At 40.3% G+C, this 1,102,860-nt stretch overlaps 4 protein-coding genes across 9 annotated transcripts; all 4 read left to right on the plus strand.

Annotated features, from left to right (window-relative positions):
* The first annotated feature begins 3,066 nt into the window (after nucleotides 1–3,066).
* On the plus strand, nucleotides 3,067–116,825 carry STXBP5 (syntaxin binding protein 5). Of its 6 annotated transcripts, XM_075707198.1 has the most exons (29): nucleotides 3,067–3,219; nucleotides 5,014–5,111; nucleotides 32,493–32,574; nucleotides 33,450–33,550; nucleotides 45,417–45,551; nucleotides 46,681–46,744; nucleotides 50,206–50,289; nucleotides 63,176–63,299; nucleotides 64,808–64,886; nucleotides 72,021–72,175; nucleotides 73,227–73,299; nucleotides 75,501–75,648; nucleotides 76,065–76,132; nucleotides 77,203–77,243; nucleotides 79,376–79,596; nucleotides 81,142–81,320; nucleotides 84,439–84,564; nucleotides 85,048–85,199; nucleotides 86,715–86,798; nucleotides 93,135–93,200; nucleotides 95,657–95,716; nucleotides 95,810–95,857; nucleotides 102,958–103,008; nucleotides 107,077–107,316; nucleotides 108,803–109,172; nucleotides 111,677–111,842; nucleotides 112,667–112,778; nucleotides 115,128–115,348; nucleotides 116,059–116,825. In XM_075707198.1, exons 1-29 carry the CDS (start codon nucleotides 3,067–3,069, stop codon nucleotides 116,098–116,100), a joined length of 3,543 nt encoding a protein of 1,180 aa, XP_075563313.1. In that variant the 3' UTR covers nucleotides 116,101–116,825. The 6 variants fall into 6 exon arrangements, with proteins under 6 accessions (XP_075563313.1, XP_075563315.1, XP_075563316.1 ...); XM_075707200.1 differs by lacking the exon at nucleotides 86,715–86,798; XM_075707201.1 differs by lacking the exons at nucleotides 86,715–86,798; nucleotides 95,810–95,857.
* A 38,138-nt stretch (nucleotides 116,826–154,963) lies between these two features.
* On the plus strand, nucleotides 154,964–735,448 carry SASH1 (SAM and SH3 domain containing 1). Its single transcript, XM_075707699.1, has 20 exons — nucleotides 154,964–155,443; nucleotides 638,588–638,716; nucleotides 674,575–674,625; nucleotides 674,743–674,792; nucleotides 686,182–686,222; nucleotides 687,764–687,850; nucleotides 689,182–689,294; nucleotides 691,006–691,107; nucleotides 705,918–706,050; nucleotides 710,116–710,951; nucleotides 714,939–715,010; nucleotides 717,464–717,607; nucleotides 719,800–719,935; nucleotides 720,965–721,134; nucleotides 722,267–722,476; nucleotides 723,216–723,366; nucleotides 726,038–726,151; nucleotides 732,529–733,667; nucleotides 734,228–734,359; nucleotides 735,176–735,448. Exons 1-20 carry the CDS (start codon nucleotides 154,964–154,966, stop codon nucleotides 735,446–735,448), a joined length of 4,563 nt encoding a protein of 1,520 aa, XP_075563814.1.
* A 46,180-nt stretch (nucleotides 735,449–781,628) lies between these two features.
* On the plus strand, nucleotides 781,629–949,911 carry UST (uronyl 2-sulfotransferase). The gene is made up of 8 exons (XM_075708146.1): nucleotides 781,629–781,914; nucleotides 852,402–852,445; nucleotides 867,386–867,541; nucleotides 875,463–875,542; nucleotides 890,393–890,546; nucleotides 916,798–916,895; nucleotides 918,755–918,912; nucleotides 949,631–949,911. The coding sequence occupies exons 1-8, from the start codon at nucleotides 781,629–781,631 to the stop codon at nucleotides 949,909–949,911; spliced, it is 1,257 nt and encodes a 418-aa protein (XP_075564261.1).
* A 125,786-nt stretch (nucleotides 949,912–1,075,697) lies between these two features.
* Nucleotides 1,075,698–1,092,998, plus strand: TAB2 (TGF-beta activated kinase 1 (MAP3K7) binding protein 2). The gene is made up of 6 exons (XM_009479789.2): nucleotides 1,075,698–1,075,882; nucleotides 1,081,241–1,082,753; nucleotides 1,086,450–1,086,610; nucleotides 1,087,279–1,087,372; nucleotides 1,088,703–1,088,783; nucleotides 1,090,979–1,092,998. Exons 1-6 carry the CDS (start codon nucleotides 1,075,781–1,075,783, stop codon nucleotides 1,091,122–1,091,124), a joined length of 2,097 nt encoding a protein of 698 aa, XP_009478064.2. The 5' UTR covers nucleotides 1,075,698–1,075,780; the 3' UTR covers nucleotides 1,091,125–1,092,998.
* Nucleotides 1,092,999–1,102,860: the final 9,862 nt, after the last annotated feature.

Below are 1,102,860 nucleotides of genomic sequence, written 5' to 3' on the forward strand. Positions count from 1 at the left end.
GTAAACAGGATGTGGTTATTGGGCAAGAGCTGGAGGCCCCAAAGAAGCTCTGAAATACAGCAGCTAAATCCTGAGAGATAATGGGGATGCTCACTGAACTGTAAAATTAAAAGCTCTACTACTGTTCTCACTGACGTCCCAGTGAGAGGGAATGTTGCCACTAATTTTTTACAGGAAGAGATGAAGTCCCAGAAAGCATTGATTTGTTGAATGGCATCAACTAGAAAGTGTGAGGGAAGAGAACTGCTGTTGTCTCAACCTTGTGTATATTACATTGTTTGCTTAAACGTTTGCAAGTATTGGTACACTGTTGCAATAATGAATGAGGTTCTCCTTGTGTTAGGTGCTAATGTAAACAGAAAATGAAATCCAATCTCTCCTCTAAAAATGTATAGTCTAGTTAAAGAATGGACTCAAGGGCCAAGCACATAGAAGGTAAGAAAATGAACGTGCCAGTGCTATGCAGAAAGAGTGCTTTTTTAAAGTCGTTTAATTCTTCATCCAGTTTTGAGGGTGTTTTTTTGCTGTGATTAATGTTACTATAAATAATGAGGCTTGTTGTGCTATGAAAGTTATAACTAGGAGCGTTTGCAGGGTCTGGCCTAACATATGCTGACAACAGAACTCAAATGGACTGTAACTTAAAGTTATACCTGTACACAGGTCTTTACCTGTAACAGTCTGTGTTTACCATTTAGTCAAACATGGCCAAGGTCTAGAAGTTTTCTTCCCAGTTTAGTGTCTTACGATAAGCATGTGTGAATAGATGGGAAAATTAGACATTATTTCTGTAACTTATAAACTCTTAGCTAAAATATGTAATGGGTAATTGAAGACATACTGAAAATGCACACATTTCTCTCAAGTTAATTTTTATATCAGATATTTACTGATCCTTATTTAAGTCTTCTCCTTTTATTTCTAACACTTTTGCCATCTCTGGAAGCGTTCTTTCACATTTTACCAAGATGATCTGAGGAAGTGTCCAACAGTCCTGGTAACACAGAGGAACAGCTGTGTAAGTTCATGTCTCAGTCCATTTGCAAGAAAATGTAAACTGTCTTGGTTTCTTTCAAATGCTTATACATACCTGCTGGCAATATGGCTGGAAATTGACAGGGTGTTACAGGTCTAAGAAGCGTTTGTGGAATTTTTACTTTTGAGGTTATGATGATGGCTGCATCATAACTATTTTGCTGCATTCTGATTATGCTTATCCCTCTGTACCATTACCTTTACTGTGCTAATAAAGCATGCCTGGCTATCAGGCTGAAAACACCACTTAAAAGGGCCGTTTTGACTCTGTGCGGAGCCTTTTACTGCTAACGCATTCACGCTGTAGCTAGGAGATGCGAGCCAACGTCTTGAATCACATCTCTAGGAGTTTTCCCTCCAAAAGTGCAGACTGATCTTCCAGTTCACTTTAGTGGAAAAGAAAAGTTCAGGCAAAGAGTCACAAAGAATAATTACCAGCAGCAATATAACAACGACTGAGACAAGAGGAATGCCTATTACCTGCCCACAGACTAGATAATCCAAAAATGCAATCTAGTACTGAAAGGCAAAAAAAAAAAAAAAAAAAAAGCAGAATACAGAATACTATACAACAGTGGTTAGCGGAAAGAAACGTTTAACTCTGTGCCAGCTCCTTAAATTAGTTTTGCTGCCGTAATCCCAGCGGCTCGTCTGCCGGCTGCGAACAGCAACGCTCCCGGGCCGGGGCCGCACGCCCGGCGCGGCTCCCACCGGCTGGGCTGGGCTGAGGGGTACGGGGGGTCACGTCCCCCCCCCCGCCCCGTTAAGCGTTACCGCCCTCGGAAACGCTCCTCTCGCCTCGCCCCCGGCCCCGCCGCCGCTCCCCGGCGGCTGCCGCCAGCCCCACCGTCAGGCAGCGCCACGGGGAACCGGCCGGCGCTGCCCCGGCCCCCGCCTGACGCCCGCCACGACGCCCGGGCCGCCGCCGCGGGGTGAGGCGCAGCCCCTCCGCCCCGCAGCCGCTGGGGGATTTTCCCGTGCCAGCGGCAGGGCACGGCGGCTGCTCACGGCAGCCTCCGGCCGCGGCCGCCATCACCTGCTACCTGCTCCCGCCTCCGCCTGGCCGGAGGCCAACACCCCGCTCGCCACCCGCCGCCGCGCCGCGCCGCGCCCCTCACACCGCCCGGTCCCCGGCCCCGGCGCGGCGGGAGGGAGCGGACACCGCCACATCCGGGTGCCGGCGCTCTTTGCCACGCATGCGCGGCTGCCCCGCCGCTGCCAGGCCGGGCGCCGCGGTAGCCGCCGCCGCCGCTCCTCCCCGGGGCGCTGCGCTTCCGCGTTGTCAGGCAAGGGGGAGCGACCGTGAGGCGGGGAAGGCGCCCTCGGCGGCGGCCGGAGGAGGAGGAGGATGGTTGTGGGGGCGGGCGGCGGCGGTAGCAGCCGCCGGGAGAAGCCCCGCCGGTGCCTGGCTGGCGGCGCACGCAGCTCTGAGGAGGCGGAGGGTGCCTGAGCCGAGCCGCGGGGCGGGCGCCTGCGAAGGGGGGAGAGGCCGCGGCGGCGGGCGGGGACCAGCACACGCACACGGGCGCACACAGGCAGACGGATGAGAGCGGCGGCCGCGGCCGCCACGATGTGAGGCGGGCTGCGCGGGGGGACGCGGAGGCTCCGCGGAGAGCCGAGGCGTCCGGCGCACACCCCCGGCGGCGGGAGGGGCGGCCGGAGCGGGGCGGGGCCGGGCCGGCCGGGCCCGGGGCGAGCCGTGCGCCCCGGCGGGCGGGGCGCGGAGCGGCCGCGGGCGGCGAGTGCGGGAGCGGCGGTGGCGGCGCTGGCGGGCTGACCGGCTGCTGTTTGCTTGGCTCCAGTCGCCGTCCCCGAGCCCGCGGGCCCCGATGAGGAGCGCCGCCGCGCTGCCGGACTGAGGCCCCGCCGCCGTCCCCGCGGACGAGGAGGAGAGCGCGGCGCCCCGCACCGCGGGCCGCCCCTGCACCGCCCTCCCCGGCGGGGGCTCGTCTGCCGCCTGCGGGGCCGGGCGGCGCGGCGCGGCGGGCGGCGGCGAGGCCCGGGGAGCGGGGAGCGCCGCCGCCGAAGACCATGAGGAAATTTAACATCAGGAAGGTGCTGGACGGCCTGACGGCGGTCTCCTCCGCCGCCTCGGCGTCGTCCGCCGCGCAGCAGCAGCAGGCGGGGAACCGGGAGACCGAAATCCAAGAGACGCTCCAGTCCGAGCACTTCCAGCTCTGCAAGGTGAATATGAATGCTGCAGCCCCCAGCCGGCTGGCGGCCGGGGAAGGGGGCGCGCCGCCGCGGTGGGCTCTGCGGGCTTTGCTCTGGGTACCGACCTGGCCGAGCCTGCCCGCCGCTCCTGTTTACTTGTTTGGATTTATTATTTTCGGGGGGGGAGAGGGAGAAGGGAAGGAAGCGGTGAGTGCAGCCGTACAGCTCTTGCTGGATTTCCGTAGTCATCTTTCCTGGAGAGTTTCGGGGTTCGTCGTCTTCTAGGCTCTTTCACGCGTGTAATATTGACCGTGTTCGTGAAGGCTTCGTAGAAGGAGTGGGATGGATGGGGGAAGGAGTGATACCTAGCTGTAGTGCAGATCCGATTATTGCAGCGTTTGAGTAGAAGCCTCTGCTAATGGGCCCGAAGGACAGGGGATCTGTCGCTCTGCATTATTTGGAAATGCACTTATCCTGTTCCTTTGCGCCTGAGGAAGGCTGTAGACGTTTGTGGTGGTTTCGCTGCAGTGTGTTGCCAAGCTGCCGATGCTGCTATTGCAAATGTTCTCCAGAGACAGAGGGAAAAGTTCCTGGTTTTTTATTCGCTTGTGTGTGATACGATAACTGCAGTTCGTGTCTGCACACTTCAGAAAATGATGCAGCGAATTAATCCACCAGCTGTACCAAGAGGAATAAAAACTGATTTGAATATCAATACCCATTTTTATCTTTACAATGCACCTATGGCCTAGCTTGATATGGATGAGCTTGTTTGTGGATTCTTCTCCTTGTTTTATCTAGTATTGCAGGCGTTTCTGCCACTTCTGCAAGTTGCTCATGAAGGACATGGAAAAGAGCAGAGCTGTTACCAGTTAGATTTTATTCAAATACTGAGAGTTGCAGGGTATGCCTGCAACTTCAGTGAAGTAAAAGGAGTATATCAGAAGTTTGCTGTGCATTTATGAGGTTCTAAAATAACTCTGCTTTAACCTAAAGGTTTTGAAATGGAAAAGCTAGCATTTGTGTGGCTTACATTGTGTATGTTTATAACAAAAAAGAGTAGATGACACTTTTGTTATGCTCTTGATTCTGATTAATTACAGCCTGAGAAGTATAATGGAGTTACTGCTTGGTCAATTACCAAATCAGTCTTGGCTACCCAAAAAGCTAAATGTGCCAATAGCTTTATATTAAGAAAGAATCCTGTGGTTGATGGGGTTTTTTTGGTTTTGTCTATTTTGGGGGCTGTTTGAGTCTCTTTTTGGGAAGCAGAGGGTGAGAGATTGGTTCTGTGGAGCTTGGGTTGTTTTTTTCTTAATGTGCTGAGAGAGGTTGCACTGTCATGTGGGGCCTGTTGGATTGAAACTGAAGTGATTCTCACAAAAGCAGGTCTAGTAATTTGTAATAGTTTTAATGACAAGTCTGGCTTTGTTGTCAAAATTCCTAGGAACATCTCAGATTTTAATAGTTTAGTGCCTTTGTTAGAGCTAAAAATAGGATTACTCGGAGAATGAGGTAGATGAAAAAATAAAATGCTGAGTTGATACAGTCTTTGTACAGAAGAAATGTAAGATTCAAATTAAGTTTCAGTAAGTATGACTGTCACTTGATGATCAAGGATGAATGAGTAATTATGGCTAAAAAAATCTTTTACAATTGGTTCATGTAAGACGGCTGATTTTCTCAGTCTGTTCTTAAAATGCTTTGTGTTTCTTTCTTAATTGTGATTAACGCTGAATCCTGTTCCCTAACATGTGATATTGATTCTGTTTATTTTTGGTCTGCTGCTTGACCCATCATTACTGCGATTCTCTGACTTGTTAGACTGTACGCCATGGTTTCCCCTATCAACCTTCAGCCTTGGCATTTGATCCTGTTCAGAAAATACTGGCCATCGGGACTCAGACTGGAGCACTAAGGCTGTATCCTTTTATATTCTGAAGTGGATTTAGTGTACCTCACGCAAGTGATGTTTTGGTTCAGCTGCTGGAACCATTCAGAAGTCTGGTGGGAACTAGGTATGCAGAAGGGAAGAGAAAAAGCTCTGTGTTCTGTTGGTGGGTGGCCTGGCTGTTCTGGTTGTTCTTTACGTCAGTTCAAGTTGTATTAATGATGTGAGGTATGGCTGCTCAGTCCCTGTTATCTCAAGTTGATATATACATTTTGTAGAGGGTTACTAGTGTGCTGACAGTTTACAGCAGCTGACTGCAAATCTAAAAAGAGACCTGGACTGAGCTCTGTTTCATTGTACTGCTATATCCTCTGAGATTGAAAAATTCTGTGCTGCCTAGTGGGTTTTTTTTGTGGTGTGGGGTTTTTTTTTGTCTTGTTCTTGATATAAGCTTTGTAATAATGTAGTTGCCTGCTACTGCTTTTGTGTTGCCAAAAGATGCTTTCAAGTGGGGACACTAAAGGGTACAGGAATTGTGTCTCACTAATAGTTTCTAAGTGACTGAGATGAGCAGACTGAATTTGTGGAATAAAGTACCAGCAACCCCGCTCCTTTTTGTTCACTAAAAAGTGAACTACCCATATGTTCATAGCCATATGGTACCATAGCCATATGGTACTATCCAAGCCATGTAATAACATATGTGTTTAAACTTTTAAAAATAAAAGATGCCCTGTAAATTTTTTAATCCATGCTGGCATTGCCCAAACCTTACTTTTCAGCAGAAGAGAATTAATTGAATTCTCTGTTGTCCTGAAATTGACTGAGCTGTGACCTTTTTGGGGAAGGCTTAAGCCATCTTGCTAGAAAAATTGACTTAATCCTCTTTAAACTGTAGGTAAATCTCATCTTTTCCTTTTCTGCTTATATTAGTTTGCAAGTAGACTTTTTTTTGTTTCTTTCTGTAACATCACTGCTCTGTGTGTAAGGTTAATTGCCTTAAAAGGGTTGTCTTTTACAAGCTGAAAAAATAGAACTTGAGTATCAAATCTGAGGCTTAAAGAAGAGTCTGGAGTGAAGTAGCTTGTATGGTGTCTATTATGAACTCCCAACATCTCTTAATTCAAAGTATGAGTAACAGTAATGACCAAGTGCTCTTAATGCTGAATTCGAAACTAATCTTAACTCCATAAATTTTGGTTTTTAAAAGGTGATGAAGGTGATTTAAATAAAGAATGAAGTGTGGATGGGTGGTGCTGTTAATTACTCTCATATTGGTAGAATAGATGAGAAAACAAAAAAAGATCTAAAAGTAAGGATTTGGGTTGGTGGAAAAGGAGAGATCAAAATGCACCTCTTCAGAGCTTACTCACCTGCAATTTGGGGCAACATGGTGTTGCAGTTTGGGTAACGATGACTTGATAAAACCTACTTACTGGCACTCATCCATGACTACACCTGTGAGTTGTCAGTGGGAATTACTTTCTAAATAATCGAGAGATGTATTGCAAGATTATGAGGGAAGAAACAGTTACTGTGCGAGGAAGCAGTAACATTGATAAAAATGTATTTCCTAAGGGAAGGAAAGAAGTTTCATGCAGAGGCTGAAATGTTTGTGCTCCTCTAACTTGATGAAGATGAATATGCTTCTTAGTATCTTGATAGAGATCTTGAATCTTGGAAGAACTGGTTAAAAGCCATCAACTTTGGCTGATAGGTTAGCTCTGTAACCCAACAACACTGCAGAAGTTACATCTCCTGTGATTACTTGCTCTTTGGGAGGGAGGAGCGCAGCAGAAGGGATAGACTCAGACATTTTCCCAATATAAAACCAGCCTCTCGCTTTCTGCTTAGTGAAACTGTTTTGAAAAGTAGTCTTTAGGAAGGAGTGAAACTTGGAAGAAGAGACCTTATTGCTCTCTACAACTACCTGAAATGAGGTTGTAGTGAGGTGGGTGTTGGTCTCTTCTCCCAAGTAGTTAGCGATAGGATGAGAGGAAATGGCCTCAAGCTGCGTCAGGGGACGTTTAGATTGGATATTAGGAGAAATTTCTTTACTGAAAGAGTGGTCAAGTATTGGAAGAGGCTGCCCAGAGAGGTGGTGGAGTTACCATCCCTGGAGGTGTTCAAAAAACATGTAGAGGTGGCATTTTGGGACATGGTTTAGTGGGCATGGTGGTATTGGGTTGACAGCTGGACTGATGATCTTAGAGGTCCTTTTCAACCTTAATGATTCCTAGTTTTCACTTTCATTAAAAAATGATCCATCCACCAAGCCAGGAAACATGAAATTATTACTCGACCCTTGATTGTTTTAGTTGTGGGCTTGGTAGTGTTAGGTTAATGGTTGGACTTGATGACCTTAAAGGTCTTTTCCAATCTAAACAATTCTATGATTCTGTAAGTACTTATTTCATTCTGTTGCTCAAAGATAAAAACAAAACCAAAAAGTGCTTGTTGACCTACAGGATGGCCTATCTGGTAAGGTTTTTACAAACAATAAATGACGTGCAAGGATTCATTAAAGTGGGAGGCACTTACTCTTTAGAGCTGCAAAAGTGTTTTTACTTGAAATGAGGTGTGGACTAGAAAGATAGAGAGTCAGTAAAGAGGTATTCATTGAGAAGTAAATCTTAAAAGTGAGAGAAAAGTCAATCCTCATTTTCTTCTGCATTCATGTTACGAGAGTATAGAAGTAAAGGAATGATAATGCTTTCATTGCCTGCTAGCAGATGGGAGCTGGGTATTAGTGTTTTCCTTGCATCTTCAAGTATAGGTGCATCTTGTCAAGCTTTTACTTCCTTCCTATTGCAAGGAAGTGATCTGAGGAACTCTGAAGCAAGTTTTTTATTTGGTGGGGTTTGGTGTGGTTTTTTTTTTTTGGAAAGGGTGTTGAATATAAAGTATTCTTAAGTCAAGGAATGAGCTAACCTGTTTTATATTTCATTAGTGTGTAAAGAAATTAATATTACAGTCCTGATTGCCTTTGGGCAATTGCCTTTACAGAACATGCTCTCTGTATTTGAACATTCTGCAATTCAGGTATTTTAACTTCAAAACCAGTATTGATTAGAACAGATTAATGTGAGTGGGAACTTTCTTAACCACATTCCCATCTCATTCTTCTTTATGAGGACTCTGTAACCACTAGTGGAGGATAATACATAAATACTAAATGTTGTCTCTAGTATTGATACACTAACATTTAAAAATAGAACTAAAGCTTTTTCTGAAGAACCAAATCTGTGGATACAAATACACTGGGAGTTCACTGACTTAGTATGTTTATCAATTAGAGATAAATAAAGACAAAATAACATCAACAATGTATTGAATTCTCTGAATCCACAAAGTAATTGTGAAAATGGAATTACTTAAACTATAGGTGGCATGGTTCACTAATTGGATTACAAGTAGAATTACTACTCTGTTAATGTTCTTTGTCCCTGATCCTAGGCTTGGGTTAAAATCAGAGGAGAGCGTTGTGGAGTTGGTGACTTAGTGTGCCAGAGGCAGGACTTTGCCATTCTGTGCCCATAAGCAGCAGTTAGTTCTAGATCTTGCAGTTTTAAGAGGGAGAGAAGTCCATAAAAATATTGGGAGGAGACCACTTTCAGTGTAAATCTTAAAACTGATGAGTCACCAAAGTTCCAGTTTGGGATTATTCACTAGCTTAACTTGAGTGGTGTATCCCTTGTATTCCTTTTAAAAAAAAAACTTGATTCTATTTCCAGAGTTACTGAGAAATATTTCTGACTCTGGTTTAGCTAGGAGACTTAAAAGCAAGTGTTTCTGAGGCAGACTGATATTGCTCAGGTATTATCCTTATCTAGAGAAGTATTTTATGCCCTCCGTAGAAAGGAACATTTTGAGCAAGTAACACCAAAGGCTCTGTTCTTCTGTTTTCAGCTACGGACAACAACTTGCTTCCTTTACTGTGTATGAGGAAAAGTTACAAAGGGTATAGCTTAGCAGAACACAAACCTTGGAGAGAGGTCAGATGCTGGACCCACTACTCTTGACTATAGAACAGCCAGCTGATGTCACCCTCTCCCTGACATTAGGATCTGTTGAAAATAGTTAAGCAGTTTGATTCTGTTTTGTGTGTTGCAGGGGAAACTGAGTGATAAGGTAGGCAGAAGAGCAGAGTGACGTAAATCTTAAATTTATTTCTCGCGTATACCCACGCTCATCTGCTCGCGTTGATCCAGTTGTTCCTCTGAGTTTGTGGTGCTGATCAGAGGACACTCATTCCAGCTGCTTGAGGTGTTTGGGTCTTGGCTGGTGGCCTGGCTCTTGTGTGACAATTCCGCCTCAGGCTCACTGTTCTGCACAGTGCTGGATGCTTGTGGATGTGTTCCCCACAAGGAGCAATTGTGCTCGCTATTGATTTCGGGCTGCAATGGTCAGTGTAAGCTGCTGGTGGCCTCATTTGTCACTGCAGGCCAGTATCCTTGACCTTCTCCATACTTAAAGAGATTTAGCTGTTGTTACCGGGGTGGCTTTCACCTTTTGCTCTCCTGTCTCAAATGTGTTAGATATCAAGTAGTTAAAAGTTCATCTATGCTTTGCTGCTTTCCTGTGTATACTTGAGCCATTACAGCAGGACACATAGTCCATAGTCTTTAGGAAGCTTTGTGCATAATTAGCTGTGCTTTGTTTTCCCAGCAGATATCAAAACCTTCTAATGAGTTAGAGTTGAGTATATGTACTCAAGGTTTAACTTACCTGAATGGTGTAATTGGGTAGACTTCACCCCGTGGCATCCTGACAGCTTTCAGTGTCATAGGTAATAGCCCTGCTTCTGTGCTGTCCATTGTTTTCAGTCTTCTGCTTAAAAGTCCCTCTGGAAGTCGAATGTGATGTGAACAGGTAGCATTTGAACTGTAAAAAGGTTTGAGAAAGGTGAAGTGGACTTTTTCAGGATTTGTCTGTCTTTAGGATGTTGTTTCCTCGGCATTTAAATTACTAATTGTACAGGGCTCTGGGCTTAATAGTCAGCTGAGCTTTTCTGGTTGCTTTTATAGGAGGTAGAATAAGTTTTGAAGGAGCTTCTTGTAAATTGAAGGACAACTCCTGCTCCCTGCTGTTTAACTGCTCCATCTTAGATAAGTTTCTTCAGTTTTCTGTGCTTTAATTTCTCAATAGCAAAACTAGGACAGTATATCAAATGAGATGTATTTTGATGTCTGCCAAGATGAATGCAATATCTTTATTGGCGCTTCATGCCTTAAAAATACTAATTTGCAGCTTGGAGCTCAGTCTCTCTCTCTCTGTCGAGAGAATTCTAAAAAGGAAGACCATTTCCAGTAGAAATTCTTGAGAATAAAGGGGATACCTGTAGAATAAGTGTTGTGCCTTCCACACAGACCAAACTGTGCCTAGGACTCTTTATTCCCAAGCAGCATAGGTTCTTTAATTAAAGTTTGGGTGTGTTTTTTCTGTGGCAAACCCAGTTCACAGGAGGAGAAACATTAGATTGTTTGTCATTCTGTCATTAAATATCTGAAGATCCCAATCATTCTGAATGTTGGCATCTGTTCATTTCCCCCTATTCTTTTCAGCAGTAAAAGGTGAATTTTATGTAAGCAAATGGCTGAAGTTTTCATCTATTTGAGGCATATAAAACTTGCTTTCTGTGACTTCCATTCTTTGGTCTGTGTGAGAAGAACTAACAACTGTTATTCTTTGATCAAAATAGCCCAAAGCCTGGATGCATGGTTCCATGCAGTCAGTTTCTGATGAAGTCTTTGTTTTGCTGTAGATGTATACAAAAAAATTTGAGCAATTCAGTGAATTCTCTGAAGCTCTAACAAAATTCCATTTCAGACTTGTGATGTTGTTATATCCATTAAAAATGCTTTTCATTTGGATCATTCAGATGGTGCAAGGCAGTTTGGGTGTTTTTTCCTCTCACTGAAATATCAGCTTGACATGTGGTTGGCTTTTTTTTTTTGTGGGTTGGTTTGGGTTTTTTTCTGTTTGGTTTTTGGCTTTTGGGGGTTTTTTTTATTTATTTTTTTTAAATAGCTCTACACATGCATTTTCTCCCTTCTGGAGAAGGGGCAGTAGGGCAATGGCTGGAGTTGTGTTTACAGTCTTGCAGTATACAGAACAAAGATTTCAGTTTTTCAAACTGAGCATCTAACTGTGAAGTTGGTGCAGCTTCAAGTGGGGGACTGGACTAGAAGAACTTGGGGAGGCCCTTTCCAAGCTAAATTATTCTGTTATTCTATCTATTCTGTGAATATACCAAAGTCAAACTAAACTACTGTTTTGTGGATTGTCAGAGGTTTTTTTGGCTTTTGTACATTGAATAATCTCAACCTTTGCCAATGTTCTTTTGGACTTCAAACAAATCTTCCTGTTTTGGGAAGAGTACATCAGTAAAGCTACTAAAAATATTGCAATACTATCATGGCAGAAAGACTCTGTGATTATTTGTTAATAAGAAAATGTTTATTGGCTACTTTGCCACCCAGTTCACATACAGTACTTTAAACAAGAAAGCTACTTTGCTTAAAACATACATTAATCTTATCACATTTCCGTTTCTTTTAACACTGCTGCATTTCTTATCATATCTTCCAGCACTTAGCTCATGTGGGTATCAATAGCTCTCTTACATCTTTCTTTCAATGAAAAATCCCCATCCCCTAAATGAAGAAAATCAGCTACCTTTGGATATTCTGAAATGAAATAAGGCCAAAATGCCATGATGAGACATGTAACTCTTAAAAGTGTTTGGAATGATAGCAAGTTAGGACTACACAGAGAAAGCTATGACTGAATTCTTCATAATAAATAGGATGGTGTACTTGTCAAATCCATGGTTACACTCATTGGGAGACGTGGTGATACTTCCATCAAAGCAAGAAAACTGGATGGGTCTTTGATTAGATAAATTATTGCATATACTGTAGTTCTACAAACAGCTTTTAGTAGTAATTGCTTTTGTTCAAAAATACCTGAAGAATAACTGTATTAAATCTCATACTGTAATTTACAAAAATGAATGAACTTTAGAATGAAAACTTTTCTTCCCTGTAGTTATCTTACTGGCAGAGTAGAAGCCTAATGGACACAGCCTTGCGGCTTCAAACTTGCTGGGTCATACTGAGCTTGAGGAAGGGAATGTTTTGGAAAGCATGCAAAGTTTCCAACGCTGCAGGAGTTACTGTAGCACTAGTATAGCCTGTTTCCTTGTACCTCCTAGCTACTTGTGAAATGCTGAGATGGTATGGATTGTGTGATCTGATGTTGTTACATTTTACTCTAACAGGGAATTGGGCATTTGGGATCCTGTTTAGGCTTTCAGACTTCTGGTACAGTCTCAATTCACTAGGTTCTTAATTTGACGTTTTACTGGATTTGTTCTTTCTCAGTCACTGTGGAAGGGCTTTTAGAGCTGAAGTAGCATTATTGCTGTAGGAGAAGAAATGAGCAGTTTCAGTAGTCTTGTCTGGAAAAGTAGAAGCAGCTCATGATTTGAGATGTGATAAAGCTTGAAAGCACAAATCAAGATGCAAACTCTTCCTAACAAAACTTCCTGTTTGGCAGAACTTGTGTAACTGCATTAGACTTAAAAGTGTCCAGGTCTCTATTTTTGCAAAGGTTTTGCAAGGCAAAGATAAGTGTTCTTACACGTTACCTTTAAGGTGCACTCAGTTATTATTTTTCTGTGTTTCCTATTACTCTTCTAGAACGGTTTTTTGTTTCTCAGTTTAATGGAACAGTAAAAACCCTCATTATTTATCAGGGTTCCCATAGCACATCTGTTTTTGTAGGGTCATCTATGTAGAAGCTCCATGAAAACCAGAATAAAACTTGTGAATTATTGTATTCTATATGAAGTTAAACAAAACTGGAGGAAGCGGATTTTGGGAACAGTTCACTTTGTCCTTAGTCTTAGCTAATGGTTTCACATTTTGAAAAAATTGAGTCCTTAAAAGTTTTGAGAGAGTTAATTCTGTGGCAGGTCTTTATCTTTAATCTCTTGGGTCTTTTTTTGTCTTGCCGCTCTTGATGCGGCCCATCCTGGAGTGTACCATCACACTGATCATGATAATTTTTTCTTTAAATGAAGATTCTTAATCTTGCAAAGTACATATGGTTAAGTAGACAAGACTCTACTTCTCCAGAGGTCTAAGTCTTTGACATGAAGTCTGTTTGTTTGTTTGTCAGCCTGAGGAAGAAGTTTGTGGTACTTGTGAACCAAAGCAGGGTATGAGAGCACATTGCTTACCCACTGCCAGTGTGCTATCTTTCAGCAGCTTTTGAAGTTACCTTATTTTGCTGAACCATAAGTTTAAATTGTGGTATTGTAATTGGTACTTGAATGCTAATCAAGCATAGCCTATTAGTATTCAAATGGTGATAACTTGGGTGACCTTTTTCATGTCAATGCTTCTATCATAGGTACTTGATAATAATACAGCTTACATATTCATCAAAAGGAACACTAAGTTACTACTTCTGTTGACTTCCACTGCAAATACAGGTGAAGGTCTAATGACATAAATCTCTGGCAGTGATATTTGTATCACTGAATTTAGGCATAGTTTAAAATAATGAAGATCTTGGAAATAGCTAAAACTGAAATATTTCATTAGCGAGGACTGTGGTAGAGTGGTATAGTTCCTTATTTAGTAGATTTCTCAAATATGTAGCAGCCTCTAGAGACTCATACTGAATCCTGATTCATCTTGATTTTTACAACGCTTTAATGTAACTGCTTTTTCTGTGGCTATCATTTAGCCTGATCTGACGCACTGATGTTTAGTTTAAGACTTTCTGCCACAAATGAAAACCATTTTGTCTTAGAGTTAAAATCTCTCCTTGGTAAGAGATTCCAAAACTGCTTTTATATCCAAGGTCTATACAACTTGGCAGCCTTGGTCTGCGAACTGGTTGTTCTAACTTAATCGCTTCCTGCAGAGACTTAGTCTACTCGAATCCCTAAGCTTCTCTTAAAAAATAAAATAAAAAAAAATCTAGTTATTGATAGTGCTTGTATTGAGGCAGCTATATCAATTGTTGAATTAAGATTGATTCTGATATTGTATTAGTAAAAATTTTTCACGGAAGTTCAGAAATAGATCTTCCCTAGTCATTTGTCCACAATAGTTCTACTCTGCATCAGTGGTTCTGTACTTACGGATTTTTCATTTACTTTGAATTTTATCTGCATTATCTTAAGTGTCAAGAATAGTGAAAGTAGGTGCAACTTGAAATGTATCTGCTAGTATAGAAAACAAAGTGCAAGATTAAATGCTTTGAGGAATGCTAGGCTATGCCGACTGAGCTAATTAAAACATGCAAAACTGAAATTTTTCGTAACAGTGATGCTGATCTTGTAATACTTAAAAAAGTGCAGTCTGAAGTGTTGCAGTTTGCAAGATCAACTCTCTGATCACTGTTCTACAGAGAGAAGTTTATAGCTTGATAGAAATAACTAAAGGCTACTCTATTCATTTTACTGAATGTTGTGGGATTTTGCTTCATAAATGCCTTAAAGGTAGTAACAAAACCTGGTTTTGTGTGGGCAACTTGAAGCTTAATTTCCTTGAGATAACTTCAGTGACCACTGCTTTCGTGTCCAGAATAAGTCTTAGCCTGATCCACTCAAACCAGACAGTGTTCATAAGAGCAGTACCAGTGGAGAGAGGAGGGTAGGTTCTCCACCAAGAAGTCTGTAGGCCAAACTCACCCTTTTATGAGGTATCTCCTATGGATTCTCCAAGAACTAATTGTCTCCTCCTGCTCCTATACTCTTGTGAAAAGTCTTCACAGGAGCTGTTTTAACTTTGGAAACCAGGGAACTAAAGAAAGGGTGCAGATCCAAAGGAAGCAAGGCCTTTGTAATTCTGCTTAGTGAGCTACTATTTTATTTTGTGTGATTCATGCCATTTCAAACAGGGGATTGCATTGCATAGCCTCTTGAAGCTGCTGCCAGGCTTGAACTCTGTATGTGTTCGATTAATATTATTAGATCTTTGGTTCACATTAAGATGATACATTCAGTGCTTCAAGAGTAGCCAACTAAAGAGGTAATCCAGCTGGTATCCAGTGTTTTTGATAACCTTTTCTGCTAAAGGTCCTGCCTTTTTTTCCCTGCCTAGTAACACCAACTCATAGTCAGCAGCAACAGATGGACAAAAGCAATTTGCATTTTTCTACTTGAAATAGAATAGAATGCTAATTTTTTGTGTTCACTTAACGTTAAATGGACAGGATTAGCGTGCCTGTAATTTTTTTTAGCATATGCTCTATCCAGTCTTACTACCTTGTTAAACAGAGCAGATGTTCATCTTCGCAGTTGAAAAACATTCTTGACTGAACTTTGTAGTGTTGATATTAGAAGTACAGTTACTAAGCTTTAGTGATGCTTATTAATATGCAGAATGGGCTGCATAGCAATAACTTGCCTGGCATTCCCTTTTATATGTGTTCCAAACTCGTGCAGTGAGATTAGCTTCACAACTGCCCTTAAATGTCAGATAAAAAGGAAAGCTGTCCAAAAAAGCCCCCAGTAAACTCTCATTTAAGTGACTAAATATAATGAGATTTCTTGCTGGCAGGGTGAATATCCCCTCATTATTTAAATTAATTAGGTGGGAAACATAACACTTTGGAAAGAAATCCTGGTGAGTTACTAACCTGGAAAAAAAAAAGATTGGGTAGCCTACCTCTTTAAAGTACACAGTCTTATTAGTCATGGCCCCATGCTTTCATAAGGGCTGCTGGCCAAAGGAAATAGTATTCAAATAGCAGCCACTCATGAAGAATACTACTATTTTCTTAAACTTTTGTTCTTACTTCTCTATCTTTCAGTTAAAAACTAAACAAAAACGTAAGTCCAAAAACTTTTTTCAGTTACCCACAGTATATGTGGCTGCCTAGGACTTGACTGTTATACTTGTTCTCTTTCAAACATTGCCCATGGAAGTGCTGTGAATGTAGTCCCAATTATGTTAATAGTCAAAGGGCTAGTAAAAAAAAAAAAGTAAAATAGAATGGGATTTATACATGCTTTAGAGGATGCTGTGAGGAAGAGGTGGCAGGAATTAACTTTTATAATGTTGTTTCTTTTCTTACATGAGTATCAAGTACTCGAGTACTTAAGTTTTGAACTGTGGCAGTTTAAAAGAACTGTGAGTTTGTTGGTTTGTGGTGGGTGTTGTCCCGTCCTACTCCCCCTGCCCCGCACACTCTGCCAATAACTTCCAGATCAAATAAATGCTGTTCTGGGTAAAAAGAAAAAAAAATAAGGGGAGGAGGTGGCATTTTCGAGCAAACTTTACTGACTTTTGATGATCTGTTCTTTCTGCTGGTAATTCCCAGTGGGATAACCAGCACATCAGAAGGTGCTAAGTGAAGTTTATTTACAAAATATTTAGGAGCTGCAGTTGTACATTTTAGCATATCATAATCAGAAGCAGTTCCAGTACTTTGTGGTAGTCTTGTGCATAACTAACAGCACATTCTGTCATTTCCAGACCAGGTTTTTTGGTGATACTTGTGCAGCCTTTTGCCTCCTGTAGTTTTCCATAGATAAATTGACTGAAACCTAGTAAACACATCTCTCTAATGCAGGAAAGTTACCTGTAATGCATTCAGTGTAGTATTAGTGCTAACAGCTGTAAAGGCCCCTGTTACAGCAGTTTGCAAATACAGCTCTACAGAAATGAAAGCTTAACTTCTACAGATCTGCAAGTACATATACATCACAGCTGGTGCATAGCTATAATTGAAGAGCTAAGTGATTAGTATTTGAATGCATCAGTATCTCTTTGGTCCCCTACTTTGTAGCAGAACAGACTTGTATTTGCAGCAGACTTTATTTAAAGCTAGCTCTATGTTAGTACCAGAGATTACAATTCCAAAGGGGCCAGAAACGTGATGGTGTGTGGTTTAAATGTGAATATGCAGTAGTCACTAAAAAAAAGTCTTGATGGGTTTTCTCCATTCTAAAATAGCTAAAAATGAGGCTGTTGTTATGCTTGCACCTGAGGGTAAGGTCATCTGCCTTACAGTCCAAGTACAAAACTTCAAGTAAGTAGTTGTGTATTTTTTCTGAACCAACTACTGAAACTTGGCTTTTTGATTTGTTTTTACCAAATCTGCCCCAAAACTTGGAAGAGCATGGTGAATGAAAAAGCATCGTTTTGCTGTCATATAGAACAATGGTATGTCCACATTTTGAGTCTTGTGTTTTCCTGGTTTCTACATTTTAAGTGGCATGGATTTAAAGGAGGGAAACTAGAATTACTGAGAACAGACTGGCTGCTGTACAAAAGGATTAACAATGCTTGATCTCCTCAGTTTAGAGAGGAGGAGAAGGGGTAAATATGATCAACAGTTGTAAAATCAAGAGGGTGCTGGTTAAAGCATGCCGAGCTGCCATTAAGCAAATTGGCAGTGCAAAAACTAGGGGGCATTCACTAAAGTACTGTTAGACTGATTTAAGAGATAAAAAGCAATTTTTAGTTTGAATATGAGTAGTGAAATTCTAGAATTTGTGGGTGTGGGAGATGGTGTCAGCAGGCTGTACCAGTGCATTTGGGAGGGGAATGGACAAACTCGCAGACAATGGCTCTGTAAGCAAAAGCTAAAGGGGCTGGACTGGGATTTGTTCTCTAACATACCAAATTCACCAGGAGTGTTTTGTTTGGGAGTGGAAAGGGAATAGGCTGCAAAAAGTGGCCAGGCTTGTGTTCTCTCCTTAAATAACATTGCTGCTACATGGACCTCTGGCTTGAGTCCGTATGGTGGCTCCTGTGCTTTCAGCTTGGCTGGTTCCTGTCAGAGGGAAGAATTCCTTAACTATAAAGTTGTTTGACCGTATGGTTGCATGAACTTCTTCATTTCAACTCGGTACTTCACATTGTAATCATTTTTATAAGCACAACTTAAAAATTTCTCAGCTTCTATGGTTTGTTAGCAATGAAATAATCTGTGCTGCTTAAGCAAAATTTATCAAATGCCTGAACAGTTGATGAAACAGTTTCTATGGTATAGTAAAACATAAAATGTCAAGAGTGTTGGTGTGGTGTAGTGGTGAGTTTTAATGTCAACGAAGCTGGCATAGAAACTACAGTGTGGTTGGTAATCACACTGTGATCTGATAATGTTCTCTGCCTTTGCTTTTTTGTCTGCAGTGGAGGTTACTCTTGCAATTAGAACAGAGTGCTGGGCAAGTTCAGAAAACAATGGCCTTGAGTAAGTTTCAAAGGGGCAAAAGTACTTTGTGCCATTCTTCAGATGTCATAGTGTGCTATTACAGTAGTTGTATCCAGTTTGACAAAAGAAGATGCTACTAATGCTTGCTGTTCTAATCTACAGAGTAATGGATTGGCATTTTTAGGGATATAATCATGCCTACTGTAGGAAAGCTCATTCAAAGAGACGGTTCTTGCAAAATATTCCTGAAATTATGTTTAGTGTCAAACTTAAAATTAGGAGATTTCAGTTACAAAACAGGTAAAATACTTAAAAGCATAGTTTGAAAACTTTGTCCATGTAGTTTGTTCTAAAAAAAAAAAAAAAAAAACCCAGAAGTAGATACAGAAGTTTCTGTATTCTGAAAATTCTCATTGTCTGCTATAGTACATTAAAAGTATATAATTGTAAATTTACAAATGTACTTAATTTGGAGCGAGTTCCCATCTGATGAAATTAAACTCAGTTGGGGATACTTGTTAGTATTGTCTTAGTGTATTAATGGAGAATCTTTAAAAACTGTCAGTGTAAGTGCATTCTGTATGAGTGATACTGGATCATTATAAATACATTACTTTCAGCTCCTAATAAGAACTCTTAAAAATATTTAGTAGTCTACAATATCTTAGTAGCTCAGTGCTGGTCACAGCTATTACTTGGTATGTTACTTCTCTGGCTGTCTCTTTTTTTTTAAGGACTAATAATAAATGCCATTCAGCATACTATTTTTGATGTTTGACTGGAATGCATGTATCGGTCTGTCATGGTGGCTTTTAGTAACAGACTTCATCCTGGGTTTGTACAACAGACCACTAGTTAATGTTCCTTTTTTCACTTGTATTTGAGGAGATTATATGAAGAGATTGTTCGTTTTATAATTGCTATTTTGAATTACTGGAAATTATTGGTTAATAGAAATAATCTCTGCTTGTCTTTTGAAACCTAGTTAGTCTGTCTTAAATATGCAATTTTCAGTGTCTGTACATGACTGATTTCTTTTTCTAAGTGATTCTTCAAAAATACTATTTTACAGGTTTTGGGTGTGCTTTAGTACAGTGCTGCTTCTGGTAGAGTTAATTGTAGCTCTTGTCATGAGTAGTTTCCAAGACTGTATGCAACCTGAAGAGGCCATCTCGGGTGGTCTGAGGTGAATTATTTAACTCTCCTGTTTCTCATCTGCTTCAAGAGGATCAAGTTTGTGTATATATGTGCCTTGTGAGAAGAGATAAGGCTTGATTCTCTTGAAACGTTTCTTCGTCCTGACTGTGCAGCCTTGTTACCACACAGTGAATTTGAAGACCACCTGTTCTCTGCAGACTTGCCAAGTTTAGAGAATCAAAAAGACTCAGAATGCATGTGGGGATTTGTAGGTGTTTCTTGATTAAACAGCCTACTTCTTTCAGCCTTTCCTGTACGCTGAAGTTGGGAACCTGGGCATTTATGGGGAAAAATGAGTAGTAATCAGACTTAAGGTTGCAGTGCTAGCGTATCAGTTGGAGGTTTTTATAGTCCTTTGTTGCAAAAGAAGTTGGGATACTTTGCAAGCAAAACACTTCCAGACTTGTAATGCTTCCAAGAATTAAAGTGAATTGCATGCAGTTGGCCAGTAAAGATTCTCTTTTTGTATGGGAAAATACGCTTTGCTTTTTGTTTTAATACATATGTGACTTGAATTTAGCTCTGGTGGAACTTTTTTACCATCAGGAAGTCTAATGCTTTTCTTGAAATGTTTTTTTTGTGTGTGTTTTTTTTATTTTCAATTCACACAGAGCTACTGACCACTGTAAATATACAACTGGATTATTTGTTCCTGTTTAGGATTGCCATTCTGCTATGCTAACATTTGAAAGGAGAAATAAACTTTGAATGGTACCTTGTAAAGATGGTATTTATTCTCATCAAACTTTTCTAGACACATCTTGGAAACAACAATAGTTTTCCCCTGTGGCTTTTCTTTTTCTAGTAAATGTTTGAGGAACATCACAGGTGATTTAGTCTGACAGATGTAAACTGGAGTAGCAGGCATTTAAGTTTATATCTGAGCATTCTGTGTGTTTACTCCTTCCTATGCAGAGCATGTGTAAAACTTCCACACGGTTGCAACTTCTAGTGAGTTGCAGTAGCTGGCTGAGAGTTACATAGCTCGTTTCCACTTATGTTTTCTGATGGAAGGTGTTACAGAAGTGAACTTTCAAAACTAAATGATTTCATTTTCTCTATTGCGGAGTAGAAAAAGCTGTCTGACACTCAAAACATTAAAACAAATGTTTTAATCAAAGCATTTTAAGCAGTGAATTACACTGTATCAGTGCAGGTTCTCCAGACTCCAAGGCAGGTCTGAAATGACCATGCTACAATGCAACGTTAATTTTAATGATCTGGATTTGCTGCTTAGAAACAGTCTTGAGGTTGGATGAAGAGTCCTGTTCCAGACAGTAGTTTTCATTTGTCTGAGTTCCTGGATGTTTTCACATTATGGCATTTCTGAAGCATTGTTTTCCACAGCTAGAAATTTCCCTTGAGAAGGTGGGAAGCCCTGCCTATTTGACATCTGTAACTTCAGGCTTTGACATTAAAATCTCAGTAAAGCTTCGGACTGTGGGTGATAGACTATCTCAAACAGTGAGTGTTTGGGGTTTTTTTAATGTCTTTTTTTAAAATTTTATTTGCAGGGGTAGTACTGTGACTAGTGATGATGATAGAGGTTACTTTTTTTGGAAGATGTATGATTGCTAGGTTTTTAAATACTTTTATCTTTTAACTAAGCAGCAGCCATTCATTTTACTCTCTTGGAGTGGTTCTCATGTGTAAATAAGTTGCTGAAGATTCCAGTGGGAACCAACTTGCTTAGAAAAGTCCAAACTTCCTTAGTTTTGTATTTTAACAACTGTAATTTTGAAGGTGGTAATTTTTTGATGAATCTGGCTGTATTTCTCTTCAAGCACATCTTTGTGCAGACTTGCTCTTTACCTTGCCTTCTTTTTACCATTTAAAAAAAGGGGGAGGAACAGTGGAAATATGAATGTCTTCTCTTGGCATTTGGGGAGCAGGGTGGTAATGAAGGAGACAGCAGTGCTGTGTGGAAAGGAAAACCTCTACTCTTTCTGCAGCCTTTCCTCGACTATGCAGCAAGTGTAGACAAATGCTCAGCTTTCTTTATCCCCCCCCGCCCCGCCCCTTTCCTTGCTCCTAGTAAATCAGAGGTCAAACTGTTAAATTTCAGTGCTTGTATTTTTTTTTTTAACACAATCTCATTCTTGCAGAATTATTGCTAGATATTTCAGTTAAGCTACAGGATTGTGGAGGAACCTTGGAAGTGCTGAGCAGCATAAACAGGGATAGCTCTGCATATTTGAAGGGCTCAGAACTGCAATTTGCCATATATAACACTTCCTTCAAGCCATCATATGAAGAGAATGGGGTTTCCCCTTCCCTTGGAACCGCAACATTTTCAGTTATAGGAAACGAGTTGTAATGTATGGAGATCCATTATTTTGGATACTTTTAGCTAGAGGAAAGAAGCAGACATTTTATCTGTGAAACCTGCTATCATATGGCTCTATCTTGTAGTGTAATTGCCTGTGTGTTGCAATTTTTGAAATGTTTCCTGCAATTGCAGCATTTTATACAGAGCCTCTATTTTAGGATGTTGAGGTAATGTTGCCACCTTTCTCCTTTTGATGGGATGTGGGCCTAATCTGGGTTTCTCCCCTCTTCTCAGCTTTCTATTTTCATACAACTCACAGCAAAGTATTATCTGCAAGACTTCTTCCCTTCTGTCAAAGTTGATCAAAATAGCTCTTCAGCCTCAGAAATTACTAGCAGATGACAAACAAGTAAAACAAATATTCTTGTAATAGCAGGGCAGATGAGCACTGCCTGAAGAATCTGACAGGAACTGGAAGTACACAAGGCTAAAAGATGAGCAGATTCTCTAAAGTACAAAAAAAACCCCCATCTCACTGAAGCTAGATTTGCAAGGTAATACCTTCCCTCCATCTAGTAGTTAAAGTGCCTACTAAAAAAACTGCAGGAAAGATGCATAGGAGAAGTACCTTGGACTGCGCTTTTCTGCTGATCTGTTTTCCATCTTTTTGCAGTCTTAAACTGGGCTGTGGGTGAAATCTCAAACACCGTCTGAATTATCCCCTTCCCAGTGCTAATAAAAGCTGTTTGTTTCTGAGATCCACAGCCTGTACAAAAACAGTAGCTCTGTGTTTATGTTGTCGTGGGAACTCTTTAGCACTGTCAAGTGGTGCATTTCTTGGGGTCAAAGAAAGGACCCATCTGAAGTCCTCAAGTACACTGAGAAAGAGCAAACTACAGGATCTAAGGTGGCATCTGCAACAACTTTAAAAAGAAGAGTTAAGATGGAATGGGTAGTGTTATTTTTAATGCTATGCTTCACATTTTCATAATATTGAAGAACTGCATGTTTTAATGCCAGGGTTTTTTTTAATCTGGCAACTTAATCTAGGTTTTTCTAATGACCATTTATCTCTTTGACACTATTTTAAAATAAAATTTAAGCTAAATAATGCAAAATGTTTACTAGTGATGTTGAGATAGTGCATAAACATTTAAAAATAAATTACCATAATACATTTGAGGAGATATGAATTAAGGTTGCATAAGCAATTTCTAGGGACAATGTCAACCTTTTAGTAGCCTGTCTCAAGTTGGATTTCTGGTAAACACAAGCTACAAAAATACCACTTCATGCAACACTGATATGCAGCTATTTTTGTGGTGTGAAATGGAGCTATGTGTAATAGCACAAATGTCTGGACAAAATAGCTGAGTAAAATTGCAGGTATTTCAACAAAACGTAGTAATCCCCCTTAATATTTTGGCATGTAATAAACTAGTTTTCCAAGTTCTATGAAAAGTACAGAAAATTTAGGAAACACTCTAATGAGTAGGAACTGGTTTTGCATGTTAAAAATAAGAATTCCAGCTCCAAGTTACCCCATATTTATATGAGGACATAGTTTCCACTTTTGATTTTGGTGGAAGAGTGCCATCTACTGAATTGCTTGAATTGTACCTTAGTTTTTCGTTTGTGGTGGTAATTTTGACTTTTAACAAAATTGTCACCATTACTTTGATAATAGTGAAATGTTAAGTTTCTCAGTTTCTTTGGTGATTTGCAAAATAAAATTATGCTATAGTAGAACCTGAGGAGGCTTAAAATAAAATTGGAAACACTGTTCTTAAAAAGACTATATTGCAAAATACTTAGAGTAGCAATGAGAGGATAGCTACTGGTGTCTCATATGTTTGAGGCTAATTTTAAAAATCTTACATGTCATTTTGAATGGAGAAGATTTAAGGCATCTCTCTACTTATGCCTTTGAGCATACTTCAAGGAAACTTTCTCCTGTCACCCATTTATTGCATTATGTTTGAATTAGGATTTAGACACTGCCAGCTGAAATATTTAAAAGGCAGTAGCAGCAGTACTACTTGTGAACATCATAGGTATTTTGAACATCTTCCAGCTTGTGACCACTACCACTATCAGTCTGGGGACAGATTGTCATGTCAAGTTGGTATAGACAGAGAGGTAAACTTGAATCTACCACCTTGATTTGGGGCCTAAGTTTCTACTTTTTGTCTCTATAATGGAAATGTTGACACTTCTAATCCATGACCCTCTTAACACCCAGCAAGTGACTTTGCTGCTAAATACTTCAAAAGGCTGCATAAGCAAAAACCATGCTATACTTACTATGTTGATAAAACTCCTAGGGATGAACTAAACTTTGTCCAAAAGGATGTTTGGAAGAGGGAGTTATTTCCATCATTAGTTCAAGGCAAAGTGGTGTGGGAAACAGAAGGGTGGATTTTAAGCCTCATCTACAAGTTAAGTGTTGAAGGATTGTGTCCAAAGGGAGGAGCTAATACTGGTGCTGAGAGCAAAATCTGGGGGAGAAATTCATACATGGTGACCAACTTAAATTTTAACTTAAGATGGTCTTTAAGACCTTTTACTCATCCAGATCTACCAGAACTCTGTTGATAATGTTTTTAGTTCTGTCTGCTTTAGCCACCTGCTTTTTATGCCTTCTTTCTCAAGGGAAGTGAGTAAAAGTAGATACATGAAGAGTGACAAACTGAATAGCAAGGGTGAAGGATGGGGCAAAAACTGGTTTGGGATAAGAGAAGAGTTAAAAGGGATTAATAATTTGAGAAATAAGGCATTGGTGCCAAAAAGAAAGGTGATGTGAGAGTAACAATTTCTGTAAAAGGAGAGAAATATTAACTGAGTGATAGCAGAGGATCGGGGCAGGAAAAAAAAAAACCAGTGTAGCTTATGTAAGTTGTAAAAGTACCTGTAGTCTTATTCTATATAACCCCCAAATGATGTAAAGGGCTAATGAGATACGAGTGAAACTGGGACTCAGCAGACTAGCCTAGCTACTACTCAGTTTGTAGGGAGGGGATTGAAGAATAGGCTTGTACTTGAACAAAGTTGAGATGGAATGACTAGTGATAACAGTTAGTATCTTCTATCATGAATATCCAGTAGTCAGTGACTTGAAAATAACTGAAGAGGGTTTGTTTGGCAGGCAAGAGTTAAGGGAAGTATTTTAGATCATGCTGTGTGAATGAAGACCTGGCAAAGAATTGCTTTGCAGTCAGAAGTCAGTGTTGACGGACAGTAATTGATTGGGCAAGGATTGGCTATGTTCTTTGAAAATCTTAAATTGTCCTTCTTATTAGATAATATCTGTGGTTCTTTATGGTTTCCTAAGTTTAAGTAGGTATATAAATTCACTTAACATCTAGTTCAGAACATTACATTTGTTAATGCTGCTGTTGGCAATGTCTGTACAAAATATTTGGACACTGGGAAGAGACATTGTTCTTACTCCAAGTATTCCTCAGTTGTAGGAGCACAGAATGGCCCTGCCTTTACTCTTGGCTGAGAAGCTATGGACATAAGAGGAAAAGCCTGGTTAATTATTAATATTGTGATATAGTATGTGCTACCAAAAGGATGGATGAGGTAGGATATCTGTAAAAACATGTTAAAATTTGACATTAAAATTAAACTGGTTTAAGTAGATGACAGATGAGCAGGACTTGGAAGCATGCAACGGAATACAAAGATGAAGCTCTATCAAAATATATAATTATTTCTTGGGTTTACTCTTCTGTATATAGTCTCTGGAAAAACTTCAATGAGTTAGCAGTTAGCACTCATTTAACTGCATCTTGTGTAGTCAGAGGAACCATTATGTGGATGTATTCGTAGCAACTCTTTCCCTGTGTGTTCTACGATTCTCCTTCCCTTCCATCCCACCCAAAAAAGTACCAGATTAGTCAGCTTTTTTGCATTGTTAGTGCTGAAATACAGCTTTTAGACTAAAGTAGTAGAACCTCTTAGTAGTAGAAGCTGGATCAGAAAACAAAGTGAGTAAACTCAAGGAAAGCCTGTAGCCTTGTTAGTTTTTTGAAAATACTATGTTGTTTACTCTAAATTGGTGTTTTTACCTCTTCATTTAACAGCTTGCTTTGCTATCTGTGAACTGTGCATATAGAAACCTATAATTAAAAACAATTTTGTTTCTTGTTTGATTTTAGATCACAGATTTTTAATCCTGTTTGCGTTTGTACTACTTAATTACATCTTGTTCTAACGAACGATTGCCTCTCACTGGCAGCTATGAGAAAATTCTACCAAATACAACCTTTATAGAAAATTTGCTGGCACTTTTCATAGCTCTTCAGGAAATACTGTATTTGTACATATTTATGTAAACAACTTTGAAGTTTAAGATGTACTTTGACTCCTAGCTATTATCGTTCTTAGAAAATGGATCGGATATAACTAACTGCTCACTATGCATTACCTATCAGTTTCTATGCGAACTGGTTCAATAATTGTTTAATTTTAAAATATATAACACATACTAATTTAAGGAAAAAAAAAAGTGGTTTTGTGTTTTAAAATTGCTGCAACTTCCTGTATACAGAAACTAGTTGATGAACTTTAGCTGAGATCTATGTACTTTGGTATCTTTCAAAACAGAGATCCTTTTTCACCCCATCGATCTAAGATTTTTTTTTTTTTTTTTAAGTTACCATTGAATCAGTTGTCTTCTGATGTTTAAAGGAACTGAGCATTGTTTTATAAACAAAATGAATGCTTAGGGAAGTTGATCTGCATTTATGCAGGAACTAATGTTATTGGTAGCTGGTTTGGAAATTGAGAAATTCAGCTTCCAGGCAGTTGTGTAGTCACCACTTCACTGGAATTTCTAAAGCTGCTGTAGCAAACAGCAGTAGTAGTTTCCTGTAACCTGATAAGCTAATATGATTATTTGTAATAAGATCTAATATCAACTGTTTAAATACCGTACCTGTTGTTGCCCTCTTTCCCCCAACAGAAAAAGGACAAATTATATATTCCCCTCCTCCCTAAGAAAGCATGAACTCTTACGAGTGTCAGGAGATATGAAAACTGCTGACCTCAAATGGTATTAAATAATTTCATGAATAATGCATCTCAAATACTTTTTTGGACAAACATAAGCTATCTGAATGCAGCTTCTCAGCCTTCGTTGTTATTTAAAAAAAAAAAAAACAAAAACAAAACCACTGAACAGTCAATACTATTGCTTTCTCAGAAATATTTGGGAACTTTGTAGAATGTTAAGATTCCTAGAAAATGAGAGAAATAATGCATTTTCCAGTATTTTGGTGTGTAAATGATCTCTTCCAATTTATCTAACTCTTTCCCACTTCCTTCTCCAAGAGAAGGGAAGACCTTTGGGAAAAACCTTTTGGTAACCTTCCAGGACTGAGATCCTGGCCTCTTCATCTCTGAGGTGCCTTGCATTATTTTCATCCTTATGACTAACAGAATGAAGCTGAATGTAGATTTTTTTTTTTTAATTGCCTGGAAGTTATAGTTCTTTACTCTCTAGGGACACTTGATTTGATTTCCAAGTAATGTTGACTTTTTTTCTGTCCAAGTAATTTGATCAAACTGCATGTAGATATCGGCTAATTTGCAAGTGCTATATTTGCAGGGAAGTTGCAGCTAGTGTCTTTTGACTGTATCTGATGTGCTCCTTTTCCTTATCCTGTTTCCTTACTGTCAGTTTTCTTGCTTTCTCACTCTCCTTAGCTGGCAGAAGGAGAATGCATCACAACACTCCATCTGGAATTCCTGTAGTAAATTGTTACCAGTAATTTGATAGTATTTCCACCTGATGAACTTTAATCTCAGTTTTAAAGCCCTAGCTTGTTTTTGCTTGGTGCTGTTGTTTATGTATAGGAAAGTCGATCTGAAATGTTAAAAAATATCTTTGCTTTTGCAGACATAAATACTGAGATGTGGAGAGGAATAAAGACCTGCTTAGCTGAGTGATATAAACACAGCAAGATGCTATGCAGGCCTAAAGCTTTAAAAGGAAACTATAATCCTAAAGTTGTTGAAAAACAGTGATCCGATACCGTATCAGGATTGATATGAAGTCTAAAACACTCAAAAATATTTTGTGGATTTTTATTTTGTTTAGTAATACATGGACATGAAAGGTCAAAGTTAGTTTTGTAGACAGTGTTGACTGTAGTACTTTCTGACTTTTTGGATAACTCTCTTGCTACGTAGCTGTGTGTCTTGATAGTTCATTCTTTATGAGATTGTTTCTGTGAGAGATCATGCTTTTGTATGTGCAAGTAACAGTATTGATTGGGTGTAGGCACAGGTAAGATTGACAAACAGTTAGGAAAGTTGTGTGAAGCTGCTCTTGTACTGCTTTAGTCCTGTTTAGATGTATCACCAGGACTTGACGGTACTCTAAGTTGATTGTTGTTGGATTGTATCCAGACTTGGCAATGATGAGTAATACCCGACAGACTTTTAATCTTCATATACTTAAAATATTATTTGGAAATCTCACCATCATTGTGTGGTTTTTCTAGGTTATGATAATTCTTAGGGACCACAATCAAAGCACATACAAGAGTGTGTGCAAAATAAGTAGTGGCTTTGCTGCTTATGAAAATAATTCAGGATCTGATTAAGTAAAGTGGAAAGCTGTTACATAGCAATGACTATAGTAAAACATGCAGGTATAATATGCAGTCCTGTAGAGCTATATGCTACAGACTGGTATACTAAGAAAACTGAATCATCTACTGCCCTTAGTGTTTTGTATGTAATTCAGATCAGTGGTACATGTTTTTCTCTAGTCGGAGATCTGTTTTTTGCATCAAAATTGTTACAGCTACAGTTTTGAGACGTCAAGGAATGACTTTTAAAAGCTGGTGCAGTTTCAGATTTGTCTTAAATCTAGAGCTATTGTAACAGTGGCAGATCTGGTACAGGAACATAGTCCATGTCTTGTGCTGTACCACCAAAACTTCTAGCAGTGTAATGACATGAAGATCCAAATATCTGTGTGGTGATAGTTTGGAAGGTAATGTGTATTATAAATGTGTCTCTGTATACATAACTGACTTATGCTAGGGATTGAATTGATAGCTATGGTTTTTGCAACTGTCTCCTATGTGAGATAGGTCAAACACAGGTGAAGAACCCAATATACCCTAGGTCTACTTAAAGATTTAAAAAAAAAAAAAGACTGCTTTTCTGAGGCTTTCATAAATATTCTGGAGTTAATTTTCTCTTTCAAAATGCAAATTCTAAGGGCAGATGTGCACTGAGTTGCTCTTACATAGATAAGCTATAAAAGTAATTTTTAAAAAGAATATTTTGCAGAGAACTTGCACATCACTAATTGAAATGCTGTAATTTTGCCTGGAAAAAAGTGTAAGCTTAGGTCTGAAGCTTGTCTGGGAAAAAAAATATCTTGGAACTGTTGCCTTTTCTCACAAATCTAAGTAAAATCAGTGCCATTATGTGATATTAAATTGGCGTGATATTGTGCTTTTCTTATGTGTGACCTGCACTTCTAGCAGTTATGGAAATGAACACTGATGTTAGGACATGAGTATGTATGTTATCTCTTCCTTTTCTCAGCCACAGCTTTTTGTCTCTTACTGGCTTTTTCAAAAAACATGCAGTGAAGACAATGAAATACTAGTGTTTTCCAGGGTTAATTTCCTAATGGCAGTGGGGAACACAGAAGCAATATTCAAAGGTACAGCTAGCTGAGAAGCTATTAATTTATCCAATTTGTTAATATTTGGGATAGGGGATGAAGCAGGAATAGTAGAAAGAAATGCTTGGAAGCGAAGGAGGAAGGATGGGTGTCTGATTAGAAAACTGCTCAAGAGCAGACTATTTCCTCTAGAGCTACCCTAGGTCTTTGGCAGAGAGTTTTTCCTGTCTACAAAATTAAAATGCTTTGCCCATCTTGTCGTTATTCATTATAATTTTTTGCCTGTTTTGGGGACTACTATGTGGTACAGTGAGCTCTCTTGCCTTAAGCACACAAACGCAAGTATAGAGCATTTGGACAAATTGCATTTCCTGGGATGCTGCCTGTTTTGTGTGGTTGAGAAATGCTTAACATACACTGAAACAGGCATGTATTATTATCCTTCTACAGTCAGTATTAGGTGACGTGCTTTTTCAACTCGGCATATCCCGCAAAACTGGGAGGCTTTGCATTGCTTTTGAAAAGAAGATTAATGCTGGTTAGCAGGATGATATTAATTTGAGATGAGAAGAATAATTTTAGCTACTAGGTGAAAAAGTGAAGATGACATAATCCTTGGGTAAAGGAACTAAATGGGACTAGCTGCAAGGATTTTTTTTTTTTTTTTAATAACAGTAAGCACTATAAAAGAGGTCAAACTCTATTTTTCAGATCTGCATATGAGGCTTCCACTAATTTGTCAAAAACAAGAAACTTCTCTGAATGTTTAAAGCTTGTGTAAACTTATTGCCAGTGCTGCATATTTACTGATTTCTGGAGAGAGAACAGGTGCAGGTGTCCTGGAAAATGCAAAAGTTTTTTTTTTTTGTTTAAAGAAACATTCAAGTATTCTTAACATTGAAATTTTTACTGACTACTTATAACAGTGCTTCCAGAGATATCTGTATCAGGTATGCTTAAAGAAAATATTTGCGGGATAGAATTTGAAGGTTGGAGTAACTTGAGGAATCCATGGGCTTCTCTTTTTCTGGGTCATACTCTTGTTTTGAGGCAAGGTAGCGCTAAAGCCTCAATTCTAAATAAACTGTGGATGGGTGAACGAACAAGGGTTACATTTAATTATGTTGGAAGCTGATGTTTGGGGGGGGCGGCTGGGGAAATCTTTTGTTAGAAAACTGCTTGTGTCAGTGCAGATAAATAACAAGTTTTAAAATTCAGTTCCTGTAAATATCTGAATTTCACTTTCAGATACTGCTTTTTCTCTACTTCTGTGAATAATTATTAATTCAAGTGAATGCAGAAGCATGCACACGACTGAAGCAAGTCCACTCTGAAGCTTCTGGTATTTGTTGTGGGGATACTTTTTCCAATCTGACAGTCTGTGTAGTCAATCCATAGTTAATGCAAAAGCAATGATTTTACATTAAAAGTATTCTGAGTTTGTGTAGGAAGGTATCATCTATGGGGACAGCCTCCCCCCCCCCCTCAAGTTTTAAGCTCCGTTTTTGTTTTTTTTTTTTTAAGAACTATAAACTGTCAGTGGAGTACAGATGACTTCTTTCTACAGGAAACATATTGATAAGAATTTAAAATACAAGGGAAAAAAAACAGGTGAGGAAAGCTGGCTCTTTAAGCCCTTCCATGCCAGAACAAAATTAAATTACTAATTCTGTTCAGGGAAGAAAGCGGGTATTAAGTTTGCTGGATTATGCAACATCTGTTTAGTATATATCTCATCACTTAGCTGGATGTTTTACAGATTTGTTAGTCTAGGAGAAGAACGTGGTTGAAGTTTAAAAGTTAAAATATTGTGGTGTGTTGAAGCAGACTTGTTCCCATTGTAGTTCTACTTACATTTTATCTCGCCAGCTTAGAGGTTGAGCAGGAAATATGTTTGAGTTTTGATTTGTGTGCAACCTAGTAGTCTCTTCAGCCTTTCAACTGTCTCTAGTGTGAATGCGTATATTTTTAAGAGTATTTGTATCCACTTTGGATTTGATCAACAGTTTCTCAGTAAATTGAAAACTTGCAGAATGGGTGAGAATTGTACTGTTGTAGTAATTTCTAGTGTATACTGAGAGAACAAATTGTACATTATATTCCCTGTTTTGCATACATCTTTGGAATGATTTCCTTTCTTCCAAAAACTAAGGTGCCTGTTTAAAAGAAGAGGTGTTCAGCTCTTTGACAAATTATACTCTAGAAACCCTGGGCATACTATAATGATGAAATACTGACCGCTTTGCATAATTCATCTGGACTTGTGTTATTTCTGATCTGTCTCCTAGAGGTTGGAGAATTTCCTTCATTTCATATTAGAAGAAAGGGGATAACTGCATTTGAAATACAGAATCTTTGCAACTAATAAGTGAATCAGGTATGAAGAATTGAAAGAATCTGTGTTGCTGCTGCTTCTTTTTGATATTAATTGTGGAAGTATAGGACTGACTTATGTGTGGGAGGGAAAATGAACAAGCTTTTGTTATCTCATAGTTGGTGTGAATCCAAGAAGTCTTGATAACAGAGATCCTGGAAATTTACATTATACATAATTTCCCATTGACTCCTCCATATTTTGGCTACTGATCTTTTTATCTCTGTCACAGCAGATTTTTTTTTTTTAACATGCCTTGCATTATTCAGCTCTTCTTTCATCTGTAAGTAGTGTTTAAAAAGGAGAGAGAGCTCCTTTAGCACTTGAAAAATGTGGTCATTTGATGATGATGCTTATTTAGATTAACTTCCTTTTATACTAGTCCTGATACGTAACACTACTAAAATAACTGCTTCATCGTTCTCCATTATGTTCTTATTGATGAAGAATCCCTTAACTAACTACAAGTTAAGCAATTATACATAATTTTCATATTCCATGGGGATAAATAAGATGGGCCTTTTAACTTCTTTGTGTTACTTTGTGGTGTTTATAAATTTTTTTTTGGTGATCGCTCAGATCTATGTGGTTAAATGTGTTGACTGCACTAGCTAGAAGCAGGATGTTAACCTGTTTGAATGTGCTATTAGTGATAGTGACAATGTTGGTTATGGTGTTTGGCTTTTTTTTCCCCTTGTTACATACAACAATTTTTCCTTAATGGTACCAATTCCAGCTTTGGTCGGCCAGGAGTTGAATGCTACTGCCAACATGACAGTGGAGCTGCAGTAATCCAGCTTCAGTTCCTGATTAATGAGGTTAGTAAAATGATGTACATATTCTGTAATTCAGATAAGAGAAAGTGTATTTTCTTCAATTTCTCATTAAGCAAGCATCAAAATCAGCTAACACAAGTGACTCTTAGCATGAATGGCAAACAGTAATAACAACTATAAATAAATTAACTTTTAATTTTAGAAAATGCTTGACTAACTGCTGAAAATATCTTCTGTCTCTAGAGTACTCTTGCTATAAGCAAGAACTCTTTTCCTAGGAATATTTATTCGTGTCACTGAACATTGCAAGTTATCTCTTGAAGTAGTAATGTATGTTTTCTAACATAGATTTTTCTAACTAACAGTTTCAGTAGGTACTTAATTTTATTTTGATGGAGTTACTGTTTTAGACATGAGCTGAGCAAGGATCCCTAATCTGATCCCTGAGTAATTCCAGGTGTGTTTTTCCAGGGGTGTAGCAGCTAAGATCTGACAGTAGTGCTGGTCTTGATCTATCTGGGGCCAGATTTATAGAGGGATTTCTAGCTCAGAGGAATGGTGAAGTCAAACGTCACTAGCTTTGTCATCACATAGATACTAGCAGTTGAGTTCATTGCTTAATTTCTCTACAGAGGTGGGCATGAGGGAACTGATGAGCACACACCGGAAAAAGCTTCTCCTTCCCCATCACCCCTCAGTATAGCACTGAACCAAATGTGAGTGAGCTGAATGACATGTGATCACATGGGTTATCTCATTACTGCTACTTAAAACTTATCTCTGCTATGGTGTTGATGTGTATGCTTATAAGTATTTTTTTCATCCTGGTAGCAAATGTGTAATATATTTCCACTATGATGATACACTGTTATAAAAGGTATGAAAATAAGCTGACTAAAACCTTTTCTTTCTCACAGGGAGCTCTTGTGAGTGCCTTGGCTGATGATACCTTACACCTGTGGAACTTACGTCAGAAGAGACCTGCTATACTTCATTCACTCAAATTTAACCGAGAACGGTAGGGATTGGATTGCTTTGCCCCTTACCATCACACTATGTGCTATTGTAGGATCAGATTTATTAATGCAGTCCAACTCGCAACTTGTTAAATAATTGAAACTGGATTTACATTGGATTTGAGTTGCAGGCTGTTAGGGCCCAAAGTATGTGTGAGTAGACACACTAGTGAGCTAAACTGAGATGACTTTTCTGTCACTTTGCATATTGCATTGCTGAACATCAATTTTCCCCATCTGTAAAATGTGGTGGGATAGAAGACTTTCAATGTATGTCCATTAGGAATTTTGGAACAAAAGAAAGAGTGTGTGTATGTGTGTACCAACAAGACAACAGGAAAGCTAGTTTAATTTTTTAATTGGAAGTTTTTCTCCCCTTGATGACAAATTGGAATTCTGCAGTGTTAGAGCTCCTATGTGTGTATCGGAGAAGCTGAAAACAACATGCCTTGTGACTAACAATTTTGAGACTCAAGTAACAGCGTTGCAAGCGAGCTAGGGAGACATTTTAGATTAAATTTCTAAAAGTCAGTTGGTTAAATTTTTGCAAAAAAAATGTGTGTCCTTTTTTTTATAACAAATAGTCCTTCCCTTTTGGGAAGTACCCCATCTTTTCCAGTCTCAACTGGAATGCTATGTCTGCTTTTGAGCTGCCTGCTTCAGAGGTGGACTACTTGGGGAGCTGAAAGGGTACTAGCAAGAACAGAGAATAATCTGTGACTTGTACCTCTGTTGAATAGGGCAGGAAGTAATAAGCTTTAAGTAATGAGTAGCAATAGAAAGAGTTAAGTTAAATATTTATGTAAAACCTTCTAATGTAATGACATAAAGTGCTACACAGACTGTTGGGCAGGTTACAGAGTAACCTTGTGGTTTTGAAGAGCAGGTTATAAACAAATTCGTCAGGAATAACATAAATGCAGATTACAGGTTTTTGGGAGGGTAGAGGACTAAGTAATTCTAAGTCCTTTTTGAAGTTGTTTCTATGATCACTGTGCATAAACTTTTTACTAGGGCCTGTAGGGATAGGACAAGGGGTAATGGTTTTAAACTGAAAGAGGGTAGATTTAGATTAGATATAAGGAAGAAATTCTTTACTGTGAGGGTGGTGAGACATTGGAATAGGTTGCCTAGAGATGGCATGGATGCCCCATCCCTGGAAGTGTTCAAGGTCGGGTTGGACGGCGCTTTGAACAACCTGATCTAGTGAAAGATGTCCCTGCCCACAGCGGGTGGATTGGACTTAGATGGTCTTTAAAGGACCCTTCAGACCCAAACCATTCTGTGATTCTAAACTGTTATGTGCCAAACAGAAAGCTCTGACAGAGAAAAATTCTCTGCACCAAGGGAGTGACAGTGTTCCTTTATGCAGCATAAGAGGCAAATGGAGAGAAATGCAATTTGCAACCTCTAGTTTCACAAGGATTGTCCAACTATAGGAGATGCAGTGGTGTATCCAAAACAAATTTTCTCCCTCTCCTTTCCCCCTTCTTTCTTAAATGACTTTTCTCTTACCTATAGCACCTACTTAAGTGTCAATATAAAATTTGGATTTGCAGCCTGAAACCACACTTGGACATTGGCTTCTAACTAATGCTTTAAAATAGATATCCAAGGAGGTGATTCTGATTGTGCAAATCTGTTGGAAGCTGACTTAGAGTCTTAGATGTATGGATATCTTTCGTTAAACAGAATGGAAATTTTAAACCATCATTTTCCTGTAAATGTGGTGGTCTCACTAGCAAAACCTGTCACAGGTTGTTGAACTGTGTGTACTTTTACTAGAAAGAGGGGCGGGGGTGGAAAGGAGTCTAGTGGTTGCATTTGTTACTAATTTTGGACAGAGTACTGATTTTCTAGGAGAACCTGTGCCTTGCTAAAATAGGTAATGAGAACACCATAGTTACCAAGAATGGTGAAGGTATTGTTTGAGCCAAGAGCTTATTCCTCTAGTAATTTTAATCTTAAAGTATCTATTAAAATAGCGTATAGAAGTAGCCAGAACACTTAAGATCCCAGAACTATACATTGTCATAGCCACTTATGAAGTCATGCTGGATGACTGTTAACTGTTTTCAAATATTCTGTTTTCCTTTGACTAGTTTATAAAATAAAGCTTTATAAAATAAAGGGTAATCTCATTACTAGGGAATTACTTTGATTCTGAACTTGAGAGAATTGCACAAATTCACTGTTGATAATTCTAAATAGGCGTCTTTATAACATTAAGAGTTCTTAGTAATTAATTATATCTAATAGGTTTGATAGTGAATTTGAAGTAAATGAGCTTTGCTTAGGTCAGTTTTATGATGTATATTAACTACTACATTTACTGAGAAGAGTGTTCATGGATAAAACTGAGTCTCCTCAATTCACAAGCGCCAAGTTGTTAGATGCCTAATTAATGAAATCTCTTAAATAATTTATGTTGTAGGATTAAGATTTGCTTATAGGGATAACTAACTTCTCAGTCAGGAATTACTTAAACTATTAAATACTACAACAGAGGCTTGTAGCAATATCTTCTCTAATGATACGTTAATTTGCCAGCTTGTGTAGGGAACTTCAATATCCTGGAAATTAGTTTGGGTAAAAGAATAAATAAGTTAACAAACTGGAAAAAATGTCCATGGATAGGAAACAAAGCCAAATCTTACTACATGACTGAAGCAACTATTCCAGTTATATCGGTATTTGCTCTAGGATTTTGTAGATGCTAAGGTTTAAAATTATATACCTGATTGGGAGTACCTGGAAGTGTGTTGACATTGCAGAAAAGCAGTACGTGTCCTCTTTAATAGGAGTTGAGCTCAACATGTCGTGGGCCAATTTTTATTCAGATTTTGTTTCCAAATCCAAGTTTAATGTGTAAGAATTAGATGTGAACTAGAAGGTTGGTTGTAGCATAGAAAGCTAACTGTAGCAGTTAGCTACCCAGATTAAAGGATATTCTAGTCCCAAAAACTATTCTTGAGCTATGTTTAAAAAAAAAAATAATTAAAAAAATGAATGATAAAACTATGACTTGTTAATGAATTCTGTATTCTCCTGGCACAGTCTTTTACCAGCTCTGGCTAATTCCCTGCTTTTAGCCACATGGAAGAATTACTGCCCAATGTTTTAACAACGCTATTTCTAGATTTCATATTTGTTTCTCCTTGTGGTAATCTAGTCTGGCTAGCTTGCTTTCAGGCCTGTTTTGAACATCTTTCAAATAAGGAACAAAAAGCAGACATAGCTTGTTTATAAATGCTTGTGTCATGTGTTAAGTATTTTGTATACTTACCTGAAAATTGAATTAGAGTATTAAATACCTTTAAATTAATTCAGAATGCAGTTTCTAGTATATGACTGGAAAGGGTTGTGAATTCTTACTTTTTCTACTCATGAATTTTAAGAACAGGGACTGGTCAGAAAGGTGCTTTTTCTTTTAAAATAACTCTGTGCCCATTCCAGACTTTGTTCTGAGCTGTGGAGGAAGTCTTCATTCGGTAACTTGCAGTTTTTTTTAGATTTCATCAAAACATTTCTTTAAAAGTAGTGGCCAAGAGTCTTTAAGGATGCTGCTTTCTGTTGCATCTTTAAATGAGTTGAGTATCTGTAGATAAGAAACTGGCCATTTAATAGATTCATAGCTCATAGCAGTTGACTGCCTTTTGTACCACTGATGGTTAGTGATTCCTTCTGAACTGGTGATTGAAGTAGTCTTTTATGTATAACAAATCTGTTAGTTGAAATTACTGGCCGATGTGAGAAGCACAGTGCAAAACGAGCTAGTTTTGCAAGTTTTCTACCCTTTTGTTCCTGTTGCATTTGGGTTTTGCAGCTGCTTCGTGTTCTAGTTACCAAACAAAAGTTAGAAGATATTAAACTAATGTTATACTAAGCTTGGCCACTGTTCCTTGACTGTTGGAAGCAGTGTGTAGGGGCCAGGAAAAAAACACATAATGATGCTTACATGAAGGGGGTTGCTTTCATGACTTGTCATGCAAGTTAAACATGTATAAGTATAGTACCTCTTTGCAGAATGCATAGTTCAGTGTGTGAACTTATTTAGTATCCTAGGTTTTGTACTTCTCCAAGACTTCTTCAGTGAATCACCGTGTAGTTTTTTTGTCATCTACATACCTGTATAAATATCCTACACATAATAAAATTGTTGTGTGACAAATTTGTTTTGACTTAGTAGCAAATGCTAATGTTAGGCTAGATTAACTCTGAAATAAGCTTAGTTAACAGTTCTTATTAGAGTAAATATTGAAAGCGTGTTGTGAGATAGATATCTAATCTGGCATTAGTTTTCTTGCCATGTGGGAACTATTAAACTTCGTGCTGATCTAAGGTGTGAAAGGTCAAACACACATCACTAATGAGCCAGGGACTTTCACAGAACCAATTTAAGACAGGGTGAGGTGACAGACTAACTTGACTTAAAACAAAACAAAACAAACCCAAAAAAACAAAAAAAAAACCCACAAAAAGAAGAAAGAAAAAAAGTGGCGTGGGATGACAAATTTGAGTCTCCTTTGCTGCAAACCAAACCCCAAACCCATCAGCTTTACATACAACTATGAAAAATGTGTTTAGTTATCTAAGACTTGCATCCTTCCTGAGCTGAGGTTCCCTGTTCTAATGCCAAAAGTTTACTTTCTTTGTGACTTAGCATAAAGACAAGAACCAGAATTATAGCATAAAAATAGAACTGAGTGTTTAGTGTGTGAGTGCTTTGCATATCGATCACTGAATGCATTGATAGCAGTTTAATTTTTAATAGGTCAACTTCTGTGCTGTGGGATTTAAATAGTTTTCCTCAGCATGAAACTGCACAATTCAGAGTTACAAAATTAAGCTTTAAGTATTGCTGGTTTTGTATCCTGCTGTAAACAGCAACTTTAGCATTGTGTTTAAAACACAAACTGTCTACAGTGAGTGAAAAATCCCACTTGTATTTACTTATTAATAAACCAGACTTTTAACTTTTATTATGACACATACCTTGTTGGATACTGTAACTTTATACCTAGCCCATGCATTAGCAGACACTAGTTGTGAGAAAATTTTTCCTTCCACCTCACTAAATTTATAAACTGACCAATTCTGCCACTTTGTGGATAGCAGAAGGACATGCAGGTTTTCTTGCCTGTGAGAGCAGGTGATGATAGACATTGTTTGTGGGGTTTTGGTTGTCTTATTTTTCTTCCCCTTTCTGTGCCTCAGTGTCACTGTTTCACTTCCAACCTTTGCTTGAGGGCTGGGTTTTTCCCCTTTGCCCTATGTGTTTTGCGGTAGGATTATAGCATAACTAACAGAAGGATTACAGATACATATCCTAACAGTACTTCTAAGAAGTTAAATATTTGGAGTCTTTGCAGAGTCGATGATATACCAAGTACAAGTTTAATATACAACGCAATTAAGTTTTTTCACACATAACTTAAGTTTTTTACACTTTTTAAACTGTCTTTTTTTTCTTGAGAGCAGAAGGAAATGATTACTGGGTCTGCTTGCCTTTATGGTGTCACATAAAGTACTCTTTTACCTGGTGGGCTTAAAAATGTTACTCAATGGTGATCCACTAGATGATGTAATCAGAAGGAGCTTTACCTTGTTTCAGGAAGTTAGCAGGAGAAAATGAACTTTTTGACTGTCTGGATTTGCTGCAGATGTGAATGTCTCTTTCCTGAAAGATCAGATTCCTTTGACAAATGTTTTGTTGAGGCCGCGCATGCATGCGGAGTTCCATGTGTCAGGGCGGTTGATGGAACTGCAGTTGTATCAGTTGCCTTCTGCTGCCTTTCACACTGAGGCAGAACCGAAGTGCTGAGTCCTATTACTCTTGAGATTTCAGGTTTCTAAGAAACAGTTTTTAAAACAAACTGTCTCCATTGTCCTGTTAGCAGTTTTCCTTGCACACTGATGACTTTCACAGTGGTATGAGGGACATAATAGCCAACTGCCACATTTCTGGACAGAATTCGACCTCTAGTCTTTAAGCCCTGCCTGTTTGACAGACTGTATCACCATTAGTGATTAACATAATTCTTCTGTCTCCCATGGGAAATCTATATCCTGACATGGCCATTTCTTAAAGTTGTAGTGTGTGACTTCCCAGATGAAATGTTCAACCTGAACCGTATGTGTTAGAGCAAGCTACCCAAGAGACTTCTGATGCCAAAGGTCTGGCTACTTTGAGTCATGTCAGATATACCAACAGGAGCTCATAAATATGTAGTGCAGGGGATTTTATCTGTGGTAAGAGATCCTCAAATCTTTAGAGTATTTGGTGTGAATTCCTTCAATATTGAAAAACTTTCTTAATTTTCAAATCACCTGCCTCAAAAGGCATGTGTGCATTGTCTTTTGTCAGCATTACAAACAGTGAAGCAGCCCTTTTCTGTTTGTGTATAAATAAAAACCATGGATACCCCTTCTGAGTGAAGTACAACTGAAGCTTGAAAAGCCATCTTAAAATGGAGAGGTGAAATGTGACTCCATAGGGGAAAGAACATGTAAGCCATGAAATATATTAGGAAAATTATAGTGTAAAAATACAAATACCTGCAGCAACCTGAAAAACCTCTAAAATTGAGCCTTTTTCTGGAAGATGATCTAAATGGCCCTAGTATTGATTGCATCAGTGGTGACAATTGTATTTCTGTTCTTGGCTCTAGCTTCCTCATTACTCTATCTTGACATCACTAGTAGACACCACAACTCAGATACTGAGCATAGGTACTTCTCAGCTGCCTTTACAGGCAGCCTTTCAAGTGAATGTATTTGGAGAAGCATCATTTGGAGTGCTGTTATGGGATATAAATGGAATTGATGTACCTGGTCCAGTTTCTATGATATACTGCATTTATCCACATAGTCTTTTGTGGGGACAGTTTTGGGATGCATTGAAGAGGAGTTCTTCCTCTGCATGTGCCTTTTGTCCCTTCGGGCCTTTTTTGTACAGGTAGGTATTTTAAACTTATTGCAGTTACCAGATCTGGAAATAGACCCCTTGCAGCAGTCTGGCAAAATCACAGCCACTGCTTGCTTCCATCAGTATGTCATTATGACACTGACGTTTTATGCCCATTGAAGACTTGATAAGAGACCATGGACATGGAGTCTAGACTAACATAAGAATTAAACTTTTAAGTTTCTGAATTTTACATGGTGGCTATCTCATGCGTGAAAGGTTGAAGACGGAGGTATGCAGAATACAACTTTGGTAGCTTAACACTTTTCTTCTTAGGAAATTTTTATTTTGCATGTACAACAATGATCTGAGCAGCTAGTGTAATTACAGTAACTGCAGACCCATAATGATAGCCCAATGTTCTAGAAATAGTTTTAGTCACTTAAAATCTGTTACCAGTGTTTGTCATTCATCAAAGTATTTGTCACTGTGCTTTGTGAAAGCAGCGGAAAATTCTGAAGAACATATAATACTTCATAATGCAGTAGACTAAGGAAAGGTAAAGATTAATTTAGAAGGATTTCTGTTGTCATAATAATATACTCAAGATAACAGCCTGTCATTTTTACTTAATATCTCCCTTAAAAGCCTAATTCTGTGACTTACATATTAATTTAATAAATTGTATTCTCTGATATTTCTGTAATTAAATTCCTCTACGGAGTACTATCACTTGCTATAATAACTATTTTGATGTACATTGTGAAACAACCACAATTAAGATTTTTCTTAACTAACTTTGACAGATTTATCAGAAAAGACACATGGTCTGGATTTAAGAAAGGAAATCCCTTCAGTAGGTTTACAAATGGCTTCTTAAAGACTCTCCTGTCACTGCTAATACTCTCACATAAGCAATAGCACAAATTATATTTTATGTACAATAAGACCAAGAAATATTTTATGAAGGTTTTTCTTTTATCAATGTTTTCCACTGCTTTGGAAAAAACCACTGGGTTTTCTGTATATAATTTTGTTTTCTTGACTTATTGGTTCAACTCTTACAAATTCATTTCACAAGAAAGTAAAACTTCTTGTGGGTTGGGGTTTTTTTTGTTTGGTTTTTTTTTTTGTTTTTTGGAAGAGGGCAACAGGAAGGAGTAGTTTTGCAAATATGTATGCAGTGAGGGAGAAGATTTTGTGCTTAGGGAAAAGTACAGCTACAGCAGAGTTTAGAACTACCCTGACTGTTTTGGGGTTGCATAACAGTACCTCATTTTAGCAGTGATGTTAGCATATATTAAAATTAAACTGTAGATTTCAGATTAAAAAAAGAAATCTCTTTAAAGCATTGTTTTTTTTCTATAAAGGTTTTCTTTTCTTTGTACAGGTATGGGGAAGTGAAATATTTGGAATAAAGTGCTGTGCACAATACTTGCATTATGCTAAAAGTTCAATCTGCTTCACAAAATGTACTGTACTTACTGAGGTAGCTGAAATTTCCTTGGAGATTTCCTTGAGGAATCTGTTGTGCCATGGAAGAGCTGCCTGCAAAAGCCTGCTTTCTGTGATCACTGGCTCAGACAGTCCCAGGCTATCTCTTTAGATGCACAGAACTGGTATATTATTTTTTTATAGATGCTTCTATTCTAGTACTTTTGGCCAGAATGGCTTGATACAGGAGAGGAAGAGTATGGTACTCTGCTTTTGACTGATACATAGTTTTCAGGCAGTTGGGGTTTGTGTGCAAGAAAGACATGCTAAAATTTTTTACTTGGGTTGAATGTATCTGTAGTCTTTGCAATCCGTTTCCAACAATTGATTGTATTTTCCACACTTATGTACGTATCCATTTGTGGGTAAGGAGAGGGCGGGAAGAATGCTTGAGTTGTAGAAATGGCCAGAGCATTATATGGCAACTTCCACTTCTGTTGATCTTAAAATATGTTATGGATGGAGTATATTATTCTAATCTTGTGGTGGCAGAAAGATAGGTTTCTGAAAGAAAAAAAGCTGCATTTTTCAGGATAAAAAAAAAGCTGTCCTTGGCCAAGTGTTAAATAAACAGGTATTGCCTTGCCATCAAGAAGATCCTGACCTTTTGTTTCCATCCTCCAAAATAAGTTTGAATCCCTTTAATCTTCAGTCCAATTTTCAATGGAGCAAGCGAGGCTACTGAATGTAGCTTGTATGTTGACATGCTAGTATGTTGTCACTGGTCCTTCAGATGGTCATAGCTTCACTGAATTTTAGTTTTTAAGAGGGCTGTAACATTTCTAATGTTGTTTAAAATCCTCATAGTTTAAGGTGAAACCTTAATCACTGAAGAGAGAAGCTCAGTACACGGACTTTAATGTTGGAAATGTTACTCTGTAAATTGCTGAGATAAATGCAGTTATCTGAAATTAATCACTTTCAGAAATTCAATTATATTTTTGTCTAAAGTTGGAAGACAAACTTTTTCTATTAAGAAAATAAAGAAATGGCAAATAAAATCATATTTGCAAATAGAGTAACATTTACCACATTCAAGGTGAAATGGTTATTCTTTCATTATAGCAGGCTCAGCATGACAAAATCTTTCTGGATTTAACTAGTCATCAGTTGTTCTGTGAAACATAAAAGCTCTAAGAATATTTTTTTAGGTTATATAAAAATCATACAAGACTTTTTTTCTGATTGTAGAAGACTGGTGAGAGCACGTGTTGAAGGATAAGGTTAAGAACCCTGTTTTATATGTGCCTATACTTAACAATTTTGAAGTCTCTTCAATCTCCTGCCTTTGAGAGTTTGTAAACATTTTGTGAAGTTACTTGTTCAACTCTAATTTTCTCTTGGTGTGGAATCATTTCACTGCTTGCTAACTCTTGACAAAATTAATCTCACTTGCACAGAGGAGACAGTAAATTGAATATGGCTGCATATTCAAGAAGAGTATCAAGAGTACTGAGGAGTTGGACCCTTCTTTAAGTGTTGCCCTTTTGCTATAGCAATCAAAGTTGCAGCCCCAACTTTTACTCACCTTTAAATGACATGAAATAGATTGGTTTTTATAATGAAAGTGTTGGACAACTGTAAATGATGATATTAACTCGCAGATCAAGACAGATAGGCCCATGACCCTGCTCCTCAATATTATTTCTGGCTGCTAGGACACCTTTTTAGATCCAACTGATCTGGCTGCCAGCTGCTTCTGGCATGTGGAGTCCTGGCAGAGAAAGAAGCTGTAGTTATGCAGAGCGCTGAGGGTTTATGTTTTCATGCTGCATCTCTTTCCCCTTCCCCATGACCTGCTTGTAGCAGGAGAGCTCTGTTACTGGGCAGTAAGGATTTGGGGCCTGCCTAGGAAGTGAGTGTACGTATGTGATTTGGCTTCCAATAAAATATTTTTTTCAAGGATGTTGGGGAAACTCAAGTTTTTAACCTGTGGTGCAGATTACCATGCTTAGTAAAAATTTTGCAATCTCTGTAAGTTCAGTGACTTGGAAGAGCATTTTAAATCTCGTATATAGTCCTTTTTCTGTGAAACATCAGTGAAAAAACTTAGTGAAGCCTTTTGGCTTAAATATTCAAGCACAAGAAATCAAGGAAGTTAGAAAATGGATAAATTAAAGATTTGCTTGAGCAAACTGAATTCCCTAACTGGAAAGAAATTAGTGATATAAAAAGTGGTACACTTTTGATCCAGGTAGTGTTACTACAGAAGCCTTAACTTCTGAAACCTGTAATACAAATTAACATCTCTTCAGCCATTAACTATTTTTTTTTTTATTGCTACTGTTAGCCTTTGCTTTTGTGCTGAAGTGTGTATATACAGCATCTAATGCAAAGGATCTAAAGCTGTTCTTTGCATAAATAATTATTAAGTCTTGTGAAATAATGCATGGATTTGGCAAGAAGGGAGCCCAACTGGGAGAAAACAAGAGCAAAAAAATCTGTAAAGCTAAGAACTAGAGCTGACAGAACAAATTTCCATTGAATAATTATTTTACCTTATCACTGAAACATTTCTGAAAGCCCAAGTTTGATAGTCCAAGTAGGTTAGCAATTTCTTTCAGTATTGGACCTTGCCAGATTAAAATGGCTTAGAGTTTCCAGAAAGTTTCTAGTCTAATTTCAAGTTAGTATTTCTGTTGTGTAGAAAAATCAGATCCTTTAGAAGCTTCAGTTCCTACAGACTTTATTTCCTTATCAATTTTGAAGAAATAGTAAACAATAAGCAGGACCCAAGAGGACAGAAATAACCAAGCTTTCAAATACTAATACTTGCGCTGGAGCTATGGTCAAAGAAGAGTCCTCTGCTGCTACAAACAGTCATTAGCTTTTGGGTTTTGTTCGGGTACTTCTTTCTAACAAGAGAAAACTCTAAGGCACAAAATTAAAATGCAGTTTAAGTAAAATAATAGCCCCAAATTTAAACTACTTTTATAATTGTTTAGGAATGGTTTTAGGTTTGCTCTTTAGGGGATACTTCGGGTTACCTGTAAACTTAGATTTCTTATGCTTTATTTTCTGCCTTTGTCTCCTCACTTGAAACCAGCTTAACCTGCATAATGCTACTTCTAAAAATTCTTTATTCTTTAAAACTTGAAACTAGATAGGTTTCAGAGGGAGACTTGGAGATTATAACATAGGAATATTGTATGTTAACTTTAAAATGACAGCAATCTTGAGCAAATACATTCAGTATGATAATTTCAAAGGTGGCTGTGTGATTTTTATCTGAATGACTTAATAGTTTTAGAATACCTTGGTTTCTGTTTTTTACTCTAAGTTTTTTACATTGTCTGTGCATCTCTTACTTTTGTCATGTACTGGCTTTTCTACTTTTCTCTACCTGTAACTTGTCTTATTTCTTCCTGTTTACCTATTGCCTTTCTTCTACCTTTTGGCAACATAGATCTTGAAGTGTAGGATATCTAGAAGACTTTAATTCTTTTTTTGGTGGCTTTCTCTTTCAGGATAACATTTTGTCATCTGCCCTTCCAAAGTAAATGGCTATATGTGGGCACCGAAAGAGGAAACATTCACATTGTCAATGTGGAATCATTTACTCTCTCAGGCTATGTCATCATGTGGAATAAAGCCATTGAACTGTGAGTCTAATCAAGTATTTTCTGTTGAGGGGAGGGAACAGAAGTGTCCCAGATGTTATTAACATCAGTTGCAGAAACATCATTGTTACCTAGAGTGGCCTTTCCATATTAGTCTTACTACACCAAATACACGATCAAAGTACATAGTCATGTAAATATGTTTTATTCTTATAAGTGTGAAGTATTAATGCTAATATTTATGTTTCTGCCTATAACACTATTTTATCATAATGCCTGGAATAGACATAAATAGACAAAATAGACTTAAAAATCATTATCTGTGGTGATAAAGAACTACAAGAATAATATATGTTGAAATATGATGTGGCTGGTACTTGGGCAGGGATGTCACTTCTCCAGTTTTGGGGTTAAAGCCCAAAGTATAAAGATATGCATTGTAAGAGGGCTGATGCATGCTGATTATGAAATTGCTGGCTGAAAATATAAATTTAAATAAGGCTATTCCAAGAGCGAAGTATATTTTACAGCTATTGTCATTGCTTCTCCTTTTTAATAATAAATTTGTGTATATAAATATAGTGTTTTGTGGGTGAAGACATGTACTTGTGTGCTGCTGCTCCTGTGCTGTTAGTTTATTCCCAGAATGTTCCATCTATTTCCAAAACATACATGAAGTCCATCACTTGCTGAAGGCGGTGGAAACAAACACTGCTCTTCATTAGTCCATCTTCTTCAATAGCAAGAAGTCAATGTAAAATCTTAACTCTGTGTTGTTTTAACAATGCCCAGCTTGGGCAGTTTATGAATAATGGCAAGACCTGTTTTCCAGCATAAAAATAAACACTTTTATCCAACTGTGACAATTCTGTAACAACAAGCATTAAGATAGATACTGTAAAGCTAATGGCAATGTTTTTTCTGTGTTTCAGATAAGCAGTAACTAAGTCAATCCTTATAAAAACACAGAAACTAAGTGCCTAAAAATAGACAGAAAGTATTTATGGGCTTGAAGATAAAAGTAAAAGTGACTCCATGCTGAAATGTCAATAGCTTGCTTGCATGAAGTCTATATATGCAGAATCTGTATTACTTGCAATCACTTTCAGATGCGGTTTTGGGCAGGGGATTTTTTTTTTTTTTTAATTAAATGGAAATATTTCTTCTTTAGGTCGTCCAAATCTCACCCAGGACCTATTGTCCACATTAGTGACAATCCAATGGATGAAGGAAAGGTAGGATATACTTAAAGACTATTCAATACATTATTTTTCAAGCAAGACTTTTTTTAAGTATAGATGCTGCTTTTAAGGACCAATTAAGTAGATGAGGACAATGTTGAAAGCATAAGGAGAGGCTCAGTCAAGGTTTTAGGCTCTGAAAATTATGTGAAGCAAGGTGTGGACATGACTGTAGGACACATTACTGGAATAACTGAATGCATCTTGTAATCGGAAACATTTGAAAATACAGCTGAAAGTGCTTAATTGCAAAAATTCTTGAAAATAAAAGTGAAGAATTTTACTTATGGTGGTAAAAATTAGGATGTAACCAAAAAACCCAATCATAACCTGAGTGCAGAAATAGTGAGATGGAAATTATATAAACTTTGTAATGCTCTTGGGTGTTGCTGTTTCACAACTTTAAAATGCTTATTTATATAGTATATTTATATAGAATACTGTGTACTTCATCTTTAGTTTAGCTAATCCAAGGCAGCAGTTTCTATGGGATTTGAGGTCTAACCGACATACTCTCATTTAGCAGACAGCATCTAGTGATTATAATAAATTGCTTAAAACCTGTAGTTTTAACTGGTCTGTAGTATAGCTAGATACTTCAGAAAAGTCAACTGAAACATGTAAGAAAGAGCTGTGTATTAGACTTGTCTTTTCCTTCTTTTGAGGTAATGTTAACATAATCATCTTTTTATCTTGACAAAGTCAAGTTTTACAGTACGCATTCTTGAAGCCCTTGCAAGACAATTTCTATGTCCTGTGACATAGCAGCCACAAAAAACAACTTGAGCTGTGAACTCAATGGTCATGAGTTCCTTCTGTATTATTGAAGTAGATCTACAGGTATTACCCTTTGCTTTGGGACATCTGATATGAAGCTCATGCAAAACCAACGTAGAATGCGTAACTTTAATTCACAGTGAAGACTTCATGAATTAAAAGAGAAAGCAAGGAGTTAAAATGTTAGTATGCCTTCTCTAGGTGACAGCAATTACTGTAGTACCAAATCATGTATTCCCCACTTAAGTCATGGTTGCATGACTAAGTCTGTGTTTTGGGTAACACACCTCTTCTACAAGTCTTGGGATGGGATCACATGACTCACCTACTCGATGAAGGTTCTTCAGCCTCTGTAGCTTGTGTGCCCAGTGTAGTTATTTAGCAAATCTCAGTGGTGTACTGCAACTTTTGTTCAGATCCCTTCGTCCATGCAGAAGAGTAAGCAGGAGGGGTTTTCTTCAATTTTAACAATAGGAATAAAGCAAAATATGAAAGAAGGATTTGAAAACAGCAGTCTTGCATGTATTTCTTCCAAAAGTATGTAGACCTCTGACAAAAGTATGGTTATAACTTAGCCAGAGACGCCTTGATGCCACTTTAAACAGATTTTCATTAATGACTCTGCTCTAGATTAATCGGGCATAAGTGATTGAATAGATTAAATTAAATTCTGAATTAATATTTTTGTTAGTGTAACGTCTCAGAAATATCTTAGTTTTGAACTCCCATTTGTGAAGCATCTTCAAGGAGAGAGAAAATAATTTTGCCTACTACTGTTCCACATATGCAGGAGAAATATGTTTTTTTGGTTTACTTGCTTTTCATTTGATATGTTAGTGGTGGATAAAACTGAAGAGAGAGGGGATGATAGCAGTGGTTTGAATGTTTCAATAGCATACTAGTTAAAGCTTGTATCCTAGACACCTGAGATTTCAGTCCAAGAAGGAGAATTTCATGAGTAGAGGTTTTTTTTCATTGGGTTGAAGGTTACTGCAGTAAGTGCATAACTAATGGGTTTCCCTGTAGAATTAGGTTAGAATCACCTTCCAGAATCATGGACCCTAGAATATGAATGCAATGAAGCTACGGTAACTTCAGAAAAGACAAATGATCTGTTTAATTCTGGTGTATTCCACCCCACCCCATGTTTAATTATTGTTAATTAAAGTTTAAGAATTACTGGTTTTATCAATCAGGCCATCAATCAGTGTTTTAGAATCTGACCTCACAATCCTCTTCTTTCTCATAAGAAAGATATTGCTGAGAAAATCCTGTGCAGTTGCAAGAACCACCTGTGTGCTCACTTTTAAAATTTGTTCATGCTGTTAGCCTTCTAATCACTGTGATTTTTCTAATCTTTGAAGTTAAAATAGGAAAACTATAAAATATGGCTTATGATAAGCAAGATCATTTAAAATAATAGTATAGATGACACTGTAGGGAGGGGAAAAAAAACCCCTAATGTTCACTTTTAATAGATCAAATGTGGCTATTTTTAGGGTATTTTAGTGCTGTATAGCACTGAAATAGATCAAATATTTAATCTGTAAGGTGGTAGGCGATCTGCTGTTATTTTTCATACTGGAAATAACTGTACACCTTGAAAATCTTAACATGCTGAAAAGACTGTCTAGGCAAAACCTCTAGTTATGGCAATAGACCATACTGATTTAGATCTCTATCCTTGATTACGATGGCATGCATGTGAAGGCAGTGTTTTCTGTTTTCTAACTTGTAATATGAAGGACACCCCTCAGGGCACTTCAGTTTGCTCACAGGAAATAGGCTGTTCCAACAGTGAGTAAATCTCAGCAGCCAACTACTTTTTTTGTATGTCCATGCTGGGAAAAAGAAGTGGGAGTGAAGGCATGCTGCTTAATGCTAGGAGCTGCTTCTCTTGTAGCAACATTGATCAAAGGAAAGATCTCACAGTAGATCCAGCAACTATGAAAGATGAAGCTGCATTGCCTTCTCCTATATAACAAGTGCCAAGACTGTTATTACTGTGAGCAATTTGAATCTTCACTCCCTGCAGAAATGGTTTAATCTTGCTTCTAATAAAAACATTTGGAAAATTATCTTGTTTCTCTCTAGCTTTCCTCCTCTTAACAACTAATGTTCTTGGTGTTCCTTCAGCCAGTTATCTCATTTGTGATTAACATCTGGAGAAAGCTTATATTACATAGTTACTTTATAGACAATGAATCATTACCTAGAACTTTAGGAAGGATAGTGTATTCTTCCAGCAAATCTAAGCAGAACAAATTCCAGTGAGGAAAATGCACAATAAAAAGTTCTCATTTCCACCCCCCTCACCCCACCCCCCCCATTTTCACTCAGGAAGGAATACACTTAGGAAAGTTTAATGTTGTCCTTTCTGGAACCCAGAGGGATTTCCAGGGACTCTTCAGAAGAATGCATTATTTCTTTTCTTTCTAATTTTGTGTCAATGTCAGTTGTATTAGCTGGAAGTTTAGGAGAATGACAACAAATACAAAGTAAACCTCTCTAACATTGAGGTCTTCACTGCTTCTCACTAATTTTTGTCTTCATAACTACTTGTAGTTACTACATGTACTATTATGCTGCATCCCTTTGGGGCAAGAACTACAGGAATGGCAAATGGTATTATTTTGCTTATCCTTATAAAAACTTCATGTATCTGCTTATTATTGCAGCTTCTGATTGGCTTTGAGTCTGGAACAGTGGTATTATGGGATCTGAAGTCAAAGAAGGCAGATTACAGATACACACATGATGAGGTAACATTTTTTTCATCTGCATTACTTACTGTAAGGATATGATTTGCTATTCTAATAGCGATTTTTATTATTTTTTTCATCTCCTGGTTCTGTCACCAGTGGATCAATTAAATAGGTCTCTTTGAAATTGCAAGTACTTGAAATTTTCTCTAAAAGAGCCATAGAGTTTGAATAATAGAAACTTAAGACTGAATAAATGTTCGCTGAGTTGAAGTTCATGAAGCAATGAATGGTGGCATGGATTAGATTTCTTTACTAATTTCCGGGACTGGAGGGGAAGCTTTCAGATCTTTTTTCTGTTATTGAGTAGTGTGACTTTCACCTGTACTAAGAGCTTGAGTCTTCAGTTGAAACAACATGATTTAGCCATTTCTGTAATTTGGAATCTTTCACATATTCTGAAAAGCGTTGGAGGGGGAAAGAAACCACTAAATAGTCTCACTAGGACATTTTTATAAACACCTTTTCTTTGTAGGATAAGATCAAGGTTTGAAATTATACTGGGGGAGGTTTGAAAAAACCAATGGCATTGAATGGCATTTATTTCTTTAAAACTTGATTCTTGAGAGAATGTAGGCTTTTCAAAAGACTGAGATTAAGAAAAATCATTCAATATAATATGCAAGTTGATGTATTTTATTTAAAATAACATAAAACTAGTTGTGATTACTTGTCATTGATTGTAAAATGTCTGTATCATTGTTCAGTACCAGCTAGGCCTGTTTCTTGTATCACAGCGGTGTATTTTCCTTAGCTCTCTGCTGAACTTTTCACAAGACAGGATTTATTTGTGGTTTGTTTGTTTTGTGGTGTGGTGGGGGTGTTTTGTTTTGTTTTTTTTTTTCTTTTTCCCCCGGCGGTTCTGGCTCAGTACTCATGCTTGTGTGTGTTTAGTTCTACTGATGAAGAGTTTCTTTGAAGGGGGAGTCTCTGAAGTAGCCTAAGCCTTAGATCATCAGAGCTGTATTAGAACATCAGAGCTGAATGAGGTTTCTTTGTGTGTTCAGAAAGGTCTGCATAAGCATCAAAATGTTATGTGAAGAGCAATTTTATACCTTCCAGTTTCATTGCATGCACCTAATTAATTCCCTCTGTCACTTTGGTTCATAAACTTACTCGTATCTCCATCACCTTTTTCTAGTCTCAATCAAGTTCTTCCTATACCTCTTATTCTTCTTGTTCTTCTCTAACTTTAGGGTTTTTTAACCATTCTATTTTATCTTTCTTTTGTAAAAGAGAAACAGAACAACATAGTATATTCAAGATGTGAGCACGCTGGATTTATGATGTGGAGTAATTACGTTTGGTTTTGTTTTTTCCTTTCGACCTTGATACTGGATTAGCCTTTTGATGCTGCAAGAATTAAGCAGATACTCCTTGGAACAACCTACTATAAAACTAGAGTCTCATCCTTCAGTGTTAATTGTCAGCTCACAAGTCCCGCATGTTCATGCATTGCTTCACGTTTACGTAGTTGGACAATGAAATTTTTAAAGTCTTTCTGCAGTTCTTCACTGGAATCCTGATTTCTACCTTGGATATACTTTGGTACTGTCAGATTTATCACCTTAATATGCTTGTTCTAATTTTCAGAGTTATTTATGAATAAACTGAGTAGCACAGATCCCTGAGGGTCTCTACCAATTACCTTCATCCATGAACTAATCAATTACTGCCAGCCTGTCTTTATTCTAGCTTGCTTTACTTCCTGATACCTTAACTAATTATTCATCTGTTCAAAGATCTCTAGTATGTTTGGTTTTAGTTTCCTTTGAGAGATGTTGTTGAAAGACTTTGAAAATTGTGTAGACAGCTTAATTGGTGTTTCCATTAGCCACATGCTTGTTAATATTTTCCAAAGTTTGTTGGGTATGATTTCCTTTTACAAAAGCATGTATACCTGGTGTATTATACTCCATCCATATGTCGATTAACTCTGTTCATTAATAAGATTTTGTTGCAGTTTCTAGAAACTTACCCAGGGTAGACACTGTGGTACTTATTCTGTTTTTCTTTGGGTTTTGTGGTCCATTTGTTTAAAAATTGACTCCATGCTTGTCATCTTCCTGAGCCAACCCTGATTGAGAGGTTGCAAACAGCAGTGAATAGTTCAGCTGTTTCATCTTAGATTTCCTTTAGTGTTTATAAATGAATGCATCTAGTTGTTCGGTTTGTTTTTTGATTGCAGAAAAGGTAATGAAATACCTCAGGTCAGATCCTTTGGCATTCTCACTTGCTTAATGTTGAAAGAGGTTACTGTGGAAAGTTGGGTAACTTTGAGTCTTAGACAAGTAACACCATAACTGATACTGTGAAAAATGCTGAGTGTCATTGTTGAAGTTCTGATAATAAGGTAACCTGTTCATTCTAGTTGAATAACTTAGTAATTCAAATACTTAGCCAAAAATGAAATGTCTGTATATGTATAGTAAGCAAATAGTTCTTTTCAGTGGCAGGCTAGTACAGTTTTTATAGATTTTAAAGTAGAAAGGAAAATCAGAGACCAGGGAAATTGACTGAATTGAGCAGACACAGGGACGGTACAGCTAACAAAGATTTTGGGTAAGAGTAACTAGTAGATGTTTCTAGGCAGAAATAATTTAATGTGTGTCCATTCTAAATTTGACTGATGCACCTTGATTTTTTTTCTTTTTTTTCTGCATCTGAGACTAATAGTAGTTTTGTTCTCTTAACATGTAATACTGACTTCAGAGCTTAAAAACTTGGTTAAGAAGATGCAACACAATCTGATTTTTAAGATACATAATAGAAGTAACCAAAGTATTTTTACAAGGATGTTGTAGCCAGGATGTAACACAATTCATAACTTCTAGAGTTAAGCTTGCTCCTGAATGGTTTTCTGCAATATCTTTTCTTGTTGAGTGGCGCAGGAAGACATCTTTTCCCTTTATAATGAAGGAGCCTAAAAAATTGGTGGCCATATTGATTCCTTATTTAGCGCCTTCTCCCCTCTGTCCCCAGTAACAAGTAATTAGGGTGACATATCGTACTTATTGAAGTATTGTAATGTCTTGCCAAGACCTTTATTGACTAGCTTAGTCTAATCTAAGATTGTGTTGCTGCCCAAAAAGGCAGTCTTACCCTGGCAACCCCAGCAGTATCTTTCCATAGTTAGTTGTGGCTGCATGACAATACAGCAAGTCATGATATAATTAACTCTTTTCTCCTCTTCCTGTACACCCAAGAAAAGTATCAGTCGGAAAGACCCATTGCACATGAAAACTTAGGGTTTGAGGAAGCTCTTCAGACTGTCTGACAATGTAGTGGTTTCCTTGCTCAAGAGTGCACACACAGAGTCTAGCAGTGGTGGAATAATGCCTTTCTCATGAGATCTCCTCTGCTTCTGGTAAGTGTGGTGCAGAGCAGAAAAAGCTCTCTGCCATTTTGTTTCCTGCTAGCAAACCTTGTAAGTTTGAATACGTCTGTGCATAGAATCTTTCTAGCTCTTGTTTCTTCTTGGTTTCCTGGTTTGGTGGCTTTGCCAAAGGCCTCTTTAATACCCTGACTGTAAGGGTTGTATTTCATCCATGAACATGTTTCACCTCTTCTCTCACAGAGGGTAATGCATGTGATATTCTGCCCTGTAGCAGGAGCAGGATTTTAAACCTCAGGATTTATGTCCTTGTTTTTTCCACTTGTTCTTCATGAGAGCTCTTCTGAGTGTGGAGCTGACAACCAGTAAGAAGAGAGCAGCTTAGTCCAATCTTGTCACACTTGAGATCTGGTGCAGAGCTGCTCATCAGACACAGGAAATGCTGTCTGGTCTCCCTTCTTCCTCACTGACTGTGCCATCTCAGACTCCTGAAGTGTAGTGGGGGGGTTGCAGAGAGATCTCGTTTGGCGAATCAGACTACTTGTTAGCACTAGGGAAATATTCTCTGGCTCTAACCCTATTGAAAACAAGTAATTCTTCTAGTACTGATTGACTGCGTAGTCCCATCAGTCTCATAAAATCCATCACCAGTCATTGCAAAGGTCATGACTGGTTCCGTGCCTGTTAAAAATTGCAGTGCTCTACCTGGGATGTGAGCTTTGCTGCTGGGAGTTGCAGGATTGACATCAGCAGAGCTTGGTGCTACAGCATAGCTGCAGTTCTGCATGGCATCAAGGCACAAGATGTATCTGTAAGGACCCTGGAGCTGAATCCTCTCCAACTGTGCAGTCTTCCTGTAGCAGTGCTATGAAAAACACTTCTCCATTTTGAGTGATGGTGGCTGTTAATGGGTGACTAGGCTTCATCCAGCATCATGAACAGGATGGCCAGTCACATTGATACCATAAAGACTGTTTGCTAGGAACTTTGCCATTGGATTAGTCTCCTCCTCTCTCATCACTTTGCCATTGACATTGGTCTTAAAACATGTAACTTGAGGGGTTGTGCAGTCTACCACCATCATTTGATGCAACTCTGACTCAAAACTTAAGGTGTATGAAGGGATCCAAATGTCACCATTAATGATCCTCCTCTGCTAAGGAGCGATGAGGGTCAAACTTGCTGCATGATTGGAGTTTTATGGAAAGATACTTGTGTGATTTCCTCAGGGAAGAAGCTGAATCCTATTATACCTTTTTGTAGCTTCTTGCTTGGTTTCACTGCAAACTACCTGACCCTTAGGAGGCTTTCTTGAAGCAAATTCCTATGTTGTGGTGGGGCAGTCTTATTTGTTGCCTGAAAGCTAGGTCAGTGGAACACTATCCATTCTTTCTTCCTGTCTGAACATGTGTGCCTGCCCAGCACCCTGCTCTGATATTTGCACCATAAGAACACCAGAAGCACTCATCCCAAGGACAGGAATGCTTATAGGGTGGGCAACACCACTACCCCTAAAACCTTTGTAATCATATTTCTGCTTCACCATGTCTGGGGGAGGCAGGTCTAGGTCACGATTGGTATTAGTGCTGATTGTTGGTGTATTCTTCCCTCCAAAACATTCTAGTTTGTAACAGGGAATTTAGCTAGAATTTGTTCTTGACTTTTCTATATTATAAACTAGATCCTGAACTTCCAGTACTGTATGCTTTTTATTATAATAGTAATATGTTGCAATGTTTAGAATTAGTTAGAAGAATGCACAAATGTATTATTCTTTTTCAGAGAATTTGGAGGAAATTATCTGTGACATAATGGATCTGCAGTTATGAATTAACTTTTCTTTAAAAAGTATCTTTGAAACCCTTTCCTAAAAACACCTGTTTTGTCTTGGGCCGGCTCAGTGGAAAAATAAGACTGAATTCTTTTTGCATCATTCTTAAGCCTTTTATGTTCAAACATTCAGGACTTGAAAAAAAAGAAAGTTATGCATTTCTTACGTTGAATACAGTTTATACTGCAAATGTTTCCCATACTACATTTTCAGCCATGAAAGTAATAAAGCAAATTTCTCAACTATTAGTTTTGTTTCTAAAAAATTGAAGTGCAACTTCTGAAAACTAAAACTAGTTTTTTGATAAAGTCCATTATTCAAGTACTGTTTTGTTTGTTCTGATTTAAAGTAAGCTTTGATAGCATTAACTTAGCAAATGTATTATAGATTCCTATTTTTAGGCTCAATGTTCTGGTACATGGCTGAGTGTAAGAGATTATTTTACAGCATTAAAATCATGTCAAAGTAGCCTGTGGGATTAAGAGGAGGAGAAAAAAAACCAAGAGCAGCCCTGGTATGTGACTTGCCAGAAACAGAAGCATGTCAATACAGTCATTAGGCACTTACACATTTCATTGCATCAGAACAATCTTCGTGATGTACTGTCATGTAAGTCTCAGTAGCTACATTCTTTTTTTTTCTTTCTTTCTTTTGCAGCATTTTTTCCCCTTTCTTTCTTAGGCTGTTGACAAGAGACTTAGCGTAGGTACTCACAAGTTACTGTGCTTGCTTTGAATATTTTGGTAAACCTGTAGAAAAGGAGTTGGTGTCATCATCCGTTCAAGTTTACCAGAAAATACTGTCCATGTAAATGGAGGACTATCATAGTAAGACAGTGAAATCTGAATAGGCTATGGTAAACATTCTGGTTTGCAGAATAACTAATCTCATACCGTGGACTTTACCAGTCATGCACAGTATATTACTAGCTCAATTAATGGCACAAAAGACTAAAGGGTCATGGTCAAATCCAAAGAATGATGAAAGGTATTCTCCATGATTCTGATGCATTCCTGCGGGAAAACATGCAGAAACATTTTGCCCTAAGATTGTGCTATAATTGAAAAGCAAGCAAGGAGGTGCGTATTATTTAAAAAAAAGCCAGTTGATTTAGATTTTTTTTTTATTATTTTCTGAGTTGTTGCAACTGTATTTGCAGTTGTATAAACTTGGTATTAGAAAAATGGGTTAAAAGTCTCTTAAACAGGGGAAACTGCTTAAATTAGTAGTTTTTGTATTCACATCAAAGTATCAGTAAACTTCTCAATGTATCTTGTCTTGCAGAAAGATAGGGTACAAAGAGCAGTCTCAAACTGTTCTGAAATGGTGTGCATATAGTCAGCTGTGCAGTTAACATAAGTCTGTAGGAATTGAAAAGGGGGGTTTTTTTGTATACATATTTTATGAATTGAAACAGTTAAATGCCTTTGGAAAAATACAATTAAAAATTGAGGCTTTATTGATGGCAGTATAGCAGTCATTTTTTCACACGGGATAATCCTTCTGGGACAGCTGGTGAAAGTGAGGCTTCCTTTGTGCACAGCCTGTCTCCCATAATACTCTAGGATGGTTAGTTTCTACATTTCTGGTTAAATTTTAGCATATGTAAGACAGCGCAGTCAATCATGCTGGGTTTGTTGTTCAAAAACGTAAGATTTGACACCCGCCTCCCCTTCTGCCCCTAGAAAACACATAACTGTCTCAGAAGTTTTAAAACAAACTTCCTTCTCGTCCAGAACAGCTACCTGAACTTCAAATCAAAGTGAAGGGGGTAGTAGGAATACTTTTAATACAAAACCTTTAGTTATAACTAAGTAAATGTAAAGATTTATTTAGATAAAGTTTGGGGTTTTTTATAGAGCATTTGCTGTATGAGTTCCTATAAAGATTTCCTGTATTCACTGCATGTTTGTAAACAGAAGGATTCAGTATGCTAGCGAGGTCCGGACTTGGGTTACCTGTGCAGACAGCTCCTCTTAAGGATACATATGCCTTGTGCCTTAAATATAGCAGCAGTCCTCTGTGGTACTAGTGCATGATGTTGTCATAAGGGATTACTGTCTGTTTGGGATCCATATGACCAGTGATATATTCCACAAAAATATTTGAGACACAGTTGAATCAGCACTAGCTGATTTAAGCATGCTGCTGCATTACAGTGCCAAAAGGATACCAGGTGAAGTTTTAAATGAAGATGAGATTTATGATTAAAACTGAGAGATTTATTCTGGATCAGTAAGCTTTGTGTAAAATATTGGGGGAAAAAATGTATTACCCCTAGGGGCTTTTTAGTGTCTAAGTTTCTATGTATAGATTTGCAGACTCAGTGGATTATGCCTGATTTTTTTTTATCTTGGATGTTATGCTTTCTTTCAAATTCGAACACTAATATTAACCATGGGAAAAAATGTCGAAACCTTTGCACTTGAGTTTTGGGGTGATTTTTCAGTTATCAGTTTTGTTTTGGGGATTGAGGCTATTGATATCAACCAACTAGTGCCACAAAGTTGTACTTTTTTCATTGTAACTGACTTGTCACTGCAGATGTACTAGCCTGTTGTATACCTAGAGATTATGCTACAGCTACTTACAGGTCTGGTTTTATTTTTCAGGCCTACAAAAAGTTGTGAATTGTGTAATAGCAAAGGGTAGTGCTCTATACCAAAGTTTATCATACTCAGCCCACAGAATTATTAGTTGGAGTATTTTAAAAACACATAAAACATGTATTTTTGTTAAGCTTTAAATAATATTTAGCTGCATCGCTAAATGTAAGCAGATGCTCTATAAAACTGGGCAATAAATAGCCATAAAGCCAAAGGCCTCATTATTCTCTTTCAGTGTTCTTTCCATCCCATCAGGTTCCTTGCAGAAATTAAGGGATAGTAGTCATCCTTCTCCTTTGTGCTCAGTTTATCAGATCTTTTTATGTTCATAAGCATTAATGCTGTTCCAACAGTAATGGGTTGTTGCATATCCTTCCTCTTGACCTTCTTTTTCAAGAAAAGGAAAAAGTTTTCATTTCTCAGACTTATCCTTCCTTTCTACAAAGCTTGCTTTCTTACTGGTTCTTAAGACCTATTTCCACATAAATGTGTATCAAAAACTGTTCCGTTTACACTATGGGCTGCCTACTGTTGTCAGGGTTAGACTCCACATGGGAGAGTATTTAAAATATACTTATTACATTATATTGCTAATCATAGTGTAGATAATTTCTTTTCTTAGTGAAAAGAGCTTTTTGAAATGCAACCTCTGTTTTACAGAGGCTGCACTTTCAAACCTGCTGATCACTGAATTTGTTTGGTACTACATTGGTAAATAAAAACAGATCTTCAATATTTAATGCAAAATTTCTTTTATAATACCTTCTTTTATTTGGTAAATAAAAATTTATCTGACTGATAGAATGAGCAAGACTATTTCACTTTGACTCTAGGAGACTTCATTTGAGCTATATATGTGTAGATGTGATATTGGTACACTGAATCTGTCTTCTAACAAAATATATAGTGATTCCACACTACATAGGGAACAAGATACATTTCACTAAGAAATACTAAACTTAGTTAATCTGTAGTTTACTGATACCCAGATCTTCTCTTAACTTTAAGTTGGAAAAGTTGTTACTGGAGACTCTGCACTCATGTAATGTAGTGATTTTCCTCTGTCATTTAATCTCTGGATTCTCCCAATCAGATTGCTGGAAACTGTCGTCTTTTTCTGTATAATTTTATGAAATGTGAAGATCTGATCTGTGTATAATTGGTTTAGGCAAAGCTAGCTTAGCTCTGTCTTGTGTGATTTACTCTTCACCTAGTAATTTACTGTCTAAGCTTTCACTGCTAGTTAGGGTTCCCTACTGCTCACACACCCAGGTTTCCTCACAGAGGAAATCCCTAGGTACCCAAGGAGTTGGAATGAGTCCAAGCCCTGCTTACAGACAGAATCCCTACTGAGGGTATCCACTCAAAAGATGGTGTTGTACAGGCCATCAGCATTCACATATTCAGGTCCTGCTTTCAGTTTACCTAGAGTATTGTCTTTACCATAAGTATTAAACAAATCTACCTTCTCAGTAATATTGAAGTTCCATACTTCTAGCAAGTAATAATTCCTTCTGCACCTTTTCAGTAGTAGATAAATACTTCGGGTTTTCATTGTTTATTGATATTTTCATGCTATAACTAAAATTCCCTTGAACATCACCGAAGGGTTTCTTAATGTCTCCATGTACTAAGAGAGATGCTGGAAATGGAAATGGCACCAATCTTTTCTTACTAGTTAATCTCTTTGCCTTATTTATACTCTTTGCTTTGTTGTTTACTTTTCTCTCACCTTAAGGCAGCAACTATATTTCATTTAATCAGCTTTTTTCTGCAGTAAGTAGAGCTCGATAGTGGTGATGACAAGGTAGAGTGCTTATGGGTAAGGATGAGGAGGAAGGCCAGCAAGGCGGATGTCCTGTTGGGAGTCTGTTATAGACCACCCAGTCAGGATGTAGAGGTAGATGAAGCGTTCTATAAGCGGCTGGCAGAGGTCTCGCAATCGCTAGCCCTTGTTCTTGTGGGTGACTTCAACTTGCCAGACATCTGCTGGAAATACCATACAGCAGAGAGGCAGCAGTCTCAAAAGTTCCTAGAGCATGTGGGGGATAACTTTCTGACACAGCTGGTAAGTGAGCCTACCAGGGGAGGTGCCTCACTTTACCTGCTGTTTACTAACAGAGAAGGGCTTGTGGGAAATGTCAAGGTCGGAGGCTGTCTTGGGCTTAGCAACCACGATATGATAAAGTTCTTGATTCTGGGTGATGCCAAGTGGAGGGGCAGCAAAACTGTTACTATGGACTTCCGGAGGGCAGACTTTGGCCTGTTCAGGACGCTGGTTGGGAAAGTCCCTTGGGAGGCAGTCCTGAAAGGCAAAGGGGTCCAGGAAGGCTGTGCCTTCTTCAAGAAGGAAGTCTTGAGGGCACAGGAGCGGGCTGTCCCTGTGTGCCGTAAGACCAACCGGCGGGGAAAACGACCGGCCTGGCTGAATAGAGAGGTTTTGCGGGGACTCAGGGAAAAAAGGAGAGTTTGGAAGAGCCTTTGGAAGAAGGGGCGGGCAACTCAGGAGGAGTACAGGGATCTTGTTAGGTCCTGCAGGGAGGAAATCAGAAAGGCAAAAGCCCAGCTAGAACTCAATCTGGCCAATGCTGTAAAAGATAATAAAAATGCTTTTACAAGTACATCAACAATAAAAGGAGAGCCAAGGAGAATCTCCATCCTTTGCTGGATGTGGGGGGGAACATTGTCACCGAGGACAAGGAAGAGGCTGAGGTACTTAACGCCGCCTTTGCCTCTGTGTTTAACAGCCAGACCAGTCATCCCCAGGGTACTCAGGCCCCTGAGCTAGAGGATAGGGATGGGGAGCAGAGTGGAGCCCTCATAGTCCAGGAGGAAGCAGTTAATGACCTGCTATGCCACCTGGATGCTCACAAGTCTATGGGGCCAGATGGGATCCATCTGAGAGTACTGAGGGAGCTGGTGGAGGAGCTTGCCAAGCCACTTTCAATCATCTATCAGCAGTCCTGGTTAACAGGGGAGGTCCCTGATGACTGGAGGCTTGCGAATGTGATGCCCATCTACAAGAAGGGCCGGAAGGAGTACCCGGCGAACTACAGGCCTGTCAGCCTGACCTTGGTGCCGGGAAAGGTTATGGAGAGGTTCATCTTGAGTGAACTCAACAGGCAAGTGCAGGTCAACCAGGGGATCAGGCCCAGCCAGCATGGGTTCATGAAAGGCAGGTCCTGCTTGACCAACCTGATCTTCTATGACCTGGTGACCCGCCTGGTGGATGATGGAAAGGCTGTGGATGTCATTTACCTGGACTTTAGCAAAGCTTTTGACAGTCTCCCACAATATTCTCCTTGGGAAGCTGGCAGCTCATGGCTTGGACAGGCGTAGTCTTCGCTGGGTAAAAAACTGGTTGGGTGGCCGAGCCCAGAGAGTAGTTGTAAATGCAGTCAAGTCCAGTTGGCAGCCGGTCACGAGCGGTGTTCCCCAGGGCTCAGTTTTGGGGCCAGCCTTGTTTAATATCTTTATCGATGATCTGGATGAGGGGATTGAGTGCACCCTCAGGGAGTTTGCAGACGACACCAAACTGGGTGGGAGCGTCAATCTGCTGGAGGGTAGGATGGCCCTGCAGAGGGATCCGGACAGGCTGGATCAATGGGCTGAGGCCAACCGTATGAAGTTCAACAAGGCCAAGTGCTGGCTCCTGCCCTTGGGTCACAACAACCCCATGCAACGCTACAGGCTTGGGGAAGAGTGGCTGGAAAGCTGCCTGGCCGAAAAGGACCTGGTGGCATTGGTCCACAGCCGGCTGAACATGAGCCAGCAGTGTGCCCAGGTGGCCAAGAAGGCCAACAGCATCCTGGCTTGTATCCGGAATAGTGTGGCCAGCAGGAGCAGGGAAGTGATCGTCCCCCTGTACTCGGTGCTGGTGAGGCCGCACCTGGAATACTGTGTCCAGTTTTGGGCCCCTCAATACAAGAAAGACATTGAGGTGCTGGAGCGTGTCCAGAGAAGGGCAACAAAGCTGGTGAAGGGTCTGGAGCACAGGCCTTATGAGGAGCGGCTGAGGGAACTGGGGTTGTTTAGCCTGGAGAAGAGGAGGCTGAGGGGAGGCCTTATCGCTCTCTACAACTGCCTGAAAGGAGGTTGTAGTGAGGTGGGTGTTGGTCTCTTCTCCCAAGTAGTTAGCGATAGGATGAGAGGAAATGGCCTCAAGTTGTATCAGGGGAGGTTTAGGTCGGAAATTAGGAAAAATTTCTTTACGGAAAGGGTGGTCAAGCATTGGAAGAGGCTGCCCAGAGAGGTGGTGGAGTCACCATCCCTGGAGGCATTCAAAAAAACGGGTAGATATGGCACTTCGGGACATGGTTTAGTCTAGTCTACCTTTGATTGGTTTAGAGTAGAATTGGTAGTGTAGGTTAATGGTTGGACTGGATGATCTTAAAGGTGTTTTCCAACCTAAACGATTCTATGATTCACGTGGCATGGCTTAATCATTCTATTCCTAATTTTATGAATATAAAGATGTTTCTGTATTCATGGAAAGTTTTACTAGTAGATTCCTAGGCTTTCCTGTATCTCCAAACTGCCATTGCAACATTAGAATGCTTACTCAAGCTAATATTTTGTTTTCATCATCATCATTCATCATCATTAATCATAATATTAAAAAAAAAATCTTAGCATTCCTTCAATTCTCATGCTTGCCTTTTGTGCCATATCCATGTAGACATCTCAAAATGCTATTTAAAACTTTGACTTAATAATCCCACAAAGCAGATACTCTTTGTATGGACAGTGTATTTTTTCCCAACAACAAAAAAGTTTGGTTAGTAAAGCTCAAATAAGTGCTTGCATTTACTCTCTGCTTGCTGCTGATTTTTGAAAAATACTTTAATACTACACTCTGAGGAGGTTTTTTTTCCCCTTAAACATGTCACTACAATGAAGATGGTATTTTTGATGGACAAAGTATGTCTGAAAGAAGTACTTACGAATGGAAAACTTACCATGGGTACATTAGGATATACTAAGAGCATTATGATTTAATTAGTACTTACTCTAATTTCCTGTTGCTGCCTAATGTCATTGAGGAAGGAGTAAGGATAAAATGATACTAAGATACTCGACTTTACACTGTTCTGTTTTTTCTCTTTTCTTGCATAGGCTATCCACTCTGTTGCTTGGCATCATGAAGGAAAACAATTTATTTGTAGTCACTCAGATGGTACCTTGACCATATGGAATGTAAAATCTCCTGCCAAACCATTCCAGACAATCACTCCACACGGTAAGATGAAAATGGATACCCACTGTGTTTGACAGCTCTTAAAACACAGAGAACTTATTTTTAATAGAAGAATGTTTTGCAAAACCAAGTACTAAAAATGCACTTGCAGTGCAAGTAAAAAAACGGTCATATCTGATAAATATTTTTTAAAAAAGAAGCACAGTCTTTATGAAATAAGAATCCAAATCAGTGCAGTTTTGTCTAAATCTCTGAACTTTAAGCTGGCCTTTCACACAATGGCATTGATCTCAAAATTAACTAATGCATGTTTTGCAGGGCTTGCTTTTTGCTTGACATTATAATCCCATATGTTGTTTAAAATACATATAAGCAAGCATCTGTTTCACGTATAAATGTGTAGATTACCATATAAATTCTTGGAAAGGTTTGTAATAGAGTAAGACTAGCATCTGGTAAGATGTTCCCACTTCTCAGAAGTCTTGCATTAATGTTGATGTGGGAAAGTAACATTACATGTTGTTCTTCTGTGAAATATGCTGCTGCTCTTAAAAAAAAAAGTTCTGTACAAATGCCAGGGTTACATGGTGTGCATGTGTCTAAGGCATGTCTTAGCAATTTATTCACCTCAGATTCTTAAGTGTGAATGTAACAGTGAGGATAATCTCTGAGGTTACAGTATAAGATGCTATAGTTAAGCATACTGGTTTACCTGTCTGATCTTCCCGAAAGCCCATGTTTACTGTGCTGGCTGTGGACTAGAGTGGAAGAAGGAAGCTGCGGATTTCTATATGATCCTGTAGCAGTCAAACAATAAGTGATTGCTGCTGTAGTAGTAAAACTAGTTAGATGAGACTAACTTATTAAAATAAAGTTTTGACCTCTTCTAATAAGTATTTTTATTTTGATCTTGGGCTGCAAATTAAATTTGCTGCAGAACTTTAGTTGTATCAGACTTTATCGATGTTCAGATAGAAAAGATACATATTTACACAGTACTCTTAGGTTCTACTGATTCCATGGGAAATTGTATCTGTAGAAGCTTTAGTTGTTAATAGTACACAGTAGAGGAAGAGTGGGCCTCCATGTTCAAATTCAAGTCTTAGCCCTTAAGGATAACACTCAGAATAAACCTCAGTTTACTTGTAAGCTGACCAATTTTAATTGCAAAATCATAGACATAAGTAGCACTGGGAGATTTAAAATTTAAAACAACTTTTTTAGTGGAGGATTATATTTTTGAAAACAAATATTCTACAACACTTAAAAAAACCTCACAAAACAAAAGAAAACCCACCACCCCAACAACCAAAAAGAAAACCACCCACGGGGCAGTGGGGGGGAGGCATTAAACCTAAATATTCTAGGTTGGTGTATTGAGAGTTTTAACAAATCTTTAATGATATTATTCCAAGGCATACTCTATAATTGTCAGAGGTGTTGAATGTGTGTTTGTATGAATGTTCTGCTTTGCAAGTTGCATAGTGAATTTCATAATTTACCATCATGTTATGGAACTAAGCTTAATATAAGAAAATAATTCACTTTAGGAAAGCAGCTGAAGGATGGAAAGAAGCCAGAACCCTGCAAACCTATCCTTAAGGTGGAATATAAAACAACTAGAGCTGGGTAAGACTTGTTTTGCATGCAAAATTAACATATGTAAAATAAATACAGCTCTCTGGGAATGCACTTTATTTCCCAGTTGCTGGGATACATATCCTGATGGCACTGAACTATGGTAAAACAGCTGAAGTAGTTTTGGTAAACCAGATACTGCTGAATAAACTACAAAAACATATGTGAGCAAATTACTACATACAACCCTTAACTTAAGTAAAGACACTGCTAATGCATTATCTACATGCTTCTTCCATGCTACTAAACTCATGTATTTTTGCTCAGTCTTTTGAGAAAATTAAAGGAAAAGGGCTAATAAAGCACAGAAGACGCTGAAGCACAGACCTGAAAAACTGAACTTTGACAAATAGTCTGATGCGAATATTCTAAATTCTGAATATGTGTTCCTTCCAAAAAAAAGTTACTGACAGAAGCTTTTCTGGTAGAGTGCAGTAATTTATGCAGTGAATTGTGTCTGATTATGCACATTGAGATTGTAACAAAGCTGTAATTGCAACAAGAGGCTCAGATGAAATTACAGTATCTTGAGTAGCATGTTTTGTTACCAAGACTGCAATTAGGTTTGAAGGATTTCATGAACTGTATGGAATTTCTTTTTATTTATGGTTCTAAAGTGCTTTAAAGTGAGTGTGAAGTACAGTATAAAGATAAAATATTCATGGAAACCTGTTCAGCTATTTGCAAATGTTGATTTTTTTCTTCATATTTTTCTTTGACTTTTGGGGGGTTTTATGTGTTGTTTTCATTTGCTTTCCAGGCATTCAATTCTGTAGGAGATTGTTACTTAATTGATGTAATACAGGTTTCTACTATATAGTGGTATAACCAACACGTAATATCAGTGGCTTTGTGTATTTTTATTGTTTGCTAAAAGTGAGGTAAATAGAAATTTAAGACCGTGGCTAATTCACAGATGTATGAAGATCTATGAGCTGTTGGAAAGCCATATTTTACTTGCAGCAGTCTACATCTGTCTGCATATTCCTTTCTCAAGTGAAATGTCAAAAGTTGATCTAAAGAAAGATACAGATAGCCAAAAGTAGTCTCAGCATCAGCAAGTTACAATTTCTGCAATCAAAAGCCTTCTGTTATGAATAGTCATTCTGAAGGAAAAGATTAGTTTGAAGTGTGTTCTGTGCAATTATAATATTACAATGTGAAAACTAGTTGACTTTTCACACAGTTTAAATTGGAGCTTATTCTAGTATAATTTTGAAAAATACATAGCTCTTTGGGGAGACTACTTTTTCCTAGTGTGGGCTTTTTTCTGTTACACCTCTCATTTTCCAGTGTTCATCCAAACTGAATGTTTTGATGCATTTCAATTTAGTATTTCCTCTATGTTTTCTCCGTCTTCAGTGTGCTTCTAAATCTGTAAGTGTTGTGATACTCTTCCAGAACTTTAATTTAAAAAAAAAAACAAAAAAAACCAACCCACAAAAAAACCAATTTGCACTGTGGTGGTGAAGCAGTGTGCTGAAAATCTCCATTCATTTACTGCTACATGTACTTCAGTTCACACTTCAATTTTCAGTTTCACTTGTAATCTTATTACAAGAATTTTAAAGCAAGGCAGAACTGCCTTTCAGTGCTTAAAATTTTGGTAGTTTTTCTCCTTACCAATTGAAATTGATTAGGTATGAACATGATACAACTTTGACTTTTAGGTAAAGCACTGTCATTTGTTGTTTATGGTTTAATTTCTGTAGCACAAAGGAGAATCATACCTGGACAGAACCAAAATTTTTCTAGCTACTGAAAGAATATACGAAACAAATCAAATAAACTTACTTCTATAGCAGTCTGTTCTAACTGTTCTTCAAAAACAAACAAAAAAAACCCACAAAAGAAAACAAAACCAAAAAGCTTGCAACATATTTAAGAGGTACTGTTTAATGTATATTTAAGTTATTTCACCTGACTTCTTTATTGTGGAAAAAAAGTGACTAACTGTTCTATGTTCATGTTTTTCATGCTCTGTATGGAACTCTAACATCTTTGTCACCCCTTCTTTCTTGCTCCTGCCTTATCCAGAGTAGTCTGGGATCTATGTTTGTTTCAGTATCTCCTCATGTGAAAACACTTCATTGATATGGTCTTATTTTCTTTACTGCTTCTAATTCTAATCAACTTTTTTTTTTGAGAAAATTTGTTCAGAAGGAAGGAACATAACTGATTGCAACCTGTAGTAGGGGCTACAGACACTAATCTTGTTGCAGCTCTTATTAATCCCTTCTCACTTTTTTCTTCCTTTATGTTCTCCATATTGTGAAGCTGGAGTTGGGGAAACAGGAGTACAAGGCCTTTTCTGGTTCTTACAGACTACCTATTTATCTTTTAAGTTTGTGGGTTTTCTGTTGTTGGGGTTGTTTTTTTGTTTGGTTGGTTTGGGGTTTTTTTTTAAGTCTACTGCAGATAATGCTTGTGAAGTCTCCAAAGCCAAAGTTGTTTACCCTACAACAGTAGTATGTCTGTAGCTTTATTTCTGGGAGAATGTATGTAGAAAGGTTGCTATTGACAGTTGTCCTGTACCTGGGCTAGGGGCTCGAAAGGCAAGTTCTTGGTATATTCCTTGAGCACACTGGCATAATTTTCTAATCCCAGAGCATCATAACATTATTCTCCAGCCATTTAAGTTTGTCTAAAATACTCTGTTTCTTTGTGAAGTGATGAGTTCCAAGGTAGGTTACCTTTTGAGCTTGCTGAAATGGTTTCCATGTTGCCTTCTATGCATACTTTTCTCTCTAAAGTGACTCCAGAGAAGCCCTTGAGCTTCCTAATGCCATTTCCCACCTCTCCAGATTCAGTCCCTTGTAGTATTTACTCTGGTTGATATGATAAAATTGCCCAAGCTTATTCTTCACTACTAGATGATTTTACAGATTTAGCTGATGAGGAAATTAGTGTAAAGTGATTGCTTCCATACCTGCTGAAGCAGAACTGTTTCAAAGAAGAATCTTTGTATTAGCAGCTGCTAAAAATGCTATATAGCAGTTCTCTAAGACCTGAGCACTGTTTTCCGTTAATGTATTCCCTTGTTTCAGGTAGGTAAAATGTAACTATCAAAGTTGGATCAATCTCATCTATGTAAAGCACAATTTTTTATTTTTCTTTTAAATTATGCATTTCTATTTAACATTCATGTGCACTAACCTTTTAATATGTAGCACAACTGAAGGACAACACTTTAAGTGTTTAATTAGAAAACGCATAGCTTGTGTTAGTGGTAAGTCCATCATTTCATGAAAATACAAAAAGTTCATATACAAACCTGTATTAGTCTTTCTGGCAGACTAAAGTCGACTTTAATCTTTGACTCATCTGTGACAAATCCATGTGACAGATCTGTGTAATTTATTCTTAGCTCTTCCATTCTTTGCTTCATAAGGATACAGACTCTGGCAAGCCTGCCCAAAGCAACCTGATTATCTTGAGAAATGAAACCAGGAGAAACCAGCATGCAGTTTTCACTGTGATGTATGAAACTTAGGAACTGACATTTGTCACTTTGTTGTCAGTTGGGTGAACCCGTAAGTCTAATAATTACTGCATATTGTCCTGGCAGTATTATTGTTTAAAAAAGTAATGATTTTTTGAAGACAAAAAATACTGCAATAAATCATTCCAGCACAAGGAAATGCTGCAAGTATATCACACCAGTATTTTTCCCGTCATTGACATCCTGAAAAATATCAGGTTAAGCTGAAGTTTGTCCTTTTCCTGAAATTATTTCATTGACCTGACCATAAAAGATTGTGTGAAGCTCCAATATGAAGAATTGAGATTAAATGAAAACGTGGAGAAAACTTACTCCTTTTCTAGAAATACACTTTCAGCTACTGTGGCATGCAGGATATTGAACCCTATGGACCCATGGTCTAATATATGGCCATTCCTTTAATGTCTCATCCTCAGCCAGCAGAACTCTTTGATCCTATCAGCTCTTCAGTCACAGGGCTTTCTGAAGGATCAGGCAGATTGTGAAGTAATTCATAGAATCATGGAATCGTTTAGATTGGAAAAGACCTTTAAGGTCATCAAGTCCAACCATTAACCTAACACTACCAAGCCCACAACTAAAACAATCAAGGGTAGAGTAATAATTAATTTCATGTTTCCTGGCTTGGTGGATGGATTACTTTTTAATGAAAATAAAACTAGGAATCATTAAGATTAGAAGGGAACTCTAAGATCATCAGTCCGACTGTCAACCCAACACCACTGTACCTACTAAACCGTGTCCCAAAGTGCCACCTCTGCACCTTTTTTTGAACACCTCCAGGAATGGTGACTCCACCACCTCTCTGGGCAGCCTGTTCCAATGCTTGACCACCCTTTCCGTAAAGAAATTTCTCCTAGTATCCAATCTAAACCTCCCCTAATGCAACTTGAGCCCATTTCCTCTCATCTTATCGCTAACTATGTGGGAGAAGAGACCAACACTCACCTCACTACAACCTCCTTTCAGGTAGTTGTAGAGAGTAATAAGGCCTCCCCTCAGCCTTCTCTTCTCCAGGCTAAACAACCCCAGTTCCCTCAGCCGCTCCTCATAAGGCCTGTGCTCCAGACCCTTCACCAGCTTTGTTGCCCTTCTCTGGACACGCTCCAGCACCTCAATGTCTTTCTTGTATTGAGGGGCCCAAAACTGGACACAGTATTCCAGGTGCGGCCTCACCAGCACCGAGTACAGGGGGACGATCACTTCCCTGCTCCTGCTGGCCACACTATTCCTGATACAAGCCAGGATGCTGTTGGCCTTCTTGGCCACCTGGGCACACTGCTGGCTCATGTTCAGCCGGCTGTGGACCAATGCCACCAGGTCCTTTTCGGCCAGGCAGCTTTCCAGCCACTCTTCCCCAAGCCTGTAGCGTTGCATGGGGTTGTTGTGACCCAAGGGCAGGAGCCAGCACTTGGCCTTGTTGAACCTCATACAGTTGGCCTCAGCCCATTGATCCAGCCTGTCCAGGTCCCTCTGCAGGGCCATCCTACCCTCGAGCAGATTGACACTCCCACCCAGTTTGGTGTCATCTGCAAACTCCCTGAGGGTGCACTCAATCCCCTCATCCAGATCATCGATAAAGATATTAAACAAGGCTGGTCCCAAAACTGAGCCCTGGGGAACACCATTTGTAACAGGTTGCCAACTGGATTTAACTCCACTCACCAGAAGTCTCTGGGCTCAGCCACCCAGACATTTTTTTACCCAGCGAAGAGTACACCTGCCTAGGCCATGAGCTGCTGGCTTCCTAAGAAGAATGCTGTGGCAGACAGTGTCAGAGGCTTTGCTAAAGTCCAGGTAGATGACATCCACAGCCTTTCCCTCATCCACCAGGCGGGTCACCAGGTCATAGAAGATCAGGTTGGTCAAGCAGGACCTGCCTTTCATGAACCCATGCTGGCTGGTCCTGATCCCCTGGTTGACCTGCACATGCCTGTAGAGTGTACTCGAGATGAACCACTCCACAATCCCTGGTACTGAGGTCAGGCTGACAGGCCTGTAGTTCCCCAGATCCTCCTTCCGGCCCTTCTTGTAGATGGGTGTCACATTGGCAAGCGTCCAGTCATCTGGGACCTCCCCTGTTAACCAGAACTGCTGACAGATGATGGAGAGTGGCTTGGCAAGCTCCTCCACCAGCTCCCTCAGTACTCTGAAAGAATTGTAGAAACTGAAAGCTAATCTCAGTCTGCTTTACCTTCAATGCTACAAACACAGAGCACGTGTCAGCCTTAAACTCATGAAGGGCAGCATGTGCATAAACTAAACCCTTGCACAGTTTTCAAGAAGAAAGATGTACCTAATCTGTTGTATTTGTGTTTCAAAAGCTAACTAGTGAAAGCCATTTAGACAGTATCAGAAAGATGGTGTTACAGGAAAAGGCAAAAAATAAAAAGATTTCTTCAGCCTTGTTTTCACAATATGTCAGGATGGCTTCCCCCCCACCTCCCCTACAAATTTTCTCTGGATACTGACATGTCTACCTCAGAAGCAGCTAGTTACAAACAAAGGGTAGGATTCCTACCTAAAGTATGCATAAAAATAGATCCAGAGGAATTTCACACTCTGCCTATTTTTCTTCCAGAAATATAACCTGGAATTTGAGGCAATAGTCAATAATGGGTGAAATTTCTCAAGCTGTATACTTACAGTCAGTCTGCTCTTTAAAAGGTATTATGCCCTATTTTAAACATAAACAGTATTAAACTGAGTGATGACTTTTAATAGTTGGGAAAGTAGAAGATACCTAGTAAAACTAATATATTTACTTCATCTTGTTTTTCAATAAATAAAATACTAAACTGTATGTTATGTGCAAAAATGTGGATGTATTTAAAAATATGTTTCTGTGAAGACTTTTAAAAAACTTTTGAAGGGAAACCTCTAATCTCTCTTCTCAAGACTAGAAGAAATATTTTTGCTTTGCTGTACTCAGCCATTTAATTAAGCAGTAGGAATAGTCTATGACATAGAAGTGGTAGTTCCTTGAACTTTGTGCATGGTGGTAGGGGGGGAAATGGATAAAATGTCTAGAGTAAATGTATGATGAGAGAACTAGGGGTATTTATTTACGTCCTTGCTTCTTAAAAGATGTTAGGTCTTTGAAGCTTACCAAGCAGCTGGTTGCTTCTCCAAGATATTATGTGACTGCAAAATTACTTTACACTGTTTGCAAAATTGTTCATCCTTCAAAACTTAGGGTAATTCTGTACAGGAAGTAAATAGGACTAGTTCTTCCTGATTCCTGCTGAATATTTTGTATTATGGATAAATGGGGCTGTTGGCAAATCTGCATCTGCAGTTCAGTAGTAAAGAAACAATTCCAAAATTTAACAAAATTAAAAAATCTCATCTTGACAAACAGTTGCAAAGATTGGTTAAATAAGCAATATAGAACAAAAGGTTTGGAAGAGATGTCTGACTTGAGTTTTAATCTTCTAACTCTTGATTTTTAAGTTTTCAAACACATACCCAAGCTACACGTTGTATGGAGAGCTGGTTTGCATACTTAATGTATCTCTGCTTAATGATATCTCATTGATCTTTATTATAAGGTTACAAAAACTGTCTAATGTCTTTTTATATACTATTTTGGCTTGATCCTAAATGCCTCTGTTTTATTCCAGGGAGCCTTTCATCATTCTCTCAGGGGGCTTGTCATATGACACTGTAGGAAGAAGACCCTGTTTAACAGTTATGCATGGGAAAAGTACTGCTGTGCTAGAAATGGATTATTCTATTGTTGATTTTCTAACCCTCTGTGAAACACCATATCCTAATGGTAGGCTCTGTAAAGATTTTTCTCAGTACTTCAACCTCTTCTCTCTGGAGTTTAATCCCATCAGAATTTTTTTTACTCTTGCCTTTCTGTTTTATCTCTGGGGATTAGACTGCAGCAGCAACATCTGTTATCCCTATTGTCTGAAGTCTGTTTTGCTTCCCAAAGTATCACAATAGAATAGTTTATTATAAAACTTATTTTGCTTCTAAAAGTATGCTGATTACTAGTTGCATGTCTTTTTTCCTTTTTTAAATCCCCAAAGCACGTGCAGACAAAAAGTAGCACTATAATTTTAAGCTGTAGTTACTGCACCAGCTGTGTTCATTGATATTTATTCAAGCATGTAAGATCTTTCCAGTCAATGCTAAATCTTGATTAGTGTTTGTGTAGTATTTTTAACTTTTAGTGGCTTTATTCATTCCAATACTCACATGAAGTTAATCACTAACCTGTCATCTCCCTTGTGCAGCAGGGGATTTTTTTATCATAGTTAAAGTAGTTGTCCCAGATTAATAATATTATACTTATGACGACTCTAGTGATTTTAGCTGTTAACTTCCATCAGACTGTATAAAACTGCTTAGCTCAGAATTTGAGGTCTGCCTGAAAGAGGGCAAGACAAACTTTGGAAACTCTTCCAGTTTTCTTATTTTAGTGTCAAGTTGGCTGTCTTTCAATCCATTTTGTAAGCAATTAGAATTTAAACCCCACTGAGTATGAGGAAAAGCAGTTTGGGGGTGGGAGAATGTTATTGTTCAGTACTTGGCTCTTTCTCAAAAGTACGGCTTCTACAAGTTCCTCTTATTTGAGCTGTTTAAATGGTTCTAGCAAATTGGAAGAGTTGAATATTGAGTTAAAGGGAGAGCGTGGCTTTTTCAAACTTGGAGTATTCAGGGGGGTGAGTGTATAAAATATCTTCAGAAACTGTATAGTCATCTAAGTGGCTTTTCTACTTTCAACTGATAGAGTGCAAGGACTGATCACATTCTTGAGGCTGTGCATGCAAGAACTACATTTACCAATAAGTAACTTTTTTCTTTCTTGTTTTCAGACTTTCAGGAACCATACGCTGTAGTTGTTCTCCTAGAAAAGGACTTAGTACTGATTGACCTTGCACAAAATGGGTAAGAATCTTGTGTAGTCTTTTGTAATGGTTGGGTCCAGTGGTCAGCCTACTGTTCTGCTCTATAGCTTTTTAATCTACCATAATACCTCCCTGCCCAGAACGTAAAATTTTGAGTATTAAATGTAAGATTTCTTCAGCAGAACTGAGAATCTTTATAGATCAATTTTTCTCAAGTTAATATGTAGAAGATGAGTAGAATATTATGCAACTCTTTCCAGGTTTGATTGACCGACAGAAATTACTCATACATCGCTGCTTCTTTTTAATTATCACAGTTTATTTTGAAGTTGATTCCTTAGTGCTATGAGGGGAGCTCAGAATTTTGGGGAAGGGAGCAGGGGGAACAACTGTTCAGATAAGCCAGGTAATTCTCACTGATACTGAGTGTTGTTGTCATCACTTAAATATTTGTTGATTTTATTGCCAAACGAATTGCTATCTGTATTGCATAAAGTAACTCAATACTGATGCAATAAATACCATATACATAAAAGTAGAGTGGTAACATCTACTCCCTGGTTTACTACTGTGGTAAGAGGTTGCTTAAAAGTAGTGTCCTGTTAACAGTTTCCACAACTAATGCTTGCCTAAAACATTTTTAGTCTCTTGTTACTTTGTCCATGGAACAGTCCGTATATTCTGTTAGGTGGTGAGCTGGATCCAGCATCTTTTTTTTTATCAAGGGTTTTGAAGTTAGTATAGGCAGCAACGACTAACTATTAAGGGATTAGTAGTTAGAGGAATCTGATGGATAAGATCTTTGTAGTGTTCCTGATTAAAAGTCACCAATGGTCAATGAAGAAAAAAAAGCCTTCTGAAGAACATCCTTCTAGGGCAAAACAAAAACCTGTAAATACGTATCCTCAAAGTCAGTGATGATACCTGAGATAATAACGACTCTATCAAATTTGGAAGAAGGTCAAGTTTAGTACCTATATCTCTGCAGCTAGTGAGCAATTTCTTTTAAATTTTCCCTATGTTACATGGCCATATGCTGTATCCAAAACTTGTTTCTGATATACCAATGGTATTAAGCTTCCAACATTCATATGTTGAAAGATTAATAAAACAAGTTTTAATGAGCTTGAAATAAAAAAGTTTGTGCAAGGCTTTTTTCTTAAGTGAAATGGTTTACAGTGTCTGAAATTTGAAGTTATGTTAAGGTTTGTTCCATTTCATGTTAAAAAATCTTCAGCAGTTACATTTTTAGAAGATTTATAATGGTCTTTGTTATGATTGAACTGCAAAGTATTAATTGTTTCACACCTGAAAAAAGCAACAAAATTAATAGACTTTTGCTACAGGAGGTTTCATTTTGCCCTGTGTTACATGGATTTATTATATTTTGTTAAAATTGAGCCTTGTTTTTCGTGCAATTTTTAGGTAATTGTTTTAGGTTCCCAGATAGCTCTCTATAAAGTTATTGGTATGCAGAATGTTTTCATCTGTTGTTGCTAAGTTTTCCTTAGCTGGGTTGAGAAGCTGTGTCCCTTTTCGCCTCTCAAAAAGAAAAAAAGAAAAAAGCATAGGCGTAGTATGCATTTCTTTGGAGATAAATGTTCTTTGAACACAGATATATTTACCTCTATTATTATTGGCTTTTTTCCTTATTCAGGCCCTGTCACTTTTCTGATGGAGGTGGTGGTGGGGAGTATACATGTGTGTGTGTTTGCTTCTAACTGGTAACTGAGTGTTGCTACCTGTAAACTTTCAGAAAGTGATCTTGGAGTTGCAAGTAGGTTATGAAAAGTGTTGGACAACTTTCTGTCTAAGAACAGTATAATAATACAGTGAGAAGTGGAGTCTTCCTGTCTTTCTTCCTGAAAGAATAGACTGAAGAGTTAGAAATAAATTCGTAGCTCCACATTACTACAATTAGGACTTGGTAACTTCAGTTTTTCCACAGACCATTAAAATAGTAAGCTTTTAAAAATATAAAACTATAGGGAATAGCAGTGTTCTAGAAATATTCTAGAAACAGTACAAACTTCAGGTTCCATCTAGAGTACTACAGTATCTTGATAGTGTACTGGATGAGCAGTAAAGTTGCATAGTATATTTATTCATAATCTAATTTGATATGCATTTGTTTTCCTCTATACAAAAAGAATGCAAACGTCTTCAGTGTTTTACTTGTGTTCTGCATTAAAAAAAAAAAAAGTTTTTCCCAGATTAACAGTCGTCTTTCATCCATCGAAGGTACCCTATATTTGAGAATCCCTATCCTTTGACTATACATGAATCTCCGGTTACCTGTTGTGAATATTTTGCTGATTGTCCTGTGGACCTCATACCTGCACTCTATTCAGTTGGCGCTCGACAGAAACGTCAAGGCTACAGTAAGAAGGTACAATATCTAATACATACATATGTATTTGAAAATACTGGAAATCAACAGCTCTAAACAACGAAAGAGTGGCCATACTAAGACCAAAGCTCCATCTGACTCGTTATCCTGTCTCCGGCGGTAGCAAATAACAGATGTCTAGAGAGGATATAGCATATGGCAAGCCTATAGTCATGCTTTCCTCATGTGTTCCTATCGATTGCCATATCTCTGGAAGCTAAGGGACTTCCTGGAGCCAGGGGTGTTTTTTATAGCCCTTGATTTCCAACCCACCCCCCACCACTTGCAGTGGACATGTCTAATTACTTTTTGAAGACATGTGAAATACTGGAATCTGCAGTATCTGCAGTAATTTCAATTGCTTAATTCTGCACTGTATGATATTTTCTTCCTCAATGTATTTGTTAATCTTCCAGGAATGGCCTATCAGTGGAGGCAACTGGGGTTTGATCACTCAGAGCTATCCAGAGATAATTATTACAGGGTAAGTGACACCATAGTGTAGTAATAACTTCCTTGGCTGATTAAGTAGAAGTGAGAATATTTTGTTCCTCTTATAGAAAACAATGTTCTAACAGTGGTTTGAATGATTTAAGAAATTATGTTCACCAGACAAGTCATTTGCATATTCTTGAGGCATTAACAAGAAAGAAAAGCAAAATGTGGAAGAGAAGGTAGGAACAAAATGATAGCAGATGTTTTACCAGGATTATTATTATGATTTGGTATTGTGATTATGTCTGCTTGCTATCAATATATCCTGGATGAAAATTATCTTTTATTTTTTAACTTTTAGAAAATATTTGAGTAGTGTTTATAATGCATAGGAGGTCCATTAAATAGTTATCGAGTTCAGTTCTCAAAGGGAAGCCAAGTTTTTTATTTTAAAAATGACAACCAAATACTTAAATCTGTTTGTTTTGATCTCTTTTGAGACTGATCCTTTTAATATTACCCTAAGGAGTATAAATAAAACTTAATTTATAACCGTGCGGTGCATCACTGAAAGTGAGAGCGCTACTGAAGTTTTTTCATTAGCCCTAATGAGGATTACTGTCACTTTATACTACACATTGCAGAGGCTTTCAGAGACAGTCCTGAAAAAATCTAGTCATCTGATTCTCAATTTCAGCGATAAATAAAAAAGTTGTTAGGTGACTCATTTACACTGAAATACAGTATATTTAGGCATCTCCTTTACAAGTGTCACTCCAAATAAATGGCGTCTTTTAAAAAACAACACATGGTAAGGTATACCAAACTGCTTATGGGAAATGCAGGTAACTGAAATCAGTACTTAAAATGATAAATTAGTGTTAGTACAGTGGAATTTCAGGGAGTTAGCCTCCAAATGTTTTTTTTTAATCTGTTCTGTCTAAAGTAATTGGGGCACATGTTTGTAAAATATTGGCTTCTAATAAATTGTGAGAATAGCGTCACTAAGAATACTAATAAAAATAGAATGTTAGCCATATATTTTCTAATGAGTAGGAAAGAGGTCTAATACTCCAACTAACCACTTTACCATCTTATTAATTTTTTAATATTCCATAGGCATGCTGATGGGTCAATCAAGTTTTGGGATGCCTCAGCAAGTAAGTGTTTTCAGTAGAGATTTTTTTTTTTCCTGTGCAGTAGGAGTTTTCTAAACTTACTGATTTCTCTAATGGAATATAATTGCAGACTAGTCATTCTCATTATTTTCTGCATCATGTAGAGTCAGTAACTCCATAGGAAACTTTGATTTAAAATTAAATAAAACTAACATTATTAGTTAGTTAATTGCTTCACTGTTTTTACCCCCTCAGTGAAAATGCACTGGTAGTCCAAGGGCCAGCTAGAATGGAAGAGTTCTAAATTTTTTTTTTTTTTTAAAGTACCTTCCAGAAGCACGTTATTGAGCATAGAGATGCATGACAGGCAAATGCATTCCTTTTTAGTACAATTGAATTTCAGTAAGTTATTTCTGTCTTTATAGACATGAGAGAGGCATGTGTTTATAAGACATCAGCTCCCCATAAATTACAGTATCTAAAAATGAGACTTGGAACCAGTAGTAGTTTGTGCTAATAAAATGATTTAGGCATTTGTGAAGAAAGGCAGGAGAAAAGTAAAATAAAAACACTTTCTTTGGTGGAACACTGAACAGGCCTGAAGAGTCTGATCCCATTTTATAGCTCTCTTCAGTTAAAGAGTGAATTGCATCTGATGGTCTACACAGCTAACAGTGAGAAATGCAGTAAGAATTCAAGTTAGAATGGACTATACAGAGTTAGATGTTTTAATTCATCTAGTTCTTACTAACCGTACTCTTGGTACTTAAAAGCTGTCTGAAGCAATCTTGGAATCATTATCAGTTGTCTTTGAAAACTTGTGGAAGACTGGTGAGATTCCAAAATGCTAAGGGGTGTGTGGGTGTGGGAAGGAACAGATGCAATGTATATGTTTTAAAAACTGGGAGGAGGAGTATTTGGAGTGTTATAGATCTTTAATTTCAAGTTTGGGGTGTGTGTGGAAGCAGGGGGGAGGGGGGTGAGAAAAGGGGAAAAAAACCCACCCAAACCTGATTGATTTTGTGTGCTTAAAAATTCTTTTCAGTATAGATCTGTTAAAAGGAGGTCCTGTTAAAGACATTTAGTTTCTTTCTAAAACAGACAAATAAGCCTGCTAAGGGATAAACTGCAGGTATCCTGTGTCTTGATTTTTAAAACTTTTAAATCTCTCTAATAGCACAGTCTTACAGATGAACTAGGGAAATGTGATTCAGGTAAAAATGTTGAAATATGGAAGAGGACAAAGGATGATATGAATCAAACTTTCCTAATGATACAATTAGTATTTGTAGCAGTGATTTGGGCCATTGACTAGAGGATATATCTGTGAAGTTTGAACACAACACCAAGACAGTTGAAAGAAAATGTAAGAAAGAACTACAGTTGAGAATGATATTGCTATTTATTGAATAGCATCCAAGACCACTTATTTGAATATAGGATCAATGACTTACACTCAGAACTTATGTTTTGGTCAAAAAAAAAATTGGAGGTCTAATGGATTGCAGTGTCAGTGTTGCACAAAAAAATAATCTTTGGTATAAATAAATGGGAATATCTGTAAAACGAACATGGAGTAACTCTTTCACAATTTTAAACTGTGGCAAGGCCTCACTAGAACAGTTCTAGGAAATGTGCTATCAAGAAAAATGTGGACTGATCAGAGGGCAGCACTTCTGAATGATCAGACAGCACAAAATAAAAATTGGAGGACCTGAGGCTGTTAAGTCTGAGGCACAGGTGAGAGGCCATGGATTTGAAATACCATAAGGAGAAAGGAAAGGAGCTTCACCTTCTCTGCCATAGGTAGGCTTAAGTTGTGAGTATGGTATATGTAACTAGATGTTATTGTTAGAAAGAGATCCCAAAGTATAGTTAAGCCTTGAGAAGCTGTGAGGGCTTAGTTTATAACTGAAGCTGAGTATATATCTCAGGAAAAGTGGTGGTGTTTGGTGTGGTGTCTGTTGGTTTTTTGTTTTTTTAATTGTACTAACTGATCCTGCATTGGGCAAGTGATGGCAGAGCCAACACAGATGTTCAGTGCTTCTGCTCTGCCCTCTTTTGTTGAATATAGTGGCTTTATGAAGAGAAGTTTCTAAGTAAAAAAAAATTAACAAGAGAGAAATACCTGTTTAGATGAAAACTAATTTTTATCTCTTTTGGTTTGTTCCTAGTAACGCTGCAAGTACTCTATAAGCTAAAAACAGCCAAAGTATTTGAAAAATCACGGAATAAAGATGACAGGCCAAACACAGATATAGTAGATGAAGATCCATATGCTATTCAGATCATCTCATGGTGTCCAGAAAGTAGAATGCTGTGCATAGCTGGAGTTTCTGCGCATGTCATTATTTACAGGTTCAGCAAGCAGGAAGTGACAACAGAAGTCATTCCGGTAATTAGTATAACCGTTTTCTAACTTTGTAGGATTTAGCTATATTAGAACTGTTTTAGCAATTTAGTTCCTCATTGTCTTTCATTTTACTAGTGAAATGGACAAAAACAATTGCCTCAAAATGAAGAGGTATATTTTTGCGGAGGAAAAATAATAAATTATGAAATTCGGCAAAAGTGAAAATTGCGCAAATAGGTTTTGGTTTTCATTGGCTTTTTCAGGTTTTGCAGCCAATAACAGTTCTTTGTTCTATCTATCTAAGCAAATAGCAGATCAAAACTTGGCTGTATCAAAGGTAAAATTAAAACAAAAGTGAATGAGAGATGGAGTTGAATTTTCAAAGCTTTTAGGGACTTGATTCAATTTTTTTTCCTTGATTCCTAATAATTACCATCTGCCTTGGCAAAACTTCTGCAGTATGCAGAGCTAGAAGAATAGAAGCATGCTAGACATGCCTTAAGGTCTGCTAAGGACTTTACTGTGTCACAGTTTTATTCTGGATAAGGTACAATGACTAGTTCTATTACAAGAGTTTGAGAAGTCCTTTGTTAAATCAGACACACACATGCAATTTTACTTATCTAAATGTACGAGCTGAAAGCTAACTTGAAGCCATTTAATTATACAATATCGTATGTTCTGAAAAAGCATTAATCATAATGTAGTTGGTTTTTTTTCTCTCTCTTTCACCCCGCCCCCCTTCTGCCCCTTTCAGGTAAGTCTTGGTATAAGGAGATGAGGCATTTTTTTTCCTTCTGGTGTTTACTTATGTACAAGTACATTCCCTTCAGAGGGGATGTTTTTTTCTAAATTATTTTTATAAAGCAGCCCCTAGGAAAGTATTCTTCAGTACTAGGAATGCTTTAAAAAATACTGTATAGCCCTTTGTTTCAGTCCATGAGTTAAGTTCTACTTTGCAGGTGATGAGAATAAAATAGCAGAAAACTTTCTTTACACTGCACTACAATTAATACTAATATTGCTATAGACCCAGCAGAAGGAAATCTGAAATCATGATGAACTTGCAATTCTTTAAAATGTATGGTCTAGTTCAGTGCAACATTAAACATTGAACTAAGTCCCATGTGTACAGTGCTACAACAGTATAAAGCATAGCTGTCTACATGCCTTCAGCTCTTCTTAGTTTTAGCATTCCTGAACTACATAAAACAAGTTGTCATTATAACTGAGAATTTATTATGTGCATAGAATGATAATTAAATGGGTCTTGTATCTACTATTTAATTTATTTCCAATGTTAAGCAGCAAACTTTAAATATTGAAAAATAGGTTAGATTTTCATGTTTTAACAATCTTCAGATATTCAGTCTGTAGTAGTTAGTATGACTCTGTATTTCTGAAGATCACGTGTGTGTGTTTAGGTTGTGCTGTTCATTAAGCTACTGTTATCTTTTAAAAGATGGAAAAGTCCTGGATGTCGCTTTAATCATTAGTATCTTCAGTTGCACTTCATTTATTTCATATATAGTTTTTTGAAAGGCAGAATTACTGATTTTTTTTTTTTTTCCCCCCTCTCATTTACAGATGCTGGAAGTACGTCTGTTATATGAAATAAATGATGTTGAATCTCCAGATGGTGAGCAGGTGCCACCTTTGCCAACTCCAGGCACAGGTTCCAATCCTCAATCCATTGTTCCCCAGTCTCATCCATCTACTAGTAGCAGTTCATCGGATGGACTTCGTGATAATGTCCCATGTTTAAAGTAATTATATTCCGTTATACTTTTGTTGAGTGTGAAACTTTACAAGAATATGTGATGAGAATGTATGTACTTTGATATTATTTCAGAAACGTCATTGTTGGTAAAATGTTTTATTTCTTAGAGCAACATTTTCCAAATATCTGAGAGTTGAGCTCTGTTTTGAGAAATTACTATTGCAATCTTGGTTTCTTTAAACTTCATAAGCTGATTTTTTTTAAAATACCTGAAAATTCTCTACCTTATGACTGCTGCTTGCTTTAGGAAATTTTGGCATAGATGTTAGTGTAGTTATAGATGCTCATTCTTTAGAGCAAACATCTTCAATATCAGCAATATAGTTAGTTTGAAATCTTACTGTCCATTGAAATGAACAGGCAACTTAATGTTTTGTGGCTCCCCTTAACTTTAGGCCAAGTATGTCTGAATAGATTTCACCTGTTAGTTTTCCAGAGCCTTAGGGTTTTAGAGCCAAATCAAAAGCAATGAAAATGCTTACAAATAACTGAGAGGTAACTCTTTTTAGGCTTATAAACTTTTTTTTTCATAACTGTCCAAGGGAACTACTTTGTATTCTGGCAACAGGAAACAATTAAATAAATGTCCCAATCTTATGGATCTTCATTTTGCATGATGCCTTGCAGTGTATGTCTTTGACCAATTTTCAGATTTTTTTAAATTGGGAGGTTTTTCCTTAAGGTTCTTCGTGTATGAACTTTTACTCATTTGAGAAGTGAAGGTTAAAAGAAGACAATCTTTTTTACTCTTCTACAGGAGTGCATTATGTGGCCTCTAGTCCATCACCTTTTCCTTACAGAATGTACATTGAACTTCATTTTCAGATAGAAAGTTAAGATATATATGTACTTTCTGTTTTCTGAAGTTTTAAGGTCTCAACTTGGATTTTAATTCTGAGTGCATCCATCCAGAAAATAACTAAATTTGATGGACTTATTTTCTCTGGGTGGGAGGTTTTGTGTCTCATTGTTTGTGCTGAGTTGCAGAAGTATCTTTCTAAAGACAGTAAATTCTAAAGAAAACTGGACAGAGTAGAAAAATGGGAAAATTCTGAAGTTTTGTAAAATATTGGCAAACCAAAATATGCATTAATGGGACTGAATGGGTAAAGGAAAGAGACTTCAGGAACTGGGGGAGCTTATGTTCTATGTAAGTTTTTTCACCTTAAAAGATGAAAGACCTAATCCTTTATGCAGGACATTCATAAGTTTGTTCATCACCATGAAAAAAAAAAAAAATCTTTCCAGGAGCTTCAATTCCTCTATTCCCAGATTCATTCCATACAACCAGTCTACCATTATAATAATTTTCCTTGCTTTCATTTTTTTCTACCATATTGTCAGTTTTTTGTTTGTGTCTGTATCACACATTCTGCTTCAGTTTCCCTTTTCATCACACTTCTTCCACATGCACCCCTCACCCCTTCCATTTAGTAAAGTCTCTGACACTGTCTGCCACAGCATTCTTCTTAGGAAGCCGGCAGCTCATGGCCTAGGCAGGTGTACTCTTCGCTGGGTAAAAAAATGTCTGGGTGGCTGAGCCCAGAGACTTCTGGTGAATGGAGTTAAATCCAGTTGGCAACCGGTCACAAATGGTGTTCCCCAGGGCTCAGTTTTGGGACCAGCCTTGTTTAATATCTTTATCAGTGATCTGGATGAGGGGATTGAGTGCACCCTCAGGGAGTTTGCAGATGACACCAAACTGGGTGGGAGTGTCAATCTGCTCGAGGGTAGGATGGCCCTGCAGAGGGATCCGGACAGGCTGGATCAATGGGCTGAGGCCAACCGTATGAAGTTCAACAAGGCCAAGTGCTGGCTCCTGCCCTTGGGTCACAACAACCCCATGCAACGCTACAGGCTTGGGGAAGAGTGGCTGGAAAGCTGCCTGGCCGAAAAGGACCTGGTGGCATTGGTCCACAGCCGGCTGAACATGAGCCAGCAGTGTGCCCAGGTGGCCAAGAAAGCCAACAGCATCCTGGCTTGTATCCGGAATAGTGTGGCCAGCAGGAGCAGGGAAGTGATCGTCCCCCTGTACTCGGCACTGGTGAGGCCGCACCTGGAATACTGTGTCCAGTTTTGGGCCCCTCAATACAAGAAAGACATTGAGGTGCTGGAGCGTGTCCAGAGAAGGGCAACAAAGCTGGTGAAGGGTCTGGAGCACAGGCCTTATGAGGAGCGGCTGAGGGAACTGGGGTTGTTTAGCCTGGAGAAGAGGAGGCTGAGGGGAGGCCTTATTACTCTCTACAACTACCTGAAAGGAGGTTGTAGCGAGGTGGGTGTTGGTCTCTTCTCCCACATAGTTAGCGATAAGATGAGAGGAAATGGGCTCAAGTTGCATTAGGGGAGGTTTAGATTGGATACTAGGAGAAATTTCTTCACGGAAAGAGTAGTCAAGCATTGGAAGAGGCTGCCCAGAGAGGTGGTGGAGTCACCATCCCTGGAGGCATTCAAAAAAACCGTGTAGAGGTGGCACTCTGGGACATGTTTTAGTGGGCATCGTGGTGTTGGGTTGACGGTTGGACTGATGATCTTAGAGGTCCTTTCCAACCTGAATGGTTCCTAATTTTACTTTCATTAAAAAGTAATCCATCTACCAAGCCAGGAAACATGAAATTAATTATTACTCTACCCTTGATTGTTTTAGTGGTGAGCTTGGTAGTGTTAGGTTAATGGTTGGACTTGATGACCTTAAAGGTCTTTTCCAATCTAAACGATTCCATGATTCTCTAAATCACAGTTCTTTTGGGAACTCTTAAAAGAATTGGTAACACCTTCCTTTTAGACACTGAACACCTTTATTCAAGTCAATACAGCATGCTAACGCTGTTATTCCTTGCTTTGAAGAGAGGAGAAAAGAAATATTTGTGATCATTTCTCAATTAATTTTCAATTAGGTAATGAATCAAAAGGGTCTTAAAAAGAAGTGAATGACCAGTTCCAGTGTGGTTTTTTTCTGGTTGCTTTATGTGTTTGTGTTGACTTTTTTGCAGTTTTCCAACTTCCTAAAGTCCAGTGTGGTGTAGAATTTAATGAACTCAGGCCATAAGGAAAAAATGGGGACTGTGGAGAAACATAAAAGATACCATGTTTTGTTTACTTTGCAGAGTTAAAAATTCTCCTCTCAAGCAGTCTCCAGGCTACCAAATTGAGCTAGTTATCCAGCTAGTGTGGGTGAGTGGAGAACCTCCTCAACAGATAACCAGCTTAGCAGTCAACTCAGCGTATGGCCTGTAAGTATATTCTACACAGTGTTTTCATTATTCTGGTAAGGTGGTTTAAAATTAGCTATTAAAAATTAAGTCTCCATGTGTGTTCACAAGAGCTGCACAACATCACCAGAGAGGCAGTCTCCTGTGCTTTAAACATAATTCCTTTTGGGTCATGGCAGATCCTGATGATGCTAACATCAGAAACAAATCAGCATCACACTTCCTCACCTGCCACTGTACAGCCAGGAGTAAATGGCATTTAAGGCTCTGTCAGATAGGTTGGAAAGTACAATAATGGTGATCTGTTCTACTCAGTGTCACATGTTTTTACAAGAGAACAATTAAACAATACTGCATTCTAAAATAGTAATTTATAAATATACGTAATTTAGGGTAATTCATAAAAATTAGGAATTCTTGAAATTCTGAACAGCAATAAATACTTGTGTAAAACTTACCAACATTTGATTAGCACTATCTGTCCTTCCACTTCTCTTTTTCCAGAGTAGTTTTTGGAAACTGTAATGGTATTGCCATGGTTGATTACCTCCAGAAGACAGTGCTCTTGAATCTAGGCACTATTGAACTGTATGGCTCCAATGATCCTTATCGCAGGGAGCCACGATCTCCCCGAAAAACTCGGCAACCATCTGGAGGTGAGTAACTCAAAACTTGTTAAAACAAACTGTGCCTTTCTTCTGAGCTTATCTGGGCTATTAATGTATATTCTTTGAATACAAGCATACTTTTTCTCCATTGTGGTTTCATCCTTTCTTCTTCATCTGTCCCTAACGTCACTATTGCAGGTTTGTTACTCAATATTTCCTTCAAAACTGTTTAGTGGATTCTACTGATGGCTTGATATCGCTACTTACTTTTCAGTGTAATGTATGTTTTAAGAAAAAGCAGGTGGGAAAACATTATCTGTGTGAATAGATATAAGTATGAATGTACAATGGATTTATGTAGTTTACAAGATTTTAACTCAATAACACAGGATGAAGAAGTGGAAGTATCCTGGTATTTCTGATAACCCTAGTACCCGTATCACATGCTTATATAAAACCATTAGTGTCTGCAGATAGCCAATGTATCTGCTGGGATCTTTTGGCTTCCTATTTTAAACTTTGACTAGAAATGTCCCTGACAAGCTAAAGCATGTTACATTGTGTATGCTGTTATGTTATGCTTGCGAGGAAGCCTTTGATTTAAATGAACCAAATAAACTTCCAAATACAAACTGGTAAAATAAATCTTTTTTGAAAAAAGGACTTCGATATAAAGATACAGTGAAGAAGGGTGTTTCTTTGCAGCTGAGGAGGAAAGTGACTTTTCAGTCAAAATTCCAAGCTTTTTATTGTCAAAAGGAAAATTCAGTATTTTTAAATTATTTTCTCCTCCTTGTTATGTAGTGGATATTTTTAAGTTAATTTAGATAACAGCTAAAGACAGAATGATAAACAATGTCACTGCTGCCCCAAATGATAATTTTTCAATAGGAAATAAACTGTTCAAAAAACTTCATGCTCTAGTGGTGGTTGCTTTATTTTGAGACCCGGAATAAAGTCCAGGTAAGTTCTTTAGGTAATATTTTACTCAAATTGAAATGGATGCTCCAAGATATATTTTAGTAAATCATTGGTTTGAGCAAGTTCCAGCTAGCACCAGTCAGCTTATTTCAACTGAGGAAACTGGTCCAAAAAACATTGATGTAGAGCAGAACATACACAGTTGGCATCCTGTTAGATAAAATACATTCTTCTAATAAATAAGAACTGTATTTAAAAAAATAACTTTACTGGTTGACTTTGTTAATTCCTCTTGGGATTAAAGGGCTTAAATTCTGCTTCATGCATTTAGATTATAAACTGCCTTTTGGAGTCTTAAACATTACTTGCTTTGTTTTTCTTGCCTTTTGTTATTTTAATGTATTGGATCCGCATAACTGAGTTACAACTGTGTCTCTAAGATGTTCATGAATAAAGTCCTTTTTGCTCATGAATATAAGTGTTACTTGAAATCATGTATTTTTTCATCTTGCATCGTAATACTAATGATCTGCATGGCAAGAGCATTTTATAAGCCTGGTTATACAAGTTATTCTGTTGGCTTTTCTGTCTCAAATGTACTGTTAGTGTCTCCGTCTTTCCTTTTCTCATTGCTTCATAAAGGTATGCTGACTGTGGCTTCTTGCATGTGCGGCCTTTCTAACTTATATTCAGAGTCTGTGAAAAAGCTTCGCACCTCTTATATAAGTAAGTCATCTCATGGCAATAAAATGTTTTCGAACATCTGAATTTGGGTTTTTTTTGACTTGTTCACTAACTGTAAATATTTTTGTTAGTCCACTTTAACAGCTTTACTTTTAGAAATTGATTTTTAATCCATGACGCACCTATCATGTTTCTTGTTCATGGCATCTTTAAAAGAAACTTGAAAGAAAAAAGCAATCGTAATGGTCTCTGTATTTTGTGTTTTAAATAAATAAATATCAAAATCAAAAGGAGATCCTGTCTTCAGAAGTTACTAATGTCTACAGACCCAAGATCTTACTCGCCAAATTTAGTGTTTTGAGATCTGAGGCTAGAAGCTTCCCTTGCTTGGTCCCCTTTCTGGCAGAAAAAGCTTCAGAACTCCAGTGTTGGTTTATTGTTATTAATAATAATAATATTTAACATTATAAAAGACAGTGATTTGTCTATTGCAAATGAAAATTGACTTCTACAAAGATGATGTTCGTAGGGATTAAGAGTGGAGGTGGCTGTGTATTGCACAGCCCTGTGGGGCTTCCAGGTAGTTTGGAAATTCAGGCACCTATGTGAGGGAGGTAGCCTATCAGAACCATGATTTACCTGAGGGCTTCTCTGACTTACTCCATCACTCACAGCATCCAAGAATTTGGAGAACATAAAGCTGATTTTTAAAAGTATAACATTGTTCCTTTCCCTAGGATGCCAGTTTGTTCCATCCCTTGGGCAGAGGAAGGTAATCTGACCCCATTTTTTAATGAAGCAGAGTAGAATAAAACTAAGCTAAAGGAAGAATGACCTGGACTTAAAAAAACAGACTTGAGATTGTGGTCCGATTCTGTTAGTTCTGCTAGGTTTTTTTTCCCCCCACAAGAAAAAAGAAACACATTTCAGAGAGGGTAGGCTCAATAGCCAAGTACTGCTTTCTGTATAGTCTTCCATCCTCTGCTGCCAAGGGAGAAAAGTAGCTAGGCATAAAAGAAATGCCTCCACCTTAAGATGATACAGAACTGAAAACCAGGGTCTGCCACTGATTATTATTGTGAAGGGAAGTAAAAGATGGGTAGAAGTCCCAAAACTGGTTTCTGAAGCCAACGATTGTAAAGCTGAATTTACCTGGACTATTTAATTTAGGCATAAGTTAAAACAGGTTTTGTACAAAAGAGTTAATTTCTTAACCATGTAGTTAATTCTTTTTCCCTCTACCATGCTCCTAATGTCTTGATTAGCTGGAGCTACAGTCTTTTTAAAAACTGAAAATAATTTCTCTAGAGTTATCATTTAATATTTCCAATTATTTGTAGTTCTTTCAATGTATGTGTTGTCCAGACTTCAATAGCTTAAATAATAGAGCGTTATTGCTATGTAATTTTCCACAAATAAGTCTGTTACATTAAAGAACTATCCTTTGCTATATTTATAGGATTGGAACCGTAAGAGTCAGTCAGAACACTTGGATTTTGCATTCTCCCTTTCTTAAACATTAATGTCTGTGTTTGGGTCTTCAAAGATACAAAGAACTTATGCTTCCTTGGTTTTGTTTTGAAAGATGTGCCTTCATTGAATTCTTTATCTTTAAAACATTCGTATTTTAATACTTCTAAATTTATTTTTCTACAAATAAGAAATTTTCAACTACTGTACAGGTCTAATAACCTTCAGGGAGTATTAGTACTTAATTTCTAGATCTTCCTAGGGAAAGTGCTTATGTATTTAATGTGGTGGTTTTAGAGAAACTGAGGGTATTTTCCATTATCTGAGACAACCACAAGGTATATAAAAAAAAAAAACAAACCACAAAACATACTAGCCAATGCATGCATTTAGACAAGTTCTTAATTATATTAAGTTCAGGTTCAGACAGCATGCAACAGAGCAGCATATTGTTATTGTACATTGTATCCCAAGATTGGCAGAACCAAAAATTAAATTATTTCAATATAGAGGGGAGTGGGAAAACATCATTCACTGTTACTCAACCACTTCCATTTTGCCCCAAAAACACAGCAAGAATTGGTCCTTCCTCTTTAAGAACCCTGGTATTCTGCATGTTCCAGCGTAAAATGTCTGTTTAATAGATCATCAGTATCTGCTTACATATTTATAGTTTAGTAAATGGCATGTCCCGAGTCAACCAATTGAAAACTTAAAAAGACTTTTTAAAAAATGCAAGATTTTCCCTTCACTTGTGTTGCAAGAATATGATGTATGTTTCTGTCATCTTATTTTTTTCTACTCAGAAAAGAAATTCAGATTCCCGTCTTAAAGCAGCATCTATTTAGAGAAAAGGCCCTCTACACTAGCTAGACTGTAAACTGTCATTTCAGGCTAGCTCAACAGATACAAGCTCCCTGTTGGGATCGTGTTTTGGAATTTATCAGTGATTCATACCAGGTATATTACTCACATGTTTCGGGTAGCAATTCATGAAGCATGCAGTATATGTGTTTTTGTGAAGGCCTGCTAGACAGTGTCATCAGGTGCTTGTCAAGGGTGAAAATGGTGCTTGTCAAGGGCAAAAACAAAGTCTGCCTTTGCCTTCAGGTCACAATAGTGGTGGGGAAAACAACAACTTTGGCCACATGCCAAAAGACACAATGTGTAAGTAAAAGCTTTATAGTGCGATGAAAACTCTATACACAGTGGAGGCTTACACTGTTTAGAGACCTTTGCTTGATAGTTTGCTAAATATGACAGGAGCCATTAAGAAGAAAGCCAATATTAGTATCAAAATATCAAATATCAAATAATTCATAGTGTTATAACTAAACACCAAAATTTACAGACAGCTGTTGTTTTTTCCTTGCTTAGTTACATAATTAAGTTCACATAAGACACCAATCTTAACTCTTTTGCAGCTTACTATTAGTGGGAGTTACAAGGTTTTATGTGACTTCTCAACTAGTACAATATAATACAACTTTTTATAAGTTAGTATTTCTTAGTTCTACCAGAGCCAGTTTAGGATTCAGACAAAATAGAAGCAGTTCTTGCATGCATGTGACTTTTTTTTTTTAATTATTATATATCAAAAAGCCTTTTTTGAATGTAATCTACAAGGGTTTCAGAACAGGGGTTGAGTCAAACTTGAAGAAAGTGTGTGCCTAGAACTCTTGTGGGGTTGCTTGTTCTAGTTGTTTTCCCTATCCCCTTTCTCCTTGAATTGGCTCTGGACATGAACTCTATTTGAATTTTTGGCTTAAACGTCAACTAAACAAGACCAACATCAGCTGTGGCTAAGCCAAGTCCAGAATGGAATCGAGAGTTTGATTGTTGGGTTTGGGGATTTTTTTCTACTCCATTTTTCAGGTTCTTAATTCTAAATTTTATATCTTCATATCATAGAATGCTTTGGGTTGGAAGGGACCTTTAGAGGTCATCTAGCCCAACCCCCCTGCAGTGAGCAGGGACAGCTTTAACTAGATCAGGTTGCTAGTTATATCAAGCTGGTTCTAGTTGTAATTTTTAATTAGGCTAGTTTCCAGTCAAGTTGTAGTTTCTTGGGAGATACATCTGCCTAAAGCTTATGTGAAAAACTGACAAATGTCTCATGAAACTTTATACATAAGTTAATTTCAGCTGTAATTCTAGGGAGTTTTTAATGCAACATTTTTATATCTTTAATGACATTATTTGATATTTTTTTAATTAATTTTGGGGTTTTTCAAACTTCTTGCTACTAGAGTTCAGACAGATCAGCTAAAAGCTTATTAGAAGGTCACTTTTCCATATATTTGTGTTCTAGTCAGGTTGTAGTCTTTGCAGTTCTGAAATGGAAAATCTTGAATCAGTTGCTTTTGTAATCCACAGCAATTAGCACATATGCTGTAAGACTGAAACCAGAGAACTTTTCCAGGAGAGCTGTCTTACTGCCAGTGCACACACTGCTTCTATCAGGGTACCTGGGGTTTTAAGATGAACAGCAGTAATGATTGTTACACCAGTTTCTTTCTTCTTGGTCATGGACAGACCCTCATAGTTCACAGACTTAACTCGGATCATTCTTGTTATTCTCTGCTTACTTTAATTACTAATGCAGTCATAGATAAAATTACTTTTTACCTGTTCCTGTCCATTCTTCTCTTTCTTAAATAATAGCAGTAATGGCTATGCTTAGATTTCCAAGGTGTATGTGCCGTAATGATTGTCATAATGCACACTTACTCTTCAGTGGGATAAATCTTACCTAATGCATAAAATTAGTGCATAGGTTTATGATGAAAGAATGTTTTGGGGGTTTTCTGTTGGATCAATTGATACAAGTTATTCATTAAGATGTATATTAATCAAATCATAGCCTCAAGACTTCTTACAAAGAAATCAAGCATGCAGTTATGTGACTTCATTCTTGGCTAAAGACTATTCCTGTCAATGCAGGATTTCACTTTTCATAGGAAAGCTAGTGTGAGAAGTTAAACTCTTCCTATGAAGGTAAAGAATTAAAATATTTGCAGGAAAGAGGAAATTAAGTTCTTGAACTGCATGTTTGGATTTGTACAGTTTGGCTCCCGAAGGAGTGTGTGTGATCTAGAAACACAACTGTTTCTAAAAGCACAGTACAGGCTTGTCCTCCCAGTATTGCTACTATCTAAAACTTGTATTGCTTGTTCGGAGAGTAGCACTTACCTTTTGAAAAATCTTTTTACACAACCCTGTCTAGTACAAAACATTTAGACTCCCATGCATGTTTAAAACTCTGGTGCTTTCAGAGGTCAAATCACACTTTGTTAGAGAATATGTACCACGATTATCCCATAGTGCTCATTGATTTACTGATAAATAAGTTTATTTTCTCTTTCTCCTGTGTAGTGGAAAGGTAGAGCTTCCACCTGGGATTTCACCATACATTTTAGAATTTAAATCAGTTCCTGGACTGTTGTTAGTTGTAGGCTTAATCAAGCCTTATGGTCATTTGACAATTTCACATCAATCCTAGTCATTGAGTTTTGAGGTTCAAGCCATACATGCTCTTAGTAATCTAAGTAAAAAAGTAAAAAGACTACTTTGCATAAATGAAATTGTGTGTGAATGCTACATACTTTTAACATGTTCCACATTCATACGATATTTCAGGAGAACCTTTTTTCCTTTAAATAATTAACTTCTAGTTTAGTATTTGGAAATTCTAAAGCTTTGATAGAAGAGTAGTGCTGTTCCCATATTTTTTTGTCATCTGTTAAGATATGTACAGATGTACAAGTGAATGTGTAGAATACAGCTGTATAGACAGGCTTTGCATGTGCAAGCCTTTGTTGCCTTAGCCATTACCATTACACCTCTCAAGCTTTTTGACTATTTGAAATATTTGTGTGCATGTAAAAACCTTTCATTTTAACAAATATTTCTTAACTATTACTGTTAAGTATTACATGCTTGTTTGCATTAGTATCACATCATGAAATTTCTGAAGGAAAATTTTATTATATAAACCTAAAGATGCATTACTAACCTTAAAATATCAATAAAATTCACTTTTCTTAATCATGGGTAGTCTTGACAGCAGTTTCTTGTCAAAAAGGAATATACTTCCAGTATACTTCTAGTTATATACAGGAATATACTTCTAGTATACTTCTGTATACTTCTAGTTAGTGCTATGGAATAATATTTAGGACCCTTATGAGGCAATTTCCATCTTTAGCATCTGATTGTGGACTCCTATGCTTTAGTTCCTTCACTGAAATGGAAGGAATGAGCTTCTAGATATTAACATATTGTAGTTATTCAATGATCAGATTTGATGATGTAAGAATTTAGTGAAATTCCTCCATACAAGGAAGAACACTTTTGTAAGCACCCTAGAACCTAAATTCTGTTATTGCCATAAATAAGGAGTTTTGCTGGAAAATGAACTTGGCAATGCAACAGAAAATACAAAGCATATCACTGTAACAGTGGGAAAATAATTTGGAAAAAGGCACTGAAGTTTCACATGTCATACTGCATACATGGTTGTAATCTTCAAGATCCTCTTTCATCTGACTTTCTTTTGCAACTGTATTTTTAATGTAACTCTAGGATTTTTTCAAAACAAATTATATTTGTACTTAATATGTGTCTATAGCATGTAAATAATTAACTGTTCTGATAAGTCTGTCTTGCTGAAAATATGGTGCTTTTTGCTGAAATATAATGAAGTGTGTTTTGTAAAGAAAACTAGAAGGAAGAAGTGACTCTACAGTCACTGTGGGTAATGTCCAAATTAAAAAAAAAAAGTAACAGGTAAGAGAAATTCTATCACAACTGTTTGGTTCGTAGCTAATAAGAAATGAAGTCCTAACTGCAGTGGAAGAAAAGATAAAATATCAGCAGTATTTATTTTACACTGGTTTTCTGTTCCAGCAGGTCTTTGTGATATTAATGAAGGTACAACGGTGCCAGAAGATCGCTGCAAATCACCCACTTCAGGTAAGCATAACTTCCTCTGATCTTCAGCTTGTTATTTGCCCAGAAGATGGCATGCTTTAAGTCAACATTTACTAGTTCACTAATTATATAAAACTTCTTGTTTTCTCACAAACTGTTTGAGCTGTCAAAAATGTTGCTGCGTTGCACAACTGCATTTTTAAAACAAGGCTGATTTAAGAGATGCAATAAGAATATGTCATAAAGATGAGTGAAGAGAGATATAATCTGAAATATTTATGCTTCAGGGAACATACTGGACAATGGAATTTTGAAACATTGATAAGAGATGTACAAATTCCTGTAATAGTTCATGTGATTGTGTTTCAGAGTCCTCACAAGTGGTAAAGGTTATTTCTGTTAAAACAGCTAGTTATTTCTGGTTCCTCATAAGTAGTAAATTACTATTGTTCTTTGGAATCAGAGGTCTTTAGAAACTGGCATCCTTACAAATTGGGAGTTCCCTACTTAACACCCCCCCCCTCTTTTTTTTTTTTTTTTCCATCTGCCACTACTATATGTGAATATTTTAAATTAAAGCTTCAGCAATATGTAATACTGTTTAATATTTTGTTTAATACCGGCTAGTTGAGGCTATAGCCATGTAATACTTGGTGTACATCAATATATAGTATTTGAGATTAATATTTCATGTAGTAGCTAAAAACTTGTTGCTTATCTTCACCATTACACTAAGAAAACTTTTAAAGTAGTGTGTCACTTCATCTGTTTCATTCAAAGCTGTACTCAAAGTTGGACTAAAGGACAAAATTGCAGGTTTACTCAGTACCTACAGTAGTATTCTGTGAAAAGAGTATATAATGTCTTAGGTACACACACAATACTAAAGAGAAATAAGTCTAAAGTACCAAAAATAGTGAACGGACAAAAGATGGAGGGGGAAAGCCACTGTTGCAATCCCCTGTAAAACAGAATCTTGAAGTAGTGAGGTTGGACTGTGCCTGGCTTCCCTCAGTTCTGTCCTCTCCTCCCAGCTCTTGGTAAATGAGATAAGGTTTGTGGCAGGCTTCTCCATTTTTCCTTTGAGAAAGGTACTCAGAGGGAGGCACCTCCCTGATATGGAAATCATTTGGTGATGTTTGTGAAGAGAGAAGAGCTGCAGTTCCCTAGGTTTGGTTTAAGTATGATATTTTTTCTGAGCAAGAGCACAAGACTGGAAAGAAGCTTGAAAATGTCATTCAGTTTTCAGAGAGGTAAGAGGACCTTTTGGAGGAATCAGCTGCACAGTATTGGTGAGCTTGAGATGCAGGACAGAGGCCAGATTTAAATGAACTTTTTCCAGTCTAGAGGCTCTCTAGTTAAGAGGCAAATACACTAGTACAAAAAGTTTGCTTGTTACTAGCTTTAAGATTGGAGGATGGGATTGGCAATTGAGTGCATTATTGGCTTTGACTGTTATGCTATGATCTGTTAAACAGACCAGCCACTATTTGGGCTGAAGTCTGCATTTGTTCAAGTGATCTACATCTTCCACCTTTTCCACCTTTCTATGCCCAGGTGAAGAGAAGTGGAAGCTAACTTCCATTAGGCTTCCTCCAGTGGGTGGCTATACAGTTGAGAGGACTGAAAGGGACTACCTGCCTATGCAAGTTAGGAGAGTATCCTACAGTTTTAATAACACAGAGCTATAGAAATACTGTGAAAATGCAAGAGAAATAATAACTTTATCTCCTACTTTTTCCACAGAAGTTAAACGGTAATAAGCTTAGGCTCTGGGGGCATTTATCTGACCCATAAAACATTGCATTGCATTGTAAACTGTCAAGTTTTTGTGTTCATGAGTGTCAAAATGATTGCATTCTATTCTTCTTTTATACTTCCACGGTATAAAATCCAATGAAATTTGGCATTTTTTAGTTGAACTATGTTTTAATTTCATGACAGTCATAAGCCTCAAGTTGTGGCCTATAGCCACCCCTGGTTTTTCAGTATTAAGGATTCAGAAAAATCCCAGGTGGCAGCATTGGCTCCAAGTTGTCTGCAGAGTAGTTGAAGAACTGTGGCCCAGTGGTGACTTACTGCATTGGAAAAAAACCAAATATTCAAAACTTGAGTTTATTTTTAGGCATTGTTCTGTGAATCATAATTTAGGTTAATCTTTGTGTCTGGAACCATGATTAGGACAGCAATCTAGTTATTCAAGGTAAACATTTTATTTGATGAGAGAAATATTTCTAGCAATAAACTTGCTGCACTGTGCAACATTGTACCTTGCATTATAATTTTTGTGGTTTATCTCAATATGGCAGAATTCCTGTCATAAGAAAATAATTTGGACTTTATAGTATCTAGTTACAGCTACAGAGAATACCAGTATCAGTATTTGATATTTTAATACATCTTTGTATCTTCCTTAAACTCAAAGCTTTTATTAATACATTGGTTTTGTGTCAAAGATATATGTTTGTATATCCATTTCATTCTGTCTTCACTCATAGGTTCTGGTTCACCAAACAATTCTGATGATGATCAAAAAATGAATAATTTTATAGAAAAGGGTACAGTATTTTTCTTTTCTATGGTCTTATTTTTTCTTCAGTTCATCCTTTGGTACACTTAGATTGATCTTTTTATTAAAATATTATTTACAGTGAAGACCAAAAGCAGAAAGTTTTCCAAGATGGTAGCCAATGACATAGGTAGGAACTAGAAAAATTCTGCTCTGTTCCTAATCCAGTGCCTTACTCCATGCAACACTAACCCAGCAGCAAAAAAATCCAAAATAAAATTCAAATTTCAATGCATTAAGGTATTAATTTTTCATTCTTTATGCTAATTGGTAATTCTATGGGCTGCTTCTGTACTAAATACACTGGGCACAATAATTTTTTTTAAAAAATCAAGGATATTGGTGTTTTAAATTCTCTGATTTTACAATTGCTCTTCTCTATTTTCTGGATGGGTGAAATTCTGATCTGTACTAAGAGTTCAGTCTATGCAAATCACAACATTATTCCACTACTTTTGCAAAGGTACACCCTCTTTGAGAACATGTGACTGATTTAGTTTCTTATGTGTTGCATTCATAGCCATATGGTCAGATTTCCATATGACTGTGGTCAAGATAGAGGTAGTATCATGTTTTCATCTAATCGTCTGGAAGAGGACTTGGTCATATATATATATATATGTATGTATGTATACCCCATTACTGCATCCAACAGTGACACAATACCCTACCAGCTCCAGACATGTGTCTTAATAATTTGGTGACAAACTTGCCTTGGAATATGTTGTATGCAGGTAGATTGAACCCTTTTATGATTGGAATCGAAATTAACTCTACTTCTGACAACTGCGTAATTAAATAAATGAAGGCAAGAGGCTGTATGATTTAATTTGGGGAAAGGGACTCTTCTTCCTTAACTGGGATATGGTTATTTTCATTTCAGAATCACTGTGTTAATGGTTCATTTTGGTTTTGTTTAGTACATTAGTATATCATTGTAGGAGGATTTCATTTTATCTCTTTAGTCAGATCAAAAGGTTGAAACTACTTTATATAGTAAAACTGCTAAACTACTGTTTCATAGGTTGTGTTGAACCATAGGTTAAAACTAGGGAGGAAGAGATTTCTTTTCCTGTAGTCTCCCTTTGATTTGCTGTTTGGCAATTTAACTTTTATCCTAAGCCCTTTCATTGCAATTCAGTAATTGAGAAGAAGAATCATTCAAAAATCAGTGAGATAAATACGACTATGATGAATCTGAGGTACAGAATGAGGAAGAGCAAAAATATGTCCTGTGTTCAGTACTATGTTGAGCCCTTCTTGCAGTGATAACAGAAATGTTAGGGAAGATGAGTTCTGAGACAATGGAAGCCTGAATATAATTCAAGAAAGCAAATGTCTGTCAGTAATATATTATGTCAATTAATCTGTAATTAAAAAAAAAATTTAGTATCATTTACCTGAGTATTGATTAATATGTTCTCCTAAAGGAAATTCGGGCTAACTAGAAACTTCAGTTCTATGGGAAAAACTACACTTAATCTTGTGCATGTTATATCAATGACCCTTGATGAGGTAATGTTTCCCTTTTGTCCCAAAGCAGTCTCTTCTGAACTTAAGACAGCCTATCTTGTACAAAAACATAGTATGTTTGAGTGTGGCTTCATTTTTTTTTTTTTTTCACTTCTCTCAGAGAGTAATGTTACAATATTAATAAAAAATGCTAATGACAACGCTGTAGAACTGTTGACATCTGTTTCAGCTTGAAGCTTTTCAACTGAAAGTATTGCAGATGTTTTTCACACCCAAAAAGCAAAACATTTATTTGCAAGTAATGCATTCTTCGGGGTGTAAGTTAAATGCAGAGTTAATTGAGACAATAACGCATTTGCCATGTAATTCATAAGTGTCTCCCAGTCAGCCCATACTGTGATTTCTGTTGCACAGTTTATTGGAAGTTTAAAGAAACCTAATTATTTCATCTGCATTCTGTTAGAGGAGTGGTTTGATGCTGTGCACTGAAGGTTTTGGGTTTTTTTTTCACTGCCATGTTTTCTATACCTTACCTGGCATGGTTACTCTGCATGCCTCTTTCTGAACTTACATTCTAAGCTCTTCCACATAAGTAAAACCTCTTTTTTGTTATTAATAGTTGCATGGTTTTGCATTTTACTGTTTTAAACTGAATTGCCAACAAAATGTGAATGGACATTGAGTTTTGTAAAATATGAGTGTCGCTTACTGTCATTAACTTCACCATGTTGTATGAAACAAATTGTTTACCATCAACTGTGTTCACATGGATGAATTTTGATGTATGTGGCATGGTCGTAGCTCTTGGCCCTCGCATATAGTGCAATCAGTTCAGGTTCTTTCCATTCTTTGTCAATGTGTGAAATACAACCTGTCAAATGGATTGCAAAACACAAGAAGAATTATTTATGTTGGTAATTTCATTGCTGTTGATATCAGTCCTGTGTTTTTTGTCACATGGGAGCAGTGAGTAAGGGAATGCTGCTTGCAAAGTGAGAAGTAATTTCATTTCAGTGATAGGGCTGTAAGGTGGTAACATAATACACATGCATCTAGAAATATGAAGCCATTGTCAATCACTTTATTGAAACTTATGTAGACACATCTTCATTTCTACAGGTTTCTATCATTAGTGACAGTATCAGACAAGGATTCTTGCTTTGTTAAAGGATCAAAAACCATCTAAGACTGCAACAATAGCATAAACAAAATGTAAATGCTTCATGTACCAACATTTCAGCTTTGCCATATATACTGTCAAGATAGGTTTTTTTCCTAAATACTCAGTTGTGAAAGTTCTGTGCTAAGGAATGGGTAGTAACTCAAGTTGAAGACCTATTGTAGATATGTTGCTTTTGGGTCACGCTTCCCTTTTATTTGCATCAGAGGTGATCTTCGGAAAAGTTGCAGTTACCTTGGATATGTGGAGATACTTGGTTTAATTAACCATTTCTAGAAATTATAGAAAATACTGTGACTATTATTAAAAGCAACCATTTCTCTTAGGAATGGCAAATATTTGAAAGTATAAATAATATGCAGTGAAGTAGTACAGAGAAGTGTACCAAATGTAGATAAACTTACAGGAAGAAGAATCAGTAGGAAGTATTTACTTTCTAAGGCCATGTCATTTTTACAGAAAGGCGTTGTGATCCAGTTCAGTGGAAGCAAAATCTTAAGCTGTTTTACTCGTGCTTTGGTTAGTTAATTGTTTGGCATGAAGAGATAGATGCAATTAAATATACAGGTACGAATTGGGTGAGAAGTCAAGAGGTATTGTAATGTCCATTTCTGGAAGAAGCTGTAGTAAAGGTGCATGCAAAACATTGTCAACTCCAAGACCTTCATAACTGTTCCAGTAGGCTACATGTCAAATAATCTGGATTTTATTTATTTTCTGCAGTTTATAAGTTTAAAAACAATTGCAAACAATATTAGTGGGCAGATCTAAGCAGAGTAGCTTAATTCCAAACTTCTATAATCCCTGCTGTTACTATTGACTTAAGGTTTCTCACATTTGTTGCATTCTAAGTGTACACCTAAATTTTTCAAACAGTGCTGATATCATTGACTATTAATGCTGATTTAATGGAACCAAATCTTAAGATGCTCATAGTAAGTTCTCATTTGTCCTAATGTCACAGTAAGACTGTTTCTTTCAATGTGTTTGTAATACTTCGATCTAATTTGGGGTATATCGAGTACATCTTTTCTTACATTCTCTTGTAAAATGTTTTTATTGTTCTTATATCAAATTTAGAGATTTCAGCATTGATAATGAATTTCTGTATTGTACTGTCACCAGTACAATATTCAATTCTTTAAGCATCTTGAAAGTGGTAATGTAAATCTTTCTCTTCTATGTAGTTGTCAAATACAGAATAATTTGGGAATTTTGGTATGTATAACAAATTCTAAGTGGCTTACTTATTTCTCATCAAAGGTTAAATGAAATAGGCTTTATGTAAACTATTCTCTTGTCGGTCAAAACACCAAGACACTTGTCGTCTTTATAATCTTTCGAATTTTTTTAAAGGGTTTAGACTGTTTCCTTAAATAAGGAATGGATGAGAAATCACTATAGCTTTCAAACTATGTGCTATACATTGTAAAGTATGAACTCAGGATAATGCAGTGCAAATAAAATGTACTATTACTTTTAAACCACAGCTTTCTATTGGTAGTTCAGTCATGTCTCAGCCTTCAGGTTTTCTTCTTCAAATTGGTTGAACCTGCTATATGCTGAAATATAACATGCTATGCCGAGGTAACCTTTCATATTTCAACACCTGCCTCCTCAAGCCTGACCTATGAGAAATCTCCAAGAACCCTGAACGTTGTTTCTGAACAGTTCTCTGATGTCATACTTTTATATGATGCTTATTTAATTGTATATATTAACAACAGAAAGAATGTGTGTGACCGTGTATGACTCTAGGTTTTCTAATTTAGAGGAGTATTAAGTGTCGGTCTTAAACACAAAGAAAATAGTCATTGTTGCCTTGAGCAGCAGGGTGCTAGGAGGGGCAGAATGACTCCCTGCTCTCTTGTCTCCTTGTCTCACACCAGCTGCAGAAGGGTGGTCTTGGCTGTAAATGCTGCAGCAACCACCACCAACACCGAGCGGTATTAAACTCTGATATGACAGCTAGTACTTGAGGTCAACCACACCCAGCAGGAACAGTCACCATCACCTTTGCCCTGTTGTACAACCAGAGTAAAAAGCCTGACATTGTAGATGTAGATCTCCATCTTATCTTTTCCATTTCTCTGATTTATGTCTTTTGTGTCATACAAGTTGTCTAGCATTTTGTTGGTTTTCATCAGAGGCATAGCAAAACTGAATTTTCAAAAAAATATTGTAAACAATAAGCCAGATATGAATACAAGCAGGGTTTTTTTTATACTAAGTAATGTTAGTTAAAAATGGCTTAGCTGGCAAAATACTCCTATTTTCTTACTGCATCTTTCGGCACTTTTTCCTTTAAACACAAGATGGCAGTATTGCTATTTAAATAGCTTCTTGTTTCCTATTTACATTTGAATTACGGAGTTTTTTGACACATTCATGTATGTTTTAAAAAGTATTTTTTGCATAGCACATGAATTCACAATTTCTAGCAATGACATCCTTTTTAACAATTCATGTATCCTCTTGTCCTGTTAATGAGGCATAGTTCAGTGTTTGTAGAAAATGATGTCTGACAAATTTGTTTTACCTTATCAACCTAGTTCACACAGCTGGCCTTTCACTAAGGACAAAAAGCTAAAACTGTGGATTGAGTCTTGAAATGCAACACACTTGCCTTATACTTGTTATTACCTGCTATACTACCTGTTACCTAGTATCTCTTTTTTTTTTTTTTGTCAGTTTTCTCCAATTTGTTAAAATTGTGTGTTAAACATTTATATTTGAAAAGCCAAAAGTGACCGCTCTGGTCTTCAAAGTGACTAAGTTAGTTAATCATTGCTGGTATTCACACATGGTAAAAGCTGTGAAAAGCCAAAAATATCTCAGATTATTTTCTGTGTGCATGCTTGAGCTTTTGTTCAGTATCTCAGCTTTTATGATTTACATGTCTAATGCAGAAAACAAGTCTTATGACAAGGAATGCCCATCTTGTAATTCGCAATTCCAGATAAGGTTTCATGATCTCTTTTCAAGCTGATGGAAGTTCAAGGTGACAGCACAAATATGGGTTCCTTGTCACTAGTGCTGTTTTGTGCCATGGTTTTCTGTTTGTATAGCTGAGCTCTGATCTGAAACAGGAGTTGATCTTTTTGAAAACAGCCCTCAACAGAAACTTCATTTAGATGAGTTTTGGCCTCGCCATTAGGCTAGGCAGCTGCCAGTGCCAACTCAAGGATGAAAATATGTAGTTGGGCTGCCCTTTGCAGGTTCAGCCTGCACTAAAATAAGTTGGTGACTAGCATTTCAGTCTGAGAGTAATTTCAGCTTAATTTGAATAGGACATACTTTGTAACATTGACACATGAAGGAAATTAGAAGATTATTTCTGGAGTCTTATTCTCAATTTTTTATAATGTATGACAGGAATAAAACTGTTCAGCTATTCAGATAACTAGAATTTGCAATATTGATGAGCATAATTGATGATACAATGAAGTATTTCACTTTTTGAAGGAGTGGAAGTAACTTTAAGTCATATGTCGTTCTTCAGGATATGTAGAAAACTGAATGATTTCTGTTAAAATGATAATTAGAATAAGTTAACTACATTTTTAGCTGAGAGAAGCAGCAAGAGTCAGGCTGCTTTATGACTGGTGTCCATTACAAGGTACTCGTAGAGTTATGAGGCTACTCTCAACATCTGCTTTAGGTAGAGAAGTATTACCCTTACAAGATAGTGAAGAATTAAACAATATATCAAAATTCAAGCATGTGGCTGGGAAATAAATTCAGAGTGTGGCCCTGGTCTAGTAGTTAAGCTACATCAAAACTATTCCTTCTCCAGTAATTGTTGAAAGAAAGATGGAAGAGGGATATACGGCTGCTAGTTTACTAGTGACTTTTATTATAGCAGCATTTGTTAGTATGGTACTGTGTTTTAAACGGACTGCAAGATTTCCATTCCTATAAAGAGAATTTTCCAAGTCAGGGATGAGTTCAAGTGCTATTTTTTACCTCAGCAATATTATCAAAATTGTACTGTCTTGCGTTTGACAGTGTTGCAAGTGTTTTGTATGCTGCTGATTTTATAATTATTCTCTATAACAGCTTCATTCTTCTAAGGTTGCAGGTTGCATCTCAGATTACTAGCTTTTTACACATGTGCATTAATGTTTTAGCATAATTAAAAGTTCATCTTGTCTCTATTTTAAATATCTCTGGTTTAATCAGGAAGTAGGGCAGAAGAGGGGATGGGATGTTAACTTTATGTAAACTTCAGTGCACATTCTTGCAATAGCCAAGAGTCTGTATTCTGTACTCTCACCTGAGGAGATAAAACTTGAGGTTGAGCCAAAGCAAAATTCATCCAATCCATCAAGTTCTGCCTGAAGCCTGAGGAGAAATGGAGCTTGGCAAAAGTGAAAATGCTGTATTTGGGGATTTTTGGTATCTTCCATGTTTTACTTTGCACCCCTCCCTTGTGGAAGTGAGGCTCTGCTTTAGTAGAAATCCTGTTAAGTGCTGCCATTACTGTAATAAACAATGATATATTGGGAAAGAAGCAAATAAAGGCCATCAGAATCATGTTTATTCTTTTTAAAAAAAAGATATACTTCACTTTTCAGCAAAGATGTCCAGGAAGCTAAGTTTGCCAACTGAGTTAAAGCCTGATTTAGGTAAGTTTACATAGTTGATTTCATTTTTGCTAAAACTGTTTTACAGAATGCAAGTATGTTAAAGGAAGAGTCCTAAATTATGTAAACTATCACGATTTTATGTTGCATTTTTCTGAAGTGTAAAACTAAAATTTTAATTTCACACTTTGAGGGGCTCTCAGGCGCAAAACGTCATTGCTGTCATAAGGTAAACCTGCAAATCTTGTACATGGCTTATCGCACTTTCTTCGTAATTTTTAGGCATCTGTCACTCACTTTATCAGTAGTACTGTGATAGCAGAAGTGTGAATAAGCAGGTAATGTAAGGAAAATTGCTGCCTGTTTAGAACCATCTGATACATTTTAAATTGAAAAATGAAATATCTTAAGAGTAACAGGATATGTAGAGCTCCACTCAACAAATAGTTGGACATAATTTTACAAGTGTTAATTGTCTTGTGACCACTCTCTCTAAATGAAAATAATATACAGCTGTTTGGATGGATGACCAGTCTGAGAATTTCATTTTTCTTGAAAAAGCACAGTAACTTTTCATGTAAGAAGCATTCAGTTGTGAAGCCTGTAGTACTAAAGGTCATTCTATTGCATAACTAAAACAGCATACAAATGGGTAGATCTATTGTACTTTTTTTTAGTACTTTGCCAGCTTGTAGATCAGATCACTACCACAACCCCAGCAGAAGACAGGCCAGGATCAGAGTGGCAGCTTGCAGAACTGTGTATTTGACAACTGCTGCTATCAGCAAGGGAAGTCCATGGCACTGGGATATCCTGACACTGAACTGGACCACCCTGATTTACAATTTACAATTACAGCTTGCTCCACTCAGAGAAATGTGAAGTTGGAAGGAACCCTCAGAGATCCATTACTATGGCAAGGATCCAGATGCCTGATAATTTAACCCGTCATCTATTCATGAGGCTCCAGTAAACCAGTTTTTACAAAAATCCCAGACAAAGTTCCAATGTTTTATAGTCAGACAAATTTCCTGTTATTTAATTAATCTTCCTTGCTTCCATATTAACTTTTTCTTGTCCTTTCCACAATGAAAAGGGATAACAAATGCTCCCTATCTTTGTTAGCCATCTTTTATGCAGTTGAAAGCTGTCATCATATCTCTAATCTTCATTTTTGCAGATAAATTTTTCTTTTACAAAGTTCAGTTCCTTCTGCTTTTTTAGGTTATGTTGCCTAAATCTAGGATGGCTTCTGTTAATCTCCTCTGGACTTGGAATTTTTCTTCATCTTTCTAAGACTCTTTTGCCCAGAAATAGAGGGATTTAACTGTGGCCTTATTGACACAAAAGAGCAGAAAAATTTGATTTCTCCTTTCAATCTGTGTCTGTTCTTCCTTACTACATTTACTAATGGTTTAGGGGTAACTTCAGTTTATGGAGAATTTTATCATACTTTACAAACTGGACCATATTTATACTTAAATATTATCCAATTCATTCTAACTCTACTGTTGTTTTACTCCCAGTTCTTTGATAGCAATAAGTACTTAGGAGTTTTATTTTTTATGAAGACTGGAGAAAAGAGAATGCTGAAATTCTTTCGCTATTTTCTGATCCTGAAAGTTTCAGCATTTTCTACATCATTTAATATTTGCTGTTCTTCCTACTGAAATAATGGAATTTTTTTGTCGTCGCACTTGTGGTACACTTGTACTTTGTGAATTGTAATAGCCTTTGGCTGGTTTTGTTTGACTTTGCGCATGTGTGGATATCTGCACTTAGATGCCTCATTTTGTTCTGTGTAAAATTCTTCTAGGTTTTCAGGTCTGTAAATAAGTTCCTTAGGCAATTACAGTCTTTTTATTATTTTGCTTCTGTATTTTCTCCTAGCAGGGTAGCTTTTGCATAGTGTTCTTCAGAGATTGTCAGCTTACTTGTATTTTTTTGTCACTTACTTGGCCATATCTACTGACTCTAGGAGACAGAAATGCCTTTCTCCCACGTTTATTATCCTTATCATTTTCTCCCTGCTCTTCCCATGGCTTCTTGAAACTTACTGTTCCATGACCTTGTTCTTTCAAACTACTTTTCTGTCTTTAGATCTTTAACCTACCCTTTTGCATCCCTAAATAGCCAAAACAAAATCTAAAGTATGTGCTTCTGTATTTTTCCTCCACTTTCTAGAGCAGAAGATACCTTGAACATACTCTAGGCTGCATTATACCATTGCTTTTCAATGTTGTAATCCAGGTGATTAAGGTGCCATTGCCACTAGGTCCTATCCTTTGGTTTAGTGGCTCAAAAGAGCCTCATCTTTCCATCCTTCTGATGAAATGGCGTGTAGTTGGTCATCACTACTGTTGTTCCTTCCTCTTCAGCTGAAACTAATCTGTTAACAAACCACAGATTCTTCCTTGACTTCAGGATAAATAATGTGCACTAATGCAGTTAAAGTCTTTACCCCCAGTTCTCTTTCCTGAATGAATGTCCACCCTCCACAATGCCTGTATTGTCTGGCAAGTTAATTTTTATGGGGTTTTTCCTGTCCGTTCCAATGATTCTGGAATTTGTACAAATGCTCTTCAAATATTCAACCAGATGCAACTCAACAAATGCAGATTTAATTTTATGCCTGTTGCAGTTACTGTATGATTATATTCAGACTGAGTAATCCATGTTAGAATTGAAAAAACATTGTTAGTAAATATTCAAGCCTGAAGAAACAAGCATCTTAAGAGGTTGTGGTCATTAGAAGAATTATAAAAACAAATAATTTATTTTTCATGGTTTTACTCTGGATTTGATTTTTTTTTTTTTTTAATGTGAAAACTATGTCAGCATCTGAGTAGTTGACGTAGTTTCTTTTTATAATCCATGTTTTACATTTGACAGCTAAAATTTGGCAGGACAATAATTTTTCTATCCTTGTTGGAATAAGACAAGTACCTCCTGAGTAGATTCACTGTTTGTGTTAAGTAGATGTCTGTATTTAGTCTGTTGAAATGTAGTTTGTATGCTTTTCAAATGCATGTTAGATGTTGTTTGTAGAAAGTTTTGCTATAATTTAATGAAAGTGGCATAGTGATACTTCCAGAAAGTATGTGGTTAAATGTTGCTTTTTAGCTCTCAGTCCTGCTTTAAAGATGCCCGTTGCATCTATACCCTACCCAAAGATCCAAAACAATAACTTAATTTTTAAAAAGTCATTATATAAATTGCATCAAGCTTTTACTAGTAAGGGTTGTCTTGTGCTAAAATTTTGGAATGATGAGTTAAGAAAGTAAAGCATTAATTTGTGAATGCACAGATAAATTCAAACATGCTGATGTGTTAAGCATCACCGCACGTACAGACAGTGCAAAGCTAGAATGGAGCAGCACGTGTACTGGTTTGAGGCTTTTGTTCATACCAGAATTCACTCTGTTACAAGAACCTTATTTGCTAAGCAATGAGCAAGATGTTCTGAAAAATTTATTAGTGCCACTTTATACCGTATTCAAAACAGAAATCTTCAGTTTTGTATACCAATGCCAGGTGGCATTTGGTAGCATTTGATGTTTCTCTTACTAAAAGTTTGGGGGTGTGTAAATAGCCTGTTGGACCTCCTCCATACAGTTTCCTAAAGCAGGACAATATTACTATGAGTCATTACAGGTTACATGTTATCAAGCTGTCTGGATGTCAGTCCAGTTCTTAAACTGAAGTAGTTGCGTCTTCATAAGATTATTAAACCATGTTCCATGGAAGCCAATATTTTTTAATCTAATCAATGAACTGATTGGCAAAGAGGTCTGTAATTCAGTTTTTTAAAGGAGGAGTCCTGTTTGACAACTGTTACGCTCTGTCCCACGAAGACAGAAATAGGCATAACAGTCATTCATGATAACTACCTAATAGCAACCTCTGCAAAAAAAAGATTGGGTGCTTTGTTCAGGATACGGCGTTGAAAACTGGGCCAAAAGGAAATATGACTAAGGAAGAATACAGGAGTAATAATTAATAGAATGGTAGTTAGTATATACCTCATGCTAAAGATCAAAAAAGAAAATCTGAATTCTCTTAATGCCTGCATTTTGCCATTCTTTTTAATTAATACTGATTTACTTTCAGATGTCAAAGACAACTCTTTTAGTCGGTCCCGGAGTTCTAGTGTAACTAGCATTGATAAAGAGTCACGCGAGGCAATTTCAGCTCTTCATTTTTGTGAGACTTTCACAAGAAAGGCCGATACATCACCTTCCCCATGCCTGTGGGTTGGGACCACACTGGGTACAGTGCTTGTCATTGCACTGAACTTACCCCCAGGAGGAGAGCAAAGACTTCTTCAGCCAGTAATTGTTTCTCCTAGTGGTATGTACAAAGCAGATGGGCTAAAGTATACTTCGATAAAGTATTGTTGTCATTCTTCATATTTTTTTTTTAAAGAAAATGTTTTTCTCAATTATGGATTAATTGAAACTTAATATATACTTCATTGATGTAGCTACTAAGCTTAACAATCTAGATTGGTTACTTCATTACCAGAGTTTTAGAGTTGCAAAGTAGAAAATACAATCTCATATAATATAAAAATAGCACTTTAATATATGTTTGCTGAGAAATGCATGTTTTCTAACCTTAATGTAGTACATGGCAATTGTTAAACAGAAATAGCAGGGGAGATGAGTATTTCAAATGCTCAGTTTGGGGTTTGGGTTGGGTTTTTTTTGTTGTTTTTTAGTCATGAGGTAGGAAACTTGCAGTTTTCCTGCATCATGAAAGGGGAATACAAATTAAGGGTTGTATATTGAACGACTAGCTTTAAATGTTAGTGATAATATATTCCTTTGAGGTGCTGTGAGAGGTTTTTCTTGTTTTTCTGATACACAGCAACTGATTTTGCTGTAATTATGTATTAATGGTTTGAATGTGCTGTTAGGCATAGATTTAGGTTTCCTGCTACCACTGTCTCATGCAGAACATGCTGCTCTCCTCCACTTTACACATCATACAGAATGGTATCAGGACATGCAAATTGCAATGCTATTTGATTGAAATAGTGATTAGGAATAGCGTGACCTCTAGACCATATTTGATTTGTGCTTACTGAGTATGGTATTGGCAGCAGCATTCAGATTTGGTAACATTTGATTGTAAAGGCAAGGCTGCAGACTGGACAGTATGTTTAACCATTGGATCTGCAGCATGAACCTTAAAAGATACTGCCATGTGTATGATTTTTTTGTGTGCTTAGCAAATGTTCATGATTTACTTGCTTGTGAATAAATATAAGTAAAATAAGAAATGTATTAGCTTAAGATCTGGCCTACAGAGACAGTGATTTAAACAGTGGGGAGGGAAAACTTCCTCTTTCAGTTTATGCTAGAAAGAAGTGGATTCAAGTGTGAACTGCAGCTGTCACACGTTGCTTGTTTCTGAACCTGTCTGTACTGAAGAAAAAGGAGGTGCTCACCTTTGACTAATAACATCTATTGTTGATGTTGAGCACACTGTGTACTCCTCAGGAGAGAATGAAATTAGTTGCATTTGTGACACTGAACTTGAGTACAAATGTGTGTTCCAGCTTAGCTCTCTTAGTAAATGTATACATTTCTGTTGAAGTTAATGGAGGAGTACGCATACACTTGACCCTTGAAAGCTGGTTTAACACTTTCTTGAATACAAATGTGCTTCATTGGTTTTTAGATAAAGATCCAAAGGTTTTTATACGTCTATTTTGCTACAGAGGCAAGCCTAAGTTCTTGTTTTCATTTTGCTAGCTTCTTAAAGGACTATTTTGTAGCTTGAAAGACAATTTAGAACTGTTTTAGAAATGTGCTCAACTTCTTTTTCCTAGGAACCATCCTGAGGCTAAAAGGGGCAATCTTGAGAATGGCTTTTCTGGATACCACGGGAGCTTTGGTCCCACCAGCACATGAACCCTGGAGAGAACACAATGTTCCTGAAGATAAAGATGAAAAAGATAAATCGAAAAAGCGACGACCTGTCTCAGTGTCCCCCTCTTCCTCTCAGGAAATCAGTGAAAACCAATATGCAGTGATTTGTTCAGAAAAGCAAGCAAAAGTCATCTCACTGCCATCCCAGAACTGTATTTATAAGCAAAACATAACAGAGACTTCTTTTGTTCTTCGTGGAGATATAGTGTCATTGAGTAACAGTATCTGCCTTGCATGTTTCTGTGCTAATGGACATATTATGACTTTTAGGTAAGACCTGTTTGAAAGTAATTTAAATATAAAAAGAACAAATATGCATTCCTATTAGTTATGCCTTTAACACATGAAAAAGTTTACCAGTTTAGCTCAAGCTACCCTGATTCAACAAATAGTTCCAAAAGTGTGATATAGGTCCTTGAGCTGATGAAGATTCTCAAATGTGAATTTACTCCCTGATGGAGAAAACTGCCTTGAGTCAGACCTTCAGCTGGTACTTGACCACAACTCTGCATATTTTTGTGCAGCTGTTTGCGTCGCACTCATGCCTCAAGCTTACCTTTTTTGTTGTGTAGCTTGCTCGTGTCTTAAAGGCCTTAAACTCAGGCTGTAAAGGCAAGATTTAATTGCTAGCAGTTGTAGTATCGAAAAAAGTCACCTAAAGTAAGGGGTTTAAGTTATGAGTTCAAACATGTGAAAGTAATGTTTGAATGTACTTACATGTCGCCTATGTAATTTTAACATGTCCTTTTTCTCGAATATTTCCAAATGCTATTTTATTCTGAACAGCAGTGCGTATATATCTATACCCTTGCACCTACGTTTTAGTCCTGGCTAATGCTAAGATGAATATGGAATGTAGCATTATAAAACTGTGCCAGTAAAATTCCTAAAATGTTATTTTTAAGGTTGTGAAAACAAGCTCTCAGTTTGGGAAATTCTCTAAAAGGATACTTCTTTCGGAAGTTGTTAGGAATAAAACTAAAGCTGATCTGATGCATACTACAATTAAAAAATAAGTTTTCATTGTTAAGTCTGTTAACTCCATTGATGTATATCCTAACATATATTCTGAACATCTCTAGAAAATGCTGCTTGCCTTGCAGGGCAAGCCCTCTTTTTTTCCCTAATTAAAACTGAACTTAATAATGTTCAGGTACCATATATTCAAAGAAATTCTGTTTTCCTCAGGATTCATTTTGTTTTCTAAAGAACTTTGCATAGAGGTCAGTGCTAAATTGTAAATATGTATTGTTATATTGTGTAGGGAAGTTGAACTCCCAAGCATTAACTCCATTTCATAAGCATGAATTGCTGCTGGGAAGTGGACTTAACGTGTGTAAAGTTGTCAGAGCATTGTGTCATACCCAAGATGCCCCATACTTATCTACTGATAAAAGTTTAGATAGGACTTAAGATTCTGTTACAGATTTGTTTGATGTTCTGAAAATGCTATCATGGATGTCATGCTTGTCCTATCTGATCTAATGTTTTTGTGTTTTGTCTTGAAGCTGTAAGGATGTTTTATGCTTCCATCAGTCTGAAGCAAAGCACTTCCCTGTTACTAACTCATTCTTAGGAATATTCTTATTTTAGACATGTGCACGGCAGAAGTGTCATTTCTGGGTGATGTGCTTGCAAGAGAATATTGCTTTTTATTTCTTACCTGTAGAACTTGCCTGCAAAGTCATGTTACCTATTCTCCTTCTTTTCATTTGTCACATATGAAGTCTCTTGCTAAGAGACAATCCACAATCTATAAAATGCAAGCCTAACATTTAAAACTTCTGTATCATACCAAAAAAACCCAAAACCCCAACACTTACTGTTGTGGTTACTACATCTTTCTTTTTCATTGCTTTCAGCTTCACTTTGCCCCTTTACTACTTTTTTTTTAGTTTCTAGAAATAATAATCTTATGCAGATGGTATCTGCAGCAGAAGCTGCTTAATGTATTGTTGGTACATTTGCAGGTAACATCTTGTGTAAATTACGTTTTTACAAAAACTTCACAGGGGATGTTTTTGAGACAACGGTTTATTTTGGGTTCTCTTTATCAAGACATCAAGTGTTCAGTCACTTCTTACTTGCATTTATTATTAGAGAGAGAGGAATGTTTGGTAGCAAGAGCATTGTTACAGCCTGTGTGTTGCATCTGTTCTTCAGTAGCTTGATGCAGTAAGTACTGCAGTTACATGTGCAGAATCAGAAAACACAAGGTAAGCGAACTTTATTCTAAGAGGACTTCCTCTTAAATGTGCAGTCAGACAAAAAAGGTGGACATAATTCATAAGACTGTTGTTTGAGGCTACTGAATTCTTTTTTCCTTTGAAAGCACACCCCCATGTATTTCCAAGTGTTCTTGAGGAGAGATCTTTTAGACTTGTATTTTTAGTCAAGGAGAAATTCTTCACATGGGAGAAGAGGCAAGATGTTTAATTGTAAACTTTTGGCAGATACTTATCAAAATACTTAATTAGTAATTACTGAATAATGCTTTCAGTGAATCTGTGATTTACATGCTCAGAGTATCATTTAAATGATGCCTTTAAATGCATCTGTGATCCAGATGTTAAATTTCACTTTTGAGGTGCTACCTTGAAAAATCTCATATTTATGTTTTGAGGTTTTGTAGTTGCATTAAATGATACCCTGTTTATGCGGTACTTACACAGATGGTGAAGAGAAAAATAAAGTATTGCAGTTTAACAATGAGCCATTTGATCAATACTAGACATCCTGCTATATCTATTTATTTTTTAATTCTTTTTCTTAAGTTTGCCAAGTTTAAGGCCATTGTTGGATGTATATTACCTGCCACTCACCAATATGCGGATAGCCAGAACATTCTGCTTCACCAATAATGGACAAGCACTCTATCTTGTCTCACCAACTGAAATACAGAGGCTCACCTACAGTCAAGAAACATGTGAAAATCTTCAGGTAATGAATTAAAAAATAATTACTGTTTTCTGACATAGATATACTCTGAGGTTGACAGTTCTAGATTTATGATGCTTACAGTAATTAAGTTTGTCATAAAGCTGAGCACTTCAGCTTTCATGCTTTGATTTTTCTCTCTGTAGAGTCTGATTCAGGATGAATTACTTCCCTGACTCATAAATTCTACTGTTTCATCCATCCTCTTGTATTTGAAACAGTTCCTTACTTGATTTCTTTTTTGATCAGTAGGAAATTTCCTTGTGTTAATGTGCAGTTAACAAAACTCCCTTGTTCCATTGATGCTGGTAGAGGTGCCTGCTGACACAAGTGGGGAATGCTAACTCAGGATACTTGAAGGAAGCCATTATGTTTCAGGGGTATTAACAGCTTGAAAAAATTCTCAGCCATGCTTCAGCTTGGAAGCTGTATAGAATACTGAAATAGCAGAGACACAGGCTGTAAGCTCTATGTTCATACCATGCATGGATATGAGTATTTGTAGATACAGTTTTAACAGAACAAAATCAGGAGCGTTGCCCAAGTAAATTGTTGAGGGGCACATACAGCTTTACTCGAACCCGTTTCTTTGCTACTGAACTTCATGAACTATAAGCTTCCAACTATCCAAACAGGTGGCTTGGACAGATTTCCTGATATGTTTTTATTTTTTATTTCCTAAGTCACCTTGCAAAGGCAGATGCCTATTAAAGCATATTCATTTTGAAATTCAAATCCACAAAATAAATCCTTAAAGTGAAAGAATATTCCATTAATTTGTGTGTGAAATAACGTATGCCTTGTTGTGTCTCCTCTCTGTTGCAAAGGAAATGCTGGGTGAGCTCTTCACTCCCGTAGAAACACCAGAAGCACCAAACAGGGGGTTCTTTAAAGGCCTGTTCGGAGGTGGGGCACAGTCACTTGACAGAGAAGAGCTCTGTAAGTTTTTAGTATTTGTTACTTGTCTGGTATTTCTACCCAAGGAGGCCAGTGATACTTGAGAAATTTATTGCCTGTGTTAATAGAACTTTACATTTGCAAAGAGAAAAGTAAAAAAGGGAACGACAACTACTTTTTCCATAGCTTTTGTGTTATACACCTTACCAACAAGATCAGAAGAGCTTGGTACTGTTTTCTCACAGGCTTCTCTACCTCATTTATTCAGGAGCAGATTATAAAACAAGGAATGGGACAACTGATCTTATTTTTATTCATCTTTAGGAAGTGTATAGTACTGACCGTGATTTTCTTAATGTTGTTAAACTGAAAGGGGCTGGTTCTAAACAACGCTATTTTGGAGAGTGAGAAAAAGAAAACTCCATTCTACTTCAGTTCATTCACTAGATTCTTTTTCCTCATTTGACTTGTGCAGAGATGCCTTAGGAATGAGAGCAAGGATAGAACTGTATGATTGTTCAATTCAGTCCTCTAGTCATAGGACAGTAAAATACAGATTTGGCAGTTTTTATTGCTTTATCATTTTCTCATTGGTTTTTGATCACAGCTTTATTTTTCTTTTTTTACTCTGGTTGCATGCAGCATTTTAAAATATTTAAGGAAAATAACTTGCACTTATTCAGATATTTGCTAGATGAAACACCATATTATGCAAGTTTATTTGTAAGAAGCACTGTTTCCTTTTTAATATGAAATGTAGCTGTTAAAACAGACAAGGCTGCCTGGCAATCGTTTCTTTTTTATTTGTTCTTTTGATCTATCCAGTAAAAATTAAATTAGTCTTTACTACTTGTGCCTCTACATTTTGAACAAATATCAGATATTTAGAGGTCACTTTCTGTGTTAAAAATTCCATTTGTATTTATATATGTGTAATACTTTGAAAGGTTGGTCAAGTATTCTATTAGAGAAATTTGTTTGCGAAAATTATATGTTTAATTAGTATGACTGGGACAGGGAAAAACTTCCTCTTCTTGGCAACAGAAAAGCACTCTTGTAACTTTAGAAGCTATCTGTTTACATTATTTCAAGTTGCCACTGTTTTGCCCTGACTCTTCTGACCTATTTCTAAGGAGATTACAAATTTTTTTATAACTTGGTCTCAGGCTTTGTTTGTGGCTTTTGATAGAAAGACCTGTTTTGGCTCAGATCTTCAAGAGGAAAATAGTATTGAATGGGGGCGAGGGGAAGCCTAATGAACTGTAGCCTGAAAGTGAGTTCAATGACTATTTTAAAGACATTTTCAGATGTCTTCTGAATTGTCTTATTTAACATGAGGGTCACAGCAGAATTTGTAATAAGTGAAATGATTTCTCTTCCTGTAAATTTCCAAGACTGAAAATATTTATAGTGTTAGTTGAAATCTAAATTGTTCTTCCTAGAAGCATAAGATCAAATCAGAAAATCTTGAAATACTGCAACAAAACTCGTTAAATAAGCTAATATTATTTTTCCTAGAGGTGGAAAAAATAAAATATTTAAATCATAATTTAATTGTTTAAAAGTTAAAGATTACTTGGTTTGACTTCAGCATCCAAAAACGTTTTGGCCTCCACTCTAATTTCTGTAGAGTATACAATTCAGCATACGACTGACATATCCATTAAGTGTCTAGACTGAACTAGGTGGCTGATGTCCCATTGTAAGCAAAGGAGATGTAGTCAGTGTGGTCACTGGAGTCAAGAGCTCTTCAGCTGACTATTTGTGGGTGTTTACTTTAGGATGAGCTGGTTTGTTCTTACAGCTGTACTGCGTTTTCATGATTTACATTATTTTTTTTTTTTTACAAGATTTTTACAATAATGAGAGCATAGGCACCCAATCTTCAGGTGTCTGCATCTAAAACTGAACTTCCATCAAAGGAAATTTCTGCTGGTGGAGGCATACTGGCTGGTTACACAAGCAAAGCACTTCCAGAACTGACCACAACTTGTGTTTTCAAAATTCTTCTGCTTAATCTGCTGAACTCCCACCACCTTCCCTGTGAAGCAAGCTATATTGTTAAAAAACGCTTCACCGGCACAATTCCGTTGATGACTGATGCCAGTGCTGTTGAGGGAGTTTTAATTTCACACTCGAGCTGTGAAAAGATTGTAATTTTATAACCTGCCTGGAAACTCTGAAATATGTTTGAAAAATCTCAATTTTCTTAAATAGTAACATCTAGTAACATTGAGTAGTGAGTATTGCTCCTAGTCATGCCTGTGATTAGGTGTTCAGTATCCATGCAAAGTAATGACACCTCTTTATAAACTAGTTACACTGGTATTTATGTAATAATGATAGTAAACCTTACTACTCTGTTTTTGCTGCTTTGCAAAATGCCTCCAGTTGGAGAATCGGCATCTGGGAAGGCATCAAGAAGTCTTGCCCAGCATATTCCAGGGCCTGGGGGTATTGAAGGTGTCAAAGGAGCAGCATCTGGTGTAGTCGGTGAACTAGCACGAGCTCGGTTGGCCCTAGATGAAAGAGGACAGAAACTAGGAGAACTGGAAGAAAAAACTGCAGCTATGCTTTACAGTGCTGATTCTTTCTCTAAACATGCTCATGAGGTGAGTCCGTTGCATGTTAAACTGAGAGCATTAAACTGATTCTCTATCAAATAAATGCAAGTTTTGCAAGTAACTGACTTCTGCAAAGCATGATAGAGGTATCTAAAGGGAATGCAATATCATTGAGAAAGGACACTTCACTTTTATCTATCAATCATTACTCTTAAGTATTAATGTAAGCAGCTTTGTTTTATGGCACATTGGTCTAGAGCATACCCTCTGCCTGAGTGGCATGTAGACTTCCAAAAGTGCGGCTCAGTTCCCATTACTTAAAGAATTTGTCACTGAGTTGCATAAGAAAAGTAATGCTCTGTGTGAGATTCCTGTGGTTCTTAAGAAAGATCCAGTTGTTGTATGCAAACCCCATGAATCCAAGCTATTTTTTTTCCTCAGTAACTACATAGGATGGCTGTTCTCTTCCATGTTCATGCAGATCTCTTCCATCCCCTAAACTCTTGTGCAACCTTCCCATTCTCCCCAAAATATCTTTTTCTATCTGAGGCTAGATCGTCAGCAGTGATGCTACCATCAGAAAATTCATCATGCTAAACCCTCACTGTTCAGCAATGTTGTTGTTGTTGTGATTCTGAGAAGCCTTACTAAAGTCCCTCTTTCTCATGCTGCTTTGTAAGCATATAATTTGTTTGTATCATTGTACTTTTTGTTACATTATAGAAACAGTAATTAGAAATTGTTTTTTTGTTTTTTAGATGATGTTGAAGTACAAAGACAAGAAGTGGTACCAATTCTGATGACGCTCATCAATTACATCTGTTTAATTTTGTCCTGATGAAAAAAATCTTGTTTTTTCATTAATTTTGCCAGGACCACTGAAATTTAAAGGAGTATTCACCATTGGATACTGTTGTTTCCTAGCACAAATCACACACTGTTTTACCTCAGTCCTGGCTTTAACTGAGGAGCTTTATATTTAAAAGAAACACACACAAAAAAACCAAACTTGAGTGTTTCTTAGCTGTTGGTTAGCTTAGAGTTCCAACAGAGAAGGTAACTAGAACATGTGGAAAAGAGAGTAAAGGGAAAACGCAGTGTGAGATGGGCAGGGGCAATGCAGGGTCAATCCTGTGTTAATATTTCATATGCCAAAAGTTTTTGTGCTATTGTAATTGCTGCCAGTGTTATACCCTCCTGTGAGGAGAGGCAATAAATCAGGGGTCCAAGAGCTGGAATAAAGTTGTTTGTCTTGCTGGACGGTTGCTGACTTACACTTACCCTCTCTAGGACTTCACTATATTTACCATTATTGTTGAAGAAGAGTTGAAGTTTGTTACTTCTTTCATCAGAAAAGCTGGAAGCTTGGAAGATTTCATGTTGAAAATTGTATACATAGTAGACCTGTGCATAGTCTTTTCTTGGACCCCTGATCTAGTATTCTTGTATTCACATCATATTCTGTGAAGTGCAAAACAAGAGAATACACAATTTTTGCATTAAAAAAGTCAAGTGAATAATATGACTGGAATGTGTCATGCTGGGAGTTTTCATTTGTGTTATGGCCGTGCAATGTGAAATGTGGTAACATCTTCATTGTGGTAAGAATACTTTAACTTCTGTTCAGTTAAATATTATTTTTTGCCAAAAACAGTTCAGTTTGTACAACATTTAGAATTGGCTGTGGGTTCCATTCATGCTGTGAATTTTTATAAAATGTTTAACAGAATGTATCTTTACAGCCATTAATTACAATAGCTGAGATAGTTTTGCTCAAAACTTAAGTTCTAGATGCCCCGTTAGTCCTTTACTATAAAATCAGATAATCTTGGACTCAGGTTTTCAAACAGTTTTACACTCCGTGGAGGTGCTGATGCATGAATAATGGCAAGCATCTGATATTTAATAATTGTCAGTATGTTGTTTAGCAAATTTCTAAACCCTGCTAGTAGAGCTATTTTACAAGTACCTATCTCAGCCCCACCCAGCACTAAATGCAGTTGGCCTAAAGTTTGGATTTAGTGTCTAAAGCAGTGTTTTCAATGTGGGCAGTGGTAAGCATCCACTAAAACTTCAGGAATTGGTGAAATAATGTTCAGTTTGGGTGAGGTAAATGATATAGCTGAGCTAACTTGTTAATGGCTGCTGCACTAAAGCTTAACAGTGGGAATGACCAGACCTCTCTTTAAAAGAGAGGATTCCTCAAAATAAATATTTACATTTCAAAAATTTATTTAGAATTTTTTCCTCAAAGCAGGAATAGTTACTGGCTGGTTTGTGTTTTATAAAAGGGAGTACTTAGAAGCTGATAGGTCTACATTGTCTGAAATTAATCATTTCAGTTTGCTTCTCCAAACATCACATTCTGTTTGGTTTTTTCCGCACATTTTCCAAATGTTCCCAAAGCAAAACCTTGGTTATATTTGTATTGTGAAGTGATGTTGCAGGTACATAGATAAGGCAACCTTACGAAACGCTTAAATTATGCAAAATATTGAAGTTACTGATGGTTCTTAATTTATTTTACAAGTGAAAGGCAAATATGTTTGGGCTTTGTAGTACAAATTGATAAATCATCTGATTGTATGTATAGTAACATCTAATTACAAAAGACAAGTGAATTCTGTTGCCAGTACAAGGGCATGCCATACCATGTCCACTGTTCAAAGAACTTAACAAATGAGAATGTGACAATTTGAACAAGCAGCATTATGATTTCTTTGGCTCTGTTCCATACCTACTGAGGCAATGTTAACTCCAGTTACTTAACTCGGTTTGCCACACAATTTTTGCCTCTGCATGTTAGTTAATTTCTTTTTTTAGTGTCTAATTAATGCATATTTAACTTAATACCATTTTATTAAAAATCCAGGTAGAAGAAAACCAGATAAACTACTATCCATACCGTTTCCAGAAATAAAACACCCTAGCTGACACTTGTCCCCTTCCTTATCTCACACTGATAAATTGAGATGACTGATTATTATTTGACCTGGTGAAGATGAAATATAGTTTAGAGCAACAGAATCCTGTAAAGCTAGTCTGGTCAGGCTATGGGGGAGAGGATGGCAAAAGTATTCTTCAGCAAATCATGGTATCGGTTCAATGGAAGATGACCCTGGCTTGAAAGGAAAGCGTACTTAACTTTCCCATCAAGAAGCATTTGACAACCACGAGCAAGCAAAAAAAATGAGGCAATGAGAGACCATCTGCCAGTACAAGAAGAGTAGTGGTTTACTTGGTATTATAGAATCTGTCATAGCTGAATCTTTTTTTCTGTTGCGTATGTTCAGAGCATGCTTCTAGATTTGAAAACTAATGAAATGCTCATGAGATGAATACAAAAATGGTTCTTGGTCAATAAAAGGGGCTATGTACAATTTTAGTCTAAAACGTTCCTTTTTCCTTCTCTGTGGAAGGAAGTTGGTCATACACACGTAACTGCATCTTATTCTGCTATTGGTGGTGCACCTTTTGTACAGCAAAGTATACTGAAATCCTTGGGGGGAAGCACCCCATTTTTTTTGCTATCGTTTTAGTTGTGTGAAACTTTTTTAGAGTGTCTGGAAAACTATAAAATACAATTGAGCTATTACTTTTTTATTTTTTTGATGGAAGTGTAAGAAACTGCTGCTACCTATCTGTCTATATGTAGTGTGTCTCATTAGGAACTGTAAAGTGAAGAAGCTTTTCTTCACCTTAGTCCTGCCAAATTATAACTTTTGAATGTTGATATGTGTAAATATGCGTGTATTCCAAATAAGTCTGAAAGTGTTACACCACGGGCATCTCCAGTGATTTGTTCTTCAGCAAACAGTCAGTTATAAAATATAGTAATATATAGCTGTGTTCCTCGTCTGTCTTTATGCAGAGATTTTTGCCTGAGGTGGTACTTGCATGGCAGGTGATGTTGGAAAGCTACATCCAAAGGAGGATTTTTGGAAGCAAGTTCATTTCCTTTTAGATTTCCTTTTCTCTTTTCCTTTTTTTTTTTTTTTTTTTTTTTGCTTAATTAATGGCACTGATCTTACCTGAACTTTTAAACTTGAATTTTTCCTGCACTTTAATTCAATCATGGTATTTTATTCCTTAATTTTGTTTCTCCATTTGTGCAGTTCAGGCTCATTATTTGTATATAAACACACACATTCAATAAAGACTTTAGAACAGATTACTTTCAGGCACATTTGCTAATTATGTGACTATCATTTAGAATGTGTGTTTTCTTAGCAAAATGTGTATATACAAGTATATACAATATAGAATCTAATGAAAGGCACTTATCCTGTGTCGGCGTTCAGTTTATAAATTACTGCAACACTTTCAGATTTGTTACTAGATAATACAATAAAATCTGTTATATTTATACATACTGCTTAAGAATATACTTTTAGTTTTAAATAATTTTTATATGTACACTTCTACCTTTAATTTTAAAAAGACTTATGTTCAATTTTTAAGTCAAAGTACTTAAAGTGTGTATATTATCCATAGAAGAAGTTGTTTTAAGCTTATGAATACATTCATATCTCATATCGAGATGATACATTTACTAAGCAATGAAAACAAATAGCCCATTTTGCTTTGCAGAAAATACTTATTTCACTTATTTTCACCTCCCATTTCGAACATTCTTAAACAATTCCCTAAGTATGGAGAGGGAAGATAGTGCATTCAGAAAACTAATCTAATATGAAAGTCATCTTAATAGCTGCAGTCTGTGGCTGACTGGTTTTCTGTGATTTTACCCTTTTTTTTTTTTTTTTTAGGTGTACACATGAAAGACGTTTTTCAGCTCTATTCCTCGGACTTTTAAAATTCCCCAAAATTGAAGTGAGGTTTGTCCAATAAATATTTACTTTGAGTAATGTATGAATCTTGATTATACATCAGCTCTTTACATGTAAATTGAGGGGATTTTTTGTACACCAAACGTGTTGGAAAACTTACAGCCTGTTGCTGAAGTGCCCTCTTCTTCCTCATCGTGGTTTAACATCCCTGGGTGGGCATTGATAGCAGCTGAAGTTCGGGGGCGGGGGGGAAGGTGTGCAGCGCCCTGCCTCCCTCCGAGTTGCAGGGTAACTTGGTGGTTGAACCTTTTCTTCCTTCTGGCCAATTTCCTGCATAATTTCTGTGAATCTTTTTGGGTGACTGTTGATAGCTTTGCTACTACCACAAAATCTTCAAATACTTTGTAGACAGAAATTAATGATGTTTGAGGGGAGGAAGTAAGTAAAACAGAAAAAAGATGTGTAGTGTAGGCAAATCAGCTAAACCGATTTTATTTCAGTTTTCATTGAAAAGCTAAATTAAGCTGGGCCAATTCCTCCTTCTTATGCATCTTATAAAGATATGCTGGCTGTCACCTACTTTACTACTGTTCCAAGCCAGATGTGTGCTGTGTTTCTGGGTTCTTTTACACTTCATAAAGTTTAGGCTTAAAGATGTGGGTGTTCATTTAAAAAAAAAAAAAAAAAAAAAAAAAAAAAAAAAAGACAGAAACATAGGACAATCAAATTAAAAGTGTCAATCTATTCCTTTTAGTTTTACATGTAAAGCACCTAGAAATGTTTAAGTCATACAGCTGTAGGTTTCTTTGACACTTGTATTTGTTTTTGTTAGTACCTAAGTTACATATTACCAGGCAAATAATAACTAGAAGTTAAACTGTTTCAGTTGAAAACATGTAAGGAGTTGTATGTGGATTACCACTACCATTCAGAAATAGGTGATGCAAGGGAGAGGGGTGGGAACATGTTTTAAATATTCCCTTTTAAAGCAGAATTGTAAATAAGCAGTACTGTGTTATTTTAGACCTGAGCTCTGCTATCTGTAGTGGTTAGAACTAGGAAAACATGCTGCTTTCTAGTTATGCTACTGTTTCATTGTACCAGCACCATGGGGGAAAAATGAAAAAAATTCAGTAAATTTTTCTAACATTGCCCACTTGTGGGTAAGCATGCTTGATGTGTAGCAGTTCTCGTTTATGTATATCTTAGTGTGTACATATGTGGGTTTTTTTCTTTTGTTCATTGCAACTTATTCTTCCGTTGAGTCTTGCTGAGCCCCACTAGCTCTTCTGAGGGTGATTACTGGAATATGCATTTTTAGGTAGGGTTGCAAATCCATCTGTCTACAAATATAGTTTCATATGAACTGCAAACTGTACTGTTACAAACACAACTATGTTAGATTGCATAGAGTTATTTTATTTACATGTACTTGAACTGAACTATGTCATCATAACAAAGTTAAAAAATTAAGTATGGAATATTTTTGTAAATAAAAATACCTGTGCAGCTGGTATTTTAAATTTAAAATGTATTATACATTAATGTTTCAGAAAAAATGTTCATATATGTGTATATGAATGTGTCATTATGCTGAAGGGCTCTGATTGGGCAAAATAAACTATTCAAATCTCTCCTGAAATGAGTGGAGCTTACTCCTTTGCTTCCTAAGCAGTTCTTTTCCTGCTGGCTGGAGTGTGCCATGGCTCCTTGCCAAAAGAGGCTGTTTCATTTTGCTGAAGTTTTTGTGAGACGCGCTTTATAATGAGTGGAGCGCTGTGTGCTTGAAGCACTAGCAGCCAGGCTGACGGTGAGTAGTCCCTAAGGAGCACAACAGGCGAAGCTGTGGTGATGTTCCCAAGCAGGTCTAAAAACATTCTGAAATGCACATCTCAGTGGTGACGAGGTGAAGTCCTGTTATCCTTTTAAGCTATCGGAAGAGTTAAGGCCATTCATAGTACAAAGACACAGTACAGCAAAGCATTTTCTGTAGCTGCATTTTTGACAGTGTTCATTAAGAATCCAGGGTGTATGGGGAAAGGAGATGAAATTGATTTTTTTTTTTCTTTGCCATATTTATGGCACAGCAGATGTATTATTTTCTTTGGTTGAGGCTCAGCTTTGCCACAGACCAATTTCTAGCTTGCAGTCTATTAACAATTTTCTGTCTTCTGCTGTCGTGGGGAAAAAAACAAACACCTTTGTAAACAGGCTCTGAATGATGCAGAAATACTGAATCTGAAGAGAGGCTGAGGCAGTAATTCTGAGAAGTGATATTGCTGCACCTCTGAAAGTTTTGGAATCTCATGGTATCAAATAGTAAAATATTTCAGTCCTGGGTGTTTTACTGTGTGATTGATGTAGTGAGGACACAGTTTCATCCGTGGGAGAAGTGTGCTGGTTCCAGACCTCTCCTGCCTTCCTGTTTTTTCTCCGATACCTGTTACGTATTCTGAACTCTAAGCTCTGCAGCACATGCAATTATAAATAGGACGATGCATTGGAATAAAAAAATCATTTTAACTTCAGTCCAATTAAATTGAAGGTATTTGGAGCTGTCACACTGCCTCCAGTTGCTCACTAGCTCTGGTAATCTCTGTAATCTCTGCCATCACCAGTAGCACGGCAAGACTGGCTCCCTCCCTATGGGGACTGCGGGGCTGCACATAGCATTGATGGACTGACAAGAGGAGGTGTCCTGGTTTCGGCTGGAAGAGTTAATTTTCTTCCTAGTAGCAGGCATAGTGCTGTGTTTTGGATTTAGCATGAGAAGAATGTTGATAACACACTCATGTTTTAGTCATTGCTAAGTAGTGCTTATGCTAGTCAAGGACTTTTCAGCTTCCCATGCTCTTCCAGGTGCACAAGAAACTGGGAGGGGGCACAGCCAGGACAGCTGACCCAAACTGCCCAAAGGGTTATTCCATACCATATGATGTCACGCTCAGTATATAAACTGGGGGGGGCTGGCTGGGGAGCAGCGATTGCTGCTCAGGGACAGGCTGGGTATCAGTCGGCAGGTGGTGAGCAATTGCATTGTGCATCACTTGCTTTGTATATTATTATTATTATTACCATTATTGTTATTATTATCATTACTATTTTACTTTATTTCAATTATTAAACTGTTCTTATCTCAACCTAGGAGTGTTTCTCACTCTTACTCCTCTGATTCTCTCCCCCATCCCACCGGGGTAGGGGGAGTGAGCGAGCGGCTGCGTGGTGCTTAGTTGCTGGCTGGGGCTAAACCACGACAGGAGGGGATTGTCAGACTGAGGCTGCAAAGTGAGGCACTTTGATTTAGTGAAGGCCGGGACTTGATGAGACCTACATGCAGTTCGGTCCCTTTGCACATCATGTGTTACGACAATTGCAGTGCCGAGGTACTGAATTAAATGCATCTAAGACCTACAGACACACAATGTGTGTGTCTGTGCCCGTTAGTATTAAACTGTGCCGATCTCCAAAAGCTCTCCTTACCCACATTCTTTATTGGGAATGGTCCCTGGCCAGCTCTTGCCTGGGGAGAGGCTGGGAAGCCCCGTAAGGATGTGGCAGTGGGCAACAGAGGTCCAGTACAGAGGGACTGTAAACTGGGCGGTGCTGAGGACCGAGTGCAGACGTAGGGACCAGGCTCATGTCCCAGCGTGCGGAGGCAAGTCTTTTCATCCCGGCTGGGTCACCGAACCAGCTCCTCCTTGTTGTCCACTGGCCTGTGGGTGCTCAGGGGCATCCTAGCCCTGATCTGCCCTGGTGCACCTGGGCTGCTCCTCTGACCATGGGTCTGCCAAGTTTCTTCTGTCTTAGGAGAAAAGATAGCAGCCTCGCTGGACGCATCCCACTCTGGCCTAAGGAAATAGGATGTTTTTCCCAACAGTCCTGCACCGAGATAAATCCACAAGAGCAGAATGTCAGCAAACATCAGTTTCTCTCACCTTCTAGCTTTCTGGCTGATTTTTCACAATGTGTAATTAATGCTCCCTTAGTAAGGGCTTGGGACCTTGCATATGTGACTCATTATAGTAGCAGAGTTCTGCTCAGTCGCTGTAGCAAACAGTTTTCTGTATTTTTCAGCCACAGGAGACAACCTGGGCTGAGGCTTCTGTGCAGGCTGCTTGGAAGGGAGGGAGCTGTACCCCCCGGCTGGCTGAGACCTGAGGAGCACTCCATTAGCCTCAAGCACTCAGAGCTGGCTGACTCCAAAACTGCTCGGAAGGGGTGATGGAGGGCTGTAGCAATGCCACAGTCAAGAGAAAAAATGGGAAGATTGATGTTCTGGTTTGGAGCAGATAACAGCATTTCTGCATCTTGCTGCAGTCACAGTGTGAGCAGGACTTCAGAGGGAGTTGATTGTTTGAAGGGGTTTGCAATCAAAATGTCAGACTGTGCTTATGTTTTGATAAGTTTACCAACTCCTCTGCCTAATTAAGCAGGCATAATGAGAAATTTTATATAACTGTGATTTCCAGGGCACAAGAGACTCCTGGGAAGAATAATGTGGAATGCAGTCTCCTGTGTGGGAGTGAACAAGAAACAATTTCAAGCTGGTATCTCCTAATTCTCTTGGGCACCTGCAAGTCTCTTAACACTATCTCAGTAAGTCCCTTTTATCTGAATGTCAGAATGTCACCTACTGACTGTGGTGCTTTTTCTTCTGGGATCTTGAAGCACGTAGCGCAGTGGGCCAGGCCCCTCCCGAGGCTTCTCTTCATTACAGTTGCTGTCTTTAGACTGAGTACGCACATGCCTGTCATTCAAGATGTATATCACAACACGGTACTCATTCATAAAAGGAAGGATTTTTTTTTTTTTTAAATCCATCCCGTATGAAAGGGGTAGACAAAATTTAGTAATTAAAAAAAAAAAGGACTAATCAAGGTCATTGTATCAGGTTTTCTATTTAATATGCTCAAATTCAGAGTTAATTCTAGCTGTGAACTTGAGGCCCCAATATTCACCTATTTTCCATTTTGTCTTAAGCGCAGCAGTTTCTGGTTGATGTTTAGTTTCCAGCATCTCCTGAAAGAAATCTGTGAAGTGCCTGGGAAGATAGAAATCAATTCTTCTATTCTACTGTTCCAGTTAACCCTCTTTAGAAAATTTTCTTTTTTTTTTTTTTTTTTACACATTTTTAAATGTAATTTGTTGCCAGAGCAGGATCAATAGAAGCTGCATTGACCTCTAGCGCTTTCCTCCAGTTGTAAAAGGCCAGTAGTTGGCTTGGCTCTGAATGTCTAGCACGCAACTGCTTGTTCTTGTTGGGATTCTTCCGGAAGCAGCTACTTCCTCACCAGTAGTCCAGTCATGCTGCATGCACCAATTTCAGTAAGTAGCTTGTGAGCAAACTTTCTCTTCCTGTACATAAAGGAGAACTGAAAAATACCTAAGCATTGCCAGCTAGGAGGCTCTGACACCAGTATCACAACTACTTACAGATTCATAGAATCATAGAATCGACCTTTAAGATCATCCAGTCCAACCATTAACCTACACTACCAAGTCCACTCTAAACCAATCAAGGGTAGACTAAACCATGTCCCGAAGTGCCACAATCTACCCATTTTTTGAACACTTCCAGGGATGGTGACTCCACCACCTCTCTGGGCAGCCTCTTCCAATGCTTGACCACCCTTTCCGTAAAGAAATTTTTCCTAATTTCCAACCTAAACCTCCCCTGGCGCAGCTTAAGCCCATTTCCTCTCGTCCTATCGCTAACTACTTGGGAGAAGAGACCAACACCCTCCTCACTACAACCTCCTTTCAGATAGCTGTAGAGAGCGATAAGGTCTCCCCTCAGCCTCCTCTTCTCCAGGCTAAACAACCCCAGTTCCCTCAGCCGCTCCTCATAAGGCCTGTGCTCCAGACCCTTCACCAGCCTTGTTGCCCTTCTCTGGACACGCTCCAGCACCTCAATGTCTTTCTTGTATTGAGGGGCCCAAAACTGGACACAGTATTCCAGGTGTGGCCTCACCAGCGCTGAGTACAGGGGGACAATCACCTACCTGCTCCTGCTGGCAATACTTGAATGTGTTTAGCAGATTATGCCCTAAGGGACAACCAAAAATCTCTCCCTGTGCCCTCTGCAGGGAACAGTGCAACACCTCGGGACTCGTACCACGTCAGAACCAGGGAGCGCTGCATCCGAAGCCTTTCACCAGCTCACTGTGCTTCAGTACTGGGAACGTGAACAGCCGTCAGTCTGAAGGGGATGCATAGTTTACTGAGGGTATACAATAATACAGAGCTTCAAGCAAAGAATAGATATAGTCTTCCAAAATATAAACAGTGACAGGGACTGGCCATGTACCACATCCTGGAGAGCCAATTTCAAGCCTGAAAACCATGGTCCTTGCAATTTAACCTGGGGAAAAGGCAAAGCTGATGGGAATAATGGCTGTTTGCCATAGTCCTACATGGGACTGATGGCAAGCAATAACCTAACATTTCTCCTGTAGCCGTTGAAAGGAATTTCTTTACATTTACATTATAAACTAGAAGGTTATGATTTGATCTCTGTCAGAGTGTGAGCTGTGTGTATTGCTTTATCATTGAGAGCCCTAGTCATGGTCTACTACCTTATTACAGGCAGTGTAAAAACATGGGGGAAAAAAATATTGGTTCAAGCCTCACTCTGTAGACTTCAACCTGGTAAAAGAACAACTGATGTAGGGGGCAGAAACAGGGAGACAAGGTTTGGCTGACCTGGTTGGCGCAACACTGCTTCACTTCTTGCCACATTTTTGCAGCTATTGTGGCAAAGAAAAGCTTTTAAGCATGCATTTAAAATGATAACAAGTGGCTGACTTGGTAGTTACAGGGAGCTTCTCCCTGACATAAACTGCAGCATGGAAAAATTGGAGTAGGACTGTTTGAAAATCTAACCAGGATTAATAGTGTTTGGCATAGTTCACTAGTCATGAGAGATCTGGCATCCCGCTGAAAGAGCAGTGATAGCTCTGGAGGGGACAGGGTGCTGAGAAGGCAATAAACGTGGATACAAACTGCTTGCATTTGCTGCTGTCAAGAAGGGGGGAGCAAAGGGAAGGCAGAACAGGGGGAGGCAGCAAGCACGACGCAGCAGGCTTCGAAATGATCTGTGCGGCTGTGTTGTGCAGGATGGTATTTGTCAGAACCAGAGGAAAGGATCTAAACAAGCGCTAATGTGAAGCTTTGTCATGTGGACGTATATGACAGGCTTTGCTTTAGAAGGAATGCACAAAAAAGGTCCTGTGAGGACTAGACTTTTAGTCTAGTCTACCGTTGATTTTTAGTCTAGTCTACCCTTGATTGGCTTAGAGTAGACTTGGTAGTGTAGGTTAATGGTTGGACTGGATGATCTTAAAGGTCTTTTCCAACTAAATGATTCTATGATTCTGTGCAGCCCCACCGTCAGTGCCTGGGGAGAGGAGCTGGAAACGATGCCTGAGGAGACACCTGCTTGGCTAAACAGAGGACCCACATTATTCCAGGCATCGCTTCACATACAGACAACATGAGACATGGGCCATGCATTTCCAAACACAGTCACACCTGGAGCAGCACTGCGGCTTGTGACAGCCCAGGAGTGATGGGCCCAAAATTTGTCTGGCAGCCAGGACAAGCAGAGCACTGACTCCAGGGCTCCTCTGCCAGCAGTGAGGAAACTGAGAGCAAGAGTCTGGTGTTGCTGCCTCCTCCCCAGCATCCCGACCAGGATCTCTGTCCTCCTCAAAGTGACGCAAGTGGGCTTCTTGCCCTTCACAGTTGGTAGGAGGTGACTCAGGGACCCCTCATGCAGTCCTGCTAGCTGCTCGATGCTGACCCCAGGGCTTTAACCCCCAAGGTTTTCCAAGGTGGCTCTGAACTGGACATGAAAAGACAGGTTTTCTTTCAAGGTTTCTTGAAGCAGGGAAGGTAAAAATTAATCAGCCTTTGATTTTATAGATCTTTTCCATTAAGAGAAAAAAAAACCAAAACCCCCACTGCTCTGGGCCAAATTAACTGGCAGTGTTGCTTAACATAACTGAGGCACAATGTGTGCAGCTTCCTTCAGTGCACTGGCATGTGGCCATATCTGTCCCTAGGGCATTGCAGATGCAAGCACCCTTCTGAGCGAAGAAACGGTTAGTTGCAGAGTGCCCTTCAAGCAGCTTTTGGCTTCACAGTTGCTGTTCTGCAGGTCTGCCTTACCTTAGGACTCTTGCTCCCTGAAGGCAATGCACGTGACACAGGAGCAGATTTTTTTCATTTATTCCCTGAGCTTACAGTGAAGTGTCACATTCTGGCTGAAGACACACAAGACAAGACTTCGTGGGCATGCCAAATTCCCAAGCTTCACTGCCAGGTCACTGCGAGCGGGATCTGCAGCAAACTCACAGAGTCAGCAGCAAACGTGCCCTGTAAATAATAAGCCCCGTGGCTCTTGGGCACCAGATGGATGTTCATGGGAGGAGTACTAGTAATATTGCAAATTAATAAGTAGAGAGCCATCCCCTTCTCATCATTACTACCCGTCCTGCTCCGTAGTTTTAATTAAAAGCTGTGCTGGTACATCATAGGGTATTAAGGATGACTGAAATTGCAGGCTCCTCTTCACCTCCACTGGAAGATTTACTGCATAGGCAATTGGGAGTTGTATGTCTTCCCGATAGTGTTATCCTTCAGTCCCTTGCAAACCTGAGTAATACAGTAACTAGTATATGCCATAGTAAAACTCCCCATAAAAAGTTCGTGTATAACTAAAATATGGGTCTCTAGAAACTTTTGCTTTGATAAGGTCACTTAAAAGATTCACATGCTCAGCGCTTTTTTTTTTTTTTTTTTTTTTTTTTAACTCTTCCGACCTGTGTGTGGGCTACAGGAAAACCTTTCCCAAAACCTGTGCTCCAGTTGTTTGGATCAGCACAGCAGCTCATTGTGGAGGGTTTTCCTTGCTCTTCGTGTCAAATGAATGCTGCTGGGCCACAGGAGTGGAGGCATGGCAGGCATATCTTGCAGAAGAGGAAAGCTCCTCCAGGACTTTCTCTCTTCACAAATGGTCTTCCTTTTCCCATCAGGTGGGTGAAGACTGTAGTGTTTACGCTGGGAGGAGGAGAGATGAGAGGCTGCAGGGCAGGAGGGGGAAGGTTTTGTGCAGCTGGTGCTGGCCAGCCCCCGCTCCGTGCCCCGCTCCCAGGCGCAGGAGGGGACACCTCAGGTGGGGCAGGATGCAGACGTGGCTGGGCTGCGCAGGAAGGGAATAGCCAGAGGGACCTGGGCTTGGCAGTGGTGGTGTTTCTAGCGCAGGTGGGGGCTAGGCAGGGCCCTGGCTGTCTCTGCTGGAGCCCAGGCAGTGTGCAGCTGTGTTTTGGACAGGTGAGGGACTGGGAGAAGAAAAAAGCCTGTGGATTGCCAACACAGTGGTGGGCAGCTGGCAAGTTTAGAGATGGAGGAGGTGGTGCTGGCCAAGGACGGCAGTAAGAGGTCTGCACGGGGAACATCACTGCTCCAACTGCACAGCAGAACCAGGCTCTGCTTGCTGGGACCTAATGTCCTATTTTGCAAACATTAGGCATCAGTGGAGACCTGTGAGAAGCAGTTTGGCTTCTCTGACTCTTCCAAGTCATGCTATTAGTTTTCAATTTAGACTCATCCTCTAACCAACAGAGTATAATAGAGGCACCAGCTATGCACACTGCCTTTTACCTCTCCTAAGCTTGGAGAAAATCCCCCAAGGACAGGAACAGCAGCACCAGCATGTGGGTCACCCAAAATCTGACTGAATCAAGCACTAGGCAATGAGGCACCCTGTATAATCCTACTCATCTCTAACTTGTGTCTGCTGGGAAATTCTTGTTCCTCAGAGGAAGCTCTACACAAGCCTGCGATTACTGCCCTTCTGGGCAGCTGAGAGTCGGAGCAAGAGAAAAATTTGCCTCAAAATACATAATGAAGGCAACATGTGGATTTTTACCTAGGTCTGACTGTAATGAAGTGACCCCTGCGTCATTTAGCAATTATTATGGCTGATCAATAATAAGCACTTCATGAATTAATGTACCTAACTCCTATACAAGATGAAGGTTTTACAGATAGTAACCTTTGCCATATTGCAACAACTCTGATACAGCAATCCCAGTCTTTTCTAGCGCTGAACAAATCGGCTTTTGTCAAAAGCACAATGAGACATTAGGCTGGTCTGGGTTCAGATACGTCAACCCTGTGGTTTCTCAGGAGTTTTTAAAAATAAAAACAAAATGCCTTTACTTAGCGTAGGCTGCTATAGTAAAATGTCATTGTGCGTAGATTACAGATTTTGCTAGAGTTTTACAGTCAATCTTTTCCATATGAGCACATGCTTTTGGCTGGGAAAACTATTATCTGAATATAATGGCTTTCTTTTCAAGCCAAAAACTAAGTATGGAAGGCACATCGAACTGAAATGAGAAATGCTGCGTTATTTCAGTTTTTGTAAAACTGCTCTTATTTCTGACAGTGGTTTTGCTGAAGACAGTGGTTTTGCAGAAGAGATGCAATCTTTCTTAAATAGACTATAAATAATAGCTAAAAACTGAATTGGAAGCAGAATAAATAGAGACAATTAATTCAACTGAAAAAAAGCTAATTTTCATTCTGATTACTCATGCTAGCACACAATCGTCACTTAATGCCATTAGGAGACTGTAAGATGAGGAACAAATCATAGAATTCAATTGATAAAGTAAATGGTACAATATGCGTGCTGTTCATTTCAATCTGTCAGTAATTATTCTCCGCTGTGTAACACAAAAGTATTCCCTTCCAGTTTGAACACAGTTTCAAAACTCTCATTAGAAATTTCAAGACATACATGTAGACAATGTGGGTGATGCTGGGTTCTCAGTTCTTCAATGTTGCGTGTGTCTTTCTGCCTTCACTTTCCAAACACAAACTTGGAAACCCTTCTCAGTTGGCCAGTATGCTGATGTCCTCCCTCTATATCTAAAATATTTCACTTAAGTTATTCCTCTAACTTCAGACAAATCTTGCTGCTTCCCCTCAGCCAGCTAATTTCCCAAGCTAGCCTACAGTTAATTAATTTTTTGTTGTCCTACTGTGCTGGACACATTTCATTTCTACCACCAGATGCCAACTGAAGTTCCCCGTAAGTGGCAGCTGTCATCCAAAATTGTATCTGGAGGAAAGTCCACGCTACTCTGCTGTGAGGACCCAGAGGTACGTGCAGCGTTTGACACCTGTGTTGGTTTCTCACTGCAATGCTGACATCGCCTGGAAAGCCATTGCAAGAATGCCTTTTGAACAAAATTTCTCAATTTTATCAGTGCAGTCTTCATTTTCAGCTTAAAAGCATCACTGTCTAAAAGCTTTATTTCACTGTAATACAGACCTTCCCCACCCTCACTCATTTCTGCCCATGGGACAAGCTAGACCAGACCAAAAACTGTCCACACTAGAGCATATCTGCCATGGGGTGGGGGTGTGATAGTATTAATACGTCCACATTTCTCATTCTAACTGTTGATGACTAGAGAATGAATCAGAATTTGAGGGGGGAGTGCTTTTAGTCTGATGTGAAATTTAAGTGAAATTGTAAATAGACATTTAAGTTCAAACAAAATGTGCTTGGCATAGGCAGCTAGACTATATGAGCACATAAAACTTGTTTTCCTGAGAAACCGGGCTCAAGATCTAGTTTGAAACCCTTGGTACATTTGGATCGAACAGTACCAAGAAATCAATTCAAGAAATTATATGAAGAACTGTACCTTAAAAAAATATCATTTTAAACATTAACTTCATTGAAGTACATGCAGCAATGTACTCTTAAAGAAATTCAGCTGTTAGCTAGCTGAAAACTCTTCCAAGCCTATCTTTAAGCTTATCTCTCATCTTTGTAGACTCTGGGAAAGTATGTTAGTCTCTAGGCGATGAATATGATTTGTTTACTCAAAAAGCTTCCTGAAATCACAACGCAGCACTACTGTATGTTATTAAAAGATAAAAAATGTATTACTGTCAGGTAAAGGGTCAATGTCAAATCCTTGTTATATCTGGCAAATTCAGATTTAAAGCTGAAGCAGTCTTGAAGATCCTCAGTTGCAAGCATCATATTCAGAAAAAATATCTTATGATACCACATTGTTTCCTATGTCCGGGTCCATCTAGTGTTGTCAGGAGAGAAATATCACCCTAACATGCAGCTGCCTGTCGATTTACTTCTCTGGATACTTGCAATAAATTACGAGTTGTACAACAACGAAAGAAATTTAGAGAAAGACCATCTTTATGGCGTGTGTGAGCCTGGGCGGGAGGAGAGGAGAGCCAGGCTGGCCTGAAAGGCTTACTAGAGTCTGTGTTTCTTTTTGGCTGTGAGACGCGGTTCTGCACTGAAAGGAGACTTTTAAAATGGCATTGGTATGTACTGTATCTCAAGGGGAGGAGGCAATAAAAGTAATTTCTGTCAAACAACTAAGCAGATGTGACTGGATATTGTAAGGAGCTACTCAGTCAGAAATCAGAAGTCATTTTTACATACCATGTTCCAGAAGACACATTCTTTAAGTTTTTACTGCAGGACTCAATTGAGGATTGATTAAAAAATATCAAAAGTCTGGTTGAAATACTTATAGTCAGCACTGTGATGAAGGTGAAGTACCACAACTGCAACTTTTTATTCAGCAACGAAACTAAAATGTCTATTGAACTGGAGGGGGGGAGGGGGGAGGAGGAGCAGAACAGTGTATTAGGACCACAAGGCAATCTGTTCTTCCAGCTAAATTGTGGGAATCCATCACGTCGCAATGAGGTTCTCAGAGGCAATTTAGGTAACTTTGTTTGATATACATCTCCAAACAGTAATGGTAACAATAAACCACAGGGAAAACAATTTACCCTGTTTCTGACAATTATTCTTTCAATACTGCAGTGACCCCATTAACCAGCCATGTGCATTAGCAAAATCCAGCGTTTCAGCTAAGAATAAGAGGAAGAATAAAAATGTTTAAATGGGTTCATTCTAAATCTAATAGCCAGTTGAAAAGCCTATAAAGTTTTTATCAAGCATATAGATTCACCTAAATAGACAATGTTCTTACTTATTTTTCCACTACAGAAAAAATGAGATTCCTAAATCCAAGGCCTTTTCCACAAAGGGCTTGAATTTCTATTACAAATCTTAGCTACTGGAAACTGCCTTTGTATTGACATTTTTCTGACAGAAGAGGATCAAATATTTAAAATGTCTAATTTATTATTGCTCACATGCAAACAATTTCTCTCTTCCAGAATGAACAAGTGCAAATAATTACTTATGCATTTCTGACAAAAGAGGCACATGAATTTTTCCCACCACATAGTGAGGCTGTCAACCTGTCAGGTATGTCTTCCATAGCTGTTCTAAAGTAAAAATACTAATGTCTTTCAACACCTTGATATGATAGTGTGTAACATCAGTGGCTTATGATAAACCGTATTCTCAAATGATTTTGCTGAGACAGGAGTTCTGCTGAGTTTCCATGTGAGCAATACTCATTGACATATTTCTGCCACAAGCAGCTACTGCGGGCATTAACAAATTGCTTTTTGTCCCCTGGGACAGCCAGAGCCTGGTGGAGTTCGTATCATGCTTCATCCTTGCTTCAGTCTATTCAGGCATTTTATGTGGGTTGCAGCTCCCATTTGCGAACATGGTATCCCTAGAACAGACCATGTTCTCGCAGAGCTGCTGGTGGTTTTATTTCAGAGTATCCCTATGCAATCCCAACCTCATTTCCATAGTTTTGTGCATTATGGCAGAGCTGCTTGGCTGGTAGAAGGCATAGAGGGTGTAGATTCAATTATGCTAGCCACCAAGTAGCAACGTGTTAGTTTCAATTATTTTGGTACATTTGAAAATAAAGTTTTGGATGTTTCTCTTTGAGTGCAGATGTGATAGAGAGTGAATATTTCAAATTCTTCAAATTCTATGAGAAAAAATTATGAATACGACGAGAACAGTGTGCCAGTCAATCCAAGTGTGGTCTATGTAACATTTGGCAATACGTAAATCATTCTGGAGCTTGCCTGTTAACACCCCTGTGTACATCAGTAAACCAACTAGTCACTGCTAATGAAAACACAAAGCAGCACAAGCTTAGGGTCTGGCTCCATCTTATGCTGTGGCCCCACGTCATAAAGCAGTTAGGGCCAGATCCTCAAAGATATTTGGCTGTTTGATGCTGTTTGAAATTAGTGGAAATCAGGTCGTGCATACCTGTAAAGCTTTGCTTCTTGGGGACTTTTCAGAAGCACTTAAGCACCAAATTTTCACAGCTTTCTCTGGGAGATGTGAACCTAGGGGTTTGAGCATTGCTTTTGGGTGCCTATCCGCATGCTTGGGTATCTACGTATCACTAAGACTCCTGTCTTAGGAGTCTCCACAGGAGCCTGTGGAACTATGATCTCATTAAATCACAAGTAAATGGTGTCACAGATGATAAGTACTTGAACAATTTCCCTGATGCACCAACAAGCAGCAGCAGCCCCCTCATGCTAGAGATGTCCTGTTTTATTTGATTGCTTGTGATCATTCATTATCCCATGGCATTTTTCATAAAAGAGCTCAACCAGCAATTTAACTGCAAGCTTCAACTGCAGCACCAACAGAGCTGCTATTTGAAATGGTAGATGCAGTCTCACTGGGAGCCAGGCAGTGATGGGGCCAGCTTCGTGGGGTGACGCAGGATGGTTTGGTGAGGCTGAAGTGCTCCATTTCCCTCCCTGGAGGAGAAGAGTGTGCAGGGAGGAGGGAAGCAGGGCAGAAGGGCTGCACCCCACACATGTGGGGATGGCAGAGCCACTGCCAGCTTGGCCCCGCTCCTCCTCCACCAGCCAAGGACAACCACCAGCCAAGGACAACACAGTCCATGCCACACATGGCTGGTTTTCCTCCCTGTTGTGGTATAAACTCTGCTATTATAAGCAAAAAAAAACCCAAAACCAAAAACAAAATCAAAAAACCCCAAAACAACTCCTAAAAACTGCAATAAATTAACCACAAGCCATTACTGAAAAGCAAAAACAGAATCAGGAACTTTTTTCAGAGACAGGTTCCAGCAATACTGCTGTGTAGCTTCCATTTCTTCTCTTTCTCTGGATTTCAGGCGCTACATTAAGTCTTTATGTCAAGTAAAGCAATTCTTTGTGACCCCAGGAAAATGACTGTACAGACATTTTATATTTTCATTTGCACTTTCCCTGCATTTCAGAGCAAGACCTCTGTGGCATGGTGGCATAAATGCTGTACTCTGTGCTGGAGCGTACACCCCTGGTAGAACCAACTCTGAAAAATACAGTTTTCCCCGGGGTAAGTAAAGTTCATCAACCCACGGTGGTGTGTGGGCTCTCATACAGCTCCTTTGCACTTACTATTTACAAGCAACAACCCAAGAGTTGCATGTGTTGGTTGTATGAGGAGTTTTTTTTTCCTTAGAGTTGTCTTCAAAGTAGTGTTATAATCATACTGTCTCCTGATGGTTTCCATCTGACAAGCTACTTCTGATTTCTGCAAAACTGAGACAGGCGGTCTGGATTCACTTCACTCACGACCCTTCTTGTCACACTCATCTGCAAAGTCTCTTTTGTGTCACGCTGAAAGGTTTGCAGTCCTTCTTATCAATTTGTGTTGCCATGACCAGGTTGCCATGCCCAAGCTTGTGTACTATTTATTTGATTTTATAATTACTCATTCAGCTATTACAACTGTATTAGTACGCCTGTAGTTTGAACCTACAAACAGAACTAATGGTAACTGATGTTTAACAACGTATATATTTGTACCAAATTAAAAGCCAAGGAAGCAAAACCCCATGTTGATAAGAGAAGTTGTGCCTGCTGTCCATTTTCCATCAAATTCCCCCCAAAATCTGTTAATCCAGGATAAGAGCTTGGAGGTTTCCTAATTGCTGTTTCCTTTTTCTCTCCTTTAAAAATTTCTAAGAAATTTAGTAAATGCTGGCATAATAGCAGGTGGAAAGTTAACCCACTTCAGGCCACAGAGATCTGTGGGCAGATGGGTCAACACAGCTTATTCTGAAGGAAATCCTTTGAAGGAAAACAAACTGGCTTAAAACAAAGAGTTTTCTGCCCCCCCCCCCCCCTTTCAAATCTAGAACAGAAATACAGACAGCTATGATGGAAAGTTGAACTTCAGATGTTAAATTATGCTAATCCTTTATGTTTAATGCATATAAGATCTATGTTTTCATGCTAACCAGAAACATAGCTAACAGGTCAGAACAGATTGTGTTCCTATTTTGGATAGTGAAAATTTAAGCCACTTAAGACAGCATAGCTTGGCTTTGTCTGCATGTTGTAGGCAGGAGAAATTCCAGTTACAAGGCAGACCTTTTCTCCTTGCCCCTGTTCCCACACACACGGTTTTCTGCCAGTGTCCATCCCCACCACTGCTGCCCCAGCCTGCCCAAGTGCCCCGGGCTGGCTGGCTGGGTACTGCTGGGGACCGTGGGCTCCCGCCGGAGCAGCGGTTTGTCCCCACCAGACCCATCCTGCTGCTCCTTCTGCTCTGCAGCTCACCTCACAAGCTACCTCTGCAGCACCTCACACCTTTCAGCCATGCCTTCATCTCTCCTGCCTTCATGCCAGGAGGACCCTAGAAGGTCCAGATAGGTTCCTATTAACCTGCTTTGCTGATTATCCCAAAATCTCTGGTGTCTGTATCCTTGCTAAGCTCTGCCCTTTCCTCTAGGGCAGTCTGCTCCCTCTCTGGTCTCCCACCCTATCACTCTTTTATAGTTCCTGCTGACCTGACTTTCTTCAGATCCTGCTACATTCAGGTTTTACCTCCAGCTCCATAGTCTGGTGTTGGCTTCCCAGGCCCAGCTAACCCTCCTTCAATCCCAAAATTGTTGAACCAATAATTTTCTGCCTGAAAGTATACAAACTTTCATAAGCATTTGCTGAATTGAATAGATAAGCTTTAGCAAATTATTTTATTTTCACTGAGGGAACCCTCAGCGTTCCCCATCTTTAAACACCAAGAAGAGTGGCTAAAGCTCACTCTGAAGTCCAGGAGCTCTCCTTTCACCAGAGAGCCTGCTGCCAGGTGTAAAATGCTCTGTCCCCTCCTCCACCCCACAGCTTTGCACAGCCCTGGCGACGGGCCTAAGCTGGACCCTGTGGGAAAATCTGCTTTTTGTCCACTTTAATAATTGCTTCATACAGCCATGTCCTTTCAGTCACCAAGCCATAAAATTGCTTTTGTTATTTATGTTAGAAAAGCACCTAGAGTGCAGCCTCAGCAGAGCTTTCCATGCTAGGTGGTTGGGTTTTTTTCCTTTTTGCCTTTGTCTCACAATTTATTGATTGAGGTCCTTATACAGATGATTAACATCCCAGCACTTCCCAGGACTACTGAGTGTGGAAAAGTTGCATTTACCTCTTTCTCCAGACAGGAGGTCAAAGAAGGGGCTTGTGTAATTAGCCCTGAAAATGGCAAATGTTTTGGTCATCTCAATGCCATTTTGTAGTGAGCTACAAACCTGAGACTCCTGAACTGACTTACAAGGAAGCAAAATGAAACACAGGTGCTCCCCCAGTGCCACTGCCGCAGAGGTGAGCACACATTGTTCTGATCCAGTTACAAATCCCAGTTCTATAGTCCTTTGGACTATACAAATACAAATTACAATTTGTTCATGAACCAAGATGAATCAAACCTTTCCTTTGATTTGTTGTTAGAATTGCTAAAGACAGCAGGGCTGGGGTGATATGGTTTTGATAACCTGTGCTGCCTAGCTCATGTCCTTTGGTCAGCAATGCTATTCTTGATGCAAACAATTTACATTCATATTTCAAGCTTTCAGTTTAAAACAGTGTTTATCATACAGCAGTCTGAAACAGGAAGATTGCTGCTGCTTTTCCAGCTGTCAGTCGGATCAGAAGAGCATCGCTTTCCTTTCTAGCAAACTCTCCCATGAGACTCTTTCAAAGCTGAAGAGTATCTCAAGGATTTTGCTGGACAAGTAATGCCATTTGTTTCCATTTCACACATTTACCAAATATGATAGAGACATTTCTTAATGAGCATTAAGCATCTTAGAGTTTCTATCACAAATGATAAGTCTTTTCAGAAAGAAAAAAAATATAAAACATTTACTTTCTGCTATTGACTTTCACCCTCCTGAGAGCAGGATATCCACACAAATGAAATTTTTGCATTTGTTGCTTAAGAGTCTTTTGGCAGTTCAGGCACCTCCAGGTGCCACCAAGGACGAATAATGCCTAGAGGCCAGGCTTGGAGGTTAAGATTTTTAAAAAACCCAGTGAGGTTTGCAGCGTGAATTGAAAACCCTACTTTTTAGGTGTTTAGAACACCAAAATGTGTGATTGCAAGTGTACTTACTGGTTTGTATCATACCATGCACAGAACCTCTCAGCTACCTGTAAGCCTGTGTACTTAATCTTCCCTGAAGGCTTCAGATTTTTCCACGGTCTAGGTCATGAATAAAATGGTATGCTGAAGGGAAGGGTCTCTGGCCATCCTGTGAGTATTCTATTTTCTTCTAGATAGTAGGGTTGGGGTCAGTAAACTGCCTGAATATTACCTGCTTTTTCAAAAGACCAACAAAGCTTAGTGCAGGGAATTTCAGAGTCCTTGACCTAAAGGACCCTAAAGACCTGATCTAGAAGAAAGTCAGTTCTGGGCTGTTAGAATGAACAGGAAAAGTGTTGGTGGTGACAACAGCCAAAAAGTCAGGTTCCACCTGCCTTTAAGGTAGATGATCCAATGTGTAAAGTCTTCAAGGAGGCACTGGGTTGAGAAAGGCATGGGGAGAGAAAAATTAAAAAAAAGAACTGGAAACTGCATTCCATGTTGGGTATAATGACTATTTGTTTTGATATTTTGCCTCCATTTTTGTCTAACCACTAAACTGTCCTGAAGCAATGTCTCACGTGGCCTTCAAATCTTTTAGGATTAGGAGGTGGTGTGTTCTTATGAATGCCTTTCTTGGTGCAAAAGTTTCTCTCCTAAACCGCAGTGCTTTCTCTCTCATAAGCATTTTAAGGGCTTTTTGTATGCTTTTTGAAGTTTGGTGACCTTGTGCCATTCCCAGTCTTCAAAGCAATAGGAATTGATGGACAGTGAAAAGGCCATACTTTGAGGCTATAATTTAATTTCAGAGATCGGGTATTATTGCAGCAAGTTAAGCACAAACAGCAAGACTGAAGTCTCCCTCCCCTCGCCTCCCTCCTCATAAAGCAACAGCTGTGACTTCAGAAACAACACCCAGCACCAGATATTAATTTAAGTTTGAGGAGTTTCATTTCAACTAATTGCATGAGCAGTGTGCCAGGGTACTGTCTACATTTCTGAGATTCATCCATTTCATTTCTTCATTCTCAGCACTAATCTATGTGAATAGCAGATGACATGCAGACCTAGCAGTAGTCTTGTTGCTCCAGTTGTTTCTATTTAATCTATCATGAAAACCAGCCTTGGAGTAAAGTTTTCAACATTTCTCATCTTCTCAGCTTGAACTATCTCTTCATCATTTCCCCTCTAGCATCAACAAAGATTCTACAGAAAAAACAGAAAAACAAAGGACTGCATTAACTACCTCAGAAAAAAAAAGGATAGATGATGGAGAAGGGCATGCCACCAGTGGCATGACTTTCCTCTGCTCCAAGAGAAATACTTGTATTGTTGGTCTCCGGAGACTTCATTGGCACAGCAACTGGAGGAAATGAAAACCGCTAAGTCCTATGAAAATAAACCTAGAAATTCAGTAATTTTTTCTTACTCTATTTTTTATTGTGTGAATAGTTATGGCTGCCAACGTATATTACAATAGAAATGGTCTATCAGATTGCAGGTAACAGGGTGGGAGCTCACAAGAGTCAATGACTTCGTTAAGTTGTGTTCACTGTTACAAAGGACACTTTTCCATGGCTTTGGGCATTCTGGCCCTTCTTCCTCATGCTGTCTTTCAAAATACAGACTTGCATTTAAATGTGCTGGTTTGTTGTTGAGGTTTTGGGGTTTTTTTTCTTAATCAACTGCACAGATGGAAGAGGTTGTCATTGTTGATGATATTCTAATTCTCTGAACTGGGCTCTTTAAAGGAGCCTCTTAAGGCTGAACTTTCACCTTACAGTGTTCCCATCCACTGCTACAACTCACCTAAACAGAGCCCCTAGCTGCAACTTCCACTCTCCTGTTGGCAGTAGAGTCCTGTCATCAACCCACTGTACTTAAAAGACTTTAAAGAAATCAGCAGTTTTTGCTTGTATATATAAAAAAATGGCCCCTAAAAAAAGAAAATAAGATACAACTCTGCTTTGTCATTATCCAGAGAATATAGGAGCTCTTAAGCCTAAAACGAAATCCATCTTCCTTGTGACCATGTAAGCTTCCCAGCCACTAAGAATAAATGCCTTATAAAGACTACAGTAAATCCAAGTTAAAATTTAGTGTATTTATAACTAGTGATGGATTCCCCAAAATAATGAAAAGTACATAAATTTGTACTTTTGAAGAAATTATTGTTTGTTATTGTGTTACTTAATTATGTATCAGTAGCACCAAGATGCTCTGTGACATTCACAAAACTTCAGAGGGAAGGTATCTTTCTGGTAGCTCAGTGTTTCATTCATTTTAGCCACACACATGACAGCCTTCACTGATTTGCTGTTCTTCATTGTACCAAATATGAGCTTCTAAGCCTGTTTTCCAAACTTCCTGTGATTTAGCTCTGACCAAAGTTAGCTCTGGCTTAGCATACGGAGGGGGGGCAGCTGACTGCTATTACAGCTTTTTTTAATGCAAACATGCAAATGACCTTCAGTTTGTCCTCCTTCAAGTGCCTCTAAGCATAGCATGAATTTTCCCCAATACTTAGACTGCTAATACCACCCCTTTCTCCAAATCTCTAATTAGTATTTGCTTCTGTGCTGGTGCCTGCTGGAATTAATTGATATTTATTAGATGCTGAAGGGCAGGAACATATGGTGCCACCTTGTGTGCTGTTCTGTGCTGATCTGTATAAAACCCTGCTGCTCCAACTGCTGAGTCAGTTCTTCCCTTTCCTCCGTGATGGCAGTAGCTCCAAGACTGACAAGTAGAGAAGGTGAAAATATTTAACCCAGTGTCAGAGCACTCTGGCTACAGCTGCATTAGAGCTGTATTGCCCAACATGAAGATATTTGTAGGGAGAAACGCTCAGACTTGCAGACTATACCCAAGTCAGGAGTGTTGCTTTGGACTAGGTTGATTCTGGGCTGAACCCCAATACACAGATGAAGCACATTGCATGTGTTGCTGGAGCATGTATTTTTGTTTAGTTTCGACCAGAAGGAAAACAGCTCCTGTGCTCCAAGGCTGTTCTGTGATGCCCACCAAGCATTTGCTAAGCTCTACCAAGTTTATCAAAGCAGTAAGCAGGAAAAGTTGGGAGACAAGAAGTGTAAGCACACCCTATACATGCCAAACTTCTCATCTGTAGCAGCAATGCCCCATGTATGATCTAATATCTGGTTCATTTCCCTACAGATGTCCAAACTGTGAATTGTTAATTCATGCCCTGGCTTTGAAATGGATTTGAACTAACCAGTTCCTTTGGCAAGAAAACATGGGTGTGATGAGAGGGCTGCTAACGCCAAGCTCCATGCCTGTAGATGTAGTGCAGATGTAAACAAAACTGTTTGGCTTTCTAAGACTGACATAATCTTCCAAAAATACTGCAGCAACCTTCGTGGCCTCTTTCACTCATAAGCCACATACAAGTCTCCATATGACACACATGGACATCGTGCTGTAAAACATTGCCTGTGGTGGGCTTTGAAGCAGCCAGTCATTTCTGTACCAATGGCCAAAGCACAGAAGGGTTTGGTGACTTCAGCGCTCTAGTTTGCAGTTGTTGTGACTTCGACTTTGCTTCAAGCAGCAATATAAGAAGGCAGCTCATCAACTGCTCAATGCTGGCTTTCACTTAGAGTTAGACGGTGCAGGATGCCAGTCCAAACACAAAAAGGCAGCCTACCTGAAGCCCATGAAGAAAAACAGCAGTAGCGCAGTAGAACATATTGCCCTTGTTTTGGCATGGAGCCTGTGTCAGAGGGTCTGATCATACATGACTCGTTGGGGTTGGGGCCTGGGCTCCATGTAATCTTGCGTGAGGCTGTGATTCCAGGCTCCCCTGTGAGTTTCTCAGTGGCTGGGGCAGCTCCTGGACACCATGCGCAAGTCCTGCTCAGCAACCTTGGCCATAACTTACTCGGGCCTCTCCCAAAGAGTATGCATCCCCACTGCACAGGAGTCCAGCCCTGGGGAATATCTTGTTCCGGTTTCCGTGTTCTGAGGAGAGAGAAGAGGGCACAGGGCTGTGTGTAGAAGACAAACACTGACACTGTACGTGGGCAGTGAGGTGTGAGGAGACAGGCCGCAGGGCTCGGAGGCAGGGAGAGACTTCCAGAACTGCCGGACTATTTTTATTCCTGCCCCATGACAGTTACACATAAGGTCTGAGCTACTCAAGCTACTGGTTCCTGTATCTGCCAGGGGCCAGGCACCACTTCTGCATTGCACTGCCCCATACCACAGCTCTGCTCCCCAGCAGCCTGCTGCAGAGCACAGGGCACACGTCCCTCCTCAGGAAGCTTTGCCGCCCTCGTAGGCATCCTTGCCCTACTACACACCGCCCAATAGGGATGCTGCACATCATTACGCAAATGTTATTTCTTAGAAAGCAAGGGCTGGATTCTACGTTCACTGACACGTTGCTGCTGCAGGATTAAGGCATCTGTGTTTGTACTGCAGTTAATCTGGGTGCTTTTTTTTAAATCGTCGTTATTCAGGGACTAGTGGTGGTAGGGTAAATACACAATGTATTACCAGGTGACTTCATTGTTCACTTTCTTTCCTTCAGAATAAATAAATTGAAAATACACTGAAAAGCCCTAAAAGAAAAGAGTAAAAAAATCCAAGAGCCCCACCAAACCAAAACCTAAGACTAAAACTAACTCCCCATTGGAAAAAAAGGTGGTGCCTGGGAACCAGGGGTGCTGAAAAACTAAATTGGCCAAGGCTTTTAGTGCTGATTTGGTACACCTTGCTCCCAGATCTTCAGCAGATGATAGTACCAAGGAATTAGTGCAGAGCTGGGGATGTAATCTAGACTTTGTTATTCCTAAACCATTCAGCTTAATCCCTTCTTAGAGAGGACACATGCATTGAATAAAGTTTTATTGTTTTTAAGGCTACACTGTAGATCCATCTATTGAGATTTTTTTTTTTTAAGTTTATGGATGTAACTACATACTGGTAGAAAGTTGCATACACATTTTTCTCAGCCAAGGAAAACCATAAATTGGCTGCATTTACTGACAGAAGAAGGTGCTGCTAAGGCAAACATTCTATTTCCTGCTGAGAGGCTGTGAATCATAGTGCACAAAGCAATACGTACAGAATTTTTATTCCATTGTATAAATACTGGGGTGAATTTGTTGCCTGGAATAAATGAAATGCAGTGAGATAGTGTGAAATACCTTAATCCATTGCTTGCTGACATAATGTGTTTTGGATAGCTTTCCATTATATTACCGTAAACAGCTGGACATTTGAGTTGATGAGATTTTATCCATTTTTCATAATTAATATAGGTTTTTCTGAGGGAACGGTATTTCTAGCACAGCAAAGGGTTATTTTATTTTCCTTATTTTACTCTCATTTATCTTCACATCTCTCTCGCTGACTTTTTATTTCAGCACCTTTTGCTTTTCATGGGTCTTTAGTTCCATTAAACATCCAGCGCTAATTAGACTCTGTTGTCTAAACGGTACCAAACACTTCACTCAAAATCAAAGAGCATTTAATTAGTTAGTCTACAGGTTACACCCTATCTTGCAACATTAACGCAAATGAACTGTTGAAATGCTTGTTACAGCCTAGCGAAAATGTAAAAAAAGCTTCTTTAATGGCAATCAAGGTTTCCATTTCGCTATTGATGAAGGAAGGCATGACAAGTCCTTGCCACTCAGATGACTGCTGGGCCGTTTGTGGTGGAGGGAAGGCAGGGGAGCAGTAACGCTTATTTCTATCCTCTCCCAGGAAAAGCTACACAGGCTAAGACCCGTGCCTGTGCTGAGCACCCGCGGGGTCAGAGCTGAAGGGGTGAAGCCACAGGGTAGCCTTGGCTTAGCACAGCCTGCCACCGCCATGGGCAGGATCACATTCCTGGAGAGTTTCACTCCTGAAGCTTTTTTGGATCTCTGGGTGTTTATTCTGGCATTCAAATGGGAAGCAAGGAAGTCCAGGAACAATTGCTAATCTAGTCATATCTACCTGTTTCTAATGAATACAGCAATAGGATGCTAAAGTTCAGTTTATCGGTGTTTGTTAAGTGTTTTGATATCTTTTGATGTGCTACCGCCATGCTACCAAGCTCTTCTGATTACCTGATATTTTACTCAGGTTCGGGGAGGAAGGAGGTGCGTGCCAGGTTTGGGGTACGTTGACTACAGTAGCAGCTCACTGTTACTGTACCTGTCCATATTTTCTAACCTTTCACAGGCAGGAGAGGAGATACTAAGCCCATAAATATACTGACTGGCATCACTAGAAAGAGATGGCTTTTTATATTATCTGGAGAGAGAAAAACTAATTCATTACACCACATCTCTGCAGACTAATTCTGACATTTCAGCCGACTAGTCTGAACCAATGCTAATTTTATGAGGCTAAGACTGGTCAGAGATAAAGATGCATTAATCTTCTACCTGGGTCTTTAATTGGGCTTGAATGAAACAGGAATTGCCCTAATATTTGACTAATCCAAACTAAGCTAATTCATCATTATTTTATTAATGTTATATTTAGATCAAACCTTGGATCGGAGCCTTGAACTTTATGAGGACATGATTTAGCCTGTTTCAAATCATTAGCAAGACTGAACCCCAGAGGTTGCCGTTAGATGGAAAGGCAGGTATGCTTCATGGCACACTTCCGAGTCCTTGTCTCTCAACCATCCAAATCAAGGTTTTGGTTGACATGAGCAATAGCTGTCTGTCAGTCTGTGTGACTGCTGTTCTTACCATATGAGCCAATTCACAGATAACTACCTGGAGCCCCAAATTCTACTCTGGTAAAAGGTTGTGACACAGCTGAAGAATTCACCTGGACACCTGGGAGCTCAGAAATGTCCTTGGTCCACCAAGCTGAGACATGGCCTTTCTCTGGGAAAGGCAGACAACTGCGTCTTCTGAATTTGGCAACCTGAAATGGCCATAAGAATCAGGATGTTGACAAATGCCAAGATGTTGGCAATGAGGCCATTTCTGGACTAGGTTTGACCCACGCCTAGATCAGAGTTGGTGTCACAGCTTGGATCATCTCACATATGCAGCTCTTTTTCACTTACACAGCAGTCCACCCCTACATTGCATACTCAGCTGAAGTAAGACATGAAAGCCTGCAGCAGGCTGGAAAGGAAGAAAACATTTCTTCCATTCCCCCTACCAACATTTCCAGGGTTAACAAGCAGCAGCGATCTGGACATATGGTATTTTTGAAATTTGGGAATTATTTGCTTTATAACTCATCTTTCTCCTGTCTTCTCCCACCAGAGGTGCAGAGATTAACCCACAGATCTGCCTATCTTTCTGCAGCCAAGGTCTGTACCCCTCAGCAGTCTTCCCAGACTGACTTCAAATATTAGATGAAAATTGAAGATGGATGAGGGTTCACTTAAATGAAAGTGGTTTTATATGAATGGATACTGCCTGCATGCTACAGAGAAATGAAGACTCAACAATACAAAGATAAAAAACTTCTGCTGAGCTACCAGTTGTTGAAAAAGGAATTAAAATATAATACATCAAAAATAAAAAATTGGATGTGTTCCCTGGAGATAAAACCCATCATCTCAATTTTGTATCTATGGAAAAACTCTGGGTTCTTTTAGCTGGCATGACTCTTATAACAAGGAAAGATTTTTCTCAGAAGGACAGAAAACACATGTTACTCCTTCCTTTTTCTTCCTTGCATTTCTAATTATACTGTTATATCAACTTTAGCAGTAATATGTGTGGTGTAAATGAATTCATATGATTGTGAGAACATTTGTTTGTTAATTCCCTGATCTTATAATATTCTGTTAGTCTTGTATTTATCCATCTAAACAGTTAAAACCCCACAGATGCACCAGCCGTGACTGCCTGTGTCAGGAAGATACTGGGTATCAGCTGCAGGCAGACTGGAATCAACACTGACTTAATGAAGAGTTGGTGCCGCGCGGGCGGTGTGGCAGTCGGCAGAGGCAAGGCAGGCGTGAAGGGTTGGGCTCCTGTGACGCGTGATTGACTCCTGACGTGCCAAGGGATGGCAGAATGAGCCCCAGCTGGCAAAAAAAGACCACACAAAAGGCAGGAGCTGGGATGCAGCGCTGTCTTTTGGGAGACCGAGTTGAATGACTGACAAAAATCTATTACGGAGAAAGGGGCGAGCATGACTAAAAGGTCTCGCAGCATTTATTCTGACAGGATGATTAATTTCTCATTACTCATCCAGAATGGAAATGTCTGTGGGGAATTCAGGGAAATATTTGATTCTTTCAAACATTGATTATTTGGCAAGAAGCTTTTGCATAAATCCAAACACTTTATCCTGTCTTTGTTTTGAAATGGCATGGTGAGAGCCTTCTAATTTCTTGGTGGAGGTTCTTTATAGTCTCAGCACTATCAAGACTCCTTAGTTCAAAGCCAGGAGCCAAATCCTGAGCTGCTTCAGAGGGTCTGACTTACTTGGATCATGCTGTACCTTTTCATGCTATCTGGTTCCTTCTCCCCCTCTAGGACTAGAGGACTAGGTGTGTTGGGTTCAGGCCCATGAGAGGAAAAAATCATGACTAACCTGCAGTGCTGCTTGGCTCCAGGAATATTTACCTGATAGCTACCTGGATAATAATCTTGACTTCTTCCTGCAAGCAAGCACTTTACATTTGATGACCCTCAAGAAATGGAACAAGTATTAGCTGCTTTACTCTTGCTGATATCTACCTTGCATGGCTCCTGCTTTTATGCCTGGTGTCTCAAGTGCTGTTCAGGAAGCTCTGTGTGTTTATACTACCTACAGCAGCTGAGCTCAAGAGAGAAAGGGAAAATTAGGATAGTGCTTTGGCCATTCATGAAAACCATACATAGCAAAATGGCCATGCTGAATCCGATGAGAAGGCCCTCTAGCCCAATATCTTGTCTAGGTAGCAGGTGCCTAAGCAAAAAAATAAGTATATGAACAGGGAGAACATAAGGAGGGAATTTTCCAACTTAACTATTTTTTTTGGAGCGGCAGGGGGAAAGAATCAGATCTGGACATAATAAGAGAAGGAGAAAATAACTGAAAGTGAAGAGTATTAACAAAAAAAGCCATTCAGCAGAGAAGTCGTGAAGGAAAAAGGAAGGAATTGTGGAAATAGGAGATGATGAAAAACACAGTCCACGAGGCAGGCAGAGCTGCAGGAAATTGCTTGGGGTAATAGACATGGAGGAAGGATGGATGAATGGAGCAGTTAGAGAAAGAGCCCATGGAATTAGGGAACTGAGCATATGCCAGCGGGTAATGTAGAACAGCCTGTCCCTGCTATTAGCTGTTTAATAGAAAGGAGTTTAAGAACACAGTTTTAATGTTTATGTCCTTAAGGGATTCTGGGTTTTGAGTAATTTTGAAAATGTCATAATTTTCTGTCTATCTTCCCCTAAATAGCTTATAAATCTGGGCCTTTGCCTATATGCCTCTGAAGAGAGGCAGAGTGAAAACAAACATGGGAGAAACTAGGACCTGGTTGTTGTATGGCAGCTTTTCTGATAGCTCTGTAAAATGAATGGGTGACACTGCTCCAGGAGTGCACACAAGCCTCAGCTGTTCTGAATGGAATGGCAGGGGTTTTTCCCTAATTTCCCCTGGGGTCAGGATACTACCTTGCAGTCCTAGGACATTGGAAGACCCTTTTGGAATGGAAAGGATAATTTCTGAAGGGTTGAAGGGTTCCCCCTGCTCCGACATATGCTTTCTGTCCCACAGTAATTACAGCTGGTAATTACAGCTAGTGCCACAATTTTTAGGGCAAGCTTCACAGGCTACTTAGAAAAGATGGATCCATTTTTGCCCATTTTATGAAATCCTTTTTTTTTCTTCCCCCCACAAAATGCTTTGGTGTCCTGGAAACCTGGTGCCTGATGTTTGCAGATTTTCACAATGTCTTTGTTTAAGACATATGACTATGCTGACTGTAAGTGAGTTCAATTTTATTAGGCAGTAGCTGTATGCTCTAAATTCAATTTCTCACTGGAAAAAAAAACCCAACAACTTGAAAGCTGCATAAAGATTGTTGTTTCATGGATTGTGTGTGTGTCTGATGAAGAAGCTTTTCTTGATGAAGAGAAGTATTCATTGAAAAAAGGAGAGAGAAGCTGACAGTAAATGTCCAAGTGAGCAAAGCTTTCAGATTTTTGTTCATTATGATTCCAAGATGGTATCACATGGATGGGCTAGACTAAATTGTGAGGACATAAATATCCATTATTTTTTTATCCACTGTGCTGATGCTCCGTTGGTATTTCTAGGGACTTCCACAACTTAAGTAGTAGCAAGTACACTACTATTAGTAATAATTTAGAATGCCTTCTGATATTTACCTGCAATAAATAGTTAATTTAAACAGCATTCAGTGTGAAGCAGAATGTTTTGAGTACAGGTAAAATTCAACTGTGTGCACAGCATATTGGCATTATCTTCTGGCTCAAAGCCAATAGTAATGAGAGTTGGTCAGTGTTCTAAGTTTGTAAAGACAAACCCACCCTGAGTTATTGTAGGGAACTGTTTCTTTATGAAAAAGGTGTCTGTCAGCACCTGGTAAAATAGCAGTCACAATATATTTCTAGGGATAAAGTGTATTTTTGTTTTGTTTTAGGATAATTTTGTTTTCTTGCAGGATAGAGTCTTTGCCACAAAAGGCCAAGAAGCTAGTACTTGTGCAAGTTGACTTTAGCTTCTCATTGACAGTGACATAAAAAAAAAAAATGTTAGAGATTGAGTGGTGAATAGAGAATTGGCTGCTCCGTGGAAGATGTTTAGCTCTTATACCTTCTCCTTCTGTTACCGAGGAAAAAGAGGCTACATTTTCAGACTGAATTCTGGTTACAGAACTTGGTCTGAGGAAAAGAGCAGCCTTGATTTGGGTATTTATTCCCATTTCTATTCAGTTTGCTTCTCTGTTGCATTCAGAAAGTGATCTTCTAGTTATCACAGACTTGATCTTAAATTAATGCCCGCAAATTTTTAATGGGAAAGGAGCACCACAGTAAATAAAGTAGCTACTCTGTTTCAAATGCACTCTCAAATCCAAAATAATTTTATCTTCATGACAGAGAAAAAAAGGGGATGTTTCATTAGCTAGATCTTTTATATTCCCAGTTAGATAGTCTCAGTGAACATTAAATGATTACAGACTTAAATGTAGTGAGTAAATTTAGGGTAGGGGGTCATGTTTTTGTGTATTTTAAAATTTCCTTTAAAATTAAAACATTGCTTTGTTTATATAAAGTACTAAGTGATAAATTTGGTTTTGTAAACAGTTCTATTTTTACACTTAAATGTCGTATAAATTCCTTACCGCAATGTTCTCATTAGTCTCCTTTTTTTAGTTTTTCTTTTCTGTGTTAGAGCTTTTGCTTAAATAAACCTTCATACCTCTCAAACAGCATCTTTTCTAATTTTTGTCTGCTGACAAAATATGAGGAGAGGCTAGGAGAACTTGCTTTGTTCAGCCTAGAGATGAGAAGGCAAAGGCAACCAAAAAGCAGTCTTTCACTATCTGTGGGGAAAGCTATAGAGAAGACAGAGCCAAACCCCTCTTAGAAGTGCTCAGGAAATGGACATGAGACAAAGGTCACAATTGCTTTGACTAGACAGGAGGAAGAAATTTTTCATGGTGAGAGTGGGTCAGTGCTGGAAGAGACCACCCAAAGAGGCTAAGGAATCTCCATCCCTGCAGATTTTCAGAAGTCAGCTGGGCAAACCCATCTGCAACCTGATCTGAGTTTGCAATTAGCCCTGCTCTGAGCGGGGTATAGGACTGGGTGACCCCCAGGGGTCCTTTCCAATCTAAATTTTCCTATTTTTCTATGAAAGAGTACTTAAAATAATGGTAATCATTTTTTTTGATGAGGAAAAGTCAATCCCCAGAATACTTAACAGTCAGTACTATTTGTTAGAGTTAATACAGCTCATGGGCGTTGATATGATGTGTACTAATTTTGTGAGTTCTAAGCTTTGTACACAAGCTTATTTCTCTGCAGAGTTTACATGAGCAAATCTTCCTTTAGACGCTGAGTTTTGTTGTTATATATTCTTTGGGATTAACACTTTAGATTAGACACAGGATATTTTCAAACCTTCTCTCACCATCGTCATTAATTTCCTCTGCACTTTTTGCCAATGTACTCCAGGTACAGTCAAATAATTGCAACATTTTACACAGAAGTATAAATAGCTCTATTTACCTGAAGTAATAGCCTGGTTCTGCAAATATTTGCCATTGTGTATGAGCAGTTCCATTCATTCTAGTGAATTATTCAACTTGTGCCCTAATGGAAACCCTAGAAAAGTATCTGAAAACCTGCTTCTGTTGTTTTAGAAAAGCACATTGCACTCATTCATTGCACATTATTCATCGCAACATAATCATGTGGTACTCCCTCACTGTGTATGCAAATCTGAGTTTTCTTTTCTAGCTGAACAACTTCACAAATATCTTAACAGAATTGTATTCATTTCACCCTTCCTCTCATTCATCCGCTATGTGATTACTCTTCTAAGTATTTGTGTTCTTGTCTAGCTTCATTTCAACCATCAAATACATCAGTATACTGTTCAAAACATTAAAAAGTATTTAGCCTTCCAGAGCAAAGGCCCACATTGCTTCCTTAATGTGTCAAAAATCGAGTAAGTATTGATAAAGGTAGAAAAAAATAAACAGCTCTAAGGATTCCTGAATATATTTTGTACCTAGGTATAAGTTACAATTTGGCTACATTTTTATTTATCTCATCCCAAGCAAAATGCCTGTATATAATGTGTCATGGTATAGAAAAATGCGTGACCATAGCTTTGCAAAATCTATCGTACATTATTGTCAGATAATGTAATCCAATATATAATCATATATTCTAATAGCACACCCTTGAGAACAGAAGTTCAAGGATGAAATTTTTTAATTCCCTGGTACACTGCATAAATCATAGAATCATAGAATCATAGAATCACCTAGATGGGAAAAGACTTTTAAGATCATTAAGTCCAACTGTAGATGTAGGGTGCCCTCTATTTAAAGGATACCTAAATCAATGATTCAGTTAAAATATCCTTTACATTTGGTAACATTGACATTGTTGTGCTGTATCCTTTTTGGCAATATCAATCACATTTATGTTGTATTACATGAATAATATAGTCTGACATGGTGAAACCTGCCAGGAATCACAGTTTTTCCTCATAGTGGGCCTGCAAAGCTTACAGAGCAGAAAAAAATCCTCAGGAAAAATAGTATTTTTTCTATCGTGCATCTCATCTGGACTTGATTCTCTGAATACAAGTTAGAAATAACTTTTATCCATTTTGCTGGAAGCTGCCCTTAAATGCAAAAATCTGGTCCTTACCTTCCACTACCAAACTGCTTACATGTAAAAACTCTACCAGCAACTTCATAGCAAACATTTCTGTACTTGCTCTCCATATGTGTGTACATATACTGTGGCTGCAACATAGCAACCCTGTATCATCAGTGTGACTTCTAATACATCTTCCTGCCTTTATTAGCTGCTGAATTTGAAAAATAGAAAGTCAAGTTTGGAAATGTTGGAGACAATCCAGTCATACGGAGCACTTCAGAAATTAAGTCCATTGTGTCAAATAGTCAACAACCCACACAATTCAAATAAATTCCAATCAAACTGTGGATTGATTAACTTAAGCTCAGATAAGCTTGGAAAGAAGTGGTCTTTATCTGAGTGACAAAGTATGGAAAGCAGGGAGAAGTGTCCTTTTCTCACCTGTTTATAAAAGGTAAGAAAATATTATTTATTACATGCTGCGCGTAATAATATTGTAATTTATTGTGTGCAATACCTTAAAAGCCTTCTAAGACCCTTCTAAAATGCACACATAAACCCGATATGATTCTGTATGTACTGTCAATAAGCCCGATGAATATGGGCTGTACCAGTCAGTTTTTCCTATCTCTCACACCATCAATTCCAGCTCCAGTTCCCAGAACATCCCTGCTAATTTCTCTGGCTTTGTCAGTCTTTCACCAGCGCTGTGAAGAGAAGATAATTGCTGCTTCAATCTCCGTCTCTGGCTTGAGAAGAGGGTTTGAAATATTACGTGGCCTGGAAGGAAAATAAGATGCAGAAAAAGAAGAGGGATGGAAGGAGATTTGAAACGGAACAAAATGCTGTTCCTGCCTTTCTCCCCTTCTAGTATATGAATCTGTGATCTCTAGGCTTTATACTCAGAGGCTGCATTTTAACCACTTGTGAGTACCTAACCTTTCCAAAGCACCTTGCACGATAATGCTTTTTGTGAGAACGCTGCTGCGCTACATGATCCTGCGGCGAACTACCATGAAGCGCTGAGGCCAAACGTGGGCTTATCTGCTTAAAAAGGTCCTTCGGGAGACCTGTGACAAATAACAGCCCACCAAATTACCGAAGGGGAGTGCGTTCCTCTGCCGGCACACCTGCTCCAGGCGGGCTGGGGGTCCCCACCGCCGGTCCCCAGCCCTGCCCCTTCTGGCGAGACCCGACGGGGGGGGCAGCCCCAAACGCGCTGACTCCCTCAGCGCCCCCCGCACGGGGGCCGAAGGGTCTGCGGAGGGACGAGAGATTGTCCTAAGCAAGCAAGCTTCGCCTCGCTTTAAATCAACACGGCAGCGGGGGCCACGCCTCAGCCCCGCCGGGGGTCGGCAAGGGGAGCGGGGAGCACCGGTCCCGCCGCCCGCCGGGCCGGGTGTGGCGGCGGGGCGGGGCCGGGGCGGGGCCGGGGCGGGGCCGGGGCGGGGCCGGCGGCGCTTCCCGCGGCGGCCTGGCGGGGGCGCTGCGAGCCCGGCCTGGCGGCTTCGCGCGGCGGGCAGCGCGCGGCGCCTCCGCCGACCCCGGGCAGCCGCGGCGGCGGGCGGGGAGCGGGGCCGGCGCCTCCCGCCCTTCCTCACCGCTGCCCGCAGGCGCGGGGGGACGGCCGCCCCCGCCGAAAGTCCCGCTCTCCCCCCCCCGCCCCAAGCCGAAGGGCCCGCGCTTCGGCCGCGGAGGTGCTCGGTGCCCCCGCCGCCGTCGGTGCCGCCGTCCCAAGGGCGCTGCGGGGCAGCTCGCCGGGCCGTGCCCCCTCGGCGCGGCGCCTCTGCCTCGCCGCGGGGAACGGGGACGGGCAAGCCCGCCGGACAGCTTGCGGAGCGGAGGCCGGGCAGCTTGCGGAGCGGAGGCAGCCCCCCGCCGCTGCCCGGCCGGGCCGCCTTGCCCCCGGCCGGCCGCACGCCGCCTCCCCGCACCCCCGGCGGGCCGGGCCGGGCCGGGCCGGGCAGGGGGGCGGCCGGCGGCAGAGAGCGCGGGCTGCCCGCGGGGAAAGTTGGAAAGGCCTTGGGGAGAGCCGGGGCAGGGGGCTGGCAGCGGGGCGACGGGCGCGGAGGAGGAGCGGGGAGAAGCCGCAGCGGAGCACCGGGAGGAGCCGGAGGAAATCTGCTGGCGGCGCCTCAGGGGTAGGGGGGGAAGGAGGACCCGGGGGGGGGAGCAGCGCGCCGGGGTCCCGCTGGCAGGGAGGGGAGAGCACGGCCGCCAGCCGGGGGAGCGCCGGGGACCTGCCGCAGCTCGGCGCAGCCGCCGCCGGAGGATGCCCGGAGCGCCGGCTGCCCGCACGGCCCCGCCGCCTCCTCCCGAGGGCGGCTGCGGGCAGCGGGGGGGGCCAGCAGGGACAGGGGAAGCGGGGAAAGTTGTGCGGGCGCAGGGCTGCGCGCCCCGGAGGGGCGGGGGGGCACCGCCGGCATCAGCGCGGGGAAAGTGGGGTTGCAAAGCAGTTTCTGGGCTCGCTGCCGGCGAAGCGCATTGAACCGTCATCCTAGGGATGAGGGGGAACTGGGAAAGTAACTCGGAAAAGTGAGTGGGATTCTTATCTTTTTTTTTTTTCCCCCCTCCTCCTTTTTTCCTCCTAATCCGAAAGGACCCTTTTAAAAGGAAGGCAGAAGCCGCCGTGTGCACCCGCTGCCGGGAGCGATACGGGAGAGGAGGGCACCGCACACGGGCACCCCTGCCTGTGCCGGGCGAGGGTGCGGGATCCTGCGCTCGGTTCTCCCCCAACATGACCGTGTACCAAAGCAGCTACACATAGTAAACAGATTCATCATGCGACAGAGCGCAGGAAGGTGAGACAGAAACAGAAACTAACACTGAAAGGAAGAGGGGGAAAAAAAAGGCAGCGGCTGCGAATTACTTCCAGAGAAAGTGGGTGGATGTCGTGCGGCAGCGACTTGGGATTTTAGGGGATGCACCCTTACATCTTGCTTCTCTCTAGTCCGAGCCTCCCTTCTCCGGCGGCAGAAAGCGGCTGTACTTGGTGGTAAGAGAACGGGAGGAGGAATAAACAGGAGGGCTTCGTTCAGCGGTGCATGCGATGCCCTACTGTCTGCTTTAAGGATTTTTTTTTTTTTTTTTTTTCCCCTTCCCCGGTGGATGTTGATTTCTTGACCTTGATTTTGAGACCTTTTAGCTGCATCGCAGTTTTTGTTCTCTGGGGTTTTTTTTATTTCCTTTGCCGAGGAGTGGAAAGGGGGAGGCTGGCTTCGGTGCTGAAAGTTGCAATCATTATTATTTTGGAGCCAGCATGTGCACCAACATAGTCTACGAGTGGCTGAAGACCCTGCAGCTCCCCCAGTACGCGGAGTCCTTCGTCGATAATGGCTACGACGACCTGGAGGTCTGCAAGCAGATCGGGGACCCGGACCTGGATGCCATCGGCGTTGCCGTGCCCCACCACCGGCGCCGGATCCACGAAGCCGTGCGGCGGCTGAAGGAGGCGGACGAGGCGGCGGCGGGGCTCTACTTCACCCTGGAGCCGCAGCCGCCGCCGCCGCCGCCCCCGCGGCCGGCGCCCCCCGCCGCCGCCGGGCGCTGCCCCCGCCGGCTGGCGGGGCAGGAGGGGGCCCGGCGGGGGACGGCCCCCCGGCACCGCCCCGGCGGGCGGCGGGGGGCGGCCGGCGGCGGGGGGCTGGCCGCCTACCCCAGGCTGAAGCTGAAGATCATGATCCGGGACAAGCTCATCCGCGACGGCATCAACCTGAGTAAGCCCCCCTACTCCAACAAGGTAAGAGGGGCCCCGCTGCCGCTGCCCCCGGAGGGGCGGGCCGGGGTGCGGTGGGGCAGCGGTGGCGGCCGGGGGAGCTCCGGCCGCAGGTGAGGGGGTCCGGCAGGGCCTGCGCCCACCTGCGCCGGCGCTCAGCACCTCAGCTGTGCCCGTGGTGTTTTCGGAGGGAAACGCGGTCAGCGCTCAGCCGCAGCCAGGTGTGAAGAGAAGCGGGGCCAGCCCGGGTCAGATCCACCAACGCTTGTTGGCCTGATGTGCACTTACAAGTTGGCGTAGCATTGCGCTGCGTTTCGGTTCCACCTCTTTTTTTTCTTTTTTTTTCATTAACCGGTTCTCTTAGTCCAGTCTAGTTTGGGGCGTGAAGGCAGAAGTTGACGGGACGGCCTTCATGGTTTGGGGTTTTGTTTTATTTGTTTTTCTTTTCTGTGAAACTTTTCCATTGTGTTGGAGAGAGATGGCTTCTCTCATCTTTTGTTAAAGGTCGCATTTTAGTGTCGGTTTCTGTTGGCGAAATGGCTCATGGAGCAAGTGGTAATGTGGCTGGAGGAACAACTCCTGTTGTTCCTGCCTGGATTTATTTACTGGAGGATGGTAGTGACTGGTGAATGTCAAAACTACTGATCAGCCGCTCCAGCACAGGTCAGCCTATATCCAGGACACACGGGCTGCTGAAAGGCCAGAAAACTGCAGGTCTTGGAAGAGTACATTCCAGTTTGATGAAACCCCAATATTCACCTAATTCTTATCTTCTGAAAAGGTTAAAACGTAAGATTAATGTGGTTTGGAAGATAGAAATTGTTTTGTCTAAATTTTTCTGTAGGTTTCCTGCTGAAAACATCATGTGCAGAGTAAATAAAACTATAGAATTAAATGGATAATACCATGGAGGAGAAAAGGATTTGTGAAAGAAAATAAGGTATTACAACGCATGGTTGCTTCAGAGTTCAGAATGAAGTGCTTCAAAGTTGTTTGATGATCCAAGTTGCCTGTATTTTCTTTAATGATTTGAAGTCTGATTTTTCAGAAAGACTGAGCAGTTGCAGTTGACCTTCAACTTGTGGGTACTTTTTAGCTCTGAAAAGCTTATGAAGGTATGGAAGCAAGGTGGTGGGGAAGTCTGCAGGTCTGGGTTTACAGGAATGTGAGGAATTCAAATTGAGAATGAATTACCTGCTGTAGGGGACCTGGATGTGAGGATAATGAGTAAAATTCAACTTGGATAATAAGGTGGAGGTGCAGATAATAAGACTGATAGGACAGTAAGTTTCAGGACTCCAATTTTTTAATGGCTTGGTGATAGAGGGCCTCTAGTCTCTTCTCAGTTACAGCACAGTTGACTGGTTTGACATATTTATTTGTTCTCTTTTCCTGAAACATTTGGCTGATGACATTGTCAGAGACAGTGTATCAAATATGACAGGACAGTAGCCAAATCTAACAAAACATCCACGAACATCTAGTCTAAGTACAGCATCTTCCAAAAGTTACTGTACCATTTCAGAGATATTTTTTTTTCCCCTCCCTTTGAAGTGATACATCATTGGACTGACACCCCTCTGAAAGTACCATTACATGTCACGTATAAAAGAACTTCTATGGAAGTTCTTGCTTATCAGTGTAGCTGCAGCACATTACCCACCTCCAGAGCGATGTTTCACTCCTTTCTTTTGACTTGGTGTGTGTATGTTCATAGTCACCAATTCTGTCCTACCAACTGGATCCTCTACCTTCTCTCTTTTGTACCTCCTCTGCAGGAACTGTAAAACCTCTAAGATGCCAGCATATGACATCAAGGAAATTCAAATCTTTGGCGTTGATTTCTTCTTTAGCTCACCTTATTTTAATTTGATGGGTCTGATAATAGTGTGGATTAACTGTCAGGGCAAGCTCATCTTACACAGAAAGCGTCACTCAGCTTTAATTGGTTTACATCTAAATGCAATATTTTGAAATGGAAAGAGGAATCAAGCTTACTTTCCTAGTTTTATTGCAGCCTGTGGTGTCAATGTATTTGTTTTGGATGATAGATGCATATAACATCATTTTTTTTTTACAGTAGTAGAAAACCTTTCTCTATCTCCTCGGTGTGAATCACTTCACATCGTAGCATGTTGTAAGAAACCATAAAGCTGGCAAGATTTGAGTGTGTGTTGCTCAACATGTTATTCTGAATGCCACCCACTGTAGCAATCCATCTCCAAAACGGCTTAAAGGGAAAAGCAAAAGATCACGTCACTGTACATTATTCACTGGATGTTGTTTAGAGCAAGAAAAACGAAATAGTGTATTCTTTCATTTGGGAAAGAGCTATATTATAAGTGTCTCAAAAAAAAAAAAACCAACAAAACTTCAGAAAATTGTGGATATAATTTAAGCAACTTGTATTACACTTTTTATATAGAATATGCAGTGTACAGACTTCTGCATGTCAAAAGAAACTGGATGTATTCTCTGCTGTGCACAAGATTAAAGAATCAGCTTGAGGTTTGTGTCAAGTTTTTTGACTACATTTATCACACATCCATCTACACACGGTCACGTGGATATTCTGGAGCAGGGCACTAGCCACTGACGTATTTGACATCTATTTGCATTTCTGGTGCTGCTGAGCTGCTGACTAGTCTTCTGCTTCCCTCTATGGCTTACACGGAGAATGCCATCATCTTTTCCTCTTAATATCTATGAATGGAAAGTAGTATCTATGAATGGAAGAGCATGCTTGTGTATGCATGTATGTATGTACGTATGTATACATATATTTATATGCATTTTACTTGTTTTCTGGAGAATACTTCATGTTTTCTGTTATGTCATTCTCAGACAATTCTGGAGTTTTATTTTAAAACATCCCTGAGAACTGGAAGTGCTGCTCCTCTGCCTCGTTTATAGCCTTTTGCTAGCTGCCTGAGCTGTAGACATGTCAAAAGATCAAAAATGAGTATTGGATGTGGATGTGGAGATGTTAAAAGCATCCTTTTGTTGTCCTTCCAGTGTTGTTGCTGTGTTTTCAGATGAAGGGTAAAACAACAGAGCGGGAAGGATACCCATTTACCCATGGTAAATTTTAGTTTAACTTAGTTTGGTTACACTCAGCAGAAATGACTAACAACTACTTAGCAGAGCTTAATATAAATCTCTTAAAGACGTGCAAACTTTGAATTGAAGCCATGTGCATGGCGACTTCAGACATGGAGAATTATCACAAGCCATCTTGATTATTTCCATGGTGAATTACAGCAAGGCCTCACTTCCTCAAATTGCATCTTAGAGGTTTTTCAGGTATGAAGCAAGGAATGTAACTGTAACTGAGGGGAACTCTACAGAAGTCAGTTTTTGTTCCATGTTGGTAATGCTTCCTAATACTCAAAGCCTTCTGCTTTAGTTTCACACCTGCTGTTGCTGGCTGATAGCCTTAGAAGTCTCATATATCTAAGAAACATCTTGTGGAGGTGATGGGCTCGAATGCCCTTCAAACAAGAACCCGTGGTACCTCCCGAGTCAAGTGAAACATCTGTGTCGTCTCAAAACATCTAGCTGCTTTTAAAAAATTCTCCTTGATGGTTGTAATTCTGTCCTTGATTAGGAAATTAATTATGCCCGGTGTAGGAATAGTTTTAATATTCTTCTGCCATGTAGAAATTTTGGGGGATGGGTCTGATGACAGAAGGAAACCAAAATGAGTAACCCCTCTGAGTTTCAGTAAAGATGAATGAAGGAAGGCGCAGCACTGACCTGAACCAGCTGGATCAGAGGAAGTAGAGCCTTTACCTCCATACAGAGACACTTCTTACCTTGGTGGGCTTGTTGCAAAATGGATTATGTCCATGCTGGGTTTGAGCAGGAATAATGTCACTAAATGTCACTGTGGTAGGGAAAGCAGAGGAGCACCAATTTTGTCAATATAAAGACAACTGGGGTACATGTGGAACATGCCAAGAGAAATTAAGTTTTCTATTTATCTTGAATATAGATTAAGTGACATTTAATAGTTTACTGGAATTTCATTACTATTTCTAATTGAAATAAATGGCCTGACCTGTTTCTTTAGGAACTTTATTCAATTTTTCATCTGCAGAGAATTGCAAATACATTAAAAATCACTGAAAACATACATGCATTAAAAGCTCCAACACCAATTAAGATGATTTGCTTAGCCTCAGTAAAGTTATACTTGTAGTTTTCAGTATTTATTAGACAGAATAAAACTGTAGCGTGACATATGTGTGTGTACGTGACCTCATTGTCACTCACTGTGCTGTTCATGATTATCGGCATGCTTGGAAAGCAAACACTAAAAACTCAGCTGCATTTGAGGTCATAATCTCAAGAGTTCAAGCAGATGTAGAGAAGTAGGAAGTCAGATCCAAGTGAGTATCTGCTTAAACATCCAACCACATTTTTTTAAGTTCTGTGCTGATGATATAGCACAGATTTGTGGTTCTGATTAGATCTTTGTTTAATCCTTGCCACTACAAAATGAGGAATATTTCACAGAAGTTAAATGTTAAGCAATACTTTCAAAGCAATACTGGTTCAAGCTGAGTCTGGGGCTGGATAATGTAGTCAGCGCTTTAGATATCTACAGAAGTGAATTAAGTGAATTAAAAATATTGTGCTTTGAAGAAATGGCAACACTCACCCATACTAGAATTAAATATCAACCTTTTTCTAAAGACCTGGCTGCTTTGGAATAACTGCATCAACTCTGATTAGCAGAGCGTTCTCAAATATGCCTTGGGGAAAGCTGCCTATTGACAAAAGTACTAGTGCATTAAGTAGTAACAATATTTTCATGGCAATAAATTAGCAAAGCTACAGGCAATGTTCAGGAAGTGAAAAGGTATTTTATATAAGGAACCACTGAATTTTCCTTGACTTCAAACTCTGTTTTCTTTTAAAGACAATATAGCACCTCATATACTGGGCAGTTGTTTCAAAGCCCCGGTTTATTAAGCTCACAGAAAACAAACTGGAAAAGATCTTCTTCCAATCAGACCATTAAGGCAAAATGTTGCAGAATGTGAATGATACAGTACTGTGCCATATTTGCATTTGAATTGTTCCTGAATATTTGAAAGCGTATTCAATCTCCTCTGGAAATGTTGAATGTAAATCTTCCTGGGTTTCATTATCTCTCAGTTTTGAGGGGAGGAAGATCCCATTAGTGTATATTAAAGGTGGAGTCCCAAGAGAGGATAGTACTAACTCCACAGCCTTCGTGCTCCCTTTTGACGATCATGCTCGGTTCCCCAGTGCATTTTCTCATCTCTGGTCACGGTGGGGCCTGGCAGAGGAGGAGAAGGAAAGCGCGTCGCTCCCAGCTCCGAGGAACTGTGCAGGGCTGAGCTGCAGCAGCAGCAGCTGCCCTGTAAGGGGGATCCTTTCTTCATCCTCCAGATGGCTCAAAGTTTGAAGGAAAAGCTGAACTTACAGGTCCCTGGCAAAAGAGAAATGCCTGCCCTCTTGTAGTTCCCTGAAGGCTTTTTCTTCCCCCAAAGGACATGATTCAGTCAGACCTCTGTGGTGCAAAGATGAACTCAATTTTCTCACATAATGTGGGGTTTTGTGTGTGTGCTGCGCATCAATAGGGACACCAGCAGTGGTGCAGCAAAAGTCTAACTACCAGCTTCACTCCCGCACACTGATATACCTGTCTTGTTTTAAGTAAGTTTGGTGATCATAAGTCTTTCTGAGGAGAAAACACATTTTAAGGAAAATATTTCTGTTGATACCCCCACCCCCAGAGCTTCTGTCTCCACCACGTGTAGGATGCTGAAGCCCATACTGTTACACAGCCATCTGTGAGGAATACCAAAGAAGCCAAGATAATTTCTCACCAATGAAGTAATCTTGTGAACCATGTTTCTAGTTTTGTTTATGACCAATATCACTACCTCGCATATACCATAATATATAGGGCAGCTGTGTCCCTGATTTCAGATGTGAAATTGAAGAATTTGCCTAAAGCCATGAAAAATTTTAGGCAGGTGAAGCATTGGGACCCACTACTGCAGCATCTTTGTCCATTGCCTTAAGACTAAGAGTAAATGTCCTTATGTGTAAGTAACAGAAAAGCGATCAAGGAATAACCAGTAACTTGCCTATATGGCAATTAGGTACGCCTGTTAATTTTGCCTGTTAGTTATACCCTGTGTGCCTATGTCATTATGAAGAGTCCCTATCCACTAAGGTATATAAATCCATATGTGTAATCTGAAACATACTAACAGCTATTACAGAATTTTTGAAAAGTGCAGCAGAGGGGTTTGAAGTGACAGGAATATTGTTATTGCAGATGAGGAATGAATTTATTATATCACTTACAGGAGCTCACTTACTGGTTTGAGACTCTTCCAAAGCAGGAGAGGATGGAATGAGTTAAGACTAGATTGGTAGGTTCAACTTTTAAATTTCTTGCTTTGTCAGTTTGAATGAGCCCCTTTGCTTGGTGTTTGACAAAGCTAACTGGTTCAATCTCTTTGTCTAGGCTAATATGACATCTCATATTGATGTGCTTATCTTGACAAATGTGGTGGCTTGTACACGCTGCAGGAATCGGCATTTATTAAAAGAGCACGGCAGCACTATGTTTAGCACTGCTGTGTTATTTTGGGACTGGCTGTGCAGCAGGAAGGGGAGAATCGGGTGAACCTTCCCTGATACTGGCAGTCTGCGAGCTGGGCTGGCCCAGAACCATCTCCAGAGACTCATCCAGCCTCTTCAGTTTGTTCTTTGCAGACAGTAAAAAACTTTTCTTAGTGCAAAACAAAAGAGAAGTGGTGTGTCACATGAAACACAATTAGAAGGGCCTTCAAATAGTATCTTGTCCTGGTTCTCACAGACTCAGCAGGATGTGAGTGACAGTGATGCATGCCTCTCACGGGAGCCTTGCTCCTCTAGTTGGTCTTATTCCCAGTGAAGTCAGTGGGGGTTTTGCCAATGATTTCATCTGATGCTGGGTTTGGCTTGAAGTGTTTGAATTTAAATCAGCTAACAAGCACACCCTTACTGACTGTAGTTGTTGTGGTGGGTTAGAACAGGATGACATGAGATGAGAACAATAAATACAGCAGTAGCATGCAAAACAAAAAAGAAATCAGAACTTCTCAGAGCTTTAAATATCACCATTAGCAGCTTGAACAGCAGCAAGGCACACTTCTGAACGTAGATCTTACAGGTTTGTGCTAGAAAAAATAGTTGGTAAATATTCTCTGAAATCTACACTAATGTATATCAGCTGGAGTCAAGTACAGGTAGTTGTTTACAGCTGTCCTCTGAGTAACTTAAAATCAGGGAAAAATGGCAATAATATATAGTAAATAAAACTTACAACCAGGTACAAATGTATGTCTTCCACAAGTTCTTTTTTCCCAAGAAGAACTGTGTTGGTTTTGAGGATCCACAACCTGAAGCAGGGATGTGGTGTTATCACTGCATATGATGTCAGTGGGAACTTTATCGGGAAATTAAGTCCGGTTCTGATATCTGTGCCTCAGAAACCAAACATGAAATTTTGTGTGGGTAAGAAAAGAGTTAAAAAGCTGGAAAAAAACTTCCCTTTCAGTCAGAGACTAAGAAAAGCTTGCACTGTTTTTTTTCCCAGAGTTAGTTAAGTGGCCACTTGGCCATGCTCTCACACACACGGAAGGAAATATTTTTATTAGCAGAAAAAGGCATTGAGAACTTCAGTGGCTGAAAGCTGGAGCTAGGCTATTCATGCTGTGAAGAAGGCTAAAAGCCAGTATAAACCAAAAACTTAGTAAATCAATATTCCATAGAGAAAAAAAAAAAAAACCTCAAACCCCAAAACTAGGAGTGGGCGCCCTTGGTTTGTGGGTGGAGATGATTGCTGGGAGTGACTCTTCTGCACTAGCAAGCTCCTGTCCCTTGGGCTCCACATCTCCCTGTCCCAAAGCCCTCTCTGTACCCCAAAGCTACCCATTCCCTGATTTTTCCTAAATCATCTCCCCTAAGTCTGCTTCAAGGCACACTATCTTCTTCCCTAAGAGCTCTTTCTCACCCAAGAATGTACATCTTTTGCCTTAGGTATCCCTACCCTTTCTCCTCCCCAATCTTCATTCACTCAACAAAGCAGAAAAGTGTTAACCATGATCTGTTTGGGTGGAAAGACAGAATTGATGCAGCGATACCTCTTTGTACAGCTTAAGACAATGCTGTGTCTTTCTTACTTGATCCCATCCCGTCCCATCCCATCCCATCCCAAGCCCTGTATGAGTTTCATTCCATCTCCCTCTCCTGCTGCACCAGAGTCCCAGGCTGTAATTTGGATCCTCCTCTCTCCTCCCCCACACTCTGGTGAGAAGAGAGCCTTTCTCTCCCACTCAGGAGAGTGAGGCCATCACTTCTCTCTCCTGCGCGCTCAGTGCCTCCGGTTGCTTTCCCATTGATTAACGCAGGTGGCCGACCACAAGTCATTGTCTCATAGAGCCAAAGCTCTAGACTTTGATTTTAAAAATTTCAATCTTAAAACTGCCACAAGCTGCAGTTAGCCAAAATCCCTCCAGCTGCAGTTGTGTGGCAGAAAGAAGGGAGCGATCTAGAAAAAGGAGGACGTATTATAGCTTTTGAAGGTATGTATGGGACTGACTTGGTCTTGTTGAAGCAAGACTGAAAGTATTATTAAATATGTTGTAACCTCATCAAAAGTCACGAGTTCAATGCAAAAATGTTGAAAGATTTTTTTGGCATAATTTTTTAGTGCTAATCATGTGATCATGATAACTGCTTCTAATTGCAGCATCTCTGAATTCTTGTCCGATTGTTTAGTGGTTGCCAAAATGTTTTTTCTTCAGATTTTATTTAAAACTGTTCTACTAATAACTGCTTGTGTTGTATTGCATTGAGAATTTTTTATAAAAATGCATACATGATCTTTTGTGTACCTTGTAGTTAAGGTTTCTCCCTAAATATCCAGCTATTAATTTAGCAGAGATTTTCCCATAGCTAGGGGATGAGAAGTACCAGAATAAAGAATTGTCAAGAACTGAATTTGCCCTTGAGAAGGTCTGTTACAGATCTTCATGTGCTAACTCCTAGGCTAAAAGTTTCAACCTAAAGATGAGTGACTATTTCAGCCTCTGAGTCTACATTCTCTTTCATATCAGACCAAACATCACAAGGAAATCTCATTTTAAAACACTGTCCTGAAGAAACTCAAGGGTTAATAAAGAGAATTCTGGAAAGGTTGAGGTGTTAACATTCAAAAAAGGGGAAGAACAGAAAATAAGTAAATGTGACTGAAACTGTACCAAGAGATCTGGAAAAAAAGTCATTTTGATTTCACCTGCTTTGTTATTTTCATGTGAAGAAAATTTATTGGATTTTTGCTATGATAACTTGTAAAGAAGATTTTGCCAAGATTGTGTTTTGGAGGGAGGATTTTCACATACACTTGGTATTTACACAGTGGTAAAAATAATGCTCCATAGCTTGTGGAGTAAGATGGAGCAAGAGGAAGTTGACAGGAATGCCACTAGCCGGTTTCTGTCCAGGTCTAAAAATTACATACAGTAAGGACATACTTCATGCAGCCAGTGACTAGAAGTAATAAAATGTATGTGTGTGATTGCCAGTAATGTGAAAACCAAACAAAAAGCCCCAAAGCCACTTATTTTGTATCTCTTTAAGAAGTAAGAATAGTATCCCCAGCAAAGGTTATGGCAAAATTCTAAAAAGTTTACTCTTTATTTCCCAGCTTTGTGGTCTAGAAACTCAGTGTTTGAAGCAGTGTTGAAAAATTCTCCTTTCAGTAGTTCTTTGGGTCCTGATGCAATTATCTCCCGGGAGAAGGATTTTATTATTTTTGATAGAAAGGCATGCACATACTGCATAGGGAAAGGAAGGGAACTAACTTAATTGCTGTTAGGTAGCAATGGAAATCAGCTGAGCCAGGCTTGCTCCTGGGTACTCCCAGGCTAGTGGCCTCAGCGCTCATTTACTTCTAGAAGTATGGGTAGCACTGCATAGGATTGAACAAGTCTGGGATATTTTTCCAATGGAGTTTAGATAATCTGCAATACCACTTGTCTTAGGTAAGATTTATGCCTATCAATGAAAGCAGAGATTATCATAATTAGAGGTAGTCTGAATCTCTTGTTGAAGTTGGCTTGTACTGATACGGTAGCAAGTATGTGATAGTGTGAGTGCTGTGCATTTTATAAAAGATTACATCACTTATAAAACTGGGTGGTTTTCATATGAGCCTTCAGTAGTGGGTATTAATTCACCTATATAGGAAGTTGTAAGGGACTGAGGTGTTTCCCTAAGGAATTATTTCATCTTAGAGCTGGAAACTTACTTAAAAGATAATTTATGTTCTAAACTTACGTATATTAAAAAGAACTGCTTATGCAACCACTGGATTCATTAAATCAGTTCCTATGGTGCCTAACAGGAAATAAGCCGTTGCAGTATATCCTTCCTCTGTGTGTGTGTGATGGTTTTGCTTTTGGAAGGAGCACAGATTTGTCCAGGAAAACTAATTGTTTTCATAAACTTGTTTTACAGATCTTTCAGTGGCTGAAATTGGTGTAATAGTTAATAGTATTGATCTAGATTTGGAAAATAAGGTAGAATTCCTTTGTGCTGAGCACACTTACTCCTACAGGGATAAGGAAATTATCATCATCTTCTTGATAAGAAATAGCTTCATACTTAAAATGAGTATGAATTCAATTCAAGGTGAAGGTAGTGAAGGAATTTCAAGAGCTTATTTTCCTTGTCTTCTCCTTGTATCTCTTCTCATATTTACCATGGAAAAATGTATTTCTCTAATTTGAATTTGCTATACAACTGGACAAAACCAATTTCATCCTTTTACTTAACACATTCTAACTTCATAATCCTCCTTTTTTTTTTTCCCTGATAGTTTGTGCAGTATGAATATATACTTCATGTACTTGAGAGTTTCCAGTTCCTAAGTGTCTGATTTTAAATTTTCAAGGTGTGTGCTATTTTTAATTGAAGTGGTAGCATTGTTGTTCCCTTAAATTAAACATGGTATTTCAATTCTGTTATGAACTTTTAGAGGTGGTGTCCTAAGAATGACTTTCAGAATGATTCAGGTGTTTTCACTAACACCTTGCTTCACCTTGCTTCTTTAGACAGTCACTCCCAGTACTTATCTTGGTTCTTTAGTAGTATAAGCTTGCTTTTTTTTTTTTTATTTTTCTGCTTCCTTTACCCACCTCCCCTACCTTCCCCCCCTTACTATTTGCTGATATATTGTTTTACTTCTCTGGCTCCTGCTGACAAAAGATAAAAAAATCCATTCTAAATGGCATTGCTTTTGACCAGTCCTTCTTTATTTTAGTGCAGGTTTGTCTTGCAAAGTGTTGCATTTACAAAAACCCCACAACAATTCTCTGTAGACTCTTTCAGATGGTTACCTGAATAGTAATTATCTGTTAGTGATTATGTATATCACACAGGCGAGGAATAAGATGCTAACACAGCAATATTTACGGGTTATATTACATATAATTTTAGGGGCATGCATGAATACTTAGGTTTTACTTTTAGGGTTTTTGTAATGCTTTCTAAACAGACTGCAGCACTGAATTTTTGTCAGTGTACTTTCCTGCAGTCTGCTAGCCGCTTGAAAGTGAGACGTGCAGCATATGTAACTGAAACATGTATGGTGGTAGGTAAGTAGCTCTTTGATGTAAGTGGAAACTTCTGCAGTTTAAGCAGCAAGTGTTATCAGTTACCTTTTCTATAGTAGGATTTTCAAAAGTAAAAGCATGTTTACAATAGATTCTGGCAGGTATGTAGGCTCTGACCCTGTTACCCCTATCATGAAAGTCAGTGGAAATTTTGCTATTGATTTTGTTGGGAGCAGACTGAGGGTTTTGCAGAGGACCTACAATTCTGCTTTCAAAGTTCTAAATTAAAAAATGTAACCATTATGGTTTCTGGTTGAAACCTTGCCTTGATCTAAATGGCTTTTTAAACATATTTTTATTAACTGCTATTTTCATGAACTGGTAAAAGTCCTTTCTCTTTGGAATGAGGTGCTGAGATTATGGGTGGTGTCCCCTCCCCACCTTACTGTTGCCATCCACATACCATTAAATTGATCTGTACCTCTTTTCTCTCTTAGTTTTTTTTTCTTGCTTGCTTTCCTCTCATCCCCGCCTTTTCTTTTTCCAGTTTGGAGGCTTGTGAAGTAAGCCCTAGCCGGTCAAACGGTGTGGTGAAATTCTGGATGGTTTTCCATTTTACAGCTAGAAATAAGGGAATAGAAAATGTAATCAGTAAGAATGAGATGCTTTTTGGTGCACGAAAAATATTTAGAAGATAAGAAATGGAAAAAGTTGATAATTGTGCTAGAATTATTTCCTGATGCTGGATAGCCCTTTCAAAAGGATTTTTAGCCTATTTAAGAAGAGTAATCCTATATGCTAATTATTGGTGCCTTACTGGGCTTAAGCTGCCTGGGCGGAGCTGAACTTGGAAAGGACGTATTAGCTGTAGTAAAGAAATCTCAAGAGTAGTCAGGTTGAGAAAAAGGTTTTTAGACTGACTGTTTATATCACATTGTTCTGGAACTATATGCCCCAAGGAGGAGATCACTTTGACTTTGGCGAGATGGTGGGGTTTGTTTGGAGATGGGTAGATTGGTTTACTTACGTGTTCAGTCAGTCCAAAAGGTGGAAATTTTGCAGATGATGTAACTAATTGCCTGTTATTTTTTTTATAATTTAAAGAGATGCGTTCAGAGGAGTTGCTGGCTGTCTGCCCATGTGCTCCCTCCCTTTTTCTTCAGAATCTCTGGTTTCTGCTCCCTTTCTTGATAAACATATACACATTTTTAGACCCTGTAAGCCCATTTCTTGGGTCCATGTAGACCAGTTTATGTCAGCCTGGAATTGAAAAAAGGCATAAAAGGGTATGGGAATAACACTCTAAGAGTGTTTTCTTTCTATATTCCCAAAACTATGTATAAAGAATACTTAAACCTTGGATTTCCAAATACTGTCAGTGTCTTTTAAATACAAGAAAAAGTTGGAAGAGAAAAGCTTTTTTTTTTTTTTTTTTTTTTTTTTTTCATGGTTCATGTTTAAATCACAGCTCTGGATGTTGTTTAGACAGCTTGCAGCTGAAGAATATGTTTAGAAAAAGACTCCTGCAGTTTTATGCAAGCTTCTTTTTCCACTGTACCAGTAAGTGGTAGTGCTGCATGGAACTGAACCAACTGCATATCTCTAAGGAGCAGAAAAAGCAGTGAAATTGGTGCAGCAGTGGGAATACCGTGAAATGTATTCCCCTTCAATATGCTTAAGGTTTGACTGAATGGATATCGCGAAAGTTGTAAAAATAATTCTGTTTACATGACATTGGATCCACACTGGGAGTTAAATGTCCTTCTGTTGTTTGGCTAATTGGTAGTACCAACCCTTAGTAATTTTTGTGATAGAAGTATTTGCCCAATACCTCTGAATAGAGGTGACATAGTGGCAAGTGTTTCCCTCAAGTGTCAGCTGGACTCTGAAACTACTGATTCACAAGCAGTTGTCTAACTTTACAAAGGTTGCATTACAGGCAATCTTAATCTTGGCTATTAATCTTTTTACAATGCTAAGCTGTCTTTGCCATTAGAATTTTTTTTCCTAGTACCTTACCTAAATCTTCTTGCCATGTCTGCCAGGGGTATGGAGAATAGAGGTGTTTTTTCTTTTCCTCTGGCAGCAAGCTTTAGCTACCTGAGGGTACTAGTAAATCCTACCTAAATGTCTCTGCTAAAATAAAGAAGATGGTTCATTAATCCTCCTTTTAGGCTATACTTTCTAGACCAATTCTCACTCATCAGTCTGAAGGTGTCTGGACATGGCATCCCAGCAGGGGCCTTGCTGGTGCTGGGCAGAACATAAGTTATTCTGTCTTTGCAGTTTATAATTTGGTTTGCTGACCCCCATATGGCTGTTAACCTTTCTGTAACATTATGATACTGCTGACTCATGGCTTGGATTCACAGAAGTCCCTGATATCTTTAGGTAGCAGAGTGAGGCATTCGTTTTCCATTATTGGTGTGCATAATGCTTCAGTTGGGTGCGCTTTCTCGCTGTTGTCCCCGATGAATAACATCACTGTATTTACTAGGCTCTCCCTCCAGTTCAAGGCCACTTTGAAGTCTAAGCCTGGCCTCCTGTGCACCTATGCTCCAACCAGTTGAAAGTGACCTGCTGATACAAAGCAGCATTCTCTATTTCACCATCCAAATTAGTACTAAAAATAAGGATTATTGCTGTGCTGAGGACAGCCCCTTCCAAATTTCTCCTGATACAGCTTGCTTTGGCATACGTAGCTTATAAATGTGGTTTTCCTCATATTTTGTATGCATTTATTATTTTCATTTAGGCTGTGCTTCCCTAGTTTGCTAATACAAATGTCTTGTGAAACAGCATCAAAAGAGATAATAAAGACAAGATTTTTGGCATCTACTGATTTCCTTTATGCTGGGAGGGCTGTTGTCTGGCATACAAAGAAATTAGGTTGATTTGACATAACTAGTTCTTGAGAAGTCTATGTTGACTGTTAAACTTTTTGTCACTTTTGAATTCGTGAAACAAAAGCATTTTTATGTGAACGGATCAATAAGGTTTTGCCTATACAGCATAATAATCTCGTTTCAACAAATACAGGTTTGTTTCTGTTATCTGTCTGTTATCTTCCCTTACCCAAAAAGTAACTGCTCTTGGTCACTCTTACACCACAAATTTTGGAAGATGGTAGCATGCTTTCTTGGTACACAGCAGACCATCTCCTTGCGTGCAGTCCATTTTTTTTTCCCCCAGTGCTACCAGTCTAATTGTGATCATAAACCTGACCTAGTAGGTGAACTCATTTGTAGAGCTGTTTGCCCCTACATATTTGATGTCTGTGGGGCACAGACGCCTATGTGGCCTCTGCATTTCACCTCCTGCTAGTTTTGTAGTGGGTAGAGGGAACTAGGGATGACTCCGAGGAGAATTCGTCCATAGGTACTACAGGAATGTGCATGTGCAAAAGTGGGGTCTGCCAAGGAAGGCCTTGAGACGCTTCTGTAAATTGGCTCCTGGGGAGTGCTGTGTGCATTTTGGCCACTGCCAAGGATCTGGCCTGATACATATTGCATGCTGTGTGGCATCCTCTCTGTCATACAGGATGTAGCCGAAGAAAACAATAATGTGCCTGGGTCACACATGAATCATGATTAAATTTCTGAACGCTCAGACATATCTTTATTCTATGTTAGGAGTCAAAAGTGTAAACTACAGGAAACACTTCTCCTACTGGGCATGTCATGTGAAAATAAATGTGTCTGTTCTGTGTCTCCCTGCAGACATACTGACCCAATATAGGGTCACTAGGGGTAGGACTAATGTGGTTTTTAATCAAAGGCCTTTGGGATTTTACTGTATACTTGCAAGGATCTCCCCCCCCCCCCCCCCCCCCCGGTGGATTGGCTTTTCCCAAGGAGTTTCTGCTGCTCTACATTTTTCCAGTTTTATAGACTTTTTGTAGGTCTGGCAATGGTCAGATAGGTATCCTGCAGTTAGTTTGTGGTTTGGGGGCTTTTTGTTGAAAGAGGGTAGACTAAAACCCAACCAAACAAAACCAGAAACCAGTTGATTAGTTTGCTCTAGTTTGCAAAACATGCCAGGGACGAAGGCCCTGGAGTAGCCTGGTGTACAAGTATGAGTAATTGAATGGCTGACACAGGAACATACCGCAACTTCCCTTCATTCTGCACAGAGAAAAGGTGCCTTCTCCTTTCTCTCCCCATTGTGCATCTTGCTGCTGTTTTGCCAGGAATTCATCATTCACACTTGCAACCCCTAGGATCTTAATCCCTTGTTAAACCCACCTAACCTGTTCCTTATGTGGGAGAGTCACAGCAGGATTATTGTCAATCTCTTCTATCAACAGTGGTCCAGTAATGAAACCTCTGATGCCTTTGTCTCTGAACAAGGGCTCTTTCTCTATTAATTGCACTTGCATGATGGCCATACATTGTGAAGATCTACCTGCTGTGATGTTGCAAAAAGCCGAAGCAAGAGCAGTTGACTATCACACCTTAAGCATTTGGCCTAATGGGAAGAAATCCTTTCCTGACCCAAAAACAAGTGCTCGGTCATACGCACAGCATCCAGAAACATAGCACAGTAATGTAACTGTGGGGAGGGATGTGCTGCTGAAAGGGATCACATTCATGGAAAAGCCCTGGAGAGTTTAAATGTCCAGGAAAGAGCAAACCAGATCCAAGTGACTCTCGTGTTTCCTCAAGCCTTAGCAATGGGAGGGATAAATGAGGAAAAGCAGCATCTGCATCCCCATGTCTGCTTCTCTCTAATGCTGTGTATCTTACTCCCTACTGATCTGATCCTCAGCCAAATCTGATCCTCAGCATTTAAATTTTTTTTTTTTTAAATACTCCAAAGCAACTACTACTGTCCCTGCCACTATCGCTTTGTTAGATCAAGTAAATGTTTTTAAAGTTAATTCTGCGGGGCTGCAATTCTTGGCAACAAAATGATCTTGAACACTAGTGAGGAAATTTATGGATTTCAATTATAGCTTGTAGTCTATCATAAGTCTAGTTTTATACCCTGTGCAGTTCAGTGTTTTGGATTTTTAATGGGCATAGAGCAGTAATCATAAAAGTGATTCAAAATGCACCCAGTAATTACAGAGATTTGCTGTTGCTTTTGCATTAAAAATGATGATGATTTACAATCAACAAAATCGCAGTCTGTGGTTTTACTTCAGATACTCATGCTATTACACTGCTTATTAGTTATGGTCAGTGATTTAGAGCTTAAGAGTTACATGTTAGAAAGCTGTAAAGTTATTTATTCTTTAATAGATGATAACAGTAAAATTAAACCAGACATTATTAATTATAATCTTGTACATTAAAGAATACATATGTAACCCTTTGTATCTTCTTTTGTTGCTGGACATTAATTACACCTAAAATGAAGTAGTTGGACTACAACAGCCAGAGTCACTTTATTTTTCTCTTAGTTTCTATTACAGTCCAGGGATTCTAAGGTTAGCTGCCAGACTCATTTCTGTCTAGCAACTAATGTAAACAAGTCCTTTTCTTCACCTGTACCCATACCCCAAATGCATATCTAGGTATATATGAATTAATAAAAAGGTAGCTAATATACTGTAATTGTGAACATTTCAAATCATATAGAAAGAAGGATGACACATTTTACCTGCAAATTATTTTTAAGTACCTTTGGAATAAGGTAAGAATACGGAGGCTCTTTGCTCACACTTCTTCCTCTCCCTTTTCTTCCTTTCCTGAGTATTTCCTTTTTCTGATACCTTCATGCATCAAAACTCAAGGAGACCAGATTACCACCTTTAAGAAGTATTATTTCTGAATTGGGATTTGCATTTGGGAACCATAAGAGTTAAAGCTATCTTAATGATAACGTGTTTCTCTAGAACATTCTCAAGCATTAGCATAAACAGCACTTTTCCCTTCTTATTAAACCCGGATTTTAACTAAGATAAGATAGTGATCAGGTACATTAGCAGTCAAGTCACGATGTAAAATGTACTGGCATAGTTACTGATTATACAGCTGTTTAGAAATACTGTTAGTTAGAAATAATGATTGGAAAACTCAAAACTAGAGAAGTTTCCAACTGTTGGATGACAGTGGTTTGTTTCTACAAGCTCTCATGGAGTGTCCCTGTTATTTTTGATCAATAGTGTTACTAGAATAAACTTAAAGTACTTTATTTTAGCTTGTGTTTTATGTGGAATCCATAGGTGACTAAAGTTTTAATCCCTATCTTGCATTAACAGTTGTATTCATCTTACTGTTTGCAAAATATCTTAAGTGCTGGCCTTTGGAAATTCTCCTTGTCAAAATTCTTCATCTGAAACAGGGTTTTGAAATGAAGCAGAGACCACCTCGGTTCTAGTTGCTTTAGGGTTTGCACACTCTGGCAGATTCTTTCCACCTTAGCACCTTGTTTAGGTGGTTATGATAGTGTGAGACGGGGTGTACTGGAAAATTAGAATAGCAAGATTTTATCTTTATTTTAATATGGTTAAGGACTTAAGCATTTGTAAAAGCAAGCAGAAGAGCTGAAACCCAAATCCTCAACAGAAAAGAGAGGTTTTTTTCACCACGATGTATTCAGGTCTAGACACTGTTGGATATTTTTTGATTAAAATTAAGAGCCTGAAATGTTTTATTCGGATTATTCCAGGTTGAGTGAACTTTAGGGTTCTGATGAAACTTGGCCCAGGCTTCCAGCAGAATCTTTCTGGTCTGTAAAGCCTCATCTGTTCATTTCTTCTTCTCATCCTCTTCCTCACTGGAGGACCTGAGAATCCCTAGCTGGTATCTGGCCCCAGTTTCTGCAGCCGCTCTCTGATATATTGGCACAGGTGGGTTTGTATTGTGTAGCCAGCACTCCAGCGTTTGAGTCCAGGAATTGATTGTCAGGATGAGGAAGCGTTTGCCCAGGAGCCACATATCCTGCAAGCCCTCACAGCTGCTCGATGAGATTGCGTTCTTGCATAACTAGAGATGCTTTTTGTCCAATCAGGTTTTAATGACTGTACTTTCACTGCGTTAGCTGAAATAGTCTGAATCAGAATTGGGCCCTTATTTTACAAGCAGTTTAAACTGGTTGTGTGTGTTGTTATTTAAAACCCAAAAAGTCTTTCTTGGGCAGTTGATTTTAAATCTGTGCTACCTTCTTCTCTTGTACAAGCACACGCACAAAAACTCCTCTTGGTGTGAGAAGGATTAGTTTTGACTTGGGTTACTCCTGTGGTATGCACAAGTCTGTGGCCATGCAAAGATGGGTGGCATAAGGAGCATTAGGAGAGGAGTAGAGGCAGAGATGAGGACCTGAGGGATGGGGGGAATTCGTGAACGCTTCTTCAGAGTTGGCGTTTGCCTCTGCTTCCTTAAAATATGTGACCCTCCATCCTGTGCACTGTAGATTCATGTTTTGTGAGCAGGATTACTTCAGCCAAGTATTAACTGGAAGGTGTAGCGAGTGATGGATGAGTGGCAAACAGCCCTGACAGTCCTTTGATCAAACTAGCTTTTCTTCCGTTTGTCAAGAGAGTTCAAGCCTGCCTGTTTCAAAATAGCTATGGATTTGCAGAAATAAAATTGATGGGCAGAGCTTATTCTTTGTTGATTTGTATAGTGGATTGTGCTGGATGGGTTAATATTTGCTGCTAATAATTCAGTGGTTTCTCTGTTTAGACTCTGTTTTCCATGTAATACAGGAAGTACAGAAAAAGTAAGACCTTAAGTTCCCAATGAGTCTGTAAAGCATGAACATCTGCTGGAGTCATGAACTGTGTATTGACTGTGTTTGGTAACAGGGCAAAGGCAGCTGATCATGATCGTCCTTCTCTTAATTACTTTGTCAAATGTCATTACAGTTCCATGTAGGGAAAAGAGGTATTTCCTTAATGACAAGGAAATAAAATAAACAGCACACAAAAATGGGATAAACTGCCAGGATGCTGTTGCTCTTAGTTTTATTTAATCATAACTATCACTTACCATGTTGAATTCCTTCTTGCGAAGAACTCGGTACCTTTTTTTCTACCAAAATATATGGTTTCAAGTTCTAGTTTGAAAGGCTGTTGGTCTTTCATCCTTCTAGTAATTACCCAAAGTGAATATAGGTCAGAGTTTCAGTTTGGATGTTCCCTCTGCTGCTTTCATTTTCTCTAGCCTTATGCTCATCCACCCTGATATTGATATTATTTTTTTAATGTCTTCTTAATGAGCGCTTTTATGCAGCAAGATGAGGAACAGGTATACTTTGCACTTGCAAATGGTGTACCAAAATGTAAAATGGACAGACTGCAAATGAATCTGTTACTTGAAGTTCAGCCTAGCAATAGGAATTACATTTGAGGCCTTTGGACCTTCAAGGGACAGTAGTAATCCATAGCTAATCTTTATGTTAGCAAAATCAAAGACGTGCTAATACATTTTTAACACTGAAGTATTTATAATATTCTGCTCCAATAGGGATTGAATATGTAAGCCAAAAGTATATTATACCATGCTAATTCTGTATTGATTGTTTAGCTTGTGAAGCTCAAATAAGGCATTTGTGGTCTGCAAGGCAAAATAGACCCATGACTCTGTAATAAGCATGATCTCTGACTGCATGAAGACAAAATCAGACTTCTTCAGATTAAAGCTAGCTAGATGATAGCAGTAATATCACAGTTTAGACTGCAGTGTCAACTGAAATTCTGCTGGGAATCTTCTGGGCAGCAAGGCATGTATGCTAAGTAGATGTGCAAGTTACGCTTTTGCTGTCCTGGAGCTGAGCTTAGTCTTTTAGATTTGTTAAGTACTGTTGTGTCCCCTGAGCATTTCTCTCAGTGGGAGTAAAAGACAGCAATGGTTTCCTGTACAAAACAACTCGCTACAGCTGTTTGTTAACACTATAAAAGTGACTGTTTGCCTTCAGTCATGCTGAATTATGTTAGCCTTTTAAAACAAAATATTCTGAAACCAGCTGCATTTACATGCATTATCTGAAGCTGCCTAATTAGTTTAATTAATTAGCATAATTAGCTAAAGCTTCATTGTTCTGCAGAGTTAGACTGCCGGATAAGCCTTTGGGCTCAGAAAGGTTATTTGAAGTACCTGGGCTAAACTAGCGTAGGCAGGAATGAACTGACTATTTATTAATCTCAGAAGTAATAAAACACAACATGGAATTTATTGAAGGTACTGGTGGGGTTAGTCTTTGCGCGTAAAGGAGATCTTTAAGTCTGCTAGGATGTAGAGTCTTCTCACATGAAGACTTACATGAACTTTGTGCAGATTTTCTTGTAGCAAATATAAAACTCAAGTTTGTGTTATGTTACAGTGGCTGCATATGAGACTGGAGTGTAACTTGTGACAGTTTAATATAACCTATCAGCAAAAGTTCCAGTCGCTCGTATTGACTTTATGTTATAAATTCCATATAGGTTGCTTGGGAGCTTTGTTAGGTACCTACGAACGGCAGTCCAGGGCACTGAGGGAGCACCAGCAGTGGAAGCTGCCGTGTTCACCACTCTTTCACGTGTCTGGGCACACTCAGTTTGCTGGTGGCAGAGGAGCATCTTCTCTCTGATATCTGAGAGCAGCACGTCTCAGGCAGTCAGAGCGCTTTGGGACTCTGCTCTCCACACCTGCAGCCTGAGCGTGTGCCGGGCTCTGTGCCCTTTCACAGCAAGTACACAGGCAAAACAGATAGGCAATGGGACACCGTGACCGCATACAAGTGCGTGCTAACTCTCAGACTTCCCACAGGACTGGTGCTTTTTTTCTAGGTCAGGTGGCTTCTGGAGAGGTGTAAATGTATTCTGTCTGTGTGCCTGTATGACTGACAGTATATAGGGTTGGGTTTTTTTGCTTGACTGCTCACGAAACTTGAGGGGCAGGATTCGTCCCCAATGTAACGTGCGAAACTTTTGTGGAGTCACTGCAGAGTTGAATCTGGTTATGTTTTGTCTTGTGTGTCTTTTCAAACTAAAACAGTAGCAGCAGGATGAACAATAGTCAGTAAAACAAATGCATATTTATGTTTTAAATACTGTAACTTTTAAGGCATGATGTTTGGTAAATAATACTGTCACAAGATAGATTTATGGGGACTTCAGGAAAATTGAAGCACTGCATTATTTGATTTTGGGCTAATTCTTTAATTATTCTGGATATAGTCACAGAACTGCATCACAGCCATCCTTTCTTCTGTTGTTTTATTGAAACAGAATTCTCATTTCTTTGTCCTGGAATGACTTCTGTAAAATATATCAGTCCTTTTATATTCATTTATGTAATCATCTGCAAAAGTGTGTGAAACAGGGTGGCTCACACCAGTCTCTTTCCTCCTTACTGGTTTCCCTCTCAATACATTGCAAATGTGTGAACTTCTATTGTATGTTTTCTGGTAAGCACACAGTGCCAAATCATACAGATGCATTACACCAGCAACCGATATATTGAGGCTTATATGGCAAAGGTGTGAAAGGGAAGTAAGGAACTGTGGCAAAGTTATACTTTTGTTTGCTTACAAACAAGTTTTTAAAAATTATTAAAATAGGGAAATGGAGTAACAAAGAGTACATGTGTGAAGTGGCAGCAGCTGGCATGGACTTACATAATTTCAAGTGTGAAACTGAAATTGTCTTGTGATCATAGTAGATGTCGACATCATTAATGCCTGGTGTATTGGTTCCTACAGCAGTAGGGCTGCAAGTTGTCTGTGAAGTAATATGCAACAGACACTCTGTTTCAGTGATTGGCCTAAAAATAATTTTGAAAGGCACAATTTTAGTGGCTCGGTTGGAACCGTAGACACTTGTGACTGATCAGTCCTAGGACGTGTTTGGTATTGAAGTTTAGCATGAACACATTGTTCATTCAAAATTTTGCCTCTTGTAAACAAGTGGAAATGTTCTTTTACTGTGTGAGCATTTCCTTCACCAGCACCACTTATTTCGGAAAACCTTGTAGATAAATGATGAGTGTATACGAAGGGCCATATGGGTAGAGAAGTGTTGAAAGCCAGAGTAATTCATTACAGTCAGCTTGTTCCTGGAACAGGTGGGGTAAATCATTAGTTGCCAAGGACATCTCATGAGTGCACAGAGAGGCAATACATTAACGGAGGAAAAAGCAGACCACAACTTTAATATTCTCTTGTCCCGAATATAAATAAGTGAGGAAGGAGGTGTGGTACAAACCTAATACTCTCCCTCACAACGACTAGGGAAGACATTGTGTTGTTTTTTTGTTGTTGTTGTGGCAAATGTATATTGCTGTGAGCAGCTAAGTTTTATTTGTCCTGCTAGTTGTCACTGATACACAAATGAGCTCTTTGGAGTCTGCATTTTGTGGTAATGATCCCCTGTTTGTTCTTTAGACAGAGTTTTCTGCACCTGATTATAGTCCCAAAACTTCAGAAGCCTGTGGCTTCCCTTGTCCAAATTTTAAAAGCAGCTGCTGTTATACTTAATTGGACAGTAGAGCTGGTTGATTTTTTTTTTCTGACAGTATTCTAGTGAAGCAGGGGTTTTTTTGATCGATGGGATTTGATACTGCAGCATTTTTTGAATGTTTCAGTTTTTTGCAAGAAACAGTAACATTCATTACAGTTTTTTTTTTTTTAAAAAAAGGCTTTAAGTGGACAATTTAGAACAGTACTTCATCTGGAGGTATTTAAAAGATGTGTAGATGTGGCACTTACAGACATGGTTTAGTGGTGGACTTGGCAGTGTTGGGTTTACAGTTGCACTTTATGATCTTAAAGGTCTTTTCCAACCTAAATGAGTCTATGATTCTATGATTTTATTTGGGTAACTCTGTACATCAAATGAATGTGGTGTGTGTTGGAGGTCTTTTTTGTTTTGTCTTGTTTTTACCCACTATGGAAATGAGATTATTTTCTGGAAAATGGAAGTGATAGTTTTTTCCTTTGAAATGAAAAAAAAAAAAATAACTGGTGCTGATGCAAGACTTGGCAGCTAAGGAATGTAGGAGATGGAAGTAAGGAATATGAGGGGTGGAGGCCACCCAAGAGAGTCATTGCAAGTTTATTCTTTCTCTTTTGGAAACTGAGATAGAAATGTTGCAGAGTAAAGGGAATACAAAGAAGAGATGGAATTATAGGTTAATATAGTCATCCTATGCCCAAGTACCAAACCTAGCGTGTGCTTGATTATGGTTGCGTTTTGGGGCAGTTTATTTCCTATTATGGGAATTAAATTAAACTGTGGCCTGCCATATAAACTGATGCATCCTTGCTGCATGTTTGAACAGTGATAGCTAAATGCTGTTGGATATTTGACTTGCTTTAGATAACTGGGGTCTTCTGTCTGTGTGTTTGTTTCTACCCTTAAGGTTTGCATGTCATTATTCTAAAATAAACTTGGGTCTTGGCTTTACATGTTTGTCTCTGCTGACACTCTAAACTCCTTTTGACATGATTTGTTGCAACTGATTGCTTCCAAATTCTCTTCCAATCTGTGATGAAAGATAGTGACTTTCCCCCCATTGTGTGCCTTCATACACCCCAAATCAGGTCTCTACTCCAGGTAGGACATACAATGCATGACACGGAGTTTGCACAGAGCTGGTCTCATTATGTTCATACAACTCTGAAATTAAATCAGCCCTTGACTGCTGTATGGAATTTCATCTGAAGGGTGCAGCCCAACCGAAGAATGGTGCCTGTCTTTCTCAAGTTAGATTTCTATTTGTCCAGAAAAGATTATGACCTTTTCTTGTTCCAGAGGCTATTTGGCTTAGGGTCTCAGGCCCTCGTCTTTCCAGCCTTTACCCTTTCTATGTTGGGTGGCATACCTGGGAAGGGAGCCGACTGTTGGATTCTCCTGGCCCTCTAAGAAGTCCATGTGGCGATAAGACAACAGAGTAGTTGTATTGTTAGTCTAAGAGCACTGATATTTGAATAGCTGTGCCAATCAATTTAGCCTTTGTCATAGGAAAGGGGGATTTTTTTTCTTTCTAGCACTCTATTTTTATCATATTCTGTCTCTTTTGCCTCCTTTCCAGTTGTTTAATAAGACACCCAGATGACTGAGTTAATAAATAACTTGCATCTTCCTCCTGCTCTGCATACTAATCCAGTTCTTTGCGACTGCTGTGTCCAGTAGGCAGTCGTGATTGGCTCTGGGTTTTTTCCTAAGCTACTTGGATCTCCTCTGAACAGCTCAGCCGGTGCTTTCCTGCTGCAGTGGAAGGCAGGAAATGTAATTTCTGATTGGTGTCGAGGAGATGCAGTGTCCTACTGAGGGCTCTGTCATCAGTCTCCCTCTCTGTCTCGAAATCAGAAGATTCTTTTCCTAGTGGTAAAATATCAGTGATTGGAATGCATGTATGGCACCATAAAGAGGTAACATATGAAACAAGTCATCTCCTGATGATGAATTCAAGAAATATGATATGTCACAGATGGCAGAAGGGCTGTAACAGAGATAAATGGATGCAGTTAAATTCTATACTAAAAAAATAAAATCTTCTCGATAGCAGACTTGGTCAAACTGCTCATTGCCATATATGTGAAAAAGCAAGGAAGATTGTTTCTCAGGTCTTAAAAACTGACTCTAGGAATGTTTACTGAAGTGTACATTGCTTTTTTTATTATTATTATTATTCTTTACTTTTAAGTGTTCCAGGTTTAATTAGGGAACTAAAAGGCACTGTGGTGTTTCATCTTTAAACAACTGAAGGACAGTGATTGAAGTCAGGAAAATAGACACATAAGTGCAATTGAGTGGGATGTTTAATACGTATTTGTGTAATGTGGGTTTCTGTGCATTTTTTTAACTTTTCTTGCACTACTTCAGTCCCAGGACTTCACAGAGTTAATCAGCGCACAGAATTTATGCTGTCCTCTGCAGAGGTTTGTTCTGCACATCATATGTTGGCTTTCCAACTAGAAGCAGCGGCTCTCGGAAGATAAGAAATTTTTGAGGATGGTAGAAGGAGGAATGGGAGGTTAAAGTGTGGACCAGCCTTTCATGGGAAACTTTCTGGAGTGAAATGGGTTATGTTCTGATCTTGAACTGCGTGATCAATATGAGAGGGAATCTAGTGCCATTTTAAAAAACAAAGCCAACAAAAACCTCCAAACAAAAACCCCTCCAGCACTAGTTAAGATAGAATTATTGCAGGCGAGTGTTTTATTGCAGTAAATCTTAGGTAGTTCTCATATCCTTTATAATTTAAATATACCAAGTTCAGCCAACAGTGAGTGGTTTGGAAGACTACTGGTAAAGAACTGACCTGCAAGCTATTGGAGATTTGCTGAACTTACTATTCAGTTCCCGAGTATCACCCAGGCTTCAATGTAGCCTACAGGATGTATGACGTGAGGTGGCAGGCTGAAAAATCTGTTTTGGTACTGGATGTTGTGACATTTGTTCATGAGCATTGTCTTTGTGTCAGGTTAGCGCTTGCTGCCATGCTGCTTTACAAACGTGTTAAGGAGATTGTTGCTTGGACTTACCATCTGAATAGGCAAGATGAACTATGAAACAGGAAAAAAAGATGAAGGGTAGAGCTGATGAGTATCAGAACTGGGACTAGATTTTCCAGGTTGATAACCTGTCTTCAGAGATATGCTGACTATTGATAAAAGGAAATGGGTATCTTTGTTAGCTCAGTTGGTTAGAGCATGGTGCTAATAATGCCAAGTTCACAGGTTCAATCCCTGCTCACTGCAGGGGGGTTGGGCTCGATGATCTCTCAAGGTCCCTTCCAACCCAAAGCATTCTATGATTCTCCTAGCTACTCCTGTCCTTGGTTCAGCAGCCCTACAGTTTTCCTCTGGGAATCTTCTTTTTGGCTGACTCTTAATGTACAAGGCCTAATGGCTTGTCATGGGATATAGTCTGCATTTGGTGATCTGGTGCTGCCATTATGCCAAGTGATGTAATTTTTTTATCTTGCTTGGAGTGTACAGAAATGACACGAGAATTTTCCTGTTTCCCCCTTGAGGCAGGTAGCAGTGATGGCTGGATGAGCTGGCTGGCAGCCTCCCAGTTCCTATCTGCTTCTCCTTTTCATCCTGCAAGCACTGTCATTTTGCTTCATATTTCCAACCCTCTCAATGACAAAGCTGTTTTTTCTCACTTAGCTAATGTAAAGTTTTTGAGTGTTATACACAGTATTTTCAGTGATAGAGTAACCTGAGCATAAATAAAATAGTATAATTGACAAAAATGCCTTTGTTATGTTTATGTTTTCAAGTAAGCAAATACTTAGTAATATCTCCCCAGAGGCAGGAAGACAGTAGTTCTGTAAAATGTAATTACAAACTATTTTGCTCTGTGCTACTGTTGGCTTTTGTTTCTGATAACCAAAACCCCACCACACACTGTTTTTGTTTGTTTGTTTGTTTTTAAACTTTGTTGCTCAGTATCAATGGTTTCAAATTAGTGTTTAATGTTCCAGTAGTTTGGGTCTCATGGGAGTTGAGAAAGGGCCAGTTCCTAGTTAATGAGTTTCTTGGTTTTCCGGCCAGTGCAGTCATATTTCTAACGTAGAAAAATATATACAAATCTAAATTAATATTTAGTTTAGCTAAATCGAGAGACTTGTTTTCTTTTTCAAGAAAACTATAGGTGATTTTTGGAATAAATTAATCACTTCCCAGCACAAAGCTTTTCTTACAGAGTGGGAACAATTATTTTAGTAGGGCTTTGGATTTTTTTTTAATCTGTATTATCTCAGCAGTGATAGTCTCAAGTCTGTGGGAATACTATTTAATATTGCATGTGATAATTTTTTTCTGTTCCTTTAATCTGTAGATTCTGTAATCTCTTGACCAAGATGCCTACTTAGTGAACTGAAAAATAAAAGTACTTGATTATGTAGAGATCATCAGCAGATCTCAAGTGTTTTAGAGTGGAAATAAGTACCATGTGACAGGTGATGAAACTTACAAATAGTAGCAAAATAAATCACCTGAATGTGCTCGTGAGATCAGTTGAAGATCTGGGAATAAAACACAATTCTCCTGTGCCACTCTCTTGTTTTCTTTCCAATAAAAAATACCTCCTTGTGCAGCCAGTTTTTTCCTGAAATTTCAATTTTTTTCCTGAAGAGAATAGCTGGCAGTTACTAAAAATTGTAACAGGGAGCATATGTGTGTGCATATAGTGCTATATATAGTGCTTGCCTGCTCATGACTCTTTGCAAACACTAATTATTCTAATTATCTGCAAGGTTAATATACTTATCTGCAAGGTTATATTTTATTATACGTTATAAGTATCATTAATATTCCTAATTATCTACAATGTTAATATAAGTTTTAAATTCAGTCAGACAAAGCTGTCTCCTCTTCTTCAGTGACAACGTCAATCTTCATGGTTTAAAAGAATGTTAGAAAAAAAGAGGGGATTTGGTTTATTATCGAAAGTGAGATTTATCTCTTTTTTCTATAAAGTTTGGTTTGGTGGTGGGTGGGGTTTTTGGCAGGGTTTTGATTTTGTTTCATTTTTGTTTGGGTGGTGTGGTTTGGTGTGTTTGGTGTTTGTTGGGGTTTTTTGGGTTTTTTTTGTTTGGGGTTTTTTTTTTTTTTTTTCAGATTGAGTAGAGGTCTCAGTATTGGCTTTTTGAAAAAGCTGTAAGACTAGTTATTCTTGGCCTCCAGCACAGATCAAAGGAAGTAATTCTGAAGTGGGATTAAACTTTCATTTCTATCCTTAACATAAATGCCCCATACACCTAAATTGGATTTATTTCAGCTGAAATGGAATATTTCCATTGTATATACGTTGCTGATCCGTCACTGGATTATATTTGCTTTTCCTGTGGGCGGTGTTGTCCTGCTGACACTCAGTTAATTAGTTTGATGTATATTCTCAGATCTTTCTTCCTCTAATGTTTTGATATAAACTGACTTTGCACTCTTGAGGTGTTATAGCTGTCCCTTCTCCATGCAGTAATCCTCGAGATCATTCAGTCCTGTGTAAGACCGACTCTCCTGTGCACTGGTGATCCTCCTCTGCTTTGTGATGTTCACAGATTCTGCTTGCTCCTTTTTTTCATGTCAGGGAAAATACTAAATAAGATCAGTCTTGGGACTGATCGTTGAAGAATACCAGCAACAACCTTGTTCACATTGCATAGTTCCCTTTTCATTATAACCTAGCTACATCTCTGACTGTGTTCAAATTCATGTACTAATCACCCTGCTGTCCCTGTAGGAAACTGCATGAATTTGATGCAAATATGAATAAAATGTGGGACTGAACAGATGAGGTATTAACAGTTCACCAGGACCAGATGCCGTTCACCAAAGGGTACTGAAGGGACTCAATTGCGATGTGCAAAATTGCTGAGCTGCTGGCCAAGTTGAGTAACATCCTATTTCAAATGGCCACTGTGCAGATTGCCAGTACGGCTCCCACCTACAATAAGGGCTTAAGTGGCCACCCTGGAAACTAGAGACCAATAAGTCTGACTTGTATCCATGATACAGTGGTAGAGTCTGTGATAAAGGATAAGATCAGTGAAAAGATGGCTAAATGCTCTTGCGAGAGGGTGAACATGGCTTCAGTAAAGGGAAAACCAGCAAGGATTTTGAATGTGTCCGTGGTGCGTGAACGAGGAGAGGGCATCCTGTGGGCATAATGTTGGATTTTCAGAAAGACTCTGTGGTTCCACACCAAACGCTGTTAACATAGCCAAATTACTGTGGAATTGGAAGAAAGGTACTTTCATGGGTTAAGGGGCAGGAGGGAAAGAGTTGGGGGTTAATAGGAAATTTTCAGGTTGGAAGAAGAGTCAGCACAGGGATTCCCATGGGATTTATGCTGGGACATGCTGTGGTGATGTCAGAGAACTGTAGGTGGAGCTTCACAAAACTGAGTGAAGGGGCCAAAAGGCAGCAGGTGGTTTTAGTGTAGAAAAATATGTTAGTAGTACACTGAGGGGAAGAATAATACAAACCAGGCCTACATGTTTCTGAACTTGGAAATGCCAGTCAGAAATCATGAAATCACAGACTGCGTTTGCTGTTCACCAGATCTTGTGACATGAAAAGTACAGTGGGCTTGAAACTTGTAGGATATGAGTGTAAAATGGATAAAGAAAGCGTTCCTGACATAGCAAGTAGGGAACTTGTAAAACTGCCCATCCTCACAACAGGGAGGGAGATGAACTGCAGAAAGTCGCCCTTCCCATGCTTACTCCCTCAATACCCTTTCCCATTGCTGCTGCTGCTGCTGGGAACAGAATACAGGGCTAAATGGACCAGTCATCTGAATCATTGGGACAATTCTCCTCTTCTGCCACAAGTGATCTGTTACGTTTGTGCAAAAATCTTCCAGTGAACCTGATGACTTTCATTCCTGCTCACAATTATGGAAAGCAGATCATCTGGTTCTTGAAATTCAAGCATAAACCCTCTGCCTTGAATAGTCTAAGAGTTTGTCTGCTCTTGTTCTTGTCTCCTGCCTTCATATTCTGTATCCTCCGCTATTGAAAACTGAGCCAAAGTAATTTTTGGTCCATATCTTAAATGTAAACACCATCCTTCCAAAACTTTTTCTTTTTTTTTTTTTTAGTGACTGATAAAAATAATCCTTTTTCTACCTCTTCCAGCAGCCCAGCCACTGAGCATTGCTGCTGTTAGTTCCCTTTTTTTTTTTTCCCCCTATGAATTTCTATATGGTAGATTCAGTTACTGAGATAACTGTGTATTTGTGGCTTCTTCAATAAAACACTGTTCTTCACTCATAGCTTCAAATTTGTGTTTAAAATGAATTTGATACAGCAAAATCTTGGTGGTGATCTGTGTGAATGTTTGACTTGACGCATGCTGTGAGCAGCCCAGAAGTAAGAGTATGTGTATTATGGAAAGTTAACCATACGTATAAGCCTTTGCAGGATCATATTTCTGGGTTCTTCTTTGTCAGTTACTTAAATGCTTAAAATAGGCTATGACTTGTTCTTTTGACTTCAAAGCTACTTACCTTGTGCACACTTATGCTGGACTTTCCTTTCTAAGATTAGAATAGAACAGAATAGGGTCAGAGAATAGTTCCAAGGGACTGAAGGGCCTTTCAAAGGGTTATTTTCAAGAGCAAACATCAGGGCTTTATTTTTTTTATATTTCTCTTGGATGTTTTAAAAAATTAAACGCAACAATGCATGCTGTGGACATCTGCTATAATTTCTTCAAAGTTTTCACATGTCACCATTTGACCTCTTGTCTCTTACTATCAACTTGACATAAGATAAAACATTCTTTTTTGTGTGTAGTTGAAAGCTTATTCTTTGCCAAAGAATTTCACTAGTAAAGGATGGATAGTGGGTTTTTTGGTATGGAACAACACAATGCCATTTTTGTTTTGTATTAAAACATTGATTTTTTTTTTTCTGTTGTATTTCTTATTTTCCTTAGTTCAGTATTTTAAGATATGTTTTTTTTAAAAAAAAAACCCATAAACAGTAGTTTGAAAAGAGGCATGAGTGAAATTCCCCGTGTAATGCATCTAGCATTTTGTGGTTGCACTACATAATTTGGTAGGATACCAAATAATTTATTAATAACCTAATAGTTAACATACTAGCACCAGCAGGCAATTATTTGAAGTGTGACTTTTTTTTTTCCAATCCCTAAAAATTGTTGGTTGGTTTAGTGCAACTTACAATAGTAGTATAATGAAAAATGTATGAGAAAAATATGCTTTTAATATATCTGAGTGTGCTTTGAAAAAAACCTGATGTGGTCTATAGACAAAGCTTATGTTCTTGGTGGGGTGGAAAATTTAAAAAAAAGTCTAAGAATACTTCAGAATATGTTGGATTGCTTTTAACAGTAAAGTAAGGGGAAGGTGCTCCTGGGTTTTAGGACAGTAACAGAGCACAAGATCACCTAAACATCTTCATATCACCAACCAAGGAGTCTCTCCCAATTCTGCCTGTGCCTCTACTCTTGGAAATCTTCATCAAAGCATATGCTCATGCTGACTCCTCTGGAATAGCAGGTTGAGGCACAGACTTATGTTCCATTTAAACTATGTGTAAGCCTCTTAGTAAGATTTTTGTTGGTGCCTGGGAGGTTGTGTGATCTCCTGCAGTGAGGTGAATGTGGTCATTCAGTTAAAGCTCGTAGGGAGCACTGGGGGTCCCCTCCCCAGCCCCCTTCCCCTCCTGCTCCTCACCCTGACTCTCCACTTGCATCCCCCCAGAGATGTGCTGTGACACACATCTCTGAAGGGCTGACTTTCTGCCTTGACAGATGGGCAGTAAATTGTAAATTCTGCTCGCATTCAGTTTTGCAGGGGCCGTCGTTCCAATGAAGGCAGTTAAAACTGTCAACACCTAACAGTGCTTGAAGATAATGAATGTAATATAAACCTGAGAAGCCCGTGAACAGCGCTGGCTTCCCACATAGTAGATGAAATCCACTGGGTCTCTGCATTTCAAGAAAGCCTCTTAATCCTATTCAGGCGTTCATAATAATACAGTGCTTATGTAAAAAATTCTGCTTTTTCAAAGAAGTGTGTTAACAAAAAGAAGTTAAAAGTATTTAAGCATCCTATGTTTAATGTGTTGCAAAACCACTCCAGGATGTTGACAGCTGGTTATTAATTACAGTGCCATGGATAAATATGCCATGAGAATGCAGCACATAATTTTATGTAACTTGTATACACATTTTCCAGCACATGCTCAGTGTTTCCTTCGTGGATTTTGGTAATAAAAAAACTGTATCGTGGATTTCTGTGTTCTTCATTAGCTTAGCTGCTTTTAGCTGAGTGCAATGTAGAAGTGAATGTCATTATCAGTTAGTAATGTTTGTGATACTTGCTTACTTTTCTAGAAGAAAATGTCTTTGTATTTAAGTCAGTTTCCTTTTTTTTTGTGAGGAACGTAGGAGGAATGAGTCCTTGGAATGACTCTTTCAGAAGGACTAAAAGCAGGAAACTTAATGATGGAAGAGGCCTGGCTTTCAAAATCCTTTGAAATGAAATAGAATACAAAGTATTGTAGTATAAAGTAATCCCCAGGGAAAGTAATTAAATGGAGAAATGATCGTGAAATGTGTGAAGTAATTGCTCAGAATCATGCATACAGAAATAATCTGTTTTCTGTCAGTGTGTGTGGCTTTAACTAGAATAGAGTATTGTTTGAAGACACAGCTGCCACTAGCCATGGTGTATTCTGTGTGATTTCCCTTTTATTTGACTATTGCAATTTAAGTGGCTTGAGCTTTCTAATTACATGACCCTATGTGATAGGGGGGATTTACAGTGATAACGTATGACTTTTGTTGTAGAAATCGCATGCTCTAGAAGTGTTCAGTAGTTATTATTACACGCACTGGTCTGTACACATATCCACACACGTACATGATATTTACAGAACTATAAGATGATAGAGTTTCTGCCAAGAGTCTATTTTACTGTAATAAATGACTTATCTGTGTTATCCTCAAATATCTTCATCTCTTTCAGAGAGGTGTGTGCTTTGTTGTCCATCCTCAAGCAGTAGAGTGTTTAGTGTATTATTACTTAGAGCAGCAGAGTGAAGTTTGACAATGGGATGCAAATTGAAATTCATCAGTAGAATGTGTGAACCCACTTGCTAAGCTTGCGATGCTCTTGGTAAGTCACGTTGTGTTGTTGTGGGAACACGTAAAAAAAGAAGAAATGAAGCTGGGGAGAATTTACACCAGCTATAAAGGCAATAGTCCATTTTATGTACTTCCTTGAAGGGGCAATTCAGAAAAGGATTTCACTTTCAACTTTCTGACATAGCAAAAGTGTCCAAGTTAAATTCACATGCGGGAAAGGAGCTCAGCTCTCCTCTCCCCAGGTTATTCTGAGGGCAGAAAAGGCGATAGTTACTGTGCCCCGAATAGTTAGTTATACACTATACAACAACCTGACTGATATTTTCTCATAGTCTCTCTGTGGAAGCTCATCATTGCTACTTCTACTTTTCTTTCTGTAGAAACAGTATTAAAAAGAAAAGACACCTGTTTTTGTACAAACTACAATTACTTAATTAAAAACAAACAAGTGACAGCTTTGTATGATGAAGTTGTACAGTAGAGCTCTGGCTTAATTTTTAATTAATACCAAAGCATATGCTTAGAATTGGAGATCCTTGTGTTAAACAGTCCCAGGAAATGCTGCAGAACCTCAATGTAAAACTCTGCAAAATCCTGGGTGCATTTTAGCTATTACTTGCATATAAAATGGATTTTTTACAATTTATATTATTGACTCCTTTATAATATAGAAAGAACAGTTGGTTAGAAGGAGGGTTGTGTTGGCTTTTGGAAATTTGTAAGTAACTTATGGTGAAATACACCATTGCAGGAATGCATATAGCTAGCAAAGGATACAGATAAAGTTGCTGTGCAGTAGTAAAACTGATACACTGAGCAATTAACTGGCTTTGTAGAATAAGGGTCTATAAAACACTAATGACGTTAGCTTAGTTTTATACAAGTGAGCTGTTCCACTCAAAGCAAAAGTACTTCTCACTTATGTCTAAAGTTAAGGAAAGTCAATTGCTTGATGTGTTAATCCCATGGAGGTTGTTTTCTGGAATGGGAGTTAGTGTAAAACTTTGATTATTACATTTTTACATATCCCACAAGAAAGATAATGCTTTTCTGAAGAGAAAGTAAGTTTTAACCAAGAGTTCAGGGGTTTTTTTTTGGGGGGATGGATGGGGTGGCTTGTGGGTGGGTTAAGTTTGGGGTTTGGGGTTGGGTTTTTTTTTTTCTTTTTGTGTGTTTTTATAGTATTCTTGCGAGCATCTCTGTTTAATGTGTTGCACATGCTTTACTGACATTTCTTTTTCATTCAAGCCTCAGGCATCTTCCCTTTTGTTGTGGAGTATGATACCAAACTGGACAATATTATTTATTCTCAATTTTTTCTACTTTGGGCTTGGGCCAATAGCTGCATGCCATAGTCAGTGATCAGCTAAAGTTATCGAATAGAGCGTATTTTACATGAGTGTTTGGTACATGTATATATTTAATTCTAACTCCTGTTTCTGCAGTTCTAAAGCCAAAACACTACAGGGCTGTAGTGGATAGTGCACATTCACATGCACTACAGAATCAGGCCAGTAGTAATTTTTCCCACTGGAAAGTGCTATTGAAAGTCACACAAAGAAACAAGTCAACCAGTTGAAGAAAAAAAGGGAAGTTGGACTTTTCAGTTAGTTTCTCAATGAATCTCCCTTGAATTTCTCAGGAGAATAAAAAGCATATGAGGTAATTTCTGTAACTTACAGCTTTGGGAAGACTTAAGAATTTTATAAGTATTAGTATTCATTTCAGATCAGAAATAAATGGGTTAAACTCTGCATTTAGATCTGGTTTCTACTTTCCAGCTAGTTCTGCCAAAAAGTCATTCCACTGGAACATTAGGAAGGAAATAAACTTTTAAACATAATTTAAGACCGGAAAAATCTTTTATGGTTGTATTTTCTATCATGACTTTTATAAAAATGACAACATTTATTATTTCAAAGACTGTTTCATTTTAGAAATATGTACAGGATAAAATAGTACATCTCTAGGACCAAATGTCAGGCATGTCACTGTTTTCTGTATTTGTTTTAATGGTTCTAGGTGTTTATCGCTCTTAGCAACTAGTTCATATACTAATGGCTTAATTCAGTAGAATCCTCTAAGAATATGGAAATCTGCTCAGTCCCTGAAATATCATTCTGGGGCTTGTTCAACAATGTGAGTGCTTACATAAGAGTGTGTGGGGTCTTCAGGTTTTTTTAAATATTGCCCTGAAAATACTTCCCTGGTGTTTTTCTTGGTGTTTTTTGGGTTGGTTTTTTTTTTTTTTTGAGACCTGTAACTCTGAAGCAGTTTGTTTATTCTTCTCAGACAGCATAAATGTTGTTTTTTTTTCCTTTCTGTCTTTTTACTTAAAGCTATTGTTGCAGTAGAACTATATTTGATGCCATTATTTCCATTGAATAACACCTTATCCTTGAAGTATTTCCAAATTCCATGTATAGGCTGCTATTTGTAAGAATAAGGATCTTGAAACTTGGTCCTTCTAGAGAAACCGATACAAGAAGCACAGTTTTTCATATGGTTTGGCTAACTGTTTAGATTTATTGTGGCTTTCAGAATTCCATTGCTTATGTTTTTTATTCTTGCAAGATCAACAAATTAGTCCAATGGTGGCAGCAATTCTCCCTCACTATTCCTTGGAAAGAACCTGTATGCCTTGGGCAGCTCTCAGACCTTCTGTATATTCAATGAACAGGGAGATAATTGTATATAGAAATTTGGTTTCCAAATTTTGGACAATGGGCATGTATTTGGGAAAAGAAAAAAATCTTTGGTGGCTATTATTGCTGTATTCTCTTGAACATTCATTGGATTGCCTTTGAAAGCAAATCGTGCTTGTGACTAGGTGTGAGAAAAGCAGGTATAGGCTGGTGGCAATGGTCTGCAGCTATGTGCCAGCTCCAGCCAACAGTGATGTGGGAGGCCTTGTGTTTATTAACAAAAGGGTATAATTTGTCAAATGTTAAAATTAATGTTTAAAATGTTGACTGGACAAGGTGAACCACAGGCATATAGATGATTGAGGCCTGTTCTTCTAGATTCAAATATAGATGATAGAGGCCTCAAAGTCCATTGTGAAACTAAAAAAAAAAGTTAAAATGTCTGTTTTTTAAACTGGCTGATCGCATGTACAGGGAGGGGATCATCAGGGACATACAAGGTAAAACAACAATTCCCAGTCTTACAACTGAAACATTCTTTCAGGAATTCTACTGAGCCTATAATAAATAAATAAATAATTTTTTTAACTGAAGGTAAACCAAAGTGTTTTCAACCAAAGTGGTAATTTTCAAAAAAGAGTTAATAAAACTGTTACTTGAGCTATAGCTACAGTCAATCCATAATAACACTTAAATGTTACAGATATCCTGAATTCTTATAATTAGGGAGAAGGAGAAATAAAGACAAATTATCTTGCTTTGCAAGCACCTGCCTTAATAGTGGTTTCTTAATTTTATTTAACATGGTGCAGTTTTACCCACTTTGGCATGCCCCTATATAGTTAAAATTTTGTTTCAAAAGCCATTGTGAGATGATACATTACCAGGCTTTTGTTTCCATAACTCCATACTTCATTTTAGCAAACGATGGGCATCTGTGGATCCTTGCCTCCCAGTCTGGTGCCAGAAGCCTCACTAGGTCAAAACCTAGAAAATACCGAAATCTATAAATGAAAAAATACGAAAATTGAAAAAATAAAATCTAAATATTTTCAATAACCTGAAGAGTTGGTGCCCCTGGAAAAATGGCAGGCAAATGGATTCTGTCAGCCTTCTGAATGGAAGGGGTAGAAATTGAGGGGAGAAGAACTTGGAGAGTTGCATCTAAAAGCCCCAGAAATTAGAAGTATGGAAGGCAATAAGCAAAATAACAAAAACTAAAGTATTCTCCGTAGGGGGTGTGTTAAGTAAGGGAAGAAAATAGCTATGCATTCAATAAATTTGAACATGTGCTGAAGAATATATGAATTCATTTTGCTATCTAGTCAAATTACTGTTAATTGGAGTAGAAAATTAAAGTAACTTAGAAATAAATTCAGTCTCATTCAAATATTTGTTTCACAGGCCACCACCTTTCCCATCCCCTTCCAATGTACAAGACAGATGAGAGGAGAAAATCCAGCTGTAGAAACAAGGTGAAGCATTCCATGACAAATTGTAAAGAGCGTGTGTTACTTACTGAGATGAGAATTTAATCGAAAAGATCTGAAACTTAGCACAGGGGGTTTTGCATGAGTTTAACTTGTTAATGTTTTCAAAATGCATGAATGATTTTAAGTGATAGGCCTCGAGTTTGCATCTTTACATCCTTCCACTCTCATCCTGAAAATCCTTCAATTAGATTGGATGCTTATTTAAAATAAATAACCTAGAGTAATCTCAGTTGTTCCATATTAGCCATACTAAGTATGTCCTTTACTAGCTAGATGAAATTCAAGATTTTCAGTTAAATCTATAAATTCAGCTTCTAAAATAAGTAACTTCTATAAATACCAAATTCTAATCACTTGGTTGTATTGGTTGATCAGAATTTGATGTTTTATGAATTACAAGCATAAAATGAAAACAACTTTTAAAATGTTTAGGTCTCTTTGTGGAAGAAGTAGCTATCTTGGTGATTGTTAATAGAGATTTACAAATCATGTCACTTGATAGTGTTTGGTTTTTTTTAAATATTTCAGAGAAAAAGAATGTTTTGCAGAATGCACTGGTTTACATAATCTTATGTCAGTGAGAAAATTTAAGGTCTGGCCTCATAAAAGTCAGAAAGCAGTCAAATATCATGCTACTATATGTCTAATATGTATTCTACTTGCTGTAAGAAGGTTAATTATAAAGAAGATGACTTGAACAAATTGTAAAAGTGATTATCAATCATTTTTCAAGTTGCCTAGGGGCAGTGTACATTACTGTAATTAAGGGTGTGCTCTTAACCAGCACAAACATGGAAAAAAAAAAAAAAGAAAGTATCAATATCTTAATACGGTGTTTAAAGTGTTCCTTTTTTTTCCTGAACTGGATTACATATATGAAGTTACTGTATCAAAATAAAATATCAAATAATCATTGCTTACATTATTTTCAGTGGTTTTGATACCCCACCCCCCACCCAACTTCTAAGGTAATGGAAACATTTTATTTTTTAAAAAAAGTTTCAGTGTAATGCTTTCTATAAACATTGGGTAAAAGATGATAGTCATTAAAGAACAATTTCAGGTGGTGTTCAGGAACTGCGTCTTGGCTTTCTGGAGAAGAAAGTGTTACTGTTGTTCAGATGTTACAACACGAAAAGAAAAGTTTAAACATGGGATGTTGACTGTTCTTGAAAGTCTTCCCCTCCCCTGCTCAATCCTTGCATCTCTCTACCCAGGTTTTGAATGACATAAAATGGTATTTGTAAGTCTTGGTTTGCTATGGTCTGGTTTTGATTAACCCAGGGCAGATTATCCAGTTTTGAGAGTAACTCAACCACAGGGGAGATGGACTCACTGGTGGTAGGCAGGGCAGGCTCTACTGCAGAACCACCCTGGGCTGCTCTGCACAGGTGTCGCAGGTGCCTCTTCACTTTTCCATTTACACCTTCCTGTGTTGTGTAATATCTCTTACATAAGGTAACTTGATCTGTTGGGTTTTTTTCTCTATGTTATTCATGATGTGAATAATTCGGTAACCTACAAATGTGTGTAGTAAAAAACAAACCAAAAAAACCTAACCACAAAACCCACTGCCAACAACAAAAAAAAAAAAAAACCAAAACAATGAAACAAACAAAAACCACCCACCACAACGTGACTGTTAACTTAAAACTAGAGTTTGTTCTTGGTTTTTTGGTTTTGGTGTTTTTTGTTTTGTTGGTTTTTTCTTTTTTTTTTTAATTAAATTAAGTAGCAGTGGAATGTTCTGTGGGGTTTTGCCTTCCTGACGGTCTTTGTCCTCTCACTTGGAAAGGAAACGTTTGTGTGTTGGAGGTTCAGCCATCCTAGCCTACAGTGTTTATCATGAAAGACTCTTCCAAACCAACTGTGTAGCACAATTGGTATAATCAGATCTTTTCTTAGGCTCCTGGTGTATGTTAAGAACAATTAAATTGGGTTGTCTTGTGCTACTGTAGATTTGTTCCTGTGTCTCACTGATCAATTTATGTGGCATGGATACTATATGCTTTCCTCTTCCATCATTTTGCCTTGCCCTTTTAGCTCCTTTACTTATTATGATACTGTTAATTGTATCTTTTCCCCCTCAGTTCATCCAGAAGTTATTTCTGTATTTGCTGTCTCTGAAGAATTTATTCAGGATCGTAAGTTTTAATACTGCATCATGTCTGCTTCAACAGATATAATATACAACCGTTTTGCTCAATGTTTCCACTGAGCTGTAATGTTGCAAATATATTCAGAAACATTCTAGTGGGTGTCTCTAACGCTGTGTTGCCCAGAATAAGCTCATCATAGTGCTTTGTTTTCTGTTAGCTTAAAAATAAGAGAAAATTTAGTAGAAAATTGAAAACAAAATGGTGTGGTTGAATTTAAATCCAACCCAAAAAGCAGGATGCAGTTGAACATGACAACTGCAGTTGCCTACAGTGTCGTTCTGAATGATATTAAAAGCAGTAGCTGAATATTCTCTACTTAAACTGATAAAAATAAGAAAGTCTTTCCTACTTCAGTCCTCCCCTTGTGTGTACAGACAAAATATGTCAAGTGTAGAAAATTGAGTTGAACAATCACTTGGACTCTTTGCAAACCCTGTATTTTACTGCTTTTTGAACTGTATACTTCACTAAAAATCAAGGGAGTGACTTTGATAAAAAGGGCCTTTTTATATAATAAATAAGAAAGCAAATGGAATGTCATGTCAAGTTGCAGCATGAAACAAATATAATGTGCATAGATGTATATTTTAAAGGATATGTTTAAAACAGAAGTTAATTTAAAATTCTCATGTGCTGTGTACAAGGAGCCCAGGACAGAGAGACGCTGTAGATCTGTACAGCAATATTAAGTAAATTATTGCAAAAGTCAAATGCATCAAGCTAACAGATCTATTAAATAGATGGTATTTCAAGAGATAATCTGTGCATTTGACAGCCCTTTAGCATGTAAAGCGTTCTGAAATACAGCTATTTACACAACAGTTTATGTGGTCTCTTATTTCTCACAGTATTTCAAAATGTTCTTCTTCCAGTCTACCACTTGTCAAGATGTATTAGTTGGCATTTGCCTTTGTTAAAGATTTCAGAATCCTGCTAAGTTAGTTTAAGGATTTGTTGACAACAATTTTTAGGGAAGCTTGCAAGATAATTAGTATTTTATTTCATGTTGTATTATGATGTTTTACACATTGTGTTGCTTAATAGTTAAAACTGAATTTTTCTTTAAAGAGAAAAAACCAGTTTGTTTCAGTGAAGTTAATAAAGAATGTTAATTTAGAAAATGAAAATCTGTATTAAATGATTTAGTATGGTAATCCTGTGATTTGCTTGAGATCAACAGTTGCTTGGGAATAAAATAGCTACTTAACACCTGCATCAGTTTAATAAGGGTACATACATTAGAAAGGAGGTACAGCTCATCAAGTTTTACTCTTCAAAATTTTTCTATCAACAGAACTTGAAAAGTAACAAAATTACTTCTCCCTTCTTTTTCTGAACTTCATTGTTGAAAATCAATATGCTCTATAGTAGGAAATACTGTTTTAGAAGAAAGAGCTAACACTTGCAAGTAAGTTTCTTTGGGAATTTGGGGATAAAAGTGCATGCGTGTGGTGGAATAGTCCATGGTTTTATGCTTATGATTTATTTCCTTATGCTCACTGTAACTTGCTCTTCGTGAGGCTGTTTCAAAATGTCTTGTTTTCAAAATCAGGAGAAGGGGTATAACATTGGCTAAGTTTTAATATAGAAGCACTTTTGGCTGTTTTAAAAAGGCCAAGATTTCCCAGCAGACCTTATTGCTTGCTTTTCTTGTTATTTAAATTTCCTACGTAGCACAACACTGATCAGCATGGAGAAGAGTCCACCTCATGCCCCTTGTGTTGAACCACATGATTCTCAAAATAGTGTTATGGGAGGATGAAGGGTTTGAAATGCTGACTAGTAAAGTAACATGAACTAAATTAGGTGGTGCAAGGGAATAGACTCTCTGGATCTGTGTGGACCCACATCCAAGTAGCACCAGGCTATGTCTTGTGCTGTAAGTTGTGCTCTGGGAAGCCTGACACATGGTCTGTACCAAAGTCGTTCTGCTCGGTGCCCAGAAATCCTCAGACTCTGAACTGCAACTGCTCAGGTAGCTAGAGTGTTTGGAGCATGTCCCCTGGTGTGATGTCTCCAAAAAAGGCTGTGTTCAGGTGATGCGAGTGCAGCGCACATGGGTTTTTAGTGGATTGCACTTACTTTGGGTACCTGAAAATCTCCCTGAAACCTATGTGGTTCGGGTCAAGCTTTGTTGTTTGGCAGGTCTGGAAAAGCAAGAGTGTAATTTGGAGAACAGTGTAAAAACATGTTTAGCTGCAGGAAGCATTGTTTTCCTAAGCTCCTCTGTGCTAAACTTCATTTGAACAATGTTTTCTTAAGAGTAATTTTTAATATTTCTATCCTTAAAACATTTCTTTGTTTTACTGAGAAGCTGTTTCTTCGTCTAACTTTCTTATGCCAGATTACACCATTCCCATTTTCCCTTTACGTTCACTTGTGAAGCAAGGAATTGTCAACAATAAGATAGCAAGTTTTTTAACCTCTAGGTCACAAGTTCAACTTTGTCCTCTGTCAGTACTGATAGATAGGGTCATACCTGAGGAACTGTATGACATAGATGTGGGGTCTCAGTGACATTTTTAGTAGCCTTCATCCATACAGTAAAAAACCCCCTAATCTCAATTCTCTTCACAGCCTAAGCATAATTCTTCTGCAGTAGGATGGACTGAGTTTAAAAATGTGCATCATTTGTCTACATTCTCTCTTTTTCCCTGGATAAATAGACTGGTTTTAAAACTGCAAACCCCACATCTTTTCTAAGTACTAAATTCATTATTACAAAAGACTTTTATAAGAACAAGACAAACCCTTTACTTCCTCAGTTGTGACATTTGCTTATGAGTCATATTAAAATACATCAGTAAATATGTTTTCTCATCAGTGCACTACTTCTAAAATTTCACGAACAGGAATCACTTATAAAGTGATTTACAAGTGTGTAATAGCCATACTGATTGGTTTGATTTTGTTTCTAGGGATGAAGCAAAGCACAAAGAGCTACAGACCTTTGCTGAAAAATCCTTGAGTTCTTGTCATTGTGTGTGCTAAAGGAATAAGGACAAGCAAGGGAAGAAAGTTGAGCCATGATGAAAGTAGTAGTGTTTGGTTAGTCTTGATTATGTTTAGTTTGGCAGTGTTGCAAATGTAGACTCATGATGAGATATACGTTTTTCCACTTTCTGTTGCGTAGTGTATATGTACATGTTTTCTTTGGAACTGGTAGAGAAAAGTAAATGTCATGGGATACACCGGGCATACTGGTATTTAAGTGCACATCCTCTCCCTGTAAAACATGTTACTATGTTACTTAAAATGAGAACAAGTTGTTAGAAGTTCTACAAATGCTGTGTGCTTTTGTGATAAGTGTAGAAAATGCAAATGCTTTTTTGTGGTTTTTTTTTTTTGAGTGCTTTTTTATGTATATTTTACAGAAAAGAAAATGAAGCAGATGTTTCAACAGATGTCATAGGGGGCCTCTGGAGGGAATAGCTGTTCCATGCACCGACAGCATTAGAAAACTACCAAAAGGGAGGAAATCTGGAGTTGTGCAGTCTGAGGTCCAGTAAGCTAGAACTTTGACTTTGAGATGACAGCTATTGAGAGTGGCAGGTTCTACTTCTATTCTAGTGTCAGGGCTCAAATTCAGAAACCTTCATCACAAACAGTATTCCTCTTCCTTTGGCAGCTATGAAAGATTGGCAAGTGTGGCCCTCTGCCAGTGCTTGGGCAAAGTGCTCCATGTGTAAGAGGAACATCAGAAGCAGCTTCCCCTGCCTTCTGAGGAAAAACCTTACTTGGGCCACTGCAGAAGGAGATCAGGCACACCTATCTGGAAATGTATTTTCTGGGCTGGTGAAAACTGCAAAGATGAGGGAAGGATGAAGAATAGAAGTTAAAAGCAACTTTACAAAAAGGTAGAATGGGATATGAACTTTAGATTCTTGCTGCGCAGTTAAGTGGTACCAGTTGCAGCATTTAGTCAGCTCTAAATTGAGACTAATTTAATTTCACAGCAAGGAAGAATTGCAGCAACCTCCACATGCTGTCTAGCAGTGCTTTGCTCAGGAAACAGCTTTTCTATCACTCCCTCTGCTTTTTTTTTTTTTTTTTTTTTTTAAATCAAAATGCCTTTCCTAGTTCTAATAACCATAACAAGGGAAAAAAAAAAAAGTTGGTGTTAAAATTAGATGATAGGTGACTCAGTTATATTTATTCCATAATGTGCAGAAATGTTTTTACACACTATGTGAATATTGGCTCCAGCAGTCCTGAGTCAGCATGATTATTTGTAGGGTGTTCATGCCATGAATGTGATACGCTCCATTCTGTAGATACAGTTTTGTGGAAAAATGTCATCTTGCTAATGAAAACAAACATATATTAAGAAGGAAAAAGGAAGACCTCATTTCATTTGGGAGTAAAAGGTTTTGTCAGTGAGGCCTTGTAGCTTCCAAACATATCTGAATCTTCTGTCTGAATGATGCAAAGCTACAGGGAAAGTAAGTGATAGGTCTGAGGAGTCAAGACAAGCTTTCAAAATGCAAAACAAGCCTTTGTCTTTTTAATTACCCAGAGTGGGCTGTTGAAAGGAGGGGGATGATGGAGAGGGCAAAGGTAAGGAAAGCAGCTCATGATTTCTCATAGAGCTGAACTTGCCCAAATCTGCAGGGGCAGGAAATGTACAGTTTTCCAGTTCATTAAAGGCAGCAAACTGTCAGTCAGATGCTTATGAGCCAGCTCAGTTGAGAGAGGGCACATGCCTTGGTTGTTTACACAGAAATCCTATGACTGCTGCACGAATGCTTTTGCAGCCACTGTTGGCAGCACTTAACACAGTGGCACGTTGCTTTGATTTCAGATGTGTTTTCCGGCTTGGACCTACTTTCCCATGTCATCACAAATCACCTCAGAGGGATACAGAGCACCCTAGATTAAGTACTTCAGAACTAAAATTTACATGCTGTATTTTACCTGGGCTTGACTGTGTGTATCTATTCATTTAATCTGTGAATTACTGCTTCTAAGAGTAAATTATTGCAGTAATTTACACAATGGGAATCTGTAGTACAGAAATAGAATGATTTCTCTGTAAATCCATCCTTTTCCCTGCTGCATGCTGCAATATGAAGAACAGCCATCATCCTACTTCAGGGGGAAAAGGATTGCCAGGGCAGGAGGAAGACAGAGATTAAAATTTTAAGAGGATTTAAGAATTCCTGACAAAATAGTTTTTGCTTCGTGCTTTTCCAGAATGTGAAGCAAAACAAAACCTAGAGACATGGAGCTGTAAGAATGTATGAGGTGTTTTGTTGGGTTGGGGTCTTTTGTCTGGGGTTTGTTTGCCCATGTAATTTGAGGGAGTGTCTTTTGACTCTGGGCAGTACAGAGCTGCGTGAACAACACTGTGTATATGAGTGTAGAAAACACTGAAGAGTTCTAATGAGAGGAGTGGAGCAGAACCTTGGACCATCCTGGGCTACCATTCCCAGAATGGTGCGATGCCCTACAGAGATGGGATCAAATGGAAAACAACAGTTTGCTGAGAGGGAGAAAAATACTCACCAATCCCTTACGATACAGCATATTAACATGGCTTAAGTGTCACAGCATTTGGAGTAATATAGTATTTTGGTGCAAGTATTGTGAAAGATTTGCATGTATTATCCACTACCCGAATGGAAAGAAATGTTCTGCCAAATTCTTAGTTATGAAAACGTAAATGGCTGGAATTATACTCAGAAAGATGTCTTCCTTTACATTATATCATTCAGTAGCTCCTGAAAAAAAAGAGAATAGTTTTGCTGATTCAAGGGCCTTGGAGATGTTTGTTGCTGTTTTCCCATGTACCATAAATCTCATTATTTGTACTTCCAGCAGCAAGCTGATTTGCAGATGTAGAGACTGAAATTTATGGCAAGAATTAGAGGACTCCAGTGGGTTTAATATGGTCCACAGCTGAATTGAAATAAATCCAGAGCAACTGCATTTAAGTGTAATAGTTGCTTCAGAACTTTTTTATTGCAATATCTTTTCTCTCCAATGTGGTTTTTTTCCTTTATTTTTCTTACTACTTACTTATCAAGAATCACATATCTTTAGACCATTAAAAAGGGAATCAAGAATTAAATGTTGGATATTTGTGACCCTTATTTGAACATCTGTTTTATTCCTAAAAGCCAACCTGTTGTGGTGGCAGGTTTTCTGTTTTGTTTTTTTTTTGTTTGTTTGGGGTTTTTTTAAGTGATGCACAGTGAAAGTATGTAATGACAGTCTCTTACATGGTGGAGATTAATGCAAAAGGAATTGTGTCTATATTACACTAATGTATACGTTTTCTTGATTTGATTTATAAAATCCAGTATAAGATACTCCATAATACAGCATACTGCAGAGTCATAAAAAATGATGCTCTGTTTCAGGAAAGTGCCAATGCAGGCTGCCCTCCCCCTTGAAAATGAGAAATGCAAGCATTAAAGAACCATAATTGTTACTTTTTATGATAGTTTTCAATATTTTCATGCATTTGTGATCTGGAGGTGGAACAGGTGGTGAAAGTGTAGTTATACTTGATGTGCATATTAAGTGAACCCCCTGCACTGTGGAGATGTGGATGTGTTTGCTTATGGTGCAGTCTTACTTATTTTCCATTGACATACCTTGACAGAAAGTCCCATGAAAAGACATGGGACTTTTGAGATAAGAATCCATTGCAGAGGGGTGACATTCTTTCTAAAGCTTTATTTATCAAAAACCATGAAGTAGTTGTTAAATGCCTGGGATACAATATGTATAAAGAAGTGAAAATACGGAAATGTGTACTAATTTTTAGCAGGGCCAGATTTGTTGCCCAGAACACAGTTGGAGAATTCATACCATGAGGAGGATGATGTGAATGTGGCAGAAAGGATGCTATCCTTATGATTTATGGACTGTTTTAATTCCATTCTACGTGGTCTCTTTGGAAACCAGGGGCTGTGTAATGCCAATGAGTATGATTGTGTTCCTTTAAAAAACAGAAGTGGGGGGGGGGGGGGGGGGGGTGAACCCACCCACAACAGCTATCACATATTTAGGTATGTGTAATAGATCTGCCTCTAAATGGTTGTGAACAACAATATTGCTAAATCATCACATGCTCATGCCAGAAAATCTCAGTTGTGTTCTCAGGAATAGGAGTGCTGGTCCAGCAGTGGACATAATTTAACCTAGCTCTGGGCAGTGGAAGGTATTTGCTGCAGGGGCCTTTTTAGATATTTGTTGTGTTTTTCCATCTGCACGAGGGACACGTACTGGAGACTTTGATGCTGTGTTTACGTTGGTGGTACCTGTCCTCTTGATGGTGACTCTTAATTACCTCAACTCCTTTCTGACTTGGTTTAGGGCACTGCCATCCACAGACCTTACTGAGAGTGCAGCAACCCCTTATTTGCTCTTCAAGGCCACCACAGCTGTATTACCACTCAAAAAAGAAATTGACTGAAAATCATGAGATCAATTCAGGTTCTTCTGAAATTTATTTTTGTCAGTTGTTTTTGCTTTTGTGCTTTTTAAGCTTTTCACCCAGCTACAAAAACCACATTATTAAAGAGTGGATGCTCATTGGATTGTCACTTAACCATATGCCTCAGGGGGAAAAAATAAGTTCTGATAGCACTTCTGACAGTGCTGTAGAAGTTGGCAACCTGCTCATATCCTCTCTGTGTTCTTGACAGGGAAGGCAGGCTGACTTTGACAGTTATATTTTGACACTCTAAATGATTTGGCTGACATGCATGTTAAAAACAAAAACCAAGGAAAAAAACCAACCCTCTATTTTTTTCTACGCTACTATCTAAACAAAGAAGTGAGAATCACATTTAAATATGCTGGTGTCACAAGACTTTAGTTATGGTCAAGAGCAGGTATAAAAATTCATTGTCCCAGGTTTCCCTCTTTCCACATAGTAGAACTCCAGTCCTCAGTTTTGAGTTTCCAAACCATTTGGTCTTTTAAAATTTTTATTTTGTGACCATTGTTTTCCCCTATATAAACTTACTTTTCTTCCTTGTATATTCTATAATCATAAAAATTAGCCTCTCTTAAAACAAATACACATTTGTTGGATTGGTGAATTGGGTTTTATTACACTTTCCTATTTTCAATACAGCATAATAATGCAAGCAATTTAAGGAGTCAGTGTTTTAATAATAATTAGCTCAGCTACAAGAGGTATTCCAATAACTTCAACTGTAGTGCTAACAATATTTTCTATATATGCTTAAAAAAAAAAGTCATTACAGAAAGCATTTGCAATAGTAGCAAGGATATTTAGCTTTACCTTAATCTACTGGTTGACAGATCACTTGTCATCTGCAGATCATGACCAGTTACTAAAGGCTGAATGCAGTTATGTTTCAACATAGCTAAAAGTTCAAGTTTTTTCTCCTGATACTTCAGTTGAACAGGGGGAAAAAAAAGTCTTTAAATTGACTTAATCTGCACCACCCTAAATAATTACATAGTTTGGATTATATATTTTCTGAAATGCGCCCCCCCCCCCCCCCAAAAAAAAAAGAAGGAAAAAGGGAAAGCTAAAGGACTGTAGAGATTCTACTTAAGTCACCAACAGTGTTCCTGTTCTGTTTGTTTATTTCCAGTAGTTTGGTTCAATACATTCTTCTTTAAATTACTTTTCTGTTCAGTTAGGCTCTTCCATGCTCAGAAAATAATCTACTTTTAGCTGATGTTTGCAATTTAAATGTATGACTTGGTAACTGTTATGTTAGGGAATTTTTGTGTGTGTGTGTGTCAGGTAAACAGAATCATTGACTGTACGTGATACTTTCTTAAATAGGCATCAGGAGGAAAGGGTGTCAAATGCAGAGGAAAAAGTAATATGAAAAGTCACAATATAAGTTATGGATAAAGGTTAAAAAAATGCAGTATCTATGACTTACTTTTAACTAGTTGATCCCACTTGGTCCATCTTTCTCCCGACACTTCAGTTATTAATGTAATGCAAACAGTAAGTCATTCAATTTCTCTTAGTTCTCTCTACGCTTGTCAGACACATTTCTGTACAGACTGTTTGGGCAGCAGCAGTGATGAAATACATTTATTGACTGCAGTCACAACAATCTAAACAGATATCTGTCTTTCCCTAACACCATGTAATAGGAATTTGTGGGTTTTGTCCCTGAAGTAAATCTACTTAAAGAATTTTTCCTACCATAGATTTTAATGTTTGGTTTTGTCTAGAGTGTTTTTATTAACTTTTGGAATACTTACAGAAGGCAAGAACGTGGCTTCCCGTAACACAATGTTCCTTTGAATATATTTCACTATGTTTTGGACTTGTTTCTTAAAATGCATGTATAAAACTTTGTTCTTTTTCTGTCAGTAAAAACAATCATTTACTGTTTTCTATAAATGTGGTATAAAAGAAGCCTGAAATAATGGGGTTTTTTCCTTCATTCCCGGTGCATGACCCATCTCATTTTCTTTGACTCATTTTTCTTCTCTCCAGGTTATCCAGAGGACTCCTTCAACTAGTTCCAGTTGTTCTGAGAATTGTGCAATAAAATTAAAGCAAGTTGCTAAAACAAGTAGACAGTTAGTTTTAATGGGGGAGTCCTTGGTATTGTGGTCTCTATTCTGTTACCTGTGTCTTTATTTTGTATGAAACGTTAATTGGATAAACCGGATAATTTTGTTAGGAAAAGGTGTGGGTTGGTAGAACAGTGGATGGATGCCTTTGTCACAGACTGTGGAGTTATTTACTGGTTTGGTGGTTGTTTTTTTTTTTCCCCTCCTCCCCGCTTTCTTTGTAACCCTAAGAAATTGTGTCATTGTACAGGCAAGTATTGCAGAGTTCCACAGGGGACAGAAAGTGCTCTAACTTGATCTGGCCTATAATTTGATTATTAGCACATGCCTTTGGGAGGTGAGAGACACAGGAGGGTGGAGAGCGCAGATAGCACCAAGTTCTTCATCACTAGTTAAGGCTCTTCAATTACCTTTTTAACAGACCCAGGCTGGGAAGAAACTAGAAGGTGGACCATGTCTTACATATGAGTGGTGGGGAAGTGTATAGTTTCTGTGTTGCTTCAGTTTCTCTGTGTGTGTGTGATCTTAGATGTCACAGGTCATCTACTACCCATTCTACTCTATAATCCTGCAACTATAACTGTATATTGACTGGTGTTTTCCACCAAAAACACTCTTTCGTACCAAACCTCTACATTATTACTACTGTTGTTTGTTTTCAAGTTGTGCAAAAACTGAAACACTTCCTTCTACTCCATCTTTACCCGCATGGTCTCTGAAGGCTTCTCTAAGCACTTATCCCACCATCTACTCAGTTCTTCTGTAGATTGCATTCTTGGTGAGATGTAATGTGTTTTGGAAGCTCTGAGCCTAGGGTACACACAAGTGTGCAGCTACTTGGTAGGGCTTAAGTTAATGGCAAGTACCAGCCAAACTTACTTGAACGATATTCTGTTAAGAAAATTCTGATTTATCATACAACTGCAGAATTTTTGGGCATTTGTGAGCAGGAATTTTGGTTTTGATAGTAATATCCAAGCATTACATTGAAGGTAAAATAAGCACCCTGAATAAAACTAACAAGGACAGGTATCCTATATACTTATGTGATAGTTTCACTTGAGTTATAAATTAGATTTCTTTCCTGTTGTCATGTGTAATAATTTATAATATATAATAATGTATAATGTATAATAATGTGACACACATTCATGAAGAGTTTTCTTTCACTTCCCAGGCCAGAGGGAGTTGGGCATAAAGTGATGCAGTAGGATTTAATAAAAGAATCTTTGGTAGTTCTTACCCATTGAGATTCTACCAGGCACCTCAGTGAATTTTTATTTTACTAAGTAGCTTTTAGAATCTGATGTGGAGTGGTTTCTTTCAGTCTTGGGCTTTGGCAATACACCTAGTTTTCCAAAAATAAACAGCATGCAAAGATTTAGTAAGCTGAAGAATTCAGGAATGCAGGAAGAGAATATTATGGCCGCAGAAACAAGTACTCAGAATGGATAAAATACCAAATTGTGGCTACCTGTGCAGTTTTAACTTCCTTACCCTTTCTCCTCTCTTTCCATGTGTATGCTCTTTCATAGATAATTCTTTTTTTTTTTTCCAACTGGTCATAAACTTTTTTCATCACATGGGATGTGTGATGTGCAAAATGTTACTTTTTCCTCACTATATCCCTAGTACATTTTCGTATGCTAATTAAATTATATTTAATAAAAAATTATACATTTCTCCGGGCTTTTAAGGTGGATGTCAGTGAAGCATCTTTGTGCTTCACAAAGTTCATTAATTTATTTTCACGATATCCCTTGATGTACTATCTCCATTATACATTTGGGTAACTTAGACACGAAGGAGGAAAACTAGTATCAGAATTTTTAGCATATTTAACATCGTATAGACATACTGTCAGATTCAACTATGATGACAGGAACGTTCTGCAACGAGGTCTTTAGCTTGTTATTAGACAGCACTCTAAGCTGGCTGTCACACATTGTAGATGGCGATGGTTCACAAGAAATAGCTCATATAATTACAATATTTCTTTGTGAAAAGGGGATATGCCCATCTTCTTGGTGAGACAAGACAATTAAATAAAGTTATTCACAAACACTGCAGCCCTGTCATGGTTTTGCGTAGGCTTCTCTTTGATGTTGTGTATCGCTTGCATACCTTGATGATTTTAAATTGAGTAATATTCATAGGCTGTCTCATGATTTATGTGTCCCCTCACAGGCTTGGTATTTATAATTGTTTTTCTCAGATTCCCATGTCGGTGCCATACTTCAGAATCAAGAAATAGGTAAATGATTTTTAATAGCATTTGTCTCTGGTGGTATATATGCTAGAGACCAGAAATATCTCCACTTTTAGAGTTGCTCTGGATGTTCCCACGGCACATACAGTCTTGTAAGTCAGTCAGTAGTTAGCTAACATGTTATAGAAACACAAAGTTAATCATGCAGATGGGGCATTTAGGAAGTCAGCATTTTCTCAACTCTACGGGTTGATGATGATTTTCTTTAGGACTAATTAGTAGGGTTATTAATCCAAACAATTGAATTCTCTTCTAACACTACAGCTGTCAAATTAATGAATCTATTAATTCATCAGTAGCCTCTCCAGATGTCTACTGAGATACTGTCCCTTGAGCAGCAATATTAGTTGTGAATTTTTGTAAACCAAGAACTAGAAACTTTCATTTGTTTGGTGGTGTATTAAGCAGGAGCTGGATTTATTAAAGTGCAAGAGTTGAATCTTTTCCTCTTTTCCTCTGAGTAAAAATCTATTGTTAATTATCACTGGTTATTTTTTCCATTCAGCCACCTGACATACTTGTGAATATGTAATGTGTGATTAAAATCTAAGGGGTTGTTACTCAAATGCCTCCTTTCCAGCAACCCAGAAAAAGCTTTTGCAAAAATGAATGCTACCATATAAACATGCAAATAGCTTAATTGCTTTCAATTTCAAAAGCCTACTTACCTTGTGCCGGTAAGCCATGATCTTACTACATTGCTGCTACTGCTGAACTCTTGCATTTACTTGGATGTGTTTGGTATTTTCCTTACTACTGAATGGAAACGTGCTTGCTGAGTCCAAGGTCACTGTTTTGTTCAAAACTTTTGGGAAATAAGCCATTACTAAAGATCTGGTGAACCTGCCTGCTGCCCTCCCACATGCTCATCTCTTCTCTCTTTTAAATTATATGCGTGCAAGGATGGGGAAAGTTATTACGCCTGCTTTCACCTAGAGATTACGTGTTGTCCTTCTCGGTCTTTGGTACAGAGAGACCAACCTGTGTGAAAAAGCAGTGTGCGCTGTATCCCTCCCAAAGGTGTGTTCTTACCTGCGGCGTGCTGCCTCGCAGTGCAGCTTGAAAACGGGCTGTTGTTTGGGTCAAGTCTGGCAAAGTCATCCTGTCTAGTTTAATTTGACTGATACTGTTTATCCCACAGGAATGGAAAGTGCTTTGACCACACACTATGCATATCTTTACGTGCACAGGTTTGACAAAAAATAAGTTTCACTGCATACTGAAATGTATAGGATATGCTGTGCATGTTTGTGCTGGTCTGCTTGGTTTGTAATTTCTTTTGAAAACACAGGGTTTCCAAAATTAAATGCTGAATCTTGGTATTTAGCATCTTTTGTTTCATGACTGTTTTAGTTCTCAGTTTATTCAGTAATGAAATCTTAGTCATCTAAAAGTAATGAAACTGGTGATCATGCTTCCCTCTCTGTTCTGTAGAAGCCAAGGTATAAATTACCTCGTCAGTTTTAATTATCGTACAACAGGCTAGAATGTAACTGCTAAGCTGCATTTTTACTAGCACATTGTCTCCCTCTGAGACAAGGACCTATTTTATTTCTCCTTTCACTCCTTCCTCTTAAAATTCCCTCCCTTTTCATTTATCAGGTACCAAAGAAGGAGGAGGAATTTAAGCCTCAAGAAAATTGTACTCACTTTAATTAAAATCCTAGAATGCAATCCACACCCCTTATATTCCTGTGTTGCTGTGCATGAGACTCCAAAGCTTGCCAGCCCACAGCTGCCAACGTTGCTGTATTATTGGAACATACACGGACTTGGCTGCTTTTCCCAGTGCCATGCGTCCATGCTGAGAAAGGTGCCGTACTGGGAAAGGACGGTGTTGGGGAGCCGAGGGCATATGTTCTCAATTGGAGTTTGTCCGTAGTGACATTTTGCTGGAGGCTGGTGCTGTTTGGGAAGGTAGTTCCACTGAGGTGACAGGCTGGGTTTTGCCAGCTGGCATGGAACTTATGCAAACTATTGGCAACAAGAAACAACCACTTCGAATAAAACTTTGTAGCAGCTCAGACCTGAGTGAAACTGGCCTTACTCAGGAAACATCTTGTTCAGGTTCCTTCAGCTTCTATCCATCTCATTTAGTGTTAACACGGATATTTTAGGGAGCTTTGAGATTACATTGGCTCAGTTTCCAGCTGAGTTCTGGGAACTGAAGACTGAGCAAGGGTATAATTCTGTTTCTAGCTATAGACTGAGCTAGAGATAACTGTTAAGTGTTTATTGTCTGGATTATGTTGTGCAGAAACCTACAGTTGCACTATATCAATAGCTGTCTGTGTGTGGCTAACCAAGCACAGAGGACCAACTGGAAAATAGAAAGAATGCTGAACAACTGAGGAAATAAATCCTGAATCTATTAAAGGAAGAAAATAGAAAACCTAGCTCACTAAAACTCTTCTGAATTAGGAAAAGCCTCAATGTGCTTCAAGGGCAAAAGCTTTATTTAGCTCATCTTAAAAAATTTTCAGTGTTCCTGTTCCTCTGTATGCTTTTGCTGGGATTTAAAAAATGAATCTGATTTTTCATTAATTGAAATCCTTTCAGTGGCAGCTGAACAGGTAGTATTGTGGTTTGTTTGTTTTTTTTTTTTCTTCTTGTAATTTATATAATATGCTGTATTCCAATAACTGTGAAAATCATTCCTTGAATTTTTTTTTAAGTGTTTAAAAAAAAAAAAAAAGCAAACCAACCTCTCCCTGCCACTTCCCCCCCCCCCCCCCCCCCCAAAAAAAAACCCAACAAAACCCGACAAGAAAACCTTAACTATGTAAGCATGTAATAGAAAAGAGTAACCAGCCCTAAAACAAATGACAGTGTTGGTGAAGAGCTTCGTATAGTTACATCTTAAGTATTTTCTCTGACTAAAGAATCTTTGGAATCTGGCTAATCAGAAACTGGAAACGGATTCTGTCTCGCCTGAGCACCCTCCCCCCTCCCCCCCCCCTTCCTCATCCTAAGCTCAATTCATTATCTAGTTTTAGAATTTTACAGTCACTTGCTGTTGTATTAGTCCTTGTATATTCTGTGGATTTGAGGCAACAGTGCTAAGAATCGTTTGAGTAGTAAAGAGAAATGAACAAAACTCACTGCTTTTATCGTGACTTTCCACTGTGTCATAGAGGTTTTAACTCTGTGGTTCACTAGTTATTGGTGGTCTGGGAAGTACATGGCAAGTATTTGATCCTTAGAGAGCTAGCTAATCGTATGGTTTTAACTGTCCTCTTCATTTTCAATTTTAAAATTGCATTAAAAGGAAGACAAAACCACATTGCCAATATTGCTCTCTTATGTAAGCAATTTATATAGTCATTGAAAAGATATTATGTGACTTGTGAATGGAAAAGGAAAGCTGTCTGTGCCTATGAAGGGAAGGATATATATTTAAGAAATATAAGACTATGTTAAGACATAGTGTGCAATATAAAAACATTTGAGAAATCCTGCTATTCAACCTCAGCCTCAGTGTTTTCGTGGATTCAAATTCAATGATAACCACTGCGGTCTAAAACCTGGGTCTAGAAATTTTCAGAGGCAGAATTTAAGATGTGCCCAAGTTCTGCTGATCTACAAGACAGTTTGGAGCATATCATTGTATTTTGTGCCTTTGAAATTGTTTTCTAGCAGTGAAATCAAAAGGCCTGTTTTTTAAGTCTTGGCTCTATTAATGTCTTGATTTTCCCTTTCTGTGTCCTAACCAAAGCTATATTTATAATATTTACTCCGATCTCTTTAGCCTACTTACCAAAAAAAAAAGCACCACGTAGCTATTACTGCTATGTTATTCTGCATCTTACACTGGCACTAATAAAGATTACGTCAATAAGACAGAATCTTTTCCCCATCTTGTTTGTGTCTATTCTCCATTACAGATTTCCACATTAAATGCTGAAGAAATATGGTTTTATGATCTCCACAACTTAATGAGAAACTTTCTTCTAGGTTGGACAAAGTAGCTAATTTGTTACAATAAGCTCCACTTTCGGCTAGGGTTGGGAACTCCTTGAAGAGCATAGGTTAAATGCATACCTCAAAGGTGAGATTATTTCAAGAAATTATAGTCTTTACCTCCCTGCCAAACTCTTCTACGCACCTGAGCTTGTCACCACCCTGCTCTGTTTCATTCCTGTGACGCTAGCTATTTGTAGTGTTCAGAGAAAATTTTACTTTGTCAGGATGGTGGTGAGTACAGTAGACTCTTGCTATGTGAATAACAAGATCCTTTTGAAAGCTGGGAGACAGTGACATGCCAGCCAACTTTCCAAGCAGGTATAAATAAATTCCAAAGTAGATTTCACAGAAATGGATTTGTACCTCTGTTCCCATTTCTTCAGAGAGTAGGACAGCATGAAGGCTACACTACATTTGGCAAAGACAGGTTTTTAAAGGTAACTTAGTTTGAACCTTCTGTGTTTTGATGTCTCTGCTAGGGATCCTTGAAATATAAATAGCTTTTTGTTCTTCCAGCCTACCTAAGCGCAGCTCCTGGAATGACAGGTCAGTTTTGAATGAAAGCGGAAGGGCCCCTTGGTCTCCTATTTAGGCAGACTTTCTCAGCATACGGTGCATGATACTTCAGCACTTTAAATAAACATGCTGTGTCAGGCATACTTGATCAAAGGTAGCCTTCCACTTCTGATTAGGGCAGGTGTGCTTAGAGCCTGCCTTTTCAGAAGTGCTGAGCATCTACAAAGCTCTGAGTCACTAGGATTTGCAAAGACTCAGCATCTTTGGAAGTCACACCACTAGCAGTGACAAAATTGGAGTATCCAATTAGGTGATCTCATTATAAGTCCAGTTAAATTATAGATGCTAGTATACTTACAGATGCAGGTAGTCACGTGAATGCTTACCTTCATTGAAATCAATAAATGTTAAATTTATTGTTCTTTTGAAAATCTGTTAGGCACTGAGATGGCTGAATAACTTTAGATATCTGATGTATGGGAACATTATTTTATATGTATGGCATCCATTATGCTAGGAGACTGTGCAAGAAAGCTGAGATTTTTAGAGGGAGTAAAAGGAATTAAATGCCCAGTCAATGGGGCATTCAGTGGCTAACTGTCGTAAGCTGCTTTAAAGCCCCAGATTGCTGCCTCTGCTTCCAGAGGTTTATGGCCCATATGTGGGAAGGGAACAACTTGGCATACGGTGACACTGAAGGCCAGCATAACGTTTATAGTATTTAACACTCTGTTGCCCTTGGCAGAGAAGTCTAAATATTGACCCACTGCCATACTCTCTAACTACTCTTAGCCAAATTTTCTTCTCGGATACATTCATGCAATGCTATTAAGTTCAGTGGACGGAACCTAATAAACATCAAAAGGGGCAATATCTGGAAAAGTAGGAATTCCTTAGAGTTGATTTTTCGTGTTGTTATCATCAACATATTTCACTGGATTTTCTTTTTCTCCTGATCTTTGTGAAATAAAATAGTATTTTCTATCTTGAAAAGCTTGTCTGTAAGAAAGGGTTATCTCTTACGGAGGGAAGGGGGAGTTATGGATGATAATTGGAAAGCCTAAGGAGTAGAATTCCAGTTATAGTGTTAGTGAGGAGAAGAGTAGATACTTAGCCAATATGAGTCAGATGAGATGATGCGAAGATATGCAATTTTACTCATCTGACAGATGTTCAAAACCTTATTTCAAAGGCATGCCTAGAAGCCTTCAGTGAATATTAACAATGTTACTCTTTTTAATGTTTCAAAAAACTAAATATATTAAAGCTACCACTTGGCTATCAACTCCCCCATGAACTTCTCCAAATGCCAGCCACAGATAATAGCAAGAAAGTTTGTTGCATCAGATATTATCAGAAAAGTCAACTTATGTCTTACTTGCACTTTATTGAAATGTGGCATATAAAAAAGGATTCAAAACTCATTTTGAAATTTCCTTCACTTGTGTGTTTGTCTTGCTTTACTTCGACTAGTCTAGACAGCTTTTTGAAAATACATTTTTAAGATCTTAAAATATTAAGAGATTTTTATAATGAAAATTTTACAATGTGGTCAGTTAATCCATTAAGAAAAACAGTAAAAAACATGTCTTCATGAAATGCATTTACTTGGTTAAACTTTTCAATACAGAGACTGCTGAAATTAAGGGTTGAGTAACAATTTTGTATGGTCTGAATATATATGTGGTCTCATTTTGTGATAACAGCAGTAATCAAGCTATAAATTTTTATCTAAAAAGCTTCGGACGAAATGCAGCTACATTAGTGTTTGTTCCTGCAGTGCTAGTCCCTTTTCTCGGGGCAGGGGGGAACTGAGGAGGGGTAGGTTTGGGAGCTTTATGGGGGGTGCTTTTCTGATGGGGAGGGATGTGTTTTTATTGGGACAAACCTTGAGGATGAACATTTAGCAGAGCTTTCAGCCTTCACATTTTTTAGTTTCCTTTTTGAAGATAAGGGTCTGGGTCAAAAAATATTGTATGTGCTTAGTAATGATAATGTTTAATAGTGCTGCAAACTGACGCCTGTGAATGGATCATTCTGCACGACTCCTCCCTGTTGCATGATGTTATAATTTAGTGTGTAATAATCCTCAGTAAGTCTCTGTAGATTTTTTTTTTCCTCAATATGGCATGTATTTGGAGGTATGGTAATTAACCATTGTTTGACTTGAGACAATTTTGTACCTCACCAGAATGATGTATGGGAGCAAAGACATCATATTCTTGATGGGACTGAGCACTACATTTGTATATATGTGTGTTTTAAATTTTCTATTATAAATGAATTTTTATTTTTAGTATTTTTAAAAGTTTGGAACAAAGTGGTTACACAGTTTGTGGAAATGAGATAAGGAGAAAAATATTCCAACAGCTTTTATTATTATTAGCTTTATCTACTGAGTTCCATAATTGGGAGCACAGCCTTGAATTTAGGAGCAGGTGGCCTTTTTGTCAGGGGTATGTCTTTCACTATTCATTTGCCAAATTATAAACTTTTAAAGTTTGCTTGCATGGGCTGAATAGAGACAAAAGGGAGGTATTGAAAAAGACTAATCTTCTCTGTAGTTAATGGCAGACGATTTCTTCCAGGGCTGATTCGAAGGATCAAAGTTAGGTTCCTGCTGAGTTGCTCTCCTCTTTCATTACTTCTGGAGGAAGTCAAGGGAGAGAAAACTCAGGTGACTGAAGTGAGTTCTGGTGAACACTCCTTTTAAGGTTTCCTGAATTTTCTGAAGTTGTGTGTGAGTGTTTTGCTGTACCTTTTAGTTCTGCTAGTGCTGACCAGTCTATGCACATATCAACCCCTCTGAGATACTTAACATGCTTTAGCCTGGAGCTACATCATTAAAGTTGGATTCATTTTACTGCAACTGCTGCTCCTGGCTGAAGAACTAGCAGTGAAACTGAAATCATAGCCCCTATCTTGCTGTGCTCTTAGTGAACCCTGTGCTGACCCTGAGGCAACGCTGTGGAAGAAGCTGTCAGACAGGAGTGTGCAAAGCAAGAAGGAAGGAGCAGGGCTGAAGTGTTTCAGTGGCAGTGGAAAAACAGCAGTGGGAGAGGAAAAAAGAAATAGTGATCCTGATAGTTCATATCCTGTGACACAGGGGAAGACAGGGATTAGAGGGAAAACCAAAACAAAACCCTGGCAAACCTAAAAAAAAAAAAAACAAAACCAAACAACCAAACACCAAACAAAACCCCAAAACCAAAAACCAACCAAACAAACCCAAAAAAACCCCTTGGTTCTTCAACATGCCATAACCCCCTTGCTTTTCTATGTTTTCTTTTACTTTTTTTCTTACATTGTTGCCCACTGCTTTTTAATATCAGATTTCCATAATAAACCCATTTACACTCAAATGTATGAGGGAATGATACTTTTGTGTGTTGAATGTGTTTTGACATAATTTATCTAGAACTTGACAGGGATGTCATCCTTGATGATTAAAAAGGCATTAATGAGATGGGTACTTGTCAAGGCTGGATTATGGCCATCTCCATGTTAGTTAAATGGCAATGGAATGACTACTGGAAACAAATGTGAAGCACACATTTTTGCAATGAATTATTGATTGTGCTTGATAGAGGAAATAAATTAGAGTGACTGGACAACAAAATGTAAACACCCTTGATATTTTAATCAGGCATACTATGACATAGTTGATGTAAAATAAAAAGCTGCACATGGTACAAAGTCATTTCTCTTTAAAGAAGCCTAATTTGGTTTAGACAGGGAAAAATGAATGTGTGGGGTTTTCTTTTTTTGATTCAGTCATAATGCACTATGGTTTATGCAATATGCAAATAGTTAGATTTCTTCAACAAGTACATGGGAATTCTTAATTACCATTAGATAAACTGATAATAATTCAGCTAGATGCTAAGCATATGGTTGACATTACATCTATAACAATTCTCAGAGCTTAAAAATTTAAGCATGCACTAATGCTGATTTGACTTCTTAGCTATTTAGTTATCTTTTTTTATTTGACAAACTGAAATAGGTGGCATCTTGGGGAACCAGACCAAAATCTGATGTGTGAAGACTTCCTGTCTTTACAAAATGCTTTACAGACACTGCGTTGCTGTGAAAGTCTCTTCACAGATTTTTATCTTGTAATGTCAAAACAATTAATGGGAAAATAAGCATTTCGGGATGCTTCATCTTACTTGTCTTCAGTTTAATGAGCTCATCTCTCTATATCTGGAAGTTTTTAATATGTACGTCTGAGGAAAGACGTACTGCAGCGCTGCTGCTGCTTTATGGGGGCAGTAGGGTTTCAAGAAAATTGTAGCCGTGAATGAATATTCCTTCACCCCCCCATCTAATCTCAGAAGTTTGCAATGTGAGATACAGTAAACATTTCCTGCTCACCATAAATTTGTGTGTCTTCCGGCATGAGATAAGAAAAACAACATATTAGGGTTTGACACTTGCAAAATATTTTTAGGGTATACTGGTCTCTAGAATTTGGGGGGGGGTTGGGTGGAGGAAGTTCTTTTTGACCCTTTTTTTGCTATTCTCCCTCATCATGCAATTGAAGGAAAAATACAGGAAAACAGTTTTAATCGCTTTTAATTCCACAATACAAATTTCACTATTTCTCTTGTGTACATCTTGTCGTGGTTTAGCCCCAGCCAGCAAGTAAGCACCACACAGCCGCTGACTCACGCCCCCCTGTCCCGGTGGGATGGGAGAGAGAATTGGAGGAGTAAGAGTGAGAAACACTCCTGGGTTGAGATAAGAACAGTTTAATAATTGAAATAAAGTAAAATAGTAATGATAATAATAACAAGATAATAATATACAGAGCAAGTGATGCACAGTGCAATTGCTCACCACCCGCCGACCGATACCCAGACAGTTCCCGAGCAGCGATCGCTGCTCCCCAGCCAACCCCCCCCAGTTTCTATACTGAGCATGACGTCATATGGTATGGAATAGCCCTTTGGTCAGTTTGGATCAACTATTCTGGCTGTGCCCCCTCCCAGTTTCTTGTGCACCTGGCAGGGCATGGGAAGCTGAAAAGTCCTTGACTAGCATAAGCAGTACTTAGCAACAACTAAAACAGTGTGTTATCAGCATTCTTCTCCTACTAAATCCAAAACACAACACTATGCCTGCTACTAGGAATTAACTCTATTCCAGTCAAAACCAAGACATAGGCACTCTTTATCCACTTTCTTGTTCATTACTGTACCAGTGTATTTTCCTATTTGAAACCTCATAAATAGTGGTAGCTTTAATTCCAAGAAATGATGAATGAGTGTGTCTGGGCTTTTAATATTCAATAGAGAGTTTTAAAGAGCCTGTATTTTCACATCTCATTTTCAAACATTATTTTAGTGAACTGCAACAAAGTAGTAGTTAGGAAGTTCCAGCACTGACATTAATATGTCCTGTCTTGCAGAAAACCAAGCGGTCCTCCATTTGGAGTTAGTCACGTACTTTTATTGGCACTTTTGTTTTGGGTTGCAGTGCAGGGATTACAGGATTACACTGTCCACTAGGTTAGTAAAAGATTCCTGCCTGGCAGCAAGGCGTACCTAAATTTTAGCTGCTCTTTTTAACCGTTTTGTTTCTTAACGGCAAAAACTTGGAAAACCACTCCCCATCTCTTCAGTTCTTTCTACCTGTATGTTTTTTCATGATGACAGGTAATTTCTCTTACGTATATCTAAGCATAGATGTCTTGTAACACATTTATGGATGTAAGCATGCCAAAATACCCTAATTAGTTTACTAGGAAGTGTGATCATCATGTGTACAAACATTATCAAGCACATGATCGCTTGTTGTGACTTTAGCTTCCCCCACTTGGCAATAACATGAGATAATCTGCCTCCTGTTAAGCAGTGCAGAGGGAACTAACTGTTTCCTGCACCCTGTCCAAGCAGCAATGCTGGCAGAGGGATCTGCTTTGCTTCTGCACTGCTAGGATTACATTGGGAAGATTTACCAAGCAAAGTCAGCCATCACATGGAAGGGAATACGGGTTGGTGCACGTGTGTGTGTGTGTGTTGTGGTGGGGTGGGGTGAGTAAAGACCATTTCACCAAGAGAAGAGTTTGGTCTGCTTGTTTTTTCAGCTAAATGAGCACTCAAGCTAATGGGAAGCAACTTAAATACCTGCTCAAGCTATAAAGTAACTGTTGGCAGAACAGCAAAGCACAGACTTTTCCTGGCTGATTGGGTTGTGCCAGGATGTGAACAGCTACGTTTTAGATGTAACGTATAAAGTGAAACCCATTCAGGTTTGCAATGCACATTGCTTTTTTCATTGTAAATGGTAACTTTCAGATTGTTCGGCTTTTTTCAAATTGCTTCTGTTAATTTAAGGTTTCTGCATTTAGAGAGAGAGAACCCCCTTTTTCCAGTTTTATGACACTTGGGTGTTTTACCTTTATGTGAAGATTTTTTAAAATAATGAGAGTATTTGGGGATTAAAACTCTCCTCTTCCTGAAATCAGTAGCAAGAACTCATGAGCTTGCCTGGGAAAAGTATTAGGCCAATAATGGGTAGGAAAAAATTAACCATGCTCTGACACCAAGCTGGTTCCACTTGTGCCCAAGCCCACGGCGTTTTCTCACACGACGGCTGCTGGCAGGTTGCATGTGTCAGCCCCACACTGGAAGCCTTGGGCTGACTTGAGCTGCTCCAAACAGACCTAAATATCACCAGATACAGAGGAGTCTGTTGCATGTTCCCATCATTCCTGCCCATAAGAAGCAACTCATGGGTAGGTGTAGGCAGGCATAAAAAATCTGGTTATCTTTAGGTTAGGTTGCAATGACAGTTTTACCAGGTCTGCCACAGAATTACAATTCGAGAGAATTGTATGTCATAGCCAAACCTGTTACACCTCAGTGTGATTTAGTCCTTGCTGAGAATTTAGCCAATTTTGCCAGTTGTAAGGCTTTACATAAGCATTTTGCAGCTGAATCGACACAAAACATTAGATTCACAAGAACTGTTCTTAATACAAGTCCAAGCATACAGTGACAATTAAGTTTCCTGTAGAAACTCTCTCAAAATATTAACTGTGATGATTCCACTATTGTAAGTTGTTAGATCCTATGTAGTTGAAGAGTAGTGTGGGCATGTAAGTAACTATGGAGTGGAGAGAGCTGTGAGAGAAAATAGGTTCTCTCCCCATCTGGTAGGTTTAAAAGAAAAATTATGCTAAATTAGAGGTTTATATTTATCATTTATTGATGGTATTTTTATGCTTCCATAACATCTTAAATTTGAAAATATCAGTGCCTCAGGAAGCTAACTCATTTCTCTGTAGGTGCTAAAATTTCCTTAAATTTGTGGTGTGAAATCCAATAGATTTGTTTTTACTGAGTTGAGATGTAACTGAGGCTCTAGTAACTTGTTACCATCCCTCTGCTAAATGGGGTTCTGCATATTTTCTTACTGTTAAGTTTCACTATGCACTGTACGTATTGCAAATATGTAACTCCGCAATTGACTGGGAATAGTTGTGAAGAGGTTGTTATGGTCTCTCTTGCGTAAGTAATACATCTTTAGAAAACAGAATTAGGTCATTGGCACACACATTTAACAGTGATTTGACTCAAACAGAAGAACTGGAACTGTTTCTTTGCCCCCTGAGGAAAAGAGCCATTCTCTCTGTACTAAAGTCCTTCTGACTTTTCATCGTAGGCTACATGTTATGATTACTGTCCTTCCTTTAGAGGACAATTAGACCTTTTTGTGCCAGAGGATACTTCTCCCCTTCCCACCAGACACACTGTTTGGCCAGGGTAACTGCTATGGCTGGGCACACTCAAGGAGCTGAGCTCAAGCTCTTAAGTTGAAGCTTGTGACTATTCACTTTGGAACATTTTTACAGTTAAAAATTCCAGAATGAAACTCAAGATGTGCAGTACACTTCCTTTGCAGTGATCAGAAACTCACAAACTTAACTATCCTGGACTTCGCAGTTCCAGAGAATCTTTCAACGAGGCTGTCAAGGTATTCTGCAAATGTTAATTAAACATTGCACTTTGGACAGTGGTTTACTTTTTCTCCTGGTAAATGAAGCACCAGCAAGCTCTGGGGTATTGCTGTGGCTGTACACTAAATGGGTAACACAAAGAGGTAAGAAATTGGGAAGTCCAGACTGCCACGTTACTACTGAGCTCCTATTTCCTCCAGTACCTTTAATTAGATAACATCTAAAGGTTAGCTATACATCCAAAACTGGTAAGCAGTTTTACCAGTTTGTGTGAGAACAACTGACAGAAGTCTTAGTTTTTAAAGGATCTCAGTGGCATGAAATTAGTTAAGAAAATCGGGTGTGTTGCTGATGCAGGATGTTGGCTGGCTGGAGTGGCACTTGTCCACACGATTTCCTCAGTGAAGGCTTGAGCTGCTCAGTCCGTGCATGTGGTTGTGCCTCGGCTCTGCGGGAAGCACTGCATCCGCATAGCCGTGGAAAGCCACACACATAGATCTCGGTGTCCTTCCTCCTCCCCACCCCTTGAGTGTGAAATGTCTGTTAGAATATTATATTTAAATCTCCTTTCTTTTGTCTACATGAGATGTTGTTAAGGCTGGTTCTTACTCCAGGACAGTTTTACACCACTTTCACATTTTAAAGATGACTTCACATGGCCTCAGGTTACATCCCTCACCAGTGGGATGTGCCTCAGTGGTGAGCTGGAAATAAACTGTCAGTGAGCTGCAGTGCAAAAGTGAGCAGGTAAACTTTGCCAGACCTGTGCTGCTTTTCTGCCTGGTCAGTTTGTTATTTCAGTCCCTAAATCTTGGTGCGGGAATTTTGTAGCCATGACAATTTCCAAAGAACCGTGGCTATGAAAAGGTTAGGAGCAGTTATTCTGCACTGCTCCGCAGTGTGAAAGAATGTACAGGAGAATTTGTTTCCAAGCATTAAAATCTCTTCATAGATACGCTGGTCAAAACAGAATAGCTTCATTAAGTCCCGTGTATGTATTCTGGACTGTTGTTCAGCAAATACAGTAGAATTGTCACTTTGCTGCTGAATATTTTCTTTCATGCTTAATACAATGTCCCTGACAGAGGAAAAATGTCTTTGTACAAAGAAACCAAACACCCTGGACTGTGGTAGTAGGTTGCATAAGAATTTCCACACACTTTAAAAATAAATATATTAAGTAATGCTATATGTAGCAACCATCATATGGTTTAATCATAGTTTAGTACAACCAAGTTCAGCCTGAGTCCAAGAGATAGTTATCCTATTAAAATCCAGTGTGATTACAGAGCTGTTTTCAGGAAAGAGGGGAAAAAGGGCTTGTCAGCTTTTGGCACTGCTGAGGTGTTGGACTTTGATCAGAAACTTTGATTCCTGTGGCTTCTATTACACAGGAAAGGAACTAGTTTTGGCACATCTTCTAACAGGTTGTGAAAGATCTGTTGCTCATGCCCATTGGAAGAACTTTCATGACTATCAGACATCTTGGTTTCATTAAATAGTTTCAGAGAAGTCATGAATTAGAACTTGAGCATTCACAAAAATGGTTTTAATAATGAGTTTCCAGGCACCATATTTATGAAGCATAGGAGAATAGCACTTCCCTGCCTGCCAGATATCTGGAAGGAAAAGTTTATTGAAGGTTATGAGATGCTTTACTTAACTGGAGATTAAAACATGGTAAGGGAGTGGAAGGTGAAAAGTCACTTGTAAATACTCGTATGAAAACTAGAAGCTACTGTATATGATTTATTTTAATAAGCGTATTAATACAAGTGGTTGAGATTTTATATATTTTCTTAGTTTTTACATTTTCTATTAAATTTATAGTTTGTATGATTTCATTTCCCTCTTAAAGTCAATGTAGTGCTGTAAGTAGTCAGTTTTTTTCTGTGTTTACCCCTCAAAAGCCACTGGAGGACTTGAAATAGGAACACGTACAATTCCAAACAGTGTCAGTAAAAAGAGAGTAAATAGTGAAAAGATACTGACTTGAATCCACCTTACTTCTATTTCTTTGATAAAGCTGAACACTGCAAGCACCTCACAGAGCTCCACAGATGAGGAATGGACCTATATGGAAATACAGATGCCCATTTTGGAAAGCCTCTAGGCAGGCATGGATTTTCTAGAAGTGGACAAGTGTTGCTGCTTCCCCAGCACTGCCTGCTGCAGGACATCCTGCCCATGGGAGACAGGAAAAGCTATGTAGGATCTCCACTTACTGACCAGCCAGCCCGCTTCCACGTCTGCAGATACAGCTGGCCACCTACTGCAATTTTCAGAGCTGTGGAGCTTCCGCTGGCTGATCTCAATCACATCCCAGTTGTCAGCCACCTGAGGCCTCAATGCTTCTGAAAATTCAGCCTTAGCTCCCCCTCCAAATGTTTCTCATTATAGCTGAGTGTGAATTTAGAGTGTAATAGCTGTGTCTGATCAGCTCCACATCCAGACCCTAGCAATAGGGGTGCCTATGCATTGAATTAATCAAAAACACTTTCATATACAGATAGCCAAACTGGTTCATCCAAGGTGATGGAGACCGGGAAACACAGATTTCAGGTACTGTAAGTCCATGCTTGTAACCTTAAGCTTTACTTTATCTTTTTCTTTAAATGTAGCTGTTGTACTGGTTGATGAATAGTGTGGACTGAGCACATGTCTGCAAGTATGTCCCACAGACCTGAGATGCCTTAAGGTTATCCCAACCAGATGTGGAAAACTAGCTGTTCTTATGGGGAAACAGGGACTGCAGGAGGGGCACTGGAGGATTCTCGGTGCTATTTTATTTGTATTCTCTCTACAAAAGGGGCAGGTGCTAACTCGGTTTAAACTAGATCCTGGGCTTTAAGCCACACTGCCATCTGCACTAGCTAGTCAGGATTCAAGGTACCCAGGTCAAGTTAACCTTTTGCCTCTGTGGAGGTGAAGAGGTTTCAGCCAAGATTCAGTAAACACATTAAACTATTGATAACACAAAAAGGACAGGGCTTATTTATTTTTCATTAACTTTCTGGACTGAAATGGTTTGTTCTTGTATCTGTAGTTGGAAATAATACACAAACAAATTGCAGTCTTTAAAAGAAGCTTGGGGTAATTGTAAGTTTCCATACAAAATAATATTAAAAAAAAAAACAAAACCCAAACCCAAACCCTCAGGACCTGACAGGAATCAGTGGGTTTGTTTTTCTTCTTACCCTTCCAAGGCAGAATTCTTCAGTTCAGCTCTGGGCTTGATTTTCACTTTGGATGATACAGCTCTTGTTTTAACCGAATAGCTAAAGCTGTCATGATGTTGTAACAATTATTTAAGCCAAAGATGTTACATAGAATTTTTATAATCTTCCCCTGTTCAGAAAAAATAAAAGGAGAGTAAATTAAAAATGTAAGGGTTTTTTCCCAAAGTATATCCTTTTTATGTTCTGTATACCATAATTTCATGTTTAAACTTTTAACCAAAATCCAGCATATTTAATGAAGTACAGCATGCAGATCTGTGGTTTCCAAATTTTCTGGTGTTTGTGAATCCAGTTCCAGCATCACAGCCTTTTTTCCAGTTGTTCCTTTGGTCTGTGAACCCTGATTTATTTGAGAATCACTGAGTTTGCAGAACCATGGCTATGGGAAACCTCACTGATGAGGAATGAGCCTTTTGTTTGCAGGAATACCAGTTCCCAGTGCTGCTTTGGCTGGTGTCCTGTCTCTGACAGTGCATTTGACAGCATCAGATAACTGAAGTTGTAAAAATGGCACAGTAGGCAGATAATTTCTTCTTCACGACTGTTTTCACCCTGATTACAGATATTTAAAGACAGGTTTAAAACCATAAAACATGAGACTTTAATAGCCTTTCAAAATGTTATGTTGGTTTCACAAAATCTGAGTATCTTTGACAGCTGTGCAAGTTACGTATGGCTGTCGAAACTTTAGATATATCCTAGCTCTTATTTTGAATTTTTTCTTTCTGTAAAACAATACTGATGACTTTTTTTTACTTCTTAATTTCTCTGCCTTCAGTTTCATTGCGTGGGTCTTTGTTCTTGCATTGCAAGACAGGGGACTCTGATTCTAACTTCTCTGTGCACTGCTGTTTTACTTTTATATCCTGGCTGTTCTCATTCTTCTTTTGCTTGAACAAAGCAAAAAGACTTAGAATTGCAGTCTCTTCAGTTACATGCTACCAGGTTTTCCTGTTTCCCTAAATCAGAATGGTGCGGATCAGGTTAGTGGACGGACCATGACAGATCATTGCACATTTCCCTATGTATATATGGCCTTTCCCTCTTCCCCTTCACGTTACTCCCAGCTGCTTATGCCTTTTACTTGCCCCTGTGTTGTCCCTGCTAGTTCTGTGATGTCCTTTCTATTTTAAAATATCCCAAATGTTTGGCCTTCTCTGGGCCAGAGGCAATAGAGCTGGGTGGATGAATGTGCTCTGGCTGGACAAGTAATGGAAGTGGCTGGAAACTACCGGGCCAGTCGGCTTCTGTCTCTTGCATGTCAAGCACTTGTGGAAATTTACTCTTTCATGGTGTACTTATTTTAACAGCACTGACGTGATACAGGGGTGATGAATTTAAACTGCGCTTTGGTCAGCCTGGATTGCATAACTAGGTATATTGGTATATTGTTGATATGTTTACTGTTGGAATATGCAGCTTCAGTTTAGCAGGGAGCTGTTGGAGGAAAAGTAAGTAGTAATGAAAGTATCAGAAAGTAACTTCTGTACAGATGTCTGAGAACTGTTGGCAGAGAGCGGCAGGACAGGGACAGGTGGCAATGCGGTGGAGAGCTGAGGGAAGGGGCCTGTTTAGGAGAGAATACGACTTTTCTTGGTGAGCGAAGGTGGCGAATGAAGCTAAGATGGTGGCGGGGTTTGTCTGAGGCCTTTCCCAGTTACCTGCAGACAACTATCAGTCTTAGTATTGTAAAGAGTTGCATGTAGCAATGCCTTTTTTTCTGGGGGCAGCGTGAATGCTACTTGTGTTTTAAGATGGATTTGTGGCTGGTTGCTTGTCACGGACAGCTGGAGGCCCGGCCGGCCAGGCCCAGCCGTGCCAGGGCTGGTCAGATGCGCACGGGCCGGGAAGCGGCGGGGGCTGTGATGTGGGACGCTGGCTGGGCTCTGCCGAAGGGCCTGCGAGGGCCACAGGCCTCCATGGATCCTCCCTCCAAGCAAAACTGAACTTTCCTCCTCTAGAGGTGAGGGGCAGGGCTGGACAGGCAGAGAAAGACAAGGGAGCTGGGGCAGGCCGGCTGCCCAGGAGGGCAGGCCTGGCTCTTTCTCCCCCCAGGCAGGAGTCGCTGCCATGCCTTGCGCCCTTCCTTAGCATCACCGTCAGCGCCTCCGGCTCCTCGGAGATCTGGCACGGGAAACCAGGCAGCAGGGACAGGACTATCCTCCTGCCCCAAGCAGCCTGCTGCTGTAGGCAGTCGTCTACTTCAGCTGCATGCGTTACAGGATCCTGTGCCAAGAAGTCTGAACAAGGCAGCCTTGCGCTGTGGCAGCAGGTGAGTTCTGCAAAATTCCAACTTACTGGAAAACTGTATTTGAAGAGGGATGAAATTTTATTGTATCTTGATTCAAGATGTCAGTACAGGTTCTTTTATTTTATATATATATGTGTGTTTGTGTGTGTGTGTGTATGTATATTTTTATATATATATGTGTATATATTTATATATATGACATAGTAATTAAGCCAAAGGGAAGAGCTGCATGGAAAGATGCTGGGATTGTCAATTCACAGCACAAAGCAGACCAAAGGACTGTACCCCTTAGAAGAAGATGCAGAGGTATTTTATGCAATACTTTCTACCCTGTGTTAGGATAGATGTAATTTTCCAAAGGTGTAATTTCATATGCTGTCCTGGGTGTGGCATTTCTTTAGTAAGCGGAAGAAGACCAAGAGAAAGACTTTCTGAGCTTGCTAGCAGTGAGGGCCCTTAACATCAGTTTGTTGAAGGAATGTGAAGTTATTTTGCAGGGTATTTAGAAATCCTTGCTGTTCAGCTGGTATATGCACCTTGTCCCATAATTTCTGATGAGAGCTGTGTTATACTCTATCTACACTTGTGATGGACCCCAGAAATCGTCGGAATGAATATTCTGCAAGGTTGCAATATACATTTCAATAAGTGTTCTTTATAATGAAGTTTGTGATAAAAGATCTTCTCTGATAGAATATGCATGGTTTCTGAAATGCCTTGCTCAGATTAATTTTTTATTTCCAGCAAGTCCAATAGTAACTTATAACTGGAGGTTTTTTTCATTGAGTTGTTGGAAATAACTGTACTGCAGAAAATGATAAATATGCTGTAGTATTCTAAAAATTCTGCACCGGAAAGCGTGAACATAATTTTCTTACTTATAAGATACTTTCCATGCTGTGCACAAATCACTTATTACGTGTCTTGTGTTGCGGTTGTCCTTATTTTCATTTAAATTTATTGCAGTGCTTTGTCTGAAGAAAATATTTTTATTGGTTAGTAAACATGCCACAGGGGGTAGGTAATTTACATGAACCGGCAATTCTGTTGAAATTGCTATTCAGCAGTTCACCTATTTCATCCTTGCTGTAGTTAAACATGGGGAAAGAGCTCCCCAAAACACAACTAGCAAAAAAAAAAAAACCCCCAAAAAGCCAAAAACAAAACCAACCCCCCCGCCCCAACCAAACCGCACACCCCCCCCTCCCCCCGAAAACCCCACCAGTTCCAGAACTATGGAACAGGTAGTTTGTTTGTTTGTTTATTTGTTTCTAATAAGGGAGTAACTTTCTGGGAAAATAGTAGGAGCATGTTAGTCTCGGTGAACACCGCAGCGATGCGTTTCTATTGCAATAAATTCCTGTAACCTTCGATGCTGCTCTTGTTCTACTGTAAAACTATGTGGGACTGAAGTTCATTACTAGTACCTTGAGACAACTGAAGTTAATTTCTCAACTACTCCAACTAGTATTAAAAGATGCCTATGAAGTAGCAACTTCATTGACAAAATGAAGCACATGAAAGTCAATGTCAGATATCTGTCAAGTATAAAAAACAGTTTCCTCCAGAACATAAAGCTTCTTAAAAAGCTGTTGTTCTTGTTCTGGTTACAATAAATCTGTTAAGTATTTAATAACTAAGATATTATGAATTCTGTAAAACCACCTAATACCTTAGACATCACCTGAGGATTGTTAAGGCAGGTTTAACGTGAATGGCCTCCCAGTTCTGCTACAGGACTTTTGAAAGTTGTGCAGTCCTGGACCTCCATTTCCCAGTCTTTCATAACTGTGTCAGGCTGCAAGTAAAAGCATTTGTGTTTGGGAACAACTGAAGCATACATAACACTGAACACTTTAAATATGTAAAAGATTCTGCTCTGGGACATGATGTGACAGAAGATGTCCTTTGTTACTCTTGGACATTGCGGAGCGTCTTGCACTCTGTACGTACTTGCAAAGTGTTCACTGACAAACTACTTTCTGCAGCCTCACTCCTTCTGTTTCCATTTTCATGCATTCCAGTGAAGTACTGAGACCCAAGCCCCAGTGGGCCCAAAACTAGATAGAAAAAGAAATTTAGAAGCCTAAATATGTTCTCAAGATATGTGTAACCACATGCATGTCTCGAGTCAGTGTTCAGATTTTCATTATTAAAATTTTCTGAGAGCTGGCAACTGCTTTTGCCTAGGCATTAAAGTGTCTGCCATACCCCCATGAGTATTCCTGTCATTTTGCTACACTGAAAAATCACAATGGGGCTACAAAAGAGGGGAAAAAACCCACCCCAAAACATGAGGGGGAGGGGTCAGCCTTCCCATGTCTGTTTTAGAGAGCTGAGCAAGGATGTGAGAGATTGAAGATCACTTCTGTCTTCCATCTGGGAATGTGCTAGCCCAGACTTCCCAGGAAAGTGTCCTGCCTTGCAGATGACATTTGTCTGGGCTGAAGGACAGTCCTCAGTTGAAACTGCTTTTTTGCACACAAAAAGGTGCAAGACTTATCTAAAAACAATAAACAAAAGTTTAGATTTTTAATGTGCATGCATCTAACTCTTCGACTACATTCAAAGGTGTTTAAATGGGCATAATGCTGTTTGTGCCACAGGGGAAGTTGGGTTGAAGATGCACCATTAGGTTCCCCACTAGCATTTATGGTTCCTGTTGACTAACTTCAACATCTCCCTAGCCAGGTTGCTGGTTTCTGAGGGTGCCCTAGGGGAGGGCACCTCCTTTCCCTGTGAATGCAGAGCGCTCTGCACAGGTACTCAGCTCAGGACTACAAGGACAGTGCCAGGAAATTTGGCAATAAAATCTAGGCAGCAGGTAGCTCGGCTGTGCAGGGGCTATGTCTCTCCCGAGAGAAGGTATTTATCAAGTTGTATTCTCTATCCAAGAGAAAATAACCTGTAAACTTCCTTCGTAAGTCAGGATTTGAGGTCTACCTAAGCACTTCAACTTCATGATTAACATTAGTGCAGGCCATTTTCCCCTCTGAAAATTGCAAAAAGTTTGTACCAGGACAAAGGAGGCAGCATGTGCTAAGCATGTCCACATAAAACGTGGTGGTTGAAGAGCCAATGTTTCCTTTTTCCAGATAATCTTCTCTAAAACGTAGCAACACTTTTAAATCCTGTACATCTGAAGAATTAACAACTAATCTTGAGCCCATCTGTAATACATCTGAAGATTAAATGTGCTGATCCAGGGACAGAATCATTCATTCAATGCTGAGCCACAGATCTACAGCATCCCTTTCTGTTGTATTTCATGATGCCTGTGGATGAGTGTGTGAGATTGACTCACTACCCAGAGTACACAACAGAAGCTCATTAGCTTTTCATTCATTTTTCAAATACTTTTTGCACCAATAAAAGCAATGTATTAAAAATCAAAGCATAAGATACTGTAATGTTGCTTCTCATAGCTACATGCAGGCAGTTTCTGTTTCTTCTTTTATTTCTTACTTAAGCTCTTCTGATTCAGTGACAATTAATTTATGTAAATATAGTTTATAAAATATACCTTACAGTTCATTCCAATTTCCAAAATGGTTGAGTTTGGAATGCTATCTCTTTACTGCAGTTCTGTAATAGAAATACTTCATGTCGTGCACACAAAGGCCAGGCTAAGTAGCAAGCTACACCAGAATTTTCCTGGCTTCAGCCTTAATAGGAAGTGATCAGGAATTCCCTGCTTTGAAATGTTTTTGATGGAGTTTTCAAATTGTTGTGACATTCTAATTTCACACTATTTAAATGAAATAGTTTTGTTTTACACTTTGGTGTTTATTTCAAAAACTATAATAATTTACAGTAAAACAAAAAAATTGCAGCCATCAAAATAAAACATTTCAATTGATTTAGGATTACTTTTGGCTTGAGGCCATGTTTAGATTTTTGACATTTTATTCATAGTTAGAAAAAAAAAAATTGAAATTTTGTGTGACAGCAAAACCACTTCTGTCTCGGTCTGACATTAATATTGTATTAAGCTAGCTTTTCATACTGGAAATTATGAATGGAGGAAAATATATGGTAAGGTTATGTTTCTTAGACAAAGAAATCATTATGAATGACATGGAAAAAATGCTAACCTTCAATTGACAAAGTCAATGTCATAAATATGTGAATACGTTTGTATACGCTCTAGCCTTAAAATATTTTGAAAGCAACAGCCACTGCTCCACTTGAGGATTTTCTCATAGTTTAAATATCTCCCTGTTTTCCCTTTTGCTCCTTTTGTGTCTCCTTGCTCATGCAGATGGATTTGGTATCTGTAATGTTACAGATATTCTTGCTGCCCTGAAGTGTGCAAAAGCCCAGTAGCTGATGAATATACAGCATAATAACAATCATGATGATAATGAATACTAATTTATTACTCTGTCCAAAGCCTAATATGATGCAGTTGTCAATGTCAGATGCCTGTGAGGTTGTTGTTCTTTCCATATTGCCAAGTTAGGAGCAAATGGAGGGTTTACAAAAAATGGCAGGAACGTTTTCACTCATAAATTATTTTCTGCCTTTGTGAAATACCCATTGCCAATTGGCCTTTAACTGTTGGGCTAATTTCTGTGAAGTTATGTTGGTACTAAAGTGGAGAAGAGGAACAACTGTCTACCTCAGAAATGATACTCTTGTTTTGAAATTTTGCATAGATTCTGGATGTGTGTATGATTTTATTGGAGAGTTAGTATGAGCCAATGTAGCTATTATAGTGGTAGAAAGCCTATCAACCACCTCCTTTTTAGCTGTATGCTAATATATTTTGAAGCATCTGGTTTTGGGAACAGCCCATCCCAATGAATAACTTATTTCTGGGCAGTTAAACTTGAGTTACAGAAGCACAAACAATTTTTTTCCTTGTCTGCATGTGGAGGGATTCAAAGCCCAGGCTAGAAGTAGGCAACAGCAAATCTCGTTAAAAATTGCAACTTGGCAAAAGTGAGATGTAGTTATCACAAGGAACTAATGCCACTGAGTATTTTACAGGCAGAAAACTAGTTATAGGCCACAGCTGGGGATAGGGATGGAGGGGAAAGGAAGCATGCCAAGACTGTGAGAAAGAAATCACTTTTTGTTGAGCAAGCTTAAGATGTTCAAGGCAGGCTCCCAGGTCACTGATGCATGGGTTATTTGCCCACCTGAGAAGCAAAAATACACCTGCTGAGTAAATACACATGATGGAAACACTGACAATAGTACCTTGTTGTTAACTGTAGCCATTTTAAATGGCTTAGAAATAGTAGCCATTTAAAAAGCAAAGATATTTCAAGGTGGTTTAGAATCAGAGTAATCTAGGTTGGAAGGGACCTCTGGAGACCAAAGTCCAGCCCTCCACTCCAAGCAGGACCAACTACAGCAGGTTGCCCAGGGCCTCATCCAACCCAGTTCTGAGTATCTCCAAAGATGAGCATCCAACAACTTGACTGGGGCCCTGTTCCAGCGCTCAACTGTTTTGTTGTGAAAACTGATTTCCTAATACCTCACTGGAATTTCCTGTATTACAGCCCATGTCAGTGTCGCTCATCCTGTCCCCATGTGCTTCTCGGAAAACCCACCCTGCACTCCCCACATCTAGCTAGCTTATGTTGCTGTGTTATCATATCTGTGCTGACGGTAATGGAAGAAAGAACAGGCAGCCTTGTTTCCAAGAGGAGCTGCACATTCCGACTCATATAGTTTTGCAGGGACCCAGAATGAGAAATTAAGAATATAAAACCAACATCTAAAGTGAAGCATTTTGCTTATGTGTCATATTAAATATCAGTAGCAACAGAGCAATAATTTTCTATCTGATTTTTTTCCTAGTTTAAAAAAATGCATATCTTGATACGATATTTATAATGTAAACTGCATCCAGATAGACTGTAAATGTTATTACTGACAGCAGTCTAGTGTACACCTTTCCTCCTTTTTATGATTACCAGTCTAACTCTGTGTTGATACTAGTTATTTAGATTTAATAATGATATGTCTTCAGTACAAACATAAACTTCATCTTCACATGCTCCTTCATACATATCATAAGAGAAAGTTCCCTCTCTTGATCATCCTCTTAAGCGGTCCTTTGCCTGCCCCACTTCACTGCTGAGCAGCTGCTGTGATTTATAGGATAGTTTCTGTGCTGCTTACAAAAAATGTGGCATGGCAAGTTCATGATTAGTAAAGAATATGTACAGCTGATCACAGTAAAAATTGATTATGCTAAATGTGATAAAATACAGTGAAACACTGGTGCCAGTGTGGTGCTTTAATGAGCCAAGGACAAATGCCTGACATGTTTTTCATGTATGTAATCTTGCTTTATTGCCTAGGATGAGTTTCAAGTCGCCTAAATCTAGCTGTCTGGACAGGCACCAGTCGTGAGCATCTCCACACTGATTTTTCTTGCCTTCTTCCAAAAATGCTCTCTACCCTTTCCTGTGATAAAAGAAGAGTATGTGCTTGGATTCTTTTCCTTTTTTCTTTTTTTTTTTTCTTTTTTTTTTTTAAGCTGGCTAAAGCTAGATAAATAAATCCTGCCCTTAAGCAGTATCTATCCCTTGTGTAATTCTCAACTTAATTTCCGTAATAGCATACCTCTTTTCATACTTTCTGCTTCTCATTTGTGGATTTCAAAACACAGTGGAGACCAGTAGTGATATACCAGTTTCTGAGTGGGAAACTGAAGCATCATGAGTTAAGAGTGGAAGCAGATAACAAGAAAGCCATAATTAAAATCTGTATTTTCAAATTCCCAATGTACTGCCCTAACCTCTAGGACAAACTGTAATGTGAGTCCTTTAGGGATATTTTTTTTCCCCCAGAAATGCTAGAGCTTGGAATTAGGTTATTACATTATAACTTCCATTTCCTTCTTAAATTTTAATTAAACCCCCAGCTTGAAGATATAAGACTCAAAACTAAATGTGTAAAGAAAATAAAGGGCTTTACAAACAGTCTCTAAAAGAAAGCCTATTTTTAAACATAGTCTCCTGAGCTTTGAAGAGGGCCTTAGTCATGGCTCTCCCCTCCCCAAATGCCTAAGATTTCACTTCTTTTTCCCCTAACTTTTGCTGTTTCTTCTTACGTGGTTGCATTTAACCAGCACAGTATGCTTTGTTTATGCAGCAATGGTGGTAAAAAGTGATAAATATATTGCAGAGTAGCAGGTCTTTGCACAAAGAGCTGTGGTAGTAGTCTAATCTGTCTAGTGCAAAGATGATTCAGTATTGAAAATCTGGGTGGTCTTGGAGGGGAAGGAGACAATAGCCTGTTTTAAGTAGCTATATTTTAAGCAGACCACCTCCTTGCTTGTTGGGGGGGCAGGGGGAGCAAAAGTGAAATAATTTGATCCATCATCAAAAGCCAAGCAAGTCTGGAAGGGCTCCTTTTCAGAATCTATTACATTTTTTTCAGTTTGAAAACAAAAGGAAGAGAATCCCGTTAGAATTCTTTATTGGTTTGGGATTTTTTTGCATGTTTTTTGCATAACAGTGCTGCTCAGATACAATGGTGGGAGTCTTTCCTTCTGGATCCATGGCAACTTACAGTAAGGCTCTGCATCTGTTGGTGTGGAGTAATTAACAATATGGAGCAGTGCAGGTGCTTACCCCTGAACTGAAGTCAATGAGACCTTTTGTGGTTTTGGAGCTAATTGCAATAAGCCTATATAGCAGGGCATTATACTGTTGGAAATACCTCTTAAACATTGCAGTTTAGTCCAAGGTGAAAGAATTTAGCAGTAAGGCTAATTAGGATTAATGAGTTGTGTGGGTCAAAATTATTTCTCTGGATGATTATCTTAGAGTAAAGGTAATATAATTTTCCTAGTGGTTTTCAGTCACCTGCAAGTAGGTAGATGCTGGCTTTGTGCCTAATATACTACCTGATAATGTTATATATAGTGTTAAATAATGCTAATTTCCTAAACTTAACAAATATTAACTATAATAAATATGAAAAGTGCATCATTCTGGTAACCTAGAATGATGCAAAAAAGATATAGAAGGGAGTTGGGTGAGGTAAACGTTCACTCTGTGTGTTCTTTTGGGGAAAAAAAATCTAGAGAGGAATACATAACGACTTCAATGGGGGGGGATAAAATAGATGTACTCTTGTTATCACCTCAGCATATGTATATGCTTCATTTCAGTAAAGTGAACTTCTCATAATGCAGCAAAAATCACCATTAAGTGATAATTTAAGAGCGTACTTTAATTAAAGCCTCTAAACAATGAATTTAATTAATAGGTTGTGTTCCTTAATAGTCGCTAAATAAAAAGGAACTTGTTTTTTTTTTTCTATTGAAGAAAAAATGGTTTCAAACATAATAAGCTGCTTCAGGACTTTTCCTTTCTAAACCTTTAAAAGCTGATCTGGTCTTTACAGAAGAAAATTCAGTTGCAGCTCCCACTTGTCTTGCCCTGCTGCCAACATACCTAGGGAATGATTAAGATGGTACTGCATGTTACTGTACAAGTTGAAGAAAACATAATGTATTTTCAGTACTACTCACTATTTTGCATGTGCACATATGCAAATGTTACATGTGTAAAAAGTAAACACTAAGATTTCTAGCTGAAGTTGTTCATAAGCATTGATTAGTTACCTTTTTTCCCTAAATATATGACTATATCATTGTGTATATTTGGAGTCATTTTAGATACTGTTATTTATTTCCCTTCAGTAAATATTGGCTGTCTGACTTAATTTCTTTATGTCTGTGCCTGTGATAAGTTTGTGGACAAATAGTGCTGTACTCTGGAATAATGCTGTCATAGCTCAAATGTTGTTTTAGCAGAGACTTGAAAGGAGTATATTTACTATTATTTTAACTAAGCTGTAGCCTTTTTTAATTGGCAATATAGTATACTTGGCTGCATCACATTTATGAAATCAATTTAAAAAACATTTTTTTTCCTACTCATTTTTTTATTTGGTGGTCCCTGAAAAATATCTGGAACCATAAATATTCCTGTTTATTCCTCACTTTTATTTTTATTTCTTCCACTTCTATTTCCCTTCCTCAAGGTTTGCTTACTGTTTTTTATGTACAGTCCTTAGATTCAGTCCTTTGCTTGAGGTATAATCACTAAATTTTATGGTATTGTAGTAAGCAAAGTGATGGACTACAGCCCTTGTTATGCACTCATTGCATGGCTCAGATTTGTTTTCTGAGACAGTGCAAACAACCTTCAGAGATGGAGAATGGCTTCATGGGGCAGGGATAGAGATGTCCTTTTACAGCTGACTCTCACTTAACTTGACTTTGGTAGGAAAACAAGAATAGAAACTGGACCTGCAAAAGAAAGCAGCCCTCCACTTAAGGAATTAGATAATGTGGCACACATTTTCAGATGAGTTTGTGCTGTGCTACCCTCAATGCAATGTAGCAGAGGAGCATTAGGGAACATATTGCAACAATACAGACTTGGTACGCTTCTACTCTCTTCTGGAGCACAAGGAGGAGAGGAATGCAAACTGAGTCAGTCTCCCTCTTAGACTGTTTCTGAGGTTGCACAACTGTGTCTTATTGCATTGACTGCAAACTTAGAAAAAATGACATTTTAGGCACTTAACAGGAACCAGAGTGGTTTTATTTGTAGAACTCTCCTGCACAAGGCTATATTTTAGTCCTAAGTAGTAAAGCTTGTGTGATTGAAAACATGCGACATACTGCTAACTGCAACAACACCCAGCTCCTGGCATTTGTAGTGCTTGTCCTGAGGAAACCTGAAAGTACTTCAGTCAGGTTACTGCCATTGGCCTTCATTTTGAAGATTGGGAAATTGAGGCACAAAGGGGTGAAGTGGTACGTCTAGGTCAGTGAGGCACTGACAGGTCTTAGTCCCCTGAGTGTCAGCCCAACACACAGTACAGTATGCCATTAACTTCTATTTGGCCCATTTGTTGTCAATGAAAATGTGATTGATTCAAGTGTTCTTTGGATACATAAGAGCATGGTGTGAATGGTCTGTTTGTTCCTATTGCATTATGAAAGATCTTTTTTTTTTTTCTTTAATGCTGATAAATACATGTTTGTATTCTGGAATCAGTCATTGTCTTGTGCTTTCCGTCTTCCATTTTCATACTGTACCTGCTCCATCTCTCTTTCTTCCTTATCTGTTTGTTTAATTTTAAAACTTTTTTACCGTTTGACAAAGCTTGATGGATTTCCGTGATCGTCTTCATGCTTACACATTCTTAATCTAAAATCAGTTTTCAACAATAAGGATTTAAAAGGTGAACGAGAAGTTTCTATGTATTGTGTGATTTTAAGCTGTGGGTAGCGGTGGCAGGCACAGTTGTTGCAGCTCAGACAAGAGGAAAGGTGTTTGCCACGCAGCATGGCTCAGGGAGGGCAATCCAGGGATGTAATATTACACCTCACTACAGCCCTATGAACACATGTTAAATAAGAGCAGTACTTGGCACAAAATTTTCAGAGATACTTCAAATTAGATTTATATGGCTTTGAAGGCAGTTGACACACAGTTGTTCTGAAACCGAATTGAAGCGGTCGGTATGACCTACATGGGGGTGGAGTTTATTTCAGTATGCTGCAAAACTGGATATTAGGAAAAATTTCTTCATGGAAAGGGTAGTCAAGCATTGGAACAGGCTGCCCAGAGAGGTGGTGGACTCACCATCCCTGGAAGTGTTCAAAAAATGGGTAGACGTGGCACTTTGTGACATGGTTTAGTGGGCATGGTGGTGTTGGGTTGATGATTGCAATGATGATCTTAGAGATCCTTTCCAATCTTAATGATTCCTAGTTTTTACTTTCATTATAAATAATCCAGCCACCAAGCCAGGAAACATGAAATTGCTACTCTACCCTTAACTGGTTTAGTGGTGGACTTGGTAGTGTTAGGTTGATGGGTGGACTGGATGATCTCTCAAGGTCCCTTCCAACCCAAAAGCATTCTATGATTCTATGATCTTAAAGGTCTTTCCAACCTAAACAATTCTATGGTTCTATGATTAAAGGGAATGTGTGAGCAGTGGATGGGGGACTGGGAAACCATGCACTCTTCACTGACATAAAAAAAAAAAACCACCATCAACACAAAAACCAAAACCAGAAGACCCCCCCAAACCAGTCTTATTGCTGCTCGTCACAAGAATGCACTTCAGAAACCTTTCAGTAATTCCAGAAGAAGTAAAAAGACTTTCATCTTTCACCATTTGTCCATCAGCATAACTTTTGATCCAGTCCTACGCACCTCTCACCTTCTCTTTTTGCAACAGTGTTTGTACCCTCTCTATCCACATGTTCTCATGAGCTATGGAGAATCATTGACTTAAGTGGCAGCATGCATTTTACTAGTGAGACACTGTGGAGAAAAAAATACATCAGAGAGGCATTATGTAAGCTTTTGGTATGTGGTTCATCTTTGTAATGAAGATCGAATAGGTGGTAAATGTAATTTTAAAAATAATTTTACCTTTGAGGTACTGAAGTGGGGAGAAAAAAGCATCTGTATAATCCTTAAATCACTGATAGAGGATTTTTATGCTTGGGTGTGGTTTGTGTTGTTTTTGCTTTTTGGTTTTTAGTCTTTTTTTTTTTATATATGCAATTTTACAAGAATGAGAAATGCCTTCAGAAATCATGGGAACAAATCAAGCATAAGAAATTTTGTCCCGAAGGATGACATTCCTAATAAAATGTATGAAAATGCCTGACGTAGGAATTTATAATAAAAACGATTTCTCAATCATAGTTATGACATTGTCCCTCCAATCCTGAAGTCCGTGTACTGCATGTAGCCAAGATTGGATTTTGTTTGGTTGTGGCAATACATTGCTGCTGTTACTACTAAACCTTCATGCAGCTAGTTAGAGCAGTTATTCTGTTGTTCTGCTGCAGCATTAACTTACTTCTAAGTATACAGTATGCCTCCTGCTTACCTGCAAAATCCCAGTTAGACTGGATGCGGCATGTTGTGCTTCAACACAAAAGTTATCTTCACATTGTCAAGTAATTGGCAAACCTTTACATGCTAGGATTGGCTTTGACATTGCTAAAAATTAAATTGATACTATGCCAAATTCATTCATGCCGTAACATCATTGACTTCAGTGGCATTACACCAGATTTGAGTTTAGTCTATTGTGCTTTTGTTTCTTGGTTTTTCCAGGCACAGATACAGGAAGGAACAGGGTGGATGTAGAATAGTTGATATCTTCTTTGCCTTTCCCATGATTCATTTTCCTTGTAAATTAGTTTCATTGAAGGAAATGATATAACTTAGCAGATCCCTGGCACAGTTCTTCACACAAACAAAATACATTACGGAAAAAAAAAAAATCTTTGTCCTTATAGTTTGACAGCATTGTGTTCACTAACCATGTCTGACATGTGAAAACATAATGGGGCCACTCCATCTGAAGCAAGGAAGGAGAAAAAAAAAAAAAAAAAAAAAAGTATTTCAAATAGGATGGCAGTAACCAAATAACTTTTCACAACATGGGTTTTTGTTTGCGTTCTTTTAGATGTTTTATAACATTGTGGTAATCTTTACAAAGCTGAAACAAACCAAAGAGCTTACACAATAGTTTTGCTTGGAGTATTGTCAGTTAAAGTAGAACACAAAGCAGAAAAATAGCCAAATTTAGTCTACGCAGCAAATTTGGTCTAACCTGATGATTGTTACCATCCTGTCTCATGGAAAGAAATTTAAGAGGAGGGAAAGCAGCTTAGTCCTGGATTCTACCTTGTGGGCAAACAGTAAAGTGTGAATTGTGAATCTGAAAATGACATTTTGGGGAATATCTCTTCATATTTTACTTACTTGTTTTCCATTCATTTCTTCAACAGCTCTTGGAGCTGGCAGAAAAAAGGAGGACAAACTTAGTGTTCATCCTGTCTCTTCTATAGGCACTCATCTTTCTCTTTGCCTCTGTAAATGAAACTTGCTTGTCTTACTTTATTTCAGGTTGCTGCATGGTATGTCCTTTTCCTGGCCTGCTGCAGACTGCTGCTCTTTGAATCTGTGCACTTGCTCCTTCTTTTCCCCTACATAGCTACCATAGATACTTGTCTTTGCTTGTTATTTGTGATCTGTTCCTTTTCGGCAGTAGCCTGCTCTTGAACTGGATAGGTCTAACATGAAACTGCTCTTGGGGACATCATCATCTCCCTTGCATCAGTCTATGATCTTTGTCTCCATTGCCTACTAAAGAGATTCTCAAATTACCACCCGTTGCAGTTTCTCACATGCAACTCGTTGTGAAGATCTGCAGAACTACTTCAGTGTTCTCCTTCATGTCCCTCCTTTAAACTGGACTTCATCGTGAGGCCTATGGAAAACAGACTTTGTAGGTGGCTCTTGGGCTGACCCACACTGCTCCCATTTTTTGTTTTATTGCACTTGTGTCTCTCCAAATCCATCTCCCCTCCTTCCCTGTGGATAATATTTTACTAAAAGGAAGGACTGTCCTTTTGTTCTACATTCTGTTTTCTACAACAGTGAGATCTTAATCCATGGCTAAGGCAGACAGTAAGTCATCTTACTAATATTTTTTAACATGTTGCATTAAAGAAGGACACAACGGATGGATAAGGACAGCAACACTCAGAAAAAGTGCTAAATTAGGAAAGTGGCTGAGGTATCAGGACCAGTCCTTTTAGAACCAATGTCACATGGCACAGTTCCTTGCAATAGGATTTATTTCAGAACTTTTTTAAATTGTTCTTTCAATTTCAGTGTCAGCTCCCTGAAATATCTATCTCCAGTGCTCATGAGAGAAAATTCTTTTGTGGTTTAGAGTTGGCATGCAAATCGTAAAATTAAAACAGACTGGTAGTTAAGCAGCTCTTGAAAGCAGCACTGCTTTGAAGTAAAAGTCTGTTCTTCCTGCAACCCTGTTCATTTAACATAGAAGGGCAGGTTTGTGTGCAGGAGAGAGCAGCCATCATATTCAGCAGTACAGATAAGAATTAGTGGGGTTTTCTTTGGGGTGGGAGAGGTGGGACAAGAGCAGCAGGGGGAAAAATTCTGATTATAGATTCGATTTATGCCCACTCTCTATCTTCGCTGATCTGGTTGACAGGAAACTGGTAGACCTTCCTTTAAAACTGTATTTTGGGGATGGGGCACCCCAAGTGCTTCTGAGGTTGCACAAAGCCATTCACTAAAACCGTTCTTGCTGATTGCTGTTATACTCTGAACTAACCATATGTATTATTTCTTGTGAGATTTACAGCTCTGTTTTGTTGGGGTTTTTTTTCCCCTTTTTCCCTGGCGTTGTCTATCTATGAGTATATATCATTATGGTGGTAGGTTCTTCCTTTATAGGGTGTCAGTATTCACTCTATTTGAACCTAACATATTACAATAATATATTAATTTTTAGGTGTGGTATTTAATCATGTTGCTCTTTAAATCCACTGTCAAATTTCACAACCTAGTGAAGTAGCACAAGTGTCTAGGAACTATTTTACTATCCTACAAGCCAATTCCTGCTCTGTTTTATACCAGTGTAACATAGAAGTTAAGGATTTGCTAGCCTAGTGTGGATTTACACTACTGCCATAGATGCCTTTGGTTCTTTGGACTTTGCAAAACTATGCTGCTATTAAATAAAGATACTAATAAAATAGAGCACAAAACAGAAATAAAATCTCTCAGTATTATTTTTCACATTCTTTTCTAATAAGTGAAAATAATAGTGATGGGCCTGTTTATGAAAAAAGGAAAAGTCACATGAAAGCAAGTCATGCATTTTCTTTTTCTTTTTTTTTTTTGTTTTTTTAAACAAAATGTCTTTTCATAAAGCTTCATTGTGCTGACAGTGCTTTAAAACAGGGGGAGGGAAAGCCCTAATGAAATACAGAAATCATCCTCTAGCTTATTTGTTATTTACTGCCTATGAAAATTGGGGATTAGAATATTTTTTTGTGGTGGAGATAGAACTTAAATGGTGCATATGACATTGTGGTTTACAGGAGCTTCATTGTCGGGGGAAGATCTGTTGCTCTTTCTCATTGAGTAACAGGGCATTTGTTTAGTAGCAGGAGAGCTTCCAGTGTAGCATCAGCTACGCCTTCCCCAACAGGTGGGCAGCCGAGAGGGCTGCTGAGTTTGCTCTGGGACTTTGACAGGTGAAAAATGCTGTTTAATGAGTTTTCTTCCCAGTCAATTAGCAGAAGGAGGGAGCTTTCCCATCTGTGCCCGACACAACCAGGGTTTGCTGGTTGCCACATTTCCTTTGTGAGAGTGATGGGCAATTCATAGAATGAGGTAGTGAGAAGGACTTTGCTGGCTGCAATCAGGCACACTAACTACTCTGATATGTTTAATCTCAGGGTTTTTTTATTAAATACTTCGCACTGGTGAAACTGGGCAATGTGGAAGAAGGGTTCTCACTAGAACAGTGCGGTGCTGTATGTGGGCTACGGATGTCTTGCAGTAAAACAAAGAGAAAAATAACCAGCAACTCCCAGGCTGTACCTAATGTTCTCATCTATGCATGTAATGTATCAATAAGAGATGTATGTTTGGTTGGTTGCTTACTATTTGCAGGAGCTATTGGTAAATGTTGCCTTATTTTTGATTACTACTGGCTTTGTCAAAGAAGTATGTTATACCCATATCAGTAAAATATACATAAATCTTTCTGAAGTCTTTATTAATCTTTTCCCACCCTTTTCTTTTCAGGGTACCCTAGTAACGAAAATGTCAGTCTGACACCAGAAAGCACAAAAAAATTCAGTAGATTACCATTCACACGAATGCAATGTGCCTTCCTCTCTGCAAATTCTCTTCTTAATTTAAACAGAATTTTCTAATTGCGTATTTTATTCATTCCTAGACACTATTAATCCGTCTAATGCACAGACTTTAAATTTCTTCACACATCAGTTCTGCTGAAGTAATGGAAATGAGAGCACATTAACATAGCGTATCCTACTGCTGATACATTACACTTACTTGTAGTGATACACAGAATTTTCACAGAGGAAAGGGCAAGATGGGTAGCTCTGCTTTCTGGACAGCAAATCAAAATCTTTTTGCAGGTTTTCCTGGAAAGTACGGTTCTTATAAGTAAATAGCATTTGGCTAAGAATCTATATATTAGATGGCTTTCAATTGCCTGGTAGCAGTATTATTCCTGTTACCTATACTCTTAGTATTTATTTTTCACTTTCCAAAAACTATTTTTGTCTTAAAATCTACTTGAGCAATTTTATTTCGTATGTTTTATTGTGGGTTTATAAACTAGCATAAATACAGTTTTGAGTAGAGGGAGTTGCTTTGTTTTTCTTTTTCTATTATTTTAAATCTTCAATTCTGTGAAATATAGTCGCCTTGGGGATTCCTTTGAAAAACCTGATAATGAATGTAAGATGTGAGTGACTGGTGTGTGATTGTGTTGATGTTTTCCCTTCTCTTGAGCCCAGTTTGAAATTCAGCTCTGCACAGCAGGGATTGTCCTCAGCCACATATGACTATTTTGAGGATTGTGTGCTCGAGTAGCTGTGCAGGCTTTGGGCAACTGGCAGCAGTCTGTCATGGCTGCCTTTAGGCTAGTAAACCTTGGGGATTTTAATCCCTGTCCCTCCCTGTCAATCAAGTCTGTTTCACTTTTTAATGTAGTATTATATATTTTCAAACAAATGATGTTCATTCTACAGTAGGTGCAAAAATACCAAAAGGCAAAATGCATAATGTAGGAGGTTTGCCTCTTTTCCCCTGGCTGTGTCACTGAAAATTATTTGCTCTGTGATATAATTGTTCATATTTAAATCATCAAGCTCGCTTGCCTATTTTCTCATTGTTTTATTTTGATTGAGTACTTTGATGCTGTGAATCCTGGCTGCATTTAATTCATTATAATCATGTGAAACTAAACCCTGAATGGCTTCCAAATGAATATTATTTAATTTTCTTTGGCATTCACACAAGCAGCTTCTTTGCCAGCTGAGTAGTAAGTATAGACACATTTTTCAGTTCTGTGTGACATGGTCAGATTTTAGAGCTGTTCTCTTTTGCATTTTCAAAGTACTGAATATGCTGTTCTGAATATTATTATTAATATTTTTCCTTCCTTTTAGTCCCAAAATGTGAAAAGTAAATGGTGTTAAAAGTTTTTTTCAGTGCTGTACAAGATGAAAAGGAAGTTTCCACACTTAATAGCCAGGTACTGTGCAAAGATGATCAGACATACTGAATGTCCAGGAAGAATAATTCGATGTTTATTTGTGACACATTTTATAATATTATTATATAATATGGAAAAAAGAAAAAGAGATTTGTATGGCTTTACGTGTATAGCCATACTATTCAATTGCAAAACCTCACATTGTAATGTTGACAGGACTTCCAACACTCCAGGTGAATTAGTTTTGATTTTAGGCTTCTTTTTGTCCCTTGTTCCTTCTTGGGCAAGTCAGTGGATGTGGTTCACAGTCTCTGTAGGTAACTCATACTAAAATGTTGGAATTCTGATTTCAACAAGGTAGCCATAGAAAACAAGTTAGAAACAAATTGTGTTCAAATATAAGTGATTTCAGGAGGAGGCTGAGGTATCATCTTTTGTTGCCTGATGTGGTAGGGGAATAAGTGTGGCTTTCAAAGGCTTTTTTGATTGCTGAAATCATACAAATCTTTGCATGTCTGAAAGGAGCAGGCAGCCAAGAAGTCAAAGGTTGCTCACAGTTTGCTGATGGAGCTGCACTGCTAACTGGTGTGCTAGAAGCAAACCAACAAAACCAATCCTCCGTTGGCTTCCCCCCGTGGAAATAGGCACGGAGTGTACACTGTGGGGCTTTGCAGCATTTTTTTTTTGTTTTTTTCAAAGAAAGGGCAATGTAGTTCCTGTTCTGTGGCACCCCCATCATTTTCATAACCTGTACTGGATTACTTGGACTTTGGCCCCATTTTTTTTTTTTTCCTACCTTTTGAGGATCGTTACCCTATTGTAGAAAGACGAGTGAGTTTGTTTGTTTTAATGAAATGCAGGATCATCAGTTGAGGGATTTTCTTCCCCTACAGCAGATTATATGATGAGCAGCAGCTTTTATGATAAATGATGATAGGGCTAATGCCAGGTTGCCTGTCTCCTGCCTTCCTGTTGAGTCTGAGAATGGGTAAGTCCCTAAAGCCACTGCTTAGGAGAGGGAGATGATAAAAACTCTTCATAATGGACTCCACGTGGGACAAAATCCAGAGGCTTTGTTCCGAACATAGAGGTCATCCTTTAATGATGATTAGCATGGGTCCTCTGGTCACCATAGTACGTGTGCTTCTATGAAAGAATGTCTTCCCTTCTACTCACTTAGTTTGGCCTTCTAATAGGGTTTGAATACATAAGAACTGCAGGCTGCGCTGCCTGTATTTGAGTGGTATGAACATCAGCCCAAAACAGGAATCAAATGGGAATCCTGAGAGTCCAAAAATGAAGTAGCAGTCAGTCCCAATAGATGAACAGGAAAAAGGGAAATGGAGGAAAGGCTTAAATCTTGTGGGATGTTGGAGACAACTCTTGCATCCCATTTCAATATGACAGTAAGGAGGAATGTTAAATACAACATACCGTACTTGCCCTTCTTGTGTTCTGCAAGTCTGACCAGACATTTGATTTTTAGAACCCTTGGTTCTGTTTGCTGGCCTGAGACTGAATTTCCTGAGGGACATGCTTGAAAGTGTCTGCATTTCCTGTAGTAATTTTTTTTTAATTATTTTTGGAAACCTTTTTTCCCCATGTAATTTCCATTTCTTTTACCTGCTTAGTCACATAAACACTGTGCATTCTGCAAAACTTCGACCCAGTATTCATCAGGCTGTCAGACTCTCATGGTGCAATTACAGAATGCATGAGGGAGGCTTAAAAATTATTTGGTCCCCTAGTTTTTAACAGTTTTACATATGATTAACTACTAACTGTCTCAAAATGCTGCTGTAAGCACTGTCTTTATATTCCACCAGAGATGTGCTCTCAGGAGAACAATGAGACGTTTATGGTATTTGGGTGGGAGGGAGATTAGAAAGTGTAAAATAATTTCTTACTCATAAACTCCCAGTAAATTGTCTTTTCATTTTGTAACAAAACACTTGGTTTCAATAGAGATATACATTGATGGATTGCCAGAAAGTGGCACTATATTTCTAGTCCTTACTGAAGGATAACAGTGAAATAATTAGATGTTTTTGGAAATTGTTTCTCACAAAACTTTGGATCTTTATTTGTGGGAATTCTAGTACTGAACCCTTTCATTTCTATTCCCCTCTCATCATCTCACTTTCATTAATTCAGAACCTCATTACTGAATTGCAAAATCTGCTTTTGTTTTCATTTAAATTGCAGAACGTTAAACAACAGTGATATGCTATACTCAGATGGCAGTGCCATTTTGCTCCTGAAAATAGAAGACATACAGCCCAAGACCCAAATCTTCCGCTGCTACAAAAAAATAGATGGTCCCATAGAAAGACAGGGTCCTGCTCAGCCCTGGCCGCCTGCTTCCTTTACACTCTGGTGTTGTCTTACATAGACGATAGGGTCACAGTCTGTGACTGTGTCACTTTTTGTAACATTCTAATGATGGCCCTTCTCCATAGCCTAGCTAGTCTTTGGCATACTTTTCTAGAGAGCTCCCTAGTTTGTATTAATTTTATGTGTGGAAAAATAATAAGAGTGATGGATGCTATAGAAGTATTAGGGACCTCTTTCTATCTCTGAAATTTCACCTTTCATACGTAAAGCTACATGAAGGCAAGATGATTTGGGCACGAGGACAACTCGCAAGCTTTTCCTGCAATTCAAATTATTGGCTTTTTTCCAGTTCTCTTTCTAGAGTAGAGAAGCTCACTTCGAGCTGGATCATCAGGCTGCAGCATCACATTTGCTCAAAACTTGCCTTGCGGGTTTAAATTCTTCAGGCTTAACCCTGGGAATGGAGGTAGAATTACCTTTCCAAATGACATCGAAGACACGAGGTAAAGAGTCTGAAGATCATGTCCTTGGGCATGGAGGTGATTCTCATTAAATCCCCATTTATGTACCATGCTTATATTATGGATCTTAGTCTTACACTCTGACCTTTGGATAACCAGCATGCAACACAGGTGGTAACAATTGGTTAGAGATCTTCAGTATCTATAAAGCACACTTTTGATACAGCTCCGTACAGCTGGATAATGTCTAATAGATAAACTGAGGTACAGGTGATATTCCCAGTGAATAACGAGCCTCCTTCACTCATTATAATCCTTGTTTGTTTATGCTCTCTATTTTTAAAAATAAGAAAGAATTGCCTTATTATACTGATATTATCACTTTTTAATTTTATTTAAACATTTATACATAGTTCATTCTTATGCCATCTAATTCTGCACTAAAGCAGAATGTTAGTTAGTTTAGTTTTCTAGATGGCTAGTCTTTGGCTTCAGACTTTTTCTTTCTCTCTGGCTGATTCAGGTTCCTGGTGTTTTCACTTAACAGCCAGGATTCAACAGCCTAAACTAATGGACCTGTGTGTGTCTTTTCCAACAGCTCACATCAGTACCCAGTCAGCTGAGTGCTGAGCAACGGGGGATTCTTTCACCAGTGACTCTGTCCAGCGTTTTCTGAGGGCTGTGCAGTACCTGGCTGATCTGTCGATATCTTTTTAAATCGGGAACGTTCTAGGTGGACAGAATAGATTTGACAAAATACATACTTTTCTAAGGGAAGTTCAAGCTACTAATTTTTTTCTCTTGTATTTATGCGTTTCAAAGTATATGGCCAGACTTCAAATAGCTGATCAGCTTGCTTGATAGGAAGAACTTGCATAAAATTACAGTCATGTTCCTACACTTGCTTCTTTCAATGCAATACAAAATGAGAGATGCAATATGTGGATGGCATACTCAAAGCAATAGCTTGAGGAAATTGTCACAACTGAGCAGTGTTGCATTTACCAGCCTTGGAAGGAAGGATAATACAATCATCAAGATGCGAGATGATATGGGCTTGCATGAGCGTTGTAGCCATGTGGGGGGATACAAAACAGCCCTATCTTCCTTCCTTCTCCCACCAACTCAGCTCATTCTGCCTCCTTCTACTTGCACTAGTGCCTCAGTTTGTAAATCACAGAAGTAAAAAAACACAAACAAACAAACAAACCAATCAACCAACAAAAAACCCAAAACCCCAAATCAAACCAAAACAAAAAGGCCCTCAAACACACAATTGCTTCATTCAAGTACAAAGAACTAGAAACTGTTTTGTTATACCATCTTTCCATGCTTGCATGAACAGTAATTCTCTGTGGAATTATGTAATTTTTTTTTTTTATTTTTAAATAAAGGATCGTACCAATTATGAGGTCTTCTATGCCATTGTTTTCTTCATTTGTAATACAATACATATTTATAAACTAGTAATACATATTTATGGCTTCCTTTAAGACAGCAAGTATTCCACAGTTTGTATAGGAAATGGATCACAGGGCTCTACTATGTAATTTTCAGAGCTCATGGAAAAATAGCAGTATCTGTAACCTTGTTTTGAAGAGATACAGCCTTAGCAGATTTGACTGTTAAATTAAAAAAATTTAGAGTATGCCTGTATAGCTACTAAGGCTTTGCTTTTGAAACATGCCAGCAATTCAATTGCCTTGAAATAGATTTTTTTTTTTCTTTTTTTTTTTCTTTTTCCCCTGCCTCCCCAAAGCACAAGGAATGGAGAAAGAGTGAAGTGATGTAGGTAATCTGTAGCCTTCCTACTCACAACATGTAGTACAATCTGTTGTGTTTGGGAGGAAGCCTATGGACCAAACAGAAACATTGCTCTGGCTATTTTGGGGTATGAAGCTGTCCTCTGGTAGCTGGGAGAAGGAGCTTATGTGAGTTACGGAACATCCTCTAAGCAGCTTAATATATGTAGGAGACCAAAAAGGTCACTTTTGCTTCTCCATTCTCCTGGACTGAGTCTACTCTGCTGTGTTTCTTAATTCACCCAGCATAGGATATAGCTGTTGATTTTTGTGGTATCAATGAAACAGAACTAAGCTTGTGAATCATTTTTTATGCATGTCTTTGTGGCTGCTTTCTTAAAATTAGCATATTTTAGAAAGAGTCAGACAAAAAATGACTGAAGAACAAAATAAGCAAGTCCCTAGGAAGTTGTTACAGGAAGGAGTTGTGCCTGCTTTTTAAAAGCAGGCAGCAATGGGAAGGAGTCATTTCCTAGACTTAAAATGTTCTGCCTTCATAGCACAGTATTACTGATCACTGTAACTTTTATGTTTCGCTTCCACAAGGAAAAAACTGGGGTTGTCTGATTCCTCAGCTGATTCATGCTTGTAGCGTGATCATCTCTGCCTCAGGGCTCGGGTCAGCGGCCAACAGCATGTCTCCCACGTACGCAGGAGTTAATCAAAGATTTGGATTACTGTGGATCTTAGTTGCTCAGAATAAACATTTTCTGTCAAGTGAATCTAAGTTCACATAGCACTTTAAAAACAGCTTTTCCTCTTGCAGGGTGAAGAATATATTGCATATGTAACTTGAGGGAACTGGCACTTCTGTTTGTGCTGAAGCTCACACTGAGTGAATGGAGAAAGTGCGAAAGATGAAAGCCTGTTTCTTCACCTCTGCTCATCTCTAAATTATGAGTCATGTAATGTCCCAGCTTCATGTTGGGACAAGTCTAGACCACACAGTAATTCCTCCATTGCCTTTTTTTTTTTTCATCTTTTCCCTGCACCCACACACACTCAGGTTGGGTGCCCTGCAGTTCCGGCACAGTCTCTGTGACTAACAAGCCCCAGTGCTGATGGGAATCTCCAGCTGCCTTATTACTGCAGCACCAAAGAAGCTAGTCATGGGACTACAAGGCCAATTTTGTTTTATAGAGGGATTTTTATATTCTCAAACCCTGCATATCTGCTACATCTTGAAAATTTTACCTTTTAAGTGCTATTTTTGTTGGTTTTCTACATTCTTTTTATTATTACTGTCATGAAAAGTGCTTATGTTTGTTTTGTGGAGGCTTTGCTACGCTACTGCAAAAATGTTGGAAGTGCAAAGAGAAATGCTTTAAAAGATCTGAAATTTACAGGTGCTCAGAATCCTTTTGGTAAAATAATTTCTATTCAGTTTTATCAGGGTCCAAACTAGTGGGTTTGCAAGACCTTCCAGCTTTGAACGTTCTTATCAGTATTAGAAAGTTAAGATTTTGGAGGCTGCTGGTATCTTACACTGTTTCAGTAAAAGTCATTATGTGGAGATCACTTCGCTTTGCTAATCTGGGAGGATAACAGAAGATACCATTGCAGTTTTGCCTTTGCACTGCATGGTCCTCGTTGTCTAGAAATAAGCAAGGACCTTCATGCTGAGAGGAAGAAGAAAGGAGCTTTCTAATGAAAATTCCAGAGATGCACAGTCACTGTACTTTGTTCAGAGGACATAAGTGGAGATAATATTTCTTCCCAAAATTTACAGCCTGACTTATGTGGCTGATGATTGTAGACAAAAGTAAGAAACCACAGAACAAACTAAATCTACATAATTTAATATCCTTGACTGCAGCAGTACCAATTTGATGGATCTGAAAATAGAATTTCCTGTTTCAGAGCTTGGCATACAGTCTGGGAGCATAATGCCTGATATTAAAACCATGGCTACTAAACTGCGTTAAGGTAAACTAAGCTATGATTCTCAGCAGTGTTTCAGGTATCAGCATCCAGACAGGCAGAGAGCTGAGAGCTGTCTTGAAGTGGGCATGTATACCTGCCAGTCAGCAAGGGAATTCATAGCAAGGCTGAGGCATTAAAGAGAAATACAGGTGGCAGATACTTTTTGTTTCCTATCACTTTCAGGGGAAAAAATACTGTTAATGTTTCAAATGGATCTGTACACAAGCTTGGTAGGTGTTTAGGTTCTCTTATTTCTTACAGGCTGTCATAAGGTATTTCTGCTCTTTGTCTCTTTCCTTTCACTTTCTTAACTGAATCTGTTGCATGTAGCAAGGATGAAGAGTTTTATAGTACTAGAAAATGTACAATGAATTATGGTGCCAGTGCACCCCAGGTAACCAGCCAATACAATCCTCTGCTGAGAATGATACTCTTTGGTTACCACTATGTTTTCTTAAGGCTTTGTGACTGTCACAGTAGGTGTGCTACATGGCACTCATTTCCATTTTAAACAATTCACCTTAGTGTTGGTAATTCAGCAAGATTAGTTAGTCTTAACGGCCATAATACGATATTGCTCTCTCACCTTCCCTGCCCACCCCCCCACCCCTCCCCAGTTTATATTCACTAATGTTGTCATGCATATTTTTGCTTAGTGTGTTCTGTTTATGTTTTTGGGTGGGGATCGTGTGACCTAATCATGTGTGATGTACACATCCACATGTGAATTCAGCTACCTTTGCAGTTCATAGAAGTGGCACTTGGAGAAAATGATTCACACGTTCATCCTCTGACAGATGTCTAGAGCTGGTCAGGTGAATCACAGCCCAGAAATGCCCTTCTCTCATGGTAAGTCTAGGCAGCTAGCCAAGATGCGGATGTCTGCGTTGCAGAAGTCTGAAGCTGTGTCCTTAAAATAAAATGTCATTGCTTTTATTTCCTGAACAATGTGACCCATGGTTTGCTATAGGTTATTTAGATAATTGTGCAAAAAAGTTTACTTTCAGAGTCTGAACTTCAAGAAAATAATTTAAAATTATGGTTGAGTAAGTTAGGTAGATGAGAAAGCACATTTATTTAAAATGATGGTTAAGTAATATTGGTATTTCCTTTATCTGTTTGATTTTTGTGAGGAAAGTAGGACTTACACCTTATAAATAATATACAAAATAATTTTTGCGTATTATATGGAATATGTTATAGGCACATAGAAACTTTTGTTTGGTGACTGTAAAGGCAGATGCTCCCTCTAGTGCCTAAGACTATTTTCTTTTAAAGGCAATAGTTTTGTTGGGCTTTCTCCCATGTTTTACTGTCCAGTTGCTTGAGTACCTCAGGTATCAATCTTAAAATGGTTAATATGAAATGGGCATAAAACCTTTAGTATTGTAGGTGTCCTGCATCTTTGCCCTTGTGTGTAGCAGAGAGTCAGATAATGCATTAGGATAAAACATGGGAAAGTTAATCTAAATATATTATTTTAATTAAAGTTTTTTTATAGCCTGTCAGGTCAGTAAACTGTTCCTTCAAATTAAATGTCATCTGGGAAAACTGTGGTACTTGTGCGCATTTCTGAACCTAAGGAGGGTTCATTGTGTATATGGAACACGAGGGACTCGGAAAGTACCTGGATGCTGATCTCAAATATAGGTCATTGTTCCCTTTATGATATTTTTGTTAGCTGATATTTTTAATATGGCTATTGAAGGTAGCAGACTGAAGATAATGACGTGTTCTAAACCAGCATAAAACATCACTGTGTAGAAGGAGGAAATGCCTGAACTATCTAGACAGCCATATACACTTTTTAGTAAGAGGGTGTAAGCTATGAGCATCTATGCTAGCATCTGGGAGGAGGAGAGTGGAGAATGGAGTAATTTGTGTGCCATGTGAGATGCCTGAGGATGCATGTCCTCCTTGCTTGTTAGGCTGTGGCTGCGTTCATCCCGGCACACAGTCCTTTCTGAAAGCAGCCTTTTGATCTGTGTGCGATCTAAAGTTTTTAAATGTTATTTTTAGAAATATCCATGCTACAGTTTTGTGGGTATCTGTAAATCATGCTTAAAAATAAATTCTGTTATAAATAGTGTTTGTAGGGAAAAAATATGTACGAATCAATGTATGTTCCTAGCAACATTCTACAATAAATTGTAAAATCCAAGGTTATGAATAGTACTGCAGTAATGCATTGCCTACACCATTGTCAAGCTCTGGTAGATGTGGCAGCAGAAGGTTTTAAGGGGATTTGAGGGAAGAGAATAGGTAGGGGTTTCTGAAGAAATCTCTCCCAAGTATGATGGTGAGTGTATGTTCTTGTCTTTGTATTTATCCTGACTAAAAGCTGTCTGAAATGGTGAGCTTTTAGTTTGAGGGGTTTTCTGTTATTTCCATAGGTAGTCTGTGTATCCCTTCTCCCTCCTTTTCTTTCCCCCAATCTTTCTCCCCATAAGGAAAACAAATGGAAAAATCTATTATAAAGGCTCTGTGGATATCAGCATTCAAACTCAAGAAAAATGTATACAAGTAAAATGCATGTTCTATTTAGGTGCACTGGGAATATCAGTAATATTTTTCATTCTGTAGCTTGCATTTATACAGCTGAATGTAAGAGTGATACAGTGCAATTTGAAACAGCGGCCAGCAGCAGCCTCTCTTCTTTCCTGGATCCTTGAATCTTCCTCTTTCCCAGGGGCAGGGAATGAGGAAGTGTCCATGTGTTTTAGCAATCTCTCTTTTCAACATGTACCAATACGCAGTGTAAGAAAAAGTAACTGAAAGTAATTAACTACGCTTGATTACAGTTTAAAGTAGTCTGAAACTAGAGCTGAGTAAAAAAAAAAAAAAAAAAGTCCAGTAACTTGTTACAATTATAACTGATTGTCTGTTAAAAGTTACTTTCTCAGCATTGCCATTGGCAAAGCCATTTGCCTGCTGTAAAGATTCCTTTTCTCCTTGTGGTGGCATTTTATCGGCATTAGTGGGTATGGCAGTAAACAGCAAAATAATGTTGTTTAAGAGCTAGACTCCACTACAGATAACCCCTCCATGAAAAGGATGCTTCTTAGATTGCCTCTCTTAAATTCTGACAAGATATGTTTACATCCTATTTGATGTCTCCATATGCCTTTAACCACTTGGAAGTTTAAATGCTGTGCGTTTACTCTTTTGTTTCCGGCTGTGCGTTGTAGATTTTGTGCAGTAAAATGTTCCACTTATCTGCTTCAAAATGACTAGGTAGGCTAAACCCTTAGCCAACTGAGCCTACATTTTATTGTGTTTTTTTTGGGTGGTCAGTGACCTTCTCAAGAAGGGCACGTTCCTCCTAGGAGGGGAAGTTGGCCCCTAACTTTGTATTCTGTGCTACATAATTACCTTTGCTGAGGTTCTCTCAAGAGAAACGCTGTTTCTTGGCAATTGCTGTATAATGTCAGTAGAGACAAATACGGTTCAACAGAGTCATATTCAGGAATTTTAAAGATCAGGTAACATGTCAACATCCGGAAATACAGTATGGAAATGATCCTTCGTAAGGATGCTGTTTGCATGCGAATATCGCATTTCTTTTCTCAGAGGAAACGGGAAGGAATTTATCTATCATGAGCATTTGCATTCCTGCTTCAAATAAAGTTTTTTTTCAAGCTGTATTGAGTCAGCAGGATGTGGCCCATCCCTACAGTTCCCTCCTTGATGCTTCTTCCCTCTAAGACTATAGCAATTAGCTGATAACCTGTTGGAATAGCAAATTATTACTCCCCCTCCTGCTGGCTCTGCTTAAGGAGGAAAAAAAGGAGGATAAAATTTTGGATATGAAACACTGAATTACCTCCTTTTTTATGTGATGATCAGCCTTGTGTATTCAAACTAAAGATATGGGTGCTATTTCAGAAATGTTTAACAAAGTAGACTTTTTATTGTAATCCTTCCTTAATGTTGTCTTATAACCATTGCTGTTGCAGAACCAAGATGCTCAGGCTTGTGATCATAGGCCTGTTTCTTCTCTACTGCATGGGATTAGCTTTGTGCTTCTTAGTTAAAATTGTGATGTTCATTTAGAAATGACTAAGAACAGAAGTGCACAGCATGATGCTGCATGATGCAGTTGTTATAATTTGTCTAAGCGTCGACTGCTTTGAGATTCAAACTTTAACAAGATTTTTATATTTATAGTTTTGATTTTATTAGTAAAGGGTAAAATCTGCCCTGCAACTCTAAAAAAGCGCATTGGCTTTTGGTTGTTATACTAAATAGTAGTTTATCGGGTAAGGACAGGAGAATTTCATGTAGCTGAATATATATTTTAAAAATGACTGTTCAGTAATTATTCCTTGGAGCTATTTTATTTTTGCTTCCCCAGTCCTGGGGATGTCAGAGCTGAGGGGCACTGACCCAACCTGTAATTCTGTCACGAATTTGGGCCCCATCATATCTGTTCTGATTTATATTGTTGCTGAAGTTCAACCCAGGCCTTGACCATTTATATGCCACATAGTAATTTTTTTAATGTAGTTTTTCTTTTGTTCAAAAAAGGTGACTCCTGACTTTCTTTAAATTGTAGAATTCTTAATGTTTTCTGCCAGTTCTGTTGTTCTGAGTTAAAGTCTTCCCCTGAATGTGTTTGTACACTATGTGAAAACTGATTTTAAGATGATGCAACATGAGGGCAGAACTTAGCTTGATTTTAGTTTCATTCTAATAGTGACCTATTTGACACATTTTGCACTTTTCCTTTCTATAGATATAAATTTGTACCTTGAGTTTTATATCTTTGTATTTCATCTGGATTTTCTCAGGATAGACCAAGTGGAAAATGCTGTCTTTGACAAAAGAGCTTTAAGATTCTAAAGCTACTGCCTGTATCAGACCTATATTTTCTGCAAAATTAGGCAGCCATAATAATGAAACAAAACCCCATTAAACCTTTAGCATTACCCTACATTCCTTCCTAACTTAAAACTATAAAACAAAGCCATTGCAATTTCTTTCAGTTTTCTTTTTGTAACAGTTTATCATATCAATAATCTCGTTTACACCATTCATCTGACATGTGCTACCAGGGGCTATCTTTTAAGTGTAAATCAAGCTTTTGGAAATGTTCCAGAATGTATCACAGTGTGATATATGTCATTGTATAAACATGTTGGCCAAGCTTACATCAGTATAACTCCAGTGAATTGGAAGTATGAGCCACTGTGTTCATGTATTTCCAGTACCTATTTTTCCTTTTCACACTTTTGTGATAGTTGACCTGCTTATCTTACATTCTTTTCTCTGATTTGTATGCTCTTTCTCATTTTCCATCCGAGTGTTACAGTGCTGTATGTGTTTCCTGACAGCCAATTAATTGGCTAGCTCTTCACGCAGCCAAGAATAGAGGTAGTAGTTCTACATGGACCCCTCATGTCCATTGATGTGTACAGCAGACATCCTAAGAATGGGGACACATTTCCCTGGTCTTGCGGCTGCATGCTGTTCACATCAATTTCCCATTAAAAGGTAATTTAAAGGTATAGCCCCAGGCAGACTCAGGAGAGAGTTATAAAAAGAGTTTAATTAACAGTTCAGAGTAATATAATCTAAGGTTGAATAGTCTGTACCCAGCTCATTTTTTTTTGTTGTTCACATTTGTCATTTCCTTTACTTGCAGATTAAAGGAGATTTCCTTGTTTGGTAAAGAATGCAGTGAAATAAGTCTTCGAAGAAGCTTTGTTGTGTGTGTCTTGGGGCTAGATCACTGTGTTACCATGAGCCTTAAACCTGCCACTGCTTATCTCCCCTCTGCATCAGCTCACCTCTCCTGGTCAACACATTTTAAGGGAAAAGATTCAAGTCACCTCACAGTTGGGCCCTCCATGCTTTTTGAAAGCTTTACTGCTGTTCAAAAATGCATTCAGCCCAACTTGTTCCAAAATACTCTAAAGAAATACCAATTTTTTTGTGGAAAAAATGGTAGGAAATGAGGCTAGAAGAGATATAGGAGGCTTTGTATTCAAAAGCAAGTACTGTTGTCTCTCTTTCCTCCCCTTGTTGGTTCTATTTTTGATAAAATGTTCTTGTGGGGATTTTGTTTCTCTCTTTTTTTTCTTTCTTTTTTTTTTTTTTTTTTTCCCCCCTTCCTCCTGTGTTTTTGTGTTGTGCAGGTTTCTGCATACATCCAGCCAGGCTGAATATAGCAGGATGTGTTACTTTCATGATTCCTAACAGCCTTCAAATCAGAATGATTTTCTGTCACACTGGCCTGACCTTTTCTTGGAAAAATTTGTTACCTAAAAGAAGAAGAAGAAAAAAAAAAAAAAAAAAGACATGTAAGGGGATCTGAAGTAGTCTCTTCCTTGAGGGCTAAAGATATACAGTACTTGTCATTTAACCGTCCACCCACCTAATTCATTCTAAAATGCCAGATACAAGTGCAACAATTTGTGGACATGACATATCTTGTGTACTTGGTACATTAGGACTACAAGCCTGACAATTTTTTTCTCCCACAGAAATCTGTCTTGCTTTCTTAAATCTGCCACCTTTTCTCTTCCAGTGGAAAAGTACGTAATTTTCTTACAAACTTTTGTTTTCTACATAATCACCTCTGAGGAACAGAGTGGAAGCAGTGACTGAACTCTTGTTTTGCCCTGTGGCCTAGTATGTTAAATCATTCCACAGTTAAATACGACTACGCTGGGACATATTCTGCTCAAGTTAAATAAGTCTGACTTGTCAAATATCGTTTGTTTTGATTGCAGAGAAAATGAGATGAAGCATAGTTTCATCTTTATCCTTTTGTATGCCAACTTTATAAGTACATTATGACAGTTAAAAAAAAAAAAAGAGGCAAAACAGGAATCTTTTCATATGATTGGCAGAAAGACCTCTTAAGAAGTGCTTGAAGTGACTACCTCAGTGAAAATTGTTGTGGCGCTAAATCAGCTTTTGCAGTACCTAATTAACACTGCCACAACATCCAGATAGTTTGTTAATTACTGTTCTGCTTCTCCCTCCAGTTCCTGTGTCAGGTAGGCACAAAAGTTAACATGCACCTCCATAGTATACATCAAATCCGCTAATTTTCACCATGCTGTCACAATGGAACACTGTAGAGGTGATCAAAATAAATTTTAACTATAGCTATTCTGAAGGCTTGGTAAGCTTATGAGGCAAATGTTAATTTACACATGTCTATTTCAAACATATGGTGGGTTTATAATTATAACTGTGGAATGGTTTGGGGGGGGAGGGGTCTGTCTTGTAGAGCTGAGACTAAGAGTAACATTTGTCAAGCAAGTCTGAAAAACTCCCATGGTGCTGACAACAGGGATTTTCCAAAGTGAGCATAACCCAAGCAAGTTTGGGTTCAGTGCCAGGAAAGTCTGACTTCAGGGGTCTCTAGCATTCATGAGTTCCAGGGAGTGGGTGAAGGAAATTAAAAGTAATTTAAAAATAGAGCTGTGTTTCTCAGCTGTAGTGTAGACATGCTGTCTCATGAAAATAGTCACCCTGTTACTCTTTTTTTTTCTCCCCCCCCTCCCCCGCTTTTTTTCTCAGTTGCAATGCCAGGCTCCTGATCTGTATCTGTCCTATACGACAGACCCTGTATATCCAAAGGCATAATGTTTCCATACAGAGATGAGAGCATTACAGTGAAAATGGACTTTACTGTCCTGTATGCATACACAGCACTTCATTGCAGGACTGAGCACTGCTGCGGAAGAGGTCTAGTGCTTGACTTGTACCACTGCTGAAGGACACCAGAGGTGATGTGAGCAGGAACAGGCACATCAATAGCTGCATTTTATTCTTAGCTTTTTGTTTGCTAACAGGTAGTTGCTGACCTATACAAACAGTATATATGCTACTCACTAAGCAAGTCTGGCTATATGCAACTGTCTGGAAACAAAGTTGTTCTCGTCTGCGGTAACCATCTACTCTGAGAGGAATAAGGAGAAAGCAGTCCAAGTTTCTCCTGTGATGTAGGCTTGAGGACTTGATAGCCAAGATAAAGATAAAAAGGAAGAGACGGGAAGCTTTTCACTGGGTTACATAGTGGAAATCACTGTCTAGCTGTAACTGGCATAGGCCTGAAACTACCAATTTCCAAGAATGACAGTAAGATACATCTGTGTCAAACTGTCACTCCATCTTGTATTAGAATCTCCATCTTGTATTACAGCAAGAACACATCTAGCCTTGCCCAAGACAGTGTACCGCAGACAGTACACCTGCTGAGAGGGGCACTTGACAGCTTGTCCCTGAGAGCCATCGCAAGGTGATCCTGGACACCAATTTGGCTTGTCTCTCAAAAGGTGGCCCAGCTAGCAGGGACAGTGAATTTTCTGTGGAAGCATCACTGAATAACAAATAACATCTGACACTTCTGAGCCCTCTTATGTGGCAGAGAGAGAGTGCATTCAAGGGTTTGTTGACCATCCCTGTGCAAAGATGACTAGAGAATAGGAAAACAAGAGACACTCTGCCTGCCCCAGAACATTAGAAATTTTCAGACTTGGGAAACAATGAGATTAGACAAGAGTGGGCAAGCCCAGTACCTTTATTATTATGGTTTGAATTAGAATTTCCAAACCCTTTAGAGTATAGTGGCTGTGATTAAACAATTTCCTTCTTTAGCCAGAATTGGTATAACTAGGAACAAGAGGAGCCTGCAGTCAGGGGAGGGACTGAAGAAGAGTGAGTTCAAAGTGGCACCAAAATATTCAGAGGAGGCATACATCAGACCTGGAGAGAGTTGGATCTATTAAGAGCTAGTGGGTCTGCAGATGTTTTAACTGTTCAGCGGTGGACTGGGCCAAACTGTTGCAATGAACATCTTTTGATGGACATCCTTAACTGCAACAAATGCAGTCAGGAGAAATTCAGCACATTGCAGTTTTTAAATCTATTTGCAGAGCTCTTTCATTTCACCAGCTGTTCTGTCCTTACTTCGTAGTAGCTTCCAAAGTTTTAATTATTCTTGCCCATAGTTAAAATTATGCTGTGTGGGTAAATGCAAGTGTGTTGTATCTAATGTCAGAGATAATTGCTGGTTGCCTCAAGAGACTTCATAGATTCATTACCTCTACATATGGTAGGAAGAAAACTGTCAGATTTTATTTCAGCTTTGAAGAGCCTTTAAAAAGGTTAGAAATTGTCACAGAAAGAGCATCAGTTTTCTAAACAAGGTCCCACACGTTGCTACATTAGTGCAGGTTGATACATCTTTCCTATTTGTCTTACTTTTTGTTTCCAGGCTATTTTTTGTAAAGGATTTATGGCTCTCTTTCTGATGCCCATAGATCTTCCAAAATGAAAGCACTTCATGTTGGACTCCGTCATTTTAAATGTCTATAGGAGGTCTGTCGAATATACTGCGGTATTTTCCAAGCAAAATCTCTGATGCATCTGATGCTATCACTTACTAAGAATATCGCCGGTTTAGCAAACATTACAAGCAGCATGTTCACTTTGACATCTTCTTATTTTATTTATTTTATTGTATTTTTCCAGTGTGATTGCATGTAATGGCCTCATTGAGTTTGAAGTTGTATTGTATGAATGCAGATGAGACAAGTTCCTGTCTCAGAGAAGTAACTGAGGTTCTTGTAAGCACCTAACAGGAATTTTTAAGTTGATCTCACTGCTGGCTGCATAGTGCCACTCTCCTTTCTTTGCTGCATGGTCTCATCCCACTCGTACCAGTTCTGGTGTTCATCAAACCTGCATTTCACCACACCAAGCCAGTAAAACGCTGGTCCAAGTAGCCAGTAGCTGGTTTGTTTAGCATGCAGTAGAGCCTCAGCCTGGAGGTGCAGTTACATTTACAGCTGAGCTCATTGAGAGCTGTAAAGAGGAGTTGTCCCTTGCTCCTCCCGTCTGCTGCTAACCACATGGTTCTACACATCTCCTTTGCCACAGCTTTGACTCTCACCAACTTTTCATTTAATTTGTTCAACTTGCTAATTCAGCAGAAAGTCCTTCTGTTCCTTTTCTCAGGCTTCTTTTCTAATGAATGACTCTACCCATTGCAAAATTGGACAAGCACTTTGATGTGGTGCAAAGGAGGATGAGGGGCAGATGAAGTGACTGGGATCAAGGGGGGAAATGGCGGAAGAGTTAGCAACACTGGGAGCTCCTTCTTCAGTAGCAGCATACTTTAGATCAGCTCAAGTCCTAATGCGCCACTTCTTCTCAGCACCATAACCAGAGGAGCAGGTAAAGCTGAGGCCAGGAAACAGAGGTGCAGAGAAGCCAGTAGCAGCAGAGAGCTGGGAATTAGCTCAGGAACCCTGCACCCACCAGACTGTGCTGTCATTGTGCTTTTTTATGATTTTTGTGAACTTGTGGCAAGGTTTTGAAAATTACAGCTGCTGCAGAAAAAAAGCACAATAGATTTTATTGGATGTTTTCCCATTTGCCTTCCCTGACATATTTACATGAACATAGCAGATACTGATAAGATTTTTTTTTTTTAAGGCACTAGAAACATTACAGGCTAATTTCAGTGTGTGAATGAAATATTTAAGTAATAAAGGAGAGGAGTGTGTAGTGGTAAGAACAACGGGTACTTTCACTGACACACAGGAAATGTGAAGGCTGTAGGACAGTGTGCTGGCCTAAGGAGGTTTCCCAGTGGCACTTGCTGGAATTCTCAAAAGCTTGAATCCTCCCTTTGTGCTGAGCTGTCATGGGTGTTTAAATCTGTCATGAGCAAGCAGTGAATTGATCAAAATATAGCATGCATTTGACGTAATAGCGGCTACAGAAAAAGGGATTAAATCTGTTACAGATGTTGACATATTGCAGTTAGTTCAAGTGGAAATCTAGCTTGTCTTAATTAACACACAGAAAGCTGGAAAACATGTAAAGAGGAAAGTTCTTCAGAGGAGATATGGGATCTTTCACCTAGTTAGCCAGCTTGTGCTCATCTCAAATTCAGAACGACATACCTTTGGACAGAAGAGTTGGATGACGAAGCACAATTGTCTCATTTTTTCAGCATTTAAGGTTAAGGAATCTGGTTATCCACCAAAAAAAAAAAAAATTGTAAAAAATGTTGTTGTGCCTAATATCTGTAGCAAACTGTTGGAAAACTGTGGAAATAAAAGTTGGTGAAAAAACATCAAGGAGATTCACAGTTTTGAAGTTTTTCCTTCCAGTCAGCCAAGCACCACACAAGTGTACTACTACCAAATATGGATTACTCAGATATGAATTTTATATTAAAGCAGATGAGAAAGCACATAAAGTACCTATATTACTATGCAGAGCAATCTTATAAAGCACTGAAAGCAAATGTGAAATTTTCTTCCATGTTTGACACACCTGAGAAACAGAGGGCTGCTTTGCAGAGTGGCATGTAGGAAAGCAGTTAGTTCATGGTGTGATGTAAAGTGCATAGAGAGTCATAAAACCCTTCTGTAGGGTTTTATTTAGAAATAAAAGAGCATTTGTTTGTTGTTGTGTAAGCCTCCTTTGAGGAGAATTTATATTGGTTCTTTTGTCCTCAATTCTGTCAGTGAAAAAATTTCTGTGCTTTCTGCACGTTTCTCTGTTTCTCTCTCTGCACTGCAATTTTCTCTGTTACGCTGGGGAAGAGAGGTTTTGAGGCCAATAATTTAGAAATTTTGCAGATACCATCCAGAAAGCGGAATTTGTCTCACTGTTTTCTGAGCTGTAGAAATTATCTTGCAAGGTTAACAGTGAAATAAAAAATGAGGTTTGGTGCTATCTTTATTGTTTGTGATTTATTTGTGGTAATAACCTCTGTCATACAACTAATCACTTTACAAGTGTTCAAGGAGGACGTTCTTTGCTCTAGGGAACTCACAGCATAAGGAAAACTGGTCAATGGAACAGGGGGACAGTGACAGGCAATTTAAAGCTTTGAAGGTGCTGACAAGAAGCTTAAATTTGATGTGATAGAGGTGGAAGGCTTCAAAGAGGGAGTGACTTGATGTGATCAAATCGACAGGTGAGGAAGATGGCTGTTGCAGCTGTGTTTTGCATGGAATGAGGGGAATCTTTTGGCAAGTCAAGGACCAGGATTTACAATGCTCAAGGTGGGATATTATGAGGGTCTGAGTAAGAGACTTGTCTATAGGAAACAGCAGTAGTATCTTGGAGATGTTAAGAATGAAGTAGCAGTAGAATTGGAGTGTGACTCGGCTGTGTGGTAGAGGAAAGAGCAAAGTGATAATTAACTCTGAAATTGTAGGTATAAGTGATGGTGAAATGAGTTCACCATCCATCCACTTGTTCCAAGCAGAAACAAAATTTTTATAAGGAAAGATGTGGATACTGTTGTGGCATTGTTATATAATATTTATGTACTTTGTTACTGGACATTGAGAAATGAAATTGGAAGTGCAACGTCTTTCACTTCAGTTTTCCAGGCTGTAGGACAAAGACACAAGGTAAATATTCCACTGTGTGCCAGTTATCAATATTGCAGAGAAGAAATGTGTATGCTGTGAAAAACACAGGAGCAATTTAGAGAAAGAAAATTTAAGTCACCATGAACTGGGTTAAAAAGCTAATCAGAGCAAAGCCATGTGAATTTTACTGATGGGGAAAAGTTCAGGTCTCAGAAGTCAGTGAGATACAGAGAAGCTGTGTTCAAGTGACACCTAGGCTCTCTGGCTGAAGAAAGGGCTATAGAAAACTCAAAGTCAAACAAAACCATTTTAGTACCCCACGTCAAGTTCTAAAATATTTCAGTGTCTTCCATGTGCAGCCAGAAGCACCCTTGGCTGAGGAGCAAAGGCCTAACCAAACACAAAGAGCTGGCACAAATCTTAGCAGCACAGTAATTTTCAAAGTTATTTTTTCTTGTTGGTTGTATTTTTTTAGGGGATTTTTTGTGTTTGAGTGTGGGGGATCAAGGCTTAAGGAGATTTTTTTTTTTTGGAAGCATCCTAATAGACTACTGGGATTCAAAGCCACAACTCTCTCTTATCAGGAGAGTTTTCTAACCAAATGACTTCAGAAGGGTTGTCTTTGGATGGGCATCTAATTATGAGGCAGTACCTGTGGAGAAGATGCCCGTTTCATCAGTCTGTACCTCACCTGTTAGCTTCTCTGAAGTTTGAGGGACTATTTCTTCTTGGCTGATGTCAGAGTAATATTTGAAAATTACAAGAGTGTTTGTTTTCTCTAGATTTCTCCATATACTTTTTTCCTGCTTGCTTAACTTGCAGGATATGAAGTCTGTGGCAAAAATTATTCTGTTGCAGGTTATAATTGTGCATGATTTAGAAAAAAAAAAAAAGAAGAAAAAGAATCTTACAAAAATCAAATTAATGGTCAGATAGCACTTTAAGATACTCTAACATTGTTGCCAATATAAGACTATATGAAAAGCCAGGAACAGATGATTTTAACCAGTCTCGCTGCATAACAAAAAATTATGATCTGCCAGCCTGTCTTTTTCGTGATTCTTTTCTTAGCCTTGAGCTTTATGAAACACATTTATTTTAATTTTATTTTATATGGCCACCCCAATAACATGATGGCTGAATGTCAGACTAGAGTGAAATGTGCTCTCCTCTACTATGGGCTTTCACACAGGCTTTTAATTCCCCCTGTTATTGCAGAGTATCTCTTGTCTGAGCTCTCATAGTGAAATGTGCTGCAATTCTCCCTGGCTGTCTTGGGTGTTTATGGATTGCTGCTTTGAGAAACAGAAAAGTTCGCATTACTTCACAAACATAACCCTTAAGGTAGGGTAATGGAAGAGGCAAGATAGCCCCTTTGCTACTGTAATGGCACAAGCAGCATTACATTTCATGTTGCACTTGCTCGTGGTGACCAGAAAGTGCTAGTTTTTTACAGGAATTAGTAGCCAGTGGGACAGGGCTAACAGAAAACTTTCTTTAAGACAGAGTATCTGATGCATAAAGGCAGAGGGAAGAGAGATGACGTATAATCATTGTTGTGATAGAAATCACAGGCTTCCTGGGAGTCACTGGCAGTTAACTGCAAATAAAATTAGTGGGCAGGAGCTGTATTGACTTGTGGCCACTCTGAACATGAACAAGTTAGGTTGCAGAGACTTTGCCAGCATCCATCAACTTTTTAAGGGAAATGGGACTTAAACCATTTACACAGATACACTGTGTGTTTTCATTGCAAGAACAATGTAGTTTTGCAGGTGCTTCCTTGTGATGGTGATTTCTTTGCTTTCGAACTTGCACAGTTCTAAGTATTATTAACTCACTTGTTATTTTCTTATCTCTCAGTGTAGCTACCTGATTACATAATCCAGCTTTCAGTTTACAAAGTCATGTTACTCGGTGCTGATGTCTTTGTGGGGTTTATATTCCCTTTCCATGGAAGTATCCTGGAGAGGACAACATAGGAAGGGAAAACTCACAAGGAAATGGCTGTATGTTCAGAATAAAGTAAGTATCTGTCATACTAAGTTATATTCTGTGCACTTATACATTATTTGCATTTTTCTACAAAGTAAACGTCATGCAGCGTTTTTAACCTTTGAAAAAAAGATGTTTGAAATGCAGACAGACTGAAACAGCGATATGTAATGTAAGGGCTCTTCTACAATAGCAAAGATCAGATATTATTATGATTCAAGAGAAAAACCCTTGGTATTTTAACTTCTCTGTCTGCCAGTTACTGCTGTTAAGTGTGTGGGTGACCAGCTGGAGGTGTTGACCACATATGAGTAAGGCAATCCTTTTTTTTTTTTTTTCATGTTAACTATCTCTTTCAGTGCCTATACACATATATACATAAATATATAAAATGTCACTGAAAAATGCTGTATGTATAGGAATTGTAAAAAAAAAAAAACAAAAAAAAGAAGAAAGGAAACACAAAGGATAGAAAACAGGAGATGATATATTAGAAAGGACTTCAGAGATGTGGCAAACAGAAACCCAACTTATACAATGAGAAGTCATTCCATACAAGAAAGTCTGTCTCCCCAGACTTGCATCTTTATTCCCTGTATTAAATTCTAAAATCTCCATTTGTATGTTTTGGTAAACACTTGACAGTTCCTCCGCTGTGTCCAAACTAGTAATATTTGGATGGACTTAAGTAAGAGGCTGTAGTAAAGAGAGACCTTGAAAGAGAAAGGAATTTTACTTGCAATTATTCTGTTCCATCTTTTTATTTAGTAGTAGTCCACAAATCTACAAAAAAAAAAAGAGGAATAGTATACACGACCTGGAAAAAAGTACACTTGCATGTAATAAACTGCAATATAGTAGTTATTGGTAACTTCTTAAGGCCATTGCTTTTAAATTTTTAGCAAAACCAGTATGTATGAAGACAGACATTCAAGCAAAATTGTATACCGTATTTCTTCTGGTATATAAGCTTTTTTCAAATTGTTTATATGTTATTGGAAGAGGAATTTAGCTGTATATTTTGAGGAGATACTGCTTAGAAGACACTGTCCCAAGTTCCCTATGATACATGATCACGTGCTACACTCCAAGTATTAGAACTGAGTTCTGATTATTGAGAATGGTAGCAAAAGCAGCCATTTGTGGGCTTCCAGAGGTGAAAAGAAATCTGGTTAGGTTTTTGGGTTTGGTTTTTTTTTTTTAAATTTCCATTTCATGCTTTCATTTCATATGAGATAAATGTTAACAAAATCTTTGTTAGTTAAAAAAAGAAAACACCAAATTCTTTATTCGAAGGCACAAAGAAAAGGCATATGGATATGTTGGTAAAGCATATGGAGACCCTTATGTAAAGACAAAACAAAAGCAAAATAAAGTTACTGGCTGGACCCCCGAGGTGCAGCATGTAAGAGTGTTTGGTGGAATCTTGCCAATTCTCTTTTCTTCTGAAGAACAAAAGTTCCTTTATATCTTGAACAAGTAAAAACATATAACGCAGACAGTATACATCTGGTAGCTGCAGAGAATTGCACACTACTTGAATCTCTGTTTTTATACTGGTTATTTTCACTCAGTGCTCAAAGTAGTGACCTTAAAAAGTTCATGGCAATTACTGTATTACACTAGTTGGTTTATTCCACATGAGCGCAATGCACTTTTTTCTTGGGTTGTGTGTCCACAATATACAAAGATTGCTACTGTAGGAACCTCCTTTCTATTAACAAAGATCTTTACCCTGAAGTGATGTTTTCCCACTGGAGTAACTTAAGTACATTTGCAAATAAAACTTCACTGGCTGAGCCCAGAAATATTGTTTAATGCACTTACTGTTTCTTTAAATTTTATGCATATTTTTGGTAATTTTTACTTCTTTTGTAGTTTTTCATGTCTCCTCTTTTCATTTATGGCAGCCATTTAGACACACCAGCTGTGCAAAGGTAAACATCTACTTTAAAAAATTCAAACATTTATCTTTTGCTGAACATAGTTACTATTAATAGCGTGCTCTGAACATATTTAAATCAACATCCAGGATCTCCTATAACTGACACACACTGTCATTACTAAATTAAACATGCCAAGAACTGTTGTGGCATATCCATACACTCATAATACATTTTCACGCTCTTTTCATGTCCTCTAAAGCAGAGACAGCATGGCTGTAGGCAGACAGCCTATTAAGAACAGTCTGTAGTGTTTACTAACCCCTGAACAGTGGCAGGAAATTGTTGGGCAGTGCACTGGTCATCACAGTCCAAAAGCATATTCTAGTGATTTAATAGTAGAGACAACTGAGGTTTGGTACCCAGGAACATTCCTTGGCACAGTAAAATTTACTACTGTAGGTGTAACCAAGGAGTACTTCTAATAAGTCATCTTCCAGGCTACTGCTGTCTCTCTATTCTGAGTTATTTTTAGAGAATATTGTTTGGAACAAGAGACCTCTTTAGTGAGCATTACCCCTTTTCAGAGCACACACACAGACTAGAACTCATGTACCACTGTGCCCATTATTAAAAAAAAAAAAAAGAAAAAGAAAAAAGTTATCCTCTTTGGAGATTTTGAGCTATGAAAACTTTCCAACATTGCTGTTTAGTTAGATGACTAGTCAATTGTGTTGAATTTTTTTAAAGGACTCGGAGCTGAGTACTCAGCAACAACCAATAAAGGTGCTTTGACAACTTCAAGTTCTTTTGACAATAATGGTCTCCATTTTCAGGCTATCTTTTCATGATATCCTTAAAATTATTAACTAAAAACCCCATAACAATTACTGTTGCAAATTAATAAAGTTTCTTTCTTGCAAAAGAGTAGAAGCTACACCCCAGCTCCCGATGTATAACTGAGGTTAAGTGTTGAAATGTGAAGAATGTATTTGAGGAAGCTGAATAGTTGTCATATTCTTCTACACTCAGATATCATGTCCTAAAGTATATCTTCAAATTACAGACTGCAGTGAAGTAGGAGCATGCATGGACATGAGGGGAGAGAGAAGGCATTAGACCCCCAAGGGAAACTGCATACCAGAAGCAACATCACTCAGAGCAGTGACTAAGACACAAGAGTGTCTGCATGTGCACTGTGACAGGACCTCCACAGCACCATTTCTACACCAGCTGCAAACTGTTTTAAATTAACAGCTTCGTCTCAGTCCTGCCCAACCTAGTTCATGTGAGATGTGCTTCTGTGTCCAGCTTCTTCCAAACTAGGATGATATCCTGCAGGTTTGAAGGATGGCACTGGCCTTCCTTTAAGTCTGTGACCCCACATACCAGAGAGAGGCTCATACATCTGCCTCTTGTCTTGGAGACTGCTGCACTGTGCTGCAGCTGTGTGTGCTCCCTAGTGTAGCCCCATGCTGAAGAAAGTCCTCCTCGAAGGCCTTATGTTTTCCCTCCCCACATTTGGAGGACTGGCACAGCGCATCTCCTCTTGTGTGGCCAGAAAGTACTTGCTGTGCACACCTCCATTGTGTGGGTCCTTGTAAGAAGAGAAAGTTGGTCTCTGCCTGCAATGCATCTCAGATTTCTGTAGTGTCTCTGTTTTGATTTTGGAGAAGATCTATAAATTATGTTGTTAAATGGAATTCATTAGGAAGGTAGTTTACCATGGATAAGTGTGTCCAGCTGTTAGTGTGAAACAAATAGACAAGTGATGCTTGGCCCCAAGCCGTGACAGAAGAGCAATTGGGCAATGCGTGCTACATGTCACAATTTGTTTTGCCATTTGTTGGATATAATTCCTCTGATAAGCAGAATTCATCTTCTACCTCCACCTCTCCTTTTTTAAATGGCAATAGAATTTAAATTGAGAACAGTTTCCCAGACAACCTTAGTATTCCTTAAATGCTAAAGACATTTCTGATGTTTACTGTAAATGGGGTGGAAAAAAAATCTTAAAAAGCCAAGGAAGCTATGTCCTAGTTTATGTCAGTCGTCTTAGCAATTTGCTGTGGTTAGATTCAAATTTCATAAATGATCTTTACTTTTATTGCCTATCAGTTGCACCAAACAGGGTTGCATTTTTTGCCTCTGTAAGTGTTCTTAAATGTCAGACTGATAGAAACAAATGCAGAATATCTTTGCTCAGAAGGATGTACTAAAAAACTTTGAAAATAAATGTTGAGAATATAGATGTAGTCTGGAGAGTGACATTCTACTGCAGATAGAGCAATTTCTTCTTTTTCTTCCATACCCCCAATTCGATCATGTTGGGTCTGTGTTGTGCTACTGCATTAGATCAAAATATTTTGGGGAGCTTATGCAGAGTGTCCCTGCAAGGAACAGACCATCTTTTCAGACATGTCTGTGCAATCTCATAGAGCAGGGTTTGAGATGGAGGTCACAATGAGCAGGAGAGTATCAGGAAAACTGGTAGGTCTGCTCTTACACAGATTTAGCAGCCATTCTACAGAGAGACTGGGCATGGGAGAGACCTGGGGCTGCTGCTGCTCTGCCACACAGTTAAGGAAGGAAGATAACTTTCATCCTAGCTTTATTACTATCAAGTATTTCTGCTAATAAATGTTTTTGTCCCATGGCAGTTTAAATATGCCACATTATTAGAAGGCACATGAGAGAAGAACAGAAAAGCTGGAAATTACAAGACTGTCTATGCATAAAGGCAATTTTCCAGAAGACTTACATTGCTAATACATTCAAATCTTTCTAATATTATGCTACATTTGGGTTTTTTTCTTTTAAACTTCTGCCAATTCAAATTATTACAATCTTGTGATGAAAAAATGAAGACTGTTTCAGTGCCTGATATTATCCCAAGTAGTAGGTAGGAGCAGTGTTTCCCCTACAGGTATATAAATAATTTCTTTTAAGGCTTTGACCCTCAGGTAGGTTTCACCATAGGTTTAGCAAACAAAACCTTCCTATTTCTGTAGTACAAGATGTCTACATCAATTAGAAGGCACATACTGTCACGGTATATTGCTCCGTCTGTTGAATGCTCAGGTAGTGGCTCTGGCTGTGTCCTAAACCATTAAGCTTCCCTCATGGTCCCTTAATACAAGTAGTTGGCATTGTTATTGCTTTGTTTGGGCTCAGTGGCATATGATGGTGGTGAGGGCTCTCTGCCTGTTAGTTCTCCATGGCAGTAGGTACTTTTGTGATTTGGCCATGCTAGGCCCCCAAACTATTTCTTGTTGCTTAAAGACATTCTGGGTGCGCAAACATCATCTTCAGAAGTTAATGATTCTCTGTTGTGCTTGCTGTGGAAGATGAATTGCTATTCATGAGTTACTATGAGTTACTATTTAGACAACAGATGATGGATTCCAGGTATGGTGAGGCATTTTCTGACAGTTTGATAAATCAACCAGAATTTATCACTTGTACATATACAGTTTGTTAGAATATTTGGTTCTACAAACAGTCCTCAGACTACTTCCCAGTCTCCTGAGGGTGACCTACAGGTATCGGTTGGGTGAGTTTAGGTAAGGGAGGCCTAATATTGAAATAAAACATCACAGCAGATTAAAGGAAAACAACCTGGAAGTCAGCAAAAGGTAGCCATCTCTGTTGTTGAAGTACAAGATCAGCTGGAACAGTTGACATTTCGCACAGAGTAGCACCATGGTCTGCCAGCATTGCATGTTCTACAGAAAGATTTTGAAAGGCTCAAACTAATTCTCTATGCAAGCAGGGTATTCACTCTCAGTTTTACTGAAGTAGAACATCTTGGTAAACAATTTTTTGTCTTCTTTCCCTAACCTCTATTAGTTTTTTTAAATATTTTTTAATATTGACAGCAATAATAATTACAACTAACTTAAGGTATGAATACAACATAGTCCTACAGGTATACTGAAATAATGGGGAAATACTATTTTAGATATATTAAATTTAATCATACATGCTTTTCTTTCTTCCTTCTTCAAATCAAAAAGGTGCTAATTTCCATTTCTGAATTGCCTTTGTTGTATTAAATAATTTTAAAGTATACTTTAAGAATAACTTTAGATCTTGAAAATTTAATTAGTAATTTGAATGATGGTAATAGTAATGGAAGTGCAGATTTGGGATAATATTGCTTGCCTTCAAAATCAAAGGCTAAATTTTAATCAGAATTAAAATAAGAAAACTTCCTGAAAGGGAGCTGTGATACATCTTTATTGGTTTACATGTGGAGAGCCTGCTGATATCAGTGGTTCATGGACTGCAAATTGACCCCTGACTTCTGGTAACTTGAAGCCTTCATCTCCAAGAGTGGTATCTTTAATTTCTGTTGTTGGAGGTATCAGTGTGTGCTGAGAAGTGAGGGACTGAATATTAAGGGAGCAATTTCCTCCCCCTTGTAAGGAAATTGATCTTTTTATCACCAAGTGATTTCTGAATTTCTCATTCTATTAATCAAGATAGTACATTATTTTTCCCTTTCAGAAAGACTCAGACATGTATACCTTAATTTTACAGTGTTGCTTTTCAGAATGGAAGTTGCACTTAGCACCTCCGGTTTCCTACGTAGCACATTAGGAAGAGATTTGTATGTGTTTAGCAAAATGCACAGTGTTGTTCAAGACCATTAATCCCAGGCTATCAAAATTATTTTTGACAGCCAGAATTGCAGGTGATTTAACATTCAGAAGTACCAAAATGCCAAGAGGGAAAATAGATGTAAAAAAAATCCAAAACCAAACCCAAAATCTTAAGCATGAGAGTCACTTTGTAGAGCTAAGACGAACTAGAACTTAGTCACACTAAATGCCCTTAAAAAGCTGAAGACTAGAGCTCTCTCTTTTCCTTCAGCCTTCACACAGATGCTGTCCGGGTATTATGAAGTATATCCTTATGACTGAAAAGTTGTCATGTCCTCCGGCCATGTAGTGCTCACGCTTACAAAGCTTCAGCAATGTGAAGAAGATTCACTAGCTTTAACAAATTGAAGGGAGTTTGGGAGGAAGATTAGTAATAAAATTAATTAAGATATTTATAGCTCCTGCTTACTGCTAAGATGGTCATGTGTGCATTTTATGCCTCTGACCTTGCAGCTTCATAAGAGGATGTTTACTTTAGGAATGTGTGATAAACCATGTATTTGTAAATTTTTATAAGTATTAGTTTTTGTGAAAAAAAATGATAGTGCATAATTTAAAATGAAAGCAATTCACTTTACATAGAAAAATGTCATTATCAAAGAGATGAGAATTATACTTGGTTGTTAGTTTGCTGTAGATTTTTAAAGAAACTATAATAATCTAAACCATATGGAAATTTATAACCTTCTGCTATAAAACAGCTGCACTTTTCATAACTAGTAAAAATTATGCATATTTTGTATTTTTCAGATTAACTGCTGGGTTTGGTTTTTGTCAGAGCTGCTGTTACAAAATAAGACACAAGTATTAAGTTCATTGTTTTAGAGCTCACTCTTTTATTGCTACTGTTCTTTCCTTTTTTCACCCTTTTTCGCTCCCTTATCTCACTGTAATCATTCCCACCCTATCTCCAAAGATCTTTTTTCAAGCAGGTTTAAGTCTGTTGTCAAAATTGGTGTGAGGACACCGTTAAGAATGTGATAGAGTGATGGTCCTGGGCCTTTGCAGTGAAGCAAAGTTATGAAAGAGTAAATGTTTGATATTGAAGAGTGTTTTAATTCCTATTTTTTTAACATTTTTCTGAATCCTTACCTTTCAGTGCTTATGCCCTGTCTACCCATTTTTTTATGTCTTCTGTATTATTAACTCTGAAATAAGAGTGAGATTGCTTATCTGATTGCTTATTGTCCTGTAAGCAGAGGTGTTTTCCAAACACACTAACAATACTAGCATGATTCATGATAGGATGCTGATTTCACAGAGCAGTCTTTGGTATAGCTCTTTCAAGGAACCAAAATTTGTCCTTTAGTTATATGCAGAGCTGAGCAAAAGGCATCTCACTGGGTTACACTGACTCCCCATAACCTCAGCCTCCCAGGTCCTCTAGCTAGACAAATGTGCTGAGTGTCTGTCTGCACAGGGTATTAACTCTAGATCTTGTTCAGGAGCTTCGTGTGTTATATCATCCTATGAAAAGCAAGCAGCTGATGCTGAATAATAAACACCTCATTCCCACTTTGCAAAAGAGAGGTGGGAGTTCTCTGTTTTCTTCCCTTCTCTCTCCTCAGCTGCTCCCCTCCTTCTCCATTTCAGACCGTAAAGATAAATGCCCTTGAGTGCTGATATGAGAATACTCAACCAGAGGTTTCAGGTTGCTTCCATTTGTCTCTATTGATGTAAATGAAATTAATTTTGAATTATATGTTATTTCAATTACACAGCCTTTTCTGCCTGCTTCTCTTTAGAAAGAATCCCTAACTGTCTTAGCTATGCGTACTGTAATTATTGTTTTCTACAAGCTTCTTATTCATTGGTTTAAAATAGAAAATCCATTACTGGGGAAGAAGAAATCTCAGTACGTCTACTGTTAATCTGGATATTTTTTCCCATCTGGTTTCCTAATAATGATAGTCTGTGAGAAAAGGATGTTTATATTTACAGCTGTAATGAACTGCATGATCACATGAAGAATTGGTAGGGGTCTGCTGGGGATGATTCAGGAAAGAGGAAGTGAGACGCAGAACGTAAATGCCAAACACTGTGTGTAATTAGAAAATCTGCAGCACATTCTTACGAACTGTGACTGCTCATCTGTGCTGCATACTTGTCCTTAAGGGCCAGATCCTGAGATATTGACCGTGATGCTTGCAGGGTACAGTTCTCGTTGATATTAGTGGGAACTCAGGGCATACATCACCTTGCATGAACATATGCTCAGAGGGGGTAACATCAGTTGTCTCCCGCCATGCGAGTGCCAGCTTTAATCCATCACAATGCAGTCTCCCAGATGTGTCCTGGGTCAGATCTCTGTGTTTAGCCAGTATTGTTCACCTGGAGGGCGAGTGCCCTATACCACTTCTGTAACTCTTCCTATACCTGGGAGCCTATTTGAGCCAGCACAGCTCAATTACTGCAGTGACAGCCCTTAGAGTTTTGGGGGTGGGTGAATCTCCCTGTGTGAGTGGTGATGGGGTATTTACTTTTTAAAAAGAAGAAAACTGGTCAGATGAAGAAAATACGATGCTGGATCCTCCTTCTGGAGGAACTGCAGGCTGATGGACTGTTTTATTCAACTCTGTTAAAAGTGCTCAAAATGTACTTACACCACCTCATTGATTATCATGACAAAAATAGACAGGAGGAATTTTGCTGGAGGCAGAGACAGCACCCAGAATGTCTGGCAATTATATTACCACTTAAAAAAATGATCTTAACCTCTGCTTTTAATCAACATCTTTACTAAAGTTGTTTGTTGAGGGGGTGTGTGTGTTTGTGTCTGTCTCTTCCTTCCCCTTCACTTTCCACATTGTAATGGAAATGCAGGATGCCTGCGTACAATCTTTCACCTCTGACAGCATGTACTGCATACTGCACACAGCTGTCATGGTAATGACAAGTCTGGTGCACCAGGATAATTGGGTACTTGAAGAAGATTCATAAGGCAATCTGCTGCACGGTACTGTGTTGTGCCCTGGGGCAAGGGGAAAAAGAGAGAGGGTACCAGGCAGAGTAGGGAGTCTGTGAGAAATTATAATCTAGTAATGGGATTTTGTTTGCCTGTGAAGTGGTTTCCCTCATGTCCACCCGCCCACCCCAAAGAATTACATTAAGGGTTTCAAAGTTGGTTTGTACTATGTAGGAAATTGGGTTCCATTTTATAAGTAATGCAGTTGAAATATCCCAGTGGAGAGGAGGTGAGTGTTGTCACAATGCTGTGGCTCTCCATGAGAAGTAGTTTGGTGTCAAACCACACTATAATCCTGCCATCTGACAGCTCATTATTAAGAAACAACAAGAACTGACTTTATTACTGTAGACTATAGTTGGCTTATCTGCAAATTAGCATCTTTTGTTCCCTTGTGACAGATTCTGTCTGCTTTTCTGGCATCTGTCATGAAGTGTTAAAGGGGAGCATATTTTTAGAGTTTAATGTGATAACAATTAACCTCTGATCTCTTTTTCTGATACGTCTCCTTTTTCATTATTGTTGAAGTTATTTGTCTTGGAGTGAAGGTGAAATGCTTGGAGACCATGTATTTATGTGCACTGATACTGATAGTCTGCATAATGCACTATTAGATGTTTAACAAATTATTCATTAAAATTTTTATGATGGCTTCTCTCCGGTGAAAGGAGAGGAAGTGTTGGTCCCCATTAAAAACAGGAACCTAGGATTCAAACCTTTCATCTGAATCTCTGATTTGTTTCTGTGTCCTTCAACAAATAATTTGATCTCATGGTATGGTGGAAATAATAGTTATGGTACCTCACCAGCATGTTGAGAAATCTAATTAATTACTGTTTATGTAGCACTTGGGTACCAGCGAATGACTTGTGGCAGAAATGTGAAGTACTGTTAGTAATAATAGGGTGGAAAAATTAGGAACTGCCAATATTGTTTTGCCTGGAGAGTTTTTTGTGGTAACATACAAACAGAGTTTTCATCCAAAAAATACGTAATTAAAAAATTATATCTATAATGCAATCATTGCTGCAGATAATGTAGATAATGATACCAGCATAACACAATACTAGCACTTGTAAACAAGAGTTGGCTTGCAGTTATGTAGAAGAAGGTCATATGACTGAAAAGCTTTTCCAGCATCACCAATTTTGACTATTACAGAAAATGAAACATGTATCAAGGCATCCTTATCTTATTAAGAATAATGAGGCTGACATAGGGCACAGAGGAGTGCTGGAAGAAGCAGTCCTTAACCGCCTAAATGGTGAATTAGGCTGAGCTTCCTTCTCATACATATTTACAAAGAACATTTATTGTTTTGTGGATCTCACCCTTTGGGAGCCCAAGTTTTTGGATACCCTTCATGGAAATTCATTTGCTGAGTTTTTCATGCATTCATGCAGTACCACATTCGAAACGTAAGCTAGAAGCCAGCGTGCTGTCTTCATGTATCCTCTGTTTCTGGCAGACTGATACTATGTATTTTGAGCCTGTTTGGTCTTGGTCTGAACAGATACTTCCCTTCATTCCCCCTCATTCCTCTCATCAGAAAAAGGATCTGAGCTTTTTCACTGCATCCCTATCCAAAGATTTCTTTGTACTTTAATCGTCCAAGGAGGACTGTCTTAGGACAGTCCCATTCCCATCGGCTTTAATTGAAACTTCTAGGTGTGATCCTGCAAGGTGCAGAGCGCTGCCACCTCACAGTGTCCTCAGTGGGAGATAATGGCTCTTCATGCCCTCGAAAGGTTTGTACTGCCTTGCAATGTATTATTATTCTAATAATTATATTAGAAATGGATAAGTTAAAAGGCAGCATACAGGTGGAAGTCATGAACTATTTAGCTGCTGAATTGCTGTGTTAGCTTTGAATTTTGTTGACATGATTAAACCATTTTCATTTTTAAGTATTGAAGTGGATAACCTTATACTAGTCCACACTTTATTGGCCTAACTAGCATTGTACGCGGCTCCCTCAGATAACTCATAACATATATGCAAACCCTAAATACGTAGGACCTTTGATCAACAGTGTACTCCCTTGGCCAAATTTTCCTGAGAATGGAATATAATTTGTTTTCACTCCTCTGAGAGCTGCAGACCTAAATTATCTCTTTGGATGTTCTTTTCAGTTCAGTGATGAAGCACAAAGGGTTATTTTTGTGACAATACCTCTGAAATCTCTAATGCCCAATCTTTATTATTTGTTAGCACTGAGATGATTCAGGCTAGTGTGTGGAAGTATGCCTCTCTTCTGACTTTTGAAGCCACATAATGCAGGAAAAATTCACTGCCCAACTGATAGTCCCATATGGAAACCTCTGAGGCTGGGTATTTTTTGTTGTTGTTTGTTTTGTTTTGTTGTTTTATTTCAGTATTCTTTCTTTAAATACAGCAAGACTCAACCTTAGGTTCACTTAGAAGCAAATTACTTGGTTTTTCAATAAGGAAGATGAGTGCTAGCACAAATTACAATATATTGTAAAGAACTTTATTCTTGTGTTACAGATGAAAGAAAAAGTCAAGTAAGGAATTAAATTTGTACCAAATCAGGCACAAGTCCATTACACTATTTTGTATGCTGTGAACTAAGGAGTAAGCTTCAGAAAGTATCATGGTTTGTCCTCTGAGGGCTTGCAGGGTTTTTCATTCTTACCCCATTTACTTTAGTTCACTTTAAATCTTCCACAGGATTGTATCCATGCAACTGAAAGCTCATGTTACTCTATTACTGCACAGGATGATAACCTGGGACCTTAATTCATTTTGTGAATATGCTGCATGTTGGTGATGACAGCAGGCAGATAACCAAAGCCACTTACAAACCCAAGTAAAGACAGTGGCCTGGATTTCTATCTGCCCAAAAATGCTTGGTTGCAGCTCCTGATTCTGATGAAAGTCCGTGCCAATGTGGGCTTAGTACAGTCTTTTTTTTTAGTCTGTTTTGCATATAAATTGACTGCAATACTTAGTAAAACAGAGCCCTGACCATATTATCCTCTTTTCTTTAACATATTTGTTATGTGGGGTGATAGAGCAGTAAAGGTTAGATATGCCAGGTGGGATGACCTGCCTGCAGTCTGTCCCTACTGACCTGCCAAAAAGGCAAGTTGTTCCATCTGAGGATTTGACCCAGGTTATTTAAAATAGTAAGACTGAGCTTTGTGAAGCTATTGGGGTGTGAGTGCATGTACTTGACAGAGTGGAGACCTGCAGTAGGTGGGGGAACATTTCACATTTCAAGTTTCCTTTCCAGGAAACATGCACATTCCCCAAATGAATTTAGACATCTGTCTCTTTAGTTTGAAGAATTAGGATTCTTCATCCTCGCCTATTTGTACCATGTTAAGAAGAACCTCAGGAAAAGCATATTCCAATTTAATGATACCTAAGGGGTTAGACTTTCTTCGCTTTCCATAATTCTTGCTAATTATAAATGCGCATGTGAAGAACTAAATTGTAGAACAAATAAAGACTAATACTTACAAATAGTTTCACTCATCGAGGTCATTGGTGCTATTACAGTCTTTACTCATAAAAAATATGGGTATAAAATACTGTTATTCACAGATGTTTATTTTTCATATGAGATTTTTGAGACCCATTAACCATATCAACTAGTAATTTTAAGGGAGACCACATTCCCTAATATTGAATAAAAAAATGTTAACTTTTAACCCTAAGCAGAGTATATAAAACCACGGTAAAAATTATGTTTACACAACACAACCAATAAATCACAAAATACTGTTCAGTAACAACCTGATGTTTGACATCTGAATTATAGAGTTTATACACATACCAAATTCTCTAGAAATAATAATCTGCAATTAATGGTTTCATTTTAATATCAACTAAAGAGAATCATGAATGGTTGGAATGAGAGAACGTATTTTTAATAAGTGAGTACATCTTTTAAGTGCTAATTAATTCATTACTTGTTCATCTTTCACTATTCATCTCTTTTTTTTTTCCTTTTGAAGACCATTCTTACCGCACCTTTTTGCTAGGTGCCTTGAGCTTATATGCAAAACTGTCAGATATTCAGATTGGCCTGCATTTTAAAAGTTAAAAACGTCACATTTATTTGGAGGAACCTCTTCAGTCTTCCCTTGTTTTTGTTTTGTTTATTTAAGTATAAAAACCCCATAATGATCCTTGTTTCCCTGCTCTACAGAAAAGCAGGTAACAAAGGAATTAAGGCCTTAAGGATGGCAAGGAATTACCCTTAAGCCGCAAACACAGGTCTTCAGCATTACAGACCAAGAAAATCTCTGAGGAAATCTGTTTCCATTTTTGCAGAGCCTGTAGGATCCCGAGTTGGGACTTCTTTTGTTGTGACTTTAGGGCCCTTCTCACCTTTTGCAGTCTGCTCCCCATGGTAGGCTGTTAGCAGCATTGGTAGGTGGGAGCCTCATAAAGTCTTTCCTGCTGCAGCTGCTACAAGGTGTAAGCCACCTGGGGGGCTCTTTGTGGGGGGGCTCTTTGGCATAGTCAACTGGGATATCAATGGAAATCAGATGGTATATTTATTATGGTAACTGCTCCTTGGCTACTTCAGCTCCTGTCCTAGACATGCCTATGATTCACAAGGAATGATAATATCACAAAATGACTCAGGCAAAATGACTCAGGCAAAAAAGGAGAGTCTATCACCTTTGGAAGAAGGGGCGGGCAACTCAGGAGGTGTACAGGGATCTTGTTAGGTCCTGCAGGGAGGAAATTAGAAAAGCAAAAGCCCAGCTAGAACTCAATCTGGCCAGTGCTGTAAAAGATAATAAAAAATGCTTTTATAAGTACATCAGCAATAAAAGGAGAGCCAAGGAGGATCTCCATTCTTTGCTGGATGTGGGGGGGAACATTGTCACCGAGGACAAGGAAAAGGCTGAAGTACTTAACGCCTTCTTTGCCTCTGTGTTCAACAGCCAGACCGGTCATCCCCAGGGTACTCAGGCCCCTGAGCTAGAGGATAGGGATGGGGACTAGAATGGAGCCCACATAGTCCAGGAGGAAGCAGTTAATGACCTCCTACGCCACCTGGATGCTCACAAGTCTATGGGGCCAGATGGGATCCACCCGAGAGTACTGAGGGAGCTGGCGGAGGAGCTCGCCAAGCCACTCTCCATTATCTATCAGCAGTCCTGGTTAACAGGGGAGGTCCCTGATGACTGGACGCTTGCGAACGTGATGCCCATCTACAAGAAGGGCCGGAAGGAGGACCTGGGGAACTATAGGCCTGTCAGCCTGACCTCTGTGCCGGGAAAGATTATGGAGAGGTTCATATTGAGCGAACTCCACAGGCAAGTACAGGTCAACCAGGGGATCAGGCCCAGCCAGCATGGGTTCATGAAAGGCAGGTCCTGCTTGACCAACCTGATCTCCTTCTATGACCTGGTGACCCGCCTGGTAGATGATGGAAAGGCTGTGGATGTCATCTACCTCGACTTTAGCAAAGCTTTTGACACCGTCTCGCATAATATCCTCCTCAGGAAGCTGGCAGCTCACGGCTTGGACAGGCATACTCTTCGCTGGGTAAAGAACTGGTTGGGTGGCCGAGCCCAGAGAGTTGTGGTAAATGGTGTTAAGTCCAGTTGGCAGCCGGTCACGAGCGGTGTTCCCCAGGGCTCTGTTTTGGGGCCAGTCTTGTTCAATATCTTTATCAATGATCTGGATGAGGGGATCGAGTGTGCCCTCAGTAAGTTTGCAGATGACACCAAATTGGGTGGGAGTGTCGATCTGCTGGAGGGTAGGATGGCCCTGCAGAGGGACCTGGACAGGCTGGATGGATGGGCCGTGGCCAACTGTATGAGGTTCAACAAGGCCAAATGCCGGGTCCTGCACTTGGGTCACAACAACCCCATGCAACGCTACAGGCTTGGGGAGGAGTGGCTGGAAAGCTGCCTGGCCGAAAAGGATCTGGGGGTGTTGGTAGATAGCTGGCTGAACATGAGCCAGCAGTGTGCCCAGGTGGCCAAGAAGGCCAACAGCATCCTGGCTTGTATCAGGAATGCTGTGGCCAGCAGGAGCAGGAAGGTGATTGTCCCCCTGTTCTCGGCGCTGGTGAGGCCACACCTGGAATACTGTGTCCAGTTTTGGGCCCCTCAATACAAGAAAGACATTGAGGTGCTGGAGCGTGTTCAGAGACGGGCAACAAGGCTGGTGAAGGGTCTGGAGAACAAGTCTTATGAGGAGCGGCTGAGGGAACTGGGGTTGTTTAGCCTGGAGAAGAGGAGGCTGAGGGGAGACCTTATCACTCTCTACAACTACCTGAAAGGAGGTTGTAGTGAGGTGGGTGTTGGTCTCTTCTCCCATGTAGTTAGTGATAGGACGAGAGGAAATGGGCTCAAGCTGCGCCAGGGAGGTTTAGGTCGGAAATTAGGAAAAATTTCTTTACGGAAAGGGTGGTCAAGCATTGGAAGAGGCTGCCCAGAGAGGTGGTGGAGTCACCATCCCTGGAGGCGTTCAAAAAACGGGTAGATGTGGCACTTCGGGATATGGTTTAGTCTAGTCTACCCTTGATTGGTTTAGGTGGGCTTGGTAGTGTAGGTTAATGGTTGGACTGGATGATCTTAAAGGTCTTTTCCAACCTAGACGATTCTATGATTCTATGATTCTATGAAAATAATGGTAAAAGGTGCCTGAGGAAGAGCTCAAACAGAGCAGTGGCTCCTCTACTCTTCGTTGCTCTTACCCTACTCACACAGATTTAGGTGATCCAGTGGCTTGCTTTCTCTTGAGTTATTTTGTTGAGACCACTAAGGTCAGTATCCTGAAAGCAACAGAACTGTAACTGTATGAAAGTAATATTTTCAGCTGAGGTATGAAAGTAATTTAATCATCACTGCACATATGATGCTCTGATTCAATCTTTTGTATCTGAGTGTTTTTTAGGATATACAGGAACAGGGCAGGAAAAGGTAGACAAGCAACTGTCCTGAGGCGTTAGTTTACATTTTGATGATATTTTTTACATGTGTGGTATGCTGTGGAAGAACAGAGAGTTGCTCCTCAGGGGAACTAGCACATTCTTTTATGCAGGTTGAGGCTTAATGTGACCAGATTGACAATACTGAAGACACTATTTGAAAGTGAGACACAACAAAGCACCACATCGTTTAAAAACAATATTATTGGAAACAATGATGGTAAATTGATTTGCTGGTGGTAAATTGAAATCGCTGATTAAATTACATCTTTGGCTAATAAATTCACTGGGGGAACAGTGCACAGCAAGTGCCAACACAGCACAGCCCTGAGGCATAAATAAAAGTTATCTAATTGATGGCAAAGATAAATCAGAATAGAAGCAAGTGGCTTGTTAATGTGCTTACACAGAATTCATTACAGGTGGTGGAAAAAACTCCTCTCTGCATGCTTCACTGCATAAGGCAACCCTGGTATCTGCCACTTTTACCCACCTGAATTTGTTACCTTAAAGTTTCTCATGCATGTGGGTTCTTTTGAGGAGGTACAACAGGTGTCTGTGAGATACTCCATTCTTACTAGGCTATGTCATGGTTAAAATGACACTTGAGCTGTCTTTAATTGCTTTCATAATTTTTCTCTGTAGCTCAAGAAGCACTGAATATTTCACTAGGAGATGTCTTTGCTTTAGTTAGTGGAGTGAGTCAGGGTCCCAAGCAGTTTTCAAACCTACTTCTCTCAATATAGTGAATGAATGTTTTAGTGCAATTGTATGTACAGAGGGAAGGGGATGCAGTCTTCAAGGATGCTTTCCCTGGAGGGGACATCAGATAAAAGTCAGGTTTCAGTCTGATGACTGAGTAGCCATTAAATGTCAGTCAAACAATGTGGTATGGAAATTATCCTTTCTTTGTAAAATACTTTGTATTATCCTTGGTTGCTGCTTTGGGTTTGTCGTGGTTTAGCCCCAGCCAGCAACCAAGCACCACGCAGCCGCTCGCTCACTCCCCCTACCCCGATGGGATGGGGGAGAGAATCGGAGGAGTAAGAGTGAGAAACACTCCTGGGTTGAGATAAGAACAGTTTAATAATTGAAATAAAGTAAAATACTAAAGCTAATAGTAACAGTATAATAATGATAATAATAATAATGATACACGAAGCAAGTGATGCACAATGCAATTGCTCACCACCCGCCGACCGATACCCAGACAGTTCCCGAGCAGCGATTGCTGCTCCCTGGCCACCCCACTGCCCAGTTTATATACTGAGCATGACATCATATGGTATGGAATAGCCCTTTGATCAGTTTGGATCAACTATTCTGGCTGTGCCCCCTCCCAGTTTCTTGTGCGCCTGGCAGAGCATGGGAAGCTGAAAAAGTCCTTGACTAGCATAAGCAGTACTCAGCAACAACTAAAAACATCAGCGTGTTATCAACATTCTTCTCCTACTAAATCCAAACCACAGCACTATGCCTGCTACTAGGAAGAAAATTAACTCTATCCCAGCCGAAACCAGGACAGGGTTATATGATCATGTGGTTAGCAAATGAATGCTTAAAAACATCCATTTGTTGCATAAAAGAAGTGAGTCTGATTCTGTAGCCTTTGAGGTCTCTAGGAGAAGTCAATGGGAATTTGGATATTTAAGATCTTCAGTTCTGTACTAATACATCTTTTAGATCAGAGTCAACTCTAGCACAAACAGGTAAGCATCACTGCATATACTATGCTGTCTCATGTGCTGCTATTTATGGTTGTGTTCTGCTCTCAGTGTCACTAAGACTGTTGGGTAACTCTGCTGTGTTTAAGGAATTTATTATTCCTCTACACATAGCTGAACAGAACTGGTCCTCCTACCTCAAGCTGACAATTAGTAAGGATCTAGTCACTTCACAGAGGTTATATTGTGCTGCTTCTTTGAGATGGGAATTTTGGGACGGATATTCACAGTGTTTCTGCAGACTAAAGCTTAAACATAAATATGCATGTTCAAATAATGGCAGCAGACTTAAGCTGCAGTAGAAATCCCAGAAGTGTTTTCAGTTGCGTAGGGGCAACCACCTGTCCCACATAAGACAAAGTGTAAAAGAATATAGAAGTGTTACAAATGTGCGTAACTGTTGCATTTGGGAAAAAAAAAAAAAAATGCAGTTCAAACCTGACAGTGATAAGCCCTGGAAGACTTATGGTCCTTCTATGCTAGCACTAGCAGTCTGGTTTTTTGTTGTTCTTTGAAAGTTTGGAGCCACAATTTAGTGGGAAAACTAAGTCATCTTCTCTCTTTGAGGCAGAAGGGGTAATGGCTCAACTTTTCCTATCTCAGTAAGTTAAGAGGCAAAAATTGCCTTACTTGAAATGATTATGTAGTTCTTCAGAGACAGAATGACTGAGCAATCACGATGAACTTACTGACTTATTTTACCTGCCTTGTTGAGTGGACACGTCATTGAAATGACTGCTAGTCAGCATTGCACAATTCTTTGAAGCATGTTGCAAATTTTTTTTTTTTCCGTCATGAAGTGCAACTTCAGGCACTGATGTGTTTGTAAAGTGAAGCAAGGTGAGTATCAGGGAAAATGATTGCAGTAAATGGGAGACTGGAGTGGGAGGAAACTGACTCTGTGTTAAAAACCTACATTTTATAAATAATAAGGTAAGAGGGACAGCCTATGTTTTCCTCTCCAGATGAAAAATTTTCTTTGCTGTTGCAGCATATTTTTCTCTAACCTAGCTCATAGATACATGCATCTATAGATTGTGGCCAACAATATTCAATTTTGAGTGCAAGAAACTAAAATTATACTGAAACAGCTAAAATAGGTTTGTCCTGATTGAGGTTCTGGTAGCCTTTGCTAGAGTCATTACTCAGCACCTCTGAAAATAGTTTCTTTTTGCAGGGATGGCTAATTGAAGGTGCTCAATTCTCAATTCTGAGTTAAAAAATGGATGTGTTTTTTATGCACACAGACATTCATTCAGAGTCAAATGCTATATATACCACATGCATGTATATGCTGAAAGCTATCCATAACTGGATATGGAAGGCTCTTTTTCCTGGTGGGTCCTGTAGTGCTCATACTCAGTGTCAGAGTAGAGTGGTGGGTCCATGGCAGCCTCTGAATGTGGTGTGTGTGTGTGAAGGAAGCTATGGAGGTAAACTGAATAAGAGGTAACTATCATTTGCTCCTTAGTCTAGAGGCTGAAGAAAAAGAGGTGATGGAGTGGTAGGGCCTTTGTGGGGGGCTACAGAGCCAGCTCCCACTTTGGAAAGGGGTTCTGTACCTTGAAGGCCTCCGTAATTCCTTGCCCAAAGCCAGCTGCTGCTCTTAGGCATGGGGAGGAGTAGATTTCCCCTGTAATGAGTATAGCTGTCTCTTTAGCACTGAAATGCATTACTTATTATAAATAGCAGCAATGGAAAACCTCCTGAGATTACTGTCACGGCTATGTGCTATCACATGCCTTGACATCCCCATTCAAGGGATTAGAGGTACAAAGAGAATGCTCAATGAGCTGATTAATCAAATAAACAGATTTTTAATTCTCATTAAAAAACATTAAATAGCTACTGCTTTTACCAACAGAGGGGAAAAAAAGCCTAATAAAAATCTGCTGCTGTAATTCAGAAAATTTAAGGCAGTATTTGTATTAGAAATATTGGGCAAATGTAAGTGTATCTTGCTGAATGTTGCAAACCTTTTGCATTATAAGCAGCAAAAATGCCAAGGTACATTTTGTATTAATCAGTCAAAATGCAGAAAGTAAAATCTAAAACCTCGTAGAGCAGCAGAGGATATTCCTCAGGGGCTATTTCTGTGGAATTGCCCGACTTTTGCCACTGCACAATCCAGATATCCAGCTATTGATTTAAGTCTAATTATATGCTTTTTAGTAATGGTTTACATGTGTATTAGAACAGGTTTCGGGAATGGACTGAGGCGGTTGAGAGACAGAGGTAAAATGCAGGGTCAATCAGGAATTGGGGAAGATAAATTCAGAAATGTCTTTGAATTGTTGTGAAACAATTTTGTGCTTATGTGATGGGAGAATGATGTAACCAGAAAGCCATTTTATTGCAGGCATGAACCCATGTTTTGTTTACCATTTTTGCTCTTATAAATGAACATTTATTTTGCTCACTATTTGGAGCACTGTAAATGCAGAATTAATAAGTTCATTTAGTTTGCTTGTAAAATTAAAATTGTAAAATGTACTGAGGAAGGGCAACTGATTTTCAGACTGGAACAGACAGAGCGGCAGAAGGGAGGAAACAGGAAAAAAGAACCGGGAGGAATTAGATGAATACCATCTTGGCTTGTCCGTCTGGTTCCTTCTTTCTTTCATCCATCTTCTTTTCATCCTCCTCTTGGCCACCTGCTTTGTTAGCAGCTCCCACAGGTGCTGGGAAGATGAGCATGTATAGCAAATAGTTTCCATTTACTGGAACTGGGGGTTGTTCTCTCATTATAAAAAGTGCCAACCACCTCTGACCACCTTCTGAATCAAATACTTCATTAAAAGTTCCATGGGAATTTAGCAAAAGAAAGTCTCCCAGTTCAAGCATAAGGTAGGCACCTGGTGGTCGGGGGCTTTTCTATAGTCCTCCTAGCAGCTGTGGATTTAAAGTTGCTGCTTTTGAAAGGTTCTTTATTAAATGAGAAACAAAGCAAAGCAAAAAAGCAAGTGAAAGAAAAAAAAAAGTGAAACAAAGCTCTTTCAAGGCTCTGGTATATTACTATGAGGTTTCTTTAGATTGAAAAATATGCGTAGTGCTGAACATAACTAACCGTACCTTCCAGTTCTCTGTTTTGAGATTACTAAATTAGTGTGAGAATGTTGAGGGCCAGGTGAATAATGGTTATTCCTTGAGGGACCGTTCTAGCAAAACACTTAAGAATGCACCATACTAAACAGGCAAAAGAAAAAGAAAGTAGTAGTCAAATAAATGAAAGTTAACACGCCTGGAATATATGTACAGCAAGAATGAAGACACACTGCATGATTCACAGAACCCCCAGCTTGCTAATTTACACACATTTAGTAAAAACAATTAGAAATTTATTTGGATAATAGTTGCAAATCAATATTTGAAGGTAAGCTTTTAGAAGAAGGGTAAGTAGAGAACTGCAAAAAATAGATAATATATAATTTCCTATCCTGTCATTACTGTAATAACGAGAACATTTTTTCCTCCTTTTGATCAGATTCCTAATGATTTTCTTTAGTAAGTTGATCCTGTTTCTTCATTTTCTCCTCTTTCAGAGCATGATTCATCACAAAAAATATTTGTAAAAATAGTTGACTTCAGTAGTAGTCTGAAGAAGGAAGACATCATATTTTCAGGAGGAGTTGGTGTCAAAGTTAGGCATTTGAGAAGGTCCTGAGATGCCTGCATATAGCAGTGAGCACCTAAAGACCTTGACAGTTCTGGTCGTGACTTATTTTGGAAAATAGTACAGTTTGAAACTGGAGGCTAAATTACATACCCAGAACAAGAATTTATTCAGTACGATGACTTACCTTAAGCATTTCCCACTCAGTACTATGACGTGCGTCAAAATCTTTGCATGCACACAGCTTCCTTATCTTTTCTGAGCTTCCGCAAGACAGCAGCTGAACAGTTGTTTTATTTAATAAAGTCTTTGGGTTGTATGGACATCTGACCTTGTTCCTAGATAACTTGATTGTCCTTTTTTCCCTAAGTAATTATCCCCACTGAAGTTAGACAGTCCCAAAACAGTAGGAAATGAGTAATGGTAAATACCATGGACTTTCTTAAGTGACAAATGAGTCATGCAGATTCCATTTACAACTTGGGTGATATCCTTATCAAATTCTTCTTTTCTGAATCATCTGGTTAACTAACTGTGTTTATTGTTCCCTATGGAAGAATGCTACAAGGTATTGCTCAGAAAGCCAATGTGGGCAGAGGTGATATATAGACTCTTAAATAAATAGTAACAGAACTTTTTTCTGTCTTAACGTTTGTAAATTATCTGGTTTATCTTTTTCTCTTGTCAGTCTCACTCTAATTCTTCAGTCTATTTGGGAAAAAAAAGAGAAAGGATAAATTATGTCAAAATTACTGCATGAAATTAAGACTTCACTGCAAAATTGGTATATTTTTCTGACTCCCCCTTTCCCATTGCCTCCTGAATGATTAACTACTGTTTATTTCTAATTAGAAAAGCCACATCAGACTAAGCCACAAAGCATGTCAAAGAGTATGCAAATAATGCAGAGTATTTGAAAACCTAGGGTACTTTGCCTTTAAATGCCCTGCGTGGTTTATTAAACTATAATTGCACTCTCTGAAATGTTGTATTGCAATTATATCCTGAGTTATTAATTAAAAGAAAAGAAACTATAAATGGTAAAAGATAATTTTGCCTGTGAAAAGCTTTATTGAGATTTTAGAGAAGGGCATTCAGGCAAAAAGTCATTTGTAAGAAAAGCTCTCACTGAAAGAAAATTAGATGTTTTGATCACCTTCTGGGGAAGTGAACCTGCATCCATTCTCAACAGGTTGGGAACTGTAGCTAAAATACAATGAAGTACAGAGGAAGAATTGTAGGTGATAATGACAGCTACTTCTGCAAATTTCATTAACACCAACTTATATAAGGAAGCTTGCATCTTCTCTAGTCATACCTTTGAGCAAAAAAATTGTTTTTTTGAAAATATGTTTACTTGTTGGAGTTACGATAATATGAAAATTGTTAATGTTCTAAAAATCGATACAGATGATGAAACTTCAGAGGGTATCACTAGCATTACCGCTGCCTCTAGCAGAAGTGGAGGTTACGTGCAAATCTTCACTATTTAGGAACAGCACATCAAAATAATAAGTGTTTATGCACCTGATAGTTTACTTCCCATTTTCTGTAGAATAATATGGCTTTTTTTTTTAAATGGAATTTAATTTCATGATATACAGAGCAGACCTAAAATGGCTTTCTGCTAAAGTAGGAAAGAAATCTTCTATAAGCCCCAAGTCACTCTTGTATGACTTCTCTTTAGGAGTTTGTTTATGATTTAATCCATCCTGAAAATGAGGGATTTCTGTTTGGCCAGAGCTTTCTGGTATAAAAGGATCAATTTCCTGGCTCCTTTTGTGTGCAAATGCATTTATACTTCTCAGAAACCATTGTGCTGTTGGACTCTATTGCTGAGATGGAGCATATCGAAGCATTTGTTGGTTCTTCTTTTCCATTAAAGCATTCCTCCTGTGCAAACTGCATTCTCACACATTATTGCTTTGCATCTGATGTCAAAAAATAAATCTGGCAAGGTGCAGGATGTGTTTCTGTCTACACAGATATTCTCAGACCATAAATAGACTATGTTTTTACCTCTCTGTATATAAACATGGGAATATTGTTTTTTTTTCTTCTTGAAAAGAATCCTACAGTTAGCTGTCTTTGGGAGAGGGTGAGGAACATCCATCAGATTACTTGGTAGGTTTGTCTCCAAAACCAATTTTTCTGTGCTTTTACTTACTAGTGGTAGGTCAGGACATGTGCAGTGCTTCTGAAAAGATGATACCACAGTAGCTATTTTTTCCTCTAAGCATTGTTCTGTCAGTGCAAGTCATAAGGTTGCTAACATTAGAAGAGTGTTCAAGTTATGTGTTTTCAGCATATGGCTTTCATTTAATTCCAGAGAGATAGAGGAAGCTGGGTCAAGAGGTACTGGCAAAAGAGGGACCAAGAACAACTTTTAAAAGTCAGCTTTTGTGTTAGTCTTGCAGGTGTAAGTAATTCTTACTGTCGAAGGGGCTGCTGGAATGAATGGAAGAGTGTACAAATAATAGGTAAATGGCACCTTAGACTGCACAGAAAGCTTTTTGTGATAAAAAGGCTCTAGCTCCTATCTTTTTAAGCTGTTGAGAGGAGAATAAGCTCAGGTGGTTGGTTATTTTGTGGAACATTATTCAGCATATGCTTTTTGTTATACTGTGTCTTTTAATTGAGAGAACAAGAGGTGAAGAAAAGAAAACAAATATTTTTAGAGGGATTTTTGTACACTTCAATGAATGAAGAAAAAGCAAATCCTCTTCTCCTGTTAGGGGAAGAAAAAAAAAAAAAACACCAAAGTCCCACCACATAGAATGAATAAATACATGTGGAATAAATATGATTTTTTTTCCACAAAGCAAATAACTGAAAAAAATACCTGTCTGAACTGCCAGAAAGTGGAGTACATCCCCGAATGAATCAGGAGCTCAGCGCTTCATTGTAGCCAGTGATCTTTGGCAAGCTCCCAGATGTAAAATAGGTAAAACATCTCTATCAGTATATGACCTTATCTGCTCTCTCCCTCTGATGGAGGCTGTATTTCACCTTCTATTTCTTTAATTATTTGTATTAGAGATACATCGAATTTAGGAGCTGTTGGAAGTAGCTGGGAAGAATAGCTGAGAAATTTGTTCCAAAGTAGTGTTTTTTATTAAAAAAAAAAAAAAAATCTGTAATCATCTAATAGTTCAAAACCTAAGTGATGGAAAAAAAATACTATGCCTTTCAGCAATAGGCTGTAAAGAATTGATAGCATGATGTTTGATACCGTTTAAGGGAGAGAACACTTGTAATCAAATCAGTTGTTAAACCTAAATACTTTCTTGCTAGTAGGTATTACAGCTGTTTCATTAAAGCATGCTTAAATAGTATCACTATAAATGTGAAGTTAAAATCAAGCTCATTTTTTTCAATTAACAATACAATTTGGACTCATTAGCAGCTCATCAGTAGGGTCAGGATTTGAAAAGCTCAAAAAGTTTCATCTGTTAATTGCTGTGAATGTACATTACCATTATTGTGAGGTTTGGAACCAAACCATACTTTTAAATAACTATTTAATTGAAGAGTGTTAAGACAGCATTGAAGAGACTCTGCCATGAAGGTGTAATAAAAGTGGATTCATAGTACTGTAAAAGACTCATATTTTGGCACTTTTACACTACTTTCAAATCCTTGTAAAACTTTAGAAATAAGTTTTTCAATTGTACATGAAGGAGTAATGAAGAATTGGATTTTCTACACTGTAAGGCTGCACTGAGCTTAAGCACAAGGAGCTGTGGACTGACTGTGTGAGATTTGAAATTACTGCATCTGAATTTCCAGAGCTTTATGTCCTCAGTTCTGGAGAACTGCATAGTTTATACACCAGATTTCTGAGGAAATTTTCAAATAAGATTGTCAGTTTGGAATTAATAATTTTGAAGGAATCTACAATGACATGAATAATATTGAAGCATAGCAAATTATTTTTAGAGAGGAATGACAAAAACTATTTACAAAACTGGGGAAGATGGGACTTTGTATGTGAAATATTAGGAAGTGGAAGAGCTGGCTAACTGGACATGACAGTGGATTGTATTGAAAAAGAAAATCCTAGCTTAAGGGGGAACAAGCAATGGAATTTCCCAAAGATTAAGAAGTTAATGGAGTTAGTCATATTTTCATTAATAATGTTGTAGCAAGTTGTGGTGCTCTGCTGTTGCAGTTCGCACAGATTTAGGAGCATCTGTCAACAAAGAAAGAGGATTGAGATAGCAGGATGGGAAGAAGCAGATGAAGTTGAAAATTACAATAAGAGAAGTGTAACGAAATTCCGTTTTAGAAAATGCAGGATCATTCCCATAGATTACATGCAGACTGCTAAATAAAATGGAGATAGATCATGAGATCAGGCAATGACTACAGATTGTACTGCTTAATTTTTAGCATGCTCTCTAATTTTTAGCATGCTCCCTGATGTGGTTTTAGGCTATACCAACTAGGCCTCTTCAAGACAATGGTCAGGTATAGCTCAGGGAATAGTGTGCTCCAAACACCTTTCCTGATAGCCAGTTTGGACCAGACAGTATCAGCGTCAGCACCACCTAACTCTTACAGGCTTTGCACTTTCAAACGTTCCTGTATGTCTTCATACTGCACCCTTGTGCTGCACATTATACATAGCCTCCATTTTGTAGCATAAAAATACTACACTGGTGGGCTACAGCGTGGGGTTCTCATTATTTCAGACTTCAAACTGAAAAAACCCCACACGACAATAACAGTAATAATACTAATAGGAACAATGATAGTCATTGTCGTCGTGTTCATCATCATTGTGTCCTTGGGCCAAATAGGTGCCAAATATGCCCAACCTTAGACCCTAATGCTGTATAGTGTGTACGTGGCTTTAGGGATATAGAAGTCCTAGGACTTGTTTTCTTTAGCCTTACAGGCTACCAGTTTCTGCACTGAGATGCTCCCTTCAATCACAAATTAACAAGTAAGAAAAAAAAGGCTTGCTAGGACCCAATGTACCAGAGGTACTTGCATGCTGAGTGCATAAATCAGGCTGTGGTGTTAGCCGGTGGGAAATGGTGCATTTCGGTAGAGATAGGAGAGCATTCATGGCATTGTACAGGATGGTGGAGAGACCTCACCTGACAGTTTTGTTTAGCCACATTCATGGAAAATGAATTTGAACTGGGACATCTGGAGCTAGGGTAATTAAGGAAAAGGAAAGCTTGCCATGCGGAGGGTACAAAAAGAGCTTGGCTTGTTAAATGTAGTACAATTAAGGCTGAGAAGTGTGATTACTCCTTCAGGGGCAGGCACCAGAGAAGGAAGTGAAATAGCTATTTCAGCTAAAGGTAGCACAAAAGAAAAATGAATGTAACTGTCCCTGAATATATTTGGCTTGGGAGAAGATTTCTCACCATGAGACAGACAGGGCTCTGGAGCAACCTGCCAAGAGCAGCAGAGGGAGCAAAAAAACTGGTTAGTTTTATAATGGATCAGTGGCAACTTGTGAAAGGACCAGTGTTCAGCGTAAAAGTTTGAAAGATGGAATTGCTTGCACTCCCTGGGCTCTCCCTTCCACGTTTATCTTCTTACTTTTGTCTAGCAGAATGAGCAAAACTATTTGGCCATTCAAAGAAAAATAAGCTTGAACATCAAACACATTCAGGACAATAGGGACAGTAGTCTTTAGTTTTCTCAGGTTAAGCTGTACTGGGAAGAAGCTGTAAACACTCAGTGATCCTCTAGTGCTAAAGAATAAAAACTCTGTGTACATCAGGTTGAATAAATTATGTGAAAACAATGCAAATAACCTTTTTTATATTTTACTTATTAACTAAATATTTGTAATTTAAAAATCAAGTTTGAGTGACACAAAGTACCTTCCATAAAATGACAGTATTTTCCCACTTTTATTGTTGACCTTTTTCAAAGATGAAACGTAGTCTTGAAAGAAATCTAGGCTTATTTGTTTTCATATCATGGGAAACCAGTAATATCCCCAAGGTCTCATGATTCTTTCATCTTAAGTTGGGTATAGCATGAGCTTATATTCCTAAAGAAAAACACAATTTTTTTGTGTGTTCACAGTGAAATTAATTGCATAAATCCTGTATGCTCTTAATTACAAGTACAAAATGGTAATGCTTTTATAGCCTGTATGAGATTGTCCTGGTTTTGGCTGGGATAGAGTTAATTTTCTTCCTAGTAGCAGGCATAGTGCTGTGTTTTGGATTTAGTATGAGAAGAATGCTGATAACACACTGATGTTTTAGTTGTTGCTAAGTACTGCTTATGCTAGTCAAGGACTTTTCAGCTTCCCATGCCCTGCCAGGTGCACAAGAAACTGGGAGGGGGCACAGCCAGAAGAGTTGACCCAAACTGACCAAAGGGCTATTCCATACCATATGACGTCATGCTCAGTATATAAACTGGCGGGGGTTGGCCAGGGAGCAGCGATCGCTGCTCAGGAACTGTCTGGGTATCGGTCAGCGGGTGGTGAAGCAATTGCACTGTGCATCACTTGCTTTGTATATTATTATTACGACTATTATTATTATATTGTTATTATTATCATTACTATTTTACTTTATTTCAATTATTAAACTGTTCTTATCTCAACCCAGGAGTGTTTCTCACTCTTACTCCTCCGATTCTCTCCCCCATCCCATCGGGGCAGGGGGAGTGAGCGAGCGGCTGCGTGGTGCTTAGTTGCTGGCTAGGGTTAAACCGCGACAGAAATCTATGATATATATTGGCTAGAATTTTACAGTTTATTTTTTGTAAGAATTGATTAATATTTTACATATTTGTAATTAGAATGTTCTTTTAAGAGAGCCTATTTGATACATAAGAATATTTAATGCTGTATTTTCCCCCTTACCTTTTTATTTAATCTTACAGTGATTCTGGGGATTGTGATTTCTGAAGTTCATCCAGGTATAAAAAGAATAGTATTAGATTAGCCAAAGTTTACTAAACAAAGTATTTCACTTTTAGTAGTGAGATAATACTGAACACAACAATTAATTTGGCAGTTTTATTTTGGGTGCTGCTACCTTTTGCAGCTCTTGGAGATATTATTTGGGGAAGGGGACAATTTAGGAACATTTGCCTTTAGAGAAGTTGTGACCAGTTATGGTTTCCTTCTCCTGTACAATGATCTGATGATAACTGGGCAAATTGTAGAAGTATAAGGTTAGTAATAGAGTAAAAATGTATTGTTCCTGAGGAAAAAAATAGTTGCTATTATTTAAAAAAAGTTGGTTATTTTAGTGAGAGACTTAAGAGTTTTCAGGGTGCCACCTGCAGTCTGGGGCTGTACATCCAATGTTACCAGTGGTGGAAAAGTTGATTCATTAGGGACCACGTCTGGACATCTACCAACCTGAGCTGTTATTTGTAGGATATGCTGCTATAATCTCAGTTGTTCATATACCCCTATTTCTTAACATGACAGCCTGGTCTTGTTGAAATTTCTGTTTGTGCTATATTAAAAATATCCATTCCAAGCAGAATTACAGGGGGGAGGCTAATTAATATATAACATGCAATTATCTTTACATATTGGCATTCTCAAACAGTATGTATGTCTAATAACTCTTCCTCTGAATAAAGAGACCCAGTATATGCAAATATATGAGGAGGCATCCATTGTTCAGCTGCTTTTGTGCCTGAGGGCACTTTATGAAGTGTCAGCGATTACAGGTGCTTTTGTTTCGAACAGCATTTCCCCTAAAATAGCAACTATCACCAGTAAGAGGAAAACAAAGCCTTGCCAGTATCAGCAGCATAAATGAATTCAAGGGCCCTTCTAGCAAAGATAGCTGGTAGGGAGATGGTCTTCTCTTGGCATATTAAATGTGTCTTATTGTTTTGGTTTTTTTTTTTGTGAGAGGAGAATTACAGCTCTCAGAAACCCAGTGGGAGTGGCACTGCAGCATAATGGGACTAACTTTTATGCCTCTACTTTAAGTGCCTCATCACAGTAGTGAGAGATTCAGGGAATGGGAGCTTCTAACCATTGCTTGTGTACAGTCCCCACCGTGTGAAGAACCTAACCATAGCTACAGGTATGGAAGGATGAATAAAAACCATCCTTAATAAAAGATGATTGTTTACATAAAATTAAGATGTTAATACTTAGACCATGGTAAATATATTATTAACACCTGTATTAGAATTTGAGACAGCAAAATACAGGAAAGATCAAGTTCATATCTTCCTCTTCTTGTGATTAACTCAAAAATATTTTTCTCTCTGCTACACCTTGATGTAAGTTGTGGGGACACTTGCATGACATCACAGCTGGGATCCAGTCTTAATACTGACTCTTTCTCCTAGGCTTGTTTTTCTGAATAGAGCCCTGGTTTGAAGATGCAGGTTTTGTTATGTGCCCAAACCTGCCTAGGATGCTGTTGCATTCTCTTCCTTCCATTGTTCTTCTGTGGAAGAGGAAGAGAGTAATTGAAATGCCTTAACAATATCACTGAGGACTACTGAATGCATTGTCTAACTTCTAGAAATGCAAACCTGGATGTGGTGTCAGGTTGTACTCTCACATCCAGGCAGGGAGAAGAATGTGTAACCAGCTCTCAACATTTTAGCAATGTCTTGCATCAGTGTTAGCCTCTTCTAAGGTAAACCCTTCTATCTGATTCACAGGCAGAGGCTCACAGCTCAGGTTGTTCATGCTCCAAGAGCTACATTTTCTGTACAAATGTAGACAGATAATGATTCTTTATGCAAGCCTGCATTTAAATGAGGAAAAATACATCTGACTCATTACTAGCTCTTGAATGAAACTAGACTTAAGATAGCCATTCTGAAGAGAGAGTGTGTTTGGAAGAAATATTTTGGAAGAACTTTTTTTTTCTATTAGCTGTGTTTTGTTGGAACAGTGGTATTTTGTTGGATACTGCTGCAAGTGTAAAATAGGAAAATAGGAATAAAATGAGTATGTTCCTCTTGACACAAAACAAATGTTACAGGCTTACTTAAAACAATCTTGAGTAGATTTTTATTTTTAATTACAATTTACTGACCTTGGTAAGAAAAAGGGTTGATGTGAAAGTACAGTTAAAAATTATTAATAGATTTCAGAGGTGGAAATGATGCAGACTTGCACACTAGGAGATAAATGACTATATAATGCAAAATGTAAATAGCAGAAAGCAAAAGATATAGACATGCCCAGCAACGTTTCAGTGTGCCAGGCTACTGTGAACTAAAATGTATGATAGCTCCAAAATCAATAAGAAAATCCATTCTGGGGAAACAAAGGATGAAAAAATTGTGGAAAATATGTTGGTTCCCCAATAGACTCTTTAAAAAGCCATTTTCAATTTCTGGTGATGCGTCAAAAGAAAGATAACATCATTTTCTATAGTGGTGCTCTTCTAAGGCAGAGCACACGAAGAGTTTCTACGATGAAATAGATGAAACATCAGATGCAATTAACTTGCATCTAACTCCTTAATTTTGCATAGCAGTAAATGCCATTAGCAAATCTGATCTTTCCTTTATGATAGAGTGTATCAGGTCCTTTGTCTCATATTTGTGTCTGTATGCAGACCAATTAATTTCAGACTAGTTTTTACCAAGGTTCTCACTGAACCGGTTTTTATTATAATGCGTATGACTTACCAGAGAAAAATAATGTCACATGGTTTTCAGTAGCAGCCTAACTCAATAGACTGTAGTAAGGAATCCAGGTCCCAGTTGTCAAAGACTGATCGAAAAAAAGAATGTCCAGTTTATGGACACAGTCTCCTTTCAACAGCATAAAAGGCAGTGAGCTGAAGGGTAGACATGTAGAGGCCTTGCAGTATAAGGTATGTGCAATACATGAAATAAATTAATTTGGTGAAATGCATATTTTGCCAATAACCAAGTAGCTATCAGGTGTTTTAATTGTTTTCAGGTTTCTAGAAGGTCTTTTGGCATACTGTTTCATTAAATATAAGTTGTACAAAAGTTCTACAAGCAGTTTTATACTGTAGACCATTTTAAAATAAAAAAAAATCCTAGAAAGCAATTATTATTAAATAAAAAGACATAGTTCTAAAGCATGAAATTCATTATATGAGCTAGGACCAAATACAGTATTAAAGAAAGCTTTTCAGTATTAGGTTAGTGAAACAGTTGTGGAGCACACACAGCCTATTTGCTTTGTAATTGAAATTTCCTGGGCATCTGAGCAGTCATATGACCCTAAAGAAGAGAATTAGTGATTGCAATCATATCTAGCTAATCAAGGCTTCTTCAGTGAGCCATATTTGAAAATTTGCCACGTACACAGGATGCTTCAATCGACTTCTAAATTTTTTTTCACACATTTTCACAACAGTCCAATGTTGCGTATTTGCTAATATTCCCTAATCTCATTAAGAAGATGGATAGTTGGTAGGGGAGGAGAATAATGTCAGAGACTTCTGTGGGCAGAAGTTCAGCTGCTGTAGCTGCTTTGTAAGAACTCCTGTTCTGTTTGTGGCTCTGATATGAGAATTGAGGAAGCTCTGAGGTGCAAAACCAACATCGCTTTTGAGTGAGGAACAATGGCTGATCCCCTAGAGAAATTCTCAGGCTCTGTTTTTTCAATTGATTTTTCATTTAATGAAAAACATGACAATGTGCTAGATGCCCCCAAATAATAATCTCATAAATAAAAATGTTCATTTTTATAGGCAGCATTCTTTATGAGACTTTTTTGAGACATCTTAGCTCCAGACTACAAAATCACAGTTTCTTCCATACCTACACTGTCACTCATGTTCATGTAGCAAATGAGTATTTTCTGCAGGTTCTGCCATAAAGACGCAGTCTTATAAAATGATTTAAGACACGGAAAAAGACCCAACCAAATGAAAAACCTAACCCTGAATTATTTGAACTATGACAGATATCTTTCTCCTGATTGGTTCCAAGCTGTAATTTAATGAGGTATTTTCCATACACGTTTAATGTATGCTAGCTCTCTTTCCCATTTAAATTGTCTGACTGGAGGAAGAGCGATTTTGTCTGTCTTTGCTGGCTGAGCTACAGCTAAAGACAGCTGCACAGGGCAGGATTGTTTTACTTGCAGTAAAACACTGGCTTCGAGGCAAATTTTCTATGCTTAGTTCTATAAATTAACAGGGAATTGAGCTTGGGGTTTGAAATCTTGAATTCCTGCATCCTAACAGCACCTCTCTTTATTGATTCTCACTGTCCAGCCTTGTACTGAGACAGTGGGAAGTGTAATGTCAGATTAGATGATCATAATGTCATTTTCTAGCCTTAAAAATCTGTGGATAAAGCACTTCAACCTCTCTGTTCCCCAGTCTCTCAGTTTTTAAATTGAAATAATTCTTGCACACATAAGTCATGGGATATGCTAGGATTATTTAGTGTTTGTGAGTGCAGTGAAAATAGAAAGGCATATATTTTTTTAATAGAAATACTCAAATGCTGTTAGAGACTTTCTTTATACATTTACCAAAGTATCATCTGACTGTCAGAGTTAATCGAATATGATTAACAATTATATTATTGTGATATGCAATGCAGACATTTCAATACACATTCGCAAGGGATTGCTTCTGATTAATTTGTATGGTAATCCACAGTCATTTATTCTACTTTGTGCCTGTTTGTATGGGGTGGTTATAGTCTATGTTAAGGTGTTTGTGAGCTGGATAGGCAGCTGGATTCATGCTCATTAAGCCTCAAAGCCTCTCACTTTCTCCCCTGCTAGCAGTGTTCAACGTGCTGTGTTTTTGTGATTTGGAAGCACAGCACTGAGGGAACCAAGCTGAAACCACCAGCCTAATTTTGCTTTGGTCTTTTTTCACTTGACTGATCAGAATGATTTTCAGTCACACCAGTCAGGGCTGGAATCCCAGAGGTGAAAAGTCAGTGAGTAATCCATTTAGCCACCAGGTCCTCCAGGTGAAGCTTAGCAAACTATAACAATTATTGTATTCTCTTCTCTCTTATCATAGCATGGCCATTGCTAATGTTGTGTCGGAGCTTCCATTTTAAACCATGCTTTGCAGGAGGTGTAGAATTTGCTGTAAAAATTCCCTATTTTGATGAATCCAAACACAAAAGGTCATAATGCAAGAGCCATTTTTGGCACCAATTTAAAGATGAGCTTCAGTGACTTTTAATGAAAAATTGACTTTTTCATCCGGAATATTTTCCCCCAAAATCCATGCGCAGAAGAAACCTTCTGTGAGGGAAAAAGGGGTATTTGGTGCGATACGTGCCACCATTTCCCCCCAGCTGCTGCATAAGTTGCAGAGGCCCCCTCAGTTCACTATTGTAAGAAACGTGGAATAGCAAAGGAATACCTGTGGACTGACCCATTAGTTAAACATGGTGCAATACATTTATTTATTTATTTCACCAGTAACACCTCATTTTGTTACACTTAAAAGTAGTATTTAACCATAGAAATTGCTTTTCATGCTTTATGGTTTGGTTAAGCCCTTGCATTTCTTTCAGGTTGGAGAATACAGACCTGAGAAGTCACTTGCGTAAACAGGCAGTTTCAGTTATCAGGTTCCCTGTACTTCAACATCTGGGAAGCAAATATCACAAAATTGTTTGGTTTAGTACAAAATGGTGGAATCAGGATGACTTTTGTTTTTTAATAAATGCATTTCTTGAATCCCTGTTGCAGAAAACGCTCAATTGCTTGATAAATTAAAATTAAAATAATATTAAATCAAATTAATATCCATTCTTTTTAAAAATTATCTTGGCAAATCACGTGTGTGTCTATATATATGACGCATATATATATTCTCACATGTGAATTTTTAACTTACAAAGAAAGTAACCTCTCTTGCAAACATAAAATCTTATGGTGAAAACCAGGTGGAAAATGATAAGGTCATTGTTATTATTTTAAAAGCAACTGGTTTATAACCACTCTTATGTTTTGTGAGGCCTTACTGTTAAGGACTACAGACACTTGAAACTGAGGGAACTCATGAAGAGTTAAAAACACTCAAAGGAGATATTTCTGAACAGTATTCCATTTACTGTAATTTTTCCTGTTTGGGCTTGGTTTCTGGTCTCATATCCTTACATTCCTCTCACTCCCAAGAAGAAAGCATTCGAAGATTAATAGCATTTCTGTTCCCAGACAGGGAGCAGGATTATATCCTTAACTCGTTACTGTTGTTAACCATGCAGATACCTTCCCATACGTAATTCTTCCAGTTTATCTCAAGTGCTGCCATTTCTCAGGATTTGATGGCTCCATGGAATTGCATAAAAGCTATTGGTAGATGCACAATTTATACTTTAGCCGTCTCTTTGAAAATTCAGCCTCCAAAAAAATAACTGGGGAAAAAAAAAAAAACCAGAAGAAAACCCTTCTGTTTTGTGTTACTGACCTTTCATAGCTGCTGTGCCACCCTTATAATATTATCCTAAATTTCCAGTAAATGATGTAAAATTTAGCAGTATCATCAGGTCTTACTTCTCTTAAATCCTTTGTACTTGGATCTACTTTTGTACATGGGAGCAAGATGGTATGTATGAATTTTATACACTCAGGATATCCCAAGTGTTTTCTCTTTGGGAACTGAAAAATAGGGAAAATTATCAAATAGGGGGAAATATTTTGAATGTGTCTTTCAGTGTACAGGACACAATGGGAAAGTTGACAGAGCATTCCTGAATTGAAGATCCTTTCTTTCTTACAAATCTTTAACAGTCCCTTGGTTGTCAGAAGCAAGATGGATTTAATTATTCTAAAAGTGACAAACTCTAATCAATATTCAATTATTGGTGTGTTAATTAGTAGATCATGCCTTGTCTCTATTATTAGCACAGGCAATTTGTTGCTGAACTTCTATTTTGACTGCTGAGTCTCCAGTTAAGAGTCAGTATCACTATGGAAGCACAAGCAATGTAACAGTTGCCTTCTTGGAGTTTTAGGTTAGCATTTGGCCAGTTGACATTCTTAAGAAACATGAAATTTCTGTGAAGAAATATTTCTGTGGGATAATGTTGCATGAAACACTTTAAAGAGCTTTTTATTCATTAATTAAGCAAAGGCAAAACTGCAAGAGATGTTACAGTATCTGCCTGTGCTTGTTTGTAATGGGCAAGTGCACTGCTTTGGAGTCGGCTGCAAAACATTCCTTGACTTCAGTGCAAGCTGGCTTGGATTATTACTGTGCATTGCAATTGGGATGAGCTTTCTATGAAGAAATATTAAATCATATTAAATTCATGTCTGGACTCCACTTTCAAACTATTAGGCATCGTACCTACACTCGCATATATTGAAGGTACATTTCAATTTAGGGATCAGAGTGGGGAAAAACAAGAGTTAGAATTATTTCTCACAGTCATAAAAGTCTAGAAATTTATATCCTATTGAATGGCTGAATTGTTGCTTACAAAAGTAATCTTTAAAAATGCCACTAAATTTAGGACACCATTAATCTGTTGTCTGCTTCTGAAAGTTCATTTTTTTAGGACAATAGAACGTTAATGCAAAATGAAATTGCCTGAGTCAAAACTATTAGTAGAGAGACAAAGTTGAATGCATTTTAATCTGTGAGATGTTGGTAAGTACTGGAGCACTGTGGCAACATACTTTTGGTGAATCTACTTGTTCCTACAGAAGTTGGATTCCTAAAAAATGAAACATAATAATATAGACTTTCCAAATGTATTAGGGTACATTGCTTTTGATTTTAGTGGACAGCTAGGTAGTTCCAGGTGATTGGTACTCCTCTTGGAGTATTAATTGTGATACCTAAGGAAAACAGTGTATGTGGTAGTTTTTAGCATCATGCCAATCCTGATTTATACTAGCCAGTAATTCTGCAAAATAACGTTTGAGTACCATCGCTTTCCAACCGCAGTATAACACTGGCAGCTTTTCTCTACAATAGTTCCATCTGCCTTTATATGTATTTCCTCCCTCCCCGCCCCACCCCGGACTTTACTGCTGGGCTACTAATGCACATTGCACTACAGCTTTGTATTTTTTTAAGTATTAAATATGAACTAGAACATGTGCAGTTCAGCCTTACTCTTTTTTCTTTGTTTTATGATACTGCTTTTCACCCTTTGTGTACAAGGGGGAGTAAAATGAATGTTGCATGTTGAAAGGGACTATGTGGAGAGGAGTGAGAATGGGTGCTTTTGCTCATGAGAAACTGCCAATGTGTAACCCACTCTATCTTCAGCATGTTTTCAGATACAGTCTTTTGCCTGACCACTCTGTCTTGCCACCTCTATGCAGAGCTGGAGTCCTCGGTATTCTTTCCACCTCCCTAGGCTTTTCTTGGTGTGATTTAGCTGAGCAACACTTAATTAAACTCCATTTCCTCTCTTTACGCTTCAGTTATTATTATGCAGCCCCCTTCAAGAGGTAATCTGTGGGCTGTTTATCAAAGCTGTGAATTTAATAATATCAAAGCCATGCTATTGCGCTGTCGCTGTAATGGGATGTATTGACATTTCTTATGAACAGAATTTTCTCTCCGTAAGTGTGTCATTTCTCTGCTGAATATTGTGGGCTTTCAAAATAAAAAAAAAAAACAAACCCAAACCCACAACATCCACGTTATTTAGTCATATTATTCCATTACCCTCACCTCCTTCGTAGTTAGATATTGACATCTAAAAACCAGAATTTCAGCACTGTAGTACTTTGACTGCAACAGGAAAACCATCCCGTATTTTATCTAACAGTGTTACCTGCAGCACTCAACTAATATTTCTGATATGAGGCATGATGGGAATGACAGCAGTGCCCTTTCAAACTGTTGGAGATACAGGTAGTCTCTGCTGTGGTTCCAGAGCAGCACTGATAATGTAATTCTAGAACTGGTCAAAACCACGGATTTTTGTTTCCTGTGGAAATTGTGTATGATTTGTTTAAAAGTTGGGGTTTTTTTTGGAGGGGGAGTTCTGCATAAAAAACATAATTATTATATAGGAAGTGGGTGCCTTCTTTGATATAATGGAAAATTACTTGGTGATTTTTTTCTCTGTAGTTTCACAATGATATGTAGTATGATTACAGTGTTTGTTCTTTCCTTAACCAGTGTGTATAGCTCAGCTTTTTGTGTAGTTTGCTCTCCTTTCTGTAATTCTTTCCCCTGCATTCAGGAAGTCTGCTGAGATTGCATATCTAAAATATCCAAAATGCAAATACTAAAAAATGAGCATGGAAGGAAGTATGGAAAAGACCAATAGCAAACAAAATTACCAAGTCTAACTCCTGCTCCTGTTTTTTTAAATTTTTCTTTTCTTTAAATTGCAGGGAAGTAGTAGGATGGGAAAAGGAGCATCTTGTAGACATTATCCAATCTGCAATCATTTAGGTAATTTTAAATTTAAATGTCAGAATATGCAGTATATCTATGCATTAATCCTAATGTCTATGGCAGCATTGTGGCAGCCCTGTGGTATTTTTGAACAAAAAAATATTCTTGACTATTCAATCCAAATTTTTTATAGTTTTTTATTTTAAACTTGTAGGTTTTGTTGTTCCACTTCTACGTTTTTGGGCTATTTTTAGTATTCCTTTTTTTGGAGAAAGTATGAATTATTCTTTTCTTAGCATTAAGAACCAATGTCTGATGTTTCTGGTCCTCTATTTATATGAGGCAACCCAATTCTTGTATTGTTTCTTCTTTGAATGAACGTCTGCAAAGATTCTATATTTGGTTCATGTGTGACACATATACATAAGACTACATTTATTTTGAGTACTACTGTAAATATTGTGGCCATGGATGCTACTGTTTTTGAAAATTCCTGGCGTAAGATTAAACTTGCTTCTCTAAAAACTTGCTTTCTGTTGACAAAGTACTTCCTCAGAGCAAATGCAGTTATGTGCTGGCTGCAGAATCATTGATAAAATAGTCCTGGTTAGCATTTTGATATAAGGCACAGTGTCTCTGAAAGATCCTCAAAAAAATGGTCTGTCCTCATCTGCACTATCCTGTAATCTCATCTGCTACCTCAGTGACTGTAGGTGCCGGTATAATCACATAGTCAAATCCAGAGGACTTTCTCATCAGCAGTCCTCTGTTCTTTTTCCTCTTCCCTTCTTGGTGATGCTGCCCACAGCCTTCTCAGGCTGTGAAAAAGGAATGTATGCTGGTCATTGTGGAAGTGAACATCCAACATAAGATGACAAATCTAAATTCAGAGATGGTCTTGGTTGCTGGAGATTGTGGAATTGCTGCAGACCCCACAGAAAATGTGCAGCATATCTTCAGACACTTATCAGCATTGTCCAATTACTTCAGTCTCATGGTCAGAGAAGCTGAGAGCATATTTCAACCTCCCACAGGTCAGCTGTCCCAACACCTAGTTAACAGAAAAAGGATCAAAATGGTCACCAGCTTTATCTGTGTTGCTTGCACTCTTGCAAACGACAATGAAATCTGTCTTCTCACTTCCAAAGAGAATTCATCTTTTAGTTGTGAGGAAAAATACAGATCTGGTTTTCACTGCACTTCATTTGAAGTACAATGATACTATACTTTTTGCATTCTTCCCTGAGTCTTGGATCCTGTACAGTCACCATATTTAACATCTTGAGCTGTTGGAGTAGCACAACCTGTGCTGGATTCTGGAGTGTCGCTGTCATGACCAATGTGTCAAATTCTGAGGGCACACTGAGACGTTCTTCAGTACTGGATGTGATCTAGGGTTTAATTTGGATTGGGCTGAGTACACACAGAAGAAAGAAGTCTAGGATTCTCAAATGGCACTTCTGCTGTCAGTTACCTAAGCAACAAAAGAGGAGTTGGAGGTATTCGATCAGCTCAGGAGAGGAAGTTATGCAAGAACACCATAGTTAAAAGTAGTCCTGCAGAAGAGACTACCAAATATTTTAAGATGATCCTAAAATACTGCCTTGAATTAACCCTGTGAAATCAGTCTCAGTATGTAGTAACCAGAGGCTTTGAGCTGAGAAAACAAATCAATTATGAGACTACCATAGTGTTTGTGGTGAAGAATACATTCAGGAGAGAGAACTTCAAAGAGAATTAGTCACCACCTTTCAGTTGTGTTAATTTGCTTAGTTGACTTATAACTGTTTGTTCCTCAAATATCTGTCTGTTCTCACATGAATGTTCACATAGACTGTGAGAGTACATCACAGTGAAGAAATGGTTGTTGACCACAACAAAAGACCCAACAAGTCAAGCTTAGTGTGAGACCAAATGCTGGCTGCAAGCTCTGCCTCTTCTATGACAGAGCTTACTTATGTGAGGGACAGTTGCATTCTCATTTTGTGATTGGATTTGATTTCTCCTGTTCTTTGAACTTATATAATTTTGGTCTTTGGAAGGGAAAAAAGTAACTTTACATTTATTTGTACACCTAATTTCTCCCTACTGACTACCCTTTTCAAGAGGCTACTTTAGCCATTGGACCAAATCCCTAGGCTCCTGGCTTTTAGGCCTGCCTGCCATGTTCTTCAGCATGCAAACACTCTTGTGGCTTCATCAGCTCTGGAGACAGTTGAACAATTAAGTTATTGCTGTTAGAGGCTCCAAACCAACTGTTTCTGAGAAGCCAGGAAAAACTTCCAAGGTTGCTGTTGTCAAGGGCTCTTGTTCTTGATCCTAGGCTCATTATTCCAAGAGCTGTTCCTGTAAGCATGAATGTTTTCTTTGTCTCAAAGGATTAGAATCATAGAACGATAGAATGCTTTGAGTTGGAAGGGACCTTTAGAGATCATCTAGCCCAACCCCCCTGCAATGAGCAGGGACATCTTTAACTAGATCAGGTTGCTGAGAGCCCCATCCAACCTGACCTTGAATGTTTCCAGGGATGGGGCCTCCACTACCTCTCTGGGCAAATTATGCTGTCTGGGATTATGCTGCCTCTAGTGTTTTCTCTTCTGCAGCATCTCAGACAGAGATACCTGTGATTTCCACAGGTTTGGTGTTAACACCAGTCAACTCTTGTCAGGCCACATAGCTCATCACTGAACATTTCATCACTGAAGCAGCTCAGGACGTTGGCCAAGTTTATGAGTTAGTTCAGTGTTTGAAGTCTGCACTACTAAACTTCATGAAAGATATGATATTCAGGTAGTTGCCAGCTCCAATTCCACTTAAAACGGCATGAGGTAAAATTGGCACTCTGCAGATCCGGGCCCTCAGTGGATGATTTTGTCTCCATTTCATCTGTCTCTTTGAAAAGAAGCCAGGTACTCTCTCCAGTCACTTGTCCATCACAGATCTCATAGAAGGAGGCAATGCATTGAGCCATTTTCAGAAGATGTAAAAGGGGATGTTTTCCTTACAGCAACAGATCATCTATTCTGTGTCCTATGTTCTTCAGGAGCCCTATAGGCCTTGGATGTCTAAGTCTCACTGGATTGTGAATTTCTTTCAAAGAAAGTTCTTTTAAAGGATCCTATTGTTCCAAGGTCTCTCTCAGAGAAATTGGAGTACATGGTTGCCTTTTGTACATCTATTTTTTCAGTCACTAGAAGGCAAGGAGCACTTCAGGAAGACCTCTTTTAATAATGGTGCCTCTCCAAATTTATGAGGCACTCCTCGTCAGGTGCTTTCCACACTTAGTCCACCTCCTAAGATATGGTTTAAGAACTTCTCAAAGGATAAGTTGCAAAGATAAGTAATTATGGATAACTTGGGAGAGGTATCACAACATTTTTAATAACATACACAAAACAGCATTAGAAAACTCATCTGTTGACAAAGAGTGCTGTAAGCACACTGAAGTCATTGGGCACAATCTCACCTTCTCCAGAAAAAGGAGTGGAAAGTACTGCTAGGTTACAGCCAAGGAAGAAATCTCGGATGGTAAAATTTAAGGAATGACCCATACAGTGAGGACGCATGAAGGATGTTATGGTTCAGCTGACCCTGTGGCAAGCGGCTACTAAAGGAACAGTCTGTTTGCTCTCTGTGCTACCCCAACACCATGTTCTCACTTCTCTACTTTGCGTTGGATCAAGTAATTTTATCACTAGAACGTGAGTTGATATATCTTGTTGATCCATCAGAAAACTTCCCTTCTATTTTTCTGTGTTGGCAGAGTTAGTTTTCCACAGGATGAGCCAATTGAACTAACTCAGCATGTAGTTGCATAATTCACTAAATCTGACATGAGGCAGAGAGACAAGAATCCTTGACACAAGAATGCAGAGAAACTGCATTTTACAGCTTTGGCTGTAAAATCTATTCAAAGGCTAATATTCAAAGTGAGGTAGCCAGTGCTCAAGGTCTCAGACTTTAAATCTGACTTTCTCCTGGGGGCCCTTTAAAAAAGTTGAATTTGTGAAATAAATGTTATTAATATTGTATGCAAATAACATGACTCATAAATAAAAAAGCTACCAAGTTGACTGTGCAACATATTCTTATATATTGAACATTTTACACTTTGTACGTATGAATGTTATTGCCAGTGCTCACCAGGATGCACCTCTCTTCTTATTGGCTTGGATACCCATCTTTTTTTTTGCATACTTGTTTTCTCCTAGTCATGCACACACAGACTGTATCACAGATCGGGTCTCTTTTGAACCAGAATCTTAAACTTATTTTTTCACATGTGCCCATTAATATTTACCTGAACTAAGTTATGAAAGGAAATAATCCTGATGCTTTCCTGATGCAACTGTGTATTATACAGTCTCTTGTGGTGGTGCTAGTTACTCAAAAATGAGAATATAAATTCATTACAAGGAAAGACTCATTGCATTTTTAGACCTCACTTTAGAAGCTGAAGGCTTATCTTTGAATGTGCTGCAGCTGTTCTGTGATCTTCTGAATCAAATGCTAGATTACTGAAAATGAAATGAAGTAAAGCAATTTGCTCTTTCCAGTCAACAAGAAATGAAATGAAATTGGATGGCCCCACCTGTAAATATTCCTATGTTTATCCTTTGAATAAAACAAAACAAAACAAAGCAAAACCCAAACCCAAATTTCCTTCTGCTTGGCTTGTCATGTGTTTCAAGACTACAGTGCCTTGTAGCCATGTACTGTGTTATAGCATTTGAAAGTGTTTTTTTCACATGTACTTTAAAGATTTAGCAGCAGAAATGTATATTCTTCCTCTATTGTATAGAATAAGAGAGATGAGAGGAAAAATAGGTATTTGCCATAGATAAGTATGCATTTCTAGAAACATTGGAAACAATTCATGATCTGGAAAACCTGTAAAAAGACCCAAACTTATCCGTCACTTTGATGTTTTCCCTTTGTATAGTAGAAAGTGAAATATGGAAACTATTAAATGGCAGTTGTAAACTCCTTAGAGTACACGTAGCAGTTTTTTACTTTCTGCCAGACCGCAAGGTGAACTCTGGCAACGTTGTGTTTTCTCTGAGCTGATCTCAAGGAGCTTTGCTCATGCTCTGAATTGGGAGTGAGAATTGTGTGGGCAGCAGCATCTTACTCAAATAATTCTGAAAATATCTTCAGTTGTGTCTCTAGGAAATTATTCTCATCGGCCACATGAGAGCAGCAGTTAAAATATAGCAGGACACTGCCCTCACAAGCTGTCCTTTTCCAAATGATGTCAGTGGTGGTCAGTGCAGTAAGAGCAGTAACAAAAGTGAAAGCTCTTTTTCTTCCTTTAGTTTGGAAATCTGACAAGGACAGGGTGTGCTCTTGCCCATTAGTGTCACGTCATGTTCCACAACTGGAAGAAGACATCCTTATATTCAAATAAATTCTTTCTCTGTGTATACCAGAGGGTGTCCCCTTTTTGTTTTCTTTCTGTATCCCAAAATACTTTCTCTGTGGCTCACTCAGTAATGCCTGCTAAGTAATATGCATGCATCTTTATTTGTTCCCTGTTGTGTTCTACTGAATTGTCTGTTGCTTTAATTATCTGTGCCCCCATGGGATATCACAGAATGTGCTCCAGCATAGCATGGCTCATTCAGCCTTTCTCTTCTTCCTGACTCTGCTAGGAGATCTGTACTTTTCCTGAGGGATTCCTGTGGTGCCTTTCTTCTTTGGTGATGTAGCCACCATGTGAGTCATACAAGGAAGAGAGTTAAATTCTAGCACATGGTAAGGTCAGGTATAAGTACAAGCAAGAAATTCAGGGATTATTTTAAAGTTTGCTAGAGATGTTTGGTTTAGATTTGGGAGAACTGAAAAGTAGGAAAAATACATGATAATGTGAAAGTGAGATTGTATTCTCAGAGTGTTAGGAAGAAATACTAATGGAAGAAAGGAAGGATTTGGACCATGCAGATGCTAGATAAAAGAAAAGGGATGTTCAGAAAAGATACAGAGAGAGATTGAAATAGCTTTAGTGATAGGCACAGCAATTGCAACATAGGGAAATAATGGTAGTTGGGGGCAATAAAGGATTGCATAACAAAGGAAAATAAGAAGAAAAGGAAATAATATGATTAGAATGGAGAAAGATTTCTAATATGATAGACATGAAAAAGAGAAAAATAAATGGAATGTGCAAGAAATTAAACACAATTTTTTTCCACATTTTATGTAAAAATAGGTTAATGAACAGCTCAACGATAATGATTCTTAAGAAAAAAGAAAAAAGATTGTGGCAAGTTGAACCAGAATGCGTGGATACACGTGAAGACAGTAAGAGCAGTGGCAGTATTTGTAGGAGACGTGGAGCAGCTGTTCTGCATTGTCCAGTTTTAATTTCTATTCTAAACACATTCTTCTGCCTGCCTGGTGATCAAGTTTCTCCTTGACAAAGTTGTATTTAAGGTCAAACCAAATGTGGAATCAGTGCGGTCTTCTTATCCAAAAGCTTCATTGCCAATGCTTTAGTAAAAGGTCCCTTCAGAGCTTGCACTATTGACCAGAAAAAGTCAAGGCAGGGAAAGCGCATAACATGCAAGAGGAACAGGATAATAGCAGATGCAATATGTCACTGTGTACGTGTGCCACATGTCATGCTGTAATGTCCTTTTCAGGAGGAAGCGAGTGAGGGTGTGTTGTTTACTCCACACTTGGTTCTTTCCATGTGGCCATAGACTGGATTGTGTTGGCAGCCAAGTATCTAGTTGTACTGAGAACTTATCTTGTGGCCAGGCTTTTAATTAAACCAAGGATATTAATTAAGATCTGTACATCATACATGCATAAAATGTTAGGATTTTAAAATCAAATTACTGGTTATGAAATGTTCCCAATGATTGTTAAAACAAAGCACAGCAAGGCATTAAAACCACTTTTTACTGCCATGTAGAAGGTCAGTGCACTGTAGTAGCCTAACACAGCATTTTCTTTTGCTGCTCTGATAGCTCCTCCATGTCTGCTGCCATCAGACATACAAATCAAAATACTGTAAGAACTCATCTTGCTATACCAGGATTAGGCAGACTCAGCTGTGTTAGCAGCTTCAAGATTGCCCTGTGCTACACGTAGGTACCCATTGCATGGGTGGTGAACAGCAAGCTCACTGCTTTAATAGCTGAGTGCTCAGACGTGGGAAACTTCATGTCTTCTGTTTTTTCTAGATTTTGAAGGAAATTCATTGTCAGAAGTATGCAAGGGGTCAGGCTTCTTTGGTCACAACACAAGTTACTTTATTAATAAATAAATTAAGCCTAGTGTTGTGGCAAAACATCCTGTTCATGCTGCTGCCAGATATTGCTACTAAAAAGAAATGGAAAACTGTTATCCTGTGAGGTACTTTTGATCTTCATACTTTATAAATTTATAAATTTAATCATTTCAATTCAATAACATTTTTAGCTCCATTGAAGTTAATGGCAAAACTCCCTTCAAATCTTCATAGTTTTCACTGTAGTATTTCTCAAATCTACCTTCTATAGTTTTGCTTACGTTTTAAAATTATTTTCAATGCATGTGGTACCTTTGTAAGCATAAAATGTACAAACTTTTCATGTATCTCTCCTTTAAATCTCAAATCCATTTCCAGTTATTCACGGCGACTCTTTTCTTTATTCTCTTGGCCACTTGTCAGCATGAGGAAAAGCTGTGGCAATTATTTCCTGGGGAGATCTGCCTTGGGCCATAGGATTCTGAGACTGTTCTTGTCTGTTCAATTCTCACTTAAAACCAGAAGGCTTAGGGTATAACTGTGGAGTAGTACTTTTCTGGGCTGCTTTTCTATTTGTACATTAAAACTAAAGAAACAGTCTTTAAGGTAAATGTAGATTATATTTAAATTTAGATTAAGTTATAGGTGCAAATTATAGGTTACTTGAGTATCTTTGTTAGGCTTTCTTGGGAAGTGAAGGATTCAGAATTTGCTGATTTCTAGTGATTATATGAAACTTCATATTTTGATACTATTTGCTTCCATCTGATATTTTGTGTAGCTGTTACATTCCTCAGCCATAGGTACCTATCAGGCCTAAAGTTTCATTCCAGTTAAGTCCTTGGATTTGGAATAGGTACATACCTTCCATTGTATTTTCAGTACTGGACTGAGCAAGAAAAGGTGTTGAGATGGAAGTCCATTCTCAAAGAAATTCTTAGAAGCAAAAGTAAAATATGGCATACATTAACATACATTTACATAATTTAAAGATTGGTCTGTCAGAAAGTTTTTGGTGATTTGGATCCTCCGTATGATATGACATACTCACAGTTTTGTCCACTGTCAACCCAAAGGTTTTGCTTGAGACAAACTGTTAAAAGATGCCTATTACCAGTGTAAGTACCCTTGCTACTTTAAAATTACTCCTTAGCCTATAGGGTTTTGGTTGTTTTTTCTTTTTTTTCCTTTTTTTTCTTTTTTTTTTCTTAATTTTTACTTCTGAGACATACTGATATGAAACACCATCTGTGTCTTTTTCAAGGCTTTTAGCACATTTCATTTGTAAAATCTTAAGGTACAGGAAAGAGCTGTTAGCTTATGACTTTGCAACTGTTCAAGGTATCACGTCTTTCAGAATCTGCTTATAGTGAAACTTCTCCATGAAATGTTACTTGAATGATAAAAGCAATAATTACAGTACTTAAAAAGGACAGTCTGCATTTTTAGTGAAAACATGCAAAATTATGGTTCAGAGTTGATTATTTTATAATAGCTTCTAATTACATTATTGTTTGCAAAAACAGGGTGGTGTTTATACTTGCAGCAATTTGAAAACTAAAATTTTCCTACATGATAGCCTTGTTGGAGTAAGACAAAATTGACCCCAGCAAAGCGTCTAGCCTGGGGTAACTTGAGCATAGCACCTTTGAGTAAGAGTGAAGAGGAAGGAGGCTGTGTTCAGCTGCAGGCTGAGGCATGTCAAGGTTTGTTTGGAATTCAGAGCTCTCCTTTCGGTGATACTCAGTGTGTACTTAAGGTAGGAGCACATTCACCCTGGTCAATTTGAGAATTACTGTAATTTTCTTTTACTACGCTGCTCCATGCTTGGTAAATTGCTTTACAGTACAAAAATAATGTAACACAGTGCCCTTTTCACTTCCAGGAAGACTTTTGGTCCCTGAAAGACATGACTGACTGGCACTGAATAAATCCCATGATATCGCTAAAAGGACAGAATGCTAAAGAACAGTAACTTGTCTCTCCTCACAGCTTCAGCTGAATTCTCTTTCTTGTTGTTAAATTTGACTAACACAGTAATGCTATTAAGAGCATGTCTGAGAAGCACTTACGTGTTTGGAGGATAATATTCTTGTATACTGGCCTATAGACTGAGTCCTCTTCCTTTTGCAACCCTTTCTCTGTTGTCTCTTCCAGGGCTGTTAAAATTCAGCTGTGTGCTCACACACAAGGTCTCTGCTGTTCTGTGCATTGTCCAAGAGGAGCTGTTTGGCAGGAACTTCTTTGTGGCTTTTTTTGATAAACCATAAAATCCTAAACACACCAAAAATGGCAAGTAGTAGCATGAATAGAAGTGATACAAGGTTTCTTGGGTAGAAAGCCTAGAGAGATTCTAATCACCAGTATAAAATAGGTGTCCAAGTATGGTATGATGAAGTGACTGTGCCAGTGTCCTTGTATCTTCCATAGCTCCTGTTGTTTCTGTGCAACTATAAAGGATAGCTGCAATATAACCAAAGACAGTGCAGTACAAATAAATGATGACCCTGCCTTCACTCTGTATAGATACAATACTTGTGATTGTATGCATTACTGAACTGTTGTCTTCTTTGAATCCCAGTAAAATACACAACAAGGAACAGCTGTTGAGTATCTGAAGAACTTTTCTTTACTCCCTTCTGTGGTCTGGTCAAATGCCCAAAGAGACGTCGTTCTTAGCAGAGAATACTTGACAAAATATTTCAGAAGAGTGGGTTTCTGTTCAACATGTCTTTCTCTCAGGCTTATGTTTGCTATGGGAAATCATGTTGACCTTTATTAACCCAAAGATTTGGTCTGTAATTTTCTGTAAGGCACAATAAAATTGAATATGAACCTGTGGATACTAATATTGGATGAAATATCAGCATATTTTGACTGCTGCCAAATAATTTCTGGAGGATTTAGTGGTTTACAGATGAATGAAATGGTGGAACCAAACTGTTAGCTTCTCTCATAAGAAGTCTGATTATCCATCTGTATTATAACTGGGGTTCATCACTGCCTGGGAAAACTTTACATAGCTTCTTCAAAAATAGTTGGGCATACCTACAGAAATCATAGAACCAAATTCTTTTCTAAACATTGAGGTGTTTTTAAGCATGTATGACATATGGTACTACACAAGAAAATTTCCTAATCTTCTAATGTGGGCCTCAGCTTTAAGAAAGGATCCTATGGAAGCAAAGATAAAATTTTTGTGAGCTTGCTTTAAAAATGGAGAGTTAGTTTACCATTTATTTTTGCAATTGCATCCAAATTTGTCTATGTTTGATTAAAGTTTTACCTAAGGAAGGACCAGAGGTTGAGAAATTCTTAGGTAATAGGAAAGTTCTGTTAAGTTACCTGTCCTTCTGTCTGTCATTGCACATTTTTCTCCACAGGCAATTTTCCAGTGGTTTGTCTAATTTGCTTTTAAAAACCCAAAACAAATTGTGCATTTGCCATTTCCTATGGGAAGATGATATTCAATGAGTCTTAACAACCATATATGTAATTTATTTCAATTATATATGATGTCATCAAAACTTCATCATCCAGATAAAATTCAAGCAGAAAAAATATTTTTATTTATATTTGTTCAGACAACTTCTGGCATTGTGATGATGTGTTCTTTTTAATAGTATAAATTTTATACCTCAGTGCACAGCAGCTGCCTATACTGCCATGTTCTACAGAAGACTTCTGAGGAGACAGATTTATATAATACGATCATAATTTACAGTCATTAATATGAAGATGTTTTATCAATTACCTAAGCAAAAATACACTGTAGAATTTATATATTTTAGTTATTAAGAAGTGGTAACTATCTTAAATTAGTTATTGGAAATGAAGAATTCAGCAACAGAGATTAATCACTGTCACATCCTTGTGCATGTCTTGTGAATGCTAGGCTGTGTAGAACATTTGTTTGGAAAAGGGAGAAATACTATTACAATACCCTTAATAGAAACAGACAATCAAACAAATCTTAATTTAAAAACGTTTTTGCAGTCATAAATCATAATGGCACTGTGCTTTAATAGAGGAAAAACATCTTCATAACTGTATGACCTTGGTGCAGTGGGCCACATTCTGGGAGGGATATGATCTCATCAGACATTTTTATTCTTTCATTTCAAAGACAGATAACATTTTTGCCAAAATATGAAGTTAAAGACATACATTGTAGCTCCTGGTAAAATCATGTTGTATTTATCCTTACATTTTGTTGCAATTAAATACGTATTTCACGAGTGTGTTAAGATTATCTCTCTCTGTTAATAGATACCTTATGGACATTTGCAATGGCACTGAAGCCAGCACAAATTAAAGGTCAATATATGTTTCACATAGATATAAAAAATAATGTCTGGTAACGCTTTGATTGTTAACATCATGAGTACTTGGGCTGAACGGAATGAAGTAAAAACAAAACAAAAAAAACTCAAAAAGGAAAAATGTAAAATATGGAGCTTAGGCTGCACAAACATCAATTGGGGATGTAATGTAGCTATGCTGCCATTTAGGCAATCTGCCCATACCATCAAGAGAGGATTTATTTTTACATACATATGTATATTAAAGATAGTAATCACATTTTCATTCCCATTGAAGGGGAGAAGATAGTAGAACATTGAGCAAATTAAAGGCTGAAATGATGAAGATATTTATCTTCAGCCTAAGAGTAGATTAGTATGAATTTAAACTAATGAAGAACTGGATAGCAAATTAAGATAGAGGAATTGTAATTATTTACATAGTTTACTGTATTCTTTATTTACAAAAGCTACCATCATCTCACCTATTACATCAGTGGGAGGCAACTAGCACAGTTAAAAAAGATGAGGGAGATGTTTTGTCAGTTAATATAGTTGAGATAACTTACATAGTTGATACATTTTATATAGTTGAGGTAACTGCCATTATCCCTGAGATGCACTGAGAATGTCACTCCAATGCCTGGATAGTGCACATATGTTTAGAAAAAGATGATCTCCCTGCCAAAGAGCAGGGTAAAGGGTGTAAAGGGCATATGGTGTAAAGACAAGAGAGAGTAAAGTTAAAGTGATGTGGATTGTAGAATTCAACCAATATGTGCTGAGCCCAGCTCTTATACCTGAACCACATCTGAAGTCATTCAGCAGCCTGAGCTGGTTGTATTTTGAGATATGGTGGTGAATGTGGAGGAAAAAAAAAAAAAAAAAAGTAGGATTTGACCTATGTCTTCTGAAAAGGATATAAAAATAGAATTATGGAGTCATAGAACCATAGAATAGTTTGGGTTGGAAGGGACCTTTAGAGGTCATCTAGCCCAGCCCCCCTGCAGTGAGCAGGGACATCTTCAACTAGATCAGGTTGCTCAGAGCCCCATCCAACCTGACCTTGAATGTTTCCAGGGATGGGGCCTCCACCACCTCTCTGGGCAACCTGTTCCAGTGCTTGACCACCCTCATTGTAAAAAATTTCTTCCTTATATCTAGCTAGTTTAGTTTAAAGCCACTACCCCTTGTCCTATTGCAACTGGCCCTACTAAAATGTGTCACTACTGAAGCAATGAAGGGAATGGCAAAAGATTAGTGATACTGTTCCCTGGTAAATGTTTGTCATCTATCAGTGTGTGAACTTGTACTATGTCTGGCTTACATCATTGTGCATGTCTACTGACCCTCTCTTTGTCTAATGGGATGCACTTCCTGTGGGTTTTCTCAAACAAGGATTTTTGGAGTAAGATTTTGGAGTAATTTTTGAGTGTGACAGACTTTCTGCTGCAAAATGAACAGGCTCTATAATAAACAGCTCAGCAGTAGGACATAACTTTTTTCAGGTCACCTTTAAAGACAGACACAGTGATCCTACTGTGCTACATGCCCCCAGCAAACTGCTTCCTTAGCAGGAGCTCTGTTGTTTTATTGATAGCACAACTAACTACAGATAAATCCTCTGATTTGGTAAGTCCCTCGTTATCTCCCTGATGCAAGGCATCTCCTACTGTGTTTCCTAACTATCAGATGATCAAAAAACTGAACTGTGAAAACAACAGTAACCATGAATCTTCCTTTCAGAATCCGTTTTTTGAAATAAAAATCTTATAATAAATTAGTAGATGAATGAAATATATCTCATTAATATACATTATAGCAGAGAGAGAGAACAGCTTTTGTGCTAACTAAGGAAATAGAGTAAGTTGGAGAGAGTTCAGCTTTGCTCTTTTACTAATGAGCTATGTGGGGTGGACAGTCATTTAAATTACAGTGTGGTATGTGATTTAGAAGACACCTACAATTGTAGATCTATAGAGTAGAAGAATAATGATTGTGTATGAGGTGGTGCATTATCCAGCTTGCCTGTACACAGGTGCTCCATTAGAGCAGACTGGTCTTGGAGTATTTTTCTATTTGCTCTCACTGAAGACGGCACTCACAAGGTTTCAGCACCCACTCTGAAAGGAGAATCTGGAAAAGTTACTGACTTGATTGTATGTATCATCTATATGTCAGAGCTTCACAACTTTGCTTTAGTGAATCTCTGTTCTGGGGTGTAGTTGTCACATACTTTCTCACGAAATCTCACTGCCTAATGCGTACTGAATGTGTCTGGTATCCCACATGCATTTCATGTGGCCCTGTCAGGGATTTTAAGTCTGTGGTCATAAATGACTGGCTTCCCAGATTGCACCTCCAGGAACTGTTCAGCCGTACTGCACTGTTTATTCAACAGGGCTAGGAACTAGCAGGTCAGAAATACTTTAAAGACATTAGGTGGGCTTTGACCCAGTCTTGGTAACAGTCATGTTACATATTAAAAAGGCTGGTTAAGTCTCTAGAATAGCTGCTTTATTATAAGAAAAGTGGGTGGTGGTTTGGGCTGTGGATTTGTATAAAACAGGTCTTGTTGTTCTTCATAGTTTTTGTATGGAGCTGTTAAGCTAATAAAAGTGGCACTTGCTAGAATGCAAGTGTTGCCTTTCCCAGTATTACTTCTGGAAGCATCTCAAACAATTTGAATATGTTTGCAGAAATCTAGAGGATCATTCAGTCACTGAACATATTGACTCCACAAACCAGTCCAGCACAACTGAAAAGAAACCTTCTCTGCTTCTCATCGGTCTGACCGCAAGAGCTGCATGTTATCTGATCCTCCTGTGATCTGGAGATCATAGAAAAAGAAAATGCTGATGGGAAAAAAAACTAGCTAAGTTTTTCAAAGCTCAAAAAATGTTCAGTTTGACTGTGATTTGGATTTCAGATAAAAAGGCAGTGGAAAGAGAACATAGTTTCTGATGTCAAGACTAGTTTTGCTGCTTATCTGATTTCATGTTATTTCTGGATGTTATGTATTATGAAGATCTAAAGAGCAATGGGTTATACTTCTCATATACATATATAGATATAGAAACACCCCATTTTTCTTTAGGAACCCAGATCTACATTTCATGTCTGACTTATAAAATATGGCAACGTGAATGAATTTATTTAAAGAAATAAGGTAATATTCCCTGATTGTGGCTATAGTTAGAGTATCGAGATTCTGTTTCAGAAACAGACATGTGCCCAGATCTTGAAATACAGAACAAAAACTCAAGAGTCAGTGTAATTGCATTTGGTGCGTTTTCTACACACTGAGAGTAAAGATGGAGGGGGAAAAAGGAAAGGGTAGAAAAGTAAGGTAAACCAAGAGGCTACTGAAAGTTGTTAAAATGCAATAACAGTCTAATGAGCACCTATGCGGTATCCCCTGGGTTGTGCATTCCTGGACTTATGACAAGGACAGAAAAACTTGCTGTAGACTTTTCTCCAGTTGGAGAAAAACCTTTCTTGTTTTTTATTAATGAGGTGCTCTGGTGAAGCACAGGAGGTTGGAACTGTCACTTTGGTTACTTTATGATGGTAAAAGGCTCAACATAAAAGGGTTGCAAAATGCTAGGGTTCTTAATGTCTCACTTCATAAATTATCTTTAAAAAGAGGGCAGTCTCTTTTGGAAATAGAGGACCACACTGTCATCAGTTGGACACTGTCATTCTAATCATATTACCTTTTCACTAAAAACAGTAACATTGATGGTTTAGGATCCAATCCATAAAGTATCAAAATAAAAATGGATTTTGTGCTCTCAGAAAACTTATGAGAAACCTTCCAACTGTGTGGTACTCAAAACTGAAATTGTTCTGTGCCCCTAAGGAAGAGGGCAGAGAAGGCAGCTTTCATTATGTACTGATCTAAAAGCCTTTTCCCCCAAATTCCACAAGTTTATTTTATGATGAAACAAGTTTATTATGTTTTAATTATAGATAAGCATATGGATAGCATATGATACCTAGGACCTACATCTGGACTATTTTCTGCTAAGCAGAAAATTACCAAATGAATATCCAGTTCAGAGAGTGTCTGAGGTTGTTGCATTGTGGAGTTCAACACGTACTGTGAACAGTCAGCATGCAGTGAAGACATCCACATTCTCTCTTCCTCAAACACATACATTCCAAATTTTCAAGACTTTTGGCTCTAACTATAAAGATGTCTTTGATTCACAATAATACACAAATGTTAGAAAAGCAATGTATAAGCTGCCTGAAAGTGACTTGTCATTTTACAAATGCAATGGAGATTGTTAACTGTTTACAGAAGATGTTATTTACAATAATAATTTGTGAACCAGGTAATGATCTTTTAAACTTCATGTAATGGGTTGGATATTATATCATGCTCCAATGCATTTGGACTTATTACCAAGTCATTACAACAAGAGTAAAGTTTTCATAATTTATAGAAGTGATTATGCTGTGTAGTGTAGGAGCTGACCAAATAAATAATTGAAAACGGCATTTTTTCCTCCGGTCCCCTGCCACTAGGACATTTCTCCACTCCAACTATTAGAAAACTGTGTCCCGAGCTACTGTTCAGACAATACAGAACACAGTTACAAGCATCTTCCTTTCCATCAGTCCGAACGTGATATGCGCTTAATTCAATCATGTAAGCTTTGCATACTGGTAGTACTGTACTGATAACTTCTGATGTAGAGAATGGAATTTTATTTTTTGCTTTTCAGATGCTCGATGATTTCACTCCACTTTTTTTTGCAGTTACGTATGTTGTACAGATTGTCACAGCTTTAGTTCTGCAACCCATATCTCCTTAGGGGTTTTGCCTCAGGGCAAACCGTAACTGTCAAGTTTCCTGGTTTAAATTAGCTTGTTTAGAGTGTGTAGCAGGAAGACACTGAGTAATGAAATCCATACCCTGACAGTATTTAAAAAACCCTTTTTTTCTTGTTGGAAGATCTGAACCTGCGTATTAATTTTGTGCTGGTTGTAGAAAGGTCTGAAGCACCAATTCTAGACTTGTGAGCAGTCCTACTTGCAAACTAGACCAAGAAGTGCTCCAGAGAATAGCCTGGCTTCTGAAGGAGCAAATTAGGGGCACAAATTTTAAGCTTGTATTTAATTCTCAGCTTTTTGTAATTAAAGTCTTAAGTGCATGTCATATGGCAGTCAGCTGCAAAAGCTTAAGAACAACCTACCAATTGCCTGCTCCTGCTGGACAGCTGCGTCAACAGGCCATGTGAGAGTTCCTCAACCAGTGCAAAGTTAAGTGGTTTTATTTCATACTGTCATGGAAATGTGGCTTGGGCTAAGCTGTTGGATTTCACACTAAGTGGCTGAAGAATGCAGGTCAGTGCAGTAACCTCCAGGACCCAGGCAGTAACACGTTGCTGTGGAACAGCAGCATCTTCAGTTACTGTGGATGGTTGCTAGGCAAAACATGCATCTGATCCTTAAAATCTGTATTCGTTTAATGAAGACAAGGGTTCATGACAGTCTTTGCCTGAGTTACAGTACACAGTTTAATAATCGGATCTTTGAGTATGAGCTTGGTTTTTCCTTTCCTTTTTTTAAAAAAGGGTTAGTTTTTGAGGTTTTACTGTCTTTTTCTTTGCTTATGCTATTAGGTTACTGTATATAGAATCATAGAATCATAGAATCGTTTAGGTTGGAAAAGACCTTTAAGATCATCCAGTCCAACCATTAACCTACACTACCAAGTCTACTCTAAGCCAGTCAAGGGTAGACTGGACTAAACCATGTCCCAAAGTGCCACATCTACCCGTTTTTTGAACACTTCCAGGGATGGTGACTCCACCACCTCTCTGGGCAGCCTGTTCCAATGCTTGACCACTTTCAGAAATCTAGCTGCTCTAGAATGAGGTTTTTAAGCACTCTGACAAGTGTTTTCCTTGACAGCTGATGTGTAGTTTTTCATACGCAAGAGTGAAGTAATGTGTTGATTATAAGGGTTTATTTAGAAGTATAATAGAAGGTGAAGAGGGTAAAGAAGAAATTGGGAGGACTTTTTCAAACAGAAACCCAGTCTTGAGAGCTCTTTCTGACCACACCAATATACTGAGTATTGGCTTCTGTCATACTCGTAAGACTGATACAGGGTTCTTCTTTGTTACTGGTTCTGGTAGAGAGTATCTTAAGATTTTCTGTTAAAAAAAGCATAGCAAAAAGGAAGAGGATAGTGTATGCTGCCCATCTGCAAGGTCCTCAATAAACCACCTACAATCGTGTGTTTGAGTAGGGAGATGTAACAAGAAAGAGTAAGGAAGAAAACGCAATACTTTCCTTTAAAATTTTGAATCTTAGGTCAAGAAAACAATGTTCTGAACAAAAACTTTCAGTAATATGAAAAAGTAATACCCTGTTGTAATCAGAATGTGTCAGGTTGGTAAACTGCCATTTTAGTTCAAGGGCTTAGGCATTGCATTGCAGCCTTTCCTTTGCAGTGTCATCTTCACTGCCTATTGGGGTGGATTACAGCAACAATTTTGTCACAGATGCTTGAAAGCTAGTGGAGTGACAGGCTCCAAGTGGTCACTGTGCAATAAAAGGCCTTTGACTGAAAGACATTTCCCTATTACAGTGATAGTTTCTCATTTATTAATCACTCTTTACTGAAAATAATTGGGAATATGTATATGTGGGTGTTTGAGGGAAGGGAATGTGGAGAAGGCAAAGCCTTGAAATTCTCCAGTGAGAAGTAATCATAGTTAGCCAGATCCTCATAGGCAGGCTTAGCTGCATAGCCCAATGAAACTCGTTAGCAAAGGGATCAGTGCCATGTAAGGAGTATACTCTTTTCACGGCACTTTGTCAGTCTGATAACTCTTCAATATATTTTGTTGAGACAGAGGTGTTATAAAGTTAAGAAACTTGATTGCTGAGACTCAGTTCTTTGCCTTCTTGCCATCTTTCTCCAAGAGGTTTAGCACATCTGCAGAGAAGTAGATTATGTAGCGGCAGTGGCCCTAAGCTCAAGTGGCACAACAGAGTTTACACCCATATAGCTAACATTTTTCTTCCAAAAAATATCTTGGCCTCATCCACACAGCCTTTTCAAAACAGTTCCTGGGCTCTACTACAACCAGGCTGTTACCCAGTCACACCAGTGCTATCTGGTGTGAGCCAAAAGCACCAGACAAGGTATTAATTACAACCTTGGTAATAAGTGATCACAGAGTGGTGCTGGAGCCTATTCCCAGCCCTGTTATCCATATGCTTTGGGGGAATGTATCTAAATATCTAAAGTCACAAAGAAGGAGATACTCTGGCTGGACTTAAAAGGATGACTGATCCCTCTCATTTCTGGGATGCCAGAAATGATGGTGCATTTGAGAGCTCTAGGACCACAAGACATCAGTCACTAGACAGACTCAGTGGGCTTTAGATCACATGGGAGGCAACAGGTATGGCTATGTGTTAGAGGCTTGTCCATCCAAGAGAGGACTGACTAGGCCATTTCCATGTTTTTACAATAGCTTGCTTAAAAGCCTATGCAAGTATACAAGTGATGGAGAAAAGCTGAGAAGAAAGCCTTGATGAAGAAGATAAAGGAGGTATACTGCAGCTGCCACAGTGTCATTTCTTTTTCATGTTCACATAATGAAAGGAGCAGCTTTACTCTTGCTTATGTAGTGCTCTAAAATGCTCTAAAATTGCACTGACTGACGGCTCTCTCTCTCAGTCTAATCTTCAATTGCAAATGACTGTAATGTAAAATGGAACAAACCTACAAGGTCGTACAATTACTGTAAGGGTATGTTTGAAAGTTTTCAAAGGATTCGAAGTGGATATACAAAATTCACCCTCTGAGTAGTCTTTAAGATGTAAAATGTAAGAAATATACATGTATGTCTGCATATAGGGTACCTTTGAGTTTCTAATGAGTGCTTGATTGTGGGGATTCTAATCTGATAGCAATTTTCATCTTCACTTCCTTATTTCTGGCATGGAATACTCTATCATAAGAAATAGACGGCGTTCTTTTCAAGTATATTCACAATAACTGTAGGGAAATGCATTTCATGGTTTTACAATAGGGCTTCAGACTTCACAAAGCAACTGTATTGGGTTTTATGCATCCTTTCAGCATCTAAGTAACTTTATTCAGTAGTAATCACCAGTAAAAGGCATAGCACTCTCTTGAGATGTGAAGACATTGATTGTAAATCATAGTTTTGTAGTGGTTCACTACAGGAACTAGGAATATCAAGCTATATGTATTATTTTTATTTAAGTGCCTGGAAGTATCCAGCATCTTTCAAGTAAGTGACAAATAGCATGAGGTAGCAGCAATGACTTTTGTTTAGGTGAATGCTTCAAGACTTGATCTAGTGAAAATCTTTCCCCGCCTTCAAAATCTTTAGGAGATTGCCCAAGCTCTGAAGCCGATGCGGGGCATGTGGATGGTAGAAACACTAAGCAGAGAGTGCAGAGAAAAGAGGAATTGCCCTTTTCAGGATTGGCATGGACTTAGATCAGTTTAAGAAAATGTCGAGACCACAGGTGACATAAACCAGGATCCTGGTTGCAAGCATGGGCTGTCCTGGACAGCTGGCTGCACATCTTTACTCTGGTTCTGCTCCTCGCTTCCTGGATTATGTTGGGATTTTACACAAAGCAGCCAGCAAATACGCTCACTTTAATTGATGCTCTTCCTCCAGTTTTTCTGTTCTCTCAAGCTGGATCAGAATTACTGTTATGTCTTAATTTTTTTTTTCAAGAATTTTAGTATCTTTGCAAAAATTATATGCTGATTCAAGGGAAGGAGGGAAAACAGGAATGCAAATGTGTGGGGAGGACAGGAGTGCTTCTTTGGGTGGCAGAGCAGATTTAACCTGGCATAGGTCATTGTCGTGGTTTAGCCCCAGCCAGCAACTAAGCACCACGCAGCTGCTCGCTCACTCCCCCTACCCCGATGGGATGGGGGAGAGAATCGGAGGAGTAAGAGTGAGAAACACTCCTGGGTTGAGATAAGAACAGTTTAATAATTGAAATAAAGTAAAATAGTAATGCTAATAGTAACAGTATAATAATGATAATAATAATAATGATACACGAAGCAAGTGATGCACAATGCAATTGCTCACCACCCGCCGACCGATACCCAGACAGTTCCCGAGCAGCGATCGCTGCTCCCTGGCCACCCCTCCCCAGTTTATATACTGAGCATGACATCATATGGTATGGAATAGCCCTTTGGCCAGTTTGGATCAACTATTCTGGCTGTGCCCCCTCCCAGTTTCTTGTGCGCCTGGCAGAGCATGGGAAGCTGAAAAGTCCTTGACTAGCATAAGCAGTACTTAGCAACAACTAAAAACATCAGCATGTTATCAACATTCTTCTCCTACTAAATCCAAAACACAGCACTATGCCTGCTACTAGGAAGAAAATTAACTCTATCCCAGCCGAAACCAGGACAGTATCCACCCCTTATTCTATACCATCTACGTCATGCACAGGCCCTCCCCTTTCCAATGTGTTCTAATTCATCACCACCGCTTTCCCTATCTTGATATACACACAGATATCATTCCCTTCGTCTATGGCCCATCCCTCTAAAATGTCCATTGAGTTCATTTAGTCCATGACTTTGGGTTCCATCTGTCATCACAGTCTTTCAGAGCAGGAGAGGTGGTGTGCAGTGTTGGACTGTTGCATGCTGAAGTCAGTTCTCATTCCAACATGGTTTCATCAAAGTTCATTTTCATTAGGCTGGGCAATTCTTACTGCAATACCATTGATGCGGCATATAGCAATCATAATATATAGTATTATATACTTAATATTAGCCTACTATATTATTATATTAACATGCAGTTAAGAGATAACATATAGTTAAGAGATAACATACAGTATTATAAAGCAATTAATATTATACAATTCAGTTCATTGGCTATTTTCACCCAAAATCAAATTCCCTTGAGGTACACATTGGGCTTCCCCATCCTTTCGCATCACCCACCAAGTGCACCCAGGTCCTTGAGCAAAAGCAATCCCACGAATGGGTTTGCCTTTGCCAGAGGGGGAAGTAACCCAGACTGTCTTCCCCAGCATATTTTTCATGTGCACTACAGGAACTTTATCTCCTTCTACAGTACGTAAAAGTCTTGATTGGGCAGGGCCAGCTCGATTGGCAGATCCCCTGGTGTTGACTAACCAGGTGGCTTTTGCTAAATGCGTATCCCAATGTTTAAACGTCCCACCACCCATTGCTCTCAGGGTAGTCTTTAACAATCCATTGTATCGCTCAATTTTCCCGGAGGCTGGTGCATGGTAAGGGATGTGATACACCCACTCAATGCCGTGCTCTTTGGCCCAGGTGTCTATGAGGTTGTTTCGGAAATGAGTCCCGTTGTCTGACTCAATTCTTTCTGGGGTGCCATGTCGCCACAGGACTTGCTTTTCAAGGCCCAGGATGGTGTTGCGGGCGGTGGCATGGGGCACGGGATATGTTTCCAACCACCCAGTGGTTGCTTCCACCATGGTGAGCACATAGCGCTTGCCTTGGCGGGTCTGTGGGAGCGTGATGTAATCAATCTGCCAGGCCTCCCCATATTTATATTTCAGCCATCGTTCACTATACCCAAGGGGCTTGAACTGCTTGGCTTGCTTGATTGCAGCGCATGTTTCACACTCATGAATAACCTGTGCAATACTGTCCATAGTTAAGTCCACCCCTCGATCACGAGCCCATTTATACGTTGCATCCCTTCCTTGATGGCCTGAGGCGTCATGGGCCCACCGAGCTATAAATAATTCACCCTTATGTTGCCAGTCCAAATCCACCTGAGCCACTTCAATCTTAGCAGCCTGATCTACTTGCTGGTTGTTTTGATGTTCTTCAGTGGCCCGACTCTTAGGTACATGAGCATCTACATGACGAACTTTTACAACCAGGTTCTCTACCCGGGCAGCAATATCTTGCCACAATGCGGCAGCCCAGATTGGTTTGCCTCTGCGCTGCCAGTTGCTCTGCTTCCATTGCTGCAGCCACCCCCACAGGCCATTTGCCACCATCCATGAGTCAGTATAGAGATAAAGGACTGGCCACTTTTCTCTTTCAGCAATATCTAAAGCCAGCTGAATGGCTTTCACCTCTGCAAACTGACGCGACTCCCCTTCTCCTTCAGCAGTTTCTGCCACTTGTCATATAGGACTCCATACAGCAGCTTTCCACCTCCGATGCTTTCCCACGAGACGACAGGACCCATCAGTGAACAGGGCATATTGCTTTTCATTTTCTGGCAATTTATTATACAGTGGGGCCTCTTCAGCACGTGTCACCTCCTCCTCTGGTGATATTCTAATGTTTTTTCCTTCTGGCCAGTCCATGATCACTTCCAAGATTCCTGGGCGACTGGGGTTTCCTATTCGAGCCCGTTGTGTGATCAATGCAACCCACTTACTCCATGTAGCATCAGTTGCATGATGTGTAGAGGGGACCCTCCCTTTGAACATCCAGCCCAACACCGGCAGTCGGGGTGCCAGCAGGAGCTGTGCTTCAGTGCCAACCACTTCTGAAGCAGCTCGAACCCCTTCATATGCTGCCAGTATCTCCTTCTCAGTTGGAGTATAGCGGGCTTCGGATCCTCTGTATCCCCAACTCCAAAACCCTAGGAGTCGACCTCGAGTCTCCCCTGGTGCTTTCTGCCAGAGGCTCCAGGTAGGGCCATTCTCCCCGGCTGCAGTGTAGAGCACATTTTTAATATCCTGCCCTGCCCGGACTGGCCCAAGGGCTACTGCATGAACTATCTCACGTTTAATTTGTTCAAAGGCTTGTTGTTGCTCAGGGCCCCATTTGAATTCGTTCTTCTTCCGGGTCACTTGATAGAGAGGGCTTACGATCTGGCTGTAATTTGGAATATGCATTCTCCAAAAACCCACAACGCCTAAAAAAGCTTGTGTTTCCTTTTTGCTAGTTGGTGGGGACATAGCTGTTATTTTGTTGATCACATCCATTGGGATCTGACGACGTCCATCTTGCCATTTTATTCCTAAAAACTGGATCTCCTGTGCAGGTCCCTTGACCTTACTCTGTTTTATGGCAAAACCAGCCTTCAGAAGGATTTGGACTATTTTCTTTCCCTTCTCAAAAACGTCTTCTGCTGTGTTGCCCCACACAATGATGTCATCAATGTACTGCAGATGTTCTGGAGCTTCACCCTGTTCCAGTGCTGTCTGGATCAGTCCATGGCAAATGGTGGGGCTGTGCTTCCACCCCTGGGGCAGTCGGTTCCAGGTGTACTGAACACCCCTCCAGGTAAAAGCAAACTGGGGTCTGCACTCTGCTGCCAAAGGGATGGAGAAAAATGCATTAGCAATATCAATTGTGGCATACCACTTAGCTGCCTTTGACTCCAGTTCATATTGAAGTTCTAGCAATGTCTGGCACGGCAGCACTCAGCGGCGGTGTAACTTCGTTCAGGCCACGATAGTCCACTGTTAGTCTCCACTCCCCATTAGACTTTCGCACTGGCCATATGGGACTGTTAAAGGGTGAGCGAGTCTTGCTGATCACTCCCTGGCTCTCCAGTCGACGAATCAGGTTATGGATGGGAATCGGGGAGTCTCGGTTGGTGCGATATTGCCGCCTGTGCACAGTTGTGGTAGCGATCGGCACCTGTTGTTCCTCAACCTTCAGCAACCCTACAATCGAAGGGTCCTCTGAGAGACCAGGCAAGGTGGACAACTGTTTAATTTCCTCTGTCTCCAAAGCAGCTATACCAAAAGCCCACCGGTACCCTTTTGGGTCCTTGAAATACCCTCTCCTGAGGTAGTCTATGCCAAGGATGCACGGAGCCTCTGGGCCAGTCACAATGGGGTGCTTCTGCCACTCATTCCCGGTTAGGCTCGCTTCAGCCTCCAACACAGTTAGCTGTTGGGATCCCCCTGTCACTCCAGAAATACAAATGGGTTCTGCCCCTCTATAGTTTGATGGCATTAGCGTGCACTGTGCACCAGTGTCCACTAGAGCCTTATACTCCTGTGGGTCTGACGTTCCAGGCCATCGAATCCACACAGTCCAGTAAACCCGGTTGTCCCTTTCCTCCACCTGGCTGGAGGCAGGGCCCCTCTAACACTGGTCACAGTATTCGCTGTTCATTTCCTGTAAATGTGAATCAAAAGTCCCCTGATCAAGGTCGGAAGTAAAATTAGCCCTCTTACTCTGTCTGGGGAACTGCTCACTGGAAACTGGAGCTGCAATTTTCCTGGGAGAACCGCCTTTTCTAATAGTTTTTCCTTGCAACTCATGCACCCGTGCCTCTAAGGTTGAGGTGGGTTTTCCATCCCACTTTCTCATGTCCTCTCCATAATCACGCAGGTAAAACCACAGGGTGCCCCGTGGTGTGTATCCTCTATATCCTCTCTCTTGAGCATAGGGACGTTGACTCCTAATGGCTGAGACACTGGTCCGTGCAGGTGGGGAGTAGGACAGATCCTCTCTGAGTTGTTGGAACTCTTGGCACAGTTTTTCCACAGCCAAGACACAGGCCCGTAGGGAGGAAGAGAGCTTTTCTTCGTAGTCCCGGAGTTGTCTAGCCACTTCATCCACCGTTGGTGCCTCGTCGTCTTTCCAGGCTAGTATTGCCAACGAGTTGGAATACGATGCTGGTGCGCTCCGTACCACCTTCCGCCACATGGATTGTGTGCACCTGACTTCATCTGGGTCTTTGGTTAACTGCTCATCATTCAGGTCACTGTAAATCACCTCCAGCACGCCTAATTCCCTCAGGTACTGGATACCTTTCTCTATGGTGGTCCATTTGCTTGGGCGGTATAAAACATCCTCCTTGAAGGGATACCTTTCCTTCACGCTTGACAGAAGTCGCCTCCAGAGGCTGAGCGGTTTTGCCCCTTTTCCAATTGCTTTGTCAATGCCCCCTTCCCTGGAAAGGGATCCCAGCTGCTTGGCTTCCCTACCCTCTAAATCCAGGCTACTGGCCCCGTTATCCCAGCATCGGAGCAGCCAGGTGATGATGTGCTCGCCTGGATGACGACCAAAATCTTTTCGCATATCTCGCAGCTCACTCAGGGATAGGGATCGGGTGGTCACCATCTCATTTATGGGTTCTTCCTCCTCTGGTTCTCGTGATGGCCCTGGTTCATCTTCATCCCTTACTAAACGAACTGATTAGTGTTGACCACGGCTCGATAGGCATGGGCCAGTCCCCAGCATGTTGCAATGATTTGTGTCTCTCTGGAGCTACCAGGGTGACAACATACTTCTTCCAAATACTTTACTAATTCTTCAGGATTCTGCACTTGTTCAGGGGTGAAGTTCCAAAACACTGGAGGTCCCCACTGCCCTAGGTACTTGCGCATACGTTCCCACACACCCTGCCACTCATAACTATCCAGCCTTGGGGTAGATCTCTGGATGGTATTTTTAAACTGCTTACTGACCTTTATCAAAACGGAAACAACATTCCCAAGAATTATCAATAGAAGTATCTTAACTGCCCAGGGGTGTTCAAGATACAGGAAAGTTGTTGTAATGAAGGAGGAAACATCATAGAAGAAAGCAGCAAAGGTGCCATTCTGTATTTCCTCCACAACAAGCCTCTCAGAGTAAGAAGTATAATTGCTAACTCTCTCTATGAGGTAGTACCCGAAGTACAGTAGTGACTTCTGTATGAAACCCAAATACCAAAGAATGCTCAAGGTCAGGGTTTTGATAAGGAGCCTCCCAAGCAGAAGATCATGAATCACTGCAGAGCATAGCACACTACACAAACTGACAGCAAGCTTTAACGCGTGCTGCAAAAACAAGAACATGGTGCAGACCAGAAGAACTAATATCGTGACCGGCAACTGTTAACAGACTCCTTAATACACTCTGGTTAATCTGTTGTTATCTCAAACCCTTCGTGCCCCACGTTGGGCGCCAAAAAGGACTGTCGTGGTTTAGCCCCAGCCAACAACTAAGCACCACGCAGCCGCTCGCTCACTCCCCCTGCCCCAATGGGATGGGGGAGAGAATCGGAGGAGTAAGAGTGAGAAACACTCCTGGGTTGAGATAAGAACAGTTTAATAATTGAAATAAAGTAAAATAGTAATGCTAATAGTAACAGTATAATAATGATAACAATAATAATGATACACGAAGCAAGTGATGCACAATGCAATTGCTCACCACCCGCCGACCGATACCCAGACAGTTCCCGAGCAGCGATCGCTGCTCCCTGGCCACCCCCCCCCCCCCCAGTTTCTATACTGAGCATGACGTCATATGGTATGGAATAGCCCTTTGGTCAGTTTGGATCAACTCTTCTGGCTGTGCCCCCTCCCAGTTTCTTGTGCGCCTGGCAGAGCATGGGAAGCTGAAAAAGTCCTTGACTAGCATAAGCAGTACTCAGCAACAACTAAAAACATCAGCATGTTATCAACATTCTTCTCCTACTAAATCCAAAACACAGCACTATGCCTGCTGCTAGGAAGAAAATTAACTCTATCCCAGCCGAAACCAGGACAGTCATGAAGCTACACTGAGTATCAGCCCCGCCTTCCTCTTGTCAGAGTTGAGGACAAGGCTTGGTTGAGGTATGGGTTAAGAGTAGAGCAGAGTTAGTGCCTCTGCAATTTATATAACTATTACAGTCATTATAGAGCAGACCACCTTATTCTGGAGCCTGGATTCCACTATTAAAACAATGCCTCAATATTAAAGTGGAAGCAATACATTTTTGGTCCATGTCTACAAAGGTAATCAGTCTTCTTTTGATTTGGGTATTGGCTGATTTGGCCTTCAACCCTTCTGTGCTTCAGATCTTGAACTCTGCAACACATATTCATTTTTTCCTCACATTTCACAGGAGTCTTAAATAAGAAATATGTTTAAAACCATGAAAATTCAAATAATGAAGTGTGAAAACGGCCCCATTGTTGTTTTGCAGAAAAGATAAGAGATGGTAGTTGAATGGGGATGTGGAAGATAAAAAGCACTGAGAAAATGTCAAAAAGGAGAATACATAGAAAGTAAAAGGACCATTCTGGAATTTTGGGAGGCTCTGCCTGTAGGAGACTGTAACTTTCTGGGTTTACTTATATAAATATTTCACAGAATCTAACAATAATGATGCCTCCTAAGATTCAAGAGATAATAGCAAACCTGAAGCCAGATCATAGCTTGGTCCTTCCATGAATATACGGAAGCCTTTGCTCCAGTAGGAGCAGGCCAGCTGACCCAATTTAACAAAGCATCCCTGATGCTTAAAACTGCAGGTTCTGTTGGCAGAACATTAGAAATTGTAATCAAGGATGAATGTGCCAAATTTCAGTGCCTAAAGCCTTCAGAAAGACCCAGCACATCGGGAAGGTCTTTCAAAGGCTTTAGGAAAGGGTTGCAACAAGAAAAACTGTAGCTCTTTTGAAAAATAGTTGTGCTAAAAAGCAGAAAGAGATTATTTCTGAACTTCTTATGGCAGTAAAATTTCTATATGTTACCTTAAAGGGGTACTTCTGTCATCTGGAAAGTTTTATACCTCACTGTAGTCTCTCTTTATCTCATTAATTTCCAGAAAGTGCCCGGTGCATCAAATAATGACTCCTCAGGTAATAAATAAATAAATAATGTAAACCAAGTAAGCCTTAAACATAAAATATAAAAACTTGGAAACTGTTATTAAAAATTGTAGTCATGCACAATAAATAGATTCAACAGTATTAGACAGCATCTAGTAACTCTCTTTTTGATTAATTTGCTCTAATTTCTCAGACACAGTTGCTAATTAAGAAATACATTTCTGGATAACTTTCTGCTGTAGTAATGTTGCCGCTTAGCCTGCTGAATCACTTCTGTCACTGAAGTCAAACATTTTGTAAGTGAATATCACCAATTTTTAATGGGAATAGGTTTTGCCTGTGTTCTGCAGATAAATGTCCTTCAAGAATTGGAATTAGTTAAACTACTTATAATGAAGACCTTCTGTTTGAACATTGAATAGTCATGCTGGCATTTTCTTACTGGGACTTAAGTAAGGTATCTAACTCCATGTTTACGCACCAGAAATAAACACTTAAGTTGATTGCTAAAGATTCCAAATTGTAGAAATTTAATTAATTACCTTTCTGTAAATCGGGCCACTTCTGTTTTTATACAGCTTGGCCATCCAAATTTGAAAGCACTGGCCAAACTTTTACATCATGCCAACAAAGGTTTGGTGCTTTTTAGGAAAAAAAAGCAAACAAAAAAATTCATTTTTAATGCTTTGGGGTTTTTTTCTCAGTAAGAATGTCCCTTGTGCTCTCTATGGGTGCATCAATACAGATAATAAAGAGGCCCAGGACATGATCTTGACTAAGGGCATCTGCACTGTTCCTAAGAACAGCCCCAGGTGTTGTTTTGGCCTCTCCAGTTAGCTCTGCCCCAGACACAGCTGCAGTGTAGGGTCCTGAGCAGCGTGAACATGAATAGAGCAGTTTCTGGCCATCCTGTATTCAGCATCATGGAGGGATCCTGCTTTTCCAATTCATCTGGTGCCTGTTCTAAGTCAGGGTCCAGAAAGGAGGCCATCCTCTCCCTGAGTATTGAGGGGCCTGATTCACTGAGTGCCTCAGAAGATCCCAAAGAGGTGACGGCCAGTGGAGCTCTTCACAGAGTGTGACTGCAGCTACCACGTGCTGCTGGTGGAGACTGGGCTACAGGTCTGTGTCATCTTCTGCCTTTCTACTGATTGCCTTAGCCTTAGGAACCCATCCAGGAGCTGTGGGTCCAGGTTGACTCCCTTCTCAACATTTGGGCAGAGCTGGTCACCAGGAGCTTCCTTATTTGTTCTCATTTTCATAAGCTGTATTTGGTTGAGCATCAGTTTAAGAGATTCTTGCCTGCTTCTGCCCTGCTAGCGGTGGCTTTTCCCCCAGCCCAGAGGAATGGCACTGGGGGTGAGCCTGCCCAGCCAAGGGGGTGAGTGGCTGCTTTTTATGGCACCAGAGGCTTGGAGAGAAGCAGCCAAACTAGTGCAAGAGAGTCTCTTCCTTCTCACTGTCTTCTCTTCCCACTGGAAGTTTATGCCTGTCAATTGTAATCTGTGGTTAATGCCCAATCAACTGCTGTTTCTAAACTTTTGATCCAACTGCTGCCTATGGAGTTGGAAATCTCTGCCCAGGAGAATGGGAAGGGAAACAGCAATTATATTTTTACCGTTTGTATTTACACTGGCCTTTTTTTCTGGTTGTAACTGTTAAATAGTTGGTGCTCTGAGTTTTGAACTTACACTGGAAAGGCTTGAGGTGAGTATTTTGATCTTTGCAAGGTCTGGGGAGGCTCAGAAGGGGCCCCAGAGGACTGGTTGCCAGTGCTTTTGAGCTGAGTTCCAAGCTGTTTCCTTTGTTCTGCTTAGAGCCAGCATTGATTCTGACGAGTTGTGATGGTGGTTAGACATACTAATTTTTTTTCAGTGATTTTAGGTTTCAACATTGTTCAGGATTTTTCCTCCTTTATTATTTTCTCCAGAAGGATTAGGTATGTTAAAAAAAAATCAATGGGTAAATTATTCCAATCCAAATGTGCAGAGGGAGGACTGTGGCCCCTCCCCCCCTCCCCTACAACCCTCCATATTTGACTGTTTGAAAACAGACCTGCCCTGGGTTTTGTTTTGCTCCTAGTTTTAGCAACTACTCTGCTGTGAGACTGGCCTGTCATCATTTTGAAGGAGTATTTCATATCCCATTGAGCAGGTTTGGATTTATATAGCTGTATAGGACACAACAACATTTGCAACATTTGTGAGTGAAAAGGTACAAAGACCTTATTTTGAAGTGCTGTTTCAGATACAACACAATTGTAGGCAATGGGAACAAGGTAGCTTGTGAAAATGTACATTGTGTTCATATTTGTTAGGTATGTGACTGCATTCTTATGTTCTCACAATACACAGAAATGTGTTTATGCTTAAACTTGCAGTTTGGAGCAAAGACTACCATAATAGGAATGATATGTTGAGATTTAACTTCTCTGTGGATTGTAGTACAATAAAGCAGTAATCCGTCTCCCCTGTGATGGTTCTAATTTTTTGTTCAGCTGTGGCATTCTGAACCATGCTGTTTATCTTGTACTTTCATTCACTCATGGATCTGATAGTTGTGAAATTGGCAGATGGTTTGTGATGCTTTGCTAAGAGTGGTTGTACCAATCCCAGTGATTAAAAGGCTTGCTGATTTGCTTACCCAAAAGGATTAATGGAAGGCAGCAAGGGCTTTGTTTGAAAAATCCATGCCCCATAATTCAACAAGGGGACAAAAAAGTACGCTGGAAGTAATCCAGTATTAGAGCTGCTTTATGGAGAAGCTTTTTAAAAACTTACTGACTCAGCAACTGGACATTTCCTGATGAGATCTCAACTATCAAGGAAAATGCAGCTTCACACTGTTTTCTCAGTTATTCCATGAGAATAAAGTTCAAGTTTTTAAGTAGGTCAGCAGCAGAACTGAGTGACATATAAAACTTTGGAGGGCTCCCCTGCATATTTTGCTTCTGTATAAAATCAGAAACGCATAGTACAGAAATATGACCTTGACCCATCCTCTTCTAGCTATGTAATTTAAGCATTCATAAATTGCTGGGTTTTTTGTTGGTATGGTCAAACACTCAGGCAGACCAGACTGCGAGCACTTTAACCTGCTGCTTAGGCTTCTCTAAGTTATTGTGATGGTTTCATAGGAAATTGTAGTTGCAAATTGCAAACTATGGTCTACTGTAGTAGTAGGCTGTTAAATTTAAAGTTAAATGTCAAGTACACAACACATAGCCTAGTGAAGAGTAAACTCTTCTGGGAGTTCAGGGTTCTGGTCCATGTTCTCAAAACCATTTTTAAAGTGTTTGCAGTGATGCTTGAATGGGAATGGAGCTACTCTATCAGCCTTTCTTACGCTCATTCTCTCTTCAACCCTTTGCCTCTTCCATTCTCAGTTTCCCAGCTCCGAGAGGAGGCAGCTCCCTCTCAGTTCTGCCTCTTGTCGGCTGAGCAGGGCAATCCTGAGCGGTGGGGTACAAAACTCTCAGGCTGGGAACACCTGGGTCCTGCCTCTGTCAGCAACTTTGCTAACTACTGGATGCCCCACGGAGGTAGGCATGGCTTCATCTGCCCACTATGAGCTTCCCATTTCAGTGAGCACAGGCTGCCTTAGTTATTTGTGAGTGATTTGTTCTAAACACATCTACTGACTTTATGTCTTTGGGGAGTTTGGGTGGAGGTAGGTACACCAGAGCTTAGATGACAGACACCTCTCCACAGACTAAGGTGCTCCTCTATATGCAAAGATATCTATTTTGTGGCTAGGAAATTGAAATAGAGGTGTTTCTTGACTGTGCATTTCTGAAAATGAAGAACAGGCATAAAAGTAAACAGTCCAAGCATACCTATTTTGGGACCCCAATGGACTGTAGGCGATTGTTGTATGGTGTCATACAGTCACAGTGCTGCCATTCCTCCTTCTATATGTCAGCTGATTGTGCATATTGGTATCCTTTCTTAAAAATAAATGGCATCCCTTGTATTTTTTTTCTTCATTACATTATCCTGCTTTTGGCACTTTGTGCAAGCTTCAGGTACTATTAAATATATGTTGAACCAGCTCCACTTGCTTTTTGCTTCCAGCCCTTCCTTGTGATACCTTTGCATTTTTAATCCTGCCTGTGGGGTCAGAAACTTCAGCCTGGTCAACATGGTGGCTGTTGCTGGGAAAATGAGAATCACCTTGTAAAGGACTAATTCTAAGTTTCCTCGAAATCCCCCTCTGAGATTTTTGTCCTGTAGTCTGATCAAGAGTTGGTCTTTTATCTCAGCTAATCCTTAGAGTTGTAAACAGCTTTTCAGCCTTAGATCAGCCACAAATGTTTCTCAATGTTTAATTTATCTTCTGTCCTCAAGCTTAAAACATACATGTTTTAAAACGTGTCAGTCTTACGTGAGGTATGACTCTGCAGCTGTATGCGATGCACTTGCACATTTAGCTCCCTCTGCATGATTGCCAACAAACAAAACCACATCAAGAACACAAGAATCTACTGCTATCAGAGTAGTCTCTGCATGTTTTTCTTTTCACCAGCACCCATTCCTTAAAATACAGAATGTGGCTTAGATCTCTTGCAGTTGCCTTCCATACACCCAGATGTTTCCATCTTTCCTGCTCAGATTAATTTCTGTAATTTCATTTTCTTCCTGGTACTAGCTGCTGTTCAGAAATCGCTTTGGACCACAGTGCTTGAGAGAGAGAGACCCTTATTTAGGGGTGCATTTTCGGTCAGTTCTGCTTAATGGAGAATGTGCCTCTTCATGAGATCATCCCGGGTCTTCCAAAGAATGAGCAGATTTATGTAAAGCTTCAGTTCTTCCATCATGTAATATTTGTAATGATGTCAGCCAGGTTACTCATCTGGGGTGTTGTCTACTGAATCCGAGACCCAGCTGGAAAATGTGTTTTATAGACCAAAGATAAAATTGTCAAATGTGCCCAAACAACCTAAGATCCTACCTGCAGAAGAGAAAAAAATACTTAGGGTTCTAAATTTCATTGAAAGTACTCCTTTACATTCTCTTGCATTCTTTGCTCTGCTAGATTTAAATCCAGGGATTTTAAACATGCATATTTTCCATATGGTCTCAGCATACTCCGGAGACACTCTATGTAAGCAGTTTGTAATTAGATTTGTGTTAAAGAGAGACTGCCTTTATCTGAGTTGAGCAACTAGACATATGTTGAATACTTTTAATGGCAGTCTCTCACTGCTCTAATTGTATGTGTGATTATTTATTATCATTTTCCAAGTTATAAAAAGACAACCAAAATTAGCTTTAAGCAATAGAGGCATGACACTGATGTGATTCTGATCTCACAGGTAGTGGATGGGAATAAACTACTGACCCAAGCAACAGCTGAAAGAGTGAATGAACTTAAGATGCCCATTTACCTTAAACTTAGGATATCTTCACCAATCAAATTATTTTCCTTTCAGTTAATTCCTCCATATGTGGGCAGGGCACTTTTTAGTAGACATTTGCTTTAGACCAATTTTTTTCAGAGCTTCTGTTTTGACTAGAAAGGATTAACATAATGAGTAAAAAAAGTCCTGTACATGAGTAGTTTTTGTTGCCATGAGGAAGAGTGAGCAGTTAAAGACATGTAAGGGCAGCAAATTCTTTTCTATTCATATTCTTGATGTATGGAAAATGTTCTCAAGCAATCCAGTTTTAGCTTCGACTCCACAAGTACCTAATATATTTCAGTGTTTTGTTAACCTTCTATGTAAGTTATTTGTCCAGCCTAAACACCTTAGGTTATATCACTGTTTTCCTGTGTCCAGGAATACTTGATTAGGCTGAGCACACGTGAACTTCTGTGTATCTGTGATTAAGCACATGTGCATATCCCAGTGCTATAGAGTGGTCTGGGGGAAAAGAATTGGAGTATGTTGAACTGTATGGTGGAAAAGACTCATAGTGTTTCTGTACAGATTTGTCACATGCAGTCTGATCATTTTATAAACACAGTATTTGCTGCAATGAACAGAAATGCAGTGTCAATGTGGTTTTGCACCATAGGTAGTACATTTGCTATCTAAAGCCACTGTTACCATAGCTAGCTTCATCCTTCTCTGTGACTGGCTTCTGTCAGCACTTTTCTCTCAAGAGTGCCATGCAAAGACACATCTCACACTAAGAAAAAATACTGGGTCTTACCAGTGGGAAAGCAGTTCCATTGTACCTCAGATTAAGGAATGGTTAATTTTGTAACTTTGGAGTTGAATACATTTTTGTTCAGTCTATTGTTTTGGTTTGGGGTTTTTTTTCTTTCATACTTAAAAAAGTATCATCACATTTAGCCTGTGGAGTCCACTGCTTCCTATTTGAAAAGTGGATGTAAAATTAGTTAGGACAAGAGTAAGCTCATTCTACTTTGCAAATCTTCGTGTGAACATAGGATAGAAGCATTAATAACATAATTTTCAAGCTTTTCTTTAAAGGAAAAATGTGTTTCTTTTCCTTTCCGATTTGATTGCTAGGTGTTCACCTAGTGAAGACCTATAGAATCTACAGATTCAACTCTAATGGGGTATGCCCCTGATTTTAATTACAGTTTGTAGACTTTAACCATAGGAAAGATATCCCTTTGATATGAAAAGTCTGATCTTCCTAGTAACTATTATATACTCAATATAAATAGTAATATTTATATACTGTGCTTTCCACTATTTCAGTGTAAGTACTGTTCAGTGCAAGTTTAAATGTACCTGATAAGATGGAACCTGTAAGCTAAAGTGAAATTATCTTTGCCCAGTATATTTTTTTTTTAAAAAACAAGTAAACACACACATGAATATTGAAAACACATCCTCAGAATTAATAAAAATTAAATAGTTAGAAGTACCAGAAGGAAAAAAAAAGTCCTAGGTATATTATTACTAATAACTATCCCACTGTATTACTCAAAGATTTCAATGAAGGAAAGATCATATGAGGAATGTAAAGAGGCAAAAGAACAGTTCACAGTCTAAAGATTAAAAACAGATGGGGGCTAGAAAAAGAAAAAATCATATAAGGAAATGAATTTGGGAAAAAAAAAGGTCTTGGCTTTTCTAACTGTATGTCTACTTATTCTATTTCCTGACTGTAATTAAGTGCCGGATATGTTTTTATTTGTTGTAATTTTTACATTTATTTTACTTACATAAAGAATGAATAGGTCTTGCCACCTGCTTTGTTTGAGAGTCGTTTGAACATATGGTTCAGAACAGGTCAGCATACCCTAGCACACAGATGTGTTTTTCTATTTGCACAGTATCGCTTTCCCAGATGAAAGTTTGGCTGTGTCTTGCTGGGTTGCTAGTGTTTTTGCCAATACTGGCTTTGTACCACGATCTATCTGGTATCTCTTTTTGGATCTGTGTAATGTAATGATGAAAGAGAGAGAGGAATTGTTCCTTAGCATTGACCTAATTCACTCTGCTTGCTTAATGATATGATAGCTTAATGCGATGTCCAGAATGAAGCTAGTCAGTGATGACTTCACTTGGGATGGAACCAGCCTTAGGCTACAAAAGAAGGCCAGCCAGAGAATTTTTTTGTTTTTAAATACCTTCAAAAATCTTGTGAGCTATCTTCAGCAACCTCCTGCAGTGATGTACTTTCTGCCTCTTTTCTGTGCCTGACTATATAACATTAAAAAAACCCTCAAAACCTTAAAAAAAACCCAGAGTTAATTCTCCAAATTGGATATTCAGAAATTGGGAATCAAGGTGTTTTGAGTGTATTTCAAGATATTGTTTTTCAATAACTGATGAAAATCAAAAGCTAGAATACCCTACCACTTACCAGTGAGAGACTGGGGATGTAGTTTTTTTGAGATATCTTCCAAATAGGGACTGAAGGTTAGCAAAAGAAAACAAGACATAAGAAGAATCCCACTTCCCCCCCCCCCCTGCCGCAAATGAGATTCTGATTACAGATTTGATTAACTGCTTTGGGAAAAGCTAGCTGTAAATTTTTGCCACTGTATGGAATACTAGATTTGTATGAAACGAGATTTGTACTGCAGATGAAGACCAGAGAACTGGTGCAGCATAGGAACGACAGGTGCATCAACTTCAGCTGAAGACAGTATGAATCTTTGTGTCTTTTGCCATGTTCATGAAAAGGATATATTTTTGTACTGTTTCTAGAACTTTGGTGTCTCTCTCACTGCAGGTATAGGTATATCATTTGCGATAACAAGGAAGCCAAAAATAGACTTGCGGGTTTTGGTTCTGTTTTTCTACTGGTTGCTGTGTGACATTTGCAAGCTCAGCAAGTCATATATTTTCAAAGGAATACTTCTGTACCCTATTGAAATAATTTCTAAGAGCAGTGATGGCTTCAGTCTGATTTGGACTGAGAGATCATAAGACTGAAATGTGATTTTTTTTTTCTTTTTTCTGTAAAAAAACTACCATATGATAGATGAGTTTCAATCAAACAAACAAACCATCCTATTAAACAAAGTTGTTGGCACAGGTGGTAACTGGTTTCTGCCAAACATCCGCAGAGAAAGTGACTTATGACATCACAACATGATACAGAATAGGCTGCCCTGTGTGATTCCTTTGTGAAGGAGATAGGTGAACATCTTTGTGATACTGTTGAAGAACTTACATCTCCTCACCTGAACTGGTGACCGTCATAAGGTTTTCTAAAAAGTACTGCATAAATCTTACTTTTTGATGATTTCTGAGATTGAATTCAGTTGAGCTGAAGCCTTTATTGCATTGAATCGCAATGTGAGTCAAGGACCAATGGACATGAATAAGAATTAAAGAGATGCAAGAAAATAGCCCTAATAAAAAAGCACAGCACTTGGATGCCACAGTTAGATTGAGTCCTGAATTGTCATTGATGGGTTTCTCAATCGTGTCAGTAATGATGGTCTCCCGTGGTACCAGCAAACTGCGAGCAATTTTCTGCAGTAGCTGCTGTGACCAGATTGTATTAAGACGAAATGTTGTCATGAGACAAATATACAAAGCTTCTACTTGCTTGTGTCTGATGCAAAGAAGAAAACCATCTTTCTCTGCTTGGTGAAGCATAAAGAACCCTCCTTGAATCAAGCCTGGAAGAAAATGTGTTGGTGGTTCAGTCACGTGCCATTTATTGTGTCTTTATTAGAGACAACTTTTGTAACTGGAATAAAATGAGATTGTGTATGTACAGACTATTTTCAATATATTAAATATCATTTGGTCATTTATGTGGATATATTATCTACAGTAATGTTTTCCTCATTTATTGCATAGTAAAACAAATGTTCTTTGCATAAAGAGTAACCTAACCTAGTATGAACATTTTTAGATAGCATTGCATTATGGCTAATGCATAATTTAAATTTGTATTTCTTAGAAGTAACACAGAGTAGTGGTGGTTGAATAGAATAGAATATTTCAGTTCTAAGGGACCTACAACGATGATCTAGTCCAACTGCCTGACCACTTCAGCTGCTGGTAAGACAGGAGAAAAAAATTGTTTAGATGAGTTTATTGAGAAGCACTGGCATAGATGACAGGTATCTGCATGAGGGATATTCAGTTCTGTTAAATCCATTGCAGTCTTTTGTTTGAGGCCTTTAGGATGACAGAAGTTCACAATTAAACAGCTCTCTAATGGAAATTTAGCTATTTTCAATTATAATTAAATATAAACCTAATTACGCCAAAGTCTGGAAACAACAGGAAGTCATCATATCCAATTAAATTTAAGCAGGAATTCTTGGGAAGGATGCTGTTTAAGGTTTGCCAATAGTGAAAAAGACATACTAGCAGGTACTGCATACAAACCAGTTTCTGGGTATAATGAGTAAATCAGAAAATTTCTATCTTTGGATAAGTGAGAGGGATAATACTTTCAATTTTAAGTGGATAAAGTACATAAACAGTCAGGTGCAGTTGAGAGAAAGTAGAGCAACAGCTCTAAATCCTTTAGACACATCATTAGCTGAAAATGACTTGTTCTGTTTTTAAAGTGTTTATTCATCATTGTTGTGTAACTAACAGCAGCCTATAATTCATCACATAAACCACTCTGGTACCTGAGGATTGGAAGGTGGCAAAAGTGCCACCAGTTTTTAAAAAGGCTTTCTGGGAAGTCAGGGTTCATATAGACCTGTAATCTGTACAGGTGTTAGTCTGTAACAGACAAATATAATTTTCAGGGAAATTAATAAAAACTGTGGTAAAAATAGAATTAATGGACACAGGGATAAATATGATGAACATTCATGGTGGCTTTTTAAATGGAGCACTTGACTCACAAAGCTGCTGGAATTCCTCAAAGTTTTCAGCAAATACGTGGGTAAAGGAGATTGGCAGAATTTCCAGGTGGCCTTCAACAAGATTTCTTTCCCAAAAGTTTTAAGGAAATTAAGTGACTAAAGGGTTGCTGCCTCTACAGTTCCTTGCATAGACAAATAGTGGGTTAAAAGACAGAAACCAAGGAATAGAAATAACCAGAATGAATATAGATGTGACCAAGTCTGTTGATGATGTTAAAATTAACTCAGCGTAGTAAAGACAAGGTTCATCAGTAACAAACTACAAGATGAACTTACAAGAATCAGTGACTGAGCAGTGAAATGGCAGATGAAATGCAATGTAAATAGATACAAAGTGATGCACATAGAAAAAAGTCCAAACTTCACACAGAAAATTAAGGCATTGAGCTCACCATTAACACTCAGGAGAACCAAGAGTGGACTGGACAGGCTGATCACGTCTTCCTTTATAAGTAAGAGGGAGCTGAACTGAAGCTGGCAGAAGGCAGGTTTGGAACAGTAAAAGGGGGCAGTTTTGCACCAGTCACGGGACTCCCTGACACAGAACAAAACTTTGCTCTGGCCCAAGGTCTTATGTGTTAAAACCAAGGAGCTAAAACGGCCCTTAAAATTATTTCAAGGATAGTTCTCTCTCTGATAGTCCCAAAACATGGCTTATATTGATACTAGCAGATGATAACAAATAATAACCTTCTCTGGCTGGCAGACAGAGCTTCTGAACTGTGCTGCTGACAGCACCTTTCACAAGCAGCCATATAGTAATACTGACAAGTCTGTGATGTGTTGCTTCACTGGTACTGTTTTCAGTCTTATGAAGATACAAAGGACAAACCCCACACGTACTGTGCTGTCCTGGGTGAGGAAAAAAACCTGAAACACCGAGGTTGAAGCACTCATAGATGATGGGGACAGCTGAACAAACAGGATTCTTTTGAAGTGGCAAAAGAGAAAAATTGCATTTCTGAACTCCTGGACCCAAAAGCTGAGACAGGATAAAGTGAAATGGAAGAGTTCAAAATATGGGAAATACACCAGCAAAGGTGAGTGAGGTTGATGGATACCTGTGAGCAAAATGCAATAATAGCTCCCTACTACAGAATCCCAGAAGCTGCCTGACTTATCAGGAGAAACACTATCTCAGTTTCTGATTCATAGGCTTGAGTGAGACTTGAGTAACTTTTCAGACCTCTGCCAAAGTGAGTGCTTCCAAACATATTTCAAAAGTATCTGATTGAATAGATTGGAAAAAAATTCTTCCAAAAAGTTTGTTAGTTTTTTTTCCTTCTGATCATGACAAGATGTGACAGCTTTACAAGTGGACACCCAGAAGACGAAAAAAAAAATAGTGCCTTTTCTTCCTTTTACTTTGTCATTTCCTGTTAATTCAATGGAATAAGTAACTGATCTTTTCAAAGCAATATCACAGCACACTTCTACTCGGTGGCAGGGCTTAAAACAATAATAAGTGCTTGTTGTCATGAATGCAGGTCTGTGAATCCTGCTGATTATGTCAATTCACTATGAATGAGTGACTTGACACAGTTTGATTTAGTAAAAGTTAGAATTTACTTGTAGCAAATTGCAGAATTTGATTATAGTATTTTCAATAGCACTCAATCATCAATGATTAATAAAGTAATTAGACAAAATTGATCAAAACAGTGACTCAATTACAGATTCGAAGATGGCAAGGTTCACTCTATTACTACATAGAAGCACATAAAAGAGAATTAAATCACAATGAATTAAAATGATTCATGAAAGGATTGCGTATATATGGAATAAAGGCAAGGGCGGGGGGGGCCCTCCTGTTGAGTCACGAGGTTTAGACTAGACCCCCTTGCTTTCTAAACTCCTTCTCAGAGAGGAGCTGAGGTGCAGCTAGGTCTAGTCTTAGTCTCAGACTTGGTCAACGGTTTATATGGATAAGGATAATGTATATGTATGCATATATGTATATCTAGTACATAGGAAAAGTATATAAAGGAAATTGGATTATATGAGAGAGAGAAATCGTATGTAGGGGATACAGAAACCCTCCCGTTGAGTCACGAGGTTCAGAATGGACCCCCTTGCTTTCTAGACTCCTTCTCAGAGAGAAGTCTAGGTGTGGCTGGGCCCACTCTTAGTCTCAGACTTGGTCAACGGTTTAGGAGAGTAATGCTATAAGAATAGTACAGCAATATAAAACTCCTTTTAAAATTAAATCATACATCTACAAACTACTTAAATTGATTCACGCATGCACACTCACAACTATAAATGCATATATGAAAATAGTATACCTGTTAAAAATTCCCCTCGCGTTTAGTGAAATACTCACGTCTAATGCCTTGGCATTTCTCAACAGGCAAGAGTAGAGTCTCAGGGAGTGAAGAATATCAGCAGCCCAGGCTCCGTTGTTGATCTCCGGCAATGGAGTTCTGGTGGCAGCAGACTTTCGGAATCTGCTAGTTTTCGCTGACTCTGAGAGACATTTCGATCAGAGGGAGATGCTGGTGCAGCCCACAGCGGTCCAGGAGAGCTCAAAGGGCCTCACTTAGGACTGCCGTTTATAGGATTGTGAGGTTGACTTTAACCACCAGTAAATTTCTATCTGAGCCACAATTCAGGTCGGGTTGTTGTTGGAATTCCAGCAGCGATGATACCACCCTGTTTCAAGGCTGTCCGGGGTAGCTGTTTGTTCTCGTTCCCCTTGTTAGCCACAACATGAATCTTGATAAGAACAGAGCCGCTCTCTGCTCCAGCCATGTAGGAGTTTCTGGTAAAATTAAGGAGCGCTTAACTGACCAACTCGCTACACAAAAGCTGCGGCCTGGAATTCCTGAGATTGTAAAGTGGACGAAGTGAAGGGGAAAAACAGAACAGAAAAACGGGGGGGGGGATATGTACCACCACACTTGTGTAACATTGCTTATCATCGTCTTCTAAGATTGTTTTCAGTCCTTCAGTAATTTAAGTTGCAGCTTAGACAGGCAGTAAATATGTACTCCAGTAATCAATTTGAGATGAGTATTTGGAGAGAGCCGTACATACTTAAGTGCTGTTAATATATCCGTTAGCCTGCAGGTGTACAGCATATGAAAAAAATAGAATGCAGCAGGTGGGAATACTGAAGACCTCTGGAAGTTGATGAAACTCATGGCTGTTCATCCTGAGAAAACATGTGGTTTCAGCCACAGTTAAATATAATTTCTTTATATGTTGCCTTGATTAATTATTTAGGATGCTTAGATCGGTTAACGTCAGTTCTGCCATTTGTCATAGATGCAGGTAGTCTTTGTATCTCTGGTTGCCAACACTTGTTTACTTCTCTCCACTTATTGCATCTTTGGTTTAGCTTCTGATCTTTCTTGATGGCTACTCAAATTCTTCCTCCGTATCTTGTGTACCTTGGGCATCTCTCCTGAGTAGGTGGTCAGCCTTTTGAAGTGGAAAAATCCCATCCAATACCAATTCCTTGAATTTTCTTCCTTAAACTACCCATATATTCCATACCATATTTATATCAATGGCCCTTTCTCTTTATTAACCATTTAACTCTGAAGCTCCTTTTTAAAAAAAAAAAAAAAAAACAACTTCTACCAAGCATCTATTTCACTCCTCCTTAAGCTAAAATTCTATTTTTCTGTTGCCTGAAGCCTCCTGATATTTTTCCTCCAGATCATCTTTCACACTATCCCTAGGTACTTTCCACTTCAAAATATCCTTCCCCATCTGCCTTGTAAGAGGTGTATCCTTTCTTTATCCTCTCCTTCTTGCAAGCTCCTACATCTTTCTTCTTTCCACATCTCATGGCTACCCAATATAAATACCCCTCCTTTTGCCTCTCATTTGTATATTGCTATATTTTAACTGCTCAAGATCTCTTCTGTTGTAAAAATGACCTGCTTGCTTTGCTTCCATGTATTGCATCTGTAACCCTCTGCCTCATCTCACCAGGTTTTCTTCTTTTCTAACCCATTCTTCCCCATGGTTGAGGGGGGTACTTCGATTTTCTCCTCCTTCGAGAGACCCTCTGTCTGTTAAGAATCCCTCTGCTAGCTCTTTTTTTACATCTCACACTATTTTTTGCCTCCCCTCTCAGTCACCCAGAATATAAGCTATGGAAAATCATGTTTTTCACAGCAGTGCTATGAAAGCAAGACCAATATTTCCTCATTCTCCTTTGTGGCTTTCCTATTCTGTATTGCTAGCGTAAAAGAACATTCCTGATCTCTCTAGAAAGTGCAGATGTCTGTTTAGGGCCTTGCTATGAGTAAAACTGCACTTCTGAAAAGTCGGGGCTGTATGTGCTGCAGGAACTGCCCAGCCCCAGGATCAGCTCATGGCCCAGAGGGTTATTTTTGACCAATTCTTACTGTGAGATGAGTTCTTCGGACATTGGCTAACCTCATTTTATAACTTGGAGCAAAATAATCTTTGTGAGCATTAATAAATAAAGCCTTTACAACAAAAAATTGCCACAGAAATGTTCTGATATTGCTTCCAACAGTGCAAAACTAGAATGCTGAATCTGTAGGACAGGTAGACATAAAAATGATTGGCCAAGAGATTAAACTTCTCTGCCAGATGCTCAAAAGATATTAGGTGCCTAACATCTAAAATATCAGCTGTCAAAACCCTTAAAATCCTGCTTCTTGAGCAGAATGATCTCTAAGCTGGGGTGGGAGGAAACGTTATTGCATACAAGAGTCTGAGATGAATGTGTATTGTGCCGTTTCCTTTCAATTCCTCCAACTTTCACCAAGCTTTCTGTATGCAAAAGGAGAAAGAGATTAAAGTGGAAGACAAACTTTAAAATGGATGCTACCTCAGTCTTTAATTCAACTTATAAACAGTCACAGACCATTCCCCACCAACCCATCTGCATTGTTTTTTACATAGTGTTCTGTAACTTTTAATAAGACTGCAAACAACAGAAGCCTCATTCACAGTCTGTTCACCTAATAGATTTTAAATACTTGCATCTTTTTTTTCTGAAAATATATCTAAATGGCTAATCAGAAAGGATTAGTTCTTCCAGTGATAACAGTTCTGACTGAAAACAACTCTTCTAATGGATAAATTTTATAAGTCTTTAAATTTCTATGGCATTTGTAGTTGGGTGCATCTAAAAGCACTTACTAATGGAGGGACAAATAAAGAGGAAGAAATTGCTATCTAATACTGATCTAGTACTATCTAGTGCTATCTAATACTAGCTAGTACTAATCTAGCAAGCATCTTCCATATTACATTGTCTGTATATGATTTAGGAATAGGTGTGTAAGTATTCTGTTTCTGAGGGGGAATTTCCTTGGCTTTCGTGGTCATAATAGTTTGTGCAATCTGCAGTCACATGGGAGGTGTTGGTGACTTGACTTGTCATGTGCATGAAGGTTCTGGAAGATTACTATTGTATTTCCAAGGAATATGTAAGACAAATGCTGAATGTCTTACATTAATGATAGAAATACCTAAACATGTTTTCCCCTTCATCTTTTTTAATCTGCCATATTCTCAATCTGTTTCCTCTCACCTTGGAAATAAAATTTGAAAACATGGCCTGTAAAACATTGCAAATTTTTGACTAGTTTTTCCCTCATAACATTTTTACCTGAACTTGGTCAATTAGCTGAACAGAGTCAGGCAACATCTGTTTCGCCACAGCAGCTAATATTGAATTGCCTGATCATGAAAAGCAAGTGCGGATGGGTCCTGCAAACACACAGTGGCACTCTCCCAAGCTCCCCTTGCTGCTGCTTCCAGATTGAGATGCCATTCACTGGGCACAAACAGGAAGACCAAAGTGCCCAACACCTGGGCTCACTGTGCGTGTGGTATCTGCACATACTCACAGTTAAAACGTCGTGCCAGTTTCTCACGAGGACTGGCTGGCTCCAGCTCCAGCTATCCCTTTCTTCTTTCGGGGGCTAGCACTGGCCATTGCAACCTGACCCAGGGGGTTTCCAGCAAAGGAGTCTAGTCTGTGTTCTCCCTTTTTTGTACAGGGGGGCAGAGAATACATATTGGGGGGGGGGGGCACTCCACCATTTGTGGGGTGACTCCTACCTGCAGAACTGCTGCATGAGGCAGCAGCACCTTTCAGGCATGGGATGGGATAGAGGCACTAGGGGAAGATAAGGAAAAAACAAAAAGCTGCTTATCTGATTGTCTTGCAATCATTTTCTTGATGTATGATGTATATGGATCTGTTCTGAATATGTTATACAGAGATATCTTAACTGAATTATTTTTAAGAGTTGTTCCTGAAATTCCTTCAGTTTCTGAAAATAATTTTTGGAGTCTGGATGCCAAATGCATGTGAAATGTTCTCATGTCAATTTAGAACTGTGGTGAAGTCATTATTTCTGCTGAATACTCCTTGCTCATGCCCAAGGATTTCATCAGTACTTCTTGTCATCATCCTGGGAGTTCATGTTCTCTCTGAATCTTTTTCAGCTTCACCATTTTCCAGGGTTCAAACCTCCTGTTCTGTTAGTGTAGCCTGTATTCTCAGTTCCTAGGTTACCTTCACAGTAACTGGTTTCTATGCACTAATTCCTTCTCCATATCAGTTTACAAGCAGTCTCTGTGTAATTTGAAAAATCAGCAATGTGGGGTTTTTTTATCTACTCCTAGATTATTTTTTAAAATGTTTAATGGGATTGTCTTTAGTACTCAACATTACAAAATTGCACTTTCAGCATTTTGACAATGATTCAGTATTAGATAATTTTAGATCACTTAGTGTTCTGAATGTTCGCTTTACTGGTATTGTCCAGTGTTGCACTAATTAGTAGTTAATGTGGTTCTAACTGAACCAATACAGAATTCTAAGACTATCTCAACTTCATAGTTACCAATTTATAACCTGCTAAAATACTAGAACTAGTATTTTATTTATTTTTATATATTTTTATATATTTTATATATATATTATTTTATATATTTACTAAGGGTACCAAGACTTTCATTATGTAACCCCAAATGTAGTGTTTAATTGTATTCCCATACTCTAGATACCAAATCTTTGGCAATCTTTTATCATGCACAGCATTCACACTTCTTTGTTTGCCTTCATTGCATACTGAAATGTTAGCATGCTTTCCCAAGTTTCCCAAGCTTTATGAGGTTTATATGAAAAACTGGTAATAGTGGTTGAAATATCTCTCCAACCATCTCCATAGAGCTTTGGGAGGTCATTATAGAAAAGCAGCTGATTTAGTAATCTTTATCCCTAGTCCATGTTGGGTATTTATCCACTTACGTTTACTCACATGATGAAAAAAACCTTTCATCATTCTCATGTGATGAGTACCACATTCTGCTATTTGCAAATACAAGTATTATTTGAATACTTGAGCCTCATTGGCATGTTATGAAGTTTTATCATTTCCATCTATAATTGAAGTTTTTACTATTGCTAAGTCTTCTCTCGTTACTATATTTTAAAGCCTTTTTCATAATGGCTGTATACCTGCCATCTATGATTTGATTCTGGTTGATCTTAGATCTCATCCCCATATTTCTAATAACATCCGTCCCACTGATAGCTAAATAATTTCCTCCTTATTTTATCATTCTCCAAGCTAAAATCTCTGGTGTGGATTTGGCATTAGGTACAGCCCTTGGGGAGGTGGGAGTAGAAACGGAGAAATATCAACTAGCTGAATCCTATGATTCATTCCAGTTCAGTCCCTGTATAGTTGTGCTTGAAAAAGATCATCTTTGCTTATTTTTAGGTTTACCAAAGCAGTGACGTATTTAATATTTTGTTGTTTGCATAGATTTTCTAATTAATATTAAATGAGTTCCTAAAAATTATAAGAGAAGCAGCTCCAATAAATAATCCCAAAGCCAAGGGGTTTTTTTAAATATCAAAAATAGATGTAAAATAAAATTTAGCAAAGCAACCGTATTTATCAGTTTAGCCAAAGAAATCACACATTGATTTGCAGTAGTTAAGGTCTGACATAGAAATTGCGTCTATCTTTTGAAACAAGCTTTTACTACGTGAAACTTCAGTGTAGTTAAATTGCTTCCATGTGCAAATCCTTTTCTAAATATGCCTGTATCAGTAGGCTAGGCGTCACATCGTGAATCAAAAATCATGTTGCTTTTTGCTCCCTCTGGAAGTCAAGTGTTGATATTTTCTGAGAAGCTGTTTGCTCTGTAGTTACTGTGCTGGGGCAAGACTGAAGACATATTACCGTGGAGCCTGCGGTTTTTCAAACATAAATGGAACACCCCTCTAGCCTGCTGTGACGAATTTCCTGCACAGTCATGTCCTTGAATCATAAGCAATCAGTGAAGCATGGTTGCAGGAGACAGTTCTGGGAAAGAAACCTGGGGGATAACTACCTTTTAGAGGGGCAAATGTGAGCAATAAAACTATAGCTCTGATCCCACAATCAGCTCCATGTTAATTCTTGAAATTACATGTATTGAACTTGCCACAGGATCTTGATCTTGAAAAGGCACAGGTCTATAGTAATAATTTTAATCTTAAATGATACAAGAATTGTCCTACTAAATTAGAGAGTCTTCCATACTTTAATAGACATTGAATAAAAACCTACCTTCAGTTGTTTTAAAAGGTGGTGAATGCCTTCAGAGAGTTGTTTGTTATTCATGCCAAAAAGCCAAACCTCTTAAATACCTAAGTATAGATTTAAGAGTCTACCTTTGGGGACTCCTGTAAAGAAAATTCTGAGTTCTCTTCAGGGCAAAACTCTCTATTCCCCCCTCTGTCTTGGATAAAAGGAACTAACAAATACTAATAAAACAGATAAGGAAAGTAGAGTTAGTATCCTAGGTACAAAAATTCAATTGCATACATTTTTGTTAAGCTCCTCAAAAGGAACTTTCTTAACAAATACAAGAGCTGATTGGATATATTCTTGTTCTTATTTTCTTAAAATTCCAGTGCATTCCAAGCAAGAGGTTTATCTCAGCACCCATTCCCAACAGATTTCCATTTTAATATGGATTCTTTATGGACTCCCATTGGGAAAAGAAGGATTGAAAGTCAGTTTTTGATACATTGAAAATAATGTAACTGATAAGAAAAAAGAACCTCAAAAAGATAGACTCAATAGAAAACAAAATATTAACTGTTGAAATACAAGACTACCACATTTTTTTTAGAACACTTTATTTGGGATAGAAGGTTGTTGTGGAAAGTAACTTTAAAAGTGCAGTCTAACCTGAAATGCTGATACCATCTTTCTACAACCCAAGTAGAAGTCTCTCAAATGCTCCTTTATTTTTATGAGTTTCTCCAAAAAATATTTGCCCAGTAGGCCATAAAAATCTTTTTAAGTGACACTGTAGTTTGTTAGTGTCCTAAATATTATTATTAGTTATTAAAGCAGCTGTGTTGTCTTCTTTAAAGTCGTTATCCATCTGAATAATTGATAACATAATTGCTTGTGCTTATTCTTATTATCTAAGGGCTTGTCTATTTGCTGTTTTAACATAGCCATTGGGAATGAGGCTACTGATAATATCTAAAACATTTTTAGTGCTTATTCAAGAGGATAAAAGGGCATTATACTGATTTTTAGTGAAGAATTGCTACATATTTATACAAAATCTGTGCTATATTAATGTCTCAGAGAGGAAATGTCACTATGGTTCACCTTGGGATGTTATAATATACAGTAGGCAGTCAGTACATTTTTTTGCATTCCTCTCATTTTCTTTCAGCCAAGCAGTTGCTGAACCCTATCCCTTACGCAGTAGCTTGGTTTAACAGCACCTGTAATCTCCTAGCACTCTTTGTTTCCCACATCTCAGATCAGACAGCAGCATGCAAAGCAGCTTAAAACCAGCAGAATGGCCATCAAGGGATCAGAGTGGCAAACTGCTAAGGCTATGAGGAGGGGAGGAAGGATGAAGAGGACCATGGACTGATCTCATGATCATGTGTAACACATGGCAGCCATGCTTTGGTCCTTGGGTCCTTCAGACTTGGAAGATTTTTGGCTAATACTGTGAGAAAATTATAAATTGTGAACAGGATTTGTGTAGGCATTGTGTAAAATACTCGTTGGTTGTGCAGGAGGATTGGCTGTTGAGCACCTGGGCAGTGAGCTGCACCCTGATTGCTGGGCCTCCAGTCCATATTGCGAAGCGGAGTTTTCTGTTAGGACAATCCTACTTTTGCATTACACACCTGCAGGAGGTGAGATGTTGTTCTTTTACTTGCTACTGTAAACAGGGAGGAGAGTAGCCTCTCCAGTTATGTTCAGCTCCACTAACAGTCAGAGGTATAGAAAACATGATAAATGGTTCATGATTCATTCTTTGGCTTACAGGGTCTTTGACCTGGGAGGGTGTGGTATGTAAAGGGAAAGAGCTCTTTGCCCTGTCATAAAAACTGAAAGTTGTCTCAGCATGGCTGTAAAAAAATTATTAGGAGTATGATGAAGGAAGACATCATCTTTGTGAAAAGAGAGTGGTTTAATTGTGATGCTTCAATAGGGGGGTAGTCATACCAACAGCTTGAGAGCTTTCTCAGCTTCTGTATTTTTGCACAAAATGGATATAATATTATAGACTCTAGTTCTGTGATTAGTTTCATACTACATTTTTGTAAAGAGCTAAAGACCATGAGCTCTGGAGAAATTCTAGGTGGTTATTGCTTTATAAAGCACTAGAGAACCAATTGCAAAAATTTTGTAAATGGAGTTGCTTGCCTATTTTTACATGTTAACAAAAAGCAGCTACCACTTCTCAGTGCCACTGTAAGAATTGACAAGTTTGCTCCCAAGACTGCTTTAAGCAATTGTCATGCCACATACATAACAATGTGTGTGTTGGCTGTCTCCCTACACTGCTTTGTGACAGCAAACCAAGTACCCCTTCCATTCTTTGCCATAGCAGTGGAAAATAAACATCTGTCTATCTGTCTCTTCAGAAAATATAAAATGCAACTTCTGAGAGAGTGTCTACATACCAGAGCATTACTTGGTCACAGAAATAATGCTTTATCTAAGAAAAAAAGCCCCAAAAACTTTAAAATCACAGTGTACAGCATTAACATCTGGTTTAAAGTGTGTTAAGAGCCAACAACTCAATGTCAATTTGGTCTGACTTTACGGTATTCCTTGCTTGATTATGGCGCTCGCTGGGGGAGCAGAGCATTCGATACCATCCAAAGCTCCTGAGAACGATTCAAACCAGCTGGTATTCTCTGTATTACATAATTACGAAGCACACAGTGCCGTTTGGCATACTGAAGAGGCACTGGGGGCCCACTTCTCAAAATATTTACAGCCTTTTATTCTTCTCTAAACAATCATTTGCATAGTAAAAGTGATATACAGCACACCAACAGGCGGGTTTACTTTATTTTCACTTTCTCAAACTTACCTGGAAATGGCTGTGTTTAGCAGTGAGTAGGCAGAAGGGAGATGGAGCCGGCAGGGATAAAGGCTGGAATGTTTCCAGGAAAAAGCTTTGTGTTGACTCAGTCAGGGAAAGATGAGCAATCTTTCAAAGAAAACCTGGAAGGTGTATAAAAGTTCTCTTGCCTATGTGAAAGCATAACATGAAATGTCTCCACTGGAAGTGGAGAAGCTAGAAACCAGGAGAAGTTGCAAGTGAGCAAGCTGGTCATGACAGGGTTGTTCGTATGTAGATGAAATGCAGTGGCTCCATCTTGGTCAGAGTTGTTTGTGTGTATGTGTGTGTCTGTTTTGAGTAACATAGTGAGATCAGTTTCTTCCTAAGGCAAAATTGCTAAAACTGTATTTTACCTGAAGTGGAAAAAAAAGCCATTGAAGTTATCAGTAGTTGAGATGACAGAAAAAAGGAAAAGAAGATTCTGTTGAAGTTTCTATTGTTACGTATTAGTCTGAGAGAATTACAGACAAAGGGATAGGTGAATGAATAATGGTAGCTGTCTCTTCTCCCTACCACACCAATAACATATATACACTTCTGATACACACACAACTCTTGAACTACAAACTTCTATCTGATCTTAGCTCCCACAACTTACCATCATGCCATGTATGGGAGGCATTGCACAATGTAGCTAAAATCCTTCAAAGCCCCAAATTCTTCTCAAGTTTTCTCTTATTAAATTCATGTTTGTCAAAAGGAATCACATACAGCAATATTAAGTGACAGATTAATGACTTTTTAAAGGCTTTCATGCTGTGTAGTACAGTTTTTCTCTCTGTTTTGAAGAGGTCATTCAAAGTACTTAGTTATGTTGTGTGTAGGGCTAAACACCAAATCCTTTGTCTTTTTATCCACAAAGCTTCAAATCTGATTTGAACCAAACTTTTACAGCTTATAAAATTCTTTTGGGGAGGAAAAAATTATTAGCTGAAAGTGAGCATAGGCAAATTATTAGATACACTATAGGGAGCCTGGTATTTACATATTGTCCAGGATCTGAATGGTTGGTACAAACAGATATGATTACTTGTAAATCTCTGCATCCCTGTGGGTGGTGTTATCATTCAATTTCCACACAGCAAGAGTTACTGAAACTAATTTTTGGTGCCTGTTTGCTTCCCACTTTCAAGATGTTTTAATGCATTGCATAATTTGGACTGTAAGTGAAGGTATTATAAGTGCAGAATCAAAATGAGAAATGTAATGGCAGTCTGAATGGACCATTGTAAGTGGTTTGCTGAGCACAGTGACACAGTATGGCAGGTGTCACTGTGTAGTTAAACCTGAAGACTGCAAGCCTTACTGAATTCTTAACTATTTCTTGCCATCTGGTCCACTGCAAAATTTGACTGAGTGCCAGTGGGTTTCACAGCAGACTTCCTAAACCTGTGCAAGAGCTAGGGCAAAGAAAGGATGCTTCTATCACACGGAACAAGAAGGCAAACACCTTCACCATGCGATGTCATGTTAACATAACCAGACATAAGCAGACCATTGGATCTCCCATTGCACTATTTCTTAATTTAGGTATACCACCAGACTACCTGCCACAGGACATTCTAGAAAAAACTACCTTAAACCTGCTGGAAAGCTGGAGATAAACATGTCCATTGCCTTAGTTTCTCCAAGAAAATACCTGACTGCATTTTAATGTATGCTGTTTCTGTAAGAGCTGCATGAATGCTCAAACAGGCAACCCTACCACTGACCGTTGCTTTATAATTTGTCTCATCCTCTGGTTCTCATTCTTTACGGTTCTGCTAGTTTTGCCTTGCAAGCTTTCCTGAGCAGTGACAAGTTTGTGAAAGAAAAAGGGGTGAATTGAAGCTAAAAAGAGATTAATTTTTGACACAAGTGATCAATGAACCAGCAAAGGAAAACATTCTGCTGGACCACATACTTACAAACAAGGAAGAATTGCTTGGGGATTTGAAGGCCAGGGGCAGTCTTGGCTGCTGTGATCATGAAATGGAGAAGTTCAGGATCCTGCAAAGAGGTAACAAGGCAAAAAGCAGGATCACGACACTGGGCTTCAGAAGAACAGGCTTTCACCTGTTGGTGGACCTGCTTGGAAGGATCCTGTGGGATATGGTCCTGGAGAGAAGAGGGATCCAGGAGAACTGGTTGATTTTCAAGGATCTCCTTTTCCAAGCTCCGTAACGGTCCAGACTGATGTGCACAAGTCAGGCAATGTTAGCAGGATGCCTGCATAGATGAACAAGGAGGTCCTGACAGAACCCAAACATAGAAAAGGTAGCAGACAAGAGGTGGAAGCAGGGGTAGGTGACTCAGAAGAATATAGAGACACTGTCCAAGTCCACAGGGATGGGTTTAGGAAAGCCAAAGCCATGAGCAAAAAGCCATGTACAAAATAGGCACTGATATGACTAAAGGCTTAGCTCTTGGGTCTCACAGACTGAGAATTTCTTTTCTGAAGTGGATCTGTGTATCCTGGAACCTGTTACCCTAATAACAGCCACAAAGCATAGAAGGAAATCCAGATTGTTTTGTTTTGTTTTGTTATTCTGTCTTTTCTGTGTGTCATTTTTAGGCTTTTCTGAATGTTCTGGTCTCCTAAGGATAACACAGATTTAGCCACCTGCGCAATTGAAGTGCAAGCTTTTATCAGGCATCCAATCTTCCAAACAAAATAATTTTTTTTTATATTCTGACAACTTTTAGGACCCCCCTTATTTCTCTAGTTACTCAGTGTAGTGGCAAAACCTAGTTCTATCTTGTATGGCTGTGTAGATGCTATGGGTTTTCGATGAGACAGGAAAGGAGGCTGCAATGCAGGGCAGAAATACTCCTGCACTTTTGATAATTTATTCAGAAATAGCAGAAACCTCCTGCACAGTAGCTCACTGAACTCCCAATGATACCATTCCCCCTTCTCATCCAGACAAATAGTGTTCCCAGTCTATAAGATATACCTGAGAAGTATCCCAGGAAGGTGGAAAATGATGTCAATTTGCTGTCCCTACAGAAAGAGGAGTCAAGATAATGACATACCTGGTGAAGTTCATGTTCTTTCAACACCACCCCTTTTAACACTGTGCTGACTTTTTCAAAAGCCATATGCTGGAGCATCCCATTAGTATGTATATTTTTTAACACAAAAATGCCCTTTGAGTTTATATTTTGAGGTTGGATGGGAAGTCTGCAGAGGCAGAAGCTTGGAAATTTCAGCTACGTACCCCTTTCCATATACTCCCTCCTCATTCTGGCTGTGAAATCAAAGGAGAAGAAGGAGGGGCAACAGAGTTAGTGACACAATCAAATCTGGTAAAACAGATGATGCATTTAATGGAATTCCTGTGGAGCCTCAAAGAGAAACCCATAATCAGCTATGAATAAATCAGGAAAAGTTTACCTACATGGATTTCAGATTTGTTGCCATAGCACACGACCTATTAAGGAAACGAATCAGTGTAAGAACACGTCACAATAAAAGTCTAATTTCTCCTGATAAGGTAGATCCTTCGAAGAAGGCTGCAGACAGATCTCTAACCAGGCAATGGGTCCTTCCACACTGCATGTGGAAGGATGTTGTGGATTGAACACCCACCTTCCTGAATGGGCTCTGGTCTGCACACCAAAGAGAAACAGGCTTTGCCTTTCAGCCTGACACTTCAAACATATCTGCATGTAGATGAAAAGATGATGTTTGACAAAAGTCAAATTTAAAACAGATTTTTGTCCCCTTGCTTGTACGTTTTGCTCAACACTTAATGCAGCTTTCAAATAGACAGTCTTTCTCTTTGTCACATCTCCAAAATATCATTCCTTTGCATTCTGACATCTTTTAGCACCTCTGTTACCTCTCCAGCTACTTTAATATAGTGGTGACACCTGGTTCCATCCTGTGTGATTATGTTGTTTATGGAAACTGGAAAAAGCAGTTGTAGCTGGAAGCCTGTCTGCCTCAATATAGATAGACCTTACTAGTAGTTACTCAAGGCTGACTGAAAATTCCATTAATTACATGTGAGTATTTTTCTCTCCAAAAACCTAAGATATTTTACAGTCTATTCTGTGTTCTAATTTGCTTCTGAAACAGAAACTTCAATGAAAAGTAGCCATAATCTTCTTTAATGGTACAGGTAGAGTGGATAGTGAATTGCTTGTAGAACAGACAACATACCTCTCCAAACCAATGTAAAATAGTGTAGCTGCCTTGTTCTTTGCTAAGTTTAAATCTGTTTTTTAGCTAGCAGATTCAACAGTCTGTGTGGTGCTATTACACAATTTAATGATATTTAATGATTGCATGCAATACTATTATTAATAAAGTTCAACAAAAAGAACTGTTGTGGAGAAGCAATAATATCCCTTATGACAGCTCAAATAAGGAAGTAACCATTATTCTATTGAATATGTGCCGTATCCTAATATGATTCACTTTAATTCATGTTGAAAAGACTTTTCACCTGTTACAAGAGAATAGGCTTTTCACGTATAGTTCAATTTCTTTTACTGGCTTTAATAATTACATTTATCTGGTACTAATTTTTCTCCTTTGCAAAAATGTGCATAGTAATCTTAGTGTGTCTGTATATTAACTTGAATTGCCTAATTTCTTAACTCTGTAAAGCTGCACCTTAAAAGTCTGCACATCTTGTGACAGGAAAAGAACCTCTATTGTGCACAACTAGTGTTAAGATTTCAAGGTGGATAGTGCAGTTTCTGTTCTTCTGAATAGTCTTTGTGCAACTTTTAAAATGGTGATCTGTATGACATGGTTATAAATCATAATCGAACCCTTACATGCTGAAAGGTTATAAGAAACATAATTTTAAAATGTCCTTTAAACGATTTGGTTGAAAGTGATACCTTTTTAAAATGCATGGCAGCTAGCATTTTGCTACTTGAAAAAAGAAAAAAACTTAAAGCTTAATGAAGCAAATGCATCAATTAGGTAATTAGCTTAAAAAGCAAAAGGGAATTTCATGTCAGTTTTACTTACTAAACCTTAGGACGTCTTACTAATTTACACATTAGCTTTTTCTCATGAAGAGGTCAATAGATTGTGTGCTTGTAACTTCATTTACGTAGACGGTAAAAACAGCAGACATAGAAGAGGACATTTGTAAAACATGAAGAATGATGCCTAGTATGGAAGAGTAGTTTGCTCTAAAATAGGTCTCAGCATATGAAATTAAGATGTTGATTAATAAAATCATGCTTTGATTTCTTTAATTCAGTTGCAGGAAGAACTTAAAATAAGAATAGTGCACAGAGAGAATATTATGTCTTGAATACTATGTTGCAGTACCGGTAATTATCCTTACAGCAGAACATTTTAGTTTCCCTCTGTTAGAAGCTGATCACATCTGTTAGGTGTTAGGCAGACAGAGTTTCCAACCTTGCTTTCTCTCTCTACTTTATGGGATCCAAACATGATTTCCCTGTTGTGACTTCTCTTTGCTTACTTGAACAGCTAGGGGTGTATGTCCTCACCGTTGTACTGCAAACACAGGATGAGGCAGGTGAAAAGAAAGGATTCTTGCAACTGTGTCCTGATTTGTAAGATGATGTGACCTCCTTCAAAACAGCAAATAATGCATATCCATTTCTAGAAAGCACCTAATACCTCCCCCCTCCTGTGAATTACATATGCTGTTTTTTTGATAGGTGAGGGTTGTTCCTTTTTATAAACATAATATTTTCCAGCTGCAGTGTTCTAAGAAACTTGTGCAAGACTATAGTGGAAACGAAACAGAGAACTTTCTCAGTTTTATCTGTTTCATAGTACTAATATGCAGCTGATGAAGGCCCAAAGAAATGGGCATCAGTATAATAGTTTTCCAAACAATGAAATTACTGAGAGATGTTGCATATCTTTATAACCTGTTCTTGCAGGCTTTTGGTATAACCCTTAATCACTGTGTATTCTTAAATCTAAAGTTCCCTTGCATAAGGATTTTATAATCAAGTACCCTATTAGTGCTGGTACAGTTCTTGATGCTCTCAGTAGAAACTTCTTTCAGATCACATTTTGATAATTTCTAGACTTATTATTGCTTTCTCACATTGATTAATATCCAAGGAAAAGAGCTAATGAAAGAGATTCTACATAGTTAAAACCCTGACCTTGAATTCTGACATCTTGCCTTTGCATGCAACATCTACTCTTGGAGACTAATTGACAACTGACTTTTCTTTGAAGCCATAGGTCTTAGCTATTTTTCTAAGAAAGGGATTTTCAGAGGTTTGCCTAATTCTTCAAGGTTCTATGAAAATCCCAGATTAATTCTTGATTAATTTGCCTATTGACTGCACAGCTCTTTTTCCATTATAATATTAGCCTCCATCTTCAAATAAATTTAATTGTGTTTAACTCAATTTTATGGGTATCTTTCTTAGAGGTAAGAGCTTTTAAAACTCAATTTATAACTATTCAATAAAGCTTACCTCTAACTCAGAATTCTAAATTCCTCAGACTGACCCAAAAACCTGAGTCATACCTACAGAGGAAAAGCTTACCATCAGACCGTTCCATAAGTTTGATTTCTGTAAGCTGCCAAGCTGGTTGTGTTTGGGATGTATCTGTATGGCTGCTGTATGCCAGCTGAGGGCTTCTGTGCTTCAGCAGAGGAGCAACAGATATGCAAGAATTTACCTGCCTGCATCAAATTTCTTTGTGAACTCCTGTAACCCAGTTGCACCCAAACCACAGTTTTTTACAATAAATCCTTATAAAATAGACCAATATGCTACAAAAGTCAATTTTTACTTCTGTATATCATGAGACAGTGTGCTTGAAACATGCCATCAATCTATTTCAGTTCTCCATTTTAGCTTTGCTTTCTCCTGTTTTCCCTCCTTCATTTTCTCCCTCATGGTTCAGCTACAGTCCAGAAAGCTCTAGCATGGTCTGTGAGCCTGCACAGCTGCCATTTGGCCTCCCTTCTGCTTAGGGACCATCTCATCTCCACACCTGCTTTTACTGCCATTACCTGTGCTGCCAGTCTGCGAAAGTAACTGGAATATGCTTGAAGAGGTTCAATTAAGCTTTGTTTTTTCTTTCTTCCTTCCTTCCTTCCTTCCTTCCTTCCTTCCTTCCTTTCTTTCTTCCTTTCTTTCTTTCTTTCTTTCTGTCTGTCTGTCTGTCTGTCTGTCTGTCTGTCTTTCTGTCTTTCTGTCTTTCTGTCTTTCTGTCTTTTTCTTTCCAGTTTCTCTTTATTTGTGCCAGATTGGCTTAGCCTGCAATCTTACTAAGCCTAGCAATGGCTTTTATCTAAGCAGCGTTGCTGAGCATGTCTAATTTCTCACCCCACTGGCCTGCCAGCTCCACTGGACTGGCTAAATGGTTGTCAACCTGTCAGCACTAAAGGACAAGAGGGCAATATTTTGTTGCACAGCTATAAAACCAATTCAGCAAAGCCATAAGGATTGCAGAATGTTATTGTACTAGGATGCATAATATCATCTGAACCTTTCACAATATTGATGCTAAAAAGTAAGAATCATGATACTGCAAAATATGTGATGCTATGAAACTATTTAGGTTATGTTTTAAGAGTCTGGGGGTCTCTCTTTTTCCTTGCTAACACTCTGTCTTCCAGCCATGCTTGCAGTGCTGTTCCCATGCTTGGGCCAGGCTGGGATGAGTTTGGCATGACAAAATGTAGTGGCTTAGTGAAGGGCCAGACCATGTGTGGGACTACAGAAGGATGCACAGGTCTAGTACCACCACAGTAACATTAATACTAACAGGCTTCCGTTTATTGCTGTTCCAGGAAGAGGCTCGAAGCAATCGAGTTCATTCCTGACCCTTTGTCTATTACGTGTATGCTCCTTATCTACCCAGGATGATGGGTTATCTTGAAAGTGGAAGTATTTCAGGGAAAAAGGATATTAGAGGAGTTCATGAAGTGAACAATCTTATTTAATATTCTCTTTAATGACCTTGACTCACAAATGAAATTTGCTGATAAAGCAGAGATGGGGTCAATCTCAATGCAGAGGAGGAGTTGAATAGCAAGTAGAATGAACTGGGTAATATCGAGAGCTGAAATGAATAAAAAGAGATGGATTTTAATAGTAGAAAAGACAAAGCCATGCATGAGAAGCAAGTAATAATTTCTGCTATATTCTGAGCTCTCATCAGTTAGAATAAAAAATACTTAAGTGCATTAGGCAGTCATAGGATGTTTATGAAATACTGATGAGATTTGGCTGCGCAAAACACATGGTAGCAAGAGGCATATGATAACATATTTCTAGCCCTTGTACTGAGTAGTATCAACTATGTAAAATGTTGATGGGGTTCCTTCTGAGATGGTATGGACACGTCTGTCTTCAAGAAGGATGAAAATGATACTGAAATCACTGCAAATAAGGACTCCTGGGACTGCAGGTTATCAAGGAAAGGACATGTTTGTTCAACAACAAATAGATGTCAGCCAGTTGTGTGTACCTCTTGCCTAGAAAATTTCTGCAAGTACTGAGACAACCCCTGCACTAGCTTCTCAGTGGGAATAGGAAATCTAACCAGATTTAAGATGACACTTGGTAAGGTTATAAACAGGATTATGTGACACAACTGCTTGTCTGGTATAACAGGGGACTACATTTGGTGGTGTGCAATTGCTTCAAGTATACATTTTCCCTTTGAAGAGAGCTCTTAAGTTTTCAAGCATTGAAAAGAAAATTTAATAATCCACGTCAGAGAGATGCATTCTCACAACTATTTAAACTCTACGAAAGAGGCAGCGAAGGATAGAGCTGTGAATCACGTTTGCCAGAAATATTTACCTTTTTTTTTTTTTTTTTTAATAAGGGATTCTGGAGGGTTGTGTTTAAGTTCCTTTGTAACAGAAGGAGAGTTTTGCACAGTATTGATGATTCCCAGCTGACTGGAAGAACCTTTTGTTCACAGCATCTGGGCCTCCCTGGTTTGGAAATAAAAATATTTATGTCCTGGAGTTTCATGATTTTTCATCATCCTAAAAGGAAGATTGCCCTTCTGTGTTAGTTTCTCTGAGTCACCAGTCCTACTTGAACTTTGCCATAGTGTAGACTGATTCCAGGCAATGCCTTTTCACTCTCTTTGGTTTTTTTCTGTCTGCAACTTGGGTCTGGATTGTGACAGGAAATGCATAAGCAACTTGTTGATAATGATAACATCTGTGTGTAGTGACAGAATCCTTCAGCTAAGGACACTTTTCAGCTTTTTCATCATTTTTCCAGAAGGGTTCCTTTATTCTCAGCCCAGGTTTGACTATTCTAAAAAAATATTCCTAGTTTTAGTTCAGACACCAAAGAAAAAAATCCTATTGCTTTTTTTCTAACAATTTCTAAGTATTTGCTCTCAAGAAACTCCAATTACTTTGACAGTGACCAGATATAATGCTGGTTACTTTCCAAGTTCTCATTAAAGATCATTTCAAAGACCTCAGAAAAGAGGCATCTAATTACTACAAGTGCCTACATCTGAACAAAAAAGGTCAGTGGTTTTACCAGATCCAATAGGATTCATGAGAATGAGAATAACAGAGTCCCTAGACAGTTCACAGAAAGGTAATAATTCAGTTACTATCTGAGTTTTAACAGATACCAATTCAGCACCCACAAGCAGTTTTCTCTCAGACTCCTAGACATTCATATCTTAGGCTTCAGGACAAGAAACGGAGGGATTTACCTTCCAGACAATAAGCATCATTGTATTTCTCAGTCAACCTTAGAAAATATACACATTTTTTGATTTAGGCATTAATTAAAGAATTTGACCTTCATTGTGCTCCAGAAAGGACAAGATTTCAAAATTCAGCCGAGGAATACATTAGTGTTCCGGTACTGTTACATATATATATATATATATACACACACCCATATCCTAGTTTTCTGAAGTTTTGGGTTTCAGTAGAAGAAGTATTCTTTAATTTTCCTTCCAGTTCTGGATCTTTTTCCCAGCATGTTCTAATTTCCAAAATTCTTAAACTAAGTTTAATTAACTAATTCTTAAACAAGTATAGAGGATTCCAGCAGAAAAATATTGTACTTAATCATTTCACTCTCATTATTCCCTGAACCCTTGATAATTTTACGGATGGGAGACTTCTTTAAAAAAAGAAATTTCTATTCAAATATTTCCTATTAGCAGTTATAGTGGGCCCATAGAGTTAGTATGTATTGACAGCTTATGCATCTGGAATCCATATGTGCACATTTTTCCTTTGCATATGGTGGCGCTCAGGCCAAAAGCAGGATTTTTCTATCCTCTAAAAAGTTTGGTTGGAATTAAAAAAACCTCTACCTGTCCGTTCTAGGATTTTCACAACTGAACTAGTTGACTGCAACTTTGCTTGATACAACCATGTTAATGCAACAGTTATTACTGAAGAGAAAAATTATGGCTAGTAGTTACTACTAACCACTGCCCGCTACTTTCAGCCTATATACCTAAAACATTTCTGAGTGCATGTAATGCTTCATAAAAGTTTACCCTTGCTGACTTAAAGAACGGGGCTGTTTCTTGGGCAAAGGAGAGCAATGTTTCAATTTTACCAATTTGCTGCTTGGCTTCCATATTTTCAGTGCATTTCTGCACTTGGCACTTTAAAAAATGGAAGAGAAGAAGAAAAATTTAAGTCAATCAATAAATGGCACTATTACATCCTCACAGTCCCTGTCTTCCTGCCTCTGCTCTCCCAAACTTCTCCACCAGTTCTTTCTCTCCTCCAGCATTCGCTATCTTCCCAGCTGGGCAGGAGTCATCTGCTCCTGGGACTGGCTTTGAGTTCTGGACATACTGGTTGCCTACCTGATTTCTGCTGCTTAAGATGGGCAAAATGTTCTTTCTACCTCTACTTTCAGAAAAAAAGGAGACGCTTACATGAGTCTTACTCCTCTACCCAGGTGATATATAAAAACTTCACTCCCTTTTAAAGCATGGTTAAAACATTTAAACATAGAATACTAAAACATTCAATAATATTTAAAGAGCTTCAAAACAGAGGAAGTTAAAAAAACAAACAAACAAACCAGGGATCACATAAGGCTCTAACAAAAGAACAAAATCCATCCTTTTCCCTAATTTCTGGTTTTTTACTCCAAGATGTAAGGTTTGACCAACTATAAAGGATCATGGGATACTATATGCACATTAGTGAAGGAAATACCCTTCCTTGTTTAGCATGCTTTTTAACAAGACAGTATCTAGAACAATTTGTTAAATAATTATTAAAAATACTCCAGATGTATAGCTAACTGTGGGGAAAAAAATCAAAGAGAGTTAAATGGGTCCCATGGGAAGATCTATTTAGCAGAACATGAAACGCAGATCATTTTGACTTCTTAGATTTCATGGAGGAGGGCTGATAATTTCATTTGACCTCAACCTAAAATCTACAACAAAAAACTGTAAGATGTGAAAGACTGCAGAAGCCATCTTTGGGAAAGTAGTTTAGGGAAAAAGAAAATAATGGCAGGATGGCCAGAGAGATTGTTCTCAAAAATATCTTCTGTTTTGTCAGTAGAAGGGAGAAGGACTTACGTAATTTAAAAATACAAGTACTGTCTGGCAGTCTGCTTTTAATAAATGTTTGCTGTTTGTTAGGATTTCCAAAGGGCTGCTCTAGATTAGCCGATAGGAAAGTTGCTAAAGTATGAGAAACGTGTAGCCCTCCTTCAGCATGATCCTACTCTTCACCTTTGTCAAGGAGGGTCTTCTCCAGGTGAGATCTGTTCCCAGCAAGTGGTGGTGGTTGAATGTGTGACAGAAAAATAAAAGCAATTTCTTGTCTGAGGCAGTGTAAAATCTGATGGACAAAAAGGACTCTGATACTTTTTGTACTGTAGTTCTTTTTGTATTAAGGATGTCTGGGGAATTTTGAGACTCTCCTTTTAAATTTAAAAAACATAAAGCCCCAATAGGTGTTACTCACTGAGAGTGTTTCAGATTATTCACTGCCATTTTAATCAATACTGCTTTTCTCCTTTATTTTTCCATTGCTTTATTATCCCACTCTCACACAGGTTTTAACTCAAAATACTGTCTGTAGCTATTCCACCTTCAGGTAGGTGCCTTGAATGATTATCAGCTATGATTACCAGTTCCAGTGGAGAAAATATTGGGTGGCTTTTGTTCTTTTCTTCTTTCTCCTGCATGCCACTCCAAAAGACACTGACACATGGTACTTCAGCCTTTGGACACAACAGTTGCCATGGGAATCTGAATGTTTACCCCCAGGTCCTTTGCAAAAGTACCCCTTCCTTGTGGCAAAGGTGTTTCTATGGTAACATTTTACTGGAGGCCATAGAACTTACACAGGATGTGCCATAAGGCTTCTTTTGCACATTATCTGTCTTAAATATGTCAATATAGGTTTAGCTATATTAAGGCAGGCAATAGTGAGAAGAAATGTTTCCCTTGGTGACTAGACTCTCTAGGAGTTATTGAATACAATTCATCAGAATTTTACTTTATTCCAGGTTTTTATTCTGTACTCTTTCATTATTTCTGATGGGGTGCCCTATTTTTCAGTGATAGTCATTCTCTGAATAATGTTGGCTGATTGTATTATCTTCAGAGAAAATACACTATCAGTATCACTTCTGGTCCTTCTTTAATAAACCCAATAGGACTTTTGATTTCTGAGAAGATGTTGTTGGTGTTTTTCAACTTCCTAAGATGTCATTTCAGTGTTTTGTAAGGAAGTCGCTATCTGTAGCAAATGTACTGGACTGAGGGGTTCAGTATGGGGTTTTATTGTTTCTTTTGATTCACTATAGATCATTGTCACCTCTGATAATGGCTTGCACCTTAAAAAATGAGATGACACTTCCCAAATTAAAATGGGCCATGTTTTCTTGCTGAGAGTCATCCATTGATGTCGGCTTCCATTTACAGGAGAGCCTGAGCAGGCAGCAGTGTTCTTGCCTTGTAATAAATAATTTTGGGTTATCATCATTGTTTTATTACTGTGCTATCAGCCTTTATATTTATTCCTATCTATCAGTGAAGGGACTCTTATTGTTGCCAGGTATGTGGGCCCATTTTGCTTCCCTGCCTGTTTCAAAATGCTGGTCCTGGCTTTGCATCAGCCATTGCTTTGCTTTCACTATTGGGACTAGCTACAATATGGGTTATTATTAACGTCGATCATTCTCTGCTGGCAAGGGTACAAAAGAAGGCTTCAGCCAACACAGTGCTACTTTTAACAGGAGTCTTAATCAGATCATCTTCCTTGGCCAGGGAAAGGTGTAGAAGAGAAAATGACATGAGCTAAAAGAATTAGGACAAATAAAGGCATTTTGTGAATGCATTTGTGACAAATCAGCGCAGACTGCAAATAGAGATTGATTTGTTTGGGTGAAATGAATTGGTTCTCAGGAACATGAGGATCAGACTCTTCAAGTTCAAGGTGAGGGAAGGTATATTTAGAACCAACGTTAGCTTTTCTTCTGGCGTTAACCCTAAACTGAAAACAAGAGTCTGAAGTTAACACTGCGGAAGCTTCTTATATATACAGTCTTCTTGAGTAAGGAGCAGCTGTTCTCACACAGAAGTTGGAAAATGCAAATTCTGAAAGTGAGAAACAAACTGAGTCACACCCAGTAGAATTAATACTGCCTGCCTCCTTACACATACTGCCACCACGGAGGAGGGTGCCAGCATCCCTCGTGCTCACTTGCTGAGAAGACTGCAAGTCTTATTCACTACTGGTGCGCTTAGATACACATCCGCTTGAGATGAGTCACATCAGTCTGCTCAAACCAAATACTCTGAGCTGTTTGCCAGCATATGATTGATGCTAATTTTTATCTTTGCCATGTAAAAGCCCAAAGAAGGGAGAGGAAATTATTTCCAGTCCACCTGTTGGCATTTGGAGTATTTCATTCAAGACAGCATTACTTTATTCTGCTTTATAACATAGGTGCCATGCAATTAAAAGATTTACATGTGAAAAATTCATGCACACATGACTTTATCTGGCATTAAATCTTCTATTTTGAAAAGTAAGTAATTCAATAAAATATGGAAGCCATTTTTTAAGAAGGGTCTCAGTGAAGCATCTGAAATTATTCAGGTACTTTTTAACAAGCATTCATTGCCATGCATAAGTTAGGTGACTGCACACACAATCATTTGATCCTTATGTGTACCATTTGGTGCTCGGTTTCAGACTGACTCAAAATTGGAACATTTGTTTACTTAGCTGGGTTGTTTAGAAATGTGTTTTGCCAAGAGTTTAAGCAAGCCAAATATTTATAGATGCTGTTTGCTAAGGATTCTTCCTAGGGGCAAATCTCCTGGACACCAAGAGTTAAAGTATTAAGCCAGGTTACCTGAAATGAGATGAGAAATGCTCTGTGATGCTACCTGTTCCCCCTCCCACATTTCTTTGGTTAATTTCCATCCATATATCTTTACGTCTCTGAAATAAATCATTTCTGCATTTAAAATAATCAGTTTAACCCCTTTGTAATTGAACTGTGCCCAGCCAAATGAAGTCAGTTAATTCTAGTATCTTGGCCAAATCAAATTAATTAATGCTGGCCTCCACTCCTTCCTCAGGTCTTCTCTGCTGTTACACTAAACTGCACCCCGGATAAGTAGCAGGCCTTCAGGGCACCATTTATTTCTCTTTACTTAAGCCTGCTTCCCCCCCTCTTCTCAGCAGTTCAGAAACTATTCGATATTGCCTTTCCATGCCCAGGAAGAAGGATGAGGCACAAAGGTTAGTATAAACCTTGTTCTCATCTTGTGGACTGTGAGAATATAGCTGCTTCCTCACTTCTTCCTTCTTCTCTTCCTTTAACTTTTATCTCTAGCAGTGTCGGTATTGCTCTTTTTTTGTACCTTGATTCCCTCTTCCTACCCATGCTTGTTGCTTTTGGATTGCAGCCCACTAATGGAATCATGTGAAAGGACAGCAAGGCATTTTAGTTTTTTCATGACTTGCAGGAAAAAGAAGTCTTGATGTTTTGTTTTGTGTTTTTTTTTCCATGGTGTTGGAAGACAATGATAAAGTTAAATAAAGGGTGTGGTACGTAATCTGCAATTTGGCTTGCAGGGAACTCTGCCTTGAGATTGCACAGCTCCACCTGTGCTCCACCTGTGTCCTAGGAGCTGAGAAGTTTTATGGAAATGGAGGGAGAGAGGGCCTGGTGATAAGCCATATTCCTTTCCTTTTTTCCTTAGCTAGTAGCAGGTTTTCCTTATCCCTTGAAGTACCAGAAGAGAGCTGTCATTTTTGTCCTGTCATGGGGTGGGGGGAACTGGCACAGGGAGGCAATCCTGTACCGGAGGAAAAGGGAGAATGTAGAGAAGGTCCCATAAGTGCTCTGGGCTGCAGCCTGCACCATGCGATCCTGACCTTTCCTGCAGGATTTAATTTGGAGCAAGGGTCTAGTGTAAGGCAAAAAAGGAGATTCCTGTCTTTGCTCACCATCTCCTTTAACCTCCTTGAAAGTTTTGTAGTATTTCTATTTAATCCTCATGGAATTCTGGTGAAAAAGTTCAAACAGTACCACCCTGGATATCACTGAGAGCCAGGGTAACCCAAGTAATGTTTCAATAATGAACTTTCTCTTGTGGCATCAGTATTTGCTCCATAATTAAAGTAGAATTTTCCATTATGCATTTCATTTTGGATCATTCAGTGAAATCTTTCTAAGAATTTCCATCAGCTTCAAAATGGGTTAGATTTCCTACAGGACTGAGAATTTCTCTCTTCCTTCTTCCCAAAAAAAGAACAGGAATTAGATAATATTTGCCTGAAGACGATCTTCCGTAAGAAGAGGAGGATGTGTATTCGTTTGTATCTAAACAAGAAAGAATAAAATAAAAATTGGGATTTCAGAGAGGCTGACATGGGAGAATGCGCATTTTTCTTGTTAAATACTTAAGTATTTAATTTTTATAGTGGTAATTTATAAAAATGTGTTGTAATGAAGATTTGTAATGCAGTAATTGATAAGAGTTAACTCTGTAATTTGATGGCAGATTTTTCCATCAATGCACTTTTATTGTGACCATCCTTTTTTTTGTTTCTAGTTCTCATTTATGTGAAATAAGAGAGTGATGACACATGTATTGTTTATGTGTGTCCAATAATTAATTGCTAGTTGGGATGAATGTGGATATACTCATATGTACCTAGTAGCTTGGCAAAACTAATCATAAGCCTTTCAATATTTTCATGGTAGCATTCCTTTGACAAGGTAGGTAGAAAGTGGTCCCTAAACCTGCTGTTAATGCAATTACCTTGAAATCGCTCTAGATGGAGAGAGAATTAAATCCAGGACTCCTACTTCCTGGACAAATTCACTAGCCACTAGGCTGAGACTTGATACTACTTTTCTCCTTCCGAGGCCTTAAACCAGGTAATTAAGCACAGCTGAAAGTTTGGAGCTTTTCACATTTCTTGCAGTGATGTTATTTGGGGGCAGGGCTTGGCTAGGAGGTGTCTGTCTCACCCCACCTCGCCAGCAGTTTCACTGTCACTCATAATAAGATATATAGGGTTCAGTAATACAGCACTCGATTATGGTTTGGATATCCTGTGCAGCTATGTTAAATGAAGCTCTAGCAGTTGGTAATATGAACTCAGTTATGACTGACACAAGATTTTGAAAGAATTGTTGTGCATGTTTTTGTACTCTCTTAACTAGTAGCCAAGGTAGGAAATACCATTTTGTTCTATAGGAGCAAAATAATTTAAAAATATATGAATGAACAGAATTTATTATTCTTCATTGTACCAGATTCTTCTGTAATGAATTTTGTCAGGAGGGTCTAATTAAAGTAAATAGTAGTAAATGGTGACAGTAATACATGGAAGCATGTCAAATAAACAAATAGGTATCTTGAGAGACTTTATTGAATGGTTTTCATAGCCTGTTCAAGCTGTAATATTGTGCAGTGCTGTATTTTGCATGTCATGTAGTGACTTATTATTTTAAGAGATTTTTCTTTTTTTTGGTGGTGGTTAACTACTTTTGCAGGTACAGTCACATTAAGTCAAAACCAAAGCTTTACTTTCTTCCCAGTAAAACAACAGTATGGCTTGCCCTATTATTGAAGTGTGGCTGGCTAAGTTATCTTAGCTGTCATTTTCTTTTGGAAAATATAGATTCCGCGTTCTAATGCTTAGCACCATAATACTGATCTCTTAATGTAAAGGCATATGGGGTGGGTTCACTGTAATCTACTAAGAGAGAAGCAATTGTTTTAGAATTGCAGTGCTGGAAATATTCTCTTTGTTTTCTAAATTTGTCATGAGCTGAGGCTGAGTAAATTAGTAAGGAATCATATTACCAGACTTAAAATCTTCAGATTGCAATTCACAGAATCATAGAATCATAGAATCGTTTAGGTTGGAAAAGACCTTTAAGATCATCCAGTCCAACCATTAACCTAACACTACCAAGTCCACAGTAAACCAATTAAGGGCGGACTAGACTAAACCATGTCCCGAAGTGCCATGTCTACCCGTTTTTTGAACTCTTCCAGGGATGATGACTCCACCACCTCCCTGGGCAGCCTGTTCAAATGTTTGACTACCATTTCCATGAAGAAATTTTTCCTAATATCCAACCTAAACCTCCCCTGGCACAGCTTGAGCCCATTTCCTCTTGTCCTATCACTAACTACTTGGGAGAAGAGACCAGCACCCACCTCACTACAACCTCCTTTCAGGTAGTTGTAGAGAGCAATAAGGTCACCCCTCAGCATCCTCTTCTCCAGACTAAATAACCCCAGTTCCCTCAGCCACTCCTCATAAGACCTGTGCTCCAGACCCTTCACCAGCTTCATTGCTCTTTTCTGAACACGCTCCAGCACCTCAATGTCCTTCTTGTATTGAGGGGCCCAAAACTGGACACAGTATTCCAGGTGCGGCCTCACCAGTGCCGAGTACAGGGGGGACAATCACCTCCCTGCTCCTGCTGGCCACACTATTTATTCCTGATAGTGACACCACTACTCTCTGGGCTCAGCCACCCAACCAGTTTTTTACCCAGCAAAGAGTACGCCCATCCAAGCCATGAGCTGCCAGCTTCCCAAGGAGAATGCTATGGGAGACTGTGTCAAAGGCTTTGCTAAAGTCCAGGAAAATGACATCCACAGCCTTTCCTTCATCCACCAGGTGGGTCACCAGGTCATAAAAGGAGATCAGGTTGGTCAAGCAGGACCTGCCTTTCATGAACCCATGCTGGCTGGGCCTGATCCCCTGGTTGAACTGCACTTGCCTGTTGAGTTCACTCAATATGAATCTCTCCATAATCTTTCCTGGCACCGAGGTCAGGCTGACAGGCCTGTAGTTCCCCGGGTCCTCCTTCCAGCCCTTCTTGTAGATGGGCATCACATTGGCAAGCCTCCAGTCATCAGGGACCTCCCCTGTTAACCAGGACTGCTGATAGATGATGGAAAGTGGCTTGGTGAGCTCCTCCACCAGCTCCCTCAGTACTCTCAGATGGATCCCATCTGGCCCCATAGACTTGTGAGCATCCAGGTGGCGTAGCAGGTCATTAACTGCTTCCTCCTGGACTATGAGGGCTCCACTCTGCTCCCCGTCTCTGTCTTCCAGCTTAGGGGGCTGAGTACCCTGGGGATGACTGGTCTGGCTGTTAAACACAGAGGCAAAGGTGGCGTTAAGTACCTCAGCCTTTTCCTTGTCCTTGGTGACAATGTTCCCCCCCACATCCAGCAAAGGATAGAGATTCTCCTTGGCTCTCCTTTTATTGTTGATGTACTTATAAAAACATTTATTATCCTTTACAACAGTGGCCAGATTGAGTTCTTGCTGGGTTTTTGCTTTTCTAATTTCCTCCCTGCATGACCTAACAAGATCCCTGTATGCTTCCTGAGTTGCCTGCCCCTTCTTCCAAAGGTGGTAGACTCTCCTTTTTTCCCCTGAGTCCCCGCAAAAGCTCCCTATTCAGCCAGGCCGGTCGATTTCCCCGCCGGTTGGTCTTATGGCACACAGGGACAGCCCGCTCCTGCGCCCTTACGACTTCCTTCTTGAAGAAGGCCCAGCCTTCCTGGACCCCTTTGCCTTTCAGGACTGCCTCCCAAGGGACTTTCCCAACCAGCATCCTGAACAGGCCAAAGTCTGCCCTCCGGAAGTCCATGGTAACAGTTTTGCTACCCCTCCTCTTCACATCACCAAGAATTGAGAACTCTATCATATCATGGTCACTAAGCCCAAGACGGCCTCCGACCACGATATCTCCCACAAGCCCTTCTCTGTTTGTAAACAGCAGGTCAAGTGAGGCATCTCCCCTGGTAGGCTCACTTACCAGCTGCGTCAGAAAGTTATCCTCCACACACTCTAGGAACTTCCAAGACTCTTGCCTCTCTGCTGTGCTGTATTTCCAGCAGACGTCTGGCAAGTTGAAGTCCCCCACAAGAAGAAGGGCTGGCGATTCCGAGACTTCTGCCAGCCATTCTACAGAACGCTTCATCTATCTCTACATCCTGGTTGGGTCGTCTATAGCAGACTCCCAACAGGACATCCGCCTTGTTGGCCTTCCCCCTCATCCCTACCCATAAGCACTCGACCTTATCATCTCCACTGTCGAGCTCTATACAGTCAAAACACTCCCTAACATACGGAGCCACCCCACCACCTCTCCTTCCCTGCCTATCCCTTCTGAAGAGCTTATAGCCATCCAGTGCAGCACTCCAGTCATGAGAGTCGTCCCACCACGTTTCTGTGATGGCGACTATGTCATAGCCATCCTGCTGCACAAGGGCTTCCAGCTCCTCCTGTTTGTTGCCCGTGCTACATGCATTGGTGTACATGCACTTGAGATGGGCTATCGATTTCACCCCCAACGTCGCCATGCCGCCCTTGGGCTCCTCACTAGCGGGCCCATTTATATCCCCTTCCCCCTTCAAACCTATTCAGTGTTTTCTGTCTTTATGTGTTCAGGTTACTCCAGAATAGTGTGCCTGTAGGCAGAAGATGTCATGTGAAGAACAACCTTATTTCAAAGGAGAGATGAAAACTTCAGACTGGCTCTTATAGAAGGAGCAGTCACATCATCTAACACTCCAGTTCAATCTAGCCCTAATTTAAGTTTAGTAGGCACAGAGATGCAACTGTCATTTTATCCAGATACTTTAATTCAAGGAATTCCAATAATGTAAAAAAAAAAAACCAAAACAAACCCCAAAACCAACAAAATCTTTCTTGTCTTTTACAAGCTAATTTTAACAAAATTCAGTTATAATTTCTTCCTGTGATTTTGGCTTTCAATTATACAATACTGTGTTGCCAACAACAAAGAAAAAAAAAGGTGATTCGGAGATTAGGATAGAAAAGGACTGTTGGGTTATCTTCTCTGTTATGTCAAATACCTTGAGCATATTGGATAGGAGGCAACATCAAGTAGCAGGGATTTGTTTATTTTTTCAGCACTATTAACTCTGATTTTGCATAAATTCCATGTGCCTGAGGGACCTGCTAACTTGGACAGAGGTTAGCCAGTAACTGCTAACCTTGTCTGCATTACTATTGATTCTGTCTTTCAGGCACAGTTAAGAAGACAACTTTCTAAATAAAAATTGTGTCACAGTCCATTACGAAGTGTTTACCAAAGCAAGAGTAAAAAATATCTAAAATATGCCCTTCTGTCTCCTCCTTAAACAGTGTGGTTAATTATTAAAAAATGCAGATGCTTTAAATGTGCCCTGTGATTAATATCGTAATTGGATATAGTGCTCTTTGATAAGCAGTAGAACTTCTTAGATGTTTGTTCATATATATTGGTTAAATATTGAATTTTAAATTATTAAGGAAAGACAGGAGAGAGGGATGATGGATCTCTCTTTGACCTGGTCACCATTCCTTGAGTTTAGCCTTCTGGAGAGGATGCTGGAGAAGGTTTCTCTTTCCCAAGAGCCATGGAGCTTCCTTTTGTCACTGACAGCAGAGAAGAACAGGTCAGCCAGCAGGAGCCTTCAGCTGCGGCACAGCTGGGGAGACGTGGGGAAATCTGGAAGCTGATGGGCACTGGGAAGCCCAGTCCTTGAGCTGATGAAAAGAGGAGCTTTCCTGTGCCCTCTGAAACGATGGCACCGAGTTTAAACCTAGACACTGAGAGTCGCTGAGCTGAAGGCAAGGCAATAGTTTGTCTTCAAGCCCTTTTGTTTACTTTTTGTCACTCAGCAGTTCTGAATTTCTTTAGCTGCAATTATCTTTTTCTAGTAATTTTTGTGGTTTGCAAAAAAAAAGTCTTAGAGACTGTAGATCTCCAATTAAAGACTGCAAATATTTGGTGTCTTTAAGGATGTTTAAAAGAAAGAGGGAGGCAGTTGTAACCCAGGGCTCCAGCTGACTTGAAATTATGTCAGGCTTTTCTTCAGCCACTCTCTGTTTTGCACCATTAACCTGAAATTCAAACCACCCTGACAGAAAAGGGTAGGGGGGTCAGGCAGGGAGACAGTAGTGATCTATTTTGTCTCTTATCCAGCCAGTTTAGAGTTGCCCTTTAAATCACACATGCTATAGTATGTTGTGTCACTTTTTCCAGTCTACTGTTAGGAGTCCCAAATTAAAATTTCCTTCCTATGATCTCCTTTCCTTAATGTCATCATATTTTCATTTTTGTGTCTTCTTTATAACACCTTAAGTACTCTAGTCAGTCTACAGGCTGCTTTTATACCTTTTCAAATAATTTTAATAGAGATTGTTTTGCTGAAAGAGTTGGGTGTGTTTGTTTACATTTAAATAATAAAAGTTTTATCCCAGTCTTCAGGTGTTTATTGGTGATGCTGTAAAATCATAGCACCGTTAAACCAGTATTTCAAGATAGAACTTGGCCAGCTGTAATCACTTGTTGCTCTGGCATTCCCCAAAAGTCCCAAAGCAGTGAATGAGATCCTGTGGCCCAACGTCCACCAGCACATAACCACCTGCCTGCCTGCTTTTCATTTACATGGATGAGTGGTCTGCTGTGAGAAGTCCTCCTCTTTACCCATTACTGGATAGAGTAACATGAGGAAAGAGGTTACTGTCTGAGTGAGTCCCAAGATCTTTGACAGCAAGCTTTGCCTCAAACAAACTAGTTCCAGCACTTAAAATAAATTTTCTGAATGTTCATATATTTTCTGTAATAGCAAATGGTAAAGTTAGAGTGTTTTTATAAGTTGCTTCATAATAATTTGTCCACACATCACAGTTTCTGCTGTGCATTTTTCTTAGCTGCGTAGTAAAAGCAATGTGTACGGAGGGGCTTGGGCAACATTAGGGGAGAAATGGGATGGAGAAAGCTCAAGGGAATCAGTACATCATCTTTCTACATGAAAATGATGTTGCAGTAGTAGTGATATTGTTCTTACTGAAAGCTGTTCTAAATAAATGAAATGTTCCACCAGAGGAAACAGAAAGCAAATTTGTTTTGACTTCACAACATACCAATAAATATTGTATTTTCAGTGGCGTGAAAGAGAACCTTTGCTATAGCCAAAGGAACAACAAATTTCTATTGTAAGAAATAGCCTTAAAAAGCAAAACAAACCATGCAGTACTTTTCTTTTTCTTTAAACAAACACGATGTCTTTAATGAGGAAATGAAGGAAAAAAGTCATTATTTTCACTCGACAACTAATCATTATGCCCTTGCCTTGGTAAACATATATTTCTCTCAGTTTAGCTGCATTACATAATAAAATATTCTGGTTTCAGCAAGTGTGTTTTCTGCTGAGTGTTGTGAAATTTAATAGAGAAGTAATGTCTTATTGATGCTTAGTTTTTGTGACCTTTTCCGTCTTGTATTAGTGACATATTGGTCCTCTGTCTCCAGTACTATGGGATTCTAATGGATAGTATAGAATGGGTCAGATAATGAAAGTCCCTGGTACATTAACTTTCAATTTCATGAATGTCTGAATACTGCCTGGAAGATGAATAACAGGCATTTCCTTCCTTTTGCATTTTAACATTTATGACCTGGTTACGATTTTTTCTGACTGTGTTACCTCACAACAGGTCCTATATTATCATTTTAAACTGTGTACTTCTGCTTTTGGGAAAGATCACTTATTGTAATTTGCAGAGGGAGGCAGATAATGCCCAAATTCTGCTAAATGAGATAGTCTAATGCCCATTTTTTATTAGCAAATGCAAATTTTTTGCCCAAAGTTGTGTTCCTTGTTTACTAAGGTCTCACTCAGCTGGTTTAGAAAAGCAGTTAGACTTTCTTAGTGGTTGATCTGTGACTGAGAAGAAAAATGGTAATTACTGTTAGAAGCAGTATTTGAGCCTTGTAAGGTTGCAACACTAGGCATGATATATGGAAGAGAGCCAAGGATAGGGATTAACCAGTATTTATTGGATGTATGTAAGCGTACCTAGGATATGATATTACATATGTAATATACATATTATATTGTATATGCGATATAATGGGAAGCTGGAAGTAGTTAGATTTGATGTTGCCAGTGTTGAAAGAAAGAACTGTTAATGATATGACTGAGGGTACGGCAAGGTGCGTACTCAATCAGTCTTCCACCTCTTCATAATACATTAATGTAGCAATTAGTCTTTTTGCCAAATGCATAAGAACTGACTTGAAGCTTTCTAGGCAGGGCTTTTAGACAGTGTTTCAGAAGGCATTACCTTGCAGGTCAGAACAGCCCCTCTCCTGCTGATTTCAAGAAGCCTGTGCAATGTCAAGTTGTATAGAAATGGGTATCAGGAATTTTCTGAGAACACAGGTGATAAAAATGCCTAATGTTAAATAACATCAGTGCAGCATCTTCAGAATCTTTCTGTGGAAAACACTGTAAAATATTTTCAGGGGAGGAGAATAGGATAAAGCCCACATTTGGGACTAGTGGGAAAAGGATGTTTCTCCTATGTTGGGAAGGAAGAAAATCCACAAACATCTTAGATTTAAGTGAGATTTTTCTAAAGGGAGGTATGAAACATGATGCTGAAAGCAGGGTAGGTTACATCAGAATGTTTTATTGTTTTGTGGCTGCAACAGCTGAGTCAGTTCACAATGCATCTCAGAGACAAATTATATGTCAACGATTTTTCAATTCCCAGCATCAACTTTATTTATGATCCCAAAAAAAGAATTCAAAACATTCTGCAGCTGGATTGAAGCTGCTGCCTAGGACTCCATTCTTTCTCTGAAACCATTTTATGTTGGAGTATTTCAGAAATGAGCAGCATATGATGCAGTATGAACTTAGCAGAGGTTCTGTGGAACCAATCATAACACTCCTGCAGTTGTGTAGGCACTTTATAACTAACAAACAATTTGATAGACATTCTTATTTTATATCCAAAACTGTTAAAAAAAAAAAGCTTTTTTTTGAAACAGCCTGCGTTGATGTTTTTGCTTTCTCCAAAGGTGTAATTTAAAGGCCAACTGTAATTTAATAATGGAGTATGAATACCAAACACATTATATATTTTATTAAAAAAGGAAGAAAAAAACCTTTTCTTGGGCAGGCGGTATGCAGGAAGACCAAAATTTAACTGCAAAGTAAGAACTGCAAAGTAACTTCTGCATTGTACCTTTTGATTTGAAATGCCTGAAAGGTGCCTTTTTAAAATAAGTATTTTTGGAGGAGGGATTCCTCAGCATGGGTCATGCTCCCTGTCATTAGCAGTCCCATCTGTTGCAAAAGCAAGGACTTCTTTGTGAACAGCTGCTGATTATGCAGATGCTGCCTCTTTTACAGAGGTTCTGTCATGAGGTAAAACATGAGCATATACGCACATGGGGCATGTTTTACCTGGATTTAGAGGATTGCTTCATCTTTGGTAAAAAACGTAGTTGCAAAGACTGTGCCCGAAGCCTTGATTAGCATTTGAGAGATACTACCTGGCAGGCCATAAAAACCTGTTCATGTGCTTGGCATGTGTAAATATAGGCTGCCTCATACAGTAGCATATTATAAGTAGCCAGCTAACTGCTTTTCAATTCTCGTCTGGGTCCAGCATCAAACAGGAAAGCTGGTGTTTGGAGGGTTGGTGCATGTGCAAGTGTACAAAATAATTCATCTCTCAAGTTGTCCTCCTTCCATCCAGGTCTAGCTGCCTTTGGAAGATCACAGCTGGGGTTGTGGGATTGCTTGCTGTCCCTTTCTGGACAGACCTTTGACTGTCACTGTAGTTGATGACATATGCAAAAGCAGGTGTAATGGTATTTGGCCAGAGGTAAATTCTGCAAAGTACAGATGTCATGTACTTCCCTAGTTAAAAAGGATAGCCTACCACATTCAGTGTGAAGTAGAGCAAAACTGTGATACAAGGGATAGACAACGAATCAGGCTGCCATGTGGAATGAACTTGATTTACTTGCATTTTAAAATGAACTGGATTGAATCAATCAGTTTTGGTCTACTATTAAAATTTCATTTATTTTAATGCACAGACAAAAAGGTATTAAAAGTCATCATTTCAAAGTGCAGACATAAAACGTTATACAACATGTTTTTCCCAGATTTAAGAATGAAACAATGGAATCAAAAAGTGGTAACCTGCAGCTTAGTTTTATTACTTTTAAAGGAAGTACAATACAGCCAAAGAAGATGTACACTTTGTAGCAGAGATGAGTATACAGTTCTTTAAAATGAATGAAGTAAATCTGGTAAACTTAATTTAATATGCAATCTGACAATACATTTTAATGCAAGGCATGTGACTGTATGCATTACATGGCAGATTCATGATTCAGATTCAGATAAATCTTATAGGTCCCATTTTCAGTCTAAAGGCTCTTTACTGTCTGGTCAATGCATGAAGTAAATGGGAAGTTTAGTTTGTGTTGTGCTACACACCGATCTGAGTGACTTTTAAGATGACTGGGATTGCATTACTCTCCATCATCTTACCAGGGCAGTGATCACCACAGCTTTCTTACAACGATGAAGAGAGTGACTTCTCTCCTTGTGGGGTAAACACTGTTTAACAGCCTCATGAAAATCAAAGAGGAAGCACAAGGGGGTGTTCCTGCACCAGCACATTTACACACATCCTATGTATAAGACCTTTGTGCTTGAGGAAGGGGGAGTTTGTAAATAACTTTTTGTAAATAAACGTGTTGTACTAAGAAAATGCCCCAGCTCCAGGCTGCATCAGGGTCTCTTCAAGTGAGAAGTGGCTCTGGAAGGCCCCTGGGTCTGGTCCTACTAAGTGAAGTGTCTACAATACTAAAATTTCAGTTATCAGCAGTTCGAATCTCTATTAGGTCTAATCGAAAGTAAATCCTGTTGAGGTGGTCCTGCTGCAGCCTTGCTAAGAAATGCTGCTCTGAAAAGGTGTGGATGCTTGTTCTGCAGAAATGTGTGTGCCTGATCTAGGGCAGAGGCTGGAACGGTGGCAGTGTAAATACAGCTGGTGTTTCTTAGAAAAGGCTAAGAAATTCTCTAAGACAGGAGGATTCTCATTAGAAACAGAAGGTTGGTGGTGCTTGCAGACACAAAATGTAACTACATATTTTCAGGGTGAAAATCTAGGAGACCAGTGTGCTTGGGGAAAGCAAGCTCAGGGGATGTGCTTTAGCAGGGAATAACTGATTTCAATTTCTAGTGATTACAGCTACAGCTTGATGGATTATTGGTAATAAATTTATCAAGTTCCATTAGAATACTAATTAGAACAGTTGCCTCCCGTGCTTATACAGACTAGTCATTTCCTTTTAGTTCCCAGACTAAATTTATTTGTAGTTAGCGTATACTTAGTTTTTCTCTTGACAACATGACCAGTTTGCTTTGATGTCTTTTGCTCTTCCCTAGCGTCTGTGTGCCCAAGTGTCTGTCTAGTGCGGTATATTATTTGTATGTCCAGTCTAGCTTCTACCTTCCTCATCTGGCAGAATTTTCCTTGACATGAACATATGTGCACATACCCTAATTCACAAAAAAAAAAAAAAAAAAAAATTATAATTAATTACTGTGCTCTTATCCCTTATTAAATTCTCCTCTTTCCCATTTAAACCCTTTTAAGCTTTCTGAGATTATACTGCCCAATGCTAGGAACTCAGGCTAAAAACCTCTCCTCTCATGACACAATATAAAATGCTGATCGTTGAACGTATTCCTCCTGCCCAATTCAATCAATGCAGAACACATTAAAGATGGAGATGACATTTAACTTCTATTCACCAGAACTGGGAAAAGTGCAACCAGGAAACCCTATGACAGTTATATTTCTCTCATTTTGTTAGAAAGTTCCCTTTAACCCATATTAACATCTTACACTAATTGAGAAGGAGGTAATAATGTACTTCATGGATCGTTCCAAGTCTGATCATGCAATGACATACAAAGGTTTTCTCTGAAGACTCATTAACTAATTATTTAATCTTTGCCAGAGCCTGAAATTCTATATTTATTCCTAGGCTTTTTTGGAAGACTTAAGTGAAAGATGTGATGGTCATATCCTAGAGATATGGGACCAGAAAATTAACAGTGAATGTATAATCAGTATTTCCAGCATCTATTGATTTATGTCAGTAATTACTTGTGAACCCAAAATGCTGACTGTTGTCAAAATAGCCTGCTCTTTATGGTGTAAAATACTAGTTGTGCCAAGGGATTCCTTATTTATCTCAATAAATTAAGAATAATAGTGATAACTCTAAGCAAGTGTTTATACTACATGGCACCTTTGACACTGGCCAGAGAGTAATTCATTCAGAAGGTTTCTAGGCATGAATTAGTAAGGAAAATAGTAATTCCAGTCAGTCAGACAGCAAAACCCTTGGGCTGAGTCAGCCTGGGCAATGCTGATGTAGGATATAGTTGAAATATACCAAGTCAGCTTTCCTGAAAACTTGCAGATTCTGTTCTGGTTTGACACTTGTGTTTGATTTTTTTTTTTTTTTTTTTAAACTAAGAAGCAACAGTCTAAATTGTATTTCTGGGAAACTCTCGTTACACAATAAACTACACCTTATGGAAATTGAAATACAGCACTGAATTTTTCTAGGTTAGTAGTTCATAACTGATTCTGAAAAAAAGAGACCTGCAGATTTACCAGTTAAGTGCAGCTCTGTCCCTGGTGGTTTGTTTGAGCACTTCTAAAACCAGGAACTTTAACTTGCCAACTACATAATGCTTTTTCAAGGTGTAAGGTGTCCCTGGTTTTATCAAAATTCACAGGGAGCTGCAGAGGACTGGAGTCATGGATTTTCAGTAGCTTGTATGTATACTCAGCTCCTTTCAAAACCAAACCCACAGAAACTGTGGCTGTGTATCCTGGTAATTGAGGAACAGTAGTTGGTGCAATCAAAATTCAGTTCAGTCCCTCTTAGAATATTTACAGAGTGGCCTCAGCTTTATACCTGACTTGGTTGTAATGATGTTAATTATCACAGCAGTAATTCATATCTTGAACAACTTGACTATTCGAGTGTTCACCTGTTGCCTAAGTGTGTTCTTGTTTTGTTTATGATAAACACCCTCCTTTCCTGGCTCCTTATTTTTGTGTTAACATCACCAAGATTTTAAAGGAAAAGAAACCATAAAACCTCTTCTTTTAAAACTGAAAAGAACACTAAGAACATGGTCTCTGATTAATTTAGACATGATAGCAAAGGCCATATGTTAGTGCTATCAGTACTGCGTTACACTAGCGCTTAAAATGCTTCATGGAAGATGTTAAACTTTATTTTTCTACCATTATTTAATATTGGCAAAAGATTTTTGCTGATCCATGCTGCTTTAATTGTTCAAATTAGCAGTGTAGTTTGCACAGTTGAAACTAAGCATAAGTGTATGAAAGGTCTTTTACCACAAAAGTCACCAAAGATATAAAAAACATTTTTATAACAGAAGTCCTCTGGATGAAAAATGCTTGTCCTTTATGTGTTTCCCCCATTTTTCTGAGTTAACAAATACTAAAAAAAGATTTGGGTGTCTATTACCTATCTTTAATATTCCGTTATATCTTAATAGTCGTCACATGACCTGGTTAAGTAACAATAATACTGTGACACACACTGAATCTGTGAAATTAAAAGTTCAAGTGTAAAGCTATGGTGAATTAGAAAAGTAGACAACTTGCAGACATTCCTCTGGTTTCTATTATATCTTCTCTTTAATAACTTCATTTAAGAATAAAATATCTGAAATGAGAATCTAAAATATCTAAAAAGAAACTGTAGGTAAGTTATGAGTTGTCTACATTACTGGAAATCAAAATAAATAGTACAGAGACTAAAAATTCTCATAATGAGTAGGACAACTGAAGACAAAGAAAATGTAAGAGCAAATTTGAAAAAATTAAAGAGATGGATAAAAAGTATGTGCTGAATGTTTTACAGGCATGTTGGATACTCAAATTTAAGAGAAATTAAAGTCTTTTTTGTAAATCTATGTTGTGGTTTAACCCCAGCTGGCAACTAAGCACCACGCAGCTGCTCTCTCACCCTCCCTGCCTCCAGTGGGATGGGGGAGAGAATCAGAAGAGCAAAAGTAAGAAAACTCATGGGTTGAGATAAGAACAGTTTAATAATTGAAATAAAATAATAATAATAGTAATAATAATTTTTTTAAAAATGGTGAAAAGGAGAAGGAGAACAACAAGAGAGAGGAACAAAACCCAGGAAAAAAACAAGTGATGCAACCACTCACCTCCCTCTGACCAATGCCCAGCCTGTCCCTGAGCAGCAATCGCTGCCCCCCGGCCAACCTCCCCCCAGTTTATATACTGAGCATGACGTCATATGGTATGGAATAGCCCTTTGGCCAGTTTGGATCAGCTGTCTTGGTTGTGCCCCCTCCCACTTTCTTGTGCATCTGGCAGAGCATGGGAAGCTGAAAAAGTCCTTGACTAGTGTCAGTACTACTTAGCAACAACTAAAAAATCAGTATGTTACCAGCGTTATTCTCATACTAAATCCAAAACACAGCACTATGCCTGCTACTAGGAAGAAAACTCTATCCCAGTCAAAACCAGGACAATCTATTACCTATGAACTTCTGAAGTTTTTTAGTAAATAGTTTTACAAATTAAATGGCAATAGTATATGTTGTATAGAACAACTGTATTAGCAAACTTTGGAACCCATAATGAGATCATGAAGAAGAGAAAATTTGGGAATGGAAGAGTGGCAAAGCAAATTTCTGCTGTTCCCATGTGAAATCCTAAACCTGCCACCTTGACTTGACTGGAGCAGAAAGCAGTCCTCCTCTGTGGTGCCAAAGTGAGCCTCAGATTGTGGGAACATGCCTGTTTGGGCAACCTTCAGAGGCGAGAGCTACAGAAATCGGTCCTCCACTCTGGAGTTACCCTATTTGTTCCCTATGGGACATAGCTGAAGCCATCCTCTGCTGATGCTCAGCTGCCATGCTGATCTTAAGGGAGAGGTAAGTAAAAATTAAGTGTAGCAGAACAGAAATTTATAGGCTATTGGAAACCACAGTGAAGGATTCACCTATCATGTAACTACATCAGGAACACTAAAGAATAACAGTTGCTGGCAGCAGGGCTACGTATCTCTTGGGTTTGCTGGTTTTATGCTTAAGTAAATAATACTTAAACTGTAAGAAGTTTATAAAGATAGCATTAATAAATTTCTTATGTTTAGTTAATCTGGAGTAGTAATAATAATAATACGTGGGAGGAGTTTTGAGTTTGTGGTAAGACCAGACAAAACAGTAGAGGGTCTTCAGTTCACTGCAGCACAACGCTACATACCCACTTGGAGGAGTAGAGGTGTGACTCCTCCAAGCCGGAGAGGCAGGGCAATGTTGGGGTGTTCCCTTCTTCATCCAGCTCCAGTCCCCTCTCCAGAGACCATGGGAGCCTATAGTGTTTCTGCCTGTATCAGGATATAGTGTGTAGGTCTCCTCAAGCAGCTTTTGTCTTTTATCTTGAACAGCTTCACTTCTTTCCCACACATCGCAGCTGGTGGCTCAGTATCATCTCTGACCCGCTCGGGTTTTCAACATACACATAATTCCCAGATGAGGTCTCCAGTGGATTTAACAGGAGGTTGCACTCTTTCTCATCCTGGAGCACATGGATGCTTAGCCTTGCTTTACAACTTTTCAGATTTTCTCTATCCAAATCAAGTAAAGGATGAGACATTTCTTCCTAATTTTGAGTTCACTAGGTTTGTGATAAAAAAAAATAAATAAGTAAAGAAAGCAAGAATCTTCCCTGCTAAAACTATAGTCTGTGAAGAACAGATTTGGATGTTTCCTTGAGAATGAGGAAAATGAAACAATATCCTTTGATAGGTCACATCTACTGAAGTTAACAAGAGGAAGTGTATATGATGTAGTGAGCTTCTGTCATTCAGCATTTCATTTGTGATTGGTCATGTTCTAGTCAGCCCTTCTGCAGTCAAGATCTTAATTTAAAACCTTCATATTAACTTACATTATTAATACTTCAGAAAGTTAACTAGCAAAAAAAATGTGAATGTACTGATAAAAGTCTTTTTCTGAGTTACATTATAAAAGCATTGAAACTTTTTGTCAGAAATGGGTGTTAATATTTTAATTACTATGACCCTGTGGCTTCATCTGAGAGAAGCCAGGCTATGGAGTTAACAAATAAGGAGGAAAGACAACATTGCAGCGTAATTCTAGGATTCTTTTTCATTCTATTTTTATAGATATAACCTATTCATTACAGAAAATAAACCCCTCACCTCCCCAAAACTCCCAAAACTCCTCTAATAGCTCCAGAAAGGTTCAAGCTATAAAAAACCCCCATCTTTCTATGATGCTTCAGTTTGTGACAGACACAGCTTTTAACAACCTTTCCCTCACTCTCAGAAGCATTTCTGTAAAGGCTGCAGCTAGACAAGTATTGCAGCTACAGCTGTGATCAGCAGAATCTGCTGCCACAGCTATTATGTAAGACAGACTTCCTCATCTTTTTTGATGAAGAACTTAAAACCTTGAGCTCTCAACATGATACATGAAGTACCAGTTGCCTATGGAAAGATTGAGATGGCAACTCTCAAGAAGAGTTTGAATTCCCATCTGGTCCAAAAAAAGAAGTAAGAAATTTGATACTGACCTGTCTGCCTGTACACCAAGGTTTCCATTCAGGCTGGAGGTGAGGGGTTGCTAGGGATATGGTTATATTTTGAAGGGATATGGCATCCTTTACAGGCAAATTTTTCCCTGCCTGCTCACCATCTACTATAACTCTGTGTTTCTAAAGACCATAGGCTACACAACAATAATGTTTTTCTTGATCTTGAGGAAAAGCTCCGGTGACAGCTGTTCCTTTGTATTTTCTTCTGTTGTAATTCCCAGAAGCTAGCACCTCTAGCATTAGCAACTACTTTGAAGTGTTTCTTCCAATGTAACTCATTTCTGAGTTCATGGCTTGGACAGGTGTACTCTTCACTGGGTAAAAAACTGGTTGGGTGGCTGAGCCCAGAGAGTTGTGGTGAATGCAGTCAAGTCCAGTTGGCGACCGGTCACAAGCGGTGTTCCCCAGGGCTCTGTTTTGGGGCCACTCTTATTCAATATCTTTATCAATGATCTGGATGAGGGGATTGAGTGTGCCCTCAGTAGGTTTGCAGATGACACCAAACAGCGTGGGAGTGTCGATCTGCTGGAGGGTAGGATGGCCCTGCAGAGGGACCTGGACAGGCTGGATCGATGGGCTGAGGCCCAGCTGTATGAGGTTCAACAAGGCCAAGTGCCGGGTCCTGCACTTGGGTCACAACAACCCCATGCAACGCTACAGGCTTGGGGAAGAGCGGCTGGAAAGCTGCCTGGCTGAAAAGGACCTGGGGGTGCTGGTTGACAGCCGGTTGAACATGAGCCAGCAGTGTGCCCAGGTGGCCAAGAAGGCCAACAGCATCCTGGCTTGTATCAGGAATAGTGTGGCCAGCAGGAGCAGGGAGGTGATTGTCCCCCCTGTACTCGGCGCTGGTGAGGCCGCACCTGGAATACTGTGTCCAGTTTTGGGCCCCTCAATACAAGAAGGACATTGAGGTGCTGGAGCGTGTCCAGAGAAGGGCAACAAAGCTGGTGAAGGGTCTGGAGCACAGGCCTTATGAGGAGCGGCTGAGGGAATGGGGTTGTTTAGTCTGGAGAAGAGGAGGCTGAGGGGTGACCTTATCGCTCTCTACAACTACCTGAAAGGAGGCTGTAGTGAGGTGAGTGTTGGTCTCTTCTCCCATGTAGTTAGCGATAGGATGAGAGGAAATGGGCTTAAGCTGTACCAGGGGAGGTTTAGATTGGATATTAGGAAAAATTTCTTCACCGAAGGGGTTCTCAAGCATTGGATCAGGCTGCCCAGGGAAGTGGTTGAGTCCCCATCCCTGGAGGTATTTAAAAGACATGTAGATGTGGTGCTTAGGGACATGGTTTAGTGGGCATGGTGGTGTTGGGTTGATGGTTGGACTGATGATCTTAGAGATCCTTTCCAACCTTATTGATTCCTAGTTTTTACTTTCATTAAAAAATAATCCAGCCACAAAGCCAGGAAACATGAAATTGCTACTATACCCTTAACTGGTTTAGTGGTGGACTTGGTAGTGTTAGGTTAATGGTTGGACTGGATGATCTTAAAGGTCTCTTCCAACCTAAATGATTCTATGATTCCATGATTCTATGAATATATCTGAAATACATATACCTTCAAGGTTTTACACCTTTGTTTTGTCACCTCAGGTATGACAAGTCCAGGGGCAATCTCTTTAATAAGTATAAAAGAGTTTTTAGTACATGTGAAATCTGCTGGGCTAAGAGAACCAAAACCAGAAAATACAAAATAAGAAGGTTTTGTTGACAACCCAGACTGGGGTATGGAAGGATTAAATCTTGTAGGGAAGGAAAGTTGATACTAAGACAAAGTGCTAATAGCTGTAATCATTGTGATGAGTTTAGAGTGAAGTACATAGCTAGCTGAACAGCTCATAAAAATAAGCTGCTGTTACTAAGACTGAAGGACAGGCCACATCTTACCTTTGCCAGCGCAGTAAAGATGTCTAGCTATGGCCTTGTACTCCATCAAAGGAGTCCTAGCAAATGAGTGCAATGCAGCATGCACATACTGTTTTTCCAAACTGAAACTGCAAAGCTGTAACTCGCATTGCTGTTGACTTTATCGAAGGTGTTAGCTAAATTGACAGTTTGACCTTTCTCTTCTGATGACAAACACTTGGGAATATGCACTAGAAGTTAGCTTGACTTGACTTTTTGTGCTTTATTTGGTGCTATTGCTGCTGCCTTTTGGCTTTTGTAGGGAAATTGCCCTTTTCTTGTATTCTCAGCTCTAGCTGTAAGCAGACTGCAAGGAACCAACTTCTGCCCTGAAAACCTAATATATAAGATCTGCTTGCCAGCAGTTTGCTGGCTGCTATTAAGCACAAAATCAGTGTCTTAGGGTATGATCAAGTTTTTACCTTAGCTTTATAAATATTCATTATCTTACATTTTCACTAATTGCTCTAGAGCAAGAGAAAATGTTAATTTTTAATCAATAATACAGCCTCCTTGAGAACATTTTACAAATTAGGAGTTCATTTAAGTCCCAGCAAATGTTGTTAATGTTGGTTGTTACATGCTAATTAGTTTGGATTTTTTTAATCAGGAGTAGCACTGGAAATGCAAGCTATGAAACTGGCATTGAGCAGAAATTTTCTGAACAGAGGTCAAGTAAGAGCTCCCATATAGCAGCAGCAGGGTATAGCTATGTGCTGTTTGAGTTTCCTCTATGAAATCAATTGATAAGGAAATTAACTACTTTTCCTAGTATAGGTTAACCAACTGTACGTGTAATGCTCAGGAATTTCTTCTGATTAGTGATTTCACCATTTTAAGGCACCATGATTATAAATTGATGGGTTTTTGAAGGTTAAGTATTTTAAAGCACACAGATTTATTCATGCAGACTATCAATTACTTTGATATCCTTTGAATTAGCATTAAAGTTAAGGGTCTTTGAACTGAAAGGATTTCATGAATTGTAGGCAAAAGATATGGAGTCCATAATTCCTTTGGATGTAACTGTCATGAATCTTGAAATGTGGCAGGAAGAGTCATTAGCAGAGTGCCATTCACATTGGCTCATGAGAAAGGGAGTTTGATGTGATTGCTTCAAGCAGAGTACAGAAGGTCAGCACGGGCCAATACCCTCAGCTAACAGAAATGTAGAAAGTTCACAGAGCTGCATGACAGCTAGCTCCAGTAATCCTGACTCCTCTGTCTAGATGAGTTGTTTCTCTGGGAGAAACCTATTGTGAACTGCTCAAGGCTCTTGCCATTTAAATTCTTAAAAGGATTTTATTTTTTATTAGGTGACATTTCCATAATACTCTACATGACTTAACATTATTTTTAGGGGTAGTAGTAAGGTTCAATTAGAGATTAAGGATCAAGACGATGACCTGCTCCCTATTTCTGCATGTTTCACTTCCAATTTTTCTCTGTGTTTAATGTTCTTCTACTATAGCTCTTGTGTAATTTCACATACTATTAAATGCAAAAAGAAAATCTTGAATCCTTGCTGACTGAAAAGATATGTGACAGGTCAGGAAGGGACATTTCTCCATTTCATTTAGCAGAGCTTAGGCACAAAAAAGATGGATGTATGAGAGAGCGAGCAAGCACCAATCACCAATTCTCAGTTCTTTTATGTGTTAGCTTATTCTACTGGTACAGGACCAGGAAAGGAGGCACCCTTGAATGACCGGAGGCATTTACCCTTCTCCCCCCTGCACCACTAATGTGGATGGGCACAATTCTGAAAGTGAATGAGGAGGTGTAGGCTGGCAGAGCCACCAGAGGCAATGAAACATCAGAGGTGTCCAAAGGGTCTTTGTCCAATATAAGAAACTTAAAATTATGTTAGTAGGAAGGAGAATATTCCTCTAAACTTTTGTTATTCATCTCATCCAGCACCAAAAATATGAGATCTGGAGCTGTTTCAGCTCCTTCACTAGTTTTCAGTTACAAAAGTTTAAATCTTAACCAGTTCTGTAGTGGACAATGAATACTTTACTCTTAGTATGGCTGTTGAAATTATATATATGATTTCATGACTCCTGGTTGGCTCTCAGAAGGCATTACAAGGGGTATCTGCTTCAGTCTTCCCTGCTTCTTAATCCTTCTGTCCCATGTTAATGTTAAAGTGAATATTCCTCAAAATAAGATGTTGAGATATCAAATTGAACCAAGTGGCCTGGCTTTCTGGATGACACAGATTGTGCGTGACTTCACGCCTACAGAGAAGTAAAAAGAGGAGATTAATTTTTCTGAACCTCAGTTATTTCTGAGGTTCTGAGATGGAGTTTCTTCACGACACTTGCTGGTGTCAGTCTCTACAAGAAGGTTATTTGAGACTGGGATTGGCTGAACAAACCACTTGATTCATAAACCTTTCAAATTACTAAATTGACAAATCTGGAAGGACAGGAGAAAGGATGAGAAAGGCCTGGATCTGACTGATTGGTAGCAAAAACTGGTCTCATGTAAAATTACAGTGCAGAACAAGGTTCATTTTTTTGCTTGGGGAGGGAGAGGCTTTCTGTGGTGGTTTTTACTGTGGTCATTACTTATCTTTTTATACAACTGCCTTTTAGGAAGTGTGAGAGATGCACTTGTTTCTGGTTGCGTGAAAGTTCACGCTTAGCCTCTGGGGCTGTGAAAAGGTTCAGTTGATAGTTAAAATAAAAGGGAGGTCACTTACTACTAGGCATATTTTAAATCTGGTGATAGTTTTGGGGAACTACTTTCCATTCCATTACAAGCAAAGGCACTTTTCCCCCTTTTAATTGGCATTTCAGGTTGTAGCTATATTTTCTCTCATAGTCAAGTCTTGAGCTTTTATGTCTCCTGTCACAGTGACAAAGTCTTAATGATTCCATTCAAGCAGTTGGTCAGTCAAATTAAAATCTCACACCATCTATATAGTTTATCTGTCTTGTCCTACTATCTTTCAGTAATACTCTTGATCTCTAATGGTCAATGACTCTTAAACCTTGACCAAAGTTTAAGTCCAAAGGATTATTTGGGGGTTTTCTTCTTTATTATTTAGTTAAGTATATTAGGTCTGTGCCCCATCACAGTATCTGCTTTATTTCAGTCAAATTCGTAAGTTTTGGTGCCGTATATACTCTCAGATTCAAGCCTGCTATGCAAGTTCCAGCCCTACTAGTCACCTCCAAATCAGCAATAGTCAGAAATGTTAGAGCCTGGAAAAATTATGAAGTCACAAATATTTGTATTTGAAGTAACAGCTTCCCATATATTCCCTGTACCTCCTGTTACATTCTCTCCTGGCATGTGAGCTACATTACTTCGACTCAGCTATAAGTACATGCAGTTTTCCTGGCCGTAGATGCCGTGGTTTAAAAAAGTGGTAATTGGTGGCACTACTGCCAAACAATAGAGCAAACATTATTTCTCGGTGTCTTGCATCCAGACTCAAACACATGCAGTATCTGGAAATACTACTATGCTGTATGAGTTATTTACCACTTCTGAGATGCTCTCTATAGCAAAATACACTTCTTTAAAAAAAAAGCATTTAAATTCTGTAACTGGTGATGATGACCTGGCCAATAGTGATACAGCTTTTTCATGTGACTTCATTGCAGTCCAGTAGGGAGGATGCAATAGCCCCATTTTGTGGGACCCAGAGATGATAGTATCATCATGAGGGAAGAAAGCAGAGTGAATGATGAGTTGGAGGGTTTACATATAACTCTGTCTGTGTGTGCATATATGTGTCAAAAAAGTAGACAAATCTGACAAGACCAATAAGTGGTTTAATTTGGTCTGATTGTCTAGTTATCCCAGAAATCCATTGAGCAACCTTTTTTCAGATGTAGATTAAATCTAAACATAAATCCAAAGCAAATTGCATATCCATTTATTCCACACAAGGGAAGAAAATGCATAGATAAGCTTAAAATCAGCTTAGAATTTTTTTAATGTTCACTTTATTACACATGCCCCCAGTAGTTATTTAATTTTAAATGGTTTGGGTTTTGAGTCATAGATTCTGAGCACATATCTCTTCAAAGAGATTTTCACTGCTGCTGCATTCCAAAATAAACTGTGACATAAATAAAACAAAGTAAAAATGTTTCAGTAACAAAAGTTAAATATACCTAATTTTGTAGTTCACAAGTCTCAGGTAATTTTAAACACCATTCCTTTATTTTCTAGGTGTTTTCTTCACTTTTTCATATTTAAAAATGTAACAAATAAGTAGAATATAAAATATAAATGTAAATATATACAATGCATTTAATAAAAATGTAATAAAATATACTATATACACTAGATACATATTTTCACTTAGTGTAAGCCGATTCAAAAAACTGCAAGTCAAATGCAAATAAAATTCTCAATATTCAGACCAGCTCACCTACTAATATGAGGCCTGCTTTGATCCAGACCTGTATAATTTGGTCTAAAATGGGGTTAGGAGGAAACATCTTTGGTGCTAATATAAGTTTACATGAAAACCCATGCAACTGAGGTGATGCTATAGATGGAAATATTTCAATACAGCAACTCTAATAGGGTACCTAAGTAATGTTTGTTTGTTTGTTTGTTTTTTCTTTAATTTAGCCTTTGAAGGACAAAAATCAGTCAGGACTTTATTTAAAATACATATTGCAAAACAAAAAAAAGAGAGAGAGAGACAGAGACACTAAACATGCTGGGACGTTAAACAGTTTTCTAGCACAAACTCTTAGTCAAGGTAATAGATTGACTTGTCCTAGGGTAGCCCTTCAACTTTGTCTCATGTTTCTTCAAGTACCTTCATTAGGACTTGGAGAACTCATAACATTCCTATGAAGATTCTTATTGGTGAAGAAATAAATGAGCATGCAAGCACTTAAAATAGTTGGAAATGTCACTGTCTGACATTAATTTTAAAGTAAAGATCCCAGCAACATTGATTTTTTTTTTTTCAGATGTTTCACCAGTTTCAAAGCCACAAAATTATCTCTCTCGAGCTATCAAAGGCTGCTTTAAGATTATGTGAGCTCTTTGTAAGAAGAGTCCTTCAGGATTCCCTGCCATTTTTGATCCAAACGTGTAGCTTTCATATTGACTGAACTGAAATTTTCATGAGAAGAAATCTCCTTGTAGCATCTTTCTTTATTATACCTCTGGGTAAAGCTGGGCTCCCCAGATCTCAATTAAATCAGCATTGACCTTGCAACTCCCAGTAGAAAACACAAGAGTTTGTCTTGTCACTTTTTCCTCCTGCTGTTATCAAGAAGTTGTGCCCTCCAGAATTGTAGGAGCAAACCTTCAAAAATATATCCAAAACACACCATGGAAGTATTTCAAATGCAATCTCTATATTAAAGGTAACCAATTACACAACTCAATGTGCTCCTTCTGGAAATAGTTAAAATAATACAGAAGTCCATCAAAATTAATTCTTCAGTCCTCATTTGGACCATTTGCTAACCTCAAGTCTCCCTAAATTTCTATCTAGGAAGCTGCTGTGCCATGTGGCAAGCTGAACTTGCTAGTGGGGTTTATTGGGATAGGGCAGAAGCAGTATAGATAGAACAGGGTATATCATAAGTAGGTTTTAACTGCTACTTGAGGAAGCAGGTGTGCATTTTGTCACTGGCCCTAGCCAAACTGAATGGCACACAGGTCAGCCACTGGGTCTTATAACACCTAGTTGGTGTAGAGGACAAGTTGTATAGGCAATACATAAAGACTGGGACCCTGAGAAAAGTGAACCCTGCAAAACTGATGTTTTTTTCCTTCAACTCTCCAGAAGGGCTTGTGCGCATATGTAGCTTATACAAAACACAGAATATAGACGTACAGTGAAGCTGATGCTTCCTGAATTCTAAAGATGAAGGGATATTTTTATAGAAGCATAGACGTTCCTAAATAGGGAATGGTTAATACAAAGACAGTTATAATTGATTTGAAGGCACTATATTTTCCATGTTATTCTTTACATTTTATTGAGCATTAACTCAAGAGAAACTGCAGCTTATTTTGCACTGTGATTTTTCTCACTTTTAAAAACAGACTTCTCCAGTAGTTTTAACAGCCTGTAATATTTTTTCGTATGTGTAGAATATGGTGGGGTTTTTTTCTTCTCTTCCATGTTTCATACAAGAATTTTGAAAACCTTTTATTATGTACTGGAAGTTATGCCATGCTCTATTCCAAGAATACAACAAACCAACCTCTAAAGACTGTTCTGTTAGGTTTGCTAACATTTCTGCATTTTAACTGTTGCCCGATTTTCAGAGGCATCTGTTCTATTACCTGAAGGGCTTTTTCCTTCTAAGAAGCAAGTTTGTAAGGTTAGGTAATTCAGAGGCTTGTTAAACCCCTGGTCAGGGAGGACTGTTTGTCTGGTTTAACTTTCACTCTGTTCTGGATTTTCTGTTTTACTTTTGCATTTGTCTGAGTACTAGAATCATGTTTGTTATGGATGCGGGGAATTTGCTAGCCTTCCCTGCTGTGAGTTTTTCAGTAAAACATGTTTCTTCATGTGCTCTCCCCAAAATTACAGAAGTCAGCTCCAAATTCATTTGTCCTGTTCTATTTACGAACCAAGTAAGATGTTCTGACTAGCTATTTTTCATCTTTCTTGCAGGCATTTGGTGTACGTAAGAGTGCAGGGTTTTTTTCTCAGCATTGTCTGTTATAATTACGTGTATTACAGTAGAGTTTGCAGGATCAAAGACAGACAGACCTAATAAATTATCTTCTCTATGTACTCTAAGCACTTACTTGTCTCCAGTCAGACTGGAATGTGTATGTTGATTGTAATTTCTTCTGCAGGTGCTAAAGGGAGACAAGAAGAGTTGACATTTGTTTTTCCTTTTACTAAAAATTTTGAGAGAGAACTGTGGCCTGGTAAAAGCAAGACGAAATGAAACCAGAAGTAAGGTGTAATTTGGCTTAGAGTCTGAAAATCTGGGACTCAGAAGTTGTCCAGTCATAGCCTGATCTGCTGTGCTTAATAGAAATAGGTCATGTATTTGGGGGAAGAAATATAAAAGGCATTTTTGCCAGTTTGGATCAGTTTGTTCAGGTTTCATTAGCAGGTACAAAAAGACATAGGATACAGGATATATATAAAACATAAAGTATAAAGCAATGATTGTCTAACTAGCACACAGAAGATAGGTAGGATTTAATGAGCTATTAGGCTAAGCATCAGTCCATAAGCATTAGCATTAGCTATGAGGCTAAGCATGCGGCACCTCCGGCCAGCATGAGCCCGGCAGGGAAGGGTCAGCCTCCGTGGCCCCCGGCACTGGCTCCGCAGCGCTGCTGAGCTGCCGTCTGCCACCAGCTCTGTCATCACTGCTGTCACTGGCAGCTCAGACCTGTGACCTGATGATTCCCAACTCACATGATCAGCATCCGTGGCTTTTTCCTTTAGGATTTTTTACCTTTCCCTGTTAGTGCACCTTTCCCTCTTGAAAGCTGCCTTACCTTTCCCTCTTGAATCCTTGAGCTACTAACAAGCCTCATCTCAACAACTGTACCCTGTTTGTAATTTTTCTTTTCTCATCTTTCTACTCTTTCACACAGGTCTTTCTCCCAACTTAGTAATTTTCTCAGAAACCAGAGGCACAGGTACACAGTTGGGCTGGATCAGAGCTGGGCCTCCAGTCCTGGAAACACAGACAGCCAGGGCCCTAGGAGATGGAGAGGGAGCTTGTAAAGCATTGCTTTCTGTTTTTACTATAGCCTATTTTTTTACCGTTAGTATTTAGCTTTATCAATTTTTTGGCAACTAAACAATTCTGAACATTTTGTTTGTGGAAGCATAGCATTGCATCCTGCTTTCCCCCTTACATCAATATAAGCAGTTGTTCTATAATGACCCAATAATACATCTTTCTACATTGACCTATATTCCTATATTGTCCTATTACAGCTTTCACTACCTTTTTGAACCATTAACATTGTTTTCTTTTCACAACCACTTTCAGGTGCATAGCATATGTTGTAAGTTTATAATACAAATTCTGTAACCAGAAAATGTATGTTGCATGCATTACAGAGGAAAATAAGTCATATTTCCATGAGGGCATCTGTGCTTTCACTTCACAGCATAACTAGGTTATCTTGCTGTATTCACAGAAGCAGTCCTTATAAACTGATATTTATGTAAATGCTGAAAAAACCAGACATACAGTGAGTTATTTTTTCCAGTATAGATTTATATTTGGTCCAAATTCCTTTCTTGAATGCAGATTGAAAATCTGTGTTTTGAATATCAAGGAAGAATACTCTCTATTTCAATGGATTTTGTATACTTATGCAAATTACTACTCGAGTTACATAAATTTAGTTTGAGGTCATTATATGGGTAATTTGTTACTTAGTAAAGTAGTTTGTCAGGTTATGAGACATTAATCCTCCAATAGGTCTTTAATTAGGAGAGATGAACTAAATAATTCATAGCAAGACTTGGCCTGAAAACATTTATACTACTCGATTATACCATTTTACATGCAATGACAAATTGTTTTGGTGTAGTCTGGAAATAGCAGGACTTAATTAATTACTTCCAAGGTTTTAGACATCTGTGATGGGTTCTTTAAATGCATTAGATTGGAAATTCATACAGGGGCTAAAAATAGAGTTCAAGTCCTTGGGGTTAAACAGCTGAGATGAAAAGAGAGCATTCTGCTTGCAGAAAAGAGCAGGAAGCAGCTGAAAGAGAAGAGGAATGGCAGCTAACTAGCGTGTCCAATTCCCCAAATATATCAGTTTTGCAAAACTGAGCTGAAAATCATTAAATACTGAAAATGACATGGTTTAAAATTTGAATAAAAGGAACGTGCTAATTACTTGAGCACCTTTTACTCATCTGGCCAATTAGATGGAAGAGGTGGCTGAGCAAGGAGCCCTGAGTAGTTTAAAGAGCCTACAAACAAATGAAAAAAAAAGGGAGATGTTTTTCTATTCTGAAATCACCTTGCAGATGAAATCAACTAAATTAGAAGAATTTACTAGACTGGAAGGAGGGATTCTTTTTTCAAAAAACCCAAGAGAAATAAGCTGGATGTTGTAACCCAAGGTTTAGTATATATCATGAAGTGGCATCTTCAGATGATGAAGTGGTGAATCATGCTGCTATTGCACTTCCAGCTAGTAGGAGGAGCAAATAGCAAAGGGTTATAGTCATATGATCATATAAATCTGAGAAAAAATTAATTTTGATAAGAATATTTATCAATTTATGCTGTGGAGGAGGGTGTTTTTTACAAATTAGATACCTCCTTGAACACTTGAGTTGGGAACTCTAAAAGATTGAAATTCATAACCCCAAATCTGGAAGTAATCCCTGAAAATGATCCTTTTGAGTACGGACAAATACCTATTTTTTTCTTTTACACAGTCAAGTTGCTGACCTTTACATGTAGCCTCGCAGTTGGAGCACTCATGCAGTGCTCTCAAGTTCTGACTTCAGTTTTCTCTATGGTCTGAGAAGACTCAAATGCACATTGCTACCTCGCAAGATGACATCTGGTTCAGTAAAAGGAGCTGCACCATTGCGCTGAATGCAGCTGTGGGAGACCAGAAAATGAGCAATCAAAAGGGACAGTGATGGAAAAGATAAGTCATTTGCAGACTACATGATGAACACCATCTGAAAAGGGTGTTTTATCTATGACTGCTTTCTGACTTTTTGCGATAAATACCTACTGCATACCTACCAGCAGATCTTGAGGTTATGCCTGTTTAATTTACTGGTGTGGATATGGCTCGTGGGGACAGCTGGAAGTTTGTGAAACATCCTCCATGGATCCGTGCCACTATGTTCCACTTAAACTGCACATTAGGTGCCTCAGCGCTTGTGCTGTTTTAGACATTTATCACTAGAGTTGCAGGTTGTCTGTCTGTTTGTGAAAGTACTGAACCGAAAACCTACTCTGATCAAAGCCCTGCTATTAGGAACAGTGGCACTGAGGACAGCAACAGGTATGAAAACAACATGAGGTGGCTGAATGGAAATAAGAAGGGAAGTAGCCACCCAGTAGCCACTACTGCTAGAGTGCACATACTTAGCCTCATTCATAATAGATTTCACTACTAATTCTTTCTAGTGATCCTAGGAAGTCTCATTTGCCACCTTTGGGATGATAATAGACATCTGTAGAAAATTTCAAACAGGTCCATATTTAATGAAGAGTCTGACATCCTCAGAAGCAAAATATCCCAATGTATTATAAAGAGGTACTGATAATAGAGATGCAAGAGGCAGAAGAAAAAGGATGTGGAGGGTCTCAGCAAAACAATGTAGTTATATGAAGAAGGGTAAGGAGATAAAGAGTAGATCTACTGGTTGTGTTTGTCCAATGCAAATATGTGGGTTAGGTTGAGACTGAATTTTATGAGTTACATGAGTAAAGAAATCGCATTTCACAGCTTCAAAGCAATTGCTTTATTTCATAACCATCCAAAATCAGATGAATTTTCTTGTTCCATTTTTCAGTGAGAAACACATTTTTTACAGAACCCACTTTTTAGCAAGTCAGAGCACTTAGCAGGAGCTGCAGCAAACTCTTTCAATTCATTTATCAAAGCATTTGCAGCACCCATTATAAAACAACAAAAGATGTTAACAAAAGGAAGTTAATCTGTATTCTATAAATAAAAGCTAGAGAACATCAAAGCTACTCGCAAAATCTTGTGTTTCTTTTAAGTTTCATTCAATTTCCCCTCTTTGCATCCATGTGATGAAAGTTTATTTAAGGAGCCCACCTAAAATATTCAACATTGTAGAAAAAACAAAACAGCCTACATAAAGAAAAGAAAGAAAAGTGCAGCTGAGTGAGAAAGATGTCAGAAAACAGCTTAGCTGTCGGTAGCTGTCATATGCCACTGAGGCAAAGCCCTGCAGACAGGCTTTCGTTGGCTGCTGCCCTCCTCAGCGCGAGAGGTCAGCGCCCTGAGCAGCTCCAGCAGCACTGCTGGAAGGAATCACAGGAGCGCATTCTCTCCCTCCAGCATCCGCAGCCTGAAGCTGAGCCTGGGTTTCGAATTAGCTGATGCTGCCAGCGTGGTTCCTCCCAGTCCACCTGAACAAAACATGAGCTGTCGGCCTTCCAGGGGCTGCTCTGCTTTCTGTGTGAAGCTTTGCGACCCTGCTGCAGTCCACTCTGCTGTTTTGAGTTTGTTCTGGAGGAACTGACTGATAGAAGTGATGGTTCTCCTGTGCTTCTAGCAGTAGGAGGAGCACCAGTGGCTGTGGCATTAAAAGCACACATGCCAAGATGGCACCTAAATAGTCTCTGCCTAAAGCCTTAAAATCAAAACAAACAAACAAAAAAAGGGAAAGTGAGTTTCTCAAGACAAATTGAAAGGTCAGTGGAGGAGTTTGAATATGGAGTCTGGCAGAATGGCATCCTCTGCCAAGATGACCCATTACATGTGAAGGATGCAGAGCAGAGGCAGCGGTGCCAGCAGAAGTCAGCATGATCTATCTCACTGGAGCCTCTGTTGAGAGCCAACATCAGGCAGTGACAGATGCAGTCCAAGTTTCTTTCCCTACAGTGGAGTCCATAAAGTCCATAGGTGTCCTTCCAGGGCTAGATTACCTCTGTCATTTTCTGAAAAGCTTTTCATTATAAATCTCGTTGTGTGTTAGTCTACTGTTAATGCATCTCAGTTTGCTGCATAGATTTTTCAGGGGCAGAACAGGTGGTTGGTTTGCCTGGTTGGAGAAGCTACCAAGACAGCTAATGGTGAAGTCCTGCACTGATGCCAAGGACCCACCAAAGCCACTCTATCACTCCCCTTCTCAACTGGACAGGGGAGAGAAAATATAACGAAAAAGCTCCTGGTTTGAGATAAGGACAGGGAGAGATCACTCACCAATTGCCATCATGGGCAAAACAGACCCGACTTAGGGAAAATCAGTTTAATTTATTAACAATCAAAACAGAGTAGGGTAATGAGAAATAAAACCAAATCTTAAAACACCTTCCCCCCACCCCTCCCTTCTTCCTGGGCTCAACTTCACTCCAGATTTTCTCTGCCTCCTCCCCCCGAGCGGTGCAGGGGCACGGGGAAGGGGGGTTGCGGTCAGTTCATCACACGTCGTCTCTGCTGCTCCTTCCTCCTCAGGGGGAGGACTCCTCACACTCTTCCCCTGCTCCAGCATGGGGTCCCTCCCACAGGAGACAGTCCTCCACGGAATTCTCCAGCATGGGTCCTTCCCATGGGCTGCAGTTCTTCATGAACTGCTCCAGCATGGGTCCCCCATGGGGTCATGAGTCCTGCCAGCAAACCTGCTCCAGCGTGGGCTCCTCTCTCTCCATGGGTCCACAGGTCCTGCCAGGAGCCTGCTCCAGCGTGGGCTTCCCACGGGGTCACAGCGTCCTTGGGGCACATCCACCTGCTCCAGCGTGGGGTCCTCCCCGGGCTGCAGGTGGATATCTGCTCCACCATGGACCTCCAAGGGCTGCAGGGGCACAGCTGCCTCACCAGGGTCTTCACCACAGGCTGTGGGGGAATCTCTGCTCCAGTGGCTGGAGCACCTCCTCCCCGTCCTTCTTCACTGAGCTGGGTGTCTGCAGGGTTGTTCCTCTCATATATTCCCAATGCTCTCTCCAGCTGCAGTTTGTGTCTGGGGTGGGTTTTTCCCCCTCTTCTTAAATATGTTATCCATATATATCCATATGCTACCACCATCGTTGACGGCCTCAGCCTTGGCCAGCGGCGGGTCCATCTTGGAGCCGGCTGGCATTGGCTTTGTTGGACATGGGGGAAGCTTCTAGGAGCTTCTCACAGAAGCCACCCCTGTAGCCCCCATGCTACCAAAACCTTGCCATGCAAACCCAGTACGCTCAAAGAGGTTAATCTCTGCTTATGTCATAGGTGAATTCAGCCTGTGAAATTTCACAAACAATTGTTTGAAAGCAAGCTAAGCTGACTTGTATGATTTATGTTTTTTCAGAGCAGTTCTTACAGCTGGGGAAAATAAATACCATTCGGTTATTTTACTTTGTGTTTGGGAAAAAAACCCAACACCCAAACCAAAACCACAAGAGCCATTTTCAAAACATTACTCTGTGTTGTCATATATTTCTTAGTCATTCTCACTAAGAGTGTTACTACAATGGAGAATACTGACCATTTCTCAAGCTACCTAAATAAAATTTTGCATTTCTCTTATTTTTTCAAATCATTACTCAGATGCATACAACCGTCCTAAAGGTACATTGCAGTTGTGAGATGGGCCTTGAAACAAGGGGATACTGTATAACTCAAGCAGGGTTTCCATATTTGGCTGTTTGCAAAACCAGCTATTAAATGCTGGGAGTTGCAAGAAATCTAAAATCTGGCAATGAGAAGGAAAAAAAAAAGAGGCTGTGACATGCAGGAGTAGTCACGCTGTGCTGAAGTGTGCATGCTGTGCCACCTTGGTGTGGTGGCAGAAGGTGTGGCATTTCAGGGGGAGGGGGGCATTTGTGCAGTTTATGCTCTGTTGGTGTTTGGTAATGGTAAAATCTTTCTTTCCCATGGCAAGGCGGATGACATGCAGGACTTTTCTCCTGAAGAGCTGATCCCTCAGGAGCCTGAGAGCTGCTCCTGCCCAGCAGGAAGGAGTGCTCTAGTCACACCGGAGCCGGCCATATTTCTGGCCGCACTTTCTCCCCAGTGACGAGGCAGTGCCGACAGGCTCTGTGAATGCCCCTGCACACCCAGCTTTCCCTCAGCTGCCCCAGGGGCACATTCAAGCAGAGGCACGTGCCTTTCCCCTGCTGCATCTCTGGCATCCTCAGGAACGGCTGGTGTTGTAGCCCACCTCTGCCTCCGGGGCTCACATGCAGAGGAGAGAGGCTGGAGCAAAGCCCCAGTATTTTCAGGGTGGGGACAAGCCACAGCTGTGTCCTTGGGAGAGCTGGTTAAGTAGAAAGGATTGAAAATGTGCTTTTGGGCTGAGTGGGTGGGGGTTATGGCAACAGGCCTGGCCTGTGGCTGGGAGGAGGGTGGCCTGGCCACCAAGGTGGGCATGCGGCCCTGCCTTGGGTGGTCAGCGGGACCTTGATGGCCAGGCAGGCTGTGCTTCACTCGATGACCAGGAAGGGTGGCCCCAAAAAGTTCAGGGGGGTGCAGGACATGTGCCAGCAGTGCCATGCTCCTCTTGTGGCATGACCGCCCTGCGGGGTCTAGACGTGATGTGCATCTTTTGCTCATGCGCTGTAGCTTGTTTGGTGTCATGGTTTAACCCCAGCTGCCAGCTAAGCCCCATGCAGCCACTCGCTCAGTCCCCTCCAGAGGGATGGGGGAGAGAATCAGGAGAGTAAAAGAGAGAAAACTCGTGGGGTGAGATGAAGACAGTTTAATAGGTAAAGCAAAAGCTGTGCACACAAGCAAAGCCAAACAAGGAATTCATTCACTACTTCCCATCGGCAGGCAGGTGTTCAGCCATCTCCAGGACAGCAGGGCTCCATCACACGTAATGGTTACTTAGGAAGGTAAATGCCATCACTCCGAATGTTCCCCCCTCTTCCTTCTTCTTCCCCCAGCTTTATATGCTGAGCATGACATCACATGGTGTGGGATGTCCCTTTGGTCAGTTGGGGTCAGCTGTCCCGGCTGTGTCCCCTCCCAACTCCTTGTGCACCCCCAGCCTGCTCGCTGGTGGGGTGGGGTGAGAAGCAGACAAGGCCTGGACTCTGTGTAAGCACTGCTCAGCAGGAACAAAAACATCCCTGTGTTATCAACACTGTTTTGGTCACAAATCCAAAACATAGCCCTATAGTAGCTACTGTGAAGAAAATTAACTCTATCCCAGCCAAAACCAGCACACTTGGTTTTTTAGGGAGTCACTGCAAATCTATGGCTCAAAGTTTGTTATAGATAGATGTATAGACAGATGTGTGCAGACACCTCCTGGGTGTAGGGATTTGTTGAAGCTCATTTTCTAAAGACGGGGTCATGAAGGAAGGTGCACAATGGAGAGCAGGCAGCTGGGCAGGCAGCAGGCTCACCTCCCTGGGAGCGCAGTGGCTTCCCTGCACACGCTGCTGTGCCCTCCTGGCGTCCACAGCCTCGGCGGGGTCCCTGTGCTGCTTTTGAGCTGTGTGCATTGGGAAATACAAAAGTCAGATGAATGTACAGCATTCAGAGATACGTATATCTTTTAAAAGGAGCTGTATCTTCCATGGAAAAGTCTTGTGTATCTATGAATCAGAAAAGGCTGAAAACCACTGAATTAGCAGATAGACAGCCATTGCTATTATCTGTGGTGTTTTCACTTCATCCTGATTGTAGTGTGCAGAGCAGTTTGAAAGTTTGTCTCTAATACTTCCTTGCTATAACACTGCATTAACTTTTGGATAAAAATAAATCAAGTGCTAATGCTGCTTTTGTGGAAATAGAGTGTCTGTGACTACTGCTAGTTACGGAAATAATTCACTCTGTTCCAGAAACTCTTGACTCAGCCTTCGTTTACTGCTGGTTGTCAAAGACAAGAGATACTGTGTAAAATACCTGCATAATAAAGTAATCTGGAGAACAAATGGTCATATTCAGAAGACACATTTGGGATACTCTGTGTTCACATCATTAGGGAGCATATTGTAACTCCTTGGCTCTGGGTATGTGCTGAATTTGCTCACCAATATTAAGTGTTTTAAAAGCTTCATTAGAGTGGGAAACAGAGCTAATTTTTAACCTGCACTTGCAGAAATGTCTCAAAAGTGAAATAAATCTTTTGAAGCCTGCCTATACTGAGCCCCTCAAGATGATGTTTCTTGACGGCTCCAGCCAGACTTCTGCAGAGCCAGATCATCTGGTGGATTACCTTGTTCTGTAATTAGGCACAGTTAACCTGGTCTCTGCTACATGATGGCAGTCATCCAGTAGTGACTTTAACCTTTACAAAGCTTCCTGAACTTTGTTTAAAAAATTCAGGTGTAAAAACCAAACAACTAATGCCCTCTCTCCCCTGTACCCAAGTGCCAGTATCTTAGACAGCCTTCTTTGTACTGAGAGTTTTTCTTCAGTGCCTTTCAGTGGGCTCAAAGTGCATCTCTCTGAGATGGTGTCATCCATACAGATCTTCATGAGAATTCCCAGGAGGGGTAGTATTGGAAAAATGTACAGTAAAGACTTAATGGGAGGTCTTCTATGTGGTCTGTGTCCTCTGCCCACCAGGAAAGCTATCTACCTCCCCTTTGTTTGATATGACCTTACCCCAGATATTCTGACACTATAATTCTTCAGCCAGTAATGTTCCTCTCTACAGTATTTGTTTATAACTTTGCATGGCAATCTTTTCTCCCTCTTTGGCCTCTGTCCTTAAACACACTGGGAGGTGCTAGGGGAGGAAGCTCCATGAAATTATTAGTTGGAAATGAGGGGAGAGGAAGTTTGCCATGGTCTGCAGAACAACCTCCTTTGACTGGCTTGTAAAACTAACTTTTAATCAAAATGCAATTTAAAAAAACTACTTTTGAAATGTCTATGAACAAGAACATATAAAACATTCAGCCGCCTCTGGTTTGAAATACATTCTGCAACTCTATTAAGGCCTGCATCGTTTGGGCTTCCTCTGCGTGAATGGTGTGTGCCTGGGCCTAGTTTCGGTGCAGAAAGCTCTACCTGTCCCTGGTATAAGCATAACTATGTGAAATGGAGATTGAATTTGTCCCTTGATAACATTAATAGAGAAAGAAATTGCTAATTCTGTAACTGCTAATACTTTAATAGTATATTTTGTTGTAATATTCAAGTAATCAAGCCTTCTGTTTAAAATGTTATCGTTTAGGCTACAAGACTACATATGTAGATCTTACTTATACTATTGTATCTATTTTTATGCCTCTATGATATTAATGCCGTGGTATTGGAGAAATAGCAGATGCTTGTGTGGTCAGAGCCAAAAGGCAGAGGTCCAATATGGCCTGGGATCCCTCACACGTGAGTAGGACAAAGACTTTTGCACAGAAGCCTCAAGGAGAAACAGCCATGAAATCTGTGTGGGAGAAAGAAAGGAGCATTGGCAAGGAGCTGGATTTGCAAAAGGCAGTCTTTAGCAGGTGACTTGGAAAACTGGCTGTGGCGTCTGCTGGAACCAGCTGTCAAAACACTGGATGCAGTATGGTAGCTTTTTTCTTTTAATGGTTCTTTTTATGTATTGCAGACTTTTCTGGGTGAATGTGAATACTTGTACTACATAGTATGCTGTGCTATTTTAAATGCTGGAACAGGTTGCCCAGAGAGGTGGTGGAGGCCCCATCCCCGGAAACATTCAAGGTCAGGTTGGATGGGGCTCTGAGCAACCTGATCTGGTTAAAGCTGTCCCTGCTCACTGCAGGGGGGCTTGGGCTCGATGATCTCTAAAGGTCCCTTCCAACCCAAAACATTCTATGAGTCTACAATTCTGTGATTCTAAATGGTGAAAAATTTGGGGGAAAGGGAAGAGAACTGGTGAGATGCATTACATAATATATCACCAGGTATTGCAGATAGTAAACACATGTAAAATTAAAATGTTTCCTTATGTTTGACTACTTGTCAGTCAAACCTCTGCCATATCTTCTGTAACAGGAGGCAGGAAAAACCGTGCTGGACCCCCTCCTTTAATATATCTTATGAAAAATCTCTTAAACAGGAACGTCCATTACGTAAATGGTCCTTTGCTTATTACATCTTGGTAATAAAAGAAAAGCATGTTCACAAGTTGATTAGATAATTCTTATTATCAAAATGCTGTTTTCAATCAAAAAGGACCTTTTCTCACATTTATTGGGAAGCTAGCTTTACAACACATTAAACTGAAGCTTTTGTGCTGGCACTGAAAAGCTTTCTGTTCCACAAAGATGATCTTCAGTTTGTTTGCTCTCTAAAACCCTTATTACAGACAGCTGGCTGCTTGATAAGATTTGGGGGTGGGGGTGGGGGTGGGGGTGGGTGTGTGTTATATTTTGGCTCAGTCTTCCCGGTCTTTCAGTCTGTCCTGCATGTTATTAAGTCTGCTTTACAAAGCCTTCGCTCTGCTTAAATTCTGGACATAAAGAAGGATGGATAAGAGGATTTTTTAGGTAAAAGATTGTCCCCTGAAGATTATGCAGCAGCCTTATTACATGGGGTACTGCATCAATGTTATCTTTAGGTGTTGAATAAGATGATTTTGTTTGAATCAAGTTAATTGAGAGAATGCAAACTTGCTATTTTCAAGTTTGATTCTTATCTCCATTCTAGTTCTATTACTAGTTGTTGTTTTCTGGTGATGGCACTTTTATAGTAAATAAACTTCTGGCTCCTTTCTGAGCCTTTCTCGTCCTGCTAAACAACATGGGGAGTACAAACAAGGATTTAACTTAGGTTGGCTTTTGAAAGGAGGAGAAAGAAATTATAGGAGTTAGGTGCTATTTGACAGAGCAATGATTTCACCTGACGTCTTTTACGTTTCTTTTGTCTGCGCGGTGATACGTTTTTCAGAGCAGAATTTTTATGCTTGTCCAACATTGCTTTTTGTGGGGTTTTTGGTTAATGATCAAGGCAAGGAGTTATTATCTCAGAATATTGGCTTTTGCTACAAACCATATATATTTTGTAGTTTCCTGCAGCATTTGAAAGTACTTAAGCATCTGTTTTTTCTGTAGATCACTTTCTCCTTTATGCGTGAAAGTGGAAATAACGCTCTTGTTGAAGATGTTAGCTTTATTTTCTTCAAGCTGTAGGTTTTTGATAATCAGTCGCTGCAAGACCTGCTTCCAGACACACCGAGTGTTTTGTATGTCATAGCCATGGTATGTGAATTATGTTCTTCTACCTGTTGCCAAGCAAAGCATTCACCATATTTTTTCCCTATACTCTTCTGTATTATGTAACCTATAGCAATGCCAAGCAGGACAGAGCTGCCTCATTGTTTTACGCTGTGGGTGTGGTACATCTTGCTTAGCTTAAAACATTCCCAACATAGGCATCCACAAGTGAACTGGTGGTGTAGACCCCGCTTATGTAGTCAGTGAAGAGAAAAAGGCCTTTCTAGGATGTGGTCCAGATCATCCTAAGGTTAGGGCCAAAAATACAACAGAAATATCTGTTTCTCTCACTGATGATAAAAGTCACCTAGAAGTTGTCATTCTCTCGACAAGTAAAGTGACATTTCTATCAACCATTTCCTCAGCTGTGGAAAGTACACAGAGAGACAGTTTGAGAGCATTGCTTACTGGGGTCAGTAATGCCTCCATGTGTTCAAGTTAATTGCTGTGTGTTTTTTAAGTTCTTTCAGAAGAAAAATTGTGGCTTTTGGGAAAACAAGGATTTTCTTTTAGATGGCTGATAATTTTTAAATAATACCTGTGCCTTATGGCTTAATACCTAGGGGTGTCAGAAATAGGAGAGAGAGAGAGAGACATGGCTTTGTAGGCAGAGGGCAGGTGAAGATGGCCAGAGGTGCACAGTAAAAGCAATTTATCAAGTGGGTTTACTGCACAAAAAATGCAATTTATTCTGTAGGTAGTTACCACATAGTATTTTTTTCTGTGATTCATCATAAGCCGTCCCTCTAACATGCCACTGCAGGGGGCACAAAGTAGACAGTGACTTTTGTTCTGTTCCTGTGCAGGAGACTAACAGAGGCTCATAATTTTCCACGCTGCTTCTCATGAGGCTTTGTGGAGGCTCTGATTTGTGTCACACTTTACCTAAGATTTTGTGGAATACCTCTGTCTGCAGTTTCAAAGAATTAAAATGGATCTGGGGAAAGCTTGTCTTTTATGCCCTAATTGCTTGATGACCTGCCAGAAGAATGCAACCTTTTTGCTAATGTTAATAGTATACTGGCTTCTTGGAATTATAAAAACTAGCTTCTGTGTTTGTTTAACATGACAAAGTATCAAATGAGAGATTTTTTTTTTTTTTTTAAAAGCTTGTTTATATTGGGGTGTGTGCAGATAAAGATCTGCTAGAAGACAGAGAAAATCTTTTTAATAAAGAAAGAATTCTGATATGTATGTATTGGACAAACAGGCATAACACCTGCACAGGTAAATGTTTTAAATCATTTAGGGGGTAAATGGAGCATAAACTATGAACTATCTATACTTTTCTGCCATATAAAGTTAACTGTATAATATATAAATGTGAAAGAAGACTGGAATTCAGGCTCTATGCCTCAATGTTTTTATATGAGGAAATCATTTTCAATGCTGTATAATTAGCCACAATATCCTAAAATTAAAAGAGAGAACTTTTTGTCTGAGAGACTGATGTGTTTTGTGGTGTTTGTGATATGGCTTTTACCAGATTAGCTCTCTCATAAAACATTGAATTTAACCCATGTTACCATTACAGATACTACCCAAGTCCCAAGGACTTTATTTAGGAAAGTTTTGACAGAGACATGATGGCAGTTCAAGCATTTCTTCACTCCAAGTAATTAATGTTGTGCAAGCTTGAGAGTAAAAACTATTACACTTCTTAGTTATGCCTTAAAAAAAGAAAAATAACAAAGAAAAGGTTTCATCAAGGTAATTCCAGTGTACAAGAGGGAGCTATTAAAGTTTGTATGCAGTGTCATGTTATAAACTATGTGAGAGCTACCAGGAACAGTACTTACTAGCGGCGTTTGTGACCTCCTAGGGCATCATTTGAAGATTCTAGGGTGGCTCTCAACGTGAACATCACTACATGGATATAGAAGTTACGTACTCCGGCTTATAGTGTCAGTGAATTGTGTGAAGGAAGGGCAGTCTGATAGTGTAATTTAACTCTGAGGAAACAAATACAACACTCAGAAGCGAGTTGTTTTCCTCCTTCAATTGCGAAGACTAAAGGAAAATAAGAATAGAAAAACACTTCAATTTGCTCTTAACGTATTCTGATATGTGATTCTGTGAATGGGTGGGATAAATTGGTTATTTAAGTGAATTTCTGACTTTATGCAGACAAAAATTCAATGAGGCAGAAAATGGAAACTCCACGCTAAATAGAGGCTGTTCCCTTTACTCACAGTTAACTGATTGGAAGAAGTGGAAATTAAAAGCAAGCGTGGAATTTAGTGACCCACTGATAAGATGCCTGAGTTCAAGTAACACAAGGATGGGAGAAAAAGTCATTCCGTTCAGGAAAAAATACGCAAGGGTGCTGTTACCAGACAAAGAAGGATCAATTTGCAGACTGTGTGAACTTCATCAGGAGTTTCTCTCAGACTTGCATCTACATTGTATACATATAAGAAACCCCGTATATAATATAAATATTATAATGTATATTTTACATGTAACTTTTTTTTTTTAAAAGCACATTCATTTTCAAATGGCGTATTCATCCACAATCCTTCTTTTGATCCCTCGGTAGTTCTTAAAAAAAAGGTTATTAATATTACATTCCTGGCTCTTTTAAGGTTTACGAGGACAAGTTGTAACCTCCACAACTGCATTCTGTGGGCATTACAAGCCATGTGAGGAAGCACATGTTTCTTACACTGTTGTTGCAGCAGAAGCACTGAAGTCATAGTTAAATACTTCCAGTATCTCTAGTGTGCAAATGCTTTTTAAAACTCAGTTCTGATCTACTGACACTATTTTTTTAATTTACACATTTTGTGATTATGTAAGTGCATCTCCAGAGAGGGGCTTTAAAATGAACAATTATTTGGGCTTTTCGCTCAGTTTTTGATAGACTTCTTTTTTCTCAGTTGTCTTTATAATATAATTTCCCTTAAGTAATTATATAACTGAGCAGACTAACCTTCATTTAGTCCCTGCTGATCTTTCTCAAGCTAGAAACAGTCATAGATGGATAGTGAAATTTCTGACAGCAAAAGTCTCAGTTGAAGTCCTAACAAAGGATTCTAAAATCTGCAGTAAAACCTAGACTTAGAAATTCTTTTGGTGTCTTATTTCTCAGTGGCCAAACTACCAAACTGCTAGTGAGAGAATAGATTTTTAAAGGTGGCAACTATGACACTTCTACACTTCCCCTCGCCTCTTTAAATTAGCACTTTCTAGATCGTAGAGTTAGAAATAACGTTGAAGGCTACAGGATTCGAAGCGGGGTTTTTTGTTTGTTGGTTTGTTTCAAGTTTGGTTTGTAGCTAATGCTGAAATAATGCATTCATATTTAAAAAGAGAGATTATATATAAAATTATATATAAAAATATATTTTAATATGTATTATATATAAAATTATAGACAGACTTTTGTTATAACTTCAGGTATACAGTTGCAACTGGCGTAAATAAAAACTGTCTGCTACTTAAGGGTTTCTACAATATATGTGTTTTTATTTTGGGATGAGTATTTTTGCCAAAAGATGTGATGAAGAGACAGTTCTTTTCTGTGCTTGAAATGAGCATTGCCAATTTCAAAACACAATGGTAACTGTCTCTAGTATCCCATATAAAAATATCTCCCCGGGAACATAACGGATACATTTTAGACCCACGGCTTTAGAAGGAACATACTTCCTTCTTACCTTTGCAGTTGCAAGCGGCCAGGAGAGTTCTGTGTTCTCCCTGTGGCTCCATGATGGCCTCAGTCCACATGTTGTGCAGTTAGGAAGAAACTTAATTTATCTTTCAGGATGTTGATAATGCTAATTAGCTCACTGCAATCTATGGTGTGCCGTACTATTTCTCTTTTCTGTAGGACAGTTTTGAGAGGGTTCAAGGGGGACTTAAATCCCCTCGTGATTCCCAAGCTTCTTGGTTGGTCTGGTTTTGCGTTTGAAGCCAGACGTGTTCACGGGGAACTTACACCGATGGTGAAACTTTCGATATCAGGTCCTGCTGTTCCATAACAGTTCCTCCCTTCCTCCTGTCCTCATTGGACCTGTAGTCATCCTGGTTTTTCTGTTCTTCTCCAGCCCATGTTGGGAAGAGGAATACAACTGGCTGGGAGAAAAATGCCTGACTAAGCCCTTTCCACATATTGCTAGAGCAGGGAGCACATGCAGGTCACATTGCTTTACTTGGTAGAGGCAGAAAGGGTATAAAGGCATAAAGCCACAACACTAGGTTGTGAGGTTAGTATCAGCCTACTGTGGGGTTTTTGTTGTGGTTTTTTTTTCTTTAATGACGTGGTTTACCAGTTGTACATTACTAGGAGGGACATGGCAGTGATATTACTTATCACTGAGTTCTATGAACCTTTACCCATTACTTATGTATTAAAAATAAATAAATAAAAATTTAGCTTTTCCCCCTCTATGCTTCTGTATCTAACTTTCATTTAATTTAGAAGGGGGGTTTAACAGACAAGGGTCACTTGCTTATAATGTATGTAATCTATAAAATAATAATTTCCATGACCCAGAGGGCTGGGAGGGGTATTTTTGTTTTTATCTATATGCATTTCTAATATTTATCTCTTAGAAACCATGCTTCAGCCAACTATCAAATCTGCTATAGCTTTTCTACGGTGGTAAGTGGAGAGGAGGTGCTTTGCAATTAAAGAAAATACTCATGGAGTCCAGTTCATGAAGATCAGTACTATACTTTTCCTCACTTCACACACATCACCTGAGAAGTCTCATCCTTCCAGCATTCTATCTTTGAGCTTTTACTCTGATGTGCGGGAATGAGGCCCTGGTAAGGGTTTGATGATTGTGCTTTGCTTTCTGTTGTGTTCAGTAGATCTTTTCAAGGAAATAGAATCAAATCCCTGTGAGTTTTCAGGGAAATATCATTTTGATGTTGAAGCGTAGAAATCTTCTCTGACCTAAATTTTCTGAAGTGACTAATGCTTTGGGGAATTGCATTTTCTAATGCTTGAGCTGAGGTTATGTAAGGAGATCTTTTATGGAGAATGAGTGCTAACAACTGGGGAATTGACAAATTTTAAGTGATCTAAACTGGTTATCTGAATAGTAATGCCTTAAAAATGTATGGAATACAGCTCCTTCTCTCTAATTGTATAACATAAATACACTTTTTTCAGTATTCAAAACTATTCAATTATTAGCTGGTGCACAAAGATGTGCTAACATGAGTCAAAGCAGGATTTTTTTTTTCTATGCTGACGGAATTACTCTTAATATTTTTCCTTCCCTCTTTCGGATTCATTTTATGAAAGCTAAGTTAAATATGATGCAAAACAAACATTAGGATATGCATAAAAATGTAAATCCACAGAGGTCAGGAAAATAAAAAACAGGGTCCTTGTGATCTCTATCACTTCTCCTATTCTGTATAGTAGTGTTTTGTTACTGAGGTTTGCAGTTATAAATTACTGCATAAGGGAGCTGCTGCTGGAATAAATCGTTTTTTCTCTTGATTTTTGTGCTCCTTTATTTTCAACAGGAGTTCCTCAAATTTTGCTTCTTTGTTTGTTTTTCTGGTTAATGTAATTTTTTTCATTAAATTCCATTTGACCTTGGGAAGAAAATGTGAGTGAAGGGATACTTCATTTGGAAGAGGGATGGAGAGAGATGAATGTAAGGCTTCTGTGTTGTCTGATGGAATAAAATTTTTAGGCTTGCCCCCATGCTGACTGAGTGGCTTTGGGTGGTGGTCAAGCAGATCCAAAGCAGCTTTCTTAAGCATGCTTGTTGTAGCCAGTTTTTCATGCTGATGTTTAGAACTTCGAAGAAATATATGCCAAGAAAAACTGTGTTCTCTTACACAGATGAAACAGTAGGGAATCGCAGTTCTTTAGAGATGGTCCGATGTCTTCATAACATTCCTGCATTAATTTGCATATGCTGTATAAAGTGCATGAATATGTGCTTAGGAAAATACATATCAATTTTGAAATGCAAATATCTATTTGTCCTCTAAGTAGACAATCTGTGTGTACCTTCAAAGCAGGTGGCAATCTTCATCAATGTAATGTAAAAAAATGTATATCACTTACAGGAAAGAGATTTAGCCAGAGAAGCAAGGTATTCTTAAGTTACTTATGTCTTCTTACCTATTACTGAGAATAAGCTGGAGTTTAGAGGAAAAAAAGGACATATAAACCATCAGAATTAAGCCTTGTTGATTTAGAGAGCTAGAAATGTGTCCTTGGTTTCCAAAACTTTTAACTTTCAGTGGGTTTCATATTTGGTAGCTTTATAAGTGCTGCTATACTATAACTGAAGTTAATTTGTTGTGTATGAGAACTGACAATGTTTTTAAGTGGATTGCAGAAGAAACTGTTTTACTGCTGATTATAGGCAACTACTAAAAACAGGTGGTAGTACATTGGATGAAATTTAAGTCAGCGTTATTTGATTGAAATCTACGTCCAGAAGGATTGTGTATTTTAAGGGTCATCCTTTGATACTTAGCATTTCCATGTCACTTGTTAAAAACTAGCTTAAGCAATTAGGACAAGATTTCTAAATGTGTGGCATGCCTAAAGATGCAGTGAACGCCTAGCAGGATTTTAGAGTCACATGCATCTGAACATTATTGACTTGTGGGGTAGCTCCTGAAACTCAATGTGGAGGGAAGGGTCTACATGAAGATGCAGCTGCCTAACAGGTTGACCATACTGTGACCTTAGGCACCCTGATAGTGAAGGGAATTTGCAGCTTTTAAGCCCTTTCTGTAACTTAGAAAACTTTTCTCGTTCTCTCATACACTGAAAATTGTTTTGCACCTTTCTGTAAGATTTAATGGCAGATGATGGCAGAGAGGAAAATCTGGATAAAAAGAGAGGTACAAATACCTTATGAACTGAACTCTCCCTGTCACGGAAAAGAGCAGGGATGCCACAGTAGGTGGTATTATTGCAAATTTATTTTAGTGTAATAAGCTTTTAAATTTAAAAGGTGAGTGGAGAATTCAGCTGCAAAATAGATAGCCACAAAAGCATCTGTTAGGATTTACTCCATAAGGTGATTTCTTGCTGTTGAATGCTGCATTCAGTACAATAGCTGGATACATCCTCATTGCACAATGTTCTCTCATCACTTTTTTTTCTAAGTACATTTGTGTGAAATGCTCAAGAAGAATTTTCCTCCTCTTGAATCTTTTGCTCCTTCCCTGTGCAGAATTCCAGAGCAATACTTTTGAAGACAAGAATCCTCTCTAAACATGCCTGGGGAAAGCAGGGTTTTGTTACTAATTTATTCAACATATCAGCCTCACTGATCTCATAGGATCTAGTAGTCTTCTGCATTAGTAGTTCACTTCTATGACCACTGAAGTAATTATTTATTGTTCCTTAAGTTGGCATGAGAAAGTTTCTTTTTACTCTTGTGCATACTCTTGAGTATCCTGGCAGCTAATTTGGGGGATTAAAGGCAGCAACATCAGTGTAAGTTGTATATGCTCTTTTAGTTCTTCCATGCTATTGTGTGAAAACAGCTCTTCATACTTTGAAAGCCTCTCTTTTGGCTACTGAGTACTGAGTAAGAGCTATAAGCAAGTTTGAACTGGAAAAGACATAGAGTGGAAACTAGCACATCTGCTAGGAGGAGATTCTGATGGCCTGACTGAATCTTTGCTCAGGGCTATCAGGGGATGCATCCTACAGGATTTAATTTACTTCACTCCGTTCAAAGAAACTGTACACAGATGCTAGTGGAAATGTTCTGAAGTAATGTTCATTAAGTTACCTTCAATAATAAGATACTGGTAATTTGTTGCAAGTATTACAATAAAAGCCGTAGTTAAAACCACTTTTTCGGTTAAATCCTTGTTTTGAAGTGATGTTGAAACATTCCTAAGTTCTGTGAAACCCCTTTGTGTTCATAGAACCAACAGAAAAGAATAGAATAGGAGGGAAGCTAGACAATTACGTCAAAAATCCATTTGTGGAGGAAAATACCCAAATACGTTTGAGCTGGTAATAAAATTCTTCTTTCCTTGCACCGTGCAATTGTTTAGAACTTTGGCTTATGACTTATATTTAAAGTGTTAGTACAATTACATTATTCCTAATTAGCAAAACACCATCAGACCTTTTTTTTGAGATAGTGAGTAAAGGTTGACTACATTTTCAACAATGAAATGTTACCACATACAATGGTTTTATTGTAGAATAACTGTAATACTTTGCACACACTTAATTTGAAAATATTTGAGAATCTTCTTTCTTTCATGCGCTTCCTTCTTCATTCCTTCACAAATACCTGTGTTTTATATAGCTGTATTAAGGACTACATATGTGTGCAGCTATGGGTAGTTTTACATTTCCTTTTGAAAACTGCATGGTTATACTTGAGTTTGTAGTTTCCTCCTGTACAATGTGAGCCATAGGAAGGACAGTCTAAGCTGCAGCAGTCTCCTTTATTATATCACAATCACTGATCCTGTGAAAGGGCTGTGGCATGCTGCATTGTGTATGTGTATTATTTCTTAAAGAGAATCACCATTCAGAATAATTAATCATAATTAGCAGCAAAGCAAGAACAAAGTCAAAATACTAACAGATTTTTTTTCATTTACACCAATCCCACCTATTTATGGTGCTGTCAGAAAAGAAGTAATTTTTTAGAATGTGTGCTTTTCTAGTTTGGATCCAACAGCAAAAGACATCAAAATGCAACTGTTACAGCTGAATTTATGCAGGTTTTTTTATTTATGCAGGAAAGGAGAAGTGCCTATTTAAGCACTTAAGTTAGGCAGTATTTCTTTTGTCATCCCTTAGGAATTCTAACTAGGATTATTCATCCTATTCAGGACTGTAGGTTCTTGGGGTCTTTTTTAGTTCCTTATAAGTATATTCCCATCAGTGCTAGTGACATATATCAGCACCACAGAGTGAAATACAGAAACAAAAATAGAATTTGAGGCCAGCACGTTTGCTAAATGCACCAAAGGAGATTTCCTTAGCAATAAACATGAAAAGAGGGTAGACCATGACAGGATTTTGCGCATGTTCTCCAAACATGCACTGATGCTATAAAGCTGTACAAATGGTAATAACAAAGGGAATGATTTTACCCCTAGGCTTGACTCCAATAACTGATAAAAAGTAAGAGGAGGGAAAAATCTGATGACCTGTGCACTGAGGACTGAGGAACTGGAGAAAAGGTTATGATTGATTTGACCCTGGTTACATTAGGGAATCAAGCAGAATGCAAGACCATTACAACACGATGCTGTATGCTGGTTATCCTTGTAGATAACAACCAACCAGTTGAAGGCATATTTGAAAGTAAGAACTAGATGTGTTGTACTTAATGGGTCAAAGCACTCTGAAAATGTTAAATCAACTTAGTACTAGTTTAGTTGCTATGCTGCTACTTGAAGGACAAAAGGTTTGACAGATGTGAATAAACCAACTAAATTGTTTCTATTCTTGAAAAGTTCATGAAAATGGATCTTAATCTTTTCCCCTTCCCTCTTTACATTTCCTTTTTTTTTTTTAATAAACAAAGAGAAATCAGTCCTGACATAAGAGAATTATTCCTGACCTTAAAAACAAAGTTTTAGGCATCATTTACATGCCCTACATCAGCTGTTGTAACTACAAGTTTTGATAACTTGGAAGCATAGGTTTTTGAATGCAAATATATCAGTGTGCTGGCTACTAAAGCTCAGGAGGGAGTACTGCTGGGACATATCACAAACTATTGAATTAAACCAGAGAACAGCATGAATTGCTCCTTAAGTAACTGCAAATCATATGACGAAAGGGAAATATTGTTGAGAGTCCTCAATTTGCAACAGACATGCTAGAAATTGCATACAAACAACATTTTCTACAATTGATGTAAAAGTTAACCTCTATAATTTTTTAACTTAGTCAAGTTCTATAAAATACCCTTTAGAAGTGACAGTGTTTCAAAAAGGAGTGGAAAAAATGTAAATAGGAAAATGGAAAAAAACCTCAAAGGCAGCCTTCAGTAACATATACTCGGGGATAACATTTCAATGCCAGTGGACCCAAACAATTTAAGCTTTAAATTAGAGCTTGTGGAACAGGTCTAATTACAGTGGACCTAAAGAGTATGTTTCAGTGTACAGGAATGCCACATTACAGATTTCTCAATGAGATTTTTCATAAGAAATACTGATCTTTAAAGCTGGTAGGGGTGACAAGTGGCTCCCTATTTTTCCCTCTCCTTCCTAGTATCTTTTTCAGCCAGGTTATTTTAATGATGATATTTTTACATTTTTTTCCCCTCATGGAAGACCTGACCTGACATTTCTGAAATACAAACCAATTCTGTTCCCATCACATCAATATCAAAGTGAAACAATATAGCACATATTTTTGTGTATTTTATATACATTGTGAATATATATCATGAAATACTTAACAAATAAGTAGCAAACTGGGAAGAGTTTATCCAGTTTCCTTTCTCTGAAGGAATACAAAGAGCTAAAGACTTGGCTTTACTCAGATCAAGCCAAGCTATAAGAAAACTGGGTAAGGGGCTGGAAGAAGTCATGTACTCATCACCTTTGCATATTTTCTGTCCTTGTATATTTATTTGACTAAGTTACTGGAAAACTTAAGAACCACTGAGGACAAGATTTTAGACAGGAAAATGTGGAAATTACTGTAGGAATAAGTAATTATGAGTGCTTTTGACTGGAGAACAGACGTGAACTAGAACGCCATTGTTTGAAGTGCTTGCGACCTTATAAATTACTTCAGTGATTTTTTCATTACTATAGAAGAGTAATTGTTTGTTACTGCTGTCCTCTGTTCCAAAGTGCTGCATCATTCTAGAGTGCTCTGTGGAATGGATACTTCCCCAGCATCCTAAATGTTCTGTTTTAATGAGCAGATATGTAAAGCACCCTATTATTTTTTCCTGATAATTCCTTGCACATTAATGTTTCTGAGGTAGTTTCTAGAAGATTATTAAAACAGATTGTTCAAAAGCAACAAATCGAGCCACCAAGGCAAGGCAATCTAACAAAATTTAGATGAAAAGCATGAAGCCAGCTTTACGGTTGCTTTATTTTGCCTTAGCAGCCAATATGCCCTTGACTAGATAGGGTCTAACCATCTAGTACAAATTCTTATACTTGCTGCTCCAGTGGGTTTTGTTGAAGGTACTGGCTTCTACTATATGAGTCAGCAGTGTTTATCAATTTTAATATCATGCCTCAGGAATATTGCCACTTACCCTTTAATATGACTTGGCTTGTCAATTCAAATCTTGGTTTTTTTCAATTTTAAACTCTCATAATGTTATAGTTTGTAGGGCTCCATGATAATTCATAAAAATATGCCTGTTGGTTCTTACATAAACAGTTTAGGAAGATGTGGCTTTTTGTTCTTGCAATGAGCTGTTTTATTTGGCAGCTTTTATCTACTATATTTAAAGGCGTAATGTTGAGAAAATTCTAAGTGCAAGTTTAGAAGTTCTTATTTGAATCACACTGGGCATCTCAACACAGCCGCTCACTCACTCCCCACCTCTGATGGGATGGGGGAGAGAATTGGAAAAGTGAGAAAACTCGTGGGTTGAGATAAGAACAGTTTAATAATGGAAACAAAAAAAGTTTAATAATAACAATAACCATACTACTACTAATATGAGAATATACAAAGCAAGTGATACACAATGCAGTTGTTCACCACCCACTGGCCAATTCCCAGACAGTCCCCGAGCAGTGATCCTTGCCCCCTGACCAGCTCCCTCCCAGTTTATATACCGAGCATGAAGTCATATGGTATGGAATAGCCCTTGGGTCAGTTTGGGTCAGCTGTCCTGGCTGTGCCCCTCCCAGTTTCTTGTGCACCTGGCAGAGCATGGGAAGCTGAAAAGTCCTTGACTAGCATAAGCAGTACTCAGCAACAACTAAAACATCAGCGTGTTATCAACATTCTTCTCCTACTAAATCCAAACCACAGCACTATGCCAGCTACTAGGAAGAAAATTAGTTTTATCCCAGCCAAAACCAGGACAGGTATTAACCAGCAAAGGTGGGCTCAAAACATCTGCTTTTGGAAACTAGTATTTCCAAAACATGTTGCTACTGTACTGACTGATAGAGAATTCATATGCCTCCGTTGTTGGGTATTACAGTCTGCATGCATATGCTGACAGAATAAGGGAAAACAGAAGGAGCTCTAAGGATTTGATTTATAGTGTATACTACAGTTGTAAAATTGTATTCTTGTTTTATGTGTTTAGTTTTCTCTAAACTGAATTTTACAGGAAAAAATATAATGAATCCCTATATATCGCTTTCCTTTATTCCAAATTTATGGCTTTAACAATCTTCAGTGAGAAACTGTTTGTCTCAGCTCTGTGCATTTTGACATAAAGGACTCATGTGGCTTCATTTATTTAATCTAGAATGCTTTTGAAAGAAACACCAATTGCAACTGTGAATATTCAGAAATCTAGTGTGATTCTCTATACAAGAGGGACATTTTCTTTACCATATGCTCTCTTGATCTTTCAATATTTGTACTCTTTCACAAATAAAGTATTTAGGTACAATTTAACTTTTTCTGGCTTTGTGTGTGTGTGTGTATATATATATGCCTGTACGCACTAACTTATTAAATACTGAGCTTCAATATATATAATGCTCTTACATTTACAGAAGATAGTTTCAGTGGGGGTTCCTGATAATAAAACCTTAGAGTTGTGCAGGTTTTCTTCTGTAGGCATCTGCCCTTTGCCATTCCACAGGCTGCGTTTTGGGTTCAGCTGACAGTGTTTGGAGCATATTGATACTATGCAGAAGTTAGTGAAAAGAAGGAAGCTGCAATACATCTAAGGGTATCTGTAATTTATAGTTTCTTATAGGTGCTTTCCATTTACATACAGGTTGATTCTGAGAGTAGAGTTGAGGAATTAATGAGCTGGTCTGTAATTTTAAATTGGGCAGGTGACAGAGGTGACAGGCTTGTGTTGTAGGAAAAGGAAATTTGTGATAGCTTCTTAGAGTTGGATTTGGGGTCTTTTGTTTGTTTCATTGTTTGTTTGTTTTTCCACAATGCTCAGCAACTTGATGATCTTAAGTTTTCTTATTGTCAGAGTCAGCTCTTCTTCCTTTTCAGTGATCTTCATTCCAGTCACATTGCAAAAAACCCTTTAAGTTATCTTCGTGATATTTACAGTGAAGCTCAATATTGCCCTCCTTAGATACACATTAAGCATTGGTTCCATAAATTGGTCTGTTCCCTCTGGGCAGAGCTGGTACATCTGAGCCCACGCAGAGCTGAACAGGCATTTGTATTAATGGAGCGCTGTGTGGTCACTGCTGCCGTGGCTATCTGCAGTTTCACAGATAACATCACAGTCTGATGTGATACGTGTAAATAGCTCCCTGCACTGAAAACAATATTCTACTGATCCAGCCTTCCGGCTCTTTCCTGATCCTAACTACTGTGCCGTGTGGTTTTTCTCCTAGAGCTTGAACTTTCTTCATTATGTAACTGCTTACGTTCTTGAATTTTCTGTCCTTATTTATATGCAAGGAACACTTAATATATGCAAAGAGCACTTGCATTCCTCCCTTCCTAAAGCTCTGGTTTTTGTTCCTCCCTCCAAATCCAGCATATCCAGGAAATACCTTATATTTCTGAAAGATACAGACTTCTCATCCACCTCCTTGTCTGTTTGTGCAACACCCTGTATGACTTCTAGACACCTTTCTGACCACAGGGTAGCTCTGGTTTCCCTTAGAAGACCCCCCATGACTGAGTTTTAAATTAGGATAGTGGTGTGGTTTAGCACTGGCTAGCAGCTTCGCCCCACATAGCTGCTTGCTCACTCCCCCCAACAGCGGGATGGGGGAGAGAGTCAGGAGAGTAAAAGAGAGAAAACTCATGGCTGAGATAAAGACAGTTTAATAGGTAAAGCAAAAGCTGCACGTGCAAGCCAAGCCAAACAAGGAATCCATTCACTGCTTCCCATGGGCAGGCAGGTGTTCAGCCATCTCCAGGACAGCAGGGCTCCATCACACGTAATGGTTACTTGGGAAGACAAACACCATCACTCCGAACATCCCCCCTTCCCTCTTCTTCCCCCAGCTTTATATGCTGAGCATGACATCATATGGTGTGGGATGTCCCTTTGGTCAGTTGGGGTCAGCTGTCCCAGCTGTGTCCCCTCCCAACTCCTTGTGCACCCCCAGCCTGCTCGCTGGTGGGGTGGGGTGAGAAGCAGACAAGGCCTTGACTCTGTGTAAGCACTGCTCAGCAGGAACAAAAACATCCCTGTGTTATCAACACTGTTTTGGTCACAAATCCAAAACATAGCCCCATATGAGCTATTATGAAGAAAATGAACTCTATCCCAGTGAAAACCAGTGCAGATAGTTAAATAAACTCTGTGACCTATATCACAAGAACAGTAAGGGGACATATCCTTTAACAGCAATGGATGAAATTACATAGGATTGCCAAAATTTCAAGTAGGTCCTGGTAGAGTGGTCAGGAGGAACGGCACAGCAGAAGGCATGTCTCTGAGCTCCCCTGCCAAGCAAACATCTCCTGCCTTGGCCCTTGGGTAGATTATGGCTGTTAGGTCACTTCTAGCAACCCTGTACAGACCAAACACCTTCACTCTGTGTTTGTTTGTCTCTGTCCTGATCCAGTGAGTCTTTAGGAGACTGTCTTAAGTGTGATGGCCTTGTCATATGGTAATCATAGAATCATAGAATCATCTAGGTTGGAAAAGACCTTTAAGATCATCCAGTCCAAGCATTAACCTACACTACCAAGCCCACTCTAGACTAATTAAGGGTAGACCAGACTAAACCATGTCCCGAAGTGCCACATCTACCCGTTTTTTAAACGCCTCCAGGGATGGTGACTCCACCACCTCTCTGGGCAGCCTGTTCCAATGCCTGACCACCCTTTCCGTAAAGAAATTTTTCCTAATTTCCAGTCTAATGTTTTACCAGTAATGTTTTACCAGTTTTCCAGTAATGTTTTACCACATAGTAAACCCAGTGTTTTATGATATTGCTTGTCCACTGTGTTTCTTTGTGATGTACCTAAAGAGGTTCACACTACCCGTTTTAACAGTCTTAAGCATGTGTAAGTGGCTCCTGACCTTCCCTTTGCGACTGTGCGTCTATCACAATGAGGCATAAATGAACTGTGACTGTCTGGAATTTTTTTAGTAGCAATGTATGGCCCAGCTGATCGCTAATCAGACCCACAGCCTGTTTTACTCCTGTAGATGAGTGCAGAACTGCAGCAGTTAGCTGTAGCTATGAATTTTGATCAGAGTAAACACCGAGGGCTCATTTGTTATTGAGATAGGTGAGAGTATGGCAACAGGTGATGATGGAGGAAAGCAGGGCTGAGTGCTGCTAAGAAATGAGACAGTCAAATAATGTTACACTTCACAGGTTTTCAGACACAAAATATGGTATGAGGTTTTACAAGGCTGGTGTACAGCAAGTGCCTGGCATTATCTGGTAGCACTTGGAATGTGTTACTATTGGATAACTGAGTGTCTGTGCCTACACTATTCAAATAAATCTTTTAGGCAATGCCTCTAATAAAAATTAGAGAAAATTGAAAATGCTTTCAAGAAAAGGCATTTACAAACTGCCTGGAGGTACACTCAGTCTACAGCTGTTAGCATATGTCAAAAGAACATCTGTGTTAAAATTGGCTGGTTCATCAAATGGAAATAGTATCTGATGTCCAGTTAGATGTTAATTTTGCTTGTCTGTAACATTTCCTTTGATTTCTCTTCCCACTCTTGGTGACATCATCTTGGGATTGTACAAATTCTGATATTCTGTCTAGCATATTGACATGGTCTATCAAAAGCAAGTGATCTCTTCTCTCCACCCTTCTATCATGTTTATTTTATTAATTTTCTTACCTGCTTATGGTAAAGATATGCTAAAAGAAGACACATGGGGACACATGGGACTGCATTTACAACACAAGTGACAGTCAAGATCTGGGTTACATTGCTAATTGGTAAGCTCCTAAATATTGCAGGAAAATTTATTTTGTAACTCTAGGACCTTCATTTTCTCATCTTCAGGCAGCTCTCAGTTTTACAGCAAAGGACTTCTTGTGATAACTTAGCTTTACGGAATATTAAGATAATTGGAAAAGATACTGGTTTGTTCACTATTTGCACTGTACAATATTCCCAAGGCCCCAGTGAGCTAATACATTACTACATTTTAACAAAAAGTTGGTCCCTGCCTCTAAAGCTTTACAAAGTCTGTTTAAAAGAACATAGTGACATTGTAAAGTCAGGGGCTCAGAAGTTAGAGTGCAGCTGCCCATGCAGCTTACAGCCATCTCCTTGGTCTGTGAGAATCATGGCATGGCCTTCCCTATTTTTCCTACTCCCTGAAAGCCACTGCCTCATCTAGTACTCAAAATCTTGATGAGTACTATGTGGAGAACTAATGCCATTGAATGTAGATCATCTGCCTTGTTTGTTCTCCTATTTAGATGTTTGACACCCCATATACACAATTTTAATGCCTCCAATTGCACAGCTACCTTGGATATGTGTGTGTGTATATGTATATCCTCTTAGAAGTGTTCAAAGATAAGTTCATCAGAGTTTATACACTGCTCAGATTCTGCTGTGATTGAACAGTGTATAAGGAATCATGTACAATTTAACAATTCTGCCAGGATTTTGGAGGGGTGCTGTAAATACAACTTGTGCTAACACACAATTTCGTAAAGATAAAGTCTGACTGTCTGCTGAGCCGGTGCTGCACAGAAGTAAAAGTTTCAGTACCGATATTGCACAACCAACACTTTTCCCATTGTGAAATATATTTATGTATGCAGTTTTATCCACTTGTTTTTTTTTTTTTTTTGCTTTACATTTATATGCATTTAGCTTAAGAGGTCATTTAGGTGCCAAGATACCAGATGTGGAGGGTTTACGAAGTTATGTTCAGTAACTTACTGAAGGCCTGTCAGTGAAAAGGAGAATTTTTATTTGAAAGAAGATATACACAGAACCAGAAGATTTCTCAAAGATGGGCAATGTTTGGCAGAGATGTTATGATTAGCACTGGTATGGTGTTTCTGTAGCATGGTTTTATGAATCAGGCATCAATTGTTTTATGTAGTGACCAACTTTATACTGAAAGGGATTCACCCAACATTGAAATGAATTCTGTTCACACTGCCACTGAGTGAAGTAGTGAGCAAAGCAGAAAAATTAGATATTTGATTTTTATGGGAAGTAAATATTTTCATATTCGTATGGAGGAATTGCAAAAATATGCCAGAACTAATATGCACAAGCCTATTTTATCAAATGGCTTACTATTTTCTTAAAATAATGCAGACTCCCCCCCAACTTTACAAAATATTTTCTAAAATAATAAGCAACAGGCATTGTTCTGGGAAACATTCTCATATTTTATACAGTGTATGTTCTAGAAGTAGTTCATTCTCAATCACTGCGCCTTTGTCAATTGTTTCAGTGCCACAGTAGAGATAGCTCTCAAAATATGATGAAACTGTATTTTATGCAGCATTTCTTTTCAGATTTTCTTTTTTGGTTTTTGCTTGGTTTGGGTTTTTTTGAGAATACAGTGCCCTTGCCAGTGAGATGGTATATGCAATAATCACATTATTTTAAATCTCTCTAACTTAACAAGGCATCAGAGGCTGAACTGACATTATCTCCAGTGGCTGATTATGTTTCCTGCTGGTGGATTACTGTCAGGAGTGAGGAAAGAAACTCTTAGTGGGACAGACAGAATTTACCAATCAGTTCTGCTGTAATTAATGTAGCATTTAAAGCAGAAATTCCAGACTGTTGATGATGTGTTCAGTAACTCATGCCAAGGCCTCTTTATCAATAATGCTTATCTTTGGAAGGGGCATAGTTAATTTCTTCACTAGTCTGTAAACTATTACAGAACTTAACAAATCTGCTATAAAATCAATACAACTAATTGTAAATTAATAGATTTCTAAGTGTGAAGGAGCATGTAATAATGTAGATGAGTCCTTGAATGAGCATGCCAGTTCTGGTGTCAGGGGTGGGAGCTTCCCACTGTTTTATGTGGCATCTTCAAGGGTAAACACGTTTCTTTTCCTTTCCCTAACTGATTTAGTCTGCTACCATAGCAAGTAATATTTCCATTAGCCTCCTACCGTTAAATTGTGGAGTAAATATAATCACAAAAACATCCACCATGCAAGAAAACTAATAGTGCAGCAACTGTGGTCATAGCTTATCTCCATCTTACAGGCATTTTTTGTGAGTTCACCACAGTTGGTGCAGAAACAAATCCCTTTAAACTGAATCTAATGAAGAAGAATAAAAACAGATGGTTGCAATACAGACTAAGCGTTTATAGATATTCCTGAGTACGCTTGCTAGAAAGAAAAACGTTGTTTGTGTTGTTTTCCTTATGTGCAGTACTTAACAGCAAGGCAGTGTCCTATGTGTTAATGCCTAGACTGCTCGTGATTGAAGTGGTAGATGAATAGTCTAACATCAGGATACTTCAGATTTTATTTAAAATGAAATATATGTAGATGCTGACAGGTTTAGCGATGTTACAGGCAGTAGAACAGAAACAATTTTAAGGCAAGAAAAACTTTCCTGGTTTTTGCTGCACTGTGTTGGTTTTGCTCATGTGTGTGGACTAAACCAAACTGTGTTTCCATATGTGCAATAGCCATAACTTTCTGTGATTTAGCTTTATTTTTAACAGGAATTAAATAAATGATAGCTTTCATTGCATAGCATACTAAGCTTTTGTTTTCTAAAATCTCAGTTTGGTAAAGCATGTAGACTTGAAGCTGAAGTGACTCTGAAGCAAGGTTAACTACACACAGGTTTTTCTGATCTGGGATTTCAAGGTGTCCTTATCTTCCTCTGAGACTGAAGTCTGGAAACTTGGCACAAAGCCATTCATGCCAAAGGCTTATCTTGCAGCATAGCTTCTCTCTTCTGGATACAGCTATACCTGTTAGTATTAATCAATTTGGTGGTAGCACCATCAGTACCGATGTGCTATTGGTTTGGTTTGTGGGGTTTTTTAAATAAATGAATAGGATGATGATACAAGGTCTCATAAAGAGTGGTCTATATGTTAAATATGTGCAGTAATAGGACATTTTACGTAGGAATAATATACACAGCGTGTCATAGTTTGGAGGGAGGACAGTGTCTTAATAAGCTTCATAATGAACTACTGGAACTAAAATATGTAGAAAGTAGATGCTTTTGCTTTTTTGCTTTTGTTAATTTTCTTATTTTAATTAAAAGTGAAATATGGGATTTTTCTAACAGCACGATAGGTGACCTAACAGCAGAGTGACGTGGAGGGGGAAAGCACAGCTTGCTGTGTGGCATCACCCAGGAGGAGCAGCAGCAGCAGAATTGCGAGACAATTCCTAACTATATCAGATGCCACCACATCATTTTGACAGCCACCCAAGTTAAATATTTTTGTAACTCTTTCCAGGGTTGCTGCTTACAGTTTAGTAACTTTCAATGCTTATATATGTTTATTAAAAGTCAGCTGTTGTTCTGTGTTTCTGACTATGCTGTAGCAGTAAGATAATGGTAGAAATAAGAGGTACCTTAGAAACAGTATCTGACCTGTGCCTAGTGTCCCCAATCCTGGTTTGTCAAATATATCACGAATATGAATTTTCTTGTCCAAATATGAGAATTTGTTTAGGGCCCATTCTAAGTCCTTCCCTGCAGAGTGTCTGTTTGGGTGAAAGGACACAGAAAAGCAATGTTTTAGCTGTGAGTAATATGCAAACATTAAGTGAAAGGCTGAAGGGAAATGCATTTCTCGAAAGGTCTTAGTTTACTTGGAGATGATACGAGTTTTAGAAAAAATGAGAGTTAACGAAGAGCTTTACATCAATTGCAGAGGGGTTTTTTGGTATTGTGTCATCCCTATCATGTGTTGTCCCCCCCCATCCTCCCCTCTGTCCCTTTGGATAAAGGAGGAGGGGGGTAACAGGTGAAATCTGCTGAATGCTGGGTATGAGTAGAAAACATCTATGGTGCGCCAGCATTGATCTGTACTCTTCCGCCCAGCCAGGAGATCCCAGTGGAGGAGCAGCCAACTAGGGAGCTGCTGAGCAGGTACCCCAGTCAGCCAAGGGTCCGGCAAGGGGGAGCTCAATCCCTCTGCATCAGGGGGTGGCACATCATCCATTTTTCTCTCTAGCTTTATGATGAAAGGTGCTCTGCGTCAATACTGCGTGACACAGCCTTGTGCTAACTAGATAGCATCTCTGTCTCCAAAATAATAGGAACATTCTTGCTGTGTTTAAAAAAAAAAAAAAAAAAGAATGGGTGCACTTTAAATATATGCTGGAAGGGCACAACTGCATACAAACTATTTAAAATCTTCTGAGAATTAGCAGTTTATTATATCATCAATTATACTCTGTAGGAAATCCTTTGTTGCTCCTTAACAGGCTTTCAAAGTTCCTTATTTAAATGCACAACATCATGTTTTAAATGATTCAAACACTTCCTATGATGGGAAACATAGAAAAGGAGCAGTGCAGTTCAAAGGTGGTATCAATTGTACATGAGGGGCTCTGTTCTTTTCCTTTTTCTCTCCTCCTAACCACTCTTTTAGGTGTCCTTACGCATTAGGCATTTCATGTGGTTGATCAGTGGTGTATTCTCAAACTACCCCTTCTTTGATAATACATGCTAGTAGTTAGAAAGGTTTTGAACGTCTGTATACACATTTACAGTGGAGACAATATGTTCTATTTTTAAAAAGCCCATGTTCCAGTAACTTTTAGACACTGCCTCATTTCAGATTTCACTAAATTTATATTCATTATCACAACTATTGCTTACAAAGCTAGTGAATTATGGAGGACTTCTGATCTAACACCACTCCATTTATTAAGAACTGTTTTATGTGTACTGGATTAAATACTATGCCAACTGTATAGCTGTTGGTTTTATAATTATGAATTTATTTTTCACTTGCTCTCAAGTAAGGCCACTGAAATCAATTAACTCATTCAGAAGGGGTGGAGCTTCCTCAGGTGTGCCTTGATGGAGTGACCCTTTGGTTGTTGCTCCAGGCAGAAGGATTAGTCTGGTCACAGCCCCGGGGGGGAGTGGGCAGGTGAGCTGGGGGGCAGGTGAGCTGGGGGGCTGGCCCCCTGGTCAGGGAATTGCCTAGAGCAGCCTTTCCATCCCTCCCTGCCAGATGGGGTTTGTCTCCCCACCTCAGTTCTTGCCATCACCCTAAATTACATATCCCTTTCCCAGTATTCTGAATTTCTGCACCATTTTGGACAAGAGGCATATTGATGACGATGTGTATTGATTAAGTGTGTGTGATAGTTGTAGTACACATGCAGGCTACTACAGTTTCTCATCCCCTGCCAAACATCTCTTACCTTTTTTTTTTTTTTTTGTGGGAGGAGTGGGAATAAGGGACAGTTAAAACTGAATGAAGTAAAACTTCTTTTCCTCCCCTAAATGCCAGATCTGTAACATAGATTTCCTGACATATTCTTTTAATCTACTTTTTTTTTTTATTTTATTTTAGGTAAGTGGAAGCTTTCTCTTCATGACTTGGGGACATGTTTAATTGCTGTGGTAAGTGTTCTCTATCACATGAATATAGGGATTAGCTGTGTGTAAATTAACACCATAAATTGGCTTCACAAGTGGCAGTGGATGGTTTCTAGAAGGCTGCACGTATATATACATGCTGCTTCTCCTACAGGAGTTGTTGGTATTTTTGAGTACAGAAGATGATCTGTCCTCTGCTCAGCTGTACACCTTGCAGGTATCCTCACTTATTTTTATGTAACTGTGGTTTAGCGTTAGCTTGTTGTGTTGCTTTTGGTCTTAGAATACAGAAGCTGTTAGTTGCAGTGGTTTACCTCTGTTTCTGTTTTGACTACTTGTCCTCCAAATTTCATATGTTTAGTTATAGTAATAAATGTTGTTTTCCTCACCTCCTTTAGCATTATTTCACACTGCTTTGCAGTAGCACCGTTCTGATTGTTAGTAGCTCAGGCTTATTGCTGTATGCATGGTTTTATTGCAAATTACTTGATAAATTGCATGTGTGTATGAAAGGAAAAAAAAAAAAGAATTTAACACCTAGCCATGGGTTATTTCAGAGTAAAAATGAATGCTCAGATTTGCTTTTGGGCATTGTGTGGTGGGTTGACCCTGGCTGGATGCCAGGTGCCCACCACAGCTGCTCTATCACTCCCCTTCTCAACTGGACAAGGGAGAGAAAAACTATAGCAAAAAGTTTGTGGGTCGAGATAAGGACAGGGGGAGATCACTCACCAGTCACTGTCATGGGCAAAACAGACTCGACTTGGGGGAAAAAATTAATTTAATTCATTACCAATCAAATCAGAGTAGAATAATGAGAAATATAAGGTAAACCTTAAAACACCTTCCCCCCACTCCTCCCTTTTTCCTGGCTCAATTTTAGTCCCACATTCCCTACCTCCTCCCCCACAGCGGCTCAGGGGGATAGAGAATGGGGGTTGTGGTCAGTTCATTACTCGTTGTCTCTGCTACTCCTTCCTCCTCAGGGGGAGGACTCCTCACAGTCTTCTCCTGCGCCAGCATGGGGTCCCTCCCATGGGAGGCAGGCCTCCATGAATTTCTCCAACATGGGTCCTTCCCACAGGCTGCAGTTCCTGCTCCAGCGTGGGTCCCTTCCATGGGGTGCAGTCCTTCAGAAACAGACCGCTCCAGCATGGGTCCCCCATGGGGTCACAAGTCCTGCCAGCAAACCTGCTCCAGCATGGGCTCCTCTCTCTCCATGGGTCCACAGGTCCTGCCAGGAGCCTGCTCCAGCGTGGGCTTCCCACGGGGTCACAGCCTCCTTGGGGCACATCCACCTGCTTCAGCGTGGGGTCCTCCCCAGGCTGCAGGTGGATATCTGCTCCACCGTGGACCCCCATGGGCTGCAGGGGCACAGCTGCCTCACCAGGGGCTGCAGGGGAATCTCTGCTCTGGTGCCTGGAGCACCTCCTGCTCCTCCTTCTTCACTGAGCTGGGGGTCTGCAGGGTTGTTCCTCTCATATTCTCACTCCTTTCTTTGGCTGCAGTTGCACAGGGGTGGGGTTTTTTTCTCCCCTTCTTAAATATGTTATCCCAGAGGTGCTACCACCGTCACTGATGGGCTCAGCCTTGGCCAGCAGCGGGTCTGTCTTGGAGCCACTGTTGGACATAGGGAAGCTTCTAGCAGTTTCTCACAGAAGCCACCCCTATAGTCCCCCTGCTACCAAAACCTTGCCATGCAAATCCAATACACCCAAACCCAATGGTTCCTGATATACCATATCTGGGTGAAAGGGAAGGAAAGACTATTTTTTAAGGAACTTGGTTTTTAGATGGTAAGGGGGATATTTTCTATTTAGAGCATGCAAATTCCACAGGTTTTTTTGCCTAAGCCGGTGTATGATGAATGAGGCAGTGGACTCAGGAGAGAGAAACTTCCTTTTGTGTTTCTGGCATTGTCCTGGGAATGGCAGTATGTGTGTTGTCCTCCTGTTGAAAGGGATGTGATCTTGCGTTCTAGCATCATCTATTCAGTCATGGCTTTGACATGAAATTTTATGACCCTGCTTGATTTCTGGTTTCTTTTGGAGGGGTTTGGGGGGGTTGTGACCATAAATCTTTATGCTATGTGTTTTTTGTTTATATATTGGATTAAAGAATGCATTACTTATGGCGGTAATGTTTTAAGTATATCCAGCACGCTTAGCCTTTGCCGACACCATTTTTTTATATTGATGGTATATTTGGATGGAGGTAAAGAAGGTTATGTTAGTGTAGAATAGCTCTTCACTTCATTAAAATGGCACTTTTTCAGTAGTTTTAAGACATATGCAGTTTGTATGCTATAACAGAAAGGTACAGTTCACCTCTTTAACCAAATTAGGTTGATTTATTTGTATTGTGATTATCTTTTGCTGCTTTAGCAAAAAAATAACAATGGTGGTACTTAATTTTTAAATAATCAGTTATTAACTATGAAAGTGTTGGAGCTGTAATATGTTCTGCTTCAGAATGATCATATGAAGATTTGGCACAGTTCATCTACACTGGTGTGGCTATTTTCTGTGGAAAAAGATCATTGTATAGTTAAGCCTGTACTTGTAAAATTCAGGTGTTGCTCAAGGTATTTGTCAATTAGCTGGAGGATACCCAGTTGCACTTTTTTTTTCCTTGCTTAAGGGAAGCATTTACTCAATACTATAGTTAGATCAAAAGTGTGTATATATATATTTTAAAGGCTATAGATTATTGCAACAGCAGACAAAATCGCAAGACGTGTGATTATGTACATACACAAATATATGAACTCTTTATTCAAAGATGTTCTCCAATGATTCAAAAGTCCTCCAGTGCTTAAAGTAACTTTAAAAAAACCAACCAAACAAAAGCTTTCAATAACATCTAAGTCTTAAGTAGGTTGTATTAAAATGAATTTTGTATAGGATTCAGTGAGCTGATAAAGAAACCACAAAATATAGGTAGGGGTACAAAATATATTTACTCCTTGTTTCAAAAATTTGGAATTCAGAATGAGAAAGTACTTATTTGCTTCAGATGTCCTTTCCCCTCACCTACTTTTTCACTGAAGGCTTGCTAAAACATTTGATTTTTTTTTTGAGGTCTTACCAAAAAAAGCCATTAAATTTTTTGTCCAAAGAGACAGATAAAAAGATTCAAAATAACTAAAAAAAATTCCAATCACCCTTTACCAACACAAATAATATTTTATTGCCTGCTAATGTAGAGTAGAAAACTGACAAGTCTAAGAAGTAGAAAATGTCCAAGTAGAAGAACATTTCATGCTGAAGTTGAATAAACAAACTCATGTAAATTGTCATCCCTGTTGCTTTAGTTGAGCATTGGCTGTGTGGTTAGAAAGACCAGAAACTATCCTGCTAGTGATACCCGTCGTAAAGGGCGAAGGAAGCTGTATGCTTATGTAACGTTATATACAAACTATCTGCTGATGAGTTGCCAGTGGTCTATGCATGAAGAAAACTGTGCCCTTGGGAACGTAGTTATATCAGTGTCAAGCCTAGTTACATGTTACTTTACAGCTTTAAAATTTTATCTCTTTGTTGCGTAAAAATGCTTAAAAATGAATTCCTGGCAGACAAATAATTTTTTCTTGAAATGTACTAAAGACAGCAGACTTTACTTTAGATACTACATCAAGGTTCATGCCCCATGCTGTTTCCATCCCTGTTATAGTTTTCTTTTCTATTAAAGAAGCAGGACTAGAAAGATCAGAAAACAGAAAAGTGGGAATGTGAAGAAGGTCAGGTTTTGTGCTTGTGTAGGCTTTTTCATACTTGTGCTTTGAACCTTTTTGAGAATGACAGCAGCACACAAATCCAGATGTTGTTTGAAGAGCTACCTCAAAGGAGGTTGGTCAGAGCAAATCACACCAGTGTCAGGACAAACCTGTGCTGTGGCTTTTCATGACCATATACAGTCCAGCAGCTTGACAGCTGCACCCCATTTCAAGTGTCAATGGTATATTGATATGCCTGCCTTTTCTTTTGCATTTGATTTGAGGGTGCTGGTTCTTGACACCTGAAGTTGTTCACTGTAAAAGCTGCAGTTAACAATTTGTCATAGTTTTTTTTTTTTTTTTTAAATACTGCTTATCCCCATTGATCTTCATTTGTACTCAACATAGGAAGCTTTTTTAGCAGAGATAGATATTCTTAGGTTGCACTGTACTTCAGCAATCTTCAAAATGTTAAGAACTGAATTTGGGATTAATGCAGATATTCAAAATTTTCCAATTCATTTTGCAGTTCAGGTTGCTTTCAAATGTCTGTAGAGAAACCTTAATAAAACAAAATAGTATTGTAGAAACTTGGAAAAGTCAGTCTTGAATCCTTTAAACACAACAAACATTTTAATTAGTTTGGCTTTGCAGGCTTTCTTGGTTGTCATTATTTTAGGTTGTACACGTTTCTAGTGTCACACTTTTCCATATTCAATCACTTGTTACATTGTTACTGATCAAGTTTAGTTTTATTTTGAGAAATCAATTAACTTTCTTTAAAAACCTTCAGCTTCCAGCTTCTATTACCATGTTGCTTGTTCTCTTGCATTAATAGCTAAGTCAAAGGCTATGGTAAAGACATTAAAACATCAAAAGAAACAGCTGTGCCTTTTGCTGCTGCTGAAAGGAGAGACCGAATGTAAAATTGCACTATCAAAAACTTGTAAACACTAAAAATCTTATGTTTTAAAATAGCTATTCAAAATAACAGTTCAAGTAATAAATGTTGGGTTTGATATTCATAATAATTACTTTAGACCTGTGAAGTTTGCTACATCTGTATGGGAGGGGAAAGCATTTCCAAACAGCTTAGCAGGTTACAGCTGAACATGATTTTGAGCTATGCCTGGAGTGCATGCATTCCTGGGTGGATGAAGGCTATCATAAAGTTTCTCCATCTGGCTAATGGGATAACTTTCCTTTCAGAAAGAATACTGGATTGATGACCTTTTAGGGGTGGGAAGTGTTGGGTTTTTTTGTGGTGGTGTGTTGTTTTTTGGTTGGTTTGTGGTTTGGTTGGGTTTTTTTTTTTTTCCACTAGCTACATTTCTCAAACTGTTTCTTTAAAACTTTTTTGCTAGATTCCTTGTATATTAAGAAAACTGATTTTTTTAAAAATATTTGATTCCAGAAAGTGTTTTTTTTTAAGCTTTTATCTTAAAGGAGAAATCATTGCATTTCAAGATGTTTCACAAACAAGAATGAAGCAAATAAGAAAATAAGATATCAGTCTTCTGACACTACACGGTGGGGGGGGTGCGGGGGGGAACCAAACAAAAAAACCAAACCCAAACCACCCCGTCTTGTCTTTGGAACAGATGTAAAATTTGCGATGACAGATTGCTTCTAATAAATTTACTTCCACTGCATTAATCTGTTCAGTAACATCTAACTTTGCTTTTCATAATTATACTATTGAGATTTTCCTAAGTAGCCTTATTTCTACGGCAGGCTGGTTAAGGTTATCAGTCAAAGAAACTTCAGCCTCCACTGAGAAAGACCCAGTGTCTTTCATTGAACTAAACTGCTAAAATAATCATCTAAAAGTTTTGAAACTGTGTACATGTGAATATATGTATGCATGTATGTGTAAACATGTATGTAACAAAGCAGATTTATAATACCAAACTAGCTAGATTATACTTTCCAATTTGTTGTTTTGATGATCAGAACTACATTGCTTTTCTGCTTTTGTACACAGACATTTTGTATTGCATTGTGATCTCTTGTAGTCCATGACCTCACCTTTACTTTACCTCGTTTTTGGTGGGATTAGTCTGAATCACATCCTATAAAGCAAAAAGCGTGTTAGTTGCATTAATTCAGAAGTCCAGTCCAGAGGGATTGTGGTCAGAAGCTTATCATTGTACTTTTTAGTCTATTAAATTTAATTTGAAAGGCTTAATAATAAGCCTGTAGCTGCAGCTTTTTTTTATCTTTTGGTATCTTAATTTTGAAAGTGGAGGTGAATTTGTCTGGAAATAATCAGTATAGTCCCAGAAGATGCACACGATCCTCCATAGCAGGATTTGTTTCTTTATGCTAGAGTGAGTAGAACCACTATGGGCAGCAATAATAGTGAGCTTCTGTGTGATATGGTTTCAGATCACTTGTTTTACTTGGCTTGCTCAATGTCCCTTGTACAAACCCAGTGTGCAGTAAGTTAGAGGTGACACGTTGTCTTGTTAAATTGGAGCTCTCAGATTTGACTGAGATCATGTTGAGAGCACTCCTCTCAGTGTTTACCTGCCCTTATTTATGCCAGTCAAAGCAGGACACTGTAACTAAGCATCTGCTAGTTTACATATTACTGGGGCAGTCGGCTAGCCTTGAACATTTTATGAAGCCTTAAAAATATCTTGATATTTTTGTGCTTTTTCCATCAGCTAGTGAGGACAAACTGAAAGTGAAATTATCTGGGGGTGTGTATCAAAATTGGATGTTCAAAAAGAACCATAGCATTGTTTATGGAGCAGAATAACTCCAGAGCATTTAATTGCTGTGAACATGCAAAAACTAACAATCATATCATGGATTGCCACATAAGTATTGATTTATGCACTTTACTACCATGAAATTTTTTTTGAAACAAAGTGGATTTTATGAACTGCAACTGAAATCCTTTTTTTTGGTTTATTTTTTTTTAAAATGATTTATGATATATTTAAGTGAAACATTTGCTATTTCGTGATTATTATTTGAATGAGTGCTTTCCTAATTATATGAAATATCTGTTTTCCTCAGGGTTTGCCTGACAGGAAACAGTAAAATGCTATTTTATGGCTTGTTAGTAATGGCTGCTTTTATTTATTTCTTTTTATATTTTGCCAGCTGTGAGGATTTCTCTCTCATTCTTCTATATTCAGAACTTAATTTTTCCTTTATGGAAAAGAGAAGGGAAGAGAAACTTGTAAATATCTATAACACCACCAGAATGGAGTGACAGCAAAAGAGTTGACAACAAATTGTTCTAACCTTTATTTACAAATGTAATTAAAAACTGAAAAGATAACCTTAAAATTAAAGCATGGGGGAGAGTCTTATGCATGGTAAAATCTGCTCTTTCATTACTGCACACTTTCAGCACTCATTTACATTGTTATTTCCCGAAGTCCCTGCAACTGTTAAATTATGCAAATCAAGTTACCATAATATTCAGTGCCAAAATGTTTTATTTAATAGCAGTCATTAATTTATTTCTCTAATCAGATCCACTAGGAAATCATTTTAAATGTATCATTTTGTTTTAAATAGATCCCAGTTCAGCATAATGAAAACCTGTTGGGCCTTACAGTCATGGGGTTTTTTCAGCACATACATGACAATTCAGCAGTGATGCCCCCTCTTTCCCTCCCATTTACCTAGCAATTTTGCATAATGGGAGAATCAAACAGCATATTTAAATGTGACATAACCATGTATTTTATAATGCAATGAATAACTACTATTGTTAATGCTTCCGCTCAAAGCGGAGCATTGTAAGAAAGAGAAGAGTTGAGGCAGACCTGAGAACTAGGGTAGCACCTCTGAGAGATAGTGAAGGCAATGCTAATGAGATTAAAAAAGAGGAGAAATTCTTGCATAGCTCCGGGTCTCTGATTCACGTGATCTTTAGAATAGAATACAAGGAGATCTTGAATGCTGCAATGAGGTAAGTTCAAGCAGTTTCTGCATCTCCCCAGGAAAGGGATTTTTTTTAATTTTTTTTTTTTTTTTTTTCCTAAGTCTTAGCAAAGGGGAGGCAGGTGAATTCCTTGTTGAGTCATCCTTCTGCTATGTGTATTTCAAATATGCTATTTGGAGGAGGGAAATTTTGAGGCACATGATTTGGTATTCTGTGAACATAAGAAGGAGCATGACTATGGAATTAGAGCTGCCCTAGGATTTGGGAGAGCTAAACATAATTTAAGGGTTCTGTAACCTGGAAATACTACTCCACTAACATACACAGAATTTCTTTTTGTCAGAGGAGGCTATCACATTTGAAATCCTGAATGTTAGGCATAAAATATAGAGCTTTATATCCATATGTTTATAAGCAAAACCTGGATACTGGATAGATTTTCTTTCCATTAAACTCTCAGCCTCCACATACTCCCGCCCCAAATCCCAATGCTCTTGTGCAGCTGTGGCAGGAAATTAAATTCAATGCAGGACTGGAGATTGCAATCATCTCTCCTCCTCTGATTCATTTTTACCTTGTTCCATTGCAGGGAAGATCCAGCAACTTGTTTGAAAATGCGAGTGAAATATTTTTGAAGGGACAAATAAGGTTAACTTTGCACCATTTAAAAGCCACAGGGAGCAGAATATCCTGTTGTCTTTGAGAACGTGCAAATGAGATTCTTGTCTAATTGAAAAATAGGACATTTCTGGGTTAATTGTGGGAAATGACCAATTATCCAAACACTTCCACTAAAAGAAACACCACCACCCCTCTGCTGTCTTTCTTCAAAGAAATTATGATAATCTTTAATCTGTGACACATGCACCAGAAGACTGTGATTCTTATTACGTGATTCTTATTATTCAGCTTTGTGAATAACTGGTAAGATCATTACCCAGCTGCCTTATTTGCCTTTTGAAATTAAATGGAGCAACAGTTCTGATGACAGTGCATTGCCTCAGTCCTGAGGCACCACATTGTCAGTCTTCTTGACAAGTTACAGGTCCTTAAGCACATGAAGTGATGTGAAAAAGTAGGTAGGTGGCCATCACCTCATATTTTCCCATCTTCCCTCTACACAATTTAATCCAGCCTTAAACAGGTTAATTCCTTCCATGTCTGTTCTTCCTTCTCAGCTTCGCTTCTAGAAGTGTTGCTGTAGGAAGCAGAGGAACTAAGAGTGGAGAATCTGACCATTATTCATACGGGGTGAAGGGCAAAACAAGACTGCCCTGATCTCATCATGCTTCCTCTCTCCCCCTCCCAGCCCCTCTTCTGCGGGTAGGCTTTAGGAAGATCTGACAATGAGTATGAACGTTCCTGGCTTTAAATTTTAAAGCAGTCTATAAGTGTAGGTTTCTTTATATACTTACTTAACATATGTTTTTCATGCAGCCTCAACATAAAATAAATAACGTGATTGGGTGTATGTGTCTTTCTGCCTAGTTAATGGTGCTTACCTCAGGTCACTGACTCTTGACATGTAAAATATCAGGACTTAAAAGACATTAGAAAAGTAAGTAGGTCTTTTGGAGAATTCTGCTTGTATTTCTTTGATTTGAAAACTAGGAAGTTCTTAATACTGAACAAAAGCTTATTTTCACGTTCAGGACAGTTTTTTTTTAATAATTATTTTGTGAATCAAGAACAAATTCAAAACAAGAATAGCACATAGAAAAAAGATATTAACATTAGCCAAAATAACGTAAACTGCCTTTGACTAATCTCCTCATATATAGATGTTATATTGTGACAGAAGTAAATATTCCATTTATTTTTAACTAAAAGCAATAAACAAAGCAGCAAGCAAAATTGGTGACTATCTCCTCTTTTTCCCTTCCTCTTGACTTTGTTCTTGGCAGATTTCCCCATCTGTGATTATATATTCCTGCATTCCCAAGGTATAAAGCTCTCTGCTGAATCTCAATGACAAGGAAAGTCTCAGCAGGTTTATCCTTTAGCGATCTGACCTTTCCTCTGTCAACTTGTTTACTTACAAATAGTTCTGCATCCTTGATTCAACCTGCAGTTTACTGAAAAGCGAGAAGCAAAAATTCTGAGTCTGCCTCTCTGCTTCTGTGGTCTGTAATTTCAGAATAATAGTTTGGAAGATTAAGGTGAGTATTCTTTTTCTTCTTTTAGGAGCTCAGTCTCAGGCTTGGAATTTTGTAGGCTCTTTTTTGCTATCTTGAAATGGTGTTTGCCTCACCACAGTGTGGGATATTAATCAGATCAAATTCAGGCAACCAGCTGCTAACACTTCAACTCTTGTCGCTTCTACATAGAGATAAAATGCGCTATGTAAAATGCCAGCTCATCAGTCCTAGGCTTTTTCCAATTTTCTGGTTGAATTTCTTGAGGGTGATTTAGAAATACTTGTACAAACTCACCAGTGTGAGAGGAGCAGCTTGTGAGGGAAGAGTGGCCGTGGGCTTGGGGAATGAGGGCAGCCTCTGTCAAACCTCTCGGCACCCCACATCAGCCTGAGCCTCACCTTCAGGAATAATAGTTTTCATCTAGGTCTCCCTTCCCCTCCCACTGTGGTTTTATCTGTTGCCAGTGGCCAGACTCGTCTTGGCTAAACTGAATCTACCTACCTGTAGCACTTTGTGTGAGCATACATGATTTTCTATCAGTTTTGCTGGTCATGGAAAATGTATAGGTATTGGGGTTTTTTTAATCATAACAACATGGCAGAGCCTGAACTGGTACGTGCACGTGTTTTTTTAAATCTAACAAAACTTCCTTAGATGAAGACTGTCCAAAGCTCAGAAAGCGCACCTCCTTTTATTAGGATGTTTAGTCTTGTTATTTATCACAGTGTGTCCTATAAAATAATCTTGACTTCTCTTTCCCTCCTCCTTTCAGGGTTTGATTTATTTGGTTGTATTGATGAGTTGTTTTTTTTTTTTTTAAATAGGACACAAGTTAGAAGGTGTTTAGACAGAGAAATGTTTCTATAAACTACCACTTTGGTTGTTTCTTGTAGTTGTCCCTAGGCTTCTCCTCCCCCAGACTTCCCTCTAGAAGAGCCTCTCTGCTCATGGATTGGGAGGGTGTTGGGGGACCTTTACATTGCCTGGCAAGTGCTGGGCTGTCTGAGGGTGCCCAGGGTGGCAAGGTGGGCTTCTCTGCCGGCACTCAGTGAAGAGAGCTGGTAGTGAAGATTTTTTTTTTTTTCAGGAGTTCAGAAATTACTTCCCTGATCATTTGCTGCACCTGTTACCAATTAGCATTATCTACAAGCATTGTGTTGGTTACTCATTAAAGCCCAGATTCTTGATGTTATTTATATGACCAACTTCTGAGGGTTTCAGTATGGAAAAACTTGAATAAACTTTGTGGAAGGTGTAAGTGATTTCTCAAATGTCACAAACATCTACAGCCAGTTTGCACTCAGCTTCATTTCCTTGATAGCCAACTGCTATGCTGCTGCGCACTCTTACATGTAGGAAGGGAATAAGGGAGCTTAAAGTGTATTTGCAGATTGGTTGCTTGTAAGTTATTTCCATCAAGAAGGCAGTGGCTAAGAGATTTCTTTTTCTTTTTTTTTTTTTTCCCAAGCATGTTGTATGAAGCACCTGAAGGTGTGCAAATGAAAATTAATACTTGCTTTTTTTACTGTGCATTTTTACTGGTGACTTTTACTCTTTTGTATCCTGCTTTATTGATCATCATCAGAGATGTTTGTGTATCTACTTCTGAGTTTATTTTTACCAAGATATGATTAGTTTTTATGGAAGAAGTAGTAAATTATTTAAATGTCCTGCTTATCTGCAAAGATTGTTGTTCGAACTCTAAAAAGGATCAACGTTAGCGATGTTTAGTGCCCTTTACTGTCACCAGTCTCAAAGTGCCAGTTTTGAAGCCATTGGTACCTGTTAATAGTCTTTGGAGCTATTCACCTGAAATTTCTAAGTGGTTCAGTACTTCTACATTTCATCAAGTAAGTAATTATAAGGCTATTATTCAAAGAAATCTATGTAAATATACTATCTACTTCCTTCTCTAGATGATAGAACTAAAATTGCAAATTTATAAGACTTTTTTTTTTTTTTTGAAAAAAAGTAGGCTGGAATCTTGTGTAACTTGACAAGACAATCAATGTGGAAAGAATGCTGACTATAAAGGATTAAGATATCTAACTAACCTTACTCTGAGTGACTTGGTGATAGTGCTGTGACTTTTTGATAGTGCTGGTACAGCCTATACTCCAGGCAGAAATTTAGTCTGTTAGGTATCTGTCTTGGTCATATGACTCCGAATAAATCTTTCTTGAAACTATGCTGCCCCTTCTGATTTCAGTGAAGTAAAGATGCAGTCATAAAAAAGCTTCTTGTGAATGGATTTGCTGGGTGAGGCTGAAGCCTGACTATTGAACTAGCTTTTGGCTGCCACAGGACTGTACTCAAAAAGAGATGGAAAAACTTGTATATTTGTAGGATTTGAATGTACAAGATAGTCAGCTCTTATTTCTGCCAAATTAAATTTGGTTGTTTTCAAGTTTTAATTATTAATAACTAATAGAGCTGTATTTTTAATAGAGTGAAACTATGTAGAGTTAGGAAAGTGATTTGAAATTAAATATGTCTTTGAAGGTTAATGACCAATATGTTCTTAAAGTCTCTGAAGGCCATTAAGAATATGTTGTGTAAGTAAAATGTATGTCCTCTCTAATCATATAGAGAATTTGATTTGAGAAGGCATCAAATTCCTAATTCTAGCCTTAGCAGCCTGCATAAGATTTCTAACTGGGGAAGATAGCCGAGCCCTTTCTACACTAAATGTGAACAAATGACTGATATTGGTAAACAGTAATACAATAAACCGAAGAGGCTAGAAAGCATGTAATGCTAATGCTTTGAATATTACTTCATTCTGCTTCATAGGAGTTCTGGGAACTGCTCAGCAGGTTTATAAACTTTACTCCCAAGGGAAATTCTCTGACCAACAGAAATGCAACAACAGCTAGACTGAATAAGTACCTGTTTACATTTTCAGTTGTGTAGGAGTTGTGTAAAAGCTGTGTATCTTTTAAGCCTGTCTTATACCTAGCTTTTCAAGGAAGATGTCTGTTTGCTGAGGTTCTTCCTATTCTGTGTTTTAAGTATCATAGAACCCTCAAGCTTTTATTATTCCTTTCTAGTAAACTTTTTTTCCAAAAGAAAGCCAAACATAGAAACAGCACAGCATTTTGGCAATAAGGTATATATTACCTAATGTGCTCAAAACCATCGTTTCTTTTCAGAGTCAAAGATGTTGGCCTTTGTAAACTTCATCATTGCTGCTAATAGACAGCACCAGAAAACTGATAACAAAACTCACCTCCATTAAATGTATTTGCTCAGCAGATGCATATTGCTGAAAATGAAGTTATATTCATACTTCACTCAGAAATCTAGCTAAATGGTCTTTGGTATGCTTTAGTCCTGCAAATTGAAGTGATAGCTGACTTAATCTTCTCTGTAAGACATTTATTTACATTTCTTACAGGGAAATGCATTGCACATTTAGAAAGCCACTGAAACGTGTTGCAAAAACAAAAAAATTATTGGTTAGAAAAAGATTCATCTATCATCGACATGGATGACATCTTGTTTAAATGTGATGAATGCATTTTTGTATAAGCAATGGGGCACCCTGATGCTATTGTACATACATCTTTCCTATTACTGTTGTACTCTCTTCTAAGAAGCAAGTTTGTTGCAGATAAATTTCTTATTCTTGCCAAAGTGTGCTTTAGAATGCCATGGCTACTTGATGCTCTAGTAATCCCCAAGACAACCTGAGAATCTGTTACACAGTGCAGAATTGTCCCTGGAAACAGTAGTAGATCCTAAAAACCACATGGATTATTTCTTAGGGTGGGCTAGAGGCCACAGTAGCAGGATCCCAATTTCCACATACTTTGCCATGTCAGTGTGGTTCTGGCCCTTTGGACTCTGTATGTCAATGAAGTGGAATGCCTTTGGCATTACTTTGCCTCCTGTGTGGCCATGGTGGCAGCTCAGGTATGAAATGTCTACTAATACATAAGCCTCATGGAGATGTTTGTTTATCTGTGCAACACGAGCTTTCCCATCAGTTATTCATCATCTCCTCTAAGGGAAAGTAGTAGGTCACATAGCAGCAGGCCACGTTGTTCTCACTCTTGCTCCCTTTGACGTAAGGAAAGTTAAGAGGAGTAGAGCTTGAAACAGCAATATTAGTGATACCAAACAGAAATTAAGTGGAAGTATCTGATTGTTTTCCGCTTTAAAGTCTGGTTGAAGTTTGTTTTACTAAATATCTCACAATTATCTTACTCAAAAAAAAAAAAAAAGTTGGCAAGTTATTGTCAGATCTTTGTTTTGTTTTGTAATACCTTGGGCTGGGCTTTTAAAATATGATATTTTATTGTATATGTATTTATTAAAGTATGATATTGATATGCTAAGTTAAACTTAATATATTACTTTACATTATTGTTTTTAACAAGAACAGAACATCTCTAAAGTGCAGGCCTCCACTTTTGAAGCCCTCTCTCTGATTAACCTACTTGCATTCATATTTATAATAGTCACATCATGTAATTTCAAATACAGTGAAGATATGAGGACTGATGTAATATTTTATAACAGGATGATGTGTTTTGGACCTGATAATATGCAAATTGTAGTATGATATGGAAATACAGACAATTGTAAATGTGTAAAAATATCTGTTTGAGAGCAGCAACATGTTTTCAGTGCTCAGATGTATTGTTTGATCATGGGAAAAGAAAGGAATATTTATGGAAGATCGAACAAGATCACGTACAGGGTAGATTTTACGTTTCACATGAAGCGTGAGCCTTTTCTTCTAAAATTCATCTGATACCTGTAGCTTCATTTGGTTGGTGATTTTCCATATAACGGAATTTTGTTCTCTACAACATGCAGTGAAGTGACTGTACACAGTTGTTATCATTTCATCAATAGGGAATCCATAGTCTGTGATATCAGAACAGGAATACTTTAAAGGGTGGTCAAATCTATACTTTTAAAAACAAACACATTGAAAATCTGTTAGTAATAATCAAGTTTATCAAATACATTAGAATCTGGTCTTAAGGGTTAGTTCACATTTCACTTCAATACCATTTGGAATATTAAATTTGACCAGTGTTACAGTCAATCCCACCTGCGGCCAGGTAATTGTCTAGGCTGCATACAGCAGGTCAATGGCACGGTACTTCTTGCACACACTTGAGAGGAGTTCTCTAAGTGTAAGTTCATGTATATAAATGTTTGGTAGCTTAACATGTACCAGGTGAAATTTAACAAAAAAAGCAAAAAAAAAAAAAAGAACAAATCTCCCTGTGGTTTGTGTCAGTTGCTGTGCGTGCCAAACAGAATAGAAATTCCCTCGCTTAACTGTGAGTGAATAACACGACAGCCTTTCAGCATTCCAGTATGTCTTCTCCGGCAGGGGGGAGAATGTTTGAGTTAAATAAAAACAAATAATAGTAAGGTCAAGGATGTATTTCTGTTCCAGTTGGGATTTTTAGTAGCTGACTCCTGATTTGTGGCATTTGGCTCAAGTACAGGGAGATTCCTTTTGGAAGGGAGAGGAAATACTCCCCCACATACTGCGCCAGCCCCAGCAGAGCTGCCCTTCGGTGACCTTGCCACTTGTCCTGGCCTTTGCATATGCCTCCCTCAAAGCATGGGCATCCTGACAGATCCTCAGCTCCTCCAGTTCCCTGGTCTGTCTGAAACCCTGCAAACACTTGCACGCCTGTCGGGATCCAGAGAGAAGCCTGGTGCCAAGTACTCAGTGTGAATGTCGTGTGTAGCTTCTTGAGTTCATGCTGCCCAGCCTTCCTCTGAACTGCCGATAAAGCTGCTTTTGCAGCTGGAAAATAGGGTGTAGAGCTTGCTGCTACCCGCTTGTTGGTTTTGCCTCTGCTGTGTTCTTCAGCTATCAGTCAATGTAGTCTGTGGTTAAAATGAGTTGCCTATTCAGCCACATCACCACCATATTTGTTTATCCTCTTCTGCTTGAACTCTGGCTTCTTCTAATTTCACTACAGTTCAACAACCTGTTTCCTTATCAATAGGAATAAAATGGCAGAAATCAACTCAAGCCCTTTTTCAAATGGCTTGCAACTGACCCAAGTGCAAGACTAAAACTCCTAGCAAGCTGAACCCTCAACATTTGCATTTCAAACCATTTTTACTTTTTTTCAGTTTTGCATTGCACAGGCCTGCTACTGTTGTCCTGTGTTTCAAATATCTGATCAGATCCCACCAAAATCATGACTGGCTCCATTACAGACACAGTCTGTGTACTTCCCGGAGAGCAGGAACCATGGATGGTTCTTCCAAAGCCTTCTAAACTGTGGGAGAGGCTGACAAAGTTCTGGGGAAAAGTGTGGCAGAACTGGATTCATAAGTCTGAGGAAGTAACATAGTCTAGTACCTGTTCTATAATAATTATGTTTTCTTAAATTGCATGCTACAGGGAACTTTAATTCCTTGCTGCATGGCTCGTATCAGTTTGGGCCACTGCATGTAGCTCCTTTTTTCTTTTTAAACTTGTGTGGCATGTCTTAAACTGTATATAAAATATGATATGGAGATTGTATCAATGGCATTTCTAAACATAGGATTTCTGGTTCCTTTCCCTACTTTGATGTCAGGGTTTTGACAACTGCCCTTTACTTCTGTGCCTACCTGCTGCAGTTGGGGGCCCGGCTTCTAAAGCTATATTTATGTCTTTAAAGCTATATTATTTTTCTTTTGACTTTTCCTTTTTTTTTTTTTTTTTACCCTTAAAGGATTTTGTGTTTTCATGCTGTTTTTCTTTTCTTCTATTTTTTCTACTACTAGGAATGAGTCCACCCAGGTTCAGTACTTAGGGCTGGTTTTGTCTGTAGTTTTTCAGCTTCCCTGTTGTTCACAAGGTTTGCATAGACATGCTACACTTTACAGATATTACACTCTAGTCTGGCATTACATTGTATAACCATTTGTAATCAAAATTGCTCCAGATGATTTAGCAAGCAACGTTGACTGCAACTGCTACGTATAGGAAGTGGAGCCTGATTTAGAGCCCGCTCTTAGGTCTTAAAGCATAAAACCAATGGTGCTAAGATGGTAATGTGGAGACAACGGTATGTTATCTGAAGATGCCATGATAGAAGCCTAAATTAGATTATCGCTGTACTGTAGCCTTCACATGTAACAAATACTGCTATGCATAAGCAAAGCACAGAGAGAAATAAAATCAGCTCAGTCAAAAGTGAATTCACAGATGCATCTGAAGAGGATGGGCAGCGTATTTGTACAATTCTGTTCCTGATGATTTCCTTCTTCTGAAACAGTGCAGTTCTGCTAGGGATTTTAGGATCAAAAAGGTTGTTTTGCTTCAAATTAAAATCGAGTCAGGGGACTTGGATTTTCTTATTTTTATTCTACTTTTTTCCATAGCAATAAAATGCAAAGATAAGTCTTTAAAAGCATAATAAAATGCTGCTGTGAATAATATGCTGTTCAGGGGATGCAGGTGTAATTTATTTCCTCTTGAGTATCATCTTGAAAAAGATTGTGTTAAAATTTTAATGGAAATATATTTTTGAACCTCAGTCTGAAGGATCTGTATGCAGATATTAGGATATAAAGAGAAAAGTCCTAACTCCAGTTTTAAAATGAACTTTTCTTTTTAAGATATAAGCAAGTTACTTGTTTTCAATAAATCTTAGTGTTACTATACATTTAAAAAAAAATCATTAGGAAATCATGTTTGGACATGTCTATGAAAAGCTAGAACATTGGTGGTGTAAAAGAACTGCACCCAAGCTGTTTTCATAGCTATCCTTGGGGAATACTGTTTGAGATGGCTTATTCTAGCAAATGGTTAATTTCAGAAGTGTTCTGGAAAAGTGAATGGAAATACTGTCTAGAAGAAGAAAAATGAAAGCAGCATTCACTTTCAGGGAGGAAAGTTGAATTGGAACTCTGAAACTAAGAAAACTCCACTCCTGGCTTCTACCTGTACGGCATAGGTATTTCGGTTTCTTGGTCTACTATACAAAAAAAGTCTTGTTCATAGTTTTCAACTCCACTGGAAAGAGCATGTGGTACATATGGCGAGGGTGTCTGAATGGCTTTACAGACAAATACACAGCTGGGATAAGTGGAGAAGGTGAAGTACTTGGGATAGATGAGCTTGTTGGCTTTTACTTGGAAAGGCTAAGATGTGGGAAGAAGTGTTTCCCCTGGAAGAGGAAAATAATTCCTGTTGAAGATGCCAAGGAAAAGAAAGCTAATGGGGATAAGTATGATTGTGTTTCATGGTGCAGAATGATGAAGAGAAATATTCTTGCGGTCTGTGATTGAAGAGGTTAGATAGGATTTTTACTTCTGCAGGTGGCTATAAACCTTATTCTTTAGCTTTCTTTTACACCCTCTCTGTATTTAATTTATAGAATTTTAAATTTAGCACTGACTTTAGTGTTGCTGGCATTGATTTGCAACAATTTCAGACAAATACAGCTTAAGTGGGTTTCTAACACAGGTTAACATGTTGTTGTATCGATGTGCTAATTAAGCTTTTAATTAGGTGGTGGTAGACTATGACAGTATTGTGTGATGTGGCAGCATCTGCAAATTGGTCGTGGGAAGTTATGTGTTTAAAAAAAAAAAAGGAGTGAGGGGGTATTGCAGGTGGGATGTTCATGTCCACTAAAATGGTAATAATGCATTTTTTTAAAAGCAAACATATTTTGTTTTGCCCTGAATAGATATGGCTTCAGATTTATTCTTTTAGTGAGCTTAACATTTTGATTTAGTAATGTAATTCTGAAATCTTTTCTCTTAATTTGTTTATATTTATTTATTGGCCTTTTCATTCCCTTGCAGTAAGTGTGTTTGCAATTTAACGGGTTTTAATTTAATTTTTTTTTAAAGTCTTTAGATACTGGAGGTTAGCACTGGTTCATATAGAAGTGTCCAGGTACCAAATTCAGCACCCTTCTGGTGAACAGCATGGAAGACAGAAGTCTTCCCCAGGAGCATTTCATTCGCCCATGAAGACAGTGTCTTTTCAATTGAAGAAAATTTATTATTAGTGAAAAATCAAAAGGCATTCAGCCTTTTGGTGATAAATTCTCTCACTGCAGTCAGACAACACTTCCTCCAAAGAGAAAGGCATTGATAAAGTATTTATACTGAAAGGTGTAGCAGACAAAGGGATTGTGAGGTTCTAATTGTAAGGTTGCCAAGACAATTTTTCTTTTTTTTTCCTAACTTGAGTGATCTGAAGGTGAAAAATAAGGGACTTATGGAATACATTAGTGAGTTAAGCCAGAGTCAGAAGTCACTGATGCTGTCGTTTCACTTATGGTGGCAAACAGAAGTTGCAGTGTCAAGAGTTTTTACAGCTGAGTGATGTAACCTGTGCCTGGGCAATAGTACAGTAGTTACTGGTGAATACAGTTAGAGATGTTGAGGTGGTAACAGAGAATTATGTTTTAAATAGTCTGATTGTCACCCTTGTCCTTAACTACACTTGGATTTTTAATTCTTTTTTAATCTTTCTGACGTTATTTCTGTCTGCACAGTGTAATGGTGGGAGCATTGGTATGGAAAGACACAGCTGCCCTCTGAAGCTATTTACAGACACTGCAGTCTCAGTAGCTGCTCTTTACTAACACTTCTACAAGTGATATATCCTAACAGGTGGTACAAATGTTGGCAGGAAAAAAAAAAGAGAAAAATCCTATTGTAAATAAGATAATAGTATACCTGTATAGGATCTTTGATTCTCTAATTACCTATTAGTGCTGTGAACTATAATTATTTCACCCACCCCCACTTTACAGTTTGACAACACTGCTATATAAGCCTAGAGTTATAACAGTGGATAATTTCAGGCTTCAAAGCTCCTAGTGTAGATGTGTCCAGAAGTCCATGCTGCACTCTGAACTCTTTGTGGTTTTCAATTACTACACACAAAGGTCATGATTTCCAACCCTATTGTTCTGCTCTCCACTAGCTTTTCCAGCCTCTGATTTATTATGGTAGAGAGTGAGATAAGAGCCAGTAAGTTAAAGTGTGTATGTTTTGATGGGGAATGGGAGGAAAAGCTACAAATCCTTTTAGTAAAACAGAACATTCTCTTGGTGGTTGCTTTGCTGGGTTTTATTAGTTCACCTGCCTTCAAATGAGTCCTGCAGGTGCTTTGACAAATGGATTGAGAGTAAGTTCCTCTGCTTCTTGTAAGTACTTCTGTGTGCTATGTAGATGATTTGTAACTTCCTATGCCGAGAAGTCTTTGTAAATCACACCAGAGCACCCTGTGCCTTCCAAAGCCACAGTGTGGCTTGGAAGGGGAAAGGAATTAAAGTTGAAGAAAGATGCTGACAGAAAAAGTATTAATAGAATTTCAACACCTTAATTTTCTAAATGCATACTGAGGAAAGATATCTTTTTCCAGTTCTTCCCACTCATGGCAGTATGTGCTGCTTGCACCTGGGATTGTAAGACCAGTTCTCTCTTCTGCCAAGTACTAGGTACTAATTTGAATCTCCGTCTTGTAAGTCTCATTTCTGTTGTGGCTTCTCCACACACTACTTCTGCTCCTCAAGTGATACATCAGACTCCTGAGTTTGGCTCATCCCAACACCACCTTTGCTTTGAAAGAGAAGTTTAGACTTAACATAGGGACTTGAATTATTTACAGCTCCTGTTGACATGGTAATGTATTTGATCTCTCTCAATATTTAGAGAAAAGGTGAAAGTTGTGGATGTTTCTGATGCATGAATAAAGTGGGGAGATCATGTTTAAAAAAAAAAACCCAACAATTATACATGTAATAATTTAATTTCACCCTGAATATACTTTAAAAGCATTTAGTTAATCTTGTATGTGATAGTTGTACAGAGGGAAGAAGGGGGGAACATAGCATAAAGTTAAGTGTCATTTCCAAGGCTCAATCTCAGTAGCTGGAAATTCCAGGGTCCCCCTTTTCAATCCCCTCCCTGTTTATAAAGTGTTTTTAGTTTTCTGCAAGATCCCGCTGGTTGAAATTCAGGGCAGCTCCCACAGGTAGACGTCTTGGTGGTACAGAAGCTAAAATGACTTAATTTTTTTTCATACTTCCAGAGCAGCTTGAAGTCAAATGCAAGATACCTAGCTCCATACTGGGATAATTGAGTAGAACTTAATTTGCTGTGATTTAGTAACACCTGACTGATTCTTCTTTGTGGGAACAACTTTTTAGGGACCTGGTGGGTCACATTTGTTTGGCCTGAGGAAAAACTCTTCTATAGAACAGGTGTTTGGTTTTAATCAATTCTGGAAATGTTTCCTTCTCTATGTAAAATATTCCCATACACATATACTTGTATGTATGTATTAAGGCTGGGAGTACTACTGCCATAACTCACTATGTGAACTTCTTCGTAGATATCCTTCTCTTATACTTTCTTCTGAAGCATTTACTATCAAAGCCAGTCTCAACATTTTAAGATTGACCTATTAAATTATATCCAAAATGAATAGAATTTGAATGTCAAAGATACTGACTATTTTTTTTTTTTCCCCAGCAGAAAAAAGTTTTAGAAAGTAGGATTTTCAAGTTTGAAACCTCTCTTGTAAATTCCTTTGGTACTTTGTGTTCTGATTTCATGTAACATTCTGTGCTCTTTTATAGCAATGCTTGATTCTGAAGTCAAACTGAAGAGAGAGATTATTTCCGAGAGAGAAAGCACATAAGAAACTTCACAAAAATCTTAGCTTGTTTTGTAATTGAGCACATTTTGGTGTCCTTTTTCTTATTTTCACAAACAGATGGGGTGGCAGGGGGAGGGACTTGCTGTTTCTGCTTCCTTCCTAGAAAGTTAGCCTGTATTCTGGCTGGCCCTTAGTAATTTCTGTTTCAGTTTTGGATCTGTATCTTTTTATCACCTATTCATTTCAGAAAAATTAGGGGGTTTAAGCAATTTTTTTACCTGCAGTTACTCTTCCCTGTTGGTACAGGAGGATAATTTTTCATCCCACTTGGAAACTATAGGTCCCTCTTAATCAGCTGTATTTTCCTCTGTGTCTTCCAGCTAGCGAAAAAGAGTTTTCTGGAAGGTTGACGTTTCTCCTATTTGTTTTGTACCTTAAGTCTTAGGCTGAGGCTAAAATGTGCTAGTGTGCTACGGTTCCTTGTTTTCAAAAATGTTGGTATTGCCTCTTAAAATTCCTGATGGAGAGAAATGAAGAAGGATTTGTAAGTTTTTAGAAATGCTGTTTTACCTGCTGGGAAAGTTACAGTGCTTCAGATGATGTAAGTGATAAATGCAATCCCAGGCAACCTGCAGGTTAACAACAACCTTTGATTGACCATGGAAGCACATAAAGTCTTAATAACTGACTCCATACAGAGACAACTTGTAGCCCATTGTAGTTAGTAGTAATGGAGGGCCATTATAGTCTGATAGATATTTGGAGGCGTGTATAAAATGAGGTGTCTCTTTCAGGCTAAACTTGGGTTGACAGATACCTATATCTCTCTAGATTATTTTATTGGCAAAGGCACAGCTCAGCCAGGATTGATGTAAATTGTCTTCATGTTAAGATCATAAATAAGGGCATACTTCATTCTTCGGACAAACCAAATATTTGATTAAATTTTGTTTGTTTGTTTCAAATCAGGAATACAAGAGGAGAACTGATGCAGATATGAGTTCCAGAAAAATATTTCAAAAAATAGCTATAGACATCAGACTTGATCAGCATTCATTAATGTAAGACAGAAGGGCCTTTCAGACTGGCATTCCAAATTATTGATCAGATTTTGTATTTAATTTCCTGAGCATCAGGAAAATCTCTAATATATTTTAATTTTAAAGGGAAATTTCAAATGTCACTGCAGGTGAAATATAGAACTAGCACTAATGAAAGACCTCTACTTCTTTCTTTGGAAGTATGTATGCATATGTATACAATGTTCTTTCTTAAGTTTGTTCTTTTTTCTCTTATGCAGTGTTTGCTAAGGAATGGATGAAGTTCTGTTTTCTGATGATGGTTACCACACAGTGGGAAACCTGGGCTCTCAGGGCTTCCTTAGATTACTTTTTTTTTTCTTCTGTTGTGTGAGGCTGAACTAATAAGATTGTCTTTCTTTGCACAAGAGAAGAAAAAATGTTCACTATTTCAATTTATCAGTGTTTTCATTTCTACAAGGTTGGGAGGTGATAGAATTTAACAATAATAAGAGTAGTGTTTTTTTCTGAAGTGTATTTGTTAAGGGAATAAAGACAAGAAAAATATTGAGTCATAATTCTGAAAAGACGTGGTGGAGCGCTGCTTACCTTCTTGACGATCAATCTCCAGCACTCTAACAGTGAAAATCTGAAAGCACAGAAACAGTCATCTCACCACTTAAATTGGCATATAATTTTATGGAGAAATTTCTAGATACTTTGAACAATCGAAGTTTTTGTTACAAATACTAAAACTATTTCCCATTAAAAGAAATTGTTTTCCGGTGTGTACTTATATCCATTTGATATAAATTTTTATTATCTCTTTATTGTTTAACTCTTTGCCGTAGGCACTGTCTCTTTCTATGCAGAAGAGAAAAAGTGTTCTGTTAAATCATTCAGGTTACTGAAGGTGTTTAGGAATAACAGAATAAAATGCTTTTGAGTTTATTAAAAAATGCAAAAGAAAACAAAAAAAATAATAAGAAATCAAAACAAACTCATGCGGACATTTCTCTTAACAAATCTGTACACACTAAGTGTAGTAACTTCAAATTATACTTCATTAATGAGTTAAACAAATTTTTGCTTCCACTCTGCATTTTTAGTGTCTAGTTTTGTACTGTGTGGGTATTTCAATGAGCCAGGCAGATTTATGGTAACGTGGGGATTGATAAGGTGGTGAATTTGGGTTTTGAGATGGTTTAGTACTAGATCAAAAATATCTCAGCCCTATAAATGGTGAACAATCTATTCCAGTTCCAGCTTGTTTAAAAGCTCTGAAAGAATAGCTTTATCCAAAGAAGATTCAGATTGTATTGTGTGCTTTCTGCTTCCTTACACTATTTGTTACTCGGGCAAACTTTATGCTGGAATGGTGCCTCTGTCTTGCTACAGCATAAACAGCTGCATGCACTCTGGTTAGATGGAAGGATGCACAAGCACATCTTCAGGCTTGACCCATTTCGAACTGGTACTCTTGTGGTATGGCATTTATGAGTATGGCATCATGGTATGAGAAGCCCACGTAAATAAACTGAAAACCAACTCGGAAAACTTTTGTTGGAACCCTTAATATAAAACTGGGCAAAGCCACTTTGGTCAGTAGAAGTCAAAATAGCAGTATACATGACAGCACCACAGTGTGAGCTGCCTGTTGAAGAGAACCAAAAGCTGTGTTTGTACTGGATGTTTTCTGGTTTCTGCCTCAACCTTTACAAATAGATCACAGCTGGAGTATTTGCAGAACTTCACATCATTGGGGCACGCTCAACACTGGCTTTTAGTATAGATCTGTTTTTCTTTTTGCTGTCTCAAAAGGAATTGGAGTACAGGTCAAAAAGATCATCTGACTGAAAATACCCAAGTCAAGACAGCAGGACAATTAAAACAGGAAGAAAAGGGGGAGAATAATAGCAGGACTTAAGCAATGACCAAATCATGGTAACCTCCATAGCTGAGCCTGACCTCTTTGCCTTTCAACTCCCCGTGTCGTGCTTATATTTTGGGAGTGTGTTAACTGAAAAAAGAAGAAAAAGCAGACACTAATCTAAGAATACTAAAATAGCTCAGCAAAATGGGATATTGGTATTGCTATCTGAATGCTATTCAAACATTGTTTTAAAATGCTAATTTTCCATTTTTTAATCTTTTTTTTTTTCCTGAGCACAGATATACCCATGAAAAATGACACTTGGCATGCGGTGATTTGAAAATCACTGTCTGCCCCTTGATGTCTTCATCTGACAACATCTATGTGTTGCCAGGTTGCCATGGCAACTAAGTACAGTTGTAATTGCAACCCTGGAAAGGTAATTCTTTTACTCAAAATGTGGCGTACATTTAGCCTGTCTGAAGTTTCAACAAACCATCTTTTAATGACAAGTATTTTGAAAGGCCTGAATGAGGTAGTTTCTTTGGTGTCAAATTTTTTTTATTATCTCATGTAGCTTGACTAGATAGATATGTTGGCTTTTATTCAGTGGAGTCTGTATTTTTTTAACCTTTTTATGCTTTAGTTAAGTTTCAAATATATGGTATCAACTGTGAATCTGAAATTAACATATGAAAGCAAAATACTACATAAAGTGTTAATTTACTTGTATTGGCAGTTCTGAAAGCAGATGATCTTGATATATTCCTCATACTTACCATCCTTTGGGTTAAATCAAATGAGTTTTGCTATATGGCTGACTATTTTCTGAACTTAAAAAAAAAAAAAAGAAAAAAGCACACCCATCAAAACTAAAAAATAGCTCAAAGTGTTTCTACTCAGCAGGCCACATAGGCTTTATAGTACCACAAAGGCAATCTTAAGAATCTGCAGTAATTCTAAGAAATTTCCACCTGATTTGTATGCCTGTGGGGGGAAAAAAAGAATCAGGGATTTTGTGTGTGTAGCTGAGCCTTATTATTCATCTACAATCCTGGGTACTGAGAATTGGCAACATGTAGCTGCATTTTGCACTGTTGACAGCCTGACCTGGCTTCTGCATCTATCATGATGTACAGTCTCTCACCATCCATTTCCATTGCACAGGGAAAGTAATATGTTGGTCAACTACACCACTTTGTACCAGTGGAAAAAGCCACCTTCCTTGGATGTTTTGGTTGTCATTTAAGGCTAGAATACCAGGCTTTTTACTCTCTGAGGGGTATAAACTAGCTCTGGAAATAAGAGTGAATGTAGTCCTAAGCTTTCAACATTAATTTCCTCAAATGGTGGTACTGCTCCATGAGGACATGGTAGGAGCATTTCTGTAGGTTGCTGAGTTGTTGCTCACTAAATGATAGTACTGTCACTTGGGATTTCTGGGATTAATCGGGCAACTTTAGTCTTCGAATCTGTTAGAGCTTCAGTGAAAGCTGAACATAAATAGTGTGGGTTTAACTTCAGATGGCATAAATGCCTGTGTTTAGCTGCTTATTTGTCTCAGCAGTCCACAACACTACAATCGCCCTCCATAAAACACACACAGAGAAGTTTATGATTATTTTTTTTTTCCATCCCTGAAAAACAAGAGCAAGGTGGGGCTTTGAATGTGTTTTGAAAATCGGGTTGATTTTGCTGCAACAGCTTTGACTTTTCAGCGTAAATTTCAACTGTCAGTTGAAAAATACTTTAAATGGATCAAGGCCATTCACGCTCCTGATATATTTTATTTTTGTAATAGAAGGCCTTCTAGAGATCTGTGATCATTTCAGAAGGACAGGTCCTCTGAACCAGTTCTGGCATTATGCCATCTGATTTTTTTTTTTTTTTTAATCTGTTCCTTTGTGCTTGAAATTATTCAAAATGTTTTTCTTTGGCTTTTTTTTTTTCTTTGCCTCCTAATGAACCAGAGAGACAAAATCATGGTATCACTCAGCAAAACAGAACTTGTGTATTTTGAAACAAGTCACAGAAGTGTCCCTAGAGATGTCCTAAAGCTCATTATGACCAAAGTACTGAGGTAGGCTTTTGATATTCTAACACATAACGCAGTGGTATAAATTGCAGAGAAAGGATCATGATTGTTTAATTTGAAATAATCCTTTTACCTCTGAGGCCTGTGCTTTGCATAGATGTGCTATATTGTTTGAGCATTTTGTGTGATCTGGTAAACAGTGTTCTAATTGGTTTTGCAGATCACTAGTTTAAGAAGCCAGGCACACCTCCTACACAGGGTAGAAAACAGCCGTTCTGTGATTAAAAGACGTTGAGCAGCAAGCACATAACTGTACCAATTGGTAAGGCAAGTGGCGTAGGAAAGGGACCATGGCAATCCTCAGTATCTCTCTGCATATCTGAGTGAATGTTACTGATTTACTTCTTTCTATAAATTCTAATATTCTATTTAGCACACAGGAAGATCAAGTAGGGCCTTACATCCTCGGTTTTGGTTTAATGCTGTATTTGTTACTTTTCCTTTTCTGAAAATATTGAGATCTAAAAGCTGGCCCAGTATTCTTGCAGGAAAAGGCATTGTATCTATTTTGAAAGCTAGTTACAACCTTGACTTTGAGTTCTTATCCCAGTTGCTGCTGTTCCCTGGCGGAGGCACTATGTTGTGCCATCAAACTTCAGAAGTTGTCACAATCCTGTAGCAACTCCACACTGTTGGAGTTTACCTACTGGACTGTTGTGCTCTGAATCTTCTCTTGGCACATGAAGCGACAGGGTTCTTTCTTAATTTGCTTTTCTTCTTTCTTTTTTTTTTTTGGGGGGGGGGGCAGGGGGAGTGGTTTTGTTTTGGTTTTGCTTCTTTTAATGTTTGAGTGGAAGTTTTTGCCTTCCCTTCAGGAGAACTGTGCTTTCAGGCTGACCTGGAAATCACTTCCACACTCTAGTATTCTGCTTGCTGAACGCTCCGTATTTACAATTTGTCGTTTCGGGGGTGCATGGTAGGCTATAACATACAGATTTGCTCATGTTGCATAGGATTAGAATGTAGTCTTGCACAAGAAATGCAAAAAATAGGAATCCCTTTAGTGTATTTTCTCAGTTACCTCAAGGTGCTTCAGAACCCTTCTCCTTCTGTTTTAAACCCACTTGCTTTCACCCTTTGTCTGACCCTGTACTTAGACAGGACTCCACCTACTAAAAAAAGCAGGCTTTTCACTTTCTGTATGGTGCCAGTGCTCATTAGGGTCTCAGTTCCTTTATTGTACACCAGCAACTTCTTCACTGACCACTTCAGCACTCCTTTGCACAGAACCTTTGACAAACTGGTTGCTCACCTAGGCAGCTTGCTTAGCCTGCCTGTTCTTGGGTCAGGACAGCAATGTTGGAGTTAACCACTTCACCTGATCCTGCTTCCCACAGAGGCATGTTGCAGTCCCCTTTCCCACAGACACACACTCCTCCTTCAAGCAATTGCATGTCAACATTTTAATGGTGCCAAGAATTCACAAATTATATGTAGACTGCCTGTATCATCATATTTCTCCTTTGTCAAGGAAACATCATTAGGATAGAGGTGAGCTAGTCCCCTGGGTGCCTTTCTGATGTTCTGGCGTCTCAGTCACAACACACCTGCTTATAATCCTTATTAATTGAGACTTCCAGCATTCACTCTGTGTATGGCCCCCTATCACGAAATTGGTTTAGGTCAGTTTTCATCTACCCTGTGTAAATCTCCTTTCTCATTACATGTGGGAAAGCTGGTACAGAAAGAACCATTCACAGCTCCCACTTCCTTAAGTTCATTCATCCATGAAATCTGTTTTTTTACATATGAATATTAAAGTATTTACATGAGATAGCTGTGAATTAACCTGTAATGCCTTTGTGAACCTCTATATCTGTGTGATCATTGAGACAAATGGGTGATTGTGATAAGTTTGTAGGAAAGAGAAGTCACTTCTGTGTAGTTTTGCCATTGGTGTAGAGCCTTCCTGGGGAAGTTTGGAGTCCAGAGCATATTTATCTGCTTGTCAGGTGAGACGTAGTTAAAAGAGGGTAAAGACTGTATCTTTTCTATTGCTCATTCAGCATATATGAAGAAGTTAGTTGTTTCTTACAGATATAGATACAGTGCCTTGCATATTCTGTAACTGTTCTGGTCTTGAGTATGCATACAATGATGAATACAGTCCTCGGAGCCTTTGGTTATAAATGTGGAAACATGGGCTAATCTGTAAGAATCAAACTTTCAGAATGTATGATCCATGCCTATAAATCTAAGAACTCATTTTGGCAATGGAAAACGTGTTTGAAGGGAAAACAGTATTTAAATCAGAGGGTCACACAACATTTTCTTGAAATCATAACTCAATAAAGAAATTGATGCTAATTATTGTTTAAATATCCATCTTGTCAGCTCTATGTGTGGTGTGTTGTTTGAAGTGAAAGTTTTGACACAGCCTTCCTAATGCAAAATTTGTTTTCCTTAGTTCTTTGATGTTGTCATTAAAGGGAAAGGTATAAAAAACACTCTTCTCTTTAGCAATAGTAGTAAAGGAGGGGAACTGATTTGATATTCATATTAAATTCTCTAGGGCTTTGCATATAAAGCACCAACAGCTCTGACCTATCTTTATCAAGCATAGAGAAAAAATTACTTATTTTTTTACATTATAGTAGCACCAGAGGCTCCTTTCAAAATCAGCTTTATCATATTTGACATTATACATGATAATGAGCATCTGTCTTCCAAAAATTCACAGGCCAGGCAGACTATAAGGAAAACCAGAGTTGTGGTAAGATGAAAAGAGGTACCCAAGGTCATTCACAGATTCGATGCAGAGCTGGGAAAAAATGCAAGATTGCAGAGGATAGGACCCAGCCCAGCACCCTGGAGAAAATGGTGACACTAAAGGCTTCCTACAAGAGCATTGATATTGTACTGAATTGCACTACTTCTGCACTGTATGCTCTTAATGCAGTGTAGTGTAAAAACACATCAGCTTGCTTTAAATGCTGTGATAGTACAGTGCATTGCAATCTGCTGTTCATCTTGCACCTGGCAGATGCCTAAACTGAAATATTCCAGGTGTAGGTGAAACAGAAATAATAAAATATGTGCTATGAAATAATAATGTGAGGGTATTATGTTTGTTGGAGACTGTATGTGTGTGTGTAGACATCATATAAATCATAAATAATCCAAGATTATAAAATATCGTTACACAAAAGCAGTGTTAAAGTAGCCATATTAGGGTCATAAAGTTTAGCTTTCAGGAGCTAGGAGATGTTGTGAAGGTCATCTTCATGGTCTCCATTTAATCTTCTTGTGCCTATACATTGTAATTATATTGCATACGCTATGTTTATTTACCTCCAAATTCTTAATTCGTTCAGGAAGGATTGTTCTTTTTTTCTTCCCCTCTCCTGTTCATTCTTTGTATACAGTCCCTATACCTGCTTTACTACCTGTTATTCAAATCCTGTTCAAATAGAACAATTTATATCCTCGTGAGTTTTCTAAGGAGCTTTATCATTACACAGTCCAAAGATTTAAATGTTAATAAACCTACCAACAATACTATTGTGAAATGGTATTGGTATCATTATCCTCATTTAAAGGTTAGTTTTCCAGAGTTTTATCACAGAAAGCATCAAAAATGCTGGTTTATCAGTAGTAGAAAGTCTACAACTGAGGCAAATAGATATGGTCAAAAATAGCAATTAAATTTATTTGCCTGATCCAAGATGTCTGTGACCATGCTTCTTGGGGTACTGTTTGGTTCAAAATACAGCTCCTGCTAGATCCACAGCTAAGAAGTTTGCACCTACATCACTTCTACAAATAAGAACCAGACTCTTCAGCTGAGAACCTAGACAATGTGAAACGCAAGCACTTAACCATCTATGAAAGCTGAGGTTCTGATTTGTCCAGTATTCTGACTTCTCACACATTGAATATGTAAATGCAGAATTAAATTCACCATGGCAACATCCTTAAGGCATGATTTTTTTTTTTTTTTTTCTCTGCAGTATCTCTCCAGCTTTCAGGGGGCAGGGGGAGCCCCAAGCCTGAAACAAATGACACAAGAATTTCATGGGTGTTAGTAATCTTTATGCATTCCCAAGGGGAGGTACATGATATCCAACCCCATTTCATATACAGAGTGAAGAAAAACAGTATCTGGTCAATTTTAAAGATATGTAATGCAGTTAGCAGACAAGGTGACACATCTTGTTTATTAGCTACCTTATGTCATTGTCAGGAATGGAAACTGTAGGATTACCGGCAAATGGTGACTGAGTTAACAGAACACCCAACAATAATGGAAAATTATTTTTCTTTACATCAAAGGGAACATACTGAAGGATTGAAGGGGGTGGGTCTTGGTTTTGGGTTGGAGGTTTGTTTTGGTTTGTTTTTTTGTAGTGTTTAGTTGTGGTTTGTTTTTTTTCTTCTTGAAGCACAGTACAGAAGACAGCTGATCAGTCTTACAACCAGAGGTCTTTTTTGAATAGCCTGTATCCTAATTTAATTTGTCTATATGAGCATATTGTCTTCCATTTTAAGAAGAAATGAAATTTTGGTCGTGCATAATGAAAGTTTTAAAGCTTTTTTCTGAAACTAAATATAACAAAAGACTCAAAGTTATGTAAACTCTGGGTGTATCTTTTTTTTTTAATATCATAATTTTTTTCAAGTCATCCTGATGACTCTTGAGTAGGTACAAGAAATCATAAGTTGGGGTAAACTAAGCCTGATGACCAGATCTGAAAAATAGAAATCAACACTGAAATAATTTTTCTTCTCTATACATAGCACAGAATTAGCTAGAATGTGGGATACTGCTGAATACTACTTCAAATCTTGTGTTTGTATTAAAGGATGTTTCATTTCCAGTGTTTTTTAAATAATAATCAATTGCATGAAACTTTAAATTTCTAGATGAATTGATTTATTCTGTCTATATTATTAACAATGAATTGCAGTTGCAATGTTTGTTTATATTAATGATGCATCTTCAGTCAATAAACAGCTTCCAGCAAATATTTGAAAACAGCAATCAAATCCGTTGGTATTTTCCATGGATTAATTTGTTTTGTGTGACGTCTGATTTTCTGCCCAGAAATTTCCTCTCAAAATACCAATTATTATAACGTGAACTTTGTGTGGAATATCTTTTGTTAAAAACCTGATAATTATTGGATTTCTTATGATAGTAAATATTTTCCTTTATCAGCACTATTATTTGTTAACTGGAAAATTTGTAAATTTTCAGTCCTCCCTCACATTCTAATGCAGTCCTAAATGTCGGATGATAGCGCTGGAGAGCAGTGAGTGTAGAGAAACCATCTTATGGAGCTGCCTGAAAATCAATGATATGCATTAAAAATAATTTCTAATATATATATTGCTACTCCCAGACATTTTCTCTCCTTGGATTAGGCTATGTTCCGTTTGGGTGTTTCTTCCTTCTTTGCTTGCTGCATGCTGTAAAAATGTTACAGCGTTCAGGCTTTTTTAATAATCTTTTTAAGTGCTCCTAATACTGTTGGTGAGCTGATCTGCAGCGGAGTGTTGTTAGTCAAATGAGCCATTTCCCATGTTCCAGCAATAAGTGTAATATTTAGAGATATAAAATGCACCTTTCATTTTGTGTAGGTGTTACACTGTTATTTCAGTGTATGAGTAGCCTGGAAAGGCTGTAAGTCTCATTTCCATAGGAAGAAATGATTTTTCTGATCTCCAGGGCACACCTCTGCCAGCAGTGCGCTTTGGGGGAGCATGCTCTTCTGTTGTTGGCTGGTTTGCTCCTCTCATGTCATGTATTTGTGTTTTTCAGCCTATGACTTCCGCTTGGGTCAAGGGCAAGCTTTGACAAGGCTGTGCTTTTCTGTAACTGGAGCTAAAGGCTGTCTGCTCAGGCCTAAAGGAACTCATTTATTGTTACTAGGGTATGTCAAAACATTTGTACAGTCAGTATTCACAGATTCGTTAATATAGCACTTGCTTTTAGAGTTTCCCCAAAGTAAGCAAGCACGCACAGAAGATCACTGATTGTACTTGCCATTACCACCAGCCCCGGCCACCTATGGAGCCATATGAACGCCCACTGTCTGCAGGAAATACCACGGTTGTGGTGTTCAGCTCTTGCTCTGCCCGATTCGAAAATGTCATTTTGTCAGACTGAACGCATCGCTGTTAGTGTGACCGTCTAGATAGCAAGGAAATTTCTTCTACCTTAAAATGAAAGGTTTTCTGTGGTTTTTGGTTTGTTGGTTTGTTGGGGTTTTTTTCTATTATGTCGCAAAAGACCTGCCCCTTAAAACTCAGATACTCCTTGGTAGCACCTTGATAAGCAAACCTTTTGGTTACTGCAAGATCAGTTTATCTTAGTAGCTCCAAAAATATGGCTAACTGTCCATCTCGGACCTTTCCCTGCATCTGTCATATTGCCACCAAGTGCTGCCCATTTCTGAATTAGCGAGAAAATGATGGATCTGCCAGAGCAGTTTAAAGATTTAGGAAGTGTAGCCAGGCAGGAGGGATGGGGCTGGGGCTGCAGCTGCAGCAGAGAAATGCTTGTTCTCAGATTTATCTTTTGCAACATATAGTTATGCTGAAGGTCTGTGTGTATTGGCTTGTTGTACCTGTCTGACACCTATATGTGAATCTATTTTGTGTCCATAGATAATTCCTTAGTATTTCATTTGCCTACAAGCATAAAAACTTTAGGAACATGTTACTTTTCTCTTTGCTAATGTTGGGAACATGGGTTCAGGGCTTTTAATCTCTGGTTAATTGGGAGCGTAAGAAATTTTTTGCAGGAATGCCATATGAGTTTAGTTGTTTGCATGTGGAGGATAAATCTGTATTCTAAACGCAGCCCTCATAGGCCCTAAGTTCAAAGGTACGCATGCTGTGCCTAGATAATTCAGATCAGTGTCCTGTGTGGAATATGTGTATTACCTTTTAAGCTAAGAACTCGTGTACACTTGAAGCTAATATTGCTAGTGGCTGTGCAGGTAAGAAATAATGTAGCCTTTGTATTATATCAGTATGCTTTGTCGTGAAGAAATGAAATAGCTATAATTTTTCTATTCATGAGCGCAACTAGTAAATTCTATGACTTCTTTAATCAGTTCATTGTGGATTTAGATTCCATAAAAATTTTTAGGAGGCTCTTTTCTCATGTTGTCCATATAATTCTTGTACTGACAGTGTGACCTCTGGTTCACCTCTTCATTGAAAATGAGGCTAACAAAATATATCTAGATATTTATATAGATAGATCTAGATATTACAAATATGTATTATTACATATTCAATGCATTTAAATGTAGAGGTAATTTTTTAAAATATTATGAATATGAATATATATTTGTAGAAATTATATGCTTCAGTATTGCTGAACTTTAGCTTACTGGGCAAAATGTTTTCTATTCTGAAACTCAGAACACTTGCTCATATCATTTAATACTTTTGCTACGGAATTATATGAAGGAAAAAATAAAAATAAATGTATCTGAAGCAAGTATACAGAATTAAGAAATAATCACTAGATAATGCTGTAATGCTTTATTATTTTGTGGGTTGTTGACCATTTAACGGTCATCAGTTTGAACCACTCCAACCCAAGACAGCAAATAATTTTATACCTGTCAAGCGATTTAATAATGAACTGGAGGTTTGGCCAACTCACTTCTGTCTCTAACATTTCACTGTAGCCTTAATACATTAAATCTTGAATTACATTTTTAACAGCTGGAGAGGTATTTTTCTGAATTGGAATATGGTACCTTTGGTGTACTGTGTTTCATACTGACCTTGTCTCCTTTGGACAGAATGGTAAGGTGTGGAGTCATGGAAGATTGGCGGTGGGCTTCTGGGCAACTGATACAGTATACAAGTATTAATCTCAGTAAAATAACTTTTTTTTCCCCTTTGAATATGGTCATTTTATCTTTCTTCCACTTTATGGCCAATGCTGTTTACATTTGTAGTTAGTAAACCTCTTACCTAGCAAATCAAATTAGTTCAATTGCTCTTCAACTGGGAAACTGAATGAACTCATGAAAATGTTGTATCTGAGTATTCAGTTGGTAGAAAGAGGTCTCGGTGAAGGGTTTAAATTTCAGACTTTCTGAAATGTTACTAAAAAAAGAGATGTTCATTTTCTTCTGGGGATGGGTTTTTAATGTTTTGGGGTCTTTTCAGCCAGTTTTTATGGCAACTATTTGGAGTTCAATCTGCCAGATAAACAAGCAGGGGAATTTAAAGGAAGCTTGCCTTTTGGTGTCTCAGGAGACTTTAAGATAATTTCCCTCTTTAACCCTCTCAGACTAAAGGAGCTAAAAATATGCAGGGAATGGATGTCCTGGCACCCCAGAGAAGACGAAAAGCTGCACCTCTTTCTTTTGTCAAGGAAATACTCCTCTGTGGGCTGGAGGGAAGGAAGCTCAAGTGCAGAGAGCGCACTTGGCAGGAGGCAAGCACATGTAGGCTTCTGTGGTTTTCTCCTCTATGTCCACTGATACAAGGCTTTGATTTGGAAAAGTACATCTGAAGGTGCCTTTACCTATGCAGTTGTGGGTTGTGAATCAGAAGAAGGAGCAGCACAGATCTATATTCTTTGGGTAGATTGAATGAGGGAGATCCAAAGGCCCTTAAGCTTCAGTTAAAATTCCTGGAAGACAGAACAGAGTCTGGATCTCATGTCTCTGAAAGCAGTTATGGTAGCTCATGAATAATTTTACATCAAATGATTTTTGTGAAAGCACAGTCCTCAGGCCCAAAGACTTTACATCTTGATTAGATTCAGGCCTCATGGGTTGGGTTCAGAATAAATTTATGTACTCAGTGCTAGAAATTAAAAGAAATTGCTATCTCTCAAAAAATGAAAGTCAGCATTTTTTTGAAGAATGCCTTTAATTACATTTCTAGTCTACATCTTTAAAAAAAAAAAAAAATCATTTAGCATAATCTTCGCTGCTGTCTCCAAAATAAAACTTGGTTTAGTTAATTGGCTGCTGAAAGTGAGCACGCTCTTATGTAGTTGCAGTATGACTCTTTCAGTGATAAGATGGGGAGCGGAGTGTATCCTCTATGCAGAGCTAGCAGGACATGCATATTGCTGCTAACAAGTTGCTGCACTTTCCATTATAATACTTGTTTTCCTTCTGTCTATATTCCAGACAAACATTGAATATTTGTATATGTTTTCATGCAGAGCTCTGTCAGCCTATTTTGACACTATGCAAGCCCCCCTTATTTCTTTGAAATAGCCGCTAAACACCAAGCAGCACAATGTTTTTTTGTGATGAAGGTTAGATGACAGTGATTTGTCTGAAGCCACCAAATCAGTCTTCAGCTTTGGCCAGAAATGGATTTTTAAACTAGTTCATGGTGGTAGACTGGCAGAGTAAGTCGTACAGAAGAGTCACAGGAGGTATTAAAGCAATAGCTTGGTAATACTACTATTGTTATTGGACTGCATATCAAGTTGCAATAGAAACTATGATTAAAAATCATTTAAGAAATCTTTCATTAAACAGAATTAAAAGTCTGAGAAGTTCTGATCAAATTTAGTTGCATGATTTTAAATACTTTAGAATAACTTCACAATAACTTATTTAAGAAAAGATAGGTCCTTTGTGAAAAATGTTATTAGTGGAGTCCTTGAAGCAAGTGCTGGAAAATGGCTTTTCCATTACTTCAGAGGCAGCATTAAAGTACCATGAAATTCAGAGCTTCTGGTTTTATCACAGACGTTTTTATACCAGTATTTAAGCATTTCCCTTATAGACCTTATATCTAACAGCCAGCATTTTAAGAGAATTGATATACCTGGAGATGGATCACCAAGTGATCATTAAACAGCAAGTTATAAATTCATCGGATTTCCTAAGTGTTGTAGATGCTCATATGTCGTTAACTAAGATTACAAAACATATCTGGATTTAATTAAAATTCTAGTATGTATAGAACTTACATTTGTAAAAGGAAGTTGTAAATTTAGCTGACCTAAAACCAGCTCTTGGATCTTTTTATTTATTATTTTTTCCCAGTTAGGTGGGCCTTTACAAGTTAAATGAAATCATTAGTTTGTCTCATATAAATTAATAAACCTCCAGAGATCATTCCAATTATTGTACTTGGTCACGATAGGAAATTTTCTTTCCTGTTGCAGTGTTACCTGCAGTCTATAAAAGAAAAGATTTGCATTTTATTCCTCCCTGGAGACAGGTTATAAGGAAGAAGAATTAGTAGGTAAAATGGAGCAAGTCTGAAATAAAGCTCTCGTGCTGACTGTCCACCCTACCATCAGTCTCCCTTTGCCAGCAAATTCAGTGAAGCGATATTTTTTCAGACCTGCAGATTATTTAAGGTAGCTGTGGCTGATGACTCCAAGAACACAGCTGCTAACACCTGGTTTATAAATAGGGGTAACTGCAGAGGAAGAGCAGATACATACCTGTCTCCAAGCCAAAACATTTTACTGAACGAGCACTTCCAGAAAAAACAGACTAGGACAATGGGAAGAGTTTCAAAGACATATGCTTAAATGGCACTGTACCAGGGCATGGCAAGAGGGGTTGCAAAATAAGAGCAAACACTTTGCTCCGTATCCAGAGCTATGGCTTACAGGAATCCAGAATGAGGGAGGAGCTGGGCAGCTCAAGAGGTTTAAAGGGCAGTGCCACACATGTTGCTATGGCACTTTTTCTCCCTAAGGGTAAAGGAACGCAGTATTACAAGCCTCTTCCTTTTGTGAGATATTTGAGTGCCTGCCTAGTACATGAGGCAGATGTATTGTTCTTTTCTTCAATTAATGGTGAGAGGACTGCTTTTTGAATATTAGTGGTCAGTGTTAATATGACAGAAAATCAGTATATTATGGCCATAGTGTTTTGTCGTCTTCTCTTGCCATGATAAAGGATAAGGCACAGTGAAGGCTGGTCAGTGCTTGGTTGGTAAATCTATCAGGAGCTTGAGATGATTCGTAGGACTGGTTGGTGAAGGCAAAGGGGGATAAATGATTGCATTAAAAAACCACTACATGAAGTTTATTCTCTTGGAAAAGTTGTAAATCTGAGGTTTGATCACTTAAAGTTTTGACGTTCTGTTTCACCTGCTGTAAGTTGCTTTTAGAAGTGACAACTAGTGATGTCGAGACCAAATTTGAGTTTACGTAATTGTCCTCTGACTATGTTGTAATTCTTGTAAAACAGTGTAATCACATCCTCTCCCAAACTACTGTCTGGTGGTACTGCATTTTGAAAAATAATTGTTCCTTCTTCCCTAAAGCGTATGTATTGAAAGGGAAATAGGCAAATTGCTTCTGACAGAATAATTTTAGGCAAACTAGCAAGGAAATAAAGTTGCCTAACGCTTTCCATTATTAAAGCCTGCTTCCTGTAGCTTATAGTTTTACCAGACTTAAATTTCTGGTTTGCAGTTTTCCATGCTTGATCTCTGTCTTGGGTAATGTTTTTCACCATATTAAAAATGAAACTTGAGACTGCATGTATAAACCTCTGCACTGAACAAGGTTTACAAGTATTGCATACACATATAATTATAAGACCAGATCATTGGAAATAAATTTGGTTTGAATTGGTGAGCTTAGTGTTAAAATTTTGTGAATTTTTGCATGCTTTTAACAAGGTGAGGCATTTCAATAAAATGAATGTGGCAGTCTTGTGTTTGGGTAACATAAGAAGTAGCTGAGAACTGAGAAGTCACAAGTTACCAAATATTACATTATGTATAATGTTCTTTCCAGAAATTTAAAGCTAGTTCTCAGAATGATGAAGTCATAAGCTTGAAAGGAATTAATCTGTTCAGTCACCAACAAGCTAGGGGAACCACCCAGAGGAAGAGCAATGGCCTATATTTCATGACATTCCTTCATTTGATCATATCATTGTGGTTAGGAGACAAAGTTGTCTAGATTTAATAAATTTTCATTTGCTATGAGATCATATGAAATGTCACTTGGAAATATATTTCCAATTGATTTAAATTTAAATACCCTTTCATGGATGAAAAACTGACAGGCAGTAACCCAAAACTACTGAATAATCAATGACAGTGCACTGACTATAGGAAGGAGGATCTATTGAGTGTGTCACTAGTTGTTGGTAGCCCTGCTTATGCTGAGTGAAGAGTTTCAGTAGTAATTTCTTGGGAAAAATGCCACATATTTATAAAACATGTTGATCACTCTAAACTGGAAGAGAAGATAAGAAATGGAACACAAAGTTACTATTAATACAGTCAGGCAATAACAGATTTAATTTGTTATATGGCATAGTTAAAAAGGCAGATGCAGTTTTAGTTTAAAAAGAAATCTTATCATGGTGGGGATATGGTTTTGTTTTTTTTGTTTTTTGTAGTAAGGATGTAGTTTACCACTACCTGGCTCTGGTGCAACAGCATCAAAGCTGGACAGCTTGCTATTAGAAAGATATGTGCTGAAAGAGGAAATCATGAGTTGAACCTACAATAGTAAATCACTGGTTAGAGATTGATCTCTGGCTTGCAGAATAAAGAGGTCCAGAGTGTCTCAAGTTCACATCATTCACATTAATCCCCTCTAGACTGACTTGATGGTGTTCCCACCATGCACACATTGGTCACCCCTGGTCTACATGGGGCACCCTGTCATTCCCAGACATATGAGCATTGGGTGTGGGACAGAAGGGGAGAAGTTCAGTTTGTAGCCTTAAGTAGAGAGAAGGTGAAGTCACAGGCCAACAGAGTGGTGGTTTATGGCATAATGTCAAAGGCATGACAGACAACAGTAGCCAACTTCTCCAACAGGAGAGCTGGTCCTGGCAGAAGGTGACATTAAGTGAGGCTGCCTTGTTCATACTGCCCCTTGGAAGGAGAAGCTGAAGAAAGTCCCTACAACCTCACCTCAGTTGTGTCTGAGTGAACATTTAAAAAGAGACACAGATAGTTAGTGGGATGTGCTGGGTTTGGCTGGGGCAGAGTTAATTTTCTTCACAGTAGCTACTATGGGGCTATGTTTTGGATTTATGACCAGAACAGTGTTGATAACACAGGGATGTTTTTGTTCCTGCTGAGCAGCGCTTCCACAGAGTCCAGGCCTTGTCTGCTTCTCACCCCACCCCACCAGCGAGCAGGCTGGGGGTGCACAAGGAGTTGGGAGGGGACACAGCTGGGACAGCTGACCCCAACTGACCAAAGGGACATCCCACACCATATGACATCATGCTCAGCATATAAAGCTGGGGGAAGAAGAAGGAAGGCGGGAGACGTTAGGAGTTGTGACGTCTGTCTTCCCAAGTAACCATTTTGCAAGATGGAGCCCTGCTTTCCTGGAGATGGCTGAACACCTGCCTGCTGATGGGAAGTAGTGAATTAATTCCTTGTTTTACTTTTCTTGTGTGCATGGCTTTTTGTTTCCCTATTAAACTGTCTTTATCTCAACCCATGAGTTTTCTCACTTCTACTCTTCCGATTCTGTCCCCCATCCCATTGTGGGGGGCAGTGAGAGAGTGGCTGTGTGGTGATCCATGATAGACCTAGAAATCTATGTTATTTGGTGGCATACAGGTATCCTCATGATTATTTATGTTGGCTGGAAATGACTTCATTTTAGTCTGATTGTTCTCTGAGACAATATGTAAGTAATGGTCTACAAAGAAAAATTAATAAAGATAGCTTGTGCTGGACTAGTTCAAAAAAACTTATAGTCTGATGGATCATTGTTTTTTTTTTTTTTTTTTTTTTTAGTATATCCAATGTCTTCCACACCATTGAGACTAATAGTGTATGCTGTATGCCTTTAAAAAGCCAAGAGTGACTGCATTGGTAAAAAATTCCATCACTGATTATTATTGTTCTTCCCAAGCTAATGCAGTTGATGACTGTTAACCTGAGAATTATTAGGTAAGGAATCAATGATGTGTGCCATCTGTAACAATGAAATTGTAACTTTAAATGGCAGAAAGCGTTAATGTCTAATACTGGGTATTAATAAAAAGGTTTGCATTAGAAATACTATAATTGACAGAATCAAGGTACTAATGAGGTTTCACATCTAGTTCTATTAATTTCAAACATCTAGGGTTTGTTTTAGAATCTAAAATGAAATCTAAATCTAGATAGATACTCCCAAGGGGGAGTATCAGTGCATGTTGTCAAATTTTAGCAAAGTAAAACTTATGAATGTTTTTGCAAAACCAAGAAAGCTTTTTTTGTGTTGGTTTGGATTTGGTTTTTTTTTTTCCTTTTCACTTTTGTTTTTTTAACCTGCACTGTATTTCCCATTTTTCTTTTAAGAGCAGAGCTGTTGCTGAAATTAGAAGCTATTACGGGATAAACAGTAAATACTTTGGATTTTCTATGGGTTTGGGATTGAATAAGGGTAGACAAAAAAGTCTGTTAAGATCTTTGGTCAAAATTGGTACTTGAGAAATATTTTGAGTATATAAGTGTACCTGACTCTTTTTTTTAAACTAAAAAACCTAAAATATGAAATATACTGGTCATTAAGGTCTAGCATGTTGGTTATGGAAAATAATCCACAATTTGATGCCAATATTTATGATGTTATTACCAGATATTGAGGCAGATTTTCCAAGGTGAGAGCTACTATTATGTAGCATCTTCTGTGATGTTTTCCTTTAAGATGCTACTTGGTCTGCATGCAGTTCCCATTAAGTCCCTTGCCATGTGAAAAATATATTATAAAAGTTGCCTGTGAATATGTTCACGTCAGTCACTTTGTATGAAAACAGAAATTCCATCTGAGCAATGACCCGCAGAGAAGAGGGCAAAAGTATGAGCAGTATGTCTTATATCTTGAGGAGAATGACTTTCTAAGATTAATTCATTTGAAGCAAGAGGAATCACCTTGTTTTATGACCAAGTAGTAATCTCAAGGTCTGTACATTAAGTTTTGTCATTATGAAAGGAGGATTCTGAAGTCATATAAAAAAACATGACCTGTTAGAACAATCCAATGCACAAAGTCTATTTGCAAAGATTGTGTTATAAATCATGATTCATTGTGTGATTGTGATCAGCATGTAGTATAAAAAAATTCACCTTTTTCAGTGGCATATTCTTTTTATGGTCTTCTTTTTATACAGTTAAATTGCTTTACCGCTTTGTTCTTTATCTGAGTTTAAATAGTTTTTACATCTTTGCTTGCATATTTTCACAGTATCTATTTTACAGCACTGAAACCTTTAAAAGAGACAGGAGAGCTTTTTTTCTTTCTTTCTTTTGTTCTTTATAGAATCTTACATTTGCATTCATGCATTAATGCTTCAAACACAAGACTAGGCACGTAATAGTGAAGTATCACCATGCTCATTTTTGACCCAGATTGTGGCGCTGATGCCTATTGCCAGAGGAAGAATTATATAAAGCATCCCTAAGTCTTCTGCGCCACTGGCCTGGGCTATAAATTATAGCCCAGTGGGGAGCAAACCAGTGCTGCTAAGCATGGATGAGAAATGAGGTAGACACCCTTCCTCACTGCTCCTTTTCTGCTAGTCAGTGTGCCTGAGCTGACACAGAGGTGGGAATGATCTGGACCACCATAAAGCTGTCACTGATGATGTCCCTTGCCTTTGAGTTACTGCCTGATACAACTGCAACGATGTGTTTCTCCCTTGGGTTTTGTATCAAAGGTAGAATTTAGTCCTTTATAAGCAAAGGATATAGGCGTTTGCAGTCTTTGTGAAAACTTCATTTTCACTGACTCTCGAATGATTTAAAAGTACAGTTCTGGTCTAAAACGTGATGACATTACAGGCTTGTAACTTTCCTTTACATGACATGAGCTCAATTTACACCCCAAGTTTTTTCATTCTTCTGTGCTTGAAGTACTTGAAAATACTTTCCTCTGCCAGCAAGTGCAGATAGCTTACAGACCCTCTGTATTTAAATACCCCATGTATTTAAGAGGGTTGTCAGTTACCAAACTTCAACAGTGTAAGGAACAACAGATGGAGAGCATAATAACTTTACTATCTCAGTAGAAAGCCAAAAAGCATCAAACTGTTCGACACATGGGCCCAAGAGCACATGAAATGATACTTTTTTTTTTACTAGAGAAAATGGAATCTAAAATATCATCTGACCCACAATATGTGAAAGGTACAGTTGGTTGTATACAGTTTTTAATATAAAAATGCATTTGCCATAGCTTTCTTATTTACATTCAGATGATCACTCAAGGATCTATAGCCATAATAATTTATAAATAAGTAGTTATAATACTTCACTCTGAGAATCTCTGATAAAGACTATTATTGAACTGAGTAAGACTGTTATAAATCTTTCACTTGCATTGTTTTGTGTGCAGAATCCTGAACTCTTCTACTGCAGACTATCAAACCAAATGTCATTTCTTCTGCATACTATGATTAACAATGTGCAGGCCTTTGAAACTTTGAGCTAAGCTTTCCTAAACATATCAGTGCATGATTTTGCTTTATTTTTATTCCAATGACGTGACCCCTGAATCAAATCAGGCAAGGCTTGCCTTAGAATTAGTCTCTGTTGCTTTGAGAGCAAGCCAACAAGGGATGTGTAAATTATGCAGAGAGCAAATCCCAACTGTGTGCCGTTTACTTGCACAACAAGCTCAACTTTAATTAAGCCAAGGCCTAAGATCCTTTGCCAAGTTGCTTTCAATACTGATTTTACAGTTCATAGAGCAACATACTCGCCTATATGAAAGCCTTTTTAACCCTTCAAAAAACCCCCTGTGGTAGAATGTACGTGATAAGGGGCCCTCATAATTCAGTGGCTGACAGAAACACTCTATGATAAATATAATCATTTTAGCAGATTGCAGATTTGAATTTTAAAATGCAAATTTTTAGACTCCATCAGTGCAACAGGCGTAATGATTGACATGACCTACCACTATAGTGTCAGTATTAAATCTATGAGATTATGTCCTGCTAACATGAAACTGAAAGGATTAGAAAGAGGTAACCTAAAGGACACACCCAGGACTTGGAAGTGAGATAAGTTCTCATAACTCAAGAACACTGAAACTCCCATGTGAACTGTGAAGGTATTTCCCAGTGAGTGGAATCCGTTCTAGGGATGCTCATTACTGTTGAATTCTTTCCTTCATGAGGAAATAAAATATTAATCCATTTTGCTTATATTCTACAGAGCTATATATTTCAGTTCTACTACATCTGCCAGCTAGCAACTGTGACTGTTTCACTTCAGAGGGAATGTGGTTGCTGTAATTTATATTCTAGTGTGTTAAACATTTGTCCTGGTTTTAGCTGGGATAGAGTTAGTTTTCTTCCTAGTAGCAGGCATAGTGCTGTGTTTTGGATTTAGGATGAGAAGAATGCTGATAACACGCTGATGTTTTAGTTGTTGCTGAGTACTGCTTATGCTAGTCAAGGACTTTTCAGCTTCCCATGCTCTGCCAGGTGCACAAGAAACTGGGAGGGGGCACAGCCAGAAGAGTTGATCCAAACTGCCCAAAGGGCTATTCCATACCATATGATGTCATGCTCAGTATATAAACTGGGGGGGGGGGGGGGGAGGGTGTTGGCCGGGGGGCAGCGATCGCTGCTGGGGGACAGGCTGGGCATTAGCCACCAGGTGGTGAACAATTGCGTTGTGCATCATTCATAGAATCATAGAATCATAGAATCATCTAGGTTGGAAAAGACCTTTAAGATCATCCAGTCCAACCATTAACCTACACTACCAAGCCCACTCTAGACTAATCAAGGGTAGACCAGACTAAACCATATCCCGAAGTACCACATCTACCCGTTTTTTAAACGCCTCCAGGGATGGGGACTCCACCACCCCTCTGGGCAGCCTGTTCCAATGCCAGACCACCCTTTCCGTAAAGAAATTTTTCCTAATTTCCAGTCTAAACCTCCCCTGGCGCAGCTTAAGCCCATTTCCTCTTGTCCTATCGCTAGCTACTTGGGAGAAGAGACCAACACCCACCTCACTACAACCTCCTTTCAGGTAGTTGTAGAGAGCGATAAGGTCTCCCCTCAGCCTCCTCTTTTCCAGGCTAAACAACCCCAGTTCCCTCAGCCGCTCCTCATAAGACTTGTTCTCCAGACCCTTCACCAGCTTCGTTGCCCGCCTCTGAACATGCTCCAGCACCTCAATGTCTTTCTTGTAGTGAGGGGCCCAAAACTGGACACAGTATTCCAGGTGCGGCCTCACCAGCGCCGAGTACAGGGGGACAATCACCTCCCTGCTCCTGCTGGCCACAGCATTCCTGATACAAGCCAGGATGCTGTTGGCCTTCTTGGCCACCTGGGCACACTGCTGGCTCATGTTCAGCCGGCTATCTACTAACACCCCCAGGTCCTTTTCGGCCAGGCAGCTTTCCAGCCACTCCTCCCCAAGCCTGTAGCGTTGCATGGGGTTGTTGTGACCGAAGTGCAGGACCCGGCACTTGGCCTTGTTGAACCTCATACAGTTGGCCACGGCCCATCGATCCAGCCTGTCCAGGTCCCTCTGCAGGGCCATCCTACCCTCCAGCAGATCGACACTCCCACCCAATTTGGTGTTGTCTGCAAACTTGCTGAGGGTGCACTCGATCCCCTCGTCCAGATCATTGATAAAGATATTGAACAGGACTGGCCCTAAAACAGAGCCCTGGGGAACACCGCTCGTGACCGGCCGCCAACTGGACTTAACACCATTTATCACTACTCTCTGGGCTCGGCCACCCAACCAGTTCTTTACCCAGCGAAGAGTATGCCTGTTTAAGCCGTGAGCTGCCAGCTTCCCGAGGAGGATATTATGCAAGACGGTGTCAAAAGCTTTGCTAAAGTCGAGGTAGATGACATCCACAGCCTTTCCATCATCTACCAGGCGGGTCACCAGGTCATAGAAGGAGATCAGGTTGGTCAAGCAGGACCTGCCTTTTGTGAACCCATGCTGGCTGGGCCTGATCCCCTGGGCCTGATTCATTTGGTATATTCTATTATCATTATTATTCATTATTATTCATTATTATATTTATTTATATATAAATATATATATATAATATATTATATTTATTATTCATTATTATATCATTATTATTCTATTATCATTATTATTTTCTCTTCCTCTGCTGTCCTTTTAAACTGCCTTTATCTCAACCGACGGGATTTACTTTTTTTTTCCGATTCTCTCCCTCATCCCACCCGGGGGGGAGAGTGAGCGAGCAGCTGTGTGGTGCTTAGTTGCTGACTGGGGTTAAACCATGACAACATTATTTCTAAAAATTTTAGGGTTTGATTTCCAGTACTAAAATTCAGTGTTCCACCTAACAATAACGTCCATCCAAATTCTCATTTTAACAAACAAGAAACTGAAAAAAATTGATCACCTTACAAAAATTAGTGATAATTAGGTGTGTATGGTTAAACTTGTCATGTGCTGTTAGTGGTTTGGACTTAGATTCTAAGTATTGAAAGAGACCAATTTCACCAGATTAAAAAAAACTAGCAAGAAAATCAAAGAGAAAGAAATTTTAAAGAAGAAATACAAATAAAAATTGGAAGGATTCTCTGATTTTTTTTCGTTGTTGTGCTTTTTAAGACCACCATACTCGCCCTGATAAGGGACTTAGTGCCTTAAAGCATGCGCAGAAGCAAAACTTAGAAGAAAGAAGTTTGTATAAAAATTAGTGGTTACTTGGGGGGTGGGGCAGGGGGAATGTGTTTTGTTGTGTGCTTTTTTTGGTGTTTTGGGGGCGTGTTATGTTTTTTGAAAATTAGCTCTTATAATGTGCGAGAGCTCTTTCTGACAGTCTCTAATGAGCTTCAACAGGTTCTCTTTGCTTACTCAGTTCTAGTTTCTGTTAGACCTCTGATGAGGATGGGAATTTGGACCTTTAATTAAGATTGAAGTGAAATTTTGGCTGTTGACAGTCTGTTCTAAAGATGCTACTGTATGTCAAATACAGCCAAATATGGGTCAGTCATTGGATTTCAAATCCTTTTATTTATTTATTAGCAATTTCAAAAATAGTTAAGGCTCCATTATGCCTCAGACCTTTTGAATTAAGGTGTCTGGGACTTGATGGTGAAGATTAAAATTGCAAATTGCTGTGAGTCCTGGTCATTGAGCTGAAAGCCATTATCAGGTACTACTGTTTCTAGCGCACTGATCATATACAGATCTAATGCATGCCGTGATATATTTTTATGTGAGATTTCTCTTTAGTGCAATCTCTGGAAATGTAAGTAATAATTTAATAGTAAAGTGTAACCTCTGTGTGTAAATATTAATGCCTGGTTCAGATGATGTCTCCAACATTATCTTATGTGCCAGCACTGTTTCTTCTCTGAGTTTTTTAATTCCCATAAGACTCTCAATGGATTGTTTAAGGTATATGTTTCTGTTGGTATATTAAAACTCTGTATAGTACTGAAAAGTAATAAATACATATTTATTTATTTAAAAAAAAGTAATAAAATAATAAATAAATTTCCTTTTAATTTTCAACTAATGGTCATACAGTAATACAGCAGATGTTAGTTCCCCAGTAGACACCCCCAGTTTTACTGAATTTTTCTCTATGTTTTTTTTTTTTTTTTCTTCATAAGTTTGCCATTGGTGATCATGTAGATGTTAGGCCTGGAAATATTGTAAAGATTCAATATTTAGTTATCAGATATACAGACGCAGTCTCTACAGAGACTTCATGCATTTTTGTTTCTTTCTGAAGGACTGCACACATCCATATTTCTTTTCCCAATTCTAGATTTTTCCAGGCTTTTCAGTAGCTTTTTTTATATCTGTTGTTTTCTAGTCCTTATCTGATACTGTCATGAAATCTTCTGTAGTCCCATCATTGTATCTTACTCATTAGCTTAAGCTCAGTCAAAAAAAATTGTCATGTTTTCCTTTTTCAGCCACCTATAACTCTTGCTCCCCCTGCCCAAATTTAATACAGTATTCTTCAAGGTACTTACTATAACTTCATGGCCCAACTCATCTTGACTTAGTGCATAGTGGTTCCATAGCTCTCAGTCCTGTGATGTTTTAGAAAATTACTGTGTTTTCATTCTTTCTGAGCCCAATTGCTCATTTCTGGATCTTGAAGCTTTGCACAAGTATTTTTTTGGTGGAGTCTACACATGAGTTCTAGCTCTTTTCAACTTCTGAGCACTCTGGTTTTCTTGAGTTGCTGTTTCACTCCCAACAGCCCTCCTATTTGGTCTTTTTGGGGGGAGCATCTTCTCTTCTGATATCCCTTCTTTTTGAGGTACTCAGTCCTTGTGAGGTAGTGTTTGAGTAAGGACTTCTAATAGGTTATAGAAGTTTTGACAGAGATCAAACCTACTGTCTAGAGACATCACATGTTGGAGAGCCTACAGCTGCCTGACTGTAGATAATGAATAATTCCCATAGCCTTGTATATCCAGATCACCAGAAGGACAAGCTAGTTAAAAGGAACAGACAAAAGTGTAGGTTAATAGTAGAAAATATAAATAAACCAAATATGCATTATGGAACATGTAACACATTTTTTAAAAGAAGCTCTATCTAGCATGTGCCAAAGACGACGTCCAAGCATTGTTAGCACTTAAAACCATCCCTTGCAATTCTTAAAACACCAAAGTGCATGTTCGGTGGTATGTAGTCTATAGTAACATCAGCTCCCCAAAAGAATAAAATTTAGGCAGGGAATATATGTAATATTAACCTAGCTGTTACTTGAGATTTCTACAGGGAGATTCACTTGTTATGGAGAGCAAACTGCTCTGCCCTTCAGGGCTCTGCTTCTAGGACACTGAATTTCAAAGTGAAACTTTGGAGGTATTTGCTGAGCAGAAGTCAGCCATGGCCTTGTTAATGACACTCCACTTCAAAGGTGAAACGGGGATAATACTGAAAAGCTCAAAAATGCAGAGGATGATTAAAAGGGTTAAGGGGCTGTCGAGTATAACGTAGGAAGAGAGGCTGAGAGAGGTGGGGTTTACAGCCTGAAGAGGAGAAGGATAATCAGGTATATAAGTGCAATTTTCAGTTGTTATGTGGGGGAGGAGAGGTTTAGAGAAAGAAATTGGATTCCTCTTGGAGGTGCACAGGGAAAGGACAAGTGGCAGCAGACACTTGGTTGGACATATGGGGGGAAAAAAATCTTTCCCATGAGAGTTCAGCACTGGAACAGAAGCCCAGGGAGGTTGTCAGTTCTCCACCCTTAACAATTTTCAAAACTTGGCTGGAGAAGGCCCTTTGCAACTTGATCTAGCTTTGAAATTGCATATAAACGTGAAAATCATCCCTGCTTTGGGTAGACAGGTGGACCAGGTCATCTTCAGAAGTTGCTCCCAGCCTAAATTATTTGGTGACTTTATGATTCAGTATTAAATCTTCTACATGGCGTTTGATTTGAGGTGACGTGGTTAAAAGTTCAAAATTAATATGGTATACACAGAAGAGGTGTAAAATTGCTAACCAGTGTGTGTAAACAGAATGTAATTCCCAAGGGAGTGTCTTCTAGTTGGGTCTTGTAGGAATTTATTCTTGTTCCATTGCTAATTAGTATTTTTCCTTTTCACCCCACTTTCTCCCCTAAAATAAAAAATATTCAATGGCTGGTGAGGAGAGAAAAGCTTTTTCTTAGTTTGTTTATTTTTCTTAGCAAACAAATGCACATAAACTGAAACAGTATTAAAATGGGAAAGAAGTTCCTACTGTCAAAAATATGATGTTACCAAGAGGAAAACTGGCTGTGGGTCTTTGAAAGAAGAAAATGTCAATTCCTGTAGTGTCAAGTAGAACTCACACCTTGTTTTGCATGAAATACCTTGTATAAACTGAGAATACAATATAGAGAATAGGAATGAAGAGACATACAAAATCATCTCTGTATATCTGCATTGCTGAAAGAGAACTCTAGTTTAATATGTATGCTGGCAAAATCATCCAAAGTCACTTCACTGCTTGCCTAGTCCCAAAGAAGTTAGAATAGAATAGAATCATAGAATGCTTTGGGTTGGAAGGAACCTTCAGAGGTCATCTAGCCCAACCCCCCGGCAGTGAGCAGGGAGAGCTTTAACCATATCAGGTTGCTCAGAGCCCCGTCCAACCTGACCTTGAATGTTTCCAGGGATGGGGCCTCCACTACCTCTCTGGGCAACCTGTTCCAGTGCTTGACCACCCTCATTGTAAAAAATTTCTTCCTTATGTCTAGCCTAAATCTATTCTTCTTTAGTTTAAATCCATTATTCCTTGTCCTGTCACAACAGACCTTGCTAAAAAGATTCTCTCCATCTTTCCTGTAGGCCCCCTTTAAGTACTGGAAGGCCGCAATCAGGTCTCCTCGCAGCCTTCTCTTCTCTAGGCTGAACAACCCCAACTCCCTCAGCCTGGCCTCATAGGAGAGGTGCTCCAGCCCTCGAATCATTTTTGTGGCCCTCCTCTGGACCCACTCCAACAGGTCCATGTCCTCCTTGTGCTGAGGACTCCAGAGCTGGACGCAGTACTCCAGGTGAGGTCCCACCAGAGCAGAGTAGAGGGGCAGAATCACCTCCCTCGACCTGCTGGCCACGCTGCTTTTGATGCAGCCCAGGATACAGTTGGCTTTCTGGGCTGCAAGAGCATATTGCCAGCTCATGTCCAGCTTTTCATCCACCAGTACCCCCAAGTCCTTCTCCGCAGGGCTGCTCTCAATCCCTTCATCCCCTAGCCTGTACTGATATCAGGGGTAGCCCTGTCCCAGGTGCAGGACCTTGCACTTGGCCTTGTTGAACCTCATGAGGTTCACACAGGCCCACCTCTCCAGCTTGTCTGGGTCCCTCTGGATAACATCTCGTCCTCCTGGCGTGTCAACCGCACCACTCAGCTTGGTATCGTCTGCAAACTTGCTGAGGGTGCACTCGATCCCACTGTCTATGTCATTGATGAAGATGTTAAATAGCACCGGTCCTAGTATGGACCCCTGAGGGACTCCACTTGTCACCAGTCTCCATGTGGACATTGAGCTATTGACCACGACCCTCTGGATGCGACCATCCAGCTAATTCCTTATCATCCGATAGTAGGCTTGTCTTTCAAAAATTATTATTTTTTCAGTAAACTTTGTTTAGCCTTACTTTATTTCGCTGTCCTCATCACTGTTTAAATTTTCCATGAGGTGTTGGCCCATTCTTGCATCCAAAGTTGTAACCTGTCTCTCTTCCCACCTCCCATGTCCCTTCTAAGCCCTGGACTAGGGAATGCTGGGGCTGGAAGTGAGCTTTGCAGCTGGATCATGTTCCTTTGCTGCTGTGGATGAGAATAAACATGTTGGTCTCATGGCAAAGTATTTGCGGCCTTTAATTCAGTTCCGTTAGTTGTAATTTAATTTGTTGTTTTGTGCAATAACTATGTTGCCCTTAAAGGGAAACTATGTTTAGAGAAGTTGTTTTAATCCATTTGTAACTTCATTGTCAAACAAAACAGTAGGAATAGTGGACTTTTCTTAAAAGAAGAAAAGAAAAGAAGTCCTGGGTTGTTTGCGAGCAAAGAGAGGAAAGAGCACAACTGAAGTGCGTCTGTCTTGAATATTTTGTTTAGGGAGAAGAGGAGGAAGGGAGTCTTCTAACTCCTGACTGCATCCTCTCTCTTTCTCTGCACCTCTTAAATATGTTTTTGGTTTAAAATTCAACCAGTAAGATTCTCATTTGAAGCTGTCAAACATTTATTTGAAAACTAGAATCAAGTTGTCAGTTTTAATACTCTTTTTTTTTTTTCATTTATTTAACTCATTATAAAAAGATAGAAGAGGGGGGAAAAGAGAGAGGAAGAGAACACCCTACTAATTTTAATGACTGGCAGAAAAGTCCTTAACATTTTTAAGTGAGCATTTTTATAGTTTGCCATTACATTCTGTAAAAGGAAAGTGAATTGGTTCAGGACAGTTGAAGTGCAGGTCCTTGGATGAGCTGGGATAGACATAGGGCAGACACAATGCTGGCATAGTTCTTAGTCCTCTGCTGAGCTTGTGTGACAGGGAACAGGTAGAGAGTTATCCAACAGTTAGGTAATGTTAGCCATTTCTTACCTCATGCTCCTATGCAGAATGGATTTGAATATGCCCTAAAGAGACTATCAGACATCTTTTGTGCATTGGATTAAACCCAACTTAGGTCTCACAGGTATTACCAGCAAAAGGAGGGGGGGAGGCAAGGGGGAAAAAAACCACCCTTCATAGGATTCTGCTTATATCAGCAAAAGAAACCTCCAAGAAACTGAGTTACACCCAAGAAAGAATGCCAAATATGGGCTATAGGAAGAAAAAAAAAAAGATTAATTAAAGTGGCATTATGTAGCAGGAATTTGTATTTGTTTTGGTTTTATTTGGTTTCATTTTTCATTCATGCATCACCCCTAACCTTTAGGGTAAAAGGTATTTCACATTAGCATAAATATTAAGCAGATGCCATTTCTGCTACATAAAGAACTTTCAGCTAATCATTTTTCCATGCATTTAAATAGGAATATTAGAATGAGGGTAATTACTTCAGTTTTCCATGAGTGATCCGTCAAGACATTGACTTTCACTGTGTATTGTTGCACAGATTAGTCAGTGCAGAATTAAATTAGAAAACAGTGTTGGAATATTTGAAGTGTTTTGACAAGTTTGATATTTTTTAGTTTTTAACATTTTTTAGTTTTTAACAAAGTTGGGATTTTATTTTTGAAATACATTCCCTTCTTATGAAGAGGTTATTTTGTCAGGAAAAAGTGCATCAGATTGGATGATAAGGGAAAATTTTATTTTTAAGATATGACCAGTTATATGAAGGAATAATCTAACAGGAGTGAAATAGAGAGTGTGAACAAGTAAGTTAGAGAAGTTGCTTTAACAATAATAATTTGGAAACTTTAATTTTGTTGTTGTTGTTATTTTATTTCACATCAAAGATGTCACTGTTGGCATTGGGGAAGGACAGTACAGCATTGTTGAAGCAAATCTAATTGTAACAAACAAGTGTGACTTCAACAAAAGTATCTTTGGAAGTTTCAGATTTGGCTATTACCAAATCAGAAGAGCTTTTATTTGCTTTTCCAGTTTTTGGCCATTGTACCGAGATAAATGTTATTTTCCAAGTCTTTACAAGAGTATTCAACATTCAAAACATCATGTTGAAAAATTTGTATTTTTATATACCAAGAGGCTAAGCAGCTGTCTCAAAAAATGTCTCACTAAGCTAGGCTTGTAAGGAACTGCCAAAAATTACATCATGTACTATCCATCTTGCCTAAGCGCAAGAATCTACCATTCATCTGCTATCCAGGTACAGAAGCAATGCTTTTTTTGCATCCCTTTCTGCTTGACTGTATGCTTGAAAGCTGATCATCAGCTAAGCAAGTGATGGGACTTAGAAAGAAATTTGCTTTTTGAGTAAACCAGATTGCATTGCCAGAATGAAGTTTCAGAGGAACTGCTTATTGCATGATCGCAGATCTGATGTTAACAGGATGCTTTGTCAATGGTTGGAAAAATCCTAAGTAGGCATTGACTTTTCTTGCCAATATCAAGATTTATTGGCGTGAGAGATATTGACTTCAGCAAATCCGTGACATTATTATATCTCAAAGATTAATAAAACTTGTTACCAGCCAAAACCATAAGTCAATATAGTTATGCTTGATGATGCATGTTTTCCCTAAAGATCTCAGCTTCATATTATGCTTCCAAGAAATATCAAAATATCAAGAAAAAGCAACTAAAGGAGAAGTCAGTATAAATAGCCACATTCACATTATCATAGGCCTCATAGTCTCTGGGTCTTTGTGAAAGGTACTTGCCTGTTTCTGTACTATTTCTTATGCTTTTTTGAAATGGCTTGTTTTCTCCTGAAAAGTTGGAGTACTTTTCAGCAATAGGATTAAATTTTTATTATTGAAAAATAACCACATGACACATACATGTGTCCACAGGAACTTCTGAATTCACAGATAGTTTTGTTTCCAAATTATATTGTAAAATATGTAGGCTTAATGGGCTGCATAGGGTTGTGGTCTGTTGAAGAGACCAAGTTTTATAATGCCCAAAGGAAAACAGTGCTCCAGTGTGCAGTTTAGGTAGAAAATCAAAAGCATGCTCCTTAATAACCTGATTTATTTTGAGCCCATTTATTGTTTTGTGGAAAAAGTAATTCTTATTTTAAAAAGACCCTCTGCTATCGATTATACCCAGGGTTTATTTTCATTGGGTTTTCATCTTGGATTGCCTTCTTCAAAGCAGAAGGAAGGTGGGGGAGGCCCGGGAAGGCTCCTGCGGCCGAGCGTAGGCTGGCTCGCTTGCTGTGTCCCTCTGCCTGCGGTGGGAGGGAGCCCCCCTTGCCGTTCCTCCTGGGGACGGCACAGGACCAAGCTGAGATTTGGCACATGGATGCTCCCTGTGCAGGGGGTGGACGGCAGAACTACTCAAGATTCACAATTTCTGCAGTGAATAGTTCAACATAGAAACAGCATGGCTTTGGGACTGCGTTTGTGGTTCTACAGTAATTTCTGGCTCTCTGTGAAGTGTACAGGATGTAACAAATGGTGCAGAAGGAGGGAACAGTCATGAAAATCCCTTTGCGCTGGATTAGTTTTTACTTATTTCTGGATTTATAACTGATTTTACAAATCTGAAGAAGCTTCTGTCTGAAAACATAGAAACACATTTTTTTTTTTTAATTTCCCGAACTATTGCATTATTTCAGATAGCTCTTTTAAACTATCCTCTTGCTGAGCTGCTCTTTGTTTTCCTCTCTCAGCCATGGTGTTTTCTTTACCTGTTGACATTATCAGTATTAATAGCTTTTATTTCTGATTTACAAAGTAAGCAGCAATCATCTTATTATGGAAGTTTTGGTTTAATCTGTTGAATTGGAAAAATATATAACATCACATGTAATAAGCTAGTAAATTTCTGAAGAAAAATAAGAAGGTTCACAAAATGTAGCCATACATTAAATTACATATTTGTATTTTTTTTCTAAGAGGATATTTAAAATAAATGATGTGAGGACCTACAGTCACACAGCAGTGGAGGTGTAATAGCTCTGCATGGGAGTTGAATTCAATTTTGTGACAAACCAGTTACTGAAAATGTGTTTTAACAAAATGGAGATACTCATGGGGCTGAGGAAGAAGATAAGTTTTAAGTTTGTCCTTTCTTCTCAACTGCTTTAATTTCAAATTTGTCACTAATTTGAGGTGAGAGGGCTTTAATAAAATATCAGGTCACTTTTTTCTGAGGAATCTAAGCCATTTATCAGAGGCGGAGAGCATTTAAGAGTAGGTGCTTTGTCACATCTGATATAGTTGGGGTTGCAAAACAGTTTCCATATAATGTGAGGGGATGTGTAAAGTATTAATGGCTCCATAAAATCAGGCAGCAAAATCCCTTCCCATAACCTTCCTTTTGCTTCCACAAATTAGTTGGAAGATTGCTTTACTTCAGAGCAAATAAGAATTGTCAAGCACTTCTCAAAAGCACAGATTAGATCAGGGAGATTTATCATGTTACAGGATCATATCGGTTGGTAGTTTATTTTTTTTTCCATACATGATGTGCTTTGTATGTTATTCAAAAGTTGAGATGGTTGGTCTTACATGATTTGAAGCCACTTACAGAGATTAGGGTTGCAGTATAAAAGAATAACAAGAAGCTAAAAGTGAAAAAGCAAGCTGCATACAAATGCTTGTAGAATTACAACAGCTTTTTAAACCCTGTCTGTCCTGTGCTACTCATGAGGTTTCAAGGTGGCACCCCTCCTAGAACTGAGGTCGTCTTCTACCAGAGACAATACTAGCACTGCAGGAAGAAAGCAGTTGGCACTTCATCTGTAGACTCAAACAGCATGTTTTTTCATGTGAATTAGTATATATTCTCCAAACCAAATTTTATTGGATATGCCTTTTTTTAAGTATTCAAAATATTGTACTTCATATTTTAAAGGCAGTTTCACAAATGTAGTTTCCCCCTTAATGTGGTATATTCATCACAGAGCATAGCACAGGTGATTGTATCAAAAAGAAGAGGTAACAGAACCTATGGTAAATGAGTGCATAGTAAAGTCTAACTTGATCACTTTCTGTTTTGATAATCTTCCTCCCTTTCCCTTCTGACTTAATGCACACTCATCTTCTTTTAGCTGGTGATTCTCTATGGCCTCTACAGCCCATTGGTAGAGATCGCGTCTACAAGTCTGCACACTGATTTGGGGAGAATTTATGGCAGTATTGCACAATTGTGTTGTGGTTGAGTGGACCGTCACATTTTGGGGAAATGTGAACACATGGTTAGGTTAACTGTTGTCCTCTCAGAAGGTCTTAGGAGTGCAAAGGAACATGAAACTGTGGAGGAGGAGAGGGGGAAGCTACATCTATGGGAAAGGTATTGAGGAGAGCTGTGCCAGGAAAAAGGAAAAAGCACTATAATAAGTACAGATACAGACAAAAAGACAAAAAAGACATTCCTTTTTTGTGAAGGTAGTGCAGATTAAAAAAACCAAAACCGTACGATAAGAGGATTCCATGAAAATTAAAGACAAAGGTTTATCTGTCTGGGGTGATAATGGGGAATTGTTTTCTCTGAAACTGCTTTGGCTTCTTTGCACTGGTCTGGAGTCTCTGCATATCTCTGATGTAACCGAGGCGGAACTGTGATTTACTGAAGTATATTTGACATGTAAGAATTTCAGCCTTTTACAAAGCAGGTAGGTCAAACCTCTGTCCTAGTACAACTTTCATGCAAAGTCTCTAAACTGCTGAAATTTGTAGCTAGGCAGCACGTCTACAAGGAAATAATTTTTCATATTTCTAGTAGTTCTTTATAGCAGACTTCACCAAGTCTCTTTAATTTTCCATTTCCAGTTGGTTATAATAAGGATAGTGTGGGATGGCTGAGACACTGCTATAATATTACATTATCTTAATTTTATTGACATATATTGCCTTTTCCAAAGTGAAACACAAGATTTCTCGATAGGTTATGCAAAGGTGAAAGCAAATATGGCACCTGCCGTTCTTTCAAGGCTTTAGATAGCACGGCTGGAGCCAGTTTATACTGCAAATACCAAACCATGTGCTATGAATTTCCCAATGAATTAGTGACTTGTCATCTTGCTTATGCTGTGTGGATAGACCTGAAATACAAAATGCTGTACAATTTCCCTAATCTACTAATCAAATCATTTTGTTTATGAGCAATATAAGATAATGGTATGTTGTGCCTGTGTGCGTAACTGAGCTATAAACCTTTGCTGTCTGCTCTGGTAGGGGTTCAATTTGTAATCTTTGATTCAAGCCATTGCTCATTCTTTTTATATTCTTCCCTCTCGGTTGGCTGAGTCCCAACACAGTTTTTTCTTTAAGCAAGCACTGGGAGCAATAACCATTAACCTTTTTAAAGTGGCTTTTTAGCATGTCATGAGTTTAGATGTCTTGCTTCTTTTTGCCATTAACCTTTCCAATGGGACAGTGCGCTGTGTTTTGCTTACTTCAGCATGTCATGCATGTTTTCACCCCTTGCCCATTTGCAGGTGCTGTATTTCATAACAAAAAGGATGGGAGAATGTGGTTGGAAAAGGACAAAGGCAGTGCATGCCATGCCTTTTCTCTAGGCACGTGAGCAGCTAGCGTGACCCTAGTTAAGAAAAATAGCACATTAAAGAAGTATCCTTGTTCAGGTGCAGAAGCAGTTCCTCTAACACTGTCACTGGTGCTTGCTACAAGCCCTTGTCAGCCATGATAAGGCATTGCAACAAAAACCCTCAAAACAAAAGCTGTTCATCTAAGGCCGACATCAGTGAAAGGTTCAGTTATTCTTGCTTTACTGAGCATGAAATAGAATTGAAAGGCAATATTAAATGGGTTATTAAACTTAAGGCATGGTGTCTTGTGATCTTCTCTTGAAATTGCCCTTACCACATGCATATATAATGTGTGGAATATTCTCTATAGGGCTAGTCATTTGTATGGCCTTTAAGTTTCAAGAAATGTTAGCGTTGCAATTATTCAGTCGTCACTTTATGATAAACTAAAAATATGGTTCCTTTGGAAACTAAATATCTGTTCTCTGGTTGTTTTCATCCTCTCTGTATGCAGGCAGGTATCTACCACAAAGAAGCGGAAAGAATATACTTATTTCTAGCACGATTTCCCTCCATCTCAAAAATTCTTAAAGTGAGAAAGATGTACTTTCATTTCTTTTCAACATAAACACTAGTCTCTCAAGTTTTGGGTTTATTTTAGAAGAATTATGACTTCCCTTATGTCCCATTGAAATGGTTCTAGGACAGTTGATGTATGTTTCCTGAAAACAAACTAGGCGTTTAAAAACAAATGTCATCATCTAGTAGCATTTTGATCAGAACGTTTTCTCAGGTGAGCACTGAACAGTTGTTTCCACAGACTTTAGCTGGCTTGAGGGCAGACCCAAGGGAACTGGAAGAAAGCACATTTCTAGTGCTGGATTCAGTGTTTGTTCAGCTTGCCTAGAAACCAGAAAGCGCTGGAACGTTAAACAAAAGGAATTGATCTAAAGGGCATTTGCCAGTTAAACCCAACAACTAGTAAAGGTGCCTGGTAACATAGCATTTCCACTGTTTGCTCAAAAAACACAACCAAACTGGACTAGGAAGCTCCCTTGTAACTCGTCATCATTTGCCTGGCAACAAAAGTATTTTCTAGATATTAACTTCTCCATAACTAATTGAAAGGCTTATCCAGACTGGTTAATTATCGTCAGACAGGACCATTCAGTATCACATCAGCAGCATGAAGTAGAAGTTGGAGGAGCTGACATTGTGCCTAACTGGCAACTAAGCAGAAGACAGAGCATCAGTTAATTTTGTTCACTGAAGCTTAACTATTATCGAATTTGTGTTTAACCATATACCTGAGAGTTCTTGCTAAAGAATTGCAAAATTTAGAAGAAGGGGAAACAAAAATATTCCTTGTGAAATGAAAGAAATGTTAGAAGATAATACCCAAAAGATATTGCTAGAAACATAATCACTTCCACTATGATTTGTCTGTCTTATTTTGACAGTTTGTATTGAAAACAGCAACTTGACTTAGGAGTGGCTGAGAATCATGGTATAAATAGGTAATCTGTATTAGAATTTTTAGTGCCTATAGCTGCGAGGTATGAATCTATTTCTAACACATTACTAAAGAAATTCACCTTTTTCTTTAGTGACTCTGAAAATACTTTTAATTATTATCTCTTTAATAATTCACCTAACTCTGGAAGATCTGTCAAACAGCAAAAGAAAAAGAAGTGGTGATACAGTCAAAACACTCACAGATAGCCTTAGAGCAAGAAAAAAATTTGAATGGAATTAAAGATGCCACTGGGGAGGGTTTCAGTTTAATTTAGTGACTTGGTTTGGTTTATATCTGCTGAAAGACAGGTCAACTGCCATAGCTTCATTTTAACACTTTACAAAATCATCTTCCGAATTGCTAGAAGCACAAAGAACATTTAAAGACAACTTTCATCTGAAAATAAATTTCTGTATGAGAAGAAAATTAAGGCTAATAAAATTAAATGGTTGAGCAGATCACGTGTGAGTTGCTTGGACCAATACAGATGCTGTAGTGTTACTCTAAAGATGCTCTGAAATTCGGGTTCCATCTTATTCAGAACTAAAACTATTTAGTTTCAGATATTCAAGGTCCTACCAAATTTTGGTGTGTTTTATGCGTGGGATTTTGGCTTATCCTAATGGTCTTTCACAAGAACTATAGAATATGACTTCTGATTGTGGGGCCACCTCAGCCTGTATCTAAATCCTTGATGCATTATTCATAAATCACTTTTCAGTCATAGTATTTTATGACTATTCATGGGAAAAACAAGGATTCATGCCAATGATTTTGTGTATTTTCTTCTTTTCATTTACAATAATGAAATTTGAAGTTGTATTTTTTTCATGCCAGGCATTTCCTCCCCCTGACATTAAATCTTCCATTGTTCTTTGGCACAACCCCTGAGTCCAGGGAAATGTACAGAAGTGTTTTTCATTTCAAACACTAACATTACTGATCCTATTTTCTCTGTTAAGGAAATGAGTAAATCCATCCTTCCTGCATGGCTCAGTCAATTTCCTTCTGAAAGGGAAAACCTATGCTTCTTTTACCTTCAAACAATATGTCAGTATTTCTACTGTGATATATAGGTAATGGATTTAGAGGGATTTTTTTCCTATAAACCAACTAAACACACATAGACTATTTGCTCTGAAGTTCATGTTTGAGGTATGCATAGTACAATTAGCCCTTCAAGGACTGGTTTTAGCATTGCAGTTTGTGCTTCTGCCTACGTGAGGTTGGTTGTTCTCACTACTTCTGCTCTCTTATTTCGTAGTGATTCAAGGACCTGCCATACAGATTCACACTAGTTGTGCAGGGCTCTGTGCAACTGGTGATACTTGGTGTGTTCTGTCTTTAAGTGACTGTGTTGACACAGTAAAGAGCAGGTTTTGAGCGCTCTCCGTAGCGATGCCAGTAGTCTCTGTGTCTGAGCTGCATGTCGTTCACATTTAGCTTGCTGAGGTCCAGTGAAAAAGCGGTAGTGCAATGCACAAAGATGTTGGAGTGCTTTGTGATTTTGTACAATAATCTTTTGCAGTCTTATTAAGACATGAGATCTTAGAGGTTCCCTCTAAAACTGTCAGAAAAACAAAGTTTCTATTTTGTGGGAAACTTCAGTTTGGACCTAAAATTTGCATTAGGTCAAATTGGGTTTGGATGCTTCAACTTCTTCCACTCTTTAGCATCTCTGTAAAACATCAATTTACTATAGCAGGTGCAGGAAGCTTCAGCATCTTTCTCCCCACCCAGCCCAGGGAAACCTATAAGGAAGCCAGGCACGCTTTTCTTAAAGAGCCTTGTGTTTGAGAAACCCAAAACATAATAAAACAAACAAAAAAATTCCAGACAAACAAACAAAACCAAAACCCCACAAAAAAGAGTAAATCTATAAAGATTGACTTCTTAAAATTTCATTTTTAAAAGGTAAGATGTGCTTCCCTGAAAAATCTTCAGGCCAGTTCTGCTTCACGCAAATTGCAGCTCTCTGTGGCCCTGCCCTTGCCAGTGTCAAAGAGGTGAAAGTACTCTCTTCATCACATGCACAAACTTTATGGTGACATCTAAGAACTGAACAGGGGCTTTTATTTTATTTTTAGCTCCTACATCTTATACTTTATTTATCTGGTTTTCCTTTTGTATTTTACAAAACATATCTATCAATCACACCAATAAAAGATGAATAATTTGTACTTAGTCTAAATGCACATGGTTTTAAGAGAACCTCAGTCTGGCATTTGAAAACCCCCACTGGGGACAGAAGTAAAAGTACAAGTTTATGTTGGTTTTCAGGTCTAGGACAGTATTCCAAAGAATATGGGAGATTATGGCAGAAAATATAAAACAGAGTATGGCTGTCAATCCATCTTACCCCTCACTAGGTTCCCTTGGTGGAATGGTGGCTTCTGTAAACTGTTAACATATTCAGAGGCATTTTAAGCTCAGCAGCTTTAAAAAATATTGGAAATGGTTTTCTTTTTCTTTTTCTTTTTTTTTTTTTTTTTTTTTTTTAAGGTACTTCTAAATCTCATTGGTGGCTGTGCTTACATGCAACAGGAATTCTTTTTAACTCTGAGGTGAGGCCTGGGGCTCTAATCCATGTCTCCAGGTGACCTGCAGTTAAGTGTTGTCAGAATAATTACATCTTGCTATGGATGGGCATAAGCATTCTTTGTCTTTTTTAAGATCTTCCCTGTAAACTACCTGACCTGAGCTGACTACCCTTCACAATGGGGGAGAGGAGCGTGAAGTAAAATTAGCTATGCATGCCCTGCTGTCAGCCCAAGATCTCCATCGTTGACTTCTGTCAACCACCTTGGCAGCAAAACAACCTATTCTGCCCGTGTTTTGCTTTATGAAAACAATGCATACTCATTAAAAAGAGGAAGAAGGAGGGGGAAAAAAAAAAAACAACCCACCCTCACCATCATTTATTCATTCACATAAAATTGTCCCAGAAACCAAACCCCACGTTTATTAAGATGTGTGTCCCTGTTGCCATGAGCACCTAGCATTGCCTTGAACTGCAAAGAACAGACAAGGAGTGATTGAGTGTGGATTTTTCCTCTTTATGTATTATACTTCAGTTTAGTCTCAGTCTGGCTCCTAAATAGAATAATCAATGCCATTATCTCTTCCTCCCTTATCTAAATCACATCAGGAGATCAATAGCTACAACAAAGACGGCCAGTGCTTTCTTTCCACTGGGACTCATTACTTTGCTGCCCAAGATGGGGGTATAGATATTCTCAGGAAGGTTATCTGGTGTTCCCTGGTAGTTAACAACAACTGTCAGTTATTAATGGTGCTCTGCAGCCTCACCTTTACAGTGCTGTGACTGATAGCAGGACATGTTTGTAACAAAACGAATCTCTGCCTTCTTTTCTCCTGTCCCTCGCAATTCTTGTTCGTTCTTTAGTTTCCTTTCTTCCCTCCTGTCTGCTGTTGCAATCTGAGGCAGCATGTCTGAGAATATCAAATGTTGGGGGCCTTCTCATTGAGATTCCTCGCAAGTGCAGGTTTGCTTTTATACAGCCTAACATCTGCTGCAGTATAACAAAGACTAATTAAAATAAATTCAGATCCTAAATTAGTCTTTTCAGTAACATTTATTACACAAGACACTGGGTGATAAAGTGTATAATACGGTTAAGCTGAAGCAAAAGTCCTATTTTGATTGTGTTTGCTGGCCAGTCAGGCGCAATCTCCTCAAAGAAGTTTACGTTTGCAATACAGTACTTTCCACTAGACAAATAATGAAGTCTACCACAATGTTTTCCTCATGTTTATTTATCAACTAAATGTAAAATGATGCTTAAAAAAAAAAAATACACTCCTGTCAGTTTGGACTACACTCCCAGTTTTTCTTGTCAAAAACAGACAGCCAGTTTGCAAATCCTAGGTGAACAGTATGACAGACAATTCACACGTCAAGTCATCAAATCCTCAAAAGGGTAGTTAGCCACTAATTTAATGGCTTCAGTATCTGTAGTGGCACATCCTCACTGTAAGGGCAGATCCCGCTGCCATAATACTGCCTTGGGGGGCCAGGCACGGAGCTTGGGTAACCCCGAATGTGTATTCCTGTAGAGTGATGAGCAAGGAGAAAAGCCAAGCAACGGTACCTGAAGTACATTGTGTATCGAAAGTGTTTACAGCAGTTAGAAATATCTGGATGACCAGGATCCTATTTATTCCTTTTTACATGCTTCAGAGAAGCAGAACAGGGTGCCCAAACATTGTCACTTTTCTGGTCTGTAAGGCTGTAAATGAATGAAAACGAGGGGAGAGCCATTGTGAAGCTGCACTCCAGACACTTGACAGTTGTTACACTAAGCAGAGGAGCCTAAATGTAAAGCAGATGCACTCTTCTCTAATACAGCATCAAGATTTCTTGTTGAATCTTATGGGCCTGACCTTATGACAAATGAAAATAATGGGAGTTTAGCAGGTAGATTCAGGTAGGAACAAGAGTTACCTTTTTCTGCAGAAATACTAAGGCGTTTCTGATGTATGGAGTAGAAAAGAACGTGTGATGTTTTAGGTCTTCATATGGTGAATGAACACCAGCAGAATGTGAAATGCGTAGCTGTAAAAAGGCTTATCTTAATAAAGAACTGAATTACTCATATATTCAGTCATTATGTTGCTTATTAGGAAAGGTTATTATGGTGGGGGTGGGTTTGTGGCTCTGTTAATAATTTCTTTTAGACTTTTTGTTGGACTTCTATCTGCAGTCTCTCCTCATTTTCCATGAAATGGACTAAGAAAGAGCAGAAAACATTTTTACTTCTGTTTGCATTGTCTCTTAGCATACCTAAGAAAATATTCAGGAATGTAGAATGTGAGAGTATTGCTCTCCTTTGCCTGCATAGCGTTTCAAGTGCAAGTCATCCTGGCCTGGATCATTCCCACTTTTATTTCTTTATGCATTTTAGGTGTCTTTTTTTGGGCAATTTTTTCTTTAAAGATTTCGAGGCTTTTTTTACTTAATAACCTGGCATATGTCCTGCTACTCAAAGATTTTGTGCACCTTCCAGTGGTTGGGAAGTAAGTTAGAAAGAACCTGCATTTTTCATGTATCGGTGAGAGCGCACCCTTGCATATACTGTTTACTTTGATAGTATTTATTCAGGACTAAAATGTAACTTGAAGAAATATTTTCCAGTAGCTCTCCCTTGGCTACTTAATTTTTCTTAAATGAAACAGCAGAGTAGTGTTGAAGTTGATAAAAAATAGGTCTGTAAAAAGGGCATGATACGTTACACACACCTCAGCACTGATATTTATGTTTTCTTTTACTCTGTCAGTCACCAGATTATAATATACAGATTGAGTGTTTCCAAGGACACCACAGGGAGGGAAATCTGTGGAAAAATCAAAATGGGCTATGGTAGGCTGTAATCATAACAAACAAAAAGTCTCTCCAAAAATACCCCTGAAGCTAACCAAGCTTCAGAGTAAGTTATCACGGCAAAAAACTTAAAAGGAGCATAACGAATGAAAGAGATGAGCAGCAGAAGTGACTGAAGCTGTCTTAAATTAGAAAAACACAAAGGAAGTGGAGTTGTCTGTGTCTGGATTTCTTGAGAAATCTGTGTAAAGTTCCTTTTTCTCTGATAATTTCTTTTTGTGGCATGAATAAAATCACTTGCATTTGGTTTGCTGCCTGAAATCTGTCTAAGAGAAACATGACCTGGTAGTTAAATTATGGATAAGCTGATACCAACTTTTTATGTCTTTCTTACCTGAGTGACATTGTACCTCCATCTCACATGATGATGAAAGGCTTATATCTGTTAGAGTACCCCATTCTTTTCTTCATCTGGCAATGGTTTTGAGCTGTTCTCATCTGGTTTGGAGGTTTTTTATGTGCTAGTAGCCATCCACCATTGTCTCTGCATAACTATTGCTGTCACTACTGTTCAAGACCAAGAAGAGATCAAAGCAAACTGCTTATGTCTTTAAATCAAAATGTGATCATTAACGAACAGGAATGAGTATCTCTGCCATGTAAAACTGGGACACTACATTAATGCGCACCTTCACCTTAGTGGTGCTGGAATTTGGATTCAGTCTCGCAGGAGCTCCTAAAATAGTGAAAGTTTAGTCCTACAGTTTGCAGCATAATGTTTGGCTGCAGTTCAGCAAAAAGATGAGAAGGGAGGAGTGAGGCAGCAAGATAGGCACACCGCGCGGGACCGCTGATGCTGATGAGACGTTTCACTAAGATGATTAATGCCCATTTACAAAATTGGGCTATTTACAAAATTGAGCATGTAACTTAAAGACTGCCCGGGTTAAAAGGAAGTGTCTCTGCCTGCTGACACCGCTTTTATCCCGCACTGTTCCCTCTGTCCCATTGTGCCATAATTATGGCTGAGCCTTGTGCAATGGCCTGTCTCAGGTGGCATTAGTCCAGGTCCTGCTTGCTGCAACTGCTCCTGTCTCTCCCTGTGTGTTGTGCCAGGCTGCGGGAGTGAGGGGACAAGGGAGCACTTAATGGAAGGCGAGAGGTTTTCATTTATGGCTGTTATTCCACTCTGATTCTGGGGAAAGAGCCATTATAAGGGTGTTTCAGAGCACCACAGGAAAAAAATACCATAACTAGGAGTAATGGGATAAGATTGAGCAAAGGCAAATGGAGGCCATTTCCTGACAGTGAGATCTATTAGACTGTGGAACAGATAAGTCTCCCAAGGGAAGTGGTAGAAGTCCAAGCACTTGAGTCATTTAAAACTACAGTGGACAAAGAGCTCAGGAGTATGTAATAGGGATTAATCTACCAGCGGACGTAGAATGAAAGACTGACATAATATGTCCTTCCATCTCTCGTTTCTGGGATACATACAGACTGATTGAAGCTTTCCAGCTTGTAGTTTCCTGCTAAATATTTTTTAGAAGTCTAGTTTCTAGAGGAAGAGTAGTAGCTGCAGACATCCCTAGAAACTTTCGAGGTCAGGTTGGACAGGGCTCTGAGCAACTTGATCTAGTTAAAGCTGTCCCTGCTCACTGCAGGGGGGTTGGCTAGATGATCTCTAAAGGTCCCTTCTAACCCAAAGCATTCTATGATTCTATGTCTTTTAAAGGAACTACTGTTTGGTTTATAATGCTGTTCTACAACCCGTTCTGTAGACATCTCCTCTGCAGGTGACAAGTGTCAGGCTTTTGCAGTTGAGCGATGCCCAACTCAGGGGACAGCTTCCCTTTCAGAAACACCATTTTCCCTCCACCCTTGTTCATCACACCCTGCACGCAGATATGCATAGCATTATTAACATTAGTTTCAGGCTCTTGGATGCCTTGTACTTTGTTTAACCATTTATATAAGTAACCTAAAACATAGAAATAAGGTTTCATCTTGGTGCCAGCCATCTCCTTCACCTTAAAGCCATATGTTGGCATGATGTAGTGGGCCTTGCAGGAAGACAAGTCCATGGTCCTAGAGTTAAACTCAGGAAAGGTACCTCATACATGAGGGACAGTAAGAGTGTGAAGCACAAAGTACGTATGTATGAGAAGCCTAACAAAGTCTAGACTTACTAAAAGAAGAAAAGATGGGGAATGATGTGGTGCAAGAGAAGAGTAGTCAAGGTAGGAGCAGCAGAGTTCTTAAATTTACTTGAGCATGAACACAATGCAGAGGGATAGTGATGTGAGCAATACAGTGCCCTAGAGCAATAAACCTGAGACACCAAGTTTTTGATAACTTGAAGGCAAAATGAAAGGTGTTGAACAGGAGTCACTGGGGAGGGCAGAGAAACATGTTAAATACTTCTGGTTTTGAAAATCCCACTGCTTCCAGTAGATAATATTGATCTTATGATGCGTTGAGTTAAAAGCTGCATCTAACCTGTAGCTTTGTCCTTCTTTCACTGTTGCATGCATAGCATAACCTTAGATTAAACCACAGATTGCAGAATTCATGAGCAGGTTGTGCAATGTATCTCTGACTTGCTCCTCTCAAGCTATACCCTTTATTGGGTATTGGCAGAGCAATACTACTAGCATAAGAATTGGCTTGATCTAATCTGCAATGTTGTTTGTGCTAGAAAATGGAGAAGAGAATAGTTATTGAAATGGATTATGTTCAAGAACCCCTAAGGGTGGGCTAATATACTAAGAAATCTTTAGCACCCTGTAATGACTTGCTGCTTCAAAAAGTTGGGGGGGGGGGGTGTGACTTGTATTTCTTTTAACGTTGCAAAGACTCTTTTTTAACAAATCTGATCTGAACATTGTATTTTTTGTTCCATATTTTTACCTCCTTTCCCTTTTTTTTTAAACATTTATATGTATCATGTTTGCCATTTACATCTAAGCACACATGTTTTGCTATCTCAAGATTGTCTAGTTAAAAGCCTTAGCTGAGAATTGAAACAAACATGTTAACCCACTCTGAACTACATACATATCACATTAAGTCTTTTTATGTTGGGCTGTGTAAATGTCTGGATCTTAGCCTTGTGTCTGGAAGGTGATCAGATTTTTTTTTTATTATTATTATTTTTAACTGGCTACAATGGCTAATTCCAAAATTTTGACCTCTCGCTACAATGTTCATTTGGTCAGCACCTCCATATTTCCATTTCACTGACATAGGTGGTCAAGATATTGAATGCAATGTATTGTGGTGCAACTTGGCATGTCAAAAGAAATGACAAAATTGTTTATTGGTCTTTTTCTAATTCAAAACCTCTGTTTTGCTTGATGTGTCATCTCCAATTAACAGTAGCAGCTTAAGACAATTTCATGTGTTTTCTGTTGTCCATACTAGCAGACAGATCTTCTGTTTCTTGCTGTTCTTTTTTTTTTTTGCAGAGCAAACCCATAAACTTTCTGTCTCAAAATTGATTTGTATAGGATAATAATAAAACTTAAGTATCAAAGTTGTACTAGAATAGGTGTTACTTTATATATTTTTTATATTTATAATGCTCTTCTATATTTAAAATAATAAAGAAACACTAAAGGAGGAGCAAAATTCCAATGACTATACCAGTATTTATCCGCTAAATGAACACCTTTATTGTATCATTTAGGTGAAAGATAGGTATTTTAAAAAGCATGTGTGATGGTAGGATACAGAGTGTGTACACATACTGTATATAGTCCAGTAGAAAGCTATGCTGAAACATGTAAATGGATGAACACAGAATATGTGACCATGGTCTATGAATATATATATTTCCATATTATTTCTTGTAAAGCATTTTCCAAAAGGGAAAAATAAGAGCATGTGGAAGGAATACTGATTCCACTGGTAATAATGTAATCTAATCTACAGAGATGGCTAGTAGATTCAAATCATTGTCAGCTCCTGCCTTCTAGGCAGCAATCTTTCAATGCAGGATTTACCATAAAGATCAGAAAAACAGCTGGCAACTAGCAACTTGTTGTATAAAAGACCTTTAAATGTCTTCTGCTATCTAGCTGTGATGTAGGGTGATTTACTTAAGAATGTAGCTATTGAATGCACAAAATTATTCAAGACCCAGAACTCCAATTAGCTGGTAAAATCCAGTTATTGCTTTAATTGTTTTAAGGTTTCTGTGGGGATATGAGTCTGTGAAGAGCTGAAAGGGGGCGGGGATGGACTGTGTTCTGGAAATTCAGAAATTCCTGCCTAACCGTGGCAGGAATGTTTCACTGGACACATCTGCACTGTGAGCATGAAGCCACGTGGCAAATACTAAAGAAGGATAAGATACAGCAAAGTGCAGAAAAATAGAGTTGAAAGGAGAAAAATTAATTTGGAGGCTGAAGGACATGTTGGACATTTAAAGCAGGGGAATAACTGAGATAATGATTTTCCCTGTCACTCAAGTTAGAGAACCAGTGCAGGTGTACAGTCCATACAAACCCATGCGCACTCTATACTGCTGGTGGGAATGATGTATCTGCACTGCAGCGCTACTGAGAGAATTGGATTGGGATGATTTTGAAGCTGGATTTTCAAGGCACCTTCTTTCCAAAGCAGAAAGCTATGAGAAAATGTAGTTGCCATCAGCAGGATTTTTATTTCTATTTCTTTTGTAAGGTGCAAACTTGTTCTTCAGTCATCCATACTCACCCTTCCCCTCTCCTTGCTCTGATTCGTGGAGCACTCTTTGTATTACCAAGTATCTAATTCAGCTTTCATATCTGTTTTAGCTATCTATCTCTCTGTTATAGCTACTATAGCTATATTTCAACAAGCTATCCTGCTAAAATATCCTGTCTGAAAACTCAGACCAACAGCTTAGAGAGTGAGTTTGGATGGATGGATAGATAAACGGTTATCCAGAATAGCTCTCAGAGCTGTCTATTTTAGCAAACTATTTAAGCTGTCAGCCTCTGTGTATTTATAGCCTACTTATCACACTAGTATCTGAACACCTATCAATTTAGCATTAGAAATCCAGTCCAAGTCTCAATCCAATTGTGGAGACTCACTGGCTGTTCCCTGCTTGCCTTAGATGAGTAGAATAAAAGATGTGATATCCAGCCATGCTTTGCTTTTTCCTACCTAGTCTATTATCTGAAAATGTGATCTAGGGCTTCCTACACTGTCAAGAGAGGCTCTTTTTGGTGATTCCTTATAAAAGGTTGTTTGTACTTATTGAGAGTTCTTCTCTGAAAAAGGTTTAAGGCTTTCTGAAAAGAAATTTTCATTAAAAAGTCCTGCAAAATTTCCAAACGAATTTTAATTTCCATTTTTCCCAAACTTTTCCTCCTTTTTTAGTATTTTACCCTTTTCCATGTCTTTTGTTTTATCTGTGAAGTCAGTTTGGGTTTTTTTCATATTACTAGGTGGGCAATATGCCAAAGAGAGAAAGTGAAGATTATTTTTTTCTGAGTAAAAACAATGGATAACACTTTGTTGAATGTATCACCAAGTGGTGGAGATATTCACTTGGCAGTCAGAAATTATAAGCTTTGACAGTTAGGCAGTTCTCCAGTATGCTGAGCTGAGAGTCATCTAGAGAGAGGAAAAAGGAAATGTTAAACAAAATTGAAAGTTTCACATCTGATAACTTGATTTTTTTTTTTTTTTGAGAAAAAGGAAATATTTTAAAAAAGAAGAAACTAAGGGTTTTCAGTGCTATGTTCCCAAGCATGAGGAGGACATCATGAACATGTGGTGGACAGCTCTCAGGGTTTATGCTGATCACAAAGCTGTATCCCACATGTGTCAAAGCAGGCATCTACATTTTGTCTTTAGAAATTCAGCATTGTAGACTCTGTAAAAGAAAAAAATGGTTTTCATTACTGCCTATGTTAAAAGGCAGGGTATGGCAAAATACAGTATGATAGCACAATACAGCTCTTTGTGCAACCTGTGATATTGATTGTTAATGCAGTCATATGTCATTAGTAGAGCTCAGTCAATTTGTACTCATGGTAAGATCCTCGCAAAGGCCCTTCTGCAGCACTGGAAGGTGTTACCCCAGATGCTCTGAGGAAGCACTGATAAAAGGAACCAGGTCAGCATGGTCATGAGTTACCCATGTGCATACGGATGTAAGTTCACACCTCTATTATTGTTCAGGTGAGACAATTTTCCGGTCCTACCTCTTATGAATTAGCAAAGAGTAAGACTGAGTGTGTGGAGCCAGGGGCATGCCTGCTTTTGTTCAAGAAAGAGCGCTTGGTTCTCTTCAGGCAGAAGCAGCTTCCTCATATGGTGGTCTCAAGCAGCAGAGGATTTCATTTCTTTTGGTCCTTGCTCAGCCATAGCTCTGAGGCATTTGAGACAGCCGTCAGTCTGTAATGTTTGAGAATCTGTCCCTTGGCCAAAGGGAAGTAGCATTTCTGGCTGAGTTCAGAGTTTGCAGTTTCTTAGCCTTTGTTGCCAAATCACACATGGCCTATTTCTTCTGTGTCAATGTTTCCATCCCGTTTCTGCATGGGGGGGTCAAAAAGGAAAAATCTTGGGTTACACTGTTTCCTTTTCACTGAATTTGAAGTTCTAGTGCAAATAGGTGATTAATTCCCTAATTAATTTGGTATGGAACTGAACTGGAAGAATGTTGATGTAGTTGACTCTTCAGTTAAATGGGAGAGATCAGAGGGCAATGTACTAGATGGTTTTTGTAGTCTCACTCAGCAGGCTGCTTTTTGATGCAGTCAGGAACATGCATATTCTTCTTTTTTGTTAGGGTTTTTTTTTTTTTCATATTAAATTAAAATGAGATGTGTTTGAAATATTAAAGCACACTTGTTTTCAGGAAAACAAAAAAACCCAGAAGATTTAACTGGTTGGAGAAATCCAAGTTAGAATTGGGAAAACATAGCAGAGAGTTGTCTGGATATCTGTCCTCTTGAAAGAGCCAAGGGGAAGAGCAACCAGAAGATGAGGATGCTGCAGGATGGATCTTTGTATTGGGTCTGGTTGGGATGGAGTTAATTTTCTTCAGAGCAGCCTGTGCGGTGCTGTGCTTTAGATTTGTGGCCAAAACAGTGTGGATGAGATGCCAATGTTTTAGCTATTGCTGAGCAGAGCTCATGACAGCTTCAAGACCTTCTCTCTTTCTCGCTCTGGTGCCCCAGCGAGTAGGCTGGGGGTGGGCAAGAGGCTGGGAGGGGAAGCAGCCAGGACAGCTGACCTGAACTGAGCAAAGAGATGTTGCAGCCCATATAACATCATGAACAGCAATAATACGGGGGTGGGTAGTTTTTCCAAAGTAGATGTTGCTCAGAGGCTGGCTGGGCATCAGTCTGCTGGTGGGAGGTGGTGAGTGATTGCCTTTGTATCACTTTGTGGGGTTTTCTTTTTTCCTTCATTTATTAGACTGTCTTTATCTTGACCCAGAAGAGTGAGAGCAAGTTTTTCTTGCTTTTGCCCTTCTGATTCTCTCCCCCATCCCACTGTGGGGGAGTGAGTGAATGGACAGAGTGGGGGCTTAGCTGCCAGACAGAGTCAACCCAACACAGTCTGTGATGGCCTAACTTTGGAAACAGTGAAAAAGGGCAAGTCCCTCCTCTTGGAGATAAACACTTAGCATGAGCTCTTCCCTGCTATGCAGCTATGTTTACTACTAACATACTTGTTGTATTGATAGGTTGTTTGCAATAAAAATATAATAGGGAGAAAAGGACGTGCATATAAATATAAATCTCTAGAGGTGTTAGTGACAAGTTGCTCTCAAAGGAAACAGCTGATCAATGTATAGGAAAGATGAAGGGGTGTGATCATGATCAGACAACAAGGTTAGCAATATCAGCCAGGTCTCCTAAAATAGATGGAAGAGTTGCAATTTCGTGTCTTCAGCTACAACCTGGCCTTGTTTGCTGGTTTCAAATATAAAATAGCAATAAAGCATCCATCTATCTGACATCCTTTTATGTTCCCTTTCAATCATGGGCCGCAAAATGTTTCTTTTCAGGTTTACTCTGGTCTGGCAGCCCTGTTATTGCCTATCACTTTAAGGAGTTGAAAGGCAGAGGATTGATTTCATTTTCTTTTAGCTTGCGAGCTTTTTTTGTGTGGAATCTGTTTCTCACTTGGTTTGCATTTCATCTAGGATAATGCTGGCTATCAGTGCTTGAATAATAATTGAACTGAAGCAAGCTGTTCAGCCTAAGGTCTCAAGCTGGGAAAGCTGTGTATGTCGTGTCTGGGTATTTCAAAAGACTTTAACATTCCATTCCAAAATTAAGTTGCAAGTAAACACAGAGGTAGGGGAAATCTGTGCAGCTCTGGCTATGCAGCTATACCACTGCCTTCAGTAGGTCCTCATTGTACCTGAGAGCTAGCCCTTCACGTCCTTTAACCATTTTCATCAGCGGTATGTAGTAAAGCATTACAGCACTGAGAGGTGGAAAATAGCACACTGGTAATTTTGAAACACGGATGAGCCATGCGGAATTGTTTCTCCCGCCCCTTCATATGTTTAGCTTCTATTGAATGGGCCTTTAATAGTTACCCTACTTGAAATTGCACTTTTATTTAGATACAATTAGTGCTGCTAAAACATACATGCTGGTTGTAGCTTTTGTAATTATGTTGCTACACCTTTAGTTTACAGTAACGCTATACCATTATTGCTCCACCACCTGTAATCTCTGCTAATAAGAATTTGAAATTGTGACTCAACTGGCAGGAAAAGCAAGCTTGTTTTGCAGTATCAGTCTGTAAATGGATTGGTGATTATGCAGTTTGTAGATTGCTTATATAGAATGCCACTGTTTGACACATCCTACTTGAATTTGGCAGATGGTGGTGGTTGCAGATAAATGGTTTGGGGTTGCAGTCTGGGCTCACCTGCAGTGTGATGGTAAGCGCCAGGTACTTGGAAAGCTCCTGTCTGCAACAGGCTTGGGCCATGACTTGGGGGCAGGGTTTCAGTTGGGGGTAGATGAGCAGAAAATCGTGCGCTTCGTGAAACTTAAGACGTCTACAAAACTACGGAACGTTTTATCTTTTTTTCATTAGATTGCTGTTTGAATCATTGTAATCCTGTTTATAGTCTCCTATATAAACCATTTTTTCTTCAAGTTGGGGGAAAAATTCTGTTAATGGTCCAAATAGTAATTGCATCTTGTAAGTTACAATCTGATGGCTTGAAAACACGGGTTAATTAAAATGTCACAGTCTGTTTTAATCTTTGAAAAGCTTTAACCTTCTCCTACCCTACTTAATCCAGACATAGCACTGAAACTTCACCAATATATAAGCACTTTTACATGTTTTACTAGCTATTCACATGCACAGTTACTGTGCTGCCGGTTAGACAATGTGATTTCTCTGTGCTCTGGAGATGAGACACGAGGAGGATGTTAAATGTTAAGAAAAGGTCTTTCTGTAAGAAATTCTTCCATTTGCATAAAAGATGCTACAATCGACAAAAGTGTGAGTTAATCACAGAGGTTAAGCTATAAAAGAAGAAGTCATGCCTAGAGAGAGAGATGTTCCTGTTGCAGCTATCTATGAATTTATGATACTGCTGATGGATATCTTTTAAACTTCAGAACTAATGAGCACCCTGAGGACAATGAATGATAGTTGGTTAAAAAGGAAGAGTGAAGGGGCAACACTTAATATAGGTTTTTTTGCTCTGGAGGGGTAGGGCATTGTAAAATCCTTTTGCTGATAAATATAAAATAATATATGTTGAAAAAAATCATGCTTCAGCCAAATAAGAAATTGCACAAACAAGTTACAGCCCTCACAGCTTAGTTCCCTTATAATGTAAAACAAGAGAGAGCTAAATAGCATAACTTAAAACAAAAACCCAGCTTTTTCTTTACCTTTGAAACTTCAAGGATAAATGCCAAGCTTTTAAATGTCAGATCATATCCAAACTGTTAGTGACTTCCTTTTTTAGAAGAGAAGAAAGGAATTGGGCTGCCTTGGGACTGTATTTTGCTGTGTACATAAACTTAGCAGAGGAGTGTACATGTTTGAAACATCCCTTCCTGAGCAGGTGCCTACAGAATCCCATAGCATGTACATTTGCAGTCTTTCTGAACTGTTAACGCGTTGCAATTCAGTGTGAAGTACTTGCTTAGTATTTTCTTTCTCAGGTTTAAAGTGCTTCTCATCAGTTTTGAGCACTCCAAATCAGGGATGAGGTTTGCTAGTTTCGTTGCATTGCTCAGGCTGATCCACATGATCTTGATGGTTGATTGAGTGTCAGACATGCCTCAGACTGGTGTCTCTCTTTTTTTTAGAGTCGTGGTACAAAGTAAGATTAGTCACACGTACAGCAAACCTTGAGAGGTATCCAGCTTTTCAAAAAGCTGCAAGCATTTGCATGGGCACCTCCTGGCAGTGGATGGTCGGTATCATGGTGGGTGCGGATGCAGCTTACCTCTCTTGTGGGTACACACTTTATTACCACCCTTGTGCAGGTCTTTGGGTTGCACCTGGTCTCTCACTTGGCTGTGCCAAACCAATGGCCATAAATTTGTCAGCAGCCCAGCAGTAAGTAGTTCTTTAGGTTGTGAATCTGCCACCTGCATTATGGAGGGAAGGGAACAGGTTATTTTATGGGTTTGCCTTAGTCTCATGACATCGTGTTTTTATTCCGCACCAGATGCCTTCATCTTTGCTCCGTTTGTAAAATATTTGGGCAATTGTCTGAAACTTCCAGGTTATATGGCATTTAATTGCAAAATTTGATGAGGTTTTCCTTGCCTCTAGAAAATCTTTTCCTTTATCCTTTAAAAATCAATTCAGGCATTTGGTGAAAACCTCTGTATGGCTGACAAACTGCTTTTAATCGCACTTATCACTCCTTTCCTCTGTCTTGTCAGCCCTTTTCATGAAGAGCCCTTTTTCATATGAGTATTTTGTCCTTATCAGGGCAGAGAGAGTGCCCTGCTGTTTAATATAAAGCCCTGAGACTTTCCTGTATGACAGGGTTAGGCAAGGTTAGGCAATTTCACCTATCCTCATACTTTTTGTGTCTCAAGCTGATCAAGTTTTTCTTTACCAAAACAAATTTTTTGATAGCTAAGCAAGCCGAGGAATATGTGACTGCAGCAAGTAGGACAAAATGTTCCCTCCCCTTGCACAGGTGGAGTTCAAATGGTGAAGAGAAGGAACGTAAGCAGTCCTCCAGTTGGGGGATGTTATATGGGGAAACAGCAGTTCTGCATCTGTTAATCCTGCAGATACTGGTTGAACATTATTTCCCAAGGCAACAGTGAGGCTAATATGATCTACAATCTGTAGCTACTTACCAACTTTAGATTTTGGGCTTGGTATGACTGCTGCTGGAGTACTCTGTCTAGTTCTGATGTTCCCAATACAAGAAGGAAACCAGCAAGTTGGGAAGGTCTTGGGTGAGAGGCTTGCAGTGGCTGACTAAAGGATCTTAACTGGTTCAGTTGGTCAAGAAAATGATTGAGAAAGAACTAAATTATTAGTTTAGTAGTACTTACACAGAGAACAGAAGTGTGATGTTAGAGGGCTTCGTAATCCAGCTGACAAATATCTGTAAAAACTGGAAGCTAGACAAAATTGAGAGAAATACAGTGCCTGCTTTTAATAGTGATAAACAAACACTGGCAAAATGTACCACAATCAAGGATTTTCTAAACCATGTCGGTGGTGGAAAATGACTCAGTATTTTCAACAGATGTTCTAAGTAAAATAGATATTAGGTCCAGGAATATCAGAGGCAGATCCAGGAATATTCTAACCTCACATGGAAGTCTTTTAAAAATCGTACTTAATACACCCTCCACCTTTCTCTTTAATTCCGTTATGTGCATTCTTTATACTATGAAATAATGCCTTTCACTGTATTTCCAGACTCTCCAGCAGCTTCTCCTTCTGCTAGACACAGTGTCTGTAGTATATATCAGGGACAGTGATATGAAGATCCTGACTGGGCTTGGTCTGAGTGCAGAAATAGCAATATAAAATGTGAGAGCAATTATTTTATTTTCCTGGGCTTTGAAACTGCTGTCTTAGAGGACAAAGCAGAACAGAAGAACATGAGAGCATTTCTCGTCTCTCACCACCCTCATCCTTTTTTCAGACCCGTCACAGTTCCTACTTGATAAACAACAGGTCTGTGCTAGTGTTAGGTTTGTAGTGTTAGCATTAGACTGCCCTTGTAGTAACGTAAAGGTAGATACCTATGTGTGGCCAGCAGGTCGAGGGGGGTGATTCTGCCCCTCTGCTCTGGTGAGACCTCACCTGGAGTACTGTGTCCAGCTCTGGAGCCCTCAGCACAAGAAGGACATGCACTTGTTGGAGCGGGTCCAGAGGAGGGCCACAGAAATGATCAGAGGGATGGAGCACCTCTCCTATGAGGACAGGGGTTGTTCAGCCTGGAGAAGAGAAGGCTCCAGAGAGACCTTATTGCGGCCTTTCAGTACTTAAAGGGTGTTTATAAGAAAGATGGGGACAAACTTTTTAGCAGGGCCTGTTGTGATAGGTCAAGGCGTAATGGTTTTAAACTAAAAGAGATTTAGACTGGATATAAGGAAGAAATTTTTTACATTGAGGGTGGTGAAGCACTGGAACAGGTTCCCCAGAGAGGTGGTAGATGTCCCATCCCTGGAAACGTTCAAAGTCAGGTTGGATGGGGCTCTGAGCAACCTGATCTACTTAGAGATGTCCCTGCTCACTGCAGGGGGGTTGGACTAGATGACCTTTAAAAGTCCCTTCCAACCCAAACTATTCTATGATTCTATAAAGCCTTATATTAAGCTTAGTACCTTAATTAAACATGGGGTTTTTTAGTAATCATTGCTGAAGCCTATTCCTTCACTCTACATTTCACTCATTCCTTGCATGGATCTCTTGAAAATGAGCCCTTGCTCTGCAGTCTCCTGAGCCTTCACCAGGGCTGTGGATGGCAGCTATGCTGTGTGATTTTTATTTTTTTTTTAATAAAGGTGGTTCAGGGCCTGCAGTACTTCATGCTCAGAATTGAGAAAATGGCAATGTGCTCCCAGCAAGCATCAGAATATTTAATCCCCAGGGTTAGGAGGTGCAGTGTTCATATCTGTGTTTATTTCTCAAATGGTTTTGATGTCTTGGGTTCCTTTTACCAAATAGGGATGCTTTTGCTATTCTTTTTTTTGATGACGAGGAGAGTACAGACAAGACAGTAATAACTTCCAGTTTCATTAGCTACACCTCTGCCTGTCCTGACATTTTCTGATGAATACCCCCTAGAATTTCAGCAGCAGCAAAACCAGCAAAAAATACTGACTGCACTTGAGGTTTATTAGCAGGTTGAGAGACAGGGAAGAAAAAAGAATATTCCAAAAGGATATTGACTGTGGCAGAATTTGGGTCTGCTTCCAAGTGATGGAAACTATTTATATTCTCAGAGATAGTCTACCTTAAGCATATACTATTTGTATTTTCTCTCTCACAGTTTTTAAAAATACTCTTCTATGTAGCTAGTTTGTGTGTTCTCCCCATGAAATGTGACACTTCCAAGAATGAAAGCTACTGTATTTTTAAAGCTTCACCTGTTCTGTGTGTACATGGTATAGACCAGCCACAACTTGCCATTTGTTTTAAAAAACCCATTGAACAGAACCATTTTATGGAGAGTTGGCTGACACCATGGCTTCAAATAATGGCAGTGGCCAGGAGGGCAACTATGCCTACAACTTTTTCAGCAGTGCTGTCGCTATTTGGTCTGAGTCCTCAAAATAAGTATGAGCAATTCTTGCAAAAAACTTAGTGGATAGACAAGCCTTTACCATTTAAAAAGAAGTATTTCCAAATTTGATCTGCACAATTATATGTCTGTCCCAGTGCTTCTGTCTCCAGCAGTGGAGAGTATTAGATCTTGGAGAAAAGTGCTAAAACTCCCACAGTGGACAATTACGGAATAAGCTGCGCTAAGGGAAAGTCCCTTCCTAACCCCAGGATGCCTTGAAGTATTTCTATTCTGTCTAATGTAATTGTAAATCTTCATATTAGTCCTATAAATGCCAAATCCCTTTATTAATCCTTCTGCAAGATTAGTTCTTTTAAAAGTCAATTCTGCGCAGTGGCTGTTCAAAAGAAGTAGAAATTAATCTTAAAATAAAAAGGGATTATTTCTGTTTTCAAAGCAGGACAAGATCTAACTGATAATTTATAAACGTATTTATTTTCCTGACTAGTCTGATACGTTCTAGTTGAAAGACAAGAATGATTATTCACCCTGGTTGTAGGCAACTGAATAAATGATGTTGCTGCTAGAATATTCTTGAGACTTCTTTTTAATGTTGTTATTTTTTATTTACCTGTTCCACTTATTCCTATAATTCTTCATATAACATTCCATAATCCTTTGAAACATACCTCAGATGGTCTTCAGACCATCCGACACCTTTTTTTCTTTTTCAGGCAGGTTCATGATCTAATTTTTAAATGTGTAATTCACTACTAATCTTTGTAAGAAATAGGATCATAAATTCAGGCATTAAAGATAAATATTAGGTAAATTATAAGGCTAATGTGTTCCCAACTAAGTCATTTTCTGATAAGCATTGACATTTCTGGAAGACATTTAATTATTGATGTACAATATATCAGGAATGATTAATCAAAAGGGTATCGTAAGTTCAAATAGATATAAATTATATTTTTTATAATGCTGACATTATTTAATTTACTAGGATTTTAGTTTAGTAGTCATCTTGGGTTAGACAATATAGGGGCACGCTGTGGGAATATTAATTTTTGTCTGACTTCCCACAGATTCTGAACCGGCAGGAACTGGGCAGTTTCCAAGGCTAAATCCTATGTAGAATTTCAATATAAATGCATGCCTGAAAGACTGTTTAACTTGTATAATGCTGTCAAACACAAGCAATCTTTTAAAATAAAATTACATTGGCTTCACTTCTCCAGGACTGGGGTGGGGGGTGGTGTTTAACCTTTTAATGATCTTACCAGCGAGACCTATGTTGTACCGTGAGGTGGTGAAAAATACTATCATCCATTTTTATCTAAGATTTAATATTCTAAGGTTACACTGAATAGTGTAGATGCTGTAGATTTGATTTTTCTTTCTAACACAAATTTTACACTGATATGGTAGTGCAGATATTGCTTTCTCATGAATATGTAACAGCATAAGGAAAGAACTGGACAGTATGTGTTCTATATTAAGAAATCTATTTTCTCTTCATTATAAAACACAAATATGTTCCTAACAGAACTATCCATACTGTAAGTATGTTTAAATCAGCTGTTACACATTGGTCTTATGCAAAAAAGCTGTTCTTTTATATTCAGCTCCTGAACATGCTGTCCATGGTGCAGGCTGCATGCTATCTGACAGATTGATTGCTAGTAGGATTGGGTCTATGGTGATAATTTCTCAGCCCTTCTGAAGGCTGTATAAAGTTTCTGGCCTTTCAACTTTAAAATGTGTTTCCTTTTCAAAGCCAAACTCATCTCTAAAATGCTTTTTCCAACTTACTAAAAATCTCCGATGGTAACACTCTACCAAAGTAACTGGGCATCTAAAGCTTTTAAAAATAAAGAAATAAAACCAAACAGAAACGTTTTGGTGGCCTTCAGGCAAAATCATGTTTTCAGTTAAAATCTGAATGCAGTTTTAACTAGAGAATCTGTATTGGGAAATGTGGGCAGATAAGAATATTTGGGCGGTTTGGTGTTTTCTCTCAATCTGACTTGCTTAATCATTCAAAGCAGATAGAAAGTCCATTATTAGGGCCTTTGGTTATCAGGTCTCTTAAGTGCATTGGGGTAATACTGCTCTTCCCAGAGCTTCCATGGCAACTGAGGAATATTTAGAGGTTTAGTTCAGCAGCACGCATCAGTGATAAGTAGGAAAAAGACAATAGCTGTCTGACAGTAAGCTATCCGCTCTCAGTTACCCTGGAGAGTAAGCTAATGGAAGAGGAGAAAGAAGTACCCCATCTCTGTTACAGGTGAGAGCAGTCCTCGGCTTGCCTGCATCTTGTGCGTGGAGGTACAGGTGACTTCTTAGGGCTTTTGCTTTCCCAGCATAACATCCAGCCATTAATGGAAGTCATGCAGACACATATCAATGTATTACTTTTTTGCTTTTTTCTTGAGAGAAGTGACAATGTCAACTGTACAGCCAATACTTTATTAAAAAAGAAAAAAAAGGTCATCATCTCAGCATGGCAGACTTCAGCCCTTACAGTGACGCCATTGCTGACAATTCATGCAACTTCTTTTTCATTACTGCAATATCTGCTCAAGGACTGTGATAATACCTTTTGTTCAGTTTGGAAGAATTAAAGTTAAAAATAAAGGCTTTTGATGGGTTTTGCCTATGCGCTGATCATTTTCAGTAAATTGTTTATAGTGGAGGGGTGAACACAGCAGTAAGTCAACTGTTAATTACTGAAATAAAGGGATCTTGCTAATGCTTTTTCTTTTTCTCATATACCACCATTGAAGGGAGGAATACGTTTCAGGGGAGGAGATCAGTGCGACTTTAAACAGTCTCAATAACACTTTTAGAAGAGACGGTGTTCTGTGTCAGAAATCATCCAACAGCCCGAGTATTGAATCTGGCTATAAGTTATTTAATCAGCTGTAAGGTCATGACTGTGTAAGAAACCTTTCCATTCTATAGCTATTGGCATGTTTTTAAAAAAATTTTGACTTCCGCTACACTTTCTTCAGGTTCGTTGTGCCTTTGAAAAGACCATGGTACAATAACTTCCTTTTGAGCCAGCGAGTTCCATACAAGTGCATGTATTTTAGAGACGTGTGAGGAAGATTACCCTTGTGATCTTCCTCACGTGTCTGCAGATGCCTTTGCAGAGGTTCCACATTGTCTGCTCTGACTCCTCCATGCCCAGTGGGGCTGCTTCTGATATCTGAAGTTGAGTGGTTACCTTCATGAGTGGCCTTTTACTGTAGGCTTTACGTGATTTTTCTCATGTGTGTGCTGTTTTCCAAATTGTGTGTCTGAGCTACTTTGGTGCAGGTCAGCTGACTGAGATTTTGTTCAGGATCTTAGCTTGATTTTGGATAAATAATGATTTTGTTAATAGCAAAGCAATAATGTAAGCAAATACAATGGAGCTTTAAGTAAATGAACAAAGAATACAGAAATGATTCCCTTACATGCATCATGTGGTTCACCTGTCTATGAAAAGGCTGAAAGGGCTGAATCCCAAGGAATCACTGAAGATGAAGGGTGAGGTGGTGCATGTTGGGGGCATTTTGTGCTTAGTGTCACCCCAAAACAAGTTCTGATCCCTAGGGTTAAAGAATTCAACTGTCATCATTAACTTACGGCAAGGAAAGACTGGAAACAGCAAACAGTACTTGATGGAATAAATCTTGAGGGCTGCCTATATGTTTGTACAGAGTAATTTTAAAATTGCATATTTTAATGCATTAAATGCTAAGATCAGTTTGTAAGTTCAGAAGACACTGCAGAAATTGTCACAAGATTGTTTCTTTATTTTATAGAGTAATCTTTTCTTTCTTCTTTGTTAATTACAAGAAAGAAGCTTAAAAAACCCGCATACTTTCTTGGCTAATGAAATTGTTCTGTTGGGAGTGAACCTTGGGTGCCTAAAGTAACAAGTTACACGTTGCATTTGGTCAAAGAGTTTATTTTTTTTGTTTAAGCTTCTCTCTGCAGGGGTCAGACAGCCACAGTATTCTGGAGTGGGCTGCATTTATCAAAAGGGGGTTTTGCTATTTTCTTGTAAAAAGGCTTCTGAGCGCTGAGTCTACAGCATGAATTTGGAATGGGGAAAAATACAGAAAAGGAGGAGAAGAGTAAGCATTTTGCATTTGAGAGACATTGGTGTATTCAAGGATGGTCTTATTTACCAGTAGAGATTTTCTACTTCCTTTCCTCTTACACACCATGAAATGTAGCTTAATATTGTTGATCTATTGCATCAGTTTTATGGTGGCTAGCTGCATGGTTAGGTGTAGGGGGCATTGTGCCTATCTGAAGGCAATCTAGTAAGGACTCATTCCGCTGCTGCTGAGTTAAAATTAATCTGTTTAGGGAGAGAATTCATCTTACCACTGTTCTTTAAGCAGACGAGAGAAGGCCTCTTCTGCGAGGGTTAGAGGCTTTTCAATAGTCAGACTTGTCAGCCAAGTGCTCTGTTGGCTTTCCCTCTGCGGGGGGCCTGTGTGCAAAGTGGAAATTCAAGGTTGAAATGGGATCTCTGCAATCATTTATGTGAAAGTTGTACAATGATGCCCCTAGATGAAAGAATACATAAAAATTCATAAGATACATGAGGAGCAAATTTCATTAATATTTATCAGCCTTCTCCTTTGTGGAATATACAGATGTTAGCTCATTGTTGCATTTAAATGCAGTATACTCAAGACAGGAAAGAAGTAATGGGCAGTAAATTTCAGGAACCTAATACTTCCGAGTATATCTGTACATGGCCACGCAGCCAGAATGGTAGTATCCCTGCTTTTAAAACAGCATTTTCAGCTACTCTTTTCCTCATGTGAGTGTGTGAAAATTAATCAACTTTATTAACATCCCAAATTAAGGGCTGCATTAAAGCAATTTGTTTTTAAAGGTTGGCCTTCAGACTGTTCCAGTTGCCTACCATCACAACCCCACCAGTACTGGAAAATTAAATTATGATGGTAAAACACCGTTTCTATAACATAGGTGGTTTTCAGTCTCTTGCACTCTTTCTGAGAGGACAAAAGTTCAACCTGTAGCTCATCATTTAATGCTCCTCCAGAAGTGTTGCTGAAGTGAAGAGGGTTATTTGGACTTACAAATGTGCTAAAGCCTATCAAATTCTGCTGTGGCTACTCTTGTTCTCATGCTAGGGCATAATTACTTGGAACCAAGGTGCTTGGCAGATGTACTTTGTGCCATACCAGAAAATCAAGCTGAGCAGTGCAGTGTAATAAGCAGTATTGTATAACATGTTGTTTCAATTAGCTCATGCCAGGACCTGTTAACAGCACTTTCTCCCATTTTTATTTCCCAGCCAAACACAACAGTAATACCACTGGAAAACACAAGAAAACAATTACAATCAAACCATCGGTTCTAACTAAATGGCAATATATCATCAGTTACTGAGGGGTCCTGCACTGTTTTGTGTTGACTGACAGGGCTACCCTGAAGTAAAACCAGAGTGTTAGCAGTCTTAACTGTGGTAGTTCTGCTTGTGCCTCAAACTCAGCCTTTTCGCCTGCTGTGGTTCTCACCTGAGACTTTCTCAAGCAAAACAGCATCCAGCTCTTCTGGGATGTGGGAAAGATACCACCACCTACTTCTGTATAAGAAGTGCCTATCTTGGTTGACAATTTCGTGCGATGCCACCTACTTCTTGTGATGTCCTGCTATCTGAGGTCATAGTTTCCCATCGTAGACACTTGCTGTTTTCGTGGCAGCCTCCAGGACCCACATAGTGTTGGCTTTTGCCTTCTCTCTCTCCTTAGCTACTGCAAGTTGTGGCTGGGTCTGATGTTGGTTTCCAGCAGTGCATGCTGCCTTCTTGCAGTTTTCAGTTGAGCAAAATGCAATAGCTATTGAGAGAATTTCTCCTCAGTCCATGTTTTAGATCAGGTATTTGTGCAGATCCAATACTGAATTGCCAGAAACATCTGTGTGAGCTCCTGCTAAGTGTGCCCTCCAGTTTCACACTGCATTACTGTGAGTCAGCTGTCAGCTATAAGGTAGCAGCTAGGCCCGTGCACATTCTCCAGGCTGTTCAACAGACTTCAGAGAATTACAGCATTAATCTCTGTGTCAAAGGTGGAAAAAAAATTTAAATAAAACAATCAAAATTGATGCAGTTCTCTCGGCAGTGGAGGCTGGCTCTAATGGACTGTCAGAGGCACACTCTGGTGTGGAACTGTGTGTTTCAGACCTGGGCGATGCTCACCACACAACGGGCTATTACACAAATACTACCGGAGGAGCAGTTTCAAATGGCCCTGGAAAAAAAAAAAAAAAAAATCAATGATCTAGAAAAACAGAGTTGAAGAAATGATGATAAGAGTCCTGAAGGAATTGTGGGCTCTGACCCTGAGAGGATTTTAACTAAATGGCTACTTAGTTGATTGGATTTACTTGGGGACAGAAGGGTGGAGGGGCAGGGAGGAAAAAGCTTAAATGAAGCTGGATGGAGAAAAGATTCTCTAATAGATCAGACTGAACAATATAAGAGCTTTATTACAGTCTTGTTAAATTTCCCCAGCTGAACGGTTACTCAGTGATCATGTTAAGATCTCACTATAACGTGTTCCTAAGGGTTTTTTTCAGTCTCAGAGGCTGTATCCATGCCATAGTAGAAACAAGTCAGTAGTTCTCCAGCTTTTGGGCCAAGGGGAGGCTGTGAACTCCTTCCTTGTGAGACATCAGCAGAGCTGCACAGAGCTCAGCAGCCCAACATGAGCCAGGTACAGACCATTTAGATCAGACTTCCACACCTGCCTTTTCATCCAGGCCATAGAGTGTGTCTTTAATTTCTTGCTCTCGCCTATGTACAGCCAATTTGCTGCTTTTTTCTGCTATTAAAATGTCACTCCTTGGTTTTCCTTCACTGAACGGCATGTGTCTGTGAGCCCTCCCAGCAACTCTTGGATCTTCTTTTTTAAATCTACTACTAAGAACAACTGCTTTTTATTATTCTGAATATATTCCACTGCTCCAAATGTCGGAGTCTCCCTCCTCCCCCCTTGTCTTCTAAACACTTCACTTTGGCTGTAGCTCAAGATCATTCTGATCTTACAGTAGGGCACTTCAGCTCAAGTGATGGCTCTCCAGCTTCAATGACCTTTTGCTTTCTCCAGCCAGGAAAATATGTGGTAGAATTCCAAGAGTATGTGATTGACTGCACGTGCACCAAGGCATTGCTAAAGGAGTACTTATTGCCGTACTTCATACGTTTCATAGAGGCAGATTCGTGAAACTGTCGTGTGAGGTCTAGTAGGGGGATCGTTAGATGTTTCTATACAAAGGCAAAAATTAAGTGTAGTGCAAAGGACAGTGTCAGATGAAAATGCGTCAGCAGATGGCAAGCTGCTGCTGCTACAAGTACTACTGCTTTCTTTATTTCCGTAGCAAAAAGCGTGTAGGAAAAAATACCCTTGGTCAACTAACTGAGCATACAGCAAGCCTTGGGGGGTGGGTGAAGTCTTTATCACTGATTTCCAAGAAAGATAATTTCTATCATGCAATTTCTGGTATCACAGATTTGATCAAACTGTTCTTCATGGAAGAAGCTGCTAGGTCAGACCAAGTCCATAGCATGGTGTTGCGGGAATGGTGTTAGAGGACACATCTGTTAGGGACTTTCTCCTCCTGAGAACTGATTCGTGTGGCCCAGCTGCCTGAGGATTAGTAGTGACCCCTCGGACAGATAAAATTAGTCTTTCTCCAGAACGCCATGTGGATTCTCTGGGTCTACTTTTTACCGCTGTAGAAGTGTCATAATGCCTGTCATGCAATATCAGCAGAGGGTTTCTGTTCATCTCCACCTTTTTGTTAAGAAGGAAGATTTAGGTAAGCATAGAAGATTTAGAAACCAAAGAATCATGATCAAAGTTCATGAATGTAATGCTTTTCTTTGTAGTGTACTTTTCCTTGGGAGTCTAGCTTGTTCAGAAAGACAGTTCTCTGCTTTTGCTTCAAGCTCAGATAGTAACTTCATTTTAAGCAAGCAAAAGAGGATCCAAATGTAGAACATCTCTGATCCATTTATTATGCTGCTGTCATAAAGTGTCATGCTTAGCACCGCAGAGCAATTCCCAGCAGACCCCGCTCAGGGTTCTGTTCTGAGTGACCTCTACCCATGGTCACTAGTTGTCAAGAGCAATGCCAGCCGCCTGCGTAGCAAGAACCCATTTAAATTGCTTTGTAAATATGGAAATTAAAACCCGCTTCGTATAGAATTTTCACTTAAAAAAAAAAAAATTAGTCCCTAATCTTGTTGGGTCTAGTCCTTGGTGTTTTTCAACAGCTGGATTCATGATGTGTTTTCATACAGAGTTTGACTGACAGAGCTGCAACCCGAGCACACCTGCTTATGAGCAGTATTTACACCTTGCCTCGGTACTCCTGCTTGTTACTGACCCACTGCGTCTTACATTATTTAAAAGCCTTGATTTTGCAGACATTTATATATGCTTTTAATTTACTCACATAAGTAGTCTGTCCTTCAGAAAGGTGTTGTCTTATGCTTAAAAAAGGCTTTTAAAGGCTAATCTTAGATAGGTTCTTAAATAAGTAGTGGGATCCTTTTTCAGTGTAGGAGCATGCCATGCATTTAATAAAAGTTGCTAAATGTTCCACATGTTTGAAGTAAGGCCTTTATTTTTAGTAGCGTAAAAAGGTTGGCTTGTATGAGCTGATAGTTTTCTTCAAAATTTTGGACGCATTTGCTAGATGAGGACATAACACTAGAAGCTTGGGGGGCGAGTGGGTGTTTTGGATGGGGTAGAACAAATAAACCTGCAAGGATGTCCTCGTGTCCCACAGACATGGAGGAGGGAAAATTCTGGGGTCAGAAAAAGACCGTATGGCAGAAAACATCAAAAATGTTTCTACATTAAGGATGCATTGAAACAGGCTGATGTTAACCCATGATGAATTACAGCAGCATGAAGTGTTGCAACCAACTGAGTACTGAAAGAGAGCTTTGGCATAAACGTTAAATAAGCAAATACTAGGAAACAGGTATCAGTTGCAAATTGCTATGACAGGTATTATCTCAACTCTGTCTCAATAACACAACTACATTTTATTTATTGATCAGGAGGAATATAGGAGCTTAACGAAGAGGAGGATGGAAGTTGAGTATTTTGTACAAACTTCTGTTGTGTTGTATTTAGATTTCTCTCTCACCTGCAGTTAGCATGGGACTTGGGTGAACGGTATGAGCTGGTGCTCTGGACGGGATTACATGCACAGGAGGGGGTTCAGGCTCCACAGAAGCCCTGCCTGTATCTCAGCCAGGGCTAAGGCACCTTCAGTTGGCTCATCAGCAGGCTCTAATGTGATTTTTGTTGTGTTTCTTAGGTATGATCTGCAGGGCGTATTGGACTCCCGTCTCAGAAAGGCAGAGTAGGCTTAATGTTATTGTGGGGAAGAGAGAGGCATCCATCTTCCACTGAGTTCCTGCTGACATTACAAATGCCTACAACTTTGGGGAACAAAAAAAAAACACCTTCAAAATAAAAGGGGAGGGACATAAAAAGACAGGAGCATGAATACCTCAGCATTATGAACAGCTGTGATAGTGTTTGAGAGTTCAAAGAATGAGTTACACTTTACACAGATGTAAAAATTTAAAGAAAAAAATTTTGTGGTTTTAATAATAAAATCTCCATTTTAGAGGAGCCACTGGAGCTATAGCTAAGTAAGCCTAGTGACTTGGAACTTTTCTCAATTACATATTTATCTAATGTAGATTAGTTATTGTCCTGGTTTCAGCTGGGATAGAGTTCATTTTCTTCCTAGTAGCAGGCATAGTGCTGTGTTTTGGATTTAGAATGCGAAGAATGTTGATAACACGCTGATGTTTTAGTTGTTGCTAAGTACTGCTTATGCTAGTCAAGGACTTCAGCTTCCCATGCTCTGCCAGGTGCACAAGAAACTGGGAGGGGGCACAGCCAGGACAGTTGACCCAAACTGCCCAAAGGGCTATTCCATACCATATGACGTCATGCTCAGTATAGAAACTGGGGGGGGTTGGCCGGGGAGCAGCGATCGCTGCTCGGGGACTGTCTGGGTATCGGTCGGCGGGTGGCGAGCAATTGCATTGTGCATCACTTGCTTTGTATATTATTATTGTTATTATATTGTTATATTATCATTACTATTTTACCTTATTTCAATTATTAAACTGTTCTTATCTCAACCCAGGAGTGTTTCTCACTCTTACTCCTCCGATTCTCTCCCCCATCCCATCGGGGCAGGGGGAGTGAGCGAGCGGCTGCGTGGTGCTTAGTTGCTGGCCGGGGCTAAACCACGACAGTTATGTAAATAATTACACGTCAAGTAACATTTGTGAGTTCAAAGAGGTAACAGAATACGCTGCCTGAAATAAATCACCTTTGTGTGTTTGGGAAGTAATGGATTGAAAGACAAGCCTTTTCCCAATGAAAATACAATTGGAATTTCTGACTGTACTGCTGCTCAGCCTACACCTAGATAAAGAGTGGCTTTGCTGTACTGCCATTGGTGTGTAAAATCCCTAGAAGATGTTCTGGGTTAAGACAGCTTGCTTTGAATATTCATTCACTGAATTCATATAAATTCAGATGATGGTTGTCACACTATTTAGAAAACAGAATGGAAAATTATTTCCATAGTTCTAGTAATGGTTAACCTTCAGCAGAAGAATAATAGAGGGGACCAATGGAGTTACAGTGCATTTTTTAGATTTTTTTAGATTTTTTAGTATTTTTACTGTGCCTGGTAGTTTCTGAAATATAAGTACTTCTTACCTTGTAATATATAGGGAGCGTTATACTTAATAGTTGGTCTTTTAACCAGTTTGAAGTTACTGAGCAATTTTTAGAGCATGTTCTGCTCAGTAATGTACACCAGCACAAATGATATCCTCCTTTTCATGGTTATAAACCGAAATGCAGAATTTTGAGAAGAATCCAGAAGTTCTTGAACTGTTGGTATGAAAAGAAGCATCAATCTGCCTTCCTAGGGGCAAAAAAGTTTTTCTCTTTTGGCTATTTTTCAATGTTTAAAATATTTGTGAGGATTGTGAAATATTGTGGAAAAGTTTGGAAAAATATTTGAGTTATCTTGTTACTACAGACAAGTCAAATTTTTCTGCATTTGATCCTGGCTATAATCACTTTCACTAAATGCTCTTTACTAAAGCTTCTTCTGCAACATTAGCTATTTGAAGTCATTTCAGGTTATTTATCAAAATGTATGTCAACAATTATCAGTGACATTTATATAAATTATTTCCTTGCATAATCTTCGCAGCAGTGCTATGAAATTTTTAATTGCTTTTTTAAAATATATCACACTTATAAACTTCTTATTCTTAAACTTACTAGTAGAAATTTTTCTGTGTTTGCTTTAGTATTTTGTTGAATCCAGATGGACCATTATATTGAGAATTAGTTTACAAGACTTGTAGATATAGGGGTGAAGTCTGTGAATTTAAATACTGATATAGGAACTAAGGTTTCCTTCAACAAAGACAATTCATGGTAGTTCTTTTGGAAATGCTGCAATCTGTTAAAGCTGAAATGACATTAAAATACACATATTAAATTAGATAAATCTTAAGCCTGAAATATGCAAATGCTGGAGCCTGTAATTGCATTTTTTGTTTTTCCTGTGTCTATTTGATTTTTTGATGACACAAAATTTTCCTCTTCTGATCTTTCAACACTTAAAAAATAAAGAAATACAGCCGTACCAGGGTTAGCTGCATTATCATCTAATCCGTAGTGGATTGCTCTGCTGAACTAGTGACTCACCTCACCTACAGTATTTAGAAAGTACATTTGGTACTTCTTAGATATTAAGGGAAGTAAATAGCTATAGAAAACCAATTTCCAGTCAAATGCCATTTGAGAATTTGGAGTAAATATTGCATTATTGTATGCACTATCATTTATTTACATGGAATAAAAAAAAAGACTTTGACCTTCAGCGATTCAGTTGTTTTCTAGGATACAATGAAGGTTTTACAAAATGTAATTTAATGTTCTGGAACATGGGTAAAAAGGTGTGCAGATACAGACTGTAAGGAAAATGTTAATTATCTTAAATTTAATTACAGGAAAAGATCATGATGAGAATACACGAAAATTCTTGAAATGCAGCCAAAACATTTTCCAAAGAACATTAAAAATGATTGCTGTTTACTAATCACAGATGATGTAGTCACAAAGCTGCGGTGAGAAAGATGTTTAAATTTCACCTATGTGGGTAGCAGTGGAGAATCAGGGCCAGATGTAAAGTAAACTGGAACCTTAGTCTTATAACAGAGCAATTTGTCTAAGGCTGAAGCAGAGCCTGCCCCATTACCTCCGAACCATGCCAGCTGGACAGGTCAGCAGCCTCCATGAATGACAAATGTCTCCAATCCCTAGGTACCAATGCACACAAATTACACGATCTTTGTGATAAGTCCTGCAGCTTTCAATGGTCTCCTTTTGTGTCTAATGTAAAGTCTGAAGATTACAGGTAGGAAAGAAGTAATGGTACATGACAGCAGCATTACCTACTTGATAATTGCGGGTGTTTAAGGATTACTGTCTCTTACGTGCAGCTGGGAGCTTCCTTCATTGTGGCAGGGATGGAAAGTTTCACAGTCTTGTACTTTCAGACAAGAAACGTGTGTTAGCCAGGGATGAAGCAGAAAAGTCTGTTTATTGGAAGAATTGCTTGTGACTATTGATTTTCATCTGAGCACTCTGACTCCCAGTTCCTTTGAAAGTACTGCTGATTTCTGACAAGCCTCCTTTTTATGCTGTTTTATGCCAAGCTGAATGTTGCCTGTTCAGCCAAGCTGAATCCCAGAAAGCTCATTTTTGTTCCTATTAAATGTATTATTTAAGATTTAGATAAGTCACTAAATTCAAATGAGCATTAGAACACGCATAATTATTGTTTCCTTTCAGAACTGTGTGAGCTTTTTCCAGTTTTGCTTAGACCGCTTCCTTCCTCCCCCTTCCTCCAAGGAAAGAAAGTGTAGGCAATTGGGCTGGCCATTTGTCTGGCTGGCTTCCAGTTCTCCTCTTCTCCTTAGTTTGATGTGAATAAGCAGAAAAGACAACAAACAGAAATATCCGCAGAGACACGCTAATGAAAATGGGTCGGACTTCTCACTCCTCCTTAATATCCAGGTGGTTTGTATGAACCTATTCCAGAGAATACTACTGTTTCTCAGACTGCTAGGAACTCTGAAGTTAAACTTCCCAAATCTGAAGGTAAAACAAATTTTAAGGTAAGACAAAGGATAACCCTTCAGGTAATACAAGGACAATCCTGAGACAAGGGTTCAGGATCATCTTCCTGATGGTCTGTAGCGTAGTACTTGAAAGTACCACCTCTCTCATCCTGCCCCCATCCTTTTTTATCTCCTTGATAAATCAATTAATTACTCCAGTGCCAATTAGTCTTAAAGTGAAAAGAGGCCTGACGTCCTGCAGGAGAGAAGGGAAGGACTGGAAAGGAAATAGAAGGGACCCGGATCAGGGCAGAGCACGGGCTGAGTGGGAGCGCAGAGCAGTGCAGGTGAGCCTTGGCCCCGAGTCCTGCACGTGCTTTCGGCTGACAGCGAGATCTGCCCTGTCCTGTCGCTAACCGAACCCTGGCATCTGTTGAAAAAACGAATTGGAGAGTAACGAGGAGTCTGAAGCATCACGCTCTGTCCCACAGACTGCAATTTGAAATCTCACGCAGCCTTGGCTGTGGATTTGGCATGCATCTGCAAGGCGTTTTCAGGAAGGTTTTGTTCTGACCTCTCAGGCAGCGAGCACCGTAAGCTGGTGTGGGGCTGGCCCCCGTGCCTGGACGGGAACAAAAGGAGCTAGGGAAGCGAAACAAGCGCCCAGCAGAGCCCCGGGAAGGCTGCTGGGCCTGGCGTGCTTGGGGAGAAAGGATTCATTATATTTTAGGCAAATCAGAAAACACTGTGGCTCATAGACCTTACAGGCTGTGCAACAGATGGTGTTGTTTTGGCTGGCGCAGGAGGCAGGTGTTAAAGCAACTTCCAGAGATAATGGAGCTGCAACCAGCGGAGTTGAAAAGAGTACGGAGAGTTACAGGGCATAACACATTCACATGGAGAATAGGAGAAGAGCGGCTTTGAAACTGAGCTCAGATTTTGGAGGCAGCCACCTGACTCGTTTGCTGCCTCTAGAAGGAAGGGAGATACGATGGCATGAGCTGCTTTGGGCTCCCATGGGAATGGTGCGAATTGTTGAAAATACGTAACCTTGTCAGGGCTGAGACGTTGTGGTTATCATCTTTTATTGCTGATGTTTTCCATCCCCATACATCACTGAAAGAAGAGATGTGCTGTCTGGGAGAAGTAAAAGTTGTGAAAAATGGGTGTAGATGGTCCCTGAGCATGGTACTATTTATCCACCGGAGCAGCCTGGGAGGAGAGAGAGTGTTCAGCCAGGGAACGGGTCTTCACGCTGCAGAGGGTCTTATCCTCAGTGATGAATCCCAACCTGTCAATTTCTCGGTTTTGCTTCTGTAGCTGAATTTCAGATTCAATATATAAGCCCTTGCTGGGCACACCTCTGCCAAGCCAGAAGTCCTGCCCGGACGGTGGGCCTGGCCCGGCCCCTCCGGTGCCTGCGCTGCAGGCTCCCGCCTCGGCTGGGCTGCGAGCCCCGGGGGCAGGTGCCCGCGCGGGGCCGGGCCCCGCCTGGGGCGCGTGCTCTGGGACATGCACCAGTTAGACCACGCTCAGCCATTTTGCTGCTGTGGCCGCGTAGTGCTGGCTAGCGAATCCTGCTGGCTTCCTGATTTAGTTAATGCTCGCTTGACTACAACTACTTGTACTGCAACCTGGGCGGACATACCCTGTATTCAAGTGAAATTCCAGAGGCTTGTGGTACAGGCTTAATAACAGGGCAATGTTAAACCTTATTAACTCTCTACTCATGTTAATTTGCCCCTTGGCAAGGACCTGCTACCAGTCTGCCCAGTTTATTTTGTGACTTGGGCATAATTTCCCACAAAGGGACACCTGAAGTTAAAAAGAAAGGCTATCACGCTGGCTGTGCCAGAGCAAAGAAATGCAGGATGCACCTGCACAATTTTCTTGCAGGTCAAATACAGATATTGCTGCAACCTCATCAGGTCAAGCAAACCTTAAAAGTGCAGAGACCAGCAAGTGTGGTGCACATTCTTCCGTTGGTGCGCATCCAGCTTCAGAGCCCCTGACTGGGAGAATGAATTTTTAGGTATTTCTTTCAAGCTGTAATTTCAAGGGTTATTTCCTCTATTTCTTCTCTATCTTATTTTAGGTAATTTTATTTCTATTTCATTGTGACATATTTTGTCATTGTTACCATTAAAGTAAATAGTAGCACAGTAGCTATAATAGTTACCGTATACAGATAATTAAAATAGAAAAATATTATTCTACTCGTTTCCTTCCACTAACTTAATGAAGAGTCATTGAATGTCTCAAATGCCACTTACTGTTTAAGATGTACTTCCTGATGGTGTTAGCTGCTCACTTGGCAGATAGTATAAAGAAATACAAGCTGTGTGTCCCAGTTAGAAAACTGTAGTAATACCTGGGTTATTGCATCATGGGGGTCCTTTTCATCTAAGGATTGGTGTGAATAGATTTTGAAAAATATTTTAGACCTCTGAATCCCTAGAACTTTTTTTACAGATTTGTCAATCACTGGATCTGTTCTTGAAAATATGTATGGATTATAAGTGGTACATACAGATGAATAGAGTATAAAATAGTATTTTTGGAAATATAATCTCTCAGTTTTCTAATTTAGACTGCCGAGGTTAGTACTGAGTGTTAGTTATGGTCTGCCAGGAAAATTGTCTAAACAGGCAACTGGAAGTTCCCCTTTACAAAGAGAGCCACAAAGCTTCTCATTTTCCAGTGACTGAATGCTACAAGTATGTATTATTCTTGAAGTACAGTTCTAGATTTTAAGTGATTTAGGGACTTAGCTTGCAATAGGACATTATGTCTAAATACAGCAGTGCTGTGATATCATCCATGTTAAAATGGGGGCAGTACAAATTACCTCTTAGGCATACATGCGGGAGAGTGAGCGATATAATACTTGAACTCTCTCTGATCTGTGTATATTGCTCTTGGCTGGATGCTGCCTGGTAGTCTCAAACCCAGAACTTTCAACATTTGAGGCTGACTTACTAAATGAGAAAATAAACTCAACACCTATCCCGCAAAAAAAAAAAAATCTTGTGTAGAAACATAAGTGAAGTATATTTTAAATCTTTTGCAGGGCAGAATGCTTACAGATTTTTTTTTTTTTCTTTTTAAGAAGTGTTAGGCTGTATAAAAGTATAGGTTTTTATACTTTGTTTATCATTGTCTAGTCAAGCAGATTTTCCTCTCTTTCAATTTGCATTTAATATAATGTGTGCTTTCAGAAACCTGTAATTTAATTTGACATGAAGTTTCTATATGGTGCACAAATTCCTACTATGTGGCACTTAAAACACACCAAAGGTCTCAATCTTACTGAGTTTTGCCAGGCAAAGAAAGGTGAGTAAAATAATCTCATCATGGGTCTTTAGAAAAGTCAATATGCATTCTTCCTTCCAAGTAGTGCATTTGTCTCGCCTGTTGGCCTAAGTTATCCATGTTCTCAATAAAATGTGAGATTTCGCATGGCAGTTGGTGTGAAGTTAGCAAGGTGCCTAATTTCTTGGTGAGTATTGTCAACAAGAGATTTGAATATAAAATTATACAGTTATTATCAATAGTTTAGAAAACTGGATTTTTTTAATATTCAAGAATAGATAGGTCTCATTTTCCTTTATTGCAGTTTAAACATATCACAGTATAATTCAGGTTTGAAGAAAGATCAGGAGGCATCTACTCCAACCTCCTGCTCAAAGTAGGGTGAGCTATGAGTTCAGATGAAGTTGCTCAGGGTTTTGCCCAATTGGTCTTGAAAACCTCCAAGGATGGAGACAGTGCAGCCTCTCTGGGCAATCTATCCCACTGCTTCACTGTCCAAACAGTGAAAAAAACTCCTTTGTCTGATATCCAGTCTGGACTTCTCATTTCAACTTATGCCTGTTGCCTCCCATTCTTCTGCCATGCAGCACTGTGAAGAGCCTGGCTCCATCTTCTTAAGAACTTTGTTGTACGTACCAGGAGCTGCTGCCAGGTCTCACCAAAGCTGTCTCTTCTCCAGGCTGAACCAGCCCAGCTCCCTCAGTCTCTCCTCATGGGGCAAGAGCTCCAGACCCTGACCAGGGACTCTCTTCTGAAATTGCTTCAGTTTATCAGTGTCTTTTGTGTATTGGAGGGCCTGAAACTGTGGTCTACAAGTGCTGAGTAGAGGGGGGCTGTGGCCATGGGGCTCCTTTTCGCACAGCCCTGGGTGCTGCTGGCTGTCTGAATATTGTGGGAGACGTGTTGAAAGCTTCACTGAAGTCAAATGTGTCCACTTTTTCCCTGTTTGGCCTTTTACTTCTAAGCTATCCATATTGTTTCCCATATTTTAAGTGCTTTTTGCTGACACTGTTTATCCCTGTTCTTTGGAAGTTTCTGAAGCAGCTCTTTTGACTGACTGGACCAGAATCTCTTCTTGTAATGCATGGCCTTTCTTTTTTGTTTTATTGAGTAAAAATCAGAATGAGTGATATTTGCCATTTAATAAAAGAGGTAGCAGAGAGTATTAAGGAAAGGAATGCTAAAATATTATAGTTTGTTCAATAAGTAATCATTTGCCGTGCCAGACTGTCTTTTAGGCTTTTTAAAAATATATATCTGTAGTGGAAATGATTTCTATTAATTATAAAGACAACTTATAACACAGTCTAGTGGAAAGCTTTGTTTTCATGGCAGTATCTTTCAAAAAGGTCATTCTTCAGCATCAGAAAATGCCTTCAGGCAGACTCTGTTTAGGCTGATTTTTAAATGTGTGCTTACAGTTACCCTGTTCAGGTAAGTCCTATTAGAATGCAAAAGTTAATTTCTAAGTAGTTGCAGTCCCTAAACTATCACAGTTTAGGGATCCGAATGGAATTTTTGCAGTTAAGAAACTCCACTGTGTCTGTATGTGTGTGCACAAAAACTTGCGTGTTTGACACTAAAATACTGAAGAACCTGAGTTCCATTTTTTGATAGGGCAGGTGGTGTTTCTAAAGCCAGCTAGCTACCAAAGGATTTATGCAAGCAGTGGGACTGTTAAAAGCATCTGGATGTCTATGTTCATCGTACTTTACCTGTCTCAACTTCAGTCATCTTAAGCATGTAGTCAAAGAGAGTATCCTAGATTCCCCCAACCACCAGTAGAGAGAGTGAATTCTTCAGTGCAGTCCAGAAATCTCCTGGACTGCTTGTGCCCTGTACAATTTTCGATTGTATAGTGCTGCCATGATTAAATACATGTTTATATTTGGGCCTAAATAGCATGATTGTATCTACTTAATATTTTAATATCTAAGGCCTGAAAAATCAAATTCTTGAAAGGATTTATAAAATGGGGTTTAAGAATTTGTTGTTTCAGCCCTGATTTTTATTGTCCATATTTAGTACAAAGCTCATAAGGCTGGTCTTTAAGTCTGAAAGACTTCTCAGACTCCTTTTTGCACGTAAAAGCAAAATGGAAAAATGAAAAGCATTCAGCAATTATGTTAAAACATACTTCTATGTATATTTTGGGAGTTCTTCCTTCTGTAGTACTGACATGTCAGTTTTCATTAAAGTAGCTGTCTAGTTGTCCTCTGCTGTGTACACAAGGAAACAGGGGCTTGGGGACTTTTCAGTTCAACGGTGGAAATGAAAACAGAATATATGCACAAACTGCAGAACAGTTGCCCTGGCCAAAGCCCACTCTATTTCATCGGTTCGATTACATTTTTCTTCATGCATTCAGATAATAAGAAAACAATGTATTCTAAATTCTTCATCCTGTTAAAAAATAAATATGTATGAAGCAAAGACTAAGACTTTATTAATATTAAAGAAAAAAAAGTGTGCTTAGACAGGTCAGAGGTAGTAAATGGAAATACTCTGGAGAAATATTTCATATTGTATGGAAATCTTTATGTGTATCATAAAAGACTGCGTAAACAGTCTCCTTTTTATTCCAGGTGGTAAGTGGTAGTGAATTTCTTGTAGAAAGGTGTCTACCAGAAGCTATGGGACAAAATTAATTAAAGTCCCTTGTTTGGGATGTGAGCTCATCAAAATAGCCAGATTGTGGGCTCTCAGCCTGCAGCCATTTTTCAGAGCACAGCACCTAGGGCTGGAAGGTAAATGGGACCCGCCTGTGTCAGCACGCAGCGCAGCGAGGCAGGCGAGTACCCGCGTACCTCTGCTGTGAGCAGAGTTTGCAGCAGCAGCCCTGGCCGGGAGGCTAAGAGAGAAGGGGAGCGAGGTGGGATGTGCTAATGGGTACCTGGAAGCATGCTGCAATTGGGATGAGCAGCCACCTCTCAGGCTCCTCGGCTCTGCCACCCTTCAGCTCAAACAGCTCTGGGGAAGAGCTAAGTCAGCCAGTTAAACACAATAATTATATTCCTTCAAAAGCGAGTGAAAGTGGCACATGTTCAACACGGATCTCGTCGTGTCCCCCCCCGCCTTCTTGATCATAACAGAAGATTTGGGCAGATTTCCTATTCAGAGGCAATCAGTCAGTGTGGAGAGCGAGGGATGCAGGATGCCCTGGCTGACCTTCAGAAGAATTATTGTTTCTTTCACTCATGGTTTCTCCCCCCGTCTCCCTTGTACAAGGCTTGGGAGCTACAGAAGCTTTCTATTTAAAAACAGGTGCATAAGTGGAGCTGTCTGCTGCGGGGATGTAATTGATTCAGGACAACAGTGCCCCTAATCAGACAGCTGCTTTTGTCGTCTTGCCCTTTTGTGTGAGGGAATAGGAAAATAGCTATCACTACGTGTTTTAGTCAGGAAATATTCAGCAAATATTTGTCAAGTAACGTGTGTTTAGAATATTGCTTGAAATTATACATATATTTAACACTTTCCCCTCCTTTACTGCTTAAAACTGTCAGGCTTTAAAGGATACAATTTAATTAGCAGTGGCATTTTAATACAGTTACCGGCACTGGCTGTGCTCTATGCAAATAATTTATTTCAGGGAAATTGTATTGGGATTGAAAACGTTTTTTCTTTCCCAAGAACTATTATAATTCCTAATTGACTGAAGCTTTGCTGATTTAGAAATGCATTCAAAGAAACCAAGGCGCAAGTCAAGGGTATAGGGGGATTAAAGTTACTGTCACTCTTATGCAAATGTCTGTCACCCCCGCACAAGGCTCACAAATTAAAATTGAAGTGCCAGTTTGCTGCTGCAGTCATGCTTTCAGAATAATCAGTGATGAATTCAACTGACATACCACAACTGTTTCCTAAAACCAGAGCATCATTCTTGTATAACGTGGCACATTTATACCGTTAGAGAAGATTTATATCAATTTCATTCTGCATTCAGATTTTTGAAAGTTGCTAGATACGAACCAAGTGCACTTCATTGCCCTGAAGATGAGTTTTCCATGTGCAGCACCATGCTTGTCATTACGGATTAGTGCATCGTTTAGAGGGAAGAGGGACAGATAGAATTGATAAAATATTTTGCATATGCATAATCAACACAATTGCAAATAAAGGCAAAAGTCTTGGGAGGCAAAACACAGCTGTAATGCTAATGCTGAGTGAATAATTTTCTTGATGAATTTAGCCTCTGTGTCTGCTCACCAAATGTCTTCAAACATATTGTAATTTCTGAAAATTTAGTTATTCTTTAGAATTGCTGCACTGCTTTGTTTTTTTGTTTTATTTTTTACTCTTTGGATTGCATGCAATCTGTAATTATAAAATATTTGATATTCAGCCTGCAGGCTTTATTAGCTACTAGTCATCGATCATATAAATGTACCTCATTTCTATCTACTGGTTGGACTGGTGTAATTCTTTTAGGAATACCTGCAAATGATTGGCCCATAGCAAAGCGATACAATTTTATTTGTGGTGTATCATGGTATGTCCTAGAATTAGTTGCTTTCTGTATGTAAGGGAAAATTTTAAAATGTACATAGTTGCAGTCTTTGAAGGAAGGGCAAAAGATAAAATGATGGTATGTTTCCCATGGGATATACTTTCTTGTCTCACCACGTTTTCATCAACTTGGTCAGGTTGGACTTTTCTTGCTATTTTTCTGGGGAAGGGAATATTGATTTGGTTTTTTGTCTAATGTTTATAATTTCATTTATAAGCAAATTAATAATGATCACAAGCATTTGGAGAGAGGATCTGTAAGAATTCTCTATCTAAAAAGAATTAGAACCTCTTTCTGATACAATATAAACAACTTATTAGCAAGGAACAACCATTATTTCAGAACAGTTATTGTTCTTCCTAGAGTGATTAGATGATCGCTTTACATTTTGTGGAAGGAACTATTTACTTCAGTGGCAATAAGTTTTATTTCACTTTCTCATTCTAGTTGTTGGAAACTGCTGCAGTGAATCGAATTAGGCAGTTCAGTATTGTCTTAACCTATATACAGGTTGCCCAATGATTTGGGAATATTCTCTGGGATCATGTTTGAATGGGTAGCAGACAGGTTATATCAAGAGCCATTACGGAAAGTACAAAGCTATAAACCTCTTGAAGTATTTTCATACAGAAATAAAATCTTGTGTTTTCAAAAACAGTAAATCAAGAATATAAATGTCCTTACAACTTGGTGGGAGGGAGGAGGAAGGTGTTAAATGGACTTATTTTTCGTTCACGCAATTTAAGACTATTTAGATGTACAAGCACGAAACAACAGGCTGCTGCTTCCAGTAGTATCTGTATGCTTGCATTTGCTTTTCCATAAATCCATTAGTCAGGCACCACTCTTCAACAGCCTTGGTATTGGGTTTTACAAAGCATTACATTCAGTTATTCTAAAATCAGCAAGTTATATATACCAGAAAAAAATCACAAATACTGCATTTGTCAGTGGCTCTGTACCAGTGGTAGAGTTGCAATCAAGCTCCTATACATATGATATTGTTAATGGTTCTGATTGCATAATCATCACTCTCCTAATACAGGAGAGTGAATGATTGCCCAAAGCAAAACTGTTTGCAAAGAGCTCATCGTATGCCATTTTCTTTCTTGATACATTTGATGACCAAGTACAAAACCTTGCCAACTCCATAGCTATGATTTATTTTGATGTGGGGAAGGAAGGTCAAATTCATTTAACACTGCATTTCCCCTGCCTGTGTTTTTACTGTGTTTAGTGTCTAGATGTTGGCTATCAAATTGTGTTTCTCAAGGCCTTATTTGAGAAAATTATTTGGATGCAGTTTTTATGTCTGTGACGTGCACTGCATTTTCAGGAATTATTAGAAGTAGATCAACCGGATGGATCCCTTTAGCACCGGTAATTTTTATTCTCCATTTTGCGGCTTGCTGTCACCCCTACCCACAAGCATTCATCCCCAGTGAGGCACACCGTGTTGCTGCTGGTCCAGTGGCTGTCTGGGGTCTGAGGGCTTTGCTCAGGATTAGAGCTGTTCACTTATAGGTCCTAACTTTGCAATTTATTAAAACAGTACACCTTAGTGAGCCATATTGGCTATTGCTATCCTTCCACATCATGAAGCAACAATTTACAAACTGGAACTACCTTTTCTTTTTCCCTCTGAAAGTAATTATTACCTACAGAGCTGTAATAAATCAGAGCACTTAAAGATGGCCCAAGGGAGCTTTTATGTTCATAAAACCTTGTCAGTCAGCATTTGGTTTTGCAAAAGCTCCAAGGAAAGTTCCTTGTTTTGTTTTTATTTGAACTTTCAGAGCAATGAAGTTGAGAAGGTTTGGATTACAGGTTCTCATTGGGCTTTTTTTTTTTTAATACTGTTATCAATGCTAGTTCAGATATTAGAGATAGTAAATCAGTTCTTTTTAATTCCCAGACAGCAAAACGTTTAAGCTGGGATGAAGAAAAGGTAGACATTTTTATATCTTTCACAGATCTCCCTATGTCTAGCCAGACCATTTAATTGCTTACATTACTCTGTATTTGAGGATGGTTTGCCTTGAGCAGCGAGATAGCTTGCAGAAAAGGACACATCACGCTCTCAGCAGTGCTGGAGAGCTAATGCCAGGCTAAGCTGGAGCATTGGCAGTAGTGGTGTTAGAAGGGTGTGCTCACTGTACTGGGAGCTGTGGGCATTTTATGCGCTCGCAGAAGTTACTGCAAATGCAGGCACCTCAAGTCCATGCTTTACAGTGGGAACTTTATTTTACATACTGCAGATGTATTTTGCATTGTGCACAATGTTATTGAAAGTGCCTTGAAGTGCTTCTGGTACAGGATACAAAATATCTCATAAGATGGGAGTTTGGACTAGAGGATCTTTAACATCGCTTCCAACCCAAACCGTTCTATGATGATATGCCTATATAATGTGCCAGAAAAAAATCTCTTGAAAGAGAAGTTAGCTCCAACATTGTCAAAGACGGTGCTGTTACAGTGATTTGGGCAAAGAAATATGGCAACTCCGTGCCTGCAAACACTGAAAACTAAAATGATTTCTAAAACTATTCGAAGTACTGAGCCTTCAGTTTTATCTCAGTAAAATGGATTTCTTCTCTTAATAGAAAAGTCATTCCTTTTTTACAGTGAATTAAGTCAGAGTTTCCAAAGTTGATATATACGCTCTTTTAACAAACTGAATGGGACTAACTTAATGGCAGTTTTTGGTAGGGCAGACAAGGTTAAAAGCATTAGTGGAGAGAGCAGAGACGCAGGCTGTCTAGAGAATATCTGTTGGAATAGTTGAGGTGGTTTTAGCAAGGCAAGTGTAGTTACAAACCATTTTCTGTTTACTGTCTTTCTTCCAGACAGTAAATCTACTAACCAGTTAGTACTTGCAATGCAAATAAATTGGGGGGAAAGAAGTGCTGATGCACTTGTGAAGCCATATTGGGAATATTAGAGGTGTAAAGATGAATTGGTGCGACTGTGGAAGAAAAAGCACAGCCCTACAGCGTGGTTCAGGTGGGCATGAGCTGGAGCTGTTGATTTCTCATGTTTTAAGTCTTTCCCGTCTGTTGTCCCTTTGCTCCACTGCAGCAAAGGTAAAGAGGTCACAGGAAAAAAAGTTGTCTTCCAATGGTATATACTGTAAGCAATTCCCTTTTCTAGGAATTAAGCTGTTACCGTAATTCTTACTGTACTTGTAGAGTAACTGCAGGCCTAATTAAAAAAAAAACCCACCCACCCACCCCCCAAAAAAACCCCAAAAACTAAACCTCCAAAAAGTGTCTTAAATTGGTGGGCACTGTTAAACTGCTGGATGGGTGGTTAGATGTATTTGAGAAATGCAGGTGTTACTTTTGGTAACAGTCTAGATCCCAGCATACTGACAATGCATTGATACGCAGGGCCAGCTATCTAAAAACACTAGACCCCCATTAAAATAGACACTTTTTTCATTATTATTAAAAAGTCATTGAAGTATGAAATGCAATGTTAGAAGAACAATGAAAAAGGAAAGTTAAAGAATTGCAAATAATTCTTCCATTTCAAACACTCTCCAATTTAATGCCTTTGTAATCTCTGCTAGTCATTAACGGAGATCAGCTAATGAAGAATGCCCAAAACAGTTGGGCTGTAGCTCTGCTGTACAATAAGTCCTGTGAATAAAATTGTTACCTGATAGTAACGAATCGTTATTGAAGCCGATTGATAGTAAAACTCCAGCTGACTTTGATGGGGAAAGAGTGGAGCCAGGATCTCGCTCTCAGTCTTTAGCTAATGGAGAGACTTTTAACATCATTGAAAAGGGAAAGAAATTCTGCTTCAGCTTTTCACTGAAACACCTCCAATAAATAGGATTATACATTTGTAAGCTCTTCTGATCTAAAAATAAATTCAGCAGACTAACAAGTGCCTAGTCAAACAACTGAGTGGTCTGATTGCAGAGGGTGAACAGTAACTCTGAAATGAAGGCAGTATCTGTAGAGTCAAATCATTCCCTCTTTAATTTCTCTACGCATTGTCATGGTTTAGCCCCAGCCAGCAACTAAGCACCACGCAACCACTTGCTCACTCCCCCTACCCTGATGGGATGGGGGAGAGAATCGGAGGAGTAAGAGTGAGAAACACTCCTGGGGTGAGATAAGAACAGTTTCATAATTGAAATAAAGTAAAATAGTAATGATAATAATAACAATATAATAATGATGATAATAATAACAATAATAATATACAAAGCAAGTGATGCACAACGCAATTGCTCACCACCCGCTGACCAATACCCAGACAGCTCCCGAGCAGCGATCGCTGCCCCCCAGCCAACCCCTCCCAGTTTCTATACTGAGCATGATGTCATATGGTATGGAATAGCCCTTTGGGCAGTTTGGGTCAACTGTCCTGGCTGTGCCCCCTCCCAGCTTCTTGTGCACCTGGCAGAGCATGGGAAGCTGAAAAGTCCTTGACTAGCATAAGCAGTACTTAGCAACAACTAAAACATCAGCGTGTTATCAGCATTCTTCTCCTACTAAATCCAAAACACAGCACTATGCCTGCTACTGGGAAGAAAATGAACTCTATCCCAGCCGAAGCCAGGACACTCATTTATATATATTGAAAGAATTAGTGAAAAAACTTGTTTTCAACTGCCAATGATATACTCATAAAAGTATCACAAATCACACAAACAGTCCCACATACATTTAATGGCATGTTCCCAAATGACAGGAATCTTCTCTGCTTCTAACGTGTTAAAATCTGTGCATGAAGTCAGGCTGTGGGTGAAAAGGAGCACACATAGAAGTGACACTGGATGAAAATGTGAAACACTGGAGAACTAAACCAAGATGTTACTTTGGTCTTACAGTCTCTATAAGCAGTGAGAAGCACAAGCTTCTTTTTTGATACTCCACAAAACTTCAGTACCTTGGGGTTTTTGGGGGGGTTTTGTTGTTTGGTGGTTTTTTGTTTTTTTTTCTTCCCCGTAAAGCTTCAAGCTCTTTTGGAGATGTCACTCCTTCCTCCCTAATAAAGATTTGCGAGCCTTGCACATATTAACTCCAGGCTCAGCAATCCTAATTTACAGGCTTTGTAGCTGCATGTAAAAATGCAGTAGAGCTCCCAGCTGGCAGGCTGTCCGGCTGCCCTCTGGGACAGCCCCTTGGACTGTGCTTATGCTGGGCTCCCTCCGGCGGCTTTACTCACCCCCTGCTAAACCTGCTAACAAGGATCTGTTGCCCATCTTTGTGTGGAGGGTGTAGTGGCAGCAGCAACAGCTTCTGAGTTTTAAGCTTGTTTACTGCTTTTTGGCAACTCCATCCCCAATTCAAAGGGGCATCTGAGAGGTCGTAGTTGCAGCCCTTCTGCTTCCCTTCCCTGCTGCAGGCACATGCATTCTCTGTTCACCTTGCTGTAACAAGGTGAATCTTTTAATCTTCCAGTTCAAAGCCAAAACCAGTGGAAGGGTGTTCAACAGCAATAATTACTTGCATTTCTCTATAATTTTATCATCTTGAAAATTGTATTCATCAGTGAACCTCTGTGAGAAAGTCAAGAACATCTGGTTCTGGAAAGACAAATATTAGGTGAACATGTAGTTTGACCATTGTTCACCACGAAAAATGACTTTCTATCATAAGAAGATGATATTTACTTGGCATTTCTTTATATCTATAAATCTTGCCAAAATAGTTTTTATTCTGAAAAGAAAATATCAAAGAATAGAGAATTTTAAGACTTTTGCCTAAAGTTATTGCTGTTGTATGGAAGATGCATGAAAGTTATAATGATGGGGAGAAATGTAAAAACCTTAAAATAAACTTTTTTTGGAACTGGAATGATCCAATGAAATGAGTAGAATTACTGTAGTATAAATCATGGTTTGGCGCCAAGTCTGAGTTTTTCTGCAGTTTTTGGTAATTCCATGTAAGGACCTTGTAATTTTGTCAGCATACAGCATTTACAGTGTTGCCATTTCCTTCGGGTTAGCCCTAGTCACGCTTGTTTCCGTTATTTTCAAAATGTGCTTTTAGGGCTGAGTGGTGGCAGGTTTTTTCTTCACCTGTGAAGAAACGCAGGAACAGGGAAAAGGATCCCATAATGGTTCCTTAAACCGGACTGTCAACAAACCCTGACTAGTCTCCAGAGAAAGCAAATATTCACTTACGTTTTCATAGCGCAGAAGCCATCATCTCAAACCAGGAATAGTGCCAGCAATCTCTGATCCCTGAATAAGCGGTTTACTTGCTCAAACTCTTAGGCTGTATGGGAATCGGCACTTTTCTGCCCCACAAATACCTCTGTTACTTGAGATAAGTAGTCCAAGTGTTGCACATATTCATGATCAAGGGTTCATACTTTGAATTTCAGCTGAGAGTTATTGCACGTAAAACCTGATACCTTCCCTTCGCTCAGCCTTTAGCAGCTGTTTAGAGTTGCTCAATAACAAGTTGCAGCTATACAAGTAAGCGAATTTGTCACATGTTTGTATGGGATTAGATGGGATGTAATCTGGTGGGATTGGATCAAATTTGATACATTTGGTGTGCCTAATTTGGGAAGTTCAAGTTTTTGGGAAGGCCCAGCACTGCTCAAAAGCTGCTGACAGGGGAGCTGTCAAAACCTAGGTCATAACCTAAATGCTAGTGTCAGTACCACATCCAGCATTAAGTTTCTTCAGGTCCAGCTTGGGCTGCTTCTAAAATTGTGAAGAAGGATGCCAAAGAGTCTCAGGCACAAGGTCTGGGAGTGTGTGTTCGGTCTCTGGCCTCCAAAGCAGCAGGAACAAGTGGAAGTGTCAGGAGGTCACCTGGCTGAGACCTTGTAATGAGCCTGTGGCACAGCTTGGCACACGCTGCTGTGGTTGAGTCTGCTTTGGACCAGTGCCAGCCTGGAAGAGAAGAAGTCGGGGGTGCGTTTCATCAAGTGTGCTGTTAATAAGCTGTGTGCATGCTCCTTGTTGGTGCTGTGGGGTTTTTTTGTTTTGTTTTGTTTTGTTTTGTTTTGTTTTGTTTTGTTTTCCTGGTCAGTTTGCTTAGTTTCTTCATTGGCTTCCTGAAATTCTCCAAGGAGAACTGAAAAGCTTTAACAGGTAATAAAATTAAGCCTTTTACCACAACAATAGTGAAAAAACGACATTAATTTCTCAAACGATGTGGTTCTGGGGGTTTTATGTAGTATTTGGGGGGGTGTCTTTTTATTTCTTTTAGTATTTTTTATTATTATTCCTTAATCAATATCAGTATTCTGAGAGATACAGAATACTTATTGCAGAAGTGGGAGCACAGGCGACGCGGGTGTTCCAAACCAGAATCATAGGAACAGGTAAGTCCAGGGTTGCGGGTTATTCCTGCTACGAGTGAAGGCACTGTAAGCACTCACAGACTTCGCAAAGGTGCAGAGACATCTGGGGTGATGTTCTCCTGGAAAAGAGTCAGAATTAGCTCTCTTAGTGCTTGTCCGCAGGGAAAATTTGTGAGTGTAATTAAACTGCTCTGGTTACACAGGTATAACTCCTTCTTTGGTCAGTCTTGTTTCCGGAGGAGTGTCTGGGCATGGAGTTTATTCCAGAGTGACCGTGGCAATGTGCTGCCATACAAGTACAGCGAGGCCATTTGCCAGCTGGTGCGTGCCAGGTGGTTGCCATCTGAGATGCTCAGGACAGCATTGCTCATGGTGAAAAAAATTGCCGAGCTGTGCCAGGGCCTTAGGCAGGACACACATTCCCATCAACGCCCTGAAAATAAACATTTTAAATCATAAGTCAAATCATTTCCCTATGTATATAAGCTCCAGCTGCCTTTGAAAACCTCCTATCACAGCTTTCTTTCACACTTCCATTTGACAAAAAGATGAGTTTAACTGTTAATATCCAGCAGGCTTCTGATGTTTGATCCTTAACTCGGTTTCTCACCACCCCACTTTCCTACCGCCCCTCTTCTTCTCCACCCTGCCTGTGGCTGCAGAGTGATTCCTGACTGAGGGAAAGGCTGGGAAAGGGACGAGGTGACTAGCTGGAAGCGTGGGTGACCTGGCTCCAAGTCCTTGCTTTGCTGCAGACTTTCTGTATGGTCTTGGGTAAGACAATCCCTCTGCGCTTTGATTTGTGCACTGCGAAGGTGAGAAGCAGCACGTCCGCGACTCCAGGAAAAGTTGTGATAAGCACGTCTGAGAAGATGAGTTGCACAGGTTGCGCAGGCTGAGAGGTCGGGTCAGGATATCAGCTGCATTGCATTTCCTGGGAGACAGGGACTGAAAAGTTGTTCGTTCCCCAGCCAGGCTGCTTTTCTGGAGCAAATCCGCCCTGCCCTCCTCCTTCTTCCCTTACTGAGCAGTCCTCCAAAGCCTTAACTGCCCAAAGCAGGTTTCTGCTTGTATTAATGCACCAAAAAGTATCTTTCTGAAAAGGGATAAATCCCCTTGAAAACCCTTGTGACCTCGGATTATTATAACCTGAAGAAATAATTGATTTTAAAGCAGGAAGGTTCACGACACTTCTCAGGTCATTTGTCTCTTGAAGATCTGGCTGGAGAAAGGCAAACCTCATTCAGAGAGACGCTCTAAAGACTTTCCAATGTACAAGATATCACAGTTCATTATGAGACAGGCTCTGCTGTTACTGTCAATGTTTGCTAACAGCAGGTTTAGAAAAATTGGCAGCACTGGATTTTAATGTTGGATACTGAGAAAGAGAAAAAGAAAAACAGGGGGGGAGGGAACCATTACATCTGAGCTAAAGGTAGGTATCTCTCTATCACCCACACGTAGCCTCTCATGCTTGGCCTTGTCTGGACTGGAGTTACTTGATTAGTGTTTTTTGCAGGGTGTTCCTGAACTGCTGAATATTTTGTGTGTGTTCATCAGCTTGCATAATTTGCTTTTACTTGTCTTACACCAATCTCTGTCTGAGGGGGGGAAAAAGCGCATATCTTATGTGGGAACTCTATTATACAGGTGTTAAAAGCAGCTGTTTGAATCCTACCATTCAATCTTTTCTGTACTTCATTTCAAATGGGACAATTCAGATTGTGAGTTTAGCTCAAGGATATACAATGAGGGTAATCAAACGTCTTTATATAGCCTCAAATTTGTGTCATAAAGAACTGCAAAAAAGGCATCCAAACGCAACATTGAAAGTTAGATGGCAATTTATTTCTGCAAATCTGGCAGTCATTTCCCTGGCCTACAACAGGCTTGGAAGTGCTCTGCTGTGGTTTGTGCACTCTAGAAAGAGAGAGACCCACATGAACGCAAGCACATGCTGTTGTTAAATGTACCTTCTGTGTTTCAGAATTTGTGTTTATGTGTGTAACTGTAGGCATGCAATATCCCTGACGTAAACATAAAGGGATAGGCTAATATTTTATCTATAGTCACCTGTGTTCCCTCTTCCAGCCATGCTACTTTTTCAGCAGTAGATGTCTGGTGATGGGAGAGACAAGCCGTAGCTTTTTAAACAGTAAATGGATTGCGCTACCTGTCTGCCCTGGTCTTTGGCCAGAATACTGGATGGGGTGATGGAGATGTGCTTAGTGCGTAGGAGCTGCGGGGTCCAGTCCCTTTCCTTATCCAGACTTTGGCCAGGCTTCCCTCCCTCCTTCCCCAGGTTAGTGAGCAGCTCTTGGGGGGCAGCACTCAGCTGAAATGCACCCACTTCTGTTTTCTTTTAAAAACTGGCTCTGGTTGAGAATCCAAATCTTTTTTTTTTTTTTTTTTTATTCTTACTCTGCAGAGAGTTCTTTTCAGCAGGAATAGTTCATTCTTGTTTCTTCCAACATGCAAAGCAAAACAGTGCTGTGTCCCTTCAGATCACTGACCGATTTTTGCTGCTTTTTGTGAGGAGGCAACCCAAGGTGGCAAAGTCAGACCGGGGCCTCCAATCCAATAGGCACTATTCAACTGTGCATAAAATCTGAGACACTTTTGCAGCCATCGCTATTTAGGGGGGGAAGCGCACAATATATCCAGTGCTTCATAGGATTTGCCTCTCCGCAATTTCCTCGGTGATGGAGCTCGCTTGCTTGGGCTCCGTGTTGGGCTAAACGGTGATGGTGGGGACGTTTTGTTTGAAACTCGCTTTGGTAAATAAATAAATAAATAAATAAATAAATAACCAACAAAACCCAAATAATGGAAAAAAAAAACAAAAACCCCAACCCATGAAAACACCATATTTCTGCACAAAAAACAAAACAAAACAAAACCCCAAACAACAACAACAAAAAAACCCCACCAAACAAGCAAAAAAAAACCCCAAACCCAACACCCGAACCCGGTATTTCTGCAGCCGTCTCGGGTGTAAACGATTATCTTTGAGAGCACCGGTAAGTTTTGTAGCAAGTTTTATCCACCCAAGTCCTCTGCGGAAAGGGCTCCACGTGCGCGAGCGGCCGCCCCTGGCACCGTGGGGCGGAGTTCCCGCGGGAACGGCTGCCCCGCCAGGGGGCGCCCCGGGCCGCGCGCCGCCGCCGCCGCCTTAGCGCGCGCCGCCTGCCACCTAGCGGCCTCGGCGGGAAACCGAACCCAAAAAAACCCCAAACCTCCCCTCCCCGACCCCCCAAAAGGGGGAAAAAAAAAAAAAAAAAAAAAGAAAGGAAAAAGGGCGGGGGGGAGGGGGAGAAAACCAGCAAAGCGCCCCTTGCGTTTAAACATTCGGGCTTTTGGGGGGCTTCGTTGTTAATGGCCCGGGGAGGGCAAAGCCGGGCAGCGCCGAGTGCGGCCCCTGCGGAGCGGATCCCCCGGGCCTGCGCTCGCCTGGGCCCGGCACGGCCCCGCTTGCAGCTCTCAGGGGTCTGGGGGTGCAGGCAGGAGGTGTGGGGGTGCGCCCTCCGGGCCGCCCAGAGCGGCCGGCTGCCCTCTGTGGGGTGGGATCGGGGGCTTTTGGGGGCGCCCGCAACATCGCTAACAGGGGAGGATTCGGCCTTGTTGCTTGCTTTTGTGTTTCAAAAGAAGGAAGCGTTTGCTGAAGGAATACCCCGAGTCTGCTGAAAAAGTCCATCCCAAACAGTTGCTTCTCCCCCCACCCCAAAACCCCAACGTCATGAAGGGAAAAGGAAGAAAACCATAGAACAACTTAAACAGGCCCAAGAAGAAGGGAAAGCATGATTTGCTTGCATACAAGATTACAACTTAAACACGGTATAGAGGAAAGAGCTGATATTTTGTCCTGACTTAAGAATCGTAATTTTACTTGCAATTTTTCTTCCAAACATTAAATACTTCTGATAAGGATGATGATGTGGCTTAAATAATTTAGCCGCTCAAACTGTTCTTTGGAACTATCTGGCATCTATTCATTGAAATGAACTTATGCCTTTAGCTTTTTTCTAAGGCCTAGAATTGAAACTACAGATTTATTTGCCATTTACAGCCACCTCGTATCCAGAATCACTACTGTAAGGTTGCTAGCATTTGCACTGTATTTTGGTATTAACCATTGCAAGATCAGTAACCTGTTTATAGCACAGAAAAATTTTGTTGTGTGCTTTCCTGCTGTGCCACACTACATTTCTGAAATCAATGGAACCGAGCACATTAGAAGAGAGAGAAAATTTTGGGTTGTTTACAGTATTCTGGACAGAAATAGATGAGGCAACCAAGTCCATTGTGTTTTATGATAGCAAACTGTGGATATAAACAAAATACTGCAGGATCCATTGGTGCTAAGAAATTTTGATTTCCCTGTTGCTAATGCCAGATATTTTAAAAAACAGTTTTATTTGCCTTATTAGGTTTATATCTTTTAGGCATCAGACTTTATCTTCCTTCTCTGTGACCCTGAACACTTAAAACATAATGATGTTGTTCATGAAAACTGAGCGTCTCATAAATAACATGATTCCAGGAGCCGAAGCTTTAAAAAGAATGCTATGGTTATATACCTTTGAGAAACCTCCAAGTTATGTAAATTTTGTTAATTAATTGACAGTAGTTGGGAGGTTTGGGGGTTTGTGCACCGTTTTTAGTTATCAAAGCACCTGTGGTTATTATCTATAGATAATCAGGAATGAGACTGACCAACAATACTGCTAAATATTGTTCCATTAAAGCTCTACGCTGGGGAGGGATGGGGAGGCAACCACCTCTTTTGCTAAGAGGCAGGTTGGGACTACACTGACTTCTAGCTTTGGAGATTTTTTTCCCATCAACTATCAAAGCCTGACTTGCCCTCCATATAGTACTGCCAAGGAGTTTGATAAATATCTTGCTGATTATTTATATACTTTATATAATTCTGGCTTATTTTTGACAGGTAATCATATCAGTCTTTGCTGCAATCTAGCTTGTGCTATAAATGTTTTTCCCATGCTGTCAGGTTGCTACGTTAAGTTGAACACAGGGACTATCTGCCATAGATGGAGAGAAAATGGTGCTGCACGAGCAATGATGCTTAAAAATCTCTATTTGCAAGTCTAAACAGGAGAGAGGAAGTGTGTTGTTTACTGTTGTTTACTGGGGGACTTTATACAAGAACAAATCAACTTCTTTTTGTTTCCAGTCAAGATCTGTTGACTGAAAACTACTTTAGCTTCTGGGATTTAGGATCGTAACTCTAATAATTGGTAGCAGCCTTCTATTAATGGGTAAGAAAGTCACGTAGGAAGCCAGCAACATGAACAACATCATTTACAGAGACGCTGGAAATTTCAGAGCAAGATCTCTCCTTCTGTCTTTTTAGGTAAATGAGGTGGTAACTTTTTTTTTAAATCAGTGTCAACCTTCACTGCGTTGTTTCCAAAAAACACATAATGCTCATGTCTGGGTAGGCCTGATTGAACAAAGAACATCAGTGGCTTGTGTCCTACCTTCCAGCATGGACAAATTGTAGGGTAATGTGCTGTATAAGAAATTCATGTAAGCACAAACCCGCTTTTCACAGAGATTGCTGGCGTCATTCCTGCGGAAGTAGCAGAGGTGCCTAATGGTTTTCTCTTTCCCCTCCAGAGTGGCAGTGTTCAGTGTACGTTGTCTGTAACATACAGCACAGCATATATGGTCAACAACCTAAGTACACAAAACCTGGGTCAGATGAAAGTAAGGCAGTTAGTGGACATCAAATATTTTCAAAAGGAGATGGGGTATTTTTGTTTTGTTTTGATTTGGTTTGGTCTCTAACTAAGCTTAAAATTGCTGTTGTCAGTCTGTCCAAGCTGGTGAACTCTTCTAAGGAAGAAATACTGAGCCACTTCCTTGGAAGGTAGCTAAAAATGCATTTATGAAACAGTGAATATTTTATTGTGTTCTCCTTCATTCCACACAAACCCTTGCTTTGCTTGTGTTAGTGTCCACGTGTCATGATCTGTGCATGGGTTTTGTGTGAACAGAGAAACGTCTTGAGTTAGACTGACTCCAGATGGAGAACCAACACCATCTGCTACCTCTAACAGCCCCAAAGACCATAGATCTGATCCAGGGGAATGCCTCTGTGCTCCTCTGCTTGCAATATTTCTTAAATGTTTCTCACACCTCCCATAGGAGTTGATCTTGATGTCCCAGCTTCATTTCAGCAGTGAAAGGACACCTGCTACTGCAAATTTTTATTCATACCAGGGTTTTCTGCTACAGGATCTATAAAGAGGAAAAGAGCAATGGGAACTCTTCCTGTCAGCACCCTGATTTCAAAAGGCAGCATTGTTCCTGCAAGGAGGAGGAAGGAGAGGGGGAAAAAAGCATAAATAGTTAGAAAACTAAAAGCAGCATTTCCTTGCTCCTCTATTTTGGCGGAAGTATCTGGGCACATGATAAAGTTTTGGTACCTGTTGATGCTGAAGACCTGTGTAGGGGTTCCCAGAGGGTGAAGATGCTGACCTCTGCTTTGAATTCCCAAACCTGCCATGAACTTTACTGTCCTCGCTTACTGTCCCAACCCTCTGAAGTCTTCCTGCTCTTTCAGAGTTTTAAATGAATGAAAACAAGGGGTGAAGAAAATGCAGTAAAGGGGTGATAAAGTTTTTCCTAGCCAAATTTTGTCCTGATCCTTACAAATCTCTGTAGCATAACAAGCAAGGACAAATGGTAAAATTTAAGGTTCCCTTAGCACAGCAATGTCCAGATTTACTAATTTACTACTTTGTTTGCATTTGGAGTCACTGTTAGAGATGTTAGAGACCTTTCTACCCCATTTCCTCTTTATCAATTACCAGAGTTCTTTCTGTTGTATCCTCGTGTACTGCTCTGCAATAAACAGGAAAAAGCATTCAACTCACCCCTCGGACTTTGTAGTTAGAAATGTTACGATTTTGTGTAATGAGAATCTCAGCTGTAAAACTGAATCCAGTATGGAGAATTTACTTAGAGTTCAGAACTGTAGGATTTTATGATCAAAACTCTCTTGGTATTTCATGACCCAAAGGGGTTTTTTGGAGTGTCAAAAGGAGATCATATGCACAGATAACAGTGGGGATTTATAGCAGGGTTGTGTTTGACCACTTACCTTTGTCACAAACAATCCAAAACAACTATTTTCAAGGATCTTCTACCATGGTACATAGTAAGCATACAGTGATTTTTAATATTCAAGGTCTAGAACCACCATTGCTGCTTATGCCCCTACTACACTTCTCCCTTCTCTCTTATGTTTTAACTTGATGAATCTGATCCACATTCCATTGGCATTAATGAAAAACACTCGTTGACTTCAATAATCTTGAATTGCATCTAGTATCAACTACATTTGCATAATTAAGTGACAGGCAATTGTTATGGATGCATTATTTAGCACTGATTGGGGAGGTACCATCAGCTCCCAGTGTCAGCTGGTGTTAGATGTTACTTCATAAGGGCTTGCTTATTAAATTACTATTGCAGGTTATGAATCCTTCAGTTGTGCTTTCACTTCTTACTGTGCAATATTCTGTGTTTATGTTATAGTTCCCCTAAAGCGTATGGCGGAAGGGTTCAGCCACTTTATATAATTTCCAAATCTATAATGTCTTCTATGAAGTGGCATTTCTTACAAACCCGAGTGAAGTGAGGGCCACGACGTGCCTCATGTCCCTCTCTGCATCACACAGTGAGACGCATCCTGCATTGCTGCAGATAAGACTTTGACCTGACAGCACTCATTCCTGCATAAAGTGGAGAAGGAGTATACCAGGTTTCTGATGCTGCTAATTCGAGTCAGATTCCTGGTACACTGTGCTCCTTAGCTTGAAAGTTGCTGAAGGCCATAAAGACAAAGAATATGAAACTACCAATGCCACATCCTGGAATATAACTTCATCAACCCCTATTTGAGGGGTATTAGCAGCAGTCATAAAATAGGCAGTTGCAAGTAGGAAGCAAGATGTTGGCAGGTCGCACACATACGGCAAATCTCTCATCCAGCTGGTTTTACTGACAGTGTTAGGTGTTGCCTGTCCACTAGAGGCTCTGCCTGTGCCCAGGACGTGAGCATGGTTGGGTTGGTACGTGCAATAACATGTAGTTTTAAGTTTTTTTAAAATCGGTATTCAGCTTGACTGAATCTAAAAATATTTGTGGTGCCAGTTGCCAACAGTTTAAAAGCCATACTTGATCACAACTTGAGTGAGCAACTTCAGAGGCCACAGTGGTGTAGGAATAGGAAACAGGATATTTTCTACAATAATAATCTCAGTTTTGTTAATACTTGTGGAGCAGTTAAAAATAGTTTTGTTGCTGATCAGTGTTTTTTTCCAAAGAGCTTCAGGGGATATAGACCTCTGCTGCAAGTTAGCTGCTTGCCTTCCAAGAGCACATAATTGGCTTTTAGTGAAGTCCAAAATGATTAACTGTCATATTAGCCAATGCATATACTCGTGTCAGCGGTTAGAAGAATTTGACTTTAGATCCTAACATTCAGGCTGATGGACTTCTCTGCCAGTGTAAAGCTTCATCAGTCAATAAAAGTTGATCTGCAACCTTATTTCGTGCTGCAAAAGCCAGACCTCACCCAGTAAACCAGAACTGAAATCTTCCTCTGCATTGTCAGATTGGAGTGAAGATGCTGGAGAATAGTGCGCTTTAAATTTGGGGACAAAGACACATGTGCATGTCATATTTGGCACAGCAGTGTCACAGTGGGCTGTCCTAATCACCCACAGGATAAGGGAGATCTGCGGTGTTACACCAGTACGTAAAGATGACCCCTCGCGGGGGTGAACTGCTGCGCTTCCACAGCTGAGAGAGAAGAGGTGGCCGGTTAGTTTGTGACTGTGGTACCGAGGTCTGCTTCAGAAAGAGGTCATTAAAAACAGAATCTACTTGCGATTGCCACAGAAAACAAACCTTGGAAATCTTTCTTGCAAATCAAAGCAGGTAAAGCGTGCTGAAGCGCTAAGGAACAGTATTTGTAAGACATTAGTACAAGTGCATGATTTTAACATGGAGCTATTTACATAGGTATTCAAATTAAAATATAAAGTTGGTGGGGGTCTGCCTGGTACAGGCAGAAGCATGGAGCTAGATGATGGACATGTTCAGAACATGTTTTCGGGGGGGGATCAATATAAAAGAACTTCAGGAAGGGTACATAAAGGTGATTTACTTTTCACCTTTTTCTAGCTTACTGCAGAAAAATGTAATTGAACTTCAACTGGTCTCTGAATTATTTGGCCTTCTGTTAAGGTAGCAGAGAAAGATCTTTGATAGATGTTTATTATGATCCTGATGGAAGATTTTATGCTGTGTAGCACGAGAATCAAGGGAGAAAAAAGAAAAGAATAGGCTTTTAAAGTTGGTTTCTACTGTGTGCCATTTCACCTCTGTGGTTTTCCTTGCCATCTCTATTCCGAGTTCCTGCTTATAGGATCCAGCAATGCACAAGCTACCATCACTCACCCTTTGCTCTTCTTTTTCACCCTCACCCTCCAAATATTAGTTCAAAACGAAGAAGTTAGTCCCTTAGAGTTTTCACCGCAGATTTTCACCACAGTATTTCTGTTGAAATTGTTTTCTAATCTAAGATGAGGTAATTTTCCATGTAAATTAAATTTCATAACACAAATTCAGATGCTCCTCAAAATAAAATGCTTAAGTAAAATAAAGTAACATTATCATGGTAAAGTTATCGATCTACAAAAATTCCTTAGAGCTTACAGTGGAGCTCAGCAACAGGACATATTTCCAACCCACTGGGTTCAATGTACATGGTTCAAAACAACAGATGAAATACTGGAGACATCCTAGTGAAAGCCCAGAGGGTTAAGGATCCTTTGCAATAGGACAAAGATTCCGTGTTCCACAAAATGCCAGAAGAATTACATTCATTTGCCAAGTTGCAGGATTCACAGAATAAAGCAGGAAAAACATACATGCCAATAAGGAACAGTTTGTTAGTTTTTGCAAATCAAAGAGCTTGAAAAGCACTAGTAATAGATTTATTGCTGATCAACATCCTTTGTAATTATTTATTTCTGGACAGATACAGGATGATCAGCATCCTGTTTTATTTCACTTTGCTTGTATAAGTAGAACACTGGTAGAACACTGAAGTGCTTGACTGGGAATAAATGCTGATTAAAGGTGCATCTAAATTTATCCCACATTGTTTGGAGATGGCATAGACTCAGGAAATCTGAAATCAGATCATTGGATTGTAAGTGTTGATTGGTGTGTTAAATAGTGCAAGTCTATCCCAGGCCAAAATGGGCAGAGTCCAGCAGGGATGTTTTACTAGCCTGGGTGACTCTACTGGGTGAAGACACGGCATTTTTAATCTCCTTTTCATTTTGTCCCACTGATCTAATTAAATGCTGTCTGAAAGTGTGTAAGTGGTTCAGGCTATAACAGCGTAGCTATTACGCTACTATATGTGTATTATAATATTAGGTGTAATATATATAGGTAGAATTTCCTAAGCTATGAGAAGGTGGAAGGCTTTTCCTACGTTTTAAATGATTTAATGGGGCAATGGCATTACTAACATCTTACCCAGTGGAAAACCACCGGGTTAGGTGTTTCACACCCCAGCTGTTGAGGGGTCACTCTGGCCGTGAGCCCAAACTGCTGCCCAGAAGGGCTGGCCCAGCCACCCCCTGCCGCTCCATGGCCTGGCTCCTCCGGGAGCCGCTCCCGCTTCCATCCACCTCATTACTTGGTTTTGCCTGTCCGCTTCTCCTAGTTACAAGCAGCGCCCGCGGCCACAGCAAGGGCATCAGAGGAAGATGTTAAAGATAGGAGCTTGGCAGAAAATGTGAGCTTTTAAATATTAAAACTTGGAGCTGCGGACAACATTCATCTAGATCATCTCAGCAATTTCCAAGGCAGCAAGGGCTGCAGGACATGCAGTGGTCCCAGCTCATTAGGAAACGTAAAGGAGTGTAGAGCGAATACTACCTCAGACCTCAATGTGTCAGAAAAAGCAAAAGCTTGCAAAGAAAAAAGGCTTATCTGATGAATCTGGTGAGGGCTTGATGGTCATGTAAAGGTCTGCAACAGCATTTATTTGCTTGGAGTGATATTTTTAGACTGGCACTTGAAAGATTTTGAACCTTCGCAAGGTTTACCTGTGAAGGCCGCTGACTGAAAGCTTTAAGGATAGGCAGATGAAATAAATGACCAATCTTCCACTGGAGTCTCCCAACTAGCAGATGGTCATTACGTTGTTACATATTTCTGCCCTTTTCAATCTATTGCAGAGAGTTGTTACTGAACTCCTCAGCCTCTCTTCTCAGGGTACAAACAAGTCTGCGTGTCTATGGAAAAGAAGACGCAGCATTTAGATTCTTCCTGGATCTTGATATCCCCATTTCTCAAAAAATGCACTGCAAATACTTCTCTGCTTTTCTTTTTTTTTACTCTTAGGGTTTGGGTTTTTTTTTTTTAATTGTTAAAAGTGGCAATTATAAGCACATTTAAATATGTTTTTGTAACATCTTCCTAGCACAATAGTTTTGTGCATTAATCCAGTAATGCATTGTGGCAGACTAGATGTTTTTAATGTGTGGCTTATGATGAACTTTATGATATTTATATAAATAGCAAGCAGAAATCTACAGTTATGTTCCATACACAGAATGTAACTTCATACACCTTAGGGACTTACACTTCAGAGACTTTTAAATGCAAGCCTCTGGCTTGAAGCTATCTTTCTCTTGGCTGCACATAGCACCCAGTAAAAGTTTGTCTCTGGCACGTCATTTTTGAGGTGTGGCAGAGTTATAAATGGTAATACGAGTTGAAGTTTTACAAATGATTGTGTTAGAGACGTATGAATCCTTCAGTTCCTTTATTATACGTTGTGCAAGCATTCAGTTAGCTGAGGCATACTTCACTTTTGAATCATAAGGAAAATGCCACTACCCAGCTTGCTTGCAAACTCGTTTGCTTAGAAGCCTCATTGCATCAGCAAAAACAACAGTGCGTGTTTAGAGTGCTCTGTGGAGCACAATGTTTCCTTTTCTTCGTTCACTAATTTAAATGATTGGAGCAATACTTTTGACAAGGAAGAAATAATTTCATTGTTATGGATCACTTTTCAAGTGAAGCTGAGTTTTGGAATACAGTGATGGTGAGTAAACCATGTGAGTGGGGAAGGAGGGATTATTTTTGTTCCGAGTTTTATTCAGCAGTTTCTGAAAACTAAGATGGAAGTGATTTTGGTATTCTGACTGCAGGGCTATATGGTTTTTATTAAGTGGAAACCATAACATATTGATTAAAGAAGGGGTGAGACAGCAACAGGCACGCTTGCTGTTGTGTTCCATGGGAAAGTGGAATGTGAATTCTCTTTTAGTATCGAGATACAAATCTGATTCACAGTTAGTTCATCTGACTTTCTGAAAGGGAAACATGTCAGTTCATTAAATAGATGTGTTCTATCTAAGCAGCTGCTTTTAACATAATAGTAATGACGATTTTCAAAATAATTTGTGGTATTGCTATGGAAATATTTAAAGAGGGTTTTTTTTACTTTAAAAAAAGGAAAAATAAAATCAAAAGTTAATTTTATTTCAGATGGGTGAAAACTCTTTAAATGACTAATTATCATTGTTCTTTTTCTGGAAACTGCATTCTCTGTATTAACTGTATTCTGCATGTTCTGTAAGTAGCCATTTTCTTTTGTTTCTTTTTTCTCTCTTTTTGCCATCAGAATACAAATAATACTTCAGTCACTGAATTACCAGTTTTATCCAAAGAGAGAGGGTGGTTTTTCTAAGTCCAAGTTTTGCCCATGAGTAAAAAGGCCAGACAAAATAAGGATGCTTAAGTATAGGGAGGTAACCGTATGCATAGCTGCAGGTTAGGACAAGTAAACTTTATTGTGCCTTCTCTTGTTGCTGATGGTAATCAGGACATTCATATTACCCTGATGAAAAGAAAAAAATCAACTAGAGGTTTTCTAAAGTAACTCTAAGGAACACTTCTTTTTTTTTTCTGAGGGAGAGAGGCAGCGTGATCTAGCTGGTAAAGCATATAATCAGTGTGTCTGGCTTATCATCTCAGGCACCGCCACAGGCAGCCTTAGATGAGTTTGAGGAAGCCACTGTACAACCAATTTTACCACACTTGCTTACAAAGTGAATTGTACTTTATTCATGAAGTGAGGTAACCCCTCCCCCCGCCCCCAATCAATCTTTTGGTTTCCATATTTTTAAAATATCAGTAATTTTTGTCTCCTTCACAGGGCTGCTATGATTTGGTGCGTTTAGTCTTTGGTGACACCATTTCAGCCATCTGTAGGTCTTTCCTCCATAGGCAGCACTGCAGCTGGGAGAGGGAAATTAATATAAAACATGTTCAAATTTCCGAGGACTTATTTATATTTCCTTGTTTTTAAAAAAGGCAACTAAAGTAACTGTTTGGCTGTCCAACTGCTGAAAACACAGGAGTACATAAACAACCTGCATTTTAGACATGTAGGAGTCATGCTAATCTTTTTCCATATAATTTAGTTCAAGTTTGCAAGCTATAAAGTTCTTCAGTTTGCTGTCTTGTATATATGATTTGTACAAGTGTCATTAGCTCGTGACAGCAGGGAAGTGGAAATGATCGTCCTGTTGAACCTTTAGGCCGTGATCCTGCAGTCTGGCTGTAAACCAAGAGTGTTGTGGGTAAAAAACCCATAACCTCTGTGGTTGTCTGAACATATATATTGAGCAGGTTCCTATGCATGGCAGTTACGTTTGCAATTTAGTTATTTCAGGTGAGCTTGTGTCCAGTGATGACTTTGGAAATGTTTCTCCTTCATGATTCGCTAACTGGTTTAAATATTTCTTTAAAAATACAACTGAGAGCACAACTCAGTTTGTTCTTGTTTTGCAGTGACTGTGGTTTTTTACTGCCTTTCTCCCAGAATAGTAGCACTTCCATCTTCACCTGACTGTAGGCTCCTCTCAGGTGAGCTCTATCTGCCAAGAGCAGAGCCCTACGCTCAGAGGCAAGCTTTATAAACACTTCATGAAGAAGATGCAATGAAAACATCTGTCTATGGGATTTCTCACTTCTTGAAATCAAGTTTTTAAAAAAGTGCCCATGTCTCCTAATGTTTTCCTGTCACAGAGCGTTGCTTGTAGGATAATGCAATTTTCCTCATTGTTTTTTGCACTTGAACACAGCTTAGTTATTTAAAATGTCCAAATGAGCAAAAAAGGTTTTTGAAAAATAGGGCTGTGGTTGTGTGAACACTGTAATTTTCTGGAAGGATTTTAAAAGAAAGGTCCTTGGAAATATTGGTTGTCATTTCAAAATACAACAGCAAATGCATTGCATTCCTATGGAAGAAGCCAGCTGATTGTCACAAAGAAGATATGCTGGTGTCTGCATTGTTAGTGAGGTTTGCAGTAACGCTGCTGAGCTGAGGTCTGGAAGGGATTCTCAAGTCGCTCTGCAGAGTATCTCAACACTGGAAGCTGGCGAGCTGGTTCCCCATGTGTCTTGAGGATGAGGTTATCTAGCCAGCTTGATGAGAATGAGTCAGGACAGCTGGTCCGTATTGGATCATTGGACTGAGCCACATCCTGGGTCAAAGGTCAAAAAAAAGAAAACCCTTTGAGGCATGCTGATGCTTCAAAGACAGTAGTAGACCCATTCTCCTGATCACAGGCACTTCGCTTACCTCAGTTCCAGTTTTGAGTTTTGCTAAAGAAATACTTGATAACCAGCAAGTAGCTAGCGTTGTCACAGTAACAAGTGTAATAGTGGCAGGAAAGTGTTTAATCCTACAGTCATCTTACATTGAAAACTGAGGGGTTGGAGGGAGGTCATTAGAGCAAAATGGCTGTTTAATGCAGGACAACCAAATCCTGTGGAAAGATTGGTTTGGTTTTTTTTTCCTCAGTTCCTGTTAGATGATGATTTGCTGCCTCTTTCTGTATCTGTGGATCTGATTTCAACTGTGGCTTTCAACAAGGACTGATGAATGTGGAAGGTCTCTGGTCTTTCTTTCGTGGCTGCTGGTGTCCTGAGCCTGGGCATCACTCTTGCAGGCTCAGGAGTGCCCTGCCGTCCTTATCATTTGCTGGAGCATTTCATTTGGGGTGTGGCTAGTCACCAACAAAATCTCTTAGTGAAGGGGGTGTTCTTCATATCAATTCAGAACTGCTGTGGTGTCCCAGTTGGTGTCAATGTAGTGTTTGAAACGGGCTGAGAGAAGGAGAGTGTAACAGAAGAACTGTTAATTGCCAGGTCACAGGTTCGTGGGGCCTGTCTAACCATTGGAACAGGATTTGCAAGTGTTTGGCAAGTGCAGTGTCACTCTGCTAAGATTTTTGGCATGTAGTTCAGAAACTTGGCTCTGCAAAACTGTATGTTAACTGTGTGTGTTGCCAGCTTCACCATACAATAGAAAGAGTGATCACACTTTCCTTTAATTGAAGGGCTTACAGTAAAAAGACAAGCTAAAAAGTGCTTTAGCGATAACATAAATAGAAGCACTAGTAGGTTTTAAACATGAAGTTAATGAACACTGAAGAAATCATGGTTTAAAAAGAAAGCAACCCTTCTTCTGAACTCAACAGGTTTTCTGCAGTCTCTGGTGTAGAGGGGGGAAAGCCTGATTTGTAAGCTCCAGCACAGCAAGGGAGTAGACTGTATCTTCTCCTTGTTGCAAGTTCTAAAATGCTGATCGTAGCCAGCTTCCCTTGCCAAGCAGAGGTAACACCATTTTTGGGAGGCCTGCTCATAGTCCACCAACATCTGAAATGCTTTACCCATCGCTGACCAGGCGGAAAGTTCAAATTCATGTGCGTGAAGAAACTGCTGATCCATTTGCATGATATGCCACAGTCCTGCTGCTTTTGATGTAGTTAGATAGTAGATAGCAAAAGATACTGAAATACATTCTATATGCAACTATTATGGATTTTTCCCTGCCCTTCCTCCTAATTTTCACTCCCTTTTTACTATATTTTTGCATTTCTTTTTCATCCCATCTGTGGAACTGAAAGCACTGTATCTACTGCACACCTGCATTTGTTTTCTGTCAAGTCATCCAAATTCTGAAAATCCAAACCCAATATTTACAGGTAATCTGCTCATCTGGAAGCCGGTAATTTTTTTAGAATCAGGTTGAAGGCTATATGCTTCCCCAGAGGAAAGACACATATATCGATGTGTTTATGCTTTGCAATAATAACATTTGTCCATGTGAGAAAGTGTGAAGTTTTTTTCTTCTTCTGCCATGCCATATGGCTTATGACTATTTACAATCCAAACAATAACATCTGCTGCTGTGTAAGAGAATCCATTCCTCTGAGCTGGAGATGCACTGAGTAGCAAATGACAAAGTATATGTCCACAGATGTATTCCAAATATCCTCATTTACCACTCAACATCCTGTCTATCATTCTCCTCTTGGAAACTGTTGGAGCTTTTTTCTTATATGCTTAGCTAACAGGAGAGCTTTGACAGCTTGCTTTGGGAGCAGATAGAGAAGCTGTGTCCAAAAACAGCTGTCCAAATGGGAGAAGGGAGGGACCTTCAGGTTGGGTGCTGAGCAAAATGAAAATGTGAATCATGCTCTTAACCCCTTTCAAAGAAAAATCAGTTGACTCTCTTAATCAATAAATTAGAAGTTTCTAGTTAGAAGATTAGGTAGGCTTTAGACCTTTAAAATGTGTGTCATTTCATGCCCTTCATTTGATGGCATGCTTAAAGTTTGGAATTCCATGTTACAAAGATACATTTTACACTTCTCAGCTAGTATCAGTCATTTTGGGCTCCTTTCAGTTGCCTGTTTGAGCCTCTTTTCTTCTGCAGTTTTCTGCTGGCCATTTTGATAATTCCTGACTTTTTGTATCAGGCATTGTAAAAGGTGACTTACCATTGTCAGTCATTCCTGTCAACAGCAAGAGGACAATTTCCAGATATTATACAACTGGGCTACATGCCTGGCCTTTACTTATAATGCTCTGATTGGAAATGGCATTTAAACCATGTCCATGCCTGTCAGCAGGTTCTGTCATATTTGCACCGAGTTGTTCATGTACCTGCTCTTTCCCAATAGGTTAGACAATTGGCACATTATATTTATTATGTCTTATCTAGCAAAAGCATATTCCAGGGAGGAAGAAATGTTCAGGGGGGATATTCCCTGGGCATATTCTTCCTGTCACACAATAATCTAACAATGCTCATTAGCAAAAAAAGAATTGCACGTTTCTTGCAGTTGACGCTTTATCTGCCATGAAGCTTTGCTGGTAAATAAAACCCACGGGATTTCATCCGACTCCAGAGTACATTGAAAGGTGGCTATGAATAGAAGTGATCACACCTTCTAAAAGCATCTACTGTTACATAGAATTATAGAATCGTTTAGGTTGGAAAAGACCTTTAAGATCATCAGGTCCAACTGTTAACCTAGCACTGCCAAGTCTACCATTAAACCATGTCCCTAAGCACCATGTCTACATGTCTTTTAAATACCTCCAGGGATGGTGACTCAAGCACTTCCCTGGGCAGCCTGGTCCAATGCTTGACTACCATTTCCGTGAAGAATTTTTCCTAATATCCAATCTAAACCTCCCCTGGTGCAAGCTGAGGCCATTTCCTCTTGTCCTACTGCTTGTTCCTTGACAGAAGAGACCGACACCCACCTTGCTACAACCTCCTTTCGGGTAGTTGTAGAGAGTGATAAGGTCTCCCCTCAGCCTCCTTTTCTCCAGGTTGAACAACCCCAGCTCCCTCAGCTGCTCCCCATAAGACCTGTGCTCCAGACCCTTCACCAGCTTTGTTGCCCTTCTTTGGACATGCTCCAGCAACTCAATGTCTTTGATGTAGTGAGAGGCCCAAAACTGAACACAGTATTGGAGGTCTGGCCTCACCAGTGCCGAGTACAGGGGGACAATCACTTCCCTGCTCCCACTGGCCACACTATTCCTGATGCAAGCCAGGATGCTGTTGGCCTTCTTGGCCACCTGGGCACACTGCTGGCTCATATTCAGCTGGCTATGGACCAATACCCCCAGGTATTTCCAGCTGCTCTTCCCCCAGTCTGTAGTATTGCATGGGGTTGTTGTGACCGAAGTGCAGGACCTGGCACTTGGCCTTGCTGAACCTCATACAGTTGGCCTCGGCCCATCGATCCAGCCTGTCCAGATCCCTGTATGGAGCCTTCCTTCCCTCAAGCAGATCAACACTCCTACCCAACTTGGTGTCATCTGCAAACTTACTGAGGCTGCACTTGATCCCCTCTTCCAGATCATTGACAAAGGCATTAAACAGAACTGGCCCCAATACTGGGCCCTGAGGAACACCACTAGTGACTGGTCGCCAACTGGATTTAACTCCAGTCACTACAGTTCTTTGGGCTTGGCCATCCAGACAGTTTTTTACCCAGTGAAGAGTACGCCCGTCCAAGCCATGAGCAGCCAGTTTCTCAAGGAGAATGCTGTTATGGTGGAACCTTCTAATTGAAAAGCCTTAAAATTAAGCCAGATTAATTCCTTGACAGCATATAATGATTTCTATCATTTACATTTTAATTTTTTTAAATGTATCTGTAGTAATCCTGTGCCACTGGGAATTTTTCACATCAGGGCTACATCTACTATAGAAACAAAAGAACCAAGAGAAACCTTCTGAGCCTTACTGATAGTTAGGCTGGCAGCCCCAAACCTCACTGCTTCAACAACCCTTTAATTTGGATGCCTTTGTGGTCATCTTACAGAAAGATGTTTTTAACTTAAATAGTTTTCTTCCCTCTGCTTTGTGTGAGCAGGTCTCCATCTCAGACTCTGCTTTACTAAGGTCAACAGCCCCTGCTCCTCTCATTGCATACGATAGGTGCTGTGTTGCCGTGATTACTCTGGCTGCTTACAATTTCTCTTTCGTGACTGCACAGTAACCAGAAAGGTTTTGAAGAAGGGACTCCACAGAAATGAATAGGCACTTGTGACCACTGAGAACAACCTTTAGGGCACATCCCATGTGCCAGTTCAGCACATAAATAAAGCAGGACCAGGCAGGTACAGGTCAACTCCCTTTATTGTAGAGCCCAAGCAATGCTGTTTATAGTTAATGAAAAATCTCCTTTATAAATCTAAGGGCTGTGATATGGCGCTGCGTAGTTGTGATTCCATAATTCATGTGCTGAGTCAGCTCATACCCACGTTTAGGAAGGAGTTACTTGAGAACATGCTCCTCAGTGTGAATTCCATCTCTCTTTCCAGAGATAAAAATGGAATTACCAGAAATATTTGTATGAAAAGCTGTAAATGCAGGCTTAATCTACATCAGTGCTATGGGAAAGAGCTTCTAACATATTCCTACCGAAAAATGGTGATAGGTACCATCTCCTGCCCCATTTCTGCTTCACTAGAAGAGAAAAATTACTTCAGCTTTCTTGGATCAATGCAGCTGTGTCAGGGTTAAACTTGGAACTGCATGAAGAGAAATCAATATAAAACGACGACAACAAAAATGGCAGATGGGAAAAATTGCTCTGTATAATCTCAGGCTACATTTTGTCATGGCCTTTGCCTGCCAAGGCTGTTCTGTGAGCTGTAACAATGGGATGCATAAACAAATTTAAGGGATTGATGGAATTTGATTTCATGCTTTGTTCTTTCTCACTGTCTGCTATGTTAAGCAGAGAATCCATTTCAATACCCCCTATGCAAAATTCTAGAAACAGCTGTGAGTATTTACTTCTAGGGTGCTGCCTAGGGATAGCTGGGCTTGTTGGCAACTCTGTGTTAGAGCAATCAGTGTCAAGAAATCACCTAGTGAATAAAATTGTTTTGCTGACCTGTGACATGATTTGATGCCATTAATACCAGATGTTGAAGCCTCTGCTCCTCCTCCAGTCCTGCTCTTCAGTTCATACAACACTGAGATGAGAATTTGCTATTGAAAGCTGTCTCTGCTTCCTAAGCAGGGAACCCATGAGCTTTGCCTGTAGAGGAAAGTCGCTGTATTAGCTAAACTGAGGGAATATCTGTACGGACTACTTCTTGGTGTTGACTTCAGAAAAACAAAAAGCATATCGTTACACTGTCCAAATGCAGAGACTGAATTTACACCCATCTTTTCCTTCTGCCCCATGGCTTTGGAAACACTGTAGAAATTAATCACAAAGGGTCTGTGCTTTGTTGTCAGCTTTGCAAGCTGGTGAAATTGAGTCTCTCCTGCACAGAGGCAGCCTTGCATACTAAAATTGCTTAGCTTTGGGACTTCATAGGTGTTGTCTGCATTTTGGCTTCAGACCAACAAGCTAGAATCTAAGAGAGTAATCTCTCAAATCCCATGCAGTTGCAAGTTAGAGCAAGAAGGCTGTGTTTGGACAGCATCCCGGTGAGACAGCATGGAAAGTATGGAACCAATTAATGTCAGAAACCTATACCTTGATGTGAATCCTAGTGTCCTGGAGTTGCTGAAGCACACCTCTCAGAAGACTCCTCCTGGAAGTTAGACTCGTTGATTTGCCCAGAGACCTTTGTCAGGACCCAAGTGATCTGAACGCGCTTACGCAATAACCTTGCGAAAGTGCGTACATTAGCACCAGGCAAGCACCTCCAACAGCGATTGTTCGCATGGCTTTTACCTGGTGTGCCAGAAAACGTTGAGCAAGGGATGAGGTAAGAGGGAATTTGGGGCGGTCTTCTGTCCATCCTGCTTAAAAGTAAAGAAGAAAGTCCTGCTCCTTCCATCTCCTGTCTGTAAGGGATCTTCTTTCCTGTGTTTCCACAGACTGATGACATGAGGGCTCATTTTGTTGGAAAATACAAGGTCAGGATAACAAGACAATGCAACAATAGAATCTTACAAGAATTAAAGTGCAAATCTCATGTCTTCCTCCTTTCCTCTCCAGAAATGCCCCATTTCTTAGCTCTGCCAAAGAGCAGGGATGCCAGCAGCAGAGAAAGCTCAGCAACAGTGGGACTCCAAGATCCTCGGGGGAGCCTCAGGCCCCACTGTACCATAGGAAAAGCATTTTGTGCCTTTCCCCCCAGCGTGGCTGTCACTCCATATCTTGAGAGCACGGAACAGTCAATCAGTGCCCCAAGCAAGGCTCTGACAGGCTGGGAGCTGTGCACGGGCAGAAGGGTTCGCAAGGCTTCAAGCATCTGCATGATCTGCTTTAACGTGGGCTATTTTAGATTTAAAATGTGCCTGAACTATCATCCTAGACTAATTCCTGCAACATGGATTGCACTTTATGGTGGCGTTGATCTCATTTTTTCTGCAATTTCATTCCTTTTATTGTGAGTTTTATCTGGGAAAAAAAAAAATTACTGTTTACCACTTTCTGCTGTCACAGGATGAACTTACTTTCCTCAATACCTGTACTAAACAAGTGGTGCAGATCCCATATGAAAAACCTGCAGCTGTTACAAGAATTTCTAACGCGTATCTTCAAAATCCTTTTTTTGCCTCTTGATCTAATAGTCTTCTAAGCCAATATTTCAAAAGGCGATGTTGCCTATTTTTTTATTTCTTGGGTTCAGTAGTTAGTGATAAATGAATCTCACAAAAGAAAATAACTGAAGGTGATGAATAGAAGAAAAATGTTCATTATTAGCTCAGGCAGAAAATACATCCCTTTTCAGAAATTCAGAAAATGGATAATAGTGGATTTTTTTTTATAGATGATTACCCTTATGACAAATCTATCACTTTGCCTTCTCAAACAAGTATGATATGTTTTGTCTTTTTTTCCTCTTGACAAGGGAATTCATGACATAATGTCACCCTCTTGGAAAATGTGTATGTTTCTGGTAATTACTGGAAAATGATGCTGTTCTTAATTTCCATATTATGCAGGATGGTTGTGATTAAAAAGTTAGATGTTGACATGCAAGGAAATGCTGGGATAAGTCAGTTAATTTCTTCTAGCTGCAGCAGACGTTTCTCTGTACGAAGACATACTACCACTTGTGTGTGCTTTTTTTAACTGTTTAACAGCAATCCCTGTACAAAGCAGAGCTGTGATCCCACACAGATGCTGAATTTCTGTGCTATCTTCAGTGAAGGTATGCCATTCCTCACATAAATTTTTACCTCATTAGGAACTCTGTGATACTTTTTATCATTGCAGCACAAAGCAAAAAAGGAAGAACTGTCTTCTTATGTATTTCTAGGTCTATATGTCTTATTTTCAGGGATGCAGGGATGAAACTTCATCTAAGCACCCATCCCCCTACAGTGATACGCTGTCTTTGAAACTCAAGCAGAGAACAAGATCTCATGCTGTCCTTATCTGTAAATCAAAATGGTATTTCTGCGTTCTTAGACATACCCTGCCTTTGGACTTCATTTAGCATTTCTCTCCAAATTGTTCTGTTATGCAGTCAAAGCCAAGAGTGACAGAACCACTCTTGTCACCACACGTACTGGTCACTCCTCGCTGTCAGCTTAACGGGTGAAGTCACAGCTTGTATTAAATCTTGCCCAGCCCTTTTTTTATAATTCCTCAGCCACATTTAACATGTCACATCTGGCCACCCTTAGGCGTGGTTGGCATCTTTATTTGAAAGATGTGATGGCATGCTTACCTACAACGTTTGCCAAAGTGAAGGACCGAAGCAAAGCCAAGGCTTAGGGTTCCCTTGGGAAACAGAAAGAGAAGCTGGCAGTGTGGTCCCCAAGGGGTCCCTCCAAAAACCACTGGGAGAGAAGCACTCAGTAAAGAGGGGGAATCAGAAGAAGGGCTGATCCTCTTACCAGTACCCCAAAATAAGGCAGGGTTCGCATTAATGCGTTGCTGCAACACAGGCAAACCCTTAGAGCTTTCTGAACTCAGAAAGTGTTTTTTTCTGACTGGTCATGGTAGAGAAGTAATCCTTTAATGCAGTGAGAATTTATAGTATTTCAACACATTTTGCATTCTCAAAGTAGGATGGAAAGCCTAAATCCTGAGAAGCATCATAAATTCACAAACTGAAAATAATTAAATAAAAAATGAATTGCAACATCTCTTTTTGTTTTCTGACCCTTTCCCTCCCATTTTGCACCTTGTTTTTCCAGGTTTTTTAGTCTATAATTACTAATCCTTCAAAACAACAACAAAAAGAATACTGCCACAGAATCAGTTTTGCAATCAGTTTTGTTGTTAGCAAATCAAAATCCTTTATAAAGTTAGAATGTGTTTATTGAAAAAATGTGCAGTTGACTCTGCTCTTGAAAGTAGTCCCTTCAAATCCATGCAAAACACAGGTAAAATCCCCCTTAGCAGTCCCTTCCCCTGGACTATGGTTAAGCAGTCTGGGTCCTGTGGGCTCAGGATGCAAGGTGAAAACCTGTTACATTGACTAGACAACAGCATAATCAGGGTTGAGCAATTGCATTGATTTGTATAGCATGTGCCCCAAAGTCTTCTAAATTCCCTGTTTGAAGGGAAAGGAAGAGGAAAGAAATGTTAAGTGCCTAGATTAAATTCCAATAATCTCACTCTTATAATTGAATGATTGATAAAGGAATAGCACGCTATAAAATGATGTGAAAAAGATGAATACTATTCAACAAGATAAATATGCTCATAAAGGGAACTTTTTTCTCTGAGGTAATTATAAAATGCACCTTCTGCAAACAGCTGAATAGGCTCAAGTTGTTTCTTCCTGGCATTTCTTTGCGGTTGGTTATCTTTTAACAATAAAGTTCATTATTTGCAATGAAATGGTATAATGAAAAGTAAGAGAAGGAATTGTCATCAGTTCAAGAGGGTTTGGGCTTTCTTCATCTTTACGGGCTTTCTTCATCTTTACAGGCTTTCTGGCAGTTTCATTTAGCTTTCAAACACCCAGAAAGCTGTATTTAGATTTTAGACCTTGGATGCAGCATACAAAAATTTCAAGCAGATGTTTTCAGCCTGAGCACCGGTCAAGCGGAGCAGAGCCCTGCACATATGCTCTGGAAGCTGACGTGTGGTGTTCCCTGCCCGTGCTCCAGCAATATGTGTGCCGGATGGCTTTGGCTATTGGAAAGGTTTTGTCACATGTGACTGACAAAAAAAGGGCCTTTGATATGGTTCCCATGAAGCTGTGGAGCACAGGGATCTGTCAGGGTGGAGATGATGGAAACACAGGATAGCTAAGCCAGAGGAAGACGAAGACTTTCCAGTTACTCCTTTGCTATCAGTAGTAGGAGGTGGTAGTAGGAAGCAGGTTGTTCTACATAAACGGGACAGATGTGCGGCAACTCTCTCAAAAGATTTCTCTTTCTCCTGCAAGACCCTCATTTTCAAAGTTGCCTTGCTTTTCCACAGCTTTTGTCTGATCTTACCTCTCTCATCTAGCATCAGAGGCCCTTTGGTCCTACCAAAGGCTGTCTAAAACTTGTGCCGCCTGAAATGAGCCCTCCTTTATCTTTCTGAAGCATCTGTTCACCATATAATTTCAAAGCATAGCTAAAAATATGGTTTGTTTTTTGGTTTTTTTTTTTTTTTCTTTTTCCCCTTGCCAGTGCTTTTAAATTTCTTAGTCACTTTGTTGTTGTTGTTTAACTTGTAAATTTTTACTTGTGGTCCGCTGGGGTTTTTTTGAGAGCAAAAATATTGCCTCAGATTGCTATATCACAATATATATCTGAAATTTATTAGTTAATAATACTTAAAAAAAAAAACCCAACAAACAAACCACCAAAACCCCACAACATACTCATTCTGTTTAAGTATGTGTAATGATTTGGACCTGTTTTGTTTCACCAAACAAAAAAGCACACGGAAGAAATCCACTCTTTGACTGAGAAGATGAAATAGTTAACCTTGGTGGATTTTCACACATCAGTTTTGGTCAAGTTTTTACATTTTTTTCCCCTAATACTGTAAGTCCCCTGTCTGATGCTGGGATGCTTGCCATGACAGTATAATCCCTGACTTACAGAGATTGTATGTGCTCCTTGGTGCATGCAAGAGTAACTTCAGTTCTCCTTTCCCATCCCTTGCTCCCCTCTCCCCCCCCAGCTTTTTTCCTCATCCATATTTATACCAATAGTGATGAAAAAAAGGAGGGAGAGCTGCCTCCTACCATTTCCTTCAAGGCCTAACAAACTGGGGTACGTATCCAGCTGGGTTACAGTTTTCAGCTTATGTGGATTTTTTTATTCTCTCAATTTATAGACTGAAGTCAGGAAATGCCTTCCTCTTACAGCCAGCCACAATCTGAGGCTCTTAGAGAAGAAAGAGGAGGGACCCTGAGAACTTTTCTCTCTCCCTTCTCTCTCCCCCCACCCCCTCCCCCTTGAAATCACTGGTCCAGACAGCCTCATCTCACCCAAACACATCTTTTAAACTGTATGGATGCATTCCTTTTGGATCTTTTAAAACTAATTTTTCAAAGAAAAGGGGTGGAAAATTCACAGTCCTTAGCGTGTGTGGGAAAAGCCTTGAGAAAGACGTATCCAAACACACCATGCTGAGCTTATGACGGAGGCTCCTTCCCCTGAGCACCTTCTGAGCTGCGTTACTTGGGTCTGCTTGATGAGCAAATGTCACACCAGGCATTTTCACAAGTTTCGCTTTGCTAAACATTTTGCCGTGTGGTTGGCCTGCATGCTGCACCACTATGTATGTTTGAAATCTGAGACTTAGACAACACGAAATCTTTTTTCACCAGAAGACTGAAAGTTGCATCTTATTGATCCTTAAATAATATTTTGGTACCAAATATTTTTCTTCTCTTGCTAGGTATTTGGGGATAAAAACTCTTTTTAAGAAATGGTAGAAATTATGGAAATAACACTTAGGTTTTCATAGTTCTCCAGAATGTTTGAACTCTGGAAAATTCATCCTCCAAGAACAAGAAATACAGATGTTGTGAGTCTAGAAAGTAATAGTATTTGTAGCTGTAAAGGTATGAAAATCAAGAGGATCCACTAGAGGTATTCATGCAACGTGAAAGTTGCTATTCTTCCTTCCAGAATAGATGCCTATGGCTGAATACACGGGTTTGTATACATACACGCAGTTACTGTAAAACTGGTCCTACTGAATCCAGAAATCCTGAGAACATAGTTGAGAGGTTTTGAAAAAAATCCATGAACCTTGAGTTACAGCTGTAGCAAATAAGAATTCTGCATCTATCATCAGTGCAATAGTTTGGCAGGGGGGAAATCTCATCTAAAAGCAGGTACAACAAGTACGATTTGCCTGAGTTTCTTCTTTGAACTTAGAGAAATATGTTCTCCACCTAGGTGAGCAAGAGCCAGCTGCTGTCTTGCTTATACGCAAACATGTCTGGTCCTGTAGAGTGGGCAGAAACTGAGCTGATGCACTGAGCAAGTGTCATTTAAATAACAGGTTTAATTACAGTCCTAGAACTGGAGTGTCAAGTTTGTGACAAATGCATAGTAATTTCCACTGCACTTTCAGAGAGTCAGCAAATGTTGATCAACAGGTACTGCTTACTCTGTCTTTCTGAAGTTTTGATTTAAAATAACCAAGATCAAACCAATTCTAAGAACAAGATAGGCATGCATTGGATTCCTAAAGTTTATTCATTCTGCTAATTCAGTTTTTTTCATGGTACATATTCTCAGTAGCAACAGACATTGCAAAACAACTGCTATGACAAGATAATATGTTTTTTAAAGCCAATACTGTTGAGTGCAGGAAAAAGAATTAGAGAAATTAGTAGCTCTTGTACGTACTTGGAATTTGTGTGCGGTGACAGTTGTTTTCCTGGATATCAGTGGTATATCAATAACCACATCCTATTCAGGGGATATGTCATCAAACCATTCTAAAGGCTACTAACTATACATTTTTCATTAAATCAGTCAGAGCTGTTTTCCCACAGCATTTGGAAAATCTTCCCTTAAATCTTCCTTTTAGTTTTAGAGTGTGAATGAAGCCCCTTATATTAAAATTATTTTGCCTCTGGTTAACAGAGAATAGTGTTGGTAACGCAAAAAAAAAAAAAAAAAAGTAGAAACTGGTGCACAAGCACTTTATTTTTAGAAGCCATTTTCTAAACATTTAATTTGTTTTATGTCCATTACCTGCACTAAAATAAATGCCAAAGTAGGAATTATATTTTAGAAAGAAATCTTTTTTCCTCTTTAAAACATATTTTGTGCCTTTTTATGAGGCTCTCTGGAAAAATGAAAGTGAATAGTTGATTCTCAGGAGGACTTTCATTTGCTTAAAAGTGAGGATTTTTCTTTTTTTTTTTTTTTTCTTACAGCAGGTGTTAGTTTAAAAGAAGTTATTCAGGCTAAATGAGTTATTGGTTTCCTGTTTCTTTGTTTTTTCCTGGTATCTTTTGCTTTTCCATAAGACTCCCAAAAAACAACTCCATGTATTTGAATGTTTATTTATTACTGCTAAATCAGTGTTAGAAATAAATAAATTTCTCTAGAAGATATTTTAAAATTCAAAATCTATCAATTTTATTTTGTCTCTTAATTCAGGCACACTTACTCTGTTGCTATGAGGAATCTGGGCCCCTTGATTTTTCTTCCCTCTCCTTGTCCCCTAAACCTTTTGCATTTTAGTCAAATACATTGATGACTGTAGGATTTTTGTCTTGTTTCTGTGCTCCAATATTTGAATTCAAGAAATAGGTTGTATCTAATCTGTTCAGTTTTGTTCCCTCTGATGTCAGAAACCAAGTGGGATGCACTGAACGTCACCTTGGTCTCTTCAAGATGAGAAGCCAGTTTTGTGTTGTCTTATATCTGCCCCTATGTTTTCCATAATGCACAATTAATGGAAAACAAAAGGGCTCGTCCCCTGTATTTTTAAACTGATTAGTTCTATTTTCAAAACAACATTTGCTGAAAAAAAATTTTTACCATGTGTTAACTCTCTGCTCTTTTTCTTTGGCAAGTTTTAGACCACCTTGCCAATTTCAGTCATGCTTGAAAAATAGTATTTTGGTTTTATTTTTCCAGTTACGTTTGTCAAGATCTATGAAATAACTGAATAGAAAACATATATTCCATTTATATATGAGCAGATTTTTGCTTTCCTGTTTGCAACATGAGGATAAGCAATTCCATTAATGAGCTATTGAATACAGGGCCAAATTTCAAGACAGATAATGGGAGTTTCATGAGCCCTACTGGATGTGAGCCATTCCAGGTAATGGCGATGAAAGAGCTGTGGGTCCCATTATGCAGGCCCCCAGCCTGGTTCCCTCATCTTTATACATTTCCATCTGAAAATTCCCATCCTCAGAAAGTGTCTTGGCATCCATAACTGACAAAATTGTGCTTTATCTTTCAGTGCATTGGTTCCAACCATCCTCTAGTCCACCCTCCTGAAGGGACCACCCTAAGAAGATTTATATCACTTCTGCCCTACAGTATCCTGTGTGAAAGTGAGGCTTGAACTTTTCCCCATGCATAAAATGTGGTGAACTTGTCCCAAGACTTGACTTGACCATTGCTGTTCCTTAGTGCTTTATGACACCTTGAGTCCATGAACAGGGCCCCCCCTCAAGTCCTCCTCTTCTCAGGATACCTCCAGAAAGAGAAGTTGCAGTTTATGCCACTCCACCACAGGGAGAAGGGAACGATGCATGTTCCCTCCAGGCTTTCTGCTTCTCCTTACAGCATTAATCAAAAAGCTGCCTTGGAACCAGAAGACTTGGGGGATGACACTGTAGAGGTGTTCATGACTTCTTGTTGCAAAGCGGAGGAAAGATCTTCAAGAAAGAGTCACAGCAGAACTACCTGTGCTGTTTTTGCACTCTAATAATATTCATGTTCCTCCCCAAGTGCTGATGAAAGCAATGACTCCATTAGAAACCAGTGGTCTCTTTCTGTTACTTATATCAATCCTGTTAGGTGCTGGTTTTCATCCAGAAGGAATCCAAAGAAAGGCACACTGATTAAGAAAGAGCCAGTTGTCTGGTGCTACAAATACTGGCCTATGGCTTTGCCCTTAGTGACCTAAGACGTACCATAGCTTGAATTTTTTTTAGTAGTACTTCCCCAATAAAGCTATTTTCCCTCAAACATCACATATTAAATTGATTATGCACCATGTCATTTTAAAAGTATGCAGTTGCTGTTTGATTTATATGGTCAGACTGCCTGCCAACTCAGCAATTTCCATCCTAAAATAACAGATCCAAAAAAACCCCAAGCCCCGCAGTCGGCTGCTTTATGTTGTAATGAGTCAGCTGCAGATCTGTGCAACCAGTAATTTCAGCCCATTTGTCCAAAGGGACAAGCAAAAACATGCAATTTTCTAGCAATTACAATCAGTGAAGAACTCTACGTGGAAATGGTCAGCAGAAATATCAAGAAAAGTATTTTGACTGGGAAGCATTTTCTGCTCTTTTCTGCACTCGCTCTCTCTTTTTCTATACATATATATGTTTCCAGTAAACAATTAGATGACAATCACAGACCTTATTGGCCAGTTCTAGGAAAAGAAAAAGAAGGGGGGAAAAAACAAACAAAAGCCCCCAAACTTGGTGAAGTCAATGAAGTTGCTAGAGGTTTGCAACTAAGTGCATACTTAAGTGGCAAGGTAGTGCAAGCTTTAATAATGTCTCTTAAGGCCATAACAGAATGAATGAACACTTCTATTGGCAGCTCTTCTATGTGTGGTTATTTCAAACGTAAACCAGACAGGCCCGTGTGTGTCATGTATGTGCTACTCTGTCATTGCACAGTACACAGACTAGCAGAGAGCAATAGTAGGTATGGCGAATACAAATGTAGGGTCACATCTAAAAGCAAGAAAAAATAGGGAGGCAGCCCACAAAGCTAAATAATGCTGATACACTCTGGTAAATAATGCTGGTACACTCTTCATCTGTATGATATGCATCTTGGTATTAATTAGGAAGGAGTAAGAGAAGAAGTGAGTCTACTCTTACTTCTAGTAATTCAAGATACAGACCTTGCTGATCTCTTCAGGATATAGTGATAGAGATACCCTGTGCTGACCACTTAAAACCCACTGCACCATAGTGCTACAGTCCTTTCTTTGTGACTGGAACATGAAAAGCTGTGGGGTAAATTCAGGGTAAGAAACGGAATTCTCAAGAGTTCTCTAGTGGCAGCAGGAAACAAAAAAAATTCAATCCATGCAGTATGGCATCTGGGAAACAGGGAGTCCATTGCCATTATCTTCCCTTTTGGTCCTATGATGGTCACCAGGAATTCAGCTATCCTTTTTAACGTGAAAGAGCCAACAGGCATCTGACAATCACTGCGGATGCCAGCTTTTATCAGTCGAATCACTTATGACCATAATTATGTGTGACTTTGTCGTTTTAAGGTGATCTATAGAGCTTCGTACTTAACTTGTATATTGTTTCTGTTAATGATGCATAGTTAAGCCCAGAGCAATAATGTAATGAGACGAATCCAATAGAGTTCATTTGTGGGGCCTGTGAAAGGAACATCTTTAACAGACCCTGCATTTAATGAGAATATGGTATTGATTGAATTAGATCTACAATGGCATAAACAGTAACACTGAATTTCCAAAGTGTGTTCTGATTGAGCTACTATTTCAGATTTAGGCTCTAGGGTTAGAAATGGGGTGAATGCATATCCATAAATAGTGTTTGCATGGCATCAGCACTAATTAGTATAATTATATTCCAATGTCATTTGCTTAATTTATGAGTTGGCAGCATGGCTGAAAGTAGGAGTTTTTTCTTGCCTCTTCTGTTTAGAATTTGGTTATTAGGATGAGGTCGTTAGTTTACAATTAAGTCACTTTATTTCCTTTAGCACTAATATTAATGGAACACTTCATCACTGGAGCCCGTATCTTGCCTTTCTGGTAAATAGAGGGAGGAACTCCTATGGGGTTTAGCTTCCCACTCCATCATTAAAGCTGCAGGAGGAATTTCTTGCATGTGTTATATGAGACAATGAGGCAATTTCTTATGAAGTAATTTTTATACACACATTCCCATCTTCATGCCTCCAGTGGGCTCCTTGGATCTTCCCCCCACCCCTCTGCCAGCACAATCCATCAGTTCAGATGTGGAAGAGGGCTTTGCTTTGCAGGTGGAAAAAAATTTGAAACCTACTTTTAATTACAGTGTTTTACCAACCCAAATCAGCCCTAAACGTTCAATTCTAGGATATGTGTCTGGCAGCAGTTGACATCAGATTCCTCTGATGAAGGCTTTTTCTCCTTGGTGTGGAAGGGGGATAAGGGAGGAGACCTGTTCTTTGGACCACTCTAGGCTATCAGCGTGTCACATAAATAAAACCCTATTGTTATCACCATGCGATGCTTAAAAACAAAAACAAGAACATAAAAAGGAATAAAAAGGTAGGAGAGATTCCTTTCTTCCCACCTGCATTAAAAAAAAAATAAAAGAAAAATTGGCTCGGGTCTTTTCATTGTTTGTCACAGCATGATCTGTTTTGCCGGCCGGGCCCGCTCTCTCTATACCGTTCCCCTCTAGCGGTGGATCCGCGGAGGAGTGCTGCTGCCTTGCTGCAGAGCAGAGCGAGCTCCTTGCTTGTGGAACTGGGAAACAAATGTTCGAGTCACATTTTAAGTTGCAAGTTTATAAGCAGTTGTTCCTGTTGTTTTAAATACTGTATTTTCCAGTCATGTAGTCATACCCTTTCCTACTTCTCCCCACCCCCCGAAACTAAGTGACCTACAGCTACATATCACTGCCATAAAGCACATACTTCCCTTTTACAGCCCTCTTTGCCAGCAGTATCTGCGCAGAGTGCGAGGCATGCTATTATAATAAAACACTGTATTTTAATCCCAGTTCACTAGCTGTGTCTGTTATCCTTCTAAGTCATTCTAGATATGTTTTAAATCTAAATGCACCTGAGAATGTGTGCTATGGCCTTTTAACAGTGTAGCTGTGTTTCAGGTAGACGCAGGGATACAAGTCCCTGCACATAAACTACACACCTGAACCTTCTGAATTGGGTATCTTGAGTTCATTGAAAAAAATCCCCTCTGTGTTTTCTGATGGAAGCCTTGGGTGGTTGCTTTGCAGTGGGTGACCATATGAGGATGTGTCAGAGCAGGGCTCTTGCCAAGGCTGGCCTCCTTCCACCCTCTGTGTTTGCCCATCGGCCTCTGGAGGAAGGAAGGTGCACCCTAAAGAGCTTTGCCCCTTGACAGGAGGACTAACTGTATTCCCAATTTGCTGGGGGGGGGGGAGCGGTGCAGAAGGGATGAGGCTAAGCAGCTGGCAAGGCTGTGAAAGCTGTTAAATGGAGAGCTGGGGGTATTGCCTGAGAGTGGAAGTCTTGTCCTGGCGTTCCTTCGTCCATCCCACATTCCAGCCTCCTGCATTCATCTCAGATGTCTTCCAGAAACCTTCCCAGGAGAAACAGCTGCCTCATGCTTAAGAGAGGAAATACTGAAAGCTCCTGAGGTTTTAAATCTGGGGGGGTTGATGCAATTTTTCCCCTTTGGCAACACAAACAGCGTTTAACTCATCTCTTGCCACAGTCAGGGACTGAAGAACTGCCCTAGAATTTTTTGTTTGCTTGAGTAAAGGATGGTACCTTGTGTGAGTTCTCAGTGGTCTTAAGAGTGGACAGCTCTTTGGTATTCAATCTATAGCTTAACAGGATTTGAAAAGCTGTACTGAGAAAAGGATGGAAGTGATATGATATTGGCACATGGGCTCAGATTTTCAAATCTAAGGTACCTTAAGCTTGTTCACCTAAAGGTGGCTATTTAGTGGGGTTGTTGGAAGTGTCCACTAATAGTTAGGAGATAGATCATTTAGGAAATCTCATTTGTTTGCCCCTTTGACACCCTAAATAGCTATAAAAATAAGAAGTGTGGGGTTTTCTCTATTACAGTGGCTGAAGTTGTTACTATAATGCCTTTGGAAGGGACAGTCAAAAATTAGTCTGGTGTAGGGCTGACTCCTAGTGATTACTCACAGACAGAAGCAGGAGCCTTATAGGAGTGTGGCAGAGAGGCTGATGTGTGAACGTCCACGCGCATGGATGCGTTCATGCATGTTATTGATGTAAACAGGCAACTTCTGAGCTGGACTCACAGTAGATTAATGTTAATTGTTAAATAAAGTGTTGGGTAGGTATTTTGAGTCATAGACCTATTCTCCCATTCCCGTAAGAGTATGGCTGAGCTTGTGTTAACACTTGTGGTGCTGTGAATCCAGAGTAACTCCCTTGAGACAGCGGCTTTCATATGATTTTACCAGAGTATAAAGGGGAACAGGTACCTGAAGAAGGGTAGACATGGAAGAGAAATTAATTGCTGTGATATACGCAGTAATTTTGCTAGATAAACAGAAGAGATAGAGATGACATTCATACTCTTTAGAAAAAGAAACAGCAATTCTTCATAAAAATAGAAGCCAGAGCTCCTGTAACTAAATGCATATGAAGTACTTTTTCTTCTATTCATTTCTTCTAACTTGCTTGCTTCACACATTTGACAGCATTTTGAGGATAGCTGTGTTTGCTGTATGCCCTAGCATATCATTTAATCAGTTTTCAGTGTTGTGCCCAGGTCGCTGCTGTTAAGTGTTTGCAGGAGTGCCAGCTGTACACTTGGCACCGTCTAAGCACTTGAGGATGGCAGCTTGGACAACTGGTAAGGCAAAAAGAAATAATATTACTCTGCGCAGCTTAGAAATGCATGTATTTTCATAAGCAGCATGTTGCAAGTGGAACTGCCAGGTTCAGGTAAAGCAGGGCTTTTGAGGAAATTTGAACAGAAGAGGTGATATGGGGCAAAAGACAAGGAAACTCTGAAAACCTGGCAGGAAGGAGGGTTGGGAGGAAAGGGGCGGGGGTAAGAAGTTAAGATAAAGCTTAACAAGGAGAAGATAAATTAAAAGGACGCAGAATTACATTGAGCTTGGAAGGTGCTGACATGTGTTATGATTTTGGAAAGAAGCCAATGGTGAAGCTAAGAAAGGGATGGGGGGAGAGGAAGGAAAAGAGGTAATCAAACTTCCAGGCAAGAAACACATGTTTATTTGGCAGCATTTTGATCTGTACGCCTTTGTGCACACGGGAAGCCAGAAAGGAGGAATGGAGGCTGCATTAATCAAAATGGGATACGTGTGAAAGATGGAGCAAAGGATTGAACTCAAAGGATGGAGATAAAGGGGTGGATTTTGAAGATGCTGAAGAGATAAGTGTCATGACTTGGAGATGGTTTGGATGTGGCTAAGAGGGAAGGGATCAAACACAACCCCCAAATGTGGGCTGGAGTGATAGAAATAGGAGTGGTATTGTCAACAGCACTAAAAGTTTTGTGGTGAAAGGTAAATTTGTTTTGGCCATAATCCATCAAAAATGACAAAGCATTACAGATTTTCTTGGATAGCTAGTTCATACTTAATGATTTTTTTCATGGAATTAATATGGTGTTAACTCCCAGCAACTGAAACAGTTGCCAGTTAATTTAAACCACTCTTCCATAGATCTGTAAAAGGCCTCATGTTTCATGACATAGCTCTCTTGAAATGGTTGTTAGTTCTTGGATTATATAGGTCTTTCAGATAACAGTGGGGTAGGGGAAATACGTGTATTTTTAAGGGTAAGTGTCACTGGAAGATCCCAGAAGTTGGCAAGGAAATGTAAGGCAAAATGTTAGTACCTTAAGTAGTCTGTATGTGGATATGCCCGTGCTCCCTCTTTGGATGGCTAGATTTCGTGATAGCTGTATCTCTTGATTTTCCATGGATGTCAGTCTTTCTGTCTTGCTCTTCTTTATTTCACTAGCACCAACAAATGTAGTATCAACTTGTAACTAATCAAATATGATGGCTAGTATTACTCTTGATGCCTTCCTGGACCACAGTTCAGGAAAAAGCTGTTTCTCAGCCACTATCCATATAGCTATATAGGCTGTTTATTCCAAGAATCTTTACAGTAATATGAAAGTTACTAGTTTTAGTCTACACAGCTGAAAATCATGGCTGTTTCTTTCAGGACTGACAACAAAAGTTTGTTTCTCTGACAGCTGACAGGTCCAGGGCACCCACGAGAAGTCATCTGCTAATGAACCATTATGGACTACCCAAGTGCGAGAGCCTGACACTTGTTTGGCAAACACGCATCAATATCGTGGCAGCATTGTGACTCAGCTGGTAGACAGCATCGAAACTAGGAGTTGCCAATATTATCATGGCATTCACAAAACTAAAAAAATCAGTGAATTATGCATTTCTCCTCCTCTCTGTGCCTCTTCTTTTGCTGTCTTCTGCTCCCAAAGTGGGATGGTGCTACTGATGCCAACCTGGCTGTTCCTTGTGGGGAGGTGAGGGCAGCCCCGGCTCCTGGGGGAGGCTTGAGGGCAGGCCAGCCACACTTTCCTGCCATGCCCTCTGTCCAGGGACACCCCTTTCTGTTCCATTTTACTAATGCCAGAGCATACCCACATCAGTGAGGTTAGTGGCAAAGGAGCTGCAGGGGGGTGAAAGAGCAGGCTCCAGCATCATTCTGCATTTTACTCCCCATGCAGAGTGAAGTCCCCCGAGGACACAACTGTGCTCTCAGCAAAAGCACATCTTTTAAGAAGCAGAGGGGTTAGCACAGGAAAGGGATTCCTGATGCCAGTGGGATACTTGTAGAAACAAGTCTACTGTGTGACGATACAGATCTAAGTTCTTGAGCAATGTGGTGTCTTTTGTCTTATTTTAATGTACAGATGAACTTGCTGCTTCTTTCCAGTCTTGTGGTGCAAAAGAGAGGCTGTAGTGCCGTTGAATTTAAAATGCTAAAATGTATTTATAAACCTAATGCTTCCTCCAGCTGGGAGCTGGAGCAATTCCTGTAGTTTCTTGTTAGCTACCCAAGGACAGTTGTGGCTGGTCTGTGATAAGAGAAAATTATTCATGCAAACTGTCTGGAATACAGATTGCATCCTTTATTTTTAAACTATTCGAGGAAGACGTGCACATGAGAGATGGAAGGAAATAAAAATGTAGAAGTTTTAGCAAAGTCAGTCCAACTCCTGCCCCTCCCCTCAGCAAATGCTTCCTTGTGCAACGTTGGGAGTTTTGCTTTCCTTGACATTACTATGTGCTATCATCATCTTACAGCATTCATTATTATTACTGCAGAAAATTGAGCCAGAACCCCCCCATTTTTAAACCAAGCATTGTTTGCTGATCAGGCTATTATATTTCATTTAAGGAAATCACAGTCTAATTTCCTGCTAAGAAATCTATTACATTGGGGGGGAGGGAGCTGTAACTGCTGCTACTGTTGTTTTAAAGTGCTTGTCTGCCTTTGCTGTACATAAAGTTTGGGGTTCCCTGTTTCATATGTATGTAATCATTAAGGAAAAGAAGCTTCAGCAAGTTTTGATGCTTTCCTCCTGAACCAGTCTGTGCTTTCGCACCCCTCACTGGTCACCTCCTGGGACACTGCGCAGGATTTGCGGTGGTCAAAAGACAAAAGACAAAAGCAAAGAAAAGTGGCAACTGTCCAGAAACACCAGCAACAAAGGTCTGCCCTTATCACTTCAGCCCCAGGTTGAAAGTTACTCAGACCATGATAGCTGAACATTTCCTTTATAGCAATTACTCTCAACATAAGCTTCCTCTAGGACATAATGGGGTCACTCGCAGTGGGTTTTGCTATCTGTCTGCTATGAAGTCTTGCTTGAAATGTATAAATGTGTCAAGAACATTGAAGTCTTGCGGGGAACTGTTTTCAGGATGAGATCAGGATTTATGTGTACATATTTGCAGAGGCAGGGCTTAAGGCATGTAGCCTTGCGTACATAGACTGCCTGCTGGCAGAGGGGAGGTCTGTGCATACTAAGACAGATTGACTTCTTTCCACTTGGATGCTAACAAGAATACAGGAGCATGCTAGGGTAGCCAGAATAAATTGGAGCTAGATTACTCTATACTTGCTTCTGAGAAATGCACACCAAGAGCATCTCCATTCATATAACATGTCTCCACTTAGGCATTCAACTAAGGAGGGATGAGGGAGCGCAGCTTTACTGTTGCTAGAAATAAAACAGCCCTAGCCCGCATCTCTGGATTTAAAAACAGTGCTCTGTGGTAGTATTGCTTCTGCTCAACTGGAGCAATAGTTCCTGTCTTGATTCCTTCCAGTTCTAGTATTGCTCACCTAAATATAGCTTTGCTTATCACAGTCATCTAATCCTTTACAAGAACAAGGCTGGTATTTTTTAGGAAAAATAATTATCTAAAGCTGTTCTATTTCAAAGCTCAAACCATCAAACTCATTGAGTTTTCATCTTGCTGCATTTCCAGGTTGACTTGTCAGATCACTTCCAAACATTGTGTTGGGGCATATTCGGGAACAAGAGCTTACTTTGCACATGCAGTGTCCAGGACCAGAGCTGAATGATCCAGTCATGTCTTAACCACTACGTCTATCTCTAGGGTACCCATCTCTACCTTTAGCTGTCACACTGCAGCCTGTGCTCTGCTTTGATTGCCTCCACTGTTTAGCTCCATGTTGTCCTCTTGTTGCAGTGACTCAGCTTCCAGCATGGTTCTAGAGCACAGATTTTAATGCCAGAGAATCACTGGTACTACCTGTACAATACAGTGCCAGGGATTTCAGCATGGAGCCCAATCAACCTATCATTTATATTGGATCAGTGCTAGGTATCTCAGATGCAGTCTGGTGGAGAAGGTTCGCCTTTGTGTGTCCCTTAAGTTATGGAGGGACAGTTGTGAAACCATAAATAGCTTGACTTCAGCACTTTGATTGCATTGGTTAGCAAAGTCTGAAGTGGACAAAGATGAAGAAGGCGGCTCGGGGGAAGGCAGCACATTCATCATCCTTCAGGCAGAATCCATCGAGAATTACATTTGGGATGCCTGAGCAATAGTGGCTGCCTTGGCCAGCTCTCTCTCTTTCCTGTGTGCATGCATGTATATGCATGCACATACACAAATGCATACACACCCTCAGTCTTTGATACAACAGAGTTTGTGATGCTTGCTTGGCTCCTTTACCTATGTGCCAGCCCTTCCAGGTATAACATATGTTTCTGGGAAGCACAGTAACATTGCTGTGCCAGCTGAGATCTGTGAGCTGTTGTCCTCCTCTGCTAAAGCAAACATGCTCTTTGTTCTGATGAGATGCCATTTCTCATTTACATCAGCCCTCTTGCACCCCTAGTGCAACCATGCAACCTAGTTGCATCCCTCAGGCTGGGGTCCTAGGAAGGCAAAGGAAGAAGGATGGCTTCAGTAGAGGTTATGGATCATTTCAAATTGGCTTCCGAATGCCCAGGTGTTCCCAGTAGAAATGTAACCCATTCTAGCATCCACATCTGGCAGTATAGATCCCATTACTCAGGATGTGCCTGAAAAGTTTGTGTATATTTACTATAAAAGCAAGAGATGCTTTAAAAAAATAGAAATGTGACTCGCTTGTGTGATTTGTATAGTGAAGTAAGTGAACATGAGCACTAATGAGCAAAGTGTGAAGCATGGCTTGGAAAGCATGCAAATCCAATGAAAAGTATGTCAGTTTTCAGACGAGACAAAGAACAGGGAATACAGATGTGAGAGAGAGTTTTCCCTTAAGCCAATATTGTTACCGTGCTTGGTGAAAAGGAGGAACTGCTGTGAAATGCTGAAGCTGTCCAGACCCAAATGCATTAATTCAAAGTTCAAAGACTACCACAAACCAATCCAGGGTTGGTGTTGTTTGGTTTTATTTTTTGTGATCCACCTGCACATCAGGGGTAAATCCTTCTTGCATTCTGAAAAGTCGCTCCTTCTCTCACTGGCGATGCCATGGAGAAGCAGAAGGCTGTGCTTGGGTTCACTGAGCTGGAACAGCATATTGATATAAACAGACCTGGGACCTGCTGAAAGAGATGCCTGCTTGGCGGTAACACCACCTTGAGTTCAGGCGGGATGTACATCTGTGCCTCATTGGTAATGTAATAACCTTCATTACATTTTTGGCTGAGAGCACCTGTGCACAGCCCGAGAGGTCAGCCCAGGGCAACCATTTTGATTGAGGTGATATTAACAGCTCTCATTAAAACTGATGACTATAGCAGTGCCCAATAGCACTGCTGTACTAAAGCGTCTGTCAGCATTTCTATTACAGAGCTCTATTTTCAGGAGTTAATAACTCGGCCATAAAAGTTTGCTGACCTCTGAGCTGAAACTTGAATACAAAATATCAGATTAGGATGTCTTCAAAGCAACATAACTATTACAGGTCTAACTTTCACTTTTTTCTGAGGCAGTCTTGTGCTTTGTTAACAGTGCAATGGCATCTATCTGGCAATCATAAGGTGCCAAAGAATTCATGTGTCTTCCTAGGCTGGAACGGGAGAGCTGGAAATGCCTGAAAAGTCTTGGAAGTCCATTGGAGGAGGCGTCCTCCATCTGCCCTGAGAGGAACTGAAGCAGGCTATTAACCTTTAAAATTTGGCATCGTTCTAAAATATAGTAATATGATTATCTTATTCGTGATCGAACTTTGGCTTGTTTGCTTGAATTCAGGCTGCACAGTCTGTCTGGATAATAATAATGTCTCAGTAATAATTAAGAAATAATTATGTCAGATAAAATATTTGTGGTTAACTTTCTACAGGTAGACATGCTTATTTCAAAATAAGAATATTATCTTCATACTAATTTTGCATACTTTGGAGAGTGTGTTTAAGTAATTTCCAAAGCTTAGGCATTCTGATTTTGGAATATAAATTTTTCTACTGAGTTACTCTTGAAACATGTTCAATTTCAATATACTTGCCAGTGGGGGCAGGCCCTAAAAGATGCTTAGATTCATTTAAACATGTAAAGCTAATGCATAAATACAGACCCTGAAAATGTTGTCTTTCCCATGCTTCACTTTACTGGCAAGTAACATTAATGTGTTTGAAGGGTTTAAATCACAATATTTAATTATACAATTCCTTACAGAGACAAAATGACCAGCTAAATCAGTGGGACCGCAAGACTGCACATACATGTCAGCAAAGAAGAATGTGGATAAACAGCAATTATGACACAGATCTGACAAGTAAAAAATCCAGCTGAGCTCGGGAAGTTTATATTTTGGCATCTGGCTCTTTGCCAACACCAGTGTTTCATACTTGACACCTTACATGGTCAGTGTGTACTTTTGAGAATATTCTTAGACAATTATGTGCATCTTGGCGAGCCAATGTCCCCCTTAGGGAAAGGAGGGGGTGGGAGAGAGAGAGAGAGCAAATAATGGGAACATTAATGATGCCTCTTACTAGTAATAAATCTTATTAGTCATAAATCATAATCATAATTTAAGTTGAAAGGGGTTTATGGAGACCATCTATTCCCAACCACCTGCTTGAAGCAGGGCTAACTTCAAAGGGAGATCAGGCCCTGTCAACTTTTGACTGTCTTCAGGGATGCTGATTGTACTAACTCCCCAGGCACCATTTCCAGTGCTGAACCATGCTCACGGTAAAGAATTTTGTCCTTGTGTCTAATCAGAATTTATCTTGTTGCAATTTGTGACTTGTTGACTCTTTTCCTGTTGTCATGCATCTCTGAGAAGAGTTTGGCTCTATCATCTCTACCACCCTGCTTTTGGTAGGTGAAGACTATGGTTAGGTTGCCCTTCTGCCTTCTCTTTGCCAGAGTAAGCAAACATGGCAGCGTTTGGGTGGGGTCTAGCCTCACAACTCTTTGGCCTCTGCTGCATTTCTGTCCAATTTATTACTATTTCTCTTGTGCTGGGGGGCCAAATGGGCCACAGTGCTTTGGATGTGGCTCAGGTGCTGGAGAAAAAACTTTTCCCTATCTTGCTCATGCAACCTTACTCATGCAACCTAGCTCATACAGCTAGTCTCCATCACTGCAAGGGTGCATCACTGGCCCACGTTCAACTTGATGTCCAGCAGGAGCCCCGGTACTTCTCTGCAAGGCTGCTAGCTAGGCAGGCAGGTCAGGCTGTATCAGTGCCTTCTTTGGTCTCTCAGTATATTGATGGGTGATTTTTTTTAGTTTTTGGGGTTTTTTTAAAAAAGAAAAGATTCTGAGATTTCCACATACTTTTAAGATGCAATGGAGAAGTAAGGATAGACAGGAAAATTAGTTCCTGTAGTCTTTGGAATTAATACAATCAATGGAAGTAGGTAATGTCACCTGTAAGTCATATTCATTGTCTGTCTAACTGTATCAACATATATGTATAAAGTTTCATCATCCACAAAACTTGTCTTTTATACAGATGAGTAGAACGTGCTAAGCATCCTTTCCGTGTATGTTATCTAAAGCACAGCACAGGGGTATGCTAATTAAACATTCCTCCAAATACTTCAGCAAGGTAGCGGGATAAATATTACAACTGCCATATAGGGGATAGGAAAACTGAGACACAATAGTTCAGCTTTTTCCAGAGGTCCATGCAGTAAGTCATTAAGTGAGCCAAAAGAAAAACTTTCCAATCCTTCTCTTTAGCGATGTAGCTGTCTCAGTTACCTAAGGTATGCTATATGTCTATTTTAAATCTAGTATGTTTACACTTCTAGTAAAATTTATTTGAAGACGGTTTGAGGAATGCATGAGTGTTTGCATATTTAAGTTATGAGTTAACCAAATGGTTCCTATTTCTGCCTGAAAAAAACCATTTAGGACAGGATATACCTATAAATTGCCAGATAATCAGAAAATGTTTTCCATTTCCACAAATGAAAGTAGGATTTGGCTCTCAATGTTAGAATGACTGCAATTTACAGGAACAAAAAAACTCAAAAGTACATTAAAAAAACCCAATCAGGAGTAAAATGAGCAATAAAGCTAAACTTAAAAGACAGAGAAAGCAGCTGTGATTTGAGGAATATGGTCCTCAGAATGCAAAGACTTATCTTTAAATCTTTACTTTCTGGAAGAATCGATTTAAATAATGCCTTTGTGATTAGTCCTTCCCAGAGCAAGTAGGCTATGCTCAGTGTATTGAGTGTTTTAGATTAATTCACATGGGGTCTACCAGCCAAACCAGAGAGGTGGGAAAGCAGATCAGTTGTTTGGCACTCCTCTGCGGCTGAACTCGGCCAACAAGCTGTTCATGATGGCAGCAGATGTTCCTGCCTTTGCCTTATGCCAAAGTTTGCCTTATGGACTTAGTTCATGGGCCATTCCGCCCAGCTGCAAATTCCAGTGCAGGCAAAAGCCTTTCAAAATAGAAAAATTGGATGCTGGGGCATCAAGACCTGGCACTAGTCAGTGTTTCCAAAACGGTGAATGATAGAATAACAGTAATCTGCACTGTATCAATGCAGATATCGGAACTGCTTTCTTTTCTGGTCTTTGGCCCAGTGCTGTTCTCTTTTGTTTCAGTGCACAAACACTGAGGTTTTTGTGGCTGGACCACATTAAAATTTGCACTTTGCAAAGTCCATGTTTCCTTTGATGCAGGCCATAAATGTTTGGGGACAAGGTTCCTCAAGGCCATGATCCAGCCCTGTGGAACAAATGCGAGCATGGATTTGCACAAACAAATAATAATATAAGAAGATTTTTTATTTGTGCTTCTTTTATCCAGAGAAATCCTGGTTTCGCTAATGAAGGGCTTCACAAATAGCAAATTTACGACTAAGGCCAGCTCTGGTACAGAGGAGACTATCTCAAGAAGGAAACAAACTTTGTCGTGTGCGTCAGTGAGGTGTAAGATACAAGTGCAAACTCTTTCCTTCCGGAAGCTTTGCATCCCCTCTGAACCTCTGAAAAATGGGCATGTATGGAAGCCATCTGGTGAGCGAGCGCGCAGCCTGCTCCTGCCTTCGACGGGGAGCGAGGCTGTGCTGGCCGCAGCAGGGCTCCACCCAGAGAGACGTGACTCGGGCTGCGGGGCTGAAGCCTGCGCTCCAGAGGGAACGCGGCTTCAAAACTGACAGTCTTAAGTAAAGAGATCAGAATTCCTCTTTAACTTGGGAGTTTCAGGGGCTTTGAGGTGTTTGGCTTTTTAAGAAAAAGAACTGGGTTGCACATTGCTCGTAATTTTAGAAGAAATAGGTCACTTTTTCAATTACTCATGTAATCTCGCTCTAATAAACTCATTCATTGTTTTATTTTTAACCATGGAAAGTCAATTAAATGGCTAGTTTTATAATGCTGACTTGTTACATATTAGAGAAAGATAAATGGACACATCTTCAATTTTATATTCCTTTTTGTGTGGCTGCTATCGGTTTATACCAGTTATTAGTAATTTGTCTATTTTGCTTTTAAAAAATCAGAAAGTATTACGCAACATTTCAGAAATTCTGATCATTTTTTCACAAAACTTTTTTTTTTCACATATTTTACCATAAGGCATGCTGACTGGTCCTATACGGGAGGAAGGCAGGAAGCACACACGGATGCTCTTGGAGAAGTATGATGTCAGTATTTCTACATTTATTACTGCAAGGGCATTTTTAAATATATAACGCTTTTCAGTTTTCATAAATGGGAATTTTGGAGTCATTGGCTTTTATTCAAGCAAGAGAGAAACCTAAGAGTGGTTATACGGCTGAACAGGATTTCAGTGCCTTTGGAGCTCCGTTCTTGATTTTCAAAACTCAAGCAGTTAATATTTAAATCAATTTTGAAAATGGGACTTGAGTTGCAAGACTGTATAACTGCATCTGAAACATGCTGCCTTTCAACTACACTGCAACTGAATGGCAGCATCTGGTTAGAACACATTTAAAATGTACAGTGCGGCTGGCACCTAATGGCAGAGCTTAAAATTTTGTTTATTTCTTAAGAGGATACATTGCAAAACCCATCTTTTTTCTTTAGAATTGGTTAGTTATGTAAGCCTTAATTTTTCCTCATGCTTACTGACAGTTTGATGGAATCGTAAGTAAGCCTCGGGAATCAATTCCTCTGTTTTATACACCATGCTAAGAGTGATTTGATTATTCCTGTGGCTGCAAAAAAATAGCCTGCATCTGTCCTGAACTGAAAACAGATCTGCATTAAAGAGCATTACATCAGTATTGCTGATATGCTAGAAATGAGTCAGTTGGGAAGTACATTTTCAAAGAAAATATGATGGAATTACAAGCAATTGACTTCTTCCTTGGAGTAAAGGTATACAAGATGTGCATTCTGTTCTTTAAAAATACCTCCCACTGTTAGTTAGAGAATAAGATAGGAATAATGTGCTTAAAGAGTGGACTACACAGGTAGCAAGGAAATACGTGCTGCACAGCAGCAGGGACTGTTTGCTTCAGCCTGATGTTTGGTCAGTTCCATGGTCATCACTGCTTCCTCCTTCAGCTGAAAATATGGTCTAACATCTCTAGTCATGCCAGCGCCTCATATGAGGCTCCGATATGTGTTTTAGCTTTGCATTTACTTTGTAAGAGACTACAACTCTGTGGAGCCAGCACATTTGTAATCCATATAGTACAGTTCTTACTCAGATTGATCTGTCTGTGATACAAACTGAAAATTTACTTCCATCATGGGCATTTTTACCTCTCTCAGGTAATGAGAACACAGTAGTCAGTACTGCTTCTTGGTAACCATCAAAATGTATTTAACAAATCCAGTAGCAAGGTAGGTTTTTCATAGCCCTTTCTCATTTTAAGCACATGTGTGATTGAGCTAAATTTTTTTCATGAAAGGAAACCTCATTTTAGCAAATTAAAATGCAGTATGTCAGTATCTGAAAATTTTAAAACTATAAAGCATACTATAATTATTATCAAAGTCCTTTGGCTTTTCTACTTCTTCATTTATTTTCCTTCTCAGCAGTTTGATGTATTTAAGGACCAGCTTATGCCAGAGGTGACTGAGCAAAGCATGGAGCATTTTGCTGTAGCTAGTCATTTACTTTGAAGCTGCCCTTGACCGTTTCACCTCCCTTAAAAAAGTTAATGAATAAAGTTACACTGCTTTGCTATTTTCGTTCATTGTTTTGGTGTTTGCATGTAAAATGAAGTATTTTCTTGGCATCTGGGACAACAGTGACAAAAATTAAAATTGAATCATCTAGATATATGTTGAGTTCAAGTAGCGGTTAGCATGAAGAGAGATGGAACAACCACTTTGTTGATTGCTTTTGGACTGTCTGCTTGAGACAGGACAAGACCGTGGGAGGCAATAGACCCAATTTTTAAGGAAATGGGGCTGTGAATCAAAGATTGACTCCCTGCAGGAGGTATGAGTTAACATCCAGTGACTAAAACCATGTGAAGAATCAGGAGCCAAATAGCTGACAAAAGTGGAAAGAAGGCTTTTTGTTGATTCATTATAAGAGAAATGATGAAAGTTAAGAAGGTTTTGGAAAGCTGGGGTAAGAGTCACTGGGAAACTTTCTTCTGTTCCTTCTTTCTTTTGGAGCTGTCAGAAAAGTGGGAGCAAAATCTGATCTAGTCAGCTACCACTTTCTCTTTTCTAAGTCTATTGATCATAAATATTGTGATGCTGTTGAGAGAATCTATGTTACATGAGATTCCCATAACTGAAGCAACGATATATTGGCCAGGAGGCGATGTTTTCTTTGGAGGATCCAAAATTTTGTTGTGTTTTGAGAACTTGCCAGCACCCCTTAAATGACGTCAGATTTTTGTGTATGCCAAAAATGACTGCAGACTGCCATGGGACCATCTTCGCCTTATGATCAGCCAGATTTTTTTTTTTTTTTTTTTTTTTTTTTTTTTGTGGCTTATGTGTGTTCACCTAACAGTGAAGGACAAAAAAAGTTGATGAGTAGAATTAACAGATTGCCAATAGCTCAAACCATTTGATTAATGGATCACTGAGAGTCAGTTAGGGAAGTAGATTAGTGGATAGCTCTTCCATCTCTGAAAACCCAGATCACTCCAGATCAATAGGAATACAAAGTTATCTTTTGGTGGTTGTATTCATCTTGTCCTTGAATTCCTTTCTGATCAAAGTTAAGAACCCTTCCCTTGTTTTTGACTCACTGGCACTGCTGTTGACAATCTCGTCATGGAAAAGGAGCACAAAGAACAGAGAGTGAGCGCTGTCTCGGGGGTGAGATAGGTACGTGCTGTTTGCTCTCGCATAAGTCTTCCTGCATTACTTACGTAAAAGGACAAAAACTGTTACTTGAATGTTTTACCACTGCACAAGCTGGGTTTTTTAAGAAAATCTACTGCACCTTTATTATTAATTTAGGCTTATGTGTATGCTGTTACTAAAGAAACATGACAACATTTGTGAGAAAAAAATTAACTAATCTCTCTACAGTTATTTTGTTTGTTTTCTCTCCACAGTTAACTTGTGTGTGTGTGTAAGATTACTTGGTATTCACAGAATTTGATTTAAAATATTTGCAAAATCCCCAAAATTTCACAAGTTACTCCTGGCCTTGCATGCTTTGCACATTGTCATCAGGCATTAGTCAGCTCTGTTCTGTAGTCAGAGAGCAAGAGAAAGTCAGCAGGCAAACAGCCAGAATTGTAAGGATTATTTTACTAAATTACTTCAGGCACAAATTATTAACATGAAATATGTTGTCATTAATGAAGGCCAAATGAAGGTGCCATATAGTTTAGGGGAGGAAGAAAGAACAGTGCAACAATGCGGGTGCTGTGCCATCACATGAAGCAGTGTCACTGGGCATCTCTAAGATCAGGGAAGGGCACTGTCTCCTTAGCTTCTCCCTGAGAAATCTACATTTGTCATCTATTAGATTAGATAATTAAGCTTTTGTGTGGAAAAATACATCAACTTTTACAGAATTTTTGCTTAGTGGTAGTCAGCTGGCTGCACTGGCTGTGCCCAGGGTGCAGTGGTGAATGGCCTCTTGCAAACCCTGATATATTGTTGATTTGCTCAGAAACAGTGTTATACCACATACTCAAGGGACTCTTATTTCCTGTCCTAACATAACTAGAGCGCAATCTTGCAAGATACAGCATTTAAGCATTACTTTAATTGTAGTCTTTTAAATAGTTGAATTGATATGACCCACGTTTTTAATCTTAAATACATGTATAATTGTCCTGTTGGACTGACACCACAGCACTTTCCAGTATCCTGTCAGAACAAGACATTGTTTTATTATTTGGCAAAATGAAGTAACACAAACCATGTATGGGTATGTCTACACTACACTTGTAACCATATTGGGACATCCAGCTATAAGACTACTGGTTTTGTCCACCATTATGGGGCTTTTATTTCTTATTTGGTTGGTTGGCTGGTTGAAGGAATTTTTGTTTCATGCGTGTTGAACCACCATTACAGTGGCTGAGGAATATCCCTGATGCTTAATTCTGTTTGTAACCATCCTCAATGATGGGGTTCTTTTGACAGCCAAAGGTAACATTGCCAGTACTAACAACATACGTTCTCTCAACTTTTAACAAAGTTGATACTCAACAAAGAGTAGATTTCTAGTTTTGACTGGGGAATGTCCCATGTCATGGTTTAACCCTATCTGGCAGCTAAGCACCACGCAACCACTCGGTCATTCCGCCCCAGAGCAGGATGGAGGAGAGAATCGGAAGGGTAAAAGTTAGACAACTCATGGGTTGAGATAAAGACAGTTTAATAGGTAAAATAAAAGCTGTGTGCACAAGCAAAGCCAAACAAGGAATTCATTCACTACTTCCCATTGGCAGGCAGGTGTTCAGCCATCTCCAGGACAGCAGGGCTCCATCACGTGTAATGGTGACTTGGGAAGACAAACGCCATCACTCTGAACGTCCCCCACTTCCTTGTTCTTCCACCCAGCTTTATAAGCTAAGCATGACATCACATGGTGTGGGATGTCCCTTTGGTCAGTTGGGGTCAGCTGTCCCGGCTGTGTCCCCTCCCAACTCCTTGTGCACCCCCAGCCTGCTCGCTGGTGGGGTGGGGTGAGAAGCAGACAAGGCCTGGACTCTGTGGAAGCACTGCGCAGCAGTAGTGAAAACATCCCTGTGTTATCAACACTGTTTCGGTCACAAATCCAAAACATAGCCCCATAGTAGCTACTGTGAAGAAAATTAACTCTATCCCAGCCAAAACCAGCACAGTAACATAGAAGAATAAGGATAATAAACCAGATCATGACTTTTTATTGACTGTATCACCAAAACTTGCTATATCCTGTATATCAATACATATCCATATCTTGAATACTGATTTTATTATCAAAGGGTTTTTTCTGAAAAAAAAAAGATCCTCATTTTCAATGGGAAATATTTTATATTAAGACATATGGTCTGGGTGCTTATTTTTTCATGCATTAACTTCAGGAATAGACGTTTATTTTATTTATGATTTTTGAAGGATTTCTATCATCTCAGCATTTCTAAAGGGAAATGGATGATGTGTATTGATTACTACTCTGTATGTTTTTATTAGTTAGCAGCTATGCCAAATGATTGCAAGCACGTTAGTACCTTAGAGGCAGCTCTCAAAAAGGTTTTCTTCATTTATTCAGTTATAGACCATATGACATAAAGGACAAATAAGTGTAAAGAACTCAGGTGTAAATTATACACTCTGTTGTATTTTGTAATGCTTTAATAGTATTGTATTTTAAACCCCTGCTTGCTTGGCAATACACCAGTTTTTTAAGGTTGAAAATGTACGTATGTTTGGGCATGCACATAAAAGATAGTAAGTGACATTTATTCTCTCTCTTACCATTATTGTGAGCATCATTGCAATTACTGCTTTGTCAAAACCAAAAATTCTCTGGTCTGCAAGAGATCTTTTTCAGACTATCAAAGCCAAGGGGAATTTAAATTTGAGAACTTTCAAAGGAATTAGTGGTGACATGTTAAAGTTTATGACAGAAAGACAGATAATAAAGTGCTGTCTAAAGGGAAGGCACCAAAATGAGGCACTGTGTTTGCCTTTTCACAGTCTCTGGAACACCAGCCTCCACTCAGGAGGGTCCAGCGGCAGTGCTAACAACATCGAGATTGCTTCAGATGATTGTCTGGCTTTTTTAGAGTACATTTCAACCTGAACTAGCCTGTTTGAAACCATGCAATTTATCTAAGTAGTCTGTAACCTCTTCTTTTTCCTAATCTGACCTGAATTCTCACCCCTTTGTCACTCATCTTAATGATGTTAGACACCTGATAACAGTTAACATGGTTAGTGAAACAGAAACAACAAAATCTTTAAATGCATTAGCGGTCTCTGTAGTGCCTGTTTGCTTTATATTCCTCTTGAACTGTGGATCAAAGCATTTCCTGGTCCCTACAGTTAATCTACTGTACTGCCTTGTTAGGCCTCCAAACACAGGAAGTTTACAGCTCAGGTTGCGCTTTGATTCAAGTATAAGATATGTAAGTACAGGGAAGGTTTTTGCCCTGTCTTAAGCCAGTAATTATTCCATAGAGTAATTTACATTTTGACTGATGTGTCTCTGAATCTTACTTAAAAAAAAGACAGCTTTTCACTTTCGCCAGGTATACGTGATTATTTACTGTTGTTCTTCACATGCCAAAGTTCATCTGGCAAGATAATTTTATAAAGGTATTCTGTAAGGAATCCGGGAAAAAACACGGTTTCTTTTTTAAATTGTTGATACTCCTGTTTATTCTTAGGGGATGGGAAATTACATCCATAAGAAAAAAAATCCCCTCTTGAACAGTTGTTCCTACCTGTTGTGCAAAAATGCAGTGGACTAACTTGGCTACTGCAGTAGTTTGCTAAGCCAGCAGATCTTCTGTCAGTCACGTAAGGTTGTGCAAGCACTCAGAACAAACCTCGCTGGAGAAGCACTGCCCCACACTGTCAGGAAAATATTGCTGAATTCCATTATATGAAAAGTTAAGTGTTCTTCATGCATGAAGACCTCTTTGCAAATGTTTTCCATTATCTAAACTGTTGGCCCAGATCCACTGGCAAGAGCAATAGTGGGAGTGTAGAACAAGTGGTGAATATTGTTGTCTCTTTTCATTTTATTAGATTTCTCATGATATTTGGTATTTTTGCTAATCCCTAGTTACTGAATAAAGTGTTTACATGAGAAAGACAGCTTTCATTAAAATAAAATAAATGAGAAGTTGCATCAGCGGCAAAATTCAGCCCTTGCTGTTGCAAAGACTTTGAAAACACATACTCCAGAGGTGCAAAACTCCGAATGGAAAAAAAAGCCCTGAAATCTGCCTCTTACACATGAATTTAAGCCACTGTAGGACATTGGGGAGTGCAAGATACAGTATTTGAGAGTAGGATGTCCACAATCTAGGGTATATGCATTACAGACCAGTTGTTCCTTCCCAGCTTCCGAGAGTACCACATCAAAAAGTAGCAGCCAACTTGTGGCGTCTAGGCAAAACCTCTTTTGTCCAGTGAGGTGGGAATGGATGAAGTCGCTGGGGGACCAGGCACTTCCAGATAACACCAGATGCATGTTAAAAGTAATATGCAGCAGGCTCCTGCTCTTTTAAAATAGCTTTGAAAATCAGAAGGTGGTGGTGTTTTCAGAAATGGAAGAATTCAAACTTTTAAATGTTAAGCCAGTAAGATTTAGTTGGGAAGATAATGTAGTTGAGGTCACATCTGTTCACATTGCTAGGACCAAAGCACAACCAGAAAATAAATCTTAAAATGTAGGCTCAATGCAGTGAGTGGTGTGGGTGAGCACAGCCAGTTTATGAGCAAAAATTTAAAAAATTTAAAAAATCCAGCTGAATTCTTGAAGAAACGGTCTCCATCTGAACTGGAGCAGGAATTACCAGCCCGCAGCAGGGAGCAGGAATCTCCCTGGGCAGCGATATTCCTGTCCCAATTCTGAACCCATGCTCCAGGGGGCCCTGCGCGGCCAGAAGTGATGCTCCCTCCCGCTCTCCATCTGCAAGCAGGGGGTTGTGCTGCTGCGAGCACTGCAAAACCACGCTCTGCTGCCCTGCATCAAATAAAGTATCGCAGGCTAGCTACCTCCTGCCCACGTCCTGCACGCTTCCAAGCGGTCGCTGCTTACTTTTACCTCCGTGCTTACTGGGGCTGGCATGATGCTGCTCTGGCTGGGAAAGAGTTGCTGCGTTCCGCCCCGGCGGGGATTAGGTTTCGGTGCTGAATGCAGCAGTCTCACTTTATCATATATAAATGTCAGTTTATATGTTGTCTTTAAACTCCTTCAGAAGTCCTTAAATGCTACAACACATCTAAGATTATTGTAGGAGTGATGGTTTATTTAGAGAGGAGTATTTTATTTCTAAATAAGAAGAGAGCCAACACACAACGAGCAATGACTTTTGTGCGTTGTGTTTGCATGCCCGTGATTGTTTCCGGACTAAAAACAAAAATCAAGTGAAAAATGACCCAGCAGGAGCTTGCAGTGCTTGTGAATTGTTTTCTGTTTGTGAACTGTGGTAGTAGGAGGAAAGCGAGGATTTAGTTCTTTGGTTTTATATGGTCTTGTTGCTTAACAGGTTTCAAAACAGTCATAGGGCACCTCTTAGAGGACTCCTGATCTCTGTCACATCATGGTGCATATCTCTGCTGCTCTCCTCTTCCCATAGTCTTCCAGGTCCCGTCTGCAAAACTGATACACGTTGCAAAGGGTGAGAGCAGCTGATTCAGTTAGTTGTAAAAGGTTTGGATTGTTCAACACCTCTTGCTTCCTTTAAATGAAGTGTGTTTCCATATCACAAATTAACGGAAATTCGGACTTCCACCTTTTCTTTTGGTTGCTTAGGTTTCAGCTGTACTTTGTCATGTGGCCTCTGAGATTGTACAAGAAAAGCACCCTGTCCTTTAACAGTTCCTGTCATTGAGACAGCCCTTCTTCGAGGATCTACCAGGAAGTTTTAGCTTGCGGCATTCCCCATGGCAGGAGAAGAGGCTGGAAATGAAGCTTCTTGGAGCTTGGCTAACCTTGGGAGTCATAGGCAGTCTTATTCTTGATAAGCTTTAGTCATTTCAAAAAACACTGATTTGGAAGTTGAGGTTTTAGAGCTGGGGGTAAAGATTTTTTCTTGCTTCGGCAATTTCTAGTTTTTTTGTATATAACAGTAGACAAAAGACAGTTTTCTGGAGTAAAGGGAGAGAACGCAATGAGTCAAGCTTAGCTGTTACATGTAGCCGGTTTTGTGTATTAAGATTAATAGTAACTGTGATAGGTCATGGAGCAAGCCTCAACATCTTCAGTTTCCTGCAGATTTATGTAAAATGCTTACCTAGTGTTGTCTCATCAATGGCTGGAGTTTAAAAGATATAAAACTGCCTAGTCTTAACAACAGTGATCATTCTTGCTTCAAAGCCCTTTAAAAATATCAGTGTGACAGACTTGGGACGCTGCTTAAAGATGCAGTTAGAAACTGCCAGGGTTGTAATCACGGCCTGTTTCTACAGGGCACTATTACCAAGCTTATAAAAATGGTGCCTCACTTTATTTAGCTTTACAAGACTTTAACTTTATTCTAGCAGAACCGCATGAGCCTGTTTCCCCCCATGCCCTGTGAGAAGGAGGGAAGGTTTAAAAAGGGGGCCCAGCCATTACTAATGAATGCCTGAACTGTGCACGCAAATCCCACTTCTCAGGGACGTAGGAGACTGCTTTGGCTGTGGCTCCACATCCAGGAGCAGCGCTGTTTAAACAACACCTCCCATAAAGCATCCTCCCCTCTTTCCTCTCTCCCACCCCAGGCTATGCCAACAAAAGCGTTCATGTGGCTTCCTGATGTACCTGATCACAGAAGTCATCTGGCCAGAAAAATAGCCTAGAATTTTATTTCAGGTTTCTTTTCTCCCCACCCAGATCAGCTCCCTGATACATTTCACCACACAGCTGCATAAATAGTTGGCTTTGGCAGAGCACAGGGAGAGGAGTGGGGTGCGCACCAATGTCCAAAGAAGAAGGGGAGCCAGGGCTGTTTAAACCATCCTTGCCATCAGAGAAATGCTCCAAGAACCACAGTCCCAGCTGCATGCGTGCAAAAGCACAGGTCTAGATTGCCAGCTGCTTTTGGTGTGCATGGGAAGCCATTGCACGCAAATATGAGACTCACCCTGATCTGTTTCTTTCGTGCAGGCTGTTCTCAGTGTGCCATTGCTATGAACCACGCTGGTTATGGTGGTCCAACATTATGTTGTTGGGTACCATCCAGAAGTAGCTTTGTGCCTGTAAAAAAGCACCCTCCAGATGTAAATAAAAGTGACCATCGGAATGGGCGGTGCTAGCACCATGATCCCACAGACACCCATCCCGCTTACCTGGTCATTGAGATCAGGTCTACGCAATACCAGATCCAGATCAACTGGTACCATAGATGTGTCCCAAATCAGACTTGGGCATATGGTTACTCAATTAGCCCAAGCCTGCAAACAGCATGTATGTCAGTCTTCTGTTTATGCTGGGTTCAGAGGACAGACAGTTTGTAGTCAGGAGTAACGCCTGCCAGAACAAGAGTTATCCTTCAGAAATACTTTAAAAGAAATTAGAACCAGAAAAGTAGGTTTGGGCAGGTTCAGTGTTTTATGTCAAATAGCTAGATTTTATTTTATTTGGTACTGTGTGCCCTAGAACCAGTTACCACATTGCATGACAACGACCTGATATTCTGCACAAGAGCTACAAAAGGAATGAAAAAAAGTCATAATAGAATCTCCCCCGCTAAATCCAGTTGGTTAAAATCCAGCTAACAAACACTAAACCGCCAGTAGCCCATGAAGTCTAGCATGCAATTCTACTTTTTTTAATGGTTCAGACTTGCAAAACTGTTCTGAGGCAGCTGAATGAAAAGGAGTAAGAGTTTCTTGGTTTGTTTTCATGGTGGTCCTCATTTATGGAGTGGGACATGGTTAATTTTGGTAGCTATAGCAACTGAGAGCAGCATCCCTATATCTTAATGAGTTGGTGGTGGTGTGTATTTTTTAGGTACCCAAGAAAAAGCTTTTTACACAATGGGTAAAGCTGTTTGCAATTTGAGGTTTTTGAAGCCATCCTATGGAGGTGGTTGTATTGCAGTCTGTGTGGACGTATTACTGGACTCAGTACCTGCCAGGTGGCTGCTGCATCCAACTGAACAGGGCGTTTTGCAGAATCCTTATGGAAGGAAAACTGCTTACAGAGGTCCATTTGAACACTTGGGATGATAGCAGAAAGGAACAGACTAAATTTTTATGGCGTACCGTCCTACAGGTCACAGAAAGCAATTTGCAGACGTTGGAGCAATGTCAAGGAAAAGAGAGGCAACAAGGTCCATCCAGCTCCAAAAGCATCTGTGAAAAATTACACAGCCCAGATGGCTGAAATGGTTTTCACATTCATTGCACATGTAGTCTGGTTTTAGCTATCTCCAGTGCAGTCATTCTGCTGATCTATGGTAGTTATTCCCCCCTCAGTGCATGAGCATGTTTCCCATTCACATAAATAAGAGTTATGTCTTTGTATCCAGAGAGAGGGGATTTTATTTGCCTAGTGCCGAAGCAGCTTCTCACAGGACTGTTTTCCTCCCACACTCTTGGTTTTGTTCAGCTCTCCTGACCTGTGTTTTCTTTGTTTTGAACTGTTTGGACTTTTATATTTTAGGTAATAAATGTCAGTAAACTATTGGAGAAGGTGAAACGGCTAGAAATTGAGTCCTTAGTGGGCTCAGCCATCTAAGTAATGCTACCTAAAATACGAGAGGTAGCTAGGAAGAGAGAAAAAAATCTTGACAGTTTTGCACCATAGAAGTAATTTCATTTTATGTGATGATATCACCACATTTTTCCCTTTCCTTTTCCCCAGTACCTATCAGTGAGAGTCTTGCTTTGCTGCATGTGGGAAAGCTTACTCTTATTTACAGGGCTTTTGTGTTATTTAGCTATTTTTTGTCAATTGCTTTTAAAATCTCTGTCACAAGATACTATTCAAGCAGTGCCAGTGATGACTATGGCTATCACTTCTTAAAAGCTTCTAAGCCATGGAGCGTGGGTTTCTCTTGTATGTGAGTTTAGGTTGTTCAATTAATAGAGCGCAATACTGATGACCATGGTACCTGGTGCTGTACTAGCAACCACAGGGTCTCCTTTGACACCTCCTGTTTATTGACCGAGACTGTTGCTGGGAAGGTGGAGCCGGTGATGTTCACTCAGTGTTAGGTTTGATGTACCACGGTTCTCTGGAGCAAAGGCTCATTGAGTTGGAATAGTCAATTTTTGCCATTTGTTCTCCACTCTTTGCAGTTCACTTCGTTACAGCCGTGCTGTGATGAGGAGGTTAGGTGCGCTCTCCTCCCTGTGAGCTTCTGGAAGTGTTGCTGATGTGTCTGCTTTTCTCCCTCTCATTTTTTTGCGGGGGAGAAGGGAGGGATGGGAGAAGAGAGGCAGCAACAAAATATAGTTTTTTAAATTTTGTTTTTTCATTTTGTTAATTTCTTTTCATTCTTCTGCCACTGTTACAGATAAGGCCCTCTGCCCACTCCAACCTTTGTCTCCTTTTATATGACAAAAGCTGTCATGCATCTTCCTGATGACGTCATCTCTCTTTACTTTTTCTGTCTCTTCTCCTTGCAGTCCACAATTTTCCTACCCTGCTCGCTGCCCGGTTAATCAAACAAATTGGTGCGCAGCCACCTTGGGAAACAATTGCGTAACTGAAGATACCAGGGAGAAGGCAGGGGAGGTTTCAGCAGCATAAAGTCAGTAGCGATGTGGGAGGAATGAGCTCCTGGATAGCACTGCACGCCCACTAGCCTCCCCTTGGCTGGCTCCTGCTACGTTGGGGTGTCGTGGTTTAGCCCCAGCCAGCAACTAAGCACCACGCAGCTGCTCGCTCACTCCCCCTACCCCGATGGGATGGGGGAGAGAATCGGAGGAGTAAGAGTGAGAAACACTCCTGGGTTGAGATAAGAACAGTTTAATAATTGAAATAAAGTAAAATAGTAATGATAATAATAACAATATAATAATAATAATAATAACAACAACAATATACAAAGCAAGTGATGCACAATGCAATTGCTCACCACCCGCCGACCGATACCCAGACAGTTCCCGAGCAGCGATCGCTGCTCCCTGGCCAACCCCCCCCAGTTTCTATACTGAGCATGATGTCATATGGTATGGAATAGCCCTTTGGGCAGTTTGGATCAACTATTCTGGCTGTGCCCCCTCCCAGTTTCTTGTGCACCTGGCAGAGCATGGGAGGCTGAAAAGTCCTTGACTAGCATAAGCAGTACTCAGCAACAACTAAAAACATCAGCGTGTTATCAACATTCTTCTCCTATTAAATCCAAGACACAGCACTGTGCCTGCTACTAGGAAGAAAATTAACTCTATCCCAGCCGAAACCAGGACATGGGGTCAGCTAAAAACACTGGGGGGGAAGGGGGTGTACTTGTGCTTTAAGTGAGTGCCCCGCAGGGTGCTTGGTCACCGCGGCTGTAGGATAACTTTGCATTGGGCTACGGATAGATCCTGCTCTTTTGCATCCTCCGTGCTGGCAAAAGGCCGTTTTGCCTTAGCTCCTCGTGGCGCTGGGCGAGCGCGCTGTTTGCCCGGCCGCTCCCCGGGTTATCAGGGCCTGCAGGAGAAGCAGATTAGGGCCATTCACACCGGCAGTTTCCTTAGTGCCTTTTCGAGACTGATAACTTGTGGCGGAGAGGCAGTGACGCCAGCGGGCAGCGATCCCTTCCCCCGGGAGAGCTGCCTGCCTTCTGTGTGTGTTTATCCCCACAGGTGTGGCTCCTGGAAACCCTGTCTCTGCTTCTGGCTTTTGGCGCCTGCAGTAGTATCCCAGGCCGGTCACCGCGGCTTGTCCGGCTCCAGCAGTCGTCCCCGGAGATGTTTCTGGACAAACTCTCGGGGAAGAGTTGCTCAACAGCAGCCTCGTCCTTCGCAGGTGCCGTCACGGCCCTGCCGAGGGGGTATGTGCTGAGCCAGCCTGGCCGCAGCCCATCACAGCCTTCCCCCCTATTTCCTCCCTGCTTTTGTAACGCTGAATTAAAACAACATTGCAGCATATGGGAAAGGTGTCAGCTTGTGAAAACAAGACGGGCTAGGTGAGGAAACAAGAAGAAGCATGAGAATAGCTTGGTTTAATTCCAGGCCTTCGCATTTCAGTGCTGCCAGTCAAAGGGCAGGGTGCAACCCGAACGGCCCGGGATGGGTGGCAGGGGAGCGTGCCCACCCCGAGTGCACGGCCAGCGTGCAACGTGCTGCCGCAAGAACGTGCTGGGAGCACAGCCGCAGTCGTACGAGGCGAATGCCTTCTGAGCACGGTACGGGCGGGCTGCCGGCCCAAATTGCTGAGCCCCTTGACACAAAGGCAGCACTAGGTACGGGCATGCCCTTAATCTGTATTTCCTACCCTCACCTTCGGGGGAGTTACGAAAGCAAAGTCCTGCTGTGTTTGAGGATTCTTAAACACGGCTGTGAATGTATATTAGCTTGCTTGGCCCAGGATATAGTGAGCTACTGAGAAGGAGTGTTTACTGAAGTGTGCCCTGGCATCCTTATCCTTCCTTTGCAGCTGCTATTTACCAGACAGCATTTGTGGTGAATGTAGCTGGCAGGAAACATCGTCTAGGAATGAACTGGATGAGTTAAAGAAATTTTCACACTAACATTGTCACAGGCATGTGAAACTACTTCACATGAAGGCATATTTTTGTAACACTGAATTAAAATAACATTGCATGAAGCTGGCTCAACTAAATCAAATTTACCATCAAAATGTTTGGTGTTTTTGTTTCGGGTCCCTGCCTTGTTTACAGCTCCACTGTGTTACGCTCTGCGTTGCAGAGAGCATCTCCATCCGCTCTATTGATGCGTTGTTTCACGAACGTGGCAGCAGCGCAGCTAATTCATCAGTGCTGGGGGGGGTGGTGTATTTAGACTTTTTCTTGGCAATTAAAGAAACTGATTATGAAAATGCTCTTATTCCTGTTTTAGTCAAAAAGGCCTGCTATGACACTATTTCTTTAAGAAGCTCAGATTGCTTAACTAGAATGAGAATGTCTTCTTTAAAAAATTATCAGAATAAAGTAGCAGGATTGTTTCTTCCATAGGCTGTTCTGAGATTCGGAAATTGCTTTCTCCATTCTGGGGTTTAACTTGCCAGTCAGATGTAATTATTCTTCTTGTAGTTTTGTAGCCCAGGACTGGAACTTGGTGTTTTTTTTTTTAAAATCATCATTCCAGAAACTGAGAAAACTGCTTAAAAATAGATTTTAGAAGAGATTGGAACCCACAAAACCAAAAATACACAGCCATTAATATGCATGCCAGTCCACTGTGCTGATTCTTTCTTTGTACGTTGTGCAATCTATCCCTTCCTTTACCAGTTGTCTTTGTTTTCTTATTTAGAGCCTTGTTTAGATTTCTTGTTGGACTGTAACTCTCTATTTTGTTTAGAAAGTTCCTAGCAGACTGTGGTTGCTATAGCTATATGGGAACGGACTATTTTTGTTGAGTTATTTATTTGAACTGGGACTCTCTAAAACCCCCTCCTTGTCATCAATCTAATAGAGACGTTCTGACAGTGTATTAGTCACTACTGGGGTGACATGAAGCAGAGTATGGTGTTTGGAGACACCCTTCCAGTGAAAGACACCGAGGTTTAAGCCTCCTCACAGATGTGCAGAGCTGTACTAGCCCTGCCTAACTCCCTTGCATGCTCAATAGGCTTTTTGCCTATAAATCCCCATGTGCCATTGAGAGATTGGATCTTCGTAGAAGGGCTGGATTTAATAGGAAGCCTGGATGTCTCCGATTTATCTCACAGCTCCCGTCCTCGGTGTTGCTCTTGGGGGTGGGTGGAGTGTGCTGCTCCGACACCGACTTCTGTTGCCACCCTGGTGAAGCAGCAGAGGGGGAAGATCTCCCTGCCCAGCACCCAGAAGCAGGCTCAGAGCTGGGGCTTTGTCTCCAGAGCTCTGACAGCAGCATGGCCACGAAACAGCTGAAGTAAACAAACCAACAATACAGGCATTTTTGTACAGAATAGATCCATTATTCTTCCTGACAGCATGACTTGGATTTTGAGTTCTCATTCTTTGTATTGTTCCTTATTTAAAAAGAAAGAGAAAGCAGAACAAGGAATAATACAAATGAGACAGCCTAGGGCTTGTGCTTGCCTATAGGATACTATTAAGGTCCTGTCGGCGCTACAAATTGGAACCATTTTGTAAGCAGGTCCCTTAACCCAGCTGTATTTTTAAAGCAGTCAGGCCCTAGAGTCTTACATGCTTGCATGTTCGATTTGCCTATGAGTTTTATGCGGACGGCAGACTAATAACCAAGAGGCAATAAGCCATCACTTGCCGAGACCAGTTCACTGACCATTCAATGAGCAGGCACCAGAGTTTTTCTTAGCCAGGCAATGGGGCTCGCACAGTCATATAGAGTAGCACATGTGCATGTGTGCAGGTATTTACTGCCCTCTCCATCTCAGCCCTAGGTGGGATTTTGGCCGGAGGATGCTCGGCGGGCTGCAGCGGGGATGCATGCCGCTGCGCCTGGGCATGCTGAGCAGCGAGCCCCATCTGCGGCGGGCTGCCAGGCTGGTTTCTGCCCCAGCCACCCCTGCCAGGCAGGGGGGCCTGGAGGGAGCCCATGACCAGAGGGCTGCTGGAAAGGTGCACAAAGCTGTCAGGGCTTTCGGACAGCAGTTTGTTGCAAGGCTCACACTCAGTAAGGCTTCAAAAAGTTTGCATTATATAAATTTTGAGCCCTTTCTGGACATTTGGACTGGAAGTCGATACTGTCTGCTGGACACAGAAAAGCCAGCATGGATTCTGGGAAACAACCTTTTTTTTTCCCTTACTGCAGCAGAGACTGGCTGTGCCTGAGAAACAGCCCTTGAGCTTGCTGAAGCATGAAGGGTGGAGACGTTTCCCACCTACATCAAGAGAATCTGGATTCTCACACTCCAAAAGCACATGAACTCCCCACGGAGGGGTAATGAGTCTGCCCGGTCTGTGTGGTAACCTCCTCGCCTGGCTGAGGACAGCTTCTGGGGGAAGCCGTGCCTGTGGGAGAGCTGAGGGAGGGTGTGTTGAAACCCTCGTGCCCTCCTCGCGCTGCCATTTTCCAATCTGGGCAGCCATAGCACCGGGCAAGCAGTAAAGCCAAAATGAGTCACTGAAATGAGATACACTGTGGTCATAATCAGATTAGCTATCTTGAGCCCGCTCCTGGAAAAAGCACATCAAGAACGTTAGGTAGAAAATCACTGTATGTTTAAAAATTTTTGAAGTTACTGATCGCGTGTGTAAGAGACATAATTTCTTGGGTTGTTCCATGCCATTTTTGTTTCAATTTCTGCACTTGTGATTTTTCAGGGAGGGACGTGGAGTAAATCCTTATTCCACTTCGAAGACTGTGTAAACCTCATTTTAACTGGGCGGTCTGGAAGATCTTTCATTCAACTAGATGCCATTTCTGTTTACGCATCTGCAGCATTTAAACATTGCAGGACTGTTTAAACGCAACGTTTAAATGCATTTAACATTTAATGCATTTATGTTTATGTTTAAAACCATAAACAATGCCTAAATTTAGGTTTAAATACATAAACATTGCCTGACCACCTCAGTTCATGGTCTTAAATGTAAATAATTGGGGTTTCTGGCCTGAAGCAGGCAAACTGACAGTGGAGGAATTAAAGGAAACCACAGAACATCTCTCCATTATTGACAGATAATAGATAACAGAGTAACTTTATTGAAAGGTGAATAAATAAGTGGCTGAGAGCATATCCATTAATGGTGACCACCAAACCAGCTTCCCCACTTATCTCCCGATACAGTTTGAGAAGCTGATGCCTGGACACCCGGGATTGCTGTTCTCTTGGAGCAGGAAGTGGGAAAATGGAGAAGACAAGCAGCGAGGAGGACAGGGTGCATGAGGGAAGGATGAGGCATGAGGAACTCTGGTAGGCGAGTCAGATGCATTCCAAAATCTTTGCCCGAGAGACATGCAAAAATGTTGAAGAGAGAGCTGACAGGCATCTAGCAGGAGAGGTAAATGGGAAGAGATGGAGGTACTGGTCCAGGAGGCCACTAAAGTGCCCTGGTCAGGACACATGGAGGGGGAAGGTGAGGGGACACAAATGTATCTGGAACAGGCTGTGGCATCCAGTGAAGATCAAGGGATGGAGGCACAACGGAGGGAAAGGGGTCACACATGGGTTAATAATGTCCATGCTTACTTGAAGGACCCAGGTACCTGTGACACTGGGTCATGGATGGCATGGAGAGATTAGAGAAGCCCGCACTGGGAAGACATGAGGAACATGCAGAATTGCTGGCACAGGGACACTATGGTCAGCTGCAGGAATGTCCTGTGTGGCTCTGGGAAAAGTTTAGGCCCTTTCTCCCCACACCTTTATTGCAGTGTATGCAGTGAGACTCCTCAGCAGTGCACTTCACAGGATTGACAGCAATAAAATTTTCTTAGGAAATATATTGTGCATCTGTTACTTTCAATGGGTGTAAGGTGGGAGAAACAGCCAAAGGTAATTCACTGGCTTACTTCCCGCTCATACTTTAAATTTCAAAGCTTAAGCCTTTTATTTGGCACTGCGGCTGTTCAGCAGAGCTTGTAAAGCTCCACCTTCAGTGGGGAAATTGATCAACTTGAAAACCAAAAATTCTCTGTCTGACACTGTCTTATGAATTCTGTAGTTTGTAGTGTCCTTTTGTCCTTTTTCTGCTTTTGATTTCTTAGTGTGGGATAGTTGTGCCATGTTTTTTAATGCATGGATATGTGTAAGTGGACATTCGTCATTAAACATACATAAATTTCACACACACACTAAGCATATGGAAGTCCTATTAAGGACTTCTTCCCTCCGTGGCCATATACAAACATTTGAAATACTTGAATCAGACTGAATCATGAGGTTAAAAATAGATCGGTAAAGTCGTCTTATTTACTTGCTATATTTTAAACCCTGTGGAGGCATAAGGAAGCATTTAAAGTTTTCTCACTTTAATTTTTTTCTCTGATATCAGAAGGAGTAAACAGGGGGGGTTTCTTTCCTTTTCTTTTAATGAAAACAGGAGATTCTCAAGACTTGAAATGAAATCCTGAGAATAGGCGGCAGCACGTTTCCTGCTTCCTTCCCGTGTTGTTCCTGCCAGGGATCCTCAGCTGTCGGGCACAGCCCCCGACCCTCCTGCACCCCCCTTCAGCCCACCCGCTGTCCTTTCCCTCGGCGCTCCTGCCTCTCCTCCCCCTTGGACAGTCAGTGTTGTGCTCGGATGGGCTAAGGCTGCTCCCGCTTACTTTGGCCCCAAGGCCACTGTCACTGGGTGTAAACGTGGGTGTAAATCCCTGTCCCGGAGCCTGAGGACAGCGGCTTTTTGTTATATGGATCTTGCTTAATCTCAGCCCTTGTTCTTCTTTGCACAGCAGCAGGGATGGTCAGTGGGGTCGGGATGGTGTGCAGCTCTAGCCCACACTGTTTGTCCCCGTAATACTGAGGTCAGGCCCTGTTTCTCCTCCAAAACAGCAATGTGAGATGAGAAAGAAATCAAGACATTTTTAACCTGAAAAGGGGAAGCCGAAGAACATCAGTGACTTACAACAGCCTGGAGGGACTTGATGTATGGCACTACATCTCAGAATCATTTTGCCCCTTTTGAACCCATAGTGATAGATGTCTTTGATAGAGTATTTTATCTTTCAATTTGCTTCCAAAGAGAACCTGAAAGGTATTTTAGCAAACTATATGCAGGGCCCTTTCTAAAGGCCTAACATTAAAAATCTTCTGTGAGTGTGTGTGTGCGCGTATGTCTAAGAGAAATTTGTGTGTCTGTACGTATATATAGGAACGGGTCACAATTTTCAACACATTTGCCGGCTTTCTGCACTCCCAAGTTCACTTTCATTTGCGCAGTTACAAAGCTTTTGCTGTATTTAGTCCTAGATAAGATTCAGAGGGCCGTGACAAATTGGTGGTACAATCCTTATCAGCGGTTTTCATAACTGGCAGGACTCGGGTTGTTCCAGGCTGGAGGGGAAGCTGCAAAGGGACCAGCCTGGGCTGGGCACCGGGGCCAGGACCGCAGCCTCCGTGCGAGGGGCACCCTCGGGGTGATGATGCTGGGGTGACGCCAGGGTGATGCCGGGGAGCGGGGCTGGCCGCTCCCCTTGCAAGCTGGAGAGCCCGTACGTTCTGGGCACAGCCCTGCCGCACCAGTGTTTTGGCAGTCGGCGTTAGTGGGTAGCCAGCACGCGGTGGTGGAAATGACACACGTCTAGCAGAAAGGGAAAAAGGTGTTTGTCAGAGGAAGGCCAGCAGCTGGACGACTGCAGCTGGGCGGCTCTGTCTTTGTGTGAAATGTAGTGCCGGGGAGTCAGCAAGGCCTTTGGCTGCGCTCCTCTCAGCCTTTGTGATCTACCTGTCAATAGCCTTTTTCATATTTTAGGGAGTGGTTACTCAGTGTTTTTAGGAGGCATGGCTTTTCTTCAGGGATGGGGCTTTTTGGCTTGCTGATGCTTTTCATCTGGAGTATGAAGTGCTGTTTTGACGGCTGATGATTTTTTTTCTCCTTGCTGGGTCTGGAAGTTGGTGGAGAAGTGAGTGGCACAGATGCTTTGGAGAATAGTCTAGGCTACAAAGAAGAATTAACTCAATAACCCCTATTGGGACAGTTGCTATTCATTGGTGTCAGATGGTAAGTCATTTAGGTCACTCCATCCTCATATATTTCTATAGCTATTTACCTGTATTTCCAAACTATGTTCAGATTACAGTGATGATTTTTACAAAGTTCTCACATGCTTAATTATGGATGAACTTTATAGTTACTAGGATTGCATATTTGATTGAAAATAAATAGTTACTTTCAAACTGCTTTCACCCTGAGAAATAGTAATACTACTTCTGATATTACTGTTTGTGAACAGTTCTGCTGCTTGCTCTCTTCCTATCACAGAAAGGTAAGAAATGAAATTAGACTTATTTGTAAGCACAGGTAAGATTTTAGTGTTGGTTTATATTTTTAATGTCTCCCTTTAAATAAAATTTGTGGATGACTGTGAAGATGAGGAATGTTTAAATTGAAAGGAAAGAAACCAATAAATACAAATGTGGAGCAGCAGGATGTGGATAAAGGGTAGTCGCGGGTTGGTTTTTTTTCCGCTCTCTCTCTGCTTTCAATACTAGTGAAAACTTGCTTCTTGAACTTAGCTTGAATTCAGATTGTTTCTCGCTTGCTGCATTTTCTAATGATTCACCTATTCACATCGGTTCTGAGCCAACAGAAACCAAATGTTGCTCCTATGTATTCACTTGGTCTAGATGTAATTTTCTGTTCAGGGCACCCGTATTGGAGAACATAAAACCTCAGTGATTCATTGGGTGACTGAAGCTGTTAGTACTTCCCAGGGATGGCACAAGAAATGAAATCTCAATTAAGAGTGACTTTCCCTTACAAAGTAAAGCCTTTGAATCAGAGCGTACCTCTGAGCCTTTTGTCTGCCAAATGGGTGGGGGTAATTCAGTTGAGAAAATGCAGTCAAGATGTGAAAAAAAGTGCCTGGGGGCATGCAAGGCCTGTTTCCAATGATGCACGGATGTTAGCAACATGCTGAGCTTTTGAGATCCCAGAGCACAAGAAGGCAGAAGATTCCCTTCTCACTCTCTGGGAATTAAATTAGGCGTCAAACCAAAGGGCTTTAGGAAAATAAAATCAGAAAATGTTTACTTTTCAGTTGGAATTTTTATGTGACTTACAAATTTTCTGCATGTGAAACCTTGCAAAAATATGGTTCTTTGTTGGCACTGAAATGAGTTGTCACTTTTTTAGTGTCAGTGCCTTTTATATAAATGAGTAGTAACTTTAACTCAGAAGCTGTTCAATTACACGCCTAGTTTCCAAAAAAATTGCAGACTATGATTCAGCAAAATTAATTTAAAAATTTTAAAAGTGTAAAGTATGCTTTATAGTATATAGTACTTTACAGTATATACACTTTATAATAGATAGTGTAAAATCAAGCTTAAGATTCTTAATTCCTAGAATTATGTGTAGAACTGAACCAAGTTATTTTAAAAGTTCCAGTAAAGACTCTTGTTCCAACTAAATAAGCAGGTTTCCACAAATGTAATCACCTTACGTATTGTTGTATTATACTAGCACATAAGAATTTCAAAGGAAAGAAAAAAAATGTGGACTGTTCTGTTTCACTGTTCCTTCAGTGGTGATAAATACAGAATGCATCCCCATCGAGAAGTAGTGAAAATATATTTCCAAAGTCCCTACACTTTCGGAAGACTCATTAGGGAAAATGATGTTGACAAAAATAGGACTTGAGTCATTCTGGTCAGTGAAGGCTTGGCTATTTGCATGCCTCGCTGTATCAGTGGGAACCACTGTGCCCTAAAGGGACTGAAGTTAAATGTGTAATTCTCTGAGCAGAGAAAGTAAATGAAGTAAATAAAAAGAAAATACAATGTAGCTGTGCTATACATATAAATGAATTTGAAAGACATCACTTGAACATTGTATGAAGATGTCACTATGGAGGGAGGATTATATATCTCAGTGCAGATTGTCTATTTTAAGAGAAAATAAAAAATTAAAGAAAATTAAAGAAACTGGGCTTTTCTTCGTAACATATGAAGAACGTCTTTTTTAATACTTTCAATTTTCTTCCTTTTATAGTCTGTTGTAAATAGGCAGTATTCTTAATCTCAGCTGCTCAAGCTTAGGTTAGGCTTCCTAAATAACGAGAATTCTTCTTTAAGCAGTTCTCCCCAATACATTTTTGGTATCTTTGTATGCCAGGTGGGTTTTTTCAGTATTTGAAATATGCTGAAATTGTATTTTCATGCACTGTAAAATCAAGAGGGTGAAAAATCCCTACTTTCTTCTCCTAATCTCCATTTCCATTTAAAAAAAAAAAAAAAAAGTGTCCACATAACTTCATGTGTTTGTAGAGCAGCAAGGAAATGCTAGCTGTCATAAAGTCTTAGGTTGCAGACCTTCCAACTGAGCTAGCACTAACTCCCAGGCAGTTGGGGTTTTTTTGAAGGACATGTTTTGTAGACCTAGTAACTAGGGCTCTACGTTGTTTAAGGTGTTCTCCTCTGGAGTCTTCTTAATTGATTCAGATCTTTTTTGAAGTGCAGTGTCAGCAATGAGTGTCATAGCCCAGCTGATGAAGGTCTTGCAATGCTGAGGAGAGCAAAAGATTTATTTTATGTGCCGTCTGTTAGTAAATCTCTATCTAATGATTGCTTTTCTATGACAGCAAGAAAGAAGTTGACTCATGTTCAGCCTGCAGCCTGCAGATTCTTTTGTGAGAACTGCTGCAGGGCCAGCTGTCTCCCATCTCCTGCTCATCCTCCTAACTTATTTCTTCCTAAGTGAAGCATTTTGCAACAATATGTCCTTTTTGCCTCCTGTTTGTCTTAGCCCATTTCTCCAATTTCCAGATCCGTATGCGTATGTAATCATGCTCTCCGATATGCCTGCAGCTCCTTCTAGCTTTGTGCAATCTGAAAACTCAGTAAACAGGTTGCATCATCTGCATCAGAGGCTAGCCTACGACATGATCCTCTCTTACTCACTCATGATTTTCAGTACTTTCTGTTGGCCTCTGCAGGTTCAGGCACTTGTTGCAGGTTGCTGCTGAGCAATGTGATCTGGAGAGGGCTGTTACTGGCCCTGGAAGAGCCTCAAAACAGACATCTTGGTCACAACTCTCAAAATGTGAACAGCCCCTAAAACGAATCTGTTGTAAAAATATTGAATAGTGCCAAAATGTCTTGACACATCTTTCCAGTTTGATGAGGAACCATTGATAAATACTCTTTGATATGGTTTCCCTGTCATGCACTGACATGCACTGATAATTTCATGTAGACCCCTTCTGTTCATGAATATGCCACGTAAAGCAGCAACAGGAAGCTTATGAACATGGAGATATATCTCATCTGCTTCCTTCTTATTTGTAAGGTGTATGTCATTGTACTGTTGAACAAAAATTAGCTTTATTTGACAATAATTTACATTGTTTCTCACAAAGGCATATGACCTTGAAACATTTACGTGCTTACAAACAGCACGCGTGATTCTTTCTTCCCGAGCATTTTTTCCTGTAAATTTAGGTCAGACTGAAACGCCCCTGCGAAACCTACTTTCAGCCCACAAAGATGAGCTTTTACTTGCTTGTTTTCTGTCTCCTGCAACATTAACTGTCCGTATTACTCTGCCTGGATCCGTGCTATTGCCCTCGCCAGCCCTGTGCCGGGAAGAATTTGGTGTCCCTGGCTGAGGCAGCCGGAGGGCAGAGGTGGCGTGGGGCCGGGCGGCGGCGTGGGGAGCCCTGTGAGGGGCCTGCGGTGACCCAGACCGCCCAGGTGACCTCTCTGGGGTTGGGTAGGGCTCAGTTTCTCTCCCTGATTCATGCCCAGGCTGCATCTGCCTGACCGCCTCTAGCCACTTTCTCTCACTTACATACCAAAGATGCGCTTCGTGGCCTGTGGGATTCATGTCTCAGCAGCATTTGGGTAGTTCAGTCTTTCTGCTTACTAGCGGGTTCTGCTTTGTGTGATACTATTCAGAAATAATCCTTATTCACTCTGCTTTAAACCTGATGTAGTCATCTATAGTAGGTGTTCAACACTACCAGACCTTTTGTTATTTTGCGCTCTTATTAATGCCTCTAAACTCTCAACAGAGCTTTCTGCTCTGTCTTTCCAGAGTTTGGGACAAGCATAGGTTACCTTTGAAATACAAATGCAGGCCTCCCCCCTGCCTATCATTCCCGAACAAGCTGTACCTTTGCTGTATTAATATTTCAGTTGTGTGAATTCTCAGCAAGTTTCTGTTACGCCAGTTAAATCTCATACTTTATTATGCATTAAGACTTCCAGTTCCTCCTGTTTTATTCCTCATAGCTCTTTTATTAGCACACAGGCTTTTAATAGGTTCGCCAGACTGAGCTGCTATTTGTTCCTGTCCCTCTTGTGACCTTACAGTGAACTCCAGTACCTCTTTTCCCCTCTTCCCCTCTTCAGAGTTTACTCTCTTTTTTATCCTCCTTTCCATCACTTCCCTGGGTTTTGACCGTTGTCTTCATTGTTTTGGTTGAGAGGGGAGAATTTAGTTCACTTTGTTGTTTTCTGTCTTTCTTCGCTAGATGGATAACAGCAGAATAGCAGGGAATCTGTCGTGGAGCCATTATCCCATGATCAAAGAAGTCAAAGCACTCTTGGCAGTATCCTCCGCACAGCCTCTGCATCCAGCCCCAACGTGTGTGTGTGCGTGCATAGAATCATAGAATCATAGAATCATTTAAGTTGGAAAAGACCTTTAAGATCATCAGGTCCAACCGTTAACCTAGCACTGCCAAGTCCACCACTAAACCACGTCCCTAAGCACCACATCTTCATGTCTTTTGAATACCTCCAGGGATGGGGACTCAACCACTTCCCTGCACGTATGCATGCATGTCCATGTGTGCCCCTCTCCTCTGCCTGGTCTTTTACACTAGTTTGGTAGGGTCTAAGGTGATGCTTAGGGAGCCCCTGCACCTTCTTCTCCCTTATGCCCAATTATTGTCTAAATTTGTCCTCCTAGGAATCCATGGGTTTGTTTCTGTGCATTTCCTGCTCCATTCTTTGAAGTAAGAGAAGCTTCTTGCCTCTCCTGAAACAGGCCAGAACTATGGATGAAGGGAGGTCACTAAGGTGCATAAACACCTGGAGAAGAGCAGGAGCGCTTCCTGCTCGGGCTGGGGCGTGCCTGGGCTCCAGATAAATTGGAGGCCAACGACAGGCAGGGGAAGAGGCTCAAGGCTCTAACAAAGGGAAACAAACTTCTTTTTTTAAAAAAACTTGGGAGAATAATCCTGCATACCTAAGGGCTTAGATGTCTTAAAAGAGAGTTTGTCATTTCCTTGAAAAGACCACCTCCTCCTTCTGATTGCTTCTTCCTCCTTCCTGTAAAGACCGTGCGGTCTAGTGCATTGTACGTATAGTTGAGGGCCTCTGTGCTACTTAGTCACCTAACTGCTAGGACTTTGCCACGTTGAACTGATAACTAAACTGCCCCAGAGTAACTAATTATCCCACACAATTTTTGCTTGCAGCAGTTCCTACGCTTTAGCTGTGGCTTCCATTAGTACATACCATAATTTGATGGTGTATTCAGCATGTTTAACCATTCATCTGGTACCATAACTTACCTAGGTAGTTTCAGATTCTGGTTGAAACTCAGCAAAAGTGATTTGCAACCTTTCTGTATTCCTAAAGATGTCTAGGCGTAGATGCAAATTGGTGTGGTGAATTTAAGACTATTAAAAACTAAGAAATTTTCTTAATTACTTTATAAGGTCTTCATTAAGATACTTAGTAAGGCCTCAAAAGTCCATGAACCACAGCTTCAGAAACAATATAGTAGGAATTCATGGTGAATTCACAGTGTTTGTTACCTGCATTGCTGCTAGTAAGTAAGAGGAAGCTCTCTGCTATCTATTTCAGCAGTGAAGATTAGCAGTAGAGGATTCAAAAGCAATTTGTTTACTCCACTGATATATGGAAGGGACTTAAGAAGCTAGATTATTCTAAATGTCTCATTTCTCTTTCTCCCCTTTCACCATATTGGCATACAGTTTTCAATATGGGGAGGTAACATGAAATCCAGAAAGATGCAAGAGCCTGAAATGAAGAGAAAGAAAACTCTATGACACTTATAAACCTGTATTAGTGCAGTAGTAGTTGAACACTCCGTGGTTCTTCATCTTTAGTACTCTGTCAGCAAATGATGACCATGGGTCACTATGATATAGTGTCCGCTACTTCTATAATTATCATTAATATCATTTTACATGGAAAATACAATTGAAATATGACTGCCTGTCACTGTGCTCCCTTCCAGAAAGATCACAGTGCTGATAAAGTTCTCCAGATGACTATAACGCTTTTAGTTCTAAGATATCAAGTTTCCTTGCAAAAAGACTTTACTTTAAAAATACTTGCTATTTCAGTTCGGTTTCTTGTGAAACTCTGGATTTTGCATGCACTTTGTAGTACAGAAGTATTACTTTCCAGCAAACACTCCCACATCTTTGCATGGTTTGGGACTTTATTACAGAGCATTTCCCCTTCCCAGTTACAAGACTAAGTGTCTGCTTAAAGCTGCGTATTTGCTGTGGCTGTTGCTGTAATGTTTTTAACAGGTTTATTTCTGTTATGCTTCATTGTATAAAAGGTGTCCAGCAAAACAGATCATTTCCTAACATATCTTTGCTTTCTTAGAGTCACAGGGCGTGTGATGTGCAGCCTGGGCTGGTGCATGGTTATTTACAGCATGAGGAGTACAGCCTGGGCCAGTCAGCAGAGCCCTGGACTACAGCTCAGGAAGACCCTGATTTCCTTTTTGGCTCTGCTACTTATTTGCTGTGTTTTCCAGAGCAAATAACTTAATCTTTGTGCATCTTCACCCACTATTTCTGACTCAGATGTAGACTGAAAATTCCCTTAATCTATATACAGTGTTCAGTACAATAAGAAAGATCTTGTTCTTTAGGTGAGGTGTCCAGATGCTTCTGTAATAAACACTAAATACATGCTAAATGCTAAATAATATTTGAAGAAGTAACAAAACATTCAGAAACTGGATCAACATAAAAGATCTATTTGGGCAAACACTTGTCAGGAAAATTTTCATCATGATCCTACTACCTGTCATGTCCTGGTCCTGAATTTATTCCTGCATTATTTATTTCTAGACTTCCAGAACCTTATCCACAGACAAAGGCTCCCATTTCACTTCATGTGTTCCTCCAACTTTGGTAACTCTAACTTTGGTAACATTGTCACTCATTATTAATGCAAGAATTATAATATCTCAAACTGTGGATGGCTGTCATGGTAGCAGTTCAGGCAGCAAGAGCAACTTGCTAAGAAAAGAGGGAGCTCCTTTTCACAGTTGCCAAGGTAATTGTCAGCTGTGATAAAGTCAAAGCACTGATGATTTTAGATCGAGTGAGTTTGTTTTTTAACACAGAAGATAGTCATACCAAGGAGGAAAAAAAAAAACCTCATTTCAGAAGCTGTGGTTATTGCTTTATAACCATGCCAACATTCATTTTCTGGGCTTTGTGCAAATTAGATTAGTTTTCAGACATTTTAAATCAAGTGTAAGTGGCTAATGCAGAGAGGCTGCAGGAAGGGAGCACTGGGATTTCAGGGGAGACCTTGTCTCTGTTCAATGCAACAGGGAGAATGGACTGGTTCTCCCTGGTCCCGCCTGGATTATGAGTGAGAAAGGAAACTTCTTGCTGCTCTGTTGTCCTTTCCAGAAACTGCTCTTGTTCCAAGGAAAGTGAGTGGGAGATTTACGATTGGCATTGTGCCTTTTGCAATGTGCAAACCTAGACTTTACTAGGAACGGGTTTAGACCCTTCTGGCAGGGAAATGAGATACTTAAAGTCTACGTTGCCAACTTAATTTCTCTTTCAGCATTTGTATTTGGGGGGAGGGAGTGTTTTCCTACCAGTGGAGTCTTCAGGAACAGTTATTGCACCTTCAAAGTTACAACAAAACTCATTCTGACTTCTGTGGTAAGGGATTTAGTGTAGAAAGGGTATGTGTATGTTTTCTCTTTTTTCACCCTCTGATATAAAATACTACTGCAAAAATATTCCAAACTTTTCCAATGGACTTTTGCTGCGGAAAGCACTCGTACAAAGGGTCCTTTGTTTCATAGGAATATACAAACCTGTGGTAAACTCTTGCGCGTTTTTCCCCCACCCCCAGACAGGTGCCATGAAGCTCTTTGACATTTGTAGAGCAGATGGGATGCCATTTTACTGTTGTATCTAATTGACAGAACCTTACTAACTCTCTCCATGCATCCTGTCTCGGAAAGTGTGGGCTGTGGAGTCTTGGAGAGCACTTTTTCCTCATCAGCAACTTGCTTAACTCACTTATTGCCAGGTGAAGAGTAAGAGTGATAACATGCTAACTGGCCTGTGAAGCCTCTCGGGAATTCATAACCCAGGGAAGTGATTTCTTCCTGCTGAATTTGCCATTTTGGCTTGTTGGTCACTTGCTGTTGACTTGGCTACCATACATTGTATTATGCATATGTGCAGCCACAGATGCTATTGTGTGCATATATTTTAATGTAAATAGCATTGTCATCTGTCTATGCAATCACATAATGACATACGTGAATATGTGTAGAATACATGACGATGTCTGTGAAATGCTGTCTCTGGGGATGTGTGAATGCACAGGTCTCTCCATGGCTCCTGCCCCTCTCAGGCTCCCAAAGGAGGGATTTTGTGAACGTCTGGTTTTGGGATTCGAGATGCGGGGAGGGTCCGGTTTCCAAAAGGCTGGTGCCTGTGAAGGTCTCAGAGAAGAACGTAGCTGTCCCAATCACTTCTGCAAATCTTGGTGTGCCACCATCATGCTCAGTTCCTGCACATACTTATGTCTCATATGAAAAACACAGAAAAACTGTTTTGAGTGTAACTTCTGCTAAAGGTTGTACACTCCTTTGCAGGTCTGATCTACACAAGAAAACCACATTTGCAATGTGCTTCCAGCATTTAAATCCCAATAGATACATATGCTTCCCCAGAAATTGCTTCTTTGAAGAAAGCAGGTGATGATTTCACTTTTGGAAAGGTAGCTAGACTGTATTTTATGGTGATTGTCATTGGATATGACCAAGAGGGGTAGGAATGCCCGAACAAATATTTAATGCATTTCAGTTGGAGTATAAATGAACTAACAAACCCCTTGCCCTTGAGCAGCTGTAATTTTTAGGATTATTCTTATGAAGTGTATTGAGTTTAAGATTCTTGGCTTCCTTGTGCAGCAGCCTGTCCCTCTGGCAACTGTCATCCTCAGTCATATCAGTTACATGCTGCCACAGCCACTCAAACATCTTGTGCAAATGTTAATATTAAAAGCAGGCCAGTTGGTAGCAAACTCTGAGATAGATCTTCAGGTCCCTATCAAAATTACAGGATTTACAAATAACCTGTATAAAATTTCTCCAGTTCTCCAGGTGTCAGTAGTTATTTCTGTGGCACTGGCATACAAAGCATTTCAAGCCTTTTGTGGTACCCTTGATATCCATAAGCTCTTATTCTAACTTGCGGCATTGTATGTTGGCCTTTTGGCATGAATGCCATTCAGATATCTTTTTGAATAAATGCTGGCTGCTGTACATAGGGCTTTCACAGTCTGGTTTTAAATAATTAAAACACAAAGGAGTATTAAAAAAAAAAAGACTGGAAAGAATCTTAAGAGGTTGTTCAGCCAACCCCAAGCCCCAGAGCAGAATCAGTTGTACCAAAATAACGGGGTGTTGGGAGGCTCTCAAGAACAGGTTAGACAGTGATGAAGGCTCCACACTGACCCCAGGCAATCAATTCCACCACTTTTACAAACCTTGCAGTTAGAAAGCTTTTTCTAGTGTTTAACCTAACATTACCCCTGCTGCAATTAAACGTGTTTATTCTTGCCTGTCCCCAGTAGATAGAGAAGTTTATTCTTCTTAGCGAAGCAAAGCTTTTACATCCTTGAAAATTATTATCCCATTCTCTGGCAATCTTCTTTTGTCTTGGATAAAGCATCCTCATCCTTTCAATCTCTTCTCGTAAACATCTCATTCATGTAGTTGTCTTCTACATTTTCTTGCATTAGTCCATGTTTGTCTTGAGGTCGAGGGCATGCTGGGTCAAAACATGACCCAGTACTCCAGCTGAGGGCTTGGGCTTGGTGAGCAGCCTATAGATTGCTACACGTCTTGCATGTGGTGGTGTATCCTACTGCCTGCACTGGGTATGTCCTACTATGAAACTTGCTGCTCTGCAACAAGATGACTTGTCTGATTCATGTTCAGTACTTATTTTCAAGCTCTTTGAGCTTTCTGTCATCTGTAAATTTAGTGAGTATATTCTCTATTCTACCAGCCAAGCTGTTAATTAAAATACTGAAGAACAGATCCCTGCAAAACCCCACTCAATATATTCTTTCACTTTGGCCCCCAACCACTGAAAACTAATCTCTGAAAGTGTTTTTTTTCAACCAGTTGTGTACTACTTTATAATGGTATCAGCTGACTGCATTGAACAAGGTAGAAACCTTGTTAAATTCAATATGTATTCCATCTGCTGCTACTTCTTACCCAGTACCAATTATCCTCCAAGGAAGGGAATTAGATTGATTTAACACAATTAATTCTTGACAAATCCATTTGGCTGTTTTAAACTCCTACAGGATAATAGGGTGGAAAAAGAAACATTATCTAACCCGTCCATGTATCTTTCCAGCCCTCTGCTTGCCCTCCCTTAGCCTTCTTGAACTCTCCTCTTCATGAGTCCTCATTTGTAATTACCGTGGTGCAGGACTGAGAACAAGAGATGGAGGCAGCGGTCATTATTACTGCCAAAATCTTTGTATCTTAAATCCAAGCCTGGGCATTCTTGGATGAATGTGAACAGGCTAAGCTTATTTGAAGCCACCAGGCACACTAAGTAGCCTCTAATACTGTTTAGCTTGTTGACACTGACATGAATTGTCTGTCATGTGGAGCCTGTTACAGTCATTTCTCATACAGCCATAAAACCAATTCAGCTTTTTAACCTTTGTTACTTACATATATACACACTTTGGGAAATAGTAGGTGCTAAAATATTTTAAAACTGTTCCTCCCTTGTCAAAATCTTTGGATGTATTTGAACTTGTTAGAGATCAGGATAATATTGCGCACGTTTGGGGGTGCTGTGAATAACTAGGTCCTTTGAATTCCTTTCTGGTTGCAGACAAACATGAACACTAGCTGGGCAAGTAGAGGCAATAGGAGGCATAAGTTTAAATCATGTTTGATACATTGAAAGCTGCTTTAAGTAACTACCCCAGAGAACAATTGTATATCCTTTCTAACATAAGAAATTCATGTCTGTTAGTATGTTACCTGGAAAATACTAGGAGATAAAAAGGTATCACGACATTTGGAGAATGCTTTTAGGAGATAAGGAATTTGTCTTTTTGACAAGTCAAAAAGCAGTCTTTTCTTAGCTCTGTCTGCTCATGCAGTTTACATGTACAACTGTAATAAATAAATAATAATAAACAATAAATGTAATAATGATTTTTATCTCCAGGAGTTTTAAAGTTCTATATAAAAACCTAAAAGTTGGTGAGTAATGAAAATCATCTAAATGAGGCTCAATACCTTGCTGGCATCTTAACCACATGCTTATGTATTCCCTAAATGCCGCATGCGTAATCACGGGGAACCTAAGGGCCACACAGGCTTTTCAGACTTCTTAGGCAATTGCCCAGGTAGCACACACCTTAGAGTTATCCATTAAAAACACCCAAAATAATTCATGTAGCTGCAAGCCATGAGAAATTAAGTTGTGGATTGTATTGAGCCCAGAGCCTTGTGGGCTCACCACCCGCCCCTGCTGCTGCCTCCTCAGTGGTGGAGATGGCAGGTAATAGAAAGTGACGCCAGAAGGTCACCGGGCTTGCCCCCAAGATACAGAGCTACTGCTGCTGTTTCTTATATTCCCCTCACCAACACAGCGAATTTCTTTCGTTCCCTTTAGTCCACTTTCACATATTTTTTCCTCAATAACAAATAGCGATGACTTCTGAAATGACCAGAGCTTCTTTTGTATACACAAATAATGTCATCATTTTAGAAGCCAATATTTCAGGGCTGAAAAACACATACATTTATCTCATTGCCCCAGGTTACACCCTCTTGAGCTTTCTTCAGCAATCTGACTTTCCCCTTGGTGTTTACACACCCTTCATGCTTTCAGATAATCACTGCATCCTTTCCAGTCCCTTTAACCATCATCTAGCCAAGCAACAGTTGTTTGTTTAAATTCATTCTCATAAATCACATCTTCCCACAGAAGTCAAAAGGAACGTGTGATGCACTTCTGGGATCAAGTGTATTAGTAACTTTCAAAACCCCAAATCTCAATTACTTTTTGTTAGGCGTGTATTGCTACAGGATACACATTGTACTGAAGAAGCGCATTTGGCCATCTTCAAACAGAATTACCTAATTATTAAATCCTTGCAAATGAAGATTCATTTTTCTGAGAACTAGAGATACCAGCCTACTCTACATACACTTAAACAAAATTACTTCCTTCTAAAACTTCATCAACATGGAGCCAATGCAGTTAGCTCATTGCCCTCGAGGGCTGTTTCATCATCATCGATGCAGTTGGTTGAGTTGTGGAGGGTAAATTCCTCCCACTCACACCACCACAGTCACAATAATCCTTCTGTTCACAAGCTTCCCAAAATATTTATTGAGAGAATAGCTCGGAGGTATGTTTTCAGTAATGCTTAAGCCTGTTTTCACTTGTCTCTCTCACTTGCCTTTTTTTTTTTTTTTTTTTTTAAATTACATTTTGGGAGGGGGTTGGCCAGTGCTTAAAAGCTGGAGTTTCAGATAGATGGCTTCTCCTCGCTTTAATTAGTTTGACAGGCACCTCTGCTTTCCAGCTGAATTGCCCTAACTGGAAGCAGCTGCTCTTTGGAACTACTCCCCCTCTTTGCTGTCTTACAGAAGTAGTGTCTCATGCCCCTTCAATGAATTTATGGATGTAAAATGCACAGTTCCAGGGCTTCAGGTGTGCCTGGCTGTGGAGAGATGTTTCTTTCCTTTCGCTATTACTTCATGAAGTTTTATGAAGTGAAACATGTCATTAACAATATAGGGAAAATGAAATGTACAGATCAGATACGATTCTCCACTTCCTTGTAACTCTTGTTAGTGAGCCTAGAGCAGGTTTTAATATATTTTTCCATGGCAATTTGAAACTCTGATTTGAGAGAGAGAGGCTTGACTGATTGTACAGCTTGCAAGGTAGTGAAGAGTAAGGCTTCTCCAGAAGAGCACAGCCTCTGTGAATCAAACCTGTCTCTGTGTTTACAGCCACGGCTGAAATGAATACTTATCATCCTCACTACATTGTCACAGTCTTGTGAATGCTCCTGATTTCATCACTAGCTTGATTATTTATTTAACATCCTACCACCTGGAGCCAAGTGATGTAAAAACCTCAATTTGCTGCTGTTTTTTTTAATAATGGAAATGTAAATTCTGGCTTTTATTTTGCAGTAAAAGTATGAAAATGTGACCTAAGTGAGCCCTGATGACTCAGACAATTGAAGCTGAAGCACTCCAAAAGTCTTAGGTTAAAAATTCCATTATATTTAAAGGAAAATGTAATTTTCAGGTGCCTGACATCTGTGAGTTTTGAACACATACCATTACAACAGAAATTGCAACACCACCTGTAACACAACTGCTTGCCTCCTGCTTGCTAATCAACTGCTATTTGTTTTTCCATAAATTATCTCTTAATGTACATGTCTGGGCTTGCTGGGTGGTGCACAGGTCAGCTAACCCAGGGGTGCAGCTCTGAGATGGGGAGGACACCCATGTTTTGGTCTGATCTGGTACTCCATGGAATGGGCAGGAAGCATTTAAAAGGAAAGGTAGGGCAGCTGTTTGGAAAGAGAGAAAATGGGGTGCTCTGCATCCATCAGAGCCTGCTCATGAGAGCTGTTTCCAGGGATGGAGGTGAGAAGAGAAGCTCTGGCGATGGAGCAGGAGTTATCCTAGCAGAAACTGATCTGAAAGAAGAAGCTGAAGCCTGTATGTTCTTTTCGGTGGCAGCAGTGGGGAGAATTGACCCCTAGGCTGTCATGATCTGCAAGCAAACATCAAATAATTGCATCTGGTCACTGGTCTATTTTCTTCACCTGTGGCTAGCTGTTTGGTTGGAGTCTGCATTAAGTAGGCCTACCTACTTCTTCACTAATAATACATTTACATGCCTTGGGATATAGGCTTTAAAAGCACAAAGTCTGAGCTCAGTACTGAATTCTTGTGGGACTGGGAGTCAGGCTTTGGGAGGGTCTGTTTGCTGCTTGTTCAGAATGGTGGTGTATTAATTTTCAAAGAAGCAGCTGAGGAAACCCTTTGCGCTGTTACGTTTTGGGGCAATATTTAACTGGTAAATTGGGGAGTGGGTGCTAGGTGGAGTGTCAAGGAGGTGACTTTTGGGTGAAAGTGGTCTGTTCTGGAAGAGAACCTAAGCAACTCTTCCTCTTTTGTTTTCTTGCAAGTCTCTACCAACAGCATGTCTGTGTTGTGTACTTTGCAGTAATATTTTGCCAAGGGCAGCTCTGTCAATTTTTCTCTCTCCCTTGAAAGCAGATAACTTTTTTTTTTTTTTTAAGATCTACATTTGCATTTCATAATTGGCTGCTTTTGCAAAGATACAATTAATTAAAGCTCTTGGGTTTCTTTTTCCAGAAAGTATTACTTTTAGGAAAGATATTTTTCCCTTTCAAAGGGAAATGCAATAAACATCATCTTTGAGGTGTATCCATTCTTATTTTAAAAAATTTGGCTGGTCACGGAGAGGCGAGTAATAAAACAGTCACTGTGTGAGGTTGGCCATCTCTCTGGTGCTCCTCCCACCTTACTACAGCCGATGTGGTGCGATATTTACGTCAGTGTTGAGCACCTCTGAAATATACGGCTATCACATGCTACTAAGTTGTACCTTATTCTTGGCTGGTTTGATGATGTGCTTTAGGATGAGATCATCAGACTCCTTTTCAGTAGTAATTTACTAAGAGCTTCAACAAAGGAATCAAAGGACACCGCGTTTGGGAAAAAGGAGAGGCTGAAGTCCTATTCCCGTTTCTGAGGCATGCTTTTCTCCTTCTTTGCTTCCCCAGTTCTAAAATTATTTGGGATAAGAGCAGCCAAAGGACACTGAGCTAAATAGTTCTGTCTTTGTGGATTTTGTAAGTCTCTTACAAAAAAGATTTGTATGCGTCCTTTCTAGCAGGCGCTTACAAAAAGAATATAAGAAGTTGAGCAAGCTCCTGTGACCAACAGTGTAAAGACTACCCCCAGACATCCCAAAGGATGCTGAAGTCCTGTCTGAAAAATTAATTAAGGTTTATGAAACATTTTGTAAAAAGTGCTGCAGAAAACTAATAGAAAACGAATGCTAACTATTTAAATGTTGACAGGAAATAACGAAGCTTCAAAGCTGGCTTTGCCATGCAGCTAGAGAAGGGGGGGATGCTGAGTTTGGGTGGGGAAGGCAGAAGTAAATAACATGAAGAAACAAGAATCTTAGTATATTTTGGAAGTTGTTCAGACAGTGCCTGACATCATGGGAGGCGAATAGAGTCCTGATCTGCAGGTGGTTTTGGAGCGGCGTGCTATGCACCTAAGCAGGATCGCGGCTGGGCTGTCACCGGGGATGTGTGCTCCCCACCGGTCACACTCTAGCTCCAGGAACCCCTCCACTGGCCGAGCCGGTGCTGCTCCCTCCCAGTTAAGAAACGTGGTGCCGTGCTCCACGGCAGGGAGGGGAACCGAGCAGGATATGAGAAGCCTTTGCGGAGCACATCTGCGGGCAGGAAGGGAGGATACGAACCTTTCCTTTCTCCCTATGAGTCAAAAGGTATCCTTCCAGAAGGGTTGTGATACTCGCTGCATTTATATTTCTTTTCCTTATATGATTTGTCATGCAAAAGTCACAGCTGGAGTATTTTAACTGAAGCCTGCCAAGCCTAGCAGCATTTGTATGTCTACTGAGCATGGTGCTAGCCTGAAGCGTTAAGACTACTGGAATGATTTTCCTGGGCATGTGTCTCTCCCTCCTTATTTTTTAATCTAGTAGGATACTGGTATCTAGGGGAATGATGGATCGGGTGTAATGCGGAGAGTTCAGACTTTTAACAGAATGAAGCAATTCGTTGTTCATAACTGCTTTCTACTGATAGAGTTAAACAGACTTAACTCCATCTGGTTCGTGTTGGGCATATTAGTGCACTGCTCTCGCTGTGATGTGATACTCTGTAGTCATGAGGCTGGCAATAAGACTGGGAACTGACAGCTAAGCCTCTAAAAGAATAAATAATGATTTCTAGACTGTACAGCAAAGAGTATATGGTCTAAGTACTGCCTATTTTAAAGCCACTGGATAAGTATTGTCTGCACCGCTTTTAAAATCAGGAATATTTTCTGTGGTTATCTAACAGAGGATGCCAAAACTTGATCATTTCAGGAATATATAGCAGTCTGATGTGCAAATGCACATGATGCATCTAGTGCTCTCTTATAATTTATGGCTGTATGTACCAAGAGTGTCTGAGACAGAGTGACAGCCTGTTTGGCAGAATGGTAGATGGGTTGGGTGTGTGGGTCCCCATCCTGCCTCACACTAGAGGCTTTCTGGAGCGGCCGCTGGCACGTCTGCTTTCTGCTGCCAGCTCCTTTGGCTGGTACAGGTGATGCAGAGAACCCCACTCCGAGGGACCTTGCTACCAGAAATAATAATAATACTTAAATAATTTGTAAGGAAAATACTTTAAAAATGGAGTAACAGGTGAAAATTAAAAGAAACGATGTTTTAGAAGGACTTTCAAAAAAATGTAGCAAGGACAAGATGATTCCAAGATGGATCATGGTCAGTTGATGGGATGGAGCCTGCAGCCAGCTGGTAAGGTTTGCAGTTCTGATCAAAGGCTGTGATGTGAAACTCTGCATGTTTCGATTTGATGACTTCCACCAAGGGGAAAGAGGGAGAGAGCTGAAACAATCACTGCTAATAGTGTGTTGCATTGTAATTTGCTTGTGTTAAGAGTTTTAGGGCTTTTGCAGGTCACCTGTAGGGGCTAGCTGGATTTTTTATTTCTCCCTTCCCTTGCACCTATGCTCTGCACATACAATGGCTTGCTTGTTTATTTCTCTGAAGCTTTGATGTTCCAATTTAGACTTGATATACTGGGCAGGGTGTTGTTAGTGATGTTGAGAAACCTTGGTGTTTTGTTCACACACGCCAGGCCTCTGAGCAGGAAGCCATTTCTCTCAGGTCATCTATCAGGAACCCATGAAGTTTGGTGCCCATTACATTGTGGGGCATGATCCACTTTCCAAGGCAACCTGATCTCTCATGGCCTCTTGGTGTAGTTTAAAATTGATATCAAAGTGCTCAGGGTTGTGTGTGGTATAGATTTCTTGGATTAAATGCCTTTTACATGGTTGCCAGCAGTTGTGATAGTCTGGTTCTGATGGCACACATCAGCTTTTCCAGTTTATTTTGATGTGTATTTCAATTTTTCACTATTAAATGCTTTGTTGAAAGCGTTGTGTCACTTTTGTGTGGCACTGTGGTGAGATGATGCACACTCCTTTGGGACAAAAAGATTGTCATCTTTTGTCTTAATGACTCGGAGGTTTGCGTTAGACGTTTGTGCTTGTGAAGAAGTATTCACAGAGAAAGAGTTTAGCCTGGTGAAGGCCATCTCCCTAAACCCCAAGTAAAGAAAGGAGAAAGATGAGCTTCTCTACAGCTGCCTTAACCTGGAGCTAGGATCCTGCTCTGAGTAGCCCTCTAGAAGAAGTCTGTCTCTCTGTAATACAGAAGAGTGCTCTCCAAGTTGGTTAATCCTGGCTGGTGTGTAGATGTGGGAAACTCTCATTAACTGCACGCCTACGTGTAGCTGATGGCATGGTAGGAGGATACGCTCACATGCACAGTGCATCTGCTGTAACTGGGCAAAGCTAGATTCACCGCATACACGTTCATCATTTCCATCTCCTGTATAGAGATTTGCCGAACAACCATGGGGAGCTTCATAGCTGCTCTGTGGAGGGACTTTCCATCCATAGTGCACTAGAGTGTATGTGAGAGCAACCACAAGCCCGTGCACTATGAGTCCGACACACTGGGGAATCATCTCAGGATCACTGCCCCACTGCCTAGTGCTGCCCTGTAGCTGCACAGTGACCATTTTCCAAGATCTCCAAATGTTAAGTGCCTGGTCAGAGCTCCTGTGAGATGTCCTAAAAAATCTCAGAAAATTGACCACATTTATTTCTTCCCAGTAGCATACAGAGGTTTAAATTTAAACTAAAGAAGAATAGATTTACACTAGACATTAGAAAGAAGTTTTTTACAATGAGGGTGGTGAAGCACTGGAACAGGTTGCCTGGAGAGGTGGTGGAGGCCCCATCCCTGGCAACATTCAAGGTCAGGTTGGATGGGGCTCTGAGCAACCTGATCTGGTTAAAGCTCTCCCTGCTCACTGCAGGGGGGTTGGGCTAGATGACCTCTAAAGGTCCCTTCCAACCCAAAGCTTTCTATGATTCTATGAGGTCAGTACCACATGCTTCTAGAACATGGTCTTTGTGGACGATGCTTGAGTTATCATCTCGATGACTACAGATAAAAATGCAAACAAACTGTATTGTAACATGCTAAATTGCAATTAATTTGTAATTCTGTAGTAGCAGTTGTAACACAAACCAAATACTGCGGTCATAGCTGGGCTTCAAAACCCTTGTAAGATCTGAGTTTCTGCTTGCTCTAAAACTCTAATAGTCTCGTTGCAGCTGTTTTTTTGTAAGATGCCCCTGGGATTTATTACTGCAGGACATTGGCATGACTAAAATAGCGGAACCCTGTGATATCTAGAAGCAAGGGGGGGCGGTCTATCTGATGGAAGGAGAGCAGGGAATATTTTAGCATGTCATAGTCATTGAACGTCTTGGAAAAATGGCATCTTGTTGATGTCTGAAGTTGAATAGATACTATAACTGCAAGACCATAGAAGATGCTAGCTATTGTAAACTGCCATGGATTTGTTGCGATTCTCTCATGTCGATTTGTTTCTTAAAGCAACTGTCCCTGGAGTCAAGTGATTTTGCAAGATCATTTTTTCCTTGTCTCCCTTTTTTAAAATAAAAGGCTTTGTGTCTCAGATAAAGTCAACTGGCTAAGTTGCCACAGCCACGTGTCATGCTCCTCTGATTGTGAAGTTGCTGCCTTCACAAAGGGATGACATCATGGCTCAGGAAGCAGCTCTTGGACCACCACAATTTATAATCTAGTTTGTTACCTGTGCAGCGAGGCTGAGAAGTGCAGGTATTCAGGGCCTGCTTCTGTAAGTAGTATCGTCATCGCTGCACAGGAGCAATGACCCCCATGGGCAGGGAGGGGCAAGGCAAGTGGGAGTGCTGCCCCTTGAGCCTGTTTGATCTTAATCTATTGCTGCCTGAGTCAGAACAATGAGGGGTTTTCAGACTTTGTGCTGCAGAGTTGTTGGTTTTGTTTTTTTTTAAATATGCCTCCAAAATATAAAAAAGCCAATGTACACAAAACAGTATCTACAAGAGGAGCCCAGCGTATTTAAATCCTGAGATTGACAGTGGGCCTTGTTCAGGTATTTTGAAAGTAGGTTGACATTACTGTTGTAAGTGGTTCAACATGGATTTCGGAGGGTCACCGAGTAACTTACCCTGGACTAATTAAACCAGTTTTGAGTTATGCAAGCCATCTCAGAGTACAGAGAGACTTCACCTGCACGCCTTTATCCTCATACTTCATAGGCTTATAGTCGCATACAATTTAAAGGTCGGTTAGTAGAGATCTTATACCTGGTTTGGGCCTTTTATTTTCTCATTACTAGTCAATAACATGATGAATTACATAGTGTGTGTCCCACCCATCCATCCTAAAGAAGGGTCAAGAAAAATGTGCGTATTTCTACATCATCAGGGTTTCTTTACCACTTTCAGCGCTTTTTCTACCTGTGCCCCCAACCTCCTTTTGTCTGTTCCATGTGTGCACCGTTCACCACTACAGCAATAGCTGTAACAACACAGTGATTTGAAAATTTTCATTCCGTTCTTTGCGTACCAGTTGCTGAGAAAGGAAGTGTTTTGATGAGCTTTTTCTCTCTGGTGCTAGCCTGACAAAGTTAAATAAGCCATCTTAGATTTGAGGACAGAAAAAGAGCATCGCTGGGAATGCGGAGACAAGATGAGGAGCACAGTCACCCCACTTCTGCTTTTCGCCTTCTCCAGGAACTATTTTTAGCCCTCTTAGCAAACAGTGTCATTTGTTGCTGCAGTCATCCCAGGCTGCCAGTGTCACGCGATGGGTGCGAGCCTTGTCAGCTGCGGGGCCGACCGCGGGGCTGGGGGAGCCCGGTGCTGGGAGACCCCGGGGCTGAGCGGAGAGCGCAGAGGGGAAGCCCAGGTGCCAGGCCAGGCCCTGGGCTGCGTTTGGGTGGCGCAGGGCACGCAATATCCAGCCTGGCAGCAAGCGGGGCTGCTGGCAAAAATACTAACTGCTCAAAAGATGAGAGCTGTTAAAATGGTTGGCCAGTGCGTGACGGCTGTGTATCCATTAAGTACATCACCTTTCCCGCCCACCTTGTGCAGACAGGTGCTTCCAATAAACAACAGCCCGAAGCGGTAACTTTTCAAGGCGCATCTAACCATTTCAAAGGTTGGGGATGAGCACTACGAGTAAAGGATTTGCTTGCTGCTAGTCCCAGCAGAAGCCGGGAGCAAGGTGTGAGGTGGCGGGCAGGCCGGGAGGAGCACCGCATCCTTGGGGCTCATCCTCCCGCCCTGGCTCCCGCTGACCTGTCCCCCTCGTCCCGCGGGAAGCGGGGTTTGCCCGCCGTTACTTCATCTATCTCCCCAAAAAGCGTGCTCCGGCGCGTGGGCACGCAGGCGTTCCCTAGGAAGGATGCAGGAGCATCCCTACTGCTGTCTGTGATTAGTGAGCATTTAATTTCATTATAATTTGGGGGGGGGGGGCAGTAATATGAAGCAGGAGGCGCAGAGGGGGGCACGTCTGCACGGCGCGGCCCCGCGGGGAGCTTCGCCCTTCGCCGGGGCCCTGCGCTGCCGCCGCGGGGCGGCCACGTGCGCCGGGCGAGCCCACGGGCAGGCGGGGGGGGGCGGCGGCGGGGGCGGGAGGAGGCGCTTGGCCGCCGCCGGGTGGGCGCCCCCGCCGCGCCGCAGTGGCACCGCCGGTGGCTGGGCCGAAAGTTTGAGGAGGGGCGGCGGCGGCAGGGAGGGCCCGCGGTGTCCCGGGGTGGGCCGGGCCGGGCCGGGAGCGGGGCGGGGGAGGCATGGCGGGGCGGGGCGGGCCGGCGGCGGCGGGGAGCCGGCGTTGATCCGGCGGCCGGGCCGGGGCATGGAGGGGGAGCGGGCGGGCGGCCCCGCCGCCCCGGCGGAGAGCGGCACGTCGGAGGCGTTCGCCCAGCTGTGGGCCGACGTGATGGGCATCCTGGTGAGTGCGGCGGGAGCTCGGGGGGAGCCTGCCGTGGGGCGGGGGTGGGGGGGCTGCCGAGCGGCGCTCCCCGCGGCCGGGGGAGCCGAGGGTCCCCCCGGCACCTGCTCGGAGCGTGTCCGCGGCGGCGACGTGCGGGCTGCTGCGTCCCAGAACAACTTCTTCCGTGGGGCAGAGCGAGGACTGTGTCAGCGCCGCTTCGGTCGCGGCTCTGGAGCGAAGCGTTCCCGGCCGTGAGGGCGCGGGGGGGGAGGCGCGGCGCTCGGGCCCGGGCCGGTTGCCGGAGCAGAGCGGACCCTGCCTCTGCTTACGCGCCCGGCAGCGCTTGTTTAGGCTGATCAATGGGCGCCTTGTTTCCTCGTGGCTCCGGCACGCTGGCGCATTCGGTTAAATTCGGGCGAAGGGCCGCTGCGTTGCCGCCTTTACATTTCCCCGCACGTGTCTCGGCGTCCCCGCGGCGGGCTGGGGTGAAGCCTCGCGCGTGGGTACCCCCCCCCCCCCCCGCCCTTTGGGAGAGGGAGGCCCTGCCCCTGGTGGGGGGCTCCTGCCCCTGGGCCCCGTCCAGCAGCGCTGCCCGGTTGCGCTGCCGGGTGCCGGGCTTGGAGCTGTTAGTCCCGAGAGGTTTTTTTGGGAAGGAGTTGCTCGGTTACGGCCCGCGGAGTTCGTGCGCTGGAGATCTTCCGAGGAGGGACTGATCCCCGTAACTGGCTGGCTGCAGACAAAAGAGATGGCCCCAGTAACAAGGGCGCAGGGAGCTGTGCTTGGTGGGCGCGTAGCCTACCGGCAGGACGGGCTGCATTGGTGAACAGTGAAAATACAGGAAGAGTCGATTCTTTATTTCTACTTGCAGCGAGAGAATAATATTTACTTTAGGTTGCAAGATGATAATTACCACCGAGGCCTGCCACTCAGCAAAAAAAACAAATACTAATGTTACATACGTACCGGAGCTGGCAGTTTTCCAGCGATACAGGAATGTGGTAATCAACCGTGGAGTGCCCGTCTATTCATTTTAAGTAAACGAACAGGCTTGATGCGCATTAATTTTTGTTGTTAACGTTTAACCGACAGATGTTAAAAAGAATATTGTGAGAAATACCTTTTGGAAAACTGCTGTGGAACATAATGAATGGTAAACCCATAGGATCTAATTCAGAAGTGTTATAGAATTGAATGGAGAATTTAATGAGCATTTTATGCTGCAATTTTTTTTTTTCCACATGGGCTTTATTGTTAATATTCAAAGTAAGATTAAAAAACCTGCTTCATTCCTTTTCTTCGTAGAAGTTCTCCATTGGCCTGGCATTCGGTTTAATAGCACCCGGCTGCGTACACTCTTTCACTGTTAATGATTTTAATCTAAGAATGCAAGCAGAGTCAGTTCTGCCAGTTTGTAGGGAGCACACAGTTGGTACTTTATGAACAGTCTCTTTCTCTCTTTTTCTGGCAGGTTTCAGTACCGCATTTAGTAAGAGCAAAGTGCTATTGGATGCCTGGGAAGGAGTGTTTGAGGAGGCCAAACCAACAGCCTAGCATGCTGGAGCTCAGTGCAGAAAAAGATCCGATTCTCACACAACTAATAATTTGAATAGGTTTCTTCTGGCTGTACAAGCTAGTTTCCTTCCTGCGAAAACAGACCTGTTTAATTATTATTTGTCTTCTAATAAAACTAAGCTAAAGTCATTTGTCTTAGAGTTGGTCTGCTTTACAGGAAGGATCATCTTGTAACTACGAAGTTGCTGGCTTATATCGGTTGCAAACATCACCCAGCACTATTACCTTTTCTTACTGCGGTGTTTTGTGTTGCAACACAATTACAAATACGAAAAGATACCCTTGTGTTGGGTCTCAGTAACTTATCTGAGGGAAGACAGAAGCTCTTCTCACTGCAAGCTGTCAGCTTTCTTCAGATTTAGGTTTTTAAAGAGTTCCTAGTCTTTGCAGCTGCAAAATAAGTCTTAATATGAACTGAAAATAATGTTACTTAGTGCTCTGTCCTTGCCTGAAGGCAAGGAAGAGGTAGGTCCAGTGCCTTTTTCACTTCTCATCTTTGCAGTACGTTCCTTTCAAACCTGTGCTGCGAAAGCCAAGCAGTAAACTAGATTTGTGGCTTCCAAATGGAAGTCTGTAGGTGGTTGGTCATGGTCCACGAGGTGACAGCAGTGGCCTGCATAGCTGGCTGGCTTCTTTTGCGTTGTCAGTTAAGTGAGAGTATGGGTCTTAAATTCCTGGGATTTACAGTAATTCACAAAATGTTCAGGGAGCACAGAGATAGACACTGGAGTGATTCACTGGGACCGGCTCTATGAACCAAGAAGTCGGTGCAGTGATAGTTGGCTAGGTTGGCCCTGCAACAGCTTGAAAGCTACTGAAGGAATGTGCTAGCAGGGGGGAAGAGGCAGGAGAGAAGAGCCAGGATCTTGGGAGGGGAAAACTAGAATGAAATAAAGAAGGTGATCATCAAAAGTTTGTTGATTGGATGAGAGAGAGAAAATTGCATTCTTAAGCAATGATCATAGGATGATGCAGGTTAGAAAGAACCTCGGGCGGCATCTAGCCTGACCTCGAGCTGCAGCAGGGAGAGCTGAGGCCAGGTGAGGTTGCTTGGGGCTTTATCCAGTTGGGTCTTGAAAACCTCCAGGGACAGAAACTGCACAACCTCTCTGTGCAGCCTGTTCCACCGCTTCGCTGTCCTTACAGTGAAAAAGATGTTCTTCATAAAAATGATGAAATGCCTGATTCTGTCCTCTTCATACTGAGGAGTTACAGCAGCAGGGAGGAGGAGGAGAAGGTGTCACCTTCCTCCAGCTGGCCCTGCTGGAAGCCTTGTGGGGCGTGGTGGTGGCCATGGTGGTGTCTCCCCTAGGTGCAGGTTTAGGAGGAGAGGCCACGGAAGTCAGCCCAGCTGGTATTCAGTACTGCAGTTACTGAAAATACAAATTGAGCCCTTCTCACTCAGTGGATAAATATATTTCATTGTTCGTGTACATTTAGTTAGGTTCCTTTAAAAAGGACCTCATTAGTAGGAACCTGTGATGGCAGATCCCAGGTCTGGAGGGGAAGCAAATACTTTTCAAGTGCTGCTTGTAAGCAGCATATTTTATGGACTTTGAAGTCACATAATAACTTTCTACTTGACAAATATTGAGTGTACTTGCAGCTGTACTGGGATTTTGCTGAAGTAAATGTGACTTTTCCCTTTTGCACTTATTCTAATGAAATATTCCATAGGTGCAGCTGTGGTAAAAGCACCTCAGAGCTGTTTGTGCTGTTAATGGAGCTCACTAGATAACATAATTATACTTAAAAGCTTTTGCTTAGTCTGTAGCAAGCACATGTTGGAATGCATTGGTTAATTATAATTTGCAGTGTCTTAAAGCAACAATGGATGGTGGAAGTGTATTAAGGTTTTAGAGAGAGATTGCAGTGGGTGGATCATGAGTAGTGATATAGAAATTCTCTGCATCCCCAAAACTCAACACCATAAAAAGGGATATTTTTGGTGTAGAATCTTGTGCTGATGTGGCAATAGCAAACTCTTTGTTGCTAAGAGTCTGAAGGTTTGTATGTGATCAGATCTGAGAACAAATCATAATAGGAAGAGAAAATCATGAACTTTATTCTTTTAAAGATGTGCTTCCAAAACATGGGCTATTGATCTTAGTACAGGGAAGACACTCCAGTGTCTGTCTTGTTTATGGGATGTTCTTCCTTCTTGTATAGCATAGCTGTAACAGGTATCTGGGTCAAATCCTCACCTTAATTAAATCACTGGCGAAACTCTGATCAGTTTTGATAGGTCAGGGATTTCACTGAAGAAAACATCTGTTTGTGTGAGGAGCTTTTGTCTTCAATGGCCAAGATGCAAAAGATACAGAGGAACTTGCAAGACGTGCAATGAAATTAGAAGTCTTTCCAGCTTTTTATTTCTAAGTGATAGCTAGTTTCTTCTTTCAACATATTGAATCAATTATAAGAGCTGAAAAAAAAAATTTCTTTATTTTTCGGTAATATTTTGCTGTTATGCTGAAGAGAAAACCACTGCTTTCCCAAAATCTGCTGTTACCTAAAGAGAACAGAGTATTTTGAGGACAATGAAGCTCACCTGGGTTTGTACTGGGAGCCATAATATTTACATATATAATCTATCTTCCTCCCTGTGTTTCAGTGACTATTTGAATTTCTTATCAAAGTAATAAAGAAACAAACCGAAAGAGAGAAAGATGCCAGCTGATAATACTACTGTGATGACATGTAATTACATACTGGCTTAACATACTTTGGGGAGAGGAATTTGATAGAAAGCCAGGGAGCCTGGGTATCTGGAGAGATCGGGGAAATAGATTCCTGACTGATAAAAGCAGTCGGAGGACTGCCAGGAGGAGTTGTGGCAGCTCACACCAGCTGCAAATTTCTCCCAGGATTGTTCTTCCTTTGACCATCGTTAGTTCACGCTGACCTCCCGCGGAAATCTCTCTACTCCATTGCTCTCCCAGTGTCTTGTGGGGGTGACTGCTTCTCCGACGTCTGCTTGGCACCGAGAGGCCACTCCACCTGAAGCTGTCAGCACTCAGCACGGCTCTACGGGAAAGCGCAGGCAACCGAGTAGCTGCTCCAGGTAGAACATACTTCTGAAAATGCAATACACTCTTTTTTTCTGATTTTTATTGACGTGCTGGCAAAGTGGCTGTGGCACTGAGTAGTTAGCTCAAAAAGCACTTTGGGACATTCTGATTTTTGTTCCAGCTTCTACTTTGGAGTGTGTTCTTAAAGCATATCCCAGTTGCAACAGTAAGGATAAACTCTGCTTTTCAAACTAGAAGATATTGGTGGGTTTTTTTATTCTTTTACAAAACCATGGGGTATATTTTGCCTTCAAGTAAAGAAGTAAAAATGGAGAATACTGACTGTCAGTTTGGGTGTTGGATTCAATTTTGTACTTTAAACTTAACCTGTTGCATCTCCTTTCCCTCTTGTCTCCGTGCAGTGTTAATGCCCAGCAACATTAATCCCAATCTGAAGAAAGACAGCTCGTAGAGATAACCTTTGGTCTAGGCTTTTCCTTGCACATTCAGATCACATAAAACAGATGTCTCCATCGGAGAGTTTAGTCCCTGCGAGACCCTATGCAGCCAGGAATGATAAGAGGTTTTGGTTCTGGTGCCCTCTTTGTTCTTTCTTGAAAGCAAACTCTGGGTTTCCCTGGCCTTTGAATTGCAGAGGAGAAGGTGGGGAAGATTTTTATATACCTGTTCTTTGTCTCTTATGAACTGCTGTTTACTAGAGAATAGCTATAAATTTAAGGTAAACTTGAATATTGGTGTGATAAAATTTTGTTTTCCAGTGTGTTGCTGGTTTGCTGTAAATACCAGCTCCATTATCAATATTTGGAAATACTCTTTCCTCATATTTTTTCACATTTTTAAAGTCGATCAGCTAAGCGCTCTCTGTCTTTTAAGAGCAGTGGAATGCCAGATTGCCAGCATTTGCCGTCTTCCTTTTGTGGATATGAAAAAACGGCAGTCTCTAAACAGAAAGAAAATATGAAAATTGGTGTGGAAAACGAAAAAGTGTTGCACATGCAGGACAATGAGCACTTAAGGAGTTTATTATGTAGAATGCAATGTGTTATGCTACATGTGCTGGGTACCATTTTCTGTAGTCAGGTGCAAAACTCTTATCTTTAGTGTATCTCAGTGCAGTAGCTGTGGTGTGGGTCAGGTGTGGGTACACTGGCTCTGCTTTGATCTTCTTGAGCTGAGGGGAATGCTTTTCCTGGCTTATGGTAATAGCAGACCTTTCTTGTCTACTGCCATGTTTTGAAACACAAGGTTATAATGTACTATTTTTATTTGAACTAAGATTAGTATAATAAAATACTTAATGGCTCAAGTTTTAATGACACCTGATAAGCATTTTTGAGCTACGTACTAATTTTAGAGGCACATTTCCTATGAGGAGTTTGAAATTGAGAGGGGAGATTGTATAACCTATCTGGAAAACAGTTTTAAGGAGGGTATAACCAGAAAATTAAATGGACGAGCTTAAGAGTATAATACAACAATGATTTATAAATCACACTTTCAGGCTTCTTTATGGAAAGTCATATGATAAATTGGAGAACCGGTTCCTAACATCGGCATCGTGATCCGAGTGCGATCTGGTTGGAGTGCTGTTGCAGGTCTGCTCTGCTACAAGCCCATCAGATTTTGCTGATTTGACTTCCCCGTGGCCCTGCATGAACACAGGGATACACTCTTGACATCAGTTTACATCATCAGGCCTCCAGGTGGAAAAAATGTGATTGTTCTTATGTGCATGGGTAAACACACACATTGACACTTACAAGCATAATATATAATTATCAGGAATATAAATACATCCTTTTCTGTTTCATTATTGTTGCTGTATTTACAATGATATATGGTGCTTTTTGCTCTTTGGTAACAGCATACTAAAATTTTCTATCGCAGCATTCTCCACCTTCAGTGTATTTTCTGTGTGTGGGAGTGCATGTGTAAAGGAGATTAGGTGACTATTTAATACAATAATAAAATTAGTACTTTGAAAGCTTTGCAGTGAGCATGACGAGAGTCAATAGATGGTAGTGAAAACAGTACCATGATTGTTAGGATATTAAACTGAGAGTACATGAGCAATCTCTTGATTGCGTGACGCTCCTAACTCTCTCGCTTGCAACTGAAGATGCTTTGTGCAGTCCTGATGGGTGTGATGGAAACAAAAGATGAAGAAAACAACAAAAGATAAAGGGTCTAATTTCTGCCCTGTTTACGTAAAAATTTCATGAGCCAAAGACACAAAGTTTATTTATGCTGGAGCAGCATGTGGCCTGTAGGTTTTCAACAAGAAAGGAGAAAGCAACTTTCGTCATTTCTTCAGAAGTTCGGATGAGTTGAGCCTCCTGGTCCTGTCAATGCCAGCACGAAGTCGACCCTGCTGTGCAGAGCTCGCTCTCTGCTTGGCTGTAACCCCAGGTTAACTCGATGGAGGAAGAAATGGATTTGAGAGCACTTATCATGAGAGCTCATTGCACCACGGTGGCACTGTTAAAAGTTCTTTCAGTGAGCATACATCCACAGCTGGAGCTTGGGTGAAAACACGTGCTAGGGCTGATTGCATAGCATTACTTTGCACTTCAGGAAAAAGGCATTTTAGGCTTTTAAGGTATTTTGCTTGCCGGAATAATATCTTACTGGTCGTAATATACCTCTAGAAGTGATGCGTCATTGCTGTAGAATCTGTGGGTTTTATGCACTTAAAACTGGGGAGATGTTTGTGTTCTGTCTGTGTTTATTATCTCTGTTTATCTGTATCTCTTACAGTTCTGAAACACATTAATCCTTTTCAGATTTTGTGCTTGCAGTCTTCCAGCAGGATCTTCCTGCATATTCCAACTCAGCTGAAAGGGCTTTTTTACACTAGAAATGTCTAGTGCAATCCTAGGGACGGAGTGCAAATTGAAGATACTTATTTTCTACTGCTAAATTGAGGCTCATCTCTTTTCATCATCCCCGTTAGACATATTTCATATTGTTATCGATATCACTGCATAGACTTAGACATAGCCTTCAGTTATACAGAATGATTTTTTAATATTTGTGAGTTTTGGAGCTTTCAATGGTTGGCCAGCTTAGTGCAGTAGCTCTGAAAGCTGATGATAAATGCTTTGCATTTAAACTGAAACGTATGCCATGTGAAGATGAAAATAAGAAAGATCCTGATTTATACATAAGTGTATTTGTATTCATATATAATATGCATCACAACTTGCAGGTTGTGATTTCCACTCCGTTATTAGGGTTCTTTCCCACCTTAGAATTCATAAGTAACCGTTGTAAAATGGGAAGAGGCAGGGGCAGACTGCATGTTGTATGTCAGTCGTGGTTTCTGTCTTCAAGATGACTGTATGTTTACGCTTCAAAAATTCGATGCCTCAGAGTGTGTGGTGGGCATATGTTTTATACAAAAGTTGGGGAGAACGGATTTCCACATGCAACATTTTATCAGAGGACTAATAAAAATGCTGTATTTCAAGACCAAAAAAACTGTTAAGGTGGGAAAATTTCTAGTCGAGCAAGCAATCAGAAGCTCATGGTCAACTGCTGCATTGGGGATGCCATGATATAGCAGTTGATGGTATATTGGGAGTCGGTTTCTGACCTGTTCTTCGTTGGATTTACATGATGCTCGTGTCAGACTGAGGACTAATTGGGCTCAGAACAGGTATTTGGTTTTGCTGTATCTCTGGCATATAAATGTGGGTTTTTTCAGCACAGCAAACACAGTGGGGGGGGATCTCAACCAGAGAAGCTGTTTGTGTTCCTGCTTTCCCTGAGGTCACTTGCAATTTGCCACTGATTTTGGTGGAAGTAAGAGCAGGCTGCTTGCAGGCTGCTTTATATCCCTTGAAAAATGTTGGCAGCAGAGGTAGCTCCAGGTACCGCAGTGAAGATGTGCAGATACTGACATCCCTGCACGGCTGCAGCACTGGTGTGGCTGCACTAGCAGGTAGAAACCTCTCTTCCCCCATGGGACGTGTTTCCTTATGTCCTCCTGTTTTCATTTCACTGGAGAAAAAGGGCTGAGTAAGGGCAGATTTCCCGCTGGTGAGGCGCATTGTGAATCTCCGTACATGGCAAATTCTTTGGACATTTTTCTCTGTGTTTTTACATACCATACTTATCTAAAGTTTCTCTAAGGTTGTTTTCTCCTTATAGAGGAAAATGGCAAATTCCCTGTGTCTCCTCTTAATTATCCAAATTTCTCTGTCAGTATTTCAGCTTGTATGTGGAAGTTCCCACCTTGCTTGCTGTGCACTGTACAAATAAAAATTGAAAGATGCATATTTTTGGGGTTTTTTTTTTTTTTATGATGATGAGTCCTGTTTGTTTGGAGAGATTTGGGGAAAAGGTCCGTTTTATTTCTTGTTTCATCAGTGGAGACTCCTCAGTTGTAGGTAGCGCAAAATGGTTGTCAGTCCTTAAAAATTCTGTTTTCCTCGTTAATTACTGCTACCTTTATTCTGAGCGTTTTGCAATGAGGCATGAAATGGAGTCTAATCCTGTGTCATCCCTCTCCACTGTGGTGGTGTGTTCTGTTGTGTACCGAATTGAAGGGACACTGGGACGTGTCAACTCAGTGAGGCATACTGTTATTTGCTCAGTCTAGATCCAGCAATGTATTGTTTAGATTTTGTGTCCTGGAGTGCGTATATACGTGCAGATGGTTAAAATTTGTAAAACCTAAGCTTTGCATGATAACTATCTAAACTCAGGAAGTTAGCAGAGCACATAAGGTCAAGGACTCAATCACAATATTGGCATGACGATGAAGAGTTCCTTCATACCGCATGTGGTGTGTGTTCATGGGTAAATGAGAATGGAAAGGGATGCTTCTGCATATCCTTGTTACAGACCTATTCATGATGAGTCTCATTGGGTTTGGTCAGTGTTGGGAGTGAGTTCCTGATTACCAAAGCAGAGAGAAAAGAAAGAGGTGGATGTTCACAATGTTGTTTTTTGTCTCTGATGGAACGATATTTTCTTCAAGTAAACTTTGCCAAGTTACTTGTGGTTTTTTAATCCTTGTCTCAAATGTACTTGGAATACAAAAGATTGTACAAATTTTCATTTTTCATCTGCCAAACCTAATTACAACTACTGCGAAGTGCTTACAGATAGTTAGTTATTTTGTAAACTGAAAAAGAGAGAGGAGGGAGGTAACAAAGTATGCTAGCTCCTCTCTGGCCCTTCTGGCTTTCTTAGGTAGCTCTGTTGCTGTGTGGGTTTGAGCAAATTAAAAAAAAAAAAAAAAAAAAAAAAAGCCATGAGTTTTTCTTTCTCCAGACTCATCCCTCTCTTGGGAAGAAAATACCTCTCATATAAAGAGGAAATAGAGGATGACAAGGGATGGAGGTATCAGTGACTCAGTATCCAGAATTGTTTTTCTGTGGCTAGAAAAGTGAAAAGAGAGTCCCAGCTGAGAAGGGTAACTTCCAACTGTTAGGAAGAGGGATTTAGGAGATCATGTGAAAGGAAGAATTGCCGCCTTCACGGCAGGAAATGGCTGGAGCTCGGACTGGGACCTTGGCAGCGGAAGGTCAGCACGCAGGCCGGCTTCGGGGGGGTCCCAGAGGAGGTGGCTGAACGCTGTGGATGGGCAGGGAGCATGTGGGAAGTAAGCAATGGAGGTTTAAGCCTGGGTCAGAAATGACAGGGCTCGCTTCAGGCGCTGAGTAGGGGTATCGGAGGGCAAAGCAAGCCTTCATGTCTCCTTGGTTGCACCTTGTTTTGTTTTTTGCTTAAAGACAAATACAGACTATAGGTCAGTAACTGTTGATGTGCATGTGAGTCATGTAAAATTATGCCATTCAGGTATTGCCAGTAGATGCTTCGAATGGGTAATTTGTAGCAGAGGGCTGGTTAGCTAAAACAGGCTGAGGATGAGAGTGCGATTTACTATTTTGCTAGAGACAGTCTGATGCCCTGACTCCTTGTTCACACATAACTCATTCTGAACCAGCCTCTGTGTTTCGGGTTGTACCTCTCAAGCTTTGAAGAGATCTCCACATCTGAAAACATGTGATTCTCCTTTCTCCTTGAGAGAGACATGCAGCAAAATCTTTGTTTCCCTTCAAGTCCTGATTCTTTATGCACGAGGCGGCTTATTTACTCTACATCCTTTGATTTGAAACCGATAATGGTGCATACTGTGAAAAGTGGTGTAACGTCTTCCTTTTGCTCAGGGAGCTCCCTGCTGTTTTTGTGGCGCTTCAGATGTGTCCTGGTACGTAGGTTGTCCTGCCGCTCTTGCTGGGTTCATGGTTTGGTGTTCCCCGAGACTGCAGACTCTTCTTTCATCTCAGAAGCAGAGTCTGTGTGGAAACTCCTTCCATCTGAGACTTTCTTCTTGTGTTACAGTTGCTTTTACAACTAGGTGAGATGTTTTTCTTTGGCATGACAACTCTCCTGACAAATGGTTAGTTAGCGGGATGCTCTCCTTTTGATGTTTAAGTTGCTATGCATAGAGAAATTGCTCAAGTGAGAACTTAGCTTCCCCTCCAAGTCCAAGTGTCTTTATCTACGGTTGTTGTCTTTCAACCTGTGGTTCAGGGCCTCGGGTTGGTCAGAACCAGCTTTTGTAGAGACACACAATTTTTTGCGAGCTTTATTGATGCTGGGGTTCTGCCAGCTTCTGCTTTTTATGATCTCTAGCCCCGTGGGGCTCTTGAAATTGTTTCATGCTGCCGTTCGAGGTGCATCTCTGATGTGCAACACTTGAGTAATGCATTCAGTCTCCAGTAGAAGCAACATCTATTATCAGTGGGCAGAGCCACTGGACTGACAGCACCCACGGGCTTAAGCACTTCCTTGAAACAAACACGTAGCATCCTGCTTATTGGGGAGCTCCTGCAAGTAATAAATTGCATGTTGCCCCTTCAGAGAAATATGTCCTTGAAACACCTGGGAGATATGGCAACCACACAGTTACTCAAGCCCAGACTCTGTAGGATTTGCTCTGTAGGTAAGCAGAAATATTTCTCTTTTATTTGGGTAAGAGGCCTATTTAGCCTAATTAGGAAGCGCTTTGGCAATGGTGAAGCAATATGAGCACACAGGAACGCAAAAAGCCCGTCTTCACTGTACACAGATAAAGGGAAATGAGCAAATAAAATAAGAGATCCCAGAGTAGAAAGGATTATAAACTGGCAAGAGATAGAGTTCTTATTGCTAGGTTGATATCCCTAATTGATATAAACATGAAGCCCTGTGCAGTCTGTGGTAGTTAAAAGATACGCATCTAAATAATATTTAAATAGATTCTTGCATTTTTAAGACCCACTAGAGTGTAATTGTATTCAACTTAATTAAATGAACTGAAACCCCCTGATAACTGTGCATTACCGCTCCTAAATAAAACACTCTCCAAAGAGACTTCGAGATGCTTAGTTAAGGCGATAAAAAACCCTGAGCCCAGCATCATGAAGTTTTGCATGAGCAGCTTTATTTTTGGTTCATCTGTATGCTACCTGCAGTGGTTGCGAGTGTGTGTTAACAGTGCCGTACCTCTGCTAGGGTCAAAAGCTGAGGCTTCACTCAAGTGCTTCAGGGTAGAGTCAGTCTTTCTGGTTTTACTTTATTTGTATGAATGTGGGGTGTCTATTTAAGCTAGCTTATTAATGCCACCAAAGAGTGGGAACCCCTCTGCGCCCGTGCTAGCAGCGGGCACCCGGTGCCTGCAGAAGCCAGGGTTTGCGGGGGGAGCACGGGCAGGCGGGATGGGCGGCCTCGGGGCGGGGGGGGGGGGCTGGGCACAGCTTGCTTACGGGAGCTACAGGAAACCATTTCTTCTGCTGCTAAGATTACATGGGGAAACATGGATTGCTGCCATGCTCAATTACGGTTGTTTCCTTTCCTGGTAAAAGACAGCATGTCAGGAAGCAGTAGGAGTGAAGGCGAGGTTAGTCCTTGAGTACGCAGAAGTGTTGGGCGTACCCTCCAGGCTGCGAGCTGCTGAATTTCTAGCAGGAAAAAAAATAGGAGAATAGCAGAGTTTGAGAAAGCAGTTTAAACTTCGACGCTCAGGTTTTCCACAGCTGACAGCTAGGCTGCCCTCTGCGCTCACAGTCGTAAATCAAGGGCCGCACAGTACCCTGTACCGCTGGGCACAGCAACCAGGATAACTCATTTCCATAACCACCCCAAAACAGGGGGGAGACCCCATTGCACTTTGGTGTGCAGAACAGTATTTTTTCCCACTTTGTAAAACTGGATTTTGGGGTGAAGGCAGATACTCCAAGATTCCCTTCCCCCTTTCCAAAACCTTCACATGGATAGCAGGAGAGTGCCTGTCTCTTGGAAGTAAGCCTCTTAAATGGCACATGGAGGAATAAGTAATTGAGCTTACTGTCACACCCAACTTCGTAATAGCGTAGTAGCATTTCTAAACGTCGGGATGCTCATTGCTGAGCTGGGTGCTGCATGAATAAAGGCGCAGTGCTGCCCCATAGCTCTTGCCATCTAAGTGCAGATGAGGCAATAGGCTCGTCCAGCCAGAAGAAACCTGGGGCGACTGCATCCCCCTCGGGGCTTTCTGGGGCGCTGGCTTCCCTGCAGAGCTGGAGTGGGCTGTGCTCTCTCCTCTGCTCCCTGGTAGTTGTAGCTGGGGCTGGGGGGCGGGGGGGAAAGGTCTCGGTACACAATTCAGCTGCCAAGGTGGTGAGAAATTAAGGAAGGCATGGAGGGCTCTCTGCCTTTATCGGTGCATCCCTGGAGCCAGTACTGCTGGTTTTCAGTGGGCTGGGGGAAGCTGCGGTCCTTAGGGAGGGCCAGGCAGGAGACCTGTTCAGGATCTCAGGCCTGGCTCTTGAAAAGGGTGGGGGGAAAGACCCCAGACCCAGAGGAGTGGAAATAAAGGGGAGAGGGGAGCACAGTGGTATGCAGAAGCAGCAAGGGAAAGGGGCAGGGGGAATGGAGAAAGAAGGGTGAGAAGTTTCTTTGAGTGAACTTTCCTTTTTCTGGGCAAGGTCTCTCCTGCTTGTGGCAAACTGTCCTGGTGAAAAGCATAGTAAAGTTTAAGATTCATACTACTGTGGTGCTTGGAAAAAATATATGAGTAGAGAGGAACAAAGGTTAAAGTAGATACTTGCTGCTGTCGTTTTTTATACAGCACCTAGCACAAGGCAGAATGAAATGCCATTTCTTCCACAAAGAAATTACAGATTGTAGGAGCTTCTTAGTGTTGGGGAAAAAAGAAAAGTAAATGCTTCATAGGCCAAAACAAATTTAGTACGTTTTATTTGGAGAAACTATTTAGGGACCACCAAATTGGATAAAGAATTATTTTACTAAACAAGCAATTGTTTTGCCTTGGGTAGTGCGGTGACAATTATGTATATGCCCCTTATGCATATACCTGTTAGGAGCCTGTGTATATTGTGTCTTAGGCAAGAATTAACTTGCACAGTAAGTATGTAGGGTATAGGGTACTGTAAAGGTTATACTGCCTTGTGTTGATGCAACAGAGATTCATAAATCCAAAGTTCAGCAAGTGCTTTCCTTACTATTTTATGATCTTGATAGATCCATTTAAAGGATAAAAGGATTAGGTTAGAATAAAATCCCATATAGGAACAGAATATTAGGGTACCAGTAGATGGTATTAATATTTCAGATATCATTCATGTATGGAGGTTAACTTACAGACAGAGTTGCAAAAACAGTAGAAAAATAATTGCCTATTCCTGAAATAAAATCACCCTTCGAATATTCCTCAGCATACTCCTAAGAGTATGTTCATAGTGAAACCCTTATTTTACAGTAGTTTCTGACTTCTTTTTTTTTTTTCCTCAGCTGAAAATGAAACCAGAATTTCATACAGTGGAATCATTGTTAAATAGGATTTCAGTGCCTTTTGGTTCATTGACTTAAGATTAGTGTATTTTATTATGTTTCACCAATACACCCATCTATGAGGGAATGCCCCTTAGTGATTACAGGTATAAAGTATAAATCAGTTTTGACTATGCTTTTTGTAGTAAAACTTGGATATAAACATGATCAAAGTTTGCGTTCTCTGAATCTCCCATGCAACTTCAGCACCTTGGGAAATACTGTAAACAACACTTGTTGAGCTTACGCAGTTGTCCTGTTGTCTTCTCAGTTTGTTTTGTCTTTAAATATCCAAATTGGGTTTTTTCTTTACATGTTTTCTGTTTGGTTTTTTCAGGCTACTATTTTAATGAGTTGCTCACATCTCAGTTATGTAGATCCAAACAATCACAGAAGATTTGTTTTTGTCATGTTCTGTTACTACTATATGCAAAGAAAAGATATGGATTTTAATGAGACCTCCATCACTATTGCAGTTGATATGGCCAGCTCACTGAGATAAATTTATTTCATCATCTACTTAAGATGTTTGGCTTTTGCATACCTATTTCATTAGACTCTAACTTAAACAGGAAGCCACCCTGTAACATGTGCTAAACTTCCTGATTCTGAAACAAGAAATTAATCTCCATCTCCTTAATGGTGCTTTAATCACATATATGTTCATTTCTTAATTCTTGCCATTTTTCTGTTTACCATTTGTTCCTGCTCCAACTGTCAGGATAGAAGCCCACTGCAGCTGGTGTGCATGAAGAGACACATTTCCACTCGGTTTGAGAAAAAGTCTCAGAAAGCACAGAGTGCAAAAGGAGGAGGCAGCAAGGGAAACAAAACTAATGAGAGGTGATGTCAGGTGCAGCTATTACATGGCTTAAGGAGTTGTTAACTTACTCTGCTTTACAAGCTGGCAGGGATAACCTGTGCCTGACTGCTGACCAGCCTGGTGGGCAGTGGTGGCCTGGCAGGTATCAGAGCAGATGAGAGTTTTGAGTTACATTTTGATGAGCTTAATGCAGATCACCTTGGGGGAAGGAGGATAGAAGATAATATACTGTTATTAGGGAAGCTGGACATTAAGGGTGCTTTGAACTAACTTTTCATGAATAAAATTTGCATGTAATCTTGTCTGTCAAGATAATGAGCATGTGAAAGAGCTGGTTCTACTTGTGATAAATACCCACTTTTTAAGTATGTTGGAATGTACGTTTGCATAGATACAACTTTTTTGTTAGTATGCATATATATACACACACGCATATATTTTTATTTTTTACATAGAAGACTTCCTTGGTTGCACGCCAGAGAGAGGGGTCCCAGTAGTGTGCTTTCAAATCGATTTTAATTTACAAAGGGAAAAACGTAAATCACATTCAGAATGCTTTTCCAAAGATGCTTTGTTACACCTTCTTGACAAAGACTTCGGGGCTTTACAGTGAAAAGTGAGGGGGGAAAAAAAATGATGGTGCTGATGGTGAAGGAAACACTTTATCTGCAGAATTTTGAAAAGGGGAAGAGTTTGTTTTGATGTAAAGATAGGGCAAGGTTTCATATATATTAGAAAAAGGTTACATAGCTGTGTGGTTTAATATAAAGTTTCTGGGTCTAGAGTGACTGCTTTGAACTCAGTGAGCTGTATCAATTATTTCAGATAACTGGTGCAAAAGCTTTTATATCAAACTGTACCATTGTGTATTCTGCTTATTGTACAGAATCTAGAACTGTTTTCACCATGCTGCAGAGAGCTTGACACAGTTTTATTAGATCTATTTTTGTAACTCTGTCTGTAAAGTCGCATAGCTTAATGACTCAACCCTCAGATGCCATAAAAATTAATGGAAAGTCTTCCATTGAATCGGTCTGATCTGTATGTTCTCTTTGTTCTTGCAGTGTCCGGCTATAGAGAGGTCAAGGGAACCATGACAACCCTTCAGCATCCTCTAAAATAGCTGTTCTCAATATAAAAATGTCATGACTTCTACACTGGGTATTTTATGCCTTCCCCTGAATATCAAGGCAAGCACTGGGCTGCCTGGCCTTGTGCTTCTGTCTCATTCACATTTCTGACCCTGCTGACTGTCAAGACAGACTTTGAACCTGTCACTGCATGGATAGTGGAATTGTTACTTCTGCTGAATGGAAGATTGTCCTTTCTGAGCCCTAGGAAAAGAAAGGAATGCTTCTCTAGCAGCTTGTTGGGTTTATTTTTAATGGCAACCATTTTGAATCTGAGCTAGAAGGCAAAACATCAGCCTTATTCCTGGCAGAAGCGCATTGCTAGCAAGGGAGAGGTAAGAGGGTCAGAAATGTGTAACACACACAATTATCGTGAAACTTCGCAGGTTTTCCTACGGATGGCTGCCCTCATGGTGTGAGTCTGTATTACTGTAGTAAATTGAGACATGAGCCCTAGCCAGAGAGGTACACGCAGATTTAACTCTTCTGTTTTGAAAAGGTTTGGATCTGTTTTAAATGTGCCTCCTTAGAAAGAACTGTGGAGGAACGTGAAGTACAGTGTCTCTCTCGGATTAATCACCTGAAGCCTGAATTCATGTATTAGTGTATTTTACAGTGCAGGGAGGTAGGCTGCCAGTCCGAGGTTGCCTAGGGAAGGACGCACAAGTTTCTTGAGCTTCTATGAGCCCACATTAGGAAAAATATCTAAAAAGTACTAGTATCTTATTCAAAGTTGTCCCATGGAAATCCGAGCATCCCTTGCTTTCTAGGTAAGCTAGTTCTGTTTAACTTTAAATGTCTCGTAGCATATGTGCTATGTAGATGAAGTCCTGTTGACAGTGTGTTTATTAGGCACAAACATGTTTCCCTTCAGCAGATGTTCTCATTTCACCACTTTTTTGGTCCCTCCTCTTTCTTAACCCTCTCCCCTCTCCAAACAAGCCTGTTTGCTCTGGCCCACGTTCTGGCTTTCATTTATGTACTTCTTCCAGCTATCCAAAACCAAAGGTATTACTGAAATGCAGGGTCGTGTTCCACAAATTTTTGGTAGGCATCCCTGTTAAGATCCAAGTGCCAGAAGTAAGCTGCTGATGTTTACAGTGACTCTCCACACAGTAGTCCTGTGTTTCAGGCACGGAAATTTTTTTTTTTTTTCTTTCCCCCCTCATCCTGGCCTGTGAAGGTTGAAAACATGCCTTTGCTAAGTCATCATTGCAAAGCTTTGTGAAAGAGCATCTTCCCTTCATTTGTGCCCTTTCCACATTTATACTTTAATAGGAAAAAGTCAATTTTTTTTCTTTTTTCCTCCCAGTTTCTGACCTGTGCCTAACCTCCCAGTTTATGCAAATGCTGTGGCCATAGCTGGAGTGGTTTTTAAGTTAGGAACTTGTATAGCTGCATTGTGGGCTGTAACCTGCATTGCCATATGCAGATGGAGACCCATCTGTCTTGCTGACCAAACGGGCTTGTAGAGTACACATCTCTCTCTTTAAATTTTTGAGATTTATGCAGTTAAATGAATTTCACCCAGTGGCTTGGAGAGTGAGCACATATATCTGACAATTGACTCCCCTTTCCTGGCATTCCTAACACCTGCTGGAACAGGAGGAGAATATGCTGGAATATGCAGTTTTGTAATACATTTTTCAGAATCTGAGGTGGAAAAGTACACACTCAAATAGTTGTGTTTTTGGTAGCTTTTTCTAAAACTCTTATTCTTTGAGGAAACTTATGCAGGAAGTATGTATGCTGTGACAGTGCCTAGTGTTTATGAAATGTATACAGTACTTTGAGCAAAGTCCATTATTCCTCCTTGGCTAATAGGGTTTTTATTTTATCACTATTATTAAAATATGAATGTATTTTGACTTAATTTTATTGCCAGCAGAGCTCTCTGACAAAACATTTTTCTCCTTTACACTTTCAGATGTCAAATAGAAAGGATTCTGCCAGCACGTTAAACTAACTGACATGCAGTGACCGATAAATCCTAACTTTATAATAAGTGTCAAATTGTTCCGACTTTTCTTTGTAGTCACTCCATTAACAGGAATCCCGATGGATTCCTTTGGTATTCACATGCATATCAGAGCTAATTCTCTGGGAATTCCAGGGCAATTCATCATTTACTCTGTTTTATGATGCCAAAAAATGTTGCATGCATACATTATAAGATGTAAATTTAGGAACATATTTGACAACTGAAAATGGAAATCCAAGATAACTTCTGTTTTCATTAGAATATTTTATTAAATCTTAATTTTAGGTTTAACCCTTTAAAACTAGTGGGTTGTTTACTTTCCTGGCTATCAGACTATTTTATGGAAAGGTCTCAGGCAGTAGTGAAGTCCTAGGAGAAACATGTTGTAACTTTTTGTGAATAAATTAAAGCATTCCAGGAATGGTATTTCTGCTCAGTATTTGTGTTGCTGACAAATTTTTTCCACCAGAGAAGATCTGTGGGATTGTATAGCTGGAACATTGCAGTTTGTATGGCAATAAACACAACTGGTGCAAAGCAGTCTTCATGGTAGGGCTTTGCTTAACTGTTAAATTTGTAACAAAATGAGAAAGAGTTTATTGTGAGGTCTTGGTTTTAAAAATATTACTGACCTAAAGCAGTTAAGAGCGCATCAGTGGCTATTGAATTACAGATACATCAGTAAGAATAAATTTGAAAGCTGTGTCTTTTCACTACTCACATAAGCTGTTTCAAATATGGGACCTGTCTACATCAAAATGGTACATAGTGGCACATAACTGAAGGCTTATTATAAATTGCATTGTTTTATTATTTTTTGGTATTAAATAGCTGTATGCTTTTTCCTACCTGTGAAACTAAAATAGCAGTCAATGTTTGTTTAGACCCTGTTGTATTAGTATTGGAATCAAGCCCACAATGTAGGGCTATTAATAAGGAAGAAGAGGAATGAACAAACTGATGGGTTTAGACTCTTATTTCTATTATCTTAAAAATCCTCTACGTTTTGGCTTACATATGAAAGCAAGAAAGTAAAAGGAACTTACGAAAATTAACATTGTCTCATTATGCATCAGAGGGGAATATTTTTAAAATATTATTACTTATGAAGCTTTTATTGTTCTATTTTATGAATAATGCTAGGGATTTTTTTTTTAAACATGTCAGACAATTCCTTTGACTGTCTTTGCTTTGTAAGGGAATGAATGACTTCTCAAGCTGGAGCCAAAGTTTTGCATATGAATATTTTTTAAAATACTCAATTAACTTAAACAAAATAGGAATACAAAGCACACTGGTGGTGATTTTGTGTGAGACAGTTTAGAACTGTTTGGAGAAGTTGGGGGAATAGACAGACAAAATGCCATAGTTCAAAATTGATCTTCTGATCAGTTGTACTTGCAGTTTGATGATATCTAAAATAGGTCTTCTCAGCCATTGTCAGTGCAGTAGAAAAATGAAGCAGCATCTGTTTTTTTAGTTTTGCCATGTTTTTAATTGTACTTGAAGAATAAAGGAGGATGATGGAGATAACTATATGTAGGGATAAAATTTGAGGTAGCACAAATCAGATGTACAATCCTTTGTTAAGTTACGATGTTATTTCCTTATATGTAACATGGGTATGAAATTCTTCTTGTCTTTGGCCTGGGTTGATATGTGTATCTGTGTTTCTTTTTTGACAAAAGCAATGCTTTCTGGATACCTGCATGCATAAACACATGAAAGCAGCTCTTTGCCACAGAGACAAATGATTCAATTGTCATCTTCCACTACAACTTCCTGGCAAGCTGAGATGTAAATGCGAATGTTTGTATTTTTGCTTTCATTTTTTGAGGCTTGAGACTTCAAACCCCAAAGCTGTCTGCATCTAGTCAGGAGGTTGCTTGCCACTTTTGTGGAGCGGTTAACTTGTAAAGCTAGCTGTCCCGCGTGTGGTAACGCAGCAAAAGCAGGGTTGCAATGAGTATGTGTTTCAGTTACCAGTTCTCATCTCTAAGATCTTGTGGTATTTCTGTTCCTTCATCTTTTTTCAGATGTTAAGCTTGCTTTCACACAGAACTGGTCTTCCCTGGAGAGCTGGCATGAGCTGTGTTTGGAGCATAGCCCCTAATTTGAGTCCCAAGCATTGACAACAGTCCCTTCCGTCAGTCAGGCTGGTGCCTGCAGCTCAACTTCTGTGGACGTTGTGGCGCTGGGTCGCTTGCGCATAGACCTTTCTTTGCAGCCACGTGCTTGCTGGCGGTGGGGCCACCCATGTTCTGCAGTCTTTAATTGGGGTGCTGCAATCAGGCTAATTTTGGTCTAGCGACAGTCACAAGCCTTCCAGCCTTGTAGAGACCACCTTCAAAAAAAAGCACAGTGAACTGCACGCAGTGAAAAATGAGCAGTTGTTCAGCTTGGTTTGGTCTGTTGTGCAGCACCACCGCTATTCCGTGAGCGGCCTGTGACCACAGACCTGAGGAGCATGGGTTTGGGAAGGCGTGTGGAGGAATGCTGGAGCATGCTGTCATCCTCACCTCGGCTCCACCTGGCTCTCGGCTAAGTTGAAGTTCATGTGATATGTTTGGAGTATATCACTCAGTTTCAGAGTCATGACTTTACCTTCATAAGTTACACCTATTTCTGAACAGGTTTACTACATAAAATTAATGGTTTCCAGAATTGAGAGGAGATGGACTGATTAAGTAAATAAGCAGATTTCATATTGTTCTAACAAAATGATGGTTTCTGGTCTTGCCCTTCTATCGTTACTCTTTCAAGTTCCTGTACTCTTAACTGGCAAAGCTTCTCCAGGAATAACAGACTCTGTCTGGGGAAGATAGTCCAAAGTGGGAATTTTTGGTAACCCTTAGAGAGGGATGTTTGTTATCGTGGAGTGGCTGGGATTCAGAAGTCATGTCATCTCTTTGGAAGTCATACAGGTTTTCTTAGTGCCTGCAACAGTGAGCAAATGAAGGTTAAGTTTTGGGGTTGCTTCGTCTGTTTGGTGTTCATTTTCCTCCCCAGGACTGCAGCGCTAGTTATCCCCACTGAGTGCGCAAACCTTGTGAAAGCAGCTTGTTGTGTGCATGGGATCAGCAAGCACACCCTCAGCCACTGGAAGAGTGTCCAGTTGTGCAGGCAGATGTGAGGAGCTTGTGGCACAGGCGGAGAGTCAAAGTTTCTTCCCCAGCTTGTTGGGGAGTGATGGATGGCAAGGAGGCGGCTGGAGGAAGACATATGCTCGCTGCCTGCTGAGCGGGTAGTGCTGCTGCTCCGGTAGAAAGGCAGGGTAGCACTGTTGTGCTCTCAAAGATGCTGTTGTTCTGCCCTCGTAAACTACACACTTGCTTAGCAGTGTGGGAAGTTGTTTGTCTGAAGGTCTGGAAAGTCCAAAGTTCCCAGAAGTGTATTTGCACTAAGGAACCCAATCTTTTAATGCTTGAAACATCTCCCGTTTGAGATCTTTGACAGGTTGAGAGATAGGAAATACAGTAAAAAATGCATAGGTATGTATAGAGGAGGGTGTGTGTATAGATATATATTTAGTGTAGTTATTTTGCTGCTGCTCCAACAAGTGATGTGCAAGTTGTTTTGCACCTGTACTGCACACAGTAGTTTCAAGAAACTGCAAGCTGTCCTGAATTCTGGGAACGTGAGCTCTACAAAACGGTCTGGGGAATTTGAGATACCTGTTGTGCATGTGGAATTGCACTTTAAAAAAGTAGAACGTGTGTTTCACAGAGTCTGAGGTTTAACAGGCTTTCACTTCAAACTGGAATGTTTTTTCCAATTCTCTGGAAGCGATACTTCATTAAAATGGATCTGTCTCTTCAGCATAGTCAAGAACCCCGAGAGCAGGACCACCTACTTATTTCCAAATGGCAACAGCTTCAGTAAGGTGTGGTTTCTAATTAAAAGATGTCCTCCTAGCTCGTATACTAAAACCCTGCATTGCAACTCTAGGTATATTATTAGCATAATTGTTTTTAAATGATTTCTCGATTGCTTGGTTTTTTCTTAACGGCACCAATGAAATAACACTCTGCAGCGTATTCTTGTTCTTCTCTCAGAAAATGCACAAAGTGTAGATTGTTACCTTTTAGAGAATGTGTACAATAACACATATGCTCTTTCATAAATTAGACAAGTAGAGAAACAAAATTACCCCATCCCATCTTTTGGACCTATTTTAAGTGTGTGCATATTGTACCAAAAAAATTGTTAATTCACCCTGCCCAGCCTCTCACCTGGCCCTCTATGGCATACATATCTGAAGTTCAGAAGGATTTCTCACACTACTTAAATTCCGGCCTGTTTTCTGTTTTGTTCTGGTTTTTTTTCCCCTTATTTATCCATCATTTAAAAACTATGAATTTTGACTTTAATAACAGATTATTACAATTAGATTCCTGGCTATAGCCATTTTATTAACACGGTAGCAATCCTGCCTAGCAAAACAGACATTTGGGACTGAGCAAACCATGTTTCTGCCTCCAGTATATCTTAAAAGACCAACTGGCAGAGTGTCTTTGTGGGTGGCGTAAACTTGCCTGTTAAAGTCATTTAGCTGGAATTATTTGCGGTCCGGCTGATTGTGCTTATAAACAAGAAGTTTAATGTTTTAAATTGCTGTTAGTCATTGTCAAGGAAAGCAGGGCTACTCCCAAGTAAATAAGGTCAGTGCAATGTATGTAATGACTGGTTATTGGATGAGTGGGCAGCTGCTTGGGAGAACCAGATGGAATGTGAATATACGTGGGTGGGAGGGAATTGAGGCAGACAGTGCCTGGGGATATATTGTTATTCTGCTGTGCGCGTTGCTGTCCCTGCCTACTCTCTCTGTGTAGGAGTTAGCAAGGACCCACCTGTTTCTGAAGAGCTAGTGTGGTACTGCAGTTCCCAACTGTTCTTGTATGCTCGGGGCTGAGGATTAAGAGGATGACCCAAGAGCTGTGTGCTGGATGTGCTGCAGGGAGCAGGTCTCCCTCAGAGTTATGGTGTTACCTTTCAATTAGAATTTTAAGATTGATTAATGTCTTGTCTTTTTCTTTGTCTCCACCATAGGATGGGTCACTGGGAAATATTGATGACCTGGCACAGCAGTATGCAGACTACTACAACACCTGCTTCACGGATGTGTGTGAGAGGATGGAAGAGCTGCGCAAACGGAGGGTTTCCCAAGACCTTGATATGGTATGTAGAGAAGTTATGACTTTATTAACAAATGTTTGCCATTCATGCCCCAAATGAAGAATCAGTATTTCAGCTTGAAGAGTTCTGCCTGGGGAAATAACTGTATGTGATCATGTTCATGCACACAAACATTAGATACTTGGAAATTAGCGGGATTATTTTTTTCTAGGTATTTGTTATGATTCATTAAGCCTTGGAGTCTGCATTTCTTAGTTCTTCTTTAATTACAGTACTTTTTGCTTGCACACATTTGCTTGCAAACCTCAACTCTTAGAGACAAGATAGTGTCTGATGAAAGCATCATTTCCATGCTCCAAGATGTTCCCAGTGTGAGCCCAACGAAACTGTGCTGGTTTTCAGTTGCGCCGTACAAGCTGTTGAAATACTGCTTCTCAGAACACCAAGGTGCAAATACCGGTTTCAGGCTCCCAAATGCAAGCAATCTTCAATTTTGTGAAGCCTTTTCCATTATTACACATTACAGAACCTGTAGCCAGGGACATTGAGTCACCGAGTCATTCAGGCTGGAAGAGACATCAGGAGGTCTCTAATCTAACCTTCAGCTTAAAGCAGTGTCAACACTGAATTCAAAACAGGTTGCTCAGGGCTTTATCTGATTGGGTTTGAAGACCTCCAAGGATGGAGGCTTTGCAGCCTCTCAGAGCAACCTGTTGTACTGCTTCACTGTCTTCATAGTGAACTTTTCTTTTTTCCTGATATTCTGTGAGATACCCGCCACAGCAGTTTATACATGTTGTCTCTCATTCTCATGCTATGCACCACTGTGAAGAACCAGGCTCCATCATTTTGATAACCTCCCCATAGGTACCAGCAGGCTGCCAGTAGGTCTCCTCAAAGCTGTCTTTTCTCCAAGCTGAATCTTCCTGCTCTTCTTGCAGGGCAAGGGCTCAAGTCCTTCACCTTGGTGGCCCTCCTCTGGTCTTACTCAAGCTTATCAATGCCTGCCTAGCACGCAGGACTGCAGAGCCAGAGGTGGTGGTCCAAGCAGGGCCTGACAGGTGCCAGGGAAAGGGGAAGAATCACTTCCCTCGATCTCCTGGCTACGCTGCTGTTGACACAGTGTGGGGTGCTGTTGGCTGTCATTGCTGCCCAGGCATGCTGCTGGCTCGTGCTAAGCCTGTTGTCCCACAAACCTTTTCCGCGGAGTAGGCTGGCCCAGCCAGTCAGTCCCCAGCCTGTGCCTGTGCATGGGCTTGCTCCTCCTCAGGAGCTGGACTTTGCATTTATCCAAGTTGAATTTCATGAGGTTCCTGCCAGGCCACTCTGAATGCCAGCCCTGCCCTCGAGCATATTGACTGCAGCCTGAGTTTGGCATCATCCATTACCTTGATGGGATGCCCTCTATTTCCTCCTCAGGTATCTAACAGGATAGGCCGCTGCACTACTCTGCTTGTAACATATTAAGCCCAACTAGCCAGTTTTTCACACGTTCAGTTGTGTAGACTCCCTGGGGAGTCCCACTCTGGCCGATACTAATCTATATGCAGGTCACTCCATACCTCATTTTTTTAAGGTTTAAGAAGGAACCTTTTAGGAGGCCTATCACAAAAACATCACGTGTTTTTGCATGTTGGACAATTTCCTTATTGTCCTGTAACATTAGTAAATGTTTGTCACTACTTAAGGTATGTATTACTGATTGCTGTGCTTTTTTCATTGTAAACTTCTTTGTTGTTCATAAAGATCATCTGTGACAGAGGAAAAAAAGCTTTTAGGTCTGCTTTGTTAGGTCTTCAGTGTTAAGTTTGTGTTTCCCAACAGTATTGTATGTTTTTACATGCAGGCTTACAGATACTTCTTTCAAGTCTTGTCTTGCAGAAAATGGGTTACTGAAGGAGGTTTGGTTTTGGGTTGGTTTTATTTTTTTTGTCACTCATGGTTTTGCTGTGGTGGTAACTTTTGTATAATGCATACAGAAAGTCATAACCAAAGTATGGTTAATACCTCTACCGAGGCACAGTGTTGTGGCAGAGCCAGCATGGGATCTGATCACAGTTCTGCAGTTCCTCTACAAGATCAAATCCTTTAAGACAAATTCAAGAGCTGAAGTTGTGTAATTGTGTCTTCTACCTTTGCTTCCCCAGATCCTAGCACTGCCTAGTAGCAGGGAGTGGTTTGCGTCTTTTCTCTAGCAACTGTACCTGATGCCATGGATTACTTAAGGCTACTTTCTTTCTTCATGGGATTCCCAACTGATAGCAACGGAGAGGCTTCCAGAGCTTGTACAGACTACGAACTTCAGTTACACAATGAATGGCTGCAGGATCAAGGCAGAGAGAGTCATCTCATCTCCTCTGCCCCACTGAAGTTTGCTAGTTCCTTCTTTATTTTTAAATGAAAAAAAAAAAAAAAAGTCAAATGTATTTTGCAGATCTATTGCTGCCAAGAAGTTCCAAGTGTTAAACAAAAGGTTATTGCAGGAAATCCCTTTGTAGACAGACCCTTGAGGCTTCTGTCTAAAGAAGCTGATGGTACTGTATCATGGCTCTTGTGAAAACCCTGACGCTCGGCATACCTGGTGTTCTGCGTAGCTGTTGGCAGCAATGAAACCCCCTTTCCTGGTGCTTTTGGAAGGCAGCTCTTGTGCTGGGTAATGAAGTGTGCCTTACAGCGGGAGAGGACTCCCTTCCATTTAGACAGATGGGCCTAATTTGGCTCCCTTCACTTCCAAAGCTGCAGAAGCCAGGCTGGGGAAAGCCATGTGAGCTTAATTAACTCACATCAAAGGTGCAGAGCTTCACGCTGGTTTAAATAGATGTGAGCTAACCCAAGACAGACCAGCAAGTGATTCACTAGCTCGTTCTGCTCAAGAGAAGTGATAGTCAGAGAAAGTGTCTGTGTGAAAAGACGTCCTGGAGATTCTTCTTCAGTGGCTTTCATATTGAGTTTGTTCACTCTAGTAGTCCAATGATGACTTCTTGAACAGTCAGGTCAGAGAGAAAATACTGCAATTGAAAATTAAATTAGTGCTCAATTTTTGCTGTGTCTGTCACCACTATAATACAGTTTCTGGACATCAGATAGCCATTCTGCTCATAACACGAGACTATAGATATTAGCTCACTTCCGCAACAACAGCATCCAAACAGTGCTGACTGCAGCTGAAACTTGCTCGCATTAATAAGTAGGCAGGCTTGACTTAGGTACACAGGGAGGGGGAAATGGCCATGTTGATGTGAATGCATTTTCAGTGTGATAGAGTAGTATGTCTGTTTATAATCTGCTGTAGAAACAGGAGTTTGCTTAAACAGCAGAGCTGCTGAAGTGACTGCAAAAGTACTAATGTGAATGACAGAACAGAAGAGCAGCTCGTTTGTTGTGATCCTTTTCCTCTCTTTACAGCTTGAGGAAAGGTACCATATTTGCAGAGGTTTTGGAATAGCGAATGGGGAGTAATGCTGGGGGAACTGCCAGCTTCATAGCATATCCCAGATGTTATGACAGCAAAATATAGGCACCAGATAGCAAATACATGCAGCCCCAAAATTATTAGGCACCGTTATTACTGGGCTGTTAGTATAGCCTGGCTTTGCTCTGCCATACGTTGTTCTCCTAGCAGGGGGGAGGAGGGACAGTGCTGTCTATATTTGGTAACGTTAGGTTAATGGTTGGACTTGATGGTCCTAAAGGTTTTTTCCAACCTAAATGATTCTGTATACCCTCTATTCCCAGCAGTGGGGTTGTGCCAGAGCTGGAGGTGGGCAGTACTCCTGCTCTTCCTCACCCCTTCTCTCCCCAGCAGCTGATGGTCTTCTCCCTCTCTTTAGCAAAATGCTAGGACAGAGCAGAGCTGGTGTGCACGTAGTGCTAGTGCAAGTTTCCAGGGGTTTGCTGGAGTGAAGGTTACTGAATCATGAGAAGGGGACACCATAGGATAAACCCACCCCCTGCACTGAGATCATGTCTGAATGAGGAATAAGGAGGTGGGGGGAAGCATCTCTGTTGACAGCTATCTCAAAGCTACAGACCCCGTGTGCAAAAAATTTCATAAAGCAAAAAATACTGGGATACATCTTTAGATATAATCATGAAAGATCAGGCAATTGGCAGCTGTGATACAGCTGGGAGACTGCAGCTTGATTTTTGGATGGCGGTTCTGATGTCTTCCTCTGAAATGCAGTATGAGTGATAAATAATACGTAGCAGAAACATGAAAGGCCAAAGTTAGGTTTGGAGCTGCTTTTACTGAATGCTTTGAACAAAGAGAAAGAGTGGGACGCCCCAGGGGTCGAAACGTCCTCTAAAAGTTGTGCAGAGAGGCTGCGTCAGGAGGAGCAGTGTACTAACAAAGAAGTGCATGCACTGGCAGAGCTTTGCCAGGAACATGTCTTTAGCGCTGGCTCGCCCAGATTGCCCTTTGTAGCACTGGAAGGACAGAAATACGAACTGTTTATTGTTGCTTCTGTATATTTCAAAATAATTTTAAGCAGTTTAGGAGCAAATGTTGGTATTTTGATTGTATATTGTACTTTCTAATCAGCTCTCCAACCTTTCCTATGGGCTCATGGCCATTTCAGTCTGGATATCCTGCTCTGTTGAATTTTTAAAAAAAATCACTTGGTAAAATTGTTTGGGAGAGCAGCATATCTTGTAACAAAACAGTAGCTGCAGATGGAGCTGTACACAGAGTATTTTTCCAAATGGTAGTGCCGTCAAGGATTGTTAGTTGTCCCTAACCACGGTAACTGCTTTTTGCATTTGGAATTTTGCCTCTGTTTTTGTAATGGAGAATGTGCTTGGGTTTGGACATTAATGTTTGTGAACAGCATGGGAGTTGCCCACATTTCCTAGCATTTGGCCTATTCCTGTGCACCATGTGTTTTTTTGGCTGAGGAAAAACTGCAGTTGAAGTAGATATAGTGGATTTTCAGGCCTGTAATGGATGTATCGCTGGTAATATTGAGCTGGACAGCTGCTAAAATGCAGTTATGGCCAGAAAAGTGACTCTGAGGATGACACCTTGTTACTGCTCATATCTGCTTCCTTTGTGTCTTCAGGATCATATCTGCCTGGCTCACTGACAAAACTAGGTTCGCCTTGCCTGTCAGTAGGGCAGGATGGCATTGATATAACTGTGAAAGAGCAAACTGCATTCTGTTGTCTCATCCATCACTGACAGCGGCCAGCTAACTGCTGCTGCCAAGGTCTGTATTGTAGCTGATGATCTTGAAGTCAAAGAACAGCTTGAGGTTTTCTGATGGATGCTGACAGCTATGGTTGTGGCACTGAGAAGTTGCACTAATCTTTTGACTTGTAAATTACATAAATTTAAAATGAATCCCACTGGAAAGCTATAAGGCACACAAATATACCTTTTTTTTTTCCTCCATTCATTTAATTCATTTTGATGTGTAAAAGGGGAAGTGTTCAGAATCTCTCTACATACCATGGTGGTAAAGTACAGTGCACGTTTTTGACAAATTGACTTTCCTAATCCCATGTATTTCTACAGTATCTGCACATGTACAGATGCAAAGTCAGAAAATAGAAATGAACACAAAACCAACGTAAGTTTCTTGCCTCGCTGCCCAACACGTATGTAGTCTTCGCAGGTCTTGGCTGTGCATGGTTTTGGAAGGTGCTCAGCAGCCAGTTGTTTGGTCACAAGTGGAGTTGACCATCTAGACAATGTCACCACATATATATATAAATGGTATGTGGCCAGCAAGGCAGAGTGGAGGAAAAATGGCACATGTAGAGTAATTAGTAATTTGAGTGATAGAGTAATTAGGCTTTACCTTTTTTAGGTATTTGGTTGCCACTGTACTGCTGGTTGGCAGTGTCATAAGACTACTTGAGAATCTAGCCAACCTGAACTGAAGGAGACTAAAATACCCAGAACTGTTGCGGTCAGTGATTGATGTGTATTTAAGAAATCTCCGTGGGAATTAGCTACGGAAGCTGGAGTTACGATACTGAACATCATTGTGGAATCTGCCTGTGCCTGCACTGTAGCTGGCTCTAGCCACGTCCTCTATTCTTAGCATCTTACATATGTTAAAATCTCAGGATCGTAAAATAGACTGCTTATCCCCTGCCATAAAATGATCAGCTCTGCTTTTCAAATGCAGTACTGGCTGCTTTTACCTTTGTCCTGAGATGACACCTCTGTATCTTGCTGGAACAGGATCCCACTGTTTTGTTTTGTCTTGCTGGCTGCAAGAGGCCCTCCAAAGTATAAACAACATCTGAGTTGGATTAAAAAGGTATCTACAGCACAAAAAAAGAGCTGGAGAACACACAGATAAGTCTTCCTAAATTTTGGAGAGTTTCCAGGCCTTATCAGGCAGACACGCAAAAGAAAAAGTAGCAGTAAAAGAGATGGACTTTCAAGTATATTTTTTTTTTTCTTTCCAGTATAGCTTGAAAGAGAGGGGGGGTTGCCTGAATATTGAGGCGCATAAAGTAGATTTACATAGAAAATACATAACAGAGATTTACTGCCTGTGCAGTCTCAGTCTCTCAATATTTTAGGCGTTATCTCCATAAGTTAAATTCATAGTAATTTTTTCATCATTAATGGAGCTATTCAAAGGTAGACACAATAGAAATTCTGGACAGACAGGCTATTTTTAGTGTCTCATGTATCACACACCAGGACGGCAAAGGCATTTAAATACAGAGCTAGCATTAAGCATGAAAATAAAGCAAGGCTTGTTCCATACACAGCAAAGTGAATACCGATCTTAAAACAGTTCTTAGTCCACTTAGTACTAGCAGACTAAGTAAAAAGCTCTCAACTTTCTGTAAGCTAATGATCCCCTGCAGTCTCACCACTGTTTTTGTTGGAAGCCTATTTATGAATAACGCCTTAAGCAAAATCTGTCTATTTATAGGCAGAGTATATAGGCTGGAGACTCAGCAGACTGCACCAGCTATGGTGGTTTGGGTGATCTTGTCTTCCTTTCTTATGTTCTGAGGGTCCTTGCTTTTTGGAGCAGGATCTTCAGTTTAACACTTCTGGTCTTCTGAAAATGTTTGTATTTTTGGCAGTGTCAGTGTTATGGGAAGAACAGGTTGCCAAAGGTAATTGTTATTTTTTCTGAAATGGTAATACTCTTATGAATAAAATAATATTTATGCTATAAATAGAAAAGATAACTCACTTCTGGTAGTCTGACTACTAATTGTGGAGGGGAGAAATCCTCCTTAGCGTTATAAATGTTTTTCTAGCTATTCTTAATCTCTTAGCATCATCTGTAGTGATTTGCTTGTTCCTTTACCTTCAGCAGGACTTTTACTTTGAACCTAAGATCAGTTGAATATATTCTTACTGTGCTCTTCTGTTATCCTAGAAGCAGTGCATATCTGCTGGAACTGACAGACTAGATTTGTATTAACTCTGTGATTTAATCTCATCGGAGCCTGAGGACTTTGGGGGGAGGGGGGGAATTGGTTGACTAACTTCAGCTCCCTTTGTGTAATTTCTTTTTTCTTTCTCCCCTCTGAATTTAAAAACAACAGCAAAAATGGAAATGTATAGCATCATGCTGTCTGGACCATTAGGTAAATTTCATTGCAAAGGATGCAACTGTTAAAAAAGAAAGCAAATTAAATTGTCATTTACGAAGGTGCATCTCTGAGGGGGGAAAAAAAAGAAACCACCAGAAAAAACAAAACCAACATACAACCACTGCCCTCAAACACCCAAACCCTGTGGTGAACAGTTTCTGTGGCATGCAGCCCAGCTTGCCATTCACATATTACTTGAAGAATTCCAAAATACCCAGCTGAGTGGCATTACTCTGGGAAGGACAGCAATGTGTATTGGCTGGCTCAGAAGAGTGTCAGACTTTTGTAATGGTGGTAGCAGCTAAACCAACAGAAGAATGAACACTGAAGGTGTAATGTCTTGTATTTAGATTACTACTCTTTGTCCTTCTATAGCTGTGGCCTGACTCCCCAGGCAGCCTCTGTATACGCTCCTTCTGTCCCCCAACCACTGCTATCTGGTCCATCTATGTGTGCTGAAGATGGCTGACGGCAACTTCAGATGTTAAGTAATTGCTGCGCTAGCTTGCATTTCTTCTAAGTCTATGGGTAGAGGAACACCACCCTGGGCCCTCAAGGAATAGCAAGGATATTGCTCAAGACAGAAGTCTTGAAGTTAGTGAGGTATTCAAAAACTGCACTTGTAAGAACCAAAACAGCCTTGCAGGTCATCAGGGAAAACAAACAGGTCTTAATCAAGAATAAATCAAGAGCATGTTGTGATGAGAATGAGAAACACATCTGAGTATTTGTGCACATCTGGATGTGCTTTGGAATGTCTTTTGGTCTGCAGCAGAAGGATGTTCCTCCAACAAAGATGCCCAGAGGAAGCCAGGCCTCCATCTGTGAATTCAAAGAGGTTGGGTTTGGTTTTTGTTTTGTTTTTGTTTGATTTTTGGTTTTTTTTTTGCCAGCCTGACCCTGCTCTTCATGGTGTAGGTTCTGATGTTGCACAGCTACTCTCCTTTGATCTCTCCGTGCTTTATCTTCTTTCAGTGTTGTGTAGGTTTCCTGTTTCAGAAGGGTCGCCTGAAGCACACAGAGAAATGCTCCATTTCAAACAAGGTGGTCTGTGAATTTTGTGTTTGAAGGAGAACTTAAGCAGTTGAAGAGATGTGATTTCTTTGGTGATTGATCAGTCTGTTTTCCACAAAATAATAAAAAGGAATGGCTATCAGCTGGAACCCCCTCTTCCTGACTACCATATGTCATATCCCTCTTGATTTATAGCTGTAAGTTTTCCCCAACAGTTTAGATTGCAGCTGTATCTTACATAAGGGAACAAAGTAATCTGGGATTACTACATGCAGTTTTTCCCTGACTTTAAGTCTTTTTTGGCTGTGCAAGCAAGTTGAGTTGGGGAAGGCAATAATCCTGTAAAAATATATGTATGGAAATGAATGGGTAGTATTTTGCAAAAGGATTCAATTTCAGTACCTTATCAGAGATTAATTTCTTGTGTTCCTGGGCATGATGAGCAAAATCAGTCATGGATTACAAACTAATTAAAGAAGAAAGACTTGAAATGATTAGCGAAATTTGGAATTCATAAGTTCCTTACAAAACACATACTGGTAATTTTTTGTTTATGCCTGTGTCTTTTGCTTGTTGCTGTTGAAGTTCCTGATAAGACCACAGTTATAATCATTTGGTTTAGGCTCCATGTGAAAATAGTGGCAGTATGGTTGTGTACCCAGGCTTGTTTAAGGATGTAAAGAAGGCAGTGTTTGGAGGAATGATGTCTTACTAAATCAATGGATATAGCTGTGGAAAAATAGACAAGCTTTTAATTGTATAAGGCTTTATTCACAAGCCATCCAGATAAATGAGAAAGATAAAAAGCTAGCAAAAGAAAAATCAGAATTTGGAAGCTTCCTTTAAGACAAACTAGGCTGATAAATTAAAGAATATTTGAAAGAAGTGCATCTCCCCTTCACCTCTAAGGGGCACGCTTTTCAGGCCTCAGTCAGCTTTCTGTCTTGGCGCATCCACAGACCTGTTCAGGTTTCTCCTCGTTCTGGTATCCCAGCAAGGGTTAAGCTATAGTTCAAGTCCATTTTGACACAAGAGAGAGCTTCTCAAGTTTTGCAGCATGTGGGAGGTGCTGAAAGTCATGCAAATGAGAAGTAAGAAGGAAGTCAGTCATCAGAGTTGCTTTATTACGTTCACGTGGTTAACTATTGAAAGCCACATAATTGGAGCCTTCAGTTGCTGGCCTACACAGAAGCTCACAAAATAGTTTTATTTCTCCTTTGTATAGCACTTTGAGGGTGGAAAGTCCTTTAAAAACATTAATTAGCCTTTGTTGCATCCTTTGAGGTTGGTAATTTGAGCACCATTATCCCAATTTAGACCTCGCCTCCCCGAGATTCAGCTGCTGATGAAGATTTACCTATGTAATTCCCTAATTCCTCCTCTGTAACTAAGTTTGCAACAGAGTAGCATGAAATTTATGGTAAGTCCACAACAACTTAACAGACAAGGGCGTTAGTCTGGATCTACCCCTAGTGTACCTGTAATCAAACACTGGCCACGAGCTAATTAACCTGTGCATGGTGGTCAGTGAGTGACAGACAATCTAGGTGACCTGTGGCTCAAGCCTAAAGTCCAGTCCACAGTCCCACACTTGAAAAAAACAGATGATAGATGTATGTTAAAATTGTGCCAGGCTATTATAGCATTCCTGATCTACCATCTTTCAGAGAACTGTCATATTTTCCTCTGGTGTATGGAGGTCTGGTGAAGAGGCTGGCTCTACTGGTCAATAGCTCACTGCCAGCCATCTCTTCTACCATCCTGCCTCTACTTTAAATGACTGTGACGTATGGCAGGGATAATGCTGGTACAAACGCAGAGGCAGAGAGCTGTGCTACTTTGCTGTGGAGCGGGCTTACGTTTCTTTAACAATGCATTAGTTTCACTGGAGTAATGTTAGCTGGTGATGGCTGAAAAAAAATGCTATTTCATTAAGCCCCAAACTAAATACTTCATTTGAATAGCTGTGGGAAAGTATGAGAAATAAAGGTCATGGTGTGCAAAGTAGTAGGAGGTGATGGTTTGATCCAGTAGTGTAGAAGACCAAAGTTTGGTTCTCTTCTCTGCCTGAGGAGACTTGAACTCTTATCTCCTGTCTTGGAGCAGAGTGCTCTGCAATTTAATATTCTGTAGTCTTCTTAACCTTATCTGTTGATCAGCCCTGTTCTCATATATAAACAGTTCCTGGTGTAGCAGTGGGAATACCAGTGTCTCATCTTCCAGGTAGGCATCTTCTCTACAAAGCTAGTGAATCTTTTCTTCCTCACTTGCAGGTTAAATAATTTAAATATTTTAAACAGGTTTCAACAACTTTATTAGGAACGGAGTAGGAATATTATTCTCAGCCTAATGGTTTTTGGCTCCTTTTTTGTTATTTTACACGTTTTGGTTACTTCACATTGGAATGATACTCTAAAAAGGAGCCAAGCTGCTGACCCTCTAGCAAAATTCAAGTTTATTTTTTCTTGATTGCTGGTTTTGACTCCATAACTAGTGTGGATAACTTTGTAGGACAGACAGTAGCAGGCAGATTCTCCCTTGATCTCTTTGTTTTTGAGTAGCCTCCCAAGTTAACAGCAAGACTGGAACTTAGCTTAATGCTAGGCTGGATGAGCATTTTGGGGGACTTGTTAACTTTATTTGTATTTTCTTCTTTCAACTGAGTTGTGTTTAGCATTAGTGGATTAGTTTTTTTGTGGCTATTGAATTGCAGGTTGTACCTGTAAATTTACACCTTTGCTCTTGAAATATACAGATGACTTGTAGCAGTCATCCTGATTTGCTAAAAAAATGTTAATGTTCTTCAAAATTTCTTTAAACAATGGAAATGGAAACCCACCATGATTTGCATCAACTCTTAGACTTGTCTTCGGTAACGTGGAAGTATGAAGTATCTCAGGAAGCTTTCCATGGCTGAATGACAAGGGGTAGTTAGACATGGAACACATGTTGTTAGAAACATGTAGAAAAACAAATAAAATATATTCTTTTCAGTGTGCTACAGTTTGGCTAAGGTAAACAGTTATTACAGAAGCTAAGTAGCCATGAATTTTTCTCACCAAAGGGAGTAAGAAAGGTGAACATAAATTTCGGCAATTGGACATGCTCTATGGAGCTTCCTGCTGAATTTTTCCATCTTGTAGGTTTTGTCGCGATACTTAGACTTTTCAGGTACAGGAGGCGATGAGTGCTGAAAAAAGAAGCCTCAGCTTTGGGCAAGTGAGAGCAGAATAAGGAATCCAGAAGGGTCTGGAGTAGGTGCCTCAGGAGCCAGGACCTCGTACTGCCTTTGTCAGGCAGAAGAGGAGGAGAAAAGAAGGGAATTTGATCATTGCTTGCTCACAAGGGTGAGGAGTGAAATGCTAGAAGGTTCAGTGAGTAGGTCACTAGCAAACTAAGCTAGGGTGAAGAAAAACAGTTGAGGCACTCTGGCTGCAAGGGAGACAACTGCCACAAAGCAGCAAGCTATTTTTGCTTATGTGAGCCCTGAACTGACTGCATTGATCAGGATACCATACAGTGTAACAGTACATACCATACAGTAACAGTATAACATACTTTAAAATATGATAATAAGTAATAACCAAAAAACCCCAGTAACATAGCACAACTTCTGTTATTTTAAGGCACTTCTAAAAGATGTTTCAATTCTGTTAAGTTAGAGCTAGAATGGATGCCACAGCTTGCCAGAAACATCATCACTCAGCGGTGCACTCTTTCTCTGTGACTCTTGTCATGGTCACTGGCCATAATGCAGGCTCAATTTGATGAGGCATGATGTCAGAGGAGACTTTGAATAGAAGTTTTGACCTTTTCATTATAGGTACTGCAGGAGAAGCTGTGAGCCACAGTCAAGGCTCTGATTCTCACTAAGATAAGGTTGCTTGAAACTTTGCAAGCTCCAAGAGAAATGAAAGGATTGAAAAGAGAGAGTCATGGAAAGGTTGAACAGTTTTATACACTTGAAAGCACCTGGGGGGGGGTGGAAATTAAGTTAGCCATATCTCAGTCCAGCTTCGCAAAATGACAGGAGGACTTAAAACTTAACTTTTAGGAATAAACTGCACAAGTTCAGTGAAAACCTAAGAAGATCCTGGAATACAAAAGGTATTTATTGCATTACAGCCTCATTTGGAACAATGGCAGGCCATGAATATGCCTAGGGTTTGCATCTTTAATGCAATTCTTCTACTCTTAAAAGTTACAAAAATAGAAATGTCTTCCTGACCATAGTTCAGGCAGTGAATGCAGAAGAAAGCAGGAAGACATTTTAGCTGAGTGAGTGATATTGAAAAATCTAAGGTCTGTAATGAAGTTTAAGGAGATGGGCATTTTGCCAAAAGTCACTTTCATGGGAAGCATAGCAAAGTATAGTAGGAAACACTCTTTGTGTTTTCTTCTATGTCCACGCTACATGGAACAGGAAAAACTTATTGTTTTCTCTAAATAGTGCAAACACAATTGATCTTCTCTTCTTAGTAGTGATGCATTGAGATTCTAACTGCAATTATTCAGACTTCTAAAACAAGAGTTATTCACTAGTGGCCTTTGTTGCCAGTAAAAGGAGTATAGTTAGGGCAAGACATTGCAATTGGCTGTTGAGATAATTTGTCTTACAGCAAATTACCTGTTGTGTTTTCTTTCAGCCTTGACATAAACGGCTTCTTTAATTCTTCTCTATTGAATCTTGGGGTCCTCCTAGCACTGAAGAATGTTTTATCAATATCTTTGAGATAGTTTGAGGTGATTCCTTTGAAAGGGTATTTCTAGTTGCACAGTAGCAGCTCTTGAGCTGTGCTTCAAGTATGAAAGCTTTCATGAGAGATGATTATAGCATTTTTCAAATATCTACCTATAAGCTTATGGACTCTTTTTAAAAGCTAGCATTCTTGATTTTTTTTTTTTTCATGATATCTGGGGTGTGGGGTTTTTCTTTTTATACCCATTTCCTTTTATGATATTATGACCACAGTCCTTTTTCACCCTCTAGCAGACTTGAAAACAGGAGTATTTTCTGTATGAGATCACAGCAGTTAGGACCTGAGGCCTAACAATTTCCTTCTTAAAAAAAAAAAAAAAAATCTGAATTTAATCTTCCACATAAGACAGGGCCATTCTGTTTCTTACTGCTAATGCAATTCCCTCTGGTTGATCTCCGTTACCTGAGGGACACCCTGAAAGTTATCAGCTTCATTTACTTGCAGGGACAGACACTTGGTCAATGAGTAAAACCTAAAAATTTGGTGCCGAAGCTCATGTAATACCTTTTTTATATGAACACATATTCCATCGTGGCAATGCTTTAGGTAATGTAACATTTGTAACACAGAAATGCTGACCCCATAGCACATAGAATCTTGCATTATTCATACCCAAACCCACCCAAAATGGAATGATACAAGATGAGCTGCATGTCATCTCACCTCTTTAACTGGAGGGAAATGGCACATTTCACTTAACAGCTGATAGAAACACCAAAGGAGGTTTGGAAAGCTAAAAGAGCGTCTTACATAAAGTGGTCTTTCAGCTGTCTGAAAAGTAGAATGAAAAGGAAATTGAGGCTTCTTGTTCACAAGCGTGACTCATAAGTATTTAATGTAATTTTAATACCTCTTTTTATTAAAAGTGGCCTGTTAGAAATTTTTAAGGAACCTATTGACTGTCCGTGTCGCCAGCTTTGATGGAGTTAAATGAAAAGTTAAGCTGGTGTATTTAGCCTCTCTTCTTTCAGTTCTGTATTAGACATCATTGTAAGCAGTCTACATCTCAGCCACACCAGATCATCCCAGAGCAAGTGTTGCAACCTTAAAGTTGCCTTTTATTGCAAATGGAGGAGTGGAAATTTTCTTTGTAGTTGTATGTGAAATGTATAAACTAGAAATGAAACACAATTATAGCAAGATCTGAACTTTTTTTTTTGTTGTGGTTGAAGATGGGTTACCAAACTTAACTCTTTTTAAGTTTTCTGCTGCCTCAGTCTGTTTCTTAATACTGCTGTATGACATGGAATTTACCTTGGCTTCATCTTATAATTTTGAGAAATCACCTGGTGCATCCTTTGCCCCAAGACAGATTCAGCTCTGCTTATCATTCCTGGCAGGTGTTGATCTGACCTGTCTTTAAAACTGTCCCAACATGTGAATTCTACCATCTCCCTAGGCAAACTATTCTAGTGTGCATAGTCCTCACCACTGAGTGTTTTTATTGGTATCTTATGTTTATGAAGGCCATTATGTTCTCTCCCCTCTCTCCCCCCTTTTCTCCCCACAGGTTAAACAATGCTAATTTCCACACCACCTTTTTTTAGACCATTCCCAGATATCACTGTTTCTTTTTCTGGATTCTGATGAATTTGCTGCCTGTTTTGAACAACAGTACCAAAAACTGAGCACGTGATTGCACCCGAGGTCTTAGCAGGACTGACTAGAGCAGAATGGTTGGTAGCGCATCGTTATCTTGTTTATATTTGTAATACAATGGTGGTTCTTTATGCAAGAGCATGACACTAAGACTCATGTTTAGTTTATGATTCATGGTAATCCCACATCCTTTTCTGCCAACCTGTTAGCTATCCAGATGTTCCCCACCCTGGATCTCTTTGTCTGTGTAATTCTGTTTAAATGCAGTACCTTTCAGTTCTCCGTATTGAATAGCATCTGATTTCCAAACATTAGGCCAGAATAACCTGCTTTTTCATCAGTTATTTCCCTAGCAGTGGTGGTGGATTGACATGTTTGCTTTTTTAGAATGGAGCCTTATATGAAAACAACCTGTGTCTGTGTAATGGATAATGACAGTACCTTCCAGCCCTTTGCTCCTTGGTAATAGAAGTAGACGACAGTCTCTCTTTGCACCTTTCTCATTTGATCTATCAGCAGAGATCAATCATATATTTATCGATCAAATGTGTGTATGTGTATATATATTAAAAATACATACATGTGTATTTATATACGTCACACTAGCTTTGGCAAAAATTAGTCAAGATTCTGGGGTGGCAGTTTTTAATTAAGCTTTATGTGCTCTCTTAGTCGTCTTAATTGATGTAGGTGTTTTTTCAGCTCCTCCTGAAAAGCACATGCCACTATGGATATTTGTAGGAAAGGGTCAGTCTGTAAGTAAGAGTGACAGTAAAGGGTCCAGAGAACCCCCTGTATTTACATATGACCTTGCAAAAAGATGAGAGAGAACTTAACATGTCTCAACACTGAGGTCATGTGCAAAATGTTAAATAACTTATTCAATGCAAATTATATTCCATGGATTGATTTGGTATGTACTTACTACGTAGAAAATTTTTGCCATCCTCTCAGATGGAGTTAGCAGTATTATGAAGTTGTTTTATTTATAATGCTTTCTTTAGTCACTGTTTATTGATTTATATAGTGGAGCCTTCCATAAATTTAGTAATGAATTAATTGATCTTGAGCCCTGAAGGCCTTATTTATTGCTTGCTACAGTAAAGAAAAAAACGAGGTCAGCTCGGGCAGTAACATGACTGCCATCCAACCTTCCTTTCAATGGAACTGAGCTGTAAAAATAAATGTTTATGGCTTTTTCTGAATTTTATGTAATATTAATACCTGCTATTTTGTATATGTTTTTAAATTTTCCTGATATGTTCACAAACCAAACACAGTTGCATTCCTACTGTTCCTGATGACTTTGAAATCAAATTACAAACAATATTGCATAGATTTAGAATTATATAATTGCTTTGTGAAACAAAATTATTTGCGTAACTTGTTTCCCATTGTTGTATGTTCTGTTGTTCTATGGAATTGTATTTTTGAATCCTGAATTAGTTTTTATTGTTTCAAAACCAATATCCTGAACATGTTTTATGAGGGGGAAAACTATTGTTTTTAATATAGGTGTTTGTCGGCCACTTTCTTAGTTCACAGACTATTTTATGATCTGGTTTTCTTCTATATGAAATAGTACCCTATTCACAAACACTCTTGCTGAAATTACTTTCATGGTTTTTTTTCCCCCTCCTTTTCTGTGGAAAATACATTCTTCATGAAAAGAAGTTTAAAACCATGCAGGAGAGGATACTTATGTGGTGCTCACTTGATTTGTCTCTAAAAAATTGTTTTAGAAGTGTAAGGGCATATCATGTAAAATAGCTTCTCTCCTTCACCAACATCATGACATCTTTTTCTGAAAACACATTTTCAGGTAGTGGATTTCAGCTGCCATGAAGAGGACAGACTTTGTATCTACAGCACTGTGAGGAATTAATTTTGTTATGCCATGATATTACTGTGTATGCAGACAGATTATTGTTCCTTATGATTTGCATCCATGTATTGCACAAAGCTGGATGCTAAAATAGCCACTTTACAATGTTTAAACAGAGGCATAGAGAAGTTAAATAATTTATGTTGGAAGACTCTTGGGTTTGATCCAGTGCCTGTTGACAAAGTCTGTTCTCTTGACTTGGGTGTGGATCAAGCCTGTGGTGGGACAGTGACTGGATTTGACTAATAACAAATGATGCCTCTTCAGTGATACTGAGAAATAATACAGCCGTGTGGTGTTTCTGGTGTTTGGCATACAGAATGTTCTGCTGCTTTTGGTTTCTAGATTTTCTTGACAGTTGGCTGTGGGCCATTTCTGGATTTTTCATTTGCCAAGATAAGTTTTCTCAAAATTGCAAGAAAATGCATCAGACTTGTAAGTGTGCGTGTACCAATGTTCATTCTCTGAACTTGATGAAAACTTCAGGACATTCATTTAGATATATGTGAAAGACTCTTCAAGTGAAGAAGGCAAGAATCACCAAAGGAACATAAATTAGCATTTGAAGGCGTTGCAAGAAAAATTTAGGACATTCTGTTTAAGGGATGCTAGGTCAGGAGAAGAAGGAAAAAAAAAAGTATGTTCATAATGCTGTCCCTTTACATTACCTAGAAAAGGTAATATTTTTGTGCAGTCAGGAGAGATTTTTCTGGAGGAGCAGAAGTCTTTCTGTGGATGGTTCCCATTTCTCATTAATACGTGGAAGACAGAGCTTAAGTCTCCTTTGCATTGCTAGATGAGGACCTTATCTTAAGCAGTCAGCAAGGCAGTGCGATAATATGAAAACATTTGTATATACTGTGAAATTGGCATATAGAAACAATTACATTATGGCTACAGAGGGAATTTATGGAGAGCATAAATATGTTGGTTTAATTAGGGGCACAGTGCTAATTGCTGACACATTCTCCTCAAAGTCTTCTTTCAGAGCACAATGACTGAATGTTTTTTCAAAACAGGGGAAGTTTGAAGAGGAAAATTAAGTTGGGTAATTCAGTTGGATTTTCTATGTGAGTGGTGGAAGTGCAGTCACAGTCCATGAAGTCTGCAGGGCTGCTCGTGTGTGTTTATCCAGAATCGGAGTCAGAGTTGACAAAGAGCAAATCATGAATTGCAGCATAGATCAAAATTGTAATGGTAGGAGATGTTAACTTGGCATGCACGCTTTTAATAAAGCAGGGCAAATTGAGAAGAATGAGTTTTCAGGTAATTGGATTGTCATAAAAATGCAGTTACATGCTTCTGTTTCCCCTCTCCTCCCCATTTATGTTTTCAAAATGGTTATTTGCTCTAAAAATTAAGGACCTGACAATAGTCAAACAGTTACAATGAGCGTATGGTAGGGTGAACTATTTAACCTACTCAACAAGACGTAGTCTGTTTGCTGTGGCCCCTGCCAGCTATGCTCGCACAAAGGCTATTTGTAAAATAGCTCCTCTCTGTGTTGCCTCTTTCTGCTTTCTTGGATCCCTAGAGATAGCTACCCCTGCCGTTAGTGATCAAGTCGAATTAAAATGTAGTCTATCTAATAAACATACAGAGGCACAAACACCATATAGATATCTCTTTAAGAATGCGGAGAGAGGTTTGCCTGGGACTGAGTGGGAGACAGTTGCAGAGTGTTTTGTGGTTATTTTGTCAGAGGATCATCTCGTCGATGGTTTTCAAGGCTGGTTTTGGCAATGAGGTGGTTGCAGTAGCAGAGTCCTCTTTGGGCAGCTGGCTGTGTGCTGTGGTCTGAGCTGAGGCTGCATGCGTTGATGGCCATCAGCTGCAAATGCAGGGCACTGAGGAAAGGAGATGCATGCTGTAATTCCAGTTATTTATACCTCTGTATGTCTTTTCTGAGGTGTACAGGCAGCTTCACAAAAACTTTGGCAAAGCTGTGAAGTACAGTAGATAAGAATTCTTGTTTCCAGACAAACATATTGAGACACATAGGTTTTAAGTAATTTCTTTGAGATAATATAGAAAGCCAGTAGCAGAACTAGAAGAGGGACTGAGTATTTTTCATGCCTATTTTAATTTCTCTCCTCCTGTTTTGGGAATGCTATTCACAGAAGGTAAGAGGGGGAACACCTTTGTTTCCATGCTGCGTTTATGGTGGTTTTGTGGTTTTTTATTTGTGGTTCTCCCCCTATCCTCCCTAGAGGATGTGCTTTTTATCTTCGTAACAAACGATTCTCCATTTTGTCTTTGGACATTGTAGGAGGCATGTTATGAAAGTTTTTGGCAGTTTGAGGCAGAACAGGCACCGGTAATAGCCTCCTTTTGCTTTTTTGATGCGATAGCCTGGGTCATTCCAGTTTAGGCTCATAAATCCTTGAGAAGCTTGTTTGCAGTATTTGCAGCCAGAGCACATGAAGATAATGAAGAGGAGCTTTTTTTCTTTGTAGGTTCACTGGATGAAGCTACCATACTGTCATTTAGCGCTGCATTGAGCTAGTTTATTACAGGAGGAGCAGTAGGTGTGAGGAGCCTTGCTGTCCATTGGAAGACCACAGCTGTCTGAGTAATGTCAAATGTAATCTACAGATAACATGCGCACTGAGCTGCTGGTTTTGTCTCAAGCTGTTTCCCCCCGAGGAGCACCATCTTCTGAAGTAGTCTCCTGTGTGTTTGGGCTTTGCGCCATGTTCTTTTCTGACCATCGCATAATGCTCTTCCCAGTTTTGCCTATGGAGCTGCTGATCTGCTCTTGAGCAGTACAGATGAGAGGGAGGGTTCAAAGCAGTATGCCAGACGTGAACCGAGTGGATGTCCTTGTGGGAGGTATAGTCTCAAAGTTGAGTAGGTTTTGGTTTAGCTTTTCTCTTCCTGGGAATAGCAGTGCATTGTGTGTTTCATGGTCGTCATGTAAATCACTTTTCTAAGTATGTAGCTGTGGAAAAATCCCTTAGGAGCAGGTCCCACAGGGACTAGGACAGCGTGTATTAAAAACAGCTCTAAAAAGCAAATACTTTGCTTGAGGCAGTACAATGTACAAAATATGCAGAAGAACACTCTGGAGGAGACTTCTTTTCCTCTTTGAAGATTTTCACTTCCCCTTTCCCTGGTGTGGAGGACATAAAAATTTATGGCTTGCAGTATGCCTGGAATTAGAGAGATGGGAGATGCAGTCGGAAAGAGACAAACAGCCTCAAGTTAGCCTTGCATGTCAGCCTCTGAAACTGCAGTGGTCTTCTTTCTGTAACTTCTCCTATTTTACATGGGCTGCTAATCAAAACAGTTTCATTATTTTCAAGCTTGTTGAAAATAATGATTAGAAGCACATTTATAGCTACCAAGAAACTGATTTTCAAGATATTAAAGCAAACTGATCATTCATTTTTCATTCTGAGCTAACATTTTTCTTTTTTCAGTAAACTGCAAAATGTCTTTTTGTCCTCTAACACTGAGACTTGAAGTGATACAAAGGGATGGTATAAAAGATGAGCCTTTGCCAGTGCTAGAGAAGCCAAGGACGTGCAAAGAAAACAGATTAATTTAGTAGCAAATAGGCAAAGGCCGTGAACAACAGTTTTTACAGGAGATATCTTGCCTAGCCAGCAAAGGGACTGGAGTGGGAGTGATCTGCTGAGATAACCTCACATTTTAGTACCTAAACAACAGTAGCAGCATTTTGGGTCTTGGCAGGCACTTCAAGGCTTTGTCGAGGGGGGGCAGCTGCAGGAGAGTTGTGAGAATCCATTCAATCCACGCCTTCTGAAATGTGCAACGTTGTGGTGTTAAAAGTTGTTTCTTAATTAGATCCGAAGAGTACTGAAGGAGTGAGAAAACAAAACTGTTAATATAAAAGGCTAATAATTGAGTTTATGTAATTAATAGTGTCTAATTCAAGCTGACAGCTGGAGGCAATTTCGTTATTTTTTTAAAAAGTGTAAAGGTAAAGGTCATGTCAGATCAATGCTGTCACTTTATTTAAGCTTAAGTGTTGGCATTTTAAAGTTCTAGCGAGCTACGTGTGATTTGAAAACAGGCCTCTGTTTCAGTGTGTACATTTGCCATGCATTTTTTACAAGGAGCTAGAATTGGGTACTTGTCAAGGACAGGGAAACATAAGAAAGAAATGAGATCAGTTATGAATGCAAATGTAGCCTATCTGGTCTAGTGTCATCATGTACTTTGGAAAAAGTTAACAGCAAACAGTGGATTGATTTTTCAGGGCTTTTTTCCGTCTCTATTTAAAGTATTGTTTCAAATAGGAAATGAATCTGGGTTTGGCATTGCAATTTCGTCAAGATTTAGAGCTTGTTTTCAGAAGTGCAGAGTCCCAGTAGGTCTCTGACACCCAAGGAATTCTGTTACATCTGCCTTTGCAATTTAGCAGTCATAGGAGCCCTCACAGAATTTCAGTGTGTGAGGAGCATACCTGGGTGTGGGGTGTGAGGGTTTGTATGCATTTATGAGGAATGGTGAATAATGAAACTGGTTTCAGGTAATCTCCCTGTCCTTGCTGCAGTCCCCACTCTTTCCTAGCACTGACCAGTTTCCACCCTCTTGTCTTCTTTCCTTGTGTGATCTGATGAACTGACAAAGAACAGCCTCTGGACATGCTTGGACAGTGAGTGATTTAGTCTTTTTGCACATTTAAAAAGATCTGTCTGTCCTCTAAAAGCTTGGTTAGTTGTGTAGAAACTGCAGCTTATGCATTGTAAAATGCAAAAGCTGCAGTTGCTACAGGAACTGCAATCCTGTGCAATGAAAACTTAAGGTATTCTGTATTATTTACTAACTTCTTGTGCTGTTTATACTCCGTCCTGTGGGATCAGGACTCCATCCAGTAAACTGTGCAAAAACATGCCTAAGTTTAAAAGTATCAGTACTGTTGCCAGGCATGTGCTTCGATACTTTGTTGTCCTAACCCCTCAATTTCTCTGAAAGATGATATTAAAATATATAAATAAGAATGACCATAGATTAAGGTAAATGAAGAACAGACTAGAAAGACAGGAAAGATAACTCAGTGCTGATGAACTACACTGTGTGTCTGTCTCTGGTTTGAAAGCCAGTTGAAGTACATAAACCCATAGTTTCTTTATAGAAGTAAGTAGCACCCTGAGCACACTGCAAGGCACTTCATCTGATTCGTATAGCGGGACCTGTTTGGTATCTGTGAAAGCCCAGTGTAGCATATAGGAGATTGTTCTGTAGTTTCAGCTACTAATGTACTATTTTTATTTCACTTGTTTTTAACAAAATCTTGTGTAATTGAAAATCCATTCTTTATCCATTGGCATACACTTACTCACAGAGTGCACATAACCTTGAATAACACAAAAAATATTGTTGAGGAGCAGTTTGTGTTAGAACTGTTTCTGAAACAATAAGAACTTTTAAAGAAATGGTATATGCACTGATGAGAGCTTCAAGCTGTTTTAACTAAACCCTGTTAGGGCCATAACCTGGAAAAAACCCAAAGGTACTAAGGGGAGTCTGAGCGGGGAAAAAAAATGTCAAGATATTTTGTTGCTGTTGTGATTAGAGCAGACTTGTTTCCAAGAAGCCGGGACAGCTTTCCCTTCTGAAGACAGTTGAGCAGAGGAGTTTGTACCACGGACACTCCCATAACAGTGGCAGCACCTGCCCAAACAAGCAGGTCTTGGCTGCAAAAACCCAGGCATTTAGAAACTCTTGCAGGTGTTTGTACAGCTTAAATTTTACTTTGCTCAGATTTTCCTTACCACAGTAAATTAATTTAGTTGGAGGGCCTACCAGCAAACTGAGTCATAATGCTTACACAAAGACATTTGCGAAGATGGGGTGTTTGGTCATTTGTTCGCTAGGTTTTGCATGCGTAATTTATATTTGCTGGAGGGAACAGAAGACAAGACTCAGCACGCTCCCTTCCCGCAGCAAACCCTTTGCCTGTTGCAGGCAGGCAGCTTGCAGTGCACTTGCTCCATGGGCTTGCCAGCAATGACAAAACAGCACCGAAAGCGCTTGGCAGCAAATTATTATCTGAAATGATTTGATTTCAATAGATTTTTTCCCAGTCTAAAGCTTTTGACTGCCATTTGGTTTAGATTGAAATTGAGAGTTGTTATCACTCATAGCAATACTGTAATGTCATCATATGGTGCTAGGGTCTCTGGACTTGTAGGTCTGACTGACTATATGTTGGGGAGTTTTATGTTTCTTTTGTACCTTTGCCACTGCCTTTCTCTTTGAGGGGTTTGTGCAATTGGGTTTTTAAATGGTTTTGCCGATGATTCTTTATTCCAGATATTTTGTCTGTCTCCAGGATGAGGTCTGGCTCAACACTTCTTACCTTGAGGACTGTAGTGTGCAGCCTGCTTTGCTCTTTCTCTTACTACACATGCGTTTCAGCTGTCAGCATTTTCTTTGTCACTTCTAGTCTTGTTATTTCATTGCCCATAATATTTCATTTATCCCCTGAGGTTTTGTTTGGTTGTTTTTTGTCTGTTTCTGCTCAGTGTACACACCTGTTTAGAAGATGACTGGAAAGGCTTAGTTATATGAAGTGGGAGTCATGATGAAGCCCCAAGTTTCTGCAGCAAGATGGTAAAAGATGGCCTTTATGTTGTCCTTAAATCAACTGGGCTTAATGTGGAGCATGCTTGCTCTAGCTGGCCTCCAGGGTTACAAAGGCATTTCTTGTATTTACAGTTCTAAGTGACCTCCTTCCAGTTAGGCATGTGGAGGGCTGAACCTCCTCTGTAGCAGTACAGATGAGGCATACTCACTTAATTCGCTAGCTTTACCTAGTTTGCCATGACATCCCTGTAACTTGCTGTTGTGGTTTAGCCCCGGCCAGCAACTAAGCACCACGCAGCCGCTCACTCACTCCCCCTGCCCCGACGGGATGGGGGAGAGAATCGGAGCAGTAAGAGTGAGAAACACTCCTGGGTTAAGATAAGAACAGTTTAACAATTGAAATAAAGTAAAATAGTAATGATAATAATAATATAATAATGATAATAACAATAATAATATACAAAGCAAGTGATGCACAATGCAATTGCTCACCACCCGCCGACCGATACCCAGACAGTTCCCGAGCAGCGATCGCTGCTCCCCAGCCAGCCCCCCCCAGTTTCTATACTGAGCATGACATCATATGGTATGGAATAGCCCTTTGGCCAGTTTGGGTCAGCTGTCCTGGCTGTGCCCCCTCCCAGTTTCTTGTGTACCTGGCAGAGCATGGGAAGCTGAAAAGTCCTTGACTAGCATAAGCAGTACTTAGCAACAACTAAAACATCAGTGTGTTATCAGCATTCTTCTCCTACTGAATCCAAACCACAGCACTATGCCAGCTACTAGGAAGAAAATTAACTCTATCCCAGCCGAAACCAGGACACTTGTGGCCAGCTCTTGTGCTGCTGCATAGCCTGCATAAGCATGCTGTTCAGTGCTGTTGGCAAAGGGGCTGGGTTTTGAATGGACCTCAGAACAGAAATAGTTACTGGTTGCTGACGGCTTTGTTTCACTATAAGTATGTTTGGAAGGTAAGTTATGAAAATTCAAAACAATTCATGCCAGCATTTTTAATGCCATAATTTGATTAACTGTGACTGCAATACTCCTTTAATAGTAAAATATGGCACTGAGTGGATAGGGTGAATAAGAAGATTCATGAGGGAGTGCAAAGCTATACAGGCTTTGCTGGAATGAAGCGTAATGTGCTACTTGTACACTGCGTTGCTGAAAAACTGTGGGTGGCTCTTGGAGTACAAGTCTGCTCTGCACTTGCACGTCATTTGTTGTATTGCCAATTCTGTGCATCCTTCTTAAAAGTCAAGCGTGACCCACGGTCTGGTGGAAAGGCTGAAGTTGCAAGTGGAACTTGGGAAGAAGCTCATTGTAGTTGCCGCTTCTAAGCAGCTGAATTGTGAGTATGTAGTCTAAATGCGCAGGGAGAAAATGTTACATGAGAGAATAATTTGTAAGGCTTAAGCACTCTTAATTCTCTGGTGAATCGTTGTGGATGATGATTGCAGATAATTTGCTTGGAGCAGCAGTGGCAGCTTGCTTTGCAGATTCCCCAGGTCTGAGTTTTCTGTGATTACTGAAGGACGGCTGTTTGCTGAGGTACAAACACTTTCTCTGTAAGCAGCATGTAACAGTGTCAATTATTTTTTTTTCTCTCCGCAGACATTCTTGGTGCTAGTTTTGTTCGGTGTTCAGCAATTGGCCTTTTGTTTGGAAAAGACCCTGACTCAGTCTGTGACAGGATAACCGCATGTTGCATAAAAACACGAGGCAAAAAAAAAATTGTGCATCGCTGTCCTGTGGTAGCCTGAAAGTGGTGCAATGCCCCTGGGCTGGAGGGAGCCGGAGTCAGCCCCGGGGATCGCACAAGCCTGATCTCACGAGGAGGCTGCTGTGGCCCTGGGATTCTGGTCCCTGCTGTCCTCTCCCGGGGAAAAATCTCTCAGCCTCCTGCTTTGAACAAAGGAAAGGATGAGCGGTTTACAGCTATTTGACAGATCCTCAGAATTTGGATTATTCCCCTTTAAATTTAAGAATCACTGAAACCTGCCATAACCACTTCTCTGCTGTCTGGCGGGTGTGCCAGGGCACAACTCACCTTCTATCCCAAGTGCTGGTTATGTGGCAGGAGCCCACTTGTGCCTTTTCAGCAGAACAGCTGAGCTTCGCAAGAACTGGCTGGAGCTCTGCAGCTGGGCTGGAGCCCAGCCCAACAGCAGGAGCTGTTAATGGTGTGATCGAAGGCTTTAATTTAACCCCTTACCAGCAGTTGTGCTGATGAGCATTGGAGCTGTCAGATGTCACTGTCGCACCATTACCCTTCAAAGCAAAACTTGCTGCAGCGGTAATCCCGTAGAGTATGGCTTCCATTTGCTGCACCACCACGTGGGGCCGTTACTGTTAACTACTCCTTCTACAGCATGAGAGTTTCTAGTCTGCTCTTACTTAAAATGTAAATAGAAAATGAAAAATATTTCTATTAATAGTTGTACAGATACACATTTCTATCATGAATGTGTGGAAGGCCGTAATTACTTCTTAGTGTTATCAAACAAGAGTGCTGCATATCTTCTTTGTAGATACACAGAATTGTGCCAAATGGTGTAAGGGCCTTCAGTAATAATTTTTCCCTCTGATGGGAACAATCTTCCATGTTGTCTTTGGGCCCAAAAAATATGATACAGTGCATCAGAGTTGAGTTGAAATTCAGTTTGATAATAATGATCATGTGATGGCCAGTGACGAAGACTTAAATAGGTAAGGATCTGTCCCAAAGCATCCATCAAACATAGGCTTCAATTTCAAAGGTAAAGAGAGAATGGCTAATTTAAAAGTCTCTTTATCAAAGGCAGTTTTTATAGCAGGGAGGATGTATAAATACAGACTAGCAATTTGTGGGCTAATGCTTTTTTGCATTAATATGGTTAATTTGTTTTCAGTTCTCTTCTTCAAGAAATTAATTTCTCCCTCACTTTCTAGGAGACTTTGAAGTCAGCATCTAACTATCCACCTTTGTGTCTCTTCCCTCACCCCCTCACATTCCTGGAGTGCGTTTATGCAGGTTGAGAGCAAGTAGTTCAGTGCCTAGCTCTAGGGAATGAATTCATATTATCCATCTTAATTTTCAGGTGTTCAGGTTCACATACCTACATGGTAAACAAAACCAGTTTGATTTCAAGTTAAATGTTGATTCTACTTTTTAAATGGTTATAAAAGTCAGATTTAAAAAAAAAAAACCAAACAAAAAACTTTTCCCAGTATGACCAGTTTCTTTCCTGCTTCAAGTGGCGTTTCTTAAAAAAGATCCTGAAAGAAACTGCTTCTTCAAAATGAGTTTATTGTAATCAAAAATGTTAGCAAAGAGTCAGTTCCCCATACGCTGATGCAAGTTTGTCTGATAGAAAGTTTTTTTTCAGAACCTTTTCCCATCTGTATTCCTGTGGTTTCCACTGCCAGAGCAGCTGAAATGGGGGTCAAAACCCACCAGCCCTCCATGTTTATAAATGATGAAAAACACAGCATATCGCGTGCCATTACAGCTTTCTGACTGGGGTCTTCTCATGAAATAATGAACAGAGGAGTCACTAAGGGGGAACTAAACTGGATTAAAAACATTAAACTGAAAGTGCGTATCGGCAGAAAGGGCCTACCAAGTCTAAAACTGTGAGTGGATGGATTGAAAGCTAGGGCTACAAGGCTTTCTGCCGTGAAGACCTGAGTTCAGATGTCGGCATTTTTGAGCTTGTGGCTGTTGATGTTTGTAACCTCTGAAAGAAGAAAAAAGAGGTACGGTGTTACTGTCAGTTGGAAAGCAAGAATCCATTTTGCCCAAATGTTTAAGTTTTTGACATAATTCTTTTTCTATTGGATTCTTTCACTTCTCTAAAACTTAAAAAGAAAAATCCATTTCCTGAGCAGTAGCACTAAAACTTTCAGAAATTTTGCGCTGGGTGTGAGAAAGTCTTAAATCTGGTAGATTTTCTTTAATTAAATAAATGTTTTAGTCCTGTTCTGAAAGGTTCTCTTTCACGTTTAAAAGAAAACACGGAGAAGTTGTATGCGCCTCGATACATAGAGACTTTTTAAAATTGGAAACTTGTGTATAGGTGCAGATTTTCCTGGAGGCATATGAAGCCAAGAGGAGGCCACAAGCTCTGAAGAGCATGGCCTGACAGCAGCAACAGGCTGCTACCCCTTTGGGGTAGCCATTGTAGAAACAAGGTTAATGCCAGGTTTCTCATAAATTGGTGCTTTTCTTCCACTGCCCGTGATGCTGTCGAGTTCTGAGTTTTGGTTTTGCCCACCACAGCTGAAGGATCCAATTAAAAGAGACGGATCTCCTTCATCTGTATTTGGTTTTTCTTTCGAGTCTCTGTAATGTGAGGTGTCTCAAGTAAATGAGATGGGGAGAATGGTCTAATGTTGCTGCCATAGCCAATCTGCGCATTACGCTGACTGTAATGATGGAAGTTTCTGACACAAAATGCATTGCAGGTTATTAGCTTGACATAAATTAGAAAAAAAAAATTAAAAAGTGGGGGGAAGTTTTAATAAAATATCCTTTGTTATCCCCTAGATAACTTTTGTAACTTGTCTGTCTCCTCTTTAACAAAGGAAACCAAATCACTGCTTTCCCAGAATGAAATTAATAATGAAATTAATGCAAAGTTGGGGTTTTTTGGGGTTGGTTGTTGTCGTGTGTCGGGCTGCACCCCCCATCCCCCTCCAGAAATGAGGGATTTCATTGCTGGTACCTCATGCATCATCCGTGGTAATACAAAAAAACCCTTCTTAATGAGTCGTGCTTTCTTCTGATTTACCAGCTCCTGAATTTCACCAGGGTTTTTAAGGCCTTAGTAACTGAAAGTCAACTGTAGTTTGTGTTTTCTGCTATAGATCTTATGAATAATTTATTGGGAACTTATTGTTTGTCACAACATAAAGTGAAAACAATGTAGAGTTTTTAAATGTTAGCTAGCACGATAAATGATCATGTGAAAGGGAGTGTACTTGTAAAAATTCATCAGCGTTACAGTAACAACCCATTTCATGGGAATCCCTGCGCCTTGAGTGTATTGATGGATTCAGCGCGAAAGCTTCTATTCATTTTGCAGTGTAGATCATCTGAAATTTCATGTGCTGGAGGCACTATATTGGCCTGTAGGTGCATAAACATGGTATCAATATAAATAAAATATACAGCGGACCTGTGTTGTTAGCCTGTGTTTCCATGGTACGTCTGTTTGAAAGGATTTATAGCACAGCTGTAGAAGTTTCCTGGAGCATTGGTTTTAGCCTGGGCTTCCCCTTCTCTTTCCTTGCCAGTTTTCAAAAAGAAAGTGTATCTTTTGTTGGTCTTGAAAGTATTGAAGAAAAACTGAGAAAATGGCAAATAAGCTTAATAGAAATGTAGTACAGCTTTGTATACATGAAAATGAAAAATCAGTAAGATCCGAGAAGTGTTTCACGGAGGAAAATGGAGAACATCACTGACCCTGAGGAATGGGTATCCTGAATTTGAAGAGCACGTAAGAACGGATCAGGACCATCAATATCCAGAAAGAAGTTTGGTGTATTCTGCCATGGCTTTCAAGGCGAGGAGCTACTTGTGATTATTTTTGTCTTATTGGTGATGCTGTGAGTGCTTCACTTCAAAACCACTCTAAATTCCTGGCCCCACAGTTACAGCACAGCAAGGTGCAGGGGGGGGGATAGGCTGTTCGCAGGGGTGCTGACTTCCTGCGTGTTTGAGGGTATTGGTTCAGGTGGTGACGGAGGCTGAGGTACCCGCGCGCTGCCACAGCCGTCCTTGCCGGGGGGCCAGCAGCTGGGCAGTGAGTCTGTACTTGGCTGACCTGACTGTTCCTACCCTGAAGTACACTGTAACAAACTGTTGTTTGTTTGATTATTCATTTATTTTCTCCCTTCCTGTGTCGTTTTCCCACATACCTAAACCATCTCCCTGGAGGAAGTGGCAACTCTTCCCCGGGCCCCTTGTCAGCTCCTGCACAAGAAAGGCCCCTTGCTTGGGGCAGTGTCCAGTTGGGCTTTGCCTCATGCCTCCCTCACCTGCATCATGTCTTGATCCCTCTCTGTCTTCACATTTAACCATTCTTGATGTGTTGGGGTTTTTTTCTAATCACTCTGAAACATTACAGCTCTTCCCGATGCCACGAACACCCTCGCTATCTTAACGTCCTCCCTGGAAACCCGTGTCTTGCACTGTGTTTTCCATTATTATTTCTCTTTTTATTTTATTCCATTATTATTTCTCTTTCTTTTTAGCCTTACCTGTACAATAAAAGGCAGTGCTGACAGACCTGAGGAGTTTTAGGCAAAGATGGCAGGCCTTACTCATCCTGTTTATAGCAGCCAGAGCTCTAGTATAGATGCAGTTATGTCAGCACAAGAGCGCTTTACTATTTTACCATGTGGGTAATGCGTGTAAAATAAATCAAAGACCTGCTGTGTCCCAGTTGCGTATATGCGCCTTTATATTAATATGTTTTTAGCACAGAGACTAAAAAAACTATGTTTTTTACTGTAGTTCTGGGCTTGCTTCATATTGTTTGGAAAATTGATCAGAAGGTATTTGATTTCCCTGCTGCAGAACGCTGTGTTCTGCTATTGACTTTCCCTTCTCTGAAGCCCGTTGCTGGTGGTTTTTTTGTCTTTGTGCTGTAATTTCGCTGGATTCAGCCCCCATTTGTTACAAGTGGATTTATGACTTAGCACTGCCTCGCTTTTCATTGTTACAGAGCTTTACAAAAGCTGCAGTTTCTTTGCAATTGCTAATGAATTATGTTTTTCAAAATCATTGTGGAATGTTTTTCAGCCCCAGTGGCTTCCAGCTTCAGTGTTGAATGCAATGTATTGGATTGGAGGGACAAAAAAACCCTTCTGTTTTTATTGTTGGCAGAGGGGAGAGTGTCAAACACTTCCCCCCGTGACGTGTTATGTTCGATAGATTCCAGCATTTGCGTCAAGCTGAGAGGCATGATTTTTCTTCCCTACCTAATACTAAAAGCAAGCGTGAGTGCTGTAGCAGCATGGTCTCTCTGAAGCTGCATTTCATCAGTAGTTAAGCTAAGTGTTTACCTATGTCTGCACTGCTGTATGAGGCACTGAGACGCTTGGACTGTTATTTCATGTGTAGAAGTATTTATTGTCTGAAATCCCATTTCTTTAACCATTCTTCCAGCACAGCTCATTTCCTTGATCCAGAGTTTTGCTGCTGCTGCAGGATGTTATCATTTAGCATGTGTCAGCTCTGGCTCCTAACATGCACGAGTAATGGACCAGAAAGCCTTCGCTCTTCCCTGAAACAGCTAAGGGGATGGTCCAGAGGTTGTGGTTTGAGACTCAAAACAGGACTTTTACTAATCTGTACTGCTGGAAACTCACTGAGCTGGTTAATTCCCTCAAACACCTGCTGAGGGGGTTGCCACAGCGATAGGTCTTTTCTGTTTCTTTGTTCTGACCTGTGACCTATAGCTAGTGTCTTGTAGGCAATTTCCATTACACACCTGCGTACCTACTCTGTCTCTGCACAGGGGCTTCCCTTCACCTTCTCAAGAACCTCTTCGGAGGCTGAAATACGGTGTGTGGTGGAGGATGCCGGGCAGAACAGTTGCTTTCAAAGTAAAACAGACTCTTGGAGACCTTTGGTGCTCAGATGTAGCTTTGTTTAATCATTTCAGAAGCTAGACTAGAAGATGCAGTGTGTGTTCAGAGCAAACAGGGAAACTGTTTGGGGGGAAGAGACTGGCAGAATTTTCTAACAGAAGTTTTCTGCTGTAGATGCCTTACACCTGCTGAAATGGTTTCATAAAATTATTTATAAGTTTATGAGCATTTTAGCTCACTGGTTATGTCACTGAATTTTCCCAGCACTCACCTGGGTCTCACTTTGCACAGTTGCTGTCTGCACGGTGAGATTAATCCTGTCTTGGGATCTGCAGAGGAGTGTTTAAATTTATAATTCAAATGGATACAGCTCCTGTGGCAGAAACTGTGAAGAGGTTCATGAATTTCTAATTAGAAGGGATTCAGTCAATGAATATAATTTCCTAAACTGACTAAGTTGTGGTGTGGAGCATAAATGAAGCTTAATGTTTAGGTAATTAAAATATGCGCATTCCCCCTAGAATGTGTAAGCCCTACCCTAGGTGCCCAGGTTTCCTTTTGGATGCTCTTCTCTACCATGCTTGTGTATTTCAGGTGCAGAACAGCAACGCCTTCAGATAGGCGGAGATGTCCCTTATCTGTTACATTACATACAGAACAACTGAACTGAAGTTATCACAGGAGGAAAGGTCCCTCATGAATTTAAAACCTGCCATTCCAGTCAGGAAATATGTTTCCAGCTTCTTCCCTCTGTATTTTGTGCTTTGTACTTTCTTCCCATATGTGTTTTTTAGGCTTAGCTCATAAACGACTGTAAAACTATTTTCAACATTTTTACAAGGAAGGTAGTATATAAAACCAAAATGACAATATTTAGCAGACTGTAATTATTTGGAAAGAAAATGTATCCAAATGATCACATAAATCACACAGCGTACAAAGTAAGCAGAAGGGCTGCCTGTGAAGGAAGCTTCTTTCTTCAGCCCTGAGGCGAACAACTTAAAGCTTGAAGCATAAGCCACAAACCTTGCTTGTTAAGCTTACAGCTCGCATTTTCTTTCAAAAAGAGAGATTTGTAAAAAGCACTTCGCTGATTCGCACTTCTGCACCAGAGCTCCCAAGCCTTATCAGTTTGGCTCCGCAGTGGCTTTCTGCGGCACGCGCAGCGCAGAAGGGTTGGTGATAGCAGGCAGTACCTGGGCAGCGCGATGCCTGCGGACCTTCCCTTCCTCTAGCCGCTGTCACAGCTTCAGCCAGGACCTTGGGGCCTTGTCCTGTGGCCATCCTCTTGATGGCATTGACTTCGAGTGAAGGAGGAGGCAGGAAGGAAATAGGACTGCTAAGAATATGGCTTTAAAGCTGGGAGAACACAATGTTTCTGCAAGTTGAGATTGTTTTAAATTGGCTGTAGGTGACTTGATGGAGGAATCCCTAGTTTAAATTCAGTGGGCTTCGCTCTACAGGATATTAGCATTACTAATTTTTAACAGCTCCCTCTGGCTTTATTATCAGTATTTGAGATTCAGTGCTGCGCTAACCTTGGACCTCAAGGGGAGCTGGACAAGCTGGTGCTAAGCTACTGTTTGCCCTCCCTCTTATGCATTCCCTGGGGGTTGGATACAATTTATGAATATCTCCATTTCTCCAGAATCTTCAGATCTTAGTTGCTGTGATTTAACAGTGTATTGACATGAGCGATACGCACCGGCAGTGTCTGGGTACAGTACGGGTGACTCAGGCAGGACCCCTTAAATCCGGAAACCATGCAAGTAAATCAGACACTTTTGGGAAACACTGGATTTAATCATGTCTGCACTTGACTGGGTACTTTCTCAGATCATTGGGTTTCTTGCACCAACACTGCATCTTGTGTAGGTGGCGTGAATGTCTGGTACACCTCAGACAAGCTTTACAGGCACTCGGGGAGGGCAGTTATCTGGGACAGCAGACTGCTAGGACAGAAAATGCCTATCGCTCCGACGCCTGCTTTGTCTAGACTGGAGTCATGGAAATGCAGGCTAGGGATGTCTGTTACTGCAGTGGCTGTTAATATAAACCCAAGCACTCCTCTGTTTAATTTTTAAGATTTGGTTCAGAAGCATGAAAGATGCACTTTCATGAAACTAATCTTTGAAAATATTTTTCGAAAAGATCTTATAGCATGCTTGAGAGCATGCCAATGGTACATTTGTTAAACATTCTAGAATTAGCCCATGGTATAAAAAAGGCCCTGATCCTGCTGGATTAAAGTCAACACAACCTGTGGATTTTAATGTGAGGTTTAGTGTGAGGCGTGATGGATTTTAACCTAAATAAATAGAATTCCTTGAGGCTGATAAAAGTTCTGTGCTCTGTGTTACAGATCTATGCCAGAAGTTCAGCTGAGAGTAGTATTTTCCTAAGTATTTTCCTTTGGTTTCTTGTCTAGTAGCAATAGGAAAAATACCATTTTGCTGGAAGGGCAGGTAGGTATATTAATCACAACAGTACAGGACTATCAGGTTTTTGCATTCCAACATTGCAAAGTAGAGCTTTTGAGGAGGGAGAGGAGAGTTGTCCTTGCTTCTGTCCTCCACAGTCATCTTGATCCTATAAAACTGCTCCTGTTTTAACAGGGTGGGCTTGACAGTAAATGAGAAAAAAGAAAGCAAATACAGTCAGTTTTTTTAGGATTTTGTTACACAGGATGCAGCTGGCTATTCAGCTGAATAGTTTTAGGCTGAAAGTAGTAACTTTCCATCTAATTGCAATCGCAGGCTAGAACTTCATGAGCAACTGCTCAAGCAAAAGACTTCTATAAAGCCTTAGGAACCTAGATAGCATCTTGTAAATGATACTTTACAAAAATTAGGATATTTTAAAAAAAAAAAAAAAAAAAAAAGAACAAAAACCCCAAAACCAAACAGAACACTTGCAGCAAGCAATTTCTTAAGGCAACAGATAAAGCATCAGAAAGCTGGGATCTAAAGGCATGTTGGGGGCACAGTGGATTCTCCTGACTGGCTGCATGAAACTTCTGAGATGGGATAGCCAGTAAAATATTCCTTTTTTTCATCTGTGCAGCAGTGTGTGGACAAACAGGGCGCTCATGAATGAGAAGTGTTTGGAGCATGGGCTTGTCTTGCTCTCCCTCCTTGCTGACTGCTAGGCGGGGGTGGGAGAGTGCCCGAGGAGGATTCGCAGCGATGTGCCTGCAAGTCTTCTCCAGATGCAAAACTTTCTCAGAATCCATTTTGACAGAGGTAATGGAGAAAGAGAGGGATGCCTGGTGCCAAATAGCTAATTTCACTTTCCTGATCTGTGAACATCTGTGGAATTTCCCTGGGCTCGGTCCAGCTTCTGCTTGACTAGAGGAGTCCTGTTGGATCTGTCAGTAAGTGAACGTCGTCGTTTTTTCATGCCGACTTCCGCTCAAGGACTTCAGTTCCCTTTTCACGCTATAAAATCGGCAAAAGCAGATACGCAGACCCATGTATGGTCAGGCAAAATCCCTGACTGGGGGCAATGACGCTGTGTCAGCCCTGTTCACTAGCAAGCACGTGGCCATGAGCCATCCTGTGCCCTCCTGGCTGCCGTGGCCAGCCAGTGCAAGCCAGCTCAGTCGTGTGATGGCACAGCAGGCTCCTCTCTACTGTAGATCTTGCAAACTTTCTGGGCGGGCTAATCCAGCACTGCTTTGTGGCAGTCAGTGGTAATTTCCTGAGTAGTATTAAAAGGCTGCATTTCCAGAAAATTGTGTCTGGTTTTCTTTTTTTTTGTGTTAAATCTTAAGAATGTTCTGTCACCCTTTCTATAAACAAAGGGCATAGGAAGTACAATTTCACAGAGATAAGAGATTTACATGTAGGCTGAGGAATGCATGAACAAAAAGACCTCCAGTATTGAGAAATAAATCCAGGTCCTTTTTTATTTTTTTGGAGCATGTGTACTACTGTGGTTGCTTACTCAGCTATGATGGCCTTTTGGTTACAGTACTCACTTTGCAATAACATCACTAGGGGTAGGACTGGCTGACAGTAAAATAGCCATAAGTAGGTTCCCCCATGGTTTCACACACAGATCAACCAGCAAAGCGTAGTTCTCAGTACTGACAACTATAATTTCTTCCTCCATTCTAATGGGAGTTTTCCCACTGACTTCAGCTAGACTTGTTAATAGCAGGTGCCTTTTAGGCAGCTGGCTTGCAATCTTAAATTAGATACCACCAGTGGGACTTGCCTCATCTAACTTGAGGCAGCTGAAACCTGTTGGGCAACTTGTTCTGTAAGAGTTCCTGTCTCTCTCCATTGACTGCAAAGGGAGCTTGGATGACCAGGTCCTGGAGTAGATGGTTGTATCCTTAATTGGTTTAGTGGTGGACTTGGTAATGTTAGGTTAATGGTTGGACTGGATGATCTCAGGTCTTTTCCAGCCTAAACGATTCTATGATTCTATGTTTGAAGGAAGGTGATTTGAATTCCGTCTTGTTGACCAACTTCTGTGTGAGAAACAGGCCTTGCTGAAATGTATTGGAATCCTCCAGTATTTTTAGCTGAGAGAATGCTCTTTTAAATGCCAGATTTTCGCTGTGTATTCTTCCTGAAGGTAAATTTTGGGAAATTGCACTTGAGCATATCTAACAAATTGTGTGATGATCTAGTGAAAATAACACATTCCTCTTTCTATTATGTTTTGAATCACTTCTGTCTGACAGTTTTACCACCTTCTGTATTCTCCAGTGGTAAGGATGGGTTTAGCTGTTTTACTGGAGTATTTCAGAATTTATCCTGAAAGTGGTTGCTTCTGGAGAGGTTAATGTTTCCCATTTGAACGGTTTTGAGGTAGTCCCAGGTTGTGTTACCCTGTTTCTTCTTCCCTTTTTCTCCCCTTCAGATTTCTTCTTTCTAGTGTTTGGATATTTCATTAACCTGACATCTGTTCTGTTTTAGGAGAAACCTGATGCCAGCCCCACATCTCTACAGCTGCGATCCCAGATTGAGGTAAGCACTTTGATTTTGATCACCCATTTTTGTTTGTTCTTTAATTTTATATTCTGCATAAATTGGGCAAAGGCTGCTCTCGTGTCTGCTCTCAGTGCTATGTGTCTTCTCTTGCAGGAGTCACTTGGTCTCAGCAGCACTGCGTCAACACCTGACACTGAAAGAAAGTAAGTGAAGGTACAGGAGGTGAGAAAGGAGGGAGGGGTAATTTGATGCATTTTGTTTTTCCTTGAAGTAAATTCATTTTAGATTGTATTGGTGTTTCAAGATTTCAGATCCAGCCACTGTTAATGAAACCCATTTTGGAACCTGCTCCTTCTCTCGTTCTCTTTTGGCCCTTTATTGTTTCGGTTTTTAGATCAAGGGAGTGTCATCTTTTCTCCCCTCTGTGAGCACTTGGGGTGTGCATACACCAATACGACTGGTAGCTGTTTTTGAGGAACATCGCTGGTTTCACATTCTCTGCAAATCAAACCTCCTTAAAAAATTACTTTCTGTGACTAGGTCTAAATGCAGCCAAAAAGAGATAGGTGAGGGGAAGGGAGAGTAACAAACTTAAATCACTTTCATTTTCCTGTGCACTCCTGGGTTTGTAACTGTGCTTTTGAAGAAGGTGCCAAGGGAATGAAGTATTTAAAACCAAGTTAAAAGGAGCTTTAATTTTAGTAGTCCTTAATAAAAACCTCTCTGTGACTGAGAGGGTTTCTGCTTACTATCACCTCCTGCTGCAATGTGTGTGCTTGTTTCCTGCGCCTCCTTTCTTTGATTCCAAGATCTTGGATCCCAGCTGCTAAGGGTAATGTGCAACACTGCATGAAGACAACTGACACTGTATTTCTAATTGCCTGCACTTCATGGGGCAGTGCCAGCTGGACTGGTTCAGAGGGAGTACAGGAATCCAGTTGTGATGTGACGTGCTTTTGTAAGGTTTTGCAGTCCCACATTTGAGTATATTCTAGTGATTCAGCACTGGACGGTAATAGAAAGGTTGTAAGAAATTGCTGCCCTTGCTCTTGCTAGTTCAGTAGAAGGAGTGTCAGTCCCAGAGGGAGCTGTGGTGGATGCAGGGTATGGGACTCGCTTGAGTGCCAGCCATGTAGAAGTCAGTTGTACGGTAGGGAACAGCTTTTGGGGGGCTTCCTGTGGGATTGTCTGAAAGCTGGTTCATGCTAAAGATCTTGGAAAGCAATAAATTATTTTTTACAGGTGCCTTGTCTCTCTCTGTCACTCAGAGAGAAAGCAGTGATGGTTTGCTTGATGTAGACACTCATTTTCAAAACAGCTTAAGACAGATGAGGTGAATTTTACCTTGGGTACCATCACTGTCCCCACATTACATGCTGTTAACAGAGAAAACCCAGAAGGCTTAGAGTTTGAAAGTAGTGCTTCAGATACTGAAACATGGAAAAGTTTTCTGCAAGGATACCTCCCTGTCTAACATTATAATGAAGCTGGAAGTGCCAAGTGAATGCGAACATTATGAGAACTGTAATCTGGGAAGTAAGGCTCCAAGGTTATCCTATAATCATAATACTTTTCTCTCAGTCTCAAAGCACTTTCCCCATGGGTAAATATCATCATCCCACCTCAGGTAATAATGAGATAAAGATCTTGCAGGAGGACAGCACACAACTGGGAATAAACTCCTCTTACAAGTTCTAGCCAGCTTCCTAAAATGTGTCTCTGTGTAGGTGTTGTACCACAAATAACTGAGTGAGAAGACAGTATCTACAAAAACATCTTCTCAGTGACTCTGTTCTGAGAGAGCCCATTTACCTCACTGAAAGAAAATTAACCTCGTTATCTTAGTTCAGATGGAAGGGACCTGTGATTTTTGTGAACCCTTCAAGAATGGAAGTGTCCTGTTTGAGGATTTGTCGGTCAGTTGAAGGACGTACATGATTAACCTGATCAGATACATGAAACTGGCGGAGGGCAGGTTGTGTCAAATATTTGCACAAAACAAGCAATGTGATGCATGCTAATTGGACAAAGTGTTGAAAATAATAAATGATATCTACTCAATACCATACAAATTATTCAAAACTGAAATTATACAGGCCTGTACCTATTAGTGAAAGCCTGCCACATTGATGCTGGTTTTGTCCCTCTAGTTTGGAGGGCTGAATTGTCACGGGAATGTCTCTTCCAGGGAGGCAGAGTTTACAAACTTGATCTGCAGGAAAATGGCCACTTCAAGTCCATTTGCTACTAACATTTTGAATTTAATGTTTTTCGGGGGAGGACGGCACGTTGGCCCTGGAGGGTTTTTTTGGTTCAGTGTTTAGTTTATAGCTTTCATCTGAATTTGCTGCATGGGCATGCTACGAGATGGGAAAGCTTGTCCCTTCGGGGATGCTGCTTTTGTGGCCCCCTCATGCTGCATGGAAGATCTGGGGTAAACCTTTTACAAAACTTCTTTTGTTGTGAGAAGACTCCAATTTGCCAAACGTGAAACTTGATGCAGATGTGCATTGATTTCTCATAGTCACAAATAGATCTGGGGGGCAAAGGGAAAGATTTGTCCCAAAATAACCATCCAGAATTTCAGGAGCTGAAAAACCTGTTGTTGTGAGTACTCTTCCAAAGCCCAAGTAAAAGCTTGCCCAAGAAAAAGTTCTATTTCTACATTCTGAAAACACAAACATTTTCGCAGGGTGAGGTGAGGCGAGTTGTTTCTGGTCTTGTGTTCTGAGTGGGTTGCTTCAGAAAGTAAAAGCAGTCCCAAGGAAAAACCCATGATGGGAGGAGAGAGCAAGTGTCCGGCTGGAATGTGGTTGCTCTTGGTAGCTCCCTCTCCCAGCACTGCTGTCTGCACACCCTGCAGCTTAATGCTACCAAGGTCTAAAGTTTTAAAATAACACACCTGGATGGTTGTTTAATTTGCCAGAGTTGAGAGATTCCAGACAGAAAGAGGCTTTGAGGAAGTCTGGAAGAAGTTATGTTTGTTTTAACCTGATTTGGTTTTCCTTTTCTGTGGTGCCCAACTGAAGAGAGAGCCTGACAGGCTCCACTGTACACTGCACTGAAAACAGATTAGCCTTGGTGCTCTGTGGTAGGAAAAAATCCCGTTTGTGTGGACAAGCAGTGTATGTTCGGTCTTGCCTTGAGTCTTACTAACTCTGCTGCCCAGGTCATTATTATTACTGTCTGTTGAAAGCCGTTGTGAAATTAGTTGGTGCCCTCAGTCCAGCAAGTTGCTCAATGAGTGTCTGTCCAGTGGGTGATGTGCTGTAACACAGAAGAGCAGCCGTAGTGCCTGGAGGGAAGCAAAAGGGGTTAAACGAGCCTGGAGGTAGAGTTGCTTGTTACTTCAAGTCATTGTCCCTCCAAAAGACATTTGGGGCAATGCTGCCTTCCTCTGTTGCTGACAACACTGTTCCTGTTAATTGGATGAAGCTACAAAAAAAGACTGCACATATGAACCTGCTCTCTGCATTGTAAATGCCCTACCAAAGATTGTTTTTGTTTGATTGATTCTGACAGAGAGAAGAATCTTTGCTGCAGTAAAGGCTTCTGATATTTGTGTGAATAACAGCAAGGGTACTGATGTGACCTGAAAAGCTATCCGTAAACAGCAGACAACAAAGTCATGTTTGTTCAAGCTTTGCCTCACAATTGCTCTGATTTTTTGGCCATACTGGAGTTCCTTCTGTAAATTGAAACAGCTGGGCAGGCTTCCGAGTCATATAATATTCAGCAAATAATGCAAAGCATGGAATGAGATGTTTGTAGCTTTCTTCTCTTAATAATAAATTTCATCTCCCTCTGCCCTTCCCAATGTTCCCGTCTTCCAGTCTTGTCGTCAGTTGTGGACCTAGTGTAAGTTTGCAGATTCTCAGTGTGCCTTCAGCAAAGTGGCAATAGCATCTTTAACAGTGATATTATTCATTCTAAACAAAAATCTCCCCAGAACTGCAGGTGCTCCTATACAGACACCTGGGCTTCTGCTTTTGCTAGAAGAATCATCAGTGTAACAAATACGCAGGCAATGTGTTCTTAACAGTTACTATTACTTCTTTGTCCCCATACCATGTTGGTCTGGGGATGTACTGTATATACAATCCCTATTATTTCCAAGTGATGGCAACACCCCAAGGATGTTTACTCAGGCAGGGGACTGAGCAAGGTTTTTCTCATAATTGTAAACAGAGCATTTAAAACAATGTAATCCAACTTTTAGCCTGTTCCCGGTTTTGAGCATTCAAGTCTACATGACAGACTGATGAGCTCTGCATGTTTGCCAGGAAATCCAGGTTAAACCCCGTCCCCTGAACTCAGGCTTCTGCATCCTGACTCTCATCCTGTTTTTAGAAGAACTGGGGATGTTGCAGAGGGGAAGTTGTGTGTTTTCCCTCTTGGGAAATAGATCTGTTTTCTGTCACTGTTAATTCCAGCAGCCTCTGGGCAATTTTCAAATGTGGTGTATCAAAGAGCTGCCAGGAAAGAGAAGAAAGTGGATGAAAGACCCAAAAGCACTGCATACAGATAGGATGAGGTACAGTCAATCCTATATACTCATTTTTTTTCTTTGCAGCTGCTAGAGAATAGAAGGACAAGAAAACAACGCATGGGATAGCAGTTGTGGCTGTATCTGGCATTTTGCAGGCATTCTCACCACCTTCACATGGCAGTAGGTGTTACGATTTGTCACCTCCTACGTCAATCACCTGCTGTTTCTTGAACTGTACCGCTCAAGCACACTCTTGACCAAGTAGATGGTCATACCTCATATTAAGTGCCACAGTTCATCCTGCTCTACTCCTCAGCCTGCGGCACAGTACAGTTTACGCTTTCTCAACCCTGTGATCCTCAGGACCTAAATCCCAGACTCTGCCAGAGCAGGGAGGTGAGCAGAAACAGACTTGTCAAGCAGGAGGTGCTGGAGAAAAGCATGCACGCACGTGTGGGGTGCAGGCGGCACAGGGCAGCATTGCTCGGGGGCTTTGCATTCCCCCAGCGTGGGGGAGCTGCTGTACCTCCAGCAGCTGTGTCCTCAACTCCTTGCCTCAGCTGCTCCCGAGAGTGAATGTCTTTGTCATCTTCTCTGCGTGTGCAGGACGTACGTCTTAAAGTGAGCCCCTCACACGTTGTGTTTATACAGTTTGGCCAGATCCCTGGTGGCTTGTTGGGAACATCAGAGGAGGAGTTGTAGGCTGCTCAGGCGTTACAGCTTTCTCTGAGGTTGTTAGCAGGCAGCCAGTGAGGCCGCAACACAAGTGGCTGCTATCTGCATGCTGTTGTCTGTGCAGGAGAAACTATTGACTGAATCTGTTTTCAAGGATTTTCTGCAATGGATGTGCCCTAGTAAAGCCAGTTACCATCTTGTGCTATAAACTTGAACTCCAAATTAGCCTAAGGCTGGGAGAGTGCCTGCAGTTCAGTGTTCCCATCTTCCACAGTGATTTTCAGTGAAAACAGCAGTCTCTTTAAAAAAGGCTTTCATTTTGCAAAAGGGTTCTTGCAAGCCTGAATTCTGCCCCCTTTGGTACACTAATCTACTGGCCTTTGCCAGTAGTTTTTAACACTAGGTTTCCTAATGCTCTTCTCCTGCAGTATCCAAACTGCAGGTCAGGCTTTGAATGCAGAAGGTTATTAAATCATCCCTCTGGGTCATGGATGGTGGGCCTTAAATTCGATTACGTTTCATTCTGTCAACTTCTCAAGGTGCCCAAATAAACTTTGGCAGGTATTTGTAAGCTCATCTGCAAAGTAACGGGAGTGCGGTTCTGACAGAGGATGTGAGGCAGAGAGAGGGCAGAAACTGTGAAGAACAAAGTGGAAAACAAATCCCCTAGACCAAGGATGCTAAAGGCTGCACTTAGTTACTAACAGAGTAAATTTTCCTTTTGCATAGTTTAAAAATGGAAAGGAATATTGGAAGAAAAAGAAGAGCTTGCTGTACTTGAGGTATCTGCATTTAAGATACCTTTTTTTTTTTTTTTTAAATAGCCCATGCTTGCACAGAATCGAAAAGAATCAATGAATGTGTACAGCCCTGTTTTCACTTGTTTGAGGCCTGATTTAGTCAAAGCCGAATTATTCATGCTGCCTTTAAACAGCCTCCTCAAGAGAAGTAGGGCAGGAAACTCCCACAATAACCCGCACAATGGAAGCGAGAGGCCAGCCAAACGCCGCCCAGGACACGTGAGGAGGGAAACCAGTGTGCCTTTGAGCAGCTGGAAGAAGATTTCAAGCCTGGTAATTTTGTATGAGGAAGCATGAAGGGCGCCTTTCATGAGAAAGCCCGATTTGTCGCAGCTAGTTGACACGGCACGGAGTGAGCAATGCATGCAGAACGGGGTGCATCGCATGCAGTATGTTGGGCCCTGCTCTTTGCTATCAAAGAGTTTTTAGCTGACAATTATCTGCCTCCTGGCTGGGACCCACCAGTCGGTTATCAAATACGTGACGTAGCCTCATCTGCCTGCTGCCAGTCACAGGACCGAGCCCATGGGACCAACGTGATGGCTTCTGTGCTGGTGGTGGCAGAAAATACACATATGCACACACAGCCCACAAGCAGCTCAGTGTTTGTTTCCACTGCGAAAGTTTTGACCTGCTTAAAGAGCCATTGCTATGGAAACCTAATGAGAAGATAATTGAATGAAATGTCTTTGCTTTCCGTCACTTTCTCACACTGGTGCCTGCAAGGTCAGAACCTTGCAGGCCTGCTTTCTCTTCAGGTTCATGCAAATTTGATAAAAATACCAAAGGCCCGTTTTCTTCCTTGTGCCAGCTCCGGTTAGATAAATCATCTCGTATTCAGTCAGGAGCAGTTACAAGTCTGTCAGTTTTTCATACTAATTATGTGGCTGGGCCATTTCTAATGTACGTGGATAACCAAATGGCTTTGCAACAGAGCCAGCGTGTGCTTTTGCATTGGTTTATTCACCGCTATGAATGTGCATAATATTTGTACATTGAAAATCCCATCCAAAGGATTTTCCTCAATGGGCTATGGATAGTCTTTGGGAGGAAATAAGAGGCCCGCTATCAGTTTATTGAAGATCATAACAGTAGTGGTTTCATTATCAGATGGTGCTATGTACCTTTGGATTTTATGGTCCATAAATGAGATGTGGCCACATGTTAAGGCACATCTGCATTTAAAATACTTAGTGTTGAAACAAAAACCCATCAGAAATCCTGTCATTCTGAGTTCTCATGTTTGTTCTCTTTCGAGAATGATGAGCTTTCAAAAATCAACAGGCGCATTCATGAAAGCAGCACATGGTGTCATTTGTTTCCTTTCCCAGTTCTGTGGTGTACCAGCACATTCACATCTCAGGGTATGTGTGACTCTGTCTCTTGCAAAATCAACCACACTGCATGCGAGATAAGCCCTGGCATTTTTGTCTGAGATCAGAATCAGTCCAGAGTTAGCAGGAAAAGCTGTAGCCTAGCAGCTCGATACAGCCTAGTTAAAACCCATCTTAATAATCAGATACAGTCTTAGTTGGCTTGTGAGACAAATGCATGCATTGGTTCTTCCTTGCACTCCAAGTTTTGGAGCCCACCTCCAGGATTCAAGGGTTAATTTATGAAAGGGAGGGATTGCTTAGGTATAGCAAGGTCATCCCCACTGCAGCACTTTTATGGAAAGATAGATTCAAAGACCATTTTGGATGCCTGGCTTTGCCATTGTTCATGTAAAACCCACAGGCTGCAAAAGAAGAACCAGAAGTGCCCTCCAGAGGCAGTCCTCATGTCCAGATCTTTGTTGTCAAAGACATCTGGTCTGGTCTCTGTCTTTCAAGCACCCTCTTAAAAGCCGTTAGTTTTTAAAGCTGCCCTCGCTTTCTCTACATACTGTTGGAAGTTTGTCTAAACAGTTAGGAAATGTTAACTCCTCTTTTCTAATTTCTTTCCAGCTTATGTCTACTTGTTCCTGTGCCTGATTTATTGATAGGCAGTAAATTAATCTTCTTGCAGCTTTCAATTTTGACTGACTGAACAGGCAAAACTTTTCTAGCTTTCTCTTGTAAGATAAGCTGTCCGGTTCCCTGACTATTCTAACAACTTTTCTCTTTACCGCTTCTGGTTTGAATTCATCTTTCTTGAGCATGAGTAATGATGGTTGTACAGCTATTCCCATATATATTCATTCTTTGTACTGCCATTGGAATTTCCCATCCTTATGTCTTTTAGGATTAACATGTTGGTTTTTTACTCGGGCATCCTTTTTCAACTGGTACCCCCCAGGTACTCTGTCATTTGCAAACCTCCAGCATTTGAAAGACTGACTTGTGTGTCAGTCCTATTTGTGTACTTGCACATTTTAGAGTTGAATGTAATCTCATTTCTGTTAAGCCAGTCTTTCTAATCAGCTAGTTCCTGGTCCAGGTTCTCCACTCCATCTGTTGGTACTAAATTTTGTGTCACTGATCACTGAGTGGTCTGCTGTAATTTACTAAACTCTGCTGAAACCCATCATCTCTCTAAGGCAGTAATATTTGGTTACTCCCAAAAGTAGCTCCATTTTTAGATTATCTATTTTGCTGCCTTCCCCCCCCCCCCCCCCCCCCCCTTGCCCCCCATGTGTTTATTTTGGCAGTTTGGCTCCAAGAGGTCTGAAGTATTGGCCTAGAGATGGGTTTGAATCTGTGAGATTAATGGATTAAAGTTTTGACCCCTTCTGCAACTCGCTTCCAGAGATTATGGTTTGATAAGAAAGTACTCCTTCCCTCTGGCCATAAATCTTCTTTTTTCTTCCTTCTTGTCTGAACATATACCCATACATTTCTTCTGCTATATGCTGTGACAGAGTACTTTTCATGTGAAAGCTTGCTAATGAAGTTGTACATCAGACCACAACAAAAATGAAGGCCTCCACGGTAGAGTAATGGCATTTGGCTCCCTTTCAGGCACGCAGTGCTGAAACTTCTGCCAAGTGTCACTGCATCATTAACTTTCAGTACAAGTTATCAGTCTATGAATGGAAGAACACAAATCACTTTCAGTGCACGTTCACAGAGGAGCTGCAGATTTAACAGAGTAAGGGAGTATAATTGGCAAATCAAACATACAGCGACTCCAAGGTACTTCGGAATTTTTCACCAGACTTGTAGGAAGTAAAATGCTTGATTAATTTCACTAAGGATTTTTAAGCATCAGAGTTGTCTGGTGGAACTAAAAAGCAAGTGCCTTATCAGGCTCTATGTGGTAGGTTTTGTTGGCATTTCCATCTCTGCAGGCCAGCTGTTAGCATTTTCAAGGTCAGCCCAGGCATGGAAGATTTTCTCTTTAGGGAATGCGTGAAATGATAATTGGAATTCACATCCTCTGATGAAACTCAGCATAGTTCTTAAATCAGTTATAAATGAGAAGGTGGTCTGTTTGCTGTGGATCCTACTCTTCTCCTCATCCCCCCCGCTCAGGCGCATCAGAACTTTACTCCTACTGCTCTTCCCCTTCTTTGGAGGCCACAGTGTGACGAGTTGGTGGTCTCAGGCTAATTCCCCGTGAACAGATGTCCGCATCACAAACATTGCCACTACACCTGCTACTTACTTGCGTCGTTGTCGGCAACTGCACAAGAGAAGGAAAGGATTAAAATGGATTTTGGAGGCTGAAGAGCACAAGAGGCTGCCTCTCCACTTCGAGGCTGATTCACTAGTGAGGCAAAGTTCTGATCATTAACAGATTTAATTTTCTAAGGACAGTGATTTGGTCCATTTCATGGATACTAAATTCATTTAAGATAAACAGAATAACTGCTTGATGGGTGAGGTCCATGCTTGGGTGCAAAACACATAGTGGATTAATTCTGTCAGTTCTAAAGGAACTTGGCTTTCTTTTTAGTTGGTTGTCTCCATATACAAGTCTGTATACTTTTTATCTGATTTACCTTTATTTAGAAAAATACTCTCTTGTCAACTTTTAAGTGTCTGGATGTTTGACACTGGCTTTCCTGGAGGTTTTTACCCAGAAAGTATGTGGGGTTTTTTTTCTGCTGCATTTGTTATTTAGGCTTCCTAAAAACTAAGCATTTGGTGGCATATCAGCTGTATCTTTAACTTTTCCCCTCCAAGGGTAAACTTATCAGCAAGGAAAACACTAAATGTCTCCCTCCTCCTGGTGCACTACAAATCTGAAATTTGGTTGCTTCAACTGGTTTGCAGTTTGTGCTGGATTAAATTTCTAATCAGTCTGAAGCTGAAGGAGGTTACATTTCAGAGTTCCGCTGTGCCAAACCCTCCTTGTCTAGATTAATTACTAAATCAAAGTGAAACTTCTTACTGTCTTATTTCCCCTTTAATGATGTCTTTGCAAATTGATGAGCATGTTTTTCATGCTTACAAAACATTGGCCAGTAATTGCTTACATCTTCTAAACCCTGAACTGGCTTGAACTAAAATTTTCCTTCAAGTGGTTTACTGAATTAATCAGAAACTCTTCATTGCCCTCTTCTGGGGGTCTAGGAAAACGCAAGCAGACACTGCGGACAGCAGCTAGAGGATGGCATGTGTGTGTTATTATGTGGCCTCATTCAAAGAACGATTTGGCTTGAGGTCTTCTTGGTATGCTGGGGTACGCATGTTTCCGTTCTGCATGGCTGCAGTGCAGCCACCACACAATAGGGCATTGTCATGTCGCCGAGCCGAGCTCTGAGCAAAGACACTGCAGTAATGCTTTGCACTTGGAGCCTCCAGCAAAGCCACTGAAGCTGGCAGAAGTCATTTCACTGGCTTGGCGCAGCTTGGTTAAATAGGGATTCCCATAGGAGGGCTTCAAAGAATTGCACAAGATTTGGTAATTTCTATTAGTTCCATTTATACAGACAGAAGAGGGGGGTGATGTCTCATCAGAGATCCCACAATGAACCGTTAGCGCTGAGTTGGAATCCATTACGGAAAACTAGTTTAATGAACATGAAGACTGAGAACAAAAAGTTTTACTTACTATTTTAGTGAGTTTTTTGTAAAGCCTATGTTCTGTTAAAATAAGTCTCACCAGCTAGCTTTTGAGGAAGGGAGTATACACTCGTGGGAAAGAAAGCACATAGGAGGGACTCAGGAGAAAGCTGTGGTCTCCAGTCATCTATGGTTGTGCTTCGTAGGGTCTGGACAAGCTTTCTTCACCTTGTCTTTAAAAAATCCCTACTATTTTCCACACAGTGGCTTCTGAAAGTTTAATGAGTGCATATTTATAAAGCATTTTCAGATAAAAAACAAATAGGTCAAGAACTGTTACACAGCTAAACAAATACAGCATCAGTTTCTAAGGCAGCCAAAATACTGCTTTACAAATGGAAAGGGGGAAAGTATGTGAAAAAGTGTTTTTCTGAGGGATCCCTAAACTCCTTTGCCTTAACCATAGGTTTCTGTCAGTATGTATTTTTCTGCACTGGTCACAAAAGGCATGTGTATGAGAGGAACTCAGTTACTGTGGTCGAACCAGTGGGTTCAGTTTTCGTTTCCAACTTGCTGTGTTGGGAAGAAAAGGGAAGAGAAAACAGCTCATGATACATTGTTCGGAAACTGTAATTTACTGTAACCGGACAGCTCCCATGAAATCCTACATCAATAAGTCCATTTCTTTTTTTTGTCCTAGGCTCTCCATTCATAAATCAAGTTCGGAAGAAAGCTCTGTAGGTCAGTATATTTCATTTTATTTGATACTCCTATGGAATTCTTAAACAGGTTTTGAGTTTTGCTTGTGCTGAGATGTGAAGAGCTGAGTAAACACAATGCTGGCAGAAGTCAGTAGCATTTGGCGGGGGGGGTGGGGAGAAGAGTCTTAGCAGCTTTAAAAGTTAGATGCTGGGTGTCTCAGTGATCAATGAGACTGCCCAACCAGCATTGTCATGTGATAAATATGCATCTTTTGACTTGTAATATTGAATTTAAAATGTCTGCATGTTAGATCACTGCTAGCCTATCCGTTTGTCCTCTGAAAATTACCACCATCAGTGAATAACTGGGGTTTCTGTTACTTTTGTTCATGTCACACCAGAGTCTCTTCCTTTGTTTCTGAAATATTTTGCATTCTTAAATATGTATTTGTTTTCCATTGTCTTCTACTTTTTTTTTTTTTTTTTAAACTTACTATAATTTGTTCATATTGCTATCCTAACTTATTAGCTGGGCTGATACAATTTTGGACAAATTTTATTTTGCCCACTGGAGAGGAAAAGAAACACTGGGAGGTTTTTTTGTTTGTTTCTTTTTAATTTTTTTCTGGGGACATTTCCACACAGTCTAAACTTAAGCTGTGTTTCAGAGAGTCAGTAAACCCAGCTCTAGGGCGAGATCCAAAATACTAAAATCACGTGCTGAAACTCAGTGGCATGGTATAAGCTGTGTTCGTTTGAATTTTTCAAAAGCAGAGGGATGAAGTAGCATTTCTGCCAGATCAGGCACAGTATGTTCTTTTGCAGATGGCATAAACTTTATCGCATGTGCCCTGGTTAATTCAGCAGAACACAGTTACATGTCCTACCCTGAGCTAGATTCCGTTATTTTTTAGAACAAATTATTTACTTCTGGATCATCAAGCCATACGCAGATGTGATATTAATGGACATGGAGACCCAGCTTTGTACAGTCCAGGCATATGGAGAGCAAGAATCAGATGTATCTGATGGTCTTACAAAATTTCTCATGCCAAGTAGCAGAATGTGCCTGCGTGATTGTGCGTATGTGTGTGCGTGTGAGTGCATTTGTATGTATGTAAAGTATTTCTTTTCTGTATAGATATGCACACACATATTAGAAAATTACTTATCTGAGTTGTGGCTTAGGCTGCATAATTGTGGTTCAGTTAAAGAGAATAAACCAACAAAATACTTCAAAAACACATCCAGACTTGACATTAACAACTCAACGGATATCAAAATGAATGCAAAATATTTTCTGTTTCTAATTCAAAATACGTAAGTTACTGGCTTATCTCAGTCTCTATAGCACTGGCAATTATAACAGAGTGTGCATTTCCCCGAAATAGCTACGTCAGCATAGTTCTAGTACAGAATAAGTCAAGAAAAAACGAAAATTTGATATTTTTATTTATTCTTGGTTTTGACTTAGAATATATAACTTAATGCTTGAAAACTTTTCTAGCATTTACTAACTGATGTTTCTTTCTGAAATTCTCTTTCCCTTTCCCCTCATCCTCCCTTCCCACTTCCTTTTAGGGAAAGCAGACTGGAAAAAGAAAAATAAGTTTTTTTGGCAGAATTTCCGAAGGAACCAGAAAGGACTAATGAGGCAGACATCAAAAGGTAAATCTTTTTTAAGGATACACAACCTATCCGTATAAAATAGAAGGAGCCAGCATCACAAAGGAATAACATTCATTTGCAGCCATGTGGCAGTTGGGGGTCTGTGGATCTGGAAGTATCGCAGGTGTGGTTCATGGTGACAGAGCTCAGAAAGACGAGTCACGTTCTGTGAGACTGCATCTGCATGAGGCTGGGACACCTGTGGTCCTGACTGTCAGTGAGTGCACATGCACAAAGTGATGCGGTTAATATATATTTATAAGTAGTATCTGTAAACGAACGAGATGCTTTTTTTTTCTGATCCTGACTGGATGAGAGAAATGCTGATCTGTTTTAATTAGAAAGGTGTTTCTTCTTTCTTTGGCATTTGGTTACTTTGACCTCTTTGCTTTAGGCTTCAATCCAGCCGCTCATTGTAAGAGAAGACGCTACAAGGAGTAGTAAAAGTGCATCTGGTGACTAGTGCAAATGTAGGATTGATTCCACTTAAACTGTCAGGTGTCTTTCTCTAGTTCTTCTCCAAAAGATGCAGCTGTGCATTGCTTTAAGTATTTCTCTTCACACAGAAAATTTCTGTTTGCCCATGTGTATCTGTTAGATCCTTCTGTTGCAAGCAGGTGCTTCCCCATATTGCTACGTCTGTGTTCAGATGGATTGTGAAAGATGAGAGTGGCCCACTTAGGAGTTCAAAAAGGGGCACATTTACACTCTCAGTTAAGCATGGGTCCTTGCTGGCTCTGAAGGCAAGTTCTAACTGTCCGTGCTGACGTACCAAGCTCATGCCAAAAAGAGAGGTCCTGGAATTGAGAGCCTCAATACATCCAGCACCATGTGCCAGCTCGGTGGCTGATTAGATAGCCTGGATAGATCAGGGGATGTGGCCAGACCGCAGCAGAAAGCTGCAAGGGCCCAGCACGCCGTTCCTGGAAGGGCTTCCCATCCTCTCTGACAGCTGACTGTAGTATTTCTCAGGGCTGAGTGCAGGATATTTCTGGCATTAGCACTTTCTCTTTTGATTCTTGTCTTTCAGGGTCAATAACTTTGTGGTGACAGTCACGTTTTATTCCCCCTTGTCATTCTCTCCTGCTTTCAGTGTCAGAGTAGACTTAGTTTTCTCAGCCTAATTTGCTTCCTTTTCTTGTTCAGTTACTTCCAAATCATTCAGTCCTTTGAAATCATAGTATAAGACTGCTCTGGGGAAGGTCTGTTTCTGGCCAGCCAGATACACGTGGCGACCAGATTTCAGAGCACTGGGTAAAATCCAGTTTCGATATACCCTGCTCTGTGCATGACCTCTTATGCGTGTTTGTTATCTCTGCTTGTTCCTGCAGGAGAAGATGTAGGGTATGTGGCCAGTGAAATCACAATGAGTGATGAGGAACGGATCCAGCTGATGATGATGGTCAAAGAGAAGATGATCACCATTGAGGAAGCACTTGCTAGGGTATGATATGTACATACTTCAGTTTCTTGGAGAAACATGGTTTAGAATATATGATATGCTAATTTGGAGTTTTCATTTGCTCAGAAAACATAGGAGAAGGGGAGAAAGCTCACCTGTTTGTCCCATCACACTACGTAGCATAAATTAGATAGCAATTCCTTTATTTATGAGAAAAGTGAGATTTAGCTCAACCAAAAGTAGATATCTAAGATACGGCAAATTAAGAGTCCTAAAAGCATTTGCTTCTCTCCATTGGCAATAAAGGGTGCCAATCAGAAAAGCTCAAGTGTATACATTTTCATTGCAGCTGTCTAAAGGTAAGGAAGATGAATCCCACCTGTACTAGTCCTTATTTATCATGTACATTCATAGCTTTGTTTAAGTACTGAAAGGAATGCTTCAAGTTTTCCTGAGCCTGCCTTATTTGTTTCAGAACATATATATTTCTTACTGTTTTCCTGCTGCTAATGGCTGAAGGGCAGTTTGATTGAAGGCTTCCATTTTCAGCAATTAAAACTTTTAAAAATACTAATGTTTAAGCTGAAATTTCTTCTGCTTGTTTCTTAGCCAAAAAGGTGGTGTTTTGTTTTAATAGCCTTCAAGAAAACATATTCGGCTGGTTTTGGCATTTGACATTAAAATCAGCACAGATGTATTTTTTTGATAAGTACAGTGGCTGTCACAAGTGTTTCTTTACAAAATCTAAGTGTTAATAAACCACAAGAAAAATAACTGTAAGGAATTGTATTTCTGCAGCAATAGGGCTGAGATTTTAATTGCTCAGGAGCAAAAAGGTCAGTGTGCAAGTTTCCACACCACTTTTCATTTTGTACCCTTGTGCAAAATACTGTGATGGAACACAGGGTATTCTGTATGGGCTCCATTAGAGGTGCAGAAAACATGATTTAGATTGTGATTTGGCACTCAGATAAATTTCTATACTGACATACTGTATCTTGAAATAGATTATCCTAGAATAGAAAGTTACGTTATTGTCTGAAGAACATATTGCTTTGCTGGGAATCATATCATGAAAAAAAATGAAAAATTTTAAAAATTATCAGGTGGTAATATTGGGAATTCTTTTACTTCTCTGTTAAACATTTTTTGGGGGAGGTTTGTACCTAATCTTATGGTTAATATATGTCTTTGTACTGTTTCCCTCTAGTGGTCTGAGCTACTAGCAAGCAATTTTTTTTATTTTTTTTTTTTAAGTATCATCAGTATCATCCTCTCAACAGTTTGACTCCAGTAGGATTGGTTTTGTGTCTTAGACCTTTTACTGGAAAACAGGAAAGATGGTCTTTAGTTTTAAAATTATAAAAGATATTTCCTAGTCTTTACTGCAGATCATTTTCTTTATGAAGGGGATTGGCAGGCTCTTGTGATTTAGTTTGCCAGGTGGAAACTGTGCCTCTGAGATGGGGATGTATAACTTATATTTTACCAATGACAATTAATCAAAATTCAGTGTTTACAGATCACTTCCTTAAAAAAAAAAAAAAAATAACATCATTAAAACTTCTGATTCTAAAGGAAATTAATTTATTTTGAACAAGTAAGACATACAATGCAAAAGTTTTGATTTTCCCAGTTCCACAATAATATGGGGTGGGGGGAAACCTGAAAGAACATTAACTCTTGCTATTTTAATGAAGATTGATAGCTGTTTCTCACTGGAAAATGTTCTCTCTGTCTTTTCAAATTTCAGCTGAAAGAGTATGAAGCCCAGCACAGGCAATCGAGCACTGTAGATGCTACAGAATGGCCTGATGGTTCTTACTCAACATTTGATGGGTCTTCCAATTGTAATGTAAGTACCTGTCATTCTGATATAGCTCCCCAGTATCATATAATATTTAAATTCTTTTATTGCAGTACAGAAATACCCTGATTTACCCAGTGATTTCCTTAATAGCAAATGTATCATTTGACCTTGTGATGCTATGTTTTGTCTGCAAAGAATCTTTAACATGGATTATGAATCTTCAAGGTCCGTTGTCATAGACTTTAACGGTCTTACTGTATAATCTCTCTTAATTTCTTTTTTTTTTTTTTTTTTTTTTTAAAATCTGGCGCTCTGTCACTGAGCTTTTGAAGCACAAGTTGTCCCAGGCAAAAATGCCCATGTTCCAAAATGCACAGAAAGGTCTTTAGGTGGTTCAGAGGGAACTGTTTCACTTTACTTCTCAGTTACTGAGAATCAACAGAGTTTCTCAGGCCTTCCTAGCCATTGTTGATGCATCCTAGCTGAGGGTCTGCCTAAGTCCTAGTTGCCTGCTGCTTTCAAACAGTTCTATCTCTGCATTTGCTAACTCTCAGCCGAAAGAGTTTGCAGCTTTTGCCAGACCCGTAAGCAGTAAGGCAGCTTTCCTCCCTTGTTTTTACTTCCGAGCTGTGTAGCTTCAGTTGTTTTTATGGGCACCAGACAGTCCTTGTGTCATGCCATACTGAATTAATTAATTTTTCCTTCCAAATATCTTCATTTTCACTGAGTAGTTTATTCCACTTCATTTCTCTAATTGAAAGTTCACAGAGAAATCTTAGAGAAGAACATATTCGGCTGTCAAATCCAAGCTCTTTGTAACCCATAGAATTGAATCATAGGCTTTTGAGACCATTGATCGATTTATTTATTTATTTTATTGTCAATGAAATTTCCTGCTAACTACAGCAGACGGTTAGCCCCTCCTCCCCAAATGAAAAGAGGAATGCTATGTCATTTTATGAGATGCTTAAAATATTTTGTGGTGGAGAAAGATTTTCTTGTTTGTATTAAACAAAAATATGCCCATCTTTAGTTAGATGGGGACTGGTGTTGCCTTATACTCTGTTCTGGTATATCAGAAATATGCAAAGAATAGAGAAGGAAGGATCCTGACTCTTCTGCACTGATTGTTTAGCCAGCTGAAAGATGTCTAGATGTTTTCCTTATTAGTATTTATAGCCTGAACTTTCCCCTCTTAAGGTCTTCGGCTAAGGCACCTATAGCATGAAAGCCTCAAAATTCTCATTTACCATGGTCAAATCTCAGAAGGATACCACGTTTCTCTCTTAAATCTTCTGATAGTGGTTTACGCTTGTGTTGAAGTTACTGAAAGCTGTGTATACCTCTGACGACCGAACATGATTGGTTTAGTGATGGACTTGGTAATGTTAGGTTAATGGTTAGACTGGATGATCTTAAAGGTCTTTTCCAACCTAAACGACTATGATTCTATAACTGAGTATTTGCTCCCTAATGGAATGACTTGGCACCTTTTCTCTAAAATTATTTTCCTAAGCCGTCTTTGCACTTTGAGTCAAGAGCTCTGTTTCCTCTCTCTGCTGTTCTGGGAGGATTTGAACCACCTTCCTGCTAACTTCGAGGGGGGATCTCTTTCCATCAATGTAGATAACCTCTTAAGATCTTTGTCCTCACTCCTAATTTTTATCCTAGTTACATTTAACAGAAACTGTGAAGCTGCTTGCCTTCAAGGGAAGGTCAGCTCATCTGCAGAAGTGAAACTTTATGTTAGAACAAAAGTCAGCTTGGCTTCTTTTTTTTTGTGGACAAGAAAGAAACTAGGGTTAACTGGCGTGAAAAACTTCGGGCTATGATTGACATGCCAGAGGGAAAAGCAAACAGTGCAACGTATCAGATACGTCTAGAGATAGGGTGTGTGTTCACCCAGACTGTTTTACCAAAGGACATCTCTCTGAATCTAAAAGGATCAGCTTTTGAGAGGTACAAAGATGATTCTGTTTTCGAGCCCTTTCTTTGCCAAATGGTTTGATTTTCAGTGCCATTTGTGTGATTTGTACTCTGCAAATTTGGAATCTTAGCTTAAAACTACCCCACTCGTTTTATGGAGGCCATGAAGCAAAGATGGTTTTCCATATATTAAAAACATGTTGTTAGATAGCCCACTGCCTTCTAACCTCAGAAAGTAATTGAAAATATGAGTCACTGAAATTGAAGTTTCTGGGTTGAATTAAAACTCCTTGGGTAATGGCCCTTCTGGTTCTGTTGGCATTTTTTCTGATTTCTTTTTTTTTCAGTCTCATGGCCAAATTGTTACTAGGCAGTTTTTAATGGAACATTGTGATCATACTTGGTCATTTTGTACACACAAATGATAAAAACAAATTGCAGGATAATTGCAGATTGAGAGAATTTAGGAAAATAATAATTTTTATGTTACCTGCTATACATTTGTTTGGTAACCTTGGGCATTTAAGAGATACCAAGACACTATTATAACGCCTTTTTTTTTTTTTTCTTTTTTTTCCCCCCATGTTTTGTCTTCCCAGGCAGAGACACCTGCTGGTAATTAAGGGGACTTGGGAAGATGGGTCACTAGGTTTTTGCGGAGAATCTCAGTCTAGCTTTGTCCAATGACTACCTTTCAGGAAGGCAAAAAAGAAAGGTAGAATCTAAGCATTTGGAGAATCTAAACACAAAGGCAGAAAGTCTGGAGTTTTCTAAGGGTTTAAGTACTCCATACTCTTAGGTCTGCTCTGCCCACAACAGAACAACAGCCACCTGCAAAATAACATCTACAAAAAACATCTAAAACAACATTAGTTGTTATTGTTGGTTTCCTTTTTAGGAAAAAAAAAAAGACAACTTTTTTTCTTATCTTGTATAACTATCATGTGTTTATGACTGATATCACTGATTTGATCCTAAACTCATTTAAAAGATTGGTTTAAGGGTTCTTTTTCCCAGCTCCTCCTCTTTCAAATTACTGTACCAGGAAATGGAAACTTGCAGTTCATACCCTTGCAAAACTAAACCCTAAAGATGAACCACAAAGGGTTGAAGGGTCATCATCTCGGCACCCAAGGGCAGGCAGCCCAATGTCATTGCTGTGCCATTGTAGGTCCTGTTTGTTTGCTCTTAAGAAACAAAAAAACAAACAGAGGCTTTGCCAAGCCAGTAGGTGACTTGGTTCTCTGCCACTTGAGAGCAGTTTGTAGTTTTCAGTCTCACTACTGTGGTCCCTTTGTTTCGCAGCAAAGTATGCGTGTTAGTTATTTGCTAATGTGGGAATGCAGTTGAAACTGTTTTTCTTTTTAGTCAGATGTATCAGAAGTCTAAAACGCCTCATCATTTTTACAAATTTATTTCTGAATATTTATCTTTCGTCTCTGTTGGAATGAAGGCTGTTCACAGTAACTCCAGACAAGCTTTCATTGCTTTGTGCCAAGTGTTGGGATATAAAGCAGGTGCAGATTACAAATGGATCCCTTTCTGGATTTTAGATAAGGGCCTATTTGTTCTCAGGAGTCAGAAAGTCCAGGAAAAGAGAGGACTTCAAAATTGTATCACATTCTTGCTTTATACTGAGGTGCCTTTTATGCTTCTTAAAGATAGAAGCCCATTTGATAACTTTTGGGGGCTGAGATTCTCTGTTCATCTAAAACAGGGCTGCTTCATCCCCAGAGCCCCGCTGGTATGGCTCCAGCCCAGCTTGGAGGACCAGCATTAGGAGAAACCAGTATAAATCCTCTCCTGTGCCCTCTGGTGAAAGACTACTAATTGGTACCAGTCGCTGTGTTTGATGCAGGAGTGGGGGAGAGGAGAGAAGCAGGAGGGAGGTTGTGGCAGAAGTGTGTATCATACATGTGCTGCCACTGAAACAAACCGCTAATTAACTTCGCTGACAGTTTCTGTAGATGCAAGTTAAATGAAGTTGTAATTATCCCTGGACTGAACTGTTTTGTTGGTCTCGTCGGGCTTCTGTGTTTCGGTTTTGATCAGCAGATAATGGTCAGCCATCCAGAGCTCATTAACACGAGCTTCCTTCGTTTGAAGGGTGCCGTAGTGAGCTGTGCCGCGCTCCCCCGAGACCTCCCCACCTGCCACATCTGGCCTTAGCAGCCTCAGGAGAGAGGCCGTAACATTTATGAGCAGGGAGAACAAAACCAGCATGTCCCTCCAACAGTATGGCCCGCGGGTGGGTGGCGGGGAGCCCGCAGTGCTGTTTTACCTCCCTGCCCTCCCAACACTTCTTTACCCAGGACTCAGCATGGCTCTTGTTACCAGTAGGAAACTGGGAGCCCCTTCATTTTCGCTGGGGAGAGTGGCAGCAGTTGTGCAGACCTGGAGGTGTGCTGTGCACATCTGCATCCGCCCTGAGGCCGATGTTGGGGAAAACTCCACCTTGCATTGCCGCTCTCTTCCATCTTCTATCAATCCGCTTTGTAACAGGCGGCAGCAAATCAAGTCCACGCAGCGACAGCTCTAGCTGGAGTGAGATAATCTTTCGTTGCTTCTTTTCTTTGTATTATTTCCTGAGGACGTTTTCATTTACCAAATCATTAAATGGGGCTAAAAGTTGAAAGGGTGTGCGGTATTGGGTTTGTGTCTACTAGCGTCGCCAAAGGCAGAATTACAGGCGAGAATGGACTTTGAGTCGTATTCGTTTCAATCCAAGAGATGCTGAAGCTGTTGAATCAGGATTGTATTACCTATAGTATAAAGCTGACTTTGGCAATAGATGAAGTCTGATAAAATTATCTCTGACTCACAACAGTCATTACTGTGGTGTTTGGCAAGTGTGAAGAGTAGGAAGAAAAGAAATAATTACAATGTAACTTCTGTAGCACCAATTACCTCCAGAGTGTGACTACAGCAAATCCACGTTATTCAGGGCTATACTCTTATTTCAGTGGTTCAGATTGTGGGTGCTTTTTAAATACAGCAAGTTTAAAATTTATTTTTGTTCATATTACTGATGGATTCTTAAAATCTTTAACCATTTGTTAACATTATTATTGCGCATACTACAGGACTGTTACAGTAAACAGGAAAAAGCCCTTCTTTTGCTATAATCAGTTTAACTTGTTAGAATTAAGCTCATATTGGGATGCGTATTGGGAACCAGCATTGGATATCGATGGAGACCAGGGTGTGATGAGGGTGGTTTTAATTTAAACAGTAGTGTTTAAACTGAAGCAACATGGATACTTTGAGCATTTTGAAAGCTCTGCACTGTTAGCCTCATTTTTGCTGCTATCACAGGACTCACCGGTTTTTGTAAGGCTTTTTTTTTTTTCCATGAAAGGCTAAAGGGTGTAAGAGGACATTTCTGTGTTTCAGTGCTTCCTGGAGAGCTCGTTGCTGCCTCCAGACCCTGCATGCTCTTTGAAGTAATGGAGGGGAGCTGATGCTGAGCATGGCTGTGAATGAACGCAGAGCTTTCATCTTTGCTCTGAAGAGTCTAGTGACCCAATTTCTGTTAAGATTTCCTGAAAGGCACTGATGTGCCTCACTGTATTGGGTGGTATATTTATTATTACTATCCAAGTTCCTATAATACTGTCAGTGCTTAGTAACAGTTATGATGAAGAAAGAGCCAATAATTAGACACGGCTTCAAAATGATAGTGCTAAATTCCCATCCTATGTGCCTACTACAGGGACCTGTCCCGGGAGGCGCTGACTGCCCTCTTTTTCCACTGATCTCAAGGACAGTGTCCAGTACTTCTCAGTGAAAGCTAGTAGCAAAAGAATTACAGTGTATTTTGTTACAATCTTACCCCCTTCTCTATCCATGCATAAGAGCAGGGTTTCCCATGGGTATAGTAATACAAAAACCTTCATGAGAGAAACACAAATCGTCATTACAGTTCCCAGGACACAACACAAAGCTTTAAGTAAGGTCAGTGCTGTGGGGTGATGATAGCAGAATGAGAGACCATCGATGTGTTTATATTTGGTTTTGCAGAACACTGTAGGGAGTTTTTAACATACTCGGTCTGAAATTTTCCAAAATGCTTTAGAATTTGTAGGAGAAATGCATTTATTTAGGAATAAAACTATATCACTTCTTGAAGTATTATTTACCATGCAAGACTTGCCCATGTTGTCATCAGATACAACTTGGCTACGTATGTGTCCCTAGTGAGACTAAATATTGTCACCACAGGGTTGTACCAAGCAGTTGGCAGTAATGTAGCCCAAGTAAACCTCCTGCTCACTGCCAGTAGGAGTTGCTCCTGCGGATGTGTGAAGACTGGATGTAATTAGTCTGTTGTAAGGTCTCTGAGAAAAATCTTCCTGCTATCATGACTCAGAGAAGACAGCTTACAGTAACGCGCAGGCAGTGACTGTAATTAAGTGTGTTCATAACCACTTCTGTTTTGACTGCATTCAGACAAGCCCTATTGACTGACTTTACCGCAAAATGTTTGGCCACGTATTTGGGGAGGGTGGGAGGTGGGAAGGCAAATTAATTTAATATTCATTCTAGCACATTACTTGGCTTTTTTTATACCTTTTTGCCCTTGGGCAGCTGCCTAATTTCTCTGCTTATTACCTAGAGGGTGGGGGACAGTGGTAACAGCTTTTTCCTATTCTCCCTGCATGCATCAGCCAGCAGGAGATGCTGTAATCCATAATGTGGTTTCCCTGCCCCCATCTTTTCTGAGACCAAGCCTATTAAATTGGAACAAAGCCTTGCTCAGTTCAAGAATTAGGGATCTCAAAAGCCATGTGTCTCACTGCCCTATTTGGCAGACCCAGGCTGAATAATCTTTACTTGTGGTACAATAGAAAATTTTAATTGCGCTCCTGTCGCTTACCACTTGCCCCCCCTCCCCACCACTGGTGTTTCCTTCCTCGCACTTAGGATGGTAACATTAATAGTTTGATTGTTTGAAAATACTATAAGAATGTAATTTAAATTACTACACCCTTCACTAAGGGGTTCTCATTCTCTTCTTTTTTTTTGTCTGTCTTTTTTTTCTCTGATATGAATGTCACTGTATTTGATGTATTGCTGTTCCACCCTTGGTTTTCCGAAATGCGGGGTGGTTGGTTTCCGGCACCAGTGGTGTACTCCATTCATTAATAGTACAGCCTACACCAAAGAATAGGGATTCTCCCCAGGCCCTGTTAGCCTTGCCAGAACACAAGATGCAGTTGAGAGAGCCTTGTTAGAGAATCTCTTTCCCATGCATAGAGGAGTCTGCAGGAGAATTGGAAAGGAATGCTGTGTTGTAACAGATACGGAATAATGTAATGCAGACCTCCATTCTGCCACATATACCTATGACAAGTGGTACATCAGTACAGTTGTAATGTCATTAAAATTAATTATGTTAATCAGTGGGAGAAACACTTCGCCATGAGGAAATGTGTCTGGCTTGCAGATGCAAATGTCGGCAGTGTGCTTCTCAAAATTATTTAAAACCTGGAAACAGTTAACATCTAGGAATTTGCCTAAGCAGCTATTCTAGTATCAAGACAGACCTCCTGGGAGAATTAAATTTTTGTGCTCTCGTTACTTATGACAAATATTTCCCACTAATTTCAGCAAGCAGTGTCGTCACCAGCTGATGTGTAATATATCTTTCACCAAAGTAGCCGTTGGATGCTCCTTCGATTTCCTTGTAAGTAATCACAGACCAAACGCAGACATGGGATTGCTGTTTCCTTCAGCTTACCTGGGCAGGGGCTGACACTACCACTGCACATTTTAGACTTACACAGCCTTTGTAATTCATACTCTTGCAGTTAACTATGTGGAATGGCAGAAACATTTATGACCTCTGTTAATTTTCTTAAAAATTTTGGAGTCCTTTATTTGTAACCTCAGGATATGATGTGGATTATCACATCAGAGCTTCACACACTTTTCTATAAACAGCCTCTGCAAGGATTAGAGGTTTGCAAAACTTAATGAAACCCAAAACCTTCAAAACTCAAGTTGCAAAGCCCCAAACTTAGATGAGTTTCACTCATGGCCATGAGCTTTTAAGGGAATCTGGGATACATTTCAAGGAAGTCGCTGTCATGTTTCACTTGATGTGGGCTGGTATGTTATTGAAATTGGAGAACACTAGTTGGTTTTATCTGAAGCTTAGACTTTTCCGTAGGGTTTTACATCAGAGTTTTGGGACTGAAGTAATTCAAGGGTAAGAACCCAGCTACAACACACCAGTAAATCTAGTTTACATGACCACTAGGGAGTAGAAAAGCTGTGTACGGTCACTAGTACAAAGATGGAGAAATTGAAAAAGGTTATTTGGCTAGGTGGCTCATTAAAATCGGCCGGTCCTCAAAGGAAGTAGGTGTTTAGTCCTGCTGTGATTTCACTATGTTGATTGATCTGGGGCAAATCCAGATTAACTGGCCATTGATGGTATGGTCCTGAGTAAGGGGAATCTTTTCTTGCCTTAAAGAGGGTGCTGTTGTGGTATGCCTTTGCTACTGCTTTCCACCACTGGATAGCCATGCTCCTAATTTGTAGAGGTTTTGGTCCGTGTTTTCTTGTGCTCTGAGAAGAATTGTCCAAATTCTGGATTTGTCCCAAGGTTTGGGATTAGGGTATGGTTTACTATAAGAGGGGCGCCAATTTACTTAAGCACCTTAGAGTCTGTTTCTTAGGAAGGGAGGTCTGAGCCCAGCCTAGAAGTTGTTGGAAGTCACACAACAATGCTTCATAAAGCCACAATGTGGCTAATTCTAGACCAGTCTGAGATTTCTGAATTAAACACCATTTGCCTTTCCAGTTCTTAGTGATTGGTCTTTTTTATAGCACTGAAGCCAAGGGGAAAGAAAAAAAAAAATTATCTGAGTTCACTAATTCAAAAAACATTTAAGCAAGGTTTATTTTTCTGTCAAGTTAGCCCTTTATAAAGGGAAACTCTCACGGGGGCTTTTTGTCGAAAGAATTAAAAAGTGAAAATAAAAAAAGCCTGGTAAAGGGCTTAAGTTATATTTCCTATAGACACAGCCTCCACTCTAGCAGTCGTGTTTGAGGGTCAGTCTTCGTCCTGGCTTTGCAGAGATTCTCTGTATTTTTTTCTTTCACTGAAATTCCATAGACAGTAATTAAGGAACTGGAGGCCAGCAAGAGGTCAGCAAGCCTTCGTCAGTGAAAACAGGGATTGTTTGCCATGTACAACACTCCCTTTTTTCCTTGTGGTGAATAGAAGATTTGCTTAGAGCTGATGACTTATGCCTTTCTTGCAAGTTATGCAGCTAGCGAGTAACTGGGGGAATCAATCAGTGAGCAGAAAACAGCTAATTGAGTCCAGCATCACGCTTTTTTCTTCTTTACATATTCAGCGCTGGAATCAGAGCCAGTTTGGTGTCTGATAATGTAACTCCAGAGAAGAGGCATTTTGTGCGCAGGATTCGGAGCGAATACAATACTTAAGAAGAAGGGTCTGATCCTAAATTTTAGGGTTACGAAGCTGACAGCAGTTGAGGACTCAGGGGGAATTACTCGAAACTGAGCTTTAGGCCTATAAATGCCGAAGCTGGTAAGTCACTGAGCATGTAGCGTGATGTGGAGAGGATGTGCCTCCTGTTTCAGAGAGGGAAAAAGAGAAAAGGCTTTTGTGGTTATTCTTAGGCACAGCACAGCATGCATAGCTTTTCTCAGTTCTCCTCTTCCTTTCCTTGGGCTTTTAAGTTCTTTTCTGTTCTATTTTCCTGTTTCTGACTTTATCCAGGCATCTTTAATAAAACTTTAAAAAAAGTTAGAACGGTTGTTTTTTTTGGCGGATGTAAAGCCTGTTAGAGAAGAAAGGACACGTGTAGCCACGTCTCCTAAAGGGAACAGCATAATCTCTTTGCATTTACTATAGACCTCGTAGTTCTGAAGTGAGCTAGCCAGGGCTGGGGGATGTGATATGATATGCCCACAAGTCTGAATGTGTATTTTTGCCCTACTTTGCTGAACAAGAATTGTGTGATAGCCAAAAATAATTGCAGCTTGGGCTTAATCAGATATTAAGAGATTTCCTGGATTCTTAGATGGGAAGTTTCCTAGAGATTTCATTTTGGGGCTGAATATTACTGGGCATAAAGTGAATTGTAAAATTTTAACATCTCTCTAAATGGCTTCACACAGCTCATGTAAAAGTCACGTATATTTTTGTTTATGGAGCTGAAACAGATTAATCAGTTATGATATCTTTAACTGGATATTGTCCTAGTGTTTCTTAAATGTTTTTATTAGGACCTGGCTAGCAGGCTTTGCCTATCTTGTGTTTTTTAAGGGCTGCTGCTATAACCCTGAAGTGTTTCCAAACATAGTCCTGCCGAAAGCTAGCTACTTACTTCTGGTTTACATTCTGCCAATTAATTCCAAGTACCCTAATAAATGTTAGTTTTCTCTATGTGTGTGTGTGTGTGTGCGTGTGTGTGAAGCACTAATTCAAAGGGGAAGGTTAGGACTGTTATTTCTATGGCGTGTGAAATGGGCTGGATGTTAGAGAGCGGCAGCGCGAGGCGTGTGCCTTGCCTCCAGAGCAGGGCAGCAGCAAAGAGCCTGCGTGAGAAAAGCGGGAGAGAAAGCAAAGAGGGCACTGGGAGCAGGACTATAGAGAGCTCCGTGAATATCGAAAGAACATGTGCTAATTTCCTAGTTGTTCCTGAACGTAAGGCTTTTTACTTTGATCTTACATACGAGATGATGCAGAGCGTGGCCTTTAGAGGTGCACAAGTAGGAGAAGTATTGCAAGCAGAAGGGATGGCAGAGGGAATTGATCTCTCCTGGATTTGATAGCATCTTTGTAGGTTTGCGGCCACGTTTGTTAGTGGCGAAGAGCTGGGCGGTGGGCTTGGGCCTTGGCCTCTCCATCGATTTCCAGCCATGTGGTACGTGGTGGCCGCAGTCCTCTGCATGCAGTCCTTGGTATTTCCAGATGCTGTTAATTTAGTCCCTGTTTCCCTGTAGTCCTTCACGCGTTTGTGCAGCCGAGCTCTCCAAGCTGGCGGGTTTCCGCACCGTGAGAGCATTGCAGATGTGTCGGGGATGCACTTGCTCCAAGCGGCGCGGGGAAAGGCGGCTCCGCCCGGCCAGCCCCGCCAAGGGGGCCCCGCAGGCTTCGCCGGCTCCCCGGCAGCCCGGCCGAGCCCTGCGCTCGCTCTTTAAAGCAAGCACGATTTTTGTGCATCGGCTTGGCCAATTTGTTATGGTTTGAGGCTGTGGAGCCAGCTGTCTGCAATCTGATGTAATGTTGCCCTGGAAACCAGAAATGAAACACTTAAGCATTCACCACAGAATTACTACATACAGCATTAGCCAAAATAATTAAAAGTTGAGCCATATGGGCTTTCGGATGGAAAAATTTGGAGCGGAGGAGATGGAAGTTAAGTTGTTCCTATTTACAGTACTGCAAATCCGTTTGTTTTCCCCTTGGAGCGCGGGGAGAGGCCTGCTCCGGCAGGGGGACGGGGAGATGGAGGGGCCCCGGCTGTTTTACCGGCACCTTTACGATGCCGAGGCTTGGCTTAACAGGACGGCCGGGAGCCGGGGGCCGGGAGGCATTGGCAGAGGGGCTGCAGCATGGCCTCCTCCCGTGCCGGGGAGCCTCGGGCCTAGCCTCTTGCAGATGCATCGCTCCCTCTTCAACAGACTACGTCCAGCCTTCCGCGGTGCTGCAGCACGCCGAAACGCTCCTTAAGGGAGAGAGGGCGAGGGGGGGCGGTGCTGGCAGCCGGCTGTGCCAAAGCCCTGTGCCAAGGCCTGGCTGCTAGAGCTGCCCGGGAAGCCACTTGCCCGGCCTGCCACGTGTTGGGGAGATTGGGGTTATTTTCCCATCTGAAGTCAGGGACAGACACCCCAAAAAAAAAAAAAAATCAGTCACTGTGGAAGCGGGGAGGGTAGAGTGGGTCAGAGAAGTCAAAGCATCGAAGTTCGATGATTTCCAAATATGTCGCTTACGGCCTGAATGCTTTACATTTCTGTTTTCTGTTTAATATTAGCTGTAAAAGAAAGCATTGCTTGAGCTGGAAAATTAAGCTCTGTTTCTCATGTGCCAAATGGAAACTTTTGATAATTTCAAGGCCTTTTTTTTAAAAATTGCTTCAAAAACAGGAAGCAAAACAAAAGTAACCCTTTTTCAAAACGGTTTCATTTTCAAGGAATCAGCATTATTTGACAAGAAAGTTTCCTGAGCGGCACCACTAGTGTAGTCACCGACTTTTTTAGGTCTTTTTGCATAAACTTGTTAGCCATCCTTTTCCTTTACAGAAGATTTTCCATGCCACATGCTACTCAATATGATAGGAAATAGGCTGCTGGAGAGAGCCTGACTTTGGTTTTAGCCAACCCATTATCTGGCGGCTCTTGTTGTTAAGCGCGAGCAGTTCTCACCTCTCTCGGCCGAGCCCCAGCGCTAGGAAGGGTCTGTCGCTGCCTGCGGAGGACCCCGGCTCAAAGGGTGCCGGCAGTCCTGAAGCAGTGGGGAAAGCCAGCTGGCACTGGATTACGATGGGACTTTATTTATTTTGAAGCATGGTGGGGACCCCCTGTACCACCCACTTGGTACCTTGCACTGAGGCTATTTTGGCACTTGCTTTCGCGGTGAAAGTCGTGAATGCAAATGTCAGACATGGTAAAAGCTTTTGTTGTCGTTGTTCAGTCTTGGTAACCCTCAGGGGGACAGTTCTTTATCGGATCCCGGTAGTGCAAAAGTAAGACTAGTTGTTTATTCTTTGATGAAATCCTGGGCAGGAGGACCAGGTATGGAGCCGTTCTCTAGGTCTTACAGAGCTCACAGTTTTACAAATGGTAGTCTTGCAAACCAAGGGTGTACAAAAAGTAATGAAGGAAAGCAATGACTTAGAGTAATTGCATTTAAAATAAACATAGCTGGAGTGCAGAGTATGCATGATGGTTACTTGCCAGGATGCGCTTAATGGCCTAAGAAGTCTTGACTGAACTTCTTGATTACGGTCAATAATCCATTTGTCATCTTATCTAAATATGTCTGTCTTGTTTGACATGTCACTAAGTTGTCCCAGCCATAATCTCTGAGTTAATGCTCATCTTGCTTCTTAATTTATCTTGATATAAACAAGTCTGATACTCCTTTACAGCCCTGTTTTTTCCCAAAGGAAGATTATTAATTACCTAGCCAGCCTGTACCCATAATAAAACACATTCCTGCGGCTCTTGGATGGCAGAATGGCAATTCCTACTGCCATATGCGGTCTATTTGGTATTCCTTCTTGTTTTGGAGTAACACGAAGTTTGTGGGAAATCGGTAATTGACAGTGCCCTTGCAGAAAGTGGCTGAAGTTTGCTCTGGTGTGGTTCTGCTGGCCTTGTGAGGTGCGTGCCTGCGAGTTAGGCTTTCAGAGCTGCCCCAGCTCCTTCAGGCACTGTTTGTGCCTTTGAAAGTGTACCCGTGCAACAGCTAATTGGTATCCTGCCTCATGGCATCTACTGTTATTACCACTTCCTGATATTTAAGTGTATTAGAAAAGCAGAAAGCATTTTTATATTTGGCCTGTTTTTTATTCAGCCTCTGGATAAGCAGACAGCATTTTTGCTGGAGAAGAGGAGAGGGTGGCTTTTTTTTTTTTTTTTTTTGGCTTGCGTTTGTTGGGTATTTTTCTTTTTTTTTAAAAAAAAGTTTCATTAAGGAGAAAGAGAAAAAAGGATGAGCGCACTGTGGAAACCCAGATAGCTGTGCCGACAGGAAGTTGCACGAGGGTTTTTAGAGCGGACCATTAGGAATGCAGCAAATTGGCTGGGACCGCGGGTGAAAACAAAGTAAGGTATACGATCCATACTGCGCTCCAGCTGGAGCCCGCACCGCGCACAGGAATGTGCAGCAGCGTACGGTGCCAGGGCTGTCCTGGCCGAGCTGGAGAGTCCTGCCGGCCTCCTCTCCCCTTCCCTTCCCCCCGCCGCCTTCCACATTCTGAACTGATTAAAACAGAGGAAGTAGCACATTGAACGTTGGATCTGGCTTGAAAATCGAAGTCGTCTTCTTGTTCACAAGGAATGGATTGTTTCAGCTTGTTGTGTCACTGCTGCTGGAGAGAGGGGAATTTTTTTTTGTCTCTGTAATGGTTGATACTTGAGGGAAAACAGCTGGAACTGAGCATACTGGATCAGATGCAAAACGAAACGGGATGCTGGGGAATATGGACTGCACTGTATATCTGAAAAGGTCAGAGTTTTCCCTTGGTCAGTGCTGGAGGAATGCTGTGTCCATCTTAATTCCAGCCTCGAGAGCCTTCAGGAGGAGTGTAGGGAGCAGGGAGGAGGAAAGGAATATTTTGTAGCTGTGGTAGCTCGTGAGCGAGGCAGATGAGGTCTCCTCCTTCCTTTTCCTTCCCGTTCCTTTCTTGTGCTGCTGTTTTTGATTTTCTGGGAAGACTGGGGGGGAAAAAAAAAGAGAATTCGTCAATGACAGAGCTTCAGTTTGGAGAAGCTGTTTATAACCAGGTTTAAACAGCAAGTTCTGCGATGCCAGACAGACCAGTGACTGACCCAAACCACAGGAGCATAACTGGTATGGTAAGAAGAGCCCTGGGAAAGAGCCCTGCCTGAAACGTACTGAGAGAGGACGTGGAAGTAGTTATTACACAATGCATGGGAAGAAAGACAAGGGCAGGAATGTATTTCAATGCCTAGGATTTTACGTTGCACAGATTTAGAAATCAAAATGGTATGTCACGCTTTCAGGAAAAGAAAAAGAAAAAAAAAAGAGAAAAAGAAAACCCTCAGTAATTTAAATGTTTCTGTCTGACCTGGGCTGAAAATACAACACCAGTTACAGAGCTGCACTGACACACCGCAGCAGATGAGCTGGGTTAACCTGACTTGAAGGAGCAAGCCATGGAACTACTACTTTATTAATATTCCCTTTGTTTCTTTGCCAGTCAAGAGAACAATCCGATGATGAAACAGAGGAGTCGGTGAAGTTTAAGAGGTTGCACAAGCTGGTGAATTCTACTCGCAGAGTCAGGAAGAAACTCATAAGAGTGGAAGAAATGAAAAAACCCAGCACAGAAGGTAAAAAGCCAAGTGCATATGGTTAAAACTGTGTGTGTGAATACATATTTCTGTTGAGAGGGGACAGAAGGTGGAGGGCTGGGGGAGGGAGGGGTGGAGTGTTCTTAAGGGACGGTAGGAAAGACTGCCTTGTCTATGGTGCATGCCTTGCCCAAGTAATTGCATTTTGAGACTGTGGAAGGAGGATAGTGGCAGCCTGGGATGTGGTTACTGTTGATCTGGTATTCCCAGAGCAGCGCTGGAGAGCCCCTCGTTAAGAGATTAGAACTTGGTTTATGTTTTATGCCCCATGCTGGGGAGGGAATAAGACTAGGAGCAATCCCAGCCAGCTGCCCCACAGGCTCAGCAAGGAGGTAAGCAGAGCCACCAGCACATTGCTCCCTCCTCTGAGGCCTGGGACAGCACGCAGGTGAAGCTCTTGCTAGTTTTGGGAGGGTAGCAGCTGGTTGGTGGTGCAGTTGCGCCACTTGGCATCATCCCGTGGCAAAAGTACAGAAACTCTATCAGACATTCTTGTGGTATAGCGACTGCCTTGTGTAATATTAACTCCTAATTCTGGGGGAGCCTGCTTGCAGTTTGGCTCCTGAATGAGCCCTGCTGCTAAGGGAGAGGGGGAGAGAAGGGAGGAGGAGGAGGGTGGGGAAATGGGAAGCAGAATTCAGCCCCTGGGAACACCATGCCGCAGAATTAACTCCGGATGACCTGTATCCGTGTGTGAGCACTTGGATTAATGGAGCCTGAGCCTCAGGAGCCTCTCTGCACAGCCCTGCTTGAGTTCTCACTGGAATTGTGGGCACCCCTCTGTGTTAGTGGTCTTCCTGGGATCATATGCCAGTTCCCCTCAGCTTTGCAATAGAGCTGAGCTGCATTATGATTCCTTCCTAGTGCATTTAAGGAGAATGTGTGCATCTTTGGGGGTATGTGGCAGGAAGCTGTTGGCGGATTCATGATCTAGCCTGCCTCTCTCCTGCGTGGTGATGGTGTTACTGGCTGGCATGAAGGGCACAGCCAGCCTAGAGCTCTGGACTGGGCAGCTGTCTTGGTCTGAAAAGGTTTTGTCACCTCGTAGGGCGAGCATAAAGCTGGGTTACCTTGGAAGCAAAAATACAGTTGATGAGGCGGGGCAAACAAAACAGGGCTATTTCTCCCCTGCTCTGGGGAAAGAAGGACCCCAGAGAAGCCTGTCCTACCCCCTCCCTCCCTGAGGGCCTGGGAAAAGCTGCAGGGAGCGATCAGCCGGGGGCTCCAGGGGTGGGAGCAGCTGCAGGAGCAGGCAGCCCAGGGGCTGCTGGGCATGCAGACGCCTTCCTGCAGTTTGACCAGACTTTCTCTTCAGCATGTTGACTGTCTGTTTTGCTCTCTGTTCTCTCTCTCACAGTGCTTCACCTCCTTATTTCCTTTTCTTCTTCTGTCTTTCACTTAAGTGTCCCAGTTCTTTTCAGGTTTTTTCCCCACAGTTTTCCAACCCGACCCCTGTGAAAAATCACTGAGTTAACAATTGTCTCAAAAAAAAAAAAAAAAATTGCTCCGCTTCCTTCTTTCTCCATATCCTGCCTGTCTTCTCTGTTTTAACTCCAAGCTTTTCTGAATACGTTATCTATAACTCTGAGTTTGTACTTTATCTAGCACTCTGGAGTTCCTCTGTAGATTGGTTCTTGGGAAACTGTAGCAAAAACAATCATTGCTAAATAACAACATGGATTTCTTCTACATAACTTCTGCATAAGTAGAAGGTCCCTTAAGTAGCCAGGTCTGTATTAGGAGTAGATATCTATGACTTTTCTTCTGGTAATTTCTCCCTACACGCAAGTTTTCATGTGGCAAATTAAAAGTGCTTCATAAATGCTGTCCATCCCCATATCTCACAGTGTAGGTCTGTATTCCCATTTGGATATGTCAGAGGGCTCTGCAAGATGACAAAAATACCTTGGTCAGATTTGGGGATTGCTGTCTGGCCTTCCAAGTTACCTGTGGTTGACTGGATTGGTTCTTGAGCTGTTTGCTGCTCTTATTTGAATCTGTGTTAAGAATGTGAAGTAATGTGAAATCCTAGATGGCTAGGTTTTGGGGAGTTGGCTATAAAATTTGATTGAGTAACATCAGTAAAATTTCAGTAAATTCATCAGTGTTCAACAGCTAACGAAGTGTGAGAGTAGGCTTGCTTTGAAAACTGACGTGCAGTTCCCCAGAAAAAAGATTCCTCATAATCATCCTCAAAAAATTTCTTCACAAAGAACAAGTTTGCCAAATCTGCCTTATATGTTCCTGTAGTTTTTAAAGAAAAGTACACTAGTCCCAGATCCTTCTCCCACGTTTCTACTACTAACTCTGTTATCACACTACATATACATCTGGATGATCTGATACTCACTAGAGTGTGCCAAAGTCTGAATCCATCTGTATTTTGTGTTAGTCTGCTGCTAGTGAGCTACAGAAGTGAAGCTTCCTAATTCCTGGGCACCATTCTTATATAGCATTTAAAAACAAATCACATCTACATCTGTGTCATTATGGCTTTGTGTCATGGACTCACTCCAAATAACATCTGTTACAGTGTTGACACACAATGCATATTTTACAAGCTGTTTAAAAACATATTTACTCAGTGGACTAAATTTGTTTATCAGCACATATTCAGTCCCAGGAGAATCTCTATTTTCTGTTCAAATTGAGAAGTTAAGGGGAAAAAGAGCAAGTTGGACAGTCCAGTGAAAGCGGTGTCAAAATCAGACTCCAATCTGTAGACCTACCCCAGAAAAGTTCTAAAGAATGTAAGTTGTGTGTCAGACGTGATCCACTATCCCTTCACTGTCACAGCGAGTTTTATCTTGGTAAAATATCATCTTAGGTTTCAGCAAATATATGTCAAATACGTTTTGCAAACAGAGTGAACTGAAGGTGAGACAGGAAGCCTGTACAAGGCAACTAATCTTTCATCTTCCACTGTGTCCCCTGTTATGGAATGAGCAAATTTAGTAAATCATAGGTATTTTGGTAATGGTTCAAATTTAGCTCTACTGTAAGACTGTGGAAGCAATCAAAGATGAAGGCAAAGTTAGGTCAGGCAAGAAATTTATTTTGGCAAATAAATACAGTCATATTTCTGTGTGTGTTTCTGATACATACCCATGAATGCTGTGAAATTTGTCAGGAAGGACTGAGGAAGATGTGTACTCTTGTTTGACTCTTCCCTTGTTAGTGCACTAATACCTGAGCCTATACTTTGCTCAGAAGAAAACACCAGAGAAAAGTTTCTTAAATGTGAAAAGGAATTGCAGTTTCGGGTCCTTTATTCCCTTCTCTCTGCTCCAAAAAGGAGACCTGGCTGTTTGCCCATCTCCAGTACTTGTGTTGCGAAAAGTTGTCTTCCCTTCCTGTGAAATACGCATTTGGTGAAAACCGAGAGTTTCTGTCATTACCTGCACACTGTTGAAATTGGTACACCTGTAATTTGACCTACTTCTTTTTTTCTTTAAGTAAATTCTGTGTGATTAAAATTGGTGCCTCTTCCCCCATCGAAAACCCAAAACTTTTAATTTCATCCTGGAGCTCAGCTCCGTAACTTTCTGGGAAAAATACTGCTTTCTGCAGCAGCAGCACTGGGTATTGGAAAACTGGACCTGAGAGATACTTGTTTGGTTTTTAATACCTGGGTATACTTCTGGCCTGTTGTGATCTCCCTAGAGCTAGGCATCATATGCAACTGTCAAAGAAAAACATGAGAAACAGATCCCAGTTCCAGCTTTTTAGGGGTTCTTAGTGAGACCATCTGTGGTCTTACTTAGCTGCAGATGAAAGAGAGAAACTTAAAATAACGATGAGTTTGTTTACAGGTTGCTGTTGTCTGTCTACTGTTAACTCATTGCAGAAATCTCACTTCACAAATGGAAGGAACTGCTTCAGATTTATCCACTCACAGATACCTTCTGGGCTGCTTGTAACAGGAAGAGTTTTCTTCCATCTTAAGTGGGCGATATCTTAAATAAATACAGTAAGGCTCTACAGCAAAACATCTTAGAGAATTATGGATGATGACATGTGTTGTGCTGCTTTTGTCCCCTGTAGGTGTGGAAGAGCACTCACTTGACAACTCTCCTATACTGGATGACAGATCGGCACTTTACTCTGGAGTTCACAAGAAGCAATTCTATTTTGACGGCTCCTGCGAAAAGCAGCCAGAGGACGACTCGGACTCACTTACTACTTCTCCCTCATCCAGCAGTCTTGATACGTGGGGAGCTAACCGGAAGCTGGTGAAGACCTTCAGCAAAACTGATAGCCGTGGCCTTATCAAGCCTCCCAAGAAACTCGGGACATTTTTCTCTTACCCGGAAGAGGAGAAGACCCAGAAAGTTTGCCGCTCCTTGACAGATGGGGAAATGAAGAAGAGCCTCGGCTCGCTGAGCCATGGGGTAAGTACAGAAAGCATTTGCTTTTATGACAGCAACAGGCACAAGCACCATCTTCTGGTGTCCCTGGAGGAGATTCAGAGTGTAAGGAAGCAGATCCGATTGAAGAAAACGGATACTAACTATTCCTGTTCCAGAGCTTTTCTTTGCCAGCGCCCTGCTAGGAAAGGAGCATCTCCCGCAACTTGCGACCTACAATTACTGCGGCACAAAACGAAAGGGGGTGGAGGTTGTGGCTTCCCAAACAGAAGGCTACGAGGGCGCACTTCTGTCAGCGAGTTCAATATTACCTATGTGGTGGAGAGAAGCCTGTACAGTCACCTCAACCTCTCACAGCTGGTGCGTCCCGTTACTGACAGGACCCTGAGCAAGGCCGACAAGCAGGACCTGAGGAGATGCCTGCTGGAGGAGGATGAGGAGGCCAAGAGGAAGTGGGCTGCCACAGTGGATCGCTGTACTAAAAGGGTTCTCTTGAGAATCCACCAAAAGTCTGTGAGTCAAAGAGTTGCCATGAAGGTGGTCTTCCAGTTTCTGTGAGGTTGCAGTCGACACTTTCTGCTTTATATTTTTAACTAAAATTCAGTGCTTCCACTTTCCTTGCCATTAGAAACTCTTAAGCGCTGTACGTCAGCTGTAAGGGAAGAGTTTACTATAAACCCGTCACAGAAGAGTTTTGCTGAGTCTGCAGTTTCTATGTGTACAGAATAACTCAATGAGAGAGCACGAATATGGTAAAATGCTGCTTTTTAAATCCACCTAGTGCAGAAATTGAGATCACTGGTGAAGAGAGGAGCTTTGAGATGCTATAAACATGTTCTTTGTGATGCTCTTGGGAGTTGGTATTCTCTTAAAGGGATACCAAGAGATGAACAAAATTTTCAGAGGATTAGAGCATCCTTAGTCAACTGTGCTCTATTTCTCTCCTGCTGTCATTGCCTCATATTGGCCCTCCCCTTCTCAGTTTGCATCTCATCAATTCACCCACCCAGCTCTGTATTCTCTGCTACACACACAGCTGCAGAAAGGCAGGGAGTTTTGTATTACGTAGACACTGCCCTCCTGCTTGCTGCTCCACCACCACCAGAAGTGCCCCTTCTGCTCTGTCCCTGTCCACTGCTCCTTCTTTTTAGCATGGGGTGAAGGTGGCACCTTCCCTCAGAGCATTGTGGAAGGGGAACAAGGGCTGGCCAAAAAAGGAGATTGTGCTGTACAATGGGCAATTAAGTGATTTGAACACTCCAGAGAGATCCAAAGCTGTTTCCTGGTTATATGACCCAGTTCTGACAGTTCCCTTAACCATGATGCTGAGTTTCCTAGGAACTTGTCTTTGGGGCCAGCCAGATCTCCAAGGCTGAGCCAGCTAGTCTGTTGTCTAGTTGACAATGTAGCTACATTCCCTGCTTCAGTGGGTGGAAACAGCAGTGCACCCTTAACGTTAAGCAAGATATTCCAGTGAACAGTACAGTAGAAACAGCTTTTCGTCTTGAACTACAGATTTTATTTTGAGAGGTCTCTGCTTCATTTCTTCAGGTGTAAGGTGTTCTCAATGTAAGAGTCACAGCCTTGGTCTCCTTGAATAACCTGTGGGAGGTGACCAAGCGTTCATGGTTTACTTTTTGCTCTTTGGCCACAAAATAGATAGGTTTTTTCTACCCAATACGATAAATGTTTTCTCTTGGCATCTTCACTATTTCTTCTGCATTGGCTGCTTGCCCTGTCACTCACAGGGTACAGTTTATTTTCACAGACATTGTACTCAAAAGACACTGCTTTCCCATAAGGATATTACAATGATAAGAGAAACCTTACTTGTCCTTCTGTGGGTTGAACAATAGGCGTATCTCAGGCATACTTGTATGTGCTAGAAATACCCCATAATTAAAAATATCCTCTAAAACTGTCTTTGTAAATACCGATGACAGAAACAAACTTTTCAGTTCATCTAATAAGTAGTCTCACTATAGTAATTTCATTATGAAAACCATCTGAACTGACTTTTGCTAGTTCAGAGATACAAACGGGGAAGAAATGGATAGCGTTTTGTTGTTGTTGTCGAGGAACTCTGCAGTCAACTGCTCCTCCAGCCTTGTTCGAATGGGATAAATGGTGGAGACATGCTGCTCTTACTAGCTTTTTCAACACACTTCTTCCTGAAGTGGCAAAAAGCTGGCAAACTTCAACTAATGCTAATCCTCCTTCCTAGAAACACTTAATGTTTGTTTGCTGCAACCTCAGGGAAATTGCAATGCCTACGTATTCAGTGGAATTGGTCACTCTGTCTTGCCTTGCCATTCATTTCTGTCATTTATATTTGTTTCAGTGACCTGGACATGCATGAAATTTTCAAATTGCATCAGTTTTTCTTTTCTCCCAAAATGATAATACGTTTGATTGCATGGCCATTCCATTGAATATCCCTCTCCTCATACACAGACCTTTTGTTTGGTACAGTATTGCCAGGGTTGCTACTGGAATCTGAAGGTGGAAGTTAAATGTTAAATGTATGGGGAGGTCCATAATGAAACAATAAGCATCCTTAATATGGTACATTTATTCAGAAGCTTTTAACCAACAGACATTTTGCTCTCTGAGAAGACTGCTTTAGGAGGAGCGCTGGCTGGTTTGACATACAAGTTTGCTCAGAGCAGTTCCAGATGTCCTCTATTCATTGCTGGGATTGTCATACACTGTAGGGTTAGTTAGAATGGACTCTTCATAAGACGACATTACTCATAGCTAAACGTGCTGTGCTTTAAAAATTGATCTTATTGCTTGTGGTTGGTCTCAAATGCTTTCCAAAAACAATTTTTAAAAGCTGTGCCATAGTCACATTGTCTTCTGGGAAAAAAAAAAAAACACTTAAAAAAATTTTTACATCGCAGCACTCTCTTTAATGTGTGTGGGGCCTCAACAAAGCTGGCCTTGAGTTCTAGCGGAGTTGTGGTGGGTACAAAAACTGTCATCCAAGCACTGTAGGTACGCAGCACCCAACATAAAAGCTAGAAAAGACAAGTTTTTAAAAGCTACTGATATGTACGCTGATTAGCAGTGAACAGGGCAGGAAGAACGTTTGCTTTAATAGAACTAATTGATGTAATTGTTTAAGCGGCGCAGTTTGTAGAGCTTGCTTCTTCCTAATAGAGTGTCAAAGCAGGCTGGTAGTTCTCAGGTGGTGGGTCTTTACTGACTCCCAAGTACACACTCACGGTACTGATTGGGCAATCCTTTGTAGGTCTCATCTGATGCTTAGCTGAGTCTTAAGGTGTCTTCGAAGTTAATCTGTTGGGTAGTTCAGGCCCCAAGAACTTACAGTTCGCAAGTGGTTGATCTGCCTCCTGTTTGTCTTAACTCAAACTCTTATACTTAAAATAGACATCTGCCTGTCTCACAACCCACACTCAGAGCCCAGAGTTGAAATTGTGCAAGTAAATTGTAACTGCCATACCATCATTTCCCTGGATTGCCCTGTGAGACTCTGGCAGGGCCAGGTACTTGAGTACTGTGCAGCTGGTTGTTCAGTGGCCAAATAAAAAGCTAGCGGTTTTACCTTTTGGATTGCAAAGTGAAAGCTGGATTCTCTCTGAGCCCCCTAAGCATCTGGTCTTTTTTCAAGCAGTACCAAAGCTTTTGCAGGGATTCATCTGCCACAGTTAAGCAATGGTTGGCTGTGGAAATGCAACTGTACTGACTCTGGTTGCCCTCTGCTATTGGAAAGGAAGCAGTGTCATAGTGCTGATTTTCTCTTTTTTTATTCAGGATGATTATGATAAGCTGCATCTGTGCATTCAGCCAAAACTGAGTCACTCCAGTAGGTGATTGTGGCACTGTAAACATAGCGTACTTTCTCCCAGAAATACAAGAGCTGCCATGTATCACCACAGGTTTGGTGGTAAATACCTAATCTGGAATCAGGGCTTGCTGAGTCTCTGGGGACACAGTGCTTATGGATAGCTGGGCTGTTTTTTCCCTCCTCTTACCAAGGGCTTGCCCTACAAGGCCTCTAGCATTTCCCTGTATTTCAGTGGAAATGGAGTCTATGCAGCTATTCCCAGAAGGTAGGTTATTCAGTGTTTTAAAAGGTTGGTGGTTCTCTGCTGCAGTGCTACTGTGAACTTACTTATGAAGGCAGATGGGAGTGCTGAAGTGGAGTTGCCAGCACCCTGGAAAACTTGATGCATAAGATCAACAGTTTCCTCAGACCAAAAAGTCTTTTTTTCTTTTTGAAAAGAAGAGTAGGTGATAGATGACTCAACAGCAGCAGCCCTTAGGCCAAGGAGTTGTCTCTGGAAAAGACAAATGACTCAAATTGCTTTATAACAGATTTCTTGATTTATAATCTCCCATCCGTTTGTTTGTTTGTTTGTTTCCATTTTTGCAGACATTTGTGTTTTCACTGGTGTTCTCCAAATCACATATGTTTTGAGTGAGCTAATCATTGTGATAAAATTGTATCCATCCTCGTTTTTTTTTTTTTTTCAGAGAACCTGTAGCTTTGGGGGATTTGACTTGACAAATCGTTCTCTTCATATTGGAAACAGTTCTGACCAAATGGTGAGTTTAAGACAAGAAGGCGCAGACTTGAAATAGCATAAAATGAAATTTGCAATAGAGTTATAATTGACTGAAGTGTATTTTAGGTCTGTAATAATAGCTTAGGTATCCAAGAAAGCAGAGTATCTTTGTTAACCTCAAACTTCCTTAGCTTTGAGAATAACATACCCACCCATATCCATATGTGTACAAGTATTTATATACCGTATGTGTAAAGAGGCAGGAACAAGTGATCAAAGCGCAGATCTGGGGGCACATCTGTGGGCTATTCTTATGTCTGACTTCCTCAGAGCATCACCCCAAGCAAAACATATGATTACTATACTTTCTTGGTAAAAATATTTACTATTTGGAATGATGAGGCAAACTTTCATTTGGTGGAGATCTGCAAGTTATTTGGGTGGAAGTCATTATGTAAGAGATTTATTGTTTTCTAATTGTATCTAAGAGCTCTGGAGTAGACCAGGATCCCATTGTGCTGGGTGCTGCACAATTGATCTCAGAGCTCTTTGTGTTTAAAAAAAACCCAAAAACAACAACAACAACAAAAAAAAACAAACAAAAAAACATCTCCCCTGAGAATTAATTCCATTTTATGTTATTCATGTTGATTCCAGTGTTACTGTTGGTCAGCCTGCGGCCAAAAATAACAGAACAGAAATGAGCCACAACATCATATCAAATGAAATTGCCGACATATTTTTTCCTTTTGCCCATATATGTTTTTCTTTTCTGTTTCAACATTGGCTCTGATAACTTCTCTGTTCACTTAAATCAAGTCTAAATTATGAAACATTTTATATGCCAGCATTGTATTATTTTTTTATGTCAGCTGGGTTTTTGGGGTTGTTTTTGGTTTTCTGATTTTTTTTTTTTAAACATCATAAATTACCCCTAAATTGGCCAAAACTGTGGGTGGGTGTTTTTTTTAGCAATTTTCAACTCAGTAAAAAAGCTGACTTCCAAACTTACAGTGTCTGTCTTTAAACATAGATACTTTGGCATATTTTGTTCAGAGTGGTTTTGGTATAGGAAAGTGTGAAATCTAGATGTTACATTTTTTCCTGCTAGGATCAGTAGTGGGAGAGTGCACCAGAAGAATTTACGCAGATCAAGGCTTTTTTCTTTAAAACCTTTAAGTCCATTAAGTGGAAGTGTTTTTTTTCAGAAAGATAAGGCAAAGAGCTGTCCTTAATTTCTGCTAAAAGACCAAAAGTTACCAAAGAAGTTGTAATCACAAACAACTTGTAAAGGAAAAAAATACAGAATTGTCAGAAATGAAATATCAGCTGAATTTCAGAGAAACATTTTGGGAGAACAGTAGTAAAGTAGCAAACATACGTAAATTTAGAAAAAAAGATAAATCTTTTGTGTGGAATATAGCGTACACTTATTTTAGGGTTTGTCATCTTCTGTACCTAAATTGTCCTCAGAAGGATTATTAAACCATGTTGGAGACCATATTCAGTAGTCAATCTATTTGGCCAAACAGATTTTGCTCCTTCTTGTGTTGTGATTTTTGGTGCACCCTTACCAATGGAGGGTGCTGGTAGTAGCTCTAATAGAGCTGCCTTGCTGTGGTTCCTGACACGCTGTAGAACGAAAGACCATGTCTCACATACTGCCTGGACAATCTGAATAAGGGCTGAGTCATACAAGGAAGTTTGGCAAAATGTCAACTGATCCGTGTTGGTTCTTTGTGTGTGCTTGTGGTGTAAGTAAACGCTAGGTATCTTAAGCTGGTTTAGAAAAGGTTAAATGCATTCAAAGCAGCTGGTCTTTGTCATCCACTATATATGGACCAGCTAATTTAGTTTGGAAGTACCCTGTTGTGTGTCTTAAGAATAGCTGTGCAAGTGTAACTTTCTACCATGGTCGATGGATTTAGTAGCTTTTTGTGTGTTTTTTTTTTTATAAACAAGCCACAGTAAAACCACAGAGACGCTCATCAAGAGATGTTAACTGAATGCCTGTCTGAAAATAAAAAGTAAATTTAGGTAGCCAAATGTAGGTATCCATATATATACACACACAGAGGTATGTATTTGGCTAGGATCTCAGAGGTACCTTTACAACTGTTAAACTGTGTGTAGTATTGACCAACATGAGCCACAGCTACTATTGTATGTCCTGTCAGGGGGCTTAGGCTGAAGCTGTGGAGTTTTGTATCAGGTCAAATACTTACCTGAAACTCAAAGGGATAAAGGCATCCTAACAGACCCCAACACATCTACACACAGTACCTGCAGAAAAGGTTACAAATCAGACCTTAGGAGTAAGGTACGGTGGACTGCTACGGTGGTTTGCACAAGGTCTCCACAGTGAATGTAGGGTAGTAAACAGGACACCATGCTGCCGTCCTGCATCTGCCTGGATACCTCTGCGGTGACTGCCGACTGAGGAAGAAAATGGTTCTTGTATTTTGTAGGCTTAAACCCTGTTTTATTTTGCAGGGCAAAGAAGGAGACTTTGTTTATAAGGAGGTGATCAAATCACCCTCTGCCTCCCGTATATCTCTGGGCAAAAAGGTGAAGTCTGTAAAAGAAACCATGAAGAAAAGGATGTCTAAAAAATATAGCAGCTCTCTGTCTGAACAGGTATGTAAGGTCTGCAATGGAATCTACTTAATAGTGTAGAAGTGATAATCAATATTGATTCCAATGCTTGATGCTTCAAGGCATCTTTGAAGAAATTTCTAACAAGACTATGTGGTGTGGCTTATTCCTGTGTTCTTATAAAATCCCTCACTGTGAAATGGCTTCCTATAGATGCCAAACCACGAAAATGCATTTTCAGATTTTCATTCAAGTAGCTCATCAGCAGAAGCCTGTGGTTGATGGCGTTACACATCTCGCTCTATATTTCCACTTCTTTATCTATCATCATTATTTGTTAAGGGAACCGGTCTGTGACACAGGGTCACAGTAATGTATTTAATCTGCAATTTACACCTTAGTTTAAATTCCCAGCATAACTTCACATACACAGTTCCTCTCTGCTATTAGAGATTCTTTTCTCCATCATAGTTTGCCCTCTGCAGCAGCCCATTAAAATGACATAGTCAGAAAGGGGCATTCCACAGAAGATTTTCCTATTATTCTTTCATTACAGATTTTTACAGCTTATTCTTAAAGGCAAACCTGAAGTACATTAGTTGTAAATTAGGCTTTGAATTTCAGTGGCGTAGGAACAATTGCTGTCTTTTTCCCTTTTGGTATACTTTGGGTCCTTGCTTTGGTGGAGTGTCAAAAATTCTTCAGCATTTGTTTAAAACCAGTCTTGCCACTTGAAATGTGCAAGTAACAGCTTTGAAAGGCGCCGGGAAAGCGGAGCTCTCGCTGGCTGACATCGCCCCCGCGTGGCATCCTGCCGGCCGCTGGGTCGCCGGGGACGCTCGCAGCCGTGGAGGGATGGACGTGGAAAGGGAGTCATGCCCCACCAGACTGGCCTTTTGGTATTAGTGTAAAGCACTAGCGCCTATAAAAGGAGCAATTTGTAAGATTCAAAATAACAGCCCTGAACTGCAAAATCTGGAGGCAGCACAGAGAGGCAGAAAAGTGACCAGTTTTATGTGATTGCTTTGTGACGTTAGAATCCCTTTCCTGTAGGACTATTAGCCATACCTATTTATAACCAGGGGCAGTGCTACCATTATGGCTATTTAATCGAAATTTACAATTAAAACTTTTTAAGGTCTAACATGACATGATATTGATAAGAAGATGCTTTGGTGTCTGACTGGCCTTACAGTGCCCCTCTACAAAGTCTGCCTAAGAAAGGGATACTTTGAGAAATCGGTTTACAGTGAGTTAGCAATACTTCAGCTCTCTAGCTCTCTCCAAGATTGACTTGACCTCTGAAGTCATATGCTGGGATGACTTTTTTTGTTTTCTGATGATTCTGCAGCATGCAAATAATAGCTTTCATCTAAAAGTTTTATGACCACACATCTCCACAAAAACTCTTCTTGTATGCAAGCTACAGTTCTTTTGTTTTCAAACTTTTTGGCACAGTCGTTCTAGAATATTTGTACCTTTCTGGCATCATGACTCAAACTATGTGCCAGTATCTCTTTCTGCGTTCAAAGAAACAAGCAAAAGCTATTCTGGCCACAAGTACCTGCTGCTTTGCTTTAACTGTGCTTCACAGAGGCTGACAGAATTTCAATGTAGGAAAGACCCTTTTTGATTTCCTGTAATGTTTGACTGAATGAAAAGAGAAATTGCCTCACCTATTGCACATGTAGCAAATTTTTTTTATATTTATGCATTTACGATTATGAGTATTTATAGTATGCACAGGCTGCATTTTCTGGTTAATTCTTTTTTTCTTCAAAGTAAATGAGTAAAGATACCAACAATTCACTGAAAAAAAAAAAAAGTATGTTGCTGTGTGTCTCACTTGCATTGTCTGATTTGTTTGTATTCATCTTTGTACAAAATCCCGATTCAGAAAGCTGAATTTGGCATTAGCTGTTTTGCAAGTACTGCTGGCGAAAATATCATGTGTCATTAAAAGCTTTCAATTGGGAGTTTTGTGTAATGTTTCTTCCTACTTACAATGCTAGCTTTTTCAGACTGGACTGTTTGCTCCTGTGCCCACTATCACGCCTAATAAAGGGGGGTTTCTGCCACAGCTGAGTACCATGAAATAAGTAGATAAACATAGAAGGTTTCGTCCTGTCTGGTAAAGAGCAGGAAAACGGAATCTCTTTCCTTGGAGATGAACAAGCGGCTCCTGTCAGTGCCTGTGTTCATTTACCAAACTGAAATGGTTCAATCCCTTTCAGGAGTCCAGCCCTGGGGTCATGCCGGGTTCTCCACAGTCACCGCCGCCAGACACTGACTCCCTGGACAAACCCAAGCTGAAAGCCGGTGGCTCAGTAGAGAGCCTGAGGAGTTCCTTAAGCGGTCAGAGCTCAATGAGTAAGTTCAGTTGTAATTGCATTGCTCCATTTCTGTGGCTTCAGGGGCCAGAGATCTCCACAGTAAGCAGAATCAGAGAAAGTCAAAGCAGAAGCAGTGGTTAAAAAGTAGAAATGCTGATGGGTTAGTCATTAAGGGTTTACAAAGAACCGTAAGTGCTTTGCTGCAGAGGTAATCTTTTTTGTTTTGTTTATACAGAGCCCTGAAAAAGTTAAATCCTGCTTTCTGGCTAGGTCCTGCTATTATAATATAAATGATTGGAGTGAGAATTACAATCCTTGGCCAGTAGTAAGCAGGCTTATCTTTACACTAGATTTCTCCTGGGCACTCCTGATGGGCTTCCCACCCCCGCTCCAGAGAGACCTTGAGATTCTGTCATTAACTAGTGAGAGGAGTATTATTTAAAGCCTCTCTTGTTAAGATTGTCTCTACACAAAACAGAGCCTAAGTGGGACACAGATGGTGTGAACTTGCTTCACTATGGATTGCTGACCAATAGAAACCAAGAACATATTGGGGGAAAAAAATGAAGAGAAAGCTCCATTTTTAAATAACTGAAAGGGTGTTCTGAAAATCATCTGCCTTTTTTGTTTGGTTGGTTTGGTTTTGGTTTGGCTTTTGTAATATCAATACAAAGTGTTGCCATAAAACCAAATTTCTGGACATGAGGGGGATTCTGGAACCCTCATGCAGGATGCAGAGCTTATTTTTCCTCACACCACTATGCTTTTTTGTGAGCAAAACTTCCCAGAAAGATGACCATCTCCTGTGATGTACCATAGATGAGACACTAGTTATTCTCAGTTAAATTTTGAGGAGCTGAATTTGGGAAAACAGGAGTGCAAAGGAGATTAACTAACTCTCCCATCACATGTGTATATAAGAAATAGCAGCATTTAAGGACCTTGTAACTTTGATTACCATGTTTTGTAGAAAGTAGAGCCATTTTCTGTCTTGCCGCTGTTTGTTTCTGAACCTTCTTCACAAAGAGATTCTTTTTTGTGGACTGATACTATGTGTCTCTCACAGGTGGTCAAACAGTGAGCACAACAGATTCCTCAACCAGTAACAGGGAGAGTGTGAAATCAGAAGATGGTGATGATGAAGAGCCTCCTTACAGAGGACCTTTTTGTGGAAGAGCCAGGGTTCACACTGATTTTACTCCAAGTCCTTATGATACAGACTCTCTGAAGCTCAAGGTACCAGCTACATCTGTTTTTATGGGGTCAAACATTTATTTTGGCAAAATTCTTAATTAAGAGCTCTTTGCAAGAACTATACAATTCTTATTGTATAACTCAAACCTTCTAATGAGTTTACATGTGGCTTTTGAAGCTCTTTAACCTTACCCTGATACACTTAAGATTTGCTTGAATTATAGCAAAATGTTATAGAACATAAGTAAGTATTAGTATTTCTCCACGTCCAGGGAAAGACGCTTGAATCTTTCGTTTCTGGAAAAATAAAAATGTGCCACAGATTCATTTCCATTTTGTGAGGATTTTGTTGGAAAGATTGGAAAAATACTTTGTCTGCCACAATGAATTAATCCATCAATGGAAAATTTTTCTAAAACCTTGGAAGAAATGTGGATGCACCTACACATAGTGTCTTTTAAAGGCATTTCAGTTAATGTAACTTGTTTTGAGCTAATATTTAATTACTTTGCTGACTGTGAGTTGTCACCCCCCTTTCATTTTTCTGGATATTGGCTTTTATTATTTTTAGTTGTGCTGCATTTGATTCAAGCTATCTGACTCCTTATATTCATTACATAAAATTTCAAGGGCAGCTAATTCCTGTGAAAGCAGAAGTATGTAAGGTAATCTCTTTAAGGGTACAAAACCAGTTGTGTGTCCATTTCTTTGTTATGGTCAGGAGCACATTAGGAAAAGCAGCAGTGTTGCGCTGTTCCTGCTGTGTACGCCTCCTTTCCTCAGGAGATCTGATGTGAGATTGTGCCCATATACACTGAGCATGTTCTTATTTGCACCAGTTTCAGATAGTTGCACAGCTTAGAGATGTCTGTACAAAACAGCACTGATGCACTACTGGGGTGTAAGCAGGTTTGTGAATCTGGACAGTTGGGGTCCATTCCAGGTTCTTTTGTTGATTTGCTCTGTGGTCTTAGGCGTGTCACTTAATTCCCTTTTCTTCCATTTGTAAAACAAGCGTAATCAGATATTTTTCAAGGGCTGTGGTTAACCTTTTGAAAACTAAAGAGCGTTGTCCATTCTGTGTACATGAAAAGCTAAGAGAAGGTGGGTGTGTTTGCTTGAATATCCATCAGAAAGCATGCCTAAATGGCTTTCTTGCTCCTTTGGTCTGCAGAAAGGTGACATCATTGATATAATCAGCAAACCCCCCATGGGCACTTGGATGGGCCTGTTGAACAACAAAGTTGGCACTTTCAAATTTATCTATGTGGACGTGTTAAATGAAGAGGAAGAGAAGCCAAAGAGGCCCACCAGGAGACGCCGGAAAAGCAGACCACCCCAGCCCAAGTCAGTTGAGGATCTCTTGGATCGCATCAACTTAAAGGTCCAAATTCTCTCTTTCTGTTGACCCTTCAGTTTTGCTTGTGGGAAGAGGGCCACACCTTTGGAGTTGTTAGTTTTGAAAGCTGCACACCAGATTCATAATCATAAGGATCGTGACACCACTTAGCAGAATCGGGTCTTAGCTGCAGAGTGAAAATAGCTGAGGCCAGGCAGAACTGCCTGTCAGGCTTGATGAAGTGCTGCAGGCTACAAGTTGTATGCACTTGGAGACTGTAAATTGTTGCATAGTATGACCACTAGCTAACACACTTCAAAAGCAAGCAAAAAGTGTAAAATAACAATAGTTACCCTGTCTTTAAAGAGGAAGTGTTTTCCCACATTTCTGTTCGAAGAGCTAGGGATAAACTGGTGTGGCTGTCATTCACCCTTTGTACTTGTCCCTTCATACAAAGCTGTGCCATATTGTGCGTCCGGGTAGCTTGCTACCCAGGCCATTTAATACAGTGTATTCTAAATACAAAAATATGTGCAGCATTCTAGTTCTGGCACAGCTACCTCCCTGAACTCTGAGCAATCTTTATACAAGCTATAATCCTATAATTTTGCTGTTATACAGTGGTTTGCATTTGCTAAACTACTGCTTTTTTGTTGGTTGTGAAAATCTCTTCTAGTATCTTTATTGACAAAGTAAGTTGAATAAATATGTTGTCTTACAGCTCTTCTTCTCTTCTTTTTTCTTTTTCTTTCCTTTTTTTTTTTTTTTTTTTTCTTTTATGCAGGAGCACATGCCCACTTTTCTGTTCAATGGTTATGAAGATCTGGATACCTTTAAGCTTTTAGAAGAAGAAGATTTGGATGAACTGAACATCCGAGATCCTGAGCACAGAGCTGTTCTCCTCACAGCAGTGGAACTTCTACAGGAGTATGATAGTACGTGGGATGTTTGAGATTTTCGGTTTTACTAGAGCTCTGCCAAGAACCTTGTGAAGCCCTTAAGGCAGAAAACTGGTTCCAGGATTTTGATTATTTTTTTTTTTTTTTTTTTTCTAATCTAGTTACTTCCAGGATAATCCTGTGTAACAACATGTAGATTTTTGAGGAGTGACTTAAGACTTGCATTTGTTCTGCCAGAATTCTTTTGTTCATGTAAGCCCTGCTACCCAACTTATTCAAGTGATGTCAAATGTACAACACATACCCTTTAGAATACTGATGGTCAGGAATAAATCCTGGGATAACCTACTCAAAATAAGAAGCTGAGGCATGGAGAACAGGAAAGAAGAAACTTCTAGACTAGAGGGAAGAGACTGAGGTTATCAAGAGTAAGAAAAAGATCAAAGCCCAGAGGGCTGTGGAGGAGGGTAGTGTGAATTAAACTTTCTCTTATTTTACCTGCACATGCATATGATTCATGGACTGTGAATTGCAGGATTGTACAGGTACCTTCAGGTTGCATGCATGACAACACAGCGATTTTTCAAAGGGAGAAAATATGTCAGTCAAGTGCAAAGAGTGAAAGACAGTGACCCAGCTATCTAAGGTGCAGGAGTGCAATTCTGCCTGTTGTACAGATGGTCTCAGGCAAGTGGTTGCAAAGGTGAGGGAAAGCAAAGTAAGCCATGGCAGTCAAATTCAATGGCATTTTTGCCGCACAGGAGGAAGCAGGGCTGTAGCATCCATGCAGTAGTCATGGTAGAGTAGAATCATTTGAAAAGCAAGTGTAGCTTGAGACAGGAATTTAGATGCACTCAATACCTAGTTGCAGCAACCTAAGACAGTACTGAATTTTGCCTTTGTCCCCAAGCATCAGCAGAATCGGTGGAATGGATGGTGTGAGGGCTTTCCTAGCTGTTTCTGTGCAAAGTCCTATGTTTTTAGCTTAAACCACCATAGCAGCAATTTAAACAGCTGCTTATTAAGTGGGCAATGCTTAATTCTGTTACAGAGAGATGTGTGGTTAGTATCTCTAGACAGTGCTGTGTGGCCTGAGCTTTCACTGACATGTAGCTTACTTGTTATGTCTCTTCCCAGAGAGGCATCCAGACTTTCGCCACCTTCCTCTACCCCCCAATAAAACTGCAGTTGCAGAATTAGATTTTTTTCACTTAGAGTAGCTTTTTGTCACCTAATATGAGCTTGTCTTTGTTATTTGCAGACCTATATAGAGTACTCACTTCCCTGAAGTAATAATTTTTTTTTAGGGCACTTCAATTTTGGTTTGAAAACTTGAAGAACTATGTGATGTGGTGGTTGGAAAGTATAAATTCCAGCTCCAAGTCATGGTGATGAGGAGAAAGAGAAGTGGGGACCAGACAGCTGGAACCTGGGAGGGGCAACAGCACTTAGTTCCACCCCATAATTACCTTTCATGTGCTGAGAATAGGAATTAGAATAGCCATTTCTGACATTTTATTGCAGGGAAAATAAAACACAGCATAAACTGTATCTTTCTGTGATGAAGTTGGGTTTCTATTATCTTCAGCTCCAGATTTAGTTTCTTCACAAAATATCATTTCTGACCAAACATTCTGGGTAAATTCCTGGAATCCAGCCTATGCAGCCTGGATGGACCACACTTGAGTGTTGGCTCTTTGCACAGACCAAGAAAGGAGGGAATTTTTACCACTAGTTTCTCCCTTGTCCCTTCCCCCTTCATTAGGGGACAGTAACTTTGCCAGACCCACTCCTGATCCTTCCTCTTGGTCCCTTCTGGAAAGCAGGTCAGGGTTAGGATTGTATTCTTTTTTACTTGATTTGGTTCTTTTCAGTGCTTTTTGCTTTTGTTTTGGGTGTTGGGGTTTTTTTAAGTCTTAGAAAGAGCTTTGACACTACCATTTTAAATAAATTTTCATGGTTGTAAGATGCAGGACTTGGCCCCAAGGCAGCTGAGGCGCACATGTGGTCCATTCTGCTTTCATTATGTACCACACTGCTGCCTCACACTCGTGCTGAGGCTGTTGCTTAATCCTTTACCAAATGGGGTGAATGTTTCCAACATTTGTGATGGCTGTTCCTAATACTCATTCTTTTCTAAAACAGTGATCTGATACAATTAATACAACAGGGAAGATCATAGAATCGTTTAGATTGGAAAAGACCTTTAAGATCATCATTTCCAACTGTTAACCTAGCACTGCCAAGTCCACCACTAAACCATGTCCCTAAGCACCACATCTACATGTCTTTTAAATACCTCCAGGGATGGGGACTCGACCACTTCCCTGGGCAGCCTGGTCCAATGCTTAACAACCCTTTCAGTGAAGAAATTTTTCCTAATATCCAATCCAAACCTTCCCTGGCGTTAACTTGAAGCCGTTTCCTCTTGTCCTATTGCTTGTTACTTGACCAACGCCCACCTCCCTACAAGCTCCTTTCGAGGTAGCTGTAGAGAGCAATAAGGTCTCCCCTCAGCCTCCTTTTCTCCAGGCTAAACAATCCCAGTTTCCTCAGCTGCTCCTCGTAAGACTTGTGCCCTAGACCCTTCACCAGCTTTGTTGCCCTTCTTTGGACATGCAGGATAATGGTGTTGGAAATGGAAGGTTGAGAAGTTCAGACAGATTTTATGTTTGCCTGTTTTTCACTGTATTCTTGCATCCTCTAGGTAACAGCGACCAATCAGGTTCTCAGGAGAAACTTCTCATTGAAGGCCAAGGCCTAACCGGATGCTCTCCTCGGGATTCTGGCTGCTATGAAAGCAGTGAAAACCTGGAGAATGGTAATGGTGACATCAATGAGCCTTATAATCTCTGCAGCCTTTTTTCAGTAGATAACTTCATATGCTTTCTACTCCTGTTCCTAACTAATGCAAGCTACTTCATACTTGACTTTGTCCTTTGCTCTGCCTACCTCTTTCCCTCTTGGCTTGAGCCATTGGTTTTCATTGCTACTGTTTCCAGTTTATTTATTTGCATTGGTAGGAAACGGATCACATTTCACAAATCATCTTTCTTTTTTGATCCTAAGGCAACAGGCACTCTCGCTGCCGTTCCCTGCCTTCTCCACTACCTATCGTATTCTCATGCAACCATGCCTCATGGGGCTTGCACTACTTACACTCCGACAGCCGCTGTCTAAGGGACCACTGGCAATGGAGGAGTCACTGAACTCCACTGAGATTAGAAGGATTTCTTCTAAACCCATACAAAAACTGTTTAGAAAACATGTTCTCTGTTTTAGGCCATATTTTTGTGTTCGCTTAGGTTGTATGTTGCATTCTCCTCTGATCAGAAGCCAACTGCAGAGATTTAGGACTTTTTAGTGTATGAACACTAGCAAGTTAAATTAATTGAGAAGTTGGCAAGGAAATAAACTACTAAAAAAATGCTTACGATATCGGTTCCCATTACCTTATCTTGCATCAGTGAAAGCTGATGCACTGAAAAATTACCAAGACAGATGATAACAGAGATTACTCTCTCTGTTCTGAAGAAACCATGTGGTTGTGCTGACTGAGCATGCTTTACTTGAGGGATGGTGTAAACTTGTCATTAGGGAGGAAATACTAAAATAGATGAAACTGGTTTGAGTTTGGCATTATCACTCCAAGCATTTGAGCCATGGCTTGGCCTCAGACTGCCTGGTTTCATCACTAACATCCAGCATAAACAGGGAACCAAGAACAGAATAAATGAGGTGCTGTACGCCCCTTGTAGTGGCCTTTTTTCCAATTTAAAGTATGAGCTAAAGATCTTTCTCTTAATATGCGCTTTTTCTGTCAGTCTGCCACTCAGAAATAATCATTTATTGAAGGAAATTGCAATTTGCTTTGAAGCTGAATGCCTGAAATCGACAATATACTAAATTCTTGAAAGCAGAGATAATTTTTTTTCTTGAATATGAATCCCCATACAGTAGGCATGCTGGAATATAATCATATCTAAATATATGGCATATGCGACAATTTTCTTTCCTTTTTATCTCTAAGTGCCATCATAATGATAGCTGTAGCACTGAAGTTGAATTGCTGCTTGTACATTTTCCTTATTTTAACAATATAATAAAATTTAGAAAGCAATTGTCATTGCCTGTCTGCTTAGATACTTACTATTGCATTTAAACCAATATTTCTATCTGAGTTTTGGAGAATCTGAAATACCACTGATGATTTTTATATTGCTTTTCATGTATGGCTTGCTGCATTTCTGCATCATTTTCGCTCACAAATGCATTTAGTGCTTGTTTTGAAAGCCATTATGAAAAGAACATTTGGTATGGGATTCATTCAGAGATTTTGTCAAGGCTGGTGAATCTGAAATGTGCTCCACCTTCTCTGCAAAGTTCAAGGGCCATAGCTGTTTATATGCATATTGTTTTCAAAATACATTGGATTCTCGTGTGTTAAAATAAGGATACTCATTTGTCTAATACAAGTATTGTAATGTGCAGATCAGCAATAATGAACTGGACTTCCTAAAGGGGAAATGCCTTCTGAGAAGAAATTGGTCTTCAGATTTTCTGGGGAGTGGTTATATATAATATTTTGATGACTAGTATAGTGTCCTGTTTTGGGCTGATATTGGACCTTTTGGCATCAGTTCAAGATTTCAGAGCTGCTCTTAACATTTTGGCTAGAAAATGATTTGCTATGTACTATGGTAGTGGTACAGATCTGTCTTTTATAGGTACTTCTCAGGGTCCCACTGCAGAAATATGTATGTATTCTAATAGGTGTCCACAATGTAGTTACAGCAGCATTGTGATTTTACTCCAATTTACAGAGAGCAAGGAATGTGCAGTTTGTGACCTGTTCAGTGTTAGACAGGAAGAATGTAAGAGCAGAAAGCAACCATCTGTGATCAGCTCATTAGTCCATATAGTCCAGTCCTGGGTTTGAAACAAGGCAGAGAGAGCAAGCTCTCCTTTAGACTTCTGACAATGGTGCAGTTAATTGGGCTTATTTTGCATGCAGGCGTCATCTGTCTAAGACACATTTGGAAACCCTATCGGAAATCTAGTTCTCACAGGACTGGCCAAAAGCAGATAGCTAGAGAACAGTATAGGAGCAGAGCAAGCATATTTGATACTTTCCAGGGTACTCTTGGGGAATGAATCATTTAAGGACTTAAGGACTTCAAAAATTGGGTACTGTTTCCTGGCATTTATCCATTTTCCTGAAACTGTTGCTCTTTATGAACATCCCTGGGCTTCCTTAGAACCTCCATACCTAACAGTGTCTGTGTGTAGACCTCTGTCATACTCCTTCCCAAGTCATCTCTTGTCTAGTCTGAGAAGGCCTGTTAATTATTCCTTATAGGTCATTCACATCCCTGATCATGCCTGGCTTCTTTGAACCTTTTCTTGTTGTGCTGTATAGCTTTTTTAAGGAGAGAGGGGAATGTGAAGTAGATCAGAATTGCATATGCAACGTGTAGAGCTGAAGAAGCAGACAAACCATGGCTTTATCAGGTGGGATAAGGGTGTTCTCTGATTTGTCCAGAAACTGAAGCCCAGATTTCCATAGTGCCAAGTAGGCATCCTAAGCACTTAAGCATTCAGCACTAATTAGTCAGAAAAGGAAGGAATAGAACAGGTGGCCACATTGCCTAATGTAATGTGCATTCCTACTAGTTTGTAATCAGTAAAAAAAGCAATGAAGCTAGGATTGTCTGCTGTGCCATCATCTTTGTTGTGCCAACAGAGCTGTTTGAAATGCACAAAATAGCCACAGAAAGCAATGCCAAAATGAAGTTAATAAAATCCAGATCTGGACAGGCCACTTGAATGCATTCTGATTTTGAGTTACGTTTCTAAGGATGATCTTCCATACAGAAAAAAGTACTAAGAGAAACGCTGAAAATTTGTTGCTGTAGCTCTGGTACCTCTGGAAATATTCCCCAAGATAATCTCCTTTCTTCTGAGGCAGATGATGACAGGGAATTGAAAAGTTCTTCCTCCATATTCTTGTTATTACAAGAAGTATTGTGAGAGGTGGACAGTGCTTTGTCTAACAAAAACTGCACCATAACATTAAACAAAACAGTTGAAGAATGCCTGTAGCTTGAACTGAACCTGGAAACAACATAAGCTTTCCATTCATTTTGTGTAAGGACCACCTTTGTTACCTTAGTTTTCACCCAGACACCCGTGTCCTTCCGCACACATTTAAATCAGAGATGCTACTGTGGTTGACAGTGCTATGAATGCCATTAGACTGCTTAACTGTACCAGGGAATTGTAAGAATGAATTATTGTCAAAAATACTAACATTAAAAATGTAGTTTGAACCTTACTAGCTATACACTTTAACCCTTGGAGGTTTTTTCATTTTTTTTCCTGAGATAAGGAGGGATTGTTACATTTGTGCACATTGTTTATATAGCTCTCCACTTTATGAAAACAACTTAAAAATGTATTTAGAAGTCTGTTGTCAGGAAGCATTACCTTCCTTTCTTAATGTCTCAGAAGCATAATGAAGTTACACCTGGCAGCCAGGAGGAGGGAAGGAATAGCTAGAAAAAGAGAAACCACAGCTGTCCCCCTGATACTGCTCTTGACTTAAACCTATGTAAGAGAAATTACATTCTGAACCCCTGTCCTTTGTACAAAACAGTAGCATTGAACCCAGCACTTTTCTTAAACCATTTTAAGGCAGAGAGTTTAAAGATTGCTTGTTCATTTATATATTTTCTAGGCGAAATGTTTTGAACTTCGTCCCATTATCTCCATGTCTGTATTTTTATGTAAAACAGGATGGGAATGAACTAAAGACCTGATTTTACTTTCTCCAAATCTTTCTTTTCTCATTTTTCTAGGGGTTTTTTTCTTACTCTTTTTCCTATTCCCCATTTTTTCTTTTTTTCACTTTCCAGGCTACTGGCTTTACACAGACATATCTCATTTCTAAATAAATGAAATGTTGTTTACTAGATACCCTATGGCCTCAGTAAGAGCTTATATTGCACAGTAGTAGCATTTCTCACAACTTTTCTTTCAGTGTTGAGGTTCCTGAGTGTGCCTTCCTAAAACAGGTATAACCCCTGATCAATATTTCAGATTGAAAAGAAGGCACATGGATTTTGTGTGAGCTGTGACAGCAAGCCCCAGACAATATGGTGAATTACTGCACAAGTCAGACATGTACTAGCAAATATGAGTAATGAAAAGAGAGCACTCCTTTCCATATTCATTACATATTGACATTAGTGCCTGAAGGCACTAAAAAAAAGAATGTAACATTTCTTACCCATGCCTTTTTAATGTGGTTATAAGTTATTTTCAGAAGGCAGTGGCCTAGCTCCACAGAAAGATGCAGGCAGAGAAGTCTTTCTGCTACTTCTCTGAGCCACCTGAACTCAAGGTAGTAGTAAGAGAGCCGACTTAATGTGTGATGTGTCTTTATTAGCATTTTGGGGAAATGGTAATATTTAGCTTGAGTTGAACTGTGAACCATACAGCTTCTGAGAAAGGAGTTCCTGCATGCTTGCATTCACCCTTGTGGGCACACCTTGATTTTACCTTGCTGACATACCAGTAAATGCAAGCAACTTTTTTTGAGGGGAACGTTTTCCTTATTTCTCTTTAAATGTAACCTCCATTTTCTTTGCTAGTTTTCTGGATACTTTGGTTTTTAAACTCCTTGAGCAGAGAAAGAGGCAAGAGAAAGAGAGAAAGCAAGCTATTTCTTTCTTAGGTTAAACAGTCTCTTTCATTGATATTCAAACTGAGCAGTGTGTATTATTTGAAAGCCAACCACTGAAGCTTCTTTCAGGATAAAGCTTTGAAGGCAAGCTGTATAAGAAAGCATCTATTGCTTAAAAGTACACTGGATTAATTTAGTCCAGTGAAGTTAGCAAAACTTCTCAGATCTCTAAAAGTAACTGGTCCTTTAATTGGCAGCTATTGATTGCCTATTATTACAGACTTTTGATACCATTTAGCCAAACCTGTTGGTTTGGTGTTTTTTGGTTTGGCGGGTTCTTTTCCCTTGGAAAAAGAAATTTCAAGCTTTATCTATCTATCCTGATTTTAGAAAGCTTACTCTACAGAGGGAAAAGTATCCCTGTCACCCTGAAAACAATAACTGCTCAGGATGTGCTGTCATTCTGAGAGGTCATCTGCTTTGAGACAAATGTATTTCTGTCTTGTTAAAAAAGAAAATAAAAAAAATCTATGCAGTATTTGAGAAATGGCCTTGTATTTCATACTAATGAGTACTCTAATGAGCTCAGTCGCTTTGATCTGAATTTTTCTGTCAAGCAGATTTGATGGACTTCACTGTTTAAAACTAGTGGCACATATAAAAATATAAAATAAAACTTACAAAGAACATGTGGTTCATATTGATTCATGTCATCTCATCTTAAGTGGTTATTTTATTTTATCTCTAAGACCTTCCACTTTGATAAAACACTATGACATGAGAATAACACTAAGATTGGTCACACTTGAAACTCCCTTTTGAAACACTTCTCCATCTCATAGTATAAGACCTTTTTCCATAAAATTCTGCTATCCCTAAAAGTAATTTTACAAAGGGACTGGTGCAAAACCAGTCTTGCAACACTTTTTTGCTCTCTGGTTTGCCATTGCAAATAGTTTGCTGCTCATTTAAAAGATGAAATAACACTATTGGCACACTTTGTAATTAAAAGAATAAACAGGATCTTTTCTTTTTTAAAAAAAAAAAAAAGCTTTCCTGAGCAATCGAGTAAACTTTATTAGAAGGTGAATATAATTATCAATATCCTAAACAAATTAGAAAAGTAGAAAAAAATGGTAGGTCTTTTGAGTTATTTCTGTGTGGGGTCAAACCAGTTCATATAATGGGTATAGGGTATCAATTCTAACTGTAGGATATTTCTACGCTGAAAAAGGTTTACATGAGGTAAACCTCAAATCTCTGCAAATTGGGGAGTAGGAAGGATATTAAGCATTTTAAATGTATTTTCCTTACATGGTCACATTCACCAATTCTTCATTAATAAAGCTGAAGCTCACAAATTCATATGGTTAAAACGTCACTGAGCTCTTGTATATTTAGAGTTAACAAAAAGAGAGTAAATCGTTTTGTTTCAAAGGGGTTTAGAAGTGATTCATTATTTACACTGCCCTTTTTTTTTTTTTAATGGTAGATTGTGTTTTATTTGCTGCTAGGTAAAACTCGAAGGACCTGTCTTCTGCCCTCGAAATCAGCAAGTGACCATAGCTTTAAGGACTTCAGCAGAAACCAGCTATCAAATTATCCTACGCTTCCACTGACCAAGTCAATAGAAACTCTACAACAAGGGGAAAAAGAAAGCCGGTTGAGTTGTGTACATCGTGGTTTGAAGAGCTCTGTCAAGCCTCCAGCTATTACGGGTCTGAAGAAGAACCGTAGAAGTTTACCGGTTGCCGTCTGTCGGAGCTATGAAACTCTGGATGGCCCCCAGGGCGTAGATACATGGCCAAGATCTCACTCACTGGATGATCTCCAGGGAGAATCCAATACTAACCTACAGGACGCTAGCAAGGAAGTAGGTTCTTTTCCTCAGGATTCACTGGATATAGCAAAAATGGCAACTGGCTCTGCCCTGCCACCTCAGTCTCATGGAGGCAGCAGTATGATAGATGACTTGATGGCTAAGCAGGGTAAAGGAGCTGCTAGTTCTCAGAAGGGAAGAGCTAAGGAACTGGACTGCTCTGTAATGGAGACTGCAGGTGGAAAGCATGCTCCATTCCCCTTGAAAAACTGTGAAGCTCAGTCTGCCTTAGTGACGCATCTTGCAACAAGGACGCCTCTGGAAATACAAAGTAAAGGCTTTCATGACCTTACACGGGCTGATTATGCTCCAGTCCTCAAGGGAGGTCTTGAAGCTGAGCAAAAAGGCACAAATGAGGCAAGAATGCAACCAAAAAATCCTTCTCAGCCACCACCTGTCCCTGCCAAAAAATGCCGAGAACGCCTTTCTAATGGATTATATCATCCTCCCATGACCGCAAGCGGGAACCACTCAAGTCTAGAAGCACCATGTTTGCCAGTAAAAAAGACCAGCTCATCCAATCCCATTGATTGTCACGGAGTACCTGTCCATAGGACATCTTCTGAACAGGAGCCCAGTACCCCTCCTAGCCCACTGCCACCCTGGCTGTCAGAGCTCCCAGAGACTGCTAGTGTTCAGCAGCATGTGGTAAAGCTAGGTCCTGCTTCAACAAGGAAAGTCTCTTGTAGCAGGGGAATGGATCTGGAAATGGTAATAGAAAACAAGTTGCAGTCTGAAGACATTGATCTTACTGAAGAACCATACTCTGACAAGGTAAGTGGAGGACATTGCTTCAGCATTTTTATTCTACTAGCATACCAAGGGATAGTCTTTCATTTATTGTATCTGTTGTATTTTTGTGAGTAACCAGCCCAGATAAACCATAAATCATTGGGATATTAGATATTCTATAACTATGTTTGTCTTTACTATCAGGCCTTATGCCTACAATAACTCATGTATTGTGGGGGGACTGAGAAATCTGAGACTTATTCTGAACCTTCATCTTTTCAGGCCACTAGTACCTTGGTGGTGCTGGGCATGGAAATGTCTCTTTGCTAGTGTGGGGAAGTAGAGCTGAAAAAGGAAGTCATGATTAGATTTTATGCTTCCAAGAAAATCTGAATTCATAGCATAGTGATTAGAACATCTTTTTGGGAAGGAAGGAGTCCCAAGGTCCAGTCCTTCCTTTAGGGACTGCTTTTTCAGTTTTCATGGAATCTCAATGAAAGCTCCTTCTTGCTCCCATCCTGCACTTCTCTTTATGTTTGCATTGATTGGTCTGTATTGATTGGTCTGTCCTCTCTCCTTTGTGTCTGGCTGGGAACGTTCAGCATGGTCGCTGTGGCATTCCTGAGGCTTTGGTACAGAGGTACTCTGAAGACTTAGACCAGCCTGAGAAGGATGTTGCCACAAACATGGACCAAGTTCGGGTAAAGCAGCTGAGGAAGCAGCATCGCATGGCAGTGAGTATTTCCATAAACCCAAGTTTCTTATTTATGAGCAGAGTTTTAAAAAGGACTGACTACTGGTAAAGGGAGATACCTGTGAAGTTGTAGTACAAGAGTGCTCCCTGTGTTCAGCCAGCAGGTGCAGTATAGGTAGGGGTACCACAGGGGCAGGAGGTACCTCCCCCTGTCCCAAAGGAGGACAGTTAGTAATTGAAAGGAGGGCAGATAGCCCTCTTTCTTGACTGAATAATAGTCTTGAAAGTCTAAGGAGACTGCAAGCAGAGGTAACAGACTTGCTCACTAAGGGTGGCATGTATTAAACGCTTCTGTATTGAAACACTCCTTTTTCGTTTCTTAAACTGTACTATTGTCCACTCCTCCTTAGCAAAAGCCGGAGGGGGAAACTGTCAAAAGCTTTCATGGCTTTTTGTGAGAGAGCTTGCTCTGTCTGAGGAGGTAATAGGCAAAACTGGTATTCTGTTGCCTTACTGAGAAATTAAATGGATCACCCTGGAAAGTCTTGTTACTGGGTATTTTTTACTGATCTCAGACTAATTCAGCATGGCACATGACGGTCACCCAAGCAGCTGGATACTGCCCACTGCATCTGCATTGCCAAAATTGTTGCTGTTGCTCCTGTGCCAAGTGATCTTAGCCTTTCAACCCACACCGCTCTCATACTGACAAATGCGACATGAGAGAAGTTGAAACATCTGCTATGAAATTCTACCAGTTTGGAAGAAAAAACAAAAGACGACTTGCTGTAAAACAAGCAGTTATGTTTAACATTAAGGGTTCTGTGCTTTTTTTTTTTTTCCCTTCACTGTCCAGATTCCAAGTGGAGGGCTCACTGAAATTTGCCGAAAACCTGTATCCCCAGGACTTATCACCTCTGTATCTGACTGGCTGATTTCCATTGGTCTACCTATGTATTCCAGCCTGCTCACAGAAGCAGGATTCAACACACTGAGCAAAGTGCCTTCTCTGTCACAAACTTACCTTCAAGAAGCTGGCATCACAGAGGAAAGGCACATAAGCAAGCTCCTGGCAGCGGCAAGACTCTTCAAACCTCTTGATCCAGAGGCAATTGCACATGCTCCATAGCGTGGCATTGCCTGGTCGAGAATCCACTGCTTCTTCTTGCACCAATATTGCTCTAATTACTTCACATAGCTAAAGGGATCAAGGAAGTGGCTCGCAAGGACAGGCAGATATCTTCTTCAAAGGATATGAAATGTTTCTATTGCTGTCTTTGGCAACTGAAGGAGAAGAGAAGCAACCACCAGGTAACACAGATGTGGTACTTCCCTCCGCGCTCACTCCCCTGTAAAGTATTCTTATTTCATAAAGTGCACAGGGTTGGCCTGAGAATCAGACAGCTTCACAGAATTAAGGGACCCTTGCACATTTTCCTCAAGTTTGTGGAAGTAATACTAGTAATAGGCCCTGTTTCTATGGAGAGCTCCTTAGGCTGGGGGTCTTCTGTACACCTAGATTCCAGGTACCTGGAATCAGTCCTAAAGACCAGGTACAAGCCAAGGTGCAAATTCCAGTTGAAGCTGTTTGGCAAATGCCTTTTGTTTATTTTAGCAGTCTAGAGCTAAACACAACCCCCCTGGTCATCTTTGCTGTTGCTTGGTATAGGTCCCAATACGCCACAAAGCCTTTAGCTAGGCCAAAGTTAATAGACTGGAATTAGTTTTCAGTATGGTCCATCTCTGTCACTCCAGTGCAACTAACCCGCGGAGAGTCAGAAAGCTTCTTTTTATTTGTACAGAGCTGAGGTCATTTTTATAACTGCTTTCTAGCAATCAGCTTTTTATTTGCCTTAAAATAAGCTTTTAAGCAGTTACCTAGCGTTCACTTACCTGTATTCATGTTTCCCAAGCCTTGTTTCAACCTGTCACCCTTAAGCTGCACTTAGGGTGATTTCCAGCTGAAGTAGCTTCTATAAAATGCCTCATCATAACACCTTCTTGTTGTAGAGATGCTTTTACAAATGCAGGGTTATGCTAGGTTTCGGTTGTCAGGCTAACTTCTTGTTCACTACAGTCTGCATTTACTGTTGTTACTAAACTGTCCAAGATATACTGCCTTGTATATATGTAACTGCTTTTCATTTTAATCATATTCTGTGTACTGTGTTATATTGTCAATCATTATGCTGCAGCTTTGACTTGGTATCCTGACCATATCGATTCCAAATAGTGGGTTTCTGCAAATGAAAATTCACTTGTGGGAGATAAAATGCATCGAAAAAGCAAATTGTGTCCCATAGAAATCATCAGATCAGTAACTCCATTGCATGGAGGAAAAAAATCCTATATAGTCTTATGAATTACACTGTGATTTTACAAAAGCTGATATCCCTCATGACTGTGTGTTAACGTTACCTCTCACTAGAAGAGAGCATTGTTCTGGCATATGTGGTGAACGATTTTTCCATCATGTAATGATATTTTTCTGCCTAAAACCATGTAAAACGTTCCATTCACATATGTGGCTAATGACAGATTTTATTTTTCTATATGGGTACACATTTTATATACCAAATGCAGATTATCATGAATAGCACATAACTAGCTTTTTCTTTGGGGTCTATATATGGTGTGTTCTTCAGCTGCTTGTAGCACAAACGCTCCATGGAAGACAGAGCAGGCTTACTCTGGCAGGTGAAGGGAGATAGTATAGAAACCTGGGCACAGGCCAGGATGTGTGGCTGTTTCCGATATCAGTTCTGACATCAACTTACTGTAAAAAGCCGGATAAGGCACTTCACTATTTGGTACTTCAGTTATCCCAGCCTCATATTGAGCTAATGACACTTTCCCTGACAAAAAGCTCTCAGACTGATGAATGAAAAATTGCAGTTACTGCATGATTCCTTACTATAGATGGTCCTTTCATGGTCATGTGTTAAGTCAGATGAACTATGCATTTTACTACAGATGATAATGAATTTGGCTCCTGGTAGAATTGATAGGTGTTTTTACTTTCCTCGTTTCATATTTCACCACTGTCTACTGCACACCATCATCTGAAGGCAACTGATTCGCTGATGTAACTTGAAATTGTTCTCAAGCAAAGCTCCTCCAGGTTTTTTTCTGTAATGTTCTCCTTGGTGTGTGGATAATCAGTATGTTCTAATATGACAGCATCAGGAAACACGCAGCATAGATTTTTGCACAGCTGGTGAAAAATCTAAAAAAAAGAAAAATGGAAAAAAAAAAGTCATATGTCTTTTTAATAATGATGATTTGTTCCTCTCTGAGGCTTACATGGGGACTATCAGTAAGCAGGAGATGGAAAGAGTATTGAGACTTCCTGGGATTGCTGGCAGGGGCCAGAACTGAGTAGAAGTAAGTAGACAGCAGCTTCGTTGGAGCAAGGGAAAAGTCCAAGCCGGCTATATGCAATAAAAAAGGAAACAAATTTCCTCATGCTGCAGGGAAGGCAAGTCACGTAATAAAGCTCTCCCATATTACTACTTTACATATTACTCTTAATAACAGAAAGAGAATTAGAGGAATAAGCTGAATCTGTGTGCCAAACACTCTTTGCAAATCCATGATTTTTAAATGATCAAATCACACCCACCGGGACTAGAGTGAGCAGTTCGAGATTCGTGAGTTTTAATAGTTGCTTTGTTTTCCTTTTTAAGACTGTGCTCTGTGGTCTTACTTGAATTACAATTTTAGTCTATATTTTAATCTAGAAAAGCCTTAAGCTTCTCAGTGTTTGAGCTTCCCTGCTGTGGTTTCAGTGACCTGTGGCATTCCCTGAGCAGGTGAGGCGGTGGGGTATGAGAGCCATAACCTCTTACATTTCCTCGCAACCATATAGTGCTCTAAGCAAAAGTTTGCTCATTGTCTCTTGGGAAGCATAAAAGAAACCTGCTGCTGGAATCCTAATCTGCTCTGCTCAGGCTAACGATGTTAAGTATCTATCTGTTATACCATTGTAACTCAAACAGCTATTTAACAATAGAAGCAGCAAGCCCAAAATATTACCAAATGCCATCATCACCGTAAGCTTCGATCGATAACCCTCTGTTACTACCCAGGCGGCAGTGACACCCGTAGTTCCCTGTGCTCTCTTGTGGGCCTGCCTTTGAATGCGAACTGGGAGCATGATCAGAAGCACTAAACATGACGTTATTCAAACAGGTCATCATCTCTAAGAGCAGCAATAGTGGTCAATTCACCAAGTCACAGCTGTGCAGTTGTACTGTATTATTTTTAGAATAAATAATACTTCTGGTCCAAGATACTTTTATCTTTAATTGACACCCTCTGGGGAATCAAAACTGTCAAGCAAGTTATGTAACAACTAACAAAGTTGCACTTTCTGTATATGAAATCAATATTTAAATAACTTATTTTTCTCCATTTGCTGTTCTTAAATGATGTAAGTAGCTGTAATATACCAGTACTCAATAAGTCCTGCAGTTTGCTTCAACCCAAGAAAGCTGTTTATTGTAAAGAAAAAAAAAGAAAAAACAAAATATGAATGTGTAAAGATTATTGTGCTGTTTCATTTAGCAAAAAAAATGGTTGACAAAAGGGTTTTCCTGTGTATCAAAACTTGTCTATAATTATATGTCTTACTGTTCATAGATAAAAAGTAAATAAATTTCCTTGGTCTCGCTCTTTTTTTGGTGTTTTTTAATGTAGCTAACAGATCTTCTATTTACTGGTCTGGTAGCAGCGTCCAGCTGTTTAATTTCTTCGCTTGTATCCCAGGCCCTCTCCCTCCAGCTTACCAAGCCTGTAGTTCCTCACCTTGTAAGCACTCTCAACACATACCTACAGCAGGAGAAAAAGGGTAAAAAAAAAAAAAAAAAAAAAAAAAATTAAAAGCCCTAGTAATCCAGGTCTGGAAGCAGCCCTCAAAATGTGATTGCATGGGATGTGGATCATCACTGTCCAGACTTTGTCTCTCTGCATCCCATGAGCGTCCAGCTGCTGGGCTCAGGAGGATGTGTACGAGAGGTCTCTCCTTGGGAGCTTTTCTACTTTGCAATGGAATAATTAAACATTGGTGGAACCAAAGAAAGAGCGTACGAGTATAATGCTCTGGAGTTGTAGTTACAGCTCTCGCCTGCAAGAAGGGACTGGGAACCTGCTTTTCAAATGCAGCTCCGCGTCGTGGGGCTGGCGAGGTGCCTCGTGCTGGAGAGGGCAGCTGTGACTCCTGAGCAGTCGGGTAATCTCTGCAGTCTGTAATAAGATGCCAGTGTCCAGGTTTTAGGGCGAAGGAGCCTTAGGACATGACTCTTGGCACTTCCTTCTAGCTCACTTGAGTGACTTCTTGCTTAGTGTGTTGCATTTGTCGGTCTAGTTAAATTTGCTGTGTAATTAATGGGTGTGCCTAGCCACCTAACGGAGTGCTGGCAGGTCCACGCGGCAACAGTGCACCATAGCTGGAAGTTAATCCTTTGTAGATTTAGCCCTAAGTAACAAGGGTGCACTGTGCCTGCACTGGTTGTTGTTAACCAGAAGCTTCACTCTGGAAATGACATAAAGAGAAAGCAAACAGAAAAAAATCTATCGCTTGGGTTGGATCCAGACAGCTGAATCTTCGGTTCCCCCCAGGCAACGCTCCCGTCAGAACTGTACAACGTGGCAAACAGTTTGTGGGAATGAGGTAGCGTGTCAGCTGTGAACTTTTAATTTTTCTTCTCTATTAATATCTTCTGGTTCAGCTGAGGACCAGGCCACTGCTGTGCTTGTGCACCAGAGGGCACTGCTCTGCTGGCTAGAGGAGAGCGTTCAGCTGCTCTCCAGGGACCGCAGCTGGCTCAAATACAGGCTGTTTCCAAGAGTCTCTCAAGTAACAAAACAGAAATAAAAACAAAACAAACACTGCACAACATTAAAAGCCAGAGCGCTTGCCATTTCTGCAGCTGGAAGGAGTATTGCTTCCCTTCCAAGACCTCTGTGGTCCAGGATTGCTTTGGGAGCAGCTGAAACACAAAGCCCCTATCTATCGCTCTCAGCGTTTTGCCCGGGTGTTTGATCCAAATGTGTGCTAACCACCAGAGCCCCTGCCAAAACCAAACACCGCCCCCGACACATATATACCTGTCCTTATTCTGAAAGTTCTCTCTCCACAAGGAAGTGTTTGCACCAGAAAAAGAGGCATGGGAGAAACGTGTTAAAGTTCTTGCTGCTAATACTTATAAAAAGAAACTTTATGCCTCAGCAGAAGGCTCGCATCTAAGCCCACGGAGACTTAAAAGCTATGAATGTAATGTTACATACACCACCAGAGCTACCTCATGAGACTACTAAAGGTTAATCATTTAACATCCAGGAAGTAATACAAAGCAAAAGTCTTACTAGCTCTTAAGCTTGCCCTTTTGCAGGTACTGCAGTTGTTCGTTGCAGGGATGGACATAATTATTTTTTGCCTTTAATTCTGCAACACTGTTAGCTTATGCTGAACTTAATGCCTGCATGACTGTGCTTACAGACCTAAGTGTACTGGTGATGTTCAAGCCCTGACCCCAAAGCTGTGATACTACTGAGATTGTGTCATTTCCAGTGGGTTTGGGCTTGTCTCCATGCAGAAGAAAAATTTTTACACACATAAATTAACTTGTAATATTCTACACCAGTTTAAAAGCTTTTCAGGACATTTATGATGGAATTAGTATGCTTCCAAAAAGAGTCAAGACTAGAACAAAGCCATAGGCCTTATTTCAAGGGAACCTTGTTGCTTAGGCTGCTGTGGTTGGAGATCATAAAAACTCACAGGTGCCCAAGGTCAAACAGAAAGACGCCTGGTGGGATTAGTTGCTTCCAAGACTAGGCAGGTTTGTGTAGGAGAGAAAGGTGAGTTGGGATTGCAATTTTGCACTTCAGACAGGTTTGTTGTTTGTTGAATCCAGCCTTTCAACTTCACCATCTCTGAGGCGAGTCCTGCATAGGCTTGGAGGTTCTAGACTTGGCTCTTCCAAGGCGGATCCCATCCCAGGTAGGCAGAGCGCTTTGCGTCCCTGACAAGTTCTACATTCATTATATTGTTGTATGCTATTCTGAAAGTCCTATGAGTTGTATTTCTCCATTTGGCCACAAAAAGCATATACAGCTGTGCATGTTTACAAAAACAAGACCTGTATTTATGTCCACAAATCCTGCTGTAAGGGGACCCACTTAGACTCTCAATCTGCTATTATTTCTTTTGCTCTTTGGCTCCACTGGCTCCTATGATACTGAATATATACTCACCGGGTACTAAAAATGAAAGTTACAATTTTTTATGTTTTACCTAAGCATGGGTAAGCTGTTATCTAATACTAGCATTCACTTTTAAAGTTCTGATTTACATGGCTCATTTGCAGTTAGCCAAACAAAAAACCTACCACCTATGACCACTTCTCCACCTCAAAGAGTGAAACTCAATTGCCTCTCTTGCAAGTTCAGTGTTGATTAAAACCAAACTGTAATGCCACCTCAACCATACAGTGGGCCTTTCCTGTACAGTACTAGCAGTGTTAGAATAATCTGTCTTTCGTTCTGATGTCCATATGCCAGAGTCCCCACTGGAACTAGCTTGGTACCAAGAGCTGAGGTGAGTTCAACTTCCAGGTCTTAGCAACCTGGATCTGCTATTCAGGTCTTAGGAATTCTACAAAGCCAAAAAAAGGAAAAAAAAATGTGGTGCAGTGTCTGAAGAGCAGAAGAATGGCTTAGATTAATTCAATTACACAAATAAGCACTTATGTGCTTAATAAAAAGTCATCTAATGAAATGAGATTAGCAATGAGAGGCTCTCTCAATTCATTAAGCCTCCTCCCTTTAGAGAGACCTTTTTATCCCCCAAGGGCTGGATTTAGCACATTCCTTGGGACCAATTTCTTCCTTTCGAGCTTTTTCCTCCGCAACCTGATGATAAAGCAGGAGAGGGTTTCAGGCTGCTCTCTAATATACATGTGGGTATGAGTCAAAATTTGCCTTTTGGCACATAGGAAAAGCCTCTGGAATGAGTCCAAGGGGCTCAAAAACTTTTTTTTTTTTTCTTTTGTGTGTATTTTAGCAGTTCAGTCGGTCACGTCTTGCTTCAGGAATATGGGAGGCTTCTTTCTACCCGAGTCTATGAGGATTCATGCAAGCTGACATTAAAAGCAATGGCACAAGCTCCCATGCAATACCTGCCAGCGTGTAGATATGCCCCCCCTGGAGCAGACAAGTGTCTGTAACACACGGTGGTTAACATTGCAGGCAAAGCTTCCCAACCATAGATGTTTCATGCCCAGGAACACATGAAAGAACCACGTTTGTCCGTGCTTGTCTGCGTAGATTTAGCCTCACTCCTTGGACCTTTGCAAGCTGCATCCTACTGCATTCCACCGTCACGTTAGTTGTTTGGCATGTGAGGAGACCAAAGCCAAGAAGGTTTTGTCAAGTTCTGGTCTCCGGCTCATCGTTTGCTGCTCACTTAGGTGTGTGCAAGAACAGAAGTGGCTCTGTGATCCCTCGTGCAAGCGGCACCAGAGGTGTAAAGTGTCACGGGGACAATACAGCAAACACAACACTGATTTGGTGAATACCTCGTCAGGGCCTCACAAAAATCCCACATTCAAATGGGAAACAGAGGTGAGAAAACAAACCAAACAGCTGGAGGGCCTCCAAGCCAGTAACTATTTCTGCTTGTTTTTCCAGGTGTATCTACTTTGCTGAGCACTTGTGTAAAGTTCTGTGAAGTCAAGATGCTATTTGGAGAAGAGAAATTCAGTTCAATCGGATAAGTGAGAGAAGCATCCAGGCCAGATGCACTCTTTAATTCTGAGTAATGTTGCTTTTACCAGGAGCGTTGGGTCCTGAGGCACAAGCAGTGAGAAGCCCAGGAGAGCAGGAAGGTACGGTGGATAACAGCAAGATCCCACAGACGCCGTCTTCTTGATGTAAGTGAAGTAAATCTGGACAAATCCTATTTAGAGCAAACTGCAAAGATCTGTCAGGTTGCACCCTGAGGCTTGTGTGAGGTTTGCACAGTGCCAGACTAGGAAACATTTGGTGTGTTATTTGTTTTCTATTATTTCCAATATCATCCCCAATAGTGTTCCTTACCTCTGTTCAGTCCTGCATGTGCTGTGGGAATAACATTGACGGGCTGCTCCTCTCTTCTCCCTTCGTGCCCTCCCGAGGCGTGCCTGAGCTGCCCAAGCACGGCACTCCCTCTGAGCAGCCCAGGCGAAAATCCGGCTACGGAGTATTCCTGCATGTGTTTGCTCTGGCTGCGTTAGGGGCACAGGAGGAAGGAAAACAGATCAACCGGCTCATGGAACAGCTGAGGTGGTAGTGAGGATTACTGGGCAAGAGAGGAGGGAGAGAAGGGCTGGATGAAGAAACTAGCGGAAAGCTGGTGAATGTCATAAAAATAAGAGCGGCGTTTCTACCTTCTGCGAACAGAGAGGTCTCGCATTCTCAGGTGTGTATTTGTCTGTGTTAGGCAAGGCTGTGCCATGCATTTAATGAGCTAGTTGAAGAAGATGTCTTTCAGAGAGGAACTACCTAAAAATATATAAAGAATTGAGGGAAAAGAAGAAAGTTCTCATTTATTTTTAAACATTTGCGGAAACTACATGCTACTATCCCCCAAAGCAGGCATCTCGTGGCTCAGGACAATTACTACCAGACAAGGCGAGACGTCAGGCTCTCAGCATGGACCGCTCTTCTCTGTTTCTGTGTTGTTCTGAGCAGGCTGTCGCTAACTCCGAATCACAACAGCTTCTGACTCATCCTTTCTCGCACACAGCAGTGGGAACATAAAATAGATTGTTAGTTTTCCCAGACATATAGTTTCTGCTCACTGGCTTGACTTATAAAGAAAGTAGCAGCTACAAGGTTTGTCACCACCATTGCATTAAGTACCTCTAAAACCCAAGGGCTTTTTAAAAAACAAGCAAAGAAAATCCAAACAACGAGAGGACACCAAATCAGCAACCCCACACTTGTTGCTAATGAGCCAATTAGCCAGAAAATAGTGTGAAAATCTCTGAACGACATTCTCATAGGAACTCTGCCACTTGGTGCTGTTATCTGCATCCCATGCAAACCTACAGTTTCCTTCCAGCTCCTCTTCAATCCAAAGTGGAATGCAAACAGTAATTGATGTTGGTACAAGGCTCTGAAAATGTAAACTCTTCTGCAAGTGCTGCTGCTTTCATCTCTGTTATGGAACGGTCAAATATTTGACAAAAGGCCATTTTTGCCTCTATCAATCCACACTTGTAGAAATCGCAAAGCTTCAGAACAAATGTATAAATGAAACGATGAAGAAAACCTATGAAGACTTAGAGATGGGAAAGGTTATTTAACATTAGCAAAATACTTGAATCTCTTGATTCGCTGCCTTCCCTTCGCTTTGTTCCTTACTGACTTGTTGCCCTTTTCCATAGAAGGACGTGTCCTACCTCTCTTCAGGGAACCTAGCTGGACTACGGCTGTCCCTGCCTGTGCAGCCCTGAGCCGGCACACAGCGGTGGGATGAGGAGGAGCACTTCGGCCATCACTGTGTCACGCAGTGCACAGCTGATGCCAAGCCCCCTGCTCTGCCTTCTGGTGCCCCTAAGTCCATACCTCCCCCAGCTCCCTGCTCCGGAGGGAAATACCACCACTCTCACCCACCCCAACCTCTGCTGAAGGCTCTACCCGGGCAGGTGGGATAGGCGAATAGCTAGGCTATCAGCTGAGGCTGGGTCCACGCCAAATCTAACATATTCTGTGGGTTTGACCTTAGAGTGACAATCCCAGAAATGGCCCTGGAGCAATGTAGACAAGCAGAAAAGGCACAGAGGCTTGTATGACATTCAGCCACGGTCTGGAGAGAAGGTCAAACAGAAGGGAGAGCATTCAGGGAGTTCTGTGCAATTTTTTCTTAAACACAAGAAAAGGATTTACCACCCCAAGAGCAAGTAAAATTCCAAACAAGTAGACACCAAAATTTACATTTTTACCTCCCAAGCCTTCTAAAAACATCAGTGTAAGAGACTGTCATCACTAAAACAACCAGCAGCCTTTAAAGACATTAAAATCTTCCCCTTTGCTAAAAGGTGCCGCCATTTCCACACACACTTCTCAAGTCTTATTTGTTCTGGCATTGTCTCGTGCTGGCCAGCAATATAATAAAACACCAGTCAAATGATTCACTTGGATAACGTTCACGGCCCAAAGTTGCACTTAGAATATATAACTAAAGCCCCCATGGACTTGTACACGAAGTCTCTTCACATGATTGTTTTATTGGCCAAGTACTGGATTGCCATCTACTGGAGAGTAAAGAAATAAAATCCAATAAACACATACCGCATATTAAGGGTATTACGTTGCCTGTGCATTTTTGGCTTTAACTTTCCCTGCTTCTGTACAATTAATCCAAGTCTGTGATGGCCTATAAAATTGTTTCTCTGTTATGGTAAACAATTTCTGGTCTTCACTATCTTCAAAGTTAGACCACATAAATATTGCTTTTGGAGTGAGGCACTTCAAAAAAAATTTAAAAATTAGTATATATTGTCCATTTAGAGCTGGAATTACTAGATAAGCAGCCAGAAAAAAATGTTGCTAAGGATTAAAGGTTTCTTAGTCCTGAACTTCTGTATTTGTGTGACCTTTGTGGTCTAACAGTTATAAGAATGGCTACTGGATAGCTAAATAGTATCATTACTGAGAGATAAAATTACTACTAGCAGAATTTATGCCAAAGGCAAATTGAAACAAAGTATCTAAAGCTTTCTCCCTCTATCCATCTCCTTTTGCCTGTGTAATGAATCTGTGTATTTAAGCCTATTAATATACAGTAATCTCCTGCTGCCTTTTTTTAAAAGACTATAAAGTCAAATGTTCTTAGAAAATAGGAAGTAGAAGAATTAAAATAGTTGGTACCACCTCAATTCACCCTACCAAGGGCTCTACAACTGCCTTCAATGAGCTGAACATGTTTCTTACGGGATGCGCCTCTCAATCGCTGCAGAACCTAAGCCAGCATTAAGAGACTGTCCAGGTGGCAGATTTAAAAGAAGGAAAAAAAAAACCCAAAAACCCCAAACTATAGGACTGTGGACTGCATTACTGAGGAAGTTTGAGGCAGATATCAAATGAGGCAGATACATACAGTAACCGAAAGAATGGTTTTGTGGCTGTTGTCAGTTGAGGCTGGTTTGAGCCATGCCTGTAATATAGAAAATATGAGAAAAACAGGTACTTTGCTTAAAAAGACAGATGAAGGGTATTGAAGGGTTGGCTGTGTTTCAAGAAGAACGTGCTCCAGCCACCACAGCTCTTCTGAGTCCTTCTGCCCACCTGCACCCCTGCCTACTCCCCATCTTTCTTTACGTCTGTCCTGTGCCAGTCCCGTATTTTCACTCCCCCTTTCTCCTCAACACTTCTCCCTCTCCTTGCTTACCTTGTCATTAGATCATCTGCTGAGGTGCTTGTTCTGCTGATTCCTCTCTGCTGAATACCACAGCCATGACTAGTTCACTCAGGACAACTTATTCATTCATTGCTGCCAAGGCTCAGCCGGTGCAGCAGCAGAAAGGCATTTCGGGGAACATCCCGTTCAGATCCCGCAGTGTTATGGCAAACCTGCTGAACATGGTGCATGTTGCACAGTGGCTGCAGCCAGCATTAAGACTCACTTTCAGCTGGACCATTTTCAGTGCAAAATAAAAAAAAAAAATCTTCTCACCATTTAACTGATACATTTTAGGAAGTAAACAAAAATCACAGAAGTGATGAGACCCAGACTTTGCCAATAGCCATGATCCTGAAGCAACGAGGGAGCAAGCGCTCAATGACAAAAGAAGAATAGGTACAGTTGAGGGGTTATTGTTGTTGTTATTATATCATTTTCCTTAATTTTTTTTCTTAAATGGTTGAATGATTTTTCTTAGGGGAGAAAACAGATCAGTCTGTGGCATAACCAGGGGAGTCCAGCCTCCCAGGGCTGGACACCGACACTTACTAGAATAGTGTTTACCACATTAATTTGGGGTTTTCCTTTTCAGAGCAAAGTACATTTCTGCTAATCTCCTTTCCCTGAAAACAAAGCACGTTGGCTTTATTCTCTGCCTGTCATACAGACCATGCTGTATCTCTCTGAAGAAAATCTACCACACCATCTAACTTTGATCATATTCTGCTTTGTAGCAACCCTTAAGGCAGAGGCAAATGTATGACTGTGAGTGAAAAAAAAATCACTTTGCTATTGGTACAGTTATCCTCCAGGCTCCAAGTGAGGACACCAGTCTATTGGTTCAATTTTCTGTGCAGCAGTTGGGATATTTTTCCATTTTGATGAGACGATATTTCTTGAAAACAAAGACAAAAAGCCAAACAGGGTGGGGAGCTGGGGATGTTTCCAAGTGGAGCTCTGAGAGATGGTGTGCAAGAGACAGAAACTTCAGAAATAATAGTGTATTTCTTTTGTCCAATAAATTTTCTGAGTGGCATCAAAAGAAAAAAGCTCTACGATTCACTGTCGTTCAATAACATTTCATGTAGCTCTGTGCCATGCCCTTTTATTTGCTGCTTGTAGCTCCTACAAGAACCAGTGCCACGTGTTAGCCAGCCACGCACCCCGCCGTGGTGTCTCTGCCTGTGCCATCTGGGTGCCACCGCCACCCCCTCCCACCGGTGCTGGCGGCTCAGCCAGAGCCCAGTCAGCCGCCAGGTCCGACGTGCAGACGCAAAATTCGGGAAAGTCCCGTGTCTGCTTGAACACTTCCCGGTCCTCAGATCTAGAAATCTGGGCTTAACAGCAAATTATCACTCTCTTGATTTTGTGTCTTGCTGCCAGTGGCTACTTTATATTTGTCTGCAAATGAGTGTTCATGTTCCCGTTTCCTCATCCGGAGTCAGCTCGTACCTCCATCTGTGGCACAGACAGCAAAGCACTTAGCCTGCGCAGCCAGCTCTGTCTTGTAGAAGCTGAAGCCTTTTGCAGAGGGAGTGGGAGAATAAGAAGTCTGTGAACTATTTTTGGCAAAACCTTTTAATAATCTTATTCAGAGACTACAGCCAAGCTTACGTGCTATTTCTTTAAGTTTTGTTACTTTCTCTTTACAACAACAAAACGTAGTGACATTCTGCAATATACTTCCACGGTCTGCCCTGAACTAAGGCACGTACTTCTGCCCGTCTTGAGTCATCAAAATGATAAACCAACCCATTGCTGGCCCTGGTGCCACAACGAAGTCTAGCATATAGCTTGATATAATCACCCAAGCATGGTTTTGTGTATTTATTTACTTATTCTGTGCATCCTTTGCCTTCAGTCGTGTGCCTTGAGGACAAAAAGACAGACTTTTCCTACCCAAAATACGCGTAGTCAGCCTTCCTTGTCCACAAACACAGTACTTTCCCTGTACGCCGTCCTTGTCTAATTCTTCCAGGGGCTCCAAAGACCCTAGCCACTTTCTTTTCTGCTACTATCATTACCCCCTCCCTCAGTACTTTCCCTTCACAATATTAATCCTATTTTAGCCTCCACTGTCTTAAAAATTAACCTCCCAAAGTTCCTACCCCCTGATAACTGCTCCTCTTCTTCCCGCTCCGTAGCGCTAGTCCTACCGAGCAGGCTGCCCCTGCCTGTCTCGTGCCGTTGGAGGGGCACCTCTTTCGGGTGGCACGTGTTTTGGGCAAACCTTGCTCTGTGCTAGGGCGAGTCCAGGAGTGCCTGGGCACAATTGGAAGTGTCCAAGAGGATGCTTCTGGACTTCCTGTAAGGCAAGCGTGGGTCTGAGCAAAGCAGGGGAGGCTCTGTTCTTTCAGTGCAGTTATCTGAGTTAGTAATATTTATTTGGATAACCTCCTTCCTAACTTAATAGCTATGGACTTTATGTGTTTATCCAGATCTTACCTACTAGCTGTCATTAAGGCCACCACTATCTCAGAAAATTATGTGTTAGAATTATATGTGGTACAGGATGAGGACAAGGATGTTCAGTGCAGCACAGCTTTCATATGAAGAGAGACTAAATAGCCCTGAGGTCTGAAGGAAGAGACTGAGGCAGGGTAGGATGAAGGCCAGTGAAATGAAGATGGCCAGGGAAAATGTGAATGGAGAGCAGTTTGCTCAGGGTCTTCACAACACAGTGAACCACTGATATTAAATCAGCAAGAGGAAATAACTGTTCATGACGGTGTAGTTAAGTTCTGGCATTCCATACAGCAAGCTGCTTCAGAGGCCACACAAATTAAGGAACTGGAGAGATTGTGGAATATAGCTTCATTTATGTCTGCTAAAAAGATTATGGTGTGAATGCAGGCTTTACATCAGGACACACTTAAAACAGACAGCTGGGAGAGCTCAAGGGGAAAGGTCTCATATTCTTTCCACAAACATAGTTTAGGATGCATCTGAAGGGAAGATACCAAGGTGAATAAACCCTTAGTCTGACCTAACACAACTGTTCCTACATTGATGCGTTTGGGAGACTTCCTGGTAGACTGGAAGGTGCAGCTTGTGCTTTCCTCCTTGCATCTCATTTTTTCTATAGTCCGGACTAGCAGTAACAACATGGATTTAGGCACAGTGGTCAAATATGAGGTCACTTTTCTTTTGGCCAAGAGCAATGTGCAGTACCTCAAACCCCAGTTTAATTGCCCAGAAGCCTGTGAGAATTCAAATGAAATAGGAAAGGGCCTTCCCATTAAAAACTGAGTAGCTCACTACTGTGTTACTCCACAGGACTTCTCAAACTTCAACTCATGCCAACAGCAGCAGCAGAGGAATGATCTCTCCTGGCTGACACTCCATTTCGTATACAATTTATGGAGCTTAGTGTTAATATATGGCCTTAAACAGATGCTGCTTTTCTCCTCCCATGTGACAAAGCCAGGAGTACCTGATGAGAAGGAAAGGAAGCAGAAGTGTTTTCATTGCAAGGGTCACCACGGGGAGACATTGGTGAATTAAGCAGCTGTGCAGCAGGTGACAGAAGCGTTTTGGGCGCTATCATTGCCCTCCCATCCTTTCTTTCCAGCTTTGCACTAGTGCCTCACAAAGTGGGAAGCAGAGAAACTATCCATCCCATTTAGCCCAGACAAATTCCAGACATTTGCTTTCTCACTGTTATTCCAATTACTAATTTTTCAGGGTCGAAGCGACCGCACAAACCAGAGAAACAACCGCGGCAGCCACTGCCAGACCTCCCGTGCCTGTCTCTGGGAGGGGCTGGGGGCTGCTGCGGCTGGTGGGGGGGAGCCTGGCATCCCCCATGCTGGCAGCAGCCCCACGGTGCTCGCTGTCCCGTGCTCCAGCAGTTCCTCCCAGCCGGCACATGCTCCTCCGGGCTCCACTTTACTGCCATTCCCAACAAATAAACAGCTCTTTGCAACCCATAAAGCCCACGTTCACCATGCGCAGCCTGTGCATTGAAATCTGCTCCCTGCCATTGTTTTTCTACAGGAAAGTGGCTAAAAATCCCTCCATCAGTGCCATGTTTTTCCACGAATAGGGCCTGTCGTGATTAAATATGTGTGTATGAGGGAGCTTTCCAAGCTTGAGCAATCCATCTGGCAGGAATATGCAACGCTATAAGATTTGTTTCTGCAGGACGGGACCAAGAGCTGATTTAATTGCATTAGTCACCAAGCAGCAGTACCGCTGCTCTTGGACCCAGAGTGCTGGCTGGCCAGCAAGTCTCATGGTTATTTTAATGTTGTTTGTTTGACCTTTTCAGTGGTCCAGACCCCTCGAGGAGCTGAAGAATGCTTCATCCCCCGCGCTTCGCCTCTAAAACTTAGAGCAGCTAGGGCCAAGTGTTAGGCTAAGTATCAGGACACATAGGCTGAGTAATGGTTCATCTCCACGGGGGAAGAGTCTGCCTCTTACTGACTGACTTAAGAGAAACTGATTTTTAAATAGTGACCTAACTCGGTGGGAAAGAAGGAATAGAGCTGGCTGCTGTTTATTGTTCTGAGGATCATCAAACATCTATTTCTTCATTTATTAGCTGTGAGTTTTCTTTATAGACAAATGAATCAGTAAATCTGTAGAACAGAACCAAAACCTGACATTTAGACCCAGATTCGAGTTTTCCCAAAGTTTGTGGGTGCTCAACTCATGTTATGCACTAATTCAAGCAGGATAAAAAGAAAGATGCTGTAAAAGTTACGTCCTAATAGAAAGTTTTCAAAGTCCAGCAGGGTGCTCTCTTCGAAACAGATCATTTGAAGATACATATTGCGTATCTAACACTGTTACTTACTGCAATTCCTATTATTGTAGACAAAGCATTGCACAAGTTTAAGTAGGTCTCCAAATAATATTTCTAAAAAGCTGCTTACTGCCAGACCATTATTTTTTTAACCTCCTGAGCCAAACTTTCTCAAACTGCACAGCATCTGGGGAGGAAATTAGCACTCAAATTGCCAGTGTCAGGACAGACGCCAGACAAACTTTGTTCCGTAGCAGTGATATCTCACTCGTTGCTGTCTGAACTCCACACTTTGATCTTGAAGTCCTGCACTCTTCAGCTTTCAGGAAAGCACTTGTCAAAGCTAAGCTGATGCAGGAATTTGTACATGAGGAATCATAGTCACAACAGCCTTCGACTCCTAATCATCAGCTGGATTACTCCCGCGTGGCAGGTTCAGAAAGAAGAGAAAAGCTAGAAGGAATTTTGCACCAAATATTCTGTAAAACTGCGATACTAACAGATGAGACATATATAAATAAGGATGAAATATATAGAATTTATTATGTGATACCTGATATCATGGACACCATACCCTATGGACTTTGAAAGACCTCCAGAAAAAACATAAACTTGATGGCCCAAAACAGTTGAGTCATAACAAGCTACCACAAGAATGAGATCTCTGTTTTCATAATCTATATCTCACAAGATCTTGGTAAGATTTGATAATGTATTCTTTTTAAAAGACCCCCCACCATTGAGTTTTGAGGATGACAAAGATGCTCTAAATGTGCTAATGGGTTATTTATGCTCACTCCAACACTGAGCTCCCAGGTTGATGCTCCCAAAGTCAGAGTAGTTACCCCTCAGGGCAAGGCTGCTTTTAGCTGGAAATACTTTACTCTTTGAAAGTTCCTGATTAATACTTCTTGGGAGTCTGTAAATAGCTGGGGAGGAAGACATCTGTGTCCAGGTAAAAGTTGTTCATGGATTTGCTGTCAGAGACATGCAGTTCGCAGAGCAGCATTACCAGCGATCCCCGTGAGCCAAAGGAGGTTGTGAAAACGATGCCTCTAGTCACACAGAGAGTGAGAGGGACAAATGGATGGCCACACGCAGACGCTGGCTTTGGAGGTCAGTTAAGACTCCAGTAGATTAGCCAGTGAAATTTTCAATAGCAAGAAAGATAACATTTAAATTCCTCCTGATTTATTTTTGCTCAGTTTTACTCTGACCAGGGAGTCAGGGCAAGCAGCTGTGTTTTCAAAATTCACTTATATGATGTGAAATTGCTTTACAGTATAAGGGGAGGGGAGGGAGCTGAGGCGTGGGTTTAGCAGAAAGTTAACATTTCAGACTCAGCTTCTTTTAGCTAACTAAAACATGATAACCTTTCTTCCTGTACTGCCACATAAACATATACAGTATGGCTCCATCCCAGCTTCTGAGGTTAAGAGCTCCAACTCCAGCTCTACTCTGAAAAGACACTCTGTAAAAAAAACACATCCATATTTATTGGTTCTCAGTCACTCAAACCTCAGATCTACTCATTTAAAAATAAAAAAAGGTGTTTTTTCTAGCTGCCAGTGCTTAAACTGCACCTGGCTCACAAATCATCTCTCATAGACTTCAGCTGCACCTTAACCGCGCCTGCGAGGCATCTCGCTGGGCTGGGATTATGGATGAGGCAGTCAGTGCCAGGAAGAACACAGCTTGTCTTTCACAGCCCTGAGAGGGTGTGAGGGGCTGGCAGCCTTATAAAACACCTTTTTTAACTTATAAGCTGAATACATTCAATCCACTGGTCAGCTGAAGCATTCCAGAAATCACCTGAGGTTGTGCTGAATACCCCGAAAGCAGAGGTGAGAGGTGGTGCACGTTCATCATGTAGTTAATGGAAAAGGTCACTGTTCTTCCTTTTATGAGATGGGCCAGCTTTCTCACAACATTTCTGGCTTCTTTCCGACGTGCTTCTCAGGAAGGACAGTGCAGTTATGTTACCTGAACCGCAAAATCCTACCGGAGGGAAGAAATGGTCTGCGTGGGTAATTTAAGTGACTCTTTTTTTTTTTTTTTTTTTTTTTAATGCGGTTTCATAAACATATAATTGGAAGTCATCTCAGCAGACTAATTCCTCATAACTTTCTAGGGCACCAGGAAAACAGAGGGCAGTGGGGCTCCCTGGGGAACTGCTGAGCCCGCGGCAGGCTGTGCTATCGAGGGAGCCGCCGACCTGGCCCTGAAGGCCAGCAACCGCCGGGCCTATCTGCAGGAAATGCTTGGGCCCTGCAGCAGGAGAGCTTGGGGCTGGGGAGACACTGAAGCATCTGTGGAGAATGCCAAGCTTGTGCTGGAGACAGACCGGAGCACAGAGCAGTGAGGGTGAAGGCTGAAGCCCCAGGAGCCAAGCAGAGGGGCACAAGGGTAGCTGCACCTGTAGCTAGCCTGGGCTCAGTTTTAAAAAAAAAAAAAAAAAAAGGGGGGGGGGGGGGGATGGCTTATCTGATAATTGCTAATTAGCTCCTGCTAACTTGGAGGCTCTTTCAGAAGTAAGGAGAGAGCCCTGAGCTGTTTTTGCTAAGGTAAGCTCTGCACTGGTATCCAAACTTGCAGTCTAACCCGGTGCAGAGGCTGTATAACGGGGGTCTCCGCTTTGAGGCAGGGTGAGTGGTGTAAGGGGGGCAGGTGTGTGATACGAGTCAAAAGCAGCCGGGTTTGGATCATGCTAACTCTTCTTTTCCAAGCCAAATGTTCCCTGGGTGTTCACCAACTGCTGTGGCCACAGGAGCAATGGTTCCCTGTGCTCAGTTGTGTTTCTTGGGGAAAACTTCTGTATTTTACCCTTGAAAAAATGAAATTGTGTTTTGTCAGGAAGCAAAGGGTAGAGCCGAGGGAGTGTGTGGGCCATGGCTGTCTTATGTGTTTGATGTAAGGTGTGCTGCAAGGGGTAACTGCTGGCCCTCCTCCCTGTGGGTGAGTCCTCAACCAGAAGGATCATTCCTTCCCTTTTTCTCCCTTTTTTATTTTGATAGGTTTCCCTCCCACCTTGTCCTTTGACTCATTAAGCTAATGGATTATGGATTATCATTCAGTTTTAAAGTCTTTTAGCTAAAAGCTTTCATTGCAACTTAACTCCTTCTGGTTGTCCAAGCAGTAGTGGAGAGCTCTTAGCATGTTTTCTCCTCCCTTTGCAACTTGTTTATATTTCTCTCATGTAATTCTTTGAATGATATCTTCCTCTTGTCTATGCTCTCTCCGATTAAGTTTCTACCCTCCAGATCTGCTTTTCCCCTTCAGTGGCAAGGTTTTTTTCTCTCATCTATATATGTGTGACTCTTCATATACTAATAATAGGGTTCAGTGCTTTGCAACACAAGGTAATTTACCTCGCATTACAAACATGCATAAATGTTCCTATTCTGACCCGGTTTGATCTGTGCTCTCACTTAGCAGAATGATAAGAAACTCTTGCTGAGTAACTGCCCATCTATTTTCAAGCAGTCCACTTTAAAGAGGAAAATATTTGGCAGCTGTTTCATTTATTAAATCAATGTCAGTGCAGTTATGCTTTTAAATGAGTGAGGTCTTTTATTGGAGGAGGCAAAAGCTGCCTGGTATAGGCCATCAGAGTGTTGTTACAAATTGTTTTTAAGTGCCAAAGCCGACATAAAGAATTGCTGTGTGACTAATAAACGCATTATCATCTTTAAGCTATAAAAGCTAAACCATTCTCTCCTCCCTTAGGAAGGAAGGTATCATTTATCAACCGCTACAGCTTCAGGGTGTGAGAATTCAAGATGGTCTGTGGTGATGTAAGCATGCTTTTTGCACAATGCTGAACCTGTAGGGAGTTATTTCAGTTTTATTTTGAGGCTAAGAGCCAACTTAACCTTTATCATGGGTCTAAGGAATACACATATACATATATTGTTTTCAGTTCTGTTACATCTTAGTAAACAGGGTTATGCTTACAACAATAAAAATAATTGTGGCAGCTAGGCAGAAGGCAAGAGAGACTAGAATAGTTCACACCACTAAGGAAAAGATAATGCCTTCTGATTAGGATAAAGCATGTGGCTGTGAGGTGTGGGGGACCAGCCTCTTGTTTACCCTCCCCAGTGGCACAAAGGGATAAGTGGTTTAGTTCCCACCAACTGCCAGTAGCTAATTCTCTCCGTGCCATGGAAATCTTAGGTAGTTTTTTTTCAAAGGAGAGGGGGGAAATGGATAAAGACTACGCTACTCATTGGTTTTGTTTTATGACTGTTGTGGCTCCAGGAAGCACAAGACCGTTGACTTCAGCCTAACCTGAGCTACTGGTGGCTATAATTTCTACCATCCCTTGTCTGAGGAAGATTTACCAGAGCATTATTTCTCTAAGTCAATGCACAAGTGACAGCACTCGTAAACAGATGATGATGAACTACCTGTGGGAATTATTCCTCCTATATACAGTGCTGTTGGAGGGTATATCTGCCTGGTAGCACACAGCTGCAGGAATCCACCGAGAGCAGAGGGACTAGAGATTAATCTTCATCCCACTCTTCCTGCCCTGCAACAGCTTCACTTGTGGCGGGACAGCTTTCGGGATAGTATAGTAAACATGCTGTTTGCATTGCCCACTTGGTGATACGATTAAACACCACGCTTGCTGAAACAAGAGGCTGGGACATAAGAAGGGAGTGAAAGGGGGGGGGGGGGGGGGGGGGAGACACCTGCAGCTTTCTCCTACACAGAAGTATCAGTGCTGCACGCTCACCCTGTTCCCCTCTGCAGCACTGACTGTATTTCCAAAGCTCTCCAGCAAATACACTCCTCCCATGCCATCTACATTTACCTTTTCACAAGAGCATCTGTCAAGGTCTGATTAAAACTACAATATGCTCCTTTGCAAGACCTGGTCTAGGATATCAAAAGATCAATCTGGTAGAGCCAGAATGCTCTCTGGCGATGGGTACAGTCGTCTGGGGATGGAGCTGCATCCAGATTTAATTTCTGCCAGCACTCACAGATGCTGTCCCCACCAGAAGTCAAGCCTCACATGTGCTGCCAACTACCTGGGTAGGCAGCGCTTCAGCTGCCCCAGTGATACCCCCCTCTCATCCAGTACCACGCACCCCATCCTGCCTGCTAGCACTCTTCAGGACATGCTCAACAACCTCAATGCTGGGAACTGTTTTAATATGTTTTAAGAAGACAGTTCTCTTAAAATAGAAAGGAAAGCAGGTTTCCTTGTTTTTTGCTGGGTTGGTTTGGTTTGGTTTTTTTGTTTTTTTTTTTCCTTAAAAAAAACCAACTCCCTTCCATATGGGCATGTTGAGTAAAGGACTGTGTAAAAATGATGCTCTCTTCTCCCCTTGCTTTCAACTCTAACAGACTTGTTCAGAATTTAATCTGGTCAAAAAAAGTCAAAAGTATCAAAGCTTTCTTTCCCACCTCAGGAAAGTGCAGTCTTCTACTGGCAACCAACAAGATCATTCATCTGTTACTTATCATCATGTTTCATGAACTTTATGACACTTCAAGCACCTCTTTTTATGGAATATGGAACAGACTTAGTGAATTTTCTGTGTCACTCACTGAAGATTTCAGATGCACACAATAAGCCAAGACACAACAGCTCTCATTTAGTTATTTCTGTGAAAGAATATTTTATCAATTTTCTCTATTGTGAAAAAATGCTTTCATAAGAATACAGAAGACATACAACAGTCTTCTAGTATTAAGATATGAAATGGATGTGTCTTGGCTTGGAGTTTATTGTACCTTACCATAGGACTCCTGCTTTTTTGGGGTTGGGTTTGGTTTTGGGGTTGGGGACTTTTTTTGTTGCTTTTTTTAAGTGCATGTGTTATAACAAAGGGCATAACACCAAGGAGGACAGCTTCCCGTAATATCTAGGAGCTAGTCAGTATCCATTTAAATAATTAGGCATTTTTTAGTGCACTTCATGGTTCTCTCCTTCCATCAGGGCCTGACAGAAGAATGCAAGGTGCTGTGTTTGTGCACCATTACATTATATGTACTGTGTCTAAGTGATTTCCAAACCTGGCTACCTCTACCCCACCCAGAGTAAGACAGACTGTCATGATGAAACAGCGTGGATAATAGCGAGAGTATTTTGCACAGGCAGGTATCCAGGAGGCTTTGTTAGGAGGATGGCTGGCACTGAACTGTGGGTGATGAGCCCTACAAGCAGGCACTCTGGTGCTGAACCTGGCCCCATGGTTGGGGTGCAGGGCTGCTCGTGTTGCTCGATGCTGTGCTGCTGTGACATCCCTGGAGGGCTCTCCTGCTGGGATGCTCAGCATCCTTCCTGTGGATCTACCCATCCACACCATGCTCTGCACCACAACAGGAGCCTCCCCAGGGCTGGAGAGCTGAGCAAAGCACAGCAAAGCGGTCCACTCCCAGAGCACTGGGCAAGTTTTTTGGCTCTGATCTTGCTCTGCACTGGGTGTAACAGCTCCTGGCTGAGTCCTGACCTGAGCTATGGGCTTGGCTCTGTTGTGCTCCCAAATCTCTGCGTTGTGCTGGTAATGTTTTTGCCCAGGACTCTTACCCAGGGCCTCTCCAAAGCCAAGCAGTGCTGTGCTGGTGGGGCAGTTGGAGGGAACGACACCACCCGTAACTTAGATATGGAAAACCACAGGAATTCAGTCTTTAGGGTGTTGACTGCTACTCTTTAAAAATTACTGAACTTTCTGTTATGATCACACTGACTTTTCATCTTGATACCAGGCTCAAGCCCTCTGGGAATTTATGTATTTTTGAATATGTAGATCAAAATATACATTGACTGAATGGTGTTGTCATGACCTGTTGCCCAGACTTCACAGGGTAGAACTCAAGCTATGAAATGTCTGCACATTACTCCATTTGCACATCTTATGCATAGTTTCTGTAATGCTTATAGTCATATGCTGGATATAATAGGGTTTGATGAACCATATTAACAACTTAACAACATATGCAAATACCATACAGTATAGCAAACTGAACAAGGAAGAGATTTAATCCATGATCTTTATCATGTGGTGTACCTGAGCCTAATTTTAGAGACTTAAATGCTCACCGTGATATTTTCAGATTGATGTTTGCAAGTATCCGCCTTTATCTTTCTTGACCACCAGTTTTACATTGTAAATGCTGCAAGAATTCCCTTGGGGTTCCAACATGATCCAACATTTCCTGGAGGCTTGTCCTCTCTTCCCCTTACCTGAGTAAATGCTTGATACACTCTGTGAAAGAAGCAGTGCAGAAACAGACTTCTAGCTCGGGGAAAACCATATATTCAGGTCCCCTGAGAAGAGGTCCTCCATTCCCAGTACCACTGTATCTAGATAAAGAGAGATTATGGAGTAATACTGCAATGTGAATCCAGACCACCATGTCCAATATTTGAAAAAGAACCTACTCAGATATATTGTTGTTTAAACATGCTCTGGTAAGAAGGCAAAAAATCTGCAGAGTACATCTCCTTTGGACTAGTTGAGGTGAACACCACTGAGGTTGCAGAGTTTTGTACACCGTGTAGGAGTAAAGCCAGATTCAAAGCCAGGTTCAGGAAACCTTCAGTAAAATCAATACAAATTTTGATTGTTGGATTTGTTTTTCTCCCAGTGGAAAAGCAGATAAGGGTTCAGGATAGCTAGCAGCATGCCAGCTTTAAGGAAAATAATGCAGGAAAGTCTATGGAGTAGGATGACAAATAGAGTTGCTGTGTGCACTACCTGTTGGCCTGGTTTATGGTTAGATCCTTTTCTGAAAAGAATCTTCCTCTTTTATTGTGGCTGAGTGTTTCTCCCATCTCCATTTAAAACTTGAGCCAGACTTTAAAAAAAAAAAAAAAAAAAAAATCAATGACCCATGCAAATAAAAATCTGACATAGGGGTCTAGCACACTTTTGTAAACACCAATTTTTTTCATTAGAAAATAGATGGCATAGTCCAATATAGAATACATATATACTACGTGCATGCTATACATATACTTTCCTTCATGTAGTGTGGCACTTCAAGTTTGGATAATTTTCCATTAGTGACCTAGGCAACTTATCTAAGCTCCACTTCCCATGCATGCCTTACTGCTTCTTGGTATGGCTTTACATTTTCTTCATCACTGAATCTCACAGTATATAATAAAATACCTGCTGTAAGAGCAATAATGTTCCTCATGGTGTTTTTAGTGACAAAAATGGTTTTTTAAGGCTCAAGTGCTAATGCCAAACTCATTTACAGTTACTTTTGGCATTGTAAGCAATAGGGCTGTGCATTCTGTTCAGAAAGTATGTGGCAACTGGATAAGTAAACTGGATAAGTAAACAAAAAATGCTTTTGCATTCCTTGTTACTAAACCTTCTATGAAGGGAAGAGGCAGCCTGCAGAGAAAGTGTTGGAAACTTATTTCAAAGGCAGGTTATAGATTATTGAGGAGAGACCCAGTAAAATCTGGGATGAATAATCTGTCCCAATGCCAAAAGAATTTGAAGGAAAAAGCTTAACCAGTTGGAAGAAAATGACAGATGATTTTGTCAGCTTGAATGAAGCAGAAGAGTGAAACTCAATTTCCTGGGAATTCATGAAAAGAGGTATTTCAAAAAAAGAAATCAAGTAAGGGTGCTGCATCCAGATGGTCAAAATCACACAGTGAAAAACTGTCTTTGGCAGGTGGAGATTGCCAGCCTTTTTAAGTTGTGATGTCAAATGTCATCAGCTAAAGCATTGCAGATGCAAGCAGTAGCTGGGCTGGAGGCATCAGAAAAAAGTATAAGCACAGTGTTTCTCCCAGTGACTCACTAGATGTCATTTCTTACTTGGGACAGAGCACACGCTCTGTCTCAGTGCTGAAGGGTGCCATTTTCAGAGTGAAATAGTAAAACTGAGCTGCTGACCTCCACAGCAATTCAAGAGAGATTACTGCCATTTTTGCATAGCTATGAGTGGTGATTTTCGCCCCAGCTATTTGCTTTGGTGGTGGGTTTTTTGTTTGTGTGTTGTTTGGATTTTTTTTTTTTTTAACATTTCCAGGAGGACAGAATGTCTCAGAAGTTTTGAAAACTATAATATAAATGTAAAAGTTGGCACTGAAATCTGAGCTGGAGAGGAGCTCCAAAGTCCTGGTTCCAACCCCTTCAGGTTCTGGATGGCCTCTGGAGCAAACTGCATGTGGTGCTGCCACTGCGCTGCGGGATGAAGTGTTAGGAGCCTGGCAGTCAGGGAAGAGGGGTTGCTGGCTACAAAAGTTCCAGCCATCTAAAGCTTTTCTATCTTAAAAAGTAAAGGTCTAAGCACAGCTCCTATGGCTGCATTACTGTGTTTTCAGGTACTGGTTTTAACCACTTGCACTGTTGCTGCTAGTTTAAAATTCCAGGTGGGAACTTTTCACTTCTGCATTCTCTCCTTAATCTCCCATCTGGTCCTCTCTTGTACCAATACTTTATGTATTTTCAATAGGTATTTTCACATAAAACCTAAGCATTTACCTAGCGTTCTACACTTGGAATTTTGGGTCAATAACAACAAGATGTTATGCTTGCTGCACTCATCTGCCTAGACTGTTGATGTGAAGACCGAAGTACTCTGGGTATGGGTTTTTGTTTAGTGGTTTTTTTTCTGCTGTTTCCATGGGCAAAGTCTGCTTCCTGTCTTCTGTGCATACCACCACAATTTGGGAAGGAGAGGCCCATCCCAGCTGTGGGGAGTAACAGGTTAGGGACTATTTTGACTGGTATTGACTGCATTGAATCCATGGACCAGCTGATTCACACAAGAGTACTAACTAAATAACAATAAAACTTTAAAAAAAAAAAACCAAAACACCTTCCATTTTGGGATAGGTGAATCAATTTTCAGCCCCTGACTCTAGAAATTTTTTTTCTAGATGGCCTTGAAAAATTGTTGACCTCATCACAAATATTCAGAAAAGAATAATTTGTGGTCGTATTTTTGTGAGATTTACTTCTGTTCAGAAATACCAAGTACAATCAGTCTGATTGTGCAATCAGGCTGATTCAGTGCTCTAAGTGGAACATAAACATATTCTGGTCTTTAAGTATATTTTCTATATTAGCTAACTTTCTACTAGGATGATCAGCAGTAAAAGAGTTAATGTTAACATTTAGTCTGTCATGTTCAGATTTCAGAGTCAGTATTGTACAGGGATGAACAGTTCAGACCAATTAAAATTTTTCTTTTGATTGTCTTTGGTCTCTTGAAGATAAGACTGCGTCAGTTCTCTTTGATTCATGTCTTCAAGGATTTCTTCACAGCCATGACTCTCAGGTACATTATTTTATTTTAAATGGGGTGTGAGACTTCAGAGCACCAGCTTGATAACAAATTTAATAACAACATAAAATCTTGTGTGAATGCAGCACAAGAAATTTCAGAAGCACAAGAATTCAATTGAACATGCCCTTCATCCTTCTATCTTCTTGCTCTCTCCCCATCATACTTAAGTTTAGATTGGTATGTGTTTACAGAGCATGCAGTAAGCTAACGCCAGCTATCGCCTCTCGGCTCCTCCTGCCTGTTTATTTCCATCTCCATGAAATATTTATTGCTGTTTCTTATATTCTTATATCTTGAGGGGTATGGCTTTTATTTACATCCTAACGGAATTAAGTAGCAGGATGTGTTTGCACAAGCCTTACAGGCATGCTCCTGCCCAGTCTGCTCAGGTATTAATTAAAGCTGCTTGTGAGGGACTTGAAAACTGAAGTTTTGTAAGCATAGGTCTATGTTTCTGGTAGAACAGAAAGTGTTTCACATTACATGACAAGAGAAAATGTGTAATTTGGGGACCATTTGCCCGGCTGATCGATTTATTTCCCTGCAGTAACAAATCTGTATCTTTCTATTCTTGATGTGATTCACAGTTCTGTAGGTTTACCTGTAACGAGGCACAGATACAACCTAATCATCTGGCAGAAGGTTTGCCAGTTTAAAATCTGTTTGCCTCTCCCTAAATCTACTGCCAAACAATTTCTCATTGGTAGTTAAATTTACAAAAGGATGTAGTGGTCTTAATGCTGCAGCACTTGATTTACAAGCAAGCATGGCCCTCCCATGCAAGGTGTAGGAGACGGGTGTTGAGTTTTCCTCTTGCCTCAAACAATTTAAACTTGGATCTGCCACTTTTGTGCAAAGCTCCCTCCTTCAGAGGCTGCTGGTCTCGCTCCCGGGCCCAGGGATCTTCGAGTCTTTATGCAAAGTGGAGCACCTTTAAAGAGGGCCAGCGCGAGAGTGTCTGTCCCTGCCCAGTAGGTCCCTGGGTAGGACACTCACCCCGGGGTGAGAGGGAGCTGAGCCTCATGTCCCATTTTCTCTGTGAGCTGAACAGGCTGATAGAAATTGTCAGTGGAAATGAAAACCTCTTTGCATATCTATCTGGCACCTGAGAGCTCCAAGGAAGTTATTGTCTCTACGTTTCAGACGACTTCTGTGGCAGGAAAAAGGATATTTATTACAATCCAATTTAAACTATGCCCATAAACTGTGCTTACTGTGACCTACTTTTGCCCTAGAAGTACTGAGAGGATTATGTGTGTGAAATCATATTTACAATTAAATAGCTCTTCTTAGCTGCTTCTGAGCATGTCTCATTGGGTATGTCTGTACCACTAAATAAACCACGGCAGGAAGCAATACATGGCCGAGTGGTATGGAATGCATCCTGTCGGTCCTCCCAGTGCCTGGCTCCCCTCTGAGCAGAAGCGGCCCTTAAGTCCTGCACAGCGCTCTGCTCTGCGCCTTCCTGGGGCTCCATCTGCTGCACTGAGGCCCTAAGAGGTGATAGTTAGGTTTTTGGCGGGGTTGGATTTGGATTTTTTTTCCATTTCTGAGCATCTGAAGCAATCCGGGCTGCATTACAACCCACAATATTGATGGCTTTACAGCATGAAACTGAGGGTATTGTCACATGCCATGGGGTCAAGTGGGAAACATTTTGCAGTACAAAGCCTGCTAGAATAATGTCAGAAAACTGTGCAAGGTGGAGGGAACCAAACTTGGGGCAACTGTGTCCATATTGCCCTTTGGGAACAATCCATGGAGTGAAACATTTCCAGAAATGCACCCAGTCTTTCTCCTGGAGAAGGTTATTTGGTATAGCCCACAACAGGGAGCTTGCTAGCAATTGAGCAATATACCTCATCTGAGGCATACTGCTGAGGCTTGCTGCATGGCCTTTTTTGGGGTTTTGTGTTTTGTTTTGATTTTGGGTGGTTTTTTTTTTTAAATTTAGCAGTAGCGGTGTGCTCAATGAATCTCAGCAGAGGCCAGGGGCTACAATTTCTGTCCTTGCAGAGGTAGACTGTAATGAGGGAAAACAGGCCGCAAGAGGAATTTTGCTTCCCAGCTTATGTAAGGGCTGCTTATTTGAGCCATAGGATGCTATTGGCTTGGGAAAAAGAGAAACAGAGATGACACTTGCAACTTCTTAAAAATATGTACATTTAATATGGCTTTAATGGTCAAGAAGAATAAAATAAATCTGGGGGATATCTGTCTGTAAAAAAAAAAAAAAAATCAATGAATAAAACCAAAACAAATTGAGACTGGAGTGGGACATACAAAGAAGGATTAAGAATAAGAAAGGTTCCCTAAGAAGTCAGAACTATGATTAATACCCCTGTATCTGTAAGAGAAAAGAATTTAGACTTCTTTTGTCATGTTTCAGGGAAAATGCTAGCTGGAAGATTATTGGTTGGTGTCCAACTTTCAAAGATAATTCTCCTAATTAGGACTCTCGCTTCATCACTTTGCCATTTCCATTGTCTGTGAAAATGAGAAGTTTGGGTGCCAGAGAGCAGACTTAAATGGTGAAAGGTAGAACTGCCTGCCCTGGTGAGAGATCATCAACCCATAGCACTGCCCCTACTTTTCAGCACTACATATAAATAGGGTACATATGAAAAGGGTATTGAACAACTGAAGAGTCATGGACAGCAACAGCACTGAGCAGAGCTTAAGGAAATATGTGACCGGTGACAAAAGTCACAGGAATTTGGTTTGTTTAGCTTGGCGAAAAGGTGACTTCGAAAAATGGTAATAACAATCCTCAGAAATGGTAGAGGCCACCAGGAAAAAAAGGAATAAAACTGTTCTCTGTGACCTCTGAGAATAGGACAAAAAATAATGATCTCAAACTGCATCAAGTGAGATGTAGCTGAGACATCACCCCTCAGAATAGCAGAGGCCTGCAGTCTGGTGAGGTGGTAGGCTCTTTGTTGTCTGAGGTTTTAAGAAGATCTCTTCAAATGTTTAAGTACAAACCTCTGTGAGGGTAGTCTAGGCACAGCCAGTTCTACCTTGGGAGAGGTGGATGTGCTAAATGACATACCAAGGTCCCTTGTTGTCCTGCTTCCATCATTCTACTACTCTTAAAACAAAACACAGCACTCTTTGCCTACTTTATATGTAAAAGGAAAAAAAAAAATATCCCTTTTTTGTTTTCTGATACTGTTCTCCCCTGAGGTCACAAATGATATAGGGATACTCATGCTGTAAGGCTTCTGAACAATGGTTTAATGCAATATTGTCCGAATGCATCATTTCTACCCCTTCCCACCCTCTACATAGTCCTAGAAAATTGCTTTACATTTGAGCAGAAAAAAAAAAAAAAAAAAAATCCCTTGACGCTCAATCTTCACCACAGTAATTTAGAAAGAGAGGTGTTTTACATGAGCAAAAACATGCCTGCCTTTTTGGAAAGTGTTTTTCATGTTTATGATCTTGGCTGCAGAAGGAAAAAATGAATGATATATAGCTGTACCCATTGCATATGGTTTTTTTTCACTGAAGGTAATGGCAGAAACCACAACTACGGCACAGTCTTTTTCTGTTATGTCCTTTGGATTCCATAATTGGCTGGGATTGTTCCTGGAGTCAGTCCACGCCACCATTAAGCTTACTGAAAGGGATGAAAACTTTTCCTACCTCTATAATTAAAGCCTCTTGGCTTTTCATGTTAAAGTATATGTAAGAAAAGTTTTTAAACTAATGAGATGAATATCTATTTAGCAAAATGAGTACCCCTGTTTTTTGGAATCCATTTAGTTCTTGATATCTGGACACACTCAAGCATGGGCCTTGCTGAATTACAGCTGCGATGCTGTTAGACTTTGCTGGTTCATAACTATGAAGCTGAGAAGTGTAGTGCTCCCTGACGAAACCTGAATACCTCCTAAATGTAGGAAAAAAATGTGAAAATGCACAGTACAGAGAACAGCAGCTTTCTTTTCTTCCAATATACTTATATACCTCTATTCTACACTCTTTTCTCTTTCTAGTCCTGCTATGCTTATTGCAGGCTGCCTGGTCCAGCTGACTCAGTCATTTACTTTTGAAGATCTGCTATTAACCACTGGTGACTTTCAATTCATGATTCAGCACATCACGTCCTCTGCCATACTGTCCCCTACTTAAGTTCGGTGTCCTTGATTGTCCTCTTTGATTCTATGATTCCTTCTCATTTTGGATCATCTTAGATTAAGATCAAAGCTTTAAAAGTCCTCTCTAGCTATCTTAGTCCATATCATATCCACAGCTTGCTTCTGTCCCTTGAAATGTCTGTTTCTTAGGAAATGTGCAGATAAGCATCCTTTGTACGTTCATTATTGTTGCTGGTTTTCACTTATGCCTTTGCTGCTCAAGTTGTTCATTAATACAGATTCGGTCACCTTCTTACATTGTTATACTCTTCAGACTTTTAAATCTGAGGCTTCAGTAGGATCAGAAAAACCCATACTGAGGGCAAAAGGACATTTAAAAATGTACTGGCTCAGATCTTGGCTACAAAAAGGCATATATCTCCCAAATGCTATGTTTGGAAGGCTTGACCAGGAAAGATCAACAGCATTATGCACAAGAGCTCTGACCAGGGATAAAACTAGTAATTGGGCCATGAAGTTCATGAGATAAGCCAACTGTACTCCACCTGAGCGTTTCATTAGGACTGCTGAATGCTGATGGGACCCTGGGTCTTCACACGGACCTCTGGTCCACAAAAAGGGAAGTCTCTTAGGGCTGAGTCCTGCTTGCCCTATGACTAAAAGTAAAAGTCTAAAACTTAGTATTTTGTTTTAACAGATTTCATTTCTGGTCTTCTTTCCAAAAGCTCTTTCTTTCCTTGTCTCCCATTAGCTTATATTTCCAAAGGGACAAAAATGGACTTAACTCTGTAGTTAATGCCTCATCCCATGTTCTGCTTAAGCTGTGATCAGAAAGACAGAGAAATAAATATTACCAAAACTGAGGTGCAAAATAAGTGCCTAGAGCCGCTTAAGCTGAACGAATGGGTAGGCAGAGTAGTAGTAGATACAGTAAATTGGTAATGTTTAGATATAGCCTGGTTTGTTGAACTAGGAGGTAACACACAGCATGGGCAACAAACAGGAGGAGTTGGTGTTAAACTAAAAGAGACTAGACTTAGACTACTTAGAAGGAAGACATTTTTTATGATGGCAGTGGTGAAACACTGGAACAGGTTACCCAGAGAGATGGTAGATGCCCCATCCCTGGAAACATCCAAGGTCAGGTTGGACTGGGCTCTGAGCAACCTGATCTAGTTGAAGATGTCCCTGCTCATTGCAGGGGGGTTTGGACTAGGTGACCTTTAAAGGTCCCTTCCAACCCAAACTATTCTGTGAACACCCAGATGTCAGGGCTGAGATACTGGCAGGATGGCCAAATGCATGAAGAAGAAAATAGAAAAACAACGTGTAGAGGAAGATCGAGTTCTTCTGCTATATTAACAGCTAAAGATCCATGAAGTGCAAGGGAGACGGGCTGCAATAGGCTGCAACATTAGCACGGACAGGAGACGGGTCTGTAGTGAATCTGCAAGACAACAAACCAATGATAACTGCGTTTGTGTTCATAGCTCATATTGCCCAGAACTAATGTGTGGAGGGAGAAGAGAATGACAGCACCCATGGGAAGCTGGGAAGGACAGCAAGGCTCCTCCGAAGGAGCGGGCAGGAGGGAAAGGAAGGAACCACAGACAGTTGTGGAAGTCAGGGAGGACCTGGCTTCAGGCAGAGTCAGCAGTGCCCACAGCACCTGACTGGCCACTGGGGAAGAAGTTCCGCACCCAGCTTTGGATTAAGGAAATGGGCACCTGAAACCTTGACAAGAGCAGCCTGCCTGTTCTGTAAGCAAGAACCCAGGTTTTCTAAATGTTTAAAGGTAATGTTCCTATATCACTTCTAACCCCTGCAGGAAAGGCCCCATGTCAAAACTAAGTATCATAGTTTAATCTGCATCCCTGACTGATGTACAGGACAAGTTTTGCTTATCACCTATTAATTTATTCATTCTGCCTATGTTCAGAAACCTTTTACATGATAGGTGTATCTGTAACATCAAAACACCATGGGAACTGTACTCCCGTAAGCTGATACATCTTTAATCAGGTAGATTATATGCAACTAACTATGCATTATCTGAAAAGGAGAACTGATAAACTAAAAGGGGATAAACAGACTACCTTTTTGTAGCATAGAGGGAATTAAAATGCAATGCATAATGTTTATATGTCTATCATGTACAAAATTGCCCTGCTTCCAAAACACTAACTCTGCGACTTGAGTTAGAAAAATCCATTCAATCATTCAGCTACATTAGTATTATACAAAGAAGAAATTACATAAAACATTAATGTCTTTCTCTTTCCTTTTTGCTTCTATTATTAATAACAGTAAGAAGTAAGAAAAACTTGTTATGCAAGGTAGGTTATTCAGTAAGCTAGTTATAATTCATATGGAAACAGAATATTGATTTTTATGGAAAGGCTGAAATGAGGTGAAAAGATATGAAGCATCCGTTTGTCAGATAAGTTTCTAGGGCTAACTACTTCAACCACATTCAGAAACAAAAACTGCACTTCTAAAAAGATAAATAATCCTGAAAATCAGACTGCAAGACCATGACACATTTATCTAAGTAATAAAATTTCTCTAACGGAAATGACAGTGGATAAAAAAAGGAACATTTATAGCAGGAAAAATGATCCATTGGAAGAAAATAATAGATGCAAGTTTCAGTCTAATGTCTTTTTTTTTCCATGGAGAATCAATGACCTATGGTGTATAGTAAACTAGTTAATTATGTAAGATGTCAGACCCTGTAAATGATGTAAGATTTGATTTTACAAATCAGTTCTGCCTGTGAGAAGTTTTGCAATAGTTAGTACTAGTGATTAAAATGTCAGCATGAAAGACTGCTGCAGATTCTACCACTGTAATAACGAATGTAATAATTACATGCTTGGAAAGTCCACATAATAACAAATACAAAGTTCAAATTATTTTAAAGAGTGGTTTCAACTCAAAATTAAAAAGCAGCACTAAGGTGCAGCAAGGTGGTCTCCATATGTGGCCCTTTTTTTTTTTTTTTTTTTTTTTTAATCGGAACATACTCTACAGCTGCCTTTGCAGCACATTTACCACCCTGCCAGCCACAGGGCCCATGTTTGGGGACAGTGTCAGAATGTCTGTGTCTGGCTTTTGCAAAAATTGCACATATTCTGAACATGATGCATTTGGAATTTCTTAAAACACTCTCCTATTCTCAGTTATTAGCATTGTTCATTTCCCAGTCAACCAAATTCCAACAGGATTTGACAGTTTCAATGACAGCAGTTTCTTCTCACTTTCTAGAGCACAACATAAAGAAAACACAGCAGAATTCCTACAGGCTTTACCTTACGTCTTGATGTAGCACTGGCTTTCAATGTAAGATCCAGTCCTTCATTCCCAACAAGTCTAGTACTACTGTTTTTAAGGGCAAAAGGAATGTGTTGCATCACACAGTAGTTACAGCTCAAAACTGAACTCTGTGGTGGCACTTCAGGTTTATTTGATAGGCAATGTCTTCTTTAAAAGATAAAGTGACATTATGTGTATTTCACATTTACCAAAATGTAGACTGTTGGAAAATAGTGGCAATGGAAAATTTTTGGGGGGTTCTGAACTTGGAGATTTCCCTAGTGTAATTTTTTTTTTTTTTCATTCTTTTCCTGTTTAGCATCTCCTTCCTGTAGTTCACTTTCATTCAACTAGAACTGTACCTGCTTGCAAGAATACAGCTTGCCCTGTTTTCTTGTTGTTACAGATGTGTTCTGCACACTTCAAGACTTCTGATATTTTTTGCATCTTAACTTTCTCAAAAACTTTTATTTGAAGCATTGCTGTCCCTGAAGCAACTTCTTTAACAATTTCTTCCAGTTGGACGCACTGCCAAAGCAGGTATGTGATTATTCCTTTCAGAGACTATGTTACAAAGGATGCTCAAAGTGCAAATATCTGGCAGCCTCTCTGGAGCAAAGAACTGAGTTGTACACAGTATGCTCAGCATCCCATCTCAGATTCTCACTACAGACATCCCCAAAGCATTAACATGTTTTCATATTCACTTAGTAAAGGAGAGTTAGAGTTTAAATTAGGAGACATTGGACAAGCTTTGGGAATCCTCACCTTGCTATCCTCAGCTAATCCTTGCCTCTCTGCAAGTTAGAGTGCAGTGCCGCAGGAGGGAGTAGATTTCTACTCACAGTAGAAATCACACTATGAGTAATTTCCCTTGAAAAACATAAGACAATGATGTAAATGTTATAAAATGTTTCACAGTCTCTCTGCCAAACTTCTTTGGGATCTTCCAGCCCTGATTTAATTTACAAAAGTCTTGAGCTATGCAGAAAAACAGCACGTGGGGTACTCATGTGCTTTCACCGTTCCCCATTTAATAAGTCCCATCATTAAGCAATGTTATTCAAACTCTTCTGAAATTATATTGATTTGTTTGCTTCTCAGAGTTTTCCCAGCCATAAAACTCCAATAAAATGATCTACCATCACCCCCTCCTAGTTTTGATTGCTTAGCTATACATTTGCTCTAGCAAACCTATTCCATCTACTGGATGGAAAAGACCTTTAAAGCAGAGCCAGGGGATAAGAAGTAGAAGCATCCTCCGGGTTGCAGGTAGTGTGGGGGGATAATCTGGATTTTCATTTTGCCACCTTTCATTTATCAAACAAAACCCAGTGGAAGGAACATCTGTCTGGTTGAGATACATGAAATATGTGGGACGGTCTTCAGGTGAGCTGTGGCTCTGCCCCAACAGCAAATGGGTTCCCCAAGGAAAGGCAAAGACTTGGGAAAGCAGCCTATAAGATTCATAAGCCAGGATGCACCTTTCTATAGGCTTGCAGGAAGGGGTTATCCTTTCAAATATTTGTAAGTAAAGCAAAGACCTGGAGGGTCTTACTATGTGGGCATTTGGTTGCTCATTTTTGCAGAGGCTGGAAAGGAATTTACATGAGAAGGTTAATTAATTGTGCCACCCAAGATTTTGGCTCTCCCTATCTCATCAGGAGACAGGTGTGGCCATTAGGAGAGGAAGGCATGTTGCTTCCTTACAACCTGAGGGCAACAGGAGTCTTGACTTCCAGTATGCAGGGCCATAAAACTGGGCTTCAGAAGGCAAAAGATGCAGGAGTAGAGTGGGAGACTGTAAGCTGGAAATATTCCAAAAAGGACCTTTAAGGAGCATGGACACCACCAGACCAAGTCCTTTATTTAATGGACTTGTGCTGGAAGTGGCACACTAAACTCATGCACTGAATCCTCAGTATTCCTGGGTTTAGATATATAGAAAGTGATATATAAATAATAAAACTTATGGCTTGCTGTTTCAACACTATGGCAAATACCTGGGCTTGTAGTCCTTGTGCATCCATACCACACAGAAAATGGATTTAGACTTCCATGTCCACAAACCCAGAGAAGTTGAAATGTCTCCACTATAAGACTTGCAGTTACAAGAACCTCAGCTGCCTATTAATATTAGAAATCTCGACTGATAATTAATAGGTAATAAAAGTCTTTTACTCATCTTATATTCCCTTAAGAATTCAGAGAAAAGCCTTTTTAAAAAGAGAAAATACAGTGAGTTGCAAAAGGGATATAGAAGAGAACGTATCCTCTGTAATAAGAGATTAATGTTTGTCATTAGTTTAATGAAGGGGCCCCAGAAACCTCCTGCAGCCCCCCATTAGTCTAACAGTTAGTCCATTGTATACATATACAATACACAGTCACTTGTCCTTGTGGGGGATCATGTCTGGGGCAAGTCTCAAGGCTAAAAATGAAGCCATTTCCACATTTCTGAAGCTTAGATTTAAAGCATCAGGAATTAAAAAAAAAACAAACCCAAACAACAAAGTTCTGACATCCCTATTTTTCTAAAATAATATCTCATCGCTACAACAGATTTTCTCCTTTGGTTTTGGCTCAGGGCTTGGTTTAATCGTGATTTATTTCCATCTAGTATTTATGTTTCTGGTTAAAAGGAGAAGAATTTTCAAAACATCAGTGTTCAGTTTTGTACCTACTTCCCCTGGCTTGAACAAACATACTACATTTGTAAAGACAGAGACATTTTGGCCACTTGTGTGAGCAATACATGCAGTAATGAAGAGTGGGAAAATTTTAGCTTTCCGTCTTGAGAAGAGTTAAAGGCACAAGGCTGTAATTTGGAAGGGGAGCTTGACTGAGGGTAAGAGGTGCAGTTTATCCTCTAATTGCTCTCATCTGTAACTATATGGATGCTGATGGTGTAACACTCAAGCGAATAACAATTAAAGTAATTGTTAAAATATTCTCTTGGGGTGAAATTCAACTCTTGCAGAGACCAACAAGCCAATCAAATCTCTGAATTCAGTGGGAGAATCAGAGTTTTGACCCTATATCATAATTTCTTCCACAGCACTTGCATTTCATACATTTGCAGCACAGTGCTGTAGTTTTTTCCTGACCTGGGATCAGACACAGAAGATCGCAGGAGGAATAATTCTTCATCATGCTGTGCTTGGCACAAGGAACCTAGGCTGAGGTTCAGAAGCGTGGAGATGCAGCTGGTGCTGTGTGCAGATTTTGGAGCCATAGCCTTGTCCTGCCACCCTTCTCTTGTTATCTGTCCTAAAGGAAAGAGGGATTTACATACCGCACGACCTCCGTATGTATTTGGGAGTTTCCATTATGCAATTCAGGGTGAGATTTCCTACCCAGATGCACATCTGTCATATCCCATCCTTCAGCCAACATAAGACTTTGCAAATGTAAGAGGTCTGTAACTCATCTGAGGGTGTAAGCAGGGACTGTCATACATAGCCTTTGCAAGAGTGTTCTGTCCGTGGATAAATGTGGCTGTGAAATAAAAAGACAACGCTGGGGAGAAGGCAATATGACCTTTCTTTTACAGTAAATTAACAAACATTTTTCATGAAGTTACAAACTTTCGGCTTTTTTGCTTTATTGATATTTGAATATGAAAAGGCAACAACACTTTAAGCAGATCTTCAAAAGACATGGTGTACTGTTCTCTTAAATGCAGATGACATATGGTTGAGTATGCTTGTGTTAATTTGAGATAAAAAGAAAGTGAAAAAAAGGTGACATCTTTTGAAAAAGCCTCCCATAAGGCTAATAGGAGCTGCTTTTACAAGGTGTGATGTTAAAGTCTGGCTTAGCTCAGTCAGCAGCACACATACAGTCCCACAGAAGCAGCAAAGGTCGCTGCAGCAAGAGGCAGGGAAGTAAAATATAGCAGAGACAAAACAGTATCAGCAGCAACAACAGAGTCAATTTTTATTTCATCAAGCAACAGAAATCAGACTGGTTGATCATAATTGTTGCTCTGTTTTTTAAACTCCAGTCTCTCAATCAGGAGATTACTCACTTGAAGGCCCAATATAATGAGAATATATGCTTTCTTTTTCCACACGAATTGGAAGTAGTACGATCTAAGACTGACAACCCCAGCATCTGGGAGCGCTTAAAGCAATTCATAGTTTTGCTCCAGTCACGTGGCTCTGGACAAAGACTGCAGAAAAATCAAATTCATCCAGAGGAAGCCTTGATGTTGGGTAAAACTCAATAAATTCAGCAAGGAGCCTTTGATTTATTTGCCTTAATTAATTATAAATGATTGATGTTCTTTCTGCTTTTGCAAATGCTTGGCTGCTATTTTTGTGTAAACATTCATGACTATTTTAATTGCATTGCATCTTTTTATACTCATTTTATAGATTTTATTGCTCTATTTCAGAGGTCCTAAATAATAGATTTATATAGTCTACTTTTTCAACAGGCATTTTCATAGACATTATCTTCCAGAAGTATTTTGTATAGGTTTAAAAGAAATGCTTACTGCACTGCAGAAATACTGTTGCCAAAGAATCAAATTTAAAAGTGGGGGGAAATAGTTCACGATATGCAGATCTACTTGCTGCTTTGCGTACTTCACATTTTAACAGCAACGTGAAACTACAAGAGTAACAAGAACGAATTATTTCAATGAGAGATATTCTTACTGAATTAAGAAATTAGAAGGTCCCATATTTCCCACAGTTATTCTGCAAGCTGACACTGAATAAAACTCCTAATCTGACTGTATAGAATCAAAAGGAAACTTTAGATAAAACTTAGAAAGTGTCAGGTTTATATGTGCATGTGTCAAGGAACTGATAGGAAGCCGAGGTTATATATGTAACTGTCTGGGAAGTGAGTCAAAACTAAGGTACAAAAAGAACTCTCTGGGATGTTACAATAAGCTGCCTGAGCTAGTGTAAGTCAGCATTTTACACCTATAGCTACCTCATATATGTGTGCGTGCATACTTGTATGCAGGACAGTCTCTTCAGCTTTGGGGCACCACTCTTTTCCAGGCCCTCGTATGAGGGGACAATTACTGGGTATTGTTCTAGCAATTTGCATATTACTCTGTGGCTTGAGGTTTTTAAATTGTTACCTTCCATTTCAGTTCTCAGTGATGTATCACCACTCTACAGTTAAAAGTTTGCTGATAAAACTGAGTGCCTAAAAGACCAAGTTACCTATAGAGCAAAGGCAAACAGTTCTGAAGGACATTCCCTCTGCTGTAGCCCACAATCTGAAACATCTGAAATATGGTGCACTTCTCTTTTGGGGCTAGAAGCAGCAGGGCATCGGTAGCTGAAGGAAGAGCAAAGGCAGCTTCATGCAGCACCATGCACTGTGGGGGCACCACTCATGTGGGAGGTTAAAAGATGAAGTGACCTGATTTACAGACTTTACAGTAAACTTTATCTTGTGGGTCAGTCCCTTTTTTGTACATTGCTTTTTCCAAAATTTGACCTAAGGTACCTAATGACATCCTTGTGGCAGATTATACAAAAGCAGCCTGCACATAACTCTCTTTGGTTAATACCACTTCACCAAATGAGGGATCCATGCTAAAGAGCTTGACATTTGCTGGCTTTTTTTATGTGTGAACAAACAGTTTTTCTGAAATACTTTGATTGCATGCAATCTGTTTATGAATAATTCACTTTAGGCTTGTGAATTGTTTCATATATAAGGTCTGAGATGAGCTGAAAAAACAAAGGGCCAAATCTATGGAGGGATTTAGACCCCCAGTTGTTCAGACAGCTGCTTTTGAAAAATCCTACCTGGAGTCTGAGACGGCTAAGGATTAAATGCACTGCATCAGGTGCTGTTTTGCCCACCCCTCTAGGAAGGAATTTCCTTCTTCTCCCCTGTACAAATCACCCCTCCACCTTGCACGCTACACTAGGCGTAGGATCTTCTCTGTCTTCACCCTCAGTGCACCGCTCTTTTCCAGTCCCTCATATGACTCTGCTTCCCACCTCTTTTTTTAACTTCTTTTCACTTTGGCTTTTCACCTTCCTTCTCCCTCACCTCCCTCCCACCCCACAAAACCAAAACCCTATCAAGTTGGAGAGTGTTCTCCCACTGGTTGGAGCCCTCATCTCTGGGAAAGAAAGACCTTGGTTGTAGGTCTGCCTTATTTGATAAGACAGCACTGGTAGCATTACTGTTAGTAGAATATTAGGAGTTAGACTATTAATTTTAGGAGTGGTTTCAGAGATGTGGATTGAGATTTTTTATAGGGTAGACTAGATGGCTTTGTCTGACAAAGTCTGCTTCATCCTCCTGTGACATTCCCAGCTACAACACCAATGTACCTCTTGGAGAGCTAGCTTACTTCTCCCCAAAGTTTTTCCCTACGCTACAGAATGCAGTGCACTATGGGGAGCTGTAAAACGGGTCTCAGGCTGGTCGAGGTAAACCAGTGCCAGGATGGCTCTCTGCCCACCCTGGCTAATCCTGCTGGGAGCCCTGAACTAGCCCAGCTCTGCTGCTCCCTGGTATTACAATGGCATAGCTCTGCACGGGGTTGCATGCATGCACCAGCTATTTTGGAGGTAGCTGCATGTTTCTAACACATTTTTGCATTTCCTGGATTTAGACATAAGTGCCTAACCAACTACTTTAATTAGTGCCTAATTAGCACCCATACTGTATTTTCCCCATGTGACTGTCTCCGTCTTTACGTGTCTAAATCTGTCCAGTACATCATATGGTGTTACTCTGTTAACTGTCTAAACAAATGTAGCTTTTAATGGGTCTGCTGTGTGAAAACTCATGTTTACACATTGCAACTTCTGCCTTTCTATTAGTAGTTTCTGCAGACAAATGCAGGAATTAGACTGCTGTTGGAAAATCAATACAAAGAGGACATAAAGTCAAAGGGAACTCAGTTGGGGGGTTCTGAGTGGATATTTATGAGAGAAAAAGATTGATCGTCAGGACTATACATTATACAACATCCTCTTGTACCTCTGGCTTCAACTGCCTCTTCTGAACAATGTGCATGATGATTAAAAAGGAAAGCATCCTGGTGGAATTCTCTTGTTACCCATTTTCTGAGAAAATTAAGCAAACAAATAAAAACAGTGGTATCAGTGGTCAGGATAGCCCTGTGAGTAGCACCTTGCTGGAGATAGCCAGCAATGCCAAGGGATTAATATAAACAGCTTTGGTAAATCCTATTACTCTCCAAGCAATGTCGATAGAACGTGCTGATGTAATTTCAAATACCACTTCAATTAAAAATTATAAATACCTCTTCCAAAGTGAACCTACTCCATCCGAGTGTCGCTAAGTTGTATCCATCTGGCACACAAGCTCATCTCCCTGTCTTCAGACATTTACTGTCACATTTTTCCCAGGGACATATTCCTGAACCTTCCACAAAGGACAGAAATGAATACAACCAGCCAGCACAGGGCTGCAATTCCAGTTCAGTCAAGGCAGATGAAACTTGCAAGCATTCTATATGCGTGAAATGAAAGGGTATGGCGTACACTTATGTGATCTCCATCAAATTATCAAGTGTTGCTGAATAAAGCAAAATAAAACCTGCACAGTTGCCATCAATTACTCTGTTATGCTTTCAACCCTTTCTGAATCAGAGTGCTGGAGGAATCTAAAGCTGCGATCTTTCACGGGTGCTTCTCAGATGACACTACATTATGTTATTCTGTTATACCAGTGAACCTTTACTCAGTGAAGCCTTGCATCTAAATTTCCTCTATCCTTAGTGTCTTATGAAAATTAGGGCCCAGGCTATATCTTATCCCTTTCTAGTTGCTTATACCTTTGCAAACTGCCTATTCTGAAATATCCCCAGCTGGGGAATTTTGCTTAATGAGACTTTTAGAGAATTTATTTAGAAAATTTTAACAAATAATGTTCAGATGTTTCTGAGAATAAGAGAAAGATGTTTTGCCTGTGTTAGAAACAAAATCCTACCACTGCAAAAAATGGGAAATCATAGTGCATCTGTTCCTTGGAGCACTGGCATTTGATTTTTAGGCGTGTGGTTTTTGCTATTCCTATGGAAGACCAGAGATCTCTGCATAACCTCAGATTATGCGTGCTCAGTAAAAAAGAGCTGCAACTCCCCAGCAGCCTAGCGTAGACATTCCCAAACAAGACAGTAGCAATGTAGGCTCAGAATCATGAGCGCACAGCCCAGTTGGCAAGGTGTTACAACCGGGCTGACCGAGCAGCAGAACTGACTAGCCAGTGGGCATCCCTTGCTGATGTGGCCAAACGAGTATCTCTGCTGAATACTGCCAGACACACAACCTCCACATGCTCTTTATCTTGCTTATTGAACCTGTTTCTGAATCGGCCCATTTGGAGTTACGAATCAGCTCAGGAATCTCTAGCACAGCACCAATATGGACCCACTTTGAAATTTTCAGCAGCTGTGTTCTCTGCTCTTTTGATTGTATTGAGCATCCTTTTCCAGCCCTGGGGAAGAAGGCTCACAATGTCCTTCTTGCTGGAAGCATTGCAGTTGGGAGGGGGATTCAGTCTGAGCAAAAGCTGGACCTAGACTGGATGAGGCCATGGAAGGAAACAGATTTGGACAAAGATCCTGGAGCTGAGACTAGATCTGGGACAGGAGGTAAGAAAAGAGTGGGACAAGGTCAGGGCAGGCAGGGGATGAGGACTGCTGCAGCAAATACTGCTCTGAAAATGATTGATCCCATGTCTGCTAGTACCAGAGCACTCCTATATGATGTCAAGCAGATTACTTGAACTCCAGGTGGCCACCGAGTACACTTTTTATGCTTGGTGTTCGGTTTGAGAGCCTGGGGTCTGATTTCTAGAGAAATAGTTAGCATTCACAGCTGCGTCTGAAGTCAAAGGGAACTATGCTTCAAACATACAAAGTGCTGCATAATGCTAACTATTTCACCAAGGCAAACCCCAGTCATCTCAAGGCTGGCAACCAAAATTAATAGACACATTTAACCTTAATCTTTCTGTCTCTCATTTCCCAATCAGTAAAACGGTGATACTAGCTACATCTCATGAAAGTAATTCATAAGCATTCATCATATGCTCAAGGTCCTGTAACAATGTATGCTGTAGAAAAGCCTGCTATGATGTTCATAATTCCACATTACAAGTGGGATTTAAATAGGTTTAAACAAAGCCTGAGGACATGTTGAACAAAGAGATTAAAAATAAACTGAAAAGCTGCACATCCAGTGAGCAGTGTCTGTCCCATGCACTGTACAAGGCAGTGGTCCTCTGAGCAAGACAATATCATCACAGAAATAAAGGCTAAATTGTAAGTCATACCCTCTACAAGTCAAAACAAGTTTGTCTGAAAAATCTTACCTTCGGATTATCCTAAAGTGTCGACACTCAGCTTTTCAACCATAATATTCCTTTCATGTGGGGTTTGTGTTTTGGATTCTTTGGGTTTTTTTGTGTGAACGGGAATGTAATAAGTTAAGGATGTATGTACGCTTTAATTGCTTTATGCTGTGCGTGCAAAATCATACTGTTTTCATTAAAGTAGATGAGTAACAGGGGAATTAAAAATACGAAAACAGTTGCACTGTATCAAGCTATAGCACAAAGTAAATAGTATTTATTTTCCTGCTCGTTGCCCTAGTTTGATTTAGGCATTCCAATTGATAGCATAATGTAGGTGTGATAGTTCATATATGTGAAAGTAACTAATTTTACAGTTAATTTATATATTAAGCATATATTCCAGCAACAGAGATTCCTATTTCTTCTTCCTCCCAAGAGATTTTTTTTACCTGTCGATCCTTAGAAATACAGTGAGAACTCTCTCAACAGTACAGTCTTCCCACTTAAATTTTACTCCATTGATTGGTCTGGTTTTCCATCTTTTTTTTTTTTTTAAAAAAAAATCTCTTCCTAGACATCAAAGACATTCTTTGCAAACAGAAAAATAAAGATTTATTGATTCACCTTACAGGTGTTGTCTGTCTTCTCATCAAAGCATCCATTTGTCTCAAACATTCCGCGTAAGTGCTTACCTGTTTCTCATCTGCAACAGCAGCTAGCACTATTAAACAAATCTGCAGTGTGGTCATTCAGACAAACCAGCAGATATGGAAGTATTCAAAAGAATATAGAACAACCTAAAACATCCTTGGAAGCAGTGCAAGACAGAACATCCATGGCAGCAGCGCACGTTAAGTAAGCCCTCGATACTTCCTAAGTGTTTCAAAGCAACATTCATGAGAATTAAGAAGCGTGGTTTAACCGTGCAGCTACAGTTACGACTTTATCTGGTGAAAGGTGTTGGATATTTCTGTTTAAAGTGAACTGCACTCCTAAAGATCTACCTTCTGCTGTCTCTTCTTTTTTTGGTGCTTAAACACTAGCCCAAAGTGGACTTTTTTTTTTTGTATCATATTATTTCTCTCTTCTTCAAAAATGAGGTGTCATTCCTAACTTTGCTACAGGTTTTGTGTAAGATTGTGAAGGATCAGATTGTGAAGGATCTGTGCAGTGATGCCGTAGAACGGTGTAACTAAACGCAGTAGATTCCTCTCCACACTCTCTAAGAAGGTCTGCTCTTTCAGCCAGCATGTGGATAATTTTTTTCAAGTAATGCAGTGGGGTTGGTTATTTATTGTCAGATCCTGGCTTTGTGCGGTTGTCCACACTAGCAAGATTAATTTCCATATTTCAGCAGATGCCCTTTCCTGCTGGATGTCAGCAACAAACCAAAGCCAGCAGCATAGGTAAGGTTCAGGCATTTACCCAAGCCTCTCAGTGTAAGTGGCAAAAACATCTGAATGCAGTCTCCTGAGCAAAATTTCCAGCTGCAAGTGCGCAAAGATTATGAGTCAGGTCCCCTAAATCAGGATGCAATTTTTAAGCCTAAAAAGGAAAAGGGTGATTGCTTTTCAATTTCTGACCTGGTGCATTACACTTGGGTCATGATTTCCTACTTTTCTCCCAAACCACAGTGGGTAGAACTTTCTGTTGCTTAGGAATGAAGAGTCTCGTGTGATCCCACGAGCAGGATCTTGGCGAAGCCCCCCAGCTTCCAGCCAGGTCCATAAAACAAAACGGTGAACTGGCAATACTACCCCAAGGCCTCTCCTCCCACCACTGCTGTGCTGGCAACGCCGCCACATGAGGGAATGAAACGTATTTGTACTTCAGACAATGCCCAAGGACAAGAATAGCTCCCAATAAGCCATCAGGACATATTGGGGACATATGTTGTATAAAGAGGATGAAGCTATCAAACAGCTCAGCGCTGAGTGAACGCCGTTCACCCTATGCATGGCGGGAAGCGGTTCTCTAGGAAAAATAGCATGGTCGATTAATTAGAGGCTGTATCGTAAGCCATATGTACACGGGGGTCAAATTAAGGTTGCACGAGCAATCCTAATTTTGTCGTTTCCGTACTTGCCTCAAGCCTCATCCCCAGCAGACAAAAGCCCCGCTCTCAGCATCCCAGCAAAGCCGCAAGGAGAAGAGCGATCCCTCTCTTTTCCCCACGAATGATGTTACCGGAGTACAGAGTCGCGGCACCTCCGTGCCGCGCTGGACGCGTCTAAACCACCGCAGCAGTAAACCTTTCTACCGCTACCATCACCGTGAGGTCAGACATGACAGCCTTAGCGTAGCACGCCTGGGCCACTGGGGCCCTGGCTCCTGCCAGGTGCGATGGGACCCCCTGGGCCGGCCCCGGAGGGGTGTCCCGAGGCCTGCCCCGGCGGGAGAGGGGCGGCCAGGGGGCCCGGCAGTGCTTTGGGCAAGTCAGGCCCAATCGCTGCTCCCCGCGGGGCCGGCTGCGAGGGCAGAGGCCTGCGGCGGGGGGCAGCCAGAAGCCCTGTCACAGCCCGCCGCGGCCCCGGGGCAGGTGGGTTTGGGCGGGCCCGGCCGGGCCCCGCCGCAGCCGGGCCGCTGGGGCGGCGGCGCCCGGCGGCGCCCGCAGGGGTCGCTCGCGCGGAGGCAACGGGCGCCTCGCGGGGAGCGGGGGCCGGGGCGGGAGCGGGGGCGGCGGGGCCGGGGCCGGGGCCGAGGCCGGGGCCGGGGCCGGGAGGGGAGGGCGGCGGGGCCGGGCGGCGCGCACAAGTCGGCCGCGAGTCGCAGGCGGTCGGCGGCGGAGCGCTGGCTGTAACTTGACACCGGAGCGGGAGGCCGAGCGGAGAGAGGGAGCGGGAGCGGCGGAGGAGGAGAGGAGCCCCAGGGAGCGGGATGGTGACCACCTCCTTCCCCTCCCCTTAGCGGCGCTCCGCAGCCGCCGCCGCCGCAGCGCCGGGGACTCTCGCCTGCCGCGGGGCCGGGGGCAGCCGGCCATGAGGACGGGACGGGTCCCCTGAGCTCCCGGGAACTTTCCCCGCGGCGGACAGCCGGAGCCGAACAGGCGGATGGAGGATGCGCTTTCCCCGGCGGGCTGCGTGACCCGGCGGCGGCGAAGGGGAGGATGAAGAAGAAGCTGCAGCACGGCGGTGGGGACTGCCCGGCGCCCCGGCCCCCCGCGGCGGCGGCAGCGGCGGCGGCGGCGGCAGCGGCGGGAGGGGGCCCGGCCCCGGACCCGGGCCAGGGCGGGGGCTGGAAGAGACGGCGGCCCCTCTCGCTGCTGCCCTTCCTCTCGCTGCGCGACTACGGCTTCTGCATGGCCGCCCTGCTGCTCTTCTGCCTGGGCTCCCTCTTCTACCAGCTCAACGGGGGGCCCCCGCACTTTCTGCTGGACCTGCGGCACTATCTGGGTAAGGGCGGCAGGCGGCGGCGGGGACTTGTTGCGGCTCCTCCTCGCCCCCCGTGGCGGCTGGGCTGCGACCTCCCTCCGGCGCCCGGGGGGGGCGGCCGCGGGTCCCCCCGGCTTCCCGGGCGGCCAGAGCGGGGCCGGGGGCGGCGGGAGGCCGGGGCTGCCCGGGAGGGGCGGGCAGGCGGGGCGGCGGGGTCTGACACCGCGGTGGGAAGGGCCCGGCGGCGCCCAGGGAGCAGGGCGTGAGAAGTTAATTTTTGGGGGGGAGGTAGAGTCCCCTTGAGACCCTTCCCCAGAGCGGGGAGAGAGCTCTTTGTCTGCCCGGCGACCGTGGCAGAGCGCGGTCTGCCCGCTGCCTCCCGCCGCCAGGTCGGGGCTGAGGCGGCGGGAGGGCGGCGCTGGCCGCCCGCGGGTCCCGCAGCGGGGGCCGGGGGAGCTGGGGCGCAGCGGCCCCGGCAGCGGCTCCGCGCCCCGCTCAGGTGCTCGGTAGGGGAGGGACGGGGTCACAGACGGCTCATGGCAGAAGATGCTGTTGTTAACCCCCCCCCCCCCCAAAACCAAAAAACAACAAAACCAAACAAAAAAACCCCCCAACCAACCCAACTGAAATCCAACAAACAAAATACCCCAAACAAAACAAAAAGCCCAAACGCCTCTACTCCATCAACCGAGCATCCATCCACGCGCGGCTGATTTGCTTCTGGAGAGCAAGGTGTGCTGGCAGAGGTGTGTGTCGGAGCGGCAGCGCGCAAAGGCTTGAGCTCGCTCCGCCGCTTTGCCACAGCCTGCGTGACCCCGCCGGAGCAGGTACGAGCCCCGCGCTGTGGCTTGTGGTCCTCGTCCGCGCGTTGGCCACAAGTTTGCACGTGGGTTTTCTTTGTGCCCAGTTTCCACGTTGCGAAATGTCGCTTCCCAGCGTAACGGAGAGATGGTGAGAAACGGAGTGTATCGTGAGTCTGTGGAAGCACCTCAGGCTGGCGGGACTAGTTCAAATAGGGAACAAAAACTAAGGGCCTCTCCCTATGGGAGGATGACTACAGAATAATTTGCAGCATGAGCTTTTCCCTCATTACTCTGTGTTAGTTGTCTGTGAAGGTAAGCCTTCAGTGGCCCGCGCTGCGGAAGGGCGATCCGTAAGAGACGGTGTTAGCTTGCAAACAAAAATACAGTACCTGTATTTCACACAAATAAGCTGAAAATCCCTATCTGCTTGAATGTATTTTATTAATACCTTGGGAATACCACTCGGGGGGTGTTTGTGTTGCTTTTCTTTAAGGGAAAACTAGCCCATGTCTTCAGTTAACTGATGAGAGGGTGTGGAGAGGACACAGCCAGGATCTTGTGGGAGGTGCACAGCAGTAGGACAAGAGGCCACAGACACAAGTTACAACAAGGGAAATTCCGATGAGATATTAGAAAAAGTATTTTCAATGCAAGGGTGGTCAAATATTGGAACAGGCTGCCCAGGGAGGTTGGGATGTCCTTGCAGATATTCAGAACTCAGCTGGATGAGGCCCTGAGCAACCCAAGTCAATTTGTCCCTGTTTTGTTGGGGGGATAGGACCAGGTGAACACAAGTTGCTTCCAGTTCATGTTATTCTGCGATTCTACTGTAACTGGAGAAAAAAAATCAGTGACAATTCATGTGAAAACAGGAGAAGAAGAAATGCTTTGAATATTGCTTCCCAAACACAACAGAGTATTGCCTTTCTGGCTTGGGTTTTAATGACCTTTTTTTTTTTTTTTTTTCTTCCTTTAATATTATATTTAGGAAGAAATTCCCCTGCTGATGAGGAAATGGACAAATTTTCCACCAAGGTAGAAGCAGGTTTTGCTTACAATTGATTGACTTTTTAATGGGATCAAGCACAGATCTCTTTTTAAGAGGAAAGTTGATGTCAATTTTTAAAATTTTAATCTTCCTCAAGGATGAACGTTGCTTGCCTCGTGTAGGAATAGACTGCGAGAAACACAGGGTTACTCAGCTTCTCACTTTGTGGCCTTTTGACTGCTTTTGAGGGATTTGGGAAATAAAACTAGGATCTACTACCCTAACCGCTCTAGCCAGTAGTTGTGTCTCTGCTGGAAAATCTTCTGAGGCCTGCAGATGAAAGGCTTGGAAACCACTGCGTCTTGGTGAATGGGTCATGGTAATTTTTGTGAGGCACTCAGCAAGTGCAGAAAAGCCTTTATTGTGTGTGCCTGAACGTGATGAGCCTCTGGGGAAGGAGTGCACTCTTCTTTGAAAATGGTTTGGGGTTTTTTTGAAGTGCTGGATTCTCTCAGCAGACGGTAGACAGATCTATTAATATCTATCTGTTAATGAACTTCTGCACTTGTTAAATCAATTAGTATAGGAATTTCCTCTCTGTGCCTGGTCACCTGGGGTGTTGAGGAGACGAAGACTTGTCTAACATCCTGCAGCAGGCCAGTGGCTGAGAGGGAAACGGAATCCTTGTGGCTGCAGTCCTAGTGCCCGCTGAGCAAGCAGTGCCGCTGCCTCTGCAGAGAAGTGGGGCATACTTTGTCTGGATGCTAAGGTGCCTGTTTGCGTGCTACTCTCTAAAGTTATTTTACGCTTCCTTGGTGTACAGTTTCACTTGTGTTGTCAAAGTTGATCCATGTGGATGACATTGCTAAAGATTTTTTTCTTTTTTTTTTTTTTTTTTTTTTTTTGTACTGAGTGTAGGTTTTGCAAGAACGGTGCATACTACTTGAGGTATCCAACTAGGAAGGTTTGCAAATTATGAACAATTTTTTTTGTAACCAGTAGTCTCGTTGTCTTCCAGGGAACTAACAGACCTGTTTGGAGGAATAGGTATCGGACATCCAGTCCTGCTAACTACCAAGGCCCTACATATGTACATGTGTGTTTTATATAACAGCTGGATTAGTCAAGTCTCATGACATTAAAAAATTCAAACTTTTTTTTTCCCCCTGAAGCCACAGATCTGGTGTACAAGCAGCTCTCCTTCCAGTCCTTCCAACCCACAATTTATGGTGTTAAAATTTAAATCCCCAGACAGAAAGGAGCAGCTAGTTTGCAAACCATGTTTGCAACGTGTGAATTTTGCAACCGCTGTTATTGCATTTAAATCTACAAGAACCAAGAAGGACTAGACCAAAGGGAAAATTGATTTCACTGTTTAACTACTTTGTGCCTTCCACAACGTGGGGAAGGGTCATCTTGTCTGGCTTTGGATTTTTTATTTGCATTGCAAGCTTCAGTGTGCTGCTTGTGGCTAGTGATGTTACTCTCGAGGGAATGCTTGGATGTTTTTTACCTCAGAACTTGAAAGGATGTTCCATAAGTAACAACATAAAACTTCAATAACGATCAGGATAGAAATCACACCTGCATCAGGCAGGTGTGTGCATAAAAGAAAATCTAGGCAGCATGAAAACACTGGGGTTGAGAAACTTTCATTTTGTTCTTAGGCTTGCATTGTACACTGTGGAGGAGGAGGAATAAGTTTATTTTCAAAGGAATTAAGCGTGAAGATTTGCTAGTTCGATGAACTTTCCTTTGGTGGTGGTGGGGATGAGTGTATTTTCAGAATATTCAGACTGTTAGTAATTTTTTTTTCTCCTGGACCAACTTCTCTGGTGTCCTGTCCATATGCATCTTCCTTTTTGTTTGATTGCCATACTGATTGGGGAGAATCTGATGGAAAAAAACTTTGGCAGTTTGTAGGGGGAGAAGGTAGCTATATTCAGTATTTCCACTTTGCATTGCCTTCTCTGCTCTTGTAAAACTCTAGCAGAGTCATATGGAGCAAATGAGAGTAAATTAGTAGATATGAGGCTGTGCTTCATTATTTATTCCATTCTGACTTCAAGCTTATAATAGTTCAGAGGACAGAAAGGTCTGTGGAAAGCTAGTGGTTTCTGCTGCCTGTTCTGGCTGTGCTTCACAGGAACGTGGCACAAATTTCACACTGTAGTCATCCCATCAGGATAAATCTAGAGCCCTGGTTTTCAGCATGTAATTGGTGGGGGCACAGACATCAGTGGGTTATTTCTAAAGAATCTGTGGAAGATACTTAAAAGCACGACTGTTGCCAGTAGGCTTAAATGTGCTGTATGGGGGTGCATACCAGTCCTGGACCATCTATGAGCTCCAAAAACCAGAAAGTTTAAAAACGGCCAGGCTTTCCAGTAATAAACTGGAGTATTGGGAGTTGCACAACATCTATGAGGTCTTGCTTGTTGATTCTGCCAAGGTAATCCTGGCTCACTAATCAAAAAACAACTCCAGCAGTGGGAGGAAGTGAGAAGAGTCTTCCCTTAGATGAGTAAGGCAGAAATCATAAATCTTGGACAGCCCTGTGGCTTTTGGGGAACACACTGGGGACTCCATTCCCCTGCAAATGCGGTGGTTTTGCATTACTTTATTCTTCCCTGCTTTGGCTTATGACATATACATGCTTCAAAATACAGAAATGAGTAATTCCAAGAGCTGGTAGCAACCCTCTAATGGCCAATAAAAAAAATAAAATCTTTTGATCTTCAGTATTTGCAGTGCAAACTTGTTGTTCATGTCAATTAAAGCATTTCCCCTGTTGAAGTCCCCAGGAGCCTGCCAACAAGTACACTGGTTTGATTGCACATGGAAGTTGCCTGTGCTGTGGCTTCCTATGCAAGAGAAAAGACTTAAGTGACCAGTTGTGTTCTTCAGACAATCTCTAAATTGCTCCCTACTGTCACTCTTCATGCCACTGGAAACTCTCAGGTATTTTGGTGAGATGTGCTTGGTAGGCTTAAAGTTGTCACAGCAACAGTTATGTTTATTTTGGACACATGGGGGAATATAACCAACATTTTGTGAAATAGCAGAAGCAGAAGGAAATCTGAGTATTTGGGGAGATTGCAACAAAAATCTTAAAACTATTTAAAACTAAACACAAAGTGAAACTTCTTTGTAAACTGAGGTGGTATGAATTGGCTTTGTTTCAGTAGGTTGTTTTGGGGTGTGGCTCCCCCCCCCCCCTCCCCCCCCCCCCCCCCCCCTTAAGTGTCTGGCTTTTTCCTGTTAATATGTTAAGAGAGAGACAGAAAAGAAAAACTGACTATCCAAAGCAAACAATAAAAGTGACACTGTTTTGTATACAGATTTGATTCCTAAGCTGTAGAAGCAGGGGCAGAAATAACAGTTGGGTTTTTTTGCGGGGGGTTGGCTTAGGTTTTTTATTCTGGTAATACTGCATTTATATCTAAAATGATGGAAAGCATGGAATTCTTCAGGGCAAGCTTTTCTAAACAATAAAAGCACCTAGTATGCTCCCTTATAGGTGAACATCACTGTGCTTTTTTGTGGCCAGAAGGGGTTATCTCATCCAGTTTTGTTTTGCACATGGATCATGAATCCGTTACAGTTTTGAAGGCCCTTCAGATGTGCAAGTAGGAGAAACACACTCAAGGAAAGACTGTCAGGTCTATGGGTGAGGTTTATTGTATGATGACACAGTACCTGTTTCTGAAATGAATATGCTTTTAAGAATGCCCTGGTTATATTCTTATTGACAGTTTTTTTTCTTACTGTTTTCAGGAACGTGTATTGCTCTCAAAAGAGCTCTTTCGTACTTCACAGCATTTTGATTTTTTCTCTGGCTTTTCAGTGGATTGTTTAATTCAATTGCACTTGGAATTTATTACATTTTAAAATTCATTAACATTGTAAGGAACTGAAAGGTCAGTTTAGAAGCTGCTTGCTAAAGCCTTGAAAAGAGATGAACCAAAATGACAAGTCTGTAGCTATATTGTCGTGTTTTAACCCCAGCCAGCAACTGAGCACCACGCAGCTGCTCGCTCACTCCCCCTGCCCCGGTGGGATGGGAGAGAGAATTGGAAGAATAAGAGTGAGAAACACTCCTGGGTTGAGATAAGAACAGTTTAATAATTGAAATAAAGTAAAATAGTAGTAGGAATAATAACAATATAATAATAAAAGTAACATACAAAGCAAGTGATGCACTGTGCAATTGCTCACCACCTGCCGACCAATACCCAGACAGTTCCCGAGCAGCGATCGCTGTTCCCCGGCCACCCCCACCCCCCCCCCAGTTTCTATACTGAGCATGACATCATATGGTATGGAATAGCCCTTTGGCCAGTTTGGATCAACTCTTCTGGCTGTGCCCCCTCCCAGTTTCTTGTGCACCTGGCAGAGCATGGGAAGCTGAAAAGTCCTTGACTAGCATAAGCAGTACTTAGCAACAACTAAAACATCAGTGTGTTATCAGCATTCTTCTCCTACTAAATCCAAAACACAGCACTATGCCAGCTACTAGGAAGAAAATTAACTCTCTCCCATCTGAAACCAGGACATATATCTTTCATAATTAACTTTCCTGTCCTCTTTGGACTTCCTCATTTCGCTATTGTGAATGTGATACATATTATCTTTTAGATAAAAAATGTTTGGACTTTGATTTATGTTGCTAAACTCTCAAGTTAAAGTGAGCTTTTTTGGAAGACGAAAGGTGTGCTTCATCTCCAAGAAGCTTTTGTTAAAAGGCTTCATGACTCACATGCATCACTCACAGCTTGTCCGATTGTACGATTAACAAAGCTCTACCTAACACATGATGCTGTCAAGGAATACTCTACAGAGAAACAGAACACACCTCGTTTTACGACCGACTCGAGCCTTTTGCATCAGAAAGATGAAGTGGTCACTGGACTACGTTATCCTGGCTGGCCATAAAACACTGGGTACAATGAAGAAAAATGTTTAAGACTGTGTGAATGTCTTGTGATGATATTCTAAATATATGTGGAAAATTGGACAGCCTTTATCCAGAGATGTATTTTCTGCTTTCAAAATCAGACTCCAGTCTGGGAACCAAGTATTGCATGTATGCAGCTGTATACCTTTTTCTGTTTCATATTGTCAACTTTGTCTGTTGACAAAGGCTTTAAAGGATTAGTGCAGTTCCTGATGAGAGGGAATATTATTACAGCTTTTTCCACAATGTATTTGGTTTTGGTTTACTTTCAGATTATATGACTGTGGTATATACACCTGCGAGAGGACAAGTCTACTGGTTAAATGGGGTGCTCCACTTGGGCTTGGGGAGATGAGGGAGGCTCCATTTCCCTGCCCTGACAGGCTTCATGTGACATTGAACAAGTTGTGTGTTAATTCTGCCTGTATTTAATCCCCCTTTTGTCCAAAGGGCATTTTGAAGATAAATGTGTAACAGAATATGATATTCTCAGGTATTACAGTGATCATAGCCATAGAAATACTTAAAGGAAAAAGATACTTGTGATAAATCCTATCCCTCCCCCCACGGAGGGACTTTGGAAATGTCAAAGAGACAAGGCAGATAGAGAGTGTTAGAAGGGAGCTCCTGTGTAGGCTGAGGTGAAGTCAGTAGTCCAGCTACTTTTCTTCCAAGGGTATCGCCACTGTTCATTAACACAGTCTCTGTGCAGTTTTATTTCAGGAGTTACTGCTATAATTGGTTTCCAGAGTCTCATCAAAGTGCATCAGTTTTTATATGTGTCCTCATACAGAAGAACGTAGCCGGGTCACTTATTTCTTGTTTCCAGTGGTGCTGCTTAGACTTAATTTGCAAAAATGAAAGTAAAAATACAGTTTCTTGAAGCTTCATTCACCGGAAGCAAATGGCAAGCACTTTGTGCTCTATCAGAGAATACTCAGCCAAAATGAATTGTGGCTGTCATGGGAGGAAAAAAGTGGTTGATGCAGTAGTTCTCATATTTTCATACAAAATTAGGGAGGAGGAAGATTGCTTTTGCTTAGGGTTTGACAAAGGATGGTAAGCATTAAAGGCTGCCGGAAAGGGAGACTCTCTAGCAAAAGTAACTCATACAAAAGCTTGAACGCTTCATGCTCTGTGGGGAAAATCATAAAGGCTAATTTTTTTTTTTCTTTTCCCCTTAAAGAATCCGAGATTAACATCTGTGCTAGCTCTACTGCACTGATTCCTGATAAAACTGTTTTGAAATCAATAGCGCATGTCAAAATCAGCAGGGACAGTAAGTGGAAGTTATTCATTTGTTATTCAAGTATAGGTCTATACTGTCAAAATTTGTAGAACATATGATGAAGGCATAAAGGACAGACTTGATCTTGATGTGATTTTTGGTGGGAACACTATAAAATGGTTGAACGGGTCAAATAAGATCCTAGGACTTTTCTGACACAAAAGCTTGAAACAGTAAATACAATGGGATAAAAAGAAAAACACATTTATTTTTCAAATCTCATATTTTTCAGGTATCCTCTTGTACCCCCTATTTCCAGCTGGTAATCAATTCTTTCTCCCCCATCCTCTTCTTCTGATCCCATCATTTAAATTCATATCCTAATAACAAGAGAGAGTTTCTAATGGTCTTTTGTGTCTAGCAAGAAACTGGAATTCCTGAAATTGCTTGTGTGTTTTGTATGATAATCACCCCATTTTTTTGCACATAAATTTTGGGCACTTGAGAGAGCCCTTCTTTCTGGGTTGTTGTCTTAGCCTTGTGTGAAAGTACTTGCATGCTGTTAGCTTCTAGCTCCTGTAACACATTCAAGAAGAGCACTGCTGGTTATTTTGGTCTCATAGCTGTCCCTCTGTGCAAAGACAAGTTTTCAGGTGAGATGTAAGAGTTTACGTTTGCATCTTGGACTGGAGAAAAAAGTCTGTTTATAGGGTTGGGTTTTTTTGGGGTTTTTTTGAAGTTGTGGCTTTGCACCTGCTGCTGACCCCCTGCGAGCACCGTTTTGAATTGCAGTGCTATGAAAGAAGCCCTGTGTGCTTCCACTGTTAGGAGTACAGCCAAGGGGGTGAATGGCCACTCTGTGTGCTCATGCGAGTGTGTATGAACACACTTACCAAAATAAACTACCACATTGTTATTCAGGGCAGATAATTTTTCAGGATGTGTTTACAGCTCTTTCTAATTGGATTGTCTTTCCTGAAGAACTGGGTGGATGGAGGAGGTCCCCCTGCCCCCCTTCTGTGCTGTTGTGCTTTTGGAGCAGTAAGTTTTGGAGCCAGGGCTTGCAAGGGTCCAGGGGCTGCTCATTCTTACCATAGGGGCAAGAAAGGGATGAGGATCCTTTTGAAATTAGTGAGAATTAGGTTCCTCTTTGGATCTCGCTGTAAGACTCATATCACTCTCGGCTATATATTGGATTTCCTGTCTTATCAGTGAGGGGAGAGAGCCACTTCCAGGTCATGACAGTTTATGATAGACATATCATGCAAGTAGGATCAGCCGTTTTCAGAGATGTCAGTCATCTGTAGCCTGTTGCCATTAACTTGGAAGGGAACACCAGGCTTGAGTATGCTACTACTGCCTTAGCCACTGCTGCCTTTCCCTGGGCAGCGGAGGTGCTTGCCTGTAAGACCTTATCTGACTGGTGCAGCAGTGCTCAAAAGCATAAGCTAAAAGCTTGTGGGTTTTTTTTTATTATTATTATTATTTTAACTTTCAAGTGAAAGCTTTGGAAAATGATGACACATGACTTTTCACCAAGAAAAGTTTCCCCATCATTATTGGTGAGCAGGCAAGTAGATTTTCAAACATAACTTATGTTTATATAATGAGGCATTTGTTTTTCTTTGTTTTAGACTCTGGGTTAGAGGATGTTTGGAGACTGGAGGGGTAGATAGGAAGTGGAGAGCAATTTTTTGACTGAAATTTATTTTACTCTTGCTCTTTAGAGCTGCACTGAGGGAAGTAGACCCTCTTGTGTGGCAGATAGATGTTTGGCTTTGTAAGCATGGAAGCACAATGATTAGGTTTGTATTATGGTTTCTGAGTACTAATATGTTAGCAACAGAAATTTGGATGTTTGCCAAAGTTTGCTTCTTACCACACTTAACGATTCAGGGTAGAAGTCATGAGGAGGCTGGGATGGAGATCATGGAACCCGTGGTTTGAGTAAAGAAACAGTGCATCTCTGCCATACATAAATAGTATGTTTTAGCACCCCTGAGAATGTTTATTTTAAAAACCTCTACTGGTCAAGTGGATGGTTGGCTCAGGTTAATGTATCTGCCCCAGAAAGAGGTTGCCAACATAACGTTGTACTCATATAAGGTCACCAAACTGCTAGCAAGTGACAAATCTGTAAGATGAGCTACCAGTGCCTGGATTAAAAGCTGCTAGTCAAGGGGATTTGACTTAATATTTCCACTTTTTTTTTTTTTTTTTTTTTTTTTAGTTCAGAAAGTCCTGCACACTTGGGAAGGAGAAGGTGCTCCTTACAACTGTCCTTACAGTTTAACAGTTTAACAGTTTTACAGTTTAACAATAGGTGTTTCTAAAATACACACAAGAAATTTGTAACAAATAAGAGAATGTTTCATAGCTTTTGCGTAATTACTACTGGGGACTATTGTGAAGTCTCTGGTGCTTGGCTTTTGATCAGAATGGACCTGCCTCCTACTTTGGAGGAAACTATGATTGTCTCAAAGATTTTTACATGAAGTTTCAGCCCAGAATTCAAAGCTTGCTCTTGAAATCTAAATTCCAGTTATGTGTCTTTTTACCTTGTAAGATCTCCTAAACTTTCTTTTGGAATTCTTGTTCAGATTAGAACCTGCATTGTTTTTCTGAATATATTTTTTTCTTTTTTAATTGTCTGTTCAGAATATGAAGTTGTACACTTTTACTCTGTGGCAGTGACTTGTGTTGAAACGGACACAAGACCTGAAGGGGTTGGGGCAGATGGGGAGATAAGATAAGAAACCAAGTCTTATGATGTTTGTTTCAGAAGGCGTTTGAGAATTGTCTCACAATATAAGAGTTTTAGCTTCAATTTCAGATGACACAGTAATTTTGTGAATAATTGATTAATGTTATTATGACTTTGTTTATCTCGTAGCAATTAGCAGGAGAGAGCATTGAGTATGTTTTTTTACTTTTTTTTTTAATCAGAAAGGAGTTAAATACAGTACTGATGTAGTCTTTTTCTTCGGTCTCATTTTCTCTCATCTGTTTTCTTATTGCCTTCCAAGATGTGAGCACATCCTTTTCCTTCCACTCCCCTTGTATTTACAGGTAGTTGCCCAGTCCTCTTGTTAATCTGTTCCTGTAAAACACCAGACCATGTTTAGCAGCTGGTGGTTTCCAAATCATAGAATCATAGAATGCTTTGGGTTGGAGGGGACCTTTAGAGGTCATCTAGCCCAACCCCCCTGCAGTGAGCAGGGAGAGCTTTAACCAGATCAGGTTGCTCAGAGCCCCATCCAACCTGACCTTGAATGTTTCTAGGGATGGGGCCTCCACTACCTCTCTGGGCAACCTGTTCCAGTGCTTCACCACTCTCATTGTAAAAAATCACTTTCTTATGTCTAGTCTAAATCTACTCTTCTTTAGTTTAAATCCATTATTCCTTGTCCTGTCACAACAGGCCTTGCTAAAAAGATTGCCCCCATCCTTCTATAGGCCCCCTTTAAGCATTGAAAGGCCGCAATAAGGTCTCCTCACAGCCTTCTCCTCTCCAGGCTGAGCAACCCCAACTCTCTCAGCCTGTCCTCGTAGGAAGGAAAATCATGTCTTGCTGGTGGTCCTACTTCCTTCAGCCAGGTTCTCTTTCCTCAGCGGCTTGCATTATAAAGCACATACTCATGCCTCTTTTGTCTGACTTGCATCTAGAGAAGAGCCATCTGAATCTGTGCATTGAAAATCAGAAGTAAGTGGGATCTTAGAAGAAGTCCCACGAATAGCCCATTCCTTTGCATTATTAAAAGGTAAGGAAAAATGATAATGAGGTACTTTAGAATACACAGAAAGATCTTGGAGCTGGGATGTTGGTAGACCTCTTCTGTACAAGTTTGATGAAATTACAGGTAGAAATTGCATTCAGGTTGGGCAGTACAGTGCCAATAAGAGATTTTTAAGTGGGACAGAACTAGTAGAGGGAAGAGGGGACAGACAGGTGTCTTGATAATCGGAAAAAGTTACACAAGATTTAGACTGTGTATGGCTTGTCTGTAAGGCCCTGACTCCTTCTTTCAGAGGTTGCCTCTGAAGTCAGCAGGGAGAGGCACGAGGTATCTCCAAAGAGCAACTCAGGCTACCTGTGTCTTTATGACAGCTGAGCCCCTGACTTGTGCATGGGGAAATGCTTGAAGTTTGGTGGGAAGAATCTGGGTTGTCATGGTATTTATTCTTAGAAACATTGGTTGATGACCAGTAGAAGGCTTCCAAAGAGGAGGAGGAGCAGGGAGAGGAGCCTGGAAGTTACGCTAGCAAGATTTTTAGATGGATAGGTCACGTCATGTCAGTGGGTCATCGAAACCTGAGTGCTTAGGATGCCTAAAAATGAAGACTACATAAAGCACTGGAAAAATAGCACTGCAGGGGAGTCTATCCCTACTTGATGGGTGGATTTGATGCCATGTTTGTTTCTCCCTAAATCATGCAGTTCCATGAAAAGGGTGTGCAACAACAGCTTTGATACAATCTGAACTGTTGCAGCAGATATTGTAAGGCAAAGGCTGTGAAAATGCTGAGTTCTCAGTTCCTTTCATATCTGCAGCTGATTGTTCTTTCCTAGCAGTACTCCCCATACAAATGTACAGATTTCTTTTGTGTTGCCCATTGGGAGATACCACAATAAGTAAATTAGGATGAATAACAAAATAGCAGGGCCTAAACCTTACCACCTGTGGTTGTTTGAGTTTTTGGGTGGGTTTTGGGTTTTTTTTTTGTTTTGGGTTTTTTTTTTCCAGTTGTGTCATTTTGGTCACCACTGCATCTGTGCAACAGGCAAATAAGAGGCAGCTGTATATATGAGTGAATAGTAGCAAATGTATTGGCTACCATTAGGAACAGGCATGGAGGCAGGAGAGACTGAGAGTTAGCTGCAATCTGAGAATGCATTGCCACATACTGGCTGAGGAAATGTTGAAACCAGAGGCAATTTGAGAGGAAAGAGAAGTTTGATGTTTTATAAAAATCAAAGAGTAGCTGCTGCAGATACACATCCCCTGATCGTTGAGTATTTCCCAAACAATTACTTTTCTGACAGAACTAAATGATTTTCAGCCACCGTCACAGAATCACAGAGTGGCTGAGGTTGGAAGGGACCTCTGGAGGTCATCAAGTCCAAGCCCCCGTGCTCAAGCAGGGCTACCTAGGTTGCCCAGGACCATGTCCAGGTGGCTTTTGAATATCTCCAAGGATAGAGACTCCACAACCTCCATGGGCAGTCTGTGCCAGTGCTTGGTCACCCTCACAGTGAAAAAGTGTTTTGTGATGCTCAGAGGGAACCTCCTGTGTTTCAGTTTGTGCCCATTGCCTCTGGCCCTGTCACTGGGCACCACTGAAAAGAGCCTGGCTCTGCCGCTTCAGGTATTTATATACGTTGATAACATAGATCCCTCGGAGCCTTCTCGTCTCCAGGCTGAACAGTCCCAGCTCTCTCAGCCTTTGATCATATGAGAGATGCCCCACTCCCTTAATCATCTGAGTGGCCCTTCATTGGACTCTGTCCAGTATGTCCATGTCTCTCTTGTACTGAGGAGGCCAGAACTGGACACAGAGTACTCCAGGTGTGGCCTCGTCTTCTGGAAAAGGGAACATGATTTGAGAATGTGCGAGGGAAGTTCTTTGCAAAGTAGGGGCTTCTTAGGAGGTCTTTTTCAGCACATGTAAGAGGGACAGAGGAATCCGAGTAAATACTACGTACTTGCATATTGTCTTTCTGTTCCAGATTTGTTTCTTAAGTCACTTTTGAGCTGATGGAAGTTCATGTTAAGAACTGGATAATGTTACCACTCTCTTGCTTGTGAAGTAGCCATTCTCAGAAGTGTGATTAAATTAAAGCTGAAGTAGTAACTGCCTCTTTCTGTAACTGCGAGCTCTGTACATTGCCTCACTAATAACGAGCAAAACCAATCGCTTAATTTCATCCATTCGAAAATGTTTTTCTAGCGAATCAGTCACATTCAGTGTGAGTTACTTAATCTTCTGATAAACAGCCTTACTCTATTAAGCCTGTTGCATTTTCCCCTCTCTAGTTTTGAATATGATACTTATCTAATCAATGAGGCAAATTTTGGCAAAGCTCTGGGATTCTTTGTAGCTCACAGGTTCTCTGGTTTTTGCAATGTGCTACATGGAAACAGCTGACAACTTCAGTTTTTTTCCCTGGAACGTTTTGGTTATGAACAACAGAAGCTGCAAGATTTTTAAATAGCACGTAGTGTCTTTCACCTTCTGACCCCAGCTCAAATACAGCTGAGGTTGACAGTAACTGGGTCTTCTTACTGTACTGAGGTGTTAGTGACTCGTGTGCATTAAGTTCATTGTGTAAGTTGTTGTGATACCATTGCTGGCACTGCTGCTCTCCTCCTCACTCTGCTGGCTGAAGGATATGGTATGTCAGTCCACCATGGGAGCGTATAGCAGCAGTGGAGGATCCAATGGGTTTAATCTGGTGGGGATCCCAGTGGGCTGGTGCACTTTCCTTCCCATTTCTGTGTGCTGTGGTGCTGGGCTTGGTGCAGGCGTATGCACTGTCCATGCTTAGTGCAAGAGGCAAATGAGATTCAGAAAGATGTTACCGAGGGTTATAAAGCATGTGGGTGCATGGACCCAACTGTCACCAAGGTAAGAGATGTGCCTGTATAGTGGATTTCTTTGTACTACCCTCCTCCATAGTTAGAGGTGTTTGTTTGGAGCTATTGTATCAATGATAAATGTATTCCTTTAAAAAAAAAAAAAAAAAAAGGCAAGCTTGGAATTTCCTGCTAGGTATCATAGACCAAGAGGTCTTTCTGTCTTCTGCAAAAGAAGCTGCAAAGTATCCTCCTCGCTTCCTCTTCTCGCTCTGTCACTACTGACTGGAGAGTACAAGTTTCTGGTTTTTAGCCTTGTACAGCAGTTTCCATCTAGCAGGTCAAAGAGGAAGGTAAGTACTAACGCTTTTTTTATTTAAAGGGCACAGAGAGGCCACGTGCCTTTCTTGGCGTCATTTGGCTGATCAATAGCAGTATCAAGAACAGGGCCATGATTCCCTGCATTCTTAGAAGGGCAGGGGTTTGCCTGGAAACATGTGCAGCGTGTCCGACAAAAACACTGATGCTCAGCAATAAGGAAACTCTGCTGCTTGCCCTTATCTCAGCAGTTAACTGCCTCTCCTGGCTGGGGTGATTTGAGTTTGTACAATCTGTGGGGCTCACATATCTGCACAACAAAAAAAAGTAGTGAAGTTTTTCTCATGGGGCTTCTGAAGCACAAGATGGTTCAGGGAAGTGTGAAACTAGGTCTACCAAACTGTGGAGCCGCTTTTACCCAGCAGAGCATCCATCCAGCATAGTTATGGAAACTTGCATTTTCCTGTCTGCAAGCGGCAACTTTTTAGAGTCTTTCCTCACCCTGTTCCCATCAGCAGGGAAGCCAGCTACTGCAGAGCCGTATGTCGAGCTTGGGGCTCTGAAAATGACAGGGAAGTATGTGGGAGGGAGTGATAGCTGGGAGAGGAACAAGCGAGGCGAGAGAAGGACAGGTTGCTGGGTAAAACTTTCCTGATGTAAGCTAGAACAGCATACCTTTTAATGTATTCTGCTTAAAATGAGCCTGCAAGAGACAGGAATAGTACTGGGGGAGCAGATAACCGATAAATGGCATGTTAAGGAGCCTGTTTCCACTGAAGAGTGTTTCTTGCTGCTTTCTGCAGCTGTCTTCAACACCTCTGTGGAATTTGCTCACCAAAGTCTCTGCTGTGGGTAGAAAGTTGTATTTGTGGCATGGGTAGATGTTAAAACAGCTGCTTTATGTAGCCAACACAGCTTAAAAGCTGTATAGTCAGCTTCAGAAATGTTTCCTTAACTTGTTTATTCTGAAGACAGAAATATTTTTAATACAAAGGAGCTTATAATATGAAGGAGTCAATGAGAGGCTCATGCAAATTTTATCCATCTGTTAGGCCCTCTGGCTATTTTAGGCTAAAATTTTACACTGACACATTTCCTTAATTTTGAGGTAACGGTTGCATTGTATAAAGATAATGACCAGAGAACTTGTTTTCTCATCCTAACAGAATCATTACCGAGTCATAAGCACAAAATAATTCTGAAACTTTAAGGCAGATCAGTTGAATGGCATTTGCTTTAGCTCTTTGCTCTTGCAGCAAGATTATGTTTTGGCTCACAAAGTATGAAAATGTTCTGTTTTCAGGCAGAGTACTCTGGATCCTCATTGAAGCTTGAAATTTCATTTCTGTAAGAAATAAATGTGGTGGTCTCAGACTATTCCTTTGTGAATGTGGTCAAAATCAGAGAAAATAAGAAAGCCACAGTGATCCAATATATAGTTAAGTCTTAGTTAAAAATGGCAGGTTTAGCTATTCAGTCATAATATGGCCCTGGTTAAAAATATTTCCTTACTCATAGTCTATAAATAACATCATAAGTATGGTTTACACTCTTTTTCTCCAAATACCCATGCTTCACTTCTGTTCCAGACTGCACTCCTGATCTCTGACTGCACTGGGTCCTGCTCACTGACCCGGCATCTCTCTTATTTTCAATAATTCTCTTTTATTTGCTGTAGTGGTGTGCTGGTGCAGGGAATGGTTTGTGGACTGCAGAACTGAGGACTTTTAATTCCTGATGCCACATGACTGGGTAGATTTCTTAGTACAAACCTGTATATTGCATTTGGTCATATCACACAGAGGCTTGTAATACTGTGCCAGTGACACCTATAGTTTGGCAAACACTCCTGCTCAACTGGGAAAGAAGGTTGGAGGGAAGATCAAGGAAGAGGAAAATCATAAGCATTCTTTCTCTTTCCTTCCTTCACTGTGTTTTTGGACACTTACAACAAAGTGATGTTAGAACTAATGTGAGACTTAATGTGTTCTGACTTCTGCAGCTGTACTTTGTGAACCACAAAGCACAGTTTATGGAAAGCATAAACTTGTAAAACTTTCTTTTGTGTGCTTTTGAATTGCATTGCAATTTCTTTAACCAAAAAAAAAAAAAAAAAGCTTTACCAGCTTAAAAATCCTGGAAAGAAAAGGAGTTTAGAATTGGGAAAGTTTGTATTAGGCAACTAAAAAGTCAGAGTTTGCATTAATGGTTCTGATGTGAGTCTCACAAGCTTCAGTCTGTCGGTGACACAAACGTTAGGTTCCTGCTGAGAATTACAGTTCAGTAGGGCCTGATGTTTATTTTATTTAACTAGAAATAACATAGAGTGTGTGACCAAAGTAGGTTTATTATACTGACATATATTGAAATTTCTTAGAATTAACATTTCATTATTTAATATTATTCTATTTATGCAACTCTATCTTCAGTTTGTTTTATTTGGAGTTCAGTCTGTAGTGCCATATTTTCTTTTTTGAAGGAGGAAGATCTGCTAGATTTGTTTCTTCAATAGTAATTTTTTTCCTGCATGTTTTTGAGTGCAGAGGCAGTGCAAAGCTTAGGTGCTGGGCTACAGGACTTTTTCTGTAATAGAAATAAGACATAATCTGCTTCTGGAAAAAACAAGATCAATAATACATGTGTGTGAATACATGTATGAAACCAGAAATAATATTCTAGGTTACACACAGTTTAATCAACATGAAAAGGATGCTGCTGTTTATGCACAGCATAAAGCTGAAGCATGTGTAATACATTGTTTAAACCCGTGCTTTCTTCTTTGCCTTGCTACTTGTCAGTATTTGTGTCCTCCCTCTGAGGTAAAAATGAATAAGGAATGTATATAAAGAATTAAAGCACACATTGGATCTCCTTTATCCATGAGGTTCAGGTGAGAAATGTTTGATGATGTATCTCCTACCTCTGTGGTAATAGATAGCTGGTATTAAGCAAGGATTGTAGTAGTAAAGTTTTGTGTGTAAGAAGGGTTAAATAACCCAGTAGATTGATCCCAAATACTCTCTATATTTATTTGTTTCATACTAATTCTTCTCAAGATGAAAATGGCCAGGTTGCCTGTGAATGCAGGTACCAATGTGCCTATGAAGAAATTGGTCTGAGGTGCTGTTAAAATGTCTGGGTGCTCTCCTCTTGGAATTCAGGAGCTTAGACAGTTATGAGCATGTCTTGCTCCTGTAAAAAGTTGCTTTATACTTCAGACTTCTTAAATATTTTCATAAATTACTGCACGTGAACTCATTAATGACTTTCTGATAAGATCTGTATTGAATTCTTCCTAGGAGGAGTACAGAGAAACTGTTCGAGCATGCAGGGATGAGGTTAGGAAAGCCAAAGCCCACCTGCAGTTGAATCTAGCGAAGGATGTGAAGGGGAAGAGGAAGGGCTCCTGCAGGCGTTATCGGCAGCAAAAGGAAGAGCAGGGAAAATGAGGGCCTGCTGCTGAATGGGGACAGAAAAGGCTCAGGTACTTAATGCTATCTTCACCTCAGCCTTTACTGATGAGATTTGCCTTCAGGAATCCCAGGCAAGGAAGCCTTGCCCTCAGATGCGGAAGGTCAGGTTAGGGAACACTAAAACAAACTCGACATACACAAGTCCATGGGGCCTCATGGGATGTACCCATGAGTGCTGAGGGAGCTGGCTGGTGTCATTGCAAGGCCACTCTCAGTTATCTTTTGAAAGGTTGTGGTGACTGGGGGAGGTTCCTGAGGGCTGGAAGAAGCGAAAGTCAATCCTATCTTTAAGAAAGGCAAGAACCTTGATCCCTGTGATGGAGCAAATAATTCTGCAAACTATTTCCAAACATATGAAGGACAAGAAGGTGATTTGGAATAATCAGCATCAATTTATGAAGGGGAAATCATGCCTGAGCAACCGATGGCTTTCTGCAGTGAGATGACTGTATCAGTGGATGAGGGGAGAGCAGCGGATGCTGTTTGTCTCAACATTGGCAAGGCTTTTGACTCTTGTCTCCCCTGGCATCCTGATAGACAAACTGATGAAGTGTGGACGGTGAGGTTGACTGGCAACTGGCTGAACTGCCAGGCTCAAAGGGTTGTGATCAGCAGCACGAAGTCCAGACACAGGCAGTCACTAGTGGTGTATTCTGGGATCACCACTGGGGCCAGTACCATTTAACATCTTCATTAATGGACCTGGATGATGGCAAACAGTGCACCTTCAGCAAGTGCAAGAAATGTACGGGCTTAGTGGAGCAAGTCCAGTGTAGGGCCACTAAGATGATCATGGGACTGGAGCACATGTCATGTGAGGAGGGGCTGAGAGAGGTGGGACCATTCATCCTGGAGAAGAAAATCTTAACAATGTGTACAAATACCTGATATGGGGGGGGGGGTGTAAAGAAGATGGAGCCAGACCCTTCCCAGTAATACCCAGCAACAGGACAAGAGGCAGTGGGCACATACTGAAATGCAGGAAACTCCATTTAAACATAAGAAACCACTTTTTTATGTGAGGGGTGATTGAACAGTGGCACAGGCTGCCCCGAGATACTCAAACCCATCCCTTTGCACCCTGGTCCAGCTGGCCCCGGTCTGAGCAGGGGGTCAGAGTGGGCAAGAGGCTCTGCCGAGGTGCCTTCTCGCCGCACCATGCTGTGGGGCTGTGCTCCTGGAATCTAACGGTTTGTGCTGACCCTTCAGAAACTTGGTTAGGAATAGGAGTGAAAAGTCAGCTCTAGCACGAAGCGTGGAGCAAATGCTTCCTCTCTGGTGCTAGGAAATGAAAGGACATAGAAAAATCATTCTTCGTACTACTCTATTTCTTGCTGTAGGTGAGATTTTGTGAAATTAAGACTTTGAACACTGTGAGAAGAGAGTCCAGTCCATGTAGCCAGTTTTCACTATTTGTGGTACTGTACATTATGTGGAGCTGCTTAGACTCTTAATGTATGCATGCATTAAGGAAGATGGACATGATAGACATGTTGCTGATTACTAGCAGGTCTAGGAACAGAGCTTGGGTCCTAGTGCCAGTTTCAGCCTAAAGGAGATTGATACGTCAAAATTGCATGTCACATTCATGAATTGCTTCTAAGACTTGAATTTTTTTTCAGGACTCTGGAAAACTATTTTTTAGGAATTGCTTAATTGAACATGGAAGAATGTATTTTTTGTGGTGCAGAGGGAAGGACAGACTACTTGACTGCTAACTACTTAACTTTAGACACTTTCAATGTTACTCATTCTTTTAAGCTAGAAGGTGGAATATGCTGCTGCAAACTTTCCTTGATCGTGGTGTTCCTTGCATAGGTTTCTTTCAGTAGCTGTGTGAAATCTACCTGTCATCTTGCATCATGTCGTTCTCAAAGAAGGATAAGGCGAGTGATTAAAGAGAAAAGTAAGTAGTGACTTTGGTAATAAACTGTGGTTTATATTTTACACACAGTTAAATATCCAGTTGGACTTAACACTAGGAATCAAAATAATTTAGACATACAATTTACTGTAGCTGAAAACATTTTAGAAGTACTGTTTGATTAGCTTCTGTATGTATTCTAGAAAATTAAGTTTTTTCCAAAAAAGAGTCTTAGAAAACGTGTGTGTCTGAGTTTGAGAGAGAGAACGGATAGGAAATCCAACAGAGGATGTATATGATCATGTTGGGAAGGGAATGCTCCTTAGCGATTCCAGTTATCTTTTACCATTTTTAGGGCGATCATGTTTCCCCTTTTCTTCTTAGTTTGTGTGTTTTTTCCTCTTGGGTCAGTAGAAGAGCAATTTCTTAGAACGGGGAAGTAGTACAGTAAATCCATTGTGCCTCTAGGATGTATTAACTTCAAAAGATACAATGGTTCAGTCTCTGAGCTGAAGTCAGACAGAATCTAGCCTGCTTGTTTTTGTTTCTCTGACTCCAGTGTGATTCTATCTTGCAAAGGCATGGTCTAATTTCTTTCAAGTGAAAAATATTCAAGCAGATTTGTTTCAATGAAATTGATACCTCTGGCAAGTTGGATCGAATTCAGATGGCTGTGCCAAGGATGGGAGTCTTGAAGTTTAAGGAGACAAAAGAAAACAAAGAATTTTTTCAATTACAGTTTCATTTAAAAAAAATTATAGCAAGCTTAGCTTAAAATTACGTGAGGATTGAGAGTGGAATTGCTACTGTGTTAATTTATTTACTGAGATGAGCAGTAATATTACGAGATTTTCCTTCACACACATGACATTCATATTTGGCACTGGTAAGCATTCCTGTCTGAAGGCATTTTTCTCGGTTTTTTTCAGCACTTTTTTTGTTTCCTGGAGTGAAGGAAGAGCAACTTGAGCACTTTTGCATCCCTTTTCCTACAGTCCTCCTGTAATTGCGTGTGTTAACTAGATCTAGTTAACTGGCTAAGAGATTCTGAGGAAGTGTTAAAGGAAACCTTTAAAGGGTCAAGACTGAAAGGGTCGGTGCTGTTACATCAGGGCAAGCTCTGATATATTTGCAGAAGTTCAGCGAGCGCAGTGATGTTGCAAGTTGACAAAGAATTCATTTGAATAATTCAAATGATAGAATTGAGGTATAGAATTGCATTTCATTGATTTTTCTTCTTTTTTTGCCCACTTTCTTTTCCACAAATGTCTTAATAGATTGTAGAAGTCTTTCTTGTGATGTTCTCCATTTAAATGGATACCAAGTACTTTCCTCTTTCTTTTTAAAAGTCTTTGCTTTCTCTCTTTATTCTCTGTAGCTCTCCCCACTGGGTTGCCTACCGACTGCCTAAAACTCTGAACATGAGTTAGAGTAGCAGGAAAAGGACAAAACAGCTAACAGTGACTTCTCAGCCTTTAACGTGGGGTCTGCTACTGAGTCACCATTGGGTGAGAGGTGAAGGACGCTTCTGAAAAAAACCAACACCCCAAAACTATGAAACAAAGGAAAATAAAAAGGATTAAATACTTAGAAAGACAGCTTGTGACCTTTGTGGAAGGGTACCTGTCCATTAAAATTTTAATTGCTCAAGTAGATAAAATGAGAGGGCAGCAATTCTCAGATCTCTAACAGGCCTGTGTAATTGTCCCTTAAAATTGGCAAATGCTTTGTTGCTCTGGGAGCGGGGACGTGCCCTGTTAGTTGCAGGCCATGCAAAAGATCCGCTTCCTTTAGTGTGGTGGGTTGGCTTGCTTAAGAAAGAAATTAAAAGCTTTTCTGCTCTTTCACTGTCCCTTCAGCTGCCTCTTTGATGTAAACTGGACTCGGTGATGTTGTTGTTGGACACTAGCACCCAGACTGCAAGCAGGAGCCAGGCGAGAGGGTCTTCTTGAGAGAGAAGGGGGACTGCAGTACTGCACCACTGTCCAGTGGTCATTTAAAGCTGATGATTCTCTGCTCAGAGAAATAAACAATGGCAATAAAGAGCATTGGGAATACAGATAAGCATTGATACTGCGAAGTGAATATTAAATCCTGCTTTATAGACTCGTATGCCATTTTTACAAAGCTAGACTTTGTTGCTCTGTGGAGCTGCACATGTTGCAAGGAATAGGTAATTTCCCTTAAGTAACCTTTGGGTAAGAGTGCTTTCTCAGCCCTTTGTGAGATGGCAACTTTATGATACGTTGGCGGCAAGATTCCCACATGCACTGTTTGCTCTTCCAGTTTACATTTTCTTGGAAAGGCAGGAGTGTAAGCAATAGCACAAAGAATTTCTACTGAAGTTGCATTGGAAATTAAAATTTATCTCCTTAAAATACATACAATACCTTACACTGTGACTTAGTTTTACTGTTTGGAAAAATGATTATGTGATTTCTTGTTCTTACATGTCAGAGAGTTGTGTTTTTTTAATTTTTTTTTGTTGTTTTTTTTTTTTTTTTTAAGTTATACCCCAGTTGGATTGTAATTTCCTTAAAAACTGAAGGGAGAAGTTTTGAAGTGAAAAATCTATATAATCAGAGCAAGGTTGTAGAAACAGTGCCTATCAGAAACCAACACGAGACACCCAGCACAGATTTCTTAAAAAGAATGTTTGATACCAGAAAGAGGAAACAGTCTAGGAGATGATGTTCATTACTATTAAGTACAAAGTAAACTTCATGAAATACAACCTTTGTTTTGGATAAGAATTTGCAAAGAAGGAACCTTTTATAGCAGCAGGGAGGAATGAGAAATTGCTTGAGTTTTAAGCTTATTTCTGTCAGCGTGCCACTCTCTGCGCCATGTGAACAAGTATCTAGAAACAACCAGGAATCAGAGAGTATTCCAGAAAGTTAGCAGTGTTTTAAGCTTCAAGGAGGAATGTTTGAAATTGCAGGAATTTCTGAATATCTCTTTTGCTTTTGTTCTCTTAAAGAAAGAATTTGGATGTGCATTTGAATCTGGCTTTCTGAAAGTGAATGTCAATATGGTCTATAAATTTTGAAATGTATTGTAAATGTCAGCTATGTGATGACAATTACATACTAACAGTTAAGAAAACCCCATAATCTAAAGAGAACAAATAACCACTGCTTACTGTTGGACTTGCATCAAAATCCTTCTCTCTCTCTCTCAGAAAAATGCAGCCGGCTGTAGCTGCCAGCTAATGTACAAACAGAACCGAGAGATGGAACAGCTGCGCTCTGAAAAATAGCATAGCTCAAAGGCAGCAGCACCCGCCTTGGCTCCTCTGGTGTTTGGTTTCAGGCTAGAATTATATATTTTGGGGTAATTTTACATATAGAAGTAAGCTTTTCTAGGTGATCTGTAGGGTTAAAGATTTCTCAACTGAAAAGAAAAAAAGGTAATGATATGTTGGTTTTAAGAGCACCTCCATCCTGTTTTCTCTTACCTTTGTGCTTATAGCGTTTCTTACACATTTCTGTGACAGTCAGTGTTTGTCAGATAGGGATTGTAGGTCCAGTATTCTGCAGTCAGAATCCCTGATGCTACTTGGTGAGCGTGGGTTGGCCAAAAAGGCTTTATGCCTGGTTCACCTGGATTATGAGGCATATCATCTAGAAATAGGTGGCGGTGGCCTAGTGAAATATGTCTACTTGGTGGGCTTCTGCATTGCAGGAAGTGTGACCCCTTCGTTAAGGAGCAAATAGTGCGTGTCACATTTCAGTTAAGACTGCAGCTGAATCTGCACGTGGCAGATTTAAAACAAGAGAGTAAGTTGTGACTGAAATTTGGGAAACTACACTATGAGAGAAAATAAAGAGTGATAAGTATGAAGGGGTGTGTTTGTGCAGCTTTTTATGTGCATCGTGGTGTGCCAAATATCACTCTATATCTCACTGAAAGGTACTTAGAGCTTGTCATATGGAAGGAGGTTTTTTACAACTAGAAACTCTTGACTAATCACCTTGTAGTGAATATAAATTCAATACTGCTGTAAAATCTGACTTCCAATCACTGCTTTAAGTGACTCCCAAGTTTTTATATAGCATTATGTCCATCAGTTATTACTGAGAACTGACAGCATTTTGTCTCTGTCACTACTGTGTGTTTTGTTCCAGATGCCACAGCATACAGTATCTTATTTTTGAACTCCACAAAAATAAGCTTAACACTTTATTTGCTCCAAGCCAAAATAGTGTTTATTTCCTGTTTGTTATGTTTTAGCCAATGTGCTGTATTTTAGGAAGGGTGTAGCACTGCCATTTTCTAGGTAGCATGGATATAATTTGTCATGCAGGAAAAAAATTGTGTAGATTGTCTTAATTTCTGAAGAGGTAACTTGTTTCTGGGTTCATGTTACAAAGTTCTGGTTTGCTGAGGGAGTAGGGATTACTCCTCTGAGGGGCATATGGTGTTTTGTTTTCTGTATAAAACCTGGTAATTTTCAAGGGCAGGACAATTACAACTTGTTTGCTGTTTTTAGCAACCTGGGTGCTGCTGTTGCCAAGCATGGGAAGTAATGTTTTACATTGGTTTTTGACAGGGCTACTAATGTGTAGCCAGGATCTGTCTGTCTGCTCCTTCACCGATGCCTTGCTCCTGAAAGCCTTTCCTCACTGGGAAGGTGGCAGGCAGAATCTGTCCCCGGCCTCGCTGCCCTGGGGTCCATCATCTCACCTGGCCATGGGGTACCCTCTGGTCAGAAAAGTGGCCCTCATCACTGGGTGCAGTTTTTGAGCATGTACCAATATAAGTGTTCCCCAATAGATGGAGAAATAGCGCTAACATGGCCCTTGGTAGCAAATCTTTTAAAGGAAGTGGCAAAATAGGCATCTGAGTTTAGTAATGGCTTCTGTGAACAGTATGGTACATTAATATACTTCATTGAACATGTATTTCAGTTGATAGTGTCCTAAGTGATTCTTGTGGGGTCACATTAGGTAGTTTGGGACAAAATGAATACTCAAACTTATTTTTTAATTAACGCTGTCTTTGCTGGTTGTAATAACATTGGTTTTGCAACGTCTCGCAGTTTAGGAAGAGAGGAAAAAAACAATTATGGAAGGCACAAAACTATGAATTTGGTTTTAGTTCTATAGCTCATGTGAGATTTATTCCATAAACACAGAAGGTGCTTCTCTGGAGAATGAAGGTGAGTCACTTTTCTTTTTTTCTTTTTATTCTAGTCACAGGAGGAAAAAAGGGCCTGACACTGGGCACTTTTAGTTTTCTGTGAAAAGCATTTAAAAATGTTATAATGGCAAGTGTGGGTGTGGCAGCGGCACACAAGCAAGGTTGAAGAAAAGAGAACATTGGCAGTAGCAAGATAAAGCTTTGAAGGTTTTTCAGAAATGGTAGCATTTTAGCTTTATTCGTATTTTAGTTCAGAGGGTTTTTTCTGTTGCTTCAGAGCTCTGGAACCGTAGTAATTCATGCATTTTGTCTGTACTTGGGTTTTAGCATGCACTCGGTTGTTTTCTTCTGACATTGTGGAAAACTGATGACTCCTGGGGTAGGCACATCTTTGACAAATTACAAAGCTCTTCAGTTTTGTGAAATGATATCAAGAATGTAATACAGATTTTTGTATTAAAGCTTGTAGTAATACTGAACAGCTGGAAAACGTTACGTTTTTAAATTAAATTTGGTTTAAAAACCAAAATGAACAGAGCAGATGCAGGAGAATATTGTTTTGGACATGCTGTAGCCATGCCTTCTGGTAATTGCAGGTCATGTCCTAGACATGTTGGCTGGTGAACATCTCCTGTAGAGCTGGCAGTAGAGTGAAGGGTGCGAAGGAAAGCCAGCTTCCCTGGGTACGCCGGTGGTGTGGGTTGGGCTGGGGAGGTCGCCATGCTGGAGCTGTGATTTTCTGTTAGTGCCAATGACTTACTTAGGAATAGTATAGTCAATATTATCTCTTAAAATACTGAATTCTGTTAGCTGAGTAATACTAGTTGGATGGATGCTGAATCATCTGAGCTGACCATTGCAGAATTACAGAGACGCTATTGCAGGCTGTGTGTAGCTCTTACATTGTTGAATGCAACCATCAACGTTGAAAGCGGCGTGAAGGTTGTGCGAGTAAACACATAAGGGCTTTATGGCTTATTGTCCAGAAGGTGTTCGTTCAGTCTTACCAACAGGGGACCTAAGCTATGTACAAAATCCTTGCCTTCCTCCAAAAAGCATGAATCCCCCTCTGCAAGGTTCCCAGTCTGCTCTGGGCTCTGACTGAGGGGCTAGATGGCCAACCAATACCTCTCACAGTGGCACTGACTGCATTTGGACCAGCACCCCGCAGCTCCGTTAGCTTTTTTTCCGGGGTGTGTTAGAATAAGTTGTCGTGTATTGCAGTGAATCTAGAAGCTGTGGACAAGGCCATGGGATTGCGGAGATCGAAGAGGGTGCTGGTTCATGCAACACCTGGGTGCCTGCATGGGTCCTGAAACACACCCATAGGCATGTGTCCTCTTTTCCCATCCTAACTTATGGAGTTACCAGTGGCGAACTGATAAACAAATGGAACAAATTCACTGGCTTACTTTGGGAGATATGGAAATAAACCGTGTATTGGCTAAACTAAGAATATGTAAACTGTATTTACTTATGTTTATCCTTAACTTTGCCTTGGGATTTAGATGTAAATGTTGGCAGGTTGCACTTGTGAATTTTCTAAACAATTAATCTCCTGCCTTTCAAAAGGGACACTCTGGCCTTGATTATGATACCAGATCCCATCTGTCCTAGCTGGTTTCCTCATGCTGCTTAAAATTGTGTTAACACTTGAATGGGAAAGTAAATGTTTGCTAGTTTGTTTTGTGTGATGATAATAAAACTGGGAATTTGAAATTCAAGAAATTAGTTACATTAAATGACTGAGCCCTTTCTGCAGATCTTGGACAACAGCATTTACAAAAGCTGGAGATGGTAACCTGGATTAGATTTTGGAGATGCTTTTTAGGTCTGTTCAAAACTGATTGCAGCAAACTTCTTGATCTGAGCACTACCAAGTTCCCTGGGAGTGCTGTCTTTGTCTTTTGAACTTTGCAGATGTCAGATGTTTCTTTAGTACATTGTATGGAAGCATTGAAAATATGTGCATCAAGCAGTAGTTTTATGGAAGTATTTGTAGCATAAAGCTAAGAGTGAAAATACTGCTCTGTCATGTGTGTCTTCCCCAGATGTTGAGAACCTTTGCAATACTGTCATTAAGATGTTTTGTTTCAATATTTTTCCTGTATGTTAGAGCTGTTGACATTTTAGGAATTTTTGTAGCAACAGTTCAACGCAGGAAAATATGATTAGAAGCTTGGGATGCGGGAGACAACCCACGTTCTATATATGCCTCTACTACTGGATATATTTGGTACGTTGTTTAAAATAGCTTACCTTTATTTTCCCTTTCGATAAGCATACGGGCTAAGCTGTTTGGTTTTGAATAGTAAGCCACACTGTGGTGGTTCTGGATGTGTAATTGCTGGAAAGACTGAACATAATCAAACCTACTCTTTTGGCATTGTCAGAGTTGGACTGAAATAAGCAGCTTTTAATAGCACATATCAGCAAACCCGCCTGTTTAGAAGTTGTTGACTTTATCTCTTACACTTGAATTTTAAAATTCAACTGAAACTTCAAGATGATGTGGCATAATTTGCTGAAAACATGAGGGTAGGTTTATTTCTGTTTGTTAGCTCTTATTGCATTGTCAAGAGTGGAAAGTTGCAAATAAGCCAAAAAAAAATCTGATGCTGAATCACTTCCAAATTTGATTTGTATGTTCAGCGGCATAAATAAGGCGCCGTGTTTGAAGAGACATTCCACCCCTCCCATGGGCATGCTGGCCATCAGCAACAAAGTGTGGAAGCTGCTGTTGGCCAGAAGTCCTCAGTGAAGAAATTCAGTTCCCATATTGAGTGTTTGTGGATTAAGCCAAATTATTAGAAATGGTCTAGCTTGTAATGTTTTCATGTTAAAAGCGATTATTTTTTTAATGCAGAACACCATACATCGTTTGCTACAGACTGAAAAGAATAAAGAGGAAGTGCAAGGTAAAGAGAGAAAAAAATTGGTGGTAAATGTTGTGGAAGTATCCGAAGTAGGTTTTGTAGAAATGAAGATTAGCGTCTCCAGCTCTCAGGTAGCTGTGGCTCCACCGTGCATTTCATACCAGTTGATGCATCTGTGTGTTGACTGAGTGGTAAGGTAAAGGACTGGATTTGGCGGGGGGGCAGGGTGACCTTGTGCTGAATCCCTGTTCTGTCAGTTTAGACATGTCGCTGTGAACACAAGCGGCAACAGGAATAGTAGTGGAACTTTTGGGTGCAGGTCTTTCAGCTCCTACAGTTAGCTGAGGTGAGAACTCTCCCCTCCTTAGCAAATACCTTTTTTTTTTCTAATCATGGATCGCTAATTTTTTAGATGGCTGAGCTTGCAAATAGGTTTGAAACTGCAGAAGGATGTGTTTAACATAATGTACTGAGGCATCCTTAAATATCCAGCTCAAGGAACGTGAGCTAAGGGCTGAGCACCGTTCTTGGGCATCCCACTTCAGTACACTTTCTCCTTCATGTTCTCTCTGCCTCCAGGGTTGCTTTGAAAGCTTGCCTCCTTTTGGAGAGTTCCTGATCCCAATTTGCATACTCTGGCAACAACATGAGATTAGGGAGGGAGTTGGAGGGGGTGGGTGTTGCCCAGCAGCTGAAATCCCTGCCCTTGTGTTTTCTTCTAAGAATATGCATGAATCCATGAACAAATAAAGATTACGCATTTGTTCATAAATGCTGTGTTTGAGGACACTTTTATGGACACCAGGGAAAAAATAATCACTATTATCAGCTAGGTTGTCAGGCTGCCAGACTGCAACGAGGAAATTACAGAACGCTACCTGAAGAAATCTTAAGTGCTCTTTTCTTTCTTTTGAGCAGAGCTAGAGAATTGTGAGATATGTAATATAGAAATCAAAGCTAGGAATACAGGAGGGAAGGACTCTACAATTCAATCCCCTGCTACTGTAAGCAACTACCTCCTATAATCCATTTAAAAAATATTTTAAAGCTGCTTAGGTTTGTTTACTTTTGCATTCCTTCTGAAAGCTTGTTACCAAACAACACTGCTGTGATGTTTAGAAAATTCCTCTCATTTCCAGCTGAAACTTTCCACTCTGGTATCTTTATTCATCTCAGTTCTTGCACCACAGTCTTTTTTTTAGTTTAAATAGCTCTTCTTCATCCGAGCCTGTGAAAGCTACTGTAGCCCTTTCAACGTAGAGAAAAACAGCACTTTTAGTTTCTCACAGGACTCCCTCCTTTCCTCTGATGGTGCTAGTAACACTCCTTGCACCTGTTAGAGGGTGAATTACTCTTTCTGGAACAAAATGGACAAGAAGGGTACGCAGTATTTTATATAAAGTCTCATGCAATACTTGGTTCAGTGGTGTTGCTGCTTCCTTTCCTCCACTGGGCATAACTTTCCTGATGCACACTACGCTCCTGTTTGCCTTTCTTAACATTCATTGTCATCTTTTTATAGATGTGGACACGTTAATCGATATCCATTGTTTGCAGGTGAAAAGCTCCTGTCCTAGTAGGGAGGGTCCCTCAATGCATGGTTTTGTACTATGTAGTTTCACCTCATTTCTGTTATTCTAATCCTCGGCATCACCACAGTTCTCCATCGTTGTAATCCTCCTCTGCTGACAGTTCCTTCCAGCTTCGTGTTGCTGGGAAACTTCATTATAGTGGTCGTAACATTTGTCCCAAAGTAATTACCAAAATTATGCCATTCTGATTATAGACTGCAGCATGTCCAAAGTAAGGTTTGTGCCACTTTTCGTTATTATACAGTTACAAACTTCTTTTCTGTCTTTCTCAGGGAAGAAATGATTAAGTTCAAAGCAGAGGGCCAAATTCTGTTGTGTTTTGGTCTGGTGTTGATCTACGGTCATTATGTGAAACTAACAATTCCGCATTTCTTCAAGTATCAGCCTAAGATCAAACAAGCCCTTCCTTCTGAATTTGCCTTTCAGTTCCTTGTAACTTAAAATGTATTTGTAAAAGATGAACACACAATTGGAAATTATGTAAGTCTGAGATGGATGGTAGCAGGGAACACTCTAAGATTACTAATTAGAACTGGATAACTGTTACTGTTACATTTCCCCTCTGTTTTGTGTATGTGTTCTGCCTCCTACCTGAAGATGCTGTGTGGCAGCTTATGTGTAAGGTCCAGTGCGTTCCTTCCATAACCCTGGCAGAGCTTGTAGGACACCAAAGTCAAGATAAAAGTATGAGATTCATGCATGGGTGATTGCTCTGGCTGGATCTTAAAAGACTTGTCAAGTCATTAGTTATTTATTTCTTGAGTAGTGACATCAAATATTTGGAAATTCCTAACATTTGTTATTTTTTGATTGGAAAAAAATCTAATAAATCACTTAACTACAGGTATTTAATATGTTTTCTAATTAAATTTAAAAAATATTGAAGTGATATTTTTGCAAATCTCTATTGAAGGGAGCTTAGTTTTATAGTCCACAATCTTACACAAGCATGATAAAGAATAAGATTGCTGAATTAACATAATGTAAGTAATTCTTTTCTGTCATGGCAGTTTCTATGTAGGTGGCTTGGGTTTAGAGATCGGCTAGAAAACTTCTGTGCTGTAATATGCTGAAAAGTCTTCACTTTTTTGGAGGTATGGAATCATTTCAACAGTTGCTATAAGATCTGTGAATTTATTGATTTATTTTATGAATGAATACCACAAGTAAAACCTTAGTGCGTTAGGTATAAGCTGCATACCTTTCCTTTTCCATGTGTCTTTTCAGAAAAAAACATATGGAGTCACTTATGTGAGATATTAAAGTATCTTTCCATCATTTAAAAATGAGATATACTTCTAACTGTTGACCTCTGTCTCCTCCTATGTTTTTGTATGTCTGCTAAAGCAAATGAACTGTCACGATGGGGATAGATGTTTCTACCTTGTAAAAACTGTAAGATCTGATCTATTAGGCAAAAGAAGGACATCTGCAAGAGAAACTTTGTGTAGAGCTTTAACATATGGGTGGTCTGTTTTCACTCTTGGAGTTTTCCAAGGTTACCAAAGTACGTGAGTATTTTATTCAAAGGAAGGCTTTCTGATGTTTTCTTGTGCTGGACATGGGCAGCATTTGCCCCTGTATTTGGAGACAGAGGGAGAACTAGAGTGAGTCATATGCTGGGGCAAGAAAGCCCTGCTAAAAAGACTTGCAAATAAGTTTTTTGCAGGATTGGGCTAAATCACCCTAATTGAGGTGTATAACCCAGGAGTGGCTTTATCATCTCTTGTTCCTACTATTGAATTGGGCAATTGATAACATGGCTGATGGGCTGCCTGGAAAGTAACATCTGCTGCTTGAAAGCTTTCTAAAATGCCTTAAGTATATTGGTTTTGCTTCCTTACAGCAATTGTTTCTGTCTGCTGAACAGCAAAAAGTTTGTCTAGATGCTGAGAGGTGCTGTAAGTGCTTTGAAGCAGTCAAGCAGTCCGTGCAGTACTGCGGAAACTGAGCTGCAGGTTTGTCCGATCAAGTGCTCCTGCTGTCAGTCCTGAACAGGCAGTTAGGCCAGCTGCATCCCTGATGCAGGGGATTTTGTTAGGAAGTAAGTTTAGGCCAGTTGGAAAGTAGGAGCTTACATGAACAGCCAGTAATCCTAAACGTGATCGTGGATGCATAGGAAAATGAATGCCAGACCAATGTTTTCTGGGAGGTGAGGGATTCGAGAAGCAACTTCTTTGTCAGAATCAAATTGCAGTAGGACCTGTGCGTCCATTCAGTGCGATGAACGGCACGTGGTGTGATGGATGGCACTTGGTTTAGCCTCTGGAAAACTAGTCCTTGTTTGCCAGGAGTTCCCGCTTCAGTCCTGTACTGTTTTCCCTCACTGATTAGGGCTGGAGGGGATTTGTGTTTGGTTTTAGTCTGGTGCCCTGTTCTTCTATTATTGTTGCCTTTGTGCTCTGCTGCTGCTGCAGTGCAGTAGAGCCCTGTGCCAGGACTCCTTCTAAGAGGCTAAGTGGAGTAAAGCAGGTCCATAAAGTAAAGGGAGGGTAGCGTGTATTAATACCATGGCCTTTTTATTCTCTCTGGTCTTCAACTGTTGCTGTGCATCGATGGCCTTTGAGTGCCTGCCTTGAATAGAACGGGTGGCGGATTGAGACTCAAGGTATAGAAATCGGAGGAGGGATCCTGCCCTACAGTGAGCTTCCTTAGTATTGGTGGATTTTTCTGACACTTCTGGGTAAATGTATGTCCATCTAAAATGGCTTAATATGTAGGTGTCTTTGTTAAGCAATGCAGAGAGGCCAGCCATCTTGTATCTGAAATTCTTCATTTTATTCTAGCCTGAAACTGACAGAGCTAAGCCAACTGTGAAAAACGGCACTATGTCATACTTCAGACTATTTTATTTGAAGTTGCATTGAAGTAGAATTCTAGTAACTTTATGATACTTCTCAAAGCTGAGAGTTGAGGGGAATAAAAGCATTGTAGTTCCTCCCTAAGAAAACTGACGGACATTTTTGCAGTACAGCACTGGAGGACAAGTCAACTTCTTGCCTCTTCTTGCCTCTTCCTCTGACCTTATGACAAAGTATAGTTTTTTCCCAGTCACTGTGGTTTTGTTTTGCTTTATAATACAATAGGAAATTGGGTCAATGCTGTAGACATTAACAGTTTGTCCTCTTTGATATACCTGAGTAATTGGCTTGTTAAGGATTAAGATGCGGCAGGAGATCAAGAAATTAGAGAGGCAGTCCTTTCTCCAGAAGAGATGGTGAGGAAGCGTTGCTCAAAATGTGTGGTAAGGATAATGGGAAACAGTAACTGGAAACAGATTTAGTCTGGAGACTTTTCCCTCAGCTAAGTTAGTAAAAACAATAAAGAGCCTTATATTTTCCCTTGTATTTAAGTTTTGCTTAGGGAATTTAATGGGGAGCAATATGAACTGATTGTGTTACACACCAGAACTTCAGGAGTACAAGACAGAGGAGATGGCTCTACAGCTTAAACCAAGGAGAGTCACTGCTTTACTAATTAACTGGTAGGACAGACAGGAAAAATAGTGATTTATATTACATTTAGTTTTGTATCCCAACGCAGAGTCAGAAGGCTAAACTGAAGAAGGTTGGAGAGCAAACAACCCCATCTGGTTGCATTAAGAGGTTAAAGTAATTTGGCAGATGCCCAATTCATCGTTTTAAGTCCGGTTGCGTTCAGTGTACTGAACTATCATGATTACGGATGCACAAATAACGTGAGGCACCTTCCGTCTAGTTGTGTTCCATGAACTACCACGGCCACACTTAAAGCGCCTGGTCGCATTCAATGAGAACTGTCACAGATAGATTAATGAATAGTGTAGTTTATTAAAGCAACAGATACACAGGTTCTTTTGGATTACCGGTGGTAAATTCACTGTCTGCAAAGCACGTGCAAATACCAGAAGTATAAGTAACACAGCCTGGCTACAGATGCATTAAAAGATATAAAGTGACTCTATATAGAGGTTTCTAAGTTTCCCGGCGAGGCACTTGGTATAACCAAGTGTTCGAATCTTCCCCAAAGGCGTCCTGATGGGGGGAAGAGAGGCTTAGTCCGTCAGCTGATCCCAGAAGTCAGAGCGGTACATGATGATATCTTCCCTAACATTCTCTCTCTCTCTCTCGTTATTTTATAGTATTTTTTACCTTTCAGATGGAGCTTGAGTGACTCTAGTCATACATACCTTCATTATGATTGGTATAAAGTTTTCTTGCTTCGCTTTTAAAGGTATAGACTAGGAAAATTCAAAGCGCAAGCTCAGTGAGGGGTGGTCGCACCTTAGAGGCGGGTAGCTTTTGGGATGGAGGTGTGTTTTGGTATTATAATGATATTATAATGAGCAAAGTTCACCAAAAGGACAGCATTTTGTCAAAATCATGACAGACTGTTGGCCTGGGGTAACAAATATGCAGCTTACCGGTTCCATGGTACCTTCAAGTTCCCATATCATCACAGAGCTTGGCCGTGGTGTCTTCACACCGCTCCACCATCTGGACAGTTCCTCTTAGAACCAGTACAGCAAGTTGCCCTGGTGTTGCCGACATCTAAGGTTGCAGGCCTAGGGAACTTTCTGTGGAATAGATTCCTTGCATGCCAGCTGCACTCCACCCTGGAAGCTTCTTCAATGCTGTACCTTTCCTAAAAATGTGAATCTAAGTTTAATTTCTAAGTCACCTCCAGCAATTATTCCACATATCTGTATGTATCTTTCAGGATACATCTGAATCAAAAGCTGCTGCTATCTTTAATGCTTATGGTTAACAAAAATGACTGAAACAGTAGGAAGTTCAGGATAGGATCTGCTGGTTTTTAGATCTCGTATTGTCATGTGTATGCCGTATGACTCAGGTGATTAGATACATCTCAAACTCAAGCATGTATGGGTGGATTTTGAGGAATTGCCAAGACAGCCTTCCTTATGCAATGGTGATTGACTCTGTGCAGTTTTAGCTCATGGGAAATGGATAATTTTGGTTTGATTGATGAAGCTGGATGGAAAACTTTGTTCTAGTACCTGCAGGCACTGTGGGTGTCTGAACTTGCAGATTCAGACAGAAATATTGTAAAGCCCTGTGGTTCATACCATGTTGCAAGGAAGACTTAGGCATGCAGTGAAAGTAAGAGAAAGTAATAGCAAGAACCTGGGATTTAAGGGTCTCCAAGAAGATCCACTGTCATTCAAGAAAGGCAAAAAGTAGAGCTATACTGGTCTGAATATAGACAAGTATGTTTGTCATGTAAAAAGCTTACTGGAGTGGCAGAATGCTACAATTCTGCTGAATAGGAGAAGAATAAGAGCATAATCTATAGTCACCTTAAGCTTTCTTTTGTTAATTTGGTAATTCATGTACTAATCAGGATAATGAGTTCAAGCAGAGTACTGTGTGAGTGCAATGAGACTGATGCAATGTGAGACTGGCTTGTTTTCAGGACTAGCTGGATATCTCCCGTGGGACTTGAGCAGTGCAAATGTGCCCTGATTGCTTTCTGGTTGTCTGGCCAGGCTACATCTCAGCTCTGGTGAGTGCAGCAGTCATCACACAGGAAAAAAACCCAGTATTGTGTTTAGCTTGTTCTAGGTACAGTCTGCCTTTCTTCGGATGTACATTTGATTTTGCTGGAATATCTTTATGGTGGCCACAGTCAGCAATTCCAGCCTTCATGATAGTTCAGGTGTCTCTGTGTTAACTCATTCAGTTAAAGGGAGTGATGGAAAGCAGTTGAGTTTTAGTATTTATCAACTGCTTGTCCTTGGAAAGAGCCTGTGATCCCAAATGCTTCTCCCTCACATCAAATAGTTCTCCCTCACATCATGCATCATTGCACTTCTCATGCAAAAAGCTTCAAAGGTTTCTGTATATTGAATCTGTATTCATGACACAGACAAATTAACATTTAAAAATTACTATTTTTGGAGTTACACATATTTGCAGAAATTGGTGCTCCAGTAGGTAGAGAGCACAGTGAAGAGTTAGCCCTCATAACAGTCTTTAAAGTGTGTGAGCATATGCAACTCCTGCTTTTGCATTCTTGCTTCTGTACATGCAGGGACAAGGATTTAAACAGCAGTGAATCTGCATCAGAAGCAATGCTTCTGTCAGGCAGGTGAAGGCTGCCTCTTCTGAAACAAGATTTGGTTTGAAAGTTGCTATTTCTTTGAAATTAGTTTTTACTTGTTTCAACTGGCATGTTTATTCCAGAGAATGTGGGGACTTTGAGTGCGATTACCTTTTTCTCTGGAAATTACTACTGTTGGTTGGACTGTATGAAGCTGGCAGAAAGCATTTCTGCTATTAGTCTGCTGGTTGCAGTCGTTTGGGAAATAGGTCAAAGGGGTTTGAAGATACAGAAAAAGATGAGAGGCATATGTTGGGCTTTTTTCATAGTTAGGCGGTTAAGTAAGAGAGTTACAATAGCAACAAAGAGGAAATAAACTTTGCTGAGTGCTGGAGTCCCCGGGCTGTGGGATTTCATGCATGTGCTTGAAGGTGTTATTGTCGATTTGGATATTTTGCCTAAAACGTAGGGATTGTACAAAAATGAAAGATACTACTTCGGTTAATGTTTCCTAGGAGGAAGAAAAACCTCAATGCTTTATTTAGGGAATACCTATTTCAATAATAATGCTGTCAAACTCTCGTATTTGGGAGGTGGGGGGAAGAGAGGGTTGAATTGGCTGTTACAGGGGAGAGCTCACACAGATGCAGAAGGAGATGCCAGGAGACCGAGCGGTGGAGAACGCAATACTTGCAGTTGTGGCAGGTCCTCTCGGCAGGTGTAATACCTTCCTTTTCCCTTCCCGTACCTCCTGCCTACATTCTTGGTTTATGTGAGTAATTTTACTCACAGTGACAGAGTTACTTGGAGGGCTGTGGTGGTGGTTATCTCATAGCCACTACTCTTCTAGAGGTACAGGCTCTGGGGAAGCATGCGAGTGCTTTTAGCCATTGGAAAGGGCTAGGAATAGTTATAAAACAGACACTTTCTGTTTGGAGGGATGGAAAAGGAGATGGTGAATAACCTGAGGAACAGCAAGAGGAAAGAGAAGCCTTTACAGTTGTCCCATCCTATCTTGTACAAGCCAAAAGGTGAGAGAGGAGAAATGATCAGTTGAAGTCGAGAAAGAAATGACCTTTTGAACTTTCTTGTTTTGCCTTCTTCACCAAAAAAAAAAAAAAAAAAAAAAAAAAATCTTAGAAAAATGATTGACAGATTTGCAAGTGAGCACAATTTGAGCCTTTTGATATTTTTACCACAGATCTCAGGTCTTCTGTCTGGGGGGTGCTGAGAGTTTTCTGTGTACGTTCCAGTCAGCTCTGGAGGCAGCAAGAGCCCCTTGACGCGGGCTGGAAAATGCTGTGGCGGGGAAGGAACTGTGTATGTTTGTCGTGCTGGCTTCTAGTTACTGCCTTTGAGTCACTTTTCTTGTTACAGATATGTCCTTGCAGTTTCTTTAAAAAGGTACACGTGTTTCTAACTGGGTGCTCGGGGTCATACCACAGTTTTAGATATTGTTTAGTTTTAAGTTTTGCTTTCTCTGCTAGATGCTTCATTTGTACACACATTTTTGTTAGACTTCAGAGAGAAGAATGCTTATGTTAAAAAATAAAAATGCAAATGCACAAGTATTGACATAATTTTTGTTTGCAACTCTGGAAGTTATTATGTCTCCTATCTTTTACTGTCTTAACTGTGGATACTTTATCAGAGTGAGTTGCCCTGAAAATGAAAGGGGTCAAATCCATAGTGCTCTACTGAGTATTGGTGTCAGGCAGAAGCCACGTATTTGTACATCAGTGACATTTCTGCCATGTTCAGGCAGAAGTACTGGAACTGTTCTGTCTTGAAGAGATGAAAAAATGTTCCATTTCTGGCACAGGATTGATGAAGCTGAGCATTACGGAAAGAGGGCTAAGGTTTGTTTTTATTAGATAATGGTTACGACTGGGGAAAAAAAAATTAACCACTCTGTAAAAAATGTTTGCTAGCTGAGATGACTGGTTTGTGAGAGCAGGATTTATTGGCTCTGCAGGTGTACTCAGTATTTTTCTTCTCCAGTATCTCAGAGATGCTGTTTTCTTTGCTCTGCAGCTTGTACGTAAGCCCCTTATTTAATCCACAGGGTCAGTAGGGTACTACACCAAACAGTATTTCCTGGCTTGCTCTCATGAAGTGCGTGCATGCCGCAGTAAGATTTATGCCATCTACCCATCGTGAAGAATTACCAGTGGTAAATAAGTACTTTCTCTCTCAGGTAGCCATTAGTTGCTATTGCTTGCATATTTGATAAGAGAAGACTTCCTTTTTGCATACGTCAGGTGTTAGTTCCTGAAAACCTACAGCATGCGACAAAGGTCTGATGTGGCAAATACTGGTGGAAATGGCCAAAGCTCTTTTCGTTTCTAAGCAAGTGGAAACAGGCCCTTACGACAGGAGGCGAGTGCCGCCGTCGGTCATAGGCACAGCTAATGGTCTGACCCCGGCTGCGGTGGCTGCAAGGCTGCGGTGGCTGCAAGGCTGCGGGAGCCCAGCTGAAGGCCACGTGGCAGCCTCCTCCGGTCAGACCCAAGCGGTGGTACGAGGCCACACCTGCAGTGCTGGGACACCGCTATGCGCCCAGAGATGTCCGTGCCAGTGTGACCTGTGCTGGCGAGGGCAGGCGTTCCCCACGTACGGGGTCAGGGTGGCGGGAGCACGTCACCGGACAAGGCTGTCGCATCGGCAGTGCGGCACGCCCCGGTACACGCTGACTTTATAGTGTTTTAGCCCAAGTGCCAACCTGCTGCCGAGGTGGTACGCTCTTTCTTTTTCCAGGTGTGGCTTTGCTATCTGCACCATGCACTGTGGGGTACAGAGGTATCCACAGTTGCATGTTTTCGTGTTGTCATCAGCGCGTATTTTGGCAAAATCTAGAAATGAGAATGTTTAAGTGATTTCCTGCTTTCCACTGGCTTTATGGCTGGCTCTAATGAGGCTCATCATTTATTACGAGAGGAACTTGTCAACGTGAGGGTGACTCAACAGGTGCAGGAAAGAAATGCTGTTTTGAATAAAGAACTTCTAATGGAAATGGAATGTGAAAAAGAACTATGGGAGACCTCTGGAAAAAATGTTTTTCTTGTTTCTGGTACTAGCAGAACTTCAAGATTTAAAGTCTGTCAGCAGATCAGTGAGGAATTAGTGCTTGCAGAGGCATATGCTAACATTTGGAGAGATCTAGATGTGAAATTGCTAGTTCAGGTTCACTTGATCTGTATTTAAGAATAATCCGAAATATAAAATCTGTGATACTTAAAATACAGAGAGGAAACTGAAATACCTAAGAACCTTCTAAAAATTCTCTGGGCATCGTCTTTGTGGTTTAAGTGTTGAAAGGGCAGATGCTAAGTGTTTATATTTCTTGCCTCCTTTTAAAGCTAAGCCCAGGCGAAGGCAGGAAGTGCCTGTGCACTTTTGTGTACATCTGTCTAAATCACGATGATAGCGTAGGAAATTGGCTCTACTTAGGAAAAAAAGAGGGGGGAAAAAAATCTACAGAAGTTCTTTGGGGTTTAAGACATTGTGGCCTTTTTAGCTATGTCCAGTCAAATATTTCCTCCAGAAGAAAGGAAGACTCTTCAAAAATCATGAAGATAAATTCTGCAGAAATATAAATATATACACAGGGGGAAGGCATCTCCAGTCCTTCCATAAAACAGTATTATCATACAAAACATGATGCCTATATGATGACCAAAGATGATAACAGATTTCGTTAGAAGTCACACTTTGACTTCTGCTGCTGTAGACTTAATTTTTTGAATGTAGATGTACTATTTTGCTTCAGAAATATTTAATGACAGTGACTAACATGCGGTGTCGTTCAATGGCTATTGACAAAATAGCAGTTTTAAATTATAGCCATTATTAACTTGCTACAGAGATATGTTGCTGGTGCCTATTTAGAATCAGTCAGTACCTGCTGTCTTTTTGATTAAAATATTTGATCTTAAGTATTGTGTCTGTGACCAAATGGAAATTAGTCCTAATACTTAGGTCAAAGGCAGAATTTTTAAAGAGTAATCCTGAAAATGAGTTGGACAAGTAATACTTGTAAACTGTATTTAATAAACAGCATTGTCACGTTCAGCTTTTCTTGGCAATTAGTGTTGCTGGTATCAAGTATAGTCATTTAAGGAGTGAAACTTGTTTTGGTGGTTAGAATCTGAAAAATCCTCCCAGTCTTGCAGAGATAGACCAGTACTTTATATATTTAAACATCTGTTAATTTTGGCCTAAGCAGCAGTTGCTACATTACTAGTATAATGTTTGTGCCACCCGGATTTAGAATCCTTGCAAATACTTAAATACATAAAATTACTCAATTGTGTAGGTCAATATTCAAGTTTAAGCTTGTGCTATATATAATTTTCTTTTCCCTGTGTATCAACATGCCCTTCAGACTGATGCTGTGGTAAAAAAGGAATGATTTGCTCCTGATACATGTGAACAGAAGAACAGTGAGATGACATTTATCTCTGTGCATAGTATACTTTTGAAGAGCCACATTTTTTAGGAGGAAAAAACCCACAAAAATTATTTGAGGGCTGCAAAAAATACCGTGCAGTGTGAAACTTGGTATTGGTTTAGCATAAAGAAGACTGGGACATAAGTTGATCAGAGCGGTCAGGTACCTTTGCAGGGAGAAAATGCCAGGGAAATTACAGTACGTGGGAAAATCATAACAGGCAGCACTAGCTGGAAGCTGCAGTCAGATAAATTTGAATTGGAAATAGCAATGATAATGCGATTATGTGGAGAACTGGGGACAACCATAAGATAGACGAAGAGAAAAATCTGTTGTGGAGAATCTGGCAGTAACAAGGTTAGTATCAGTAGCAAGTTCTTTGTTGAAAGTTGTATTATGAGAAACATTTTGGCTTTCCTATGCTGTTTGTGTAGAAGCTATGGAAAAAACTCACATTTTTTAATTAAGGGAGGAGAAAAATGTTCTGGGAGGTTATAAAAAATGTCGGACAAAAACATTTCTTGTGGCAAGGACTCAAAGATATGTCTTTTCTGGGAAAAAAAAAAAATTGAAAATGTTCTGCTGATTTCTTTGGCGAATGCTAGAGTTGTAATACTCAGCACTCCAAAAATAAGTCAGTTTTTTACAACCTCATCGTCGCCCTTTAGTTTTGAAAAAAAAAACCTGGCTGTAAGAGTCTTCGTCAAAATGGACTTGAACTGTTTTGAGCAGTATCAACTGCTTTGCTGCTGCCTTGAGAAATGGGAGCTCTCACAGAAAGCAGGCGGTCTCTGTAAATACTCTGTAAGTACTCTTTGGGTTGGGAGAGCTGGGCAGTAATTGAGAGGTAAAATTTCATAACCTGTTGTACTGGACCAGGAGATGCTTTCTGATTTCAGGAAAGAATCTGAACTTTATGTGACATTTTCAGCTGTGTTTGTGCACTCTACCTACTTTGCCCAAGGATTAAACTCGGTGTGCTTGAGCTGGATACTTGTCCGTTTACAAAATATGGGTGCTGTAAGGCTTGGTATTGTAAACAACTGTGGATAATAGCTTAGTCATGACACAGCCTTGAACAAGTAGCTTGTTGAACAAGGAGCTGGAGAGAGGAGAACTCCTGGGCTCTAGCACACTTTTTGCCAGCAGACCTACAAAGTTGTCGTGGAAAGGAGTTCCCTGTGAGCTCTCTGAACAAGCTGTGGAAGTTTTCACTGAGCAAGTTTTTCAACAAGAATGGTTTCCTATCTGTTTTTTTCTTCCACACGATCCCCCTTCAAGATCATCATCCCTTTTGACTGCAAGGGGAGGAAGAAAGGTTGCAGGTGCAACATGACTTGGAAGACACAGGGCCAAGGGAGGATGCTTCACAGAGCCCGAACCTGATGGAGCCAGGTTGCACTTTGCAGATACAGGCTGGGGAGGAGGCAGCGGGAGCCAGGGAGGCTGGCAGAGGTGCTGCAGAGCACGCGGCCAGCAAGCAAGGGCTGCTTTCGGCCGCGCCGGCCAGCCAGGTCTCACAGCTGACAGTGGGAGCAGAGCAGGACTGTCCCAGAAGTGGAGCCAAGCGACCATCGAAACAATCGTAGCTGCTCCTGGGAAATTTTTGTACATGCCAGGAGAGAGCTTTGCTTGTGCTTTTCTTGGATCTCTGTCTTGAGCTTTTTGTAGAAACCGGCAAGAGGGTTAGCATCAGATTGAATTTGGAGTTAGACCTCCTGAAAAAGTGAAGTTGGAAATCAAAAAGCAAAGCACGTGAATTCTTGTGGTTTAAGAGCAGATGTCCAGTTTAATATTATATACTTCCCCAAAACACTGCAACAAACAATTCTAAACCAGTGCCAAGTATCAACATAAGTGTTAATGCCCTGTTTCTGCATTGGCCTTGCAATACTTGGGCTATCTTCAAATGGATGGCAGTCAGTCTTTTCTCCTGGTGGTGGCTGAGCCTTTTATACTTATGTTCTTAATGTTTTGAATAACAAGACTAAAAATGTTGAGTGATGATTCTTTCCTCCTATATTCCTTAGCAGAAAAGTAGGAGATGAGCCCTCTGTCATAACTGAATAATCCCAGCTGCTCTTCCTCAGTATTGCAGTTAGTCCTAGGCTTTCACGCATCAGGAGTAACATGCATGTGCCCAGCATTACCAGTGTTAGCTCTGAGCTGGTAATCTGCCCAAAGATAGACTAGAAGCAGTGCTTTCTCTTGGGATCACCACCAGAATGTCACTGAACAAGCGAATTTTATATACAAGAATGGTTTTAGAAAAACAAACATACTTGTGAATGTGCTGTTAAGTCAGATGTGATGGATAACAATTTGGAAATAAATGTTTTGTCATTTGAAACTGTGTGACCCGAGGCATGGAAATTATTTTTCTGAACTTAGAGATGACAGTTGCTTCTCACACAAACACCCCAAAAGAAATGGTATAGTGTGTCTTCCCAGCTTTACGTGGAAGTTAATGATGTTCTGTAGTGCTTGGTCATCTCATTGGAATGTGCATGCTTTGGTTATGGAGAGCATGAACTAGTTGCTCAAATTTTGAATCTGTTTATTTCGAAACTGACATTTGCTACTTGAGAGAAAAAATAATGCCTTAAAATTAGGGTTGGGTTTACAACGGCTGATAGGTATTTTGATATTGGTGTGTGGTTTGAGTATTTTGTTGTGGGCTTTGTGCTGTATTTACAACTTCACAGAGGACTCACAGGTCACAAGATGCACATCCCCACCCTTGTAATAACCCAACCTTTTATTCCCATAAAACTGGGGATCTAATAGGATGACCAGTTTATTAACCCAAGGAAACTTGCCATGTTAAAGCTAGAGGAAAGAGAGGCATAAATGTCTGCATTTAAATAATGGGATACTACAAATGAGGGTAGATTTAGTTACTTTTATTGGACAGTTAGAGACAACGAAAGAAGCTAATGGGCTCAAGCTGTGCAAAGGAAAGTATTCACGTGGACAGTGCTGGAAGGCTTCTTGCTCTCACCCTCTGCTTGCTGAGATCTATACTTCTGTCTCAGCTCTTGTTTTTGAACAAATACTTCTGGAAGAGAAGGGTGGATCTGGTGCAAACAAATCTTTTGGTGTATTTTTGTCAGACACTGGAAAGGAGAATGCTGAATTATTTTTTCTTTTTATAATAAGAGAATAGTCATGGCTTCTGCGCAAGACACAACAGCCTGAGACATCTTTGTATGTACAGCTTCTGGAAGAGGAAGGATCTCATGATGCAGAATATTACATAGCAAGTCAGCCAGGGTAGCACCCCTAAAGAGGCTGGGAGAAGAGTCTGTTGTGACCTGCTAACAAACTAATCAGTGTCTGAAAATGTCTGAAATGGGTATTTCATAGTATTGCATGGCTTGACTGTATCAGCAGCTAAAATCCTTCCCCCGCCTCCCCAACTGCATCTCTCTCTCATTGGCAGTAGCAGCCTGCCTCCATTTTAATATATTTTAGTAGGACTATTCCATCTTCCTCCGATGTGCTATGTTTAATACTGCTGTGCGTTTTTGTGGGTGTTCAGGATTTCATGGCTTTCAGTGCATGTTCTTGCAGACCTAATAGACCATTCTGCTCCTCAGTGTCTTGTAACAGCAGTGCTCTGTCCCAGGCGGGATCGGGATCCATCAGGATCGTGGCAGGTTTTGGAGGGGGAGTTGTGTAAGTCTGGGTGGTCATTCACGCCTCTTAAAGGAAGGCAAAGGAAGCCTTCTGTAGGTCAAGTCCAGCCTATAGCTTGCCTATGAGACGTACTTCAAATAAAAATTGGAAAGCTGACACCAGGGCTGTGTGTCCAGAGAAACCCAAATTGTCATGAGTGACAGCAGAAAGAAGCTACTGACTATCTCTGTGTTGTTGCATCAGAACTTTCTGTTCTGATCTCCGCATATCAGGTGCGAAACAATATCTGGAAATATTAGGCAAAAAAGAACTCTTAATTACATGCATTTTTCAAGTTTACTGATTTATTGGAGTGGCCTTTATATTACCAGGAACAAAAAGAACCTTAATCTGTCTTCTGAAGAAAAGTCATTAAAATGAGGCAGTTGGGAACAAATTAGCACATCATCTGTATGCTGAAGGCTTTGAGGATAAACAACTACTGAAATTCAGAATATATGAATTAGTAACGGCATGACTGTTGCACATCTCACTGCAGTATTGCAATGCGATCACATTCCACGTTTATTTGGCACACAACTTTTCCTAAGGAGCTATTTAAAACTTGGCTTATGCTTTTACCATCCCGTGATCCTGACATTCAGCAATAATAAGTTCACATAGTTAAATTTTCAGTACAAAACAAAACCACTTAAAAAAAAAAAAAAAGCAACCCCCAAAACAAAAATTCCGTTAATTAAATTCAGATGTCTTAGATGTCTTGTCTGGAGAACATTCAATTAAAGACTAAAATAAGGGTGGTTTTAGTTTTAATTTCTTTGTTTCCTGTTGTATAATTATGTTTCTTACGTGTACTGAAAACGGTCTGGATAGCACACTATCAAGCTTTTGTCTGTATGTATTGTCTTTCCTTTTTTCTGCTCGGTAAAAAACCAGGTTGTGTTTCCAGCTGTAATTTCCATGTCTAGCTTGAGCGTCTGTTTCAAAATAAATGTTCGCTGTTTTTACAAGTCTTTGTAGATTGCAAAACTGTAGAAGGAAAATGCTCGAAGTTGTTCACATGTTCTGCAGTCTTTAGATTGCAGAAAAAAATGTCAGTTTTAAAAATTCGCTTTAACCTTCTTTGTAATGTGACTTGATGTCAGAAATGATACCACATTGTGAAAATAATGGTTTGGCTGGGGGAAGGAGGTGAGTAAAAGTGTGTGTGTTTAGTTGTAATAGTGCCATGTGAAGCTGCAGACATCTGATAGTTAAAATATTGGCGATGTTCGCCTCACCGTTTTCATGAATAGTAGTCACCCTTCTTAACTAGTTGTTCTGTTGTCAACCTGGGAAGGTCAATGAGAGCAAGAGATCTCCTGTGCCCACCCAGGCAGTCACTGGGCAGCGTGGTGTGCCATCAGGGCCACTGCCAAGGACCAGGGAAGGAAAATCAGGAGACAGCGTATATTGAAAGTGTCGGTGATAGATGCCCAGGAGCGTAAGTAGGGAAGCTGGAGAATAGGTGCAGGGCTCTGTGTGGCATCAGTGATGCAGGGAGGCAGGCTACCCTCGGCTTCAGCAGGTGCCAGTGTCAGACTGGTCCCAAATGAGGCAGAAAGCTGCAGGGTGGGAGAGGAAAGCCTCCCGCCGGCAGCACCAGTGCCCCGCTGGAGGCTGGCATTCTTTCTTGCCTCTGCAGCAGGTGCTCCAGTGGGCAGCTCGGTTAGGTCGACATGTTTGCAGGTGGTTGCAAACTGAGTATTCCTCGTCTTCTGGACACTGAAAGGGTAAAGTTGCGGCTGGATTTCTGGAAGCTTTAGGTGCACAAATGACACCAGCTGCGGTTCAGGCAGGATGCTTGTCTGCCCTGTGCGCGGGGAGATTGTTTTATGGACTGCTCCATAACTCCAGCAGCCACTGTGTACATGTGTACATGTATTAACATGCTTGCTAATGCTCTCCAGTGGCATGTGTACCTTGGGCTATCGTACTAGCAAGATGGCTTGTTGCCCTGAAGAGCTTTCCTCAGATTAATTACTACTGTGGCTGCCTGTGTGGCCATGGCAAACTCACCGTGGCCGGCAGGTCTGAGAGTTACTGTAGGACCGCAGTGCCTCCGTGTGAGGCAGAAATTCCTGCCGGGTGCCTGTGGGCGTGGGGAACATGAGGTTTTCCATGGTAGCCTTGCACAAGGATCCCTCGCAGCCAGGCTTGCAAAATGCTGCTGTGGGGCTGGCAGCCAGGGCCCTGCAGGGTTTGGCTTGTGCAGGGGCTGGTGCGGAAGCTGTAGCAGGCTCTTTGGAGGAGAGCGTGATGGCTCGGCTCAGCCGGGGACTTTGGTTTCTGTGTTGAGCAGGGTGGCAGCTGAAGTGCTGATGGGACTGCAAGGCTGAATCGATGCTTACCTGGCTCGCGTTGTACACTTGCCATGGCTTGCAGTGAGAAGCTCTCAGGAGGTTTAGTTTTGTTTGCATTGCGGCTTGTAGCGCTTGAGCGAAAGCTGTCATTCTTAAATGTTCTATGGTTGGGGTTATGGTTCAGAGCTTTTCTTTGTTGTTACTGCATTAAAACAGCATTCCTAACAGTTGAAGAAGGTGCAGAATTGTCATGGTTAAGTGTTTACAGGAAATGTAAACATATGATGGATTATGCTGGATGAGCAATTTAGCTGGCCTTCTGTTTAATTTGGCAAAATCCTAAATATCAAGTGATAGTGGGTTATTCAGCTGTCACTTTGAATGTTTTCTCTCTCTGTACTGTTTTGCGTGGTTGTTGCTGATCAGGGTGAATGACCGAATTGGGAGGAGTTTAGGAAGAAGCAGACCAGCAGCAGTAGCGCAGCTTTTCCACTGTTTGCTACAGGATGCTCTTGTCACACCAGAAGTATTTTTTTTTTTAAGTATTTTGCAGAATGGGGATTTCTACTAAAGTAAAGGCAAGAGATTAAATGAAAATGACTATGTACTTGAGTTTTTCCTAAAAGCAGCAGTAGGAAGAGAAAGCAAACGGGTTTCAGTTCCCATAGAAACAAAGAGAAAAAAGAATATCTCAAAGAGCTTGTAATTCCTGTTTCCTTTCTTGCTTTAACACTTAACCAGAAGTCTCCGAAGTAACCAGCTTATCAGGGGTCCTACTTCCAAAATGCATGGTTTCAATTCAGGTCTGCTAGAAGCGAAAAGAGTAAAGAATTCTATCTCAAAGAATAATTTAATATGTCCCACATGGTAGTTTTGGAGCATTCAAAGCTGCATTTGCTGATTCAGTCATAAACTAATTCAAATTTAAAACCACCATCGTGTAGTGTCACACAGTTTGCTATCAGCCATAAAAACATAAACATTACTATTCAAATGTTTTACACAATGTACCGAGGAGCCGGAGGGTGACTGCTGTGTGCTGGGAGCGGCGGTCTTGCTACAGTGGTTTGGTGCTCAGAGGTCGTGTTGAAAGCCGCTCATAGGGCGGGTGGTGTGACATTTCCCAGTGCCACTCGGAAGGGAAAGTGGCAGTGCTGAGGTTAGGCTCAGGTCCGGCTGCCGCAGCGGGGCAAAGCGGAGGGAGGCTGCTGCCCAGGCGTCAGCCCAGGTGCTGTGGGGTGGCACCGGGGGCTCAGCGATGCAGGTGCCACGTTTGCACCCAGGTACAGCTCAGGGCAGGTTTGCAGAAGGCAGAGGTGTGACCACATGCTGGTCGCAATGGTCTCTTGCCATGCTGAGGATGCTGCTGGTTTGGAGTAGGGTCTGGTTGCTGGGTGTGGTTGTGTGTCATTTAGGGTGTGCTACAGTGCAACACCGCAATTATAATCAGAAACCTGATAATGTTTTGTAGAAGCAAATTTTCTTTAGTTCATTTAACTTGGCACTCTCTATTAGCACATATTCTTTCTTGATGAGAATAATAGTAGTGAGTATAATATTTTTTTCATATACCATAGTGCTAAGCTATAGTGGCATATGTACACATTAAGGAAGGTGTCTGTTAAGGATCAGTAGTCTGGCTTTGTGCAACGTCTGCTTTAATGCTTAGAAAGTGGAGAGTTAACATTTTGATTATATTTGCAGATGATTCTGAAGTAAAGATATTGTAAAAGGCAGTAAGGGCAGAGATACATTTCAGAACAATCTAGAAAAATTAGGTTGACGGTAAATAACAGGTCAGTTGTGGAAAAATATGGAATTGGCATAATTGCAGAAAAATAGTTAAAATGCCAAAATTGCATAATGTTCTGAGTACTAAACAGCATAGTAACAACGGAAGTCAAGTCAAAAGCAGGTTGCTTGCCAGATTGCAAAGAAATAAAAAAGAATATAATTTCAGCTGTGTGAAAACAGTGTTATGTTAGATGTGAAGATATTATTCCATTTGTAATGGCAGAAATCTTCTAATCACTGAAGACCTCATAACTGTGTTTTTGACATTTCTGTGCTGCCTTTATGAGTTTCCTGAAAAGTGTAAACTGCCTTCACTTATTTCTGTACTGAAAACAAATTTTGAAACTGTAAAATGCCTGTTTCTCTGTGATCGTTTTAACAGAAACCGTAGCTCCTCCAGGATATTGGTCAGCAGCTGGGAGGAGTAAAACTGCTTTCCTCTTTGTGATCTTTGAGTGACTAAATTATTCCTAGATCTTAGCTATACTATGAAATCACATTTCCCAACCTACCCTAACTACTTCTGACATTGCTGTCCTATTCTGTCTCGGCAAAGCTGTTGCTGACTAGCCATGTTGTATAGAGCAATTTAAACACATTAAAGTTCTTGAAGTTTCAGAATCACTTTTTATTTGCATGTGGAAACCACTTGTGCACTTATGGATGGATGCATACATGCTTTGGAAGGAATGCCTTGACTGTCTGGTATTTTTGTGTTAATATTGTCGGAATATTGCATGGAAAGTGAAGTGTCAGAAATGTCCACCTAATAACAGCTCGGGTCCGTGCAGGAAATCCCTCTTTCCTTCAGAGGAGAAACTGTTCTGTGTAACCAAAACTTAAGTAGCTGGAAAAGTTTCCACTGCTCTCAGCACTGGCTTCCAGCAGAAGTTATTTTAAAAGTTCATTTGGGTTCTGATGACCTGAGTACCTGTTCTTTAGAACGGTTGAGAAATGAACATCAGGAATCCCTATGTAAATGGTGGTTTTGTTTTGGTTTGTCTTTTGGGGGTTTTTTCTTGTGTTTTGTGGCTAGGGCACAGTTATCTAATGTGGTGATATAACCTGTTTGCCTCTCGTGCATCATCTGCCTTAGTCCCAGCAATGGTACCGATGTTGGTCAATGTATTGGGTTGGCTCTGTTGAATCTACAAGTTGGAGAAACAACTACAGAAGTCCAAAAACTCGTTAACAACTATTCAGCTTACTAATATTTGTTTTGCAGTCCATTTTTGGTAAAAGAGGAGAGGGATCCACCTGATGCTGTAATGTTTTGCTCCGCATTTCTTTGGACTCATCCTCACTGGCCTTTTTATGTGTTAGCTCCCACAGTAACTTTGAATGTGTTTACAGTCTAGACCAAGGCTTGCGATTCCTGGCAGCTGTGGATGTTGGCAGTTGCAAACATGGTCTCTTAGGCTCTGTAGACGTTTATCTTGAAAAAAGTGGTCCTGCTGTTGCTGGTAGTGCTCCCAGATGTGGAAGAGGTTGAGGATGTGGCCCAACCCCCTGAAGTAAGCCTGGTATTTTGCAGGGGGTCTGGGCTTTTCCTTGGGTCTGTGTACCTGCAGCAGCCCAGCTGCCAGAGTAGCCCAGGAGGCTGCAGCATAGGGCTGACACTTTGCAGTGGCAGTGATGAGGTGCTGATATCCATGGTTCTGTTTGTTTGTTTTTTCTTCTCCTAAGGAATTCATAAGGGATGACTTCTGTTAGTTAATAGCTTTCAGTCATGGTACTTAAAATTTGACTAAACGTTCAGCGAGTGCCATGAGAATACATGGTGAAAATGTATCCTGTCATTCAGCTGCGTTATAAAAAGGGAGAATGTCATCAGAGCTACAGTTGGTTGAGTGTTAGAAAGAAGCAGAAGGCCCTGAAATCTTTTCCTTGACTGAAGGTGGCGGAAGAGGGTATACTGAGCCTGCTGGCATCCTTCCCAGCCCCAGCAGAAATGTAGTAGCTTAATATGATGTGATAAATCAAGTGCAAAGTTGCTTTTCTTCCCATGGAGATTATATGTAGAGTAATCTATGATTCCATTACAATAAAGATACACTTCTAAAATAGCGGGTGGGGGGGAAGGAGAGAAGCAACAAACAAGCCCAAACCAAAAAGGATGTATGAGGGCAAAGCTGTTGTTCTGGTTCTGCTGTTGAGCTTTAGGATTTTTTGGTTTTATTTTGGGGGGGGGGGGTGTGCTGCGCTGGTTTCCTGCTGTGATTCATGCACCAGGCCATTTGTTTTAAAAAGAAAACAAAAGCAACCCAACTACCCTGGTTTCCACTCTGGGTGGTATGTGGGGTCTGTGTCTTGCTCTAAAAATGTGTAGCTTTATATAAGCCTCCTATAGCTGCCTGTGCAATATCATGTTTGTGCTCACTTGCCACACGTTCCAGCTGACGGCACCATATTTATGCCTCTTCCTTTAAGTTTCCATGAACTAAAGCGGCAGCATATTTCAGGTTTTCTTAGGAGCCAAATGCAATGCTTGTTTACATCCCAAAGACTGAGAAGTGTAAGACTATGCAAAGTCCTGGACTTAAGTAAATGAATAATAAACTCTTAGTGATGTTGGAAACTTGATGGGTTTTAATTAATTGTGAAGTTAGTGCTGGACCCTACATGAGCATGTCAGAAGGCTGTATCTTCTTTCCAAAGAGGTGCTAACCTGAAGGCTCAATCCTGCAAGCGTTGCTGGTGTAAAACTTATTTTGTCAATTGCTCTCGTGGCTTTGCAATAACTACAGTACTAAATTAGCCCCTTGCAGGGCTTTTAGATCAGTTTACTTCTATAATGGCCTTTACAAAATACGTCAGACTGATTTGGATTTTAAGATCACTCTAAAGAAAACATTGCTGTTAGAGATGTTTGAGGTGACACTGTTCTGTCTTTCTTTAAGGAAGGATTGCAAGGAAGGGAGGAAAACTGCCTGGCATGGGAGTAGGAGCTCTGGGCCCAGTTGAGTAATTTGAAGCACTTTATTGCTTGTGCCTTGGCTGCGAACTCGCATTTCAGCCTGAGTAAATAGACTGGTGTCTTCTGAAATATGAATATTGGTAATCTCAGTGCCACAGCATTTTGTCAAGATTTCTACCCCAGTTTTACCTCCTTGTGGTCCCATTTTCAGCTCCCTAATTTTCAGTGGTTTGGGCTGGTATATTTTCAGTGCCAGAAGTCTGTCTTGGGTGCTTTTTTTTTTTTTTTTCTTTTCCCCCTTAACTATTTGTTTTAATTTGAGTAAAAAAAATGTAGCATTTTTGAAAAGGCAGCTAGGGGAATTACATTGTTTCTTAGTGTTTGACAGAAATAATTTCTGGAAGGCTCTTGATTGGTAAATAATGTAATACAGTGGAAACTGCTGTGGGAAATGAGAAGAAAACAGTGGAGACCTCTAAAATTGCTTGTGTGAAGTTGCAGCAGAGAGGAGGTTATTTTCACAGCTGTATTTTGTTTGGAGTTAGGGGAGCTGAGGAGCTGACACTCTGCCTGACCATAGCATGAGAGCTGCTGATAGCAGATCCACAAGGACGTCAAGACTTGGAACAAAACGACTTGTGGTAGGAAGTCTGAGATGAATTTGTGAGGGCTAGAGAGGAAAATAATACCACAAAAGTCCTGACACGTGTCCCAAAGCCTAGAGCATTGTCAGGCCAAAGAGAGTGAAGCCCTGAGCAATCTGCTACAACCATTGGCAACAAGTTATTTCACCTTCATAGCAGGGTAGCAAATTGAGCGTGCCTACTGCTGTGGCAGTGCAGTTCAGTCAAATGCACTCCTTTAAAGTGTGAAGGCTGCATTTGGATTGAAACAAATTTGGTGTTGGCATTATACTGATTTTTGGGTGTTGTTTGAAATAGAATCCCTTTCTCACAGGAGCCCATTTGAAGGAGAGTTCAGTATTCATCAGAAAGTACCCTCTGTCTTTGGATCAGAGGTCAGGGCAATCCGCAGAAGTGTTACACTTTCGATGAGTAACTAACATCAGTACTGCAGGCACCATCCACATACTTGTCTGTCTGTCCTGATGATTTTTACAGTGCAGACCGTTGTTTCTATGTCTGAAGATGCTAGGTGTTTTAATTTTTAGGTACTTGGCTTCAGAAAAATCTGAGCATTTACCCTTTGAAAATGGCCTCTTTCAAGATGCAAGGCATCCAATCTGCTAGATGGCTTTAAAACATAAGCATTTTAAAAAAAAAAAAAAAAAAAAAAGGCAAAACCTGTGAACAGTGAACACTTCAATACGTGGAATGAGATTTGAATTTGTTTCTGCGGTGCTTGTGTGAATGCATCTCCATTATATGTCTCCTGATTAGAGACTGCCAGGCATGCTAAATGGGGCTCACTTAGGAGAAGTGAGTTTTGCAGTATGTTTCTGACTGGGGAACTCAATTTAACTTCAGACTTATTGTACTTGGAGAACCTCTGCTGCTTACCAAAAGGGACAGAATTCCAATGTGAAGAAAGATAAAGCCATAAGAAAACTAATGAGTGAGATCCGAATGATCTTGCCTTGTAAAAATGTTAAGGAAGCATATAACGTGTAAGAGTAAACTGAGCTATAATTATATGTAAGTTAGTATTGAAGCTTCTAATACGTGGAAAACCACAACTCTGTAAACTTTGTAATAGGGGAGAAGATGTGTTAAATTTGTGTAAGATTAATTTTTTTTTTGTATTCTTCTTGCTTTCTCAGCTATAAGAAAATGGGAAGAACCCACGTTAAGTCATTAATCATGAACTTTCCATAAACTCATGTTAACAACTGCTGCTGTTGGCAGTTAGATAAAATTAAACAGTAGCCTGGCTTAGCCCTAGAGGGTCTTCAAGCTTTCTTCTATATAAAACAGTAAACAATTCTCTGGATTAGATTTCTCTAGGTAGTTTTCTCTATCATTATTGGTGGCCAAACATCATCTTTCTGAGAAACGTAGAATCCGATAGAGAATAAAGGACACAGAATTGCATTTTTCGTGTATCTGAATGTTAATTTCAGTATGCTGCCATTTCTTTACTCTGTATCTCAGCCAAGCTCAATGGAAGTTTGTAGAAATGAAATACTCTCACTGAAATGACTGTGTGAAATGTTGTAGAATTACACCACCATGCCTGCTATACGATTAGAACAAAAAGCCTATTCTCACCTTTCAGGAAAAGTTTAAAAGTATTGCCATAAAGCTCTGGCATTAAAAAAAGGCATTATTACTCTTATAAAGAAAGCTTGAAAGTCATGTCCTAAAAATAATACACCATGTAATAATATAATGCAATAATACATCTAAATTATACAGTCCTGTAGTATGTGCCAATATGAATACCTTTGTTTTGACTTTTTTAAACAACTGATTTCACATTGGTTAGGAGTCTCCTAACCGTTCAAGCAAAGCAGAGATTGTTGCTGATATATATTTATACAGTTATATGTAGATACAGTAAAAAAATTCTCTTAATGCATGTGTACACTGAGAAGCTGAATTTAGGTAATGGCTACTATATGGTGATAGTCTACATGGCACAGATGTTTTTCATATATTTTAAGATGTCTGTTGTAAGAAGCATGGTCTGCAGGAGGGCTGCTGAGTGGCAGTTAGAGACCTATTAAACTACCACATCTTAGTGGTGACATCCTGATGTGGTTCTCCAAGCTAAATAAAACACAGGAAAATGGTATAAAAAGAAAGAGCACGCCTAGGTAATTGTTACCAGTAGTGAATGTTTGCATCTCTGAGTTCATAAGTGCGGTCAAAGCACCCAAGAGCAGTCCTAAATAAACAAACAGTTATCCAAGTGAGTCAAAACGCATTTTAGACCTTCTTAGTACCTTCACGGAGTTGAACTCCTCACCAGTTCGGTTAGTAGTGTATATAGAAAGTGCGAATCTTTCTGGGACAGGTAGAGAGCATGAGAGAAATAATGCCAATTTGTAGACTTCTGCTGAGGTTGATGAAACCTGGACTCTGCTTGTGCGGTTGTATGACACTGCATCCGGCGTAGTTACCTGTTTAACATAAAGATGCTAATGCAGAACCTATCATTGCTTACATTTTTGAGACACTGGTGTAGTTGTTGGAGAGCTTAAGGCTGCAAGGATTAATCAGTACATCTGAAAATGCTTCAAGTGCCCATTGTCTTCCAAATGTTTTCAGTCAAACTTTTGAAAATTGAAAGCATACTAAATGCTTGGTAATTGATAGCCAAATCTTTGCTGTTTACAATCTGGGAAAAAACATCAGTACATACTTATATTTACTGCTGCATAGATTTATGAGTTGATGAAAGTCATGAGGGTTGTGTTGTCTCTTTCATACAGGTAAGCCTTGTGTATGCATTGTGGGTCTTAGGCTTCAGTAGTAAGGACAGCATCAGATTTTGAAGAGCAAAAGTGTTATAACAATACATTAAATCATTTTTTCATAGGGCATCCTACAGAACGTTTGAGAATCAATCTAACAAATCATGCACTGGTATAAAAATGGGTACAACTCTTGTTTAAGATCATGAGAAATGAGGCAGAAGGCAGGAAAAGTCATCTTTCTAAGAATCATGATGTTTGTGCTGGGCACTCCCAGTGCTTTGTAGAAGAAAATTATTTCAGAAACATCGAGTTTTAAGTTATCTGTTCCATGTACTAAAATGACTCTTCTCAGTAAATGCTGAAATCTCAAGTAGAAGATAAGATACGTACTGCAAGGGGTTGGAATGACAGGAATGGGGTTAATCCTGTCCTGTTACAGTTGTAGGAGATGAAACGGTGCTGAAATGGAAGGGCAGGTTTAAGCCAAGTCCAAAGCCCTATGGTTGCTAAATCTTGCCTCTTATTTTTAAACATGCAATTTCTATATATAAGTTCCTAAAATACAAAACACTTGCACTGAGAAGTCTTTTTGTGACTCAAATGCATCTGTTTGAGACATGGGTAGAAAGGAGTTAAAATGTCTTCGTGAACAGAAGCCAGTAGCTGGATAGTGTGAAAATTGAGCAGTTTGGCCAAAGCATTTATAGTAATGGAAAATATTTGTATTAAATCACATTGAAGTCTAGAAAACCATCTGAAACTTTAGTATTTTTTTGTAATAGATATTAATAAAACTTTATGCTAATGTGTCATAAAGACAAAATAGCTCATTTAGGTACAGTATGTTCCTTATCTGACCTACTTATATATTCTGTTTTGCAGTTACAGACTTCTAAAAGACCTTGGCAAGAAAAGCTACTTCCAATTTTGTGCCTGTTAAGCCTTTTGAGGATGGCAAGCTAATAATGGTTAAACAATTTGTAACTTTGTTAAAATTTTATCTTCAGAGAAGAAAGCAATACAAAGACAGCCACTTCTTACATAGAGTGCTCTTGTTTTTCAAGAGGTATGTAAGTATAGGGAAGAGTTTTACAGTGACTCTCTCATGGCACAAAAAAAGGGTAGAGAGGAGGAAAAGGAGTCAGGCTTATAAAAAGGTTCTTTTTTATTTTCAGTTGTACTTTTGGAGCTCAGATAGGAAGAGAACCGGAACTGTGAAGAAAATGAAAACCCATACAGACATACAGCTCGATCTTGCAGGCTACCTCATATGGGGGGTCCATTATCCTAAATGCAGCTGCCTCCATAAAGAAGTGTGACAAAATCATAGCAACCGTATGACTAGAGAGATGTTGTGAAAAACACATGCAAGGAAAACTCATTTGGCTTTAGCACGATAAAAATATGAGTAATTCTTTAGAGCTTTATATGGCCAATTGTCTGTGAAGCGTGTTTGTTTCTTCTCCGCTAGGAAGGTGCTGCTGGGGTCAGACCACAGACCTAGGCAGCTTCTCGGAAATGTGCCTCCAGGGACAGGAACTTCAAACCAAGCGCCCACCAAACAACCCATTCTGGACAGCATTTGCAGTGTAGTACTTAATAATACTAATAATAGTAGTAAAAGTCTTCCTTGAATAACTGGTGACTTGCCAGCTGGGTGTTTTCCAAAATTCATTGACTTGCTGTTTTCCAAGATTGCCTGTGCAGGGGGAAAAGAGAGAGGTGTATCTGAAAATATCTGCATAAATGCAATGGACAGGAATAAAGCTTGCAAGCTGGGTTAAGTTTAAATAATAAAATCCTTGTCTCTGGAAAAACGTCGTGCGAAAGAGCAGAGCTGATGTCTGGTATTGATGTAATAGGAAACTCCTGAGACTGGTATCATCTGAGAAGGAGTCTGGTCAGATACAGATTCCCTGGAGTTTGTAGCCTGAATGGCAGAGAGAAGTGAGACTAAGAGGCCTTGCACGTGACAGGGTCTTCATTGAAGCTTCATCATTATGTGCTTTGCCCAGCCCTCAACCCCACCTTTATATTGTCGTCACTTTGGTACGGAGAGCCTTGTAGAGAGAAGGTTTATCTGTGGAGTTGCAGTCCTGTACTTCAGATGTGCAGAGAGAAGTTTCCTGCACTTGTTGTGCTGCTGTCCAGGCAGGGGAGAGCGTGCACATTGAGAGGGGAAGTGTCACAGCCCTGCCACCATCTTTTGTCCCACAGAATTTCCTCCTATGCATCGTGCATTCTGCAGGGTAGAGGTAAAAAAAGTTTTCTCTGATGAAGGCAAATGGCCTGCAAATCTTCTTGCACCCATCTATCACTTTGGAGGAAAAGGGGGAAACGGAGTAACCCTAAGCCTTAAAAGGTTTCTTCATATGACAATCAATTAAAACAGACTTCTTGCCAGGCTAGTGAAACTATTGCTGTACATTCAGCTGGAATGGAAAGATCTTCCTGAAAAGTTTTCACGGAGTGCTCAAAGAGATCCAAAGGAAGGGAATTGGTATTCACCTCCCATCATCTCTCCCCATGCTCTTTTCTGCAATTTCCCCTTTGTTTCCATTCTGATTTTATGAAAATACTGCTTTTATCTGAGTTGAAATTTTTATGCTTGTTTTTTACTGAATTGCATCTTGTGCTTTCAGACTGTTTCTTTAACTGATCAGTATCTCTCTGTGTTCGCCCCAGAGTTTCAGCAGATGTCAAAACCCTTCATTTCGTATCGTTACCAAATTTAATACCAGTGCTCTTTAATGCATTTTTTCAGGTAATGAATGAGAATACTGAGTGATAGGACCCAGAACAACAGCCAGGGGAAGTTTGCTTGATTAAAAAAAATAAATCCTTAAAAAGAAACAGGGCTGGAATAGGACCTGGTTTAATTTGCCTGTTGGTTCTAAAGCCGTGTGGCAACACCTGGGTCATTTCTGGCAGATGCCTGCCTAATCTGCTCTTGACCCCATCTCCAGTGGTGCCCAGTCTGCATCCCCCTGACTTACTGCAACTTTTTCTGTTTCCAGCTTAAGAATGTTGGGTTTTGATAACTGCTTTCAGAGTATTGTCTTTCAGCCAGATTTTCACTCATTCATTCCCTGTTAATTCTCAAAGGTAGTTGTTAATTCAGCCTGCCACAGGCAGTTTCTCTAGCTCATTAAGTCTAGCTCATTTCCAAATGTCAGACGTTTCTAACTACTCTCCAACTTGCTAGTTTCTATGCTACACCAATCCTTTTTGTATTCAGCCATAGTAATTTGACACAGTTTCCACTCTTCTTATGTTAGCTGGCTAGGAAGTGAAGTAGGAGACCAGTCTTTGTGTGATTTCAGTGGGTGGCAGTTTAGGTGTCAAACTGTGAGCTTTCCCCAACTTGCCCCTTAAATTTTGAACAGCTTCATTTGTAGTTGCCTAGCTTTAAGTATTACTTGACCACATTTTGGGAGGAGAATTTTTCCCAGGAACACCTCAAAGGGCACCAAGAAACATAGTATGTGTGTAATTATAGAACTGACTCGGCATTTTTGCTAAGGTGAATCTTGTTAAGGACATGAAGCAAAGAATACAAGTCATTAGAAAATATCTGGCACACTTTGTGACAGAAGGTATGATAAAAATCTTGGGGGCGGGGGGGGAAGAACCCATATTTAATAACTTTCCACTTGCTGTGTGATACTGGAAAGCAGAATTTGAGAACCAGCTGAAAAGCAGAGTGAAGACAAAGAACAGATTAATGGGGCTTTGAAGTGCATTTAGTAAAGAGCTACCTGGCTGCAGAGATGGCTCACAGTCTTTGTTCTCATAGCGAAATGCATTCAAATAAAATTTAAATAGTTTTATAACTATAAATAAGGCTTAATGGCACCTTATTTTTTTTTGTCATTAGGTTTTCTCTGCACTGTCTTGATAGAGAGCTGCATATATGCTTTTCCTTTGAGTGCAGGAAAATACCTGTTGGGCCTGGTGTTATTACTTGATTTGATTTTATTTTTCTTCCCTCTCCCTGCCCCCAGTAGTAATAAAGCAGTTTATTGACAAAACAGCAATAAAATGAACAACATGTCTGTGCATTTTGAAATGTTTGTTACCTTTCTGTATAAGGTGTGTTGAAGCAAGGCTTAACCACACAATTCAGAGAGGGTCTGTGATTTTGGAGTAGCTTTGCCTTCTGGAGTCTCCTCTCTTTGCAGGAGGAGGGCCATGCCTAGCGTGCACCTTCCCCTGTCCTGCCTGCACCTCTCTGCTGCACGTGCCAAAACCAGGAGGACAGCACTCAGCCTCTCACCAGGGGTAACTGGGCAGGCGGTGTGCCACTGTTTGGAGCAGAGAGGGTGACTGAACCTGCAGAGATCTCAGAGAAGGGCGAGGAGGATCCTGGAGGAGTAGAAAGGGGCTAAAAACTAGCAGTGCAGAGGATAAGACTGCTGTTTGTAGGTGCGTTGGGCTGGGGCCAGTATATACTGGGCTATGAAGACTTCTGGGTGCTAAAGGCCAGTACAAGAAAAAAGCTGATGTGAACTGGTGATGGAGGACTTCCAGAGTGAAGATTAGATGCAAGTGTCTAACAATTGGGGGTTAGGAAAAGTCTCCCAGCAAGAGTCTCAGAACAAAATATTCAACTGCTTGGTATGTGTATAGAACAAATACACAGTGTGGGTGCTTGTAAGTAGGAAGATTATGAACTTTCTGATGTCAGACCACCAAGGTGTGTCTTTTTGAGTTTGTGAGATGGAAGGATTTTTCTCCTCATTTGAGAGCAGTTTTAGCCAAGAGTTTTTGTTATTGAATATTCAGATTCAGTTTCATCTACGCAACATTTCTAAATGTTCATTAAAATAATCTTGTAGAATTATAGGCTGGAAAGTCTGTCATTAGAGGGTAGAAGCAAAAGCAAAAAGCACCAGGAATGTCACCAATAAACCCAATGTCTGCAATATTTCCATCATAGTGCTTGCTGTAGATCACCTAATTTGGATAGATGGGGCCATATCAAAACTTTGATTTTTTTTTTATTAGTTTTTTTATTTGAACTAAACCACTGCAAGTTTTGAATTTCTTATTTATTAATTATAATTGTACACTTCAGTATGTTTGAATGTAACAAATACAGTTAATATGGTCATTTTTCCTAAGAAATTGATCTCTGGAACAAGTTAACACTCAGGAGGAAGCAGTTAATGACCTGCTATGCCACCTGGATGCTCACAAGTCTATGGGGCCAGATGGGATCCACCTGAGAGTACTGAGGGAGCTGGCAGAGGAGCTCACCAAGCCACTCTCCATCATCTATCAGCAGTCCTGGTTAACAGGGGAGGTCCCTGATGACTGGAGGCTGGCCAACGTGATGCCCATCTACAAGAAGGGCCGGAAGGAGGACCCGGGGAACTACAGGCCTGTCAGCCTGACCTCGGTGCCAGGAAAGATTATGAAGCGGTTCATATTGAGTGAACTCAACAGACAAGTGCAGGTCAACCAGGGGATCAAGCCCAGCCAGCATGGGTTCATGAAAGGCAGGTCCTGCTTGACCAACCTGATCTCCTTTTATGACCTGGTGACCCGCCTGGTAGATGATGGAAAGGCTGTGGATGTCATTTACCTGGACTTTAGCAAAGCTTTTGACACCATCTCCCATAATATTCTCCTTGGGAAGCTGGCAGCTCATGGCTTGGATGGGCATAGTCTTCGCTGGGTAAAAAACTGGTTGGGTGGCTGAGCCCAGAGGGTTGTGGTGAATGGAGTTAAGTCCAGTTGACAGCCGGTCACGAGCGGTGTTCCCCAGGGCTCAGTTTTGGGGCCAGTCTTATTCAATATCTTTATTGATGATCTGGATGAGGGGATTGAGTGCACCCTCAGTAAGTTTGCAGATGACACCAAACTGGGTGGGAGTGTCGATCTGCTGGAGGGTAGGATGGCCCTGCAGAGGGACCTGGACAGACTGGATCGACGGGCCGAGGCCAACTGTATGAGGTTCAACAAGGCCAAGGGCCGGGTCCTGCACTTGGGTCACAACAACCCCATGCAACGCTACAGGCTTGGGGAGGAGTGGCTGGAAAGCTGCCTGGCCGAAAAGGACCTTGGGGTGTTGGTCGACAGCCGGCTGGACATGAGCCAGCAGTGTGCCCAGGTGGCCAAGAAGGCCAACAGCATCCTGGCTTGTATCAGGAATAGTGTGGCCAGCAGGAGCAGGGAGGTGATTGTCCCCCTGTACTCGGCGCTGGTGAGGCCACACCTCGAATACTGTGTCCAGTTTTGGGCCCCTCACTACAAGAAGGACATTGAGGTGCTGGAGCGTGTTCAGAGAAGGGCAACGAAGCTGGTGAAGGGTCTGGAGCACAGGCCTTATGAGGAGCGGCTGAGGGAACTGGGGTTGTTTAGCCTGGAGAAGAGGAGGCTGAGGGGAGACCTTATCGCTCTCTACAACTACCTGAAAGGAGGTTGTAGTGAGGTGGGTGTTGGTCTCTTCTCCCATGTAGTTAGCAATAAGACGAGAGGAAATGGGCTCAAGCTGCACCAGGGGAGATTTAGGTTGGAAAATAGGAAAAATTTCTTTATTGAAAGGGTGGTCAAGCATTGGAACAGGCTGCCCAGAGAGGTGGTGGAGTCACCATCCCTGGAAGTGTTCAAAAAACGGGTAGATGTGGCACTTTGGGACATGGTTGAGTCTAGTCTACCCTTGATTGGTTTAGTGTGGACTTGGTAGTGAATATAAACACTAATAGATTTGAACAAACTGGTAAGTATACAGACAGTCAGTATTCTTTAATACTTGTTTTCATAAAGGTACGTTTCTTCATTTAGAATCTTTCTCCGGTGTATATTCTGCATTGGCTTAGAACCTACCATAATCCAAACCCTCTATATCTGTGTTCCAGTGGTACTTTATATATATTATATATGCAGAATTACCAGTAAGTTTTCCAAAACTGTACTTACATGTGCCAGTTTCTCTCCTAATTGTGTTAGAAGTATAAAACTGGTAGATAAACAAATCTGAATTATATCTTAATGAAGTTTCCAGAGTTCAGTTGACTGGGTAATAAAGTCAAATAGGTATTTTTATCACGTTCCAGCTTCTTACTTCATTGCATGCAGTGATGTAGAGTGAATTAAATGTATGGGTTTGGGGTTGAGGTTTTTTTGTATTTATGATTTAAAAACTGAGGAATAACCAAAATGTTTTGAAAGGCAAGAAAAGCAGCAGGAAAATCTGTTTCAGAATGTTTTTCAAAAAATAATGCTTACTCTATATTTTTTTTCATGGTCAAAGTGAAAATTTTGACAGGATGTTAGTCTTGCACAGAGGAAACCAATTGTAGGTACAGAGTCTTTTACATATGATGGAAGAAATTGCAGTAAGTCACTTTGTATTGCAGTGCAAACTGGTCAGTGGGGTTTTGCTATGTTTTGCTATGTTAATCTTCTGGGCTCACCTCTCAAAAAGTTCTCTCTGTTAAAGCTGGTATGACTCTGCTGACCTCAGCAATAGTACGGTTTTCCTTTTAGGTTGGACTTGAGCTGGGCAATGTCATTCTGCTAAGCTGCTGGTTTTCAAGTTGTAGTCCCTAGCCCTCTTCCTGCCTTTGGACTCCATGACACGATGACTAAGAACACCTTATTATTTCAGATGTGTAAAAAAAAAAAATCTATGAAATTTCAAAGGATGTCCACTGCTCTACTGGGAGGAAAAAAAAATAAAGGGGGGGCGTGGAAGTCAGACACCTGTAAAATGCAGGAGAATGAGAATAAACTGCAGAAACCACCCCCAGTGTATTGTTTCCAGCAGACCTGCCTGGCCTGGGTATGTGCTGCCAGCTACGGGCATTCTGTTTGAGTTAATCCTTCTACCAGTGGAGCCTCCCCAGTGTGTTCTGTAGTGGGAAATTTTTCGTGGTGGAAAGAAAAGAGCGAGGAAATTGCATAGAATAAAATGATAACTGGCACTAGGGAGCCATGAACTGATTTTGATTGTGGATGGCTTTCCACTTTCTTCCTTAAATAATTTTTTGTCTGGAAGCAGAGCAGAACTGATCCTCTTCTGATTACTCCCTGGCACTTTCGTTTATTTTGAAGGTGCAGTTCCTAATGATTAGGGGTGCTTGGTGGGGGAGTTGTTCTTCAAAGCCTTGGTTTCCAGACCAGAAGACTCATCAGACAACTATTAAACTGTTCCTTTCCTTTAGACATCAGATGATCTAAGGGATGGCATGCCAGTAAAGGTTGTATTGGCGCCTGGAATTTTGAGACGATGACCAAGTGAAGAGAACAAAGCAGGATTTTCACAAGACACATTAAATTTGGCAGTAGCTGGATCCCAGCTCCCTTAGACTCCTGCTTGTGATTCTCACCAAGGGAAAACCCTGCTCCAGGAAAATAGTGAAAACTCCACATTTTCCATATTGGCTTTCTCCCTTCATCTCTACTCAATTCTTTCCACATGATATCTAAATTGTTCAAATGGAGTGATCCTGTGTTGGTTGCTATCAAAGGGTCTTCAGTTCATACATAAGCTCATTTACCACTGCTTCCCGTACTCCCCGGTCATTTTTTGGAAAGTTTTTTTCCAGGTTTGCAGTTATTCTTGTTTTCTGTGGTTCTGAACTGGACACAGTAATATTTGTCCTTAATTCTGGTGACGGACCATCTTTCTCTGTATAAACTTGGCTTGCTTCAAGCAAAACCCCCACACTTCAGTGATTCCAAGAAAAAAAGAACATAACCACAAGGTTTCCCCAAAGATTTTGCATACAGCTGATTCACTTAACCTCAAAGATAATAAATTATGGAAAAATTTGGACTGCTTCCACTTATTCACTATATTCTGTAATGAAGCTGAATTCCCCCCCCCCCCCCCCCCTCCCCGACAGAGGCTGGAGGAGACTGTGTTCAGTCAGCTCAAGTGTGCTGTTGAGCATGTTTGTGGAATGCATAATACCACTGTTTTGAGACTTGATTATTCTGTCTGACTTGTTTCTAATGCCTTAGACTTTCATGCTGTTACAGGAGAGCAGAATATATTATATGGCAGAAAATTTCATTTTTAAAAAATAAATACTCCTCTCCAGGAAAAAAAAAATGAATCTAGAAGTGTCTTGTCAGGCAACAGACAAGAGCAATGATGTCTTTAGGAAAGCTTTATTAAAGGACTTCAGAGAAGTCATCCCAATAATTTAATGACATGTGTTGCTTCGGGGCAATGGACTAGATTCTTAAGGAGGAAAGATGACCTCCTCTCCTATCGCTTTATCGTTTGACCACAGAAAGCCTCTTCTCTTCTTGTGGCACTTAGTGATGTCAAACATACGCTGTCTGTGCCAGAGCATTTAAAAGCTGCATAATAACGTTCTCCATCTTAGATAAACTTGTCATGTTGATGTAGTTACAGTAAACACTTGGGCTTAGGAACTGTGGTTTCAGTGTTTATGGTATTCATTCATAAGTACCCAATTTTTACTGTGCAACTCTCCTTTTTGCACTACTTCATTGTCTCTTAGTAGACAGTAGTTCATAGATTGCCTTCACCTTGGTATTTCTCCATTGTTGCAATATTTATAATGCTGAATTTTTCTTTTGTTTTTAAACTAACCTAGTCTGATACATATTCTCTGAAAAGTAGCCTTACCTCTGAAAGCAGCATACTGTCTTAAGTTCATAAAATTTGTAAATATCCAACTTGGGCGTCATGCTTAATATGCTTTTCATGGCCTCTTCTTGTGTTAGAAAGTCATCTTCCCTGCACGTTTTCTGCAGAAATATTCTGACCTAGGTGCACATTTTTCAGGATATTTTTGTGTGCGTTAAGGCTCCGTAGTGTGGCCCCTGTTTTGCAAGCAAAATGGAAGCAAGCCTAATTCCATGATATGCTTTTCAGTGAGAACATGTGCGGGGCTTGACGGGGTTAAGGAACTGGCAGGCATACCCCAGAGCCTGCCTGTGCCACTCCATCGCAGCTGGATTTGTTGAGTTATTTTAGTGTTTTTACTTAGGATATGGTATGAATCATACACCAAAAGGTTTCGCTTTTATTACTGAAAACAAATACTCATTTTAAACTTGAGCCCAAAAGAATTCAGACTATTGAATTGATGTGGCATGCTGTGGATGCTGAGATAGGCTCTGGTTCATATGCCTGAGGAGCAGAAGTAGATCGGGCAGAAGAAGGGAACTAGCTCAGCACGTGGTGTTTGGGGCAGAGTAAGGGAGTGGGGAATGTCTGCAGCTTTCCTTCCTCTGCTCTTCATTTGTAAGCTATTCTGACCAGGTTTCAAATCAGTACTCTTCATTTCCTTGACCACTTGTGTCGTTCTGGCAGTTAGTTTCTATCACCATTAGTTGCTTCTGGATTTGAACAAGCAACTGCCATGAAAAAGACCTTTATAAAATGGGTCAAAATTGTACTGTTGTCTTTTAAGTGGATACAGTACTAAAAACAAAACAAACCAAAAACCCCCAAACCAAACAAAAAAAAACCCCCAACACAACCGAAAAAGTTTTGAGAGCAGGAATCAAATGTAACAGGATGCATGTTCAAAGCCAGGGATATTTTGATGTAATCATTAAAAAATTACAAAGGAGGGAAAATGCAGCATGCATATGTCCTGGTTTCAGCTGGGATAGAGTTCATTTTCTTCCTAGTAGATGGTGTAGTGCTGTGTTTTGGATTTAGTTTGAGAATAATGTTGATAACACACTGATGTTGCTTAGTTGTTGCTAAGTACTGCTTATGCTAATCAAGGACTTTTTCAGCTTCCCATGCTCTGCCAGGTGCACAGGAAGCTGGGAGGGGGCACAGCCAGGACAGCTGACCCAAACTGGCCAAAGGAGTATTCTATACCATATAATGTCATGTTCAGTATATAAACTGGGGGGAGTTGGCCAGGGGGGCTGCAATCGCTGCTTGGGAACTGTCTGGGGATCAGTCAGCAGGTGGTGAGCAATTGCATTGTGCATCACTTGCTTTGTATATTATTATTATCCCTTCCTTTTCTGTCCTGTTAAACAGTCTTTATCTCAACCCACGAATTTTACTTTTTTTTCCTGATTCTCTCCCCTATCCCGCTGGGGAGGGGGAGAGTGAGCAAATGGCTGTGTGGTGTTTGGCTGCCTGCTGGGTTAAACCAGAACAGTCCTTCTTGGTGCCCAGCGTGGGGCACAAAGGGTTCGAGATGACGACAGATCTGACCAGACTGTATTAAAACAAATTTGTGATAAGCATTCATTATATTAGTTTAATAGTCAGTGGTTGCAGTGTTGATTCATTTGCTCTCAGAGTTGTTGTGCTTGTTCTCAGAGGTGTACTATGTAACAACTTACTTGCTGTATGCATTCCCTGTGGTGCTGTTTATCACCTCTGGGAGCTGGATTAAAGTTATCACTTTGCTGTACTGTGTAACACTGGTTTATGGTATGATAAAATTATTGGTCATGAGATTGTACTCAGTACTGCTGTCATTCCCATACTTCGGGAGATTTGGGAGCCTTTTCTCGGAAACTATTGATAATTACACTTTTTACCTCTTCTTCTTGGAGAACCAATCTATTGCGGAGACAGAGTGGGACACTTCCCCCCCGCTCCTTCATCATCCCTTTCTCCTTCAGGCTAGTTACAACAGCTCTTAAGAATTTTGAATATCCTTGGGATATTCAAACCAGCATGCTCCTACTGCTATGTCTCCTGAATGCGGTTCAGGTCTTATTTAGGGTTAAACAACTATTTAAGAATATCATCCAGAGATCAACCCTCGTGACAGGCACTGTGGCCACTCCAACCCCCCATGACGGGCACTGCAGCTACTCAAACCCCTGTGACAGGCACTGCAGCTCCTCCAACCCCTGTGATACACTATGCAGCTACCCAAACCTCAGCAACAGGCGCTGCAGTGACTCTAACCCTAGTGACAAACACTGCAGCTACTCAAACTCCAGCGACAGGCACTGTGGCTGAACTAGAGAACCAACCCTTGCTGGTGTTAGTTGCCCCTATACACAAGAAGAAATACACAAGAAGATCGGCTTGTTTAGTAAGGGATGAAGATGAACCAGGGCCATCATGAGAAGAGGAGGAAGAGGCAGAACCCATAAATGAGATGGTAACCACTCGATCCCTATCCCTGGGTGAACTGTGAGATATGCAAAAAGATTTCAGCTGTCGTCCAGGCGAGCACATCATCACCTGGCTGCTCTGATGCTGGGATAACGGGGCCAGTAGCCTGGAATTAGAGAGCAGGGAAGCCAAGCAGCTGGGATCCCTGCCTAGGGAAGGGGACATTGACACAGAGATTGGAAAAGGGGCACAAGCACTTAGCCTCTGGAGACGACTCCTGTCAGGCGTGAAGGAAAGGTATCCCTTCAAGGAAGATGCTGTATGTCAGCCAGGCAAGTGGACGACCATGGAGAGAGGTATCTGAGAGAATTAGGCATGCTGGAGGTGATTTATAGTGACCTGAACAACGAGTTGTTATCCAAAGATCCAGATGAAGTCAGGTGCACATGACCCATGTGGCAGAAGTTTGTATGGAGCACACCATCGTCACATGCAAACTCATTGGCAGTAATGACCTGGAAAGACGGAGAGGAACCAACGGTGGATGAATTGGCTGGCCAACTCCAGCAATATGAAGAAAATCTCTCTCCCTCCCTACAGGGCTGTGTCTCAGCTGTGGAAAGACTGTCTGAAAAACTGTCCCAAGAGTCCCAGCAACTCAAAGATGACAGGTCCTACTCCCCACCTGTACGGACCAGTATCTCAGCTATTAGGAGTCAGCGTTCCTCTGCTCAAAAAAGAGGATATAGAGGGTACACACCATGGAGCACCCTGTGGTTTTACCTGCGTGACCACGGAGAGGACATGACAAAGTGGAATGGAAAAATCTACCTCGACCCTAGAGGCATGAGTACGTGAGTTGCAAGCAAAACCAATCACACAGGAGGGTTCTTCCAGGAAAACTACTGCTCCAGTTTCCAGTGGGCAGTTCCCCAGACACAGTAGAAGGGCTGGTCTTACTCCTGATTTTAATGAACTCACTCCTGACTGGTATTTACAAGAAGTGAGTAATGAATACAATGACCAGGACTAGAGGGGCCCTGCCTCCAGCCAGGTGGAGGAAAGGGACAAGCGGGTTTGCTGGACTGTGCATTTGATGGCCTGGAACGTCAGACCCACAGGAGCATAAGGCTCTAGTGGACACTGGTGCACAGTGCACGCTAATGCCATCAAACTATAGAGGGGCAGAACCCATTTGTATTTCTGGAGTGACAGGGGGATCCCAACAGCTAACTGTACTGGAAGCTGAAGTGAGCCTAACTGGGAATGAGTGGCAGAAGCACCCCATTGTGACTGGCCCAGAGGCTCCGTGCATCCTTGGCATAGACTACCTCAGGAGAGGGTATTTCAAGGACCCAAAAGGGTACCGGTGGGCTTTTGGTATAGCTGCTTTGGAGACAGAGGAAATTAAACAGTTGTCCACCTTGCCCGGTCTCTCGGAGGACCCTTCGATTGTAGGGTTGCTGAAGGTTGAGGAACAACAGGTGCCAATTGCTACCACAACAGTACATCAGCGGCAATATCGCACCAACCGAGACTCCCTGATTCCCATCCATAACCTGATTCGTCGACTGGAGAGCCAGGGAGTGATCAGCAAGACTCGCTCACCCTTTAACAGTCCCATATGGACAGTGCAAAAGTCTAATGGGGAGTGGAGACTAACAGTGGACTATCGTGGCCTGAACGAAGTTACACCGCCGCTGAGTGCTGCCGTGCCAGACATGCTAGAACTTCAATATGAACTGGAGTCAAAGGCAGCCAAGTGGTATGCCACAATTGACATTGCTAATGCACTTTTCTCCATCCCTTTGGCAGTAGAGTGCAGGCCCCAGTTTGCTTTTACCTGGAGGGGTGTTCAGTACACCTGGAACCGACTGCCCCAGGGGTGGAAGCACAGTATATAAGTATATAGTTAATATATATGTAGTTAACATTCCTTTTTATTTGGGTAACCATAAACTGCCTATGTTTTGGGGAGATGAGAAATATATATGACTATTAATGTATCCTTCTTAATACCAATTATAAAGATCAAATTTTTGTTATTCTTTTTAGCAAATTAGTTGTTTTCATGTTATGTTTATGTCATTTCTAATGTGTTAACTTGTTTAGACAGCAAAAATGCTTTTTAGCAAACATCTCTTGTTTTAGCATGGATCAAAATGAAACAATTTTCCTGCCACAGTGAGAAAACCATAAGAGTTATTTTTATCAACAACAGTGCCAGTCTTTCAGCTTAATTAATTACAAAGAGGAGAGAGTTGCTATGAACTATGTAGTAACTGCCTGATCCTACAGGAAAGTTAAATCCTGAATGAGTGTGAAAGGAGAGGCACTAACAGAGCTTTGCTTGCTCCCCTCCCAGGTGTAACTCTGGGTTTTCCTGAAATGCTTCTTTTTAAGTCCATCTCACTGTGTATGGAGTAGCTACTTTATTGGGAAGCCGTACACAACTCAGCACTTTGGGAGCTGAATTACTTCCCTGGCAATTAGAATCATGTTGGAGGAATGAATAATAGAAATTGTCCTGAATACAGGGACTCAGCCATATTATCTGTGGCATTAAAATAATCAGCTGGGTTGTTTGAAGGGTGGGTATTTGCATCAAATGTATAGAAAATGAGTTTTTGGTATGCTTCAGAAGATTCATGATTTCAGATGACCATTGAAAAGTTACTGTTCAGGCTTCTGTACTTGTGTGAACTCTTGCAAGATCTGTAAAAGAACAAGTTTGGGCTATTGGCACTTACCTTTAGATGAGTTGGAACCCTTTGGACTCAAGTTTTCATAAGTTCATAACCTATGCTAGAAAAGCATAGGAAAAACAGAAAGCAAAATACTTCTGCAAAGTAATCCTCACTTTTTATTGTACATGGAAATTCATCATGCTCACTCACACACAAACTTCTCTTTCCTGCCTTCTGGATCCAGAAATCCCTCTGTTTTTTTCTGGCACTCCGGAAGACAACGTGACACAGTGTCCTTTTGGCCAGATTGACAAGAGAAGAGCTCTTTGGTGCCAAATTATGTTTTACTTCCACTAGCCTGCATTGCCCTGGAGGCAGTATCTGCTGCCCGTTCAACAACCCGGGAGCGGAGATGCTCACGAGTGGGACATGCTTTTTACAGTCCTCCTCCACGTGATGTTTGGATATCTAGTATGCACTTGTAAAAAATATTTTGATACTCTGTACTGATGTGAGGTTAGAGCAGAGGTATTTTTGCTGTCTTTGCTAGGAGGATGACTGAGAGGAGCAGCATGTGTGGCCCAAAGGGAACTTTTAGACTTGCTGCAAGGTTTCATCTTCTGCTGTGACGTGTTGGGAAAGCTCCTGATTAATCCTTCGCAAGAAGGGTTCAGGAAGGGCTCTTGCAGGGAAGACAGCTTATGGCGGTGTGTCAGAGGGTGTATTATATATATATCAGTGTGTGTTTGTAAGTAATGGGTAAAAGTCTGAAATTGTTGCCTTTTTTATTGCAGCTGATAAGAAGGGAGCAATTAAAAATTTTAGAAGCTTTTTTTTTTCTGAAGCTTTTCATCTGAATTAAAAGAGCATCTTGAAAGGGCAGGTGTCATTACATCAAAATACAAATTCCATTCAATCAATACTGTTTGGGAACAAAAACGTAGCTTGGAGGTTGAGGAAAATTCATGTCAGAAGGGAGATAAGTGAATGCTTGTCAACTCCATCAGACCAAAATCTGATGAAGGCCTTTGATACTTTATTATTTGAGAAATCTTTTTGAGGTTAACTGTGCTCACTTGCTTAAAATGTACAAGGATGCAGCTGACAGTTTTTGTCATGCAAGTAATTGAATGCTGTGATTATTTAATTAAAGCTGCCTTGGCCCATTTAGTTTTTTGCTAAAATGACAATGTGCATCTAATCTTTTATCACAAATGTAGCCAAAACAAATTAGGTTCGTTTTTCTCTTGTTAATCAAAAATTAAAGCAGAGGGTATTTATTTTCCTTGAATTGTTTGACACCAATGAACCAGTGGGAACCGGTGGGATAGAGATACACTGGTTCCATGAATTGGCAAGTTTTGAAGTTGCATTGGATGACTTTTGTTTATCTCCATCCTTCTTTTTGTAGGAAATTCCACTTATTTGGATGACCACGGACCACCCCCTCAAAAGGTGAGCTGCCGTTATTTTGTGTTTGCTTTCTTCTTGCTGCTTTGGTTTTTGTTTTTAACTAATTGTATGTTTACTTGTGTGCAAAGCAACTCTGCTTTTACATCAGCAGCACTTGGCCTTTCCAACTTTTTTCCCCTCAGTGTTTTCAGGCATTTGTAAGTAACTTGTAACTAAGTTAAATCTCTGTGTGATTAAACTAATGGAATCTTTGTCACTGAGTCAAGGAAAGGCAGGATTTTAGTGATGTTTTGTTTGTCAGCACATTCATGCAAAAACAAGACACCACAGTTGGAGCTAATAAGGCAAGTGAAGATGACCTTTTTGCTGGCAGCAGCTCCTAGAACATGGGCTCTGCTGCAGGTGTAGTGCTTTCAAGCACAGCGGTAGGATATATTTAATGAATGTGTGTAATGAGTCCTTTTATAGGGATAGGGTACACTGTTCCCATCAGATATGACTGTCCAGCATTGACTTTTCCCTCATCATTATCATGGCACCTCATGACATTTCAGGTGAGGACCAGCATCATGATGATTTCTTCAAGAGGCAGAAGTGGAAGCAAGCATTTAGGGTCTCTTGTTTTGTTCTCTTTTCTTTTACCCTTTGCTGGTTTATTCTCTAAAACACGATTTGGTACTATCTTGTGTCTGTCTTTCCAGACAAGTAGGCTATTATAACTCCTTTTCTATAGTAACAACAAAAAGACAACAGTTCTCTTGCCGCGTTCTAATTTCTCCAGACTCACTTTATTTCTGAGGTACAGTGTAGTATCTTATTGAGGTATTTGGGTAAAACTAACTGTGGTTTTGAAGTCTTTATTCTGTGCAGTTGCAACACTTGAAGGTGCAGCTTTTCTGGAGGTTTCCTTTCCAAATTATGCTGAATTCTCACAGTTACTCATAAAACAGCAAAGCAGAAAAGGGGGTTGGAGATACTGTGATTATGTATATAATAATAATTAGCCATAGGCTAATCTATATATGGCTTTCTTTAATATAAAATTTTTCAAGTAGTGTTGTGTTAATGGAACTTAGATGCCTGAATGCTTTTGTAAGCCCTGTTGGCATTTAAGTAGAAATTTTAACTGTTTTAAGAACTCCCCATGAAAGGGTGAGATTCCGTGGTCACTTCTAGCCAAAAAGTGGAGTCTGCCAATGAAAGGGTCATTTTTTCCTCAGCAGTGCAGGCTGATGTGGGCGAGCTAGAGCAGTTACCTGAAAACTTGTCTGTCTTCTAGTTTAGTTTTCAGACAGATTATTTCACTGATGTGGCCCACTGTGAATGCTAGTGCAGCAGGTGAGATTGAGTAGTTAGAGATGGGGTGGAGGTGAAGAGCCACTATCTCTGATCGTAGTCCTCGCTCGTCTCTGTTCAAGCTGACGATGAAATCACATCTTGAGCCATCAGGCCTTGAGTTTAAATGCTCAACCACATGTGTACCTCACTGTGGTGAAACAGTTGGCTTTTGGTCAACAGGAGGAGGGTAATGTGGAAAGTGATTCGATTTAGCTTAGTTACCAGTGAAAGCAAGCTACAATAATCTGGGTTTCTTCACCTTTTTGCTGCTGCAAACTGTGTGCACGAGATCTGTAATTTTCAGCTGATATGTGGAAATTTGTTACATTCTTAAAGTTCAGACAGCTCACTTAGAGGGGTGATGTACATCTGATTTTCTTCCTCTCAATGCAAATTGCTCACTTTTTCTGCATGCACAGTTACAAAAACAAATGGATGTAGACAAAATCAACCTGTTAGGTTCATCATTACTAATTGAGGTGCAATGGGGAGGGGAATCTAAGGCTAAACAAATGTTTCACACTTAAAATTTATTTAGTACCCTCTTGTGCCCTTGAAAGATACTGTTTTGTTATTGGGGTGCCATCTGCTTCTCTTACCCAGAAGTACAGCAGCTTGCATGGAGTAAAGCATTATGTTTGTCAGGTCTCCGCAGTGAACACTCAGCTCGGAAAAGTTAAACAATGCTTATTCTGGACCTGTACTTTTCATGCTTGTATTGGCATTCAGAAATGCCTAGCTGTGCCAGTAAGGAAGAGGCTGTAATCTAGATAAGAGTTTTTAACCTTGAAAACTTTATTCAGATTTTGGTCCGTTTACTTCAGGAATTTTGTGTTAGCAATTAATGGTGCTGTGGATGGGAACTGTACTGCAATGGGCAGTAGCAGCTGGACAGATTTATCCAACCCAGGCACTTTCCTGTTTACATTGTGAAAATTTCTTTTGCCTATCTAAACATGTAATTTTGGGCTGTGTTCACACAGCTTCATCCAGCTGCAGCTCAGCTGTGTGTAGGAAGGCCAGCTGATTAGATACCTACACAACTGATTGGTTGTGTAGGTACTCTTTGATTAGCTACTTACAGTCAGTAAAGTTTTTGGGCTTCCTCCATAGTCATCCTCACTCCTGAAAGCTTGGTGAATAGCTCAGGGGAATGACAGGCTATATAGCCTTGTATAAGTTACAGGTATTTTGCTTTTTGAAGTACTTACCTGTGTTTAGAAACTTTGATAAAAGATGGATGCACACATTTTGATCATCCCTTGGACAACATGTGGTTAAGCCTGCTTGTTCTTGAGTGGGTATTTTTTCTTTGTTTTTCATTCTTCTAATCAAAACATGGGCAGGGACTGGTAAAAGGGCAGATAATTCCTGACATTTACTTAGGGTCATGTTTTGCTCTTGCTTTGTAAATATCACGCATTGCATTATCGGCTAAGTGCAATTATTTACCCTCCTACAGCTTCAGCTCTGAATTGTGAACTCTGACTGTGTGAGCGAAACTAAATTCACTTTAATTGTCATTATCTTTCAGGTAGCCTCTATTCATGCGACTAGATAACTTTCTACATTTAAACTAATAGATGGTTAAGGTCAATGAAAGGTTTAATTTGACATATAAAAAAGTATCAGAAGAAATTAATCCTGCATCCAACGTTTAAAATTTTTCATTACAAATAGTATTTTCAGTTGTGATCCTCACAAAGCACAGATGACATGATGCACCTTTCTTCAGCAGCACGTGTAATGCACAGCTGAAAAAGCCCTCGAATTGTTTCTTTCAATCCTGGCAGTCACTTACCCTGGAAAGCATACCTTTGCCCTGCTGCATTCAACTGTGGTCAGTCCTAGGTGGCACTGTTATGTGAAGCTCTCCAGCGTTTTCCTAATGCCCACTATAGTCATCAGAGGGAATTACAGCATGGCCTGAATGAAATGAAAACGTGAGAGGGGGATTTGGTAGGTTTAGGAAGTAAGTGTTAGAGTCAAAAGGATTCTAATTTTATGTGTCTGCTTAAAAACTAGAAATTGAGATAATGAGCAACAATCCATTGCCTGGGGTTGAAATGACTGGTAGCTAATATCAGCAGTATGTAGTTAGCTGTAGTGGAAGGCCACCAACAGTTGATATTCACCGGACTGTAGCTGTTTTGCAGAGTACATTCCAGTGTTTTGTTGGAAATCGTATTAGTTTTGACTTTTCTTCATGGCTAGGTGCCAAAACTTTGGGGTTTTTAATACTATGTGGTTTTTTTTCCCAGTGGAAGAACTGAAAATAGCACTTGTTCTGTGAATAAGGAATATCATCGTCACGTTTCAGGAGATCAGGGTACTGGTCTGTTTTTTCAAATAAAGGTGGCTGCAGCAATTTTCTCAGTGCAAGTAGAGAAGGAAAGCTTTGCTCACTGCTGTACATGAACATTGCTGGTGTGGTTCTGGTTCTCCCTTTAAGGCCAGTTGAGCCCGCTTTTCAAGCCTTGCCCCAGTAAAGGTTTACTTGACTGTTAAAGATTAGCAGTGGTTACCCTTGCCAATGGCATGGTTACCATGCCAATGGTATGAAGGTAATGTGTCTGGCATAGGCCACTCTTCTTTGGTCCTCAGGCTCCAAAGACTTGACCAGAGATTTACTAATTTTAGATTTTCACGAGTTCTAAGACAGATCTTTGTGTGCTTCTCTGCAGGTAGATGCAACCTCCAGTAACCCTAGTGCACCTCTGATGTTGCTGGTGTTAGTATGTGGCAGATAAAAAGGGAATAAAGTTGAGCCAAACCTAACCTCCACTCTGTCAGTAAAAATTAACTCTTCAAGTTAAAGCACTTGAATTTCCTAGTTCAAATCTCTATCTCACTACCTCCTGGGTTTTTCTTATACGCATCTGAAAATATTAGTTTTAAGGTTTTGGCAAAGTGATCATTTGTTTATCCTTTCTCTGTAGATTGGAGTCTAAATGATGCCTATAGATGATGCTAGCCTGTTTTTAAAAAGCACCTGTGAAATTGATGTTCATTAGTGACTGATGGGATGTTCATTAGTGACTGATGGTGTTCAGTTGATATATTTCATGTCTGAGCATTTCAATGAATAGAACAGGTGTATTTTGTTCCAGTATTTGGGCTAGCTATTTCCTTAGCAAAACTTCCTGAGGTTTTTTTTTCCATCCAAGATGGTGAAGCTGACCTTTGAGGACAAACCTACTGTTATTATTGATTGAAAGCTTTTCCCCTGAGAACTTGGCATGAGCATCAGGATATGGCCCTCTTTGGTGCAGCTGATACATATGTGTAAGGGAGCTGTACGCATAGATGACAGATAAATTATGTTCAAGTGGTCTATTCTCCTTTTCTTGATGCTTTTCCCATGGGGTGCCTGTCATGGACCCAACGTCTTTTGGCAGCTGTTTAGGTGTCAGCAAAACCCTATGCTCAGCACCTGTGTGACAGTGCTTCAAAGCTTTAAGCGAATAAAAAAATGGATGTGGGTTAGGATGAGGTCAAAATGAAAAGAAATAAAAGGCATACACAGAACAAGTTTGGTCTGATTTTAGTGGTTTGAAGCTGGAAAGTGGATAAATACCCTTGTCACCATTTTTCAGTTCTTAGCTCGTACTTATGTGATAATTGCTCATGTTTTCCTTATGGATCAAGACTATGGGAAAACATAGCAGAATCCTTTGGTGGCCTTTGGTGTGTACTGTACCCAGTCCTTGTCACCCTCTGTCAAGTAGATTTTTTTTTTTTTTTTAATTTGACTTTACATTTTACTAAAATTTGATGTCAGCATTGCCCCCATTACCTTGAGGTTTTTATGTTCATCAGGTTTGTGTCAGCTTTATTTTTTCCAGTTCTTTCGGTAATAGTACTAAGATAACAGCCAAGAGCTGTGCATTTTTCTTTTAGTTTTGATATATATATTTTTTTTTTTAGTGGATACTTCCTGTTTCATTTGAACCTGTGTTTTAGTTCTAGCCATCTTTTTTGAGAACATGGTTTTACCCCTTCAGCGCTCTACAGTTTTAAGTGATTGATTTGTTAGGGATGAGGTGCTTGATTTTAAAAAAAACAAAACCAAAAACCAAGCAAGATTTGTTCCCTTCTCAGTACATGCTTATTAGAGATTTTAAGAGCAAGAATACTAGTGTGTGTGTTTTTGATAGAGCAGAAATTCTCTGCTTAGCTATTCTAAAACAAATGGTGGATAATCTTTGAAGCAATCCATCCAGGGCAGGGTGGGAGGAGATTTCAGTGATTTAAAAAAGCCCTATCCTGCTTGTAAAATGAAGAGTTGTTTATGAGATGATTGTGCAGTGTGAATGTTTTCAGCTAGCAAAAATTGTCAGAGTGTAGAAATGCTAAAACAGAGTAACTTCCTGCAGTTACTAGACTTAATATGTGGCTGATGAAATCAAAATACTAAAAAATAATTCAGTAAGTGCCTTAACCACAAAGATCCCCTTTATAGTTTGAAGTACTGTTTTACTGTAAAGCTGAGCTTTTGAGCCTAGTACAGTCAATAAAATACTGCGACTTTAAAAAACATAAAATATTTCTCCACTTCCCCTAGTTTATTAAAGATGGTGTAAAACAATTGTAGAAATATTGGGAATAATTATTTTATGTTCTTTTTAAATTGTGTTCTCCTTCCTTATAAATTACAGTATCTTAAGGGAAGAAAAATCTGATTTTTCCAGAAGATTTTCCCATTGGCTGTTATTTATAATCAGTTGGAATCCTGCTGAAGCTACAGGTGGTGAATGGTATAGCACACTAGTATTACAGAGATATCTCCAAAAGCCAGAATTGAATCTGTACTATTAAGTGTGAATTGGGTTTTAAAAATATTTGAATAGTATTGGAGTACTAATGTCTGTTTTGTTTGATTTATATTAGTTTATTGATCAAGAATCTTCAGGACAAGAAATTATTTTACCCTGTTATTTACCAAAATAGAGAAGATGATTACTTTTTTTTTTAATACTTCTTCAGTTTATAGTATATCAGAAAGGTGTTGATATGGGGAGGCTGACCGATAGTAAATGGACAGTACAAAGAGACTTGGGAAATTAAAGCCAGATTGCCTGTCACAAGAAGATAAATCCGTGAGGGGTACTGTGCACACTGACATCCTGCAAAAGTTTCAACAGTAGTGAACTGGCTTTTTACTAAGCCTGACATTTTCAGCCTCTCAATTTTGAAAGACTCTGAGAGACAACAGGGATGCAGGTTTAGTGAATGACAGTAGTCTGTAGTTTTTATGCATCTAATTTCAAAGATGCTTGGAAAGTATTTCATGTTTTGGTTTGTACTTTACTTGTTGGGCTGTGTGCATGCTTAAAGGTGAATTTTCCTTCCCTCTGGCATTAACACAGCAGCCTACCCACTGCTGTGCTAAATAGAAAAATTCTGGTATCACCAATTTTGCAACCTGTAGGTTTTGTTCTATGTCACATACCATAGCTAAAAAACTACCCAAGGCATTAGTGTCCCCACTTCTGAAACCAGTAGAGTTCTGTATTTTCACTGAAATTGTGCTCCCATTTCACCCTTCTGCAATCTGAAATGATTAATCTGGTTTACCCAGGCAAGCCAAGCCTCATTCCTGCTGACCAAGGCAGGACCCCTTCCCATTTCAATGGAGGGAGCTTCCCTCTGCATCTACTCAAAATCCCCAATGGTGCCAGCAGCGAAGGCTGGGGTGTCATGGTCATGGGTGTCATGGGTGTTGTTCTGAGAATTACCTGTTCATACCCACGCTTCCCTGTCTTTACGAGGAGGCCTTGTCCATTTTTTGCCTCCGACATGTGGCATCTCCAACACCACAGGATCCACTTGTGACTCGGACGTGGACCGTGGTCAGTCAGGGAAGGTGTTCTGGGCCTTTCAGTAATTTTAGGTGACACTGGGATTTCTGCTGTGTTCTGGCTCTGCTAGAAGAGTTGGCCAGCAGCAGCACGTTGTCCTTCCTGGAGGTGTTTCTTGGTGTTGCTCCTTCCAGGTGGTGACACATTGTCATGAACTAGATTTGAATCTGTTACCTGCAGAAGCTGTGATGGAAATTCAGTCCCTTTGAGTTGCTCTGAGCGTGCAGAGAGAGAGCACCTCAGAGCCAGCTCATCAGTAACGAGCGTGTAGGTTACAGTCCAGCAGAACTGGCCTGTTTTACAAATTAAAATCCAGTTATGGCTATAAACAACCTTTATTTCATACTGCAGTTGACTTATAAAGTGCCTGTGCAAAGTGCAGTGGAAAAGGCAAGCATGCTGGAGACATTAAAATAAAATGTGAAACTACTGAAGGGGGCCTAAAGTAAAGGGCAGGAGGGCAAACTGAAACAGTATGACGGATCCTTGGCAATGGTGAAACCATGAGTTGTTGCACTAGCTGCAATGTAATAGGTAGTCAACCACAGTAGGTACAAAAGGGTTAAACCTTAATGTGAGGAAAGACAGGTGCATACAGAAGAATAAATTATTTAGTCTACCACTCACCACATTCAAATCCAATATTACTGGCTCCCGGGGTGAATTCGTGAATATTGCATTGGAAGGATAGAAACTACTGTAAGGTAGTTATGTTACTTAAGGGAACACCAGTGCCGTGATGTATTATAAAAAGTTTTAAAACCAGGCTTAGCTACTTAATATCTCTCATTTTGTAAGTATCCAATATAAACATGTGGGTTGGATGTGATAGGATTTACTACTTAAACAGAGAATAACTGTGCCAGTGTGTTCTGAGCACATCACAGAGTGTAAGAAACCCTGGGCTCAGGAGGAAAACGAGCAGTTTTAAACTTTACAGTTCCAAGATACATATACATATAATCTGAAGCTGCTCTGGAGTTAAAATCTGGTTTGCACAAATTCTGCAGCTTAAGGATTTTTTGATATTACGTGGAAAACCTTCCAGTGGAAAACTGGGTAATTGAAGTGACACCAAAATTCTTAACCTTCCTGAATTCATGCTAGTTCCCTCAACGAATACCAGTGTCAGTGAACCTGTCCTTACATCATTTATCTCCTTTATCTTGTTACGAGATAGGTGCATACCAGCAAGATGACCTCCACAATGTGATGAACTCCAGAAGAGATGAAAATACTGCTTTTCACAAGAAAACTAATGAGGGTCTTCCAGTTCTTTTTCTGTTGTAATCTGCATACACTCATGTAGGGTAAAGAAGAAAAAGAGTCATGTCTTTATGTTCTGCACCCCTCTCTATACCAGCGACAGCTCCATATGCTTTGATTCTTCTAAATGCCATCCTGAGAAGTATTAGAAAGGGATGTCTGCAAGATATGAAGAGTAACTGTTCAGTTCTCTTTGGCATTAGGGTGACAAGATACAGCACGATATCTAATTTTGGTCCCAGAAGAGGTGAACAACTTGCAAACTGCGGAGGAAAGCAAGAAGAATGAAGAGGAGGTAGAAGAGTGTGCTATGTTAAGAAAGGGCGAAAGGAAAACATTTGGTTAATCTAGCAGGTGTTGGTTGTACCCCCTCCCCAAGCAATTATCTGTTTGGTAGGGTGATACCCTCTCACCTGCTTCATCCCTGAGAGGAACCGGAGCTGCCATCGCTTGTGTACAGTGGGTGTTGCTGAGTGATGAGGGCCAGGAGTCCTGCTCACACCTCCAGAGGCTGCCTAACATCAGCGACCACCTGAAGCTGCTGAGTGAGCACAGCGTCTGCTCTTTACCCACCTGTTTGACTCGTATACATGTGCTGGATTTGAAAGTTGCTGTAACTTCACGTGCCTGAAATAAACCTGGTTCTGCACTCTCTTTGGCAGGGAATCTTGTGCAGCAGATTGCAGAAGTAGAGGTTTTGCTCAGCTGCAAGCGGCTCTTGTAGGAAGGTAAATCAGGTGTAAGATACAAAAGGAGCAAAACGGAACGTGTTGACAGGATGCAGCCAAAACTTTGCAAACTTGATCTTTGACCTTTTCTCTGTAATTTTCCCAGGTTGCTATTGATATTATATAGCTGTAGTATCTTGTAATAGGACCTGATCGAGACTTAACAGGGAGACTTTACTCTGCTTTGGACTGCACTTTTTGGATTTGTAAGGGTGCAGTACTTCTTCACAGAAAATTAGTGGAAGTTTTGATGTCGGCTATACTGATCTCTTTTGTGGGACACATCAGGAACCATTAGCTTTGGTGGATGCTTCATAGTAATGCTTTTCTTTAGTCTTAATATGTTTGAGGACTATGTCTACAACCAGTCTCCTTTTGCTGCTTGTGCTCCATGCTTATGTTTTCAATTAATTTTGGTACATAGGCATGTTGAATCATTACAGAACACATTTTAACTTATTCTTCCAAATATGTCAGCTGCCGAACAGATGAAATGCATTGTTTGGGGTGGGGGGTGGGGGAAATCATCCTTTTTCAATTAAGTTAGTTGCTTAATGAAAATGCAACAGAAGACTTATGTTTCTTCTGCCTTTTTTTCAGTGCTCCACTGCAGCTATGTGGCTTTCAAACTTTGAAAACAAACTTCACCCTTACCTACCTTGTGGTTTCTAGTGTATTTTCAGTGACCCATAGAGAAGATCATGCTGTCTGGTCTGCTTTAGAGTTGGTTAATTCCAAAAACTTGTCTCTGTCCAGTGTCACTACACTCTGCAGGTGGATCTTGACATAATTTGATCTGTGTGGTTTAGCTGGGTTAACTAGTAACTTACTTTGTTTTCTCTCTTTTTCATCTTTCAGCCATGTTTTCTGCTGAGATATCTTTGTGTTAGCAATTCTTCATTGTAATTACTTTAAAAGTGAGTAAGAATACGTTGATACTTGTTTGGAATGAGATTTTGTGCAGCAGTTCCTGAAGTTAGGTTTGGAATGTGCTATATCTTTTAGTGGCCTTAGACTTTGTCTTTAAATAAGCTATGGCAGGCTTGTGACAAGCCCCAATTAAAAAGAGGCATCCGATGGATCTAAGGAGATCTCAAAGTTGGTGACTGAATTATCTGATTTGTCTTCATGAAACCCACAACGTGAGAATGAGTATACTTTGAAAATGGTAGAAGATGAGATAAAAATGAAATGCATGGTGGGTAACAAAATTCTGGATTTTGTTGCTAGAGCAGGTTGTATAAGAAATCCTTCAGGCAACAGGCAAGGATGTGCCTTCTAACATCCCACATGCAGTCTTTGGGGGCACTGGAGGAGGAGGAGAGATACTGAAGAGAAAAGGGCTGCTGACAGCGCTCAGGTTTGCAAGTGCCTAGTGAGCATCTTCCACCACTCATGAGCGAAACGGGCTATTGCTTTGACCCAGTAAGCCATTTTTTAAATTCTTATAATTCTGTCTCAGTTGGACAAGAAAAAAAATGGAAAGGTTGCACTGGGAAGATGTGATGCTGTATAGAGATGTGTGACGTCAGTGAATGTTTCACTGCTTTCACAATTTTAACCAGTTTTGTCTGCATTGGTTGGCCTCATTCACCTGATAAACAAGGAGCAGTATCTCACCACAGGTTAGTGTCGGCTGAGAAAGGAGAAGCCAGTTCTGGCACCCGCTTCTGGCCCCTCTCATGAGTAAGAACAGGGGTCACTTACTTGCAGAAGTTGTGAAGATAATGGATTGCTTTCTGGGAACATGTATCTCTGACACGAGTTATTTGTCTGGGCAAATTGTACCTGGGCTGAGGAATTTTTGGCAAATGGTCAAAATTATACTGGATTTGGCTCAGTAAAAGTGGAATGATTCAGGCCTTTGGGTGGATTCCTAAATTGTTGGCACTGCAAGTAATTATCCAGCCTAATTTTTTTAAATGGTGCAAAGGTTTACCTGGAGACAAAGCCACCACTGAAGATGGAAGCCTGGGCTTTTGTGAGGCTATCTGAGAAATGTCTCCTCTCCTGAGACTGGCAGACCTACCCTGCAGAGCTGCTTGACAGTCGTCGTCCGTAATGCAAATTCATTTTGGGATAAACTTGCTTTTTCTTCTTGATTTCATTCGCAGTGGTTCTTGACATCTTCTTTAACTGTGGAACAAAAGAAAAAAACCTCAGTTTGAACTGACAAGTAAATTCTTATATAACTTTCCAAACCCTTGGAGAGAGCTGTTGTAATTACACTGCGGGTTTTACTTTTTTATAGCTGTAAGTGCTAATTCATATAACTCCAAAGTGAATCACTTGTTTGAATTGTTTATATTACCTCTGGGCTTTGATGCAGGGCTCAATAAAGTCACTCTGTAATTATTTTTGAAGTTGTCTATATAGTTACATGAATATCATGTTGCCAGAGCATCACCTCAGCAGTTAGTCAGTCTGTATTGTAAAATAAAATGTAATCCAATGAGCATTTTGTAAACCTCTAACTGCTGTTTTCAGTCTTATTTCTGTTAATGTAATAGGAGTCTTCTTTTCAGGTGCCTCTCGTACATTGTCTGAGTCTGTTGTGAGTATCGTGAGGGGGAAAAGAAAGAAGTTCCTCTCTGAAAAAGTTTTCAATTTCTTACATTTCTAGATCTGCCTGATACAAACTCAGGTTTCTGGAAGAAGTATTTCTTCTTCTAAGAAATTACTTAGATGTTTTCTAAAATGCAGAAGGCAGATTTGCAGCGTCCTAAGGGAACTGGTCACATTAAACAAATGCTTGCTTATGTACCAAAAGCCTGTGTGCTGCATGGCTTTGTGTACTGGGCACATGCTCTGGTGCCTTTAGGTGTGTAAGTGGAATGGTGACGTAAACAGACGAAACATGAGCAAAGCTTCAGCAGTGCATCCGTAAAGCTAGCCACATTCAGCAGTGCTGCAAGTGAAGTTTTGATTACTGTTAATGACTGTGTTCTTCTGAAGTGAGCTTTGAGCTGTAACGTTTATCTTGAATCTCGTCTGATTTTATCTACCTGCATTCAGATGTTTACTGAATCAAGGCATTGATACGTTGGCCTCCTTTAAGCTAAACAGTTGTCTGAAACTGAAAATTCCAGTGTTCTCTATCTGCAGTAAGTATTTGCTTATGGTTTCTTTTTGGGGGTTGCCATGGTTATCGTCGCAGAACAGAATTGTGCTACCTAGGAAGGTGAGTTTCAGAAACAAAGGTGACAACTGGCCAAATGTGGTAGCAACTGTTGGTTTTTTTAGCTGGTAAAGTTGTTTGCACTTATAATAGAGACTTTACAAAGGCCCGCTTTAATTTTATTTCATTTTTAAAGAATGATACCAATAAAGTTCACCCAAAGTTACTGGCTAATCAAGGCAGGGATTTAATTAGAACTTGAATCTGGGTGCAGCAAAATTCCACTTGAAATTAATGAAGTACCAATGAGGAAAAAATTTTGCTTGCTATATTGCAAAGTGCAGCTCTGCTATGGAAATCAAAGCAGTTAATAATTATGAAGCATTTTTAAATGTTTCTGTAGCCCTACAAACTCTCACTATTTTTCACATTTCCAGGATGCTAGGCAAACACATGCTGTATGTGCTCTTGCTTCTTCACTGACACTTGTCAGTGTCTACTTAGCGTTTCTCTTGAAGACTTTCACATACTTGCACAGCAAAGTATGCCAAAAGTGTATATCTGAGCAGAGGAGAAACTCCCATTCCACAGGTTCAGTGGTGTTGTGTAGATAGTGGCAAACACTGATGCTGGTTTTTTTATGCAAAGAAATTAATCAAAAAGCAGACAATCCAGAATATGTCTTCTGTGTGTTCTGGCATAAGAAAAACTTTAATGATGGTGTCCCTGGTGTTACAATCAACATAGTAAAATGTGTTCAAATGTTAACCTTTCAGACATCATTAACAGTTGTTTTGGAAAAGGTTAGCTACCGCTGTAGCACAGAGATGTTAAATTCATCACCTTTGGAGTTCTAATCATTAAGGCTGGGATTTTGCATTTCATAGGAAGCAAGGCTTCTGAAGGAAAGATTGATAAGGAATAAGGGGGCTAGGTTTCTCATAGAAAACTCTATTAAAACGTTACAAAATAGTAAGACTTGGTGTGTTATGTGGGTTTTGTATGAGCATTGGGAGGCCCATGTTTACTTGCTGAATCAGCAGATGTGATGTCCTGGAACTTGGAAAGCTTAACCAAGGCCATGATCGCCAAATACCTACCCCTTCCCCAGGTAATTTGAAGAATGATGGCTTCCATGTTTATGTTGCAGTGAAGGATATCCTAAACATTGCAACCACTAACATTACTAATGTTCTTTTGGTCATGAAGTGTAATGTTGATAGCAAAGTGCCAGTATGTTCCTATTATATATAAGGGAATCCAGATTTTTACCTTTTTTTTTTTTTTTTTTTTTTTTAGTTCTAGTTTGCAGTCCTCTTTGAAAGTAATCTGAAGGGTTGCCTGAGGAATCTTTGCTTCCCTGATGAAGGTCTATTAGCTCTTCAAATACCATGAGAAGTGCCAGAAGGCCATATGCCTCATCTGACCGCTTTTATGTTAGAAATCCTTCTGCTGGGAGAACGTGATTTCATCAGCAGCAGAAGTAACTATAGGTTGAGACACACCATCACTTTGGCATGTGAGATGTTCTTTGTGCTGAACACATGTTGCCTGGAACCCGGGTGCAGGCCCCGTGTCGGGAAACATTTTGTGCCGTTGTCTTAATAGAAAAATGAGCTTTCCATAAGTGTGTGCCATATATGCACCGCTGTGGATGAAACTGTGGGCTCCTGACTATGTTAGCCAATTTAAAAGGCTTGAAAACAAATGTGTCTTGGCCTATATTATCAGATGCTGCTGCTATATGCTATACACCAAATACTTATCTAGTGTGATAGTGTGACTTCAGAATGCCTTTTACTGAAAGAATAGCCCATGAACGTTGTCCAGGAGCAAAACAAGGCTGCATCCAGTGTACTTCAAGACAGTGAATTACTGCTTGCTTGTTCTGGTTTTCCGGGGTGGAGAGCATGGCTCAAGAGTTAGCGTGGGCTGGAGACCGTTCCCGGTGGTCAGGTTGGATGTGGCTGTTCTGTTTTGAGGTTTAGTGAATATTTACCTGTATGGAGGTGATCAGACTGCCAGTTGGCCTCCAGGCCACCTGTGGCCCCGGCGTTGTTTATTCCACAAGTAAATACCTAGCCAGTGGCATGATTTGTTCTCCGAGTCCCTTTGGAATATTCATGTTATATTTGAAATTGAAACAGTTGATTAATTTTAGCTCTATACAACTGGTGGTTGGTTGGGGTTTTTTTCTTTTTAAGCTGATGTTTTGCAATTCAACCATTCCTCTTGTCTTATGTCAACTTCACTTTGAGTTGCCAAGCTGTAGTGGAAATTCACTCCTCTCTGTTTTTTGTATGGGAGGTGGTCAGCTAAAGCTCACTATTTGCATTGAGGTTACAAGCAGCAAGCTTAAGCCTATCATCATCTTCAATAGAAGACATCAGCAGTGGCTTAGTGTTTCTGGAGTAGCAACCAATCTGCACTGTTACATTAAACTGGATCATGATGGGGAAATCTCAGCTTGCCACCTCCTTGCCATGTGTTTCTATTCTAAAGAGCTTCTAGCTTGTTGGTGGAAGTGAATGCTTCTGACCTGTACAGAGCCCTAGAAATTCTCCTGTATGTATATGTTGGCTTATAGTCAAAACATGCTGTGATTCAGAGGTACACAGAAACAAAAATACCAATATACTGACTGCATTTTTTTTTTCCAATCTTTATTTAGGTACTTCCTTTCCCGAGCCAGGTGGTCTACAACAGAGTTGGAAAGTGTGGGAGTCGAACTGTGGTTTTGCTTTTGAGAATTTTATCAGAGAAACATGGATTCAACCTGGTTACATCTGACATCCATAACAAAACAAGACTGACCAAAAATGAACAGGTGAGTTACCTCTGCTCATCTTAGATCCTGTTTTCTTACTATGTTTGTGAAACTGAGAAACAAAGGCATATGCTAGCAGAAATCGTATTGAAAATGTGTACTGCTACTTTGACCTAAGTGATCAGCCAGCATTCATCATCCTCTAAGTGGCTTCAGTTAATAGGAGAAATGGATGGTGGAGCCAAGAGCAGCACGGTGTGGAAGCTAACAACAAAAACTAACTTCCAGTAAGCCAGCTCTTCAATTTAGTCAGCATAGCAGTTAGTCCAGCAGAGAGGCAAGAAGGGTTAGTACAAGTGAAGTTAGGTGCCAACAGCTTCTGGGACCTGTATTAATGTATCTGCAGGGCACAGCCATTTATCATATAAGCAGGCCAGCTTATTCAGACCTAGCTTGGGTCTCTTTAAGCGCAGCAGGAGTAAATAATAGCCAACAGGGTTGGGGTTTTTTTTTTGCTCGCTTTCTTATTTCACTTCTAGTAATCACTGCTTCAAAAAGGTGTTTCCCAGGGCTGTGCTAGCCCATGTTGCTGTAGTCTGACACGTCCTTGATCCTGTCTCACCCTCTTGCTCATCTGCCTTTTTCATGTTCTCGCACAACCCTCACTAAAGCAAGTAAAAATACTGCGTGAAACCTCTTTACCCAGACACCCCTTTTCATGTTCCCTTAAAGTTTTAGAGGGCATAATTTTTGCAGCTTTGATTCCACAAAAGATCCAGTTATTTAAATTCCTTTGCATTTAGGGTAACCATGTGCCCTCTGTGAGCATCACTGCCATCAGTAGGTATTGACGCAAGTAATACAAAAAACCTCAGGCTCCAAAGTGTACGGATGTAGTCAGATGCCGTACACACAACTGTTGTACACGTTGCCCACAGCTGCTATTTTGATCTGCTGATCAGGTAAATGCCGTAATAACTGCCTGCGTCACTCCTAGGAATAGCAGCCTGCAAGCCACAAAAGGATGTATGCGATGATGAAAATACGGATGTGGGTCTGCCAGTGGCATTGTGCTGTGATTGGCGGTGATTTATTTGTAGCCTGTTCATGAGCATAAGTTTGTTATTTTAGATACAGCAGTTCATTCCAAATGGAAATTCGGGAGCAGATATTGCTCCTGCAGGTCCCACCTTCCTCCCTTCCGATGTGGCTGTCAGGGTCCCACCAGCAGCCGGCTCACCTAACCCCACATGGCGCTCAAGTTCGGCCTCAGGCGGGGACCGGCTGGCCAGGGCTGCCACGCCAGACCTACGGCCTCTGTGCACGGCTGTGTGCAACACCCCAGTGAAAGGCTGGGGGCGGGGGGACGACAGCGTCCCCCCACTGCCCTTGCCTGTGGCTGAGGGAAGGGGCAGAGCCCTGGGCTCCAGCTACTGCAGCATCCCTCTGTGTATCCCACTGGGAGCACCACAGAGCCTGGGGAGTTCACAAAATCATCCCGTCAGGTCGGGGTCAAATCATCCTGTGCTACAGGGCCTGCCTGGTTAGTTTTTCTTCTTAACTCGATATCGGATAGGGGATTTCTGTGGGTATGACTACTTTTGTGTTTGGGGTTGTTTGGGTTTTGTTTTGACTATGTCCTTCATCAAGTTTCATTGCTGACTGGGAGGCGCATCACAAAACCTAAAAACCTTTCAGGCTTTAATAATCACCAGCTTTCACCCTCGTCAGCTACTTTGTTTCAGTTCTGTTCTGCCTTTCTCTGGTAGGTGGATTGTTCTTTATTAAACATGATACAGGATCACATCTCAACAGTCTTCCATGCTTTAGTCCAGCATGTGGAGATTCCAGAGAGGCCCCAGACTTGTTTTTGATGCAACCAATACACTGACAGAGGATAAATATCTGCATTACTTTTTGCACTGCAGAAGCTGTTGTGTTACTAGACAGCGAATGTGCTGGAACACGGATGGTGCTAGATGTATTGCTACAGAGTTGATGATTTACTCTATAGATTGCCCTACTATAACTTGAGTCTCTTTATTTTAATTTATGGCTTATTTACATAGTTACAATAGGTTCATAATTTAATGAGTACTTTTGCTGAAAAGTGCCTTTGATCGTGAGGAAACATGCCTGGAGACAAACTGTTCTGTTGTTCAGGGTATTTTTAGTTGTCTTCTCATTTTTTATGAGCAGAACATGAAAAAGTAAATTATTTCTCCCACCTTTAATGTGGTGTACGCAAGAGGAAACTAAGAGAATGGATGGTCTCAGGCTCCAGGCATTGGCACGAGAGAAGAGAGAGCTGGGCTGGGTTGTAGGCTCCCAGCGTGAGCTTGGGCTTCGTGCTCGAGGTGATATGTCTCTCTTCCTTCTGTCATTTTGTGTCCTGTGTTTGGGTAAAGCCCTGATCCAGCCAAGACTTTGCTGTAAATATTTATCTTATACAGTCTGCTGTTGTTAAATAAAGCTAAGCATGTAGGTGTTCTTAATGACTGCAGAGATTGCACACAGTCCATATTCTCATTGCCTTTTCCAGTCTCCTTCCTACTAAGAAATTTTCCTGAATTAGTGCGCCTGCTTGCAATTAGAAGTGCAGCCTTTGAACATCGATGGGCATAAGGGAGTGAGTTCTGGAAACAGATGAGTTAATCTGTGCCTTACCATTTGCTATAATATTTCCAAGTAAATTAAATACAGAAAATAATACGTAGTGTTCTTGTATACAAAGCCAATCTAATTGGTGTGGCTTTAAAATGACACATGTATTGTTGCAAAATGAATTCTGCCTCTTCCCTGACTTCCCTCCTCCTCCATTTTTTTGCATTCAGAGATGTAAGAATAAGTATGCTTATAGATACGCAAATACTGATCACATACAGGAGTAATTGATAGTTTATCAACACATCGTTTCCCTCTACCAGCCATCTTTATGGCTGTGCAGACAGCTTTATATATAATTCCAGTTTAACACACTAAAAATCCATCACTAATTTTTCTTAAATGCTTTTAAAGATGGCAAATGGTCATAGCAGCTTGGGGAGTGTAAGAAATTCTTGAAACCATTCCAAATTTTTGAGAGCTGAAATTGAAGATCTAGTCTCATTCCTGTGAGTTGTTTATGGAAATAAGTACTGAGATGAAAGTGATACACCAAATACCTGTAGATACTTGTGTCTCCTGGACCCTACATGCCTTCAGTAGAGACCAAAACCAGTAGAAGGTAAACAACTCACAAGAAAGACAGATACACAAAAATTCTTGTCCTGTTTGTATCAATGTTTTGGAGACCATAGTGTCATCCAGCTGACCTTGTATGGAAAATCCCAGTTGCCTCACCATTTTTGTACATTTTGATCTCAAATTTTCTCCCAGTGAAATACTGCAGCTTAAAAAAGTAGTAACATGTTGGCTGTTGTCTGGGCAGGATTATTATCTGGTTATTTTTTTGTTACCAGTAGAATTTACCTATTACAAATCTCAAACCAAACAGGACTGCTCTGAGCAGACAGTGCAGGCAGCTGGCCTTTTCCAGAAGAGGGAAAGAAGGTGTTGTCTCTCCCAAGTCTGAGTTGAGTTTTTGTGCAGGAACAATGCTGTGGCTGGAGCAAAGCCATCCTCCACGTTTCTTCCCTTTCGGGGAGGGCCCCATCCAGTCTTTCTCTCAGAGTCATTTCACTGTGCCATCTGCTGGATTGTTATTTGTAATGCAGCAACAGCTGAGTACAAACACACTGACGATGCTGAGCCATTACAGTTTGATTTCTTCAGTATGGCCAACTGAGATCCTACAGTGGTAGTGTAGGACAGTAGACAAGGAAAAACCTTTCCCCTTGGAGTGTTGCCTCTTGGTGTTCTTGTTCTGGTGGGCTTTAAGGTTTAAAAGCAGCTTATGATTTACAGTATTGCCTCTGTTTGCAAATCTGGCCTTGTTTAAAGGTCTGTTGAAAAGTCAGTGCAGAAAATGAATTTTGGAGAAAAATTTAGAATAAAAGCTTAAGCAAGGAGTCACAATGGTAGAAAGATGTTATGCTAGGGAGCAAATCAGCATCTAGGCTAAAGACTGTTACTTGTAATTAATTGGTGTTGGGTTGGAGGTGGAATTGCTTTGGGTTTCTTATGGCCATGTGGTTTATCTTTAGATCCCAGATATTTCTGTCATTGGGAGGGCAATGTCATGGGCTCCACTGGTGGATGCGAGCACATGGGCACAGGGTGCCACCACCTTCCTCTCCCCACATGCTCTTGTGTCCTGGCATTTGCATCTCCCTGGGTCCTTGTTTAGCAGCATTAACTCTCCGGTGCAATTTAGTTCATTTCAAAAGCAAATTACTATCATTTTCTGCACTGTCTTAGTGAAACAGCTAAAAGTTAACTCCCTCTGGAGAGCTTGGCAGCAAGAAAGAGGACTAACTCTTTACAGGCCCTTATCGTAGCGGGCACGTGCTCCTTTCAGTCTTCCCCCAGATATTTTTATAGCTGCTTCTTCCAAACATGGATGTGTTCTGGTTCATCTCTCCCCTAACGGTGTTTGCCAGGGTAGTTTAGCTTCTGCTGCTTGTGCCTTTTCATCTCTTTTCAAATTTAGGTTGGTTTAAGACCATCTCCTAGGTGATCTGTGCTTATATGTATATCTCTCTCCTGCATCACCCATTCCATCCAAAGGTACTTCCTTGCCTCAGCTCTCATCCTCTGCTCACTCTTCCTCTCTGCGGGTCCTCTACACTAATCATCTTGTGAAAAAAAAAACAACAAAAAGCCCCCAAACAAACAAACCAAAACAAAAACCCAAACAAACAAAACTCACACCACAAAAAAAAAAAAAACCAAAAAAAAAACCAAAACCAAAAAAACCCCCAAAGAAAACCCACTAGAGACCTTACTCTTCTGGGAGACATTGGAAGATTATATTATCATTATTATTATTATTATTATTAAACATAATCTTAAAAGGAAGGCTGATCACTAGGTATTCCTGACCAATGTGTTTGGCTTGTTAGGCTGAAATCAGTTCAGCACAGTGGGATCAGAGAGAGAGAGGCCCATGGGAAATATGGCCACAATTTGCATGTGGCCATGAGCCATCACAGTTATTTATTTTTCCCTCCTGACATCTGTGTGTTGTTTCTGTTGAGCCTTGCTTACCCTTTTGGCAATGTTTTTAAAAGAATGTTTTTTGCTTGTTTGTTCATAGGCACATTGTAGCTCTGTCCACATCTGCTTACAAGTCCAGTTGATCATTAAGTGTCTAAATAAGAAAGTACTTCAAGTCAAAACAAAATTCTGTGTCTGCTTTGGAGTAAGCTATTATCATAGCTCAAGAGACTGAGTTTGGTAGCAAGAGATAAAAAAAAGCCAAGAGCCAGATGCTGTCCTGCTCTCTGTGCATCTTTCCAGACTCCCTTTGCTCCTGAGGCAGAAGTGCCCCTGCTAGTCCAGCAGCAGGTTGGCACGAGCCTGCCGCTGGCATCAGGTGAAGTGCAATGGGAGATGTGGTGGTGGCAGTGAAATGGGAATCAGCCCTGCACCAGCAAATTGCTACCAGCCACAGGGTGAGCTGAGGGGCAAGGGAGGCTTGCGTGGTGCTTTGTAGCACTCATATATACCCCCCCACACACACACACACACATTTATCTAGCAGTATTATATTAAAGCTGCCTGTTGTCTTAAACTCAATGAGATTACTTTGTATGGGTATACTATCTTTACATTTCCGTATGTATGCTCTAAAGATGGGTTTTTGTTTATTCCAAGATGGAATTACGGTGGTGACCATAGTGGCATGAATAGATTTTTTTTCCCATATCAATAACTTCCTTCTGCCATCTTCCTTCCTTCATTCGTGCAGATAGAGTAACACAGGTAAAATGCCAATATAACATAAAGCTTCATACAGTTCTGAGAATTTCACTTCTCCTGTAACTTGTCTGGGTAAAAACAAAAAAAGAAGCCAATTGAGGCACCTGATACCCAGCCTCTAGAGTTTTCCCTTGTTTCATTCTGCAAGGTATATGAATATAATTTTTTGGCAAAGTTACCAGTCCTAAAGAAATGTCGGCTTACTTGGTTTACTAGGAAAGCCTTTGTCTCTTCAGAGCATTAACAAACTATACTCAATTACTTTGTGCCAATTATTGCAAAGTTTCCTGGGCTTTCTAATTCTGGTCTGGGCAAGCTCTGCTCTTCAGGTTTATGAATTTCTTGGTCATAACATTTATATTGTACTGAAGGAGCTGTGTAAAGACCTGTTTGTACTTGAATTAAACAGTCCAGAGTCCAGATACAACTGACTAAAGCAGGGGATCTATGCCTGGGTTTACAACCTTTCTCAGACCTTATATACCTTGATACACTTTCTCAGACCTAATATGCCTTGATATAAAAGGTCTATACCTAATATGCCTTGATGCACTCAAACTAGTTTGACAGGAAAAGGCCCATCCTGAGAAGATGGACAAACTGAACTGTTTTCTTCAGTCCTCATCATACATGTATGTGTATAAAATTGTTGAAGGCAGAGGAAAAGTAGGGAAAAGTATATTAGTGTGTGCACTCTTATTCAGTCCTAGAAGATAATAGCTGTAGCTTGTGTTGTCTGAAAGAAGGCGGCAACATTATGTGTCCTAGGAACAAAACAGAGAATGAAAGATGGATGAGAAGCAGTAAAATGTGACAGACAGTGTAAAAACCATGACTAAATATCAGTATATTGAAACTGGGATATAGAAGGAAAAAAACTGACAGTTGCTGTCCCTTAAATGTAGTTTAATATTCGTTATGGCATGGACATCACTTTCTACCATGCTCTTCAGGCTTTTAGTGCAGTAACTCATCACATGCCAGTTTATCTTGACCACGTAACAGGCTGGACCCAATGTTTTTTTCCTTGTTTTGTCTATGTCAGCTATAGCATTCAAGTTTTAAGAAATAATTTTTCTTTTTAATTAATGTCCCCTAATGGTGTTTAAATTTAGTATATGAATTGATATGACTCAAATCAGAATGTTTGGTTCACCTGCTCTTTTTCTTTTTTCCAGTTTATGAATTTCTGTTACTTTCCGTACTACTTTCTGCTATCCATATTTTCAAATGCATTTGTGTTCAGTGTCCATAATATAGCCTGCATTTGAGCACAGAACAGAAAATCTGAAAATAAATCTTAGGAAATTAATAGTAAGGAAGCAAAATTAACCAGGACGTCTCGACTCTCTAGCATGATGTTCCACTAGACACTTTCAGTTTCCTCTAGATCATAGCTAGAACTCAGCTTACACAACAGAGACAGTCATATCTGCAGTGTGCAGTCTTCAATATATGGTGTTTACATTGTTCCATTTTAATGATCTGAATATTTAAATAATCTATTTTTTAAAAAAATTAAAATGTTGTGAATGTGCCTGAACTAGAACTTAGCATCATCTTTCTAGAAGTGCCTGTTTGATTTGTACTCTTTTAATTTGCTGTATTAGTAAAAGGAATAGAAAGAGCTGATTTCTATATTTAAACAGGCAATTCATTCAGTGTTTTGGCAATGTTGGCAATTTTTATTGTTATATGAAAATGGTCATTGGCTCGGCTCCCACTTTCTCTTACAGTTTCAGACATTTTACATTTTGGCATCCTGGTGAATAGAGCCAGTGGCTTCAGAGTGCAGCTGCCACTTGCAAAGCTCTGGTGCAGATTTAGGCAGGGTTTAGATTTTTCCTTTAGTTTTTGCCTTTCCTTAAACTGATACCCACTTTTGGAAGTACCTAAGCTCCATGATAGCAGGATGGTGTCTGCAGCTTAACCTTTCTTGCTTAGACGTTAAAAAGTAGTTGTGCTATCTTGATGACGGTGTTTGGGTGGGTAGTGGGGAAGGAGTTCTTGAGGAATTCAGACTTGAAAATTACATCATCATATGTTGTTTGAGAGTTATATTTGTCTCAAAATGTGCATTGACATAACATGGAAAATTTGATTTGTTAATTCTTTTTAGATGGAATTGATTAAAAACATAAGCACTGCTGAGCAGCCCTATTTATTCACTAGACATGTTCATTTCCTCAACTTCTCAAGGTAAGGCATTTTTTCAGTTAAAAATCTTTTTTATTGATTTCTAGTAATTGTAATACATAGAACATTTTCCCTTCTTTTTTACATATAAACAATACAATGTACTTTTATTTTTTTCCCTCTCCTTTCTGGCACTGGAAGTCACATTCAGAAAGAAGTTTGGTTTTTTTTTTCCCTGTGTTCTCTTTGCTACAGAATAGTTATGTACAGTATGTTTGAAAAGCCAGGATGCTGTTGGATGCCTTTGCCTCCAAGATGATCTTGGTTTATAACATTTCCAGCCAACATGCATGAGATGCTAACTTGGGTCTTTAAACTGTGCACTTGTGTTTTAAAAGTGGCGGCTCACTGTTGTGAATGTTTCATCTCTGTACAGTCAGATACTAATACAAGCCTGAAAACTCCACTGAGTTAAATTATTTTGTACCTGGAATGACTCTTCACCAATTTAACCAATTTCATTTTGTTCTGACAAAATAGTCCCCATTCCACATGGTACAGAAGTATTTCTAAACGATGCAAACGGATTATGCTCTGTATCAGGGGAGTACAGTCCCTTCTGGCAGCTATTTAAAAGCATGAGCAAGACTCTAGAGACATTTATAGCACAGAATGTGAAGAAAATTGAATTTGGATTAAACTTCTGAGGAGTTTTTGGAAGGATGTGAATGAGTGATGCCAGTTAGCATTTAGCCAGGACACAGAAGTTAAAGCTGACTGCCGATGGTTATTGCCCAGGCTGTAAATTTAATTTGGAAATTGTATTCAGGAACCATGCCACCTGCGCCACTAGGTTGGACTCCTCACATTTAGATAAAAAAATTTCTGTAGAACTGTGAATTTTCTGCAGATCTGGGCAAGAGCTTGCCTAACTTCACAGCATTGTTTACATGGTAATGTCAGTGCATGTCCTTTGAATGTATGGCTTCAGGCATGGGTAGACAGTGTAGTAAGACATGATAAAAAATTGTTGTTTTGTTTTGTTTTAGAAAATAATGTGTTTTTAGCAATTGGAAATTCACTTGATATATAACTTAACTATGGGCATGATTTCATTACATGAAAACAAGAAGAGTTAAACAAAATTCTGATCTTCTGTGTTCTCTATTCTGATTCCATGAGAGTTCCATTTCTAATGTATTACCTTTAAAGAATAAAACTAATTAGAATAGGACTTCACATCTTTGGTAAATTATCTCTTCTCTCTGCTGAAATGCAAGATCAAACAAGTAGCCACACCTAAGGGTGAAAGGGAAGTTTCTTGATTAAACTGATTTTTCAGAGATGGTGCTCAACATTAGGTACATGAGGAAAAGATGAACATCGTTACCTCTTGCTGCTCCCAAGATCCCATTTTCTATACATATGGTACATCCTTGCCCAATAGGCAACGTTTCTTCTGTAGTGTATCCATGAGATGAAATCGCTCTACATTTTTCTTCCAATACAAATTTGTGAAAATAATAAAAATTATACAAGATGTATAAAAGTATTTGCAGCTTCCTTTTTGGTTGTTCCTTGTAAACCTGAAAAACGTCTTTTTTTGTTTTATTGAGAGGACACTTGGTTTAACTAGTAGCTGTAGAATAGTGAAAAGGCTGATGAATCTTTTAAATGAGACATCATTGAAGTGCATCAACATTTCTTATTTTTGGTTTAGCATTTCCTAGTGTTTTGTGATAAACATTTTTGAGAGTTTTAGTCTTTAGTTTTAAAATTTATTGGCAGTCTTATATCTAATAGTGAAATAGCATGTTGAATATTTTCTCTGTTCCTTAATTCCAGGGTGATTTTTTTTAAAAAACTGAATTTCATTAGGAACTGGAGTGTCAAGTATTGATTTTTCTAGAGATTTCAAGAATGTGATTTAAATACACATTATAAATATTACAGGATTGTGAAAGCATTTTAGTTTTGCTTGGTTGTTGGTTTGGTGTTTTGTTTGGGGGTTTTCTTTTTTTGAAACTATTCCCTTGTAGACCTTCTCTAATGGATAGCTGAACTCAAATTGGCTGTGGAATATGGTTCTTCACATTTGCCCCAGCTTTTCTGCCAGCTCAACATAAAAGCTGTGCAATACCCCAGAAACTAAAAGAATGAGGGTCAAAGTATCAATGTGGTGTTTTCTGGCTGACAGCTGAAGACCTCAGACAGCAGCTCACCATGAGCAGCCAGGGCAGCGGGGAGTGGGGCGGATGTGCAGGGACCGGTAGGAGACAACAGACTCCTGACTGCAGGCTGAGGGCAGCTTCAGATCCGTGAAAGGCTCAAAGATCACCTTGAAGACTGAAGAATCTGACTTTGGTGAAACCCCTTGCTCCTTCCAAAGGAAAGGCTGAGGCTTTCCACATGCCATTGTAGCAGAGCCATTACTGGAAATCATGAATTTTTGCAGGGGTAGCCATCCTGGGCATTAGTCCAGTGGCCAAACTTGCTTCTCTTGTTTGGCATTTTATACCTTTGAAACCAAGTTTTTGTTTGCAGGAAGGGATACAGAATGCTTTATTCTCCTCCCTCCTGCATGTATTGTGCTGGCAGTCAGGTTGGAGATAGAAGGCATGTTATCTTTGCTGCTCTTTTGGTAAGCTCGAAGGTCACTGTTGGGACAAAAGGAGTCTCTTCCACTTGCCTTGCACTTCTCTGGTTGAGTGCTTTCAAGATCTATAGGGATTGCATTAAGCTGTTTAGAGCGTATCACCAAGGTACTAGACAAGCAGAGAAAATGTAAGCAGAGTCATGCAAAATGCGAGTCTTCTTTGCTTTCGCTTACTGGTGCTTCTCAGCTTCCCAAACAGTAGTAAGAAAAATAAACTTGATTTTTGTTTAACATCACGGCTCTGAATAACAGCAATGACAAATCCCTGGGATTTCCCCCCTTTGCACCCTGCACCTGCTTATAAACCTGTCAGCACTTAAAGCTCTCTGATTATTCAGAAAAGCATCATGGTATTTACTTACAATTGTTTCCAACTGAAAAAAAGGGACTGTATCTTTTTTCCAGCAAAAAATCTCTAGTTGAAGTGAGCTAAGCCTTCAGTGGTGAATTTGAGCACATGCGTATTTCTGAGGCACCATTAGTTTTGCTAAACAAAGTTCTAAAAGCTTGAAAATCTCATCCTGACCTGAATGCTTGCCAGGGAAGCTTTCCCCTCCTTTTTGAACAGTGTTTTAAGAGTGCCTGCTGGTTCAGCTGAGTAGATGAATTCTGATTTACTCGCCTACATCTTCATCTTTTAGTTCAGTACTATCTTTTCTCAATCCAAAGTAGTGCAAAGAGGCAGACAAAAAGCCAAACCTTAAAAGGACGCATTAAAGCAAATCTTATGTGAATTTTTACAGACATAAATCTAATTAATTGCAGCTTCAAAAAGATAAAAAACTAAGTTTCTTGCTCTTCTTTGATGTGAGTGAATTTCCACATAGTGCTTGTCACAGGAAAAGCTTTTATTCGCAGTGGTTTGCAGCTTCTGTCCTCGGTCTCTCCTGTGCAGCTAGGGCTAGCTTTGGGAGACGGCCCAGTGCCTCAGGAGGGTGGCTACTCCATCCAGTCTGTTTTGGGACTGTTTCTTTTGGGGAAGAAACTGTTTATTGCTGTTTATTGAATTCTCCTTTACCTGTGATTCCTGGGTGAGGCTTTTCATTATGGCTCTGTGGTCATTGTCCTGCTTGTTTCATCCTAAATGCAGGACTGACCTCTCCATATCTGGCTTCCTTCCAATAACCCTACTTGAAAATGTTCTTATACGCAGAGGTAAACATTTAGGTGCTTTTTGGTTTCATACTGGCTGCTGCTACTGGGGCTAGCCCAGCATGCGATTTTCTTGCTCTTGATTGGAAAAAGAGTTTATTTCTCAGAAATCTTCCATGAAAGCATCCAGGTTGTATTTCAAGGCATCGAGTTATACCACCTCTGCTGCTTCCTTGGGCGCTTGGTTGCAGTTGTCTGTCAGCTTTACCGTCAAATTATTGTGGCTAATTTCTAATGTGAACTTCTCTGGCTTTTGCTCCTTATTGACAGAAATGTTTTTTTTTGTTCTCTGGTGTTTCTGCCTGTGCATCTGTCTGCTGCTACTGCCTCCAAACACCTTTTGCTCTTCCTTTTGATCACAGGTACTCTCAAACCTCTTGCCAGTGGGTGTTTTCCTCATCCATTTAATAACTCTGTGACTCTTCCATGAAATTTCTCCAGTAGTTCCATAGTCTTTAAGTGTAAGCATGAAAACTGTACTCTGGACCTGTATCAGTTTCACTAATGCTGTATATAGTAGGAAAAAAAACTCTTTGCAGTCACCATCCTTATACCTTCTAAAGCTACAGTTGCCCAGAGCAATCTGGGCTTTCAGGGAGACTTGTTTTTCCAGCATGTTTCCTAGATCCTTTCCTAGTCACTGTTTACCAGGCTGCCATTTCCCACTCTGTAGAAATGGCCTTCATTCCTTATTCTTAAATGTGTTAACCCAGGGGAAAAAAATGAGTGACATGAAGCACGCAAAATTAATAGCTGCTGTCTTACTGCAGTGGATGTTGTGAAGTAGAAAATTCTTTGAATGAAAAAAAGACGATCTCCCCTGATATTTATGTGTAATCTCAGAATGCTGAGCTTTGTTGGCCTATGTTAAAAAAAACAAGAAAAAACAAAGAACTTTTTTTTTTCCTCACATGAGTTCTCTCAGGAATTCAGGAGGTTTGCCTCCACGCAGGGATGTGTGCCCGAAAAGAGTGCATTGCAGGACCAGGCTGACAGCTATCGTTTATCTTTGTCATATTCCAATTCCTTTTCAAAGTCAATGCTGCATGTATTTAAAAAGAATTGTGGGAGCCATTAAAGTAGTAAAAATACTGATAATTTGTTTTGTCCCTTTCTGAATTGAAGTTTATATGCTAATGTTGCTGGTAAAAGCATCCAAAATGTTAATCAGAAGCAAATATTAAAGAATGTCTGTACTCCAAGTAGGTAAAGATTTGTATGCTGATGCATTTGCTGAGATTGCAGGTGTTATTGGTAGATCCAAGCAGTACAGTGAATAACCTGCAGAGAGACAAAAAGCTATTTCAGGATAGCTGCAGGTTGTTTGCTGTGCTTTATCATAAATGCTGCTTATCATCTATTTATTTAGCCTGAGAAAAAATGAAGCAGGAAGAAGCTTAAAGTTTGTGGAAAAGCCCAACTTGACCTCTTAGTAATCTTTTGGTGAATTAAGTAACTGTAACAGTCTTTGGGCAGCTACTCAAGATGCTTGGTGTGTGCTCCAAGTGTCACAGATTTCAGAGAAGCAGGAAGAAGCAGGAATGCAGAGGGGGTGGTGGGGCCATAGCTTTGGGTCAGGATGAGTCAGGGATGGGAAGAATTGCACAACTCCCATTTTGGACATGGGAAGGCAGCTTTCCTCCCTCTGAGACTGAACTGTTATCTTCTGAGCATGCACTTACGGAACCCGATTCGGGGAGAGCGGGAAGCTTGGCTGCTCCCTTCTGTCTTGGGGTAAATGAACATTACAGAGGAATGTGTCAAAACCTAAAAGCGTGCCTTTGTCAGTGACTGGTAAGTGACTTTTTGCTTGTTTAATGGCTGGCTGATTAGGTCAGGGTAAAGTCATAGGAGGGAGAAACATTAAAAAGACCACCCAGAGAGAGAAACAGGCTTTTTCATGTCTCACTGGAGCCATGAATTCTTTACTTTCTGCAGTAGTTATAGGCCACTGGGGAATGATCTCCTTTAAAATACCCTATGATGTGGTAAGGAGATGCAGAGATAAAGCATGGGCTCAATTTAATCTTACATTTTAATTAGCACTTATAATTCAGTTCAGTATATCTTATTTGTTCGAAGCCAGGATGAATTATTGCCCAGCATTAGCATGTGAGGAGTCATCCTTTCTGCGCTGTCGGGCTGCTGCCCTCTTCTTCTTTCAGCTGCAGTTTAATATCTGCGGCGTATATTTAGCATCTGTTTGCATGTGCTCAAGGGGAGGGGACAACACTTTCCTTTTAGCATAATTTTCTAAGGAAATAAGACTCACACAGCAGTTACAGCTGTTCTGCCTGTCTTTCCAGTTTCCCACCCACGCCTAGTTCCTAAATAATTTCTGAACCCATTGGCCAGTTTCAAACTAAATTTGGAAGGGCAGTAGAAGACTTGGAGACAACCACACTGCTGCAGGTACATCTGCTGAAGGGAAAGCCAAGCGAAACAGAGCTGCTGGACCTTCTGCTGGGCCACAGCCAGCAGCCACCTCCGTGCCCTGCTTGGATGCCAGCCCCAGCTCTGCTGTGTCGCTCTTGCTTGGTGCATCAGGGATGGCGGGGAGGGACAGGTTTGGGGGAGGAGAGAAAGATCTGTTGGGTCTTCTGCTTGGGAAGGTACTTGCCTTTAGTCCCTGGAATCAACATAAATATTTCTGGGTTTCTGTTATTCAATAGCAGAGTTAATATGTAAAGGTTTTTCTTGAAAAAGTCGGTTTTGGTAGACAGTCTGTATCAGCATTACTGATTTGATTTTTTTTTTTTCTATATTACTTTTTTAAACAGACACAAATGGCCAACACTAACTAAAAAAAATGAGTAAATGAGGCTGCTGTAGCGGCAGACAGTGTCACATGCAGCAGTGCTGATCAGTTTGGACACTTCCCTTCCAATTCTGACCTGAATTCTGAATCATGAGTAGCAGTAAATCACATGCTGTATGAAGGCAGAGATACACAAAGAGAGATTCAGTCTGGATAAACCCAAAACTAAGCTTAGTTTCTGAATATTGTTCAGGTTTTTTTGTTATTCATCAGTTTTGTGTTTTTTTCTCATGTAGAAGCAGCTCTAAAAAGTACAGTTTAACACAGCACTTTGACATTACAGCATTCTCTGTTTCTTGGGCTCTGTCTGTATCCAACAAACAAAGAGGAGGTAAATTTTGAAGACTTAACTTGACTATATGTCATGTGAATAAGCTGCATGTTTGAAAGCAGGAGCACACTCTGTGCTGACAGCATGGTGTTTGAAAGCCTTGCAAGTTAGCTTGTTGATCATTTGTAAGGGTCAGATGATACATTTACAATTTTTTATGGCAAATCTTGCTTTGCCGTGACTTAACCTATGTATGTGTCTTTGGTCCATTGATTTGGAAATAGAATTTCACTTTTAATTTTTTTTTTTCTGGTAAGAGGTCGGTAAAACCAAGGTGATTCTGCGATGCTGTTTTCACTGACTTAAAACAGAGTCATGGAATATTTGTCACAACTCTAAGATTTATTAATAAAACTTGAGGAATCTTGTTTCTCCTTTTCTCTGGAACAAGTAATACCACACAGAGTGTAGGTGTTTTGCAGACCATACCTATTATGTGTTTTAACTGTGCTCCGCTAGCTTTTGAAAATAGTGTGCTGGGCAAATGCGTGGAGCTGGCGTAACAAGGTGCTGAATGTCCCTGACCCCTGGAATGCAAACTCAGGTATACTTTGAATGAGCGGCAGTAGTTCAGTCAGCTCGCACTGATGCTGTACAGCTCAGCTGTGGGAGGAATTGGGCTCTTTGAATGACTTCTTGAATCAACATCTTGAAACAATGATTGCCGCCTAAGATTATCTACTGAAGTAGTTTCATGTTGTGGATTTTTTTCTCCTTTAAAAAAAAAACATACACACCTAGGAAATGTCAGTAAAAATATGGTAACAAAAAAAAATATTACCCTCTGGGTAAGCTCTTAAAAGTAGGGAAATGTCAGCTAAACTTATGTGCACGGCCTTAACACTGCGTCTTTATGTGTGTTCATTATAATCTGTACTTTTTGCTAACACATCATGAAACACTTTCTACCGTCATGTGAGGTCTGCCTTGTAAAGTACACATTTCATGAATGGCCACATGGTGCTGTAATCCCTCCTACGTCTTTTTTCCCTTTTTATACTACATTTTTTTAATGATGTGAGTGTGTAATGATGTTTTTTAACCGTGACTTGATGGAAGGCTAAGCACAAATCTAACGTGCAGTTTGACCTTTGTATGGTCTAAGGGGTTTTGCGGGGTTTATTTTTTTAAAAAACGTTGCTCTATGGTGAGTTTTTCCACAGATTTTAAGATTATCTGATTTACAATTTATTCCCCTAGATTTCCCGTGTTCTTCGCATAGTAGACTTTTAAGCTTTCATTCAGCTGGTAGTACAATACTCTCAGAATGGAGATGGTTGCTTGAAATTTAGTTTACTGAAGGTGGGATCAGGCATAACACCTAAATTATCTTTTTTTTACTGTTGTTTGCTTTCCATGCTCACATTTACACTGTAAATTGTATTACCAGTTTGGGAGTAACTTAAATTAAGACAGACACTGATTACTCCAAAAGAGTCCAAAAGAGACTGAAGAGAATGGTCAGAGATATAAAAAAATTGACCTGTGAGGAAAGATTGAAAGGACAGATTAATTTTTCCCCTATGTAAGCTTTCATGTGTAATTTCTTACACACCGTGGTGCAGTCACCTCTCAGCCTTCTCTGTATTTTTTTCCCTTCTCATTTTCTTTTCAAGCTGAAGGGTTTCAGTTTCTTGACATTTTTCCATTGCAAGCATTTTTTTTTTCCACCCTTCTTGTGACTCTGCAGTGAACTTTGTGCATGCTTTGCTTAAAATGGACTCTGTTAGTGGTCACATTGGTGCTGTGCCAGGTCTTTGCTCCTCTCTGCTTCTGCTTCTCAGAAAAAGGGAAACTAGGATTATTCTGGCATGTAAGGTCTCACACGCTGCTGATAATCTGTGGAGGCATGCAAGTCCTTGCCAGAACTGCTCCTTCCCTGTGAGTGTCCTCTGCTTCTGGTTCTAGATGCTTTGGGTTTTATTTGCTGTACTACGGTGCATGTTTGCTTATGCCTTGCTTGCCCTGTGGCTCAAGTGGCTCTTTATCAGCAAACCTCTCCCTTCATTAGTCTCTCCTTTTGCAACTTTGTTATCTGAAAATGTTACCAGTAGTTTTGCACTTTTTTTCTGAATCAAAGATTATCACGATAAACTGTGTAGATTCAAAGCCTCAAGTGTGATGACATCCACAGTGATTATGTAGACTTTCACATCTGGGACAGGGCAGCCAAGTCTTCAATTTCGGTTACATTGATTTTTGTATTCGGTACATTGTATACACGATATATACCACCAAGTTACAGTGATGTTTTTATCATACCCAATTTACTCTCTTTCCATTTCCATATAGACATTTCTAGCATTATCTTGAGTAGCTCTCTACGACAGCCATTCCCACAGGACAGCCAGAATCACCTGTGACATTCTTGATAAATGTATTCATATGAGAAGTTGAATATGCAGTGCCGAGTGCATTGCAACATCCTTTGCATTATAACCTTCCTAAGAAGTTGAGCCCCAGATTTTTATGTGAACATAACTGTCCAAGCCAAATCTGTGGTCTCATCCAGTTTTGAAGATGTTTGTTGATTTAAGACTTTTCAAAGAGCTGTATCAGCTGTTCTACTATTTGCTGGGAATTTATTGTAATAATTTGTAATTAGTTTTTCTGTTCATTTATATAACGTGCAACATTTGCATCTCTGATTTATAATGAAATGTTAATAGAGGTCCAGAGAGATCCTGAGCCAGACCTTGGGGAAGTCTTGAATGCAAGGTATCTGGAATTAAGTGATTTTAAATAATGCAGAGTGACTATAGCTGCTGTTAGTGTTTTGTGGAGAATTAGTGTTTTCTCTCTTACTTGTTTCCAGCTGTAACTTTGCATTACGTAAATGAAAACCCAATTAGTATTTCTTTCTCATGCGTTGCCTTTACTTCAGCTGGGGAGGCTATACAGACCCAGGCAGGATTTGTATCAGTGTTGGTGCTGTTCATTATGAATTTATATATTACACTACTTTGATATCCTCAGCATAATGAAAGGCATAGGGGAAAAAAACCTCATTGTTTAGCATGCATGAATGTAAAAGACTGGCAGAAATACAGTATAAAGTATTCTGGGAGATTTACAGGATAGTGAAATACAGCAATATAAGGCTTTATAGTGTAATCTTTTAGCCATTCACTGGTCTGAGGCAGTTTACCAAGCAATTCCCAGAGGACTCAGCTGTGATTTTTATAATGGCATTACCAAGACACATCACTTAAGAAGCTGAAATTTCTACTGTTGAAATCACAGCTCCAGAAAGGGTCATTAATGAGTGGAGTGTTGCCAGTGTGCACTATTTTAGTGTTAACCTTGAACCACTGGGCTTTTTGGATCCACACACACACCTCCCATTCAAGGCCAGCCCAGCCAAGGATGCAGTTTTGAAATGAAAAGATTTGTCTCAACTCACTTTCCTTTTTTCCTCCTCCTAATTCTCGAAAAGCTTGAAAACATGGCCACAGCATAGAGGGAAGGCACAAAAGCTGGAAGCGAGGCAGTAGCAAGGCACTACAGACAAAAGCAAGAAGATAAACTCCTTACTTTTGGAGGCTGGCAATACCACGTAGTCCCAGGCAGGTAGAACCTCAGCCCGCTCCTCTGGGAATCTTGGCAGAAAACATAGCAGCTCGTCCTTGAGGAGGGTCCTTGGAGCATCCCAGAGGTGCCTGCTGCCTTGTGTGCAGAATAGGGTTGCTTTGCCACAGGTACATGTTACAATAACTTTTCATTTCAAGATACCTTTTTCAGAAGATAGATTTTGATGTAACTGTAACTGCATCTTATTTAAGTCCTAAAAAGGTGAAGGTTGTACGTTAGTGTTTTTATGTGATCTCCCCGTGAAGCTGTGCTGCAGAGCAGGTAATGGAGCCATAACATAATTGATTTGTAAAGCTTGGTGGGCAGTTGTGCTCTCAGCACGTGATTCTCAGTTGTATGAAGCTGTAAAAGGAAATTGTGCTTCCTTTCTAAGAAGGACACAATATGACTGTCCCTATTAGTATTAGGTGACTGTCAGTTCTTGTTTGCTTCTGTTATATTGAACTTCTAGCAACCAACTAATTTGTTTAAGGGGAGGTATTTTACATTAAAAGAGTAAGAGGCAGCCAAAGTTCTTGCAAAGAATAGGTTGGGAGTCTTCTTTTCCTTGAGGAATGTGGTTTGCCTGCAGGGATGAAGAAGCTTGCTTCTGCTTGTGCAGAGTTTTGTGCTGAACGGAAATGCAGCAGCCTCCTGAAGTAACGTGACAGGACTACCTTTATATTTAACCTTTCTTAAAAATAATTGAAATGAAAAATAATAGGAGCTGAGAGATCCTCCGTTTTACAGCCAAGCAAATCATTTTGGTTGAATTTTTTTATTTCTTTTATTGTTTTATTTTTTTTAAACTCATAAGGGGTTTGTAAATGGTTTTGAACAAAGATTTTGCCCATGTAAATAATAAAATCAGAGTTCATCAGGCACATTCTTCTAAGGGGCAGACTTGCAACATCTGGCATACTTCTCAGGCCTTTTTTTCCCCCTTTTATTAAAAAAAGAGATGGGGGAATATATTATTAATGAACCTAAGTACCATTGATTGAAGCCTGCATATATGCTGTAGTTATTTTGGTGGGGACTTCAGGAAGAGCACTGCAGAGGATCAGTGTATACATTTTCAGGGGTCTGCTGGCATGGTGGTGTCGTGGCCTGCTCTACCCAGCTGTAGCGATGTGCTGCTGGGCATGAGAATGATCAGGTACCTGTCTCATGCAGGATCCAATCTTGATCGCACTTAGAGAAGGTAAGCTTTCTGCTCAGGCCTAGAAAAATATGATTGTGTCCCTTTTTGAATCCGTCACAATAGGTATTTGAGTATAAATAAGATGACATGATGTATACTGAAAGCACAATATGTTATTGTTTGCAAGAGCATTTTCATGTGGGTGTTGTTAATTTGAAAAGTTTCACTCTGGAGAGCTAAGTAATATTTAATATGTTGTGATTGATAGGTACCTAAAAATATGCAGAACGTACTTGGACAAATGGAGCATTGATTTCCCTTTCCCTCCCCCCCCTCTAAATAGCTTAAGGTTATTGATTTTTAACCAGTAGGATTTTTCATGCCATGTGAGTGCTGCTAGGGTTCCATAAAAGAGTCTCAGTACAGCCCATAGAAACAAATGGTTGGAATTTGAAGTATTATAAACTATGTTTAAAAAAAATGCAGATTTTAATAAGAGCCAGAACAGACTTAATTTTCCTAAAAATTCCCTGCTTGTTGCCTGGTGGAGCAACTGCAGCTGGGTGTAGATCAGGCTGGTTACAGTGTATAGGAAATCAGAAATTCGAGCTGTCCTGTGTTCTGGGGGGGCACAGTTTCCATTTCAGAAATGAGAAGTTCCTCTATAGCTCTTTGTGAAAGAGTGACCTCCCATCTCAGCTGTCCTCTTGGGACGGACAAGCTTGCATGTGCTTCCTCTCTCAGAGCTGTTGGTACTGAATTTACACTTCACGTGTTCAGGGACCTGACCTTACCAGCAAAAGGATGGGCTCTGGCACTTTGTTGGGTTGGTTATGCAATCCAACCCCTCCTTCTACTTCAGAAAAGACAGAATGTGTTGAATATTTCCATCTAGACAACTAATAGCTGCCTGCTTTTGATTTTTCTCTCTTCTGAGGAGCATTTAGGCTTAGCGTCCTCTACAAAACGCGGGCAGGATATCCCTGTTCTCTTGCTTCTCTGAATGGTGTAATCTTTCTGGCTCTACCTTAAGACAACTTGCTGCTGCTGTCCTCGCTTCTTGCTGTCTTCATTGCTTCCCCTTTTCTTTGCTCTTCTCCACTCCCTTCTGTCTTTAGATTATTGCTGATCTGCAATCAAGCAGCGGGAGGATAATGTGTTCAGTAATTCAGGTGCAACCTATTCTTGCCAGCAATTTCACTTGAAAAATTTAGTTTTCATGGCTACCAGCCATGGCATTCACCAAAAGCTTTCTATCTGAATAAATGTTGTCAAAGCTTAATGCCCTCATTGTCCTATGGTATTTGCAGGAATGCCTTTTTTTTAATGTAGGTTTTATTTCTGTATAAAGACAAAAAGCAGCGAAGGCAAGCTCAAAGAATTCAAGGTACTGAATTCAGGATGCTTCCCTTGCACACCCATGTCCAAACTGGGCTATGCACTAATCAGGAAGCAAGGAGCATCTGCCTTCTTAATTGGATTGTTTTAAAGTTTTATGCTCTCTGTGCAATTTCAAATTATGGCAGTGATCCTGCAACACTGAGGTCAATGAGATTACTGATATGCATAGTTATTCTTGAGACAAGCCTTTGCAGACTGTATTTAGTGGTCTGGGGAATCATGCAGAATAAAAATCAAGCTGAAACTATGGGATTTTTCTTGTCTTTTACTAGAATTCATAGTTTTAAACAAGTTTTGCTGGCTTTTTAATATTTATGAGGAACCCTGATCTTTTATTATATATATTCAATTATTCATCTGACTCAAAAGATGAAGGGAAGCTGAGGGGATTTTTTTTAATCTAAAGGGTGTCGTCAGTTTTCTCTCTTCTAATCTAATATTTTACGTTTTAAAAGAAAATATCTAAATTGTGACTCAGAAAATCATCAGAACAGCATTTAAATACCTAAATATGGCTATGTCCGCAAACTCCCAAAAATAAGCATAAGCTAGTGCTTAAGTAAGAATTGTTCTCCTAAACTGGGGAAACAGAAGGCAGAAACATAATTCATGTTCTTCGATCAGGCAAATTCCAAGTTTAATTTATCCTGTGAACTTCTCAATCCAAAAAGGTTTTATTTTGTTCTTTCCTCACAGCATTTGTAGTCCATAAGTCTGTTCCATAGCATAAATGTCTGTTCTTCAATTTTGACCACGGAGGAGTGGAAGCAACTTTCCTTTTTTTCTTTCAGTTAGGCCTGTTCTCCTGATGCTGTGTATTGATGTATAATATGCAGTCAATATTTTAACACTGTGAAAATACAGTATAATCGCAGACCTTCTCCAGCTCCCTCTTCCTCCTTTCCTTTTTTTGTATCCCACCTATTAAACTGAAGATATTTGTCATTAACTACCAGGAGGAGGCATACAAGGTGGTAAAGTCAAGCTGATGAGGTTACTCTGGTTTACCTTCTCATCTGTAAATTGCAGGTACCTATGCTGCATTTTGCTTTTGTGCAGAGCCTGGTCACAGCTGGTTTTACCTTTTCCTTTTCCTTGGACCTGTCTGTACTTCAAATTGATACTTAATTTCTCAGGAATTCTCATACCGACTTTTTTAAAAATAACCTTTGTGAAGTGCAGTACAAGGATAAGGCGTTGCATAACCACGAAATAACCTCAAATCCAGCCAGTGGTGCAGGCTAGGGGTGAAAGGAGGAAGATCTCCACAAGTTCCAGCAAATATAAAGATGGAAATACCATGCGTATCTGTCAGTTCATTGGAAGGAAGCCTTTTGAAATAAGCCTGAATGTTGCAAAATCCTTTGCACATTACTACACTTACTGTACAGGTGAAGGAGATCCAAGGCTGCCTTATGGCAGTTAGTGTTAGGGGGTGCCTGCTCTGACGTGACTTCCCAGATGGGAAGCGAGTGTTGAGTGTTTAGAAGAAGAAATGCTCATCCTCAGATTCAGCTGCAGAAGGTTATTCATCTGAAAACAGCAAGGAGAAAACTCAAGAAGCGAAACTACTGACACAGTGGAAAAAACAGTCTTAAATTAAAACGTTTGTAGTACACATGTAGCTTAACATGATATCGTATTTAGCGTTCATCCTAAAAAGATCTTACATGCTTTTACAAAGTTTTGGTAACTACTTGTAGGCTTCTCAGTTTCAATCCTAGCCTTGTAAAAGCTCTGAACTTCTGTAGAGAGTAATTTGAAAACATTCAGGTGAAAGATGGATACGTGTGCCTATGTGAAACCTTCTGATGAGATTCACCCATTTTTCTTCCCACCAGGTTTGGAGGAGACCAGCCGGTGTACATCAATATTATTAGAGATCCTGTCAATCGATTTTTATCCAATTATTTTTTTCGACGTTTCGGAGACTGGAGAGGAGAACAGAATCACATGATCCGTACCCCCAGCATGAGGCAGGAGGAAAGATATCTGGTATGTTTAAAGAAAAGGCTCTGATTACTGATTTCCCAGCATCATTAAGTAATGCTGATGTTCAAACTGGATGCTGGAAAAGTGGGAGACTGAGGCATCTTCCATCTTGTGTTTTTAACTCTGTCTTTGTCTTGCCTGGACCTTAGTTTGGTCAGCTTTAGTACGTAGAGTGTTGGTGATGAATTCAGTGATGCAGTTTGTTCTTGTATAAGCTGACAGCAAGTCCCAGATTGCCACCATTGAATTACGGTCCTTTCACTGAGTTGGATTTGCACTGTATAGTGGGTTAGGCATAATAATTCTGCCCATATTTATCGCTGTGAGTATTCAGACAGATTTTTAGGTTGAAACTATGTCTCTGTGCAGCCTGTGAGGAAAGTTGGGAAACGGAGCAATTCAGTGAGCCCAAGCCTTTAATGTTCTTGCTGGTAAATTGTGCACAGTGTTCTCTGTACCAGGGCTCTGATCTCAGTTCTTGGTTTTGTTTTGTTGCCTTTTTTGGATTAAAGAGGTGGCAATAATGCTGGCTAAGCTGTTCATAGTAAGTTTTAATTTTGCGCAAGTGCTGAACTGTAATAACGCCTGTCAGCCTTTGTCACAGGCCAAGGTCCCGTGGCTGTAGGTGTTCTACAAATGCCGAATGAGAAACACAGAAGCTAGGGACGTGGTCACTTTGTTTGATACTGATCTCTTTGCATGCACACTGATACCTCCCTAAGAAGAGGAAAACGGTGGAATTAATTCTCACCCTCTATAATGGAGATCCAGTTTGATTGGACTCAGCCTTCAGCTACGCTTGAACCTGCAGAGGGTTCAATAACATAGCAGTGACAGGACAGCTTGATGGTCTGCTATGAGATGTTGCAGACCAGATGTAACGTCAAAACATGAGAGGGCTGTGGCTTCTGGAGAAGAAAGAGAGAGGATGTTTTGACGATATTTTGGGGGGGCAGTAGAGTACAAGATGCGGTGTGGATGAGCCGTAGAGAACACAGCTCTGAATGACTGCCACACAACACATTTCAGTCCTAGCTGAGGCCAGGTGCATCCAAGGAGGGCTGGGGTTTTTTTCTGGATGACAGGGCTGTGTTGATTTCTTTTGTACTTTACTACTGCTGTTTGTCATGCAAAGCCCTGTGAACAGATAAGCTCATAAACTATGAATCATTGAAGTAGCGGGGATATCAGTGTAACTATGTATAGCCTTAAACTTTAATGACGTCTGCTATACAGATATAAACTCATTTCAGTAATGTTGCAAAGGGTTTCTTGTTTGCTATATGTCTACTAGAGATGCCGAAGAGGTCCCTGCATCAGCTGAGCAGGTTTTGACCTCCTGGTATGCAGAGTTGGAAGGCAGTCCCAACAGCTTTGCGTGCTGTGTGCATAGACTTTTGTTTCCTCGTCTGTGAATGGGGCAGAGGGGTTGCAGAAATGAATGCGGGGTGGGTTTTTTTACTACATTATTATTTTGTTAGTGCTGTCATGTTTTCTTTCTTGAAAATGTTAAAGATGAACAGTACAGTCTGTACTTCACTCTGAGTGCCTCTCCTCATTTGAAGTGGAACATGCATTGATTGGCACCTCTCACGACTGACTGACTGTAAAAGCTGGTATTAATTCAGAACCGCCTGTGCAGTTTAAGATGTGATATGTACAGCCAGTGAAATTTTACTTCAAGCAGAACTGAAATGAATAGATCTAATTCCTGTTGTTTGTGTTGGTTGAAAAGCTAATAGAAAGAATTCACCTTGCATTTTCGTTTGTGTTGGGATGTTCTTTAATAAATTATTTATATGTCCACACACATACGTACACATACACAGATCAGTACAAAAGCAATAATGAAAAGGAAATAAAAAGTGGCTGTCTGAGGTCAGTAGTCATTTTGTTCAAAAGGCAGTTTGTCAGTCTGAGGCACCATCAGCGTCCTTTATAAAAACTATTTTTGCTTTTTCATTTTGATCTTCTCTGTTGGTAATCCAGTGTTAGAAGCCTGGAAACGTTTTTGGAATCTGTCCTCCATCCCTCCTTGGCAGACTTTGGCTGTCACTTGCACTGCTCAAACAGGGTGGTTGCTCCTGCCACAGTAACGTATAGGCCACCTGCCAGTGAAATTCATTTTAACAAAAGCGCTCATTCTGAATATTAAGCATTTTTAAGACTTGTGCTATCCCACCACGTAATATATTGCATGACTGCATTTTAATCTTTTCCTCAGTGGTGCAAGGAAATCTGCTGGCATATATTTTAAAACTCAGGTAATGGATTTTGTGGAATTGTAGCTTCAGAAGTCTGCTAAATCAATTGCCTGATCTGGCTGTGAAGAAAGTAAGCAGCTGGTTTTATCTCTGAGCATGAGCCAGCACGGCCCGTTAGGACACAACTGATGGCTGGCCTGATTGCTGGCCTCATACCTTTTGTGATTCTTCCCTAATTTTTTTTTTTATTTTTTTTTTTTAAACTGCAAACCCACCGTAAAGCATTGCTTTTTTACAGGGGACTATTTCAAGGATGAGCTTAGAGTTAGCGTATTAAATAGTTTCTCTATTGATCACAGTATTAAACCCAAGTCATTTGGGATGAGGTGTACCTGACTGTGAGCAGATATGTGAAAGCAGGGGAGAGGATACAAGAAGCTCTTACTTTTCTTCTTCCATCATGCCTAAGATCAACAGCTAGGAAAATACAAAACTGCTGATTGCTCCACAACGTTGAGCTCATTGCTGAAGAGCCTGAGAAGCCTCGTGTTGACAGCAGTTATAGACTTACAAAATGGACTGGAAAAAATGTGAATGTAACTCCTCTGTTTTACCAGGAGAGACAGGTTTGCCTGAGGAAAGATGTACGTCTTTTCAAACTATTAGTTTGAAAATTAGTTAAGGTATTAGGGGCTAATTGTGCTTTTCTCAACCATGATGTTTCTGGCTTCCCATCTTCTGGAAGGTGTTGTGGGCAACTGGGAACCTTTCCAGGCCATCTTGGCATCTTGGTCAATAGCTGCCAACACCAGCCTCCTCCCCTGAAAAGCTGAGGGCAGCGTGCATTTTCTCTCAGAAACTGCAGTGGGAGTTCAGCACCTCTATAAAGCAGGCTCTGAAGGGAGGAAAAGCATTTTAAGATCAGGTTTTGTATCCAATGAACTCCTGTTTGGCCATCAGGTTGGAGGCATTAATGGAGGCATTCCCTTCCCTCAGTTCTGATCCTTAAGAAAAAAAAGGAGGCGCTGTTTTTTTAACTTTGAAAATCTGAACTGCTGACATTGCAAAGATCAGAAACAGAGACAGAAATTTCCACCGTTTGCTGATCATTTGAAATTTTCTCTGAATAGAGTTTCAGGCTTCGACTCTGTTCCAGAGAAAACAACCATTCATTCAGGAGTCAGATAAATTGTTTTAAATGTTTCGGTAAATGTCTGTGTTTACCAAAATTTAATTGAAAGCCAGGATAGAAAACAAGCCCTTTATTCGCAAGTCAGATATGGCAGAGGCAGCTGCTGCAATGTGAGACTTTCTACCCAGATCAGCCAGCTCCTTGCCCCGACCTGGCGCTTTCTCTGCCGGAGTGGGTTGCTGTCACTGACCTACAGAGATCACTGCCAAGTTTCCTCAAAATAAATAGTGGCAACGCGTTAGTGTAGAATGTGCCAGAGGTAACGGTCCGAAACGGTGGTGAGCACCTCAGGTCGAGTCTCAAGCACACTCATGCAAGAGTCGCCCTACCTTATGGTCCTGTAAGATGAGATAAATACACAAAAGTTAATTTAAATCTGTTGTAGTGAATGTGTTTCAGGTTGAACTAGAGTTCTTAGAGTAAATACGCTTCAGTAAAGCAAGTAACCCCTTATCAGTGCAGCTGCGAGTGCTGCTGGTACCAAGCAAAAGAAAAATACGCACCAGATGATGTAGGCCTGAGAGTGCAGAAGGTAGGAAGCACTCCTGATAAAGAGTGGGACTACCATAAATATTTGAAAGCTTTGTATTAAAAACTGTCCTTTCCAGAAGGTTTGTTAGTAAATTACCTAGTATTTATTACAACTGCAGCATGAGACATCAAATATAAAAGGCATGTATGGGTTTTTCATCTTTCCTTAATACTTGCTACAACTTTGATCTAAGACTGCTAGGGCTGAATGAGCGTGTGAAGTGGCGTGGGCCGCGTATTGTTGGCTGAATTGCAGGAAATCTGGTTATATGCAATTCTGGTCTCTAGGCTCACGAGTAACACGGTTCCTAACTTACTCAAGTACAAGATCTTAACATCTTCAACCTAGTTTGCCAGAAGAGAGAGGTTTTGTGTTTAAAAAAAAAAAAAAAAAAAAAAAAAATCGTTCAGTAAATTAAGAACTTGTCACCTACCTGTAAGACATTTCAGATTTTCACTATAATTAGTGGTTAAGTTTGCAGTGCAGCTCTGTCAGGCTCAGCATAGCCTTTCAACTTAATCTCTGAAAATAAATGTGCTTTTCTCAGCTAAAAATAAAAATATTCTAACAATATTCAGCCTCAGTTATGCTAAAGATTATTCATGCAAGTAATCCCATAAAGGACCATCTGTCTTTTTGTCTTTTAAATTAAATGTTAAAATATTTGTAAAAAGTGTGTTAGGATTACTGCAAAGGAGGGAAGTAAAACTCAAAGGATGTCAGGGAACTTTGAAGTCAAGTTTCTTACAATAACAGGGACCTCTCCTGTGGCAAAGATTGGCTTTTCTCGCTAAATATTTAAACCAATGTTATTTAGGTTATTTCAGAAGGTTTAAACAAAATTATAGAAAAAGCTGAACTGTTAAACTCCGTAGAACAATTTTTTTTATTCCTGAATTTTGAGAATTTCCTCTTATGACTATCTTGTTTTTCACTAACATGAGAATTTTCACTAAATACGCTTAACCAATTTTATTACTTATATCCCCAAATTTCTATCTACAAAGAAAAGTATTTTTTCACCAATTGCATTGGTTTTCTGATGGCAGCTAGCTGTCTTAGCTGCTTTTATCTGGGTAATAAAAATATTTAACCACGTATTGTGAATTTTCAGCAGTAGTAACACATCGAACTTTCTCCTTCATGACTTTAGTTACATTTCTTGAAGCTGTTCAGCCTGCCCAGGGACGTGGCCTCCAAAGGAGAGACCATGGTACGGAGCCCACGCCTCCCCCTCCCGACTGTCACTCTCATGCATGTGCTGCTGTATTAAAAAAGGGAGTAGGAGAGTTGCCTACCTGCAGGTTTGGTGGAGGGGGGAGTGGAGGGTTCATTTCTGTACAGGATTTTTCTGCTGAGGACCTCACAAGGGGCTACACCTGGCCGTTGACTGAACTTTGGAACTTTTGGTGAGGGCCTGGTGAACTTGGTTAACATTGTTTAGATTGGAAATCTGAGGCATGCAGAGGTTAAAATGATTTGCTTATGTCTGTGCAGTGCATACCAGATATTAGGGAGTTAAAGATATAAATAAAAAAAAGTACATTTTTTGGTTACTGGGTTCTGAGCTGTAGCTAGGAGACTAAACACTTTATGCACCCTCAGTGTTCTCCCTACCTTACCCCCATACATACAGCAGTCCTTTTGCTCCTTGCATTATATTTCGGTGCTGGGATGGTTTGAATTGGTCATTGGACATCCCCCAACACCGCGTGTCCTGAGCTTCAGCGCAGCTTTGCAGCTGTAGATGTGGTTTGGGGATCACACAGTAGCATCAATCTCTCCGGCTGGGACTGGGCTGCCGGGAGGGCACTGCTGAAGAGCAGCCAGCCACCTGTCTGCTGACCCAATTAGAACAGTTTGCTGCTTCTTCCCTCTAATGAGTGCTTTTAATAGTCTCCAGCTGTTCCCTTTTGCTGCATTAACTCTTCACGGCAAAATTTGTCGCCCGTTTTTGTAACTCTTCATCTGCTGTGTATGCTCTAAAGCACCGTGTTTCCCTTAGATTCTCCCATTTTGTATTAATAATTTATTGAGCCACGAGGTTAATGATAATTCAGACCTCAGCTGGAGGAGGGACTGATTAAACAACTTATAAAACGTAATATTAAAGGAAATGTTTTCACGGCTGACATTGACTTTTCAGTGGCTTTAATTTACAAACTAATATTTTTTAATGTTCCCCTGCAGAGTTTGCATTCCAAACATTGCAGCATTATGCAATTATACAAGACCAAGAAAATGTGCCTTCCTAATCTGTTCTCATTTACTAGTCTGAGTCAATTGCACATAGTAAATAAGCGATATACCATTGGCTAAGATTGCAGCACTAAAACCTGTTATCTAATTCATAATACATACTTACATTAATAGCAAAGATAAAAAGATCTGGATTTTATTAATACCGTGCTTTTATTTTAATGATACCATTCTGTATTGCATTCCTTTTCATGGAGGCGGGATACAGGATAAGCACAATATTTTGCTTCAGAATGTAAAAACATGAGGTACTTTTGCATGCAGTGTTGTACTGATCTGAAAATTTCTCTGTTGCAAATGTTAAGAAACTACACAAGAAACCAGAAGCCAAGTAGCAGAAAAGTCCCAAGCACTAAGTACCCACAATCTTATTTAAATTTAATGTTATTACAGGGTCTTAGCGCCACCAATAAGCAGTATATGGTATTTAAGACTTTTCTATATATAGTAATTTATGTTCTTTTTATTTAAGGACCTAGCTGTATTAATTAAGTGGAGAATAACGAACATTTTTATGGCTATTTTGCCAAGCTTGTTATTTGTGCCTTTCTGAGCATGAATAACAGGATAGCTCTTGATGTTCTCTTTTGTGTTCTTTTTTGGGTTTTATGTGTTGTGGTAGCCTGGGGAACTAGTTTTCTCCAGCTTCTCTATAGGAAGCTGTTGTTTTCAGAGTGGAAAATCCCAAATGCAGAACAAAGAGTCTTAATATATTGATGCTGGCCTTCTAAGGCCATATAAACTGTGTAAGAGAAGAGGGTATGTCCATGTTATATTTTCAGGAGATGTGTTCTTGGAGGTTGAAACAAGAACAGAAAGGAGCATTCTTATGTAGCCCAGGGATAAAAGGCAGCCTTGCCTTTGGCAAAGTCAGGAAAGCAGTTTGGGGGAGTATAATCCTTATTTCACATAGAAAACAATGGGTTCTCAGCAGATTGTTACCAGTCAGGAATGAGATCTTGTGTGTGTGGTGGATGGTTCTACCATAGCATCAGCTTGGTTCTCAGTAGCAGTCAAAAAGAGGCAAATGAAAAGCAATAGCAAACAAAACAGAGAATCTCATTGTGTATAAATCTGTTGTATGGCTGCATTTGACTTCCTTCATTTGACATTTGTGACCTCCCATTCCCAAAATGAGTTTGGAAGAACTGGAAAATACTCAGAAATGGGTAGGAGCAATGATGAAAGGATGGAATAATATCCATATGAGGAATGACTAAGTAGACTAGGACTCTTCAGATGAGGAAGAAGGAAAGAAAGGAAAGGATATGAGAAGGCAAATTTGCATGAGGCATGGAAAAGTTGCATCAAGGATGATTGCTTGTGGGCTGTTTCAGTGCAAAACCTAGAAGATTCCAACTGGAATGGGCAGTTGCCAGATCCAGGAAAGAGCAGAAAGATGTGATGGTTCGGACAACATGTAATTAAGTTGTGGAAGTCCTTGCTGGACATCGTTGTAGGAAACAATAGTAGTATTATTATTATTTTATTATTTTATTTCAGTTATTAAACCATTATTATCTCAACCCACGAGTTTTCTTACTTTTGCTCTTCAGATTCTCTCCTGAATCCCACCAGGGGCAGGGTGAGCAAGCAGCTGTGTCGTGCTTGGTTGCCGACTGGGCTAAACCAGAACACCATTATAGACATCTCCAGTTGAATGTGTTGTATCTTGACTTTAAAGCAATTGAGAGTTCTTGGGTTTATGCCATAGTGGCTAAGGTTTTGTTGTCTTCCAGCTCTGCTGATCAAAAGAATTTTTGTAATTTCCAAAGTCGCACTGAAGCTCTTAATTATTAACACTGTCATGACTATTCTCACATTTATGTTAAAAAGCTAAGATACGAATACATTTAAAATATGAAATGTAACCGCAGCTTTACATTATGCACTGCTAATAGTAACAGTACCAAAACCAAAGATGGGAAAATCCTGAAGATAGAGGGTTTGAACATTTTTTTTTCAGTGCACGCTTTCCAGAAGGTAGAATTCTCTTTTTGATGTACAGTAGTTTCAGTATGGATGAGTTTCAGGTGTTTTGATAATTTTTGTAAGTCTCGATTTGAGTATTCTTGTTTTTAGTTCTCATGTATTTTGTTAGTGTGAAAGCAACAGGAAGGCACATCTAAGGAGACAATACTTAAATGGTTCCCAGTAAGTGATGACTTAAGGATAATTAGCTGGCAAGGAAGCATTGCAGGTGAATGGAAACAAGAGAATCTGTGTGTGATGTGAATGTTATCTTCAGTGCATAGTCCAACATTTTGTGTGTTGTGAGGCTGGAGAGTAGTCTTTAGTGGTCATCAGGTAAAACTAATTATTGATTGATGTTTTGTTTGTCTAAAGCTGGAATAGAATGATTTTTAGAACTACAGTGTTTTATCATACAGAAGAAAAGAATGCCTCCAATTTCCATTTCTGTTAGTATAAATTTTAGAATAAATATTTTTAAAGTGACATTTTATACGTGGCCTAAATAACAGAGATGGGGCATTGACCAGCAAATAGTATGTTTTAAAAATATGATGTAATCATATATATATGTGTGTGTGTGTTTAGAAGTCTGATGTTTCGAAATGTTTGGTATTGTTTTCATGTTTAATTAAAAAATGTTTTGAAGTCTTGTCTAATGAAATCATGGTAGCCTGCCCTAGAAAACCCTCCTAACTACACTCCTTGCTAGGAGTAGACCTCTTTTCTTTTCCTGGTTGCTTTATGTTCTAATCACCTTCAGTGAAAACTGTTTTCTTGGTAGTGTGGTGGGGAAGGAAACTGCAGAACCTTTTAGTCTTCCTGACAGAGGAAGGGCAGAGAGAGGCAGCCCTCCCCTTACTGCCAATATATTGAATATGTTCAGGCTGTGGCATCATAATGTAATTTCAAGCAGTCAGATACTCACTTCACTCTATCAGTGTCAAAACCTGCAGGAACTGACAACTCGTGAGAATAAAACTGAATTTATTAGCCTGTTTTATTTCTTGTCTGTCACTTTCCTTCCTCTTTCCTTTTTGCGGTTTGTACATAAGTTTTCTGGCTGTCAGCACTGCCAGTGAAGTGAAATAAACCGAAATCCTGATCTCTAAAACTTATTTGCTAAAGCAAAGCTGAAGCTCTCAGGTGGTGGATGGCAGGGAGAATTCAGGGTGGTGGGGTTCAAAGAACCGCCTGGCTGTGGTGCATGGCTCATGCAGTGAGGGATAGCCATGTTTTCGTAAAAACATCCAAGTTTATCCTGGGCTTTAGGTGTCTGTTGTCAACAAAATATTATCCTATCGTGTAATTTTTGGTGGTGGCATGGACTCTTCTGTCAGCTGCAGAATGACTGGGTCACACTTGTGAATTCTGTATTTTTAAGACTCTGAAGTAGTTTATGTTAAAACCACATGCAAGCGGAGAGGCGGCATGTTGCACAAAAAAAGGGACATTCAGTGCCCAGACATACTCAAGGCTTAGGTTATCCTGTTTCCTGTAGATCTTCTGAAGTCTCTAGGGTTTATTCTAGGCTGCAAAGTGAAATCCTGTGCCTGGTCCTGGTGCCAGCTCACACGGACCCCGGGGCCTGTTGGAGCACAGGGTGCTCCTTTCTGGTCAGCACCCAGGCTCACGTCCCTGGAGCTGGGGCACACACAGGGTGCCTGAATGTCTCTTGGGACACAGTTGAGGTGCATGTCCGCACTCGGGGGTGGGAAGCGCTTCCCAGCCAGCCCACCGGGCAGAGCCTGCCGAGCCTGCACAGCTTCTTGCCTCACTGCCTTTCCCAGCATCTGCACAGTGTCTCAGCTGCCTCTGCGCGCACCCTCAGCAGGTACTGGTGCTGAAAAGTCACTGCCAAGGTTTTTCAGGTGCTGAAGCTGATATGTTGTTGTCTGCCCAGGGTAAATGAAAATACTAGTGCCTGTGACCAATAGACCTTCTACTGGGGAAACCTCTATCCAGTACCGTCTCTTTGGACAGTGTCAGACCACGGCTTTAAGGTTTGACTTCTCAAAAAGAACAGCTTGGAGCACCACGGAAAAGATGCCAGCCCTGCTTAGTCTGACAATATAATCTTTCAAATCGAGATATCATGTGAACTTAGGACCAAAAAGAACAAGAAGGAGCTGGAGGGCTGGGTGGAGGAGAGAAGAGGAGGAGCTGCTGGTGGGAATGGGAAGGGAAGTCTCAAATCTAAGTCCTCAGTGCAGGGATCACAATGTTTTCTGGGATGGTGTTGCTATTGGTTCAGGTCTTTCTAGTTAAATGGAGGAAAGCGGGGCGGGGGGGAAGAACGGCTACTGGTATTAAAAGGATTAATGTCAACAATCACAGCAGGAATGTCTGATTCAACAATAAAAATCTTATGTGAGATTTGAGGGCATCGGTGGCCGCTGTTCAGACTCACTTGTCCTCCCAGAGCAACGCTTCCTATTTTAGAGCACGCAGCCTTTACCCTGAGCATCACACTGGAAGCTGTCAAGACAGGGAGCGCTTCCCTGTGCAAGACACACCTCCCTGTGCACCGCAGCGATCGGCTCGCTCTGTGTCTCTCATGAGTGGAGAAGGACATGCATCAGTTTCTCTGCAGCGTCAAGTATCGGCGTCCTCCTTTTGTCGAACGAAGACTATGTAGTGTTAGTAGTAAGTCAAGGTAATGAAAGATATTTAAATTCTGAGGGTCTTGCATTCACAATATTGTGAATACAACGCATTGCATGTTGAGTAGTGTCTCTTTTTTCTTTTCATTTAAAAATAGAAGTGACTATAATTCTTGACCCACTAAACACATGCAAATGAAGGAAAGAACCTTTCCTTTATTTCACAATAGCGAAGATGAAGCACAGAGGTGCTAATTTAGTTTTTGTTTCTGTCTCATCACAGAAAGAACAAATCTGAACCGGGGGATAGTCTTCCCGAAAAACAGGTGTTGGCTGTGTAGTCTTGCTCTGTTTGCTTCAGTATGCCCCTGTGAAGTAGAAATATGCATTTGTGTTTCTACAAAACAACAACCAAACGCCACAGGTTTTTGTTGGCAACTGGATTGGGTTGTTCTTCCCGGTTGCCTGGCCCTGCCTGGCAAGTGGCTGGTGTGCTTTCCCACAGGACTGTTCTTCAGGTGTCAGATATTCCAGAATTCAGATGTTCCATCTTGGCATAAAGGATATTGCTGCAGATGGTTTTGGTTTTGATCTTTTCTTAGAGATTTTATTTTTTCCAAGAGTGTAAGTTTTGTCATGAGGTTATCAGCACACTAATACATTTATTTATGTGTATTTACTAATACACAACACATTTAACTTCAGTTAAATTAACTTTTTAGTATGGAGGCTCCATACTCATATTAAGTGTCCTCCTTTCTCATTTTTTTTCCCAGAGGGATATGAAAGGATCAGGGACTTCAGACAATGAGGAGACAGAGTGGCTTCTTTGCCAGACAGATAAGCAATTGCAATCAGAAGAGCAGTTGGCAAGTTCTGTTGCTTCGTGCAGTAGCTTTGGGAAGACTAATGGCTTCTGTGCCCTGATATGAGGACTGATTCAAACCACATGCTCTAAGGCATCTTGGCACCTTAATGAAATGGAAATCCGATGGAAATAAACCCAGGCATCTGAAGGATACTGATGGTCACTGAGAGTCCTTCAGAAAGCTATGCACACCCTGATTCCTTCAGCCTTTTTGTGGTGGATTTTACCTGAATTCAAAAGAGAAAATAAAAGCAGTTGTTCATAACTTGGTCAGATGGTGTTGCCAGAAGAAAACCTGAGGGAACACGCTGTGACAAGCTGCAAACCTGTTTGTTGACATTGAGTGAGGTTTGGGGCTTTTGGCCATTGTTTCCTTATGGTCAGTCAAGTAAAGAAGGGTATTGCTGCCAGGAACTCATTTTTTGGTCTGTCTTAGAATTCTACCTTTTTTGAAGAAAGAAATGAGAAAAAACAAGAGACAGGTGTCAACTGTTTCAAATGCTTGGGGTTTTTTTCTGGAGATGACTACTTAAAGTCAAATAGCCTTGTTCGAAAATACACACATCCTTCACTAGTTGGTTGATAATGTTGCATGGTAGTGAGCTATCGTGGGGGCAGGGAGGCCTGATCTTGAATGAAAAGGTAATTCCATCTTTCAGAATAGGCAGTAGACCTTCTATGTCCGTTGAGAAAATATGTGGTCCATGAACTGTTTCAAGGTAGGGAAATTCTCCCTTGAAGTAAAAGCAGCGTTCACTTCTGATTTTTATTCTAAGCATTCTTTTCTTTTTGATGTTGTCGACTAGTATTTTCAAAGCTCGTATATCAATAGTTGCTATACATAAAAACAAACAAAAAACCCTACCAAAAGCACTCAACAAAGGGTGTTCAGCTTATTATTTGTTGTTACAAGACTCTGGAAAATGGACTACCATTGTTTCAGCAAAGCTGCCTACTGCTCAGTGAATTATTGAAACACATTCTAGTCAGGTTACCTTGAACACAACTTTTTCCTATGAACTCTGATCCAAGCAAAGCCAGCCACTATTCATAACTGAGCTTGTCAAGAGTAATTTCCTTTTTCTTGGGGAAAAATCCACTAACTGGTGGCAAATAGGAAACTTTCCATGGTGAATATGGATTGCTAAATGGGGGGGGGGGGGGTGGTGTTTAGAAATTAATTTTCTGTTCTCTTTAAAAGGAAAAAACAAAACTAAATTGCTCATCAATGGTTGAAGGAAAAAAATAAAACAAAATTTCTTCAAAATGTGTTCCAAAGAGATGATATCTTTGATAAACAGAGAGGAAAAAAAGATTTTACACTTTTCCCCCGCTTCTAGCAGAGTTATTAACCTCCGTGATTTTATAATTGATCTTGGTATTCGCTGTGCTTTTTGAAGCCGTAGCACCTGAGATGAGGGGATCGAGAGATTCTGGGTTTCTGTGTGGGGAGGGAGGTGTGGTTTTGTTTTTCATAGTTGTAGAAAAGAACTTCAGCAGATGACTCAAGGTTCAAAAAAATAGAAAAAGAGGCAAATAGGAACATTCATTATGCCTCTGAACTTTGTAATTTTTAGGAGTTTTTAAATACTTGGAGTTGTCAATACAGTGATAGTCTTGTCAAACTGAAATCAATATGTTTGTTCCATTTTGTGGCTGCTATTCAGAATGGCAGTGCTACACATGATGCAAAGTATTAGTAATTTTCCAGAAAAACATTCGAGCTGTTCAGCAGGGGGAAGATTGTAACTAGGGAAATTAGATAGGGGCAGCAGAGCAGAAACCATCCCCAGTTGCAGCAGCAGGGAAGCCACATGCAAGAGCAGTGTGGTTTTCTTCTCTGCTTTGTGGCTTCTTTTTCATTTCAGCCCTGAGAGATGAAGGAAGATATTCAAAGTCTGTCGATGCTGGGCAGAAGGCTGATAAGAAAGCAGAATTAACGCACAACTCGCACTTCTAGCTCTTTTCTCACCATTCAAGAGGCTGGTGGTAAAGTGCCACCACAAATGTGGTTGCAAGGGGACATAAAAGATGTTTAGACCTTGCTGCTATGAGGAAGCCGCTTATTTTTTCTTAAAAGTCAGTACTGTGCTTTTAAGATTTATCATCTAACTTAAAAAAAATGGGCAAGACGGAAGAAATTTATAACCTGTACTGTATGATGATCATCATATATTTTCTCTTTTTTTACTGGAGAGGTCAGCAGCAGGTTTATTTTTCTTTTTTGCTAGGCAGTGTACTTGATGTGACTGTATTATTTCAGGTGCACATCACAAGCTGTTGGATACAGTCCCTTTCCCTTTAGCGTCAGTGAAAGGGAATTGTATCACTGGAATTCACGACAGCAGATAGTCCAAGCTATAACTGAGCAGTATGTTGAAATAAAACTTTTAAGATGCATCAGCTAGCCAGTGTTTGTTTTCTTTAGTGAAAATTTTGTTACATCTACAGATGAGAGAAGCTTAATAATTGAAAGAAATACTGCTTTACTGAAGCCTGCAATAATTTTTTTAGATTTATAGTGGCATATCTTCCCTTCTCCATGTATATAATCTTTTATTTTGAAGATTTATATTGAAGAAGGTAAACATTTTCCTCCCTAACTCTTGTCACCTGAAGTTCTGTAAAAACATATGCAAATGGAATGACCCCTCTTGTTTGGTTTGCCTGTCTTGATGGGATGTATGAAAGCAATAATATTTAATGCTCATTGCCAATGAAATTAACTTCCTTTTGGCTCATGGATTGCTTCTCTCTGATAACATCTTTAACATACAGACCTCTGATATTTGTTTTAATATGTCTCTTTTAAACATTTGTATTGTTAAAACTATTTTTTGTGGACCTCTGCTAAAAACAGTGTAATGCTAGCTTCAAGATGTTGTGGCATTCATAGAACTTAAATGTGTTGCTGTTAGTATATGTGTGTTTGAGGTTTGGGCTAGAATCTGCTGAGCATAATTTCTGTGCATGCAGTCAAGCTTTGAAGGAATGAGAACATTTGACCTGGGAAAGAAGATGTGAGAAAAATGTGAACTACAGAAATGTCTCATTATTAAAATAGGCTTTCCTCTGTTGTAGCAACGAAGCAATATTTTGAAACATTTCAATCCCCTGACATCTGTGCAAATGACATTGTGTCATATGTAAAGTTGTTAACTTTCTGCATTAAGCCTTTCTTGAGACATGAGCACCGTCCAGCCCAGCTGGGGAAGACAGTGCAAGCTGGGGAGAGGCTAAAGGGTTGCTTCCCCTCCAGTGTTCTCCCAGCTTCTGATGTTCTTCAGCTTACCAATTTCCTGAGCCAGACATTGTTTCCATATCTGTGTTTAATAGTCCTTGATAGACCTTCCTTCTATGAATATATCTCTTTCCTTTTTTTAAATTATTCTTCTGGGTTTGTTTTGTTTTGTTTTGTTTTTTTAAACCCAGTTACACCTTTGTCATCCTGAGTATCCTGTTGCAAGGACCTATGCATTTACCAGCACTGAATTTCTTCCAGCATTTTATTGCCTAATCAGCATTATAGGGTCCTTGAACCCTCCTTGAGGTCAGATTTCTGATCTGCTCTCATTAATATTCCCTGGAAGATTTGCTACTTCACTCTTAACCCTTCTTTGTTATGCACAAGGGATGTCTCAGCACAGATGCTGTGCAGCCCTACTCAGTGTCTCGTTTCACTAAGAAAAATAGCCATTTTATTCCTGTCCTTAGCTTCCTGTCCTTTATCAGACTCTCCTCTATTCCCCACCCCTGCCACCCCCCCCCTTTTCAGAATTTAGGAATGCAGGACTGCATTTATCACATCTTTACTGACTGAATCAAAGACCTGTTGGAAGTTAGAGAGGCACAGCTTTCTTTGCTGACGTTGATTCTTCCCCTTGCTGGTTGTGTCCTTCATTATAGCGTCGTCTAATACTAGCTGGTTCTGGCAACCTTCTGTTCATTTTATCCATTTCTTCTAAAGCATCTTTGACTGTCACTTCAGTTCGAGACTGTTTTTTTTCCCTGACTTATGCCCTCCCTAGAAGGCCCTTTTCTGTTTGTGAAAGTATCCCAGATCTCCTGTGGTATTTTTCATGACATGATTTTTCATTCTGAGCAATCTGTAATGGGTATCTCTCCTCAGTTGTGAGCAGGACTTGCTCTCAATCCAGGACATGCTGAGTCTTAGTCTTATAGTGTGCTTGGCTGGCCAGCAAGGCTTTTGACATTAACACAGTGGTGTATTAGAGAGGTGATAATCTGCAGTTTATACAATGATTTCCTTTGTATCTTCTCCAATTTGTTTTTTAAAAAATGTGTAGCACAAATGGTTTCTGGGATCCAGCATTTCAAGTCAAACAGAAGATGCTGGGTTCCAGGAGCCAGAGACATGAAATTATTCCTTAATAATTCTCTTGTTCAGATGAGGACTTACATAAGGCATCAGCAGGGTCTTTTCTGCTTTACTTGGAGCTGAAAAAGCCTAAGTTAAAAAGTGGTCTGTTTTAGGACTTCTAAGAAATGGAAGAGAGTCCAGAAGACAGTCTTAAAAAGGAAATACTGTAGAGAAATGTAAATCTTCAGATGAGTAAAATTGTGCTACGAAGTAGATGTCGTGCATTTATTCCTTGTGTTCATCAATATTAAGACAAAAGGAGTTTCCCTAAATTACATTAAGGTGTTTTTGTATTGGGTACTAGTAAAGGTTTTCTGACCATAGGAGCAGTAAAGCACTGATAGAAATTAGGGCGGATATGAACATTTTTATCAACACATTGGACAAATGGCAACCCTAGTTTAGATAAACTTGGTTCTCTCTCTTAGCAAAGGATGGACTAAAATGTTTCTCAACGCCCTGGCTCTTCTGTAGTAGCCTTTCTTGCCAGGACAGGCAGCAGCCAGGGCTGCGCTGCATCGCCAGGTATGGCAAGACCACCCTGCCAGGAGGACCCTTGCCCGCCCGCTGCATCCCTGTCCACTTCCAGCCTGCTGACTTCAGCCCTGTAGTCAGCTCCAGGCTGAGGCTGTCATCTGTCAAAGAATGACTTTATCTGTGCTCCAGAACTACCTTTGGTAAGCGTAAATTGTTGGATGTGTCTGTTGACTCGCTGCTTTTCTCACAGGCATCTGTTGGCTAGGGTCCAGCAGTGCTGCATTAGGGAGGGCTGAGAAACCCTTGAGGTGGAGGGTATTTCCTGCTTGGCGTTTGCAGAATTGAATATATGCCATCCCTAATTGACTTTATTAAGGGTCATCATCGGAGCAGAGTAGTTTTCCAGGTTCTTTTATGAAGAGGTGTTAGTAAACAGAATTAACAGATGTACTGTCTCCCTGCTGTTAGTTGCCACTGGGATTCATTCTTGATTGCAGTATAATGGTCTGTATTTTTGGTCTTCCCTGGATCTGTGCCCTCTGTAACAGGATGGTTAGTTAATGCTTATACACTTCTTCCAGCTGGCAGGCACTCCCCCTTTTTTTGGCATAATTTCTTTCTATTTTTTTCATACATTTCCCATACTAAGACAGTTGAAGGTGAAAAATACAAAAGCGATGGAAAAGAAAGAATTAGAAGGTCCCTACTTACAACTATGAAGTGATTCCATTCTAATTGGTAAAACTGGTCTTTGGCAAATTACTACTATCATTTCTGAGAAAAGATAAGAGAGAAATATATCCACCTATGTATTTTCTCAATGTTGTGCATCATTATTGGGATCTGCAAATGTGTTTAATGTTTGTCACATCTAAATAGCATTGTGGGCATAGTTCATTGTCTCTGCTATGTTAATGCCAGCAAAAGTTTGTATGTGAATGAATAATTTATGCCTGCACTAAATAAAAATGTAGACTGTTAGCAGAAGACGCTGTTTTGTTAGCTGCAGCTTCACTTGCTAAGATGCCAGGAAGAAGAGCTGAATACATTGCTGGCAGAAAAGCTAGGCAAATTAGCTCAGCCAAGAGTCCATCAAAAAGAAAAAAGTGGGAATTAAACTTGGCAGCCTATTTGCTTATGTGGTCTGGGGGAAAAAATGAAAAACATGTATTTTGCCAGAAAAAAGTGGAAAGTCAATTCAAAGGAAAAAAAAAATCAAGGAAATTATGCTGATGTAAAGACAGCACAAACTGAATGTAAGCAAGCCATAGGCTACCCTAGGTTGGCTTTAAAAAGTCAAGTTTCCTCCTTAGAGCACAATTAAAAGAAGACTTAACTGAACCAGCCTTCATATTCATATCCTAACATTTGAAAATACTTTTATCTTTTTGTCCAGATTTTCATAATAGAATTTTTTCTTGAATAATTGTACTCTTACAGTACAGGCTTTTCTAATCAAAGAAAAAATATCTCATACTATGAAACAAAATGACGTTTCATTAACTTGCAAGTATAGCCTACCGATGCAGTTACTCAGGAAAAGTATCGAGGAGAGGAATAGAAGATGTACATATTCCTCTTTATACTATCCCTGCTAATACTTAGGTTTGATCTCAAGTCATCAATAGTTGCAAAAGGTTCTGTAAGCTTCCCATCCCCTCTCTCAAATGCAGCATTACTGTGCCACCCTGGAGCGTGTGAAATAGAAATGTTTAGTATAAGTCTATAAGCTGTCCTTGTAACCATAGGTGAAGAAGGCTTAGCAGAAAGCTGTGGGGAGTTACGGCATTGCTGCTGCTCAGTGGTGCGGTTTGGTGGTATGCTTTGCACACCCCAAAAAAATGGGGCAGCGAGGAGGTGACCATACGTGTTGTCTCAATTAAAGGCATTTTCATCTGTGAGAACAGCAGTCATACCACACATAGATAACAGCAGACATATCTACTCAAACCTTTAAGTTTGGATGCTGGTTTGGGTGCAGAGGTAAGTTCAGTTTCAATCTAAACATGTTAATTTGTGAAAACTCATTCCCTGGAGATGAAACTGAAAAAAAACCCCTATTTCTAGGCTTTCCAAGGTTTTATCACAAGTACCAGGAATACTTTTAATTTTATTTTCTCAAGTCAACTAAGAGCACTTGCAGGCAGCTCCCTCTACCCTTTCTGAAGATGGCTGATGGACTTCCCCCTGCCTGGAGGGAAGGAGAGCTGTCTGGCCTGTCTTCTCCATCCATTGGGTCTCTGAGCTGGAGACTCAGAAGAGGAAATTGTAGCAGTCCTGCTCATGAGAGAGAGTGCCATGCTAGAGAATGAACAAAAATTCTTCTTTTCCTTTAATTTTATTTAAACATTGGAGAACTAGGGTTCTTTTCAAGTTTCTAAAGTGCATTTTTCTTTAAAGAAAGATTTTTGTCAAAGCACAGACCTTTTATGTTCCCTACTTTTGTAATACGTTTTTTTCTTGTATACATGGTTGACTGGCTTCAAACCAACATACTGGTGTGACTTGCTGCCCAGACCGCTAATGCCAGAGAGGGAGCTCGCCCTCAAAGAGGGAACAAAATGTCTTTGGAGCCTTTTGGCTTGCAGTAGCCTAGCTAGACAGAAAGGCTGATACGGAGAAGAGCTGAAGTGTGGGCACTTGAACATTGCCTCTGTCCTGTAGCTGGCTGTTGTTTCCCCAGAACAACTGTGTATGTGGTAACTTCTCATAGGAGTCCTCTCAAAAATAGGCCAGCGAATAATCAGGGAAATCTAGCAGGGTCCAATCCTCCCAGTTGTCCTCATTGTTTCCCGGGGACTCCCTGGGGGCTTTCTGCAAGATGCCAGGTTGGCCTTGGTAGCCCCTGGCTACTGACAGCATGCTGCCACCACCTCTCGGTCCCCAGGACTTCTGTTTGCCTGTGTGAAAGCCAGTCATCCGCAAGAGAGAGACCTTGTAGCTCGTAGGTAAACACCCCCATGTGTCAAAGCAAGTGGTTGACTAATTTTGCTGACAGAAGTGTTGGTTGTAGCAAGCATCTGAAGAATTGGAAAAGAGGGGAAGGCAAGAGAGTCTGTTTCCAGATAATAAGTGAAAAATTACAGGGGGGGGGAGGGGGGGGCGGAACCTCAACACATTTATAAGAGCACATTGCTTTGTTTTACAGGACAGCTTCTGTTTTGAACTAACCTTTAAATAATATGGCTGGAAGACAGCAGTTTGAATCAAATGAGCTGGCTCTATGGGGTGCTTTTGCTCATCCAACACACTACTGCTAGGAGTCCTTGAGACGTTTTAAAGAATATTCTTCTGTTCTCCTGCCTAGGCTGTTACACAGTCTCCTTCTCTAGTGGTGCGCTGGGCCTTACAGAAATACAGATGATGAGAAGCATCTTTTTTTCTCTTCATTCTCTAGTTGCTTTTGGTGTTGCCTTTTATCAAATACATGATTTAGCTGAAGGCAAAGAGCATTTTGTTGAAGAAATGATAATGAGGGTTTTCTGGGAATTTAAGAGATCAAGGACTTTTTTTTTTTTTTTTTAAAAAGCATATTTCAACTCCTGACAAATAGGTGGAGGAAGGGAACTTGAATACCTGCAAGAGTGTGAAATGTCTGTGCAGCCTTTCAGGAGCTGTACAAAAGCATTCAGAAGTGTATCTCTTCAAAAACAGACATGCCAAGCGAGAAAGAGTTGAAAGGAATATTATCTGTGACTGAAAACTAGTTTTAAAATGCAAGCCTCAGCTCAGCTTTCAAATGTAGTGTTCATCAAAGGTAAAGCAGCATACCTCTTGGCCTTTAAGCAGGAAAGCCATGGTGAAGCCATCTTGAAGAGGTCATCTTTGGGGAGCACAGCCCAAGCTCTTTGAGCGTCCCAGGCACTTCCCTGTTTTGTGCTCCAGTCCCCAAAATCCTGTCACTGGCCTCTATCTGCCATAGCATCTGTCTTCATAGGGCAGACCTAAATCTGTTGCGTGGACCCACCGGAGGATTGGCCTCACCGGATGCCTCTGGTAGATGTAGTCTTCTCTTTCGCAGCAGCTAAGATCCTTGTTGCTCCTCTTCAGGATGAAATGTGAGGCCCACCTCTGCTGTCTCATAAGTAACTACCCGAGGTCTGCCAGGTAGCTAAAAAGACAGGAGAAGTCCTTGGCACCTGTGGATTTTGCAGTGCCACAGATGAAGATGCTGGGACCGTGGGTGACTCTTGCGGCGGTGGCAGTATTCAGGGACAGGCAGTGCCGGGGTGAAATGGCCACGCGCTTGGGTGACTGTTTCCCAGTCATTCCCACAGCAATGACGGTGGTGGCAAAATGACTAAAAGAAAAGAACAGGGCAACTGAAGTCATTAAATGTGGCCTGCGCTGCTCCAAGGGGGATGTGCCCTGCACAGCTGGAGTGCGGCGGTGCTGCGGTGGCATCACCACGTTTCTGTGAGTGAGCCTCATGTTGTTCACTCTTCTGGTAGAAGACCAGAAGGCGATGGAGGGAAAGAAAAGGGTTTCTATTGCTTTTTGAGCTGGCAGAAGCTGCACAGGAGTGAAGGTGCCATCGCAGCTGGTGCAAGGGGGCGTTTGGGGACAGAAACATGTGTTTTGGCTAGCTAGATCAGCTCTGACATCTCATGGAGCTTCTCCCGGAAGTACCCACTGCTTGCTCCGCAGCCTGCCACTGCTGTCCCAATCTCCCGAGGACCATCATCCCACCCTGTCCAGCATAATCCACCCCACCTGGCAGCCCTCCTTGGAGGGGCTTGGTACCACAATATCATGAGCTAGGAAACACTTGGCTTCGGCTGTGTTGGCAGTACTGGTTTGGGAAGTGATGCCCAGCACCTGCCCACCCCATAGCAATCTGCTGCCAGTGCCGTTAGCATAGGCATGAACAAGTACCAAATGCCTCCAGAATTTGAAAGAAACAGGTCATCTTGCTGCTGTGTGGCTCTAGTTATGCAAGTACTTGATTGAGATTGAATGAAAACACTAAATATCATGTGAAGAAGTAAACTCTCTGATTAGGGTTAAAAATATATTGCATTATAGTTTATTTTCCATAAAAATATGTTAAAAAATTGTGGTCCTAAGTAAGATTTACTAAGTCATGTTATGTTTATATTTGAAAACTTCCATGCCAACTATACCTTGACTTTTCAATGTCTTTCTGCAGCCTTACAAAGTAGGAAGTTGCGCTTTTCCTTCTTCCATTTCATATTTACACTCGCGAGCCCTTTTCTGAGCTGTCATGTTTACATTTTCTTCCCCATCACCCTATGGCCACCCAGAGCTCCCTAGCTGGGGTCAGAGAAAGCGGCGGATTTTTTTTTTTTTCAGCGTGGTTATATTTAGTTCAAATGATGCAACGTTGTCCTCACGTTGTAATGGTCAGTTTGACCTCTTTACAAACACCAAGCAAGTATGTGAGAAAACATTTACAAGCCGCGAGAGGATTCCTGGGGACTCTCAGCAGAGCAGAAGAATTTTCCTTGGCTGGCGACGGTGAGGACTAGACTGCACCGCTGACTGTAGCGGCGTATGAAGAACAGCATTGTAAGCAGGAGAGGTCACCGTAGACTGGGCTCACTCACTGGTTTTCCACATCATTTTATTTCATTTCCTTTTATGGAAACTTGAAAGGTATTTATTTAGGTTGCTGCTTCCTCTGTAGCCTTCATGACACACCTCAACTTCATGTCTGCAACCTTCAGACTTAAGTAAGGAGCATGCACTGTGGCTGGGCTGTAAGCAGAGTCTTCTGGTTTCACAGAAGTTGCAGTATCCCACGAGGGCAGGGCATGGAATGGCAACATGTTGTATTTTTCATTTTGATTGTGAGAAAAAGGCTATTTTTATGGCTTCCCATAGATTAATGGACTATTAACGGAAAAATATTTGCAAGGCATGTATGTATTTGAGTTTACGATTCTTCATTTTAAATTGTTGGGGGTGCTGAGAATTGTCATATATCCATGGCAGAATCTGGTGTTTCTTGTAATTTTTGGTTGAGACACTGAGGCTCAAGAAATAGGGAATGCTTTGAAGCCAAAGCATTATTTCTTTTTTTAAAAAATTTAGGTGTTCCTTCTACTGGACAAAAAAAGTTATTTCCCCCGGTACTCTTAGGATTTTATATTAGGAGGAGAAAAAAAATCAAAGTCTCAATCTAAGGTCACGTCTTCTTGTATATGGTACAGTATTTGCAATGACTTAAAGGTATTAAGTAAATTGTTTATTGTTCTACAAAAAATGCTTTAAAGTTTGCTCTTTTTGTGATAGCATCAAAATTCCCGAAGGAATTTTATATCCTTGAAATATTTTTAATCATGTGCTGACTTCCTCTTATGACATGTATGAACTCACTATGGCAAATAAAACAGTTCATTTGTTATTAACTTTAAAAAATATATATTAATAACAAACCTTTGGTATATTTCTGGTAGATCAGTAGTCTGGCTTGTTGACAGATTAATCGATTAGGGCACGTTGTAATTTTTATATGAAAGACAATTTTACGAAAGAAGGAAGTAGGCATTACCAATTTACCATTTCAGCCAGAATTGTAACAATAGAAAAATACAGTACTATTAAAAAGAAAGATCGTTTCTGTTGTTACTTGTAGCCCCAGGGCTAGTTCCTGGGCGTCCCTCTGCCCTGCTAGAGACAGAAGCCCAGCAGGACGTGAGCAGTGTGGATTGTAGCGAGGAGCTGCGGAATAAAATAAAATTCCTCTTTCTTTATTGTGGAGGGATATGATCAAAGTAGCTCCATTTCTTTCTTTCTGTATCTTTCTCAGCTGTGTTTGAGTAATATTTTTTTACAAGGCTCCTCCAGTGATTTAAATGAGCAAGGCTGTCATCTGTTGCCTTGCAATTTTTTTGTCTTGCATAAAAACCTTTCTGCCCTGAAAGATCTGTGTCCTGCTGGGAAAACATGCTCTTACTGGGAAATGTAACATTAATGCTGCTTGGGCTAACAGAATAACACTGCCTAGAATAATGAAATTTTACCTTAGCTTTTCATGCTCAGAAAAAACAGAAATTCCTGTAAGTCCTGCTAGCAACGGAAGCGCAGCTTCCTTCAGCTGTGTTTAAGTTTTGTAATGACTAGCACACCTCAGGCCGACCTTTCTTTCGCCCACCTCTTGGTTAAAAACTGTGATTTCACATCTCATGGAGCTGCATAATTACCATCAAGTAAAATCCTCTCTGAGGGGATGGATGGTGGCTGCTGATTTATTTCACAAATTATGAATACATTAAAACAGGAAAGGCAAGCAGGTGCTGCAAATGCATCAGGACCCTCCAGCGGCTACAGTGCGGATCACAGCAGTGGTGGTAAACAGAGACTGGAAAGGGGCAGTGCTTTTACCACAGAGTAAACCTGGTGCTTCTGATGTCAGGAATGTGAAACGTGTGCAAAAAATTGTAGGTTCCTATGAAAGCATACCTGGTGTTTATCTTAAACCTTGAGTGCGTCAACAAGGAGCGGGGAAGATTTTTCTCTCTCATCCTTTTGCATTGCTTCCACAAATCAAATTTGAAGGGAATTGCCACTTGATAGTTTAGATGAGTCCTGGTTGTTTCAGTGATCCTACAGCAGTTTACCCTAAAAAGAAATACTAAAAATCTCTTTTTGACTAAATATAATCTGTTCACTTGTTAAAGCTGCAGGATTTTCCATGTGAATTTACATTGCTTTTATTGCATGGATGTTTCTCCTGCCATATTAATCAAATACTGCTTTCAGAAGGATAAGAAGGTCCCTGTTACGCTTCTGGATTGGGTATTGATACTTATTTATCTTGGGGGATTTATTCTGACTCACTGTATTTGTGATTCTTGCAAAGAAATAATAAGTTTCTTTGTTGTGAGTTAACATCCCTTCACCTTTGTATAGGAGTGAGAAAGGAGGAACAGCTCTTGGTTGGGTGTTACTAATGATTTTCAAATGTTACATAAGTTGTTCTGCCTTCTAATTAATCCATTAATCAAGTGGAAGCTGGCTTGGACATAATTTAAAGTATTGCTAGGACAGTATTTCCAATTTTTTTAAATCCAAGCAATTTATGAATTCATTGCAGGTCTCTGCAGGTTCTTATGAAAACTGAAAATAAGTATCCCTGAAAACGTCTCTGATAGTGTCTATAGTAAGAGCACAATAAACCTTTTAAGAACTGCAATTTTTAATTCATGTTAAAAAGCCCAACTATCGGGATGGTAGGAGGGACACATTGGCTGTGCCACCTTACTCTGCCACCAGTAGATTTCTTAGTAATCATAGCATTGAGAATGGGGGGCTGGGTAGCTTCAGCTCAGAGCCTTGAATGTCAAAATTCAGGTCTTGACCATAAATGTTCTGCTACGTATTTAAGGCAAGCCCTTCTCAGTATGCTTGAATTCACTGGGGGGAGCAGGGTAGATGGGTTGTTTGTATCCCAGTTGGCAATTTTTATGTTGTTTTCTTTGATGGTTCCTCACCATGTGATTTACTTCCCAGCCCAGGATCTTCTAATGTGCTTATCAAATCTGATTTACATAAGTGTAAGACAGAGGAGGAAACAGGAATGTGCTTTAAAGGGCTTACGGACCCAAATGTGACAGTAATGAAGTTAGGCATGAGGGCTGAAGTTCTGGGAAGAGCTTTTCTGCGCCGAGGTGCCAGATGCAGATGCTGAGGCTGGAGGCCTGTACCCCATGCTGCCCTGGGAGAGCAGGGGATGCTCTCCGTGCCTCCTGTGCTGCCAAGCACGTCCGTCTTGTGGAGGACGTGTTGCCCACTGAAGTGTTCTCTATCGCATTTTATTTCCTTGATGAAGTATGGATTTGATCAGTCATTGGTTTGATATTGATGTGTATCAAGCCTATTGCATTATAAAAGCACATGTATTTAAATAGGAGTGAAGATTGGTCTGGCAAAGATGAGATGCTTTCATCTTTGCTTATGTTGTCTTGCACTTTTTTTTTTTTTTCCCCCCTGTATGTCTCTTTGGAGTCAGTGGGTCTGCTTGCAGAGTAAGGGTCTGTTAGACTAGATAAGGATAGTGGAATTCAATCCCACTTGCAGGTACATTTATTATTGCACTAGAGTAAAGCTAGAAATGAATACAGTTCCTCAGGGTTCAGTAGCTATGCCTAGTTTTTGAAAAATGATAAATAGCTCCTAATTAGATGAGCGATAAATCAAGAAAATGATAAATACTTTCTAATAAGCCCTTTTCTCAGTGAAGCTTTACACAATAGACTCAATTCTGAACATCTGAGGAATGTAGAGAATTGTAATCAAAAGTGATGTATGTTTTTATATCAAGAGTAAGCTGTGCAAATTGCAGCTTACATTTGCTCATTCCAGTCATTGAATGAAGCAGAATTAAAAAAAATAATTGTTGTCTCAATTTGATTTATTCTGGCTGCTTCAGGTTTCCCCCAGGGTGTATTTAGAAGAAAGAAGAGTCTCAAAATAATGTCCTGAATATTTTAAATATAACTCAATATGAAAGTTGATCCATGTGTCCTGCTTTGAATCATGCAGTAATCTCAATATAATAATCGTGTTATTTGCAGCAAGAAAAAAAAAATTGGTTTTTTGCATCACTTCCCCCCTGCCCCAAAACTTTCTAATGATATTTAGAAGTCGATAAATTGACTGGTAGATGACTTTTAAGGTATTTGGTATAGCTTCAGCACAATTCTTTGACTCTGAGATGACTATATAAAGTATGAGATAAAATAGAGAAAGGAAAATGAAGTATTCAACCTTTCTTTTATTTTTTTTCCTTTCTTCCCCCACAGGATATTAATGTATGTATCCTTGAAAACTACCCTGAATGTTCCAACCCCAGGTTATTTTACATCATACCGTATTTCTGTGGACAGCATCCAAGATGCAGGTAAATATATACAAGGTATCCCAATGTGTTCAGCAATAGCTATTGCCAACATTTTGTTGGAAAATAAAGAGGCAACAGTTATTTGAAGTACAAGAGAAAAGTGTAAGTACAATGTAGCACTGTATGTGGTAACAGCATGCATATATTTTAGAGTAAGGAGAGTAATGCAAATGTAGTACTATTCTTTTTTCTTGATTTAATACTTGAATAATTCATCAAATCTGGATGCATTTATGTCGATTTTTCTTTTCTGGGTTGGCAAGGTGAGAATGGCAGTGACCGTATGTGCTTGTTACTCATTTTACCTGCACTGCAATTTTGTAATACATGTTTTAGCTTTGCTCAGATGCTTGTATCAGGTCTATATCTGAGGAATTCCAGGTTTCTATGTCCGTGTAAAAAATAGTAATCATTCTTAAGACTATGTAAAGTGCAGCCTTCTGCTGCTGTAATTGAACTAGTTCATTTTTAATGTGTCTATGCCATTCCAGATTCATTACTTCATTTTCGTTACACTTTTTTTTTCTTAATGTATTTTGGCCTCATTTGCAAATGCTTATGTTTGCACACTTAACTTGTATATGTGAGTAATCCCATTAACAGTGACATGTCTGAATGCTTTCACAACATATCTCTATGGGGTTTCTGAGCAGTATATTGAAGTGCTGTTTTGTAGCTTGTTACAGATGTGTCTCCTGGCATGCCTTTGCACTTCCTTCAACTGCTTCCTAGTGTCATAAGAAGCTGCACAAAGGAGGCTCGTAGTATTTGTTAGGACACTCTGCTCTTCCAGAAAATGGACTGATGCAAAGAAGGTGGTAGGGAATGAAAAACCTGCTCCAAGTCTGCTCTAGTGGGAGTGTAAAGCAATAAGCTTTTCTGCATGTCATCAGAAGAGCTTCTGACAAACGTTGGAAGTTCACTATCATGTAGAATTTGCAATAGCCTGATGGAAGTCAGGGAAGAGGTGTGATCTCCAGCTCCTCTCAGGTAGCCTGTGTGATTCAGATGTTCATCATACCACCTGGACCCTGGGAAAAAGCTAATGCCCTTTAGTTTGGGGCACTGGCGTTATATCCTTTATCAACATGAATCTTGACTGCTTCTCCCAGGACATAAATTAATATGAGTTCATCTAAGGGACTTAGGATTCATATGCTTGTCAAACCTAATTGTGCTTCCATGAAACTACGAGAGAAGCATAAAGATGTACTGGTGTCCTGCCAGCTTCTCCCACTGGGGAAAAAGTTAGAATAACCATAAACTGATCTTCAAAACCAGTATCAGTCAGAGCAAACAAATGCGAATCCTGTAGCAGAGCCGCAGGGCAGTCAGGGGTAATGGCAGGGAAAGGGGAGCTCATGGAGACTTTGGCAGAAGTTGAAATGAAGGACAAGGTGGGAAAGAGGCCGGTAGTGTCCTGTGGTATTCACTGGGTAACAGCAGGCAGTGGTTGCTCACAGCAGTTCTCCTGATGTGGTTCAGGGACACCACCACCCCTTAGCACCCTTCGTCAGCCAGGGAAGTCATTCCTCCCGTGAGAGAGGTCACACTTCTGAGTCGAAATACAGGAGTTCACAAGTTTGAGCTTATAAACAACTGAGCGAAAGATGTCTTCAGAATGGAGCGCTTCCATGCAGTGATTAACCTCCTTTTAATGTGATCGTGTTTCTACATGCCAAACCAATTCTAGATGTTGTGCAGAAAAGCTCAGTAAGCAACTCAGGTTTGGTGGGCTTTTTTTATGTTCCGTTAGAAGTATAGCACTGAGTATTTTTTGATTTAGTTGTGTTCTTGGCTTGAATTTCTGAAGTAAATGCATGTTTAAACTCTTCTTCCCCCCCATTAATTTCATACAGGGAGCCTGGTGAGTGGGCCCTTGAAAGAGCAAAGCTGAACGTTAATGAAAATTTTCTGCTTGTGGGCATTCTGGAGGAGTTGGAGGATGTGCTGCTTTTATTAGAAAGATTCTTACCTCATTATTTCAAGGATGTGCTTAGCATCTACAAAAACCCAGGTAACTTTTTCCATCAAAAGCTATTCTTATAGAAATGTTGGCAAAATCTGCATGGCTGCTGAAAGGTACGTGTTTATGTCTCATTTAGTCAATGAAGAGATTTATCTCCCTTTTAGGAAGGGTACATATTCTGCTTTTATTCTTAATGTTACTGTGTGGTTTTCATTCCTGGGCAAGCAATTGGTGCTCCAGTGATCCTGCCACATGCCAGAAAGCTTCCGGTTTACCACTGGAGTAGCTTTTCTTCTTTTAATTCTGTCATATTTAGCTCTCAAATAATACTGTCAACATATTCTCAAAATGGTGTCGGCAATATCTACCTAAGTAAACCTTCAAGAAATGGTTTGGGGAGCTGGATGCTTTCGAGATTCTCCAGTACCAGGATATGAATTTTCCCTCAACCTTGAGTAAGAGTTGAAATGAAATGAACCTCCAGTTAAACTGACTTTAGGTACAGTACAAATAAGAACACGTATTTACAGCACTTTAAGTACAAAGCATGCTGAGGAAAAAGACTCAGGAGACTTGAGTACATAAATGAAAACAGAGGGCATTTAATTTACCTCTTAATTTGCACCCCACAGTCCATCTGAAAGGGTTCTCTCTTTTCTGCATCAGTCCATCCCTCCCAACGCTTATTTATTGCTAGCTTCTTTAGAAGACAGGCTTGTGTCCTATGCCTAAACCAAGAAATACGATGCTTCTGTGGGGCTGTACATGTCATTCTGGCAGAACTGATTTCCTGCTTATATTTGGCTGGGCCATCAACATCGTATGAACCAGGGAGGGGTAAAACTTCCCTTCTTGCTTGGTGACTCGGTTGCATTCATGTCAGTGTGAAATGCATAGAGCATGTGTGTTTTGTACCAAGTTGTGTATTAAAAACACATGGATCAAAGACTGAATTTTGTTTGTAATGCATGCAGCTCATGGCTGGCTTTTGACTTAAGAGCAGCTATCACAGTAATCAGTCACTTTGGAGAAATGATGGGTTTCTGTCCACAACCAGGAATTATGGGTGACTGTCTACCAATCCCTGCTTCTGGGATGCATCTTTGAACGTTTTGTATTTAGCAATGATACAGATATTACAGGAAAAGTGTTGCCTTCCTCCTCCGAACATGATTTCAGTGGGTCATTATGTGCTTGCAGTAAGGCAGTGAAGGCAGCTATTTAGAAGGTGTGAGTGTTACTTTGTTGCGGTACTATATCCCGCCATAGAGCTATTTTGCTCAGTAACAGGCGTAAGGAGAGCATGGTATGGTATTGAAATGAGAGCAGTGCCCAGTTTTGAATCAGTTATTTCTCTTTTCTTTGTAAATTAAAAAATAAAAAGACCTACATTTGTAGTACATGGAAATCTTCCTAAAGGTTTGTACAATTCAGTCCCCAAGGTTTTCCCATGGGGATATTAGGCAAGAGGGGGGTGGGGGATCAGTAGAAGGATGCTCTCTTTGCAATGAGCAGACTTTTCTTTGGGAATCTATAGGACCTCGTCAGCTGCTCTGTGCACCATAGATTTTCACTTTTCTTACAATGGGGTAAGCTAACAAACAGCATGTAGGGTCTTGACTTTCATCAGGGTGCCCTAGAAATCATCAGGTGTGAAATAAGCAATCTCCCAGAGTTGTTAAGTGCTGGATAGTCTTTCTCTTCTCTGTGTACATTCCAGTGTCTGGGGGAGATTTGATCCCCTATTTCAGGACAGTGATTTCCTCTGGGATTTCATGTGTAAGACTGGTTTTGTGTTCTGTCTGAAGATTCATCTCTTTCCTTCAGTATTCTCATGCGGATTAAACTTTTATTTTTCCCATTCACTTATTGACAAGGAAGAATAAAAAGGAAAGTTTCCTTGTGTTAACGCTCTCTTCCTCTTTTCATACTTGCATATGTTTGGGGTTTTTTTCCAATCATAATTACTTTCAGGCTATTTCTGAGTCAGTTCTGATGCTTACAAAAAACTTAACAGAATCAGCCAGGGGTAAAAAAAAAAAATCCAAGTGCTGTGTAAGAAATCCTACATCATTCTCCTCAGGGCACCTTAGACCTGATCTGCAACACCCTCTGCTGTTGCATCATGAAGTGCTGGGAAGAGGAGATAATATAAAAAAATTAAGAGTGAAATGCAGTTGGCTTGTTCAGACATTATCACTAACAGTTGGTTACTGAGATTTGTAATACATTTTGCTTGCCAGCTGCTGTGTATTTCTTCTGTGCGGCTTTTTTTTTCTTTTTGACAGGGTCACATTTTGAAATGCACACCAATTTTTCTCAAATTTTGTGAGTTTAAAAAAGTTGGCAATTCTGCAAGACAGGAAATTTGAGTGTCAGAAGACACTAGGAGGTTAACTTTTTCACTGCCTTAATAAAAATGTTGCCCTCAGCTAATCCATACACCAAATATTTTTGACTTGTGTGTTTTATAACAATGTGCAACAAAATGTGAAAGCTCTTTGTGGCGCTAAATTTTTTCATTGGAACGAACCTGGTTTTATCTTGTAGAATACTTTAGAGCTACAGGCTTCCTGTTTTTCTCCTTTTCCACTCGATCCTTGAAATTAAGTACTTTCTTAATACCAAGTCAAGAATTGCGAAAAGACTCTCTTTTTTGATGCCTGTCTTGTCCAAAGTGACAAACTCTTCCTGCCTTGGCAGCCAGAACTGCTTTTGACAAGAGATCAAAGGGTGGGGGGTTGGGGGCACAGCGGACGGATTGTTGAATAGATAGACGGATCAATAGATGGGTAGAATAAATAAATAAAAAAAATTAAAAATTACTGTGTTTACTAGATTTCTTTGCTAACACAAGAAAATCTGCTCAAAATTTTGTCTGTCTTTCTTCCCCAGCATTGCAGCAGACAGTGTCCAATTGCAGAGCCTTGGATTACTTCAAAACTTGGAAGTATTCCTTAACTCTTTGAAAGGCCTGAAATAATTATAGCATAACTTTACCTGTAAAATCTCTCGTCAGTCTCAGGAGCACAACTGAAGGAAAAATAATTGGTCAGTCCTGTTCATTTTCTCTGGCTGTAGCTCACTTCTGTAGCCTGTCTGGTAGCCAGAAAGTGGAGAATACTTACACAGTTTCTTTTGAAATGGGCATGTGTGCGTTTCGTGTCTTTGGTGTTTTTAAGAGGCAGAAAATACACGCTACACACAGCAAAACATAGAATTTTCTTCTGCCTTGTCAACTTCTGCATCATGGGGTAAAAGTTAACAGCATCTAATGTAAAAGAATAGGCAATAAAATGTTTTTTATCACCTCATAAATATCCCATATCTTCTCACCTTTATGCAGTTGTTCATAGATTTTCTTTGGCACCAGAAGCCCTATAAAAACACTTCTTCCCAATACCAGAAAAAAAAAAATCTTTGTTTCTTGAAAGTTACATTTTGCGTCGAGAATGTGTAGATCTTGCTCTAAAGCAGGAAGACTGACAAGCTTTTCAAACAGTGAATTTTATTAAGTGCAATGAAATTACTCATGCTGTCAGCTGGAAGAAAATATATTGTTCAGGTAAACTGTAAAATGTGCTCTTTTTGAAAATGCAATACAGATATGATTCTCCATGAGAATCACATTTACAGGGAATATTTTTAACTGTAGTAGTAGTATTATCCAGGGTAATATAAATTTGCTGGTTTTTTAAATCCATTCAGTTCATGAATACTGGTGACACAGTCTTGATGCTTTCTATTTATGAGCTTCCCCTTCTCTTTAAACCCAGTAAGGAAGGAGATGCTGCCATTTGTCGTTACAGCAAGGCTGAGGTCTTGTGAAGCAGATGGTGAAGCCTTCTTTTTTGGCGTTAGGAAAAGGGTGGGATCAACGCTGGCAGCCTTTGCCCCATGCTGAAGATTGCTCCTGTGCTGGGGCAGCACTGAAGGTGGGGCATGCCTTCAGATGATTCATGTGCTGGAAGTAGAAAGGAGCATTTTCCCACTCCTTGTCAAAATGAAACTCTTTGCAAGTGGAGAAGGCTGAGAGAGGCTTTTCCTTCTTTCTTTATCCCCCCTTTCAGGCCATCACTTTTTTAACAGTGCTCCCCATAGTCTGACTGATACCTTTAGTACTAAATTCTTGTGGCAGCCTTTCTCCTACTTTGTTCTTGGGCTGCTCTGGCAAGATGTGGATGCTATGGATTTGGAAATGTTGAGGAACTGAGAGTCATTGCTGGAAGAGTTGCTGTGACAGGAAGAAAGCAAAGGGAGGGAGGGAAGATCCCACTGGTTTTTTTCCCTCTGAAGAAATGGAATGGATGTCTTTGCAGGCACAACCTCTACGAGCAAAAACTCTAGGTAAGAAATGTTGAAATAAGTCTGATGGAAGGAGGCAGTGCTTTTCGTGCAGTGTCCTTAAATAGTGATTATCTTATATTCTGTCTTTGTTCAGCACAAAATGAAAGGAAAGAAAAAATTAGGGCAAGTGATCTGCAGCTTCTGATAGTCTGCCTGCTTCTCATGAGACGTACTTTCTGGAGAGGGTTGTGACTGGTATGTGGAAAGGTAATATAGGGGCTCATCTCTTGTGTGCAAGTGCACAACCTTTCTCTCTCCTACACGCATCTGCTCTCTTGATGTGAGAATAAAAGCAGCTTGGATTAGATTCAGTTTAAATTCTGAAATTCTTTTTTTGCATCACTTCTTTGCATCTGCTACTTTCTTCAAACAGAATTTGGGAAAACTTCAAACACATTCAAATGTTCAAAAACTTTGGAGACTCCAAACATGCTGTCTTTTCTTTTGCCTCACACTCTAAAATGGCTTTGTTTATTTCCCTAAATGATACTCTCAAGAGGAATCACTGTGTATGAAAGTTTTCTACAGAAGAGGAAATTTCTGAGTTTTGTGTGGAGGTGAAACATGAGGTTGGACTTTGGAAGTAACTAGCTGTGTAACGCTTCCGTGGCATGTTCCCATCCATTATGTGAAGCAAAGTGACTGTATGTGCGACTTAAAAAGTTTTGTCCAGAAGGTGGTGTAATCTCCCTGCTTTTTCAGGACTTGCAGGGGACTTGAACACTGTGCCAGTGGTAACAGCACATGTGAATTTACATTCTGCCTGGGTGGTGTTTTCTTCTTTATCACCGAACATCCTGTTCTGAAAATAGAAAAATAAAAATAGGAAATGTGAACAAATGGTTCCTTTCTTCTCCCTCTGAAATCTGAACGTTCAGAATTGCTTAGAAGAATGCTCTAAAACAATGTGTATGATAAAATAGGCAGTTTAAGCTCTAGGAAGACTGTTTAATTGTATATTTGTTTCTCATATTGTAAAACTAATTCCCAGTTCTCTGTGTGCAAGAAAGGCAGGAAAGAGGAAGAGCCACAGCACATATCTCCGAGGATGTTTGTTCCCAATTAGGTCGATAGCATCTAGGATATTCTGCACATCTGATCTGCTCCTTGGTTTGTTTTATAAAGGTGAAGGTAGTATCAAAAGCTGTAGAAATGTTATTTAGCTCTTCAGCCATGAAAGTACAAGGTTTGGAGAGCAGGGACAAAACCCAACTGCCTGATCTGGGATCCCTAGAAGTTAGTGGATGCACCAATCAGTGCTAAGCACAATCAGTGGAAATATCCTTTCTTTTTCCAATTCCATAAAAGGAAAATATGTTGTTTTCTGCCTTTCAGAGGTTTCAAATCCCATTGTGAATAAACTAAGCAGTTTTAAGAATAGGAGCTCTTGGAAGGATTTGAGCACTTCTGGGCTTTCTCATGACTCTGTGTTTTTCAAAAGATCCGCTAGGTCTTTGGAAGGTTTGTCTCAGAAGCTAAACTTCTCGGTGGCAAGTTCCGCAGCAAAGATTGGCAGCTCATAACAGCTGCAGTTCTTGTTCTGCTGAGGAAGGTGAAGCCAGTCCAGACTATGTGTGTGTTGCATGAGAGACATAACTGTGGCACCAAAAGATTTATCCAAGATAGTATCGGTCTCATTGCTAAAATACGAGCAACAGTAAAGGTGTGGCAAGAGAGTTTGGCGTGGCTTTCCAAGCCCACATGGAGCTTGTATCCATCCAGGCTCAAGTATGCTGTATTTACTGTTCCCTGCTAGCGTGTACTCATTAGATTGGACTTAGCTTGTATGTGCATGGTTGCGCAGCAGAGCGTTTGCCTACAAATACGTCTTGTGGCCCAAAATGAATGGCGCATTTTGAGATGAAAAGTGAGATAGCTGACAGCCTGACACGGCAATGACACTCTGGGTGAATCTGCTCCGTCCCTAAGCTTATGGTGCCGGGAAGTGCGATTTACAGGTCCATCTGCCAAACATGTTACTATGGTTCTGCTTTCTCCTAGAGTCAAGATGAGTGCTTGACTTTGTACGTACAGCAGCACCAACAATAATCACTTAGATCAGGTGAGAAATTGATGTATTTGATATTGGCAAGTCGGGATGGTGGGCATGGTTCATGAACTGGAGGAATGAGGAGGGCCAGTGCTGATCCACAGCACTTCTGGCATTCGAGGAGGCTGGCTGTCTTCCAAGTCTCACCACTAAATATGGCAAAGAAGGATATGGTTTCTCTGCTTGCCAGTTACAGTGCAAATTTTTAAATCCTTGTTTTAGGCTTGGATTTTCATGGAACTTGAATTTATAAAGGCTCTGCTCAGAATGAGTTGTAGTGGAAGGTGAAGTCTGTGTTCCCTCAAATCATCCTTTGAAAAACCTAGATCAAATATTTCTCTTCTGTTAAAGTTTTTGGACGTGTGAACTCATAGACTGGCTCTGACAACCTACAGTGTATTGTAGAGATAGGCTAAGTATTTTTTCATAGAATTACTGAATCTTTCCTTTCTTTGTGCTATAATACACGCCATATATACAAAGCTTGTGCTCTGCAGTCTGCTACCTTTTTCCTATTCCTCTCCACCACCTTTTTCATACTGATCTTTCCCATCAACTGGCAAGGTCTTTCCCTGAAGCCAAACACACGGGGTTTTTTTGCATGCTCTTGTCTGAGCCTCCGTATCATGAGCAGAGTTTCCACTCTCTAAACTTTCTGTATAATGCGTTTATACCTGTAGGATTTTGAAGGCTGAGACCACCTACGGCATCATCTGCATCTTTCAGTGCAATTCCAAAACACTTCAGCCTCCAGATTTTGCATTTCATCCCACATCTTCATGATGCTTCCATTGTTTCAATTTCCTTTCATCAGATCTATTGATGGGCTGTCTGGTTTTGGACTAAACCCACACAGATGTAATTTCATACTTCATTGCAGTAAAAACAAAACTTACTTGTGGTCTAAATCCCCAGGGGCCAGTCAACCAAACCCTTGCATCCCACGTATCAAGAATTCATGTGTATTTTTTTGTGTGTCAGGAGATAATTTTGAAGGGTTGGTGCTGGTATCTTTCAGGCAACTGTCACGTTTATTTAATGAGCGTATCAGTCACTAAAGTTGTTATGGTTTATAAAAGTGCTCCTACTATTCATCTGAGGTTGATTCCCTGAGGCATCTTTTGAATGTTTCCTGTTCCTAGTATAACAAAATGAAAAACCCATGGACAAGCAGCTTTGTTAAAGCTCTGGCACACAGGGAAAGCTGCATTCGGATACAGCATTACCTATATCTCATAAATAATCCAGGGTCACTGATGACAAAACACCACAAACTTTTTAATGACAGACAATTAAAGCTTGCAACGACAGTTCATTCTTCTTGACTAACTTACTAAATAAAATTATAATGCTATTTTAATCGGTAACATTCCAGCTAAACCTCTTTACTGCTTCTGCTTTAAAAATAGCATTTGAATAAAAATTATAGCAGTAACAGATTATGCAAATTGCTTCTTTGGCAACTTTGACCTCTATTCAGGCAACAGAAGGCACAGAGGAGGAGGCAGACGGCCGTTAAATTCCAGTTAACAGGCCTGCTTCTCTTCCCAGCTGCAGCTCCAGCACATTCGCACAGGTCTTCATTTCACATGGAATATACGTCTTCATTTCACATTTCATTTCTACATGGAAGCAAGCAAATTGTACAAGGTGGCTGAGGCTGGAATCTGAAAAACTTTTGTTAATAATAGGACCAAAACAACGAGAATTTAGCTCAATTATCGTTGTGTCCCGCAGTATGTTTTCAGGGTCAGTGTTTGGGGAGAAACATCTTTTACCTGAAAACAGCATATTTGGCCTTGAAGACACAGGAACAGTATGGAGCAGATCACCGAGCTGACTATTCACTTTGCTTTTAGGAGCATAATCATATTTTTGGTCTTCAGAAGGCTATTGTATTTTGCCCTCAGACTAATCATAAGTCCTGCCCATTGTATCAGTGATAGAATAGGCTACAGATTAAACAGATTATTCTTATCCTTGAGGCATCTTGCAAGAGCAATGTGAGCACCATGAGACAGTGTCTTTGGTGGCTCAGAAATGTTTTGAAAAATATTAAAGTAACTACAGAAAAGAAATTTAATTATAAAAAAGCTTTTACCTGTAATTTTTGTACAGTAGAGACAAGCAGCCGTTCCTAAGGAATTACCTGGGTTTTCACATAAACATTGCAATTTAAAATCAAGTTTTTACAGTGATACAGATGAGCTGCTATAATAATTAAAATGCTGTAATAATTAAAATGAGGAAAACATGAAAGAGCATAAATTCTGACAAGTTAGGTGTGAAATTCTGGCAAGGCACTTTCTGGCATGCAGCTTACTAAAGGCATTAAAACTAAACCAAAAAGGTTTTTTTCGGCCACGTCAGAACCAGGTGGCCCACCAGAGAGTTGGGGAGAGGGAGAGAGCGGGTAGCTGGGAGAGGTGGCAGGGAGGCACTCTCAGGGAAGACACATGCCCAGAGTGCATCTGTAAGTAGAACAGTTGTTCCCAGAGGACACAATGTATGACGCTCTAGGTCATCTTAAGAACACTGTTATTACTATTAGAAAAGAAGGGCAAGAATTAGTAGAATAGATTTCAGCAAAGTGCAAGGGTTGGCCCTTGATTACAAAGTCGTAAGAATTTAAATGAAGGAAATATATTAGCAGTGTAGCTCTCAGCTGCTACACAGGAGTCCTTTTGGTATGTCTCCCAGCCATCACTCCCAAGGGGATAATCTGCTCACTTGAGCATAGCTTCACACCATGCCTGTGCTCCCTCTTCTGAGCCCCTTTGCTTTACCTGCCCTGGAGGCTGGATGCCGGGATGCTGGAGAGCTGACCCCTTGCTCTTCCAAGAGTGAGTCTTTCTTGGAGTTTATGCTCCCTACTTCCTCTCCTGGTTGGAATTTCCAAGCCTTTTTGATCTGTCCCTCTTGAAAACTTGCTCTCCAAGAAGCTATAGCAAGAGAAGAGGCTTTTAGTAAATATGGCTAGGAAGATTCCTTTTTTCCTTCTTTTTCTCTGCTCTTGGAGTGGAATCACAAATTTACAAATGTAGTAAGAAAGAGTATCCTCCGCTCTGCTGCTCTCTGGGCTCATCTTCCCTGTCTGCTCCCTTTCTTCCAAGTTGCATTCCTATTGTATTCTTTAATTAGTATCTTCTTTCCAGTTGGGCTGTTTTTTCTATCTCCAACATTTGCACAATTGTTACCGCACTTTATAAAATCTCATCTTTTGAGTTGTACTTGTACTGTTTGAACTCAATTTGAATAACTTTTCAGTTACTTGGAGATGCCATCTATAATACAGATAATAAATTTGGTGTTAGGGTGTGGCATTTTTTCTCCTCTATCTTTCCTCCCTGGCAGTGTCAGGAGTGCTGCTGTCAGCTAGTATTTACCAAGGATCTCTTTGAAACTGAAATTGCCAACTCTGCGGTGTGTCCTGTCGTGCAATCAGCAGCTATTTTGAAAGAATGGAAGGTAGTTAACATGACTCCAAGCTTTTAAAGGCCTGCAGTGGTCACATGGACAGCAACAGGTGAAAGAATCCAATTTATGTATTGGTAGGAACTGTAATAAAGTTCAAGCTCAAGCTGTGCCAGGGGAGGTTTAGGTTGGATATTATGAAAAATTTCTTCACGGAAAGGGTAGTCAAGCATTGGAACAGGCTGCCCAGAGAGATGGTGGAGTCACCATCCCTGGAAGTGTTCAAAAAACGGGTAGATGTGGCACTTTGGGACATGGTTTAGTCTAGTCTACCCTTGATTGGTTTAGTGTGGACTTGGTAGTGTAGGTTAATGGTTGGACTGGATGATCTTAAGGGTCTTTTCCAACATAAATGATTCTATGATTCTATGAAAGAATGGGATTAATAGACAGTTGGGAAAAGTCAGTATGGCATTTGTAGAGCCTCACAAATCACCTAGTTCCTTGAAGGAGTCAGCAAGCACAGGGCTATGAGGTGGTACAGGTGTGATTTTTGGCAAAAGCTCTTAAAGAAAATAAGTTGTCAGGATGTGAGCGAGAATGTTCTCCTGCAGGATAAAATTGGTTAAAGAGGTAGGCATTAGTGGTTCAGTAGTCTTCCCTTACTTTAAACAAGCAGGGGAGTCCCACAGGGACTGTGCTCCAGCTTGGGATGAATGTTCTCTTAAAAAGATGAGACTGAGGTGAGAGAGGTCACTGCCAATATGAAATTACCAGGAAGCAACAAGAAGAACACTGAAGTGTTTTAGTAATCGTAACAAAGCAACACATTAAAATTCAGCTTATGTGCAGTTGAGGAGGTCTGTCCTCGGCACTCAGGACTTCAGTCTGCTGATGCTCTGGGTCCTGGTCTGTGTCCAGGTTGGTAGGAAAGTGCACAGATTGTCAGATGGGTGGGTATTTTTTTCTGCGCAGGGAAGCAGTCCCCTACAGATTGCCCTAGCCCCTGGGCAGCAGCATTCCTATGGCAAAGAAATTTTTATGCAAAGTTAGATCAAGCCATGGCTCAGTTTTTCCAGATGGCGGAAAACGATGACTCAGGACAGAAAGGCTAAATCTCAAGAGCAGCTGAAGGAAAGACGTTCACATTTGAGGTGCTGCCCTAACTGCAAAGCAGAGAGTTCATACAGCTGTAGTTCTGGTCTGTGTTTAATTGTAGGTGATTCAGGAGCATCAGCACCTGCTCTTGCTCCGAGTTATCCCTTCTCTTTCAAGTCTGTGTTCTGGGTAGGCAAAAAGTGGCAAGGATGACAGTGAAACCAAACAAAGCTAATCTTCTGTAAAGACACCAGGCCTCATTTGCCAGCTAGACTTACTAGAGGAAGAAAGAAACTGTTGAGTTGGTCTCTGGTTTTCTAGCAGTGAGCAGCAGCTGTTTTGGTAGCAGTAGCAGCAGCTCATATAACAAATATTTCACGATGAATGCAAACAAAAGCCAGCCCTGAAATTCCAGCTCCACTATGTACGCATAAAATATAAAACCAGTTCAAAATAACATAACTACTCAACTTAAGGGATTCCCCCCTGCCCCCCAAATAAATTCCATATGAGCATTAGTGTTTGGTCTGCTTGGTTCTCCAGGGCTCACCCAGAAAACATTTTTATCATACAGGCTGAGGGCAAAAAGTGAGCATAAAAACAGACCAAGAAAAAAAACATTTTTAAAAGAAGTGCACGTGCAAAGAAGTATGTGGTTTGGGGGAAGGTTTTGAGAATACCAAACATGCTTACTGGATTGAAATTACTGCTGATGTTTGTGAGTTGGCTGAATTCACTTGCCTCCAAAATAGGTCTTGGAGGAATTCTTCATGCACCTCTGTGCAATTTGGTTTCTGAAGATGACTTGTGGTTTTAAAGGCATCTACATGTTAGAAGAGTGTTATGCCCTCTAGCATGAATGTCTTTCCAGATAGCTAGGGGGAGGATTTCTGGGGAATGCAAGTTGCTGATGAATGCATACTCAGGGGAAATGAGAGTATTGAAGAGAAAGAAAAAAATAATAATTGGAGACTCAGGAGAACCAGAAGAGCTGTCCAGGGGGCAGTGCCTTAAATTGTCATCTTCCTCCAATTGCTCAAGTTAAAGCAAGTAAACCCCAGCATTTACTCATCCCTCCCTGCTTTGCTGCTTGCTGAAAGTCTGGAGCAGCATCTGTTGTCTGCCCATGCGAGCGCTCCTGCTCTCTTCTCTGGTCCTGAAATATTCTGTCTTCACAATCACTTTGCTTTCCCCATGGCTATCGTTGACTCCTCTGGTCTGGCCTCCCTGTAACTGTAGGGTTAATCAGCTCTGTGCATCCACCGTAGGAAGAAACTTTATTTCTTGTGTTCTGTCAGATCAATGATAAAACAATAAACCCTATTCCTGTGCCTTTTGCAGTATGATTCCATCTAATACTTTTCATGTAGTGAAAATCTTAAATGAGATAATTGTAGTGGTCTGTCTTCTTCCATAGTGTTTCTTTCAATTGAGTTTTGGAGGGTCTATGAAGTTGTGTTACTGTGTGATGTATTGCTGTACTTAGTGTACACGCATACCTGTAAGTCATTATGAGTATTACATCTTTCTGTATGCTTGTCTCACTCTTTGCTCCTCCTGCTGCTTGACTGCTTTGATTCATTGTCAAACAATCAGCTACATTATTTGATTTCTTGCTTTTTATGGGGTGGAAAGGGGAAAAGGGGATAGATAAAGAGCACCATCGGACCTAGCAAAAAAAGAGGAGAGAGGGGGTGGGTTGTTGTGGTGTTTGCTTGTTTCTAGCCAGAAAGAAGTGCAACACAAGTTACTGGGAGAGTCCAGTGGCTGGTTGTGTTGGGCCTGTGTTGAGGGAAGACCTGGAGCATGCTGATGTTGCTGCAGCAGAATATTTGGTGCATGCCTACCTTGCGAGGAGCACTTGCGCGCACAGTCTGGCCAGAGGCCCCAGTGCTTTGCAGAGCTGCACTCTCGGGGCTTTTGGGATATAGTAAGTTTGGAGGTTTACTGCTTGGGCAAGAACATGTGCTTTTTCTGTTACATAAAATGAGAGTGTGGTATTAATGTGTAGCTGATACACAATATACATCTCCTAAAAGCTAGTGGAAATTGGACATGACAGGTATGAGAGCGTAGCCAAAGCAAATTTATTTGAAATGTTGAATGAAAATATTCACAGAAAACTCTGGTTTAACCTAAATACCACTAAATATTTTGCTGGGCATTGAATTCTTATTTTTATTTTTTAAGTTTTCTTCTGCTCTCCACTGTCCCTGTAAGTGCTCTGCCAATTTCACGGTAGCCGTGGCTGATCTTTGAAGGGTCTTCAGGCAGCTGACAACCCTGGTTTACTTCACTGGGTATTGACATTACTTAATGTCAGGTGCTTAAATTATGCACCAGGGGAACTGAACTCTCTGCATGATCAGTGAAGAGAGGTAAATGGCTGTTTATCTCTCTGAGGGTTTGTTTGATGCCCTGAGTGGCTGCCTGGAGTTCAGCAGTAGGAAGATTTCTCACTCGTGCTGTGTAGTGGTATACAGTTGGATAGAGATGGATGTTGTCAAGGACTTGGCATGCAATAGTGTTTGTAGGAGCAAGGATGAAGTATGCATATAAAACCAAAGTTTATATCATACCTTCTTAGTGCTCTCCTTGTCTATCCAATAGATAGATCTGTGCATCGAGTGCTCTTTGAGCTAAGCTTTTAGTGGATTTGTTTGGGGGGAGTGGGGGGGTGGGGTTTGTTTGGGGGTTTTTTAGCACCGTTGGTAGTATCTTTTCCTGCAGTGTTTCCGGGAGCAAAATCTATGACCTGGTTCCCTGTGGGGCAAAGAAACACAGCAGAAACCCAGGACTTCCTTGCCAAGAGCAAAGGAGATGAATGAAGAGGAGGATCTATTCTAGTAAACTCTCGAGAAACCCCTGCATGGTGGCCAAAGCAGCTGCTAGAAGAGCGCGTAGAGTGAATGAACTGCAGAAGACCGGAAACCTGGGGAAGGAGTTTGGATAGTAAAACTATAAATGGATCTTGAAGGTGAAGTGTGGCAGGATCAGCTGGGGTAGGGGACGACGGTCAAACAAACCTACTCAGGTATTTGGCAGTGAGGTAATTTCACCAGTTGCTTCCTCCATGTTGTCTCCAAGGTTTTTTGGATGCAGCACATGAGATGCGTCTCTGGTCTTGCACTGTCCACAGCTGATGTTTCAGTGTTTGAGAAGTCCTCAGCCTGTTTTTCTGTACTGCATCTTGGTTCATAGGGACTAGTGTTTGTCCAGTTTCACCGTAAAGGTATCAGGTAATAGTGCTTTCCATGTCTTCCTTAGGATTATTATTTCAGGATTTGTGGATCTTTCAGGTGTGGGGTTTTTTTTCCCCTCTACATTCTTATCCTGTCCGTTCCCATTTTTAATTTAGTTCAGTAAGTGGTAAATTCAGTGGTAAATTTTGAGTGCCTGTGATGGCAATTAAAAGCAATTAGAGACAGGGTATAATCTGGGAATCCTGGATGCCAAATAGCATTTTGAAGAGGTCATGGTCTTTCCTGGTTTGGGGTACTTAGTTTAGCCCATGATTTTGTGTGTTAAACCAATTGATTTTCTGTAACGACCAGGTGAGATGCTTAGCATGGTGGATGTATACTCCTTTTAAGCACAATGAAACAGGTTTCTCTTGTTAAGGTTATTTTGGTTTGTTTGCAAATGAAAAATTGTTCTTTCCAGTCAACATGGTGAAAAGGGGTGAGATGAGTGCTGTTGGTGTCCAAGCCCTTGAAAGGCAGGCATTATCCTGATAGGCATATATACATATACACACACATATATACACACATCCCGATATACATATATATACATCCTGATATACCAAGAACAGCTCCCATGGGACTGCAAACCCTTTTTGTAGTCAACCATTTAGAATCACAGAATCATAGAATCATTTAGGTTGGAAAAGACCTTTAAGATCATCCAGTCCAACCATTAACGTAACACTACCAAGTCCACCACTAAACCAGTTAAGGGCAGAATAATAATTAGGTTCGTGTTTCCCAGCTTGGTGGCTGGATTATTTTTTAATGAAAGTAAAACTAGGAATCACTAAGTTTGGAAAGGACCTCTAAGATCATCAGTCCAACCATCAACCCAACCCCACTATGCCTACTAAACCATGTCCCAAAGTGCCACATCTACCCGTTTTTTTGAACACTTCCAGGGATGGTGACTCCACCACCTCTCTGAGCAGCCTGTTCCAATGCTTGACCACTCTTTCAGTAAAGAAATTTCTCCTAATACCCAATCTAAACCTCCCCTGATGCAGCTTGAGCCCATTTCCTCTTGTCCTATCACTAACTACTTGGGAGAAGAGACCAACACCCACCTCACTACAACCTCCTTTCAGGTAGTTGTAGAGAGCGATAAGGTCTCCCCTCAGCCTCCTCTTCTCCAGGCTAAACAACCCCAGTTCCCTCAGCCACTCCTCATAAGACCTGTGCTCCAGACCCTTCACCAGCTTCGTTGCCCTTCTCTGAACATGCTCCAGCCCCTCAATGTCTTTCTTGTATTGAGGGGCCCAAAACTGGACACAGTATTCCAGGTGCGGCCTCACCAGTGCCGAATACAGGGGGACAATCACTTCCCTGCTCCTGCTGGCCACACTATTCCTGATACAAGCCAGGATGCTGTTGGCCTTCTTGGGCACCTGGGCACACTGCTGGCTCATGTTCAGCTGGCTGTCTACCAACACCCCAAGGTCCTTTTTGGCCAGGCAGCTTTCCAGCCACTCTTCCCCAAGCCTATAGCATTTCATGGGGTTGTTGTGACCCAAGTGCAGGACCCGGCCCTTGGCCTTGTTGAACCTCATCCAGCTGGCCTCAGCCCATCGATCCAGCCTGTCCAGGTCCCTCTGCAGGGCCATCCTACCCTCCAGCAGATCGACACTCCCACCCAGTTTGGTGTCATCTGCAAACTTACTGAGAGTGCACTCAATCCCCTCATCCAGATCGTTGATAAAGATATTGAATAAGAGTGGCCCCAAAACAGAGCCCTGGGGAACACTGTTTGTGACCAGTCGCCAACTGGACTTAACTCCATTCACCACAACTTTCTGGGCTTGGCCATCCAGCCAGTTTTTTACCCAACAAAGAGTACACCTGCCTAGACTATGAGCCTAGGAGAATGCTGTGGCAGACAGTGTCAAAGGCTTTGCTGAAGTCCAGGTAAATGACATCCACAGCCTTTCCCTCATCCACTAGGCAGGTCACCAGGTCATAGAAGGAGATCAGGTTGGTCAAGCAGGACCTACCTTTCATGACCCATGCAGGCTGGGCCTGATCCCCTGGTTGACCTGCAGATGCCTGTTGAGCACACTCAAGATGAACCGCTCCATAACGTTGCCCAGTACTGAGGTCAGGCTGACAGGCCTGTAGTTCCCCAGATCCTCCTCCCAGCCCTTCTTGTAGATGGGCGTCGTTCAGCTCTTATTAGCTGAAAATAACAGGAATAAATTGCAGCTTGTACAACTTAGCCTGTTTAGTGCAGCTATGCCAATGCGGGTGGCTGATAGCAAGAAACCTCAGTCTGTCATCTTATACGTTAGCAAACAGCTTACCAAAAATGTCAGCACAGTTCATCTAGAACTTTTACTAACAGAAGAGCGGTGAAATTGCAAAGTATATTTGTCTGTGTACTGAATTTCAGTATTTACTTGGCACTGCCTTCTGCTGCTGATGGAATATGGCATGTGGTCCCTGGTAGGCTCCAGTACTTTGGCAGTTGCAGAACACATTATTTAGCCTATTTTAAGGGCAGACTCACCACTTAGCCAAAGGTTCTGCTTTGAATCGCTGAAAATTATTTTCCTTGGTGCATGTTTTTGCAAGCTACTTGTAGAAATCAGTGGTTTGAGTTCCTGCTTAATTCAGCTATTCAGTTCACAGGCTGCTTCTATTATCCCTCCAGACCACGTCTTGGTGTACATCCGACTTGTTCAACAGGTTTTGTTTTAACAGAAATAAAAAATTAGTGCATAGACACTTTGTGTCTCATGTGCAGAAAGGGAAAAACTCCAAGTCCCGCACATCTTTTCATATTGTATACACATGTGAGTAATTTTGTGAAGAAATGGCACATGATACACTGGTATATTTTATTAGCAATTGGCAATGCCAGACCAACATTTTGGTTTCAAAGTAGTGGCAGAACTTACACAGATTGCCACTAAAATGACAGGGCAAATCTAGCACCGCATCCCTGTTTCTAAGTCTTGGCAGACAGACTGGATAATCAAAGGCAAAAGAGGTACAACAAAAGTACTTTGATAAACAGATGTCATTCGCTTTAAAGTGTTGCATCTCAGTTTAATTTTTCCCATGCTACATAAATAGTCCCTTGACTTCCTTCAGCCTTGTGGTTTTTCATTTCCCACTGTTATTCAGACCAAATGGAAAAAAAAAAAAAAAACACCATAGTTATATTTATGAGGACTCTATATTTGCTCAGTTTAGGGGTTTTCATTTCTTCAATAAATGTACTTAACAAAATTAAATGCTCTGGGAATGTGCCAGAAATACTGTCAACCACTGTGGCAAGCAGATGGATGAAGTTTCAGCTGAACGTGATGTGCCCGGGTTACTGTGTTTGTTTAGAAACTGATGACCATAGTCACTGGCCACACCAGAGTAGCCTGTGAAGAATGTATTTTTAAAGAGCTCGGAGTCACAATTTCATATTCCCAGCAGCCACAGGCTTACAGGAGAGCTTGGCCTCCATCTAGACACTGAACTGGGTTCTGGGACCTGTATGCTCGGCACTAAGACAAAACCTGATTGCATGCATTGGTCTCCCAGTGAGTGCTGAGCCTAGGTCAAAATACACGCCTTAGGGCCCTGTTGCCATGTGTAAGCACACATACACATCCAACATGGTAGATGCCCCTTCTACGTAAACATATGCCAAGCCTCCCAAAGATGATTTTTTTTATTTTTTGGACAGGCCTTTACAAAGCTCCCTTGATTTTTTTTTTTTTTTCATTGTTTTTGTTACTATGGAAACCCTGAATGTACCATTCTCTCAGATAACTTTTTCATCATGTTTTCCACAGAACTCCATTAAAATATTCTGGTGCTTTTTGGTTTTTTTTTTTTTTAAAAGGAATATATTCAGTGGTGCATTCTGTCTGCAGATTTTAAAAAGCTGATCATTTATGATTTCAGGATTTCTTTGAACTGTTGGGCAGGAGTGAAACTGAGGCATTTATTCTTCTGGTAAGCCTAGCAAATTGAATGAGATTTCATAGCTTCAGAATCAGATGCATTATTTTGAGGAATATCTGTTGAAATTGGGCACTGAAATGTTAACTCTTGGTTCTTAATGATATTTTCTGTACTTTACCAGATAAGTTAAAATTAACTATAGGTTCCCTTCTTGCTTTTAGAATTAGCCTGTGAAGTTGAAGAAATCTCTTGCCCTGAATTGCCTTTTCTGTTAAAGAAGTATTCTCAGTCTGTGCTGTGGGACAAGCAGCAGTTCAAATCTGTGGTAAAGGCACATAGGTTATAATTTACTTCTGATTCTTAAATATGAAAAAAGTTAAAATTAGTTACATTATATGGCTTTTTAACCACAAATTGCAGCATTTTCCATTAATTATTGGTAGCTCTAATCACACCATCTCAAAAAGGATCTAACAGAATTAGAAAAGGTACAAAGCAGGAGCAAGGGAGATAGTCAGAGACATGGAATGGCTTTCATAGGAAAAGAAATTTAATAAATAGACCTCTGAGTCTGGAAAAGAGACAGCTTAAGTGGGATATGCTAAAAACAAAAAATGAACCATGCAAAGAGATTGAATGCAGAATGATTAGTCTTGATTCCTGAGGGAGAATCTGTTTTTAAAAGTTTAAAATAGACATACAGGGTTGGGTGGTGTTGGTTGTGTTTTCGGTTTTTTAAACCAACAAATAACTATAGTGTGGAACTCCCTGCAACACACCATGCTGATGACGAAAAACCTTGGCAGGATTGCAAAACCGCTGCATTCATGGAGAAGTTCATTGTGTCACTACATTTAGTAGCCATCCATGCAGCTTCTGGCTCGAGGGGTGCACAGCTGCTGAGCACCAGAAGCTGTGAGATGGCACAGGGGGAAGACACGGTCTGTGCCTCTGCCACTCCTCCTCCAAGCATCCACTGCTGGCCACCATTCAAATACTCAGTATAGTGATTAAGCGGGTACTTCACCTGAGCTATTCTGCCTGTTACATGCATTGTGTATGTCTTTTGTGTGTATTTTAAATTTCCTAGAGACAGGTGTGACAGGTTTGCCCACACCTGACAGCAGCCATTTTTACTCTGGCAGCTCTGGATGAGTTCGACCTAACTTTCTTTATAACAGCCTATATAGTACTGTGTTTTAGATTTGTGGCTAAAACAAAGCTGACAACACACCAGTATTCTGGCTGTTGCTGAGCAGAGTTCACACAGCGTCAAGGCCTTCCCTGCTTCTCACTCTGCCCCCTCCGTCAGTAGGCTGGGGATGGGCAAGAGGTTGGGAGCCAGGACAGATGACCCAAATTGGTCAGAGGGATAGTCCGTACCATGAAACGTCATGCTCAGCAATAAAAGCAGGGCTGGAGGAGGAAGAATGGGGTTTTTGGCTTCCAGGGTGGCCACTGCTCAGAGACTGGCTGGGCATTGGTCTGTGTGTGGGAGGTGGTGAGGGACTTCCTTTGCATCGCTTCCCCACACACACGCACCTATTAAACCGTCCTTATCTCTACCCACGAGTTTTCTCGCTTTCGTTCTTCCTGTTCTCTCTCTCGTCCCATTGTGGGGGCAGGGGGAGTCAGCAAGCCGCCACATGGGTGCTTGGCTGCTGGCTGGGGTCAAGCCACCACAACAAGGTTTCTCTTTTTATCTTGATGCAACTTTTCACATTGTATGTCTTGTGAATAATGTTGGGGGCCTTTATTTTGCCATTCCGGAAGATTGCAATGTAGAAAATTGAAATGTTCTTCAACAAAAGCCAAGTTTGTTCCAAGTTTAATGTTCTTTCTAGTAACCTCACTCCCACCCAAAACTGATTTTTCTTGAAGAGCTCTTCCTAATTGCTGTCACATCCTTCCTGGTTTCTGTCCCATTTTATCCTCATCAGAGGTGTTAATGTTTACGTGTGCCCATAAATACTGAAATGGAAAAAGACAGCAGGTCATTTTGTCTCCTGCTTTCTTAAGCACAGGGGAAAGTTTTGTGCAGTATAACCTTGAAGCACAGTAGTCATTATGTCAGGGCTAGTATTGTCATTAAATCAAAACAGTGCAGTCATCCTGGAAACTTTGATACTAGCCAGTCTCTCTAACAGTGGAATGAAAGTACTGATTGAAACACTGCAGACACAAGACAATTTGCAGGACTAAGTGCAGGAGCAGTGGCTTTTCATACCCGGTAAATCTCCCATTCTGATTCATGGGTGTTTTCACAGTACTCAGCTAATTCCTTTAGCCTGCAATAGAGTTAAGGCTACTGAGAATGTACTTCCTGTAAACAAGGTGATAGATGGCAGAATGATGTGCCCATGTATCTCTTCCCTGTCAGCACAGTAATGCTAATGCGAGTTGAATTAAAAAGGATCATTGAGCAAACTCGGGTTTTCTCAATGGATTGCTCTTGGCACTGACGCAGAAGTGAGAATGGTCAAGGTTTGCTGGAGCTGATCACGTAAGTCACTGAAGATAGATGAGAGGTACTACAGCTGTCTTTGCTACTGGCTGGTGCAGATGCATGGGGTGCATAGGGAGGCCTCCATCTGCAAAGATCTTGGTCTCGTAAGTATGTGTCAGAAATGCCATTTCCCCCCTCCTTCAGGAGGAAAATCTATTGCCTGCAATACAGAACGAGTTCATGCATGTGTAAATCTTGATGGTGTTTGAACAGCGTCTAAGCACCTAAAAATGTCCTGTATTCATTATATTAACCTGAATAGATTGAAATCACACTTCTCCTTGAATTGGGGCCTGCTTCTGAAAACTCTCAGACATATAAATGTCTCCTGCCACAGCTCACTGAGACACTGCATCCTGTGATGCAGCCTCTGAGATAGCCCACCTCACCCAAGCGCTTAAGTGCTCAGAATCAAACGGATCATGCCAGACCTAGGGATTTTCTTCTACCTTTTTCAAGTCCTCGTCACTCGCCTGTGGCTGTGCTGCTAAAGGAGTGCTGAGGCTGGCATGAAGAGCCACTGCATTTCTGCGTAGCCTCTGCAACAGCATCTGCCTCGGAGGTTTCAGGGAGGGGCACAACCTCTCAACTTGCAGTGAACCCCAAGTGTCCCAAGTTCCCCATCGCAGACCAGGGCTGCAGGCTCTGTTAGAGAGATGGCAAAAAGCCCAGGTGTGAATTCACCTTGACTTTGTGGAAATCCAGCAGGAGCCTCAGTCAGTGTGATGACCTGAGATAGCTAAATGTTTGGCTTATCTGTCTGTCAGACTCTTCAAGGTCTGCTAGGTGCATAGAAATTTCTGTCTTTTTATGAGTGAGGATGCTCGCCCTTCATGCGAGGTTATTAGTGCAGGCATGGAGGGGAGCAGTGGATCACCTGGGGCTTCCTGGAAGGGGAAAGATGCATTCTTGTTTCTGGTTCATAGTAACCTCGGGGGACACGAAGACCCTGGCAGCCTTAGGGCTTAGCCCTGTTGAGACATTATACTTTGCCTTCTAGCCTGAACAGCAGAGAATCAAGACGTTCCCTCGCCAGAAAAAGCATGGGGTGAGAATTGCATTAGCCACACTAGGAGATTACTCTCCTCTCCCAGGACTTCCAGTTAATATAATTCCCCTTCTTTTTAGTTTTTTCTCTTGCTGAAACAAGTCTGCCTGTGTTAAACAACGGACCCTTTTCCTCGGTTTTGGCCAGAGGAGGAAGCCTTTGTCCCGATACCCTGGCAGCTGGCCAAGGCAGTCGGGCTGTGGGCCAGGAGGGGGTGAACTTGAAAGGAACAGTGTGTTGTTTCTGCTCTGGTAGCATTCTTCCTTCTTCACCAGTGCCTCAGCCCCTGGCCGCCTTCAGTCACTCATTATACACAAAAGAACCTAAGGGCAAAAGAGAGACTTTTCTCTTGACTGCCTGTAACTTGCAATAATAAGAAATAAAGTAATTTCAGGGCTTTCAGTTGTCTGTGTGCAGGCATAGTTGGGAGAAAATCTTCTTAGAACTGGAAACTTTCTCAGAAGGGAGAAGAGAACTGATAGCTTTTTTTTTTTCCACTCATTTTAATAGCAGCTTTCATACAGTAATGTACATCTTCCAGTCCTGTATAGCCTGTCAGTAGTGGTTTTACCTTGGCAGTGCATAAATTTTATTATGGGCCATTTCTTTAGTCCTAGTTAGTATTTTTGCTTTCATTTCTCATTTCAGTAATTATTCTTATGTACAGCAATAAGCGGTCATATCTATGCTCTAGGAAGACAGGAAGAGGCAGCACTTAGAATTAGTACATTTTTAAGGCCATGTTCTCCAACTTGTTAAAAAAATATGTAGTGTTACTTCACATTCCTGCAAGGCCCAATGCTGCAGGGTAACAACCACTAGGTTTGAACAGCCAATGACTGGAAAAGGTAGCAAATTCGGTGTACCTCTTCCAAAACTGACATTTACACTGAGGTGTCTCAAAGGCACTGACAAAAAGGCTTTCACAAGTGGTGCTTCCGACGTGGAAGCTGACACATGCAAGACATTTGGAATTTGCATCTGTGAAAGACTTAAATGGGCCATTGGGTCATTCAGCTTGGCTTCTTGTGTGCTACAGGCAGCACAGTTTCTCTTTCTTCTGCACAGAGATCAGTAACTGGAGTTGGTGAAATTATCCAGCATTGATGTAAAAATATCAAGAGATAGCAAATCAACTCTTTTAGTTTTGTTCTAGTGATTAATCACCTTCATCACTTTAAAAAGCTGTGCCTTACTTCCAGTCCGCATTTCTCTGGTTTCTGCTTCCAACCCGTCAGTATCCATAGTTTTCTCACCATGAAAATATGCAGATGCTGTAAACAAGTCACCTCTCAATCTCCTTTTTTTTGGTAAGCTGACCAGAATGAATTTATCATCTTTCTCTGAAGTGTCCCTTCCAACCCCAGTATTCATTCTGAGGCTGGTTTCATACCCTGTCTGATTTAGGATGTGGTTACAAAACTGGATGCTATATGCCAGTGTTGCACTCATCAATACTATATATGGAAATAAAGATACCTCCACCTCTCTCCATCCCTCTTAGACATCTTAAGCTTGCACAGCATGCCTCTTCCATTGCTTCCTTTTTGTGGACAAAAATCACAGATAGCAGCCTACTGTGACTCGAAGCAAAAAGGCAAGGTGCTTGCTCTAGGTTCTCAAGTCCCAGGCTGTATCTCTGCAGATTTTCTGCATAAATACCTGTGGTGAAACTTTTCCTGCTTGTGAGTGCTGCTGAAATTTGTCTCGGTCACTGCAACTTCTCTCTGCAAAAAAGTAATAATGTTAGTATCTGCATAACCTACTATGCAACACTGTTCACAAGCAATCTGTAAGAACCTATTTTTATACTGTGGTTTTGTCAGATCCAGATTTGACTGGATCCATTCAATAATACTTATACAGCTATAAAAGATACATTAGAAATTGCACATGAACTGCAACCATAGCAATTATTTCAGCAACTCGAACTAGAGAATCCTGGCATTTCCTCTGCAGATGACTTTGGTTTTGGCATCTCCAACTCTGTCTAGTTCAACTTAGAAGTTGCTTAACAGCAATAAAAGTACCTGACCACATTCTCATAAGAATCTGCCTTTTTGCTCTACCAGTGTGGGTTAATTTTCCGCTTTTTTTTTCTTCTGTGTTAACTTACTGTAACTGGGAATGCAACATTAAAGTGCACCAAATAAAGGAGTCTCTTAGAAGATCCTGTTGAGATTTGTTATATGATCATGTGTGAGATACAGCACATTTCCAGGCTGGGGCAGCAGCAGAGGCAGTGTGTGGTACAGGAGGGTCGGCTGAGGTGTCTCATGCAGGTGGAAATCCACGTTGTTGGATCCACAGCTCTGAACTGGTAGGAACAAAGGCATAACTCCATGAAGTTTCCAAGAGGAGAGTTGGAGATTGCATGATAAATACTTCCTGGCTGGAGAAGAGGCCTCAGAGAGTGGTAGCTGTTTACAAAGTATGGAGAAAGTTATATATTTGCATTGCTGAGTGTCTTGTAAGGCAAGTGTTTCATAATAGTGATATAATGCCTTTAATAGCTTAAGTAGTATTTCAGAGTACTGTTGAATGCATATCACTGTTACATTGTCCAGTTGACAGCCAGACCAGTGCAGTTTTGACCTCTGCAATATATTCCCAATATGTGTTACTTGCATATTGTAGGAAGATGTTTCTTTGTTATTTTCAGCCTTATTGGCCCGAGGTACTTCTTACATTTATCACTAACATTTTTTTTTTTTTTCATGTTTCTTCCTTGTTCTGATTTTGTGCCATGTCTCCTCGGTGTTTACATCCTCGAGTATTAGTAGTTGTTTGATTATGTGTCTTTCAGATTATCTCTGTGAGCTCTTCCTGGCTAATCTCTGTTTTGGCATCTCTCCATTTTTGTCTGCCAGGTTATCATTCTCTGAGCTCCCTGCATTTTGTCCATGTTAATGTTAGTAATGAAATTATATTAGATTAACAGTGACGTTATTCTTCCCTCTGGTTTCCTTATTCATTGTACTGGTAAGAAAGAAGAAAGCATTGCTCTAACTGTCTCACCTCGTTCAGTCTCTGTCATTGGTAGCCATCATTTTGCAGTGTATGTGCTAATTACAGTCTGATGTATTTACTCCCAAGATCCCTGTTTGATAAATAGGACATCCGATTTGCCTAGGATTGCAGGTCTCTGGAGTCCTGGGTGTTTCCGTGACCCCTGGAGAGCTGTCCTTGCAGAGAGATCCATATCTGACCTTTAGGAGACGGGGATTGCTGTGTGCCAGTGGGATAGAGTTCTCCTAATCCCCTGGAGTTAGGAGTCATTCCATGTCATCAAAGCAGCACAATAATTCAGGACAGAAATGCTAAAACAAAGCAAGCATTGCTGGTGAACCAAGCGTAACTGTCCTCGGTATGTACATGCGTCGGATCTTTATCTACATGTTGTTAAAACTTACACCTTATTTTGTTGATGTGAATAACTAAGAGAGTAAACTAGCAGTAAGGAGGTTAATAATTTGGCTTCGTAGTATTTCAGACAGGCAAAGCTAGTAGATGCTATGGGACAAATTACTACTTATTTTTTCATCAACTTTGGTTTTTAATATGCCTCTTCCTGGTTGGTGACTCTGTTAGGTTTTCTCCACCGTCCCTGCTTTCCTTTAGCAAACACGAGCCAACGTGAGGCGCTCAGTCGGGCAGCGTGGCCACAGCGCGCCACCTCCCTCCTCCTGCCTGGGACCCGTGCGCTCCTGAGCGGTAGCAGCCCCGTGGCCGTCGGAAAGACGGCCCGCGAGCCAAACACATCAGCATCTCATCTGTTCTCCCAAAGCCATCCTTTCCCAGATACCCTTTGAGAGCTCAGCTAATTCAAGGTTGAAAAGCGGACCAATTGTGCCAGAAAATTTTCTGCTGAGCTGCAGTCAGATATTCTGGGGGGAGATAATTTCTAGCGTAGCCATCAGAGCCTTGTTGTAGCACCACAGTGATCGTCTGAGTGGCGTATCAAGCAGAGGCCCTCGCCGATTCGTACGTCACATCTAACCACAGTGACATACATTTATTTCCATTTAAAACTGTGGAGAAGTAGGTATGTGCTGCAGCTCAGCTGCGTACGATTGAAACGCGGGGCCTCCCCGTGTAGTTCCAGGAAATGAGTTTACTGTATCTGTGACAGCCATCGTGTTCACACAGCCTTAGAGCAGCAGAGCTCGGCGTGGGGCTTTTCCACCACGAGCGTTAGCCAGGCAAGCCCGCGGTTACGCTCGCCTGCAGCCGTCCTGCGCTGGCTCCAGCCTGGCTCACCTCTCCCCATCGGATCCCCAAGGGTGCTGGGCTCCCCGCGGCTTCATCCAGGAGCAGCAGAGCAGAGCTGGGGAGCAAGACTCTGTGTCGCACCCGCCGAAACGGCGGGGCGCTGGAGAGAGCGTCACTCCGAAATTCTCTTCTGAGGTGGAGAATGCCTTTAGGATCATTTTGTCTAAATATGGCAATCCAAGGGGTTTTTGAGCCACGAAGTATAAAAACCACTTTTCCCTATGGTTTGGATTGCTGCAGTGAGTAACGCTGATTTCTTAGTTTAAAAAAAAAAAAGAAAAACAAAAAAAGGGAGAGTGGGGAAAGTAATGGTAAATATTCATCACCTGGTAACCCAAAAGAATTTCATTTTCTTCATCCATATCTGCATACCAATTTAGTCTTAATTCAAGGCATGAGGCAGGCTGCACTGGGAGGTTGAGTTACTGTATAGTACATTCTTTTTAGTAATTTAAAAGAATGCCAAAGCAAACAGTTTAAAAAAAAGAACCCTAAAAAGTGAATGGTGTAGTTTGTTGCCCTCCATATGGTTAGCTGTCTCAAAGGTCGTAAAATGGGGGTCCTTTGGTGGGACAGCTGGGCTTATGTAGCATATGCAGATTGTTATTTTGGCTTTAGGCCAGATCTACCTAATTTTTCCATTTTGTTTCTATGATGAGAAATGGTGGGTAAGGTGACTTCAAGGGGCAGTTCTGTGATTTCATTCATATTTGTATTAAAGAGCCTTTTAAGAGTACTTAAGATTAGAAACCAGTCTAAATAAAATTCAAGTGAAAAAAAAGCAAAGTTTGCTTGTTTTATCAGAAGGCTGAGCCGCAGCCAGGCATAGCCCCAGCTCATGCCATCTGATAGCCAGCACCTCACAGCTTATTTATGCACCGCAGTTACTGATGATTATGCTGCAAGGCGAACCGACAGAAGCCAGAAATTCTACATTGCTCCTGTAGCCTTCCAGAGTGTGCGTGTTTCTATCTGTACGTATGTATACATCTATAGACGTAGGTGTGTGCATAGAGCAAAGAAGAATTGCACACATCCGGGAATCCTCTATGCCATGACTACTGCAAATTCAGAGGAGTGTGTTTTGCTGCTTTCTCGCTGCCCGCCGCGAGGGTGGCATGCAGCACCTGGCTGCTTCAGCAGCTCGGGTGCCGGCGGGCTGCTCCCTGCCTGGCACATCACCAGTAAATTCCGCTTTGGCTGGTCCTGCCCCACACTGACCACCCCCCCAAGAAAACAGTGCAGCGCTTTTCACCTTGTCGTCGTTGGCAGTGCTCCTGGGCCGAACACAAGTGCCTCTCTCTGCTGGGAGGAGCAGCCACCAAAGGGAGCTGGAGCTGTAAGAAGTGGCTTTTCCCACTTAGAGTCCTGGAGGGACCGTATAAGTAAAGAGCTTTTTCCAGCGAGGTGAATGGAGTTTTCTGTAACAGAAATAACCTACGTAAAATAAAAACGAAGTTGGCAAGCAGCATAAAGGCTTACGCTTAATAAATGCAATATTTAGTAGTGTATATTTGCTGCTGAGTTTGTAAAGAAAACCAGACTGCAGAGCTGGCGGGAGCTACCAGCTAAGCAGCAGCAGGAGGAATGTCTTGAAGTGCTCAATAATCATAAGGCAGCAGTTGCCTTCTCACCCAAGGACAGGGTGAGTACAGTGTCCTTCCTGCAGTGTATTCATCTAATGCCCATCAATGGCAACTTGAACAACTGCCTGAGAATTTAAAAAGATTAGACATTTGTTAGTCTATTCCGGTCTACAGGTGAAGGTGGTGTAGAAGAGAATAAGCTCTTTGGGAACCCAAATATTTTCACCAAAAATATTTGACCCCATTCACTAGCTACAGGTAGTGCTTTCTATGCTAATGTCTATTTTAAATGCAAGCATTTCATGATCCTTCCTCTACGCTTTTTCTTAGCTCGACAGCACATTAAAGATTGCTTCTTTATTTTTAATTCAATTTTTGTATATTTTAATCATTTTACTCCTATCTAAATAAAACTACAAATTGATAAACTGTGACCAGTCAGTAAGTATAGAGCATATATCACCATACATCACTGTAGTTAAAGAACAAAGAACTCTGTGTACTAAGTTGTTTAATTACTTAGATATATGAGTAGAGACAGAGATTTCAGTGTAAAGAACCACGTTTGGTATAAAAGCTCCATTTAATTACAGAGCAGCATGTTTTAATTGCTACCAACTAATGAAAACCATTCTTCTTTTAGAAAGGGAATTAAAAGTACAAATGCAAAATAGAATTAATGCTTTAAATAATTTTTTTGTAATTTAGAACAGCATTACATTTGGTAAGCTAGTCAACCTATTACCTCTTTGTATCATATTCTTGCTACATTTCAAATTACTCTGCTGTAATCGGTAAGCAAAACCGAGAGGGAGAACACCTCTTTCCAGTACAACTTTTTTCTTCTGCACCAGATGTGTGTGAGGCAGTGAAGTCAAATAGTATGTGAATGTCCAGCCCAGCAGCACTTGCTGTCTCATGTAGTACTATTAACAACTTTCAGTTGTTGTTCTTTAATTCCTTTACTCTGAAGTAGGAAAATGTGTCCATTGTCTGAAAATTAGAATGCGTTTATAGGTGTGGATACCCTCAACTATATGAACGTTAATCATTTAAAATGTACAGAAATCAGTTCATGTTCACATAGCTGTGCTCTACCTGTGTTGTACTTTTCAAAATTTAAAATCTTGTATAATACATATTTTTTGTCTAAAGATCATCGCTGTTGTGTTTGCTAGCTGGACTTACTCATCTTTTGTCACCTCTTGAAATAAATGGGTTTGCCTTTGCTTAAAGTTCCTCTTCTTCTAAAAAATTATTCTTCATTATTTCTCTTGGAGTTGTTCTTAGTTATTTGTCTTGGATGCACATATTGCTTGTGGAATCCCAAGAACAACTCACTTTTCCTACTAGGAACCATCAATCCATCCCTTAGCCTTACGTGTAAGTGATTGTGAAAAACTGTTTCTCTGCAGAGCTGCTAAGCATGTGTTTAGCTTTGCTGGCAGGTGTTTCAGAAGACCTCAGTTTGGACTGCTCACGTGAGCAAAACTCAGCCCATGATAAAATCCCATTTTGATTTAGGGACTCCCTCTGGAACTGAGGGTGGTCACTGCTGCTGGGACCTGGTTGGAAACATGAAGGGTTCTTTGTCGTCTGCTTCCTCCTTGTAAGTTTTCTCTTTGCCATGCTTCATGGCCCGATCCTTTTGAATTCCTCCAACTTAGAGAACTGCTGTTACAATAAGAATTAGGTTTCCGTATCAAAATCCAGCTCTTCTTCGCTGCAACAGTTTATCTCTGTAGTCATGTAGAATATGGGATTTTGTAGTTTGGCATTTGAGGCAGCGCAATAGGGGATATAAATATTAAGGAAAGAATGAGCAGCAGAAGCCAAGACATTATCCTAGAACAAAAAAAACAGTTCTCATGCAGACCTTGCTGTTGTAGCAAAGAGCAAGGAAGTGAAGTAAGGACTGACAAGACTAAAATTAATCTATTGGTTTTAGAGTCATGGAAAACAGCCTAAGTCCCCTAGTCAAGTGGCTTCCCTCAGAAGAGAATCAATTAATCTGCTCTTAAAATCCTCCAGAGATACAGCTTTTGTAACTTGTATGCTCTACTGCACTGCCTAACTATCCTTGTCATGAAAAAGGTTTTTTACTGATGTCTAACTGGCATCTCCTTGCTTCCATGCAAGCCCGTTCATCTTGCCGTGTCTGTACCCAGGTGTATTCTGAGGCTATTACTGTCATTTCCATAGGCATCACGTTCTCTCAGAGTAACACATGAGACGTAGTGGATTGGAGCACTGAGGTTTCAGAAAACCTAATTATAGAAGCTAGTACTTCATCAGTGTAACATTAATCTCCACTTCTAAAGTTGTTAGGGGGGACACAGCGATGCTACAGCTCAGTACTTCCAGCTTTTTCTGTTCTCTTCACAGTTGACTTTCAGTTATGTTTCTGTCTTGAAGAAGAAGAAAATACTTAGGATGTTCTGGCAGCCTGTTGCCATCTGGTAGAAAACAGCAAAATTATTGCCTTGAGAGTTTGCTTTGCACCTTATTCAAATACATTAATCTCCAAGGGTAGAATAATCTATTGAGAGAGGAGGCAAAGAGGCATGTCAGTATTTTGTTAGTAACTCTAATTCTTTATCAGCAATAAAGGTGGGGTTTTTTCAGTTTACCAAAGCAAAAGTTGTCAGATGAAGAGAAACATACTGAAACCTTCCAGTCCCAGGGCACGACAGGAAAATGAGTCTAGTTTAATCAACAGGTATAACAGGACGAGAAGGTCAACAGGCACATTCGGTCTTGAGGTGTCATGTGGTGATGCCAACGGTGCTTTGGTGCTAGCCTGAGATGGATTCAGACTGATACGTATCTGGTTAGATTTGAACAATAATAAAGCACAACTGAGACACGACATAGTCTGTCACATAGGAAATAATTAATTAGCTCAGCTCAGCTGTGTGCTGGATATATACTTCACATACATCAGGCAAAATTCTCAAAGCTAGGCAAGATTATGGGTTTCTCTGCGTGTAGTATATGCTGATAATTGATGTGACCTAATTTGCATTTGCAGATAACCATTGCCAATTAAGATCCTTGGTGATTATACACAGTGCCAAATGCCATGTATGAACTAGCCATATTTAAACATGCAAGTCTAAATTCAAACATCTATATTTTTTTGTCTCTTGCTAAAAGTAAATCCGTTATTAAGGAGGCAGATTGAGCTCATTTGTATCAGTAATGCAGTAGGGACATGCCTTAATCTTTAAAAAAGAAAAGTTTAGGTCCAGTCTCATTAATTAGCACCCATCATGTTGCTTGTTTTTTTTTTTACAGAACATAGGAAACTTGGCAATCTGACTGTGACAGTGAAAAAGACCGTCCCCTCTCCAGAAGCAATACAGATCCTCTACCAACGCATGAGATACGAATACGAGTTTTATCACTATGTCAAAGAACAGTTCCACCTGCTAAAGCGCAAGTTTGGACTGAAGTCTCATATCAGGAAACCACGTCCCAGACCCGAGTTCTTCATTCCTTCTCCCCTGGAAACAGAGGAACCAATGGACGATGAGGAAGATGATGAAAAGTGGCTAGAGGATATCTATAAAAGGTGATGGATGGAAGAACTATCCTTTCTCTTCTGGTGATCCCTTCAGCCTTCTTAAGATTTTTTTTAATTATTATTAAAAGTAATTCCTTAAGGAACTGAGTTAATGCGCAGCAGCATTTGAAACGGAATGAAAGAGACCATTCCCACATGCTGGGGCCATCGGGAGATACCTGGTTTTGCGGGTTTGATTCATTGTACGGTGTTGGCTCTATAGCATCCTTGCTATAGCATAGTATCTACTGGCTATCACAAAATAACTTTTGGAGTACACAGTCCTGCAAAACATAAGAGAATAGAGTAGGTGGTCTTGCAAAGTAAATTTTGCAGACTCCTCTCTCTCTCTTTCTCCAGAAACAAGTCTTCATTGCATAACACTGTGGCATTAACTACCGGCAATGTGGACTACGGGCAGTGAGCCATTTGGGAAGAGTGCCTCCTTCTGCCCAGAGCACACTGGTATCCCAGTGGTACGGCCAGAGTCACTGCCAAGTCTGTGCACATCGAGGATAACAGGCTCAGAAGGGGGCTAGATAATGCCTTCTGAATTACCCTGTGCGGGAGGAGCGAGGCTGCTATTCTGGCAAATTAATATTAGTGGGCATTAAGACGAGTTACAGGAACTAGATGTTTTTGGTAAACCCTTCTCGTTTGTAGAGTGGAAAAAGGTACCTGGTCAGTGACTGGCAACAACAGATGAAAAGTGCAAGGCAGGGTTACCTGAATGGTAGAGTTTTGTTTCTGCAGTTGAGTACTTTTCTATTAGACTCTGAAGGAAAAGGTGCAGCGTACAGTTTTTATGTTCAGGAAGGGTATTTGTAGATTTTTATTCTTCCTAAGGGTCACAAATCCAAAGAGATACAGAAAAATCCACTCACTAAAAAATGTAGATGATCTGGAACTCCTATTACACGTGCCCAGTATTTCTGCAACTGCAGAATTTAGTTGTTCACTTCTGAAGCTGAACACAGCTGCCCCACCAGCACAAACACCAGACACCTGCTTTTAGCATGGCTAGAAGTAAAATTAACAACGTGGACATACACAGCTTCTCTAGCTGAAATATTTCAGTGATGAAACAAAGAAAAGAAGGCGGCATACTCTGAGAAACCAAAGCTGATTCAACGATCCGTTGCTAAGAGAGTCGCTGTGAAAGTTTGCCCTTGTTAATCACTACAAGTATTCTCAGTAAACACTAGAAGAGGATCAGTGGAGGCTGGGAGGGGAAAGGGGAATAGCTCCAATGTGTGACATGCTGTTGTGTTTAAGGTGGGTGTCCCTGGGGTTCCCTGTGATGTGTGGGCTTGCCAGCTGTTTGACAGCCTGCCGGGACTGGTGGTGCAGAAGTGACAAACCTGCACGCAGCAATGGGCAGAGCTATTTGGCCATCTGCTCCATAGCAGAATAGGGGGGATTTGGTAGTCTTGATGAGGCCTGTTGTTGCCAGGGGAAGCTGGACTAATAGAGAATAATAGCAATAAATTCCTGTCCTAGAGCACAGGAAAGAAGCAGGGCTGAGGAGTTGCAGCTCCTTGCCAGGATGAGTCCCAGTAACGCTTCAGGGGCAGGGCACCTCTGTCTAACTCACGTCCTTTCTCAAAACATCTACCAGGCAGTTTTTGCTTCCTATTCTGCGGCTGCCTCAGCAGCATGTCTGCCATCTGCAAGGTCATACTTCAGTTTGCAATAACAAGCAAAAGTTATTTTGTGATGGATGAGGCATATAAACTCGGGCTAAGCTCGAATGTGCCTTCCAAGGGTTTCCTCTTCCATGAGCCTGCTGAGAGCCAATAAACATTATGGCCCACCTTCATCACCAGTCAGTCTTTACTGTATCTACATGCAGAGAACGAAAATAAAGAAGTGTAATCGTGTTAAGACAAGATGCTAACTTACAGAAAATATTATGTAGAAGATTCTGTTCTCATTATTAACATCCCAGGTTGGTGGTAGCAATGCACTACCGTGGGGGAGCACGTTAAAGAAAGCTGAAAATGGCACAGATAACAACTAACATATTAGCTAAAATAGGAATCTGCTGCATTGTATATTTTAAGTGGTTTCTATGAAATTACATTGAAAGAGTAATGATTAGTTTACACACTGTGGAGTAGTTATATTTTGGAAAGAAAACTAATATTCTCACCTTTCTGAAATTCTGTTTCAATCCTTTTTGCCAACGTTGTAACAGAATAATCAGTCACTTAACACATTCACCCTTCCTGCAAGTTCACTGCTGCTTACCGTAAAGTCTGTTTATTTAATGGTATCTTCAGCCGTCACTACTTATAACCTAAATGCAAAACCTGTTTAATGATTTACTTGCTAGGTTTTAATGTTGTTGTATTTTTCGTAACAATCAACCTGGCCTCTCCTCCTTGAATGGTACTTCATAAATTTATCTGGCACACAGCATCTAAGATTCCTGGTCCTATGGCCTATTTGTCTGTCATGAAATATATTTTACTTAATTGTTAAAAGGTACGTTTTAAGCTGGTTAATCTTTGACTTATTTATTGAAACTTTTCAGCACATTCCAAATTCTAAGTTGCTCAGGAAGAAGTTGATTTAAATGATTATATTTTGGTCTAATGAATATTTCTTATTCCAAAAAAAAAAAAAATCATTGTTTGTAAGCCTTTAGCCCACGACAGCTTTGTAGGAAGTGCCATGCATGTACTTGTAAATCTTTGTGGGGGAAAAAAGGTGGGTGCTTGACATAACATATGTGTACATTAGCTTAGCTATAAATGAAAGCAACGTATGTTTTGGGATGAAATATTCTTTAACTTATTCACTACCATCTCCTGAAATATAAATAAGCCATATGACTCTTTATTTTTTGGTCCAGTGATGTTTAAAAATAAAACTTGTACATTTCTTCCTAGCACCATAGTCCACTTGCTTACACTAGTTTTCTTCCCTGAGTACAGCGGCTGTGGGTAAGATGTTGGAGTTGCACCTAGCGGAACAGGATTGGATGCGGCATAGTTTATCATCTAAAAGTCATACTTTAGCAGCGAGATTGGGGTAGGTTGTTCCTGGGTTATTCTATGTCCCAAACTGTCTGGAGGTGTGAGAGTGAAGGCGGAATTATTTTACTCACCTGAGATGTGCAGTAAGTACCCTGAAGTACATTGTCTCATGTGTTTTGTCACTGCTAAGTAGAAGGAAGTTTTATCCAGGAGAGAAACAGCTTGGTCCCCATGCACTGCATTTTACTAGACGTGGTATTTGATGGCCAGGCGTAAAAGCTCTGACAGCCCAGAGTGATGTTGTAATGTAAGTAAAACATCAGTGCTTTCACACTAAAGAGAGAATCATCTGTTGTTAAAATGCAGTGTTCTGGAAAAAATAAATTTTAGTCTTAAGTTTCACGTGACTGACAAATGGTACCGTTTTTGTTCCTGTTTAATTTACTTCTCTTCCACATAAATTGTGCTGATGATGCAAGGCTAAGTCCAAGTATCTGAAATGTTCTCTACTTACATGTAGAGAAGTAGCTCGGCAGAACTGAAGGTATGTGAAACTGGTGGTGTATTTGAAGCATTTCAATGTCTTTGCGATTCTTTATCATTGGACTGTTGATCAATTACTTGAATGTTATAATATAGAATGGTACGTAGTATCATAAAGACACAAACAAAATTACAGATTTTAAACATTGGAGAACAGATCTGTGGATGCCAGCCATTGAAGTCTTCCTCCTTTCAATACTTGATGTAATAAAAATATTAAATAGAAAGGTAGATTTTTTGACTAACAGAGGAAACCACACTGCATGCCAACTTGGGTCATCTTATCAAATGAAAAAACATCCTCCGCCAAAGAATAAAACTACATCCTCTTAAAAAATGAAGGTCTGTAATTCCCAGTTAAGGGTAATGGTGCTCAGATCTTTCCCTCCATTTTAAGAAAGGGAACGTCCGTGACGTTAGACCATAGCCTAAAACAACACAGCAATATTTTTGAGAGCTAGAATACTGTAATACAATACCACAGCATTCCTTCTGTTTTATTTTTAAGGAATCAGCCTTTATTGCAAAGAGTTCAGCAAACATATAAAACACTGTGGATCGATCTGCCTGCGTGAGCCAAGACCAGAGAAAAGAACTGAGCATTGTTACGTATAGACCTCCATGCACAGACTCCATGGGAAAAACAAGAAAGGTCTCACCAAGCCTTTGCCTGTCTAATGGTGTTGGAATCACCGGGACCACTTTTGCAGGGTCTGTCCCAAGGGAGTGTTTGCAAAGTCGGGCTCTGCTTAGGTGCCCACAGGTGTGGTGGGAAGTGTGCTGGAAGGCAGCTCTGTGAGAAACAGCCATTGGGGGGTGAAAAAATTGCCTGCAAAATGTTAGAAGTGGATGGAAGGGATCTTACTTTGAAGGTCGAAACTTAAATCTCAACCAGCATAAATCAGTTGCTAATGTCTCACAACTGAAAAACTTGTCACACATTTTCTTCGGTTTGCTCAGAAATGGCATCGCGTGCCAAGCTCCAGCACCAAGTGCACTTCAAAGATCAGTTGTAAGCTTTTAAAAACAGGTGTGTGTAATGGAAGCACCAGCACACCATATAGGTTGTGCCCCAGCACCAATGTCTGATGCTGTCATACCAGAGGAGCCTGGAGGTGGGGTGGAGGGTTGTTCTGGGGGCAACAGGGGGTGGGGAAGGGGGCAGGTTTTCTGCAAATAGGTATTTGGCCTGTCAGATGCTGTAAGATGGTAAGATTTGACCAGTGGTATATTTGAATGTGGATTTTGAATATAAACCTGTGGATTGTCTTTTCTGAGTATGTAAAGGAAGAAAACAAGTCTGATTGTATGGTGTTGGCTCTATAGCATCCTTGCTATAGCATAGTATCTACTGGCTATCACAAAATAACTTTTGGAGTACACAGTCCTGAATTTAACTGAATGTGGCTGAAAGGGTAAGTTAATAACACTGCTGTCAGGCAGGCATGGTAAGAATGTGCTTTATGCAAACTTTTGCCATCGTTCTGTTCCCTTCTTTGGATCCAATGGGCAAAAAGGCCGATGGGAAAGCATTCTGCCACACCACGGGGGAACTGGTGCTGTGAAAAGTAGAGATTAGCAGGAATACATGGAGGCAATGCTCTTCGGGATTAAGGATAAAGGTCTAAACACCAGGATGATACAGAGCACCCAGCAGAAGTGTTACAAAGTGCTCACTCTCTTTATGGCTTTGGCTCATCTGGAAAACTTGAGACCATGCTTCAAATGCTGCTTCAGATTTGTGATTAGTATTAAGTTAGCATTTTCTTGGCTTTTTCCATGCACTTCTGAATTACCACACTACCTCAGAAACCTGCCAGAATATAAGCACACCTGTATCTGATGTGTAGGAGCTGATCTGAGACATAAATTCAATCCTTCAGCAAACCTCCCTCCAGGTTGAGTGCAAGTAATGAGCTGAGTGAAACAAATCCTTCTCAGCACAGTGGTGCTGCTAATGAGCAGGTAATATTTAGTTACTGTGCCACAAGGGAAAGCGTTCCAGCAGTTTTCCAATTTACCAGGCCAGGATGATACAGGAGACTTTAGATAACCTCAGGGCTCACGGGAGTGTTGTCAGGTAGCAAAGGCCAATTGCATCTCCCAGTTTTGAACTCGTGATCACCTCCAGTTCGGGTGCAGGGAAAAAACAGAGGCTGTTGCAGTCTGTGACAGACACAGGAGCGACAGTCCAGGTAATGGCTTCACGCAGCACATGGGAATTTCTCTCCTAGGAGCCTCCGATCTGTTTTTTGTGGTGGTAAGCTCAAGGAGGGGAAATCAACTCTAGTCATTAGTCTCTGATTCCCCAAAGAAGACAAGATTCCCAAGGTCGTGCTGGAGAGATGTGCTAGAAGAAGCGGCAACGAGGCACCTATGCCTCACTGAAGAGCTGTGAGCCTGTTCCATTTTCACTTTCTCCATTTGTTTGTATTTGAACAAACCTTAGGCCATATTGGGTGTATTTCCCAAGGTCAATCTATGTAGAGTATTTCTGCACTAACCATATTGTCTGAGCATCTTGGAAAATGATTAATATCTTTATCCTTTTGATCCACAGTGGAGGTAAAGGAGTGCTGTTATCCCCATTTCATACATTGGGAATAGATACAGCAAGTGGGTAAGTGATATTCCCAATGTCACACAGGAAGGTTGTGAAAAAGCACTGATTACAATTTAGCCAAGTGTCTTAATCCTTGAACTTTCTTCCCTGCTCTAAGATCGGTCCTAGATTTTAGAAGGCAAAACAAGTACCATGGAAAATTTTAGTTACATGGCCTTGTCTTTTCTCCTTATCTTTTCCTGAAAACTCTGCAAAGTTTTCAGGTAACTGCCTAAATACGAATGACTTTTTAGCCTTGAGCAGACCATTTCTGTCCTTTTGGGACAAAAATTAATTCCTAGTCTTATCTATTTAGTTGCATAACAAACACCTGCAGAAATGGCATGGCTGTAAGGTAGCTTTATGTTTGGGAAGGGTGATCCTGTAGCAGTAAGAGCAGATAAGCAGATGGATGGGTGGCTGAAGTTACACCTTGCAAATTTAGGTGTTCGCAAGAGTACGGTCACATTTTCTCCTGAAATATGTGGCACTTAGAATCATAGAATCATAGAATTGTTTAGGTTGGAAAAGACCTTTAAGATCATCCAGTCCAACCATTAACCTACACTACCAAGTCCACACTAAGCCAATCAAGGGTAGACTAGACTAAACCATGTCCCAAAGTGCCACATCTACCCGTTTGTAGCCTACCTGAAAAGCCATCAAACCTGTGTTCATGTATGTAGTCTAAATTGTGTTTTCCTTTGGTTTTCCACAGTGCTTAGAAACCCAGAACATGAAGTGATGCCTTGCTGTTCAGCAACCAACACCAACATGGAGTAAAAAGACAGTTCTCACTCAGCTCACCAAGTAGTTGGTTTTGTCTGGTGTATCCATAAACTGGCTATTGGACAGGGGTATATGCCTCTCAGCTGAGAGATCTGGTGCTTTCCCCTCATCTCCTCCCAGTCCCTCCCTTAACAGTATGCAGCGTTAAAGCTTTTACCTACGTCTTCTGGGGAGCATCTTAAGGAATAGCGAGCAAACAGGGACGTAATCCAAACTCCTGTGCCCAAGTGTCCGTGCTTTGTGGAGGATCATGAGCTGCTGAGCCTTGCTCTAAACTTTGATACTGGGAGGAGGCTCTTGAGGTTGAGCCCACCTTGTAGGTGTCAGCTTCATTCCTGCTCCAGATCTGGTTTCTGCTCTGAGTATTAGGGCGAGTCCTGGCCTGTCTCTGTGGAAATAACTGGGGCTTAGCAATGCCAAATCCGTCCCCTTTGGCTTTGGGCCGGGAGGCTGAAATGCACTGGCAGGTGAGCGCATCAGGGTGCAAAGAAGTCTCCGCAGCGTCAGTCTTCCGACGTGAGCAGAGACACTCGGTGTCAGCAGCAGCCCTGGAGGCTGGTGTCTGAGCGGGGAGAGGGAAACGGAGCCAGTTTCTCAGTTCGTAGCTAGCTGGTGGGCATTTCTGCCAAATCTTCCTTGGACAAGTTCGTGCTAGTCCTGTCAGCACTTGCTGTGGGAAAAACCTTTCTTCCTGCACTTCTTGGGATAGAAAGCTGGCAAGGAGAGCCCGGCAGCGCCTCTCTTCCAAGGAGGCTGGAAGGATCCAGGGGAGATGTGAGGGTGCAGGGGAGGGAGGGCGGCAGCCTCCTGCCTGCCTGCCCCATGGGGGGCTGAGCTCCGGGCTGTTTCTCACCAGACCCGGGCAGGACGGTGCTGACAGAGGACAGCGTTGCTCCTTGAAGCATGAAAACCCAGCTCCTCACAATGGGGTTTCTTGTCAGAAACTCTGCTGTGAAAACTCCCTGGAGTCTCTGCATAATTGTAGCTTTCCAGCAGGTTTTGCCCGAAAGAACGTGATTTGGCCCATCAGAGCTGGCTGGAAACTGAGCTTTCTAGTGACTCCACAATCCAGCCCTTGTCAGTCACGCCACTTGGGTCCGTGCATGGGGCTCTTTGTGATAAACCTCACTGGAATTTGGAAACCATTCAGCAAATTTGACCTCTGCTTTGTCTTATAAATATCACAGTGTCAAGCAGCATCGCGCATGTCTTATCACTCCAAAACTGGGAGAAGAAGATGGAATTATTATGTGGTCAGCTCTCATTTTCCAAAACAATATCTTTTGAGTCAAAGGAAAAAGCTTTTTGCTTGTCAGAAAGAAAAGAGAATGTCCTCTTTTTGCCTGGGGGAAAGGGGCTCTTCTCAAACTTACTCTGATCCCTCATGAGCATGTACCAGTCAGCTCAAGGGAGCCTGAAGCATTTTCGTCTTTCGTAGGTAGAGCACCGTGGCAGCCAGCTCCTGCGAGGAAGGCGAGATGAGACCCAGCCCATTTCTCTGTTCTCACCACGAGAAAGGGAACGGAGGCGTCGGTTAAACCTTGGCCAAGAACAGCTCTGACCAAAGTTAAGAACTTCTAACTTCTCTGCAAAATAGATAGAAAAGTGCAAATAGATAGCAAAGCTTACAGCGGAGCAATCCAGGGCAAATAGGGAAAATGCATTTAGCCACAGGTCGGCATCTTTTAAGAAAGCTGCTGCTCCTTGCTAACATGAGGATGGTCAGGCCCTTTCATTCCTCAAAAAATATATGTGGTCCCACGGTGCCCCCTCCCCGGCCCCCCTTGCAGCCACTGCCCGGGCTGCCGCAGCCGTGCCGGTGCTGTCGCAGGCGGCAGAAGAGGATGCAGCGGCACCGCTGCCTTGGGAGCCCCGCACAGCTGGCGGCCGGCTTGCTGCCGAATCGCTGTGTGGCCCAGCCTAATTGCTTAAAGCTTTCCTTTTCCCCTCGCCATGAAGGCTGCAGTGTAGTATTTATCTACTCTGCAAAACTTTTATGAGAATTGGTACGGTTTTTGTAGAATTCCTGAATAACAGGGATCACAATAGCTGTGGTGGAGCCAGACTTTGCAAACCCCAACGCCCGCACTGTTTGCCTTATTTATGCGCAGTCTCTGCAGGCAGGAATCGTGCTCCTCTGCCTCCCAGCGATCCTGGCAGCAAGTGCCCTGGACCACTCAAAATCCAGCTGAGGTGCAACTGCCCAGCGTGCCCCAGGCACTGCGGCCCCCACCTCCCTCCTTCTGTGTCAGGCCTGGGCACCAGCAAGGAGCCCAGGCACCACTGGAAGGCAGCCGAATGTAGAACTCTCAGTCACTCAGGGACTTTGCACTACTTTATATTCCTCCGGAAAGAAGAAGGAGGCACTGAGAATTTCCCTGGGGAAATTTTCCATGGGGAAAACCTCCTCGTTTTCCTGCCAGATAGTGAGCTGGGAAAACTAATTTGAAACAGGACAGGTAATCCCCACCTTCCCCAAAATATCCCTTCAGGTTTTGGCCAGCCCTGATGTACTGTGAAGTCAGCAGTGTCACATCATAGCCTTGAAGACTCCTCTTACAGGCAATGTTTAGGATCAAATAGTAATAGCAGTGACTAACAGTAATGATAGTAATACCGTGTTTACCTCACAGTGTTAATGTTCAGTTGAACAGCAGATGCTGCAATTGAAAACAACCAAAAATGCTTCGTACGCAGAGGAAGCCTTATGCAAGAGGTGGATGAATGCAGGTTAAACTGCGGGAGCCTCTTGCTGAGGAGGCCTAGACTGCTCATGAGTGCTCGATGCCTGGGCGTAGCTCGCTTTTCCCTCTTCCCTCCCCTCCAGTGCATGCCAGTCATTTCGGTTTAGATGAAACAGCCTTTTAAAAAAACTAGCAAGCCAAGCCAAACCCAAGTATCCATTGTTTTCTCCAGCCTGTCCCTCCAAAAGCAGTTTGCTTTAGTCCGGTGAGTCAAAAAGGTATTGGTCCCTTACTCATCATTCCCATTTCTCAAGAGGAGACCTGGCAGAGAAATGGTGCGGACAAGCGCTGAAGCTTGCGCTGGGACTCGGTAGCTCATTCTCGGGGAAACGCCGCATTAGCTGTTGGGACTTCAGGCTGGGAGGCTGTCTGAACGGTGGTGGTTGTTGTTTGCTCAGGGCCAACGGAGCCTGCGTGAAGGTGCCGCCCTGAAGGGAGCCGCAATCTGAAATAATTGAGTGGAGCAAAACCGGGCTGGTACACGCAGCAACGGCGAGTTCCCACCATAGCGCTGCAGTTAGGCAGTTTGCGTGTGTTAGGTTTCTGCACTGTATAGGAACATAAGCAGGTATAGGTGTATAGCTTCAAAACACTTAACTACAGCCCTCTGGAGCGCCACAGAGTTTTTAGACATGAAAGACAGAAGGGGCTTGCTTCTATAAAGTTTGAAAGAAGTTTGGAGACCGGAGTGGAGAAACCAGAAAAGAGGCGAGAAGCATGGCAAGGTATAAGGAGCAGAACCCTGTGCAAGGGGAGGTGAGGATAGATACTCCCAGTGCAGGTATGAAGCAGCTGGACATCCATAAGGGAGGCGGCGGAAAGGCCGGTCACAGCCTCTCTGGCTCCACTCTCCCTGCCCCTGCTGCTGAGGACACGCTTTGTGAAAAGCCCACGCCTGATAAAAGACAAGAGCACGCAGCAACAGGGCAAGAATTCAACCCAGGTCCAGACGTAGCGATGGGTCCGGGTGAAACTGCTTAGTAACCCTGGAAGTCACTGGCGTTCAGGTGCTGGAGCCAATCTGAGGGGAGGCGAGCAGAGACGGGATCCTTTCTTTTCATTCGTGTCAGCGAAGGCCACTGCTGGTGCAAATTAACTAATAGTGCACGTTTGTAGAAGGAAGCAAGGTGCTACTAATAGTTTCAAGCTTTCTTCAAGCAACCGGCCAATATCAGCTTTGTTTAAAGTTTTTCTTCACCTCTCAATCTCAACTTTGTGCCCTCTGCTTCTCCAAAAAAAAAAAGTGCTACAGTCAAGGGAGGCTCTGGGCTGACTCACTTTTCTCAGAGGAAGGGTTTTTCCTCCTGCTACTGCGGTCCCTTGGTCCCACACCTCGTGGGTCTCTGCATTTCAACGAAGAGCTTGCGCTCCGCAAAAATGCGCTGCAAGCTTTCAAAGAATGCATCTGTTTATATTACCTCTCCCTGGCCCAACATCCTGTTTTGGGAAAAATAGCTTCCATAATGAGAAGCGGTGGAAAGCGAAGAAATGATTCCTCAGGCAGGAGGTGACCGTCTCCCTTAGCTTCTCTTCTGGTTTGGGGGTGGACTTTGGGTTCCCCCCCCACCCCGAATTCCCGCCTGGAGAAAACGCTGGATAAACCCAGGAACCCTCCCCGGGCAGGCACAGGCGGTGCCCTCCTCCTGAGCCGCAGCCCCAAGGAATCGCAGCCGGCTCGGAGGAGCCGCCGGCCGAGCCGCCGCGGAGGGGAAGGGCCTTCCCCCCTCCCAAAAGCCGGGCTCCGGGCGGGCGCTAGAGGGAGCCGCGGCCGCGGCCATCCCGGCCCCGGCCCCGGCCCCGGCCCCGGCCCCGGCCCCGGCCCCCGGGCAGGGGCAGCCGCAGCCGCAGCCGCACCGCGGGCGGCTCCCGGGCGCAGAGCAAGCCCAGAAACTCGCTGTCGGAGCTGGCTCCGTGGTTTCGCCTGGGATTCGCGCTTTTGCTCGGCCGTGGCTTGGTGCCGGCAGCACCCCCGGCTTGCTTCGCTGCCTCCCGCCTGCCTCTGCAGGGCTCCGGGCACCGGCGGGCCCTCGGCAAGCCCGGGGCAGCCGGCGGGGAGGAGGAGGAGGAGGACGAGGAGGAGGAGGACGAGGAGGACGAGGAGGACGAGGACGAGGACTGTCTTGTTGGCAGAAGAAGGGAGCGCCTGAGAGAGCCTGGACGGAGCCCGGGCTGCCAAAGGAACGGTTCTGGAAGGCAGCGAGCCTCCCGGCACGGGGCAAGGCAAGCGGGTACAGGCGGGAGATGATGTGAAATGTGGCAGGATATTGGAAGAGGAAAGCCAGGGAGTGGCCGCGTCTCTGGAGATCACAGCAAGGACAGGCTCGCTCGAGGAGAGAGGAAGAGAGAGGAAGCATCTTGCTGCGTACTGAAATGATAATATACGGCTTATTTCCAAGAGCCAACCAAAGAAACCGAGTACGTGAAAAGTCCTTTCCAGGCCAGGGCTGTAACGAGCTTTGATGAACGAACGTAAAACCTGCAAAACCGTCTTCCCGTTGTCTTTTGGCAGTGGGAAGAACAAATTAAACTTCTGCACAGATGGCACCTTTCTTGTGGCGACATCAAAGCCCAGAAAAGATGACTAGCCTAAACCGTATCGCTCCCTTGGGAGACCATTCACTATTACACTCCCCGCTTTGCCGGGCACGTTTAGAAGCACGTGACTTACCCAGTCTCGCGCTTCAGCAACGGGACCCTAGGTCTCTTCCTAGCACCTTGCTTTAAACAGGAGTCTCCCCCTCCATGCCTTCCCCCCTTCCCGTTGCCTCTCCTCCAGCAGCGCCGTACAGGGTACGGGCAATTATCATTAGGTGAACTCGCCCGTGGTTCCTTGTTCGCTATTTTGGTCCGGACAGAACATAGATCCTGGGACACGGGCACAGAGAGAGATTAGGTGGTTTAAATCTTATGCCTCGGGCCCCTCTCCAAGGAAAAGCTGTTGCTAACTTACAGCTGTCTCGTGCTCTCTGTGGAATGAGAGGGAAGTCCATTCAGTCTGGTGAAAATAAACCCACCATCATAGCTGGCATTCTCGTTGGTAGTCTCAGTGCAGAGGCCAAGGATTTGAGGGCTGTGACACATGAGGCAGCTCACTCCTAAAGAGCTTGATCTGGGTTGAAACGTGTCATCAGAAAAGCATGAGGAGCCTTGTGCTCCCGCTGTCAGTACAGTACTTGCCCTCTTCACGCAGACCGGCTTTCCTTTTCTGTCCTGCCAGTCTGGCACACGGCATGGGGACCCTTTACTGTACATTCACTTTAAAGGAGAAGGACACCCGGTGTCCTCTCGCTAAGCTCAAGGACTCAACCATCAGTCCTGCAGCTACCGTTTTGCCATCACCATTTGCCCCTCTCTCCTCCTGAGTAAAAGGTTGTGTCCTATCCTGGCTGCTGCCTGGCAGGCACCCTGTCATCTGCTCCGCCTGTTCACCCTCCTCCCTTGTTCCCCGGCTCCTGCTGGGCATGAAGCTGAGTGCCCAGGGGGTACCTGGGGACAGGGACACACAGCTGGGCAGGCAGACTCTCTAACACATGGGCCGTGAGAAATGGGCTGTTTCACAGACATCGTTCTGCCAACGGCCTGGTGAGGAGGAATTGGGAGTCCCTGCAGCCACGACTGCACCATGCTGCACCCCAGGGAAAGCAGGGCAGCAGCCATGATTTTTGGTCTCCTGATGATGCTGTCAAGGGACTTGAGAAACTCCCCTTGAGTTTGCCAGCCCTGCAACTTCAGGTGTCGGAGCATCCACTAGCAGCCAGACTTCCATGCAGAAAAGTGCTTCTGTTTTGTGAAGCACTGGTGGCTGGAGGGCAACAAAAGTAGTGCTCCTGTGTTTTATTTGTCGCCCTTCACATCACTTAAAATGAAGTTACTACGAAGTTACTTGCAAAGGAGGATATTAAATAGAGGCATTAAATCTCATCAAAGAATTGTTCGGCTCGCTGAGTCACCACAGGTGCAGCTCTAAGAGTAAAGCAGTTGTCAGGAGCTCTTCCAGGAGCACAGCAGCGATGTAGCTGTGTACACGCTCTGCCGTTGCCAGCCTTCCCCTCCGGTTTAGGATCAAGAGCCAGTCTAGGGCTGTGCAAGAGGCTATCTCAGGCAAGAAGTGTTGACTCTAATAAGGCCATTTATCGTACAATATGAGAAAGCGGAAGCTTTCATCATAGGCGCCTGGAGGTTTTTCTCCTTGCTCTTTTATCAACAGGTCTGAGAGTTTATACAGGCTCCTCCTAAGGCATGAAATCTCTGTTGAAGTGGGTTTCATAATCTTCCCGGATGAATTCATTTAATATGGTAAACGTAAGCGTAGCACGCAGCGAATAGGCCAGAACAACTCTGTGAGACAAGAAGGTACAGCGAATGAGGCGGACGTGGGATACACCACTGGTAGAAACCAGAATGCAAAGAAAAGCCTTGAAAAGTTGTCATCCATCAGAACTGATTTGCCACCTTACATTGCCACTCTGAGAGTCTCACATTTCACAAGGTTTTGCTCATGGAGCCTAATTCAACAGCCACTGCCCCTGTGGCTGAAATTAAGGAGGTGAATCACCCTGGAGATGACCTGCGGGCTTTTCAAGTGAATAATAAAAAAAGTGAACAATAAAAAAAAAAGTTTAAAAAAAAAAAATCTGTCGTAACTCTCCAAGCTTTCCCAGGCAATTCTGGGTGGCCTGGTTTGATCTCTTCCCCCTGCATTCACTGACAGAGCTGTTTTCTTGATACAATGTCCACACACTCACTGTGAGTCCTCCTCAGAGCTGAGCGTGCTACGTGCTCATTCTCCAACTTAAAAAAAAAAATAAAAGGCTGGAAAAATGTAAGCGAGGGATGCTCCAGCGAGGCCATGTGGACAGCTCAGCAGCCTCTGCAGTGCCCGGCTCCTGCACACCTTCCTCTGAAGGCTATGGAAAGGGTTTTAAATTATATGGTGCCAAGAGAAGGGGAGGCCTGCAGCTGGTTTGAGTCCTGGGGTGAGGAAGTTAAAAGAATAAAAGAATTAGAGGCAGCTCTTTCACATAGGTGATTAGTGCAAAGGAATGTCAGGTTCGGCAAAGAAAGTCTGCTTATCAAGCTGCAGATTTATTAAATGTGTTCCAGACTTGCATTGCTTCATTCAAGTTTAACAGAGCTGTAATACTTAATATGCCCTTTAGCAATTTAATACTCTCTTGTACAAATCATTGGAAAATTTAAAATAGAAAAATATGTCCAGGCTTAACTGTAAGAAGAAGGGGAACTCTGTACAAAAACAGAGGAGAAAGAATGCATGGGTAAAGCTGAATATTACTGAATATCTTACCACATGTATTATTCTGCTGAGTTATTAGTACGTGCACTCTCATCTGCAGGCTAAAGGAGGAACTAACAGTAATAAGTTACAGAACAACAATTTTCAGCGTCAGGGCTCGAGACTGGCATCATATCATGCCCAGAAATTGCTCCTCAGGAAACACGTTTTATACATTTTTTTTTTTTTTTTGCCTTCAGAGAGCACAAATGTGGGTTTCTTCTTTAAGGAAATGAAGATCAATTGTCAGTGCTGCTTAGACAGGAAACATTGCTGTCAAACATCATACCATTGCTTTCACAATAAAAAGGGATGTAAACATTGAATTGGTACATCATTGAGACATGAAAGACAATCTTTGTTGGAGACAGAGAGGACAAGCCTGTAAAATGCCTCGCTGCTGCATAATTATGTGTGAATATAAACACATCCATATAAACACATTTCTGCATAAATATTTTGTGTCTCATACCCTGTGTAAGAAAGTTCCTTCGAGGGTCTATGTGCCCAAGGTGTGCAGGGATCTGTCCCAGTTTGGACAAGAGGGTGCTATTCATTATTGGACATGCATGTGGGAAAGAAGGGAAGGGCTTTATTTTGTGGTAGGCAATTAGACTGCTTGACTTTTGTTTTTTTAAAGGAGTAAAGGCTCTTAAAGCGGTCTTCCCAAGGCATACTCCTGAATCTGTAACTGCTGTGCAGAGGGTTGGACCGGAAGATGCAACCGTGCCTGTTGCATCCTACAAGGAGACGTTCCCAGGACAGACTCGGAGTGCAGGAAAGGGATAGTTAAGTACATGATGAGTACATCCACCTCGATCTAGGTGCAGCTGATACAAAACTGTATATAGTACAACACTGTATGCTGGCCACTTCTAATGACACTGAATCATTCTGTCAGTCAGTATTTTGCTGCTGACCCAGACTGACTGCCAGTAGCCAGCATGAGTCAATGATACACGCAGATCACAGGGCCTTACAGAGGCTGGGAAGAGCCATTGCTCCCAGGGGACAAACTTACTCAGAACATAAAGGACAGCGGGATTAAAGATTTGCCAAAACTCATGAATTGAGTCTAAGCAACAGCTGGGACCAGAATCTCCTCTGTCCTGCCCTCATCACACACTACGAGGCCCTGAGCCATTTTTTGAACAATTATCGTTGCCTTCTACTGGCAACCTCGGACTAACTCTTTCCATGCTATTTAAGGGCTGCAGGACTGGAAGTGACCTCCTGAATCACTGATCCCAGTGCCTTCTAATTGGAGGCAACCACATCATATGAGCCTAGTCAGAAATGCCTCAAACTGAGCAGGGTGGTGGGAGGTGTGATGATTTCATCCTTCCAAATTCCAGAGGCAACACCCAAGCGGTTGTGGCAGTGATTGTCTCTTGCTCAGACATTACGGGAAGACTACGGTTGCCTGTTAACAAAAGGAATTTGTGCTGAAAGGTTGAAAGGTGTTTTGTTTTGCTTGTAATTTTTCTGACGTGGCTATGGAAATGCAAGTGAGGTGGGATCTGGGTAGACCAGACACTCATTTCTCCCGCCATGCTAAGTAGCAATGGCACAGAGTACTAAAAAGCAACTTGCCAGCATAGAATCATAGAATCATAGAATGCTTTGGGTTGGAAGGGACCTTTAAAGTAGCCATCTAGCCCAACCCCCCTGCAGTGAGCAGGGACAGCTTTAACCAGATCAGGTTGCTCAGAGCCCCATCCAACCTGACCTTGACTGTTTCCAGGGATGGGGCATCTGAGACACTAGGGGAGTTTGCTAGACCTCAGAAAGCCCTACTGAAGCAGAAGCTGGTACAATATATTGACTGTCAGAAAGATCTGGTGTATGGTAGTGGGGCCTAATTTAGGAATGAATGTGTTGGCAATGTGTGCCTTTGAAAGGCACATAGTTCATGGCCTCTGAGATACACAGAATTTATTTCCTTGGCAGGGGGAGAGGGCTTTGATTCTCCTTCTCCACCAGCCTCCACCTCCCACTTCTCTGCTGTGGCTTTGGCACATGGCAGCCTGCCTCTATGCCTGCAGAAATGACAGGAGGGAGGACCCAGGCAGTTGGTGGTTCTGTCCCTGCATGGTACAGGTCTTGGAGAGAATGATTTTTTTTTCTCTTTCTTGCTATCTGGTCCACTTAGTGGAAAAGATGCCCTGCAGGATCAGCTCTTTCTTTTGCTGGGGAACACACCCTGCAAAGTGCTTCACCTACCGGTCCTTTCAGAGGCCACGAGCAGCATGGAAGCAGCATGATGTCCCTGAGGTGGGGATAAGTGACCGCAAGAAAAAGAGGGGTGAGGAGGATTGCTTAGATTTTGAAGGTGTGACAGAGAAACAACCCAAACAAGAGGTATAGCGCTGTCACACCAGCCTCTCTACAGACCTTAGAAGCAGCTGGGGGGTCTGGGTCACCTGGATGCTGTTTAAAAAGTGCTGTTGGGCATAGGCAATATATAAGGGAGTCTGAATATGGCCCAGAAGCACAGGGGGGAAAAGGGATGGAGAGGACTTTAGAAAGAAGGGAATGGATGCTTGCAGTAGTTCCTGACTAGAAAACCAGAGCTTCTAGCAAGTGTCAGATTCACCCAGGCGTGGCAAGGCCCAACAGCATCTTCCACCATGGCATGGCAGAAACAAGCAGCAGGAACTCGGGACTTCAGGCCTTCCACAGAAACAACCCTTTTGTGCTGGTGTCCAAAGAAGCTGCCAAAGTGCAATGGCAAACAGCTATGTGCTAAAGAACAAAGGCCCCTTAAATATCAAATAGTGTTTTAACTTGCTCCAAAAGGCAGGGATGAAACTGAGTTTCGTGTCACCACTGAATTGTGACAAGCTACCAACAAAACCTACTTTGGAGAAGCTGGCATGGTTTCCATAGCTGATATCCAAAAGCCACATAGAATTATCTGCAGCAACAAAGTGAGGGTAACAAGCAAAAGAGATTCTGTTGTCAGGAGCAGGAAAGGGGAATCACATAGCTCAGATGTAGTGAGGCAGATGATCCAAATAGCTCAGGTTTGTTTTTTAGTCTCGTCTCCAACAAATACCTAACAGAAGAACTTACTAAAGCTGCTTGCTCAGGAAGGAGGCAGATTACTCGTATGCATGGTGTGCATACACTCATTCACATAGCATTAATAAGCTGCTAGTGTAACCGTAAGTCAAGTACAGCTTATTTCACTTACATTTAAATTTTCTACATTTAGAACTAACACTCCTGTGAGTCCTGCTATTTAGGGTACTATAAATTAGTGTAGGCTAGGAGTCGAGATTTGGGATTTGGGTTAGAAAGAAGTAGTGTTGACCCTTGCAGGAAAACAGTGGAGTCCTGCACCTAAAGGCTCAAGAGGTCAGTCATTTACAGCAAGTGGGACATAATTGATTGATACAGAGAAATTCAGCACATTCCCAAGTGGTTAAAGCTGTCATTCTCCATGAGGAGCTGCAGTGGCCAGGGGCTTGGGCATGCTCCATGCATCAGAGTGTGCTCATGGGCAGCCAACAAGTTCTGAGCTTTCCTCTCTTTTCATAAGATGCTGGCATACCTGTGGGCATTAAGGTCAGAGAGAACCTTTCAAGCCATCAAAAAATATACAGAAGGCTTCATCCATTTCTGCTGTAGACTTATCTTGTTATTTCTACATGTGGTTGGGTGAAATTTCTTGGCAAAGTTCAGCTTCTAGGAAGGATATTATAGAATAGAGATTGTGCTGCATCAGCATTGTCTGAAGAAATATTAAAAATAGACATAAATAGGAATGGCAGGGGTTGGTAGCATCAGTCTTTAGGTCAATTGCATGTGGTTTCCATAAAGTCCTTTCCTTATGAAAATCAGTGCTAAGAAAATACGATGACTTCTGCCCCGACTCTGGAAGCAAGGAGATCACTGTGCAGGACCTGAGGAAGAGACCTCCTCAGCTGAAAATGACGCAGCATGCTGGCGGCTCCCGTTGCTCTCCCCTGTGCCCTCAGCCCACTGCTATCCCTGGCACAGGAGCAGTCGTAGAGTAGCATTGCCTCTCACCTGAGCACTTCTTCACCTGCAGCTGCTTTCACAGTGTGCTTCCAGAAGCAGAACGGTAAAATTCTGGCCTCACTGAAGTGATTCCCTCATTCCCCCTTCAGAAAAGGTAGGATTTTTGCCTAGTTAGAAGGAAGACACAAAGTCCTTCCTTGCACCAAGCTGCACACTCTAGGTAATCCCGCTCCCGCTGACCTTCCTTACCTTGCCATGTTTTCTCCCAAAGCTGATGACAAAAGACATGGTGTGACCACAGATTTGGATGGGGGTGCTAAGGAGGAAATAAAGAGAAAAATTTTCACATCAAAAAGAACTTGACATGTGCCCAGCTGGTGTGGTGGTGGCGGCAGTGGAGTGACAAAGCTATTTAATGCATGTGGCAGGTCGGTTCTTAAAGCCCATGAGGTGCTGTGGTGAATGGCCAGTTTTTCCTGGTAGTTTATGTTGCTGCATAGACAAATGGAAGCTACCTCTGCAGCTGAGAACATCAGTACTCGTTGCAGGTTGACAGACTCAGATGCCTCGCTCAGGCTTCAGCTTCACAAGCACATCTCTCCGACAAGAGCAGCTGGTTTGGGGCACTGCGGGCCTCTCCTTCCTCCCTGGCTCTCTCCAGGACAAATGGTCTGCTAGCACCAGGACAAGACAAGCTTTCACCCATGCCTGGGAAACTCTGGTCAGGTGGTGGCACTTCACCAGACTGTGGAAAGGGCATCCAAGGTAAAGGTGGATTACGGGAGTCCAGCCTCCAGGATGTTAGAGTGAGAAGACTCCAAAACTTTATCAGGGAATTCTTCGCTACTGTAACGAAAACATTGAGCGTATATCTCCAAGAAAATACTGGCAGTCCAGACAGACCTTCACTGTCACAATGGGTCTATTACAGCTGTGGAAAAAGGTTCCCCCATCCAAATCAGAGCCTCACTAAGCCTGCCCACTCTGAGAATACTCTTAGAGGTATCAGAAGGTGACCGTGGACTGCCAGTTTCCTAATGAATAGTTTCATTTACTACAGCATTTGAAATGTGAGATCCTGAGATAATGACTCAAGGATTGCTCAAGAGGACAGGATGCAACCTCTCTGAAAAGCCTCTTTCTGCTCTTTTTCTGGTAAGATAGCTAATAAACATCTTCTGGAATGGGGGTCTGGTGCACATTGCCAAAATTCAATTTGTGCATTTGTTCTTCTGAGGCAAAGATGTTGAGTGATGAAAACCAAATTGCCAGTGTCAGCTGGGTAAAACCAGTTAATATTCTGCAGCCTGGAATAAAGTTCCCATACCTGCATTCCTCCTAGGTGCAGTTCACTTAGGCATTTCAAATATCCAGTGAGTGAATACTTTGGGGTTTGGAGGTCAGCGGTGGTTAAAGCAGAAGCGCTCGGAGGCTAGTTGGCAGACCAAGCTCTTTGACTGGAGAAAATGAGATGTAAACCAGCACTTTTTCCTGGGGCACGAAAGAGAGAGGGTAACTCAAGAGCTTGAAGCATTTGCCTTCTGTTAAAATACATGCAGTTCTGTTAGGTGGTTCAGTGGCCAGGGCTCAGCTGCGTGCCCTAGCAAGTGAGCTCCCAAGCACAGAACGTCTACAATTTACAGCAGCATAGAAGAGGTCTTCATCTATTGCACTGTGCACCTCACAGCGGCAACAGTGGTACCACTACTACAACATAGAAATAGCCAATGACAGGATGACTGATCTTGAACAGTAGGTTAGGTACAGTTAAGTCTTTCAGGGAGTTTTTAACATTCTGAGCCTAAGCATAGTGAAAGGGTTCTTCAGTTTAGTGTTTTCTATGAGAACTAATGCTGGTTTACTAGCAGTGCGTGGATGCATGCACATGTGAGTGCATGAATATGTCCACTGAACGTAAAGGTTTGACCTGGACAGTCTGTATTTTGAGGTTGCTTTGGGTTAGACTGCATACCCCATCTGGATATGAGACACTGTACCCATGGCTTTGTCTCTAGGAACATGAAACCTTTCCATTCCAGTGGGTGCTACATGTCAGTACTTCCCCTTGACATCTCAGCCAAAAGTTCCAGCTGGCACTGACACAGTCATCAGTAGGTGCAAATTCAAAGGAGACAGAGGCTCCATTGGCATCCTGTTCCACCGATCTCTGCCCTTGGATTTTGTTGATATGGACAAGACCTTGTCCCTGGGACCAGAATGCTCCCCAGCCTCCTGAGCGGAGTGCAGGCAAATCCACTTGGATTGTTGGACTGTGCCATCCATTGTTCAAAAGCCTTTCATGTCTGCTTGTAACAAAAAGCTATTTGAGACAGGTGGCAAAAAAATTGGAGAGGAGCAAAGAATCACATTTGCAAAGCCTGCTGGTTTAGGTCAGAGGTGACAGTGGTACTAACATGGCTTGTGAGCTGCTTCTCTTTGTAAAGAGTTGATTCCTGGGAGTCTTTTCGATGGGACATTCGGATCCATCACAAACCATGCAGATAGATGTGTTTGCTACTAGAATTTCTTCAAGGAAGATGGGAGGAAGGTTGAGAGGATGAAGATGGCAGATTGCTGACCTCCTCTTGCCTTTATCCAGTGTATTTTTCTCTGCTGAAAATTAAAGCATCTCTCTTCTGAATGTTAGAACATTACAGCCAATGAGATGGTAACTACTGAGATGAGGACCACCATTACAAACTTACGGAGCAAATACTATCCAGAGGAAGGAGCTAATGCTGCCAGGACACCTGCTTGTTTGTGACCATCACTTTCAATAAGCAGCCTCTGGCCTGGCAGCTGAAGGAAGGTGGAGACTCATTCATACCAAGGCCTGGGAGTCATCCATGTAGTCCCTGGAGTTACAAACCATTAACATTTGTGTCAACAGGAGCAGAGTCAGTCGCATGTTTTCTTGTACTAAAATCTTGAGAAGAGGAGATCCACAACAGACAAGCTAAGGGGAAATAACATAGGTCAGGTAGATCAGTGGGTCTTTCCACAGGAAAGAGGCTTTTTCTGTGGGTCCTCCCCGAAAGCCACAAGAAAGCTGTAGCAGCTGGATGAAAAGGGTATCTTGGTCAGAGAACAAATGACAACTTTTAGCCTATGAACTTGACAACCCAAGCTGATGTGAAGTACTATGAAAGGCATACGTCAGCTCTAACTAGTTCAGGGTTAGCAGGCTGAAACCCTGCCTATCCATCTGCATATTTCCACTCCAAGTTCCCCTGCACAGCACAGCAGCAAGGGGAGGGCCATGTTACTGACCAAACGGAGTGAAAACACCAGAGCTTTTGACCTGCAGTATAGAGATGCTGGTTCCAGTAAGCTCTCTCCCTGCTCTGTAAATTAGTTTTGAACCCACAAGAGGCTTGGGAAGTGACACAGAAGTGGCATGCAAAGTGGAAGCATTCAAAAGCAAAAGGAAATAATGCACAGTAAGTACCTCTCCCTGCAAAGCTTGCCTGGCTTTTATCCTTACCCCATCACTGCTAGAGCTGCCACCTCCCTCTTTTTTCAAATGATTAAACCCTGACCAGGCTCGGGGGAGGAGAAGGTCGTTCAAATCGTAAATAAAGATGTGAGTCTAAAGGTCAGGCAAGCCAAACTGATGTTTCAACTCCCAGTTCATACTGGGCTGTACACTCAGTTGGACTCTGCATCCAGTAGATATTTATAAAAATTTACCTCAATTAGTCCATCTAACTCCTTTCTCACGTCCCGGTGTACAACACTAGAAGAAGTTAACTCCAGTGTTGCTGCTGTATTAACAGCATCTCATCTGCAGTCCTTACCCTTGTGTTCACACACACACATAAATGCACACCCCAGTGAGACAGCTCAGTCTCGTTAGCCCTATTTTGTATCTGGGCTTCAGAGTCAAGGTGGGGTGCCAGGCTTATACCCAAGGTCATCGAGAAGGACCCCAGGTAAGAGTTAACACCCCAACCTATGGCGCGGTGTTCTCCAATTTATCAGAGGTTACTGGGACCATTGAGGAAGGTGGCAGCAAGGTTATGATGGGCTAACATGCAAACAGATGAAAGATTTTTGTTTCCTTAATTCATGATCAGCCTTCCAATGATCACTGGAAACAGGAGGGGATAAATGCAGTTGCAGAAACTGAAGTATTTGCAATTTTGTACTGAAGCAAGTTTGTAGCTTTGTGGTTAATTTTCAAGGGTAGGCATTACACTCACTGAGTTGAGCACAAAGTATCTCTAGGTTTGAATCTGTCCTGTGGGATTAGAGTCGACGGATTTGGAGACAACCAGCCTGTTACCTGGGGAGGGTGAGGAGGTGGCTGTGTCTGAACTGCCCACCCAATCTTGCCAACACTTTGGTGACCTTCCTCTAGAAGTGGAGAGCTGGAGTCCAGTGGGAACACAACCATCGCTTTAGAAAGGAAAGAAGTGGAGGCAGCTTCTGATTTTGGCAGTGTAAGCCCACCTGTTTTGGGGATGCAGCAGCCACAGGCCTCACACCAGTGAAACTGAGCCTGGAATGTGCTTTCCCCTTCTCAGTGAAACCAAATTTGGGCCGTTATCAATAAGTATCTAAGGAGATGCATATGTATGTATGTCTTTAATTGCTGGAGAGCTATGGCCTAGAATGCCAACGTGCTCAAGCACCCTGCTCCCTTAATAGTTTAAAGTGCTGTGCATGCTGCTTGGATACCTCCTAACACTGTTTGCTAGATCAGATATCGAACAGGAATGTTAAACTTTGAAAGCGGGGCAGCGGTATGGCCTTCATAATTGCCCTTCTCTCTGAATAATGGAAGCCCACTGGACAGGACAATGATTTATCAACATCACCTTTCCTGCCTTCCCCCTTCTCCATGTGCCATGTCAAGCAATTCAGTCAGTAATTTTTTATCGCTATATTTTTATCGTGGCATACTTATCCTAGGGGACTAACAAATTTATGCCCCTAGAAAACTCGTATTCTCACAGTTGTTGCTGGAATCCAAAATATTTTTCTACCATTGTTGTGTGAATATTTTTCTCATTCTCAGAGCCACAGTGGTTTGTATTGCTGCTCTGGCTCCTATTCCCTTTACTTCCATCAATAACAAGAAACTGCTGGAAGTTAGAAGCAGTCCTAGGGCTGGGATCTGGCCTGTGAGTTCTTCACTGCTGTGATGGTTAGGACATCTCGGACATGCCAGTAAACCCAGATGTGACAGAGCAGGGTTTGGACTGGAGCCCCCCAAGCGCTAACCAAATTGCAGGAGCTGCTACAATGGAGGGCTGCTTCCTATCCCACAGACGCCACTGCTTGCATTTCATTTCTAGCTAGTCGAGGAAATTTGTCGTATTTCACCTGCTCATTGGTTTTATGTTTGCTGAATTGTTAAATTAGTATCAGGAAAAAGAATCTCACTGTGCACAATGGTTGAAAGCCAACTTCTAACATCTGGTGAAGCTTTTCCCTCCATTGCTCCAGGGACTCTATTTGCCCACCAACACCATGTTTAGGTCGGAAAAACCCAATTAGTAGAGGAGACAGACTGATACCAGCCCACAGTCATCTGCAGCTGATCTCTCTGCTGAGCAGATGGAGGTGTGTATCCCTCCCGGCATGGGCAGTGCGCCCTTTTCTCATTCATGCTCCAGTGCCTGCACGCCCTTGCCTCAGGAGCCCACAGCTGCACGTGGCCTGCTCTACCTGCCCAACCTACGCCACTCCCGCTGCGCGCCGCTGATTGATGCTCCAGACCAGCGGGCACTTGCTGTCTCCTCAGGCTTATCTCAGAATCTAGAAATAATAGCCCAGTAGAGCTTCTTGGACATGCCTACAAGACTGAGCGACAGATCTGCTTCTAAGAATCATGAAAATTGCTGCTCTTTGTAACAGGGCAAATTTAGCCCCTTCTGTGCTGCCAATGGGACTTAAAAGGCCTTATTCACACCACTGCTGCTCTTCTCAAGAGAGTGCAGTAAAACCTCCCAGACTGGAATGGAAGCAACTGACATTTGCCAAGTTCATGTGTAAATGATCATTCTTTGTAGCCAGCCAAATAAGCCACTGGAGCAAGCTATCCAAAGAAAGTTTTCAGAAATAGCTGACTCCTGATGAAGCGAGTCAAATCTATCTATCTCTTTCAACTTGAAGTTATGGTGAAACACAGGAAAGTGCTCAAATAACTCTTCTTTCACTGCAAACAAGATACGAAAGATACACAAGATACACAACCACAGTCAGTCTTACTGTTAGTATAAGCCAGTTAAATCTCCCATCTCCTTAAAGCTTTCCCCTTGTTGCTCCCTGATGGACATCATGACTGCACTAATCTTGAAAAGAGATTTTTAGGGTTTTTTTTCCAAGTGATGACTGAGCTGTGGGAAGCAAACCGTGTCAGAACAAACCTCTATGCTGGATAGATATATCTTTAACAATTTACTGAAAATGTGATAGATGTGCTCCAAATAGATCCTATGAAAATTGTTACCAAGAGAAACTCAGTTCATGTTTTGCAGGGCAGTGACCCTTGCTGCGATCAAAACATAATCTTTTTACACATACTTTGATAATAAGAGTCAGTATTTTGTCCTTAAAGGGGGAGACAAACATATTTTTCACTCCTTTGCGGTGCAAGTGTCTTTCCCTCCTTGTGCATGGTAGCTTGCAGGTGGACCATGTTCCCACAGGAATGGCTGGATTTGGCCAATGAGCCAGGGGATTGGTAGGCACTTTGGGATGCAGCCACGGCAGACATGGGAGGAGGCTGATGTGGTGCCTGTGGGGCAGTGTCTCCACAAAGAGCACACTGTGGGTCCCATCCGTGTGCCTGGTGTGGGACTGTCCCTACAAGCACAGCCAGGGCTCGCCGGCTCACCCACACAAGGTGGAAATAAACAAGTCTGATACTAAAAGTGGTCATATTGCCTCCCTTTACAGGCAGCCTAGATACCGCCATGTGCCTGCCAGCATGTTTCTTCTTTCCACGCTTCTCTTGGCCAGCGATTGTTTACACTCATCTGAGGGAGTGGCCAAATTAAAGCACCAAGCAAAGGTGTGCCTCTGTGCCTGCCCATCTTTCTCCCTCCCCATTCAATGGGCCACATTCTGCCAGAAGTGCAGTGTGGAGAGGTCTTCTCACCGGGGTCTTGCTAGGACCACCCTGTGCCTGGGGTCTCGCTAGGACCACCCTGTGCCTGGGGTCTCGCTCAGAGAGCAGCTTCATGTGAAACGAGGAGAGTGGTGGTTCCCACATCGGCTTTGCTTTGGGATGCAATGAAGAAGTTTATGTTGAGAAAAGTGTGTCAACACAGGTTAGAAACATTCATGGCACCCGTCTTTCCAGTGTTGTTTATGCTTACTGCGCCTTCATAAATATTTTTAAAAAGCAGCCTGTGTCAATGGAAAACACCTCCCTTGTATCAGGAGGCCTGATCTCAATTGTTTTCATGGAGCTAGGCATTCAGTCCAGTCACTTGTCCAGAACAACTCAGCAGAAAATATGGTATCACATCAAAAAGTCATTTCCTGGTAACGTGGCATCTTCTCTGGCAAAAGCTTCTTAAAACAAACAAAAAAAGCACAATAGATAAATTTATCAATTCCAGGCTTGTTTTAGACCATATCTGCCAGACAGCAAGCACTGTTGGTCACACAGTAAGTGACTTTCCCTTCCTTCCTTATTCCTGCTCCGAGGCCTTGCACACACTCTATGTGTGTTTACAGATACAGCTCTGTGATTACTTTGGACGTGCAAAATACTTGGCGTAAGGGATTGTGACAGAGTTTCCCTGGCTCTGACAAGTCTCCTCAGTGCCTTCAGTTTTGGCTCTCCCAAAACAAATTCTTTGCTTCAAAATACCATTCAGTTTTTCAGCAGTAAAACAACCATCTCAGATGGCACATTCTGGTGTTGCCTGACCATCTGACCTGCTGCCTTCAGGATTTAGGAAGGAGGCTGAGGGAAGAATGCAAATGTACATCTGAAATTGGCATTGGGATTCCTATCTTTGATTCCTCCTTTGTGGAGTCCTGTCAACCAGCCAGTTGTCTGGGTGTGAGTGTTTGAGTGGTCTTCCCTGGTTATTGCAGTGTGAACAGTTAATCAGCAAGTGTGTGGGACACAATCCGCTCCTTTGGAGATAATCTTGTGCTGGGATTTAAGGTTATTTGTTACTTTGGGTTTGCTACAGGCTCTTTACTCTCAGCTGCTTTGTACCTGAAATGTACGTTTTGTACTGTCTCCCTTCCCTTTTCTACTACCCGCTCCTGCTTCTTCTGGCTCCAGCTAAACCTGCATCGGACAACTCAAGCTTATGCTTGTTACTGAGCTCGGGACTGCTCAGGACTTTTGCAAGAGCTTCACACAATGTGTGCATGGTGTTGGTGAATGAAGAGTTTTGTATTGAAACATTAATTACTGAGGGGCCTGGCACAGAACAGGAAATACAAGTCCTTTTCTTACATAAACATTTTCAGTTTAGGTTGGCTGAATACCTGGATACCAGTTCTCTATGGGTTGGGATCCCTTAGGTTTATTTATCCATTTATGTTCCTGTTTTCAAGTTTAATGACTCCCTAACTATCACCACCATGGTAGGAAAAATATTGATACGCAAGGTACAGGAGACAATTTTATGTATAATTTCAACAGAAACTAAGAAAACCATTCAGCCAGAGGCATCACTGAACAGCTCTGTCTAGTCACACAAAGAAAATTAATTAACTACATTTGTCATTTCTTGCCATCAAACAGCATTTTCTATTTCTGCTGCTTTCGAGAATGGGGACTTAAAACTCAAACACAAGTAAACAGTGACTTTTTTTTAAGCTTTCCCCATTCTGATAAGAATGTTTTGTTACAGGAAAAACAAAACCAGAAACCCTACACATAGGGAAATCGGGGGGGTTATAATCAGAATACTGCATCCCACATGGTGTCTAATTGTAGCAGTATCAGAGATTTCTGCACTGGAAGAAATACTGTCAATAGAAAATAGTCTAAGCAATACTGCTTTGAGTTTTTAATAACACGGAGTGTCAAATAAACAGGGTTTGGGGTGAATACAAGTATTGGTTAATTATGTCTCATTAAGCAGAAAAGAGGCAGAAGCATTTCAGAGATCAAAGTAAAGTATACTGCTTAATACAGTGGAAATAGATTAGGGTTGAGAAAGTGTCCATGAAGTAAGTTCACTGATTTGTCTACCTCTCAGTCAGCCTTACTCTGTCTGTCTGCCTCTACCCCTCCTCCCATTTTGCTCTTGTTTCCAGCACAAGGCCATAGGTGGAGACTTTGGGAGGGCTGGGGAGGAGCAGATATGATTAACTGCTTTATTTTTAAAAAAATTCTGAAGAGGTAAGATTCCCTCACAAGATAATCCTTGTCTGAAAAGAATTTATAACAAAAGGGTATTGTGTCCATAGAGGTAAATCTTTTGGTTTTCTTTATACTAGATAAAGATAATTAATTACTGAACTGAAACTTGATAGTAGCCTGCCTGTAGCAGCATGACAGTCAGGAGGGGCAAATGGAAGACACTGCTGACGACTTGTAGACATATTTTCATAAAAACAGTTTCCTCGAACTGAGAGGAGTTGGGAGGAAAAAAGTAGGTAGAAGACTAATGATTATTGACTTAGAGACAAATGTATTCGACAGTCATATAAAACTGATTTAGTAGTTTGGTAAAACTGAAGAGAGAAAGAGACCTTGAGTTAAAAGGAAGTAAACTAGGACCAAAAGCTGATCTAAAGTGAGCCACACAGTTGCAACACTCACCCTCATTCAAGTTTTCCAAATCTAGTGAAATTCAGAGCATATCACAAAAGAGCCCGAATTCCCTATGGAAGGAGATCAATTCTTCTAGAGAATGACCCAGATGCTAAAACTTCAGAGCGTATGAATATTTTAGTGTCTCTCAGAAAATTGTCTCCAGTCATCAGGAGCAATATTCAAGTGAAATTAACTGTGCATTAATAAGAGAGAGGAAAAAAAATTGGAGCTTTAGCAACGTGGAAGGTGTAAAAAGCAGTTGAAGACAGGTAAGAATGGGGAGCACATATTTGTGTCATAAGCAACAATATGACTACTTTGATGCAAGGAATAATGCAAGAGGAAAATGGCCCCTTGATAGATAAAAATGATGAAATGATCAACGGTCATGTAGAAAAGATAGACTTACTCTGTTCTTATCTGTATTTGGAAGCCAGAAAGCTACCAAGCATGAATGCCTTCTTTCCACTCATAAAAAAGGACTATATTAAACCACACTGACTCAGAATGAATATTTTGAAAATCAGCAGATCTAGAAAACTTGCAGTCAAGAGACCCACACATGATGGAGAAGATCCTGGCCTAGAAATACTCATTTTTAGTGAACCTTGAAACACCAGAAAGACAGTAGAACAATGCAGAGTGTTCAGCCAACGTCACAGTAGGTCACCAGCACACTCAACAGCACTGCAGCTTAGTTTGCCTGACAAGGGATCTTAGGCAGCAGAAAAATGAATTGTTAATGAAATTAGATGGGAACACAGTCACTAGAAGTCTACACTGGTTTACAACATAGCATTCTTGTAAGAAACTAATGATATACAATGTCTGTGTGGTTTCTTCCAAAGGGATTAACACAGGGCTTGAAGCCACTCCAAAGAGCTCATTAGCTGGTTCCCTTCAGACAGCCATCCGTATGCAGCAGGTTATTCAGTGCTGCTTAGATATGACCAGACTGAACCAACAAGCAGTTAGATTGTAGTTTGACTACAACATCTCAGTCATCAGCTGTGGGTCACAGCTGAATCAATCTTGCCGCATTGGCAAGGAACTGTTCATGTGGGAGATGTATGACTGATGTCTTCTGTAAAAAGAGGTAAAAACTTCACAGAGGTCCTTGATGGTTTGACCTTTTGAAGCCAAGTCAGGTGATCAGTGTGACTTTGAGCATGTGAGCAAGAGAGACCAGCAAAGCACCTAAAGGAGTGGGACCTCATTAGTGACTGGAATCCAGGTCAGCTCCTGGTAGCGACTGAAAAAAATCACCTCAGAATAAGAAACAGAAAACTTTACTACCCCAATCCAGTTTGAGCAGGGATGTGCTTTTATCACTGTGTACAGTATTAGGGAGATTGTTTCAATGCCCACAGTTTTAGAAGGTTGTTGAAATATTGGAGTGGGTGCAGAAAATAGCCACATAAATTATGCAAGGTCTAGAGGAAAAGGCCATAGCAAAGACTTGGAGGACTCAGTCTGCTGAGTTTAATAAAGACTTGTAAAAAATGAGAAATGACTCGATTACAGAGGATGTTTCCCTCCTGGCGGAAAATGTCATGGACTAAAGAGCTCTTAATCTAGCAGAGAATGTGCTACAAAAGCCCATAGCTGAAAGCGGAAGCCTGGCAAATTCAAATGAGAAAATAATCAGAAATGTTTAACAGTGAGAGTAAGCATTAAAACAAATTGCCAAAGTGGTTGGTTCATCATGTCAAGCTATCGTCACGTCAAAGCTCCAGGCCTTTCCAAATGACAAGCTTCTGTTAGACAAGCCATTGGGCTCCTTATGAGAACGACTGTCCAAAACCTAATGGCCCATCCCAAGGGCTGAAACTTAACTGGCTTTGGGAGGCTCAGACCAGATGAGTTATTGACCTCTCTAGCCCTCATTTTGTGGGTCTAAGAGACTGGTACAGGTTAGTTTAAGTTTTTAAATTCTTATCTAACAGCTTTATTTGTCATCTCTCTTGTAAACAAAGACTTGCTGCAGCTTTTGCCTGTCTGGACTCTACAGGTGAGCGAAGAACTGTCTCTGCTTCTCCGGAGATGCAAACCCTCTGCTGACTGAATCTCTCCTTGTAGCTAAGTACCCTGCAATAGCAGGGGCTTTTCTTTTCTCTGACTTTTCCATTTTTCCTGGAAAAAGGGCAGTTTCTCTCTATCCATCTCTCTCTTTCTCCATCTCAAGCCACAATTGCCAAGTCTCCTGGAAAATATTTTCTAGCTTCTGGAACGGATTATTATCCCTGCTCGGTGCAGATCTTCTGTACTGTATTTCTCTGGGTGGTTTTCAGAGCCTCTCGGGGCCCGCTACTTCCCATGGTCTGGCAAAATCCCTGACCACCACTTGGGACCTTGGTTTGTTTATTTTAACATTTATAGTGAAAAAAACCTGAAACCAATCGATGCCAGCCATTGGTACAGAACAAAAAATTAATATAGACCAAGCACATTTCTATCCACTAAAGAAAGATGTAGAATAAAGGCCTCACCCAGTGTCAAATTAAATAAAGGCCAGAGTTAAAAGTTTTGTCTTGCGACACATTCTACAACTGTCCAAACTGCGTGGCAAGAAGCAATAAATACTGGAGCCAAGGGCTTGGGGGGACGAGTCCTCCTGCCTGGTCCCAGCAGCTCAGGCCCAGAGATAGACAGCAGGAGCATTCTGGTTCATTTCAGCCATTGTAAAAATTTAACAGCCCCAGGGCAGAGACCAGCTCCTGTTGGAGAGGACGGGGCCGACAAGGCGCTCAGCTCTAGGAAAGCTGGTGTCTTAAACAAGCACACGTGGCACAGACCTCAAAGGAGCACTTGCCTCTCACCTAGGGCCCTACTCTTCTGACACGCCAGTTTTCTTACTTCTCTCCTGCTCTGTGCGGGAGGTGGGCTGTGGGACTGACTTGCTCCATGGTCTTTACTTTGACCTTTGCACCTCTCTCCACAGTCTTCCCAGTTTGGGGGATTTCTCTGCTCTGTTAAAAAACAGGAGGCGAAGGAATTAAGTGTCACTGAGGCATCTGGGAAAAGCTGTCTTCATGGTGGCATGCACATTGAAAATGGCGATCTGCCTCCACTCCCTTTCCTAGGTCCCTGGTGTTGCTGCTCCCCTCAGTAGGGCTCCTGGGTTTCCAGCCCTTAGTTCCATGGCTCAGACAGTGCCAAAGCCATTGTTTTTTGTGCTGGAGCTATGTGGTTTCTGTGCCAGAATTATAAGTAAACCATGAAAAAATATTAACATTTTTGTGAAGACTTATGCAACTTTTTTCCATGAAGACCCTCAAAAATGGCAAAAGTCTTGCCTTGTCGTTAACCATAGGGAAGTGTGTGTCTTCTTAAAGGAGCAATAGTTTGTCCAGAAAGAGCATGTTTGCAGACCAGAGATGTTCTGAAGGACATCACGTATACAACAACCAAAAGGCCTCTGCAAAGGCCGAGCTAATTGGATGGATATGAAATCTGCTTTCCAGGCAAACTTCGGTCTACAAGCACAGCTGCTACTGCTCTTGAGCAGTCACAAAGCATGGCTACAATGTCAGTTAGGTTGGGGGCGAAGTCCTACAAAAAGATCCAACATCCTCTAGGTCCCTTTTTACCAGGAGTGGTTATCTTTTCCAGCCTGGGGCTAGAACAGTGGTCATCACCAGCCATATGTGCATACTCGAACCCGCTGGCTTCACCACTGCCTCTCACCCAGGGCCCCAGCAATGCTCCCTCTGCTCTCCTACCAGGAAACACTATTGTACATGAGATCCCAAACACTTTATAAAGTGCTTTCAGCCTTAGCATGCATATCAGCATTTTGTAAAACACACGGGGATGGAAACACACATGCCAAATTCTTCAAGCAGTGAGACTGATTAGTGGTTCAAGGTTTGCCCTCAGGAAATGCTTGCTTTTATAAAATAGTGGGTTGCTGTCACTCGTGTTTGAGCAACCTTCATTGGTCAGGAGTTCAGATATATCCTGTGAAATCTGCACAGACCACCACATGTTTTTGAGGTTGGTGGGTGGACATATGCCCATTACAGAGACTAGCTATACAGATGCTCAACAATTAAGCCGTTAGTGGACTCCTACACACTTGTAAGGTACACAGGGCTCATGGAGTGCCTGCCAAGTTCCTCAAGTAGTAACAGTTCATGACACTCTTGAGATATCTGCCAGATGCCGACACAGTGTTCTGAAGTTCCTATTTCAGGACATAATTTTAAAAATACTTCTAGCTCAGGATTTAGATGCCAAAAAGCATTTGCGTATGAATTGTAATGTAAACCATAAACCCAACAGGAAACATCAGAGCCTTCTGCTTTTGTAGATACGATGTGACTAAGGAGTGTTAGGAAAATGTTCCTTTATTGGCAAGAAAAGAAATACATTTTACTGTCCCATATGTGCAAAATGAAACAACCAATTAACATATATCTGGCAAAGAAAGAATATTTTTACCTTCCAGCGTTGCCCATACATCCCAAATTGTATATTGATTGCAACATTTATGAGTATTGCACAGGGGGCAGATGGTGAACATTCTGCTAAGCACCAAGTTTGGCTGACAAGGAGGCACTGCAGTTTTAATAACAGAATCAGCAATTCAGCTCAGCCTGAATTTGCTCGTGTTTCTGGAGCTCACACTGGGAATGCTCATCAGCCTAGAAAAAGCTTTAACATAGTCACTTCTATATCATCAGCTGGCTGGCATAATCACTCTCATAGTACTAATATAATTCTTATCCTTTCAGTAGACACCAAAATTAATTGCAGTAGAAAAGCAGTCCCAAGAAGAGTCGCTTGTCTACTTTGGCTAACATAAGCTCTACATTTGCAGATCTAAGTTCAATAAAAAGTGAGTGGATGTGTACATTGTATGTATATGTTTTCAGCACACTGGCTCTTTGAAGCTGACCGTTTTTTTTTTTTTTCTCAGTTAAGATTCAGGTGGGTATGAGGAAGTCTTAAAGCTAACAAGATGCTAGCCCTGTTTTTCCCCGGTGTGTTTTTACAGGGGAAATGCGAAGACAACAACAGCATGAGCAAGAGAATGCAACTCCGACCCCTACAGCAAGCCATCCTCAGTGCACGTTTTTAGCCTAGCCACACCAGCCTCTGGGCCAGAATAAAGTATGTATTAGTTGTTTCTGGGATATTGTCACAGGCTCTTTGTAGCTGCTGAAGAGATTCAAATATCCCATACCACCATTTTGAGCCACCCCCCATCTTCTTTAACAAGTTTGGATATGTCAGGCCCCTGAGTGCACTAACAAGCCTTAATGGCCTTGATCAGCCTCAGCTGGGGCTTCCACCCACACCCATGGGCCCAGAAGGCCCATTTCAGCTCAGCCAGGGACTGATAGCCCTGGGCTGAGCTGTATTGGAGGAGTGCTGCTCCTCAGTTTGTCCCTGTCTATGGCCACACTTTTGTTTCTCTGTGGGCCTTGTTGATCTAGACTTCAACCTGCAGTTGACATCCTGGCTAGACCTCAGACCAGCCTTGTTGCTGTGGACCTTCCCAGCCATTGCTAGATCTGATCTTAATCCTGACCTACAAATTGAATTTCCAGCTTGACCTCTGACCTGTCTCATCGCTATGGTGTTGCCTTATGATCTGGACTCTTGACTGGTTCTGGTCATCATCTCCAGGTTTGTCCTGCTCACCTCATTCTGATACTGTGGATGGGCCCTGGTTGGGGAGGTCAGGCCCTGCTGGTCCTGGGTTCCCTTCACCTCCTGACTCACCTTGCTTTAGGGAGCAACTGGTCTGTGTGGTGCTGTGACAATGGGACCTGCATTTAGGTTTATAGTAGCATAAAAATGGCCAAGAGGGTCCGAACAAGAGCCCTCCAGTGCAGTATCTTATATTGCCTCCAGGCAATACTTATAGAAGAGTCTAAGTGGCCTGTGCTGCCAAATTTCATCAGCTGGTGCCTGAGGAACCTCCAGAGCCAGAGGTGATACCTTTATGCTAAAGCTCAACATCCAGGCCTGCTAGTCCATGCCACTGTTGACCCTTATGGTCACTCTGTGGGCTGGTGACCAGCTTTGCCAGGACTCATTGGGCTTGCCACTGGTGATAACCTGGGTGACCTTGGAAACCCCCCAGTTTCCTCATATTGTCACTCAAACTTACTTCCCAATGTGTGTCTGCTGATAACTGCTGGCCTTGAACTGGAGAAGTTGTCAGCAGCAGTCCCTTTGTATTGCCCTTTTGTTCCTTTTCACTGTGCTGCTTCTTTCTAAGGCCCACTGTTAAACACAAACTCATCAAGAAGGGCAAATAACCCTTAGATAGATTTCTAGAGAGATTCTGGTTTGCAAATGAGGCACACCAGTTTGGGTTGGACAATGCAGTATGATGGGGTGGAGAACTGCAGCTCAGGCCACTTGGTTAAAAGTAATATCAAGGCCAAGCCTCTATGGAGGTACAGTTGTACATTTAGGTGTAGCTTTGGAAATCAGTCCCATTTCTAAGACATTGAAATGTCATATGGGTGATAGCTTTGAATCCTTTCTACTGAAAGCTTTGGACCTCATAGAAGTAATTTCCGGACTTGTGTAACATGTTAGTACACTCCACACTGACCCATAAGAAGCATAAATAGGGAGTTCTGGTTTCTGCATCCTCTGTCTCCTATGGTGTCCACCAAAATAATCCCATCTTCTTCTTGGTCTCTTAAGGCTTCCTCATAACAATATCCCTAGGCTCTTTCCATGTCCCCAGAATGATTCCTTCTCTGGTTCCCTTAAGCCTCTGTTTCATCCCATGTCCTCAGCATTTTCCCTTACAGTGATAACTCCACTTCATCTTGCTCCTCAACTCAAATATTGTGTTGTATTTTCGGCATCTACCATTTTTGCCTGGTAGGTGAGCAAGAGGCTGTGTGTGCAAGAACAAGGCTAGAGGTGCATGCCCACCAAAGCCACAGGTAATGGCTGCCTTTCCCTTGGGAAGGGCACTAGTTTGGGTGTCTCTCTTTCCCCCGCTTCCTCTTCCCTCATGGATTTCTGTGAAATGTTAAATTAGTTTTAAGAGGCTGCTTCTCTCTCAAACATGATTGAAACTGGCCACTGGGTTCAAGAGTACCTTGAAAAGAGTTGATAGACAGATGGGCTTTGCATATGCCCTCGTTCCTCTGAAGTCTTGCACTGTTAAATGAGATTAAAGTGCTCAGGGAGTGGAGTTATTTTACCTCCCTCATTGTTTAGTTCATCCAACAACAACTGTAATAGTGTATTTAAAAATATTTAAAACCAACAGCTTTCTACCTTCTGTTTTCAGAACTACTGTGCAAGATCAGCATTTTACACTGAGTTGTGATAAGAACGAACTTTGGAGCAGCCATTATGCTGCACAAGTATGTGGGGAACTGCTCATCATTAATGTAGAACAGAGGGAATTTTGCAAATCTGGGAGAAAGACTAGTAAGTGCAGCTTAAATGTGCCTCTCTCCTTTTCTCTTTCCACTGTTTCCGCACCAGCCTGATGTGTAACCAGATAGTATTCCGAGACCTCTGTTAGCAAGCAGAGTTTAGTGTGCAGGCACCAATCCTAATATTATGGGAGCTTAGAGGCCTTTGAGTGCGGAACAAATTGGTTTTAAAAGCAATAGCAATTGCTAAAAGGATCATATTACAATAATAGATTTGAAAGCTTACACTGTGAGTAATGCAGCAGATGAGAGCCGATGATGTAGATGAAGTACTTTGTGAGCTGCTGGGAGCAAAGCAGTCCAGATTATTGCATTGACAGAGGTGGGTTGTGGGGGCAGCTGACACCTCATTAAAGTCAGGGCTTTCAATCCATCCATGACTACCGTGGGACTTGGGAAGGGTGCAGGAGCAGCACTATTAGTCATGGGCTGGATGAGGGAAGGAAGAGAACCTGTATCTGTATATTTAGTAGCGCCCTGCACTGACTAACCTAAATGCTGCTGTGATAAACATAATAGTAATTAACTCTAATAGGAAATGAAGAATTAAAAAAAAAAAAAAAAAGGAAGCCCCGAGTAAAGGGAACTCTAAAGAGATCTGCATGACCCTGACAGAAGACTCGGAGGCCCAGACCCCCAGCGTTGTTCAAATGAGAGTCAGGTGGCTGAATAACTTTTAAGATCTAGGCCACAATCTGGAGAGACAGAAAAAGAGCTGGTGGTCTACTAAGCTGCTTCTTGACAGACTGCTTTTCATCCATTTTGAAAGGCACCATGAAAGGCTGAGCTGTCAATATTTTTCAGGATGTTTGTGCTATTGGGAATTCCTCATGCTTTTATTTACTGTATCATAATATTTGCATTCTGATTTACATGTGGTATATGCATTGGAAGTAACTTGAAATTCTAGAGGTTTCTTTGCCTGGCTGCCTGAATACAGTGACATATTGTTTGGCAGACTGAAGAAAAGATTAAAAGTGTTTTGGCTGTAACTCCCTGCCGTGGTCAAATCAAGACCTTGATTTCCTCAAACACAACCTCCTCATTCGGACCACACTTTAGCAGCAATGGTTTATGTCTCTAAAATAGAATGGTTATTATTAGCTAAAGCCAAAACATACTCAGTCAATCAGATTCTGGTTTAGGGATGTTATGGATGGCATGTAAAATGAAGTACTAATGACTGACAAAATAGCACAGCAATGAAATTCTATTCATAAATTCATGCTCACTAGTTTCCAAACTATTGTTAATGGCAACTTCTTTCTGGATGTCAACAAGGCAGGAATGGGAAGGCAGAAAAACAAGGATCACTAAACTAAACTTTAATGTGTGTACACATACAAGCATACATGCATGCACATACATATATGCATCTGTGTTTATTTTTACAAGTGAGATAATGCCGTGTCCATTCTAAGTGTCACTTTTCTGCTGTTCCATTTGTACAAAGGGTTCTTAAAGCAATTATAAAAAGATACAGAAGATGAAGGGAGGAGCAAGGGAGTATATGACCCAAGAAGCATACAAATTGTGTGGGCAGTTTGAGCTGGCTCACAGGCAGCACAAGATGAGTCTGTCTTGCAGACGATGCCACTTTGTGCTCTATCCCCTGGCTTTAATATTTTAATAATATTTAATAAATATAATAATGTAAACATCCTCAAATGGCTGTAAGGATTGTTTTGAAAATATAAGCTAAAGATAAGCAATACAAAGGTGTCCACAGGCAGGTGAAGCAAGATCTTCAAAGATCTGAACTTTTGCCATTCATCTTAATGGCATGTAATTGCTTAAGTCATGCAGCAGTACACAGTTTAGTATTGCTAACTATTTCATTGCTGGGTAAAACTTGCAAGGAAAAACTAGAATGACGAGCAATAGGAATATATACATTAGTCACTCTCACTGGCATCTCATTTTGGCCTCACATCACAGAAACATTTTTATCTGAGCTTCATATTTGCATTATAAAGGATTGTCTTGAAACTATTTGCTATTGAATAAGCTGATATTCTGACTGTTCTGCTATTTACCTGATAACCTGCCTTTACACCACAATTTGATACTACTGTGACCATGAGATGATAAAATTCAAGCTCCCAAGCAAAGAAAGGAAGGCAGGGTGATAATCCTGGACTTTAGCAGAGCAGATTCCATCTTCTTTAGGATATCACAGGAGGCTGCCACAGAGCAGTGTGAAGGAGGCTCACATTTGTTTGATCTTCAAGAAGAGTCTCCTTGGAGCACCAGAATGGTCCATCCCAGTGGGCAAGGAAACAAGCAGTCCTGGCAGGGGACTGGCTTGGGAACAGGGAACTCCTGACTGAAATAAAATGCATCCTTTGAGGTTTTCCAAATTAACTAGATGAAGCTTTGAGCAACCTGAAAGGTATCCCTGCTTTGCACAGCAGAGGTGGCGTGGTCCAGAGGTCACTTCCAGCCTAAATTATTCTGGTTTTTATGTTAAAATAAAACATGCTATGCCTTAATGGGTATGTATTAAAAAGGTATATACTTTTCAGTTAGCAAATGGAGGACTCCCAGCCATTGTTTGAACAGGATATGCTGCTGCCAATTAAAAAAGAAAAGTCTGTCTGATACACAAATATGATGGTGATAAGCCCAGTACAAATGACTCCCTGTTTGCAAACCAAGGAATTGTGTAGCATATCAAGTAACAGTAATCATACTTTTGCCTTTCTGTGCAAAAATGGTATTGCAAGACCCAGTCCCTTCTATTTCCTTTAACTGTCTGAATAAGCCATTTGATTCATCTGTTCATTCTTCCAATGACCTTTTTTCCTATGCAGCTTATTCTGATTCCCCACTGTAATACAAATCAAGATACAAATCTCATATGACAGCAAAGATCAGCAAGAGTCATGCAAGTAAATGCAGACAAAAAGGTTGATGTGTGCTTTGTACAGTGTTGAATCTTAGTTATTCTGAAAACTTTGAGACAGATTCTGTGTTCTGTTTCACTAGAGAAAACAAATGTGTCTTCCCCAAGTAAAAATAACATGCAGATCTTTGAAGGCAGGACGTGGGTATCTGTCACCATATTGCAAGGCACTTTGACAAAGCATTTAAAAATGCTTATTTCTTGCTACGGCCTACTGAAATGGCTGTGTTCTTCACAACCTAAGGTGGGGTGATGGGACTCCATGTTGACTAGAATGTTGAGGCAGATCTGCCAAACTTTTTTCTTCAGTTGGGCACTCCCAAGACTGCAAAAGAGCGTCTAAACTCAAACCCAAGTTTTATTTTAACAGAAACTAGATCCCATAGCTTTTAAAACAGATAAAACTTAGAGTGAGGCAAAATAGAAATGAAAGCACTTGGAAACTGAATTCCTTCTTGCCCACTATGTCCTGGCAGGAAGGGTCCTTTTTTCAGGCTTCCCCTCAGTTCAGCAGCTCAGGAACTTTCTGTATTGGAACAAAATCTCCTCTGAGAAGATCTTCTTTGAAACTCCAGGGAATACCTTTCACCCCATCACCGAAACTTGGTTGTGTGTCTGCTCTTCTGAGCATTTTGCCAGTCTCTGCTCTGTGCTTGCTGAGTTCTCCTCACATCCTTAGCATGAGTCCTTACACGTTTTACTCAGTGATGAAGTATCTTAATTTGATTGCTATTTAGTTGGATTCTTAGATTATACAGTACCTAAAAAAACCTCACCTGAAAAATGAAGGAGGCTGATAAGAGGGAAACTATCTGGCGGGGGGCAGGGTGGGGAGGTTGGAGGATATAAACTGTCAAAGGAAATTTATTTTAAGACCAGCTTGGCACTGAACATATGTGGTGAAAGAACACCATGTAAAGAGAGTCTCTGGCCAAGTTTTTAGGGTTGGTTTCTTTGTTGTTTATTTTCTTTAGCTTTAATGCTTAAAACCATATAAATTGTGCATGGCATGATTGGAAGAACTGGCCCATAGAGGAGATTGCTGTGGTTGTCAGAGAAGGACAGAATAACAAAGATCTTCAGAGAGGGCTGTAGGAGACAAGGTAAGAAAAGCTACAAGAGGTAGAGAAGCATCAATCACTGGCAGAAAGAGAAACTGAAATGGACAGATGATTTTACCGTATGATAAGATGTTGTTTTATAGTAATATTGTAAATACCGTAAGAAATTTCAATCTATATTGTTCATAGACTCTCCTAGTAAGGTAAGTCGCGTGTAGGAAAAAAATTATCTGGTAAATATACGTTAACATAAGAAAGTAGCTTTGCTCACAGGCACTTTTTCTTTTTAATGGAAAACTGCAAGAGGCATACAGATGTTTTTCAAAGACTTAGTTCATTCAGTTTAACACCATGTAATGCCACTGGCTGTCATAAGGCTGTTCTAGCCCCCAGTTTTGGCTCTTACCTAGTTTTAATCTGGAATTGTGAAACTAAACTACGAAAGAGTCTAACAGTACCTATTTAAAGCAATGGTTCCCAGATGGACAGAGAGAGAAAACTATACAAATATGTTTCTTTTCTTTTGCTTTTAAAAGGACTGTGTGCATAGAGAATGGTGCAGATATTTTGGTCATTCCACTCTGAGCTACAGACAGCCGTGCAAAGGAGAGCCAGGCCCACCTCTGAGTCCGCTAGCAATAACAGATCTGCAGCTGTACAGCTCGCCAGAATAGATACCACACCACCAGTGGCTGTGGTGGCAAGCCAAAGGCCTGGTCAGGCCAGGGAGATGGTGGTTTCCTGGTAGTTCATACCGGCAGGAAGGTCTGGGTGTGAGGGGAGAGCACGGTACCCAGCTGCTAGTCACAGCGGCAGGTTGGAGTCCCAGAAAGGGCAGCGTCACACGGCAGGTATGCGCGTAGGAAACTCAGAGAGCTATTCCATAATGAGTCTGCAGCGTGCCAGTCCTTTGACTGGCATGAGTCAACCATTTGGTTTTTAATCTCTTCCTCTGCATGCATAGCGACTATTCATGAGAGGATTACTATGAAGTGCCCTGAAACTAAATGGCATGTTTAGGAGCTCATGAATAAAAGTCACAGGCAAGCTTGGATAGGACAAGCAAGATGCAGCCTTGTTCACATTTTCCAAAAAGAAACTTAAAAGATCAAATACTCAGTGTCACACTTGTACTCGCATTTATCCAGACTCATAATGCAACATCAGCTCTAAAACTGCTGTTGCCAGTATGTAAGCAAAATACCTCACATGGGAGTCACCTCTTCAGGATCACCTTGTTCTTACCGCTCGAGAAGTCAAGCAATGGGAGCAGGTGATCACATCAGCTGAGAAAGTAGACAAGCCAGTATCTTCTGCAGATCTAATTTTTTAAAACAAGCACGTGCCTGCCTGGATTTACCGTGTAAGACAATATAATACCCAGCTGTGTAACTACAGGGTTACTGCTTGCCAAAATAAGACTCCTGTAAAGCTGAAGTTTTATGTAAATCCAGGTACCTCAGGCTCACCCTCGTCTCCAGAGCACGTTTTGCAATGCTTCACAGTTAAAGTTACACACATATGCTCAGCAAAACAAGATCCCTTCCACTGGGGATGAGGGGAATAGGGGCACGGCAGCTAACTACCAGCCTAAAGAAAGAGGAAAATGAGTCACAGTCATTAAATAGGTCACTTCCACTTTGTGTAAAAGTGCTCTTCTAGTAGTCAGGTTAGCCTCTGAAATATGGAACTGTCTGGGCTCAAGTTTCCTTCTGTGCTTGCTGTTTCTGCTCCAGATAAGTGGGGAAAAGTAAAGAAAAAATCCCTGTATAAAAATTGGTGTTTTCAGCTGATGAATGTATTATTGTGGATTCTAGAGAAATTATTCTAACTCCTACTGATTGAACATGTGGTTTAGTTTTGTTTCATGCATCTATGTAGCTTCTTTAAAAAAAAAAAAGAAACAAAACAAAACAACTCTGTAGCAGCTGCATTGGCTTCTGCTAATATTTGCTTCCCTTACAGAAAAACCTAAGCAGTTCAGCAAAGATGAAAACCCTTTCTTTATTTTTATTTCAAATCATGTATTTGAAACGTGAGTTTCTGCTGGAAGATGGAACACAACCTTATCTGTAGTGAGTGGGAGGTTGTAGTATTACATCTTTCAGGAAGCCTCTTTGACCCCAGTAAGGGGGTCAAAGCATTTTGACCATCAAACCCCCAAAACAAGGGAGTTTGCAGCATTTGAAGATTTAGAGATAACAATGGTTTTTTCCAGGAAATTTCTCAAAGAAGAGGGAGGGGTATTGTTGTTGTTTTGTTATAGCAGATAGACTGTTGTCTGGAGACACTGTCCTTGCTGGAAAATTGATTATGGTTCAGTTTTGAAAAGTGGGTGTTTCCTCTGCTTTTAGCTACCATATTAGGTTTTCATAAGGGAAAAAAAAAAAAAAAAAGAAAAAAACTCATTTCTCATGTTCCTGTTACTTCCCCGAGAGCTGTGTCACAACGACTTACTGAATGTGAAGCAAGCTGCTGCTGCTTTTTTTTTTTTTTCCTCCCCCTCTAGGAAACAGTTGCTTTAGGACTGATTCTGGTAACCTGATACCACTTGATGTATTTTTGCTGGAATATGGAGCCTCCATAAATTGCACCATAAGCAAATTTCTTTATAATGGAAGGATCGGGAAGCTGCAGCTTGGCAGGCCATTTCATTGGTGTGTTTTTTTTAAGGTGGATTTTCCAGACGCTTTTTAACAGATGATATTGGAGACTTTTGCAAAAGGTATTAGGCATATGCAGCTGTCCCTCTTTGTAGAGCATCCCACCTGTAGACAAAATGCTCTACATTTGGAAAAGATGCTACCTGGCTGACAGATACCACTCTACAACCTGAAAGAAAAACTGCTGTTATTTGCCCTTCCCAATGTGCCTAATGATTTATTATCAGTGTTACACGAGCCCACAGGCTCCTGCTGAAATCAAGTCCAATCTTTGCATAGTCTCAAATACAGATGAGGAGTTAGTTGTGTCTTCCCCCTACCCCCGCAGAGATGAACTGACAAAAAGTCCACACAGAGGAGTAAATCTTATGCATTCATTACATCAAAACATCATTCCTTTCTGACTGGGACACAGGAGCTGATACAGGGACTTATTTAGATGCATGATGGGCAGATGTAAGTGACTCTGCAGTGTGGTGTGATGCAGGCAGGGGCTTGGCCCTGAAAAGGAGCTGGAACAGAGCTTCAAGCAGGAGACTTTCCTCCCAGCTGAGCAAAAGCTCTTGTAGATTATGGCTAGAGTGAGATCAACCAAACCAGCTGGATCCACTGCATGCCGAGTGCGTCCCAGAACTCCCCTTCCATTTGAACGTATTGTTCCTCCTCAGTAAGCTGAGCCTGCACTCCAAAAATTTTTCTTTTAAATTGTTTGCATTGGAAGTAATGTTTATTAAAGGAGCCAGAGGGAGACTGAAATCCTTTGGGCATCCCCAGGGCATATATAGCAACCATAGCTGTGAGAGAAGCTTCCCCAGACTGCCCTGCCAGCAGATATTTGGATCTTGCAGGGCTTCACCTCTGAGGGGAAAAGGAGAAGTAAAGCTTCAAGGTGCCTTTATTTCCTTATTCCTCCTGAGGACACTGTCAACAAGGGTGCCAGATGAACCAGGCAGGTGCCTATAACACTAATGCCATAGCTGCTAACCAAACTCACCCAGGTACCTAGGGGTGTTGGTCAACAGCCGGCTGAACATGAGCCAGCAGTGTGCCCAGGTGGCCAAGAAGGCCGACAGCATCCTGACTTCTATCAGGAATAGTGTGGCCAGCAGGAGCAGGGAAGTGATTGTCCCCCTGTACTCAGCACTGGTGAGGCCGCACCTGGAATACTGTGTCCAGTTTTGGGCCCCTCAATACAAGAAAGACATTGAGGTGCTGGACCGTGTTCAGAGAAGGGCAACGAAGCTGGTGAAGGGTCTGGAGCACAGGCCTTATGAGGAGCGGCTGAGGGAACTGGGGTTGTTTAGTCGGGAGAAGAGGAGGCTGAGGGGAGACCTTATTGCTCTCTACAACTACCTGAAAGGAGGTGGTAGTGAGGTGCGTGTTGGTCTCTTTTCCCGAGTAGTTAGCAATAGGATGAGAGGAAATGGGTTCAAGCTGTGCCAGGGGAGGTTTAGATTGGATATTAGGGAAAATTTCTTCATGGAAAGGGTAGTCAAGCATTGGAAGAGGCTGCCCAGAGAGGTGGTGGAATCACCATCCCTGGAAGTGTTCAAAAAACATGTAGACGTGGTACTCTGGGACATGGTTTAGTCTAGTCTACCCTTGATTGGTTTAGTGTGGACTTGGTAGTGCAGGTTAATGGTTGGACTGGATGATCTTAAAGGTCTTTTCCAACCTAAACGATTCTATGATTCTATGACAAGGCAGCGTGTAGATGCAGCGGTACTGGCCACAGGTCCCCACGGCCACGGGCTGTGCTTCGGCTGGTGAGAGCCTTCCTGTCCTCTTACTGATGTCCTGAGACACTCGGCCCCCAGCATCTCCTGCACTGTGAGGGGCTGGCAATGTCTGAACAGATTAGCAGCAGCACATCCTTTGCCTCAGGCCTTTCCAGGGTGCCACGCTGCTGATGCCTTTGCTAGGATTTCCTGACAGCTCCGAGAAAAGCAATTCTTCATAAGGCCAAGACTTATTCCTGCTATCAGCAGGAGCCGCCATGCCTTCCTGCATTCAAACAACAGAGCGGAAAACACTGGACGGTCACTTTGACATGGGAAGGACTTTCCAGAGGGTTTAAAACTTGCCTTGTTTGCCTGGCACAGGCTGAGGTACTGAGGAATGCTCTGAACTATGCAGACCATGCAACCTCTGTCACCACGTCGTCCCAACGGGAGAGCTCCATTACAACCCATTAAAGCTCCCAGACTATTCAGGCTTGATCACGTTGTCATTACAGTATTATCTGTCCCCAAGATATTGCGGAGTAGTGCACCTTGCGCCAGCTCTTCCTTTCTCCACAGCATGCGAATGCACATAGAATCATAGAATCGTTTAGGTTGGAAGTCGAATACACCCAAACTGTTTGTTGGTCTGTGCCGCACGGGAATTTCTCCTGATAAGGTAAGCCCTCACACTCCACCCAGAAATGGAGCCCAGCCCTCCAGAAGGAAGGAGAGAAGGAAATTCCCACTTTATTCCTTTCACTGGAAAGAATGCTGCCCAGTGATCAGATTGAAGTACACATGAGATAGGATGCTGGAATGCAACTCTTGCCTTATCAGCTCCCAGCCCCTGCCTCGGGAACCCTTTGTCATCTCATAACATTTATTATGAGCTTACCAAGCATCAGAAAGGCTTCTGGGGTTTGGGCTTCTGGTGCTAAAGAACTTGTGTGATGATGAATGAGTACTTCAAACTTACAGCACATTGTTTCATTCATCTCCAAAACTCTTAACAGGAATTTCACTTCGGCTCCCTGGAAACTCGGTGTTCATCAATGGCTTTGAGATCCTTTCCTCAAAGGCTGTAAAGACACAAAACATATGTTCTTATTATGTACAAAGAGTGTAATAACCATAATTCCACGTTATAATTCCACTGCCAAGTGGTAAAGACCAGCTCAAATTCACACTGCTCAGGGTTTGTCTGCCCTGGAGCGGGGTGGCTTCCTCCATGCTGTGCTGCTGCCTTTGGCCTGGGTTTCCTCTAGGTCCCGTGTAGCATAATTGTGGCTGTGAAACTTAGCTTTTCTTTTATGTGTAACTTTTTTTGAGTTCAAAGTCTCTGAGATAACCTGATCTGACAAATTACCCAATGAGAAAGTCCTTCAAAAACAGTCTCAGAGGTTCCTGTTCAAAGAAATGGTTACAAGAAACTAAGCCGTGCATCATCACATAATAATTATGATAATTAGGTCCTATCCCTTAGTCTTATGCTTTAACTATTAAAAAATGAGGGTATAGCCTTAAAAAGCCCTTTTTAAAATATATGTTTAGAATATGTGGCAACCTGGTTTCCCTAAGCAAAAGATCATCTCTGCTGCTTGCTAGCTGCTAAGGAGGATCTAGTCTGTGCCTGCAGGAGGGATTTCCCCAAAACCAGGGGATCCCAGCCCTCAGACACTGACACTTTGCATACACCTCCAGCTCTGGGGGTTGCCCTGCATCAGCTCAGCTTGCAGGTATCCATGGTCACCAGTTCTGGGTTGGTTTGGTTTGGTTTTTTTTTAATATTTCATTTGTATGTTAATAATGTGTAATAAAGAGGGGGATGGCTTTTGAAACCAGTTTTCCATATCATGTTCATATGTTCCCCAAATTCTTAAGTACTAGCTACTGAGATCACACTTCTTCCCTCACAGGAGCCTTATCCTCTACAAGGGTCAAAAACCAGATGTAAGGCAAGAGGTGTAACTGAGGGGTTAAATGTATAATTTCACTGTAGCAGTGCAGGTGTTGCAGATGGGTATTAGGGAAGTAGCACAGCTCTAAAGGGGTATGTGGTGAAGGAGCCAGGGAGGTAACACACCTAGCACAGAGGTACAAGTTCATGCCAGGAAAGTCCTTCAGCCACAAGAATTCCCAAAGATCCATCAGATTTGAAGATCTGTTGCATTTGTGCTCTAATAAAAGAAGGAAATTAATTAGGAAACAGTTTGCTTAACTGAATTTTATTCTTTACTAGAATTTTACTCTTAATTTTGGTTGGGGTTTTGGTTTTACTGCCTTGGTCTATGTCTTCTTGTTACAAATCTAATGTTTACTTTTTCACTTTAGTAGCTTTTTTCTTGGTGTGAAGAATTCTGAAAAAGAGTTAAGTTATCCCATAGGGACACTCAAAGAAAAGGTAAGGACAGAATAAAACTAGGAAGAGTGCTTTGGTAGAAAACATGGTATATCTTATTTTAGTCTAGTCTACCCTTGATTGGCTTAGAGTAGACTTGGTAGTGTAGGTCAATGGTTGGACTGGATGATCTTAAAGGTCTTTTCCAACCTAAATGATTCTATGATTCTATGATCTAACAATGTATAACTGGCAACAGAAAATTGGTCATGTGGGATTCTTCTGGAGAAGACCTTCCAAACAAGGCTCAGACACAAGCTGAAGTAGTCACCTAAGGGTGCTCTGAGATTTACGTGCTGACGTTAGCCTGCGGGGAAAGCATTCAAATGGGGTGAAGTCCACACCCAGTAGTTCAACTGGTCACTTCCCAATGAATAAATTATTACTGTTCTTGTTTGACATTGCATGGAACAGCTATCCAACACTAAAGTTTTAAAAATACAGAATAAAAAGCAGTTCATCATTATATAGATCTCATAACTCTAAGATGATGCTAAAAATTGTACATTATTTGGCTATGATCACATGTCCAAGTCTTACCTGTTTCAGATGGAAAACTTAACTAAGCCATGTTAATCAGAATGTGCTAGACATTTTCTGTCCTATCAATAAAAGATCAGTACAGATATTCTAACAATAGGTTACTTCCCAGACAGAATAAACAGCAAGGTGTTCATATTAGAGTTTGTAATATGCTATGCAGTCTATTGTACTACAAAACAAAGCAATTCCTTCTGATTTGGGGATGCCAGTGAGAGATCAGAGTAGCTTTGTTAGCAAGGGGGGAATACATTGTTCAAACAGAGTGAGAAATCATTAGAAGACAAGATGCATGCATGCATGCGTACATCAGAAATGCATGCAATATTTGTTTTCTCCCATTCCCCGTATTCAGGATTAACTCTTTCCTGTACAGAGCACACTGAAAGATGATGATAAAGTGGCAAATGAAATTCAGTGGTGAGAAATACAAACCAGGGGACGCAGGGAACAAGAGAAACCAAGCTACCTATACAGAAAGCTGGGTACTTACTTACTGCTGCTTAGGAAGGGGACCTTGGAGGCACTGTGGCCAATTCACTGAAAATGGTTGCATTAGACTCAGAAAGTGTCAAAAAGTCTCTAAGAAAGGAAAGGAGAGTGAAACGGAAAACAGCATTGTTTCACTGTGTAAATTTATCATCCACCTACACTGTGGTTATTGCAGGCAGTTCTGTTCCGCTGTCTCAGAAAGAGCTGGTCAAATGAGAGAAGAGACGGGATGCTCAGAGGTATGGAATGTGAGGGGAAACTAAAGAGGTTGCAATTTTTTAGCCTGAAAAAAGGGATACTTGTGAGGAGATGTGATAGCTATAAAACAAAGGCGGCAGGGGACAAGATACATAGGAAGCACTTATTCATTATGTCTTATACCAGAAAAGCTAGGCATCACCTGAAAGAATGATCAGGCATCAGGTTGAAATCAATGCACACAGAGCATGATTATGCTGTGGAATTCATCTCCACAGGATGCCACAGCAGCCAAAGGAATAAATTAATTCATAAGAAAATCTTAGGCAATTCATAGGGAATAGCCTAATCAAGACCTATTAATGCAACAATCCAGATGCTATCTCCTGCTCTGGAAATCCCCTACCTGCTGATTGCCGGAAAGGTGTATCAGAGAAAGGATCACCCTGTCCATAATACTTCTGCTCTGTCTCCAGGCAGGGTACATGATAAGAAATAGGATGCTGGATCAGACAGACTGGTACAGATACCCATTCTGTCCAAGCTTGCACCAGTTATGTGAGCTAACGCTCCACAATGCAATCAGAAAGTGAACATTATTTGTAAGAACTAAGTTTTCCAAAGGCCTTAACATTGCATTAAGTTGGCCAGAAGTGTCAGGAATAAGAAAATTAAACACAGAAGCACAGGTCATGTTTTTTAAAGTCTTTAGAAATAAGGGTAACCTCATTCAGTCAACAGAAGAGTGATTCATTGGTACCTGTTTTCCTTAGCAGGTTCTTTTTTTCTTTGGGGATGCAGAACAAATATTAGAAACTAATCATCAGGGTCCTTAATTTACACCCAAATTACAATGACATTATTTATAACAAGGAAAAGTTATTGCTCCACTCAAGGTGGGAATGTGAAGCTTTTTAAAGCCAGCGATCTATTGCACTTCAGGAGCAAAAGTACCACTCCAACAGAGCAGAGACTGGCTGCTGGGTGGCCCTCACAGGGGTTTGCTGCAAGAAAAGCTCCTTGGCTGAGGAGACTGAGGCACTTTCAGAAACAGAGTGAAAAACCACTAGCCTTTGTTTCAACATCACAAAGCATTTCCTATTTTCATTACAGGACAGATGAACTTCTGACAAATAACAACCCATTTAGGCTCTGTATACCCCTTGATAGCCATAGTGTGAGTGCCCAGCACCTACTGTCTTTCCAGATACTTTCCATCACAGCAAGGGCAGTAAATGTCGGCGCCTGAGAGGGTCATGGCATTTTTCTGAAGCCATGAAACTGTTAAGCACGTATAGGTATTTGTATGTATTTATACACGTATAAGAATACATGCGCACACACTGATGTATTCAATATATTCAAATAGGTTACAATTTTTAGCAGAGATTGTGCAACTGGATCTGTGTGACAGTATTCAAAATTATTAATTTTTGCAGTCTCTTCAGGATTTCCATCATTTTTATTAAACATTTTCAAAGAAACCTCTTTGAATTCCTATCAAATGTTTGCATTTGCCTAAAATGATTGTTTCAGTAAAATGAACATATCTGTGGATTGAGTAAATTTGACTATGGTGTTGTAGAAACTTCTGTGTTTCTGTTGGTGACTTTTCACTCTGGGGAAAAAAGAGGCATTTTCTATTGGAAAAGACTTCTCCTATACAAATTTTTGACTAACTTTAATAAAAAGTCAAAGGAAAGAAAACATTCAAGTCTCTTGGCTCTTGCCAGCTCCTGCTGCTGCTATTTGTTTTTAGTTTATTCCTTTATTTTTATTATTACCGACCATTTATTAGTACTGTAGTGGTGCCCAGAGCCTCCCCACGACGATCATAACTACACTTTGCAGCATGATTTACAAACAGACGAGTTGATACCATTTCTCCCACCAAGACTTTACACTCCCAGCACACAGTCAACCGACCTGGAGCCAGGAAGAACGATACAATAAAATCATGTCCAGCCTTTGGGGTATGTGTTGTGAGCAAACACAACTAGGGAGGATTTTGAAGAACTGCAGGCAAAGACGGTTTCGGGGATTCATATCTGCATGATGTGGACACCAGTATATCCATCCTTCTTAGAAGATGAAGGGGCATTCCTCAGACAAAATAAAGGCTTTTGTTTATCCTCCAGAAATGGCCACTATCAGGATTCTGGAGAAGGCTTATCCGATGCCTTCAGACTGCAGGTCTCGGGCGTGCGAGCAGCTCCCCAGCAGCCCAGCTGGGCACGCAGTTTGGGGCCTGGCAGCTGCAGGTGCTGGGTTTGATGGCCGCCCCACAGCATGTCACCCCCTCTCCAGGGACAGGGCCCTAGGCAGGCAGGACAAGGTACAGCCACCGTGCTGGGAGCCTGGGTGCTTTTTGTCCCCACCAAGGGCCTCTGTAGGTGTCACTAAAAGGGGAGCACAGGGCCCTTGATAAGGGAAGGGGTTTGTGAAGACGAAAACTCACCTGGATTTGAAGCCCAAACACAGAAAAAAGATTGGAGCTAGATAACCAGTTATGGCAGTGGGTAAAATCTGGAAGGGTTCAAGAGGGTTTTGAGAAGGACAGAAGTGTGTGGTGTTGCATTATTTTGAGAGCGTGGAGGGCATGAGAGAGGACTGATGAAATTTACGGAAAGGAGGGAAGACGCCGGGTCCACTGAGGCTGGGAGAAGGGATTTCCTTGCTTACCCGCTCCTTCTGTGTGAGAAGGTCTAGTCACTCGGAGGGGAAATAATCTCAGATAGTACACCAGAAATTAAATCTGTGGTTTTTATAAATAGACAGAGGCTGGGACAAAGGTATTAAAAGGCTACAGACAGTGGCTAAAACATGAAGTTGTTGAGTGGAAGGAATGCAGGTGGAAATGTTCACATCTGAGTAGCAGGGAGGGGATCAGTGGCTTTGCCATAAAAGACATGCTGGGCAGGACTGGGAGGGCTTGGCTGCTAGCACCTGAACCAGCAATGAAGGGAGGAAGCCTGAAGTAGCACAAAATGAAGGAGTAAAGAAACTGAGGCTGCTAGGGCACTGGAGTGAGACATGCCTGTCAGGATGCAGCAGGAGAGTAGAGCTCACTAAGCCCAGCCATCTCCCGCTATAAATAAAAGTAATTCCCTTGAAGCGAATGGACTTGGTTTGACATTGATTAGGTAAGGACAGAGGGGGGATGAAAGAAGATGAAGATGATGATGCAAAAGAGAGCTCTGGAACATAATTCATCTCTAAACCTGCCAGATAATGTCTGGCTTGGGCAGGGCTGTGCAGTCAGGGCTACCAACAGCAGGAGAATAACTCTGTGTCTGCCATGGTGGCAAGGATGAAGGGAATGAAGTGAATTATTAACTGTAGTTTTATGTCAACAATGGCATAATGTTAATCCTGTAACAAGCTAAACTGATAATAACTTGTAAGAACTGTTTAAGGCTTATTCAACGTAAATTAAGCCAACAATAAGTAACATATGATCAGATATGCAATAAATGTTAATTAACAAATTAGAGACACTGAGACAATCATTGGCAAGCATGATTATAAATGCTTAAATACTGTAGCAGTTGCAGAGCAGATGTAAATTAAGTTAAACAGACAGTCTCAGTGGCAGAGAAGATATATTTACCAGGTAATAAAATCAGCAAGCAAAACTGTATTCTGCAGTGGACTCAGAGGATAAGACAGGGACTATTGCACTGCCATATATCGAATGTTTTGTTTATAACGTAGCCATGATTTCTGTGTCTTTACAAGAAAAATGAAAAATAAAACATCCATGTTCGGTCCATGAAAGAACCATATCTGCAAAATTCATCAAGGCAAGTCTGAAAGAGCATGGAAAGTTACCATTCTTTTTGAGTCAATAATCTGGAGATACTTGCCTTGGGAAGGTATTAAATACATTATTTGCAACAACTACTAATGCTGTATTAAGAATGAAATCCAAGTAAGCTCAGCAACTTACTGCAAGCAAGGGTAAATTTGTATCTTAAACCTATAGTTTGCTTATGGTGTTTATATTAGCAGCCTCATACCATCAAAAATGCAATTTGTTGGAATACATTTTGTTATGGTATGTTTCTTTTAGCTGTTGGCAATTGTCCTGTAACTCAGATCATGCAGATAAAGAGAAAAAGGGTCTACCTGAAGTATTGCTGTTGTCACACGGTATTTGTGTTGCTGATAAACAGGGAAGTGTTTGCTCAGCATCTTGTTGTAAGGCCATCGTGAAGCAACAAGCGGTTTCTGAAACGGAACTAAGTTGCTATAGCCTGTATGTTAAGGATAAAATCTGAAAAATGACGTGTGAGATAGGAGTCTTTTTGTTCTTTTAATGTGTTCACTCTCTTATCCCCTCCTGGCAGAACCAAGCCTCTGTGTGGGAGCTACAATGCTGAAGTCTGGAGATTCATACTTATCCCTCTCTTCTAGCTGGGTAGAGCTGTACCCTCTCACCATCCAGCTGAGTCAGGTTTTCACGTGGCCCCTGCAAATCTATTGTCTTTCTGCTTTCTCCCACATCCAAATATTTAATTCCTAGATTATACACTCAAGTGGCATTGGTCAGCATCTTTTTTAAAAACACCAGTGGGAAAGAAAAAAGAGTTCTTTTCCTTCCATACAACATGGCATATTCATTTTCCAGAATAAGCTCTTTCTGTGTATAATTTGGTTAAAAAGAAAAAAAAAAAATCTCTTCTGAAGGCAGAATGAGTGAAGGTTCCTGCTTTGAAAAATGCATTTTGTTTTCTGTATTTTTGGAAAAAAATTTTATTGCGCTTTTTTCTGTTCGATTGTTTTGGTTTTGTTAGTGGAGAGGAATTCAAGGGAATGAAATTGAGCCTATGAACTAGTACCAGTAATCACATTAAACATGGGAGAATTGAACTAGCAATTTCGCCCAGCTGTAGGCAGTTTGTGAACTGCCAGGCGATAAATCCACTGCCATCTACCACAGAAAGAGCTGTTGCCTGGTTTCCCTTCCCTCTGCCTTGGGATATGTTTTGTATTCGGCAGATTGTTTCAAATCCTTGCCCGCATTCAGTACAAAGGCTGCAGTCCAAGAGCAGCCGAGGGTTTCCTCCTTTGCAATCACTGACCAGGGCCAAGCCTTTGAGTATTAAACATGCTTCAGGGGACAGGCACAAAGAAGTGATCAGGTGCTGGGGAGCCTCCTGTGCTGCAGAACTCAGAAAATAGGTCAGCTGTCCTTCAGCTGCCTTGCAAAAAAAAAAAAAAAAGGGGGGTGGGGTGGGGTGGGGTGGTAGAAATGAACTTGTTTTTCTTTCCTTCCTATCAATGTTCTTCCAAACCCAGAGGGGGAAAAATACCCATCTCCTACAAGCTGCACAACTACTGATGTTCAGATTATCGCTTGTTTAATCTTTCTTCCACTACAAGTTCTCCACTCCTTGGGCTGTTAAGGGACGTGGATGCCTGAGCAGTGCTGGGGCAAGCAGGAACGCTCCCGAGGCGGATCTCCTCCTGCTAATCCCTCGGAGCACAACGGTGTCGGGGCACTGCAGTACTCTGCTCCTACTGCCTTTCGAAGCAGAATAACGGCTCTGTAGAAAGACCTCCTTTCTCTACCCGGCTTTAATTTCCTCACTAATCCTGCAAACAGGGTTTTTTTTTTCTTTTCTTTTTTTCCCCTCTGTACAAAGAAAAACCTCTCTATGAAAAAGAGGGCTTGTACTTGGCATGCAGCATAGTAACATGAGCATAATAAACAAGAGTGGCTGTCCCCATAAATAATAAAAGGAATGTTTCTCCTCACATGGCAGCTTTTCAGGGGAGAAAAGGCAGGGAACAGGTAGTCCTGCTCTAATGCGCACGTCGCAAGCTCTAATCCCCACTTCTGTTGTTTTCTTTGGCAAGCCACCAGCCAGTGAAACGGGGGGTACCTCTCTGCTTCGCATTCCCTTGTAACTTTTATTTGGTTTCTTATCTCCCGTGCCTTGTGCCTGCTGGAAACTAGAAGGCTCCTTAAAAACACCGTTGTATTTCTTCCCTCTGTCTGTGCAGCCTTTTGCATTCTCGCAACGATGGAGCCACGCTCTGCTGGCGATCAACTTGGACTCGTAATACCAGCTTGGAGGTGAAAATAGACTGTTCTCAGCTTAACATCCTCCTGATTTATGTTATTGCAGCAAAGGTGATGAGCTTTTGATACACGTGAATAACTGTATCATTGGAAACTGTTTCTGATGTTGTTTCAGCTGCTTATGTAAAAATGTTAAGCTTCCTCACCATTAGGGACATGATTTACTGGCACATCAAAATTTCCCTTTTCTGGCCACTCAGTTCAAACTTTGAATATATTGTAGTTGGCTTCAGTCTTCAGAGCCATGTGTGAGCTACTGCAGTAGCTGAAAACTCATGCAAATTATCCTTTTATTCTGGCTGAGATTACAACATTAAAACAACAACAACAGAGAAAGGCCTGTGCAGAGAGTATCATAAATAATTTAGCTTAAGTGAATGCTGAAATTAGTCAAGGCACCGCATTGCTTGGCTCCAAGCAGTCTATTTGCAGCCAGATATGTAGAGTACCCTGTGGCCAAAGCATAGCCTTTCAAAAATGGAAAGCAGGAAAAACAATATGATCTTCTTTTAAAGAAGCATGTTGGAATGATCTGCAGGGTTAAATATACCTAGACAGTCCTCCGAGCCATAGCTCCAGCAATCTCGGGAGAAAACAGACCGTTTATAAAGAGCCCTAAGCAGGGGAAGGAGATAATGAAACGTGCTCGTGTATTATTGGCAAGTGCTCTGAATGGTACAGGCGAGCTAAGTGCATACAGTATTATCTTGCATAATTATTGGGTCACTGTACTGTAAACTAAGTGGTTACTATACTTAGCCATACTACTGCGCTCACCACCTGATTAAGGACTAGATCCAGCCCTCACTCAAACCGGGCTGTATTTACGCTGAGTTCAAAGGATTGAATCGGGGCGGCCTAGCAATTCTTCTTGGGGTGGCCTTCATTTTTGAACAGCTGAGATGAACATGGTGATGAAATAGCGATGGGCATTTCTAATCATAGCAGTAGGGATGGTCCCGGTGCTGGGGTGTCTGGGGAGCCCCCACGGGTTAGGAGCTGGTTGTGGCCAGGCACCGCGCAGCCTTTCCAGGGAGTCCAGGGCTTGAAGACACAGCGAGGCAGCAGGTGAACAAACCCAAAGAGGTGACTTGGAGGATTTCAGAGGGAGGGAGAACTGATGTGAACTATGGACTACGTTATTTCACAGCTACTGCTTAGTCTGTGTGGATCAGAAATCCCAGATAATCTCAGCTGGGGAGCAAGTGTGTGTTTCTCATACGTTCCTTTGAATGTGGACAGCACATGCATGTAGAGCTTGAGGTGAGACTTCTACCAGCAAAGTACAGGAGATCAGGGAGCAGGCCCTCTGGGCACTTACAGATTTAAAGACAGCTCTGATGGGCAAAAAATGCATTCTGCAGAAGGGGAAAAGCTGAAGGAGTTGTTTATTATGGGCATTTTCAGAACCAGCCTCCTTAGCACATTTAAGAGTCCCAAAGTGACTGCGCAGTTAAATTAGTCATGGAGAATGGGGCTGACCCCCAAGATAGCCCAAGGCCATTAGTTAAGGAACAAAGTGTGTGTGTGTGTGTATCCTTGTGTAAAACCACACAGCTACCGAGAGTTTAGCAGGTTATTTGTAGTGATGCAGGACTGAGCTAATATCAAGAAGAGAGGCTGTGAAAACAAGGGGTGAGAGATGGAAAAGAGGCCAAGATTATGGACTGAGATGGAAACAAAGGCTGAGATACAGAAATGGAAAGTAGAAAATGCAGCAGCAAGAAATGAAGTTGTGAACAGAAGACAAATAGACAGAGAATGAAAAATGAAAATAAAGTAAGTATTTCTGTTGATTGAAGGAAGAATAAACAGCTTGAGCCTTGGGAAATATACAAGGTGAGATAATACATGAAACAGAAAACTTATGTAAAGAAAGGAGTGGGAGAAATCACTGAACAACACTAATGCGGCAAAGGAGATGAGAAATCTGTCCCAAGATGCTAGTGGCAGTATTTTCTCTTGGCAGACAGGTGAAAAATGGGTTAGATTTTATATCCTTATTGCTCTTAAGCAATGCTACCACTTTTTCTAAATGGCTGTGCTGCACTATGGCAGGCCCCTACCAGTCCTTACTCTGAAAAGTCTGCAATGTGAGTGAATATAGAGATAAGTAAAAGTGTAGGTTGTATTTATATACCTATATCACCTGATGTATTACTAATGCTTTTCAAGTCCCAGAGAAATGCTCTGAATTACTAGATCATAAGGTCAATTCAGAAAGGTTCCTGATAACTGGGGCTTCTTTCAGTTCTGGTTTCATGGGAAAATGTAATGACAGACCCAAAACAGTAAGGATTTTCTGAGTATCCAGCTATCCTCCCCAAGGCAATCACTGGCTGTATTGCATTGGGTGACTGCCATAATAGAGAATTTCCTCTGCCAGTCATGCCTGCCCTGTCAGTGATGTCCACCATCCAAACAAGTGGATGCGAGGGTGGAATGGTACTGCCCTCCTTGGAGAAAGAATAGATCGTGAATGTGCTTTAGGTATTACATAAAGGTTCTTTAACACCTTTTCACGTCTAATGCATCCCTAATGCCACTTTCATAGAGGGAAGAAAAGGCAAAAAGAGTCTGCCTGTGTCAGTTCCACATGAAACGTTAAATTCTGGGTCAGCTTCTTCTAGCCATTTGTGTTTTAAGCTCTATCAAAATATCTTTTCCAAAGATTTAATTCTGTTTGTAAACAACATGTTTCAAAAGGACCTAGATCCAAATCACTATTGAAAAAAGAAGCCAAGATCTGACATAAAACCTTAGAAAAACTTCATTAAGATGTTCAGCCTTCATATGACCTAAAGAGTAGCAGTGGTAATAGAGGCTTGACCCATTCACCTCCCTTCCTGTGCAAGCTGGGACAGGGCTCGCCGCAGGAGAAGCAGCTGCGGGCATGCACATGGGGAAGTGGCCTTCACTGAATGACAATGCAGAGCACGCCACAGCTCATCCCTTACCATTGGACTTGGACTGGGTATGAACCTTGTGTACAGATACAGCGTTGTGAAATACTGTGGTAAGGGTGCTTCTATTTCTTTCTTCCTTTCTGTTTTTTTTTAAGCTGAAGACTGCTGGTGTGGTCCTTGGGAGCCCAAAAGTATATCAAGTTTACGGCACAAAAATTCGTCTTCCAACTACAGTGAACCAGTCCTCTTATGGTAATTGTCAGGTGGGTTTAATTCCTTGGATGTGTTTACCTGCTTCAGTGATGGCTAGTTATGAATAAAGGTAGCTTCGTTTTTGAGACTGAGAGGTATGGCTTTGTAACACTGTAAGTGAAGCCTGAGATGCACAGCAAAAAGCATTTCCAAAGCAACTCTTTCATGACAACTGTTTGGTTTCTTCACTTTTAAAGACATGAAGTCTGCCTTACATATTTAAGATTAGGAAAAAACCTTACCTTATTGCACAGGACTATTTGCCTTATTAAGTCATGTTCAACCCATGCATATAACCAGAACACTGAACAAGATGCCATTAGGGCTAGGTACTGTTATCAGAAACTTGCCACAAGTCAGAAAATCTCACAAGAAGATGAACTTGGTGTTCCTCATCAGCAATTTCCATGTCTGTCTTTGTGGAGTGGTCGGGATGCACAAGAGCCCCTTGTGAATGTTAAGGTGAGCTCTAAACGAATGTTTCAACAAACAGAAATTGGTTTTGGAGATTTTTGATTTTCAGTAAGCTCACACATGAAACAAGTTGCCATGACACAATAATCTTTTTTTCTGAATCCTTACAGGCTAGGGTTGGGTTGGGTTGAGGGAATTAAATTATGCTTGCAATTTAAACCTGCAGTGTGTGCATGCAAGGTAGAAGGAGGTTGCTTGGAGGGAAAGGGTTATACATTCAGTAACCTTTGTATATTTATTTGTTCAGCATGCTAGCTCTTGTGCTATTTGCTGGGGAGGAATGCCTGCACAAAAAGCTATGAGGTGGCTCAAATAAAAAAGCCTAGAATGTTTTGAAAGCCTCCCCCTTGACTTCTGATTGAAGGGATCTGTAGAGTTTTTGGCACATTATAAATCTGTGTTTACTGAAAAGAAAAAAAACCCAACCCAACAGCCCCACTCTGAGTCTGGGTTTATGTTTATGAAAGTCTATGCCAGCCCCAGTTTACAGAATGTCAAGTGCTAACAATTCACAATAGATCCAAAACAAAAGATGACTTTAACTACATTTTGGGTCAAAATGTGTATAGTATGAAAGTCTAAAAATACTATGCAGTTCAATCTTCAGAGAATAAGAAGATCCAAGCTTATTCCACATTGTTCCAACTCTTCTCCTAGAAACTTGAATGTAAACTTTGTGTTTAAATATAAACCCACCTCTGGATTTGGCCTATTCTCTTTATTTATTTTATTTGCCATGCTGCTGAAAAGGTTATGCGCACTAAAAGAATGCCCCTCTCCTAATCTTTTTAAGCTATTGATGGGGTAGCTCATGCAAAGCACTTACTTTCATTGTGCCTCTAGAAATGGAAAGCAAACTCTCTTTCTAATTCCTCAGTCCCTTTTTTTCACACTGCTACAATTATGTTTTTCTCTCTTAAAAACTCATTCTGGCCTTTGTTTACAGATACACACATTCAGTAAGGGATATAGATACATTTCACAATTTAGAAGTAACTTGGGCACACACCCCTTCTTCTAACCCTTCTTTATTAAGTCCTTGCTAATACCAAGAGAATAAGTTGGCATTTCATTACATGTTACTTGTTTTAATCCTATCTGCCAGTTGTTCATATGCTTCCTGAGAACTGGGGAAGAAGACCTTTGGGAGTAGAAGATTGTGTGATTGTGTGGTTACCTTGGGTATCACCAACCTTGTAACCTAAATCGGAGCTCTGAAGATGAAATCCAGCACTCAGGCATGTGCGTTTGTGTCATTTGCTGCATGGTGCCTTCCCATTTTTCCTGAACTTCTGTCTTCTGAATTTTCTGGGACATTTTCACACCCCACCTTGCATGTGCATCCCCCATCACTTGCATCCTGGAAGAAGTAGAGCTGTCTGCTTATAATGGCGATGTTTGGCTACACTGTGATGAACACCCTTTGTGAGGCACTGGATGAATCAAGAAGCTCAACCCTTTGCTTTCACCAAATTTCAAAAACTCAGGTTTGATCACTCAAATTAAGACTGAAAATGTAACAGATGTTTTATTATATTATATAAGCATAGGGGCTGAATAAAGCCTTTAGAGCTAGTGTCTCTCACAATTTGAGGAAGGTTTCTCTTGCAAAGGGGAAGTTTTTTCACCAAATGTCAGCATCAGAATCCAGCTACTGTGAGGGATTTTAAAGGCAGAAGAAACCTCTGAGACAGAGAGGTTTATTGGCATTACAAATGATGACGATTTCTTTCACTGACACCCAGAAGCTTATAAGCACTCAGCGATAAGCAGAGGCACTGTGTCTGAGACATCTGACCTCCCTGAGGCATTTTGATGTGTTCTGCTCACATTGATGCCTCTATGGCAATGGTTACACCAAAGTCCCAAGGACAGGCTTAAAACCACTTGCAAGGTTTCTGCGCTTCTTGCTGCTTATTAATTTAGCTGTGGGTCGGAACTGAAGTATCCAGTTGCTCTTTGGAAGAGCTGAGTTTAGGGTATCCACTGGGGACTGCGACTGCTGTACTTGTGGCACCACCTGTGGCTAAAATCCTCCCTGAGTACACAGCAGTAAATGACCTGCAAGGCAGGAGAAGCCAGAGTGATGCTACCACCTTCTACCTCACGTCTCTTCTGCAGTTCCCAGACTAGCTAAAAACTGCTACTCCTTTGGAACAATGCCACATACAAAAAGAAAAATCTAAAACATTACTGAAGTGGAATTTAATGAGTCATCCACAATACACACCTTGCTTTTTGGCACCTCAGGAGCCCTAGGCATTTCTAGTTTTCTGTACACCCTTGAGTTCTGCTGTCACCTGCTCAGGGCGGCTGCCACTTGGTGCAGCTGAGCATCTCCACTACTGCTTCCACTTAACCGCAAACTGAATTCACCAAGTAGGTCATCTGAGAGCCTTGTTTTCATAAAGATACGCTGAATTCAGCACACCATTGCCACAGTCAACTTTCCTTGTGGATCTTTTGGTCTGTGGCCAGGAAAGTGTCTAGTACAGAAGGCAGCTAAACCTGACCTCTACCAGTAATGACAGCATGTGAAAAGTCTCCTTCATCAGCACAACAGCCCTGGAAACGTTTCTCCTGTATGTTAGAGCATCTCTGCCCTGCTGACACTGCATTTAAATCATAGAATCATGGAATCACAGAATCATAGAATAGTTTGGGTTGGAAGGGACACTTAAAGGTCACCCAGTCCAACCCCCCTGCAGTGAGTGGGGACATCTTCAACTAGATCAGGTTGCTCAGAGCCCTGTCCAATCTGACCTTGAACGTTTCCAGGGATGGGGCCTCCACTACCTCTCTGGGCAACTTGTTCCAGTGTTTCACCACCCTCATTGTAAAAAATTTCTTCCTTATATCCAGTCTAAATCTACCCTCTTTTAGTTTAAAACCATTACTCCTTGTCCTATCACAACAGGCCCTGCTGAAAAGTTTGTCCCCATCTTTCTTATAAGTCCCCTTTAACTACTGAAAGGCCGCAATAATCTTATATCTGTGTCTGTGTCACAGATGAAGATACTAAACAGTACTGGTCCCAATATGGACCCCTGAGGGACACCACTTGTCACCAATCTCCATCCTTTGGACTCTCATCCCCTGTTCTAATGTGACCAGATAACTGGGAAAAGAGGGGGATCATAAAACCTATAGTATCTCAGGGAATAGAGGGAAGGGAATGTCCAGCTCGTTCATTAAATTGTCTTCCCAGAGCATTATGAAGAGGGAGCAAGTACTGCTGGTGACCGCCTTCTAGCAAGGTGAATGGAGCCCTCTCCATTTCTCTTTAGATACAAATTGTTCTGGAGCAGATGGAGCTATTTACAGGTGGTAAGTTGAGCTTTGCTCTATGTTGGGAGGAAACATCCAGAAAGCTGATTCTGCATACAGCAGCAGGAACAGGACATGCATTAAGGGGGGGAATTGGAGATTGGAGACCTGTAAATAGGCATAAAGGTAGTAACACAAAATTGCCAGATTTAGAGGTTTGGAAGTCTCGCTGATAACCAGAGCTTTACAAAGTTGCTTAAACAGAAAGCCTATGAGCTGCTTTATTCTGCTCTAGTGGAATACAGACCCTTATTTTGTACTTGCTGGCCTTTTTTGTAATTATTTTGTGTGGATCAGGCAAAGAAAATGCTCAAATGAAGAGCTGGATTGAATCTTTAAAGCATGCTACAATGTTTTGTTTATTCCTGCACTTGATCGCCGCAAACTTGATCATCTTTGCTGGAAATTTAGAGGGTCCACAGTTGTTCTACTCTCAGTACTGCCTTATAACAGGAGATTTGTGAAAATGTCTCTGTGCAAAAGAGAAGGGGATGGACAGAAACAAACTTTTCTCAGTAACTCAGAATTATCTCAGTGGTAAGTTTAGAGAGAAACAGCTATTTAAAAGCTCCTGCTGCCTTTGCAACAAATTGGGGGGGGGGGACAGGGACAGTATTCATTTACATTGTAAAGTATTCATTTTTAAAAAGAGAGAAAGAAAGAGGTATTGGGGGGGGGGGGGGTGTTTTTCATAGCAACACTTCACTTTCTACCAGTAGTTCTAGAATTTCCATTAGACAGAAAAACAAGTAACAAGGCTGCCAGTCACAGAGATGAAAGAAGAAGCCAATGGAGTGAAACAGATTTTTACAAATAGTACAGCAATGACAAAATACCAAGGCTCATTGACAGCGATGTCAATGCTTAAAATTACAGTTGATGATACATTAGTGGTGCTCTGACATTTTAAAACACCATGGCACATGGATTTCTCACTGTATTTGCAGTTTCCTTCTTCTCTAGAGAGCAACAAACTTAAACTGATCCTGCTGCTAGGTGATAACAGCCAGTGTAAAACAATTATTGTCTCAGGCTATAGCATAAATTGGATCAGGCAATCCTCCGTACACTTTGTTATCAGGCTGCTGGGAGCAAATATAGCACTGTAGTATGAAGAGTCGTTAGTTCAAGTCAGGACTTGGGTGACTGAGCAGGTGGAAGTTTTACATGTCAGATGGAGGAAGCTTAATGCAATATTGAGTAGCAGTTACATAAACCCTGCTAGGGTGTTACCGCTCCTTTACAGGCAGGCAAGCTGCAGAGGTTAGGGAGTTTGAACTGGTTAGAAAAGTCAGGTAGTCCACAGTCATAAAGCTTCTCTTTAATTTCTGTTGGACTCAGGTTTTATCAGGAAATTGTTGATAGAGAAGTAACTTTGTAAGCACTGAAGTGCTTGCATTTGGTTTAAAGTGGAACTTAGGTGCCTAACTAGCCATGCAGCCTGCAAAATACCCAGCCTGCTTCCTTACCTGACTCTCCATCTGAAGGCACACTAGTATGCACCGCAGCAGCGGGTTTCTCTCTCCCACGCCATCAGTAGGCACTGAAATGTGAATGAGACACAGGATATCCCATTCACTCAAGGTGATTTTGTTGTGAATCTCATCTTGGAGCACCCACCTCTCTGCATCTGATCCACAGAGAGCTGACATGGACAGCCAGTGCTGTGCACTACACCACCTCTGAGTGAAATGCAGTAACAGCCTGAGGGCTACAGCTCAGGAGTCATCTCTGCCCAAAACCCTGACACTGGGCTGCAGACACAAGCTCTTTCTTCCTCCTTCCACTTTTGGCTCCAAGGTTTTTTTATTTGAACTATGCAGTAACTCAGGCTAACAGATGGGATGTGAGAGGCCCTACATGGGAATTGCCTGTAGTGGGCTGGGTGAGCAGAGCATGCATGTAGGAACGACTTGGACCCTCTCTGGTCGAGGACGACTCCATATCCCAATTGCCTGCTTTCTCCTGAGTGCTGTAGGCTACTATGCAAAATGTAGCTGGTGAGACTATTGACTGGCGTCCTCTGGTTTAAATAAGTGCCATAACCAACCATTTGAGGAAGGATACAGCATGGAAACAAGGGAGTGAAACTATAGGTAAAAAATGGTGTTGCGTCTAAGTTACTGAGGAATACACAGTTTCAGGAAAAGGGTGTTTATCACCGGTAAATGGAAATGAGCACACCAAGATGGCAGCAAAGTTGAAAGACCTGAATGTTCTCATTTGAAGGGTGGGACAGAGTTGATACATTAAAATAACCAGTATATTGGAAAAACTAGCATGTGAAATGGAATCCAGAAGTAAAGATTTTGAATAAATAGCTGGGAACTGGTCAGACAGTAAGGAAAGGCCATAAATAGCAAATACCGGCCCAATGATTAGGGTGAAGCAAGACTACAAGATAAGCAGCTGGATCCATTGATTATATCTCAACCCTATGCAAGGCTTGTAAATACTGAAGGAAATATAATGGAAGATATTGAGAAAAATTAAAAATAAGATAAAACACAACATATACTTTAGGAGTAGATTATGCCATACTGATGAGGTACCTGTCTTTACCAATTGATCTTGCTGACAAGGAAAGCATTGGATCCAATCCATCTGGATGTCAAAGAAACACATCAAGGAAAACAATAGTTAATGTAGCAAAGATGAAAATTAGTAGGAGAAAATGCAAAGTGGCTAAGGGACCAGCTAAAGAAGAGACAAAAAAAAATTAACCTAAAAAGCAAGAGACGATAGGATTGCTGTCACTGGGGGACAGAAAGGAGGTATTTAAGGTAAAAGTCGGTGCTGGCATGAGAGTGAAGCAGCATAAACTGCCCTAACTAAATTTGCATTGAAAACTTAAGAAGTGTTGAAACATTAGAGGAGAGAGATCTGGAGCAGCCGCCCAGTCAGTATAATGGAAGCAGCGGTTTAAGACAGAACTTTGCAAACAAATTTAAGCTTGATAAATTATAGACTGCAGGGCTGATTCTGATAACAGGGACCTGGGTTTGATGACCCAGGAGATCCTTTCCAATCCTTTGTATATAAATTGGAACACAGGAGCTGGAATATTTGTGGACCGGTCTTCTTACTGATAATGCATGAGAGAATAATTTCTAATACCAAATAGCATTAAAGAATAAACTGACTTGTTGCTTTATAACCTGTTAGTCTGAGGGAAGAGGCAAAGAAGAGATGTATAGTCTTTTGTGAACCATAAGACTTTGTAAAAATGCAGATCTTTTTTCTGTTTACATTGAACAACTTTTTTTTTGCATGTATCTAAAATGGTAGTGTTTTACATTGGTAAAGGAGTTGATCACAACAGTAAAAAACTCTGATAAGCTAACAAAAATGTTTGCATCTTAATTACAAATTTTTATTGTATAACCAGAATTGTGTATAATAGAAATAGGCCTGGGGAGGGACTCAAAGAAGTAATTTAATCCATCCGCTGTGGCATGAACTATACCCTACAGCATTCCTGACAGATGTTTATACATTAATTTGTTTGTAGAAATGTCCAAAGATGGAACTGTGTGACCTCCCCTAGCTATTGCAATGCTTTTGTTGCACTCACTGTTTAGAAAGGTTCACTTAAGGTTTAGCCACAAACCTTGCAGCAATTGAAACTTTTTTTTTTTAAGCAACTGTTCCGTGTTTGAAGATTGTTATTTTATCTGCCTTCAACCTTTTCTTCTCTTGATCAAACAGCACCCGTTCTTTCAATCTTTTCCTCATAGGTTGCATTTTTCTGACTTCTAATCCTTCCTTGTTGCTCTTCTCTGGTTTCAATAAAACTGATCTAAAGCCATACTGAACTCTGAAAGCCAGTGCTGAGTAGGGCAAGATTACTTTCTGTATCTTGCTGACTTTACTCTTGTTTATAAAGCCTAATATGACATTGTTTACTCAGAAGTTCTTCCTGTTCTAAAAAAGGATCATTTCATGAAGGTGAGAACACGTGTCAGCCAGGCTGACTTTCAAAAAAAAGAACTGAAACAAACTAATGTGAATGATGACCAAGAACTGGCTGTCAGTAGAAATGTTTTTGATAAGCTGTGAATGAGAAAAAAAAACCTGCACAATTAAAAGGCATAAGTTTTGAGTTTCAAAAGGAAACACGGAAGCACAAATAACGAGGAGAGTTGCTTGTTCATAAATTTAAATCTGAGAATTGTAGAACTTTGCCAAGGGAGAGTACACTGGTAGAAATGAACCAGTAAACATCAGTACAAATTTTAATTTCTTTTGTTTTAAGCATGTTGGAAACTAAAAGAATTCTAATAACGGTTAGAATTTTATCTAATACAAGGCAGAAATGTTATGCTGAGAGTATCATGGAAGAGAAAAATGTTCATATAATGGAACTGTTCTGTATTTTGAAATAATTCAGTGATGCATTTGATCTATTTCCCAGCTTCTGCTGTTGTCGGGATGAGAGGGTTCTGTGTTTTCAGGTTGTTTTGTGTTGTATGCATGCCAAAGGCCAACGGCTCCATGCTCCCTGTGTGCCTCCATTCATCCTGGGTTTCCTTCAGGCGTGCCAAGGAACCTGTTCTGCACTAGGAGGAGGGACCCATTCTCTGCCTAGGTAATTCTGCTGCTCTTTGTGGTTTTGGAGAGGTTTTTCTACATGTAGATTTGTTTGTTACAAATCTGTTGCTGTGCTGTGCTGTCCTACATGCTTGCCTTTTAATTAAGACGTGTAATGTCTCCAGAGTTTAGGTGGATGGCTCGTTATTTTTTTTTCTTATCACAAAAGGAAAGAAATATTTTACAGGTGAACATCTTCCTACAGAATTAAAGTGTTAGGAATTACAGCGTTCAGCAAATGTCTTTATTAACAGTGTTTCAGGCATTACTCCTGACAAAAACCTCTTGTTCACTTCTTATTCTCTGTTTTTCCCATAAAAATAAGATGACAGCGTTACCTCTCTCTGCCAGCCCCCCTTTGCCAGGGTAGCAATATAAACAGTAGTCGCTTTAGAGCACATGCAAACAACTGCTCTGCATTATGCAATGTGTTTAAAAGACACATTGTACTGCTGTCTGTATCTGTTTATTACACTCTCTTAAGCAGGGTGTCTTTAAGGCAGGTGTTGCCACCACAGTCCAGGTACTGTGTGTTGAGTAGCGACATGAAAGAACTCTGTGTTTAAAATTATCTTGATTAATAAGGGGTCTATTTCGAGATGGGCTGCAGAGCCAGCTGGAGCTCTAGCTGTGCGCCACAAACCGCTGTCTGGTACTTCCTGCAGCCTTGTGTTCCTCCCTCTACTTCTGCATAGGTTGTTACGAGCCAGATGGGAGAGTTTCTGCTTGCACAGGGTGATTTGACGCAGCATGCATTGCTGCCGGTATGACGCTCCAAACAATTTTGCCTAATACTACCTGGAGTTACGCCATGAAGATGGGACCTCACTACAATCTATGCTAGTCAGCTCCACAAGGACAATAACCAAAAGCCTTCAGATTTACATTTGAAATGCTCTCCTAGCTAGCACTAAACCAGGAGTTAATGCCCACAGCACCACAGGTTTTGGGGAGTTTAAAATGTTTATTAGTTGTACCAAAACCACAGTAATGAGGCCTCTTAAAACACACAACTGATTTGTTAAACAAGTTCTTTTTAGCTACTGATCTTTTCCTTAAGGACAAAGATTAAAAGCAGCATTAACTTAATGCTTGGCCAGGTAACCAGAACAGAAAGTATCTCTGCTAGCTACATTACAGCAACACTGGAGCTGTGCTCAGCAACACATTTTAAGTGTACATTTGAACACTCTGATTATCCGATCTGCATATTTAAAGGCAGGGCACTGGATTATCTCAAGAAGACGTAAACTGATACGGATACTGCAACTCTCCTATATTTCAATAGCTATTTTCAGCCTAATTTCAGTGCCTAGAAGTGGTACCGCCACAATACTGCTAAAAGTACTTCCCAAAGTAATATACACATTTTTTCTTAAAAGTTGTATCAAATTATTGCTGTTACAAAATTATCCACTTTTTATTGTTTCTCTATTATAAGAAATTATATTAGAGCAATTTCTAGGAATTGTTACAAATCAATATGAATAAAAGGCAATGTTTGCCCCAAGATATCCATGAAAGTTCTTCAATTTAGTGAGACAACTGCAGTATGAAACACCTTACAAGAAATGTAGGTGTACTATCTGCAAGCCAACTCCTTTATTGCAATGTACTGTGTTTTAATGTTGTACACTATTATTTTATTGCATCATCTATGACAGCATCTCCTTTCATTTCAGCAGAAAATTACACACTTTACTGCAACTTTTTTCCCCTCCCTTTTACAACATTTCTATTTGATTCCATTCTGAAATGATACCAGATACTGTTTTGTCATCACTACATTGCTTCAGGGTGACTACACATATATAATTTTCCTGTACAACTCATCATACCTCTAAAAGAAACAGAAAGCACTTGCAGTTATATTGCCCAGTTACATGGCCACGCGGTCTATGTCATTCCTTTTCTGAAGCTGCAAACTACAAATTTGCTTATGCTACATGTATGAGAAATACAGGCTGTCGATTAGAGGGAATTGTGACTCAAAATGGATGGCTTATACTTTCTTAAACTAAAAGTTGGATAGATTAAATTAATGATTTATCACAGATGAACAACCAAAAGGAAACCCGTTATTGAGGGCATCTTGACTTAGACACTTTAAAAACCACCTCTTGCCTCCTCTTCTGCAGCATGCTGTGCTACTTGTTCTTTATGCATGTACCTCATGAGTCTCAGCTGCAGCAGCTTAACACTGTGTCTTGTTTTCCACATCTGTTTTTCTGTCATTGTGATCTGCCTTTGTTTTTTTCAGGGTTAGGATAGCTATAATCGAAATAATAACCAAAATCTAACTTTCTTTTCTGGGCCCTTTGTTGTTTGTTATTTTGGGTTTTTTTCTCTCCTATATAAGCTGATGGGTAGAAGCTAGTTTAAAGTACTGATTTGTAACCCCAAAGTTCCTAAGAGCACTAATCATACTTGAAACACACTTACTCCTTGAATATTTATCGCCTTGGGAATGCACAGGTGCTTTTGTAGTATATGTATTGCCTTTGTAGACCTTCATTATTTGGAACAAAAATTCATGCATAGTACTGTAGCAAGAGTTCTGGATAGAAGTACTACTCCTAAAAATAAAACTGAAACTCTCTAAATTAAAACAAGGTCTGTTTATGCTGTTGGTATCAGGTATTTACAAGCAAGCTGACAAGTGACTTTTTATAAAGAAATAGTTACTAACAGTGGTTTAAATCTTCCGTTTTTCTGAGGGTGATGGTCTCACTAAAATAAATACTCAGTGACAATTACTTTAATCAGCAACAGTTTAAGGCATGTACAAATTTCAGATGACTACCAGGTATTGGATTTTGGTAGCTAGGAAATTGAACCAGATGAGACCTCTATGGTTCAGTGAACATAGTTTCCTGAAGCTGCAATAGTATGGTGTTATTCCATTTTGAAACTGGTTTTCACTCCCCATTACTGTTGGAAGACTAGTTCAGAACTTCATTTCTGTGATTAGAAACTTGTTTTTAAATTTTACTTTAACTGCAGCCTGTTACCCAGTACCAGGACTGATTCCGACAAAGATTAACTGAAACGGGTAGGAGTTTTCCTTGGAGACGGGCTGATGATTAAGCTTTAAAATATGTAGTACATTAGGAAAAAGCTCCCAAACTGGCGACCTCAACCTGGTGGGAGTTTTTATGGTTCCATTACTACAGCTATTTAAAAACACAGCACTGAGTTAACTGTTCGTGAATCTGAACTGTCATTCTGGCCATATCTTAGCCTGGTATATGGGGCTGGTTTCTGCATACAGGTTAGCACATCTTGGCTTAGCTGGCCAGCTTGACTTAGCCCCAACCTTGCTGCTATTGCCAATAAATCAAGCTCTCCTTTCTCCTACACTTCTGGTCAATGCTCAGGTGAGTGCTGAGGCTTCTTTGCAGCGCTACCTAGGCACAAAATTTGCACACGTGCAGCACAACACAATTTCAATTTGTGGTCAGGTCTCCTGCCCATAGGTAGAAGAGGACAAGCATATCACGGAAGTGAGACGTGACTGGTACGTGCTATGGGTTCCACGGTGCTTATTTCCAGCTCAACAGGTAGCACAGTGTTTTACTAGAAGTGTGCAATTTTAACAATGATGCAACTTTAACCTGATTAAAGATACCTGTATACATCACTGCTGTCACTGCAGAAATCAAAACAGGACCTCAGAAGTGTTGATAAAGGGGTGAATTTTGAAGAAAAGGCAACCTCTGAGAGAAGAGGTAGGAAGAAGAATGGATTTTTTTTTTTTTTACAAACCCTGCTAATTAGAGTCCCATAACTGTCCATAAGGATTACCAGAGAAAACATTCTCTTGGAGCCATTTTTCTTCCCATCTGTGATCTCATAAGTTTTATGCAGTCAATAAATTCACTGCTTAGTGTTTGTTTGTACTGTAGGGCATTGGGACCTTGAACAGGTCTTCACTGAGCAGTGGACTGTGCAAATAAGATATGAAAAGAGGATTGAGAATCCTGAGCTTTGAATCCCATTGAAATCAGGAATTTGGTAACAGTGGAGTCATGAAACCTGTTTTTTCTATAGCCCTGTGTCTCAAGGCTGGTGTTCCCAGTGGATTCTCTCATGTGTAATAAGGGCGAGGGAAGCCCCATCTTTTGCAAAGACACTACTGTCTCTCTTTGCACCCCAGACACTTAATTTTTTAAAAACTTGAGAATTACAAATGCGTCCATCTGGAAGTGTCCAATGGGCTTAGGGGCTGTGGCTGGGAACAGGGGATGAGCACAAACACCTGCAGGCTGTATACTCAGCAACCTTGTCCCCTTCGGAAAATTGGCCGTAAGGAGAGGGCTACTAAAGATGGGAGAAAAAGCTAACTTGAAAACAAATTATTATGTCTTGTCTTTTGAGTGAAGGATTTTCCTTTTGAAAATGCAGAAGATACAATGCTCATGCATTGCCTTGTGATTCAGGTGTAAAGTAATGCTAAAGGAATAAATTAAGCTGTTATTGCGAAAGAGTTTAACACATTTTCTGTGTAAGGATATGAGCGAGAATGATTACTCATTGGTACAGCTCCACTGCTACTCGAAGAGCCAAAGCACTAGTGCAGAGTAAGCTGCTGTGACCACTGGCATCTCCATATATGAGACAGATCTGTTCTGAACAGGGCCAGATAGCACTGCACTTAAAACGCCAAAGGAGCTGTATCTACACTAGAATTCATACTTTGCTGCACTGTTGTTAGCAACAGAAAGTTTATGCTGGAAAAAGTAAAATTAACATAGACACAGTCTAGCAGTATTGCACCCATTCTGGTTCTGCAAATGATGTAAGTTCTCTTTAAAGGCTAGACATACAACACCAAATATTTAGAGAGGTTCTTAGCATTAAAAATAAATACACATTAGTGCACAATGCATACAAGAGAATTACTTAGCTGACATTTATTGTATATAGGCAATTATATGATTTATTTGTTGTGTAAATCATTTGAATAAGCAAATTCAGGTGCATGTGTGTAATGAAACTCAGTGTTTAAAAAGCTTGGCCTCCTGTCTGTCCTCTTCTCCAGGGAATGCAATGGTATCTCTGGAACAGCCAGGCTGTTACTAAACAGTGGGAAAATTGCTTTTGAAGCTTGTGCTTGCAAAATGCTTTTATCCTTGATGTGTAGTTTAATTTGCTTTCAGGGATGCAAGGATGCAAAAGATGTTTTTCATCAAATTAAGAGAAATGAAGGTGCTTCTGTAGCAGACTAATTAGATAGCTATCTAAAATAAATGTTTTGTTTAACGCCTGATTTCTTCTTTAAATACATAAATACCAGCTAGTGTTTTAAAGCTTCTGTAGCTGTGAATGGCTCTGCTGTCCCTCACTGCAAGCTACATTTTTATTACTTCTTCCCAAGAAATTTATTTTGCTGACATGGGCCCTAATCCAGTAAAGTGTTAAAACATATGCTTAATTTTAAGCATGTGAGTAAAGCCAACAGAACTGTTCCTATGCCTAAATTTAAGCACAAATTTGCGTTTGGCTTAGCTGGGGTTATAGTTTCGGGGTTATGTTCTTGAGGACTGTGTGTATTTCTCAGAATGGGCACCCTTCTGATGGAAGAACAGGCTTTCATGGGTTTTTAAGGTATTTCGTTATTTATCAGAAGATCTTGAGAAGAAAAATGTACCAACAAGTAAACACTAAGATTTGTGAACATTAATGCATTCCTTTAAGTATTTATGTTATGCAACTCCTAACAAACTTCCCACAATTTCCTCTTCTACCTCTACGTGACATAGTAGTAGTAGCTGAAAACAGCTGAAATACGAGCTGTTTGTTTTCATGAATGACCACCTTATTTTCTGTATTGGTTTTCCTAGTGATATAGAGCATTTTAGCCTGGAGATGGGATGACCTTTCTTAATTCTAGTGAGCTGATGAGTTAGAAGTTCAATATTTATTAATATTTTGCCCTGTGATACTGAAACATTTTAAACTGTGTGTACATACAAGTGATCTTTTCCCACAGAAAAGGTAAAAGCTTGAGAGATGATGACTGAAACATAGCTCAACTTGGAACTTGAAAGTCATGCAGGTCAAACAGGAACTTGGTGATTTCGATGCAGTAGCTAGAGGACAGCCGGTTACATAGTGAAATGTATTCTTGCAATTTTGACTCCTGCTGGCAATCTCAGACAGACCTAGGACAGAGTGGACCTGGAATCTGAGCTGCCTTCTGCTTACAAGGGCTTGCATGAGATCCAGGAGGAAACAAACCAGTACAGGGCGTAAATAAGCTTACATGTCTGATTCTGTTTTGTTACACCAGTGAGTTTTCTACAGAAATGGAGAATCCGGTACTGGTCTTCATCAGGATTTACTGTTTCTAATACATATCAGCATTAGAAAGCTCCGAGTTACTTTTTTTTTTTTTTTTTTTTTTTTTTTTTTTTTTAATATGGGGTGCCTTAAAGGCTTTGTGTGTTTCATTTGTACTACGCAAGCTGTCAAGCACCACAGCTGAAGAGAAGAAAGAATGCAGGGAATCTGTACTAAACTTTAATTTTACTTAATAGCAGGCACAGGATTTGTTCAGAGAGTTTTATTATTGGGTGAGGAGCTAAGGTAATTACAGCAATGGGGCAGAAGGCCAGAAGATGATGGAGAAATCTAATACCATGAACCATTCAGGTTTAGAGAGTACTTTGGGTTATTTTTTAAAATATACTAGCCACCTACCAATAACCTCCTCCACATTTGGGGGAATTTAAACACAATATAATTATTGCACCTTGTGTGCTAACATATATAATAAGATTAAGTATATTGCAGTTTGCATTCTCACTCTCGCATTTACGAAGTGTGTAAAGGAAAGGGATTTGGCTGAAGCCAATGAGACAGAAGAGGTTAAAATCAGTAGCTGGAAAATGAAAGAGCTGTAAGACATTCTGCAAGGGTTTTTACTATGAAAACATTCATGCCTGATTTGAATCTGGAACAGGAGAGTCATTTGTTTGCACTTCAAGGTAGGTTTCCTGTCTCAAATCAGCAAGTTATACCTGTTCAGAAAAACACTTAAGCCCATTCTTTGTCTCAGGTTTCAACACAGTGTAAAGTTTAAGCAAGTAGTGCAAGGTATCCTGAATAAAGATGGACTTCAGCAAGAGACTAGGTGTTTTGCTGGATCAAAACCCTAAAGACATGCAGTGACTATATACCGGTATTATATAAATCTTAAGAAAAGCAGAAATTTATTTTTATCATTGCTTTCTACTAAATTTCCCACAAAGCATAGGAAGCAGCGGATTTGGGAAGAAACATAACCAGTATTTCTTCTGAAGTATCTTGGAGCCTCAAATGGTCTTGGCTGTCTATATTTTATGTCACCGAGTTATCAAAAAGTAGTTTCATAAAAGAGGCATATGATGCCATTAAATAATACTACATTTGTCTCCCTAGTAGATATTGACTCAACTGTATGTCATGTGAACATATATGAGCTTTTATTCATACATGTTTAGTTCTCTTATTCAGAGCACTGAAAGATTTGTAAATTGTTGATGCTATCAACGATGCACTTTTTGCAACTGAAGTCAAAAGATTGATTTAATATGGAGGTCTTCCCCAGTTTTAAAACAATTATTTAAAAAACTTCAGAATTGCTTTGGCTAGGCTAAGATATTTGCCTTCAAGTGTAAACATTCTTCTAAGGCACTCATGATCAATATAAATGAATGTTTTTTTTAAGATATTGAGAAAAAAAAAAAAAAGTCTTACCAAGTCTCCAAAAACCTATTATTTTGGTGTGTCAGATTAATACGTAGCCTACAATAAAGCCCCACTATAACACAGCTCACTATGCTTTTAAAATTGAAATGCCAGGGTAGGCTGTCTCAATGGATTTCCCTTATGCAAAGGCCTTATCCAAACCTTGTGAGGCTGCTAGAACTCATGAACGACTAAGTCACCTCTTAATCACACCCTTATCTCAAATGTCATGTTTGCTCTCTACTCCTAAATAGATGAGCTGTTAGGAAGTAAAAAAGCTGGTGCTATCTTGAAGAAAGGAAGGGAGCAACCGGGAAAACCAGGGGAGTTTCAACAGTGATAGCGGAGCTGTTTGTGTACTGTGGATCGAAAAGAAAAACATCAGGGCACAACAGCTTTTCGTAACTGCACACGTGTGCAATCTAAGCAGCTGGAGTTCACTGTAGTCTGAGTAATTTGACCTGAAACCCATTTCTTTACCAAAACATTTTCTTCTACTTGAACGATTATACTTGTTTGTTATTTCAGGATTTTTCATAAATTCTGAGCTCCTAGAGCTGATGTTTCTGATTAAAGAAGAGCATTTTGGCTTTCGTTTGTTTTTTAAACCAGACTTAGAATTACACTGACATTTAAAGCAGAAGGAAAAGATAGTAAACTAGAGTATTGACACTACAGTTTCCAACACACTCTTCCAAATAAACATCAATAGCTGGACTACTACTACACTGGAAACAAAAAGGGGTTTTTTAAAGCTATTACACAGTATAAGCACTCATGGTGGGGTGCAGGAGACAAGTGCTGAGAACCTTCACTTGAGCAAAGTTATGCTGCGTATTGATCACAGCTTTGGCTGTATGCTGAGGCTCTGCAGTGGAACTTACTTCCAAGTCCAGCACTATCCACTTCTTTACACCAGGCTGGGCAAATTCTTGCACTGTGGCACACCGCTGATAAATTCAAGACAGAAGAGAAGAAGTACAATGCACGAATCTTGTGAAATAAGGTAGATTTCTATATTTCCTTGTCACGGAATTAATCTAAAGTCTAGTTGTTTTTATAGGAGAAGCTGTGGATGTAACCTCAGACTGGGAGCTTCCAAGGACTGTCCTTTGGCCAGTGAATGCTACCTCTGTTTTGTCAACCTGAAGACTGACAGACTTTCTGTCTAGAAGAATGAAAAAGAAATTGCCAGGTGAATGTTTAAGGGAAAAGTGGTGTTTTCAAAGCTGCCAATAGCACCTTTTTCCACTGCGGAAAACTAATTTTAAACTCCATTTCAGAAACAGTTATGCCAGTTGTTGTGGATTGGTTTTAACTGGACTTGTTCTCTTACCTTTTCTAAAAAGCATTCTCAGGAAATTTCAGCATCAGAAATGTCAGTACCAAGCTGAAAAAAATAGACTGTGCTTTGCAGAAACGTTTTTCCTGTACAATATGTTTAGAATAATGCCCCAGTCCTATTTATAATTTCACTTTCTAGCAGTGAAGAATATAAACAGTTTGATGAAGGTTTTAAAAACATGAACTCATACCTTGTATGGCAAAAAAAAATGGGTAATACCTAAAATCTGCAGGGAAAGAAGCAAGGCTCTCAATCGACTGGGCTGCTGGGCAGGCAGCTCCCTGTGCCTCACTGGTGACTGAAGCCTTGATTTGCATCACGAGAGGAGTTACACCCAGATTTTACTATTGGATACAGCCTCCTAGTTCTTGTTACACATACATAGGAAAAGAGTTGTTTTCTGAATGTCTGTACACAGAATGATTTTCTTAAATACATGGTTCTTTGAGTTTGGAAAGGTGTTAAAAAATGATTCAAAATTAGCCGCTATAGAGGAGAGGAGAGCAACTTTAGCAATGGGCTCAGACATAGGTGCAGTGTGGAGAGCCTGGGAGAGGGGTGAAAGGAGCGTACAGCTTACTCACATGATCCCAGTGCTTAAGCACTGCAGTAAATGCTGCTGATGGAGCAGTGAGAGATGGTCTTTTATTTTCCTGTGGCAAATCCCTGCTTTAGCAACTGTAGGCAAAAGGGTCAAATATTTAACTGCGTATTAAACTTGGCAAAATAAACTCAGTTTCTAGCACACAAAATGTATTCATGTAAGTATATTATCCTATCTGCCTGAAAGGCCAGGTATGGCTTAGGGAAGTTTGAAACGGTTGTGCTGGAAGAGCTGAACAGCAGTGTGCTTGAGCGGATGACCGGGCAGATCATGAATTGTCTAGAGCATGGCTCACAAAAGAGAAAGGTTTGATTAATGTAGCAAGACAATTACAGTAGAGCAATTCCGGTACAGCTCTCTGTGATCTGATCTTTCCATTGCGTCTTCCTTCTAGATACCCCATTACCCATTCTTGTAAGGGACTGTATTCATTTCTGGCTGGGTTTGAGGAAATACTGTTTTGTTTACAATCAGCAACCAAATTTCAGCAGATCCTCAGCCCTGTATAACCTTGACTCAAGACAGGCTCAGCAATAAACTTTGGACACAAGCGTTTCATGCGCCATGCTGCTGATGGATGAAAGAACTGCAGCCTTCTCTGTTGTAGCTTGTGAAAATGACTGATTCTTACTGGAATGTATATATACACCTATATTTCCACATTTTGTGAAGGAAAAAAACTGTCTTCCTTTTTCCCTTTTTTCTTTTTTTTCCTCCCAACATAACAACTCACTATTAGACTCGTCCGTGTCGTGTTCTCTCTCTCCCTGCCTATGCCAAGCAAAGCTAGTCTCTGCAGTTGCTTACCCTGGGATTCTCTCTGTTTGACAATTTTAACTAAACACGGTTGAGAGATTGGGGTTTTTTTTCACTTGTTAACACTTTCATTTGGAAAACACATTTTCAGTCATTTCTGAAAACATCCATTGTTGCAATGGCAAAGTCAACTGTTTCTTGTAACAGAACACTTAGCCTAAATTGTCGGAAATAATTTAGTTCCTGCCTAGCGCATGCTAGTTTTTTATTAGTTTATGTCATTTTATCTCACAGTTGTCGATTGGCCAGTCTGACAGCTGATGTCTCGTGACATCAGTATGGCCCTCTCGCATCACACCATTGCAATGGGTAGTGCAGCTTTTAAGGTTTGAGGTGACTATGGCCTGGCAGTTTTGTAGTTCCTTTCATACACTGGAGAGCGCTGGAAATCACTGGTGCCTCTGGGAGTTAAGGTGGGGAAGAAAAATCTCTCTACTGATTTCTGCACAGCACCACTGTTGTACGGGGAAATCTGAAAGCCCCACCACATCCCTTTCCCTGCAGGGCCCTGTTCTAGGTTGCAGGGTTTCAGACAGTTTTCCTTCTGCTGCAGGTGATAAAGATGACTTTTAAATGATTTCTGACTGTGTTTTGCAGAGGACTACCCAAGAACAGATGGAGAGATTGTCCATTGTTAGACAGCAGGGGCAGCACCTGCTCACTGCAGGGAGGAAGGATCCAAGAGATGCAGGAAGAAAGGAAATACAGGAAGAGTACGAAAGAGTAAGCGGTGTAAGGTATCGCACCCCCAAAACACATTTGATTTACTGGATGGTTTTACAAACCCACCTAAAAGCCTTTTCACTTCAGATGTAACTTCCCAAATTATGGAAATACAAAGACCTGCTTGAACGCCCCACCAAGATCAAGGATGCCTGTCTTTCTATCGCAGGAAGAATGAGATCCCTATTTTCAAGTCTGCGCATTAGGACCCACGGGGCCTCCTGCCCCCAAGGCTGGCAAGGGCCCCCTCCTATGGATCCCGGCCACGCTGGCCCTGCACGCTGGGTCGGGGACCCCTTCCGCAGGTGGTGGGGGCTGCCGAGCCAGGCGGGGAGAAGGGCTTCACCCACCCGCGTATGGGCCCCCGCTCCCCTGTCAGCATTTTGGGAAGAGAATTAGGCCAAGCTACACCTCAGAGGGATGATGGAAACCACGTACTCTCTCTACAAAGCATGAAGAAATTTAGAGAGAGCACCAGTATTTCTGACAGAAAGCGCCTGGCAACTCCCTCTGAGAACAGCTGTTTCGGACATAGGGGTGTTTTTTCTAATCGAGCCTGCTTTTCCTACTTTCTTTTTCCCCTGGCAGATGCTACCCGCTGCGGCAGCCGCCCTTCCTCCCTCAGCTCTCTCAAACCCCGCTTGGTTTCCCGCCGGCCTCCCCTTTCCCAGGCGGGCGGCCCACCTACCCACCCCCTGCCGCCGCCTCCCTCGCCTGGCGCCGGGCCCGGCGGAGCGGTGGCCACCGCCAGCGGGGGAGGGGGGCGGCGGCCGGCGGGGCAAGAAGGGGCGAGGGAAGAGAAGGGGCTGAAGGGGCCGGGGCGGGGCGGGGCGCCCGTGTCCGCACACCGCGGCGCCGAGGCTCGCAGCTCCCCGGCGGGACGGGGCGGGACGGGCGAGGGGGGAGCGGGGGTGGCTCCGCCGTCGCCCAGGCGGCGGCCGTTACCCCACGCGCTCCGCGCGCGTGCGGCAGCGGCGGCGGGAGGGGGGGGGGCGGGGCAGCCGGCGCGCGGCGCGGAACGCCCGCCCCCGCGCAGCGAGGAGGCGGTGGCCGCCCCCAGCCCCGCCCCAGGGGCGGGGTCTGCGCAGGCCCCGCCCCCCCGGCGCCTATTGGCGCGCGCCGCATCCCGTTAGCGCTCGGGGCCCGGTCTCGCGATGCTGGGCCGCCGCCGCCGCCGCCATATTGTGACACTATTTTGATTTGGAGCGGAGCGAGCGGGGGGAGGGGGGGGGGCCGGCCGGGAGTCGACGCGCAGCCGGAGCGGTTCCAGCTGAGGACGGGAGCGGCGCCGCAGGCACCCACCCACCCCCGCACTCGCCCCCGGCCTCCCCGCTTCTCCCGCCCGCGGCGGCAGCACGGACTCCCCCCTTCCCTTCCTCCTGCTCCTCCTCCCCCCCCGGAGCGGAACGGCGGCGGCGGGAGGCTGCGGAGCGGGTCGGGTCGGCGGGGTCCCCCCTGCCGGGCGGAGGCGGCGGCGGCGCTGGTGGCGGCGGTAGTGGCGGCGGCTGCCGTGGTGGGGGAGGAGGAGGAGGCGGAGGAGGAGGAGGAGGAGGAGGAGGAGAAGAAGCAGCAGCAGCAGCAGGGTAAGGCTGACCCCGCCGAGGCGGGCCTGGTGGCAGCCCGGGGAGGGCTGGTTTCCTGGCGGGGCTAGTCCCATCCCCGGGGGGCTGCAGGGAGAGGCGCGGGGGGCTGGCCCGGCCCGGCCCGCAGGCCTGAGAGGGGCAGGGGGCCCGAGGCGCTGCCGGAGCCCCTCTCCTCGCCGCGGGCTCCGGCAGGGCTCGGGCAGGGGAGGCCTGTGCGCGGGGAGGGGGCAGCCCCCGCACCCCGCTCATCCCGGCGTGCTGGGGCGGGGTGGGAGTCAGCCTCCCGGCGGGGTGGGGAGGGCCGGGCCGGGCCGGGAAGCCGCCGCCGCGCAGCGGGGCGTCCGGCGAGGGATGGAAACTTCGTTTCCTTCGCGAGTGGCTCCGCTTTCGGGGAGGGATCCGGGCCCGCGTATCGGGGGGCGCGGGGCGGCGTGCGTGGCGGCCCCGGCCCCGGCCTGCCCCGCGGCGGGGGGCTGCGGGGGGCCGCGGCGAGCGGAAGCAGCCCGCCAGCGGGCTCGCCTTGCCGGGGGAGGGAGGGGGCTGGCCTGGCGCCTAGCAGGTGACAGGATTTGAGGATGAGTAACAAAGTGTCAGAGGTGCGATTTTTTGGTGCCTGGTGTCTTTGCGGGGGCTGGCTGGGCTCGAGGCCATATATAGTATATTTGGGACGTTAGTTTCCATTATTCGAGTCAGTTTAATTGTTGAGTAGAAATTCTTGAAATGGTTCTGATAAGAGGGCTTTCGAAGTGAGGAGATGCATACGGTTTCTTTTTTTTGTCCTTCGCTTTTTCTGTTTTGTCCCTCTGAGACCTGGGAACGCTATGCGGAGGTGTGTAGTACTTTGTCTCATTCATTGAAAGGCTTGCATTAAAAGTCCGAGTGCTCAGTCCTGTTAGATGTTGCAAGGCCTTCAGAACCTTGTGTTCTTTGTACTGTACCTGGTAGCTCGGCAGATCCTGGTTTCTGCCCAAGACCTGCAGCTGTGTCTGTGTTAGTGATAGTAAATGCGTACTTTAAAAAAAGAATTTTGAAGGAATACTTCTTAGCAAGGAGTAGGCTTCAGGTGTGGTTATCTAGTCATCCGAAGTTTAGGGTGTTTGATGCAGACTGAATAAAAGCTTTTTCTGAAGTTTAACTGTAGAATGCTGAAAATGGTGTTGCGTATAATTTTCAGTACTCTGACTTATGTAGCCGTTTAAAAGACATATGTTTAATACTGAGTCATTCTGTTAGACTGTTCAAATTGTTTTGTATTGTAACTCTAGCCACCAAAATGGTGCTGCACATGCACTACAGTAAGGAGGGCTAGCGACTCTGTAGCAATAGGACTATATTCATGATTGGCCAAGATTTGCTGAAATCGGGAATAATTTTCAGTCTAGCTAATGATTTACCAGATAACCAGGCATTTGCATTTCATACACATATTCCAATTATTTGTTCTTTATATGTGTTATTGTAATTGGGTTTTGTCAGACCTCAGAATTCTGATATCTGCTTTTGGCAAGAGGGAAGTTCCACTGACAAATGAGGAGACACATGTCATCAGCTTTAGTAAGTTCTGCCCTTCAATTTAAATGAAAGTTTCGGTCACTTGTGGCTGTTGTCCGTACATTAAACTTATGGAGGCTCGTCTCTAGGTAGTACCTTGGCTTGTGCTGCAGCAGAATAGACACTGAGCTGAGTCTTGATTTCTTTTAAAAACTGAGAAGACCTGGGTGGTTTTTCTCATGTTGCTTCACAGGAGAACCTGCAACGGGGAAGAGGGGAGGAAGGCTGTTAGAGGAGATACTCAGTTTTGGTCATCCCAGTTTTGTTTGTGAGGGATGTTTGATAAAGCATCATCCGTATCATTACATGTGGAGGCAGTGCCGTCTTCTTGCTATGCTACCCTTGCTTACACCAGCTTTCAAAGACTTTGTGAAATGTAAACCATTTTCCTTCTCAACACCAAGAGAAGTCAAAGGGTTCTTCTCTCTTCCCTTAAATTTGCTGGTACAAAAATAGAATTCTTAAAAATGGGTATTCTTCCTGTGACAGTGTCCTGGTAGAAACTTCTCTTTTCCAGCAGTGACAGGATGGAAGAAGACAGTGTTTTTTCTCACCGTGGCATTGCTTTGAAGGCTGAGGTCCTGTGTTGTTTTGTAATGGTCTTTGGCTTTATAGATAACTGTATGCTTTTCAAGCCTTGTAGAATTAAACCTGTCATCTGTTGAAGAGATTATTCTCAGCAAACTTTTTTTTTTTTTTTGTGCTAGGCAGCTTAAAGAGCTTTTGGCAAACTATTTCTTTGTGAGAGTGTACTTTGAAACATAAAACTAGATTGCTCTTCGTCCTGTTGCAAGTGCTGCCTCCTTATCATGATCTCCATGGCTGGAAACACTGCAAGAAATAAGTTGGTCAGATGTGACCTCAAGTTTATGAAATGACTGTAAATTTAGGACTGAGGGATCAGGCTGATCTTTTCTGAACTGCTGCAAGCGGAATGCTGAATGATGTTGCTGTTGGTGCTTTTACAGGAAATAGAACAAAAATTCCAGTGATTCAGAACTGGATTTTTTTTAAAGCTATACTCAAAACTCAAATATTTAAATGATTGAAATGAAAGTTAACTTTTTTCCCCACTAATGTATACGTGATTAGGTTGGGTTTTTTTTCCTCTTTAATTGTATAGTAGGTTATCTCAACTGGAAAAGTATACGCTTTCTATTTCAAACAGGAAAAATGCTGGTGGATGTTCTAAAACTTCTTGAGCCGTGCTTAGCAAAGTGATCTTTTGTGATGGATTGGATTCTGCATATTTAAATGCAACTGTGAGAGTGAGAAAGCTGTCAGATTCACAATTGGATATTTTTTATAAATTCTTAATTGTAGTCAGAGGTTTCAGTACAATAGTTGTTTCAGTTTCCCAATCTCTTGAGAATGCTTACCAAAAAATCACTGTCACAACATTAATGCTGTCCCTGACAGAAGTTTTTGTAGACCTTTTTTCTATTTATAGTAAAATTAGGAACCTCTTTTCATTGAACTGATCAACAAGCTCAACTCTCATGCAAGAAAATATTCCAAACAGTATACAGATGTTTACTGAGTTCTTTCTAGCTTTGTGCTATGCTGCCTTTGGATTTTGGTGTTCCTTAATCGGCAGTAATCGGGTTCTAGTGAACCAGGTGAAATAGCTTGACATAATTAAAGCTGAAAGATCTGTGTGATTTGTATGTGGTATCCTTATATTCTTGGAACATGTCTGTTGTTAATGAATGGCATCACTCAGGATGTTCTTGTTGCCATAGGTGCAGTTAAGGTATAGTTAATATTTTTAGAATGTGTTAGACTTTTTTTGGAGGCAAAAAGTTAAGCATAACTTATAGTAAAGTGCTAAATAAACTACATTTAAGTTAGTATCTGGCCACAGAATTGTACCAAAAAAAGAAAAGATTCTTTTGTTTAAAATATGCATTATATTCTTAATGCTATGTTTAATCAATTTTTGTAGCAGTATGGAAAATGTATAGCTCTTTCCTGTTCTGAGCACAGATGAAGATCAAATTTACTGTCTCTAATGTTGAGTGGTTTAAAACTCATTCAGATCCTGGTTGTACTATGGGCAGAATTTAATTTTTCCATTATTTAAAAATTGGTGTTTCAGAATGGATGTAAAACTTGTGCTCCCTTCAGTGTTTAGAAAAGCATTAACTTAGGAACACACAGTGGTAGAAAAAGAACACCTATACATTTCTGTAGGTTGCATGTACAGGTTTTTAAAAAAATTAAAAAAAAAAAACCGAAAACCCAAACAACCAAAACTGTGTGGCTATCAGTCGTGATATTGTTAGGCTTGTTAGAATTTACCAAAAAAAGGACAAAGCCACTACATAGGCTCACTACTTTGATGATTTTCTTAAGTTAGATAAACATTCAAATACTGAGTATCTAAAGCTTGTTCCAGAATTAATCAAATCTGGTGCTGTGTGCATGCTGGCTGGTTGGTCTGCTGGAGCTGCCAGTGGGGAAGGCAGAGTTCCACCTGCTTTTCCACTCATTGAAGGCATGAATTTGAGGTTTTTTTCTACAAAGCTGCCAGTTCTCACAAAATTTATAGAAGCCTTTTTTATCTTTGAGACTTTTACACCTCCTTTAAAATGCACTTGAAAATGGTCGAAGGATGCAAATACTTATTAAAAGGACCGATAGAATGTGTAAATACAGTTTTGTTAAGAAACCTTAGTTAATTGGACATGATAGAAAAATCTTTTTGCAGTTTGGGAGTTCAGAATCAACTGTTCTCACATGGTTAAGACGTTGAGATGCATCTATTTTCTGTGTATTTTTTTTTAAAGAAATAGGGTTGCTGTTGGTTTTTATATATTTGTGCAGTGTATAAACCATCTTTAATTCACCTTTCTGAAGACACAAATCTTGAGCAATTATGTTTTCTTTAATCCTGTATCTCAATAAATTTTGAGCTCTTCAGCTAATTTCAGGAAAGAAATTAGCCAAGAGGCAAGGTCTCAAAGATTTCATATTTTAATAATGTTTAACAAGCTTTGTTAAAATTGAGGGCTTTCAGATCATCTCTTTAGGCAAAAGTTTTGCATGAATTTAGCACTTACCTGTATTTAGCCTGCCAGTTTGCCAGCAAACAGTTGTCTGTGGGGTAAGAGCTAGATATGAGGTGCAGTACTCAGTCAGTAGTTAGAGGACATGAGAGGTTAAGTATATTGTGACTAGTGCTTGGAAGAGGGGGTAAGATAATAGGCATCTGGGATAGAGGTGGAATGTGGCTACTTGGAACACGGGGGGCATGCCTGAGACAGAATGCAAATCTGTGGGAAACGGGTCTTTGTTAGTTCTGCTAATTATGGGACAGTGCCTTTAAGAGGAAGGTTAGCAGCAGCTGCCAGTTTGGGTTTACTAAACAAAAATAATGTTACAATAGGTTCTTAAGAAGATGAAGACTGAAGGAAAAGAAAAAAGGGCGAGATATGTAAGGTAGCTGAGCAGACTGCTAAGATTGTGTTGTAACAGTGGCACGTTTCTGACTACAATGATAGAAACTCTTAGGGTGAGGTGGCTGTTAGATGTTTGGTGATATTGTTGCATCCTCGCACACAGAGCCTCTGCTGCTGTGCCTGCATGTGTGTTTGTATGGGTCCAATTCAACACCTGATTTCCCTAACGCTTAGACTGACACAGTGCGTGTCGCGGCACAGGGCAAGAATGTGCATGAGTGAGGGAGGAGTTACTTAAGCTGTGTAAGAAATACATGTTATTCTCAAAATACTTTATCAAAACCATTATTTTGTTGTTACATCATATGTAGTTATAGTTTCTTTAGATAATGTGACTTAGATGTTTGTCTCATGCTAATAGTATAATTCAGTGATGGCTCTGTGGGCTGTCGCATGCAGTGGTATATTTAATGTACTCCCAGGTCTAATAGGGTTATCTGTGATGAGCCATGGTAGTATCAAATTGTTTTAATAAGCCTGAAATTATTTGCTTTTTGTTAAAGATTTATTATAGACTAAAGATTTTATGCAGTTCATTGAATCTTGAAATAGGTATTTATCTGGTATACCTCTATTTTTGTAGATGATGCTAGTAGAAATGGATAAGAACTCACTGGCAGACGTGAAATACTCTTAACAGCAAACTTAATTTCATTTGCTGCAGCATATCTTTATTGTTCAGGAAGATGCTTTGCTGTTATCAGTTATTTTCATAGGTGACTTGTAGAAAGATCAATCATAAATGTGTTTAGGGAGCAATCCTTAGGAAGATTCTTAGGGGCTGTCAAAGCTATGGCTTCAGAATGCATTTTTCAAGGGACATTGCATTGTATTTGTGTGTGTAAAAAACCAAAACAAACAACTAACAAACAAAAAACCCCTCTTTTGTTGATCTGTCTGTTTATCAATATGTTCTCAGAATGTCCTACTTTTTCAGTGGGGTAAACTAACTGAAAAAAACCCATACAGTAAGTTTCAGAATCTACCCATCCCACAAGACACTAGTACTTGTTACTGATCCAGTGTCTCAGAAGCTATGACTAATATGTACATCCAGATAAATCAGGGCGGGGGGCGGATTGATTTCTACTTTATACTGAAGGTACGAAATACAGAAAAGTATTTTCCCATGTAAGTCCTAAGCCTGATTTCCCCAGGTGGAAAAAATTATGAACTGTTTCACCTACATAGGAAAAAAAAAAAAGCACACACTTCAAAAAAATTAAGTTGTACAGTGTGGCATGTAATTGTATCCTTTGTCAATTCATGTTGTGTTTGAACCCTTAAAAGTCTCTACTTCCTGTGTCCATGCAGTGCTATGTATCTCTTTTTACAGTACTCTGCCTTCCTCTCCTGCCTTTTTATAGCATTCATAATTTTTTCCTGCTTATTTTTTCTTGACTCTCTAAAACTCTGTCCCATATGGAATTTATCTCCTCCAACTGCCTTTTTACTGACATCCTATCATGTTTGTAGGTGAGCTAGAAAAGAGGAGATGTATCTGTTCATATGCCCGATGTATTTGTTCATATGCCCTCTTCACTTTCCCTTTCCCTTGCCTAGGCAATATATGATATATACTTTACAATTGAAACATTAGTGCCCTCTTGTTTATACCTCCCTTTAGCATTCTTTTTTGTTCTAATCTTTCTTCTTGGAAATTTCTCTTCCTTCTCAAGAGACCAGTTCAGCATTTGTCATTTCTTTTTCATTCTGTTTCTTCTTTGGAGTATCAGTTGCTAAGTTTGGCCCTGCTCCATTTAGGCTTTCCTGAGAGAATGAGAGAAAAAGAAAGTGTCATGAGTTCTGTACTTTGGATTTTTTTTTTTAATTCATTCAACTGGTTCAAACTGCTACTTTCCATTTGTTGGACAAACATTTGTTTTTTTAGAAGGAATGATGGGTTATCTTTCTTGGAGAGCCTTCTTTAATCTAACAGGTTTAAGCCTGGGAACAGCGAATCTCCAGGGGCTCAGTGAAAGTGTGCTTAAAAAGGCATTTTAGGCAGATAAGTACAAAGCAGTATGTTTCACATTGGCTTATAAGGCTGCTTAAGTTAAAAATTTTGGTGTCTTCTCTTCCTTTTTATTAAAATACTGATCTTGTCTTTGGTAAATGGGGATAAGATTTTTTGTGTGTCTCAAACTGTGTATTTTAAACTGTCTTGCTGGAATAATTGCCAATATCAGATTATTGTATTTTATTTATGCTTTGGTATCGGCTAAAGAGCCTGACTTGGATTAGGCCCTTTTGTGCAAGGCACTGTATAAATATTTATTAAATAAGTCAGTCCCAGAAGAGTTTGCAGTCCCATGAATAATAAAGTTTGTTTACCCACATGCATATATTGGATTAGACAAAGATATTTAGCAAAGTATTTGTGTTATCTTTCATCTATTATGCCTAATAATTCTTCAGTCATTTTAAACTGTTCCAGTCTTAAAAAATTAATTAAAACTGTCTTTAATAGCTGTAATTCATTTAGCTGTTTTGACACATGACTTTTAAGGTTTATCTGAACAATTCATACAACAATTATGAAATTACTTGAGTTAGACCCTCACCAGCTTGTATTCATTGGTAGCTGATTAGGGTAGAGGTAGGTGTATCAAAGCTGGGAATTCTGTTGAAGGTTGTGACAGTAGATCGCATCTATGATGCTTATGCTCAGGGCCTCAGTCAGAATGAGAATATTTTTTTTTTGTAAAATGAGTTGAATACAAGGAGAAACTTGACCGCTAGCAAATAATATAACTGTTGTGTATCTGAGTTGGGACTTAGCTATGTGTAAAAGGGGTTGCCAAAGAATTACTTCCTGCTCCTCTACAAGAAGCACATTTTGATCTTCCTTTCCCAGGCCTAAAGAAGCACAACACCTTTTGGATTCCTCTTCCACAGTATCTGGTGAAGGAGAATAAAATAAATTTTAAACAGCAGGAGAGAACTGTCATTTGGATTGTGGAAATTCCTGTTCTCTCCAGCCTCTTGTTTCTAGCAGGTGATGTGTTAAGCAGTAAGGTTCAGAGAAAATACCCATTATTTGTTTCTTTTTTTCCCCCCTGCATGGGGTTGAAAACCCCTGTGGTTTCCAGACTGAAAGGAAAATATCAGTTCTCCCAGTAGTGCTTTCATACACATACTGTGGAGGAAAAAAAAAAAATCGATGTGATTATCTGTTATCTTCACTCTTCTGATGATGTAGGTCTTGTCAAAGCTGCGAATGGTACCGACATGGCTGCAACATTTTGGATGCATGAAAGTGTCATCCTTCCATAATGTAGCTGTATGCATGCAGAGGTTGCTAGTGTAGCTGCAGTTAAACATGCAAAATGGTGTTATTTTTCTGGAAGAGCTTCAACCTTGACTTGGGTGAGTAGTTTGGTTTATTGATACAAAATACACCTTTGCTACTGTGAAAGGAATGCCTTACCTCTTCTGTCAGTATTTCTATGTAAATGAAATGCTCTTGGAGTAATATAACAAAATGGCTTCGAGATAGCAGGTTTAAAGCAAAAAATGGAAGAATGCAAGCGTTTGTGAGCGTTGGGGGCCAGTCTGATAGTTTGCTGTGACTGAACAGGGAAGATTTTTCACTGACACAAGCAGCTGGTCTCTGGTACTTGTCTCATCTGTCTGTGAGCCAGGTCAGTCTGTGTACTGGGGGTTAGAAAACTAACCAGAAAAAGTTGATTGCTATTTAACTGTCTTAGGTGATCTCATTGAGTGAGACTAACCCCTTGATGCCGAGGAGCTGTTAGATCAGATCAGTAGTTTGCTATAACTTCACACTGAGGGGGATGTTTTGCACTACAACAGTGACAGCATATGAATTTGCCATCCTTTCCCCTTATTTCACTGATGTGGTTTATAGTATGATCTCACAACAGGTTTTTCTGCACAATTGAGGTATGGCGAAGAAGTAAGAGAAGAGGTAAGAGTTTATTAAGCTGGTATTGTTGATGAAGAAAGCCTCTCATGAAACAGCAGACCTAAGAGCGGTGCTAACGATAGGCAAGCAGGACGACCAGTTCAAGAATTCATCTCTGCCCATCTGTGGCACTGCAGCTGTTTACAGGGTCACCCACTGAACTGTCAAAATGATGCAAATTAAAAGCTAGCCCTTCAAAAAGTAGGACAGAAACTGGTTGAACTAACTTCACCACAGAACCCACATATGTGGATTCTGCCACTGTGTGAAATCTTCACCAGTGGCCTGCCTGGGTGAAAGATGGTCAGTAATCTTTCTCCTGTTTTCTGGAAATAATCAAGGAGTCTTAAATGCTTTCAGCAGGCATGTTTTAATTAATGAGCTTTAAGTGATGGTGCCTGTAAGAATCCTAGCCGTTCTTCTCTTTGTCAATAAGAATGGCTAGGTTTTTCTAAGATGTTTAGTCTTTGAATGTTGTAGTCCAGTTTTGCAGTGGAGTAGGAAATTCAGGTCCCACTGAAACTGGTGAAAGTGTGGCTAATAGATAAGCATAACTGCAATGAGGTATGTAAACTATGGAAAGAGAGAAAGATGGAGAGAATCGTTTAGAAAAGAGGTGCAGCACTTGTTGACACGAAGACAGACATGCTTAAAATGGGATAGCAACACAGATGTTTTGTAAAGATATTCTCATTTCGCTAGTGTACTACAGGGGAGTATTATTTGAGCTGGCCTAGAGTTAGAGCCTTTTGTAACCTTTAATGGTTATGAGAGGAAACTGGTGGCTCTATTAAATTATAATCTGCTATTCAGCCATATTAGTGAATAAAAAGCTTAATTTAAAGATGAGTAAATTAAAGTCAGTGTATAGGTGTTCTCTTTCTTTAATTTGCAGATTTTTGGATGGACTTTGGAACGTAACAGTAGTTGCCAGTCTGGCCTGCATGTTCAAATTTCAGACTGGCAGATGCTAACAACTTTTTCAAGCTAAATCTTAATGTAAGAGTTTGTGTAATCTGTTTACAAAATGCTGTATGAAACGCAAGTGTTTAAGCTTTATCTAGGTGCTGAAGTTTGACGTTACTTCTTTATTGTTTCTTGGTTGTGTTTATTATATTGGTTTTGCTTAATTTTTTGTTGTGGATTTTAGTTTCAAGTAAATTCCCTGTGACAGAGAGTATCTTAAAGTCAAAGTACCACCTAATGGTGTTAGCAGAGTTGATGGAGCTACAGGCTTCCTTCCTGTTGAGACTGGCCAGAAGAACGGGCCAAACTGTAGCTTGTGTCTCTTCAGTGTAGAGCCAATGGCAACTCTCCGGAATGTTTTTTCCACTCCCCATCAATGAGTGGGAAAGTTCTTGCCAACGCAAATGAGATCTTGAGACCTGCAACTTGAGTCAACGTAATATAGTTCATACTGAAAAAAATACTTTAGCTAGAAAAATATCCAGAGTTACACTAGCATGAGATTTTGCTAATTAGAAAACAGTTGTCTTCTGGTTTGAAGTTTTTACGAGACCTAGAGCAAAATAGTATTTCAGCTTTGTCTGTGTGACTTCAAGCCGCTGCCTGTTTGTGATAAGGGCAAGTCATCACCTTACACTGTCATGTCAATGAATGTTTCAGAATGCCTACAGTGACTGCTCAGACTGTCAAAATTCACTGATTTCAAAAGCACTTTCTTATTTCATGTTTTACTATTGCAGTACAGCTTCTCTGGCATCTGTAGCTTTGTCTTCTGATGTACGTACATTGACTAGGATTTTCAGTTGATTTAGGGGAGGCCTAGCAGTGCAGCTTTGTTTGCCTTCTGAGCTTAAGAATTTATCGTCACTGCTTTGTCGTCCTTTCTGAACCTGTTGTGTGAACGAAACTATATGCAATCGGAAGGAGTAATACTTATTTTGCTATTAATTTATGGGGGGAAATTGTAATTTTATCACAAAATTAAAGCACAAGGGTTTTTTCATACCTTTGTTCTTGCCAGCTCCTGTGAGAAGTCCACATCTGCATTTTTAAATTATGCCTGCCTGTAACCCATGGCTTAGTATTTTTGCAGGACAAGCATTAGAAAATTGGAATGGGTAAAAAATTGAATCCTTCTGAAATATGAAGCTAAGTAAATAGTTACAAATCCTTTGCCACTTTATCTGCGTCACATTGTTCATCTTATCTTTCAAAAGATGGTCTACTTCTATTAACAGGCCCCTTATCTTTTTTGCAAATGCAAGAAATGTATTCATATGTCTAAGCTGTGAAGAGCTATCCAGACTAGCAGAGTTACTTTTCCTCCATGGAGTTCTTTAATATTTGTTTTTATAGAATGGGATCTCAGTGCTCTCTTTTAGTTTCCTGAAAACACCTGATATCTGGCTATATCTGTGGTTAGAAGAGTAAACTTAAACACTGAGGCCTAACTGTTCTTCTTGTACATACTTTTTATATTTTCAGTGTTTAACTCCAGTTGTAAAGAGAAAGATAAAACACAGCTAACTTCGTAGTTAAAGGCTATAACGTGGTATAATATCCAGAAAACACAGAGGAAGGTCAAAATCTGAGTGGGAAGATAAGTGTTTAATAAAGGGAGTGGGAAATTATCTCGTTTTTAGAATGATTGGCAAGTTAATAACAAAATTTGTTGTTTTAGTAATTAGTTAAACATTAACTTTTTTTTTAACCTTTGGCATGTGTTAGTATGTCCAAAATATTGGCAGCTTTATAATTAAAAAGGTTTGTCAGATCTCATAGTTTAATAATACATGTATGTCAGTTTCAGAGAGAACCATTTTCTATTTTTGCTGCTAAATGATAGTGTAATCTTGTTTTCTAGCTTTTTTAAACAATGGTTTATTTCCGCACCTTCCCTCTGCCCCCCTGTCAATAGTTTGCAAGAAAGGACCTTGGAATAGGGATAAGACAGGGACAGAATCTTATTTGCAGATTTTCTGGATTTTTTTTTAACGTGGATTTTAGTCTTCTGTAAATCTTGCTGCTGTTGTGGGAGTCTGTTCTCAAGCGGCGTGACGAAGTGGAGGACCTTACAAGGTTAAAAGCTCTTTACTCGGCTTGCACTATGAGGTATCTTTTCTATTCTTTCTCATTTTCCTTCTATTACTTTCCTCATCTGCCTTTTTCAGAGCAGGTTATTTCAATTTTTTCCTTTTGACTATCTAGTCTTGTTAGTCTGTATCTGGTGTCACAACCTTTGTAAGGAGATATTGTTTAAGGTAGAAAAGGTAGAAGATAGGTTAATTTGTAAAAGGATTAGTGGCCATCTTTTGAAGGTTCTAACAGTAGGAAACAATATGTATTGAGAAGCCTTGAATGCTGGAGGCATTTCTGCTCTTCCCAGCTTTCTTCTCCCCTTCCTTTGTTAATCTCCTCTCCCTGAATTCTGCGTGGACTAAAAAAGGGTTGGTGGTGTTAGTCCCTTACAGAGCAGGAAGTGCAGTAATTGCATCTTCCTTTCCTTTACAGAAGGCTGGAGAACAAGTAGCATTTTTCTCTTCTTTGAAGAAAGTTCATAGTGAAACATGGGAGTCTCAGGGGAAAAATAGCAAGTTTTAAAATGATATATTATCAGTCCCTAGGTAAGAAATCTGTATTTTATCCTAGAAGAAGTATGGAAAAATGACTGAGAGCTAGAGGAACAGCTGTTTAGACATCTCTCTGTTGCTTTTCCCTCCTTGTGTATAAAATATGCCTCTTGAAGAAAAGCAGCAGGAAAAATAAGTTGTATTGGCACCACCATGAGTACTTCTATTTGACTCTTGCCTGTTAGTGTCTGTTACCTCATCTTGGTGTAGTTTTTTTCCAGGTTAATGGGGTTTTGTTTATTTTTCCCTACTACTATGAAGTTGGCAGAAAATAAGTGGAAACTAGAGGCTTCATCCCAAATGTTGCAATGGTGGTCTTGGTTTTGTCCTTTGTTGGTCTGGGAGCTAACACAGAAGAAAAAGAAAACAACTCCTACTTTCCATGACCACACTTCTCCCTTTCTTTCCCCCTTTTCCCTGGCAGCTATTCTGTCAAAGAAGTCCTCCGTTACCCTAGGACCTTCTGCCAGTGTAGTTTCATGGGTGAAGATAACCGCATGCAGATACAAAGTCAAGCTCTGTTAGTGTAAAACTATGACAGCCCAGCTGAAGGTGTCTTGCTAGTATGTGCACCCTTCCTATCCAAGGGCCTCAATTGCCCTTCTAGAGAAGGGGATAGACAGAAAAGGGAACTTCTGTGGCCATTCTTTTCTTTATGGTACTGTGTTAAATAGCTGAAGATCTTTCTTCCCTGCCTCTTGGTGGTAGCTTTCCTCTTGGTGGTGTCCTGCCAGTCTTTCTGAAACTTCTCCACCTGCTCTCAGTTCAGGTGCCCTCTCTTAATACAGTTGTTTCCAATTAGCTGCTCACAACTCAAGGAAGTGGTTTGCTGTTATTAACCCTTTTTGTGTTGCTTCTGTAGAGCTTGTGTCTTCCTTCCTCTTACCCTACAGGTCAGCATTGTTGTTTGTTTGTAACAGCTGCCAGAGACAGCTTTGTGTAGTTGTGCTAGATGTTTAACTTCCTAAATGTTTATTCTTAGTGCAAAGGTAGTGTAAAATCAGGAAAGTCTCTTAGTGTTGAATACAACCTTGTTTTTTTCCCTGCTTGTCCAAGGCTGTCCTCAGGAAAATTCAAGGGACTGATTTGTAAATCAGTGTAAGTTGGCTCTGCTCCTTTCCCTGTGTTCACACTGGCATTCATCTGACTTAAAGCTAAACTAGCAGAAAATTAACACTACTTCCCCCCCACCCCCCTTGGTTTTGCTCTGTGAACTGGCTTGCTGCAGGATCAGATGAGTGCCAGCATTGGCTTAGATCACAGGAGGGAGAGGGGGAATGCATGCCTGGGAGCAGTGGGAATGACAGTGGCAGTATTGAATTGTTTTGGAACTGCATTTTAAGGAGTGGCTGAAATACTCAGCCTTACTGTCATTGAAACATTGAGTAAACAAGTCAAGTCTCTGACTAAGATGAAAAAGGAATTTATTTTTTGCCAGAGTCTGGCTTTCAGTAGGTATTTACCTAAACACAAGATTTACCAGTGACACCTATCAATTAAAAAAATTGTTTGAGTTTTGTAAAGAGGGGAAGAATGGAAAAGAAAATATTCAACCAGCATGGAAGTAAAAGTGTGTATGTGACACAATCCTTTGTTCTGCTTGACCCGGAGAGAATAGCATGAGGGTTGCTTGGGAAATTAAATCTCAAAGTTCATGAAATAAACTGAGATGATTCTCAAGGTTAGTCACCCAGGGTAAATGAGAAGGGAGTAGAAGTTGCCCTATAGTTGCTTGGTTTATGTTTAGGGAACAGGAGGGAAGTTGGAGCTCATGGTACTTCACTGCTTAGTTACCTGACTCTGTGCCCACTGGTCCAATTCCTTCAGACCTTTCATTCTGCTTGCATCTGTTTCTGTGGGAAATAGGACATGGGACCTTCTCATCAATACCTAAGTGCCTGATAATGGTCACACATTTTACTCTCTTTACTAATCAGTAGTGATAGGTGATACTGTCATATTTATTACAAATAGTGAAAGCGTTTTGAAAATAGTCAGTGTACTTTCAAGGAGTGGGTGGATTTTTGTTGCTCATTAGTCTCCTTCCACCTACCTACCTCTCAGCTGATCAAATTGCTATGGAATGGGAGTTGACCGTAAGAGACTTGACCATTTTGGAGGCTGCAGGACAAGATATCACTGGTCATGCCTGAGGAGAGTGAGAGTTGGGTTTGATACTCCCTGGAGGCTTGTCCTACCATGCCAGTTCCACGTGTAATTGGCAAACGTTTTAAGTGTGGCAAAATGAAAAAAGGAGAGTTTAATTTTGATTGCAAGTAATTTTCTCAGGAAAGTATGGGTAAAATAAAGTACAGCAATGCACAAAACAAAGTGTTCTGTTTGATCTTTGGACTTACCCTTTAATCACACATTTGGGTATTACACTATATCTTTAAGCCTGCTGTTCTCAAAAGATGACCTCTTTGAATTAACTCTTGCATGGAGGTTTTCCCCAAATCCTTAAAAGAGCCAAAAATGTTTGCCCCCATTAGAACAATTCTGCTTTTACTTCACTGAAATAAGAGAAACATGACTGATTGCTTCAGCCAGTCATTTTCTACCTCAAAAAAAATTTTACATTTCAAAAAGAAATAATTTTCTCCGACTTCTGCTTTTCAGTTTGATACAGATTTAGGTTGTGACATGTATAATAATTTTGCATGGTATACTTTAATTGGTATGTGAAACATTTTAATATGCTGACAATGTTTATTTTCTGGATTGAAGTAGTATGAGCATTTCAAAGTGATATTGTCTGTAATGAAACATTTTAATTGAAGCTCTTCTTGGGCAGAAAGAAATAAGCTGTATGTGAAAGGTGTAAAGAGGAAGACAGAGGCTGCTTTCTTTGAAAAGCTGGAGAACATAATTTTGAGCCCGGATATTCTGAACAAACTAATTTTCGATTAGGCTTAAATGATTCATATAATCTCTTATGGTTAGATTCAGATCTCATGACAATTCCGATTCAGGGTTCTTTCTTCACTTTTTAAATGAGGGAAAGGAATTGGGAGTTTTTTGTCACCAGTTTTTTTATTTTTTCAAAGATGCCTGGTGATTACAGATGTTTGTATGGGAAAGGTTTTCTTAATTTCTTCCCTCTTTCTTCAGCAGTTAGGGATAGTGATATTCTAAGTATCTTTGCTCTGTTAAGGGACCATGATTATGGTTTTTAGGTTTGCAATATAATTACTTAAATGTCTTGGTAACATAAGTAAATTATTTGGTTATTCCATGTGTTGTTTATTTTTACCTCTAACATCATGCATGAAGACCAGACATTTGCTTTTATCAGTACTTGAGTAACTAGTGAGTCAGGGACATCAGACTGTACAACTGTGTGTGTGGGGTGAGGTCTTCTCTGTTTGGGGGCTTTTATTCTTCTTTTCTCAGTTATGAGCATGTTGTCTACATTAATTTTTTTCTTCCTTGACAAAAAAAGGGATGACTTTGTTGCTGTCCCTACGTGTTAAATCCGTCATCCAAATTTGCGTAGGTAGCTGTTGAGGCAATTTTCTTTTTGCAGCTCAGTCACCTCTTTCTTGGACTGAGAGAATGAAATTTGAAATGTTGAAAACTGCTGGAATTAGAGGGGGAGAGACTGAACTTTGAGTTTTAAAATCATGCTGGTGTCTTATGTTTTGAAGTATGTAAGAGTTTTAGCAGAGGAGCCAGTAAAATTGTCTTTGAAGAATAGATGCAGTTTCCAGCAACTGGATCAGTGAGTTGTTGTAGGCACATGAACTTCTATATTGGGGACTTTGTAGCTGTAAACAGTACTTTGTAGTATTTATATCAATAAGACATAAGTTAAAGGAATACTATAGTGGGTAGTCAAAGACTGTTTCTGGTAGGCGTTATAAACTCACCTGTCCCCCTCCAAAAGTCTGCAGTTTAAACTGTCTGCTATGTGAGTGGGTTTTTTCTTCCCTTGTTCTACACCAAAGCTGAAAGGTCCTGAATGGTCAGCTGGCTTCTTTTTTTATTATTATTTTTATTTTTAGGCTGAAGTTTGGTGATGCTAGGTATCTTACAGCTTGTTTCTGGTCAATAGAAAAAACGTGTGGCTTTATGTGCAATTCCCCCCCGCCACTTACATGGCATGTATGTAAGCATCTTTTATTCTGAACAAAGTAGGAATCATACAGCAATTTCTTTGTGTCTCTGTCCCTTTGTAGCTAACCTTCTCCCTAGCAGAAAGTATGCCTTTATGACTAGGACTTATGGACCCCATTGATTTGGAGGCCGTTCTCTTCGCTGCTGATGCTCACCTTTCCCAGGTCAACAATAATAGCCTTTAGACACTATGAAAAGCTTCAGATTACATCACTCTCATTAGTGATTGTTTCTCAGCACCTTTCTCCTCTGGTCTTCATTTTCCTGAGTGTCCTACAAGGATGTGCTCTCTCTATACCTGTTTTTAACCTTTTCCTTCAGCCTATAGTGACAGATCTGTTTCAGACTACATCAGTAACTAGTTTTGTCCTGCTGATTGTAGCAGGTGGGATTTCTATTATGATTGGAAAGTGAAATTTCTTGTTGTGGTTGCTCTTTAACAGATGAGAGAGTGGAAAAAAAGGGAGGTAGGGTAATTGAAGTGTTGGTTTCTGAATATATTTTTTGTTTACGCGTAGGAAGAGCATGAAGAAATGACAGGAACAAGTAGCAGAAGAAACACTGTGCCAACTCTACTGGTTTTTCAGAGAGCTGCATGATGCTTAGTCTTCTTCGAGCTCCAGCTCCTGAAGTCAGAATTTGAATGTTCTTAAAACACAAGCCTCTGTCCTTCAAGGCTGCAGAACGTAGCCTGCATGTATAAAATTCAAAGTTAAAAATTTTGGGGGAGAATATTTTTAAAAAAACAACAAAACAAAAAAAACACAAGAAGACAGTGTTTCCTAGATTAATCTTTTTTGAGAACCGAAAGACTTTCAATGCTTCTATTTTTTTTTTCCTTTTTTTATCTTTGCAGTAGATGGACTCTGGGTGATGTGGAAATGAAAGGGGAAAGCAGGAGAGAAACGAGGGCAGGGCTGCAAGAGCAAGACAAGTTCCTTCCCTTCCAAGTCTTTCTGTCAGATAAAATTGTCAGAATGTGTAGAAAAAAGCATTACTGCTGAATGTGAAACTGAAAGTGTGTGCTGAGTTTACAACTGCTCAAAGAGTCCTAACCTTCCAGGCTGATTTTACTCTTTTGCCTTCCATGCTGTCAGGCAGAGACTGTGTGGAGCCTAATGTCTTCCATTGTACCTAGAATTTTCCAAAACTCTAACACTTAATCTGCTCCATTAAAGGGTATAATTGCTGCTTGTTTTGAATGAAACAAAGTGAAAGAGAGAAAAAAGAAATTGTACTGATAAGAATTCCTTTCTTCTTTCTTTCTTGTCTGAAGCCTTTCAGAAAAGCAAAGCTCTCTTTTATGTGGTAGTGGCAATCTCTTTCTGGATGATGGTTTCTTACTTTTAAAACTGGAATTGCAAACGCTTCTAGTCAGCTTCATGCTGATGATGACTATAATTGATGTGAAATTACACTTGTTGTAAAGCTACAATTGTAAAACTTTCCAACTGAAAATTTGGTATTCTGAAGGGTTTTCACAACTGAGTGGTAAAACATGGATCTGAGCAAAAGTGTAACCATTGCATGTCTGGTGCCAAGCTTGAAACTGTTACTTTTGTGAGTTACCAGATACCTGTGCAGCTCAGTTACTTGATATGCTTTGTTCTTGCTTCATGGTGTGGACAACAGATTTTGGTGGGGTTTGGTTTTAATGTTGGGGTAGAACTATTCTGCAGATGTGTTCATGGGATACCTAGCATTTGGGCTGACTTGATTTTAGTCTCTTTCCCTTAGTTCACTTGCAGCTTCAGGGGACTTAATTCAATTTTTAAGGAGATTAAGTGGAAAGATGAATTAGTGTTTAGAGATTGCTTTCTGTTCTCTTACCAGACTGATGGATACTAGCCCAATTGCTAGCAGAGGAGCAAGCAATTAACTCTTTGGAGATTCATTGAAAGCTTGGAATCAAATATATATGATCTTTACTTCATATTAATTCAGTACTTCAGACTATATTTTAATCACAAAATGATACAAGATCAAGAATTACAGAAGGTACCTAAAGTCAGCTGTTTATTTTTAAAGGCTCAAGTGTCTTTAAATGTGTACATGAAAGTGGTAGGCTTGAGTAACCAACTTTTTATGGTTTCTGTAAGCAGCATTGGTATGGTTAGATATTTGTTGATGATAGCAGTAGCAAGTGGTCACTTTATTTATAACTAGCAACATGCTATTTGGCTGTTAGCTCTAGAGTTCAGCAGTCATTCTGCTTGTTCATATAATTGGAAATAATATAGTGCCAATCTTCAGGTCCCTTCCTGTTAACAAGGGAGATATAGCCCCAGTCTGTATACTTCCCCTACATGTGGGCTTCTATTGGCACTTCCTAGGTCCCTTTTCTAGCCAGCTCGGTTTGCTGGAGACTAATTCAGACTCCCCCTCCCCCAAAAATAACTTTCTGCTGTACTAGCAAATGGAATTGCCTCTTTGAAGTGTCCAGTGAGCAGAAGAGCCAAAGAAAAGTCACCATGGAGGAGAAAGGAGAGTCAGATCTCTTCTGGGAGGTGGCAGCAGCAACCTGGTGAGATGGGATGTGTTGGAGGTGTGAGAGGACAGAAGAATGAGGACTGGTATATGATAAGCAGATGAAGAAAGTTCATGGAAGATAACTTGCTAGCTTTTAACAAATAATGTCTTGTTAAAGGATTTATCTCAAAACTCTGTCTCCAAAAGTTGTTGTGATGCAGAACACTTAACTTGAGGACACTTGCTGAAAGAGCTCTGCAGTAGTATTTAGAAAGGAACCCCTCAGAATAACAGCAAGCTGTGTTTGTTTGCTCAACTACCTGTTGTAGGATCTTCTGAGAAGGCAGATGAATTTAGGTGCATCTATGTTACTGTAATGATGTGGTAAGACTTAACATAAGGGGAAACATGCATTTTTAAATAATGTGGTTTACTTTTTATGCATGAAGAGGTAGTACTTGTGTGGCATGATATATTTGGGCACATCAAAATTCATGACTTTTTCCTGGTCTTATACAACTGTGATAAGGTGCTAGAACAAGTACCTAAATAAAGTTGTATGTTCATGGGCTCCCACAGACTACAGTTTAATTTAACTGTGAGTTTATCAGAATTTGTACCGTAACAGAGTAGTGCAGTGAAACCTGACGCCTGAAGAGGTGTGTTCAGACCAGATAAGAAACCAGCCTACTGTTTCAGGACTTCACTGTGGTGTTTCTTTTGCAGTATACTGCGGAGTTACACGACAGGATGATCAGTAGTTTGAGATCATTTGGTCTAGGTCTGACAAATACACTGCTTATCATTATTTTGTGCCTCTTAATTGCTGAAGAAGTGCACACTTCTGGCTAGTATTTTTATCTGAATGGATTTGGAATTGCACAACCTTAACTTCTGGGAGCATAAGCATCTATGGTGGGAGAAGTTGTATTCAAGACAAAGGGTAACTCTGTCTTAATCTAAATTAAGCCTGTGTCAGGTGTTTCACACTAAATTCATTCCTGCTTGAGGTTTTAAAAAAAAAAAAAAAAGTCCCGAGTCAACAGATTTTCATGTATTATTGTTACTGGTTTGTTATATTGTAATATCTGTTGGAAGTTTAATAAAAGATCAAAATACTAAACAAGTCTTTTGCTCATGATCCCTCTCTGAGATATGCCCTCTGCCCAGTGATGGCTGGAAAGAGTACAGTGTTTTCTTGGCATTAATACTGATTCAGAATAATTTTTGTAAGACTCATTCTTTAATTACCATATTCCTCACTTGAAATTCTAAACTGTACTTTGAATTAAATCTGATTATAAACACCTGAAGTTAGCAGGTGAAAAAATGCATTTATTCCTGTATTCTCTAAGTTGATAGCATTAAAATGTCTCATGAACACTTTGAAGCAAATTCATAGAAAGAAGCTACAGAAGTGAGACTTAGCTGTTTGATATATTTTCAATTTAAACATTTGGAAAGATATATTTGATTTATTAACTCTTCTGAGATGTGTATGGAAACTTGCCTAAGTGTGAAGCACGTATGTGTGAATAAAATATGAACTTAGATAATAGACTGTTCCCAAAATTAGAGTTTGTTTTTTCTTTTACGTAAAAGCATATACTTGCTTTTGGGTATTAACTGCAATCCTTTCAAAAACTGTGCTGTAACAAGAAGGAGGAAGAAGATTATGTGCGAGGGATGCTGCTTTTGAACATGGTTGAGATACAGGTGTGTGCTTACTGTCTTGTATGCCATGCTAGTATGATACAGACAAGCTTCTGTCTGGAAGCTTTATCCATGTAGTGATCAACTTGAGCGGTTTGTATGTCAATAGCTCTTGTCCCCAAGAGTAGAAAGCATTTATATCAATAGAGTGCAACCGGCAAGGGTTCATACTTTTTTGTGGCCTTGTAGACATGTTTATCCAATAGTTCCTTTGGACTGAAAAACTTGAGGAGTAAAGCAGATCACTATACAGCTTGTCCTGTTGCTGCTGAAGGTTAAAATATTATCAAGGAGGTAGGGTGTAGCCCTTACACAAACAGGGTAGCTAGTATTGTGAGATGAGCTGTGTTTTTTTCAGTCATCTTGTTACTTTATCATAGCACAGAAAATGTGCTTAATATATAAAGATGCTGTAAACAGATACTACTGTCCTAGCTTCCAGTTCATTTTGCCCTCCTTTTCCATTGCCCAGGACTTGTTAAGAGAACAAATGCAGTAGCATCTGGCCTGTTTGCATGAAGGGGAGAGATCCAGTACCAGGCTTTGTGTGTGAAGTAGTGAAAGAAACAGTAATTGATAGAATACACTTGTTCCATGCAAACAGTGAAGGATGAGGTGGGGGGAATTGGGGCAGTTTGCAACTTCTATTTTAAAAAATAATAGTTTATAAGAGAATTTCTTGCAGCCCTTGTGTAGTATTTCCTGAAAAGTGGGTGGAAGCCTCCTGCGCTTTTTTTTAAAACACGTTTTTGAGGTAGTGTTCTTCTCTTTTATTCTGCACTATTTGGATAACGTACTTACTCAGGGAATGCCAAGACATTTAAAGACCAAGGGTGTAGTTTCACGAGCATTTCTTTCCATGTCAGCACTGGCATGAGCTGCCCTGACCTTAGGTTCTTATTCCTGCCTTGCCCCTCAATTGCACTAGTATAACTAGTTAATGTTCCAGGTGGCTATGCAGCAAAGCAAGATTGTGGAATTTACCATCAGAAAAATATTATTTTTAACCTGGATCGATTCCCTGACAGGCCTTGCTGCTCAGCTGCACAAACAGTTGTGCCAGCGCAGCTGAGCAATGAGGACTGTTTAAGCTGGTACTGCAGTGGAAAAAGTGTTGTGAAACTATAGCCTATGGCTTAATCTGTGTATTCTAGGTGTTTTGGTGGTACAGTTATACTATGCTGGCAAAATATTTCTCATACAGATGCAGCTTTCATCAGTACAGTTTATTTTGATTCTGGAACAGAGAAAAGGATAATTGTGGCTTCTGCTCTGATACTTCTATGTTGTCAAAATATATAATATATACAACATATGTCTGTCAATTCTGTATTAAAGTTATTATTCTTTACATAAAAAAATGATTTGAACTACTATAGATCATTAGAAGATGGAGGAATTATAAAATCAAGGCATCCTCTGTTTATTTGTGCTGTCTACTTGGAATACGTGTAATGTTGAGATAGTTGCTTCCATCTTTAACCACATCAGTATTCCTGCAGATCATGAAAGATTAATAGCAATCTTTATTTCTGAAGGTGAGGGCAGCAGGAAGTCTTACAAGAAGTGAAATTCACGATTCCTGAGTATATACAGTAAGAAGCTAAAAGCTCTGAAGAAGAGGTTTTAGATTTCAGGAGATAATATGGGATTTCTTAAAAATTCCTTTTTTTTGTCACTACACACTTAGAAAGGTGGTTATGTAGCTATGGGTCCACTTGGGAAAGCATCAAAATGTTTTGATTCTTTGTCCAGAAACTTGGCCTCTCTGATTACTTGTCAAACTTCCTGGACCCAGGCAATTAGATTCTTTAATTTCTTTTCTGATCTGGTGGTTCTGTCGTTTTAGGTACCCGTTTACTTCAGTTCTCAGTCTCATGCTACAAATGGGGGGGAAAAAGGCAAGTATTCTCCCTTAGAATAGTTAAAGAATTTGATTTTTTTTTTATGCTTTGCTTTTAAAATTTTTAATTCTGCATATTGCTACATATGATATACAGTGAAGAGTAATTTAAAACTGTTGTTACATTTCTTTGTATTCAGGTACCATTCAGCTAAGGTGGGCTTCCTTCAGTGATGTTTTACTAATAGTGTATTTATAGGATTTAAAAAAATGCTACAGTATTTCGTATTTTTTGCTCTCTTTAAGTTGATAAATATTTAAGCTCACATGTGGCTACAAAACAGTTTTATTGATTTAATTTGGTAATCAGTGTTTGGAATGCCTCCGGCCCAATTCAACTTCCAAATATCAGTCTGGAATGGGCTTTGTAATACAGGGACAATGAGAAATGTTAGGTTTTGAAACAAACTAGTATTCTAAATGCTTTTATCAGATGTTACTTATAATCATGTAATGTTAATGCTGAACTATTACAAAGTGATTGAGAAATGTAAAGTAGTGTTACAGTAGAAATTTGTGCTTTGCATATTCCCTTAAGAGTTCACTATCCCTATGGCAATAACTGGAAAGAGCTTTTTCTAATTATGCAAAGTTTAAGGTTTCATTAAAATGGAGGCGGGGGGGGCGGGGGGGAAGCAGCTCCTAAACTTCTGCATTTTGTGGCTTGGAAAGGAAACACAAATCTGTTCTTTGTAGACAGTTTTTTTGCTGACTCTTTGTAGCTTTCCTAAGCACTGAAGAGAAATTTTAATATGTGGGTAAACTTACTGATCTGTGCAAGAGTGAAATTACTAAAATCACTGATATTTGAGAAAATTATGCAATAGTTCAGAAGCTATAAAGAAAACTCATGCAGAATTTCTTCTAAAGTTGGAAGGAGGCATATGGGCAACTCATTTCACCATAATACTGGTTTCCTTTGCTCTTGAATCTATAAGAAATATATTTTGAACTTCCAGTGTTGTTTGTAAGGGAGTTTTCTTTATAGAATTTTAAGTTATGAGAAGAACAGTCTTTTGTCTCTTTTATGATATAAATTGAGATACAAGGAATACTTTTTTAAAAAGGCAAGTTATGTTTATTGTTGTAGAGTTCAAGTAATTGTTAGATTAGTTTTTACTGTGAAACATTATAGTGGATAGAATATATTTTAATCTACTATTATACATATTAATTGTACTATTATCCAGGCCTAGGAGCATTTCATAATTCTTCATTCTAAATTCATACAACTGAAATGGCAGTGTTCATGGTAGATTTTGTTGTTCTAGACTATGCTGGTTTGTTTTGTTCCTGAAAGATATGTGCCTGTACCTCATCTCTCCGGCTGGTGGTATTGGTATTGGCATTTAGTTTTCATTTGGCTGGAGCAGTCAGTCCTGCTCGGACTCACTGATGATAAAAAGGGATTGAGTTTACTGCAGTTGAAACAATGAAGCAAGTGTGAATTTTTCAGAATGTGTCCACAGAACACTGTGAAATGGAATGGCTGTAGGTTTATTAGTTTTAATGAAGCAGAGGTTATCATATATAATTTATGAAAAATTCAGTGGATTCTGTGGAAGACTTGCTTTGTGTTTTACTTGCTTCCTTGGATGCTGTCTGTGGCCAGTGTCACTAAGCCTTTCTTATAGACACTACAATTAGTCATGTATTTTAAACATATATACCTCTCATTGATGTAGAAGGGCACAGTATGGTCAATATGCATGCTGCAATGTCTTGAAAACTTCTCTGGATGTGATTTAGTTACTTATTGTTACACACCAATCAACCAAGCTGCTGTATCTATCCCCCGTGGCTCCAAATGACATGGTTATGGTGTCTTGGTCAGTGTCATTAATACTACTATATAATAATAGGGAGTGAGAGGCCTCACTGCAGATTGGGCCAGGTTCCAGAGATGCCTGGAATTTTACATTGTCTTGTTTGATTTCCTCAGTGGCCCAATCAGTAGAACTGCTCCTTTTTTAAAACATGTGTAAGGGTACCCTGACATTGTCAGAATGAGGATGTAGCATTTCCAATGGCAGATTGCTGACTTCTTTACAGGTTGAACATAGCTTTAAGGCTAAGGGAGAAAGACATTTAAGCTCAAAGGAGGTGTAGTCTTTCAATATTATGTCATAGGCTGTTGTCTTTGCTTTGTTCTGAGGACTTCTCATGTAATGACCAAAAGTGATTGCATGTCTATCTGTCTGAGGACTAATCAGTAGGCTTTCTGGAAGATCTGTAGGATAAGAGGAAACCCCAGCATTTCAAAATATTTTTAATTGGATTTTTTCCACGTAAGGAATTAACTATACCACCTCATTTAAAATAACTAACCATTCATTTGCAACATGGTGGTAACTTTTATTTCATGGCAAGTGTAGCAGTTTCCATTCCTTATTGGAAAGAAGCTGCTTTTCGAGGCGGGCGGGGGGAAATTAAGTTTAAAAGTCCATCCGAAACCATTTGGTTTTGGTCTGGGGTTTTTTGTTTTTTCTTAGTTTCATAGTGACTGGTGCCACTAACAACTGATAGTAGCTCTCTTTGATATCTGTATGCTTTTTCACTTACAAGGTTTACTGTTCTCTTAGTCAATAGATGGCCACCCTGCATTTATCTACAAAGGCAGAGATCTGCCAGCTGCTATGACATGGGAAGACAATTTTTTCTGAACTCGAGCATATGCTATTGAAAAAGGTTTTCCACTGTCTATACTGGCATCTAAAACTTTCCTACTGTGAAAATATTGTTAGCAGTGGCTTTGATTTTTGGCATTAAGAAGTTTGGCATTTTAAAATTTGAATTTCAAATACTTAAATGGGTTCTCTGTGATGTCTAGAGAGGACATTTGTCTGAGCTAGAAAGAAATAAGTCTTACTCAAATGGAACTAAATTCCACTGAAACATGTAAACATCGAGTTAGTGGAGAGGGGGATCTCAAGGTCTCTGGAAGAGTTGGGGCTCACATAAGCTACTGATTAAGGATCTGCATAGAGCCCAACAGCAGCAGATAAATACTTGGCACAGAGGTTTGAATTTAATTTGGGCTCAGCGTCACAAAATGCATTGAGGCTTGTAACTTTTCCTATAGCTCCTCCTCTTAGCATATTCAGCCCCATAACTTTCATTTTTCTCTGCGTGTTTTTCCCCACTTCAGTTTCTTAAGTAGGCAGCTTTCAAATGGAATGCTTTTCTCCAGGTTCTGCAGGTTGTGTGTGTGTTCATGAAATAATCACAAGTACATTCAAATGTTGAAAGTATTACACATGTAAAAGTAGAGAAAAAGTATTTCTATACGAATTACTGTATTTCTTTAGATACTTATTTTTACTTCATTTAGAATACAATTGCTGATGCAAAAGCACTATAAAAAGTTCAAGTTAATTAACCTTGCTTTAAAAAAAAGCATATTTCACACAGCTGTGAATCTAAATGGGCTTCAAAGAAATAACCAATGTGTCAGTCTTCTCAAAGCATAGGCAAAAGGGCTTTTCAGACTGAACATAAGAAAGAGCATAGCCAGCATATTGTAGGATGTGATTATCCCTTCTGTTCAGCACTTGTGAGGATGCATCTGACAGACTGTCTTGAGCTGCCATTGCAAGAAATGCTGACAAACCAGAGCAAGTTCAGCTGAGGGCAACTAAGATGGTTAGTGATGTATGTGGAGAGGCTGAGGAAACTCAGCATCTTTAATATGGGGAAGAGAGGGCTAAAGGTGGACTGGCGCATAGTCTTAAGTTGGTTTAATGGGAATTACAGGCAAGATGGGGGTGGCATACTCTTCTCAGGTGGTAGGCAAAATGACAGGAGATAAGTCATAGGTTGCAACAAGGGAAATTCCAATTAGACATAAGGAAGAAGAAGTTCTCAGTGGTGCTGATTAAACACTGGAGGAGGTTTTCCAGAAACCTAGTGGAATCTCCATCCTTGGGGATTTTCAGAATTTGGCTGGTCAAGGCCCTGTGCACCTGGTTTAAACCTGAAGTTAGTCCTGCTTTGAATAGGTGTTTGGAGCTGTTGACCTCCAGAACTCCTTTCCAACCTAAATTTTTCAGTGATTTTATGAAAATGGAGCTGGTTTTCATTGTAGAGTATTCCAGAGTTGTAGGTCCAAGTTTAGAAAACATTCCAGATCAATCCTGTTTTATCAGAGATGCCGTTGGAGGTGCTTTGAGACAGAGCACACTTAGATTATATAATTTCAGTCTGTTTGAGGCTGCATAAATCCAGACTAGTGCTTCCTAGAATATGTTTTTACATATGTTTACAAATGTTTTTGGTTTGGTTTTTTAGGCAGTCACTGCTCTTATGCACCTTTTCTAGTTGTAGAATTGGTTTAATATGCAATCCCACAGAGAGATAATAGGAGTGGAATATACAAGTGGTGCAGTCATTTAGCTGGCTGCTAAAATAATATAATACATGGCTCATAACTCAGTACTCAAATTCAGCTTTTGGTCTAGCCATGCTTACAGGGTCTGTAATTCAGATTCTTAATTACCGTTCTTGGAAAGCGGGTGTAATTTATGTCAGCCTCTTTCATCATTCCTCTCAGTTTACCAGTGAAATCTTTGATTTCAGAATAATGCAATTCCAGACTTTTCGCATGGTAGGATCTTCCAGTGTACCCTAGTATCTGCTGGATGTGAATGTACCCAAGACAGTTTGAGCTTATGCAGTAGCTCATTCCTGCTGAAGCATAAAGAATAATCCAACAAAAAAAAAGGTATTATCTTCTAATAGGTTAATCACTTGAATTTGACGTGGAGAAGAGGTCAACAAATATCATGACCAGAGCAAGAAAGATGGGAGAACTTCAATGTCTGGGAGTAGAGTGGAGGCAGAAGGAAGAATATGTTCTCTTACTGAAACTTTCAGTCTTCTCAGCTTTCTCATGTAGTTTCACCCTAAATCTCTAAGCGCTTCGTTAGTAAAGGAGCATGCAAGGTTGACTATTACTGCCAGACAATTAACTTGCAGTACAGATCTCGCATCTTGTAGGGGATCTTGAGTCTTCTCATACGGGAAGAGTCACTTAACAATCTTATCCTCACAGTGAGCAAGAATAACAATAGCAGACTTGTTGAGTATTCCTCATAAGCAGTCTGGGAATTGAAGCTTAAAAAAAAAAACACCAAAATCAACTCAAGATGGTTCTGACCTTTCCTGGCTAAGGTAGCTTGCACTCTGGACTTGTGCTGCAGGAGACAGCTGACAGATCTAATAATGTTAATGGTGGAACTTCATTGTTTGCATCTGCAATGAGTGGCCTTTGTACTTGGTTTGAAAATGTTCATAGAGATTTTGGGTATATATATTCAGTGGGGTTTTTTGGTTGGTTGGTTGGGTTTTTTTACACTCCTTGTCCAAAAGCAAATTCGGCTAGATAGTTAATTCTGAAATTACTTTGAAGAGTTGAAAATGAGAAAACTCCTAGGTAGCTGACTAGCCACCTTTCATTTGTATTGAAGCCAGTAGATTTTAGCTAAAATTTTTTGAAGTAGTGTTTTCCTTTGGGGGAAATGGCAAATTAATGAAAGGCCTTAAATTGTTTTGGTAAAACTTGAAATGACTATTTTGCATTAGTGTGTTCAAATAACAGGAAAGTTACGAATCCTCAGGAGAAGTGTGATGGAAGTTACCTGTGGAGTCCTTAATCTAAATGAGCACAATTCTCTTTTTAGCAACTGATTTTTTTTTTTTCCTTCCCCCCCCCCACCCCCCGCCTTTTGCCCTAAATCATTCTCTTAGTTTGGCAGTCTGAATTATAAGAAAAGTTCTGCTTTTGACACATTATGATCTTTTTCATCCTGGACCAATGGTTTAATTTACTTGGTTATTTTTAGATTATTTTCACTGATCTGATTGAAATTATTCTTGAAATATAAAATAAGTCACTTTTTGCATACAGAGCAGGGAACAAGAGCACTTCCTGAAAGGAGTATGTGGAAAGTAAAGGCAATACTTGGAGTTACTCTTAAACTTTTTGGATTCCTTGTGGCTTTTTGTGACACATGCATTCACTACTTGGTGAATGCCAGAGAAAGTGTAATTTGATCGTTGAGCCACGTTTGGTAAATCCCAGTTTTGTGGGGACAGCCTGTTCTGTCCATAGGGGAAAAGCTCACTGCCAAAATCTAAATGCTTTCTCTTTTCTTTGGTTCTCTATTCTTTTGCTCTAGACTACTGAAATACAGATACGTGTTACTTGTGACACTAACAACATCTGTATCTGCTTTAGTTGTTGTATTGTTTGGTCAATAAGTTTTCAAACTATACTTTTGTTGAAATCTAGCTAAAGAGTTACTTTGAGAAAATATTTTGATAAATTATTTTGCAAAACTTTTTCTAACATATGATCAGTGAAACACTAAAATCTGATGTGATGCCCATGGCCTGCTGCTGCTTAGCAACTCTTTGAGTACTTTCTTGAGTCTGGTATATATGAAATAGTTCTATTTGTGTTCTGTTGTTTGATGCTTTCTTTGACATTCCAAAGCTACTTCCAGTTTCTCTGTAAATGGTTTATTTTAAAAACTATTAGCTAGTCTTTCACACATGATTTATACTGCGCGTAAGATTGAAAACACTAGCTGAAAGCTCTTTAAGTGTTAAATTTGTGTTCCTTCCATTTGGATTGTAAATGAGAATAAAGTACCTGTCTTGCTAGACGTACTTTTAAAAAAACATTCCAAAGACTTATTTCTTTGGCACTAAATAATTTTTTTTTCCTCTAGGGAAGAATGTCAGGGAAGAAGGCAAGCATTAGCATCCTGTGAAATAGTTTTTCATCTTCAGATCATAGTTCTGAGAATGATTTTTAGCTGGCACAGCTTCTACCAGCCTCTGTTGCTCCAGTTGGCACAAGCATTTGATTGGCAGAGTGATGAACAAGGCTGGGAAACTGATTTAAGTTAAAATTAACCTAGCCCAAAAAAAATGGGATTACTAAGTAGACTAAGATGTATTCTGAATTAAGGAATCTAATTTTTTCATACAAGTGCTTGCTCAAGGGAGAAAGGGGAAGCGCCAGCCCAGGTACTGGTGGAGGGAAAAGCAGAATCTTATCTTTGAGAGAACCTGGACCTCGGAGCGTCCTAAATGCGTCTTGTCCTAACCACCATACCATGCCTGGTATAAATCTACTCAAATTACACATATGAATTATTTTGATACTAGTGTTTCATAAGGAAACTTTGATATACCAGGAGCGATAGTTCCACAGTGTAATCTTAATTGACTGGTTAGTTAATAATACTGAGTTATGAATGCAAGTCAAGCAACTTAAACTTCGTTTACATCTTCATTGAAACGTTAGTGAAAGGATTTGGTTTGTGGTAATGGAGGCTTAAACTGTGGATGTGAATTCAGGTTTTTTTGCTGAAAAGCAAAAACTTGTGTGGTGAGGACTATACGTGATTACTAGGAGGAAGTTGTGTGGTGTCATGACTATACATGACTACTACGAGGAAGTAAAACAGCTTGTGCCTTCCTCTAGTGCAGTGCACTAACAATCCAAACACATGGCTGTGGGTTGGTGATGATCCACTTTAATGCTTCGAGTGATGTCTTTCATGTAAATGGGATCACAAATTCTACCACCTTCAAACTACGCTTGTATGTAGCGTATAATGTACATTTTTACATACAGGTAACTTCATATGTGTAGGAAAGAACACTGAAGCTGATGTGATGAATTTCTCTTGCTCTTAAATCATACCGTTTGTAACTTGTAATAGCTTGCAGACTTGCTCAAAATATTGTTGCTCAAGCTATCTTTGGTATCTCTCTGTTTTTCTCTAAGCAGATAACCCCTCTAAAGCCAGTAGTACTGCTCAGGAATTTTTCGCTTCCAACACTTTTCTTTTGAGTGGTGTTTTGTATAAACCAGGCATTCTCAAAGTAGTCTGTGTATCACAGTGAAATGCTACACGAATGTGGCTTCAGCAAGCTGAAGGCGGGGGGATGTGCACGTTGTATACTAATGCTGGTGGTTCCTGGTTGTATGGCTGCCATAGATATGAGAGCCCTTGCTATATATTTTTGCAAAATGTTAGTATTCTTCTCTAAATGCCTGCTAGCATATGGAAAATCAGAGATTTTGACCCTATGACCTGGAGAAATCCTTGTTGTTTCACAAGTTAGAATTGCTGTTAAGTTTTAAAATGAGATCAGCAAAGAGACTGTGTTGATAAGACTGTTTGGCAGATATCATAGTTCAGAAGTGTAGTGTTTTGCCTAGTGAAATACAAAAGAAAGTTGATGAATGAGCTGGAGTATGATAAGAAGAGAGAAATTGTCTCTTTGGCTATGTTCCAGTGTGTTAAAATCAGAGCGTGCAAGTCTATTCCTGGCATTACTGTGGAGTTATTGCATGATGTTAGGCAGGGCTTGAGATGTGCGTCCGAATACACGTCATATGGCTTAATTGTGATATTACTAATTATTTTACTCTTCTTAACTTTCCAGTGCTTGATTTCCACCCTGTCCTGTCCCCCCATCCCCCGCAACAGTAATGTTATTTTATGTGGATGTGTATTTAAAGTCTTTACTGAGTTTAGGTCACCATTAATGTAGTCTGCTCTGTAGTAGATGTGTCAACTGTTGAATGCTACACACCAATTTAGGACACAAATGAAGAATAATCAATTACAAGCAAGATGTATTTAAAGTAGGTAGTATTTCTGGAGTTTGGCTGTCATGATATGACTGAACCACCATTAAATTTATAAGTAATACAGAGTATCACAACTAGATTTAATTTGCCTTTGGTACCTTCATGCTTTTTTGAGGCCTTTCATTCAGTTATTGTATTGGTTTGACTTTTTGTAGAATATGATTAATAGTATGTAATATGGCTGCAAAAGCAAAGACCTGGCAGGAATATTCTTCATAGCAATTTTATTGTTCATAGTAGCCTTATTGTAGCCGGAATTGAGAATTTTAAAGACTTTTTTTTTAATTGTTACTATTCTAATACACCTATTGTCAGAAGCTCATTTTTAAAATTTGGTAATGAGAATTCCTCGAACTAGAGATCTCTCTTGCTTGCCCTGTGAAATGTTACTGCATCTCATTGGCTGAGCTAGAAACTTAGTAAAATAAATTTCCCTCATAATGGTATGGCTTGAGGAGATTTTGGCACTGTGCCACGACAACTGCATTCAAAAGCCTTAGCATTAGTGTTGCCCTTGCTGCAGTAGTAACAACCCTTAGAGCAATAGAATAAATGAAGGATGGAGAGATCTCTGCCTGGTCAACTCTATTCTGGGAACATAACAAAGAAAACAAGAGTCTTCTAAGTTTTAGAGCAGAGGTGGTAGTTCCCTCCAAATCAGTTTTCCAGACCTAGCATTTTTTGTTTCTCCAGCTTCTGCGTATGGTGAGAGTTAGCCTTAAATCCTTTATATTCCCTTATACCCTTATAGTTACCCTTGTATTTCATCCTCAGTAAGAGGATTGAACTGTCAAGCTTTAGATAACCACTTGCCACTCTTACTGGTCACTCATATAGGGCTCTACTAACACCTTCTGAATTTGTTTCATCTGCTTGTCTAAACCGCAGGTAAAGTTACCTACTTATCTGGTTTAATCAGATTCAAGAGATACAAAGGGAACTGGGGGGGGGGAAAATAAAAGACCATACTTGCCGAAGGTGAACATCTTCCAAATAACATGTAAGTTTTGATTTTAATTTTAAAGAACTGGAGAGAGTGTCAAAGGTGCAGCTAGTCCTGAACTTGAAACGTGCTCACCTTTGTTTCTTTTTATTGTCATATAAACATTTGAGATTTAACAAGGGGGGGGGAAGCAGATGTGGAAGAAGGGGATAAATCATAGTCTATATTTTGGAGTTCAACGAAAATACATTTTATATATTGCAGCTTGGCTTTTCTCCCTCCTTCCCTTCCCCTCAGCCCCATGCTGGCTAGGTCAGTCTCTTAAAGACGAGGCCAGGTATTGTTGGAGTAGGACTTTCAGATCTTTGCTTCCTGTATCTTTGTTTCCTGACAGTGGACATCACTGTCTTGCTGGGCCATGTTGCAGTGGCCAGCTTGTGCCAAAGTGAGTCACTGTCTAGACTGGGGTTGCACAACTAAGGAAATAGAAATTTAAGTTAAAAAGCAAAAAATGGAGACTCACTTAATGTAATTAGGGAAATAATTACAAAAACTTCCTCATAAAACCAGGAAATAGCCTGTATATTGTGTGTGCCTAAGAAAGGTGCAAATGGCTTATGATTTTTTTCCTGTAAATTAATGTTTTCAGTCAAAGCAGCAAGAAAGCTTCATCTTAATTTTTAAAAATATTTGGGGTGAGGTTTTTTGTTTCAGAAAATCTCATTGTTGATACACTGAGTGTGCTATAACAACAGTTTAGGCCAATATTATAAGAAAGCCATTTCTTTCTGCTACGGAAAAATGTTGTGCATAGATGAGAAGAAAAGGACACAGCATAGAATGTGAATAAGAAAACAGTTGACATACCTTGTTACTACTAGGATTTTTGTGAATGTGTTTTTCTAATGTAATTGTATGCATACAACTTGCTATACAGCCTGACTTCAGCAACATCATCTAATTGTAGGAAAAAAGTTCTTAAGGCATTACTTCATGCATTGGATTTTGATGCAGTTAAAAGAATGGCAGTTATCTTTGGTTTGGATGTTGCTAATATAGATTCATAGAATGGTTTAGGTCTGAAGGGGCCTTTGAAGAACATCTAGTCCAAGCCTCTCACTGTGGGCAGGGACATCTTTCACAGGATCAGGTTGCTCTAAGCCCTGTGCAACCTGTACACTTCCAACAAGAGGCATCCACAATGTCTCTCGGCAACCCGTTCCAGTGTCTCACCACCCTCATCATAAAGAATTTCTTCTTTATGTCCAATCTAAATGTCCGCTCTTCTAATTTAAAACCATTACCCCTTCTGCAGAGTTGTTTGTAGGTATGGGCAATAATTGACATACTCTGATTCTGGAATGTTGCCCCTAAAATGCTGTCATGTCCTTTGATCTCTGATGAGCTTAATTTCTGGCTTATAGTTGTAGGGTAGTGGAACTTCTTAGCATTTTTTAGGGGTACTTGCTTTAGTATTGGTATAAAACACAGAAAGAAGTCTTTCAAATACCAATCTAGGCATAAGCAAAACCACTGTAAGATTGGCTTACATAATGGAAGCTTTGAGATTTGTAATGCTGTTGCTGACTTCTGTATTGAGCTGCTGAAGTTCAGCTATTTGCCTGGGTACGGAGGCTTTCCAGAGCTTCCTGCTGTGAACTGAATAACCTAAAATACATATCAGAAATGGAACTACTGGGCAAGCAGCTAAAACGTGGCACAACAGGGCTTGTCTTACTTATCTTCTCATACGAATTTTGAAGAAATATTGTAATACTGTCAGCAGGAACATATTAAAAGGGCACAAAGTTCACTCTCAGACTTTCTACTGTTGTGGAAATGTGACAGTGGGATAATTTTACATCCAACAGTTGTAGGTCACTCTAAATGAGAGCAAAAGCATTATATATCATGCATGTAACTTAGAACTTCTTCAGCCTTTTGCATTCTTTCATCTTTCAATTGGCAATATAGGAAAAACAATAATGTACTTAAAGTTATGAAATTGAGGATTTTTCTAAAATTTTTTTCATGGTTAAATCTGACAGTTATTTCAGTTTCAAACCAGTTGGGTTTGAAGTGCCTCTCTGATAGTCTTCCCACTGAGAAGGGTGTAATAACAGGACTTTTATTTAGTTCTCAATTGAAATGATGACACTTCTTGCTGTTGTATTTAGAATGAGAGCTAAGATACGCAAAGTAACAGAAAGCTATGCATAACTTGGATTTGTGAGAAACTTTATACCAATGCAGTAATAAAGGGTGATCTCTACAATGGTTGTATGTTAAGGCATAAATATGTTGTTTCACAGAATCTGTTGGCTCCTCAGTATGAAACCCAGCAATTGTTCTTTACCTACATATTTCAATGCAGATTTGATTCTCTTTGTGCTTTTTAAAATCCAATTTCAGACTGTTTCCATCTAAATTTATTTCTCTGATAAGTCATATTTCTGTCTTCTAAAAATACATTGTTTATGTATAATTTTTGAGAGTTTTACATTGAGGAAGCTTGAGATATTTCTGGTCATGTGATCTTTTAAGAGCAAAAAGTGTCATGTTCTTCCTATATGCCACTTCCTATACAGTGATATCCCATGGGGGTTCTTCAGATAGTAATTGTATGCATTAGTCTCTTCTGAAAGGTTTGATATCTAGTTTGTGTGCTGTCTTGGTTTTTTGTTTTTAAACTGGAAAATCACTATCGAAAAGCACTGCAAAATATCTAGGGTTATGGCTTGCTAGAAATTGTGATTCTTGTTTCATCAGATGGCTGTTTCATTTAGCTGAAGATTTTTAAACTAAATATGGGCTTTGCAAGTGTAAGCTGAATCTTACCTGGATTCAGTGAAACTACCGTGGGACTAGTGACTCTAGAGTTCAGATTGACAGCTCTGAAGCAGCCAGTCGTGCTGGACTGTGGTTTTCAGTGGTGGAGCCAGAAGTCTGAAAGCTCTGCAGCTTCAGGTCTAATTGGAGTGTGGTTTCATACTGTTGAGAGGGTGTTTGGAGCCAAGAGTTTTTGAGATGGGCTTCTGTGTACTTAGGCTACAGGGTAGTCCCCTTTGGCCCAGAGTCAACTATTGTAGAGGTTCCTGAAGCTATTGAATGAACTTGTCATTCGCGTCCATTTTATTGATGTTGTGGGCAGTAGGCTGCTGGCAAGTTCCCTGAGCATCTACTGCTTTTTAGGGGGCAGCTTGTTCAAGGAAGACTTTGATCTGATTTGGACTGAAGTCAGATATAAAAACTGGAACTCTACAAACTGCTCTGGAGCCAGCTCTTTTTAGAATTGTTCTGTGTGTAGAGTAGTACTTAAAATTCATGAAAGCAGGGGGATAGAAATAAATTAACACTTTCAGGTGCTTGTTACCCTACTTGTTACTGTGGTTGTAACCAGCATGTACAACAGGCTTTGTATCACAAGCTTAATGCTTTTCTGACTTCTGAGGTACTAAGGACATTGCTGACTATGACTATGACTCTTCTTTCTGTTGCAGCTTTTACCAAGCTATCTCCTACTCAACAAACTAGGAAGTAGTAAAACATTGGAAAATGTTTTAGGCTTTCACAACTAATGACGTTTAGGGAACTAAATATGGAGAAGGAAAAACGTAGGTGGGAGCCAGGGGTAGGAATAGATGATTAAAGTTCCAGTATGCAATCTTGTGGTGTGTAATAGTAATAGGCTTGGTGATGCTTACAGGTACACAGGTACTCTATACAGAATGCTTATTACAATTAGGAAGAGAGGTCCTGGATTCGTGGCAGTTACCTGAAACTATTGGCTCAATGTTCAGCAGCAGCAAGAAAAGCCTGCAGAGGTGTTGGTCATCATCAAAAAGATACTGAGGACATAAGACATAGTGTCTTTTTCTTCCTGTGTAAAGCCATGATGAGCCCTCCTCTTGAGTACTGGGCCCTACAGTCCCCATATTTCTGGGAGGATATATTGATACTACAGAAGGTAGCGAGAAGACCTTTTTTTAATTATTTTTAAATCAAGATGACAGCTCTTGACTTTCAAGGAGGGACTTAAAAGACAGACTTAGAAGTTTGGAGAGGCGAAGGTTATAGGAGGATTTATGAGTGAAGCTTAAAAATTCATGAACGTGGTGAATGCAGAACTGTTACTCACCAAATCCTGCAACCTTAGAACTATGTAGCACTCTAAGCTTATAGGACAACTGGTTAGAAAGAGTCTGAGGAATACTTTTGGTTGATTTTGGTTGATTTTTTTTTTGTTTGGGCTTTTTTTTTTTTAAATGCACAGAGTAGTAAGCTTCTGGAATCCTTTGCCACAGGGTATTGTGGAGGCAGATGATTTCAGCAGGTTAGGAAAAGGAATTTGATGAATATGTTTTCAACAGGTCTGTAAAGAGAATAGACAGGGATCTGCTCTCTAATTTCCTTAATCACACAGTTGTATATACTGAGAGAATGAGAGGAATGTACTACAAAAAGGCTCAGGCTTACATGTTCTTCCTGAATATTGCTTTTTGTTACCCCTGTTGTAGACAATACTGAGCTAAAATGTCTATTTGTCTGACTCGGCGGGATATTTCTTATGTTCATATATGAGTGTGCATTGTGATCAGAGAGTCTGTAAGAGATTATGGCATCTAGTTAGATTTAAACTGGTTGTTCAAAATCATCACTTCATTTTAGGACGGCTTTGAATTTTTTCCTATTTGTCAATCATCAATCAAAAACAGATTTTAAAGGAAAGCTAGTTAAGTGAGTTGAAAAGGAGAAAAATAACAAGCTTAATTAAGCAAATACTGCTTCTGTGTAGATTATGTCATTGTTTTCAAACTATTTCTTAGTAAAAACTGGTCATATAGGTGTGTGTTTTCCTGCCTCTTTCTCCAATTGGCATTTTTTGTCTAAGTGTTTTCTCTTCCTCTAATTCTCAGAACAGTTGCACTAGAAATAATGCATACCCTTTAAAATAACAATACCTACATTTGACAGTAGACTCTAGCGAGTTCATAGAGGCTTATCTTTGTGAAAGCTTTATGTTGCAGCCATAGTAGAAACTTGAGGGTGAAGAAGGAAAAAAAATGTGGAGTATACTTCACAGCTTTCTCATACTGTTAATCTGTGGAAGAAACCTGATACAATCAGTTGGGTACGTGAAGGTTAATACTTGCTACTTGAACTTCCCCTGAATTAATAATGGATTTTTCATTCATTGGGAAGCTGACAAATGGAAGCAAATATGTAGATGCATAGAAAAGAAGGGAATAAATCTGCTTAAAGGTGGAAAGAATTGATTACCTGAGTAAAATTGACATGAAAGATGCCAAGACTGGAATCTCAATACAGGCAGAATTTAGAGTTACTATGGAGTTCGTTAATATAGTTAACAAAAATACTCTGACTGTGTTATGTAATGCAATTTTTACTTTGTCTACTTCGCTTCCATATGACATCCTACAGTTGCCATGAAACAGGTGCTGCAAGACACATCCAAAACGTATGGTTGCTTCTGAGTTGGAGAAAATGCTTCAGCAGATAAATTTGTAAGATTCTGAGATGTAAAAGCTTCTGAGTTTCATCAAGTACTGTATTTAAGATACACGTGGCATTCAGCCATCTTCGTTTTTATCTTCGCATATATTCCCTGTGTAACTTAATGGGTAGAGCCCCTGTTTTCAGATTCATGTGAATACCTAATAAATCATTGGTTATTTGATAGCAATTAATTGCATTTTCACTGTATTTATCAGGGAATGAAATGAAGAAAAATAGCATGCTTAGATTTTCTCCTTGTGACCTTTTCATTTCAACTTGGTGAGATTAATTTGATGGGGGGGGCGTGGCTGGTATGTTCCCTTCTTAACCAGAAGGCTAACTTGTGATGCAAAGCTTTAGTGGTTTTGGAAGAACTGTGTGAACAGGAGAGCACATGAGAAGTATTGCTTTTAAATGGTTGGGTGTGCCCTTGAGAATAAGCATAGAAAGAATTCAAAATGCCTTCTCAGCCATCTTAAGAGATACTTTTCTTTCCTTACCTCTACTTCATCTCTAGTAAAAATGAATTGAAACCCTTTTTACAAACTTCAAAGCTTTCAGATCCAGGTTTCTGTTGTTAACGTGCTGTGCAGAGAATACAGGTCAAATTTCAAACTGTCAACTGTAACAATAGCTTGAGGCGAGTTTGATAACTGCTGTGATAGATTTTTCTCTAATGAAATAATGCTCCTGAGGAATTATTTCTAGTGATCTGAGAAACCACATTATTAAGGTGCACATCTATGAGGTTTACTAATGTATTGCTGAGCTATGAAAAAGTCAGCTATGTATTGGTAGAATCCACAGAATGGCCTGCAGTACAGGTGAGGTGGCTTTGTTTTTAATTAATTCTCTAAGGGAGGGGGGAAAAAACCCAAACCCAGCTTAAGTAAAATCCATTAATAGAATCCATTAATGTGCATGTTACCATGGCTGACCTAGCAAGAATTTAAAAAATTCATAGTAAAAAAAAAAAAAAAACCAAACCCAAAACAAAAAACCCCACTAATTTTTTTATTTGTGCAACATGAAAAAAGTATAACCCCAACTAACTAATTTTTCTTGGGGGGGGGGGGATGTATAAGTGCTTCTAGTTTTCCAAGAAAATACCTGAGAGATTAAACCTCTTTAAATGTTTTATATGTGCACACTTTTGCTGTGAGACCCATTATAGTACATTGTTGTTCTGGCCAGGAGTTAAAAAGACATTATGAAATGTGTTAAATGAAAATTTATTTCTGGAAATGAATATTTGTAATGAATTTGGAGGAAGAAAAAGTACCAACTCATACTTCAAGGTATGAATTGCTTCCATGTATGGTCATGTAAAGTAGATTTTTCCATAGGAACAGATTATTTCTTTGAACTGTTGCAGAGTTTACCATCTTCCTCTGATCTTGCTCATCATTAATTACTTGATAGAAGTCTTTTGGTCTAATCCAATCCAATAGTGTGTTTTGGGGACAACTCTTAGTCATGCTTATTTTGTAATTCTGATTTTTTTCAGTTTTATGGTCATGTGATGAAATCAGGTTTGCATTCTCTCTCGTATTCTTGTTTGGATTCAGAACAGTGCAGAGTAGAGTTATGGCAAACAGTTAAACAGAAGTATCACTGTTTAGCAGGTTGAGGATGAGGCCAGAAACTAATTGTGATGACCTGTTTTTTTTGTTTGTTTGTTTGTTTTAAATTTAGGAGATGGATGGTTAGTGTAAGCTTTTATATTCTATCATTTCAGTTCTTAATCACTTTCGCAGAGAGAATGTGGGATTCTGTGGCAGAATGTTCTTGTTCCTATATTTTCTTCCTTACAAAATTACTCTAAATTTTAATTTTAAGAAAAAAGTGTGTGTTCAGGCTGCCTGGTATTTGACTCCATGTAAACATTCAGAAAAAGTGTATTAGGGTTAGATGGAGGGGGGGAAGACTATTTCATTATTTCTTGCTGTTTAATTTCTAAATGTATTTTGTATTGTAGCTTCTCAGAGAATCATAAAATTTTGGTTTTATTATTCTTGGGTTTTTCTCTTTTCCTGCCTGCAAGTTGTCAGTTTTATAGTTAAAACTGTGCAGTCTTCCCTGGAGCTAGGAACCTATTTATTTAAGGAAAGTTGGCCTTACATGCAGTGGTATCTCTTGGGTTTTTTGTTTGGGTGGCTTCCCCCCCCCCCCCCCACACACACACACACCCCTTTCCCCCATTTGCTAGGCACATGTAGTGGGAGTTTCTAGTCTCACATTTAACAAGGACTTGCAGGTATAGGTGAGGAAGGAAAGGAAGGATTAATAGGTGTGGAAATCAGTATGTAAGAGGTTGGAGAGGCAGGTTGCAAGAGGAGAATATGGCACTTAATCTGGTTGGTTTTTTCCTTTTTTTTTTTTCCTTCCAAGCAATAGGGATACAAAAATATACCCCTAACTTAATTCTAAGGGAGAGCATTGACACATAACAAGTAAGTATAAACTGGCAGTAAACTTGCAATAAACTTACTGCCAGAGGAATGAGATCCCACTTAGGAGAGGCGTTTTGTGGATAGAGATTCACAAGCTTAAAATATCATTACCAGTCTTAAGTATAGACCAGAAACTTCATTATATTCTTGAAAGAAAGCTGAGAGAAATGTTAGCAATATCTGTATCAGCCATACTTTATCATTTGAGCTGTTAGGTGTAAGGAAATCCTCAATGGAAAGTGACCTAAGGTTGGCCTGCAGTTGAATTAGCAACTTGGAGTGACATGTCAGAATTGAGGTCTGGCTGAAAAGCAGGGTCCATGGAAGTTTTTTAACATTTTTTGACCTGGTGCTTGGATAGGTGTTTGGATAAGGTAACAGGAAAAAAGTAACTAAATATATGGGGGAAGGTACTGCTCAAGAAGGCACGGAGCAGAGAAGACAGTTCTTTTTTGCACTGTCCAGTGGATAGGTGAATAGTTTGGGACAAATGGGGAGCTACTTAGTCCTGCTGAAGGAACCTGGGATAAGTGTAGGGGGGTTGGGTGGTTGGGGTTTTTGGTTTTTGGTTGGTTGGGGTTTTTTCCCCAGTTGTCTTTATAATTGCTTCTCAGTTTCTGCTGTCTTTCTGCATCTCTTGGATCCATCAAAAGAAATGTCAGAAATCCCTTGGCTGCTATCTCAACAGGCACTTTAGCAACCTCTACTGGTCTTGCATTGCAACTTGTTGCATCTAATTTGCTGTCATTACAGCAGTCTTTTTATGCACAACATCTATAATTGCACCATTAATGCTACAAGGAAATGTCCTCTTGTTTCTGCATTCACAGCACCCTTTTAATAAATATTTACAGCCAGGTTTCTAAAATAAGCTTTTAAGTGGCTTTTATAGCATTTTTAGCCATGTGAGTAAAACACAGATCAGGTGTGATCAGATTAAAACTACAGAAAAGCACAAGCAATTTGCTTATTAGATGTAGCTGAAGTATAAAGGCAGATACAAAGCTTTCATTCATTTGATTTTGGGGAAGGTGAAGGGCATGCTGTTTACTGTGGCAGTGTTCTGCATATTTCCAAAAGCTGTTCTCTTGAACTCACAAAGGCTATTTCTGGAGTGGTAGCTGACCATAATTGGGACTTCAGTCATTATGAGTGCATCGTAAGTTCAGCTGGAATTGTTTAATACAGCAGTTATGCTAATATTTGGACAATTACCTTTGATGCTTCCTATGTCATGGACTGTCTGTGAAGTTGTGGTAAGAAAAGGTTAGTTACGAACAAGAAGTGCAGATAATGTTCTAGACTGTCAGCCTCTTTGTTTAGATTTTGTTAGGTATAATTATTTCATAAAATCAATTTTGGCAGAATATACTCTGAAGAACACTTGCATTTATAAGTGTTTTGTGAAAAGTCAGTGTGGTAAAAAGCTTAAGGTTTGTGTTGAAGAACTGTCTCTGATTTGTTGATGTTGAGCACGTGCTCTGTCAGAAGAAAGGAGATTTAAAAATTTATTTATTTCTTAACTAGCTGTTGGTCCAGCATTATAACAGCCTAGTATTTGGCATCTGAATCATATTTCACATTAAGTCTTCTTTGAGTTTTTTAATAAACAAGATAAGCAGTTTATTTTGTGTCTGGTACTCATGGTTCTGAGTAGCCTTTGGGAGATGACACTTTGTTTACTTTTGTATCAATAGTTTTCACAGAGTAAAGCTTCAGCAGGAGCTCCATCATGTTACAATTGCCAGGCCTTTTAAGTTATCTGGGGATCTTGCCAGTAGTCTTTAAAAGAACACAGCTAATTAGTTCTTCCAGTTACTTAGTATTTCTGGCACAAGTGAGCACTAGAATCTGCACATGTCTCTGTTCAACAGTATAAAGTCACACTGAAGGGTTTTTTGAAATAGCTAAAAGCAGTATGTAAAAGGATTAGTAAATGGACATTACTACAAAAATAACTATATTGTATTGCAGTCTAGTATTTAAAAGTTTTTCTTTGTAAGTAAACTTGGCTTTTAATGGTTTTAGGAAGAGTCCTTTCTCCAGGTCACCATTGCTGGATTTTGTTTCTGCTGATAATTAATTTCTTGAATAGATTTTTTTCAGTTTACTTCTGTAATGCTGTATTGCCCTTATTTTGTGTCTGAGTCTCTGAATGAAGCCACAATGTTGCTGCCAGCAGTTTCCCTTTCCTCCTCTTGGTACCCTTTTCTTCTGCACTCTATTTACTGGCAGTCTTGGCCCTGCACTCTTGCACTTGTGCCTTTTATTTTCCACTGGTATATATAACTTTCTAACAATATTCTGGATGTCCTGCTGCCAGATTCTGAGTGCCATGGCTGACAACAGTGCTACGTTTCCGTTCGTTGGGCATGCATCTGTCAAAATAACTCTTCCTTTAAGCATTCCTCTAGCAAGATGGATGCTGAGTCCTTTTTATAGTTGCTTTGCAACATTGAGATTTGGAGAAAAACCTTTTAATTTGTCAGTACTAGAGAGGTCTTATGAGGCCTCCTGGCCTGCCACTTCAAACTTCCTTAAGGTTGAGTGTATTAATATTCTTTAAATATCTTTGAGCTCTGCGGTAGGTTTTTCTTTCTTTTTTAGGTGGTAATTGGACCTTAATATGCTATATTGTCAGTGAAGCCATATTAGTTATCTATTGTAATTGAAACTGAAGGGGGAAAAAAACCTCTTTTTTTTGGTGAATGTGTACTGCCTACTGGACTTGAGTATATTTCTTTGTGCGTGAAGATAGTGGGAGCAGGGTCTGTTGTGTTTATTTTCTCTCATACTACAGTAAATATAATCATGTTCGACCATGTTGACACACTTGATGCATGTGTACAAAAATTTCATAGTAACTTCAGTAAACTGATGTTAATTCTACCTCTTCTTGCACTAACTGCATGCATCTTCTCAGTGCTAAGCCACTGAAACTTAAAAGTACAGTGGTAAAATAAAAATAAGCACTCTCCCAAGCATTGCATGCTACCAACAAATAACTGGATTTTGCAAATATTGGATGATGCCCAAGAAGTCATTTTATGCCTCATGAAGATGCAGAAAAGCTTCTCTGCAGCACTTTAAATTTAAAGGTAATTATTATAATTCTTTGTTGCTGTTTTGGAGTAATAAATGGAAATTGTGATCATTGTTTGTTTTATCAAGACTGCAGACACTGACAAATGAGCTAGAATGCGAAGTATATTATTGAAATGAAGCACTGAGGTGATGATGTGGAATGTTCTCCTAGTTTTAAATGTTTTAAATAATGTTTTTTAATCTATTCTTCGTGATTTTCATGAAAAGAGTGGATGCTAGAATCTTTTTCCATGCTGTTTTTGCTGTAAGAGCTGTGAAGGTGCTGTTTTGCCAATCTGATACATCAGACAAAAGGTAGAAATTTATATAAACAGTAAATACAAACTTTTTAATACTGTACAGGGAATTTGAGATGGAGAGTATAGAATTTGCTGTTCTGATGATGATATAGTGTATTGTGGTATGTGTTACTTTAATGTAGGTTAGAGAAATTGGAAAAAATTAAGAAGTCTTAGGAGGATTGAGGAGGGCTTAACTTTATTTAGCAGTAAGTTTAATGGGCTACTCACTATAAAAGGGGTGGAAAAAATGGCATTTGATACTGAACTAAGGTAAACCAGTTTCTTTCTTGTTGATAGAATCCTGTATTTTTCTGGACTTGCGGTGATCGTGCCAGCTTTGAATTTCAGTTAGAGAAGCATTGTAGTACAGTTATCATTGATAAACAATCAAATTATTTAATTGCTTAGTTGGGGTGTTTTCTCTGCTGAACAGTGGTTTTCTTAATAGTTGCTTAAAAGACAGTGTAAGATCAGTAGTGGTTTGTCACTGCTCAGATTTGTCTAGCATTCTAAACCATTGAAGAAATAACGGGGGTGTGTTTTTAGTGAGGCATGGACTCATTCATTTTTAAAATTGCGCTACCACTGCCACGGAGTTGACTTTTTCAGAATTTAAGAATGTAAGATTTTGGAGCAGTGTCAACCACCCCAGCTCATGTTTTCTGTCTGAGGGCATGCATTTTAAACAACTGGGAGTGGGGATCTCCAGTCAGTGTTAATGCAAGCCGAGGGCAGATAGCTGCTAAAGGTACTTTCAGGGGAGCATGTGTGGCCACATGCCCAAGGGCCTGCTCCCTGGTCTGGCTGCAGCTTGTGCACTCTGCCTGGATTGTCAGCTCTTCCTTTGGGTCTGCTGTAGTGAACAGATATTTGCTCCAAGACTTCGGGGACTCCTACAGTATTCTTGTTGCCAAACCTTTATGAATTGCTTGCTTTAAACCTGAGTAAATGTAAACAGGCTTTAGCGTTGTTTTAACAGTATATGTACATGCTGATCGTTGTGCTAGCCAATGCATGGGAGGGGAAAGGAACTCTCTAGTACTTGAATTTGCATTTAAAGACTGTTTTGTGACTTCATTTTGACTTTTGCAATTCTTTACCCTTATTTTAACCATATTAATGTTATGTTTAATGTAGCTTTTTTCTGTAACAGAGGAAAAGCCTGACACTTTCTCTGGTAGAAAATAAGTTATCGCTTTTTGTTTCAGATGAGGTATTAACTTGAGTTTCTCTCTGGCCAGGGTGATTTTTCTCAGTTGTGTAAGCCAAGATTTGCTGCTTCACTTGGCTTTTGAATGTGGTTGGTTTTCAGATGCATAGCTTGAGTTGTTCAAAACAAAATATTTTGATCCTCTGCTTGTCCAGTGTTGCAGTTTCTGAGGCCTCTTAGGTGTGTCTAAATGTCAGTCTAAAGTATGACCACAGCTTTTTTTAGGTGTATCCGTGCTACCTTTAAAGGGTACCAGACTTCCCAGCTCCTGAAGAGTTGGGCTGCTCTGGCTCCATTAATAAAGTGCATGAAGAGAAGGGAAGCTGAACTTGCGTAGTCAGATAAACAGAATGTGTTTTCTGGGAAGGAATAGCATAACCCGAGTTTCCAGTTCTAGCAGTCTTGGCTGTTACTTGTCATGTGTTAAGGTTTTTTTGAAGTTGTGGTACTGTTTTCAATAGTGGAATATTGTGTTGTTATGTAGATTAGAAACTGTGGGTAGGATCGTGATGTATGTTTTATTAACACATCTCTGAATATTCATAACAAATTTCTGTTCTTGCTTGTATTTTTAATTATGTATGTATTGTGATTATATCAGAGAAGATGGGATTTATGGGACTAAAAAAATAATGAGCAGATGTTTACTGGAATATTCTTAGGACTTTCAGTCTTCATTATTCTATTAGCTAACAAGTTGGTTTTTTCCCATGCGTAGTGCATATAGATGGAGTCTCCAGAGTAACATGTATTTTGGGTTGTTTTGGTTTCTTTCGATCTATTCTTAATTGTTGGCAGAAAGTTGAACTGGTTAATGTGCTGCTTTTCAGATCATGTTCAGCTATTATTGGAGGTGTTCTGGTTCAGACCAATTACCAGTTGACTGGTAATTGTATCAGCTCAGACCAAAGACATAGGAGTTGACAAAGTCTTACAATAGAGTGGTTCAGGGCTAGTATATAATATAGCCATTCAGTGGTCCTGGAAGAGTATTATGCCTGTCTTGTCATCCCTGCTGAAAATCATGTGCTTTGTGCTTTCCCATTAATTCTTTGAAGGCTTTTCACCATCTTTTCAGTCTCAGGAGAAGTTGTAGCATTGCACTACATTACATTTGAATCACAAGTGGTGCTAATGCACGAGAAAATTGTGATTAATGGTCCCCAATTAACTTGCCACTAGTGCACTTTTAGTGCATAGAAGTTTAGAAAGACAAGCACTTAGGCTCACTTGCAAAGTGAGTGTGCCAGTGGGATTGTTGGGAAAGAGCTCGGGCTCACAGGATCCAGAGAGCAGCACGTACAGGTGCCTCACGGTACTGGAGGGAGTTCTCTGCTGCAGGTTGCCATGAGTCAGCACATGGGGTAATAGTGCATGTTGAATATGAGGCAAAGAAAATAAAAGCGGGTAGAGAAGGGGAGGAGAAAGTGAATAAATTGATGGAGATGTTGAATAAGATTTGCCAACTTAAGAGGTAAATGAATATTGGAGTTGACTGCTTCGGGTTTTTTATAAACCATATGGTCACATTTGTTTGTAATATTAGTTTATATGAAGAAGATACCATTCCATTGCTTAACACATAAGCGTGTTCTTCCAAGCTTAATGAGTAGAAAGTCGTCTTGATAAAAGTCTATGGATATCATATGGCCAGGACAGATAATTTGTATAAATGTGTTGATTGGGTGATTGTAATATAATCTTATTCACAATTCTTCATAATTTCCTTCAAAGGAGAAACAGAATTAGTTGAAGAAACCTGAGTTGTTACAGGGTTATTGCCTTCTAGTCATAATCCTAGGATGTTTCTTAAGCATGTTAGGTGAAAAACGAGTAGACTATTGCTAGTAAATCCTGAAACTTAGAGACACTGAACTTCTAGCCACAATATCCTGATCATAAACAATGAAAGCGATGGTAAAGGCAACAGTGTAGGTACACTCAAAAGCTGAATGAACGCTATCTTCCTATATTTGATGTGGACTTCTTCGTGTTTACTTGTGTTTTAAATAAGTAAAAATGCTTTTCTTAAGACCATGAATTTTAATACTTTGATAAATCAAGTATTTTTTTATTCTTAATAAATTTTATAATGTCAATATAGAAACCAATACAGAAGGAAACTGATCAGATGTGTCTATAAATGGGCAATTTTCAAGGTTATGAGTGTGTGAAGGACAATTAGTTAGCCAGAGATGTCATGTGGGAAAACAGTGACATAAAATACAGACTTTATACTTCATAATTGGAAAGAGGTTTTGTGTCTGTGTTGTTTTTTGGGGTTGTTTTTCATTGGTTTTTGTTACATCAAAGGTGCCTGCTTTCAGTGTCTTAAGGCTTTCCTTCCTCTTCCAGAAAATGCTGGGACAGAAGAGATGAGTACTCCCTTTACTAAGGCCTAAAACTGCCTGTTGAAAAACAATCCTGACCAGGCAATATACGAATGGCCCAAGGAAGCCAGCAAATTGATATTCAGGTTTTACATGACCTGCGACAGAAGTTTCCTGAGGTACCTGAAGGTGTTGTGTCCAGATGCATGTTACAGGTCAGTGTTCTGTTAATGACTGTATGAGTAAGCAGTGTTGCTTGTTTTGTTATGTATGGGTGTCTCCTTTGAAAGCAGATTTTTTTTCTCTCTATTTTCCTTTCCGAGTGAGGCAAACATACACAGCCAATTTCTTTATGTTGCACAGCAAACTAAATGTTAAATTGGCCTCTCCTGTGCTTGATCAGGGGTGGCCCAAGGTAAACCAGCCTCTAAATCAGTGTGTGCATGGAGACTACTGTCTTGCCAATCAGTATGCTCATGCCTTTTGGCCATCTCAAGAGCCAAAACTAACTGTGGCAAAAGGAGGGATGCAAAGCCAACTTGAGTCCAGCAGGGACAATTTAAGGCAGTGCTACAAAAAGGCAGCTGCTTTTTTTTTTGCCTTTTTTTTTTTTTCTTTGAGGGTCAGATGAGGTCTGGAAGCAGCTTTGCTACCTGGCCTCTATCAGGCTTCAAGGTAATTAGTAGTGGGCCCTTGCCTGCATGCAGGTTGGCCGCACTGCTTTCCACTCCCTTGGTCTGCAGAGGCAGTGCCAGTGGCCTTGCACATCTTCTGCAGCAGAGAGCCTATGAGTATAGTGCAGGCATGCCCGAGTTCTCTGAGTCAGCCTGAATCAGGCTGGACTAGGTGGCTGTAGCCTAGCATCCACTGTGTTATACCTGAGTGGGTGTGATGCACTGGTGTGCTTCTGCCCAGGGCTTTGGCTGCCAGATGGGCTTCATTTGTTTTGTTGTAGCTTTGGAGTCCATGCTGCTAATCTATGGATTTCTCTTGGGCTTGGAAGCAACAAAGCGTTTTTGTCTGGTACTGCAGTTAGTGCTAAGGCTACGGACTGCCATACCATCAATTTCTACCTCCAGCTGTTTTCTATACTGCCGTTATCAGAATACTTATATGCCCATATTTTGTATCAACCTCTGCTCTATAACATCACATTAGTTACTTCAGCAGATAAATTAATATGCCCATCCAAAGCCCGACACAGGGACACCTGAATGCCTGGAGTTAACAAATGCTGATAGACTTAAACTATGTTGCTTAAACGTTTGCTTTGCATTTTCCAGTGATCCCAAAGCATCCATACTGATTGGATTCTTTTCATTATCTAAGGTATTCAACCTTTGAGTACTCTGGATAATTGTCAGAAGATTGTCAGAATATTCATACTGATTGTCAGTATATGCAACTTGATTGGAAAAAACATGGGTCATGAGTTCCCAGAAGCTAGCTGTCTCTGGACTATGGCTAGGACATTTGTGGTTATGACTCAACGTTCTTTATATCATAGTTGTTTGTCTTGCTTTTTATATGTATTTTTATTTATAAAATACATATACGTGTATACTTACATATGTATATGTAGTCACACACACATGCATCCAAACACAGTGTTTGTACTGTTGGGAGTACGAGTGTGACTGTGTCAACTTAATCTTTGTATTTTCAAGACTTTATCATGACTCTCCATTCATACTAGAGTAAGAAGCTGTGAAAAGTGCAGTTCTTTGAGAGAACTGTTTGTGATTTGCAAGAGGGCAAAATTCTGCTTGGGGCTCGTGAGGTTTCAAGCTTCCCCAACCCTTTCTCTCTAATTATTTAGCTGAAGAGGAAACAGAACCAGACTATAAATTGCCTGTATTCTCAAGATTGTACACCACCATTTTTATATTGGTTCTCTGTAGGACTAATCTAATTCTAATTCAAATACACTTTTGTTCTTCACACACGAGAACTGCTTGTTAAGCAAGGTCAATGGACTTGACAGAGTGAATGCATCAGTTATCACAGTTTGAATGTAATTCTTGATAAATTTAAAAGCTAGTGCTTGGCTCTTGAGAGACTCAGCAGTCTTCATAACATTAAATACAGTGGATTGGGTTCTTTTTTTTTTATAAAAAGGAGCGTTATAACTGAGAAGAAAAGATACTGTACATCCTGTACTTTGAGAGAGAGATGGGAGAAGGGTTTAGACTTTGAGGGAGTGTTTTAGGTCAGCTTTCATAAGAGGGTTTTTCAAAAATTCTGTACGATAATTAATGTTCCATATGTGCAATATTATTACACTAATTCATTATACTAGAAAGCTACCTTTTTTTGTTAACTGAGAGCTTCTAAGACTCACCAACAAAATCCTGTCATGTTGGTGGTTCTTTGAAATTTCATGAGCTCTGGTTTCTCTGAATCAGTTAGCTTCTAGCTATGCTACTTCTCTAAGATTACAGGGGTGGGGGATGTTTTTGTTAAAAAATAAGCCTAACATGACCTCTTCAAACCAACAAATTTTGTACCTGGACTGGTGGTAAAGATTGGAAAGCAGAATTTGAGAGTACTTTTGCATGTGTTTGCAATACTGCTGGAACAGTGTCTGAATCCTGAGTTCTACCTCCTTGTAGCTGAACATAATGGAAGGAATTTCAAATAAATGCAGTAACTATGGTTTAGGTCAGAGATAAGTACTTAAGGACATTATTGGGTATAAGAAATGGTGTGTTTGCCTTGCCCCCACAATACCTGATGTGCAAGCGTCATGCGTCAGGGTGATGTTGTTTTTAAGCCAAGAAGTGTAAGATATCCCAGGAGAGAACCTGAAAGAGTTAAAGCAGTTATGCAGTTTATAATGACAATGACAAGAGGGTTTTATAACAAAAAAAGTTTCTTCAGATCACTGTGAATTGTGCAGGAAACCTATACAGATACTTCAGTCCTCATCTTTGAGCTTTTTTAGCCAACACTTTCAGCTTGTTTTTAAAGGAAGGTTTATAGCATTATATGCTTACAATGAACAACTAAAGGATAAACAGAGCACACAAATGTCTTGAGGTGAAAAGCCTGCTGTTGAAATATCTAAACAGTATCTTGTATACTAAAAACAGAGGACCACCAAAAATATAGTAGGGTAGGATTTAAACCTGTGTAATCTAGGGAGTAAAAAACTTTATTGCTTTCTTGGGCTGACAACACTGAATGTTCCTGAAAAGTTTTGGATCCCTCCATTCTTCCCAACAAGCCTCCTGCATTCAGCTCTCCCCTTCTCATTTAAAGGAGTCACTGCAGCGTCCCCAGTCTGTGGACATTGTCCCCTTTTATTCTTTTTTGTGTCTGGAGCATTCTGTAACTACCTGCTCCTCAAGTCTACGTCCTCTCCTTGCTTCCTCGTTTCCCTCCAACATTCTTATTCTTTCTTTTTTTTTCTTTCTCTTTCAGGGTGCCAACATTTTAAACTCTATTGGGACATGGGCAGAGCTAAGATGAGGGGTATTGTTTTGCTGGAATATGCTCAGTTCTGCATCAACCGGTTCTCTGATCTATAAAGAGCTAGAAGCGGTTGAAACTCTGCCTCTGCCAGCCAGAAGATGCCAGGGGTTCCATGTGCCCCCGTTTCCCCTTTGAGTTCTCCAATTTGCTCATTGACGTCACTGAAATTTTGGGATTGATTGGATGCAGTCTTAAAAAAAGAAAAAAAAAATTGTCCAAAGAAATGCATTCAAGCTGAATGTAAGGGCCTTGCAAGCTTGGCCTGTTCCTTTTTGGTTTGGTATTTTTGGCCTTTCTGTTAATAATTTTAATTCACTTAAGTTCATGCAAAATCTGCCTTTAAGATCTTTCTGGCTTGTTTTTCTGTGGCATCCTATCTTTTTCCCTTTTCTGGCTCCCTTTTCTCCTTTGCAACAAATACAAAGCTATTGTTCTTACCTCTTCTTACCCACTGTTCTGTCCGTGTGTGATTCTTTTCTTCACTACTAACTTCACTTGATTACTTTGTCCTCTGGTGCTTATTCCAAACTAGAGCTGATATGAATACCATCAATTTGACCCATGTTCATATCTCTCAATAATTTTCTGCAACAATCCTTATATACAGCTGGCTAGTTAGATAGCCTTTAGGGAATCCTGTTACTTTAAAAGGTTTTGTGGCTGGGTTTTTTGTGGGATTTTTTTTTTTTAAAGAATTCAGAACTGCATCTGGCTTGTATGAACACATAGTTTTGGTTTTGGTGGTGGAGTTTAGCCTTGTCGTCCCTCTCCCCCTCCTGTTATGTCCGTCCTTTTTTTTTTCTTTTTTTCTTTTCTTTTTTTGTAAATCTGTAAGGTGGAGACAGTCTTGCTATGTCTGCACAACACTCCCTATGACCTCTCATCTGGTTGAAGGATGAGAACTACTGCCTGCTAGTTTAACAAAAATAACTTGATACAAAGCATGTAGCATGCATCAATTTATCTTGCTTGTGTTATTCTTTAACTAACTGATAATGTTAGTACTTGGCATATGCAATTTTTTTCCTTGATCAAATGCATTCTTTCTAGTAACTGTTTCTGCTGGATGAATTTGACACCTATTTAGTTTTAGTAACATCTGGGCCTCAACAGGTGCTCTTCTGGCTGAAAGTATTAACCTTTATTTCTTGTAAGAAAAGTGATATGGACAGAGCACAATAGTAAGAAATTATGCACTGATGCATGTTCACTCTTTTCTAAAAGTCCTTATGTAGGAAACTAAATTGTGAAGATCCGAGTACAATATTACTAAACATATCGAAAAAGAGAAGAGGGATTAGCAGTTTGCTTCTGAAATGTTCTTAAAAAGCAAATTAACTGGGTTGGGTTTTGTTCCAAGTCATCCTATTATGGGTTTTATAAAGTAACTTTGTACAAATGTAAGTATTTAAAAGCTTTGCAAGCAGTGGTTTAAAATGAAAATACAAGTGTCCCCTGGGTTTTCCATTAATAGTTTCATCTTGCAAAAGAGTAATCCTGCTGTATTTCTATAAACTGAATCTTTTGTATTTCTTCTGAAGTCATGTACAACTCCTTGAGTCAGCATGTTTCTTCTCTGCATAAGATTCACTTTCCATTTTCAGCAGGAGGTAATGCATAACTAGTATTGAAGTGTCTGGGAAAACATTTAAAATAAACATGTATTTTGATTTTTGTTTTTAAGTTATTAACCAGTAATATGCAGGTGCTGTGAATCCATTCCTTCTGTCATTTTTCCCCCTCAAGCCAGAGACTTGGTCATTGCTGAAGATTGTTCTGAAATCAAGAAGGAATAGCAAAAGTACTCATCCAAGGTGTATCATACTGTATGGTGTTAGCTTGTCGAAGTCCAAGATCTCCCTGCCATTGCTTCAGCAGCAATGCAGACCTCCGCCCTTGGTGCCAGTGACTGAGTTGCTGTTCTCAAAGTAGTAAGCTTCACATGCAAGCCCTTTGTGCATGTGTAGCAGCTATGCTAGCCAAACACCTAAAGCTTTCTGTTTGATGCTACATTGTTAATTTTTCAATGATTATTGGATGCATATGTATCTGTGACAGTATTTTATCAGTAATGTCAAACTTTCATCTGTCTTTTATAGAATAACAATAATTTGGATGCCTGTTGTGCGGTTCTCTCCCAGGAGAGCACAAAGTATCTCTACGGTGAAGGAGACCTAGGTTTTTCAGATGATTCTGGGATTCCTGGACTACGAAATCACATGACATCTCTTAATTTGGATTTGCAGTCACAGAATGTGTATCACCATGGAAGAGAAGGAAGTAGAATGAATGGAAGTAGGACTCTAGCTCACAGCGTTAGTGATGGACACCTTCAAACCAGTCAGTCCAACAATGAACTGTTTCAGCAGGAACCACAGACAGCACCTGCGCAGGTTCCACAAGGATTTAATGTCTTTGGGATGGCTAATACAGTTAGTACTTCTAATCCAGGGCAGCATCTTGGATTTCACCTAGGCAGCAAAGGAGTATCTAACTTGTCTCAACAAACACCCAGATTCAATCCCATTATGGTAACTTTAGCCCCAAATATTCAGCCTGGTCGCAATACCCCTACGTCTTTGCACATACATGGTGTACCTCCTCCTGTACTTAACAGTCCACAGGGAAATTCTATCTATATTAGGCCTTACATCACAGCTCCTAGTGGTACCGCTCGACAGACACAGCAGCAGCCAGGCTGGGCATCTCAGTTTAATCCCATGCACCCTCAGCAAGTCTACCAGCCTTCGCAGCCAAGTCCGTGGACTACTCTTCCTACATCCAATACTACGCCACATACCTCATCGCAACACTCAACGCAGCCAAATCAGCAAGGCCACCAGACTTCTCATGTCTATATGCCTATCAGTTCTCCTACTACTCCACAAGCACCTATGATTCATTCATCTGGTAGCTCACAATCATCTGCTCATAGCCAATACAACATTCAGAATATATCCACAGGACCTCGGAAAAACCAAATTGAAATCAAACTTGAACCACCACAAAGAAACAGTTCTTCTAAGTTGCGTTCAACTGGCCCTCGCACCTCCACTACTCCCTCTTCCCTCAACAGCCAGACATTAAGTAGAAGTCAACCCACTGTTTACATATCGGCCAGTCCTCCAAATACTGATGAAGTGATCACACGCGGTCAGCCCAAGGTCTACATTTCAGCAAATGCCACAACAGGAGATGATCAAGTTGTGCGGAACCAGCCCACGCTTTTCATATCGACAAATCCTGGAGTGTCTACCACTTCTAGGAATATGTCTGGTCAAGTAAGCATGGGTCCTGCATTTATTCATCACCATCCACCCAAGAGTCGAGCAGTGGGCAACAGCACCACTGCAACCTCTCCTCGAGTGGTGGTTACGCAGCCTAACACAAAATATACTTTTAAAATTACAGTTTCTCCAAATAAACCCCCTGCAGTTTCCCCAGGGGTAGTGTCCCCAACCTTTGAACCTACAAATCTTCTAAACCTTCCTGATCACTATGTTGAACCAGAGGGTATCCAGCATCTTGCTGACCCTGTTTTAGCACATGTGGATAGGATCAGTGATGCACGGAAATTGAGTATGGGATCTGATGATGCTGCCTACACGCAAGGTAATATTCTTAATATAAATAGTAGAGATTGCAACCAGGTTGTCAATTCAGTATGTAGATTATGGAACAGGAAGCAGTTGATAACCTTTGTGATGTTAATACAGTATCTTCAACTTTAGCATTCATGAGCATTTCCTAAATAAATAAAAAAGCTTTATAAGCAAATCATAGATTTCTTTTTATGGTGAAGACATGTAACTGAATACTTGGAGATAATTCTTCTGTTTGTCTTAAGTAGATATGTTATCTGTTTAATGAAGTGGAGTCGGAGTCGTAGCGTCTTCATTTTTATGTTGGTTCTGAAAGAGACATCTAAGCTTGTTCAATTTGTCCTAATGATTTAAAGTTACAAGTCTACTGGCAGATTTTTGAATCAGTTGAGATACTGTTTCCGTTGGATAATGTTCCCATTTTTTTCTTTCTGTGAGTGTTATTTAAGAAGCAAGAAAAGCAGACTTCAAAAGCAATTAGTGGGAGAAGTGTTGGCCTCCATGTTTCCTGATGTGTGCCTGAAAATAAAATGCTTAAAGTCTTTATCCTTATTTCTGTTATCTTGTAAAATGTGAGAAGGAACACCACACCAGAGAAAGCTATTTTAAAGTGTCAGTGGTATTGGGAGGGTAAAACTTAAAATATGTGATATGGCAACGCAAACTGTTAATCTTTTTCTTTTGTTTTCATGGTTTTGCATGCTTTTATTACAAATTTGATGGTTTATTAACCCTCCTGTGGACTTTTTGTATAAAGATGTTGAATGAGTCTTAGGATATTTAAGCAGCATTTAGGATAGGCTGCCAAAATAATTTCTCTTTGACCTCATTGGTCTTAGGATGTCTGAAGAAACAAGTGCAAGCCTGAGGCTTTCTGGCTTGTACTCCAGGTTAGTCTATGTAGAGTAAACTTGTGTGTGCCTATGCTGCCTGGGTAGGTGGAATCCCCTTCCTGCAAGAAGCACAGGATTATCAAAAAGACCATTAAATGTCTCCTTGTGGACAGTGTAAACTAGATCTAGTAGCTGAATTGCATTAGATTCAGAGATGCACTGCAGTTTTTTCTTAATGTTTTCAGTTGCTCTGATCCAACACTAGAGGGAGCTGAATACTTAAATTGCTGTTTTCCATTAATAAGTACTGCAGTTGGATATGGGGAGATTCTCTTCCCCACGCCATTTTTTCCTACAGCTGCCAAACTGGTATTTAAGCAAAATTACCAAATACTGTGTGAAAACCACCACTTAAAGCAATGTCTTGCCAGTCTCTTATCCAAGTTATTTTTAATAGTAGTTGTTTAGCATGGCAATATCAAGTGATTCTTCTTTAATCATAATGGTAATTTTGTAATTTTGTTTAAAATCTGTTGGGATTTGAAATTGTAAAATGGTAAAGTAGTCACAAAGCTGCTAGGAGAATAAATTGGATCATGTCTGGAAAGTGATGTGAAAATGAAGAGCATGTAATAGTGCTGTGGGCATCCATCAGTGTCTTCCGCTCCCGGTGCGGTTCCATAATGACAGCTTAATTTCTAAACCACATAAGTAGGAGAACATTGAAATGAGAATTTGTGGGGTTTTTCCCTTTACAAGTGTAGCTTAAAAAAAAAAAATGGGGGGGGGCCGCAGGGTGCAGGGCAAAGTTCTCCAGAGACGTAGTCTTGCTCATAGTCTTACTCTTCCTTGAGTCCACACCATGCCATGCATCCTGGAGATACTCCAGTAGCACTCTTCCTCGCTTACCATGTCCAGCATACTGGCTGCTCACCACCAGCCTGCATCCATAGTTTGACAGGTCTGAAGAGTACTGAGTCTGGTCAGTAGAACATAGCTGTGTTGCTGCAGGTCAAGTTCCTGGGCTTCGAGGAGTTGCCTCAGCAGTAATACTAAGACAGTGAAAATAAAGAGACTATCTAAAAGTGGAAATGAAGCGTAGAAGGAAAAAGGGCTTGTACTCTCCCTGCAAGAGTAAAGGCAAAGTAGTCTTTGATTTCCTTTCTTTCGAGTTGCAGCTACATTTGTAACTCCTGGAGTTCATAAATGGGAAAAAGTTCCTTCAGCTGTTTCTAAAAGATTTTTCAAGAGGGGAGGTTGTCTTTTGAGACTGCTTACCTGATGATTCCAAGTCTTCAACAAAAATCTTTATCTTGGGATTTCAGTTACTACGTTTTTGTAGTACATATGAGCACAGCTGCAACTTTAACTACAGTGGGACTACTGGCTTCCCCAAATAAAGCTGCCTATTTATGCAAACATCTCTAAATTGAACAAAACCAAGCAAAAGCTCAGGCAGCTTTGTCATTTCAGATTCTTTTGAACTCATGTGACTCAAAGCCTAGGCTGAATCTCAGTAAGGCCTTACAGTTCTGTAACACTGTACAAAAATAGTTTGGCATGGTTCCTCCTTTTGAAGAACCTCTAGAAGACAAAATATGATGTGTGAATGAATGGACAGGCAGGAATTGCAGCAAAGGACAGTTCTGCTTGCTGGAGGTGTGGAAAAATGCATTTTTTTGATGTGCTATTTTCTCCTCTGCTACTACTTGAGAAACCTAACCAACCAAATTTGAGTGCTTCTAATTTTTTGGTACCTGAAGAAATTGTGGTGAATTAAACAGCACATTCCAGCCAGTTTTGCTTAAACACTTTGTGGAGCAAATTCAGTCGTCTTAAAATACCTTGTTATTGCTACTTTTTTTTCATAATTTTCACAGTGTTATAAAGGTATCCATAGTCTGTGAAACTGATCCCAGTTTATATGAATTAGTAATTTAATGGATGGATGAATGGCTGTGCAGAGAAGTTGAAATGATTGTTGGATTTAATGAAATAATTTTTCATTTTTATAGAAGGTGATTAATGCTTTGAGCAGTGTTATCTGCTCATGTGATATTTAATAGTATACCTACCTTTGATGAAATAAACTCCTTAAATTGTATGAATTTGATTGTGTCTTCTGCTACTTACGTTCTTTACAGGTTTAAAAAGCTGTGGTTTAAATGCTAACTTCATCATTTCTAAATTAGGTCTCCTCATGCCATTTTTCTTTACAAATAGTAGGCAGTGTTAGAAATTAGAAGCTGAGCTAATGGTTCTGCACCATAGTTCAGGGTTAAAATGGCATACAATCCAGCCTCTATGATAAATATAACTGATGTTTGCCAGCGGTATTGCTTGTAGTACTTTCTGGTTTAGTTTCATTTGGTGTCTCCTGCTACGGCAAGAACACTGGATTATGTTCCAAGGCAAATAGCAATCAAAATCAAAATCTTGATGCTTATCTAGCATACATAGTGCTCTGTATTGCAGCCATCTCTCTGAAATGCTCTTCATACTACCTGTTTTACAATGGTTGGGCTGAATACAATGCACAGAAACGTTTGTTGTTGGTCTCTGGTAGTCATTCTTGTAGATTGGATTCTTGAAAAAGATTTTTACAGCTTACAGCTAAATTTTGCATGGTCATCTGTTACATTGTGTGACTTTCTCATTGTATTTGCTTGTTGTCTGTAACTGATTTGTGCTGTTTTCAAAAATACAACACTTTCTGTCTTATGGCAGAGATTTTCTTGTGAGAAGAACAGAAAAGCAATCTGTAGCAATGTGTTTGCCTGTATTTTCCCAAAAGAATGCTAACTTTCATCTTTATCTGATGTTGCCATGTGAAGGATAATAAAGTAGATAAAATGGGACTTTATGTATTGCAGCTTTACTGGTACACCAGAAGGCCAGAATGGAGCGACTTCAACGAGAACTTGAGATTCAAAAGAAAAAGTTGGATAAACTAAAATCAGAGGTCAATGAAATGGAGAATAATCTAACACGAAGGCGCCTGAAAAGATCGAATTCTGTTTCCCAAATTCCATCAGTAAGTTGAAATGTCTGTAGGCTATGAACCTAAACCAGAAGTGTGCTCTGTCACAATAAATTAAAAGAACAGTTGCTCATATATTGGCAATATGCTAATGACAGGCAATATACCTAGAATTAAACTGGTAAACAGTGTAGTTTAGAGTAAAGACTAAATATGTGTTATTTAACCACAACCTTTCAGTTCACTAATTGCTTTGTGAAGTGGTGCTTTTAAAGGCAGTCACAAAAGGTTTGACCCTGGTAGTCCTTCCAGATGTTCTTAAAGGTATGATCACCTAATGTTTCAGACTACAACTTAATACTCATACTGCTTTCCACACAAAGTATTTTTTTGGTCTTCATGCATATACCAATCTCAAAGAAACTGATTAATGCACCAGTTTTCAGTGCCAGAAGATCAGTCACTGATCTGGTGGACCATTGGCTGTGTCCTGACCACAATCTGGAGCTCTTCAGTCAGCTCTGAAGTCTGATGAGAGAGGAGAATTCAGTGGGTCTGAAAGCTTTTTGTAAGGTTTTGCTTGGATTAAAATAAAGGTCATTATAAAGGAAGATTCTTTTATCTTCACTTCTGAAAAAACTAAATGCTGTCTACCTATGTGTGAATGATAACTGATAATAAAATGGGAAAATGTAGTCTAACAGGCAGGTTTATTTTTTCAGCTGGAAGAAATGCAACAGTTAAGAAGTTGTAACAGACAACTGCAGATAGACATAGATTGCCTAACCAAAGAGATTGATCTTTTTCAAGCAAGAGGTATGGTATGTCTTAGTACATCAGCAACTGTAAATGCTGGGTTTTTTCCTTTCTTCTTTCACTGTCTGTGTGTATCAAAAGTGTCTGTGTTACAAATTATGAGTATACACACTATTTGCAAAATCATCATATTAGTTTGAGTGAAGCCATGGAAGTAATTGTCTTGTAAGCCTCTTGTTTTTGTTGGCTTTATGATTTTCCTAATCCCATGGTCATTCCTATGTCATACTTGGCTCAGAAGAGAGAAACTTGTGATGCCATTTATTTAATAATTGGCCAGGGGGGAATCTGTTTCTCTGAGTATCAAAGATGAGGGAGAAGAAGTTTTCTGAATGATACAGCCATACATATGTGTCCATCTCTCTCTCTCGTCTTCCACTTCTTCTGTCTTGTGTTCAGCAAATATACAGTTGTAACTTCCAGTGTGCTCTCCTCCTTCCACTTTCCTTGTCTGCAGGGAACACAGCCTTTGGTCATGAGGGTGAAATTATGAGACAGCTGAGCCAATTCAAGAGCTGCCAACAAGAGGTCCCTCTCTCTTCCTGCTTCCCTCTCTTGCCACTTACTGTGCTCTGGCTCTGTATTAGCTTTTTAGACCCTTTGCAGAGCTGATTCTGCTCACTAGCCAAGCAAAAAATGTTGCGTTGCTGGAAAAGCTTGCTACAGCTGATGTGAGGGAGAGGCATGGGAAGGGAGAACTGAGATAGTGAGGGGGAAGGGCTAATGCTTTTCACTTTCAGAGCAGCAAGCTGTTAGATCAGTTCAGTCATGAGCCATGGAAGGTCTCCTTCAGACAATGTACCCGCAGATAAGGAGAAGGTAGACAGGTGTACTGAATGCAATGCTGCACTAAAAACGTGTCCTTAAATAGAATATTTAAATTGCATGTGACTTTATATCTGTAAATTGTTACAGTAAATTGGAGTTAGGAGTTCCTCTAAGTATTAAATTTAGGCATATATAATGCACTGCATAGTAGACAGCACATCTCTTTCAGCATAATTACAATTTAGAAAAAGTCTCAGGTAAAATTTACTAATAAAATGCTGTTAAATACTTAAGAGCAGCAGAAAATAATATATTTAAAGAGTTTGGTCTGCTGGATTCTGTTTCTGACTTTATATTGCATATTTTGGGCAATAAGTTTCTTCAAGTGTATTGTTGACATCACTAATGTCTCACTCGGGTCTGTATTGACATCTTGATATAAAAGGTGGTAAGTGAATAATAGTACTTTCAGAATTACTGCTAGAAAAAACTGATATGCTTTCCTACCCAAGTTTATTTTTAAAACTGCTGCACTTTCTTTTTTTTTCTTTATTATTTTTAGGACCACATTTTAATCCCAGCGCTATTCATAATTTTTATGATAATATTGGATTTCTTGGTCCGGTGCCACCAAAACCCAAAGGTACTGTACTGGTAAAATTTGGATTTAATACTAATATCTGGTTTGCCTCTAATACCAAGTTTTATTCTATGAATCTAGTTTAAATGTTAATTATGAAATAGATTACTTCAAAAGCGTACAAATCTTGCATTTTATTTGTATTGGCAGTAAATATGCTTCTGTTTGCTCTTGTTTCCTCTCTAGTCATGCATTCAGGAAAGAGAAGTATATTAAATGGGGTACGTTTAAAGATGGATAATATGTTGGGAATGTAGTTTAAGTAAATGGAAGCATCCGTAATGTTTCAAAAATGAGCATGTGATACACTGCTTAGGGATGAGTGAAACTCACTTAGATGACTTCATCATTGTCCTTGGTGAAGAGTGGATTTATTTACATATTAGAATAACTCAGTTTGGTTACCCTGACTGGAATTCATGGCTACTGAAGAATTTGTATTAACAATTTACATAAAAGCCTCTTCTGACTATTAAATGTAGGTAAATATAGTTTTAGATAGTTGAAGAGGAAAGTAATGCTGCCCAATGGGGCAGTCAATATTGCTGAATTTATTAGTCAGTCTTGAACATTCTGCATGTCAAGTTTTGCACATTAGTTATTTTTTTTCCCTAATGGGATGTCAAACAAAACAGAATACTTGCCTCTTGTGTGTTACGTAAAGCAGAGAATGAAATTAACCCGTTTGCAACAGCATCATACTATGACCTATAGGTAGGCCACCAAATGAAATAGATAATCCACTAATGTTTCTGTGCAGTCTTTCTGTCCAGGACGTTCTCCACACAATATATTTGTGTGTGTGATTGGTCCTTGTCGTGTGCAGTAACTGTTGTTACAGAATCTTATCTTGCACATTTCTGACCATTCTGTATTTCAAAATGGTCTAGATAAATAGGGTTTTTGTTGTCCTCCGGGCTGTTCATAACTCCTCCAAACCGATACTGTTCTTCATGCTTTAAGGGATTGTTTTATCCTTCATTATCCAAGCTGTTAGTGAAAATACTGAGTAGTTAAATCCATAGCCAGTCCTATTAGACACATTTTACTGAGGAATTTATCAGCAGTTCTGTCAATTATGTAGTTCCCTTTACAGTAAATAAAAACTAACCTATCAAAGAAGAAAATTAAAATTAATTTTCTGTGACTATTTAACACTTGCATTGACTCATCTTCTAGGAACTCAGAAATTTAAGTGTTTAATAACTTGGTACAACCTGTCTTGAAAATGCAGAGTTAACCCTGACTGGTTTATAAACCTCTGAAGTACCCCTTATCCTTTCTCTTTCTTTCTTTTTTAAAAAGTATCACTACTGTATTTTAGTCCTTCATTAACTTAAAATAAACTGAACTGAAAAGTAAAGTTTCAGTTTAACTATGATGGAGGCTGTCACTTAAACCAGAATTACCACTGTGCACAAAAGAATGAAACATAATTCTTTTTGTAGTTGTGATCAGTAGCATTGTGTTTCCTGAAGCTGACACTGTCATGTTGCAGCAGTTGCAATTGGCTAGTTGCTAATGAGATGTTCTCCAGTTGAAATAATTGGCCAAAAGACATGCCTAAACCAGGAACCCTTAACTTGAGAAGTCACTCTTCGCTCTTTTCTCTTTTCATCTTTTCTCTTTTAAAATAGTTGAAGGTCGTTGTCTAACACGTCATGCAAAAAGATGTACTTGTATACTTGAGAGGATTGCTCTGTAGCGTGACAGGGTTAGGCATTGATTTTTCTCTAGTGTATCTGACTGCTTATCTGGTTTGAAGAACTGCTAATACTTATTCTAGGGTCCAAATGTTAAATAAGTCAAAAGGTTCCAGAGCACTTATTTCTTGCTGTAATGAGTTTTAGACTGCTCCACAGACCTCAGACTTCTAAATCTTGTGCATGTTTCCTGTGCTGATTGATTTCTAAATTTTATCTCCTTCTCATGCAACAGCTTTGAACTGAGACCAAAAGGGAAGAAATCAGAGTGAAGGGATGGGAACTTGCTTTTTATAGTTTCACCTTGTGCCATTTGGCTGACTTACAATCAAGCTGTAGTCAAGGGGGTGGTAAAAAGCTGCCTGTCACTTGTAATAACTGCGCTGTTCTCAGAGGAACAAGATAGTTCTCAGTTACTGAAAAAAAATCATCTCAAAATTCTTTCCATGCTGGTCTTGGTTAGTAACTACTTATCTTATCTCTTTCATGTCACAGATCAGAGGTCCATTGTGAAAACACCAAAGACTGTTCCAGACACAGATGAAGATGAGGGAGCTCAGTGGAGTTGTACTGCCTGTACTTTTTTAAATCATCCGGCCTTAAATCGCTGTGAACAGTGCGAAATGCCCAGACATTTCTGAGCCAACAGGCCCATTACCTTTTGTAAAACCGTAGCAAATGTACAAGGAACTATCCAGTCATTGGGGGGCAAAAAAAAACATTTATGTGTAGGATTTCGTAAAATTGAAGGTGTGACAAGATGGTATTTTGCTAATGTTAAATGTCAGCCCACAGAGCTAGTAATACCTCAGTGTTGTGTCACAGGCAGTTGAAATCAATTGGCTGCAAGGTGATCTGCTGAAAGACTCAGTTGCCAGCTGCCTAAACCATGTACAGTATTACAGTATTCCAGTAACACACACCATGTTCAGTGCTTGGGTGTTGCCCATCCTCTTCTCTGCCCCGATGTCACTACTGAATTTTGACAGGGGAAAGGAATAGAGTGCTAGCGTTTTTGTTTTCAGAGCTTTCAGTGAAACACTACATGCACAGAGGAGGTCTAAAAGGAACAAGGTTTAACTGTTTAAACTGTTTGCTGCCACACAGTGCCTTCGATAAAGGGAAGAACTTCACAAATCAGTGGTACTCTTTGCCTTGTCTTCCCTGAAAACATCTCTGTGAAGCCAGAAATCAGTACAATCACATCTAAAGATGAAAAGGAAAAACTGCATGCGTTGTCTGTACAATACACACAGTGAAATACCCCAAAGCTTTTCCTACTGTACATAGCTCTAGAGCCTGCTTTAAGTGATTTCTTTTCTTCACCTTTATTATTTTCTTGTACTTCTGTATGTATAGTGTAATAGTCTTTTTGTTAACTTTCTTTTTTCCCTTTAAGTGATTAAGCACGATCATGTCCCTTTTTTTAAGCTTTTATCTGAGAGAAGCGATGCCTTAAAATAAGAGCATTAATAAGAAACTATGCACAAAATAGCTTTCCTCTGCTCATTCTGTACATTGCTCTTGTAAATGCTGATGATCTGTGAAGACCTGCAGATGCAGCGTGGTAAAAATGCAGGAAAAGTTGGAAGAGTTATGCATATAGTTCACTCTGTACACTGAGTTTTACGGTGGGTGACACAAGGTAGCATTTTGTCTGGTGTGAGGAAACTTTATACTAAGAAACTTTCAACCCACCAACAGATCAGCATCCGATTTAAGCTTGCTTCATCTGCTGGGTATCTTGCAGACTCCTGAAGAGAGATTCATTGGGGAAGTACATACAGTGCCAAAATCAACAGCAGCAGCATCGTACAGCTTTGTTCAAGGACTTTAAATGCTTTCCTGTTTTGGCAGCCAGTTTCCAAACCTGACTTTGTGGTGAAGTCTCATATTTATAGAAAACAAGGATAGCAATATTTAGGACAACTGAAAAAGGCTGGAAAAGAGAAATCAAACAGACTTGAACACTGAAGCAACCTCAAGCATCTCTTTATTTTGATGATCTATTTTTTTAAGGAAAATATTCACATGATCGGGGATGTATGTAACCGAGATCGAGAAAATGGAATTCCAGTACAGTATGCATGAAAGACGGCACGCAAAGAATTATGTAGCAGCACTTAGCGTGAGGCTGGAGGGAGTGCTAACAATGTAGCAAGAGACAAAGTAGACTGTCACCCACTGTAAACATTTGCCAGTGGACACTTTCATTAGGAGTTTTACAAGTGATCTATGTGAATGCACAGAGGCCTTTGTTTTGAAGGCTTTGCATTTTTTTTACGTGGGAAGAAAATGCCAATCCCAGGTAATTAGGCAGTAGACCCAAAGCACTTGCATTCAATGCATTTTGTTTATAAAATGAGGCCTTGTTTTTAGCTTCATCTGCAGTTCTATGTGAAGATTGACAAATCAGTTTTTACCTGTTTATTAATAAAACCTAATTTGGATATCTTGAGTTGATGGTTTTGTGATTTAGCTGGGTAAACTGCCTTTGTAACAGATAAGTTATTTATAAAAATTAAAAAAAATTATATTCTAATGTTTGGTTTTGTGATTTGTTTGCTTTTTCCATGCTGTGGAGCAACAGAATACTCAACAGAACAAGAAGCATTAACAGTATTAAAAGTAGGCTGATTTCTTATGACCAGAGATTTTATTTAAGCCTTTGTTTTGTTGAATCTTGTGTCTTTCCTCCCATACATTATTCTCTTTAATTCGGTAAGTGTAAGGAACGTATTCCATAAAGTTGCACTGGCAAGACTGTGCCCTGACCGAAGAACCGTGCACTTATTCATAAAGTAATAAGCTAGACAGGCCCTTTTTACTTCATGCTTTAAGGGTTTATGATTTTTAAAATATTTTTCTAATTCAAAATGGGCAACCACTTTGTCCAAGGTAATAGTTTATATACTTTGCGTACTGTTAATAGAAGCGTCGTTTAGGGATTAATATGGTTAAACTGTGTTTTGGTGCTATGTATATTATAGTGCTATGAGATGTTGGAGTGCTCCTGGACATGGCTTTCCCACTTGGACACTGTCTAGACAGCGTCCATTTGGTATGTGGAGTTGGGCTTTCCTGAGACACAGCGATGCTCTGTAAAAGCCCTTCAGGAGGCATCTATAAACAGATTAACTACAGATCCAGCAAAAAACATTCCTTAACATGGATGGATCAGCTGGAGTGCTTTAGTTCACTGTATGAAAAATATAGTGTTTGGAGTGAGGAGGGCAGCTGTATTTGAAAAGCAAACAACAAACTCCAATCAGCTGTGGGGTAGAAAAAGTGTGTTTAGGGAAACAGGTAAAATGGAATTCTGCTCATCCTGTCGAATGCATAATTGATCTTTTCCCTGCATTTGAGTGTTTATTTTCTGAAGGAAAAAAGATGAGTATTTACATCCTAGCTCCAGCTAACTGTGCAGAGCCATCGACACATTAGTATGAGAGTGTATCAGGCAGTAGTTCCAATAACCGATCCTGGAATAGTGGGACAAGAGAAATGACATTTGCAGTATCATCTGTTCCGCAGAATTTTACCTTCCCCTTCAGGGGTTGTATGTTCTTCCTGTATTTCAGGTCATGTATATCATTAGCTCTTCCTTCAAGTTGATACCAGTATACTGGCATATCACTGTTGTATGTTTTTAAAGGGTAGGTTTATAAGGGTTTAGGTTTGGAAAGATGAAGTAGAACTAGATTTTACTGTTGTCTTTTTCCTCACAGAAGATAAATATAAAAATTGAATCATTTGCAGTAAGGTTAAACTCTGTATTGTGAACATTAGTAGTTTATCTTGGATGCTGATTTATGGCTTTATGTTTCTGTACTGTTGTCAGGGATCTGTATAATTGGGGACACACCCACCCACCCACCCCCCCAAAAAACCCCATACCACCACACCACACAAAACCAAAAGCAAATCACCAAATAGATGATTTTACTCTTTAGCAGGAAGGGAAAAGTACACTTCTTGGCTTTTAGAGATGCTCCTGTTTATTTTTTGTGAACATGTGGAATATTCATCACTTGGTCAAGCTTCAGAATTGGAATAACTTTATAAATGCAGGCAGCAAAATTCAGACAAAGAGCTGGTGACCAGGTTGCTGCATCACACCAGCTCTGTGGAACTGACTTCAGTTCACATTACTAGCTTTCTAGATAAGTTAGAAAAACATTTGTCTTCTGCAGTCTCCAATCAGTAGAGCTATTCTTTTGCCTAGGAGTACGGTTATGTGTGGCACTCCTGAAATTCAGATTAACTGGTAGATTTGATATCGTCCGTCTCAACCTAATGATAGATCGATTTTAAAACTGCATGGTTGGCATTTGTGCCTGTGTGTATTTGTTTTATTTGTGTGAGCTTAATCAATTTTGTGAACCTGAAATGTCTACCTTCAGCATATTTTGTAGATTCCCAGGGAGATTACATTTTTGATTTTAAGAAAAGTGTCCTTACCAGTACAGCATTTCTTCAGTCAAATGGCTCTACCTTGAATGTACATTGGAGCCTGGACACAAATTAGAGGAAGACTTGATTAAAGATGTTGAACAAGGTCTGGTTTTGGGTTTTTTTTAAAAAAAAAAATCTACTGTTGAAATCTACTGATTTTACCCTTTTCAATACTACTTCTTTGGTATTCTAAAATGGGAGGATTGCTATAAAACAGTGGCAGAAACTTTTCAATACAGTTAATTAACAGCATCTATAGTGTAGGTTGTGAATCCATGGCAACTCTTGCTAATATTTAGTTCTAACTTTAGCAAGGAAATGCTTTGACACGTTTTGTTCATTTGTTAAAAAAATCCTTATAATTTGAACAGAAAATACAAATTAGCTTTAAATTTTTGATTCCTTTCATTGGTACAGAGTAGAATGATTACAGCGCATTCCTTTTTCCAGCCTGACTGCTTGAATAGCTCTTCTATTGCTAACTTTGAGGAACAGTCCAAAATGCCTTGTGAGGCTCGTATTTTGTGTAAACTACTTAAAAATTACTAGAGAGTGAGAGAACAGGAAGAGTTAGTACGAAATGTTTGAGGGCTTCAGGCTCCATGATGAGCTTAAGTGCTATAGGAACACTTGGGAATGATGATGAGCATTGGGAATTATGTGATCAGACTGAATTTTGACTTTTTTTGATACAATTCTCAACTTTTTTATTTGGTTTTCTTTGAGCAGTTCTGTATTAGTGATATGCTTGCTTCTGCAGCAGAGCTTCTCAAATAGTGCCACCCTCAGAGACAGCACTGGTAGAACTCACAGAAGTGCCTGCTTCAGTCAGACTTTAGACGTGTTAATTCCCAGCAATGTAAGTGAGTATAATTATGTTTTCATCAAATATGCAGATATTTTTAATATTTAACCAAAATGTAACAATCGCTGGTCAGTGCAATGCTGCTGCAGGCATGAGTTTAGCTGACTCTTTTTCCCAGTGTCCCATTCTCTTCATTGATTTAAGTTGCAGATATCTATGTGTAGTTACAGAGGACTTTGAGCCAAAATGATTTATTATCTATATGGGTTCAAACTGCCTATTTGCAAGTGTATTTAGAACAATAAAACGCTAACATATTGCATGTAAGTGCAGGTTTTGAAGGAGAAAAGTAATATCAATTTGTGTACTGCTCAAATGAGCAATTTGAGACGCTTGTGTAAACCTAATTCCATTTTTTATGGATGTGCATTGTGTTATGGCTTTAAATTCTGTGACTACAGGCTATTTTTCCACACCGTTTATAGGAGCACAGCGCCAATACACTTTTGATGTAGTTGGTTTGGTAACAAATTAATGGAGAAGTGTACATTAAGCATTTTTAATGTGGTTTTGCCTTAGCAGCAGACCACATCCAGCCCGTGACTGAAAAGCTTTGCCTAAATTCAAGTTCCTGTTGCAAGTGATTGAGATCCAGGGCTAGGAAATACAGTGATGGAGACATAGAGGAGATGGACTAAGGAACGCTCTGTCCTTTGTTCTTCATATGCAGAAGCAAGTGGTGGTGTTTTTCTTGCACCCCGCTGTAACATGCAGACTAAAATGTGGCAAACGTAAGGCCTCAAAGCTGAAAAGGCTGTAAATGTTAGTCAGGAACGCGGAACGCAGCATCCAGAGCATGCCTGGCCATGAAGGCTCGTCATGGGCTTGGTCTGTGGTACCTCAGAAGTCCGTTGGTACAAGTAAATGCGTTTGTCACATCACGTAGCCAGTCAGCAGGGGCAATTCCCTGGTTTTGGGGGGGTTGATTGAGTCGGTTGATGTGTTACGTTCCTGGGCACAATGACCAAGTGTGTTTTCTATCCCATGATTTCTTTGCAGACTTGTACAACGCGGTGCTAAGTAAGGTCAGCAGAAGAACAGTAAGGTTAGGGAAGAGCAGCATCGGAGTATCCCATGTACGTGCGTTTTGACAGGAGAGGATGGCCGACTTGTCAGGCTCGCTTCAGAGGCAGCGGGAGGTGCAGACTGTGTAGGAGGTACCCAAAACCAATTCAACGCAAAACTTGTTTCCCATGAGAAATGCAGGTGTCACCGCTGTGTATCTGCTCGCGTGACAGCCATGTCTCTGTCGCGTGCCGGGGTGTCACGCTTGGCGTGTTTGGTTACGTCCCACAAGGTTTACAGGGTCTTCCTAAGAAAAGGAGGTGAGTCCCCGGAGTGCCTCGTCTGGCTGGTACGCGGCTGCTGACCCGCGGCGGAGGAGAGGCGCCTGCAGGTAAAATGGGTTATTTTGTTTCTATGGTTTCAGGGGTTGGACAGGTTATTCCTTAAAATAGACGCTTTATAGTCTCAAAAGGAAGGCCAATGCATCAGTAATTCTGGATTAGCTTTTTACCATCATACTACAACAATAAACTCTTAAAAGTGGTGTTTTCCAATTAAGGTAGTAAATCTAGAAAAGAGTTCAAAACAGGTTGGTGAATATTGATAGCTCTGCTGAAGTGACAGGAAACGTGTGTTTCGGATGAGTGGATGAATGTTTGGAGTGAAAACTTGATTACAAAAACTACCAGCCCAAAAACTTCAGATAAAGAATTAGTTTTATAGTGGCTTTATATTTATGTTGATCTAATACTATAAGCAAAGCAATGTTTGTATGTATGGGATGTCTCTTATCAGCAGTTATAAAAAAATTTACCTCATTTACAAACAGTACTTACAGTAGCAACTCTGTACTTCATAGTTAGCTGTAAATTGTAAGCTGAGGAGCCCTTTTTTGGTTTTTATTATTTCTAACATTTGGCATTTCATGTGTTGTATACTGGATAGAACGTAATTAGACGGATGGATTTTTTTTTTTACCAAATCTTCTCAGTTTTGCATTTGCTGTTTGTTTTTTGTTCTATGTTAGTCGAATTTCCAGAATGACTTGCTTAGTGTCTTACGGTATTGTAATGGAGGCTCACTGTCACCCAGTCTGGGGAGCTGCTGTTTGGAAGAAAGATGCAGAGGATACCTGGATATGTTGCATCCCTTCCCACTCCTCCGGTTACTTTGGGGCTGGAGCTGACTGGGAGCCTGTGGACAGCAGTGAAAAAGTGTGAAATGCCGCTGAAAAGGCATTTGGCCCAAACTAAGTTTGTCTAAAGGGACCTGTTAGGACAGGGAAGGCAAATTGGGAAGGTTGTAAGAACCACCTTCTTGTGCAGCAATTGAAGCAGCAGCAGGTCCAGCGCTTCTTTCTGCTGGAAGATTTATGACACCATTTTAGGGTCTGTACACTTCCTGTCATGTATAACCTGTAAAGATATCCTAAAGATAATAGATGTTTTCTCACAGTCTTTATGTTGCAATAGTGGTTTTTTGCTGCTAATGGGGGCAGAATGGGGCAGGGAAATAGTCAAAGGATCACAGAAGATAGTAAATAAAAATTGTAAAGATCCCACCGGTGCCAGTACCACCACAGCGATCGTTTATCTCTGCAATATTACTGTGTCACTGGCTCACTTTCTAAAAGATGCTCTGGTGACATGTCAGCTCTGTTCCGTGCAGTGTGCAGAATGAGAACCCAAGATTTTGCTATTCCCTGTGCCTTTATTCATCTCTGTCCCTATCTCTGCCTCTGTCTTTGTCTTCTCAGCTTTCCTTTTTCTCCTCTCTGAGTAGAGACGGGAACAACCACTCAAGCCAAATTTCCTACATTTTGTTGCAGCTATCTGGTAGCTGCACTGAAAATCGGGATTAAAACTGGGATGCATCTTTTGTTTTCTTTCATGAGCCTTTTCCTTCCCTCTGTGTTTTGGGGACAGAAATCAAATTTAAATACCACCCAAGGAAAGAAAATACCGTCTTTGGGCAGAGACACCTGACACAATTATGAAGAGTTTGTCATGAGGCATCTTTTCTGTCTGCAAGGATCGCTTTTTGGTAGCCAAAGTCTACAGATTAAAATTGCTGTCATAGAGAGGATGTTGAATGCTGTCATCAGGCATCCAGCTTGAAGTCTGAATGCAGTTTGATGCCATGTCACAGACTTATTCGGTGGTTTGGAGAAAGTTGCCCAGGTCCCTGTCTGTCTGTTGCACGGCAGCAGTATGACCTTTTTCATTTTTGCAGTGTTTCTTGTGCAATTCCCTGGCGACTGTGAAAGCATTTGGAGGTGCGTACCTCTTTTCATGTCTTCTGTCCATGTTCCTGAATGTTAAGGTTTTAAAGAAATGGGGCTGTGTACTAGAGGATCATACTGTGCCAGTGCAATGAAGCTGCTGCTGTACTTAAGTGGGGAAAAAAAAAAAAAAAAAGAGGCAGTGCAACTCTTGGCTTTAGAAACCCTCGCTAATCCTTGGCACAGCTGCCCTGTACATGAGAAAGGAAATAATGTCATGTTAGTGTTTTTTGAGCTGAAGGACATGACAAAAGCTTTCCCTCTTTAATAATGATTAGTAATGTGGGGTGTTTTTTTCTGCTGAGCTTGATACTTTTAAATTAAATTGCTTAGGCTTTTTGAACCCCTAAGGGAACCAAGTGCTGCGCTGCCTGGCCAGTGTTCTGGCCCGAGGAGCTTCACTTCTGACCCTGGGACTCTGGACTGTGTGAAACAGAAGAGCAAGCTAGCAAGGGCTGAGACTAAATTTCCTTTTGTTAATGGACCCTACAGCTGCCCCAGGGCATCTCACCAGGGAGTGCTTTTCTGCCAGCCCACAACCCTGGCCATCAAGCTTCACACTCCAAACTTATCAGTAGTTTTGCTCTTAAAAACAGACTTCACCATTTTTGAAGGCGACTGTGATGTGTTCCAGTTCTCAGTGCTTCCTGAAGCAACAGTAGAGCTGGGTGATAGAATCATAGAATCGTTTAGGTTGGAAAAGACCTTTAAGATCATCCAGTCCAACCATTAACCCACACTACCAAGTCTACTCTAAGCCAATCAAGGGTAGACTAGACTAAACCATGTCCCGAAGTGCCACATCTACCCGTTTTTTGAACACCAAATGGATGAGAGATGGAGAGAGATACTTTAATATTCACATGATTTGCAATTGCACCCAAAACAACTGTCAGGCATAGCTGTGCCATGTGATGCAGTGCTTGAATACCTCCTTCCCACTTTGAGAGCCCAGATGTGCTCAAAGTGGATATAAGATAAGTAACATGCAAAGGTATGTCTTACATAGTTTTGCTGAAAAGCTATCATCCATCTGCTCATGTATTGCTTCACGTTGGTTTTCATTTTCTTTCAGTTATTTGATACTCTCCTATCTTTTCATCCTATTCTTTTCCTGGACCAATACCTGTATCCTGAGTCAGGATTGAAGCTATTGATTTTTCAGTGCATCCGGTGGTTTTAGTTCAAGACTTGAATCAGCATCTAGATCTCACTTGAGCATCGGTCACCCCATGGCAACCATGCTTTTCTCTTGGTTTTTAAAAGACTTCTGTTAGTTCTGGTACTGCTGCAGAAGGTGGTAGGCTGCTCTGAGGTGACTTCAACTCACTTAATATCTTTTAATTTCTCATGTGAAATCCGTCTTGTAAGGCTTTAGGACAAAATGCCTTAGTAATGCTTCGGAGCAGGGATTGCATCACCCCCCCAGCTGGAAGTGTCCTTGTTACTAGTTTATAGGGTTGTACTCCGTGATGCTCCTGTTCTCTGTGGAGCTATTAATGAGCCATTAATCCTGTGGTTTGGCACCAGAAGGGCACACCCTCTCTAGGGGTGACAGGGAATGGCTAATCTCAGCATTGCCCGCTGTTTGGTCACAGCTGCTAGCCCTTTTCCAACTAGTGTGGAAGGGCTTCTAATTCTGAGGCCAAAAGGAAGATGTTATCAAGTGTTGATTAATCTTTTTTTTTTTCTGAATTTTGATTGTATGACTAGTCAGGTCTCGGAAAGGTTACACGGCTCATTTCACAGTGCAGTTGGATTTTGCTGTTAACTACCATAGCCTTTTTTCCTTTTCATCTTTAAGAGCAAAAGCATTTAACTGCAAACTTACAAAAGACCGACGAGTAAAACACACCAGCGAAGAAGTTATGAACAAAGGCCCGAGGTAGGTGGCATAAACTGGATGGCTCAGAGGCTTGTTTCGTCTGTCATTAGTCATCTGTCAGCAGCTCATGTGTGATCCTCTGAAACAGCTATAGCTCATGTTTGGAGTTGTTTTCTGTGGTATTCTCCTCCCTCAAACCCTGTAGTATTGTATTTAGCTACAAATCAGCTCTGTACCTGCAGTGTCTGTTGGCTGCTTCTGGATATTTTTTATTTGGTGGTTTGAGAGGGTGCCTGCCAGCTGTCAGGACACAGGCACAGTTAGTTCTCTCCGCGTATCCTCAAGCAGTAACGCAAGCCAGAGTGCTCGCTGACCTTTTCCAGATGTTTTTTCATCAGCCTCCTATATCGGGGCTGATGGAGTTTCCTTTCCCTGCCTTTTTAGCCCTTTCCAGTCTGGAGCAGGTAATCCTGGTGCAGTGTTGTGAGGGGTTATACCACGGTATGGTCACGGAGAGCTCCCAAACCATGTATTTTGTCGTTCTCTCTTGGCTTTCCTGCTAGTGTGTGTGATGGTGCAGGCTTGATGTAATGCACACGAGCTGCTGAGTCAACCCCGAGCTGGCAATGTTTTGTTGTACTCTTACCCCCATGTAGAGCTGTCTGATCCCTCAGCGGGCAGGAGAGGAGCTGGTGTTACCCGCTTCGTTCAGAATCACGTCGAGGCCAGCCTGTGGGAACCTTTGCTTTCAGCTGTGTGCAGCTTTCAGCGCAGACTACCTGGCACTTCGGATGCCGTGTACTGAAGAGCAGCGTTTCCAGGCAGGGCCATAGCAGCAGCCCTGGGGATGTTTCAGCAAAACCCTGCGTGCAGCCTGGGTTGTGGGTCCTTTCGGGTCCCAGCTCTGTATCGGTGCAATGTAACCTGACTTTGTGCAGGGGATATATACATCATAGCATCCTCTGTGTCCTCTAGAAGATTTGCTCTGGAAGTTTCCCAGTGGATTTATATAGCTTAGAATTTAATACCCTGTACAACTCAATAGTTTTTCAACTTAACTGTTTAAGAAATCAGTTATAATTGAGGCATATTTGTTTCTGATTTCTCTTGCAGTCTGTTTTCACCATGGCGATCTCTTGAGAGCAATTTTACTAAAAATATGTAAGTGTAAAAGTTTCCTGTTAATTAGATGTGTGCAAAAGGATGGGGCTGTCTTTTGTTTTTACAGATTCTTGTACCTACAATAAAGTCTAGAAAGCATGTTTAACTTCTGTAATATTACTAGTGACCATGATGCAGTTCTGTCTTGAAACGGGACAGAAACTGCATTTTCAAATACGTAAGAGACTACATCTTGAGCTCTGCCGGCTACCGCAGATGCAGTATTTGAAGCAGGCCTGAATAAATGAAAGCAAGGATGGCACAGTGTTGGGAATCAGCTGGTGGCCCATGGGCAAATATGGGCTCTGCCAAAAGGCTCAGGAAATCCTGCCTTCAAGCCAGCGTTGCTGCTGCCCCAGGGATGCGACAGCAGGACCCGAGGGGGTTATTTGTGTCTCTGGCAAGCAGCTTAGAAACAAGGCTGCAAGCAGGTTTCAGATAGCTGTGAGCTCAAGCTTGTATGTGCCATGTTGCACATCCAGCCTCCGCCTGCCTAGCGGGGAGTTTTATTTTCAGTTTTACAAAGATGTGGGTGCACAACCCAGCTACCTGGCATTGGGCAATTGTACAGCTGTGATGACCGCGCTCCCTAAAAATGCAAGGAAAGAAGGTGTTAAAAGGAAGGCAATAGGAAATTGTGACATTTTGAATTGCTTTGGAAGAAGCTTTCTTTTCTTTTTCCCCTCAATGGTGCCTTACAGTTGCATGCCTGGAATACTTGGTGTATATCTGCCTGACTCTTGATTGACACGCATGCAAGAGAATAAACTTAATTAGTTAAAATC

This window comes from Pelecanus crispus, chromosome 3 (assembly GCF_030463565.1).
Source record: "Pelecanus crispus isolate bPelCri1 chromosome 3, bPelCri1.pri, whole genome shotgun sequence".
In the NCBI taxonomy this organism is placed as follows: domain Eukaryota; kingdom Metazoa; phylum Chordata; class Aves; order Pelecaniformes; family Pelecanidae; genus Pelecanus; species Pelecanus crispus.

Coding starts and splice junctions, on each gene's coding strand:
- STXBP5 (XM_075707198.1), top strand. CDS start 3,067: ATGAGGAAATTTAACATCAGGAAGGTGCTGGACGGCCTGACGGCGGTC. Junction 50,290..63,175: donor ACAGATACACACATGATGAG/GTAACATTTTTT, acceptor TTTCTTGCATAG/GCTATCCACTCTGTTGCTTG. Junction 73,300..75,500: donor ATTGACCTTGCACAAAATGG/GTAAGAATCTTG, acceptor CATCCATCGAAG/GTACCCTATATTTGAGAATC.
- SASH1 (XM_075707699.1), top strand. CDS start 154,964: ATGTGCACCAACATAGTCTACGAGTGGCTGAAGACCCTGCAGCTCCCC. Junction 155,444..638,587: donor AGCCCCCCTACTCCAACAAG/GTAAGAGGGGCC, acceptor TCTCCACCATAG/GATGGGTCACTGGGAAATAT. Junction 687,851..689,181: donor AATGAGGCAGACATCAAAAG/GTAAATCTTTTT, acceptor TTGTTCCTGCAG/GAGAAGATGTAGGGTATGTG.
- UST (XM_075708146.1), top strand. CDS start 781,629: ATGAAGAAGAAGCTGCAGCACGGCGGTGGGGACTGCCCGGCGCCCCGG. Junction 781,915..852,401: donor GGACCTGCGGCACTATCTGG/GTAAGGGCGGCA, acceptor TTCTTTTTGTAG/GAAATTCCACTTATTTGGAT. Junction 852,446..867,385: donor ACGGACCACCCCCTCAAAAG/GTGAGCTGCCGT, acceptor ATCTTTATTTAG/GTACTTCCTTTCCCGAGCCA.
- TAB2 (XM_009479789.2), top strand. CDS start 1,075,781: ATGGCCCAAGGAAGCCAGCAAATTGATATTCAGGTTTTACATGACCTG. Junction 1,075,883..1,081,240: donor TGTCCAGATGCATGTTACAG/GTCAGTGTTCTG, acceptor TGTCTTTTATAG/AATAACAATAATTTGGATGC. Junction 1,086,611..1,087,278: donor CTGTTTCCCAAATTCCATCA/GTAAGTTGAAAT, acceptor TTATTTTTTCAG/CTGGAAGAAATGCAACAGTT.